The sequence below is a fragment of the Erinaceus europaeus genome, chromosome X (genome assembly GCF_950295315.1).
Source record: "Erinaceus europaeus chromosome X, mEriEur2.1, whole genome shotgun sequence".
NCBI classification, from domain to species: Eukaryota; Metazoa; Chordata; class Mammalia; order Eulipotyphla; family Erinaceidae; genus Erinaceus; species Erinaceus europaeus.
In genome coordinates, this window is record NC_080185.1 from 72,340,952 (window position 1) to 73,452,181 (window position 1,111,230).

Genomic DNA, 1,111,230 nt, shown 5'->3' on the forward strand with positions numbered 1-1,111,230 from the left:
TTATGATCTTCACTTGGTTTCTTCGCTATAAATATATCTATATCTATATCCACACACATATTTTATTTATTTTTGAGTTCTGTATCTGTTTTTAACTTTCCATACGCTTCTCGTGTTCAAACATGTTGGGTCTTCTTTCTTGAGCCTCTTTTTCTGAGCAGTGAAAATGTATCTTCATAGTCCATTTCTCTGTGCTGGTATTCACTTTTGGATCTTTGGTGCTATCACCAAGTAATTCTGAGGGTGTTTTTAGATCTCTCTACATATAGGGTTGTCAGAGATCACACTTCCAGTTTGGGCTCTACTGGATTCTTCTAAAATTCTTAGAATCCTATCCAACTGTTCTACCACGAACCTTGCATCTTCTCTAGTGAAACACAATGGTGGTTTGATTTGAAGCATATTCTGATGAGGTTCATCAACACTTAGCAGCACTCACTTTTTTTGTGTGTGTAAATGTGGTTTTTGAGCTTTGGTTGTAGCTGAGATCCTTTTCTCATGGCCCTTCACTAAGTCAGTTTTGATAAAATGGTCACAGGCGGGAGTCGGGCTGTAGCGCAGCGGGTTAAGCGCAGGTGGCGCAAAGCACAAGGACCCGCATAAGGATCCCGGTTCGAACCCCGGCTCCCCACCTGCAGGGGAGTCGCTTCACGAGCTGTGAAGCAGGTCTGCAGGTGTCTATCTTTCTCTCCTCCTCTCTGTCTTCCCCTCCTCTCTCCATTTCTCTCTGTCCTATCCAACAACGACAACAACAATAATAACTACAACAATAAAACAACAAAGGTAACAAAAGGGAATAAATAAAATAAATATTTAAAAAACAAAAAACAAACAAAAAAAAGGTCACAGCCTCTGATATCTCCTATCAAAGTGTGCTTAGCTTTCTGTTTATTTAGTAACTCAGTCATTCTCTACTCTTGTGTCATATCCTTAAAGGTCTTTATTTTCAGTTACTTCTATCACAGCCAGATAAATAACTAAAGACACTAGATTTTCTCCATACATATTGAACAGCCAGAGCTGTTGCAGGTGTCTGTGATTTCTTTGGTTGTCACTATGCCATTGAGTGGTCATCGCCCATTGGTTTTCCCATTGTGACAATGTTTGGAACAAAGTCTTAGTCATAGAGTTGGAAGCTACAGAAATGTTATCCAACTTGGTCAAAGCCCACCTGATCTTTTCTTAAGTATTAATTGGATGGATTATAATATTATTTATTATTTCTTAAATTTCTTTATTGGGCAATTAATGTTTTACATTAGACAATAAATACAATAGTTTGTACATGCACAACATTTCCCAGTGTTCCATATAACAATAGAACCCTCAGTAGGTCCTCTGTCATCCTTTTTGGACCTGTATTCTACCCCCCACCCCACCCCAGAGTCTTATACTTTCGTGCAATAGGCCAATTCCAGTTCAGGTTCTACTTGTGTTTTCTCTTCTGATCTTGTTTTTCAACTTCTGCCTGAGTATTATTATTTTTATTTTTACCAGAGCACTTATCAGCTCTGGTTTATGGTGGTGTGGGTGATTGAACCTGGGACTTCAGAGCCTCAGACATGAGAGTCTCTTTGCATAACCACTGTACTGTCTACCCCCACCCAATTTGATGGATTCTTTACCAGTGAATTAAAAGCCACTTGGCATGTACAATGTTAAAAATGTGTGTGTGTGTGTGTGTGTGTGTGTGTGTGTGTGTGTGTGTGTGTGTAGAGAGAGAGAGAGAGAGAGTCTAAGACTCCTAAAAGGTTTAGACCTTTTAAGTCATTCTGTTATTTCAGTCATATCAGCTCTTTAGAAAATGCATTTTATTTATATATTTTAAATTTTTAAAAATTATCTTTATTTATTTATTGGATAGAGACAGCCAGAAATCAAGAGGGAAGGGGTAATAGAAAGGCAGAGAGACAGAGAGACACATGCAGCACCGCTTCACCACTTGCAAAGCTTTCCCTCTGCAGGTGGGGACTGGGGGTTTGAACCCTGGTCCTTGCACACTGTAACATGTGCGCTTAACCAGGTGTGCCACCAGGTCCTATATATTTTTTTTCAGCAGAATACTTTTCAGTTCTTACTTATAGTGTTGTTTGAAATTGAAGCTGGGATATTTGGTGCCTCTACCATGAAAGGCTTTTTGCCTATTATGCTATCTCCCTAGCTCATATTTAATATTTTATAACTGAAGGCAGGTTAAAGAATCCCAATTATCACAGCATTTGACTATTGAACACATTATATTAGGATATATATATATATATATATATATATATATATATATATATGTATATGTATAACATTAAGAAGATTTGAAATGAAGAGATGGCCTGGGTAGTTTGCATGAATAGTTTGCTGAATAGTTTCTGCTCAAGAAGTCCTTACAGATCTTATTCATCTATTAAATCTTTTTATTTCTCTATTTGGATTAAGACAGAGAAATTGAGATGGAAGAGGGAGACAGAGAGGGAGAGAGGTGAGAGAGACACCTGCAGTACTGTTTCACCTCTTGGGAAGATTCCTTCTGTAGGTGAGGCCTGGGAGCTTGAACCTGGGTCCTTGGGCACTGTGTATGTGGGCTCAAGTAATTGTGCCACCACCTGGCTCCCAGATCCTTATGATCTTGAACAGAAAGGAAATTGTAGAGAACAGGAGGAGCTCCATCCAGGGAAAGGGATGAAAGGAAATCACGTAGGAAAATTGCAACATATGAAAACAGAAGAACAGCTAAGAAAACTGAGCAGGACAAAGGCAATCTATGAGGGGTTTTTTTTTGGCCTGAAGCCAGCAATTCAAGGAGGAAGAGGAAGTGCATGTTACTTTTATTGTTTACTTCATGTTTCTTTTTTTTTTTTCCAAAAGGCATTTAAAGATGAATTAACATGTATTACAAAGGGCAAGCATAAAATGATAGGGCAACTGATACTAGTCTCCTTGAACACATTTTGCATTACAATAATCTGCACATCTATGTTGGTTAAAAAGGCATATGTATATCTACCCGACACTGTAAACTGTATTTACTCTAAAAAAAAAAAAACAAAAACTTGGCATTTTGTGAAGTTGAATTTTTTTCTAGTAACATTACATATGCTTACATAGAACTAATCTTCGTAGTTAGTAATCAAATTCTTCAGATAGAAGAGTATGTCAAGGAAGGGTAATTCTAAATTTACTAACTCATTTTAAAATTCCTTTCCAACAATGTTGCCAGTTATCTAAACTTATAAAGTCACAGTGTTTTTATTGCAACCATTCAAACATATATGTATATGTGTGTGTGTGTGTGTGTGTGTGTGTGTGTGTGCGTATTTTTAAATGGGGAATTAGTGTTCTACAGTAAATACAGTTTTTGATACGTGTGTAAAATTTCTCAATTTTTCTGTAAGACACTGTCACCACTAGCCTAGCTCCTCCTTCACTATTGTGCTCCAGGACCTGAAAGCTCCCCCTCTTCCCAGAGTTCTTTATTTTGGTCCACTAACCACTATTTCATTTCATTATTTTTAATGTGTCTCTCCAGTTTCACTAGCACCATTTGTAGGAGATATTACCCTTTCTTTATTGTTGTTTTTGGCATCTTTGTGGACAACTAGTTGACTGTGTGTTAGGTGATGATATGTTTTTTCTGAACCTCCTATTTATTTCTATAAATTATATTATCTTCTAGTTTTATTGAAATATAATTGACATATATAGCTGTGTATTTTAAGTAGTAGAACAGTGTGTGTGTGTGTGTGTGTGTGTGTGTGTGTGTGTGTGTGTATCAAACACCACATGTAAGACAAAAGACTTTCGTAGTATCAGAACTGAAACGCCAGATTCCTGGGATCTCTGAATGGCAGACAGCAAACCAAAATCGCAGTGTGCTAGGCCATCATTTCCCAAGTATGAACTCATTACTTAACCTCCAGGCTATAGAACTCTCTCCATCTGGATTTTCAGACTCTGCAAAGCCTCTGACTTTCCACAGCTCTTGGCCACAGGGGAAGGACTGCTGCTTTGTCCAAGACCACACAATCCCAGTCCTGCAATCATACCACCATACTTAATGGTGTGCCTGCCTGTTTGACACTCTGAGAGCAATACTAAATGCCAGATTCCTAATGAACCAAAACCTTTCACCATCTCAGTGCATCCTTGCTTGCCAAATGAACTTCCAAGAGGCTGGCCCAGATGACATCTAAGGGTCTAAGGACCTTGCTCTTGAAGCAAATGGAAAAGGACCCTTTCTCCAATGCTTATTGCCTTAGGGGTCAGAAAGAATTTTTTTTTTTTTTCATACCTTCCTGAAGACTAGAGTCAGGAGACAACAGACCAACCTGAAGGAGTGGACTTCTTTTATGGACCTGCACACAGTGATGCAAGTCTCAGCTGAGGGCTGTAGGGAAAGCCAATACTTTCCCCCAGGCCCTACTGCATACACAAACTTTGGAGCCTGAAGGATAGGTGTAAACTGTCATGGACAACAGCAATCCTATGAAAGAGACCTTTGTGAGACATTTGTGTTAGAATTTTAAAGATCCATATCCTACAGGCAGATCCTCACTTGAACACATGTTGTTGAGAGGAAATGCGTTTACCCAGAGACTTTTCTCAGAGCTTTCATTTTAAAAGTTCGCCATTTTTAGAGTCAGGCCGCAGACAGAGGCCACCTGGCTCTTCAGATATTGAGAAACTCCCTCTGGCTGAACATCCAAGGCCAGGCCTTGGGATAACTCAGTCATGCTGGAGATTATAGACCAGGGGTGGATAGTTTGAAATAATTAACCCACTTTACTTTGGACGCCATAGATAGAGTTTAAAATGTAGAACTTAGATAAAGTGTAGAATAAACTCATGAAAATGCCCCTTTGCCCCTTTGCCCCTCTGCCCCTCAGGATAAGAGTGACCATCCTATCCTGTTCTTGACCATTATAAATAGACATGGGTTTGATAATTCTTTGTCTCTCTCTCCCAGGCAATGGGGCCACTTTTGGCACTCCGGCTTGGGGTGGGGTAGACCCCTCAGCTCTCCTGAGGTCCCTGTGTGTGTGTGTCAGTTCCTGTGTCTTTACATGTGTAAGTTGTTATAATGGTTATTCTATGTGCTTGAGTGAATAAATACTTCATCTTCCTCTATTTCCTGTGTCGGCCTCAGTTTGTCTCAGTTTTTAATAGGTACAGTCAGAAGCAAAACTTAACATTTTGCTGAGCCAGCCAGGAGAATGAAGCTTTCTGAACGTATCCATTGTAATGTGCTGACCATGTCCAACTCCTTCCTGCTAAGAAGAAAAAAGAGTATCTCCTGTCACCATGGTCAGGGTAACTTTTTTGGAAAATAGACTCTATTGGGTGATTTATCAACTGGTTGAGAAGACTGAGGCATTCACTGAGGGGGACAGGAGAGAAAGGGGGAAGTAGCAGTTCCTGTCAAAGGTCCAGTGAACATTCCCTGTGTCTACCTTGGATACCTGTTCCTTCCAGATCTATCTGATTCTGGTTTGCATAATGAATGGTTAAGTATCCTGAACTGTTTTTTTTTCTTTTCTTTTCTTCTCTTCTCTTCAATTTCAGTATTCTCTCTATCCTTTTTTATCTTTTAAATTTTATTTATTAGTGATTTAGTAGTTATCAACAAGATTGTGGGATAAGAGGGGTAAAAATTCCACACAATTTCTACCAATACAGTTTCACATCCCATCCCCTTCATTGGAAGCTTCCCTATTCTTTATCCCTCTGGGAGTATGGACCAAAAATGTTTTTTTTAAGGCTTTTAAAAATGTGTATTTATTTATTCCCTTTTGTTGCCTTTGTTGTTTTATTGTTGTAGTTATTATTGTTGTTGTTATTGATGTCACTGTTGTTGGATAAGACAGAGAGAAATGGAGAAAGGAGGGGAAGACAGAGAAGGGGAAAGAAAGATAGACATCTGCAGACATGCTTCAAGCTTGTGAAGTGACTCCCTTGTGGGTAGGGAGCTGGGGGCTTGAACCGGGATCTTTACTCCAGTCCTTGTGCTTTGCTACACCTGTGCTTAACCTGCTGTGCTACTGCCCAACTCCCTGACCAAAATTCTTTATGAGGCGTAGAAAGTGTGTAGTGTAGAGTGTGCCTCTGATCTGTGTTCCAATGGAACAAGGATGCCCACCAGGAGGAAGGGAGACCAGGAACCTTGAACACCTTGAACAACCTAAGAGGCTATACTTGTAGCAGAAGAGGGTCAAGGAGGGATGGAAGGGGACTTTGCTCAAAGACTGGAGTAACTGCCAGGAGAATACTTTTCTCTCAGTTCTTGTCTCTTGGAGGTGAACCAGCAATAAACAAAAGACTAGTAGACTAGAGATTGATAGCATAGTGGTTATGCCAAGAGACTCTCATGCCTCAGGCCATGAATTTCCAAATTCAACCCCCTTCCCCCCAACTACCACCATAAGCCAGAGCTGATCAGTGCTGTGGTAAAAAAGAAAAAAAAAAAGAAAGAAAAAGTAATAGTAGTAGCAGTAGTAGTAGGCAAGCTACTATTCTTCTTCCCCCCTTTCGCTCTCTGTTTCTATTCTGCGTCTTCTCTTCCTCATGCTCCTCCTTTTCTTCTTTCTCCTTCTACTCCTTCCCATCTTCCTTCTCTTTCTCTCTCAGTTTTTCTCCCCCTTTCTCTCCCTTCACTTCCTCCTTTGCTCCCTTATTGTTTCATAACACTATATAGCACTCTTCCATTTTATACTCTGAGGCCCTTATTTCACCCTCCATCTCACCTCCAGACACCCATATTCAGTGGATCTTGTGGAGTCACCTCCTGCCTCCTCTTTCGCATTGTCAACATTCCCTTTGTCAGTATTAAGTGTTTAAACTCTGAGTGCAGCTGGAAGTACTCCCTCAGCCTCAAATATTGCTGATATTGTCACCAAGATAAATACACCTTTCAGTCCTTTCCACATATCAGACGAGCTCATTACTGGTTCCCTCTAATTTACCATCACCTTTTGGCTTTCACGTCAACTTGGAACATTTCTAGAATGCTCTCTCCCACTTAATTGTCTTATATCATTAGAGCCAGATGAACCTTTACTCAGAGTCAGAGGGAGGCAGGGGCACAGGGTCCTTCAAGAAAGTTGCATTGGGCAGCAGGGGTTGAGGGGGAGGATAGCTCTTGCCCATCCTGTCCCCTGACTTCCAACTGTGAGCACTTGCTCCTCATTGTTTATGTCTACAGAAGTGCCAGCTATTAAGTCAATGCTTGTGGAACTGGGGGTTGGCTCACCTGGTTGAGTGCACATGTTACAGTGCACAAGGACCCAGGTTCAAGCCCCCAGTCCCCACCTGCAGGAGGAAAGATTCATGAATGTTGAAGCGGTGCTACAGGTGTCTCTCTGCCTCTTTCCCTCTCTATATTCCCCTTCCTCTCAATTTCTGCCTATCTGCCTATCTATATCAAATAAATAAAGATAACAAAAAAAAAAACACAACTAAGTCAGTGCTTGTATTGCAGCAAGAGCTCTGGATAGACAGGCCCTGGTCTGTTCTCTGGATCCACTCACAGCTTTCCCAGTAACCCAGCTTCTGACTCCAGGGCATGTCATTTCCTCACTTCTCCATCTCTGCAGTGAAGCCAATCTGTTAGATGCCTACAACTTAATATCACCATCCCTTAGATTATATCTACCTATCATTTCCAGCTATTATTCAAGGAATATGTTTCCGAATCAAAATCTCTTCAGTTGTTTGCCTTTCTCCTTTCTTCTTTTGTTCTTCCCTCCCCTTCCTCTTCCCCCAGTAATGGCTCTGATTCTTTCCTGTTATTTAAGTAAGAGACTAAACCATCCAGGCTCACAAATCTCGCAGAATATTCTGAAAAATGAAGTGATATCTTCCCTGCCCCCCCTGTTTCTGTTTTTTTTTTTTTTAAGGATTTTTTTAAAAAAATTTATCTTTATTTATTGGGTAGTAACAACTGGAAATTGAGAAGAATGGAGGAGATACAGAGGGAGAGAAAGACAGAGAAATATCCGCAGCACTGCTTTGCCATCTGTGCAACTTTCTCCCTGCAGGCTGAACCATATCCTTGCGCACTATACCTTATGCACTCAACCAGGTGCATCAACACCTGTCGCCCACCCCCTCCCCCTAGCTTCTGTCCTAATTCTTGACATACTCATTGTTTGCCTTGTCTACATTAAAAGAGCTGCCTTCTCATATCAAAAGCAACTGTCAGAGCTGGGAATATTGTTTAAGCTCTCTGGGTCTCATTTCTTTGTCTGTATAATGAGGGATTTGACTATCTTGTTGTCCAAGTGGAGATCAGTTAGGGTTCATGCATTCTCCAGCATGCTGTTATTGTTGTTATTATTATTCCAATTAAAATATTTACTCAGTTGTTTTTTTTTTTTTTTGCATAGAGGAATTGAGAGGGAACAGGGAACTAGAGGAGATTAGAGAAAGAAAGACACCTGCAGAACTGCTTCACAACCCATGAAGCTTCCCCCTGACTCCCTGCAGGTGGGGACCTGGGACATCAGCCCAGGTCCTTGCACACTGTAATGTGTGCATTCAAACAGGTGCTCCGCCACCTGGCTCCCTATGGCATGGTCTTGAGGATCCCTGAGCTCTAGCCACACCCCCACTTCTAACCTCACTGGTGATTAACTTCCAGTCCCTGAAGACTGTCATTACAAGCAATGTAGGCAGGCCTCAGGGGAAGGTTATTACCATGATCTTTGGCTTCTAGCCTCCAGAACTGTTAGAAATAAATGTCTCTTATCTAAATAAATAAATAATGTTCCTGTACTTTCCTGCTTCTGAGTCTCAGCTTCTCTGATGAACAGTTAAAGAGCCAGAGACTTTGGCACACAAGGACCATGGCTCCCTAACCTGCCCTTTTCTTTTCTGGCCCCATACCCAGAGACCTGAGCATGGGGAACATTCCCTTTCCAAGAACATTCTGCAGCTTGGGAAATTTCTCCAGTAAAGAAACTTTTCCTGCATTTTATGCTTTATGTTCCTAGAAGAGGCTTCAGCTCCCTCTGCCTTGGACCCCGTGGAGGGGGTGGAGGGTGGGATGGGTGGTGGTGGTGGTGGTGGTCTATATTTATGGGCTTAATGACAAAGGCTATCATATCAATTAGTGCAGTTAGAGTAGTCTCATTTTTAATCTTGACCATTTCTCCATGCTGCCTGCACCCACATCGTGTTGCCTTTTATTTTAACTCAGTGAGCAGAGCTCTGGGCTGCATCACCATAGCAACTAGAAGCTGGGGCCAAGTAAGCCAAGCTTGAGTCAACAGACAGCAAAGCTGATTATGGAGTCCATAATATTGGATGGAGGAGAGAGGCTGAAAGGAAGGGAAACAAGCAGGTCTAAGCAGGAGAGAACAGGGCATCTGAGTAGCCTAGGCCAGCAAACCACTCCCTACCTGGCTGGACTCCTGGGGGTGGGGTAGGGATGTCATAGACTCCGGTGTACACTACATGGCCCATGCCTGTGACCAGTAGGCCAGAGGGAGGGTCAGCCAGGACCCCAGCCTCATCAATAAAATGATTCTTCATATTTCTCTGCCAGCCTGACCCAAACACAGGAATCTGAGTCTGAATTTATAAGGAAAACACAGATTAACAGGCAGAGACAATTACTGAGTCCACCTTGAGTCCTAATCCATCATCATCATCATCATCATTATTCTCTGCCTCAGCTTATACAGTGTTCCCTTTCACTTCTCAGTATCCAACTTTTCCAGCACCCATCTCTCTTGCCCAGTCAAGATGGGCTTCTCTGCATGCATGTAGGGCAATGTATTATTAGTTTCCTTAAAATCTTGGAGGGTGATTTTGGTCATCTTTTCTTTTCTTTTTTTCTCATTTATTTTTCTGCTGTCAGGGCTTTGAAGGGACTTTGTGCTTGTACAATCCAACCACATCCAGTGGACTATAATTTTTTTTTTCTAGATAGAGGGCAAGAGGTAGAGAAACACTAAAACTCTGTTCCACAGTTCATAAAACTTTCACTTTGCATGATGTTGTGATGTGCTGGCTGGTGGCTCAAACCCAGGTCACAACACTTGTGAAGCATTTCTACAACACAGGGTAGTGTGAGTGCTCTTAGCCAGGTGAGCTATCTCCTGGCTCTCTCAGTACAACTCTTGTGGTACTTTCCATGTATTCCAGGTGCCCTGAGGAAGGTTCTCTAAGGGACAAAAATAAGCCTTTTCCACTTGTGACAACATGGATGAAACTCGAGGGGATTTTGCTAAGTGACATAAGTCAGAAGGTGGAATAAACAAATGCCAGATGATTTTCTCTCATATGCAGGATTTAAGAGACACGTCAAGCAGACAAAACTAAACCAAAAGCCAATCCTTGGAGTCTGAAATCAAACCCAAAGTTTTACCAGAGGAGAAGTGTGTAATGGTGAGAGTAGTGGGTGAAGTGTTGTAGGCCAAGTACTGTGGTAGTTAAGTCATTCTTACTTTGGTACTAATAGTGGGTGTGGTATAGTATCATACATTTGACGATGTGTAAACCTGTGCTTCTAAAGCATGTACTGTGTTGTCAACCAGTCTTACCTTAATTAAAGAAAAGAAGAGGTTAAACAAAAAAAGGGCCTATTCTTTTCGTTTGAGGCTTCCTTTTCCCCTCAAGGCCCCTCCTACTCTGGCCTCTGTTCACAGGTTTTTATTCAGAAATGGCTACTGATTCATGTATTTAGAATATCTAAAACATTAGTCTTCTCCCTTCTCCCATGAGACTGACCACCCACTTTTTAATTTTTCCCCCCTTTACTGGGGGATAAATGTTTTACATTTCACAGTGAATAGTTTGCACAACACTTCTCAGTTTTTCACGTAACAATACAACCCCCACTAGGTCCTTTGTCATCCTTTTCCAGGACCTGTACTTTCCCCCCTAACCACCCCAGAGTCTTTTACTTTGGTGCAATACACCAACTCCAGTCCAGGTTCTGCTTAATGTTTTCTCTTCTGATCTCGTTTTTTTCAGCTTCTGCCTGTGAGGACCACCCACCTTTTAAATTCCTCTTGTCTTTTGTTGTGTTCTAAAAGCACTCTAGTTCCCGATAGGGTTGCTCTAGCAACCAGGACATCAGACTGGTTAGACCATGGAGGATCTGGACACTTCTTCTTCTTCTAGCGTTTGCCCTTCTTCCGTAGCCAGTTAATGGCTTTGAAAGTGACTGGGATCCATGTGGATTCAGTCGGCTAGGAAGGATCTTCAGTTTCCCCAATGAATGGGTACTCACGGGATACACCACTAGAAGGTCGATCCAATGCACCCAGCTTCCTCTTTGGTGCACCTGACACTGAACAATTGATTATTGGTCTGCAAGGTTGGATGGCAGTGCAGGACTCTTGGTTGTGCAACAGAAGGGTTCTGAGTGGGAGGAAAGGGCAATTAAACTTCTGGGGACTTCAGCCAACCCTTGAACCTTAACTTCATCTCTACTCCTTCTATTTTTCAAGGAAGCACCAGAGAGGCTAAAGTGAGAGCAGACTAGCTTTATCAAGAGTGAAATTCTTGATCTGGATATAAAATTCGGATATTAGCCTTAGGCTAATCCTTGCAAGGTCCCCAAATTCACACCTGTAGCATGTATGCCCTCCCCAATGTGTATCTTTACTTCCTAATAAATTACCCGCGATGTGATAGGTTTCCTTTCTCTCTATCTCTCTCTTTCTCTTGTACATTCATTCATTCATTCTTTCTTTTCTTTTATTCCTTTTATTGCCACCAGGGTTTTTGCTGCTGCTCAGTGCTATGAATCTACCGCTCTATTTGCCATTTTTCCTTCCCCCTCCTTCCTTTTTTCCCCCTATTTTATTGAATAGGATAGATAGAAATTTAGAGAACAGAGGGAACCGATAAAGATAAACACCTGCAGACTGGCTTCACCACTTATAAAGCATACCCTCTGCTTGTGGGGACTATGGGCTTGAACCCAGGTATTTGAGCATGGCAGTATGTGCATTTACTTGGTCTGTCACCTCCCAGTCCTGAGATAGGTGCTCTTTTTAGGAACTGCCTAACAGTTTCATTAGAGAAATGTAATATGAAGCTCAGTGAGAACATAGCAATTTAAGGTTTTCTGGCTCAGTGGAATGTCCAGAGGGATGTGTCCAGTGAAAAATCTATTCTATCTGGCTTATTCTCTGACTTTGGGTGATGTTGACAGTGCAGTTTTATGGGGGTGAGTGAGGGTGACATTAGGCTTTTAATGGCTAAAAAACCTAAGAGTATTCGGTTATTTTCAACTGCAATATTTCCTCCCCCTTCTTTCTCAAAGAGCTCAGATTCACAGGCTCACAATGCTTTTCACCAAGGGAGCAGAGCTCCTGCCTGCATCACCATAGTAACCAGAAGCCAGCCAGAGTAGGAGGGAGGGTGAGGCAGTTATTTGACAGCAAATCTTAGCATAATATCTGTTGTAGAAGGATTGGCTTTGCAGAGGCAAATGCATTAATTCTCAATTGGAGAGAAGGAAGCCACTAAGCACCTCAACTTACCCCCCATTTCATCTTCCATACCTTATACCTCCATGTGGGGAGGGGGTGATGAGTGCTGTCTTTATTCCTATGGGGACCAATACTTGTGTTTGGACCAGAATATTTGTCCTTTTCCCTGAACCTTGGCAACAATATCAGGCACCATATACCCCATTATCCCACCTTGTTACCAAACAAAAACATCTGAATGAATATGTGTTCCATATGTGCACTCCTATGGTTACACCTACTGTGCCTAGTACTACAGTGTCAGAAGCGCTCTTTGACATATGCTTATATGCTTCTTCAGTTAATTCACTCCATCATAGTCACTGTCGGTCATGATATCTCTGGGTTGATGACACCGAGAATGTGGATTAAAAAAAAAAACAGCTTTAGGGATCGGCCTGGCCAGTAGCTCAGCAGGTTAAACTTACGTGGCACGAAGCACAAAGACTGCGTTAGGATACTGGTTCAAGCCCCTGGCTCCCCACCTGCAGGGGAGCCGCTTCACAGGCGGTGAAGCAGGTGTCTTTCTCTCCCCCTCTCTGTCTTCCCTTCCTCTTTCCATTTCTCTCTGTCTTATCCAACGACGACATCAGTAACAGCAACAATAGTAACTACAACAACAATAAAAGAAACAAGGGCAACAAAAGGGAAAATGAAAAAAAAAACTTTGCAAAATGTCCTACCTACCCTCACCAGAGACTAGAGACTGTCTTCTCTTTTGTCACTATAGATGAACTGTGCACACTGCAATGGAAACCCACTCCTACAATGGATGCTAAATTCCACCCTTTCTTCATGAATCAGTGCATCACCCCAGACATGGTTCTGGTGCTCTCTCCAACATCACCAAAGCACTCTTCTGTACTGGACTGGGAAGAACATTAGCACACAGCCTTTCAGTAAAGTTGCTATCTTAAAAAAAGCAGGAGGGAAATAAACAATAAAACCCTACTTTTAGGCACAATATCCTCCACCTATGGCATCATCATCATCTCTTCATTTGACTTATACAGGAAAGTTCTTCAAAAATCATTGTCGAAACACTAAGCAGAATTTGGACTGGAGTTGGTGTATTGCACCAAAGTAAAAGACTCTGGGGTAGGCGGGGGGGGGGGGGGGGGAGGGTTCAGGTCCTGGACCATGATGGCAGAGGACCTAGTGTGGGTTGTATTGTTATGTGGAAAACTGGGAAGTGTTATGCACCTACAAACTATTGTATTTACTGTTGACTGTACAACATTAATCCTCCAACAAAGAAATTAAAAAAGGAAAAAAAAAACATTGTTGATCTTTTTAGGCTTCCACTTCTTTAATTTCCATTTGACAATCAAGCTTTCATTTGCACCAGTAAGAGTGTAAAGGCTCTTCTGTAGGTCTCTAAAAACCTGTACATTGCTAGATCTAGGGTCATTTCTCAATGCTGGTTACTTTTACTCTCAATGTAGACTCTAAGTCCCCGAACTTCTCATCCTCCTCCACATGTACCATCCTGGTACAAGCCATCATCACTTCTTTTATGGCAATAACCTCCTCACTGGACCCCTGTCACAACATCGCCTCAGTTTTTGGTACCCCAGTAGGGACCTTTAGTTTGTGCAATCATGGATCTTCTCTGCTCATAACCTTCCAGTGGTTTGCAATCACACACATTCTGTGACAAACAAGCACTCTGACGAACCACACACTCTTTAACTTCAGCCCCTGTCCCAGTGGCCCTCCTACACAAGGTTCCAGACTAACTAGCATCCTTGCTCATCCTGGGACACCACAAAGAGAGAGGGAAACAAAAGGGTTTATCACAAGCCCAGTGCTCAAGGCTGTGCTTCCCTGCAAATAGAAAAGGACTTTTTGTATTCAGCATACCATCCAATAGGGTGGTATGATGATAAAGGAGCATAATGGTGTAGAAACCTCTGTTCAGGAGGTCTGACCTCCTGGGATAGCAAGTCTGAATATGTGAATGAGCAACTTTAGTAGATCAAGACCAACTGACTTTCAGCAATGAAGCCAGCAGATGAATGTGGAAGCAGACTGACTTTCCATTCATGTGCACACAGGTGAGTGCATGATTATACATGTGTATACATGCTTTCTCTCAAGACCTCATGCACGCTTGTGGGAGTCGATTTTTTTTTTTAATTTTTAAACATTTTATTTATTTATTTATTTATTTTCCCTTTCGTTGCCCTTGTTGTTTAACATTGTTGTGGTTATTGATATGGTTGTTGTTGCATAGGACAGAGAGAAGTGGAGAGAGGAGGGGAAGACAGAGGGGGAGAGAAAGACAGACATCTGCAGACCTGCTTCACCGCTTCTGAAGTGACTCCCCTGCAGGTGGGGAGCCGGGGGCTCCAACCGGGATCCTTAAGCCTCCACGTGCGCTTAACCCACTGCACCACCCCTGACTCCCAAGGGAGTTCATTTTTTAAAGCAACTATGTGTGTAATAGCCAGAGCCCATTGTAATATTATGTGGAAGTCTGTATGCCCACCCATAAGGGCATATATGCACAGATATGGAACTGGAAGCACACGCACAGTTGGCCCATGTCAACTCAACCCAGTCATCTGTATACACCGAGTTAGCCAGAAATGAGACATTGTTGAGTGGTGATGACTACGGTCAACTGTAAGAGCATCCAGGGTCAATTTTTAGTATTCTGGTGGGCACCAGGTATACTAAATGATGCTCAATGTCATCAATTATCTTTTGCTTTCCTTTTATTTTGATAAATAGAAATTAAGAGGAGAGGAGAAGATAGAGTGGAAGAGAGAAAGAGAGACCCCTACAGTGCTGCTTCACCACTTGTGAAGTTTACCCTCTGTAGGTGGGGGTTGGGGGTTTGAACCTGGGGCCTTTGTACATGGTAACATGTATGTTCCACTGGATGCTTCAATACCTACCCTATCTGTGCCATTGATTATCAAAAAATGCAAATTAAGACAACAATAAGATACTACCTTATACCCATGATAATGCCATATACTAACAAGGACAGAACGGACAAGTGCAGGTGGGAATGTAAATTGGTCTGGCTTCTATGGCAAACAGTCTGGAAGTGATTTAAAATATTAAAGAATTAACTGGCTATACATTATCAATTCCTTTCCCAGATATCTGTAAAAAGTAAACAAGCAAACACTTATCTGAAGAGATCTATGCACACTAATATTTATGACAGCACTATATTAGTAGCCAGCATTAGAAGCAACTCATACATCCAACGACAGGTGAATCGTTAAGCATACATGGTGCAAAGCACAAGGACCGGAGTAAGGATCCCGGTTTAAGCCCTCAGCTCCTCACCTGCAGGGGGGTCACTTCACAAACGGTGAAGCGGGTCTGCAGGTGTCTATCTTTCTCTCTCCCTCTCCGTCTTCCCTTCCTCTATTTCTCTCTGTCCTATTCACCAACAATGACAGCAACAACAACAACAACAATAATGACAACAGCAAGGATAAACAAAAAGGGCAACAAAGGGAAAAGAATAGTCTCCAGGAGCAGTGGATTCATAGTGCAGGCACTGAGCCCCAGCAAAAAAAATAAATAATAAATAATAATAAAGAAAAAGAAAAAGGATGAAATCTTCTCTTTTGTTGCAATATGAATAGAACTGGAAGGGATCATAAGTTAAATAAGCAAGGAAGAGAAAGCAGATACTGGATGATCTCACTCATACATAGCACTTAAGAAAAATAGTGTGAGACAGTCCTTTTCAGAAGACCCAAGGACTCAAAGGATGGGGGGAGATGAGAGGGTAGCAAAAGGGGTTTTTGAACCAATGGGCTATGGTGTAGGGAGATGAATGTTTGGTGGTGGGTAAGATGTGTTGACACCTATCTAGGGGGAATATGAAGCTCTACCTGATGGTAACAAGTGTAAATCAGCATTTTCTCAATAAAGTGATTACTCTTGGCAAGATACCTAAAGAGAAACTACCAGATGGTTTTCACTAATAAGTGGAAACTAGAGAACTGGAATACCTGATCTTGAAGAAAAAAAAAAAAAACAGTCAAAAATAAACAAAAACAGAAACAAGCAAACTGTCTCTAAGACTTTGTGAGAACTTTGGTGGTCACTACTGGGATGGTGGAAGCACAGAATTAATAAACATGCACAGGATACTAATTTAAAAGATAAAGTGATAAAATAAAGTCAACTTTGTTAAAATTATTCTGTAGAGCAAATATAACCTATCTTCAAGACAAGACAACTCATGAGGTTGTGAGTTTTCTATTCCTTATAAAAGTGAAGAAGTAGGCAGGGTGGCACACTCTATAGAGTGTACATTATTACTGCCATGGAATACAATTAAAAATTATCTGGTTGGGGGGGCAGATAATGTCGAACTCAGTTGAGTACACATATTTCTATGCAGAAAGGTCTGGTTCAAGTAAATAAACCACTAAACCACCAATGACATGGAAAAAAGAAACAACAGCAGCAGCAACAATAACTATTTTGAATTGCCTGGCTGATGACTTGGGCCCAAGAATTGCAATCTAAGAACTACATTTCCCAGAAACCTCTGTGTGGTTTATAAGCCTGTAATCACAAAGTGCCACAGACCTGTGAATTGGCCAATCACACAACTACCAAGGGTTTTAAGCTTAGTGTTTAGCCATGGTGTCTATCTGGCTGCATGATCTATGAACATGTCACAACAGGTATGGGGTGGGGGGGTGACTAGTGAGATGTTTTAGTTTCCATTTCTCTACAACTTTCTGTTTACTTTTGATGTCTATGCTTAAATAACCTCTAATTCCAACACCATGCTGATTGTTGGCACTCTCTCCCAGATCTGTCCATTGTAGGTATCCCTTGAAAATCTTAATAAATTTACTTCTCCTTTAATGTTCTGCTGACTTACTCTCATTGCTTAGTGACCTTGCAACTTCCACCACTGTTTATGGCCATAGGATTCCAGTTTCCATCTGTGAGAATTTGGGTTCAATTCCCCTGCCCCCCATTTGCAGGTGGGAGGAAGCTTTATGAATGGTAGGTACCTCTCTTTCTGTCTCCCCAACTCAATTTATATCTCTATAAAAGAAAGAGAGAAAGAGGAAGAGAGGAGAAAGAAAGAAAGGAAAGGAAAAGGATGGGGGTAGATAGCATAATGGTTATGCAAAAGACTCTCATGCCTGAGACTCTGGAATCCCAGGTTCAAATCTCTCTTCCACCATAACCCAAAGCTAAGCAGTATTCTGGTAAAAACAAAATGAACAACAAACAAAAAAAGAATGGAAGGGGTGGGGAGAAGAGAACAAGTGAGAAAGAAGAAGGGGGAATGGCCATCAGGAGCAGTGAATTAATTTTGTAGGCACCAAGTCCCAGTGATAAATAACCCTCATGGAAACAACAACAGCAGCAATAAATAAATAAAATAAATAGAAAATAAAAAAAGGAAATGGATCAGATTAGAGATGACAGACCAACATTATGTCTTGTCTTCCCAGGAGACAAATACTGTGTACTTCTGTCCCCTTTGCCCATTTCTCTTAGTTCTACTATAGTAGCTGCCAAAGAGTTGTATGGAAGGAGTGCTAGGTCTGGGAATCACAACGTTTGGTTAGAATCAGGTTTCAGGCTCAGGGAAAAAAACAAAACAAAACAACAACAGCAAAAACCTAGTATAGTCACAGGCCCTTTGGAATATAACTAAAATAGGCCTACTAGCTATCTGCAAAACAGAGACACCCCCCCCCCCAACTCTTCCTCTGCACTATTCCAGCCTTTGGTTCATGATTAGTCAACAATTTGTCTGGCTTTATATATTAACTCTCTTTTCAGCCATCAGGTTCCAGATGCTAGCATGATGCTAGCCAGACTTCCCTGGACAAATAATCCCACCAATGTGTCCTGGAGCCCCCAGCCCCCAGAGCTCCACCCCACTAAGGAAAGAGAGAGACAGGCTGGGGGTACGGATGGACCTGTTCAGCCGGGAAGCAATTACAGAAGCCAGACCTTCCACCTTCTGCACCCCATAATGATCTTGAGTCCATACTCCCAGAAGGATAAAGAATAGGAAAGCTATCAGGGGAGAGGATGGTAGTGGGAATTGTGTGGAGTTGTATCCCTCTTATCCTATGGTTTTGCCAGTGTTTCCTTTTTAAAAAAATTTTTTTTAATTTTAATTTTTATTTTTATTTCCTCCAGGGTTATTGCTGGGCTCGGTGCTTGCACCATGAATCCACTGCTCCTGGATGCCATTTTTTCCCCTTTTGTTGCCCTTGTTGTTGTACCTCATTGTGGTTATTATTATGACCATTGTTGATGTTGTTCGTTGTTGGATAGGACAGAGAGAAATGGAGAGAGGAGGGGAAGACAGAGAGGAGAAGAGAAAGATAGACACCTGCAGACCTGCTTCACTGCCTGTAAAGCGACTCCCCTGCAGGTGGGGAGCTGGGGCTCAAAACGGGACCCCCAGTGTTTCCTTTTTATAAATTAAAAAAAAAAAAAGAATCTTTAAAACTACCACTGCTATGGGCTCGGGAGATAATATAATGGTCATGCAAAAAGACCTTCATGCTTGGGGCTCTAAGGTACCATTTCCTTAGAAACAGAAGCTTGTGGGCGTCTGGAGGTAGCTGAGCGGCTTAAGTGCACATGGCACCAATGGCGCAAGGACCTGAGTAAGGATCCAGGTTCCAGCCCCGGCTCCCCATAGGCAGGGGAGTCGCTTCACAGGCAGTTAAGCAGGTCTCCAGGTGTCTTTCTCTCCCTATCTCTGTCTTCCCTTCCTCTCTTCATTTCTCTGTCCTATCCAACAACAACCACATCAATAACAACAGCAACAACAAAAATAAGGGCAACAAAAGGGAAAATAAATAAATATAATAAAAAAATTTAAAAAATGACTCAGTCTGGACTTTTCTCTGACAATTTCCTGATTATTACCTATCTTAAACTGAGTTAACTGAAAGTATATACTAAGATCAAATCTTAGATATGTCTGGATAGAACTCTTAAGACTCAGCTATTGAATGTGACAGAAAGGGATTATGAACAATGATTTATTGTGATTGAATCTCATCTAATTGGTGGGGATATTCATTATTTTCTAAAAACTGAAGCAAGGGGACTGGCTCTAAGAATCCTGATATATGGGAGTCAGGCTATAGCGCAGCAGGTTAAGCTTACATGGCGCAAAGCGCAAGGACCGGCTCAAGGATACGGGTTCAAGCTCCTGGCTCCCCACTTGAAGGGGAGTCGCTTCACAGGCGGTGAAGCAGGTCTGTAGGTGTCTGTCTTTCTCTCCCCCTCTCTGTCTTCCCCTCCTCTCTCCATTTCTCTGTCCTATTCAACAACGACGACATCAATAACAGCAACAATAATAACTACAACAATAAAACAAGGGAAACAAAAGGTAATAAATAAAGAAATATTAAAAAGGGGACAAAATTAATTATAAAAAGGAATCCTTATATATGGGAGCCTGGCGGTAGTGCAGCGGGTTAAGTGCACGTGGTGCAAAGCACAAGGACCCACTCAAGGTTCCCGGTTCGAGCCCCCGGCTCCCCATCTGTAGGGGAGTCGCTTCACAGGCGGTGAAGCAGGTCTGTAGGTGTCTGTCTTTCTCTCCCCCTCTCTGTCTTCTCCTCCTCTTTCCATTTCTCTCTGTCCTATCCAACAACGATGACATCAACAACAACAATAAAACAACAAGAGCAACAAAGGGGAAAATAAATAATTAATTAAAAAAAAGAATCCCGATATTTTGAACTTTGACTAACCCTGGAAAACTTATACCTGATGATGATCAATTGCCTTTGCTGTAGACATTTTATTTTAGAAAGCAACCATGAACTTTCAGCAACGGACCTTACTGTCAACATAGAGAAAAAGGAATTTCTCCTGATTAAGACTGTGGGTTGACCATTCAACTCTAAGTATAACCCCTTTATACTTATCTTTCTTTAAAAAAAAAATATTTATTTATTTATTCCCATCTGTTGCCGTTGTAGTTTTATTGTTGTAGTTATTATTGTTGTTGTTATTGATGTAGTAATTGTTGGATAGGAGAGAGAGAAATAGAGAGAGGAGGGGAAGACAGAGAGGGGAAGAGAAAGACAGACACCTGCAGACCTGCTTCACCACTTGTGAAGCAACTCCCCTGCAGGTGGGGAGCCGGGGGCTGGAACCCATATCCTTCGGTTGGTCCTTGTGCTTCGCGCCACGTGCGCTTAACCCGCTGTGCTACTGTTGTATGCTTTACATTGGGTAGTTCTTCCCCGCCAAGAGAATTGCATCAGTCCTGTTAATTTCGCGGGCCTGCTTGGCCCCGCCCCAAGGAACCCCGAGAGAGGGTTCCTGAGTCGGAGAGTTCCAGAGTTCCTGAGTTCGAGAGTAAGGGAGAGTTCCTGGGTTCCTGAGTACGAGAGTTCCAGAGTTCCAGAGTAAGAGAGTTCCTGAGTTCCAGAGTAAGGGAGAGAGTTCCTGAGTTCGAGAGTAAGGGAGAGTGTCGTATGCGTTACATTGGTTTGTTCTAGCCCTCCCCAAACCAAGAGAATTGGATCAGTCCAATTAATTTCGCGGGCCTGCTTGGCCCCGCCCCAAGGAACCCTGAGGGAGGGTTCCTAAGTTCATGAGTTGGAGAGTGTCTGAGTTCGAGAGTAAGGGAGAGGGTTCCTGAGTTCGAGAGTGCCAGAGTTAGCCAGAGTTCCTGAGTTCCTGAGTTAGACAGAGTTCCTGAGTTCCGGAGTTCGAGAGTGCGAGAGTTCGAGAGTTAGAGAGAGTGCTTGTGAGAGGGGTTCCTGAGTTGCAGAGTAAGAGAGAGTGCTTGCGCCGCCGCAAAGAGACAGCAGAGTTCTGTTTGGTGATTAGTTTGGTTTAGTTTATGAATCGTTGTTCCTGAATAAAGAAATACAGCTTCCCTGCCCAGCCGTGTGTCTGGTCGTCTCTGTTACCCGCCGTGAAGCAAGCCAGGCCAGCTAGATCCGGAAATTTTAACAACAAATGGCGCCCACGTGGACCTGACCTGCGCATCTCTCAGATAAGTAAAGACAATTTGGCTACCTATGCACGATGGCCTTCTCTTCTGCTTGTGAAGAGATCTCCAAAGGCCTCTGCTCTTTCTTCACGAGACTGTTTTGCTGTTTCTGGAACATTTATCTCTGGACCACTCTGTGGTTTCCACTCGCTCGGGCGAACTCAGAACAGCCAGCGGGAAGAGCCAGCGGGCGGGAGGCAAGGCGCGGAGCTGCTGTTTCCACCTGGTCAAACAGCCAGCCAGCCGGCTGCGCCCAGACAACCCCGCGCACCGCGCCAGCAACCCCGCAGCCCCGCAGCCCGCAGGAGGCCTATGCCACCATGCAAGAGCCCGATGCCAACATGCTGGAGCCCGATGCCAACATGCTGGAGCCTGAGGCCAACATGCTGGAGCCCGATGCCAACATGCTGGAGCCTGAGGCCAGCCCACAGGAGCCGGCTCTCCACCGCGTGGTGCAGGGCACTGGACGCTTGATCCCTCCACGCTGCTCGGCCACTGCGAACAGGGCAGCAGACATGGCAGGGCCATGGGGCAGGGCCGCAGCGTTCTATCATGGCCGCCACCCCTGGGCACCTAGGCCCACGCCTTCTACAAAGATGGCCTGCCTGCCCTCTTTCTATGAATTCTGGAACCATCCCAGGCCTCCCGGACCCCCGGGCTCCCTGCCGAAACTGGGCACACGAGATCTCCAGCCGCCGGTCCGGTCTGAAGGCAGACAAGCTGGAGTACGCAGAGATTTGTGCAGAGATCGCAACCTGCAATTCCTAGAAGTGGAGCTACACGGGAAGCCACCTCCGGATGGTGAACCCCCCCCCCCCAACAACTAAGACAGTACAGATTTAAATTCGTGTTTAAAATGACATGTCTTCGTAACAAAGGTTTCTCTCCTTGTGTATTAATGACCATGTTTATGTGTATGTTTAAAGTTTGATAAACAGTAGCTTTAAGGCTAAATTCTTACTAGTCAAAGTTAAATGAAAAAGGTTTTCAATATAATTCTCATAAAGATAAAATTAACTTACATTTAAAGTCTAAGGTAAAAATTAGTTAACAATCAATATATTTTAACTAAGTTGGTCTAAACAAAAGGTTAAATAGACTTGTTGATATGTAAAACACTACCTTCTCTATTAGAAATGGTAGATCGCACAATGGCTATGCTAATTATTCTCATGCCTGAGGTTTCCTCTCCGGCCCACACCTAGGGTGTGTCTCCATCTTGAATGGGTGTAACAAAAGGTTAAAAGACGTTGTTGATATGTAAAAGTCTCAAATTCCTTCTCTATTAGAAACGTTGGATCCTGCAGTAGATAAGCTAATAACAAGTTTTGTTTCATAGTAAGTAAGTTGCAGCCAGCTGCCTGTGGGACCCTAGGCCATTCCCCGCCCCCATGCAATTGCCCGGTCGAGGCAAGTAGCCCCCCAGAGGCAAGAAATGTTTTTTTTTTTCAGATATGGCCCCCTCAGGCCTTCCCTTGGCAACATGCTGGTTTTTGTTATATATGTTTCTGTTCACCCCACACCCTTGATACTATAGTCATTTAGTTAAAAAGAAAAGGGGGAATTGTCGTATGCGTTACATTGGTTTGTTCTAGCCCTCCCCAAACCAAGAGAATTGGATCAGTCCAATTAATTTCGCGGGCCTGCTTGGCCCCGCCCCAAGGAACCCTGAGGGAGGGTTCCTAAGTTCATGAGTTGGAGAGTGTCTGAGTTCGAGAGTAAGGGAGAGGGTTCCTGAGTTCGAGAGTGCCAGAGTTAGCCAGAGTTCCTGAGTTCCTGAGTTAGACAGAGTTCCTGAGTTCCGGAGTTCGAGAGTGCAAGAGTTCGAGAGTTAGAGAGAGTGCTTGTGAGAGGGGTTCCTGAGTTGCAGAGTAAGAGAGAGTGCTTGCGCCGCCGCAAAGAGACAGCAGAGTTCTGTTTGGTGATTAGTTTGGTTTAGTTTATGAATCGTTGTTCCTGAATAAAGAAATACAGCTTCCCTGCCCAGCCGTGTGTCTGGTCGTCTCTGTTACCCGCCGTGAAGCAAGCCAGGCCAGCTAGATCCGGAAATTTTAACAACAGGAGAGTTCCTGGGTTCCTGAGTACGAGAGTTCCAGAGTTCCAGAGTAAGAGAGTTCCTGAGTTCCAGAGTAAGGGAGAGGGTTCCTGAGTTCGAGAGTAAAAGAAAGAGTGCTTGCGCCACCGCAAAGAGACAGCGGAGTTCTGTTTGGTGATTAGTTTGTCTTACTTTATGAATCATTGTTCCTGAATAAAGAAATACAGCTTCCCTGCCCAGCCGTTGTCTCCGCATCTCTGAAACCCGCCCATGAAGCCAGCCCGGCCGGCAAGAGCCTTCCGAAAATTTTAACAACATGCTACTGCCCGACTCCCTATACTTACCTTTCTTATCAGTTAATATTATGGAGATATCATAGCGGTAGAGTAACAGAACTTACATCCCCAAAGTCCAGGGTTGACTGTCGATGCTAGAATTGAGCATTTGTTTCCTCTCCTATAAAAGTTAATAAATGGGAGTCGGGCTGTAGCGCAGCGGGTTAAGCACAGGTGGCGCAAAGCACAAGGACCGGCATAAGGATACCGGTTCGAGCCCCGGCTCCCCACCTGCAGGGGAGTCACTTCACAGGCGGTGAAGCAGGTCTGCAGGTGTCTATCTTTCTCTCCTCTTCTCTGTCTTCCCCTCCTCTATCCATTTCTCTCTGTCCTATCCAACAACGACAACAATAACAACTACAACAATAAAACAACAAGGGCAACAAAAGGGAATAAATAAATAAATAAATATAAAAAAAGTTAATAAATTCAGATTTCAGGCTCAGGCAAAAAAAAAAAAAAAAAAACCACTAGTATAGCTACAGGCCCTTTGAAATATAACTGTAATATGCCTACTAGCTATCTACAAAATGGAGGACCCCCCCAACGCTTCACCTGCACTATTCCAGCCTTTAGGTCCATAATTGTCCAACAGTTTGTTTGGCTTTGTATACTAACTCTCTTGTCAGGTTCCAGATGCTAACAGGATTCAACCAGACTTCTCTGGACAGACAACCCCACCAATGTGCCTTGGAGCTCCGCTTCCCCAGAGACCTTTCCCACTAGGGAAAGAGAGAGACAGGATGGGATTATGAATCGACCTGTCAACGCCCATATTCAGCGGGGAAGCAATTACAGAAGCCAGACCTTCAACCTTCTGCATCCCACAATGACCTTGGGTCCATACTTCCAGAGGGTTAAAGAGTAGGAAAGTTATCATGGGAGGGGTTGGTATAGGGAGGTCTGGTGGTGGGAATTGTGCGAAGCTGTATCCCTCTTATCCTATGGTTTTGTCAATGCTTCCTTTTTATAAATAAAAAATAAAAAATAAAGCAACCAATGTAAAAAAAAGTCAATAAATATGTGCACAGTGGATTTCTGCTCACCTTCACCTCATCTTGGATGGAAGTTGAAGGGATCATGTTAAATGAGCTAAGAAAAGGGAAGGATGTATACTGTATGATCTCACTCGTGGACAGAAGATGAGAAATAAGAACAAAAATTGGAAACACAAAGTAGAACTTGGATTGAGTTTGGTGTATTGCACCAAAATAAAGTACTCAGGGAAGATGGGACTTTCAGGTCCTGGTGCAAGATGATTGGCTCAAGGGGACCCTGGCTGAGGGTGAGAGCATTTTGCATAAAACTGAGAAATTTTATACATGTATCAACAACTACATTTACTGTAAACCATTAATCCCTCCAATAAAAATTAATAATAAAAGGAAGCTGTGATATATATGCACTATGGAATACTACTCAGCTATTAAGAATGAGAAATCATCTCCTTGCTTCATCTTAGAAGAAATTGATGGAATCCTGTTAAGCAAGAGAAACCAAATGAGATGGACAAACACTGAATAATCTCACTCATATGCAGAATTTAAGGAGCATGGTGGTGGAAAAGGATTTGAGTTTGGGGTGAGAATATTTTGCAAACACTTACCATGTAATGATGAGAAACTGTGTCAACGATTGTACTGTAAACCATTAACCTCCAATTAAAAATCTTGTTCTTCTTCCATTTTCTCTACTTGGGATTAGCTATCTCTTTTCCCAATAATCCTGGTAATTCTTTCCAATGGAAATGTAGGTATTCCAAAACTTGTGAGGGGTATGATGCCTTCTAAGCCAAGATATTTTTACAAACGGGCTCTGGTAACTGTGATAGTATCTTAAATTTTTTTCTAACTAGTGATTTAATAATGATCAACAAGAGTGTAGGACAAGAAGAGTACATTTCCACACAATTTTCACCACCAGAGTTCTGTACTGCTTTCCCTTCACTGGAAGCTTCCTTATTCTTTTTTTTTTAATTTTTTACTTTTCAAAAATTTATTATTATTGGATAGAGACAGAGAGAAATTGAGAGGGGAGTGGGTGATAGAGAGGGAAAGAGACAGAGAGACACCTGCAGCCCTGCTTCACCACTCATGAAGCTTTCCCCCTTCAGGTGGAGACCAGGGGCTTGAACCTGGATCCTTGCGTGCTGTAATGTGAGTGATTAACCAGGTGGGCCACCACCTGGCCCTAGCTTCCTTATTCTTTATCCCTCTGGGGCTATGGACCAAAATTCTTTTTTTTCTTTATTGGGGAGATTAATGGTATATAGTCAACAGTAAAATGCAGTAGTTTGTACATGTGTAACATCTCTCAGTTTTCCACATAACAGTTTAACCCCCTCTGTCTTTCTCTGCCATCATGTTCCAGGACCTAAACTCTCTCCCTGACCCCAGAGTCTTTTACTTAGGTGCAATACACCAAACCCAGTCCAAGTTCTGCTTTGTGTTTGCTTATTTTTCAACTATTATTATTATTATTATTATTATTATTGATTCAATAATGTCAACAAGATTGTGGGATAAGAGGGATACAATTCATACAGTTCCTATCACCATAGAGCCATATCCCATGCACTCCATTGGAAGCTTCTCCATTCTTTATTCCTCTGGGAGTATGGACCAAATATCTCTATGGGGTAAAAAAGGTGGAAGGTCTAGTTTCTGTTATTGCTTCTCTGCTGAACATGCACATTGGAAGGTCGATCCATACCTCCAGGATGTTTCTATCCTTCCCTAGTGGGATAAGGCTCTGGGGAGGTGAGTTTCCAGGAAACATTGGTAAGGTCATCTGCCCAGAGAAGTCAGGATGGTGTCATGATAGCGTCTGCAACTTGGGCTGAAAAGCAGTAAAATATAAAGCAAAACAAATTGTTTAATAATCACAACCTAAAGGTAAGAGCAGGGCAGATGGAACTAAGGGTCTTGGTGTGAGAAGAAGCTAGGAAGTCTATTTTAGTTATATTCTATGGGGTCCATGACTTTACTAATTTTTGCCTCAGCCCAATAACTAACATGCAGATGGGCTAAAAGTATTGTTTGATAAGATGGTGTGAGAGTTGAGAATAGGCCTAGAAAGCTGGACTAGGTCAGAAAGTAGCTCCCAAATATGAGGAAAGTTTATAAATACCATTAACTGTAAGCCCCACTGATCTGACCTAGGGTCTATATCTATTCATATTTAACACAGGAGCCTGTGTAACTTCTGCATCTCTGTCAGTCTGAGCTCACATTCCATGGTCACAGCTAGGAACATTTTGGGGTGCATTCATTTGAGGGCCAGTCTTCCTTGAGTGGCAGCGTAGGTTTTCCTAGCCATCCTTCTGAGAGTGAGACAGTCCCTACCATTGCTGCTCTACATTGAGGGCAATGTCCTGTAGAGCCCCACTGGAGGGCTTATGATGATATTCTTGGTGCAAGTGACTAGTGCTGATGAACAGAGGGAACCATCAGAGGTATAGATCCATCATATCTATGTGGGAATTCCAGGATTCCCTTATTAGAACCCCAGTTGATGGGTTGGCCTGATAATTGAGACAGTATCTTTAGCCAAAGGTATTTTCACTCCTTAATCTTTGTCAAGCAAAGTGCTTTGAGACCTAGTGACCCCAGTCACTAATCCTTATTGGGGCTTCTAAATACCTTTTTTTTGGCTTCTTTCTTTCCTTCTTTCTTTCCTTCTTTCTTTCCTTCCTTCTTTCTTTCTTTCTTTCTTTTTTATTTCTTTATTGGGGAATTAATGTTTTACATTAATAAGAATGCAGCGGACACCTGTTACACAGAACGGAAAATATTTACATGTGTAAATAGATGTACTATAATTCATTACCTCCCCTCCAGTAATTTGTTTAAATTTCTTTATTGGGGAATTAATGTTTTACATTCGACAGTAAATACAATAGTTTGTACATGCATAACATTTCCCAGTTTTCCATATAACAATCCCCACTAGGTTCTCTGTCATCCTTCTTGGATCTGCATTCTCCCCACCCACCCACCCCAGAGTCTTTTACTTTGGTGCAACATGCCAATTCCAGTTCAGGTTCTACTTGTGTTTTCTCTTCTGATCTTGTTTTTCACCTTCTGCCTTAGAGTGAGATCATCCCATATTCATCCTTCTGTTTCTGACTTATTTCACTTAACATGAATTTTTCAAGGTACATCCAAGATTGGCCAAAAACGGTGAAGTCACCATTTTTCTATAGCTGAGTAGTATTCCATTGTGTAGATATATCACAACATGCTCAGCCACTCATCTGTTGTTGGACACCTGGGTTGCTTCCAGGTTTTGGCTATTACAAATTGTGCTGCTAAGAATATAGATGCACACAGATCTTTTTGGATGGTTGTGTTGGGATCCCCTCAGAAGTGAGATCACTAGGTATTTGTCTTCTTTGTGTCTTATCTCTTGATGCCTTCAAGTTCCATTCAAATAGCGACAAAGGAGATGAGCTCACCAATTTTCACAGCTAGGTACTATTCCACTGTGGATATATAACACAATTTTTTTTTTAGCCACTCATTTGTCATTGGACATCTGAGTTGATTTCAAGTTTTGTTTAATATGAATTATGCTGCTAAGAACATAGGTGTACATAGATCTATTCTGGTAGTTGTTTTGTTTCCTTTGATTAAATCCCTAGAAATTGCTGGGTCATATAGTAGATCCATTTTTAGTGTTCTGAGATATCTCCAGACTGTTTTCCACAAAGGTTGGACAAATTTACATTCCCACCAGCAGTGCAGAAGTGTGGTCTCCCTACCCCATGCTACTTAGAATTTATTGTTACTGTTCATTCTAATTTATGACATTCTCACAGGTGTAAAATGGCATCTCATTATTCTCCTCATTTGCATTTCTCTGATGATCAGTGACTTTAAGCAGTTTCTCATTTGTCTATTGGCCCTCTGGATGTCTTCTCTGTCCTCGTTCTTGTTCTTGCCTCATATTCTAAGGGGCTTGTTTGTTTGCTGTTGTTAAGTTTACTGAGTTATTTCTGTATTTTGGTTACTAATCCTTTATCTGAAGTATGTCTTATAAAGATAAAGATAATCTCCCATTCTGTATGGTTGTTTTCTGTTTGGGTGTGCAGGACATTTTCAGTTTGATGTAGTCCCATGGTTTAGTTTTGGCTTTGTTTTCTTTGCAGTTGGACTTGAGACTTTTAAGACTTTGCCGAAGTTTAGATAGCTAATGTTCAGCTAATGTTTTCTTCTATGTGCTTGACAGCTTCTGATCTATTGTCCATGTCTTTGATCCACTTGGAATTAATTTTTGTGCATGGTGATGTGTGGTGGTCCAATTTTTTATTTGCATGTTTCAATACAATTTTCCTTATACCACTTGTTAAAGAGGCTCTCTCTTTTCTTCATTTAATGTCTTGGGTACCTTTACCAAAATGTAGTTGTCCACAGGTATGTGGGGCTTATTTCTGGGCTTTCAGTTCTATTCCATTGGTGTGTGTGTGTGTGTGTGTGTGTGTGTGTGTGTGTGTGTGTGTGTGTGTGTGTGTGTGTATCATTCCAGCACCAGGGGGGTTTGAGTACAGTAGCCCTGTAGTATGGTTTACCTCCCTCCTTTTTTCCCTTTTGTTTCCTTTTCTCTCTTCTTCTCCTTCTCCTTCTCCTTCTCCTTCTCCTTCTCCTTCTTCTTCTTCTTCTTCTTCTTCTTCTTCTTCTTCTTCTCCCTCTCTCTCTCCCCCTCCCCTCTCCCCCCTCCCCCTCCTCCTCCTCCTCCTCCTTCTTCTTCTTCTCTCTCTCTCCCTCTCTCTTTCTCCCCCCATTCTCTTCCACCAGGTCTATTGCTGTGGCTCAGAGTGGGCACTACAAATCCACCATTCCCATTAGTCATTGCCCCCTCTTTTTTCTTTTCTACTTCATTTGACAGGACAGAGAGAAATTGAGAAGGAAGGGGGAAACAGACAGGGAGAGAGAAAGATAGACACTTGCTTCATCACTCATGAAGCTGTACTGCTGCAGGTGAAGAGTGGGGGGCTCAAACCCAGGTCCTTGTGCATGGCAGTATGTGCACTAACTGGGAGCGCCACCACCAGGCCCATCCTCCTTATGTTTGTTCCTAGATAACTAATTTTTTTTGCTGATATTGTAATTAAGACTGATTAATGGGATCCTTTTTCCCCTGGGTTACTGTTTGTATAAAGGAATGTCACTGATTGTGTGCGTGTGTGCGTGTGTGTGTGTGTGTGTGTTAATTTAGTAGATTACCAACTGGTTATATTGCACAACAATTTCCGGGAGTTTCCTGCTGGCCTTTGGCTTTTCTGTGTGTACTTATCAGTCACAGCTTTACTCCTCCTCTTCATCTCCCTATTACATTATTCTTTTTGTTGCCTAATTGCTCTGGCTAGGACTGCAAGGATTATACTAAAAAGTAGCAGTTTTAGTGGAGAGCATTGTCTTGTACAATGTATATGATGAATGACTTTCTGTTTCTCACCATTGAGTGTGAGTTGATGTGGGTTTGATTTTTAAAGAATATTGTATGTTGCCAAAAGCTTTCTCTATAGTGCCAATAGAAACAATCATGTAGCTTTTGGTTTTCCTGTTGCTGATGTTGTAGATTTAATTTACTGACATATCTTGAACCATCCTTGCAACTCTAGGACAAATCTCCCTTGATCATGGTGTATTATCTGATTACTGTACTTGTCTACCCAGTTTGTTAAAATTTTGCTCAATACCATCTATCATCATATCATATATATTATCATGTATCATGTTACCATCATGGATACTAGTCTTTATTTTTCTTTCTTTCTTTCTTTCTTTCTTTTTTTTTTTTTTTACCAGAGCGCTGCTCAGCTCTGGCTTATGGTGGTGCAGGGGATTGAACCTGGGACTTTGGAGCCTCAAGCATGAGAGTCTGTTTGCATAACCATTATGCTATCTACCCTGCTTTTCTTGCTTTTTTGTTTCTCTCTGTTATCAGCATCAGAATGGTGTTGGTTTCATAGAACATGTTAGGAAGTATTTCCATGTCCTCAATTCTTTTTTTTTAAATTTCTTTATTGGAGAATTAATGTTTTACATTCGACAGGAAGTACAATAGTTTGTACATACGTAACATTTCCCAGTTTTCCATATAACAATACAACCTCCACTAGGTCCTCTGTCATCCTTTTTGTCCATGTCCTCAATTCTTTTGAAAACCTTGAAAAGTATAGATAGTGGCTCCTCCTAGAAGGTATTATGAAATGCATTAGTAAAGCCATCTGGTTTTAGGATTTGGTTACTGGGGAGACATTTCATTAGCATTTCATCTTTCATTTTGACTGTTGTGTTCATATTTTCTAGTTCCTCTTGATTCAGTCTTTGGAGTTTGTGTGCTTCTAAGAACTTACTCATCTCTTCTATAATTATCAGAGTTGGTGGCATATGATTGATCATATAGTCACATTTGATACTTTGGTTTTTTTGTGGAATTCCTTGTGATTTCACCCCTCTCATTGATAATTTATTATTATTATCATTAATGATATTATTAAGAGGTTAAGAGTTTACAGTATATTCTCTAATACATAGGTACAATGTCTGATACTCTGGTTTCTCTTCAGATCACATAAATCTTTTGCTTTTTACATAGGTACAATGTCTGGGAGACACTTGCTTTCCCAGCCTGGGCCCCCTCTCCTATCATGCACTAGGATCCCAATATCTCTTCACTTCATCCCTTCCCTTCCTTTCCCAGAGTCCTTTGCTTTGGTGCAGTACACCACACCCAGTCATAGTTTCACCTTATGTTTGTCTAACTGTCCTTTATTAAATTCCACCTATCAGTGAGATCATTTGGTAATGGTCTCTTTCCAATTTGTTTTACTCAACATGGTACCTTCAAATTCTTTTGTTTCCTTTCATTTTTCTATTTGATTGATAGGACACGGAGAAATTGAGAAGGGAAGGGGAGATATAGAAGCAGAGAGAAAGATAGACACTGCTCATGAAGTTATCCCCTTAGAGGTGAGTAATGGGGACTCAAACCCAAGACCATCCACATGGTAATGCGTGCACACAACCAGCTGCCCCCTCTCCCAACCTGGTTCCTAATTCCCTCAAGTTCTGACCAAGATTTGCAAAGGAAATTACCGCATCATTTTTAACAGTGGTATAGTAATTCCATTTTGTGTATATGTGCTTCCAAGTTTGGGCTATTACATACTGTGCTGATATAAACATAGGGGTGCACAGTATAATCCTTTTTATTTGAGTACTCTCCCTTTTTATTTGTGAATCAGGCTAACATTTTGTCCATTTTGTTTACCCCTTAGAAGAACCAACTCTCAGTTTTATTTATCTTCTGTACACCAGTTTTTTTGTTTGTTTGCGTCACTGAAATTTATTGTTGCTCTAATCTGTATTATGTCAGCTTTGATCATCATTTTTGTTCTCTTCCTGGTCCTTCAGTAGTGAGATCAGGTTGTGTATTTGAGGTTTTTCTTTGTTGTTGCTGTTTCCCGATGTGTGCTATATGAATATAAATTTCCCTCTTTGTACTACATTAGTTGTATCCTTTTGGCAGCACGTATCTTAATAATAATTAGTTTCCAGGTAATTTTCAACTTCCTCTTCAACTAAATAGTTCTTGAGAAGAATGTGGGAGTTTCTCCAGTTTCCTTATAGGGGCTAATAATTAACTGAATTCCATTACGGTCTGGCAAAAATACTTGAAATGATTTAAATGTTTCAGAATTTATTGATGTTGTCTTTGTGGTCTAGCATATAGTGTATCACTGAGAATGTTCCATGTGAAACATTCCAATTTCTTTCTTTTTTTAATTAATTTTTTAAAAATTATCTTTATTTGTTGGATAGAGACAGACAGAAATTGAGAAGGAAGGGGGTCATAGAGAAGGGAGAGAAACAGAGTGACACCTGCCACACTGCTTCACCACTCGCAAAGCTTTCCCCATGCAGGTGGGGACCAGAGGCTCAAACCCAGGTCCTTGTACATTGCAACATGTGCGCCCAACCAGGTGAGCTACCACCCGGCCCCATACTCCACTTTCTTGGGGGTGAAGAGCTTCGAAGACGTTGAGTAGGTCCAACCTATCTATTTCTTCATTTAAGACTCTCATTTCCTTAATAATTTTCTGTCTGGTTGATCTGTGTCCTATTTGGGAGAGTAGTTTGTGAAAGGGCCCTGCTGTTTTTGTGTTATCAGTGTATCACCTTAATTCCTTTAGTAGATGTTTTAGGTATTTTGGCACTTCTTTATTGTTGTATGCTTTACATTGGGTTCTAGTTCTCCCCGCCAAGAAAATTGGATCAGTCCAGTTGGTTTTGCGGGCCGCTTGGCCCCGCCCCTAGGAACCCCGCCAGAGTTCCAGAGTTCGGGAGTTGGAGAGTGGCAGAGTTGGAGAGAGAGAGTGCTTGCGCCGCCGCTGCGAGAAAGAGGCAGCAGAGTTCTGTTTGGTAATTAGTTTGTCTTAGTTTATGAATCCTTGTTCCTGAATAAAGAAGTACAGCTTCCCTGCCCAGCCGTCTGTCTCTGGTCGTCTCTGTTACCCGCCCGTGAAGCTAGCCCGGCCAGCAGGAGCCTCCGAAATTATAACAACACTTTATTTTGTTCATAGATGCTTATTATTGCTAGTTCCTCTTGGTTAACTATCGCCTGAGATAGTCTTAGGGGCTTTTCCCTGTAGGTGGCTTTATTTTTCTCTTGTTGCCTTCAAGTCCTTTTCTTTATCTTAGGTCTTTTTATCATTTTTTAAAAAAATTATCTTGGGGGTGGAAGTTAAAAGTTTATAATATAGTCTTTACTACATAGGCACAGCCTCTCATCTTTTCTTGATTGATGTCTAGGAGATACAACAGGATCCCAATGTCCCTTTGTCCAGTCCCTTTCCCTCCATCCACAGAGTCCTTTGTTTTGGTGCAATTCACCACACCCAGACCTTGTTTCACCTTACATTTTCCCTTACTGTTCTTTGTTCTTAATTTCCACCTGTAAGTGACACCATTTGGTATTGGTCTTTTTTTTTTATGGCTTCTCTCATGTTATGGCCATAGAGTTCTGACCATAATACTTCAAAGGGAATGACCTTATTATTTTAAACAGCTGCATAGTACACCATTGTGTATAAGTACTACAACTTTCTTAGCCACTCATCTGTCATTAGGCATCTGGGTTGCTTCCAAGTTTGGGCTATTACAAACTGTATGGCTATGAACATTGGTGTGCACAGGTCTTCTCAGAGAAGTGTTTTACATGGGTATAGTTTCCCCACCCACACACCACCAAAATTCTGTGTTCCCTCCATTACCTCTGTGTCCTTGATCTCTGATAAAGAATCTTTATATAGTAAAGGGGTTATATACCCAGTGAACTCCACTCAAAATGAATGATTCCTCAAGAGTTAAAAAAAACCCACTAATATTAAACAGTTTTGATGGAACATATTAAACAGATCATATACCCAATACTTAGGTCATGTGTCATTCAAGTTGATAACAACATGCCATTTTGTCTGTATCATTCTGTCAAAAATAATGTTTGTATATGACTCTTTTCCTTACCCATTTTGTTGAATTGACTGGTAGTTCTCATGGATTAGGGATCATAAGTGGTGCCTAAAATGTTTGAATAGAAAGAATTTCATCAATGCTTCTGATTGGAGGGAAGCAGAGGAGATACGTAAAGATAAAGGTAAATTAGGTAATTTTCCACTAATAGGTTACCAAAAGTGAAAGTGAGTTTCTTTTTTTTAATTAGTGATTTAATAATGATTGATAAGATTGTGGGATAAGAGGGGTACAATTACCACCACCAGGGTTCCATATCCCATCCCCTCCATTGGAAGTTTCCCTATTCTTTTTATTAGTGATTTAATAATGATCAGTAAGATTGTGGGATAAGAGGGGTACAATTCCACACATTGCCCACCACAGGTTTCACATCCCATCCCCTCCATTAGAAGGTTTCCTATTCTTTATCCTTCTGGGAGTATGGACCAAAGATCTTTACGGGGTGCAGAAAGTGGGACGTCTGCCTTTTGTAATTGCTTCTCTGTTGGACATGAGTATTGATAGGTCCATCCACATCACAGTCCATTTCTTTTTTTTTTTTTAATTTTTTTATTAGTGACTTAATAATGATTGTCAAGATTGTGGCATAAGAGGGGGTACAATCCCATATAATGCCCACCACCAGAGTTCCATATATCCTCCTCTCTACTGGATGTTTCCCTACTCTTTATCTCTCTGGGAGTATGGACCCAGGATCATTATGGGGTACAGAAGGTGGATGGTCTGGCTTCCATAATTGCTTCTCTGTAAGTTTGTCAGTTCTGCTTAGGCAGGAGTTGCCATTTCCAGGCTTCATTCAAATAAATTAGTCATTTGTAATTGATGATAAGAATAAAATATAGCATGTGTGTGATGACGCAGATGATGCAAAACCCCTTCAGCATAAAGTACAGAGTGTGGACTGTGTATAAAGTGCCTACTACGAACAGGATAGAGGAGGTCATGAAGATTAAAGCTGGGGCGAGGGTAGATAGCATAATAGTTATGCAAAGAGACTCCCATGCCTGAGGCTCCAAAGTCCCAGGTTCAGTCCCATGTACCACCATAAGCCGGAGCTGAACAGTGCTCTGGTTAAAAAAATAATAATTGATTAATTATTTAAATTTAAAAAATAAAATTAAAAAATTAAAGCTGCAACTGTACTTGTTTTCATGCCAAGTAGCAACTGTAGTTTATTAACTATAAGGCTAAAGACACTGTTTAGCTAGTTTAATACACCATGTTTTCAAAAAATGAAACCCAAAAGGTCAAATCCTCAACCTTATCTTCCATGGGAGATGGTGTTTTGCCAGATGGCTGCAACAAAAGCATCCAGCCCACAGGCTTTTTTCTGTGGTGTCTGGAGTTTGGGTCTATGTTCCTTCTCCTTGAATGCAAGAGGGCATGTGACTCTCCTGGAACTTCTTGCCTTCTCTGTTTTGGTCTTTTGGCAGTAGATGTAGCCTTGAATCTGTCAGTAATAACTTCTTGATAGGCAACTAATTAAAGTGGTCCATGAAGCAAGGGAGGGGCTCTGATCACTGGTCCCTATGATTCTCTGAGAGATATGACACTGAACTACACTTAAAAAATCAGATGGAGATCTCTTCCTTTTATAACTGTTTCCTACTGACAGGAGACATTGTTCTTCCTAGAATAGTAGAAATTTCTCTGTGCTTTCTCTAAATATTCCATTCCTGCAACCAGATCTCATCCTTGTAGTAACAGTAGCCTGTAGTAACTGGAACTGTTGCAACCTGTCAGAGATAATTCTGTCAGAAGCTGGGAAAGGCAAGGACCAAAATGGAGTCCCAGAAGGAGGCTTATTGATTGGTCCAGAAAGGGGAAGGGATGTCCAGGAGAGAAATAAAGGAAGACTCCATTTGTCCATTGTTCATTTAAAAAAAAATTGTGTAATTTTACTTTTTTATTATCTTTATTTATTTATTGTATAGAGCCAGCCAGAAATTAAGAGGGAATGGGGAGATAGAGAGGGAGAAAGAGAGACACCTGCAGCACTGCTTCACCACTTGCAAAGCTTTCTCCCAGTAGGTGGGGTTGGGGGTTTGAATCTGGGTCCTTGAACATTATAACATGTGTACCCAACCAGGTGTGCCACCACCCAACCCCCTTCTATTGTTCCTAACTCTCAAATTTGTACAGCTTGTTCTAACAGGTTGTTAAGTACTGGCTGGACAAGACACTTCAGATTGCCATGAAGGATTGCGACAAACAAAAGAAAAGAAATAACCAGAAGCCCGACTCAATAACCAAAATGCAGATAAGTGTGGGAGATGCTGACTCCAAGAAACGTGATGATATAGAACGCTGTGACTCAGAATAAACTGCAAATGATCAAAAAAGTTCGTTATGAAATGTTCCCCAGACTGTCATTGATCACATTAATGACTTAGTCTTTTTGTCCAATGAAGAGTTTTTCTTGAGAGTTCACTGCCACCAATCCGTTACGGGCCCATCTGTGTCTATGCATATATCTTTATCTTTTCTTCTGCTTCTCATTATTGAAAGCCTACATATGCTTATTCATATACTTTCCTTTGTTTCCCTACTTTTACAATAAACATTTGCATAGCATGAGCTTGACAGTGTCCAAGAGAATCTTCCTCCAACCTCCCATCAGGATTCAGGAATATACAAGAGCACCATCTATTACCAGTTACAAGGTCTGTTGTGACCTCTTGGATCTGTTCAGGTTGATTATAACACAGTTGTTCTTCCTTTAAATATAAACAAGCACTCCCTTGTTTTGCCATACTTTCTAGATGTGAGTTTGTTATCCTTCTCATGCTTAAGGAAGTTTCACTTGTAAAACTGTTGACATTTATAAACTGTTGACATTTGTAAAGGGAGGTGGTCCCTGCGGAACCCCCCACCCCCCCCGCCACACTAGCAGAGATTCTTAAGGTCATGAATTGTGGGACTATGTGAAAGCTTGGTAGAGCTTAGGGGAGCTCTCCCATCTTTGGATGGAGGTCTGGAAAGACACCCCACTTGTTAGCCTCTCTCCTTATAGAGATGAGCCAAGAGGAAAAGTCTCCCAGACTTAGTTTCTCCTTGTTAGTCTCTCAAGCTCACAGAATGCCTACTGCCTCTCATAATTAGTTCATTCTCTTGCTAGCAGACTACGTGGCTGCTTGCTTCAAAGTTCACTCAAAGTTCACACATTCACTATAACTTCACCTTCTGATAATATAGGAAAACACAGTCTATCATACAACCCTGCCAGTATCCGGCAGTGAGACCCCATATTCTATTTCCTTGTGCCCTTTGATATCTGTGATTTTCATCAAGATTTTTCTTCTTCTCTACCTCACATTACTGGTTTAACCCCTATGCTTTTCTCAAATACCTTTGGATAATTAACTTGCCTGCATCATGGAAACTAATTGTCTTGACCTTTATGTATCTCATCCATTCTTGTCATACCAACCCCCTACCATGGGGGCAAGCTGACCTTTAAGAAACCTGTAATTTCTGACATATATGGAAAATGTTCTTTGTTTAACTCAGTATAAAATCCTGTACCCATCTCCAAATAAACAGATGTCTGTACCAGAATATCTCCCAATGCCTCTTTCTAATTCATGCAGTCACTATAACTGGTAAGGGAGGGTCAGAGGCTTACCCCCTTCCCCCAGTTGGAGCCACTCCACGTGAGCACCGGCAATGAATAAGGGGTCCATCCCCACAGATCTGTTGGCGTATATACATGGGTAAATGTAGACATGCATTATTCCATGCCGTATCTACCTGAGGAGTAACATATTCCAGTGAATAAATTCCACGCCAATCAGGTAGTAATACTAGATAGGCTCTGTCACCACATAGGTCTCAACTGTCACTAATCTAATACTGAATGTGAACTAGGTACACAAAATGGGTATTAGGATCTCATGAGGCATCAGACTTTTTTTTTTTTTTTGCCTCTAGGGTTATTGCTGGGGCTCAGTGCCAGCACTACAAATCCACTGCTCCTGGAGGCCAGAGAATTGACAGAGGAGAGGGCAGGTGAGATGGAGAGAGAAAGACATACACCTGCAGACCTGCTTCACTGCATGTGTAACAATCCCCTTGCAGATGGGGAGCCAGGGTTCGAACCCGGATACTTGTGTGGGTACTTGCACTTTTTACTGTGTATTTTTAACCTGGTGTGCTACTGCCTGGCCCCCATTGACTTTTAATAATTGGGAAGATATTTTCCTCATCTTTATAAGTTGGAAACTCTCCTGCAGTGAGGGCATTTAGGAAACAGCTTGGGTGTTATGATTTTGATCTTCAGCAAAGTAGGTTAGATTATTGGGGGTAGATATCCAAGTGTGGGGATAACAGTAATCAGACACTCTAGGGTGCTTTATTTTCTGTACTGTAGAGAACAGGAACTTTTCAGACCAAATGATGATTGAAAAATAAATTCACACGGCTAAAGTAAAATAAAAGGTCTACAGGGTTAAGTGTCTACCTATACATTACTCCTGATTCCCAGTGGTTGGACAAGCTTATAATAACCCTAATGCTTTCCTTATTTATTTATTTATTTTTACTGAGGGATTAATGTTTTACAGTTGACAGTAAATACAATAGTTTGTACATGCATAACATTTTCCAGTTTTCCACATAACAATACAACCCCCTCTAGATCCTCTACTGTTACGTTCCAGGACCTGAACACAACAGCAATGGCGACAATAACAATAACAAGGGCAACAAAATGGGGAAAATGGCCACCAGGAGCAGTGGATTTGAAGTGCAGGCACTGAAGCCCCAGTGATAAACCTGGAGGTAAAGAAAGAGAGGAAGAAAGAAAGAAAAGAAAGGAAGGAAGAATGAAAGAAGATTCTAAGATAACAGGGGTATAATTCCATAGAGTTCCCACCAGCAGAGTTCTGTGTCTCATCCCCTCCACTGGAAACTTTGTGAGGGCCCAGGTGGTTGTGTACCTGGTTAAGTACACATTATAATGCACAAGGACCCAGGTTCAAGCCCCTGGTCCCCACCTACAGGGAGAAAGCTTCATGAGTGGTGAAACAGGGCTGTAGGTTTCTCTCTATCTCCCCCTTTCCTCTCAATTTCTCTTTGTTTCTATATAATAAATAAACAAAAATATTTCAAAAAGAGAGACTTTGTGTTTCCCATTTCTGTTCTTTTTTTCCCAACTTTTGTTCATGAGTGAAATCATCTTCATCTTTCTTTTTTTGGCTTATCTCACTTGACATTATTAGAAGATCTTTACCTCTCCTTCACTCTTGAAGGATGATTTGGCAGAGTAGAGTATGTATATGACTGGCAATTCTTTTTATTTATTTATTATTATTATTTAATTTTATTTATAAAAAGGAAACACTGACAAAACCATAGGATAAGAGTACAACACCACACAATTCCCACCACCAGAACTCCATATCCCATCCCCTCCCCTGATAGCTTTCCTATTCTTTAACCCTCTGGGACTATGGACCCAAGGTCACTGTGGGATGCAGACTTCTGTAATTGCTTCCCTGCTGAACATGGGTGTTGACAGGATGATCCACACTCCCAGCCTGCCTATCTCTTTCCTTAGTGGGGCAGAGCTCCAGGACACATTTTGGGGTTGTCTGTCCAGGGAAGTCTGGCTGGCATCATGGAACCTGGTGGCTGAAAAGAGAGTTAACATACGAAGCCAAACAAATTGTTGACCAATCATAAACCTAAAGGCTGGAATAGTGCAGAAAAAGAGTTGGGAGGGGTCTCCGTTTTTGTAGGCATGTTTTAGTTATATTCTAAAGGGCCTGTGGCTGTACTAGTTCTCCCCCCCAAGGCCTGAAATCTGATATGCAGGTGGATCCAAGTTATTGTCTGGGGAAATGATGTCATGACTGGAAAAAGGACCAGAAAGCTGGATCAGGGAAAAGAGTAGCTCCCTAATATGGGAAAGGGATATAAATATTTTTTATTGTAACCCCCAGTGATTTGATGTGAACTAGGGCCCATATTCAGCTTAGGAGCCTATGTGACCACTGTATCCCTGTAGATCTGAGCTCACATTTTGTAGTTATGAGTAGGAATATTCCAAGCTGTCCCAATATCAGTACCCATCTTCCTCAATGACTGGCAATTCTTATCTTTTAGTACTTTGATATGTCATTCCACTGTCTCTTTGTCTCTAGTGTTGGTGATGAGAAATCTGTTGGAATGCTGATAACCCTACATTTGTATGTTAGGTTCTTCTTTTCCCTAGTATCCTATAATACTTGCTCCTTGTCCTTCATTTTGAGTAATTTTAGTTTAATGTATCTTGATTTAGGCTGTTTTGGATTTAGGAAATTGGCTATTCAGTTAGGTTTCTGTATATCTACGATTTGAATGTTGCCCATTTTTTGTGGAAAAATTTCTGTTGTGATTTCTTTGAGTGTGATATCTGCTAAGCTAATTTCTTCCTCAAGAATTCCATTAAACTCACACATTCATCTTTCTGATGGAGACTGTTATTTCACAGAGAATTGCTTCATTTTTTCCTGAACCTTTCCTCACCAACATCTTTGAATTCACAGAATGTGTTTGTTATGTCCTCTAGTCCTGACATATGTCCTGTACATGATTTGGTCTGCTACCTAAAGCTGCTATTTGAGCCTGAACTACATTCAAAGTGCCCTTCATAACTTGTATCATTTTTTAAATTTTATTTTCTTTATTGGGGAATTAATGTTTTACATTTAACAGTAAATACAAAAGTTTGTACATGCCTAACATTTCTAAGTTTTCCATATAACAGTACAACCCCCACTAGGACCTCTGTCATCCTTCTTGGATCTGCATTCTCTCTCCCACCCACCCCAGAGTCTTTTACTTTGGTGCAATATGCCAATTCCAGTTCAGGTTCTACTTGTGTTTTCTCTTCTGATCTTGTTTTTCAACTTCTGCCTGAGAGTGAAATCATCCCATATTCATCCTTCTGTTTCTGACATTTCACTCAACAGGAAATTTTCAAGGTCCATCCAAGATTTTCCAAAAACGGTGAAGTCACCATTTTTAATAGCTGAATATCATAGCTTGTATCTTTATTTGAAGAGTTCACTTTGTATTTTGTAACTGTTTGGTGAAATTATCTCTGTAAATACTGAATTCATGTTTGTATGTGAAGTTTAGTTTCTTGAATTGCCTTTGTAATACATTTTCTAAATTCTGTCTCTGAAAACATTCTCTAGATCTGTGTATGTCTGATCTTCTGTAAGTTCTATGAAGGCTGTAGATTAGTTATGTCTCAACTTGTGTATTATTATGTTTTCTGTTATTGAACTAGCAGGTTGTGCTGTGGGGTTGGTTCTAGATTTCCCTGTTTAGTAACTATGGTGGAGAGTTGGATGGGAGATTCTAGTGCATATCACTGAGATGATTTAGTGCTTGTAATGATAATGTAGGGCCTCACAGTCTTTCAGCCTTTATCCAGGCCTCTGAGATGTGTCAATATGGGGAGGTCTTTTTTTTTTTTTTGTTCGGAGTGCTCAAAGAACAAGTAGCACTTACTTTCTTAGCCAGTTTCCAGGACCATTTGCTCTCTGAGCTCAGCGTATTGTTAAGAACAGACCTGTCAGGCTTTATTTCACAGCTGAGTTTTTCTCAGACACACTGGTGAGTGTGTCACAAGGGTGAGCAGTTCAATATCCTGACTTTCCTAAGGTCACAGGTTAAGTACCCCAAAATTCCCTGCTTTCCTGATGTCAGCAATTTTCTTTCCTGCATAGCTACCAAGATAGCACCATTTGTTGACAATAATGTCTTGACTCCTCCTGAACTATGAATTTCTACCTCTCCCCTTTCCTACTTACTGGCCTGTACCCATCTGTGACTAAGTGAACTTTTTCAGAAGTTCCCTTTGTGATCTGATAATTTTTCCGGTTACTTTTTTTGATGGCTTTTTCTATTTATTTGGAAGAAGCAACTGTGAGAGTGCTATTAGTCCATGGTCACACCTCTGTAAATTACCCACATGGCTTAAAACAAGTGGGGGAAAATGCATTTTTTTAAAAATACCCAAAGTGGCTCACTTACATAAGGTACTGATTTGCTATATACACAACCACATGGACAGGAGCTTCAATATTTTGTTTTTCTCTGTATGTCTCTCTCTGCTTTTCTGTGTCACTTTTTCTAAGCAAAACCACTGGCCTTGAATGATGAAGCCTCAAAGAAGACCAAAACTAGAGACTCCCAGAATAAAGATCTATATTATGTAGAGAAGTACAAATGCAAGTCTGGCAGTATATTTCTCATTGGAAACAATATAGATAATTAGTGCATCAACACAAATTTGAAGGAAAAAAAAAAAGCAAACTCCTCAGATATTATGAGAACTATAATGGCCATCTTTGGGAGGTGGATAAGAAGGAATTCTGTCAACAGCTTTCATATGTAAGTTGCAACATTGAACATGAAGGAAGACATAAGTCTTCCTTCAGTCTTCAACCAGCTGTATTACACAGTAGATTTTAGACGCAACAGTTATTATATAAGTGTATGATTATATTTGCCCCATTTTCACTTCCATAAAATCTTTCAGTATTTTATTTATTTATTTATTTTACTGGAGGATTAATGGTTTACAGTCGATAGTAAAACACAGCAGTTTGTACATATGTAACGTTTCTCAGTTTTCCACATAACAATTCAACCCCCACTAGGTCCTCTTCTGCCATCATGTTCTAGGACCTGAACCATTCCCCTCACCCCAGAGTCTTTTACTTTGGTGCAATACACCAACACTAGTCCAGGTTCTGCTATGTGTTTTCCTTCTGTTCTTATTTTTCAACTTCTATGAGTGAGATCATCCCATATTCATCTTTCTCTTTCTGACTTATCTCACTTAACATGATTCCTTCAAACTCCATCCAGGATCAGGTAAAGAAGGTTAATTCACATTGGGTGAAGCTTAGACTGGGTGGGTTGTATCGCATCAAAACAAAGAACTCTGGGTGGGTGGAGAAAAAGAAGGGCGTCAGGTATCCAGTGAATGATGGTGATGAAGAACTTGGATTGGTGGTAGGAGTGATATGAAGACACCTACCACAGGGAGGTAAGAGAATTTACCAATATGCCAAAGGCTGTATTGGAAGTGATATTTACCTGATAAAATGCTTTTTTAAAAAGAAAAAGTTTAACAAGATGAAAACTGACATCTTTTCTTAAACCTACTGGAGAAATGAAAGTCCCAAGGCAGGTGACTAATCTAAAATCTGGAACTGCCTGTAGAGTAAAAGAGAACCGCTATTATTGTCTACCCAGAATAGAAATCAGTGTCATGTAAATTGTAAGTAGATCAAAATAAAAATAATTGACCAAATGATAAATTATGAATTAGCATGATAGGATGGCCTTCAGGCAAAAGAAAGTTATCACTAATTTGCAGGCCTTTTTCTCCCAGACACTCTGGAAGTTCAACGAAATAGTGTCCTAAGAATACTCTCTACCCTCATGTTTCAAACTATAGAACAAAGGCTATATCCATTGCCAAAATAAACCTATACTCCTTATCTCTTTTCACATGACATAAAAATCATCTTCATTGTACTGTGCTAAGAACTACCATTACAATTGAATGAGAGTAATGAGATATTCTCTAAAGGTATACCCATAACTTTCTCCCTAGAGGCTTCTGTATTTGGAAAAGAGGTAGGAATACTTATAAAGGCCATGCTGCACAATCTATATTCAATATATTTGCCTAAAAATGGTTTAAAAACAACATAAGTAAATTTTTTTTTCACTCAACTGACCCCAAAACTAGATAACAAACCTGCAGTATATACTCTAATGCAATAAAGCCAGAGAAATGGCAAGAAACAAACTCTCTTTGGGTAGCAACCAAAAGGAAATATATAAAGCAAAGAGATGAGAAAAAACCAAGTTGTCACTAGAAGATTTGGAAATCTTTAGTGACCATAGCAACAGCAAAGCCCAACTCTTATAGTCATAGAAACAGATTCCAACTCTGGTGACCATAGCAACTAAGCAAATTTCAAACTCAGTTCAACTCTTTACTAAATCTGTTGGAGAGTGGGCCCACTGCCCAGGAAGTGCAGGCCACTGTTTCCATGAGTTCCCAGTGGGTCGACCCCAGGCTCTCCCCCCTCCAGGTCTAGGCAATGGCACTTCTCCTGACCTCATCAACTAATGACAGATGGCTTCTCCGTGTGGGGGCTACATTTCTGCACATGCCCCTCCACTCCCCTTAAAACAAAGGCCATGAATTACTGTATATTGTATCCGGCCAAATTTGAAAATCACTGCAAACATTCTGTTACTCAACAACCCCCCTCCTCCCCCTCCTTTGAAGTGCCTGTAATTTACCCCTGGGGAAAATTGCATTGTGAGCTTGTGATCAAACCATATATGGTAACTCTTCACTTGTGATCAAACAGTTTGTAGGTCAAAATGTGACTATGCATGTGTTGCTTTGTATTTGGGTTAATGATTACCTTAACCTGCTCCCTGTGCAATGGGTATATCTGCTTGCTTTCTCTCTCACTAAGTGAGTTTCCCCACTGAGGCTCCCCCAGAGTTGACTGCTTGTCTCTCTGAGCACTTGCCCACGCCACACAAAGCTACCCCAGGACTCCCAGAGTGCCACTCTGATCTTTGCCTCCAGTGGCCAGGGGGGTGGGGGACCCAGAGTGGCAGCCCACATAGATCAGCACAAACAACCCAACTAAATGTTAAGTAGGAAAAAAATACCAATCTAGAAGTATATAAAAATATCTGTTTCTCCAGTGGAGAAGCAATTGCAGAAACCAGAACTCCCACCTTCTGCACTCCCAAAAGCATTTTGGTCTTTACTCCCAGAGGGGACAAATGATAGGGGAAGATTGCCAGTAGATTCTGAACCCTAATTCCACTGGGGCCAGATAAATCTGTCACCAGGAATCTTTGTTTTAATACCATTACTGAAAGGGAAGTGAATCTGGGAACAGCAGAGAAAGTTAGGCACTGTTTTGCCTAACTGTTAAAGAAGAGGAAAAAGGAAAGACACTTGAAAATAGTTAATAGGTATAAGTGTGACTTAGAAAAGGAGTGAAGGTAGGGCCATAGAAATTAGTAAAAATGGGAGATAATAGATCTGTATATACCTATATCTATATCTATATATATAATTAACCCCTACCTGTGACCTGGGGAGAACTGTTGCAGTTTCTGCTAGAGGGCAGTGGAGACACAGAATTCTGGCGGTGGGAATGGTGTGGAATTACACCATTTTTATATTATAATTTTGTAAATCAATATTAAATCACTAATAAAAATTAAAATATATATCTGTTTGTACTATTATATACATCTTTTAACAACAAATATATGTGGAATAACAAAAACAGTAAAAAAAATTTTTTTTCAAAGACACCAGTACCATTCAAAGCATATTTGGATATAGTACACTCTTTGGAATTATCAGAAAGGGAATATAAAGCCAATAGGATAAACAAGCTTACGCACAGGTTATCAAAGGGGAGGTGTTTTTCACAGGGATCATTAAGTAATGTCTTCAGTTATTTATAATAATCTTAATATGTGTTACTGATCCCTGGTGGGTAAGGTGTAAGGATGTTATTAATTATCTTTCAATATATAGCACAACACCTTACAACAAGATAATATGACTGGGGCTGTGAAGATAGCATAATTATGCAAAAGACTTTCATGTGTGAGACTCTGATATCCTAGGTGCAATTTCTGACACCACCATAAACCAGAGCTGAGCAGTGCTCTTATATATCTCTCTGAATCTTTCTCTCTGTATCTCTCTCATTAATAATAAAAATAATAAATAAACATAAAATATTTAAGCAGAATTATCTCACTGAAAGTGCACATTATTCTGAGACCCAACCCCATGGGCAAAGGAAACTTAAAAAAAAAAGATTAAATAAGTGAAACTACATCAAGTTAAAAAGCTTCTACACATAATAAGGAACCTCCACAAGAATAAGAAGGCAACTCAGTAACTGGGGAAAGATATTTACACACCATAATCTGGTAAGAAGTTAATGTCAAACATCTATAAAGAACTCATACAGCACAAGAAAAAGAAAAAGAAGAACCCACTAAAAATGTGGGCAGAGGATATGAACAGTTTTCTAAAGAAACTAACATAGGTGGAAAGGGTCCACTTCCCTCATCCTTAGAGAAATGCACATTAATACCACATTGAGATTTCACCTCACACCTGTGAGAATGACCTTCATCAATGAAACAGGAGGCAATACGTGTTGTAAAGGATATGAGGAGAGATAGAGATAGATAGAGAGAGACAGAGAGAGAGAGATAGATACATAGAGAGAGAGAGAGAGAGAGAAGGGAATTCTTACACTGCTAGTGTGAACGCAAACCAGTGAAGTCATTATGGCAAAGAGTATGGAAAACCCTTAAACAAATATAAATGGAATCACCTTATGATTAAGCAATATCACACCCAGGCATTTATCCAAAAGACATGAAAATACTAATAGTTAAAAAATGGAAGCAACCTAAATGACCATTGACAGATGACTGAATAAAGAACTTACGGAAAATATGCTTAATGGAATACTACTCAGCAATTAAAAAAGATGATATTGTATCCTTTGGGACAAAATGGATGAAACTGGAGGTGATTAAGCTTAGTGAAGTAAGGGAGTGAAAGAAAACTATCAGATAATTTCACTCATATATGTAATATAGAGAATTGAAACACATGAATTTGAAAAAAAAAGTCAACCCATTCTAAGATATTGGGAGAAGTATGGTAGTTATCATTGGGTGAGGTGGGGGCATGGGACTTTTTGTGGTGGGATAGTTGTGGAAATATACCCCTAGTATCTTGCAAATCACTATTAAATAACTAATAAAAAGAAAATAAATAGAAGTTGAAAAGTTCTAATGTAAAGAGTCGAAAATATACAAGATTACAATACTTCTTGCAGAAAGAGAAAAAATAAGAATGAGTAAGGGGCCAGGTGGTGGTGCACCTGGTTGAGTGCATATTTTACAGTGAAAAAGGACCCAGGTTTGAGCCCCTGGTCTCCATCTGCAGGAGGAAAGCTTCACAAGTGGTGAAGCAGTGCTGCAGGTGTCTCTCTGTCTCTCTCCCTCTCCATTATTCCATTCTGTCTCAATTTCTAACTGTCTCTATCCAACAAAAAAAGATAAAAAATTATTATTTTTAATTTTTTATTTATAAAGAGGAAACATTGACTAAACCATAGGATAAGAGGGGTACCACACAATTTCCACCACCAGAACTCTGTATCCCATCCCATCACCTGATAGCTTTCCTATTCTTCCCAATGGACCCAAGGTCATTGTGGGATGAAGAAGGTGGAAGGTCTGGCTTCTGTAGTTGCTTCCCCACTGAACATGGGCTTTGGCAGGTTGATCCATACTCCCAGCCTGTCTCTCTCTTTCCCTAGTGGGGAAGGGCTCTGGGGAAATGGAGCTCCAGGACACATTGGTGGGATTGTTTGTCCAGGGAAGTCTGGTTGTCATCATGCTAGCATCTAGAACCTGGTGGTTGAAAAGACAGTTAACATACAAAGCCAAACAAATTGCTGACCAATTATGGACCTAAATGCTGGGAAATTATGCCGATGCAGTCACATCTGCCATGTTGTCTCCTCAGGCTACTGCTAGTTCCCGCGAGAGTTGGGACATTCTCGGAGTGCCTGTTCCGCCATGTTATGCCCTCAGGGCATTGTCTATATCCCCTCGATATCCGGAGTGCTTTGATTACTCCTCCCCCTTCCCATTCTCACGAAAGCTGCTCCTATAAAAACCTTTCTTCTTCCGCACCTCTCTCTCTTGCCAGTGCTTCACTCCGGTGTTCAGACGCAGGAAAGGTTACTGCGTGAGGCAGCCATTTTCGCTACCTCCACGTGGCCCAACCTGCCTCTCTAGCACCCAACTCTGAGGTGCCAGCGCAAATAAAGATTTGTGTTTCCTCTTCGCTCCAGACCCCCTCTCTCTTCTCCACGGCCCGCGCACAACAACATCTGGCTCAACAACACCTAAATGCTGGAATAGTGCAGATGAAGAGTTGGAGGGTCCTCCATTTTGAAGATAGCTAGTAGGCATATTTTAGTTATATTCCAAAGGGCCTGTGGCTATACTAGTTTTTTTTCTCCCCACCCCCCAGGCTGAAATTTGATATGCAGGTGGATCCAAGTTATAGTCTGGGGAGATGATGTCATGGCTGGAAAAAGGACCAGAAAGCTGGATCAGGGAAGACAGTAGCTCCCTAATATGGGAAAGGGATATAAATATTGTTGATTGTAAACCCCATCGATTTGTTGTGATCTGGGGCCCATATTCAGTTTAGGAGCCTATGTGACCACTGTATCCCTCTAGATCTGAGTTTACATTCTGTGGTCATTCTGTAGGAACATTCCAAGCTGCCCCAATATCAGGATCCATCTCCCTCAGCTGTAGCATAGAGTATGTTGTCTAGCCTCCCTTCAGAGGATGGAACATTCTCTACCATTGTTGATCCAACTTGAGGGCAAGGTCCTATGGGGGCCCACAAAGTGGTCTATTGTGTTGATCCTGATAGAAATGACAGGTAACAATGGAGAGAGGGATTTATTTGAGGTCTAGGCCCATCATGTCTATTTGGGAATCTCAGGACTCCCCGAATAGGGCCCCAGCTGATGGGGTGGCCTGATAGTGACTAAAGAGTCATCGTTAAAGTATGCCAGTTTCTTGCCCTTATTAATCTTTTGCAATCCTTGTTTTGATAAGGTTAGCTTGGGAGTGAGTGAGATAACTGTAATAGGAAGTAGGTGAGGAGGGTATCTGAGTCTAAGTAGACACTATTTCATTATGAACTTTATACTGACTCACTACAGACTATTGTGTATTTTTGCTTTCAGGTATATATTTTTCCCTAATTTATGGATACATGTGAAACTATGCTCTATTTTACAGGACCTGCTCTATATCTAGGTTTTGGAACTTTGTTATAAAGTGAGCCTCCTGGAGTGGAATTAAAGAATTCTATGAAAGGAAAGGTCTCACCTGAGTAATGAGGGTGAAGGGTTGACATTCCATGCCTGATGTCTCTGGTCACAGTCTGAAGTGAAGCATGATGAGGTGGTACTCCTTGCGTTGATTAGGTTGGGATCGGCGGATGGAATATCATTTGGTATGAATTGAGAGAAGCATGCAGGAAAGTGAGCCCCAGAGGTTCCAGGACTGGGGGAAATATAAGCTCTATAGAGGAAGTGGGAGGTTCCTGCTGTCTTAGGGGTTAAGAAGGCAATAGATAGTTATTGCTATAATCACAGTATTTGTCAATTGGGTTAACTTTGAAATATCCCTTTGTTAGGATTTGCCGTATCATACACATCACCATAATTTATATCCTTTGACATTATTTGCACATAGCTGTGCCACTGGTTGCTTCTTTTTTCTCTGGTCTAAGTTTTTTTTTTTTTTAAAGATTTTATTTATTAATGAGAAAGATAGGAGAAGAGAGAGAAAGAACCAGGCATCACTCTGGTATATGTGCTGCCGGAGATTGAACTCAGGACCTCATGCTTTAGAACCCAGTGCTTTATCCGCTGAGCCACCTCCCAGACCACTCTGGTCTAAACTTTTAAGAGCGTCAACATATCAATGACTCAGCCTATGTATTAAAAAGACTCAGTCTTTGCCTTAAAATGTTTGAGACATTCAATCAATTTCCCCTCTCATATTAATTAATAGTGATTTATATGACTACAAATTAATAGGAGTATAGATAAACACCATTTCCACCAACAAAAGACTGTCTCCCATCCCATTCTCCACCCCCCCCCCCCCCAGGCACCTTGAAGCCGAACATCCACCCTCACCCTCAACCCAGGGTTTTTACTTTGGTGCCCTACTCCAAATTTAGTCAAATCCTGCTTCTTAGTTTTCCTTTCTGTTATTCTTTCTCAACTTCTGTTTATGAGTGGGATCATCCCATACTATCTTTATCTTTCTGACTTAGCTCACTTAACATAATTCCTTATAGCTCCATCCAAGATGGGTCAGAGAATGTGGGTTCATTGTTCTTAATAGCTGTGTAGTATTCCATTGTGTATATATACCACAGCTTTCTCAGCCACTCATGTGTTGTTGGGAACCTGGGTTGCTTCCAAGTTTTAGCTACTGCGAATGGTGCTGCTACGAAAATAGGTATACACATTTCTTTTTGTTTGGGTGTTATAGAGTCCTTGGGGTATATCCCTAGGAGAGGAATTACTGGGTCATATGGAAGGTCCATCTCTAGCCTTGTGAGAGTTCTCTTGAGAGAGATCTGAGGGGGAATGCTTTCAGCTTCTGTCCATTGAGTATGATGTTGGCTGTACGTTTGCTATATATGGACTCCATTATCTTGAGGAATTTCCCATATTTCCCATTTTTTGTAGTGTTTTGAGCATGAATGGATATTGGATTTTGTCAAAGGCTTTTCTGCATCTATTGAGATAATCATGTGGTTTTTGGTTTTGTTTTTATTGATGTTTTGAATGACATTGATTGACTTACGTATGTTTAACCAGCCATGCATTCCTGGGATAAACCCCACTTGGTTGTGATGAACAATCTTTTTGATATATTGCTGTATCCGGTTCACCAGGATCTTGTTTAATATTTTGGCATCTATGTTCATCAGAGATATTGGTCTGTAGTTTTCCTGTTATGTTGTGTCCCTATCTGCTTTTGGTATCAGGGTGATGTTGGCTTCATAGAAGGTGGAAGGGAGTGTTCCTGTGTCTTTGATCTTGTGGAAAAGCTTTAGAAGTATAGATATTAACTGTTTCCTGAAGAATTACAAAAGACTTCCAAGTTTAGGATTAGTTACTTATCTAATATGTGACTGAAGAAAATCTAGGGGGCTGGGACTTCCAGGAGGTATGCCCATGGAATAACTGGGATTAAAGCACCTCTCCTCCCAAAACAGCAAATAGATACAACCAGAGACCCAACTGAAGTCATAATCTACAGCTGAATGTTCTGAATGAAGCCTCAGATGGGTCCTCATGTGTAGTTGGAGAGAAAAGGGGCATGGGCGCGGGTAGAACAACAGCAAAGTCAAATCAGAGCTCTGGGCAGTTGTGCGCTGAGCTGCACCATTTTGGAGCTTTCACTTTAAGCGCAGCAAGCAAGTAACATTGTTCCTAGTGTCGGAAGAAAAGAGACAGGGACTTAAACCTCTCAATCTTTGACTCATGGGGTTCTAGTCTTCTGAATTTAAGGCAAGGGCACAACATAAAACTGGGCCTTTATGACCATAAAACAGCCCAAAGCAACCCCCCCCCCCCACCCCATCCCACCAGCTGTAGATCAAACAAACAGGAGAAACCTAGATATTACAACACCACCACCTACTGGCCATCAATAACCAGCACAAAAAATGCACAAGCAGTGAAAGAGAACTAAATAGTCAATCATGTTGTATCACCCAGATAGAAATGAAACAGGAAATCCAAGGAATTACAGATTTAGAGAGACTCTCAGAGACAGACTATAGAAAGCTCATTATGAGGACTCATTATGAGGACTCTCTAAGAACTTAAGCAAGAACTGAAAGAACATTTTACTATGGAATTAAAACACACAAGAGAGGAACTTATAACAGAGTCCACTATCCACTAATAATCTTCAAATCTTGAAAGAAGAACTTCAGTCAGAATTCACTAAGCAATTAGGAAGCGTTAAAGAAAAATTTCAGACAGAATTCCAGGGAGTAAAAGACACTCTACCATGCCCAGGTAGAAGGCTTATGAAGTAGACTCACATATTCAGAAGAAATTATCTTCAATCTAGAAGATATGGCCAGCCCACTCTTTCAATTCATAGATGAGGGAGAGAAATGGTTCATAAATACTGAAGCAACTCTCTGTGAAATTGTAGACTCCATCAAAATATCCAATATAAGAGTGATAGGTATATCTGAGGAGGAGGACAAGGGCAAAGACCCAGAGTCCATTTTCAAAGCAATTTTACCTGAGAACTTCCCTCACTTAGGAAACCCTCAGAACATTCTCAGTGAAGAGGCAGTATGATCACCCAGATTTAGAAAAACAAAAAGACCAACGCCAAGGCACATTATTGTAAAACTATCAAAAGTCAATGACAAGGAAAAATGATATATTCAAAGTTCTAAAGGAGAGGGAATTCCAGCCTCAAATCTTGTATCCTGAAAACTTATCCTTCAAATATGAGGGAGAAATAAAGGTTTGCTCAAATATTCAATAACTAAAGGAATTTGCCACAATCAACACCAGCTGGGTGGTGGTGCATCTGGTTGAGCACATATGTTAGAATGCGCAAGGACCCAGTTCTCTGCCCTAGATGCAACCAGAAATGGGGATGCTTAGCAAGTTGTGAAGCAGGTCTGCAGGTGTTTATCTTTTTTTTGTTGTTGGTTTTATTTATATAAAAGAAACACTGACAAAGCCATAGTATAAGAGGGGTGTACAATTCCACACAATTCCAGTCAGCAGAACTCCACATCCCCTCTCCTCCCCTCCCCGATAGATTTCATATTATTTAACCCTCTGAGAGTATGGACCCAGGGACATTATGGGGTGCAGAAGGCAGAAGGTCTGGCTTCTGGAATTGCTTCCCTGCTGAACATGGGTGTTGGCAAGTCGATCCATACTCCCAGTCTGTCTTCTCTTTCCCTAGTGGGGCAAGGATCTGGGGAGGTGGGGCTCCAGTACACATTGGTGGGGTTGTCTGCCCAGGGATAACTGTTTGGCATCATGGTAGCATCTGGAATACGGCTCCTCATTTGTTTGCTCAGGATCTGGTATGTGTTTGTCCCCTCTGTAGCCAGCTCCAGTCTACATGTGATCTGCTGTTCTCCTCCTGACCCCTGCTGTATCCTCCAGGTGTTTTTCTTTATCGATTCCTTCTCCTCTCAATTTTTATCTATCCTATTCAATAAAATAGAAAAAAAAAAGGAGGGAGAAGAAAAGAAAAATGGCAACTAGAGCTGTAGATTCATAGTACTAGTACTGAGCTTAAGCAAAAACCCTGGTGGTATGAAAAAAAAAGGAAAGAAAAGGAAGGAAAGGGTATCATCATCTATCATGGTAGATAGCATAATGGTTATACAAACAGAGTCTCATGCCTGAGGCTCTGAAGTACCAGCTTCATTCCCTCATACCACCAAAAATCAGAGCTGAACAGTGCTTTGGTTAAAAAAAAAAGAAAAAAAGAAAAAGAAAGAAAGAAGAAAGTAAAAAAGAAAGAGGAAACCTGTCACACTGCTGGTAATATATTAGGAAGTAAGGATACACATTGGGAAGGCACACATGCTACAGGTGTGAATTTGAGGGTCTAGAAAGGATTAGCTTAAAGCTAATATCCAAATCTTATATCCAGATCAGGAATTTCACCCTTGATAAAGCTGGTCTGCTCTCACTTCAGCCTCTCTGTTCCTTCCTTGAAGAATACAAGGAGTAGAGATGAAGCTAAGGTTCGAGGGTTGGCTGAAAACCCCAGAAGTTCAGCTGCCCCCTTCCTCTCACTCAGAACCCCTCTGTTGCACAACCAAGAGTCCTGCACTGCCATCCAACCTTGCAGACCAATAATCAATTGTTCAGTGTCTGTGTCCGGATCCTCCATGATCTAACCAGTCTGATGTCCTGGTTGCTAAGGCAATCCTACCAGGAAGTGGAATGCTTTTAGAACACAACAAAAGACAAGAGGAATTTAAAAGGTGGGTGGTCCTCACAGGCAGAAGCTGAAAAACCAGGCCAGAAGAGAAAACACTAAGGAGAACCTGGACTGGAGTTGGTGTATTGCACCAAAGTAAAAGACTCTGGGGTGGTTAGGGGGGAAAGTACAGGTCCTGGAAAAGGATGACAAAGGACCTAGTGGGGGTTGTATTGTTACATGGAAAACTGAGAAGTGTTGTGCAAACTATTCACTGTGAAATGTAAAACATTTATCCCCCAGTAAAGGGGGGAAAAATTAAAAAGTGGGTGGTCAGTCTCATGGGAGAAGGGAGAAGACTAATGTTTTAGATATTCTAAATACATGAATCAGTAGCCATTTCTGAATAAAAACCTGTGAACAGAGGCCAGAGTAGGAGGGGCCTTGAGGGGAAAAGGAAGCCTCAAACGAAAAGAATAGGCCCTTTTTTTTTTTTTAACCTCTTCTTTTCTTTAATTAAGGTAAGACTGGTTGACAACACAGTACATGCTTTAGAAGCACAGGTTTACACATCGTCAAATGTATGATACTATACCACACCCACTATTAGTACCAAAGTAAGAATGACTTAACTACCACAGTACTTGGCCTACAACACTTCACCCACTACTCTCACCATTACACACTTCTCCTCTGGTAAAACTTTGGGTTTGATTTCAGACTCCAAGGATTGGCTTTTGGTTTAGTTTTGTCTGCTTGACGTGTCTCTTAAATCCTGCATATGAGAGAAAATCATCTGGCATTTGTTTATTCCACCTTCTGACTTATGTCACTTAGCAAAATCCCCTCGAGTTTCATCCATGTTGTCACAAGTGGAAAAGGCTTATTTTTGTCCCTTAGAGAACCTTCCTCAGGGCACCTGGAATACATGGAAAGTACCACAAGAGTTGTACTGAGAGAGCCAGGAGATAGCTCACCTGGCTAAGAGCACTCACACTACCCTGTGTTGTAGAAATGCTTCACAAGTGTTGTGACCTGGGTTTGAGCCACCAGCCAGCACATCACAACATCATGCAAAGTGAAAGTTTTATGAACTGTGGAACAGAGTTTTAGTGTTTCTCTACCTCTTGCCCTCTATCTAGAAAAAAAAAATTATAGTCCACTGGATGTGGTTGGATTGTACAAGCACAAAGTCCCTTCAAAGCCCTGACAGCAGAAAAATAAATGAGAAAAAAAGAAAAGAAAAGATGACCAAAATCACCCTCCAAGATTTTAAGGAAACTAATAATACATTGCCCTACATGCATGCAGAGAAGCCCATCTTGACTGGGCAAGAGAGATGGGTGCTGGAAAAGTTGGATACTGAGAAGTGAAAGGGAACACTGTATAAGCTGAGGCAGAGAATAATGATGATGATGATGATGATGGATTAGGACTCAAGGTGGACTCAGTAATTGTCTCTGCCTGTTAATCTGTGTTTTCCTTATAAATTCAGACTCAGATTCCTGTGTTTGGGTCAGGCTGGCAGAGAAATATGAAGAATCATTTTATTGATGAGGCTGGGGTCCTGGCTGACCCTCCCTCTGGCCTACTGGTCACAGGCATGGGCCATGTAGTGTACACCGGAGTCTATGACATCCCTACCCCACCCCCAGGAGTCCAGCCAGGTAGGGAGTGGTTTGCTGGCCTAGGCTACTCAGATGCCCTGTTCTCTCCTGCTTAGACCTGCTTGTTTCCCTTCCTTTCAGCCTCTCTCCTCCATCCAATATTATGGACTCCATAATCAGCTTTGCTGTCTGTTGACTCAAGCTTGGCTTACTTGGCCCCAGCTTCTAGTTGCTATGGTGATGCAGCCCAGAGCTCTGCTCACTGAGTTAAAATAAAAGGCAACACGATGTGGGTGCAGGCAGCATGGAGAAATGGTCAAGATTAAAAATGAGACTACTCTAACTGCACTAATTGATATGATAGCCTTTGTCATTAAGCCCATAAATATAGACCACCACCACCACCACCACCCATCCCACCCTCCACCCCCTCCACGGGGTCCAAGGCAGAGGGAGCTGAAGCCTCTTCTAGGAACATAAAGCATAAAATGCAGGAAAAGTTTCTTTACTGGAGAAATTTCCCAAGCTGCAGAATGTTCTTGGAAAGGGAATGTTCCCCATGCTCAGGTCTCTGGGTATGGGGCCAGAAAAGAAAAGGGCAGGTTAGGGAGCCATGGTCCTTGTGTGCCAAAGTCTCTGGCTCTTTAACTGTTCATCAGAGAAGCTGAGACTCAGAAGCAGGAAAGTACAGGAACATTATTTATTTATTTAGATAAGAGACATTTATTTCTAACAGTTCTGGAGGCTAGAAGCCAAAGATCATGGTAATAACCTTCCCCTGAGGCCTGCCTACATTGCTTGTAATGACAGTCTTCAGGGACTGGAAGTTAATCACCAGTGAGGTTAGAAGTGGGGGTGTGGCTAGAGCTCAGGGATCCTCAAGACCATGCCATAGGGAGCCAGGTGGCGGAGCACCTGTTTGAATGCACACATTACAGTGTGCAAGGACCTGGGCTGATGTCCCAGGTCCCCACCTGCAGGGAGTCAGGGGGAAGCTTCATGGGTTGTGAAGCAGTTCTGCAGGTGTCTTTCTTTCTCTAACCCCCTCTGGTTCCCTGTTCCCTCTCAATTCCTCTATGCAAAAAAAAAACTGAGTAAATATTTTAATTGGAATAATAATAACAACAATAACAGCATGCTGGAGAATGCATGGACCTGAACTGGCCTCCACTTGGACAACACGATGGTCAAATCCCTTATTATACAGACAAAGTAATGAGACCCAGAGAGCTTAAATAATATTCCCAGCTCTGACAGTCGCTTTTGATATGAGAAGGCAGCTCTTTTAATGTAGACAAGGCAAACAATGAGTATGTCAAGAATTAGGACAGTAGCTGTGGGGAATGTGGTGGGGAGGGGGCAACAGGTGTTGATGCACCTGGTTGAGTGCATAAGGTATTTTGCGCAAGGACCACGGCTCAACCTGCAGGGAGAAAGCTGCACAGGTGGTAAAGCAGTGCTGCAGATGTTTCTGTCTCTCTCTCCCTCTGTATCTCCTCCATTCTTCTCAATTTACAGCAGTCTCTACCCAATAAATAAATAAAGGCAAAAAAAATTTTCCTTAAAAAAAAAAAGCAACAACAGAAACAGAGAGGACAAGGAAGAGATCACTTTATTTTTCAGAAAATTCTGCGAGATTTGTGAGCCTGGATGGTTTAGTGTCTTACTTAAATGACAGGAAGGAATCAGACCCATTACCGAGGGAAGAGGAAGGGGAGGGAAGAAGAAAGGAGAAAGGCAAACAACTGAAGAGTCCTGAGATTTTGATTGGGAAACATTATATTACTTGAATAATAGCTGGAACTGATTGGAAGATATAATCTAAGGGATGGTGATATTCATTTGTAGGCATCTATCAGATTGGCTTCTGTTGGATAGTATGCCAGCTCCCCCTGGCTTCTGCTTAACCATATGCCTATATAGGGATAGATTTAATCCCATTCAAAGCTTTGGTCAATTTACATAAATCACTTTTACATTTACATAAAGCACTCCAGGGCATTGGTGGTTCAGTGATAGGATTCTCGCCTCTCTGCCACCTCCTTGTCACACTCTGATTTTCACCAGTCACTTTTCTCTCCACCCTCTCTATGTCACATCCTGTTTTCACCCTACTTGGAAAGTATATATAAAGACAGCATTGTGAGTTTTACGGTAACTTGAGTTTAGCTTAGCTCGTCTTAGATTGTGCTGCATCCTGCATGAATAAAGAGATACTGCCTACAGCTCAACCATGAGTCCCTGGTCGTCTGTTACCCGCCCGTGAAGCTAGCCCGGTGAAAACAACATAGCCGGCGAAAACAACATATGGCGCTCAACGTGGGGCTGGACTTGCGCAACTTCCAGATAAGTGAAGACTTTGCCTACCTATGCACTATGGTCTTCTCTTCTACTTATGAAGAGGTTTGCCAAAGCCTCTACTGTTTCATTATGAGACAGTTTCTCTGTCTCTGGAACATTTTACTCTGGGCCACACTTCGGTTCCCTGACCGGGAACTTTGGTTTCTTATGACCGGGATCATAGAGCTTGGGAGATGCACGGAGATTTCTCCTTGGACTTTCTGGATTCCCTCTCCCATGTTTCCTGAGGAAAAGGACTACATTTTGCTCCGGGCCACAGTTTGGTTCTTTATGACCATGATCGTAGACCTTGGGATATGCATGGGGATTTCCCCTGGGACTTTCTGGACTTCTTCTCGCATGTTTCCCATGGAGAAGGACTACTCTAATTTGAAGAACATTCTCGAGTACCCTGGCAGTTCCCAAGTATGGAGACACGTGGTTAGTTCTACTCTCCTGACTGGATTCTTTCTTCGATGGGAAGACACTTTTAAAAATGGGTGCCTGAAGCAATCCAGCAGGAACAGTCAGAAGCACCCTAAATGGAATTTCGTGGAGCTTTTTGGACTAGGACGCCCTCTGGGGACTCTTAATCCTACATGGTGAGATCTTGATAATCTGGTTCAAGTTGCGTTTCATAAGAGAATGATTTGAATGACTGAATTTTTGTTTGACATTGACTTAAAAAAATGCTGGACGCAGCCATGATTTCTAGAGACATGCAGAAACAATCCAAAAAATTGTTTTTTTCCTCCTTTGATTTCTCTTTTACGTTTTGACATGAATCTGAAACGTTTAATCCTGAAAACTGTATGAGTTATGGGTGGGGCAGATAGTACAATGATTATGTTAATTATTCTCATGCCTGAGGCTTTTAACCGTGGTTCTTCTGTTTACCTTTCCACATTATATTGAGTTTAGACTGTTTAAACAAACCTTAAAATCATACTAGAAAGGACTTCCAATTTTAATGGAGTTATCAATTATAGTAAACTTCTAATCTGCTACAAGTTTTGTTTGACAAGTAAGTGAATTTCAGCTGTCAAGTCTTCACATGAAAAAGCATCTACTTAAATGAAAATTTCTGGAAATCCATTTGGACCCCTGTTCTCTGACATCGCCCACAAGATGGAATGACTACAACACACCCCCGGATACCAATGATGAGACCTGGCACGACCTGAAGAAACAGATTCACAGACTCCAAAGATCACTCTCTACAGAAAAGCAGAATTCTGGTGGCCGACATTCCCCATCGAGACGTGCAGCATTTCGTCCTCTGGCATTTTCTTCTCTGGTCAGCTACTTTGGACTGACACCTCCATCGGACTTACTGATACACGCTGCTGTGTTTCTCAAAGACTAACTTCAGCCAATTGCCTTGAGACTTTATAGACCATGTCCCCTCGCCTGCAGGCTCTGCCCTAGAGACAGAAAACTCCCCCTCCTTATTAGGTTATGCCCCCAGAGGCATGAAGCACTCCCAGAGGCAAGAAATGCCCTTTCGCCTGCTAGGCCTTGCCCTTTGAGGCAAGAAACGTTCCCCTTGGCATCACACTGGTTATTGCTGCTCGCCTATTTTGTTTTCCATGTCTTATGCCAGTTCTTTTGAAAATGCCTGTACGATATAGGTTTCTGTTCACCCCACAATCCTGATACTATGGCAAATAGTTAAAAAGAAAGGGGGAGATGTTGGATAGTATGCCAGCTTCCCCTGGCTTCTGCTTAACCATATGCCTATATAGGGATAGATTTAATCCCATTCAAAGCTTTGGTCAATTTACATAAATCACTTTTACATTTACATAAAGCACTCCAGGGCATTGGTGGTTCAGTGATAGGATTCTCGCCTGCTCTGCCACCTCCTTGTCACACTCTGATTTTCACCAGTCACTTTTCTCTCTACCCTCTCTATGTCACATCCTGTTTCTACCCTACTTGGAAAGTATATATAAAGACAGCATTGTGAGTTTTACGGTAACTTGAGTTTAGCTTAGCTCGTCTTAGATTGTGCTGCGTCCTGCATGAATAAAGAGATACTGCCTACAGCTCAACCATGAGTCCCTGGTCATCTGTTACCCGCCCGTGAAGCTAGCCCGGTGAAAACAACATAGCCCAGCGAAAACAACAGGCTTCAATGTAGAAAGGGGAAAGTTGGCAAGGTAGAGTGAGGAAATGACATGCCCTGGAGTCAGAAGCTGGGTTACTGGGAAAGCTGTTTGTGGATCCAGGGAACAGGCCAGGGTCTGTCTATCAAGAGCTCTCACTGCAGTACAATCAGTGACTTAGTTGTGGTATTTTTTGTTATCTTTATTTATTTGATATAGATAGCCAGAAATTGAGAAGAAGAGGGATATAGAGGGAAAGAGGCAGAGAGACACCTGCAGCACCGCTTCAACATTCATGAATCTTTCTTCCTGCAGGTGGGGACTGGGGGCTTGAACCTGGGTCCTTGTGCACTGTAACATGTGCACTCAACCAGGTGAGCCAATATCCAGTCCTGCAAGCACTGACTTAATAGCTGGCACTTCTGTAGACATAAACAATGAGGAGCAAGTGCTCACAGTTGAAAGTCAGAAGACAAGATGGGCAAGAGCTATCCTCCTCCTGAACCCCTGCTGCCCAATGCAACTTTCTTGAAGGATCTTGTGCCCCTTCCTCCCTCTGACTCTGAGTAAAGGTTCATCTAGCTCTAATGTGTTGGTATGCTTCTGGATTCTGCTTGTGAAGCCTTCTGATTTTATCATCACATTGCGTTCGCTTGTGTTGCTTGCTATGTGTTCTGTTTGCACGTCCACTGTTGGCTGGGCACCCCCTGCTTCCGGGATATTGGTTTGGTTCCCCCCCCCCGCCTCTGGGACATTTGTTTAGTCATAGCTGGTTCACGCTTCTTCCTTCTCCCTGCCCCCTGTAGTACCTATCTTTCCTTTGTTCCTGACTCTCCCGCCGGAGGAGAGAGAAGGAGGACAAAATTGGGTTGTGATTACATTAGATTAGTTTGGTGGTAGGCGTATAGCATAATGGTTATGCACAGAAGAGTTTAGGTTGTTGGACTGCATCCCCGCTCGTGAATAAAGATTGAACTGCGTTCTCAGCTCAGCCATCAGTCTCTGGTCGTCTCTGTCCCCTGCCCGCGAAGCCAGACCGCGAAAACGACACTAATGAGATAAGACTATTAAGTGGGAAAGAGCATTCTAGAAATGTTCCAAATTGACGTGAAAGCCAAAAGGTAATGGTAAATTAGAGGAAACCAGTAATGAGCTTGTCTGATATGTGGAAAATACTGAAAGGTGTATTCACCTTGGTGATTCTATCTATCAGCAATGTATGAGAGTGAGGGAGTACTTCTGGCTGCACTCAGAGTTTAAACACTTAATTCTGACAAAGGGAATGGTGGCAACAGAAAAGAGGAGACAGGAGGGGGACTCCACAAGGTCTATTGAATGTTGGTGTCTGGAGGTGAAATGGAGGGTGAAATAAGGGCCTCAGAGTCTAAACTGGAAGAGTGCTACATTGAGTCATTATGGAAAAAAGGAGAAAATGAGCAAGTGTTGAGGGACAGGAGGTTCCTGGAGGATACTGCCCAGAAAATGGGAGTGGTGACAGGTGTGGCTTGGTTATATAAGTTATATAACTTATAGAAATGAATAAGGTGTTCAGAAAGACTCAGTTCTATATAGTCAACTAGTTGTCCCCAAAGGTGCCAAAATCATACAATAGTGAATGTGTAGTATATTCTACAAGTGATACTAGTGAAACTGGAGACTAATATTAAAAATAATGAAGGAGGGTGTGGTAGTGCAGCGAGTTAAACGCACTTGACACAAAGCACAAGCACCAGCCTAAGGATCCCAGTTCCAGCCCTCTGCTCCCCACCTGCACAGGGGTTGCTTCATAAGTGATGAGGCAGGTCTGTAGGAATCTGTCTCTCTCTCCTCCTCTGTGTCTCCCCTCCTCTCTCTATTTCTCTGTTATGCCCAATAATGACGACAGCAATAACAACAATAATAATAACAGCAACGATGAACAACAAGGGCAACAAAAGGGGAAGATAATGGCCCCCAGGAGCAGTGGATTTGTAATGCAGGCACCGAGCCCCAGCAATAATCCTGGAGACAAAAAAAATGAAGTAGGGGGCCAGACTGTAGCGTACCCTGTTAAGCGCACATAGTGCCAAGTGCAAGGACCAGTGCCAAGGATCCCAGTTTGAGCTCTTGGTTCTCAACCAAGGGTGGGTCACTTCGCAAGCAGTGAAGCAGGTCTGCAGGTGCCTATTTTTCTCTCCTCGCTGTATGTTTCCCTCCTCTCTCAATTTCTCTGCCATATCCAACAACAGTAACAGCAGCAGCAACAACAACAACAATGGAAAAAAGGTTGCTGCTCCATAGTGCAGGCACCGAGCCCCAGTGATAGCCCCAGAGGGGGGAAAAAAAAAGCAAGAAATTGAAATAGTGGTTATTGTACCAAAATAAATAATTCTGGGGGAGGGGACAGCTTTCAGGTCCCGGAGCATGATGGTGGAGGAGGAGCTAAGCTAGGGGTGAGAGTGTCTTGCATAAAATTGAGAAATTTTACATATGTATCAAAGTCAGTATTTATTGGCAACCATATCAGATGTCAGGCTCAGGCAAAAACTAGTCAAGTCATGGGCCCCTTGGAATATACCTAAAATAGACCTAGTAGCTATTTCCAAAATGGAGACCCCAAATCTTCATCTGCAATATTCTTGCCTTTAGGTTCATGGTTAGTCAACAATTTGTTTGGCTTTATATGTTAACTCTTTTTTCAGCCACCAGATTCCAGACGATAACATAATGCCAACCATACTTCCTTGGGCAGACGAATCCACCAATGTGTCCTGGAGCTCCACTTCCCCAGATTTCTGGCCCACTAGGGAAAGAGAAAGACAAGATGAGAGTATGGATCGACCTGTTAACCCCCATGTTCAGCGGGGAAGCAATTACAGAAGCCAGACCTTCCACCTTCTGCACCTCATAATGACCCTGGGTCCATAGGGTTAAAGAATAGGAAAGCTATCAGGGTAGGGGATTGGATACAGAGTTCTGGTGGTGGGAATTATACCCCTCTTATCCTACGGTCTTGTGTTTCCATTTTATAAATAAAAATTAAAAAAGAAATTTCCATCTATGCATCCAATGAGAAGCCATCTAAATATATCAAATATCTGCTGAAAAAGCTACAGCAATATATTAACAGCAACACAGTAATAGTAGGGTATTTCAACACCCCACTCTCAAGGTGACAGATCATCTAGACAGAAAATTAATAAATAAATGAAGGAATTAAATAAAGAGATAGATAATCTAAAACTACTGGACATTTTCAGAGTCATTCACCCAAAGAAACTGTACTACATATTCTATTCAAGTCCACATGGGTCATTCTCAAGGACAGACTATATGATAGGCTACAAAGACAGTGTCAATAAATTCAAGAGCACTGAACTCATCCCAAGCACCTTCTCATACTACAGTGGAATTAAATTAACACTCAACAATAAATAAAAAATTAGTAAAAGTCCCAAAGTAAGAAATTTCCATTAATTCCCATCTTCTTGTACTGTTTTGTTCATGAAGTGATGACAGAAGTCCAACTGCAAAGAAGACCAAAACAAAAAGAAACCAGTGGGACTACATCAAAGTGAAAAGTCCTTGCAAAGCAAAAGAAACCACCATCCAAAGAGACTCCTTACAGAGTGGGAGATCTTTTTCATGCCATATATCAGACAATAGGCTAATAACCAAAATTTATAAAGACCTCATAGGCTAATAACCAAAATTTATAAAGACCTCACTAACAAAAGAAGAAATAACTCATTCCAAAAGTGGGGAGGATATATGAACAGAATTTTCACCAAAGAACATATCCCAAAAACCAAGAGATATATTTGAAAATGCACCATCATTGATTGTCAGAAAAATGCAAATAACGACAATGAGATACCACTTCACTACTATGAGAATGTCATACACCAGAAAGGATAGTAACAACAAATGCTGAAGTGATTGTGGGGACAAAAGAACCCTTCTATACTGCTGGTGGGAATGTAAATTGGTCCAACCTTTCTGGAGAGTTGCCTAGAGAATCCTCAGAAGGCTAGAAATGGACCTACACTATGACCTGCTAATTCCTTTCCTGGGGTATATCATTTTAAAATATTTATTTATTCCCTTTTGTTGCCCTTGTTGTTTTATTGTTGTAGTTATTATTGTTGTTGTTATTGGTGTCGTCATTGTTGGATAGGACCTAGAGAAATGTAGAGAGGAGGTGAAGACAGTGAGAGGGAGAGAAAGAAAGACACCTGCAGACCTGCTTCACCGCCTGTGAGCCTGTGAAGTGACTCCCCTGCAGGTGGGGAGCCGGGGGCTCGAACCAGGATTCTTAGGCAGGGTCCTTGTGCTTTGTGCCACCTGTGCTTAACCCGCAGCGCTACTGCCCGACTCCCTCTTGGGGTATATCTTAAGGCACAAATACCGTCATCCAATACCTATTTCTGTAGTAGCACAATTTGTAATAGCCAAAACCTGGAAGCAACCTAGAGCTGAGTAAGTTGTGGTATATGTGCATAAAGGAATATTACTCAGGTATTAAGAATCATGAATTCTCCTTCTTCACCTCATCTTAGATGGAACTTGAAGGAGTCATGTTAAATGAGGCAAGCTAGAAATAGAAGGATGAATATGGGATGATCTCACTCAAAAATAGAAGTTGAGAATGAACAGAATGGGGAAATACAAAATAGAACTTGGGCTGGATTTGATGTTATGCACCAAAGTAATATACTCTGAGGTGGGTAGCAGGGTGGGGTGGAAATTCAGGTCCTGGTGCATGATGTTAGGCTGGGAGTGACAGTGTTTTGTAGAAAACTGAGACAGTTTACACATGTGTCAACACCTGTATCTGTTGTAAATAATTAATTCCCTAAAAAATGTCATGGGGGGAAGAGGGAGTAGCAGCAGTGGGTTAAGGATGCATGGCACTAAGAGCAAGGACCCACGTAAGGAATCCGGTTGGAGCCCCAGGCTCCCCACCTACAGGGGGCGTCGCTTCACAGGTGGTGAAGCAGGTCTGCAGGTGTCTGTCTTTCTCTTCCCCTCTCTGTCTTACCCTCCTCTATTGATTTTCTTTCTGACCTACCCAACAACAAGAACTGCAACAACAACAATAAACAACAAGGGCAACAAAAAGGGAAAACTAGCCTCCAGGAGCAGTGGATTCATAGTGCAGGCACTGAGCCCCAGTGATAACCCTGGGTAGGCAACCAAAAAAAAAAAAAAAAAAGAAGAAGAAAAAGAAGTCATGGGACCTATATTCAATGAAGTACTACTTGGCTATCAAAAAGGTGATACTATATTACTTTCAGAGGGGGAAAATGTTTAGAGAAGATGATTAAAGAGCTCTGGACCCCAGTTCCACCATGACCTGGAACATTTGTGACCAAAATATCTTTGTTTTTATTCCATCACTGAGAGGGAGGAGAATTTGGAAAATGACAAAGTCAGGTGTTATAAAAAAATGGAAACTCAAAGTAGAGATAGGTGTAGGTGAGACTTAGAAAGGAGGTAAGGATGGCCATAGATGTGAATAAAAATGGGCATATATTCGATCCATATCTATGACCTTGAAAGAACTATGGCAGTTTCCACTGGAATGGGTTGGGGGCACGGAACTCTGGGGATGACTATACGCTTAATATCTTATAATTATGTAAATCACTTTTAAATAACTAAGAAAATAAAGCAAATTAAAACAGAGGTATGGCCTGGGGGGGGAGGAAGCAGTTATGGGATATATATATTCAATGGAGTACCATTCAGCAATAAAACATATGATATCATGTCCTTTCAGGTAAAATGGATGGAACTGAAGGAGCTTAAGCTTAGTGAGGTGAGTAAAGAGGTGAAGGATAACTACTAGATTTATAGAACTAAAATTTATAGAAGAAAACATCAGTGAGTCATTGTAAGTTCTTTACATTGAAGATGTATTTGGAGACTCAACCTCATGGGTACGGGAATAAGTGGGGCTAGATCAAAGTAAAGAGCTTCTACACATCAAAAGCAAACTACACAAGGATAATCCAGCACTACAGCAAATGGAAGAAGATATTTGCTTATCAACACATTCGACAAGCAACTGATATAGCAAACACTAATGAAGAACTAGTACAGCCCAATTAAAGAAAAAAAAATTAACCTAATCAAAAAGTGGACCATGTTTTGTCCTGCTTTCCATCTTACTGCATTTGAGCCACCAAGTTGCAGATGCTACTATGACTCCATCCTGATTTCCCTGGGCAGACTACCTCACTAATGTGTCCCAGAAAATCACCTTTCCAGAGCCCTACCCCACTAGGCAACGATAGAAACAGACTGGGGGGTATGGATTGACCTACTAATGCCCATGTCCAGCAGAAAAGCAATTATAGAAGGCAAAACTCCCACCTTCTGCCTCCCCAAAAGAATTCTGAACCATACTCCCAGAGAAAAACAAATTAAGGGGAACATGACCAGAGACCTCTGAACTGCAATTCCATCAGGACTCAGAGAATGAAGAGGGGAAAGTGAAGGATATGTAGAAGCGGCAATAGGTATAGGTGTGTCTTAGAGATAAAAAGAAGGCAGGATCATAGAAAAAAATGGGCAGATACATATGAATATAGATAGTTATAGAAATAATAGTCAACTCATATCTGTGACCTTGGGAGAACTACCTGAGTTTCCAATGGAGGGAATGGAGATACAGAACTCTGATAGTGGGAACAGTGTAGAATTATATCCCTGTCAACTTATACTTTTGTCAATATTAATCACTAATTTTTAAAAAGTGGGCCAAAGAACTAAACATTTTTTTAAAACCTGGAAGCAACCCAGGTGCCCAACAACAGATGAGTGGCTGAGAAAGCTGTGGTATATATACACAATGGAAAACTACTAGAATGGTAGCCAGGCATTAGCGTACCTGGTTAAGTGCACATGTTACAAGGTACAAGGACCCAGTTTCGAGCCCCCCATCCCCACCTGCAGGGCAAGGTTTTGCAAGTGGTGAAGCAGTGCTGCATGTGTCTCTCTGTCTTTCTCCTTCTTATCTCCCCCTTCCCTTTCAATCTCTGGAAGTCTCTATCCAATAAGATAATAATTTTTTAATGTAGAATGTCAAAAAGTTAAAGGATGAAATTTATGTCAGAGAAGTGTCAGTATCTAGAGGTTACACAAAAGCCTTGATGAAAGGTTTGAAATCATCTGCATAAAAGACTGAGCTAGAGAAGAAAAGATTTCCAGCTGAGTCCTGGGCACTGAAACACTCCTAACTGAATAATGAAGGTGAAAGATTAGCAGTCTATACAAAGAGAAAACAAGAAAAGGACTATAACAGGACTGAGTAGTTCTGGTGGTGGTTTATCTTCGTCTGAAATTGGCATTTTAAGTAAAATCCTGAAAATCTTCATTTTACACATGAACAAAACAAAATGTCTCAGACAGATTAAGTTATGCAAATTCTCAGAGCTACAACTAAGTGGTATCAATGGAAGCACAATACATAAACATGAAAGGAACACAATATTTCTTTTTAAAGAATCAAATTATATTAAATAATAATAGGATACTGGTGATAAAAATATTAAAGGAGAAAGCTATATTTTCTTTTTTATTTTATTTTATTTTTATTTTTGGATAAAGGAGTGATATTGAGAGGGGAGGGAGAGAGACAGAGAGACACCTACAACTCTACTTCACCACTCATGAAGCTTTCCTTTTGCAGATGGGGACCAGGTACTTGAACCTGGGTCCTTGCACGACAGTGTGTGCGCTTAACCAGGTGTGCCACCGCCTGGCCCTGAGAGCTAGATTTTCAGAGCATAAATGTAGTAATTTAAAAGGAAGAGGGGTATATGATATTATTCCCAAACTCTTTCACCAGTAGGACAATCAGCAAATTACTTAACTGATTTGTCTAAATTTTATCTGTAAAAAAGACACAATACCTATCATCACACAGTGCTTAAACTGATTTGAACACTCAAATAAAACATTGGTTTCTTCATCTAGAATGTAATACTGTTCAGAAGGGCAAAGTCATCATTATGTTTTGTATATATTCATGTTAAACTTGTACCACTGTATCTATATAAAAGTACTACACCAAAGTAAAAGACTCTGGGGTGGGTGGGTGGGTGGGGAGAATACAGGTCCATGAAAAATGATGAATGAAATAGTGGGGGTTGTATTGCTAAATGGGAATCTGGGGAATATTATGCATGTAAAAAAAAAAAAAAAGTAGAAACGCAAAGCAGAAATTGACTGAGTTTGGAGTATGGCACCAAAGTAAGAAAGCAGAAGTATACTAGAGTTTGCAGTGAGTACCTCCCTAATACTTCCTCTCCACTTTTCCAAGCTTTGGGTCCATGATTGCTCAACAATTTGTTTGGCTTTGTATGTTAACTCTCTTTTCAGTCACCAGGTTCCAGGTGTCATCAGGATGCCGGCCAGACTTCCCTGGATTGAAGACACCACCAATGTGTCCTGGAGCTCAGCTTCCCCAGAGACCCATCCTACTAGGGAAAGAGAGAGGCAGACTGGGAGTATGGACCGACCAGTCAATGCCCATGTTCAGCGAGGAAGCAATTACAGAAGCCAGACCTTCTACCTTCTGCAACCCACAATGACCCTGGGTCCATGCTCCCAGAGGGATAGAGAATGGGAAAGCTATCGGGGGAGGGGGTGGGATATGGAGATTGGGAGGTGGGAATTGTGTGGAGTTGTACCCCTCCTACCCTATGGTTTTGTTAATTAATCCTTTCTTAAATAAAAAAAAAGTACTATAAACAAGATTAAAAAAAAGAAAAATATTACCTGGGGAGATGATGTCATGGCTGAGAAAAGGATCAGAAAGCTGAATCAGGGAAGAGAGCAGCTCCCTAATATGGGAAAGGGTATAAATATTACTGTAAACCCCATCGATTTGATGTGATCTGGGGCCCATAGTTAGTTTAGGAGCCTATGTGACCTCTGCATCCCTGTAGATCTGAGCTCACATTCTATGGTCATGACAGGCTGGGAGTATGAATCGACCTGTCAACCCCCATGTTTAGCGGGGAAGCAATTACAGAAGCCAGACCTTCCACCTTCTGCATCCCACAATGATCTCGGGTCCATACTCCCAGAGGGTTAAAGAATAGGAAAGCTATCAGGGGAAGGGATGGTATATCGAGGTTTGGTGGTGGGAACTGTGTGAAGCTATACCCCTCTTATCCTATGGTTTTGTCAATGTTTTGTTTTTATAAATAAAAAATTAAAAAAAAAGAAAAATAGAGGTATCATGCTCCTCAACTTCAGTTAATGCTACAAAGCAAGTATAATTAAAGGCAGCAGAATCGGGAGCTCAGAGATGTGCCCATACTTATACAGCCACCTAGTACATGAAAAAGGGGCCAACAACATGAATGCGGTGGAAAAGGTTTCTTCAACAGATGATGCTGGAAAAATTGGACAGCTACATGTAATGAAACCAAACCATCATGTAACACCATAGACCAAAATAAAATCAAAATGGATCAACAATCTGAATATTAGACCAGAAACTCTAAAATTTACAGAAGAAAACTTCAGTGAAACTTTGCAGGATCTTCACACCAAAGATATATTTGGAGTCTCAGCATTACATGCATGGGCAATGAAGACAAAGTAAAGAAATGGACTACATGAAACTCAAAAGCTTCTACTCATTGAATGCAAACTACACCAGAATAACCAAGCAACCCAATAAATGGGGAAAAATATTTGCACATCACAATTCAACAAGTGTCTCATATCAAATATCTATACAGCCTGGGAACAGATCTACAAAATAATAACAATAATTCAACAAAACTGTGGGCCAAAGAACTAGATACATAGAAATACACATGGCTCACATATATATGAAGAAATGCTCCATTTCAATTGTTTTTTCAAATCTCTTTTTAAATGTTATTAGTGAATTAATATTGATTTACATAATTATAAGATAACAGGGTACTACTTTGCACAGTTCCCACCTCCAGATACCTGAATCCCCATTCCCTCCATTGTAAGCTACAGCAGCTCTTAAGGTTGCAAATACAGCCTATCATTTCTATAGCTATCTGTCTAAATTTGCCCATTTTTTCCTGTGGTCCCATCTTCTCTTCCTTTCTCTTTGTTATTAGTGATTTAATATTGATTTACAACATGAGAAGATAAAAAGGGGTACAATTCCACACCATTCCCACCACCAGAGCTCTGAATCCCAAATCTCTCCATTTTAAGCGACAGCAGTTCTCCTAAGGTTGCAGGTATGGGAGACTAGTATTTTTACAACTATCTGTTTATATTGTATTCCTTTGACCATTTTTAAAAAGATTTTTAAAAAATATTTATTTATTCTTTTTTGTTGTCTTTGTTGTTTTATTGTTGTAGTTGTTATTGTTGCTGTTACTGATGTCATCGTTGTTACTGATGTCATCGTTACTGGATAGGACAGAGAAAATGGAAACAGGAGGGGAAGAGAAAGATAGACACCTGCAGAACTACTTCACCGCCTGTGAAGCAACTCCCCTGCAGGTGGGGAGCCAGGGGCTCATACTGGGATCCTTACCCTGGTCCTTGTGCTTTGCGCCACCTGTGCCTAACCTGCTGCACTACCACCTGACTCCCACCTCTGAGCATTTTTTTAAGGTCTCATCTTCTCTTCCTTTCCTAGTCACACATACACTTATTACTACATCTAAATGCCCCTCCCTTTTCCCTCTTCTCTCTCTATCTGGGTCCTGATGGAGTTGGAGTTCAGAGCCCTCTAGTCATATTCACCCTATAACTTCTCCCCCATTGGGAGTGTGGATCAAAAATTTTTGGGGGTGCAGAAGGTGGGAGTTCTGGCTTCTGTAATTGCTTCTTTGCTGAACATGGGCGTTGGCAGGTTGATCCATAACTCCCAGACTGTTTCTGTCTTTCCCTGCTGGGATAGGGCTCTGGAGAGGTGAGGTTCCAGGATACATTGGTGAGGTCATCTGCCCAGAGAAGACAAGATGGAATCATGAGAGCATCTGCAACTTGGTAGCTGAAAGGTGGCAAGACAGAAAGTGGAACAAAATGATTAATGAACAGTAACCGAAAAGTAGGAACAGAGAAGATGAGAATAGGAATCTTAGGGTGGAAGGAAGGCATGTTCCTAGGGGCCCACGACTATTGTAGTCTTTGCTTGAGTTTGATAGTTAACATGGTGTTGGATAAAAATATTGTCTGAGAAGATGGTGTCAGAGTAAATGGCTAGAAAGTTGGATTAGGGTAGAAAGGAGCTCCCATTGTTGAAAAAATCTCTATGAATAAAATTAACTATTTACCCCATTTACCTGATGTGGGGCATATATATTATTATATATATTAAATATGTTATTATACATTATATAACATATTTAATAATAACATATAATAATATGTTATATATATGTAGCATAGGAGCTTGTTTACCCTCTGAGTTCCTGTAGGTCTGAGCTTGCAGTTCATTGCTACAGCTGGGAACATTGCAGGCTGCATTCATTTCAGGAACAGTTTCCTTGAGCAGTAGGGCAGGATGGCCCAGCCACCCTTTGGAGAGTGGGGCAGTCCCTACCATTGCTACTTTATACTGAGGGCAAGGTCCTGGGCAAGCCTGAAAGAGAGCTAATACTTACAATACTGATGGAAGTGACCAATGATGATGGAGAGGGATCTGTTAGAGGTCTAGACCCATTATATTTGTGTGGGAATCCTAGGATTCCCTGACTAGGGCCCCAGATGATGGGGTGGTCTGGTATTGACCAAAAAGGTCATTATTATCCACTTCACTTATCATCAGAGGAATGCAAATTAAAACTACACTGAGATTCCAGTTTATACCTGAGAGAATGTCCTACAACAACAAAATGGGAAATGACATATATGGCAAGGTTGTGGAGAAAAAGGGACTCTTCTACCTTTCTGGTGGAAAAGCGAACTGTTGCAGCCTCTTTTGAGGACTGTATGTAGAGCCCTCAATTAAACAGAAATGGAATTACCTTATTATTCATCAATACCACTGTGGTCATTTATCCAAAAGACCCTTAATCACTGCTTTGAAAGGACATACACAGCCTGATGTTCATAGCTGTATTATTAACAATAACCAAATAATGGAGGCAGCCAAAATGGCCATTGGCAGATGACTGTCTAATGAGTTTGTGGGATATATACTCCATGGAATACTACTATTACAGTCATAAAGGACAATATTCTGTCCTTTGGGACAAAATGGATGGAATTGGAGGTGATTATGCTTATCAATATAATAAGAGATGAAAGATAGCTATCAGTTGATTTCTTTTATTAATATTTATTTATTTCCTTTTGTTGCCTTTATTGTTTTATTGTTGTAGTTCTTATTGTTGTTTATGTCGTTGTTGGATAAGACAGAGAGAAATGGAAAGAGGAGGGGAAGACAGAGAGGGGGAGAGAAAGACAAACACCTACAGACCAGCTTCACTGCCTGTGAAGCGACTCCCCTGCAGGTGGGGAGCTGGGGGCTCAAACTCGGATCCTTTGACATCCTTGTACTTTGCGCCACATGCGCTTATCCTGCTGTGTTACGGCCTGACTCCCTATCAGTTGATTTCATTCATATGTGGAATCTAGAGAACTGATGCATATAAACTTGCAAAAAAATTTTAAAAGTAGTTTTAAGGGTTGTGAGAACTATGGTGGTTATCTAATATCTTCAGGAGGTAGGAGGGAGGAGACACAGAACTTTGATGATGGGTGTGGTATGGAATTATAAATAGCAATTTTCCAATCTTGTAACTATTAATTATGAATTTAAAAATTAAATTATATAAAAACAAAGGAATAAGTGGTTCTGGCCAGAGCATAATAGCTGCTGAAAGATCATTCCTGCAATCAACTAGATAAGCAACTAAAAATCATTTGGAACCCTACCACATTACGACTAGAAATTCTGAAGAAACTCATTTTATAACATCTAGTTTACTTTGCATATTGGAGACTGTTGCTGTTTTTATCAAAATATATAGTATCTTGCCTGAGTGTTAAGCATTAAAATTTGTGTCATTTACATTTGTATAAGATGGTTTTTCTGGGACAAATTATTGTAATAATGGCTTGTGGTGGGGGAAACAGCTTACCCAATAAAGCATGTAAGAGAAAAATCAGTAAATACAGTTATTGGTACATGAGGAAATGTGGGACTATGTGAAAGCTTGGTAGAGCTTAGGGAAAACTCCCCCCATCCTTGGATGGAGGTCTGGAAAAGACACCCCCTTGTTAGCCTCTCTCATAGAGATGAGCAAAGGAGAAAAAGTCTCCCAGACTTAGTTTCCCCTTGTAAGACTCTCAAGCCCACAGAAATCTTACAGTTTCTCCATGCTAGCAGCAGGCCACATTGCTTCCTGCTTTAAGGTTCATTCAAAGTTCACATAGTCACCCAGAGTTCACACAATCACCTCACTTTTGATCACACTCCATCAAACACCTCCCTGACACCAGACAGTGAAGCCCCCAAATACTATTTCCTTATGTTCCTTGATATCTATGATTTACATCAAGCCTTGTTTATCTTCTCTCTATCTCACCCTACTGGTTTACCCCTATTCTTCTCTCAAATGCCTTTGGGTAATTAAATGCCTGCATCAGGAGACTAATTATATTGACCTTTATGCATCTGCATCAATTCTTGTCATACCAGCCCCCTACCATAAGGGCAAGCTGACCTTTAAGAAACCTGTAATTTCTGACGTATTTGAAAAATGTTCTTTGTTTAACTTTATATATACCCAAGCCCACCCCTGAATAAATTGAGAGTGTTCATACCAGAATCCTCCCCAAGTCTCTTTCTTTATCATGTAGTCTCTTGAGCTAGTGATGGAGTCTTGGTAAGCTTACCTTCCTGGCTGAGAGTCATCCCACGTGAGCCCCAGCAAGGAAAATTTCTCAGTTTTCTTTTTGCTTCAAGGGTTACCGTTGGGGCTCAGTGTCTGCACTACCTGTCCACTGCTCCTGGAGGCTCCTTCCACTTTGTTGTCCATGTTATTTTATTGTTGTTGTGGTTATTTTTATTGTTGTCATTGATGTCATTGTTGTTGAACAGGACAGAGAGAAATGGAGAGAGGAGGGGAAGACAGAAAGAAGGGTAGAAAGACACCTGTAGGCCTGCTTCACTGCCTGTGAAGTGAGCCCCCTACAGGTGGGGAGCCAGAGGCTGGAACTGGGATCTTTAAGTCAGTCCTTGCGCTTTGCGTGTGTGCGCTTAATCTGCTGGTTACTGCCTGACCCCCAATTTCTCAGTTTTCTATAAACACTCTCACCACCCTCCCCCATCCCTGCTAAATCCTCCTTTATCATCATATACCAAGACCTGAAAGCCCTTCTGTCCTTCCAACCCCCTTCCAGAGTCCTTTACTTTGGTACAATACACCAAACACAGTCCAAGTTCTGCTTTGTGTTTCCCCCTCTGCTCTTATTCCTCAATTTCTGTCTTTGAGTGAGATCATCCCATATTCATCCTTCTCTTTCTGGCTTAACTCACTTAGCATGTTTCATTCAAACTGTTATTAACATAGGTATACATGAATCTTTTTGGATGGGTGTGTTTGGTTCTTAAAATAAAAAAAAAGCTGAAAAATAAATTAATATAGATAGCTAGCAGATTATTAAAACAAAATGCAGTTATGTAAAAAAATGAATTAAAAGGAAAGGAAAATGAACACCTATCCTGTTCCAGTTCTTAAAAAAAAATGAAGGGAGGGTGGGGGAAATAGCATAATGCTTATGCAAAATGACTTTCATGCCTGAGATTCCAAAGTCCCAGGTTCAGTCCTTAGAACTGCTATAAAGAAGTGCTGAGTGTTGCTCTGGTGAAAAAAGTTAAATAGAAGGAGAAGAAAAAGAAAGAGAAGAAGAAGAAGATGAGGAGAAGGACGAGGAAGAAGAAGAAGGAGAAGGAGGAGGAGGAGGAAGAGGAGGAGGAGGAGGAGGAGGAGGAGAAGGAGAATAGGAAAGAAGTGGAGGAAGAGGGAGGGAACATTTGCAAAAACATTTTTATAAAACCAGTGTTCTCCAATTTCCAAAACAGAAAAGACAGAAGAAAAACAAAACAGGGAGTTGGGCGGTAGTGGAGCAGATTAAGCGCCTGTGGCACAAAGCGCAAGGACAGGCATAGGGATCCCTGTTTGAGCCTCAGGCTCCCCACCTGCAGGGGAGTCGCTTCACAGGCAATGAAGCAGGTCTGCAGGTGTTTGTCTTTCTCTCCCTCTCTCTGTCTTTCCCTCCTCTCTCCATTTCTTTCTGTCCTAACAACAACGACATCAAAACAACAACATTAACTACAATAATAAAAAACAACAAAAGCAACAAAAGGGAAAATAAATAAATAAATATTAAAAAGGAATAACAAAATAAAATAATTGCACGATATATCTGATCAACATTATGCAGAAGCCTTCAAAAAATAATAACAAATTGAACCCAGTAACACATTCAGAGAATATTTTGTGATAACCTAGTGGGATTAACCCAAAGATGTAGGTATGGTTCAATACAAACCAATTAGTATAATATGCTACATCAATAAAGTGAATGGTAAATACTACTTGATCATATTAATAGGCACTTAGAAGGAATTTGACAAAATTCAACATGCATTTATAATAAAACAGTAAATACTTTAGAAAACATACTGCAATATAATAAAGGTGATGTATGATTAACTCACACCTTGCATTATGCTCAATGGTGTAAAAATGAAAAAAAAATCTCCTAAGATCTGCAGTAAGACAAAGACATCCACGGTCATTAATGTTGCTAAACATACTCATTGAAGTCCTACAGAGAGTCATCAGGTAAGAAGGTAAAATGATAATAAAAAAGAATAAAATTGGGGAGAGTAGAAAACAAAATACTCTTATTGCAGGAGATATGCAATATACATAGGATACCCTGAAGACTCCACCAACCAACAAACAAACAAGCAAACAAAAAACTACTAGGCACAATAAATTAATAAAGCATTAGGATACAAAATACATGAACCTATTGCATTTCTTAAAAAGGGTAAAATAAAGGAAGCAATTCTACTTGAAAAGCTAAAATACCTTAGAGTAAACCCAATAAAAAGGAGAATAAAAAAATTTATAATGGAAAGTGTAAGAAGGCATGAGAGAAGTAAAATAAACAAAAAGATGTAAATATATTTTATGTTTATGGACTGGAAAAATAAATACTATGAAAATGGATATCTTACCTTAAAGGAAATTATAGATTCAATGCAATCAATCAATCCCTGCCAAAGTCCTAATGACATTCTTCAAGGAAACAAGAGTAATTGCAACATTTGTATGAAAACACAAGAAATAACAAATAGCAATTCCGAGGGGAGAGAATGAAAAGGAAAGCATTATACTCCCTTACTTTGAACCATACTACAAAGCAAAAGTAATTAATACAGTAGAGGATTGGGGCAAACATAGATACACATACCAATCGAACAGAGAAATAAGAAATGAGCCTACACATGTATGTACATCTAACCTATGAATCTGAAGATTAGTGATATCACTCAGCAGAAAAGACAATTAGTGGAATATATGATAGAATAGAAAAGAGAGATAATATCTAGGTATGAGAATGATAGTATCATGTGTTTGATCTCATTGCTGAGTACAAAAAGCCTAGAACAGTTTTGTCTTTTTTATTTTTATTAGTGATTTAAAAGTGATTAACAGTTTATCTCTATGATTGAGAAAAATAAGGTAACTATTAAATAAGCCAGTATTGCTTGTGGCATAAAAGTTGTGACTAAGTAAAGGTAACAAATAGTGAAAGAAATGGAAAAATTATTGCACGTTTGGATTAGTGACAAACACAGGTGATACTATTTCTGAGGCAATACTAATCTGTGAACAGAACAGCTGCATGCCTGTTAAAAGACAAGCCAGGGACAATTGAAGTGTTTAAAGCCAGTCTCATATGGTTTGATAAATTTAAATGGAGACCTGGCATGCTGAGACAATAAGGAGGCAGCCAGTGAAAACAAAGACGCTGCTGAAAAGCTTGTTCATGATTTTAGGAACTCCCTAAAGTCTGAGAGTTTTAGTCCCAATGAGACTTCAATTGTAATGAGACCGGTAAAAATTTTGGAAGGAAATGCCTAACAGAAACTACATCTCTCAAGAGGAGAAGGCATTGTTAGGATACAGGTTGATAGAGGCAGGCTAATTCTGTTTTTGTATGGGAATGTTATCCAGGACTTAATATTTAAACCTCTATTAGTCTACCCCAATGAAAATCCCTGAGTTTTCCAGAGAGAAAATATGATAAAAGCAAGTTAAGCGTAATGTTGAGGGCCAACAGCAAAGCCTGGGTAACCAGACAGTTGTTCATCAAATGGATGGACCAAATATTTGGCCTCAGTGCCAATTAACTAATTAACTAATTAATTAATTGAAAAGTATAAAGGAGAAATCAAAAACTTCCTAAACATAAAGTAACTGAAGGAATTCACCATCAACAATTCTGTTTTGCAAGAACCATTGAAGGGAGTACAAGACAAGAAGTAAAGGAATTTATAACTCCAAAGGAAGTAATCTCTGGTAGAATATAAATGGAAACTCAACCAAAGGAACAAAAGGACCAACCATATAGGAAAAGGGTGGGTAGAAAGGACAGTGTGATATGACCAATGTGAATAAACCAAGAACAACCATCAAAGGCCTAAACAGAAGAACAGAAAAGAAACTCTTAAATCTCAATCTGCCTCTCCTTTGCTGGAAACAGAAGAAAAATTGTTGGGTGGGATAGGTCAAGAAAGAAGGATGAATACGAGATAACTCTACATGTAAGTGGAACTTGGGAGACAGAGTTGGGAAGGGGGAAACACAGGATGACACTTGGACAGGGGATGGGTACTTCAACAAAGCAAGGGACTCTGGGGAGGGAAAGGAATAGGGCTTCTGAGGGAAGAGGGGGTTTGAGGCATCTGATGGGGGGGGATAAAAATATGCAGCAGACACCTGTTACACAGAACAGGGAAACCATTAACATGTGTAAACAGATGTACTATAATTCATTACCTCCCCTCCAATAATTTGTTTAAATTTCTTTATTGGGGAATAAATGTTTTATATTCGACAGTAAATACAATAGTTTGTACATGCATAACATTTCCCAGTTTTCCATATAACAATACAATCCCCACTAGGTCCTCTGTCATCCTTCTTGGATATGCATTCTCCCCATCCACTCATCCCAGAGTCTTTTACTTCGGTGCAATACTCCAATTCCAGTTCAGGTTCTACTTGTGTTTTCTCTTCTGATCTTGTTTTTTAACTTCTGCATGAGAGTGAAATCATACCATATTCATCCTTCCGTTTCTGACTTATTTCACTTAACATGAATTTTTCAAGGTCCATTCAAGATAGGCCAAAAACGGTGAAGTCACCTTTTTTATAGCTGAGTAGTATTCCATTGTGTAGATATACCAATGATATACCAAGTGGTATATCATTGTTGTCTTTATTTGCATTTCTCTGACAATCCAAGCCTTGGAGCATTTTTTATGTGTTTCATGGCCTTTTGGATCTCTTCTGTGGTGAATATTCTGTCCATGTCCTCCCCTCATTTTTGGATGGGGTTACTTGTTTTCCTGTTGTTGAGTTTGGCAAGTTCTTTATATATTCTGGTTATTAGCCTCTTGTCTGATGTATGGTATGTAAAGATCTTCTCCCATTCTGTGAGGGGTCTCTTAGTTTGGGTAGTGGTTTCTTTTACTGTGCAGAAGCTTTTTAATTTGATGTAGTTCCATAGTTTAAGCTTGCCTTAGTCATCTTTGTAATTGGATTCATTTCATTGAAGATGTCTTTAAAATTTATGCAGAAAAGAGTTCTGCCAATATTTTCCTCTAAGTACCTGATAGTTTCTGGTCTAACATCCAAGTCCTTGATCCAGTTGGAATTTACTTTTGCATTTGGTGAAATATAATGGTTCAGTTTCATTCTTCTGCAGGTTTCAACCCATTTTTTCCAACACCATTTGTTGAAGAGACTCCGTTTTCCCTATTTCATAGCCTGGGCACCTTTGTCAAAGATTAGATGTCCATAGGTGTGGGGGATTACTTCTGGGGTCTCAAATCTATTCCACTGGTCAGTGTGTCTATTCATGTTCCAGTACCAAGCAGTTTTGATGACAATGGCCCTATAATACAATTTGAGATCTGGGAGTGTGAAGCCTCCAGTTCTGTTCCTTCTTCTCAAGATTGTTTTGGCAACTCTAGGTCTTTTCTGGTTCCAGATAAACATTTGTAGCATTTGTTCTATTCTTCTAAAAATGTGGTTGGGATCTTGATGGGCATAGCATTAAATTTGTAGATGGCTCTGGGTAGTATATTCATTTTGATGATGTTAATTCTTCCAACCCATGAACATGGAATATCTTTTCACTTCTTTGTGTCTTTTTCTGTTTCCTTGAGTAGTGACTCATAATTTTCAGTATACAAGTCTTTCACTTCTTTGGTTAGGCTTATTCACAGATATTTTATTGTTTTTGTTGCTATAGTAAAAGGAATTGATTTCTGGATTTCAACTTCTTTTAACTTAGTGTTTGCATATGGGAATGCCACTGACTTTTGAATGTTAATTTTTTAGCCTGACACCTTACTGTATTGCCTGATGATTTCCAAAAGATAATTGCTGGATTCCTTACGTCTTTCTATGTATACTATCATGTCATCTGCAAATAGGGTGAGTTTGACTTCTTCTCTTACAATCTGTATTCCTTTAATTCCTTGCTCCTGCCTGATTGCTATGGCAAGAACTTCCAACACTATGTTGAATAGTAATGGTGATAGTGGGCAGCCCTGTCTAGTACCTGATCTGAGGGGAAACACTTCCAGTTTTTCATCATTGAATATGGTGTTGGCTGTGGGTTTACTATATATATATACTCCACTATCTTGAGGAATTTTCCATCTATTCCCATTTTTTGTAGTGTTTTGACCATAAAGGGATGTTGTATTTTGTCAAAGGCTTTCTCTGCATCTACTGATATGACCATGTGGTTTTTGGTCTTGCTTTTGTTGATGTGGTGGATCACGTTGATTGATTTACGTATATTAAACCAACCTTGCATGCCTGGGATAAACCCCACTTGGTCATGGTGAAGAATCTTTTTAATATATTGCTGTATCCAGTTGGCTAGAATTTTGTTCAATATTTTCGCATCTATGTTCATCAGAGATATTGGTCTGTAGTTTTCTTTTTTGGTTGTGTCCCTGTCTGCTTTTGGTATCAAAGTGATGTTGGCTTCATAGAAGCTGGAAGGGAGTATTCTAGTGTCTTCAATCTTCTGGAGGACTTTTAAAAGCAGAAGTATTAGTTCTTCTTGGAAGGTTTTGTAGAATTCATTTGTAAAACCATCTGGACCAGTACTTTTATTTTTGGGAAGGTTTTTGATAACTGTTTCAATTTCATTAGCTGTGATGGGCCTGTTCATGTTATCTAGTTCGTCTTTACTTGGTTTTGGAAGTTCATAGGTATCTAGGAAATCATCCATTTCTTCCAGGTTCTCTAGCTTGGTGGCATATAGTTGTTCATAGAAAATTTTTAATTAGTGAGTAGTGATCGACAAGATTGTGGAATAAGAAGGGTACAATTTCCACCACCAGAGTTACGTATCCCGTCTCCTCCACTGGAAGCTTCCCTATTTTTTTAAATAATTTTTATTTATAAAAAGCAAACACTGACAAAAACTATAGGATAAGAGGGGTACAACTCCCACCACCAGAACTCTGTATCCCCTCCCCTCCCCTGATAGCTTTCCTATTCTTTATCCTTCTGGGAGCATATTCTTTATTCCTCTGGGAGTATGGACCAAGGATCTTTATGGGGAACAGAAGGTGAGAGGTCTGGCTTCTTTAATTGCATCTCTGCTGGACATGGGTTGCACTCATTTCAGGACAAGTCTTCCTTGAAAGCTGGATATGGGCAAGAGACTGGCTCACTTTCATCATTGTCCTTTTGGTCACTACCAGGCCACCTCATCATTCGAAGTCCTAGTCAGGGCATCCTGGGAGTCTCACATAGATATGATGGGCCTAGACTCTAACAGATTCCTCTATCCACCATCACTATTCATCTCCATCAGGAACAACCTCATAAACCCTCTGTGTGCCTCTACAGACCTTGCCTTTAATGTAGAACAACAAATGGTAGGGACTGCCCCACTATCCAAAGGGAGACTGCCACTCAAGGAAGAAGACTTTTCCTGAAATGAGTGCAGTGTACAATGTTCTTAGCTATGACCATGGAATGTGAACTCAGACCTACAAGGATGTAGAGGTTACACAGGCTCTTGTGCTAAATATAAATAGACATGGGCCCAAATCAGATCGATGGGGTTTATAGTTAACAGCATTTATATACTTTCCCTATATTTGGGAGCTTCTCTCTGCCCTGATCCAGTTTTCTAGTCCTATCCTCAACTCTGACACCATTCCCCCAGACAATACCATTAGCACTCCTGCATGTTAGCTGTCAGGCTCAGACAAAAATTGGTAAAGTCATGAGCCACTTGGAATATACCTAAAACAGACTTCCTAGCTTCTTCCAACATGAAAACCCCCCAAATCTGATCTGCTGTACTCTTACCTTTAGGGTCCTGATTATTAAACCATGTGTTCTGCTTTGTATCTTAATGCTTTTCAGCCACCAAGTTGCAGATGCTATTATGATGCCAACTTGACTTTCCTGGGCAGACAACCTCTCCAATGTGTCCTGGAACCTCCCTAGAGCCCTACCCCACTAGGGAAAGATAGAAACAGGCTGTGGGAATGGATCAACCTATGAACACTCATGTCCAGCAGAGAAGCAATTACAGAAGCCAGCCTCCCACCTTCTGCTCCCCATAAAGATCTTTGGTCCATACTCCCAGAGGGGTAAAGAATAGGGAAGTTTCCAATGGAGGGGAAGAGATACAGAACTCTGGTGGTAGGAATTATATGGAATTGTAGCCCTCTTATACCACAATCTTGTCAATAATTATTAATTCACTAATAAAAATAATTTGAGGGAGTCGGGCTGTAGCACAGCGGGTTAAGTGCAGGTGGCGCAAAGCACAAGGACCAGCATAAGGAACCGGGTTCGAACCCGGCTCTCCACCTGCAGGGGAGTCGCTTCACAGGCGGTGAAGCAGGTCTGCAGGTAGGTCTGTCTTTCTCTCCTCCTCTCTGTCTTCCCCTCCTCTCTCCATTTCTCTCTGTCCTATCCAACAACAACAACAACAATAATAACTACAACAATAAAAACAACAAGGGCAACAAAAGGGAATAAATAAAATAAATATTTAAAAAAATTAAAAAAATAATTTGAAAGGATATATGTACCTCTATGCATAAAGCATATAGTTCTTGGCCACTGGAAAATATGACATCATCTCTTTCAAAAGAAAATGGATGGGGGGCTAGGAGGTAGCACCTATGGCTATGTGCACATAGTACTAAGCGCAAGGACCCAAGTTCAGGCCCCAGTTCTCCACCTGCAGGGGGGACACTTCACAAGTGGTGAAGCAGGGCTGCAAGTGTCTCTGTTTCTCTTTCCCTCTATATCTCTCCATCCCTCTTGATTTCTATCTCTATGCAATAAGTAAAATATTTTAAAAAAGAAAATGGATTGAATTTGATGTTTATGTTTGTGAAATTAGTAGGCTAGAGAAAGATAATTATTAGAATGTTTCACTCATGGAAAATATAGATAGCCAAAACAAGATAATTTCCAGAAATTATAATAACAAAGCCAACTCTATACTCTGTGAAGACTACAGTGGTTAGTGGAGAATAAGGGGGGGGTTGGTGGGATAGGTATGTGAGTTCAATGACACTGGAACTCACCTTAGTGATGAATGTGGTGAGTCATATAATGTAGGCAGGTCTAAAACTATACTCCTAAATTTTTACAATATTGTAGTACATATTAAATTAGTAAAAATTTAAATACTGAAGTCATAAATACAGAGAATAATGTGTTGATAGTAATGATCTTGAGTGGGTTATTAAGAGATATATTGATTAAGGGTATATATTTGCAACTGGTAGGTAAATAATTTTAGAACTCTAATATAGATTGCTGTGATTATAGATAGTGAAATTGTATTATAAACTGTAATATTTTTTCTTTACTTTATTTTTAAGATAAAGACAGAGAGATGAATGGGGAGAGAGAGGGAGAAAGGCAGAAACCTGCCAGCACTGCTCCAGTGCTCCTGAAGTCCCCCCCCAGCAGGTGAAGACTTAGGGTTTGAACTCAGATCCTCATACATTGTAATATATGTGCTTTACCAGTTGTGCCTCTGCCTGACACTGGATTTTAATCAAAGGGAGTAGATCTAACTGTTCCCAGTAGTAGCAGAAGAAATAATAATGGACTGATCTCAGCTCTTACTTTTCCTGGAACTTCAGTCACAGACCTTGAAGTGAGGAATTGACCTTTATAGCCACTATAGTTCCAAAGAAAACAATACATGACAGAGCTGCAACAACTCCCCAGCCCATTGCACAACCAGACCACCTATCCTTCCAGCTGCATCCCCTCCCCCTAAACAATTTCCCCTTCATTGAGTATAAAAACCTGTTGGTTTGTGGGATACAGTACCAGCCTGGACTCATGTCCATTGGTCCCTGTCTGACTACCTTGTCTGCTGGTCACTCTCAGCTTTCTTCCAATAAACCTGCCTTGGTTCTCAGAGACGCATGTCTTTTTATCTCTCTCTTCTTCTGCATCTCAACTCCCCAGCACTTTTTCTATCAATAACTATGTGGTCCAATAGTGTTAGCTAGCACTGCAATGTCAATCATAATGAAACCGATATAAATCTATTAAATCAATATGTTGCCCAACTTACACAAGAACTGTGAAATACTCATTGAGAAGTCAAAATGTCACTATATGAGGTGATGGATTTGTTAATTATAGGATTGTTGGAAAAGTCATAAACATTTTCATAGCATATCATAGAAAATACATCACGACTTTTCCAACAACCCAATTGATTGGTCATGGCAATCACTTTATAATGCATATAAAATCATCATGCTACACACTTTACACACATAGAATTCTGATTCATTTATTATCAATAAAACTAGTTAATAGGAACATTTAGTTACCTATGCTAGATGTTAAGATATATATATATGTATACATACATACACATATATATATTCAGACTATAAATGTAATGCTGTAACAGGAGTGAATCTTCACTTTTAACTTAATATTTGTTCCTACACTGATCACACAAAATGTTCAAAATCCCAAGTTTCTTCATGTCATAGACTTTTGTAAGTCATTAAATTAGTATCAAATTCATGAATTCCAAAAGTTGCTATATCTTATTCATTTTACTTGTGTCATCAAACATTTCCTTCTCTGATGAGAACGTAAGTCTCTTAGAGACAAGTCCCATTTTGACATTCTCTTTTTTTACCAGATTTCACCCCAAACAAAGCAATCACTTCAGAAACATGCTGAATTGAATGGTCTACTGATTGTTCCCTCTGTTTCTGGACTATCCTCCTCTCACATATCCTGACAACACTTTTTATAAAAATATCTCTGATAATGTTATTGCATTTCTCCTACCCTTCAAAAATATCAAACTGCTTTAGGGTATTATACTAACACATCCTGGCAGAGCATATAAACACTTTCATACAATTTTTCCTCAGTCTATCCTGCCAATTTCATCTCACTTCTAACCTCTCCTCTTCATACAACCTTTCCTCAAGCTATACTTGAACACTTGAATTTTCATTACTGTGTAACTTTGCAAAAGCTATTTCCCTAGGCGTTCCTTCCTGACATTCTTATCTATAGATGATTGAAGCTAAACTTAGAAATCACGGGAGTGGGCGGTAGCTCAGCGGGTTAAGAGCAAGATCCAGGTTGGAGGCCCTGGCTCCCCACCTGCAGGGAAGTCGCTTCACAAGCTGTGAAGCAGGTCTGTAGGTGTCTATCTTTCTCTTCCCCTCTCTGTCTTCCCTTCCTCTCTTCATCTATGTCCTATCCAACAATAACGACATCAATAATAACAACAATAATAACTACAATAATAAAACAACAAGGGTAACAAAAGGGAATAAATAAATATTAAAAAAATTAAAAAAGAAATCTCTACCTTTGTTTCCCCACATCTCTCACAGAATTAATATCGATACCAAGTACTAATATTAATACCAACATGTTTATTTATTTCAAAGATGTTGCAAAGCTAACTGGGGAAAAGGGAAGAAAGAGCCTTGTCAATAGACTTACCAAAGCAGTGATTGAGGCACTATGCTTTAAGGATATAGTTCAAGCAGTAGTAGGAAGATGGGGCTGGACGACCTTTATGTCAACATATGCCATGATCTGCATCTTTCACACTGCAGTTTGTGTATTCATAGAGGTTGTGGATGCGAGAGGCAAACAGAGGAAATGGAGGGGAGACGCAGTGCAGTAGGAGCAGATGGGCGGACCGAAATTTCATCTGCCTTCCTTCCACTTGTGTGTTGGTACAGCCCTACCTTTTGCTCCTTAGCTAAGGGGCGTGAGATGAGAAAAGGGGAGGGCCTGCACTCTCCCTGGGAGTGCCCAGTTTCGACTGTTTGATGGATCACTTTGCGCTGCTCCAACAGGGCCAGTTTATCCATACCATGACTCATGGCTATTGTGTCTGGCCTGGGCACTCAGCCCTGCAGCCCCACAGGTGGTGTCCGCCCTGCGAGAAGGTTCCCGCCAGGCTAGACAGTGGAGCGCCGCACAACCAGCCTTCCCGCCTCTCAGCTGCAGCCCCAGCCTTTCCGACCCAGCGCCAGCAGGCCTGCTAGGTCGATGTTCGAGTTGAAGATGCGGCGGGGCTGGAAGATGGCTCTGTCCGAGGGTCTGCGGTTCTGCCGCCGAATAGTTTCCTGGGTGCCAGTGCTCGTCATAGTCCTCGTTGTGCTCTGGTCCTACTATGCCTACGTCTTTGAACTCTGTTTGGGTAAGTAGACCTGGGCACCTGCAGTGGGGGAATTCCAGCATAATTATCTGCCCTGCTCCTCTGCGTTCCCAGCCTTCAAACTGCGGGTTTTCCTTCAGCTCCCTGCAGGGTACCCCTTCTCCAACCTCTGGCTTCCCACAATATTCCTTGGGCTTTTTTTTTTTTTTTTTTTTTTCCCCCCAGGAGGATTCCGTCATGGCCCTATCGGTTTCTACCTAGGTTTTCTTGCATTAGTTCCTGGTCTTAGACACAAAAATTTCCTCTCCCTAGAATTCTCATTTCTCTACAGGACAACCACGTGTGCCTTGTGTTATTCTTGAGCTACCCCCTACCAATAGAGAACATAACTTACTTTGTGTCCTCAAACCTCTAGAATAACACTAGGCACACGTGGTCGCCCTCACACAAGGAATCCCACCACCAGTGTATTGGTCTAGGAGCCCCACATTTCTTTACTAGTTTCCTTTCACTCAGTAGGAATCCCAAAATATTTCCTGTATTCTCTTAAAACCTCCCCCCCCTCTCTCACACACACACACACACACACACACACACACACACACACACACACACACACGCACACATATTAAGAGTTATCTGTTACCGTGTTCATCCTTACACACTGACTAACTAGACTGTTTCACATCATCTCCCATTTGGGGTACCACAGTACAAGTTTTATTCCTTCTCTCTTGTTCACGTAGTAAACCTTCCATTCTCTTTCTCTGCAAGCTTCACCATTTTCTTCAATAGAAGAAAGTCCCACAACGCATCAGAATAGAGCCTTTGATTTTGTCACTCTGTGGATCCCTTTGGTTTCCTGCCTTCTGGTTTTGAGAACCATCATTAACTCCTTCCCATTTTTTTTTTCTGACACCTATTCCGAATGACACTACTTTAAAAATTATTTTATTAGGGAAATTATGATTTACAAGACAGCTGTTGTCACATGGGTACAAATTTCTCATCTTTCTGTTCCCACCACCAGCCCACTGTAGATTGATAATAGTGTTATAAGTTCAGTAATGATAAGGACAGGGAGGTATGGGCAATGCAAGTACAGAAAATATAGGAAAGAGCCTAGGATTTTGTGTTAGGAATTATTGTGGAGTTCTAGGTCTCCTTATAGATAAGGAGTGGATGGAGTGTTTTTTTTAGTGTGTTAAAATAGGGTACAAAAGGAGATTCCTGATTTTTAAAAGGTGGTATTATGAGAGGGGGCAGTAAATGAGAAACTCATTGGAAGGGACAGGAAATGTTATAAATCTAAATGGAAAATGTTACTTATTTAATTTGAGAAGACAGGAGACAAGTGCAATTCTAGAGGAAAAGTGAGAATAAATAAAAACAATAAGAAACCCAAAGAGGAACGTCATAGCAAAGTTTGGGTTAATAGTGGAAAAGAACTGTAAGAGATGGAAGTCAGTTTCAGAAAAAGATATAAAAGGAATCATGATCAGAAAAATAATAGCACTTGAAATGGGAATAAGAGAGACCCTGGAAAATCTTGTGGGGAGGTAAGGAGGACATTGGTATGAGAAGGCAGTGGAAAAAGAAGAACCATAGTATGATAAAAGTAGTGTCGTTTCAGAAACAAGGAAAGAAGGACAAAACACCATTAAACTTAGACTAGGCATGGGTTGGGGGAGTGGAGGTTTAGGAGAGGGGACTGAGTGGCTGATTGACAGCCCTCTCCTACATTATTTGCACTAACCTGGAAGAGGACCTAGATTGGTGGTGGAAATGGTGTGCAGACATCTATTGTAGAAAGATGAGAAATTTTTCCCCTGTAACAACAGTTGTCTTGTAAATCATTATTTCACTAATAAAGCTAAAATTTACATAGAGTTTACTTGCAATAGAAATTTGATAACTTCACTTTTCTCTCAGGATCATTTTTTGGTTTATTTATGGTATTTTTCATTTTTATGTAAATTTTTAGAATTGCATATTCTATTTCCTTGCTATTGAGATTTTGATAAGGTCTACCTTGAATCTGTAAGCTGTTTGAAGTAATATGGACATTTTTACAGTTTTATCTCTTCTGACTCATGAACATGTGATATGCTTTTATTTCTTTTAACAATTAGACCGGCTTATAATCAGTACAAGTTATTAGCTTTCTACAAGCTCTTATTAAGTCATGTGATACTGAAAGATGAAATTCAGTGCATATTTATTTTATTAAATATATTTGCATACTTGTTATCTTGCCAGCATTGAAATGACCACATAGACAGACACACAGTCCTCACAATAACTTTATAAGGTATATGCTATCATTATGCCCATTTTAAAGAAAAGAAAACTGATGCACATTAAGAAGTTTACCTAAGAACACAGAACTCACATATGGCCAAGCTTACCCAGGTACTATGGATTCTCCACCCATACTTTAGCAACCACAGTATCTTAACTATCAACTAAGACAGAGGTCAAGATTTGTGATTCACAGACCAAAGGTAGTCTGAAGACATGTTTTATTTGGCCTGCACAGTGTTTTCCTAACATTTTGCATCAGCTATCATTCATTTAAAAACAGGGAGTAAGGTAGCCTTGACTTCCAGTTCTAGCTCTATCAGTCCCTCCTGTCATCTTCCTTTTGTAATCTTTTAACAAAGGAGTGATCATAGTTTCAGAAAGATTAAGATTTTCCTAAAATCTTATGTTCAGCATGAAAAGGAGAAGTAGGGGCCGGGTGGTGGCACACCTGGCTGAGTGCACTTAAAGACCCAGGTTTGAACCCCTGGTCCCTCCACCTTCAGGCCCAAAGCTTTGCGAGCAGTGAAGCAGTATTGCAAAAATCTCTCCCTGTCTCTCTCATTTTCTGTCACCCCCTTTCCTCTTGATGTCTGGCTGTCTCTATCCAATAAATAAAGATAGTTAATTTTTTTCTTAAAAATTAGAACCTATATTTGCCTCATATGAAAGACCATACCTTTTTCAAGTAGACTTGACTTTTAATATGACTCAGAAAATTGATACTAAGGACTTAACTTTATAGAATCTAAGCCTATTTCTCAATTCCTAATGTCAAGTTCAAGATGAAATCAAAAGTGGTACATTTGTTGTGATTACTAGAGCCCAAATTCTGTCATTAACCAACTGGGAAGCCTGGGACAAGTTACCTAATCGATTGCTCTTGATCTTTATTGCCCTGTGTACACCTTGTTTATGTGGTTGTTCATTCATATCACAAATGCTTGCTTAGATTCTGTGATATGCTAAGCATTCTTTTTTCAAGGTTTAATGCTGTATGAAAACATGGGATTATGCTTAGTTTAAAAAAGCTTAAATTTTTAGACAGGGAAGAAAGTGAGAGTAATGATTTCTGAGGTTAAAATCCAGATAATGTTTAATTGTGTTAAAATGTTGAATTCAGTGACCTTTAACATAATCCACAACATTGTATAGCCATCATTAATATATGATTCCAAAATCTTTCATAAAAAGGAAGCCGCAGAAATATTAAACTGTCACTCCCAATATCTTCTTCCTTTGGGCCTCTACCAACCACTAATTTGTGTATTTCTTCTATGAATTAATCCGTGATGGATGTTTCACCTAAATGGAAATATACAATATGTACCCTTTTATGCCTGGATTTTAAAAATTAGCATCATGCTTTTGAAATTCATCCACACTGAAGTAACACCATTTCATTTATTAAAAAAATGATGTATTTTATTTATTCCACGAGATAAAAGAGAACTAGAGCAGCACTTTGGAGTTTAAACCTCATGTTTGTTAGTTAAGAGCTCTACCACTGTGAAACCTCCTGGGCCACTACATTGTTTTTAAAAGATATCTTAGTAATATTTCATTGTACTTATATTGCATACTTTATCCATTGAACTATTGATGGACATTTGGGTTGTTTCCACCTTCTCTCTATTCTAAATATCACTACAGCAAACAGTTGTACACAATTATCTACTTGAATACTTGTTTTCAATTCTTTTTAAATTTTATTTTAGTTTATTTTACTTTTTGCCTCCAGGATTATTGCTGTAGCTCAGTATTGGCACTACAAATCCCCTGCTCCTCGGGGCCATTTTTTCCCCATTTTATTGGATAGGACAGAGAGAAATTGAGAGGAGAGGGGAAGAAAAAGATAGACACCTGTGGACCTGTTTCACCATTTGTGAAGCGACCACTCCCTGCAGGTGAAGAGTCAGGGGCTCCAATTGGGGGCTGGAACCAGGATCCTTGCAGGAGTCTTTGTGCATCGTACTGTGTACACTTGACACCCCCCCCCCCATGTGCCACTGCCCCGCCCTCCTTGTATTCAATTCTTTTGAGTAAATTCCTGGGAAAGGATTGGGGACTGCTGTATTGTATATTTACTATATGTTTCAGTTATTGGAGAAACACAGTGTCTGTACAATTTTCTATTCCTGTCAGTAGTGAAGAACTCCATTTTTTCTACATAAGCACCAATACTTGTTTTATGTTCCCTTTCATTATTAAACCCATCAGAATGAATGTGAAGTGCTATATTATTGTGATTTTGATACACATTTCACTAACGATTAGTGATGTTGAACATTTTCCACATTTGCTTGTTGGCTATTTGCATATCTTTTTAAGAAATACTTTATTTTGGATAGAGTCAGAGAAATTGAGAGGGAAGGGGAGCTAGAGAGGAGACACACACACACACACACACACACACACACACACACACCCCACCCCCATAGCACTATTTCACTACTGGTGAAGCTTCTCCCCTGCAGGTAGGATTCTGTGGCTTGAACCTGGGTCCTTGCTCATTGCAGTGTGGGTGCTCAGCCAAATGCACCATCACCCTGCCCCTTGTATATCTTCTTTAAAGGAATGTCTATTTACATTCTTTGCCTACTTTTACATTTAATTGTACTTTTGTTAATTATGTTCCAGATATTCAATTTTCATTAGACATAGGAAAACAAACCTTTTTTTTTTACATTATGTGAACCATTTTTGACTTACTAATGGTATTGTTTGCTCCACAACGTTTTTAATTTTGATAGCTTCAGTTTATTGACTTTGTTGATTGCTTTCTGAAAGATTTTAATTGGGAGTTTTTGTTTTATAAAACAGTTGTTTCATAGGCAAGGGAAATAGCATAATGGCAGTACCACATTTATTTATTTATTTTGAAATATTTATTTATCCCCTTTTGTTGTCCTTGTTGTTTTATTGTTGTTATTATTGTTGTTATTGATTTCGTCGATGTTGGATAGGACAGAGAGAAATTGAGAGACGAGGGGAAGACAGAGAGGGGTGAGAAAGACACCTGTAGACCTGCTTCACAGTTTGTGAAGCGACTCCCTTGCAGGTGGGGAGCCGGGGGGCTCCAACCAGGATCTTTATGGTGGTCCTTGCGCTTTGCGCCATGTGCGCTTAACCTGCTGCGTTACCGCCCCACTCCCTTCCATAATTATACAAGAGTATGTTTTTTTCCAGGACAGTTCATTCAGTCTCATTAATTCATTTCTTCTCCTACTAGTACCACACTGTATTTACTACTGTACCTTTGCAATAAATTTTAAAGTCAAGAAGTATGAGTCTTCTATGTTTTTTTTTTAAATTCCATTTTGTTGCCCCTTTGTATTGTTTTTAGTTATTGTTGTCGTCGTTGTTGGATAGGACAGAGAGAAATGGAGAGAGGAAGGGAAGACAGAGGGGGAGAGAAAGACAGACACCTGCAAACCTGCTTCACCGCTTGTGAAGCGACTCCCCTGCAGGTGGGGAGTTGGGGGCTTGAACCGGGATCGTTCTGCCGGTCCTTGTTCTTTGTGCCACCTGCGCTTAACCCGCTGCGGTACAGCCTGACTCCCTATGTTTTTCTTTTTAAAGACTGATTTTACTTATTTCATATCAGATAGATATTTTACATGAAAAATGTCAAGGGATTCCAGAGCACTGCTCCAGGATGTGGGGTACTAATGGTCAAACCCAAAGTCTCAGTCATTTTACTGTTTTTTTTTCCCCCAGCCACTGACTTCAATTTATTTAGCTACTCATTGATAAGATTTATTTGTTTACATTACAGATGAGAGAGACCATAGCACCACTCTGGCATATGTGATACTATAGACTGAACCAGGAAACACATACATTTAAGTCTTTCACATTACATGCTGAATCATCTCCCTAGCCATGTACATTTATTCAAGTTTATTTTGTAGACCAGCATTATGTTCTACATTTGCTAGTTGTTCCTTGTACATTTGAGAAGAGTATGTATGTTCTGTCATTGGCTTGAGCATTTTACGTATGATTAATAGGTGTAATTGGTTTCTAATTTTGCTAAAATCCTATATTTTCTTTTTATGATTCATCTATTAATGCTTTACAATAGTACAGAATTTCTGGAGTACAGCTTCACACTTCTGGATGTGTGTAATACTCACCACATCAAACTTCAAAGTTTTAGTGTGATTTCACTAGAAAAATAGCCTGTTTGCTCATTCTTCCTGTCTCTTCCCCTTGATCTCAGATAAGTACAACAATTTTTCATCTCTTAAAAATGTGTTACCACACTTCAACCCTTTCTCTAAGGAAAGCACCAATATTTTTCCATCAAAGTTAAAAAAATTCTGTTACATTGTTGGTGGGGCTGCAAACTGGCACAGTTCCTTTGGAAAACTGTATAGAGAGTTCTTTAATAAAAATGGAAATACCTGACTGCCCAGCAATATCCCACTGCGTACACTTATCCAAAGGTCATGAAAACAAATGTGAAGGGACATATGCACCCCCATATTCATAGCTGAATATTTCACAATAACCAAATGGCCTAGATGTCAATCAATAGATGACTGGCTAAAGAAGTTGTGGGAAAGAGCATGGTAGATAAATGGTTATACAAAAAGACTTTGATGCCTGAAGCTGCGAAGTTCCAGGTTCAATTCTCTATGCTACTATATACCAGAGTGAAGCAGCGTGCTGATAAGAAAAAAAGAAGTTATGGGATCTACACTCCATGGAATACTATTCTGCAGTCAAAAAGATGATGCTGTGTCCATTAGGATAAAGTAATTAGAAATGGAGGTGATTGTGCTTAGGAAAATAAGCAGAGAAGTAAAAGGCAACTACCAGATGGCTTTACTCATGTGGAATCTAAATAATTGTAACACATGAACTTGCAAAAAAAAAAAAAAACCAAGTAAACAAACTGTCTCAAAGATACTGTGATAACTATGGTGGTTATTGTTTGGCGGATGTGTGGGAGCATAGGATTTTGGTGGTGGGTGTGATGTGGAACTATACCCTATAGTTTTACAATCTTGTAAACAGCTGTTTATCATGAATTTGAACAATAAAAAAATTTATTTTTTTCCTTTTTTAAAAAAATTTTATTTATAAAAACGAAACACTGACAAAAACATAGGATAAGAGGAATACAACTGCACACAGTTCCCACCACAAAAACTCTGCAAAAAAAGAAACATTTATAAAAAGGAAACACTGCCAAAAACCATAGGATAAGAGGGGTACAATTCCACCCAATTCCCACCACCAGAACTCCGTATCCCATGCCCTCCCTAATAGCTTTCCTATTCTTTAACCCTCTGGGAGTATGGACCCAAGGTCATTATGGGGTGCAGAAGGTGGAAGGTCTGGCTTTTGTAATTGCTTCCCCGCTGAACATGGGCGTGGACAGGTCAATCCATACTCTCAGCCTGTCTCTGTCTCACTCTTTCCCTAGTGGGGCAGAACTCTGGGGAAGCTGGGTTCTAGGACACATTGGTGGGGTCATCTGCCCAGGGAAGTCCTGTTGACATCATGGTATTATCTGGAACCTGGTGGCTGAAAAAAACATATATATTTGCTCCCAGGGTTATTGCCTGGGCTCTGTGCCTGCACCACAAATCCACAGCTCCTGGAGGCCATTTTTTCCCTTTTGTTACCCTGGTCATTTTACCGTTGTAGTGTTTATTATTATCTTTATTATTGATGTTGTTGTTGGATAGGACAGAGAGAAATGGAGAGAGGAGGGGAAGACAGAGGGGGAGAGAAAGACAGACACCTACAGACCTGCTTCAGCACCTGTGAAGTGACTCCCCTGCAGGTGGGAAGCCGGGGGCTTGAGCTGGGATCCTTGTGCTTTTGTGCCACGTGCACTTAATCCACTGCACTACCGCCCGACCCCCCAAGATTTTTAAATATTTATTTATTTCCTTTTTGTTGCCCTTGTTTTTATTGTTGTAGTTACTGTTGTTGATGTCATCGTTGTTGGATAGGACAGAGAGAAATGGAAAGAGGAGGGGAAGACGGGGGGGGGTGGGGAGGTGGGGAAGATAGACAACTACAGACCTGCTTCACCGCCTGTGAAGCTACTCCCCTGCAGGTGGGGAGCCGGGGACTGGAACCGGGATCCTCAGGCGGCTCCTTGCGCTTTGCACCACGTGTGCTTAACCCTCTGTTCTACCTCCTGACTCCCCCAGAAAAGATTTAGGATATAAAGCAGATCAAATTGTTGACTAATCATGAACCTAAAGGATGGAATATTGCAGATGAAGATTTGGGGTGTCCATTTTGAAAAAAGCTAGTAGTCTATTTTATGGATATTCAAAGAGGCCATGACTGAGCCTGACATCTGATATGCAGGTGGACTCAGGTTATTGTCTGGGGAGATGTCATCATGGCTGGAAACAGGGCTAGAAAGCTGGATCAGGGAAGAGAGTAGCTTCCAAATATAGGAAAAGTGTATAAATATTTTTTACTGTAAACCCCATCAATTTGATCTGGCGCCCATATTCAGCATAGGAGCCTATGTAACCTCTGCATCCCTCTAGATCCAAGTCGGATTTTGTGGTCAGGAGTAAGAACATTTCAGGTTGCACAGATTTCAGGACCCATCTTCCTCAGGCGGTAGGCAGAGTGTGTTATCCAACCTCCTTTTGGAAGATGGAACAGTCTCTGCCATTGTTGATCCACATTGAGGGAAAGCTCCTATAGGGACCCACAAAAGAGTCCATTATGTTTTTCCTGATGGAGATGATCAGTGACTGTGGAGAGAGAGATCTGTTTGAGGTCTAGGCCCATCATATCTGTGTGGGAATCCCAGGACTCCCGGACTAGGGCCCCAGATAATGGGGTGGCCTGGTAGTGACTAAAGAGTCCACATTAAAGTATGCCAGTCTCTTACCCTTATTCAGCTTTTGTAGTCCTTACTTTGATAAGGTTGGCTTTGGAGTGACTGAGGGAAGTATAATAGGAAGTATATGAGAAGGTATCTAGGTCTAAGTCCGAACTATTTGATTAGGTACATTATGGTGTCTTTTTAGGTCTTTCTATTTGCTTGCTGCATTTATCAACTCACTGCAAACTATTGTACACTTTTGCTTATTGTATATATTTTGCCCTAATTTATGGATACATGTGTATATCTGCCCTATATCATGGGACCTGGTCTATATCTAGGTTTTGGGGCTTTGTTTAGGAAGTGAGCCACCAAGAATGGAATTAAGGAATCCTATGAGAAAGGAAAGGTCTTTCCAAGTATTGAGGCGGAAGGGTTGACATTCCATGCCTGATGTCTCTGGATACAGTCTGAGGAGAAGCACGCCCACCGAGGTGGTACTGTTGCATTGAATAGGTTGGGATCAGCAGATGCATTATCAGTTGGTTTGAACTGAGAGAAGCATGCAGGAAAGTGAGCCCCACCCTAGAGGTTCCAGGACTAGGAGATGTATGGGCTTTTTAGAGGAAGTGAGAGGTTCCTGCTATCTTAGGGTTTAAGAAGACAATGGATAGTTATTGCTATAATCAAATCATTTGACATTTGGGTTAACTTTGAAAATCTCATTGTTAGGATTTGCTGTATCATACACGACCTCAACTGTAATTTATGTCCTTTGACATTATTTATATATATAGCTGTATCTTATAAAGTAACGCCACTGGTTGATTCTGCTCTCCCTGGTCTAAGCTTTCAGGAAACTTAATATCTCAAAGAATAGGTCATTATTAGAAATATATTAACAATTTGAGTCCACTGTTGGAATTCAATCTGATTGAATTTTGAAGTCTTTGTGAAGTCTTAACTGCTTAGATCGAAGGAACATATACTCAGCCTATGCACCAAAAAATTTGAGATATTCAATCCATTTTTGCCCTCTCATATTAATTAAATAGTGATTGGATAGATGTTTTTGTTTTGTATGGATAGTTCCCTAGGGAAGAGTTTGATGGGTCTAGGATAGTCCCATATCTAGTCTTCTGAATTTCCTCCAGACTATCTTCCACAAGGATTGAACCAATTTAAATCCCTACCAGCAATGTAGAAGTGTTTCTTTTCCTCTACATCCTCACCAGGACTTGCTTCTGTCTTTTCTCATGTATGATATTCTCACAAGTGTGAAGTAGTATTTCTTTTATTTGCATAGCTCAGATAATTAGTGATTTTGAGTACTTTCTTTTTTAAAAAAGAAATGTATTTACTTGTTTATAACTAGAGGTACATAGGGATAGATAGATGATAGATAGATAGATAGATAGATAGATAGATAGATAGATAGATAGATAGGAGATAAAGACAGACAGACAAACACTGAGACCAGAGCACTGCTCAGCTTTGGCTTATGACATTCTGGGGATTGAACCTGAGACCTCAGAACCTCAGGCATGAGAATCTTTTACTTTTTTCTTTTTTAAAATTTCTTTATTGGGGGATTAATGGTTTACAGTTTGCCGGTCCCAGTTCGGGGCGCCAGTTGCAGGGCTAGCTTCGTGGGCGAGAGAGAGACGACCAGGGACTCATGGCTGAGCTGGAAACACAGTTCAATCTTTATTGATGAGTGGGGATGCAGTTCGATCTAGCTCTAATCACTATCCTGTCCTTATATATCTCCTGAGGTGGAAGTGTCAGTAAGAGGAAGTACCTAGGATGGGGATGGGGAGAAGGAAAAAGCGCGCGAACCAGTGGGGATTAAACCAATGCCAAGAAAACAATGATTATGTAAATAGACTACAGTGTAAGTAATACAAGCGAACCTAATGTGATGATCAAAACAGAAGGCCTTATAAGCAGAATTTATAAGCATACCAACAACAGTTGACAGTAAAATACAATAGCTTGTACGTGTATACATACATTTCCATGTAACAGTACAACTCCCACTAGGTCCTCCTCTGCCATCATGTTCCAGGACCTGAACTCTTCCCCTACCCCAGAGTCTTTTACTTTGGTGCAGTACACCCACTCCAGTTCACGTTCTGCTTAGTGTTTTCCCTTCTTGTTTTTCAACTTCTTTTTATGGGTGAGATCATCCCATATTCATCCTTTTGTTTCTGGCTTATCTCATTTAACATGATATCTTCAAGCTCCATCCAAGAGAAATCTTTTCCATAACCATTTATGATGTCTCCTCAACTGGACTTTGAGCATTTTCTCATGTATATTGGTCATACAGGGTTCTAGTGAGGTTTTTTTTTTCTTTTTAATTTTTGCCTCCAGAGTTATTGCTGGGACTCAGTGCCTGCACTACGAATCCATTGCTCCTGGAGGCTTTTTTAAAATTTTTTCCCTTTTGTTGCCTTGTTGTGTTATCGTTGTTGTGGTTATTATTATTGTTGTTGTTCTTTAAAATAATGTCATTATTGGATAAGACAGAAAAATGGAGAGAGGAGGGGAAGACAAAGAGGAGGAGAGAAAGGCACCTGCAGATTTGCTTCACCACTTGTGAAGCGACCCTCCTGCAAGTGGGGAGCCAGATGCTCGAACTGGGATTCTTGGGCCAGTCCTTGCACGTCGTGCCATGTGTGCTTAACCTGCTGCGCTACCGCCCCCAACTCTTTCTAGTGAGTTTTGATTGTTTGTTTTGTTGAAGTTTGTGAATTCTTTATATATTTTTTCTTATGAGCCATCTGTCTAATGTATGGCATCTAAAGATCTCCCATTCTGTAGGGTGTCATTCTGTCTTGACGATGATTCCCTTTGCTGTGGAAGCTTTTCAGTTTGATGTGGTTCTAATGGTTTACTTTAGTTTTTGTTCGGTTGCTGTTAGATTTTATTCTTCAGAGATCTTTCTGAAGAAAACCTAATGGAATTTTCTGGTATGTATTCGATGGTTTATGGTCTAATTAATGTTCAGGTCTTTGCTCCATGGAGTAGACTTTAATGCATGGTGATATGTGGTGGTCCTGTTTCATTTTGCCACATTTCAACCCATTCTTCCCAGCACTATTTGTTGAAAATAATCTCCTTTCTCCATTGAATGTTCTTGGACTCCTTGTCAAAACTTAATTGTACCCGTAGCTACTTTTTTTTCTGGACTGGGAATTCTATTCTACTCATTTTGCATCTAATTTTGTTCCAGTACTGGCAGTTTGGGTTATATTAGCCCTGTAGTATAATTTGAGGCTAGGACATGTGATGCCTTAACTTTTTTTTCTTCCAGGACTATTTTAGCATTTATGGGTGTTTTACAGTTCTCGATAAGCTCTTGCAGGTTTTGTTCTATTCCACTGATGAAATGTGTTGGAAGCTTCATAGCGACTGCATTAAGGTGGTATATAGCTCTGGGTAGGATGGCCATTTTAACAATCTTAATTCTTCCAATTCATGGGCACGAGATATCTTTCCACTTGCATCTTTTTCTTTTTCCTTTAATAGTAACTCACAACTGTCAGTGTATAAACCTTTCATCTCCTTAATTTATTCCTGGATACCTAATTGTCTTTGCTGCTACTGTAAAATGGGGTTTCTCCAAGTCCTTTGTCCTTTTATTTTCTGATCTTGTTGCTGAAGTTGAACCTATAAGTGAGATCTCTTTAGTATTTGTACTTCTCTTTCTGGACTGTGTCATTTAACATTATGCCTTCCAGTTCCATCCAAGATTGATTACTAGCAGGCAGGCACCAGGTTACTGTGTGTGGAGATCTGTGAGTGCTAGGACTAGGGCAGTGAGTCCCAGCATGTAGGAATGGCAACCCAGCCAACTCTGAGTGGGGGTGGGGCATGCTCGGATAGGCATGTGCCACGGTTAGGGCGACAGATTCCAGCAGGGAAGAGCAGCACTTAGTGGACTTTGGCTATTTGCATAGGCAGATGGTTGTCATGGTTAAGATGGCCTGTAGTAGCTGGCTTCCTGGAGTGTGTATGTTGCTACAGTGATTACTAGGTATTATTCACCAAGACACACTGGATTTGGAGTTAGCCTGGAAGATTGTAGTCTGGGAGGTGGCACAGTGATAAAGCTTTGGACTCTCAAGCATGAGGTCCTGTGTTCAATCCCCGGCAGCACATGTGCCAGAGTGATGTCTGGTTCCTTCTCTCTCCTATCTTTCTTATAAATAAATAAAATCCTTTAAAAAATGGAAAAATGGATACCAGGATAACCTTGGAGCCAAAAAGAATATATGTCTAAATTAATTATGGTCATTTCTCTTAATGCAATATTAGGAAAATAAATGTGATACTGTGTCTTAGGATAAAAGTTTCTTTTTCCTTAGAAGTACATAACTTCTTTTTTAAAAAAATATTTATAAAAAGGAAGCATTGACAAAACCACCACCAGATCTTCATATCCCATCCCCTCCCCTGATAACTTTCCTATTCTTTAATGCTCTGGGAGTATGGACCCAAGGTCATTGTGGGCTGAAGAAGGCTGAAGGTCTGGCTTCTGTAATTGCTTCCCCACTGAACATGGGCGTTGACAGGTCGATCCATACTCCCAGCCTGCCTCTTTCTTTCCCTAGTAGGGTGGGACTCTGAGGAAGGGGCGCTCGAGGACTCATTGGTGGGGTTGCCTGTCCAGCGAAGTCTGATCGGCATCATGCTAGCATCTGGAGCCTGGTGGCTGAAAAGAGAGTTAACATACAAAACCAAACAAATTGTTGAACAATCATGGACCTAAAGGCTGGAATAGTGCAGATGAAGAGTTGGGGGGCCCTCCATTTTGTAGATAGCTAGTAGGCATATTTTAGTTATATTCCAAAGGGCCTGTGGCTATACTAGTTTTTTTTTTTTTTTTGCCTGAGCCTGAAATCTGATATGCAGGTGAATCAAAGTTATTGTCTGGGCAGATGATATCATGGCTGTAAAAGGGACAGAAAGCTGAATCAGGGAAGAGAGTAGCTCCTTAATATGGGGAAGGGGGTATAAATATTGTTGATTGTAAACCCCGTTGATTTGATTTGGTCTGGGGCCCATATTCAGCTGAGGAGCCTATGTGACCTCTGCATCCCTGTAGATCTGAGCTCACATTCTGTGGTCATAAGTAGGAACATTCCAAGCTGCCCCAATATCAGGACCCATCTTCCTCATGTGTAGCGTAGAGTATGTTGTCTAACCTCCCTTCAGAGGATGGAACATTGTCTACCGTTGTTGATCCAACTTGAGGGCAAGGTCCTATGGGGGCCCACAAAGGGGTCTATTATGTTGTTCCTGATAGAGATGACTGGCAACAATGGAGAGAGGGATTTCTTTGAGGTCTAGGCCCATCATGTCTGTTTGGGAATCTCAGGACTCCCCAGATAGGGCCCCAGCTGATGGGGTGGTCTGATAGTGACTAAAGAGTCATCATTAAGTTATGCCAGTTTCTTGCCCTTATTCAGCTTTTGCAGTCCTTGCTTTGCTAAGGTTAGCTTTGGAGTGAGTGAAAGAACTGTAATAGGAGGTAGGTGAGGGGGTTATCTAAGTCTAATTAGATACTATTTATTTATTTATTTTTATTTAAGAAAGGAGACTTTAACAAAATCATAGGATGGGGGGTACAACTCCACACAATGCCCACCACCCAATCTCCATATCCCATCCCCTCCCCAATAGCTTTGCCGTTCTCTATCCCTCTGGGAGCATGGACCCAGGGTTGTTGTGGGTTGCAGAAGGTGGAAGGTCTGGCTTCTGTAATTGCTTCCCTGCTGAACATGGGCGTTGACTGGTCGATCCATACTCCCAGTCTGCCTCTCTCTTTCCCTAGTAGGGTGAGTCTCTGGGGAAGCGGAGCTCCAGGACGCATTGGTGGGGTCTTCAGTCCAGGGAAGCCGGGCCGGCATCCTGATGGCATCTGGAACCTGGTGGCTGAAAAGAGAGTTAACATACAAAGCCAAACAAATTGCTGAAGAATAGGTACTATTTCATTATGAACTTGATACTGACTCACTGCAGACTATTGTGTACTTTTGCTTTCAGGTATATATTTTGCCCTAATTTACGGATACATGTGGACATATGCTCTGTCTCACAGGACCTGGTCTATATCTAGGTTTTGGGTCTTTGTTAGGAAGTGAACCAACCACCTGGAATGGAATTAGAGAATCCTATGAAAGGAAATATCTTACCTGAGTAATGAGGCTGAAGGGTTGACATTCCATGCCTAATGTCTCTGGGCACAATCTGAAGTGAAACATGCTGAGGTGGTACTCCTTGCATTGATTATACTGAGATTGGCAGATGCAATATCATTTGGTATGAATTGAGAGAAGCATGCAGGAAAATGAGCCCCACTCAAGGGGTTCCAGAATTGGGGGAAATATAGGCTCTATAGAGGAAGTGGGATGTTCCTGCTGTCTTAGGGTTAAGAAGACAATAGATAGTTAATTGCTGTAATCACATTATTTGACAATTGGGTTAAATTTGAAAAAAATCCCTTTGTTAGGATTTGCTATATCATACACAACATCACCATAATTTATGTCCTTTGACATTATTTGTATTTATCTGTGCCTCTGGTTGCTTCTGTTCTGCCAGGTCTAGGCTTTTAAAAGAGTCAACATATCAAAGACTCAGCCTATGCATTAAAAAGACTGTGCTTTAAAAATTTGAGACATTCAATCAATTTTCCCCTCTCATATTAATTAAATAGTGATTTACATGACTACAAATTAATAGGAGTGTACATAAACACGGTTCCCACCACCAAAAGACTGTGTCCCATCTCCCCCCCCCCCACCGCCCCGGGAAGCTGAACATCCACCCTCACCCTCACCCTAGGGTTTTTACTTTGGTACCCCACTCCAGTTTTAGTGAAATACTGATTTTTTTCTTTTTTTTTTAATTGGGGAATTAATGTTTTACATTCAACACTTAAGTACAATAGTTTGTACATGCATAACATTCCCCAGTTTCCCATATAACAACACAACCCCCACTAGGTCCTCTGAATCCTTCCTGGACCTGTATTCTCCCACCCACCCACCCCAGAGTCTTTTACTTTGGTGCAATACGCCAATTCCATTTCATGTTCTACTTCTGTTTTCTTTTCTGATCTTTTTCAACTTCTGCCTGAGAGTGAGATCATCCCATATTCATGCTTCTGTTTCTGACTTATTTCACTCAGCATGATTTTTTCAAGGTCCATCCAAGATCGGCTGAAAATGGTGAAATCCTGCTTTTTCTTTCCCTTTCTAGAAGTACAGAACTTCTAAAGGAACTTTTACAAGAAAATTATTTTCTCTTGTTTATTGAAGTCTTAGAGACTTCAAGAATGAAAATATTTTACAAGTCCAATGCTTAACTGATGACTAAAATGTTCTTTATATTATTTCCAAGTGTTTGTCATGCACAACTCACTCCTTTTCAGTGCTGCTTTGTTGCTGTTGACATTGTCAGTCTCTTCACTGTCATTTCTTCTTGTACTGAACTAAAATATATCTACCTGAATCTTTTACCCACTGATTTTATTTCTGTCCTTCATTCTTGGATCATATAAACCAATCTGGTTTGCACATTACTTGAAGAGAGTTGCTACTTACCTGGAGATGTAACTGGTTCCCGTTAATCTTTTCCATATACAGACAACATTTGCAAAACACTGAGTAATCATTTTCCTTTACCTACAGTGCTATAGCAAGTGACCAAACAAATGGGAGTTAGGACCTTCACCTCTTGTTTAGCGGTGAGTGTTAAGCTACAGAGGTAGAAAGAGATCTATCAAACAGCAACTTGCTAGCTGCTCTTTATTGATCTCTGAACACCTCTTTACTTTGTCACTCCGTTTTAAAGAAATGTTTTTAACCAAATACAGGACCTAGTGGAACTGATTCCATCATGCAACATGCATGTGAAAAAAGATGAAGTCACAAAGTGCCTCATACATTCTCCTTGTTTCTGCTTCTATTTATATTGTCAAAGTAGAGTATATGCTTACTTCCAGCATTCTTAATCAGGATTCTTTAATTGTAAATTTAAGGAAGGAATCAGTATTGACCTGTAGGAAAGTATATTAGAAAAAATGAGAACATAACCAGTGTGTTATAAAGTGCAAAGAAAATGAAATATTTTAAAGATAATCCCTTCAAATTACTGTTAAAAGGAGATTTTGGGGGCCTGGCGGTGGTGCACCCAGTTAAGCACACATAATACTAAGAGCAGATTTTATGATTCACAAAAAGGAAGAGCATGAAATAATGATCAGTGAAATGCCTGAAATGATCAGTGACATATCCCCTAGAATATAGTCTTTTTCTCTTGATTATTGTTTCCCCATTTTTTTAGCCTTAACTATTTTTCATTTTATATGAAAATTATGTTATTTAATAGTTTTTCAAGACTAAGGACCATACTCTGTAATTTTCACTTTACCATGGGGAGTGAGTCAAGACAAATAAGCATCACATTGCACAAATGGCACTCTTTGCACAAATATCATAATATATAATAATATTATATATAATAAGCCAGCAAGGAATGATTGCAGAAATTAGATAGACATAGTATATGGAAAAATCATGGAGGCTTGAATTTAGTTCCAGCATTCATCTGCTTTATGACCTTGCTATTACTCCAGTTCACTTTCCCCTTCTATAAAATTAGGCAGATAAACTAGAGACTGTTAAGTTGTCTTCCTGTTCTGATATTTTATGAAATGCTAGTTCAAATATTATAATTAACATTCACTAAGAACTTGCCTTGAGCTATATGCTGAATAGCAGTTATATTCATTAAGTCAAGTAGTACTCAGGTATCCTTTGTGTAGTGACCATTGTTGGGTAAGTAAAAGAACATGACCAGGGTTATAAAGTAGAACTATTGGGCTTCTAATGATCACTACCAAATGGTCAGTCTGACTTTGGAGTTAGTATGCTGCTTCCAAATCACATTACCTCTCAGTATAAAAGAGAAACTCAGTTTTTAAAGCTGTTCTGTAATGACTACATTGGAAAACCGAATAATCATCTCCTTATTTATTAGTTTTTCAGTTATTAATACTATGTTTGAGTTATACTATTAGTTGGCTTTTTCAATATCAAGTACAGGCTATATTTGTACTTACTGAATGAGTAGAATTATTAAATACTCAGGTTTTATGATGAAGTAAAGTGAAAAATCCTTGCCTTTCCTCATCTTAGCTGGTGGTTTTTTTCCTAAAGTACTATTGAATAAATTGCTCAAAAGTTATATTAAGGAAAAATTGTTAGAAAAACAATGTCTTAAAATATCGCTGATTTTGGACTCTCTTTCTTTTTACAGTGACTATTTTGAGTCCAGCAGAAAAAGGTAAGATTGCATTAAAAATTATATTGATCAGGACAGTGCCCCTCTGTCAGTCTTAAAGTGAATTGTATAAAAGCATATTAAACTCAACAAGTACTATGATGGCACTTATCAGGAAGCTTGAATAGGGATATAGATGAAATTGCCTTCAGTTGTCCATTTGGTTATAGAACCAGAATTGGCAGGACATATGATAGAAATTACCAGTATTGCCAGGTTTTATAATGAAATAGAACGTGAGTATAATTCCTTTAATCATTATGACTACACTCTTTCAGTTCATCAATGTTTTTTTTTTTTATTGTTGCAAGGGTTATTGATGGGACTCGGTGCCTACATGATAAATCCACTGATCTTTGCGGTGATTTTTTCCCACTTCTTTTTCTCTAAGCATATATATGTATATATATATATATATATACATATATATATATACATATATATATATATATGTAATAGTGGTTTACAAGATTATAAGAATACAGGAAAAAAAAAAGAATACAGGGTGCAGTTCTAGACTACACCCTTGACCAAAGTTCACACCTTCCTAATGATAAAGACCATAGTTCTCAGAAAGTCTTAGAGACAATTTATTTGCTTTTAGGTTTTTTTTTTGCATTTTTTTTGTGTGTGAATCAGTTCCCAAAACTCCAAATACAAGTGAAACCATATCCTGTAGTTGTTTTCTTTATGTATATATATAATTTACTATTAATAGTATGTATATATTTATTATTTGATATTAATACTCTGTTACAAGATTGTAAGATTACAGTATATAGTTCCACACCACCAAAGTTTCTGCACCCTCCCACCTCCCAAAGATAGCTATCATAGTTCTTATAAATCTTAGTTTGTTTGCTTCTGTTCTGTTTGGATTTTTTTGGCAAGTTTATATAAATCAGATCTCTAGATTCCACATCTGAGTGAATCCATCTTTTACCTCTAAGCATAGTCACCTCCAGTTCCACCCATTTTGTCCCAGAGGACTCAATATTATCACTTCTGAGTGCAGAGTAGTATTCCATGGAAGTATATATCCCAAAACTGTTTTAGCTAATGGGCATTTAGGCTGCTTCTCATCTTTGGCTATTGTGAATAATACAGCTATGAACAGAAGGGTGCATGTGTCCCTTCCAATTAATGTTTCAGTGTCCATTGGATAAATGCCTAAGAGCGGTATTCCTGAATCATAAAGTAATTTCATTTTTTTAAGGACTCTCCATAGTCTTCCAAAGGGGATGCACCAGTTTGCATTTCCACCAGCAGTGTAGCAGAGTCCCTTTTTCTCCACAACCTCTGTAATACCTGCCATTTCCTCTTTTGTTGATAGACGCCATTCTCTCAGGAGTGAGAACAATACACCAAACCCAGTCCAAGTTCAACTTTGTGTTTCCCTTTCTTTTATTTCTCAACTTCTCTCCATGAGTGAGATCATCCCATACTCATTCTCTTCCTGCCTTATCTCATTTAACATGATTCCTTCAAATTCCGTCCAGGATGAGGTGAAGAAGGTGAATTCATGAATCTTAATAGTTAAGTAGTATTCCATTGTGTGTGTATATATATATATATATATATATACCACAATTTTCTCTGTTGTTGAACAGCTGGGTTGCTTCCAAGTTTTGGCTATTACAAATTGTCCTGTTACAAACATTTGAGTACACAGATCTTTTTGAATGTGTATGTTTGATTTCTTAGGATATGTCCCCAGGAGAGGAATTGCAGGGTGTAAGGAAAGGTACATTTCTAGCCTTCTTAGAGTTCTCCAGACTGCTCTCCACAGAGGCTGGACCAATTGACATTCCTACCAGCAATGCAGGAGGGGTCCTTTGTTCTGACAACTTCTCCAGCATTTGTTGTTACAGTCCTTTATGATGTATGGCATTCTCAAAGGAGTGAAATGCTATCTATTTATTGTCTTTATTTGCTTTCCTCTGACAACCAATGACTTGGGGCATTTTTTCTTTTTTTTTTAATAATATAATTTTATTGTGCTACTTTTTAAAAAAATTTTTTATTAAGAAAGGATTAATGAACAAAAACATAAGGTAGGAGGGGTACAACTCCACACAATTCCCACCACCCAGTCCCCATAACCCACTCCCTCCCATGATAGCTTTCCCATTCTCTAGCCCTCTGGGAGCATGGACCCAGGGTCATTGAGGGTTGCAGAAGGTAGAAGGTCTGACTTCTGTAATTGCTTCCCCGCTGAACATGGGCGTTGACTGGTCGGTCCATACTCCCAGTCTGCCTCTCTCTTTCCCTAGTAAGGTGTGCCTCTGGGGAAGCTGAGCTCCAGGACACATTGGTGGGGTCTTCAATCCAGGGAAGCCTGGCCAGCATCCTGTTGGCATCTGGAACCTGGTGATTGAAAAGAGAGTTAACATATGAAGCCAAACAATTTGTTGAGCAATCATGGATCCCAAGCTTGGAATAGTGGAGAGGAAGTGTTAGGGGGATACTCACTGCAAACTCTAGTGTACTTCTGCTTTCAGGTATATATTTTGCAGTATTTTATGGATACGTGTGCACATAAGCTCTCTCTCACAGAAACTGGTGTATATCTAGGTTATGGGACTTTGTTAGAAAGTGAACTACCTGAGATGAAATTAGAGTGTACTATAAAAGGAAAGGTCTCACCCGAGTAATGAAGCTGAAGGGTTGTCATTCCACACATGAAGTCTCTGGATATAGTCTGAGGTGAAGCATGTTGAGGTGGCAATTGTTGCGTTGGTTAGGTTGTGATCGGCAGATGCAATATTTGGTTTGGATTGGGAGATGCATACGGGAAAGTGGGCCCTATCCAAGGGTTCCAGGACTGGGGGAAGTAGGGGCTCTATAGTGGAGATGTGAGGTTCCTGCTGTCTTAGGGTTCAAAAAGACAATCGATAGTTAATGTTATCATCACATTATTTGTTAATTGGGTTAACTTTGAAAAGTCCCTTTGTTATGGTTTGCTGTACAGTATCCAGTATCTTGTATATAGCTGTGCTATTGGATGCTTCTAATCTACTTGGTCTAGGCTTTTGAGAGAGTCCGCATATCAAATACATAGCCTATATATTAAAAAGATTCAGTTTGTGTTTTGAAAAACTTTGAGACATACAATCGATTTTCCCCCTCTCATATTAATTAACTACTGATTTATATGTCTACATTTTGCTAGGAGTGTACATAAACACCATTCCCACCACCAAAGGACTGTGACCCATCCCTCCCACCCACTCCCACCCCCCACTGGCCCGGGAAGCTGCATGTCTACCCCTCACCACTGGGTTTTTACTTTGGTGCCCTATGGGGCATTTTTTCATATGTGTGTTTGCTTTTTGGATCTCCTTTTTGGTAAATAATCTGTTTATATCCTCTCCCCACTTTTGGATGGGGTCATTTGATTTTTTTTGTTTCAGAGTTTGGTAAGCTCTTTATATATTTTGATTACTAGTCTTTTGTCTGATGCATGACATGGAAGGACCTTTTAAATATTTTTTTAATCTTTAGTTATTGGATAGTGACAGCCAGGAATCCAGTGGAAAGGGATGATAGAGAGTGTGAAAGACAGAGATAGCAGAATCGCTGTTTCTGCCCTTTTTTCTACATTGTTGGCTTGGAACACCTTGTTGTTCTAGCTTTAAATATGCAGGGTAAAGGGGCCTGTCTGCTACTAGGATTATCTGCATCCCAGGGTGAAGCTGTGGTGGGCACCTAGAAAGGACTCATAGAGCACCACCAGCACCCCACTGCTACAGAGGTGAGTTTGACTGTGTAAAACTGCTGCAGAGGTACCTTCATCCGGCTGCATAGTCAGGGAGCCTGGATGAGACTGTAGTGGAGGCTGAAATAGGAGGCACAGATTCACCTTGCAGAGACAAGAAGTTGGTGGCTAGGGCCTGGGGAGTGGAGTTAGGTATGAGTCTGCAGTAGAGAACTGGGAAGAGCTCAGAAATCCCCCTCTGGAGAGACAGGCTTGAACCTGGACTATACAAATGATAAAGGTGGCATACTGTCTATTCAGGTGAGCTAGCTTGCAGCCTCCCATACAACTTTTTATTAAATTATTAATTTATTTGCTACCAGGGTTACTGTTGTGGCTCAGTGCCTATATGGCAAATGCATTGCTCCTGGAAGCCTTTTCTTTTTTTCATTTTCATTTCCTTTTTTTCATATAGAGACAGAAAGAAATTGAGATGGAAAAGTGAAGGGAAGGAGAGAGAGAGAGAGAGACCTACAGCACCTGTACCATCATGATGCATCTTCCAACCACCTCCCCCCCCCCCCCCCCGCAGCAGGTGGAATCTGAGTGCTTGAACCCAGGTCCTTGTGTATGGTGACATTTACGCCCTACCAGATGTGCCACTGTCCCTACCTCATATAACTTTTTAAGGAGAGTGAAGAAGGGGCCAGGTGGTGGCCCACCTGGTTGAGCGTATATGTTAAATGCACAAGGGCTCAGATTTGAGTCCCCAGCCCCCACCTGCAGGGGGGCAAATTTTGCGAGTGATTAAGCAGGGCTGCAGCTCTCTCTCTCTCTCTCTCTCTCTCTCTCTTTCTCTCTCTCTTTTTCCTCTCTATTCAATTCATTAGAGAGATGCAAATTAAAACCACATTGATATTATATTTCACACCTGTGAGAATGGGCTTCATCAACAAAAGAAGAGAGGGTTTGTCAGGAAACCTTCAACCCATTGAATGAATCCTTCTGGCCCATTTATCGTATATTAGGTGGTCGTATTTATGTGGGTTCATTTCTGGGCTCTTGATTCTGCTCCACTGATCCAAGTGTCCATTTCTATTCCACTACCATACTGTTTTCATTACTATTGCTTTGTAGTATAAACTGAAGTTGGGGAGTGTGATACTTCATACAGCAACTTTTAAAACATGCAACTTTCAGAAAGTCCTAGTACAGAATTTGGTATGACATATTTCTGTCACTGGATGGAAAAATTAAAAGTCTGAAGTTTTTATAGTAATACCCAAAGAATACTGCTAATTGTTAAATCAAACAGAAGGTTTTTGTTGAATTATCTTTCTAAATTTCTAGAATGAAAAAAATAATAAGCACTGACTTTTATTCTTACATTTCAGTTATCTACCTCATATTCTATCATGCCATCTTTGTGTTCTTTACTTGGACCTACTGGAAGTCTATTTTTACACTCCCACAGCAGCCAAACCAGAAGGTAAGAATTCCTTGTTGTTTCATAGAGCTTAAAACAGAGAAAAGTAGAATTCCCACGAGACATGAAGCAGGTAAAAAGAGGAACAAATATTCTTCCGTTACAAAAAAAGGAGATCAAAGTGAAAAAAATTCTTTTTAAAAAATATTTTATTTATTAATGAGAAAGATAGGAGGAGAGAGAGAAAGAACCAGATATCACTCTGGTACATGTGCTGTTGGGGATTGAACTCAGGACCTCATGCTTGAGAATCTAGTGCCTTAGCCACTGAGCCACCTCCCGGACCACGTGAAAAAAATTCTTAGTGATTAATTAAAAAAAAACTCACCAACTTTTATCAGAGAAAATGCAAATGAAGACAATATTGAGATACTACCGCATACCTGTGAGATGGCCTACCTTAAAAAGGCCAAAGCCTATGACCGTTGATGAAAATGTGGAGAAAAGAGGACATTTATACATTGCTGGTAGAAATGTAAACTGTTCCAGCCTCTATGGAAAACAGTGTAGATATTTCACAAATAACTAAAAATTCACCTACCGTATGATTCAGCAATACTTCTCCTAGGTATTTATCCAAAGAACATAAAATACTAATCATAAAAGATGCATACACACCTTGTTTATTGCAACACTATTCACAGTAGCTAAGATTTGAAACAGATAAATGAACAAGTACATCATGGCCTATGGAATACTTCTCAGCTTTAGTATCAAATCTTGTATCTTATTACAATATCGATGGAGCTAAAGGGGTCATGCTAAGTTAAATATTGCAGGAGAAAGGTAAATACCAGATAATGTCACTCATTTATGGGATTCAAGACATAAAACAAGGAAAATATAGAGTGAAATATAAGCAAACTCTATACCTAAGTCTTCATACTTGAGGCTTAGTAGCTGAAGGACATGGGGGGTTGGATCTTAAAAGTGACAGAAGATTCAGTGTCATGTAGTGTAGGGAGGTGGCACTTTGGTGATGGGTGAGGCTACCTAACTCATTTTAGAGTGATGTTATACTATGCCCCTTAATAATAATACAATTTGTAAAACATTTCCTCAATAAAAACATATTGGTGAAAGTATGCTAGTGATAAGTTAGTTTATTGAAGGAGTTTATTTATTGTCACTGGGACTTTTTATATTTGAAACATTGACTAGTATTATTTTAGTTGATTAGTGTTTTATGTTCTTTGGAAACACTCAGATAGAAAGATGGGTGTAGGGGTGGCACACCTGGTTAAGCACACATGTCACCATGTACAAGGACCTGGATTTGAGACCCCACGCCCCACTCTCAAGGGGGACACTTCATAAGAGGTGAAACAGGTCTGCTTCCCTTTCTATTTCCCTTCCCCTTTCAATTTCCCTATGTCCTGTCAAATAAAATAGAAAGCAGAGATAGAGAGACAGAAAGACACCTCAGCACTGAAGCTTCCTTCAGTGTGGACAGTATGGGGTAGGGGGTACAGGACTAGAACGTGGGTTGTACCCATGACAAAGTGCATTATCCAAGTAAGCTATCCAAAAAATTTTATGGGGTGCAGAAGTTGCGGAGTTCAGGCTTCTATAATTGCTTCTCTGGTGGACATGGGCATTGGCAGGTTGATTCCCTACTCCCAGCCTGTTTTTATCTTTTCCCTAGTGTGGTAAGGCTATAGAGAGTCTTCAGGACATATTAGTGAGGTCGTCTGCCCAGGAAAGTCAGGATGGAATCATAGTATCATCTGCAACTTGGTGGCTGAAAGGTAGTAAGATATAAAGCAGACAAAATGTTTGATAAACAGGAATCAAAAAGTAGGAATAGAGTAGATGAGAATAGGGATCTTAGGGTGGAAAGAAGCTAGGAAGTTTATTTTAGGCATGTTCCAAGGGGTTCATGGCTTTCGTAGTTTTTGCTTGAGTTTGATAGTTAACATGCAGGTAGACTAAAAATATTTTCTGGGAAGATTTAGTCAGAATTGAGAATAGGGCTATGTCGGATCTCTGGCGGGGTGATCTCCAGGGGAAAGGTATCGGACCAGTTTTTTCTAGAGTAACGACACCGGGGAGCCCTTCAGCGTGCTCAGAACTCGTTTATTAGCAAGGTGGACATGAGTTAAATAGAAAACCAAACAAAGGGAATTATTATTGAAATATGTCAGAAATTACAGGTTTCTTAAAGGTCAGCTTGCCCTTATGGTAGGGGGCTGGTATAACAGGAATTGATGAAATACAACACAGTTATTCTCCATGATGCAAGCAACTTAATTATCCAAAGGTATTTGAGAGAAGCATAGGGGTTAAACCAGTAGGGTGAGACAGAGAGAAGATGGATATCAAAAGGCCATATAGTTTGGAATTTCTCTTGTCTGGGGTCTGAGGTGTATGATGGAGTGTATGATAAGGTGTGTTCTTCTGTGATCGGAAGGTGACTTTGAATAAGTGAATCTGCGGCCATGTGGCCTGCAGTTAATGGAGAGAAGTATTGGGGTTTCTGTGGGCCTGAGAGTCAAGAAGGAAAGAACCAAGTCTGAGTTTCCCCCCTTTTGCTCACCTCGGTTGAGAGAGACTCACCAAGAGGTTATCTTCTCAGACCTCCATCCAAGGATGGGGGTAGTTCTCCCTAAGCTCTATCAGGCTTTTTTTTTTTTTTTCCTTCCTCCAGGGTTATTGCTGGGCTCGGTGCCTGCACCATGAATCCACCGCTCCTGGAGGCCATTTTTCCCCCCCTTTTGTTGCCCTTGTTGTAGCTTCGTTGTGGTTATTATTATTGCCCTTGTTGACGCAATTCGTTGTTGGATAGGACAGAGAGAAATGGAGAGAGGAGGGGAAGACAGAGAAGGGGAGAGAAAGATAGACACCTGCAGAACTGCTTCACCGCCTGTGAAGCGACTCCCCTGCAGGTGGGGAGCCGGGGGCTCGAACCGGGATCCTCAAGCCAGTCCCTGCGCTTTGCGCCACATGCGCTTAACCCACTGTGCCACCGCCTGACCCCCTCTATCAGGCTTTTAAAAAATTTTTTTATATATTTTTTAAAATATTTATTTTATTTATTTATTCCCTTTTGTTGCCCTTGTTGTTTTATTGTTGTAGTTATTATTGTTGTTGTCGTTGTTGGATAGGACAGAGAGAAATGGAGAGAGGAGGGGAGGACAGAGAGGAGGAGAGAAAGATAGACACCTGCAGACCTGCTTCACCGCCTGCGAAGCGACTCCCCTGCAGGTGGGGAGCCGGGGTTCGAACCAGGATCTTTATGCCGGTCCTTGTGCTTTGCGCCACCTGCGCTTAACCCGCTGCGCCACCGCCTGACCCCCTCTATCAGGCTTTTTAAAAAAAATTTTATATATATTTTTTAAATATTTATTTTATTTATTTATTCCCTTTTGTTGCCCTTGTTGTTTTATTGTTGTAGTTATTATTGTTGTCGTTGTTGGATAGGACAGAGAGAAATGGAGAGAGGAGGGGAGGACAGAGAGGAGGAGAGAAAGATAGACACCTGCAGACCTGCTTCACCGCCTGTGAAGCGACTCCCCTGCAGGTGGGGAGCCGGGGTTCGAACCGGGATCTTTATGCCGGTCCTTGTGCTTTGCACCACCTGCGCTTAACCCGCTGCGCCACCGCCTGACCCCCTCTATCAGGCTTTTAAAAAAAAATTTTATATATATTTTTTAAATATTTATTTTATTTATTTATTCCCTTTTGTTGCCCTTGTTGTTTTATTGTTGTAGTTATTATTGTTGTTGTCGTTGTTGGATAGGACAGAGAGAAATGGAGAGAGGAGGGGAGGACAGAGAGGAGGAGAGAAAGATAGACACCTGCAGACCTGCTTCCCCGCCTGTGAAGCGACTCCCCTGCAGGTGGGGAGCGGGGGTTCGAACCGGGATCTTTATGCCGGTCCTTGTGCTTTGCGCCACCTGCGCTTAACCCGCTGCGCTACAGCCCGACTCCCAGCTCTATCAGGCTTACACACACTCCCAACAGGGCTAGAAAGCTGGATTGGGTAGACAGTAGGCCCCAAACATGAGGAATGTTTACCCCATCGATCTGACCAAGGGCCCGCCCCTATATATTCAGATTTATTTAGCATAGGATCCTGTGTGACCTCTGAGTCCCTGTCAGTCTGACGTCAGTCTAGGCTGCACTCATTTCAGAACCAGTCTTCCTTCAGTGGTAGAGTGGGTTGACCAGCCTTCCTTCAAGAGTGGGGCAGTCCCTACCATTGTTACTTTATAGTGAGTTCAAGGTCTTGGAGAGGCCCTCCAAAGGGCTTATGCTGATGATGGAAGTGACCAATGACGGTGGTGACAGGGATATATTAAAGGTCTATGCCTGTATTATCTGTGGAGTAATTCTGGGTTTCCCTGATTAGGGCCCCAGCTGATGGCCATCTTACTGTATTTCTTAATAATTAACAGGACTTCTCTGTATTCAATAAAATTTTCTATGTATATTTTCTTATCATCTGCAAATAATGACAGTTTTACTTCTCTCCCAATTTGTATCCCATTCATTCCTTTTTACTGACTAACTGCTATAGTTAGGACTTCCAACACTTGTTAAGTAGTAATAGTGATTGAGGGAAATTGTCTTGCACCTCATCTAGGTAAGAAAACTTTCAGTTTCTCACCGCTGAGTATGATGTTTGCTGTAGGTTCTCTGAATATAGACTCAACAAGAGAATAACTTTCTTTCTATTTTTTTTTTTAATGTTTGATCCTGAAAAGATGTTGGATCTTGTCAAAGGCTTTCTCTGCATCTATTGAAATAATCTTGAGATTTTTGGTTTTCCTTTTGTTGATGTAGTGGACCACATTTATTGATTTGAGTGTATTGAATCAGCTTTGCAACCTGGGATAAATCCTACTTGGTCATGATAAATAGTATTCTTTTTTATTATTTATTTAATAATGATTGACAAGATCATAGGATAAGAGGGGTATGATTCCCACCACCAGAGTTCCATATCCCATCCCCTCCTTTGGAAGCTTTTCTATTCTTTATCCCTCTGGGAGCATGGACCCAGGATCATTATGGGGTGCAGAGGCTGAAAGGTCTGGCTTCTGTAATTTCTGGTAAATAATATCCTTAATGTGCTTCTGTATCTGATTGACTGGAATTATCTTAGCATCTATATTCATCAGGAATATTGGTCTGTGGTTTTATTTATTTTTCGTTTTCTTGAGTCTCTGCCTTCTTTTGATATCAGGGTGGTATTGGCTTCATAAATTGTGTTAGGGAGTGTTTCTATGACCTTGTTCCTTCTGCTTGCTCTGAGATTCCTCTGTTCTTTTTCTGATAAATTCCTTAGGTTGTTTGAGGACTTTTTGCATTCTGATGTGTAATTGGACAGTTATGATTTTTCTTATTGGTACCTTTTTTAGCCATGCCACAAATATTCTGATAACTTGTGTCTTCATTTTCATTTGTTTGCCAGAACATGCTAATTTCCTCTTTCACTGAATATTAAGTAATGTACCATTGAATTTCCATATTTTAGAATTTTCTCTATGTTGTTGAATGTTAGTTTAATTCTTTAGTTTTCTGAGAAGATGCTTGGAATGATTTTAATGCTCTTTAATTTATTGATCCTGTCTTTGTGAATTAGTATATGTCCTATCCGTGAGTATGGCCCATGCAGATTTGAGAAGAGTGTCTATTCTGCTTTCTTGAGGTGAAGTGCTCTAAAGATGTCTAGTAGATCTAACCTATCCATCTCTTTATAAGTTTTCTTCTTCTTTATTGATTTTCTATTTGTTTGATCTGGCTTTTTGAGGAAGTGGGGAGTTAAAACCCCTTACTATTATTGTATTGCTGTTGATGTGTATTCTCATATCTCTTAGTAACTGCTTTGCATATCTTTGTCTCCTCTGTGCCTGGATTTTTTGTATATATTCTTTGCAATGGTTACTTTTTTTTTTGAGCTTCAGAATTTTCTGTAGTTCAGTTCAGTTTTTGCTACAGACTTCTTGTGTTCTCTGTTCTCACTATTGACTCATATTTGTCCACCTTTTTGAGAGTATATGATTTTCCCAAGTGACTTTTAATTATTAATTGGCTTTGGGAGGTATAAACCCAGAAAATCATGCCAGAGATCATTTTAATTTTCACCTCTGCCTACCACTTGACACAAACAGAAGACTGTCCTTAAATCTGAATCACTGTAGAAAATCATCAGCATATCTTTTAAAGATGAGCAAAGTGTGGGACAAACATAACAACAAGCTCTATAACAAAGAAAAATTATCTGAAATAGTGACAATTCTCAAAATTCTACTCATTTGAAAGATCTGTATTTGCAAACACTGTTACAAGTGTTGTGATACACTGTTACAAGTGCTTCTTCGAGAGTGGCACTTAGAAAAATGGATATAACTTAGCAGCAAGCATACTTAATCATTATCAAGGTTCTGGCAATAAGGTATTGCACACATGTATGCAACATCATATTATGGTATTACTCGGTGGAAATGGAACAAATCTTTGGGTTGCATGAGTGAAATTTGGGGGATAGTTTGACTTCTTACTAGTTAAGTGAGTATAGTCATGCCAATTTATTTAACCTCTTTTTCTTTTCTTTATAAAACAATACCACCTATCATAAAGTTAAAGAGATTGACATAATAGCCAAATAACATTACTAAGATAATTATGGATATAAAACAAATTGGTATATGGGCTTCAAGGGTATGCAACAAATAATATCTTAGGAGTAATTATTGTTGTATTAATTGTTTTCTCTGATTCGTGGAAAATAAAGCCTTGCCTCTCACTTTTGCTTCTAGTTCCATTTGTCCTATACAGACAAGGAGCGCTATGAAAATGAAGAGAGACCTGAGATCCAGAAGCAGATGCTCATTGATATGGCCAAGAAATTGCCAGTTTACACAAGAACTGGGAGTGGAGGTCAGTCCATCTAAAGTGAGGTAGAGGCAGATAATTAGAGACTGAGTCCAACCTAGTCCCATTTTCTTCTCTCTTCTGAAAAACATTTATGAAATTTTTCTTAACTTCTTATTAAAAACAATTTTAATAAGAAGCATCTGTATACTTAACACTGGATTTTACCATTCATATTTTGTCCTATCCAGCATTCATCCAGCCATCTTATTTTGTTCTATACAGCATTCATTCATCCATCCATTATATGTAGATAGCAAAGTTCAGTACACATGCCCTTAAATGTTTTATTATTCTTTTATGGGTGACTTTTACATCTTAAAGCATGCATAAAATTATTTTTGATGTATGAAAAGACTTTACCTTATTTTTTTAAAATTATGAATGACAAGTCCGTTGGATAAGAGGGGTACAATTCCACACATTTCTCATCACCAGAGTTCTCTATCCCACCCCCTCCATTGGAAGCTTTCCTATTCTTTATCTTTCTGGGAGCATGGACCCAGGGTCATTAGGGGTTGCAGAAGGTGGAAGGTCTGCCTTTTGTTATTATTGCTTCTCTGCTGGACATGGCCATTGGCAGGTCGATCCATACACCCAGCCTGCTTCTCTCTCTCCCTAGTGGGGCAGGGCTCTGGAGAGATGGGGTTTCAGGACATATTGGTGAGGTCATTTGTCCAGTATGTCAGGTTGGTGTCATGGTAGCATCTGTAACTTGGTGCCTGAAAAAGCGTTAAGATTGGGAGTATGGACCGACTAGTCAATGCCCATGTTCAGCAGGGAAGCAATTACAGAAGCCAGACCTTCTACCTTCTGCAACCCACAATGACCCTGGGTCCATGCTCCCAGAGGGATAGAGAATGGGAAAGCTATCAGGGGAGGGGGTGGGAAATGGAGATTGGGTGGTAGGAATTGTGTGGAATTGTAACCCTCTTACCCTATGATTTTGTTAATTAATCCTTTCTTAAATAAAAAAAAAAAAGAAAAAGCGTTAAGATATAATACAGAACAAACTGTTTAATAATCAGGACTCTAAAGGCAAGAATATAGCAGATGAGATTTGGGTTCTCCATTTTGGTAAAATTTCAGAAGTCTATTTTAGGTATATTCCAAGGGACCCATGTCTTTATTAATTTTTTGCCTGAGCCTGATAGCTAACATGCAGGTAGGCTAAAAGTATTGCATGGGGAGATAGTGTCAGAGTTGGGAATGAGACTAGAAAACTGTATCAGGGAAGAGAGTAGCTTCCAAATATGAGAAAAGTATTTAAATACTGTTAACTGTAAATCCCATTGATCTGATTTGTCGCCCATATTCAGCATAAGAACCTGTGTAACCTCTCCATCCCTGTAGGTATGAGTTCACATTCCATGGTGGTAACTAGGAACATTCTAGGCTACGCTCATGATAGGATCAATCTTCCACGAGTGACAGAGTATATTGACCCAGTCTCCCTTCAGAGAGTGGGACAGTCCCTACCATTGTTGTTCTACACTGAGGGCAAGGTCCTGTAGAGGCCCACAAGAGGATCCACTATGTTGTTCCTGATGAAGATGGCCAGTGATGGTGGAGAGAAGGATCTGTTAGAGGTCTAGGCCTAACATGTCTATGTGGGAATTCCCTGAGTAGGGCTCTGGATGATGGGGTGACCTGGTAATGACCAAGAAAGCCATCATAAAATATGCTGATCTCTTGCCCTTATCTAGCTTTTATAGTCCTTACTTTACCTGACAAGGGTTAGTCTTAAAGTGATTGAGGGAAGTGAAATAGGAAGTAGATGAGGAGGGTATCTGAGTCTAAGCAGAAACTATTGGAGTACAGTGTCTTTTTTAGGTCTTTCTATTTGCTTGCTGCCCTTATTGAGTCACTGTAGACTACTGTGCACTTTTACGTTAAGATGTATATTTCCCCATAACTTATGGATACATGTGCGTATGTACCCTGTCTCATGGCCCTGGTCTATATCTAGGTCCTGTGGCTTTGTTAGGAATTGTGCCACCTGAAGTGGAGTTAATGAGTCCTATGAGCTAGAAAAGGTCTCATGCGCATAATGGAGCTGAAGGGCTGGCATTCCAGGATACTGTCTGAAGTCAAACAAGTTGAGGTGGTACTGGTTTCATTGACTTGGATGAGCTCAGCAGATGTAGTATCAAATGGTATGGATCTAGAGAAGTAGGAAGGAAAATGAGCCAATCCCCAGAGGTTCCAGGACTGGGAGAAATATGAGTTTTACAGAGAATGAGGGAAAATTCTTGCTGTCTTAGAGTTTAAGAAGGCGATAGATAGTTGTTATTACCAAGTTACTTGGAAGATTTGTTTACTTTGAAAATTCCCTGGTTAGGATTTACTGTACCATACAAGACCTTACCATGATTTATGTCATGTTATGCTATTTATAAGTAACTGTGTCTTATATACTGACAAGACCAGTTACTACTTCTCTCTCCCTGGTCAAGATTATAAGTGATTTAATATTTCAAAGAAAAAGTAATTATTAGAAATGAAATAACAATGTAAGTAAGCCCTCTGTTGAAATTCAGTCAGGTTACTAATTTGAAACCTTAAATGCTTAGATTGAAGAATATATACTCAAAGCTGGGGTCTATGCAGCAAAAAGTTTGAGACATTCAATCTAATTTCCTCCTCTTATATTGATTAGTGATTTATAAGACTATTAGTTAATAGCAGTGTATATTATAAATACCATTCCCACCATCAAAGTTCTGTATCCCTACCCCCACCCCCCCTACAGTGGAGCTGAAAATCTACCCTCATCCTCTCTCCAGAGGTTTTTCTTTCTTTTTTTTTTTTTTTTTTGCCTCCAGGGTTATCACTGGGGCTCAGTGCCTGCACTAAGAGTCCACTGCTCCTGGAGGCTATTTTCCCCCCTTTTGTTGCCCTTGTTGTTTATTGTTGTTATTATTATCATTGTTTTTGAATAGGACAGAGAGAAATGGAGAGAGGAGGGGAAGACAGAAATAGGGAGAGAAAGACAGACACCTGCAGACCTGCTTCACCACTTGTGAGGCAACTCTCCCTGTAGGTGGGGACTTGAACCTGGATCCTTGAGCTGGTCCTTGCACTTTGTACTGTGTGTGTTTAACCCGCTGCTGTATATATTGTGTGTCAAACCACATTTTATGGTAGACAATGCATATTAAATTAAGATATTGCTACAATCATAGATGTTTTTGATGATTTGTTTTGTTTCCTGAGATAGGTTTATATTACTGTAATCTTCCTTAGTTCTGCTAACTTAAGTGTTTTCATTTTTCTCTAGGATTTTTTTTAATTTCTCATTTTGCAGTAACATGTTGTTTAAAATATTGTCTCCTTTCTTATTTAAGCTCATTTTTAGTTTCATATAATTGTGATCAGAAAATGTATTTTATATATTAACTTGATAAATGTATTGAGACTCTGTGTGTGTGTGTGTGTGTGTGTGTGTGTGTTCCAACATATTTCACCATTGAGTGTGTTCCATATGCACTTGAAAAGATTCTGTTTTGCTGTTTGCTTTTGCATTCTGCTTTTGCTTATTTTTTGTGGAATGTAATATGTATATAGCACACAGATACCACACACACATACATAGACTATCTTATCTTGATTTTTTTAAGGCCATTGTTTCCTTATTTTGATTACTGGGGTGATATACCCACTGGTAAAAATTAAAGGTACTTCCTATTATTGTGTTCTTATTTATGTTTCCCTTTCAGTCTGTCAATCTTTGTTTCATGTATTTTGATATTTCAGTGATTTATAGTGTGTGTGTGTGTGTGTGTGTGTGTGTGTGTGTGTGTGTGTGTGTATGTGATATGGTGTTTCTGTTATATACTCTCCCCAATTTTGGATAGGGTCATTTCTTTTTTTTGTTTCTGAGTTTCGTGAACTTTTATATATTTTGATTATTAGCCTTTTATTTGATGTATGGCATGTACTCCCATTCTGTAAGGAGCCTCTTTGTTTGGGTGGTGGTTTCTTTTGCTGTGCAGAAAGAAGATTTTCAACTTGTTGTAGTCCCATTGGTTTTTCTTTTTCTCTTTCTTGCAGTTGGACTTGACCCACTGAGATAGCTATAAAACTTGGAAAAGAGTTCTGTCAATATTTTCATCTAACTATTCAAAGTTTCAGGCCTACCATCCAAGTCCTGATCCATGTGGAGTTTACTTTTATGTGTGGTGAAATGTAGTGGTTCAGTTTCATTGTTCTGCATGTTTCAACTCTATTTTCCCAACAAGATTTGTTGAAGAGACTCTCTCCACTTAATAATTTGGGCTGCCTTGTCAAAAATTAGATGTCTGTATTTTTAATTTTATGAATAAATTTAAAAAACTGAAAATAAAAATTACATGTCCGTAGGTGTGGGGGCTTATTTCTGGGCTCTCAGTTCTATTCAGCTGGTCAACATGTCTATTTTTGTTTCAGTACCTGGCAGTTTTTCATTACAATGGCCCTATAACATAGTTTGAGATCTGGGAACATGATGCCCTAGTCCTATTCTTTTTTCTCAAGATTGCTTTGGTGGTTCTAGGTATTTTCTGGTTCCAGATAATTTTTTGTAGCTTTTGTGCTATTCTCGTAAAATTTTGATGGGTCGGGAGTTGGGCTGTAGCGCAGCGGGTTAAGTGCACGTGGCAGAAAGCGCAAGGACCGGCTTAAAGATCCCGGTTGGAGCACCCTGCTCCCCACCTGCAGGGGAGTCGCTTCACTGGCGGTGAAGCAGGTCTGCAGGTGTCTGTCTTTCTCTCCCCATCTCTGTCTTCCCCTCCTATCTTGATTTCTCTTTGTCCTATCCAACAACAATGACATCAGTAACAACAACAATAAACAAGGGCAACAAAAGGGAATAAATAAATAAATATTTTTTAAAAAATTTGAAAAAAATTTTGATGGGTCCTGGATGGAGACTGTATTAAATTTGTATATAGTTGTGGGTAGAATATTGATTTTGATGATGTTAATTCTTTTTTAAATTTAATTTCTTATTTATAAAAAGGAAACATTGACTGAACTATAGGATAAGAGGGATACAACTTCACACAGTTCTCACCACCAGAACTCTGTATCCCATCCCCTCCCCTGATAGCTTTCCTATTCTTTAACCCTCTGGGAGTATGGACCCAAGGTCATTGTGGGATGCAGAAGGTGGATTAATGATGTTAATTCTTACAGTCCATGAACATGGAATATTTTTCTACTTCTTTGTATCTTTTTCTGTTTCCTTGGATAGTGACTCATAATTTTCAGTATATAAGTCTTTCATTGCTTTTGATAGATTTATTCGTAGATTTTTTTTTGCTGCTATAGTGAATGAGACTGACTTAGTGTTTGCATAAGCAATGCCACTGACATTTTAATATCAGTTTTATAGCCTGATACCTTACTGTATTGCTCGATAATTTCCAGGAGCTTCCTGCTGTTTAATAGTATACATAGACTTTGCTATGTATACTATTATAGCATTTGCAAATAGTGATAGTTTGACTTTTCCTCTTCCAATATTTATCCCTTTAATTTATTCCTCTTGCCTGATAACTATGGCAAGAATGTCTAACACTATGTTGAATAGTGACAGTGATAGTGGGCAGCCCTTCTTCTTCTAGCGTTTGCCCTTCTTCCGTAGCCAGTCAACAGCGTCAGGTTGAAAGCTGTCAGGAGCTGCTTGTTGCTGGCTTTGAAAGTGACTGGGATCCATGTGGATTCAGTCGGCTAGGAAGGATCGTCAGTTTCCCCAATGAATGGGTACTGACGGGATGCACCACGAAAAGGTCGATCCAATGCATCCCGTGGGCAGCCCTGTCTAGTACTGACTAAGTGGGAATGCTTTAGCTTCTCACCATTGGGTGTGATGTTGGCTGTAAGTTTGCTGTATCTGGACTCCACTAGATTAAGGAATGTTCCATCTGTTCCCATTTTCTGTAGTGTTTTGATCACGAGTGGATGTTGAATCTTGTTTTTAAGGGTGTCTCTGCGTCTATCGAGATAATTGTGGTTTTTGGTTTCTCTTTTATTGATATGGTGGATCACACTTACTGATTTACATGCACTGAACATTGCATCCCAGAGGTAAATTTCCCTCGGCTATGAAGTACCAGCTTTTTAATACACTGCTATGTTCAGTTGACTGGAATTTTGTTCAATATTTTAGCATCTATATTCATCATAGATATTGATAAGTAGTTTTCTTTTGTTGTTGTTGTATTTCTGTCTGTTTTATTATGAGGGTGATACTGGCTCCATAGAAGGTGGAAGGAAGTATTCCTGTGTCTTCAATATTTTGGAAGAGCTTAAAAAAGTATAGGTAGTAACTTTTCCTTGAAGGTTTCATAGAATTCATTTGTAAAACCAGCTGGACCTGGACTTTTATTTTTGGGAAGTTTCTTGATGACGATTTCTTTGGCTATTATTGGTATGTTCATGTTTTCTGGTTCCTCTAGGTTCATTTTTGGTAGGTTGTATGTTTCTAGAAACTTCTCCATTTCTTCCAGGTTCTCTGGCTTGGCAGCATATAGTTGTTCATAGAAGCCTTGTATAATACTTTGGATTTCTGTGGTGTCTGCCCTGGGAAGTCAGATTGGCCTCATGGTAGCACCTGCAACTTGGTGGCTGAAAAGATTTTGTTTGATTTTAGGTGTTAATTTAATTCCAGTGTGCTCTGAGAAGATATGTGGAATGATTTCAGTGCTCTTTAATTTGTTGACACTGTCTTTGTGACTTAGCATGTGCTTTATCCAGGAGAATTCCATGTGGATTCGAATAGAATGTGTCTTCCAATTTCTTAGGGTGAAGTTCTGAAAATGTCCAATAATTCTAGTCTGTTTCTTCATTTAATTTCTTTATTATTTCTTTTTCTAGATAATCTGTCAGTTTGAGAGAATGAGGTGTTGAAGTTTCCTACTATTACTGTGTTATTGATATATTTTTGTAGTTCATTTAGTAGATGTTTGACATGTAAAGATCTCACATTTTAATTAATTAATTTATTTTCCCTTTTGTTGTCTTCGTCCTTTTATTGTTGTAGTTATTATTGTTTTGTTATTGATGTCGGCATTGTTAGATAGGACAGAGAGAAATGGAAAGAGGAGGGGAAGACAGAGAGGGGAGAGAAAGATAGACACCTGCAGACCTGCTTCACCGCCTGTGAAGTGACTCTCCTGCAGGTGGGGAGCCGGGGGATCGAACCGGGATTCTTGAGCCGGTCCTTGGGTTTTGTGCCAGGTGCGCTTTAACCTGCTGCGCTACCACCCAACTCCCAAGATCTCCCATTCTTTAAGTGTTCCCTTTGCTTGTGAGGTGGATTCTTTTGCTGTACAGAAGCTTTTATTTATTTGTTTGTTTGGTTGGTTGGTTGGTTTTGCCTCCAGGGTTATTGCTTGGGCTCAGTGTCTGCACTACAAATCCACTGCTCCTGGAGGCTATTTTTTTCCCTTTTGTTGCCCTTGTTGTTTATCGTTGTTGTGGTTATTGTTGTTGTTGTTGGATAGGACAGAGAGAAATAGAGAGGAGGGGAAGACAGAGAAGGGGAGAGAAAGATAGACACATGCAGAGCTGCTTTACTGCTTGTGAAGCGACACCCCTGCAGGTGGGGAGCCGGGGGTTAGAACCGGGATCCTTACACCGTCCTTGGGCTTTGCGTCATGTGTGCTTAACCCACTGCGCTATCTCCTGACCCCTGTGCAGAAACTTTTTAATTTGATGTATTCCCATTGGTTTCTTTTTGTTTTAATCTTCTTTGTAATTGATTTCGTAACATTGAAGATGCCTATAAACTTTAGATAGAAAAGAGTTCTGCCAATGTTTTCCTCTAAGTATTTGATAGTTTCTGTTCTAACATCCAAGTCCTTGATCCATTTGGAATTTACTTTTGTGTATGGTGAAATGTAGTGGTTCAGTTTCATTCTTCTGCATGTTTCAGCCCAATTTTTCGACCATCAGTTGTTGAAGAGCCTCTCTTTTCCCCATTTAATAGTCTGGGCATCTTTGTCAAAGATTAGATGTCCCTAGGTGTAGGGGTCAAAAGGTGCTTTCAACATTGGTCCAATAGGAAAAAAAATACCACTTTCCTATTGCATAATATGCCTTTTGCTTATTAACTTGAAATGAAATGAGCTTTACTACCTATAATCCATCCATATCAGAAAGATCACTGGGTAGCACATTCTTCACATGCATGGCCCAGGTTTCAACCCTAGTACCACATGGAAGTTCTAGTGCTGTGGTGTCCTCCTAGTTCCATTTCTGTTTCTATCTATTTCCATTTTCACTTCTCTCTGCCTCTCTTGAAAATGTATGTCCAGGATCAGTGAAATGTCACATATATGAAGCCGCTGCTCTGCCAAAAGCAAAGCCATCCAGAGAATCTGATGTAATATATGGTGTCATATTAAGCACTAAATAACACCTTATTTTTCTTATAGCTGTACGATTTTGTGACCGTTGCCATTTGATCAAGCCAGATCGGTGCCACCACTGCTCTGTCTGTGCCATGTAAGTAAGAGCCATTTCTACAGGAATAAATTGAAGCACTGACGATTAAAAAAAAAATGACATGTAACTTTGTATACATTAGAGCATTTCTTTTGATCATAACAACCACATGCCAAACACCTTCACATAGATGATAATGATTAAGACTATCATGAAAATAAGGAAGATAAATAAAAAGCTATTTTAAAAATAGAAATTTTGGATCTGGGCAGTGGTGCACCTGATTAAGTGCCCATGTTACCAAGTGCAAAGACTCAGGTTCAAAATCCTGATCCTTAACCTGCAAAGGGAAAGTTTCATGAGTGGTGAAGCAGAGCTGCAGGTGTCTCCCTCCCACTCTTCGTTTCCTCTCAATTTCTCTCTGTCCAGGCAAATACAATAAATAGTTACCCCTCAAAAAAAAAAAAGGATTGCATTAAACTGAAAATGGAAAATGAAGTAAAGATAGAAATTTTATCTTAGAACTATAGGGTTTTAAAATACTATTATTTATTCCTGTTATTGATGTTTCTTAGATATCATGAGTGATAATGACAGTGAACTCACAGAAAGTACACAAAATATTTGCAAAGTCAATGCCATAAAACTATGTCAAGTAGTTAAAATTGGAGGAGCATCTTTTGATTATTTAATATTTAGTCAACTGTAGGTGTTGTTTGTGTAAAATATGAGTACCATATAGAAGTTGTTAATGTTGGATTCTCAGTACTGTTGTATATGAAATGAATTTTGAATTTTTTTTAAAGTTTACATGTTTTTACTGAGGTGATGTTGGCTTATAAAAGACTACAAATATTTAAGAAGTACAGTTGCACACCTCTTCAAAATGTGTCATCCCAGCTCCACCAAAACATAACCTGTACCTTGTCCTTGTCTACTTATTCCTTCCTCCCTCTGGTAACGACATCCTGTTACAGAATAAGTCCAAGGGCTTTTTAAAAAAATTTTATTAGTGATTTAATAATTATTGAGAAGATTGTAAGATTAGAGGGGAACAATTCTATACAGTTCCCACCACCAGAGTTCCATATCCTCTCCCCTCCATTGGAAGTTTCCCTATTCTATTTTTTAAAATTTATTTATAAAATGGAAATATGGACAAGACCATAGGATAAGAGGAGTACAGTTCCACACAGTTCCCACCACCAGAACTCCATATCCCATCCCATCCCTTGAAAACTTTCCTATTCTTTATCCCTCTGGGAGCAGGGACCCAGGATCATTATGGGATGCAGAAGGTGGAAGGTCTGGCTTCTGTAATTGCTTCTCTGCTGAACATGGGTGTTGGCAGGCCAATCCTTACTCCCAGCCTTTGTTTCTTTTTCCTTAGTGAGACAGGGCTCTGGAGAGCTTGGGTTTCAGGACACATTGGTGAGGTTGTCTGTCCAAGGAAGTCAGGTTGGCATCATGGTAGCATCTGCAACTTGGTGACTGAAAAAGCATTAAGTTGTAAAGCAGAACAAATTGTTAAATAGTCAAGAACCGAAAGGCAAGAATATAACAGATGAGATTTGGGGGTCTACATTTTGGAAAAAGCTAGTAGGTCTATTTTAGGTATATTCCAAGGGGCCCATGACTAGATTTTGCTTGAGCCTGACAGCTAACATGAAATACCCTCCTCACCAACTCTAACACCATCTCCCCAGACAAGGGCTTGTTTTTATTTGATTTTGTCCTTTCTTCCCCTTCCTTTCTTCCTTCCTTCCTTCCTTCCTTCCTTCCTTCCTTCCTTCCTTCCTTCCTTCCTTTCTCTCTCTCTCTCTCTTTCTTTTACTTTATTGGAGATAGATGGATGATTACAATATAGATGACATGAGTACAATTTCTCATCTCTCCATGATAGGTGTCTGCAAAAGTTTCTCATTCCTAATTTATGTCCTTTTCTGACCTAGGGCCCATATTTATTCATGTTTAGCACAGGAACCTGCATCCCTGTCAGTCTGATCTTGCATTCCATGTTCATGGCTAGGGACATTCTAGGCTGCCCTTATTTCAAGACCAGTCTTTCTCAAGTAGCAGAGTATGTTGGCCCAGCTTCCCTTCAGACAGTGGGGCCGTTTCTACCATTGCTGTTCTACATTGAGGGCAAGGTCCTGCAGAGAGGCCCACAAGAGGGTTTACAATGTTGTTCCTGATGGAAATGACCAATGCTGGTGGAGAGAGGGATCTGTTAGAGGTCAAGGTCCATCATATACCTGTATCCCATTCAAGGTACCACAGTATAGTTAGTTGTCATGTCACATTAGACTCCTTTTAACTTTGAGTTTCTCAGCCCATACTTGTTTCTTTATAACCTTAATAATGTTTACAACTAATGGTCAGGTGTATTTTAGTATATTCCTAGGTTGGGATTGGTTTGCTGTTTTCTCATTAGTTGACTTGTATAATGTTTTTTGTGAAACAACAACAACAACAACAACAAACTCTAAAGTTAAAAATGCCAATCTCAGGAGTCAGCAGTAGCGCAGCGGGTTAAGTGCACGTGGCGCAAAGAGCAAGGACCAGCATAAGGATCCTGGTTCAAGCCCTGGCTCCCCACCTGCAGGGGAGTCGTTTCACAAGCGATGAAGCAGGTCTGCAGGTGTCTATCTTTCTCTCCCCCTCTCTGTCTTCCCCTCTTCTCTCCATTTCTCTCTGTCCTGTCCAACAACGGCGACATCAATAACAACAACAGTAATAACTACAACAATGAAACAATAAGGGCAACAAAAGGGAATAAATAAATAAAATAAATAATTAAGAAATGCCAATCTCATTATATCACACCAATGGTACATACTATAAACATGACTTATCTCTGTAATGTTAATCTTTTTTTTTTAAATGCAGTCATTTGGATCTTTTTTTTTAATCTTTATTTATTTGTTAGAGACAGCCAGAAATTGAGAAGGAGACAGAGAGACACCTGCAGCACTGCTTTACCACTTGTGAAGCTTTCCCCCTGCAAGTGGGGACCAGGGGCTTGAACCTGGGTCCTTGCACACTGTAACATGTGCACTCAACCAGGTGCACCACCACCCGGCCCCTGTAATATTAATTTTTTATTTATTATTTTTTTTATTTAAGAAAGGATTAATTAACAAAACCATAGGGTAGGAGGGGTACATGTAATATTAATTTTAACCATCAGCTGAGGTAGAGTTTGTTAAATTTTTCCACTGTAAAGTTGCTCTCCCCCTGAATACTGTACTATTTGGAAATAAATTACTTTGTTCAACCCACATTAAAGGAATGATAAATTATGCTCCTTCTCCTTGAAAGCAGAATATTTAGAATTCTGCATGGGAGGTCTGTTTCTTCTTATTTGTTTATTTTGTCTTTAATTTATATCAAAATGGAGACATGGATATTCACTATTCACTTCTCACTGCCACTTAATTTTATTAATCTACTTCTTTTTAACAAATACAATTTTTCTGTCTTTCTTTTTGGGTGCTTATTTCACTTTATATTCAAACTCAGTGACTAGTACATGTTTTCTTCTATATTTATATTAAACTTAATATTCATCAAAATAGAGGACATATTTTGGAACTTTTCTCTCTATCAATAGCCTAGCATTCTCAATACATTTTGAGGGTTGGTCGTCCAGGAAGGTATTTTTATTTTTTAATTAATTATTTTATTTTTAAAATTAAGCAGAGCATCTGCTAATTTCTTTTTAAAAAATTTTATATTTATTTATTTTCCCTTTTGTTGCCCTTGTTGTTTAACATTGTTGTGGTTATTAATGTTGTTGTTGAATAGGACAGAGAGAAATAGAGGAGGGGAAGACAGAGAGGGGGAGAGAAAGACAGACACCTACAGACCTGCTTCACCGCTTGTGAAGCGACTCCCCTGCAGGTGGGGATCCAGGGGGCTGGAACTGGGATCCTTGTGCTTTGCATCACATGTGCTTAACCCACGGTGCCACCGTCTGACTCCCTTTTAAATTTATTTTTAATAAGAGAAGGAGAGGAAGAGGGACAGGGAGAGTGAGAAAGAGAGAGACCAGAGTACTGCTCAGCTCTAGCTTATGGTAAGCTGGGAGTTGAACCTAGAACCTTAGAGCCTCAGGCAGGAAAGTCTTTTTGTGTGACCATTATACTGTCTTCCCAGCCTTATGATCTAACACATCTTTCTCCCTCTTCTTTATAGTCAGTCAGTCAGGATTCATCATAGCACTTTGTTGTTGTTGTTGGGGGTGGCTGTTTACAGTAAATACAGGTGTCGATATATGGACAGAATGTCTCAATTTTCTGCAAAACACTCTCACCCATTCTAGATCCTCCTCCACCATCATGCAGCAGGATCTGAAAGCCTTCATCCCCACCAGAGTTCTTTACTTTGGTGCAATACACCAAACCCAGTCCTAGCTCTACTTTTTGTTTCCCACTTTTGATCTGATTTCTCACCTTCTGTCCATGAGTGAGATCATCCTTTATTTATCTAGGATGGTATCTTGCTGCTCTCAATCTCCTATAAAGTATATCTCTGTCTAGGAATGATTGAGAATACAATTATTTATGGAGTAGCTGCAGGAGAAACCTAAAGATGGATAATATGCCATTTGAAAATGCAGATGAGAACTTGAATTTGATAATAAGTTATTGCTCGGGGCTGGGTGGTGATGCACCTTGGTTGAATGCATGTGTTACAATGTGCAACAACCCGGATTTGAGCTCCCAGTCCCCACCTGCAGAGCGAAAGCTTTGCAAGTGGTGAAGCAGTGCTGCAGATGTCTCTCTGTTCTCCGCCTCTTTAACTCCTTCTTCCCTCTTGATTTCTGGCTGTCTCTATCCCATACATAAATAGATAATAAAAAATAAGTATGGTATTGCTCCATCTTTTTAACCTCGCTTACCACCTTGTATTTTGTTTCTTTTGTAGGTGTGTATTAAAAATGGACCATCACTGCCCTTGGTATGTTCCTTTCACTATTTCTCTCCTATAAATGGGTGATCTCAAGGGGGGGGCAGGGCACTAGGTTAAACGCACATAGTATGAAGTGCTCAAGAGTCTCTGCTCACGCCCCCAGCTCAACACCTGCAACAGCGGGGGGGGGGGGGGTGGTCACTTCACAAGCAGTAAAGCATGTCTGCAGTTGGCTCTCTGTCTCTCCCCTCCTATCTCCCATTTTCCTCTCAATTTCTCTGTCCTATCCAATAAAGAAATGAAAATGGCCTCCAGGAGCAGTGGGCTTATAGTGCCAGCAGCAAACCCCAACAATAACCTCGAAGGCAAACAAAAAAGGTGAATTTGTGGAGTTGGTGCTGTGGTGTACTTGCACGTGTTACAGTGTGCAAGTACCCAAGCTCAAGCCTACGGTCCCCACCTGTAGGAGGGAAGCTTAGCAAGCAATGGAGCAGTGCTGCAGGTGTCTCTCTTTCTCCCTCTCTAGCCATCCCATCCCTCTTGATTTCATTTTGTCTCTATTCAAGTAAATAAATAATTTTTAATAATTTTTATATTTATTTATTTATTCCCTTTTGTTGCCCTTGTTTTATTGTTATAGTTATTATTATTGTTTTCATCGTTGTTGGGTAGGACAGAGAGAAATGGAGAAAGGAGGGGAAGACAGAGAGGGGGAGCGAAAGATAGACACCTGCAGACCTGCTTCACTGCTTGTGAAGCGACTCCCCTGCAGGTGGGGAGCTGGGGGCTCAAACCGGGATCCTTACTCCAGTCCTTGCGCTTTGCACCACCTGCGCTTAACTCGCTACGCTAAAGCCTGACTCCCAATAATTTTTTTTTTTACCAGAGCACTGCTCAGTTCTGGCTTATGGTGGTGTGGGAGATTGAACCTGGAACTTTGGAGCCTCAGGCATGAGAGTCTCTTTGCATAACCATTATGCTATCTACCCTCCGCCCAAGTAAATAAATTTTTAAAAAGTGAACTTACTTAGTATTCCTGGTTTCATAGACATGGTTGTAAAATGTATGTTTCTGTTACTATAATCCACTGGTGGAGGACATCAATTTTTTCTTTTTAACCAGAGCACTGCTGGGGACTGAACCTGAGACTTTGTGTCATAAAATTTTTAAATAAAGAAAAATGTACTATTGAAATTATGTTTTTTAATTCCCAGAGTCATAAAGCTAATACTCTCTTGGCCATTAATTAGCATTAGTAATTGGGAATAATGAGACAAGATTGAGCACAGTTAGGGTGCTATGACGGAACACTGAGCATGGTAATAAAACAGAATGCAAATGATTATTCTCTTGGGCATTAAACATTTTAGTTCTGTTTGTATCTGTCTTGACATTTGAAAGACTATGTATTGCTAACTTCACCATTTCTCCATATTTTGTACATCTGACATAGAGAATCCATCTGAAGTGATCTAATTACAAAGGAATTGTTTAAGATTGCAATAGGTTCTCAGAATCTAATATTCAGATGTGTTTGGGTATATCAGGAACCAGTCTAGAATGATTAGGTAGACTATGTCTCTGTACCTGTAAAAGAGATAGGAGAGACAGGGAGACAGAGAGAGACAGACAGAGAGAGAGCAGAGAGAAGGAGAGGAATAAGTGAAAAGTGAACTTACTTTTCCTTTCTGTTTCTATTAGGGAGCTTTTCTATTGAATTTATACACAACACATGGTGAAGTGTGGGCTTTCAATCTTTATTTCAACTTCAAATTCATTTTTCTTTCTTTTTCTTTTTTTTAGGGTTAATAACTGCATTGGATTTTCCAACTACAAATTCTTCCTTCAGTTCTTAGCTTATTCTGTTCTTTACTGCCTATACATTGCTACAACCGTCTTCAGCTATTTCATCAAATACTGGAGAGTAAGTTGGAAGATACTGAAGGGTCGCCCCACCAAAACAGACACAGGCCTACTAAAAGCTATACTAATCTTTGCTATATCTTGGTTCAAGCTTTATTTTCTGAGTGAGAAGAACACACTAATTAGAGATAAACCAAAAAAAAAAAAAGCACGATGGAGCAGGGTAGGGGGGAGAGAAGAGACTACTCCTCTACTGTGGCCTGTACGTGCCAGGGATTGTATCCAGCAGCCTTGGTATACTACATTCTTCCCACTGAGTCATCTCCCCACCTGCCATCTCTTGGGTTTGTTTCATTATGTTATAGTTTAAGGAAATGTTTGACAAGGCTATGATTATCTCCGGATTATAATTTCACATCTCCCTAAAATGTATTTCATATCTTGCCTTCTTTTTTAAATGTTTTAAAAATAGCTATTAATGAAATTACCGGAAAGGAAAACACAGAAATCAAGTTTACCATGTGAATATTCTGATATTTGCTATTGTTTAAATATTCCATATAAACAAGTTTTGTCATATCCGGTAATTTTGTTAAGATGTTCAGGTATTTAACATTTTGACTCTTATTGCTTCTTCACAATGTAACTGTCTAATCAAGTTTTTTAAAGCTCTACTTTTTACCTATTACAGATTCTAAAAGTAGTGTAACTAGCTCTAAGCCCTATTTTCCTAGGAAATGTACTAAAAAGTACTCTCTGATGAGGCCAGGTAGTGGAGCATCCTGTTGATCAGACAGTACCATGCTCAAGGACCCAGGTTCAAGCCGCTGCTCCCCACCTGCAGAGTCAGGCAGTGAGACAGTGCTGTATGTTGTCTCCTTCTCTCTCTTTTTCACAGTCCTCTAATTATTTCCATGATGTTGCTTTATACTGTCATGGCTCAATCCCAGGCCACCATGGGCAAAGTAAATGCCCTATTGGCTAAGGTACTACCATCCACTAGATCATTATTACAATAGATTGTTCCAGAAAAACCATTGCATTCAAGTGTATATAATACAAAAATTAAATACATAACACTTAGGCAGAAGTTATGCATTCTTTTAAAAAGCAACAGTCTCCAATATGTGAAGAAAATAAGCTAGAAGAAGACATTGCAAAGTGGATGGAATATAATATACAATATTGCAATAGAAAATTTAAATCGTGTAATAAGAAAAATCATGGCAAATAAAAATGTTCTTGCTGAAAAAAAGATAGGTAGATATTTGGTGGTGGTTGTTAGTCAAAAGGAAGAGAGAATAAGGAGTAGCACTGATAAAACTCTGAAAAGCAATAAAAATATAGAATGATTTTAGAAACAAATAGCAAATTAAAGACACTGAAGTCGGGGGATGGGAAATAGTGCACCAGGGTGCACATGGCATGAAGCTCAAGTACCAGCGTAAGGATCCAGTTTCCAGCTCCTGGCTCCCTACCTGCAAGGGTGTGTATGTGTGTGTGTGTGGGGGGGGGGTCTTTTCACAAGTAGTGAATCAGGTCTGCAGGTGTCTATCTTTCTGCCTCTCTGTCTACTCCTCTTCTCTCAATTACTCTCTGTCCTATCCAACAACAAGAGCAGTAACAGCAATCACAATAACAACAAAAAATGGCCACCAGGAGCAATGGATTCGTAGTGCAGGCACCAAGATCCAGCAATAACCCTGTAGGCAATAAATATGTTGAATTCCTTATAAATAATAAGGGCAAGAAAGAGAAAAAAGATGTAGGAAAGATATGAAAGTACTAGAGAGAAAGTTATATCAATTAAAGTTATAGAGATATGTATGCAATCAAAATGTGTTATGTAAAAGTATTACATATGTATTTTACTTATAAATGTTATATGTAAATACATATAATAATCTTTTTATACTGTTCTTATTTAAGCATTCTTCACTTGAACAGCATATATTCATGTATCCCTCCCCTTTCATACTCTAAAGATGTTTCATCGGGAGTCGGGTGGTAGTGCGGTGGGTTAAGCGCACATGGCACTAAACGCAACGACCTGCGTAAGGATCCAGGTTCCAGCCCCCAGCTCCCCACCTGCAAGGGTGAAGCAGGTCTGTAGGTGTCTATCTTTCTCTCTCCCTCTCTGTCTTCCCCTCCTCTCCATTTCTCTCTGTCCTAACAATGATGACAGCAATCACAACAACAGCAATAACTACAACAATAAAACAAGGGCAGCAAAAAGGAATAAATAAATAAAAAGATGTTTCATATTTCTATGGCTTGTGTTTCTGAGACTGTTTTTACTGTGTATCAGCTTGTTGAGAGTTAAACCTTCCTTGTTTCTTTCTCTGTGGCACCCTTTTCATTAACTCTTGGAAGGCAGGTCTGGTCATAGCAAACTCCTTTACTTTTTTGTATATCTGGACTGTATTAATTGCTCCTTCACATTTGAATCATAGTCTTGCAGGGTAAAGTATGTATGGCTGGTAGTTGTTGCCTTTTAACTTTTAATATCATTCCACTCTCTCTTGACATTCTTGATTCCGATTGAAAAGCCTGATGTGTTCCCTTTGTAAGTCACTGTCTTCTTTGCCCTGGAAACTTGCAAAATGTTTTCTTTGTCCATGACTTTTGATATTTTCAAAATTTGTCTCAGTAGGCCTATTTGGGTTTAGGAATTTGGGAATTCTGTCTGCTTCCTAAATATTTACCTCCTGACCATATCCCAGATTTGGAAAATGTTCCACTGTTGTTTCTTTGAATATGGATTCTGGACTTTTCTTTTTTGCCTCTCCTTCTGAGACCCTTATAACTCTGATACTTGCTTTTCAAATGAAGTCTTCAATTTCTCAGAGTTGCCTTGTTTTTCCTAAATCTTTTTTCTCATTTACTTTGAACTCTAAGAGTGAGAGCACTTTAACTTCTATTCCAGATGTTCTCTCTTCTTATACATGGGTAAGCCTTGACTTACTATTTCAGAATGGAATGCAAACAAAGTGTCCTTCACACCCTGTAACTCTGCTTTCATGTTTCTCATTTTCCTATCAAGTGAATTTTTAAGTGCATGTATTTCTTCATTTATCCCTCCATATTAAATTGAGAGCTTTGTGTTTCTTCAGATTTCCTGGGATTTTATTCCCTACATTATTTCTCTGATAGCTCTTTTGGATCTGCATGATTAAGTATCTGGTTATCATGTAGATTTTTCACAACCCCTGCTTCCCTAGTTTTACTAATCCGTTTTGGTTTCTGTTCACCTTGTTCTCTTCCCAGACTGACTCCTGAAAGTGGGAATTCTGCTAAGAGGTCAAAATCACTTATCTTGCCTGCATGGCTGTCTGACCCCATTCACTAGTGTCTTTGTGGCAACTGTGACACCTTAGAGTTTGATTGTCTTTCCTGTTGCCGCAAGGGTACAGTGCTCAGTTCCCGAGTTCCTCTGTGACATCTAGACCTCTAAATAGCAGTTCTGAGCTCCTTTACTTATGCCATTGAGGCTATTGTAATAAATCACCTGGTGGCAATATAGTGTCATATTGCTGTTTTGGTTTTTTTCCTTCCCTTCTTATTCCTGCAGTATATGAACAAGCACCAGCCTTCAGATGGTCATGTTTTTTTCTTTAGCAGAAAGCCCAGCTGTGCTCTGATGAAGTTCATTGAAATATCTTGTTATAATACTTATTTTTTGGTGGGAGAACCAATTTCCTGAGACTAGGTCACTATAGCTCAACCCTGTGTCTCCTGTGGAATGAAGAATATAGAACACCATCAGACCATGCTTGCCTTCTCAATGTTAATTTAAAAAGTAACTATTTTGATTTAAAAATTGATCCTTGCCTTATGAAAGCGTAGTAATATATATCTCCCACACTGAATCTCAAATCTCCACATGGGGCTAATAAATTACTGTAGAATCAATATGATAGCACTAGTCTATCCTTATTCTTAAGTGTTTCTGGATAATGCTTTTAGTGTCTTAGTTTAGTTATCTTCTGAAGAGATAGTTTGGAACAAATGGCCATCATCCTCTTCCAACAACAACAAAAAATTAAAATGTTCAAGACTTTATCCAAAGACAGCCGAATAGATATGATTTGACAGGCTGAAGAGAATTCTGTAAAAGTAATTCTGCATATGGGAAAGACTTCCAGCTCAGCTACTCAGGGTGTCCACTGATTTTGTGAGTACTTAGTTTCTACCCATTTTCTATTACCCATTTAAACATGAAAGCAAATAAGTGAAATAAATATGAGACTGAAAGATGTTTTCAAACATAATAAAAAAGTAAAGGTTTCAATATTTCCATTTTATAAATAAAAATTTAAAAAGTAAATGTGACAGCTATCCATAATTTGTCAATAAGGTATGAGGGAGTAAAGGGGAACTTCTGAGACAACAGTTAAAAGGAATTCACTAACACTAACACAGCCCTTCAAGAAATACTAAACACACTTCAAAAATATGAAAATACTGAACTCTCATGTGCATTAAGCAAAGAAATAAAGCAAGGGAATGATCAAAGTCCGTTGAAAATAAGCATTTGGTCTTGCAATGCAGAAATGATATTATAAGAGCACATAGGTTGTAAGGGTGGAAGGCATCCAGTGACCTTGTGTAGAGGAATATTACTGCCTTAGTGGTAGTGAGGTATGGTAACACATTTTAAAGATGAGAAACTGTATTTCTAAAATATTTATAGTCTTATAATCCAAGGTTACCTAAAAACAAACATGCAATTATAAAACGAACAAACAAAACCAACATGTTACTTGTTACTTGCTTTACTCTTTACAATTAAGAGTTCATTTTAGATACTGCAGACTGAAAGCATACACATAATGAGGTAGGGACATAAACAGAAAGAACTCATTTGGTTCCAGAAGGTGGCTTATCAGTACATCACATACTTTGCCCTATGTTCAATCCTTAGAACCAAAATGAGACAGCAATGAAGAAAAAACAAGTGGAACTCCATAGAAAGTGGAACACTTTTTCTCCCTCTTTCAGAAGAAAGAAAACTGAAAAAAGTGTTTTATAAAAAGTATACGGAATGTTTCTAGTTGCAGCTAGACATAAGTGTACAAATGTGCTAACTATGTAAAGAAATTAGACAAGCCTTTCACTTTAATCTTTTGTTCCTATTTATTGTTTCTTTTCCAGGGAGAATTGCCCAGTGTTCGCTCTAAGTTCCATGTCCTTTTTCTCCTCTTTGTGGCCTGCATGTTTTTTGTCAGCCTTGTGATTCTCTTTGGTTACCATTGTTGGCTTGTCAGCAGAAACAAAACCACATTAGGTAAGACTCAATATTAAGACTAGGAAAAAAAACATATCAATGTGTATCACAGTGACATGTCGAGAGAGAGAGAGAGAGAGAGAGAGAGGAGAGAACTTTCAGTGAAGCTTCTTAACTACACTGATACAGTGACAGATACAAACATATTGTACCAAACTAAGAAATTATAGTGATTGATGGTTACAGATTATTCGTGAATAAAACTTCATACAGGAGAGCAGAGATAGCTCACCAGGTAGGATGTGCACTTTTCCATGTTTCATGGTACAGATTTGAGCCCTGGAATGACATGGGAGGTGCTATTAATAGAAAACTCCAGTGATATTATTTCTCACTCAGCCTGGGAAAAGTGAAACCACATATATGTGAAAACCTAGTTCTGTAAATATAAACAAACCTCATATAACCAAAGATAATTATTGCTCTTATTCATATTCCACCATAGTTTCTAGACTTATAAACTTTTCTGGAAGGTGTTCACATAAGTGTGTGAAAGATAAAGAATAGAGAAGGACATGCCAGAAGGAGATGATGATAAATAAAAAGATCTAATTTACTGAAAACACTCCAAAATGGATTTTTGAGAATGAATCCAAACCAGAAAATCATGAGCATCTACAATAATCAAGGAGCTATGTAGGTTCTGTGAGAATTTGATAAACATTGAACTAGTGTCTAGAAAATCGCTACAGAAAATTAATGTTGACACGTTGTTTGGAGATTTATGTTTCTGGCAGATAACAATCCAACAGTTTTTGTATGAAATAAATACTTATTTGAGGAGAATGCATGAGGAATAAAAATTAAGTGTCCAAATGTTTAATGATGATCTCAGATAGAGTCTAGTGCAGCTAAGTTTGGTCTAAAAGCCACTATAATTTGGGGAGTCATTTGCTATAATGTTAACTACTAAGAAAGTATTTGTACTCATTTTTCTAAGCCAAACGTATATGTAACGCTTGCTACTGTGGTTAATTACACATTTGCTTTAGAGGTCAGGTGCAAAGTAGAACAATACTTAAATCTTCATGTTAACAGTCTGAAAGCAAAGAACACATGAGAAATGATCAGATGAAGTCAGAATTTATCCCAATCGGATAAATGCGTGTTGAAATAATCACAGGCACTAAGATGGCACAATTCCTTACACATGGTCTTTGAGATGATCACATTTCACCCCTTCATGTTTTTTCTGGAGTTCAGCTCAGTTCCTTACATTAGAGGTTCCCGTGTAAACATCTTCATTTCTGGAATGTTTTAAAATCATATCTGTTATCGTCTCTTCTTCATGTCATTACCTTGGTTCTATCTCTCAAGGAGACCATTTGGCTGTTGTCGCCTCTTAGATTCAAATTAAGTATGTTAAATTTATTTCACTCCTTGCATCTATCAGTATAAAAATGCACATTACCCCACAACTGCATAATCATTCTCACTGTCCTGAGTTTTTTCCTGTTTAGAAAAGATACTATTAATTATTTGTATTTAAAGGCAAGTTTACTTTGTTGTTTTATTATCATTATTTTGTATGTATTTCATCAGCACCTCACACATGCTTGATTTTCTGACTCCTGGTTGACATTTTTCATTCAGATAGAGAAACAAAGAAGGAGAAACAACGAAGCACTGGAACTTCCTCCCAGTGCCACTGTAGACCTCACTATGCGGTGTCAAGGGGTTGAACCTAGGCTGTGTGTATGACCAGACAGGCATTATAACCAAATGAGCTATTTTTCAGCCCACTCTTAAGCTAATCATGCATAAAATGACTAACCTAGTTTTTACTAAAAATGAAGAACATAAATTATTACAGGAAATTTACATCCTAGAGCCACATTACATTCATGAAAAATGTAACATAATGATGTTCCTGAAAAAGATTTTCCTTATTGCTTTCCTTGTCTTTTCTTCAACTCTTCTTTCTTTCCCTAGAGGCCTTCTGTACTCCAGTGTTTACAAGTGGCCCAGAGAAAAATGGTTTCAATCTTGGTTTCATAAAAAATATCCAGCAGGTATTTGGAGATAACAAGAAGTTCTGGCTAATACCTATTGGCTCCAGGTAGGTACTTACTACTGCTGAAAAAAGCTGACTCTGTGCCATGCATTGAAGTATCAATTTTGAGTCTGTAGTATGCAGTACATGCTTCTAGGTTAATAAAGATAAATCAAGAGGAAAAGGTAAAGTAAATATTCTCATGTTTTGTGGCAGTCACTTTTATTTACTTGTGTAAACATCTAATTTTTTTTTCTGCCTCCAGGGTTATTGCCAGTCTTTTTTGATAGGATAGAAAGAAATTGAGAGGGATGGAGAGAGAGAGAGAGAGAGAGAGGGAGAGAAACAACTGTGGATCTACTTCACTACTTGTGTAGCTTCCCCTCTGCAGGTGTGGACCAGGGGCTTGAACCCAGGTCATTACATATGGTAATGTTTACATTCAACTGGGTGCATCATCATTCAGCCCCTATCTTTTGTAAGCTTTTAACACATTTTAAAATGATTTTAGTGTGCCAGAAAGTGGCAAACCCAGTTGATCACACATGTTACCATGTGCAAGGATGGGTTCAAGGCCCTGCTCCCCACCTGCCTTCTCTATCTTCCTTACCCTCTCAAGTTCTCTCACCAGATCAAATAAAAGAAAAGAAAAGAAGGGGATGTGTGACAAAATGACCACTTAGAAAAGTGGATTTGTCGTGAAGGCGCAAAGCTTCAGCAATTACCTTGTGGCAATAAAAAATGAATAAATTATTTAGAAACATTAAATAAATCAATTTGTAAAACACTAATTGATATGAAAGAAATCTAAGGATAATCAGTGAAGGGAAAGAGTAATTTTTCTCAATCACTACTCTATCCCAATGAAGTTTTCTCAGATAAATGAACATGGAGGGGAATGGGATATGGATCTCTGGTGGTGGCAACTGTGTGGAATTGTACTTCTCTTACCCATAGGTCTTGTCCATCATTATTGAATCAATAAAAAAAAAAATGAACAAACGCATGTACCTCTGTCTAAGCAAACATTCTAAAGGTCACTGAAACAAAGCTATAAACTGTTCTAGAGCTAGCTTTGTTGATGGTGATTCAGTATTGTTCACAAAGTCTCAGAAGTCACAAGCTTGTCTTTTCTCCACTTGTTCCCATTCCCGTTATAGTTCTAAGGATCATCTATAATTTCAAAAATCAAATTGTGTGGGTTTTTTTTTTTTTTGCATTCCTTGTCCTATTCGGTAGAGTAATATATACATTTTACTCCAAAAGTAAAAAATGGAGGCAGAAGACAATTTGTAAGATGATTGCTTTTTACTATTTGCAGCATGTTCTCACCTATTGCATTTCTTCTGTATTTGTATATATCTTTATCATAGCATAATACCATTTTGAATTCTGTATTTTTATTTACCATATAAGAATTTTCCCTCACTATAGCAGTCTTTGTAACCATTAATTTGGTTATATGATACTCCATCCAGTGTCTGTGCATGCATACATGTGCATTCTCAGATAGTAGATTGCTTAGTTTGTTTCTTAAACATTGGATGAAAAGGTACTTTGGTGAACAATTTTATACTTAGTTTGTATACACTTAGGCGTGTACATGTAAATTCTGAAAACTTCATTGGAATAGAGTAGAGACTGAGGAAAACTACTCCTTCCCTTCAATGATTATCCTTATATTTCTTTCATATCAATTGGTGTTTTACAGATTGATTAACATTGATTTAACATTGTGGTATATAAATCATGTGACAAAACTGTTGGTGGGTGATGTTGATTAATAGCTGTTACCATGAATTATCTGCATCCCACTTACACCTGTACATTGCCACAATATTAAAGATAGGTCTAAAGTGAGTCTTTTCTGGAACAAAGAACAAAAATAAAACTGTTTAATCTAATCTGTATACTTAACCTCATCTGTAGAGAACATCAGTAAAATCAGTCAAGTATCAATTATCAACAATCATAAATGGAAGAAAAGGCACAGAATAGTAAATGAATTGTTCAAAATTCACATAAATTCAGAATTAATTCAGATATATAAATGCAAATATTCAAATAATAACTCTAACTAGGACTAGTTCAATTCCTGCCAATGCATCCCATCTGTTAGAAACCTGCCTTTAACTACTGTTGCCCTGAATAACCACAAGTACCCACAAAGTTAATTCTGCATGTAAATAATTGCCCCAGAATCTGCTCTCTAGATATTCCTCAGTTTGGTTCTTTCTCAGATCAGCATTAAATAATATTTATGAACAAGCTGTACTTGCATTTTGCCATAGTGGGTATTGTAGGAAGCAAGTCAAAAGGTTGATGCAGAAAAACAAATAAGACGTATAAATAAAAAGCAATGTTGTCACTGTTGCTATTGTTAGTGCCTGTTTCACCATGGTTTTAGCCAGTAAACTAAGTAATTTGTCTTCTTAAGATTTTCCTTCCCATTTGCAGGGGAGGTGATTGCCTGCATATAAATTCTATGTCAACTGCACAGTCTCACTGCCTTACTTTCCTACTAGCCCTGGTGATGGACACTCCTTCCCTGTCAGGTCCATGAATGAGTCACAGAACCCACTACTAGCAAATGAAGAACCCTGGGAAGACAACGAAGATGACGACCAAGGTAAATAGGCTCAAATGTAGTATTTTCTCTATCTGGCAAACCAAGCGCTGATGAGACAATGTTAAGAGAAGCCATGCAGTGTAGTGAGAAAATAGGATACAGAAAGATTGTGTAAGCATGTCAAGTTCATAAATCCCCTTTAAATAGAGAAAAGCAAGTATGGTTAGACTTGTTAAAAAAGGGTTCCTTATGTAGAATTAGATGTCAAATTAGCAGGTTCCTCACTAGTTTTATGACACCATTATTTATAACCAGTCACATAAATCAGGAAACATGACAGTGTGCACGTTTGTAGACCTTCTGCCAGTTGGTTGCTTACTGTGCTTCTCTTGATTCATATCCCTTAATTCAGTCAGGAGGCAACAACTTGCCTTTCTCCATCCTCAATGATTATATTTTAAGAACTCATTTGAGAATGTTTTGAATATACATAAAGAGAGTACATTAGGTGAACTACATATGCATAAGGTGTACGGGTTTTTTTTGTATTGGATTTTTTAATTGATTTAATTGTGAACGACAAGTCCGTTGGACAATTCCTACCACCTGAGTTCTGCATCCCATCCCCTTCACTGGAAGCTTTCCTATTCTTTATCCCTCTGGAAGCATGGACCCAGGGTCATTATGGGGTGCAGAAGGTGGAAGATCTGGCTTCTGTAATTGCTTCTTCACTGGACGTGGATGCATCTATACTTCCAGCCTGTCTCTGCTTCCCCTAGAGGGACAGAGCTCTGGAGAGGTGGGGTTCCAGGATATATTGGTGAGGTCGTTAGTGTATTTTTTTAAAAGAGCAAAGGGGCAAAGGAAAAATTAGGAAATTTTATTTGCCTTTCCACCATTCTCCTGCTATATTATTGTGTCATGTTGAATTTTTTTTTCATTGGTGGGGCTGCTTTGCTCCAGAATGACTTTTATAGAAAGAGAGTAATAGAGGTAGAGAGGGACCGACACCATAGCATGGAAGTTTCCTCAAGTGCAGTGGTGGGTAGACTCTATCCCAGGTTACACACATGACAAAATAGGTGTTCTGTCCAGGTAAGCTATTCATTCAGCCCTTTTGAAACTTTTTTAGAAGAGCTGAAACTCTTCCTGTCGTGTACTCCCAGTGCCACCTATTCTTTGTCATAACGTGATACTTTGCCTATTACTCTGCCTCCAACACTGATGTTTCTGATTCCATTTACCAGATAGTAATTTTTAGTAGCTAGTTCCTATGCAATACCTGACAATAAAAGTTGAGTAGTAACTTAAAATAGTTATCACGAACTGTATCTGTTATCAATAAGGACTTAGAAAGGCATTGATGAGAGAAGTAGACATAGGAAATAAGCCTTTCTAAATGTTCACCCAGATTTTCTACCTGGAAGTCCAATTTTTAGAGTAAGAGATGTTGTTGTGACTGAATAAGATAAAAAAAACAGTCTAAAATAAGTTATCCAAGTACTTCGAGATCATGCCTAAGCCGGAGATCTTCTAATACAAGAAGTTTCCCAACCTGCTTTTTTTTTTTTTGGTGAAAAACTGATTATATTTTTAACTAGCACCCTTCAGCTACTAGTATTGCAGAGTCTTCTTTTTATTATTCTCGCAGTTGTAAACAAAACTGATACCACCTTTTTGTAGACTCATTGTGTATAGAAATGTGACATGGTTCTGTATATTGATTTTGTATCCTGCCATTTTACTGAATTTATTTTTTTCTATCAATAGTATCTGTTCAGTGGAGTCTAAGATTTTCTATCTATGTTATCATGTCATCTTCAAATATCAGTACTCTAAATTCTTCTTTTCCAATATGAATTTCTTTTATATTTTTTCTTGCCTGATTGCTCTGGCTAGGATTTCCAGGACTATGTTGAACAGTAGTGGTGAGTGAACATCATTTCCTTGTTTCATATCTTAGAGAACAAGCTTTTAGCTTTTAATTTTTGCATATGATGCTAGCTGTGTCTTTGTTATATATGAACTTTATTAGGTTAAAGTGTGTTCCCTCTATTCTCAATTTCTTTTTTAGTTAACACTTCCTTTTTAATTGTCTTATTTTTCATCACTTTATTGGGGGAAGTAATGGGTTACAAGATAGTTGTCACAAGTACAGTTTCTCATCTCCTCGTGATAGGTATCTGTGTACCATTCCTCAGTAGCTGAACTCTTCTTCCACCATTGTGCACTGGGTCAGCAGTGTCCTCCACCTCTTTCCTTTGGAGTCATTGGCATTGCTGCAATAGATCACGGTTAATCTAAGCTTCACCCTGTGATTTCTATTTCTTTGTCTCTTAAGTTCTATCTATAAGTGAGGACATCTGGTATTCATTCTTCTCCTAGTTTGCCTCACTTACTTCTTCAGATTCCATTCAGGAAGCATCAAAAGAGGATATGTCATCATTTCTTACAGCTGTATTTTATCACACACACATATTTATCAGTGTGTGTGTGAGAGAGAGAGAGACAGAGACAGAGACAGACAGAGAGAGACTGACTTTATTGGAGGGGGATAATTATGTACAGTATAGTTGTTGGCATTTGGGTACAATTTCGCATCTCCTTCTGATAGGTATTTGTGAAACACAGTCACCTCTACCTTGTGCCCTTTGCCTTGGTGCAATACACCAGATCTGGTCCAAGTTTTTTTAACTACTCATCTGTCACTGGATATTTAGATTGTTTCCAGAACTTGTCTATTACAAGTAGTGCTGATCTGAATGTAGTTTACACCAGTATCTTCATTTAGTTATTTTTATGATCTTTGGGCAGATCTCAAAGAGAGGAATTGCCAGATCATTAGAAGGTTTCTATCTAGTGCTCAGAATCTCCAGACTGGTTTCCATGGGGCTGAATGAAACAAGTTACATTCCCACCAACAGTATAGAAGGGTTCTTCTCCCCCAACATCCTCATCACCACTTATTGTTTATGCCCTTATTGTATTAATTTTTATTACATTCGGTAGAGGTTTACAATATTATAAATTGTAGGGATATAGTTTCTCTTGGCACCTACCATCAACGTTCCATACCTCTACCTTATAATGATAGCCACCACCATAGTTCTCACAAACTCTTACAGATTATTTGGCTCCTTTTTTTTTTCTATAAGCTCATGTGTTTTAATTCTCTGTTCCACATTTGAGTGAAACCATCAACTAGTTGTGTTTTTTACTTTCCTTACTTCACTAAGCATAGTAGGACATTCTCAGTGGTATCTCATGGTTGTCTTTATTTACAGTCTTCTGATTGTCAGTGACTTTATTTATTTTTTTTTAATTTTTTATTTAAGAAAGGATTAGTGAACAAAAGCATAAGGTAGGAGGGGTACAACTCCACACAATTCCCACCACCCAATCCCCATAACCCACCCCCTCCCATGATAGCCTTCCCATTCTCTAGCCCTCTGGGAGCATGGACCCAGGGTCATTGAGGGTTGCAGAAGGTAGAGGGTCTGGCTTCTGTAATTGCTTCCCCGCTGAACATGGGCGTTGACTGGTCGGTCCATACTCCCAGTCTGCCTCTCTCTTTCCCTAGTAAGGTGTGTCTCTGGGGAAGCTGAGCTCCAGGACACATTGGTGGGGTCTTCAATCCAGGGAAGCCTAGCCAGCATCCTGGTGGCATCTGGAACCTGGTGATTGAAAAGAGAGTTAACATACAAAGCCAAACAATTTGTTGAGCAATCATGGATCCCAAGCTTGGAATAGTGGAGAGGAAGTGTTAGGGAGGTACTCACTGCAAACTCTAGTGTAATCCTGCTTTCAGGTATATATTTTGCAGTAGTTTATGGATACGTGTGCACATACGCTCTCTCTCACAGAAACTGGTGTATGTCTAGGTTATGGGACTTTGTTAGAAAGTGAACTACCTGAGATGAAATTAGAGTGTACTATAAAAGGAAATTTTTTGGTATGTCTGTTGGTCATATGCACGTCTGCTTTGATGAAGATTCTACCTATGGTTATCTATAATTTTTCTCCATTTTTAAAATTTTTCTTATATTTTTATTTATTTATTCCCTTTTGTTGTCCTTGTTTTTTATTGTTGTTATTGATATCGTTGTTGTTGGATAGGAGAGAAATGTAGAGAGGAGGAGAAGACAGAGGGGGAGAGAAAGACACCTGCAGACCTGCTTCAGCGCTTGTGAAAAGACTCCCCTGCAGGTGGGGAGCCCGGGGCTCAAACCGAGTAAGCTGGTCCTTGTGCTTTCCGCCACATGTGCTTAACCCTCTGCGCTACCGCCGACTCCCTTAAAGTTGTTTTATATTTATATTTATTTATTTCCCCTTTTGTTGCTCTTGTTGGTTTTTTATTGTTGTAGTTATTATTGTTGTTGTTGTTATTGATGTCATTGTTCTTAGAAAGGACAGAGAGAAATGGAGAGAAGAGAGGGAGAGAAAGACAGACACCTGCAGACCTGCTTCACTGCCTGTGAAGCGACTTCCCTGCAGGTAGCCGGGGGCTCCAACCAGGACCCTTTCGCCTGGCCTTGTGCTTCGCGCCACCTGCACTGAACCCGCTGCGCTACTGCCTGACTCCCAAATTTCCCCCATTTTTTATTTGTGATTAAAAGTGAGTTATAGGGAGTCGGGCGGTAGCGCAGCGGGTTAAGCGCACGTGGTGCAAAGTTCAAGGACTGGCCTAAGAATCCCGGTTGGAGCCCCCAGTTCCCCACCTGCAGGGGAGTCGCTTCACAAGTGGTGAAGCAGGTCTGCAGGTGTCTTTCTCTCCCGCTCTCTGCTCCTCCTCTCTCCATTTCTCTCTGTCCTATCCAACAACAACAGTAATAATAACTACAGCAATAAAACAACAAGGGCAACAAAAGGGAATAAATAAATATTTTTTTAAAGTGAGTTACAAGATTATAAGATTTTAGGGTATAGTTCCACATCACATCCACCACCAAAGTTATCTGTCCCCACCCACTCAAGTCCCAGGGGTCATCTCCTTAGTTCTCACAAATACTTAGGAACAGTTTGTTTGCTTCATTGTTTTTTGGTTGTTTTTTTTTTGTTTGTTTGGGTTTTTTGGTTTTTTTTTTTGCAAATTAGTGTACTTCAGTTCTAGGTGCCACATATAAGTTAAGCCATCAGTAGCTAACTTTCATCTCTTTACCTATTTCACTAAGCATGATCACCTCCAGTTCCATCCAGTTTGGCCCAAAAGACCTAATATCATCTTTTTTTTTATTATTTCACAGTAGTATTTCATGGTGAATATATCCCAAAATTTCTGATTTATTGTTTCCTTGGGGAGCTAAATAGTTTATAGTATAGTCTTTAACAGATATGCTCGGTCCCTTCATCTCCTTTTGATTGGTGTCTGGGAGACACACCAGACCCCCCAATGCACTTCACCCCGCTTCCTCAGAGACCTAAGCTTTGGTGTGATATACCACAACCTTATGTTTTCATATACTGGAGGTGATATAAGATTGAATAATGATTTACAAAATTATAAGATTATATGGTTATAATTTCACACCATTCCCACCACCAGAGTTCTGTGCCCACATCCCATCCCAGTCCAGCAGAAACCTCAGTAGTCCTCCCAAGGTCATAGATATCAATTGAATCTATATTCCATTTTTATTCATTTCTACAGCTGCCTTCATTCCTTTCTTTTTTTTCTTTTCTTCTTTTATTTAAGAAAGGATTAATTAACAAAACCATAGGGTAGGAGGGGTACAATTCCACGCAATTCCCACCACCCAATCTCCATATCCCACCCCCTCCCCTGATAGCTTTCCCTTTCTCTATCCCTCTGGGAGCATGGACCCAGGGTCATTGTGGGTTGCAGAAGGTAGAAAGTCTGGCTTCTGTAATTGCTTCCCCGCTGAACATGGGCGTTGACTGGTCGGTCCATACTCCCAGTCTGCCTCTCTCTTTCCCTAGTAGGGTGGGTCTCTGGGGAAGCGGAGCTCCAGGACACATTGGTGGGGTCTTCAGTCTAGGGAAGCCTGGCCGGCATCCTGATGACATCTGGAACCTGGTGACTGAAAAGAGAGTTAACATACAAAGCCAAACAAATTGTTGAGCAAATTCATTTCCTTTCTAAGGCACACCTATACCTATTACTCCTTCCAAATGTCCTTCATTTTTCTTCCTCACTCTAAGATAAGAGAAACAGTGCCTTAGTTCATCTAGTGTTTTTCAGATTCTCCTCCACCTCAGTGATGACAAAAACAAAGATTCCTGAGAGTACAGGTCCTGGAAAAGGATGACAGAAGACATATTATTCTTGTATTGTTCTGTGGAAAACTAAGAAATGCTATTCATATAAAAACTATTGTATTCACTGTCGAATGTAAAACATTAATCCCCCAGTAAAGGGGAAAAAAAGATTCCTGATGAGAAACATGTCAGTTCCCATTGGGATTGGGGTTAAGAGCTCTCTGGTCATCTTCCTCTAACATTTCCACCCTCTGGGAGTATAGACCAAAATTCTTTTTGGGGTGCAGAATGGAGGAGTTCTGGGTTCTGTAATTACTTCTCTGCTGCATATGGATATTGACCAGTCAATCGATGGCCCCTGCTTGTTTCTGTCGTTCCCTAGTAGGTTAGAGCTCTGAAGAGGTGAGGTTCTGGGACATGCTAGCAAGGTCATCTGCCTAGGAAATCAGAGTGAAATCTTAGTAGCATCCAGAACTTGGTAGCTGAAAGGCAATAAGATATAAAGCAGGACAAATTTTAAAGTTGTTCCTTTTGATGTGGTACCACAACTAATATTGTCTTTATTAGTTTCAGTTTTTTTTTCTTGTTTGACATTTGTTCGTGTGTGCATCCTGACAGACAAACATGATTGAATTCCTTTACCTTGTCTACCAACTCACCACGTCACCCTTTGACTCCTGTTATTCTGTGGGTGTTTTCTCTGCTCTAATTTTTATCTCAGTAACAGCTTTTATTTCTCTCGTATGACTCCTTTTATACTTTTTCTCCCTAATAAATTCTCTGACTTCAAAGTTTTCTTACATTGAGCTTTATTTTCCAGTGAATATACTAAGGACCATAGCTATGAGGTATTATTTGAAAATTTTATATAGTTCTGTTGACACTAGAATTTTCTTCAAGCTCCTATTTTTTATTTTTACCAAAGCATTGCTCAGCTCTGGCTTATGGTGGTGCAGGGGATTGAACCTGAGACTTTGAAGCCTCAGGCACAAGAGTCTCTTTGCATACCATTATGCTGTCTACCCTCCACCCAAGCTCCTATTTCGATCCATCTTTATTGGTGATGTACATCTTCCCTTTGTATTTACTGCATTAAAAGGACCATACTCAGGATTTTCAGTGCGCCTTGGTAGTGACCAGCAATTTTCAATCACAAGTCTCTTGCTAAGACTATAGTGCCAAGGCTTTAAGAACCTGTAACCAGAAGTATAAGCTCATAAATGCACAGCAGGCAAACTGGGAAAAGATTCTGGTAGGGTCCACACCAAAGAGAACACTTCTCCATCATTCTAACCCTAAGGTCTATTACCGTGAAATTTGTATTACAGAGTGACTGTAGCAATCTGCTGTGGTTATGAGGAAGCTGAAGCTTTTATTTTACATGTCGATTATTGTAAAATTTGTAAATCCCTTTCTTATTTTAGCATTTAGTTTAACATTTTCCCTTCCAATTTGGATCTCTCTTAAGGTCTTTTCTTTATTTATTTCTCTAGCAAAATCTTCTAGGTCTGTGTTGAACAGTAGTGGTGAGAGAGTGAACAACATCCTGTCTAGTTTCAAAGTTTAGGAAAAAAATGTCCATTTTCACATTGAATATGATAGTAGTAATGGGCTTATCATATATAACCCTTATTACGTTCAGGTAAGTTCCTTCTTTTCTCAGCTTAGTACGTGTTTTATCATAAGTGGGTGGTGAATCCCATCAATTTTTTCTCACTCCTTTTGATAATATCGTGTATTTTTTTCTTCCTTTTTACTGGTGTTGTATACTAACTTACTGGATTTCTGTTGTGTATGGGATGTCTGGGATGAATCTGACTTTGTTGTGATGAATAATTTCCTTATTTCTTATGCAATTCACTTTGCCGAGGTTGTGTTCAGGATTTTATTTTTCAGTTTGTGTTTTCTTATTAAAATTTTTATTAGTGATTTACAGAATTATAAAATAATACAGGTGTAATTCCATACCATTCCCACCACTAGAGTTCTGTGTTCCCATCACTCTCCAGTAGAAACCTGTATACTTCTCCCAATGTCACAGATATAGGTTGACTATATATCTAAATCTATTTATCTATATAACTATCTATGTTTTTTGCCCATTTTATCCACTTCTACAGTCCTGCCTTCACTTCCTTTCTAAGTCACACAACTATTACTTCTTCCATGTGTCCTTCCTTTTTCCTCTTCCTTCTCAGATAAACAAAACAATGCCTGATCTCTGGATTTTTTTGGTTTCTTCTCTTTCAGTGATGGTATAAAAACAAATATTCCTAGTGACAAACTTACAAGGTCCCAATGGATACAACATCAATTTATGAAAATCTGTGGCATTGCTGTATACAAAGGAGAAGTCAGAGGAAAGGGCAATAAAGTATTCAATCTCAGTTACAATGGAACCCAATAAGATAAAAATATTTTGGGGGTAAATTTCACATAGGAGGTAGAGAACCTTTATAAGGAGAAATAAAGGACAATATTCAAAGAAATAAAGAAAGACACACATAAATGGAAGAACATTCCTTGTTACTGGATTAGAAAAATAAACATATATCCTATCCAATAAAACAGAAAAAATATATATAAAGGAAAAATGGTTTAGTGGATTTGTAATACAGGCACCAAGCCCCCCAGCAATAACCCTGGTGGCAAAAAAAAAAAAACATTCTCCCTCGCATCAGTAAGAATGGACTGCATCAATACAACAGTAATGACAAGTATTAGCAAGGAAGTAGAGAAAGAGGAACTCTATTATGCTGCTGGTGGGAATTCATACTGGTGCATCCATTGTGGAAAAAGCAATTCCACTCTTGGGCATTTATCCAGAATACATGAAAATAGTAATTTAAAGGGACACATGCACCCCCATCTTCATAGCTATGTTATTTGCCATAGCTTAAATATGGAAGCAACCTCAATTCCCATTGACAGATGACTAATTAAAAAAAAAACTTATGAGACATCTACTCACTGGAGTACTACTTGGCACTTATAAAAGATGATATTGTGTTCTTTAGTACAAAATGTATGGGACTTGAGGTGATTATGCTTAGTGAAGTAAGGAAGTGAATGATAACTACTTTATAGTTTCACTCATATATGGAATATAGAGAATTAAAACATGTGATCCTGCAAAAAATTCATCTCCAAGACTGTGGGAGAACTGTGATGATTATACTTGGAGGTTGGGGTGGCAACTCACAATTCAGATGGTGGGAGTGATGAGTAGTGTGAAACTATACCCCTAGTATAGTCTTGTAAATCTCTATGAAATCACTAACAAAAATAAAACAATAAAAATAACAGATATTAACATGCAGAACAGCATATGATTAAAAAACATTCTGCATAAATGATGTTTCTTGCTAATTACAAAACCTCTTATTTCTTAAGTACTTAGTTCCTTTGTAGAAAACCACCAACACTTCAGGTACAATATTAGCTATCTCAGTTAATTCCAATGAAATGACAGCAATACAGGGTAGTTTTGTTAAGTAGAAAGACCCAAAGTACTCCATTAAAACTTCATGATGGGAGTCAGGCTGTAGCGCAGCGGGTTAAGCGCAGGTGGCGCAAAGCACAAGGACCAGCATAAGGATCCCGGTTCGAACCCCGGCTCCCCACCTCCAGGGGAGTCGCTTCACAAGCGGTGAAGCAGGTCTGCAGGTGTCTATCTTTCTCTCCCCCTCTCCGTTTCTCTCTGTCCTATCCAACAACGACGACAACAATAATAATAACTACAACAATAAAACAACAAGGGCAACAAAAGGGAATAAAAAAAAAACTACATGATATTGGTAGTCTGGCGGTAGTGCAACGGGTTAAGCGCACGTGGCGGAAAGCGCAAGGACTGGCCTAAGAATCCCGGTTGGAGGCGGGCCCGGGCTCCCCACCTGCAGGGGAGTTGCTTCACAGGCGGTGAAGCAGGTCTGCAGGTGTCTATCTTTCTCTCCTCTGTCTTCCCCTCCTCTCTACATTTCTCTCTGCCTTATCCAACAACATCAGTAACAACAACAATAAAAAGAAAAAATAAGGGCAACAAAAGGGAAAGTAAATAAATATAAAAAAGTAAAAACCCTGGGGTAAGGGTGAGGGTGGATGTTTGGCTTCTCGGGGCAGCGGGGGAGGGGGGCAATGGATTAGATGACACACAGTCTTTTGGTGGTCGGAATGGTGTTTATGTACACTCCGCTTAATTTGTAGTCATAATAAAATAAATTAAAAATATAATAAAAACCCTAAATGATATTAAGCTATCATAACAGCTATTTAAGTAATGCACCAGGCAGTACTATACATCCTATAGTACTGATTTAAAGAAAATATTCTTGGTGTGGTGCAGGCGCTCCCGGTGTACGCACTTGGTAGCGGGGGAGGCGTGGAGCGCTGGGCAATGGCGGAAGGCGGGGAGAAAAAATTATCTTTTTTTTAAAGAATGGAGATTTTTTTCTAACTTTTTTTAAAATTCTTTTTTTAAACTTTATTTTTATTACTAGATAGAGACAGAGAGAAATTGAGGGGAAGGGAAGATAGAGATGGAGAGAGACAGAGAGACACCTGCAGCTCTGCTTCACTACTCGTGTAGCTTTCCCCCTGCAGGTGGGGACGAGGGGCTTGAACCCGGGTCCTTGTGCACTATAATGTGTGCGCTTAACTAGGTGCGCCACCGCCTGGCCCTGAGAAAAAATTCTTATTTCATAGTACAGCAGGCTGACTACTGTTTAGGTGTGACCGCTAGAACTGCTAGCAAATGTTTCAGTATCGTGTCCCAGTGTTTAAACATTCAGTGATGTGGACCATCTTTAGGTATTGAGCAAGAAAAAATAAATTAAAAAAAGAAAAATTAAATCACCTTCATTTTCATCATTACAGATTATCCAGCAGTTTCATCATCTCTTGCCATGGAAACAGAAACGTAGCAGGTTTTATGGTTCATCATCTGTCATACAGGTCAGTATTCTGAAGAAGATTCATAGAGTGCCAGGTGGACTGCTGAGAGGGAGTTTTGTGAACAACACTTAAAAAGTAGTACATTTTCACTCTGGTGAAAAAAAAGTAAATAAAATATTTAATTATTCACTCATATTATTTACACAGGTAAAAGTTTTATACATAACCTCCATGTGTAATGTACTGGAGAAGAATCCATTATACCTTGCAAAGTCACACTTCCTTCCCATTGAGGCAAATGCACCCTTGTGTACCCAGAGTTAGCCAGGATCTGGTGCTGGTTGTTTTTTATTATAAGTTATAATCCTTGACATAGTGCACTTCTGACTTCTCAAAATGCTGTACATTACAAATAGGGTTTTTCTTTCCAGCTCCATTAGTCTGTTAATAACCTACTCTTTACCCAGTCTCTGACAAAAAACACCATCTGTACACTCCAATTCTCCTAAAATTCTAATAATTTGCTTAACAGTAGTAAGGCATCCTTACTTGTGGGATTCAGTTGGCCTAGCAAAAAAACTAAACAGCCTTCTCCTTGCAGCATTCACAGGTAAATAATCCAGTGAAGTTCAGTATTAAATGATAATTATGGTAATAACATGGAACCTAGTAAGCATTCCAATAAAAAAAGATAGCTATTATTCAGAAGCCTAACAAATATGTGTGGGTTCTCAGTCCTTCACTTACTTGCCTTAGAAAACCCTGTTCTGCAGGCTGGGGGTATGCCAACCTGCCAACACCCATATCCAGTGGAGAAATAATTACAGAAGCCAGAACTCCCATCTTCTGCACTCCAAAAAGAATTTTGGTCCATACTTCCAGAGGGGGAGAAATGATAGGGGAAGATGAACAGAGGGCTCTGAACTCCTACTCCATCAGGACCTGGAAAGAGAAGAGGAGTAAAGGGAGGACATTTGGAAGTAACAGTAGGTGGAGATGTGACTTAAAAAGGAAGAGAAGGCAGGACCATAAGAACAAAAAAGGGCAAGTATATATAAATATAGACACATAGTTATAGAAATAATAGTCGGGGGTCGGGCGGTGGCGCAGTGGGTTAAGCTCATGTGGTGCAAAGCGCAGGGACCGGCGTAAGGATCCCGGTTCGAGCCCCCGGCTCCCCACCTGCAGGGGAGTCGCTTCACAGGCGGTGAAGCAGGTCTGCAGGTGTCTATCTTTCTCTCCCCTCTCTCTCTGTCTTCCCCTCCTCTCTCCATTTCTCTCTGTCCTATCCAACAACGAATTGCGTCAACAAGGGCAATAATAATAACCACAACGAAGCTACAACAAGGGCAACAAAAGGGGGAAAAAAATGGCCTCCAGGAGTGGTGGATTCATGGTGCAGGCACCGAGCCCAGCAATAACCCTGGAGGAGGAGAAAAGAAAAAAGAGAAAAAGAAAAAAAAAAAAAGAAATAATAGTCAACCCACATCTGTGACCTTGGGAGAACTACTGCAGCTTCCAATGGAGAGAATGGGGATACAGAACTCTGATAGTGGGAGTGGTGCAGAATTATACGCCTCTTATCTTATAATTTTATAAATCAACATTAAATCACTAATAAAATTTAAAAAAGAAAAACCCTATTCTGTAACAGTATAGATACTACATAAGATATTTAATGTGTCAGCCTCATTGGCTGTGCATCTGATACATATCATTTCATTTAATCTTGATTCTTATTACACATATTTCACTTATAATAAAATTGTTCCAGAGAAGGTAACCATATTTTCATTTAAAAATTTTATTGGAGGTGCGGTAATGGTTTACAGCCAACAGTAAATACCAAATGTTGTTGGTACATACATAGAATTTCTCGGGCGGTAGCGCAGTGTTTAAGCGCAGGTGGTGCAAAGCACAAGGACCGGTGCAAACATCCCGGTTCAAGCCCCCGGCTCCCCACTTACAGGGGAATCGCTTCACAAGCAGTGAAGCAGGTCTGCGGGTGTCTCTTTCTCTCCCACTCTCTGTCTCCCCCTCCTCTCTCCATTTCTTTCTGTCCTGTCCAACAACGAATAACAGCAATAATAATAACTACAACAATAAAACAACAAGGGCAAATGAATAAATAAATATTAAAAAATTAAAATAAAAGAATTTCTCAGTTGTCTGCAAAACACTGTTTTTTCTTCTGCCTCCAGGGTTATTGCTGAGGCTCAGTGCCTGCACCATAAGTCCACTGCTCCTGGAGGCCATTTTCCCCCCTTTTTGTTTCCCTTGTTGTTGTAGCCTTATTCTGGTTATTATTGTTGTTGATATCGCTCGTTGTTGGATAGGACAGAGAGAAATGGAGAGAGGAGGGGAAGACAGAGAGGGGGAGAGAAAGAAAGACACCTACAAACCTGCTTCACCGCCCGTGAAGCGACTCCCCTGCAGGTGGGGGGCCAGGGGCTTGAACCAGTATCCTTACGCCGGTCCTTGCTCTTTGCGCCACCTGCGCTTAACCCACTGTGTTACTGTCCGGCGCCCTGCACAACACTCTTACCCCCCACCTAGGTTCTCTTCCACCATCATACACCAGGACCTGATCCCCTCTACTTAACAGTGTCTTTTACTTTGGTGCAAAACACCAAACTCAGTGCAAGTTTTGCTTTGTGCTTCCCCTTCTGTGCTCATTTCTCAGCTTCTGTCTAGGAGTGGGATCATCCCATATTCATCCTTCCTTTTCTGCCTTATCTCCCTTAAGATGATTCCTTCATTCTCTATCCACACTTAGGTGATGAAGATGAATTCATCATTTTTCATAGAGTAGTATTCCAGAGTGTGTGTGTGTGTGTGTGTGTGTGTGTGTGTGTGTACCATAATTTTACTCAACCACTCACCTGTTGTTGGACATCTGGGTATTTTCAGGTTTTGGCTATTACAAATTGTACTTCTGTGAACATAGATAAACACAAATCTTTTTGGATGGGTGTGTTTGGCTTCTTAGGCTATATCCCCAGGAGTGGAATTTCAGAGTCACTGTAGTTCCATTTCTAGCCTTCTGAGAAATTCTACAGACTGCTCTCCACAGAGGCTGGACCAATTTATATTCACATCTGCAGTGCAAGAGGATTCTTTGCCCCCACAGTCCCTCTAACATTTGTTATTGCTATCTTTTCTGATGTATGACATTTTCACAGGAGTGAAGTAGTATTTCACGGGTGTCTTTATTTGCATTTATCTGACAATAATTTGGAGAGTTTTTTCATCTGTTAGTCCATTGGTTCTCTTCTTTGGTGAATAATATTCTGTTTATATCCTCTCCCCACTTTTGGATGGGGTCGTTTGATTTTTGTTTCTTAGTTTTATGAGCTCTTTATATATTTTGGTCTTAGCATTTTGTCTGATGTATGACATGTAAAGATCTCCCATTCTGGATGGTGGTTTCTTTTTCTTCTTCCCATTCTTCTTCTTCTTCTTCTTCTCCTCCTCCTCCTCCTCCTCCTCCTCCTCCTCCTCCTCCTCCTCCTCCCCCCCCCTCCTCCTTCTAATCTTTATTTATTGAATAGAGACAGGCCGAAGTCTAGAGGGACTGGGGAGGTAGAAGGGAAGATAGACAAAGAAACACCTGCAGCACTGCTTCACAACTTGTGATGCTTTCCCCATGGCAAGTAGGGTCCAGGGGCTAAAACCCTTGTTCTTGTGCATTGAAACATGTGCACTCAACCAAGCGCGCCACCACCAAGTCCTGGTGGTGGTTTCTTTTGCTGTGCAGAAGCTTTTTAATTTGATATAGTCCCATTGTTTTGTTTTGGTTTTTTGTTTGTTTGTTTTGCTTTGCTTTAGTCTTCCTTGCAACTGGATTTGTATCATTGAAGATGCCTATAAAATTTAGATGACAAAGAGTTCTGCAAATATTTTTTCTAAGTATTTGATAGTATTTGGTCTAACATCCAAATTCTTGATCCATTTGGAGTTTATTTTGTTTCTGGTGAAATGTAGTAGTTCAATTTCATTCTTCTGCAGTTTTCAATCCAATTTTCCCAACACCATTTGTTGAAGAGACTCTCCTTTTTCCATTTAATAGTTTGGGCCCCTTCATCAAAAATTAGATGTCCATATGTGTGGAGGCTTATTTCTGAGCTCTCAAATCTGTTCCACTGCTCAGGCTATTTTTGTTTCAGTACCAGGTAGTTTTGATTACAATGGCCATATAATATAGTTGAGATCTATGAGTGCCTCCAGTTCTGTTCTTTTTTTCTCAAGGTTGTTTTTGTCTATTGTAGCTATTTTCTGGTTCCAAATAAACTTATATAGGTTTTGTTATATTCTCTTTAAAAAAATTGGTCTTTGCCAATGTGTCCTGGAGCCCTGCTACCCCTAGGACCCCACCCCACTAGGGAAAGAGAGAGGCAGGCTGGGAGTATAGATCGACCCGCCAACGCCCATGTTCAGCAGGGAAGCAATTATAGAAGCCAGACCTTCCACCTTCTGTACCCCACAATGACCTTGGGTCCATACTCCCAGAGAGATAAAGAATAAGAAAGCTATCAGGGGAGGGGAGGGGATACGGAGTTCTGGTGGTGGGAATTTTGTGGAGTTGTGCCCCTCTTATCCTATAGTTTTTGTCAGTTTCCTTTTTATAAATAAAAATTTTTTAAAACTGGTGTTTGTTGTATTTAGATGGCCCCTCATTGGGTGCATAGATGTTAATGATTGTTAAGTCCTCTAGGTTGACTGACCCTCTGAACATAATGTAATGTCCATCCTTATCTTTTGTTACTTTATTCATTTTAAAGTCTGTTACATTAGATATAATAACTGTTCCTGCCTGTTTTTGTGGTCTGTTAGCTTGTATGATAGTTTTTCCATCCTTTCACTTTGAATCTGTGTCTTGTATGATAGTTTTTCCATCCTTTCACTTTGAATCTGTGTTTGTCCTGTTCATTTAAGTGTTATTCCTACAGACAACATATGATTCGGTTATGTTTTCTGATCCATTTTTAATGGGTGAATTCAGTGCATTTACATTTATTGATATTATGGATTTGTGATATTTCAATGCCATTATTCTAAACTTTTCTGAGTGTTCTGATGTATGGCCTGATTTTGGTGATGTTGTGTTATGACACTTTGTGGATTTTTGGATGTAATTAGTATATGGCTCCCAAATGTAATTAGCATATGGCTGATGGACTTAAGTAAACCAAATTATTTAACTGTGAGCTTGCCAGAAGTCAGTCTCTCCCTCTCCCCCCTCCCTCCCTCCCTCTTTCTCCTCTTTTCTGGCTCCTTTTCCTGTGCATGCTTGTGCCAGCTCCTCTCTCCAGGATCCTCCATGCTGCTTCTCACGGGAGAGACTGAACACGTGGAGCTGAACTATGGCAACTAACTTATGGACTCATGAGCCTGGCCTAGCCTTACCTCTGCTGATAATTGCCTGTATTGCTGTAACTAAAATATACCATTACATACTACTGTACAGCCATGTAATAAATCTTGATAGTCTTGAACACATGACAAGGCACCCCCTGAAGTCTTTTTTTTTTAATTACAATAATGTTGTTTTTGTTTATAGGAGACCTTTCAGAACTTCTTGCAGGGCAGATTTAGTGACAGTTGATTCCTTCAACTCTTGTCTGAAGAGGTTTTTAATCCCTCTATCTAGTCTGAGTGACAATCAAGCAGGATACAGCGTTCTTTGCTGGAAGCATTTCTCATACATTCGACATAGATTTTTGCCATTCCCTGATGGCTTTTAGAGTCTGAGTGGGGAAATATGCTGATAATCTTAGGGGTTTACTTCTGACTCTTTTGGGTTTTTTTTTTTTCCCCTTGCAGCCTTCAGAATCCTTTCTCAAGACTAGAGCTCCATAGTTCCACCCTGGAAACCCAACTTTTTAAAAAAAAAGTTTATATGTCTCAATTCTCTGTATTTGCCGTATGAGTGTAACCATCTGGTAGTTTTTTGTCACCCCATAACTTACTTTATTGAACATAACCACCTCAAGTTCCATTCATTTCTTTCCAAAGAATATTTTCTTTTAATTGTGGAGTAGTACTTTATTATGTATGTATCCCACACTTCTTTATCTAGTCATCTGTTGATGGGTTTTTAGTGAACCTTATATGTTTGATAATTATGTAAATAAGCGTATAGGCTAGTCTGTGTAGATTATTTCATCCATGGTACTTAGCGCTCTCTTCTGTTTTAATTTTCTCATAGTTACATTTGTTTTTGAAGTAACCTTAGTTAACAAGACAAAGGATGTTTTAGAAGTCAAATTTCTCACTTATTCATAATGTGCTTGTACTTATCTAACCCCCTACCAAAACACCAATGTCCTCCACCAAGGTCCATTGGACCCCCCCCCCCATCCTTGCAACCCACTCCACATGCCTCAGTCCCCTTTGATAACCTCAGATGCTATCAAAGTCCAGATGTTTGTATTCAGTTGACTTTGCTTTTACCCTGGCATTGTCCCTTTATTTGTCCTTTATACGATTGTACATTCAGTGGTTTCCTTTTATATATGTCCCTATAATATTTACTGTGGGGTTTGTTTAGTGTTAGTTATCAGTTCATTTAGCTGTTAAGTGTCTGAAAATAACTTCATAAATCCTCAAACCTTTCACTGTCCCCTTTTACTAACTCCCAGCCTTTAATTTCACTGAGTTTTTGTAAGCCTAGGCAGCAGTATGCTGAAGGCTGTGAGCCAGTTAGATAGTTTCTTAATATGAGAACTGGATTCCACTGTGGTTGTAAAGCCTCTGAGCTCTGGGCTGGGGACACAGCATAAAGGTTATGCAAAACAATTTTCATGCCTGAGGCTCTGAGGCCCCAGGTTCAATCCCTAGCCCTACCATAAGCCAGAGTTGAGCAGTGTTCTGGTGTCTGTATCTCTCTTTCTATTTCTCTCTCCCTAAAATAAAGATAAAATAAATAAAGCCTCTGAGCTCCCAGGTCTGGGAGTCTTCAGCATGTGCTTGAGAAGAACTGCAACTGAGGGTCACCCTCTCCTTCTTATAGTTGTTAAATTCTTTTTATTTTTAGTCGCTGTGGTTATTATTATTGTTGTTGTTGATGATGATACTGTTGTTGTTGGATAGGATGGAGAGAAATGGAGAGAGGACGGGAAGACAGGGAGGAGGAGAGAAAGACCTGCAGACCTGCTTCACCACTTGTGAAGCGACCCCCCTGCAGGTGGGGAGCCAGGTGCTCCAACTGGGATCCTTACGCTGGTCCTTGCGGTTCATACCATGTGCGCTGAACCCACTGCTCTACCGCCCGACACCCTAGTTGTTAAATTCTAATTAGAGTTGCTGAAGAGTTGTATGAATAGGATTAAGGTGCTGGGAGTTCTCACCGGAGCCCCGTGTCTTACAGATTTCTTCAACTTGTTATCAAATTTTGTGGTAGGATTTTTTTGTTTCCTTGTTTGTTTTTATTTTGCTACCAGGGTTATCATTGGGTCTTGATATGACTTCACTCCTAATGACCATTTTTGTCCTTTTCTTCTCTTTCTTATGATAGAGAAAAGAAACAAAAAGAAATAGGGAAAGGGGGAGAAAGAGACACCTGCATCGCTTCTCCACCACTCATAATGCTTCCTCCTTGCAGGTGGGGGCTGGAGGCTTGAATCTGTGTCCTAGTATAGGGTAGTGTGTGTGCTCTACCAAATGTGTCATCATCCAGCCCTGTTGGTGGTGCTTTTATCTTCTTGGGAGAGGGTCTTTTTCTGTGTTGGACTGCCTCAGTGCTTCTCTATGTGGAAAGTTACTTTTGTGGGTCATTTCTCATGTATTGCTTTGGTCTTCTTTGAAAGAGGAATACACAGACCCTTTGTTAGTCCAACATTTTGGCCTTGACCATTGTTATTATATTTTAACTACGATATGCCTTGGTGTGTGTCTGTTAGGATACACACACCATTGTTATTATATTTGAACTACAATATGCTTTGGTGTGTGTCTGTTTCTTATTATTTCTTTTGCTTTCCTCTAACTTATCCTCTTGCTCACTGATTTGATGTTAAGTTTCTTCCCTGTGCTGTCAAGACCCTCTGGTTATATTTTAGATCAGTCAGTGTGTTTCTCAGCTATCTGATTTTTTTATTTAAACATTATTCATATTTCTCCTGATCTTCTTGTGGTTCTCTTTCACGATCACCTCATTTCAGTTAACAATATTAGGGTTTTTTTTTAATTAATATCTTTTTAAAATTTTTATTATCTTTATTTATTGGATAGAGACAGCCAGAAATTGAGAGGGAGGGGGGATATAGAGAGACAGAGAGACACCTACAGCCCTTCTTCACAACTTGCAAAGCTTTCCCCCTGCAGGTGGGGACCAGAGGCTCAAACCCGGTCCTTGTGCACTGTAATGTGTGCGCTTAACCAGGTGCACCACTACCTGGCCCCGAGTTTTTCCTTAAGTTCTTCAGGAACCTCAGTATCTTTATTGTATATGATATTCCCCCCCCCGGGGGGGGAATATCTTCTGTCTTGATCTGTCAGCACCACTAAGTTTTTCCATTTCCTCATTGAATCTGACCTTCCTTGAGGGCCTGTACTAAGGATTCATGTTTGAGTACACCTGAGCGATCTTCCTGGCACTCAGACTACAGTTACTATCTTGCTTCAAAGCTGGTGCTGGGTTTGGAGAGTTGGAAATTTCCCATAAGTGCCAGGGAGGCAGGTTCTGATGCACCAGGAGAAGTCAGCTTAGTAAAGGCGCTCTTGATGGGCTATGATTCATGCCAGAAATCTACTGGTAGTGGAACATGCTAAGAAAAACACCTGAAGCAATCAGAGATTAATATCTTATTAGGTACACAGCTGGTGGACTAGCAATTGTCTCGAGGGACTGTTGTGATTATGCATCTGGTGCCTCCAAAGTGCAGTGAGTTAAACCTCTGCTAGGACACCTTCATGCTTAGGAGTCATTCTGGGCATGATGTTTGGGGTTCCAGAAACTCTTCTTCTTCTAGCGTTTGCCCTTCTTCCGTAGCCAGTCAACAGCGTCAGGTTGAGCCTGATGTAAAGTTTCGAGACCTCCTTTGAATCAGAAACTCTAGGCTTTGGCGTTTAGAGGTAAGTATCTTTAAGGGTTGTGCCGTCCTTTGAATTCTTGGGTTGGTGCCTCAACTATATGTGCAGTGCCAAGTCTTGGCAGAAAGAGTGGATCTCCTGAGACAGCTGCATAGTACTGTGGGGTCTCGGCAGGTACTGTGACTGAACAGCAATTTCTAGTCACAGTGAGTACTGTTGCCACTAAAGCCCCCACCCAGCCTAGCTGGTATGGTTGGTGGAGCTGCTGCAGTGCCTGTGCTTCTGAAACTTAGAGGACAGGTAACTGCTTGGCACAAGCTTCTGTGAGGTAGGAGGGGCAAGAGACAACTATGCCATTGCCCAGAGCTGGCAGGGAGGCATGTACTTCCCTGGAGATGCAGCCAAGGTGAGAGGTACACTTTGCAGCTCCTGCAGATTCATAGTCTGTTACTATGGAGATTGGATTCTGATATTTTTTCTGCTGTGCTTCTCAGAAAGATCTCTGGAAGTGACTAAAATGGTGCCTGTTGGTGATTTTTACACCCTTTAGTTTCTTAGTTACCATTGTAATGTTAATGATGTTATATTATAGAATTAGGATCCCAGAAGTTTGGCTCAGTTCCACACCTCACATTTCTCGGAGTGAATTTTTATACTGTAGAAGTCTTTTCCTGGGACAGGAAATAACTCACATGGTAGAACACAGCAAGTGGCAAAAACTCGTTACAGATAAGAGGATAGAGCAAAGTTCTCTAAGGAGAAAAAGCGCCATGTCACAGTGAAGCACAGTGAAGGGGGCAGGCAGTGGCACGCCTGGTTAAGCACACATATTATAGTGTGCAGGGACCTGGTTTCAAGCCCCCTTTTCACCTACAGGGGAAAAGCTTCACAGCAATAAAGCAGTGCTGTGAGTGTCTCTTTCTCCACCCCTCCCTACCCACCCCCACTTACTCATGAAAGATGTATTCAGAGAGTCAACTCCATGTCAGAGGAAACTAAAAGAAAGATTAACAACTCTCCAAACCCAGCACCAGCTTTGATCTTGTTTTTCAACTTCTGCCTGAGAGTGAGATCATCCTATATATTCATTCTTCTGTTTCTGACTTATTTCACTTCACATGAATTCTTCAAGGTCCATCCAAGATCGCCCAGCACCAGCTTTGAAGCAAGATAGTAACTGCAGTCTGAGTGCCAGGAAGATGGCTCAGGTGTACTCAAGCATGAATCCTTAGTACAGGCCCTCAAGGAAGGTCAGATTCAGTGAGGAAATGGAAAAACTTAGTGGTGCTGATAGATCAAGACAGAAGACATTCCCGGGAGTCAGGTGGTAGTGCAGTGGGTTAAGTGCATGTGGCGCAAAGTGCAAGGACCCGCAGAAGGATCCCGGTTCAAGCTTCCGGCTCCCCACGTGTGGGGAGTCACTTCACAAGCGGTGAAGCAGGTCTGCAAGTGTCTTTCTCTCCCCCTCTCTGTCTTCCCCTCCTCTCTCCATTTCTCTCTGTTCTATCCAACAACGACGACATCAATAATAACTACAACAAGAAAACAAGGGCAACAAAAGGAATAAATAAATAAATAAATAAATAAAAATATATATAAAAAAGAAGACATTCCCCCAGGGGAAAAAAACTAATATACAATAAAGATACTGAGGCTCCTGAAGAACTTGAAGCAAATCTTGGGGCCGGGTAGTGGCATACATGGTTAACTTGCACAAAGAGGGCCAATTGGTGGTGCACCTGGTTAAGTGCACACATTACAGTGCACAAGGACCCAGGGTCAAGCCCTTGCTCCCCCACCAACAAAGGGAAGTTTCACAAGTGGTGCAGGTGTGTCTCTGTCTCTTTCCCTCTCTATCTTCCCCCTGCCCTCTCAATTTCTATCTTTCTATCCAATAATAAAAAAATATTTTTTTAAAAAAAGAAACTTTCACAAAGATGAAAAAGACAACCTAGCAAATGGAATAAAACTTCCTGTCACATATCTGACAAGGAATCAAACATCAATAAAGAAATCATACAGCTTGGGGCGGTGGTGGCATACCTGGTGGAATGCATGTTAACAATGCACAGGTACCTGGGTTTGAGCCCCCACATCCCACCTGAAGGGGGAAAACTTTGTGAGTGGTGAAGTATGGCTGCCTGTGTCTCTCTGTCTCTTTCCCTCTCTACCATTGCCTTTTCTCTCAATTTCTGGCTGCCTCTATCCAGTAAATAAATATAATAAAAAATTTAAAAAATCATTCAGCTCTATAGCAAAAGTGCAAGCAACTTACTTATAAAGTGGGCAAAAGATCTGACTAAATGGAAGTCAGGCGGTAGCGCAGTAGGTTAAGCACATGTGGTACAAAGCGCAAGGACCTGCGTAAGGATCCTGGTTTGAGCCCCCGGCTCCCCAACTCTAGGGGAGTCCCTTCACAGGCAGTGAAGCAAGACTGCAGGTGTCTATCATTCTCTCCCCCTCTCTGTCTTCCCATCTTCTCTCCACTTCTCTCTGTCCTATCCTTGTTGGAAAATTGTGCAGATGTGGTCAAACATTGGCAGGGCCCACAAACCACTGTATTTCCATGCAAATATTATTTACAGAACTCCACCACGTTATCCCCTCAGGGTATTGCTAATTCAGTTAAAACCATTGCAACAGTTGCTAAGTATGCTTCCACCTTCCCAACATGCCTTTTGCCTCTCTCCACCCCCTTTCCTAGCCAGTCCTGTCCCTACTTGCCACTTCTGGAATTCTCCCATAATAGCTTCTCCTGTCCGACAATACCCTCATGATGGCACTGTTATCCCTGAAGAACAAGAAATACAAGAGGAATAGCCACAGGATACATCCCAGGATCCATAATATGACATGGCAGAACCTACAAAAGTTGGCTCACAAAAAGTAATAAACTTCTAAATGGCAGCCAGGTGGTACTATATCTAGTTGAGCACACACACTATCATGCTCAAAAACCAGGGTTCAAGACCCTGGTCCCCACATGCAAGGGGGAGCTTCAGGAGCAGTGAAGTAGTGCTGCAAATGTCTCTCTTCCTCTCTATCCCCATTTCCTTTCTCAATTTCTGTTCTATCAAAAGTTGGCTCACAGAGCCCTCTCTCCTACCCCTCCCATGAATGTCTTACGTTATGACTGGCCAGTTGTGTTTTGTGAGTGAGTGTGTTGAATGACCAAAAATTTTTGCATGACCCATCTGCACAGAGTACTCTATAAGGTAATTTTATATTTTATATAAAAATGCTGGATGCAGCCAAAATTTCTGGAGACATCCAGAAAAATTCCAAATTTTTTTTTCTCTTTTGATTTTATATATAAGTTTTGGTATATATGTAAGTGTTTAGTCTTAAAATGTGTGAGTAATGACAGATATACATTTTTTTTTTAATGATATGTTTTTATAACAAAAGTTTTTTTTTCCTCCTGTGTGTTATAACTAAATGTTTATATGTACGTTTCAAGTTTGGTATGTGGGTGACATCAATTTGCCAAATAGCATTAGCTTTTAAGCCTCGAGGGTTAACACCAAGAGTCTGAATAGCAGGTGTTTTTATGAGACTTGCACAGGAAGAGCATGTAGCTAGGATATGTTTTAACTATAGTAAAGGAACATCAGGAAATCGAGCTCGAAGGCATTTAAGATTAACATGGGTTAGAGAATGGAAATCAGCAGGATCAGAGACAGAGACTAGGAGAGCTCCTGTGGAGGCGGTCAGCTGCAGCATCCCCTTCGGACAGGGAACCAGGAAGAAGGCTGTGGGAACGAAGGTGCTGAATATATAGTGGTTGGGTTCGAGAAGAGAGCATAGAGGCGATTTGAATCAAGAGAGGGGAAAGTGGGTTGTCATCAATTTTCACATAGGAAAGAGCAAGCCATGGAAGTAAGTTAACAGTATACACACTGTCAGAAAAAAGGTTGAAGGATTCTGGTACAGCCTTTAATGAAAGGAAAACAGCATAAAGTTCTTTGTACTGAGTGGAATTCTCAGGAAGCTCAGTAAAGAGAGGTTTAGGGGGTTGTTTGAGTTCCAGATTCAAACGCTTCTGCTCCAAACAAAGCATCAAAATTCCACTCTACCTGTTTATTACTATTTTCCTGCGATTGTCTATAGCATTAATCACGGAAGCATGCCTTCCACTGTAGGTAAAGGGGGTCTGGGAGTGCAGCACAAGCCAGGTCTTTCCAGTCCTGGGGGGTGTTAAGGTGCTGGTAAAAACTCCTTAAAATGGACTTGATCCATGGAGCGTGAATTTCGTCCTCCTTCACGGCTTGTCTGAGCTCCCTGAGCTCTTTGGAGGAGTATGGGTGCCACACCTGAGGGTTTTGTCTATTGGGGGCCACATTTACTGGGAAGGTATGGACTTGGTCTGATGACGCAGGGGAAAGAGTTCAGAAGTAGAAGCTGCCGTAGTGGCCGCAGGGGAAACTGAGCACGTATCTACGGGGACAGAGCTCTTGGGGCGGACTGAAAAAGGTTTAAGGTCTCTAAACGCTGAAAACATATCCTTTAACTCCTGTATCTCAACCACAAGGTCTCTTAATGACGAGGTATCAGCAGGGGAAGGGGTTATGGAAGCCGCAGAAGGAACCGAACACGTGTCTGCAGAAGGAGCCGAACATGTGTCTGCAGGGACAGCGGGTGAAGGGGTCATGGAAGCCGCAGAAGGAACTGAACACGTGTCTGCAGAAGGAGCCGAACACGTGTCTGCAGGGAGAGCGGGTGAAGGGGTCATGGAAGCTGCAGAAGGAACTGAACACGTGTCTGCTGCAGAAGGAACCGAACACGTGTCTGCAGAAGGAGCCAAACACGTGTCTGCAGGGACAGCTGGTGAAGGGTCATGGAAGCCGCAGAAGGAACCGAACACGTGTCTGCAGGGACAGAAGTTTGGGTGCTGACTTCAAATCACTTAGGGCGTTTAAGTCGTAAGCACATATCTCGTCTCGGGTGCTGACTGCAAATTGCTTAGGGCGTTTAGGTCGTAAGCACATATCTCTCAACTCTTATATCTCAGCCTCAAGGTCACTTATCCTCATGGCAGACCACGTTGTACATATCGTGTAAGTGGCGATTATAGCTATGAGAACCCATGGTGTAGCGAAAATTAAAGTGTCTCTGAGAGCGAAAACCTGTCCCAGGAGAGGAGATAATGTCTGGGACACCTCCTCATAAAACGAAAAAAATCCCATGGTGAGGGGAAACGCAGGGCCACAGAGTCAGGCAGCTGCCACTTACCTGTGTCTGGGAGGCTTTTCTGGACCTCAGGATGGGCGTGAGTGCGGGACACGTCGGGCGCCAGATGTTATTTTGAGCCGCGGAGAAGAGAGAGAGGAGGTCCGGAGCGAAGAGGGAACACAAATCTTTATTTGCACTGGCACCTCAGAGTTGTGTGCTAGAGAAGCAGGTTGGGCCATGTGGAGGTAGTGAAAATGGCCGCCTCACGCAGTAACCTTTCCTGCGTCTGAACACCAAAGTGGAGCACTGGGAAGAGAGTGAGGTGCGGAAGAAGAAGGGCTTTTATAGGAGTAGCTTTCGCGAGAATGGGAATGGGGAGGAGTAACCATAGCACTCCAGGATAGGATAATAACTCGTGAGAATGGGAAGGGGGAGGAGTAACCAAAGCACTTCAACTATGGCGGGAAATAGACAATGCCCTGAGGGCACAACATGATGGAACAGGTGCTCCGAGAATGTCCCAAGTCTCGCGGGAACTAGCAATAGCCTGAGGGGACAACATGGCAGATGTGACTGCACAATTTCCCAGCATTAATGAATATGGCACTGATTTCAAAGTACAGTAAAGGGGAACATAAGCCATGTGTTGAAGTGGAGAGCTGGCGATTAAGGTCAAGTACACAGTAAAAAATAAGCAAAAATATAGTAATTTAAAAAATCAAAAGACTTTGGAGGCATGGCCAGGTACTGGTTTAAAACAAGATTTATTACATGGCAGTACAGCAGTACTGAACAGTGTATTTTAGGTACAGCAAGATAGACAATTATCAGCAGAGTTAAGACTAGTCTTGGCCGGTGAATTCATAATTTAATTACCAGATTTCAGCTACCCGTGTACAAGTTGTGGGAAGGAAAGAACGGGCCATTGTGGGCACCACAAGTGCACAGGAAAGCAAGGAGCCAGAAGATGGGAGCACAGGAACAGAGAACATGACATCCATCTGGCTGGCTGTCCTGAAGAGTAGTCTTGATATCAGCCTGATTTCAGCCATATGTGAATTACATTCTTCATGAGCTGGATGCTAGTTCTCAGGTTCAGCCTCAGTCATATGCTAATCAAGTTCCAGAGTCCTATTCACAAGCTGTGTTACAACACAAAAAGAAAAAAGAAAAGACTACCATAAATGAAGACAGAAGAGTTTTGCCCAGGAGGCTGGTACTGCCTCCCCCAGAATGGCCCCATCTGAGCCAGCTGCCCTTTGAAGTTAGTTCCCTGCTCAACCCCTGTTGGTAGGTATCCCATTTAGCAGATTATGCTGCAGATGTGTTATTTTATAGAATGCTTTTGGAAATTTCACAGAGTGGAGAAATTTGACTAAATGGGAAAAGATAAACAGTCCTTGTGATCCAGGAGGTGCTGCAGTGGGTGAGGCACTAAACTCTCAAGCATGAGGTCCTGAGTTCAATCCCTGGGAGCACATGTACCAGAATGATGTCTGGTTCTTTCTCTCTCTCCTAATTTCTCATTAATGAATAAAAAAAAATCTTAAAGAAAAAAGAAAGAAAGAAAACATTACTAGGGCTTAGGATTGAAGCCACTGCTCTTTATTTTTTTAATTATCTTTATTTATTTATTAGATAGACAGCCAGAAATCGAGAGGAAAGTGGGTGGAAAGCTTTCCCTCTGCAGGTGGAAACCAGGGACTCAAACTAACCACGTGTCTCCATTCTTGGGGACTGCCAGGGTACTGGAGAACACTCCTCAAATTAGAGTAGTCCTTCTCAGCGGGAAACATGTGCGAAGAAGTCCAGAAAGTCCCAGTGGAAATCTCCTTGCATATCCCAAGGTCTACGACGGTCATAAAGAACCAAATTGTGGCCTGGAGCAAAATGCAATCCTTTTCCTCGGGAAACATGAGAGAGGGAATCCAGAAAGTCCCAGTGGAAATCTCTGTGCATCTCCCAAGCTCTGTGATCCCGGTCTTAAGAAACCAAAGTTCCCGGTCAGGGAACCGAAATGTGGCCCAGAGTAAAATGTTCCAGAGACAGAGAAACTGTCTCATGATGAAACAGTAGAGACCTTGGCAAACCTCTTCATAAGTAGAAGAGAAGACCATAGTGCATAGGTAGGCAAAGTCTTCACTTATCTGGGAGTTGCACAGGTCCAGTCCCACGTTGTAGCGCAATATGTTGTTTTCGACGGGTTATGTTGTTTTCGCCGGGCTGGCTTCACAGGCGGGTAACAGACGACCAGGGACTCATGGTTGAGCTGTAGGCAGTATCTCTTTATTCATGCAGGATGCACCACCCTCCCTCCAGGGCATTGGTGGTTCAGTGATAGGATTCTCGCCTGCTCCGCCCCCTCCTTGTCACACTCTGATTTTCACCAGTCACTTTTCTTTCCAATCTCTCTATGTCACATCCTGTTTCCACCCTACTTGGCAAGTACATATAAAGACAGCATTGTGAGTTTTACGATACCTTGAGTTTAGCTTAGCTCGGTTTAGATTGTGCTGCATCCTGCTCTACTCTCCTAGGGAAAGAGAGAAACAGCCAGACTTTCCACTTTCTGCTGCCCATAAAGATCTTTGGTTCATACTCCTAGAAGGATAAAGAACAGAGAACCTTCCTGTGGAGGGGATGGGATATAGAACTCTGATGGTGGGAATTGTATGGAATTGTACCTCTCTTATCCCACAGTCTTGCTGATCATTATTAAGTCACTAATAAAACAAAACAATATGAAACTAAAAAAATAACAATAACAGAAAGTACAGTATAGGTCAATTTAGATAAAGTAAAGGTGTAGAGAATAATACCAAGGAGACAATGATGTTCAGTGCTGATGGGTGTATATCCTAATGTTATGCATTAAAAAACCACAAAGAATGTAAAAGGAAGTACAGAAAGGAATTAAAGGAAAAAAGAAGCATGCCTTATAAGGTAAACAGGTGCAAGATGAAAATGAGTAAAGCTAAAGTGGAAAGTATATTTAGATCTCAAAGAAGGTTAAGACTCACATTGATGTTAATTGTCTCAGCTCAATTTTAAAACACACGGAATTGTAAAAACCATTACAATAACTATCTAAAATAAGCATATCAATTACAAAAAAATGCACTTAATGTTTTACATAATGCAATGAAAGCAGATTTATATATTCATATGATTTAATTATTTTCAGTTTATAGATAAAATAGTCTATAATATATTAGTTGCCACAATTGTAGTTTCTTGTACACCCCTCACTGACTGCCCAACTAACAACTACATAACAACATACACCATAGTGCGCTGGTCTACAACTCCCTTTCAACTCCTTCCTTCTCCACCAAACAAACTGACAGGAAAAAAACTCTTTGGAGTCTTCAGATCTGCTGCATTAGACCACATCTTGTCTAAGTTTCAATATTTTCCCTTTATTTCTTTTAAAATATTTATTTATATATTTATTTTTAAGATTTTATTTATTTATGAGAAAGGAGGAGAGAGAGAGAACCAGACGTCAGTCTGGCGCATGTGCTGCCGAGGACCAAACTTTGGACCTCATGCTTGAGAGTTCAAAGCTTTATCACTGCACCACCTCCCGAACCACCCTTTCTTTATTTCTTAAGTCCTACATGTGAATGAGTTTATTTAGCATTCATATTTCTCCTGAGTTCTCACTTAACGTGACTCCTTTAAATTCAAGATGTATTAAAAGACAGGACTTCATCATTTCTTATAACTTAGCATCAAGATAGATAGATCACAACTTTTTTCATATGATTTTATTGGAGGAAATAATGTCTTACAAGACAGTTGTTGACACATGGGTACAACATCTAGTTTCTCTTTAGTAATGTCTGCACACCTCTCCCATCACCAGTCTAAATCTTTTTCTCTCATTGTGTACTGTTTTCTGATGCCTTCTCCTTTCCTACTCATGTTCTTCTACACCAGAGTCCTTACTCTTGCTGCCATACACCACATCTAGTCCAGTTTTTATCTTGTGTTTGCCTTTTTTTTTCTTGTCTCTTAATTTCCACCTGAGAGAGATTATCTGGTATTTGTCCTCTTTCTGGTTCATATAACTTATCATGTTCCTTCAAGCTCCACCCAAGATGAGGCAAAGGATATAACTTCTTTACATGTAATTGTTGCATAGTATTCCATTGTGTATGTATACCAAATATTTCATAATCATTCATGTAGTGTTGGACAACTTGCTTGTTTCCAGGTTTGACCTTTTACAAATTGTACTACTATGAATATAGATATACATGTTTCTATTTATGAGTGTTTATTTATTTTTAAGTGAACTTTTTTTATATTTATTTAATTTATTTATTCCCTTTTGTTGCCCTTGTTTTATTGTTGTAGTTATTATTGTTGTAGTTGGATAGGACAGAGAGAAATGGAGAGAGGAGGGGAAGACAGAGAGGAGGAGAGAAAGATAGACACCTGCAGACCTGCTTCACCGCCTGTGAAGCAACTCCCCTGCAGGTGGGGAGCCGGGGTTCGAACCGGGATCTTTATGCTGGTCCTTGTGCTTTGCGCCACCTGCGCTTAACCCACTGTGCTACAACCTTAAGTGAACTTTTTAAAAAATTTATTTTTATTGGGGGATTAAGGTTTTACAGTCAACAGTAAATACAATAGTTTGTACGTGCATAACATTTCCCAATTTTCCATATAACAATACACCGCCACTAGGTCCTCTGCCATCGTGTTCCAGGAACTGAACCCTCCACGTCATCCACCCCAGAGTCTTTTACTTTAGTGCAAGACAAACTCCATTCCAAGTTCTGCTTAGTGTTTTCTCTTCTGATCTTTTTTGTCAGCTTCTGCCTGTGAGTGAGATCCCATATTCATCCTTCTGTTTCTGACTTACTTCACTTAACATGATTTCTTCAAGCTTCATCCAAGATGGGCTGAAAATGGTGAAATCACCATTTTTAGTAGCTGAGTAGTATTCCATTGTGTGTATATACCACAACTTGCTCAGCCACTCATCTGTTGTTGGACACCCAGGTTGCTTCCAGGTTTTGGCTATTACAAATTGTGCTGCTATGAACATAGATATATACAAACCTTTTTGGATGGTTGTGTTTGGTTCCTTAGGATATATCACTAGGAGAGGAATTGCATGGTCATAGGGTAGGTCCATTTCTAGTCTTCTGAGAGTTCTCCAGACTGTTCTCTACAGGGGTTGAACTAATTTACATCCCCACCAGCAGTGCAGGAGGGTTCCTTTGTCCCCACAACCTCTCCAGCATTTGTTGCTGCTATCTTTTGTGATGCATGACATTCTCACAGGAGTGAAGTGGCATCTCATTGTTGTCTTTATTTACATTTCTCTGACAATCAATGACTTAGAGCATATTTTCATATGTTTCTCTGCCTTTCAGATCTCTTCTGTGGTGAATATTTGTCCATGTCCTCTTCCTATGTATAAGAAGCTTACAAAGCTCAACAACAACAATAGTTAAACAACAGTTTAACTCTATTAAAGTAGAGTGAGAACAAGGACAGAATCTTCACCAAATAAGAAATACAGGTAGAGATATTAAAAATACTCAAATTAGGGAGTTGGGCGGTTGCGCAGCGGGTTAAGCACACATGGTGCAAGCACAAGGACCAGCGTAAGGATCCCGGTTCGAGCCCCAGGGTCACCATCTGCAGGGGAGTTGCTTCACAGGCAGTGAAGCAGGTGTGCAGGAGTCTATCTTTTTTTTTTTTAATTTTTTTATATTTATTTTATTTATTTATTCCCTTTTGTTGCCCTTGTTGTTTTATTGTTGTAGTTATTATTGTTGTTGTCGTTGTTGGATAGGACAGAGAGAAATGGAGACAGGAGGGGAAGACAGAGAGGAGGAGAGAAAGACAGACACCTGCAGATCTGCTTCACCGCCTGTGAAGCGACTCCCCTGCAGGTGGGGAGCCGGGGTTCGGATCCTTATGGATCCTTATGCCGGTCCTTGTGCTTTGCGCCACCTGCGCTTAACCTGCTGCACTACAGCCCGACTCCCTGTAGGAGTCTATCTTTCTCTCCCCTCTCTGTCTTCCCCTCCTCTTTCCATTTCTCTCTATCCTAACAACGACAACATCAATAACAACAATAATAACTACAACAACTGTTGTATGCTTTACATTGGGTTCTAGTTCTCCCCCGCCAAGAGAATTGGATCAGTCCTGTTAATTTCGCGGGCCCGCTTGGCCCCGCCCCTAGAAAACCTGCCAGAGTTCCAGAGTGACAAGAGTTCAGAGGGTTCCTGAGTTCCAGAGAGAGAGTTAGAGAGTTCCACAGTTGGAGAGTTGAACAGTGTCTCTGTTACCCGCCCGTGAAGCTAGCCCCGCCAGCTGGAGCCTCCAAATTTTAACAACAAATGGCGCCCAACGTGGGGCTGACCTGTTCATCTCTCAGATAAGTAAAGACAATTTGGCTACCTATGCACTATGGCCTTCTCTTCTGCTTGTGAAGAGATCTCCAAAGGCCTCTGCTCTTTCTTCAAGAGACTGTTTTGCTGTTTCTGGAACATTTATCTCTGGACCACTCTGTGGTTTCCACTCGCTCGGGTGAACTCAGAACAGCCAGCGGGAATAGCCAGCGAGCAGGAGGTGAGGCGCGGAGCTGCCTTTTCCACCTGGCGGAACAGCCAGCCAGCAGGCTGCACCCAGACAACCCCGCGCACCGCGCCCGCAGCCCCGCAGCCCGCAGGAGGCTGACGCCAGCACACAAGAGCCCCAAGAGCCCAATGCCAGCACACTGGAGCCTGATGCCAGCACGCTGGAGCCTCATGCCAACACGCTGGAGCCCGATGCCAACATGCTAGAGCCCAATTCCACCACGTAAGAGCCCGATGCCAGCACGCAGGCCAGCCCACAGAAGCCGGCTCTCCACCGCGTGGCGCAGGGCACTGGACGCGTGATCCCTCCATGCTGCTCGGCCACTGCGAACAGGACAGCAGACATGTCAGGGCTATGGGGCAGGGCCGTGGCGGCCTATCATGGCCGCCACCCCTGGGCACCTAGGCCCACGCCTTCTACAAAACTGGCCTGCCTGCCCTCTTGCTATGAATTCTGGAACTATCCCAGACCCCCGGGCTCCCTGCTGAAACTGGGCACACGAGATCTCCAGCCGCCGGTCCGGTCTGAAGGCAGACAAGCTGGAGTACGCAGAGATTTGTGCAGAGATCGCAACCTGCAATTCCTAGAAATGAAGCTGCGCGGGAAGCCACCTCCAGATGGTGAACCCCCCCCCAACAACTAAGACAGTACAGATCTAAATTCATGTTTGAAATGACATGTCTTCGTAACAAAGGTTTCTCTCCTTGTGTATTAATGACCATGTTTATGTGTATGTTTAAAGTTTGGTAAACAGTAGCTTTAAGGCTAAATTCTTACTAGTCAAAGTTAAATGAAAAAGTATTTCAAGGTAATTCTTATAAAGATAAAATTAACTTACATTTAAAGTCTGAGATAAAAATTAGTTAACAAGCAATATATTTTAACTAAGTTGGTCTAAACAAAAGGTTAAATAGACTTGTTGCTATGTAAAACTCTCCATTACCTTCTCTATTAGAAATGGTAGATCCCACAATGGCTATGCTAATTATTCTCATGCCTGAGGTTTCCTTTCCTGACTCCATCTTGAATGGGTGTAACAAAAGGTTAAAAGACGTTGTTGCTATGTAAAAGTCTCAAATTCCTTCTCTATTAGAAATATGCTAATAACAAGTTTTGTTTCATAGTAAGTAAGTTGCAGCCAGCTGCCTTTGGGACTCTAGGCCGTTCCCCACCCCCATGCAAATGCCCATCAAGGCAAGTACGCCCCCCAGAAACAAGAAATGTTTTTTTTTAAGCTGATAAAGTTTAGCCCACAGAGGCAGATATGACCCCCTCAGGCCTTCCCTTAGCAGCACACTGGTTCTTGTTACTTGCTTGCATGTTTCTCCATGTTTGTGCCAGTTTCTTTTTATAAAAATGCCTGTACAATATAGGTTTCTGTTCACCCCACACCCTTGATACTGTAGCCATTTAGTTTAAAAAAAAGGGGGAATTGTTGTATGTTTTACATTGGGTTGTAGTTCTCCCCCGCCAAGAGAATTGGATCAGTCCTGTTAATTTCGCGGGCCCGCTTGGCCCCGCCCCTAGAAAACCCGCCAGAGTTCCAGAGTGACAAGAGTTCAGAGGGTTCCTGAGTTCTAGAGAGAGAGTTAGAAAGTTCCACAGTTGGAGAGTTGAAGAGTGTCTCTGTTACCCGCCCGTGAAGCTAGCCCCGCCAGCTGGAGCCTCCGAATTTTAACAACAAACAACAATAAAAAGGGCAACAAAAGGGAAAATAAATTAATTTAAAAATTAAAAAATGCTCAAAGTCATTGATTATTAGAGAAGTGCAAATAAAGACAAAAGGGAGGTACTACTTTACACCTGTGAGAATGTAATGCATTAAAAAGGACAGTTGTATCAAATATGTGTTGGTGAGAACATGGGGGGGGGGAGGAATCATCTGTACTAATGGTGGGTATGCAGACTGGCCTATCCCCTGTGGAAAATTAACACAACTTCTTCTCTTCCTATGATAGATGTCTGCACATCACTGCAAGTCTTCCTTCTGTGTCATGTTTTGGGTCTTCAGTTTCCTCTGATCCCTCTTTAGATTTCTCAACTTCTTTAACCGCTCATCTGTCCTTACACACTTGGGTTATTTTCATATTTGGGCTATTATGAATAGTGTTTCTATCAACATGCATATGTATTGATCTTTGGATATGTGATTTTGTGTTCATTGGGTAGATTTCTAGAAAATTAACTACTGGATAACATGATAGGTGTATTCTGAGGACATTGTTTTCCACAGATGATGGACTATTTTACATTTCCACCAGTAGTGTAGAGGTTTTTTTTTTCTCCACATTCTTGCCAGCATTTGTTTGTATCCTTTTTAATGCAGGGCATTTTATCATCTATAAATTAGTATCTCATATTTACAAGGATAGTCTTGTTTTTGAATTTTTCTCTTATTCATCGACTTTTGGAATGTGTTGCATATATCGGTTGGCCATCTGAATGACTTTCTTGGTAGAGTCTGTTAAAAATGTTGCTGGGCGGGAGTCGGGTGGTAACACAGCATGTTAATCGCAGGTGGCACAAAGCACAAGGAGTGGTGTAAGGATCCTGGTTCGAGCGCCGGCTCCCCACCTGCAGGGGAGTCGCTTCAAAGGCGGTGAAGCAGGTCTGCAGGTGTCTAGCTTTCTCTCTCCCTCTCTGTTTTCCCCTCCCCTCTCCATTTCTCTCTGTCCTATCCAACAACAATGACATGAATAACAACAATAATAATGACAACAATTAAACAGTAAGGACAACAAAAGGGAATAAATATTTTTATTTATTTATTTTTTATTTATTTATTTTTATTTTTATTTTTTATTTAAGAAAGGATTAACAAAACCATAGGGTAGGAGGGGTACAACTCCACACAATTCCCACCACCCAATCTCCATTTCCCACCCCTCCCCTGATAGCTTTCCCCTTCTCCATCCCTCTGGGAGCATGGACCCAGGGTCATTGTGGGTTGCAGAAGGTAGAAGGTCTGGCTTCTGTAATTGCTTCCCCGCTGAACATGGGCGTTGACTGGTCGGTCCATACTCCCAGTCTGCCTCTCTCTTTCCCTAGTAGGGTGTGTCTCTGGGGAAGCTGAGCTCCAGGACATATTGGTGGGGTCTTCAATCCAGGGAAGCCTGGCCAGCATCCTGATGGCATCTGGAACCTGGTGGCTGAAAAGAGAGTTAACATACGAAGCCAAACAAATTGTTGAGCAATCATGGACCCAAAGCTTGGAATAGTGGAGAGGAAGTGTTAGGGAGGTACTGACTGCAAACTCTAGTGTACTTCTGCTTTCAGGTATATATTTTGCAGTAGTTTATAGATGCGTGTGAAGATATGCTCTCTCTCTCACAGAAACTGGTGTATATCTAGGTATTGGGACTTTGTTAGAAATTGAAACACCTGAGATGAAATTAGAGTATACTATGAAAGGAAAGGTCTCACCCAAGTAATGAAGCTGAAGGGTTGTCATTCCACATGTGAAGTCTCTGGACACAGTCTGAAGTGAAGCATGTTGAGGTGGCAATCATTGCATTGGTTAGGTTGTGATCGGCAGATGCAATATTATTTGATATGGATTGGTAGAAGCATACGGGAAAGTGGGCCCTATCCAAGAGTTCCAGGACTGGTGGAAGTAGGGGCTCTATAGTGGAGATGTGAGGTTCCTGCTGTCTTAGGGTTCAAAAAGACAATCGATAATTAATGTTATCATCACATTATTTGGTAATTGGGTTAACTTTGAAAAGTCCTTTTGTTAGGATTTGCTGTACAGTACCCAGTATCTTGTATATAGCTGTGCTATTGGATGCTTCTGATCTACTTGGTCTAGGCTTTTGAGAGAGTCCATATATCAAATACACAGCCTATATATTAAAAAATTCAGTTTGTGTTTTGAAAAACTTTGAGACATACAATTGATTTTCCCCCTCTCAAATTAATTAACTAGTGATTTATATGTCTACATTTTGCTAGGAGTGTACATAAACACCATTCCCACCACCCAAAGACTGTGACCCATCCCTCCCACCCACTCACACCCCCCACTGGCCCAGGAAGCTGCATGTCTACCCCTCACCACAGGGTTTTTACTTTGGTGCCCTACTTACAATTTGGTGAGGTCCTGCTTTTAGTTTCCCTTTCAGATCTTCTTACTCAACTTCTGTTGATGAGTGGGATCATCCCATACTCATCTTTATCTTCCTGACTTAGCTCACTTAACATAATTCCTTCTAGCTCTGTCCAAGATGGGTCAGAGAAGATGGGTTCATTGTTCTTGATAGCTGCATAAATAAATATTTTTAAAAATTTTAAAAAGAGAACTATCTTTAAAAAAATGTTGCTGGGACAGCCATATGTACAAAAGTGAAACCAGACCACCACTAATTAACATACACCACAAAAATTAGATTGAAAATGGATCAAAGAGCTGATGTCAGAAACTCTAAAATATACAGAATAAAACACTCCCCATCATTCTTAACCTTGAATTGAGCTTGAAGGAATAGTGTTGGTTGGGCTGAGTGATAAAGAAAAGGATGACCTTACTCACAGGCAAGTGACTCATTCATGGGCAGAACTTGAGAGACAGGGACAACAGTTCAACACAAAGTAAAACTTGGGCTGGGCCTGGTGTACTGCACCAAAGCAAAGAGCTGTTGGGGAGAGAGTGGGAAAAGAAGGGCCTGGGGGGATTGTGGTTGTGGTTGTGGTCCTAAGTTGATGATGAGAATATTTTGCAAACATCTATCTCGGGAAATTGTATCCATGTATCAATGCATGTACAGTAAACCCCAATAAAATGAAAAAAAAAGTAAAAAAACAAACCAAAAAAAAGTCTGTTACTATCCTCTCCCCACTCTCCATAGTACTTTTGGATTTCTTTTTATTGTTCAGTGTTGAGACACAGACATAATTATCATATGGCTGACGTCAGGCTGACAGGCATACCGTTGACTTACACAAACCCAAAAGGGAATGTGAGTGTGAGTGTGTCGGGGTTTTTTAAACAGGTGGCTGTCAGAAATAGTTTTCTTTTCCTGCTCACTCTCGGTGCTTGCTCTCCTCCCCAGGTATCTGCCCTGCTGCTTCTCCTGGGACCTGTATACATGGAGCTGAGCTTTGATTACTAATTTAAGGACTCATGGGCCCCAGCCATAATGACTAGCCAATATTTGCCCCTTTGCCTATTTTGTTGTACCTAAGTAACTGTAATATAATAAAACTCCCCATTTGTTTAGACCCTGACTAAAGCTGTACCAAAGGTTTTATTTTTTAATTACAATATTTCAACATTTTATCAGTGACTTTTTAACATTGTCTTTACAAAATTTTCATCATATTTCAGGATCATTGGAACAAAAACAGACCATGGAACAGAATAGAAAAACGAAAAATAAACATATATTTGGAAATATAATATATCATAAAGGATCCAAAGTCATTCAATGGGGGAAAGAAGGCCTCTTTAATAAATGGTGTTGGGATAACTAGGTAGTCATAGGTAGAAGAATGAAACTAGACCATCAGTTCACACCATGAACCAACATAAATTCAAAATCCATTAAAGATGTTAGACCTGAAACTATAAAATAACTTAAAGGAGTGGTCAGGGAGGTGGCGCAGTGATAAAGCTTTGGACTTTCAAGCATGAGGTCCTGATTTCGATCCCTGGCAGCACATTTGCCAGAATGATGTCTGGTTCTTTCTCTCTCCTATCTTTCTCATTAATAAATAAATAAAATCTTTTTAAAAATAATATAAAGAAAAGCACAGGAGGAATATTCCAGGACCTTAAGATCAAAGTTGTATTTGGAGACTAAACCCCATGCACTTGGGGAAACTAAAGTAAACATAAGCAGGCAGGACTATGTCAGACTGAAAAGCTCCTATACATTGAAAGAAATTCCCCATCAAGCTGGGTGATGGCATACTTGGTTGAGTATACCGGTTACAGTGTGCCAGGTTCAAGCCCTTGTCCCTGCATGCAGATAGGAAGCTTTAGAAGTGGTGAAGCAGAGCTGCAAGTCTCTCTCTTCCAGTCTCTCTCTTTCTCTCTCTCTCTCTGTCTCTCTGTCTTCCTGTATATCACCCCTTCCCATCTCAATTTATCTCTGTCCTATAAAATAAAAATACACATAAAATATTAAAAATTAATTGCCCATCAAATAAAAAGGCAACCAAGTAACTTAATTTTCTTCTGAGCACTTTGTAAATTTTTGTTAAAGTCTTTTTTCTGATATAGGGCAGGTAAAGTGACTGTGTTTTTTATTATAGTTTCTTTTGATGTTGTTCTATTAGTTTATTTTTCCTTAATGCTGAATTCAAGTCTTAAGAAATATCCAGGGAGCCGTGCGGTAGTGCAGCGGGTTAAGCTCAGGTGGCGCTAAGCGCAAGGACCGGCATGAGGATCCCAGTTGGAGCCCCCGGGTCCCCACCTGCAGGGGAGTCGCCTCACAGGCAGTGAAGCAGATCTGCAGGTGTCTGTCTTTCTCTCCTCCTCTCTGTCTTCCCCTCCTCTCTCCATTTCTCTCTGTCCTATCCAGCAACGACAACATCAACTACAACAACAATAAAAAGACAACAAGGGCAACAAAAAGGAAGATAAATAAATAAAATTACAAAAAAAAAAAAAGAAATATCCAGGGGGTCGGGCGGTAGCGCAGTGGGTTAGGCGCATTTGGCGCAAAGTGCAAGGACCAGCGTAAGGATCCCGGTTTGAGCCCCCGGTTCCCCACCTGCAGGGGAGTCGCTTCACAGATGGTGAAGCAGGTCTGCAGGTGTCTGTCTTTCTCTCCCCCCTCTGTCTTCCCTTCCTCTCTCCATTTCTCTCTGTCCTATCCAACAACGAACAACATCAACAATGGCAATAATAATAACCACATTGAGGCTACAACAACAAGAGCAACAAAAGGGGGAAAAATGGCCTCCAGGAGCGGTGAATTCATGGTGAAGGCACCGAGCCCAGCAATAACCCTGGAGGAAAAAAATAAAAAGAAATATCCAAAGCAAACAAAGTTTTCTGTCAATTCTGATATATATATATATATATTTTTTTTTCCTCCAGGCTTATCTCTGGGACTCTGTGCCAGCACTATGAATCCACTGCTCCTGGAGGCTCTTTTTCCCATTTTTTGTTGCCCTTGTTGTGGTTGTTATTGTTGTTATACTGTTGTTGTTGTTGCATAGGACAGAGAGAAATTGAGAGAGGAGGGGAAAACAGTGAGGAGGAGAAAAAGACACCTGCAGACACCTGCAGGTGGGCAGCTGGGGGCTCAAACCAGTATCCTTAGGCTGGTCCTTATGCTTCGCATTGTGTGCACTTAACCCGCTCTGCTACCGCCCAACCCCCCTTTTCTATGTATTTTATGGTTCTGATCTAAGATCAGTCTTTTTAAAAAAATATTTATTTATTTATTATTGGATAGAGACAGAGAGGATTTGAGAGGGGAGAAGGAGATAGGGAGGGAGAAAGACAGACACCTGCAGCCCCGCTTCACCACTCATGAAGCTTTCCCCCTGCATGTGGGGACCAGGGGCTTAAACCTAGGTCCTTGCTCACTGTAATGTGAACGCTTAACCAGGTGCGCCACCTCCTGGCCCCAAGATCAGTCTTCGATCCACTTGGTGCAATGTGAAATGTGGTCTTGTCCAATTTCCCTAATATGCTTTATTGACAAGACTATCCTTTCTCAGCATAATGTTTGCATTCTCTTGTCATAAATTAACTGTCCATGTGTGTAAAGGATTATTTATGAATTTTCAAGCATATTCCAGATTAAAGTATATACAGTACCACATTATTTTGATTATAATATGCTAGTAACATAATTGAAAGTCAGGAAGCATGATGCCTCCATTCTTTTTTTTTTTAATTTTTTACTTGTGAATAATAGTAGGTTACCATATTGTCAGATTACAGTGTATAGTTGTACACCACCCTCACCACCAAAGTTCTGTATTCCCACCCTCCCACCTCCCAAAGATAAGCACCATAGTTATCACAAGTCTTATAAACAATTTACTTGCTTCTGATTTCTTTAAATAATTTGTATTAGTGATTTAATAATGATTAACAAGATTATAAGACAAGAGAGGTTCAATTCCACACAGTTCCCACTACCAGAAGTCTGCGTCCAATCCCCTCCATTGGAGGGTTCTCTCTCTGGAAGTATGGACCAAAATTCTCACATAACCATTATGCTATCTCCTCAGCAGACCAAAATTCTTTATGGGGTACAGAAGGTGGAAGGTGTGGCTTCTGTAATTGCTTCTCTGCTGGACTTGGATGTTGATAGGTCGATCCATACCCTCAGCCTGTTTCTATCTTTCCCTGATGGAATTAAGGTCTGGGGAGGTGAGGTTCCAGACACATTGGTGAAGTCATCTACCCAGAGAGGTCAGGATAGAGTCATGGTAGCATCTGCAACTTGGTGGCTGAAAGGTAGTAAGTTATAAAGGAAATTGTTCAATGAACAGGCATACAAAGGTAGGAAAAGGACAAATGAAACTAGAGGTCTTCATATGGGAAGAAGCTAAGAAGTCTATTTTAGCTATGTTCCATGTGGTCCATTTGCCTGGCCCTATAGCTAACATGTGGGTGGACTAAAATTATTGTCTGGGAAGATAGTGTCAGAGTTGAGAATTGAGTTAGAAAGATAGATTAGGGGGTCAGACGGTATCGCAGTGGGCTAAGTGCACGTGGAGCAAAGTGCAAGGACCGGGGTTCAATCCCCAGCTGCCCACCTGCAAGGGCGTCGTTTCACAAACTGTGAAGCAGGTCTGCAAGTATCTATCTTTCTCTCCCCCTCTCTCTCCTCCCTTCCACTCTTGATTTCTCTCTGTTCTATCCAACAACAACAGCAGCAATAACAACTATAATAAAAGCAACAACGACGATAAATAACAAGGGCAACAAAAGGGAAAAATGGCCTCAAGGAGCAGTGAATTAATACTGCAGACACGGAGCCTCAGCAATAACCCTGGAGGCAATAAATAAATAAATAAATAATACAAGCAAAGTCCCAGAGGTTCCAGGACTGGGAGAAATACGGATTTTAAAGAGAATGAAGAGAGTTCCTTGATGTCGTAGAGTTTAACAACAATAGATAATTATTATTATAGCCAAGTTATTTTGGAGCTTGGTTTACTTTAAAAATCCCAATGGTCAGGATTTATTGTACCATACTTGACCTCACCATATTTTGTGTCATTTACAAATAACTACACCTTAGATAGTGACAGGACTAATTTCTTCTGATCTACCTGGTCTAAGATTATAGGTGATTTAGTATTTTTTTTAAAAAGCTGTTATTGGAAATGTTTAAGGTTTCAAACTTGTAAATTGAATTCGGACATTGGGCTTAAATTGATAAAATATTTCTAATAACTTTTTTTGAAAGTTCATGTATATTCAATCTTTAGATTCCACATAAGAGTAAAACCACCTAGTAGAAGTATTTCTTTCTTCTTTCTTTCTTTCTTTCTTTCTTTCGTTTTTACATAAGTTACTAAGAATAATTACCTCTAGTTCCATCCATTTTATGTCACAGGACATAATATCATCCATTTTGATTGCAGAGTAGTATTACATGGAATATTTATCCCATAACTTTTTCAGATAGTCATCTATCTTTTGATGGGCATTATACTCTCTGGCTATTGTGAATATTGCAATTATGTAACAGAGATGCCTATGTCCTTTCAAATTGATGTTTAAGTGTTAGATGGTGGTCCAGTTTCAGTTTTCCACATGTGGCTGCTGAATTTTCCCAGAATCATTTGTTGAAGAGACCTTCTTTAACTTATTCAGTGGTTTTTGACCCTTTGTCATTGTATTAGATGGTTGTATATGTGTGAGCTCATTTCTGGGCTTTCCATCCTCCTCTATTGATTCAAATGTCCATTTTTATTCCAGTACCACCCTGTTTTCATTACTATTGCTTTGGAAAGTGTGATACCACTAAATTGTTCCTTTTTTTCTCAGAAGTATTTAACAATGCAGAAGGGATCAACCCTGTTCACCAAATAAGGATTAGCAGCATACTCCAGCTCTTCTGCAATGAAAATCACTGAACTATTGGGAATCTCAGACTGTGGCACTGGTTCTTGGGAGACAGCGTCTTGAGCTCTTCTGAAATTGAGATATGGAATCAGTATAGTTAGATTACAAGGACTTTTCTTATGACTGGGCTCTGGGATTTGATGGGAGGTCCCCTCTACTAGAGAGAGTTTCTTTCCCCCTCTTCAACATCCTATACTGAGAAATCACTTATGGAGGACTAAATTCCCCCCAACCCCCCTTTCCTTCTCTTCTGCCCAGTCTTTATAGCTCCATCTATGTAGATCCTCTTGTGCTGGATGTAAGCTGTTACCTGTTCAGACCTGTCTTAGACATGCTTTCTTTTATAATATAAGTGCTTGATGTAAATTTTTCTATAAATACTGATTTATCTGTGCCTCATAAATTTTGATGTTATATTTTCATCTTCATTTGGATTAAAAAAAAAAAAACTTGGGAGTCGGGCGGTAGCGCAGCAGGTTAAGTGCACATGGCGTGGTGCAAAGTGCAAGGACCAGAGTAAGAATCCTGGATCAAGCCCCCGGCTCCCTGCCTGCAGGGGAGTAGTTTCACAAGTGGTGGAGCAGGTCTGCAGGTGTCTGTCTTTCTCTCCCCTTCTCTGTCTTCCCCTCCTCTCTCCATTTCTCTCTGTCCTATCCAACAATGACGACATCAGTAACTACAACAATAAAACAACAAGGGCAACAAAAGGGAATAAATAAATAAATAAATATTTTTTTTAAAAAAAACCTTTCCCATTTCTATTACTCTTGCCTCTTTTTTCCTTGGGCTATTTAATTTTCAGATACAGTTTTTTTCTTATGCTTCCTTTTGACATTGATTGCATTTATCGCTCAGAGAATAGGCTTGATATGAGCTGAATATTTTTATATTTATTGATATTTTTACCACTTTATTGAGAAATATTGATTCATGGGGTTGCTATCATGAGGATACATTTTCACCTCTTCCCAAAATGTGTGTCAGCATGCCATCCTCTACAACAAACTTATCTTCCTCCTCTGAAGGGCACTGTATCCCCAGCCCCACTTAACTTCCCCTACCACCCTCCCATATGCTCTAGGAGACTACACAGCCTATTAATGTTTCCTTCTGCAATATTCCTTTGTTTCTTAGCACCCATGTATGTATGAGATCATCTGGAATTCATCTCCTGACTTTTCTTGCTTAACTTGATTCTCTCCTGTTCTATTTATACTGTGGCAAAAGAGAACATATCATTGTTCCTGTTGCTAAGTAGTATTGTATTGTGTCTACATGCCACAGTATCCTTAACTGTTCATTTGTCATTGGGCACTTGAGTTGTTTTCAATTTATGGCTACCATAAATAGTGCAATCATAAACAAGGCTGTATAGATCTCTCTGGGTGTTTTTGTGTTCTTTGGATAGCTACATAAAAGAGGAATTGCTGGATCATATAGAAGATTCATTTCTAATGTTTTTGAGGAATTTCAGACTATTTGCTACAGAAATTGTACCAATTTACATTCCCAACAAAATTGTAAAAGTGTTCCCGTTTCTCCACATCCTCACCATCAATTGTTGTTTCTGTCTTTTTTGATAAATACCTGGAATACAATTTCTCTTGATAAATCCTACACTATGGCTTTAAAAGTGTGCATATCCAAGTAGTAAGCTAGAAGAAATCAAGAAGGCATTCCAATTCACACTAGCATCAAAAGAAATAAAATATATATAATAAATTTAATAAAGAAGGTAAACAACAAAATGAAATTTAAAAAAATTCACAATATAATTAGAAGACATCCCATGTTCATGGATTGAAAGAATTAACATCATTAAAAATAACTATACTACCCAAAGCAATACACAGATTCAATGTGATAGCTGTGAAAGTTCCTATGAATATCATTAAATTTATTCAATAAGTGGTATAGAAGTTTATCTGGCACCACAAAACATTCAAGACTGCCAGAGAAATTCTGAGAAAAAGAAAGAACAAGATTGGAAGCATCACATTTCATGACTTACAATGATATTACAAGCTAAATAAATCACAGTTGTGTGGTACCAGGACACACACACACACACACACACACACAAAAGTCACTCCGATTGATGTAGTAGAATTGAGTCTAGAAATAAGCCTAAATGTGTGTGTGTGTGTGTGTGTGTGTGTGTGTGTGTGTATAGTTGTTTCATACAAAACCACTTGGTACTGGAACCAATATAGATACACAGACTAGTGGAATAGAACTGAGAGCTCATCTGTGGACAACTAGTTTTTGATAAGGAGGCCAAAAACATTAAATGGAGAAAAAAGAGTCTCTTCAACAAATGGTGTTGGGGAAAATTAGGTTGAAACATATTAAAAGATGAAATTAAATCACCACATATCACTGTATGTAAAAGTCAACTCCAAGTGGATCAAAGGCATGGGCATTATTAGATCAGAAACTGTCAGATACATAGAGGAAAATATTGGCAGAACACTTCATGATCTATACTTTGGAAATGTCAGTTTATTCAAAGAAGAAGTCCAGAAGCAAAGAAAACAAAAACCAATGGTACTACATCAAACTGAAACAAAAAAGCAAAAGCTTACATCACCCAAACAGAAAATCACCCTACAGAATGAAAGATCTTTATGCAACATACTTCAGATTAAGGACTAATAACGAAAATACACAAAGAGCTCAGTAAACTTAGCAAGAAAAAGAAAAAAAAAACAATAGAAAATAGGACATAGGGCTGGGTAGTGGTGCACCCTGTTGAGTGAAGTTCAAACCCCAGTTCCCACCTACAGGGGGAAAGTTTCTCAAGTGGTGAAGCATTACTGCAGGCATTTCTCTGTTTCTCCCTCTCTACCTTCCCCTCCCCTCTCAATTTCTTGCTGTCTCTATCCAATAAATAAAGATAATAAAAATAATTTAAGACAAAGACTATAGGATATGGACAGAAGCATCACCAAAGAAAAGATCCAGAGGGCCAACAGACACATGAGAAATTGCTCAAAGTCATTGATTATCAGAAAAATGCAAATAAAGAAAACAAAGAGATACCACTTTACATCTGTGAGAGAATCATCCACTAAGAAAAGACAGAAACAGCAAATGTTGGAGAGGATGTGTGTGTGTGTGTGTGTGTGTGGGTGGGTGGGGAGGCACACTTCTGCACTGCTGGTGGGAATGTAAATTGCCCCAACCCCTATGGAAATCAATCTGGAGATTTCTCAGAACAATAGAAATAGATCTACTCTATGACCCAGCAATTCTTTTCATAGGAGAGGATACAAAAACACCTATTAGAAGAGATCAATGCATGACTATGCTCACAGCAGCATAATTTATAATAGCCCAAATTTGGAAGCAACCCAGTTGTTTAACAACAGATGACTGGCCAAGAAAATAGTGGTATACTTGGCTAATTTACTTTCTACTATGTAATTGTACTAAGCGTCAGTAAAAAGAGCCCACAATTAGATCAGCACTGCATACTGGACTTCTTTGTCTGTGGGAAGCATTCCCAGATAAAATCACTTCAGGCAGAGTTACTCACTACATGATATATGAGTCTCTTCTTTTACTCCAGGTTGTTATTTGGGCCTGGAGTTGCATAGCAAGGTATATGAAAAAAGTCAAAATTATTATCAGAGAAACGTAAACCAAGAACAATGAACTAACACCTTACCCCTGTGACAATAATCTACAAGAAAATGGACAGAAAAAAATCACTAGTGAGGAATCCTTTTACAATTTCAGTGCCAATGTAAATTGGTCTGTCCCTTGTGGAAAATTGTCTGGATTGTCTTGAAAATATTAAAATATTAATATTAAAATGAACACACCATATAACCTGGCAAATTGTCTCCTAGATATATACTCAAAGAATATTAAATCACTTATCTGAAGAGATACATATGTATCTATATTCATGTCAGCACTATTTGCAACAACCAAAAACTGGAATAATTCAAATGTCCAAAAGCAGATGAATGATTAAAAAATGTATGGTATGTATATGTATATAATGGAGCACTGTACAACTATGAGAGATGATGGAATGTCTTTTGCTATAACATGGATGGAACCAGAGGGAATCATTTGAGCAAAAGTCAGAAAGGATGAATACCATTTGATTTCACTCATAGATAGATTCTAAGAAACAAAGCAAGGATCAATACAAGGTAACAACTCAAAAGATTGTGATTTATTGTAGCAGATCCTGGGACTCAGAGGGAGGGAGAAAGGGAGGAAAGGAAGGACACTAAGATGAAGTTGAGGATCTAAGGTCCTATAATGGACCAGGATGATGGTTTGGTGGAAGGGGGTATGCATTGATACCTATCTTTGGGAAATGTGAATTTAGTAAAAATCAGCATTTCTTCAATAAAATCATAATGAAATTGAAATAAGTATGCATACCACCCTGTAGTTCAGTGGTATGTTTTTTTTTTTTTATAAATGTCAATTACTTTAAGTTGATTGATAGCATTACTTTAGTCTTCTGTTCCTTAAAATAACATTTAAGGTGTGCATTCAGGTTGTTTACTTGAGTTTTTTGTTTGTTTGTTTCCTAATGTGTGCTTGTATGGCTTTGTTTTCCTCTAAGTACTGCTTTAGCTGTGTCCCAAATATTTGATAGCTCATTTTTTCATTTGCATTTGATTCTAGGAACATTTGAATATCTTCCTTGAGTTCCTCTTTGACCCAGTGGTTGTTAAGCAGTGTGTTGTTGAGTTTCCATATTTGGGACTTCATAAGTTTTCTGTTTGTTGTCAAGTGTTAGTTTAATTCCACTGTGGTCTGAGAAAATGCTTGGAATGATTTCAATGCTTTTGAATTTGTTGATACTATTTTTGTGGCCTAGCATATGATCTATCCTTGAATATACACCATGTAGACTCAAAAAGAATGTGTATTCCACTTTCTTGGGGTATAGAACTCTGAAAATGTCCATGAGATCTAGTCTATCTATCCCTTCAATTAATTCTCTTGTTTCTTTATTGATTCTCTGCCTAAATGATCTGTTCATATTTCTCCCAGTCCTGGAATATCTGGAGCTTTGCTTGTTTTTCTTCATGCTTCTCTTAATCCCTACCATTTGATACTGCATCTGCTGACCTCAATCAAATAAATGCATTCAATACCACCTCAGTATGTTCCACTTCAGACTGTGTCCACAGATGCCACACCTTGGACGTCAACCCTCTAGTTCCAATACTCTGGTGAGACCTTTCCTAGCTCATGGGACTCCCTAGTTCCATTTCAAATGGTACACTTCCTGTCAAAGTTTAAGAACCTAGATATAGACTGGGACCCATGAGATAGGGCACATGGGCACATGTATCCATAAGTTAAGGGAAAATAATATACCTTGAAGTAGAAGTATGCAATAGTCTGTAGTGAGTAGACTTAGATTCATTAAGAGCAGCAAGCAAGTAGAAAGACCTAAAAAAGACAGCAGAAAGTACTTAGTCAAATATTTTCTACCTAGGTCTAGGTACCCTCCTCACCTACTCCCATTCACTTCCCTCAATCAGTCTAAATCTAACCTTGTCGGATAAAGTAAGGACTACAAAATCTGGATAAGGGCAAGTGACTGGCATACTCTAATGATGGCCCTTTGGGTCACTACCAGGCCATCCTATCATCTGGGGCTATAGTCAGGGAATCATTCCCACATTGATATGATGGGCCTAGACCTCTAACAGATCCTTCTCTCCACTATCCCTGGTCTTCTCCATCAGGGACAATATCATAAGCTCTGTTGTGGGCCTATCCAGGATGTTGCCCTTAATGTAGAACAACAATGGTATGGACTGCTCCACTCTCCAAAGGGAGACTGAGTCAACATACTCTGCCACTCAAGGAAGATTGGTCCTGAAATGAACACAGCCTAGAATGTTACTAGTTGTGACCATCGACTGTAAACTAAGACTGACAGGGATGCAGAGGTTACACAGTCTCCTGTGGTATATATGAATAGATATGGTGTCTAGGTCAGATCAATGCAGTCAGCAGTTAACAGTATTAATATACTTTCTTCATTTTCATGAGATACTCACTGCCCTGATTCAGCTTTCTAGTTCTAGTCACAACTCTGACACCATCTTCCCAGTTAATACTTTTGGTCCAACTACATGTTAGCTATAGGGCTCAGGCAAAAATTACTAAAGTCATAGGCCCTTTGGAATATACCTAAAATAACTTCATAGCTTCCTCCCACATGAAAAGTCTTAGTTCCATCTGCTCTATTCTTTTTTATATATATTTACTTTATTTATTTATTCCCTTTTGTTGCCCTTGTTGTTTTATTGTTGTAGTTATTATTGTTGTTGTCGTTGTTGGATAGGACAGAGAGAAATGGAGAGAGGAGGGGAAGACAGAGAGGAGGAGAGAAAGACAGACACCTGCAGACCTGCTTCACCGCCTGTGAAGCGACTCCCCTGCAGGTGGGGAGTCAGGGTTCGAACCGGGATCCTTATGCCGGTCCTTGTGCTTTGCGCCACCTGCACTTAACCCGCTGCGCTACAGCCCAACTCCCCCATCTGCTCTATTCTTACCTTTAGGTTCCTGATTATTAATCAGTTTGTCTCAATTTATATCTTGCTGCTTTTCAGCCACCAAGTTGCAGATGCTACCATGATTCCATCCTGACTTCCCTGGGCAGATGACTTCACCAGTGTGTCCTGGAACCTCACCTCCCCAGAGCTCAATCCCATCAGGGCAAGACAGAAACAGGCTGGGGCTATGGATTGACCTGCCAACGTCCATGTCTAGTGGAGAAGCAATTACAGAAGCCAGACCTAATACGTTCTGCAGTCCATAAAATTTTGGTCCATACTCCCAGAGGGATAAAGAATATGGAGGGGATAGAGTATAGAACTCTGGTGGTGGGAATTGTACTCCTCTTATTCTACAATCTTGTCAATCATTAGTAAGTCACTAATAAAAAGAGAAAAACTTTTCCACCTAAAACATGTATCCATTTTCACCACTATGCACTAGGACCCCAAATCTTCCCCACTGCCTCTACTTATCCTTATTCCCCTAGAGTCCTTTGCTTTTCTGGAATACATCTAACCGAAATCTCTATTTTCTTACAAGTAAAGTAAAAAAATGATATGATCTTCTTGAATGGTATTTGCAAGGACTAAATGGAATTCCAGCACAGAAGTTGGATTGAGAATTGCCCTTTTTGATAGAGACAGAGAGAAATTGAGAAAGGAGAGGAGATAAAGGAGGAGAGAGTCAGAGAGATACCTGTAGCTCTGCTTCCCCCCACCCCCTGTAGGTGGGGACCTGAGGCTTGAATCTGGCTCTTTGGGCACTGTGATATGAGTGTTTAGCCAGGTTTGCCACCACGTGGCCCCAAGAGTTGCTGGGATGATCATAGACAGAAGTCAAAAAACAAAAACAAAAGGGAAAACACAAAGCAGAACTTGGACTGAACTTGGTATATTGCACCAATGTAAAGGACTCTGGGGGGTGAGGAGTGTTTGGCTCCTGGAAAATGATGGTGGAGGAGGACCTAAGTGGGGGGGGGGTTAGAGTGTTATGTGGAAAACTGAGACATGTTGCACATGTACCAACTACTGTATTTTACTGTTAACTGTAATCATTAATCCCCCAATAAAGGAAAAAATGACATTTAAAAATGTCTATTAGTGATGTAAGGATGTTTTATAAAATTAGAAAATTTCAGATGTATAAATTCATACCCACAGATGGTGAGTGATAAGCCACCACATCCTCCACCAAAGATTTGTGCTCCCCCCATAACCACCACAGAGTAGTTACCATTTTTTTGCAACTTAGTTTGCTTTAGTCACACATAATTAGCATGTGAATAAAACAATCTTGTACTTGTCCTTCACCTGTTAACTTATTTCATCTTGCATAATCACTTCTAGTTCCAGCCACATTGTTCCAAATAATGCAATGTCATCTTTCCTAATGGCAGCTTTCTGTTTCCATTGAGTACTTATCCAGTAGCTTCTTTTAAAAATATTTTTTCATTATCTATATTTATTCATTGGATAGAGACAGCCAGAAATTGAGAGAGAGGAAAATCATCTTTGCTTCACCACTTGCAAAGCCTTCCCCCTGCAAGTGCAGACCAGGGGCTTGAACTTGGGTCCTTGTGCAGGTGTGCTACCATCCAGCCCTTCCAATAGCTTCTTTATCAACTCATCTGTTCTTGGGCATTTAGATTGTTTCCATATTTTGCTAGTGTAAATGGTGCAACTATGAACACAGGGGTGCACATACATGTTTTAGTATAATTTCTTGCCCTTTAGACATATCCCTAGAGTATTTGTGTATCATATAAGGTTTTTCTTTTTTTTTTTTTTAAGGATTCTCCATACTATTTCCTTCCCCCTCTCTCTCTCTCTCTCTCTCTCTCTCCAAGGTTATTGCTGGGGCTCGGTGCCTGCACTATAAATCCACTGCTCCTGGAGGCTATTTTTGTTTATCGTTGTTGTTATTATTGTTGTTATAGCTGTTGTTGGATAGGACAGAGAGAAACGGAGAGAGGAGGGGGAGAGAAAGATAGATACCTGCAGACCTGCTTCACCGCCTGTGAAATGAACCCCCTGTAGGTGGGGAGCCAGAGGCTCAAACCAGGATCCATATGCCTGTCCTTGCGCTTTGCCAGGCCCCCTCCATACGATTTCCTATAGGGACTGCACCCAGTTTGCATTCCCACCAACAGTGCAACAAAGTTTTTTTTTCTTCACATTCTTACCAACACTTATTATTTCCTGTTTTGTTGGTGTAGGCCATTTTCATGACCTCAGGTGGCATTTCACTGTGGTTTAAATTTGTACTTCTTAAATGATAAGTAATTTTCATGTCTGTGGGCCATATGCTTATCATCTTTAGACAAAAATGTCTATTCAGAGCCCACTCTTTATTGGGTTAAAAGTTTTAGTTGTTGTTGAGCTGTATGATTTCTTTATAAATGTTTGATAGCAATCCCTTGTCGGATGTATGATGTGCAAATATCTTCTCCCATTTACTGTCTGCCTTTTTATCTTCAATTGTGTAAGACTCTTTTCAAACGTTTGCTTTGTTTTTTTATTTCTATTATTGATTTAATAGTGATTGACCTGTGTATAAGATAATAAAGGTATAGTTTCACACCACATCTACTATCAAAACTCTGTGCCTCCACTCCCATACCCCCAACTATAACCACCATAGTTCTCCCAAGGTTTTAGGGATGGGTTGACTGCTTTCCCACCACCATCCCCCAAATTTATGTGTTTCAGTTCTCTATATTCCACGTATGAGTGAAGTCATCTGGTAGTTGTTGTCACTTCCATAATTACTTCCATAATCAACTTCAGTTCCATCCATTTTATCTCCGAAGACACAATATCATCTTTTAAAAATTGTGTGGTAGTAATCTACAGAGATTATGTTCTATAACTTTTTTATACACCAAACTTTTGCTTTTTTTAATAAAAAATATTTATTTTTAAATATCCTATTTATTTATTAATGAGAAGGATAGGAGGAGAGAGAAAGAACCAGACATCACTCTGGTATATGTGCTGCCTGGGATTGAACTTGGGCCCTCATAGCTTGAGAGTTCAACACTCTATCCACAGCGCCACCTACTGGACCACTAAATTAATTAATTAATTTCCTTTTGTTGCCCTTGTTTTACTGATGTAGTTATTATTGTTGTCATCATTGTTGGATAGGACAGAGAGAAATGAAGAGAGGAAGGGAAGACAGAGAGGAGGAGAGAGAGAGAGACACCTGCAGGCCTGCTTCACAACTTGTGAAGCGACTCCCCTGCAGGTGGGGATTTGGGGGCTCAAACTGGAATCCTTAAACCGGTCCTTGTTTGCGCCACGTGCGCTTAACCCGCTGCGCTACCGCCCGACTCCCTAAAAATTTTTATTGTAAGTGATTTAACAGTGCTTTACAAAGTTACTAAGAAGTTAGTTATCTATATTCAACATGAAAGTGTAACCATCAAGTAGTTGTCTTTCACCTATTTACTTATTTCACTTTGCACAATTAGCTCAGGCTGCATTCATTTTGTCCAAAATAATACAATCTCATCTTTTAGGCTAGTAGTATTCTGTTGAATATATCTTCCATAACTCCTTTTCCAGTCATCTGTCAGTGGGACGTTATGTTGCTTCAATATCCAGGGCTATTATAAATCCTCAGATGATCCATGAGCCATCTCTTATAGGAAAAGACCAGGAAAATGGTTGTGATCCTGTGTACAACTAATGTCTTTTTTTACATTATATTAATTAATTAATTAATTTATTTATTTATTGTGCCTCCAGGGTTATTACTGGGGCTTGGTGCCGGCACCACGAAACCACTGCTCCTCAAGGCCATTTGCCCCCTTTTGTTGCCTTTGTTGTTTTATCTTTGTTGTGGTTATCATTGATGTCGATATTGTTGGATAAGACAGAGAGAAATGGAAAGAGGAGAGGAAAACAGAGGAGGAAAAACAGACACCTGCAGACCTGCTTCACTGCCTGTGAAGCGACCCCTTGCAAGTGGGGTCCCCCTGCAGGTGAGACCCCCTGCAGGTGGGGAGCCAGGGGCTCCAACTGGGATACTTAGGCCGGTTCTTGTGCCTCCTGCCATGTGCACTTAACCCGCTGCGCTACCACCCAACCCCCACAACCAATGTCTATAGGGGGAGGCATAAGAAACTGTCCACTGTATGGATCAACCTGTCAACGCCCATGTTCAGCCGGGAAGCAATTACAGAAGCCAGACCTCCCACCCTCTGCACCCAATAATGACCCTGGGTCCATACTCCCAGAGGGATAAAGAACAGGAAAGCTATCAGGGGAGGGGGTTGGATACGGAGTTCTGATGGTGGGAATTGTGTGGAGTTGTGCCCCTCTTATCCTATGGTTTTGTCAATGTTTCCTTTTTACAAATAAAAAGATTCTGTCCACTGTATATATGTAACAACTTGTCTTGGATATCATTGTTTTCTCCTATATATTTTAAAAACTGTTTTTAAATAGTCTGTTAATTTCATGTTGTTTAGAAAAAATGCCCAGGTCCAAAAAGTCTTATAAGTGAATAACCCTATAAATAACATCTCAATTTCTGAAAAGATAAAATTTCAGGGAGTTGGGCGCTAGCGCAGCGGGTTAAGCTCAGGTAGTGCAAAGCACAAGGACCAGCGTAAGGATCCTGGTTAGAGCCCCTGGCTCCCCATCTGCAGGGGAGTCGCTTCACAAATGGTGAAGCAGGTCTGAAGGTGTCTATCTTACTCTTCCCTTCTCTGTCTTCCCCTCTTCTCTCCATTTCTCTCTGTTCTCTCCAACAACGACGACAACAATAATAACTACAACAATAAAACAACAAGGGCAACAAAAGGGAATAAGTAAATATTTTTTAAAAGATCAAATTTCGGAAGATGTAAATACAATTTTTCTTAAACTATGTAGAGGGCTTAGAGGACAAACAATAGTGGAGAACATGACTTTTCTGAATAATTCTTTTTAAAAAATTTCTTTATTGGAGGATTAATGTTTTACAGGTGACAGCAAAACAAATAGTTTATACATGTATCACATTCCCCAGTTTTCCACATAACAATTCAACCCTCACTAGGTCCTCCTCTGCCATCATATTCCAGGACCTGAACACCGCCCCCACCCCGCCCCCACCGCTGCCCTAGAGTCTTTTCCTTTGGTGCAATATACCAAATTCCAGTCCAAGTTACTAAATAATTCTTAATTGTTCCCAGTACATTTAATCTAAATGACTAGTGATACAAAAGTAATCTGCTTGAAATCTGGTTTTGTTTCTTTGATAGGTAACTGCAGAACACTTTCATCCCCAACTCAGATCCTTTTCCACATCATACCCCAAGACTCAGATGCCCTTCCCACCTCCATCCCTTCTTCTTCCATCTCAGAATCTTTTGTTTGCTGCTACATAACAAATCCAGTCCAAGTTTTACTTTGTATTTTTCCTCTCTGTCACTATTCAAGTTCTGCCTATGAATGAGATCATCTGGTATTCATCCTTCTCATTTGGGCTTACCCCAGGTAACATGATTTCTTCAAGCTCCAGCTATGATGAGGCAAAGGAGATAATTTTACCATTTTAAACATCTGAGTAATATATATATATATTACAAAACTTTCTTAGCCACTCATCTCATTGGGCATCTAGATTGCTTCCAAGTTTGCACTATTACAAATTGTGTTGCTGTGAATCTAATCATATAAAGATATCTTTGGAGAGAAGTTTTTGCTTCCTTAGGGTAAATCCCCAGGAGAGAAACGGTTACATCATAGGGTATGCCCCAAAATGTTTATTTATTTTCTTTTTTCTCCCTTTTGTTGCCCTTGTTGTTGTTGTTGTTATTGCTGTCATTGTTGTTGGATAGGACAGAGAGAAATCAAGAGGGGAAGACAGAGAGGGGAGAGAAAGACACCTGCAGACCTGCTTCACTGCCTGTGAAGTGAACCCCCTATAGGTGGGGAGGTGGAGCTTGAACCGGAGCTTTGTGCCGTGTGTGCTTGACCCACTGCGCCACCGCCTGGCTTCCCCCCGCCCCCAAATGTTTTTGAAGACAAGAGTCCAACAGCAAGGAAAACAAAAAGGATAATAGAGCAACGGGACTAAATCAAACTAAAATGCTTCATCTTCAACGAAGAAGAGATCCAGAGAGCCAACAGACACATGGAAAAAATGCTCAAAGGCACTAATTATCAGAAAGAGGAAATAAAGACAGCAAGATACTACTTTACATCTGTGAGAATGCCATAAATTACAAAGGACAGAAATGACAAGTTTTGGAAAAGACATGGGGGAAAAGGTACCTTTCTACATCACTGGTGGGAATGTAAGTTGGTCTAACTTCTGTAAGAATGAGTCTGGAGGTTCCTTAATACTTGAAATGTGGTTTTATATCTACACGTGGATGTAAATTTGTCTTCTCTGTAAAATCACTTTAAACAAAGTATCCTAACATGTGATACCTATGTTAACTATAGTGAAAGCCATCACCTTTTCAAATGAATTCACTGCATCTAAAGTAAAACAAGTCTATATTTAAGTCTGCTGGCTCACATATTTCTTGGGACAAGGAAATAATATGGCTTAATGGGCTTTAGTTACATTTTCTGATAATCAGGAATAGACAGAATTATATTAACATAGTTAAATAGTAAATACATAAAATAGCTTCAGAACATGAAAGCAACACTTGTCATAAAAGAATTGTAATATGTATACTCTATCAATCAATCTCATTTTACTATTACTCTTCAGAGAAAAAAAGATGAGGCAACATAATAAAGTGTTTCTAGTATTCCTAGACTCAAAAGGGAATGTACAACTAATTCTATACTAGAACCCCCTTTTTAATTTTTTAATATTCCCTTTTTGTTGCCGTTGTTGTTTTATTGTTGTTATTAATGTTGTTGTTGGATAGGACAGAGAGAAATGGAGAGAGGAGGGGGGAGATAGAGAGGGGGAGAGAAAGACACCTGCAGACCTGCTTCACCGCTTATGAAGCGACTCCCCTGCAGGTGGGGAGCCAGGGGCTCGAATGAGGATCCTTACACTGGTCCTTGTGCTTTGTGCCACCTTTGCTTAACCCGCTGCACTACTGCAGGACTCTCAACTAGACACCCTTTCTATCCCCAGTCTTGACTAACTTCTATCAATTTTGGTCCTAAGGTACTGACTTCTGCTCTTTTTCTGTTCTTTTTTTCTTGAATATTGGCTCACAACATCTGTCTAGGGGGTTAGGGAGTATAATTAATCAAATATCACCAATCACTGTTAAAATGTTTTAATATCAATGTAAAATTACATCAGGATTTTAGAATTAAGTTATAGAATATAAATATTGATTGTTAAGACATTTCTCCTTTCAGAAGTTTATATATAAACACATAGATCCTAGGATTCTTTCTGTTTTAATGCATATATTATTGGCAAATATGAAAAAATAAATAATTTCCAAATTAAAGGCCTGAAGCAGAAACATACAAATTAAGAATGAAGCATTTGAATTTACCTATGCACCACAAAATCCAGCAAGTAACCATTCTTTGCTACATACCTAAAAAAAAATTCCATCATCTATTCCTTTCTAGCACACTGGTTACATCTGCAATATTTAGCCCCCCTTTGTCAGCATCCAGGCATCACAAGTTAAATTAATGTTAAGGTTTTTTTCTCTTTTTTAAGCCCCCCTTTTGTTGTCTTGTTGTAGTTATTATTGTTGTTATTGATGTCATCACTGTTAGATAGGATAGAGAGAAATGGAGAGAGGAGGGGAAGACAGAGAGGGGAAAAATAGATACCTGCAAACCTGCTTCACCGCCTGTTAAGCAACTCCCCTGCAGGTGAGGAGCCGGGGGCTAGAACTAGGTCCCTTATGCCGGTCCTCGTGCTTTGCGCCACTTGCACTTAACTGCTGTGCTACCGCCCAGCCACCATTAATGTTGCGTTTTGTTATAGTTTTAGTTGCTGGAAATGAACCGCCATTTCCTTCACTGCATTAATTACACTTGGCAACAATGCATACTGTGGGAAATGAATCAATGAAAACACAATAGATTAACTGAAGAGCTTACTGTATATCCTGCATCTGCCAACTGAGTGAGGATATGAATGCAAATATAAAGTTTCAGGAGATGTTCCTTTTTTTATTTTTATTTTTATTTTTCAATCCTATCCCAAGTGGTCATTTTGTAGTATAAAGAGCTTAAAAGTAAAAGTCAAATCTATGAAACCTCCCTAGAAATAAAAGCAAACTAGATAAAATATAGACTGTTATGGACCAAATAATCAACTCACAAATAATCAACTTGCATTTTGTGGATGAAAGTAAACTCCAAATTGAGAGGCTGATAAGGTAGAGAAACGTTTTAATGTACTACGGATTAGAACTTTATGAGCATACAGAAATCTTTTTTAAGAGTTGCATGCACACTTTTGCTGAACTTGGGGTCCACAGTCAAGAAATAACCAAGTAAAATAAATAAATCTCAGATATTTCCTTTTTTACTACAGCCAATTCCAAAACTTAAAGCCTTTGTTTAACACAATTTTCTCTGCCATTCCTCAAGGTACTTTGTAAAACAAGTAGAAACTCAAAATAAGACTAGTATCACACAAGATAATTTCCTTCAACAATTTAGTCTGTTCCAAAGTACTTCTGTCCAAAATGTGTAGGTGCCACAGGATGAACTTCAGTAGTTAAAATTGTGATCTCTGGAAACTCTTGAATAATTGACTTGGCCCCTACAAAGGAAAAAGAGAATTGTTATGGCAAGATAGTTTGCAATATTAGTTACAACTCAGTTATTAGGTGTAATGGAGAGTAGAAAACAATTACCTCAGGATGCCTAGTCAGACTTGATTAATTACTTTGTGTATATTAATGCATGATAGCTGAAAAGTTTTAATAATGTTTGACTAAAACATCACCCATTCACTAATAAATTCATTGATTCAAATTGTTTCATATCTAAGACTGGAAAATTATATTCAATTGTAACAACTATTCCCCCAAAGAATCTTTTGTTTTAATGGAGGCTAGACAAGAAAAGATACAGTTCTTTTTGGAAGAAATGCTTTCTCAACTGAAACACTGTAGTACAAAAACAGTGAAGAGGGACTTAATTTGGTTGTGGGAGTAGTGTGCAGACATTTATCACAGGAAGATAAGAAAGTGTATCCATGTATCAACAAATGTCCTGTAAACCATTATTACCCCAATAAAATCTAGGGAAAAAACAAAGTGCAAAGACCTTGTTATATGAGAGGAAGGTAGCTTTTCAGAAATACAACTGCAGATTTAGGAGGGAGACAGGAAAATCAACTTAAAAGCAATAGCAAGACTATAACAGAAGTTTTTAGCTATAATGTCAAAGAATGGTGAGCTACTGTAATGTATACTGCAACTAATAAGACTATTTTTCTTCCCCCAGAGGAAAACAATTCATTATTTGAGTATCTCTGTTATTATTATACATAAATAGATGAAGAAACAAATCATTCTTTGCCAACATCAACATTTGAACTATAAGTGACTTTTTTTTATTATTGAACACCAAAATAATCAAGGAGACCATAATTCCTATAAAATAGCCTACTGATTAATGATATACTTTCCTCATATTTGGGAGCTACTCTTGCCTAATCTAGTCTTCTAGGCCTATTCTCAACTCTGACACCATCTTCCCAGACAATACTTTCCGCCCACCTGCATGTTAACTATTAGATTCAGGTAAAAATTACTAAAGTCATAAACCCCTTGGAATATACCCTAGAGATAGACTTCCTAGCTTCTTCCCACATGAAGACCTCTAGTTTCATTCATCTGCTCTATTTTTAATTTTTTTATATTTATTTTCCCTTTTGTTGCTCATTTTTTATTGTTGTTGTAGTTATTATTGTTGTTACTGATGCCGTCGTTGTTGGCTAGGACAGAGAGAAATGGAGAGAGGAGGGGAAGACAGAGGGGGACAGAAAGATAGATACCTGCAGACCTGCCTGTGAAGTGACCCTCCCTGCAGGTAGGGAGCCATGGGCTCCAACCGGATCCTTCAGCTGGTCCTTGTGCTTCCCGCTGTGCTACCACCTGACTCCCCCATCCGCTCTATTCTTACCTTTGGGTTACTGTTTATTCAACAATCTGTCCTGCTTTATATCATTTATATCTTACAATCATTTAGCCACCAAGTTGCAGATGCTACCATGATGCCATTCTGACTTCCCTAGTCAGACAACCTCACCAATGTATCCCAGACCCTCACCTCTCCAGAGCCCTACCCCCACTAGGGACAGACAGAAACAGGCTGGAGGTATGGATTGACCTGCCAACTTCCATGTTCATCAGAGAAGCAAGTACAGAAACCAGACCTCCCACCTTTTGCACCCCATAAAGATTGTTGATCCATACTCCCAGAGGAATAAAGAATAGGGAAGTTTCTAATGGAGGGGATGGGACATGGAACTCTGGTGGTAGGAACTGTACTCTTGTTTTCTTACAGTCTTGTTAGTCATTAAATCACTAATAAAAATTTTTAAAAAGAAAGAAAAATACTGTATATCCTGTGATGTGACTCAAATCTACTTTCTGAACATCAGAAATATTTTTTAATTTTTATTTATAAAATGGAAATATTGACAATACTACAGGATAAGAGGAGTACAATTCCACAAAGTTCCCATCCCCAGAACTCCAAATCTAATCCCCTCCCTTGATAGCTTCCCTATTCTTTATCCCTCAGGGAGTATGGACCCATTTTCAAGGAAAATCATGGGAAAATATAGCCTACTTAATGTTATCCTTCTAACATGATGCTTTGCAGTTTCTTCAGGGCTAGTTGAATGAGACATGGAACTTCTTGGAAATATCCTAACTATAAATCACAAACTTCTTTTTAATTATTTATTTATTTATTTATTCCCTGTTGTTGCCCTTGTTGTTTTATTGTTGTAGTTATTATTGTTGTCATCGTTGTTGGATAGGACAGAGAGAAGTGGAGACAGGAAGGGAAGATAGAGAGGGGGAGAGAAAGATAAGACATCTGCAAAACTACTTCACTGCCTGTGAAACAACTCCCCTCCAGGTGGGGGGGGGCGGGGGTTCGAACCGGGGTCCTTACGCTGGTCCTTGTGCTTTGCACCACCTGCGCTTAACCCGCTGTATTACTGCCTGAGTCCCACACAGTTCTTTTAAATTTTCAGTTATAAGTATTCATTGCAGAATACTAGAAAATGTTTAAAAACCTGAAAATAAAAAGTCACTCAGAATCCCACCATCATAACCACTTTAGTAATATATTTTTTATTGGGAGATTTATTACGCTCCAGGTTAAAGTCAAGCCTGATATGGGTGGTTGTAATAGTCATAATTATTTTGGTCATCTTTAAAGTTAGTGATTGGCAACAACATTTCACAGTTCTTTTTTTTTTTTTTTTTTAAGATAGAGACACAGGGGCAGAGAAAGGAAGGGAGAGCAAATGAGACAACAGCACTGAAACTTTCTTTAATACAGTGGAGGCCAGGCATTAATGTGGGTCATATGCATGGCAAAGCAGCACACTAGCCAGGTAAGCTATACTACCAGCCCAATATTTTACACTTCTAATGTTGTTCTTTTTATTCTGTTCTTTTATAGTTACCACATCGATTTTCATGCCACTAAATGCTTTCCAAGAACATGATTTAATTGTTATATAATATTATACCCTTTAAAGTTAACGTTTTACTTCTAGTAATATATATGCTTTCATTTTCTTTTTCCACTAAATATAACTCTACAATGAATATCCTAAAACCAAAATATCCACATGCAGGTGTGATTATTTTCTTAGGATACTTGCATGGCAAACAAACAAACAAATAAAACTAGCATCTCAAATTAGGTATTTCCTTAGAAATTAGAGAATATACACTATACACTATAGCAGAAGTCAAACTTAAGAAACTTCTGTTCTTTGTTTCTTACCACATAGGTTACTGCAGTAATAGTATAAGACTAACAAGTGGGATCTTAACTTTCTTGTTAATCTGGAGAAGCTCTTGGGTTCAGATGCAGAACCTGAAGAAATGTTGTCTTTTCCTTCATATGTAGGCTCTACCCAAAGAGGTCGCCAGAAAAACAATTGTAAAATCATTTAATTGAATTTATATATTTCCACTTGAATCTGAATATAATAATAGTGGTATAAAATATTCACTAAACTTACAGATAACAAACACAACTTATAAAGTAGACAGATGTTTAGTAACCCACTCCATGACTATATGGAATCCCAGGTACTGCCTCATGCTGAACTCACCATGAGGAGTGGAAAACAAACTGAGTAGGATGATAACACTGGGTTGAACTCCATGTTCTATAAGAACCTTTACAGCTTCTATTACAGTATTTCCAGTGCCTGAAATCAAATGACAACAGAATGTGTTTCAACAATTATCTCAGAATGTTTCTGAAGTAAAGGCAGTTTGATAATCTAATACAAGACAACCCTAGGCAAAGCCTCATGAGTGAAATCTTTTTCAGTAATGAGCAAGATACATATACTTCTCAATTTTTAATGTACAACAATCCACACATTCATTCTGTATTTAAGATATCATATTTAATAATCACCCTCCACGCCAGCCTAGGATGCCATGCTATGTGTGACCTCAGTAAGCTTGGGAAACAGGAGAAAAACATTACCTCCTAAGAGGATAAATACTTGAGAAATTGTACTAGATTTTTGGGGCCTTGTTTTAAGATTTATTTCTGTGTTTATGTATTTAGCCTCACCACATCCTTTACTTCAATGTATAGATTTCACAATAGAAGCCCTTTGGAGTTAATAAAATTTGATTAATGTAAATTATTAAAAAAATATTTATTTATTTATTCCCTTTTGTTGCCCTTGTTTTATTGTTGTAGTTATTGTTGTTGTTATTGATGTCATCGTTGTTAGATAGGACAGAAAGAAATGGAGACAGGAGGGGAAGACAGAGGAGGAGAGAATGATAGACACCTGCAGACCTGCTTCACTGCTTGTGAAGTGACTCCCCTGCAGGTGGGGAGCTGGGGGCTTGAATCGGGATCCTTACTCCGGTAGGCGCTTCGCGCCATGTGCACTTGACTCACTGCACTACCGCCCAACTCCCAAGGTAAATTCTATTTATCATATCACAATAAAATATTCCCCAGTAAACTTGTTAGGGTAACTTCATCCCTAAGAAAAAAAAAACCACCACTTTTAGAAATGGTTTTTGCTCTGTAAGGATACCTAGAAGGCAAGCATTTAATTGAATTTGAACCTTAATCAGAGATTACACAACTCAAGTTACTTACTGAGAATTGGATACATCAGAAGGACTTTTCTCCTGTAAATGTCTGGGGGGAATTTGGCATAATATACTTTGGCTCTTTGTGTCTCCTCATCACTCTGAATCAGGATCTTTCCGATCCGTATAGATCGACAGCAGTCTCGTAAACCCTGTTCCATTGCCTCACCTTGAAGAAGAAAATTAAAAATACAAAATGGGTTACGGAGCAAAAGAAGCATGAAAGTCCAATAAAAGACAAAACAGGTGGCAAAATTTCACCTAAGACAGGTTAAAATTATTAAAGACCAGCCTGCCTATCATGGAAAACAATAATTATTTCTATGCATGCAAACAGACAAAAATCACACATGTGCAAACCTACCACTTCTCATTATGCTGACCCCACAGTTTCCCTTCTCAAATTTCACTCCTTCATATTTGTAACCTGTTTGGGGGATAAAACCAAAGACCTTATTATCTTTCATCAATGAATCAAACTACCTGTTTTATAAGGTGTTTATTATTTAAAGATGATGGTACAGGGCAACCTTTTTCAGAAACATTGTATAATCTTAGATTCCTTGTGAGAGCAATGAGAAGAGTCATAAATTTCCAGTTATTTCTTAGTGATTTAAAGATAACTTAGGGGACGTATGGAATAGGGGGAGTTCAAATGGAAATAAGACATGATAATATGATAGTCAAACATATAGTGTTCAAATTAAATTCATCAATATCACTATACTCCAAGAACATTATAAACCCCACCTATGAAATGGGTGTTCTCACTGTGAGTCACAATAGAGAGCCTCCTCATCTGGTCACATTTTATTTTATTTTATTTTATTTTATTTTATTTTATTTTATTTTATTTTATTTTATTTTATTTTATTACCGGAGCACTGCTCAGCTCTGTTTTATGGTGGTTCGGGGGATTGAACCTGTGACTTTGGAGCCTCAGGCATCTATCACATTTTATGAGTATCCATTCTGCATTCAAAAGCAGAAGAGAGGATAAAATTATTGGGAAATGTTGGGCTCATACTGACTTTGTGTTAATTACAATGCAGCAAACTCAGTCTCCAATTTTTATAGAGTCAAATATTGAATAAGCCAACTTCCATTATTACTAAAGAAGCAAGTGGGGGGGGTAGATAGTATCATGGTTATACAAAGAGACTCTCATGCCAGAGGCTCCAAAGTCCCAGGTTCAATCCCCTACACCACCATAAGCCAGAGCTGAGTAATGCTCTAGTAACAAAACAAAACAAACAAAAAGAAAGAAAAAGACATTTTAATCCCTGAAATTAGGAAATATTTTCTCTATTAGAGATCTGAACAAAATATCTTCCTCAATTCTCCATTTTCATTTCTTCTTTTTTACTTCTCATCCTTTCATCTGAAGATTTTTTAAAAAAAAATTTTATTAGTGATTTAATGATAATTGACAAGATTGTGGTATAAGAGGGGTACAATTCCATACAATTTCCCACCACCAGAGTTCCATATCCCAACCATTCCACTGGAAGCTTCCCTATTTTTTATCCCTCTGGGAGTATGAACCAATGATATTTATGAGGTACAGAAAGGTGGAAGGTTTGGCTTCTGTAATTACTTCTCTGCTGGACATGGGCATTGTCATCACCTGGAGTTTTATTCCCCCCTTTTGTTGCCCTTGTTGTTTATCTTTGTCATTGTTATTATTGTTGTTGGATAGGACAGAGAGAAATGGAGAGAGGAGGGGAAGACAGAGAGGGGAGAGAAAGACAGACACCTACAGATCTGCTTCACCACCTGTGAAGCGACCCCTCTGCAGGTGGGGAGCCGGGGGCTCGAACCGGGATCCTCAATGCCGGTCCTTGTGCTTGGCGCTATGTGTGCTTAACCTACTGTGCCACCACCTGGCTCCCCACCTGGAGTTTTAATGCCAAGTCAGTCACACCCTTTTGTTAACAACAGCAATTTCCCACACAGAATAAGCTATTAGCAATTCTTTTTTTTTTAAATTCACTTTACCGGGGGGGGGGGGGGAGGATGATTTACAAGACATTCACTGTTACATGTGTACAGTTTCTTATCTCCCCATGATAGGTGAGGTGTTTGCATACCACACCTACCACCCAACCAATAACTTCCTTGACCATAGTGCACTACATTCTAATGTACTTTCAAGCCGTTTCAACTTCGCTACTTTCGAGTCTTTAGATCTGCTGGGCAATTCTTAACTCTGGTTCCAAAGGTAACTCTTGCATGCTGAAGAATATTTATTAACATTTAATCTGAACTAACAAGTAAGTCATTAACCAAAACTCATCCATTTAAATCTAAAAAAGAATACATCTCTGAGTTTAAGTTGTTTGAAAGAACAATGCCATCTATACTCATTTTGCTTGCATATACACTTGTATTTTCTTTCCATTTCCCCCCAACTTAATCTCGGAATTTTTATGAAAATATGAGATCAACAGCCTTTGTTTACCTGTTGGAGTGGTCACTATGCATTCTTTATATGGCAGTTGATTCAATCCTTCTTCCACAACAAGCCTAATCTAAAGAGCCAAAAAGAAAAGCAAGTTGAGAACCTGCTAATAACCTGCTGTTACCTTAGCTTATGGAGCCAAATAGTAGATAAAAAGTCAATGATATGTTAGGCAAGATACAAGGTTTTGCAGACAAGAAGGGGGTGCTGGATAGACCCAAATGTCAGGCTGCTTGGTGTTAGGTATACAACTTGGCTAAGTATATGACTGCTACCAAAAGACTGATTCTCATCTACTAAGCCCAGGCTATGAAAGATACAAAACTGCATGAAGAACAACATCATGACAGGCATTTTTGGAAGTAGCATAGTTCTGATTACTCTGGAAATAGTGCCCACTGAAATTTTCCCTGTGCAGTTTTTCAGCTTAATGCAATCTCAGTAATTCATCTTTTTTTTTGTTTGTTTTTGTTTTCCTTGCTGAGCAGCTCACAACTCTAAACATATTTCCAAAACACATATTATCTACCAATGTTCTCTATTTTGCATTTATGGTTTCTGGACTAAGATATAAGTTTTTTTTTATCTATTTTGAGCTTACTCTGTGCATGGTGACCTGTGTTGGTCCTATTTCAATCTTATGCATGTGGCCACCCAGTTTTCCCAAAATTTCTTTTTTAGGGGACTAATTTTTTACAGTTGACAGTAAAATACAACAGTACAAAATACAATGCGTAACATTTCTCTGTTTTCCACATAACAATTCAACCCCCACTAGGTCCTCCTCTGCCATCATGTTCCAGGAAACATCCCCCTGCCCCCGTCTTTTATTTTGCTGCACTAAACCAACTCCAGGCAACACCATTTATTAAGGAGGCTTTCCTTTTTCCATTTAATGCTCTGGGCCCATTTATCATATATAAACTGTCCACAAATATGAAGACATTGGGATTCAGGTGGTAGCACAGTGGGTTAAGCAGACGTGGTGCGAAGAACAAGGATCCTCAGAAGGATCCCAGTTGGAGCCCCTGGCTCCCCACCTGCAGGGGAGTCGCTTCATAGGCGGTGAAGCAGGTCTGCAGGTGTCTGTCTTTCTCTCCCCCTCTCTGTCTTCCCCTCCTCTCTCCCTTTCTCTCTGTCCTATCTAACAAAGACGACATCAATAACAATAATAACTACAACAACAATAAAAAACAAGGGCAACAAAAGGGAAAATGAATAAATAAATTCTTAAAAATAAGTGTTTTAAAAAATATATGAAGACTTATTTCTAGGCTCTCAATTCTATTCCACTGATTGGAATGCCCATTTTTGTTCCAGTACCATACAATTTTTTTTGTTTTACTATAGCTCTGTAATATAGTTCTAAATCAGGGAATGTGATGTATCCATTATTGCTTTTTTTTTTTCCCTTCAGATTACTTGCCAGACAAAATGCTAAGAACCATGATATATAAAGGATTCACAAATCTTAGGCTGAGGCTCTGAGATTCCAGATTCAATCCTCAGCACCACTATAAACCAGAGATGAGCAGTGCTCTAGTCTTAATGTGTCTTTCTCTCTGTGTCTCTCTCATTCAAATAAAAGTAAATAAAATATATAAAAAAGGAAAAGTAGACAACTGTCAGCCATACATAATTTATTCTGTAAAACTATCATCCAAATATGAAGGAGCCATCAAAATAGTGCCAGACATATAAAGGAGTGGGTTCGTGAAATACCTCACTTGGATAAGCGTACTGCTTTACCACGTATGCCACCCAGGTTTAAGCCCAGCCCCCACTACATCTAAGGAGTCTCTCTCTCCCCTCCTCCCTCTCTCCTTGTCTCTGTCTCTATGTAACAGTTGAAAAAAATTCTCTTAGTCAACAATTTTCTCAGCTTTATATGTTAACTCTATTTCCAGCCACCAGGTTCCAGATGCTACCATGATGCCAACTGGATTTCCCTGGGCAGACAGCCCCATCAATGTGTCCTGGAGCCCCACTTCCCCAGAGGAGACAGGCTGGGAGTATGGATCGACCTGTCAAGGACTATGTTCAGCAGGGGAGCAATTACAGAAGCCAGACCTTCCACCTTCTGTACCCCATAATGACCCTGGGTCCATACTCCCACAGGGATAAAGAATAGGAAAGCTTCGTGGAGGGGATGGCGACATCCTAAATGCCCACTAACAGATGAATATATAAAGAAGTGATGAGATATACACTCAATAGAGTACTACTTTGCATTAGAAAACAATGATATTGTATCCTTCAGAACAAAGTAGGTAGAACTAGAGGTAATTGTGGCTAGGGAAATGTGGAATATACGTAACTATTATGTATATTAGCTGTATACATAACTACATGTGGAATATACATAACATATACATAATATACATGTGGAATATGCATAACTGAAACACATGAATGTGAAAATGGGAGAGAGAGAGAGGGAGAGAGAGAAAGGGGTTAAGTAGCCAAACTGTCTCCCAGACTTTGTAAGAATTAAAGTGCTTACTGGAAGAGGCTGAGAGCACAGAATGTTAGTGGTTTGTGTGGTGTGTAAATCTACCCCTGTGATTTTATAATCTCATAAGTCATTATAAAGACATTAATAAAAAATTGTTTAAGAAAGAAAATGGAAAGCCTGCACCTACCAAACGATCCGCAGAAAACATGAAGTCCCCTCTACTAGCTGACCTAAAAAATAAAAGTAGTACAAGTTTTAGTTTAGATTAGAGTTTTTAAATGTATTTTTAATACATTTAATAACAGTGACATTAAAAAGCTTAAATGTTTATATGCACCAATAACTGTTATCATTTTTTCATTAAGATAAAGTAGTATAAGTGAAATGACTTCATAAGTGTTATTTGATATAAATATCAGACAGGAATTGAAAAGATGAAAGAATCCCCCATTGTCCAAGTATATACTACAATTCTATTAATAATTTAAAATTTTTTCAATAAGAAAATTAGGTTGCTCCAACTTGGTTATAACAATAATTATCTATTACCATCTTAAACTCTAAGACAGCAAGGAACCTTCCTCATTCTCTGTAAAACCCTTATTTCTCTCAGTCTTGGAACCTCTGGAACATGGCTCATTTTCCTTTATGCTTCTCTTGATCCATACCATTTGATAATGCATCTGCTGATCTCAACCAAATCAATGCAACCAGTATCACCACGACATGTTTCACCACTTTCACTGGCCTGTGTCCAGAGATGTAAGGCCTGAGACGTCAACCCTCCAGCTCCAATACTCTGATGAGACTTTTCCTAGCTCATAGGATGCCTTAGTTCCATTTCAGGTGGTGCACTTCCTAACAAAACCACAGAACCTAGATATAGACCAGGGTCCATGAGATAGGGCACATGTGCTCATGTATCCATAGTTGGGGAAAAATATATACCTTAAAATAAAGGTGCATAGTAGTCTATAGTAAGTAACTCAGTAAGTGCAGCAAGCAAGTAGAAAAACCTAAAAGAGACACCATAAGGTACTTATTCAAACATTTTCTACTTAGAACTAGATACGTTCCTCAATTTTTCACTTACCTCAATCACTCTAAGGCTAACCTTGTCAGATAAAGTAAGGACTACAAAATGTGGGTAAGGACAAGAGACTGGCACATTTTAATGATGGCCCTTTTGGTCACTACCAGGCCATCCCATCATCCTGGGCCCTAGTCAGGGCATCCTAAGATTCCCACACAAATATGATGGGCCTAGACTTCTAATAGATCACTCTGTCCACCATCAGGAACAACGTCATAAACCCTACTGTGGGCCTCTACAAGACTTTGCCCTCAATGTAGAACAACAGTGGTAGAGACTTCCCCACTCTGAAGGGAGGAAGTATCAACATACTCTGCCACTCGAGGAAGACTGGTCTTGAAATGAGTGTAGCCTAGAATATTCCTAGCCATAAGCAAGGAATGTGATCTCAGACTGACAGGGATGTAGAGGTTACACAGGCTCCTGTGCTAAATATGAAGAGACTTGGGCCCAAATGAGATTGATAGGCTTTGCGGTTAACGGTATTTATATAGTTTTCCCATGTTTGGGAGCTTCTCTCTGCCCTTATCCAGTTTTCTAATCCTATACTCAACTTTGACACCATTTCCTAGACAATACTTTTCCTAGCCTGCCTACATGCTGGCTGTCAGTCTTAGGCAAAAATTACTGACTAGCTTCTTCCAAAATGAAGATGCCAAATCTTATCTGCTATACTCTTACCTCTAGGTTCCTGATTATTAAACAATTTGTACTGCTTTATATCTTAATGCTTTTCAGCCACCAAGTTGCTGAAGCTACCATGATGCTAACCTGACTTGCCTTGGCAGACAACCTCACCAATGTGTCCTGGTTTCCCACCTTCCTAGAACTACAGATTTACCTCAGTAGGGAAAGATAGAAACAGGCTGGGAGTATGGACTGACCTGTCAATGCCCATGTACAATGGAGGAACAACTACAGAAGTCAAACCTCCCACTATCTGCACCCCATAATGATCCTGGGTCCATACTCCCAGAGGGATAAAAAATAGGGAAACTTTCAATGGAGGGAATCAGTTATGGAACTCTGGTGGTGGGAACTGTGTGGAATACTACCACTCTTATGCCACGGTTTTGTCAATCATTATGTATGTTAGCTGTTAGACTCAGGCAAAAACTAGTAAAGTAAGAATTATCACACAAACAAGGAGACCCCCTCGCAGAATGGGGAAGAAATTCACATGCCATACATCAGACAAGAGACTAATCACCAAAATATACAAAAAGCAAAATTAACAACAAAAAAGCAAATGACCCCATCCAAAAATGGGCAGAGGATATGAACAGTCACTACAGAAGAGATCCAAAAGGCTAACAAACACATGAAAAATTCTCCAGGTTGCTGAAATGCAAAGAAATGCAAATAAAGACAACATTGAGATACCACCTTACCCCTGTGAGAATGGCATACATCAAAAAGGACAGCAGCAACAAATACTGGAGAGGCTATAAGGACAGAGGAACCCTTCTACCCTGATGGTGGGAATGTAAACTGGTCCAGCCTCTGTGGAGAGCACTCTGGAGAACTCTCACAAGGCTAGACATGGACCTTCCATATGACCCAGTAATTCTTCTCTTAGGAACATACCCCAAGGACTCCATAACACCCAACCAAAAATATATTTGTACACCTATGTTCATAGCAGCACAATTCATAATAGCTAAAACCTGGAAGCAACCCAGGTGCTCAACAACAGATGAGTGCCTGAGAAAGCTGTGGTATATTTACACAATGGGATACTATGCAGCTATTAAGAACAATGAACTCACCTTCTCTGACCCATCATGGACAGAGCTAGAAGGAATTATGTTAAGTGAGCTAAGTCAGAAAGATAAAGATAAGTATGGGATAATCCCACTCATCAACAGAAGCTGAGAAAGAAGAACAGAAAGGGAAACTAAAAGCAGGATTTGACTAAATCTGGAGTAGGGCACAAAAGTAAAAACCCTGGGGTGAGGGTGAGGGTGGATGTTCGGCTTCCCGGGGCGGTGGGGGGGGTGGTGGGAGGGTGGGATGTGACACAGTCTTTTGGTAGTGGGAATGGTGTTTATGTACATTCCTATTAATTTGTAGCCATATAAATCTCTATTTAATTCATATGAGAGGGGAAAAATTTATTGTATGTCTCAACTTTTTAAAGCACAGACTGAATCTTTTTAAAAAAAATTTATTATATTGTTGCCCTTGTTATTTTTATTGTTGCTATTGTTATTGATGTGGTCATTGTTGGATAGGACAGAGAGAAATGGAGAGAGGAGAAGACAGAGGGGGGAGTGAAAGATAGACACCTGCAGACCTGCTTCACCGTCTGTGAAGTGACTCCCCTGCAGGTAGGGAGCCGGGGGCTCGAACTGGGATCCTTATGCTGGTCTTTGTGCTTTGCACCAAGTGTGCTTAACCGCTGTGCGACCACCCGACTCCCAAGACTGAGTCTTTTTAATACATAGGCTGAGTCTTTGATATGTTGACTCTCTCAAAAGCCTAGACCAGGGAGAACAGAAGCAACCAGAGGCAGGCTGGGAGTATAGATCGAACTGTCAATGCCCATGTTCAGCGGGGAAGCAGTTACAGAAGCCAAACCTTCCACCTTCTGCATCCTACAATGACCCTGGGTCCATACTCCCAGAGGGATAAAGAATAGGAAAGCTATCAGGGGGAGGGGATGGGATACAGAGATCTGGTGGTGGGAACTATGTGTAGTTGTACCCATCTTGTCCTATGGTTTTGTTAATGTCTCCTTTTTTAAATAAATAAATAAGTGGTAAAGTCATGGACCCCTTGGAATATACCTATAATAGACCTAGTAGCTTTTTCCAAAATGGAGACCCCAAATCTTCATCTGCAATATTCTTGCCTTGAGGTTTATGATTAGTCAACAATTTGTTCTGCTTTATATCTTAACTCTTTTTCAGCCACCAGGTTCCAGATGATACCATTATGCCAACATGACTTCCCTGGGCATACAACCCCTGCAGGTGGGGAGTGGGGGGGGGCTAGAACCCAGATTTTTCAGCTAGTCCTTGAGCTTTGCCTCATGTGCATTTAACCTGATGCACTACTGTCCCACCTCCAAATACTTTTTTTAAAGTTTTTATTTATTTGTAAATAGAGACAGAGAGAAATTAAAGGAAAGGTAGAGAAGGAGACAGAGAGGCACCTGGAGCCCTTCTTCACCACTCATGAAGCTTTTCCTCCTGCCAGCGGGGACCAGAGGCTTAAACCCAGGTCCTGGTGCACTGTAATGTGTGCACTTAACTAGATGCACCACCACCTGCCCCACATCAGAATACTTTTATAATACTAAGTAATTAAGATTTCTAGTAGGGTTAAGGCAGTAGCACAGCGGGTTAAGCACACGTGGCACAAAGCACAACAACCAGCGTAAAGATCCCAGTTCAAGCCCCTGGCTCCCCACCTGCAGGGGAGTTGCTTCACAGGTGGTGAAGCAGTTCTGCAAGTGTCTTTCTCTCCCCCCTCTGTCTTCCCCTCCTCTTTCCATTTTTTCTCTGTCCTATCCAACAACAACATCATTAACAACAGTAATAACTACAATAATAAAACAACAAGGGCAACAAAAGGGAATAAATAAATATATAAAAAAAAGACTTCTAGTAGAGGTTGTCTCTTTTCTTCTTAGATTTCACTACTACTGCTACCATAACCACCACCACCACTATTATTACAACTAGGCAGATTTTCTAGGGTGATAGAATACATCCACCTTTAGGGACAATAACAACTTCCACTGCTACAGCAGAAATTGTCATTTGATCACCCTCTGTGAATTTTCCAAATATAACTTCCAGAGTTCTTTTATTTAGAATGCTGGGAGGGTCTAGATTTCAAAAGAGCATCTTCCTTTAACTGTTTCTGTCTATAAATTAAAACTGTGGATTCAATATGCAAAAGTTCTAAATTTTAAAAATCCAGGACCAGAGAGGTGGTTTAGGGAGCACAGTACATGTGTGAGGCACTGGGTTGGATTGAAAGCACTACATGATAGCAACAAGGAACACAGCAGGTAAGACTCTACAGAAAGTGATGTATATACTGCTTTCTGTCTGTCTGCCTGTCTACCTCTCTCTCCTAAAAACATAAAATTAAAAGTCAACAATGGAGGTGTTTTAGAAGTAGTGTGCATGCACAAGGTCCTAAGTTCTATGCCAGGTACCACATTAAGAAAATATCCTGGGGGGGGGGGGCGTCCAGCGGTAGCACCGTAGGTTAAGTGCACATGCGAAGCGCAAGGACTGGCATAAGGATCCCACTTTGAGCCCCTGGCTCCCCACTTGCAGGGGAGTCTCTTCACAGGTGGTGTAGCAAGTCTGTCTTCCCCCTCTATCTCCATTTCTCTCTGTCCTATCCAACAATGACGACATCAAGAACAATAATAACTACAACAATAAAACAAGGGCAACAAAAGGGAGAATAAATATTATTAGAAAATAAAAGAAAAATCCTAGCATTAGAGAATAAATTAGGTATCATTTCAACAATGAAGACTATACAAGGATTGTTTATGGCATATGGGGTTGAAGAGGAAGGTTGGGTGTAAAGTTGTCAAATGTAGCCCATAAAAATCCAGGATGCCGTGTTAACTACATATTCCAGAAGTATGCCTCACAAACTATTTAGGATATTCTTTTACAGAAAAGTATTCATTGTTAATTTATCTAAATTTAAATTTAACTGAATGCCCTTTTTTAGTTTGCCTTGTATCCAAAATTAAGCAGGAAGAACTAAATGCACAAGAAAGTTGATAGTACAGGATAGAGTCTGTTAAGATCACCTGTGCATATTCTGTCACAGGGAAGTGAGCCCCTCTCAAGGGAAAAAGCAAACAACAGTTATATCCAACAACTGGTTCAAAGCTACTCTATAACACACCAGCCTCAGCCCCACCCTACAGGCAGCAGACATGACAATATGCCAACCACCGCAGGATGTGCTGAGAGCAAGACCCAAGGCATTGTTCTCATTGCACAGACATCTACATTCACTGCCTGCCTCCCCCCCAAAAAAAAAACCCCACCTCAAATCCATTTACAAAAATCCAAAGTATCTTTACCTTGGGGTCAAGGACTTGTCTCTTGCCTCCTCTCTCTTCCTCTCTCTCTCTCTCTCTCTCTCTCATCTATCTACTACTAGCTTCCTCATCTATTTTACATCACCATATCTATTAATATCCTATCAATGGGTTCAAGTTTGTTCTTAATATGTTTTTGTTCATTTTAAAAAAGTGACTTATTAAAGGGAACACAAAAGCTTTGCTGACATGTTTAAACCAAAGAAATATTCCATTTAAAGTTAATGGCTAGTGAAATCTTGGAAAGAAACAAGATCTACTTTCATAGCTATCTTCTTTTTAAAAATACTGTGTTTTAATTTTATTGGATTGAGACAGAGAGAAATTGAGAGAGAAAGGGAAGACAGAGAGGGAATGAGAAAAAGAGAGAGAGAGAGACCTGCAGCATGACTTTACCACTTATGAAGCTTTCCCCTTGTAGGTGGAGACTGAGTTATTGAACCCAGGTCCTTGTGCATGGTAATGTGTACACACAACTGGGTGTGACTCTGCCCAAACCCCAGCTTTCTTTTCTTTTCTTCCTTTCTTTATTCTTTCTTTCTTTCTAATTTGGGAGATTAATGGTTTACAGTAAATACAGCTGTTGATACACGTATAAAATTTCTCAATTTTCTTCAAAAGTACTCATCCCAACAGAGATCCTCCTCCATCATCATACACTAGGACCTGAAAGCTGCCAATCCCACCCCACACACACACCCCAGTCCTTCACTTTGGTGCAATACACCAAGCCCAGTCAAAGTTCTGTTTTGTGTTTCCCCTTACTTTTTTATTTCTCAGTCTCTGTCTAAGAGTGAGATCACTCCATATTCATCCTTCTCTTCCAGCTTATCACACTTAATATGATTCTTTCAAGCTCCATCTAAGATGAAGTGAATATGAATTTATTATTCTTAACAGCCAAATAGTATTCATTGTGTATATATACCACAACTTTCTTAGTCTTTCATCTGTTGTTGGACACCTACACTGCTTCCAGGTTTTGGCTATTACAAACTGTGCTGCCATGAACATAAGTGTACATGGATTTCTTTGGATGAGTGTGTTTGATTCCTTAGGATATATCCCCAGGAGAATAACTGCAGGGTCATAAGAGTATGTCCATTTCTAGCCTTCTGAGAGTTCTCCAAATTGCTCTCCACATCCTTTCTGATGTATGACATTCTCACGGGAGTGAAGTGGTATCTCATTTTGGTCTTTATTCGCATTTATCTGACAATCAATGCCTTGAGCATTTTTTCAATATATCTGTTGGCCTTTTGGATCCATTCTTTGGTGAATATTACATTAATATCCTCTCCCCACTTTTGGATGAGGTCATTTTTGTTGTTGTTGTTGTTGTTAGAAGGAACACAAAAGCTTTCTCATTCAAATAGATACAAAGAAAGAGACAGAGAGGGAGAGAATACGATAGGACTGGATATTACCCTGGTGCTCTGGCACTCCCATGTGATACTGAAACTCAAACCTGGTTTATGCACATGGCAAGGTACATACTCAACCATATGCATGGTTTCTTCATACCTTCAGCATTCATTTTTAAAGTTTATAAGATAGCAGTGTCATTTTTTTTATCTTTATCTCACATTAGAGGTCAATGTAAACATTCAAACTGAGGTAAGAAAAAGAAGAGAAACTATCACTTTCCTTTAGAAGTCAGACCATAGTCATTCATAAATTTATTAATTTCGTTGTGATGTACAGAGCCAGGTTGGAACTTCTTTCTGTCTCTCTGGAGTTTAGGCTAGTTGACAGAGCATGACTAAGGTAAGCCCAATAAATATTATATTTACATATGATATATGTATGTTATATATAGCTTAAAGAGGTGCCTTGTTCCTCCCTGGTCTAAAGTGGGTTAGAAAATCTACTTTAGGGAGTCGGGCGGTAGCGCAGAGGGTTAAATGCAGGTGGCGCAAAGTGCAGGGATCAGCATAAGGATCCCGGTTTCAGCTCCCGGCTCCTCACTTGCAAGGGGGTCGCTTCACAAGCGGTGAAGCAGGTCTGCAGGTGTTTATCTTTCTCTCCCTCCTCTCTCCATTTCTCTCTGTTCCATCTAACAACAATGACATCAATAACTACAACAATAAAACAACAAGAGCAACAAAAGGGAATGAATAAATAAATAAATATTTTTTTAAATCTTAAAAAAAAATAGAAAACCAACTTTAGGGGGCCAGACTGTAGTGCAGCGGGTTAAGTGCACATGGCATGAAGCGCTAGGATTGGTGTAAGGATCCCAATTCGAGCCCCCAGCTCCCCACCTGCAGGGGGGGTCACTTCACAAGCAGGGAAGCAAGTCTGCAGGTTTCTATCTTTCTCCCCCCTTCTCTGTCTTCCCCTCCTTTCTCGATTTCTCTCTGTCCTACCAACAACAATGACAGCAATAACAACAATGATAAAAAAAACAACAACAAGGGTAACAAAAGGGAAAAAAAGAAAATCAACTTTAAAATGAAATTCACATGGAAAAGCAAAAGCATATCGATGCTTTAAGAAATTAATAGACCGGGGCAGCAGTAGCACAGCCGGTTAAGAACACGTGGCAAGGGCTGGCAGAAAGATTCCGGTTCTAGCCCCTAGCTCCTCACCTACAGGGGGGTTGCTTCACAAGCCGTGAAACAGGTTTGCAGGTGTCTGTCTTTCTCTCCCCCTCTGTCTTTCTCTCTGTCATATCCAAGAACAGCAGCAGCAATGGTAACAAATGGGAAAAATGGCCTCCAGGAGCAGTGGATTCATAGTGCAGGCACTGAGCCCCAGATATAACCCTGGAGGCAAAATAAATAGAAAAAAAAGAAAGACAACAGGTCAAGTTTCTCTCCTCTCTCTCTCTCTCTCTTCCTGTGAATGACATTTTTGTTTTATACAAGTTGAAGGGAAAAGTTATCTGATATTCCTCCAGTCTTGGGGTGATGCCAGGGTAGGCTCACTAAACTGGTTCTGCTAAGTGTATAGAATCACTGGCTTAGCCTTTACTCTATATTCTAAGTCTAGTAAATCACTATGCAAAGGAGAATATTCATTTTCCCTTTGTCAGTGGCCTGGCTTAAGCATAGTACATTCATATGTAGTGTTTATAAAGCTTCAGGTGCTCAAGTTCCACCCAAGACTATTCAAACAACCTTTAGTATGGATCTTGAAACTTCTATGAAAGCAAAATAAGGATTCTCTGAGCTATTAATTCAGTGTACTGCTTTGTTTAACAACAGTGTGTTACCTAGTCAGATTACTCAAATAACATTGTGTTACAATGACATTAACACAGAGTAGTCATCAATTTTAAGACAGTCTCCCCTCCAGGTAAAAAGTAGGTAGAAAGACTCAACAAACACTTGATAATTCTCATCATCACTTATTATTATTAAAATACAAATAGACAATGCTGAGATAACACCTCACGTCTATGAAAATGGTCTGCATTAAAATCATTAGAAAAGGGAGTCAGTCAGTAGCGCAGCAGGTTAAGCACAAGGACCAGCGGAAGGATCCCGGTTCAAGATCCCGGCTCCCCACCTGCAGGGAAGTCTCTTCACAGGTGGTGAAGCAGGTCTCCAGGTGTCTGTCTTTCTCTCCCCCTCTCTGTCTTCCCCTCCTCTCTCCATTTCTCTCTGTCCTATCCAACAACTACAACATCAATAATAACAACAATAATAACTAAAACAACAATAAAAAACAACAATGGCAACAAAAGGGAAAATAGAAAATCATTAGAGAAAGAAAAGTGCTGGTGAGGATGCGAAAAAATAAAAGCTTTAAATATTGTTAGTGGCCCAATCTCTATAGAAAACAGAATGGCTGTCTACTGCTAAACTACTGTGACCATAGTTGATCTTGTCTAATCTCAGAAGTTAAACAGAACCGGGCCTGATTAATACTTGGATGGGAGAAAACACCATGGAGATTTCTCTAAAATAATATACAATAATAATAATAATAATACATCTCCTATGATATAACAATGTCCTCCTAGGTATCTGTCCAAAGAACACAAAAGCACTTATCTGAATAGATACATGACAACTGTGTTACTATTAAGGAGTAACATTCAAACTTTGTTGCCATTTAAAAGGATCCAGACACCGACTGTGGGGGAAAAGACATGTTTTGAAACACAGTGACAGTTCAATCCCAGCACCAACATAAACCAGAGCTGAACAGTGCTAAGAAAGAAAGAGAGAAAGCAGTAGCAATTAATTTGAAGTGCAGACAATAAAGAAACCAGCTGTAATTCATCATGGTAGATAGTTCTCTTTATAACCACATCTACAACATGAGTCTGGGTATTTCGTCAATATAGCATATTAAGTGATGTTTTGGCTACACTGGTTTGTAGAATTAGGAAGGTCACCAAGGTCCACTCAGCCTCCTTTTGCTCCATTAATTACATTCAAACATTTGAAATTCTATGATTCCACAGTAAAGCAATCATTGTTCTAATTCTATATATGCACAGTGATTGGAGGTAAAGCATAACCTATGGTGCTCTTTCTAAGTCATAGATTTAATCCATGGGTAAGCACTGGACAGAAAGAGAACATAGGTATTTACCTGAGATTTGACAAGTCTCAGAAAAGTCAGAGACTATTTTAAAGGCGTCCTCCCTATACAAACCTATGTTAAGTCATGGTAGTTAGAGGGTTGAAGCCCCGGGTCATTTGACTCTCCTTTTGTATTAAGGAAAGAAAAAAAGGGAAAGAGGAGAAGAAAGGAAAGGAAGAGCCCTACCACATCGTTTTAAACAGACAAAGTCCAAATGCACTACCCTTTCCTTAGCCCTTTTACTTCCAATCCTGCCCACTCCCTAAGAGATCCTCCACCACCCCTCCACTTTCCCCTTCAACTTCAGGCTCACTTGTCCCGGATGATGGTCTGCAGCTCGCGGATCTGATCATTCATAGGCAGCAGTTTAAGCTGCCCCCCGATCTGCTGGCAGAGTTCACCATTCGCCAGTACTGAGTCGCTGGCTGGTGCGTCATAGCTGCCACTGCCACCCTTGCTTTCTGAATTGAAGTTGAGGCCTCCGCAGGCCTGAAGGTCCTGGTCGGCCTGTAAGCTAGAATGGGTGTGCCCGGTGAATAAAGTCAGCTTGGCAAATGAGGGGTCATTTCCCCCCGTAAGGTCCGTTGTCTGGTCGCCAGGATGCAGCAGCTCTGCGCTTGGGGTTGAAGTAGAGTTTACTTGCTGGTTGTGACAGGGCATGGAGTCAGAATACTGTAACTCCGTGGCCATACACTGGGCCCCGGGTAGTCCCCGCACAAAGAATTCCTGAGGATAAAAGCTGGGAGAAAAGACTGATGCTCACGTGCTCTCTTAGTCTACTCCTGCCTCCTCAAAGCCTCTAATTCTGCTGCCTTCTCACTCCTAGGCCGCCACAGGTTCCTGGTTGTAAGCTACGTCATAGCTCCACCCACACTAGTTTGACTGCTCCTAGATATTCTATTGGCTTCCTTCCCTACCACTCAACAATGCTTCGCTTGTTAACCCTTTGAGTGGGTTTCTGCTAACAGGACCTGATTAGGTGAGATTCCATGGAATTCTGCATACACAATGTTGGGTATTTGGTAGAGTCAGGGAAAACAGAGGTGGAGAATGATTAAATGATTACATGCACAAGGCTCATGTTTTCAGACTTTGTCTTGGCAGAGAGATTTAATTATATTTCATCAACATCTTCAGTGAAGTTATATAATCGAAAGAGGAAGTACAAAACACCTAGCAGGTTGCTGGAGAGCCTCCCTCCTACTAGTCTGTTCTACAAGTTTAAGTTTCCCAAGTGTGCTTAATCACTAGAGCTTTCCTTAAATTTATAGGTTGGACTCTGTGCTACACCATGAGGATTCTGATTACCTTCTGATGCTTTCTTTTCTTTTCCTTATTTGTTTTCTTATTAGTATACAGATCCAGTATAGAGGCTTAGGTAACAGTGTCTAGGGCAGCACTACTCAAAGCCAGACTGTATTGTGACAGTGGAGTTTGTTAAAATGTAGATTGTCGGGAGCCGGGTAGTGGTGCAGCTGGTTAAGCACACATGGTGAAGCACAAGGGCCAGCTTAAGGATCCCAGTTTGAGACCCCAGCTCCCCACCTACAGAGGAGTAGCTTCACAGGTGGTGAAGCAAGTCTACCGGTGTCTATCTTTCTCTCCCTCTCTGTCTTCCCCTCTTCTCTCGATTTCTCTCTGTCCTATCCAACAACTATGACAGCAATAACAATGACAATAATAATAATGACAACGATAAACAACAAGGGTAACAAAAGGGGAAAATTAAATTTAAAAATGTAGATTGTCTCAGGGGCTATCATTGATTCAGATTCTGATTCAGATTCAGTAGGGCTGAATTAGATCCAACCATTGCTTAGATCATAAACTGCTCAAAATATTATTATTTTGAGAAACAGTGACTTGGGCTGGTGAAATAGTTCTGCTTTGCCATATGTGCGACCTAGATTTTAGCCTGGTCCCCACTGCATCATGGGAAATTTTGGTGCTGTGGTCTCTTTCACTCCCTCTCTGTCTCTCCTGGAGAGAGAGAGAGAGAGAGAGAGAGAGATTGATTTACAGGCTCCCTTTATATGAAACAATCACCTGAAACTCAGAAACCTATTAATACTTCCAAAAATTATTTATCAATATTTGACAAGTAATTTCCCCTCTCTGGACTGACCCCCCTCTCCCATTTGTACATGAGATACATGAACTATTTGACCCTTAAGTGTTCTTCCAATTTTTGTTTTTTGTTATTTTTATTTTGCCTTCCTAAATGTCAATTCTTTTATTTTATTACATTCTTAAAGCCTGCTACAGGAGCAGTGAGCAGCCATCTTTTAATTTTTTTATTAATTTTTATTTTTTGCTTCCAGGGTTATTGCTGGGGCTTAGTGCATACACTATGGATCCACTGCTCCTGGAGGCTATTTTTTCCCTTTTGTTGCCCTTGTTGTTTATCATTGTTATTATTGTTGTTGTTGTTATTGCATCGTTGTTGTTGGACAGAGAGAAATTGAGAGAGGAAGGGAAGACAGAGGAGGAGAGAAAGATACCTGCAGACTTGCTTCACTGCTTTTGAAGCAACACCCCTACAGGTGGGGAGCCAGGGCCTTGAACCTGGATCTTTCCACCGGTCTTTGAGATTTGAGCCCCCAGCCCCCCCCCAAAGTCAATTCTTAAGGGTCTTTGCTCTTCAAGTGGTAATGTACTTGAGTAAGTGCAAACATTGCCATGGTCAAGGATCCAGGTTTGAGCCCTTGCTCCCCACCTGCAAGAGGGAAGCTTCAAGACTGACAGAGTAAGTACTTCAGGTCTCTCTCTCTCTCCCCCCTCCCTCTCCCCCCTCCCTCTCCCCCCTCTCCCTCTCCCTCTCTCTCCCTCTCTCAATTTCTCCCTGTCCTATCAAATAAAAGAAAGACAAAAAAGAAATGGCCACCAGGAGCGGTGGGTTTGTCTTACAGGCATTAAGCCCCAGTGACAACCCTAGTGGCAGTAAAATTTAAAAAAATTCTTTGCTCTACATAGTAAAAAATATGAACACATGCAGATACTGAGAAAAATATGAGTAAAACATAACAGGAATATATAGACCTTTAGTTGGATTTGGACTTTGATCTGGCACTCTGTTCCAACTTTTTAGTTTGATGTTGCTATAAATGATATTTTCTCTGCTTTAATCTTGAACCTCTAGTTCAATACACTATTAGATGTAATAATAATGTTTAAGTGAAACTGAATGATAAGAATTACAGTCTATAATTGTTTGCACCCCCTTTTTATTTCCTGGCAGCTACCAAAAGCTTTGTTTATATGGGATTTTACTGCTTCTGAGCTGTTTTTTCCCCTCATTATTTTTATTTTAGAGAGAAGGAGAAACAACAAAGCACCAGAACTACCCCCCAGTACTGCTGCACTTCCACGTGATGCCTGGCAGCTTGTATGGCAAGGCACACACCTTAATGGCTCCTACAATCACATTTTTTTTTTTTGCCTCCAAGGTTATTGCTGGGGCTTGGTCCCAGCACTATGAATTGGCCTGCACTACGAATCCACTGCTCCTGGAGGCTATTTTCTTTCCTTTTTGTTGCCCTGGTTGTTTTATCATTGTGTTATTTTTATTGTTGTTGTTGTTGATATCATTGTTGTTGGGTAGAACAGAGAGAAAGGGAGAGAGGAGGGGAAAACAGAGAGGGGGAAAGAAAGATAGACACCTGCAGACCTGCTTCACTACTTGTGAAGTGACTCCCCCTGCAGGTGGGGAGCAGGGGGGGGTTGGAACTGGAATCCTTATGCTGGTCCTTGTGCTTTACGCCATGTGCGCTTAACCTGCTACGCTGCTGCCCCACCCCTCACAGTCACATTTTAATACTAAATCATTTTAAAAAACACCCCACTTTGTTGGGGAGAAATAATGATTTACAAGCTAGTTGTTCACTTAGTTGAATATACACATTATCATGTGCAATGACCTGTATCCAAGTGCTCAGTCCCCATCTGTATTGGGAACACTTCATGAGTGATGAACCAGTGTTGCAGGTGTCTCTCCCTATCTTCCCCCATCCTTCCCAGTTTCTCTCTGTCCTATCAAATTAAAAGATTAAGAAATAATAGAATATAATATACAAGACAGTTGTCACATGTGTGTAGTTTCTTATCTCTCCACGAAAGGTGTCAGTACACCACACCGTGACCCAATTAACAACTTTTTCTACCATAATACACTGAACTCCAACTCCATTTAGTCCCATCTCACCTTCTCACATTATTTTTTTAGATTAAAAAAAATTATTTATTTATTTATTTATTTATTCCCTTTCATTGCCTTTGTTAAATTTCTTGTTGTAGTTATTATTGTTGTTGTTGATGATGTCATCATTGGTGGATAGGACAGAGAGAAATGGAGAGAGTAGGGGAAGACAGAGAGGGGGGAGAGAAAGATAGACACCTGCAGACCTGCTGCACCGCTTGTGAAGCAACTCCCCTGCAGATGGGGAGCTGGGGGCTTGAACCGGGATCCTTATGCCAGTCCTTGTGCTTTGCAGCCACCTGCACTTAATCTGCTGTGCTACTGCCCGACTCCCATTTTTTTCAGATTTTTATTAGTGACTCTGTCCATGTCCTCCCCATATTTTTAATGGGGTTATTTGTTTTGACATTAGAATTCTACATGCTGACTTTAAACTGATGAGAACTATCCCAAAGTGTTATATTGTAGAAAAACCACTATACAACAATACCAAATCTGGTTTGGAATTTGCATTTAAGAACAGGGGTTCCAGATGACCCAGGGGCATGATTGCATTGACAAATATTTACTGAATAGTTGTCATGGACTATTTATGTTGTGACACTACATTTTTCAATTTTTGAATCATAATCTGATTTTCAACACTTATGGGAATGACAAAAAATTATTTTCTCTATTTTTTTCTTCCATTTTATTAGTGAAATAATAGTTTTATACAGTATAATATTTCAGGGGTTGTGCAGTAGCACAGTAGGTTAAGCGCACATGGCACTAAGTGCAAGGACCTGCATAAGGATCTTGGTTCCACTCCCCCGGCTCCCTACCTGCTGGGAGCCAGCCCCTGTGAAAGTAATTAAAAGAGTCCCTGAAGGAAAGAGGAAGTCAGAGATGAAGAAAAAGTGAGAGACATGTCAGTTGCTTTAGGTGCAGGAGAGAGGTGTCTCTGCCCTCTGTTGGCAGAGGTTTATTATTTAAACACTTTTTGCCTGGATATAGTTGACATCATGTAAGATTATTTTCATTAACATCAAGGATACAGATGACATCATGTATAATTGCTTTCATTAACATCAGGAATAACCTTAAACAACATTATTATTATAGGTATGTATTATTTGAAATTTTCCATAGGTCTGGGGCATTCTGATCTCCCCTTGAAAGTTTCTTGGGTCTGGGGAAGTCTAAATCTACCCTTGAAACTTTCCTTGGTCTGGAGTAGTCTAAATTTTCCCTTGAAATGACCATCTGTGTTTTGACCATCTCCCTGTTCTGACCTTCCGTATGAATAAACATTTTTCCCTGGAGCTAAATCTAATAGCTTTACTTCTTGACCCATTCTTGGATGGGTCTAACAACATCATAAATAAAGTCTTTTGTAATATAGTAAGCTGTCCACCTAAAGAAATCTTCTGCTGTAAAGTAAGCACACATCATGGGGGCTCTCTTCTAATTAACCTTTGCATATATAAAAGTTCACTAACTTTTAGCTATATGAAAGTCTACTAACTTCTACCCATATATCCTAACATCAGCTATTTAATTACACATCCTCTATATTCATCATGGATGCCTGTAAGTGGAAGCAAGGAGTTTGTGGGTTAGGGTAATCAATAGGGCCTCTTTATATTTAGATGAAGACCACAATCTGTCACTCATACTATAAGCCACCCATAATTCTGGCCTCTGGTCTGAGTCCAGCTAATAGAGAAGCTATAGTGGTGATAAGTAGCTCTTTTTATGAAAGCCTCCCAATGGGTACAGCAGCTTCTGCTCCTAGGCCATTTTTAATCTTGTCACACTCACTGCCATAATTGTTGTCACAGTGTACTTCCCCCAAGGATCTCCTTTTATTGTCCCTAGGTATATTTGTGTATATCCAATATAGTCAATAGGTCTTTAAATTATCAGTGTAAGGAAAAATAGCTTCAGTTTAGTCTTAGGACTTCCCACTTTGCAGTTAGCCTTAGCCTGCTGGGGCTGTGCCATCCAGTATGCCTGACTTGCCTCCGTCATTATCCTCAGGTAGTATTTGTGTATTTTCAATAGCCAATAAATCTTTAAATTATCAATGTAAGGAAAAATAGCTTCGGTCTAGTCCAGGACTTTCCACTTTGCAGTTAGCCCTAGCCTTCTGGGGCTGTGCCATATAGCAGGCCTGACTTTGCTCCCACCACCCACCTTCAACGGGGTTGCTTCATAAGCAGTGAAGCAGTTCTGCAGGTGTCTTTCTCATCCCCTCTCTGTCTTCCCCTCCTCTCTTGATTTCTCTCTGTTCCATATAGCAAGGGCAAAAACAATGGGAAAAATGGCCTCCAAGAGGAGTGGATTCATAGTGCATGCACCAAGCCCCAGTGATAATCTTGGGGGCAAAACAAACAGCAATAATAATAATAACAAACAAGTATGGTATTTTAGGGATATAATTTCACACACATATATGACAAGTGTAAGTTGCCATACCCTATAGCAAAGTTTCTATCTTACCCACCAATAGCCACCACAGTTGAGTTTTCTCCTACTTGTGTCCCATGAGATATGCTTGATTCCTCCAGCATTATATTCTGCCAACATATATGAGACACCCACCATGGAAACTGGGAGCTCATTAAAGATTCAGTGGTAATTGTTCTTATTGGAATCTGATTATACAGGTATGTGAACTCTAACGTGTACTAAGATTGTAGGGGAAGCATCTCATTGTTTTTGCAGTTATCTTTATCATGTACGAAGTGATGAGTACCATTCCAAAATCCAAGTTACCAGACACAAGTCAAGGTTCAACCTCACAATTTGACTTTTTCTGTTTGCTTGACCAGAGCACTGCTCAGCTCTCACTTACTGTGGTAGAAGGACTGAACTTTTGCAACCATTTTAAACTACACAGCTCATTTGTCCCAGGGCATGTATGTATTATAGTGATAGATGCTAGTATCTGATAAGTGATACAAGTAGTCATCTATAATCGGTTTCTTTTTTAAATATTTTTTTATATTTATTTATTTTATATTTATTTATTTATTTTTCCTTTTGCTGCCCTTGTTTTTTTTTTTTGTTGTAGTTTTTACTGTTGTTATTGATGTCATTGTTGTTAGGACAGAGAGAAATGGAGAGAGGAGGCAAAGAGAGAGAGGGGGAGAGAAAGACAGACACCTGCAGACCTGCTTCACCACCTGTGAAGAGACTCCCCTGCAGGTGGGGATCCAGGGGCTCCAACCGGGATCCTTATGCCGATCCTTGTGCTTTGTACCACCTGCCCTTAACCTGCTGCGCTACCACCCAACTCCCTATAATCAGTTTCTTTATGCATAAGCCATTATATAAATTTTGAGAGACAACAGTACCTGTTATTGCTGAGTAAATTGAGACTAAATATACAATAATTCCAAATTATTCAAATCACCATTATAACTCATGTTATAGTATACCATCTGACAACATTCATTTAGTAGACCTTCACTCTATAGCACTGAAACTATTTTTGTCTGAGTTATCTGGGACATATCTCTATTCTTCTGGATCACTGATTTAAAAATACAAATAACAGAATTTTTTCCCTTTTTGTTGCCCTTGTTTTATTGTTGTTGTAGTTGTTACTGTTGTTGTTATTGATGTGGTCATTGTTGGATAGGACATAGAGAATTTGAGAGAGGAGGGGAAGACACCTGCAAACTTACTTCACCACATGTGAAGCAACTTCCCTGCAAGTGGGAAACCAGGGACTCCAACTGAGATCCTTATGCTGGTCCTTGCTCTTGGCACCATGTGTGGTTAATCCACTGTGCTACCGTCCAACACCCACAATATAGAATTTTTAAAAAAAATATTTATTTATTTATTCCCTTTTATTTCCCTTGTTTTGTTTATTTATTTATTTATTTTGTTACCGTGTTTATTTATTTATTTATTTATTTATAAAAAGGAAACACTGACAAATCCATAGGATAAGAGGGGTACAACTCCACACAAGAGCTCCATATCCCATCCCCTCCCTTGATAGCTTTCCTATTCTTTAACCCTCTGGGAGTATGGACACAAGGTCATTGTGGGATGCAGAAGGTGGAAGGTCTGGCTTCTGTAATTGCCTCCCTGCTTAATATAGGTGTTGGCAGGTCAATCCATACTCCCGTCCTCTCTCTCTCTTTCCCTAGTGGGGCGGGGTTCTGGGGAATCAGAGCTCCAGGACATATTGGTGGGGTTGTCTCTCCAGGGAATTTTGGTTGGCATCATGCTAGCATCTGGAACCTGGTGGCTGAAATAGAGTTAACATACAAAGCCAAACCAATTGTCAAACAGTCATGAACTTAGGCTGTAATAGTGCAGATGAAGAGTTGGGGGGGTCTCTGTTTTGTAGAGAGCTAGTAGGCATATTTTAGTTATATTCCAAAGGGCCTGTGGCTATACTAGTTTTTTTTTCCCCTGAGCCTGAAATCTGATATGCAGGTGGATCCAATTTATTGTCTGGGGGAGTTGATGTCATGGCTGAAAAAGGACCAGAAAGCTGGGTCAAGGAAGAGAGTAGCTCCCAAATATGGGAAAGGGATATAAATATTATTGACTGCAAACCCCATTGATTTGATGTGATCTGGGGCCCATATTCAACTTAGGAGCCTATGTGACCTCTGCATCCCTGTAGATCTGAGCTCACATTCTGTGGTCATGAGTAAGAACATTCCAAACTGCCCCAAAATCAGCCAATACTGCCCATCTTCCTCAGGTGTAGCATAGAGTATGTTGTCCATCCTCCCTTCGGAGGATGGAACATTCTCTACCATTGTTGATACACACTGAGGGCAAGGTCCTATGGGGACCCACAAAGGGGTCTATTGTCTTGTTCCTGATAGAGATGACCGGTAACAATGGAGAAAGGAAGTTATCTGAGGTCTAGGCCCATCATGTCTGTTTGGGAATCTCAGGACTCCCCAATTAGGGCCCCAGCTGATGGGGTGGCCTGATAGTGACTGAAGAGTCATCATTAAAGTATGCCAGTCTCTTGCCCTTATTCAGCTTTTGCAGTTCTTGCTTTGCTAAGGTTAGCTTTGGAGTGAGTGAGAGAACTCTAACAGGAAATAGGTGAGGAGGGTGTCTAGGTCTAATTAAACACTATTTCTTTAGTAACTTTATACTGACTCACTGCAGACTATTGTGTACTTTTGCTTTCAGGTATATATTTTGCCCTAATTTATGGATACACGTGAAACTATGCTCTATCTTACGGGACCTTGTCTATATCTAGGTTTTGGGACTTTGTTGGGAAGTGAACCTCCTGGAATGGAATTAGAGAATACTGTGAAAAGAAAGGTCTCACCCGAGTAATGAGGGTGAAAGGTTGACATTCCATGCCTGACGTCTCTGGACACAGTCTGAAATGAAGCATGCTGAGGTAGTACTCGTTGTGTTGATTAGGTTGGGATCGATGGATGCAATATCATTTGGTATGAATTGAGAGAAGCATGCAGGAAAGTGAGCCCCACCCTAGAGTTTCCAGTACTGGAGGAAATAAAGGCTCTATAGAGGAAATGTGAGGTTCCTGCTATCTTAGGTTTTAAGAAGGTAATAGATAGTTATTGCTATAATCACATTATTTGGCAATTGGGTTAACTTTAAAATATCCCTTTGTTAGGATTTGCTGTATCATACACAGCAGCACCATGATTTATGTCCTTTGACATTATTTGTATATAGCTGTACCACTGGTTGCTTCTGTTCTGCCTGGTCTAAGCTTTTAAGAGAGTCAGCCTATCAAAGTCAGCCTATCGTCTGTGCATTAAAAAGTTTGAGACATTCAATCAAAATTTCCCCTCTCATATTAATTAAATAGTGATTTATATGACTACAAATTAATAGGAGTTTACATAACAGCATTCCCACCAAAGGCTGTGTCACATCCCATCCTCCCCCTGCCCCGTGAAACAATCAAATACTTAGAGGAAAACATTGGTAAAACAGTTTCCCACCTACACCTCAAGGACATCTTTGATGAATGAAACCCAACTGCAAGGAAGACTAAAGCAGAAACAAACCAATGGGACTACATCAAATTGAAAAGCTTCTGCACATCCAAAGAAACTATTAAACAAACAAAGAGACCCCTCACAGAATGGGAGATCTTCACATGCCATACAGCAGACAAGAAACTAATCACCAAAATATATAAAGAGCTCAGCAAACTTAGCACCAAAAAAGCAAATGACCCCATCCAAAAATGGGCAGAGGATATGAACAAAACATTCACTACAGAGGAGATCCAAAAGGCTAACAAACATATGAAAAACTGCTCTAGGTCACTGATTGTCAGAGAAATGAAAATTAAAAAAACAATTTAAAAAATATTTATTCATCTATTTGAGAGATAGAGACAGAGAGACAGATAACAACATTGCATATCATGGTTGTAGGGATTTGGTCTGGAACCCTTGGAATCTCATCTGGTGCTCCACCACTTGACAACTTCCTTGGGCCCCAAAATAAACTTAGAGCATAAGCATAAAGCAATGTTATTTTCTCCTCAAGTTGGTATTTCAACTGAGCTTAAATTATGTTCACTTACTTTGATGACTGAAGCTACTTAGCTAAAATATTTTCAGTGAATTATCACTATTAGTTTATTTTTCTATTTTCCATTATATTGTTTTTCTTTAAAGTGCCAGGCTTTAACTTAGTTGGATTAGTCAGAGTGTCTAAGTAGGAAGAAATATCACTTAAAATTTTATAGAGTGAAGAAAAGATTCTGTGGGGTGGAAAAAACCACCCATGAAGTTTCCTTGCTATTATCATGGCACTTTATTTTTTAACGCTAAGCCTTTATTATTTATTTATTTTTTGCCTTCAGGGTTATTGCTGGGGCTCAGTGCCTGCATCATGAATCCACTGCTCCTGGAGGCCATCCCCCCCCCATTTTGTTGCCCTTGTTGTTGTAGCCTTGTTGTGGTTATTACTGTTATTGTTGATGTCGTTTGTTATTGGGTAGGACAGAGAGAAATGGAGAGAGGAGGGGAAGACAGAGAGGGGGAGAGAAAGACAGACACCTGCAGACCTGCTTCACCACCTGTGAAGCGACTTCCCTGTAGGTGGGGAGCCAGAGGCTCCAGCTGGAACCCTTATGCCAGTCCTTGTGCTTTGCGCAACGTGCACTTAACCTGCTGCTCTACCGCCCGACCCCCTTCATGGCACTTTTTGCAAGATTAAATTTAGTAGAAGAGAAGCCAAGATGTGGTGCAGTCTAGAACACTGGACTTAAAAGCATGATGTCCTCTAGCATCACATTGTCAAAGCGATGACCTGACTCCATTCCTCTCTTGTGTTAACAAATAAATATTTAAAAATAAATTTAATGGAAGCTTTTGTATAAGATGCAGGGTTGAGGCAAAGTTTTCAAGAAGATCTACTTTGTTGATTTTCTGATCTTAATCAATTTGCTGACAAAATTTTTTTATTTAAGAAATATTAATTAACAAAACCATAGGGTAGGAGGGGTACAACTCCACACAATTCCCACCACCCAATCTCCATATCCCACCCCCTCCCCTGATAGCTTTCCCATTCTCTATCCCTCTGGGAGCATGGACCCAGGGTCATTGTGGGTTGCAGAAGGTAGAAGGTCTGGCTTCTGTAATTGCTTCCCCGCTGAACATGGGCGTTGACTGGTCGGTCCATACTCCCAGTCTGCCTCTCTCTTTCCCTAGTAGGGTGTGTCTCTGGGGAAGCTGAGCTCCAGGACACATTGGTGGGGTCTTCAATCCAGGGAAGCCTGGCCAGCATCCTGATGGCATCTGGAACCTGGTGACTGAAAAGAGAGTTAACATACGAAGCCAAACAAATTGTTGAGCAATCATGGAACCAAAGCTTGGAATAGTGGAGAGGAAGTATTAGGGGGGTACTCACTGCAAACTCTAGTGTACTTCTGCTTTCAGGTGTATATTTTGCAGTAGTTTATGGATACGTGTGAAGATATGCTCTCTCTCTCACAGAAACTGGTGTATATCTAGGTATTGGGACTTTGTTAGAAAGTGAACTACCTGAGATGAAATTAGAGTATACTATGCAAGGAAAGGTTTGACCCAAGTAATGAAGCTGAAGGGTTGTCATTCCACACGTGAAGTCTCTGAAGTTAAGCATGTTGAGGTGGCAATCGTTGTGTTGGTTAGGTTGTGATCGGTGGATGCAATATTATTTGATATGGATTGGGAAAGGCATACGGGAAAGTGGGCCCTATCCAAGGGTTCCAGGACTGGGGGAAGTAGGGGCTCTACAGTGGAGATGTGAGGTTCCTGCTGTCTTAGGGTTCAAAAAGACAATTGATAGTTAATGTTATCATCACATTATTTGGTAATTGGGTTAACTTTGAAAAGTCCTTTTGTTAGGGTTTGCTGTACAGTACCCAGTATTTTGTATATAGCTGTGCTATAGGATGCTTCTGATCTACTTGGTCTAGGCTTTTGAGAGAGTCCGCATATCAAATACACAGCCTATATATTAAAAAGATTCAGTTTGTGTTTTGAAAAACTTTGAGACATACAATTGATTTTCCCCCTCTCAAATTAATTAACTAGTGATTTATATGTCTACATTTTGCTAGGAGTGTACATAAACACCATTCCCACCACCCAAAGACTGTGACCCATCCCTCCCACCCACTCCCACCCCCCACTGGCCCAGGAAGCTGCATGTCTACCCCTCACCACAGGGTTTTTACTTTGGTGCCCTACTTATAATTTGGTGAGGTCCTGCTTTTAGTTTCCCTTTCAGATCTTCTTACTCAACTTCTGTTGATGAGTGGGATCATCCCATACTCATCTTTATCTTTCTGACTTAGCTCACTTAACATAATTCCTTCTAGCTCTGTCCAAGATGGGTCAGAGAAGGTGGGTTCATTGTTCTTGATAGCTGCATAGTATTCCATTGTGTATATATACCACAGCTTTCTCAGCCACTCATCTGTTGTTGGGCACCTGGGTTGCTTCTAGGTTTTAGCTATTATGAATTGTGCTGCTATGAACATAGGAGTACACACCTCTTTTTGGTTGGGTGTTATGGAGTCCTTGGGGTATAACCCCAGGAGAGGAATTACTGGATCATATGGGAGGTCCATGTCTAACCTTCTGAGAGTTTTCCAGACTGCTCTCCACAGAGGCTGTACCAATTTACATTCCCACCAGCAATGTAAAAGGGTTCCTCTGTCCCCACATCCTCTCCAGCATTTGTTGCTGCTGTCCTTTTTGATGTATGCCATTCTTACAGGAGTGAGGTGGTATCTTAGTGTTGTCTTAATTTGCATTTCTCTGACAATCAGTGACCTAGAGCAGTTTTTCATATGTTTGTTAGCCTTTTGGATCTCCTCTGTAGTGAATGTTTTGTTCATATCCTCTGCCCATTTTTGGATGGGGTCATTTGCTTTTTTGGTGCTAAGTTTGCTGAGCTCTTTATATATTTTGGTGATTAGTTTCTTGTCTGCTGTATGGCATGTGAAGATCTTCTCCCATTCTGTGAGGGGTCTCTTTGTTTGTTTAATAGTTTCTTTGGATGTGCAGAAGCTTTTCAATTTGATGTAGTCCCATTGGTTTGTTTCTGCTTTAGTCTTCCTTGCAATTGGGTTTCATTCATCAAAGATGTCCTTGAGGTGTATGTGGGAAACTGTTTTACCAATGTTTTCCTCTAAGTATTTGATTGTTTCTGGTCTGACATCTAGGTCTTTGATCCATTTGGAGTTGATTTTTGTTTCTGGTGAGATAAAGTGGTTCTATTTCATTCTTCTGCATGTTACAACCCAGTTTTCCCAGCACCAATTATTGAAGAGAGCCTCCTTTTTCCATTTAATCCTTTGGGCCCCCTTATCAAAGATTAGATGACCATAGGTGTGGGGATTGCTGAGAAATTTTAGACAAGCACCAAACTTACAATATTGTTACTGATTCAATTGGGGTTTAATTCAGATCCCTAATGTTATTTCAGCTCTGGAAAAATATGAAACAAAACACCAAATATTGTTCCTTGCAGTTTTTCTCATTCCACTTTTTGATCTTGTTCTTATTTTTTTAAGTTTTAGAAATGATAAAAACAACTTTAGGTATGGATCAAGTGGGAAATCATGAATTCTTTGTAAGAGCTTTATCTGAGTTAAATAATAGATGACTAAGTAAAGAAGATACAGTTCACATTATTTTTAGAAATCATATTTATTTATTTACTTATTTATTGGATAGAGACAGCCAGAAATCAAGAGGGAAGGGCAAATAGGCAACAAGAGAGACAGAGAGACACCTGCAGCCCTACTTCATCACTTGTGAAGCTTTCTACCTATAAGTGGGGACAAGGAGCTTGAACCTGGGACCTTGTGCACTGTAATGTGTGCACTTTACCAATTGTGCCACCGCCTGGCTCCCACAGTCCACATTATTAAGTGAAGCTACAGATTCAGTCCTGGACTCTGGAAAACACATTAAACTGGATTGCAGTGCACAATTTGGATATTACTTATGTGTAGTAACCTGTAAGGTGGAAAAAGCCATTTGTAACAATAAAAACTTTAGTACAGTAGATATCCAAAAGAATGGCATTAAATCGACTAACAGTAACTTGTTATTTCTCAAGAAAAGTATGCCATAATTAAAACTGAGTATGCAGATGCTCAATATGTTGTCTGTGCAACTGTCAATATGTCTTCAGGCTATGTAGAACCAATGCAGACACTCAATCATGTGTTAACTCAGTTAGATACTGTTGTCAGTTTTGCTCATCTATCAAACGGAGTACCTGTTCCATATGTGTGGCCTATCACTTCCAAGAGGGAACTACATTAAAAGTATTCCTACCTTCTTCCAACATGAAGATCCCAAATCCTATCTGCTATATTCTTACCTTTAGGTTCCTGAGTATTAAAGAATTTATTCTGCTTTATATATTGATACTTTTCAGTCACCAAGTTGCTGATGCTTTCATGATTCCATCCTGACTTCCCTAGGCAGATGACCTCACCAATGTGTCCTGGAACCCCATCTCCCTAGAACCCTACCCCACTGAGGAAAGATAGAAACAGGCAGAAGGTATGAAATGACCTGTCAATGCCCCTGTCCAGCATAGAAGCAATTATAGAAGCCAGATCTCCCACCTTCACCCCATAAAGATCTTTGATCCATACTTTCAGAGGGATAAAGAATAGAGAAACTTCCTATAGAAGGCAGGAGAAAAGGAACTCTGCTGGATGGAATTGTACCTCTCTTATCCCACAATCTTGTCAATCATTTTTAAATCACAAAAAGTATCCAGATATGCTTTTGTTTAAGTTCAAAATTTATTTCTTAATGATGTTCACATAAAATAAAGATAAGGGGGCTGGGCAGTAGCTCAGTGGTTGAGGGCATATGGTGCAAAGCACAAAGACCTGAGGGAGGACCCTGGTTTGAGCCTCTGGCTCCCTTCCTACGGGGGGGGGGGGGGTCACTTAACAGGCAGTGAAGAAAGTCTGCAGATGTCTATTTTCTCCCTCTCTGTCTTCCCCTCCTCTCTCGATTTCTCTCTGTTCTGTTCAACACAACAGCAGCAATAACAACAATGACAATAACAACAACAAGGGCAACAAAATGGGAAAAATGGCCTCCAGGCGTAGTGGGTCATAGTGCAGGCACTGAGTCCCAGAGATAACGCTAGAGGCAAAAAAAAAAAAAAAAAAGAATAAACACAGTTCCATTGTATGTAGATCTCACAACTTCTTTATTTAGTCACCTAGCATTAAGCATTTACGTTTCTTTCATATTTTGGTTAATGTAAACAGTGTGTCTATGAACATAGGGGTACGTATAGTCTTTTGAATTAGCGATTTGCTGTCCTTTGGATGTAATTCTAGGAGTGGCATTGCTAGACCACTGGTATTTCTATTTTCATTTGTTTAAGGACTTTCCAAACTGTATTCCATAATAGCTGCACTAGATTGCATTCCTCTCAAGAAGACATTTAGATGGCTCACAGAGATATGGCTTGGTTCTGGTGACAGTCAATTGAAAGAGTGTCCACATTCATGACTGAAATATTAAAAACTGCTTCTATTCTCAGATTTGCAGACAAAGATTTCTTTTAGTGGTCATAAATGAACTGGGAAGAGAAACTTCTACCTGTAGTAGATTTGGATTAACATGTGCTGTATCAGAGTACACTGTAACAAAGATTAGGACTTTTTGTCATCTATTTTCATGAATTTACTACCCTGGCCAATGAGGTACCTGATAATACGTGTCTAGCACCAACTGCTGGAGAGACTTAAATCATGTTTTATCCAGGTAACAAAAAGTGATCAAATTTTTGGGATTCCCATTGTAGAGCTTGCCAATTTACCTAGGCATATGGTAGAGTATGCTAAGAAAGAAAAATCTCAGAGCTCTGAAGAATTTCAAAATATTAGGGAACAACAGCTATGCAATACTATCTGGAAAGAGGACAGTGTGAAAAAAAATTACTCAAGTGTTCCTATCCAAGGCAAAGTAGTTGCCCTTTACTGAAATGTTGGGAAAACATACCACAATTTAAAAAATTACTTGGGGTGAGGATTAATGTTTTACAGTATAGTCTTTTTAAAATTATTGTTGTAGTTATTATTGTTGTTGGACAGGACAGAGAGAAATGGAGAGAGGAGGGGAAGACAGAGAAGGGGAGAGAAAGACACCTGGAGACCTACTTCACCGCCTGTGAAGGGACCCACCCTGCAGGTGGGGAGCCGGGGGCTTGAGCTGGGACAGTATAGTCTTTAACACATGGGCATAACCTCTCATCTCCCCTTGATTGATGTCTAGGAGACATAACAGGATACCAATGTCTCTTCATCCTGTCCCTTTCCCTCCTTCCTCAGAATCCTTTTCATTGGTGCAATGTGCCACATCTAGTTCAAGTTTCAACTTATGTTTTTCCTTACTATGGTAGCAGACTCTGGTCAATTTCCAACTTTCCAAGATCTGCTTTCCACACTCAGAGAGTCTCTGCAGAGACGATGCAAACCTTATCCACCAACAAATTGTTACCTTCCTGTACCATAGGGTACTAGGCCCCCAACAACTCTTCAACCCCATCTCTCCTTCCCTTTTGACTTCTTAGACCTGTTGAAATCGAGTAGCTTATTAATGTTTCACCCTATATTTTCCTTGTTTTCTTTCTTATATAACACCTGAAAGTGAGATCATTCCACATGTGTCCTTCTCTTTCTGCCATATTTCACAGGAAAAAAAATGGATTCATAGGGTATAGATTCTTGGAAACCTGCTTTTTGGGGGAGATGGAGGTCAACATGATGTACCCAGTTTTCATTTGCATTGTTTTTTAAAAAGTATTTTCTTTATTTATTTTGAATAGAGACAGAGAAGTTGAAGGTGGAGGGTGAAATAGAGATGGGGGGGAGAGACACCTGCATCACTGCTTCATCACTTATGAAGCTTTTCCCCTGCAGGTGGGGACCAGGGACTTGAACCTGGATCTTTGTGCACTGTAATGTGTGCACTCAACCATGTGTGTCACACCTGGCCCCATTTACATTGTCTTATGTAGCTGTATTTCATTCATTTTTCACTTCTGAGAAATATTCTATTTTGTAAATAAAATAGTTCTATACTCTGTCCTTTAGGTACCACTTGACTTTTTTTTTTTTAATTTATCTAGTACAATACACTCCTTATGTTTTTGAAATGTATATACAAGTGTTTCTCTGGCTAAGTAGATTACGAACTTTGCTGACTGAGTGATATACAATCCTCATGATCATTCCCCATGGTTTTCTCCATGGTCTTTACCTCCTTATTTTCAGACTTTTTGTATATTCCCATGAATGGGACTTGTCAGGTGCTTTTTTTACTGAAAAATATGTATGTATGTAAAATTGTATCATATATATTGTCACTGTATATCCTTTACTTGATTTGAGGGAGTGGTGATATTGTTTAATTCCACACAGCTAAGAAGTGAGGACAGTTTCTAGGAGTGGATATAAGCATGACATATAGTATATAACCACTCTGGGTCACTTTTTCACTTAGAGAGGGATAGAAAATACACCTCCTATGTTGTGCAAGGACTTGAACCTGGACTGCATGCATGACATCCTTCATGGTGAGCTAGCCCTTTGGGCTTAGAGGTTATCAATTTATTCCTGGTTTTTGATTTAATTTAATTTTTTGGTTGGTAAACAAAATGTTTCTGATTTAGGGGCCAGGTGGTGGGACACATGTTTGTGCACTCACATCACAGTGTGCAAGGATCCTGGTTCAAGACCCTAGTCCCCACTTGCAGGGGGAAAGCTTTACGGGTGGTGAAGCAGGGCTTCAGGTGTCTCTTTCTGTCTCTTTCATGCTCTATCTCCCACTCCCCTCTCAATCTTTTTCTGTGTCTATCCAATAATGAATAAATAATAAAAAACAGAATGTTATTGATTTTATTGCATAATTGTCTTGTGTTTAGCAACATTCTGATATCATTTTTTTTCTGTAGATATTTTCAGATTTTCTTTGTATTTTGCCTCTAGGGTTATTGCTGGGGCTAAGTGCCTGTGCTACGAATCCACTGCTCCTGGTGGCCATTTTTTTCTGTTTTATTGGATAAGACAGAGAGAAATTCAGATGGGAAGGGAAGCTAGAGAGGGGGAGAGAAAGATAGACACCTGCAGACCTGCTTCGCCACTTGTGAAATGACCCACCTCCCCCGAGTGTGGGGAGCTGGGGGCTGGAACTGGAATCCTTGAGCTCATCCTTGTGCTTCCTACTCTGTGCGCTTAACCCGGTGTGCTACCACCCAACCCCCCATGAATTTTTATTTATTTATTTATTCATTTTCTCTTTTTCTTTTTTTTTTTATTGCCCTTGTTATTTTATTGTTGTTGTTATTGATGTCTTCGTTGTTGGATAGGACAGAGAGAAATGGAGAGAGGAGGGGGATACAGAGAATGGGAGAGAAAGATAGACACCTGCAAACCTGCTTCACCGCCTGTGAAGCAATTTCCCTGCAGGTGGGGAGCTGGGGGCTTGAACCGGGATCCTTATGACGGTCCTTGTGCTTAGCGCCACCTGCGTTTAACCACTGTGCTATCGCCCAACCCCCCACCCCCCATGAATTTTTCTATGTAGTCAATAGAATGGTTTGAAACCTGTGACAGTATTGATCCTTCTTTTCCAGTTCTTGTATTTCTTTTATTTTTTAAATGTATTTATTTTATTTAATATGACATAAGGAAATTTAGAGGGAAGGGGATAGAAAGGCAGAGAGGTGGAGAGATACCTGCAGTACTACTTTACCACTTGTGAAGCTTTCCCTCTGCAGTGGGACTTGAACCCAGGTTTTTGCACACTGTAAAGTGTGCACTTAACTAGGTGCACTACCACCTGAACACCTTGTATTTCTTTTTATTTTTCTTCCTTATTAGATCTTCTAGCTAGGTCTTCCAAAAAACTGTGTAATAGGAGAATGAACAATTTTATTTCCTCCTGTATTAAATGAGTTGTATTAAGTGATATGCCATTACACAGAGTGTCTACTTTGACCTTTTATTGGTAATGTAGCTTCTCTACTTTAATAAAAATTTTAATTATTATGAAGGTTGAATTTTATTAGACACTTTCCTGTATTCATTAAAGTGAAATTTTTCTTAATGTGTGCATGTAATGAAATGTGCTGATTGATTTTTATTATACTGCCATCCATGAGGTAAATATAACTTGGTCTTTTCATATATGAAAAGTATATTTTAAATTTCCACCAGGGTTATCATTGGGATTCAGTGCATGCACAATGAATCCACAGCTCCTGGAGGACACTTTTTCCTTTTCATTTTTTTAAAAAAAATTTGATAAATAGTGAGTTTGCAAGATTGCAAAAGTTAAGTCAAAAGTGTTGAAGGCCAAGAAAACAGTATTAAAAGGCACCTACTTGTCACAGAAAAAGAGATTGGTCCAAGACAGTATGGTTCTGAAGGCAATCCAATATCCTCAGCAAAACACCTGCATGAGAAACTATTGAATAGCTTGACCACTGTGTCATCATCTAGCTCACCAAGACCACTGAATCAGTCATGACAAAGATAGAAGACAACAGGTAACTTTACACCTGTGTTTACTGTGGATGTCAAGACCCACAGACATCAAGTAGAATAAGCAGTGAAGTTCTATGGCACTGATGTGCCTAGGTGAACACCTTGATCGGATATGATGAAGAGAAGAAAGTTTATGTTTAATTGGGTACTGAATATGATAACTTTTGTATGTTGCCAACAAAATTGGGTTCATTTAAACTGAGTCCACCTGACTAATTCTAATAGATCTTTCATTAAGAAAACAGAAAGGACATTACTGAGTAATGCTTTACCTAGGAAATAAAAATCAATGTCATTTAACTGTAATAAAAGTAAAGTGGCAATATCTAGGATTTCACTAGTATAGAGTGCTTCCACCGCAGAATAAATGTCAAGTACATATTTACTGATGATGGAATAGTCATTAATAAAAGAGACCATTACTGATTTAATGTCAACAGGACAATAATTAGCATCTAATTAGTTACCAAGTTCTATCAGTACTATTCCTTAATATCACTGGAAACTATGTCCTGCCAGGTTCAGGTCTCTATTTTATGACTGAATCATTGTGCTAATTTCATGACTCCAATATAAATTCTCTCCAATTTAAACTTTTTCCACTTAAGCCAGAGTAGTATAATAGACATATAATTCTTCTGTTAATCTTCCCGTGAAACCCTTTCATTGGCTACAGGATAAAGAAGTAACATTTAGGATAATGCTTTATCCCTTAGACTCATCTACTACTCAGCCAATACACCCCCTAATTACTAAAACTAAAAATGTATTGTTTTCCTTTTTTAAATATTTATTTATTTATTTTTGGATAGAGACAGAGAAAAACTGAGAGGGAAGGGGAGACACAGAGGGAGAGACACAGAGAGACACCTGCAGCCCTGCTTCACCACTTGTGAAGTTTTCCCCTTGCAGATGGGGACCAGGGACTTGAACCTGGGTCCTTGCTCACTGTGATGTGTGCACTTAACCAGGCACACCACTGCCTGGCCCCCTGTTTTCCTTTTTAATGAGAATGAGAATACTAAAACACTTTGCTTCTATTCATTTTTAAAAATATTTTATTAGTGATTTACAGAATTATAAGGTAATAAATGTATAACTCCATACTATTCCCACCACTAGAGTTTTGTGTCCTCATGCCTCTCCAGCAGAAACTGCAGTAGTTCTCCCAACATCAGATATGGATTAACAATATTCTATATCTATCTAGCTACCTATTTCTAATACTGTATTTGCTTTGTCTTTTTTAATTTTCCTGTGGTGCCCATGAACTCATGGTTATATTCTACTATTGTCCCTGGATATGTTTTCTTATGCCTTCTGGTTTGTAAATATGCTATTTTCCTTTACATGGACCCTTCTTCAACCCTTTACATCCAGAAATACATTATTCTTTAAATAATCCTTCATTATTATTATTATCATTATTATTTTATTGTTGTTGTAGTTATTATTGTTGTTGTTATTGATGTCGTTGTTGTTGGGTAAGACAGAGAAATGGAGAGAGGAGAGGAAGACAGAGAGGGGGAGAGAAAGATAGACACCTGCAGACCTGCTTCACCGCCTGTGAAGTGACTCCCCTGCAGGTGGGGAGCCGGGGGCTCGAACTGGGATTCTTATGCAGGGCCGGTCCTTGCACTTTGCACCACGTGCGCTTAGCCGCTGCGCTACTGCCCAACTCCCTAAATAATCCTTCTTAAGCACCTCCTTCCCTGACAAGCTAGTGTGTAAATATGAATTTTAGAACAAAGTTAACTGCATGTCCATTTATATCCTTTTCTTCATCAGACTAATCCTTACTTCACAGTGCTTCTGCTTAAGGGGTTCTTTATTTGCTGTGATGTGTAAAAGCTTTGAGAATGCAGCAATGCATATAATGTTGCAATTGCATTACTGTCTCCAAGGTGTCAGAGACAGTATATCTGAACATTGTTTTTCTGATGATGGTGGTGAGAAACAAATACAAACTTCTTTTTAAACATGGACTTCTGTACAAACTCATTTTATTATCCTTGGCCAATCAAGTTGCTGTGGAATAATTAGTTGCACTGCACAAAAACGAAGAGCTAGATAGGCAAATTTGCATGGTAAAGGTGTGTGTGTGTGTGTGTGTGTGTGTGTGTGTGTGTGTGTGTGTGTGTGTGTGAAAGAGAGAGGGAGAGAGACCGCCTCAAGAATAACCAATCAAAAGAAAATACCCTAAAGTTCATGAGAAAGAAAACTAATCAAGTAAAAGCACTGACAAGTGGAAAAGGCAGTATACTGAGGATTATGTGTCACTATTCAAGGAAATAGAAAAAAGACACAAAAAAGTGAAAGTAAATTACATATTCATGGATTGGAAGAATTTACATGATCAAAATGAATATTCTACCCAGAGCCGTACACAAATTTAATGCAGTCCCAATCAAGGTCCCACCATTTTTTTTAAGAGGATTAAATAAAAACTACAAATGTTCATCTGGAATCAGAAAATATTAAGGATTACCAAAGTGATCTTGAAAAAAAAAAAAAGAACAGAACTTGAGGCATTATGCTCCCAGATATCAAACTATATTGTAGGGCCATTGCAATGGGACTACATTAAATTGAAAAGCTGGGGGGGGGGGGGGGGAGTCAGGCGGTAACTTAGAGGGTTAAGTGCAAGTGATGCGAAGCACAAGGACAAGCATAAGGATCCCTCTTTGAGCCCAGGGCTCCCCACCTGCCGGGGAATCACTTCACAGGCAATGAAGTAGGTCTGCAGGTGTCTCTCTTTCTCTCCTCCTCTCTGTCTTCCCCTCCTCTCTCCATTTCTCTCTGTCCTATCCAACAACAATGACATCAATAACAACAATAATAACTACAACAACAATAAAAAACAACAAGGGCAACAAAAGGGAAAATAAATAAATATTAAAAAAATAAACATTAAAAAATTGAAAAGCTTCTGGATAGCAGAAGAAATCACCACCCCAAAAAAGAGACTCATTACAGAATGGGAGATCTTTACATGCCATACACCAGACAAAATGCTAATAATCAAAATATATAAAGAGCTCACCAAATTCAGCATCAAACAATCAAATAACCTCACTCAAAAATGGGAAGAGGATATGAGCAGAGTATCCACCAAAGAAGAGATCCAACAGACTTAAGAAAATTGCTCCAAGTCATTGATTGTCAGAGAAATGCAAATAAAGAGAATGAGATACCACTTAAGTCCTGTGAGAATGTCATATATGAAAAAACGATAGCAACTACCAATGCTGGAGAGGTTTTGGGGGGCAAAGGAACCCCCCCCTGCACTGCTGGTGGGAATTTAAATTGGTCCAACCCCTGTGGAGAGCAGTCTGGAGAATTCTCATAAGGCTAGAAATGGACCTATCCTATGACCCTGCAATTCTTCTCCTGGGGATATATCCTAAGGAATAAATCATACCCATTCAATATATCTATGTTCATAGCAGCACAATTTGTAATAGCTGAAACCTGGACGCAGCCCAGGTGTCCAACAAGAAATGTGTGGCTGAGAAAGTTGTAGTAAATATATACAATGAACTTCCACTCAGCTATTAATAATAATGAATTCACCTTCTTCACCTCATCTTGGATGGAACTTGAAGGAATAATGTTTGGTGAGATAAGGCAGAAAGAGAATAATAAACATGGGGTGATCTCACTCATGGACAGATTGAGAAATAAAAACAGAAAGTGAAAACATAATGCACAACTTGGACTGGGTTTATATTCCACCAAAGTAAAGGACTCTGAGGTGGGTGGGTGGGGGGGGCTTTTAAATCCTGGTATTTGATGGTGGAGGAGAAACTAGGGTGGGGGTAAGAATGTTTTGCAGAAAACTGAAAAAAATTTTCTTTATTATGGGGTTAATGTTTTACAATCGGCAGTAAAATACAATAGTCTGTACATGCATAAAAAACTGAGAAATTTTCCACATGTACCAACAACTGTATTTATTGTAAACCATTAATCCCCCAATAAACAATGAGAAAAAAAAGGGCAGTAAAGAATTTCATGGATGAAGCTTCCTTTCTGCTCAAATGTACATCTGTTGTTTAATCTACTTAAAACATAAGAGCACAGGAAGATAGAGATAAGAATATTTATATGGCTGGCGGCAAGGTGTTTCTTCTCTTGTATCACATATGCCTGAGTGATTCTCTGATTCTCTCTCCCTTTCTCATAACAAACGAACCAACAAAGTTTAACAAATATTTATAAGGAAAACAGAATGAAGGATGGCACTGAATGGGAGGGGTGACTTGAAAAAAAGCTTGATGACAGACGAGACGTGGCCGCCAATTTCAGCAGACTGAAACATATATTTTTTTTCTACGTCAAATTCAAATTTGACTGGTCATTGCGCACTTTATCTGATAATTCAAGGAAAAAAGGAGACAAAGTTACTCAGAGGTTCCCGGTAGCCGAAGAAAAATACTGAAAGACCCGCCCTGGAAGAAAAAGGGGCGTGGCAAAACGTTCAAATCCTCTGAGAAGCTATTTTCTGTCTGAGTTCTGAGGAAAACTCGAGGCGGGGAGCCGGGGTGGGGGGGTGGGGGGTGGGGGGTGGGGGGTGGGGGGTGGGGGGGGCGTTAGAGAGGCTTAAGGGAGCAGTTTGGTCCGCCGGTATCCCATAATCCTTTGCTCTGGGTTCCTCTTTCCTCGCTCAAGATGGCGCGGCTTGCAGTGTGTACCTGGCGGTGGGCTGCGGCGGCGGCTGCTTTCGAAAAACGCCAACATGCCGCGCTTGGGGTTCGGCCTCTAGTTTCTGTCTGTAGGTCACATCCGCAATGGACATCGCGTCTGTTCTGGGACTCGGGAACCGCTCGGAGATCCCAGGTGAGATGCTGTTCTTGTGGAAGTGGACTAGGAGACCTGTGCAGCTCAGGTTGCCCTTGTGACCTCGGGTCAGAGAGACACCAAGAAAAAAAAAAAAAAGGCTGTCAGAACTAACGCGGAACAACCAGCGAAGAAATTAGGATTAGTAAATTGAGGAAGGTTTGAAGAAAATTTGTGGAGCGCAGCAAAGGCGAATTGTACGGTTGGTACGGTGTAGAGGAGCAGTTGGAACGCTGGTGAATTAACAGCGTCTTCCCCCTCTTCCTCCCCGCCCTTCTGAATTAGGGTAGATACCAGCCCCAGAATTTACCTTCCTAAATACAAAGAACATCTGGATTAGTTTCCAGTGTTAGTGATGGAATTTGGGACCAACAAGTGATTCTGATTTAATTCAGTAGGAAAGAGCAATTTACAGGGCGCTGTGAAGTGACCGAAGAACAAGAGGCAAACTGATTATAGAAAGGGTTTCATACTACGGATAGAACGAAGAAGAACATTCTATGCAGGGAAAATAGTGACGCTAGGTATGTGAAATGCTGTAGGAATTAGAAACATCCATTATTTAATAATTATTACAATGATCAGAACACAGACTGCTTTAATAAATTTGTGGTCTAATAGGGGAAACAGGCAAATATATTCAATAAAAATAATTAGAACACAGGGTAGGCAATACTGTAGTGGTGCAATGATGGTGAAGGCACAAAATACTGTAGGAACATGCATGAGGGCCATCAAGTCTAACCTTGAGGTGAGGAAATTGGTTTAGTTGCTTTTAGTAACTTATCTAAAAGACCTGAAAGATTAGAGGTTACCTAGTTAAAGAGAGAATAGTATGGCTTACAGGTAAGAGAGTGTATGGATTTATTTATTTACCAGATAACTGCTCAACTCTGGCTTATGGTGTTCCAGAACCTGGGACCTAGGAGCCTCAAGCAGGAAAGTTTTCATAATCACTGTTACATCCCCATCCTTTTATTTTTAAATTCTTTTTTAATCTTGAAGGTACAACTCAGCTGTAACTTATAATGCCTCCGTGTCTCAGGCGTAATGAATAATCTGTCTCCTTAGCTCAAGAGTATGGACTTTTTGTAGAAATGCATATATTGGGGGCCAGGTGGTGGCACACCTGGCCAAGTGCACATGTTACCATGCACAAAGACCTAAGTTCTAATGTCCAGCCCCCACCTGTGGGGGAAAGCTTCATGAGCATTAAAGCAGGGCTGCAGGTGTTTCTCTGTCCCTATCTATCCCCCTTCCCTCTCAATTCCTCTCTGTCCTATCAATAAATAAATAAAATAAAAATGCATATATTGTAGAGTAGTGAGGCATTTAAGATAGGAAGTAGATTAGAGAAGCAAATGGAGTGGTTCAGGATGTGGTGCAGTAGATAAAGTGCTGGACTCTCAAGTATGAGGTCCTGAGTTCAATCCCTGGCAGCACATGTACCAGAGTGATATCTGGTTCTTTTTCTCTCCGGTTCCTCTCATTAATAAATAAATAAAAATATTAAAAATAGAAGCAAATGGAGATTACTAAGTTTTTTTCCTTTTTCTTTATTTGATAGGACTAGGATAAATTAAGAGGATAGGGAGAGTTAGAGAGGGAGAGAAACAGACACCTACAGTACTTGTTTCACTGCCAGTGAAACCACCCCCCTCAATTATTAAGGTTTAAAGAAACATTTCACAGTAGAAAGTTGTAACACATAATCTCTTTACAGCCAGTAATGCATTCTTCTTCTTCTTCTTCTTCTTCTTCTAGCATTTGCCCTTCTTCCGTAGCCAGTCAACAGCGTCAGGTTGAGCCTGATGTCAAGTTTCGAGACCTCCTTTGAATCTGGAGAGGTGGCAGTCGTTGACTATGTGGGTCATTGTCTGTAGCCGCAGGGGCAGTTCGGGTAGTCTCTGGCTCCCCAGCGATGGAACATAGCGGCGCACCGGCCATGGCCTGTTTGATAGCGATTGAGGAGGGCCCAATCATAACGTGCTAGGTCAAAGCCGGGTTGACGCTTGCAGGGGTCTGTGATGAGGTGTTTGTTCTTTACCTCAGCTGACTTGTTCTGTAATGCTCTAATAAGTCAGATGAAGTTCAGATAAAATTTATAGAGCTTTGTTAGATTGGCAGAATAAAGGGGTGGAGGGGGAAAAGTGGGAATTTTAGAGGAACTTATGATAATAAAGTCTTAGTTTTCTCTGTTTTCATGAACACTATCCCAACATATATACTTCATATGTTCCTCTTCCTCTACATTTTACCATTTCTTTTTTTTTTTTCTTCAGGTAAATGAAACTTATTGAAAACAAAACATGTTAGGAGGAGAGAGGAGAGAGGGAGAGGAAGGGAGGGAAAGAGGGAGAGAAAGAGGGAGGGGGAGAGGGGGGAGAGGGGGGGAGAGGGAGAGGGGGAGAGAGGGAGAGAGAGAGAGAGAGAGAGAGAGAGAGAAAGGGACTTTTTATCATTTCTTTTGATTTCTTTTGGTTGCCATTACCAAAGTGGGAAAACCAAGGACATGGCATTACCTTTGTTTTCTAGATGGATAAAGAATAGGAAAGTTTCCAATGGAGGGGATGGGATATGGAACTGTGGTGATGGGAATTGTATGGAATTGTACCCCTCTTATCCTGTGGTCTTGTTGATCATTTTTAAATCAATTAAAAAACAAATATCTTTTGCCATTCTTTTTAAAAAGAATATGATTTGACATAGAGATGCAAGAAAGAATATAAAAGTTTAAAAGTAGGTGATATAACTAAGTTGTTTTCATTAATTAGAGACTAGTAATAAAGATTACAAAATTAGTATTTAAATGTGTTTTTATTGTCACTGGGGTTTAGCCACTCTTCAGGCTGATTTCTCTCTCTTTCTTTCTTTCTTTCTTGTGATTTAATATTGATTTACAAAATTATAAGACCTCAGGGATATAATTCCACCGTCAGAGCTTTTCCTTCCATTGGAAACTGCAGTGGTTCTCCCAAGATCACAGATATGGCTTGACTATGGTCCTACCTTCTATTCCTTTCTTTTTTTTAAATCTTTTTATTTATTCCGTTTTGTTGCCCTTGTTGTTTTATTGTTATAGTTATTATTGTTGTTGTTGGATAGGACAGAGAGAAATGGAGAGAGGAGGGGAAGACAAAGAGAGGGAGAGAAAGACACCTGCAGAGCTGCTTCACTGCTTGTGAAGCGACTCCCCTGCGCATGGGGAACCGGGGGCTCAAACCAGGATACTTAAGCTGGTCCTCGAGCTTTGTGCCACCTGCGCTTAACCCGCTGTGCTACTGTCCGACTCCCCTTCTATTCCTTTCTAAGTCGTACCTTTCTAAGGTATAACTATTCCTTTCTAAGGTATGACTATTCCTTTCTAAGTCATGCTTCTGCTTGTCCTTCTTTTTTTCCTCTTCTCTCTCAGAGTCCTGATGGAATTGGTGTTCAGAACCCTCTGGTCATCTTCCCATAACATTTCTCCCTCTCTCGGAGTATGGACTGAAATTCTTTTTGGGGGTGCTGAAAGTGGGAGTTCTGGTTTCTGTAATTGCTTTGTTGGACATGAATGTTGGCAAGTTGATCCATACCCCCCCCCCCAGGGCTGACTTTCTTTTTTCCAAATACAGAGTTAGGATTAAAGAGACAGAAAGACACCACATCACTGAAACTTCCTTCAGTGTGGTGGGTGTCAGGGTCATGTACATGACAAAGCAAATGTATCATGCAAATAAGCTATGTTGGCATCTGTCCCTTGAATGTGTACTGAGTGTTATAGTTTAGAGCTGAAAGGAATTTTGGTGCAGTGTTAGGAAATGGTGACGGTGTGTGTTGGTTCAGCATTTATTTGAGATGAAATTCAGTAGAACAGAAGATATTAGTATTTTTAATTTTGGGAAATATTGTTTACTTTTGCTTTATTATATATACATCTATTATGCATGTACATATATTCCTCACATGTTTGTAATCACAAACATGGGGTTTCCTGTACAACGTGCTTTTTTATATAGCACTGTGTTTTAGAGCTACATGATTACATGTGGTAATCATGAGCTGTTGAAGTTTTTTCTTTTGCTTCCAGGGCATTGCTGGGACTTTGTGCCTGCATGATCTCACCATTGCTGGAGGATTCTTTTTTTTTGTTTCCAGAAAGAGAGAGTTGGGGGAGAGGTAGAGGACAGGTATTACAATACTGTTCTAACTGCTCGTGATGGTGCTACTCATGCATGGTGCTGCTGTGTGGTGACCAGGAACTCAAGCCTGGTTATTTCCATAAGGTAAATTGTGCACTTTGCCAGGCAAGCTATCTATCTCCTTTAAACTGTCATTCGGTTACCGCTCCCACATTAGCTAATATTCAGAGGACTTAGGAATTTGGAATGATAGAATTTTGAGTTTAACTAACATTTAAATAGTGGAAACTGAGGAATTTTATAGTTAACTCACTGTCTTTTTTCTAAGTTTAGAGTCCTTGCTATTGACACTCATCAAATACTTTATCTTTTTTAGATAGAGACAAAGTAGAAGCAAGAGAGATCATAGCACTGAAATTCCCTTCCCTACTTTCTTCTTCTTCTTTTTTTTTGGTTTTTTATATTATTTATTTTTTAAATTTTATTAAAAAATTATTTATAAAAAGGAAACACTGACAAAAACCATAGGGTAAGAGGGTTACAACTCCACACAATTCCCACCATCAGAACTCCGTATCCCATTCCTTCCCCTGATAGCTTTCCTGTTCTTTATCCCTCTGGGATTATGGACCCAGGGTCATTATGGGGTACAGAAGGTGGAAGGTCTGGCTTCTGTAATTGCTTCCCTGCTGAACATGGGAGTTGACAGGTCGATCCATGCTCCCAGCCTGTCTCTCTCTTTCCCTAGTAGGGTGGGGCTCTGGGGAAGCGGGGCTCCAGGACACTTTGGTGGGGTCGTCTGCCCAGGGAGGTTCCAGTTGGCATCATATTAGCATCTGGAACCTGGTGGCTGAAAAAAGAGTTAACGTATAAAGCAAATTGTTGACTAACCATGAATCTAAAGGCTGAAATAGTTCAGATGAATAGTTGGGGGGACTTTCTTCATTTTTTTTTCCCTCCATGGTTATTGCTGGGCTCAGTGCCTGCACCATGAATCCACCGCTCCTGGAGGCCATTTTTTCCCCCTTTTTGTTGCCCTAGTTGTTGCAGCCTCGTTGCGGTTATTATTGCCATTGTTGACGTTGCTTTGTTGTTGGATAGGATAGAGAGAAATGGGGAGAGGAGGGGAAGACAGAGAGAGAGGGGAGAGAAAGATAGACACCTGCAGACCTGCTTCACTGCCCGTGAAGCAACTCCCCTGCAGGTGGTGAGCCGGGGGATCAAACCGGGATCCTTACGCCGGTCCCTGCGCTTTGCGCCACTTGCGGACTTTCTTCATTTTTAAAAGCATCTTTGTTGAATTACAATTCACATCACACACAATACACTCACTTAAAATCTGCTGCTCACTGTTTTTTAATATAGTAAATGAAACATACCACTGTCACCATGGCCAGTTTACATGACATGTCAGAAAGATTCGTTTTACTTTCATTCCCCTACTCCTCTCCACTAGTTATCCCAAGAAGTTACTAATATATCTTCAGTATGTTATGGCTATTTAATATTAAGGGAGTCATATTGATATATATTTATTTTATTTTATTTATTTTATTTTTTTATTTCATATTGATATTTGAGGCTGGCTTTTTTCACTTACATTTTTAACGTTCATCCATGTAATGGTTTATATTAAGTACTTTATTCTTTTGTTTTTTCTGTTTATTTTATTATTTTTTATTTATTTTTATTGGATAGAGACAATCAGAAGTCAAGAGAGAAGGGGGAGATAGAGACGAAGAGAGGCAGAGAGACACTTCCAGTACTGCTTCACTACTTGGAAAGCTTTCCCCCTGCTGATGGGGACAAGGGGCTCAAATCCAGGTCTTTTATAATTGTAACATGTGTGCTTAACCAGGTGCACCACTACTTGGCCCCAGTATTTCATTCTCTATATGGCTCAATCTGTGATATGGATATACAAGATCTAGTCATTAATATTTAGTTTTAACTGATTATTTTATTGTAATATTTTATTTATGCATTTTGTGTATATTTTCTTTTTTTTAATTAGTGATTTAATAATAATCGACAGATTGTGGGGTAAGAGGGGTAAAATTCCACATAGTTTCCGCCATTAGAGTTCCATATCCCGAATCCCCTCTATTGAAAGTTTCCCTGTTCTTTATCCCTCTGGGATTATGGACCAAAGATCCCTATAGACTGCGAAGGTGGAAGGTCTGCCTTCTGTAATTGCTTCTATGCTGAACATAGGTGTTGGCAGGTCGATCCATATTCCCAGCCTGTTTCTTCTATCTTTCCCTATTTGGGTAGAGCTCTTGGAAGGTGGAGTTCCAGGACGCATTGGTGAGGTCATCCACCCAGGGAAGGCAGGTTGGTGTTATGATAGCTCCTGCAACTTGGTGGCTGAAAAGTATTAAGATGCAAAGCAGAACAAACTGTTTAATAATCAGGAACCCAAAGATAAGAATAGAGCAGATGAGATTTGGGGTCTTCATGTTGGAAGAAGCTAGGAAGTCTATTTTAAGTATATTCCAAGGGGCCCATGAGTTTACTGATTTTTGCCTGAACCTCACAGCTAACATGCAGGTGGGCTGAAAGTATTGTCTGGGAAAAATGGTGTCATTGTTGGGAATAGAATTAGAAAGCTAGATCAGGGAGCCGGGTGGTTGATTGCCCATGTTACACAGTGTAAGGACCCGAGTTCGAGCCCATGGCCTCCACCTGCAGGGGAAAGCTTTGTGCGTGGTGAAGCAGGGCTGCGATTGTCTCTCTCTCTCCCTCTTTGTCTCCCCCTTCCCTCTTGATTTCTGGCTGTCTCTATCCAATAAATAAAGATAATAACTGAAAAAAATAAAAAGCTGGATCAGGGCAGAGAGTAACTCCCAAATATGGGAAAAGTGTATAAATACCATTAACTACAAAATCCCATCCATCTGACGTAGGGCCCATGTCTATTCTTATTTAGCACAGGAACCTATGCAACCTCTGGATACCTATCGGTCTGAGCTTGCATTCCATGGTATAGCTAGGAACATTCTAGGCTGCACTCATTTCAGGACCAATCTTCTCAGGTGCCAGAGTATGGTGACCCAGCCTTCCTTTGGAGAGTGGGGCAATTTCTACCGTTGTTGTTCTACATTGAGGGCAAGATTCAGTAGAGGCCCACAAGAGGGTTTATGATGCTGTTCCTGATGGAAATGACCAGTGATGGTGGAGAGAGGGATCTGCTAGAGGTCTAGGCCCATCATATCTATGTGGGAATCCCAGGATTCCCTGACTAGGGCCCTGGATGATAGGGTGGCCTGGTAGTGACCAGAAGGACCATCATTAAAGTGTGCTGGTCTCTTGCCCTCATCCAGCTTCTCTAGTCCTTACTTTATCTGACAAGGTTAGCCGTAGAGTGATTGAAATAAGTGAAATAGGGAAGAGGTAATGGGGGTATCAAGGTCTAAGTAGAAAATATCTTATTAAGTACCATATGGTGTCTTTTTAGGTCTTTCTACTTACTTGCAGCACTTACTGAGTAACTGTAGACTATTGCTCACTTTTACTTTAAGATATATATTTTCCCCCACTTTTGGGTACATGTGCACATGTGCCCTATCTCATGGGCGCTGGTCTATATCTAGGTTCTGTGGCTTTGTTAGGAAGTGCACCACCTGAAATGGAACTAAGGAGTCTTATGAGCTAGGAGAGGTCTCATCAGTGTATTGGAGCTGGAGGGTTGACATTGCAGGCCTGGTGTGTTGGGACACAGCCCAAGGTTAAACATGTCGTGGTGGCCCTGGTTGCATTGATTTGGTTGAGATCAGCAGACGCAGTTTCAGTGATATGAATCAAGAGTAGCATGAAGGAGAACGAGCCATGCTCCAGAGGTTCCAGGACTGGGAGAAATAAGGGCTTTACAGAGAATGAGGAAGGTTCCTTGCTATCTTAGATTTTAAGAAGGCAACAGATAATTATTATTATAACCAACTTATTTGTGAACTTGGTTTACTTTGAAAATCCCATGGTTAGGACATAAGTCCTTACCATGATTTATGCCATTTAATGCTATTTACAAATAACTGCATCATATATAATGACAAGACCCGTTGCTTCTGGTCTTCCTAGTCTAAGATTATAGGTGATTTAATATTTCAAACAATATTTATTTGAAATACATTAGCAATTTAAGCCCAGTGTTAAAATTCAATCAGTTTCCTAATTTGAAACCTTAAGTGCTTAGATTAATGGGATATATACTCGGAACTGTAGTGTATGCATTACAAAGCTCGAGACATTCAGTCTATTTCTCCCCTCTCATATTGATTAAATAGTGATTTATAAGACTGTAAGTTAATAGGAGTGTATATTAACACCATTCCCACCACTCAAGGTTTGTGTCCCTACCCCCACACCCCTATAGTGGAGCTGAAAATCTACCTTCCCTCCACCTGAGTTTTTTTTTTTTAAGTTTTTAAAATTATCTTTATTTATTGGATAGAGATAGTCAGAAATCAAGAGGGTAGGGGAGATAGAGAGGGAGAGAGAAAGAGAGACACCTGCAGCCCTGCTTCACCACTTGCAAAGCTTTCTTCTGCAGGTGAGGACCCAGGGCTCAAACCTGGGTCCTTGTGCACTGTAACATGTGCGCACAGTCAGGTGCACCACCACCTGATACCCACCTGAGTTTTTGACTTTGGTGCAATACTCCAAACTCAGTCAAACTCTGCTTTGCATTTTTACATATTTTCTAATGAAATTAGTACTTACTATAGGGATTATAATTAATACCCTAGATTTATAACAATCTAGTTTGTGTTACTACCAGTTTGGTTTCAATTGCATACAAAAATACTGCTGTTATATGGCTCTATCCTCTTTACATTGTTGTCATATATTGCTGTAAATTTCATATATATATATATATATATATCTCACATTGTGTTACCGTTAATGTAGATTTATAGTATTTTTATACATTTGTCTTTTCAGTCATGTGGGAAATAAGATATGGAGTTTATAATTCAAAAACAGATAACACATATACATTTACTTATATCATTACATTGCCTCTACTAGAGTTTTTCTTTATTTTTCTCCTCTTTCTCTTCCTTTTGTTCTTTCTCTTCAGACTTTACTGTTTCCAGAATGATTTATTTTAGATAGAGTGAGACAGAGTTAAAGAAATCACATCACTGAAACATCTTTGGATGTGATGGGAGGGTGGACTTGAACCTGGGTCACTTACATGGCAAAGCAGTGCACTATTCAAGTGAGTTACTTCTTGGGCCCAGTCTCTATTGTGTTGTATGCTTTACATTGGGTTGTTCTAGTTCTCCCCCGCCAAGAGAATTGGATCAGTCCAGTTAGTTTCGCGGGCCCGCTTGGCCCCGCCCCTGGGAGCCCCGAGAGAGGGTTCCTGAGTTCAAGAGTAAGAGAGAGTGCTTGCGCCGCCGCAAAGAGACAGCAGAGTTCTGTTTGGTGATTAGTTTGGTTTAGTTTATGAATCGTTGTTCCTGAATAAAGAAATATAGCTTCCCTGCCCAGCCGTATGTCTCTGGTCGTCTCTGTTACCCGCCCGTGAAGCTAGCCCGGCCAGCTGGAGCCTCTGAATTTTAACAACAAATGGCGCCCAACGTGGGGCACGAACCCACGACCCTGAGATTAAGAGTCTCATGCTCTCCCGACTGAGCTAGCCGGGCGCCATTTGTTGTTAAAATTCGGCGGCTCTAGCTGGCCGGGCTAGCTTCATGGGCAGGTAACAGAGACGCCGAGACATACGGCTGGGCAGGGAAGCTGTATTTCTTTATTCAGGAACAACGATTTATAAACTAAACCAAACTAATCAACAAACAGAACTCTGCTGTCTCTTTGCGGCGGCGCAAGCAGATCTCTCTTACTCTGGAACTCAGGAACCCTCTCTCGGGGTTCCCAGGGGCGGGGCCAAGCGGGCCCACGAAACTAACTGGACTGATCCAATTCTCTTGGCGGGGGAGAACTAGAACAACCCAATGTAAAGCATACAACACTATTGCTTGTGAGTATTTGAGTTATTTTCTTCAGTTCTTTTACTTGAATTCCCTTTGGCAAGATAGGTCTGCAGCTACAAATTCACTCTGCTAAAGTTGGTTCTGACAGTTCAATATCTTTAGTCAATAGAGAAATACAAATCAAAATTATAGTGTGATACTATTCATACCCACTATATGGCTAAACTGAGATATTAAGGTAATAACTATTGACAAGGATGCAAAGCAAATGGAATTGTCACACACTTCTAATGGTAATATAAAAGGTATAGTCACTTGAAAACTATTTGACAGCTCCGTAAAGAAATAAACAGAGAAATCATGTCACCCAGTCATTGTACTCCTGGATTTATATCCAAGAGAAATGAAACCTTGCTTTCACTGAAGCCTTGTATATGAATGTTGATAGCTTAATTTTTCATAATAGCCAAAAGAGAGAAACAACACAATTTCTTTCCTTTATTTATTTTTTTACTTTTTTTTTTTTTGTGGGGAGAGGTGGCTGTTTTAAACTCTCTGTTCTGCTTTTCCATATTAGCCAACATTCTTTTTTAAGTGTGGGCCTTCTTTTTAAATATTTTATTTACTTATTTACTGGCTAAGGGCAGTCAAGAGGGGAGGTGTAGATAGAGAAGAAGAGAGAAAATAGATACCTGCAGACCTGCTTCACTGCTCATGGAGCCTCCCCCCTGCAAGTGAGGAGCAGAAGCTGGAATACTGATCCTGTGCATGGTAGCGGGTGGCAAATAATACATTTTTTAGAGCTTGCATGACTTAGAGCTAGTTATTCATGGGATACACTGTCTTGATATATCTAATTTGGTTTAATGGGTTGAAAGCATGTATAATTATGTAATCTAATTATTCCTTATTAGTCTCATTTTTGAATTTAATCTTTAAAGTTATGTTGGGAATGCATGCAAAATTCTTACTTAAAAATAAAATTTCAGTGAATAAAAGTCATTTCAGTAAATCAAAATAGACTGATTAGTATTTTACTCATGTTTTATTTAAGTAAGCTATCTGCTTTTGGATGACCTTTCAAATTGCTTGTTAGCTAATGTTTTAATTTCCAGTAAACTCAGTTGCTTTTGTATGTATGCAGACTGATTACACACGAGTCATAGATTTATCAGATGTTAGCATTTAAATGCACTTTAGGGGTCATTTACTCTATTTTGCTAATCTTAATGAGGAAATGAAGAATCACATAGCATAAAGAGATAACAAATGAATCAGAGTTAGAACAAGATCTCCAACTTGTTTATATTTTATTTTTTTAAATTAAAATTATCCTTTTTTGTTGCATAGAGATACCCAGAAATTGAGAGGAAAGGGGAGGATAGGGAGAGAGGCAGAGAGACACCTGCAGACCTGCTTCACCACCTGTGAAGCGACTCCCCTGCAGGTGGCAAACCGGGGGCTCCAACCGGGATCCTTAAGCCGGTCCTTGTGCTTCGCACCACGTGAGCTTATCCTGCTGAGCTACCGCCTGACCCCCTATTTTTTTCTTTATTAGGGAATTAATGTTTTACAGTTGACAGTAAATACAGTAGTTTGTACATGCATAACATTTGTCATTTTTCCACACAACAATACAACCCCCACTAGGTCCTTTGCCATCCTGTTCTAGGACCTGAACCTCACCCACTTTTACTTTGGTGCAGTACACCAACTCCAGTCCAAGTTCTGCTTAGTGTTTTCCCTTCTGATCTTGTTTTTCAACTTCTGCCTGTGAGTGAGATCATCCCATATTCATCCTTCTGCTTCTGAAATGTCAATCATCTTACTTATAGAAAGCCATTAGGTACTTCAGACGGAGGCCTAGTGTTTCAAGAAAGAATGCTGTAGCTGGGGAAGTAGTTCAGCCATTAGAGAACTATATGTGTATGTGTGGGTCCCTGGGTTTGATACCTGACACCATAGATAGTAGAGTGGATCTCTGTCTTCTCTGTCTCATAAAATAAGTAAGTAAAATATTGAGAAAAGAGGAGTATTGATGTATATTTTCTAAATATACATTTTATTTTATTCTTACTGGGGAAGGGATTAGTGGTTTTCAGTAGTCTTTTTTTTTTTAACCTCCAGGGCTATCGTTAGGGCTCAGTGCCTGCACTAGGAATCCACTGCTCCTGGAGGCTTTTTTTTTCCCATTTTTGTTGCCTTTGTTATTGTTATCATTGCTGTTGTTGTTGGATAGGACAGAGAGAAATGGAGAGAGGAGGGGAAGACAGACAGACACCTGCAGATCTGCTTCACCACCTGTGATGCAATCTCGCTGCAGGTGGGGAGCCGGGGGGCTCGAACCAGGATACTTATTCTGGTCTTTGTGCTTCGTGCCATGTGTGCTTAACTCGCTGCGCTACCGCCCAACTCCCAGAGAATGTGTTCTTTAAAACCAATGTGATTCTGATACATAATACCTGGGCAAATTCTACATATATGCCATATATATTCTTTATTAAAAATAATAAAGGTGAAATTTTGCCATCATGAGAGAAACAGGACAGAGGTCAGAACTGTGGCTTATATGCTTCTGGGGATTGAACCTGGGACCTCAGTCATACTAGTTTGACTTTCTAAATCACAGTCCTTTCCCCTACCATTTCCTGTACAGTTTTAACTTGTGTGTTATTTGTACAGACTAGTACAGTGCTTCTACATATTGTCATGCACGCGAAATGTATTTATATAACAGGGAAGGGAAAGTTTCACAGTATCAACAGTAAGCACACATAGTAGAAATACATTGACATCTCATGCGGTACTAGGACTTGAACCTGGGTTGTGTGCTTTGCAAAGCATGGGCCCTACTTGGTGAGCTATCTTTTCTACTGTTTTTCTTTTTCTAGTGGAGTCACAAGTTTTTCCATTGAATATTGTTATCTGCAAACACTAACAAATTGTCAAAAGATTTCATTTGTTTCACATGAGATAGAATGTTTCACTTACTAGAGATTGTACGAAAGAGAAGTCAGCTCCCACTCTGGTACATGTGGCATCAAGAATGGAATCTGGAGCTTCAGGCATTCAAGTCCTGTGCTTGAGCAATTGTACTATTTTCCTGGGTATGACAATTTTATGACGGTTTTATGACTTTTTTCTCATTTGATTTCCCATGTTTTTTTTTCTTGCTTGATTGCTTTTGATAGAATTTCCAATCTTCTTCTTCTAGCGTTTGCCCTTCTTCCATAGCCAGTCAACAGCGTCAGGTTGAGGCTGATGTAAAGTTTCGAGACCTCCTTTGAATCTGGAGAGGTGGCAGTCGTTGACTATGTGGGTCATAGTCTGTCTGTAGCCGCAGGGGCAGTTTGGGTCATCTCTGGCTCCCCAGCGATGGAACATAACGGCTCACCGGCCATGGCCTGTTCGATAGCGATTGAGGAGGGCCCAATCATAACGTGCTAGGTCAAAGCCGGGTTGATGCATGCAGGGGTCTGTAATGAGGTGTTTCCAATACTGTGTTGTTAAAATGATGGTAGTAGACAACCTTGTTTCATACCTCATCTTAGAGGAAAAGCTTTAAGTCTTATATCATGGTAGTTTTCTTTTTTAATTTAGGATTTGAATATACTATGCCATTCCATTCTGTCCTGTAGCGTTTCTAATGAGAAATTCATTGGCCCTCATAAGGGCATTAAGTTTTTGTGAATCTTTACTTTTGCCTTGCTTTTAGGATCCTTCCCCCCCCCCTTTATTTTATTTTATTTTATTTTATTTTATTTGCCATTTTAGTTATATTGTGTTTTTGGTCTTCATCTGTTTCAGTTTATTTTGTTTGGAACTCTTTAATGTTTTTTAACTTAATATGTTTTTTAGAATTTTTATTTACTTACTATTGAACGGATACAGAAATTGAGAAGGGAGGGGGAGGTAGAGAGGGAAAGAGACAAAGACACCTGCAGCCCTACTCAATCACTCATGAAACTTTCCCCCTGCAGGTGGGGAGTAGCAGTTTGAACCCAGATCAGTAGGAGTTTGAACCCAGATCCTTGAGCACTGTAACGTGTACATAACCAGGTGCACCACTTGCGCTGTCCCCTTGTTTGGAACTCTTTGTGCTGCTTAGATCTAGAGATTTGTTTGTCCCCTCAGTCTGGATAATTTCTCTATGATTTCTTCAGATATGATTTTCTCTTCCATTCTTTTTTGATAAATAAGGATCCTCTTGCTGTTCTCTTGTGTTGTATGTTAGCTTCATGTTTTTTTAAGATAGCTTTTTAAATGTATTTCACAGTTCTTTCAGTTCATTGACTTGATTTCAGCTTTAAGTATTCTGTTGAGCCTGACTTATATTTTAAAGTACAGCTAAAGTATTTTTTTTCAGCTTTTTTTTCTGGACTTTTACCATATCCTTGAAGTTTTCATTTTGTTAAAATTTTATTTATTTATTTATTTATTTATTATTGGATAGAGACAGAGAACTTTAGTGGGGATGAGGAGATAGAGGAGATAGAGGAGATAGAGGAGAGAGACACCACAGCCCTGCTTCCGCACTCATAAAGCTTCCCCCCTGCAAGTGGGGACCAGAGGCTTGAACTGGGGTCCTTGTGCACTGTAATGTGTGTGCTCAATCAGGTGTGTCACCACCTGGTCCCCCTTTTCCTAGATTTTATCTTGATTCATCAGTTGAGGTGAATTCTTCTCTCTCCACTTACTCTCTATGATTTTTTCCTTTCGAATAGACTAACTGGTTTTCTTTCCCAGTGTTGGTATGCCTTTAGTTAAAAATGCAGGTTTTCGAGATATTAGCTTAGTGTGTTAACTTTGAATTCTGGAGTCCTCATCATCGCACATGATGACTGCAGTCCAGGGCCAACATGGGCTGGTGAGTCAGCACATTGTATAGAGTGGTGGCCAAAATGATGAGACATACAAAGGTCACCATATTATTGTGTCAGTGGCACTTATCTTCCTGAATTTTGTAGTTGCTTGAGCTGAGGAAATGGGAGAAGATGTTTACATTGCCATCCATTAGGCAAAGTGGTAATAACCAAAATATATAGAGTTCACAAAACTCATCAACTTAAAACTATTTTGTTAAAAATGAGAAGATATCTGATCAGACTTTCAAAGGGGGTACTTAGATTTTTAACAGGCATATGATGCAATTCTCAAAAGTCACCGATTAGCAAAGAACTGAAAATTAAAATAGTGAAGTACTGTCATACTTGTGAGAATGTCTTGGATCAGCAAACAAAAGACAAGTGCTGGGGAAGCTGTAGTGAAAAGGAAACCCATTGGCACTGTTGGTAGGCATGTAAACCCATCCAATCCCTGTGGAAAATAGTCAGGATGTTCCTCAGAGTATTAAAAATAGATCTACCACATCATCCAGCAATTCCTCTTCTAAATATCTTTCCAGTGAACACCAGGTAACTTACCTGGGCACTTTGTAATAACCAAAATTTGTAAACATTGTAAGTGTTCAACTACAGATGGTTAAGGAAGCTGTGGACTTGATAAGTAGTGAAATACTACTCACCTGAAAGGAGAGATGAGATTTCTTTCTTCATGACATGAATGGAGCTGATAGGAATCATCCTAGTTGAAACAAGCCAGATATAGATGGACCAATAACCAGATAGTCTCACTCAGATTTGGGACCGATTTAAGAAGCAAAGCAAGAGAAAATATTAGTAGTAACATTAGTAAACAGAGGCTTAGTTCAGATGATCCAAGAAAGCAAGTGTCCAGAAGTGATGGGGTTTGAAAAGAGGTTTAGGACTCAGTGTTCTGTGGTGGAGGAAGAGGACAACTTGACGTAGCATGAGATATGCTGACATCTATCCTGGGGAGATGAGAAAACGTAACCTTGTGACAACAGTTTTGTCAATCAGCTTTTCCTTTACACTGTGATGGAAACATAAAACTATAAATTTTAGATATGAGGACATCTAGCTGCATAGCTGTGTTCCTTCCTTCCTTCCTCCCTTTCTTTCTCTAGAGCACTGCTCAACTCTGGCTTATGGTGGTGTGGGGGACTGAACCTTGGATTTTGGCATCTCAAGCATGTCAGTCTCTCTGTATAACCACTGTGCTACCTCTCTAACCCATTCTTGTGATTTTCAAATCAAGTTTCATAGAATTAATCTTCTTGTTTACCCTTGGTCTAACCTCCACTTTTTTTTACACATTGTATTTATTTTTTAGTTTTTATTAGTGATTTAATACTGATTTACAAAATTATAAGATAACTGGGGTATAATTCCACACTTGAGTTCTGTGCTCCCATTCTCTTCATTGGAAACTACATTAGTTTTCCCAAGATCACAGATATGGGTTGACTATTATTTCTGTAACCATCTATCTATATTTATATATATTTGCCCACTTTTCGCCCATTTGGTCCTTCCTCTCTTCCTTTCTAAGTCACACCTAACTACTTCTGAGTGTCCTTCCTTATTTTTTTTTTCCTCTTCTCTCTCTGGGTCCTCATGGAATTAGAGTTCAGAGCCCTTTGGTCATCTTCCCCTAACATTTACCCCTCTGGGAGTATGAACCAAAATTCATTATGGGGTGTAGAAGGTAGAAGGTCTGGCTTCTGTAGTTTCTATTTTTCTGGGCATGGGCATTAGCTGGCAGATCCATAGCCCCAGTATGTTTCTGTCTTTCCTTAGTGTAACCTCCACTTTTAAGTGAAAGTAGATTTTTTTTTTCTTTTTAAATCCCCAAGTCTTAGTCTTAAAAGTGTATTGCACAATTGTTTGTAAATCTATTGTTTGGAAGTATTAATGCTTTCCATAGAAACAGTACTTGAAGTAGTTGGGACTAGCCTTCAAAAGTAGTTAACCTTAATGTGATTTTTTTTTATTTGCAATGAAAGATTTATTTATCTATTTATTTTTGGTTGTTGTAGGGGCTTCATAGCTCCAAGCTGACTTTTTCAGATACAGAGGGGCAACGATGGTGCTAGGGGGTGCAGGCGGTGCTTCTTCCAATGCAGCACCATCTCACACCTAGGCAGCGTACATTTCAAAGTAGGCATACTATCTACGTGAGCTGTTTTGCTGACCTAGGGACCTTTTTAAAATAACTGTTATGGGAGTCAGGCAGTAACGCAGTGGGTTAAGCGCACGTGGTACAAATCACAAGGACTGGAGTAAGTATCCCGGTTCGAGCCCCCGGCTCTCTATCTGCAGGGTAGTCGCTTCACAGGCGGTGAAGCAGGTCTACAGGTGTCTGTGTTTCTCTCCCCCTCTGCCTTCCCCTCCTTTCTCCATTTCTCTCTGTCCTATCCAACAACAACGACAACAACAATAATAACTACAACAACAAGGGCAACAAAAGGGAATAAATAAATAATAAAAAAGATGTTAAAAGAGAAATGAAAAAATAACTTATTTCTCAGGCTGAATAATGAATACACATACACTTGCTATATTTTTTCAAAAGAAAGATCTTGTTAGATATTCTCATGCAAACTTGGGCAGTCTTGCTTCATGTGAATTACTTGATCTGTGTTTATTGAAAGCACAAACAACCAAGCAAACAAACAAAAAAGCTAATAAGAGGTTTGCATTCAGCAAAGGTAGTGAGAACAGTTGATTTAAACACCAGAAAAAGTTTTATTGACAAACGAATTAGAAGTTTGAAGGTACATGAAGTTGTGCAGGATCTTTGGTTCAACAAGACAAGGAAACACAATTTCATTTACTTATTTGGGTAGAGAAAGAGAGAAATTGAGAAGGAATCTGGAGGTAGAAATGTAGAGAGACACCTGTATCCCTGTTTTATCATTTGTTTAGCTTTTCCCCTGCAGATGGGGGTTAGGGGCTTGAATCCAGGTCCTTGTGGATCATAGCATGTGCACTCAAGCAGATATGCTACCACCTGGCCCCCAAAATACATTTATTTATTTATTTATTTATTTATTTATTTATTTATTTCCTTTTGTGGCCCTTGTTTTATTGTTGTAGTTATTATTGTTGTTGTTATTGAGGCCCTTGTTGTTGGATAGGACAGAGAGAAATGGAGAGAGGAGGGGAAGACGGGGGGAGAGAGAGACATCTGCAGACCAGCTTCACTGCCTGTGAAGTGACCCCTGCAGGTGGGTGGCCAGAGGCTCGAACCGGGATCCCTATGCCGGTCCTTGTGCTTCGCGCCACCTGTGCTTAACCTGCTGTGCTACCGCCCAACTCCCACAATTTTTTAAAAAGTAATGATTTAACATTGTTTTAGAGAATTTTCAGGTTTCAGGAGTGTTGTCAATACCCGTGCTTGATGCATGGAAGCTACTATGTCTGCCACCAAAGTTTTGTGTCCTTCTGAAGCAACCTCACCCGCCATAATTTTCTTAATTCTCGCATGTTATAGAAGACAGTTTGGTTTCTGTTGTCACCTGGGCTTCACTGCTCTGGGTAGACTTTCTCATATGTAAAGAGTAACAGAGACAGAGAAGGAAAGACCATACTGTTGTTGAGCGTGATGTTGTTGTCTGCGGGCCGTGGAGATGAGAGAGAGGAGGTCTGGAGCGAAGCGGGAACACAAATCTTTATTTGCGCTGGCACCTCAGAGTTGGGTGCTAGAGAAGCAGGTTGGGCCACGTGGAGGTAGCGAAAATGGCTGCCTCATGCAGTAACCTTTCCTGCGTCTGAACACCGGAGTGAAGCGCTGGCAAGAGAGCGAGGTGCGGAAAACGAAGGGTTTTTATAGGATTAGCTTTCACGAGAATGGGAAGGGGGAGGAGTAACCATAGCACTCCAGGATAGGATGATAACTCTCGTGAGAATGGGAGGGGGGAGGAGTAATCCAAAGCACTCCAGATATCGCGGGGATATAGACAATGTCCTGAGGGCATAACATGGCGGAACAGGCACTCCCAGAATGTCCCAACTCTCAAGGGAACTAGTAGCCTGAGGGGAAAACATGGCAGATGTGAATGCATCTGCACAATTTCCCAGCATCTCCCCCTTTCCTTTTATCTAATGCCCAGGGCAACAGTGTGTAAAGTCTGTGAACTACTCAGGCTCAGTCTATGAAAAACCAGCAACATGAAGGGAAGAAAGCTGCTGTAAAATTGTCTAAAGTGTCCAAAGGGTATACCAGCAAGTCCGATAAAAGTCTCAGTCCAAAGTAGGTGACTAGGGGGAGAAATGGCAGGGGATGAAATGCTGCATGAGGAAGGTCAGCCTCTGGAATTCTGCTTTTCTGTAGAGAGTGAGCTGGAACCGCCAAAACGTGACAGGTCAAAGCAGAAGCAGGAAAGGCAGACAAGCAGTAAAAAAGTTCTCTCCTTGGAGTCTGTGAATCAGGTTCTTCAGATCGCGTTAGGTGACATCTAGGGTTTGGGGGTGTGTGTGCCACTGTAGTCGTGCCATCTAGTGGGTGATGTCAGGGTGTGCAGGGGTCCAGATGTTTTCTTCTGGGATTCCTGTGGAAGAAACACAAACAATCTGCTTCTCGTGGTTAGCAGGGCATCTGATTTGAATGCTTTATAGAAAAAGAGGTTTGGTGCCTTCACCAACTGAGTATTGGGGGATGTATCTTTCCTATTCATTTATGATTATATTTTATAGTATTTGTCATGGTAGTCAGCCGTTATCTGGAAGGTCCTGGGTGATTCATGGGGAAAAAGAACTTATCTTTTAACAAAGACTCTAAGGTATAGGGAAGTGAGAGCTATCTTATCCATTTTTTTTTTGTATCTTGCCTTTTTTGCCCTAGTTGTTTTATTGTATGTAATTATATTGTTGTTATTACTGATATTGTGGTCGTTGGATAGAACAGAAAGAAATGGAGAGAGGAGGGGAAGACAGGGGGAGAGAAAGACACCTGTAGACCTGCTTCACCGCCCGTGAAGTGATTCCCCTGCAGGTGAGGAGCCGGGGACTCAAACTGGGATCCTTAAGCCAGTTCTTGCACTTAGCGCCACCTGCGCTAAACCTGCTGCGCCACCGCCCGATTCCCAGGAACTATCTTTTAACATAAACTCTATGGCCATGCCAATAGCAACCTTGAGGGCACATGTGGCTCCCCACACCATACTACTGTAGGCTTCCCTCACTCAGTGCAGCAAGGACTAGATTCAACCCTGGGTTGCTCACATAGCAAAACTGGTGTCCTACCATGGTAAGTTACCTTGCCAGCCCCAGTTTTCATTGTTTTAAAGTTTTATTTATAAAATGGAAATATTGCTAAGACCATAGGATAAGAGGAGTACAATTCCCACCACCAGAGCTCTGTATCCCCTCTCCTCCCCTGATAGCTTTCCTATTCTTGAACCCTCTCGGAGCATGGACCAAGGGCATTATGGGGTGCAGAAGGTGGAAGGTCTGGCTTCTGTAATTGCTTCCCCGCTGAATATGGGCAGTGACAGGTCGATCCATACTCCCAGCCTTTCTCTGTCTTTCCCTAGTGGGACAGGGCTCTGGGGAAGTAGTGCTCCAGGACACATTGGTGTGGTTGTCTGTCCAGGGAAGGCCGGTTGGCATCATGGTAGCATCTGGAACCTGGTGGTTGAAGAAGAGTTAAGGTATAAAGCCAAACAAATTGTTGACTAATCATGAACCTAAAGGGTGGAATATTGCAGATGAAGATTTGGGGGTCTCTATTTTGGAAAAAGCTAATAGGTCTATTTTAAGTATCTTCCAAGGGGCCCATGACTTTACTAGTTTTTGTCCGAGTCTGACAGCTAACATGCAGGTGGATCCAAGTTATTGTCTGGGGAGATGGTGTCACAGTTGGAAAAATAACTTGAAAGCTGAATGAGGGAAGAGAGTATCTCCCAAAGTAAGGGAAAAGTATTTAAATATTGTTTATTGTAAACCCCATCAATTTGATCTGGGGCCCATATTCATCACAGGAGCCTATGTAACTTCTGCATCTCTGTAGGTCTGAGCTCACATTCTGTGGTCACAGCTAGGAACATTCCAGGCTGCACTAATTTCAGGACCCATCTTCCTTGAGTGGCAGAATATGTTGTCCAGCCTCCCTTCTGAGAATGGAACAGTCTCTACCATTGTTGATCCACATTGAGGGCAAGGTCCTATAGGGGCCCACAAAGGGGTCCATTATGTTGTTCTTGATGGAGGTGACCAGTGGCAGTGGCGAGAGGGATCTGTGGAAGGCCTAGGCTCATCATGTCTGTGTGTGAATACCAGGACTCCCTGACTAGGGCCCCGGGTGATGGGGTGGTCTGGTAGTCACCATAGAGTCAGTCTCTTGCCCTTATCCAGCTTTTGTAGTCTTTATAGTGTCTGACAAGGTTAGCTTTGGAGTGATTGAGGGAAGTGAAATAGGAAGTAGTTGAGGAGGGTGTCTAGGTCTAAGTAGAAACTGTTTGATTAGGTACTTTATGGTGTCTTTTTTTTAAGTCTTCCTACTTACTTGCTGCATTTATTGACTCACTGCAGACTATTGTGTTTTATTGCTTTAATGTATATGTTTTCTCTTAACTTATGGATGCATGTTTACATAAGCCCTATCTCATAGGCCCTGATCTATATCTAGGTTTTGAGGCTTTTTTAGGAATTGCACCACCCAAAATGGAATTAAGGAGTCCTATGAGCTAGGAAAGAGTAATGAAGCTGGAGGGTTGACATTCCACGCCTGACATTTCTGGACACAATCTGAAGTGAAACATGCCGAGGTGGTACTGGTTGCATTGATTGGGTTGGGATGAGCAGATCAGATGCAGTATCAGTTGGGATGACTTGAGAGAAGCATGTAGAAAATTGAGCCCTACCCCAAAGGTTCCAGGACTGAGAGAAATATGAGTTTTGTAGAGAAAGGGGAAGGTTCTTGCTATTCTTGGGTTCAAGAAGTTAATAGATAGTTAATGCTATAACCAAATTATTTGTCATTTGGTTTAACTTGGAAAATCCCATTGTTAGGATTTGCTGTATCTCATAAGATTTCTTCATAATTTATGTCCTTTAATGCTATTTACATATGGCTATTTATTATCCCAGTTTTCATTTTTAAAACAGTTTACTTTTTACTTGGATTGCAGATTTTAAAAATATTTTCAGAAATACATCGAAAGCTTGACTAGCTTTTATTTTACATTTTAGTTTTATGTTTAAATATAATAAAAAGAAGTGTTTTCTCTAACATTTTTCCTCTTTTTCCTTTTTATCAGATCCCAGGGGCATTGCAACATACCACATGGCAGACACTAAGAAAAGACAATTCAAGACAGTTGTTAGATGTGGCAAGGGTAAGATTAAGTAGAGTTTTCTTCTGTATATTTGTTGGGGAGAATGTAGTTCCTTGGAGTGTTTTTTTGTTTATGTTATGTATTTTAAATTTCATTTTTTCATTTCCTCCCTGAATATTGACACTGAATATGAAGGTATGTTTCACTACAGAACACGGAAAAAGAAATCTTGATATTTTTCCACCCTTGAAAGTAATCTATTTGGGCTTCTTTAAGATCAGCGCCAACTAGAATACTATTTTCAAAATTTTTTTTTGTAAACATAGTGGCATTGTATAAACACTTTAATCTGTCCTGACAATTTGTATTTGTATATGGAATGCTGTAAACCTTTCAAGAGTGTAAAATTTCTTTATTTTAGAAAATGTTCGGATTGGAGCTCCAAGGTGAGTGATGTCGAAACAAGTTGATGGATATTATTTTTCATTGCTAATGTTAAGTGAAAGATATCTTCAGAGTCTCAGCCTGGGCAGGAGAGATGACATGATGGTTATGCAAAATGACTTTGATGACTGAGGCTACAAGGTCCCAGGTTCAGTTCCTCACACTACCATAAGACAGAGCTAGTTTAAAAAAAGAATATCATCAAGTTAAATATAAATCTCCAAAATAACAAAAAGACTATCAAGTTAGTAGATAGTCAAATCTTAGGAAAATCTCGTACTTTCTATTTCTGAATAGCAATTTTTTTGCCATTAAGTCACAGTACATTGTTTTAATTTATGTATATACTCTAGAAATGAATTTATTATTATTAAATTATTGTTGTAAATTACGGAAGAATCTTCTCATGGTTCATGATGCCACTAAATTTATGTAGACAATTAATTTTGTTGGTTACCTCATTAGCTAGCTTATATGTATTAGAATCCCTGATAAAACTTATTGCTCAGTCTTTTACCAGGAAAAATAGCAGAGAGATTGTCTTACTAAAAAGTACCTTAACAAATGGAATGGTCTTACTCATAGGTGGAACTTAAGAAACAGGAACAGAAAGGGGAAACAGAAAGTAGAACCCTGGACTGGGTTTAATGTATTACACCAAAGCAAAATACTTTGGGGAGGGAGGTCAGGAAGGGAGGGAGGTCAGAAAGGGAGGGTTGGTGGGTGCTTTGAGGTCCTGGTGCATGATGGTAGAAAAAGGATCTAAGGGAGTCGGGCTGTAGTACAGTGGGCTAAGCGCAGGTGGCGCAAAAGCACAAAGACCGGCATTAGGATCCTGGTTCGAACCCCGGCTCCCCACCTGCAGGGGAGTCGCTTCACAGGCGGTGAAGCAGGTCTGCAGGTGTCTATCTTTCTCTCCTCCTCTCTGTCTTCCCCTCCCTCTCTCCATTTCTCTCTGTCCTATGCAACAACAACAATAATAACTACAACAATAAAACAACAAGGGCAACAAAAGGGAAAAAAATAAATAAAATAAATATAAAAAAGTATTTAAAAAAAAAAAAAGGATCTAAGTTGAAGGTGAGAATATTTTGCAGACACTTATCATGGTGAGATGAGAAATTTTACCCATGTGTTAACAACTGTACTGAAAACCATTAACTCTCAATAAAATGGTAAAAATTTATTCTTAAATTTATTTTTGTCTAGTTCTTATTGACATCAGAGTTTCCACTGGTGTTTGTGTCTGCATGACAAAGCCACTACTCTTGGTAGCCATTTTTTTACCCCTGATTTTTTTTTGCATAAAGAGAACTTGAAAGGGAATAAGGAGATAGAAAAAGAAATACAATCTGGGAGTCAGGTGATAGTGCAGTGGGTTAAGCACAGGTGGCACAAAGCACAAGGACTGCCGTAAGGATCTTGGTTCGAGCCCCCAGCTCCCCACCTGAAGGGGAGTCGCTTTATAGGTGGTGAAGCAGGTCTGCAGGTATCTGTCTTTCTCTCCCCCTCTCTATCTTCCCCTCCTCTCTCCATTTCTTCCTGTCCTATCCAACAACAACAACATCAGTAACAACAACAGTAACTACAACGAGTGCAGCAAAAGGGAATAAATAAATATTAAAGAATAAAAAAAGAAATACAATTCTACCCTACTGCTTAAAAGGAGAGAGAGAGAGAGAGAGAGAGAGAGAGAGAGAGAGAGAGACCTGTACTATTGCTTCACTGTTAATGAAGCTTCCCCCCCGCAGGTGAGGACTAGGGTCTTGAACCCAGGTCCTTTCACATAAAAATGTGTGTGTTCTACCAGGTGTGTTACCACTCCATCCCCAAACATATGTTTTGATGTTTTTCCTATAAAAATGTTTCTCATATTATTGATCACCCAAATTAGTGAACAGATCAGTTAACTCATTTGTCTGAGAATAAGCAGGTACTTTTTTATAATTTCACTTTTGTAGTTTGGATCACTGCTGATAATGTTATAGTTCAGTAATGGTAGATATTTATTCGTACAAAGAACTATGACCTTGTTCATTAATTATTGATAATTAAGACTATGAAGAAGTACTGTTATATTCATGTTCTTCCTAAGTTTTATTAATTGAATTTACATTGGGTTAGAACATTATATAGTTTTCAGGTTTACAGCGTAAACCAGTGTGTATTTGCCACCAAAAGTCTGGTTTTCATTCTTCACCATTTGATTGACACTCTTTACTCAATTTGCCTATTCTCTTTTCTTCTAGTAACCAGTCTTTTGTTCTTATACTCTTGAGGATTTTTTTTCTTTTGTCAGCTACTCTTATATGTGTGATTTCACTGCTCCCAAGCTAATATAAATAGCGACACAGAGAGAGGGAGAAATGTTACAGTACTTAGGAGTATGCTTCCCTCCCTGGCATAGTATTCTCATAGGGTGCTAGGGCTCCAAGCTGGGCTGCACATAGGAGAAGGGATGTGTCACACTTAGTGAATTATCTCTTTAGCCCTGTCTTGTTTTCTTCTTTTGTTTCTTTTTAAAAGATATTTCTTATTAATATTTATTATTGGATAGAGACAGAAATGGAGAGAGAGATAGAAAGGGTGAGACAGAGAGACACCTGCAGCACTGCTTCGCCAGTCATGAAGCTTTGCCCCTGCAGGTGGGGACTCTGATGTGCACAAGGACACAGCTTAATCAGCTACACCACTTTCTAGCCCTTATTCTTTTGTTTCTTTATTTGATTTGTAGGAGTGAAATCATGTTTATCTTTTATCATTTGGGTTTTTTCACTTAGCATAATACTACATGAGTCTGTGTTGTGAATGACTGAATTTCATCTTCTTTATGTTTACTTATACATTATTTTTTCATAGTTTGGAGAGAAGTTGAGAGGGAAAGTTCCACAAATGATGAAGCAGTGCTGCAGGTGACTCTTTCTCCCTCTTTGCACTGCTTTACCATTTGTGGAATTTCCCCCAAAAGTTGTGACCCAAGGCTTGAACCGGGCCCTTTGTGCATGGTAATGTGTGAGCTCAACTGGGTGGCCACTGCTCAGGCCCTGAATTTCATTTTTTAATAGCTTAATAGAATTTCTTCTTGCATTCAGTCATGTGTCATTTAATGATGAAGTTAAATTTTTGAGAAATTCTTCACTAACAATTTTGTCATTGTGTGAGAGAAACACTAATTTGTTGATATATATAGATATTTTCCCACACACATTATTATGGAATCATTCATGATATCCAGGACTTAGAAACTATCAACAGATGACTGGATAGAGTTTATATACAGTTTGGGATCACTTATCAATGATGTACTGGTTACTAATGGACTGAATGGGTGACAGTGGTCCCTTAGATTATATCTTATGACTTAGCCTTATAGCTGACTACTATTTATGTTTATGTAATGATACTCTGGTGGTATTTTCTTGTGTGTATTTATGATTTTAGGTCTCCTATCCAAATCTGTAATCAGCTTTGGGATTATTTGTTGTTTGTCAGTCTGGTTTCATTCTTTTTTATTTTTAATTTTTTTTAGTTTATTATTTATAAAATGGAAACACTGACAAGACCATAGGATAAGAGGGGTACAATTCCTACCACCAGAGCTCTGTATCCCATCTCCTCCCCTGATAGCTTTCCTATTCTTTATCCTTCTGGGAGTATGGACCCAAGGTCATTGTGGGATGGAGAAGGTGGAAGGTCTGGCTTCTGTAATTGCTTCCCCACTGAACATGGGCATTAGCAGGTCAATACATACTCTCAGCCTGTCTCTCTCTTTCCCTAGTGGGGCAGGGCTCTGAGGAAGCAGAGCTCCAGGACACAGTGGTGGGGTCATCTGTCCAGGGAAGTCTAGTTGGTATCATGGTAGTACCATGATACCATGATGGTTTCATTCTTAAGCACATTGCTGTTCAGTTTTCCCAACATTATTTATTGAAGAGTCTCCTTACTACATTGTATTCTCTTGGGCTCTTTTAAAAATTTTTCTTTCTTCTTTTAATCTTTATTTATTTGTTGGATATATACAGCCAGAAATTTGGAGGGGAAAAGGGTGATAGAAAAGGAGAGGGATAGAGAGACACCTGCAGACCTCTTTAACCACTTGCAAAACTTTCCCCTTGCAGGTGGGTACCAGGGGCTCGAACCCGGATCCTTGTACATTGTAACATGTGTGCTCAACCAGGTGTAGTACCACCTAGCCCTTACTCTTAGGCACTTTCCTGTAAATTATATGTCCCTATATGTGTAGTTTTATTTCTGGGCTTTCAATTCTGTTCCTTTGAGGAGTTTTTTTTTAATCCAGTACCATACTGTTTTAATTAATATAACTTTGTAGTGTATTTTGAAACCAGCCAGTGCTGTATCCTAATTCTTGTTCTTTTTTCCTTAGGTTACTGTTAGGTATTTGAGTGTCCTTTATAGTTCCAAATGGATTTTTCGCTTTTTTGTTGTTGTTGTTGTTGTTTTATTTCTATTGGTAATTTAATAAGAATTGCTTTGAATTTGTATATTTCTTTCAATACGATAGTCATTTTAATGATGATATTTTTCCCAGTGCACAAGCATGGCTGATCTTTGCATTTCTTTGTGTTTTTATTTCCAGTTTCTTTCAAGATTATTTACCTGTTTTCACTGCATAGGTGTTGCACCTCCCTAGTTAAATTTTCTCCTAGGTATTTTGTTTCTTTGTGTATAATTGCAAATGGGATTGCTTTCCTTGTTTATTTTCTAATTTGTAAGTACTTATTTACTAATATGAAAGAGAAAGAGGTTGAAATAGATAGGGAATATATGAATCAGAGTATCACTCTGGCATAAGTGATACTGGGATCAAACTTAGGTCCTCATGCTCCCAAGGCCAGCATGTTAGACACTTTTCTAGCTCCTAGACCACTATTTTGTTATTTTTGTACAGAAACAACTGATATTTGTATATTGATTATGTAGCCTCCCAAGTTATTGTATTAATTTTAATATAGTCCTTGGGATTTTCTATTCTGAGATCTGCAAATACTGCTAATTTTACTTATTTAAATTTAGATAATTTTTGCTTACAATGGAGATAATGAAATACAGATCAAATGTACAGTAAGAAAGGTCAATGAAACTAAGAACAGGTTCATTAAAAAGACAAAAATAGAAAAATCTATATTTACAAAGAGAAAAAAATCAAGGAAATATAAAATCAGAAATGAAGTTTCAAAAATAGTAAGGTTATATAAAATATTATAAGGGAATATCAGAAATATCTATATGACAATAATCTGGACAATCTATAGAAACAGAGCATACTATTTAAGACGTACAATATTCCAAGATGAAGTCAGAAATCTGAGCATAAGCACAATTAGTAAAGGAAGTAGAGAAGTCATCAAAAGCCTCCCTAAAAACAAAAACTCAGCACCATACAGTTTCACTAATAAACTGTACCAAACTTCCATGAAGATTGAATTCCTATTCACAAACTTTTCCAACAGTTGTGAAAATTATAAAACAAAGCAGTGATATCACACAGAAGAGACAGTAAACCGATAGCTATAATGTAGATAAATAAATATATAATAAACACTACTAAAATAATAAATATAAGTATATAGCCATACACCATGATCAAGTGAGGTTTATCCTAGTGCAAGGATGATTGACTATACACTAATCAATTGGCATGACACATCACAGCAACTAAAGGAAAAGAATAATCTCAATAGATACAGAATAAACCATTTGATGAGATTTGATATCTATTTATGATAAAAATCACTAAAAAAACCAGTTATAATAGAAATGTACATAATGAAATACATTAGTGATAAAACCACTGCCGGTGTGACATACAGTGGTGAAAAACTGGAATCTCTTCTAAGATCAAGATCAAGAACAACACAGTAAAGTCAATCCTTGGGGCCAGTATGCTATGGTGAAGAAATTGGACAAGATGGTTAACCGGGATCCTTATGCTGTTCTTTGCGCTTTGCGCCACCTGTACTTAACCTGCTGCGTTACCGCCCAACTCCCTTTACTGTAATTTTTATAAGTGTCTTGTCCCTTTTCCTTCTTGAAAAAGATCCTTGCATTTTCTGATTTGATTAAATGAATCAGAGTTATTTATTTAGTCAATTTTATAACATTTTTATTTACCTAAAGACCAAATATGTTAAATCTGCTCTATATATTGTGTGTCAGTCTGCATGTTATGGTAGACAATGCATAGTAAATTATGAAATTGCTACAATGATAGATCTCTTTGTTGACTTTTTAAAATTTCCTGAGGTAGGTTTTTATTACTATAATCGTCTTTATTATCAGTTTTGCTGCTTCCAGTAGGTTCTGCTAACGTAGATGTTTTCATTTGTCTCTAGGATTTGTTTTTTGCTTTGTCTTTTATTTCTCATTTTACAGTAGTATGCTGTTAATAATATTTCTTGTTTCCTTTTTTATTTAAGCTGATCTTTAGTTTTATATAATTGTGATCAGAAAATATATTTTATATGATGTTAACTTGGTAAATGTATTGAGATTTTGTGTGTGTGTCCCAACATATTTCATTGTTAGGAGTGTTCCATGGGCACCTGACATTTTTCTATTTTGCTGTTTGCTTTTGCATTCTGCTTTTGTGTATTTCTTGTGGGATGTAATATGTATATAGCATATATATATATATATATATATGTATAAAATATGTAGTATTTCTGTTCATATCCTGTCCCCACTTCTGGATGGGGTCATTTCTTTTTTTTGTTGTTGTTGTTTCTGAGTTGTTGAACTTTTTATATATTTTGATTATTAGCCTTTTGTTTGATGTATATCTGTGCACACATATGTTCTTAGCAGCACAGTTTGTAATAGCCAAAACCTGGAAGCAACCCAGGTGTCCAACAACAGATGAGTGTCTGAGGAAGTTGTAGTATATATACATACACAATGGAATACTACTCAGCTATAAAAATACTGACTTCACCATTTTCAGCCAATCTTGGATGGAACTTGGAAAATTGCATTTCTTACTTTTCTTATATGTCTTTGAATTCCTTCATGATAACTGTTGTTCATTCTCTGCCAGCTTATACTTCTGTGTCTTTAATTTTGGTTTCTGAACAATTGCAGTCTCTTTTGGTGTTTTGGTATCTTGAAATTTCATATTGGTTGAGGTGTTTCTCTGCACATGTAGATTACCTAACATCCCCCCCCCCCCCAGCATTTACTTTTGTTTAGTAACTTAATTATTAAGATGGTTTTCCTCTAGTAGGAGTCACTATGTCTTTAGTTTTTCACTTCTGTTTGCCACTGATACTGTTCTATTACCTGGGACTCCAGGATGGTGAGCATGGGGACTGTATTCTTACTCTGTTGTTGAGTTGATGTGGGTTTACAGATTTATTTTCCCTCAGGAGTTGCAGGGTTGTAGGCAAGGGCATTGTCTTGCTTGTTTTGCTCCTCTTCTTTCTTGAGGTTCAAGTCTAGGTCTGTGTGGAAATCCCTGGGTTGTTGATGCCTGTCTGAGAAAGTGATTTATGTACTTATGTTCTTATGTTATACTTCTCACCAGGTTCCTGGCCCAGGTGCTATGCTTTTCCTCTGCCACCCTAGGATTAACATGATTTGAGAATATGGGCCTCTATGTTGTTTCTACCCTGCTCCTTACCTCCCCTTGGATCTAGTTGATAGCTTGGCCTTTCTGGTCCTCCATCTCTATAGTATGCCTCACCCCTGATTTACTTACCTTCTTCACACACATGTGAATGTCCCTAGCATTCTGGTGTGACAAACAGAAAAACCCTTGCTAATCTATATTTAGTCAATTAGTTGTAATTTTAAAGAAGAGAAATAATGAAGTCGTTTTTGTATGTATGTGGCTGATAACATTCATTCTTCGCAAGGCTGAATTTTAAAAGTAATTTTTGCTTTTATATTTTCTCAGGTGATTTAATTTTTATACTTACCTAACAGAAGCAATAATCTTAATATCCTTTTAGAAACATTATAATGGGCAGAGTATTTGTATACTTTCAAGGCTAGTTGGGAGATTTGAGGATAACCCTTTATTTTTAATATTTTATTTATTAGTGAGAGAGATAGGAGGAGAGAGACAAGTACCAGTGTGATGCTCTGGTTCTTTCTTTTATCTATCTATCTATCTATCTATCTATCTATCTATCTATCTATCTATCATCTATTTATACAAGGAAACAGTGACAAGACCATAGGATAAGAGGGGTACAATTCCCACCACCAGAGCTCTGTATCCCATCCCCTCCCCTAATAGCTTTCCTATTCTTTAACCCACGCTGGTTCTTTCTGTGCTGCCATGTATTGAACTCAAGACCTCATGCTTGAGAATACAATGCTTTATTCATTGTGCCACCTCCCAGACCACGAATATAACTTAAAAAAATTGTATTAGTTATTTACTAATGATTAACAAAGTTGTAAGATAACAGGTACAATTTAATACAGTTTCCATCACCAGGGTTCCATGTCCCATCCCCTCCATTGGAAGCTTCCCTATTCTTTATCTCTCTCTGGGAGTATGAACCAAAATTCCGTATGTGGTACAGAAGGTGGGAGGTCTGGCTTATTTAATTGCTTCTCCACTGGACATGTGCATTGGCAGGTTGATTGGTACCCCCAGCCTATTTGTACCTTTTCTTCGTGGGGTAGGGCTTTGGAGAGTGAGGGTCCAGGACATGTTGGTGAGGTTGTCTGCCTGGGAATAAGATAATTCTTTTTTTAAAATTGCTTTATTGGGGAATTACTGTTTGTACATGCATAACATTTCACAGTTTTCCATATAACAATACAACCCTAGGTCCTCTGTCATCCTTTTTGTACCTGTATTCTCCCCACCCACCGACCCCAGTCTTTTACTTTGGTGCTACATGCCAATTCCAGTTCAGGTTCTACTTGTGTTTTCTCTTCTGATCTTGTTTTTCAACTTCTGCCTGAGAGTGAGATCATCCCATATTCATCCTTCTGTTTCTGACTTATTTCACTTAACATGAATTTTTCAAGGTCCATCCAAGGTTGGCTGAAAATGGTGAAGTCACCATTTTTCATAGCTGAGTAGTATTCCACTGTGTAGATATACCACAACTTGATCGACTTGGAATTTACTTTTGTATTTGGTGAAATATAATGGCTCAGTTTCATTCTTCTGTATGTTTCAACCCATTTTTCCAACACCATTTGTTGAAGAGACTGCTTTCCCCATTTAATAGTCTGGGCATCTTTGTCAAAGATTAGATGTCCATAGGTGTGGAGGCTCACTTCTGGGCTCTCCATTCTATTCCACTGGTCAGTGTGTATTCATGTTCCGGTCCCAAGCAGTTTTGATGACAACGGTTCTATAGTAAAATTTGAGATCTGGGAGTGTGATGCCTCCAGTTCTTTCTTCTTAAGATTGTTTTTGCAATTCTAGGTCTTTTCTGGTTCCAGATTAACATTTGTAGCATTTGTTCTATTCTCCTAAAAAATATGGTTGGGATATTATTGGGGATAGCATTAAATTTGTAGATGGCTCTGGGTAGTATATTCATTTTGATGATGTTAATTCTTCCAAGCCATGAACATAGAATATCTTTCCACTTCTTTGTGACTTTTTCTATTTCCTTGAGTAATGACTCATAATTTTCAGCATACAGGTCTTTCACTTCTTTGGTTAGGTTTATTCCTAGATATTCTATTGTTTTTGATGCTGTAGTAAAAGGAATTGATATCTAGATTTCAACTTCTTCTAACTTAATGTTTGCATGGAGGAATGCCACTGACTTTTGAATGTTAATTTTGTAGCCTGACACCATACTGTATTGCCTGATGATTTCCAAAAGCTTCTTGCTGGATTACTTAGGTTTTTCTGTGTATACTATCATATCATCTGCATATAGGGGGAGTTTGACTTTTTCTTTTCCAATCTGTATGCCTTTAATTCCTTGCTCCTGCCTGATTGCTATGGCAAGAACTTCCAACACTGTGTTGAATAATAATGGTGATAGTGGGCAGCCCTATCTAGTACCTGATCTGAGGGGAAATGCTTCTAGTTTTTCATTATTGAATATAATGTTGGCTGTAGGTTTGCTATATATAGACTCCACTATCTTGAGGAATTTTTCATCTATTCCCATTTTTTGTAGTGTTTGGATCATAAAGGGATGTTGTATTTTGTCAAAGGCTTGCTCTGAATCTACTGATATGAACATGTGGTTTTTGGTCTTGCTTTTATTGATATGGTGGATCACATTGTTTGATTTACATATATTAAACCAACCCTGCATGCCTGGGATAAATCCCACATGGTCATGATGAACAATCTTTTAAATATACTGTTGTATCCTGTTGGCTAGAATTTTGTTCAGTATTTTAGCATCTATGTTCATTAGAGATATGTGCACTTAACACGCTGTGCTACCGCCCGACTCCCCTTCTGGAGGACTTTTAAAAGTAGAGATATTAGTTCTTCTTTGAAGGTTTTGTAGAATTCATTTGTAAAACCTTCTGGTCCAGTACTTTTATTTTTGGGAAGGTTTTTGATAACTGTTTCAATTTCTTTAGCTGTGATGGGCCTGTTCATGTTATCTCATTCCTTTTTACTTAATTTTGGAAGTTGGTAGTTATCTAGGGAATCGTCCATTTCTTCCAAGTTCTCTAGCTTGGTGGCATGTAGTTCATAGAAGTCTCACATGATATGCTGAGTTTCTGTGGTGTCTGTTGTGTTATCTCCCCTTTTATTTATGATCTGATTTATTTGGGTCTTTTTTTTTTTTGTGAGTCTTGCTAAAGTTTTGTTGATTTTGTTCACTTTTTCGAAGAAACAACATTTACTTTCATTGATCTTTTGTATGGTTTTCTTATTTTCAATGTTATTTATTTCTGCCCTAACTTTAGTTATTTCTGTCCTTCTGGTTGCTTTAGGGTTCCTTTGTTCTTTTTCTTCTAGGTCTTTAAGATGTGCAATCAGACTGTTTATTTTTGCTTTTTCTTGTTTCCTAATGTGTGTTTGTATGGCTATGAACTTCCCTCTTAGTACTGCTTTAGCTGTGTCCCAAATAATTTTGATTGCTGTGTCTTCATTTTCATTTAACTCTCAAAACATTTTGATTTCTTCCTTTATTTCCTCTTTGACCCAGTAGTTGTTAAGTAGTGCACTGTTTAGCTTCCACATTTTGGGATTATTACTAATCTTTTGTTGATTGTTTAGTGTTAGTTTAATTCCACCGTGGTCTGAGAAGATGCTTGGGATGATTTCAATGCTCTTGAATTTGCTGATGCTGTCTTTGTGGCCTAACATATGGTCTGTCCTTGAGAATGTCCTATGTGGACTTGAGTAAAATGTGTATTCTAGTTTCTTGGGATGAATGTCTGTGAAAATTTTATCTCCTCATTTTTTATTGATAAATATAACTTTTGAAATTCCAGTAATTGAGTATATATCATATTTATCTCTGTAGTAACCAATGAGAGTAAAGTTATGAAATAGAAAATTGTAATACAAAGTAATATTGTAAATGGTAATTAAAAAATTTATTGGGAGTAACTTTAAGTTAATACTTCTCATTTTAATATCCTTTGCTCAATTTTATGTGTAAAATTGATTTGTATAGATGTTTTGCTTTATTTCCTGTGCTAGGTTAAAGCTATAACTGTATTTATTTTGAAGACATTCATTTGAATAGTCTATGATTTGTAAATATCCAAAATTCATTAACAGCTAATTTACTGCTTGATGTCATGTACTAGGCTATCCAGGCATGGCCACTGATAGAAAAAAGGATGTGTTGGCATGGGCATGCAGGAGGAGGACTGCACACAGACCCGAAGGAAGGGGTAAGACAACTTGAAAACCTTGTACATATTTGTGCTTGAATAGAAATGTATATTGTCAAGGGGCCAGTGGTATTACTCGATTGAGTGCACATTACCATGTGCAAGGACCCAGGTTGAAGTCCCTTATTCCTACTTGCTGTGGGGAAGTTTTTTTTTAAATTTTTATTTATAAAAAGGAAACACTGACAAAAACCATAAAATAAGAGGGGTACAACTCCACACAATTCTCACCACAATAACTCCGTATCCCATCCTCCCCCCTGATAGCTTCCTTATTCTTTATCCCTCCGGGATTATGGATCCAGGGCCGTTATGGGGTGCAGAAGGTGGATGGTCTGGTTTCTGTAATTGCTTCCCTGCTGAACATGGTCGTTGGTAGATCGATCCATACTCCCAGCCTCTCTCTCTATCCCTTGGGGCAGGGCTCTGGGAAGTGTGGCTCCAGAACACATTGGTGGGGTTGTCTGCCCAGGGAAGTCCTTTTGGCATCATGCTAGCATCTGGAACCTGATGGCTGAGAAAAGAGTTAAGATATAAAGCCAAACAAATTGTTGACTAATCATGAATCTAAAGGCTTGAATATTGTAGATGAAGATTTGGGGTCTCTGTTTTGATAATAGCTAGTAGGTCTATTTTAGTTATATTTCAAAGGGCCCACGACTACACTAGTTTTCTTTTTTTTTCTTTATTTTTTATTTTTCTGAGCCTGACATCTGATATGCAGGTGGACCCACACTATTGTCTGGGGAGATGATGTCGTGGCTGGAAGATCAGGGAAGAGAGTAGCTCCCAAATATGGGAAAGATGTATAAATATTGTTGACTGTAAACCCCATCAATTTGATCTGATCTGGGGCCCATGTTCAGCTTACGAGCCTACGTAACTTCTGCATCCCTGTAGATCTGAGCTCGCTTTCTGTGGTCATGAGTTGGAACGTTCCAAGCTGCCCTAATTTCAGGAGCTGTGGAGAAGTTTTTTTTTAATTTTTAAAAAATATTTATTTATTTTCCTTTTTGCTGCCCTTGTTTATTTAAATTGTTGTTGTTATTATTGATGTTGTCATTATTGGATAGGACAGAGAGAAATAGAGAGAGGAGGGAAAGACAGAGGGGGAGAGAAAGAGAGAGAGACACCTGAAGACCTGCTTCACTGCCTGTGATTCCCCTGTAGGTAGGGAGCCGGAGGCTCAAACCGAGATCCTTGAGCCAGTCCTTGCACTTCGAGCCAGGTGCGCTTAATCCACTGCACTACCGCCCGACTTCCTGTGGGGAAGTTTTATGAGCACTGAAGCAGATCTCCAGGTGTCTCTCTTTCTCTACTCAATTCATCTCTGTCCTAGCAAATAAAAAAGAATGTAAAATAAAAGAAGGAAAAAGTGGCCACCAGAAGTGTTGGATTCATTATATAAGCACAGATCCTCAGCAATAACCATTATGCTAATACAGAAAAAAAAGATTATGTCTTACAGGTTTTGTAATGCAAAGCCATGTGAATTAACTGTAGCTGCGTAGATTTTTTCTCAAGCTTAAAACAAGAGACTGCATACTTTACAAAAGAAAAAACACATTATTGACCTAAGCATTTTAGTTGTTTATGTAATTCAGAATGCTTTGATTGATATTGTTTGTTATTTAATTTATTCTTACGAAGAAATCGGTAGATTAGGTTTACATAAGTAATTTGTTTTTTTTAAATCCATGCCATTCTTTTCTATCTTTTTTCCTTTCCTTAACTAAGTACACATTTTAGTGATTTAATAATTGTTTACAGTATCATAAATTACAGTGGTTTATTTCCATACTGCAGGAAGCACCACAGTTTTTTTTTGTCCCTCATGTATTTACTTTTAATCAGTATTACTGGTTTGTCATTGGTTTGCCATACTGTGATATTTGGGAGGGCAGGGTCACATCTGCATATGAAGTGTTACTGCAACCACTAGGAGTGTTCCGGTGCCATCACACTATTAAAATAACTACTCAGGAGTCGGGCGGTCGCGTAGCAGGTTAAGCGCATGTGGCACGAAGCGCAAAGACCAGTGTAAGGAGCTCATGACTCCCCACCTGCAGAGGGTTTGCTTCACAAGCGGTGAAGCAAGTCTGCAGGTGTCTTTCTCTCCCCTTCTCTCTGTCCTATCCAACAGCAACAATGATAATTACAACAAAAAACAACAAAGGCAACAAAATTGAATAAATAAGTAAATAAATATTATTAAAATAATTAAATAAAAAATAAATAAAATAATTACTCTACCTATGTGTCCCACCCCTTTCCTTTCCCTTCTGGGAGTCATCATCGTTTTTGGAGTCTGAGAGTTATTACATAGCCTTTCTTTGGTGTGTCAATGAATTTTATTTATTTATTTATTTATTTATTTATTTATTTATTTATTTATTTATTTATATTGAGGAGGTACAATTTTATTATCCATTAGGACGGAGGTACAATTTTATTATCCATTAGGACCCCAAAGTTCTCTTCCACTCCTCCCTTCCTCTCCTTCCATCAAGTACTTTGCTTTGATGCAGTACACCATGCCCTGTCTACCTTTCATTTTGTATTCTCCCTCCCTATCCTTATCTATCAAGTCCTGCTTTTAAGTGAGATCATTTGCTATTTGTCATTCTCTTTTTAGCTTATCTCACTTAACACGTTGTCTTCTAGGTCGATCCAAGACAACTCAAAGGTGACGACTTCATCTTTTTTAATAGCTGGGTAGTATTCCATAATGTATATATACTATGGGTCCCTCCCCCCTCCAGCACTGCTCAGCTCTGGTGGTGCAGGGGATTGAACTTGGCACCTTGGAATCTCAGACATGAGAATCTTTTTGCATAACCATTATGCTATCTACTCTCACCTTGTGCCACAGTTTTTTAAAACCCTTCATCTATTGTTGGATATCTGGTTTGCTTCCAGCTTTTGGCTATTATAAAATGAGCTGCTACGAACATAGGAATACATGAATTTCTTTTTTAGAGGTGCTTTTATTTCCTCTGGGAAAATCCCTAGGAGAGAAATTTCTGGATAATAGAGTAGGTTCCAGACTGTTTCCCACAAAGGTTGGATCAATATGCATACAGTCCCACCAGCAGTGCAGATGTGTCCCCTGTCCAACGTTTGTTATTGCTGTCTTTTCTAATGTATGATATTCTCACAGGTATAATGTCGTATCTCACGGTTGCCTTCATTTGTATTTCTCTGATGATCAATGACTTGACCACTTTTTCATGTGTTTCTTGGCCCTTGGGATCTTTCTCTTTAAAAATAAATCTTTTTTTGTAATCTTTATTTATTTATTGGAAAGAGACAACCAGAAATTGAGAGGAAGGGGATGATAGCGAGGGAGAGAATGACAGAGAGATACCTGCAGCCCTGCTTCACCACTCGTGAAGCTTTTCCCCTACAGGTGGGAACTGGGGGCTTGGATCCAGGTCCTTCTTTGCACATTGTAACATGTGCTCAACCAGGTGTGCTACTACCTGGTCCCCCTTGGGATCTCTTCTTCAGTGAATTTCCTATACATGTCCTCACCATACTTTCTAATAGGATTTTTCTTGTTGTTGTTTTTAGTGTTAGTTTTATTGAGTTACTTAGGTATTTTGTATTTTTGTCTTATCTCATGTGTGTTGTGTAAATATCTCCTCCACACTGTAGGGTATCTTTCTATTTAGTTGATGGTATCCTTTGCTATACAGAAGTATCGATGTAATCCCACTGATTTATTTTTGCTTTTGTTTTCTTTGCTGTTGGATTTGAACCTTTGAAGACTTTTTTGAAACATAGATCATGTTCTCTTCTATGTGTTTGATAGTTTTCTGGTCTAATGTCCATGCCTTTTATCCACTTGGAGTTGACTTTTGTGCAAAGTGATATGTGGTGGTCTAATTTATTTGTTTGCATATTTCAATCCAACTTTTCTAATACCACGTGTTGAAAAGACTCTCCTTCCTCCATTTATTGATTTGAGCCTCTTTTGCCAAAAATCAGTTCCAAGATGATACCACCACAGTTCTATGCACCCCCACCTCATCCCAAACTCTTCCCACTCCCTACCAAGATAACCATCATAGTTTTCACAGTGTTTTAGTGGCAGTTTGACTACTTCCTCTCTCACAAATTAAGGTGTTTCAGTTCTTTATATTACACATATGAGCACAGTCATTCTGTAACTATCTTCCAGAGAAATTACAGGTCATTTGGTAATAGATGTAAATTATAACACTCACAAAATAGTCTATATTAAAACAAAAATGGTGACAGTTTCCAACATGAGAAGAAAATAAACTAGAAAATAGTTGCTACAAAGTGGATGACACATAATAACCAATATTGTGGAATGGGTTGTTAACTCATGTAGGGAGAAATATGGCAAATAAAAATGTGCATGGTGGGGGGCATAATGGTTATGCAAAGAGATTCTCATACTCGAGGCTCCGAAGTCTCTGGTTCAATCCCCCTCATCTCCACAAGCCAGAGCTGAGCAGTGCTCTGGTGTTTCTCTCTGTCTTTCGCACCATCTCTCTCTCCCTCTCCCTCTCCCTCTCCCTCTCTCTCTCTCTCTCTCACTCTCTCTCTCTCTAACTCTCTCTCAAAAATGTGCATGGTAAAGGGAGAGATAGGTAAATATTTGGAAGTTGTTAGTCAAAAGGAGGGAGCAAATAAGAAGAAAATTTTAGGAGTAAACACCAAATTAAAGAATCTCAAGATATTATATATGATAATGATGAGAAAAGCAAAAAAAAAAAAAAAGAAGAAGAATGTAGTAAAGATGAAAAGGTAGTAGAGAGAAAAAGAGTATTCAGAATTATCTAGAGTATGGGGTGGGGGCAGGTGGTGGGTACACCTAGTTAAGCACTTATGTTACCATGTGCAAGGTCTCAGGTTCAGTCCCCCACTACCTACTTGCGTGTGTGTGGGGCTTAATGAATGGTGAAGCAGGTCCTCTCTGTCACTCCTTCCCCTCTCAATTTCTCTCTGTCCTATCTATAAAAAAAGAAAAAAATGATAAAATATTTAGAAAATGATATAGAGGACTATATGCCTGTAAACATGTTAAAATTATTTTAGAAAATGTGTTTTTTTTCAATTTTCATTTCTGTTTAATGGTTACAAGGTTGTAAGTTTACAGGGTATAGTTCTACACTGCACCCACCACCAAAATTCTGTGTCTCCATCCTCTCACCTCTCAAAGATAACCACTATAGTTATCACAAAGTCTTTGAAACAGCTTGTTTGTGTCTGCATTTTCTTGGAAGTTCACGTGCATCAGTTCTCTAGATTCAAAATGTTGTCCATCTCTTACCTCACTAAGCATAATCACCTCCAGTTCTGTCATTTTATCTCAAAGGGTACAATATCACCTTTTTTGATGCAGAAGTATTTCATGGAATATATATCCCCTAACTTTTTTATCCATTCATCTGTGGATGGGCATTTATGCCACTGCCATTGTTTGGCTATTGTGAAAAATGCAGGTATGTACATAGGGTGGGTGCATATGCCCCTTCAAATTTATGGTTTTTTTTTCCTCCAGGGTTATTGCTGGGGCTCAGTGCCTGTACCATAAATCCACTGCTCCTGGAGGCCATTTCCCCCCTTTTGTTGCTCTTGTTGTTATGGTTATTATTATTATTTTTGATTTCGTTTGTTGTTGTGTAGGACAGAGAGAAATGGAGAGAGGAGGGGAAGACAGAGATGGGGAGAGAAAGATAGACACCTGAAAACCTACTTCACCGCCTGTGAAGTGACTCCTCTGCAGGTGGGGAGCCGGGGCTCCAACCAGGATCCTACGATGGTCCCTGTGCTTTGCGCCATGTGCGCTTAACCTGCTGCGCTACCGCTCGACCCTCCAAATTCATGTTTTATGTCCTTTGTATACATGCCTAAGAGTGGTATTGTTAGACCATGAGCTAATTCCATTTTGACTGGTTTAACAACTCCTCATGGTCTTCCAAAGGGATTTTACCAGTTTGCATTCCTGCCAGCAGTATAAGAGAGTCCCTTTTTCTCCACAACCTCCGCCAACACCTGCCGTGTCCTGTTTTGTTGATGTAGGCAGTTCTGTTTTTGTGTTCCAATATATGGTCAAACCCTGAGAATATTTCATGAACATTTGAGAAGAATGTGTAGTCATATCTTTCAATATTTTTTCTTATTTTATATTTATTCCCTTTTTGTTGCCCTTGTTGTAGTTATTATTGTTGTCTGTCTTCATTGTTGGATAGGACAGAGAGAAATGGAGAGAGGAGGGGAAGACAGAGAGGGGGAGAGAAAGACACCTGTAGACCTGCTTCACTGCTTGTGAAGCGAGTCCCCTGCAGGTGGGGAGCCGAGGGCTCGAACCGGAATCCTTGAACCGGAATCCTTACACCGGTCCTTGTGCTTTGTGCCACGTGCTCTTAACCCGCTGCACTACCGCCCGACTCCCAAAACTTAATATTTTAAACATCAAGACATCTATGTAGAAATGTTATTACTATAGTGAATCGTAGATCTTATTATAAAACAAATTTTATACTTCCCTACTTTTTATACATTTCTAGTTTTAGGTTCTTGACACCTACTAATCAGAGTTAATAATACTGCTCAGAAGGTATTTAGATCACCTGTTTTTCTAGTGTTGCTGTAACAAGTTTGGAACAACAACAACAACAACAACAAAAAACCATGTCAGACAGCTTCAGTATTTGAAAGCTCCTGCTTTTAAAATAGACACTTCAAGGGAGTCAGATGGTAGTGCAGTGGGTTAAGCGCATGTGTCATGAAGCGCAAGGACTGGCATAAGAATCCCGGTTGGAGCCCCTGGCTCCCCACCTGCAGGGGAGTCGCTTTACAGGGGGTAAAGCAGATCTGCAGGTGTCTATCTTTCTCTCCCCTTCTTTTTTTTTTAATTTTATTTATTTTCCCTTTTGTTGCCCTTGTTGCTTTCTCTCCCCTTCTGTCTTCTCCTCTCTCCATTTCTCTCTGTCCTAACAACAATAACTACAACAACAATAAAATAAAACAAGTGCAACAAAAGGAAAAATAAATAAAATACAAAAAGGAATTCTAAAAAAATAAATAAAATAAAATAGGCCCTTCATAATAGAAGCCTCATTTTTTGTTTGTTTTTCTGAAGCCTGGGCCTTTGACTTCTAGTCACATTTTCGTTCAGACACACCGTGGAAGGGAGAAGAGAGAGATAGAAGAAGAGAGGGAGGAGGAAGATGGGGGGAAGAAATGGTAGGAGAGTGGAAGAGGTGCAAGAACACCTCCCCTGTTATGTCAGGGCTTAAACATGGGTCATACACATGACCAAGGCCTTGTCCCTACCCGGTGAACTATTGTTCAACCTCCTGAATCCTCAGATTTTTAAAAGGATTTTTGGAGCTTTTATCCTGTGTTTAAAATACTTCATTTGCTCTCTGAAGATGTTTCTGTCAGTAAGCTTAGTTAATCTTTTTGCTTGTAATAAGGACACACACAATGCAGACTTTAATACAAGGTGTACTTTCCAGATTTTGTTTGATCTCTATCTCTCATTGCCACTATGGTTATGACTTGTACTTGGTGCCTGCAGGATGAATCAACTACTCCCTATGACTTTTTTTTTTTGATAGGACAGAGAAATTAAGAGGAGTGGATGAAAGCAAGGGAGAAGGAGAGACACCTGCACCACTTGCTTTACTGCTTGTAAATATTCCCTGCTGCAGTGGGAGAAAGGGTTTGGGCCTGGCTTCTTGCACATCATTTCACATGTGCTCAGTCTGGTGAACCCACTCCACCCACCCCCTTTTAAAAAAAAATTAGATACTTATTCTTGGGCTCAGGAGACAGCTTATCTGGTAAAGTGGACACTTCAACATAAGCTTGCATTTGAGTTTAGCCTCCTAGCTATGGCATGGAAACATCATGCAAAGAGGATGCTTCATGAGTGTTGGAGAAGTGCTTTGGTGTCCCTCCTTGTCTCCCTCTCTCTCTTTCCCTCTCTGATTGTCACCTACTATCTTTACAAAAGGAAAAAGTCTGCTGGGCATGGTGGGCATGCATAACTATGAAGCCCAAATGCATGCATTACATACGAGTGTGTATATATGTGTATGTTTGTTTGGGGGGGGAGAAATCCTTATTGACTATATAATCATACATTATATTAGAATCTTTTAAAAAATATTTATTTATTCTCTTTTGTTGACCTTGTTGTTTTATTGTTGTAGTTATTGTTGTTATTGATGTCGTTGTTGTTGGATAGGACAGAGAGAAATGGAGAGAGGAGGGGAAGACAGAGAGGAGGAGAGAAAGATATACACCTACAGACCTGCTTCACTGCTTGTGAAGTGACTCCCCTGCAGGTGGGGAGCCAGGGGCTCGAACCGTGATCCTTACACTGGTCTTTGTGCTTTGTGCCACCTGCACTTAACCTGTTGCATTACAGCCCGACTCTCATATTAGAATCTTTTATTTTGTCATCTCTATGATTTCATGACTCTGGGCCAACTTTGAGATAGACAGAGACTGAGGAGAGGAACCATAGCACTGAAGCTTCCCTTAGTGTCGTAGTACTTCTGACTAGGGGCTTTTATCTTGGTCACTCTCATAGCATAGCACATGCTCTGCTAATTGAGCTATCTCATCTATCCCAGACATCAGTTATTTTCTGAATTCACTGTGGTTATTTGCCATGTCTTTGTTAATTCAGAATTCCTATTAGTTTGTGAACATAGGCAAAGCACTTTTTTTAAATAATATAATAGTGATGGGTGCTCCCAAGTGGCATTCTCTATTTCTATATAGCTCATTGGTTCCCTATGGGTAATATTTGTATGTGATCATGGACTTCTCCAATCACTGCAGTTGTGTGATGGGGAATATCAGATTTGGATGCAACTTAGGAACCATTTCTAGTGCAATGGTAATTACTACATTTTCTTTCTTTCTTTTTTTTTTTAAGCTTCCACTTTTTTAATATTTATTTTATTTATTTATTCCCTTTTGTTGCCCTTGTTTTATTGTTGTAGTCGTTGTTGGATAGGACAGAGAGAAATGGAGAGAGGAGGGGAAGACAGAGAGGAGGAGAGAAAGATAGACACCTGCAGACCTGCTTCACCACCTGTGAAGCGACTCCCCTGCAGGTGGGGAGCCGGGGTTCGAACCGGGATCCTTATGCTGGTCCTTGTGCTTTGTGCCACCTGTGCTTAACTCCCTTTTTTTTTTTTTAAAGAAGACATTCTTCTTTTTAAAATTTATTTTAATGAGAGAAATACAGAGAGAAAGACACAGTGACACACCACAGCACTGCTCAGCTGGGACTTCAGGGTCTCAGGCATGAAAGTCACTTTGCATATCCATTATGCTGCCTACCCCCCACCCCTTAGCCACTCAACTGATGTTGAACACCTGGGTTGCCTCCAGGTTTTGGTTATTCCAAATTGTGCTTCTGTGAACATAGGAATACACAGATCTCCTTGGGTGGGTTTATTTGGTTCTGTAGAATATATTCTCAGGAGAGGAATTGTAGGGTTATAGGGTAGGTCCATTTCTAGCCTTCTGGGAATTCTCCAGACTGCTCTCTACATGGGTTGGTTCCCACCAGCAGTCTAAGAGGGTTCCTTTACCCTCACAACCTGTCCTAACAGTATTGTTGCTGTCCTTTCTGATATATGACATTCTCAAAGTTAGACCATTCATTTTTTTTTTTTTTTTGCCTCCAAGGTTATCATTGGGGCTCAGTGCTGGCACTAGAAATCCACTGCTCCTGGAGGCCATTTTTTCCATTTTTCTTTATTGGGTAAGACAAAGAGACATGGCACAAAGTGCAAGGAGCCGAGTCCCCAGCTCCCCACCTGCAGGGGAGTCACTTCACAGGAGGTGAATGAAGCAGGTCTGCAGGTGTCTTTCTTTCTCTCTCCCTCTCTGTCTTTCCCTCCTCTCTCCATTTCTCTCTGTCCTTTCTAACAATAATGACATCAGTAAGAACAACAATAACAGCTGCAACAACAATAAAAAAACAAAGTCAACAAAAGGGAAAATAAATTAAAAAAAAACAGAGAAATTGAGAGAGGAGGAGGAGAGAAAGAGAGATATCTGCAGACCTGCTTCATTGCTTGTGAAGCGACCCCCCCCACCCCCGCAGGTTGGGATCTGGGGGCTCAAACCGGGATCCTTGTGCGCAGGGCCTGCCGCTTGACCTTTCCTTGTTATCAATGAATTTTTTTCTTGTCATAAAATACTTAGACCTGAACTTACATTAAATAGGTCTCCTGTCCTCTGAGACCAGGTTTATCCCTTGTCTACTCATCATTCATGATTTGCCACAGTACAATAGTAGACTTAATATTCAAAATATATAGTCTTTGCTAAAAAATGTTGGGTACTACAGGCCATACTATGATGGATAAATGATACTCCAAAATGTGCTATTACCAGAGTAGGCCATAATTCTGCCAATAACTTACATGACTTCATACCTCAGAAATAGATGGTAGCCAAGTGATTCTAACCTGAGTGTCTCGTTCAGTTTTTTTCAACCACAGACATAATGGTTATCATTGTGAGCTCCCAGGTGAACTACCTTTCCAGCCTTATAACCTGTATACTGATAGGTAAGCAGTAGTTAGGGGGAGAGCATTTGTGACTGACATTGTAGTTTTTTAAAAATTTTATTCCCTATTGTTGCCCTTGTTGTTTTTATTGTTGTAGTTATTGTTGTTGTTATTGATGTTGTTGTTGGACAGGACAGAGAGAAATGGAGAGAGGAGAGGAAGACAGAAAGGGGGAGAGAAAGAGAGACACCTGCAGACCTGCTTCACCGCTTATGAAGCGACTCCCCTGCAGGTGGGGAACGGGGGCCTCAAACCGGTATCCTTATGCTGGTCCTTGTGCTTAGCACCATGTACACTTAACCCACTGTGCTACCGCCCGACTCTCGACATCGTAGTTTTTAATTTGGCATTGTTTTTTTCCTGTGGTCATACAGAATCCATATGAAGTTAGAGACATTTGGGCTAGAGAGATCGCATAATAGTTTTGGGAAGTACTCTTATGCTTCTGAGGTCCCAGGTTCAGTCTCCAGTACCACCATAAGCCAGGGCTGAAGAGTGCTCTGGGTAAAGAAAAAAGAATGACTATTGATCATGTCGTCCTGCTTTTTAATATCTTATTACCTTTCAGCCACCAAGTTGCAGATGCTATCGTGATTCCATCCTGACTTCCCTGGGTAGATGACTTTGTCACTGTATCCCAAAACCTCACCTTCCCAGAGCCCTACCTCACTAGGGAAAGATAGAAACAGGCTGGGAGTATGGATCAGCCTGACACTGCCCATGTTTATTTGGAATTATTGAAAAGCAGTTACAAAAGACAGACCTTCCACCTTCTGCACCCCATAAAGAAGTTTGGTCCATATTTCCAAAGGAAGAGAAATGTTAGGGGAAGATGATCAGTTGGCTCTGAACTCCAATTCAGGCAGGACCCAGAGAGGGAAGATGAAAAAAGGAATGGCATTTGGAAGTAGCAATAGTTGGAGGTGTGACTTAGAAAGAAAGAGAAGGCAGGACCACAGGAAAAAATGGACAAATATTTATAAATATAGACAGTTATAGGAATAATAGTCAACACATAGCTGCAACCTTGGGAGATCTACTGTAATTTCCAGTGGAGGGAATAGGGATACAGGACAGTTCAGAATTATATACCTGTTATCTCATAATTTTGTACATCAGTATATTAAGTCACTAATAAAATTGAAAAAAAAAGATATTGGGGCAGGGGTAGATAGCATAATGGTTATGTAAAGAGACTCTCATGCCTGAGGATTCAAAGTCACAGGTTCAATCCACCATATCATCATAAGCCAGAATTGAGGAGCGCTTTGGTATAAAAAATAAAAATTAAAAAAAATAATTTTTTTAAAAAGATAATATTGTTTCCTTTGGGACACAGTGGATGGAACTTGAGGTGATTATGCTCAGCAAAGTAAGTAAAGAGGTGAAAGACAACCACCAGGTGGTCTCACTCATCTGTGCAGCCTAGAGATCTGATTCCCATGAACTTGCCAGATAAATAAACATATAAAATCAGAAGCAGAAAAAAAAAAAAAAAAAAGACTTCTCTTCCTGTGATAATGCAAGGGAGCACTTCATGAAAATTCTGTCCTAGGATAGGCTTCTTGTAATAAAGATAACAGTGAAAACCATATCAAAAAGAGGTGAAGTGTGTAGGTTGCCCTGAAATGGAGGTTGAGATAGCATATTAAAATTATTGTGAAGTAGAGGTTCTGTTCACCTCATGTGGATTTCCTAGGTACAGTTTACTTACAAGTTGCCAAATTCCAGTGTATAGTCGAGACCTTTCTAAAATATTTTATTCTTGGGCGGGGGTAGATAGCATAATGGTTATGCAAACAGACTCTCAAGTCTGAAGCTCCATCAAGCCCCAGGTTCAATTCCCCACACCACCATAAGCCAGAGCTGGTTAAAAAAATAATAAAATAAAATATTTTATTCTTTATCCTAGTGGAGTGCTAGTTTTACACTATAATGGACTTCAATGTCAGTTCTGGGCTGGGGAGATAAACAGCAGTAGTGAACCTAATTTTCATGCCTGAGGCCACAACAGTTACAGGTTCAACTCCTACTATAATTATGTCAGAGATGAGCAATATTGTGCTTCCTGTCATGAAAATAAATATTCTTAAAGTCTTTTTAAAATTTTTAAATGTATTTATAATGTATATTATTATTATTATTAGCTAATTAATTAATTTATTGGATAGAGACAGCCAGAAGTGGAGAGCGAAGGGGATTATAGAGAAGGAGAGAGACAGAGAGACTCCTGCAACACTGCTTTACCACTTACAAAGCTTTGCCCCTGCAAGTAGGGACTGTGGGCTCGAACCCTGGCCCTTATGCATTGCAACATGTGTGCTCAATCCAGTGCACCACCACCTGGCCCCTGATTTTATTTATAATGAGAAAGAAGGAGAAAAAGAACCATACATCACTCTGTTACATGTGCTGACAGGGATTGAACTCAGGACATCATGCTTGAGAATCTAATGTCCCACCCACTGTGCTACCTCTCAGATTATGGTGATTTAATTTTCTCTCTTTTTAACCAGAGCACTGCTTAGCTCTGACTTATGTTGGTGCAGAGGATTGAACCTGGGACCTTGGATCCTCAGGCATAGCAGTCTCTTAGGATAAGCATGCTATCCACCACTGCCTGATATTTAATCCATTCTCCCTTCTCCTCCTCCTCCTCCTCCTCCTCTTCCTCCTCCTCCTCCTTCTCCTCCTTCTCCTTCTTTCTCCTTCTCCCTCTCTTCTCCCTCTCCCCTCCCCCTCCCCTTCCCTTTTTAACTAGAGCACTACTCAGCTCTGGTTTATGGTGGTGCTGGGGGTTGAACTTGAGATTTTGCTTAGTACTATGTGCACTTAACCTGGTATGCCACTGCCCAGCCCAGAACCCAAGACTTCAGAGCCTCAGGCATGAGAGTTTCTTTGCATAACCATTATGTTAGCTATACCTGCCCCAAATATTTAATTCTGTATCATTGAATGTAGTTGTATTTGAAATACTGTATTGCTCACTACTTTTTTTTTTCTCTTTCAATAGTTAAAAGATGTTGATACTCGGAAAATCATAAAAGCAATGCTTTCTTATGTATGGCCCAAAGATAGGCCAGATCTGCGTGCAAGAGTTGCCATTTCCCTGGGATTTTTAGGTGGTGCAAAGGTAAGAAGTGAATTATATGTTATTTGTTGCTATAATTAAGAAATACTATGACTTTTAAGCCACTCAGTTATACAATTCTTTTTAGAAAAATTCTATTTATGCTAAATTGATTTATAGCCTATGGGTTTCAGACATACAGGCTTATTATTCAACATTGGTAAGCATTACAATATAACTCTTTTATGTATGTAGTCAGTAGAAATTATTTGATAGGTCTATGACTGAGAATTCTACTAGCCTCAATTTAATGGTATTTATTTCTGAAACTTAATGTAAGATATAGGATCATTGGTTATAACACAGCATAGGGAACGTTATTCATTTATTTAAAAAATATTTATATTTGTAATTAATAATTTGTTAAAGGACTATAAAGTTAGAATGTATAGTTCCACACCACACTCACCACCACAGTTCTGTATCCCCACCCTCCAGCCTCCCAAAGATAATTACCAAAGTTCTCACAAGTCTTATAGTTTGCCTGCTTTTGTTTTGTTTGGATTTTTAAAAATTTATTTATAAAATGGAAATATGGACAAGACCATAGGATAAGAGGGGTACAGTTCCACACAGTTCCCACCACCAGAACTCTGTATCCCATCCTCTCCCCTGATAGCTTACCTATTCTTTATCCCTCTGGGAGCATGGACCCAGGGTCATTGTGGAATGCAGAAGGTGGAAGGTCTGGCTTCTATAATTGCTTCCCCTATGAACATGGGTGTTGGTAGATTGCTTGTGTTATGTTTGGATTTTTTTTTCCAAGTTCATATGAATCAGATCTCTAGATTCTACATATGAGTGAAACCATCTGGTAGTTGTCTTATATCTATTTATTTCACTAAGCACAATCACCTCCAGTTCCATCTATTTTGTTTGGGAACTTTATGAAATAAGTTCTAATAAGCCTTATTGGCTTTTACTTAATTATATATTTCTAGTCTAGGTTCAATTCCAGTAAATTGATAGTAAATAGCAGTGTAATGTCAAGTGAAACAAAAATGGGAAGCAGAGTCCAAAGTGGCTTAATGAGTGTGACACTACCTTTGTTTCCACTGAAGTCTGAGACAGTCACAACATAAATTTGGAGGTGTCCACATGGAAAAAGACCTACGCCTTGATAAGAGCTGTGACAGTAATAGAGGAAATGAAGGCAGGTGGTGAGAAACAGAATAATACAATCCTGCAAGCACTGAGGCATCACTGAGTGGCAGCAGGTTGAGGACATCCAGAGGAGAAAGAAAGCTGTTGTCAAGCCCCAGCCTCCAAAGCCTTGCAACTTGCAAGAGTCAGGAGCAAGAGACAGGAATGTTTCCTCAGATATCACTTGGGACAGAAAACACCAGCAAACAATTACTAGCCACTGTGTTTGGAACTATATTGAAAGACAACACATAAATGTTTAATTGGGGTGATAGCTAGGGTATACCTAATTTTCCAGATGACTCAAGGAGGGAGTCATTACTGCTAAAAGCCGCAGTTTTGATAGTCCCCATTTAGACAAGCAAGGTTTTCCTGACTTTAGCCGCATTGTCGTAGTCTTGCTGACTGTGCCTCCTTAGCATTCCCACCCCCTCTGTCTTAGTGGATTTGAGCAGGAGCAGGTTCAGGAAAGGTGATACTGTCCATGCTGTCCACCTAGCCAGCATGCCTTCTGAAGAGGGGCTAGGCAAAGGAACCCCGATGCCTCCCCGAGCACTGACCTAGTCCACACCAGGTCAAAGAAGATGCTGGCATAGGGCCTTCTGTGTCAGTTGTCAGAGGTGACCGTGTCTCACCACTGTCAGGGAAATATATCTGATGCTCCTACTTACAGTATCTTCACATAAAATTAACAACTTCAACTCTTTGCCTATTGTTTTTGCCCATTAGCTGTGGGGATAGACTGGATACTCCTACACCCAGCTATCACAATGCCATTTATTTATTTATTTACATATTTATTTTTATATTAATAGTGATTTAATAATGATCAAGAAGATTTTGGGATAAGAGGGGTACAATTACTACCACCACCCCTTCCATTGGAAGGCTCCCTATTTTAAAAAAAATTTTTTTTTTACATTTCCCAAATTTTTGACTAGAGGCTCCCTATTCTTTATCCCTCTGGGAGTATGGACCAAAGCTATTTATGGGGAGCAGAAGTTGGGAGGTCTGGCTTTTGTAATTGCTTCTCGACTGGACATGGGCATTGACAGGTTGATCCATACCCCCAGCCTGTTTCTATCTTTCCATAGTGGGGCAGGGCTCTGGGGAGGTGGGGTTCTAGGACATATTGGTGAGGTTGTCTGCCCAGGTAAGTCTGATTGGCATCAAGGTAACATCTGCAACTTGGTAGCTGAAAAGCATTAAGATACAAAGCAGAACAAATTGTTTGATAAAGTTAAGTATATAGCAGATGAAATTTGGTGTATTCATGTTGGAAGAAGCTAAGAAGTCTATTTTAGATATATTCCAAGGGGCCTACGGCTCAGCTAATTTTTGCCTGAGCCTGACAGCTTCCACTTCTAATGCGAGTAAGTAAATCAGTTGCCACCCTGCCCTAGACCCAAGTAATAACATCTCCATCTCAGTAATATTAGGAGATATACGAATCCCACCCAGTTACCTCCAGAACAGATACACTGCTACTGACTCTTAAGTACTAGCTGCTGGAAATCTCCGTTTCTACCTAGAATTAACCCATCCTCCACATAGGGTGCCCCTGCCCAAACCCCAGCACATAAAGGATACGTAGTACAGGTGACCGAAGTGTACCAGTTTTCGTTGGGAGACAAAGGAAATCATCCTTACCAGTGAGTCAAGACAAAAGTACCCCCCCAAAAACAAACAAACAAACAAAAACCCCAAGAAACCAAATACATCAGGTATAACATAAGCTACTTGAAGTTGAATTCTTCAAATTCTTGATGTTCATAATGTTCACTGTAATGAGTAAATCAGTAGAAGAAAACATCAATAAAGATATAAACAAATGAAAGTAAGAGGCAAGTCCAAAAAATACTGAAGAGATATAGTAAGCAAGCTAAAGAGTAAGAATGATGGTACAAGAGCAGAATAATGAACACTTTTGAATTAGTGAACTAGAGGACAGTTGAAGTTGAAAGTAGGCTGGGTGATATTTGCACACCTGGTGGCTAAGTACACACATTATGGTGCAGACAGACCCAGGTTCAAGCCCCCTCGTCCCTACATGCAGGGGGGAAGCTTCTCAAATGCTGCAGTGCTACTGCAGATGTCTCTCTTTAACTCTCCCATGCCCCCTCAATTTCTTTCTCCACTGAAAATAAATAAATAAGTATATTTAAAAAGTTGAAAGGATCATAAAGAATTACCATGAGCAATTTTAAACCACTAAGCTAGAGAACCTATAAGAGATGAATAAATTCCTAGGCTTATACAACTTCCCATAGCTAAATCAGAAGGAATAGAAAGTGATGAAATTAATTGCAATCATGGATATTGAGGACTAGCAAGATAGTTCACTTCAGCGATTGCTTGCTTTATAATGCATGCGACCAAGGTTCAATCCTAGACCCCACCACACTGAGGGGAAGCTTTGGTGCTGTGGTGTCTTTTTTTCTCTCCCTTTGTTTCTGTGCTTCTCTGTCTCTCTGAGAAAGCTAATCCGGAGTCATGAGTCTTTGTTGAAGGTGGAGTGGATGGTGGGAGATGAGATTGAAACTGGTCAAAAAACTCCCCAAAACAACATTCTAGGACCAAATGGCTTTTGTTAAGCATACAGGAACTATTACCCAACATTTTCAGACTCTTAAAAAATTTTTAAAAATAAGGAAGTACTACTAATACTATCTGTGAAGTCAACATTATCCTAGTATGAAAACCTACACAGTGAATAAAGAATACAGGATGATATCTCTGATTTTCATAGATGCTAAAATCCTGAACAAAAGTTTTAGAAAGTCAGAAACAGCACTATACTAAAAGATTATACATGATGACCAGGTGGGATTTATCCTGGGAATGTGAGCAAGTTTCAACATATGTAAGTCAGTTGATGTAATCCACCATATCAACAACTGAAATGCAAAAATCACATGATAATCTCACTAAGTATAGAGAAAGCTTTCAACAAGTTTCAGCATTCTTTCATGAATCTAATAACAATACAGGCCCATATCTGGAACATGCTCCAATAATCAATCCAGCCTCACATTTGTATACTCTGTAAAAGAACATAGGAACAAAGGAAGCCTAAAGCTTATAAAAGAAGGACATAAAGAATTAGAAGAGAAATGACATTGAAATCATGATTAAACCTGTAAAAACTGGATACTAAGGGGATATTTTTCAACTAAAGAATAAATACAACAAATCCACAGCTAACATTATACATAATAATGAAAAACTGTCTATCTTCCCTCAGATCAGGAAAAAGATATGGTCATCTACTATTAACTTACTCTTAGCCATAGTCCTGAAAGTTCTAGCCATACAATCTCTCAGTAAGAAAAACGAGATTCAAATTGGGAGAGAAGAAATAATGCTATCACAGTTTTCAGGCAACATGATAGTATATGTAGAAAATCTAGAAGGATCCAGTAGGAATCTTGTGAATTAGGCAATAGATTAAGGATGTAGGCTATAAAATTAACCTACAGAAATTGGTAGAATTCTTCTATAGAATCTGGGACAAGAAGAAATCAGTAACATTTATGGTAGGATAAAAATTGGGTATCTAGGAATAAATTTAACAAAGGAGGTATAAGACTTGCACATTGAAAATATATGAGGGCTGGGGGAGGTAGTACAATAGTTATGCAAAAAGCCTTTGTGTATGAGGCACCAGCGGTCCCAGGTTCAATCTCCAGCACTACCTTAAGCTACAGCTGAATAGTGCTCTGGTAAAGAAAATAAATAAATATAAAAGGAGAAGTGATGGAGGGGGAAGGAGAATTAACATATTTAAAATGTTCCTACTCATGACCACAGAATGTGAGTTAAGATCTATAGGGATGCCAAGGTCACATAGGCTTCTAAGATGAATATGGGCCCCAGATCAGATCAAATCGATGGGGTTTATAGTCAACAATATTTATACACCATTCCCATATTTGCGAGCTACTCTCTTCCCTGATCTAGCTTTCTGGTCCTTTTCCCAGCCATGACATCTCCCCCAGACAATAACTTAGTTCCACCTGCATATCAGATGTTAGGCTCAGGAAAAAAAGGAAAAAAAAAATTAGTATAGTCATGGGCTCTTTGGAATTTAACTAAAATAGGACTACTATCTATCTACAAAGCGGAGACCCTCCCAACTCTTTCTATGCAATATTCCAGCCTTCATGATTAGTCAACATTTTTTTTGGCTCTATATGTTAACTCTTTTTTTAGCCACCAGGTTCCAGATGCTACCATGATGCCAACCTGACTTACCTGGGGAGATGACCCCACCAATGAGTCCTGGAGCCCTGCTTCCCCAGAGCCCCGCCCCACTAGGGACAGAGAGAGACAGGCTGGGAGTGTGGATCGACCTGCCAATGCCCATGTTCAGCGGGGAAGCAATGACAGAAGCCAGACCTTCCACCTTCTGCACCCCATAATCACCCTGCATCCATGCTCCAAGAGAGATAAAGAATAGGAAAGGTATCAGGGGAAGGGATGAGATACGGAGTTCTTGTGGTAGGAATTATTTGGTGTTGTACCTCTCTTATCCTATGGTTTTTGTCAGTGTTTCCTTTTTATAAATAAAAATTAAAAAAAAAGTTCCTCATACCTAAGGTAATATACAGATTCAGTGCAATCCATACTTTTTTTTAATTTATTCTCTTTTGTTGCCCTTGTTGTTTTATTGTTGTAGTTATTATTGTTGTTGTCGTCATTGTTGGATAGGACAGAGAGAAATGGAGAGAGGAGGGGAAGACAGAGAGGAGGAGAGAAAGATAGACACCTGCAGACCTGCTTCACCGCCTGTGAAGCGACTCCCCAGCAGGTGGGGAGCCGGGGTTCGAACCGGGATCCTTATGCCGGTCCTTGTGCTTTGCGCCACCTGCGCTTAACCCGCTGTGCTACAGCCCGACTCCCTACAATCCATACTTTTAAATAACATATTTAATTAATTTTTTAGAGACAGAACTTGAGAGGGAAGGGGAAGATAGATAGATAGATAGATGATAGATAGACCTGCAGCACTGCTTTACCGTTTGCAAAGTTTTCCCCCTGCAGGTGGAGACTGGGGGCTTGAACCCGGCTCCTTACTGTAACATGTACGGACAGCCGAATGCACCACCACCTGGCCCCACAATCCCTATTAAAATTCTAATTAATTTATTTAAAGGACTGAGTCAAATGCTATGGTAATTTCTATGGAAAGATGGAAACCTGAGAGTTGCGAGTGCATTCCTAGGAAAAAAAGGATAAACATGGAGGCATTGTACTTCCTGACTTCAAACTTTATTATAGGGCTCCAGGAAGCATAACTGAGAGGTACTAATCAGAAATGCATTCACAGATCAATAGGCTAGAATGAAGAGCTTACACATATGGACCGTAAATCGGTGGCAAAATGGCCCAGAGCATAAAATGGGCTTTTATTAACAAAATATTTTATTTGTTTGTTTTATTTATTGGCTAGAGATAGAAAAGGGAGATGGCAAGGAGAGACAGATATAGAGACACCACTTGTGAAACCCCCATCTTCCCCTGCAGGTGGGGACTGTGGGCTAGAGCCTGGGTCCTTGTGTCTAGTAATGTGCACTCAACCTAGTGCGTCACCATCCAGCTACTAAAATCAAGTCTTTTCAGTGAATGTTGCTGGGAAAACTGGGAGGTGACATACAAAACAAAATAGGGCCACCACATATCACTGAGCATAAAAACTAACTCAAAACAGATCAAAGACTTATATGCTAGAGCAGAAACTGTGGAAACTGTAAGTCCTCACTTGATCAGATTTGGTTCTTGTCTTGGTTGATAAAGAAATATGACAGTAAAGAACGAGCTTCCCTTTGCTGGTATTTCAGGCATAATGTACTGTATTTGTAGTGGCTTTGTCAGCCATCTGTAGATAGTTTGATTTCACCTTTGTATCATTCATAGCACCGCTCCACTGCTTGGGAAATTTCCCCTTTGCATGGTGCACCCAAGTAGTGACTAGGGGTTCATACCTAGGATATGTCCATGTGAGTATGTAGGCTCTACTGGTGAGTTACTCCCAGCCTTCCCAGTGTAGTACATTTGTTATAACTGGTTGATCAATCATAACAACTTCATTATACTTATTGACCAAGTTAAGAGTTTACATTAGAGTTTAGGCTCTGTGTTATACACAGGTTATGGGAAATACATAACATCATGAATCCAGTATTAAGACATACAGAATAGTGTCACTATCTGAAGAATTATGCATATCCCACCTGTTCATTCTTCCTTCCATCTTTTTCCAAATCCCTGACAACCACTGATCATTTTACTGTATGAGTTTCTCCTTTTTTAGAATGTCATATAGTTGAGATCAAATAGACTGTAGACATTTTAGACTGGCTTCTTAGTTAGCAAATACATTTCAGAGCTACTAATGTCTTTTTGTACCTTGATCGTTACTTTTTATTCCTGAAAAATATCCAGTTGTTGGATTTGCCATAGTATTTTATCCATGTATCTATTGTTTTCAGATTTCAACAGTTGGGAGCAAATCTATAAAAGTTTTTTTTTTGTGGATAGAACTTTTTTTTTTCATCTGGATAATTACCATGGAGTCTGAGTTCTAGATTATATGGTTTCGTACTTTATTTGCTTTTGTGAGAAACTGACAAACTCTTCCAAAGTAGCTTTTTCTGTTCTGTACTCACATCAGCCATGAATGAAATTTTCCACTGCTGCATATCCTTGTCACCAGTAAATACTGGTGTACTTGATCCGAATTTTAGTCATCATAATAGTCATTTATAATGGTTTCTCTTGATTCTAAATTAAAATATTGATCATTTATTTATTTATTTTTTAAATATTTATTCCCGTTTGTTGCCCTTGTTTTATTGTTGTAGTTATTATTGTTGTTATTGATGTCATTGTTGGATTGAACAGAGAGAAATGGAGAGAGATGGGGAAGACAAAGAAGGGGAGAGAAAGATAGACACTTGCAGACCTGCTTCACCGTTTGTGAAGCAACTCTCATGCAGGTGGGGAGCCAGGGAATTGCACCGGTTCTTGCACTTTGCGCCACCTGCTAAGTCACCGCTCGACTCCCTTGATCATTGTTTTATATGCTTATTTGCCATCTGTTTATCTTCATTGGTAAGATGCCTATCAGGTATTTTTGTCCAGTTTCTAATTTTATTGTTCATTTTTAGAAAGTATTTATATTGGGAAAGATTAATGGTTTATAGTAAATGCAGTTGTTGGTACATGTGCAAATTTTCTCACCACTCAGCCTAGGTACTTCATCATCATGCTCCAGGATCTGCAATCCTCCCCTCTCCCAGTCCTTTACTATGGCACAATATACCAAAACCCAGTCCAAGTTCTACTTTGTGTTTCCTTTTTTAAATTCTTCTTTTTCAACATCTGCCCATGAGTGAGATCATCCCATATTCCTCATCTTTCTGCCTTATCTTACTTAATGTGATTCCTTCAAGCTCTATCCAGGATGAGGTGAAGGTGAATTCATCATTCTTAATAGCTGGTTAGTATTCTATTTTGTGTGTGTGTGTGTGTGTGTGTGTGTGTGTGTTGTTAAAATTCGGAGGCTCCAGCTGGCTGGGCTAGCTTCACAGGCGGGTAACAGAGACGACCAGAGACATATGGCTGGGCAGGGAAGCTGTATTTCTTTATTCAGGAACAACGATTCATAAACTAACCCAAACTAATCACCAAGCAGAACTCTGCTGCCTCTTTGCCCCACGACGGTGCCAAGCACTCTCGAACTCTGGAACCCTCTCGGGGTTCCTTGGGGCGGGGCCAAGTGGACCCGCGAAACTAGCGGGACTGATCCAATTTTCTTGGCAGGGGGAGAGCTAGAACAATCCAATGTAAAGCATACAACAATTCCCCCTTTTCTTTTTAACTAAATGACTACAGTATCAAGGGTGTGGGGTGAACAGAAACCTATATCGTACAGGCATTTAAAAAAAAAAAGAAACTGGCACAAACATGGAGAAACATGTAAGCAAGTAACAAGAACCAGTGTGCTGCCAAGGGAAGGCCTGAGGGGGCCATATTTTGCCTCTGTGGTCAAAACTTTATCAGCTTAAAAAAACATTTTTTGCCTCTGGGGGGCGTACTTGCCTCGACAGGCATTTGCATGGGGGTGGGGAACGGCCTAGAGTCCCAAAGGCAGCTGGCTGCAATTTACTTACTATGAAATAAAACTTGTTATTAGCATAACCACAGCACAATCTATAATTTCTAATAGAGAAGGAATTTGAGACTTTTACATATCAACAACATCTTTTAACCTTTTGTTACACCCATTCAAGATGGAGACACACCCTAGGTGTGTGCAGGAAAGGAAACCTCAGGCATGAGAATAATTAGCATAGCCATTGTGCGATCTACCATTTCTAATAGAGAAGGTAATGGAGAGTTTTACATATCAACAAGTCTATTTAACCTTTTGTTATACCCATTCAAGATGGAGGCACACCCTAGGTGTGCATAGGTCTTTAGACCAACTTAGTTAAAATATATTGATTGTTAACTAATTTTTACCTCAGACTTTAAATGTAAGTTAATTTATGAGAATTACGTTGAAAACCTTTTACATTTAACTTTGACTAGTAAGAATTTAGCCTTAAAGTTACTGTTTACCAAACTTTAAACATACACATAAACATGGTCATTAATACACAAGGAGAGAAACCTTTGTTACGAAGACATGTCATTTCAAACACAAATTTAGATATGTACTGTCTTAGTTGTTGGGATGCATTGTCCAGTGGTGGTCTCTTGGGCAGCTTCACTTCTAGGAATTGCAGGTTGCGATCTCTGTACAAATCTCTGTGTACTCCAGCTTGTCTGCCTTCAGACCAGACCGGCAGCTGGAGATCTCGTGTGTCCAGTTTTGGCAGGAATCCCGGGGGTCCGGGAGGTCTGGGATCTTTCCAGAATTCATAGCACGAGGGCAGGTGGGCCAGCCTTGTAGAAGGCGTGGGCCTAGGTGCCCAGGGGTGGCGGCCATGATAGGCTGCCGCGGCCCTGCCCTGTTGGGCTCCATTTGTTGTTAAAATTCGGAGGCTCCAGCTGGCCGGGCTAGCTTCACGGGCGGGTAACAGAGACGACTAGAGACATATGGCTGAGCAGGGAAGCTGTATTTCTTTATTCAGGAACAACGATTCATAAACTAACCCAAACTAATCACCAAGCAGAACTCTGCTGCCTCTTTGCCCCGCGACGGTGCCAAGCACTCTCGAACTCTGGAACTCTGGAACCCTCTCATTGTTCCTTGGGGAGGGGCCAAGTGGGCCTGCGAAACTAGCAGGACTGATCCAATTTTCTTGGCAGGGGGAGAGCTAGAACAACCCAATGTAAAGCATACAATGTGTGTGTGTGTGTGTGTGTGTGTGTGTGTGTGTGTGTGTGTATCACAACTTTCTCAGCCACTCATCTGTTATTTGATAGCTAGATGGCTTCCATGTTTTGGCTATTACAAATTGTGCTGCTATAAATAAAAGCATACAGTTATCTTTTTGGATGTGTGTGTCTGAATTCTTAGGATCTATCCCCAGGAGGGGAATTGCAGGGTCATAAGGTAGGTCCATTTCTAGCCCTGTGAGGGTTTTCCAGACTGCTCTTTCTCCACAGGAGGTGGACCAATTTACATTCCCACTGGTGCCGTGTAAAAGAGTTCATCTGTGTCCGCAGCTTCTCTAGCGTTTGTTGTTATTTTCCTTTCTGATGTATGACATTCTCACAGGAGTGATATGGTTATCTCCTTGTTGTCTTCATTTGCATTTCTCTGACAATCAGTGACCTGGAGCATTTTTTCATGTTTGTTGACCTTTTGAATCTCTTCTTTGGTGAACATTCTGTTCATACCTTCTGCCCATTTTTGGATGAGGTCATTTGTTTTCTTGTTGTTGCTGAGTTTGGTGAGCTCTTTATATATTTTGGCTATTAATCTTTTGTCTGATGTATAGCATGTAAAGATCTTCTCCCACACTATAAGCAGTCTCTTTGGGTAGTGGTTTCTTATTCTGTGCAGAAATTTTTTAATTTAATCCCATTGGTTTATTTTTGGTTTCATTTTTCTTGAAATGGGATTTGAGTCATTATTGAAGATGCCTGTAAACTTTAGATGGAACAGAGTTCTGTCAATATTTTCCTCTAAGTATTGGGTAGTTTCTGGTCTAACATCCAAGCCCTTGATCCATTTGGAGTTTACTTTTGTGTGTGCTGAAATATAATGGTTCAGTTTCATTTTTTCTGAAAGTTTCTTTTTTAAAAAATATTTATTTATTTCCTTTTGTTGTCGTTGTTGTTTTATTGTTGAACTTATTATTGTTGTCATTGTTGTTGGATAAGAAAGAGATAAAAGGAGAGAGAAGGGAGAAGACCTAGAGGGGGACCTGCTTCACCGCTTGTGAAGTGACTCCCCTGCAGGTGGGGAACCAGGGCTCGAACCGGGATCCTTACTCCAGTCCTTGTGCTTTGCGCCACCTGCACTTAACCCACTGCACTACAGCCCGACTCCCTTTCTGAAAGTTTCAACCCAGTTTTCTAACACTCTTTGTTGAAGTAACTAACTCTCCTTTCTCTGCTCCCCCCTCTTTTTTACCTCAGGGGTTATTGCTGGGGATTGATGCTGGCACTGTGAATCTACTGCTTCTGGTGGCCATGTTTTCTATTTTTATTGGAGCAGACAGAGAGAAATTGAGAGAGGAGCAGGGGGTAGAGAGGGAGAAAGAAACATAGACATCTGCATCAACACTTGTGAAACATTACCCCTGTAGGTTAAGAGTGGTGGCTCTAACCCAGATCCTTGCATGGATCCTTGTGCTTAGTACTGTGTGCTTAACCAGATGTACCGCTGTCTTTCAGACTCTGCTTTCTCCATTTAATAGTTTGGGCCCTTTTTTCAAAAATTAGATGTTCATGTGTATGAGGGTGTTGTTCATTTTTTATTGCTGAATTTGAAGAGCTTTTTTTTTTTCAAAACGTTAGTTTATTAATTTGATAGGAGAGAGGGAATCTGAGAGGTGGAAGGAGATAGAAAGGGAGAGAGTCTTAGAGATACCTGCAGCAATGCTTCATTCCTTGTGAAGCTTCCTCTTTACATGTGTGACTTCAGGGGGTTGTTTGAACCCAGGTCCTTGTGTGCTCAACTGGGTGTGCCACTGCCCAGCCCCTGTTATTATTTCTTTTATCAGATAGATGTTTTGCAAATATTTCCTATTAATCTGTGCCTCTTATTTTGCTTTTCTTAATAGTATTTTTCATAAAAGTTTTAAATACTTGTGAAATTCAGTTTATCAGTGTTTTATAGATTATACCTATATATAATTTCTAAAAAAGGGCAAATGCCAAACCAAAACACCTAGATTTTCTTTCATCTCCCTTTATCTGTCTTCTGTAGTATTTTACATTTAGGTCTCCGATCTATTTGAAGTCGAATTTTTTTGAATGTTGTAAGGTCAGTGTCTTTACCCTTTTTCCCCCTCATTTATTGTTTCAAAGCCATTTTTTTTGGGCAAAGATTCTTCTTTCTCCAGTGGCTTGCCATTGACCGTGACTATTTTTATGTATGCCCCTCTGTTTCTGTATACCTTTTTCTTTTTGATAGATCTATTTGTCTATCCTCTTGCCAATTGGATACTATCTTGATCACTATAGTTTCATGATATGTTTTGAACTTAAGTAGTGTCGTCCTTCTTGGCTATTTTTTCTCTTAGTATTACACTGTATATTATAGGTCTTTTTTGCTTATCAGTATATATTTTGCAGTGAGTTCATATATATCAAATTACTTCCTACAGTATTTATTTGAATTATATTGAATCTATAGATTAAATTTGGGAAAAGCAGACATTGACACTCTTGAGTCATCCTATATGAGTTATCCTTTTATTTATTCAATTCTGTTTTGATTATTTTCATCAGAGCTTTGTAGTTTTCCTCATAGATCTAAAAATATGGTAGATTTATACCTACATTTAATTTATTTTGTGCTAATGTATAGGGTGTTACATTTAAAAAAAAGTTATAAAATAGAAACACTGACAAGACCATAGGATAAGAGGGGTACAATGCCACATAATTCCCACCCCTAGAACTCTGTATCCCCTCCCCTCTCTTGATAGCTTTTCTACTATCTATCCCTCTGGGAGTATGGACCCAGGGTCATTATGGGGTGCAAAAGGTAAAGGTCTGTAATTGCTTCCCTGCTGAACATAATTGTTGGCCCGTCAGTCCATACTCCCAGCTTGTCTCTCTCTCTCTATCCTTAGTGGGGCAGAGCTCTGAGGAAGCAGGACTCCAGGACAAACTGGTGAGGTGGTCTGCCCAGGGAAGTCCAGTTGGCATCATGGTAGCATCTATAACCTGGTGGCTGAGTAATGAGGCCAAAGGGTTGTCATTCCATGCCTGATGTCTCTGAACACAGTCTGAAGTGAAGCATGCCGAGGTGTTACTGGTTGCATTGATTAGGTTGGGATCAGCAGATGTAGTATCAGTTGGTATGAACTGAGAGAAGCATGAAGGAAAGTGAGCTCCCTCTAAAGGTTCCAGGACTAGGTGAAATATGGGCTTTATAGAGGAAGTGGGACATTTTTAATTTGAAAATGTGTGTTCATCAATATATAGGCAAGCAATTATTTTTTCCTTTTTCTTTTTTTTATTTATAAAAAGGAAACATTGACAAAACCATAGGATAAGAGGGGTACAACTCCATACAATCCCAACACCAGAACTCCGTATCCCCTCCCCTCCCCTGATAGCTTTCCTACTCTTTAACCCTCTGGGAGTATGGACCCAAGGTCATTGTGGGATGCAGAAGGTGGATGGTCTGGCTTCTGTAATTGCTTCCCCATTGAACATGGGCATTTACAGGTTGATCCATACTCCCAGCCTGCCTCTCTCTTTCCCTAGTGGAGTGGGGCTCTGGGGAAGCAGAGCTCCAGGACACATTAGTGGGGTTGTCTGTCCAGGGAAGTCTGGTCGGCATCATGTAAGCATCTGGAAGCTGGTGGCTGAAAAGAGAGTTAACATACAAAGCCAAACAAATTGTTGACCAATCATGGACCTAAAGGCTGGAGTAGTACAGATGAAGAGTTGGGAGATCCTCCATTTTGTAGATAGCTAGTAGGCATATTTTAATTATAGTCCAAAGGGCCTGTGGCTATACTATTTTTCCCCCCTGAGCCTCAAATATGATATGCAGGTGGATCCAAGTCATTGTCTAGGGGAGATGATGTAATGGCTTGAAAAGCACCAGAAAGCTGGGTCAGAGAAGAGAGTAGCTCCCAAATACGGGAAAGGGGTATAAATATTGTTCACTGTAAACCCCATTGATTTGATGTGATCTGGGGCCCATATTCAGCTAAGGAGCCTGTGTGACCTGCATCCCTATAGATCTGAATTCACATTCTATGGTTATGAGTAGGAACATTCCAAGCTGCCCCAATATCAGGACCCATCTTCCTCAGGTGTATCATAGAGTTTGTTGTCCATCCTCCCTTTGGAGGATGGAACATTCTCTAATGTTGTTGATCCAAGTTGAGGGCATGGTCTTAAAGGGGTCTATTGTGTTGTTCCTGCTATAGATGACTGGTAACAATGGAGAGAGGGATTTATTTGAGGTCTAGGCCCATCATGTCTGTTTGGGAATCTCAGGACTCCCTGACTAGGGCCTCAGCTAATGAGGTGGCCTGATAGTGACTAAAGAGTCATTGTTAAAGTATGCCAGTCTCTTGCCCTTATTCAGCTTTTGCAGTCCTTGCTTTGCTAAGGTTAGCTTGGGAGTGAGTGAGAGAACAGCAGGAACAACAATAATAATAATAACTACAACAATGATAAAACAACAAGGGCAACAAAAGGGTAAAAAATGGTCTCCAGGAGCAGTGGATTCGTGGTGTAGGCACCGAGCCCCGGCAATAACCCTGGAGGCCAAAAAAAAAAAAAACTATACCCAAGATCTTATAATTTTATAAACACACACACACACACACACACACACACACACACGGCAAAAAAAAAAAAAAAAAAACACCTGCAGTTTCTTAAAATGTCCAGTGTGGACTTACCATAAGAATTATAGTATTACAATTACACATTTACCCTAGAAAATGATAATATTTTTGTAATTGTCAAAACTGGAAACAACCAAAATGTCCTTTGAGGTGAATAGCTGAATAAATTGTAGAACATTTATAGACTAGTACTTAGCAACAAAAGGAGATGAACTATTAATATGGACATCATCTTACTGAATCTCAAGGGCATTATGCTGATTTAAAAAAAAACAATTCCTAAAACTTATACACCTTATGGTTCCATATGTATAATGGTCTTAAAATAACTGTTAGATTAAAAATACAATAGATTGCGAGGGGGTGGGAATGTAGCAGATCTCAACATAGGAAGATGTTGCATAGAGCCATATAGAAAACTGATAGAAACTACATATACACATGAATACATATATTTTTAAATTATTTATTCTCTTTTGTGCCACATGTGTTTAACCTGCTGTGCCACCACCCAGCTCCCTATTTATTCTTTTTTATTGCCCTTGTTTTATTGTTCTAGTTATTATTGTTGTCGTTGTTGTTGGATAGGACAGAGAGAAATGGAGAGAGGAGGGGAAGACAGGGAGAGAGAAAGATAGACACCTGCAGACCTGCTTCACTGCCTGTGAAGTGACTCTCCTGCAGGTGGGGACCCGGGGGCTCCTTGTGCCTGTCCTTGCATTTTGTGCCCCCTGTGCTTAACCCACTGCATTACTGCCCGACTCCTGAATACATGTTTTTATGTGATGAAAGCTGACGGAATTCTTTAGGTGGTAGTAATGTGTTAGTGTACATTTTGTTTTTAATATTGAACTCCATCTGTATAAGATAATCACAATTATGAGACTTCAGATGAAGGATTTTGTATGTCTTTATACATTTCCAGCTTCAAAACAAAAAGTTGGAGGCTGGGAGGTAGCTCACTGGGTTAAATGCACATAGTGCAGAGGGCATGGACGGGCACAAGGATCCCGGTTCAAGCTCGCGTCCCTACCTGTGTTGGAGGGGGTCCCTTCACAAACAGTGAAGAAGGTCTGCAGGTCTTTATTTTTCTCTCCCCCTTTCTGTCTTTCCCTCCTCTCTCAGTTTCTCTCTGTCCTGTCCTACAACAATAGAAAAAAGATGGCCACCAGGAGCAGTGGATTTGTAGTGCAGGCACTAAGCTTCAGCTATAACCTTGGTGGCAAAAAAAAAAAGTTTAATTCACATTTATCTTCAGTGGTTAATATCTAGTTCTGTTGAAAACAGAGTATTTAGGAAATCCACTTTGTTGCATCTCCCCTTGTCAAATTGCTTCCAGGCCATGGGATCCTTACGAATATACTATTAATAATTAAAATCTTGGGGTCTGGGTGGTGGCACACCTGGTTAAGTGCACATATTAATGTGCGAATGGACCTGGGTTCGAGCCCCCATTCCCCACCTACATGGGAGTCATTTCACAAGTGGTGAAGCAGGTCTGTAGGTGTCTCTCTTTCTCTCCCTGCTCTCTGTTTCCCCTTCCCCATCTCAGTTTCTCTCAGTCCTATCTCATAAAAAGAGGAAAAAATGGCCGCTGAGCCCCAGCAACAACCCTGATGGCAATACAAAAAAACTAAAATCTCTTTTCCTTAGAGATCTGAAAGAATACTTTTCTCATCAATACTATGCAATATTGCTCTGGAAGTCCTAGCCTGAACAATCAGGCAAGAAATAGATGTAAAAACAATGCAGATCTTTAGAGAAGAAACTATAGTATCACTATTCACATAGGAAGTGTTATTATTACACACAGTAAACCATAAAAACTCTACATAAAAAACTCAAAAAGTCAATAGTACATTTAGTAAAGTGATGTGGTACAAAAATCTATACACAATTTTTATTGCTTTCTTCAGACAACTAGTAAGAGGATAGGATAAAATAAATAGTCCTATTAATACACACACATACCACACCACACCTCGCCACACCAAGCCATACCACACCACACCACAACACATACCACAAAATACCTTGGGATAAACCTAACAGAACATGTAAAGCCTTTATAACAAAAACTGTAAAACACTGTTAAGTGAAATGTAAGATTTAAAGAAATGAAACGATATCCCAGGTTGATGTATTGGAAGAATAAACATTATTAAAATGGCCATTTGACATATAGCAATGTATAGAAACACAACAGTTATGGGGAAGTGGTGGGAAGAAACACAACAATTCTATCTGTTGTATGCTTTACATTGGGCTGTTCTAGTTCTCCCCCGCCAAGAGAATTGGCTCAGTCCAGTTAGTTTCGTAGGCCCACTTGGCCCTGCTCCTGGGAACCCCGAGAGAGGGTTCCCGAGTTCCAGAGTTCGAGAGTAAGAGAGAGTGCTTGCGCCGCCGCAAAGAGACAGCAGAGTTCTGTTTGGTGATTAGTTTGGTTTAGTTTATGAATCGTTGTTCCTGAATAAAGAAATACAGCTTCCCTGCCCAGCCGTATGTCTCTGGTCGTCTCTGTTACCCGCCTGTGAAGCTAGCCTGGCCAGCTAGAGCCCTCCGAATTTTAACAACAAATGACGCCCAACGTGGGGCTGACCTGCGCATCTCTCAGATAAGTAAAGACAATTTGGCTACCTATGTACTATGGCCTTCTCTTCTGCTTGTGAAGAGATCTCCAAAGGCCTCTGCTCTTTCTTCACGAGACTGTTTTGCTGTTTCTGGAACATTTATCTCTGGACCACTCTGTGGCTTCCACTCACTCAGGCGAACTCAGAACAGCTAGTGGGAATAGCCAGCGGGCGGGAGGCGAGGCACGGAGCTGCTGTTTCCACCTGGTTAAACAGCCAGCCAGCCGGCTACGCCCAGACAACCCCGCGCACCGCGCCCGCAGCCCCGCAGCCCGCAGGAGGCTGACGCCAGCACGCAGGAGCCCAATGCCACCATGCAGGAGCCCGATGCCACCATACAGGAGCCCGATGCCAGCATGTAGGAGCCCGATGCCACCACACAGGAGCCCGATGCCAACACGCTGGAGCCCGATGCCACCACACAGGAGCCCAATGCCAGCACGCAGGCCAGCCCACAGGAGCCGGCTCTCCACCGTGTGGCGCAGGGCACTGAAAGCGTGATCCCTCCACGCTGCTCAGCCACTTCGAGCAGGGCAGCAGACATGGCAGGGCCATGGGGCAGGGATGCGGCGGCCTATCATGGCCGCCACCCCTGGGCATCTAGGCCCACACCTTCTACAAGTCTGGCCCGCCCACCCTCTTGCTATGAATTCTGGAATGATCCCGGACCTCCCTGACCCCCAGGATCCCTGCCGAAACTGGGCACACGAGATCTCCAGCTGCCGGTCTGGTCTGAAGGCAGACAAGCTGGAGTACACAGAGATTTGTACAGAGATTGCAACCTGCAATTCCTAGAAGTGAAGCTGCCCAAGAGACCACTACTGGACAACGCACTCCCCCCCCCAACAACTAAGACAGTACAGATTTAAATTCGTGTTTAAAATGACATGTCTTCGTAACAAAGGTTTCTCTCCTTGTGTATTAATGACCATGTTTATGTGTATGTTTAAAGTTTGGTAAACAGTAACTTTAAGGCTAAATTCTTACTAGTCAAAGTTAAATGAAAAAGGTTTTCAACTTAATTCTCATAAAGATAAAATTAACTTACATTTAAAGTCTGAGGTAAAAATTAGTTAACAATATATTTCAACTAAGTTGGTCTAAACAAAAGGTTAAATAGACTTGTTGATATGTAAAACTCTCCATTACCTTCTCTATTAGAAATGGTAGATCGCACGATGGCTATGCTAATTATTCTCAAGCCTGAGGTTTCCTTTCCTACACACAACTAGGGTGTGACTCCATCTTGAATGGGTGTAACAAAAGGTTAAAAGACATTGTTGATATGTAAAAGTCTCAAATTCCTTCTCTATTAGAAATATGCTAATAACAAGTTTTGTTTCATAGTAAGTAAATTGCAGCCAGTTGCCTTTGGGACTCTAGGCCGTTCCCCGCCCCCATGCAAATGCCCGTTGAGTCAGGTACGCCCCCCAGAGGCAAAAAATGTTTTTTTTTAAGCTGATAAAGTTTTGACCACAGAGGCAAAAAAGGCCCCCTCAGGCCTTCCCTTGACAGCACACTGGTTCTTGTTACTTGCTTGCATGTTTCTCCATGTTTGTGCCAGTTTCTTTTTTAAAAAATGCCTGTACGATATAGGTTTCTGTTCACCCCACACCCTTGATACTGTAGTCATTTAGTTAAAAAGAAAAGGGGGAATTGTTGTATGCTTTACATTGGGTTGTTCTAGTTCTCCCCCGCCAAGAGAATTGGATCAGTCCAGTTAGTTTCTCGGGCCCGCTTGGCCCCGCCCCTGGGAATCCCGAGAGAGGGTTCCCGAGTTCCAGAGTTCGAGAGTAAGAGAGAGTGCTTGCACCGCTGCAAAGAGACAACAGAGTTCTATTTGGTGATTAGTTTGGTTTAGTTTATGAATCGCTGTTCCTGAATAAAGAAATACAGCTTCCCTGCCCAGCCATATGTCTCTGGTCGTCTCTGTTACCTGCCTGTGAAGCTAGCCCGGCCAGCTAGAGCCCTCCGAATTTTAACAACATCTATCAAACCTTACTGATGGCTTTCTTCAAGAAGATAGAATAAGCAATTTTTAAAATTTGTATGATTCAGAACCCATAACTAGCCTATATAATTTGCAGAGAGGAAAAAAATGTGGCAATAAGTCTTCCTGACTTCAAACTACTATAAAATAGTAGTAATAATTATACTGTGGTATTGAAACAAAAACATGTACTCAGCCAAATGGAACAGAATAGAGAGGTCAGAAGTGAAAAATCTAATGTGTGACAAAGGAGTCAAAACCATATAATGGGGAAAAGAAACATTCTGCAGCAATCGGTGCTGTGAAAGTAATAGTCACATGTAAAAGGTGAAAATCCACCATCTCTAATATCACACACCAAAATTAAAAATAGATTAATCTCAAGTATTATGCCATAAACCACAAAATGCATAAATGAAAACGTAGTTGATATACCCAGGGCCTTATATCAGCTTTATTTTTACTTTATAAGATTACGTTTATTTAATGAGAAAGACAGAGAGAGAGAACCAGACTATCACTCTGGCTCATGTGGTGCAAGGGAATGAACTCAGGACCTTATAGCTGAAGTCCAACACTTTATCCATTGTATCATCTCCACGGATGCATCATCAGCTTTATTTAGAGATGCAACCTTATTGACAATGGAAAGGAAATCAAGCTTAAACAAATGAGACTACACCAAGTTAAAATGCTTTCACATATCAGAAGGAAATACCACAAAATGAAAAGGCAACCTAACAACATATTCAAAGTCCTAAAACACAACCGATATTGAACATTTTTTCGTGTGTGTGTGTTTGCCATCTTTGGAGAAGGGTCTATTCAGATCTACTTTTGTTTTGCTTGGCTTTTTTAAACATTTTTAAAAAATATTTATTTTATTTATTTATTCCCTTTTGTTGCCCTTGTTGTTTTATTGTTGTAGTTATTATTGTTGTTGTCATTGTTGGATAGGACAGAGAGAAATGGAGAGAGGAGGGCAAGACAGAGAGGAGGAGAGAAAGATAGACACCTGCAGACCTGCTTCACCGCCTGTGAAGCGACTCTCCTGCAGGTTGGGAGCCGGGGTTCGAACCGGGATCATTATGCCGGTCCTTGTGCTTTGCACCACCTGCGCTTAACCCGCTGCGCTATAGCCCGACTCCCTTTGCTTGGCTTTTTTAAAAAATTATTTTTAAAAGAATTTATTCATGAGGAAGAAAGAAGAGAGAGAAAAAGTGGGCAAATAAATATATATAGACAAATAGTTATAGAAATAATAACCCATATCTGCAACCTTGGGAGAACTACTGTAGCTTCCAGTGGAGGGAATCGGGACACAAAACCCTGGTGTTGGGAATGGTGCAGAATTATGCCCCTGTTAGCATATAGTTTTGTAGATCACTAATAAAATTAAAAGAATAAAAAAGAAGAGAAAAGAACCAGACATCGCTCTGGTACATGTGTTGCCAGGGATTGAACTCGAGACCTCATGGTTGGGAATCCAATGCTATAGCCACTGTGCCACTTCCTGGACCACTTGCTTGACTTTTGATTTGCGTGATTCATTTATATATATTGATATCACTTCACACTGGTGAGAATGTCTTACTTGTAACAATAAATGCTGGCAAGAATGTAGAGAAAAATGGAGCTTTGGCACTGTTGGCGGGAATACATACTGGTGCAGCTTGTATGGTAAATAGTAGTGAGAGTTGTTAGAAGATAAAAGTGAACATAACTTGTAATCCTATAACAACGTCCCTTGGCATTTATCCAAAGGGCATGTGAACACTAATTCATACCCTATTTCGTACCATCGCTATTCATAATAGTCCAAAGATGGTATCAGTTTAAATGCTCACTGATAGGTGATTGAATAAAGAAGTTGTGGATTATATAGTCAGTGGAATACTACTCACCTGTTAAAAAGATTATATTGGGAACAGAGTATATCTAACTTGAGGTTATGCTATGTGAAATATGTAAAGATGTTAAGCAAAAGTACTAGATGGTTTTACTGATGTGCTGAATGTAAGTGATGAATGAATTCACAAGTCAGATAATTCAATTTTAATTGTAAAAAGTATGGTGGTTATTAGAGAAATGATGCATGATTGATATGTACATATGTATAGGCCTGGAAACTAAACCTATAAAATCTTATGTTGTAAACTGTTATTTCATCAATAGAAAAGGAAAGATTATCTGTACATAGACATAATCCTTTTCATTTTTTCATTTTTATTTTTTATAAGGCTCAAAGGTTTATTTCTCTGTTTCTTTGAATGTTGTTTTTTAAATTTTTTATTTATAAAAAGGAAACATTGACAAAACCATAGGATAAGAGGGGTACAGCTTCGCACAATTCCCACCACCAGACCTCCGTATACCACCCCCTCCCCTGATAGCTTCCCTACTCTTTAACTTTCTCTGGGAGTATGGACCCAAGATCATTGTGGGATGCAGAAGGTAGAAGGCCTGGCTTCTGTAATTGCTTCTCCGCTGAACATGGGCGTTGACAGGTTGATCCATACTCCCGTCCTCTCTCTCTTTCCCTAGTGGGGAAGGGCTCTGGGGAAGCGGAGCTCCAAGGCACATAGGTAGGGTTGTCTGTCCAGGGAAGTCTGGTCACATCCTGCTAGCATCTGGAACCTGGTGGCTGAAAAGAGAGTTAATATACAAAGCCAAACAAACTGTTGTACAATTATGGACCTAAAGGCTGGAATAGTGCAGGTGAAGCGTTGGGGGGACCTCCATTTTGTAGATAGCTAGTAGGCATATTTTAGTTATATTCCAAAGGGCCTGTAGCTGTACTAGTGGTTTGTTTTTTTTTTTCCTGAGCCTGAAATCTGATATGCAGGTGAATCCTAATTATTGTTTGGGGAGATGATGTCATGGCTGGGAAAAGGACCAGAAAGCTGGATCAGTGAAGAGAGTAGCTCCCTAATATAGGAAAGAGGTGTAAATATTACTGTAAACCCCATCAATTTGATGTGATCTGGGGCCCATAATTAGCTTAGGAGCCTGTGTGACCTCTACATCCCTAACATTCTGTGGTCATGAGTAGGAACATTCCATGATGGCCCAGTATCGACCCATCTTCTTCAGGTGTATCATAGAGTATGTTGTCCATCCTCCCTTAGGAGGATGGAACATTCTCTACCATTGTTGATCCAGGTTGAGGGCAAGGTCCTATGGGGACCCACGAAGGGGTCAATTTTGTTCTTCCTGATAGAAATGACAGGAAACAATGGAGAGAGGGATTTATTTAAGGTCTAGGCCTATCAAGTCTGGGAGACTCAGGACTCCCCGATTAGGGCCTCAGCTGGTGGAATGGCTGATAGTGACGAAAGAGTCATCGTTAAAGTATTGCAGTCTCTTGCCCTTAATCCTTTTCATTTTTGAGTTTTTTTTAAATTCTGATTGTTTTTTAGGGGAAAGCTACAGTTATTTTCAGAGGTAGATCTAGTTTCTTAGTACTGTGCTAACTGCCCTTTTTCTGCCTGGGAAAGCACTGGGAAGCTAACATTTCTATCATTTGCATACTTGTAAGGATGGTTCTCTAATTTACTAAGCCCAGGCACTTTTTCTAAGAAAGCAAATTTGTACAATATTCTTGGTGGTACACAATTTCAGTCACCATTCACTCTAGCTGTAGTGTAGACATCACAGATTATTAGGAATTAAGATTGTATACTGTCAGTATTTGTAACTGTCACTTTTCCTCTAGCTCAACAGTGTTTATTGAATTACAGGTGAGAAGGGGTGGCTTTCTATGGAAAACATATGATGTGCTTACATTTATTTAAATTTTACATGGCATTTTATAACTATAATTAGCTTAAACCGGCGGTGGTGCACCTAGTTAAGCACACACGTGACAGTGCGCAAGGATCTAGGTTCATGCTCCCTGGTCCCCACCTGCAGGGGGTAAGCTTTATGAGTGGTGAAGCAGGGATGCAGGTGTCTCTCTGTCTCTTTCCCTCTCTCTCTCCCTCCCTTCTCAATTTCTCTCTGTCTCTATCCAATAATAAATTAAATTAAAAAGACAAAGTCCAGGAGATAGTGTGGTTACCTTTTAAGTTCATTACATTTTTAAAATTTTCATTTATTTAATTATTTGATAGGACAGAGATAGAAGGAGAGGGATGGAAGAGAGAGAGAGAGAGGTAGAGAGTGAAAGAAATCATAAAAATTTATATACCCAACAGGGTGCACACAAAAACAAATACTAACCTCAAGGAATACACTAACAGCAGCACAATAATTGTATGTGATCTTAATGTACACTTAGAACAAGAGACTGTTCAACTGAGCAAACACCCAGAAAGAAATCATGACCTTAAGTGGAGCAATAAATATGGGCCAGGAGGTAGCACAGTGGATAAAGTGTTGGATCCTCAAGCACAAGGTTCTGAGTTCACTCCCCAGCAGCATGGGTGCCAGCATGATGTTCTGGTTCATTTATATTCATTCTCTCCCCCTCCCCCTGGCCTCCCCCTCATTAGTAAAGTAATAAATCAGTAAAAGTTGAAGCAATAGATGAGATAAACATAGCAGATATACAACTATCTATCCTAAATATAGAAATACATATTGAGAGGCTGGTCAGTGATACATCGGTTGAGCACATATGTTATGATGCACTAAGTTGAAGCCCCCAGTCCTTGCCTGCGGGGGTGGGGTGTGTGTGTGAATGAGCAGTGAAACAGTGCTATAGTCTCCAAAGTAAATTAAAAAAATAGAAATAAGTATAAAAGGTAATAAATCTATAGTAAAAAGAATATATATATACTCAAGTGCACATGGAATATTTTCAAGGATAGACCACACGTTGAGAAAAAAACAATAGGGGCCAGACAGTGGCACACTTGGTTAAGCACACATAGTATGAAACACAAGGACTGGCGCAAGGATCCCTGTTTAAGCCCCTGGCTTCACACCTGCAGGGGGGCAGTCAAGCAGTGAAGCAGGTCTGCAGGTGTCTTTCTCTTCCTCTCTGTCTTCCCCTTCTCTCTCAATTTCTCTCTGTCCTATCCAATAAAAAAAAAAGGAAAAAATGGTCACAGGAGCAGTGGATTCTTGAGCCCCAGCAATAACCGTGGAGAGAGGGAGAGGGAGAGAGAATACTAATACTAATAAATATGTCAAGATTGAAGTCATAAAGACAGCATTTTCAGATTACAGTGGCATGAGGCTAGAAACCAACTACAAAAAGAAAGCAGAGGAAATCTGAAACATGGAGACTTAAACTAAACAGTTTGCTTCTAATTAACATTTGAGTCATCAAATAAGTCAAGAGAGAAATGAAAACTATCTGGGAAACAAAGAAAATGACAAAACAAGTTACCAGATTCTATGGGATATGGAAATGTGATTTTAAGAGTAATTTTCATAGTAATATAGGCCCACATAACCAAAGAAGAAAGATATTTTTTAGACGAGAGATCTTTAATAAACAATTTATGATAATATTTGAAGGACTGAAAATAGACAAACAGATTCAAATGTTAGAATGATTGAAATAATAAGTATCAGAGCGGAAGTAAATGAAATTGAAACCAAAAAGATGATGCACAGGAGCAATGAAACCAAGAGCTGGCTATTTGAAAGGTTAAATAAAATAGATAGCATCTTTACTTGACTTGCTAAGAAAAAAAAGAGTCCTTAATCACACAATATAAAAAAGATAGAAAGCCATGATGAAAAGAATTAGAAATGAAAAAGGTAATATAACAGCGGGTGTTGCAGAAATTCAAAGGATCAAATTAGATAGTGTGGGCACCTATATTCAAATAAGCTGGAAAGCCTACAATAAATGGACACATACCTAGACTCATACAACCTCATACACTTAAACCAGGAGCACATAGATAGCCTGAGTAGGCCAGCCAATAAAAAAAAGTGTCCCCAAAAGCAAAATTCCCCAATCCAGATGGCTTCACCAATGATCTTCACTATAGTATATTCATGAATTAATACCTATTCTGCTCAAAATCTTCTTAAGCTTTAAAAGGGGAGGAACAATCCCAAGGACGTGTCTTTTCTTTTAAAACTTTTTTATTGTGGGATTAATGGTTTGCAGTCAACAGTAAAAGACAGTAGTTTTTACTTGTGTAACATTTCTTGGTTTTCTGCATAACAGTTCAGCCCCCACTAGGTCCTCCTCTTCCATCATGTTCCAGGACCAGAAGCCTCCTTCCCTCCAACCCCAGTACATTTTTTTAATCACTAATCCTTCATGCAGAGAAAAACAGCACAACATAAAACTAAACCAGTATTCCTGATGAAAAGTCATGCAAAAATCTTCAACACTTTTGCAAATGAAATCTAACAGATTAAAAAAAAACTTCTCTGGACCAAGTAGAATCAATACTTCCTGGGGAAGAGGTATAGTTCAAAATAAATCAGTTAATGTAATACATTACATAAACAAAAAGAAAATCAAAAGCCACATGATTATATCCAAAAATATGAAAAAAAAATCATTCAACAAGTATTAACACATACTTGTGATTAACAGTAAAGAAATTGGGAATAGAAGGAAAACTCCTCAGCCTAATAATGACTGCCCATGACAAACCCACAGCAAGCATCATATTTAATTGGGAAAAAGAAACTGAAAACTTTTCCCTCTAAATCTGGATCTAGACAGCATTGTCCACTATCATCACAACTATTCAACATAGCCCTGGAAGTCCTAGCCCATGTAGTCAGACAAGAAGGAGATATTCAAGGAAGCTCAATTGAAAATGAAGAGGTGAAGTTGTCCCTATTTGCAGATGACATAACAGTATATCCAGAAAACCCCAAAGACACCATCAAAACACTACTAGCATCCATCAAGTAATTCAGTAAATTGTCAGGATACAAAAACAATATATATAATTCTGTAGCATTTCTAATTCACAGAAAATTGAAGGGAGCAATCTCATTCACAGTTAAATCAGAATGATACAATATTTGGGAGTAAATCTAACCATGGAAGTAAAAGATCTTTACTATGAAATGTATAGGCAATTACTAAAGGAAATAAAGAGAGTCACAGAAAAATGAAAGCGTGCCCTATGGTCATGAATTGGAAGAATAAATACTGTGAAAATGGCCATACTAAGTCACTGTATTTATTCATTGCAATCACTATCAAACTCCTAATGGAATTCTTGAAGGAATTTGAAGGAACAATTCTAAATTTTTTTGGAGCCACAAATGACCATGAAAAACCAAAGCAGTTCTGGAAAATGGTGGGGGAAATGGTGGTATTACACTACCTGACTTAAAAGTATATAATGCAATAGTAACCAAAAGCATTGTGGTGCATGAGCAAGAACAGGTGCTCAGACCAAGGGAACAAAAATAGAGAGTCCAGAAACAAACACACACATATGGTCATCTAATGTATGACAGAGGAGCCAAAAACCATTCCACGGGGAAAGGAAGTCTCTTGAACAACTGGTTTTGGGAAAACGGGACAACCACATGTAGAAAAATGAGACTAGAGGGAAGTCTGGAAGAAGTCACAGCAGGCAGGAGCTTGCACAGTGCAGCCAGCTGGGGGAGAGAGAAAAGAAAAAAAGAAAAGAAAAGAAAAGAAAAGAAAAGAAAAGAAAAGAAAAGAAAAGAAAAGAAAAGAAAAGAAAAATGAGACCAGAGCATCAACTAACTCCAGTAACCAAAAATAACTCAAAGTGTATTAAAGACTTGGATACTGGACCTGAAACTAATAAAGTACATTGAAAAAATAGATGAAAGCCTTTGGGTCCTTAACATCAAAGACACATTTGGAAACTCAACCCCATTGACAATGGATACTAAAGCAGGCCTAAACAGATTAAACTACATCAGATTAAAAACACTACATTCTCATGTATTGGAAGAATTAATATAATTAAAATGATGGTTCTAACCAGAGTACCTGAAACTGGAAAATACCCAGAATTGCCAGAGCAATTCTGAGAAGAACAAGAATGGAGGTATCACACTCCATGACCTCAAATTATCATACAGGGCTGTTACAATCAAAATTGCCTGATACCGGAACAAAAATAGACACAAACAAGTAGAATAATATTGGGAAATTATGAGGATGTAGTTGAGCTTGGCAGGGCTTGAATTGAGAAGTTTGTCTCTCCTGTCAGTTTCTCTCTCTGCCGAGAGGTTGAGCAAGGAGGGACAGGAGTAACCCCAAAGGTTTGCCCCATCTTATCAGACTCCCTGCCTCACAAAGCACCCTGCATTCCTGATACTATGCCCATTAGATAAAAAGAAAGGGGAAGATATCGGGAAATTATGAGGATGTGGTTGCGTTCAGCAGGGCTCATAAAGCACCCTGCATTCCTGATACTATGGCCTATCTACATAATCATTGTTTTGCCTGAAAGATCATCCCCACCCATTCCATTCCTTTGATCTATCTTCTTTCTACCCTCAAGACCCTCCCTGCCTGCAGGGTAGTATTAATCCTACCAGTTAAAATCCTCACAACAGTTGCTAAGGAAGTTCCTACCTTGCCAGTCACTTTTGCCTTTTCCGCCCCTTTCCTAGCCATTTCCCATTTCCGACTTGCCACTTCCGGGTCTGCCCTTTAAAAGCCTTGGCTTTCTGATCAATAAAAAATTACATTGCCTCACCGCTGCCACGAAGTCTGTTCCTGAGTCATCTCCCTCGCGATCCTGAGTAGCAGCCCAGGCTGGCTCCAGTCGAGTTCTCTCTCTCTTTTTTTTAAATTTTTTATTTAAGAAAGGATTAATGAACAAAAACATAAGGTAGGAGGGGTACAACTCCACACAATTCCACCACCCAATCCCCATAACCCTCCCCCTCCCATGATAGCTTTCCCATTCTCTAGCCCTCTGGGAGCATGGACCCAGGGTCGTTGAGGGTTGCAGAAGGTAGAAGGTCTGGCTTCTGTAATTGCTTCCCCGCTGAACATGGGCGTTGACTGGTCGGTCCATACTCCCAGTCTGCCTCTCTCTTTCCCTAGTAAGGTGTGTCTCTGGGGAAGCTGAGCTCCAGGACACATTGGTGGGGTCTTCAATCCAGGGAAGCCTAGCCAGCATCCTGGTGGCATCTGGAACCTGGTGATTGACAAGAGAGTTAACATATGAAGCCAAACAATTTGTTGAGCAATCATGGACCCAAAGCTTGGAATAGTGGAGAGGAAGTGTTAGGGAGGTACTCACTGCAAACTCTAGTGTACTTCTGCTTTCAGGTATATATTTTGCAGTAGTTTATGGATACGTGTGCACATAAGCTCTCTCTCACAGAAACTGGTGTATATCTAGGTTATGGGACTTTGTTAGAAAGTGAACTACCTGAGATGAAATTAGAGTGTACTATAAAAGGAAAGGTCTCACCCGAGTAATGAAGCTGAAGGGTTGTCCTTCCACACGTGAAGTCTCTGGATACAGCCTGAGGTGAAGCATGTTGAGGTGGCAATCGTTGCTTTGGTTAGGTTGTTATCGGCAGATGCAATATTATTTGGTTTGGATTGGGAGATGCATACGGGAAAGTGGGCCCTATCCAAGGGTTCCAGGACTGGGGGAAGTAGGGGCTCTATAGTGAAGAAGTGAGGTTCCTGCTGTCTAGGGTTCAAAAAGACAATCGATAGTTAATATTGTCATCACATTATTTGTTAATTGGGTTAACTTTGAAAAGTCCCTTTGTTATGGTTTGCTGTACAGTATCCAGTATCTTGTATATAGCTGTGCTATTGGAAGCTTCTGATCTACTTGGTCTAGGCTTTTGAGAGAGTCCGCATATCAAATACATAGCCTATATATTTAAAAGATTCAGTTTGTCTTTTGAGAAACTTTGAGACATACAATTGATTTTCCCCTCTCATATTAATTAACTACTGATTTATATGTCTACATTTTGCTAGGAGTGTACATAAACACCATTCCCACCACCAAAAGACTGTGACCCATCCCTCCCACCACTCCCACCCCCCACTGACCCAGGAAGCTACATGTCTACCCCTCACCACTGGGTTTTTACTTTGGTGCCCTACTTACAATTTGATCAGGTCCTGCTTTTAGTTTCCCTTTCAGATCTTCTTAGTCAGCTTCTGTTGATGAGTGGGATCATCCCATACTCATCTTTATCTTTCTGACTTAGCTCACTTAACATAATTCCTTCTAGCTCTGTCCAAGATGGGTCAGAGAAGGTGGGTTCATTGTTTTTGATAGCTGCGTAGTTCCAGTCGAGTTCTCTCCAACCCAGGAGTACACACCTGGGAAGAGGCACCCCCACACTAGCCCAGCTGAATAAAATTCAGAGCCCAAAAATAAGCCCCCACACCTACAGACAATTAATTTTTGACAGAGGGGGCCCAACACATTCATTGAGTGGAGAAAAGAGTCTCTTTAATAAATGGTACAGGAGAAATTGAGGTGAAATGTGCAGCTCAATGAAACAAGACCACCACATATCAACAAGTACAGAATTACATTCTAGACGGATGGAAGACTTGGACATTAGACCAGATGCCGTCAAATCTATAGAAGTAAACATTAGTAGGACACTGAGATGTTTGCTTCAGAAACATCTTTGAAGAATCAGGCTCATGAAGAAAGTGGGCAGAGATAGACAGATGTGGAAATATTAGTCAACTCATATCTGCAACCTTAGGAGAACTGTTGTAGCTTACAGTGGAGGGACTGGTGATACAGAACTTTGGTGGTGGAAACAGTACAGAGTTGTACCCCTGTTATCTTGTAATTTTGTAAATTAGTACTTAGTCATTAATAAAACTTCAAAAAAAAGAATCACGTTCAACAGGTTGGGGAAAAAAGAAATAATGGGATTGTGTCAAACGAAGAGCTGTGTAGCAAGAGGAACCATCACCAAAATTGAAGAACATGGTACAGAATGTGAGCTCTTTACATGCTATAATCAGACAAAGAGCTAATAATAAAAATATATAAAGAGCTCACAAAACAACAAAAACAGCAACCCAAACAACTCTATTAAAGGTAAGGAGAACACCTGGACAGAATCTTCACCAAAGGGGATATATCCAAATGGCTGACAGATGAAGAAATGCTCAAAGTCACTAATTATCAGAGAAATGCAAGTAAAGATGAGATACCACCTTATGCCTGTGAGAATGTTGTACATTAGAAAGAACAGAAATAACAAGAGTTGGTTGAGGTGTGGGGAAGTTCTACAGATGATCCACAGACCTTGAAAAATGGTCCACATTACTGTCACTAGAGAAATGCAAATTAAAATCACAGCGCAATGTCGCTGTACATCTGTGAGAATGGCCTACGTCAACAAAACTGGGAAAGACATGTTGGTGAGGATGTGGGAACAAAGGAATCCTGGTCTGCTGTTGTGGGACTCTAAACTGGTGTAGCCCCTTTGGAAAATGGTTTGGATAATCATTCAGCAAATAATAATGGAAATATCTTATGGTTCATCAATGCCACTCCTAGGTATATATACAAAGGGATGTAAAAACTAATTCAAAAGGATAGATATACCTCTGTGTTCATAACTGCACAGTGTTCACTAGCCAAAATATGAAAGCAACCTAAATACCCAGCAGTCACTTACTAGAGGAAGAAATTATGGCTTATATAATCTATGGAATACTGCTATGCAGTTTAAAAAGGTGATACTGTATTGTTCAGAACAAAATAGGTAGAACTGGAGGTGAATATGGTAAATGAAATATTTGAAGAGATGAAAGAGACTTACTGGATGCTTTCACTTTTATGTGGACTGTAGGCATCTGAAGCAAATGTACTTGCAAAAAAAAAATAGTGACCAGATTTTCTTTGAGACGTGAGAACTATGATGATGTTGAGGGAGGGTGTCAAAGGTCTTTGGTGATGGATAGAGTAAGCTGCACATACCTATGTATGGCTGTGAAAATATACTAAATTATGCTAAATTATATAATGTAATAAAGTTAATAAATCTCAATATACACTATATAAATATATGATAACACAATGCAATTTATTTTAAATCACTAATAATATAAAATCACTAATATATTTTAAAAAGTAAAGTACATGCACACATAACTAATATTTGGCAATTGGTTGAAAATTCCACGAGCTGTGTATTATTTCACATAATGGAGAGTCTATTTGAGTGGATAATCATGCTTCATTTTGTGGAGGCAAAAGCATTTGACTAATGCCCACGGATGGTAAATGAATACTAATTTGGCAGTCTGTGTGAGGTATGAATCCTGAAACAGTATCTCCCAATGCTAAAGGTTTTATTGTTAAAAGCTAGGAAAAAAACTCATCTAGTACTAGTAAATATTTGAAGTCTAAACATTCCCTGAAATAGCAATTTAAGGTGAAATGTTTGTACTTTTTAGAAGACTTATTTTGCATGTAATCTATAAATTTATTTATTTATTTGTCTTTAGGCTTTGAATATTGTGGTTCCCTTCATGTTTAAATATGCTGTCGACAGTCTCAACCAGATGTCAGAAAACATGCTGAACCTGAGTGATGCACCAAATACAGTTGCAACCATGGCAACAGCAGTTCTTATTGGCTGTATGTATCAGTTATTAATCAGTCTACAGGTGTTGTCTTTCTCCAAGAGAGTTGCATCCTATTTGAGCAGATGACCTTTTCACTAAAACCACAATATAGCATGTTTAATTATAATTTTATGTGAGTTTTTTAAATATCTTATATCAAAAATTGTTTGACATACGTTCCAATTATTCCGAAGCAGTCATTTTCTATGTTCTATTAAGTAACATGAAATAGACAATTCTTAATAACTCTTAAAAACAGCTTCTAATAAACTCTGTTTTTTAAATTTTTTTTATGATTTATTGTCCCTTTGTTGCGCTTGGTGTTTTATTGTTGTTGTAGTTGATCTCATCATTGTTGGATAGGACAGAGAGAAATGGAGAGAAGAGGGGAAGACAGAGGGGGGAGAGAAAGAGACACCTGCTTCACCACCTGTGGAAGGACTCTCCTGCAGGTGGGGAAGCGGGGGCTTGAACCTGGATTCTCAAGTTGGTCCTTGCGTTTCGCGCCACATGCACGCAACCTGCTGCCCTACCACCCGACCCCAATAAAATCTGTTTTATCTTTACAAGATACCACTTTTCTTGCTTTTTTTATTTACTAGTTGGTAAAGGAGCCTAACACAATAAAAATATGTGTGCATCAGTGTTTTATTCAATTATATTTGATAGGCATGACACAGATCTAGAATTTGTAGAAGAGAATATGATGCATTCATTTTTTAATTTTCAAAGATATTTATTTTATTGAGAGAGATCAGAAAGAAAGATGGAGAGAGGAAAGGAAGAAGGGAAGAAGGGAGAGAGAATGAGTGAAAGAGTGAGAGAAACTTACAGTCTTAATGAAACTCTTTTGAATAACTATTATGCTATCTCAGCCCTGAATTCATTTTTTTTAAAAAATTATTCTTTGGGGTTCGGGCGGTGGCGCAGTGGGTTAAGCGCTTGTGGCGTAAAGCGCAGGGACCGGCCTAAGGATCCCGGTTCGAGCTCCCAGCTCCCCACCTGCAGGGTGAAGCAGGTCTGCAGGTGTCTATCTTTCTTTCCCCCTCTCTGTCTTCCCCTCCTCTCTCCATTTCTCTCTGTCCTATCCAACAACGAACAACATCAACAATGGCAATAATAATGACCACAACGAGGCTACAACAACAAGGGCAACAAAAAGGGGGGAAAAATGGCCTCCAGGAGCGGTGGATTCATGGTGCAGGCACTGAGCCCAGCAATAACCCTGGAGGGAAAAAAAATTATTCTTTTCAGTTTTAATAAATTCCAAAAGAGGTGAATATTTATGCATTGTAATAAAGATCATCATATTTCAGCAGACAGTAGACTATCCACTAGCTTTGGAAAGGCTTGTTCTCATAAAATTAAATAAAAAAAGAATAAATGAAACATAACCTTTTAAATTTGCTGATATGTTGACTTGGCTTAGAAAACAAAACAAAAATTTGATTTTTATTAAAAGTTTCTGAGAATTTTTTTGTTTAATCAGTAGTAACTGAAGCTGTCAGATTCTTATGGTTAATGACAAAAATTTCTCATTTTTTTCCAAAGCATTCAAATAGACTCTTGCTACATAAATTTTCTGTCATATCTAATTTTGTTTTCAATTCCCATCAAAGAAAATATTATCTTGTTGAAAGACAGATTCTTAAGAATATAAATTATCATTCATACAAAAAAATTTAACAAATACTATAATTTAATTATTGCTGATTTTTATAGAACAGCTATGGTTAGATAAAAAATGTCAACAACATTAACAGAAATTCAATTTAAATAAGGTAGGGATAAATGGCCAGGTAAATGGCATCTTCATATTTTTTGTCACTGGTTTTGATCTTTTAATCCTCCAAATGAGATAAAGTACTTTGAAAGAGATTCTTTGTAGTGTTAACTATTCAAATCTTATTAGAATATCAGTAAACAGTACAAAGTTAAAAAGAAAACATTGTAAAATGAAGGAGTCACTCAGGAATTATCTTTCTTCCTTGTTTAATTATAGAATATTGCACCTTATTAATAGCACAAAATAATGTTGCCAACAGTAGCATATAGGTTCACAATTTAACAGTTATTATGAATTTTATTTACAGTACTTTTCAATTGTACATTTGTTAAGTGGTACAGACTTAAAAATTAGCTGATTCATAGTTTTAAAATCAAAAGCCTTCCCAAACTTTTGAAAACTCACAAACTGATCAGAAAAGCTCCTTGGAAGACTATAATTATACTTTATTGTCTCATTCGTGTTAGATAAGTAAATCTTTAGTAATATCATGAAATTAAGCATATCTGAAAAATAAAGAGGGAATTACTATTCCAGACACAGCAGATTTCTATATCCTGTTTCTTCTATTTTGTATCTTATTTGTAATACAAATAAAATTTTATACCAAATATTTTTAAATTTTACGTATTTATTTAGATACATAGGACAGAGGGATATGGAGAAGGGGAGTGAAATAGGTAAAGAGGAAGAGAAACACTTGTAGCATTGATTCTTTTAAAAATTTTTTATCTTTATTTATTTATTGGATAGAGACATCCAGAAATCGATAGGAAAGGGGGTGACAGAGATGGGAGAATGACAGAAAGACACCTGCAACACTGCTTCACCACTCTCAAAGCTTTCCCCTTGCAGTTGAAAACCGGGAGCTAAACCCAGGTCCTTGTGCTTTGCAACATGTATGCCCAACCAGGTGCGCCACCTCCCGGGCCCTGCTTTTTTGAAGCTTCTCCCGGAAGGTGGTGACCAGGGTCTTAAACCTGGATTCTGATACATCGTAGCAAGTGCACCGAAGTGGTTGCTCCACTGCCCTGCCCCTATGTCAAAAATTTTTAAACAAGATAATTTTGTTTGGAATCACGGTAAACCTAAATATGTATCTGGGAGGAATTTCCTTGGTTTGTTAAGTTTAAGGCCCTCTATTTTTAGTCTATTTTAGATTAAACAAATAATTCCAAAATATATATCCAGATCCCTTTAGCAATCTAATAAGAGGATATAACCAACAGAAATGAAATACATAATAGGCTATTAGATGAATAATCCTTGACAAATTTGCAAATATAGTGAGATACACAAAGATCACATAGTGATAGGATGCCGAGATTAGTTTTATTTTTTAGAGTTGATTTGGAATACTAAGCCCAAATCACTTTAGTGTGCTTGACAGTCCTTTGTTTATGAAAACAAGTATATGATGATGATGAAGGATTACTGTGTGAGATTCAGGAGTGTTGAAAGGGGGCATGCTTTGTGAAGACATTTGATTTTTCAGAATCTCAGTTTTGCTGTTATTTGGGTAAATTGAATTAGATTTATAAAACCTGAGGAGATATTGACATTTACTCACAGTATGGGTTCCTGTTTACTTATGAAATGTCAGGAATTGAATCCAGGGCTTGACACATGTACTGTACTGCTAAGCAACCTCCCCGACTCACTTTTTAAATGGGAGGGAGGGAAATATAGTCTTCAAAATGCTACACCACCATTCAGGGAGTTTCACTCATTTTTGTCTTTGTTCTCATTTGTTGACAAGGATTGAACCCAGGACCCCACACATGGAAAAATATATGCTGCACTAACTGAATTGCCTTTATATCCCTTGGGCTGTTATATGTTTACAATGTTTAGTTGGAAAAAAACATCAGTATCTGGATCCTCTTGGGGAAAATGACACTGAAAAGGATCTGTATAGTGGAGAGATTGGTACTCATTAAGCTAGATGCTTTGTAACAGTTTAGTGTGAGTAATTTATTAATTATATCTGTAACTGTAATGAACTCGTTAATTTAAGCCATTTAGTCTGATTTATTCATTGTACAAACATTTTCTGAGCCATTACCATTTTATGCCATCATAATGTTCTACCTCATTTTTTTCTTTCGGTAGATGGTGTATCAAGAGCAGGAGCTGCCTTTTTTAATGAAGTTCGAAATGCGGTATTTGGAAAGGTAGCCCAAAATTCAATTCGAAGAATAGCCAAAAATGTCTTTCTCCATCTTCACAATCTGGATCTGGCTTTTCACCTGAGCAGGCAAACAGGAGCTTTATCGAAGGCTATTGACAGAGGGACAAGGGGTATTAGTTTTGTCCTGAGTGCTTTGGTGTTTAATCTTCTTCCCATCATGTTTGAAGTGGCTCTTGTCAGTGGTGTTTTGGTAAGTAAGATATTTATCTTATCAAGCTTTTTATCTTTCCTTCTCATTAGTAGCTATTTAAAACTTGAAACTGTGCACTTTTAAAATAGCTCATGCTACGTGAACAACCCAGGTTTGAGCCCCGCCCCACTGTGTTGAAGCAGGCTTTGGTGCTATGGTCTCTTTCTCTCTCTTCCTCTTTGCCTCTGTTTCTATCTGAAAAAGTCGTCTAGGATTGGTCTGCCTTAGTGATGACAAAAAGTAAAGTAAAATAAAAAGCTAACACTGTTGTGCGTGTCCATCTATGGTTTGAAAGCAAAACCCCACGTTGCCAGGACTGTGCAGTTTAATCATTTTGTTGTAAGCTTTAAGGAACTGTCCAAAGTGTTTATCATGTTGCTAATATAGTTGTCCAAGCTGTTCTGTTGTAAATATGACTATTCGTCTAACTAGTGCATACAGTTTTGTTAGCATAGATTTCTTTGTATGATGTAGGACTGTTTTGCTTAGATTATCTAAATTGTTATTTACCATTCTTCATAACATTTTTAGGAAATTTCATGTTTACTAGTACAAATATATCTGTCTATCTGTATATTTTACATATGTAATATATAATGATGTATTCCTCTAAAAGCATATTATACTGTTTTATTATCAGTATTTGACAGTAATATCAATATAGTAAATGAAATTTCTCTTGTTACTTAGATTTCTTTTTAAAGTTTTTAAAAATACTTATTCCTTTTTGTTGCCCTTGTTGTTTTATTGTTGTAGTTATTATTGTTGTTATTGATGTTGTTGTTGTTGGGTAGGACAGAGAGAAATGGAGAGAGGAGGGGAAGACGGGGAGAGAACGATAGACATCTGCAGACCTGCTTCACCTCCTGTGAAGCGACTCCCTTGCAGGTGGGGAGCCGGTGGCTCGAACCGAGACCCTTCTGCAGGTCCTTGTGCTTTGCACCACGTGCGCTTAACTGGCTAAGCTACCGCCGACTCCTGTTACTTAGATTTCTTAAGGTATTTACTCTTTTTTTTTTTTTTTAGATTTACTTATTTATGAGAGAGAAGGGGTAGAGGGAAACCAGAACAGTGCTTAACTCTAGCATGAGGTGGTGCTGGGAATTGAAGCTGTGACCTCTGAGACCTTAAACATGCAATTTCTGTGCACTAGTTGACTGAGCTATCTTCCCATCCCTAGGATCTTTTAAATTTTTTACTCCATTATACAGTTGTCTACCAACATGTTTTTATTAACATATTATTTACTTATTTATTCATCTATCAGACAAAGACTGGAGCACTGCTTTATAATATGCAGTGCTGAGGATTGAACTTGACCTCAGGCATGCAAAGAATTTCTTTTACCCTCTGAGCCATCTCCCAGCCACATACTATAGTTATTTAACTTTGATTCCTTTTTGGATAGTATGAAAACTATTTGGCATTAACAATGAATATTTCCTATTTCTTCATTTTGCCTTGTCTAGTATTACAAATGTGGCGCCCAATTTGCAGTGGTGACCCTTGGAACACTTGGTGCGTACACAGCATTCACTGTTGCCATCACACGGTGGAGGTAAGGTATTTCCAGAAGCTAGTCAAAGTTCAAAAACTAATTACAGTTCTCCAGCATACATTTCATGCCTGTGCAAATCTTTGTCTTACAGAACTAGATTTAGAATAGAAATGAACAGAGCAGATAATGATGCAGGTAATGCTGCCATAGACTCGCTGCTAAATTATGAAACTGTGAAGGTAATCTGTTTAATTTTACTTTTATCTGTCTTCCATACTGCACTAAGATTTGTTCTGTCATTTAATAGAAGTTGGAGCTTTGGGTTTGTATATGTTCCCTAGGTGTGGTGAAATATTATTATTTTATCGTTTTTCTTTTATTTAGAAATTGCCAGGTCGGGAGGTGGCACACCTGGTTAGTGCACCTGTTACTGTGCATAAGGACCCTGCTCCGCACCTGCAGGGGGAATGCTTCACAAGTGGTGAAGCAGGTCTTCAGGTGTCTCTCCCCCTCTCTTCTCAATTTCTCTTTGTCCTATCTAATAAAATAGAAGAAAAATAAAGAAGAAGAAGAAGAAAGGAAGTGTCCTCTTTGCTTCTGTTTTTTGGGTGACACCATCATAATTTTACTTTCTGCATTAATTTGTAATTGAAAAGCATTGTGATTAGCAACTGGATTTAAAAGAGACTCTTAGCAAATCAAAATGGCATGTAAATTCTTGATTCTGCCCCTCACAGTGACTGGTGTAGTGTTTTCCTTTATTTTTTCATTTTTTAATCTTAAATACAGTCAAATTTCTCTTTTATACAAAGCACGATAAGTAAATGTGATATGAAGGGTGGTGAAAAATAGATTACTATTTAATTCTTGCTCCTCCAGAATTTGCTAATCTCTGGGAGAGTTAAAGGTGGTGTAATGCAGTGAAGACAATGAGAGCTGTCAGTTCAAAAGTCAAATGCAACTTATCTACCTTTAAATTAACTAGGCGTTCAATAAGTATTTGTAGAGTAAATTTTGTAGAAATTACAAATATAGTTTATTGTAAAAAGCTACAGGAGCACTATAGTTCAATGTATTAAAAGTCAGTTTTTAAAATGGTATATGCAGTACAAATTGTGTATATGCATGGAATCTGTAGAAAGGGATACCACAATAATTTATTCAAATAAATTCCAATTATACTTGAATGAATTCAATATTTTAATATTTTTTTCAGTATTTTAATAATGAAAACTATGAAGCAGAAAGGTATGATGGATTTTTGAAGACATATGAGAATGCTTCATTGAAAAGTACCTCAACTCTGGCTATGCTGAACTTTGGTCAAAGTGCTATTTTCAGTGTTGGTTTAACGGCTATAATGGTGCTTGCCAGTCAGGGAATTGTGGCAGGTAATGGATCTGTGCATTTTGAGATTTATAGATGTTTTACTTAAATTTTAAAAATTAATGAAATGAATCTGTATCTTAATTATAAAATACATGCAATCAGGTGCTTTGACATCCTTTGGATACTTGCCTTTAGTATCATAATGTACTTTCTTGATTATATGATAGTATCTTTTTTTTTAACTTCCTTTAGTTTACTCCTGCAAGTTTAGTGCTGATTTTTTTTCCATTGAGATATACATTTATTTCCATTGAGATAACTGTTTATACATTTTGTAAAACTATAATCTGGCTCTTTCAGGAGTACTTTGATGTCTAATATTTCTTATTACTCTTACAGTAATACAAAGCAATATAAAATTTACTGTGTGGTCCAAAGGACTAAAATAAAAGAAACTGGGTTTTAGAATCACTAACAATTTTTAAATCTTTCTGTTAGTTTTCAATTTTCTAAACATTTCAAAAGTAAATGATATCTGTCCTTTTATATAGCCTGTTCAATCAGGTCTTTTTAGGTCATTAAGTCCATTCATTCACTGATAAATCATTTGTCCAGTTGCTCTGAATTTTTAAAATGCAGCAGTGGGAAATGAACCTGGGCCTCCTACATGCAAGAAAATTCTGGGTGGCCTCCTTGACCCTTTTTTTTTTTTTTTTTTTTACCAGAGCACTGCTCAGCTTATGGTGGTATGGGGAATTGAATCTGGGACTTTGGAACCTTGAGCATGAGAGCCTCTTTGCATAACCATTATGCTATCTACTCCCACCCCATGATCCAACTTTTCATTCTTACTTATTTTTGGAAGAAAGAAATAAATGGGAAAGATAGAGGAGAGACATCACAAACCACTATTCATGGAGCTCCCTTGGTGCTGCCATGATGGTACCGGGATTTAATCCAGGGACCTCATGTACAGAAAGCTATGCACTCTGCCAGGTGAGCTATTTATGTGCCCCATACTCTACTTTTAAATATATAAACTCTTTTTGGAGCCAGAAGATAATTTACCTGGTTGAGTATATATTTTGCCATGCATGAGACCCCGAGTTCAAGCTCACAGCACCTAGGAAGGTATGCTGGACCAATACTGTGGTCTTTCATCCCTCTCTCTCCCTCTCAAATAAATAAATAAAATATAATAATAATAAGTAATCTGGGAGATGATGCAGTAGATAAAGCATTGAACTCTCAAGGAGGTCCCAAGTTTAATCCCCAGCAGCATATGTACCAGAGTGGTATCTGATTCTTTCTCTCTCCTGCTCCTCTCATTAACAAATAAATAAATAAAATCTTTAAAATTATAATAATAGTAATAATGATAGTAAAGTTAGCCTGCAAGTGGTTCGTACATGTGTGCTACCTTGGTGCCACAGACTATGTATGTGTACTTATTGTAAATTTCTAGTTTGTATTACAAGGGAATTTTTCCTAATGTCGTAGCAAAAAAGGATAAACTTTTACAGTTCCTTTCATTTCCTAATTTATACTACACACACACTTAAACTGTGCATGTATGTACAGTGTATTGTGTAATGGTGTGCTTTTTTATTCTACTTAGCATATTATCAAGTTGCTTATATTCTTATACTATATATACTCTAGACTAAATGCTTTGAAATTTGAATAGACCTAAGAGTTGTTGATTATGTACAGTTTATTCTGTGTTCTAGTATAATCTTATTTAAATTTTGCTATTTTTAAACTGGAAATTTATGTAATTTCTAAAATATTCTTTTTTTTTCCTTCTACCAAATTTTATATTAAGGTACCCTTACTGTTGGAGATCTAGTAATGGTGAATGGACTGCTGTTTCAGCTGTCATTACCTCTTAATTTTCTTGGAACTGTATATAGAGAAACTAGACAAGCACTCATAGACATGAATACCTTGTTTACCCTACTTAAGGTAGACACCAGAATTAAAGTAAGTAATCTGTTTGGTGCCTTATCAGAAGCATTTGGGCATCTCCTATTAATTGGATTGTTTTTTACATCAGCTGTTAGGAAACTAATTTCTTTTTTCAGCCATTAGAACTGTCATGTGTATTGAGGTTGTTACAGCTTCTGCTTCTGTGTTTACAAGCCATACAATGTTAGCAAAAACTACTCAGAAGCTGCATTTTGTTTAACATAAACTGTCTGTACTTGTGCTGAATTTACTAATAATGATTAAAAATATATGTCTGTTAGTCTCCTTATTTGCACGTTCCTTCCTGCCTACCCACTTTCTCTCTACATACTCCCCTCAGTTGCTCAGAAATCAAAGCATTAGAATTTTTACCTTATTGGTGAGTTGTGAAAAAAAATTTTTTAACGTCACTCTTAGAAGGATTTTAACTCCTTATAAACACCCCCCTTGTTATTTTCGTTTTATTCTCTATGAGAAAAATTGTATGCATAGCTTTACTCTAGATGGTATATCAAATGGTCTTTTATTTTTCTCTTACATACTAGGACAGAGTGATGGCATCTCCCCTTCAGATCACACCACAGACAGCCACGGTAGCCTTTGATAATGTGTATTTTGGATATGTTGAAGGGCAGAAAGTTCTTAATGGAATATCTTTTGAAGTCCCTGCAGGAAAAAAAGTGGCCATTGTAGGAGGTAGTGGATCAGGGTGGGTAATTATTACTAATATTCTTCTCTGTTGGTGCTGAGAAATTGTTCACATGGCAAAGCACATACCTTGTAGTGCATGAGACCCTGTGGATCAAACCCTGGTTAACACATGGGAACATCATGGATGGCTCCAAAGGAGTTCCATGACTGTGGAACGCTATGATGTCTTCCTTTCTCCTTTTTTCTTCTTCCTCCCCCTCCCCCCCCCCCCGCTCCCTCCTTTTCTTCCTTCTTCTTTTTTTTTAGTGGACTTGTTTATTCTAGAGATTCATTCATTCAGTATAAGGTTGAAGAATCATTTTATTTTTACATTTTTCTTTTCTTTTTTTAATTAGTGTTTTAAGATTGTTTTTACAGAATTATTAGGTTTCAGGAGTATCTTCATACCCACACTTAGGGGGCTACATAACTTTTCTCCCCTCTTTCTGCCTCTACCTATTTTTACCTTCTTATTCCCTTTTCTTTTCTATAATTATGAATATTAATTCAGAAATAAAATTCATCATTGATTGATGATTCTCAATACAGTGTTGTTGTTGTTTTTTTCCCCTTTTGGCAATTGTGGTTTAAAACACAGTTCTCTATTGCCTAATAGAAGCTAAATAATCTTTCCTTGTCTTCAATTTCAGGAAAAGCACAATAGTAAGACTGTTGTTTCGCTTCTATGAACCTCAGAAGGGTAACATTTACCTTGCTGGTAAAAATATACAAGACGTGAGCCTGGAAAGCCTTAGAAGAGCAGTGGGAGTGGTGCCTCAGGTATTTAAAAAAATAAAGATCTGTTTAAGTGGAAGATTTATTGGGTCGATGGATCATTTGATAGAATAATTTGAATCTAAGCAAAATAACTCACTTGGATAGTGGACTGCTTTGCCATCATACATGCAACCCAGGTTTGAACCTGGCCCCCAGTGCCCTGGAGGAAGTTTCCATCCTGTGATTTCTTTTCCTTTCTCTCTGCCTCTCTGTCTGTCTACCAGGATGGGGGTAGGGGAAAGCCTGGAATTGTGAAACCCTGGTGAGGACAAAAGAATAGAATCATCATTATGGATTACAGAGAATATGTATAAAGCAAGCACTGTGTATAGTGTCTATCACATAATTACATAACTCTTCACAAAAATAAAACCATCTAATTTTGAACAGTTTGACATAGTAAATTTATAAAAATTGTAAGATTTATGTGCCTGGGAATTGGGTGGTAGTGCAGTGGATTAAGTGCACCTGGCTGCAAAGCGCAAGGACTGGCGTAAGGATCCCTGTTAGAGCCCCCGGCTCCCCACCTGCAGGGGAGTCGCTTCACGGGTGGTGAAGCAGGTCTGCAGGTGTCTTTCTCTCCCCCTCTCTATCTTCTCTATCTCTCTCCATTTCTCTCTGTCCTATCAAACAACAACGATGGCATCGGTAACAACAATAATAACTACAACAACAATAAAAAAGGGCAACAAAAGGGAAAATAAATAAATAAATATAATTTTTTTAAAAAAAGATTTATGTGCACAAAATGTGTATGCCTATTCATCACTGTCCCCTAATAACAAGCACAGTGTTTGACCTATACTGAGTATTTCACAAATATTTCATGAATGGATTTGGAGGCAGGGAATACATTCACAGTAAAATTTGAGAAGTTAAGATGATAACCTTGTTAGACGGTTTTTCTAATGCTGAAACAATTGGTTACAGCTAGTCCTTTTTATAAAGCTTATTACTAGAACCATAATCAAAGCCCTTGGTGGGAAAGTTTATAAAAATAAATAAATAAAAAGTTTCTCCAGCGATCTGATGCCTGGCACGCTGCCCTTTTCCACTTTTATCATCACTGTAGTGATGTAATTAAACTATCAATTAATTGAATATCCTAGTTAATGTGAACTAATGGGGTTACTTTATTTCATCTTATTATTGTCTTCAAAACCACTTTAAGACTGAAAGAAAAGAAGAAATTGAAGTAGATTATTTTTTAATGCACCATGTCAGAATAAACTGAATAATGAATACTTGTAGTGAATTCTCTCCCCCCCAAATAGCTCTAGTGTAAAAGTTCTTTTCCTGTATTTTGTGCACAATTTAAAGGCTTCTTAAAACATATGAACACAAGTTTAAAACATATGAAAACAAATTCAGTCTCATTGGTAGTTAGGTAAACAACATGGTTAACTCATCAATGACTAAAAATACTAATATGCAAGCTTGCTTTCTTATGATATCCTTTTATCTTCATATACTGTTGTCTAGAGTATATACTGTTAGAGCATTTTTGGAAGACAGCAGGACAATACTATTAAAGTATAAAAGTGCACTTAGCTTTTACTATCAGTGTACTTCTTAATCCTTTGTACACAAGTAAACAGGATATATATTTTTTATTCCTACATATTTATAGTAGCAAAAACTTATGAATCCCATTAATGTCCCTCAATGGAGTACTGAATAAATAAATTAATGACATGTCTTTAATATATAACTGTTAACCACAGTGAGACAGTTTTTGATTTGAATAGAACAATCCCCAGGGTATGTTAAATTAAAAAAAAATTTGTACAATAATATGTACTGGATGGACCCGCTTGTGTTGGGGGGGGAGCAGTAGCATGTTTAGCCATATAAATGCCTCCAAAAATGTCCCTCATGCTCCAGTAAACATGACTCATGGATGATTATCTCTGGGCATGAAAGTGGGATTATAAGGATATCTTTATGTCTCTAGTGTTGCTTTTTTTTTTTCATAGTGGCTATATGATATAGATATATACATATACACATATATACCTCCTCCAGGATGCTGTCCTCTTCCATAATACCATTTACTACAATCTGTTATATGGAAATATCAAGGCTTCACCTGAGGAAGTGTATACAGTGGCAAGATTAGCTGGACTCCATGATGCAATTCTTCGAATGCCTTATGGATATGACACTCAAGTAGGGGAACGAGGACTCAAGCTTTCAGGTAATCCAAAAGTTTTAAGACATTCATATGAGAAAGGGAGGGAAGGGAGAGGAGAGTGGCAGGGAGGGGGCTGGGAACCAGAGCATTATTCTGATATTTTTTCTTCTAGGTGTTAAACTCAGGACCCTACACTTGTAAGTCTAGTGCTCTGACTCAAAGCCACCTTCCATGTGACTGTATACTTTGTTTTAAATCACTTTGCTGAAGAAATGATTATTTACAACTATTGTCATATAGAGTATTTTTACATCTCTTCCCCCACCATCAATTGTTATTTCCTTCCACCATAATGCAGAGTCCCCAGCCCCTTTTTAACCCTTTTTGCTACTCTGTATTTTGAGTCCTTTGATCTGATGAAATAGACCAAAGTTTATTAGTGATTCCTCCTGTATTTTTCCTTGCTTTGTTTCTTAACCCACCCTTTTGCCCAGTGATTAAGATCATCTAGCATATGTCCTTACTCTTTTGACTTCTTTCACTTAACATGATTCATTCCAGCTTCATAGATGTTGTAGCAAAAAATAAAACATTTCTTACAGCTGTGTAGTACCCCATTTTATTATATATATATATATATATTACAACTTCATTATCTACTCATTTATTATTGGACATTTGGGTTGTTTCCAAAGTTTGGCTATTATAAATGTTTTGTAATGAACATGGACATGAATCTTCAGATAAGTAATGTTTTTTTTTTGTGTGTGTGTGTGTGTGTGTGTGTGTTCTTTAATACCTAGTAGAGAAACTGCCAGATGGTATGACAGGTCAATATTTAATTAGGTAACTGTAGATTTTAGACTTGCCCTCTCCAACTTGAAAATGCCATTCAGCCCTTTCTTAGAGGCATTTTACTTGAAAATGTAATGGCTAAGTAAAACCTAGATCTCATCCAGTCACCTTAGAAGAGGTCTGTAGTCTCCTATTCCTGACTATAAACAATCGAGCATAATAGAATTATGTTTTCATATAATAAAGGCTTTCTAATTGTAGCTGTAAATGATGAATAGTAAGATATAATAAGTACTGTAAGTACATCCTCAGAACAGTATTAACATGTTTTTCATACTAAAAGTTAACCAGTATTATTTATGTAGGAAGGATAGAGAGCAGTGTGTCAGGGTGTCCTTAATACTTCAGACCTCCTTATACTTGACTTATTTACTAATTGTTCCATATAGCTAAATTTCATTTCCATGCCCTTGTAGACAATTAGATTTATGGACTTGTACATTTCCTCAGAAGTAAAATGCTGCAAATATGTCTTTATCTTTTTTATTCTTTTTCTTTTTTTTTTATTTAAGAAAGGATTAATTAACAAAACCATAGGGTAGGAGGGGTACAATTCCACACAATTCCCACCACCCAATCTCCATATCCCACCCCCTCCCCTGATAGCTTTCCCATTCTCTATCCGTCTGGGAGCATGGACCCAGGGTCATTGTGGGTTGCAGAAGGTAGAAGGTCTGGCTTCTGTAATTGCTTCCCCACTGAACATGGGCGTTGACTGGTCGGTCCATACTCCCAGTCTGCCTCTCTCTTTCCCTAGTAGGATGGGTCTCTGGGGAAGCTGAGCTCCGGGACACATTGGTGGGGTCTTCAATCCAGAGAAGCCTGGCCGGCATCCTGATGACATCTGGAACCTGGTGACTGAAAAGAGAGTTAACATACGAAGCCAAACAAATTGTTGAGCAATCATGGACCCAAAGCTTGGAATAGTGGAGAGGAAGTGTTAGGGGGGTACTCACTGCAAACTCTAGTGTACTGCTTTCAGGTATATATTTTGCAGTAGTTTATGGATACGTGTGAACATATGCTCTCTCTCACAGAAACTGGTGTATATCTAGGTTTTGGGACTTTGTTAGAAAGTGAACCACCTGAGATGGAATTAGAGTATACTATGAAAGGAAAGGTCTCACCCGAGTAATGAAGTTGAAGGGCTGTCATTCCACAAGTGAAGTCTCTGGACACAGTCTGAAGTGAAGCATGTTGAGGTGGCAATCATTGTGTTGCTTAGGTTGTGATCGGCAGATGCAATATTATTTGGTATGGATTGGGAGAGGCATACGGGAAAGTGGGCCCTATCCAAGGGTTCCAGGACTGGGGGAAGTAGAGGCTCTATAGTGGAGATGTGAGGTTCCTGCTATCTTAGGGTTCAAAAAGACAATTGATAGTTAATGTTATCATCACATTATTTGGTAATTGGGTTAACTTTGAAAAGTCCTTTTGTTATGGTTTGCTGTACAGTACCCAGTATCTTGTATATAGCTGTGCTATTGGATGCTTCTGATCTACTTGGTCTAGGCTTTTGAGAGAGTCCGCATATCAAATACACAGCCTATATATTAAAAAGATTCAGTTTGTGTTTTGAAAAACTTTGAGACATACAATTGATTTTCCCCCTCTCAATTAACTAGTGATTTATATGTCTACATTTTGCTAGGAGTGTACATAAACACCATTCCCACCACCCAAAGACTGTGAACCATCCCTCCCACCACTCCCACCCCCCACTGGCCCAGGAAGCTGCATGTCTACCCCTCACCACAAGGTTTTTACTTTGGTGCCCTACTTACAATTTGGTGAGGTCCTTCTTTTAGTTTCCCTTTCAGATCTTCTTAGTCAACTTCTGTTGATGAGTGGGATCATCCCATACTCATCTTTATCTTTCTGACTTAGCTCACTTAACATAATTCCTTCTAGCTCTGTCCAAGATGGGTCAGAGAAGGTGGGTTCATTGTTCTTGATAGCTGCATAGTATTCCATTGTGTATATATACCACAGCTTTCTCAGCCACTCATCTGTTGTTGGGCACCTGGGTTGCTTCCAGGTTTTAGCTATTATGAATTGTGCTGCTATGAACATAGGAGTACACACCTCTTTTTGATTGGGTGTTATGGAGTCCTTGGGGTATAAACCCAGGAGAGGAATTACTGGATCATATGGAAGGTCCATGTCTAGCTTTGTGAGAGTTTTCCAGACTGCTCTCCACAGAGGCTGTACCAATTTACATTTCCACCAGCAATGTAAAAGTGTTCCTCTGTCCCCAAAACCTCTCCAGCCTTTGTTGCTGCTGTCCTTTTTAATGTATGCCATTCTTACAGGAGTGAGGTGGTATCTTAGTGTTGTCTTAATTTTCATTTCTCTGACAATCAGTGACCTAGAGCAGTTTTTCATGTTTGTTAGCCTTTTGGATCTCCTCTGTAGTGAATGTTTTGTTCATATCCTCTGCCTATTTTTGGATGGGGTCATTTGCTTTTTTGGTGCTAAGTTTGCTGAGCTCTTTATATATTTTGGTGATTAGTTTCTTGTCTGCTGTATGGCATGTGAAGATCTTCTCCCATTCTGTGAGGGGTCTCTCTATTTAATAGTTTCTTTGGATGTGCAGAAGCTTTTCAATTTGATGTAGTCCCATTGGTTTGTTTCTGCTTTAGTCTTCCTTGCAATTGGGTTTGATTCATCAGAGATGTCCTTGAGGTGTAGGTGGGAAAGTGTTTTACCAATGTTTTCCTCTAAGTATTTGATTGTTTCTGGTCTGACATCTAGGTCTTTGATCCATTTGGAGTTGATTTTTGTTTCTGGTGAGATAAAGTGGTTCTATTTCATTCTTCTGCATGTTACAACCCAGTTTTCCCAGCACCGTTTATTGAAGAGCCTACTTCTTCCATTTAATCCTTTGGGCCCCCTTATCAAAGATTAGATGTCCATAGGTGTGGGGATTTATTTCTGGGCTTTCAATTCTGTTCCACTGGTATGTGGGCCTATTTTTGTTCTAGTACCAGGATGTGTTGATGATGATGGCTTTCTAATATAGTTTAACATCTGGGAGTCTGATGCCTCCATTTCTGTTTCTTTTCCTCAAGATGGTTTGGCAAATCTAGGTGTTTTCAGGTTCTAGATAAATGATTGTAGTGTTTGTTCTATTCTCTTAAAGAAGCTTGGTGGAACTTTGATGGGTATTGCATTAAATTTGTATATGGGTCTGGGGAGAATATTCATTTTGATGATATTTATTCTTCCAATCCATGAGCATGGGATATCTTTCCATTTCTTGGTATCAGTTTCTATTTCCTTGAGTAGCGACTCATAGTTTTCAGCATACAAGTCTTTCACTTCTTTGGTCACCTTTATTCCTAGGTATTTGATTGATTTTGCTGAAACAGTACGTGGGAGTGATTTCTGGATGTCTTCTTCTTCAGATTTAGTGTTTGCATAAAGAAATGCCACTGATTTTTGTACATTTGATTTTGTAGCCTGATACCTTGCTATATTGCCTAATAACTTCCAGTAATTTTCTGCCTGATTCTTTAGGTTTTTCTATGTATACTATCATATCATCTGCAGATAGTGAGAGCTTGACTTCTTCCCTTCCAATCTGTATTCCTTTGATTTCTTTCTCTTGCCTGATTGCTATGGCAAGAACTTCCAATACTATGTTGAAGAGTAACGGTGACAGTGGACAGCCAAGTCTAGTCCCCGATCTGAGGGGGAATGCTTTCAGCTTTTGTCCATTGAGTATGATGTTGGCTGTAGGTTTGCTATATATAGACTCCACTATCTTGAGGAATTTCCCATCTATTCCCATTTTTTGTAGAGTTTTGAGTATGAATGGGTGTTGGATTTTGTCAAAGGCTTTCTCTGCATCTATTGAGATAATCATGTGGTTTTTGGCTTTGCTTTTATTAATATGGTGAATGACATTGATTGACTTACAGATGTTGAACCAGCCTGGCCTTTCTGGGATGAATCCCACTTGGTCATGATGAACAATCTTTTTGATATGTTGCTGTATCCGGTTGGCCAAGATCTTGTTTAATATTTTGGCATCTATGTTCATCAGCGATATTGGTCTGTAGTTTTCCTTTGTTCTTGCCCTATCAGCTTTTGGTATCGGAGTGATGTTGGCTTCATAGAAGGTGGAAGGGAGTATTCCTGTTTCTTAAACCTTATGGAAAAGCTAAAGAAGTATGGGTACTAACTGTTTCCTGAAAGTTTTGTAGAATTCATTTGTGAAGCCATCTGGTCCAGGATTTTGTTGTTGGGGAGATTCTTTTTTTTTAAATTAAAAAAAATTTTTTTTAATTTAAGAAATATTAATTAACAAAACCATAGGGTAGGAGGGGTACAATTCCACACAATTCCCACCACCCAATCTCCATATCCCACCCCCTCCCCCAATAGCTTTCCCATTCTCTATCCCTTTGGGAGCATGGACCCAGGGTCATTGAGGGTTACAGAAGGTAGAAGGTTTGGCTTCTGTAATTGCTTCCCTGCTGAACATGGGCATTGACTGGTCGGTCCATACTCCCAGTCTGCCTCTCTCTTTCCCTAGTAGGGTGTGTCTCTGGGGAAGCTGAGCTCCAGGACACATTGGTGGGGTCTTAAATCCAGGGAAGCCTAGCCAGCATCCTGATGGCATCTAGAACCTGGTGATTGAAAAGAGAGTTAACATACAAAGCCAAAAAAATTGTTGAGCAATCATGGACCCAAAGCTTGGAATAGTGGAGAGGAAGTGTTGGGATGGTACTCACTTCAAACTCTAGTGTACTTCTGCTTTCAGGTATATATTTTGCAGTAGTTTATGGATACGTGTGAACATAATCTCTCTCTCACAGAAACTGGTGTATATCTAGGTTTTGGGACTTTGTTAGAAAGTGAACCACCTGAGATGAAACTAGAGTGTACTATAAAAGAATAGGTCTCACCCGAGTAATGAAGCTGAAGGGTTGTCATTCCACACGTGAAGTCTCTGGACAGAGTCTGAGGTGAAGCATATTGAGGTGGCAATCGTTGCGTTAGGGAGATTCTTAATAACGGTTTCAATTTCTTTGTCTGTGATTGGTGCATTTAGATTTTGTAGTTCTTCTTGGTTCAGTTTTGGAAGGGCATATGCTTCTAGGAATTGGTCCATTTCTTCCAGATTCTCTAGCTTGGTGGCATATAGTTCTTTATAGAAGTTTTGCAAGATTCTCTGGATTTCTGTGGTGTCAGTTGTGATATCTCCTCCATCGTTTACAATTCTATTAATTGGAGTCTTCTCTCTTTTTTGTTTGGTGAGTCTGGCTAGGGGGTTGTTAATTTTGTTGAATCTTTCAAAGAACCAACATTTGGCTTCATTGATCTTTTGTATGGTTCTTTTATTTTTGATGTTGCTTATTTCTGCTCTAGCTTTAGTGATTTCTGTCCTTCTGGTTGCTTTAGGGTTCCTTTGTTCCTCTTCCTCTAAGTCCTTGAGGTGTGCAGTAAGGTCGTTCATTTGAGCTTTTTCTTGGTGTTTAATATGTGATTGTATGGCTATAAGTTTCCCTCTCAGTACTGCTTAAGCTGTGTCCCAAATATTTTGAAAGATTGTGTCTTCATTTGTTTCCAGGAACATTTGAATTTCCTGCTTGAGTGAGTCTCCGACCCAGTGGTTCTTAAGGAGTATGTTGTTTAGTTTCCAAATTCTGTGACTTTTAATAATTTGTTGTTAAATGTTGGTTTTACTCCACTGTGGTCTGAGAAGATACTGGGGATGATTTCAATGCTCTTGAATTTATTGATGCTGTCCTTGTGGCCTAACATGTGGTCTATCCTTGAGTATGTGTTATGTGGATTTGAAAAGAAGGTATATTCCAGTTTTTTGGGGTGAAGGAGTCTGAAAATGTCCAAGAGGTCTAGTCTGTCAATCTCTTCATTCAGTTCTCTTGTATCTTTATTGGTTCTCTGCTTTGTTGATCTGTCTAAATGTGAGAGTGGGGTATTGAAGTCTCCCACTATTATTGTATTACTATTGATGTATTTTTGAAATTCTTTGAGTAGGTGCTTGATGTATTTAGATGGTCCCTCATTGGGTGCATAGATGTTAATAATTGTGATGTCTTCTTGGCTGATTGATCCTCTAATCATATGTAATGTCCTTGCCTATCTTTTATTACTTTATTTAATTTAAAATCTATCGTGTCTGAGATGAGAATGGCTGTTCCTGCCCTTTTTTGTGGTCTGTTAGCCTGTATGATAGTTTTCCATCCTTTCACTTTAAGTCTGTGTTTATCTTGTTGTGATAGATGGGATTCTTGCAAGCAGCATATGGTTGGGTTATGTTTTCTGATCCATCCCCCCACCCTGTGCCTTTTGATGGGTGTGTTTAAGCCATTGATGTTTATTGATATTATGGATTTAATGTATTTTAGTGCCATTGTTAAAAAATTTTTTTTTGTTTGCTCTGATATATTGCAAGTATTATAGTGATGTTCTTGTTTATAAGAGGTCTTTTAGAACCTCTTTCAGGGCCGGCTTGGTGATGGTTGCCTCCTTTAACTGTTGTTTGTCTAAGAAGGTTTTGATCCCTCCATCTAGTTTGAATGAAAGTCTAACAGGATATATTATACTTGGTGGAAACCCTTTTTCATTCAGGGCTCGATAGATATCTTGCCATTCTCTTATGGCTTTTAGAGTTTGAGTCGAGAAGTCTGCAGATAATCTTATGGGTTTTCCCTTGTATGTGACTTTTTGTTTCTCTCTTGCAGCCTTTAGGGTCCTTTCTTTATCCTTACTTCTTCTCCTTGTGACTATGATGTGTCTTGGCGTCTTCAGGTCTGGGTTGATTCTGTTTGGTACTCTCTGGGCCTCTTGAATCTTGATTTCCTTTCTGTTATTCAGGTCTGGGAAGTTTTCTTCTATTATTTCCTCTAGAATGTTTGCTTCCCCTTCCTCTCTTTCTTCCTCTGGTAGGCCAATTATACGAATGTTACTTCTTTTGAGATCATCCCATATGTCTCTGTTGTTGTTTTCAGTGTCTCTCAATCTCTTTTTAAGCTCTTTCACCTGTTTCTTCATTTTCTCTAACTCATCCTCTGTCTGACTAATTCTGTTTTCTGCTTCTGTCAGTCTGCTTTCCCTTGCCTCAGCTTCTTTCTTCATTACAGCTATTTCAGCTTTCAGTTCTCTAACTGCCTCAAGATAATCAGTATTTTCCCTGGGGGTCTCAACTGTTGTTTCCCTAATACTGCCATTCCTTTCCTCCAATGTTGTTTTCATTTCTGTGATTAATAAGTTAATTATTGCTTGCATACTTTTCTTATCTATGGTTACTTCTGGCTGATTTGTAGTTTCTTCTGGGCTCTTGTCTTCATTCATTGTAGTAGCAGTTTTATTTGTTTTTGATCTACCCATTTTTTTGATTTATGTGTTTCTTTTTTTTATATGCTCTGTTTTTCCTCATTTGTTTTGTCTTGAGTACAAGCTACACTGTACTAAATACCTTTATGACAATTGCACTCACCAACCTCAGGAATTACAGTAGCAACTGAAGCAAGTATTGAAGCAGTTTAATCATTACCAATTAGCCAAACAGTTTCTCCAGTCTGTGAACAAATAGTAACCAAATCCCAGTGAAGAAGAAAGAGAAAAGAAAGAACGGATAGCAAGAATAGACAGTTATGCAAATCTACTATCCACTGTATATTCTAGGGGTAACAAGAGGGGAAAGGGAACTAGAGCAGAGATACACACATAGAGAGTCCACTCTGAGTCAGATTTCTTCCCCAAAATAATTCACAAATTCAGAAAGGCAAAGAAGAAGGAAGGAAGAAGTGTATGACAAGATAAAAAAAAAGAAAAAGATAGAAGGGATAAGAGAGAGAAAAGGGAAAAGATAAGAAAAAGAGCTGTAATTAAAGAGCAGTAAAAGGAAAGGTTTTTTTATTACTTTATTTTTAATTTAATTTAATTTTTTTGATTAGCTAGGAGGGGGAGGGATGGGAGAGTCTTTAGAGGAGGTAGGATTAAGGAGACAAGTTCCTCCCACAATAGATAAGATGCCCACTACCCTAGCACTGAAATATATGCTAAGAGTTAATTCTGATCAACCTAAAGTGGGGGAAGATATATTATGCCTTTATATCGTATTAATAGTAAAATAGATCAGGGTAGAAAAAAAATAAAATAAAAACCCTGTCCCTGATTACCTCAAACCTTGTGATCAGAGGCAGCTGATTGTTAAGAATGAGAAAAATAAAAACACCTCAGGACTAGACAAGGATAGCTGAAATAGACAGTTATCCAAATCTACTATCCACTGTATATTCTAGGGGTGGCTAAAGGAGGAAGGGAAGTTGAGCAGAGGCACTCGCAGTGAGAGTCCACACTGAGTCAGAATTCTTCCCCAAAATAATTCCCAAATGTGTATCAGTGAATTCAATAAAGCACACTGTTTGGTGGTGTGGGTGCTGGGGGCTGTAGGTTTGGAAGCTGTAGGATTAAGGAAGAAAGGATGACAAAAATGAGAAAAAGAAAAAAAAAGAGAGAAAAGAAAAAGATAAGAAAAAGAACAGTGAAAGGAAAGGGTTTTTTAAAATTTATTTATTTTTAATTATTTAATTAGCTATGTGGGGTGAGGTGGGGGAGTTGGCTACTTAGAAAGAAAAAAATCCAGAGGTTTCAGAAGGGTATAGACTTAGAATGAATGATACTCCCTGGTGGGACAGGAATTTGGTAAAGAAAGAAGCTCCTAGCAGGGGAGCCTGCTAGGAGCTGGTCCCCAGGGACTGGTTATGGGGGGGGGGAAGGGGGAGGAGGTATGTTTAAAAATTAAAAGGAAAAAAATTTTTCCCCTTTTTTCCTACTCTAATTCTTAACCCAAATTAAGTTATAGTCACCTCCTGGTGTCACTGCTAGGACCCCTTATTGACTGGCCTACTAAAGGCAGAAAATCCTACCGTTTCCAGGAGATGTGGTCAGAGCTCAGGCCACTAGCAGCTTCTCAGTCCGCCATCTTCCGGGAACCCCCATCTTTTTTTTTTAACCACCCTCTACCCTCTTCTGGTAAACTTGGTTCTATTGCCAGTATCTACTGATTTAATTTTTTATTTTACTTTATCAATTCTGTCTTTATGTTGCACACTAGGGTAAAAATCACCCAGTATTTATCTTTACCTTTCCAATTTAATCTCACTTCACATAAACCCCTCCAGCTCCTTCCATCTTGTTGTAAATGGCAGGATTTTTTAAATAATGAGAGAGAGAGGGAGCCAGGTGGTAGCACAATGAGTTAAGTGCACCATGTCGCAAAGTGCAAGGACTGGTGTAAGGATCCTGGCTTGAGCCTCCCACTCCCCACCTGCAGGGGAGTCGCTTCACATGTGGTAAAGCAGGTCTGCAGGTGTCTGTCTCTCCCCCTCTCTATCTTCCCCTTCTCTCTCCATTTCTCTCTGTCCTATCTAACAATGACAACAATAATAACTACAACAATAAAACAAGGGCAACAAAAGGGAATAAATAAATAAATATATATTTTTTAAAAGGATTTTATTTAAAAAAGAGAGAGATCAGAGTACTGCTTAGTGCTAGCATGTGAAAGTGGCTGGGACTGAACCTATAGCTCTGGGGCCTCAGTAATGTTTATATATCCTGTGCTCTGATGCTGAGTTATCTCTATAGCCCAGAGTTCCATCTTTTTATAGCTGTATGGTATTCTATTATATAAATATACCATGTCTTCTATATACTGTTAATGTGCAATTAAGTTGTTTCTGGACTTTAGTTATTGTAAATGATGCTACAATAAACATTATGAGTAGTTATAACTTTTCTGGTTAATATTTTTTCTATCTTCAGTTGGTAGAAATGGATTGCTAGATCATAGGATACTTCTGTTTTTAGCTTCTTGAGGCAGATGCATAGATTTTTATCAGGGTTATAAATTGGTAAATTTACATTCGTACCAAGAGTGCAGGAGACTTGATGTCTGTCGCTTTCTCTCCCTCCCTCCATCCCTTCCTCATTCTTGTCGTTTTTCCTCCTCTTCCTCCTCCTCCTTTTCTTTTTTGCTTCTTTCTTGCCTCCCATGTGCAATTTCAGAGCTGTTTTTTCATCCAGATTGTGGCTATAAAATATGAGAGAGAGAGAGAGAGAGAGAGCGACCAACCTGAGTTTCCCCTGCTGCCACAGTACCTCTCATTTGGTGCCAGGGCTTGAATCTAGGTTGTACTCATGAGAAGCTACACACCCTATTCAGTGAACTGTAACTTTGGCCCCTGAGGTTTGTGTTTTTCTCCGCAAACACGCCAATACTTGGTGTTCTTCTTGCTGAAAGCCATTCTCACAGGTGTGTTGTAGTTTTGATTTGCATTCTCTGACAACTAATGATAATGAACATCATTTAGTATGCCTGTTGACTATCTATGTGTTCTCCTAGGAGAAATGTCCTTTATGGTCTGATGCATTTTTTATTTAGTTGTTCTATATTTTTTTCTTGTTGTATGAGTTGTTTATATACCCTAGGTAATAACCCTTTTTTGATTGTTCAGAACCTCTTATTCGGTGTGCATGTATTTTTCCCATTATGTCTTTTCAGTCTTTTTTTATTTTCTCTTGCAGTATAAATAGTTTTCAGTTTAAATGTATGTCCTATTGTTATTCATTGCTTTCCTTTCCCTTGCCACTGATGTAATTTCCCCAAAGACATCACTGACACTGATGTTGTAGAACATTTCACCTCTTATTTTTTGTATTCTTTATGGTTTGGGGTCTTATATCCAGAATGTTAATCCATTTTTGTATATGGGATTAGAGAGTAGTTTTTTTGCATTTTCTCAGTGAAGCTGTCCAGTTTTCCCATTACAATTTGTTGAAAAGACTTCCCTTTCTCCATTTATGATAATCTTGGCTCCTTTGTTATAGACTAAATATTGATAATTGTGTGATTTTATTTCTGGAGTTTCAATTCTATTTCATTGACCTGTGTGTCTGGCTTTATGCCAGTGCCGTACAAATAGGATCATTTTCTAGTACAGTCTAGAGTTAGATAACATAGTGCCTCGATTTTTATTTCCCCTTTTCAGAATAGATTTGGTTATTTAAGGTCTTTTATGTGATATTTCATAAAATCTTTGACATCTCCCCACAAACTATTTTCTTCACTATTCATTGTATTTTGCCCTGTTTCATTTATATTCTGTTTTTAAATTTTTTCTTTTATTTCTTTAATAAACCAAGCTAAAGGTTCAGTGATATTATTTGTATTTGCCACGAATATCTTCATTTCATTGATATTTTGTGAGCGATTTTGCTTCTATTTCATTTTTTTTCTGTTCTGATTTTAAATTATTCCTCCTATTCTTTCCAATTGATTTAAGTGTAAGGTTAAATTGTTTAACTTATTTTCTGGTGGCTGTATGAATGCCTGTATCACTGCTAATTTTCTTCTTAGATTTAACTTTTGTTGCATCCCATAGGTCCTGAAAATTTGAGTTTTCATTTTCATTTGTCTCCAGCTATTTTTATTTTTTATTTTTACTTTTGTTTACCAGTGGTTGCTGAGAAGGGATAATATCAGTTTTAAGTCTCCATTTGTTTAATGTCTTTCCAGTATTTTTTTATTGTGAGGATTAATGGTTTGCAGTAAATACAGTTGTTCACACATGAGTAAAAATTCTCAATTTTCTGCAGAACACTCTCACTCCTGGCTTAGATCTTCCTTCCCCATCATGCACCTGGATCTGAAAGTCCTCTGCCCTCACCCTGTTCCTGAGTCCTTTACATTGGTGCAATATCCCAAACTCAGTCCAAGTTCTACTTTATGTTTATGTTATTGCTGGGGCTTGATGCTGGCACTACAGATCCACCAGTTCTGGTGGCCATTTTTCTTCTTCTTTTGTCTTATTCCATAGGACAGAGAAAATGAGAGGGTGGGGGAGGGAGGGAGAAAGATCTCTGCAGACCTGCTTCACTGCTTGTGAAGTGTCCCCACAGCAGCAGGTGAGGAGCAAGAGTGTGCACCCGGGTCCTTGTGTGTTGTTGTGGTGGTCTGGTGTCAGGCTGCACCGCGGAGAAGAGAGTGGACGTCCAGAGCAAAGGGGTACACAAATCTTTATTATAGGATGGGGGGGGTTGGTTCAGACCACGTGGAGCCAGCCGGCAATGGCCGTCCCCACTACCTGACCACGGGGGGAGAGCAGGGAGCGAGATCTCAGAGAGGGAGAACTGAGAGCCCAGAGGGGGGGTGAGGGGGCTTTTTATTGGGCGACAACCAGGGGTGACGTGTAGGGCCAGAATTGGTTGAAGGGGGCACTGCTTGGATTTCGCGGGGCGTAGTAAAACCTGGGGGCGGAGACTGCATCAGAATAACTCCTCAGCAACATCTCCTCCTATCCCTTTATATCTAAATGGACACAGTAAAGAAAAATGGAATGGAGCAGGCTTAAATGTTTTAGAGGAATGCTGTGCTCAGGTGGGAAGATGTAGGACTTTCTGTGGAGGAGGGAAGGCTTAAATGGCTGCGAACCTTGTGAGATTTATGTGTCCTCCTGTGCTCAACCCCTCTTTAGAGAGAGACACTTACCTGGAGAGACAAAGGTTAAATAGACTTGTTGATATGTAAAACTCTCCATTACCTTCTATATTAGAAATGGTAGATCGCACAACAGCTATGCTAATTATTCTCATGCCTGAGGTTTCCTTTCCTGCACACACCTAGGGTGTGTCTCCATCTTGAATGGGTGTAACAAAAGGTTAAAAAGACGTTGTTGATATATTAAAGTCTCAAATTCCTTCTCTATTAGAAACATTAGATTGCGCTATGGTTATGCTAACAAGTTTTGTTTCATAATAAGTAAATTGCAGCCAGCTGCCTTTGAGACTCTAGGCCGTTCCCCACCCCCATGCAAATGCCTGTCGAGACAAATACGCCCCCCAGAGGCAAGAAATGTTTTTTTAAGCTGATAAAGTTTTGCCCACAGAGACAAAACATGGCCCCCTCAGGCCTTCCCTTGGCAGCACACTGGTTCTTGTTACTTGCTTACATGTTTCTCCATGTTTGTGCCAGTTTCTTTTTTTAAAAAAATGCCTGTACGATATAGGTTTCTGTTCACCCCACACCCTTGATACTGTAGTCATTTAGTTAAAAAGAAAAGGGGGAATTGTTGTATGCTTTACATTGGGTTGTTCTAGCTCTGCCCCGCCAAGAAAATTGGATCAGTTCTGCTAATTTCGCGGGCCCGCTTGGCCCCGCTCCAAAAGAACCCTGGGAGAGTTCCAGAGTTCCAGAGTTCGAGAGTAAGAGAGTGCTTGGTGTCGCCGCGGGGGAAAGAGGCAGCAGAGTTTTGTTTGGTGATTAGTTTGTCTTAGTTTATAAATCGTTGTTCCTGAATAAAGAAATACAGCTTCTCTGCCCAGCTGTACGTCTCTGGTTGTCTCTGTTACCCGCCCGTGAAGCTAGACCAGCCAGCTAGAACCCCCCGAATTTTAACAACACTTGTGCATGATAATATTTGTGCTTAACCAGGTGCGCCACTGCCCAGCCTCCAATAATGTTTTCTTTGCCCCAATCCAGGAACAAGAAATGTTCTTCCATGTCTGTGTGTCCTTCTCTACTTCTTTTACCAACGTCCTATAGGTCTCCTTGTGCTCTGGTGAAACCTCAGACGTGATAAGGCACACGCTTTACCCAGTTTACTATCTGCAGGCTCCACCTTCTGTCTTTTTATTGATGGATTCAGACCATTATGTAATTATTGAAATGTAGGGGTTTATTGCCTATTATCAGTTGGAAGATTTTGTTTTTAGTTTGCCTTTTTAAAAAGATTTATTTATTAGCATGAGAAAGAGAAGTAGAAAGAACTAGAATGTCACTCTGACCCATTTGATGCTGGGGATCAAACCCAGGATCTCATGCTTTTTTTTTTAAGTATATCTTTATGATGGGTTAATGGTTTAGTAAATGCAGTTATTGATACATGTGTAAAATTTCTCAATTTTCTGCAGATGTTTTGAAGTCCAGTGCTCTGTACTGCCTCCTGCAGCACATTGGTCTTTGCTTTTATTTATTTATTATTTCATCTTCGTATTTTTCATTGTGTTCCAACCTCTTTTTTTTGTGGTTTTAATTCTTTCTCAGATTTCTTGCATTTCTCTTTTGGTTTAAGGTTATATGAACCATTTTTTGATTTTTTAAATGTCCCTTAAATACAATGCCTATTTCATGGTGATCATTTATTTTGATTTTTGTTTTTCTGTAAAGCTTTTTACTCTAAATGATAATGTGGGACCGGTAAAAGTGTGCTGCTTTGCCATGTGTGTGACTCAGATTCAAGCTCAATCCCCACTTGCACTGAATGAAGCCTTGGCACTCTGATCTCTTTTACTCTCTCTGCCTCTCACTCTATCTAAAACCAAACCAAACCTAAATGATAATATGGAGGGTGAAGGATTCTTGTTTTACATAAGTGAAATATTTTTTTTCTTTTCAGCACTTTAAACATAATATTGTTCCATTTCCTTATGTTCTGCAGGGTTTCCACTGAAAAGCCTGTAGATATTCCTCAAGTGATTCCCTTATATGTGGTTCATTATTCCCTAGTATTCTGCTCTTCCTTTAGTTTTAATCTTGTTCATTATCATATGACCTGTGATGTGTTTACTTGGGACTCTTTGAGTCTCTTATATTTTGGATATTTAGTTTCTCCCCCCAGATTAGGGAAGGTCTCAATTGTAATCTGTTGAAATAAGATTTCTATCTTTTTCTTCTTTGGTTCCTATAATGCAGATGCTCTTCCTTTTGATGTAGCTTCCTAGCACTCTTACACTGTTTTCACATTTTCTATTTACTGTTCAGTTTATGTATTCCACTGCTATCTCCTCAACTCTGTCAGCTTTTTATTAGTTATGAGTCTACCTATTTTATTCTTTTTATTTTTAAAAAATTTTATTTGATAAGACAGAGAAATTGAGAAGGAGGGGGATATGGAGATAGTGAGACACCTGCAGCACTGCTTCACCATTCATGAAGCTCCCCCCCTGCAGGGAGGGTCTGGGAGCCTGAACTCAGGTCATTGCACATTGCAATGTTTTCCCTTAACAGGGTGCCCCATTGCCCGGCCCCCTGCCTATTTTCTTTAAAAAATTTTTTTTTTACTATCTCTATTTATTGGATAGAGACAGCCAGAAATTGAGAGGGAAGGGGTTGCTAGAGAGGAAGAGAGACAGAGACAGAGATGCCTACAACACTACTTCACTACTCACAGTTTCCCCCTGCAGGTGGGGACTAAGGGCTCAAATCCAGGTCCACGCGCATTGTAACCTCAGTGTGCTCAGTCAGGTACGCCACCATCTGGTCCCAGTTTTATTCTTTAAGGTAGCTATATTTTAAGTCTATTATTTTTGTTTAAACTATTTTCTAACTTACTGAAAGTCTCCTTTTGTTTTTCGATTGTTTTTCTTGTTCATTTAATGTCGTTAAACCTATTACCTTAAACTTTTTCAAAACAAGTTGCCCACTTTCACTCTATTTTAACTTTTCCCTTGTGTTTTTATTTATTTTTGAGGGGGTTAATGCAGCCATTGATATATGAGTATAATTTCAGTATTCACCAGGACCCCAAAGTTCTCTTCCACCTTTGCTGCCCACAGCATCACCCAAGTCCTTTGCTTTGATGAAATACACCACACATGTGTTTCCATGTGTCACTTCATATTCTCCCTTCTTTTTTTGACTTATATCACTTAATATGTCTTCCAGTTTTATTCACGATGACTCAAAGGCCATGACCATATCATTTTTAACAGCTGAATAATATTCCATTGTGTATATATACACCATGTTTTTGTTTGTTTGTTTGTTTGTTTTTTTACCAGAGCACTGCTCAGCTCTGGCATATGGTGGTGCAGGGTATTGACCCTGGGACTTTGGAGCCTCAGGCATGAGACTCTCTTTGCATAACCATTATGCTATCTATCCCAGTCCTATACCATAGTTTTTTTAGCCACTCATTTGTCATTGGACATTTGCTTTTATCTATTATAATTTGTGCTGGTATGAACATAGATACAGAGATATCTTTTGATAGGTGCTTTTCTTTCCTTTGGGTAAATCCCCAGGACAGGAATTACTGATAGGATAGGTCTATTTCACTGAAGAAGAGATCTAGAGTGTCAACAAGCACATGGAAAGATGTTGAAAGTCACTGGTCATCAGAGAAATGAAAATATAAAGATATCAGTGCAACACCACTTTACACCTGTGAGAATGCCATTACATTAGAAAGGACAGAAATGACAAGTAAATAGAAGAAATTTCCTAAGATAAATATAGTCCAGTGGTGGTAGGTGGCTCACCCAGTAGAGTCACACTTCATCATGTACGCTGATCGGGGTTTGAGCCCCTGGCCACCACATGGCAACACTTGCATGGGGAGAAGTTTTGTAAACAGTGCTGCAGTGTCTCTCCTTTCTTTCTCTCTCTCCTGCAGCTCTCACTCTATACTTAAAAAAAGAAAGAAAAAGACAGAAAAAGGAAAAGAACCATGCAGGCACTGAGCCCTAGTGGTAGTCTGATAGAAAAACAAAAAACAAAACAAACAAAAAAAAAAACAAAGAGAGAATGAATACTAGATTTGATTTGGCCCTTAATTTTCAATGGATAAAAACAAACCCAGATTTAATTCTATTCAGCAGAATTTTGGAAACGAGACCAGCAGATGCAGTATCAATTGGTATAAATTGAGAAGCATGCAGGAAATGAGCCCCACTCCAGAGGTTCCAGGACTGGGAAAAATATGGGTTTTGTAGAGAAAGGGGAAGGTTCCTGCTGTCTTAGGGTTTAGGAAAGCAATGGATAGTTATTGCTATAACCAAATTATTTGGCAAGTGGGATAACTTTGAAAATCCCATTGTTAGGATTTGCTGTATCATACAAGACCTCACCATAATTTATGTCCTTTAATGCTATTTACATATAGCTGTATCTTAAGAAATGATGCCACCAGGTGTTTCTGTTCTCCCTGGAGTATATAGTCAGAGTTATGGTCTGTGCATCAAAAAGTTTGAGATATTCAATCCATTTTTCCCCTCATATTAATTAAATAGTGGTTTGTGAGACTATGAGTTAAGTGGGAGTGTATATTAACACCATTCCCACCACCAAAGGTCTGTGTCCCTCGCCCCCCCCCAACACAGTGAAGGTGAACATCTACTCTCCTCCCAGAGATTTTTGCTTTGCTGCCCTACTCCAAACTCAGTCAGATCCTGCTTTGAGTTTCCCTTTCTGTTCTTCCTCAACTTCTATTTATGAGTGGGATCATCCCATACTCATCTTTGTCTTTCTGACTTATCTCACTCAACATAATCCCTTCTAGCTCCATCCAAGATGGGTCAGAGAGGGGGGTTCATTATTATTAATAGCTACGTAGTAGTCCATGGTGTAAATATACCACAGCTTTCTCAGCCATTTGTCTATTGTTGGGCAACTGGGTTGCTTCCAGGTTTGAGCTATTATGAATTGTGCTGCTATGAACATAGGTATACACATATCTTTTTGGTTGGGTGTTTTTCTTTAATACTTTATTTATTTTATTTTTTAGAGAGATGCAGAGAGAGAGAGAGAGAGACACAGAAGGAAACACCAGAGCACTGCTCAGCTCTGGCTTATGGTGGTGTGGGGGATGGAAGCTGGAACTTTGGAGCCTCAGGCAAGAGAGTCTGTTTGCATAACCACTATGCTATCTCCCCCCGCCCAAAAACTTACTTGGGTGTTAATGGAGTTTTTTAAGTCATATTTTAAAGTTTTTTAAACTTTGATAAATTAATGTTTTGATAAATTAATGGATAATAGGTAAGAAAATAATCCATAAGGGGCATTCAGTAATGTATACATCATCTCTTGTACTTCCTTCCATAGTCCTATATAAAATTGATAACCTTAGACTTACTAGAGTTCCAGTGAAGAAAGATCCCCCCCCCCCCACACACACACACTGGAATATATTTAGGAATAAATAATGGGCTTACACAGTTCAATAAGAGTAGTGCACTGGGAATGAGTCAGGTTTTATTTCAGATACAGTTGGGTTTTGCCCTGCAACCTATAGTAAACCAGTTACCCTTTCTGGACCCCTTTTTTCTTTGTGGTTTAAAATTCTGCTGTATTGGGGATACATTGCAAAGAACTAAGGTGAACTAATACTACCTATTAATAATATATACCTTCCACTTTGAAGAATCTGTGAAGATATTATTAGTTTACTATAAAAACAAACAAAAATAAATCCTTAAGAATACTGACTGATTGCTGTTTTTATGTAGAGAGAAATTGGTATGCACAGTGTCATGCCTCCAAGTTTTCAGGATTCAGATATTAACACTTCAGAGACTTTTTACATTTGTACCAGAATTTTTTCTGAGATTTTTTCAGAAATGTTATGTTCACATTTCTGATGAGAAGAATTACCCCCATCCCCGCCATACCCTTTGTCCTTTTTCCCTTTCACAAAGTCAAAATCCTGAATTATATTCATGTCCTAGGGAATAGAGTTCGACAAATGATATCTGTCATTGAATGTGAACCTCGACCCTTGCAATGTAATAAAACAGAGTAGAGGTGGGTGTCAGTGGCATGACTTGGTGGTTATAATCAATGGAAATAGAAACATCAAACATCTGTATGCTATATTTCCTTAAGCACTTTTTTTTTTCTTTACTAGGAGGAGAAAAACAAAGAATAGCAATCGCAAGAGCCATTTTAAAGGATCCCCCAGTCATCCTGTATGATGAAGCCACTTCATCATTAGATTCGATTACTGAAGAGGTAAATGGTGATGAAAGTACAAAATTCTTCAATTCTCAGTGCTTAACATAGCTCCTTGGAATTTTCTGTAAAATGGCTACACCCAGTTTTGTTTTGAATGAACTTGAGTAGGTACTATCCCCCTACCTCACCATGCAACAATTCATTGTAGTAAGAATACCAGCTTGTATTGAACTAGCTATCTATCACATAAAGTTCATTTGCCAATGTGTCTCCTTTGGGAATTGTGTAACACCTTATACTCTTGATATTTTACCCTTGCATCTTGCGGTGCTGTGGGAATTGCCCAGTCTGCTTTAGATTTTCTCCTATTGCCACTTAGCATTCACTAAGACAGGTTCTATACAGGATTGTGACACAGCACATACCTGAAAGCCTTTCATTTGCCATAAAGCAACTCACCAAGCTGCAAGTTAGGCACATACAGCCTGCTTAGTTGTTGTCAACAAGTAGTCATTTCACAGTAAACAACTGTGAAGCACCAAAATGTTGTGACACTGGTTTCATGACACTGTTCAGTAATTATATTGATTTCAGAACAGTATCTTTGCGTTAAACACAAGTCTCAATGGCAGGGAAAATTTCATGAATTCAACCCACTGAAGGACTGGAAATAGATGTTACTCAGCAGTTTCCTTTATTCACCTGTTTTACTTGAATGTGAGGTAAATACTTACTGTTGACAAGTAGGCTTACCAGCAACAAAAGTCCTGGACCAGATGGCTTCACAAATTCTACAAAACCTTCAGGACACAGTTAATACCTATACTTCTAAAGCTTTTCCACAAGATCAAAGAAACAGGAACACTCCCTTCCACCTTCTATGAAGCCAACATCACCCTGTTACCAAAAGCAGATAGGGACACAACAAAAAAGGGAAAACTGCAAACCAGTATCTCTGATGAACATAGATGCCAAAATATTAAAAAAGATCCTGGCCAACCGGATACAGCAGTATATGAAAACACCTAGAATTGCCAAAACCATCTTAAGGAAAAGAAACGGATACAGCAGTATATCAAAAAGATTATTCATTCACGACAAGTGGGCTTAATCTCAGCTTTAGAGTATGTGTGACACTTGATGTGGAGTTGAGTGTCAGGGTCTATTATTTGATTTGCCTGTGTCTGAGACAGTTGAGTTTCTAAGTGAATTACTTAGCATTAGAAATCATCATATTGGAGCTCCAGTGGCGCAATCGGTTAGTGCACGGTACTTATACAAGAAATCATCATATTTACTTAGTTTTACTTTACTTTTTTATTGTCACCAGTATTATTGCCAGGGTTTGGTGAGTGCTCAGTGAATCCAAGCAGCCATTCTCATTCTCTCTCTTTCTTTCTCTCTGACTGAATAAAAATTGGAGGGGGCAGATAGAGAGGGAGAGAGATGAGGAGAGACACCTACAGCACTGCTCTATCACTTATGAAGCTTCCCACCCCCAGGTCTGTCCTTGCACATGGTAGTGTGTCTGTGTTTGTGTGTTTCTATTGGGTATGCTACCATGCTAATGGTCTGAGATTGTTAGGTATAAAGTGAACCTTATGTAACCAGAGTAGTTAACTTGCTCTTATAAGAATTTTCTGCATAAAGTTGTATCACCCACCTATACCACAAATTAAAAGTTCCACTAGTACTCATTATGTAGTCACATTTTTTTCATAGAGCATAAGTCGTTAAGATCTAAGAGAGAACCTCTCCCCCCAAGATTTGTAAATTTTAATGAGCCTTCTGAAAAGGTACAGATGTAATTAATAGAGTCTCAGAATTTATGTTCTTTTTAGTAAGAAAGAAAAATATCCAGAAACAATACTGATTTGCTTAGAATTGGTTCTGCATTTGATTTTTGGTCTACTCTAGTAAAATATAAGGGGATAGATAGATAGATAGATAGATAGATAGATAGATAGATAGATAAAGAGAATTCTCTTAAACATTACAGGCACTAAAATGAAATTTTCAGAACACTTTTATAAAGTTTCCTCAAGGTTAAACATAGAATATTCTTTCTGCCAGCCCTCTGTTGTTCTAGAATTTGAAATAAGGAAAGTAAAATGCTCCTGTATCCTTTAAGTATCCTATTTTTCTTTTGCATTTCTAAATTTTTCTCTACATGCTACCATTTGATTCCCACATTTAATTTTCAGCTCTTATTTATTAGGTAAGAATCATATCCAATTCTCACAGACTTTAATTTAAAGACATAGCCTACCTGAAAGATGATGTCTTCCCATGATTATATAGTCATATATACCTTCACTTTTTGTTAGATTTTTCTCCTTTTTAGTAATTAAAAAAAAATTATTGGGGGATTAATGGTTTACAGTCAGCAGTAAAATACAATAGTTTGTACATGTGTAACATTTCTCAGTTTTCTACATAACAAATCAATCCCCACTAGGTCCTCCCCTGCCATCATATTCCAGGGCCTGAGTCCCTCCCCCACCCCCACCACATACACACACACCCCGAGTCTTTTACTTTGGTGTAGTACACCAACTCCAGTCCAAGTTCTGCTTTGTGTTTTCCCTTCTGTTCTTGTTTTTCAGAATCTATCTAAGAGTGAGATCATCCTATTTAGTAATTTCTTGGACTAGGTCAAATACTTGGTACTGGTATTGATTTAATATAATAAAAATTAATTGCAATTCATATAGTCATTTTGAAAATGTATGATTATTTCCATTTACTAATGATTGCATCTTTTTCCCCTTTTTACTCTAATTGTTGTCAAACCTGCAGACTATTCTTAGTGCCATGAGAAATGCAGTCAAACACAGAACATCTATTTTCATTGCTCACAGATTATCAACAGTGGTTGATGCAGATGAAATCATTGTCTTGAATCAGGTGAGATTTTTAACTTTAAAATTTAGTATTTATAGACCATTGATAATTATTATAAATAAAAGCAAATACAAGGAGGGTGCAGGGGAAAAAAAGAGGAGACCATTATCACTATGGCACATGGAATTCCAGTATCGAATTTACTGCCTAATGATTGAGATTTCAGTGGTTTAATCAACTATACCACTTCATGAGTCTTAGGTATTATTTCAATAATAATAATAATAATAAACTTGTGTTCTTGGAATGAGACTGAATTCCTTATGTCACTTCCAAGTTTTTTATTAAATCACTAGAAATGATGTTAGTCAGAAAACCTTATCTGTGTTTTCACTTTTGCTCTATAAGAATCTTTGCTCAGGGCTGGGGAAAATAACATAATGGTTATACAAAGACTTTCATGCCTGAGGCTGCACAGTCCCAGGTTCAGTCCCCTTCACCACCACAATCCATAGATGAGCAGTGCTCTGACCTGTTTCTCCCTCTTGCTCTCTCCATTTCTCTCTCTTGTTCTCATTAAAATAAATAAATAAATTTTTTAAAAAGTCTTTGCTTACTGTATGTTATATTTTCATTAGTCATTTAATAGTATTTTACAAAATCTTAAAGATTTCAGAGTATAACTTCAAACCCACTAGTGGTATGTGTTAAGTCACCAAACCTTCCACAGTTCTGTGCTCTCTCCCTCACCTCTTTAAAAGATGAAATTTCTACCTTTTTTTTTTTTTTTTAAACTAGAGCACTACTCTGATTTATGGTGGTGCCAGAGATTGAATCTGGGACTTTGGAGGCATGCAAGTCTTTTTGACTAACAATTATACTATCTCCTGGCCCTAGTCCTTGTGCATTTCCTTAATGTTTAAAAGAAAATCACCGTGAAGTTGTCATTTGTTTTTCATTATGGTGATAAATAAAAAAAGACAACCTGCTTTATCTCCTTTGTGAGAATTTATACTGTTTAAATGTTCTAATCTTATCAGAGTACCACAACTGTGATTAGTAGATTTGAAAATTGAAATATTTTCCCTTTCTCATCTCTGTGAGATCATGTTTTCTCCCACATACTTCGTGCTTGATTATTGCCAACATTGTTCAGTTTTAACTTCTCTTTTTTAGCCTTCCTGTAATTATTCTCACTTTTAATAAATTGTCTTTCAATTCTTTATTATTTTGGAAGCCTGAGTTCTAGTAGTTAAGAAAGATAAAGCATTCCCATGTACTTTGTTTATGCTGAGAGGGAATTTTATGTCACTAAAGTTACTTATGGCATGTTCAATTCTGTTTTGTATGTACTATGTCCTTTATAAGTTACATCTGTACTTGAGACTCTAAGGTAATTTTATTGGTTTGTTCATAAATGCTTGCATTCATTAGAAAGTAAATGGTTTTTCAATTTTTCCAGAGTGTCTTAATGGGAAATTTTATAAATATACCTTATTATCTCATTAGTGTTCAGGAATCTGAAATAAACTCTGTTATTTGGTAACTTTGTAATAACATTCCTAATTGGTCATAGCCTAAATAGCTCAGTTGGGAGAGCATTAGACTGAAGATCTATAAAATCCCCAATTGCATACAGTCATCCAGATAGAATCCATTCTTTTGTGTGTATGTGTGTATTTATTTATTCCCTTTTGTTGCCCTTATTGTTTTATTGTTGTGGTTATTATTGTTGTTGTTGGATAGGACAGAGAGAAATGGAGAGAGGAGGGGAAGACAGAGGGGGGAGAGACAGATAGACACCTGCAGACCTAATGAAACTAATGTGACTTTATGTATTCATCTAATGAAACTAATGCGACTTTATGTATTCTGTCATTAGTCTCTTTTAGTATTGATATTATGTTTATGTAGATAATGGAATTTTCAATGTTCTTCCTAATCCCTCGGTAACCAAATGTTTGATCATTGCTTCCCAGTTTTGTCATAAGAATAAACGTTTGAAAATTGATAAATCAATTCATTGAGTAAGAGAATCTGAGGGTACAAGTAAGCTATTTAAACATTAACATAAGGCAAAGGGCAGTGAGATTAATTGGACACCATAAAACGTTGAAGGACAAGACCAAAGATCTTGCGTCCCTCACCTCCAACAATCTTGTGGTTTCTATCACCACTCCTTTTCACATAGGGATTGGATTGGAGGGTTATTCTTTTTTATCATTTTAATTTTATTTTCCATTTTATTGTGTTACTTGCATGGATATGGCAATGCAGGCACCCTAGCCAATGGGCTAGCTCTCCATATAATTTTTTAATGTGTTTTAATTTTAAGTGTGTTTAAAGACTCATTTTCATATAATTCAAATACTTTAGTGGTGGAGGGCAGACAATGAAACTACGTTGTCCTGTTTTTCTTGAGTTAAATCTCATACAGGAGGTGAAAGACCTTCACAGGGAAAAGTATGGGGCATTGTTAAAAGAAATAGAGAACAACACACAGAAATGGAAGGACATTCTTTGCTCCTGGATTAGAAGAATAAACATTATTAAAATGACCATTCTATCAAAGGCAATCTATAATTTTAATGCAATCCCTATCAAGATCCCAATGGCATTTTTCTCTTCCAAGAAAATTGAACTTCTCAAAAAAATTATGTGGAGAAAGAGAAGCAAGCAAGGAAGGAAGGAGGGATGGAAGGATGGATGGGTGGAAGAAAGGAAGGAAGGAAGGAAAGAAGGAAGGAAGGAAGGACCGAATAGCCATACCCCAAAACTTGGATGGTACTCAGTTGTCCAATGAGAGATGAATAGTTAAGCGGTTGTGTTAAATACGATGAAGTTATCTCCTTTTCCTCATCTTGGATGGACCTTGAAGGAGTTAATATTAAATGAGATAAACCAAAATAAGAAGCCTCAATACTTGATCTCATAGGCAGAACTAAAGAAACAAGAACAGAAAGGGAAAACACAAAGTACAACTTGGCCTGAGTTTGGCATATTGCACAAAAGCAAAAACATTCTGGGGGTAATGATTTAGAGTAGACTTGTTGACACATGGCTACAGTTTCTCATCTTCCCATGACAGATGTCTATAAAACACTCTTACCCCCATTTCTTTTTTTTCTCTTTTCTTTAAGAAAGGATCAATTAACAAAACCATAGGGTAGGAGGGGTACAATTCCACACAATTCCCACCACCCAATCTCCATATCCCATCCCCTCCCCCGATAGCTTTCTCACTCTCTATCCCTCTGGGAGCATGGACCCAGGGTCATTGTGGGTTGCAGAAGGTAGAAGGTCTGGCTTCTGTAATTGCTTCCCCGCTGAACATGGGCATTGACTGGTCGATCCATACTCCCAGTCTGCCTCTCTCTTTCCCTAGTAGGGTGTGTCTCTGGGGAAGCGGAGCTCCAGGACACATTGGTGGGGTCTTCAGTCTAGTGAAGCCTGGCCGGCATCCTGATGACATCTGGAACCTGGTGACTGAAAAGAGAGTTAACATACGAAGCCAAACAAGTTGTTGAGCAATTATGGACCCAAAGCTTGGAATAGTGGAGAGGAAGTGTTAGGGGGGTACTCACTGCAAACTCTAGTGTACTTCTGCTTTCAGGTATATATTTTGCAGTAGTTTATGGATACGTGTGAACATATGCTCTCTCTCACAGAAACTGGTGTATATCTAGGTTTGGGGACTTTGTTAGAAAGTGAACCACCTGAGATGGAATTAGAGTATACTATGAAAGGAAAGACCGAGTAATGAAGCTGAAGGGCTGTCATTCCACACGTGAAGTCTCTGGACACAGTCTGAAGTGAAGCATGTTAAGGTGGCAGTCGTTGTGTTGCTTAGGTTGTGATCGGCAGATGCAATATTATTTGATATGGATTGGGAGAGGCATATGGGAAAGTGGGCCCTATCCAATGGTTCCAGGACTGTGGGAAGTAGAGGCTCTATAGTGGAGATGTGAGGTTCCTGCTGTCTTAGGGTTCAAAAAGACAATCGATAGTTAATGTTATCATCACATTAATTGGTAATTGGGTTAACTTTGAAAAGTCCTTTTGTTAGGAAAACTCCCATTTCTATCTCCCTCCTGCTATCCTTCCCCAGAATCCCAGTTTCTCTTACACTGTCGATAATAAATTGGAAGATGTGTTTTAATGAGTTGAAATTCTTCAGAATCCTTAGTTAGAAAGTATTACACACACACACACACACACACACACACACACACACACACACACACACATGTATATATATATTCATTTATTACATTAGTTGTAGTAACATCTCTGTTTATCTTGTGCTTGCTTTTTAGGGTAAAATAGCTGAACGTGGTACCCACCATAGTTTGCTTGCTAATTCAGGCAGTTTCTATTCAGAAATGTGGCATACACAGAGCAGCCGTGTGCAGAACCATAACTCCAATTGGGATGCAGAGAAAGAAAATATGTCTAAGGAGGAAGAAAGGAAGAAGCTCCAAGAAGAAATAATCAATGGTGTAAAAGGCTGTGGAAACTGTTCCTGCTAAGTCATATGAGACATTTAGGTTTTTTTAAATATACATTTGCACTGAAACAGAATTATATTATTAAAAAATCATATATTCTCATTTTCTAGAATTCTTCTTTTGAGTAAGATTTCTGTGAGGACATAGCTCTGTGTTAGATACATGGTTCACATACTTGACTTCCACCACCACAAAAAAAAATAGGAACAGAAACAAGAAGAGACAAAAAAGTTTTTTTTATATAGGAATTTGACATTGTTCACAATTTAATATATTTATACTCCAGTTATTTTCCTGTTAATACTTTAGTTGTTCTCAAAGCATAGGTTTTGTTACTGTCATTGTTTACTAGACACCATTTCCATATTTGAGGCGTAATAGCAATTTTATATCTATAATCAGAGGGATCAAATTGGCTTCTAAATTTTTATAGTCTTTGGGGCCAGGTGGCGGTACACCTGGGAAGTGCATGTCACAGTGTGCAAGGACCCAGGTTCAATCCCATAGTCCCCACCTGCAGGAGGAAGCTTCACAAATGGTGAAGTAGTGCTGCAGGTGCCTTTCCTTCCTTCCCCCCTTTCTCTCCTTCCCTCTCAACTTCTCTTTATTTCTGTCCAGTGAATAATAGATAAAATATTTTATAAAGATTGAGTATTATCAAACTTAATAACTTTTTTGTAGTTTCTCTAACTTTAATAGTGATGATTTAGTTGAGAAGTATGTTTTCCTTTTTTATTCCAAGAAAAAAAAAAAGACACTATAGGTTCACTGTCTTCCCTCCACCACTAAAGTATTTGAATGATATGAAAATGAATTTATAAACACACTTAAAATTAAAACACATTTAAAATTGTGCTGGCTGTGAAAAGAATAAAGAAACAAAATGTGTCATAAAAAAATAAAAATTATGCCGGAGAGATAGCCCATCGGCTAAGGTGCCTGCATTTTCACAAAAATAACCCAAGTAAAACCCAGCACCACATGGGAGGTGATGTGTCAGCAAAATAAACTTGGGTGCTGTATCTCCCCCTCTTCCTATCTCTATCCTAAAGAAAAATGTGGCCCTGAGTCATGAAATCAAACATACACAAAGCCTCAGTTTCAAACACACACAAAAATTAGAACTTGCTAGAAATAGACATGTATGTATAATTCAATTGCTATAGTTGATAGACAGCTATACTTAGGCTTAGGTATAGTATGCTTTTAAGATCTTATATTTGTTCTTGTCCCGACAGAGATGCTATTAATAAGATGATAATAAGAAAAACCAACATTTAGTGACCAGGAAAAATTTTAGGTTTTGTTTTTTACCTACCGAGTTTGCTGGAGCTTGGTGCTTCACCACTCCAGTGACCTTTTTATATTTATATTTTAATTTTTTTATATATGACGAGAAAAAAGAGAGAAAGGAGGAAGAGAGAAACAAACACCTGCAGCGCTACTATACTCATCATGAAGCCTCACTTGCAGGTGGTTTTGGGGGCTTTGAACTCAGGTCCTGGGTGCTCCACCACCCAACCCCCAGTCATGGTCTTAAGCGGATATCAATTGTGATCCTTAATTTTCACAATGACATCATGAAATTGGTATTATCATCTTCATTTTCTTTTAATTAGAGCGCTGCTCAGCCCTGGCTTATGGTGGTGCAAGGGCACGAATTTGGGACTTCTGGGCCCAGATATGAATGAATATCTTTTGCCTAATCATTATGCTATCTCTATACCCCCTCCTGTAGTTAAGTTTTTAAAATCATTTGCTTCTGTATAATTTTTGGAAGAAAAAAACGTTAATTTTCATGTTAGTATTGAGAATATTTTATCATCATTCTAGTGCTGGGAATTTCATTTTTTTCTATCAAAATGAGATGTTGATTTTTGTTTTGGACCAAAATTTAAACATTTTTTTAAGGACAGACAAACCCTATGATGATCTGAGTGTGATCTAAAACTTAGGAACTTAATGTCTTTTTTGTTTCTGCTTTTAATTTGCCATTTTAACTATATTTGAAGGTTTACAAAGAAACAACTAAATTGGTTGTCTATGCAACAATATGTGTGTGTACACATTCATACATGGATGCAGATTCTCCTAAATTTAAGGTACCTTTTAGTAAATAAGCAAATATGTCTTACTCTTCAGATAATCAAGGGTCTAATCTGTCAACATTGCAAAATACACTATTGCACTATTTTTTTTACACTATTTTTTTTCCTGGAAAGCTTTACTGAATGAAGATCCCATAAGATATAATCTAGTTTTACCAGTGTGAAATAACAGCATGTTGATATCTTATTCATTTAGAAAGCTCTTCTCTTTTCCAATTTGAAATCATTTTAATTTTGTAGTAATTTAGTTTGAGAGAATTCCTCTATGTCACAAATGCCTGCATGTGAAATTTTATATTTCAAATAATATTAGTCATGCTCAGGTTGGTATGGCCTTTAGATAATATATCTCAGAAAAGGTCAAAGCGTATTATTTTATTGGTTTCTGGCTTAAGGTGATAGTTTGGCCTGGGTGAGACTAATGCTTCTGTTTTGTTTTATATTACTGTCATATGTCATATGTATATCTGAATCTACCAATCTCAGGTTTATAATTTTGTTATAGAAAAGCTATTTTATAAGTAGCTTGAAGCCAGTATTTCATAGTTTTTGACATAAAAATAGGTGATATAAGATTGTGATTTTGAAATTGGTGTTAACCCTGAGATGTATAATCAATTGCAAATTGGGGTTTTGGGCATTACTTACTCTGAAGTCATAGATGTTACTGATTTTTCCAAGAGAAAGTAAAGGATTTTCCTTTGAATAAAGGAGTTCTAGTATAGAAATGTGGTCCATCTAGATTGCCATTTTTTCCCTGTTAATTCCTTTATATATCCAGTGATAACCCTGTATTCTGGAGAAAGAGGAAAATTTGGTGAAGGGTGTGGGGTGTTGACACCTATAGTAGGGAAATGTGAAAGTTGTATTTGTGAAAGCAACAGTCTTGTAAATCAATATTTCCCCAATAAAGTGGTCTATTAAGGAAAAAAATTACTTGTATGATCAAATAGGAAATATTGAAGCAACCATTATTAATATTCATCTTGAATGTAAATAATGGTATTTAAAGTAAGTGATTTTATAATACGGGGTATTTAGATAAAGAAAGATAGGTATGTTTCAGGGTGGGAATACTTTCCCCATTAAGATGATTTGATTATTATTTTCTTTTTTTTTCATTGCCGGCACTTCACCTCTCCATGCAGAATTTTTCAGATAAAAGAGAAGTAGACATCAAAGCACCAAGGCTTCCTCATTTGCCATAGAACTTCCCATGTGATTTACCAGGGGTTGTGTGCATGGCAAGCAGTTGCCCTTCTAGGTGAACTAGCGCTCCAGCTTCTGAAGTAATCCTCCCTCCCTCCTTCCTTCCTTCCTCCCTCCCTCCCTCCCTCCCTTCCTCCCTCTCTTCTTCTTTCCTTCCTTTCGTTTTTCCCTTCCTTTCCCATTTTTAATATAAAAAGCAGAGACAGGTGGCCAGGAGGTGGCATACCTGGTTACGCACACACATTACAGTGCACAGAGATACAGGTTCAAGCCCCTGGTCCCCACCTGCAGGGAGAAAGCTTCACAAGTGGTGAAGCAAGGCTGCAGGTGTCTCTCCCCCTCTCCTCTCAATGTCTTTCTGCCTCTATCCAGTAATAAATAATAAAAAATATTTTATAAAATAAATTTTTTAAGGGAGTCGGGCTGTAGCGCAGCGGGTTAAGCGCAGGTGGCGCAAGCACAAGGACCGGCATAAGGATCCCGGTTGGAACCCGGCTCCCCACCTGCAGGGGAGTCGCTTCACAGGCGGTGAAGCAGGTCTGCAGGTGTCTATCTTTCTCTCCTCCTCTCTGTCTTCCCCTCCTCTCTCCATTTCTCTCTGTCCTATCCAACAACGACAACAACAATAATAACTACAACAATAAAACAACAAGGGCAACAAAAGGGAATAAATAAATAAATATTTTTTAAAAAATTAAAAAAATAATAATAATTTTTTAAAAAAACAGAGACAGAGAGAAAGAGATCATGACACTGAAACTTTCTTCAGCTTGTTGAGTTCCAGACTGGACCTGGGTCACACACATGACAAAACAGACCACTGTCCAAGTAAGCTGTTTCACTGGCCTGAAATTATCTTCTTTCTATAGATTAGAAGTGATCTCTAGACCACTGGGCCATTAACCAGTATTTTTATTTACTAAAAACTTAGCTCACTGAGAAACATACCTTAAGGCCCATTAGCAAGCCTTAGTTTTTTTTTTCTCTTTAATCTGTCATTTTATGATGATTCTATACTATGAAACATTAGACAAAAGAGAAAACTTCCTAGTGTCATTTATTCAGGAAAATGCCAATAGCTTTTGTTACGTTGTATTGATCCTACATTACATTATGGTATATCCACACAAAAGGATAGTCTATAAATTTGTCAGGATTGCAGCATACTTTATATAATTATATATAAAGTATTGCAGCATACTGTGTATATATTGAGGTGGGTAAGCTACAGTTTTAGTATATGGACCCTTAAGTGGATCAAAATGATTGCTTTATTAACATCCCTTTATTTAAGGGAAAAATATTTTAAAAAGCAGCTATAGAACAAGGGGATAGCTTAGCCTGTTCAGCACTCATTTACATTCCTAATGCACAGAGGTCACAGGTTCAGTCCCTGTTATACCAGAACTGAGCATTACTCTGGTCACATAATTAATTACTCTCCTTCACATAATTAATAGACAAATGAATCTTTGAAAAAATTGAAATTTTTCCTTTCATCCTAAGGGAATCCTGATTTATAACATAATTCAAGTTTTTATAAACTGGACCAGATGGCTTCCTACTGTTTTTTAACATAGAAATGTCTTGGTGGACAGATGGATTCACTTGGAAATTTTGAATAGCTCTAGTCTGAGGGTCACTAGTGAGAATCAGAAAGTGGCCTTAGCATTTGGACAAATTCAAAATATGTATTTACTTTTCCTCAGCAGTGATTCACACTTTTAAATACCTCAAAGTAATTTCCCCCTTTCCTGTAGATATTGACAAAGCTTGTTTTGTAAAGATGGCTAGTTTAAAAACATGTTGTCCTTTAAAATCAGTATCATGAAAAATTGTGTCTTTGTTTCTGGATCATTTTGCCCACACTGTCAGCTTAATCCCATCTTTTCTAAATGTTAAATGTGTCCGAGAGTGCCAACCTTTGTTTATTGTTATTTATTGATTTAACATTGTTTTATTATAAAACTTGAGAGATATAGCTTTATACTTCTCTATATGTTTGTTTCACCACAACAACCATCAGATTCCTGGTGTCTTCTCTAACAAAAATATCTTCTACACATTGACTACAACCACCCTTCCCCTTTCACTGGAAGTGTCAGTATTATTTTTTACCAGTTTGCTCTAGTTATTTATATTCCATATGACAGTGCATAAAGCATGTAATAACTGTCATTTACTTTCTTCTTTTGCTTAGTATAATCACTTCAACTTCCATCCACTTTATCCCAAAAAACAGTATTTCATCTTTTTAATAGCAGAACAGTATTCCTTTGGATGTATACTCACAATTCTTTTAAACTGGAAGCTTTATTATAGGATGTTCTGTTGTGGACTGATGATTGAATATAGTTAAATGTGTTTGAAATGACTGCATTTTCATACAACAGAAAGGTCTCTTCTTTCCCTTCTTTAAGTATATAAAATTTGAATGTAAACTATATAGTAATGACATCACTAAGTTGAATAAGGTGGTTTAAACTAATATAAAATTGAAGAAATTAGTAAAGCCCTTTATCAGTTTTATTGTTACAATAATCTGTACAAATCATCAGTTCTAAATAAACAGTATATCTCTGTGACGTCAAGTGTGTCCCAATGAAGTAGATCTTTGCTGCAATGAATAAGAAAAGGTGGTATTCTGTCACCTTATCACTTTATGCATTCAGAATTAAGATAATTGAGATGTACTCTTTTAGCCTTACAAAGCTATGTAGAAAGTGAAAACTAGAGAGAATATAGTTCTTTGCCACGTTCATAATATGGAGAAAATGGAACCTTAGGCTGTCACTGTTTTTGATGACCAATCAGAAAAATATGAACTTTGAGTTCATGATGATTAGGAAATAGACTTTTGCATTGAAGCAAAATTTGATTACAGTGTGTTAAGCTAGTACTCTGATTAGCGAAGTAGAATTGGAAAAGTAGTGCATGTTATAATTCAGAAGAGGTTGAGTCATTTTTCATTAACAAAAAAGCAGTATATTATCTTCACGTTTCCTTATTCTCACATACTTTCAGGGTGGATGAGCTGGATTTTTTTCCCCACCACAACTTACTCAAATGTGGTGATTTCACTTAAGGAAAGTCGAAATGAGAGAAACCACAAGTCCCAGGTACTCACCCATAGAGTAGCAGTTTCATTCTGGGCCCCCAGCCCCAATTTCCATCTCCAAAGGTTCTTGTTGAGGTGAAAGGAATGCAGTGAAGATAAAGAATTCTGTAACTAGCATCCACCTGCATATCAGATTTAAGGCTCAGGGGGAAAAAAAAACTAGTATAGTCATAGGCCCTTTGGAATATAACTAAAATATACCTACTAGCTATCTACAGAACGGAGACCCCCGCCCCAACTCTTCATCTGCACTACTCCAGCCTTTAGGTTCATGATTAGTCAACAACTTGTTTGGCTTTATATGTTGACTCTCTTTTCAGCCACCAGGTTCCAGATGGTAGCATGATGCCAACCAGACTTCCCTGGACAGACAACTCCACCAATGTGTCCTGGAGCTCCGATTCTCTAGAACCCGCCCCACTAGGGAAAGAGAGAGACAGGCTGGGAGTATGGATCAAATTGTCAATGCCCATGTTCAGCGGGGAAGCAATTACAGAAACCAGACCTTCCACCTTCTGCATCTCACAATGACCTTGGGTCCATACAGAGTTCTGGTGGTGGGAATTGTGTGGAGTTGCACCACTCTTATCCTATGGTTTTGTCAGTGTTTCTTTTTTATAAAAAAAAAAAAAAAGAATTCTGTAAGTCTATCTAAGAAGACAGACTTCATCTGAAGTATTCCATTTTTATGGATATTAGCCATCTTGGCAGAGAACAATTGAGAGCTGTCACAAGCAAAACAGAGCTGCCAGAAATATAATAGAGGGAAGCCTCTACAAAAACATCAATAGGACACAGTAACAGTGGGAGACATTAACACCCCACTCTCTCAAACTGACAAATCATCTAGGCAGAGAGTTAATAAAGAAACAAGAAAATTAAATGAAGAGATAGCTAGACTAGACTATTAGAAATTTTCAGAGTCCTTTACTCCAAGAAATGAATGCACATCCTTTTAGAGTCCACGTGGTCAAAAAGATTGTGTCAGCAAGTTCAAGAGCACTAAAATTATCCCAAGCACCTTCTCAGACCACAGTGGAATTAAATTAACATTCCACAAGAGGAAATTAGTAAAAGTTCCAAAATATGGAAACAACTAATATGTCAGAGGAAATTAAGGAAGAAATCAAAATGTTCCTAGAATTCATGAAAATGAAAACAAGAGCTATCAAAATATTAGGAACATGGCTTGGCAGTACTAGGAAGGAAATTCACAGCCATATAAGCACACATTAGATAACAAGAAAAACATAGGGAACCTGATTTACTCACCTATAGGAAAAAGTAATTATACTAGCCAATGGAATAGAACTAAGGGCCTAGAAATAACCCCCTACAACTATGCGCATTTCATTTTTGACAACTATTAAATGGAGAAAGGAGCATTTCTTCAACAAATGGTGTTGGGAAAATTGGGTTGAAACGTTCAGAAGAATGAAACTGAACCACCACATTTCACCAGAAATAGTAAAGTTATGGGCCCCATAGGCTATACCTAAAATTGGCTTCCTAGATTCTTTCGACATGAAGATCCCAAATCTGCTATATCCTTACCTTTAGATTCCTGATTATTAATTTGTTCTGCTTTATATCTTAATGCTTTTCAGCCACCAAGTTGCAGATGCTATCATGATGGCAACCTGACTTCCCTGAGCAGATGACTTCACTGATGTCTGGAACCTTACTTCCCCTGAGCACTACCTGACTAGGGAAAGATAGAAACAGGCTGGGGGTATGGATTGAGCTGTCAATGCCCATGTCCAGCAGAGAAGCATTTACAGAAGCCATATTTTCCACCTTTAAAAAAAATTTATTTATAGAATAGAAATATTGACAAAGCCATAGGATAAGAGGGGCATAACTCCTCACAATTCCCACCACCAGAACTCCATATCCAACCCTTTCCCTTGATAGCTTCCTAGTCTTTGTTCTCCCCCGCCCCAGGGTTATTGTTGGGGCTCGGTGCCTGCACTACGAATCCACTGCTCCTGGAGTCTATTTTTCCCCCTTTTGTTGCCCTTTTTGTTTATCGATGTTATTATTATTGTTGTCATTGTTTGGATAGGACAGAGAGAAATCGAGAGAGGAGGGGAAGACAGAAAGGAGAGAAAGATAAGACACCTGCAGACCTGCTTCGCTGCTTGTGAAGCAACCCACCTGCACGTGAGGAGCCAGGGGCTGGAACCGGGATCCTTACAGAGGTCAATGCGCTTTAAGCCATGTGCGCTTAACCTGCTGCACTGCCTGGCCCCTGCTTTCCTATTCTTTATCCCTCAGGGAGTATGGACCCAGGATCATTATGAAGTGCAGAAGGTGGGAGGTCTGGCTTCTGTTATTGCTTCCCCAATGAGCATGGGCTTTGACAGTTCGATCCATACTTCCAGCCTGTGTGTCTCTTTTCCTAGTGGGACAGGGGTTTGGGGAGGTGGAGCTCCAGGACACATTGGTGAGGTCGTCTGCCCAGGGAAGTCCAGTTGACATCATAGTAGCATCTGAAACCTAGTAGCTAAAAAAAAAAGTTAAGAAAGCAGATAAAACTGTTGACTAATCATGAACCTAAAGACAAGAAAGAATATTTCGGATGAAGAGTTGGGGTTTCTGTTTTGGAAAAAGCTAGTAGGTCTATTTTAGGTATATTCCAAGGGGCCGATGACCCTACTAGTTTTTGCCTGTGCCTGACATCTGATATGCAAATGACCTGTTGTTTTCTCCGGGCTATGTTGTTTTCGCAGGGTTATGTTGTTTTCGCCGGGCTGGCTTTACGGGCGGGTAACAGACGACCAGGGACTCATGGTTGAGCTGTAGGCAGTATCTCTTTATTCATGCAGGACGCAGCACAATCTAAGATGAGCCAAGTTAAACTGTCTTTATATATACTTGCGAAGTAGGGTGGAAACAGGATGTGACATAGAGAGGGTGGAGAGAAAAGTGACTGGTGAAAATCAGAGTGTGACAAAGAGGGGGCAGATTAGGTGAGAATCCTATCACTGAACCACAAATGCCCTGGAGGGAGGGTGGAACTTGTTAACAGTGGTTATGTAAATAGAATGAAGTGGTTATGTAAATAGAATAGTGTTAAGCAGGGGGGATTTAAACCAAATGAAACAGAAGGGGTCTCATGCATACCAACAATGACCTAAGTTTATTGTCTGGGGGGATGGAGTCATAATTGGAAAAAGGACCAGAAAGCTGGATCAGGGAAGAGAGTAGCTGCCCAAAAGGGGAAAGTATTTAAATATTGTTAACTATAAACTCCATCAATCTGATGTGGGGACCATTGTCAGCACAGGAGCCTATGTAACCTCTGCATCCCTGTAGGTCTGAGCTCACATTCTATGGTCACGGCTAGGAACATTCCAGGCTGCACCAATTTCAGACCCATCATCATCGGGTGATAGGCAAGGTATGTTATCCAACCTCCCTTCGGAGAATGGAACACTCCCCACCCTTGTTGATCCACATTGAGGGCCAGATCTGATAGTGGCCCACAGAGAAGTCCATTCTGTTGTTCCTGATGGAGATGACCAGTGACAGTGGTGAGAGGGATCTGTTAGATGTCTAGGCCCATCATGTCTGTGTGGGAATCCCAGGACTTCCGTACTGGGGCTCCAGGTGATGGGGTGGCCTGGTTGTGACTAAAGAGTCTTCAGTAAAATATGCCAGTCTGTTGTATGCTTTACATTGGGTTGTTCTAGTTCTCCCCTGCCAAGAGAATTGGATCAGTCCTGTTAGTTTCGCAGGCCTGCTTGGCCCCGCCCCTAGGAACCCCGACAGAGTTCCAGAGTAGCAGAGTAAGAGAGAGTGCTTGCGCCGCCGCAAAGAGACAGCAGAGTTCTGTTTGGTGATTAGTTTGTCTTAGTTTATGAATCATTGTTCCTGAATAAAGAAATACAGCTTCCCTGCCCAGCCGTTGTCTCTGTGTCTCTGTTACCCGCCTGTGAAGCTAGCCCGGCCAGCTAGAGCCTCCGAATTTTTAACAACACCAGTCTCTTGCTCTTATTCAGCTTTTGTAGTCCTCACTTTGTCTGACAAGGTTAGTTTTGGAGTGATTGAGGAAAGTGCAATAGGAGGTAGCTCAAGAAGGTATCTAGGTCTAAGTAGAAACTATCTGATTAGGTACTTTATAGTGTCTTTTCCTTTCTCTGTAAAGTCCATATTTCTCCCAGTCCTGAAACCTATAGGGTGGGTCTTACTTTCCTGCATGCTTCTCCCAATTCATACCAACTGATACTACATCTGCTCATCCCAACTCAATCAATGCAACCAGTACCACCTTGGCATTTTTCACTTCGGACTTCTTCCAGAGATATCAGGCATGGAATGTCAATCCTTCAGCTTCATTAGTCTGGTGAGACCTTTCCTAGTTCAGAGGACTCCTTAATTCCATTCAGGTGGTACACCTCTTAACAAACCTCAAAACATAGACATAGACCAGAGTACATGAGATAGGGCATATGTACATGTATCCAGAAGTTGGGGAAAAACATATACCTTAAAGCAAAAGTGCACAGTAGTTTGCAGTGAGTCAAACAGCAAGCAAGCAGGAAGACTTAAAAAAACAAACATAAAGTGACTTTCCACCTTCTGCTTTCCATCAAGATCTTTGGTCCATACTCCCAGAGGGATCAAAATAGGGGAACTTACGGTGGTGGGGATGTGACACAGAACTCTGGTGGTGGGAATTGTACCCCCTTATGCCACAATTTTGTTGATCATTATTAAATCACTAATAAAAAGTAAACTTGGGCGGTAGATAGCCTAATGGTTATGCAAAGAGACTCTCATATCTGAGACTCCAAAGTCCCAGGTTCAATCCCCTGCTTTAGCATAAGCCAGAGTTGAGCAGTGCTTTGGTAAAAAAAAATAAAAAATAAAAAAAGTAAACTCCAAATGGATCAAGGACCTGGATGTTAGACCAGAAACTATCAAATGCATAGAGGAAAATATTGCCATCTTTGTCATCTAAAGTTTATAGGCATCTTCAATGATATAAATCCAATTGCAAGGAAGACTAACAACAAAAATAAACCAATGATGTTACATCAAATTGAAAAGCTTCTGCACAGCAGGTTAGTGGGGCTGCATGCATTTAACAAAAGTCTCCAAAATTGCAAATATTTTTATGAAAATCACCAGTAATAAAACAGTGAAGACTCAGGAGACCAAGCAGTAGCGCAGCTGGTTAAGTGCATATGGCGCAAAGCACAAGGACCAGCAGAAGCATCCCCAGCTCCCCACCTGCAGGGGGGTTGCTTCACAAGCGGTGAAGAAGGTCTGCAGGTATCTTTCTCTCCCCCTCTGTTTTCCCTTCCTCTCTCGATTTCTGTCTGTCCTATCCAACAGCAATAACAATAATAACAACAAGGACAACAAAGATGGGAAAAAATGGCCTCCAGGATCAATGGGTTCATAGTACATTCACTGAGCCCCAGCAATAACCCTGGAGGCAAAAAATAAACAAACTGAAAAACCAGTCACTGCCAACCTTTAAAAGGAGGAATGGGTAAAGGAATACTATAAATAACTATAATAACAAATTGGATCACTTAGACGAAATACATTCTTAGGTATAACTGAAACCAACTTAAAACCAGTTGAGCCAAACTAGAAGATAGCTGACCTGGGAATGTACCTGTTTTTTCATGTGCTCAACCCAGGCTGAAGCTTGGCCCCACCACACTAGAGGAAGCTTTGTTATTGTGTTATATTTCCCTCTTTCCCTATGTCTCTGTTTCTGTATCTTTTTAATTCGCATTTTGTTATGTATCTGTCAGGTACACATTGTTTTACGTTGCAAATACAAGTGTTTAGTGCCAGAGACAAAAATTATTTCGTTTCAACTTGAGTCCGCACCATGGACCTCTTGGAAATGTATATATAAAAAGATGGTTATATAAAATATGATCAAAAGTGCATCTTTTCTAATCATTCTGGGAAACTATTACAATTTTTTGCCCTTCTGAATTTTGTAATGACAGTGGGGGAAAGAAATACTAAATGATACTAGGCTTGACTGAATATTTTAATTCTTTGGTAAAGTTTCCACAAAAACTTTTTTTTTTCAAAACATGTCTAATCACAGCTTTAATGGAAGCATTAGCTAAAGATCTGCTATCTGATGTGAAACTGCTATTTTCACAAAACATTTCTCTCTGTGATTAAAATTTATAATTATCTTGTTCTAATTTAGTTGTATTGCCTACTATCTACAAAATATATTAAAGCTAATTTGAATTTCTTTCTTCTTCACATTTCCCTATGAAGATCTTTAATTGCTCTGAATTACTGAAACAAGTTTGAAAGACAAATAGGAGGTAAACATTAAGGAAATACAGTAAGTCATCATCAAATCATAAACACTCATTATTCAATACTTACTAAGAGCCAAACATTGTGCTAAGTACTTTACTCTCTTCTTTCATTTCCTTCTTATAACATTCTATGAAACAGGAACTATGAGCTGTTTATCTTGCTGAGAAGGAAATGGACCTAAATATCACTGACTTGCAAATGGCATATCTTCCATTATAATTTAGCTCTATCTGATTTTATGTCGTAATACCTTATTCCTTACCCTTTATTGCCATGTGTCATGTATAAACAAGAAAGACAATGCAATTGGAGTCTCTAATTTATTCTCTATTTATTTTACTATGGTTTTATTAATGATTTAATAATTAACAAAATTGTAGGATAATTGGTACAATTCCACACAGTTCCCACCACCAGAGTTCCGTGTCCCATCCCCTCCATTCAAAGTTTCCCTATTTTTTAATTTAATATTTATTTATTTATTCATTCCCTTTTGTTGCCCTTCTTGTTTTATTGTTGTAGTTATTATTATTGTTGTTGTTGGAGAGGACAGAGAGAAATAGAGAGAGGAGGGGAAGACAGAGAGGGGGAGAAAAAGACAGACACCTGCAGACCTGCTTCACCGCCTGGCCTGTGAAGCGACTCCCCTGCAGGTGGGGAGCCGGGGGCTCGAACTGGGATCCTTACTCTGGTCCTTGCGCTTTGTGCCACCTGCGCTTAACCCACTGCGCTACGGCCCGACTCCCAGCTTCCCTATTCTTTATCCCTCTCTGAGAGTGTGGAATAAAATTCCCCATGGGATGTAGAAGGTGGAAAATCTGGCTTCTGTGATCGCTTCTCTGCTGGACATGGATGTTGGCAGGTTGATTCATACTCCCAGCCTGTTTCGATCTTTCCCTTGTGGGGCAGGGCTCTGGGGAGGTGAGGTTCCAGGGTACATTGATGAAGTTATCTGCTCAGGAAGGTAAGTATGGCATCATGGTAGCATCTGCAGCTTGGTGGCTGAAAAGATATAAAGAAGAATGAACTGTTTAATAGTCAGGAACCTAAAGGTAAGAACATAGCAGATTTGGGGTCTTCATGCTGGAAGAAGCTAAGAAGTCTACTTTTTTTTTCCACCAGAGTTCCGTGTCTCCATCCCCTCCAATGAAAACTGCAGTGATTCTGCCATGGTCACAGATATTTGCTGAATATATATATATATATATATATATATATATATATATATATATAATATCCAATTATTCTATGGTCCTGCTTTCTCTTTCTGAGTCACACCTACACTTATTGCTACTCTAAATGTCAGTCCTTTCTTCCTCTTCTCTCCCTAGGTCTTAATGGAACTGTAGCTCAGATTCCTCTGTTCATCTTCCTCTAACATTTCTCCCCCTCTAGAGGTATGGATTAAAATTCCCATGGGGTGCAGAAGGTAGGAGTTCTGTAAGTGTTTCTCTGACAGACATGGGCATTGGTAGGTCAATCCATACCTCCAGCCTGTTTCTGTCTTTCTCTAGTTGGGTAAGGCTCTGGAGAGATGAGGTTCCGGGCCACATTGGTCAGGTTGTCTATCCAGGGAAGTCAAGATGGAATCATAGTAGCATCTTCAAATTTATACTACAACTTTCTTAACCACTCATCTGTTGTTGGACACCTAGGTTGCTTCCAAGTTTGGGCTATTACAAATTGTGCAGCTATGAACATAGGTATACACAGATCTCTTTGGATAAGTGTGTTTAATTCTTCAGGCTATAACCTTAGGAGAGGAATCATCAGGTGATAAGGTAGGTCTGCTTCCAGCCTTCTCATTTCTCCAGACTGCTCTACACAAGGGTTGGACCAATCTACACTCCCACCAGCAGTATAGTAGGGTTCCTTTACTTGCTACCCCCCCCCCACCTCTCCTACATTTGTTGTTACTCTCCTTTCTGATGTATGACATTCTCACAGGAATAAAGTGGTATATTGCATTTCTCTGACAATCAATGACTTGGAGCATTTTTTTCACATGTCTATTGGCCGTTTGGATCTCCTTTTAAAATTTATTTGCTGGAAGCTATTGAGGGGATTAATGGTTTACAGTTAACTGTAAATACTGTTGTTGGTACATGTGTAAAATTTCTGGGACTGGGGAAGGGGTGGGAAAAAATTTCTGGTACCAGATGGTGGTGCACCCAGTTAAGCACATACAGTGTGCAAGGACCAGGGTTCAAGCTCCCAGTCCCCACCTCCAGCAAGGGAGAAGCTTTATGAGTAGTGAATCAGGGCTGTAGGTGTCTCTCTGTCTCTCTATCTCCCCTTTCCCTTTCAATTTTTCTATCTCTGTCATATATTTATATGTATTTTAAATTTCTCAGTTTTCTGCATAGTACTCTAACCCCCAACTAGGTCCTCCTACACCATCATGCATCAGGACCTGACCCTCTCCTCCTTCACAAAGCTCTTTACTCTGGTGTGATACACCAAACCCAGTTCAAGTTCTGTTTTATTTCCCCTTCTGTTCTTATTTCTTTTTGTTGTTGTTTGTTTGTTTTTTTAATTTTATTATCTTTATTCATTTATTTATTGGATAGAAACAGCCAGAAATTGAGAGGAGGGGTAGATAGAGAGGGAGAGAGACAGAGAGACACCTGCAGCCCTGCTTCACCACTCGCAAAGCTTTCCCCCTGCAGGTAGGCACTGGGGGCTCGAACTTGGGTCCTTGTGCATTGTAACACTGAGCATTCAACCAGGTGTGCCACCACCCAGCCCCTCTGTTCTTATTTCTTAACTTCTGTCTTTGAGTGAGATCGTCCCATATTCATCCTTCTCTTTTTGCCCTATCTCACTTAACATATTTCCTTCAAGTTCCATCCAAGATAAGGGGAAGAAAGTGAATTCATCTTTTTAAAAAATATTTATTAATTCCTTTTTGTTGCCCTTGTTGTTTTATTGTTGTAGTTGTTATGGTTGTTATTATTGCTGTCGCTCTTGGATAAGACAGAGAGAAATGGAAAGAGGAGGGGAAGACAGACAGGAGAAGAGAAAGACCTGCTTCACAGCTTGTGAAGCGACTCCCCTGCAGGTGGGGAGCCGGGGACTCGAACCGGCATTCTTACGCTTTATGCCACCTGCACTTAATCCGCTGCGCTACCGCCCGACTCTTTGAATTCATCGTTTTTAATAGCTCATTAGTCATGTCCAGATGAGAAGCAATTACAGAAGCCAGAATTCCCACCTTTTGTACCCCATAAAATTTTTTTATTCATATTCCCAGAGGTGAAGAAACATTAAGGGGAGATGACCAGAGGACTCTGAATTCCAATTCCATCACTACCCAGAGAGAGAAGAGGAAAAATGGACATGTGTAAGTGGTGGTGGGTGTAGGTTTGATTTGGAGGGGAGGAGAGAATAAGGAAGAAATGGGCACATAGATATATAGTTATAGAAGTAGTAGTAGGTGACCTTGGGAGGGCTACTGCATTTTCCAGTGGAGGGAAAGGGGACTTAGAACTCTGGTGGTGAGAACAGTGTGGAATTATACCCAGGTTGTCTCATAATTTTGTAAATCAATATTAAATCACTAATAAAAATAATGCTGAGTAGTATTCCATTGTGTATGTATACCACAAATTTCTCAGCCACTCATTTGTTGTTGGGCACCTATGTTGCTTCAACACTTAAGCTATTACAAATTGTGCTACTGTGAACACAAATCTTTCTGGATGTGTGTGTTTGGTTCCTTAGGATTTATCCCCAGGAGAGGAATTACAGGATAGGTCCATTTCTAGCTTTCTGAGAGTTTCAAGACTGCTCTCTATAGGAGTTGGAACAATTTACATTCCCACCAGCAGTACAAGAAGGTTTCTTTATTTTCTTTTCTTTTTTAATTATCTTTATTTATTGGATAGAAACAGTCAGAAATTGAGAGGGTGGGGGAGACAGAGAGGGAGAGAGAAAGAGAGACACCTGTAGCCCTGATGTACCACTTGCAAAGTTTCCCCCTGCAAGTGGGGACCAGGGGCTCGAACCTGGGTCCTTGCTTATTGTAACATGTGTGCTCAACCAGGTGTGCCACCACCTGGCCCCTACAGAAAGGTTTCTATGCCCCCACAACTTCTCTAGCACTTGTATTTTTTTTAATTTATTGATTCATGAGAAATGATAGGAGAGAGAGAAAGAACCAGACATCACTCTGGTACATGTGCTGCCGGGGATTGAACTCAGGACTTCATGCTTTAGAGTCCAGTGCCTTATCCACTGTGCCACCTCCTGGACCACTCTAGCGTTTGTATTTCTACCCTTTCTGATGTATGACATTCTCACAGGGATGAAGTGGTACCTCATTTTTGTCTTCATTTGCATTTCTCTGACAATTAATGACTTGGAGCACTTTTTTCATATGACTGTTGGCCTTCTTTAGTGAATATTCTGTTCATACCCTCTCCCCATTTTTGCATGGGGTCATTTGTTTTTGTTGCTGAATTTGGTGATCTCTTTATATATTATTAGACTTTTGTCTTATATATGGCACATAAAGATCTTCCATTATGTAAGGAACTCTTTGGGTGGTGGTTTCTTTTGCTGTACAGGAGCTTTTCAATTTGATTTAGTGCCTTGAGTTTGTTTTTGTTCTCCTTGCAACTGGATTTATATCATTGAAGATGCCTATAAAATTTAGGTGGAAAAGAGTGCTGTAGATATTTTCCTCTAAGTATTTGGTAACTTCTGTCTAACATCCAAGTCCCTGATCCATTTGAAGTTTTGTTTCTGGTGAAATATAGTGGTTCAATTTCATTCTTCTAAAACTTTCAATCCAATATTATCAACACCATTTGTTGAGGAGGCTCTCCTTTCTCCGTTTAATAGGTTGGTCCCCTTTCTCAAAAATTAGATATACATAGTTGTGTGGTCTTATTTCTGGGCATTAAATTCTTTTCCACTGGCTAGTGTGTTTATTTTTGTTCCAGTACCAGGAAGTTTTTTTTTTTATTTATTTTTATTTTATTTTATTTTATTTAAGAAAGGATTAATTAACAAAACCATAGGGTAGGAGGGGTACAACTCCACACAATTCCCACCGCCCAATCTCCATATCCCACCCCCTCCCCCGATAGCTTTCCCATTCTCTATCCCTCTGGGAGCATGGACCCAGGGTCATTGAGGGTTGCAGAAGGTAGAAGGTCTGGCTTCTGTAATTGCTTCCCCGCTGAACATGGGCATTGACTGGTTGACCCATACTCCCAGCCTGCCTCTCTCTTTCCCTAGTAGTGTGGGGCTCTGGGGAAGTGGAGCTCCAGGACACATTGGTGGGGTTGTCTGTCCAGGGAAGTTTGGTCGGCATCCTGCTGGCATCTGGAACCTGGTGGCTGAAAAGAGAGTTAACATACAAAGCCAAACAAATTGTTGAACAATCATGGACCTAAAGGCTGGAATAGTGTAGATGAAGTGTTGGGGGATACTCACTGCAGACTATTGTGTACTTTTGCTTCCAGGCATATATTTTGCCCTAGTTTATGGATACATGCGAACATATGCTCTATCTTGTCGTATGCTTTACATTGGTTTGTTCTAGCCCTCCCCCGCCAAGAGAATTGGATCAGTCCTGTTAATTTCGCAGGCCTGCTTGGCCCCGCCCCAAGGAACCCCGGGGGAGGGTTCCTGAGTTCGAGAGTGCGAGAGTTGGAGGGTTCCAGAGTTCCTGAGTTCGAGAGTTTCAGAGTTACAGAGTAAGAGAGAGTTCCACAGTGGAAGAGTTTCAGAGGGTTCCCCAGTACAAGAGTTCCAGAGTTCCAGAGTTGGAGAGTTCCCGAGTTACAGAGTAAGAGAGAGTGTTTGTGCCGCCGCAAAGAGACAGCAGAGTTCTGTTTGGTGATTAGTTTGTCTTAGTTTATGAATCGTTGTTCCTGAATAAAGAAATACAGCTTCCCTGCCCAGCCGTTGTCTCCGCGTCTCTGTTCACCACCGTGAAGCAAGCCAGCCCGGCAAGAGCCTCCGAATTTTAACAATACTATCTCACGGGACTGGTCTATACTTTATTATACAATATGTTGATATTAAGGTGTCAGGCTACAAAATTATGTAGATTTAGGAATTTTCTATCTATTCCCATTTCTTAAGCATTTTGATCCTACCATTCATTTGCTGACTTTTATCAAATGTTTTCTTTGTCTCTACTGGAATGATCATGTGGTGTTTTTAGTTTTCCTTCTGTTTTGGTGGTGGATCACTTTTATTCATTTACATACATTGAACCAACCTTGCATCCCTTGGATAAATTCTACTTGGTTATGATGTATATTTTTTCTAATGTGTAACTGCATTTAGTTTGTTAGAATTGTGTTCAATATCTTAGCATATATGTTTATTGGGGATATTGTCGAGTCTGTCTACTTGGGTATTAGGGTGATGTTGGCTTCATAGAAGAGGAAGGGAGTTTTTCTGTATCCTCTATATTTTGGAAGAGGAAAGCATATGCATAGATTCTCCCTTAAAGGTTGTTTTAGAATTTATATGCAAAACTACCTGGGCCTAGAATTTTTTTGGTTGGGAAGGCTCTTGATGACTGCTTCAATTTCTTAGGTTGCAGTTGGTCTATTTGTGTTTTCTAGTTCCTCCTGCTTCAGTCTTAGGAGGTTGTACACATCTAAATATTTACCCATCTCTTCTAGTTTCTCTAGTTTGATGCCATATAGTTGTTCATAGATGTCTCAAATAATCCTTTGAATTTCTATGGTATTTATTATGATTTTGCCCCTTTCATTTACAATATGAGTTACTAGATTCTCCTCCTTTTTTGTGAGTCTAGGGTTTGTCAATTTTGTTTAACCTTTCAAAGAAATAGTTCTTAACATAGTTGGTCTCTTGTATCTTTTGCTTGTTTTTGATGTCATTTATTTCTGCTCTTATTATTATTATATCAATACTTCTGCTTGCTTTGAGTTTTCTTTGTTACTCTTTTGTCTAACTCCTGAGGTTTTAGTGACTTTTGTTTGATTTTTTTTCTTTTTTTCCTGATGTGTGCCTATATGGCTATGACTTTCCCTTTTATTACTGCTTTAGCTGTGTCCCAAATATTCTGATAATGTGTATCTTCATTTGGCTTTAAGAATATTTTGATTTACTCTTTAATTTATTCTTTGATCTAGTGTTGTTACATAGTCAATTTTCCACATTGGGACTTTCTCTAATTTTCTGTTTGTTATTGAATGTTAGTTTAATTCTTCTGTAGTGTTAGAGGATGCTTCAAGTGTGATGTTTTTGAATTTATTAATGCTGTCTTCATAGCATAACATGTAGTCAGAATAGCCCATGTAGACTTGAGAAGAATTTTTACTCTGCTTTCTTGTGAAAAGCTCTAAAGATATCCAGAAGGTATAACTTAGACAATCTTTTTATATATATTTTTTATTTATAAAAAGGAAACATTGACAAAACCATAGGATAAGAGGGGTACAACTTTGCACAATTCCCACCACCAGATCTCCGTATACCATCCCCTCCCCTGATAGCTTTCCTATTCTTTAATCTTCTGGGAGTATGGACACAAGGTCATTGTGGGATGCAGAAGGTGGAAGGTCTGGCTTCTGTAATTGCTTCCTCACTGAATATGGGCATTGACAGGTTGATCCATACTCCCAGCCTGTCTTTCTCTTTCCCTAGTAGGGCAGGGTTGTGGGGAATCAGAGCTCCAGGACACATTGGTGGGGTTGTCTGTCCAGGGAAGTCTGGTCGGTATCATGCTAGCATCTGGAACCTGGTGGTTGACAAAAGAGTTAACATACAAAGCCAAACAAGTTGTTGACCAATCATGGACGTAAGGGCTGGGAATAGCACAGATAAAGAGTTGGGGGGGTCCTCCATTTTGTAGATAGTAGGCATATTTTAGTTAAATTCCAAAGTGCCTGTGGCTATACTAGGTTTTTTTTTTTCCTTTTTATTTTTGCCCCTGAGCCTGAAATCTAATATGCTGGTGGATCCAAGTTATTGTCTGGGGAGATGATGTCATGACTGGAAAAAGGCCCAGAAAGCTGGGAAGAGAGTAGCTCCCAAATATGGGAAAGGGGTATAAATATTGTTGACTGTAAACCCCATTGATTTGATCTGATCTGGGGCCCATATTCAGCTTAGGAGCCCACGTGACCTCTGCATCCCTCTAGATATGAGTTTACAATCTGTGGTCATGAGTAGGAGCATTCAAAGCTGCCCCAGTATCAACCCATCTTCCTCAGGTGTAGCATAGAGTATGTTGTTCAGCCTCCCTTCGGAGAATGGAACATTCTCTACTGTTGTTGATGCAAGTTGAAGGCAAAGTCCTATGGGATCTATTGTGTTGTTCCTGATAGAAATGACTGATAACAATGGAGAGAGGTATTTAGAGGTCTAGGCCCATCAAGTCTGTTTGGGAATCTTAGGACTCCCCGATTAGGGCCCCAGCTGATGGAATGGCCTGATTCTGACTAAAGAGTCATCGTTAAAGTATGCTAGTCTCTTTTCCTTATTCAGCTTTTGCTGTCCTTGCTTTGCTAAGGTTAGCTTTGGAGTGAGTGAGAGAACTGTAATAGGAAGTAGGTGAGGAGAGTATCTAAGTCTAAGTAGACACTATTTCATTATGAATGTGATACTGACTCATTACAGACTACTAGACACAATCTTTATTGAATCTTTCATACCTTATTTCTTTTTTTTTCCTTTACAAGTTTTTTATCTTTATTTACTTATGGGATAGAGGCAGTCAGAAATCTAGAGGGAAGGGAGTGATAGGGAGAGAGATAGAGAGACAGCAGCAGCACTGCTTCACCACTCATGAAGCTTTCCCCCTGCAGGTGGGGACTGGGGGCTCAAACCCGGGTCTTTGCATACTGTAACATGTGCACTCAACCAGGTGTGACACCACTTGGCCCCTCATACCTTATTTTTTATCATATATTGTGTGTCGTGTCTTATTCTAGACAATGGAGATATAAAGGTGAGCAGCACAATTCCTGATCACATGGGACATCTGACTTGAGGAGAACAGACAAGAAATAAGATGTTGGGAGTCAGGCTGTAGTGCAGCAGATTAAGCACAAGTGGTGCAATGCGCAAGGACTGGCGTAAGGATCCGGGTTCAATCTCCTGACTCCCACCTGCAGGGGAGTCGATTCACAAGCTGTGAAGCAGGTCTGCAGGTGTCTGTCTTTCTCTCCCCCAGTCTGTTTTCCTCTCCTCTCTCCATTTCTCTTTGCCCTATCCAACAACGATGACAATAATAACAAACAAATTAAACAAAAAGAAATAAGATGTTCTGTCACTTGTTGCTAAATTGCAACTTTATAGGAAAAATACAGGCTGCTGTGATAAGATGTAGCAGAATTCATCTAACACTAAGGCAATAGGAAAACTTCCTTGAGAAAGTGATATTTCTCTTGCAGTCTAGAGATTATGGGGGAGTTAACCAAGTACAGGAAGTTGAAACAGGGAAATGAATTTCTCAGACACAGAGAGCCACATGCATTAATTATGCATCCATTAATAAAATATTTTGGACACCTACCACTTATTAGACGTTTTACAGGCGCTGAGGATATATTAGCGGGAAAAAAAATCCTTGTTCTTAAGTTGTTGCATTCTGCTAATGAAAAAAGGTTGTGGAGGACTACTGTATAGTTTGCAAAGATCTAAGGTAGAAAGGTTCATGCTACTTTCCAGGAGTTGAAAATAGACAAACATGACTTTGGCACCACAGTGGAAGGAAGTTTGTACTCATGCTATTACTAGTATAGTCTTCTATTTATATAACACTTTCTTTTCAAGTACATAATTTCACATGCTGCCCAGTTATTGCCAGTATAGCACAGCTGACCATTATCCACCAAAAGCTTTTGATTCAGCATGTTAAGAAACAGTTTCCGTGGAAACATACTTTCAACTTCATGATGGAAGTCAATACGGAATTAGAGAATTAGGATTCTCTGTACAGAAATGTGGTATTTTATCCAACTTTGTGTGCTGCAAATGGGTTTGTAAAAAAATTAATATCATAGAGCTCTCAATTCTAGTTGACAAGGTCAGAAAAAGTTGAAATAATGTTGGAGGTAGAACCAAATGCTCAAAGGAAGATAATTCAGATTTCTGGAGAGGGTAATGCTCAATGACTTCTGCAATGCAGAGAAACAGGTGATCTGACTTTTATAGGAGGGGATAATCAGTGTTAATCCACATCTCCTCTAACAAATAGGCAAGCAGAGGCCATCTGAATGTTTGTAGAGAACGAGTCTATATTGTATTTGCAGAATTTATTCAGGACATATCACATAGAATTCAATAGAAAATATTGAGAAAAAGTGTAGGCATTGGCTTTTTTTTCACTTTACCGGGGGGTTAATGGTTTACAGAACTGTTGCTGACACATAGTAGGTATTAACTTTTGAAGTATCAAGGGATGAGGGGCATCACAGCTACCAAGCAAGGGTCTTTTATCATAGTTACTACCTATATGAGCTCAGTGAAGTTGGAGACTCAGGACCATATCTGAAAATAAGAATGAGAATATGCCTTTCATAGAAAAATGGTAAATAATAAATGAGATGCTGAAATGAAAAGGATTTTAGGACAACTGTAGTTGATTTTATTTTCTTTTATCAAAGCACTGCTCAGCTCTGGGATATAGTGATACTAGTGTTTGAGCTGAGGAGCACAGAGTGTCAGGCAGGAGAGTTATTTGCATGACTACTGTGCAGTTATTCCAGTCCAACAATAGCTCATTTTGATTAAGATTTTACTATCTTGAATTTGGAGTCCTGCACTGAAGTAAAAAGACTATGGAGGGGAGAAGCTCCACTATAGGGGCGTGGGGTAGGGACACTGACCTTGGGTGGCAGGAATGGTGTTAATACACACTCCTATTAACTTATAGTCTTATAAATAACTATTTAATCAATATGAGAGGGGGAAAATTATTTAATGTCTTGAAATTTTTAATACAGATATTTCAGTTCTGAGTATATATTCCTTCACTCTAAGCAATTAAGGGTTCAAATTAGTAAACTGATTGAATTTTAACAGTAGGCTTAAATTGTTAATACATTTCTAATAATACCTTTTTTGAAATGTTAAATCACCTATAATTTTAGACCAAGGGTACCAGAAGCAACCTGTCTTGTCAACATATAAGATATAGTTATTTGTAAATAGCATAAATGACGTAAATCATGGTAAGATTTTGTATGACACAGCAAATCCTAGCCATGAAATTTTCAAAGTAAACCAAATTCCCAAATAACTTCGTTATAATAATAATTACCTATTGCCTTCTTAAGTCTAAGACAACAGGAACCTTCCTCATTCTCTATAAAACCCATATTTCTCCCAGTCCTATAACCTCTGGGGTATGGCTCATTTTCCTTCATGCTTCTCTTGATCTATACCATTTGATACTGCATCTGCTGATCTCAACCAAATCAAGGCAACCAGTACCACCTTGACATGTTTCACTTTGGACGGTGTCCAGAGATGCCAGACCTGGATGTTAATCCTTCAGCTCCATTACTCTGGTGAGAACTTTCTTAGCTCATAGGACTCCTTAGTTCCATTTTGGGTGGCACACTTCTAACAAAGTTGCAGAACCTAGATATAAACAAAGACACGGGCTAGGGCACATGTCCACTTGTAACCATAAGTTGGGGGGGAAATATGTACCTTAAAGTAAAAGTGCACAATAGTTTGCAGTGACTCAATAAGTGCAGCAAGCAAGTAGAAAGACATAAAAAAGACACGATAAAGTACTTAATCAAATATTTTCTACATAGACCTTGATATCCTTCTCACCTACTTCCTATTTCACTTCCCTCAATCACTCTAAGACTCAACTTGTCAGATAAAGTGAGGACTATAAAACCTGGACAGGGCAAGAAGCTAGCACACTTAAATGATGGCCCTTCTGGTCACTACCAGGTCACCCCATCATCTGGGACCCTGGTTAGGGTATCCTGGTATTCCCACATTCATATGATGGGCCTAGACCTCTAGCAGATCCCTCTCTCCACCATCACTGGTCATCTCCATCAGGAACAGCATCATAAACCCTCTTGTGGGCCTCTACAGGACATTGTCCTCATTGTAGAACAGCATTGGTAGAAACTGCCCCACTCTCCGAAGGGAGACTGGGTCAACATACTCTGGCACTCATGGAAGATTGGTTCTGAAATGAGTGCAGTCTAGAATGTTCCTAGCCATGGTCATGTAATACAAGCTCAGACTGACAGGGATGCAGAGGTTACACAGGCTCTTGTGTTAAATATGAATAGACATGGGTCCTAGGTCAGATCAATGAGGTTTACAGTTCACGGTATTTATATAATTTTCCCATACTTGGGAGCTACTCTCTGCCCTGATCCAGCTTTCTAGTCCTATTTCCAGCTCTGATACCATCTTCCAGACAATACTTTTAGCCCACTTGCATGTTAGCTTTGGGGCTCAGGCAAAAATTGGTAAAGTCATGAGCCCTTTGGAGTTATGCCTAAAATAGACCTACTAGTTTCTTCCAACTTGAAGATCCCAAATTTCATCTGCTATACTCTTACATTTTGGTTCTTGATTATTAAACAATTTGTTCTGCTTTATATCTGAATGCTTTTCAGCCACCAAGTTGCAGATGCTATCATGATGACAACCTGACTTCCCTGGGCAGACGACCTCACTAATGTGTCCTGGAACCATACCTCCCCAGAGCCCTACCCCGCTAGGGAAAGATAGAAACAGGCTGGGGGATATGAATTGACCTGTCAACACCCATATTCAGTGTAAAAGCAATTACAGAAGCCAGACCTTCTGCTTCCCATAAAGATCTTTGGTGCATAGTCCCAGAGGGATAAAGAATAGGTAAACTTCCAATGGAGGGGATATGGAACTCTAGTGGTGGCAATTGCATGGAATTGTACCCCTCTTATCCCACAATCTTGTCGGTCATTATTAAATGACTATTAAAAAAACTTAATATTTACCAGATATTGATTTATGCACTTGGGGTAAACTAATTTATCTTCACAACCCTTCCTACTGCTTCATAAATGCGGGTTAAGTGCACATGGCGCTAAGCCCAAGGCCCGCGTAGGGATCCCGGTTCAAGCCCCTCGCTCCCCACCTGCAGGGGGCGTTGCTTCACAAGCATTGAAACAGGCCTAAAGGCGTCTATCATTCTCTCTCCCTCTCTGTCTCCCCCCTCCATTTCTCTCTGTCCTTTCCAACAACGACAGCAATAACAACAATAATAACAATAACAATGATAAACAACAAGGGCAACAAAAGGGGAAAAATGTCCTCCAGGAGCAGTGGATTCGTAGTGCAGGCACCAAACCCCAGCAATAACCCTGGGGGCAAAAAAGAAAAAAAAATAATTATTTGATGGGGAGAAGACAGAAAGAGTTACAGAGGGCTTCAATTTGGTGGTGGCATTTAAGCAAGGCATTGACAGACATGCTAGGATATCACCAGACAAAGAGGGAAGGACATTCCAAGTAGAATAAAGAATTTGTACAAAGGTGCAGAAGCATGAAGAACAAGCAAGTAGTTCAGTAATTGTGGTAAGATTCAGTTGCAGCACTTTCTAAGCTATAATACAGGGGCAGATCACTTCTTATTTTTGACTTGATCTTCTGTTAAATGTTAAAGAAAATGTTGATTATTTGATGTACAGTATGTATCTCACTAAGCTTTTACAAGAAGTAAATGAAATGATTAACATAAAATTTTGGCATCGTCAGTATCATTTGATATGAATTGAGAGAAGCATGCAGGAAAGTGAGCCCCACCCTAGAGGTACCAGGACTGGGGGAAATATAGGCTCTGTTGAGGTAGTGGGAGGTTCCTACTGTCTTAGGGTTAAGAAGACAATAGATAGTTATTGCTATAATCACATTATTTGGCAATTGGGTTAACTTTGAAAAATCCCTTTGTTAGGATTTGCTGTATCACACACAACATCACCATAATTTATGTCCTTGGACATTATTTGTATATAGCTGTGCCACCGGTTGCTTCTGTTCTCCCTGGTCTAGGCTTTTGAGTCAACATATCAAAGACTCAGCCTATGTATTAAAAGAAAGAGGTGAAAGAGCTTAAAAAGTGATTGAGAGACACTGAAAACAACAACAGAGACATATGGGATGATCTCAAAAGAAGTAACATTCGTATAATTGGCCTGCCAGAGGAAGAAAGAGAGGAAGGGGAAGCAAACATTCTAGAGGAAATAATACAAGAAAAATTCCCAGACCTGAATAACAGAAAGGATATCAAGGTTCAAGAGGCCCAGAGAGTACCAAACAGAATCAACCCAGACCTGAAAACACCAAGACACATCATAGTCACAATGAGAAGAAGTAAGGATAAAGAAAGGATCCTAAAGGCTGCAAGAGAGAAACAAAAAGTCACATACAGGGGAAAACCCATAAGACTTTGTGCAGATTTCTCAACTCAAACTCTAAAAGCCAGAAGGGAGTGGCAAGATATCTATCGAGCCCTGAATGAAAAAGGGTTTCAACCAAGGATAATATATCCTGCTAGACTTTCATTCAAGCTAGATGGAGGGATCAAAACCTTCTTAGACAAACAACAGTTAAAGGAGGCAACTATCACCAAGCCGGCCCTGAAAGAGGTACTAAAAGACCTCTTATAAACAAGAACATCACTATAATACTTGTAATATATCAGAGTAAACAAATCGTTTTTTAGAACAATGGCACTACAATACATTAAATCCATAATATCAATAAATGTCAATGGCTTAAACTCACCCATCAAAAGGCACAGGGTGGGAGGATGGATCAGAAAACATAATCCAACCATATGCTGCTTGCAAGAATCCCATCTGTCACAACAAGATAAACACAGACTTAAAGTGAAAGGATGGAAAACTATCATACAGGCTAACGGTCCACAAAAAAGGGCAGGAACAGCCATTCTCATCTCAGACATGATAGATTTTAAATTAAATCAAGTAATAAAAGATAGGCAAGGACATTACATAATGATTAGAGGATCAATCAGCCAAGAAGACTTAACAATTATTAACATCTATGCACCCAACGAGGGACCATCTAAATACATTAAACACCTATTGAAAGAATTTCAAAAATACATCAATAGTAATACAATAATAGTGGGAGACTTCAATACCCCACTCTCACACTTAGACAGATCAACAAAGCAGAGAACCAATAAAGATACAAGAGAATTGAATGAAGAGATTGACAGACTAGACCTCTTGGACATTTTCAGACTCCTCCACCCCAAAAAACTGGAATACACCTTCTTTTCAAATCCACACAACACATACTCAAGGATAGACCACATGTTAGGCCACAAAGACAGCATCAATAAATTCAAGAGCATTGAAATCATCCCAAGTATCTTCTCAGACCACAGTGGAGTAAAACTAACTTTTAACAACAAACGGAAAATTATTAAAAGACATAGAATTTGGAAACTAAACAACATGCTCCTTAAGAACCACTGGGTCAGAGACTCACTCAAACAGGAAATTCAAATGTTCCTGGAAACTAATGAAAATGAAGACACAACCTATCAAAATATTTGGGACACAGCGAAAGCAGTACTGAGAGGGAAACTTATAGCTATACAATCACATATTAAACACCAAGAAGAAGCCCAAATGAACGACCTTACTACACACTTCAAGGACTTAGAGGAAGAGGAACAAAGGAACCCTAAAGCAACCAGAAGGACAGAAATCACTAAAGTTAGAGCAGAAATAAACAACATCGAAAATAAAAGAACCATACAAAAGATCAATGAAGCCAAATGTTGGTTCTTTGAAAGATTAAACAAAATTGACAAACCCCTAGCCAGACTCACCAAACAAAAAAGAGAGAAGACTCAAATTAATAGAATTGTAAACGATGCAGGAGATATCACAACTGACACCACAGAAATCCAGAGAATTCTGCGAAACTTCTATAAAGAACTATATGCCACCAAGCTAGAGAATCTGGAAGAAATGGAACAATTCCTAGAAACCTATGCACTTCCAAAACTGAACCAAGAAGAACTACAAAATCTAAATGCACCAATGACAGACAAAGAAATTGAAACCATTATTAAGAATCTCCCCAACAACAAAAATCCTGGACCAGATGGCTTCACAAATGAATTCTACAAAACTTTCAGGAAACAGTTAATACCCATACTTCTTAAGCTATTCCATAAGATTGAAGAAACAGGAATACTCCCTTCCACCTTTTATGAAGCCAACATCACCCTGATACCAAAAGCTGATAGGGACAGAACAAAAAAGGAAAACTACAGACCAATATCTCTGATGAACATAGATGCCAAAATATTAAACAAGATCTTGGCCAACCGGATACAGCAACACATCAAAAAGATTGTTCATCATGACCAAGTGGGATTCATCCCAGGAATGCAAGGCTGGTTCAACATCCGTAAATCAATCAATGTCATTCATCACATCAATAAAAGCAAAGCCAAAAACCACATGATTATCTCAATAGATGCAGAGAAAGCCTTTGACAAAATCCAACACCCATTCATGCTCAAAACTCTACAGAAAATGGGAATAGATGGGAAATTCCTCAAGATAGTGGAGTCTATATATAGCAAACCTACAGCCAACATCATACTCAATGGAGAGAAGCTGAAAGCATTCCCCCTCAGATCGGGGACTAGACAGGGCTGTCCACTGTCACCATTACTCTTCAACATAGTATTGGAAGTTCTTGCCATAGCAATCAGGCAAGAGAAAGAAATCAAAGGGATACAGATTGGAAGGGAAGAAGTCAAGCTCTCACTATTTGCAGATGATATGATAGTATACATAGAAAGACCTAAAGAATCCAGTAGAAAATTACTGGAAGTTGTTAGGCAATATAGCAAGGTATCAGGCTACAAAATCAATGTACAAAAATCAGTGGCATTTCTTTATGCAAACACTAAATCTGAAGAAGAAGACATCCAGAAATCACTCCCATTTACTGTTTCAGCAAAATCAATCAAATACCTAGGAATAAAGTTGACCAAAGAAGTGAAAGACTTGTATACTGAAAACTATGAGTCGCTACTCAAGGAGATAGAAACTGATACCAAGAAATGGAAAGATATCCCATGCTCATGGATTGGAAGAATAAATATCATCAAAATGAATATTCTCCCCAGAGCCATATACAAATTTTATGCAATACCCATCAAAGTTCCACCAGGCTTCTTTAAGAGAATAGAACAAACACTACAATCATTTATCTGGAACCTGAAAACACCTAGAATTGCCAAAACCATCTTAAGGAAAAGAAACAGAAATGGAGGAATCACACTCCCAGACCTTAAACTATATTATAAAGCCATCATCATCAAAATAGCATGATACTGGAACAAAAATAGGCATACAGACCAGTGGAACAGAATTGAAAGCCCAGAAGTAAATCCCAACACCTATGGGCATCTAATCTTTGATAAGGGGGCCCAAAGGATTAAATGGAAAAAGGAGGCTCTCTTTAATAAATGGTGCTGGGAAAACTGGGTTGAAACATGCAGAAGAATGAAATTGAACCACTTTATCTCACCAGAAACAAAAATCAACTCCAAATGGATCAAAGACCTAGATGTCAGACCAGAAACAATCAAATACTTAGAGGAAAACATTGGTAAAACACTTTCCCACATACACCTCAAGGACATCTTTGATGAATCAAACCCAATTGCAAGGAAGACCAAAGCAGAAACAAACCAATGGGACTACATCAAATTGAAAAGCTTCTGCACATCCAAAGAAACTATTAAACAAACAGAGAGACCCCTCACAGAATGGGAGAAGATCTTCACATGCCAGACATCAGACAAGAAACTCATCACCAAAATATATAAAGAGCTCAGCAAACTTAGCCGCAAAAAAGCAAATGACCTCATCCAAAAATGGGCAGAGGAAATGAACAAAACATTCACCACAGAGGAGATCCAAAAGGCTAACTAACATATGAAAAACTGCTCTAGGTCACTGATTATCAGAGAAATGCAAATCAAGACAACACTAAGATACCACCTCACTCCTGTAAGAATGGCATACATCAAAAAGGACAGTAGCAACAAATGCTGGAGAGGATGTGGGGACAGAGGAACCCTTTTACATTGCTGGTGGGAATGTAAATTGGTACAGCCTCTGTGGAGAGCAGTCTGGAAAACTCTCAGAAGGCTAGACATGGACCTTCCATATGACCCAATAATTCCTCTCCTGGGGTTATACCCCAAGGACTCCATAACACACAACCAAAAAGAGGTGTGTACTCCTATGTTCATAGCAGCACAATTCATAATAGCTAAAACCTGGAAGCAACCCAGGTGCCCAACACCAGATGAGTGGCTGAGAAAGCTGTGGTATATATACACAATGGAATACTATGCAGCTATCAAGAACAATGAACCCACCTTCTCTGACCCATCTTGGACAGAGCTAGAAGGAATTATGTTAAGTGAACTAAGTCAGAAAGATAAAGATGAGTATGGGATGATCCCACTCATCAACAGAAGCTGACTAAGAAGATCTGAAAGGGAAACTAAAAGCAGGACCTGATCAAATTGTAAGTAGGGCACCAAAGTAAAAACCCAGTGGTGAGGGGTAGGCATGTAGCTTCCTGGGCCAGTGGAGGGTGGGAGTGGGTGGGAGGGATGGGTCACAGTCCTTTGGTGGTGGGAATGGTGTTTATGTACACTCCTAGCAAAATGTAGACATATAAATCAGGAGCTAATTAATATGAGGGGGAAATCAATTGTATGTCTCAAAGTTTCTCAAAAGACAAACTGAATCTTTTTAATATATAGGCTATGTATTTGATATGTGGACTCTCTCAAAAGCCTAGACCAAGTAGATTAGAAGCTTCCAATAGCACAGCTATATACAAGATACTGGGTACTGTCCAGCAAACCATAACAAAGGGACTTTTCAAAGTTAACCCAATTAACAAATAATGTGATGATAATATTAACTATTGATTGTCTTTTTGAACCCTAAGACAGCAGGAACCTCACATCTTCACTATAGAGCCCCTACTTCCCCCAGTCCTGGAACCCTTGGATAGGGCCCACTTTCCCGTATGCATCTCCCAATCCAAACCAAATAACATTGCATCTGCCGATCACAACCTAACCAAAGCAACGATTGCTACCTCAACATGCTTCACCTCAGAATGTATCCAGAGACTTCACGTGTGGAATGATAACCCTTCAGCTTCATTACTCGGGTGAGACCTTTCCTTTAATAGTACACTCTAATTTCATCTCAGGTAGTTCACTTTCCAACAAAGTCCCATAACCTAGATATACACCAGTTTCTGTGAGAGAGAGCTTATGTGCACACGTATCCATAAACTACTGCAAAATATATACCTGAAAGCAGGACTACACTAGAGTTTGCAGTGAGTACCTCCCTAACACTTCCTCTCCACTATTCCAAGCTTGGGATCCATGATTGCTCAACAAATTGTTTGGCTTCAGATGTTAACTCTCTTTTCAATCACCAGGTTCCAGATGCCACCAGGATGCTGGCTAGGCTTACCTGGATTGAAGACCCCACCAATGTGTCCTGGAGCTCAGCTTCCCCAGAGTCACACCCTACTAGGGAAAGAGAGAGGCAGACTGGGGGTATGGACCAACCTGTCAACACCCATGTTCAGCGGGGAAGCAATTACAGAAGCCAGACCTTCTACCTTCTGCAACCCTCAACGACCCTGGGTCCATGCTCCTAGAGGGATAGAGAATGGGAAAGCTACCATGGGAGGGGGTGGGTTATGGGGATTGGGTGTTGGGAATTGTGTGGAGTTGTACCCCTCCTACCTTATGCTTTTGTTCACTAATCCTTTCTTAAATAAAAAATTTAAAAAAAAAGAAAAAATAGTAACCAACTCCCAGTGAAGAAAGAGAAAAGAAAGAAAGGATAGCAAGAATAGACAGTTATGCAAATCTACTATCCACTGTATATTCTCGGGGTAACAAGAGGGGAAAGGGAACTAGCGCAGAGATACACACATAGAGAGTCCACTCTGAGTCAGATTTCTTCCCCAAAATAACTCACAAATTCAGAAAGGCTTAGGAGAAGGAAGAAGTGTATGAAAAGATTTAAAAAAAGAGAGAGAGAGAGACGAGAGAGAGAAAAGGGAAAAGATAAGAAAAAGAGCTGTAATTAATGAGCAATGAAAGGAAATTCCCTAATGTGTATCATTGAATTCAAAAAAGCACACTGTGGTGTGGGGGCTGGGGGCTGTGACTTTGGAAGCTGTAGGATTAAGGAAGAAGTGATGACAAGAATGAGAAAAGGAAAAAAAAGAGAGAGAAAAAAAAGAAAAAGATAAGAAAAAGAACAGTCATAAAAGGGCAGTGAAAGGAAAGGGTTTTTTTGGTTTTGTATTTATTTTTAATTATTTAATTAGATATGCAGGGTGAGATGGGGGGGGTTGGCTACTTAGAAAGAAAAAAGGCCAGAGGTTTCAGAAGGGTATAGACTTAGAATTAATGATACTCCCTGGTGGGACAGGAATTTGGTAAAGAAAAGGAGCTCCCCTCCCCTGCTAGGAGCTGGTTCCCAGGGTCTGGTTATGGGGGGGGGGGGGAAGGAGGTATACTTGAAAATTAAAAGGAAGAAAAAAATTTTTTTCCCCTTTTTTCCCTACTCTAATTCTTAACCCAAATTAAGTTATAGTCACCTCCTTGGTGTTTCCGCTAGGACCCCTTATTGGCTGGCCTGCTAAAGGCAGAAAATCCTACCGTTTCCAGGAGATGTGGTCAGAGCTCAGCCTCTAGCAGCTTCTCAGTCCGCCATCTTCCGGGAAACCCCATTCTGTCTGTTTTGTCTCCTGTACCAGGCCATTTTTATTACAGTAGCTCTGTAGTATAGCTTGAGGTCAGGCAGTGTAATGGATCCGGTCTTGTTCTTTTTTCTTAAGACTGCTTTTGCAATCCTGGGGATTTTTTGGTTCCAAATAAACTTTTATTCTATTCCTTTAAAGAAGTTCATTGGTACCTTGATGGTGATGGCATTAAATCTGTATATGGCTCTGGGCATGATGGTCATTTTGACGATGTTAATCCTTCTGATCCTTGAGCATGAGATGTCTTTCCATTTCTTTGTGTCTCTATTTCTTGAGGAATGTTTTATAGTTTTCTACATATAATTCCTTCACTTTCTTTGTTAACTTTATTCCAAAATATTTTACTGTTTTTGCTGCTATGGTGAAGGAGATTGATTTATGTATCTTCTTCTGATTTGGTGTTTGCATAGAGGAATGCTATTAATTTTTGTATATTGATTTTATAAAATGCCACTTTACTATATTGTTCAATGATAGCTAGGAGTTTACTACTGGACTCCTTAGGGTTTTGTATATATGCAATCATGTCATCTTCAAATAGGGACAGTTTGACTTCTTCTCTTCCAATCTGTATCCCTTTGATTCCTTTCTCTTGCCTATTTGCTATGGCTAGGAATTCCAAGGCATGTTGGATAGTAATGTCAGTAATGGACAGCCTTACTTTGTACCTGACTAGAGAGGAAATGCTTTCAATCTTTCACCAATGAGTATACTGTTGGGTGTTGGTTTACTGTTTATAGACTAAAAAGTAATTTAAGTTATTTCCCATCTATACCCATTTTCAAGTACTTTAATCATGAAAGGATGTTGGACTTAGTCAAAGGCTTTCTTTTTTTTAATTTTTTTATTTTTTCTTCTTTTTTAAAAATATTTTGTTGTTAAAAATTTGTAGGCTCTAGCTGGGCGGGTCTAGCTTCACGGGCGGGTAACAGAGACGCGGAGACAACGGCTGGGCAGGGAAGCTGTATTTCTTTATTCAGGAACAACGATTCATAAACTAAGACAAACTAATCACCAAACTGAACTCTGCTGTCTCTTTGTGGCGGCACAAGCACTCTCTCTTACTCTGTAACTCAGGAACCCTCTCTTACTCTGGAACTCAGGAACTCTTCAACTCTGGAACTCTTCCACTGTGAAACTCTCTCTTACTCTGTAACTCAGGTACTCTCTCCTACTCTCGAACTCTTGGAACTCAGGAACTCTGTCCCTCTGGAACTCTGGTACTCCGGAACTCTGGCGGGTTTCCTAGGGGCGGGGCCAAGCGGGCCCGCGAAATTAACTGGACTGATCTAATTCTCTTGGTGGGGGAGGGCTAGAACAAACCAATGTAAAGCATACAACAATATTTATTTTATTTATTTATTCCCTTTTGTTGCCCTTGTTGTTTTATTGTTGTAGTTATTATTGTTGTTGTCGTTGTTGTATAGGACAGAGAGAAATGGAGAGAGGAGGGGAAGACAGAGAGGAGGAGAGAAAGACAGACACCTGCAGACCTGCTTCACCGCCTGTGAAGCAACTCCCCTGCAGGTGGGGTTCGAACTGGGATACTTATGCCGGTCCTTGGGCTTTGCGCCACCTGCGCTTAACCCGCTGAGCTACAGCCTGACTCCCCGTCAAAGGCTTTCTTTGCATTTATTGAGATGATCATGTTTTTTTTTTTTGAGTTTACATTTGTTGATGTGGTGTATCACATCTATTGATTTATGAACAGCCTTGCATTCCTGAGATGAAATTTACTTGATCGTGGTGCATGGTCTTGATGTATTGCTGTATGCAGTTGGCTAGAATTTTGTTGAATATCTTAGCATCTTTGTTTCCTCTTTCTTTTTTTGTTGGCTCTCTGTTTTAGGTGTGATGTTAGCCTCATAAAATGTGTGGGGGAGAATCCTTGTGTCTTCAATAGTTTGGAAGAGCTTGAGGAGTATTGGTTGTAGTTCTTTAAAGGTTTTGTAGAATTCATTTGTAAAGCCATATGGACCTGGACTCTTATTGTTGGGGAGGTTCTTGATGACTGTTTCAATTTCTTTGGCTGTAATTGGTCTATTTATGTTCAGCATTTCCTTTTGGTTTAATCTGGGGAGGGTGATTGTTTATAAAAATGTGTCCATTTCCTCCAGATTTTCTAGTGTTCTGGCATAGAAGCTTTGTATGATGCTTTGGATTTCTGGGGTGTCTGTTGTCCATTTTAACCACCAAGGACTTCAATATGGAATAAGATCTGGGCTACTTTTATGTTCAAAGGTATAGTGTCTAGATAGAATTAGACTCAGGAATTTGTTAGATGGTTAAATAGTCAGAGTTCCCCTTCCTTCCTATGATCATAATAGTGCTTACAAATTCTTAGAGTTTGTTTACTTCTGGGGTTTTTCTCTCTCCCTCTCTCTTTCTCTCTCTCTCTTTCTTTTTTCCTATTTTTCTTTTTTTTTTGAAATTTCAGATTTTTCAGTTTTCTAGATTTCACATGTGAATTAAACCTTTTGGTAGTTGTTTTTCATCTCTTATTTTGCTAAGCATAATCACCTCTAGTTAGATCCATTTTATCCTAAGGGAAATTATATCATGTTTTTCAGTGCAAATAATATTCTATGAAATATATATCCCATAACTTCTTTAACAATCCATCTGTAGATGGGCACTTAGGCTGCATACAATATTTGGCTATTGAGAATCATGCAGCTATGAACATAGGGGTGCATATATTCCTTTGAATTAGTGTTTGAATGTCTTTTTGAATAAATGCTTAAGAGTGGTATTGCTGAATCATAAGGCAATTCCATTTTTATTTATTTAAGGACTCTCCATACAGTCTTTCACAGGGACTGTCCCAGTTTGCATTCCTACCAGCAGTGTAGCAGAGTCTCCCTTTTTCTCTACAAGCTCTCCAACACCTGTCACTTCCTGTTTTGTTCACGTAAGCCATTGTCTCAGATGCAAGGTGGAAATCACAGTGTATTTTTTATTTGCCTTTCTCTAATGGTAAGTGGAGCATTTCTTCATATGTCTGTGGGTAACATGTATCTCTTCTTTAGAAAACTATTTAGTTCTTTGTTTGTTTTTTCAAAGATTTTATTTATTTATTAATGAGGAAGATAGGAGGAGAAAGAAAGAACCAGACATCACTCTGGCACATGTGCTGCCGCGGATCGAACTCAGGACCTCATGCTTGAGAGTCCAAAGCTTTGTCACTATGCCACCTCCCAGACCACAGTTCTTTGTTTCTAAAACTGTGTCCATTTTTTATTGAGTTATTTTTCTTTTGTTGAGCGTTACCAGTTTTTTATGTTTGATATGTTTTTTATATGTTTGATGTGTTTTTTATATGTTTGATATCAGTCATTTGTCTGATGTATGATGTGCAAATATCTTCTCCCATTTATAGGGTTGCTTGGTTACCCTTAAGTAGTTTGCTTTCAATGTTAGAAGCTTTTTTAGTTTGATTTAGTCTCATTTATTTAATCTTGTTTTTTTTAAGTTTTAATGAGTATTTAATTTTTATTTGAGTCTCCATTCTATTTGATGTCTGGAAGATACTAGAGAGAACTCAGAATCCCTGCCTACATTTCTCCAGGGATGTGTGTACTTAGGGGGGCCTCTAGAAATTTGTCAGCTGTGGGTTCTGCAGGTGTGTGTGTGTGTGTGTGTGTGTGTGTGTGTGTGTGTGTGTGTATGTGTGTGTGTTGATCACTGTAATCATTTACTCAGCTTGCTGCAGCTCCCTTCCTGCCTTACGTCACTGGGTGTCTTAGGTGTCCACATGACACCTGCAGAGTCACTGGTCCAGTATGATATTCCTTTGCTATTCTTGGACTAAGGAGCCCTTCTTCCTGTCCACACACCATGAGGTGTGAAGTTCAGAGCAATAAGTACTGGGGGGACCAGGGTAGGTGCTTGTATTGGGACTTAAATTTATGGCTACTGGACACATACTCCAGGGGATTCGTTTCAGCAGTCACATTCTATCATTGCCATGCTATAACTCTGGTAGTGGGAATTGTACCCCTCTTATCCTATGGTCTTGTCGATATTTTTTATTTTCTGAATAAATTTAAAAATTAAGTAAAATAATTTGTCCCTCTTGAGAGCTGAAACCAAGGTGATTTCATGATGTATGTCAAACAATACTAAATCTGGCACCTTTTCTCAGGTGTCTTTGTTAATTCAGAGGGAGGGACCAGACGAAACCCTGGGAGTTTTCTGTTCCTGGAAAAGAAGAACCTTAATCAACAAAACAATTTACTCGTTATGACTATCACTTGCTCAACAAGACTCACTTAAAGGCCTTCCCCTTAATGCTTATGCACCAATTTGAGGCCATGGAGCCATAATCTAACAGGCTTTAAAAACCTAGAGAGACCTTCCTAGGGCTTCCGCATTGTGAAACATTGCCATGATCACATTGGGCTCATCCCTTTGTTGCCACAACCTAACACTGGGCTTAGGTCTTCGCTGTTTAGGTTTGGTGGGTCACAGGAGTTTCAGATATTCTCATCTCTCTGACCTGACATCAGTTCATGGCTCTTCCCATATGGCGCTAAGTCCTGCCCTACTCATTGTAAGTAACTGCCTCACTACAGATAGCAGTACTTAATGAGAGAGAAAAATAGAGAATGAAAAAGGAAAAAGACAGAGGTGGGGGAAATCACACTTTGTGGGACCAAAAGTTACTAGAAAGAGCACCTCAAGTAACCCTAATTTCAGATCCCCAGAGTCTCTTTCCATTTCCAACTTTATAACACAGACATTAAAGTGGTTAAAGGAGCAGCTGAAGGTGGGGGTACATAGCATGATGATTATGCAGAGAGACTTTCATGCCTGAGGCTTCGAAGTCCCAGGTTCAATCCTGTGCACCACCGTAAACCAGAGCTGATCAGTGCTCTGGTTAAAAAAAATAAAAAGGCACAGTGGATGAGCAGATGATGAAGATGTCTTTGGATGTGTCTAGGACGACAGTAAACCAGTCAAATCAAAGCATCAGCACATTTATTTATTTATTTATTTATTTATTTATTTATTTTTGGAAGAATATTTTATCATCTTTATTTATTTTTTTACTTTTAATTTTTTTATTTATAAACAGGAAACATTGACTAAACCATAGGATAAGAGGGGTAGAACTCCACACAGTTCCCACCACCAGAACTCTGTATCCTATCCCCTCCCCTGATAGCTTTCTTATTCTTTAACTCTCTGGGAGTATGGACCCAAGGTCATTGTGGGATGCAGAAGGTGGAAGGTCTGGCTTCTGCAATTGCCTCCATGCTGAACATGGGCATTGACAGTTCGATCCATACTCCCAGCCTGTCTCTCTCTTTCTCTAGTGGGGAAGGACTCTGGGGAAGTGGAGCTCCAGGACACATTGGTGACGTTGTCTGTTCAGGGGAGTCTGATTGGCATCATGCTAGCATCTAGAACCTGGTGGTTGAAAAGAGAGTTAACATACAAAGCCAAACAAATTGTTGAACAATCATGGACCAAAATGCTGGAATAGTGCAGATGAAGATTTGGGGGGTACTCCATTTTGTAGAGAGCTATTAGGCATATTTTAGTTATATTCCAAAGGGCCTGTGGCAGTACTAATTTTCTTTTTTACCCTGAAATCTGATATGCAGGTGGATCCTAGTTATTGTCTGGGGAGATGATGTCACAGCTGGAAAAAGGACCAGAAAGCTGGATCAGGGAAGAAAGTAGCTCCCTAATATGAGAAAGGTGTATAAATATTGTTGACTGTAAACCCCATCAATTTGATCTGATCTGGGGTCCATATTCAGCTTAGGAGCCTATGTGACCTCTGCATCCCTGTAGATCTGAGCTCACATTATGTGGTCAGGAGTAGGAACATTCCATGCTGCCCCAATATCAACTCATTTTCCTCAGGTGTAGCATAAAGCATGTTGCCCAGACTCCCTTCAGAGGACTGAACATTCTCTACCGTTGTTGATCCAAGTTGAGGGCAAGGTCCTATGGGGCCCACAAAGGGGTCTATTGTGTTGTTCCTGCTGTAGATGACCGGTAACAATGGAGAGAAGGATTTATTTGAGGTCTAGGCCCATCATGTCTGTTTGGGAATCTCAGGACTCCCCGAATAGGGCCCCAGCTGATGAAATGGCCTGATAGTGGCTAAGAGTCATCATTAAAGTATGCCAGCCTCTTGCCCTTATTCAGCTTTTGCAGTCCTTGCTTTGATAAGGTTAGCTTTGGAGTGAGTGAGAGAACTGTAATAGGAAGTAGGTGAGGAGGGTATCTAAGTAGACACTATTTCATTATGAACTTCATACTTACTCACTACAGACTATTGTATAATTTTTCTTTCAGGTATATATTTTGCACTAATTTATGGATACATGGGAACATATGCTCTATCTCACAGGACCTGGTCTATATCTAGGTTTTGGGACTTTTTTGGGAAGTGAATCTCCTGGAATGGAATTAGAGAACACTGTGAAAGGAAAGGTTTCAACTGAGTAATGAGGGTGAAGAGTTGACATTCCATGCTTGATGTCTCTGGACACAGTCTGAAGTGAAGCATGCTGAGGTGGTACTCGTTGCGTTGATTAGGTTGGGATAGGTGGGTGCAATATCATTTGGTATGAATTGAGAGAAGCATGTAGGAAAGTGAGCCCCACCCTAGAGGTACCAGGACTGGAGGAAATATAGGCTCTATAGAGGGAGTGGGAGGTTCCTGCTGTCTTAGGGTTTAAGAAGACAATAGATATTTATTGCTATAATCACATTATTTGGCAACTGGGTTAATTTTGAAAAATCCCTTTGTTAGGATTTGCTGTATCATATACAACATCACCATAATTTATGTCCTTGGACATTATTTGTATATAGCTGTGCCACCGGTTGCTTCTGTTCTCCCTGGGCTAAGCTTTTAAGACAGTCAGCAAATCAAAGACTTATCCTATGCATTAAAAAGGCTCAGTCTGCACTTTAAGAATTTGAGGCATTCAATCAATTTTCTCCTCTCCTATTAAATAGTGATTTCTATGACTAAAAATTAATAGGCTTGTACATAAATACCATGCCCACCACCAAAAGACTATGTCCTATCTCACTCCCCCTCCCCCTCCCACCCTGTGAAGCTGAACATCCACCCACACCCTCAACCCAGGGTTTTTAGTTTGTTGCCCTACTCCAAATTTAGTCAAATTCTGCTTTTAGTTTCCCTTTCTGTTCTTCTTTCTCAACTTCTGTTGATGAGTGAGATCATCACATACTAGTCTTTCTCTTTCTGACTTAGCTCACTTAACATAATTCCTTCTAGCTCCATGCAAGATGAGTCAGAGAAGGTGGGTTTATTGTTCTTAATAGCTGTATAGTATTCCATTGTGTATATATACCACAACTTTCTCAGCCATTCATCTGTTGTTGGCCATCTGGGTTGCTTCCAGATTTTAGCTATTACGAATTGTGCTTCTAGGAACATAGGTGTACATATTTCTTTTTGGTTGGGTGTTATGGAGTCCTTGGGGTATATCCCTAGGAGAGGAATATGAAAGGGTCATATGGAAGGTTCATGTCTAGCCTTGTGAGAGTTCTCTAGACTGCTCTCCACAGAAGCTGGACCAATTTATATTCCCACCAGCACTGCAGAAGGGTTCCTCTGTCCCCACAGCCTCTCCAGCATTTGTTGCTGCTGTCCTTTTTGATGTATGCCGTCCTCAAAGGGGTGAGCTGGTATCTCAATGTTGTCTTTATTTGCATTTCTCTGACAATCAGCGACCTGGAGCAATTTTTCATGTTTGTTAGCATTTTGGATCTCCTCTGTAGATAATGTTCTGTTGTTATCCTCTGCCCATTTTTGGATGGGGTCATTTGCTTTTTTGTTGCTAAGTTTGCTGAGCTCTTTGTATATTTTGGTTATTATTCTCTTGTCTGATGGATGGGATGTGAAGATCTTCTCCCATTCTGTGAGGGGTCTCTTTGTTTGTGTAATAGTTTCTTTGGCTATGCAGAAGCTTTTCAATTTGATGTAGTCCCATTGTTTTTGTTCTGTTTTAGTCTTCCTTGCAATTGGGTTTGTATCATCAAAGATGTCCTTGAGGTTTAGTTGGGAAAGTGTTCCACCAATGTTTTCCTCTAAGTACTTGTTAGTTTCTGGTCTAACATCTGTTGATTCGCGCAGCAGTAGGGTGCGATGGAGAGAGAATCCAAGTGCAGAGAGAACACAAATCTTTATTGTTGGGTCAGACGGGTGGTTCAGGCCACGTGGAGCCAGCCAAAAAAATGGCTGCTTCCTGCTACCTCCCCACTGGGCAAGAGAGCGTGCACGGGGAGGGAGGGAGTGTAGGCGGACTTTTTTGGTCAACACCCCAGAGTGATGTGTCCGGACATTATTGGTTGGGGAAAGCCTTGAAAATACCATATTTCTCTGTGTACGGTGGCAGGGCCTTGGGGAGACATCTGCACGGCAAACATCCATGTTCTTGATCCATTTGGAGTTGATTTTTGTTTCCGGTGATATAAAGTGGTTCAGTTTCATTTTTCTGCGTGTTTCAACCCAATTTTCCCAGCATTATTTATTGAAGAGAGCTTCCTTCCTCCATTTAATACTTTGGGCTCCCTTATCAAAGATTAGATGTCCATAGATGTGGGGTTTAGTTCTGGGCTTTCAATTCCGTTCCACTGGTCTATGTACCTATTTTTGTTCCAGTACCAGGCTGTTTTGATGACGATGGCCTTATAATAAAGTTTGAGATCTGGGAGTGTGATGCCTCCATTTCTGTTTATTTTCCTCAAGATTGTTTTGGCATTTCTAGGTGTTTTCTGGTTCCATATAAATAATTGTAGTTTTTGTTCTATTCTCTTAAATAAGCTTGGTGGAACTTTGATAGGTATTGCGTTAAATTTGTATATGGCTTGGGAGAATATTCATTTTGTTGATATTTATTCTTCCAATCCATGATCATGCGATGTCTTTCCATTTCTTGGTATCATTTTCTATTTCCTTGAATAGTGACTCATAGTTTTCAGTATACAAGTCTTTCAATTCTTTGGTTTTATTCATTTATTTTTAACCAGAGCACTGCTCAGCGCAGACTTGTGATTCAGAGGACTGAACTTGGGAGGTCTGGCTTCTGTAATTGCTTCTCAGCTGGACGTGACTATTGATGGTATGATCCATACCCCCACCCTGTTTCTTTCTTTCTCTAGTCGGGCAGGGGTCTGGTGCGGTGGGGTTCCAGAACACATTGGTGAGATTGTCTGCCCAGGGAAGTCAGGTTGGCGCCACTGTAGTTTCTGCAACTTAATGGCTGGAAAGCATTAAGATATAAGGCAGAACAAATTGTTTAATAATCAGAAACCTAAATGTAATAGTATAGCAGATGGGATTTGAGGTCTTCAAGTTGGAAGAAGCTAGGAAGTCTATTTTAAGTATATTCCAATGGGCTCAGGACTTTACTAATTTTTTACCTAAGTCTTATAGCTAACGTGTAGGTGGGCTAAAAGCATTGTCTAGAAGATGATTTCAGAGTTGGGAACAGTACTAGAAAGCTGGATCAGGGCAGAGAGTAGTTTCCAAATCTTTCTCTCCCTTTCCCTCTCCTTCTACCTCTCCCTCTAGACCCTCTCCCTCCCCTGCCTCTCTCTCTGCCTCTGGGGTTACCACTGGGCCTTGAAGCCTGCACTACTAATTCACTGCTCTTGGAGGCCATCTTTTCCCATAGTTGCTGCTATTGTTATTGTTAAATAGGACAGAGAGAAATTGAGAGAGAAGGGGAAGACAGTGAGGGAGAGAGAAAGATGGACACCTACAGACCTGCTTCACTGCTTGCAAAGTGATCCCACTGCAGGTGGGGAAACACTGGCTCGAACTGGGGTCCTTGCACCAGTCCTTGAGCTTCGTACTATGTGCCCTTAACCCAGGGTATTACCTCCTGCCCCGCTCCCCAAATCTCCTTCTATTTCCTTGAAGATTGATTTTCACTGTATAAGTCCTTCACTTCTTTTATTAACTTTATTCCCAAATTGATTGATTTTGCTGCTATAGTGAAAGGGATTGATTTCTGGATATTTTCTTCTAATCTAGTGTTTGCATAGAGGAATGCCATTGATTTTTGTATGTTGACTTGTGTAGACTGACACTTTATTATATTGCTCAATAATATCCAGGATTTTTCTTCTGGACTCTTTAGGGTTTTGTATATATACAGTCATATCATCTGCAAATAAGAATAGTTTAACTTCTGCCCTTCCAGTCTGTATCCCTTTGAGTGCTCTCTCTTGTCTGATTGCTATGCCTAGGACTACCAAGGCAGTGTTGAATCCTAGTGGTGATATTGGGTAGTCCTGCCTTGTACTTGACTGAAGCAGGAAGTTTTTCAATTTCTCACCATTGAGTATGATATTGGCTGTATGTTTGCTGTATGTTGATTTAACTAGTTTGAGGAATTTCACATATATCTCCATTTTAAAAATGTTTTGATCATGAAAGAATGTTGAAATTTGTCAAAGGCTTTCTCTGCATTTATTAAAATAATCATTTGATTTTGGTTTAATATTTATTGATGTGGTGTATACATTTACTGATTTATGTAACATATGCACTCAAGCAAGTATGCCACTGCCCAGCCCTTATTGATTTATGTGTATTGAACCAGCCTTGTATCCTTGGGATAAAACCTACTTGATGAGGGTGCACAATCTTCTCAATGTTGTTGTATTTTGCTGAATATCTTAGAATTTATGTTCCTCAAGGATATTGGCTTGAAGTCTTCTTTGTTGTTGTTATGTCTCTGCTTTCGGTATTAGTGTGATATTGGCTCCATAAATGGTGTTAGGGAGAGTTCCCATGTCTTCAATATTTTGGAAGAGCTTCAGGAGTATTGGTAGGAGTTTTTCTTGAAAGGCTATGTAGAACTCACTTGTATTCACAGGTTTTTATATTGTTTTATGTTTATTTGTAAATGGGACTGAGTCCTTCAGTTCCCTTTCCTCAGACTGATCTTTTTTTCCCCCTTTTTTCTTTTTTTTCTTTTCTTTTTGTCTCCATGGTTATTGTTAGGGCTTAGTGCCTGCACCACGAATCCACCGCTCCTGGAGGCCATTCCCCCCCCTTTTGTTGTTATTGTTGTTGTTTTATAGGACAGAGAAAACTCGAGAAAGGAGGGGAAGACAGAGAGGGGGAGAAAAAGATACCTGCAGACCTGCTTCACAGCTTGTGAATTTACCCCCCTGCAGGTGAGGAGCTGGGGGCTCGAAATAAGATCTTTATGCTGGTCCTTGGCTTCACGCCATGTTCGCTTAGCTCACTGCGCTACCACTTGGCTCTCTGTCAAATGCTTTTTTAACATCAGTTGATATGACTATCTGATTTTTTAAATCTTTGTTTTTGTTGATACACTAGGTTACATTGAGATTACATTGGTTTTTCGGTGAATGTTGAACCATTCCTGTTTCCCAGGGAAGAATTCCACTTAGTCTTGTTTGATGATTGTCTTCATACATTCTTGAATTTGATTAGCCAAAATTTTCTTGAAGGTCTCTGCATCAATGTTCATCCGGGATATACATTTATAATTTTCTTTTTTGGTAAAGTCTTTTTCTACCAGGGGATCAGAGTGATGTCAGTATCATAGAATGTGTTTAGAAATGATTGTTTTCTTTTTTCAGTTTTCTGGAATTGGTGTTAGTTCTTTGAAAGTGTTACAGAATTTGTAACACAGTTGTTTGGACCTGTGCTTTTAGTCTTCGGGAGATTGCTGTTTGAATTTCTGCACTAATGACTGGTCTGTTCAAGTTATACTTCTTGGGTCAAGGTACAAAGGTGGTATGATTTTTTTTTCTGATTCTGAGAATGCATCTATTTCATCTAGGTTGTCCAATTTATTTACATGTAATATTCTTGTATCATCCTTGTATCTCACCATTGGTGGTTGTAATTTCACCTATCTTATTTGTGATTGTTATTCTCCTAGCTGTCTCTGTTTTCTTGGTGAATCTACCCATTCATTTATCTACTTTACTTGTCCCATTATGAACCAACTCTTTGTTTCATTAACCTTTGATTCATCTTTCTGTTTCCATTTTATTCATTTCTGCCCTCATTTTTAACAATTTCCTTCCTCCTGATGTCTTTTGGCTCTCTTTGTTGCTCCCATTCTAGTTTGCTCAGTTGTTATATTAGATAGCTTACTTGAGATCTTCTCTCTTTGTTGATGTGGGCCTGTATTTACTATAACATTCCGTCTTAGGGCAGCTTTTGCTGCATCCTAAAAAGGTCTGGTAGATGGTCTATTTTCATTGTTTTCCAAGTAATATTTTCTAAGTAATTTTTAAATCCTCTTTTGATTATTTGCTTATTTATGAGAAACACGAGAGAGAGAGAGAGAGAGAGAGAGAGAGAGAACCAGATATCACTGTGGTACATGTGCTGCTGGGGTTTGAACTTGATACCTCATGTTTGAGAGTGCAGTGCTTTATCCACTGTACCACATCTTATTGCATGTCCTTCAATCACTCCAAAGCTAACCTTGTCAGACAAAGTAAGGACTACAAAAGCTGAATAAGAGCAAGAGACTGGCATACTTTAATGAGGAGTCTTTAGTCACTACCAGGCCACTCCAAACACGATGGGGTTTACAGTTAATGATATTTATATACTTTTCTTATATTTGGAAGCTACTCTCTTCCCTGATCCAGCTTTCAGGTCCTTTTTCCAACTATGACACCATCCCCCCCAGACAATGGCTTAGGTCACCTAAACATTAGATGTCAGGTACAGGAAAAAACTAGTTGGGTCATGGGCCCTCTGGAATATAACTAAATATAACTAAAATAGACCTACTAGCTTTTTCCAAATCTCCATCCGCAATATTTTTGCCTTTAGGTTCATGCTTAGTCAACAGTTTTCTCTGCTTTCTATTTTAACTCTTTTTCAGCCACTAGGTTCCAGATGCTACCATGATGCCAACTGGACTTCCCTGGGAAGACGATCCCACCAATGTGTCCTGGAGCCCCGCCTCCCCAAACCCCTGCACCACTAGGAAAAGAGAGATACAGTCTGGGAGTATGGATCAACCTGTCAATGCCCATGTTCATTGGGGAAGCAATTACAGAAGCCAGACCTCCCACCTTCTGTACTCCGTAATGATCCTGGGTCCATGCTCCCAGAGGGTTAAAGAATAGGAAAGCTATCAGGGGAGGGAATGGAATATGGAGTTCTGGTGGCAGGAATTCTGTGGAATTGTACCCCTCTTATCCTATGGTCTTGTTAGTGTTTCTATTTTAAAACATTTTAAAAATATTTATTTATTATCTTCTCTTTTGTTGCCCTTGTTTTTATTGTTATTGTTGTTGTTATTGATGTTGTCGTTGTTAGATAAGATGGAGAGAGGAGGGGAAGATGGGAGGGGGAAGAGACACAGACCTGCTTCACCATCTGTGAAGTGACTCCTCTGCATGTGGGGGAGCAGGGGGCTCGAACCGAAATCCTTAAGCAGGTCCTTGTGCTTTGCGCCATGTGTGTTTAGCCCGCTGTGCTACCACCCGACTCCTCAGTGTTTCCATTTTATAAATAAAAACTTAAAAAAATAATATATATCCTCAAAAAAAAGTTGAAATACAGCTCTTAGGCACTTACCCAAAGGACATGCAAACATGAATTTGAAGGGACTTAAATACTCAGATTCTCATAGCTGTATTATTCACAATAGCCAAAGAGTGGATGCAGCCCAAGTGCTCATGGACAGATGACTGGCTAAAGAAGGGATATATATATGGAATAGTACTCTGCAATAAAAAAGACAGTGTTGTACCCTTTGGGAAAAATGGATAGAACTGGAAATGATTATTCTTTGCAAATTAAGTAAAGCAATGAAGGAAAAAGACCAGGTCATTTCATTGATGTGTGAAATCTAGAGAACTGATACACATAAAAAAAGGGGAGTTTGGCGGTAGTGCAGAGGCTTAAGCGCATGAGGCGCAAAGCACAAGGACTGGCGGAAGGATCCCGGTTTAAGCCCCCAGCTCCACACCTGCAGGGGAGTCGCTACACAAGCGGTGAAGTAGGTCTGCAGGTGTCTATCTTTCTCTCCTCCTCTCTGTCTTCCCCTCCTCTCTTCATTTCTCTCTATCCTATCCAACAACGATGACAACAATAATAATTACAACAGTAAAGCAACAAGGGCAACAAATGGGAATAAATAAATAAATAAAGGACGGTGGCAGGAAGAGCCCCCTGGCTCCCCACCTCCAGGGGAGTCGCTTCACAGGCTGTAAAGAAGTTCTACAGGTGTCTCTCTTTCCCTCTCCTCTCTCCATTTCCCTCTGTCCTATCTAACAATGATGACATCAGTAACAACAACTATAATAACTAAAACAACAATAATAAACAAGGTGCTTGAAAGGGAAACTAAATAAATATTTTTAAAAGGATGGATGGAAGGAAGGAAGAAAGGAAGGGATAAAGGAAGGGTGTTAGGGTAGAAGCAATCAAACTGTTTCTATGACTTTGTGGGAACTATGGTGGTTATCTTTGGGAGGTAGAAGGGTGGGGACACAGAATTTTGGTTGTGGGTGTGGTGTGGAACTATATACTATAATTTTACAATCTTGCAACACACTATTAATCACAAATAAAAGTGAAAAAAAAACCCAGATCATTCTTTGGAACTCACCACAAAGAAAGTGTCAACCAGAGTTCATATTATGATTGTTATACACTGTCTGAGCACAATAGTACTATATTATGTGAAAAATAATTCATTACTCTCCTCCCTTGTACATTATAGTGAAATGTTATTATGAAACTCACTTTATTTTTATCTCTCTGAGATAAAATAAAATTTGAGTTTAAAAACATCTTATGTGTATCCTCAGTATAATGAAAAGAAATATTTTGGTCCAGTTCCAGGATGACAGTAGCTCTATGTTCCTCAGATCTCCAGGCACTGTAACTTTCTTCATTTGAGGCAGGCTTAGTGCTGGAACTGTTAAGTGGTATGGTAGGATAAAAACCAGAGCACCATTTACACTTAGTTGAGATGTGAAAGGCTTTGGTCATTTTGGAAACAAAGAAATATATATATATATATATAATGTAAAATTAATAGAGGAGTTAAATGTTTTACCCAAAGAAAAATGCCAGTAAGCTCTCTTTAGTCTTTGTTATCAAGCTTAACAAAACCAGTAAATAAAGATATTATGCTCTTCATTCTCCCACAGAGAAGATGAGGGTAAAGAGTTTCAGTGATCTTCTGCTGTTTTGTCAGTTGCAAAATTAATATTAAAATACTTTTTCACTATCTAACTGTTATCCAGTTGACATGCTATAACTAACTTTTTAAATGAGTGAGACAGGGACCAAGTAGTAGCTCATTCATTTGAGTATATACATTACAGTGCTCAAGAGCTTAGGTTTAAGCCCCTACTCTACCCCCTGCAGAGAGGAACTTTCTTTCTTTCTTTTTTTTTTTGTACATAAACACCATTCCCACCACCAAAAGACTGTGTCCCCTCCCCCCCTCCCCCCAGAGAGGAACTTTCATCGGTGGTGAAACAGTGCTGCAGATATCTCTCTTTCTATCTCTCTACGTCCTGCTTCCCTCTTGACTTATTTTTGTCTTACTCTGATGAATAAATAAGTTGTACAGGTTGCTTCTTTAAAAAAAAACAAATGATGGGGTCTACAGTCAACAATATTTGTACCCCTTTCCCATATTAGGGAACTATGCTCTTCCTTAATCCAGCTTTCTGTTCCTTTTCTAGCCATGACATCATCTCCCCAGACAATAACTTGGATCCACCTGTATGTCAGATTTCAGGCTCAGGGGAAAAAAAAATCTAGTATAGCCACAGGCCCTTTGGAATCTAACTAAAATATGCCTACTAGCTATCTAAAAAATGGAGTACCCCCCAACTCTTCATCTACACTATTCCAGCCTTTAAGTTTATGATTGATCAACAATTTGTTTGGCCTTGTATGTTAACTCTCTTTTCAACCACCAGGCTCCAGATGCTAGCATGATGCCAATCAGATTTCCCTGGACAGACAACTTCATCAATGTGTCCTGGAGCTCTGCTTCCCCAGAGCCCCACCCTACTAAGGAAAGAGAGAGAAAGGCTGGGAATATGGATCAATCTGTCAATGCCCATGTTCGGTGGGGAAGCAACTACAGAAGCCAGACCTTCCACCTTCTGCATCCCACAATGACCTTGGGTCCATACTCCCAGAGGGTTAAAGAATAAGAAAGCTATCAGGGGAGGGGATGGGATACGGAGTTCTGGTGGTGGAAATTGCATGGAGTTGTACCTCTCTTATCCTATGGTTTAGTCAATGTTTCCTTTTTATAAGTAAATAAATAAATAGGAAAAAATGAGAGAAACAGAGAGAGAGAAACCAGAGTCCCACTCTGCTGTATTCAGTTCAACCTAGGATCTTGCACTGTGCTGTATACATTGAACTGCCTCCCCAGATACCACTTGATTTTCTAATAGCAGAGACCAATCATTCCTAAATAGTATCCCCTACGTTAAAGCCTAACAATGATTCTCTCCATATATATATATATATATATATATATATATATATATATATATATATATATATATATCTCAAAGGAGAACAACTATATGATATCCTTTGCTAATTTTTTTGGTCAATAATTTTTGACAAGGTAGCCCAAATGATTAAATGGAGAAATGAGAACCTTTTCAACAAATGGTATTGGGAAAAATTGGATTGAAATGTACATAAGAATGAAACTGAACCACTGCATTTCTCCACACACAAAAGTAAACTCCAAATGGATCAAGGACTTGGATGTTACACCAGAAACTATCAAATACTTAGAGAAAGATATTGGCAGAACTCTTTTCAATCTAAATTTTATAGGCATCTTCAATTATATAAATCCAATTTCAAGGAAGAAAAAAAAATAAACCGAGAGTATTACATCAAATTGAAAAGCTTCTGGTCAGCAAAAGAAACCACCACCAAAACAAAGAGAGCCTTTACAGAATGGGAGAAGATTTTTATATGCCACACATCAGACAAGAGGCTAATAACCAAAATATATAAAGAGCTCACCAAACTCAGCAACAAGAAAACAAATTACCCCACCCCAAAATGTGGAGAGGTTATGAACAGAATATTTACCAAAGAAGAGATCCAAAAAACTAATAAACATATTAAAAAATGCTTGAAGTCATTGATAGAGAAACAAAGATGATAATGAAATACCACTTCCCTCCTGTGAGAATGCCATACATCAGAAAGGATAGCAACAACAAATGCTGGAGATATTGTGGAGGCATAACAACCCTCCTGTACTGCTGGTGGGAATGTAAATTGGTCCAACCCCTGTAGAGAGCAGTCCTGGAACTCTCAGAAGGCTAGAAATGGACTTCTCCTGGGGATATATAGTAAGGAACCAAACACAACCATCCAAAAAGATCTGTATATACCCACACTCATAGTAAGATGATTTGTAATAGCCAAAACCTGAAAGCAATCCAGGTGTCTAACAAGAGACAAGTGGCTTAGAAAGTTGTGGTATATATGCACAACAGAATACCACTCAGTTATTAAAATTGATGAATTAATGCTGTTTACCTCAGCTTGGATAGAGCTTGAAGAAATCATGTTAAGTGAGATAATTCAGAAAGAGAAGTATGAATATGAGATGTTCTCACTCATAGACAGAAATTGAGAAATAAGAATTAAAGGGAAATACAAAGCAGGGAGCATCCAGGAGGAGGTGCCATGGATAAAGGGCCAGACTCTCAGGTGTGAGGAAATACAAAATAGAACTTGGGCCTAGGTTTTGTGTATTACACCAAAGTAAAGAACTCTGGATTGGGGCTTCATGTCCTGGAGCATTATGATGGAGAAGAGACTAGGTGGGGGGTTAGAGTGTTATGCAGAAAACTTTTTTCTCTTCTTTTTTCTTTTTCTTCCTCCTCTGGTTTAATGTATTGTACAGAGAAATCTGCCTCTCTTGATTTTAGTTGAGAAGCTCTTTTCTGCTTGTTTTCATATTTTCTTTTTTTTAAAAAGAATTTCCAGCTGCTTCTGTGCACCTGATCCAGTTGACATTTTTTCCTCCTTTATGAGGGGACTAATGTTTTACAGTAGGCAGTAAATACAATAGTTTGTACATGCATGACATTCCTCAATTTTCCACATAACAATACAACCCCCGCTAGGTCCTCTGCCATTCTTTTCCTGGACCTGTACTCTCTCCCCCACCCACCACAGAATCTTTTACTTTTACAGAAAACTAAGAAATTTTATACATATACCAACTATTGTATTTACTACTGACTGCAAATTTTAGTGCTCTCCACCCCCATTAAAAAAAAAAAAAACTTGGGATAAAGATGATGTACACTAAGGGAGATTCCTGTGCCTGAGTTTTACATAAACTAAGCAAAAACATTTGCTAGTGAAAATCAGAGTGTCTTTATACTGAACATCTCTTTAGTATTTTGCACTGTGCTCATTCACTGGCATCAAAGTTGAAAGCACCTGCTCTCACATGAAACCATTATCTTGAAAAGATAATTGCATCCCCATATTAATTTCAGTATTATTTAAAGTAACCAAACCATGGAAACAACTTAAGTTTCTGTCACTGAATGAATGAATAAGGGAAATAAAACATACTTACCTGGCAGGGGAGGTATCATGATCACAAACGTGGTTTTCCTTGGGCAAGGCTTATCCGTTGCACTCCAGATGTGCTGACCCCAAATATGAGAAAACTGCATAATTTGTGACAGTAGGGGACTGTGTTCACATTCTCCCCTGAAAATAAAAAAAATAGAGGGAGTTGGGTGGTAGTGCAGTGGGTTAAGCGCATGTGGCGCGAAGCACAAGGACCGGCATAAGGATCCTGGTTTGAGACCCCCGGCTCCCCACCTTCAGGGGAGTCACTTCACAGGCTGTGAAGCAGGTCTGTAGGTGTCTATCTTTCTCTCCCCCCTTTCTGTCTTCCCCTCCTCTCTCCATTTCTTTCTGTCCTATCCAGTGACGGCATCAGCAACAACAACAATAACTACAACAACAGTAATAACTACAACAATAATAATAGCTACAACAACAATAAAAAACAAGGGCAACAAAATGGAAAATAAATAAATAAATGTAAATAAATAAATAAATAAATAGAAAAAACTTGACGTGTGTTCTCAATGAAATATTGCTCAGCCATAAAAAAGGAAATCCTCCCATTTGCAATAAAATGGATGGAATTGGAAGACACCAAATGTCAATGGACTGAATTAACTCATCAAAGTAACAAGAGTGGAAAATTGGAATAGGAAATGGAACCTCACCATATACTATTTACAGAAGTCCCATCTAATTCTGTATGACTAACACAGGCTCAAAGTGAAAAGTTGGAAAATGATAATACAAGTTAATGGACAGAAAAAGAAGAAGGAGGAGGAGGAGAAGTAGGAGGAGAAGGAGAAGAAAAAGGAGGAGGAGGAGGAACAGTTATGCTCATACATGACACAATATATAATAGGCAACATAATACAAGGTAGGGACAGACATTTTATACTGCATTGGGTATCAAAAAAGGACTATTGTAAAATAGTCAATATCTCTGCATCAAAATATGTAAAACAACTATTATTAGAACTGATGAGATATATCAGTAACAACCTAATAACAGCAGAGGACTTTACTATCTACTATCCCAAATCAATAAATCAACCAGACAGAAAAGAAGGAAACAGGAAACTTAAATGAAGTGATAGATAGTTTGGGCCTAGTAGACATCTTCAGAACTCTTCACCTTAAAAAAGCAAAGTACATATTTTTCTCAATCCCACATGGAATATTTTCAAGGATAGATCATATACTAGACCATAAAGATAGCATCAATTAAATCAGAATCACTGAAGTCATTCCAAATGTATTTTTATAGCAGAGTGGAATTAAACTAATCAACCACCAAAAGAAAGACCAAGAAAATCCATAAATATAGACTCAATGATGTCTTCCTTAAGAACTACTGGGCCATGCCAATGCCCATGTCCAACAGAGAAGCAACAACAGAAGCCAGAACTCCCAGCTACTACACCCCACCAAGATTTTTAGTCCTTACCTCCAGAGGGGGGAGAAATATTAGGGGGGAATTACCCAGTTTTGAGCCCCAGCTCTATGAGTGGTGAATCAAGTACTATAGGTGTCTCTCTGTCTATCTCCTTCTCAATTTACCTCTTCCCCTCTCAAATTCTTTCTATCCTCTCAAATTAAAAAAAATCCCCACTTAGTGGGGGGAATTTCACAAGTGGTGGAAAGTGTTGCAGGTTCCTCTCTCTCAATCTCCCATCTCTTACCTCTCAATTTCTCTTTGTATTTATCATAAATAAATAAGGAAATTAATAAAATATTTTTAAATGACTAAAGCTGAAATAACTGTCATGGAAAACAAAACAAAAGCAATATACAAGAGAGCTGGTTCTTTGAAAAGGTAAACAAAAGTTTAAAATCTCTTAGAGTTTAGAAGAGGGCTAGAAAGTTGGATTAAGGTAGTAAGCAACTCCCAACTATGAGGAAAGTATATGTAAGTACCATTAACTGAACATTGATCTGACACCATCTTCTTACACAATATTTTTAGTCCATCTGCAGTTATTTTTCAGGCTTAGGCAAAAATTACTAAAATCATGGGCCACATAGAACATACCTAAAATTGACTTCCTAACTTCTCACATTAAAATCCCTAGTTTCATTTGCCTTATTCCTACCATTGAGTTCCTGTTTATTAAACAATTTGTCCTACTTTATATCTTATTGCCTTTCAGCCACCAAGTTGCAGATGTTGCTATGATACCATCCTGACTTCCCATGGCAGACAACATCAACCACTATGTCCTGGAACATCACCTCTCCAGAGCCCTACCCCACTAGGGAAAATAGTAATAGAATGGGGCTATGGTTCGATATGCCAATGTCCATGTCCAGTGGAGAAGCAATTATAGAAGTCAGACCTTTCACCTTCTGCACCCCATCAAGAATTTTGGTCTATACTCCCAGAAGGATAAAGTATAGGGAAGCTTCCAATGGAGAGGATGGGATAAGGAACTCTGGTGACGGGAAGTCTGTGGAACTTTACTCTTATTATCATATAATCTTGTTAATCATGATTAAATCACTTAATAAAAAAAGCAAAAAACAAAAACCTGTTGGCCAGACTCACTAAAAAAAGGGAGGGGTGTTCAACATACAAATAAATTAAATGTGTTGTGTTATAAATGAAAGGGGAAATTTATTCAAATGAAGCAAAGAAGTCAAGCTATCACTATTTACAGATGAGATAATGATGTCAATAACAACAAAAAAATCCCTAAGAACTCCAAACACAAACTACTAGAAACTATCAATAAATTTAGTAGTGTCAAGATACAAAACCAGCAAATATGACTATGTCACTTCCATACACAGTGAGTCAGAGAGAAGGAAAATGAAGGAAGAAATCTCACTTATAATAGAAAAATAATAGACTTGGAATAGACTTAATGAAGGTGAAAACCCTTTACAAATAAAACTAAAGGATTTAAAGAGAGAGTAAGAGAGACAAAAGGAAATAGAAGCATATCCCATGTTCATGGACTGGGCAAAAAAGTAATTTACAGAGTTAATGCAATTCACACCTATAATATTCTTTGAGGAAATTAAATAGACAATAAAAAAATTGTGCAGAATTACAAAAGTCCATTAGAAGTCAAATTAAATCCGAGAGAAAAAAATGCAGGTATTGTGCTCTTGGCTTCTAAGGATACTACAAAGCAACTGTAATTACAATAGTGTGCTATTGAAACAAAAATAGACACTTAAACCAATGAAACAGAATAAAGAGTTAAGGTAACCAGAGAGATAAAAGCTGAAATAGCTGAGTTAAGAGCCCAGGAAGATGAACAAGCTAGTAAAGTAACTGAACATGGTAACAAAATAGTTGATTTAAGGAAAACAACTAGGGGAAGTGAGAGCAGAATAACTGAGGCAGAAAACAGAATTATCAAGATGGAGGATGAATTAGAGAAAACTAAGAAAGAAGTAAAAGAACTAAAAAAAACAGAGATTTAAAGACACTGAGAACTACAACAGAGGAATAAATGATGACCTCAGAAAAAGTAATATGCATTATTGGTTTGCCAAATAAGGAAGAAAGAGAGGATAGGTGAGGAAGTATACAAGAAACTTTTCCCCACTCTAATAACAGAAAAGACATACAGATTTGAGAAGCCCAGAGAGACTCAAACAGAATTGACCTAAAGACACCAAGACAAATCTTAGTTAGAATGGAAAGGTAAAGAGGATATAAAGTATTCTAAAGGCTGCAAAAAAAAAAAAAAGCCACACACAGGGAAAACCCATAAGATTATCAGCAGATTAAGATGGAACTTTCAGAAAGCAAACTGGCGTCTGTTCAGTGATCTTACCAACAAACCTATTCCTGCAATTCCAATTAACTCTATCCCCTCTGAAGATTCCTACAGGTGCTTCCGCCAAGCCATCTTCAAAGCAGCTTCCCAAGCTATTCCTCGTGGGACACGTGCTAACTATACGCCTTGTCTTGATGCTGAATGCGAGCAACTACTAAAGCAGTATGATGAGTCGGGCGACCCAGATGTGGCCGACCATCTCATTGCCGCCCTGGATGCAGCACGCCAAGCCCGCTGGCAACAACTCACGGAAAGTCTGAACTTCACCCACTCAAGTAGGAAGACCTGGAAGCTTCTTCATAGTCTGGGTGCCGTTAGCCAACCCTCTCCCATCTCCCATCCTCCGGTATCTCCAAACTCAGTGGCCAGTCACCTAACTCAAGTTGGACATGCTAAAATCGACCCAGTCTGGAAAAGAGAAATTTCCCATGAGTGGTCATCCCACTTCCGTTTATCTTGTCCATCTCCAAAACTCTCTCCCTTTACACTGTCTGAACTGGAAGATGCTTTGAAGAGGGTTAAACTGGGAACGGCTGCTGGCTATGATAACATCACCCCAGAACTCATTCTTAACTTGGGCCCCATGGCAAAGAAGTGGCTCACTACATTCCTGTCCCACATCTTGGAATCCGAATCTATGCCCAAAATATGGCGTCGTGCGAAGATAATAGTAGTTTTGAAACCAAAGAAAGACCCAACACTGGCCGCCAGCTATAGACCAATTTCTCTCCTCTCCGTGTGTTACAAACTCCTTGAGAGGCTGCTTCCATCACAAATTTCTCCTCTTACAGAGAAATTCCTATCACCCGCCCAAGCTGGTTTCCACCCAGGAAGATCTACCTGCGAACAAGCCCTGGCCCTCCCAACTTACATTGAAAATGGATTCCAGAAGAATTTAAAGACGGGTGCTGTCTTTGTTGATCTCACAGCAGCCTATGACATGGTCTGGCACGGTGGTCTCCTGGTCAAGATCTCAAGATGCCTGCCTCCATGGGTGGCCAACACTATATCGTTTCTTCTCCAAAACAGAAGATTCCGGGTGCATCTGGGTGACAAGTCTAGCAGATGGAGAATTGTCTCAAGTGGCCTCCCCCAGGGCTCTGTTCTGGCTCCTACGCTATTTAATATTTATATCAATGACCTCCCAGAAACTTCTTCAAGGAAGTTCATCTACGCCGATGACATTTGCTGTGCAACTCAGGCATCCAAGTTCGACATCCTCGAGGAAACACTCATGAAAGACATGTCTCTGATATCTGATTACTGTAAAAAATGGCAACTAATTCCTAGCACTGCAAAAACGGTATCATCTGTTTTCCATCTACACCATGCCTCGGCCTCGCGTGAGCTTAATGTGCAGCTTGGCGATACGAGAATCCGGCATGAAGCCCAGCCAATCTATCTTGGCGTTACTCTCGATTGCACTCTGTCATTTCACAAACATCTCATAAAAACTGCAGCAAAGGTGGGCGCGAGGAATAACATCATTGCAAGACTGGCCAGCTCCTCATGGGGCGCGAGCGCTTCCACACTACGATCATCATCTCTGGCATTATGCTATTCCACTGCAGAATACTGTGCCCCAGTATGATTCCGTAGCCCCCATGTCCACTTGGTCGATTCCAAATTATATTCCTCCATGAGGATAATTTCTGGAACCATCCATTCCACCCCGGTTCCATGACTGCCAGTTCTTAGCAACATCGCCCCGCCAGATATTCGTCAGGATGCGGCATCATCTAAGTTCATTTCCCACGTCTACGCTCAACCGGACCTGCCACTATACACGGATATCTTCGCCCACCCTGTTCAACGCTTGACATCTCGTCATCCAATCTGGTCTCCTACGCCTACACTGAACTTCTCTGTTCCAGACTCTTGGAAACAGAGTTGGCAGTCAGCTGAGGTAAAGAACAAACACCTCATCACAGACCCCTGCAAGCGTCAACCCAGCTTTGACCTAGCACGTTATGATTGGGCCCTCCTCAATCGCTATCGAACAGGCCATGGCCGGTGCACTGCTATGTTCCATCGCTGGGGAGCCAGAGACGACCCGAATTGCCCCTGCGGCTACAGACAGACTATGACCCACATAGTCAATGACTGCCACCTCTCCAGATTCAAAGGAGGTCTCGAAACTTTACATCAGGCTCAACCTGACGCTGTTGACTGGCTACGGAAGAAGGGCAAATGCTAGAAGAAGATCAGCAGATTTCTCCATGTAAACTATAAAAGCCAGAAGAGAATGGGAAGATATGTAACAAGGACTCAGTGAGAAATGCTTTCACCCAAGAATACTGTATCCTGCTAGGTACTCTTTCAGACTAGGTAGAGGGACAAAACAAACAAACAAAAACAAAACAAAAAACCTTCTAAGACAAGTAACTGTTGAAGGAATCACCTATTACCAAATATGCTCTGCAAGAAGTTCTAAAAAAGCTTCTATAAACAATAACGACATCACCAAAACATGCCATATATCAGAACACTCATAAAAATTTATAATAATGATATTAAAATATCTTAAATCCATAACATCAATAAATGTCAGTGGTCTAAATTAGCACACTAAAAGGCACAGAATAGGAAGATAAATCAGGAAACACAACACAAGCATATGTTGTCTGCAGGAATACAACTTAACTCAATAGGACAAACACAGACTCAAAGTGAAAGGATGGAAAACTATCATACAAGCTTATGGAACACACACACACAGAGTCAGTCTGGAAAAGTTATTCTTATATCTGATATAATGGACTTAGTACTTAGAAGAAGCAGAAAAATGAAGGAACCATAAAGCAACCAAGAGGACTGAAACAACTAGAACAGGGGGGAAAATAAATAATATCAATAAATGTCAATGGCCAAAATTCACCTATTAAATGGCCTAAATTCACACCTTCACAGAGTAGGAAAATGGATTAGAAAACACAACCCAACCATATGATATCTGCAGGAATCCCACCTAATTCAACAAGACAAACACAGACTCAAATTGAAAGGATGGAAAACTATCATATAAGCCAATGGACCACAAAAAATGGTAGGAACAGCTATTCTCAGTCTGACATAATATACCTTAAAATGAATAAAATTTAGAAAGATAGGGATGGACATTACTTAATGTTCAGAGGATCAGTCAGTCAAGAGGACTTAACGATTATTAACCCAGGGAGAGGCGATCTCAATGCATCAAACATCCACTGAAAGAGCTACAGCAATATATTAACAGCAACACAGTAATAGTAGGGGATTTTAACATCCCTTAAATGTTAGACCAGAAACTACCAAATACTTAGTGTAAAATATTGACAGATCTCTTTTCCACCTAAATTTTAATCTCTTTTCCACCTAAATTTTAAAGGCATCTTCAACGAAACAAACCCAATTAAAAAAAAGTCTAACAGTAAACACAAAGCAGAACTTGGATTGGGTCTGGTGTATTGCATCAAAATAAAGGATTCTGGGGTAGAGAGGGAGGGTTAATGTCCTGGAACATGATGGCAGAGGAGGACCTAGAGGGTCATTGAACTGTTAAGTGGAAAAATGAGAAATGTGAACAGGGGTAGATGGCATAATGGTTATGCAAAGAGACTCATTCTTAAGGCTCCACAGTCTCAGGTTCATGGTGAATTCATCTTCTTTACCCCATCTTGGATGGAACTTGAAGATATCATGTTAAGTGAGATAAGTCAGAAACAAAAAGATGAATATGGGATAGTCTCACTCCTAGAAGTTGAAAAACAAGATCAAAAGGGAAAACTCTAAATAGAACTTGGACTGGAGTTGGTGTATTGCACCAAAGTAAAAGACTCTGGGGTAGGGTATGGGGAGGTTCAGGTCCTGAAACACGATGGTAGAGAAGGACCTAGTGAGGACTGTATTGTTGTGTGGAAATGTTATGCATGTACAAACTATTGTATTTTACTGTTGGCAGTAAACCATTAATTCCCCCAATAAAGAAATGAAAAAATATCAAAATAAAATCATACAAAAAAATCAAAGAAGATAAATACTGGTTCTTAGAAAAGTAAAAAAAAATTGACTAACTCTTGCACAGACTCACTAAAAAAAAATCAGGGAGAAGACTCAAATAGGATTGTAAATGAAAGAGGAGATATTACAACAGACCACACTGAAATCCAAAGTATCATGTGATGTTTCTAAGGATGCCTATATGCTACCAAGCTATAGAACTTGGTGTTGGCCTAGCTTCGCCAGAAAGAGAGACAAGGAACTTGTGATGGTGTGGTAATACAATTCTTTATTGATGTGGACGCACCAGAGTCGGATGTGATTACAGCGGGTTTAGGCCACATGAAGCTAGCAAAATGGCCGCCTCCCACTATGCACGCCAGCCCTTCTCCAGGTTGGGACGTGGAAGAGAAAGAGAGTGAAACTGGAACAGCAGCAGGCTTTATAAGGTAAAAACCGGAAGTGGCAAGTCGGAAACGGAAATGGCTAGGAAAGGGGGTGGAGAAAGGCAAAAGTCATTCTGGGAAGGTGGAAGCATCCTTAGCAACTGTTGCGATGGTTTTAACTGAATTAGCAATGTCCTGAGGGTATAATGTGGTGGGGATCTTTCAGGCAAAACAATGATTATATAAATAGACCATAGTGTCAGCAATGGAGCATGGAACAGAGCAGGGGGAGCTGGCTTTAAGGCCCAAGAACTTGGAAGAAATGGGAAAGTTCCTAAAAACACGAAATATTCCAAAACTCATCCAAAGGGGAGTAGAAAGCATGAACAGGCTAATCACAGATGAAGATATTGAAACAGTTATCAAGAAACTTCCCAACAATAAAAGTGTAGGACCAAAAGGTTTTTATAAGTATCTATCTATATTTATATATACTTGCACATTTTTCATGGTCCCATCTTCTCTTTCTACTTATGTCACACCTACATTTATTACTACTTCCGAATGTCCTTCTAATTTCCCTCTTACGCTGATATTTTGTTCCTGATGGAAATGACCAGTGATGGTGGAGAGAGGGATCTATTAGAGGTACAGGGCATCATATCTTTGTAGGAATTCAAGGATTCCCTAACTAGGGCTCCATATGATGAGATGGACCAGATGGTTTTACAAACGAATTCTACAAAACCTTCAAGAAGGAGTTAATATTTATACTCTTTAGTTCTTCCAAAATATTGAAGACACAGGAATCTTCCATTCCATCTACTATGAAGCCAATATCACCCTGATAATAAAAGCAGAGAGGGATATATATCAAAAAAAGAAAACTACAAACAAAAGCTCTAATAAACAAAGATGCTAAAATATTGAACAAAATTCTAGCCAACCTGATACAACTTTATATTAAAAAATTATACATTATGACCAAGTAGGATTTACCCTAGAGAATGTAAAGCTATTTCAATATATTTAAATCATGAGGGCTGAATTATTATGTGGAAAACTGAGAAATCTTGCACATGTATAAACTACTGTATTTTACTGTTGACTGTAAACCATTAATCCTTCAATAAAGAAATTAAAAATATGGGCGGGGGTAGATAGCATAATGGTTATGCAAAGAGATTCTCATGCCTGAGGCTCCAAAATCCAGGTTTAATCCCCTGCACTGCACTGCCATAAGCCACAGCTGAGCAGTGCTCTGGTTAATATATATATGTGTGTGTCTGTGTGTCTGTGTGTCTGTGTGTGTAAATCAGTCAATGTGATTCACCACATCAATGAAAGAAAAACGAACAAAAATCCCACTACATATTATCTCTAAAGATGCAGAAAAAGCTTTTCACAAAATCCAAAATCCCTTCATGATCAAAACACTACAAAGATGGGAAAAGATGGAAAATTCCTTAAGATATGGAGTCCATATACAACAAACCTACAGCAACATAATACTTTATGGTGAGAAACTTGAAGCATTTCTACTTAGATCAGGGCTGCCCATTATCACCATTACTATTCAACATAGTGTTGGAAGTTCTGACATAGCAATCAGGCAAGAGAAAGGAATCATAGTGATAAAGACTGGAAAAGAAGAAGTCATCCTGCCACTATTTATAGATGAAATGATTGTATACATAGAAAAACCTAAAGAATCCATCAAGAAGCTCCTGAAAATTATCAGGAAATATAGTAAGGTATCAGACTACAAAATTAACATATAAAAGTCGGTGGCATTCATTTATGTAAACACTAAATCAGAAGAAGAAATCCGTCCTATTCACTACAGCATTAAAAACAAAAAATATCTAGAAATAAAAGTAACAAAAGAAGTGAAAAACTTGTATACTGAAAATTAGGAGTCACTAATCAAGGAAATAGAAAAAAAATGTAAAATGTGGAAAAACATTCCATGTTCATGGATTATAAGAATTAACATCGTCAAAATTAATATTCTTTTATTTTTTTGCCTCCAGGGTTAGCTGGGTTTTGTTCCTTCAGTGTGAATCCACTTCTCCTGGCAGTCATTCTTTTCTTTTCTTCCATTTTTATTTGACAGAACAGAGAGAAACTGAGAGGGGAGGAGGAGAAAGAGAGGGAGAGAAACAGACATCTGTAGACCTGCTTCACTGCTTGTGAAGCACCCACCCCTTGCAGGTGGGGAGCAGGAATTTGAACCCGGATCATTTCACTGGTCCTTGCACATGGTACTACATGTGATTAATCAGGTGCGCCACCACCCATCCCCCTCAAAATGATATTCTACTCAAAGTCATACACAATTTAATGCCATCCCCATTGATTCCACCAATTTTTTAAAAAGAGAATAGAACAAAAGCCACAAAAGTTTATCTTGAACCAGAAAAAAGCCAGAATTACCAAAACAGTCTTCAAAGAAAAAGGAGAGAACTGGAGGCATCACACAGCCAGATCTCAACCTATATTATAAGACCACTGTAATTAAAACTGCCTGATACTGGAACAAAAATAGACACACTGGCCAGTGGAATAGAATTGAGAGTCCAGAAATAAACCCCACACCTATGTACACACAGCTAATTTTTGACAAGGGGGCCCAAACAACTGAATGGAGAAAGGAGAGTCTTTTCAACAAATGGTGTTGGGAAAATTGGGTTGAGACTTGCAGTAGAATGAAACTGAACCAGTCCTTTCACCACACATAAAAGTAAAATCCAAGTGGATCCTGGGCCTGGATGTTAGATCAGAAGCTATCAAACAATTAGAGAAATATATCATCAATACTCTTTTCCATCTATATTATAGACATCTTCAATGATATAAATCCAATTGCAAGGAAAATAAAAATAAAAATATACCAATGGGACTACATCAAATTAAAAAGCTTCTGCTCAGCAAAAGAAACCACCACCCAAACAGACGTCTCACAGAATGGGAGAAAATCTTTATATGTCAAACATTAGATAAAAGGCTAATAACCAAAATATATAAAGAGCTCACCAAACTCAGCAGCAGCAGCAGCAGCAACAACAACAAAATGACCCCATCCAAAAATGTAGAGAGGATCTGAACAGAATATTCACCAAAGAAGACATCCAGAAAGCCAAGAAACATGAAAAAAAAAAAATGCTCCAAGTCATCAATTCTCAGAGAAATGCAAATAAAGACAACAGTAAGATATCACTTAATTCCTGTGAGAATGGCATACATCAGAAAGGATAGCTATACAAATGCTCATAGGAACCCCCCTGCATTGCCGTTGGTAATATAAATTGGTCCAACCCCTGTGGAGAACTCTCAGAAGGCTAGAAGTGGACTTAGCCTATGATCCTGGGATATATCCCAAAGAAGCAAGCATGCCCATCCCAAATGATCTGGAAATCGACCTACCTTATGGCCCTGCAATTCTTCTCCTAGGGATATAGCCTAAGGAATCAAACATACACATTTTAAAAGATCTGTGTATACCTATGTTCATAGCAGCACAATTTGTAACAGCCAAAACCTGGAAGCAACTTAGGTGTCCAACAATAGATGAGTGGCTGATATATATATATCTCAGATATTAAGAATTCAACATTTTCACCCCATCTTGGATGGAACTTGAAGAAATAATGTTAAGTGAGATAATGCAGAAAGATAAGGATGAATATAGGATAATCTCACTGGTAGACAGAAGTTGAGAAATAAGAACAGAAGGGGAAACACAAAGCTGAACCTGGACTGTATTGCACTAAAGTAAAAGATTCTGGGAGGGGTAGGTTTCTGGTCCACCACAGTGAGTGTGGGTAGGGACATAGATAATTGGTGGTGGGGACAGTGTAAAACTATACTCCCATTAACTTATGATCTTATAAATTAGAATTAATACAATATGTCAGGGCAAAATATACTATTTCAAGTTCTTTAATTCCCTAGATTTTAGTACTGAGTATATATTAATTTAATCTAAGGATTTAGTATTTCAAGTTTGTAAACTGATTATATTCTGACATTGGGCTTAAAATATTTCTAAAAATAATTAAAAAATACCTTAGTCCAGCTATATCATAATCACTTGGTTCAGTCAGTATCTAAGATATTGAAATTAATAGATAATAAATGACATAAAGCATGGTGAGGTCAAGTACAGCATGGTAAACCCTAACAATGGGATTTTCAAAGAAAAACAAGCTCCCAACTAACTTGCTTAAAATAATAATTATGGGGAGTCGGGCGATAGCGCAGCAGGTTAAGTGCATGTGGTGCAAAGCACAAGGACAGGCAGAAGGATCCTGGTTCAAGCCTCTGACTCCCCAACTGTAGGGGAGTCACTTCACAAGCGGTGAAGCAGGTCTGCAAGTGTCTATCTTTCTCTCCCTCTCTCTGCCTTCCCACCTCTCTCCATTTCTCTCTGTCCTATCGAAAAACAACAACAATAATAACTACAACAATAAAAAAATTAAGGGCAACAAAAGTGAATAAATAAATAAAATAAATAATAATTATGTAGTGCCTTTTTTTAAGCAGGAGAGAGTGTGAACGCAGTCCCCCACTACCACAAATTATGCAATCGAGTTTCCCACATTAGAGGAAATCTCAAAAATTGCAGGGGTCAGCACATCCAGAGTGCAATGGATAGCCTCGCCCTGGGAAAACCACCTTCATGATCATACCTCCCCTGCCAGGTAAGTATTATTATGTATTGCCTTTTTAAATTTTACAACAAAGAACTTTCCCCATTCTCTTTAAAAATCTGTATTTCTCCCAATCCTGGAACCTCTGTGACTTTTGCATATATATTTAAAATTTTTATTTTAATTTTCCTCCAGGGTTATTGCTGGGGCTCAGTGCTTACACTATGAATTCAATGCTCCTGGCAGCCACTTTTTCCCATTTTATTGAACAAGACAGAGAAATATTGAGAGGAGAAGGGAAGATAGAGAGGGAGAGAGAAAGACACCTGCAGACCTATTTTGCTGGTTGTGAAGCATCTCTCTTGTGGTTAGGGAAAAAGGGCTCAAACCTATATCCTTGCCCAGGTCCTTGCGCTTCGTACTATGTATGCTTAACCAGGTATACCACTCCCGCACCCCTCACCTGTATTTCTTTATGCCTTTCCTCTGGTTTCCATACCCTGCTATATTGCTTCTGCTGACTTCAACAAAATCAATACAACCAGTGCCACCATGCTACATTATGCTAGTTCTGCGTTTTTTTTCTTCAGATTATACCCAGAGACTCCAAGTTTGAGAAGGAAATCTTCCAAGTCCCATAATCTGGTGACACCTTTCCTAACACATAGAGCTACCTAGTTCAATTTCAGAAGGTGCATTCTCTAATAAAGTTACTGATCTTCGATACAGGCTAGCTCTTAGGGTACTGGGTATGTGTATACACATATCCATAAATTAGGGGCAACTATATACTTCAAATTAAAAGTGCTTAATATTCCTCTGTGATTAGACTTAGACCTAATAAGCTCGGCAATCTAGTTGAGTAGCCTAAAGAAGACACCATAGATTTACTAAGATATTCATTACTTAGACCTAGACCCTCCTCTTCTAACCCCTACTTTACTTACCTTAATTACTCTATCTACTCAGTGACACAAAAGAAAGTAAGCTATATCTCTTAATCTCTTTTGACAGCATCAACATTACTGTCACCCCTTCATAATCTTTACAAGAAACATTATATACAATTGAATAAGAAACAAACTGGCAAAAAGCATAGATCAACTAAAGGGCAACTACTGCCCTATGACAGCCTTTATTTCAATTACCAAACATGGAAATGTAGTAAAACTTAAGGTTAACTTAGATCCCACTAAAATCCTAGGCATATTTCCTCCCTAACTTGAGGCCAGACCCCATAAACCCAGTACTGTTTTGAATACAACCAATGACACTCAACATGTTAACAACTGGGAGAAAGCCCAAGATTGTCAGGCAAAGAAGTGACTACAAAAGCTGGAAAAGGGCAAAAGATGGGCTCACTTAATGATGGCCTTCTTGGTCTATCCTATCACTTAGGGCCAGGCTATCCTATCACTTAGGGCCCTTGCAAGGGAGGCCTAAGTTTTGCCCATAGCTATGATGGGCCAGGACCTCTAATAGAACCCTCTTTTCACCGTCACTGGACACTTCCATCAGGAACGTCATCATAAGCCCTTTCTTTCTATTTTTTTATTAGTGAGTTAATAATGATTGACAAGGTTGTAGGATAAGAGGGGTACAATTCCATACAATTCCCACTCACCCCCCATTGGAAGCTTCCCTATTCTTTATCCCTCTAGGAGTATAGACCAAAGATCTTTATGGGGTACAGAAGGTGGAAGGTCTGGCTTCTGTAATTGCTTCTCTGTTGGACATGGGCATTGACAGGCTGATCCATACCTCTAGCTTGTTTCTATATAAGCCTTTTCAAGTGCCTCTCTAGAACCTTGATCTCTCTATGAAGTAGCACCAGTAGGGACTACCACACTTTCTGAAGGGATCCTGGGTCAACATACTCTGTCACTCAAAGAAGATGAGTAATGAAATGAGTCCAGTCTAGAATATTCCCAGCTGTGACCATGGACTGCAAGCACAGATTGACAGGGACTGTGAGCCCAGCCTATACAGGCTCCTGTGCTAAATATGAATATACATGGGTCCTGGGTCAGATAGATGTGGTAAATAGTTAATTGTATTTCTATATTTTCTTCAAGTTTGGGAGATACTTTCTGCCTTAATACAGCTTTCTAGCCCTACTCTCAATTCTGACATCATCTTCCTAAGCAATAGTTTTAATCCACCTCCATGTTAGCTATCAAGCTCAAGAAAATTAATATCATGCGCCTCTAGAAACATACCTTCCCAGCTTCTTTTGGCCATTAAATCCTTATTCTCACATGCTCTATTCCTAGTTTTTGGTTTCTATTTGTTAAACATTTTCCCCTGCTTTATATCTTACTGCCTTTCAGCCACCAAGTTGCAGATGCTAGTATGACTGCATCCTGAACTCCCTAAGCAGACAACTCCACTAATGTGTCCCAGAACCTCACCTCTCCAGAGCCCTACCCCATTAGAGAAGGATACAAACAGTCAGGGGGTGTAGTTCAACCTGCCAATGTCCTTGTTTAGCAGAGAAGCAACTGCAGAAGCTAGAACTCCCACCTTCTGCACCCCAAAAAGAATTTTGGTCCATACTCCAAGAGGGGGAGAAATGTTAGGGGAAAGTAACCTGAAGGTTCTGAACTCCAATTCCATCAGGACCATGAGAGAGAAGAGGAAAAAAGGAAGGACACTTGGAAGCAGTAATAGGTGTAGGTGTGACTTAGAAAGGAGGAGAAAGCAAGGCTAGAGAAAAAAAATATTAAATATGTCAATCCATATCTGTAACCTTGGGAAAACTATTGCAGTTTCCAGTGGAGGGAATGGGGACACAGATTTCTGTGGTGGAAACTGTGGAATTATACCCCTGTTATCTTATGATTTTGTTTATCAATATTAGAATCCATCCTTGAACTTGATAGGCAGAGGGACATCTGGAATATTTGCTTCTTGCATTTTGCCTAGTTAAATGAAATAGCTTCCCCTATCCTGTACTATTTCTGGATTGGGGTTGTTTGGTAGTCTACAGAGTGTCTTTTGGGGATGATATTGGGAAGTTTCCCAAATCAGTTATCAGAGTTTGAACCTTGACTAGAATGAAGCTGCAGTGGTGGCAGCCCAGAACCCTGAAATCAGGCCCTGACTGACTGAAGAAGCTGTACTTTGACAGCGGCTTGCTGGAGCAAGTACACACAAGTAGCTTGATCCTACCCTTTGTGTTCTAGCAATCTTTTCGTCTCTTGTCTTGGCTCTTGCTGGTGAGGTCTCAGAACCCAACCATACACCCAGGTTTCCATGGGTGCTGAATGACCACTCCTATGTTGCTTTCCAACCCTTCACTGTTTCCTGTTGTGTTTCCAGGAAGTCAAAAGGAAAATAACAACCCAATGGATTTTACAGTTTCACCAGTCAGGTAGATCGCATTACATTCCAGGCCATATTCAGATCCCCCTGTTTTCCTCTTTTATTCTATGTAACACCCACCTCCAGTTCTCTGAGGAATGGCCATTCAGTTTCTCCAGGAGACCCACTCTCATTACAATCAGAAGTTGAGGATAGGTAGAAGAAACCATCAAAATTTTCTTTCCCAAACTTCAGGGCTCCCTTCTTTGTACACACCGTTCCCTCAAAAGAAGGTGTAGTAGAGTGTGGTCTAGCCATATGTCTGCCTAGGGAAGAAGAACTCAGCGGCTTGGTGGGCTGCAATAATAGGAGTGCGAGCGATGGGGAAGAAGGGAGTGCGCGCCCTTTATGACAGGTGACCGGGGAGTGCGCGCTCCCGGGCACCTGGAGGGAGGGAGGGACAGACGGACCAAAAAGGAGGGGACCAGTCGGGAAGGGACAGTAGAAAGGGTTAGGAGAGAGCGAGAGGGAAAAGGGAGGATTGTGCTGGGGGAGGGGGGAGTTGAATGCCTCCAGTAAGAACAGCCCTGTTGGAGGAAACAATGGCAGGAGCAATAGCTATGGAAGCAAGCGAAGCTGTCTGAGTCTGGGCGCTTTTCTGAATGAGCAGAGGCAGCTTGGGGAGCAGAAACCAGGCAGCGCCTGCCGCATCTCTGAGGAAGGCAGTGGAAGGGGGGTAAGAACGGGGAGGTGGAGGAGGAAGAGAGGGAGGAGGAGGAGAAAGGGGGAGGAGAGGGAAGAGCAGGAGGGGGAGGAAAGGGAGGAGGGGGAGGAGGAGGAAGAGGAGGAGAAGAAAAATGGGGAGGAGGACAGATGAAGCAGGGGGAGAACCCGGGGAGGAAAACCAGTAGCATCAGTAGCATTATCAGTAGCAACAGCAGCAGCAGCAGCAGCCGCAGCAGCCGCAGCAGCAGCCACAGCAGCCGCAGCAGCAGCCGCCACCGCCGCCGCCGCAGCAGCAGCAACACTGGCAGTAGCGAGCGACAGTCGCAGATTTTAGCAATAGCTGTAACAGATAGCAACAGTAGCAGCCGCCCTCCCCTCCTCTATCCCTCGCGTGAACCTGGATAGCCGCCTCTCTCGCTCAGCCTCTCCAGGAGCCGCGCGCAGCCCGCTGGTGCGGTGGCCCCAGTCGGAGTGAATGGTGGTGCACACAAGCCACGGACCCTAGGAGCAGCAGGTAGCCGCTGAGGTGCTGAGTTACAGGGCCAGAGTGTGTCAGCTCTACTCCATCTCGAACCCGAGGCTTTGGTGGCGGCGCCTCGAGGACCGAGCCAAGGATAGAGGCACGTCCATCGTGGAGAGCTGAAGCAGAGGCGGCGGCAGCAGCGGCAGCTAGAACAGCTTAGGTAACAGGAGGGCGGGCGGCTTCAAAGCGTTGACTGCGGCCCTGCTGCCTCCAGAGCCCATTGCCCCAGCCTGACAACGATGTGCCAGGAGTTGACTTGTTAGGTGAGTAAGAGCGCTGCTATCCAGCTTCCTGGCCTTTCCAGCTTCCCAGCTAACTAGGGGTAGCGACAGTAGGGGATGGAATGCATTGAGGGAAGCAGAACGAGAAGAGGGGGAAGGGAGGATGGCCGTGTAAGATGGTGCGTGTGTGTGTGTGTGTGTGTGTGTGTGTGTGTATGTTATGAGGCAGCGAGGCCTCGAGGGCGAGAGATTCTGGCTATGTTAGACTTGCGCTGCAATCTAGGAAAGGCCTCTGTGCTAGCGCGGAAGGTTGGGGGTGGGGAGGGGAAGCGAATGGGCCAGAGCCGCAAGGCTTACACGCACGCAGCCAGACAGCAGGGACAGGCAGAGTGCTTCCTCTTTTCTGGTTAGAGCATGGGAGCTTCTGCCTAGTGAGTTCCGCACAGACACCTCATGCTTTAAGCAGAGAACTGGAAAACACGTTGTTGAGGTGGCCAGGTGAGGGATGAGGGATGCTGGGTGGGTAGGGGTGGGGTTGGGAGGAAGAGGCATAGGTGCGAAGCTCGGTGGTCCGCAACTCGGGCGCGCACAGGGCTTCCCTGGCGACCATTGAGCATAACCGAGCACGCGCCACCCCTACAGTGCGGCTTGAAGGTATTACATGGGGTGGGGTGGTAGTGTGAGAACCCAACAGAACCTCTCCAGCTTTTCACCCTTGCAGAAACTGATGCGCTAACCCTTCCCATTTTCTCTGGTAGTAAAACCAGACTCTTGCGTGATTCTTGGCTCTTTTATCTGCCTCGCCAGGCAGCACACGTCTGCGCCCATCTCACTCAGTGGGGCGGAGAGGCCTCAGACCGGTGCAGGGAATATTCTGTAGCTCCAGAAAGTGTGGAAACCTGCCTCTAGAGTTGGTGCGGTTTTGCTAAGGAATTTAGTGGTTTCAGCATGAATGCTTCTGTCTGTCTGATTCAAGAGGAACCAGATCACCCGCGCACGCTTATCTGTCTTTTTGAAGTTAAAAATATGGCATTTCCATTTGACACTAAATTTTTGTCGCACTCCTGGTTGCATTTTTGAGTAAGTGGGTTTCATATTTTGCTTCTGGGCTTTGACTCCTAGCATATTGATGAATTAATGAATTCTGTTCATTAAGTATACTTTGCTATGTGGCTTTTTTCCCTTTTCTCTTTCTTTCCTTCTTTCTTTCTTTCTTTCTTTCTTTCTTTCTTTCTTTCTTCTTCTTCTTCTTCTTCTTCTTCTTCTTCTTCTTCTTCTTCTTCTTCTTCTTCTTCTTCTTCTTCTTCTTCTTCTTCTACTACTTCTTCTACTCCTCCTCCTCCTCCTCCTCCTCCTTCTTCTACTACTTCTTCTACTCCTTCTCCTCCTCCTCCTCCTTCTTCTTCTCCTTCTTCTGCTTCTACTTCTGCTTCTTCTTGTTAATGTTCCATTTTCTAGATGCTCTCTGAAGATACACGACTTGTGTATAGGACTGCCAGACTTTTTTTTCCCCCATCTAGTCCATTTTAATGGGAAATTTTGATACCCCCTCAGTTGTTTTAGGTGCAAGAGTCTAGCTTGCTGATAGTTCCTGCCATAGTCTGTTTATTCAGAAAATGTCTCTCAGTGGTCTTCTCTAATGGATGGAGAACATTAGGGTTTCAAAGGAAGTGAATCTTTCTTATATCTTTTACACATAGACTGATTATATGACCAAAGGTTTTATTTAAAGCACACATACTCCATGCAATGTCATGGATGTAGAGAATTTTCACGCAATTCAAAATATATTTGTAGAAGGAAACAAAACGCTTTAGCTGTCATTTTACATATTAGCTGAGAATCAGTTAATAAAATAAAACTGGCTGGGTGTCTGAAAGTATATATCCATGAAATATGTTGCTGTGAATATAATTAACCATCTGTCTAGTGAGCGATTTAAATTTGGGCTAGTAAATTCTTATCACAATGTCTGGTTTCTACAATATTTCTTGTGCATTTTACCAAGCAACAACAACAGAAATGCATCTGCTTACTAGGTCAAAGATTTACTTGTATGGAGGTGGGATTTCCCTGTCTGTCACTCTCTACCCCCAGTCCTCTTTCCTAGTTCTCACACTTCTTCACCTAAGAGGTCAAAATGAGCCTTTTACTTTTGCAGGCATCATTATATATAATACTGGAACTCAAACTGGTCATGACAGCTAATGATTATATTATTTTATTTCTTGGGATAACCTCCCTATCTACTACCTCCCACAGGATTGCATCCAATTGCATTGAGAAAGATACAATTCATCTATATATGTGTTAGGATGGAGTAGGGAGATTTGATGGCTTTCCCAGATAGAAAGAAGCAAGAAAAAGAAGCAGAGGACTCTGGGAAGGGAGGTGAAGGAGGGGCTTGGGTGTTTTGGGATCCTGTTGCATGATGGTGAAAAATGACATAGGCTGGGGATGAGAGTGTTTTGCAGACATCTATCATGGTAAAATGAGAAAATTTGTCCTCAACAATCTTAATTGCTCCCACACACCCTATGGACATATTCATACACACAAAAAACCATGCCCTTTTGTCATTTCAGCCAGATTCTTAAGATTGACAGTATTCATGGGAGTCAGTCAAGTAGCTCAACCAGTTAAGCGCAAGCACAAAGACCAGCATAAGGATCCCGGTTCGAGCCCCCAGATCCCCACCTGCAGGGGAGTCACTTCACAAGCGGCGAAGTAGGTCTACAGGTGTCTTTCTCTCCTCCTTTCTCCATTTCTCTCTATCCTATCCAAGAACAACGGCATCAATAACAACAACAATAGTAACTACAACAACAATAAAAAACAAGGACAACAAAACAGTAAATAAATAAATAAATATAAAAAATTAAAAAAAAAGATTGACAGTATTCATACTTGTGGTTTTAGCAATTAGTTGGGAAATTTTGGTTTTTAAAAGAAACCAGAGCGTAAAATACCATAAGAGGAAAGGACAGGGAGTTGGGTGGTAGTGCAGCAGGTTAAGCGGACATGTTGCAAAGCGCAAGGACCCACGGAGGGATCCCAGTTCGAGCTCCCAGCTCCCCACCTGTGGGGAAGTCACTTCACAAGTGGTGAAGCAGGTCTGCAGGTGTTTATCTTCCTCCCCCTCTCTGTCTTCCCCTCCTCTCCATTTCTTTCTGTCTTATACAACAACGATGACATCAATAATAACTACAACAATAAAACAACAAGGGCAACAAAAGGAATAAATAAAATATTTTTTTAAAAAAAGGAAAGGACATTGAGTGCATTTTAAATGTTTACCTTTGATATTACTTAACTGGTAATTTGTCACTAGGAATGTAAGAATAAAATTTTGGTGGAGTTGAAATGACACTGGGAATATTCTCAGAGAACTACATCAAATAGTTGTTAACATACATAACATAACATGTTATGACATGATTAAAATTAACCACGAGTTGATTGTAGAGTGGACTACACAAAGTCATTTAAAGGAAATTACATTGAAAACAAATATTTAGTCAAATAACTGCTTTGATAGATGGTAATAATTATTTGAGTACATTGCAGTATTTGGTGTACCGAGTCTATTAAATAAATCAGCCTATTCATTGAATAGATCTTCAATGATCAAAAAAAAAACTCCAACACATACCTATTAGAAAAGTTAAACAACTTCAGAACATTGCCATTTTCTGTTTTACCCAGTTTCTCCCCCCCCCCCCGAATTTTTCTGATTGCCTATAAATTACCCAGTGAGCAAAGAAAATAAGATGTGTTGCCTATGTTTAGGAGGAGGAGAAGAGAAATTAGAAAAGTGAGAAGTGTTAGTTTTTAGATGCTTAAAGATGTGGTCGTGGAATTTTAACATGATCATTGTCAAAGTTTCAGCATTTACTTAAGAACAAGACTAATCAAATTGACAATGTATTTATTATAGTGTAAGTCCCCCTTTCCTAACTCCAGTTCAAGTGAATATTTTTCCCCATCTAAGCCCCTTATTAAGGGGGGGGAAGGAGAATGTAGCTAGTTTTTTTCTCTGTTGCATTATCTTTATTCCTATTTATCTGATGGTACATGCATGGTTTAGGTGTTCCTGCCTGCAGTAAGCAAAAGGATTGAAGGATGGAAATGTTTGATAGAGAAAGGAGAGGTTATATTAAGGGGTTGGTCATCTGATTTCCCTGCTTTTCTAATACTAGAGATTTCAGGTTTGAACATTTTAATTTTTGTGTGTATTTATTTACTTATTACATTCATTTTTATATTTTATTTATTATTAATAGTTTGCTAAAAGATTGTAAGATTACAATTTGTAGTTCCACACCACACCCACCACTAAATTTCTGTATCCACACCTTCCTACTTCCCAGAACATTTTAATTTTTAAAAAATATCTTTGTGGGGGTTATTGGTTTACAGTAAATAAAGCTGTTGGTACCTATGTAGAATTCCTCACTTTTCTGCAAAACACTCTCACCCCTAGCCTAGGTCCTCATGCACCAGGAGCTGCAAGCTCCTTTCCCCACAGAGTCCTTTATTTTGGTGCAATACACAGAACCCAGTTCAAATTCTACTTCGTTTTCCCCTTTTCTGTTCTTATTTCTCAACTTCTGTCCACGAATGAGATAACCCCATATTCATCCTTCTTTTTCTAGCTTATCTCATTTAACAGAATTCCTTCAAGCTCTATTTTCTCCCTTTCATCACCTCTAAAGATTAGCTCTCTCCTTGAGTTTCTTCATCAGAAAATACTTTCTCAAACTCAAGTTTCTGTAGAACTAGAAAAAGCTGTGTCTGGCTCTTCATTACGTATTTCCAGGTCTGCAAAGAAACAAAATAAAGGGCACTGGATAAGACTGCAACATTCTTATGATTAGTAAACTTCATTTCAGGGAACGGTGAATATTCCTATATTTTCAGACATTATTAGTGCTGTACAATGATAGAAACTATATAAAAACTTTAGGAAAATTTGGTGTGGGGTGGGAGAGTAGAGAGTCGGGGTGGGGGAGCTGCATTTTAGTAAAAATAAGCTTTTCTCTGAGACAGCAATAGGTAAAGGCAAGACACTTCTTTTTTTTTCTCAAGTCCCTCACTGCTCACCATGATTTGTAGGTTAATGTTAGGGAATATGCTTTTTTTGTTTTTTCCCCTGTGGATGAGCACTACGATCTAATATTTTCCTCTCCATTCTTCTCTGGTGGTAAAAGGACTGGAGTCTTCGGGACAAAGCTTCATGCACCTAATATTTATTTTTCCAAAAGACACTCCAGTAAGATAATTTTTATCTATGCCTCGTAAAGTGGGTTTTTTTGTATTTTTATTACTGATTTAATAGTTACTCACTAAATTATAAGGATATAATTCCATACTTCTCTCACCACCAAATTTCTGTGCCAACCCAGGACAATAACTGTCATGGTTCTCCTAAGGTCTTAGGGAGTTTGGCTTTTTTTTTTTTTTCAAGTTCATGTGGTTCAATTCACTATACTACTCATATAAGTACTTCTTGGTTAGATAAGTGTAGAGATAGCACTCTTTCTCCACAATAGTGATCATGTGATACTGCCATAAATATTAATTGTTAATTATACATAAGTTCTCATTACTCTTTTATCTAACGGACAAGATGGCCTTTTATTTATTTTCCCACATTTTACCAGTGATTTAATAATGATACACAAGATTGTAAGATGACAGGGGTGTAGTTTTACTCTGTACCCACCACCAAAATTCTTTTCCCACCCCCCCATAACGTTCATACTTCTCAAAAACATCTTAGAGACAGTTTGGTTATATTCATATACTCTCTCTCTCTCTCTCTGCAAGTTCATGGGTTTCTATTCTCTATATTCCACAAATGAACAACACTTGTAGTACTTGTTTCTTACCTCCTTACTTCGCTATGTATTATACATTTTGCCCTGAAGGACACAGTGTCATCTTTAACATCTTTTAAAATTGCAGAGTAGTAGTATTTCATGCAGTCTATATCCCATTACATTAAAAAAAAAATTACTAGTGTCATGGGTCTGGCACAGCGGGTTAAGCGCAGGTGGCGCAAAGCACAAGGACCGGTGTAAGGATCCCGGTTCGAGCCCTCGGCTCCCCACCTGCAGGGGAGTCGCTTCACAGGCAGTGAAGCAGGTCTGCAGGTGTGTCTGTCTTTCCCTCCCCCTCTCTGTCTTTCCCCTCCTCTCTCCATTTCTCTCTGTCCTATCCAACAACGACGACATCAATAACAACAATAAAACAAAGGCAACAAAAGGGATTAAATAAATAAATAAATAAATATTAAAAATTATTAGTGTCGGGGGTCGGGCGGTAGCGCAATGGGTTAAGCGCACTTGGCGCAAAGCGCAAAGACCCGCTTAAGGATCCCGGTTCTAGCCCCCGGCTCCCCACCTGCAGGGGAGTCACTTCACAAGCGGTGAAGCAGGTCTGCAAGTGTCTTATCTTCTCTCCCCTTCGTTGTTTTCCCCTCCTTTCTCCATTTCTCTCTGTCCTATCCAACAACTGTGGCATCAATAACAACAACAATAATAACTACAACAACAATAAAAACAACAAGGGCAAAAAAAGGAAAAATAAACAAATAAATAAAATTTAAAAAATTATTAGTGTCTTAATAGTGGTTTGTTAGTTTATAGGGGTAAGGTTCTGCAAGGCACCCACCACCAAAGTTCCGTGCAGTCCCTCCTCCCCCAGATAATTACTACAGTCTTAGACTTTTATTTTTAATTTCTATTATCTTTATTTATTTATTGCATAGAGACAGCCAGATTGAGAGGAGGGAGGGAGATAGGGAGAGAGACACCTGCAAACCTGCTTTGCCACTCACAAAGCTTTCCCCCTGCAGGTGTGGGCAAAGTCTTAGATTTTTTACTGTTGTTGCTTCTCTTTATTTTATTTTTCCTTCTCCTTTTCCTTTTCCTCTTTCCTCCCTCCTCCTTTTTCTTGTAGTCCTTCTCCTCCATGTCATGTGTTTCAATTCTCCACATTCCAAAAATGAGCAAAGTCATCTGGTAGTTGACTTTCACCTCATTAAGGCTAATCACCAAAGTACATTCACTTTGTCCTGAAGAACACAGTATCATTTCTTAAATTACAGAGTAGTATCCCAGTGAGTATATTTTCCACTACATTTCTTTTGTATTTATGCTTTCTTGCTTTATCATGGTAGATTACTCTTGCCATGTTCCTACCAGTTCCTAGCCAGAATGCTCTGAGAAAGAAATAAATCCCAGTCCGCTTTGTCCGTACATCACCAAACTTTGGTATTTACATGTTAAACGTAGCTACTAATTCCTTTTTTATGATTTAGCATCAGCTTACAGTAGAACTATGAATTTTTGGTAGCTTAGCAAAACCTAACAAGGTAGGAATGGAGAGACATTACTTAATGTAATACTTAAATTCTCTCCAGAAATTTCTCTTACAGCATCTTTCCTATGACATTTGGTAAAGAAATGGGGAAATGTGGGGGGAAAGTGGGGGGCTCAGGCGGTAGCACAACAGGTTAAGTACACATGGCGCTAAGCACAAGGACTGGTGCAAGGATCCCAGTTCGAGCTCCCGGCTCCTCACCTGCAGGGAGGTCACTTCACAAGCGGTGAAGCAGGTCTGCAGGTGTCTGTCTTTCTCTTCCCCTTCCTCTCTCGATTTCTTTCTGTCCTATCCAGCAACAACGACATCAATAATGACAGTAATAATAACCACAACGATAAAACAACCAGGGCAACAAAAAGGAAAAAAAAAAAGAAAAAAATGTGGTAAAGGTGGAAGTAATGGATCCACATGCTACTAATGGATCCTACACTAAGGAAATTTCAATTTTATTATAATTTAATTATTTATTATTATTATTTTTCAATGGAGCACTGCTCGCTCTGACTTTGGTGGTATAGGGGATTGAACCTGGGACTGTAGAGCTTTGGGCATGAAACTCTTTTGTATAACCACTGTGCTATCTCTCTTGCCTCTCAATGTTTTTTTAAACATATTTATTTATTTATTTATACAGCAGAAATATTGATAAGACCATAAGATAAGAGGGATACAATTCCACACAGTTCCTACGACCAGTATTCCATATCCTATCCCCTCCCTTGAAAGCTTTCCTATTCTTTATCTCTCTGGCAGTATGGACCCAAGGTCATTGTGGGATGCAGAAGGTGGAAGATCTGGCTTCTGTAATTGCTTCCCTGCTGGACATGGGTTATTGGCAGGTTGATACATATGCCCAGCCTTTCTTTCTCTTGCACTAGTGGGGCAGGGCTCTGGGGAGACCGGGTTCCAGGACATATTGGTGGGGTCGTCTGCCCAAGGAAGTCAGGCTGGCATCATGGTAGCATCTGGAATCTGGTGGCTGAAAAAGAGTTAAAGTATAAAGCAGAACAAGTTTTTGATTAATTATGGACCTAAAGACAAGAATATTGCAGATGAATATTTGGGGGTCTCCATTTTGGAAAAAGCTAGTAGGTCTATTTTAGGTATATTTCAAGGGGCCCATAGCTTTATTAGGTTTTGCCTGAGTCTGACAGGTAACATGCAAGTGGATGCTAGGTATTATCTGGGGAGATGGTGTCATAGTTGGAAAAAGGACCAGAAAGCTAGATCACGGAAGAAAGTAGCTCCCAAATATGGGAAAAGTATTTAAATATTGTTAACTGTAAACCTCATAGATTTTATCTGGGGCCCATATTCAGCACAGGAGCCTATGTAACTTCTGCATCCCTATAGGTCTGAGCTCACATTCTGTGATCATGGCTAGGAACATTTCAGGCTGCACTAATTTCAGGACCCATCTTCCTCAAGTGGTAGATTATGATGCCCACCTTCCTTTTGGAGAATGGAACATTCCCTACCATTGTTGATCCACATTGACCTTTCAATGCTTTTGATGAAGCTTATTTATTTATTTAGAGATCAGAGAGATCCAGATCTGGCATGTATGTTATCAGCGATCAAATTCATGTTTGAAAGTTCTGAGTTCTCACTTCAGATTTCCTCAGTCTCACTTTAAAGAATATACTCATCTTTTTTTTTAAACCTGGAGATGGATAGTAGAGTTAAATTTAGGTAGCTTGTTTAGATGCACTTAGTAAAAATCAATTTGATCTTTTTAAATTGAGGAAATTTAATTCTATTCTATCTGTAAATCTGTTTGCTGTTGTCACATGGGTTTCATATTTCCCTTAAATTGGTATGTGCACACTCTACCAGTCACCAGATTTCTCCACTAGAGGACACTGGACCCCCAAACCTTTTCAGCTCTTTGGCTGCTGCCCCCTTTCTCCCATTACTTTTTTATCCAGTTGTCTGCCAGTAGACCTTTAGGTTCCTTCCGTTTATTGATTATTGTAAATAATTTAGCGCTGAAAATAGGGGTGCATATGTTTCACTGAATAAGGTACATACCTTTTGGGTATATACCTAAGACTGATGTTGCTGGATCACAAAGTATTTCCATTTATTCATTTAAGGACTCTCCATACTGTTCCACATAGAGGCTGAACCAGTTTGCATTCCTTCCAACAGTGTAACAGAGTTCCTTTTTTCCCACAGCCTCAACAATTGTCATCTGTTTCCATGATGTAGGACATTCTCACAGGTGTAAGGTGGAACCTTAGTTTTAATTTGCATTTCTCTAATGACAAGTGAGGTGGAGCATTTCCTCATATGTCTATTGGCCATATGTATACCTTCTCAGAAACTATTAGTTTTGGTTTTTTTTTTTTTTACTTTTCTATTGGGTTATTAGGTTTTTTATTCTTGAGGTGTATGATTTCTATATTTTAATTATGCTTTATGAGGGAAATAATGATTTACTAGACAGTCATTGTCACATGAGTACTCTCTTGTCTTTCTGTAATAGGAATCAGCACACTACCAATTTATGTTCTCCTCTGCCATTGTATCTTGGGTCCCTAATGCCACACTAACCGCTTTCCCACTGTCCCTGTCACTTCCTTGACCTTGCTGCAACAGACCATATCTATTTCAAGTTTTATCTTGTATTTTGCCTTCTTTCTTGAGTTCCACCTATGATTGAGCTAATTTGGTATTTGTCCTTCTCTTTTTGGCTTATCTTACTTAACATGAAGCCTTCAAGCTCTGTCCATGATAAGGCAAAGGAGGTGATTTCATCATTTTTAATAGCTGAATATTATTCCATATAGACTACAATCTTCTTAAGCACTCATCTGTCAGTTGGTATCTGGCCTACATCCATGTTTGGGATATTACATACAGTGCTGCTATAAACATAGCTATACATAGATTCCTTTGGATAGGGTTTCTGTCTTCTTTGCATAGATCCCTAGGAAATGAGTTATCTGGTCATATGGTAGGTTCACTTCCAGAGCTCTGAGAAATCTCCAGACTGTTTTCCACAAGGTTGGACCAATTTGCATTACCACCAGCAATGTAGAAGGTGGTTACTTTCCTCCTTCATCCTAGTGAACACTTTTTGTTTCTGTCTTGATTTGTAACATTCTCACAACTATGAATTGATATTTCATTGTTGTTTTTATTTGCATTTCCTTTGACATGCATTAGGTGTCCATATGTATGCAGATTTGTTTCTGGGCTCTCTATTCTGTTCTGTTGGTCTGAATTCCTGTTTTAATTATAATATAATACTGTTTTAATTACTATTGCTGCACTACATGTACAGACTGAAGCCAGGAAGTGTGATGACTTCATTTTTCCTTTTTTCTTAGGTGTGCTTTGATTATTCCAAGATTTTTTTTCTGATTCCACATGAATTCTGGATAATTTGTTGTATTTCCTTGAAAAATGATATCGACTCAATTCCTGGGGGCCTATGGTTGACACCCCAAAACTGCTTACAAGATTGTGTGGGTTATAAGATACCCAAAGGTCAAAAGAATTCAACAAGGAGTTGGATGAGCTGATATGAGAGCCTGTAATCCCATTAAATGTCATTGTGACTCTGGGCAGGTGAGTGGAGAGCCTGGCTCCACTTAAGACCCTGCTACTACCTCCCTTCCCTTTTTTCATTGGTCTCACTCTTCTTCCATAAGATCTACTCCAGGCCTGGCCTGGGACTTCCAGAGAGAACAGAGCTTTGAAAGCAAGGTCCCAGGACTCATCATCACTGAAAAAGGAAGGGCCTAGTTTATTTATGTTTCAGCTGTTTGATATTTGATTCTGTTTATTTGAAAAATACTATTAGAGATTGATGAGAGACAGAGACAGAGACAGGGAGAGAGAGAAAGAAAGAGAGAGAGAAAGAGAAAGAGAGAAAGAAAGGAAGAAACACTGGCATATGTGATACTATTAATTAAACTCAGGACATCATGTATGAGGGTCCAGTGCCTTCAACCACTGCACTACCTCTGGGGCTACAGCAAAACACTATCTTAAAAGGTAAAATTCTATGGTTCTGGGGGCTGGGTGGTGGTGCACCTGGTTAAACGTACATATTACCAAGCACAAGGACCTGGATTTGAGCCCCTGCTTCTCACCTGCAGGAGAAAGCTTCATATGTGATAAAGCACATCTTCAGGTGTCTTTCTCTCCTCCTTTCTATCTCTCCCTTGACTAAGATTATCCCATATTCATCTTCTTTTTCTTGTTTATCTCACTTAACATGATTCCTTCAAGCTCCATTCAAAGTGAGGTGAAGATGGTGAATTCACATATACCACAACATTCTCAGCCTCTCATCTGGTGTTGGACATCTAGATTCCTTCCAGGTTTTGGCTAATACAAATTCTGCTGTTTATGAACATAGATATACACAGATCTTTTTGGATGGGTGTGGCTGGTTACTTAAGATATATCCCCAGGAGAGGGATTGTGGGGTTATAGGGCAGGTCAATTTCTAGCTTTGTGAGTTCACAAGATTTCTTTTCACAGTGGACAAATTTACATTTCTACCACTAGTATAGGAGTGTTCTCTTAACCCAGGAACATCTCCAGCTTTTGTTAATATCCTTTCTGATGTATGACATTCTGACAGGAGTGAAGTGATGTCTATTTGTTGTCTTAATTTACATTTCTTTGACAATCAATGATTTGAAGCATTTTTTTTCATATGCCTGTTGACCTTTTAGATCTTTTCTTTGGTGAATATTCATCCAAAAGTGGGGAGAAAACACACACACACACACACACACACACACACACACACACACACACACACACACACACACACAATCCCCAAATAAACAAAAAACACATTCTATGGTTCTGGAGGTTGCTAGTGGTAAAGCACAGGACTTACATGCCTTCAGTTCCAAGTATCATATATGCCAGAATGATGCTCTGATTCTTTCTCTCAATCTGTATCATTAAATATATAAGTAAATATATATTTATATAAAGAAATATTTGTACATAAATATAAAAATCAAGAAATTATGTTTAAAAGAATTAAATTGCTACAAAATTAGAAAGAAAAATGTCCTTAACATTTTGATAGGGACTGCAATGGATCTGTAGATTACTTTAGGTAGGATGAACATTTTAATAAAATATTTCTGATACATGAACAGGGAACAAACATTGTTCCATATTTTTTGTCAATTTTTATATTTAAAAAAATGTTTTGTACATTTAACTGCAGAAGTCTTTCACCTCCTTTGTTAGATTCACTCTAAGAAATTTTATCTTTTTATCATCTCAATTGTAAATGAGATTACTTCCTTTATTACCTTTACCTCTGACTGATCAATTCGTGTATGTAAATACTACAGATTTATGTATATACATTTTGTGTCCTGCTACTTTTCTGGATTTATTGATGGTTTGTAGTAGGTTTTTGTTTGTTTATTTTTAGTTTTTACTGGGGAGTTAATGGTTTACAATATAGTCTTCAACACATAGATACAGTAGCTCATCTTTCCTTGATTGGTGTCTAGAAGACACACCAGGATTCCAATGTTCCTTCGTCCTGTCCCTTGCCTTCCTTCCACAGAGTCCATTACATTAGTGTAATATGCCATATCTAGTCCAAGTTTCACTTTATGTCCTCCTTGGCAGAGTCTTTAGTTCTATTATCATGTCATCTGCAAACAGTGACAGACTCTTTTTCAGTTTGGATTTTTTCCTTTTCCTTTCCCTTCTCCTACTCCTTCTCTTTCTTGCTGTTGTGGGAGTTAATGCTTTACAGTGGAATCACTGACATATTCATACAATTCCATTATGTACCAGCCCCCCAAAGTTTTATTCCTTTCCTCTCCCCCCTCCCTCCCCAGAGACCTTTGTTTTGGTGCAATACATCATGTCTAGTTCATGGCTCACTTTGTTCTTTCCCTCCCTGTCCCTTTGTTATTAAGTCCCACCAATAAGTGAGATAATTTGATATTCATATGTCTCTTTTTGGCTTATCTCAGCCAACATGATGTCCTCAAATTTCACCCAAGAGGTTGCAAAAGAAACAGCTTTATTATTTTCAACAGCTGAGTAGTATTCCAGCGTGTATATATACCACAGTTTAAAAAAAATTCTTTTTTTTTTCAGAGATAGAATTTTAATAAGATTGACAAACTAGTTAGCATGCATTGCCTACTCAGTGAGTACATGAAATATTAAGATATTGACCATAAAATAGATTTACAAGGAGTTTGTAGAACCCAGAATATGAGCAACCTAGGGATGGATCAGTATGGACCAAAAGGATGGCCCTGCCTTGGAGAATACTTATTCCTTTTTTTTTTCAATGCTAAATCATCTTTTATTGAAACATTTTATTTTTTGTGGTTTTGGAATTTTTATTATTTATTTATATATTTTATTTTATTTTTTATTAATAAAAAGGAAACATTGACTAAACCATAGGATAAGAGGGGTACAACTCCACACAATTCCCACCACCAGATCTCCATATCCCATCACCTCCCCTGATAGATTTCCTATTCTTTTTTTTTTTTTTTTTTTAATATTTATTTTATTTATTTATTCCCTTTTGTTGCCCTTGTTGTTTTATTGTTGTAGTTATTATTGTTGTTGTCGTTGTTGGATAGGACAGAGAGAAATGGAGAGAGGAGGGGAAGACAGAGAGGAGGAGAGAAAGATAGACACCTGCAGACCTGCTTCACCGCCTGTGAAGCGACTCCCCTGCAGGTGGGGAGCCGGGGTTCGAACCGGGATCCTTATGCCGGTCCTTGTGCTTTGCGCCACCTGCGCTTAACCCGCTGCGCTACAGCCCGACTCCCGATTTCCTATTCTTTATAACCCTCTGGGAATATGGACCCAAGGTCATTGTGGAAGGTCTGGCCACTACAAACTGTGCAGTTATGAACACAAATATACAAAAATCTCTTCTGATGGGTGTTTGTTTCCTTTGGGTAAATCCTGAGGAGAGGAATTGCTGGGTCATGGGGTAGTTCCATTCCTAGTGTCCCAACTGGTCTCCATTTGCTCTCCCACCAACAGAGCAGAAGTGTCCCTTTTTCTCCACATCCTCTCCAACATTTGTCCTTTCTGTCCTTCCTAATGAATGATATTCTCATAGGTGTAAGGTGGTATCTCATTGTTGCCTTTATTTGCATTTCTCCTATGATCAGTGACTTTGAGCACCTTCTCATATATTGTTTGCCCTCTGGATCTCTTCGTCAGTGAAATCTCTGTCCATGTCCTGGCCCCATTTTATTATGGGGTTGCTTGTTTTTTTTGGTGCTTAGTTTATGGAGCTTTTTATGTGTTTTGGTTATTAGTTCTTTGTCTGGTGTGTGTTGTGCAAAGATCTTCTCCTGTGTGTTGTGCAAAGATCTTCTCCCATGTCATAGGGTATCTTTCTGTTTGAGTGTTGCTACCCTTTGTTGTGCAGAGGCTTTTCATTTTGATGTAGTTCCATTGGTTTATTTTTACTTTTGTTTTTCTTGATGTTAGATTTGAATCCTTGAAGCCTTTTTTTTAAGCACAGGCTATGAAGTGTCCTGCCAATGTTTTCTTCTATGTATTTGATAGTCTCTGACTTAGTATCCATGTCCTTAATCATCTTGGAGTTGACTTTTGTCCATGATGTTAAGTGATGATTCAATTTTATCTGCTTGAATGTTTCAATCCAATTTCCCCAGCACCATTTGCTTTAGTGGTTTGGGTCCCCTTGTCAAAAATTAGCTGGCCATAGATGTGGGGACTTATTTCTAGTTCTTCAATTTTATTCCACTGGTCTGTGTGTCTACTTGATTCTGGTACCAGGCAGTTTTGTTTACATTAACTCTATAATATAGCTTAAGGTCAGGTACCGTAATGCCTCTAGTTCCTTTCCCTTTCCTCCCTTCCTTCCTTCCTTCCTCCCTTCCTTCCTTCCTTCCTTCCTTTCTTCCTTCCTTCATTCCTTCTCTCTCTCTCCTTCTTCCCCCCCAGAGCATTGCTTAATTCTGGCTTATGGTGGTGTAGGGGATTGAACCTGAGACCTGGGAACATCAGGCATGAGAGTCTGTTTGCATAACCATTACATTATCTCCCTGGTCCTTGTTCCTTTTTATTGAGACTGGTTTGGCAATCCTGGGGATGTTTTGGTTCCAGAAAAAATTTTTAAGTTTTTATTCTATTCCTTTAAAAAGTTTTATTGGTACTTTGGTGGGGGATGACATTAAATCTGTATATGGCTCTGGGCAGGATGGTAATTTTTATAATGTTAATCTTTCCAAGAGCATGGGATACCTTTCCACTTCTTTTTTGTTTGTTTATTTTTGATGGTCTGTTTTATTTATTTTTTAATATTTTTATGTTACAAAATTACATGTCGACAGAGGTTTAAACCTACACCATTCCCACCACCAAAGTTGTGAATCTTCACTCTCTCCACTGCAATCCACAACAGTTCCCCTAAAGTTTTAGACATAGGCCAACCATCTTCTCTACAACTATCTGTCTACAATTGTGCATAGTTTCCCTTTCTTTTTCTAATTCAATCCTCTTTCCCTCTAATCCATTCATGACATTGTCACTACCTCCATACGTCTCTCTCCTTTTTCTTCTCCCTCTCTTGGTGCTGATGGAGCTGGAGTGAAGAGTTCCCTTATCTTCATCCTATCATTTCTCCCCTGCTGGGAGTATGGATCAAGGTTGTTTATGGGGAGCAGAAGGTAGTAGTTCTGGCTTCTGTAGCTACTTCTCTGCTGAGCATGGGTGTTGACAGGTCGATCCATACCCCCAGCCTGTTTCTATCTTTCCCTAGTGGGCCAGAGCTCTGGAGATGCGAGGGTCCAGGACATATTGGTGAGGTCGTCTGCCCAGAGAAGTCGGGGTGGAGTCGTGGTGGCATCTGCAGCCTAGTGTCTGGAAGGTGGCATGATATGAGGCTATGGATTTTTTTCAGCTGTAGATTATGAGTTCAATTTGATCTCCTACTGTGTATACTAGCTGTATCGGGGAGAGCAAAGGTCTGATTGCAGCTACTCCATAAGCCATGTCTCCTTGAAGTCATCTTTCCACTTCTTTGTATCTCTTTCTGTTTCCTTGAAGAGTGATGCATTGTTTTCAGTGTATAAGTCCTTTATTTTCTTTGTTATCTTTATTACCAAAAATTTTATTATTTTTGCTGCTATGGTGAAGGGGATTGATTTCTGTATCTTTTCTTCTGATTTGGTGTTTGCATAGGGGAATGTCATTGATTTCTGTATATTGATTTTGTAGCCTGGCACTTTAATATATTGTTCAATGTTATTCAGCAGTTTTCTACTGGATTCTTCTGGGTTTTGTATATACACAATCATGTCATCTGAAAATAGGAATAGTGTGACTTCTTCTCTTCCAATCTGTATCTATTTAATTCTTTTTTCTTGCACAGTTGCTATGGCTAAGAATTCCAAAGAAATGTTAAATAGTAGTGGTGATAATTGGCAATCCTGCCTTCTAACTGACTGGAGAGAAAATCTTTTCAATTTTTCACCATTGGGTATAATACTGGCTGTTGGTTTACTGTATATAGATTCAAGTAGTTTAAGGAATTCCCCATCTGTCCCCATCTTTAAAAAAATATTTTGATGAGAACAGAAGCAACCGGTGGCGTTACTCTATAAGACACAGCTATATACAAACAATGTCAAAGGACATAAATTATGGTGATGTTTTGTATGATACAGCAAATCCTAACAATGGGATTTTCAAGGTTAACCCAATTGCCAAATAATCTGATTATATCAGTAACTATCTACTGTCTTCTTAAACCCTAAGACAGCAGGAACTTCCCGCTTCCTCTATAGAGCCTATATTTCCCCCAGTCCTGAAATCCTTAGGATGAGGCTTACTTTCCTGCATGTTTCTCTCCATTCATACCAAATGATATTGCATCTCCTGATCCCAACCTAATCAACGCAATGAGTACCACCTCGGTATACCTCATTTCAGACTGTGTCCAGAGAGGTCAGGCATAGAATGTCAACCCTTCAGCCTCATTACTCGGGTGAGACCTTTCCTTTCATAGGATTCTCTAATACCATTTCGAGTGGTTCACTTCCCAACAAAGTCCCAAAACCTAGATATAGACCAGGTCTCATGAGATAGGGACCTATCTCACATGTATCACAAATCAGGGCAAAATATATACCTGAAAGCAAAAGTGCACAATAGTGTAATAATAAATGCAGAAATCAAATAGAAAAACCTAAAAAGACACCATAAAGTTCCTAATGAAATAGTATTTACTTAGACTTAGATACCTTCCTCAACTACTTCCTGTTACACTTCCCTCAGTCATACTAAAGCTAACCTTATCAAAGTAAGGACTGCAAAAGCTGAATAAGGGCAAGAGAATGGCATACTTTAATGATGACTCTTTAGTCACTATCAGGCCACCCCATCATCTGGGGCCCTAGTCACGGAGTCCTGAGATTCCCAAACAGGCATGATGGGCCTAGACCTCAAATAGATCCCTCTCTCCATTGTTACTGGTAATCTCTATCAAAAACAACACAATAGACCCCTTTGTGGGCCCCTATGGGACCTTGCCCTTAACGTGGATCAACAACAGCTGGAAGACATACTCTATGTTCCACCTGAGGAAGATGGGTTCTGAAATTGGGACAACTTGGAACATTCCTACACATGGCCGCAGAATGTGAGCTCAGATCTATAGGGATGCAGATGTCACATAGGCTCCTAAGCTGAATATGTACCCCAGATCATGTCTAATCGATGGGGTTTATAGTCAACAACATTTATATACCTTTCCCATATTTGGAAGCTACTTTCTTCCCTCATCCAGCTTTCTGGTCCTTTGTCCAGCTATGACATCATCTCCCCAGACAATAACTTAGATCCACCTGCATATCAGATGTCAAGCTCAGGAAAAAAAAAAAAAACTAGTATAGTCATCGGCTCTTTGCAATATAACTAAACTAGGTCTATTAACTATCTACAAAACAAAGACCCCCAAATCTTCATCTGCAAAATTCCAGCCTTTAGGTTCATGATTAGTCAACAATTTGTTTGGCTTTATATGTTAACTCATTTTTCAGCCACCAAGTTCCAGATGATACCATGATACCAACTAGACTTCTCTGGACAGACAACCTCACCAATGTTTCTGTTTCTGCAGAGTCCTGCCCCGCTAGGGAAAGAGAGAGACAGGCTGAGACTATGGATTGACCTGCTAAGACACATGTCCAGCAGAGAAGCAATTACAGAAGCCAGACCATCCACCTTCTGCACCCCATAATGACCCTGGGTCCATACTCCCAGAGGGATAAAGAATAAGAAAGCTATCGGGAGAGGGGATGGGATATGGAGTTCTGGAAATGGGAATTGTGTGGAGTTGTAACCCTCTTATCCTATGGTTTTTGTCAGTGTTTCCTTTTTTTTTTTTTTTTTGCCTCCAGGGTTATTGCTAGGGCTCGATGCTTGCACCTTGAATCCACTGCTCCTGGAGGCTATTTTTCCCCCCTTTTGTTGCCCTGGTTGTTTTATTGTTGTTGTAGTTATTATTATTGTTTTTATTCCTGTCATTGTTGTTTTATAGGACAGAGAGAAATGGAGAGAGGAGGGAAAGACAGAGAAGGGGAGAGAAAGATAGATACCTGCAGACCTGCTTTACCCCCTGTGAAGTGACTCCCCTGCAAGTGGGGAGCCGGGGGGCTCGAACCGAGATCCTTATGCCTGTGCTTTGCACCTTGTGCGCTTATCCTGCTGCGCTATCGCCTGCTCCCTTTTTTTTTTTTACATGCATAACATTTCTCAGTTTTCCACATAACAATACAACCCCCACTAGATCCTCTGTCATCCTTTTTCAAGACTTATACTCTCTCCCCTACCCACCACAGAGTCTTTTACTTTGGTGCAGTACACCAACTCCAGTTCAGGTTCTACTTGTGTTTTCTCTTCTGGTTTTGTTTTTCAACTTCTGCCTGAGAGTGAGATCATCTCATATTCATCCTTCTGTTTCTGACTTAAGTGTTTCTTTTTTATAAATAAAAATTAAAAAATTGATTATGAAAAGATGTTGGACCCTGCGTCTTTCTCTGTATCTATAGAGATGATCATGTGATTTTTGGTTTTACATTTGTTTATGTGGTAGAGCACATTTATTGATTTAAGTTTATGGAACCAGCCTTGCATCTCTGGGATAAAACCTACTTGGTCATGGTGCATGATCTTATTGATGTATTGCTGTATGCGGTTGGCTAGAATTTTGTTATATATCTTAACATCTATGTTCATCAGGGATATTGGCCTGTAGTTTCATTTTTTGGTTGCATATTTGCATATCTGTGTGCTCTAGGTATTAATGTGATGTTAACTTCATAAAAGGTGTTAGGGAGAATCCCTTTATTTTTAATAATTTGGAAAAGCTTGAAGAGTATTGGCAGAAGTTCTTTAAAGGTTATGTAGAATTCATCTGTAAACCCATCTGGGACTGGATTCCTTTTTTTTTAGGAGGTTTTTGATTTTTTGATTACTGTGTCAATTTCTTTGGCTGTAATTGGTCTATCCATGTTTTACATTTTCTCGTGATTTAATATGAGGAGGGTGTATGTCTCTAAAAATATATCCATCTTCTCCAGATTTTCTAGTTTGGGGGCATATAGTTGTTCATAGAACCTTTGTATGATGCTTTGCATTTCTGTCTGCTGTGATCTCTCCCCTTTCATTCATGATATGATTTATTTGGATCTTCTCCCTCTGTTTTTTAGTGAGTCTGGCCAAGGGTTTGTCAATAGTCTTTACCTTTTCTTTTCTTTTTTTATTTTTAATTTTTTTATTTATAAAAAGGAAACACAAAAAAAAGCATAGGATAAGAGGGGTACAACTCCACACAATTCCACTACTTTTGTTTACCTTTTCAAAGAACCAGCTCTTGTTTGTTTATATTTTATATGGTTCTTTTGCTTTCAATGTTAATTTCTGCTCTAATTTTTGTTATTTCACTCCACCTTATTTTGGGCTTCTTCAGTTCTTCTTTTTCTAATTTTTCCACGTGGAAAGTCAGTGTGTGTGTATGTGTGTGTGTACGCGTGTGTGTGTGTGTTTCATGATGCATGTGTGTGTTTCCTGATGTGTGTCTGTATAGCTATGAATTTCCCTCTTTGTTCTGCTTTAGCTGTGTCCCAAATATTCTGATAGCCTTTGTCTTTATTTTCATTTGTTTCCAGGAACATTTAAATTTTCTCTTTCACCCAATAATTACTGAGTAGTGTACTGTTGAGTTTCTATATTTTGGGTTTCTCTCCAGAATTCTGTTTGTTGCTTACTGTTAGTTCTACTCCACTGTGGTCTGAAAGTTTCATGGGATGAGTTTCATGGTTTTGAATTCATTAATACTATTCTTGTGGTCTTGCGTACAGTGTATTCATATCCCATGTGGGTTTGAGAAAAATGTATATTTCATTCTTTTGGGATGAGACCTTGGTAGATCTAACTTATCCATCTCATTATTTAATCTCATTTCTTGTTTCCTTATTGATTTTATGCCTGGTTGATGCTATGGACTGAACATGGTTTATTGCACCAAATCAAAGGACTCTGGGGTGAGAGGGGTATAGTATTTAGAAAATAAAAAGAAACTTTAAGCAGCTTTGTCTGTGGTTAAAAACAAGTGGGATGTTCATTACATTGCAGGTTATTTAGGTACAACAAAATAGGAAAGGGGGCAAAAATCATTTAGTCATGATGGTGGGAACCGTAAACCTAAGATAGTTACCCAAGCTCAGCTACATGAGTTTGGGTCTTGCAGGGAGTGGCATGGTGGTCTCAGGAAAAGGAAAGCATTCAGGAACCGGTAGTAGGAACTGCAGGAAGCAGAACAGAGAGGTGTTTCTGGCAGACATTTGCTTAAATCAATTCCTATCAACCAATAATCCTTTGTGAGTTTACATTAGTTGGTAGTATGCTGATGTCAGCAATATGCAAATTATGTTCCTGTCCCAACAGAGGGAGAAAAGGAAGAAAATGTTGGGGCTTGGTACATAATGAAGTTGTATGCACGTGTTAATGACTCCACTGTAAATCATTAACTCCCCACACACAAAAAGATTATAGGGGTATAGTTCCAATCCATACTCACCACCAGAATTCTATGCCCCACCTAGGCTCTTCCCTCCCTCCCAGGCTTAGCCACCATACTTTTAACAAAGTTTTAGCGAAAGGTTGACACTTCTTAAAGTGAGTTCATGTATTTCAGTCTTTTATATTGCACATATTAGGTAAACTATACAGTAGTTGTCTATCAGAAAAATGTAGGTTATTTAGTAACAGTGATTGCAGCAGAGTACTTGATCACAAACAGCAAATTAAAGAACCTTGAGATACATACAAGAAGGGTAAGAAAAATGAAACAGTTATAAGAAATGTTAAAAAGTATTTGAGAGGGAGCCGGGCGGTAGCGCAGCAGGTTAAGCGCAGGTGGCGCTAAGCACAAGGACCAGCGGAAGGATCCCGGTTCAAGCCCCCGGCTCCCCACCTGCAGGGGAGTCACTTCACAGGTGGTGAAGCAGGTCTGCAGGTGTCTGTCTTTCTCTCCTCCTCTCTGTCTTCCCCTCCTCTCTCCATTTCTCTCTGTCCTATCCAACAACAATGACATCAATAATAACTACAACAATAAAAAAACAACAAGGGCAACAAAAAGAATAAAGAAAGAAAGAAAGAATTAAAAAAAAGTATTTGAGAGAAAATGGCATCACTTAACAAGACATAGATGACAATATGCATATAAAATTTTATGTGCTACATATAAAAGTATTATACATAACATTTATATATACATAAGTTATGTATAAACACATCTAAGAGAGTCTTTTTTAAACTGTTCTTCTCTTATCACCCTTTCTATGAACATCTTCTATCCAGTTCTACCTCCACTTTCATACTTTAAAGTTGTCTCATATTTCCATGCCTTGTAGTTTTATATGTGTTTTACTGAATATCACCTTTTTGAGAGTTTGATGTTCCTTGTTCCTTTCTCTGTGGCTCTGCTTTGGTAACTCTTGTAAACCACATCTGGTCATGGAAAACTCCTTTCATAGTGGTCTATATCAATAAAAGAAATTATGACCATTAGTCCACATCTAAGCTTTGGTAGGCCAATTATGCGAATGCTACTTCTTTTGAAATCATCCCATTATGTCTCCGTCATTGCTTTCAGTCTCTCTCAATCTCTCTCTCTCTGTGTCTCTCTTTTAACTCTTTTACCTCCTTCTTGGTTTTCTCTAGCTCATCCTTTGTCTGGCTAATTATGTGTTTTGCTTCTGTTAATCTGCTTTCCCTTCTCTTAGCTTCCTTCTTCAGTTCAGCTTTTTTTTTTTTACCTTGCTCAGTTACAGTATTAGCTTGTTCTACTAGCTGTCCTCTTAGCTCAGCTTTTCAGCTAATTACTTTGAGGTAGCTACTATTTTATTTGGGCGGGTCTCATCTGTTATTTCCCTATTTCTGATACCCTTTTCCTCAAGAGCTTTACTCATTCCTGTGATTAACATAACAATTAATGTTTGAATATTTTCCTCATTTTTAGTTGTTTCTGGCTTATTTGGAGTTTCTTCTGGGCTTCTATTCCAATTCATTGTGGTAGCTGTATTAATTGCTTTCAATTTAACTAATTTTTTATTGGTGTGGTTTGTATTTTTCTATCCTGTTGTCCTTCAGTTGTTGTGTTGTGTGAGGACAAGCCACACTAAACTAGTCTTTTCACAAATGAAGTCACAAAATTCAGAAAGTTCAACAATAACAACCAATGCAAAGAATAATGCAGTTCAACCAAAACTGGTTAGCCAAGCAACACCTCCACTTAAAAAATAAAAACAAACAAACAAAACAAAAAGAAAAATGACAAAGCAAGAATAGACAATTACTAAATAAATTATCAACTATAAATTCTAGAGATAATGGGAAGAGAAAGGAAAGGAGAGAGAGAGAATGTCTACTCCGTGTCAGACTTCTTCCACAAGATAATTCACAAATGAGTGCCAGTAAATACAGAAAGAAAAAAAAAGCATTAAAAGGAAAGATATTTTCATATCAGCTAGGAGGAAAGAAAAAGAAAAGTGGAGAAAAGAGAGAAAAGCAAGTTCCTCCCACAGTGGATAGCACACCCAATAACCTATAATGGAAAAACAACAACAGATAATTTTGGTCTATCTGGAGAGAAGGGAAAAACAAGCGCAAATAAAAATAAAATAAAATAAAAACTCTAGCAGTCAGTCTGCAGATTAAACCACTCCAGGTTGGCTGCACACCACCTCACCCGCTTCTTAAACAAAGCAAAACCAAACAATTACAAGAATCAACTACTAAACAAACTCAAGAAGTAAAGAGAAGACAGGTAATCTAACCCAGGCCATACTGAGGACCTGATTGGTCAGCTATTCTGTCACTCCGATAGAGCTCCTGCCCCCTTCAAAAAGAAAAAAAAGTCTTTGCTTGGGGAAATATCCCCCCCCCTCCTTTGGATGACACCCCTGCTGAGCCTGGAATCTTGAGAAAGAGATAGCTCCACAGGATGCCTACCAAGAACAGCTAGCTCCCTCACCCCTTTGCTATGGGGCTTGATGGGTGGGGAGGGGGAGGAATGTAGATTAAAATAGCAAAACCCGAGAGCCCCCCCCCCCCCCCCCCCCCCGCACCCCGTGAATCCATGTTTTCTTTGCCAGCCTAAGGGTGGGTTATAGGGCTCTTCCTTGGCTCTCCCCTGGATCACTCCCCTGTACTCCTCCACCACTGTCCCAGAAATCCTACCCTACCCTCACACAAATATCCCAGGTTTAAAGCAGTCGCCTTGAAGAGCTCAAGCCAGGTGTTGTCTCCAAGCCTTCATCTTAGCTCTGCACCTCCTAGTCCACATCTAATTTTCTATGGAAACGGAACAAATGCAGAGAGTAAGAAAGCATGGAAGCTCCCTCCATCCTTTCTTTCTTTCTTTCTTTCTTTCTTTCTTTCTTTCTTTCTTTCTTTCTTTCTTTCTTTCTCTTTTTCTCTTTTGCCTCTAAGGTTATCATTGGCGCTCGGTGTCTGCATTGCAAATCCAGTGCTCTTGGAGGCCATTTTCCCCATTTTGTTGCCCTTGTTGTTGTTATTGCTGCAGTTGTTGGATAGGACAGAGAGAAATGGAGAGAGGAGGGGAAGACAGAGAGGGGGAAAGAAAGATAGACACCTGCAGATCTGCTTCACTGTCCATGAAGCGATCCCCCTGCAGGTGGGGAGCTGGGAGTTCAAATTGGGATCCTTTTGAGGTCCTTGCGGTTCACACCATGTGTAGTTAACCTGCTGTGCTACCGCTGGGCCCACATCTCTTACTTTCTTTTGTGTAGTTAATTGAGTAAATAAAATTATTGAAGGAAGTGAAGAAGGGGGTGGTAGGAGAGGAGGGTGTATAGGCCTAAGTTGTAAATATTTGATTAGACACATTATGGTATCTTCTTTAGGTCTTTCTACTTGCTTGCTTAACAGAACATATGTATGCTCACAATTAGGGAGGGTGTTGGTCAGATAAAGTTATCCCTGATTGTTTCAGGGGGCAGACCTATCAGCCTGTCAGCTTACTTGTGACTCTGTACCTCAGATCCAGTCAGGCAAGGTCACGTGGTTCTCCTCTGCATTCTGACAAAAGGTTCAGCCTTGGAATCCTATTGATGAGTTTGACTCCATGGGGTGGGATGGGGCTCTTTTTCTCTGGCTGCTTCTATTTCCCAAATAAACCACCTCTGACTTTGGGGATGGGTTTGGGGGCTGCAATGGGAGACTCACCATTCCGCTCTCCTTTATGCTTTTCAGCACGATTTTTTATTATTTAATTTCTTTATTGGGAGATTAATGTTTTACATTTGACAATAAATACAATAGTTTGTACATGCATAAAATATCTCAGTTTTCCACATAACAGTACAACCCTACTAGGTCCTCTGTCATCCTTTATGGACCTGTACTCCTCCACCCCACCCACCCCAAAGTCTTTTACTTTGGTGCTATACACCAACTCTAGTTCAGGTTCTACTTGTGTTTTCGATTCTGATCTTGTTTTTCAACTTCTTCCTGAGAGTGATATCATCCCATATTTATCCTTCTGTTTCTGACTTATTTCACTTAACATGATTTCTTCAAGCTCCATCCAAGATGGGCTGAAAATGGTGAAGTCACTGTTTTTAATAGCTGAGTAGTATTCCATTGTGTATATATACCACAACTTTCCAGCACACTTTTGTCAGTTCATAAATGGGATATAATTTTCCAGCGTGGCTTCTCTTTGTCCCATCCTCTGTAGTTTCTCCTACTGTCCTGGAAATCTTGTTTTCATTTAGAAATGCCAAGATCTGAAGATATTTTTTTGAGGAGAGTCAATCTAGGTGCTATCTTGATGCAGCCATCTTGACTCTGCCCGAACTGTTTAATGTAGAAAAAATTTTTTAAGAGGTGTTCTTCACTGAGGACGAGAGTATAAAACTGGGCCATTATCATCTAAACTGTTGGTTCCTAAGATCAACCATGCACTGTCACTTAAAGACATCTTTATTAGTCTTAACTTAGTAGTAATGTTTGCCTACACCATCTCACTGTCAACTTTCTTTTTAATATCTTATTTATTTACTAGCTAGAGACAGAGAGAAGTTGAGAGGCGGGGGAGATAGAGAGGGAGGGAGGGGGGAGAGAGACAGAGGGACACCTGTCGCCTTGCTTCACCACTCGTGAAGCTTTCCCCCTACAGGTGGGGACCAGGGGCTTGAACCTGCGTCCTTGTGCACTGTAACATGAGCACTTAACCAGGTGCTCCACCCCCTGGCTCCACTATCAACTTTCTATTTCTGTAAATTTTTCTTAACCCATGACCTTGATAAAATAGTGAACTCTTCTTAGAACTGATTGTTAAGTATAACGATGGAGTTAGAGAAAGAGACATGGTGTTCATATATCAGATATGGTGTCCATGTATCTTCTTGAGGACCCTTGAACCTTTTGGAGTATTAGCCATTCTGGAATTTTAACATCTTATATTGAAGAGCTCCATTATCTCTGAAACACAAATATATGCTCTATTCATGCTTTGTAATTGGGAGTGTCAAGAATAGATGATTTTCTTATCTCTGAGTCAAGAAATATTTGTTGCCTCTTTTCCTAGCAGTTTGGAGAATGGGAGAATGTGAGACCATAGAATCTTAAGTCTGGAAATTTTGACAAATAATTGTTTTTAATTCAATTCACCAACCATTTTGAGCATCTTCTAAGTACCAAGAAGTGGAAAACAGGGTCTAGAGAAAAGAATGAAAGATATTTCTGTTCTGATATTTCTCTGCATTGCTAAGATAATATGTCTATCATTGCTATCACTGGGTTTGTTCAACTGCCAATATTATTATCCATTAAATATTAATTGGTGGCTTAATGCAGATATATTGGCTTCTGAATAATGGATTGAATGTACTCTTCAAAAAGCAAGTTGTCATTTTTTGAATGGGTTAGTTTTGTTACTTAGTTGGCAGTTTTATTAAGTATCTATGGACGCTGCAACAATTTACCAAACACTTAATACTTAAATCAGCATAAATTTGTCAGTATACAGTTTTAGAGGTTAGTGGTCTGATGTAGGTTTCACTGGGCAAAAGTAAGTCTTATGGGCAAGACTGCGTTCCCTTCAGGAAACTCATTTCCTTGGCCTTTTCTCAGCTTGTTAAATCTGCTCACAGTTCTTGGTTTTCAGCCCCTTTCTACCCTCATAATAAGCAACAATGAGTTGATTTCTTAAATTGTATCACATCAGTTTTGCTTCTGTCATCACATTCCCTTCTCTGACTTTTAGCATTCACAGGTTTTGGGAGCAGGAAATGGATATCTTTTCAGAGCCACTACTTGGACTATCAAAGTGATGATATATAATCTTCCAGGGTTGTCTCTGGGAATTGGTTCCTGTACTATGAATCCACCGCTCCCAGTGGCCATTTTGTCCTTTTTTTTTTTTAATTTTCTATTTTTTTAACAGGACAAAGAGAAATTGAGAGAGGAGGGGGAGGTAAAGAGAGGGAAGAGATACAGACACCTACAGATCTGCTTCATCACTCATGAAGTGTTTCCCCTGCGGTGGGGAGTGGAGGCTCAAACCCAGGTACTTGCTCATGACCATACGTGCATTTAAGCGGATTCGCTACTGCCTGGATCCATCCATGATGGTACACTTTTGATGGTTAATTTTTAAAATTTTATTTTTTATTGCTTGCAGGATTATTGCTGGGGTTCAGTGCCTATAGGATGAATTTATTGCTCTTAGTGGCAACTTTTCTTTCTTTCTTTCTTTCTTTTATTTATTTTTGTTTCTTTCTCTGTTTGATAGGACAGAGAGAAATTGAGAAGGGAAGAGGTGATAGAAAGGGAGAGAGACAGAGATACGCCTGCAGTACTTGCTTCATCACTCATGAAGCTTCTCCCCTATAGGTGGGGAGTGGGGGCTCCAGTCGAGGCCATTGCACATGATAATGTGTGCTTACACCAGTGTGCCACCGCCTGCCTGCCTTGATGCTTTATTTTTAAACAGTTTTAGATTCATTGAAACTTACAAGTATAGAGAGCTCCCATGCACTTCATGTGCCATTTCCCCAATGGTTACATGTTACATAAGTATAGTACAAGATTAAAACCATAAACTTGACATGGGAACAATAGGTATATATACAGTTTCATATTATTTGATAGGACACATATGTGTGCAGTCACTACCATGTTTAAGGTAAAGTACTCTTTTCAACATAGGAGATCATTCTTGTACTATGCTTTTATTGTCTTTATAGTTACACCACTCCCAACTACCTAATTTATGATATTTTACTATATAGTTTGACCATTACAAGAATATTATATAACTGAAGTCCCTGAAAATGTAATCTTCTCAGATTGGGTTTCTGTACTCTACATTAATGTTCTTAAGATTCATTCAAGTTGTTTCTATATAATCAGTATATTCCTTTTTTACTGTTGAATAGTTTTTGTGTCACTTTGGTGGTACATGTGGTGTGACAACTTATTTTGAAGAAGTGTGCAAGATGTTACTGAGACATATATAATAATCAGTGTTACACTTTCAAACTTAAAATATATCTGAGAAGTTTATCCAGCCTTTAAAAATCAGATCAGAGATTAACTTAACTCTGTAAAGGATAATGTAAACTTTTGAGCTGCTAGCAAAACTGTGATCATAAAATTCAAGGTGCTATGTTACTTGCTTAAGAATCTTTAAATATTCATGAGCTATCATGACTATCTCTATTCAACAAAAATGTTCACATCTGAAAAAAAGAAGTTCAGCCATGAAAAAATTTAAAATTTTTATCACTAGTGATCTAACATTCATTTACAGAATTGTAAGACCTCAGGGTATTACTATACATGAATATGAACATGTGTCTCTGAATCCACCACTGAAGTTTCTTTTTTTTAAATTTTTTATTTATTAAAAAAGGAGACAGTAACAAAACCGTGGGATAAGAGGGGCAACTCCACACAATTCCCACCACTAGATCTCCATATCCCATCCCCTCCCCTGATAGCTTTCCTATTCTTTAACCCTCTGGGAATATGGACCCAAAATCATTGTGGGATGCAGAAGGTGGAAGGTCTGGCTTCTGTAACTGTTTCCCCGCTGAACATGGGCGTTCACTTGTCTATCCATACTCCCAGCCTGCCTCTCTCTTTCCCTAGTAGGGTGGGGCTCTGGGGAAGCAGAGTCCAAATACATTGGTGGGGTCGTCTGTCCAGGGAAGTCTGGTCGGCATCATGCTGGCATCTGGAACCTGGTGGCTGAAAAGAGAGTTAATATACAAAGCCAAACAAATTGTTGAACAATCATGAACCTAAAGGCTGGAATAGTGCAGATGAAGTGTTGGGGTTCCTCCATTTTGTATATAGCTAGTAGGCACATTTTAGCTATATTTCAAAGGGCCTGTAGCAATACTGGTTTTTTTTTTCTCTCTCTCAACATGAAATCTGATATGCAAGTGGATCTAAGTTATTGTCTGGGAAAGTAAAATCATGGCTCAAAAAGGGACAGAAAGCTGGATAATGGAAGAGAGTAGCTCCCTAATATGGGGAAGGGGTATAAATATTGTTGACTGTAAATCCCATTGATTTGATTTGGTCTGGGGCCCATATTCAGTTTAGGAGCCTATGTAACCTCTGCATCCCTGTAGATCTGAGCTCACATTCTGTGGTCATGAATAAGAACATTTCAAGCTGCCCCAATATCGACCCATCTTCCTCAGGTGTAGCATAGAGTATATTCTCCATCCTCCCCTCAGAAGATGGAGCATTCTCTACCAGTGTTGATCCAAGTTGAGGGTAAGGTCCTATGGGGGACCCACAAAGGGGTCTTTTTTTGTTGTTCCTGATAGAGATGACCTGTAAATATGGAGAGAGGGATTTATTTGAGGTCTAGGCCCATCGTGTCTGTTTGGGAATCTCAGGACTCCCCGAATAGGGCCCCAGCTTATGGGGTGGCCTGATACTGACTAAAGAGTCATCATTAAAGTATGCCAGTGTCTTGCCCTTATTCAGCTTTTGCAGTCCTTTCTTTGCTAAGGTTATCTTTGGAGTGAGTGAGAGAACTGTAATAGGAAGTAGGTGAGGAGGATATCTAAGTCTAAGTAGATATTATTTCATTAGGAAGTTTATACTGACTCACTGTAGACTATTGTATATTTTTGCTTTCAGGTATATATTTTGCCCTAGTTTATGGATATGTGTGAACATATGCTCTAGCTCACGGGGCCTGGTTTATATCTAGGTTTTGGGACTTTGTTAGGAAGTGAACCACCAGGAATGGAATTAGAGAATACTATGAAAGGGAAGGTCTCACCTGTATAATGAGGCTGAAGGGTTGTCATTCCACACCTGAATTCTCTGGACACAGTTTGAATTGAAAAATGCTGAGGTGGTACTCGTTGCATTGATTAGGTTGGGATTGGTGGATGCAATATTATTTGGTATAAATTGAGAGAAGCATGCAGCAAAGTGTGCCCCACCCTAAGCTCCAGGACTGGGAGAAATATAGGCTCTATAGTGGAAATGTGAGGTTCTTACTGTCTTAGGGTTCAAGAAGACAATGGATAGTTATTGTTATAATCACATTATTTGGTAATTGGGTTACCTTTGTAAAATCCCGTTGTTAGCATTTGCTATATACCCAACATCACCATAATTTATGTCCTTTGACATTATTTGTATATAGCTGTGCCACTGGTCACTTCTGTTCTCCCTGGTCTAGGCTTTTGATAGAGTCAAAATATCAAAGACTCAGCCTATGTATTAAAAAGACTCAGTCTGTGCTTTAAAAAGTTTGAGACAATCAAGTTTTCCCCTTTCATATTACTTAGTGATTTATATGACTACAAATTAATAGGAGTTTACATAAACACCATTCCCACCACCAAAAGACTGTGTCCCATCCTACCACCCCCTGACCCCTGCCACCCTGGTAAACTGAATATCCACCCTCACCCCAGGGTTTTTACGTTGGTGTGCTACTACAGATGTAGTCAAATTCTGCTTTCAGTTTCCCTTTCTGTTAGTCTTTCTCAACTTTTGTTCATGAGTAAGATCATCCCATACTCGTCTTTATCTTTCTGACTTAGCTCTCTTAACATAATTCATTCTAGCTCCATCCAAGATGGGTCAGAGAAGGTGGGATCATTGTTCTTAATTGCTGCATAGCATTCCATTTTGTACATATACACCACAGCTTTATCAGCCACTCATCTGCTGTTTGGGATGTGGGTTGTTTCCAGTTTTTAGCTATTATGAATTCTGCTACTATGAACATAGGTGTACAAATATCTTTTTGGTCTGGTGTTATGGAGTCCTTGGGGTATATTCCTAAGAGAGGAATTACTGGGTCATAAGGAAGTTCCATGTCTAGCCTTGTGAGAGTTCCCTAGACTGCTCTCCACCGAGATTGGACCAATTTACATTCCCACCAGCAGTGCAGAAGGGTTCCTCTGTCCCCACAGTCTCTCCACCATTTGTTGCTGCTGTTCTTTTTGATGTATGCCATTCTCACAGGGGTGAGGTGGTATCTCAATGTTGTCTTTATTTGCATTTCTCTGACAATCAGTGACCTGGAGCAATTTTTCATGTGTTTGTTAACCTTTTGGATCTCTTCTGTAGTGAATATTCTGTTCATATCCTCTGTCCATTTTTGGATGGAGTTATTTGCTTTTTTGTTGCTAAGTTTGCTGAGCTCTTTGTATATTTTTATGATTAGTGTCTTGTCTAATGTATGGCATGTGAAGATCTTCTCCCATTCTGTGAGGGGTCTTCTTGTTTGTGTGATAGTTTCTTTAGCTGTGCAGAAGCTTTTCAATTTGATGTAGTCCCATTGATTTGTTTCTGCTTTAGTCTTCCTTGCAACTGGGTTTGTATAATCAAAGATGTCCTTGAGGTTTAGGTGGGAAAGTGTTCCTCAGTTTCATTCTTCTGTATTTTTCGACCCAGTTTTTCCAGCACCATTTACTGAAGAGAGCTTCCTTCCTCCATTTAATACTTTGGGCCCCTTTATCAAAGATTAGATGTCCATAGGTGTGGGGACCACTGAAGTTTCTGTGCTACTCTTCCCATCTTATAAGCACCATAGTTTTTTTTCTTAATTTTTATTTATAAAAAGAAAACACTGACAAAACCATAGGATAAGAGGGGTACAACTCCACACAGTTCCCACCACCAGATCTCCGTATCCCATCCCTTCCCTTTATAGCTTTCCTATTCTTTATACCTCTGGGAGTATGGACCCAGGGGCATTGTGGGATGCAGAAGGTGGAAGGTCTGGCTTCTGTAATTGCTTCCCCACTGAACATGGGTGTTGAAAGGTCGATCCATACTCCGAGCCTGTCTCGCTCTTTCTCTAGTGGGGCAGGGCTCTGTGGAAGCAGGGCTCTAGGACACATTGGTGGGGCTGTCTGCCCAGGGATGTCCAGCTGGCATCATGCTAGCATCTGGAACCTGGTGGCTGAAAAGAGAGTTAATATATAAAGCCAAATAAATTGTTAACTAATCATGAATCTAAAGGCTGGAATATTGCAGATGAAGATTTGGGGTCTCTGTTTTGGGAAAAGATAGTAGGTCTATTTTAGTTTTATTCCAAAAGGCATATTAGTATACTAGTTGTTTCATGAGCCTGACCTCTGATATGCAGGTGTATCTTAGTTATTATTTGGGGTGTGATGGCTGGAAAATAAGCTAGAAAACTGGATCAGGGAAGAGAGTAGCTCCCAAATATGGGAAACGTGTATAAATATTGTTGACTATAAACCCCACTGATTTGATCTGGGGCTGATATTCATCATAGGGACCTATGTAACCTCTGCATCCCTGTAGGTTTGAACTCACATTCTGAGGTCATGAGTAGGAACATTTCAAGCTGCACCAATTTCAGGACCCATCTTCCTCAGGTGGAAATAGAGCATGTTATCCAACCTCCCTTCGGAGGATGGAACATTCTCTACCATTTCTGATCCACCTTGAGGGCAAGGCCTATGGGGGCCTCCAAAAGGGTCCATTATGTTGTTCCTGATGGAGATGACCAGAAGCACCATAGTTTTAAAAAAAGTCCTAGTATTATGAACAGTATATTTAGCCCATCCACATTTATAGTGATTATTGACATATGTGATTTATTTAATGCCATTCTATTTTTGTTTTCTTACTGATTTTATATCTTTCCATTTTCTCCATTTGTTCCTATCCCCTATTAAATGTGGGTTTTTTCATAGTGATTTTCCATATTTTCTTCATTTATATCTCTTATGAATCTCTGCTGTGATTTAGTTTTGTGATGATCATGAATGCTGTATCCTACTCACTCTGCTTAACAGCATTTTTCTGAGCTTTAAAATCTTTAATGGATTCCATTTATTTTTCAAAGATTTACTTATTAATTTTGTAAGTTTTTACTTTATTGGGGGGTTAGTGGTTTACAGTATGGTCTTTAACACATAGGCACAGGCCTTCATCTCTGGGAGAAACACCAGGACCCCACTATCCCTTCATTCTGCCTTTTCCCCTCCTTTCCCAATGCCTTTTGCTTTTGGTACATCACTCAATACTCAGTACAAGCCTCACTGTATGTTCTCCTTTACTGCCCATTTTTTTTAAAGTTCCACATATAACAGATTGTCTGGTACTGGGTTTCCTCTTTCTGGCTTGTCCATTCAACATGATCCCTTCACATTCTAACCACACTATTGCAAAGGAGATGACCTCATCATTTTAATAGCTGTATAGTACTCCATTGTGTATATGACCACAACTTTCATTAGCAGTTCATCTATTATTAAGCATCTGAGTTGCTCACAAATTTGGGCTATTACAAACGGTACTGCTATGAACATCATTATGTGTGGGTCTTTCTGGATAGGTGTTTTTGTTTTCACAAAAGCCCTAGTAGAGGGATTGCTGGGGCATAAAGTAGGCCCATTTCTGGAGTTCTAATGAATTTCCAGACTACTTTCCATAAGGGCTGGAATAACTTACATTTCCACCAACAGTGGAGGACAGTCCCTTTACCTCTACATCCTCTCCAACAGTTGGAATTTTATCTTTTCTAATGTGTGACATTCTCACAGATGCAAAGTGGTACGTCACTGTCACTTCTTTTTGCATTTCCCTGATCACCAGTGACTTTGAGCATATTTTCATATGTCTGTTGGCCCTTTGAATCTCTTCTTTGAAGAACATTCTGCTCATATCATCCCCTCCCCATTTTTCAGTGAGTTTGTTTGTCTTTTAATTATTGAGTTTGGTGAGTTCTTTGTGTATTTTAGTTATCAGTCCTTTACCATATATATGAAAAATTAAATTTTTCTTTCACTCTGTGAGGGTCTCTTTGTTACGGTGGTGATTTACTTTGCTGTGCAGGAGTTTTTCAATTTGACATAGTCCCACTGTTCTGTTTTTGCTTTTGGTTTTCTTGCATTTCGATTTGAATTAGTGAAGATGTTGTAAAACTGTTCATGAAAGAGTGTTCTGGCTATGTTTTCCTCTAAGTATTTGATGGTTTCTAGTCTAACGTCTAAATCTTTGATCCATGTGGAGTTAACTTTTATATATGATAAAATATGGTGTTCCATTTTCATTCTTCTGCATGTTTCAACCTAATTTTCCCAACACCATTTATTGAATAGACTCTCCATTTTCCATGTGATATTTTGGGTTCCCTTGTCAAAAATTAGTTGACCATAGGTCTGAGTGACAATTTTTAGAACAGTATTTTTAAAGATATTATCAGTGTTTACTTATTTGATTACCACACATTTCCTTCTTCCTTTATTTGTGACTTAATAATGATTGACAAGATTGTGGGATAAGAGGAGTACAATTCCATACAGTTCCCACCACCAAAATTCTATATCCTATCCCCTCCATTGGAAGGTTTCCTGTTCTTTATCCCTCTGGGAGTATGGAACAAAGATATTTATAAGATGCAGAAGGAGGGAGGTCTAGCTTCTGTAATTGCTTCTCCATTGGATGTGGGCACTGACAGATCAATATATACCCCTAGCCTGTGTCTGTCTTTTCCTATTTGGGTAGGGCTCTGGGGAGGTGGGGTTCCAGGACACATTGCTGAGATCATCTGCTCAGGGAAGTCAGATTTGAGCCATGGCAGCATCTGCAACTTAATGACTGATAAGCATTAAGATATAAAGCAAATTATTTAATGATAAGTAACCTAAAGGCAAGAATATAGCAGATGAGATTTGGGGTCTCCATTTTGGAAAGAGCTACTAGGTCTATATTAGGTATATTCCAAGGATCCTGTGACTTTACTAATTTTTGCCTGAGCCTGACAGCTAACATGCAGGTGGACTAGGAATATTGTTTGGGAAGATGGTGTCAGAGTTGAGGATAGGAATAGAAAGCTGGATCAGGGCAGACAGTAGCTTCCTGATATAGAAATATATACAAATACCATTAACTGTAAACCCCATCAGTCGGACCTCAGGCTATATCTATTCATATTTAGCACAGGAGCCTGTGTAACTTCTGCATCTCTGTCAGTCTGAGCTTGCATTCCTTGGTCATAGTTAGGAACATTCTAGGCTGCACTCATTTCAGGACCAGTCCTCTTTGAGTGGCAGAGTGTGTTGACCCAGTCTCCCTCCAGAGAGTGGGACAATTTCTACTATTATTGTTCTACATTGAGGGCAATGTCCTATAGAAGCCCACAAGAGTGTTTCTGATGTTGTTCCTGATGTAGATGACCAATGATGGTGGAGAGAGGGATCTGTTAGAGGTCTAGGCCCATCATATCTATCTGGGAATCCCAGGATGCCCTGAATAGTGCTCAGGATGATGCCTGGTGACCAGAAGGGCCATTCTTTAAATTTTTTTTATTTTTTATTTATAAAAAGGAAACACTGAGAAAACCATAGGATAAGAGGGGTGCAACTCCATCCAATTCCCACCACCAGAACTCCATATCCCATCCCCTCCCTGGATAGCTTTCCTGTTCTTTAACCCTCTGGGAGTATAGACCCAAGGTCATTGTGGGGTGCAGAAGGTGGAAGGTCTGGCTTCTGTAATTACTTCCCCACTGAACATGGGCATTGACAAGTTGATCCATACTTCCAGCCTGTCTCTCTCTTTCCCTAGTGGGGCAGGGCTCTGGGAAAGCATGTCTGTCCAGGGAAATCTGGTTGGCATCATGGTAGCATCTGGAACCTGGTGGCTGAAAACAGAGTTAACATATAAAGCCAAACAAGTTGTTGACTAATCATGAACCTAAAGGCTGGAATAGTGCAGATGAAGAATTGGGGCATCTCCATTTTGTAAATAGCTAGTAGGCCTATTTTACTATTTTAGTTATATTGCAAAGGGCCCATGACTATACTAGTTTTTTTTTTGCACCAAAGTAAAAATCTCTGGGTTGAGGGTGAAAGCGGAAGTTAGGCTTCACTGCGGTTGGGGGGTTGGGGGAGGATGGGATGGGACAAAAGGGTCATTCTTAAAGTGTGCTGGTCTCTTGCCCTTATCTAGCTTTTGTAGTCCTTACTTTATCTGACAAGGTCAGACTTAAAGTGATTGGGGGAAGTGAAATAGGAAGTAGGTGAGGGGGTCATCTAGGTCTAAGTAGAAAGTATTTGATTAAGTACTTTATAGTATCTTTATTAAAAAGTCTTTCTGCTTGCTTGCTGCACTTATTGAGTCACTGCAAACTATTGTGCACTTTTACTTTTTTTAAAAAAATATTTATTTTATTTATTTATTCCCTTTTGTTGCCCTTGTTGTTTTATTGTTATAGTTATTATTGTTGTTGTCGTTGTTGGATAGGACAGAGAGAAATGGAGAGAGGAGGGGAAGACAGAGAGGAGGAGAGAAAGATAGACACCTGCAGACCTGCTTCACTGCTTGTGAAGCGACTCCCCTGCAGGTGGGGAGCCGGGATTCGAACCGGGATCCTTATGCCGGTCCTTGTGCTTTGCGCCACCTGCGCTTAACCCGCTGCGCTACAGCCAGACTCTCGCACTTTTACTTTAAGGTATATATTTTCCCCTAATTTATGGATACATGTGCACATGTGCCTTATCCCATGGGCCCTGGTCTATATCTAGGTTCTGTAACTTTGTTAGGAAGTGTGCCTTCTGAGAGTTCTCCAAACTGCTCTCCGCAGGGGTTGGACCAATTTACATTCTCACCAGCCTTACACAATCTCTCCAGCATTTGTTGTTGCTATAGTTTCTAATGTATGATATTCTCACAGGGGTGAGGTGGTATCACATTGTTATCTTTGTTTGCATTTCTCTGACCATCAGTGACTTGGAGTGATTTTTCATATGTCTGTTGGCCTTTTGTGTCTTTTCTGTAGTGAATATTATTTTCATATCCTCTCCGCATTTTTGAATTGTTTTCTTGTTGCTTAGTTTGGTGAGCTCTTTAGTTTATCTATTTAGGTTGGCAGTTGGTATGACACTAAGAATGTGTCCATTTCTTCTAGGTTGTCAATTTTATTTCCATATAGATATTCATAATAGTATTGCATGATCCTTTGTATTGCTGTCTTGCCTGTCACAATATCTCCTCTATCATTTCTGAGTGATTTTACCATAGCTTTCTCTCTTTTTCTCTTAATGTGTGTAGCTAGTGGTTTACCTATTTTATTTATCCTTTCAAAGAACCTGCTCTTGGTTTCATTAATCTTCCTAATAGTCTTTTGGTTTTCTATTTCATTGATTTTTGTTCTAATTTTAACTATTTCCTGTCTCCTGCTCACTGTTGGATCTCTGTTGCTCCACTTCTAGTTGGTTCAATTGGGTTATTAGATGTTTTACTAGTGATTTCTTTATTAATGTGGGATTGCATTGCTATGAACTTTCCTCTCAGGACTGCTTTTGTTCCATCCCATAAGGTCTGATAGTTGGTTTCTTCATTTTCATTGGTATAAAAGTAATTCTTAATGTCTTTTTTTGATTTCTTTAATGACCCATGTATTGTTCAGAAGCATGTTGTTTAGTCTCCAGACTTTGGGGGAGTTTCTTTTCTTTTTGTGGTTGATTTCTAGTTTCATCCCATCATGGTCTGAGAAGACACATTTTATTATTTTAATATTGACATATTTGTATAGGCTGTCTTTGTGCCCCAGTATATAGTTAATCCTTGTGAATGTTCCATGTGTACTTGAGAAGACTGTATATTCATTTTTCTGGGATAGAAAGTTCTGTATGTATCTGTTAGGTTCATTTCATTTATTATTTCATTTTAAGACTGTTATTTTCCTATTGATTAAAATTTTTTTAAAAAATTATTTTCCCTTTTGTTGCCCTTCTTGTTTTTCATTGTTGTAGTTATTATTATTGTTGCTATTGATGTTGTCATTGTTAGATAGGACAGAGAGAAATGGAGAGAGGAAGGGAAGACATAAGGGGGAGAGAAAGACAGACACCTGCAAACTTGCTTCACCGCTTGTGAAGCGACTCCCCTGCATGTGGGGAGCCGGGGGCTCCAAACCAGATCCTTTCGATGGTCCTTGCCCTTCGCGCCACGTGCGCTTAACCCACTGTGCTAAGGCCCGACTCTCTCCTATTGATTTTTTTATCCAGATGGTCTGACTGTTGTTGTGAATGGTGTGCTAAGATATCTGACTATTATTGTGTTACTGTTGATGTCTTCAAAAGTTCAATGAATATTTGTTTTATATATTTGGGTGCACCTAAGTTTGCACCTAAGGCTTGTCATTCCACACTTGAAGTCTTTGGACACAGTCTGAAGTGAAGCATGCTGGGGTGGCACTCATTGCTTTGATTAGGTTGCGATCAGCGATCAGTGCAATATTTTTTGATATGCATTGAGAGAAGCATGCAGGAAAGTGGGCCCCACCCTAAGGTTCTAGGACTGGGGAAAATATAGGCTCAACAGTGGAAATGTGGGGTTCCTGCCGTCTTAGGGTTCAAGAAGACAATGGATAGCTATTGTTATCATCACATTATTTGGTAATTGGGTTAACTTTGAAAAGTCCCTTTGTTAGGGTTTGCTGTATAATACCCAGCTGTGCCACCGGTTGCTTCTGTTCTACCTGGTCTAGGCTTTTGAGAGAGTCCACATATCAAAGACTCAGCCTATCAACAGAAGTTGAGAAAGAAGAACAGAAAGGGAAACTAAAAGCAGGATCTGACTAAATCGAGAGTAGGGCATCAAAGTAAAAACTCTGTGATGAGGGGAAGGGTGGACATTTGGCTTCCCGGGGCAGCAGGGGGCGGGGTGGATTGGTGGAATGGGACATAGTCTTTTGGTGGTGGGAATGGTGTTTATGTACACTCCTATTAAAGTGTAGTCATATAAATCACTATTTAATTAATATGAGAGGCAAAAATTGATTGTGTATCTCGAACTTTTTAAAACACAGACTGAAAGTCTATTTTATCTGAAAACAGAATTGCTGTCCCTTTTTTCTTCTTTCTAAATTATTAGCTTTGAACATACTGCTCCAGCTTCTTACATTAAACTTCTGTTTGTCTTTTCTTTGGATGTATTTCATGAAGACATATAATGGATGGATCCTATTCTTTTTTTTTTTTTTTTTTTTGCCTCCATGGTTATTGCTGGGGCTTGGTGCCTGCACTATGAATTCACTGCTCCTGGAAGCCATTTTTCCTCTTTTGTTGCCCTTGTTGTTTATCGTTGTTGTTGTCATTATTATTGTCGCTGTCATTGTTGTTGGATAGGACAGAGAGAAATCGAGACAGGTTGGGAAGACAGAGAGGGAGAGAGAAAGATAGACAACTGCAGACCTGCTTCACCACTTGTCAAGTGACCCTTGCAGGCAAGGAGCCAGGGGCTCAAATCGGCATCTTTATGCTGGTCCTTGAGCTTTGCTGCATGTGCTCTTAACCTGCTGTGCTACAGCCCAGCCCGCTGGATGGATCCTATTTTTTAATCTGTTTCACTGCTCTGAGTCTTTTGACAGATTTAGTTTTGTGTATGTGGGCACCGAATACTTTTTAAATTTTATTTATAAAATGGAAATATTGACAAGACCATAAGATAAAAGGGGTACAATTCTACATAATTCCCACCAACCAGAACTCCATATCCCATCCCCTCCCTTGAAAGCTTCCCTATTCTTTATCCCTCTGGGAGTATGGACCCAGGATCATTATGGGTTGCAGAAGGTGGAAGGTCTGGCTTATGTAATTGCTTCCCCTCTGAACATGGGCATTGATCCATACTCCCAGCCTGTCTCTCTCTTGCCCTACTTGGGCAGGGCTCTGAGGAGGTGAGGTTCAAGGACACATTGGTGGGGTCGTCTGCCCAGGGAAGTCAGGTTGGCATCATGGTAGCATCTGGAACCCGGTGGCTGAAAAAGAGTTAAGATATAAAGCAGAACAAATTGTTGACTAATAATGAACCTAAAAGTTGGAATATTTCAGATGAAGATTTAGGGTCTCCGTTTTGGAAAAAGCTATTAGGTCTATTTCAGGTATATTCCAAGGAGCCCATGACTTTACCAGTTTTTGCCTGAGTCTGACATCTAATATGCAGGTGGACTCAAGTTATTGTCTGGGGAGATGGTGTCATAGTTGGATATTTTAAATATTTTCCGACTCATTGGAACCTGGTTTTTATAGTTCCATATTGGGTGCCACATCTTTTCATTCTCAAATATTTCCTTTCTCTCTTTCTTATGCTTATTGAATATATAAGTTTAAGTGTAATAATGCTGCATACAAAATGCAATGTAGTTTCACTGTGATTTTAATATATAAGTTTAAGTGTAATATATAAGTTGAATATATAAGTTTAAGTGTATATAAGTTTTATTGAATATATAAGTTTAAGTGTAATAATGCTGCAAACAAAATGCAATGTAGTTTCACTGTGATTTTAAGTTCAGGCATGAGGTAGTCTATATAGAACGTAATGACTTTGTAAAATGGACTTTTGAAGTCTTTTGAAATGTGTGAGAGAGAAAAAAATGTGAGGATGAGGAACAAGAAAATTTTAAAATTGTTTAATCTTCCATTTTCTTTGTAGACTGAAAACTAGGAACAAGGTGGCAAAGATAGATATATTAAACTTTGAAAAGGTCAAGGTCCATATCTCACTTAACATATGTTTTCAAGTTCCATCCAAGATAAGGTGAATAAGGTGAATTTATCATTCATCATTGTTAATAACTGAGTAGTATGCCATTGTGTATGAAGGGGAAACACAAAGCAGAATGTGGAATAGGTTTGGTGTATTGCACCAACGTAAAGGGCTCTGAGGGGAGAGGGGGCTTTCAGGTCTTGGTACACGATGATGGAGGAGGACCTGGGTGGAGGGGTTAAAGTGTTTTGCAGGAAACTGAAAAATTTTACACATGTATCAAATGTGTATTTACTGTTTACTGTAAACCATTGATCCACCCAATAAAAAAAAAACATTGAAATGAAAAAAGGCCAAGATACAATTCACATTTTATCATGACTTTCTCAATGACAAAATAAGACATTTATTATCTATTATCTGATGTAATTTGTCTTATGGGTTAGTCAGACTCCTTTTTCTTCATATTTCAGCTATATAGTGTAACTTCTACCAAAATTCACGTTTTCCCCTGATTTTAATAAAAGAGAAGTTATAAGATTTGAGTACAGTGGGGGAAACATAAACATGTGAAAGCAGGAGCTAGGTTGTGGTTCACTTGTTTAAGCACACACATTATCATGGATTCAGGTTCAAACCATCTAGTTCCCACCTGCAGGGGGAGAAGCTTCATAAGTGCTGAAACAGGGCTGCAGGTGTTTCTCTTTCTTTCTTTCTTTCTTTCTCTTCCTCTCTCTCTCTCTTCCTCTCTCTGTCTCTCTCTCTGTCTCTCTCTCTCTCTCTTTCTTTCTTTCTTTCTTTCTTTCTTCCTTTCTTCTTTTATTTATAAAAAGGAAACATTGACAAAACCATATGATAAAAGGGGTACAACTCCACGTAATTCCCACCACCAGAACTCTGTATCCCATCCCTCCTTCAATAGATTTCCTATTCTTTAACCCTCTAGGAGTATGGACCCAAGGTCATTGTGGGATGCAGAAAGTGGAAGGTCTAGCTTCTGTAAAGGTGTTTCTCTTTCTCCTCAATTTACCTCTCCCATCTCAACTACTCCCTATCCTATCAAAATAAATAATGAAAAATAAATAAGTAATTTTAAAAGTTGGAGCCAAAAAAAAAAGTCTGTCCTCTTGCATGTTAGTGTGTAAATTAGCATTTTAGTGGGAGTCTGGCTGTAGCACAGCGGGTTAAGCGCAGGTGGCGCAAAGCACAAGGACCGGCATAAGGATCCCGGTTCGAACCCCGGCTCCCCACCTGCAGGGGAGTGAAGCAGGTCTGCAGGTGTCTATCTTTCTCTCCTCCTCTCTGTCTTCCCCTCCTCTCTCTATTTCTCTCTGTCCTATCCAACAACGGCAACAACAGTAATAACTACAACAATAAAACAACAAGGGCAACAAAGGGAATAAATAAATAAAATAAATATAAAAAAATTTTAAAAATGTTAAAAAAATTAGCATTTTAGTTTTAGGAATAACTGTTTAGCTTCTCCTTTTGCCCATACCCATGCCCATGTGTATGAAGTACATAATACATAGGTATTCTTTCCCTCTCTCAATTCCACTCTCCTCCTCAAGTTTGGTAGATAGACTAGTCTGATGCTTCAGAAACACTAGTGTCAAGACAGGAACCAAATTCTGCTTCTGACATTCCATTAATTAGGTTTAAATTCTCCTAAGCTTGCTTTTAAAAACTGTATCAGGATTTTAGGGAGAAGGCAGGCAGATGAGGCACTAATACAAGGTGATTTTTATCCCTTTACTGTGCCATGCAATATTTATTGTCATTCAAATGGTGTCATTCAAATGAGGTGTTGGATATTGGAAAATGAATGCAAAGTTGATCATTGTTCTGTGAATTTCAGTTTTGATGATGAAACTAAAATAGAGGCAGCACTTCAGCTTTGGTTATGCAACATGTAGAGTCATTTAATCATAAAACCCTGGTGACTTTGACAGAAGGACAAAGCCTTTAAGGCTGTATTAGGGTTGTGGGGAAAATATATTTCTGTCCAACTTCACTAGGCTATGGAGTAACTAAGGCATATATTATTTGTCTAATTGCTTGTCTTTATAGAAGGAAAAATGTAGATGTTTTAAATATTTAAACATTGTGTCTGATTTTTTTAGTTTATGTCCCAGAGTCCTATGAAGAATCCTGGAGTTCCTGTAACTAATTTCTCTTTTACTTTTTTAAAATTTTACTCCCAATACCCAGGTTAAAGAAAACTAAATTATTTTCTATATTGTGTTTCAATTTAATTTCTCTGCAATGAAGCTTTACATTTCAAGAAATTTCTTTGTTTCTGTAGAATTGTTCACTGATGGTTAGGCTTAAACATTAAACAACTTTAGACTGGTGTAAGAATCCTGGTTCAAGTCTCCGGCTCCCCACCTGCAGGGGAGTCGCTTCACAGGCGGTGAAGCAGGTCTGCAGGTGTCTGTTTTTCTCTCCCCACCTCTGTCTTCCCCTCCTTTCTCCATTTCTCTCTGTCCTATCCAACAACGACCACATAAATAACAACAACAATAATAACTACAACAATAAAAACAACAAGGGCAACAAAAGGGAATAAATTTTAAAAAATTTAAAAAAACATCAAACAACTTTACACAATTAATTAGGTTTTATGACCTGTGGCCACGTCACCTAATTTGTTTTGTGGACTTTCTGAGGCAGAAAATTAGATATTTAATATTTAGTACTAGTTCCCTTAAAATATCTCTCTGTGGAGACAGGCTGGGAGTCTGGATCGACCTGTCAACACCCATGTTCAGCAGGGAAGCAACTACAGAAGCCAGACCTTCCACCTTCTGCACCCCATAATGTCCCTGGATCCATACTTCCAGAGAGATAAAGAATAGGAAAGCTATCAGGGGAGGGGATGGGATACAGAGTTCTGGTGGTGGGAATTCTGCAGAGTTGTACCCCTCTTATCCTATGGTTTTGTTAACGTCTCTGTAAATAAATAAATAAATAAATAAATAAATAAATAAATAAATAAATATCTGTGTTTGCAAATGTTGTTGTTCCTGGAGAAAAATTTTGTACTAACCCGGATTCAGAACTTCCAGTTTTGTACTATGTTCTTTATGTCCACACTCCAGGATGAACCGTTAAAAGATGAGATGGACATAGAATAGAATTGAATAAAATCAAACAAAACTCTGGAGAGTATTGCTTAGTTAATTCAAAACAGAAGCCTTGGCTTTCCCACTCTCATATTCCACAGTAATACTTTCTTCTTGGTCAAAGGCATACCTATATCCAAATCTCACACTATTTCCTGAATAGATCTATCAAGTAAAACATCCAGCTGCTTGGCATTTCCCCCCCTCCATCACCCCCTAACTTAACATTAAAAAGAAGAGTCTTTTGATAATAAAACAAACAAATGTGCTACAATAACAGAACACCATGTCTTGTCCTTCAGAGGTTCGTTTAATGTGATCAGCAACATAAAACCTCACAAAAGCTTTTGCTGGAGGGTTACCAGAAGCTGCATCATTCAATATATTGTTACATACTGCAATTCTTTCACTTTGGCATTATATATTGATTGTAACAGAAGCATGACGTTTGTACCTTTTAGTTCCTTTTTGCAATAGACGGTTTCTTTTTAACTTTTCCTTAGAAAAAAATAGAGCTGTACCATATTTGATAAGTAGTTATCAAGGTAAAGCAAAACAAAACAAACAAAAACCCCTGTGTTCATATCCTTGGTTACAAAGACTGGCACTAAGATAGGGTTGTTCTGCCTGTTATGACACATATCAAGATAACAGTTATATACATATGTGTTCATGAAGAATCGGTATGGAGTAGAGCAACAATTTAAACGAAAGAAGGGGCTGAATGGAAAAAAGATAAATGAATACAAACTGCATAGAGAAAAATTCTGAAATGTAATTACAAAAATGACTGTTTTTCCTCTTCTTTTCCCACACCCCACACAAAGCACTGAATGAAAATGAGACTGTCAGAAAGCACTATGACTCCTTTTTGAGAAATGAGTCTTTTCTTTTCTTTTCTTTTCTTTTCTTTTCTTTTCTTTTCTTTTCTTTTCTTTTCTTTTCTTTCTTTCTTCCTTTCATTCATTCATTCTTTCTTCCTCTCTTTCTTTTGTTCTTTCTTTCCTTCTATTTATTTATTTATTTTTCCATCAGGGTTATCACTGGGTCTCAATGTCACGCATACACACACACACACACATACACACACACACACACACACACACACACACTGCAGGTGGGGAGTAGGGGCTCAAATTTGGGTCTATATACATGATAACATGCATGCTCAACCAGGTATACTACTACCTGGCCCCCAAGAAGTGGATATCCTACTCCCCCCAATTTATTTTGTAGTGCTGCAAAATTGGTACAATGAGGTGCAGGTACTGTTTAAGATTTGCTATAGTTTATTTTGTCCCCATTCCCTGTCCTGCTTTCTGACCTGGGGAGCAAGGTGAACACTGTAAAGGTTTGCTTGGGCCATATTTTTCATTATTTATTATGGCTCCATAATTGGCTATTTATTTATTTATTTGTATTTTTTGGTTGCTTATGCTTTTTTATTTATAAAAAGGAAACACTGACGAAACCATAGGATAAGAGGAGTACAACTCCACAAAATTCCCACCACCAAAACTCTGTATCCCATCCCCTCTTTTGATAACTTTCCCATTCTTTAATCCTCTAGGAGTATGGACCCAAGGTCATTGTGGGATGCAGAAGGTGGAAGGTCTGGCTTCTATAATTGCTTCCCCGCTGAACATGGGCATTGACAGGTCAACCCATACTCCTAGTAATTGGCTGTTTATAATTGAACCACTTTTTTTTTTTTTTTTTTAACGTATGACCTGAAAAACTTGTAGAACTAGTTTTTGAGTTTGCAGATACTCTAGTGTTGCTACAGAGAGTGGTCTTTTCTTTGTGGGTGCAGGTTTTGAGGATATTTTGCCAAATTTTTAGAAATTTTTACAACATAGCAATGTAGAAATTTTTACAACATAGCAATGGACATGCACAAATACATTTGGGGACATAATTAAATTATTAGTTTTGGTATTTTCATTAAAAAACTTTTAGACGTCTAAGATTTTTTTAGAGTGCCTTTAACTGGAGGCCTTATTTTTTCTCAAGCAAGTTGTTAGTTTCCAACTGCTCTATAATGAAATTGGTTTCTTCTAGCTTCTGTTTGTCTTTGCTTGTGTTTTCTCTTCAAAATAAAATTAGAACTAATTTATTAAGAGTAGATGGATATTCAGCTTTATTACTCTCCACAAAAACTCATCTCCTGCATCTTCTTTGTTAGAAATACCTTCGTGGAGCCCTTGGAATATACCCAAAATAGATTCCTAGCTTCTTCCAATACTAAGACCCCAAATTTCATCTGCTATATTCTTGCCCTTAGGATCCTGCTTACTAAACAATTTGTTCTGCTTTATATTTTAATGCTTTCCAGCCACCAAGTTGCAGATGCTACCATGATGCCAACCTGACATCCCTGGGCAGATGACCTCACCAATGTGTCCTGGAATCCCCTCTCCAGAGCCCTACCCTACTAGGGAAAGACAGAAACATGCTGTGAGTGTGGATCGACCTGTCAGTGCCCATGTCCAGTGGAGAAGCAATTGCAGAAGCCAGACCTTCCACCTTCTGCACCTCATAATGATCCTGCGTCCATACTCCCAGAGGGATAAAGAATAGGAAAGCGTCCAATGGACATAAGGGGATGTGGAACCCTGGTGGTGGGAATTGTACCCCTCTTTTCCCACAGTCTTGTTGGTCATTACTAAATCACTAATTAAAAAAGAAAAGAAAAAATTCCTCTGTGCAACAGAAATTGCACCTGAATTTGGCTGAAAGTATAGTTTAAGTCTAAGATCAAAGAACTAGGCTAAGAATAGGATTATTGGCCATACAAACAGAATGAGAACAGAGGCCTGTGGGACAAGAACCAAAATGTGTAGTGTAGTGAGCTGTGGATAAGAGGAAGAAACTGCATTTTGGTGGAAAGATGAAGAATCAGGGATATGTGAAACAGGCAGGCAGAGGGAAGGAAAGTAAAGACTGAGGGGCAGTATGTCTTTGGTTATGACTATTTGTTGAACTCCACTTGTTTGTCTTCTCTTTTTTATTGATGATTTAATGATGATTAACAAGATTGTAAGGTAAGAGGGTTATAATTCCACACAGTTCCCACCACCAGGGTTTCATGTTTCATCTCCTCCATTCTTTATCTCTCTTTGGGAAAATTCCCCATGGAGTGCAAAAGGTGGAAGTTTTGGCTTCTGTAGTTGCTTCTCCACTGGACATGGACATGGACATTGACAGGTTGATCCATAACCCCAGCCTGTTTCTATCTTTTCCTAGTGGATCAGGGCTCTGGAGAGGTGAGGTTCCAGGATATATTGATGAGGTTGTCTGCCCGGGGAATTCAGGTTGGCATCATGGTAGCATCTGAAACTTGGTAGTTGAAAGACACTAAGGTATAAAGCAATTTGTTCAATATACAGAAACCCAAAGGTAAGAATAGAACAAATAAAACTAGGGGTCTTCATGTGCGAAGAATTTAGGAAGTCTATTTTTGGTATGTTCCGTGTTAGTAATTTTTGCCTTAGTCTGATAGCTAACATTCAGGTGGACTGTCTGGGAAGGTGGTGTAAGAGTTGAGAATAGGACTAGAAAGCTGAATTAGGGTACAGAGCAGTTCCTAAATATGAGGAAAGTATATACATGCTATTAATTGTTAAGCCCATCAATCTGACCTAGGGCCCATGTCTATTCATATTAAGCACAGGAGCCTGTGTAACTTCTGAATCCCTGTAAGTCTAAGCTCACAGTCCCTGGTCACAGGTAGGAACATTCTAGGCTGCACTCATTTCAGGGCCTTTCTTCCTTGTGTGGCAGAGTAGGTTGGCTCAGCCTCACTTTGGAGAGTGGGGAAGTCCCTTTCATTACTGCTCTACAGTGAGGGTATGGTCCTGGATAGACCCACAAAAGGGCTTATGATGATGTTCCTGATGGTAGTGGCCAGTGATTTTGGAGAAAGGAATCTCTTAGAGGCCTAGGCCCATCATATTTTTGTGGGAATCCAAGGATTCCTTGACTATGGCCAAAGATGATTGGTTGGCCTGGTATTGACCAAAAAGGTCATCACCAAAGTGTGCCAGCCTTTTGCCCTTATTCAGCTTTTGTACTCTTTACTTTGTTTGATGAGGTAGGCTTAAAGTGATTGAGAGAAGTGAATCAAGGGTTAGGAGAAGAGGGTGTCCAGGCTTAAGTAGTAAATATTTGATTAAGTGCTTTATGGTGTCATCTTTAGGTCTTTCTGCTTCCTTGCTGAGCTTACAGAGTCTAAGTCTACTCACAGCAGACTACTGAGCACTTTTACTTTGTATCTACTTTCCCCCAAGTTATGGATACACTTGCAGATGTACTCTGTCCCTTGGGCCCTGGTCTATATCTAGATTCTAGGGTCTGTAACTTTGTTAGGGAATGTGCCATTTGAAATGGTCCCATGTGTTAGGAAAGGCCTCACCAGATTATTGAAGTTGGAGTGCTGACATTTCAGTCTTGGAGTCTCTGGATACAGTCCAAAGTAAAATGTGGCATAGAGGCACTGCTTGCATTGATTTAGTTGAGGTCAGCAGAGGCAATATCACAAGAATATTTTGATCATGGAAGGATGTTGGACCTTGTCAAAGGCTTTCTCTGAATCTATTGAGATGATCATGGGATTTTTGGTTTTAAATTTGTTGCTTTGTTGTTGATTGATTTGTGGATCACATTTATTGATATAAGTTTACTGAACCAGCCTTGCATCCCTGGGATAAAACCTACTTGGTCTTGATGCATGATCTTCTTGATGTATTGCTGTATGCAGTTGGCTAGAATTTTGTTGAATATCTTAGCATCTATGTTCATTGGGGATATTGACATGTAGTTTTGTTGTTGCTGTTGTTGCATATTTGCATATCTGTCTGTTTTAGGTATTAGTGCGATATTGACTTCATAAAAGGTGTTAGGGATAATCCCTGTGTTTCAGTAATTTGGAAGAGCTTGAGGAGTATTGGTAGAAGTTCTTCTTTAAAAGTTTATGCATCCCCCAGCCTGTTTCTATCTTTCCCTAGTAAGGTAGAGGTTTGGAAAGGTAGAAGTTCTAGGACACATTGGTGAGGTGGTCTGCCCAGGGAAGTCAGGATGCAATCATAGTAGCATCTACAATTTGGTGTTGAAAGGCAGTAAGATATAAATCAGACAAAATATTTAATAAATGTTAACCAATGAGTAGGAGAAGTTAAAATGAAATGTCTATTTTAGTTATCTTCCTAGAGGACCATGATTTTAGTAATCTTTGCTTGAGCTTGAAGATAGAGGTGGACTAGAAATATTTTCTGGGTGGATGGTGTCATAGTATAGAATAGAAACTGAAAGCCAGATTAAGGCAGAGAGTGGCTCCCAAACTTGAAAAAAAAATACAATGAACTGTTCCCCACAACGATCTGACCTGGAGCCCATGTATATTCTTATTTAGCATAGGAATCCATATAACCTCAGAGTCCTAGTCAGTCTGAGCTCATAGTCCATGGTCACAGCTGGGAATCTTCTAGGCTGTACTCATCACAGGACCAGTCTTCCTTGAGTAGCAAAGTAGGATAACAGCGTCTTAGACACCCAGCCTCCCTTTGTAGAGTTGGACAGTCCTTATCATTGCTAGTTTATAGTGAGGGTAAGGTCCTAGAGAGCCCCCCCCCCCCGCAAAAGGGGCTTATAATGATATTGCTTTCTTTTTAAAATTTTTCTTAATCTTTATCTATTTATTGGATGGAGACAGTCAGAAATAGAGAGGGAAAGGGGCAATAGAGAAGGCGAGAGACAGAGAGACACCTGCAGCCCTGCTTCACTGCTTACAAAGCTTTCCCCATGCAGGTGGGCCCACGACCAGGGGTTTGAACACGAGTCCTTGCACATTGTAACATGTGCGCTCAATCAGATGCACCACCGCCAGGCTCCTATAATGATATTCCTAATGGAAGTGACCAATGATGGTAAAGAGAGGGATCTCTTAAAGGTCTAGGCCCATAGTATCTATGGGGAAATCCAATAATTTCCTAAATAGGACACCAGGTAATGAGGTTGCATGGTACTGACCCAAAAGGGCATCACTAAGGGAGCCAGTGTCTTGTCCTTTTCCAGTTTTTGTAATCCCTTCTTGGTTTGACAAGCTTAGACTTTCCCCCAGTTGTTAAGGCCTTGAGTGTCATTTTCTGTATCCAAGTCGGTATTAGGTTTATGGAAACTGGACTTGAGCTAGGGAGGAAATAGACCTAGGTTTTTAGTGGGATCTAAGTTAATCTTGATTTTTTACATTAATTTTGTTGATAATTATAATAAATGTAATCATAGGGACAAAATTGTATTTTATTTGACACACACACACACACATATATATATTCCTTTGCTAGTATATTTCTTGGCTAATTGTATACAGTGTTTATAGCTCATGGTCACAAATGGGAACATTGCAGTCTGCACTTATTTCACAACCAGTCTTTTTCAAGTGGCAGGGCAGGATACCCCCATCTTCCCTTTGAAGACTGGGGCTATCCTTACCGTCATTGCTTTATGGTGAGGACAAGGTCCTGGGAGGGCCCACAAGGTGGGGTAGCGCAGTGGGTTAAGCGCACATGGCATGAAGTGCAAGGATCAGGGTGAGGATCCCAGTTCCAGCCCCTGGCTCCCACCTGCAGGGGAGTCCCTTCACAGGTGGTGAAGCAGGTCTGCAAGTGTCTATCTTTCTCTCCCCCTTCTGCCTTCCCCTCCTCTTTCCATTTCTCTCTGTCCTATCTAACAACGACGACATTAGTAACAACAACAATAATAACTACAAGGGCAACAAAAGGGAAAATAAATAAATAAATAAATAGATATTTTTTTAAAAAAAAGTTTTGGAGACAAACACCCCTTCTGCAAACCTGGAGGTCACCTTTACTGTAACCCTTCCTATCACTGGGAAATGATCAACTGCAACTCTGTCCAGCTTTCAAGCTAGGACAATGTAAGAAAAGCAGGAGGTAGGAGTGAAGAGGTGTTTGATTTGAAAGCCAAATCCTCCATCCTCTGTATTGTACAATGTTTTATCTTAATAAGAGATTTTTACTTAGTATAAGAATGAGGGGTAGATAGCATAATGGTTATGCAAAGTGACTCTCATGCCTGATGCACCAAAGGTCCCTGGTTCAATCCCTAGCACCACCATAAACCAGAGCTGAACAGTATTAAGGGAAAAATAATAAAAAAGATAATAAATAAATAAAATTATTTTTTTAAAAAAAAGAATCTGAGCTGATAGCTATATAATTACTGTCTCTTTGGATGCCTACTTTCTTATAATCTTACCCATTCATTTCCCGGTCTAATCTTGTTCTGCTTTCTTTCCTCATAGTAGTCTACTTCAGCTTTTCTCTTCATTTTGCACTTATGCCTTTGTAGATGAAAAAGTACATGAAAGTAGAAAGACCAATACCGAATGATCTAACTTATAGATGGAACGTAAGAACAAAGGACAGTAATGGAATACATAAGGTAAAACTTGGACTGGGTATAGCACATTGCACCAAAGCACAGGACTCTGGGGAAAAGAAGGAAAGGGACAGGATGAAAGGACATTGGGATCCAGTCATGTCTCCTAGGCATCAATCAAGGGGAGATAGATTGTGCCTATGTGTTAAGGACTATACTGTAAACCATTAATCTCCCAATAAAAATGGATTAGGAAAAAAATGAATTAGTGGCTGGGTGATAGTGCACCTGGTTGAGTGCACATTCTGTTATGTACAAGGACATAAGTTCAAACCACTGGTCCCCACCTGCATTTCACAAGTTGTGAAGTAGTGCTGCAGGTATGTCTCTCTCTCTCTCTCTTCCTATCTCTCTTTTCCCTCTAAATTTCTCTCTGCTCCATAAACAACCTTTATCCATACTCCCAGCGGGGGAGAAGTGATAGGATGAAGATAAGAGGTCTCTTCACTCCAGCTCCAATAGAACCCAGGGAGAGAGAAGGAAAAAGAGAGGGACATATGGAGGTAGCTATGATGTCATGAGTGGCTTAGAGGGAAAGAGAGGATTGAATCAGAAATAGAAGGGGAAACTATGTATAAACATGGACAGATAGTTGTAGAGAAGATGGTTGGCCCACGTCTACAACTTTAGGGGAACTGTGGTGGATTGCAGTGGGAAGAGTGAAGATTCGGAACTCTGGTGGTGGGAATAGTGTGAATTCAAACCCCTGTTGACATGTAATTAAAAAATTTCTGTCATATCAAGTAAATAAATAAATATTTTAAAAAGTGGGATATTGGGATTTGGATGGTAGCACAGCGGTTAAGCACATGAGGTGCGAAGTGCAAGGACTGGCAGAAGGATCCCAGTTTAAGCCCTGGCTCCCCACCTGCAGGGGAGTTGCTTCACAGGCGGTGAAGCAGGTCTGCAGGTGTCTTTCTCTCTCTGTCTTCCCTTCCTCTCTCCATTTCTTTCTGTCCTATCCAACAACGACGACATCAGTAACAACAACAACAATAACTACAACAATAAAACAAGAGCAACAAAAGGGAAAACAAACAAACAAACAAATAAATAAAGTGGAATATTTATCCAAAGGTCTAAAGTATCATATAATTTCTGACAATAATATGTCTTGAGAATTAACTTGTAAAAAAAGGCGATATAAAAACTGCAAGAAAGAAAGAACTAGAGCAAGAAAGGAAGAGAGTGAGAGAGAGAGAGGAAGAAAGAAAGAAAGAAAGAAAGAAAGAAAGAAAGAAAGAAAGAAAGAAAGAAAGAAAGAAAGAAACTAAGAAAGAGAGTTCCTGGAAAATAAAGAAATGGTAAAAAAAAAAAAAAAAAAAAAAGGGCAGGTAAAGACAGTGAAGAAATTCTTCTTCCATCTATTGCCCTTCTGTTAATTTGGTTGAACTATACAATGAAACAAAAACAGGAAACAGAACAATTAGTCTATTTCATAGTCTGGGAGAGAATTAATAGATGCCTCCTTCTTAGGTATGCAAAATGTGAATTAGATAGCATAATGAAGATGGGAAAAACAGCAGTTATTTTGTTTGACCGTATATAAAATTATTGGATTGTATAGAGGATTGGGAGAAAATTATGTCCTTTCCAGACCTACTATGTATTTCCTTTCCTTGATAATTTTACAAGACAAATTATCAATATACACAGGAGTTATAAATCATGAGCTATTGTAGTTGTACATAAGTGGGAGAAAATACGCCCTCTGGTGCTGACACTGTAATTCAGATAAATAAAGCAGTTTAAGTGGGAGAATATTTCAGGGACCATAGTAAAGATGAGACAGTCTATGTCTTTTTAATGTAAGATGACAATAACCTCAAAGCAATAGTGATTTCATATAGTGGTTTGTTGCTCTGAGCAACATCAGCCTAATTCGTTTATTCACATTTGCTTGGTAGGCAGTAGAACCACAGAAATCAGGAGCAGAGAAGGTATTGATTGATGTTGGCACATGATATTTGGGGGTTCAGATACTAAGAAGTAAGAAATTTATCTGAAATACCATAGAAAAGTGAGGACATTAATTTTTATGACAGTATCATCTAGATTTCTTCCTTTGTCACATTTTAAATCCTAGATGAGTCAACCAATTATTTGGTGAATTATATTGTAGTCAACATAAATTTTTAAATTTCTGCTAGTACCTGTAGCAAAGCAACAGAATGGAAGTCTTCAAAATGAGTTAGTTCTTAGAACAGTGTACAGTATATTTCAACATCCACTTTGTCATCTATGCCGACATAGAACCTCAATATTCTTCACTACATTTAAGCCCCAAGTCATGTTTCTCTGTTGACTAGAAATTTTTAGCTACTTACAGTTATCCATTCTACATTCATCTTGTCTGAAACATAAAAAATATTGATATTAAAATGATTTTTTCCACCAAAATCCACTTATTTTTCTTTTATTTTCAATATTTTTATTGGTGGGGAATTAATTGTTTACAGTAAGTTGAGTTGATGGTACATGTATAAAATTTCTCAGTCTTCTGAAAAACACTCTTACCACCAGACTAGGTCTTCCTCCATTGTCCTCCATCAGTACTAAAAGCTCTGACTCCCTCAACCCCAGAGTCCTCTTTTTCACCTTTATTATTATTATTTTCTTTATTGGGTGATTAATATTTTACAGTCTACAGTAAATACAATAATTTGTACATACATAACATTTCTCAGGTTTCCACACAACAATACAACCCCCACTAGGTCTTCTGCCATCATGTTCCAGGACCTGAACTCCCCCCCAACCCATAATCTTTTACTTTGGTGCAATACATCAACTCCAGTCCAGTTCTGCGTAGTGTTTTCTCTTCTGATCTTGTTTTTCAACTTCTGCCAGTGAGTGAGATCATCCCATATTCATTCTTCTGCTTCTGACTTATTTCACTTAACATGATTTCTTCAAGCTCCATCCAAGATTTCACCATTTTTACTCTGAAAATGTCCAATAGTTGTAGTTTATCTATCTCTTCATTTAGCTCCCTCGTTTCTTTCTTGATTTTCTACCTGGATGTTCCGTCAAGTTGAGAGAGTGGGGTATTGAAGTCCTCTACTATGACTGTGTTGCGGTTAATATATTGCTGTAGCTCTTTCAGTAGATGTTTGATGTATTTAGATGACCTCTCAGTGGGTGCAGAGATGTTAATAATCATTAAGTTCTCTTGACTGACTGATTCTCTGAGCATTAAGTAATGTCCATTCATATCTTTTTAAATTTTATTTATTTTAAGGTCTATCATATCAGATTGAGAATAGATGTTCCTGCCCTTTTTCTTTTTTTCTTTTTTTCTTTTTTTAAATTTTTTATTTAAGAAAGGATTAATGAACAAAAAAACATAAGGTAGGAGGGGTACAACTCCACACAATTCCCACCACCCAATCTCCATGACCCACCCCCTCCCATGATAGCTTTCCCATTCTCTAGCCCTCTGGGAGCATGGACCCAGGGTCATTGAGGGTTGCAGAAGGTAGAAGGTCTGGCTTCTGTAATTGCTTCCCTGCTGAACATGGGCATTGACTGGTCGGTCCATACTCCCAGTCTGCCTCTCTCTTTCCCTAGTAAGGTGTGTCTCTGGAGAAGCTGAGCTCCAGGACACATTGGTGGGGTCTTCAATCCAAGGAAGCCTGGCCAGCATCCTGATGGCATCTGGAACCTGGTGATTGAAAAGAGAGTTAACATACGAGGCCAAACAAATTGTTGAGCAATCATGGGCCCAAAGCTTGGAATAGTGGAGAGGAAGTGTTAGGGAGGTACTCACTGCAAACTCTAGTGTACTTCTGCTTTCAGGTATATATTTTGTTCCTGCCCTTTTTCATGGTCTATTGGTTTGTATGGTATTTTTCCATTCTTTCACTTTGAGACTGTTTGTCTTGTTGAGTTAGGTGGGATTCCTGCAGAAAGAGTATGGCTGAGTTGTGTTTCCTGGTCCATTTTCCTACTCTGTGCCTTTTAATAGGTGAATTCAGGCCACTGACATTTACTGATATTAGAGAATGAAGATATTTTAATGCCATTATTCTAGATTTTTAGAGTGTTCTCATATATGACATGCTATTGATGTTGTGATTATTTATAAGAGATCTTTCAGAACTTCTTTAAGGGCAGTCTTGGTGATAGTTGATTCTTTCAGCTGTTGCTTGTCTGAGAAGGTTTTGATGCCTCCATCTAGTCTGAATGACAGTCTAACAGGATACAGTAGTCTTGATTGAAAGCCTTTCTCATTGAGCACTCAATAGATATCTTCCCATTCTCTTTGGGACTGTAGTGTTTGTGTGGAGAAGTCTGCTGCTAACCTTATGGGTTTTCCTCTGTAGGTGACTCTTTGTTTTTCTCTTGCCGCCTTCAGCATCCTTTCTTTATCCTTATACCTTTCCATTCTAAATATGATGTGTCTTGGTGTCTTTGAGTCTGGGTTAATTCTGTTTGGGACCCTCTGGGCTTCTTGAACCTTTATGTCTTTTATTTGTCTAGACTAGGGAAGTTCTCATCCATTATATCCTATAGAATGCTTTCTTCCTTTCCCTCTCTTTCTTCCTCTGGTAGGCCTATAATGTGTATATTACTTCTTTTGAAGTCATCCCATAGATATCTGTTGTTGTTTTCAGTATCTCTTAACTTCTTTTTGAAATCTCTTACTTCTTTCTTAGTTCTCTCTAATTCATCCACAATCCTGCTAATTCTGTTTTCTGCCTCATTTGTTCTATTCTCTCTTCCTTCCATTGTTTTCTTTAGCTCAGCTATTTTGTTACCCTGTTCTGATACTGTATTAGCTTGTTCAGCTAGCTGTGCTCTTAGCTCAGCTATTTCAGCTTTCAGCTCTCAAATTACCTCAATATAGTTAGTGCTTTCTTACCTTTCTTACAGAGTCCCATTAATTGTTTCCACATTTCTGATGACAATTCTTTCAAACTCTGTCCTCATTCCTGTGACGAATTCCTCAACTAGTATTTGGATGTTGACCTCATTCTATGTGTTTTTACCTTTAGGTGGCTTTATCTGAGATTTTTTTCCTAGTTCATTTATCCAATGTTTCTTCTTGATTTAACCATTGTATATAGTGTGTTATGAGGTACCTCTGTCTGTACTTTTCAATCCACTTATCACTCTTGCCTGGATTGACTTATGTTTAGGTAAGGTACTTAAAGAGTTCACAGTAGTGGAAATTAATAGTTGTTTCAATGTTATCTCAATCCCTGAGATAATCCCAGAGTCCTTTACTTTGATGTATATACCAAACCCAGTACAAGTTCTACTATATGTTTTCCCTTTTTGTTCCCCTTTCTGGGAGAAATATGGGTTTATAGAGAATGAAGATGGTTCCTTGTCATCTTCAGTTTAAGAAGGCAATAGATAATTACTATTATAACCACTTATTTGGGAACTTGATTTACTTTAAAAATCCCATGGTTAAGACTTGCTGTACTATACAAGACCTTACCATGATTTGTGTCATTTACTGCTAGTTATAAATAACTATATCTTATATACAGGCAACACCATTTACTTCTGGTCTCCTGGGTCTAAGATTATAAAAAATTAATGATAAACAAAAATTATTATTAGAAATGCATTAACAATTTAAGCCCAATGTAAAAATTCAATCAGTTTAGGTGGGAAAGTGTTCCACCAATGCTTCCCTCTAAGTATTTGATAGTTTCTGGCTTAACATCCATGTCCTTGATTCATTTAGAGTTTACTTTTGCTTCTGGTGAGATAGTGATACAGTTTCATTCTTCTGCACATTTCAACCCAGTTTTCCCAGTTTGTTGAAGAGACCCTAATCCTTTCATTTATTAGTTTGGGGACCCCCTTATCAAAATTTAGATGAGCTTAGGTGTGGAGGTTTATTTCTGAGCTTCCAATTCTGTTCCACTGATCTGTATATTTGGCTTTGTTCCAGTACCAGGCAGTTTTGATTATGGTGACTTTATACTATAGTTTGAGATCTGGGAGTGTGATGCCTCCATTTCTGTTTCTTTTTCTCAAGATTGTTTTGGCAATTCTTGGTGTTTTCTGGTTCCAGATAAATTATTATAATTTTTGTCTTATTCTCTCATAGAAAATTGGTGGGACTTTTGACGGCCATCATTTTAAAGTTTTATATAGCTCTGGGTAGAATATTCATTTTGATGATTTCAATTCTTCCTATCCACGATAATGTGATAACTTTCCACTTCTGTGTATAATTTTATATTTCATGGAATAGATACTCATAGTTTTCTGTCAAGGCTTTCACATCTTTGATTAGGTTTATTCCTAAATAATTTATTGACTTTATTGTGATAGTGAATGGGGGTGATTTCTAAATATTTTCTTCTTCTAACTTAGTGTTTGTGTAAAGGAATGCCACTGATTTTTGTATGCTAATTTTGTAGCAGACACCTTGCTATATTGCCTGATAATTTCCAGAAACTTTCTGCCGGATTCTTTAGGTTGCTCTATGTATGCTATCATTTCATCTGTAAATAGTGAGAGCTTGACTCCTTCCTTTCCAAGCTGTATCCCGTTAATTCCTTGCTCCAACCTGATTGCTATGGCAAGAACATGCAACACTATGTTGAATAGTAATGATGATAATGGGCAGCCCTGTTTAGTACCCAATGTGAGGGGTAATGCTTTCAGTTTTTCACTATTGAATATGATGTTGGCAGTTGGTTTGCTGTATATGGACTTCACAATCTTGAATTTTCTTTTTTTAAAATTTTTTATTTATAAAAAGGAAACATTGACAAAACCATAGGATAAGAGGGGTACTGTTTCACACAATTCCTACCACCAGGCCTCCGTATACCATCCCCTCCACTGATAGTTTTCCTATTCTTGTTTTTTTATATATTTATTTTATTTATTTATTCCCTTTTGTTGCCCTTGTTGTTTTATTGTTGTAGTTGTTGTTGGATAGGACAGAGAGAAATGGAGAGAGGAGGGGAAGACAGAGAGGAGGAGAGAAAGATAGACCTGCTTCACTACCTGTGAAGCGACTCCCCTGTAGGTGGGGAGCCGGGGATGGAATCGGGATCCTTATGCCGGTCCTTGTGCTTTGCGCCACCTGCGCTTAACCCACTGCGCTACAGCCCAACTCCCAGCTTTCCTATTCTTTAACACTCTGGGAGTATGGACCCAAGATCATTGTGGGATGCGGAAGGTTGAAGGTCTCGCTTCTGTAATTGCTTCCCCACTGAACATGGGCATTGACAGGTCAATCCATACTCCCAGCCTGTCTCTCTCTCTCCCTAGTGGGGAAGGGCTCTGGGGAAGTGGAGTTCCAAGTCATATTGGTGGGGTTGTCTGTCCAGGGAAGTCTGGTCGCATCCTGCTAGCATCTGGAACCTAGTGGCTGAAAAGAGAGTTAATATACAAAGCCAAACAAATTGTTGACCAATCATGGACCTAAAGGCTGTAATAGTGCAGAAGAAATGTTGGGGGGGGGGTACTCATTTTGTAGATAGCTAGTAGGCATATTTTATTTATATTTCAAAGGGCCAGTAGCTATACTAGTGGTTTTTTTATTTCTTTTGCCTGAGCCTGAAATCTGATATGCAGGTGGATCCTAATTATTGTCTGGGGAGATGATGTCATGGCTGGGAAAAGGATCAGAAAGCTCCATCAGGGAAGAGAGTAGCTCCCTAATATGGGAAAGGGGTATAAATATTACTGTAAACCCTATTGACTTGATGTGATCTGGGGCCCATAATTAGATTAGGAGCCTATGTGACCTCTACATCCCTCTAGATCTGAGCTCACATTCTGTGGTCATGAGTAGGAACATTCCATTCTGCCCCAGTATCAACCCATCTTCCTCAGGTGTAGCATAGAGTATGTTGTCCATCGTCCCTTCAGAGGATGGAACATTCTCTACCATTGTTGATCCAGATTGAGGTCAAGTTCCTATGGGGGCCCACAAAGGGGTCTATTGTGTTGTTCCTGATAGAAATGACCAGTAACAATAGAGAGAGGGATTTATTTGAGTTCTAGGCCCATCAAGTCTGTTTGGGAATCTCAGGACTCCCCGACTAGGGCCCCAGCTGGTGGAATGGCCTGATAGTGACTAAAGAGTCATCATTAAAGTATGCCAGTCTCTTGCCCTTATTCATCTTTTGCAGTCCTTGCTTTGAAAAGGTTAGCTTTGGAGTGAGAGAACTGTAATAGGAAGTAGGTGAAGAGGGTATCTAAGTCTAAGTAGACACTATTTCATTATGAAGTTGATACTGACTCACTACAGACTATTGTGTACTTTTGATTTCAGGTATATATTTTGCCCTAATTTATGGATACATGGGAACATATGCTCTATCTCATAGAACCTGGTCTATATCTAGGTTTTGGGACTTTTTTGGGAAGTGAACCTCCTGGAATGGAATTAGAGAATACTGTGAAAGGAAAGGTCTCACCTGAATGATGAGGGTGAAGGATTGGCAATCCATGCTTGACATCTCAGTACACAGTCTGAGGTGAAGCATGCTGAGATGGTACTCCTTGCATTGATTAGGTTGGAATCTGCGAATGCAATATCATTTGGCCTGACTTCAGAGAAGCATGTAGGGAAGTGAACCCCACCCCAGAGCTTCCAGGTCTTGGGGAAATACAGGCTCTATAGAGGAAGTGGGAGATTCCTGTTTTCTTAGGGTTTAAGAAGAAAATACATAGTTATTGCAATAATCACATTGTTTGACAATTGGGTTAACTTTGAAAAGTCTCTTTGTTAGGATTTGCTGTATCATACACACCCTCACCATATTTTATGTCCTTTGACATTGTTTGCATATAACTATGCCACCAGTTGCTTTTGTTTTCCCTGGGCTAAGCTTTTAAGACAGTCAGCAAATCAAAGACCTAGCCTATGTATTAAAAAGACAGTCTGTGCTTTAAAAATGTGAGGCAATCAATTTTCCACTCTCATATTAATTAAATAGTGATGTATATGACTACAAATTAATAGGAGTGTACATAAACACCATTCCCACCACCAAAAGACTGTGTGCCCCCCCCACCCCATGAAGCTGAGCATCCACCGTCACTCTCCACCCAGGGTTCTTACTTTGGTGCCCTACTACAAATTTAGTCAGATTCTGCTTTGAGTTTCCCTTTCTGTTATTCTTTCTCAACTTCTGTTTATATGAGTGGGATCACCCCACATTCATCTTTATCTTTCTGACTTAGCTCACTTAACATAATTTCTTCTAGCTCCAACCAAGATGGGTCAGAGAAGGTGGGTTCGTTGTTCTTAATAACTGCATAGTATTCCATTGTGTATATATACACCACAGCTTTCTCAGCCACTCATCTGTTGTTGGGCACCTGGGTTGCTTCCAGGTTTTAGCTATTATAAATTTTGCTGCTATGAACATAGTGCAAATATCTTTTTGGTTGGGTGTTATGGAGTACTTGGGGTATATCCTTAGGAGAGGAATTACTGAGTCATATGGAAGGTCGATATCTAGCCTTGTGAGAGTTCTCCAGACTGCTCTCCACTGAGACTGGACCAATTCACATTCCCACCAGCAGTGCAGAAGGGTTCCTCTGTCCCCACAGCCTCTCCACCATTTGTTGCTGCTGTCCTTTTTGATGTATGCCATTCTCAGAGGGGTGAGATGGTACCTCAATGCTGTCCTCATTTGCACTTCTCTGACAATCAGGGACCTTGAGCAATGTTTCATGTTTGTTAGCCTTTCGGATCTCCTCTGTAGTGAATGTTTTGTTCATATCCACTGCCCATTTTTGGATGGGGTCATTTGCTTTTTTGTTGCTATGTTTGCTGAGCTCTTTGTAAATTTTGGTTATGAGTCTCTTGTCTGACGTATGGCGTGTGAAGATATTCTCCCATTCTGTGAGGGGTCTCTTTGTTTGTGTGATAGTTTCTTTGGCTGTGCAGAAGCTTTTCAATTTGATGTAGTCCCATTGGTTTGTTTCTGCTTTAGTCTTCCTTGCAATTGCGTTTGTTTCATCAAAGATGTCTGCATTTTTCGACCCAGTTTTCCCAGCCCCATTTATTGAAGAAAGCCTCCTTCCTCCATTTAATACTTTAGGACCCCTTAACAAAGATTAGATGTCCATATTTGTGGGGGGTTATTTCTGGACTTTCTATACTGTTCCACTGGTCTGTGTGCCCATTTTTGTTCCAGTACCAGGCTGTTTTGATGATGATGACCTTATAATATAGTTTGAGATCTGGGAGTGTGATGCCTCCATTTCTGTCTTTTTTTCCTCAGGACACAATCTTGAATTTTCTATCTATTACCATTTTTTTTGCAGTTTTTTTTTGCAGTGTTTTGATTGTGAAGAGATATTGGATTTTTTCAAAGGCTTTCTCTGCATCTTTTGAGATAATCCTGTAGTTTTTGGCTTTGTTTTTATTGATGTGGTGAATTACATTGATTGATTTACATATATTGAACCAGCTTTGTATTCCTGGATAAACCTCACTTGGTCATGATGAACAATCTTTTGAATATACTGCTTTACCTGGTTGGATAGGTTTTTGTTCAGTATTTTAGCATCTATGTTCATCAGAGATAATTGTTTGTAGTTTTCTTTTATTTATTTTTTTGTTGTTGTGTCCGTATCTGCTTTTGGTATCAGAGTGATGTTGGCTTCACAGAAGCTGCAACGAAGCATTCCTGTGTCTTTGATCTTTTGGAATATCTTTAGAAGTAGAGGTATTTACTGTTTTCTGAAGGTTTTGTAGAAATCATTTGTAAAGCCACTTGGTCCTAGACTTCTGTTGTTGGGAAGGTTCTTAACTGTTTCGATTTCTTTGTCTGTTTATGGTTTTGTACTGTTGGGCCTTAAGCCAGCCCCCCCCCCCCCCGCTCCATCCTTCATTGATGACACTATGGGCTATTTACATAATCATTGTTTTGCCTAATATATCTTCTTTCTAGCCGGAGACCCTCCCTGCCTTCAGGGTATTAATTAATCCCACCGGTTAAAACCTTCACAACAGTTGCTAAGGGAGTTTCTACCATTAGTCCACTCTTTCTCCACCCCCTTTTCTAGCCATTTCCTTTTATGACTTCCCACTTCTGGTTTCTAAGATATAAAAGCATTGTCACTGACCAATAAAGATGCATTGCTTTCCCGCTCCGCCACAAGTTCCTGGTCTCTCTCCCATATTGCTGAGTAAGCAGCAGCCCAGGTTGGCTCCTGTCGAGTTCTCTCCAACCCAGAGAGCATGTACCTGGGAAGAAACACCCTCACGCTAGCCCGGCATTGTACTTCTTGATTCAGTTTTGGAAGGGTATATGTTTCTTAGGAATTTCTCCACTTCTTCCAGTTTCCTGTTTCTCTAGCTTGGTGGCATATAGCAGTTCATAGAAGCTTTGCTTGATATTTTTGATTTATGTGGTGTCTTTAGTGATATCTCCCCTATCATTTACATTCCTATTTATTTGAGTTTTCTCCCACATCCCTTTCCCTATCAATTCTTTAGTTAGTTATATTCCTAGATGTTTTATTACTTTTTCTGCTATAGTGAATGAGGTTGAGTTGTGGATTTCTTCTTATGAGTTGGTGTTTGCATAAAGGAAGGGGATGGGATACAGAACTCTGGTGGTAGGAATTGTATGGAAATTTTGTGGCCTGCTACATTACTATATTGCTTAATAATTTCTAGGAGTTTCCTGCTGGATTCTTTTGGACTTTCTTTTGTCTTTCTTCTCTCTCTCTCTCTCTCTCTCTCTCTCTCTCTCTCTCTTCATTTTCTTTCTTAGAAAAAACAGAAAAAGTTTTTATTTCCAAAAAGTTTTAGGAAAATCTCAGAATTCATGTCATGCTTTGGGTCACATGTTTACCTCTAAATGAATCACACTAAAGAAGAAATGAAACATTCTATTTCATTGAATTTGGACAGTGTTCACATTCCTAGTTCTGGAATACTGATCTGCTCCACAGATCACTATAGGTGGGGACTGGGGGCTCAAACTCGGGTAATTGTACAAGGTGTGTCACAACAGCCCCTTGAAAAGGGCTTTTTCCTCATCTATTGAAATAATCATGATGTTTTAAGTTTTTCTTTTGTTGATGTGGTGGATCACATGATCAGAGAAGCAGTGCTGTAGGTTTTCCTCTTTCTCTCCCTTCCTATCTCTCTGTTATCTCTCAATTTCATTTTGTCCTATCAATAAAATTAAATATCTTTTTAAATGGCCACTAGAAGTGGTGGATTTTTTATGCAAGCACCAAACCCTAGAGACAATTTTCTGGTGACAAAAGATGAATCAGAAAAAAACATTTTAGTAGCTCATGTTTTCATTTTCTCTAGGAACATCCTTTTTTACTATTAGTGATTTAATAATGAATGATAAGATGTGGTATAAGATAGATATCATATCCACAGGGATGCAGTGGTCAGATAGGCTCCCAAGCTGAATATGGGCCTCAGATCAGATCAAATCGATGGGGTTTACAGTCAACAATATTTATACACCTTTCTCATATTTTGGAGCTACTCTCTTCCCTTATTCAGCTTTCTGGTCCTTTTTCTAGCCATGACATCGTCTCTCAGACAATAACTTGGGTCTACCTGCATATCAGACGCCAAGCTCAAAAAAAAAAAAAAAAAAAAACCACTAGTATAGTCATGGGCCCTTTGGAATATACCTCAAATAGGCCTACTAGCTATCTACAAAACGGAGACCTCAAATCTTCATCTGCACTAATCCAGACTTTCGGTTCATGATTAGTCAACAATTTGTTTGGCTTTATATATTAACTCTTCTCTCAGCAACCAGGTTCCAGATGCTACCGTGATGCCAGCTGGACTTTCCTGGGTAGATGACTCCACCAATGTGTCCTGGAGCCCTGCTTCCCCAGAGCCCTGCACCACTAGGGAAAGAGAGAGATAGTCTGGTAGTATGGATCGACCTGTCAATGCCCATGTTCAGAGGTAGAATCCAGACCTTCTACCTTTTGCATCCCACAATGATCTTGGGTCCATACTCCCAGAGGGATAAAGAATAGGAAAGTTATCAGGGGAGGGAATGGGATACGAATTCTTGGTGGTTGGAATTGTGCGGAGTTGTACCCCTCTTATCCCATGATTTTGTCAGTGTTTACTTTTTATAAATAAAAATTATTAAAAAAGATAAAATTTAAAATAAGGATATCAGAAAACACAACCAACCATGTAGTCTCTAAAGGAATTGTGCTTAACTCAATAGGACAAACACAGACTCAGAGGGAAAGGATGGAAAACTATCATACAAACCAATAGACCACAAAAAGGGCCAGGACAGCTATTTTCAGATCTGACACAATAGAATTTAAAACAAGTCAAGTAATAAAATATAAGAATGGCTCAGAGGATCTGTCAGCCAAGAGGACTTAACATTAATGCACCCAACTGAGTGAACATTTAAATATGTCAAATACCTACTGAAAGAGATATGGATATGCATCAATAGCAATAAAGTAATAATAGAAGACTTCAACACCCTACTCTATCAGATTGACAGATTATCTACCCAGAGAATTAACACAGAAACAAGAAAATTAAATGAAGATCTAGACAGACTAGAGTCCCTGCAAGGATCTCTCAGGAGGGGACTGGGTTTTGAACCAGAACCTTGAGTATGATGTATGCATTCAACACCACTGTCTGACCCTGCAAAAATAGGATTAATTCCAGGGAGATGGTTCAATATATGTAGATCAATAAATGTGATCCACCACATCAACAAAAGAAAAACCAAAAACTCCATGATTGTTTTAATAGATGAATAAGCCTTTTTCAAGTGGCCGGTTGTGGCACACCTCTTGCAAGGACCCGAATCTGAGCCCTCGGTCCACACCTGCAGGGGGAAAGCTTCAAGAGTGGTGCAGCAGGGCTGCAGGTGTCTCTCTGTCTCTCTCTCTATCATCCCTTTCCCTCTCGATTTCTGGCTGTATTTATCCAATAATAAATAAAGATAATTTAAAAATTGCCCCCCAAAAAGAAAAGAAAAAGTCTTTGTCAAGATTCAATATCTTTTCATGATAAAAGGACTAAAAAATGGGTGTACAAGGAAAATTCCTCAAACTGGTAAAGTGTATATACAAGAAACTTACAGCCACAAAATACTTATTAATGAGAAACTGGCAGTTTTTCTTCTTACATCAGGTAAAAGGCAGAGCTTCCCACTATCACTATTATATTTAACATGGGCTTGTAAGTCTTTGTCATAGAAATTAGGAAATAAAAAGGAATTAAAAGGATACAGATTGGAAGAGAAGAGGTAACACCGCCACTATTTGGAGATGATATTATAGTATGCGTAAAAAAAATCAAGTCACCAGTCAGCTATAGTGATATGTGGAGCTGATCAGTATCCCATAACTAGGAATGGGAACACTGTCCAGATTCAATGAAATAGATTGTTCCATTTCTTGTTTAGAGTGATTCATTCAGAGGTAAACATGTGACCCAAAGCATGACATGAATTCTGAGATTTTCCTTAAAACTTTCTGGAAATAAAAACTTTTTCTGTTGTTTCTAAGGAATAAAGGAAGGGAATGGATTGAGAGTGGGAGAGAAAGAGAGAGAGAGAGAGAGAGAGAGAGAGAGAGAGAGAGAGAAAAGATAAAAAGAAAGTCCAAAAGAATCCAGCAGGAAACTCCTAGAAATTGTTAAGCAATATAGTAATGTGGCAGGGTACAAAATTAATGTAAAGAAAGTAAGTAGTATTCCTCTATGCAAATCTTAACTTAGGAAAGATCTAGAAGCAAAAACAATGAAGTATCTAGGAATGAACTTAATATAGGAGGTGAAAGACTTATATGTTGAACATTATCTTACTCTTTAAGGAACTAGAGATACTAAATAAAATAAAATAAAAATGAATAAATAAAATAAAGCTAAATGAATGAAAGGAAATATATCCCATACCTAAGGAATTGGAATAATTAACATTTTCAAAACACCATCCTATTCAGAGCTTGTACAGATTTAATGGCATCCCTATAAAAGTACCATCAACTTTATTTAAGGGCATAGAACAAAAACTACAGTAGTTTGTCTGGAACCTTTAGAAAAAATGAGAAGACTGGAGGCATCACATTTCCTGACGTCAAATTATACTACAGAATTGCTGTAACCAAATTTTGAAGAATCAAATTAAACAACAAGGAAACTAAAAGGGAAAGTAAACTGATGAGATTATATCAAGCTGAAAAGCTTCTGCATAGAAAAAGAAACCATCACAAACCTAGAGACTCCTGATCGAGTGGGAGAAGATTTTCACATGCTATACATCAGCTAAAGGACTAATAATATATATATATATATATATTAAAAAATTGCTAAGCTGGGAGTCGGGCGGTAGCGCAGTGGGTTAAGCGCAGGTGGCGCAAAGCGCAAGGACCGGCGTAAGGATCCGGGTTCCAGCCCCCGGCTCCCCACCTGCAGGGGAGTCGCTTCACAGGCGGTGAAGCAGGTCTGCAGGTGTCTTTCTCTCCCCCTCTCTGTCTTCCCCTCCTCTTTCCATTTCTCTCTGTCCTATCCAATAACAACCACATCAATAACAACAACAATAATAACTACAACAACAATAAAAAAAAAAATTGCTAAGCTTAACAATAAAAAAACAACTCCATTTAAAAATGGAGAGGAAACATGGACAGAATATTTACCAAAGAATAGATGTAGCTGATCAAAAGACATGTAAAAAAAAAAACTGCTCAAAATCACTGAGTATCAGAGAAATGCAAGTAAAGACAACAAATGCCACTTCACACCTATGAGGATGTCTTACATTAGAAAAGACAGAGGGGCTTGTGGTGATGCACCTGGGAAAGCACACATATTATCATGTGCAAGGATCTAAGTTCAAGGTCCTAATTTACACCTGCATAGGGGAAGCTTCACAAGTGGTGGAGTAGTGCTGCAGATGATTCTTTCTTTCAACCCTTCTATCTCTCCATTCTCTCTCAATTTTTCTACGTCCCTATCAAATAAAGAAGGGAAAAATGGTTATTGAGAGAGATGGATTCATCATGAAGACAATGAACCCTCATAGTAATGCTGGTGGCAATTATAAATAAATAAAGAATATAGAAACAACAAATGCTAGGGAGAGTGTGGGAGGAGAAGAACCCTTCTGTACTGGTGAGAATGTAAGTTGGTGTAACTCCTCTGTATAATAGTCTAGTGATTTTTCAGGACACTAGAAATGGACCTACCCAGTGACCCAACAGTTTCTCTCCTGGTTATTTAAAGAAACAAACAAAAAAAATCCTGTCTAAAGAGATCTGTGTACACCTACTTCCATGGCAATAAAATCTGTAATAGTTCAAACTTGGGAACATCCCAGATTCTAAACAACATGAAAGGCTATGAAATCTGTAGTATATAAATGCAATGGAAGAATATCCAATTATTAAAAATGATGAAATAATTTCCTTTTCCTCATCTTGGATGGAGCTTAAAAATCTATTGTTAAGTGAGATAAGCCAGAAGGAGAAAGATAAATATTGGAGGATCTCACTTACTTGTGGAACTTAAGAAACAAGGAAAAATTTTGGCTATGAAAACTTGGAAGCAACATAAGTATCCAACAACAGATGAGTGACTGAGAAAGTTGTAATATATATATATATATATATATATATATATATATATATAGAGAGAGAGAGAGAGAGAGAGACTGTAGAATACTACTCAGCTACTAAGGATTATGAATTAATCATGTTAAGTGAGATAAGCCAGAAAGAGGAGAATGAATATAGGATGACCCCACTCAAAGGCATAAGTTGAGAAATAAGAACAGAAAGGGAAACACAAAGCACAACTTGGACTGGGTTTGATTTATTGCATGAAAGTAAAAGACTTTGGGGGTAGGGGGAATTTCCATGAGTTGGGGTGGGGACACAGACATTTAGTGGTGAGTGTGGTGTAAAACTATATTCTTATTAACTCATAATCTTATAAATCACAATTAATTTAATATGCCAAGGGGAAAATAGACTGAATATTCCTTTAACTGCCTAGATTTTAGTTCTGAGTATATATTCCTTTAGTCCAAGCATTTAATATTTCAAATTTGTAAACTGATTGAATTCTGATGCTGGGATTAAATAGTTAAAACTTTTCTAAAAATAACTTTTTAAAATATCAAGTAACCTACAACCTTAGGCCAGATAGATTAGAATCATTTGCTCTTGACAATATCTAAGGTATTGTTATTAGTAGTCATCATTAAATGACATAAAGCATGGTGAGGACAACTATAGGACAATAAATCCTAACCATGAGTTTTCCAAAGAAAAGCAAGTTTGCAACTAACTTAGTTATAGCAATAATAATTATCTATTGCCTTTAAAAACTATAAGACCTCAAGGAACCTTCCTTATTTTATTTAAAATCCCTATTTCTTCCAGTCCTGGGACCTCTAAGACTTTGCTTATATTTCTTAGTTCACTGCTTTTGACCCCTCCCCCGTTATACTACCTCTGCTGACCTCAACTAAATCAACGCAACCAGTGTCAGCATGCCACATTATGTTGCTGCTGTCTTTTTGCTTCAGGTTGTATCCAGAGATACCAAGCCAAACTGTCCACCTTCCAACTCATATAACCTAGTGAGACCTTTCCTAACACATGGGACTACCCAATTCCATTTCAGATGGCACACTCTAAGAGATCCTGGATGTAGACTAGAGCTTAGGGGACAGGGTACATGTATACGTGCATCCATAAGTTAGGGACAACTATATACCTATAAGTAAAAGTGCTTTATAGCCTATTGTGATTAGACTTATACCTAATAAGCTTGGCAATCTCATAGAAGATCCTAAAGAAGGCACCATACATTTTCCAATAAAATATTTGTTACATAGGCCTAGACACTCTCCTCTCCTATCCCATACTTTACTTCCCTCAAACACTCTATCTACTCAACTAACTACACAAAAGAAAATAAGATATATCCCCTAATTGCTTCTGACAGCATTAGTATTATTGCCACTCCTTGAAAATCTTTAGAAGAAACACTATAAACATTTGGCCAAGAGGTATACTGGTGAAAAATATATATCAACTAAAGGACAATTATTGTCCCTAGGACAACCTTTATTAAATCATCAAACAAATAAATGCAATAAAACTTCAGGTTACTAAAACTCCACTAAAATCCTAGATGTATTTCCTTTTCAACTTGAGGCCAGAACCCATAGAACTAATACAAATGACACTTAACTCAACAAATGACACTTAACTCTTGAACAGCTGGAAGGAAGTCCTGGCTTGTCAGAAAGAAAGGACTACAAAAGCTGGAAAAGGGCAAGAGTCTGGCTCACTTAATGATGGCCTTTTTGGTCACTTCTAGGCAACCCCATCACCTGGGGCCCTAATCAGAAAATCCTCAGATTCCCCCATAAAGACCATGGACCTATACCTTTAATAGACCCCTCTCTCCACCATCACTGGTCACTTCCATTATGAACATCAGCATAAGGCCTCTTGTGGGCCTCTCCAGGACCTTGCCCAAACTATTAAATAGCAATGGTATGGATTTCCCCACTCTCCAAAGGGATATTGGGTCAACCTACTCTGCCACTAGAGGAAAACTGGTCCTTAAATGAGTGCAGCCTAGAATGTTCCCAGCTTTGACCACAGACTGTGAGTTCAGACTGACAGGGACTCAGAGGTTATACAGGCTCTGATACTAAATATATATAGGCACTGGAGCAGATTGTTGTGGTAAACAGTTAATTGTATTTATGTATTTTCTTCAAGTTTGTGAGCTACTCTCTGCCCTAATACAGATTTTTTAGTTCCATCCTCAACTCTGAATACATGTTCCTAGACAATATTCTTAGTCCACTTCAATGTTAACTATAAAGTTTATGCAAAAATTACCAAAGCTTAGGAACTTACCTAAAATAAATTTCCTAGCTTCTTACCACCCTAAAATCCTTATTCTTACCTTTCTATTCCTACTTTCTTGTTTCTGTTTATTAATTTGTTTTTACTGCTACATATCTTAACTGCATTCAGACACCAAGTTGCAGATGCTACCATCACAAACTCCCCGAGCCAATGTGTCCCTCACTAATGTGTCCCAGAACTTCACCTCACCAGAGCCTTACCCCACTAGGGAGAGATAGAAACAGGCTGGTGATATGTATGTCTCAACCTACCAATGTCTATGTCTAGCAGAGAAGCAATTACAGAAGCCAGAACTTTCACCTTCTGCACCCAAAAATAATTTTGATCTATATTCCCAGAGGGGGAGAAATTTTAGGGGAAGATGACTAGAGGGCTCTGAAACCCAATTCCATCAGGACCCAGAAAGAGAAGAGGAAAAAAGTAAAAACATTTGAAAGTAGTAATGGGTGTAGGTGTGACTTAGAAAGGAAGAGAAGGGGAGTCCCACAGTAGTGCAGCGGGTTAAGCACATATGGCTCGAAGCGCAAGGATTGGCATAACAATCCCAGTTTGAGCCTCCGGCTCCCCACCTGCATGGGGGGTCACTTCACAGGTGGTGAAGCAGGTCTTCAGGTGTCTCTCTCTCTCTCCCCCTCTGCCTCCCCTCCTCTCTCCATTTTCTCTGTCCTATCTAACAACGACGACATCAATAACAATAATAATAACTACAACAACAATAAAAAAACAAGGGCAACAAAAGGGAAAGTAAATAAATATTAAAAAATTTTTAAAAAGAAAGGAAGAGAAAGAAGAACAATAGAAAAAAATGGGAAAATATAGGTAGGTGATAGATAAATGATAGATAGATAGATAGATAGATAGATGATAGAGTGACAGATTGTTATAGAAATAACAGTGAACCCTTATCTATGACTTGGGGAGAGCTACTGTAATTTCCCATGGAGGGAATGGGTACACAGAACTTCGGTGGTGGGAACTGTGTAATTGTTATCTTTTTTTTATATTACCTTTATTTATTTGATAGAGATAGCCAGAAATTGAGAGAGAAGGAGAGCTAGGGAGGGAGAGAGACAGAGACAACTGAAGGCTTGCTTCATCACTTGCAAAGCTTTCTCCCTATAGGTGGGGACCTGGGGCTCAAACTCAGGTCCTTATATATTGTAATATGTGCACTCAACCAGATGCGCCACCACCCAGCCCCTAATTTTGTAAACCAATAATAAATCACTAATAAAAAAGAAGTGGTAAAAATGGCACTGGAAAAGTATTTGAGCATTATCAATGTTTTCTATATTATATTGCTTTTCAATTTTAATTCTATTTCAATTATTTTATTTCCCTACTTCAGAAAACTTATGTTTTGTCTAATAAACAGGAAAGAAATAGTGGGCGGCTGACAAAATAGCTCATTTTGATATTGTTCTGCTTTGTCAGGTGCATAACCCAGTTTGAGACCAAAATTCACCACACCATGCAAGCCTTGGTGCTGTGGTTTCTTTCTCCCTCCCATCCCCTTTCCTTCTGTCTCTATTTGGAAAGGTCAGCCTGGAGAAATGATGCCAAAGAGTTGGGGGAAAAAGTACTGGGAAACTAACACACACAAAATTAAGAAGATTCAGAAACAGGGCCTCTCAGTTCCCCAAAACACTGGTAAAACAGTACCTTAATAATGGGGAGGAAAGGAGTATTGGGCAGAGATTTAGTCACTGTGTTTGAACATACTAACAACCTTGGGCTACAGCTCACTAGGCAAGAACCTAGTTACCAGAACTAGGGCATGATGACAAAGAACAGTACTGCTATTTTGAGTTTGTTCTTCTTAAGAGTGGATGCAGGGCTTCTTACCTACTACCCAGTGAATGAACTGATTCAACATCTAGAATGGAAGTTGTGCATTGGTTTTAGCTCTAGAAACTAAAGAGTAGGGGCAAAGCAAAAAAAAAAAAAAAAAAAAAAAGTATTGAACCTACCAGAATCTCTTGTTGACCGGAGGCTCAAACCTGGGTCGTTGTGCATTGCAATATGTGCGCTCAACCAGGTGTACCACCACCTAGCCTCCTTCTTGAACATTTTGAGGACAGTATCATGCACAATATTCCTTCATGCCTTTAAATGCCACAGGGTATATTTCCTAGGGTTGAAAAAGCAGCTTACAAGCAGCTTGAAAAAGCAGCATTGCCCTTGCAATGTATACAATCTAAATTCAAGCCCAACCCACACCATATTGAAAGAAGCTCCAGTGCTGTGCTTTCTCTCTGCCTTACTGTCTCTATCTAACAAGCAAATAAAACCATATTCAATGGCAATTTGTGTGGAACTACAAAAAAAGTAGCTAAAGTATTTCCGGGAAAAAGAAAAATGGAGGCATCACACCCCCCAACTTCATTTTATAATACAAAGTAATAGTAATTAAAATAGCATGGTACTTCCCAGCAAGAACTATGGCAACCTAGTTACAGAAAGTTGGCTCTCCTGTAGAAAACAAATTTTAAAACAAAATAACTCAACAAATGTCATGGGAGAAAAGCTGGGATTTTTGATAAAGAAAGGAATATCACTGTCTGACGGTTTGTGATTTCATGTGAACAGTGGAAGCAGGAGGAGAGGAAGAGGAGTACTCAAGCAGTAGTGCAGCACCACTTTGCCAGTGGGCATCATCTTTGCAATTGCTTCAAATTCTTGTGTCAGATTTAAAGGGCCCCTGTGGCTTAAAAGGAGCTATGGACTGCCCTTTAAAGCTGTAGAAGCCACAGGCCCCAAGCAAACTCTAAGGAATCATTCAGAGGAACCAGGAAATGGAACACAGTAACCAACAGGCATCAAGGAAGCCTATCAAATGCTAAGGTGCCCCAGTTGCCATAGAAACCCTGGTGACTGGGGTCAGACTGCCCTGCAGCAAGAAAAGAGACTTTGACCTTACAACAAAGTTTCTACTTTCAGGAGACAGTCTTGGATGAGAAGGAGGTTTGGGTATTCCCCTCTCCACCAAGAGTAAGTCTCTGTTTAAGGGATGCCAAAGCCATAATACTATGTCCCTTCAAAGCCCCACCCTTTGCTTTGCAATTCACATACAAAGCAGAACCCAGCACCACCTATGACTAACAATAGAAACCAAAACAGATGGGTAAAACTAGGAAAACACTGGTTCTACAAAACCAAGAAGAAGCATAGAAACTGATATAAATCCAAGAGAGCTATATCAAAGAAAGAGTTTAAGTAATACACTGTAAGGAAATTTGAAGAAATACACAGCTCTCAAAGTAACATGGAGAAATACATAAGAAAGAAATCCATTACTTTAAAGATTCACCTCAGAGGAAAATTGAAAACTTATTGAAAATAGAGTTACAGGGTATGAACAGCACTTTGAATGTGTTCTAGTCTTAAATAGCAAGTCAAGGTAGCATACTTACCTATGTAGAGGAGTGAACATCTGGAATAAAAGCCAAACAGACCAGAGTCTTTGACTTCAAATTAGAAGGAGAAAAAAAAGATTTAGGAAAATTGAAGCAACTTTTTAAAATTTTATTTATTTATTTTTAACTTTATTCATATATAAAATGGAAACACTGACAAAACCATAGGATAACAGGTGTACAATTCCCACCAGCAGAGCTCCATATCCCATTCCCATCCCTGGACCCAGGGTTATTATGGGGTGCAGAAGGTGGAAGGTCTGGCTTCTGTAATTGCTTTTCCACTGAACGTGGGCATTGACAGGTCAATCCATACTCCCAGCCTCTCTTTCTCTCTCTTTCCATAGTGGGGCAGGACTCTCAGGAAGCAGAGATACAGGACACACTGGTGGGGTCATCTTTTCAGGGAAGTCTGAAAAAGCATCTGGAACCTGGTAACTGAAAAAAGAGTTAACATATAAAGCCAAACAAATTGTTGATTAATCATGAACCAAAAGGCTGGAATATTGCAGATAAAGATTTGGGGTCTCTGTTTTAGTAATAGCTAGTAGGCCTATTTTAAGTATATTCCAAAGGGCCCATGATTTTATTAGTTTTTGCCTGAGCCTGACCTCTGATATGCAGGAGGACCCAGGTTATTGTCTGGGGAGATGATGTCATAGCTGGAAAAAGGGCTACAAAGATGGATTAGGGAAGACAGTAGCTCCCAAATATGGGGAAAGTGTATAAATACTGATGACTGTAAAACCCACTGATATGATCTGGGGCATATTCAGCATAGGAGCCTATGTAACCTCTACATCCCTGTAGGTCCAAACTTATCTTCTGTGGTCATCAGTAGGAACATTTTGAGTTATACCACATTCAGGACCCATTGTCTTAAGGTGGTAGATAGAGTATGTTATCCAACTCCCCTTCGGAGGATGGAGCATTCTCTACCATTGTTGACCCACATTTAGAGCAAGGTCTATGTGGACCCCCAAAGGTGTCCATTATGGTGTTCCTGATGGAAATGACCAATGATAGTGGGGAGAGGGATCTATTCGAGGTCTAGGCTCATTGTGTTTGTGTGGGAATCTCAGACCTCCCTAGCTAGGGCCCCAACTGATGGGGTGGCCTGATAGTGACTAAAGAGTCATTATTAAAGTATGGCAGTCCTTTGCCCTTATTCAGATTTTGTAGTCCTTACTTTGATAAGGTTAGCTTTGGAGTGACTGAGGGAAGTGTAATAGGAAGTAGGTGAGAATGGTATCTAGGTCTAAGTAGACACTGTTTCATTAGGTACTTTAAGGTGTCTTTTTTAGGTCTTTCTACTTGCTTGCTTCATTTTTTGACTCACTGGAAACTATTGTGCACTTTCCCTTTAATGTATATATTTTGCCCTAATTTATGGATACATGTGTACGTCTGCCCTATCTCATGGGACCTGATCTATATCTAGGTTTTAAGGCTTTGCTAGGAAGTGGACCACCCCAAATGGAATTAAGGAGTCCTATGAGAAGGGAAAGGTCTCACCCGAGTAATGAGGCTGAAGAGTTAACATTCCACGACTGACATCTCTGGACACAGTACGAATGAAGCATGCCGAGGTGGTACTCATTGCATTGAATAGGTTGGGATGAGCAGATGCAGTGTCAGTTGGTATGAATTGAGAGAAGCATTCAGGAAAGTGAGCCCCACCCTAGATTTTCCAGGACTGGGGGAAATTTGGACTTTATAAAGGAAGCAGGAGGTTCCTGCTGTCTTAGGGTTTAAGAAGGAATAGATAGTTATTGCTATAGTCAAATTATTTGGCATTTGGATTGACATTGAAAATCCCATTGTTAAGATTTGCTGTATCATACACAAATTGTAATTTGTACTTTGATGTTATTTACGTATATCTGTATTTTATAAAGTAATGCTACTGGTTGCTTCTGCTCTTCTGGGCTAAGCTTTTAGGAGAGTCAGCATTTCAAAAAATCGGCTTATAGTCTGTGTATTAAGAATTTTGAGACATTAGCTCAATTTTCTCCCTCTCATATTAATTAAATAGTGATTTATATGACTACAAGTAAATAGGAGTGTACATAAACACCATTCCCAATACCAAAAGGCTGTGTCCCATCCCTCCCCCCTCTTCCCCCCACTTCCCCCTTCTTCTCCCCACTTCCCCCCACCAAACTACCCCTACCTACCCCACTTTTTCATCTTTTTCAACTTTAGATCTTGCCTAGGTGTTAGAAAGAAAGCACTCTTGACCACTATAACTTCAGTCAATCACTAATCCTTTACTCTCTTCAAATTGTATTTTCAGAAAAGCACTACTAGGTCATTTTAATGAACTGTTAAGAGAGATTCAAAACCAAATCTTTAATGTTAATCAGACTAAAAAGTAGTTAAAAGAGAGGCAGTACCATTCCATTTTCCCCCTCTTGTGATGTCTATCCACTTTTACCTCGAGAGATAAGATGTCTCAGACTGAGACTTTTGGGGTCAACTCTTCTAAGTCTTCATTCTCTGTGGATAAAGAGATATGGAAATACCCTAAAATTGTGCTGAATTTTTCAAGAGAGAAAGCCTTTAGTTTTTACCAGCTCCTAAAAGTAATCTCATGATCCAGACTGGTTAAGAATCTAGAATATATGTTGTATCTGATTTGTATCTTCTTGCCTGCCTGTAGCTGTGAGTCCTTAGACACATTAAGCACTCAGAGTTCCAATTGAATTTATTATAGGTCACAGCCTATTCTTAGTGGTTGAAAGAAAGGGGAAGGCAAACAGGCTTTGACTAATACTGGTCATTTTCTCTGTAGGTATATTTTTCTCCCCAGAGCCCTGCTCAGCTTTGGCATGTGGTAGTGCTGGAGAGTGAACCTGGGACCTTTAGTTCTTCAAGCATAAGAGGCTTTTGTCATTCCAAAAGGATTTTTAAACATAATTTTAACTCATAAAAGTAAGTCTCCCCAAAGACAAATTAGAAACTAGTGGAAAATGTAAATAGCAGAAGACCACTCATGTTCTAAATATTCATACACTCCTGTTAGTTTTGTTGTTCACTTTTTAATAATGTCTGTTTTTTTATTGATAGTACAGAGAGGAATTGAGAGAGAAGTTGGAGATAGAAAGGCAGAGAGATACCTGCAGCTCCGCCTCACCGTTTATGAAGCTTCCCCTCTGATGGTGGAAACTGGGGGCTCAAGCCTAGGCCCTTGAGCATGAGAATGTCAGTGCCCAGCTGGGTGCACCGCCACCCAGCCCCTTCTTCACTTTTTGAATATTTTTAAAATTAAAATCTTATTTTTTCAGAATTCAAAATGAATTTGTTCATTAAATTCTGAAAAGCAACACAATAGAAAATGAAGTGGTAGATATATCACATGCTAATCAGAATTAAATTTTTATCAGCTTTACTGAAAATTCACAGGTAAATTGCATATATTTAAGGTGCACATAATATGCATATTTGATATGCATATTACTTTTGGTCGAGATACGGTGTGGAAAGGGAAGAAAGAGGGCAAGAGTGAGCTGGAGAAAGGAAAACATCTGAAAGGTGTGATTGAAGCAGGAAGTGAGTCCTTGCAGGTTTTCTTGATTATGGAAAGAAGGAAGCTAAAGTTACTAGAAACCTTCACCTAGCATGGCTGACAGCAGTGGTTAAGTGGTTAAATCACCGGATGTGAAGCTAGAGACATGTGATCAAGTCCCTTGAGTCAGATGTCTCTACTCAAACTCTTTCATCTTTTTCAATTTTAGATCTTGCCTAGGTGTTAGAAAGAAAGCACTCTTGACCACTAAAATGTCAGTCAATCACCAATCCTTTAAATTAAAGTTTTTATCAGCTTTACTGATAATTCACAGGTAAGTTGCATATATTTATGGTGCACATAATATGCGTATTTGATATGCATATTATCATTATGAAATGATTGCAGCAATTCATCTCACTCAACAACTTGCATATTATCTACATGAAATGGTTGTTGTTTCTGGATTAAATATATTTTCTTTTTTTTAAGATTTATTTTTAAATATTTATTTATTCTCTTTTGCTGCCCTTGTTTTATTGTTGTAGTTATTATTGATGTTGCTGTTATTGGATAGGACAGAGAGAAATCGAGAGAGGAGGGGAAGACAGAGGGGGAGAGAAGGATAGACACCTGCAGACCCACTTCCACCACCTGTGAAGTGACTCCCCTGCAGGTGGGGAACCAGGGCTAGATCTGGGATCCTTATGCGGGTCCTTGCGCTTGGCACCACGTGCACTTAACCCGCTGCACTACCACCCAACCCCCTAAATATATTTTCTAACATACAGTACACACTAAGATAATATTACTAATTGGATCACACTTTATTTTTGTTGTTCTACTTGACTCTGCTTCAGCCATTTGGAATTCTTTCAGTTGATGTTTTGCTTTATTGACAGAACTTCACTGATACAGATTTTTCTGTTTGATTTTGATAATTTTACTTGCTTTCCGGCATTTGAAGATAGTCCAATTTCATCTTACATAGTTCCTGATCTACTCCTAAAATCACTTATTTTTTCAAGAATACCTGCTCCTTGTACTGGGAAATGGTATTGGGACATCAAATTAAAAAGCTTCCCCTTTTAATATTTTGGGCCCCTTTATCAAAAATTAGATGTCCATAGGTGTGAGGGTTTTGTTCTGGGCTTTCCATTCTGTTCCACTGGTCTGTGTACCTATTTTTATTCCAGTACCAGGCTATTTTCATGATGATGGCCTTATATAGTTTGAGATCTGGGAGTGCGATGCCTCCATTTCTGTTTCTTTTCCTCAAAATTCTTTTGGCAATTCTAGGTGTTTTCTGCTTCCAGATAAATGATTGCAGTTTATGTTCTATTCTCTGAAAGAAGCTTGGTGGAACTTTGATGGGTATCACATTAAATTCGTATATAGCTCTGAGGAGAATGTTCATTTTGATATTTATTCTTCCAATCCATGTGCATGGGATGTCTTTTCACTTGGTATCATTTTCTGTTTCTTTGAATAGTGACTCATAGTTTTCAGTATACAAGTCTTTCACTTCTTTGGTCAACTTTATTCTTAGATATTTTATTCATTTCATTGTGAATGTGAATGGGAATGATTTCTGGATGTCTTCTTCTTCGGACTTAGTGTTTTCATAAAGAAATACCACTGATATGGGGGGTCGGGCGGTAGTACAGCAGGTTAAGCACACATAGTGCAAAGTGCAAGGGCCAGAGCAAGGATTCTGGTTGGAACCCCCTGGTCCCCACCTTCGGGGGGGGGGTCACTTCACAAGCGGTGAAGCAGGTCTGCAGGTGTCTATCTTTCTCTCCCCCTCTCTGTCTTCTCCTCCTATTTCCATTTCTCTCTGTCCTATCCAACAACAATGACAGCAAAAGGAACAATAATAATAACCACAACAATGATAAAACAAAAAGGGCAACAAAAGGGAAAAAATGGCCTCCAGGAGCAGTGGATTCATGGTGCAGGCACTGAGCCCCAGCAATAAACCTGGAGGCAAAAACAAAAAAAGAAAAAAGAAATGCCACTGATTTTTGTAGCCTGATACCTTGCTGTATTGCCTAATAATTTACAGTAGCTTTTTGCTGGATTCTTTAGGTCTTTCTATGTATACTATCATACCATCTGGAAAGAGTGAGAGTTTGACTTCTTCCTTTCCAATCTGTATTCTTTTGATTTCTTTCTCTTGTCTGATTGTTATGGCAAGAACTTCCAATACTGTGTTGAAAAGTAATGGTGATAATGGACAGCCCTGTCTAGTCCCCGATCTGAGGGGGAATACTTTCAGCTTCTGTCCGTTGAGTATGATGTTGGCTGTAGCTTTGCTGTATATGTATTCCACTATCTTGAGGTATTTTCCATCTATTCCCATTTTTTGTAGTGTTTTGAGCATGAATGTGTGTTGGATTTTGTCAAAGGCTCTCTGAGTCATCATCTTAACTCTGACACCTCCTTCTGGTAGTCTTATTATTTGAATGTCATTCCTTCTGATATCATACCAGGTGTCTCTGTTGATTTCATTATTCTTTGAAGTCTTTTCTAGATCACTTACTATTTTATTTGTGTTTCCTGCTTCATCTTCTGTTTTTATGATTCTGTTTTCCACCTTCATAGTTCTGCTTTCTAGTCTCTCCAGTCTGTTAACTCAGCAATTGTGTTTCTGTTCTCAACATCTTTGGCTTTCAATTCAGATATTTGTTGTTTTTTTGTAACTCCATTATCATGCTCTGATACTCAGTTACTCTGGAAGATAATTTGGCTAAAGCAGTTGATAGCTTTATTTTTGTCTCTTTACTTTCATCCTGGTTTAACTTTCTGCTCACTTGAGGGTTACACTCTGTTCTATATCCTTTGAGTATTTTTTCTGTTGCTTTCTTCAGTTCCAAGGAAATCTCTTGGAACACTATGAGGATACATTCAGGAATTTTACCTTCCTCTGATTTACTTAAACTTTTTCCAGGGCTTCTGTCCTGCTTAGCTGGTAAGAAGGGAGTGGTAGAGAGGACTTCTTTCTGTCTGTCCATTCTGATTAGAGCAGATAAGACAGTCTTCAATAGTTACTGGGCTTCCACTGCAAATGTATACCATGTTAGGTTATAGGTGCTGGCTGTGGCTAAAATGTCTGACAATAGGTCCTTGTGGACTGGGGATTGCTGCTTGAAATGTCCAGAAAAAGTCAGGAAAGAGAAGTTGTAGTTCCCTGTAGGGGCAATATTCTTCACTGAATGATGTTGCTATTTAGGCATGGAGAAAGATGACTTCTGGGCTATTGGTTTCATGACCCATGAAGCCAGGCACCTTGTGATATGTTTCAGAAGTGAGTGGTGCTTTTGTTCTGAGGGTGGCACCGTTGCCTCTGGTAGCTGAATGGTAATGTGGGAGTAGCTGCTACAGAGACTGGTAGGTATCCTGTGTTCAAATTGTAGAGAGAAACAAACACATTGCTCAAGTCAAAAATACACTTATGCCATGTATACACTAAAAAGAAAAGAAAAGATAAAACATAACTACTACAGTAAAAGGAGCACACACAGAAAAGGAATTAACAGACTAACAAAAGAGTACACACTTTCAATAGGAGACAAAGAGATAAACAGGAAACACACAAAGAAATAAGGTCAAAAATACAAATATGAGTTTACGCACATGCATACACTCAATGATGGTAGTGGTGTTAGGCCTTGTAAGAGGCAAGCAAGAGACTAGTTTTTTTTAGAGACTAGTTTTTTTTTTTTTTTTATCAGCTGAGTACATGGTTGGTTAGCAGAACTTTCTCCAAGTTCCAAAGTAACTTTATTTTTTAATTTTTTATTTATTAAATGGAAAAATTGACAAGACTATAGGATAAGAGGGGTATATTTCCACATAATGCTTATCCCCAGAGCTCCACATCTAATCCCCTCTCTTGATAGCTTCCCTATTCTTTATCTCTCTGGGAATATGGACCCAGGATCACTGTGGGGTGCAGAAGGTGGAAGGTCTGGCTTCTGTAATTGTTTCTCTGCTGAACATGAGCATTGGCACATTGATCCATACTCCAAAATTGTCTCTTTCTCTAGTGGGGCAGGGATCTGGGAAGGCAGAGCTCCAGGACATATGGTGGGGTCCTCTGCCCAAGGAAGATGGGTTGATATCATGGTATCATCAGGAACCTGGTGGCTGAAAGAGTTAAGATATAAACAAGAATATAATTGACTAACCATGAACCTAAAGGAAAGAATATTGCAGATGAAGATTTGAGTTTCCCTTTAGGAAAAAGTTAGTAGGCCTATTTTAGGTATATTCCATAGGGCCCATGACTTTACTAGTTATTGCTTTTGCCTGATATCCAATACACAGGTGTACCAGGTTATTGTCTGGGGAGATGATGTCATGGCTGGAAAAAGGACTAGAAAGCTGTATTAGGGAAGAGAGTAGCTCCCAAATATGGGGAAAGGATATAAATATTGTTAACTGTAAAGCCCACTGCTTTTTTCTGGGGCCCATATTCAGCACAGAAGCCTATCTTACCTCTGCATCCCTGTAGGTCTGAGCTTACATTCTATGGTCATGGCTAGGAACATCCCAGGCTGCAATAATTTCAGGACACATCTTCCTCAGGTGTTAGGTAGAGTGTGTTGTCCAAACTCCCTTTGGAGAATGGAACATTCCCTACCATTATTGATCCACATTGAGAGCAAGGTCCTATAGGGGCCCACAAAGGGGTCCATTATGTTGTTCCTTATGGAGATGACCAGTGATAGTGACAAGGGGGATCTTCTATAGGTCTAGGCCCATCATGTCTGTGTAGGAACCCCAGGATTCCCTGAGTAGGGCCCCAAGTGATGGAGTGGCCTGGTAGTAACCAAGGAGTTGTCATTAAAGTATGCCAGTCTTTTGCCCTTATCCAGCTTTTGTATCCCTTACTTTGTCTGATAAGGTTAGCTCTGGAGTCATTGGGGGACATGTAATAAGAGGTAGGTGAGGAGGGTATCTAGGTCTAAGTAGAAACTGTTTCATTAGGTACTTTTTTAAAAGATATTTTTTCTTCTCTTCCTGGCTCTTTTTAAAAATTATTTATAAAAAGGAAACACTGACAAAACCATAGGATAAGAGAGGTACAACTTCACACAATTCCCACCACCAGAACACCATATCCCATCCTCTCCCTTGATAGCTTTCCTACTCTTTAACCCTCTGGGAGTATGGACCCAAGGTCATTGTGAGATGCAGAAGGTGGAAGGTCTGGCTTCTGTAATTGCTTCCCCACTGAATACGGGCATTCACAGGTCAATCCATACTCCCAGCCTGCATCTCTCTTTCCCTAGTGGGGAGGGGTTCTGGGGAATCAGAGCTCTAGTACACATTAGTGGGGTTGTCTGTCCAGGGAAGTCTGCTTGGCATCATGCTAGCATCTTGAATCTGGTGGCTGAAAAAAGAGTTAACATATAAAGCCAAATAAGTTGTTGACTAATTATGGACCTAAAAGCTGGAATAATGCAGATAAAGAGTTGGGGAGGTCTCCATTTTGTAGATAGCTACTAGGCATATTTTAATTATTCCAAAGGGCCTGTAACTATACTAGTTATTTTTTCCCCCTGAGCCTGAAATCTGATATGCTGGTGGATCCAAGTTATTGCCTGGGGAGATGATGTCATGGTTGGAAAAAGGACCAGAAAGCTGGATCAGGGAAGAGAGTAGCTCCCAAATATGGGAAAGGTGTATAAATGTTGTTGACTGTAAACCCTGTCGATTTGATGTCATCTGGGGGCCATATTCAGTTTAGGAACCTATGTGACCTCTGCATCCCTGTAGATCTGAGCTCACATTCTGTGGTCAGGAGTAGCAATGTTCATGTTCCATGCTGCCCCAGTCTCAGGACCCATCTTCCTCAGGTGTAGCATAGAGTATGTTGTCCAGCCTCCCTTCAGAAGATGAAACATTCTCTACCATTGTTGATCCAAGTTGAGGGCAAGGTCCTATGGGGGCCTACAAAGGGGTCTTTTTTGTTGTTGCTGATATAGATGACCGGTAACAATGGAGAGAGGGATTTATTTGAGGTCTAGACCCATCATGTCTGTTTGTGAATCTCAGGACTCCTTAGCTAGGGCCCCTGATGATGGGGTGGCCTGATAGTGACTAAAGAGTCATCTTTAAAGTATACCAATCTCTTGCCCTTATTCAGCTTTTGCAGTCCTTGCTTTGATAAGGATAGCTTGGGAGTAAGTGAGGGAAGTGCAATAAAGTAGGTGAGGAGGTTAAGTCTAAGTAGACACTATTTCATTATCAACTTTATACTGATTCACTGAAGACTATTGTGTACTTTTGCTTTTAGGTATATATTTTGTCCTAATTTATGGATACATGTGAACATATGCCCTATCTCATGAGACTGGGTCTATATCTAGGTTTTGGGACTTTGTTAGGAAGTGAACCCCGAACCCCCTGGGATGGAATTAGAGAATCCTATGAAAGGAAAGATCTCACCCAAGTAATGAGAACAGCAGAATATATTTTATTAGAATTTACCAAAAGATGATGTCAGGTGGTGGTACACCTGGTTGAGTGCACATGTTAAGATATGCAAGGACCCAAGTTCAAGCCTCCAGCTCCACCTGCAGGGGGAAAGCTTTTGCAAGTGGTGAAGCAGGGCTGCAGGTGTCTCTTTGTCTCTCTATCTCCCCCTACTTTCAATTTCTGGCTGTCTCTATCCAATAAAGAAAGTTAATAAATAAATTTAAAAAAATAACTTACCAAAAGATCTTGGTCAATTCCTATGGAATATGTTAGTAATTTTTTTTCATTTGTTTTCAATCTGAAGTAACTGTTATGTCTAGATTTGTTCCATTTATATTGTGACTTCATTATTCTATTTTCTTAAAGTGTACAGGTACATAATTTTTACAGATGATGACAAAGAAATATCATTTGAAGGTTCACTTCATGTAAAGATCTACCTACTAATATTTTCATGATAACATGAAAATTTTCACTGTGACTTATCAAATAAACTTGAGCTACTTGAAATAAACAGAAGATCTGGGCAAACATTTTTCCCAAGAAGTTATAAAATGGCAAACAAGTACATAAAAAATATTCAGTACCACTAATTCTTAGGATAATGCAAATAAAGACCATAATAAAATGACACCTCATACCTTTAATATTGGTACCATCAATAATACAAGAGAGATAAAAAATATTGGCCAGGTTGTGGAAAATGTAGCATCCCTGTACACTGATATTGATTTGATCACTGTGAAAAGAGAATGGGGTTTGGGTGGTGGCACATCTGGTTGAGCACACATGTTACAAAGTGCAAAAACCGGGCTTCAAGTCCCTGATGCCCACCTGCAGGGGGAAATATTCACAAATGGTAAAGCAGGGCTGCACAGGTCTCTCTGTCTCTGTCCCTCTCTGTCTCACCCTCCCTTCTCAATTTCTGATTGTCTCTATCCATTAAATAAAAGATAATGAATTAAAAATTAAAAAAAAGAGTATGGAGATTCATCAAAAAATGAAAACAGAAAACAGTATGGAGGTTTCCGGGGGTGGGGGGGGAACTGGTATTATACTATGATCTAGCAATTCCATTTTTGGGTATTTATCTGAAAAATTAACTCAAATTCTTAAAAGATGTAAACATGCATTGCCATGCTCATTCTAGTGTTATTCTCAATAGCCAAGATATGGAAACAACTTAGATGTCAGGGGAGGAGGCTAAGTTAAACTAGTGACATAAAGGCAAACAATGTACGAAATCAATTTTTTCCCTACTTTATTGGAAGCTATTGGATTCCAGTATAGTTGTTGATAAAACCTTTTATCTCCCCTTGATAGGTGTCTACAAGACACTCTCTCCCACAACCTAGGTCTTTTTTCAATCATCATGTCTCGGGATTGCAACACCCATACCTTTTACTCTTTCCTCAGAGTGCTTTGTTTTCACGCAGCACATCAAAATTGGACAGTTTCACCTTGTTTTCCTTTACTGTCTTTGCTTCTTAATTTCTGTCTATGAATGAGATCATCCAGTAATTATCCTTCTATTTCTGTTTTATCTCACTCAATGTTATACTTTTGAAATCTGTCGAAGATGTGACAAATGAAATGCCTATTGGGGGAAGAGGACCTCTCTTTCATTGCTTATAGAAATGTAAATTGGTCTGTCTTCTGTGGAAAAATTGTTCTATCCTCTGAAGGTTCATTAGGACACTAGAAATGGATCTACCATATGACTCAGCAATTCTCCTTGGGATATATACAAAGGAAACAAAGATAAGTCATATGCACACCTATGTTCATAGCAGTCAGCCCAAACTTGAAAACAACCCATATGCCCAACAACATATGTGTCACCAGGAAAGCTATGGTATATATATAGTCTATATGTGTATTTATATGTATACTATGCTGAATAGTTTTCCACAGATAGGCCAATTTACATTTCTGTCAGTGATGTAGGAGAGTTCCTTTCTGTCAATAGCCTTTTTAAAAAAAAACAGAATACGGCTCAGCTCAGCTTACAGTGGAGAAGGAGACTGGACCTGAGACCCTGGGCATGAGTGTCTTTTGCATAAATATTATCCCTGCTCCACTGTCCCCATAGCCACTTGAACACTGGTGAGTCTGCCTGTTCTGATATATGACATTTTCACTGGTATAAAGTGGTATCTCACTGTTATTTTTATTCCCCTGATCAACAGTGACTTTGGAAGTTTTTATATTTATTTATTTATATATTGCCTCCAGGGTTACCACTGGTGCTAGGTGGAGCACTATGAATCTACTGCTCCTGGTGGTCATTTTTCCCATTTTATTGGATAAGACAGAAAAAAAAATGAGAGAGGAGGGGGAGATAGAGAAGGAGAGAGAAAGATAGACACCTGCAGACCTGCTCCACCACTTGTGAAGCATCTTCCTTGTAGATGGGGAACTGGGGACTTGAACCCAGATCCTTGTGCAGGTCCTTGCACTCAGTACTATTTGTGCTTAACTTGGTGTACCACTGCCTGGCCCCAAGAATTTATTTTTTATTTATAAAAAGGAAACACTGCCTAAACCATAGGATAAGAGAGGTACAACTCCACACAGTTCCCACCACCAGAATTCTGTATCCCCTCCCCTCCCCTGATAGCTTTGTTATTTTTTAACCCTCTGGGAGTATGGACCCAAGGTCATTGTGGGATGCAAAAGGTGGAAGGTCTGGCTTCTGTAGTTCCTTCCCCGCTGAACATGGGCGTTGACTGGTCAATCCATACTCCCAGCCTGTAGGGAAAGACTCTGGGGAAGTGGAGCTCCAGAACACACTGGCCTTTCTCTTTCTGGTGTGTCTTACCCAACACAATATCTTCACGTTCTGACCACAATATTGCAAAAGTAATAACATAATCACTTTTAACAGCTGCAATATATATCACCACTTTCTTAGCCATTCATCTGTGGTTGGGTATCTGGGCTGCTTCCAAGTCTGAGCTATTTACAGACCAGGCTGGTATGAACATAGGTGTGCATATGTCTTATCAGACAGGTGTTTTTATTTTTCCTAGGTATATCCCCAGGAGAGGGGTTTCTGGGTCATAAGATAGGTCCATTTCTAGTATTCATGTTTTAATTGGGGATGATTAGTGGTTTACAGTAAATATTGTTGTTGGTACATATGTGAAGTTTCTTAATTTAATCCAAAACACTCTCACCTGCAGCCTAGGTACTCTTTCACCATCGTGCACCAAAAGCTGAAAGCCTGCCCCCACCCCCAACACCCAGATTCTTTTTCTTTGGTGCAATACACCAAACCCAGACCAAGTTCTACTTTGTGTTTCCCCTTTCTGTCCTTATTTTTCAGCTTCTGTCCATGAGCGAGCTCATCTAGTTTTCATCCTCTTTCTGCCTTATCTCACTTAACATGATTTCTTAAAATTCCCCATATATGATGAGGTAAAGAAGATGAATGCATCATTCTTAATAGCTGAGTATGATCCATTGTGTGTATATACCACAACTTTCTCAGCCTCTCATCTGTTGTTGGACCCCTAGGTTTTTTTCCAGGTTTAGGCTATTACAAATTGTGCTGCTATGAACATAAGCATACACAAATTGTTTTGGATGGGTGTGTTTGGTTCCTTTGGATATATGCCCAGGAGAGGAAGTGCAGGGTCATAGGGTAAATCCATTTCTAGCCTTCTGAGAATTCTCCAGACTGCTCTCCACAGGAGCTGGACCAATTGACATTCCCACCAGTAGTGCAGGATGGTTCCCTTACCCCCACAGCCTCTCCAGAATTTATTGATATCCTTTCTGATGTATGATGTTCTCACAGGAGTGAAATGGTATCTCACTGTTGTTTTTATTTGCATTTCTCTGACAGTCACTGACTTGAAACATTTCTTTATATGTCTGTTGGTCTCTTAGGCCTCTTTGGTAAATATGCTGCTTATATCCTCTTTGTAGTTTTGGATGAGATCTTTTTGTTGCTGTTGTTGTTCAGTTTGGTGAACTCTATATATTTTGGTTATTAACATTTTGTCTGATGTAAAGACATCAGAAATGCATGTAAAGATCTTCTCCTACTATGTAAGGAGTCTTTTTGTTTGGGTAGTGGTTTCTTTTGCTGTACAAAAGCTTTTTGACTTGATGTAGTCCCATTTATTCATTTTTATTTTTGTCTGTCTTGAAATTGGACTTTTGTTATTGAAGATGCCTACAAAACTTAGATGAATAACTTGGGTCCACCTGCATATCAGAGGTCATGCTCAGGAAAAAAACTAGTATAGTCATGAGCCCTTTGGAATATAACTAAAATAGGCCTACTAGCTATCTTCAAAACGAAGACCCCAAATTTTCATCTGCAATATTCCAGCCTTTAGGTTCATGATTAGTCAACTATTTGTTTGGCTTTATATGTTAACTTTTTTTTTTCAGACACCAGGTTCAAGATGCTACCATGATGCCAACTAGACTTCCCTGGGCAGACAACCCTGCCAACGTGTCCTGGAACCCTGCTTCCCCAGAGCCCTGCCCCACTATGGAAAGAGAGAAACAGGCTGGGAGCATGGATTAACCTGCCAAGATCCATGTTGAGAGGGGAAGCAATTACAGAAGCCAGACCTTCCACCTTCTGCACCCCATAATGACCCTGGGTCCATACTCCCAGAGGGGTAAAGAATAGGGAAGCTATCAGGGGAGAGGATGGGATACGGAGTTCTGGTGGTGAGAACTATGTGGAGTTGAATCCCTCTTATCCTGTGGTTTTGTTAGTGTTTTCTTTTTATAAATAAAAATGAAAAATGTACATGAGTATATAGTAAAATATATTTCATTTCCCAGAATAAAATAATTTATTTTAAAAAACTTAGATGAAAAGGGTTCTGCCAATATTTTATTCCATGCCTTCAATAGTTTCTGGTCTAACATCTAATTCTTTGATCCACTTGGAGTTTAGCTTTGTGTGTGGTGAAATGTAATGGTTCAGTTTCATTCTGTCTGATATATGGCATGTAAAGATCTTCTCTCAGTCTATAAGGGTCTCTTTGTTTGGGTGGTGGTTTCTTTTGCTGTGCAGAAGCTTTTGAATTAGATGTAGTCCCACTGGCTTATTTTTGTTTTAGTCTTTCTTGGCATTGGATTTGTATCACTGAAGATGCATATCAAATTTAGATTGAAAAGAGCTATTCCAATATTTTTCATGTAAATATTTGATAGTTTCTGGTCTAACACCCAAGTCCTTGATACATTTGGAGTTTACTTTTGTGTGTGGTGAAATGTGATGGTGCCGTTTCATTCTTCTGCATGTTTCAACCCAATTCTCCCAGCACCATTTGTTGAAAAGATTTTCCTTTCCCCATCTAATATTTTGGACCCTCTTATAAAAATTAGATGTTCATAGGTATGGGAGCATTTCTAATGCTCTGTCAAATCTTCAGACTGTTTTCCATTGGGATGGGACCAACTTATATTCCCAACAGAAATGTACAAGATTCTCTTTCTTCTCTCAGCCTCTCCAATGTTTAGTGTTTCTGTCTTTTCTAACGTATAGCATTCTCTTACTGTTGCTTTTATTTGCATTTTTTCTGATCATCAGTCACTCAGCATTTTTTCATATGCCTTTTTCATTGACCCTTTGCATTTCTACTTTGGAGAAGATTCTGCCCATGTTTCCCCCCCCACATATTTTCCAAGGAGTTGTTTGTCCTTTTTGTTGTTGTTGTTGAGTTTGATAAGTTCTTTGTATATGTTGGTTATCAATCCGCTGTCATATGTATGACATATAAAGATTTTCTCCCACTCTATGTGGGGGTCTCTTTGTTATGATGATGATTCCTTTTGCCTTGCAGAAGCTTCTCAGTTTGATGTAATCCCATTGGTTTATTTTTGCTTTTGCTTTTCTTGTAACTGAGTTTGAATAGGTAAAGGTGTTTCTAAAACTTATATGGAAGAGAGTTCTACCTATGTTTTCCTCAAAGCATCTGATAGTTTCTGGCTTGATAGCTAAATCTTTGATCCGTTTGGAGTTTACTTTTGTATATGTTGAGATTTGGTGGTCCAATTTAATTCTTCTATATGTTTCAATCCAATGTTCCCATTTGTTGAATAAACTTTTTTTATCATTTTATGTTTTGGGCTCCTTTATAAAAAATTAGGTGTCCATAGATGTGAGAGTCAATTTCTGGGCTCTAAATTCTATTCCACTAGTCTCTGTGTCTGTTCTGGTTCCAGTGCCAGGCCATTTTGATTATAGTGGCTCTGTGGTGTGTTTTGAGATCAGAAAGCATGATGCCTCCATTCTTGTTCACTTCTCTCAGGATTGGTTTGGTTATATCATGATTATTTTCTGTCTCCAGATAAATTTTTATATCATTTGTTCTATTCTCTGGGGGGGGAAATGGTGGGATTGCATTACATCTGTGTATGACTCTGGGTAGAGTAGCCGTTTCATGATGTTAATTCTTCTTATCCACGAGCATGGGATGCCTTTCCATTTCTTTATAGCTTTTTCTATTTCCTTGAGAAGTGTATCATAGTTTTTAGTATAGAGAGCTTTCATTAATCTTGTTAGGTATTATCTCTAGGTATTTATTTCTGTTGTTATTGTGAATGGAATTAATTTCTTTATTTCTCTTTCCCCTTCTTCCTCCTTCTCTTCTTGTTCTTCTCTTCTCTTTCTCCTTCTCCATCACTGGCTCCTCCTCTTCCTCCTTCTCCTCTTCCTCCTCCTTCTTCTCTTCATTTTCTTCTATTTTGGTGTTTGTATAGAGGAATGTCACTGATTTTTGTATGTTGATTTTGTAGCTTTCCATCTTACTGTATTGCCTAATAATTTCTAGGAATTTCATACTGGATTATTTTGAATTTTCTATAATACAGTATATTTAAATATAGTCACCAGAGCCGCAGAACTTATTCACCTTTTAAATGCAAATTTATCATCTTTTGACTAACACCTTCCAGTATTCCCAGCCATCCACGCTCTGGAAACCACCATTGTAGTTTGTTTCTATGGATTCACTGTTTTCCTTATCACATATAAGGGACAGAAAACCTTTGAATGTCATACATTAGACTAAGGACAAATAACCAAAATACATGAAGAAATCATTAACCTCAACAATAAAAAACAAACAATTCCATTGAAAAATAGGGGAAGAATATAGGTAAAATATTCTCCAAAGAAGAGATTCAAAGGACCAACAAGCATATGAAAAAATTCTTGGGGCCTGTCAGTGGCACACCAAGTTAAGCGCAAATCGTACTGAATGCAAGGACCTGCACAAGGATCTGGGTTCAAGCCCCCAGCTCCCCATCTACAGGGAAGATGCTTCACAAGTGGTGAAGCAGGTCTGCAGGTGTCTATCTTTCTCTCTCCTCTATCTCCCCCTCCTCTCTCATTTTTTTTTCTGTCTTATCCAATAAAATGGGAAAAATGGCCACCAGGAGCAGTGGATTCATAGTGCTCCACCTAGCACCAGTGGTAATCCTGGAGACAATATATAAATAATATAAAAACTTCCCAAAGTCACTGTTGATCAGGGGAATAAAAATAACAGTGAGATATCACTTTATACCAATGAAAATGTCATATATCAGAACAGGTAGACTCACCAATGTTCAAGTGGCTAAAACTAGTGTTTTAAAGGTGTGTCCATTCTTTCAAAAATATTTATTGTTTTTTCGCTGCACCACTCTGTTCAATACCAAAATGTTATTTTTCAATGGGAGAGGAGGATCAAAATTGGGGGTGAGAGTGTTCTGCCAACACTTGTCATGGGAAAATTAGAAATTGTACACGTGTCAACAACTGTACAGCAAACCACTAAACCCTCTCCCAATAAAATGATAAAGAAAATGAAGTAGTGAACCACTGCAGCTTTTTTATTAGGGAGATTAGGACTATGCAAAGAGAAATTTTGAAGAAAGTGCTTTTCTAACAGTATAGAAAATGTTTTGAAGGGAGAGAGAGAGAGAGAGAGAGAGAGAGAGAGAGAGAGAGGGAAAGCCCTTGCCTTAACTCAGTTGTGAGACCTTCCATAAGGTCCTGTTAGCATTGAATGAAAACATAAAAGAGACTGGGGAGATAGCACAATGGTTATGTAAATGAGCAGTTCTCTGGTCTTTCTGTATCTGTCTCTCTTTCTAAATAAAATAAGATAAAATAAAATATATTTTAAAAAGATATAAGAAATTAAATGTGGGAGTCGGGCTGTAGCGCAGCGGGTTAAGCGTAGGTGGCGCAAAGCACAAGGACTGGCATAAGGATCCCGGTTCGAACCCCAGCTCCCCACCTGCAGGGGAGTTGCTTCACAGGCGGTGAAGCAGGTCTGCAGGTGTCTATCTTTCTCTCCTCCTCTCTGTCTTCCCCTCCTCTCTCCATTTCTCTCTGTCCTATCCAACAACAACAACAATAAAACAACAAAGGCAACAAAAGGGAATAAATAAATAAAATAAATATTAAAAAAAAGAAAAAAAAAGAAATTAAATGTGAGGACTCCAACAGGTTTAACACACACTATGACTCTCCATTTACTCAGATTTAAGACCCAGAAATGATTGTGCTTTTGACAAAAATATGGCAGTATCCTTAACTCTTAGACATTTCCCAGTGATCCCAGAAGACTTTATTGCAGTTAATTTTGACAGATAAAAAACTTATCATTCATTTTCATGATGAAGCTGAAAAGTAATATGAAATGAGAAATCTAAGTCATCACTTTAATTATATAACTACCTAAGATCTAAAAATAAATCCTACATCTGTCTGATTTGTGAAAAGTATGTGGTAAGGTTAAATCAAACAAGTATGCATTCTTTGTAGAAACACTGATTAAATTGAGTCTTCCTGATTAACGATTTAAATTGGCATGATTCATTCCATTAATGTGAATATTCTGTGCCTTCTGGTGGTCTCTCTGGAAGGGCAAAGCAGCTCACTGACAGCACAGACTAGAATATTGTCAGATGAGCCCCAGAGCTCACTCTACTTTGTTTAGAATTTAAAACTAGTAGAAAATTCCCTGAGGCACTATGACAACACAGGAAGGTATGAAATTTCACTTATGAAGTAACATGTAGTTTTTTTTTATTTGATAGGACAGAGAAATTGAAAGGGGAGTAACATAGAGTTTAAAAATAGGAAGCCAGTTAAACATTCAAACTCAGATGGCTCTATAATTATTTCATGAAAAGTATGTATTCAGTCATATATTGTTGGTTAATTGGTTTATGTCAATTATGCAGTCTTTCTTATGTTGTTGTTAGATTTGTTTCACATACATTAGACACAACATAAATAGATAAACTAGATAAAGGAATAGAGACTATGTATTTCCTTTATTCCTTCAGGTTAATCCTGGCATATGACTAAATATTTAAAGATAATACAGTATTTGAGAGTATTAAAATCTTTTTTATTTTTAAAATATTTATTTATTCCCTTTTGTTTCCCTTGTTGTTTTTTATTGTTGTAGTTATTATTGTTGTTGTTATTGATGTCATCATTTTTGCATAGGACAGAGAGAAATGGAGAGAGGAAGGGAAGACAGAGAGAGGGAGAGAAAGATAGACACCTGAAGACCTGCTTCACCGCTTGTGAAGCGACTCTGCTGCAGGTGGGGATCCAGGGGCTCGAACCAGGGAAGTATTAAAATCTTGATCCATAGCACTACTCTAAATCTTTACACAATTTTGGATTTCACAACTGAGTGTAAATGTTGACTTACACCAGCAAAAGGACATTATATTCACATTACGTTGTTCCCAGAGATACTATCTATATAAATCACACATGGTGCAAACTCTTTTTTTTTTTTTTTTTTTGCCATTTTTTTCGATTTTATTGGCTAGGACAGAGAGAAATGGAGAGAGGAGGGGAAGACAGAGGGGGGAGAGAAAGATAGACAACTGCAGACCTGCCTCACCACCTGTGAAGCGACCCCCGTGCAGGTGGGCAAATATATACTTATCAAGTGAAAAACTGCCTGGCTTTCTTGGGTTTTCCACTCAGACTTTCCAGTTAAACTTACTGAGCTTTGAATGTTTCTACATACATAGAACAATAATTCCTCCTTTGACAATTGTGTGTCATGACTAAATACAATAGCATGTCAATATTCCAACAGTTTATTGGATGGGTAACAGCCCATTGTCCATTTTATTAGGATAATGAATCTCCCTTTCTGACTAATGGACTCAGAAACTCTGGTTTTGAGTAGCAGTATCCATGACCAATACTGAGATAATATTAAATTTGAAAATGCTGTGATTATAATTTGCATGATGCCTTTACATATGCATTGCCATTTACAGGTAAAAAAACGTGTCACATTTGATTTATCTACTAACTTATCATGTTATCTCATTTGAGTCTCACAGTTTATTTAAACGCTGGAGCTCACACCTGGACTGTGCGCATGGTAAAGCACACACCCAAACTGGTGATCTATCTTATCTCTCTGATCCTGGGGACAATATTTTCCAATGTTTTTTTTCCTTCTGCATATTATTTTATACATCTTCCTTTTCTTTGTTTGTTAGTTTGCTTTGTTTAAAATCAAAATAAACTCAGGGAAATCTGGAGGTTCTGAATTGTTTACTTTCTTTTTGCTTAATTATGACTGTACTTAAAGAATCTCAACTGAATGATGTAATTCTTTGCTAATTGTATTCTCTCTCATTTAATCTCATATTTTCACTAGAAATTTTCATCCTGTTATATTGTTTGACAATAGGTGAAGTTGATAGACCAATATTACCAGTAGTTAAAAATCAAGGATTACACTTAGATTTGTATTTTATTCATAACCACAAGCTTTCCTAACTCAACCACCCACTCACTGATTCTTCTTCTTCTCCTCCTCCTCCTCCTTCTCCTCCTCCTCCTCCTCCTCCTCCTCCTTCTATTTTTTTCTTATTATCTTCATTTATTGGAAAGAACAGCCAGAAATCAAGAGGGGAAGGGAAAATAGATGGGGAGAGAGACAGAGGGACACCTGAAGCCCTGCTTCACTGCTTGCAAAGCTTTCCAGGTGGGGACTGGGGGGCTCAAACCAGAGTCCTTGCACATTGTAACATGTGCACCCAACCAGGTGCACCACCACACGGCCCCTACACTGATTCTTCACATTGGGACTTAGGGCTGCTATTCTGAACTTGAAGTTGAAATATTTTGCTTCTGCTCCTAGTTCTTCTATGGCATAGAGCAAGCAATTAAAGTCTCTGGGTTTCTGTAAAATTGGATAAAGTATAAAGTTTCTATGAAAACAATCACCTTATATCTTCATAATTTTTTCTTTTATACTAAGTTTTTCTTTCTCCTTTTTCTTCTTCGTAAAACTTGATCTACCTCTGTAGCTGAAACCTTTCCTCTCAAACCTTTCCCTACCGTTCCATTGTTGTATTGTACTATGTAATATTTAACTACTACTGTAAAGTACATTTAAATGTTATATCAACCAGGAAACAAAACCAATGGAGGTAAGATATGGTTATGGAAAAGAAAATCTCCCTGAATAAAGTAAGAATACAGTACTTGACATCATCATAATTAACTGATCCATTTTTATATCGTCTTTGAATGAAGATAAATATTATTTTTACATTTTTACCAAGGACATAACAATATAATCCATTATCTTCAAAGTAGTATGAAACAATCAGAATCCAGATTAAAATTTTTAAATAATTTGATAAAAATGTATTTCCTGAGTGGTAGAGTAGAATGCCCCAACATCCCTTCTGAGAGTGGGACAGTCCCTACCATTACTATTGTTTATGGTGAGAGGCTGAAAAGCCCACAAGAGGGCTTATAATGACATTTCTTTTTTTTATTTTTTATTAGTCGTTTAATAATGATTAACAAGATTATAAGATACCAACGGTATAATTCCATACAGGTTCCATCACCAGAGTTCCATGTTCCATGCCCCCCAGTGGAAATTCCCCTATTATTTATTCCTCTGGGAGTTGAACCAAAATTCTTGTTGGGATGCAGAAGGTGGAAAGTCTGATTTCTTTAGTTGCTTCTACACTGGATATGGATGTTGTCCTCTGGAGAGATGAGACTTCAGGACATACTGCTTAGGTCATCTGCCCAGAAAAATCAGGATAGCATCATGGTAGCATCTACAGTTTAGTGGCTAAAAGGAAGTAATATATAAATCAGTACAACTTGTTTCATAAACAGGAACCCAAAGGTAGGAGAAGAGCAGATGTGACTACGGGTCTTCATGTGGGAAGAAGCTAGGAAGTCTATTTTAGGTATGTTTAAAGGGGTCCATGGCATTCATAATTTTGCCTGAGCCTGATAGCTAATATGCAGGTGGACTAAAAATATTGTCTGGGAAGATGGTGTCAGAGTTGAGAATTGGGCTAGAAAGTTGGGTTAGGGCAGAGAGTAGCTTCCAAACATGAATAAAATCTATGAATAAAATTAACTGTTTACGTGGTCCAGGAGGTGGCGCGGTGGATAAAGCACTGGATTCTCAACCATGAGGTCCCAAATTCAATCCCCAGCAGCACATGTACCAGAGTGATGTCTGGCTCTTTCTCTCTCTCTCTCCTCTTGTCATTCTAATGAATAAATAAATAAACTCTTTTAAAAAATAAAAATAAAAAAAAAAAATTAACTGTTTATCCCATCAATCAGACCCAGGGTCCATATATATTCATATTATCACAGGATCCTGTATAGTCTCTGAGTAGTTGTCAGTCTGAGCTCACAGGCCCTGGTCACGGATAGGAACATTCTAGGCTGCACTCATTTCAGGACCAGTCTTCCTTCAATGGTAGAGTAGTCTGACCCAGCCTCCCTTTGGACAGTGGGACAGCCCCTACCATTGCAGATTTACAGTGAAGGTAGGGTCCTAGAGAAGTCCACAAGAGGGCTTATGATAACATTTCTGATTGAAGTGACCAGTGATGGTGAAGATAGGGATCTAAGAGAGGTCCAGACCCATCATATCTATGGGGGAATCCAAAGATTCCCTGACTAGGGTCCCAAGTGATGGAGTGGCCTGGCAGTGACCAAAAAGGCCACCATTATGTGCATTCTTCCAGCTTTTTCCCCTACTTTACCTGATAGGCTTAGACTATCTTCCAGTTGTTAAGTGTTGAATGTTATTTGTTACATCCAAACTGATACTAGATCCTGAAAGGAGTGAAGCCTAGAATGTTTCGGCTGTGATCATGGACTACAAGCTCAGACTGACAGGAACCTAGATCCCTGTGTGGGTCCTTGCATTTAGTCCTTGCACTTAATAGGGTGAGCCACTGCCTAGCCTCAAGACTCACCTACTCTATGTCTCCATGAAACACATATCCAAAGGAAAGATAAAGAGAAGCTACAAGGAAGAGGTTGGAACAAGATGTTCCAAACCAATAATATGGAATAAAAGGTGTAGGTAGATAGCATAATGATTATGCAAAGAGAATCTCATGCCTGAGGCTCCAAAGTCCTAGGTTCAATGCCCCATACCACCATAAGTCAGAGCTGATCAGTGCTCTGCTAATAGTAAGTAAATAAATAAATACAGGAGTCTGGTGGTAGCACAGAGGGTTAAGCAGATGTGGTGCAAAGCGCAAGGACCAGAGTAAGGATCCTGGTTCGAGCCCCCGGCTCTCCAACTGCAAGGCAGTCTCTTCACAAACAGTAAAGCAGGTCTGCAGGTGTGTGTCTTCCTCTCCCCTTCTCTGTCTTCCCCATCTCTCTCAATTCCTCTCTGTCCTGCTCAACAACAGTAACAGCAGCAACAACAACAATGGGGAAAAATGGCCACAGGGGCAGTGAATTCATAGTGCAGGCATCAAGCCCCAGAGATAACCCTGAGGCAAACAAACAAACAAATAAATAAAATGGAATAAAAAGCCAAACAGCAAACTATTCTGTAATCACATAAAATAGACATTTATTCAACAAGAAAACATAGCCAACATCAAGTTGTATACTCCCAATATGGATGCACCAAAATATATAAAACAAGTAATAAATGATCAGAAGGAGGCACTGACAGCAACACAATAATAGTAAAAGATTTAATACATCACTCAGAGCAAGAGATATATTCTCAAGACACAAAATATACAAGAAAATTGAGGCTTTAAATAAAATTATAGCTGAGAAAAGCTTAACTGATAAATTTAGATCCTTCTATCCCACAAGAAATGAATACACATTCTTCTCAAGTACACATAGAACATTCTCAAGAATTGACCATATGTTGGGACACAAACACAACAACAACACACACACACACACACACACACACACACACACATATATATGAATATTGCAATCATAAAAGGTATATTTTATGACTGTGAGGGTGAGGTTAGAAATCAATTGCAAACACACACACAAAACCAACACACACACATACACAGGAAATCAATCACAAAAAGAAAGAAGAAGAAAAGGAAGAAATAAATATATCCAAAATAAGGATGCTGAATCACTTGCTTCCTAATAATATCAGAGGCACTGAGTAAATCAAAAGGGAACTCAAAAATCACTTTGAGAATAACAAAAATGAAGAGATCAGTTATCAAGTTATCAGACCCTATGGAATCAGGAGAAAGAAGTTCTAGGAGGGAAACTTATAGTAATATATATCCATATTAAGAAAGAGGAAATATCTCAAGTGAAGTATCTGATATCAAAATTGCACTAACTAGTAAACAATATTTATACCCCTTTTCCATATTAGGGAGCTACTCTCTTCCCTGATCCAGCTTTCTGGTCCTTTTTCCAACCATGACATCATCTCCCCAGACAATAATTTGGACTCACCTGCATATCAAATTTCAGGCTCAGGGGAAAAAAGAAAAAGAAGAAAACAGTATAGCCACAGGACCTTTGGAATATAACTAAAATATGCCTACTAGCTATCTACAAAATAGACGACCCCCCCCAACTCTTCATCTGAACTATTCCAGCCTTTAGGTCCATGATTGATCAACAATTTGTTTGGATTTGTATGTTAACTCTCTTTTCAACCACTAGGTTCCAGATGCTAGCATGATGCCAACTAGACTTTCCTGGACAGACAACCCCACCAATGTGTCCTGGAGCCCCGCTTCCCCAGAGCCCCACACCACTAGGGAAAGAGAGAGACAGGTTGGGAATATGAATCGACTGTCAATGCCCATGTTCAGCAGGGAAGCAATTACAGGAGCCAGACCTTCCACCTTCTGCATCCACAATGACCTTGGGTCCATACTCCCAGAAGGTTGAAGAATGGGAAAGCTATCTGGGGAGGGAATGGGATACAGAGTTCTGGTGGTGGGAATTGTGTGAAATTGTACCCCCGTTATCCTATGGTTTAGTCTATGTTTCCCTTTTATAAATAAAAAATTTAAAATCCCCCCCAAAAAAACCTAAACTGCACTAACTATAAAAGGGAAAACAAAGAGTTCTTAATGTTAACAGGAGGAGGAAAAAAACCAAAATTAGAGAATAAATTAATGAAATAAAAATCAAGAGAGAATTCAAAAGATTAATGAAACCAAGAGAGTATTTCTTGAAAGGATAAATGAAAAAGATCAACCTAAACCCACCAAATAAGAGCCAAGGCTATGATAAAAACAATCAAGAATTCAGGATAAACAAGAAAACCCTCCTCACCTACTTCCTATGTCACTTCCTTCAATCACTCTAAGTGCCACCTTGTCGCATAAGGTGAGGACTACAAAAGCTGGATAAGGGCAAGAGACTTGGCCACTTTAATGATGGTCCTTTTGGTCACTACCTGGTCATCCCATCATCCAGGGCCCTAGTCATGGAATCCTAGGATTACCACACAGATATGATGGGCCAAGACATCTAAGAGATCCATCTCTCCACCATCACTGCTTATCTCCATCAGGAACAATATCATAAGCCCTCTTGTGGACCTCTATAGGGCCTTGCCCTCAATGTGAAACAGTAATGGTAGGGACTGGCCCACTATCCTAAGGGAGGCTGGGTCAATATATTCTGCTACTTAGGAAGACTGTTCCTAAAAGGAATGCAGCTGTTGCCCTTTCAGAAGATGTTTGATGTATTTAGATGGCCTCACATTAAAACCTCTGATTGACTGATCCTCTGAACAAGATAGAGGATGAATTAAAGAAAAATAATAAAAAGGTAAGAGATCTCAAAAAGAGATTCAGAGATACTGAAAACAACAGCAAAGACATATGGGAAGACTTCAAAAGAAGTAATATATGCATTATTTGTTTGCCAGAGGAATAAAGCATTGTATAGGACATAGGAGCTGACAACTTCCCTACACTAGACAAGATAAAAGAAACAAAGGTTCAAGAAGCTCAGAGGGTCCCAAACAGAATTAACCCAGACTCAAAGACACCAAGACACATCATATTTAGAATGGAAAGGAATAAGGATAAAGAAAAGATTCTGAAGGCTGCAAGAGAAAAACAAAGAGTCACCTACAGAAGAAAACCCATAAGGTTAGCAGCAGATTTCTCCACACAAACACTAAAGGCCATAAGAGAATAGCAAGATATCTATTGAGTGCTCAATGAGAAAGGCTTTCATCCAAGAGTACTGTATCCTGCTAGACTGTCATTCAGACTAGATGGAGGCATAAAAACCTTCTCAGACAAGTAACAATTGAAATAATCAACTATCACCAAGCCTGCCCTGCAAGAAGTTCTGAAAGATCTCTTATAAATAAGCACATCATCAATAACATGCCATATATCAGAACACTCTAAAAATCTAGAATCATGGCATTAAAATATCTTCATTCTCTAATATCAGTAAATGTCAGTGGCCTGAATTCACCTATTAAAAGGCACAGAATAGGAATATAGATCAGAAAACACAACACAACCATATGTTGTCTGCAGGAATCCTACCTAACTCAACAAGACAGACACAGACTCAAAGTAAAGGCTGGAAAACTACCATACAAGCCAATGGACCACAAAAAGGGCAGGAACATCTATTCTCAATCTGACATGATAGACCTTAAAATAAATAAAAATTTAAAAGTTAGGGATGGACATTACTTAATGCTCAGAGGATCAGTCAATTAAGAAGTCTTAATGATTATTATTAGCACGTCTGCACTCAATGAGAGGCCATATAAATATCTACTTAAAGGGGTACAGTAATATATTAACATCAAGACAGTAGTAGTAGGGGATTACAGCACCCCTTGGATGTTAGACCAGAAACTATCAAATACATAGAGGAAAATATTAGCAGAACTCATTTCCATCTAAATTTTAAAGGCATCTGCAATGAAATGAATCCATTTACAAAAGGAAGAAGAAGAGAAAGAGGAGGAGGAGGAAGAGAAGGAGGAGGAGGAGTAGGAGGAGGAGGAGGAGAAGAAGAAGAGGAGGAGGAGGAAGAAGGAGGAGGAGGAGGAGGAGGAGGAGGAGGAGGAGAAGAAGAAGAAGAAGAAGAAGAAGAAGAAGAAGAAGAAGAAGAAGAAGAAGAAGAAGAAGAAGAAGAAGAAGAAGAAGAAGAAATTGATAGAATCACCCAGGAAAACCAGCCCCACAAAATGGCAGATGGAAGCAACCAAAGAAACAACAAATAAATTAACAAGAAAATAACTATGTGTCTCCATTGCTATTGCCCTCAGAATCTGGACCAGTGGCAGGGAAGCCCTGTGCTGACACCAGGGGACAGAGAGCTAACAAGGAAACTCAGGAGAAGATCTATACCTTGGTGGCCTAGCCGTGGGGCTGTGAAAATCTCATTGCATAGCCACTGGATTATCTCTGCCCCACCCTGATTTATCTCTTGGTCAGGAGTCAGTGATTAAGCTAAGAAGCCTACTTATAGTTTAAAAGCCCTCATGCTCCCATAGCCTACAGGGAAGAAAAGGAACAAAAGAGGCTGTTAAGCCACTGTGTTCCAACTCAGGGATTAAAATATTATCGAAACAACTGTCAATTCCCACAACTGTAAATGCTTTGATTACCTTACTTAGACACAAGTCAATCCAGGTAAGAGTGATCAGTAATTTGGAAAGTACTGAGAGAGGGACCTCATAACATACTACAAAATGGTTAAACCAACAAGAAGAAATATTGAAAAAATGAACCAGGACAAGAGTCCAGCTAAAAGCCCCCAAAGGTTGAAGCACAAAATAATGAGGTCGGGGCTGGGTGGTAGCACACCTGGTTGAGTGCACATGTTACAATGCACAAGGACCTGGGCTTGAGCCCCCAGTCCCCACCTGCAGAGGGAAAGCTTTGTGAGTGGTGAAGCAGTGCTGCAGGTGTCTCTCTCTCCTCTATCATCCCTTTCTCTCTCAATTTCTGTATCTCTATTCAATAAATAAAGATTTTAAAACAAAAAAAATAATAATGAGGTCAACATTCAAACACTAATCAAGGAAATAATCACAGTAGTGAGTAAAGAGTTTGAAATAATTTGTCATCAAAAATGCAGAAAAAAAAACAATGAGACTCTGGAAGAAAACACTAATTATCTCAAGGTTATTAGTGAGCTGAAAGCTAAAATAGCTGAGCTAAGGACACAACTGGCTGAACACGCTAAAACAGTATCAGAACAAGGTAAAAAAAATAGATGAACTCCAGAAAACAGTAGAGGGGAGAGAGAATAGAGTCAATGAGGCTGAAGACAGAATTAGCAAGATCGAGGACGAATTAAAGACAACTAAAAAAGAAGTAAGGGATCTCAAAAAGAGATTAAGAGATACTGAAAACAACAACAGAGACCTATGGGATGACTTCAAGAGAAATAGTATATGCATTATTGGCTTACCAGAGGAAGAAAGAGAGGGAGGGGAAGAAAGCATTCTTCAGAACTTAATAGCTGAGAACTTCTCTAGTCTAGAGAACATCAAAGACATGAAGGTTCAAGAAGCCCAGAAGGCCCCAAACAGAATTAGCCCAGACTTAAAAACATCAAGACACATCATATTTTGAATGTAAAGGAACAAGGATAAAGAAAGGATCCTGAAGGCTGCAAGAGAAAAACAAAGAGTCACTTACAGAAGAAAACCCATAAGATTAGCAGCAGACTTCTCCACACAAACACTACAGGCCTGAAGATAATGGCAAGATATCTATTGAGTGCTCAATGAGAAAGGCTTTCAATCAGGACTACTGTATATTGCTATACTGTCATTTAGACTGGACAGAAGCATAAAAACCTTCTCAGACAAGCAACAGTTGAAAGAATCAACTATTGCCAAGCCTGCCCTAAAAGAAGTTCTGAATGGTCTCCTATGAACAGTCAGACCACTGTATTTAGGCCATATATCAGAACACTCTAAAACCCTACAAGAATGGCAACTATCATCAGGCCTACCCTGAAAGAAGTTCTGAAATGTCTCCTATAAAGAGTCAGACCACCATAAATATATCATAACACTCTGAAAATTTTCAGTATACAAGTCTTTCACTTTGGTTAGGTTTATTCCTAGATATTTTATTGTTTTTGTTGCTATAGTAAAAGGAATTGATTTCTGGATTTCAACTTGATGTTAAAATATCTTCAATCTTTGATATCAATAATATTTTTTTAAGATTTCAGTTTTCTACTGGGGAAAGTTAGGTACAGGTCTGTGGGTATAGATCAACCAGGCAATGCATCCAAGTCAGCTGGAAGAAATTACAGAAGCAAGAGCAACTTCTTTCATCACTGCTGAAAGAAATTTGCTAGAGGCAGAAATGTTAGGGACGACACAGGGACAAGAGACCTGGAACTCCAAATAGCCGGGACATGGTAACTTTGTTTTTATGTTATGTTTTTTAAATATTTATTTATTTTACCTTTCATTGACCTTGTTTTTCATTGTTGTTGTAGTTATTATGGTTGTTATTGATGTCGGCATCATTAGATAGGACAGAGAGAAATGGAGAGAGGAGGGGGAAACAGAGAGGGGGAGAGAATGATAGACACCTGCAGACCTGCTTCACCACTTGTGAAGTTACCACCCAGCCCCCTTGCTTGTGCATTTGAGGAAAACTTGTGTATCTGTTTTTTGGAGACACACATTTTGTTAGTCATCCCTCCCACTTTATTGGGGGATTATTGCTTTACAGTATAGGTGTTGACACATAAGTACAACCTCTCATCTCCCCCAAATAGATGTCCATAAGACAATCTTTCTAATAAACTGTGTCCTTTTCCACCATCATACACCAGGACTCCAGATCCTCTCTGTTTCATCCATTTCTCTCCATACCAAGGGTCCTTTGGTTTGGTGCAATATACCACACTCAATCCAAGTTTAACTTTATGTTTTCCCTTCCTGACAATGCTTCTTAAGTTCTACCTATGAGTGAGATCTTACAGCATTCATTCTTCTATTTATGTCTTATCTCACTCAAAAGGATACCTTCGAAGTCCATCTAAGATATGGAGGTGATCTCATTATCCCACCATTTTAACAAGCATATACATACATGTAATTTTTTAAACATTAATCTGTCATTGAGCATCTATCTGGGTTGCTTTTAAGTTTGGACTACTACACATTACGCTTCTAGGAAGATAGGTGTGCATATATCTCTCCAGATAGTTATATGTTTCCTTTGGCGATGTGGAGAGAAATTGCCATAAGGTAGGTCCGTATTTAGCATTCTGATGAGTCTCCAGACTGTTTTCCACATGGATTGGACCAATCTGCATTCCCACCAGCAATGTAGGAAAGTTCCTATCCCCCCACAGGCCCTCCAACAGTTGGTGATTCTGTATTTTTTTAATGTATGACATTCTCACAAATGTAATGTAGTATCTGCTGGTTTTTATTTGCATTTCCCTGATCATCTGTGACATTGAGCATTTTTTCATGTCTGTTGGCTCTTTGAATCTATTCTTTGGAGAAGATTTTGACCATGTTCTCTCATTTTTCAGTCTTTTTTACTTGTTTATTGCTGAGTTTGGTAATCTCTTTATGTATTTTGTTATCAGACCTTTGTCTCATATATTTTCTCTCTCTTGGCATTATTACCCTTTGTTATACAGAAGCATTTTCAGTTTGCTATAATATCTTTGCTTTATTTTTATTTTTGTTTTCTTTCTAGTTCTACCTGAGGCACCAAATTTTTTTTAAATTTATTTAAGAAAGGATTAATTAACAAAACCATAGGGTAGGAGGGGTACAATTCCACACAATTCCCACCACCCAATCTCCATATCCCACCCCCACCCCCTGATAGCTTTCTCATTCTCTATCCCTCTGGGAGCATGGACCCAGGGTCATTGTGGGTTGCAGAAGGTAGAAGGTCTGGCTTCTGTAATTGCTTCCCCGCTGAACATGGGCGTTGATTGGTCGGTCCATACTCCCAGTCTGCCTCTCTCTTTCCCTAGTAAGGTGTGTCTCTGGGGAAGCTGAGCTCCAGGACACATTGGTGGGGTCTTCAATCCAGGGAAGCCTGGCCAGCATCCTGATGGCATCTGGAACCTGGTGACTGAAAAGAGAGTTAACATACGAAGCCAAACAAATTGTTGAGCAATCATGGACCCAAAGCTTGGGATAGTGGAGAGGAAGTGTTAGGGAGGTACTCACTGCAAGCTCTAGTGTACTTCTGCTTTCAGGTATATATTTTGCAGTAGTTTATGGATACGTGTGCACATATGCTCTCTCTCACAGAAACTGGTGTATATCTAGGTTTTGGGACTTTGTTAGAAAGTGAACCATCTGAGATGAAATTAGAGTATACTATGAAAGGAAAGGTCTCACACGAGTAATGAAGCTGAAGGGTTGTCATTCCACACGTGAAGTCTCTGGACACAGTCTGAAGTGAAACATGTTGAGGTGGCAATAGTTGCGTTGGTTAGGTTGTGATAGGCGGATGCAATATTATTTGATATGGATTGGGAGAGGCATACGGGAAAGTGGGCCCTATCCAAGGGTTCAGTTTGATGTAATATCTTTGGTTTATTTTTATTTTTGTTTTCTTTCTAGTTGGACTTGAGCCACCAAAAATGTTTTTAAAGCTTACATTGAAAGAGTTCTGCCAATATTTCCCTCTAACTATATGATAGTTTCTGGCCTAATATCCAAATCTTTGATTAATTTAGGCTTTACTTTTGTACAAGGTGCTATGTGTTGTTCAAACATTTCAACCCCAATTTTTCCAGTAACATTTGTTGAATAGACTCCTTTCTGCATTTAATGTTTTGGGCCCCTTGTCAAAAATTAGGTGTCCATAAGCATGGGAGGCCTTTATTTATCCATTTCATCAACTGTTTTGTTCAATGTCAATATGTCTTTGTTGATTTTTTTTGTCTAAGTGATTTTTTTCTTTTTTTTTTATTTAAGATGTAAGTGGTTGTTGATATCCTCTACTAATATTGTATTGTTGTCAGTGCATCCCTTAAAGTTTGTTAGCAAGCCTTTTTTGAAAAAAATCTTTATTGGGGGATTAATGGTTTACAGCCAACAATAAAATACAATAGTGTGTATATGTGTAACATTTCCCAGTTTTACACATAGCAATTCCATCCCCACTGGGTCCTCCTCTGCCATCAAGTTCCAGCACCTGAACCACCACCACCATGCCAGAGGCTTTTACTTTGGTGCAATACACCAACTCTAGTCCAAGTTCATTAGAAAGTCTTTTATATAATTTGGTGCACCACGCTGTGTATATATGTATTGATGACGGGTATATCTTCTCCTTGTTCTGAACCTTTGATATATTTTATCTGTCTCTAGTCATTATTACTTTTTAAAACATTTTATTTATAAAAATGAATCATTGACTAAACCATAAGATAAATGGGGTACAACTTCACACAGTTCCCACCACCAGATCTCTATATCCCATCCCATCCCCTGATAGCTTTCCTATTCTTTAATCCTCTGGGAGTATGGACCCAAGGTCATTGTGGGATGCAGAAGGTTGAAGGTCTGGTTTCTGTAATTGCTTCCCTGCTGAACATGGGCATTGACAGGTCGATCCATACTCCCAGCCTGTCTCTCTCTTTCCCTAGTGAGGAAGGGTTCTGGGGAAGCTTTTTTGATTGAAAATCTATCTTATCTGATTTGAGGATATTAGTTCCTGACCCCTTTTTGTGTTATTGACTTGGACACCTTGTTCTAGACTTTCACTCTGAGTTTATGTTTGTCTTTATATTGGATGTGAAATTCTTGTGTGTAGTCTATATAAGCGGTTTTTTTTTTTTTTCATTTATCCATGGAGCCAACTCTAAGCCTTTTGATTGGTGAGTTAAGACCATGCTTGTTTAGTATTTATAGATTTATGTTATTTACTTGTTGTCATTTCTTTGCATTCGAGAAATTCTGTATGTTATTGTTTTTATTTGCCTTTTTTCATTTATAATCCTGCTTTCTCTCCATGCATGATCAATTTTACTTCTTAAGGGTCCTAAGCTAGCAATAATTTCATTCCATGTACTCTACATACCCACTGTTTCCTTTTGTATTTATGGGAAAATGCTCCTCTGGCACTTGAGACTCAAATCTTTACCTACTAAAAATAGGTAACCGCCATAGTTCTCACAAAGTCATAGAAACAATTTGGTCTCTTCCTTCTCCTCCTCATCCTCCTCATCTTCATCCTCTTCATCCTCCTACTTCTTGCAAGTTCCTGCATTTCAGTTCTCCAGATGCCAAATATGAGTGAAGCCATCTGGTAGTTGTCTTTTTAAATTATTTATTTATTATTTTATAGAAACAGAGAGAATATGAGAGGGGAGGGGGAGATAGAGGGAGAGAGAGAGAGTTTTTCCCCTTCAGGTGGGAACCAGGCATGAACCTGCTCTGGTAGTTATCTTTCATCTCTTTATTTATTTTGCTAAGCAAAATACCCTTCAGTTCCATCCATTTTGTCCCAAGTAAAGTAGCGTTCCATAGAGTATATATCCCATATTTTTTAAATTCATGTATCCGTCAGTGGGTATTACAGCTGCTTCCACTCTTTGGCTATTGTGAATAATGCAGCTTTGAACATAGGAGTGCAAATTTCCCTTTGAATTAGTGTTTTCATGTTCTTTGGATGATTGTCTAAGAGTGGTATTGCTGGATCATTTGTTTAAGGATTCTTCATATAGGTTTTCAAAGGAGCTTGCACCAGTTTGCATTCCCACCGGTATTGTAGTAGAGTTCCTTTCCCCTCACAACCTCTCCAAGACTTGTCATTTCCTATTTTGTTAATGTAGGGCATATTCAAAGATGTTATATGGAATGTAAGTGTAGTTTAATTTTCATTTCTCTAATCATAAGTTAAATGGAGCATTTCTTTTTTATTTTTATTTCCTAAAAGGGAACACTGACAAAAACCATAGGATAAGAGGGATACAACTCCACACAACTCCCACAACCAGAACTCTATATCCCCTCCCCTCCCCTGATAGCTTCCCTATTCTTTATCCCTCTGGGAGTATGGACCAGGGACGTTATGGGATACAGAAGGTGGAAGATCTGGCTTCTGTAATTGCTTCCCTCTGAACATGGGCTTTGGAAGGTTGAGCCATACTCCCAGTCTGTCTCTCTCGTTGGGGCGGGGTTCCAGCGAGGCTCCAGGACATATTAGTGGGGTTGTCTGCCCAGGGAAGTTCAAGAGAAGGTGAACACAGGAGAGAGAAAGATAGATATGTACAGACCTGCTCCACCACTTGTGAAGTGACCCCCGAGGTGGGAGCCGGAGGCTAGAACCGGGATCCTTACAAGGGTCCTTGTGTTTTGCACCATGTGCACTTAACCTGCTGCACTACTGCCTGGACCTGTGACTGAAGTTTCTAACAAGAGGCCCCTTTAGCCATCATGGTGGTTGCCTGAAACCCCAGGAAAACCAAGAGAGGGACACTGTAGCTTTCTGTAGAAGCAGTAGCCCTTTAAAAATTATTTTGCTGTTCAATTGTGGAGGAAGTGACTCTGGGCTGTTGGTTTCAGGACCTGTGAAGCAAGGTACCTTGTGGTATGTCTCTACAGTGAGTGATATTGTTGCTCTGGAGGATGGCACCACTGCCTTTGGCATATGAGAGGTAGGATAGAGGTAACTGCTACAAAGGCAGGTACATCCATCTTTTTATTTAACTTGATCTTGATTAACCAACATTTGATTGTATCATTCTGTCCATTTTGTACTCCGTTTTCCTATCACATTGTTCTTTCCTGTGACTCTTGTGTTACTGGTTCTATTCTACCTTGCTTAGAGTTTAAATTCCTTTGCTACTTCTTTTCTTATGAGATTTTTTTGAAGAATGATGATTGCAAATTGGTTTAGTTCCTTTATGTTTGAGAAGACTTTTATTTCCCCCTCAAACCTGAAGTATAATTTGGCAGATAGTTTATGGTTGGCAATTTTTATCTTTTAATAATTTGATTGTCTTTTCACCCCTTCCTTGTTTCTACGGTTTGTGATGGGAAATCTGATAAAATCCTAATAGCCTTACCTTTGTATCTCATTTTTTTCATTTCCTTAGAAGTCTGCAATGTTTAAATTTTTTTTATTTAGTTAATCATTTATTGCACTGTGACAAAGGGAAATGGAGATGGAAGGGGAGATAGAGAGAAAGAAGGGGGAAGGAAGTATTCCTGAGTATTCAGTCTTTTGGAACGTCTTAAAAAGTATAGGTATTAACTCTTTCATGAAGTTTATATATGTAAGTATATATATATTTCATTTATAAAACCGTCTTTTCATGAACTTATATTGTTGATATAAGTTCTTCATAACTTTCAGTTTGAGGGCTGTAATTGACTTGTTCATATTTTCTAGTTCCTTTTGGTTCAATTTTGGAAGGTTATATGTTTCTGGAAACCTTTCAGTTTCTTCCAGGTTTTCTAACTTGATATCATACTGGGTCTCTGTATTTTCTCTTGTGATATCACATCTTTCATTTATAATCCCATTTAGAATTTTCCTTTTTTTTTTAGTTAGTCTTGCCGAGGGTTTGTCAGTTTTGTTTATTCTTTTAAAGATTCAACTTTTAGTTTCATTGATCTTTTGTATGGTTCTCCTTTTTTCGATATTATTTCCTCCTTAATTTTATTTATTTCAGTCCTTCGGATTGCTTTATGGTTTCTTGATTCTTCTTCTTCCAGTCCATAAGGTGTGTAGTCAGGTTGTTTATCTGAGACTTTTTTTGTTTCCTAATGTGTACACGTATGGCTGTGAATTTCTTTCTTAGTATTGCTTTTGCTGTGTCCTGAATATTTTGATAGCACATGTCTCCATTTTCAACTGATTCTCAGAACATTTTAATTCCTTCCTTAATTTACTTTTTGACCCTTTAGTCCTTAAGCATTGTATGCTGAAATTTTATATTTTGGGACATTTACTAATTTTCTGGGGTTTTTTGTTTAGTTTAATTCCACATGATCTGAGAAGATACATGGGATGATTTCAATGCTCTTGAATTTGCTGACACTGTCTTTGTGACCTAACATATGGTCTGTCCTTGAGAATGCCCCATGTGGACTCAAAAAGAATTTGTATTCCAGTTTCTGAGGATGAGATACTCTGAAAATTTCTAATAGGTCTAGTCTATCTATTTATTGAATTCTCTTTTTTCCTTATTAATGCTCTGCCTAGTTGATCTGTCAGTTTGAAAGTGTGGTGTTCATATCTCCTACTATTGTGTTGCTATTGGTGTATTTTCATAGCTCTTTTACTAGATGTGTGATGCTTTTAGCTGGCCCCTTAGTGGGTGCACAAATGTTAATAATTGTTAAGTCCTCTTAGTAGACTGATACTCTACTATGTATATTATGTAATGCCCATCCCTATTTTTTTCTACTTACTTATTTTAAAGTCTATTGTGTCAGATACGAAAATAGTTCCTTCTCTTTTTTGTGGTCTATTAGCTTGAACAATAGCTTTCCATCCTTTCACTTTGAGTCTGTGTTTGTTGTATTGAGTTAGGTGGGATTCCTGCAGACAATATATAGTTGAGTTGTGTTTTCTGATCCATCTTCCTACTCTGTGCCTTCCAGTGGGAAAATCCAGGCTGTTGAAATTTATTGATATGGATTTCAGATATTTAAATGTCATTATTCTAAACTTTTCTGAATGTTCTAATATATGACATGTTTTCAGTGGTTTCATTTTATAGGATGCCTTTTAGAACTTCTTGCAAAGCAGGTTTGGTGATAGTTGAGTCCTTCAAATGTGGCCTTCTAGGAAAGCTTTTATTCCTCCATGTTGTCTGAATGATAGTCTAGCAGGTTATACTGGTGTTGGCTGGAAGTCTTTCTCATTGAGTGCTCAATATTTATTGTGTTATTCTTTTCTGGCTTTTAGAATTTGTGTGGAGAAATCTGCTGATAATCTTGTGGGTTTTTCTCTGTATGTGATTGTTTTTTTCTTGCACACTCCAGAACTCTCTTTATCCTTACTCCTTTACATTTTAACTATGATGTTTCTTGGTGTATATAGGTTTGAGTTGGTTCTGTTTGGGACCCTCAAATTTTTATGTCCTTTCTGTTGTTTAGAGTGAGAAGTTTTCTTCTATCATCTCCTCTATTGTGATTTCTTCCCCCTCCTCCCTTTTTTCCTCTGGCAAACCAGTAACACATATATTACTTCTTTTGAGGTAATCCCTTATGTCTCCTTTGTTGTTTTCAGTGTCTTTTAATCTCTATCTCTCTCTCTCTCTCTCTCTCTCTCTCTCTCTCTGCTCTTATTTCTTTCCTAGTTATCTGTAATTCATCCTCAGTCTTGCTAATTCTGTTTTTTGTCTCAGTTGTTCTGTTCTCACTTCCTTTATTCAGCTTTTTTGTTACCATGTTCAGTTACTGTATTAGCTTGTTCAGCTAGTTGGGCTCTTAACTCAGGTATTTCAGATTTTTATCTCTCTAATTATCTCAAAATAATTTGTGATTTCTTTCAGAGCCTCATTTGTTGTTTCCCCAATTCTGATAATATATCTCTCAAAAGTTTTCCTCACTTCTGTGAGTAATGCTTTAATTCATTTTAGATATTTGGCTCATTCTTATTTGCTTCTCGCTTGTTGTGTTTTTTTTTTTCCTGGGCATCTGTCCTGTTTCATTGATGCAGTGGTTGTTTTTGGCTTGGCCATTCTATTTTGTTTCTTTTGAAGTTTATGTCCCGGGTGTTGTTCAGGTATGGTGTGGGATGACCTCTGGTCTATTGGTTTCCAGACTCCTGATGCCAGTAACCTTGTAGTATATCTTAGGAGTTGCAGGAGCTGTTGTGCTAATGTTACTCCACTGCCACTACACTGTAAAATGAGAGAAAAGGTCTTTTGTGTTCAAAGTGGAGTGCGAGACAGATGACTAAAACAGTTATCAAACAAACAAAAAGCATAAAGACAAAACCAAGCTAAATTACTCTCAAAACAAAACAGAACAGAAACAACAAAAGCAGAAAAAAGGCAATCAACTGCAGCCAAAAGAAGGCCTATATACTGAGAACCATGGAAGGAATTAACAGAAAATATATATATACACTCTTGGATAAATTATCTTTCTAGGTTTTTTGTTTGTTTTTTGTTTTTTGTCTTTAGTTCTTAAGTATGTTTCTGCATATTAAGTTTAGATTCAACAGTTGCCTTCATAATAGTATATTGCATTAAAGCAAAAGACTCTGGGGTGGGGAGGATGGTTCAGGTCCTGGAACATGATGACGGAGGAGGAGCTAGTGGGGTTGAATTGTTATGGGAGACCTGGGAAATGTTACTCATATACAAACTACTGTATTTTGCTATTGGCTATAAACCATTAATCCCCCAATGAAGACATTAAAATAAAATTTCCCTCATAATGTGTCTTCAGAATTTCTTTTTTGATATGTCTTACACATTTTGCATGGCTTCTGTTGTTGTGCTAGAAAGTGGTGATGTGGTTACAGTGCTGCATTTCCTTGTATATATACTGATGGTGTTTTGTGAAGTTTTTGGTGGTATTTTGCTGTTTCATGTGTTTGTGCTCAATAGTATGGTTTGCTGGAGACTACTACACCATAATTCCACCCTTTGAAAACACTTCATGATCTATCCTTGAGAAAATTACAAGACAACATAAAAATAATATATCCTGACCATTTAGGCAGAAGGTTTTGTAGCTATTTATTAAATCCATTACTCCTAATTTTTTATTTAATGCCTTTGTTTTCTTAATGATTTTATGTTTAGGTAATTTGCTTATTGCTGTAATTGGGGTATTAAAGTCCTTTATTATGATTCTGTCAATGTATCACTTCAGATCCATTTGTTTTTATATATGTAAATATATAAATTACACTTATTATAAAAAAACAATTAATATAATATGTCAATTATATTAATTGTTTGTAGTATATAATTAATTTATATTATATATAAAACAAATAAATTTTACCATATATGTAAATCTATATTTCTTTTACATATTTTGGTATTGCTATATTGGATATAGTGAGAATTATTTTTCCTGTTATATCTATCCCTTTTTATTGACACTTGGATCTTGCCATGCATGATTCCATCTCTCTCAAGCCAACTTCTGTATTCTTTCCATTTCAGATAGAGAGAGGGAAGGAAGATTCACTACAACACTGCTCCACCATTTGTGAAGCTTCCCCTCACCTCATGTATGGTGCTTCCATGAGGTGCTGGGATTTGAACCCAGGGCCTCACACATGGAAAGGTGTGTGATCTATTGTGTGAGCTATCTCCCAGCCTTGTATTCACCAACAGTAAGATTATATACATTATATGATGTGAAATACTGAAATCACAAAAATATCCTTATTAAAGCAACTTTTATTTCTTTTGGCTTTATACTTGTACTGCTACTGTTGGACAGCTCCCCTGCTCTCCTCCATTGCTGATTCTGTGGCCTATTTACATAATCATTGTTTTGCCTGAGACCCACCCTGCCTGCAGGGTATTGGTTAATCCCACTGGTTAGTACCTTCTAAACAGCAGCTATGGAAGCTTTCTATCTTCTCTCTCTTTTTGCTACCCCCTCTCCTAGCCATTTCATTTTCCCACTTGCCACTTCTGGTTAAAGATACATATAAAGGAGTTGTCTCTGATCAATAAAGGCATTGCATTGTGTTCCTGCTCCGCCACGAGTTCCTGGTCTCTCTCCTGCATCGCTGAGTAAGCAGCAGCCCAGGTTGGCTCTGGTCGAGTTCTCGCCAACCCAGAGAGCATGTGCCCGGGAAGAAACACCCATGAAGCTAGCCTGGCATTCTGGTGCCTGAACAAGGACCTACCCCCCGGCTTCACACTTAAGCGGCAGACGTACGAAGGTGCCCCAGATAAGTATACAGTCTTGGCTCTCTGCAGCCTCGTGTTTTACGAAAGCACTGTGTTTCCTTTTCTCCCTCTTATTATTTTTCTGAGACCCCTCCTCCATGGGCGACCTTCCTCCTTATGAAGAGTTTTCCCAAACTCTCTACTCTTTTTTCATGAGACAGGTTTTTTATCTCTGGGTCATTTTGCTCTGGGCCACACCTTGGTTCTTTTTGACCATGATCATAGCACTTGAGAGATGCTTGGGGCTCCCTCCCATATCTCCCACAGAGAAGGGTGACTAACTTGCAGAGCCTTCTCCAGAACCTTGGCAGTCCCCAAGAATGGAGACACGTGGTTAGTTCTACCCTCCTGCCTCTATTCTTTCTTCTATGGGAAGACATTTTTGGGAATGGGTGCCTGCAGAAATCCCGTAGGAACAGTCAGAACCAGCCTAACAGGGACTTTGAGGCCCTTTTTGGAGTAGGACGTCCTCTGGGACTCATAATGCGACATAGGGGGATCTGAAAAATGTGGTTCAAAGAGCCTAAAAAAACAAAACCTCCCTACTTCTTCTGTCTCCCCACCCCTCTTTCTCTCTGAATATCTTAAGTTTTCTGTCTACCTCCTCTGCTTTCAGTTGTGTTTTGTAAGAGAGTGACTTGAATGACTGAATTTTTATATGACCCATTTTGCTCTGAGTACTCTGAAATTTAATTGGCTTTATAAAAAATGCTGGATGCAGCCATGATTTCTGAAGATTTCCAGAAACAATCCAAAAAAAAATTGTCACTAATGTGTGTTAACTCTCTAAGTAACCTGAGTTTGTTTAAAGTCTAAGGTAAAAATTAGTTAAAAATCAATGTATTTCAACTAAATCTGGTCTGAAGATCCTGTGCACACCTAGGGTGTGTCTCCATTTTAAATGGGTATAACAAAAGAAAAGATGCTATTGATATGTAAATCTCTCATATACCTTCTCAATTAAAGAGGTAGAACCAGCCCTGGTGAGTGATAGATCACACAATGGTTATGCTAATGATTCTCATGCTTGAGGCTTCTAGCAATGGTTTTTTTCTCTTTAACTGACCATATTTTATTGCACTTAAATTGTTTAAACAGCCTTAAAATCATACTACAAAGGCCTTCCAAATTTATAAAGGTACTTAAACCAATTATAGTCATCGAGTTATCAATTATAGTAAACTTCTAATTTGTTACAAGTTTTTTCTTCACCAGTAAGTGATTACAACTATGTCAAGCCTTCACACGAAGAAGCCTCTGCTCATACGAAATCCCCAGGAATCCATTTGGACCCCTGTCCTCTGACATCGCCCACAACTACAGCCCCCCCACCATGAAACCAATGATATGAACTGACATGATCTAAAGAACCTGATTCACAGACTCCAAGGACAGAACTTTCTTACTGCCTTTCTCTTGCCCATCGCTGTCTGCCTTTCTTGCTTCTGCTTCACCTGTTATGTTTTGGTGGTTCCAGCTCACTCTCTACTAAAAGCGGAATTCCAGTGGCTGTCCTTCCCCATCGAGATAGACATGTAGTGTTTCATCCCCTGGCATTTCTTCCCCTGGCCATCAGCATTGGACTGAGACTTGTATCAGACTTGCTGGTACACCTCTTGGACACTTTACACAACTTTACAGCAGCTTCCCTTTACACTGCTGGGTTTCCCAAAGACTGACCCACAGTAGTCCATGGACTTTGCGTCCAATTGTCTTGGGACTATACAACACTGAATAGCCCCTTCTCACTTGGCAGTCCACGCCCCCAGCCTGCAGGCCCTGCTCCCAGAGGCAGGAAATGCCCTTTGAGGCAAGAAATGCTCTTTGAGGTAGGAAATGCCCTTTGAGGCAGGAAATGACCCCAGAGGCAGGAAACGCCCTTTGAGGCAAGAAATGCCCCTTTTGCCCACCAGGCCTCCCCTTGACATCACACTTGCTCTTGCTGCACTCCTACTTGTCCCTCCATGTCTTATTCTAGTTCTTTGAAAAACGCCTGCAAGATAAAGGTTTCTGTTCACCCCTACACTGTTATTCCCTTGACAGAAATGGAGTCTTTTACAGACATTCTCTCATTTATATATGGCCGTTAAGAAAGAGGGAGATGTCAGGTAATTGTGAGGATGTGGTTGAGCTTGGCAGGGCTTGAACCTGAGGGGTGCGTCTAATCCTGTTAGTCTATCTTTCTACCAAGAGGTTGAGCAAGGAGGGACAGTAGTAACCCCAAAGGTGTGCCTTGTCCTATCAGATTCCCTGCCTCACAAAGCACCCCACATTCCTGATTCTATGGCCATTAGATAAAAAGAAAGGGGGAGATGTAGGACTGCCACTCTGCTCCATCACTGATTCTGTGGTCTATTTACATAATCATTGTTTTTCCTGAGACCTGCCCTGCCTGCAGGGTATTGGTTAATCACACTGGTTAGAACCTTCACAACAGCTGGTATGGAAGCTTTCTGCCTTCACACTCTTTTCTCCACCCCCTCTCCTAGCCATTTCCTTTCCCCACTTGCCACTTCCGGTTAAAGATATATATATAAAGGCATTGTCTCTGATCAATAAAGGCATTGCATTGTGTTCCCACTCATCTAGGAGTTCCTCATCTCTCTCCTGTGAACTTAACCTGGCATCCCACAATGCAAATTAAAGAGTTTTTAAAAATCTTCAAATGTGGAAGTTATTCTGTTTGTAAAATATTTTATATTTCCCAATAGGGCTTTGTGTATAATACTGATATATTTTAAAATTCTGTACAATAATAACTACAACAATAAAACAACAAGGGCAACAAAAGGGAAAATAAATATTTAAAAAAATTAAAAATAAATCTTAAAAAAAAGAAACCTATCAAAAGAAACTTGTTTCTGCCAATGTCTCTGAGGTGACCTGCTATATCTTTGTCAAACTGATAACTTTTTAACAAAATTTTGTGAATAAATCCACTTAGAACACATTTCTTTTGAGGGCCAGGAAGGACACACTTAGTATGCACAAGGACCTGAGTTGTGACCCCAGTCCCCATCTACAGGAGGGAATTTTGTGAGTAATGAAGCAACTGCAAATGTTTCTCAGTCACTTTTCATCTATGTATCTCCCCCAGTAATATCTCTCTATATTATTGTTGTTAATGACATCCAATTAAAATTACTTGTCAAGAAAAATATAAGGAGTTGAAGCAAGACATTAATTCTTTTGCAAAAGGGTGTGCCTCCAACAGCACTATCAGGCAGCAGTGCACCCCCCTCAGCTTTCATATATATATATCGCTGACAAGACCATAGGATAAGAGGGATACAATTTCCACCACCAGAGCTCCATATCACATCCCCTCCCCTGATATCTTTCCTATTCTTTAACACCATGGGAGTATGGACCCAGGGTCAGTATGGAGTACAGAAGATGCAAGATCTGGTTTCTGTAATTGCTTCCCTGCTAAACATAGGTGTTGGCAGGTTGATCCATACTCCCAGCCTGTCTCTCTCTTGCCCTAGTGTGGCAGGGCTCTGAGGAAGAAGAACTCCAGGACACATTGGTGAGGTCATATGTCCAGGAAAGTCCGGTTGGCATCATGGTAGCATCTGGAACATGGTGGCTGAAAAAGAGTTAACATATAAAGCCATACAAATTGTTGATTAATCATGAACCTAAAGGCTGGAATACTGCAGATAAAAATTTGGGGTCTATGTTTTGGAACTAGCTAGTAGGTCTATTTTAGGTATATTCCAAAATGCCCAAGACTTTATTAGTTTTTGCCTGTCCTGACCTCTGATATGCAGGTAGACCCAAGTTATTGTCTGGGGAGATGATGTCGTGACTGGAAAAAGGGCTAGAGAGTTGGATCAGGGAAGAAAGTAGCTCCCAAATATGGGAAAAGTGTATAAATACCATTGACTGTAAACCCCATCAATTTGATCTGGGGCCCACATGTAACCTCTACATCTCTGTAGGTCCGAACTTGCAATCTGTGGTTATCAGTAGGCACATTCTGAGTTGCACCAATTTCAGGACCCATCTTCTTCAGGTGGTAGATAGAGTATGTTACCCAACACCCCTCCAGAGGATCTTCTTCCATCTTTTATAACTGATGCAGAACTGTCTCCTCCACCCTTAAGCTGGGCTTCAGAGTTCACAATATCCCCATTGCCTAAAAAGGGAAAGGAGAAAAAGAGTCTGAGGGTCTTTGCTGCAAGGAGCTGACCTAAAGAATACAAAAATACTGGCCATAGGTGGTCATAGATAACAATTTATAAAAAGAATTTTTGTACTAAGCAGTTATTCTATTCATGTTCTTTTGAAGAGAAGACCTAACCATCACTTACACTATCAAATAAAGGGAAAAAATGACTCCCAGGAATAGCGGGTTTATTATGCAGAGATTGAGCCCCAGTGATAACCCTGGTTGCAATAAAAAAATTAAAAGAGCACAATTCTTTAATATATGTAGTAAGAATTTCTTCCCTTCCCATTCATCACTGTGTGCTGTTGCTCCCTTTTAAGTTCATTCTGTTTTTTTGGTGAACTCTTCTCTGTGCTCCTCCACCAACTCTTTAATGCCTTCATCACTGACCTCCAGGCTCATGATCTTGAACAATTACACAACACCCTCCATTACTGGGTCAGGTTCATTCTTAAAGCCTTCAAAGTGTCTTGGAGTTACAACTTCTGAATGTTTGAAAACATCTTTACTTCTCCCCCACAGTTGAAAGATAATTTATCAGGATGCAGTACTTGTGACTGGAAATTCTTATATTTTAATATTTTTAATATGTCATTACATTTCCTCCTTGTCTCTAAAGCTTGTGATGAGAAATATGATGAAATCCTGATGTCTCTGCCTCTAAAATACAACTGGGATTTTTTTTCAAAATCTTACTAAGCTATAGTTGGGTGCAGACATGTATGGATGGAAAAGATGGATTAGGGAAAGATTCTCAGGCTTTAAGAAACCATACTCAGTGAGGGCTTGTGCCAACTTGGAATTATACTGCAAAGCACATTGCTGGTGGCAGGAAAGTGGGTATGGGTACTTAACCTGTGAATTCAGGGTCAACAGGATATTGAACTGCCCACAAAGATTCATTAATGTTTAAGAGGGAAAATCTGACTGAGAAAGCCCTGTGATTGGTTCAGTCTAGAAAAATAAAACCTGGCCAACTTTCAGAGGCACAAAAGGGATTATCAGTTGTTATTTCATTCTCCCAGACCAACGAATTAAAGGAACAACAACTGTAATACACTTTCACCTATAAGAATAAGGAAGCTATCAGGGGAGGAGATGGGATATGGAGTTCTGGTGGTGGGAATTGTGTGGAGTTGTACCCCTCTTATCCTATGGTTTTTTAAGTGTTTCTTTTTTATAAATTAAAATTTTAAATAAAGCAAGATTGCTACTTAGCAAAGGTTCTGAAAAAAATTCACCAATTTACAACTATGACTTCTTAAGTAACTCACTTAGCCACAAGTGTATGCAAGCAAACATGGTCATTGAATAGCAAAGGAGTGAGGAAGTGTGACTTAAGAAGCTATGCATAGTGGCAGCTGCTACCATTTTGGTATTTACAAAGCAGAGCACATGCTAGCAAAAGGAAGGAGGGGATTTTCTGGGACCTTAACCTGTTAACTTGGGGGACATTAAGATATTGAACTATGCACAAAGATAATCAGGATTTAGGAGAAAAACTTGACTGAGATCTAGATCTGTATGTAATACTCAGGATTTGGCACCTGACTAGAGAGATAAATCTTGCTTATACTTTGAATATTCAAGAGAAAGCAATTCTCCCATGCTTTACACCTGCTCTACCACCCCCAAAGGCTGGAAATACAGATGGGAGATCCTATATTGACAACACAGACACTAAAGTGACCTGCCATACATGGTAGAATCTCCCCCCAACCACCACAACAAATAAACAAAGAAATCTAACGTAGATATAATGCCACCTGCTTGCATAACAACAAAACCAAGTTTAATGAGAAATACGCAGAAAGCAATGCAAGAAAATATAAATTACCAGTCAGACATAGATATGGAAAAATTACAGTGTTATACTTTAGAAAACTCATTATTAAATAAATTCAAAAAGCTGAACTAAATTACAAATACAGACACAATTTCAGGAACTCAGAGATCATTTTATCACAGAAGTATGAACCACGAAAGAAGATAAAAACTTCAAACAGATCTGCAGAGTGTGATAAACACTTTGAATACAGTTCAGGCTTAGGTAGTAGGCCTAGGAAGTAGACTAAATCAGGTGGGGGAGAGAATATCAATACTAGAAGATACAAACTTACACTCTTTAAAATTAAAGCTTTTGGAGAGGAAATGTTTAGGGAAAATGTAGCACTTATCCTTGAAGTAGCATATTACACCAGAAAGATAAATGTGAGGGTTATTAGTATCACAGAGGAAAAAGAGATGGAGCAGACAATATATTCAGAGAAATCATGGCAAGAAAATTTCCACACCTGGGCAATATTCAAAACATAGACATTCAGGAAGCTGAATTAACACATAAATTCCCAAATCCAAAAGATCACATGCCAAAACACATCACCATAGCAAAACTATCCAAAAGCAAGGATAAGGAAACATATTGCAGGCTGCTAAGAAAAGAAGAAACTCACATATTTTAAAAATAAAATCCATATTTTACAACTAGAAAAACTTGAGGTACAAACAAAATAGCTCTGATTTTCTGATTTAACTAATTTTCTAATTTTTCATGATGACATTGAAAGAATCTTAATATGGGTCATATAACATGTTGGATAGGTAGAGAAAGTACTCTAATAGATTACTATAGCCCAACATTTATTTTCTTTAAAGTAAAGGACCATATAGGGTGTGTGTGTGTGTGTGTGTGTGTGTGTGTGTGTGTGTGTGTGTGTGTGTGTGATTTTTTGTGAAAAAAAGTGCTCCCTACTTAGAACCACAATTTTAACATTAAATGGTTAAAGTACAGACTTAAAATGTAGTGAGTTCTCCAAGTTGAATTAGTAGATGGCTTCTCCATATGATTTCTGTTGCATAGCAAGTGTGTGCAAAAATCTTTACTTTCCAGACTTTCACAGAACTGAAGACTGCAGCATTTATGTTAGTGTAACTTGGCTGGAAAAATACATTTCTACTGTTTCTGAGGAGTTAGGTAAAGTGCCAAAGGGAAAAAATACACTAGCATAGAAAACTGTGAATAAATGAGAAGTGATGTGAGTAGAAAAATTATGACCAACAGATTGTTCCAGATTGTTCTTAGGCTCAAGAAAGTACTGTTCACTTTTGTGCACACACACCTCCCCTCTATTAAAATTTCTGTATGTGATCTAAATGTATAGCCTGAAATCATGGTAATAAGTCTGCATGACCTGGAAAATTGTTTGAATTCTCTGAGAAACTTTAGTATGGTGCTCTCATTCATAAAATATGCAAATTCTTCCCTACTTCGCAGGGCCTTTACTATTTAATGAGAGAGAGAGAGAGAGAAAGAGAGAGATTGAGAGAGAAACACAAATGCACTTCTCAACCATCCATGTAGTTCCAGTAATTATTTCTTCGCTCCTTTCTTCTGTGGTGTCAAAAATCAAATCCACAGTCCCAAGCATATAAGGCACATGATCTACCACTGAGCAACCTTCTTTATACTTCACAGGACTGTTTAAGGGACAAATGAAAATCAATAGAAATATTCTACTACACACTATGTATTGCATAAATGTTAATACCTTTTTCATTAGATATCATGAGTTGATAGGTCAGCTGAGTTTGTGATTTATACCTAAATGCAGTAAAATATTTTCCCAGATTATTGCTTAAGTAGTTGCTACTGTGTAGAATCTAACCCAGTTGCAATAGCTACTGCTTAAATAGCATCTTAGGTTTCTATCCACATAAGTGCCTACAACTGGGTTGCCATTATATTTTTAGTGTGGTTAGCAACCAATAAATTCCATGTATGATTAGTCCTGGGAAAATACTACATTTAACCTTGATTTTTAGCTTAGGTATTCATTATAATACAAATTAATCCTTCTCCTTAGAAGAAAGTAAAACCTCTTCTTTCAAAAATCATTTTATTGAGGGGATTAATGCTCACAGTACAGTTGTTGACACATGGATAAAATTTCTCATCTCACTATGATAAGTGTCTGCAAAACACTCTTTCTGGTCCTTTTCCACCATCATACATGAGGATGCTTATGCCCTCTCCACACCCTGCCTTCCCTTCATCCAAAGAGTTCTTTACTTGGCTACAATATACCATACCCCATATTAGCTTCACTTTGTTTTACCCTTCTGTCCTGGTTTCTGGAGTTACACCTTCTCTTCTTAAGTTTTGTCCTTCTCTCTTTGGCTTATCTCAACATGATTCCTTCAAAATTCCATCCAAGATGAGGCAAAATAGATTATTTAATCATTTTAACAATTTCATAGTAGTCCATTTTATATGTACACCACAACTTCATAGTATTCTATTGTATATATACACCACAAGTTTCTTAGCTACTTATATGTCATTGAGTAAGCTCACTTTTAAGTGTAATGTCACACCAGATTAAGTTATTCAAAACCTACATCCCCATATGGCCCCACAAATCATGAGTATGATGTAATTTCACTTGGTATATCTCAAATAAGAAGGAATATTGATAGTAAGAGGTAGTTACTGCTATTCACCTACAAGAGCTGTTGGTGCCACCAGTTCATGTATAACAGGCACACAGACACACTCCATTTATCTGCAGTAGTGGGAGGAATGACAACCCGTTCATATTTTTGGAGCTAACCCATATATACCTGAATAGATGACCTTTTCTGTTTAACAGAACTAGAACTTTATCTAAACAGATATAGGTATCATAATAATTTTTCTGTTGTGGTTCATACCACAGTTGTTGAGACATGGGTACAATTTCACATCTTCACATGATCTCACTATATATATATGAAACAATGACAAAACTATAGGATAAGAAGGGTACAACTCCACACAATTCCCACCACCAGAACTCAGTATCCCATCCTCTCCCTTGATGGCTTTCCTATTCTTTAACCCTCTGGGAGTATGGACCCAAGGTCATTGTGGGATGCAAAAGGTAGAATGGCTGCCTTCTGTAATTGCTTCCCCACTGAACATGGGCTTTGACAGGTCGAGCCATACTCCTAGCCTGCCTCTCTCTTTCCCTAGTGGGGCGGGGTTCTGGTGAATCAGAGCTCCAAGACACATTGTCTGTCCAGGGAAGTCTGGTTGACATCATGTTAGCATCTGGAACCTGGTGGCTAAAAAGAGAGTTAACATACAAAGCCAAACAAATTGTTGATTAATCTTGAACCTAAAGGCTGGAATAGTGCAGATAAAGAGTTGGGAGGGGTGTCTCCATTTTGTAGATAGCTAGTAGGCCTATTTTAGTTATATTCCAAAGGGTCCATGACTATACTAGTTTTTTTTTCCTGAGCCTGAAATCTGATATGCAGGTGGATCCAAGTTATTGTCTGAGGAGATGGTATCATGGCTGGAAAAAGGACCAGAAAGCTGGATCAGGGAATAGAGTTGTTCCCAAACATGAGAAAGGTGTATAAATATTGTTGTCTGTAAACCCCATCGATTTGATCTGATCTGGGGCCCATACTCAGCTTAGGAGCCTATGTGACCTCTGCATCTCTGTAGATCTGAGCTCACATTCTGTGGACATGAGTAGGAATGTTCCAACTTGCCCCAATTTCAGGACCTGTTTTTCTCAGGTGGAAGATAAAGTATGTTGTCCAGCCTCCCTTTGGGGGATGGGATATTCTCTACTGTTGTTGATCCAAGTTGAAGGCAAGGTCCTATGGGGGCCCACAAAGGGGTCTATTTCCTAATGAAAATGACTGGTAACAATGGATAGAGGGATCTATTCAAGGTCTAGGCCCATCATTTCTGTTTGGGAATCTCAGGACTAAGTGGAGCATTTCTTCATGTGTCTTTGGGCCATGTGTACCTCTTCCTTAGAAAAGTGTCTATGGTGGTCTGGGAGGTGGCACAGTGGATAAAACATTGGACTCTGAAGCATTATGTCCTGAGTTCAATCCCCATCAGCACATGTACCAGAGTGATGTCTGGTTATTTCTCTCCTATCTTTCTCATAAGTAAATTAAAAAAAAATTTTAAAGACTTATAAGACTACAAAAATACTTTGCATGCATACTGAGTACAAAAATACTTTAAAAGAAAAAAAAGAAAACTGTCTATGTGGTTCTTTGGCCCACCTTTTTTTGGCTTTTAAAAAACTTTTAATTTTTTTAACTTTTTTCATTAGTAATTTGATTTTGATTAACAAAATTTTCAGATAAAAGGGGTATAATTTCACATTGTTCCGGCCACCAGAATTCTGTGTCCCCATTCTCTCCAACAAAATTACAGTAGTTCTCCCAAGATCAAAGATATCGATTGACTATTATTTCTTTTTTTTTTAAATTTTTTATTTAAGAAAGGATTAATGAACAAAAACATAAGGTAGGAGGGGTACAACTCCACACAATTCCCACCACCCAATCCCCATAATCCACCCCCTCCCATGATAGCTTTCCCACTCTCTAGCCCTCTGGGAGCATGGACCCAGGGTCTTTGAGGGTTGCAGAAGGTAGAAGGTCTGGCTTCTGTAATTGCTTCCCCGCTGAACATGGGCGTTGATTGGTCGGTCCATACTCCCAGTCTGCCTCTCTCTTTCCCTAGTAAGGTGTGTCTCTGGGGAAGCTGAGCTCCAGGACACATTGGTGGGGTCTTCAATCCAGGGAAGCCTGGCCAGCATCCTGGTGGCATCTGGAACCTGGTGATTGAAAAGAGAGTTAACATATGAAGCCAAACAATTTGTTGAGCAATCATGGATCCTAAGCTTGGAATAGTGGAGAGGAAGTGTTAGGGAGGTACTCACTGCAAACTCTAGTGTACTTCTGCTTTCAGGTATATATTTTGCAGTAGTTTATGGATACGTGTGCACATAAGCTCTCTCTCACAGAAACTGGTGTATATCTAGGTTATGGGACTTTGTTAGAAAGTGAACTACCTGAGATGAAATTAGAGTGTACTATAAAAGGAAAGGTCTCACCCGAGTAATGAAGCTGAAGTGTTGTCATTCCACACGTGAAGTCTCTGGATACAGTCTGAGGTGAAGCATGTTGAGGTGGCTATTATTTCTCTTTTATTTTATTTTATTATTTATAAAAAGGAAACACTGAAAAAAAAACATAGGATAAGAGGGGTACATCTCCACACGATTCCCCTATTATTTCAATAATTAAGTCACACCTACACCTATCACTACTTCTTAATGTCTTTCCTTTTTTCCTCTGCTCTCACAGGGTCCTGATGCAATTGGAGTTCAGAGCCTTTTTGTCATCTTCCCCTAACATTTCTCCTCTTCTGTGATTATAGACCAAAATTCTTTTTTGAGGTACAGAAGGTAGGAGTCCTGTCTTGTGTAGTTGCTTTTCCACTGGACATGGGCTTTGGCATGTTGATCCATATCCCCATCCTGTTTCTATCTTTTACTGGTGTGGTATGGCTCTGAAGAGGTGAAATTCTGGGACACAATGATGAGGTTGACTCTCCAGGGAAGTCAGGATGGAATCATAGTATTATCTGCAACTTACTGGCCGAAAGGAGGTAAGATATAAAGCTGGACAAAATGTTTAATAAACAGGAACCAAGAAAGAAGGAATAAAGTAGATGGAATTAGGAAGTGAGGATAGAAAGAAGCTAAGAAGTCTATTTCAAGTTTGTTCCAAGGTGGCACACTTTTTTTTGTTGTGTTATATTTTTTCTTTTGTTGAGTTGTACCATTTCTTTATATATGTTTATTATAAATCGCTTGTCAAATGTGTGATGTACAAATCTCTTCTCTAATTTACTTGATTGCCTGGTTACTCTTGTGTAGTTTTATTTCAATGTGTAGAAACTTTTTAGTTTAATACAGTCCCATTTACTTATTTCTGTTTTCATTTCACATGCCGTATCTTTGGTGTGAAGATCCTGAAATGTTTCAATGATATTTGTTTTCTTCTATATATTTTAGATTTTCTGGCCTGATATCCAGGTCTTTAATCCATTTTTTTAGATTTTGTTTATTTACTAATTAAAAAGACAGGAGGGGAGGAAAACAGATCACTCTGGCACATAATGTTAAGTAGTGGTCTTGTTCCACTTTTCAGCACGTGACTGTCCAATTTTCCCAACACCATTTCTTGAAAAGATCATTACCCCCGCTGAATCATTTGTGCCCTTTTGTCATAAATTAGGTGTCTGCATATGTGTTGGCTAATTTCTGGTGTATCTATTCTATTTCATTGTGTCCATTTTTATTCTTGTACCACACTTTTTAAATTATTATTGCTTTGTAGTATAAACTGAAGTTGGGTATCATGACACCTCTATTTTTTTCCTCAAGTGTGTTTTGGCTTTCCTCAAGTGTGTTTTGGCTATTTGTGGCTTTTTGTCATTCCAGACAATTTTTTAAAATATATTTATTTATTTTCCCTTTTGTTGCCCTTGTTTTTCACTGTTGTTATAGATATTATTGTTATTGATGTCATCATTGTTAGATAGGACAGAGAGAAATGGAGAGAGATGGGGAAGACAGAGGTGAAGAGAAAGATAGACACCTGCAGACCTGCTTCACTGCTTGTGAGCCACACCCCTGCAGGTGGGATCCTTATGCCACTTCTTACGCTTTGTGCCACATGCACTTAACCCGCTGCACTACCGCCGACTCCCACCAGACAATTTTTTTAAACAAGTTCTTCAATTTCCTTGAAAAATGTCATTGGGATCCCAGTAGGGAATTCATTGAAACTGTAGGTTGCTTTTGGGTGAGGGAGATAGCATAATGGTTATGCAAAAAGACTTTTATGCCTTTGGTTCCAAAGCCCCAAATTCAGTGTCTTGCATCACCTTAAGCCAGAGCTAACAAGTGCTCTGGTTATATATAGTAGGCCCTATCAAAAGTGATTTTAGAGCCTCAAACATGAGAGGCTTTAACCATTTAATCATTATGCTATCTCCTCTGACATCGGGGTATATTTCCTGATCCACCGTTTTATTCTGTATGTTAATAAGTAAATGCAGACCATTGAATCTGGAACCTTTGGTGCCACAGGTGTCAAAGTGCTTTTTCATAACCATTATGCCATCTACCCAGCCCCTAACATAACAACTTAGCTCAATATCTTTAGATGAATATTTAGGTAGATTCCATATTTATTTATTTACTTAAAAAAGGAGACATTAACAACACCGTAGGATAGGAGGGGCACAACTCCACACAATTCCCACCACCCTGTCTCCATATCCCATCCCCTCCCCAATAGCTTTCCCATTCTCTATTCCTCTGGGAGTATGGACCCAAAATGGTTGTGAGTTGCAGAAAGTGGAAGGTCTGGCTCCTGTAATTGCTTCCCAGCTGAACATGGGCGTTGACTGGTCGATCCATACTCCCAGTCTGCCTCTCTCTTTCCCTACTAGTGTTGGGCTCTGGGGAAGCGGATGTCCAGGACATATTGGTGGGGTCGTCAGTCCAGGGAAGTCTGGTCGGCATCATGCTGGCATCCAGAACTTGGTGGCTGAAAAGAGAGTTAACATACAAAGCCAAACAAATTGTTGAACACTCATGGACCTAAAGGCTGGAATAGTGCAAATGAAGTGTTGAGGGTGTACTCTCTGCAGACTTTTGTGTACTTCTGCTTTCAGGTGAATATTTTTCCTTGGTTTATGGACATGTGTGAACATATGCTCTATCTCAGGGGACCTGGTCTATATCTAGGTTTGGGGTCTTCATTGGGAAGTGGACCACCTGGAATGGAATTAGAGAATACTATGAAAGGAAAGGTCTCACCTGAGTGATGAAGCTGAAGGATTGTCATTCCACAGCTGAAGTCTCTGGTCACAGTCTGAAGTGAAGCATGCTGGGGTGGCACTCATTGCATTGATTAGGTTGGGATCCGCAGATGCAATATTATTTGGTATTAATTGAGAGAAGCATGCAGGAAAGTGGGCCCCACCCTAAGGTTCCAGGACTGGGGGAAATATAGGCTCTATAGTGGAAATGTGAGGTTCCTGCTGTCTTAGGATTCAAGAAGACAATGGATAGTTATTCTTATCATCACATTATTTGGTAATTGGGTTAACTTTGAAAGGTCCCTTTGTTAGGGTTTGCTGTATAATACCCAGCATCTTGTATATAGTGGTGTCACCAGTTGCTTCTGTTCTCCCTGGTCTAGGCTTTTGAGAGAGTCAACATATCAAAGACTCAGCCTCTGTATTAAAAAGACTCAGTCTGTGTTTTAAAAAGTTCTAGATGTGATAAATTTTTCTCCACTCATATTAATTGAATAGTGATTTATATGACTACACTTTAATAGGAGTGTACATAAACACCATTCCCACCACCAAAAGACTGTGTCCCATCCCACCCCCCCATCCCCACCCACACCACCCAACCCCCACCCCCCCACCACCCGGGAAGCTGAATATCCACCCTCCCCCTCACCACAGGGTTTTTACTTTGTTGCCCTACTCTCAATTTAATCAGATCCTGTTGGATAGTATGCCAGCTCCCCCTGGCTTCTGCTTAACCATATGCCTATATAGGGATAGATTTAATCTCATTCAAAGCTTTGGTCTATTTACATAAATCACTTTTACATTTACATAAAGCACTCCAGGGCATTGGTGGTTCAGTGATAGGATTCTTGCCTGCTCTGCCCCCTCCTTGTCACACTCTGATTTTCACCAGTCACTTTTCTCTCCATCCTCTCTATGTCACATCCTGTTTCCACCCTACTTGGCAAGTATATATAAAGACAGCATTGTGAGTTTTAGGGTACTTGAGTTTAGCGTAGCTCGTCTTAGATTGTGCTGCGTCCTGCATGAATAAAGAGATACTGCCTACAGCTCAACCATGAGTCCCTGGTCGTCTGTTACCCACCCGTGAAGCCAGCCCGGCGAAAACAACCTAACCCATCGAAAACAACAAGATCCTGTTTTAGTTTCCCTTTCTGTTCTTCTTTCTCAACTTCTGTTGATGAGTGGGATCATCCCATACTCATCTTTGTCTTTCTGACTTAGCTCACTTAACATAATTCCTTTTAGCTCCGTCCAAGATGGGTCAGATAAGGTGGGCTCATTGTTCTTAATGTCTGCATAGTATTCCATTGTGTATATATACCACAGCTTTCTCAGCCACTCATCTGCCATTGGGCACCTGGGTTCCTTCCAGGTTTTAGCTATTGTGCTGCTATACACATATCTTTTTGATTGGGCATTATGGAATCCTTGGGGTATATCCCCAGGAGAGGAATTACTGGGTCATATGGAAGGTCCATGTCTAGCCTTGTGAGAGTACTCCAGACTGCTCTCCACAGAGATTGGACAAATTTGCATTCCCACCAGCAGTGCAGAAGGGTTCCTTGGTGGGGTCTTCAGTCCAGGGAAGCCTAGCCAGCATCCTGATGGCATCTGGAACCTGGTGGCTGAAAAGAGAGTTAACATACAAAGCCATACAAATTGTCGAAGAATCATGGACCCAAAGGTTGGAATAGTGGAGATGAAGTGTTGGGGGGTGCTCACTGCAAACTCTAGTGTACTACTGCTTTCAGGTATATATTTGCCCTAGTTTATGAATACACGTGAACATATGGTCTGTCTCCTGGAACCTGGTCTATATCTAGGTTTTGGGACTTTGTTAGGAAGTGAACCACCTGGGATGGAATTAAAGAATACTATGAAAGGAAAGGTCTCACCTGAGTGATGAAGCTGAAGGGTTGTCATTCCACACCTGAAGTCTCTGGACACAGTCTCAAGTGAAGCATGCTGGGGTGGCACTCGTTGCATTGATTAGGTTGCGATCAACGGATGCAATATGATTTGATAAGAATTGGGAGAAGCATATGGGAAAATGGGCCCTACCCTAGGGTCCCAGGACTGGGGGAAGTTTAGGCTCTATAGTGGAAATGTGAGGTTCCTGCTGTCTTAGGGTTCAAGAAGACAATGGATAGTTAATGTTGTCATCACATTATTTGGTAATTGGGCTAACTCTGAAAAGTCCTTTTGTTAGGGTTTGCTGTATAGTACCCAGTATCTTGTATGTAGCTGTGCCATTGGTTGCTTCTGATCTACTTGGTCTAGGCTTTTGAGAGAGTCCGCATATCAAATACACAGCCTATATATTAGAAAGACTCAATCTGTGTTTTAAAAACTTCGAGACATACAATTAATTTTCCCCCTCTCATATTAATTAAGTAGTGATTTATATGACTACACTTTACTAGGAGTGTACATAAACACCATTCCCACCACCAAAAGACTGTGTCCCATCCCACCCACCCACCCCCACCCTGCACCGGCCCAGGAAGCTGCATGTCTACCCCTCACCACAGGGTTTTTACTTTGGTGCCCTACTTTCAATTTAGTCAGATCCTGCTTTTAGTTTCCCTTTCAGATCTCCTTTCTAAACTTCTGTTGATGAGTGGGATCATCCCACACTCATCTTTATCTTTCTGACTTAGCTCACTTAACATAATTCCTTCTAGCTCTGTCCAAGATGGGTCAGAGAAGGTGGGTTCATTGTTGTTACTGGATCATATGGAAGGTCCATGTCTAGCCTTGTGAGAGTTCTCCAGACTGCTCTCCACAGAGGCTGGACCAATTTACATTCCCACCAGTAATGCAAAAGGGTTCCTCTGTCTCCACAGCCTCTCCACCATTTGTTACTGCTATCCTTTTTGATGTATGTCATTCTTACAGGAGTGAGGTTGTATCTCTATGTTGTCTGAATTTGCATCTCTCTGACAATCAGCAATCTAGAGCAGAATTTCATGTTTGTTAGCCTTTTGGATCTCCTCTGAAGTGAATGTCTTGTTCATATCCTCTGCCCAGTTTTGGATAGGGTTATTTGCTTTTCTGTTGCTCAGTTTGCTGAGCTCTTTATATATTTTGGTGATTAGTCTCTTGTCTGGTGTATGACATGTGAAGATCTCTCATTCTGTGAGGGGTTTCTTTGTTTGTGTGATAGTTTCTTTGGCTGTGCAGAAGCTTTTCAATTTGATGTAGTCCCATTGGTTTGTTTCTGCTTTAGTCTTCCTTGCAATTGGGTTTGTTTCATCAAAGATGCCCTTGAGGTTTAGATGGAAAAGTGTTCCACCAATGTTTTCCTCTAGGTATTTGATAGTTTCCGAGACTCCATATTTTAGCTACTGTAATTTTCAATATAATGGCACATATGTTCCTTTGAATTAGTGCTTTTGTGTTAGCTGGAGATATTCCTAGAAGTGGAGTTGCTGAAATAAGATATTTCAACTATTTTAAAGGACTCTCCATACTGGTTTCTACAGTGGTTACACCAGTTTGGCTTCCCATCAGCAGTGTACTGGAGTACCTTCTCCTCTACATCCTTATTAATGCTTGTTCTTTCCAGTCCTTTTGATAAAAATTGTTTTCACAGTATGATGTGATACCCCAGTTGAGTTTGAATTTGCATTTCCCAGAAGTAAGTCATGTGGGTCATTTAAAAAAATATATTTATGGGACTTTTTGTCATTTTACTGGGGGGTGGTTAATAGCTTATAGTACAGTTGTTAGCACATGGGTACAATTTCTTAATTCCTTATGATATGTTTCTGAAAAATCCTCTCATCTTCAACTTAGTTCCTTTTCTACTATTATATACTAGGACTCCAATTCTCCCTTCACTCCCACCCTTCCCCTCCTCCTGCAAAGTCCTTTTGTTTGGTGCAATACACCCTAGTCAGGCCAATTTTTACCTTGTGTTTTCCTTTTCTGTTCTTGTTTCTAATTTTGCATATCTCACTTAACACTATTCCTTCAATTTTTATCTAAGATAAGACAAAGGATATGTGTCTATCATTTTAAATAGCTGAATATATATATATATATATATATATATATATATATATATATATATATGATACAACTTGTGTTATCTGTCATTGAGCATCTGGGTTGCTTAAATATTTGGTCTATTACAAATCATGCTGTTAGGAACACAAGTGTACACAGATCTCTTTGAATAGGTGGTCATGTTATGTGGGACTTTTTTGAATATTTAAAAATTTATTTATAAAAAGGAAACATTGACAAAATCATACAACAAGAGAGGAACAACTCTACACAGTTCCCACCACCAAAACTCTGTATCCCATCCCATCCCCTGATTGCTTTCTTATTCTTTTACCCTCTGGGAGTATGGAGTGGGATGCAGAAGGTGGGAGGTCTGGCTTCTGTTAATTGCTTCCCTGCTGAACATGGGCGTTGACAGGTTGAGCCATACTCCCAACCTGTCTCTCTTTTTCCATAGTAGGGTGGGGCTCTGGGGAATTGGAGATCCAGGACACATTGGTGGGGTTGTCTGTCCAGGGAAGTCTGGTTAGCATCCTGCTAGTATCTGGAACCTGGTGGCTGAAAAAAGAGTTAACATACAAGGACAAACAAATTGAGAAAAGTTTAAGTACTAGTAGAGGCAACAGAGGTAAAGAAGCTATCAAATTATTAGAAGGACAATGATTGTCTAATTGTCCTGAAAACCCATTAAACTTATGGCAAAACGAGAATGGTGGCATATGAGCCACTCTGTATCTGTGAGAGAAAAGGGAAGAATAATTGAATCCAGTTCCCTTCCTAAGACCTGAACCGATCTGTTTCTTCCTTGGCGAACCATAAATGCTAAGGCATCAGTCTCAGTAAGGAGTCTTGGAGCTCTGCCTACTGGTGTATGAAGCCATTCGAGAATGCCATGCTTCTGCCACAGTGCCCCCACTACTGTGGGGGTGGAGTTAAAGATTAGAAGATTTACCAGAGAGAAGGGGAGAACCAAACGTGGTGCATGTCCTGGAAAGCCTGGTTAACTCTTTCCAGTGCCAAGGAGGCTTCGGGGTTAACATGCTCTTTGAGGAGGGCTGTTTGTTTCCTTTTAACAGATCGAACAGTGGTTGCAGGCAGCTAGTAGGCAGATAAAGATACTGCTTAAGCCAATTCAAATTTCCAAGAAAACTTTGTAAAAAAGAAAGAGTGAGATTAGAAGGAAAAGTAAGGTTTTAAACACAGATTCATCCTTTAAAAACAAGGATGAATCTGTGTTAGGGAAATCTCTGAGCCTAAGAAAGATATTGGAGGAATTAGCTGTATCTTCTCAGGAGCTACATTAAGTCCACTTCTCTTTAAGGCAGGGATTTGAAAATCACGTAGGGCGGAGAGATCTGTATCTAATTCTTCCCATATTAACACATCATCCATATAATGAAAAACGTTAAGGCCCTTATGAATATATGGAAAAAGGGCAGATTTAACAGCCTGTTGACAAATAGTAGGACTATTGGCCATATCCTGGGACAGTACCATCCATTCATATCTGTCAGCAGGGCTGGCGTTATTAATAGAAGGAACAGAGGAAGTTGCTGTAAACACTTGTCATGAAAAAAATGCCTTCCATTGCAGGAAGAGGGGGCCTGGGAGTGTAGCACAAGTTACATCCCTCCAGTCTTGGGGGGTATTAAGGTTCTGAAGCAGGCCTTGTAAAATGGACCTGGTCCATGGAGCATGAACTCCATCATCCTTAATAGCCTGACGTAGGTCTTCAAGGTCTGTGGCAGAATACAGATACCAGGCCTGACCGGGAATGTGTGGACTTGCTCTGATGACTGTGCAGCAGCAGGGGGAGGAATCACAGAAGTGGAAGCTGCTGGATAAGCGGCGGCCAAAGAAGTGGTTTTGGAGGCTACAGGAGAATCCGGACACATGTCTGCCAAAACGGGGGTGGCCAAAGAAGCGTCTGTGGAGACCACAGGAGGTTCCAGACACATGTCTGCCAAAACGGGGGTGGCCGAAGAAGCGGCTGTGGAGACCGCAGGAGAATTCAGACACGTGTCTGCCAAAATGGTGGCCTCAGGGTAAGATGCAAAGGCCTTATGGTTGGTCAGGATCAGTACATGCCTTTGCTTCTTGTTTTTAAGGTGCTGGTTAAGTTTTATGATCACTTCCTTTATCTCTTGGACCCCAGCCTCTAGGTCTCTTAGCCTTTTGGGAGCTGCGACGATGATCAACGGGATATAAGGTGCAGCCCCAAGAAAAATGTCCCAGAGATATAAAAATCGTATATAGAAAAAGGAGTACAGGATTTGGAAAACATCATCCATGGTGGAGAGATCTCAGGAAAATAATAAAAAAGAAAAAAAAAAGAAGAAGAAAGAATCACAGTGTCTTAACACGAGGTTTCAGATACTCAAATGGAGTATATTTATTTGGGACGTCTTCTTGTAAGTCTGTGGCTGATGTGTCCCTGTTTGGGCGCCAAATACTGGGAGAGCCTGAGGGTGCTTCTTCCTGAGCAAGCACTCTCTGGGTTGGAGAGAACTCAACTGGAGCCAACCTACGCTGCTGTGTGGGAGAGGGATCAGGAACTTGTGCCAAGCTAGCATCACAGGAGATAGACTCTGGAACTCTTGGAGCCGGAAGGCAATCCCAAGTGTGTTAAAACAGAAGAGCAGCTGTATATATACTTGCCAAGTAGGGTGGAAACAGTAGATAGGGTGGAGTGAAAAGAGACTGGTGGAAATCAGGGTGACTACAAGAGGGGGTGAAGCAAAAAGACATCGTGAACCAGTGGGGATTAAACCAATGCCCTGCAGGCAGGGTGGTTCCTAGGTATGGTTATGTAAATAGACTGCAGGGATAAGCAGGGGGAAGCTGGTGTACTGCCCAACAGTGCTGCTATAAGCATAGGTGTACACATGTCTTTTTGATTGGGTGTTATGGAGTCCTTGGAGTATATCCTTAGGAGAGAAATTACTGGGTCATATGGAAGATCCATGTCTATCCTTGTGAAAGTTCTCCAGACTGCTGTCCACAGAGGCTGGACCAATTTACATTCCCACCAGCAGTGCAGAAGGGTTCCTCTGTCCCCACAGCTTCTCCAGTATTTGTTTCTGCTGTCCTTTTTGATGTATGCTAGTCTGAAAGAGGTGAAGTGGTATCTCAATGTTGACTTTATTTGCATTTTTCTGCCAATCAGTGACCTGGAGCAATTTTTCTTCTGTAGTGAATGTTCTGTTCATACCCTCTGCCCATTTTTGCATGGGGTCATTTGCTTTTTTGTTGTTAAGCTTGCTGAACTTTTTGTATATTTTGGTGCTTAGTCTCTTGTCTAATGTATGGCATGTGAATATCTTCTCCCATTCTGTGAGGGGTCTCCTTGTTTGTGTGATAGTTTCTTTGGCTGTGCAGAAGCTTTTCAATGTAGTTCCATTGATTTGTTTCTGCTTTAGTCTTCCTTGAAGTTGGCTTTATATCATCAAAAATGTCCTTGAGGTTTAGGTGGGAAAGTGTTCCATCAATGTTTTCCTCTAAGTGTTTGATAGTTTCTGGTCTAACATCCATGTTCTTGATCCATTTGGAGTTGACTTTTGTTTCTTGTGGGATAAAATGGTTCAGTTTCATTCGTCTGCATGTTTTAGCCCAGTTTCCCCAGCACCATTTATCCAAGACAGCCTCTTTCCTCCATTTAATATTTGGGCCCCCTTATCAAAGATTAGATGTCCATAGGTGTGGGGTTTAGTTCTGGGCTTTCAATTCTGTTCCACTGGTTTGTGTGCCTATTTTGTTCTAGTACCAGGGTATTTTGATGATGATGGATTTATAATATAGTTTGAGATCTGGAAGTGTGATGCCTCCATTTCTGTTTCTTTTCCTCAAGATGGTTTTGGCAATTCTAGGTGTTTTCTGCTTCCAGATAAATGATTGCAGTTTATGTTCTATTCTTCTAAAGAAGCTTGGTGGAACTCTGATGGGTATCACATTAAATTTGTATATGGCCCTGGGGAGAATATTCATTTTGATGATATTTATTCTTCCAATCCATGAGCATAGAGTATCTTTCCATTTCTTCATATTATTTTCTATTTCCTTGAATAGTGACTCATAGTTTTCAGTATACAAGTCTTTCACTTCTTTGGTCAGCTTTATTCCTAGGTATTTTATTGATTTTGCTGCAGCAGTGAATGAGAGAGATTTCTGGATGTATTCTTTGGATTTAGAAGGAAATGCCACTGATTTTTGTACATTGGTTTTGTAGCTTGACACCTTGCTATATTGCCTAATAAGTTCCAGTTGTTTTCTGCTGAGTTCTTTAGTTTTTTCTATGTATACTGTCATATCATCTACAAATAGTGAGAGCTTGACTTCTTCTGTTCCAAACTGTATTCCTTTGATTTCTTTCTCTTTGCTGATTGCTTTGGTAAGAACTTCCAAGGAACATAAATTACACATTTCTCTTTGAATAGGTGTTTATGTTATATGGGACATTTTTTTAAAGTCATCTTTATATCCTCTTTGAAGAAGTGTCTATTTGAGTTGCTTCTTTTTATCTTTGTTAAATTGCATTTCATCATAAATTTTCTTTTTTAATTTTATCAGGGATTTAATATTGATTTACAAAATTACATGTCAAAAGGGATATAATTCCACACCGTTTCTACCACCAGAGTTCTGAATCCCTACATTACAAGCCACAGCAGTTCTCCTAAGGTTGCAGACATGGGTTAACTGTCATCTCTACAACTATCTGTTTACATTTCTACATAATTGACCCTTTTTCTTCCAGGTCCAATCCTCTCTTCCCCTCCAAGCCACACATAACCCTATTACTACATCAAAATGCCCCTACCTTTTTCCTCCTATTTCTCCATGTCCTGATTGAGCTGGAGTTCAGAGCCCTCTTATTGTCTTCCTCCTATCACTTCTCCCCCTCTGGAAGTATGGATAAAAATAGTTTTGGGCATGCAGAAGGTAGTTCTGGCTTTTGTAACTGCTTCTTCACTGACAAGGTTGTTGGCAGGTCTATCCATACCCCAACCTGTTTATATACTTCCCTAGTGTGGTAGAGCCCTGGAGAGGTGAGGCTCAAGGACACATTGGTGAGATAATCTGTCCATGGAAGTCAGGATGGAATCATGATAGCACCTGCAACTTGGTGGCAGCGTATAAATTGAGACAAAATGGTTAATGAATAGCAACCAAAAAGTAGGAACAGAGCAGATGAGATTAGGGGTCTTAGGGTGGGAGGAAGCTAGGAATTCCATTTTAGGCATGTTTCTAGGGCCCCAATACTATGGTTGTTTTTGCTTGAGTTTGATAGTTAACATAATATGGGATAAAGATATTGTCTGAGAAAATGGTGTCAGATTGGAGAAATGGGCTAGAAAGTTGGATTAGGGCAAAGAGTAGCTCCCATTCTTGAAAAAATTCTATGAATAAAATTAACTATTTACTTCCATTCGACCAACCCAGGGCAGGCTGCACTCATTTCAGGACCAGTCTTCCTCACCTTGCAGGAATGTCTTCCCTTTGGAGACCTTGCAGTCTCCCGTTTGGAGACTGGGAGGTCTGTATCATTGCTGCTTTACCGTAAGGGCAAGGTCCCTGGGAAGGCCCACAAGAGGGCTTATGATGACATTCTTGATGCCAGTGACTAGTGTTGGTGGAGAGAGGGATTCATCAGACTCTGGACCTATCATATTTGTGCAGGAATCCAAGGATTCCCTGACTAGGGCTCAAGATGGTGAGGTGGTGTGATATTGATCAAAAGGGTCATTGAGTGAGCCAGTCTCTTGCCCTTATCCAACATTTGTAGTCCTCTTTTTATCTGATGATCTTAGACTTTCTGCCAGTTGTTTAAGCATTTAGTGTCATTTGTTGAACCCAACCAGAATTAGATTTTTGGGGTCTGTCTTCTACAGGCCTTTCTGCTAGATTGCCAAGCTAATTTGGTTTAAGTAATTGATTTGAGAATTTATGATGCCTTCTTTAGGCACTTCAGGTTCACTTTAGGATTCCAGGTTTATTAGGTCTAAGTCTAATCACCAAGGACTATTAAGCACTTTAACTTTGAGTTATATAATTGCTTCTTGCTTATGGATACGTATACACTTGTACCTAGTACCCTAAGCCCTAGCCTTTTTCAATATCTGTAACTTTGTTAGTTGATGTTCCATCTAATGTGAAACTAGATAGTCCCATGTGTTAGGAAAGAGCTCACCAGGTTAGAGGAGTTGTGAGGTTGTCACCTCAGGCTCAGCACCTCTGGCAACAGTCCACGGTAAGAATTCAGTAGCAGCATAATGTGGGATGCATTGCTAGTAGCAATTTGGTTGAGGTCAGTAGAGATGGTATGGCAGTAAGGAATCAGAGAGAAGAAATATCAAGAAGTATGGGCATATTCCTGGATGTTCTAGGACTAGGAGAAATGAGAATCTTAAAGAGAATGCAAATGGTTTCTCGTAGTGTTAGGAAAAGTTTAAAGTAGAGGCCGTTTGGTGGCACACCTGGTTGAGCGTACATGTTATGGTGCCCAAGGACCTGGGTTCAAGCCACTTGTCCCCACTTGAAAGGAGAAAGCTTTGTGAGTGGTGAAGCAGTGCTGCAGATGTCTTTCTATCTTTCTCCCTCTCTATCACCCCCTTTCCTCTCGACTTCTGGCTGTCTCTATCCAATAAATAAAGATAACAAAAACAAATTTAAAGAGTTTAAAATAGCAATAATTAATAATTATTATAACCAGGTGAGTTGGAGAGTTATTTTCTATGCTATTTCAAAGGTTAGAATCCACAGTAATATATTTGACCTCACTGTGCTTTGTGCCCTTTATTGGTATCTGTAAATCTCCATATTTTAGATAATAACAGAGCCAAATAGTTTTGATCTATCTGGCCTAAAGTTGTAGTTGACTTAGATGTTTAGAAAGCTATATATGCAGATATATTTTTAGAGCACATTGAACAATTTAAACCCAGTGTCAGAGTTTGGTCATCTTTCAAATCTGAAGCATTAAATACTTAGGATAAAGCAAATATTTATACTAAGAGCTATGGTCTAGGCATTTAGAGAACTTGAAGTATTAAATCTACTCTTCCCTATTATATTACATTAACAGTGATAAATGAGAATATATATTGTTGTAGCCATACCACCTTGAACACAACTGATCTTGTCTGATCTCAGAAGCTAAGCAGGGTTGGCTCTGGTTAGTACTTAGATAGGAGAATATAAATCAATAGGTTTATAATTTCACACCTTTCCCACCATCAAAGGTCTATACCCACACTCCCATTCCCCCTCTCACCCTTCAAGATAACCACTATAGTTTTCCACAATCTATGGGTTGGCTTTTTGTTTGTTTGTTTGATTGTTTCAAGTACATGTGTTCAGTTCTCTAAATTCCCCATATGAGTGACACCATCCTGTAGTTGTCCTTTACCTCCTTGCTTACTTATTAGGCATAACATTCTCAAGTTTCATCCTTTTTATCCCAAAGTCTTTTTATTGCTGAGTAGTCCTCCAATGAGTATATGTCCCATAATTTTTTTATTTATTTAAGAAAAGAGACATTAACAAAATCATAGGATGGGGGGGTACAACTACACACAATTCTCATCACCCAATCTCCATATCCCATCCCCTCCCCAATAGCTTTCCCATTCTCTATCCCTCTGGGAGCATGGGCCCAGGATCGTTGTGGGTTGCAGAAGGTGGAAGGTCTGGCTTCTGTAATTGCTTCCCCCGCTGAACATGAGCGTTCACTGGTCGACCCATACTCCCAGTCTGCCTCTCTCTTTCCCTAGTAGGGTGGGTCTCTGGAGAAGCAGAGCTCCAGGACACATTGGTGGGGTCTTCAGTCCAGGGAAGCCTAGCCAGCATCCTGATGGCATCTGGAACCTGGTGGCTGAAAAGAGAGTTAACATACAAAGCCATACAAATTGTCGAAGAATCATGGACCCAAAGGTTGGAATAGTGGAGATGAAGTGTTGGGGGGTGCTCACTGCAAACTCTAGTGTACTACTGCTTTCAGGTATATATTTGCCCTAGTTTATGAATACGCGTGAACATATGGTCTGTCTCCTGGAACCTGGTCTATATCTAGGTTTTGGGACTTTGTTAGGAAGTGAACCACCTGGGATGGAATTAAAGAATACTATGAAAGGAAAGGTCTCACCTGAGTGATGAAGCTGAAGGGTTGTCATTCCACACCTGAAGTCTCTGGACACAGTCTCAAGTGAAGCATGCTGGGGTGGCACTCGTTGCATTGATTAGGTTGCGATCAACGGATGCAATATGATTTGATAAGAATTGGGAGAAGCATATGGGAAAATGGGCCCTACCCTAGGGTCCCAGGACTGGGGGAAGTTTAGGCTCTATAGTGGAAATGTGAGGTTCCTGCTGTCTTAGGGTTCAAGAAGACAATGGATAGTTAATGTTGTCATCACATTATTTGGTAATTGGGCTAACTCTGAAAAGTCCTTTTGTTAGGGTTTGCTGTATAGTACCCAGTATCTTGTATGTAGCTGTGCCATTGGTTGCTTCTGATCTACTTGGTCTAGGCTTTTGAGAGAGTCCGCATATCAAATACACAGCCTATATATTAGAAAGACTCAATCTGTGTTTTAAAAACTTCGAGACATACAATTAATTTTCCCCCTCTCATATTAATTAAGTAGTGATTTATATGACTACACTTTACTAGGAGTGTACATAAACACCATTCCCACCACCAAAAGACTGTGTCCCATCCCACCCACCCACCCCCACCCTGCACCGGCCCAGGAAGCTGCATGTCTACCCCTCACCACAGGGTTTTTACTTTGGTGCCCTACTTTCAATTTAGTCAGATCCTGCTTTTAGTTTCCCTTTCAGATCTCCTTTCTAAACTTCTGTTGATGAGTGGGATCATCCCACACTCATCTTTATCTTTCTGACTTAGCTCACTTAACATAATTCCTTCTAGCTCTGTCCAAGATGGGTCAGAGAAGGTGGGTTCATTGTTGTTACTGGATCATATGGAAGGTCCATGTCTAGCCTTGTGAGAGTTTTCCAGACTGCTATCCACAGAGGCTGGACCAATTTACATTCCCACCAGTAATGCAAAAGGGTTCCTCTGTCCCCACAGCCTCTGCAGCATTTGTTGCTGCTGTCCTTTTTGATGTATGCCATTCTTACAGGAGTAAGGTGGTCTCTCAATGTTGTCTTAATTTGCATTTCTCTGACAGTGACCTAGAGCAGTTTTTCATATGTTTGTTAGCCTTTTGGATCTCCTCTGAGGTGAATGTTTTGTTCATATCCTCTGCCCATTTTTGGATGGGATCATTTGCTTTTTTTGGTGCTAAGTTTGCTGAGCTCTTTATATATTTTGGTGATTAGTTTCTTGTCTGATGTATGGCATGTAAAGATCTTCTCCCACTCTGTGAGGGGTCTCTTTGTTTATTGTTTCTTTGGATGTGCAGAAGCTTTTCAATTTGATGTAGTCCCATTGGTTTGTTTCTGCTTTAGTCTTTCTTGCAATTGGGTTTATTTCATCAAAGATGTTCTTGAGGTGTAGGTGGGAAAGTGTTTTACCATTGTTTTCCTCTAAGTATTTGATTGTTTCTGGTCTAACATCCAGGTCTTTGATCCATTTGGAGTTGATTTTTGTTTCTGGTGAGATACAGTAGTTCAATTTCATTCTTCTGCATGCTACAACCCAGTTTTCCCAGCACCATTTATTGAAGAGAGCCTCCTTTTTCCATTTAATCCTTTGGGCCCCCTTATCAAAGATTAGATGTCCATAGGTGTGGGGATTTATTTCTGGGCTTTAAATTCTGTTCCACTGGTCTGTGTGCCTATTTTTGTTCCAGTACCATGCTGTTTTGATGATGATGGCTTTATAATATAGTTTGACATCTGGGAGTGTGATGCCTCCATTTCTGTTTCTTTTCCTCAAGATGGTTTTGGCAATTCTGGGTGTTTTCTGCTTCCAGATAAATGATTGCAGTTTGTGTTCTATTCTTTTAAAGAATCTTGGTGGAACTTTGATGGGTATTGCAATAAATTTCTATATGGCTCTGGGGAGAATATTCATTTTGATGATATTTATTCTTCCAATCAATGAGCACGGGATATCTTTCCATTTCTTGGTATCAGTTTCTATTTCCTTGGGTAGCGACTCATAGTTTTCAGTATACAGGTCTTTCACTTCTTTGGTCAACTTTATTTCTAGGTATTTGATTGATTTTGCTGAAACAGTAAATGGGAGTGATTTCTGGATGTCTTCTTCTTCAGATTTAGTGTTTGCATAAAGAAATGCCACTGATTTTTGTGCGTTGATTTTGTAGCCTGACACCTTGCTATATTGCCTAATAACTTCCAGTAGTTTTCTGCTGGATTCTTTAGGTTTTTCTTTTTTTTAATATTTATTTTATTTATTCCCTTTTGTTGCCCTTGTTGTTTTATTGTTGTAGTTATTATTGTTGTTGTTGTTGAATAGGACAGAGAGAAATGGAGAGAGGAGGGGAAGACAGAGAGGAGGAGAGAAAGATAGACACCTGCAGACCTGCTTCACCGCCTGTGAAGCGACTCCCCTGCAGGTGGAGAGCCGGGGTTCGAACCAGGATCCTTATGCCGGTCCTTGTGCTTTGCGCCACCTGCGCTTAACCCGCTGTGCTACAGCCCGACTCTCTTTAGGTTTTTCTATGTATACTATCATATCATCTGCAAATAGTGAGAGCTTGACTTCTTCCCTTCCAATCTGTATTCCTTTGATTTCTTTCTCTTGCCTGATTGCTATGGCAAGAACTTCCAATACTATGTTGAAGAGTAATGGTGACAGTGGACAGTCCTGTGTAGTCCCCGATCTGAGGGGGAATGCTTTCAGCTTCTCTCCATTGAGTATGATGTTGGCTGTAGGTTTGCTATATATAGACTCCACTATCTTGAGGAATTTCCCATCTATTCCCATTTTTTATAGAGTTTTGAGCATGAATGGGTGTTGGATTTTGTCAAACGCTTTCTCTGCATCTATTGAGATAATCATGTGGTTTTTGGCTTTGCTTTTATTGATGTGGTGAATGACACTGATTGACTTACAGATGTTGAACCAGCCTTGCATTCCTGGGATGAATCCCACTTGGTCGTGATGAACAATCTTTTTGATGTGCTGTTGTACCCTGTTGGCCAAGATCTTGTTTAATATTTTGGCATCTATGTTCATCAGAGATATTGGTCTGTAGTTTTTCTTTTTTGTTGTGTCCCTATCAGCTTTTGGTATCAGGGTGATGTTGGCTTCATAGAAGGTGGAAGGGAGTATTCCTGTTTCTTCAATCTTATGGAAAAGCTTAAGAAGTATGGGTACTAACTGTTTCCTGAAAGTTTTGTAGAATTCATTTGTGAAGCCATCTGGTCCAGGACTTTTGTTGTTAGGGAGATTCTTAATAGTGGCTTCAATTTCTTTGTCTGTGATTGGTGCATTTAGGTTTTGTAGTTCTTCTTGGTTCAGTTTTGGAAGAGCATATGTTTCTAGGAATTGTTCCATTTCTTCCAGATTCTCTAGCTTGGTAGCTTATAGTTCTTCATAAAAGTTTCGCATGATTCTCTGGATTTCTGTGGTGTCAGTTGTGATATCTCCTCCATAGTTTACAATTCTACTAATTTGAGTCTTCTCTCTTTTTTGTTTGGTGAGTCTGGCTAGGGGGTTGTCAATTTTGTTTAATCTTTCAAAGAACCAACATTTGGCTTCATTGATCTTTTGTATAGTTCTTTTATTTTTGATGTTGTTTATTTCTGCTCTAGTTTTAGTGATTTCTGTCCTTCTGGTTGCTTTAGGGTTGGATGTGTATTTTTCAAGACTTATAATGGATGGATCCTGTTATTTAGTCTATTTAATAACTCTGAGTTTTTTGACAAGTGAATTTAGGTCATTCACATTTCACAATGGGGTGATTATTGATATATGTGGTTTACTTACATCCATTCTGATTTTTGTTTTGATTTTGTTTAGTTGTTGATTTTTTTTGACCATTTATTTCTATCTGTCCTTTTGTGTGGATGAGTTTCTGTGGTGTATTCCTTACTAATTTTTCTTCTAGTTTATGTAAACCTCTGTTCCTTGCTTTGTTTTATGGTTAGCATTAGTGTAATAACTAAGACTGTGTATATAGTAAAGTCTTTTTTAAGTTGATCTTGATTAACAAACATCTAATAGAACTGCTTTACCTTTAATTCCTTCCCCTTTTCTGCTTTATTGCTCTTTTTATTTTTTCTCTGATAGACATTTTATGAATCTATAATTTCTTGAGATCCTCCTGTTTCGTTTCTTTTTTTAAAATTTTTTATTTAAGAAAGGATTAATGAACAAAAACATAAGGTAGGAGGGGTACAACTCCACACAATTCCCACCACCCAATCCCCATAATCCACCCCCTCCCATGATAGCTTTCCCATTCTCTAGCCCTCTGGGAGCATGGACCCAGGGTCGTTGAGGGTTGCAGAAGGTAGAAGGTCTGGCTTCTGTAATTGCTTCCCCGCTGAACATGGGCATTGACTGGTCGGTCCATACTCCCAGTCTGCCTCTCTCTTTCCCTAGTAAGGTGTGTCTCTGGGGAAGCTGAGCTCCAGGACACATTGGTGGGGTCTTCAATCCAGGGAAGCCTGGCTAGCATCCTGGTGGCATCTGGAACCTGGTGATTGAAAAGAGAGTCAACATATGAAGCCAAACAATTTGTTGAGCAATCATGGATCCCAAGCTTGGAATAGTGGAGAGGAAGTGTTAGGGAGGTACTCACTGCAAACTCTAGTGTACTTCTGCCTTCAGGTATATATTTTGCAGTAGTTTATGGATACGTGTGCACATAAGCTCTCTCTCACAGAAACTGGTGTATATCTAGGTTATGGGACTTTGTTAGAAAGTGAACTACCTGAGATGAAATTAGAGTGTACTATAAAAGGAAAGGTCTCACCCGAGTAATGAAGCTGAAGGGTTGTCATTCCACACGTGAAGTCTCTGGATACAGTCTGAGGTGAAGCATGTTGAGGTGGCACTCCTGTTTCATTTCTATCTGACTGGTATGGCATAATTAGTTGCTCGTTCTTGCTATTTCTCTGCTTACACATTTATTGTGCTGGTTATTGCTGGCCAGCAGGTGGTACTATTGTTCTATCTTTAGCCTTCTCTTTGATTATATGTTAAGTGTGGTAGTGGCTGAAGGCTAGGCTTGAAGGCTTTTTATTTTTTATTTATAAAAATGAAACATTGACTAAATCATAGCATAAGAGGGGTACAACTCCACACAATTCCCACCACCAGAACTCCATATCACATCCCCTCCCTTGATAGCTTTCTTATTCTTTAACCCTCTGAGAGTATGGACCCAAGATCATTGTAGGATGGAGAACGTGGAAGGTCTGGCTTCTGTAATTGTTTCCCCGCTGAACATGGGCGTTGACTGGTCGATCCATACTCCCAGTCTGCCTCTCTCTTTCCTTAGTAGGGTGGGTCTCTGGGGAAGCAGAGCTCCAGGACACATTCGTGGGGTCGTCAGTCCAGGGAAGTCTGGTCGGCATCATGCTAGCATCTGGAACCTAGTGGCTGAAAAAGAGAGTTACATATAAAGCCAAATAAGTTGTTGACTAATCATGAACCTAAAGGCTGGAGTAGTGCAGATGAAGAGTTGTGGGGGGGGGGCGTTCTCCATTCTGTAGATAGCTAGTAGGCATATTTTAGTCATATTCCAAAGGACCTGTGGCTATACTATTTTTTTTTCCCTGAGCCTGAAATCTGATATGCAGGTGGATCCTAGTTATTGTCTGGGGAGATGATGTCATGGCTGGAAAAAAGACCAGAAAGCTGGGTCAAGGAAGAGAGTAGCTCCCAAACATGGGAAAGGGGTATAAATATTGTTGGCTGTAAATCCCATTGATTTGATGTGATCTGGGGCCCATATTCAGCTTAGAAGCCTATGTGACCTCTGCATCTCTATAGATCTGACCTCATATTCTGTGGTCATCAGTAGGAACGTTCCAAGCTGCCCGAATTTCAGAACCCATCTTCCTCAGGTGGAACATAAAGTATGTTATTCAGCCTCCCTTCAGAGGATGGAAATTCTCTACCATTGTTGATCTAAGTTGAGATCAAGGTCCTATGGGGCCCACAAAAGGGTCTGTTTTGTTGTTCCTGATATAGATAACCTGTAACAATGGAGAGAGTGATTTATTCGAGGTCTGGGCCCATCATGTTTATTTGGGAATCTCAGGAATCCTAGACTATGGCCCCCGCTGATAGGGTGGCCTGATGGTGACTAAAGAGTCATCATTAAAGTATGCCAGTCTCTTGCCCTTATTCAGCTTTTGCAGTCCTTGCTTTGATAAGGATAGCTTGGGAGTAGTGAGGGAAGTATAACAGGAAATAGATGAGGAGGGTATCTAAGTCTAAGTAGATACTATTTCATTATGAACTTCATATTGGCTCACTGTAAACTATTGTGTATTTTTGCTTTCAGGTATATATTTTGCCCTAATTTATGGATACATGTGAATATATGCTCTATCTCATGGGACCTGGTCTATATCTAGGTTTTGGGACTTTGTTAGTAGGTGAACCACGTGGAATGTAATTAAAGAATCCTATGAAAGGGAAGATTTCATCGGAATAATGAGTCTGAAGGGTTGATATTCCATGATTGACATCTCTGGACACAGTCTGAAGTGAAGCATGGCAAGGTGGTACTCTCTGTGTTGATTAGGTTGGGATAGGTGGATGCAATATCATTTGGTATGAATCGAGAGAAGCATGCAGAAAATCACTAGGCTCTCTCTTTCCCTAGTATGGTGGGGCTCAGGACACATTGGTGGAGTCATCAGTCCAGGGAAGTCTGGTCGGCATCATGCTGGCATCTGGAACCTGGTAGCTGAAAAGAGAGTTAACATACAAAGCCAAACAAATTGTTGAACAGTCATGGACCTAAATGCTGGAATAGTGCAGATGAAGTGTTGGGGGAGTACTCTCTGCAGACTTTTGTGTACTTCTGCTTTCAGGTATATATTTTTCCCTGGTTTATGGACACATGTGAACATATGCTCTAGAGGGAAGCTATCAGGGGAGGGGATGGGATATGGAGACTGGGTGGTGGGAATTGTGTGGAGTTGTACCCCTCCTATCCTATGGTTTTGTTAATGTCTCTTTTCTTAAATAAAAAAAAAAACTCACTAGGCTTTTTTTTTTAAGGTAAATTATTCTGTACATCTTATCCTTTGTATTGGCTAATCTGTGGCAAAATAAAATGTGTTTTTCAGTACAAATAAATAATATAGACACTAAAAAATATTTGGCTGTTATTAAGTGTTTGGCTATCATTGTTCATGTAATTCTGTAAGGTAATTTATCAAGTAATATAATACTGAGTCTAGTTATACCAAGTTTTTTAATTAAATCAAATTACAATATTGATTTATCATTCTAGCACTTCATAGTATTACTTGTTTGGGTGACAATAGAGATTTTTAGATAGTGCCAATAGCTACAGCTGCTACTTTGAGTGGATAATATTGGACTATAGTATATTCTAGCTGGGAACAGTAGTAAGTAATGGTAATAAACCTGGTCATATTACTGCACCTGAAATTTTTTCAACTCTTCATACCCACTCAGTATAAAATTCCAGCTCCTTAATCTCAGTTCCTTATATTCCAAGATATAAGATTGCGTTTTTGGTACATAGATATCAGTAATTAGCAAACCATTAGCAAAATAACAGATCTTAAGCTTATTCAGTGGTGTTCTTGCAAATGACAAGGCACTTTTCATTGAATGTTTTTTTAAATAGTTATTTCTTTTTAAATTTTTAAAAATATTTATTTATTTTCCCTTTTGCTGCCCTTGTTGTTTATTGTTGTTGTTGTTGTTATTGCTGTCACTGTTGTTGGATAGTACAGAAAGATACGGAGAGAGGAGGGGGAGACAGAGAGGGGAAGAGAAAGACAGACACCTGCAGACCTGCTTTGCCTGTGAAGCGACTCCCCTGCAGGTGGGGATCCAGGGGCTCAAACCTGGATCCTTAAGCCTATCCTTGCACTTTGCGCCACCTGCGCTTAACCCGCTGCACTATACCCGACTCCCTTAAATAGTTATTTCTTTTTTATTTATTTATTTCCTTTTGTTGCCTTTGATGTTTTATTGTTGTAGTTATTGTTATTGTCATTGTCATTGTTGGATAGGTCAGAGAGAAATGGAGAGAGGAAGAAATGGAGAGAGGGGGAGAGATAGACACCTGCAGACGTGCTCCACTGCCTGTGAAGCAACTCCCCTGCAGGTGGGGAGCCGGGATCCTTATGTTAGTCCTTTTGCTTTGTGCCACATGCACTTAACCCACTGCATTACTGCCTGACTCCCTCATTGAATGGTTTTAATTGAAGTGCTTATCTATTAATAACTTGATCATATTCTACACATTGTCTTTATAATACTGGTTCTCATATTTTCAATCATAGTATCCTGGCAAAAATCACCATTTTAGACACATTGTAGAGTAGGATAAGAATGGGAAAGTCCTATATAAATAGGATACAAAAACAAGAAGATAAAAAACAATGTAGATAATATCAGAGATTTATAAGACAACATTAAAAGGACCAGCATTTACATGACAGGTGTCCCAGAAGAACATATATGGGATAAGATAATAGCAAGTAACTACCACAAACTGAACAAAGAGAAAGATAAACAGATTCAGCAAACTCGTATTGTGTCATCTGTTGAGGGGAAACCCATATAATTGTCATACTTCTCAATAGAAACTGTGAAGTTCAAATAGAACAGAAGAATGTTCAGTTCTTGTTTTTCTATAAAGATGGTGCTGAAAGCAAAGGAGGGAGCCCCTGCCCCTCCCAAACCCAAAGCTAAAGCCAAAGACTTGAAGGCGAAGAAAGCAGTGCTAAAAGGCAAACTCAGTCACAAGAAAAAGAGAATTTGCATGTCACCTACCTTCCATTGGCCCAAGGCACTACAGCTCTGAAGATAGCCCAAGTATCAAGAAGAACGCCCCAAGGAGAAACAAGCTTGACCACTATGTCATCATCAAGTTCCCCCGACCACAGAATCAGCCATGAAGAAGATAGAAGACAATAACACATTGATTTTAATTATAGATGTCAAGGCCAATAAACACCAGAAAAAACAGACTATGAAAAAAGCTCTACTCTATGAGATTGATGATGTAGCCAAGGTTAACACCCTGATCAGATCTGGTGGAGAGAAAAAGGCATATGTTCAATTGGCTACTGACAATGATGCCTTGTATGTTTTCAACAAATTAGGATCATCTAAACTTAGTCTAGCTGCCTAATTCTAAATGTAACTTTTCACTATAAGAAAAGAATATTCAGAGTTCTTGATGGGAAAGTTTTACAACCAAGATTATTATTATTATTATTATTATTATATTTTTATTAGTGATTTACAAAATAACAGGAGTACTATTCCACACCATTCCCACCACCAGAGTTCTGTGTCCCATTCCTTTCATTGGAAACTGCAGTGATTCTCCCAAGGTCACAGATATAGGTTGACTATTATCTCTATAGCTACCTGTCTATCTATAAATGTTTTCACCCATATTTTCTATTGTCCTACAGATAAATATCTCTGATGAACATAGATGCTAAAATATTAAACAAAATTCTAGCCAACAGGATATAGCAGTATATTAAAAAGATTGTTCATCATGACCAAGTGGGGTTTATCCCAGGAATGCAAGATTTGCAGAGTATTCGTAACTCAATCAATGTGATCCAACATATCAATAAAAGCAAGACCAAAAACCACATGGCCATATCAATAGATTCAGAGAAAGCCTTTGATAAAGTCCAACACCCCTTTATGATCAGAACACTACAAAAATAAGAATAGATGACAGTGGAGTCCATATATAGCAAACCTACAGCCAACTTCATATTCAGTGGTGAAAAACTGGAAGTATTTCCCATCATATCAGGAACTAGATAGGGCTGCTCACTATCACCATTACTATTCAACATAGTATTAGAAGTTCTTGCCATAGCAATAAGGCAGAAACAAGGAATTAAAGGGATACAGATAGGAAAGGAAGAAGTCAAATTCTCACTATTTGCAGATAATATGATAATATACACAGAAAAACCTGAACAATCCAGAAGGAAGCTTGTGGAAATTATCAGGCAATATAATAAGTTGTCAGGCTACAAAATTAACATACAAAAGTCAGTGGCATTCTTCTGTGCAAACACTAAGGTAGCAGAAAAAGAAATCCAGAAATCAATTCCTTTTAGAATGGCAACAAAAACAACAATCAATATAGATCCACATCAAGAAACAGGAAATGAATATGACTTTAGAACTGTTTCTAAAATTTAAAAGGAAGGTCAGGAACTTTGTGGTAAGTATGGCTAGGTAACACATATCTTTTTAAAGCTGAGAAATTATACCCCTAAAACACACAGAAGCATAAGTCCATATTATTCTCAATGAAAGAAATAAAAGGCAAGTCCTGAGCGTATGACTGATGAAACTGAAACTCTTAGCAAGGTACCACTGCTAGTTCAGCACTCTGTGAGAAGACTATAATGGAATGAAACTGGAAGAGGGGCACACCTGGTTGAACACACGTTACTGTTGCATGGACCAAGATTCAAGGCCCCAGTCCCCACCTCCAAGGAGAAACTTTACAAGAAGAGCAGTGGTACAATTGTTTCTCTTTCTTCTCTATCTCCCCCCTCCCTCTCGATTTCTGTTCCTACCCAATATATAGATAAGTTAATTAATTAATTGTTTTTAAAATAATTAAAATGTGAGTTCAAATTGCTTGACATACTACTAGTAACAATTGCTTGTGAGATATTCTGTATTTGGTTATGTTGACTTTGATGAACTTGGAAATTATTGGGCGGAGGCGGACAGTGGCGCCATTTTTTCAAGTTTTTGATAGGACAGAGAAATTGAGAAGGGAGGGGAAGATAAGAGAGGGAGAGAGAAAGACACCTGCAGACCTACTTCACCGCTTGTGAAGCGACCCCCATCCTGCAGGTGGGGAGCCGGGGGTTCAAACTGGGATCCCTACACGGATCCTTATGCTTCGTACTATGTGCACTTAACCCAGTGCAGCCACCGTCCAACCGTAGCTGGGGAAACGGTGATACTCAGAATGATAATCGTCTATGACCACAGAGCGTTCTAGAATCCAGAGTCTTGTAAAGTACTGCCTCCGGACCGGATGAGATTGGGGTTTGGCTTTTCCCCTTTCCACTTTGCCTCTTGGATAAACAAGGACTGATACATTATTTATGACATTTCCTTCAATGAAGGTAAACAATAAGTAGACCACTGGTTATTAATTTTTATTTATAGTATAAATCCCACCTAATATGCGACTTGATGTCACAAGGGTATGTACGAGGTATGCTATGGTATGTTCCCAACTACTGTGTATTTGAAGAGTAGCTTCCCTTTACCTGGACATGGATACTCCACTTGTAAAAGACGGAGATTAAGGTTAAACTATCTTACAAATTCCTTAGCGTCCCTTAGTAGAATATATGTATTGTCTCCACGGTTATCGAGTTATCGCTGAGACTTGCTGCCTGCACTACAAATCCAGTGCTCCTGGAGGCCATTTTTTTCTTATTTTGTTCCCATTGTTATTATTGTTGTTGTTATTTCTGCTGTTGTTGCCGAATAGGACAGAGAGAAACAGAAAGAGAAAGGGAAGACAGAGAGGGGGAGAGAAAGATACCTGCAGACCTGCTTCACCACTTGTGAAGCGACCTCCCCTAAAGGTGAGGAGCTAGTCTCTCCAACCGGGATCCTTACGCCGGTTCTTGTACTTTGCGCCATGTGCACTTAACCCGTTGCTACCACCCAGCCCCCAAATAATTATATTTCTTCGAAGAACTTAATAACATTTTAAAATATAATTACACAAAGTGAAATTTGGATTGAGTGTGGCAGACTGTACGAAAGCTAAGAACTCTGGGGAAGGAGGGAACGGAAGAAAGTGGAAAAAGCATTGAGGTCCTGGTGCATAGTATTGAATAAAAGACCAAGAGTGGGAGAGGGAGTATTTTGCAGATACCTACCATGGGAAGATGAGAAATTGCACCCATGTGCCAACAAATGCATTGTAAGTGAATAAACCCCCATATAAGGATAAAAAGGAAAAATGTGTTTACAAGGGGAGAATAATAGTAAGAAATAATCAGCCATTATGTAGAATTGTACCCTTCTTATCCTATGGTCTTGTATATATTTTATCCTATAAATAAACTAAAATAAATAAGTTAAACAAACAAAAAAAAAGACAAAGAAATCAGCAGCTACATGGAGAAAGTCAAAAGAAAATTCTTCCTAGAGCTATTTCACTCAAGCCTTAAATGTAATCATGTTGCCTGGAAATGGAGATGCTCTGTCATTAAGACACAACCCTTGTATTAACCCATCCTTGTAAAGATTACAACGACATGGTCTTCCCAAGGGCTTTCCATCTTGCATACAACAATGGGAATTCCAGTTTGACCTCCTTGTGCCTAATGTGCCATTACACTGCCGTGTGGGTCTGGTAACTAGAAGAAAACTACCTGATAAATAGTGATTGAACTTCTCTACCATTTGTTCTTTGAGTATGAGAGATAATGAAGATGTTAGAAACCTTGAACCTTGAACTATTGAAAAGTCAAAAGAATTATTTTTAAGTTAATTAATTTATGTATTTAGGGAGAAATTAAGAGGGAAGAGGAGATAGAAAGTGAGAAAGAGAGTCATCTGCCCCATGGCTTCACTTCGGTGCAGTCAAAAGAATTCTTAAGATGCACCAGTAAAGTTATCTAAAAGTTTAGCAAAGTAAAGCTTCAAGGTAGACTGATTACTCATGATCTGAATTCATTTGTTCCTCTCCTTATTTCTTTCTGCCCCTATTTCAGGTATTATTAAGTTTTCTTGGACTTTTATAGTGCTTTACATAGTGCATTTCACATAGTTTCTCATTAATTTATGGTCATATGCACTTGCTCTTCTGGTAAACTTCTTTAGGATGATGTCACAAAGTTTAGTACAAATAAAATAGTTCAGGAAAAGATAAAAAAGGAAGGCTATCCAAATGTTGAGCCACTGAGCTATGACATAAACACAGTCACTATAACTGCCACTCAGGAGCCTGACAACAAAGAGACTCCCTCCTCCCAACTTACTGGGCTGGCTACCAAAAATAAAGGTATGGAACAAAATTATGTTACCAACAGCATCACCATTATTGCTGCCTCTGACCATTTGTGTATAGAAATTTAGAAAACCCAGAATAATACAGGAAGGGATACAAGATGGGAGGGTGTAAACAATTTAAAGATTTTATCAGTTGTAATATTTTTGGTAACCTTGGTTTATAAGACTATAAACATTTTAGAATATTGATACAATTCTGTGTGGTATAGTATGTTCCATGTGGACTTGAGAAGTATGTGTATTCCAATTTCTTATGATGAAGACATTTGAAGATGTCCTGTAGATCTGTTCACCTCTTGATTTGATTCTTTTGCTTCTTTTTTATTCTTTTTTATTGGTGGGTAGAAATTATATTTTTACTGGAGTGATTAATGGTTTACAGTAAATACAGTTGTTGATACATGTGTAAAATTTCTCAGTTTTCTGCAAAGCACTCTCACCCTCAGCCTAGGTCCTCCTCCGCCATCATGCACCAGTACCTGGAAGCCCTAGCCCCTCCCCAGAGTCCTTTATTTTGGTGCAATACACCAGACCCAGTCCAAGTTCTACTTTGTGCTTCCATTTTCTGTTCTTGTTTCTTAACTTCTGTCCATGAGTGAGACCACTTCTGCTTCTTTATTAATTTTCTGTGTGGCTGATCTATTTGGGAAAGTTGAGTGTTCAAGTCTCCCAGTATTATTGTATTGCTATAGATATATTTTCTCAAATATATTACTATCTTACATATTTCCCTGCCCCACATTTGGTACATAGATACTGATTATTGTTAGCTCCTCTTGGCTGATTGGTCCCCTAAGCAACTATTACTATCTTCTATTAACTTGATTATTTTAAAGTCTCATATCAAATATGAGTTTGTCTGTTTCTCTTCTCATCCTGGCATGCTTATAATGCAAATAATGTTGTCCCATAACTCTCTCATATTATTGTCACATGTTTTAGTTCTTTTAAATTTTGCTGGTTGTTTTGATGACATCTTCTTTACTATCCTCCAACTTACCACTTACTCTTTGTCTTCTGTCTTTCTACCAGTGCAGAGGTATATGTTTGAGTAGGCCTGTATAGGAACCCTGCATTCACAAGTGCCTGTCTGAGACTATATGACTGAGGTTGCATTACCTGAACAATAACTATAAGTTCTACTACAGGCTGGTAGGAAAACAAATTCTAGCAGACTGCTTACAATAAATAGGGTGTATCTTCTTGGATTAGTCTTCGGGGTCTGTTACTATGGAAACTGAATTCCAGTGTGACTACCTTTGTGTTGCCATGATTGTCAAGAAGGCTGCCACTATAATTTATATGTGGTTCATAGCTTTTATTCTTTTTGTGTTATTATAAAGCTTCTCTTCTACAGTTGATGCCTTTTTTCTTTATAGCAAGCTGTGTTTTATTTATAATGAAACAACTCAGATATACATGACTTGTTCTGCTTGTGACACAGTTACCATTGACCCTCACTTATATTCATGTTGATAATTACATTAAACTGTAATAAGTATCTCCATATTCATTGTGTAAAAGTCAATCTTCACAATAGTTAACATCTACTGACATATACACAATTTGTTTTTTTGCATACCTACACCTGACTCTGTTGACCATAATTAATCATTCTCTGCTTTTTATTTAAGTAATCTAATTGCCTTTCTAATTTTGCTTTTCAAATTTTTATTTGCAGTGTTTTTAAAAGTATAGGATTTCAGTGGTATTTTCATACTCACACATGGTGAAGGTCAGTTACCATATCCCTCACCAAGTTCTGTGCCCCGTCAGCCCCCCACATCCAACCACCTTAGTTCTAACAAAATCAAAGATACAGTCTGGCTGCCAGTTTTTGTCAGTTCGTCTACTTTAGTCATCTATCTTTCACATACGAGAAAAATCATCTGGTAATTATCATTTACTTCCTATTTGATTCAGTATAATCACCTTCAGTTCTACCTATTTTGTTCTAAATGATACAATCTCATCATTTTGGTAGCAGAGTATCTGCAATCTAGTCATCTGTCATTGATCATTTAGATTGTTTCCATAATTTGAAAATTGTAAAATAGTGCAGCTATGAACATAGGGGTGCATACATCCTTTCAAATTAGTGCTCCTTGTCTTTTGGATATATATCCAGGAGTGATATTGCTTGGCCATGGAGTATTTCCATGTTTTTTTAAGTATTCTCCAAATTGTATTCCATAGGGGCTGTACCAGTTTGCATTCCTACCAACAGTATACTAGAGTTCTTTTTTTTTTTTTTAAATATTATCTTTATTTATTTATTGGATGGAGACAGCCAGAAATTGAGAGGAGAAGGGGAGATAGACAAGAAGTGAGAGAGACACCTGCAGCACCGCTTCCCCACTCACAAAGCTTTCCCCCTGCAGAGGGACACCGGGGGCTAGAAACCGGGTCCTTGTGCACTATAATATGTGCGCTCAACCAGGTGCACCACCACCCAGCCCTTAGAGTTCTTTTTTCTCCACAGTCTCACCAACATCTGTCCTTTTCCTTTTTTATGTAGACCATTTTCAAAGATATAAGGTGGAATTTCATTGTGGTCTTAATAATTTGCTTTTCTCTAGTGATACATAATGTGGAACATATATTCATAGGCTTATGGGCCATCTAGATGCCTTCTTTCTTTAAAAATATTCCTTAAATATTTCTTTTATTTACTTCACAACAAAGATAAAGCCAGAGCATCTTCTGACACAGAGGATTGTCTGCTCAGATATTTTGCTTATTTTATAATTGCTATTAGTTGTTTTGTTGAAAATTAGTAAATAAAACATCTAATCCATTCAAAACTTTGAATATCTTTTAGTCTTTTCTAGCCTTTAGAGATTCTATTGAGAAATATTTTTCCATATAAATTTTCAATATTCTTGTCATATGTATGATGTGAAAATATCTTCTCTTAGTTGCTTGGTTGTGTTGGTCTTGTGCTGTTCCACACAAATTTTAGGATTACTTTTTCTATTTCTTTGCATATATATTTTATTGGGGTGACTAATGGTTTATAGAAAATACAATTTTTGGCACATGTGCAAAATTTCTCATTTTTCTGCAAAACATTCTCACCCCTAGCCTAGGTCCTTCTCCAGCATCTTCTACCGGATCTGAAGAACCCCTTCATTGAACAATATTGTTGAGATTTTTTTAAATATAGAGATTTCATTAAATCTGTAAATTGCTATACTAACCATTCTTATTATTCCAACCAAGAACAAGATATATCCTTCCATTTATTTATATGTATCTGTCTTTCTATATCTTTTAAGAGTATCTTATAGTTTTCTTTGTAATAGTATTTTATATCTTTTGATAGATTTGCTCTAAGCTATATTATCTGTTGTTTAGTTCAGTTATGAAAAGGATTGCTTCTTTTATTTTACTTACTCCCAACTCATCATTTGTGTACAGGAATACTACATATTTATGTATATTGACTTTGTATCCTGCTACTCTGTTGAATTTACTGATGATTTCTATTAATTTTTGGAGAAGCATTTAGGGCTTTCCATATATGGTATGTCATCTGCAAATAGTGATAGTTTAACTTCCTCCTTTCCAATCTATGGTCATATATATCATTTTATTATCTGAATACTTTATAATGATAATTGAGGGCTATGTTGAATAGCATTGATGAGAATGGATGTCTTTACCTAGTCTCAGATTTTTTTTTGATGTACATATGGACTTTTATTGGAGAAGCTTGACTATGTTTTCTTTTTTTTTTAATTGGGGAATTAATGTTTTACATTCAACAGTAAGTACAATAGTTTGTACATGCATAACATCCAGTTTCCCATATAACAATACAACCCCCACTAGGTCCTCTGAATCCTTCTTGGACCTGTATTCTCCCCACCCACCCACCCACCCCAGAGTCTTTTACTATGGTGGAGTAAGCCAATTCCATTTCAGGTTCTACTTGTGTTTTCTTCTGACACTTTCTTTATTTTATTTTATTTTATTTTTTTAAATATTTATTTATTCCCTTTTTGTTGTCCTTGTTGTTTTATTGTTGTAGTTATTATTGTTATCATCGTTGTTGGATAGGACAGAGAGAAATGGAGAGAGGAGGGGAAGACAGAGAGGGGGAGAGAAAGACACCTGCAGACCTGCTTCACTGCTTGTGAAACGACTCTCCTGCAGGTGGGGAGCCAGGGCTAGAACCAGGATCCTTATGCCGGTCCTTGTGCTTTGCGCCACCTGCGCTTAACCCATTGCACTACAGCCTGACTCCCCTCTACTTGTGTTTTCTTTTCTGATCTTGTTTTTCAATTTCTGCCTGAGAGTGAGATCATCCCATTTTTATCCTTCTGTTTCTGACTTATTTCACTTAACATGAATTTTTCAAGATCCATCCAAGATCGGCTGAAAATGGTGAAGTCACCATTTTTTACAGCTGAGAAGTATTCAATTGTGTATAAATAGCACAACTTTCTCAGCCACTCATCTGCTGTTGGACACCTGGATTGCTTCCAGGTTTTGGCTATTACAAATTGTGCTGCCAAGAACATATGTGTACACAGATCTTTTTGGATGGGTGTGTTGGGTTCCTTAGGATATATCTCCAGGAGAGGAATTGCAGGGTCGTAGGGTAGGTCCATTTCTAGCCTTCTGAGAGTTCTCCAGACTGTTCTCCACAGAGGTTGGACCAATTGACATTCCCACCAGCAGTGAAGGAAGGTTCCTTTGACCCCAGACCCTCTCCAGCATTTGCTGCTGTTACCTTTTCTGATGTATGACATTCTCACAGGAGTGAAGTGTTATCTCATTGTTGTCTTTATTTGCATTGCTCTGACAAGCAGAGACTTGGAGCATTTTTTTCATGTGTTTCTCATCCTTTTGGATCTCTTCTGTGGTGAATATTCTGTCCATGTCCTCCCCCCATTTTTGGATGGGGTTATTTGTTGTCTTGTTGTTGAGTTTGGAAAGCTCTTTATATATGTTGGTTATTAAACTCTTGTCTGATGTATGGCATGTAAAGATCTTCTCCCATTCTGTGAGGGGTCTCTTGATTTGGGTAGTGGTTTCTTTTGCTGTGAAGAAGCTTTTTAATTTGATGTAATCCCATAGGTTTATGCTTGCCTTAGTCTTCTTTTTTTTTTTTTTTTTAAAAAAAAACACTTTATTTATTTATGAGAAAGATAGGAGGAGAGAGAAAGAACCAGACATCACTCTGGTTACATGTGCTGCTGGGGATCGAACTCAGGACCTCATGCTTGGGAGTCCAAAGCTTTATCACTGTGCCACCTCCCAGACCACGTTGCCTTAGTCTTCTTTGTAATTTGATTCATTACAATGAAGATGTCTTTGAAATTTATGAGGAAAAGAGTTCTGCCAATATTTTCTTCTAAGTATCTGATGGTTTGTGGTCTAACATCCAAGTCCTTGATCCACTAGTAATTTACTTTTGTGTTTGGTGAAATACAGTGATTCAGTTTCATTCTTCTGCATGTTTCAATCCATTCTTTCCAACACCATTTGTTGAAGAGACTCTGCTTTCCCCATTTGATAGTCTGGGCCCCTTTGTCAAAGATTAGATGTCCATAGGTGTAGGGGCTCACTTCTGGGCTCTCAATTCTATTCCATTGGTCAGTGTGTCTATTCATGTTCCAGTACCAAGCAGTTTTGATGACAATGGCCATATAATACAATTTGAGATTTGGGAGTGTTCTGTTCTTTTTTCTCAAGATTGTTTTGGCAATTCTAGGTCTTTTCTGGTTCCAGATAAACATTTGTAACATTTGTTCTATTCTCCTAAAAATGTGCTTGGGATATTGATGGGGATAGCATTAAATTTGTATATGGCTCTGGGTAGTATATTTATTTTGATGATGTTAATTCTACCGACACATGAACATAGAATATCTTTCCACTTCTTTGTGTCTTTTTCAATTTCCTTGAGTAGTGACTCATAATTTTCAGTATACAAGTCTTTCACTTCTTTGGTTAGGTTTACTCCTAGGTATTTTATTGTTTTAGTTGCTATAGTAAAATGAATTTTACTGGATTAATGATTTCTGGATTTCAATTTCTTCTAGCTTAGTGTTTGCATGGAGAAATGCCACTTACTTTTGAATGTTAATTTTATAGCCTGACACCTTACTGTATTGCCTGATGATTTCCAAAAGCTTCTTGCTGCATTTGTTATATTTTTCTGTGTATACTACCATGTCATCTGCAAATAGGGATAGTTTGACTTCTTCTCTTCCAATCTGTATGCCTATAATTCCTTGCTCCTGCCTGATTGCTATGGCAAGAACTTCCAACACTGTGTTGAATAGTAATGGTGATAGTGGGCAGCCCTGTCTAGTACCTGATCTGAGTGGAAATGCTTCCAGTTTTTCAACATCGAGTATGATGTTGGCTGTAGGTTTGCTATATATAGACTCCACTATCTTCAGGAATTTTCTATCTATTCCCATTTTTGTAGTGTTTGATCATAAAGGGATGTTGTATTTTGTCAAAGGCTTTCTCTGCATCTATTGATACGACCATGTGGTTTTTCGTCTTGCTTTTGTTGATGCGGTGGATCACATTGACTGATTTACATATATTTAACCAACATTGCATGCCTGGGATAAACCCCACTTGGTCATAATGAACAATCTTTTTAATATACTGCTGTATCCGGTTGGCTAGAATTTTGTTCAGTGTTTTAACATCTATGTTCATCAGAGATATCGGTCTGTAGTTTTCTTTTTTGGTTGTGTCCGTCTGCTTTTGGTATCAAAGTGATGTTGGCTTCATAGAAGCTGCAAGGGAGTATTCCAGTGTCTTCAATCTTCTGGAAGACTTTTAAAAGTAGAGTTATTTATTCTTCTTTGAAGCTTTTGTAGAATTCATTTGTAAAACCATCTGGTCCAGGACTTTTATTTTGGGGGAGATTTTTGATACCTATTTCAATTTCATTAGCTGTGATGGACCTGCTCATGTTATTTTGTTCTTCTTTACTTAGTTTTGGGAGTTGGTAGGTATCTAGAAAATCGTCCATTTCTTCCAGGTTCTCTAGCTTGGTGGCATATAGTTGTTCATAGAAGCCTCGCATGATATGTTGAATTTCTGCAGTGTCTTTGTGATATCTCCTCTTTCATTTAGTATCCGATTTATTTGGGTCTTCTCCCTTTTTTGTTTTGTTAGTCTGGCTAAAGGTTTGTCGATTTTGTTCACTCTTTCAAAAAACCAACATTTACTTTTGTTGATCTTTTGTATGGTTTTCTTATTCTCAATGTTATTTATTTCTGCCCTAACTTTAGTGATTTCTGACCTTCTCGTTGTTTTAGGGTTCCTTTGTTCTTCTTTTTCTAGGTCTTTAAGATGTGCGATCAGGCTGTTTATTTGTGCTTTTTCTTTTTTCCTAATGTGTGCTTGTATAGCTATGAACTTCCCTCTCAGTACTGCCTTAGCTGTGTCCCAAATATTTTGATAACTTGAGTCTTCATTTTCATTGAACTCTCGAAACATTTTGATTTCTTCCTTTTTTCCTCTTTGACCCAGAGGTTATTAAGAAGTGTACTGTTGAGCTTCCACATTTTGGGGCTATTACTCATCTTTTGTTGATTGTTAAGTGTTAGTTTAATTCCACTGTGGTCTGAGAAGATGCTTGGGATGATTTCAATGCTCTTGAATTTGCTGATGCTGTCTTTGTGGCCTTACATATGATCTGTTGTTAAAATTCGTAGGCTCTACCGACTGAGCTAGCCGGGCTAGCTTCACGGGCGGGTAACAGAGAAGACCAGAGACATACGGTTGGGCAGAGAAGCTGTATTTCTTTATTCAAGAACAACAATTCATAAACTAAGACAAACTAATCACCAAACAGAACTCTGCTGTCTCTTTGGGGTGGCGCAAGCACTCTCTAACTGTGCAACTCTCCAACTCTGTAACTCTGGACTCTGTCGGGGTTCCTAGGGGCGGGGCCAAGCAGGCCCGTGAAACTAACAGGACTGATCCAGTTCTCTTGGCAGGGGAGAGCTAGAACAAACCAATGTAAAGCATACAACACTTTTGTTGATTGTTAAGTATTAGTTTAATTCCACTGTGGTCTGAGAAGATGCTTGGGATGATTTCAATGCTCTTGAATTTGCTGATGCTGTCTTTGTGGCCTAACATATGATCTATCCTTGAGAATGACCCATGTGTATTTGAGTAAAATGTGTATTCCAGTTTCTTGGGATGAATGACTCTGAAAATGTCCAATAGTTCTAGTTTACCTATCTCTTCCTTTAGCTCCCTATGTCTTTATTGATTTTCTGCCTGGATGATCTGTCAAGTTGAGAGAGTGGGGTGTTGAAGTCCCCTACTATGACTGTGTTGCTGTTAATATATATTGCTGTAGCTCTTTCAGTAGACGTTTGATGTATTGAGATGGCTTCTCATTGGGTGCATAGATGTTAATGATTGTTACGTCCTCTTGATTGACTGATCCTCTGAGTATTAAGTAGTGTCCATCCTATTTTTTTTAATCTTATATATTTTAAAGTCTATCATATCAGATAGGAAAATAGCTGTTCCTGCCCTTTTTTGTGGGCCATTGGCTTGTATGATAGTTTTCCATCCTTTCACTTTAAGTCTGTGTTTGTCTTGTTAAGTTAGGTGGGTTTCCTGTAGACAGCATATTTTTTGGGTTGTATTTTCTGATCCATCTTCCTACTCTGTGTCTTTTAATGGTTGAATTCAGGCCATTGACATTTATTGATATCAAAGAGTGATGATATTTAAATGCCATTCTTGTAGAGTTTTAGAATGTTCTGATATATGTCCTATTTATGATGGTCTGACTGCTTATAGAAGACCTTTCAGAACTTCTTTCAGGACAGGATTGGTGATAGTTGATTCCTTCAACTGTTGCTTGTCTGAGAAGGTTTTGATGCCTCCATCTAGTCTGAATGACAGTCCAGCAGAATACAGTAGTCTTAGTTGAAAGCCTTTCTCATTGATCACTCAATAGATATCTTGTCATTCTCTTCTGGCCTGTAGTGTTTGTGTGGAGAAGTCTGCAGCTAATCTTATGGATTTTCCTCTGTGGGTGACTCTTTGTTTTTCTCTTGCAGCCTTCAGAATCCTTTCTTTATCCTTACTCCTTTCCATTCTAAATATGATGTGTCTTGGTGTCTTTGAGTCTGGGTTAATTCTGTTTGGGACCCTCTGGGCTTCTTGAATCTTTAAGTCTTTTATGTTGTCTAGACTAGAGAAGTTTTCAGCTATTATGTCCTGAAGAATGCTTTCTTCCTCTCCCTCTCTTTCTTCCTCTGGTAAGCCAATAATGCGTACATTGTTTCTTTTGAAGTCATCCCATAAGTCTCTGTTGTTTTTTTCAGCATCTCTTAATCTCTTTTTGTTGTCTCTTACTTCTTTTTTAGTTGTCTCTAATTCGTCCTTGATGTTGCTAATTCTGTCTTCAGCCTCATTGATTCTATTCTCCCTGCCCTCTACTGTTTTCTGGAGTTCATCTATTTTGTTACTCTGTTCTGATACTGTTTTAGCTTGTTCAGCTTGTTGTGTTCTTAGCTCAGCTTTCAGCTCTCTAATAACCTTGAGATAGTTAGTGTTTTCTTCCAGAGTCTCATTTGTTGTTCCTGTATTTCTGATTACAATTCTTTCAAACTCTTTACTCACTCCTGTGATTATTTCCTCAGCTAATGTTTGGATGTTGAACTCATTATTTTGTGCTTCACCTTTTGGGGGGCTTTTAGATGGACTGTTGTCCTGGTTCGTTTCTCCAATATTCCTTCTTGTTGGTTTACCCATTTTATATATTATGTTGTGAGTTCCTTCTCTTAGTACTTTTCAAATTACTGATCACTATTTCCTGGATTGACTTGTGTCTAAGTAAGGTAATTAAAGGGTTCACAGCTGTGGAAACTGACAGTTGTTTCAATAGTATTTTTATCCCTGAGTTGGAGCACAGTGATTTAAAAGCCTTTTTTTCCCTTCTCTGTAGGCTATGGGAGCCTGAGGGCTTCTAAACTATAAGTAGGCTTCTTAGCTTAATCACTGACTCCTGACCAAGAGATAAGGCAGGGTGTGGCAGAGATAGTCCAGTGGTTATGCAAAGAGACTTTCACAGCCCCACAGCTATGCCACCAAGGTATAGGTCTTCTCCTGAGTTTCCTGGTTAGATCTCTGTCCCCCGGTGTCCCTCCCTGCCACTGCTCCAGATTCTGAGGGGAAGTAGCAATGGAGACTCATAGGTGCATTTGGTGTGTCTCAGAGAAGTCCTCTCTTCCCTTAAGCTGTCCCCTTGTTGGTGGAACAGAGTGGAGGTGGTGTCTCAACTGATAAACTGCCGGACTGTTACCAGCCACTTAGTCTCTCCCTAGACTCCTTTCTGTCACTAGCCACACGTGCTTTCACTCACTAGTGATTTGGTGGGTTCCTGTAGTTATTCTAGTCCTGTCTTGTTTCAGTCCCAGGTGGTCTCCTTTGGTATTCCTAGTTGATCTGGGAGAGGAGAGGAGAGGAAAGAAACAGATCTGCTGCTGCTTGTAGCCCTGCCTCCAGAAGTCACCCCCCTAGTCTCAGATTTTATAAGTCTTACTGAATGTGATTTTGGTCATGGGTTTATCATATTATTATATTGGATAATTCCTCCTACTGTGATATTTGAATAAATTTGGGTAAGATTGGCATTAATACTTCACTGAAAGTCTTATAGAATCCATTAGTAAAAGTCATCTGGGCCTGGACTTTTGTTCTTAGGAAGACTTTTGATTACAGCTTCAATTTCTGGACAAGTTAGTGATCTGATAAGGTTGTCTTCTTCCTCTTGTTCAGTCTTGGGGGTTTGCACGACTCTAATAATGTGTCCATTTTACCTAGAGTGTCCAATTTGTTTGCATATAGGTGTTAATAATACCCTTTTATGATCTTTTGTATTTCTGTCTCATTAGTTGCAATTTTGTCTCTCTCATTTCTGACTTTTTATCACAGATTTCTCTTTTTTGTCTTGGCAAACCTGGTCAATGATTTATAAATTGTTTTTATCCTCTCAAAGAACCAGCTCTTAGTTTCATTGATTTTAAGAGATTTTTTAAATGATTTTATTTATTTTTATTATTGTATAGTGACAGAGAGAAATTGATAAAGGAGGAGGAGATAGGGAGAGAGACAGAGAAACATCTGCAGCTCTGCTTCACTGCTCATGAAGATTTCCCCCTGCAAGTGGGGTCCAGGTGCTTGAGCCTGGGGTCCTTGCACATTGTAATGTGAGCACTTAACCAGGTACACTACTGCCTGGCCCCTCATTGCTTTTTTTTAATCACCTTTTTTTGTGATGTGCAAAAATTTCCCATTTGTGTACAGGCTTCTGTGCCAAATATACATATATACATATATACATAATATATATATATATATATATATATATATATATATATATATAGGCTCTAGGTCAGATAGATGTGGTAAATAGTTAATTGTATTTATATATTTTCTTCAAGTTTGGGACCCAAGTTTCTAGTCCAATTCTCAACTTTGACACTATCTTCCCAGACACTAGTTTTAGTTCTCCTCCATGTTAGCTATCAAGCTCCAACAAAAATTACTAAAGTCATGGACCCCTAGGAACATACCTAAAATAGACTTCCTAGCTCCTTTTCATCCTAAAATCCCTAGTCCCATATGCCCTATTCCTACTTTTTTGGTTCCTATTTATTAAACATTCTGGCCTGCTTTATATCTTCTGCTTTGCAGACACCAAATTGCAGATGCTACTATAATTCCATCCTGAACGTCCTGAGAAGATGGCCTCAGCAGCATGTCCCCAGAACTTCCCAGAGCCCTACCATACTAGGGAAAGATAGAAACAGGCTGGGAGTATGGATCAAACTGCCAACGCCCATATCCATCAGAGAATTACAAAAGTCAGACCTCCCACCTTCTGCACTCCCATAAAGAATCTGATCCATAAACCCAGAGGGAAAGAAATGATAGGGACAGATGATCAGAGCTCTCTGAACTTCAATTCCATCAGGACTCAGAGAAGGTGAAAAAAGGACATTCAGAAGTAGTAATGGGTGTAGCTGTGACTTAGAAAGGAAGATAAAGAAGACCTTGGGGGGGGAAGAAGGTCAAATATATATTAATATAGATACATGATTATAGAAATAATAATCAACTTATATCTGTGACCTTGGGAGAGCTACTACAGTTGCCAGTGGAGGGAATGGGGACACAGAAGTCTGGTGGTGGGAAAGACGTGGAATTAGACCCCTGCTATTTTATAATCTTATAAATCAATATTAAATCACTAATAAAAAAAGAAAAAAGTGTCTCATTTGTTTTATTTCCTTCTTACTTTTGTTTCTTTTGATGTATGGAAGCTTTTTCTTTTGGTCCTAGAGGTAGTGCACTGGATAAAGTCTTGGACTCTCAAGCATTATGTCCTGAGTTCAAATCTCTGGAAGCACCTGTACTAAAGTAATGCCTGGCTCTCTTCCTCTCTCTCCTTCTATCTCGTTCATAAATAAATAGTTGCATAAACGCATTAACTCTTTTTTAAGTTTTTTCTTCTTTTTGCTATCATTGGGAATTGACTGATTCAGTCTGACTTTTTCAGAGAAAAAGGCAGAGACAGAGATAGCCATAAAGACACCATCCTCCTCTCATCCATTTCGCTCGGTTGTTGAATAGAAATGCTCATAAGATTATGTTAGATGCCTTGTGCTTCTGCAAAATCAGCTGTAACAAAGCTTCTGCTGCTAACTCATTTTCCATAGTATTCTCAATTACTGACCCCAATGAGGGGGTTATGCATTTTATTTATTCTTTTATAGGCACAGCTCTTGGTTTTGTTGATCAATGTTGAGGCTTTACTGATTCTCTTTCACATACTTCTGCTCTGAGATGTTGTTTTAAGCCAGAGCACTGCTCATCTCTGGCTTATGGTAGATCTGGGGATTGAACCTGAGACTTTTGGTGCCTTAGACATAATAGTATTTTGGATAACCATTAAGATATCTCCCCGAGCCCTCTGCTCTAATTATTATTTCACTCCTTCTGATGACATTTGAGTCTATTGTTCTTTTTCTAATGTAATGCAAGTTTCTCTAGTTGAGTTCATTCTTATTTGCTAATGTGGGCCTATATTGGTATGTACTTCTCTCATTACTGTTTTTCAGTATTCCATAGACTCTAATTATTTGCCTTATCATTTTCATTATCATATTTCAATTTTTTCTTTGACCCAGTTGTTATTCAGGGTCATATTGTTTAGTTTCCACATGTTTTGAGATTTTTCTCCATTTTCTTTTTTATTACTTTTTTTATTTCTAAAATGGAAGCACTGACAAAACCATAAGATGAGAGGGGTACAACTCCACACATATTCCACCACCAGATCTCCATATCCCATCCCCTCCCCTGATAGCTTTCCTATTCTTTATCCCTATGGGAGTATGGACCTAAGGTCATTGTGGGATGCAGAAGGTGGAAGGTCTGGCTTCTGTAATTGCTTCCCCACTGAACATGGGCATTGACAGGTTGATCCATACTCCCAGCCTGCCTCTCTCTTTCCCTAGTAGGGTGGGGCTCTGGGGACACATTGGTGCCAACCAGACTTCCCTGGACAGACAACCCCACCATTTTCTTTTTTGTGATTGATTTCTAGTCACATGTCATTATGATCAGAAAAGATACTTTTTGCTACTTCAGGTTTTGCATAATTTATTAATTTTTGTTTTTCTAGATATGGTCAGTCCTTGAGAATATTGTATATACAAGTGAGAATGTGTATTCACCTTTGATGAAAGTGTCTACACATATCAGCTTTGTCAGTCTCATCTAGTGCTTAATTAAGACCACATTTTTGTTATTATGTTTATTTATTTTAACTTTTTATTGACATCAGAATTATTTCTGGGGCTCAGAGCCTACACAACAAATCCACTTTTCCCAGCATCATTTTTGTTTTCATTTTTTGTTATGATAGAGATACTTGATTAAGTACATATGTACCCATGTACAAGGACCCGGGTTCAAGCCCCCAGTCCCAACTACTGGGGAAGCAGTGCTACAAGTGTCTTTATTTCACTTTCTCTTTTTAATTTTTTAATTGATTTAATTACGATCAACAAGTCCGTTGGATAAGAGGGTTACAATTCCACAAAATTTCCACCATCAGAATTCCACACCCCATCTCCTTCATTGGAAGCTTTCCTATTCTTTATCTCTCTAAGAGTATGAACCCAGGATCACTATGGGGTGCAGAAGGTAGAAGGTCTGGCTTCTGTAAATGCTTCTCTACTGGACTTGGGCATTGGGAGGTTAATCCATACTCTCAGCCTGTCTCTCTCTTCCCCTTATGGGTCAGGACTCTGGAAAGGTGAGGTTCCAGGACACATTGGTGAGGTTGTCTGCCCAAGAAAGTCAGATTGGTGTCATGGTAGCATCTGCAACTTGGTGACTGAAAAGCATTAAGATAGAAAGCAGAACAAATTGTTTAATAATCAGTAACCTAAAGATAAGCATATAGCAGATGAGATTTGGGGTCTCCATTTTGGGAAAAGCCAATAGCTCTATTTTAAGTATATTCCAAGGGGCCCATAACTTTACTAATTTTTGCCCGAGTCCGACAGCTAACATGCAGGTGGGCTAATGGTATTCTCTGGGAAGATGGTGTCAGAGTTGGAAAAAGGACTACAAAGCTGGATCAGGGAAGAAAGTAGCTCCCAAATATGGGATCGTATACAAATACTGTTAAACATAAACCTCACAGATTTGATCTGAGGCCCATATTCAGCACAGGAGCCTGTGTAACCTCTGCATCTCTGTCAGTCTGAGCTCACATTCTATGTCATAGCTAAGAACATTCTAGGCTGCACTTTTTTCAGGACCAGTCTTCCTCAAGTGGCAAAGTATGTTGACCCAGTCTCACTTCAGAAAGTGGGGCAGTCCCTACCACTGTTGTTCCACATTGAGGGAAAGGTCCTGTAGAGTTACAAGTGGGTCCACTATGCTATTCCTGATGGAGAAGAGCAGCTACCGTGGAGAGAGGGATCTGTTAGAGGTCTAGGTCCTTCATATCTATGTGGGGATTTTCAAGAATTTCCTGACTAGAGCTTTGGATGATGAGGGGCCTGGTAGTGATCAAAAGGGCCATCATTAAAGTATGCTGGTATCTTGCTCTTATCCAGCTTTTGTAGTCATTACTTTATCTGACAAGGGTGATAGAGGGAAGTGAGATAGGAAGTAGGTGAGAACAGTATCTAGGTCTAAGTAGAAACTATTTGATTAAATATTTTATGTTGTCTTTTGTAGGTCTTTCTACTTGCTTGCTGCACTGATTGAATCACTGCAAACTATTTGCACTTTTACTTTAAAGTATACATATTTCCCCTAACTTTTGAATACATGTGCACATGTGCCCTATCTCATGGCCCTGGTCTATATCTAGCTTTGTTAGGAAGTGTGCCACTTAAAATGGAATTAAGGAGTCCTATGAGCTAGGAAAGTTCTCACCAGAGTAATGGAGCAGAAGGGTTTATACTCCAGGCCTGGTGTCTTTGGACACTGTGCAAAGTGAAATATGTCGAGATGGTACTGGTTGCATTCATTTGGATGAGACAGATCAGCAGATGCAGTATCAAATGGTATGGGTTGAGAGCAGCATGAAGGAAAATTAACCGTGCCCCAGCGGTTCCAGCACTGGGAGAAATACAGGTTTTATAGAGAACCACTTGGTTCCTGCTGTCTTAGAATTTAAGAAGACAATAGAAAGTTATTGTTATAACCAACTTATCTGGAAATTTGGTTTACTTGGAAAATCTCAGGGATCAAGGTGGTGGCTAATCTGGTTGAGCACACCTGTTATAATGCACAAGGACCTAGTTTCGAGTCCTCAGTCCCCACCTGCAGGGGTAAGCTTTGCAAGTAGTGAAGCAAGAATACAGGTGTCTCTCTGTCTGTCTTACTTTCTATCTCCCCTTTCTTTCTTGATTTCTGTCTCTGTAAAATAAAGATAATAAAAAGATTTTAGAAAAAGAACAAAAATCCCATGGTTAGGATTTGCTGTATTATACAAGAGCTTGCAATGATTTATATCATTTAAGCTATTTACAATTAATTGTGTCTTATATACTGGCAAGAACAGTTGGCCTAGGGTTATAGGTGATTTAATATTTTAAAGGAATGCCATTTTAGAAGTGTATTAACAATTTAAGCCCATTATTAAAATTCAGTCAGGTTACCTATTTGAAACCTTAAGTGCTCAGACTGAAAAACTTAAGAACTAGGATCTATGCATCAAAAAGTTCAATACATTCAATCTATTTTTCTCCCTCTCATATTTATTAGTGATTTATAAGTCTATAAGTTAATAAGAGTGTATATTAACAACATTCCCACAACCAAAGGTCTGTGTCCCTACTCCTCAACCCCCCCTACAGTGGAATTGAAAGTCTACCCTCACCCTCCACCCAGAGTTTTTTACTTTGGTGCAATACTCCAAACTCAGTCAATTCCTGCTTTGCATTTCCTTTTCTTTTCTACTTACTCAACTTCTCTTTATGAGTGGGATCATCCCATACTTGTCTTTCTCTTTCTGACTTATCTTACTTAACATAATTCCTTCTAGCTCCACCCAGGATGAGTTATAGAAGGTGAGTTCATTATTCTTTCTTTTTTTTTTTCAAATTCTGTATTTATTTTTTTATATTTTTATTTATAAAAAGGAAACATTGACTAAACCATAGGATAAGAGGGGTACAACTCCACACAATTCCCACCACCAGAACTCCGTATCCCATCTGCTCCCCTGATAACTTTTCTATTCTTTAACCCTCTGGTAGTATGGACCCAAGGTCATTGTGGGATGCAGAAGGTTGAAGGTCTGGCTTCTGTAATTGCTTCCCCACAGAACATGGGTGTTGACAGGTTGATCCATACTCACAGCCTACCTCTCTCTGAGTTCTTTATTCTTAATAGCTGAGTAGTATTCCATTGTGTGTCTATACCACAACTTTTTTAGCCTCTCATCTGTTGTTGGAACCTGGGTTGTTTCAAGGTTTTGGCTACTAAATATTGTACTGCTATGAATATAGGTGTATGAAAAATTTTTGGATTGATGTGCTTGACTCCTTAGGAATATAGGTCATAAGGAAGGTCTATTTCTAGCCTTGTGAGGGTTATCCAGACTGCTCTCCACAGGGACTGCACCAGTTTACATTCCCAAAAGCAGTGCAGGAGGGATTATTTGCCCCCACACCCTCCACAGCATTTGTTGTTGCTGTCTTTTATGATGTATGACATTATCACAGGGATGAAGTGGTATAGCATTGTTGTCTTTATTTGCATTTCTCTGACAATCAGTTACTTGGGGAACTTTTCATTATGTCTTTTGGCCTTCTGTATCTCTTCTGTAGTGAATAATCAGTTCATATGCTCTCTCCACTTTTGAATAGGGTCATTTTTTCTGTTTCTAAGTTTGGTGAGTTCTTTATATATTTTGGTTATTAGCCTCTTGTCTGATGTAAAGATCTTCTCGCATTCTGTGAGGAGTCTCTTTATTTGGGTTATGGCTTCTTTCGCCGTGCAGAAGTTTTTCAACTTGATGTAGTCTCACTGTTTTATTTTTGTTTGCAAGATTGAGGATGAATTAGAGACAACTAAAAAAGAAGTAAGAGATCTCAAAAAGAGATTAATAGATACTGAAAGCAACAACAGAGACCTATGGAATGACTTCAAAAGAAATAATATACACATTATTGGCTTACCAGAGGAAGAAAGAGAGGGAAAGGAAGACAGCATACCTCTGGACATAATAGCTGAGAACTTCTCTAGTCTAGACAGCATAAAAGACATAAATGTTCAGAAGCCCAGAGGGTCCCAAACAGAATTAACCCAGACTCAAAGACACCAAGACACATCATATTTAGAATGGAAAAGAATAAGGATAAAGAAAGGATTCTGAATGCTGCAAGAGAAAAACAAAGAGTCACCGACAGAGGAAAACCCATAAGATTAGCAGCAGACTTCTCCACACAAACACTACAGGCCAAAAGAGAATGGCAAGATATCTATCACGTACTCAATGAGAAAGGCTTTCAACCAAGACTACTGTATTCTGCTAGACTGTAATTCAGATGAGATGGAGGCATACAAACTTCAGACAAGCAACAGTTGAAAGAATCAACTGTCGCTAAGCCTGCCCTAAAAGGAGTTCTGAAAGGTCTCCTATAAAGAGTCAGACTACCATAAATAGGCCATATATCAGAGCACAGTAAGGTGTCAGGCTACAAAATTAACATTCAAGAGTAAGCGGCATTCCTCTATGCAAACACTAAGCTAGAAGAAATTGAAATCCAGAAATCAATTTCTTTTACTATAGCAACTAAAACAATAAAATATCTAGGAATAAACCTAACCAAAGAAGTGAAAGTGGCATTCCTCTATGCAAACACTAAGTTATAAGAAGTTGAAATCCAGAAACCAGTTCCTTTTACTATAGCAACAAAACCAATAAAATATCTAGGAATAAACCTAACCAAAGAAGTGAAAGACTTGTATACTGAAAATTACGAGTCACTACTTAAGGAAATAGAAAAAGACACAAAGAAGTGGAAAGATATTCCATGTTCATGGCTTGGAAGAATTAACATCATCCAAATAAATATACTACCCAGAGCCATATACAAGTTTAATGCTATCCTCATCAAGATCCCAACCACATTTTTAGGAGAACAAATGCTACAAATGTTTATCTGGAACCAGAAAAGACCTATAATTGCCAAAACAATCTTGAGAAAAAAGAACAGAACTGGAGGCATCATATTCCCAGATCTCAAATTGTGTTATAGGGCCTTTTTCATCAAAACTGCTTGGTACTGGAACATGAAAAGACACAATGAATAGTGGAATAGAATTTAGAGCCCAGAAGTAAGCCCCTACACCTATGGACATCTAATCTTTGACAAAGGTGCCCAGACTATTAAATGGGAAGAGCAGAGTCTCTTCAACAAATGGTGTTGGAAAAAATGGGTTCAAACAAATAAAACTGAACCACTATATTTCACCAAACACAAAAATAAATTCGAAGTGGATCAAGTGCTCGGATGTTAGACCAGAAACTATCAGATACTTAGAGGAAAATATTGGCAGAACTCTTTTCCGCATGAATTTTACAGACATCTTCAGTGAAACAAATCCAGTTACAAAGAAGACTAAGGCAAGCATAAACCTATGGGACTACATCAAATTAAAAAGCTTCTGCACAACAAAATAAACCACTATCCAAATCAAGAGACTTCTCACAGAATGGGAGATCTTTAAATGCCATACATCAGACAAGATGCTAGTAACAAGAATATATAAAGAGCTTGCCAAACTCAACAACAAGAAAACAAATAACCCCATCCAAAAATATAGAGAGGTCATGGGTAGAATATTCACTGCAGAAAAGATCCAAAAGGCAGAGAAACACATTAAAAAATGCTCCAAGTCGGGAGTCGGGCTGTAGCGCAGCGGGTTAAGCACAGGTGGCACAAAGCACAAGGACCGGCATAAGGATCCCGGTTCGAACCCCAGCTCCCCACCTGCAGGGGAGTCACTTCACAGGTGGTGAAGCAGGTCTGCAGGTGTCTATCTTTCTCTCCTCCTCTCTGTCTTCCCCTCCTCTCTCCATTTCTCTCTGTCCTATCCAACAACGACAACAACAATAATAACTACAACAATAAAACAACAAGGGCAACAAAAGGGAATAAATAAATAAATAAAAATGCTCCAAGTCTTTGATTGTCAAAGAAATGCAAATAAAGACAACGATGAGATGCCACTTCACTCTTGTGAGAATGGCATACAGCAGAAAAGGTAACAGCAGCAAATGTTGGAGAGGGTCTGGGGTCAAAGGAACCCTCCTACACTGCTGGTGGGAATGTCAATTGGTCCAACCTCTGTGGAGAACAGTCTGGCAAACTTTCAAAAGGCTAGTAATGGACCTACCCTATGATCCTGCAATTCCTTTCCTGGGGACATATCCTAAGGAACCCAACACACCCATCCAAAAAGATCTGTGTACACATAAGTTCTTAGCAGCACAATTTGTCATAGCCAAAACCTGGAAGCAACCTAGATGTCCAACAACAGAGGAATGGCTGAGCAAGTTGTGGTATATATATATACTACTCAGCTATACAAAATGGTGGCTTCGCCGTTTTCAGCCAATTGGATGGACCTTAAAAAATTCATGTTACTGGTGAAAGGATCCTAGTTCGAACCCCCAGCTCCCCACCTGCAGGGGTGTCGCTTCACAGGCGGTGAAGCAGGTCTGCAGGTGTCTATCTTTCTCTCCCCCTCCTCTCTTGATTTCTTTCTGTCCTATCCAACAATGACGACATCAATAACTACAACAATAAAACAAGGGCAACATAAGGGAATAAATAAATATTGTTAAATTTTTTTTTAAATCATGTTAAGTGAAATAAGTGAATATGGGATGATCTCATTTTCAGGCAGAATTTGAAAAACAAGATCAGAAGAGAAAACACAAGTAGAACCTGAAGTGGAATTGGCGTATTTCACCAAAGTAAAAGACTCTGGGGAGGAGGGGGAGAATACAGGTCCAAGAAGGATGACAGAGGACCTAGTGGGGGTTGCATTGTTATATGGAAAACTGAGAAATGTTATGCGCATACAAACTATTGTATTTACTGTTGAATGTAAAACATTAATCCCCAATAAAGAAATAAAAAAATGTCCTTGATATTTAGATGGGAAAGTGTTTTGTCAATATATTTGTATTTTATAAAGTAATGCCACCGGTTGCTTCTGCTCTAAGCTTTTAAGAGAGTCAACATTTCAAAGACTCAGCCTATGATCTGTGCATTATGAAACATTCAATCAATTTTCCCCCTCTCGTATTAATTAGTGATTTATATGACTACAAGTTAATAGGAGTGTACATAAACACTATTCCCGATCCCAAAAGACTGTGTCCCATCCCACTCCTCACCCCACCCCCTACCCCCAGTGAAGCTGAACATTCACCCTCACCCTCTACCCAGAGATGTTTACTTTGGTGCTCTAGTCCAAACTCAGTCATATCCTGCTTTGAGTTTCCCTTTCTGTTCTTCTTTCTCAACTTCTGATGATGAGTGGGATCATCCCATACTCATCTTTATCTTTCTCACTAATCTCACTTAATATAACTCCTTCTAGCTCCATCCAAGTTGGGTCAGAGAAGGTGGGTTCATTGTTCTTAATAGCTGCATAGTATTCCATTGTGTATATACACCACAGCTTTCTCAGCCACTCATCTGTTGTTGGGCACCTCGGTTGCTTCCTGGTTTTAGCTATTATGAATTGTGTTGCTATGAATATAGGAGTACACACATCTTTTTGGTTGGGTGTTATGGAGGTCCTTGGGGTAGATCCCAAGGAGAGGAATTACTGGGTCATATGGAAGGTTCATGTCTAGCCTTGTGAGAGTTCTCCAGACTGCTCTCCACAGAGATTGGACCAATTTACATTCCCACCAATTTACATTTCCCACCAGCAGTGCAAAAGGTTTCCTCTGTCCCCACAGCCTCTCCACCACTTGTTGCTGCTGTCCTTTTTGATGTATGCCATTCTCACAGGAGTGAGGTGGTATCTTAATGTTGTCTTTATTTGCATTTCTCTGACAATCAGTGACCTAGAGCAATTTTTCTTGTGTTTGCTAGCCTTTTGGATCTCTTCCGTAGTGAATGTTATGTTCATATCCTCTGCCCATTTTTGGACGGGGTAATTTGCTTTTTTTTTTTTTTTACTAAGTTTGCTGAGCTCTTTGTATATTTTGGTTATTAGTCTCTTGTCTGGTGTATGGCATGTGAAGGTCTTCTCTCATTCTGTGAGGGGTCTCTTTGTGGGATAGTTTCTTTGGCTGTGCAGAAGCTTTTCAATTTGATGTAGTCCCATTGGTTTGTTTTTGTTTTAGTCTTCCTTGCAATTGGATTTGTTTCATCAAAGATGTCCTTGAGGTTTGGGTGGGAAAGTTTTCCATCAATGCTTTACTCTAAGTATTTGATAGTTTCTGGTCTGACATCCAGGTCCTTGATCCATTTGGAGTTGGCGTTAGTTTCTGGTGAGATAAAGTGGTTCAGTTTCATTCTTCTGCATGTTTCAAACCAGTTTTCCCAGCACCATTTATGGAACAGAGCCTCCTTCCTCCATTTAATAATTTGAGTCCCTTTATCAAAGATTAGACGTCCATAGGTGTGGAGGTTTAGTTCTGGGCTTTCAGTTCTGTTCCACTGGTCTGTGTGCCTATTTTGTTACAGTACCAGTTAGTTTTGATATTGATGGTCTTACAATATAGCTTGAGATATGGGAGTGTGATGCTTCCATTTCTGTTTCTTTTTCTAAAAATTATTTTGATGATTCTAGGTGTTTTCTGGCTCCAGATAAATGACTCCAATTTTTGTTCTATTATTCTCTTATAGAAAATTGGTGGGACCTTGATGGGTACATGGCTTTGGGTAGAACGTTCATTTTAGTGATTTTAATCCTTCCAACCAATGAGCATAGAGCATCTTTCCATTTTTTGGTATCATTTTCTATTTCCTTGAATAGTGCCTACTCATGGTTTTCTATATACAAGTGTTTCACATCTTTTGTTAGGTTTATTTCTAGGTATTTTATTTATTTTGTTGCGATAATGAATAGGTATTATTTCTCCATATTCTCTTTTTCAGATTTAATGTTTGCATAAAGAAATGCCACTGATTTTTGTATGTTAAATTTGTAGCCTGGCACTTTGCTATATTGCCTAGTGATTTCCAGTAGCTTTTTGCTGGATTCTTTATGTTTGTCTATGTATAGTATCATATCTTCAAATTGTGAGAGTTTGACTTCTTCCCTTCTGATATGCATTCTTTTGATTCCTTTCTTTTGCCTGACTGCTGTGGTGAGAACTTCCAATACTATATTGAATTGTAATTGTGATAGTGGGCAGCCCTACATAGTACCTGATCTGAGGGGGTATGCTTCCAGTTTTTCACCATTGAATATGATGTTGGTTTACTATACATGGACTCTTCTCTTGAGGAATTTTCCATCTATTCCCATTTTTTGTAGTGTTTTGATCATGATGTTGGATTTTACCAAATGCTTTCTCTGCATCTATTGAGATAATTGTGGTTTTTAGTCTTGCTTTTATTGATGTGGTGAATCACATTGATTAATTTCTGTCTATTGAACCAGCCTTGAATTCCTGGGATAAACCCCACTTGGTCATGATGAACAATCTTTTTAATTTACTGATGTATCTGGTTGGCTAGGATCTTGTTCAATATTTTAATATCTATGTTCAACAGAGATACTAGTCTGTAGTTTTCCTTTTTTTGTTGTGTCCCTATCTGCTTTTGGTATCAGGGTGATGTTGGCTTCATAAAAGGTGGCTTCAATCTTTTGGAAGAGCTTTAAAAGTAGAGGTATTAACTTTCCTTAAGGTTTTGTAGAATTCATTTGTAAAACCTTCTCGTCCTGGACTTTTATTGTTGGGAAGGTTCTTAATAACTGTTTTGATTTCTTTTTCTGGGATCGGTCCATTTAGGTTTTGTAGTTCTTCTTGGTTCAGTTTTGGAAGGGTATATGTTTCTAAGAATTTTTTCATTTTTTTTCCAGGTTCTCTAGCTTGATAGCATATAGTTGTCTCTTTCTTTTCATTTCTTCCACTCTGTCTCCACTTTTCCTCTCAATTTATATGTCTCTATTCAAAATAAGTAAATAAATAAATTTTTAAAAAGGAAAAGTTTTGAGAGGCTGCATGGTGGTGCACCTGGTTGAGCACACATATTACAATGTACATGGACCCGGGTTCAAGCCCCTGGTTCCCACCTGAAGGTGGGGCTTTGTAAGTGTAAAACAGTGCTATTGTTGTTTTTCTGTCTCTCTCTCCTTCTATCTCCCCCTTCCTTCTCTATTTTTGGCTATCTCTATCCAATAAATAAATAGATAGTTTTTAAAAAAGTGACACCCAGTCCAAGTTCTGCTTTGTGTTTATTGTTCAGCTTTTTAAAACATTTTTATTTACTTACTTATTTATTTATTTTTGGTAATTGGCTTTGTTTCACTGAAGATGCCTTTAAAATTTAGATGGAAAATAATGGTTAGACTCTTATTCCTGACACTCCAAAGTCTCAGGTTCATGATGAATTCATCTTCTTTACCCCATCTTGAGTGAAGTTCGAAGATACCACGTTAAGTGAGAGAAGTCAGAAACAAAAGGATGAATATGGAATGATCTCACTTATAGACCGAAGTTGAAAAACAAGATCAGAAGGGAAAAATCTAAGCAGAACTTGAACTGGAGTTGGTGTATTGTAAAAGACTGGGGTGGGAGAGAGGGTCCAGGTCCTGAAACATGATGGCAGAGGAGGACCTAATGGGGGTTGTATTGTTATGTGGAAATATTATGCATGTACAAACTATTGTATTTCACTGTCGACTGTAAACCATTAATCCCTTAATAAAGAATTTTTTTTAAAGAGAGAGAGAAATAAAAGTTTAGTAATTTTGTTTCCCTCAGGAAGTTCCCTGAGACCAAGGCTTAAAAGTACACAGTATTATCTGTATCAGTTTCACCACACTGTTCCAAACCTTTAACGAAAATGGTGACTGGCGAGAACCCTACCAATAATACTTTATGTCTGGTATGTCTTGTCACTCTCCCATCCACTGACCACTATCCATACATTCACCCGTCTTCAGAGGATGATCTTCCAGGTTAATCTGACTGTTCTGGTGCAGTTTTTCTGTGGCTTGAATTTTTATATAATTGTTTCAGGGGAGCACTGTTTGCCAGTAACAAGTTACTAGAATTTATATTGTTCTTGTTTTCATCCCAGTAGATTCCAAGCATCTTGAGAACAAGGATCTAATTTTATTCATCTTTTTTCCCCCTGCTACAGTGTCTGGTACAGTACCATGATGTCAGGTGATATGTAGTCAGTACTTTGAAGTTTGTTTGAACTAGTATCCTACAGATTAGTACTTCTCAAATATGCTAAAATATATGTTGTCTATAGACCCATAGACAGAAACATGATTTCCTTTCTTATCTTATTTTTTTTCTAGCTGGAAAAGACCAAGGAAATCCTCCAGTACACATACTGTTATGGGTCCTCTAGACTCTGAGACCTGAGAATTAAAGCCCTTTGGGGGAAGAACATAACTGCCTGCTGGACAGGATCTACAAGCCCTCCTCAGTTCTAACTGAGGGGGACCAGCAGGTAGGAGGGATGATTTTCCAGTTTAGTTAAGCATTTCCTTGCTTAAAAACATTCTGTATTTCTGTATTAATGTTATTTCAGTGCCATTAACCCATATAATTTACTATGATCAGCAAAGAAATTCAATGAGCATCATTCCTTGGTCTGGGAGGTGGTGCAGTGGATAAAGCACTGGACCCTCAAGCATGAAGTCCTGAATCCAATCCCCGGCAGAATATTTACCAGAGTGATGTCTAGTTCTTTCTCTTTCCTCTCCTATCTTTCTCATGAATAAATAAATAAAATATTTTTAAAAAAGAAAAATCAATGAGCATCATTCCAAAAGTGTTCATCAGTTTTAGGTCACAAGAGACTCTACAAAAATAGATATTTATTATGGGATAGAGACAGAGAGAAATTGAGAGAGGAGGGGAAGATAGAGAGGGATAGAGAGGGAGACACTTGCAGCTCTACTTCACCACTCATGAAGGTTTCCCCCTGCAGTGGGGACCAAGGACTTAAATCCGGGTCCTTGTACATGTAATGTATGCCGTCAACCAGGTGCACCATTGCCTGGTCCCCACAATAGACTTTTAAGTCCACATAAATCTTTGTCCTTAAATATTGATCAGCAGAGAATAGCTAAAAGAAGCCCAAAACTTCTCATATTGTAGCTATACAAAACATAATGCAGGAAACTATACCATTAGTTTGTCCTATCTAGAGCTGAAACTTGAAAATTCATATGAAAATACTAAAAGCTTGATCTTTTTTTGTTATTTTTTATTTATTACTATTTTTTAAAATTTTTATTAAAAAAGGAGACACTAACAAAACCATAGGATAAGAGGGGTACAACTCCACACAATTCCCACCACCAGATCTCAGACCTTCCACCTTCTAAATCCCACAATGACCTTGGGTCTATACTCCCAGAGGGATAAAGAATGGGAAAGCTATCAGGGGAGGGGATGGGATACTAAAAGATTAATCTATCCTGGGTTTAGCCTTTTAATTCCATTGCATTAATACTCAAATTATTGACAATTGTTAAAGTATTACCGATGATATTCAATATCATCTTTTGAAAATAAATGGTAGTCTAGGAGATCCAATCTAGTAAGTCAATTCTTAATACAAAATGAGATGACAACTGTAACTATATCTAGCCTAACATCAAGTGGATATTCATAAATTCTTTTCCCTTTTCCAAATCATGAAGTTCTCATACCTTTCTCTCCTTTTTTATTTCTTGCCAATGTATATTTCCCTGCATTCTCAATCCTGAAATTTCCCTTCAGATCAGAGTCATAAATCCACGATACTTGGTCATATTTTTTCTCTGGGATTGTGGATAAAGTGTGGTTTTACTAAACTAACTTATGTTGTAGGCATAAACTATGAAACAAACACAACAGAAATAATGGAAACAATCTGGAAGTGAGTAAATTCCAGTGAGGTCTTACTTGCTGAAATAACCTTAAAATAGAGGAAAACATAAATTTAATGACTAATTATATATATATATATATATATATTTGAAATATGCAGGTTGGAGAACATTTAGACTTGGAATGAAACTGTAAGAGCTTACATTCATGGATAATCAACAGGATAAAGCTGTTGTTGCATCAACCAATGGAGAAAACACTCTGATTAATGGAGTCGAAGAAACTGGTAAGGGAATTTAATTACAGTACATAGTATCTCTCTCTATTATTATATTATTACTATGAAATTTCAGTATCAAAGGTGGAGCAGGTTGAGTCTAAAATGCCTCCAAGATTGATGTTAATATTGAATATAGTCCCACCAAGTCTCTAACCAGGCTAGAAAGATATCTAAGAAGTAATGTACTCCAAGCTATTTGCTTGCTCCCAGATCAGCTCTGACAGCTTCCTTCCTTCTTTCCTTCCTTCCTTCCTTTCTTTCATTTTTGTAGCGTTTATTTCTTTTATTGTAGCGTTTATTTCTAAAGCTAGAAAATATGATAAATATCTTGTAGGTTATCAAGTGCCAAAAATCTGATCAAGGGAAAGAGAGTCAATGAGTCTGGTTTGAGACCTTTAATTTCTCTATCATTTCTTTCCCTTTTCTCTAGATTCAGAGGACCAGGATGTATCACTAAAATCATTTGCAGCTCTGGAAGCCGCTGCACCCATGCAGCCTATATCGGTACTACAGAAAGAGACCCTGATGTATCCCATGGATCTCCTACCTCTGCCATCTAAGAAGCCCTGTATTCAGAGCCCTCCTTCTCCATTGGGACTGATTGAATCACCTGAGCATGCTGCTAATAGTGCTTCTGTGAATGCCATCTCCCTCACATCTGGCGTGGCAAAAGGTCTAAACACCTGGTCACTGCCCAATGAGTGTGAGAAAGCTCCATTCAACATAATGGAGCCTGCAAGCATCTCGACTCTAAATGGGGACTGCCTCATGCAGCCAAGCCGAACTTGTTTAGGGTGTTTCATGGAATCCAAGGATACAGTAGATCCTGAGCCAGAGATCAGTCTGAAAGTTAATGATTTCAGTAGAGATTATGAAACCTGTGCAGTCTCTGAAATAGGGATTCAGTGTATTAATACTGGAGAAAACATGAAATATGGAGAGCAGCTGCTCTCAGACCAGCTTCTAGGGTTCCCTTTGCACAAATCTAGGGTAGGAGAGAGACGAGAAGCTGAAAAATCTGACATTGACTTGGAGGATCAAGCACAGAAAAATTATTATGAGACATTACTATTAGATAAGTGCAATACGGAAGAGGCTTTACTGGCAAATTCCAGTCAGGATTGGGGTTACTTTGAGACTTTCATTAGTGAGAGTAAGATTGAATTGCTCGATCTCTGCTCCAAGAATGAACTATCAGTCAACCTATTTTCTGAAGAGGATGTAGATAACTACATGTTCGATGATGATGAGTCAACACTGGGCAGTGATGTCTGCTCCCTGAAAATCCGTTATGAATCTTTCCAGGACAATGTTCGAGACAAGACTACCCTTCTGATGCAGGAGGATGCCCAATTCAATTTCTTTCCCAGTGTCTTCACTACCTGCCCCAAGCGGGAGTCTAAGAGTGGGGCCCTGAAGCAGAACAGTGACCTTTCCCAGTTCAAGGTCCCTGACATGAGTATCATCTGGGGGGAGGAAGACAAAAACACAGATAAGAAGAAAGGAAAAGAGGAAGGACAAGAGGACAAGGGTGTGGAGAAAAAAGGTGAGAAGAATAGTGGAGAAAAACCTGCCTTAAATAAACCGTGCAGTGGGACTGAGATGGAGCAATTTAAAAATCCAAAACAAGGCCACCCTGCCAATTCCTTGGAGGTATCAGGGAATTTCAATAATGACAATTCTTTTATTGAGGTTGCTTATGATACTATGGGAGATATCAAGGACTGTAGCCACTATATGGCTCGGAGCACTAATTCTAGCAGCTCGTCATCCCAGCAGAACTATGGCCTTCGAGCCAAGAGAAAAGTAAGGTACAGTGAAGATTATCTATATGATGTTGACTCATTAGAAAATGAGAAAGTAAGCGAGAGGAAAGAATGGCTGCCAGGCAGTTCCAAAGAAGAAGATGACGATGAATGGTGTCCTAAAAAAAGAAGAAAAGTAACTCGCAAGGAACCCCCAATTATTATCAAATATATCATCATCAATCGCTTTAAAGGGGAGAAGAACATGTTGGTGAAGTTGAGTAAGGTGGATGCCTTTGAGACAACAGTGAATTTGAGTGAGAATCAGCTCAACAAATATGCTAAGCTAGCTCCTTTGAAAGGCTTCTGGCAGAAAAAGAAACAGAGAAACAGCAACACAGATTCCAACAAGTTATCCTTATGCCAAAAGCATAGCTTTGAACCAGGTAACTTTGATGCTTCATTCCTACCTCCTACTCGAAAACGAAAATCTAAACTTGGCAGCAGGCACAGGATTCAAAGAATTCCATCTACAGATGCTTCAGCAAGTACTAAGCAAATTTCATTCTGCAATGATCAGAAACAAACTAATAGTCGTAAACAAGAGGGAGGCCTGAAAGGTACACTGAAGGCAACACCTGTGACTGCCACTGGCAGTGCAGATGGATTGCATATAAATGACATCACAAGTCTTAACTCTGTGAAAGTCAAAGTCCAAGATACAGAATTTAAGGGAACAGAGAGGAAAGTTCTCAATAAAATCAAATTTAAAAGTGAAGCTCGGTTAAAATCTAGGAAAATCAAAGCTGGGCAAGAAAGCAAGCCAGCCACTCAAATGAGCCCTCTCTTGGAAGATCAATCTACCAAGGGTACCTTAAAGAATGAAGCTATTTCTGGGACCTCAATCACTTCCCATCGATCTGAATTTCATGAGGCAAAGATTGCTAAGAATTCAACTTTCGTACCAGTCACCTGCTCTTCTGAAATGCCACTAACATCTTCTAATGTCACCACCAATATACCTGTTATACCCGGAGGATATCTGCAAACACTGTTAGATGCTTCTGATTTGTCAAATAATACGAGCATCTCATATTTCACTCACCATTCTTCAGAGCAAAATGAAGGCAGCCTCACTCAAACAGAAAAATCATTCATACCTCTCCAGCATACCCAGGATTGTGAGCATTTCTCAGCCTCTGAGACAGAACAGCAGCAGTCATCCCAAAACTTCAAAATGGAGTCAACCAACTATGGAAATTCGTGGTCCAACAAATCTGCTTCTGGACCCTGTGAATTTGTGGTTGAAGTTTCAAGAGAGACAGCTCCAAGCCAATCTAGTGAATTAGAAATCTCCCAAGTAGCCTCCACAGGAAATAACCTCATCTCAACAATACACAATCCAGTCTGTCCCAATAGTGGTGACAGTAGTTGCAACAAGGTTCTATATGCCTGTGTGCAAGATACCCAGCTCTCGTCTGATGAGTCTTATCAATTCTATCACTTTAGTAATGGTGAGGTCTGCTCTCCCTTCCAGCAGGGCCCAGTCAATATCAGTGATGGTCAGCTCTTCAACTTTGACTCAATGTCCTCACTCCCAGGCAACTCAAACAATTATTGCTCCTATAATGTGAAATCCTGTGAAAAAGATAGTGATGTTGATATCACTGATGATTTTCTGGCCCACTGCAGCCCTAAACTAGTAATCCAGCAGAGCATTGATGAGATAACACCACTGAAAGAGTCTACTGACCTCCTGGATATCTCCAACTTCACTCCTGACAAATTCCGCCACTCTTCTCTCTCAGAAGTGTCCCCACCTGACACTCCTAGTCTTTCTCCTCAAATTTCCATGTGTGAGAGTACCAAGTCACTAAGAACAGTAAAGGGGTTCCAGGAAAGTTCCCCAGGAACACTGAACAGTGTTGAGAAAGTCAAGTGGCATTGTAATACCCTCCCACAACAGATCCAAGTGGATGATGGGTTTACTTTAGATAACCATCAGTTTCAGTTCCATATGTTTAATGACGAAGATTCTATCAGCCTACTCCAAAAAAACCCTTGCCTATCAACATTTAATGATCCATCTGGTCAAATGAATACCAACAACAAAGTATCAAAGTCAAGAAAGAAAAATTCACCCAGCAAGAGTGGGGCTGTGAATCAAAGCTCTTCTCAGAAAAACACTAGGAAAAAATCCTCCAAAGCTAACAACAAAGGGATTGAAAAGCCATCTGGAAAAACCTCTCGCCAGGTCCCTAAGTCAACAAAGAAAGGAAAATGTATGTCTGCAATCAATGGAGAGAAAATGCAAATTGACATTAGTCGTATTGGAGGCCAACTCAATAACAGTACCACTGGGAAGACATTGACAGAATATATCCAACACAGTGGTCCTGTGTCCTCTATGAAAATGCCAAGTCAGAAGATTTTTTCTGGAGACTGGGCTTCCAGAAAGGAAAGCAATCTGGACTGGAACAAAATGAACATTGATACCAACACCAACAATCTGCTAGATGATGACCAACGAGAATTTCAGGAGCCTTCCTATATCTTGTCCAACATCGCCTCTGGAATGGCAGATGTGCAGAGATTCATGATGGCCTCCATAGAGCCCCTTTGGGAGCCCGTGGAGCACCATGGGGACCCCAACACATTGTACTCCTCTGAGTCCAATAGTCTAAAATTAAAAACCCTCAAAATATTGGCTGGGACACCACAAGAGTCTAAGAAAAAGGTCAACAGTGGGTCCACAGGAGCCACTAAGAATCACAGGTCCACCAAAGGTATGAATAAATGCAATGGGAAAGCAGCAAGTGATCCCAGCCCTGCAAGCATGCCTACTTATAGTGAAGATTCTCACTCTACCTTTTTTGGTAAAAAGTATAGTAATCCAAGCATTTTGGGTAATAATGGACCGACACACAAAAAATTATATCGTCACAAATCCAGCCCCAAGGCTCTGAGAGATGAGAAATGTAAAGGAAAGCGCATGGAACGAGAACAGGTCCACAAGGATGAAGCTGGGACAACTTCTTTTGAAAAACTGAGGTAATACTGTACCAAAATGACCAGTATGACACACCTTTATCTTTCCTACTGACTGCTAAGCCCCAAGTCGATCATTTTTCCCTTCTTGAAAGCAAAAACAGTGCATGAAACTGTCCCACTCCCTTCTTTTTCAAATTAAAAAATAAGAAAAGACAAGAATAAGAAGAAAAAGAAGTGCACCAAAATCCCTATGCCTTTAAGCCACCCAAAAGAAGCTTGGGCGATTTTGTTGTAGCTTGGTTAGGGACAAACTCTAATAAAGCTACTCTTTTCTGCTATTCAGCATGGAGTTTTATCTGTCAAGGAAACAGAACTAAAATATGCTCTTGAATGATTTTGGGAAGGTAAGGGCTTCACAATAAGAAAAAGTTTTGAATGGCACAATTAAAAAAGTTAAGTAGACAAAAAGCCAAGATCATTTAGACAAAAGAGCATAGCATAATTTGGAGAACAAAAATCTCATCTTATGGTAATTAGGAGTGCTTTCTGGTGCCCCCCTGCTATATGTATCTTGTTCTGCATCATACAACATCCAGTATGATGTAAACGTAGTTTAGGCTGTGTGATCCCCTTGTGGGACATACACTAAAACTAAGGTGGTATAAATAATTTAGTTTTTCTGCAGGATTCTGACTACAATCTCCTAAACGCAGAAACAGCATTTTGAGTTTTACCTGTGAAGAAGTGACTCAGATTTTCCAGAAAGACATTTGAAGTTTGTGTTTTATTTCTTTCAAAATATGGCTTGTGGTATGTATGTGACATGTAAGTGCTCAAAGAAAAGAATTTTAAAGTGTGGGAATAAGACTTTGGAAGTCAACCTTAATCTGATATTCTATGTGAAAGACTTAAGAAGTCATACAGTTGCACAAGTAGTTCATGCACTATTTACCCACAAAGGGGAGGAAGGAAAAGATTGTGCCAAACTACAAACAAGTGACTGTATTGTATATATTTTTACTTCTATATCAACTTTTGGTTGTGAGTACGTGGGGAGTGTGTCCCTATTGATTTACTAGAAACATTCCAGTGATTTTGCTATTAACCACTCCCACTTATGTGGATAGCACCTTTAGATCACAGTGGAAAAATATGTTGTTTTACACAGTTTACCAAAACTTAAAGGGTACTGCTTGAAATGTGCCAAATTCCCTTGCCTCATCTCAGATTCACCCCACAGTTTAAAGCTTATTAATGAATTTTTAATATATTTATGAATACATACATTATTTAAAATTTTTACACTACTGTCTTATGTGAAAACATGAACAATTATAAAGGGCACAATAAAGGTTTATTTGTCCCATTGCCTAAGGGTTGAAATGTTAGAAAAGTATGGAAATCATAAAACCTAAGTCCATCAGGGACCCAAGTATATGCATTTACAGAAACTTTTACAAGGAAACAACTGCTTTAAAGTATGTTTTTAAAAAAGCAAAATCTGTAGCTGAAATTATTTAAAGTACAAAGTTATATTGCTGATACTTTATATCTCAGTTTTATATATTTTATAATAGCCTGGGATAAATTATAAAATAACTGTAAAAGCAACACTAAAGATAAATGAAGTACATAGATTGCTTTTATTTAAGTAGCCTCCTAAGTGTTTTATTATTCCAGTTTTGTCAAAAGTGCATTCATATCATGGCTTTATTGTTCTTTAAGTGTTAACCTTGCAATGCCAATGTCATTAAAGAAAATGCTAAGGCTTCTCAGTTTGACTCCTCTGGGTTATGTACATATATCAGACTAATTGAATAATTTGTGACAACAACTAATGAGAGTCATATACACTTAATCTGAGAATGACTAGTATTTGATGCCACATACTAAACATAAATCTTAATTTTATATGAACTTTTGAATTTGCATTTTTTTATCCAGCCCTCTCCCTTTTAAAAAATGTTTCCACAGCTTCAACATCCCTCACTACTAGCTTTTTCTTCCCTCTTTTTTACCGCTTGACTTCTAACATGTGATCTATTTTCCTTGCACAGTTGAAGGCCTATGTGCCTAATGACTGATGCATTATGGCACAGATGAGATAATGAATGTGAAGGCGCTTTGTAGATCGTAAAGTGCTATACAGATATAGGGGATTAATATTATTAATGTTGTTGGTTGTTGTTGTTGTTACTCTTACTATTCTTACTAATATTGTTACTAACCTATTGACTTGTGAATATATAGACTGTGGGTGGGAGGGTGGAGAATAAGTGGGTGGGGAAAGGGGAATTTTTAAAAAGGGAAGATGTTTCAAAAGGAAAAACTTAAGCAAAATATGAATCTACCTAGTCATTGCCACCTAATGATATTCACAGAGATGCAACATTTAAAAGTAGAGAGAAGTGGAAGGAAGCCTGTGACATATTAAAGTATACATACTTCCCAGTCCATGATTCTTTTCACCAGCCTGCTCTACTACTTACAACTAGGTAGTAAAATAAGCCCGTGTTCTTGATCTTGACTGTGTGTGTCTCTGGGGAAAAGTGGGTGAGAAGTATTTTTTTAAACTACTTCAGGCCCATTCCCAGGCTTTGGTGCTCTGTGTGCTGAGAGTCCTAGAAAAATTACTTAGTGGAAAGACACCAGATGAAACTTATCTCCTGCTCTACAGCAGTCATCCGAAAGAGAAAACAATCAAACTGGAACACTTTCTTCTATTTCTCCACTTTGATAGCTCAGTGTTTGTACTAAAGGATATGACTAGTTCCTAGAAATGGTCTTTGTTTTGTCTTCGCTTTTTCTGTTTTGAAACTGAATTTTGACTTGGAATCACCAACTCTGCCTGTATTGTGATTCCCAAGACTCCAGATCTCAAAGCAACTTGCTGCCTTAGGGAATGGAGTGCTTTCTATGTAATCAAAAGGTGGAAATTAAAGAAGAAATGAAGAAAGTGTTCCATGGGTACATTGTGTTTTATAAAAATAAATAAGGAGCACTTGACCCAGTTTCCTTCAGTATTAGTTCAGTTTTGGATAATGTGGTGGATGTGAGGTAAGAGGAGAGCCCAAAACTGTTAAAAATAAATTTCTTAATCAGAATTTACTATCATAAGTCCTTTGGAATGGATACTCTTTCATTTGCTCCTATGGAGCCCAATAAGGGCCAATTCTAGGGCATACATAATTCACCCCTTCTTCTGAAGAAAATTGCCATTTTAAAATCTGTTTTCAATTGATCTACAATGTATTATGTTTTTAATATATAGACTAGTGACTCTTAACCAGTCGTTTTGTAGTGAAACATAAGAAGAAACTGAGTTTCAGAAATGGACAATAAGACAAAGCATGTGTTCATTCTCTTAAGTGCAGTTATATTCCTCTCAGTACATTATGATCTGAGTATCTTCAGTTTTTAGAGCTTCATTGATCCTGTCTCTGCTCTCACAATTCTTTTTTTTTCCCTGTCACAGCACAGTAGGCCCAATTTTTGGAGATCCTTTATTCAACTAGCTGCCTTAGTGGAGTGCGGACCAAGGATATAAAAATAGTGTTTTGCTCTGTTACTGATAGTTTGAGTCAAACGTGGAATTTAGTCATAAATTCTTGACTGTTGCTCCTTTCTGATCTCTATTCTTGAGAAGCTGTTTCCTAGTAACAGAGTCTCATTTAATGAGATTTGGAAATGGTATCCTCCTTTAACCATCTAATTTAATCCCAATCCTTAGTTTTAGAAAATTTCTTCTTTTATAGTCTTATATTTCATTTTCCCAAGTTGTCAGGAAATAAGAACCTTAGCTAAATAAACTACTTTCTTCCAGAAGATCATAGGAGAAAATTTCCACTCTTATATTTAACTGCCTTGGTCATTTGCAAATCTAATTTAAAGTACACATCCCAAAACACATGTGGAATTATATTACATGACTGAGGAAATTTAGAAATTCCTTTTCTTTGACAATTATTTGATAATCCCATTACTGATCTGGTTGGTCACTGGACTGTGTAGAGCAGGGTGCTGTAACAGTGGCCTTGACCATGATTCCTTGAGACTTTGGGGGTTACATTTGGACTGTAATAACTAATGTGAACCAGTGGCCTCTTCAGTGTCTCATTTGACAGCTTCCTCACATATGCTGCTGCTTCCTTCTTGATTTCTCCTCTGATTCCTTGTTACTCTCTGCAAATATATGTTAAGGCCTTAGCTTTTCCTAAATGTTTTCAAACCTCCTGCACTACTTTGTCTACTTGTCTATAACTTCTTTACCATCTCTCTAAAGTCCTTGGTGCTAGATGAGCTTTTGTGATTGATGGCTTTCCCCATCACGGATCTTTTTCCTTGCATCTGTATGTTGGGGGTGGGGTGGGATGGGGAGATATGTGATTAAGGGAAAGAAGCATAAAGGATACTTCACAGGTTATGAATAACTCTGGCTAGCATTGTATTGATATATCCTGTTGTGTGAGGTTCTGCAGTTGTAGTGAATTTCCATTTTAGTAATTCTGATCAGTGTTTCATGCCTAAAACAGGAAAATCATATCCAAGGACATTTTTAACAAGCTTGCTTTTATCAGACCTAGCCAATCTAGTGCAGATCTGCTGCATCTTCAATTTAGGAATGCCCTCAGAGCAGCTTCAAGAATTAAATTCAGAGAGCTAAGCATCTGCAGTGAAGAGAATGGGACACTACCTAATTCTAACTAGTTGGTAGAACTGTTTGTTTTCTCCTGTACAGTTGAGAAATCATCTGATTTAGAGAGTGTTCAGGGTGGGAGAGAGAGCATAATGGTTACGCAAAGAGACTGTCATGCCTGAGGCTCCAAAGGCCCAGGTTCAATCCCCTGTACCACCATAAACCAGTGAGCAGTTCTCAAGAAAGAAGGTTCATCAACTATTTAAATATGGTCCATCACTACAGGATTCTTTTCCTGAAATAAAGTTATATGAAATGTATTTGTTTTCTAATCACAAAATTCACTAAGCTCATCATTATGTTTAGAAGGTTTAGTACCAAAACATTTTAGTAATAGAGATCTTGTCAGCACAGTGTAGTCCAGAGATTTTGTAAAGGTTTCTCAAGGACCCAAATGAGGAAGAAAATATTTAGCTGGGCTGTTTAATTTGGGAAGCACTGTCATTAATTAGCTTGAGGGTCCTCAGCCAACATGAGATTATTTTGATGGCGGTACTCAGGCTATCCTTTCCTGCATGTCTATTTTACTCAGAGCATTTAACAGCTACAATCATGATGCACAGCTCCCACGGCAGCTACATGATACTTGAAATAACTCTTGGCTTCAGATTCATAGTTAAGAGATAAGTGTTAAAAGGGAGAGACTTACTACAAAAATAAGGGTACAAATGAGGCTTTTAAAATTAATATCTGGGTAAATAAATATTAAAAGTACTGAAGAAATACATCAATTTGAGATGGAAAGGCTGTCTATCTATCAGACGCTGGTTCCTGGGTCTTAGAATGGCACTCCCTTCAAAAATAAGAAAGGAGAATTTAAATCATTCTGCCTCTTTGAGAGATGCTTGATTTTACAGCACAAAAAGAAAAGGCATAAAATGAAAACTAGAAGAGGCCTTGTGGTTTTGACTCCCAGTGAGCTGGGTAAAAAGCTTAAGAAGCTTTACTGGGAAACCTGTAGCACTGGCTAGAATTTGCTGCCTACAGAGATTTGAATGTATTAGTCCTTATTTTAATCTCTATAAAACTGAATGCACCTCTTTAGTAAATTACTGATTTATGGTGCTAAAGAAAAATGATTATCCCCTATTTTCTCCTCTTTCAAGCCCCTAAACATTTAAGAAAATAAAAACATTAGAGACCCTCTTTATGAATGTAACCTAAGTTTCTGTTTGACATATGACACTGCAACTTTAAAATATTAGGAAATAATTTGCCTTTTTTAGAGTTAAGCTTTATAAATAATCTGTAGAGCCAATTGAAGTAAAAAAAAAAAAAAAAAGAAGAAGAAAACCTTAAGGATCACCCTTAAGATGCCTACAAAATCTTGTATATTTTTAAGTGTGCCAATTTGTAACATATTTTGTAAGTGTATATTTTTCTTAGAAAAGTGCTGTGAAGTGTCTGTATGTAAGAGTTTTCCTTTTTCTGCACCACCAGGTGCTAATAAAAGGATGTTTATTTCAAAGTTTCTGGTTTTAGAAACCACAATACAAAGAAAAATACACTTTTGTTGGAAATTTTGTAACACAAAACATGTTGTGAAAGAGTGTAGTAATCTTGTGCAAAAGAAAATGGACATTTGTGAGCTTCTTGCTGTTTTATAGATTTTCTTGTAAATTATTCTTGTAATACCTCTGGTTTTGTTGTTCTTGTTGCAAAAGTTTTAAATATTTGTGACTGAGTGTGTGGTGAATTTGTCATAATGTTACTTAGCTGAGTTTTGTTATTGTTTATGAAATAAATAAAAAGATAAGTTTAAAGTACTGCTTTAGAATCATATGTAACAGAAATGAAACTATTTCTAATTAAGTTCTATGTCCCAAATATAAGATTCTTCATTGTGTAGGACAGTGTTTCTGAAACAAAGATGCAGAGAGGGACCATTCTCCCCCTTACTTCTTCACAAACTGATATTACTATAGCACACTAAGGCTGAACTTGTTAAACATTAAATACAAAATGATAAACACAATAGAAAATTCAAGTTTGTTCAGTTCAACATGTAAAATTACATTTCGTAATCACAATACAGGAAAAAGGAAAAGAACTACCAAAAAAAAAATACTTGTACCCACCTTCTCTGACCCATCTTGGATGGAGCTAGAAGGAATTATGTTAATAAGGATAAGTCAGAAAGAGAAAAACTAGTATGAGATGGTCCTACTCATAAACAGAAGTTAAACAAGCAAACAAACAATAAAAAAAAATGGGACCAGGCAGTGGCGCATCTGGTTAAGCACACACACTACAATGCTCAAGGACCCAGGTTCAAGCTCCTGGTCCCCATCTACTCACAAGCAGTAGAGCATGCTACAGGTGTCTCTCTGTCTCCTTCTCTATCTCTCTTCTTAATTTCTCTTTGTCTCTATTCAATAATAAATAAATACATAAATGACAGAAAGGTAAATGCAAAACTGAATTTGAATGAATTTGGAGTATTTCACCAAAGTAAAAAAACTGGGGTCAGGATGAGGGTAGATTCTCAGTTCCACTATAGGGGTTTGGGGTAAGGACACAAACCTTTGGTGGCAGAATGATGTTAATATACACTATTAACTTAAATTTTAAAAGACTAAGAAAAAAAAACTTGTGCCCTACTTGAACAAGTCTACTTATAAATATCAAGTTGTTGCAGGTTATAATAAGGCTTTGAATGACACTCTGAGTTGAACCAAGAATACTATGTTTAATTTAACCAGGCCTATTTACTGAATGAGAATCTGAATTTTGACAAGCTTACTAGGTGATTTGTATGCATGTTAAAATTTGAGAAATGCTGGGTTGGAGTTTTATGCAGGGGATTCTTTTGTCCTTCAATTTGAAGAATATTTTCTAATGTGTTCTATGTCCAAAGACCTTAGAACAAATACTTTCTTGTTTTGTGGTCTTGATAGATTCTTCAGAGGTGCCGTCCACCCCCACCCCCAGAAGTATCAAAATTGTTTTTTACAAATAATAAATGTTAATTTGCTTGATACCCAAAGAGGCCACATTTTCCTTAATTCCGTATCATTCCAACATTATTTTATGTACAACTAATGGTGGATCCTGTTTATTTAATCACTTCTATCTCCATTGTGCTTTGTATTTTACTCTGTTACATCTAGAAAAGTTGCATTTTTCTCCCAAGTACTCAGATACTCATCAAATGATTGTGAAACATATAAGCTATCAGACACTACTTTGGTTTTAAATGTCATTATTCAACGATATTGAAGAGCGTCTGTCTATGAGAGATTGACCATGTATTCTCACTGCGTGGTCTCTTTCACATCCACCATCTTGACTAACACCTAGATTACCTAAAGAATCTTCTGTGTTCTTGATCTACATTTCTAGTTATCAGCTATCTCCACTTAGACATTCTACAAGTTCCTCAGACTTATTTATTCAAGATTGTGTCATAATCATTTTACCCTCTAAGTATTCTCTAAATCACCTCCTGGTGCTACCATTCATCTGACTGATTCAAGCCAGAGAGTAGATTTTGCTAACAAATTCTATCACACACAATTGGGAACACTCAATTCTGCCTATCTTTTTATTGTTTATTTATTGATTGAATTAATAATGATCAACAAGACCGTAGTTATCCTACGGTGCAATTCCACAGAGTTCCCACCACCAGAGTTCTGTATCCCATGCACTCCATTGGAAGATTTCCTATTTTTTACCCCTCTGGGAGTATGAACCCAGGATCATTATGGGGTACAGAAAGTGGGAGGTCTGGCTTCTGTTATTGCTTCTTCACTGGACATGGACATTGGCAAGTAGGTCTATACCCCAAGTTTGTTTCTGTTTCTTCCTTGTGGGGCAGGGATCTGGAAAGGTGGGGTTCCAGGACACAATGATGAGGTCATCTGCCAGGGAAGTCAGGATGGTATCATAGTAGAATCAGCAACTAAGTGGCTAAAAAGCCTTATGATATAAAGCAAAAAAAAAAAAAAAAAAAGATATCAAGCAGAACCGATTGTTTAATAATCAGAAACTTAAAGGTAATAATATAGCAAGTGAGATTTGGGGGTTCTCCATTTTGGAAAAAGGTAAGTCTATTTTAGGTATATTCCAAGGCACCCATGACTTTATCCTAACCATGGGATTTTCAAAGTAAACCAAAATTCCAAATAACTTGGTTATAACAATAACTATCTTTTGCCTTCTTAAATTCTAAAATAGTAAGAGCCTTCCCCATTCTCTATAAAACCCATATTTCTCCCAGTCCTGAAACCTCTGGGGCATGGCTCATTTTCCTTCATGCTTCTCTCAATCCATACCATTTGATACTGCATCTGCTGATCTCAACTAAATCAATGCAACCAGTACCACCTTGACATGTTTCACTTTGGACAGTGTCCAGAGACAACAGGCTTGGAATAGAAACCCTTTAGCTCCATTACTCTGGTGAAAACTTTCCTAGCTCAGAGGACTCCTTAATTCCATTTTGGGTGGCGCACTTCCTAACAAAGCTACAGAACCTAGATATAGACCAGGGCCCATGAGGTAGGGCACATGTGCACATGTATCCATGTTAGGAGAAAATATACACCTTAAAGTAAAAGTGCAAATAGTTTGCAATGATTCAATAAGTGCAGCAAGCAGGTAGAAAGATCTAAAAAAAGACACCATATGTTACTTAATCAAATAGTTTCTACTTTGACCTAGATACCCTCCTCACCTACTTCCTATTTCTCTTCCCTCAATTACTCTAAGGCTAACTTTGTCAGATAAAGTAACGACTACAAAAGCTGGATAAGAGCAATAAACCAGCATACTTTAATGATGGCCCTCTTGGTCACTATCAGGCCACCCCATCATCTGGGGCCCTAGTCAGGAATCCAGGAATAACCACATAGATATGATGGGCCTAGACCTCTAACAGATCCCTCTCTTCACCATCACTGGTTATTTCTATCATGGGCCTCTCTTGTGGGCCTCTCCAGGACCTTTCCCTGAATGGGAAATAACGATGGGGACTGCCCCACTCTCTGAAGGAAGACAGTCAACATACTCTGCCACTTGAGGAAGACTGGTCCTGAAATGAGTGTAGCCTAGAATGTTCCTAGCTATGACCACAGAATGTGAGCTCAGACCTACAGGGATGCAGAGGTTACACAGGCTCCTGTGCTGAATATGGGCCCCAGATCAGATTGATGGAGTTTACAGTTAATGGTATTTATATACTTTTCCCATATTTGGGAGCTACACTCTTCCCTGATTCAACTTTATAGTCCTTTTCCCAACTCTGACACTATCTTCCCAGACAATACCAGTAGCCCACCTGCGTGTTAGCTACCAGGCTGAGGTAAAAATTCTATCTTTCTATCTCCAATGGCACTGCCTTAACTCAATCTTTCATGGTATTTAACCTGGACTACTGCAACATTGTCTTAACTCATTTATTTTCAGATTTTTGTTTCAAGTCTGAAAATTTTAAAATAAGGGAAAGGAAGGGGAGTCTCTAAAATAGACAAATTCCTTTTTATTTATTTATTAGATAAAGACAGAGAAATTGAAAAGGGAGGGGAGATAGAGAGGGAAAGAGACACCTGCAGCCCTGCTTCACCACTTGTGAAGCTTTCCCCCTGCAGGTGGGTATCGGGGGCTAGAACCCAGGTCCTTGCACACTGAGCATTCAAATTATTTTTTAATTATTATCATTTATTAAATATTTTTATTTTATTTATAAGAAAGATAGGAGGAGAGAGAAAGAACCAGACATAACTCTGGCACATGTGTCACCAGGAATCAAACTCGGGACCTCATGCTTGAGAGTCCAGAGCTTTATCACTGTGCCACCTCCTGGACTACTTAATTATTATCATTTTTTATTTTATTTTTTACTTCTTTATTGGGGTATTAATGGTTTACAGTTGACAGTAAAATAGAATAGTTTGTACATGTATAACATTTCCACATAACTATACACCCCCCACTAGGTCCTCCTCTGCCATCATGTTTCCACCTCAGAGTCTTTTACTTTGGTGCAATACACCAACTCCAGTCCACATTCTGCTTAGTGTTTTCCCTTCCGATCTTGTTTTTCAACTTCTATGAGTGAGATGATCCCATAGTCATCCTTTTGTCTCTGAATTATCTCACTTAATATGATTTCTTCAAGCTCCATCCAAGATGGGGTAAAGAAAGTGAATTCACCATTTTAATAGCTGAGAAATATTCCATTGTGTATATAGACCACAACTTACTTAGCCACTCATCTGTTGTTGGACACCTGGGTTGCTTCTAGATTTTGACTATTACAAATTGTGCTACTATGAACATAGGTATACACAAATTTTTTGTATGTGTATGTTTGGTTCCTTAGGATATATCCCTAGGAGAAGAATTGCAGGGTCATAGGATAGGTCCATTTCTAGCCTTCTGAGGGTTCTCCAGACTGAGAAGTCAACTTCTTATTTTGATATTTAGAGACAATTAAAAATAAAACAGTTTGGGGGGGTGGGCAATAGGGCACCAGGGTAAACGTACAGGGGTTAAGCACACATAATGCAAAGCGCAAGGACCAGAGTAAGGATCCTGGTTAGATCCCCTGGATCCCCACCTGCAAGGGGGTTGCTTCATGAAGCGACTACAGGTGTTATGAAGTTATGAAGCAGGCCTACAGGTGTCTATCTTTTTCTGCCCCCCATCTTCCTCTCCCATCTCAATTTCTCTGTGTCCTATCCAATAACAACAATGGAACAAGATGACAGCCAGGAGCAGTGGATTCGTAGTGCAAGCACAGAGCCCCAATGATAACCCTGGAGGTAAAAAATTATAATAATAAAATAAGTGTCCAGGTGGTGGCACACCAGGTTAAGCACTCACATTACAGTGTGCAAAGACCTGGGTTCAATCCCCTGGTCCCCACCTGCAGGGGGAAAGCTTTGCAAGTGGTGAAGCATAGCTGCAGGTGTCTCTGTCTCTCTCCCTCTCTATATCCCCCTCCTCTCTCAAGTTCTAAGTGTCTTTAAACAATAACATATATATTTTAAAAATACAGTGATATTTATTATTAAAAATAAATTGAATAATTCATTGTCAATATTGAAAAGATCATTTTAAAACCAAAATATAACCACAGTCCTTCTTATACATCCACTACATTGTTCTTTGCTCTTCTCCAGAGGCCAAAAATGAATGAAATAACTCGTCACTTTAAAATGTAAAAAAGATCTTTGAATTTCATAACTCAAGAATTAGAGGAGAACAGAGAATGAGGGACAAGGAACTTATATTCCTCAAAATTGGGTCCCTCTGATGTTCTGAGGCTTTGTTTCTGCCAACTCCTTAGTTTCTCAATTGATTGGGATTACAAAATGCATATTCTTGACTTTCCGTTTAATTCAGAGTTGTTTTCTGATATCTAGAGAATTTTCTTAAACTCAAATAATGGGCAGGGAAGGGAGAGTGAAATGAATGAATCATCCTAGTCTTTTCCTTGTGGTTTCACATTCTTCTTTTTTTTGCCCCCATGACCCAAGTTGACATAGCACCAAAGCTAAGTAATAGCTTGCAGTCTGTTTAATTATACTCATTCTAGTAGTTGTAAAGTGGCATCTTATAATGATATGGAGTGCATATTTCTCAAATGCATTTCCTACAGTTAGATGATTTTGTGGGTTTTTTATTCTATTAATATGGCATAGATGATTTGTGGGTTTTTTATTCTGTTAATATGGCATATTGCATTAATTGATATTCAGATATTAAACCAACATCTTGAAATAAAACCAATTTATTTTTTGATATTTATTTTTTTATTTTCCCTTTTGTTGCCCTTGTTTTTTATGGTTGTTCTAGTTATTGTTGTTGTTGTTATTGATGTCATCATCATTGTTAGGACAGAGAGAAATGGAGAGAGGAGGGGAAGACAGAGAGGGGGAGAGAAAGACCTGATTCACTGCCTGTGAAGCAACTCCCCTGCAGTTGGGGAGCCTGGGGCTGGAACCGGGATCCTTATGCCACGTGCGCTTAATCCGCTGCGCTACCGCCCTACTCCCATAAAACCAATGCATTTATGCTATTTAATTCTTTTTATATAATGTTGCATTGAGCTTTCTAACATTTGTTAAGTATGTCTGCATTTATATTCATGAGGTTTGTTGGTTAGAATTTTTATGTATTATCTCTTTAAATGAATGCCTTTTTTGCTTGTTTCTTTTTGAGTCTATCTTATTTTTTGCATTTTGCCAGGGATTTTTCCATTTCACCTAAGTTTTCCAATTTGTTGAAAAACATTCATTATAATGTTCCCTTATAGAACAGAAACTAATCCAGGTAGCAAATCTATAGAATACACTTTCTGGGGAACAGGTGTTTCCTGGAGCTAAGAAGCTGAACAGAAATGTTTTTTTCTTTGCTTTTTTTTTTCTTTCCTTTTTTTTTAAGGAATAATGCCCAAAGAGGTAAAATAAGAGTATTTTTTGGGATGGATTTAAGCTAAGGGAAGAGGAATTGGCAAGGCTGATAAATGTCACTCACTTCCTATAGTCAAATTGCTAAATCTTTGAGTTATAGTCAACTATAGAAGGCTCTCCAAGGGGAAAAAAAAAACACATAACATTGTACAACATTTGAGGGTGAAAATGTTGTAACCCAGCAGTTTGTATAATAGATTTTCATGTCTAAGGCACTGAAAATCCCAGGTTCAATCCCCAGCACTACTTTAAATCAGTGCCAAGCCATGCTTTGGGGAAATAAATGACCTGAACAGGTAAAAAATGTCATCTAGCTGCTTGGTAATTTCTTAAGTTCTTTGTATATATTACTTAGTTATTCATAATATTTATAAATTCTGTGCTGCTATTAAGCCCTCCCCCATTTTACATATGTTGAAATGGAGACATAGAGAATTTGAGTTATTTGATAGTGCCAGAATTTGAACCAAAATTTCTTCTTTTTCCAACCATAGCAGTGATCATCTATGACTTGTGGTGCTGGGGATTGAAGCCAGCACCTGGGAGCCTCAGGTATGAGAGTCATTTTTCTTTCTTTTTTTTTTTTTTTTTCCTTACTAGGGAAAGATAGAGGCAGACTGGCAGTATGGACCGACCAGTCAACGCCCATGTTCAGCGGGGAAGCAATTACAGAAGCCAGACCTTCTACCTTCTGCAACCCTCAAAGACCCTGGGTCCATGCTCCCAGAGGGCTAGAGAATGGGAAAGCTATCATGGGAGGGGGTGGGTTATGGAGATTGGGTGGTGGGAATTGTGTGGAGTTGTACCCCTCCTACCTTATGGTTTTGTTCATTAATCCTTTCTTAAATAAAATTTTTTTAAAAAAAGAATCATTTTTCTAACCAGGTGCTATCTTCCCAGCCTTATTCAATTTTTTTGTCTTCAGGCTTATTGCGAGGCTCAGTGCCTGCACTATGGCACTATGAATCCACTGCTCCTGGAGGCCATTTCCCCCCTTTTGTTGCACTTGTTCTATCGTTATGGGTATTATAATTGCTGTTATTGATGTCGTTGTTGGATAGGACAGAGAGAAATCGAGAAAGGAGGGGAAGACAGAGAGGGGGAGAGAAAGACACCTGCAGACCTGCTTCACCGCTTGTGAAGCGACCCGGCTACAGTGGGGAGCCAGGAGCTCGAACCAAGATCTTTGTGCTGGTCTTTGCACATCGCACCATCTGCGCTTAGTCCGCTGTGCTACCGCCGGACCCATATATAAGAAAAAAGAAAGAAAATGGCCACAGAAACTCAGTGCCTACACTATGAATCCACAGTTTCTGTGGCCATTTTCTTTCTTTTTTCTTTTTTTTTTTCTTGGTTAGAATAGAGAAAGAAAGGACAGACACCTGCAGACCAGCTTCACTGCTTGTGAAGCAACGTCCATGCAGATGGGGAGCTGGGGGCTTGAACTCGTATCCATGCATGGGTCCTTGCGCTTCTTACTATGGGCCCTTAGCCTGGTGCGCCACCACCCGGCTCCTTTCCCTATTCAGTATTATAGCACCTATCTCTTTCTTTCTTGCCTACCTTCTATGATGATTGTCTATATATCTCTTCAGTAGGAAATTAAGAACTTTACACAGATTCATTTTTACCAGGTGACCTGGTTTAAAAAGAAATGACTTATGAGGTAAAATCAAAAGTTGAGACTTGACAATCAGGAAATAGACATTTTAAGGATCCGCTGGTGCCTTTTTATATTGTGATGTTGAAAACTACTTTCTTACTATCTTTCTTAGAAAGAAAATAAAATAAAACAGCTCTATCCAAAGTAAAACAAACCTTAATAAATTAAGATTGACTTAAATGAAGTGGAGACTAATATAGATTGAGTTCTAATGTATTTAAGTCTACAGGAGCCTGAATAGTTAATACCAGCAGCTAAGTAGTGGTGCAACTGGTAAAGTGCACAAATTACCATGTGCAAGGGACCTAGGTTCAAGTTCCCAGTTCTCACCTGCAGGTGAGAGATTTCACAAGCAGTGGGCAGGCTGCAGGTGTTTTTCTTTCTCTCTCCTCTTTCTTCCCAACTCTTTCTCTGTTTCCACCAGTCCCTATCATAATTTAAAAATAAAAACATAACCAAAATGTTGAAAAAATTAATACACGCTGTTTATTCATCTTATTCATCTAACAGTTTATATAATTCTACAAAATAATTATTTCACCCAGTCATATTTTTTCAAACATTTATTTCCCTTCCATTTATCACTCTAATATTATGAAGAAAATTTCAGAAACCTGTAGGACAATAATAAAATATACAAACCTCATACTATCAGAATTCAAGAAAAAAGACTGGAACTGAGAACGTATTTAAGTAAATAGTGGCTTTAAAAGTCCCCAAATTGGGAGCCAGGTGGTAGCACAGCAGGCTAAGCACACACGGCTCAAGGATTGGCGCAAGATTCCCGGTTCGAGCCCCCGGCTCCCCACCTGGAGGGGGTGAAGGAGGTTTGTAGGTGTCTTTCTCTCCCCCTCTCTGTCTTCCCCTCCTCTCTTGATTTCGTTCTGTCCTATCTAACAACAATGACAGCAATAACAACAACAATGATAAACAAGGGCAACTAAAGGGAAAAAATCCCCAAATTGGGAGGAAACTGGATAGCCACACATGAAAGAGTAAGAAAACTACGTCATTACCACAAGTTGCCTGCTCCTGCTACGCACACACAGACACACACACAGACACACACACAGACACACACACACACACATACACACCTCAAAATGTACTAAAGACTTGGATGTTAGACTCAAAATCATGAAACACATAAAATAAAACATAGATGTCAGGCTCAGAAAAAAAAAAAACTAGTACAGTCATAGGCCCTTTGGAATAGAACTAAAATAGGCCTACTAACTATCTACAAAAGGGAGATCCCCCAACTCATCATCTGAACTATTCCAGCCTTTAGGTTCATGATTAGTCAACAATTTGTTTAGCTTTATACATTAACTTTTTTTTCAGCCACCAGGTTCCAGATACTAAGATGATGCCAACTGGACTTCCCTGAGCAGATGACCCCACCAATGTGTCCTGGGAGCCCCACTTCCCTAGACCCCTGCCTCACTAGGGAAAGAGAGAGAGAGACAGTCTGGGAGTATGGATCAACCTGCCAACACTTGTGTTCAGCGGGGAAGCAATTACAGAAGCCAGATCTTCTACCTTTTGCACCCCATAATGGCCCTAGGTCGATACTCCCAGAGGGATAAAGAATAGGAAAGCTATCAGAAGAGGGGAATGGGATACAGAGTTCTGGTGGTGGGAATTGTGTGGAGTTGTACCCCTCTTATCCTGTGTTTCTTGTCAGTGTTTCCTTTTTATAAATAAAAATTTTAAAAATAAATAAAACATAGAATACTTGGTGATATTAGCTTTGGTGATACTTTTAATAACTGGACTCCAAAAAAAACAAGGAAAATAAAAGCAAAAACAAATGAGAATACATCAAACTAAAAAGCTTCTGCAACTTTGGCAGTGGGTGTAGTATGGAACAATATCCTGCAATCTTACAATCATGCAAACCACTATTAATCACAAATAAACATGACTTGATTAAGAAATCAAATAAATCTAAAAATAAAAAGCTACCACCTGGGAGGAAGAGATAACATAGTGCTTATGCAAAAGGTGTTTGTTCCTGATACACCAGAGGTCCCAGGTTAAATCCCCTGCATCACTAGAGCTGACCAGTTCTCTGAGGTAAAAAAAAGAAAGAAAAGAAAAGCTACACTGCACAGTGAGACAAACTATTAGTAAAGCTGAAAGACATTCTACTGTAAAGCAAAAACTATACACATGGCAAGCCTGACAAGGGGGTAAGAGCCAAAAAAAACCACAATGAGCTCACCAACAACATACAATCTCACCAAAGTGTGGAGAGAAAAGCTGCAAAAACATTTCACCAAAGAAGCCATACAAATGGTCATCAGGCACATAACAAATGTGACACATCACTTACAGGGAAATGTAAATCAAAATGACAGCAAAATATTATCTCACCTCTGTAAGAATGGTCTATATGAAAAGAGGGCCAGGAACAACAAATGCTGTCAAGATTATAAATTGGTTCAACTCCTGTTGGATACAGTATAGTGTTATCTCAAAATATTAAAAATAGAACAGCCATAAAATCCAGCAGTCCTACTCCTAGGTATTTATTCAAAGATCGCAAAAGTGCTTTTCTGAAAAGATACATACACACATTTTTTCTTTTTAAAATTTTATTAGTGATTTATTGATTATTGGCAAGACTGTGGGACAACAGGGGTATAATTCCATACTATTCCCACCACCAGAGTTCTATATGCCCTCTTCTCCATTGGAAGTTTCCCTATTAGATATTCCTCTAGGAGTATGGACCAAAGATTTTTTTTACTTATTTTTTATTGATTTAATAATGATCAACAAGACCATACAATAAAAGGGTACAATTTCCACCACCAATATTCTATATCCCTTCCCCTCCATTGGAACCTTTCCTATTCTTTATTCCTTTAGAAGCATGGACCCAGGATCATTATGGCGTGCAGAAGGTGAAAGGTCTGGCTTCTGTAATTGCTTCTCTGCTGGACTTGGGCATTGGCAGGTCCATCCATATCCCCCAGCATGTTTCTATCTTTCCCTAGCGGGGGTAGGGCTCTGGAGAGGTGAGGTTCCAGGACATGCTGGTGAGGTCATCTACCTAGGGAAGTCAGGTTGGCGTCATAGAAGCATCTGCAACTTGGTGGCTGAAAAGCATTAAGATAGAAAGCAGAACAAATTGTTTAATAATCAGGAACCTAAAGGTAAGACTACGGGAGATAAGAATTGGGGTCATCATGTTGGAAAAAGCTAGGAAATATATTTTTGGTATATTCCAAGGGGTCCATGACTTTACTAAATTTTGCCTGAGCCCTACAGCCAACATGGACATGGGCTAAAGGTATAGTCTGGGTAGATGGTGTCAGAGTTGGAAATAGGTGAATATATTCAATGTAGTACTACTCAGGAATAAAAAGAGGATTTGTATCCTTTGGAGTAAAATGGGTGTAACTCAAGAAGATTATGTTTAGTCAAATAAGCAAGGAAGTAAAGGACAACTACAGGATGGTTTCTCTCATATGTGGAATTTATGGAACTGAATACTTGCTTTAGTATAAGTATTTAATGTTTCATATTTAGATTGTGAAAAACTATGGTGGTTATCTAGGGGGTGGGAGTATGGACACAGACCTTCAGTGGTGAGAAAGGTGTGAAATTATAATCCTATTAATTTATAAACTCATAAATCACTATTAATGTAGTATGTCAAGGGGAAAATAGATTTAGTACTTCAAGTTCTCTAAACTAGACTATAGCTCGAAGTATAAATACTTGCTTTAGTATAAGTATTTAATGTTTCATATTTATAAGATAACCAAATTCTGACACTGGGCTTAAATTGTTCAAAGAGCTCTAAAAATATACCTGCTTATATATCTTTTTAAACATTTAAGTTAACCACAACTTTAGGCCAGATAGATCAAAACCATCTGGCCCTGTCATTATCTAAAACATGGAGATTTTCAGGTACCACTAAAAGCACAAAGCACAGTGAGTTCAAGTAGACGCTAACCATTTAATTTTCATAAAAAGAAAAAAAGCAAACCCCCGGAGTGGGAGCCAAGATGGCAACTTGGAAACAACACCTGGTGTGAGCTCCAAAAAAAAAAGCAGCTTACAACCTGGGATTCTCTGGAGAGGGTAGGATAACTGGCACGTCCGTAAAGGGTAACTAGGGGGTGGTCAGGTTGACAATGAAAAAGAGTCCTATAACCCACTCTTGGGCTGGCAAACAGAAGCCAAATGGAGAAAGGAAAATCTTTGGCTTCACTATTTCTGAACTCACCATCCCCCCTCCCCCACCCATCCCCACCCCTCAAGGGCTGGCAAGCTGCTCTTAGCAGACTTCCTGTGGAAGTATTTTCTTTACCAAGATTCCTGGCACAGAGGGGTGTCATTCCTACCCTTTTCTTTTTTTTTTTTTCTTCTCTATTTTTTTTAGGTGGCTGGAGCACTATTTGAATGACAAAATACCTGATCAATCAGAGCCTCAACCCTGCCTGGGAAAGACTACCTGCTGGTGTTTTGTTTTGTTTTGTTTTGTTACTTCTTATAACTGGTTGTCAACTCAGGCTGTGTGCAGCCAATCTGGAATGGTCCAAGATGCAGAATGACTGTTAGGGTTTTTTACTCTATCTTATTTTATTACTATTATTATTATATACACGTGTCCCTTTTCCCTCCTCTTCAAGTTGAACAAATTAACTGCTGTTGCCTTTTACATTGATAGGTAACTGGGTGTCCTATCCATTGTGAGAGCAACTTGTTTCTCTCTCCCACTTCCCTGCACCCTCCTTTTCCTCTCCTTCTGCCTAATTCAAAACAGAAAACCTTTTCTTTTTTTAATATTTATTTTATTTATTTATTCCCTTTTGTTGCCCTTGTTGTTTTATTGTTGTAGTTATTATTGTTGTTGTCATTGTTGGATAGGGCAGAGAGAAATGGAGAGAGGAGGGGAAGACAGAGAGGAGGAGAGAAAGATAGACACCTGCAGATCTGCTTCACCGCCTGTGAAGCGACTCCCCTGCAGGTGGGGAGCCGGGGTTCGAACCGGGATCTTTATGCTAGTCCTTGTGCTTTGCACCACCTGCGCTTAACCCGCTGTGCTACAGCCCGACTCCCACAGAAAACCTTTTCTTTCACTGCTCTTTTTTTTCCCTCTTTCTTCTTCTTATCTTCCTTCTTTTGCTTTCTGAATTAACTGACATTTGTTTGTGAATTATTTTGTGAAATAAATCTGACTCTGTTGTATGCTTTACATTGGGTAGTTCTCCCCCGCCAAGAGAATTGGATCAGTCCAGTTAGCTTAGCGGGCCGCTTGGCCCAGCCCCAAGGAACCCCACAAGAGTTCTAGAGTTCAGAGGGTTCCTGAGTTGGAGAGTTCCTCTCTCCTGTCTGTCACCAGCCACATGTGTTTGTACTCACCGGTGATTTACTGGGTTCCTGTGGTCATTCTAGTCCTGTCTTGTTTTGGTCCCGGATGGTCTCCTTTGGTATTCCGGTGATTTATGTGGTGCATCCCATGAGTACCCATTCATTGGAGAAACTGAAGATCCTTCCTAGCCAACTGAATCCACATGGATCCCAGTCACTTTCAAAGCCAGCAACAAGCAGCTCCTGACAGCTTTCAACCTGACCTGTTGACTGGCTACGGAAGAAGGGCAAACGCTAGAAGAAGAAGAAGAAGAAGAATTGGGTTCCTGTGGTCATTCTAGTCCTGTCTTGTTTCGGTCCTGGGTGGTTTCCTTTGGTATTCCTAGTTGATCCGGGAGAGGAGAGGAGAGGAGAGGAGAGGAGAGGAGAGGAGAGGAGAGGAGAGGAGAGGAGAGGAGAGGAGAGGAGAGGAGAGGAGAGGAGAGGAGAGGAGAGGAGAGGAGAGGAGAGGAGAGGAGAGGAGAGGAGAGGAGAGGAGAGGAGAGGAGAGGAGAGGAGAGGAGAGGAGAGGAGAGAAAGCAATCTGCTGCTTGTAGCTCCACCTCCGGAAGTCGAATGCCGGCATAGGGAGTTCTAGTGGTGGGAACTGTGTGGAACTGTACCCCTCTTATCCTATTGTCTTGTTAGTGTTTCCATTTTTTTTTCCTCCAGGGTTATTGCTGGGCTCTGTGCCTGCACCATGAATCCACCGCTCCTGGAGGCCATTTTTCCCCCTTTTTGTTGCCCTAGTTGTTGGAGCCTCGTTGCGGTTATTATTGCCATTGTTGACGTTGCTTTGTTGTTGGATAGGACAGAGAGAAATGGAGAGAGGAGGGGAAGACAGAGAGAGAGGGGAGAGAAAGATAGACACCTGCAGACCTGCTTCACCGCCCGTGAAGCGACTCCCCTGCAGGTGGGGAGCCGGGGGCTCTAACTGGGATCCTTACGCCGGTCCCTGCGCTTTGCGCCACGTCGCTTAACCCACTGCGCCACCGCCCGACTCCCTAGTGTTTCCATTTTGTAAATAAAAATTATATTTTAAAAAAAAGTAGAGTGAACATGATGCAATATTCATTGACCAGGGTTCAAGACCCCAGTTCTCATGTGCCAAGGGAAAGCTTCATAAGCGGTGGGGCGGTGCTACAGGTGTTTCTTTCTCCCTTTTTGTCCCCCATTTCCTGATTGATTTATCTGTCTCTATCCAAATAAATAAATGAATAAATAAAATATTTTCCAAAAAACTAGGATAATGGATTTGGGAGTAGTGCAGAGGGTTACGCGCACATGGCACAAAGCACAAGGACCTGCGTAAGGATCCTGGTTCGAGTCCCTGGCTCCCCAACTGCAGGGTGGTTGCATCACAAGCGGTGAAGTAGGTCTGCAAGTGTCTATCTCTCTCTCCCCCCTCTGTCTTCCCCTTCTCCCTCCATTTCTCTCTGTCTTATCTAACAACAAGGACATCAATAACAACAATAATAACTAGAGCAACAATAAAAAACAAGGGCAACAAAAGGGAAAATAAATAAATAAATAAGTAAACAAATAAAAAGAACTAAGGAGGCCTACAGTTCATAAAAGAAAAAAAAACTAGGATAAGATTCTATATATTCTTCCCCAAATAAAATATTCAAATGGTCAATAGTCTCAGGCAAAATGCTTTAAGACACTAATTATCAGAGAAATGCAAATCTAGACAACAGTAAAATGCCACCTCACATCTGTGAGGATGTCATACATCAAAAAGTACTGAGGGAGCTGGGCCATGATGCACCTGATTAAGTGCATGCTACTCTGCACAAGAACCTGGTTCAAGCCCCTGCTTTCCACCTGCAGGGGAGAATATCATGGGCACTGAATGTGTCTCTCTGTCTCTCCCTCTTTATCTGCCTCTCCTTCTCAATTTCTCTCTGTCCTATCAAATAAGCCCCTTCCCCACCTGCAGGAGGTAAGTTTCACTAGTGGTGAAGCAGAGATGCAGGTCTCTTTCTCTCTCCTTCACTATTACTCCTTCCCCTTCTCAATTTCTCTCTGTCTCTATCCAAAATAATAACAATAATAAACCAAACACCCATATAACTGCCATCCCAATTATAATAAACCTTGCTTTCTTTCTGGGGGAGTTCATTGTTTATAGGACAGTTCTTGACATTTTGGTAAAATTTCTCATCTCAGATAGGCTGGGAGTATGGATCGACCTGTCAACACCCATGTTCAGTGGGGAAGAAATTACAGAAGCTAGACCTTCCATCTTCTGCACCCCATAATGACCCTGGGTCCATACTTCCAGAGGGATAAAGAACAGGGAAGCTATCAGGGGAAGGGATGGGATAGGAAGTTCTGGTGGTGGGAATTGTGTGGAGTTGTACCCTTCTTACCCTATGGTTTTGTCAATGTTTCCTTTTTATACGTAAAAAATTTTTAAAATCCTCATCTCCTTGTGATAAGTGTCTACAAACACTCTCAACCCCAGCTTAAGTCCTTTTCCATTTCCACCATCATTCATCAGGACCCCAAAGTCCACACTCCCTCCCTCCTTCTCCATAGTCCTTTCCTCAGATGCAATACACCAAACCCAGCTCAAGCTTCACTTTGTATTTTCTCTTTGTATTTATTTCTTAAGTTATACCTATGGGTAAAATTACTCAGTATTTCTCATTCTCTTTTTGGTTTATCTCATATAGCATTATTCCTTCCAGCTTTATCCAAGATGAAACAAAAGAAATGACTAGATCATTTTTAACAGCTGGGATATATATGTGCTATAAATAGATGATTATAGATAGATATTTAAATAGATGTTAGACTGGTAGATCAACACATTCTGGGTTGCTTCCAAGTTTGGGTTATTACAAATTTTGCTGTTATGAACATAAGTATACATATATCTCCCCAGATGGATGTATTTGATTTCTTTAGATATATTTCCAGGAGAGGAATTACTGAGTCATAGGGTAGGTCCATTCCTAATGTTCTATGAAATATCCAGTCTGTTTTGCACAAGAGTTGGAACAATTTGTATTCCCACCAGCAGTACAGAAGCATTGCTTCCCCACCCCTCCGCCCATTCAACTCTTTTTTTGTCCTTTCAAATCTGTGACATTCTCACCAGCATAAAGTGGTATCTCATTGCTGTTTACTTTTAGTATTTTTTCATATGTCTGTTGACCCCTAGGATCTTTTCTTTGTTAGAAACTCTGTCCACATTCTCTCTCCCATTCTTAGTGTCGTCACTGGCTTTTTGTTGTTGTTGTTGCTGCTGAGCTTGGTGAGTTCTGTATATATTTTGATTTTTAGCCCATTGTCTGATGTATGCCATATAAAGATTTTCTCCCATTCCATACAAAGTCTGTCTGTTTTGGTGGTGGTCCCTTTTTCTGTGCAGAAGTTTAAAAATATTTAGAAAGATAGATACTAGAAAACAAAACTACAAAGGTTTATGTGGGATAAGAATAGGACCGCTAAAGAAATTTTGAGAAAAAAAAGGAAAAGAAAGGAGTCATCTCTTTTTCAGACCTCAAACTAGATTATAGGGCAATTAAATAAAAAACTTCCTGATACTAAGACAAAAATAGACACACAGAATATTGTAATAGGATCCGGAGATAAGTCCCCACACTTGTGACATATAATTTTTGTCAAGGGGTGGGTAAATAAAACATTAAAAGGAGAAAGTCTCTTCAAATGGTATTTTGAAAATAGAATTGAAACATGCAAAAGAATGAAAAGTAACCACCACATTTCACCATCCACAAAAGTAAACTCCAGATGGATCAAAGATTTGGAAGCATGACAGAAAATTATCCAATATTTAGAGGAAAACTTTAACGCAACTCTTCTATCTGACCTCTTAAACTATCTCTGACAACTCAAGTCCAACTGCAGAGAAAGCAAAAACAAAAATAAACCAGTGAGACTTTATTTTGACCCTTGACCACATCACTGCTCATCTCTGGCTTATGATGGTATCAGAGATTACAAGCCTCCGGCATGAAAACCTACTGAGTAAATAGTTGTGCTATTTTCTCAGCTTATAGAAGATTTCTGGTATATATATTTCTACTTTCCTAACACCCAGCCCATAAACCTACTGATCTGTTTTCTATCACTATTGACTAGTCCAATCCTTCCTATAATTTTAGTAATTAGGATTATACAGTATAAAATCTTATGTCTGCCTTGTTCATACAGGTTTTGCATGAAGTAGTACCCATGCCTTTAAAAAAAAATAAGGGCCAGGGAGACAGCTCAGCATGCTAGAACTCATGACTTGCATGCCTGAGGGCCCAGGTTTCATTTCTTGCCAGAGATAAGCAGTGCTCAGGTCTTCTTTTCTCTTTTATAAAAAAACAACTAAATGTGCGGGCGGTAGCACAGTGGCTTAAGTGCACATGATGCTAAGCACAAGGACCTGAGCAAGGATTCCAGTTTGCGCCCGGTCTCCCCACTGGCAGGGGGGTCGCTTCATGAGCAGTGAAGCAAGTCTGCAGGTATCTATCTTTCTCTTCCCCTCTCTGTCTTCTCCTCTTCTCTCGATGTCTCTCTGTCCTATCCAACAACAACAGCAACAATAACAACAACAACAAAGGCAACAAAATGGGGAAAAACAGCCTCTAGGAGCAGTGGGTTTGTATTTTAAATCATGTAGGAAGAAACATGGCAAATAAAAGTGTGAATGCTAAAGGAAGAGATAGGCAGGTATCTGGAGGTGGGAGTTAGTCAAAATAAAGAAATTAATAAGAACTAGTACTGGTAGAACCCTTTAATAAATAAACATCAAATTAAAGAAACTCAATGTATTACATACAGCTTACAAGGAGAAAAGCAAAGAGAAAGATGTACCAAAGATTTAAAAGTATTAGAGAATTACATCTTTTTTTTTTTTTTTTTTTTTTGGTCTCCAGGGTTATCGCTGGGACTCAGTGCCTGCATTATGAATCCACTGCTCCTGGAGGCAATTTTTCATTTTTTTATTCAATAGGACAGAGAGAAATTGAGAGGGGAGAGGAAGAAAGAAAGAAAGACGTAAAGATGGGAGCCGGGAAGTAGCTCAGTGGATTAAGCGCAGGTGGTGCAACGACCTGCGTAAGGATCCCAGTTCCAGCCCCTGGCAGGGGAGTTGCTTCACAGCGGTGAAGCAAGTCTGCAGGTGTCTCTCTTTCTCTCCCCCTCTCTGTCTTCCCCTCCTCTCTCCATTTCTCTCTGTCCTATCTAACAACGACATCAATAACAACTACAATAATAACTACTACAGTAAAAAAAAAAAAGACAGAGAGAGAAAGAAAGAAAGAAAGACATAAAGACACCTGTAGACCTGCTTCCCCTCTTGTGAAGCAAATCCTCTGCAGGTAGGGAGCCGGGATCTTTGCACTATGTACTATGTGCACTTATCCCAGTGCAAGCCGGGATCTTTGCACTTTGTACTATATGCATTTATCCCGGTGCACCGCCGCCCAGGCCCCTGAGAATTACATCTTTTAAAAAGACACAAAGGATTATATGCAAGTAAATGGGCTATATACAGAATTATCAAATATATATTCTATGTAAGTGTATTGTATATAAATGCATCTAAGAGAATCTTTAAAAAATGTTCTTGTCTCACCATTCTTTGCTAGAACAGCATCTATTTATTTCTTCCTCCCATTTCATACTTTAATGTCAGTTGTTCCATATTTCTGTGACTTGTGTTTCTGGGTCTGTTATTTATTTATTTTTTTATTATCTTTATTGGATAGAGACAGGCAGAAATCAAGAGACTAGGGGAGATAGAGGGGGAGAGAGACAGAGAGACACCTACAGCACACATTCACCACTTGCAAAGCTTTCCCTCTGCAGGTGGGGACCAGGGGCTTGAATCCGGGCCCTTGAGCACTGTAACATGTGTGCTCAACCAAGTATGCCACCACCAGGTCCCTTCTGGGTCTGTTTTAATGTGTATCACCTTGTTGGGAGTTAAAAGTTGCTTGATTCTTTCCCTGTGGAGCTCCTTTCAGTAACTCTTGTAAGGCAGGTTTGGTCAAGGCAAACTCCTTCAGTTTTTGTATGTCTGGTATTGTTTTGACTGCAGCTTCATTTTTTTTTATTTAAGAAAGGATTAATTAACAAAACCATAGGGTAGGAGGGGTACAACTCCACACAATTCCCACCACCCAATCTCCATTTCCCACCCCCTCCCCTGATAGCTTTCCCATTCTCTATCCCTCTGGGAGCATGGACCCAGGGTCATTGTGGGTTGCAGAAGGTAGAAGGTCTGGTTTCTGTAATTGCTTCCCCGCTGAACATGAGCGTTGACTGGTCGGTCCATACTCCCAGTCTGCCTCTCTCTTTCCCTAGTAGGGTGGGTTTCTGGGGAAGCGGAGCTCCAGGGCACATTGGTGGGGTCTTCAGTCTTGCAGAGAAAGGTATACACAGCTAGCAGTTGTTGTCCTTTTTTGTGTGTGTGTGTATTTTATTTGACAGGATAAAGAAATTGAGAGGGGGAGGAGAGATAGAAAGGGGAAAAGACCCCATCAGACCTGTTTCACTGCTAGTGAAGTGCCCCCTGTAGGTGGGGAGCAGGAGCTTATACTTGGGTCCTTGAGCATGGTGATATATATACTTAACCAGACGCACCACTGTCCACACCCCACAACCGTTGTCTTTTAACACCTCGAGGATATCATCCCACTCTCTCCTAGCCTCCATGGTTCCTGCTGAAAAATATGATGCAAATCTCACTATGCTGCTTTTATACATCACTTTCTTGGGGCTAGTGGTGGTGCACCAATTATGGACAAATGCTACAAAGCACAAGGAACTGAGTTCAAGCTCCAGTCCCCTACCTGCATGGGGAAAGCTTCACAAGTGGTATGTGTGGCAGGTGTGTCTCCATCTATCCATCTCTCTTTCATCCTTTACTCTCAATATTTCTCCAACTCTATCCAATAATTGAATAAACAAATAAATTATTATAAGTCACTCTCCTCTTTTCTCTGGAAGCTTGCAATTTTTTTCTGTGTCTTGATTTTTGATAATGTTACAGAGATGTGTCTTGGTATAGGCCTATTTGTGTTCAGGAATTTGGTAATTCTATCTGCTTCCTGAACATTTACATCCTGACCATATGCCAGATTTGGAAATTTTTCCACTATTATTTCTTTTATTATAATTCCTGCTCTGTTCTTTCTCTTTTCTCTTTCAGAAATCCCTATAATTATGATATTTGCTTTCCTAATGGAGTTTTCAGTCTCTCAAAGAGTTCTTTCATTTTTCCTAAACTTTGTATCTCCTTCAACTTTGAAGTCAGAGTATGGTCATTTGTGTCCTATTCCTGATGTTCTTTCTTCTACATGGGTAAACTAATTTCCTTGACTTATTCTATTTCCTATCAAGTAAATCTTTGAAGATACATATTTTTTCTTAATCCATTTATCCATATTAGATTGAGAGCTCTGTATTTCTTCTAAATTCCTGACAATGTGTTTTCTAAATTCTTCCTCTGATAGCTCCTCTGAATATGGATCACTTAATGCCTGGTTGTCATCTGACTGTTTTCCCAGTACTGGATAAACATATCCAGGAACTTGAACCTGGGCCCTTGCACATTGTAAATAAGTGAGTCAACATCTGACCCCAAAGAAGATATTTAGATGACCATCAGGAACAACATCATAAACTCTCTTGTGGGCCTCTATAGGACCTTCCCCTCAATGTAGAATAGTAGTGGTGGAAATTGTCCCACTCTCTAAAGGGAGGCTGGGTCAACACACTCTGCTACTTGAGGAAGACTGATCCTGGAATGAGTGCGGCCTAGAATGTTCCTAGCTATGACCATGGAATTTGAGTTCATACTGACAGGGATGCAGAAGTTATACAGGCTCCTGTGCTAAATATGAACAGACATGGGCCCTAGGTCAGATTGATGGGGTTTATAGTTAATGGTATTTATGTACTTTTCACATGTTTAGGAGTTACTCTCTGCCCTGATCCAGATTTATAGTCCTACTCCTAACTCTGATACCATCTTCCCTGACAATACTTTTAGCCCACCTGCAAGTTAGCTGTTGTGCCCAAGCAAAAATGTCGCAGGCCCTTTGGACTATACTTAAAATAGACTTTGTAGCCTCTTACAATATGAAGACCCCAAATCTCATCTGATATATTCTTACTTTTATATTCCTGATTATTAAACAAATAATTCTGTTTCATTTCCTTTTTAAAAAATATTTTATTATATTTATTTATTTTCCCTTTTGTTGCCCTTGTTTTTTATTGTTGTTGTAGTTATTATTGATGTCGTCATTGTTAGATAGGATAGAGAGAAATAGAGAGGAGGGGAAGACAGAGAGGGGGAGAGAAAGATAGAAACCTGCAGGCCTGCTTCACTGCCTGTGAAGCGACTGCCCTGCAGGTAGGGAGCCAGGGGCTCGACCGGGATCCTTACGCTGGTCCTTGCACTTCGTGCACCTGCCCGACTCCCTCTGTTTTATTTCTTAATGCTTTTCAGTCACCAAGTTGTAGATGCTACCATGATGCCAACCTGGCTTCCCTGGGCAATGTGTCCTGGAACACCACCTCCCCAGAGCCTTACCCCACTAGGGAAAGATAGAAATGGGTTAGGGGTATGGATAAACCCACCAATGCCCATGTCTAGCACAGAAGCAATTACAGAAGCCAGACCTCTCACCCGTACCCCCTAAAGATCTTTGATCCATATTCACACAAGTATAAAGAGTAGGGAACCTTACAATGGAAGGGATGGGATACGGAAGGAAACCTGTGGTGGGAATCGTATAAAATTGTACCACTTTTATCCCACAGTCTTGTCAGTCATTACTAAATTACTAATAAAAATAAATTTAAAAAAGATATTTAGGTGAAAAAAAACATATGAAATAATGCTCAAAGTCACTGACTATCGTGAAAATGCAAATTACAGTAACAATGAGCTACCACCTCACACTTGTGAAAATGTCATACATTAATATGAACAGAAACAACAAATGCTGGTGAAGTTATGAGGAGAAAATAATCTTTCTAGAGCATAGGTAGATAGTGGTTATGCAAAGAGACTCTTATACCTAAATATCTAAAGTCCCAAATTCAATTCTGCATAAACCAGAGCTGAACAATGCTATGATTTAAAAAAAGAAAAAAAAGAATCACAAAAAAAATTATACACTGTTGATTGGAATGTACATTGTTTCTGTACCTGTGGAAAACAGTCTGGAGAGTCCTCAGAACACAAGAAATGAACAAACTATATAATTTAGCAACTCCTCTCCTAGGGGTTTCCAAAACACACAGGTATACACCTACCCAAATAAATATATCTATGTACACCTGTATTCATAACATCATTGTTAATACTACCTAATTTTGGAAACGACCCAAATGTCCAACAGATAAGTGGTTAAGAAATTTGAAGGAGTGGTCCAGGAGGTGGTGCAGAGGATAAAGCAATGGACTCTCAAGCATGAGGTGCTGAGTTCAATCCCTGGCAACACATGTACCAGAGTGATATCTGGTTCTTTCTCTCTCCTCCTATCTTTCTCATGAATAAATAAATAAAATACTTTAAAAAAAAAGAAATTTGAAGGAGTAGAGCACCAAAGTAAAATCTCTGGGTGGAGGGTGAGGGTGTATGTTGGGCTTCACTGGGAGGAGGGGGGGAAGGATGCGATGAGAAACAGTCTTTTGGTGGTGAGAATAGTGTTTATGTACGCTCCTATTAACCTGTAGTCATATAAATCACTATTTAATTACTATGAAAGTGGAAAAATTGATTGAATGTCTCAAACTTTTTAATGCACAGACCATAGGCTGAGTCTTTGAAATGTTCACTCTCCTAAAAGCTTAGACCAGGGACACAAAAGCAACCGGTGGTGTTACTCTATTAGACACAGCTATATACAAATAATGTCAAAGGGCACAAATTATAGTGATGTTGTGTATGATACAGCAAATCCTAACAATGGGATTTTCAAAGTTAATCCAGTTGCCAAATAATTTGATTACAGCAATAACTATCTATTGCTTTCTTAAATCCTAAGACAGCAGGAATCTCCCAATTCCTCTATAGAGCCTATATTTCCCCCAGTCCTGCAACCTCTAGGGTGGGGCTCACTTTCCTGCATGCTTCTCTCAGTTCATATCAAATGATATAGCATCTGCTTATCCCAACTTAATCAATGCAATGAGTACCACCTAGAGCATGCTTCACTTCAGACTGTGTCCAGAGATGTGAGGCATAGAATGTCACCCTTCAGCCTCATTACTCAGGTGAGACCTTTCCTTTCATAGGATTCTCTAATTACATTCCAGGTGGTTCACTTCCTAACAAAGTCTCAAAACCTAGATATAGACCCGGTCCCATGAGATAGAGTATATGTTCACATGTATCCATAAATTAGGGCAAAATATATACCTGAAAGCAAAAGTGCAAAATATTCTGCAATGAGTCAGTATATGCAGCAAGAATGTAGAAAGACCTAAAAAGACACCATAAAGTACCTAATGAAATAGTGTCTACTTAGATACCCGCCACACCTACTTCCTATTACACTTCCCTCAGTCACTCCAAACCTAACTTTATCAAAGTAAGGGCTGCAAAAGCTGAATAAGGGCAAGAGACTGGCATACTTTAATGATGACTCTTTAGTCATTATCAGGCCACCCCATCAGCTGGAGCCCTATTTGGGGAGTCCTGAGATCCCCAAACAGGCCTAGACCTTGAATAAATCCCACTCTCCATTGTTACCAGTCATCCCCATCAGGAACAACACAATAAACCCTTTTGTGGACCCCCATAGGACCTTGCCCTCAACATGGATCAACTATGGTAGAGAATATTCCATCCTCCAAAGGGAGGCTGAACAACATACTCTATGTTCCTTCCACCTGAGGAAGATGGGTCCTGAAATTGAGGCAGCTTAAAATGTTCCTACTAATGACCTCAGAATGTGAGCTCAGTTCTACAGGGATGCAGAAGTCACATAGGCTCCTAAGCTGAATATGGGCCCCAGATCATATCAAATCGATGGGGTTTATGATCAACAGTATTTATATACCTTTCCCATATTTGGGAGCTACACTCTTCCCTAATCCAGCTTTCTCGTCCTTTTTCCAGCCAAGACATCATCTCCCTAGATAATAACTTGGCTCTACCTGCATATCAGATTTCAGGCTCAGGAAAACAAACTAGTATAGTCATGGGCCCTTTGAATATAACTAAAAGAGGCCTACTATCTATAAAATGGAGACCCCCAAATCTTCATGTACAATATTCCAGCCTCTAGGTTCATGATTAGTCAACAACTTGTTTGGCTTTATATGTTAACTCTTTTTTCAGCCACCAGGTTCCAGATGCTAACTGTACTTCCCTGGGCAGGCAACCCCAACAGTGTGTCCTGGAGCCCTGCTTCCCAGAGCCCCGCCTCATTAGGGAAAAAGAGAGACAGGCTAGGAGTATGGATCCACCTGTCAATACCCATGTTCAGTGGGGAAGCAATTAAAGAAGTCAGACCTTTGATGGGGAGAATACAGGTCCATGAAGGATGATAAATGACATAGTAGGGGTTGTATTGTTAAATGGGAAACTGGGGAATGTTATGCATGTACAAACTATTGTATTTACTGTTGAATGTAAAACATTAATTCCCCAATAAAGAAATTAAAAAAGGGCAAAAAAAAAAAAAAAAGAAAAAGAAGTCAGACCTTCTACCGTCTGCACCCTATAATGACCCTGGATCCATAGTTCCAGAGAGATAAAGAATAGGAAAGCTATCAGGGGAGGGATGGGATATGGAGTTCTGGTGGTGGGAAGTGTGTGGAATTGTACTCCTCTTATCCTATGGTTTTTGTCGGTATTTCCTTTTTATAAGTAAAAATTGGAAAAAAAAAAAAAAAAGAAATTTGAAGTGGAGTCAGAATGTGGCACACTCAGTAGAGCACAAATGTTACCATACATCACCATAAGTTAGATATGAACAGTGCTCTGGTAAAAAAATAATAATTAAGTTGTTATTAATACATATATTTATAATTAGTTATATATATTACTCAGCTGTTAAAAATGTAAAATTATCTCGTTTGTCTCATCTTGGATAGGACTTGAAAGAATCATGCTAAGTGAGATAAACCAAAAGAAGAAGGATAAATACTGGATGAGCTCACCCACAGGTGGAACTTAAGAAACAAGGACATAAAGGGAAAACACAAATTGAAACTTGAAGTGTATTGCACCAAAGTAAAAGACTCTGGGGTGAGTGGGTGGGTGGGGAGAATACAGGTCCATGAAAAATGATGAATGAAATAGTGGGGGTTGTATTGTTAAATGGGAATCTGGGGAATGTTATGCATGTAAAAAAAAAAAAAAAAAAGGAAGAAGAAGTAGAAACGCAAAGCAGAAATTGACTGAGTTTGGAGTATGGCACCAAAGTAAGAAAGCAGAAGTATACTAGAGTTTGCAGTGAGTACCTCCCTAATACTTCCTCTCCACTTTTCCAAGCTTTGGGTCCATGATTGCTCAACAATTTGTTTGGCTTTGTATGTTAACTCTCTTTTCAGTCACCAGGTTCCAGGTGTCATCAGGATGCCGGCCAGACTTCCCTGGATTGAAGACCCCATCAATATGTCCTGGAGCTCAGCTTCCCCAGAGACCCACCCTACTAGGGAAAGAGAGAGTGGGCAGGGGTAGACAGCATAATGGTTATGCAAAGAGATTCTCGTGCCTGAGGCTCCAAAGTCCCAGGTTCAATCCCCTGCACCAGCATAAACCAGAGCTGAGCAGTGCTCTGGTAAAAAAAAAAAAAAAAAAAAAAAACTAGGGAAAGAGAGAGGCAGACTGGGAGTATGGACCGACCAGTCAACGCCCATGTTCAGCGGGGAAGCAATTACAGAAGCCAGACCTTCTACCTTCTGCAACCCACAATGACCCTGGGTCCATGCTCCCAGAGGGATAGAGAATGGGAAAGCTATCAGGGGAGGGGGTGGGATATGGAGATTGGGTGGTGGGAATTGTGTGGAGTTGTACCCCTCCTACCCTATGGTTTTGTTAATTAATCCTTTCTTAAATAAAAAAATAAATAATTAAAAAATAATAATAATAACTACAACAATAGAAAACATCAAGGGCAACAAAAGGGAAAAATAGAAAAAAAAGAAAATAAAAAAAAAAAAGAAAAAGAGTCTGGGAAAGGAGAGGGAGAAAGGGGATGGAGAGGACATTGTTGTCCTGGGGCATAATGTTGAATATAGACCTAAGTTGAGGATAAAAGCATTTGTAGACACCAATCACAAGGGGATAAGAAATTCTACCCTTGGTCAACAACTGTACTGTAAACCATTAAGCACTCAATAAAATGATATAAATAAGTAATAAATTAATAAATAAAATAAAATAGAATCTTAATCACAAAAATAGAAAGAAAATGAATGTGTGTTATATGTAATGGAGTACTAGTCAGCTGTAAGAAATGACAAAAAATCTCTTTTGCCACATCTTGGAAGGAACTTGAAAGAAGTATGTTAAATTACATAAACCAGAAGGACCAGAAGTGTTGGCTACCACCATTAATAGGTGGAACTGTGTTGGGACACAAATGTAATTATCACAGCTGACGAATATAATTATCACACAGCTAATGCAAACTCACAAGGAATTGTGGGTATGTTGGAAGTTATTTAAGCACGTATCTGCTTGAAATGCCCTTTCTGTTCATGCAAACTCAGCTGCAGTTCACTGTTCCTGCGTGTTCTCCTCCTAGAAAATCATGCCACTTTCCCCCTGGGACCTGAACACGTGTAGCCAAACTCTGGTAAGTTTAGCTTAAAAGACTCCTGGCTCTCTGGCCATCATGACTAACCTATCTCTGTTCCATTGCCTATTTTGCTGTATCTAAATAACTGCAGTGTAATAAACTCATTTGTTTAATCTCCAACCAAAATCACATGAGAATTTTTTTTATTTTAAAATTACTATGGAGCTTAAGAAATAAAGGGTCTGGGTGGTAGCATACCCAGATGAGTGCACATGTTACAATGTACAAAGACTAGGGTTCAAGTCCCCAATCTTCACCTGCAGGGAGGAAGCTTCACAAGGGTGAAGCAGTGCTGCTGCAGGTGTCTCTTTTTCTCTCTCCCTCTCTATCCCCCCTTCCCTCTTAATTTTTCTTCATCTCTATTCAATAAACAGATTATTTTTAACGACGAGAAAACACAGGATGAAATTTATACTGGCTGTATTCTATTGTAACAGAACAAAGGGCATTACAGTGAGGAGTACAGAGGGGGTTAAGAAGACATGATGGTGGAGGAAAGCTTCGTTTGGTGGTGAGAATGGTGTGCAGACACCTATCATGAGGAGATAAGAAGCTGTGCTTATGGGTCAAGCAGTGGTGCACCTAGCTGAGAAAATGTTATCATGTACAGGGACCCCAGCTCAAATCCCTGGTGCCCATCTTCAGGAGGAAAGGCTTCATGAGAGGTAAAATAGTGCTCTCTCCTGCTGTCCGTCTCTCTTTCCTCTCAATTCCTCTCTGTCCTGTCAAAAATGGAATTGTACTCATGTTACAAGAGCTATCTTGCAAATTATTATTTCCAGTAAAGAGATAAAAAGAAAATGAATTAAAGGGCCGGGTGGTTGCACACCTAGTTGAGCACACACATAAAAGTGCACAAGAACCCAGGTTCAAGCCAATGGTCTCAACCAACAGGAGGATACTTCACAAGCAGTAAAACAGTGATGCAGGTCTCTCTCTCTCTCTTTCTCTCTCTCTCTCTCTCTATCTCCTGTTCTCTGTCTCCTCCTTCCCTCTCATTTTCTCTCTCTCTATCCAAAATTAATTTAAAAATTCCTTGATGTGTGTGTAATATTGATATATATTTTTATTTTTTATGTGCACTTAACCCAGTGTGCTACTACCCGGCCCCCTCTACTCTGTTTTTCTTGATATGTTTCTTTGATCTGTTTTTCTTTCTTTATGTGCATATCATGCTATGCTACCGTAGCCTTATAGCAAACTTTGAAATTGGGATGGCACCTCCAACTTTTTTGGTCTTTCTCAACTCTGTCTTTGCTAATTCAGATCCTTTGCATTTTTTAAATTTCTTTATTGAGGAATTAATGTTTTACATTCTACAGTAAATACAGTAGTCTGTACATGCATAACATCTCCCAGTTTTCCATATAACAATACAACCCACACTAGGTCCCACAATATTGATATATTTTTTAAAAAGATAAATCACTTCCATTTCCATCCATTTTGTCCTAAAGGGCACAATATTATTTTTTTATCTGATGTCCATTTTTATCCATTTCCAAGGCCCCTTCTTCACTTCCTTTTTACATGTAAACATGCGTGCGTGCGCACACACACACATACACACTTATTACAAATTTTTTTTTTAAAAAAAGGGTAAAGTTCTACACTGATCCCTCCACCAGAGGGATCTTCATTCACTCCACTGGAAACTGCAGTGATTCTCCCAAGATCACATATATGGGTTGACTATTATTTCTATAACAATCTATCTACATGTTTTCCTTTTTTGTTCTGTATGCATTCTCTCCTTTTTTAAGGCATACCTACACCATTACTACTTCTGAATGACTTTCCTTTTTTTTTTTTTCCCTCTTCTCTGTCTAGGTCCTAATGAAATTGTGTTTCAGAGCCCTCTTGTCATCTTCTCCTAACATTTCTCTCCCTCTGGGAGTATGTAATTGCTTCTCTGCTGGACATGGGCATTGGCAGGTTGATCCATACTCCCAGTCTGTTTCTATCTTTCCCTAGTGGGATAGCACTCTGGAGAGATGAGGTTCCAGGACACACTGGTGGGGTAATCTGCCATGGAGTTCAGGATAGAATCATAGTAGCACCTGCAACTTGGTGTCTGAAAAGCAGTAAGTTATGAGATAGGACAAAATGTTTAATAAGTAGGAACCAAAAAGCGTGAATAGAGCAGGTGAAAATAGGAACAAGAGGGTGGTAAGAAGCTAAGAAGTCTATTTTAGGTATGTTTCTAGGGGCCTATGAAATTAGTGATTTTTGCCTGAGTTTGATAGTTAACATGGAGGTGGACTAAAAATAAAAATATTGTCTGGAAAGATGTCAGAGTTAAGAACAGAACTAGAAAGCTGGATTAGGACAGAGAGTAGCTCCCAAACTTGAAGAAAATATACAAATACAATTAACTGTTTACCACATCAGTCTGACTCATGCCATTCATATGCATATTTAGCACAGTAATATATATAACTTCTGAGTCCATGTCAGTCTGAGTTTGTAGTATATGGCTACATCTGGGAACACTGTAGGCTGCACTCATTTCTGGACTAGTCTTCCTTGAGTCTGCCTTCACTTCCTGTCTAAGTCACACCTACACCTATTTACCACTTCCAAGTATCCTTTTCTCCTCCTCCCTCTCAAATAACAGAAATAGTGCCTGAGTTCCTCAGATGCTCTCCAGATTCTCTTCCCTCTCAGTGATAAAAAAAGATTTCTGGTCACAAAAGTTCTAGGTCCTGGTGATGGTGCAAAAACAAAAGTTTTTTTGTCACAAAGATCCAGGTCCCAGTGGAACTGGAGTTCAGAGCCCTCTGGTCATCTTCCCCCTACCATTTCCATCTTCTGGGAGTATAGAACAAAATTATTTTAGGTATGCAGAAGGAAGAAGTTCTGACTTCCATAATTGCTTCTCCACCGGATATGGACATTGGTGGGTTGATCCATACCCCCAGTCTGTCTGTATCTTTCCCTAGTGGTGAGGTCCTGGGACACATTGGTGAAATCATCTTTCCAAGGATTTCCACATGGAATCACAGTAGCACCTACAACTTTGTGGCTAAAAATCAGTAATATATAAATCATGACAAAATTTTTACTAAACAGGAATTAAAAAGTAGAGATAGTGTAGATGAAAATCGGGATCCTTTGGTGGAAAGAAGCTAGGAAGTCTATTTTGGGTATGTTCCTAGGATCCCAGGATTTACTAATTGTTGTATACAATCTTGTCAAACATTATCAAATAACTAATAAAAATGTTGATTGTTATTAAGAAGTATAAAATTTATCAACTTAACCATTTTTTAAGTGCAGAGTTCAGTATATTAAGTACACTTACACTGTAAGCCCAGGAGGTGGTGCAAGTGGATAAGGTGTTGGACTTATCATGAGGTCCTAGGCTTATTTCCTGTCACCACATGTGGAAGAATGATGTTCTGACTCTCTCTTTTTCTCTCATTAATTGACAAAGAAGTAAATATTTAAATAAAAAAGATGTATTCAGTTGTTTATTTATCAATGATAGCAAGAACCAGAGCATCACTGTGATGTATGTGATACCAGGAATCAAACTCAGGACCTCGTGATTATAAGTCAGGCACTTGGCTTACTGTACCACATCCTGAGCAGTAAATAATTTTTTTAAGTACATGTATGAGGATGGGGCTGCGGCTGGGGCTGTGTGGTGGCAAACCCAGTTAAATGCACATTACAATGTGCAGGTTTAAGTCCTTGGTACTCACCTGCAAGGGGAAAGCTTCATGAGCAGTGAAGCAGTATTTCGGGTCTCTTTTTCTCCCTCTCCATCTCTGTTTGCCCTTTCAATTTCTCCCTGCCTCTATTCAAAATTAACTAATTTTTAATCCCCCAGTAAAAATAAAATAAAAATTCATGCATAATCCCCCAATAAAAAATAAAATAAAAATTCATGTTGTGTCATAGTCACCACCATCCTTCTCTAGAACGTTTCATTTTGCATCATTGAAACTCTGTATCCACTGAAAACCCATCTCATTTCCTGGAACAAGAAATCTACTTCTGCCTTCTATGTGTTTGATTATCTTATATAAGTAGAATCATACTGTATTTGTCTTTCTGTGATTGACCTATTTTATTGAACATTATATTCTTAAAGCTTATACACATGGTGTGAGAATTTCCTTCCTTTTTAAGGTTGAATAAAATAACAGTGTGTGTGTGTGTGTGTGTGTGTGTGTGTGTGTGTGTGTGTGTGTACACACCATATTTTATGATGATGTTTAATCATTGCAAGTTGTGGTACTATGGAACTTCAATATGTCAAAGTTGAAATACGTTGACCCTGGAACTCAAAATAATGGTAAAAAGTAGAGCAACAAATGGGGAAAATAGCATAATTGTCATGCAGAAAGACTTTCATGCTTGAGGCTCCAAAAGACTCAGGTTCAGTCCCCTGCATGATCATATGCAAGAACTAAACAATGATCTGGTTTAAAAAAATAATAATATTATGGGAGTCGGGTGCTAGTGCAACGTGTTAAGCACACATGGCTCAAAGCGCAAGGACGGGTATAAGGATCCCGGTTAAAGCCCCCAGCTCCCCACCTGCAGGAGGGTCGCTTCACAAGTGGTGAAGCAGGACTGCAGGTGTCTATCTTTCTCTCCCCCTCTCTGTCTTCCCTTCCTCTCTCCATTTCTCTCTCTCCTATCAATATGACATCAATAACAACAACAATAACTACAACAATAAAACAACAAGGGCAACAAAAAAGAATAAATAATATTTTTTTAATTTTTAAATAATAATATTATTAATGCAGTTCTTGGGCTTATGAGATAACTCACCTGGGAAGGTACCCAGTTTTCAGGCTCTGGTATACCACATGAGAGTTCTTCAACACCAGAAGAAGTTCAGTGCTGTTTCTCTCTATATCTATCTATCTATCTATCTATCTATCTATCTATCTATCTATCTATCTATCTCCTACTTCATTTTTTTTACCAGAGCACTAATCAGCCCTGGTGCAGGGGACTGAACCACGTCTTGGAGCCTCAAGCATGAAAGTCTTTCTGCATAACAATTATGCTATCTCCCCCAATCATTATGCCTCCGGCATGAGTCTGTTTGCATAACAACTATGTTATCTACCCATAGCCTCTCTCTCCTACTTCATATGAAATGTGATATGTATCTGGGGCATCATGCTTGCTTTCATAATTCCACTGCTTACTATAGACTTGTTTTCTCATTTTCAGTTAGAAAGAAACAGAGAGGGAGAGAGAGGAAAAAAAGAGAGACATCACAGAACAACTCTGCTCCATCATTCATGGAGCTTATCCCTTGGTGCCATGCAAGGTTTTGGAGGTTTGAACCCAGGCCCTTATTCATGACAAAGTATGTGCTCTACTGGCTGAGATGTCTCCTGACACTAATATTTTTTAACTATTGTATTTATTTATTTATTTTCCTTTCTGTTGCCCTTTTTGTTTTATTGTTGTAGTTATTATTGTTGTTGTTATTGATGTCATTATTGTTGGGTAGGAGAGAGAGAAATGGAGAGAGGAGGGGAAAACAGAGAGGGGGAGAGAAAGAAACCTGCAGTTCTGCTTCATCGCTTGTGAAGCAAGCCCCCTGCATGTGGGGAGCCGGGGGGGCTTGAAACGGGATCCTTGCGCTTTGAGCCATATGCACTTAACCTGCTGCACTAACGCCTGACTCCCGACACTAATATTTTTTAAAAGATGTAATATTTGGGGGTGAGGGAGATAGTGTAATAGTTATGCAAACAGACTCTCATGCCCAAAACTCTGAGGTCCCAAGTTCAACTCCCCATATCACCATAAGCCTGAGCTGAACAGTGCTTTGATAAATAAATAAATAAATAAATAAATAAATATAAGAAAATAAGATTAAGGATCTCTATTCCACATAACACAACTATGAATAAAATTAATATAAATGTAGTAAAATTGGAAATATATGCTTTCAATGTCAGAAAGCAACAAAGAATTAACATATAAGATACAGGGCAGTAGAATAACCAGTTGAGTGCATACATTACAGTAAGCAAGGACCTAGGTTCAAGTCTCCAGTCCCCTTGTGCAGGAGGGAAGCTTTACAAGCAGTGGAAAAGTTTCACAAGCAGTGGAGCAGTGCTGCAGGTATCTCTATTTCTCTTCCACTCTCCATCTTCCCTTTCCTTCTCAATTTCTCTTTCTCTATCCAATAAAGTAAAAAGAAGTAAAAATATTTTTTAAAAAACACTGTCTTTAAAAATATTCCCTATTTTTGGTCTTTCTCAATATTAAAATAAGAACTTTGTCTAGTGCCTTGGATTTCATTTATTATTTTTTACTATTTATTTATTTTTTTGATAGAGGCAGAGAAATTGAAAGGGATGGAAGAGACAGAGGGAAATAGAAAATTTTAGCTCTGCTTCACCACTTGTGAAACTTCCTCCTTGTATGTGGGGACTAGGAGCTGGAACCCAGGTCCTTATGCACTGTAATGTGTGCACTCAACCAAGTGCTCAGCCACTTGGCTCCTAGATTTTTTTTTTATTTGACATTTGGTTTAAATGTTTTTAAAAAATAGGAATATAGTTTCGTACCACCAAAGTTCCAATGCCATTATACACAGAAGAGATGCCTCTTCTTGTCCCCTTCCTGTCCCATTTCTACTCATATTTTAATCACCATATTTTTCAGAATCTGAAAGTCAATTTGGTTATCATTTTCGCACGTTTGCTCTAGTTATGTTTTAATTTTTTTGGGGTGGTGCCCCAGGAAGTAGTTCAGACATGAGAATCTGAGTTTGATCGCTGACATTGCATGTGCCAGAGTGATGTTCTGATTGTCTCTCACTTCTCAACTATCTCTCTCTCATTAATTAATAAAAAAATATTTTTATGAAAAATCTGAGGTAACATTAACATACAAGGCACTGTGTTTAGGGATATAGTATCATACTTCTTCCTTATGTGTGTTTCCATATCATACCTAGGACCACAGTATCAATACTAATAACCCTCCATCAAAGCCTACTAAACCACCATTACAAACCCCTCTACATTCCTCCTTCTGTGACATCAGTTCTGCAGTCAGAATCTAAAGACCTAATTTCCTCTGACTTCTCTATTTCTTTACTTTGTTTCTTTATAGCTCACCCATAAAAGAGATAAAGTGATATTTGGCCTCCTTTGAAGCTATTTTAATTAACATGACCCCCACCACTTCCATCCATGCTGTAACAAAGGGAAAGATTTCATATTTTCTCATAGAAGAATCATATTCCATCATGTACATATACCACAACTTCTTTTCTTTTAATTTTTATTTATAAAATGGAAATAATGACAAGACTATGAGAGCAGTACATTTCCACACAATTCCCACCCCCCAGAGCTCCATATCCAATCCCCTCCCTTAATAGCTTCCTTATTCTTTATCCCTCTGAGAGTATGGACCCAGGATCATTACAGGGTGCAGAAGATGGAAGGTCTGGCATCTGTAATTGCTCCCCCGCTGACCATGGGCATTGGCAGTTCTATTCATACTCCCAGCCTTTCTCTCTCCTTCCCTAGTGGGCCAGGGATCTGGAGATGGGCTCCAAGACACATTGGTGAGGTCATCTGCCCAGGGAAATTAGGTTGGCTTCATGGTGTCATCTGGAAGCTGGTGGCTGAAAAATAGATAAGATATATAGCAGAACAATAAAATATCTAGGAATAAACCTATCCATAGAAGGGAAAGACTTGTATACTGAAAATTATGAGTCACTACTCAAGGAAATGGAAAAAGACACAATGAAATGGAAAGATATTCCATGTTCATGGGTTAGAAGAATTGACATCATTAAAATGAATATACTACGTAGAGCCATACACAAATTTAATGCTACCCCCATCAAGATCCCAACCAAATTTTTAGGGGAATAGAACAAATGCTACAAATGTTAATCTGGAACCAGAAAATACCTAGAATTGCCAAAACAATCTTGAGAAGAAAGAACAGAACTGGAGGCATCACACTCCCAGATTTCAAATTCTACTATAGGGCCATTGTTATCAAAACTGCTTGGGACTGGAACATGAATAGACACATTGACCAGTGGAATAGAATTGAGAGCCAGAAGTAAGCCCCCACACCTATGGACAAAGGTGCCCAGGCTATTAAATGAGGAATGCAGAGTCTCTTCAACAAATGGTGTTGGAAAAAATAGGTTGAAACATGCAGAAGAATGAAACTGAACCACTACATTTCACCAAACACAAAAGTAAATTCCAAGTGGATCAAGGACTTGGATGTTAGACCAGAAACTATCAGACAGTTAGAGGAAAATATGGCAGAACTCTTTTCAGCATAAATTTGTTTCATTTTCAGTGAAACAAATCCAATTACAAATAAGACTAAGTTAATATAAACTTATGGGACTTCATCAAATTGAAAAGCTTCTGCACAGCAAAAGATACCAATACCCAAACAAAGTGACCCCTCACAGTGTGGGAGATCTTTACATGCCATACTTCCGACAAGAGTTCAATAACCAAAATATATAAAGAGCTTGCCAAACTCAAGAACAAAAAAACAAATGACCCCATCAAAAATGGGGAGAGAACATGGACAGAATATTCACCACAGAAGAGACCTAAAAGGTGGAGAAGCACAAGAAAAAATGCTCCAAGTCTTTGATTGTCAGAGAAATGCAAATAAAGACAACAATGAGATACCGCTTCACTCCTGTGAGAATGTCATACATCAGAAAAGGTTAGCATCAACAAATCCTGGAGAAGTTGTGGGGTCAAAGGAACCCTCCTTCACAGCTGGTGGGAATGTAAATTAGCCTGTGGAGAGCAGTCTGGAGAAATATCAGAAGGCTAGAAATAGACCTGCCCTATGATCCTGCAATTACTCTCCTGGGCATATATCCTAATGAACTCAATACAACCATCCAAAAAGATTTGTGTATACCTATGTTCACAGCAGCACAATTTGTAATAGCCAAAACCTGAAAGCAACCCAGGTGTCCAACAACAGATGAGTGGCTGAGCAAGTTGTGCTATATATACACAATGGAATACTACTCAGCTATTAAAAATGGTGACTTCACTGTTTTCAGCCCATCTTGGATGGAGATTGAAGAAATCATGTTAAGTGAAATAAGTCAGAAACAGAATGATGAATATGGGATGATCACACTCTCAGACAGAAGTTGAAAAACAAGATCAGAAGAGAAAACACAAGTAGAATCGAGACTGGAGTCGGTGTATTGCACCAAAGTTAAAGTCTCTGGTTGGGTGGGGCAGAGAGTACACGTCCTGGAAAAGGATGACAGAGAACCTAGTCGTGGTTGTATTGTTATGTGGAAAACTGAGAAATGTTATGCATGTACAAACTATTGTATTTACTGTCAAATGCAAAACATTAATCCCCCAATAAAGAAACTTAAATATATATATTTTATATATAGCAGAAAACACACACACACATATATACATATATATATATGTATGAATCAGAACAAGTTGTTGACTAATCATGAACCTAAAGGTTGGAATATTGAAAGTGAAGATTGGGGTCTCTGTTTTGGAAAAAGCTAGTAGGTCTGCTTTAGGTATATTCCAGAGGGCCCATAAGTTTACTAGTTTTTGCCTGAGCCTGACATCTAATATGCAGGTGGACCCAGGTTATTATCTGGGAGATGTCATAGTTGCAAAAATGACTAGAAAGCTGGATCAGGGATGACAGTATCTCCCAAATATAAACTATATAAATATTGTTAACTGTAAACCCCACCAATTTGATCTGGGGCCTATAGTCAACACAGGAGCCTATGTAACCTCTGCATCCCTGTAGGTCTGGGCTCATATTCTGTGGTCATGGTTAGGAACATTCCAGGCTGCACTAATTTCAGGACCCATCCTTGGATAGTAGTAGAGTATGTTGTCCAACCTCCATTCAGAGAATGGACCATTCCTTACCATTGTTGATCCACACTGAGGACTGTGTCCTTTAGGGACCCACAAATGGGTCCAATATGCACAACTTCTTTTTTTCTTAAGTCGGTGACTTATCATTTTCATGATCCATGCTCCCAGAGGGATAGAGAAGTTGTGGGATCAAAGGAACCTTCCTTCACTGCTGGTGGGAATGTAAATTTGTTTGTCTGTGGAGAACAGTCTGGCGAACTCTCAGAAGACTAGTAATGGACCTACCCTGTGATCTTGCAATTCCTCTCTTGCGGATATATCCTAAGGAACCCAACACACCCATCCAAAAAGATTTGTGTACACATATGTTCTTGGCAGCACAATTTGTAATAGCCAAAACCTGGAAGCAACCCAGGTGTCCAACAACAGATGAGTGGCTGAGCAAGTTGTGGTATGTATATATTACTCAGCTATAAAAAATGGTGACTTCACCGTTTTCAGCTGATCTTGGATGAACCTTGAAAAAATCATGTTGAGTGAAATAAGTCAGAAACAGAAGGATGAATATGGGATGATCTCACTCTCAGGCAGAAGTTGAAAAACAAGATCAGAAAAGAAAACAGAAGTAGAACCTGAAATGGAATTGGCTTACTCCACCATAGTAAAAGACTCTGGGGTGGGTGTATATGGAGAGTACAGATCCATGAAGGATGACAGAGGACCTAGTGGGGGTTGTATTGTTATATGGAAAACTGGGAATTGTTATGCATGTACAAATTATTGTATTTACTGTCGAATGTAAGACATTATTTCCCCAATAAAGAAATTTTAAAAAATCATACTTTGTGATTAAAATCTGAAATATTTTCCCCTAAGAGCTGGAATATTAAGGATATCTATTCTTACCATGATGGTTCAACAATATCCTGATCAAATTGTAAGTAGGGCACCAAAGTAAAAACCCAGTGGTGAGGGGTAGACATGTAGCTTCCTGGGCCAGTGGGGGGTGGGAGTGGGCGGGAGGGATGGGTCACAGTCCTTTGGTGGTGGGAATGGTGTTTATGTACACTCCTAGCAAAATGTAGACATATAAATCAGTAGTTAATTAATATGAGAGGGGGAAATCAATTGTATGTCTCAAAGTTTCTCAAAAGACAAACTGAATCTTTTTAATATATAGGCTATGTATTTGATATGCGGACTCTCTCAAAAGCCTAGACCAAGTAGATTAGAAGCTTCCAATAGCACAGCTATATACAAGATACTGGGTACTGTCCAGCAAACCATAACAAAGGGACTTTTCAAAGTTAACCCAATTAACAAATAATGTGATGATAATATTAACTATTGATTGTCTTTTTGAACCCTAAGACAGCAGGAACCTCACATCTTCACTATAGAGCAGAAGCTTTTTAATTTGATGTAGTCCCATAGGTTTATGCTTGCCTTAGTCTTCTTTGTCATTGGGTCTGTCTCATGAATATGTCTTTAAAATTTATGTGGAAAAGAGTTCTGCCAATATTTTCCTCTAAGGAACTGATGGTTTCTGGTCTAACATCCAAGTCCTTGATCCACTTGGAATTTACTTTTGTATTTGGGTATATATAGTGGTTCAGTTTCATTCTTCTGCATGTTTTCCAACACCATTTGTTGAAGAGACTCTGCTTTCCCCATTTAATAGTCTGGGCATCTTTGTCAAAGATTAGATGTCCATAGGCGTGGGGGCTTACTTCTGGGCTCTCAATTCTATTCCACTGGTCAGTGTATCTATTCATGTTCCAGTACCAAGTAGTTTTGATGACAATTTGAGATCTGGGAATGTGATGCCTCCATTTCTGTTCTTTCTTCTCAAGACTGTTTTGGCAATTCTAGGTCTTTCCTGGTTCCAGATAAACATTTGTAGCATTTGTTCTATTCTCCAAAAAATGTGTTTGGGATACTGATAGGGATAACATTAGATTTGTATATGCCTCTGGGTAGTATATTCATTTTGATTATGTAAATTCTTCCTACCTATGAACATGGAATATCTTTCCACTTCTTTGTGTCTTTTTCAGTTTCCTTCAGTAGTGACTCATAATTTTCAGTATACAAGTCTTTCACTTCTTTGGTTAGGTTTATTCCTAAATATTTTATTGGGTTTTTTTTGCTATAATAAAAGGAATTGATTTCTGGATTTCAACTTCTTCTAACTTAGTGTTTGTATAGAGAAATGCCACTGATTTTTGAATGTTAATTTTGTAGCCTGGCACCTTACTGTATTGCCTCATGATTTCCAAAACTTCTAGCTGGATTCTTTTGTTTTTTCTATGAATACTATCTTGCCATCTGCAGGTAGAGAGAGTTTGACTTCTTCTCTTCCTATCTATATCCCTTAAATTCCTTGCTCCTGCCTGATTGCTATGGCAAAAACTTCCAACACTATGTTGAATAGATTAATGGTTATAGTGGGCAGCCCTGTCTAGTACCTGATCTGAGGGGAAATGCTTCCAGTTTTTCACCACTGAGTATGATATTGGCTGCAGGTTTGCTATATATAGACTCCACTATCTTCAGGAATTTTCCATCTATTCCCATTTTTTGTAGTGTTTTGATCATAAGGGGATGTTGTATTTTGTCAAAGGCTTTCTCTGCATCTACTGATAAGACCATGTGTTTATTGGTATTGCTTTTGTTGATGTGGTGGCTCACGCTGATTGATTTACATATATTCATCCAACCTTGCATGCCTGGGATAAACCCCACTTGGTCATGATGAACAGTCTTTTTAATATACTGCTGTATCCGGTTGGCTAGAATTTTGTTCAATATTTTAGCATCTATGTTCATCAGAGATATTTGTCTGTAGTTTTCTTTTTTGGTTGTGTCCCTGTCTGCTTTTGGTATCACAGTGATGTTGGCTTCATAGAAGCTGGCAGGGAGTATTCCAGTGTCTTTAATCTTCTGAAAGACTTTTAAAATAGAGATATTAGTTCTTCTTTGAAGGTTTTGTAGAATTCATTTATAAAACCATCTGGTCCAGGACATTTATTTTTGGGGAGATTTTTGATAACTGTTTCAATTTCATTAGCTGTGATGGGCCTGTTCATATTATCTAGTTCTTCTTTATTTAATTTTGGAAGTACTCACCAGTATTTTGGTGGGTTCCTGAAGTTCTCCTTGTCCTGCCTTGTTGCAGTCCCTGGTAACCTTTTGTATTCCTAGCTGACCTGGGAGAGGAGAGGAGAGAAACACAGCTGCTGCTGTTCAATAGCCCCGCCTCCCTCATTGTTGTTTTTATTTGCATTTCTTTGACCATCAATGATGGAGCATTTTTTCATGTTTGTTGGATTTCTTATTTTGTGAATATTCTGTCCCTATCCTCTCCTAACTTTTGGATGGGGTACTTACTTTTTTTTCTATTATTGTTACTAAGTTTGATGAGCGCTTTACATATTTTGTTAATTAGCCTTTTGCCTGATGTATGGTATGTAAATATCTTCCATTCCATAAGGTGTCTTTGCTTTAGTGGTGGTTCCTTTGATGTGCAGAAAATTTTTAATTTGCTATAATCCTATGGTATTTTTTATTTTGTCTTTGTTGCAATTGGATTTGTATCACTGAAGATGCCTATAAAATTTAGATGGAGCCTTTGTGATTTCCGCATCCCTGTAGAACTGAGCTTACTTCACCGCCTATGAAGAGACTCCCCTGCAAGTGGGAAGCCAGGGGCTCGAACCAGGATCCTTATGCCAGTCCTTGTGCTTTGCACCATGTGCACTTAATCCACTATGCTACCACCTGACTCCCTATTTATTAGTAGTTTTAAATTATATTTTAAATTTTATTTATTTATTTATTTAATTTTTGAGAGAGATGCAGAGACACACACACACACACACACACACACACAAAGAGAAACACCAGAGCACTGCTCAGCTCTGGCTCATGGTGGCGCAGGGGATTGAACCTGGGGCTTAGGAGCCTCAGCCATGAGAGTCTGTTTGCATAGCCATTATGCTATCTCCCTCACCATTATTAGTATTTTTTAAAGCAACTTTATTTATTTATTTTATTTTCTACTTCTTTATCCTTTTTCTTTCTTAAAATAATATTTATTTATTTATTTATATTTCTCCAGGGTTATCACTGGGATTCTGTGCCTACACAAGGGATCCATTGCTCCAAGTGGCTGTTTCCCCCCCCCCAAAAAAAAAAAAAAGAACTGAGCTTACATTCTGTGGTCATAAGTAGGTACGTTTCAAGCTGCCCCAATTTGAGGACCCATATTCCTCTCATGGAAGATAGAGTATGTTGTCCAGCCTCCCTTCGGAGGATGGAACATTCTCTGCCATTGTTGATCCACGTTGAGGGCAAGGTCCTATGGGAGCTCACAAAGGGATCTATTGTGTTGTTCCTGATGGAGATGACTGGTAACAATGGAGAGAGAGATTTATTCAAGGTCTAGGCCCATCATGCCTGTTTGGAAATCTCAGGACTCCCTGACTAAGGCCCCAGCTGATGGGGTTGCCTGATAGTGTCTAAAGAGTCATCATTAAAATATGCCAGTCTCTTGCCCTTATTCAGCTATTGTAGTCCTTAATTTGTTAAGGTTAGCTTTGGAGTGACTGAGGAAAGTATAATAAGAATTAGGTGATGAGGGTATCTAAATTTAAGTAGACACTATTTCATTATGAACTTTATGATGCCTTTTTAGATCTTTCTACTTGTCTACTGCATATATTGATTCACTGAAGACTATTGTGCATTTTTGCTTTCAGGTATATATTTTGCCCTAATTGATGGATACATGTGCACATAATGCCCTATATCATGGGACCTGATCTATATCTAGGTTTTGGGACTTTGTTAGGAAGTGGACCACCTGAAGTGGAATTAGAGAAACCAATGAAAGGAAGGGTCTCACCTGAGTAATGAGGCTGAAGGGTTGACATTCTATGCCCAACATCTCTGGACACGGTCTGAAGTGAAGCATACTGGTACTAGTTGTGTTGATTAGGTTGGGATCAGCAGATGCAATATCATTTGGTATGAATTGAGAGAAGCATGCAGGAAAGTGAGCCCCACCCCCAAAGTTTCCAGGTTTGGGGAAAACATAGGCTTTATAGAGGAAATGGGAGATTCCTGCTGTCTTAGGGTTAAGAAGGCAATAGATAGTTATTACTGTAATAAAATTATTTGGCTATTGGTTAACTTTGAAAATCCCTTTGTTAGGATTTTCTGTGTCATACACAACATCACCATAATTTACATCCTTTGACATTATTTGTATATAGCTGCATAAGTTACATTGGCTCCTAAGCTGAATATGGGCCCCAGATCAGATCAAATCATTGGGGTTTACAGTCAACAAAATTTACACACCTCCCATATTTGGAAACTACTCTCTTCCCTGATCCAGTTTTCTGGCTCTTTTTTCCAGCCATGACATCATCTTCCCAGACAATACCTTGGATCCATGTGCTCAGGAAAAAAAAAACAAAAACACTAGTATAGTCATGGGCTCTTTGGAATATAAACTAACTATCTACAAAACAGAGACCAAGTCTTCATCTGCAATATTTCAGCCTCTAGGTTCATGATTAGTCAACAACTTGTTTGGCTTTATATGTTAACTCTCTTTTCAGCCACCAGGTTCCAGATGCTAACATGATGCCAACCGGACTTCCCTGGGCAGAGGACCCCAACAATTTGTCCTGGAGCCTCATTTCCCCAGAGCCCCGCCTCACTAGGGAAAGAGAGACACGGGCTGGGAGTATGGATCGACCTGTCAACACCTGTGTTCAGTGGGGAAGCAATTATAGAAGCCAGACCTTCACCTTCTGCACCCCGTAATGACCCTGAGTCCATACTCCCAGAGGGAGTAAGCCAGACCTTCTACCTTCTGCACCCATAATGACCCATAATGACCCTGGGTCCATACTCGCAGAGAATAAAACATAGGAAAGCTGAATTTCCGGTGTTTTGCAGAGGTTCTTGGCTGGGAGCTGCCACTATGAAGGTTTCCTTGGGCTTACTGTCACCTTTCTTCCTGTGCATGGTCTTGACTTTTTCAATGAGCAACAGCCAGTGTCAGTAGGATGTACTTCTTCAATGCTCTGGGTTGAGCTTGAACTGACTCTTAATCCGTATTACCCTTTGAATCCTGAGGAAGTGTCTCTGGGAAGTGGCTGTCCTGTAACCCAAGTAACTTTGATGAGATAGTTTTAATATCCTGTCACCGAATGTGGGACTGAGATAGAGGTTTTCTCCTCTGGAGTGATTTTTTGTTCAATGCTCAACTACAACATAATGACCCAAGGAATCACTGTTAGGCTGCCCATAGAGTGTTACTTACCCAGCTCATCATCTCTGAGCACCACTCCTAATGCTACCAACAATTGTTCAGTGGACCAAAATGACTTATATTCTCTCAGTTCTTACTCTTTCTGGACCTTAACAGGACTCTTTGGATTGCCTTAGACTTTGGACTTTCATGATTCCTTGGAAAAGCCATCCCATCAGCCACTGCTACTTCCAATGCCTCCCTCATCCTTTACTTTATAAGAACACAAAGATGATCACATCCTATGCTATTTTGTAATGATCTCTTAATTATCTTTAAGAAGTTACTACATTTTTTACCTGATCTCTTCTCAGATCTGACTGCTGCTGGTGCCAGGAGGTGGAACCTGTGACTCCTCATTTCTGTGATTGATCTTAATAACCCAGTTGCTTACAGAATCCTTAAGTTTCATATTTAAATAAGATGCTGTAACCTGAATTTTCCCATGTCAACTTCTGAGAAGTCATGCAGAAGTTATGTTGGAGACTTAGTGTTCAATGCCTATGTTTTTCAAGTGTTCCTTTTAAACAACATGACAATGGAAACCTTCTTATTCTTTTATGCCAAGATACTATTTAAATATAAATTTTATGTGGGTGATTTTATAAATAAAATGTGTTGTATCTTTGTGAAAAAAATAGGAAAGCTATCAGGAGAAGTGATGGGATACAGAGTTCTGGTGGTGGGAATTGTGTGGAATTGTACCCCTCTTATCCTATGGTTTTTGTCAGTGTTTCCTTTTTACAAATAAAAAAATTAGAAATAAATAAATAAAAAGAAAAAACATCCTACAGACATTTCAAAATCAACTGTTCTCAGGCTGAGAGATATGATGATGGTTAATACAATAAGACTTTCATGCTTGAGGCTTGAAACGGCCCAATTTCAATGCCCAGCACCACCATAAACCAGAGCTGAGTAATGCTCTGGTAAAAAATAAAATAAAAATTAGTAGGGGTTGTATTGTTATATGGAAAACTGAGAAATGTTATGCATGTACAAACTATTGTATTTACTGTAGAATGCAAAACATTAATTCCCCAATAAAGAAATTAAAAATAAAATAAAATAAAAATACATCTTTACAGCCAGGAGATGCCACACCTGGATGAGTGTACAGACTACCATGCACATGAACCAAGGCCCAAGTCTCCTGTCCCCACTTGTAGGGAGAAAGCTTCATTAATGATGAAGCAGTGCTGCAGGTGTCTCTCTGTAACTCTCTCTCCCTATCTTCCCTTCTCCCTCTCATTTTCTCTCTCTCTATCCAATAAAATAAAAATAAATAAGACATTAAAAAGAGAAAACAATCTCTATTAAAGGCTTTTAATAATCAAAAATATGCCTTCAGTCAATTTTATAAACTACTGTTAATCACAAGTTAAAAAAAAATAGCTTGGAAAAAAATACCCCTATTGAGTCAACTGCAGTATCTTTGGGGGAAGGCCAAGTCATAATTAGACCCCAATCCATGTCCTCTATTCAGCTTCAGCTATAAGTATATGTCTTAGAAATATCCTCTTCCTATGCATTCCTTGTGTATTCTTAACTATTCAGGGGCCTGATACTGGTGCATCTTGATTGAGTATATATATTACCATGTGCAAGGACCCAGTTCCCACCTGTGGTAAGTAGGTGGGCAAAGCTTCACAAGTAGTGAAGCAATCTTACAGATTGCTTTCTCTCTCCCTCCCTTACTATGCCCCTCCCCTCTCATTTTCTCTCTGTCCTATCAAATAAAAGAAAAGGAAAAACATTAAAACCATCAAGGACTAAAATTGGTATGTTATCCTGTCCTCCTGGTTCTGATAATCAAATGTGTAAATCCTTGACTTCTGCTGTTTGATCCAGAATAGTTTATTAAAGTGTTTTTTAAATTTTTTAAACTTAAATTTTAATTGATTTATAAAATGGAAATATTGACAAGACCATAGGATAAGAGGGGTACTATTCCACACAGTTCCCACCACCAGAGCTCTGTATTTTATCCCCTCCCTTGAAAGCTTTCCTATTATTTATCCCTCTGGGAGTATGGACCCAGGATCTTTATGGGGTGCACTCTAAGGTCTAGACTATAATTGTTTCTCCACTGAACATGGTTGTTGGCAGGTCGATCCATACTCCCAGTCTGTCTCTATCTTTCCCTAGTGGGGCAGGACTCTGAAGAGGAGTTGTTCAGGGAAGTCAGGTTAGCGACATGGTAGCATCTGCAACTTGGTGGCTGAAAAAGCATTAAGATATAAAACAGAACAAATTGTTAAATAATCAGGAACCTGAAGGCAAGAATATAGCAGATGAGATTTGGGGGTCTCCATTTTGTAAAAAGCTAGTAGATCTATTTTAGCTATACTCCAAGGGGCTCATGACTTTATTAATTTTTTGCCTGAGCCCAACAGCTAACATGCAGGTAGTCTGGGGAGATGATGTCAGAGTTGGAAAAAGGACTAGAAAGCTGGATCAGGGAAGAGAGTAGCTCCCAAATATGGGAAACACATATAAATACCATTAACTGTAAACCCCACTGATTTGATCTGGGGCCCATATTCATCGCAGGTATCTGTGTAGCCTCTGCATCCCTGTATGTCTGAGCTCACGTTCGGTGGTCACGGTTAGGAACATTTCAGGCTGCACTCATTTCAGGACCCATCTTCCTCGAGTGGTAGAGTATTTTGGCCCAACCTTCCTTTGGAGAATGGGGCTGTCCCTACCATTGTTGATCCTTATAGGAGGCAAGGTCCTAGAGGGGCCCACAAATGGTATACTATGTTGTTCCTGCTGGAGATGACCAGTGGCAATGGAGAGAGGGTCTGTTAGAGGTCTAGGCCCATCATGTCTGTGTGGGAATCCCAGGATTCCCTGGCTAGGGCCCCAGGTGATGGCATGGTAGTAACCAAAAGAACCATCATTGAAGTATGCCAGTCTCTTCCCCTTATCCAGCTTTTGTAGTCCTTACTTATCTGACAAGATTAGCCTTGGAGTGACTGAGGGAAGTGAAATAGCAAGTAGGTGAGGAGGGTATCTAGGTCTAAGTAGAAACTATTTGATTAGATACTTTATAGTGTCTTTTTAGGTCTTTCTACTTGCTTGCTGCACTTATTGAGTCACTGCAAACTACTGTGTACTTTTGCTTTTAGGCATATATTTTCCCCTAATTTATGGATACATGTACACATGTGCCCTATCTCGTGGGCCCTGGTCTATATCTAGGTTCAGAGGCTTTATTAGGAAGTGCACCACCTGAAATGGAATTAAGGAGTCTTATGAGCTAGGAAAGGTATCACCAGAGCATTGAAGCTAGAGGGTTGATATTCCACTCCTGGTGTCTCTGGACACAATCCGAAGTGAAACGTGTTGAGGTGGTACTGCATTGATTAGACTGAGGTCCACAGATGCAGTATCAATTGGTATGAATTGAGAGAAGCATACAGGAAATCTAGCCCCACCCCCAGGGGTTCAAAGACTGGGAGAAATATGGGTTTTATACAGAATGGGGAAAGTTCCTATCAAGTGTTTTGTTTGTTTGGTTGGTTGGTTTTTAATAATAATTTAATGGTTTAAGGGTTTTCAACACTCACTCCTTCTTGGACATTGCTGACATCCTAAAATGCAAACTTTGTACTCTTATCTGAGTTTTAATATGCAATGTGGCGTTCTAGAAAGGAATGTAAATAAAAATCTATAAGCTTGTACTGCTTCTGAAACTCCCCAAAAGTTAAGACCTTGACACACTGATTTTTCCCTAATTTCCAACAAGTATTCCAGGGTTGGTACAAAATGTTGTAGGTTTATATGGCATTTTATTGAAATATTCTCAATAAAATTCCAGACAGGATAATTAGTGGAACCATAGACTATTTGTGCTAGATCCAATTTCACCGAAACTAAGATAGTACAAGAAAATAATTGCTTAGGAAGAATTTGACAAACTTGACTAGTGTGAACTCCATATCCTTCATGGTCACTCTATCTCTACCTTTCTGCCTTCTCTGGCACCATTCCACTATGCATGGGGTTTCTTAGTGATGTTTCACTGTGTTCCCAAGTAGTACAAGATAAAAATCCAGGTTTTCATGCATGGGAAGGCATGCACCTACCCATTAAGTCATCTCACAGCCTTGAGATCTGTGTAGTTTGTCATAATTAAAACTCAAAACAACATGGATCAACAATGGTAGAGAATGTTCCATCCTCCAAAGGGAGGATGGACAACATACTCTATGATACTCCTGAGGAAGATGGGTCAATAGTGGGGAAGCATGGAAGGTTCCTACTCATGACCACAGCATGTGAGCTCAGATCTAGAGGGATGTAGAGGTCACACAGGCTCCTAAGCTAATTATGGGCCCTAGAGCACATCAAATAGATGGACTTTACAGTAATATTTATACCCTTTCCCATATTAGGGAGCTACTCTCTTCCCTGATCCAGCTTTCTGGTCCTTTTCCCAGCCATGACATCATCTCCCCAGACAATAATTAGGATTCACCTGCATATCAGATTTCAGGCTCAGGCTAAAAAATAAATAAATAAATAAAACACTAGTATAGCTTCAGGCCCTTTGAAATATAACTAAAATATGCCTACTAGCTGTCTACAAAATGGAGACTCCCCAACACCTCACCTGCACTATTCCAGCCTTTAGGTCCATAATTGTCCAACAGTTTGTTTGGCTTTGTATATTAACTCTCTTTATAACCACCAGGTTCCAGATGCTAGCATGATGCCGACTAGACTTCCTTGTACAGACAACCCCACCAATGTGCCTTGGAGCTCTGCTTCCCCAGAGCCCTTCCCCACTAGGGAAAGAGAGAGGCAGGCTGGGAGTATGGATCGACCTGTCAACGCCCATGTTAAGCGGGGAAGCAGTTACAGAAGCCAGACCTTCAACCTTCTGCATCCCACAGAGGAGTATGTATCAGGGGAGGAGTTGGTATACGGAGGTCTGGTGGTGGAAACAGTGTGAAGCTGTACCCCCTCTTATCCTATGGTTTTGTCATAGTTTCCTTTTTATAAATAAAAACTTTAAGAAAAAAGAAAAAAAAACCTCAAAACATTCAAAGACTGCACAGGGCACGAGTTGCAATTCCTGTTTTATTTTTCAGTTTTCTTCCTGCTTTTTTTCCAACAGACTATCATTTATCATTTCAAGCATAAATTTATACTTATAATTCAAGTTAGCTTTGAGGGTTTCTTATTTGATGTTTCTTTTCCCTCTCTTTGCTTTTCTGTATCAGTCCTCACACTCTTCATCAACTTTATATATTTAGAGTCCTTGTGGGTTTCTGCATCATTATGCACAGTCTCTACTGTTACTCTAATATTAGGAATATATTGTTGGTAAAGTTATTTTGTCTGGCTATTTCATTTTATATCTTTGACCTAAATCAGGAGAAGCCTTGCTTAAAAAAAAAAACAAAAACTACTGTGGGAGTTGGGCAGTAGTGTAGCAGGTTAAGCGCATGTGGTGCAAAGCACAAGGACTGGAGTAAGAATCCCAGTTCGAGCTCCCAACCTGCAGGGGTATCACTTCACAGGTGGTGAAGCAGGTCTGCAGGTGTCTATCTTTCTCTCCCCTTCTCTATCTTCCCCTCGTCTCTCCATTTCTCTCTGTCCTATCCAACAACAATGACATCAATAACAACAACAATAAAAACAACAAGGGCAACAAAAGGGAAAAATAAATAAATAAATAAATATTTTAACAACAACAAAAAAACTATTGTGCCAGTAGATACTTCCACAGTGTTGATCTACATGGCTTTTCTGTGACTGCCCAGGGAAATTAGTGGTAATGTTATATAGGTTTACTGTATCTTATTAGTAGCCATATTAGGCATATCCTATAAGCACAGATGATTGGTAAACCTATATAACTAGGGGGGTTTAATTTTTTAATAAGGTATTCATGGGGAATATATGCATTTCTCCTTTCTATTTGCTTATAATAGCATGGGAAAAATATTTTCTTGGTGAACCTCCCAGATAAGTGATTTGGTGAAAGCTTATGTACTTTGTAAAATAAAACTTATGTTTTCTTCAAAGGAAAAAAAAGACTCTCATGCCTGAGGCTCTGAAGTCCCAGGTTCAGTTCTCTGCACCACCATAAGCTGGAACTGAGTAGTGCTATGGCAAAATAATTATAAAAATAAAATAAAATTACAGTTGTGGGGTCTGGGAGGTAGCACAGTGGGTAAGGCATTTTACTCTCAAGAATGAGGTTCTGAGTTCAATCCTGGCATCATGTGTTCCAGAGAGAATCTCTGGGTCTCCCCATGTAAAATTATGTTGTATAAAGTAAATAACTGGTTTTTAAAAATTAGAATTGTACTATGTGTATCATATTTTAAGCTGATTTTTCTCACTTGATAATGCGTCACAGGAGTTTTCTGTGTCACTAAACTAAAGAAGTCATTTAATGATGCTACAATAGTCTCATAAATTGTCACAATTTTTAAAAGATTTCTTTATTTAGTTGGATAGATACAGGGAAACTGAGAAGGGTGGAGTAGATAAAGAAAGAGAAAGACAGAGAGGCATCTGCAACACAAATTGTGAAGCTTTCTTCTGGAAGGTGGGCACCAGGGGCTTGATCCAGGATCCTTGAGCACTGTAACTACACAAAGTGTGCTGCCACCACAACCCAAAGACTAGTGTGGGTTTTTGTTGTTGTTGTTTTGGCACCAGGGTTATCTCTGGGGCTTGTTGCCTGCATGACAAAGACATGGCCATTTTTTACCATTTTTTCTATTTATTTATTTATTATTTGACAGGACAGGGAGAAATTGAGAGGGATGGGGGAGATATAGGGGAAAGAGAAAGATAGCTACCTGCAGACCTGCTTCTCCACTCATGAAGTATGTATGTGTGTATGTATTATCATCTTTGGGTTTTTACCAGTCTGAGCCTATTTTTTCTTCAGATACCTACAGAGACAAAGAGAGAGAGATGCCGCAGCACAGGGGAAGTTTCACAAACAATAGAGTAGTGGTTTGGTGCCTTTCGTTCTTAGTCTCTCATCCTCTATCTAAGTAAAAAAAAAAAAGGCAATGTGTCAGAAGTGGCAAAATCACACAAGTGCAAAAAAAAAAGTCTCAGCAGAAAAAAACAATATATTTGCACCCCCTATGCTTATTGTAACATTCTTCACAATAACAAAGATATGGAAAAAGCCTAAGTGTCCAACAATGGATGAATAGAAAGATATGTATGGTGTAAACAGACACACACACACACATGCACACACACACACACACACACACACAATTTAGCTATACAAAAAATGAAGACTTTTTTGCCATTGAGGTGGTTCAGTCACATAGAAAGCATGCTTTTTGCACAAGACCTCAGGTTCACTCCCTGGTACTACAAATGACCAGTAAGCTGATCTTTTTATTTCTCACAAAACAACAAAATCTTTCCCAGACAATAACTTGGATCTACCTGCATATCAAAAACAAACAAACAAACTAGTATAGTTATGGGCCCTTTAGAATATAACCAAATTAGGCCTACTACCTATCTACAAAATAGAGACCCCCCCCAAATCTTCATCTGCAATATTCCAGCCTTTAGTTTCATGATTTGTCAACAACTTGTTTGGCTTTATATGTTAACTCTTTTTTCAGCCACCAGGTTCCAGATGCTACCATGATGCCAAACAGACTTCCCTGGGCAGACGACCCCACCAATATGTCCTGGAGCTCCGCTTCCCCAGAGCCCTACCCCACTAGGGAAAGAGAGAGGCAGGCTGGGAGTATGGATCGAACTGCCAACGCCTATGTTCAGTGGGGAAGCAGTTACAGAAGCCAGACCTTCCACCTTCTGCACCCCATAATGACCCTGGGTCCATATTTCCAGAGGGATAAAGAATAGTAAAGCTATCAGGGGAGAGGATGGGATATGGGAACTGTGTGGAGTTGTACCCCTCTTATCCTATGGTTTTTGTCAGTGTTTCCTTTTTATAAATAAAAATTTAAAAACAAAAATCTTTTTTAAAAGAATGAAACTGCAGGCCCATACAAGTGGCACACCTGGTAGAGAGCACATATTACAATGCTCAATGACCCAGGTTGAAGCCCCTGACCCCAACCTGGAGGGGTAATGCTTTACAAGCAGTGAGGCAGTGCTGCAGGTATCTCTTTCTCTTTCTCTTTCCATAACTCCCCTCCCCCACTGTCTCTATCCAATAAACAAATAAAATGTAAAAATTAAAAATTAAATCTAGGGCCAGTGAAATAGCTCATTTGGTTGGTTATCTGCTTTTCTTTTCTTCTCTTTCTCTCTCTCTCTCTCTCTCTCTCTCTCTCTCTCTCTTTCTGCCTCCAGCGTTATCACTGGGGCTTGGTGCCTGCACTGCTACTGGAGGCCATTTTTTCCCTTTTGTTGCCCTTGTTGTTTATCATTGTTGTTGTTATTATTATTTTCATTGCTGTCATTGTTGTTGGATAGGACAGAGAAATTGAGAGGACAGGAAAACAGAGAGGTGGAGAGAAAGATAGACACCTGCAGACCTGCTTCACCGCTTGTGAAACAACCCCCTGAAGGTGGGCAGCTGGCGGCTCGAATCAGGATCCTTATGCCGGTCCTTGCAGCTTTGCGCCATATGTGCTTAACCCTCTGCCCTACCGCCCACCCCCCTAGTTTGCTGCTTTTCCATGTGTGCGATCCAGGTCTAGACTAGGTCCCCATTGCATTGAAGGAAATTTTGGTGCTGTGATCTCTTTCACTCTCTATGTAAAAAATTAAGTTAACTTACAAATAAAATCTTACAACCCAGGAGGTGATACAGTGACTACAGCAGGGGTGTATAAGATTTTTTCTTACAAGAGCCATATGGATATTTATAATATCATTTACAGGTCAGTCAAAATCATCAACTTAAAAATTAGCATTTATCTTTGCCACGAAAAAAACTCCTAGATTTATTGAATTTCTGGTCGCCCTTCACACACATAGTTGCCTTAGCAAAGTCAGACAAAGAGGACCTTGAATTGTGGGGGTTGAATTGTTATGTGGGAATCTGGGAAATGTTACACATGTTCAAACTTTTGTATTTTACTGTCAACTGTAAGCCATTATTCCTCCAATAAAGAAATTTAAAAAATATATTTCACAGGTCATATTCAGATGTTCCCCATTCCTGCACAAAAACATTAGTTTTGAAACACAAGATGTACCTAGTACGATCTCTAGCATTGTGTGTGCTATTGTAATTCTCTTTCTCCAACTGATGAGTAAATAAACCTTTTAAAAATATTTTAGTATTTTATTTATTTATTGGATAGAGACAGAGAGAAATTAAGAAGGGGGAGCTAGAGATGGAGAGAAAAAGAGAAACAACTTTATCAATGCTTTAACTCTCATGAAGCTTCCCTCAGGCAGGTAAGGACTGGGGGCTTGAACCTGGGTCCTTTCACATGGTACCATGCCTGCTCTACTAGAGCCAGGTAGTGGTGAATGTTGTTGGGTGCACACACTACAGTACACAAGGACCCAAGGTACAATCCTCAGGTCTCTACCTGCAGGGGGAAGTTTCACAAGCAATGAAATGGTGCTGCAGATGTCTCTCTTTTATTTTATTTATTTCATTTTATTTTATTTATCTCTCTTTTTATTTTATTTTTAATGTTTTCTTCTCCCCTCTGCTTTATTGGCTAAGACAAACCGAAATTGAGAGGGGAGGGGCAATAGAGAGATTGAGAGAGAGAGATTTTGCAGTACTTGCTTCACCCTTGTGAAGCATCCTCTCCCCACCCCCCAGGGTGGAGCAGGGACTTGAACTCGCATTTAACCAGGTGCACCACCACCCAGCCCCCCATCTCTCTCTCTCTCTCTCTTGTTCCCCCTTCCCTCTCAATTTCTGTCAAAAATAAATAAATAAAAATATTAAAATGTAAATAAAATAGAACTTTCATTCAAAATAAGGTCTGCTCTACCAACTAAATCTTTTTTAAAGAGAAGAATGATTCAAATGATTCAAACCTCTTATGTGTTCAAACCTGCAAGAGAAAAGCTTCATGAGTGGTGAAGCATTGCTGCAGGTTTCTCTCTCTCTCTGTCTCTCTCCCACTCTCACTTCCTTATAGATTTCTCTGTTTCTATCCAACCGATCAATCAATAAAATTTAAAAAGGAGGGTAGTAATGTGGATGGAACTTGAAGGAATAATGCCAAGTAATGTATATCAGATAGAAAAAAAAGACAAACACTGTACAGTCTCATATATGTGGAAGCTGGAAAAATGATCTAAGAAAAAACTAGTAGATATAAATAACAGACAGGTGTTTGTGTTGCTGAGGGTCTCTCCAGTATACAGTCATTCTTATGTTTCCACAGGAAAGAATTCCTGCAGAACGCAGTGCCAGTGATTAAGATTCACAAGTGATCAGTTAAACAGCTGGGGAAATGATCCCAATTTCCTTTAGTCTGTCAGACACTTTGGAGAAATTTAGAAAAACTTACAAGGAGAAACAGAAAGAGCTCTGACAAAGAAGAGTTTATTTAGGAGGTCTGGAAGGCGAACAGCTGAGGGTGAGAGATCAGGGGAAATAAAGAGAGCCTTTGAACACAGAGAAAGCCAGAATAAATCAGGAGACAAACTTGGAGTTTGGAGAGGACAGAAAATAGTACCAGTCTTAACCCTGAGAAGATGAGAAGGAGGGGAGTGTCTCTGTCTACAGGAATCCTATAAACAAGGGAAAAAAGGTTTTAGGTTACAAACGCAATAATTATCGTGGATATTTCAGAGCTACGGAAGCAGCCAAAGTAAAAGTTTAGGAAGCTTCGCATGCCTTCAGATGTGTACTTGACGCCCCCAACAAAAGACAACCGAGCTTGAAGCAAACAGACCCAGACAGGTCCTGTTCACCCAATACCTGGGTTCTCAGATCCAGCGTGACTGTTTCCCAGGAAAAACAGGGCGGGGCGGGGTAGGGGTGGGGAAGGGAGATGGGGGAGGGACCTGCAGGAGGAAAGATGGCCCTTCCACCAGGAAAGCCGTTAGCCCTCCGGTCGAGTTCCAGGCCCAGGGCAACAACCTAGTGAGACAGAACTCAGTCACAATCCTCAAGAAAGGATGGGAACCCAGAGACCCCCACCTTCAACCCCACTACCAACACAGCACAATTCCACAGACAACGGTAATTGGTTTTCCTCTTCTTAGTCCCTCCCTTCCTCTTGATTATGAGTGGTCAATTCAAATATGTGAAAGGTTATTTGTGATTCCTTGATTTGCTTGTGATAGGCCACTGTCTCTCAGGTGACTCTTACATCATCTGGGTACTCTGCGTTTTGGTCTCCCATTTCATGCTGCCACATGATCCCTTTCCATCTTGGTGGTGTTACCATAGGCTTTACTACATCAGTACATATTTTCTCTCTACTATGTTTAAGTGTTAGCAACAGTACATCCAATTCTAGAGCAAGTTTCATTGTAGGAAAGCAATCCCAATTAAATTACCTGGAGGGGACCGAGAGGGGAGACAGAATAATGGTTGTGCAATAAAGACTTTCATGCCTGAGGCTTCAAGGTCCCAAGCTTAATCTAGTGCCCTGGCCTCAGTCTCTCTTTCTCTTCCATGAAATAAATAAAAAATATTTAAAAAAAGAAAACAAGACTCTAATGCCTGAGGTCTTGAGATCCCAGGTTAAATCCGCCACACCACCATAAGCCAGAGCTGAGTATTGCTCTGGAAAGTAAATAAATGTTTAAAAAAGACAAACAATGGTGTAATGCACCAAAGTAAAGGACTCTGGAATTGGAGGGGTGTGTTCAAGTCCTGGAACATGATAGCAGAGGAGAACCTAGGGGAATTAGATTGTTATGTGAAAAACTGAGAAATGTTACACATGTACAAACTACTGTATTTTACTGTCGACTGTAAACCATTAAGCCTCCCCCCCCCATAAAGAAAAAAGAAAACTAAGACATGCTGTGTCAGTGAAATAGTTCACCTGGATCCTGTCTGTGCCTGGCTTGCTAAGTGTGCAACTCATGTTCAAGCTCAGCATCCACTGCATTGGAAGAAACTTGAGAGTGCTTTGGTGTCTTTCCCTCTGTTTCTTTTCTTTTCTTTTCTTTTTTTTTTTACATTCCTTAGGCATTAGAGTCAACATAGAAATATAAGGGATTTTACAAATTGATAAACACATATAAAACAAGCTATAGTCATTCCAATGTGTAGGGTTTCAGCCAGGAGGTTGGGGTCAAAATTGAGGATATGGGACTGGGAGATAGCGTAATGGTTATGCAAAAAGACTGCCATGCTTAAGGGACGATAAGTTATAGGTTCACTCCACAGGGCCACCATAATATGTCAGGGCTGAACAGCTCTTTGGTAAAAAAAAAAAAAAAATTCGTAATAGACTTGGATGATAAGAGGAAAGGCATGAAGGGAAATATTCTACTCTATGCAAAGCTGTAGAGATGGGAACAAACTTGGTTTCTTGGACTTAAAAAAATAACGTGCAAAGGAGTGTTAAGCTGGAAAAAAAGAAAAACGATGGAAAAAAGTATGGAATCCCCCTCCTCGGTAAAATTATTTTTAACTATAAAAATGGGAGTTGGAAGTTGTGTGGCTCGTTCCCTGCTTTCTTTCTGGCATTACTATCCATAAAGGCCCTCCTTAACTAACCTTTTACACATTCCAAAGTTATCAGATTTCCCCACCCTTTTACTATCGCTATCTGCTTTTCTCATATTTCACATCAGAGAAAGCAAGTCTGGCTGCTCTTAAAATTGCAATTCCATTTGCCTCTACCATAACTTTTCAATTCCTCCCCATGCTGCCCATTTTCTCGCCTTAAAATCTATCTTAAATTAACTACTGTATAACTACAACTAGATCCACCCAGAAGACTAATTTTTAAAGCCAATGAGAACTGCTGTTTTTTGGTCCTAACATTCCCAACATCTACAATAGCGCCTGACAGAACAGTTGGCACTCAATAAATTAATATGTTGAATAAAAGGTATGGCGCCGTGCGATTGTGTGAATCCATGTCAAGTTCAAGTGAGATCGCGGTGCCCGCCCTCTGGGGAAAAAAAAATCAGGCAGTCATATCGTGACGTCCTTTGGTTTTCAAAATGGGAAAGCGACAGTTCCCACAATTCTCAGAATGTGAATTTCTCGCCACAATTCAAAATGGTGGAGGAGGGTGGGGCCTATCACATGGTGGGCGTAACTGCTGCTTTCCTTTTTCTGACCGCAGTCCGCCTTGCCGTGTCATCGGCCGCCCCCCGCCCTTCCCGCCGAACCTTTCCCAGGAGTAGCCTGGGATTGGCTACTAAGCTGGGAGTGAAGCTGCGGGGTCAGAACGCCTCGACGTCACTTCCTGTTGTGGGCAGTGGTTTCCTGTCGCTGCTTGGTAACAATGGGGAAGATAATGGCTGCCTGAGCAACGTCTCCGAGCAGGCGCTGGGCTAGAGGCGGGTTCTCCATTAGCGACTCATTGGAGGCGGGTTTGAGAGCGACGACAGGGGAGGCTAGCAGGAGCCTCCGCTGCGGCGGCCGAACCAACCGAGTCGGCTCCTCACACTAAAATCAAGTAAGTGAAGTCTGTGGAAGCCTCAGAAATCGATGGAGGGTGAGGAGACTGCGGAATCGCGACTGCCGCGTTCTCTCAAAATGGCCTGTGTGGCGCGTCCTGGCGGAGGCTCAAGACCGCCTCCGGACCCCAGGCCTCTGGTTGCTGCGGCGACTGTGGCGTAGTAGCCGCTGCCATTTTAGTTGGGTGGCAGACTCTTCGAAGAAGGGGCATAGTACTTCCTCCCCTCGACAGCGCGAGCCGTCGCCGGGGGCCTCCGGAGGACTTCAGAGTTTGGGGGAAGCGATTAAGAGTTGGCTTCAGCCGTGAGAACCTTTGATAATCCCAGGTGTTTGTCTCCTCCGTTCTTAGAAGGCAGCTTTCGTCTTTCCTCCCCCCCATCTTTTTATTTATTATTTTTATTATTTTTATTTTTATATAGCGGACTTGGGCTTGGGAAAGCGGGGTGAGGGGAATGGGAGGGCGGTCAGGCTGCTCTCAGTCAGATACTGGAAACTCTTGGGCGTCTTAAATCCTCAAATATCCCAGGGTCTGCGAAAACCCCATTTTGAGTCCTTGAGAGCACTATCAGTTAGGCGCCCCCTGGGGCCACGATGACATCTTCCTGGTCCATCTGAAGCCGAAGTGGTTTACTCCCTTGCTTGACTAACCCTGCCAAACGCCAAGATTTCACACACACACACACACACACACACACACACCCGCTCCAAAGAAAGAAAGAAAAAGTGGGGAGAGACCGTTACGTGTTCACTCCCCCCCTTCAGGGAAAGGGGCGAATTGGATGAAATGATTTCCAAGTTGATTTTTCTTGTAATCCGCCTACAACCCAACCCCTCCCCCCCTAAAAAAAAAAAGCCTTAGGGTCTCGGCTCCTACGGGCGGGCGGTACCTGCCACGTACGCAGAGCTTTAGTAACTAGTATTAACCGGTTGGGCTTCTGCTTCCTGAATACTCAGTCCCTTTTCCCCTTATGCTGATTAATTTCAAGATGGAGGAGATAGCCACGTTCCTTCACCATACTTATGCTACAGGTTAGTCTGGGAATCTTGAGGTTTGTTATTTAGGTCATTCTTTCATTTAAGGGGGTAACTGGAAGCATTTCTATTAGGCTGTCATCCACCCTTAACAGAGCCCCACGGTATTTTAGTGGGAATAAGGAATCTGCATATACAGAATCTCTTGAACTGTGGTGACTTTTGATTGAAGGAATAATAAGTGTACTATTAACTAGTTATTTTTTCGACTTGAAGTGAGTAAAGAAAAAACAGCTACTCATGTACATTTATACGTCCTGGTTAACAGGCAAGTAGTTTATAGCCACTTGCCTAAATAAGCCCTTTTTTCTGAGTTGTAAAATTAAGTACCAAGGCAGACCAATCTAGATAGCTTTTTAAACTATTAGGACGCACAGGGAAATGTGTCAAACATCCTTCAGTCTGTGATGTCCTGATGATCTTTGGTACTTTAGTTTCTGCCTTAGGGTATGTAATGTGCCCAAGAAATCCTAGCAAGTAACTGCCAGAATCTGGAAGTAGTTGCTGGACTGACAAGGAAAGACCTATTTAAAAAAAAAAAAAATAAATAATGTAGATTGGCTCACCTCTTAAAAGTAGATCTACTTAATATAAGATTCTTGCTTCCCTCTGGGCTTTTCAGTCTCTTCAAATAATACAATGCTAACTGAAATAGATCAGGTTGTGGGGAGGGAGAGATAGAAAGTAAGATACATAAAAATGTACATAGGGTGTACATTTTTAGGATGTCTGTATTTCAAATAAAATTTCTATCATAAAAGAGGAGGAATAATGGACTCTCTTTTCTTTCTAGAGCAGAGTGAAGAAAACTAAAGTCCAGTTTATTCTATTACAGTACTATGTCATAACAGTCAGGTAATTTATTTTTTGTTGTGCCTCCTGATGACTTGAGTGTAGAATGCATGCTTTAAAATATTTTGTTTTTGCAGGCCCGCTAATAGGATGGACTTATTTGGTATATAAGTTGGTGCTGGTTATTATCCATGGTAAGAAAGATATTTACCACTGGGAATTCAAAGTATAATGCTTCAGAATAATTGGAACTCACTAGTGCCTTATCTGTGAATATTTCTTTTAAAATGAAGTCCAAGATTTACCAGTACCTGTATAGAACACAAAAGACAAGACAGGGTAGTACCTTAAATCAGTGTTATCTGATGGGTATAAATAAACATTTAAATGTTCATTTGAGTAGCAAAATGAAAGAATCAGTAACATACTTTATAGGAATATAGCCTTACTTCATTTAGTGTGGTTTCTTTTCTACAAGATTCCAAAATTCCTTATTGATACATGATCTGGAACTGGTATTAACTCCAATCACCATAAACATTACTAAGGTAACCATGCATTTTTTTACCCTACCCAGGATGCTTTTGAGAGCAAAGGGGGAAATTGTTATTTTTGCAGGAGAGGCACTGCAGCACTACTCCATCTTTGGTGAAGCTTTCCCCTCCCATATGGTGGCTGGGAACTTAAACTTGGGTCCTTGTGGGGTCCTCGTGCATGGTAGTGTATGCAGTCCACCAGGAAGCCACTTTTGGTCCCCCACAAAATGGACATTATTATGTCTGCAGGACAGGAAGTACAGACTTGCATTTCCACCAAGTGAACAGGGACGAGTAGTTAGCATAAATTCAGAACCGTTTTTTGTTTGTTTTTATGTTTAATTTTTATTTAATTTAATGAGATACATCAGAGCACTGCTCATGTCTACCTTATGGTGGTGCTGGGGATTGAACCTGGGACCGCTGTACCTCAGGCAGGAGAGTCATTTACATAACCATTATGCTGTCTCCTCAACCCATATTTATTTTGCACAGAGGCTTACACAGCCTGATTTCACTGTTTCTGCCATATTTTTTATTAGAGACACTATAACAGTCCAGCACTATAACACCTCCCTTGTAGTGTCAGGATTTAAGCATGGGCTACACACAGGGACAAGGCCTATATCTAGAAATGCTACACTAATTGGATATATTCTTCACATCAAACAGAAGTCAAATGGAAACATCTGCATTTACGGTATTGCATTATGTCTATTACTTTACCATGGCCCTGTTGAGAAATAGCAGATCACTCATCAGCCTATTTCTTTGATTTGCCGTAAATTGGACAACAACTTAGAAAGTGAACGATCTTCTGTCAAAAACCCAAACTGATGAGATGCTAGAACTTTAGGACATTTACGATGAGGAGGTATTTTTTTATAGGTTTATCATTCTCATGAGGATTTGTTGAGAATTACAGCACCATTCATCCTGTTGGGCTGTAGATCCACAGCTACTTTATATTGAAAACTTAGGTGTTTGACCCTGTTAGTTAGGATGAATGGTGCTGTAATTCTCAACAAATCCTCATGAGAATGATAATTGGTAGAGGTAACTGAAATTCAAGAGAAATTTGTCCTTAGATAATAAGTTGTGGAGTGTCTGTCTGTCTGTCTGTCTTTCTTTCTTTCTTTGTGTGTATGTAAGTGTCCCTGGGGCTATAAGAAAGACACCACAGCACTGAAGCTTCTTCCCACACTACTGTGGGGAATGTACTTGAACCTGGACAGTGTACATGGCAGTGTACACACCTTCCTGAGTGAACTGGCTTGGCAACTCTGGAGTCTCCTGTTTTTGTTTTCTGGTTGTTTGTTTTACCAGAGCACTGCACAGCTCTGTCTCATAGTGGTACCAGGGGATTGAACCAGGGACTTCAGAGCCTTGATCACGAAAGTCTGTTGCATAACCATTCTTCTATCTCCTCCTCCCCTTCCTTAGTCTCTATTTTAAAGCAAGTTCTCTGTTGTTAAAGTCACTAAATGTTAATGCATCCAGTTTTACTTGAAAATGCAAAGGTCAGAACGAGAAGTTGAAATTAATGCGTAATGTATTAAAAAAAAACTAGGCAGTAGATGACATATTTAGCAGTTACCACCCCTCCCCTCTTTTGTGCATTACTGTTCTTATTCAGCTCATATTAACTTAGATTGGACAAACTTAACTTTAAAACCAGCATTGTTAAGAAGTAGTTTACCCAGAGACCCACCCTACTAGGGAAAGAGAGAGGCAGACTGGGAGTATGGATCGACCAGTCAATGCCCATGTTCAGCGGGGAAGCAATTACAGAAGCTAGACCTTCTACCTTCTGCAACCCACAAGGACTCTGGGTCCATACTCTCAGAGAGATAGAGAATGGGAAAGTTATCAGGAGGGGAGGGGATATGGAGATCGGGTGGTGGGAATTGTGTGGAGCTGTACCCCTCTTATCCTACGGTTTTGTTAATGTCTCCTTTCTTAAAATAAAAATAAAAAAAGTAGTTTAATAATGAAATATCTAGAAATGCTACACTAATTGGATATATTCTTCACATCAAACAGAAGTCAAATGGGAACGTCTGCATTTACGGTATTGCATTATGTCTATTACTTTTCCAAGGCCCTGTTGAGAAATAGCAGATCTCTCATCAGCCTATTTCTTTGATTTGTCGTAAATTGGACAACAACTTAGAAAGTGAACGATCTTCTGTCAAAAACCCAAACTGATGAGATGCTAGAACTTTAGGACATTTATGATGAGGAGGTATTTTTTTATAGGTTTATCCCTAACACTTCTCCCTCCCCCTGTTTATTTGATTTCATATAAGGGAGAGAGAGAGAGCAAGAAACCAAAGAACCATTGATACATACTGCACTGGGTTGGTAGGTTAAAATGGGAGTCTCCAGGAGTCAGGCGGTGGTGCAGCGGGTTAAGTGCACATGGCACAAAGCGCAAGGACCAGTGGAAGGATCCCGGTTCAGGCCCCCGGCTCCCCACCTGTAGGAGAATCGCTTCACAGGCGGTGAAGCAGGTCTGCAGGTGTCTTTCTCTCCCCCTCTCTGTCTTCCCTTCCTCTCTATTTCTCTCTGTCCTATCCAACGATGACATCAGTAACAACAATAAGAACTACAACAATAAAATTACAAGGGCAACACAAGGGAATAAATAAATAAAAGGGAGTCTCCAAACATGCAAGTACTGCCCTCTGCCAGTTGAACTATTCTTCTCTGCCCTAACATTTCTGTACAAGGCAAGGATTTCGAAAACCTTAGGATCCACTGAGTTAGAAAAGTATCCAGTCTACATGATCCCATTTTTCTGTCATTTTCAAGTGGTAAAGAATAGCTGGGGAGGTAGTTCAGTACATAGAGTGCATGGGATCTAGGTCTCATCTTCAGTATGCTTTTTTGTTGCTAGTTTCCTTTTTTTCAAAAAAAAAAAAAATTTATTTTCCCTTTTGTTGTCCTTGTTTTTTATTATTGTTGTAGTTATGATGTCATCATTGTTAGATAGGACAGAGAGAAATGGAGAGAGATGGGGAAGACGGGGGGAGGGGGAGAGACACCTGCAGACCTGCTTCACCGCTTGTGAAGCGACTCCCATGCAGGTGGGGAGCCAGGGACTCAAACCTGGATCCAGGTTTCGTGCCACGTGTGCTTACCCCCCACTGTGTTACTGCTCGACTCCCTTCTTTTTTTTTTTTTTTTTTAAACACTTGTTTTGCCTGGGTTTAACAGCTCCTAGGGGTGTTTTGTTTGTTGATAGACAGCTATAGTACTGAAGCTTTGTTTAGTGTAGGGGGCCAAGCTCAAACCCAGATTGCATACATGGCAAAGCAAACACACTCTTCAGGTGAGCTGTTTAGCTAAGCCAAACATTATTAGCTTTTTATCTGTTTACTGGGGGAAGTATTTGCTTTGCTAGGACAGGGAGAAATTGAGAAAGGAGGGGGGAAATAGAGGGGGCAGGACTTGGACTTGAACCTAGGTCCTTGCACATGGTAATATTGTGCCCTCAGCCCCAGGAAATGATACTTGACAGTGTCTTACCTCCTGGTGATAGATTTTTTTGTCAGCCTTGAACATGGTGGTTTCCCATGTAATCAAACATAAGTTGAGATATTTTCTGTGGAAAACTAGTGTCCTTAAAAATAGTATTTTGGTCTGGGACGGTAACACAGCTGTAGCATATAGGACGTCCATTGAAAGAGGATCTTGGTTTAATTCTCAAGACTACCAGATGCCCGAGCCAAGGGGTAAGTCTGATAATGAACAGTATTTTAGTTACTGATGAACCCCAAATTGTCAGCAATAGTAGCTTTTTTGAAAATATAAATACATGGACTTTGGGGTTTTGAAACTTTTTATTTACTGGGAATATTAAGAAGCATGACATAATTGAGTCCTTGTGGATAACAAAATTATTTTTCAAAAAAGATTAATGGGTGGGGGTGCAGCAGGAGAGAACCAGAGCATCACTCTGGCACATGCAGTGCTGAGGATCATGCTTGTTTGGACCTCATGCTTGAGTCCTTTATTTACTTCACTACTTTGCCAGCTGCAAGACCAAATTCTAACTTAGTGGCACAGCTCAATAATAAATGAATATAAATTGGGTAATCAAAGATTAAATTAACTGTCTGAACTACTTGAATTGTGATGTTGTAATTTCTAACTAATTTGATCCTGGGAATTGTCAGTGTTTGTCACTATCTCCATCCTTTGGCTTATTGATGTTCTTTCACTTGACCTGCTTTATCCAGTTGTGCTTAGAATTGTTTGTGAGGGCTGTGAGGAGGCAACATAAGAGTTAGGCAAAATGACTTTCATGCTTGAGACTCTGAGCTCCCAAATTCAATCCCTGCCTAGCACCACCATATATCAGAGCTGATCAGTGCTCATTTTTGACTTCCAAGAGGCCAGCCACGAGGGACGTTTTCAATCTTTTTAATATTTCTGTTATTATCTTTCTAATATTTATTATTGCATAGATAAAGGGAGAAATTGAGAGGGGAGGAGGAGAGAAAGACATATAGCCACCTGAAGTCCTGCTTCACCACTTGTGAAGCTTTCCCCCTGCAAATGGGGACTCGGAACTTGAACCTGGGTCCTTGGTGCACTGTAATGTGTGCACTTAACCATGTGCTCTATCACCTGGCCCCTCTGCTATCATTTTCTAGTAGTAAAGAAAGAATAGCTGGGGAGGTAGTTTAGTAGGCAGAGTGCATGAGATCTAGGTTTGATCTTTGGCATGTTGTTGTTGTTGTTAGCCTGCCTGCCTGCCTGCCTTCTTTCCTTCCATCCTTCCTTCCTTGAGCATGTGTGATTTCACAGCTCCTGGATGGCCTTTTTCAGGTAAGGACAGACCAAACAATTACACAACACCAAAGTTTCCTTGGTGCCTAGTATTCCTATGTGGTGTGCTGGGGTGGGACACGTGCTTGGTACAAATCAGGTAAGCTATCTCACTGGTGCCTTTGCCCCCCATTCCACCTTTGTGCACATTCTCTCAATAGATCTTTTTTTAAGATAGAGGAATAAGAAATATCAGCTTTCTCTGGTTTTAAAAGGCTTTAAATTCCTTTCATAAGGGAGGGGTGGCACATGGTGGTGCAACTGGTTAAGCACACATAATACTATGTGCAAGGACCTGGGTTCAAGCCCCCACTCCCTGCGGTAGGGATGCTTCACAAGTGAAGCAGGTCTGCCGCTATCTGTCTTTCTTCCCCTCCCCTTTCAATTTCTATCAAATAAAATGGAAGAAAAAAGGTGGCCACCAGTGGATTTGTAGTGCCAGCACCTATCCCCAGCAAAAACCCTGAAGGCAAAAATAAATGAACTAAATAATTTTGTATTAAGAGTAGTCACATAAAGGGATAGGGCTTAGAAAGGGAGGGGGGAGAGGACAGGGGAACATACCATGGCAGTGACTGCAGTAGACTCTTATGCCCAAGGCTTGGGTTTATTCCCAACACCACCATAGACCAAAGTTTAGCAGTGCTTTGGTTAAAAAAAAAAAAAAAATGGGTGTGTAGGGTGGGGTTGAGTGAAGTGAAGCACATGTGTGAGATGGCAGTGAGAAAGGCACAACTTTTAAACCTGCATCCTGGTTATTCATTTTTATTTTCAAAAGGTTCTTTTTTTTTGTCCAGATTAAGAGATGTGACTGTGGCCTGGGAGGTAGCATTGGACTCAGAAAAAAAGAATAAATGTGACTTGTTTCTAAATTGATAGTCACACAAGCATTTGCATTTTATTATTCGTTTCGTTAAAGTGTCTGTTCACTCTATATTTTGATGCCATAAGTCTCCTTAATTGAATAATAGGAGGCAACATGTCTTAAATATGTGTGCATTTACTGAGCACTAGGTCTCTGAACCATTAGTATTGATCTCTGTCTTTTAAGTATCTTGCTCTAATGTTATAAAAAGTTAGTTTTTTTTAAAAAAATGGTTTATGGAAGTCGGGCGGTAGCGCTAGTACCTGCATAGGGATCCTGGTTCAAGCACCTGGCTCCCCACCTGCAGGGGAGTCGCTTCACAGGTGGTGAAGCAGGTCTACAGGTGTCTCTCTTTCTCTCCCCTTACTCTCCATTTCTCTCTGTCCTATCCAACAATGACATCAATAATAACAACAATAATAACTACAATAAAACAAAAGCAACAAAAGGGAATAAAATGTTTAAAAAATTGGTTTACATGAATTAGGAAAATTAAGTGAACTACTTAGCAGTGATCTTAAACAGTAATGTGCATAATATGTGCTAATATATTATAGTGACTATAAGAACTAGACATCACTAACAGTGTTTTGAAATCTGAAAGGTGATTAAAATCTGTTTAAACTTCCCTTATTTACTAGTTACATCTCAGGTTTAGGTGGTGGTGGTGGTGGTTTGCTGATTTTCCTTCTGGGACTAAATTGACCAGATACAGTTGTTTGTTAACCAAGCACATAGTTACAGTTGTTTGTTAACCAAGATACAGTTTGTTAACCAGATAGAGTTGTTTGTTAACCAAGCACATAGTTTTTTGAGACAGCTGGGAAAATTTTATTTGACTGGAATTGGTTTAAGCATATTGGTACACAGTATTCTTAAAGAATTAGTCCTGCTCAGTTTCTGATGCTCATCAAAGTGTTTTTTCAAAACTTGAAAGTTTTTATGCAAGAGACAGCATGGTAAGGAAGTTGAATACTACTTGAGATGTGTCTGCTGGGGTTGAAGGAGTGTATTTTAAAGTGTATAATCTTGGGCTTATGTTCAGTTACCCATTCAGTGAAAAGTTAACTGGTTTTGTAGTCAGGAAACCTGGATTTAATCACTACCACTGGATAGTAATTAAATCCACGTGGCCTTTGTTAAATCACTTCCTTCCTTGCTGCTTTTGTTTCTTTATCTGTGGAGATTGTGATTCCTACTTTATGGGCATATCATGAAGATTAATTGAATTATATATAGGTGAAAAGGGTGTGGAAGTAGAGGCTACTTAGAACTAGGTAGAGACATAAGTGATTTAAGAACAATATATATGTTCTTTTAAAAATAATAAAAGATTTATTCATAAATGAAAGAACCAGCCCATCACTATGACACAGTGATGTGGGCCTGTCACTCAGGACTTCATACTTGTGAGTCCAGTGCCCCATTTACTGTGCTACCTCCTGAGCTTCGGTTTGTGTGTGTGTCTCTGTCTCTCTGTCTCTCGATGTGTTCTTACTCATTTCATATGAGATAGGGAGAGAGGGAGGGAGCAACACTTGAGAGTACCAGGGATGGAATCAGGAGCCTAGGGTATGCAGATCCTGTGCTCTACCTGTTGAGCTACTTGCCAGGCCTATACAAGTTCATGTGGGCAGAGGGCGATATCAGCATCAGCACACTGAACTTGTATGCCCAAGGTCCCAGAAGTCCCAGGCTTGACCCTCAACATTGCCATATGCCAGAGGTGAATAATGCTATAGTTTCTCAGCCTCTCCTGCCATAAAAATAAATGTTTCAGAAGAATTTTTTACATATTACCAGGAGTCCTGTATGTGATCTGACAGTCCAGATAATGAGCATGGGGGCTGGAGAGAGAAACAAGAATTCTGATCTTGGAGAACTTGTAGTCCAATATGGGTATTTATAGATGAGTTTGATACATGCCTTCATTAAAACTAGAAATAGTCTCTATAGGACTATCACACATGAAATTCTGATGTAAGCATCCTGACTGCAGTTGGAAGACAAAAATGGTGGGGTGGGGTGGACACTGAATGTTCTAGTATCTTTACACAGCTTTCATATGTGATGTTACACCTCAAGGAAAAGGCATACGTTACTATTGACCAATATGTAGCCTGAATCTAGGACTTACACAAAGGTGGCCTATATGAGAGTAGGGGTGAGAGAATAGTTATAGCAAGAAGGGATGATAAACAGGGAGAAAGAAGAAGTAGGTAGAGGACAGTGGAGATGATGGGCTCAGTTATAGACCATATTAAAATTAAGGTTGCTGTGAAGTCAGGATCAGAATGAGGAGCCCCATGAGAATAGTCCAGTAGCAATCACTTCACCGAGCACCCACATGCAGTGTGCACTGCTCCTTAAATCATAGCATCATTCTGATTTACCAGAGCACTGCTCAGCTCTGGCTTCTGGTGGGACAGAGGATTGAATCTGGCACTTCTAAGCCTCAGGCATGAGAGTCTTTACATAACCATTGTGCTATCTCCCCTGCCCAAATCAGCATTCTTTTTTTTTTTTTTTTTAATTTTTTATTTAAGAAAGGATTAGTGAACAAAAGCATAAGGTAGGAGGGGTACAACTCCACACAATTCCCAACACCCAGTTCTCCTTTGGAATGTATGACTAGACAAAAGCTGTTTTTCTATAGTTTTAAGTTATATGTGGTTAAAACAGACGTATCTTTAAATAGTCTTTCTGGGAAAATGGAAGTTTCCTTTTATATTGTGTTGACACCAAGGTTATTTATTGTTGGATTTGGTGCCTGCATGATAAATCCACTGTTCATGGTAGCCATTTTTTTCCCCATAGGACAGAGACATTTCAAAGGTAGAAACCACAAGGGAGAAAGACACCTGCAACACTGCTTCACCGCTTGTGAAGCTTCCATCCTGCAGGTGGAGAACAGGGTTTGAACACGAGTCCTAGCACACTGTGAACTCTATTGGGTACATCACCTCCCAGCTGCCGCCCCCCCCCCCATCCAGGCATATACCACAGTACCAAAGCTTTTAGTTTTTTCTTCAGGCTAGCTATAGCCAGATAATTAATCCATTTTATGATGTGCTGGACTTCTCTACATTTTGAACACTATAGATACTTTATGCGGTTGTGTGTGTGTGTGTGCTTTTTTAAATATTTATTTATTTTTACCAGAGCACTGCTCAGCTGTGGGATTGAACCTATAGCCTCAGAGTCTCAAGCATGAGAGTCTTTTGTATGCTGTCTCCTCCTAACCATCAGTGTTGTTTCCATGGTATTTAGAATGTTGCAAATACTTCACATATAGTATGAACAGCAGGATGCATTAGAACTCACTTTTTTTTCAAACCATGTTTTATTTGTGATTCATAGTGGTTCACAGGTTTGTAAAATTAAAGGAAGTAGTTCTACACAGCACACGCCACTTGAGTTCTATTCCCCTCCCAACAATAACCATCATGGTTCTCCAAGTCTTAGACACAGTTTGTTTGCAAGTTCATGTATCTCAGCTCTGTTCAAAGTATCTATATATGAGTGAAACCATCCAGTAGTTGTCTTTTATCTCATTTCACTACACATTATCACCTTCAGTTCTAATCATTTGAACACTTGTGTGTGATTCTGTTAGGTTTCTTTAGTAGCCAGGTCAACAAGCTTATTTAAGTCAGAACTTTAGGTCTTTATATGCATTGCCAAGATAGATATCTTTACCCTATTCTGTGCTCTTACTATGTGTTACTCTAAAATGTTATGGGTAGCACATTATCATTTCATTTATTTTGAATCTCAAGTGTATTGTTTACATCTTTACCACTAACTCCAAACTTTGAGTTGTTTATAGAGTTAGCTTGCCTTTAACAGATTCATCCATGTGATTCCTTTTAAAAGTCCACAATAGTGGCAATCCTTATTGGTAATACAAATATTTTCCACAGACTACCTGCCAATGAATAATACTTTGAATAACTATAGACTTTACATTATCACAAATATTGCACATTTTTCCAACTAGCTTTTTCTCTTCTTTCCATTTCTCTCTGCCCTAACAACGACGACATCAATAACAACAACAACAATAAAATAACAAGGGCAACAAAAGGGAAAATATATATTAAAAAAAGAAAATCCCCTAAACTGCTTGTAGTTAACACTACTCCTTGAATAAACAACCAAATAGTATGAGTTATGCTTGTGAACTCAGTAGCCAGGGTAAAAAAGCACTCAGTCATTTGCTGCCTTTGTTTTCTAGTTGAGTATTGACATATCCCAGTGTTCGCAACTTTTGAGCAACTGTATTCACCAAAAAGCTAATAATCTTAAACAAGTTTGTTTTCTTTGGTCACTTTCACTTTCTGCAGTCAAACACAGTTTAACTCACTGTTGACAAATGGCTTTCCTTACTTAATCAACAAATAAGCCACTTGGAAATTAACTTTGAGGGCAAGGCAGTGATATACCCATTAGAGCGAACTTGTTAACAGTATTCAAGTATCTGGGTTCAACCCCCCCATCCTTAGATGTAGGGGGAAAGCTTTGTGAGCAGTGAAGCAGTGCCTCTCTTTCTGTCTCCCCCTTCCTTCTTAATTTCCTCTCTGTATCCAATAAGAAAAGCATTTAAAAGTTTACTTTGGTTGAAATCTCATTTTAAAGAGGTGTGCTGTGATCAGATTTTATTTTTAAATTTCAGACCTTATTTTCCCTATTGATTAGTAATACTATGATGAGTGCTTAGTCTGTGCATGTTTTATTGAGTATAGTTACAATGCCATTGTTTACTAAATGCAGTCTTTGTCATCTTTTTGAAGAGCAAAATAGCCCACCCTATACCTTTAAAATCAGCATGCGAGTCTGCTTCCCTTCTCCCACCCCCCACCCCCCGCCCCCCCAGAACTGCTCAGCTCTGGCTTATGGTGCCAAGGATTGAACCTGGACTTCCGGAGGCTCGGGTGTGAGAGTCTCTTTGCATAGCCATTATGCTATCTGTCTATGCCTTTTCTTTGCCTTTCCCTTCATTTGACATGAGTATGCACATGAATTTGGTCATATTCATGGTGTTTGAAATGCTTTCCAAGTGTAATTGCATCACTACAGCTTAGTGCACAGAGTACAAGTGCAAAGTTGTGACAATGCCACATGAGGCCTGTCGAAATTACTCAATCCTGCTATTTATAGTATGAAAGCAGCCACAGAATATATGTGTGTATGAGCATGTGTGTGTCCCAGTATTACTTGATGAATTGTAATTTTTCAGTTTCCACGTATCACAAAATAATACTTTAAAAAGTATTTTGAAACAAAACTATTCTTGGGTCATGAGGAAGAGAAATAAATAACAGGGTGGAGGTTGGTCTATAGTTTGCTGACTTTAGTCTTTTCCTAGCATACCATTGCTTAGGAGTGTTGCTGTTATGAAATATCATTAATTTGAGGTCTTAAAGCTCACATCTTGACCTATTTACTTAGCTAACACTTGCATATAATAACTGTATTCAAAACTGATCTGTTTTTCTTTCAGATCTTTTCACTTGCTTATCAAGATGGAAGGCTCAGATTCTAGTGATAAAGGAAGTAGTGGTGATCAGTCTGCAGCACAACGCAGAAGTCAGATGGACCGATTAGACCGAGAAGAAGCTTTCTATCAATTTGTAAATAACCTGAGTGAAGAAGATTATAGGCTTATGAGAGATAACAATTTGCTAGGCACTCCAGGTATGCAATGTGTAGTTTTTAGGAATTTTATGTGTAAATTGCTTGTCTTCAAAAGATACTTGAAGATACATTAAGAAGTCTGGTTGAAATATAAGAGATAAAGAGTAACATGTACTGTTTATTACCTGATTCTGTTTATTCATTTAGAGTTAATCCTATAGCAAATTAGTAAATTGTGAATTATATTAATGGATTTTTAATAAGCTGAACTAAAAGGAACAACACAGTATTTTTATTGTTGGTTAAAGCTTTTAGTTAATTAACTAGGCATGAGTCTTAAGTAAAATTGTCTGTGGCTACCTTAGTACCTTGGGCAGGCTTTTATTTATTTATTTATTGTCAAGTAATTACGCCTATCATAATCCTTCAAAGCTGGCTTTTGCATTCAGAGCTTTGTATTTGGCTATTTTCTTTTGTCCAGTTAGGTCCCATTTGGCTCTGATTAAAATTCATTATCTCTTACTTGTTTCTATTTAGTTCTACTAACCTTTGGGAATTTTTAATTGCTTAAAAGGTAAGGTTTTAGCATGACTTTTATGAGAGGGAGGGCAGTTTGAGCCAGACTTGAGTCAGAATAACTTGGCTTATTGGCTTGACTGTTTATTACCTGTGGCACATGAACTTCTCACTTACTCTGAGGGTTTTTGTTTCAAAATGCAGGTGGTAATACCTATCTCTCAGAGTTAATGATTTTAAAAATGTGACATTATATGCAAAAAAACAGTTACTAAACTGGAAATTAACTTGTATAAATATTAATTGTATGTTCCCAATGAAGTAAAATTTTACCCATGTTTCTACTCTTTGGTCTTTCATCTCGAATGGTTAAGAGTCATTGGTTTAAATTGTCATTTGGCAAACAATTTTAAACTATTTTCAGGTGAAAGTACTGAGGAAGAGTTGCTGAGAAGACTACAACAAATAAAAGAGGGTCCTCCACCACAAAACTCAGATGAGAATAGAGGTATAGTTTACTTTGGTGGTGGGGGGTGGTGAATAGAGGATGGAATGGATAAAGAACTTTATTATGTCAGCCAACATTTACCCACTATTGGTACAAATTAATTTGGAGCTTAATACTCGCTTGATGTTTGATGAGAATGTCAACATTTTTTTCCTTTTGTACTTGAGTTGTTTGTGTGAATTGGGATGCTGTTAGAAATGATCTGTTTAAAATGTGATTGTTTTTCCTTTATTTTCCACCTCCGTTAAAAGTTTTCTCCTTACCCACTAAATTATTCCTTCTTATACACATGGGATGGCCTCACCAGCAAAAAGAAATGCTATATTGTTTTAACTTAGTGGTTCTCAGTGGAGTATAACTTTGACCCTTAAGGGACACTGGCAGTGTCTGGTGACATTTTTATTGTCATGAAAAGGGACTTGCTACTGGAATCTAATAGAAGTCAGGGATACATTAAAACATCCCAATGTCTCACAATGCACACTGCAGCCTCACAACAAAGAATTATCTGATTCAAAATGTTAGCAGTGCCACAAATCCTACCCTAACCTCAGATCTAGAGGTCCTGCTTAATGTGAAGATACGGAACTGACTTAAGAGTCTGTGGTCACGAGTTCTTGAATGTACTGTGCTAATTCAAATTATATAGTTGCCCTAATCTCTTGATTTCTTGTCAACACTGTTCACTTGTGGCTTATGGTGGTTTCAGGGATTAAACCTTGGAGCCTTAGGCATGGAAGTCTTTTGTAATAGTTAGGTGATCTCCCTGGCCTTATAAATACATCTAAACCTAATAACTTTGTTTATGTTTTCGCAGTGGTTATAGCAATCAAATGTTTTTAAATGCCCTATATTATCAAAGATACTTAGATTACAAATTTGTAAATGTGAAATCTGTTAATCTTTTAGGATTTTTTTTTCCCCAGAGAACTATTACATGATTGTCCAATTTTGGTAGTTTCTTTTTACTTTTTTAATATTTATTCCCTTTTGTTGCCCTTATTTTTGTTGATGTTATTGATGTTGTCGTTGGATAGGACAGAGAAATGGAGAGACGAGGAGGAGAGAAAGATAGATACCTACAGACCTGCTTCACCGCTTATGAAGCGACTCCCCTGCAGGTGGGGAACAAGGTGCTCGAACCGGGATCCTTAACACCGGTCCTTGCACTTTGCGCCGCGTGCGCTTAACCCGCTGAGCTACCGCCCAATTCCCTTTACTTTTTTTTTCACTAGTTATTTATTACTGATTTGCAAAATCATAAGGTAATGGGGATATAACTCCATAACATGCCCACAGTTCTATGTCCTCATCCCCTTCGTCACCCTTTCTTTAAACAGGTGGAGACTCTTCAGATGATGTGTCTAATGGTGACTCTATAATAGACTGGCTTAATTCTGTCAGACAGACTGGAAATACGACAAGAAGTGGACAAAGAGGAAACCAGTCTTGGAGAGCAGTGAGTCGGACTAATCCAAACAGTGGAGATTTCAGATTCAGTTTAGAGATAAATGTCAATCGTAATAATGGGAGCCAGAATCCAGAGAATGATAATGAGCCATCAGTGAGACGTGCTAGTGGAGAAAATATGGACAACAGCCAAAGGCAAGTAGAAAATCCACAGTCTGACTGGACATCTGCAAGGTTATCTAGATCAGAACGAAATTCAGCTGAAGCAGTGACAGAAGTACCGTCTACCAGAGGTCAGAGAAGGGCAAGAAGCAGGAGCCCTGATCATCGGAGAACTAGAGCAAGAGCTGAAAGAAGTAGGTCACCTTTGCATCCAATGAGTGAAATTCCACGACGATCTCATCATAATATCTCATCTCAGACTTTTGAGCATCCTTTGGTAAATGAGACTGAGGGAAGTTCTAGAACCCGACATCATGTAACACTGAGACAGCAAATAAGTGGACCTGACTTGCTAAGTAGAGGTATTTTTGCAGCTTCTGGAACAAGAAGTACCTCTCAAGGTGCAGGCTCTTCAGATACAACTAGCAGTGGTGAATCTACAGGATCTGGACAGAGACCTCCAACCATAGTCCTTGATCTTCAAGTAAGAAGAGTTCGTCCTGGAGAATATAGACAGAGAGATAGCATAGCTAGCCGAACTCGGTCAAGGTCTCAAACTCCTAACAACACTGTCACTTACGAAAGTGAACGAGGAGGTTTTAGACGTACATTTTCACGTTCAGAGCGGGCAGGTGTGAGAACCTATGTCAGTACCATCAGAATACCTATTCGTAGAATCTTAAATACTGGTTTAAGCGAGACTACATCTGTTGCAATTCAAACTATGTTAAGACAAATAATGACAGGTTTTGGTGAGTTAAGCTACTTTATGTACAGTGATAGTGATTCAGAACCTAGTGGCTCAGTCTCCAGTCGAAATATGGAAAGAGTAGAGTCACGAAGTGGAAGAGGGAGTACTGGTGGTAGTAGCAGTTCTGGTTCCAGTTCGAGTTCCAGTCCTAGTTCCAGTTCCAGTGGAGAAAGTTCAGAGACTAGTTCAGAGGTATTTGATGGCAGTAATGAAGGAAACTCACCAGGCTCATCAGGTGCCAGGCGAGAGGGTCGACACAGAGCCCCAGTAACATTTGATGAAAGTGGCTCTTTGCCTTTCCTTAGTCTGGCTCAGTTTTTCCTCTTAAATGAGGATGATGATGACCAACCTAGAGGACTCACCAAAGAACAGATTGACAACTTGGCAATGAGAAGTTTTGGTGAAAACGATGCATTAAAAACATGTAGTGTTTGCATTACAGAATACACAGAAGGCAACAAACTTCGTAAACTACCTTGCTCCCATGAGTACCATGTTCACTGCATCGATCGCTGGTTATCTGAGAATTCTACATGTCCTATTTGCCGCAGAGCAGTCTTAGCTTCTGGTAACAGAGAAAGCATTGTGTAATCAAGGTGTGAACTCTCAGCTGTGTAGCTGGTACAGTGATGGGCAAACAGGAATCACTTGCTTTATGTCCACTTTTTGAGTGGTGCTTAAATGTAAAGTAGCAACCTGAATTGAGTCATTGCTTTCTGAATGAATCATTGTCCTTTCTTTAATTTCTGTTCCAGAATAAAAGGAAATATTTTGTCAAATGTTCTAGGGCACAAAAAAGTTGATTTCACTACCAGTCATTGCTACTACTGCTGATTTACCACATTTGCTTGTCAGTTTATGCTTTATTTTAAAAGATCTGCCTTAGCAATGACTCCTATCTGTTTCATGTTAATCTTTAAAGTTTCCCATGCCATAGGAGAACAGGGGTGAAGGAAATTTACAGTTTAGATTGACAGTACATATTTCATAAGTGATTGCTTAAATCTGTACCGTTCCCATTAGTTGGCAGAAAATCAGCTACACTCTGAATATCATTTCACCTTGCAGACGAGGTGACTTAAGACATATCGGTGTAAATAACACTAAAGTTAGGATCCTCTTAAGTGTATACTGTCTCCTAAGCCCATCACTGTGGCACACTGTAGAGTGAGCTTATAGTTTGAGATATTTATCTTGTGGGGATATTAAAAAAAAAAAGCCTATGCTTGTGTAAGTGAAAAAATCACATTCATTTGTTTAAAAATGTAAAGCTATTTTGTAGAGGCTCAGTACTTTTCCAATGCACCGTTATATTAATGCATTAAAAAATTATAAACTACCATGCTTAGAAATGAGAAAACTGCTTTTTGTGAGCCAGCATAGCAAAGTACCAAACGAAGTACAGCAGAAATCTGTTCAAGAGCAGAACATATCTATGATATACAATGTATGTGAACAGCTACTATAACATGCAAAGAAAAGGACAGTGCAGAATTGAAATGCATTGTGTTTTGACTTGAATTTAGGCAGGAAATGAAAGATAGAAGGAATAAGAAAAGAAAAGCTATAGAACTTCACATTTTCATGAGGTTCATTACTCAATCATACAGGTGAAATTATTTCATTCAGTAAGATCTTTGATAATGTATTTTACTTGAGCAGATGAAATTGATCAGTTAATGTTAGCAGAGCTTTGGTTTAACTACCACCAGGCACAAGTTGAAGTTTCTTTTTTTTTAATAAGTCTGTTACTTAAAAAAAAAAAAGATGGAAGAGACTATAAACCATTTTTAGCATAAGAACTGAAGTTGGTACAGATGTGTATGTATATCAATAGGAAAATCTCGAATTTATACATTGTTTTCGAGATTTTAAGGTACCAGTGCACTTTTTGCTATTTTATTACTCTCTCTGACACAGATCTGCCATCTCACAATTAAAGATCAATTGAAGAATTTAGGAATTTTTATACCTTTGAAAAGTGAGTTGTCTTGAGTTACTTGAAATTTCAATTTTCATTGTGCATCCCATATTAAATATGAGATTACTTGCTCCTGGTTTACGGGACATGCACTTACGTTGTCTCCTTAGTAATAAGAATAGATTTGTGAAGAACCCCATACTGTTGTCAAACTTCTTTCTTGGTTGGGGTTATGATTTGTCTAACTGAGGACTCGGGATTTTTTTTTTCCATTGTTGGGATGGTTAATGGACTCAGAAATGAACATATCTTTGGCCTTTAACAAAGCAAGCTAACTATCTGGATATAGTCAGATGCTCTGCAAAATGGGCAGGTTTACTTTAGGAATCTGGCTGCCTTTGGCTGTTACCAACTTTTAACAGTAAGGATTTTTTTCAAAGCTCATTCTTTCATGTTTTCCCCTGACTTTTCAGTCCTACCTGTCAAGGAAATTAATTTGTATATATGGTAGTTTTTTTATCAAGGATATGCACTGCTCTTGCAAGGAAATAATATCCAAACAAAGCTTCACTTATTTTTTTTAATATAAGCAGATTTCACTGTTTATGGCGCTTAAATAATACATTTTATCTTTTTAAAAATTGTCCATGTAAAGGTCAAGAATACATTATATGTGTGGGCCTCCTTTTCTCTTTCCCTAAAGGGTGTAATCTATAGTTTCAGATCTGCAGGTTATTCCTGATTGGCTAAAAACAAATCCACATTTCTCCTGGCATAAAATATTCTATTATAGGGGTGTTCATTTAAAATAGTTTAGTAACAACTGTAGTACATTCTAAGTATAACAGAAAATTGTTGACCACAGATACCTCCCTAACCTCCCGAGATGTATTATTCATTTGTGAAGTATTAATGTAACAGGTAACTCAAACAGCAAAATGCTGGTTATGAATGTAGATACTGAAGCTCTTCATGAACACTGGAAATTAAAAAAAAAAAAAGTTTTTAGCCTTCAGTAGAATGCACCTATTGAACATGTGCATGTGGACACCTTTTTCAGTAGCACTCACTGATTTCCATTGGATTGTGTAGGATGGATATAAATAGGAATTTGGTACTTTTTATTTTACAAGGTTCGTGATTAATATATACTTATTATGAACATTGGAGACAAGGTCATGTGTAAGATGTACAAGGGAGAACAAAAACCTTTTTTTTTTTTTCCCATCACTATTCAAACACATTGTTCTGAGGGAGCATTTTCTTGCAGAAAGACTTCACATTTCATTTTGTACCTTTGCACTTTTTCTTTATTATAGAAAAGTTCTGTCTTGAAGAACTAGTTTGAACTTTATTGAACTTCATGTAGACATAGGAACAAGAAGGAACAGTGTTGGGAGATTCCATTATTCATGGCATAGGTGAAAATACTAAGAACCTGATTTCCTTGAATATTTCAGATATTGTTAAAAATTCACTTGGCTAATCTGAAATATTGAAGGTGTTTTGTTACTTAACTTCAGTGCTGACAAGTTTGACATTTGTTAATACTAAAACCAAAATTGAGCAAGTTAGGTTTAAAGTTGGTGGATTTTATCTGTAGCAACACTAGAAAATGAGCTGTGTTAATTTTTTTTAAGCATATTAGTTATACCTCAGTGGTGTTAATGCAGGTGGGACTTGAGAAGCCTTCACATTAATTTTTTGAGTGTAGGTAATAATTGTACGGTTAACAAGAAATGTTTAGCACCAGTTGTGTGTGTGTATCTACATAAACACACACATATAAATACATCTCTAAAAACATGATTGTTGGGATTCATCCAGAATTTAAGATTAGGAATCTGGTTAGCAATGAGTGTTACCTCTAGTAATTTTTCCCTCTGGGAAAACGTCCTTTCTGTGCCAAGCGTTCACTCCTGGTGTCATTGTTTTAAAATTTTTGTTTAAGAACAGTCATTAATTTAATAAGCTTTTTGTTTAATCACCTGCTTCCCAAATGCCTACAACATGAAACTAATAGGTCAAGCATCAGCCATGTGATAAGGAGATAAATGTTCCCTGAATATCCATGTGATAAAGGAGATAAATGTTTCAAGATGCCTCTTAAAGGATCATTTTTACAAAGATGGAGAATATTTTCACATACACCCTCCTTTGTTCTAAAGTGAATATTTGTAACCTGCCTTTTTGATCTTTTAAAAGATTTACCTTACTGGCTTGACAAGTGTTACTAAGATTATGTAGATAGAAGCCACATTTCCAGGGCACTTTTATTCTTATAAAACTATACTGATACTGACTGCTACTTTTAAAATATTCTTACTGTAGTAGTGCGAGAGGTTGATAAGGCACATGTTAAAGTGTCAGACATTTTTTTTCCTTTAGTATAATCTTCAGTATGTTTAATGCTCAACAACAGTGTTGTAATTCACTGAGTTTACTAGTATTTTATGCGCATTTGAAAACCCTTGGAAAACAAATTGACATGACATGGTTTTATTTGGAAGACTGAAGTACAAAACCTGAGGAACTAGTATTTTACTTTAAAAATTCATAAATATAGCTGCGAGGTAATTACCTGCCTTAAAATATAATTCTAAAGTTGAGTTCTTAACTGGAATGCTTCTAAAATATTTGTTATCCCAAGAAGAGAACAGTCTTGATTTAGGTGATTCTGTTTTATATTGAAAATACAACATATCAATAGAGTTGTCACTTGAGGTGTTGGGACACCTAAGGGGTAATGGTCTTTGCTTCATGAATATTTTCATAACTAGATATGTGTGTTAATTACAGATTTGAAAGGAGTAGACACCCTCCAATCTTAATTACAATTTTTTTAGTTGAACTAAAGACCCACAAGGTACTTTCTGAATCACTTATATTGGAAAGTATCTTAACACATGAATCCCCACCATACCACTGTGCCTACTTATAAGTCTCTATCGGTTCCTCATCTTGCAAATTGTGCCATGACCAATGTGTGGTTGAACTAGCACCCAACCTTAACTCTGTTCAGTGCCCCTTGCTAACATTATTTTAATTGATTGTACATGTTTTAACTGTCCAGTGTTTGGTTTTTACCTTTTGATAGCTCCATTTGTCCCTGGTGCTGCTTTTAAAAGATGTATGGCCATGTGATCAGGTATCAAGTTGAATAGGTACGCAATTGGCCTGCTTATATATTTGTGCCTGTTTATCTTCTCCCACGAAAAGCTGCTTTGGTATATAAAGAACTGGGTGGCAATCTTGTGAAGTTGTCCAGAACCTGAAAGGTTTTGTAGGGGGAATAATAAAGGCTGTCTTTATGTTTTCGAACATGAAGCACATAAATGTGTGTTCTGTAAAGACTAAAGTGATTGTTACACCAGGGCTTCCTGACCTCTGGGAGAGACTTTGGTAATTAGCAGAAAGGAGCACAAAGTGAAGTGAATTTGGTTGGCTTCTCGTTTTCTTTGAATTTAAACTGAATATAACACCCTTCTCTAATCCAGCAGACTCGTCGTGGTTGGGAAGCCCTGTATTTGAGAATGTACCCAGGTTGTTTTTTGTTTTGTTTGTTTTTTGTTTTGTTTTCCTTTTGTTCAGTGCTTTACACCTGCTAAAAATTAACTTGTTTAACGCAAAACAGTACCTTAAGAGGTCAATCATATTAAAGCTGATTTGATTAATAGTTATCTTTTAGAAAGAAGCTTTTTCCCCCTATGTAAAATGTCATACTGCAGATTTAAAATACAGACTCAATAAAATGCATGAAGTGATCACTTGTGCTTGATCATCTCAGTTTTTTCTTTGAAAGGGAAACCTGATAAAGGTTCTGTTGCATCAAACATGTCAAAGAGATGAGTTTTAGAAATAAATTGGGATTATAGTGCAACCTTGATTTTTATTTACCTCACTACTATAACATGGGCATGTACACATTATGGGCTGAATTTCTGTGTTGTGTAGTTTAAGGGATTAATCGTTGGTTAAAAGGTTAAAGTATATTCCAATACAAGAATCCTGGAAAAATTACGTAAAATGACATTGAAGTAGGCACATCTTTATTGTTGTAGTACCAGTGTCTTCACTGCTCTCTTGATGGGTCGCTGTTAATAGGAAAACTTGCCTAAGTGTGCTCATCCCTACCGCCACCCTTTTACACATACCACCTAAGCCACTAGTTGTTTTAAAATACTTTTAATTTATTTGTAGTGATTTAGTGTTGACTTACCAAGTTATAAGATAATAAAGGTATAATTCCATACCATCCCCACCACCAGAGTTCTGTGTCCCTACCCCCTCCATTGGAAATAGCAGTAGTTCTCCCAAGGTCTCAGATATGGGAGGAGAGAGTGTGTGTGTGTGTGTGTGTGTAGAGAGATCTTTCTTTTTTGCCCATTTTAAATACTTATTAGAAAGATAGGAGAGAAAGAACCAGACATCACTCTGGTACATGTGCTGCCAGGAATTGACCTCATGATTGAAGAGTCCAATGCTTTATTCATTGCGCCACCTCCCAGGTCACATTTGCCAATTTTACCTTTTTTTTAAAATACATTTTTAGTGGTTTTTTTATTGGATAGATAGACATTGAGGCGAGGGGAGGTAGGGAAAAAGGAGATGGAGACATCTGCAGCCCTACTTTACCACTTGTGAAGCTTTCCCCCTGCAGGAGCTTGAACCTGGGTCCTTGCACACTGTAATGTGTGCACTTAATCAGGTACACTACCACCTGGGCCCATCCGGTTTTTTTCTATGGTCCTGTCTTCACTTCCATTCTAGGTCACACCTACACCTATTACTACTTAGTGCTCCCCCCCCTTTTTTAAAGAAACTGCCAGGCTTCCTCTTCCTGGTGTTTTCCAGGTTCAACCTCCCTTTCAGTGATGGTATAAAAACAAGGTTTTGTGTGACAAATGACTAAGTAAATCATCAGATTTTGATACCTGGATGAGCTTTCCCTTTAGGTATTGGTATTTAACCAATGGTGAAGTTTATTATAGCTTCATTTCCTGTGTTACCTTTGGAGACCTATTACATCGGAATAGTTCATAATACTTATGGTATGGTAAACTCTTCGTGGTCTTTATTTTCACTGTCACTGAGTGATTCTATTTGAACCAGAACAGCACTGTAAAGTTGACATTCATGACAACAGTATGAGCACCTGTTGAGTCAGTGAGAAAGACTTCAAAACAATATAGGAAAAAAAAACCCCAGCAAATTATAAACTCTGCATTTAGTGGCCATTTAATAAAAATGGGAACTGAAAGAGGCAAGATAAAGTGCTTCCTTTACCATGCCAAGGTCCTAGGTTTAATCTCAAACATAACATGGTAACATTGTGGACAATGTAGTTATGCTGTGTTGTCTACCTGAAATATAAATGAAAATGGTTCATTAATAATGGTTTATTAAAAAAAAAGTTGACCAACTCTTTGAGGTCATTGAAATCAGACAAGATACAAAGTTGTGAAGACCTTGATAGCACAGTGCTAATACAAAAAGATTTTCATACCTAAAGGCACAAAAAGTTCTAGGTTCAGTCCCCAGCACCACCATAAACGAGCTTGGCAGAGTTCTGGTAAATGCGTGCACACACACCTTAAATGGATTTTTAAAAACCAGTCAGTTTATGGTGGTGCAGAGGATTGACTCTGCAACTTCAGAGCCTCAGCCATGGGAGTCTTGCATAACCATTATGCTATCTCACTAAAAAAAATGGATTATTAATAGCTACATTGAATTATTAATGGATTATTAATACTATTATTAATACTATTAATTACTAATGGATTATTAGTAGCTACCTTTTTTCTCATATCAGCTGTATTAAGCAATACATTTAATTTACTTAATTTTATCATGCAAAGTGCCTAAGGTGTTAAGTATTACTACTACTTGTCATATAGATGATGAAGCTGGGATACAAGTGACTGGTAATTGACCCAAGGTCAAATAGTGGCAGTATTTCCTGTCAGATCTGAGTCCATGTTTCTTTTTTATTATTATTGTGCTCTTAATCCTGTTATATAGCCCTTAATTTGTCTCGAGCCCTAGATTAGATTATGAGGTTTACTTTTTGTTTTAAACAAGAGCACTACTAAACTCTGGCTTCTGGTGGTACTGGGTTTGAACCTAGAACCTTTGTGACCTCTAGCATGAAAGTCTTTCTGCATAACCACTATGCTATGTAACCAAGAGGTATGACTTCTTAGAATAAACATCAGTTTCAGTTGACAAAGGGAAACCTCAGATGCAAGATTTGAAAAAAATTACAGATAGTTAACTGTAAATTCATACTCTAGCATTGTCAAATATACCTTAGTGCTGTGTGTATCAAGGTGCTTCTCAAAGTTTGGACCTAGACTGGGATACACTTAGGACATCTGTAGCATTAATGGTCATCTCAGGCTTGTAGTACATGTTTTTTGGCCCTAATTATGACTTGATATGAAGTATTAAAGGAAGAATTGCAGCTTTATTCTGTCTTGGTATGCCACTCAGTTTATTGGTATCCAAGTGAATGCCATTTGAAGTTGCCTTGAACAGCAACAGACATTTCAAGAATGTTGCTCTTAAGATATTTAAGATTTTAAATTGCTTTCAGAAACAATTTTGTGAGCCACTGAGATAAGTACCTTTATTTGATTTGTTCACGTTATTTGCCACCCTTGACATGAATTGATTTTTCAAGAATTGCCTTTTTTCAATGGATGGAGATTTGCCACTGGAGCATGTTCCAAAGAATATACTATATACTATATATGGATCAGCAAAATAGCTCACTCTGATACTGCATTGCCTTGTCGGGTGTGTGACCCAGGTTCAAACTTGGCCCCCCAGTGCCTTGAATAAAGAAGCTTTGATGCTCTTTGACTTTCTGTCTCTATACAAGTATTTGGAATAAATATATATTTAGAATATGTAGACTGTATACATATGTATATATTAAAGCCAATCACAAAGTATTTCAAGTAGTCATGCAATAGTATTTAAGTGAATGTTGAGACAAATATGTTGAAAAAATCATTAAAAATTAATTTCATGTCCAGGGATGTGGTGAAGTGGATAAAGTATTGGATTCCTTAGCCAGAGGTCCTGAGTTTGATTTCTAACAATGCCAGAATGATACTCTGGTTTCTCTCGCAAATAAATCTTTTTTTAAATTTCACCTCTATCTTTTCACATTTTGTAATATGGCTGTAGGAAAGTTTTTATAAATTCTGCGATTTCCATTATATTCCTACAGACTAGTGATGCTGTATAACATTTAGTACATAGGCATCGTTGTTGATTTAATGTAAGTACATCAGTCACCAGCATTGTTCTCTGAGAAAGCCAATAATATTTCAAGAGGCCTAAAGATCCTGCCCAAAACAGAAAACTTGGACCAGTAAGATGCCTAGCCTGTACTAAGAGCACAATAAGCCTTTCTGCTATTACCTGATGAAACAAACTCTAAAAACATTCATTCATTCTGGATTGAGAGGAAAGGAGTAGATAAGGAGAGAGAAAGAGACAGCACTGCTTCGCTCGTGAAGCTTCCCCCTTGCGCATGAGGACCAGGTACTTGAACCCAGATCCTTGTACCACCATCTAGCACCCCCCAGTAGGTTCTTGCTTAATGTAATCAATGTTTAAAATTACTGATACTTAGCATCAGTTCTTTTTTATTTATTCCCTTTTGTTGCCCTTGTTTTATTGTAGTTGTTATTGATGTCATTGTTGGATAGGACAGAGAAATAGAGGAGGGGAAGACAGAGGGGAAGAGAAAGATATACACCTGCAGACCTGCTTCACCACCTGTGAAGCGACTCCCCTGCAGGTGAGGAGCCGGGGGCTCGAACCGGGATCCTTACACCGGTCCTTGCGCCACCTGCGCTTAGCCCACTGTGCTGCCGCCTGACTCCCACATCAGTTCTTTTTATTGAATCTTCAAAGTCTGGTGTACCATCTTATTTTGTAGACAAGGGACATTAGAAATGTTCAATAGCAAGAGAAGAGAATAAAATGGGTAGGATGCACATAGCAATGTGTTTCCTTTATTGAAGGATCAATGAATTACAGCAGGTTGTGGAAACATGGGTACACAAATTCTCATTTCCCTGCGATAGGTGTCTGCAAAGCACAATGTGTTTTTAAAGTTGTTCTTAAAACACCTTATCTGCTCACCTATGCTATCTGAGAATTACTCATTCTTGCTGTGTTTCAAAGCTGTGGTTCTGAGTATTCAAGTGTATGAAACTGTCTTTCTGCTTCACTTTTTTTTTTTTTTTGCTAGAGCACTGCTCAGCTTATGGTAGTAATGGGGCTTGAACCTGGGACCTTTCATGCATCAGTCATGAAAGTTATTTTAATAATCACTAGGCTAGGGAGATATCACAATGATTATGCAACAGACTCTTAGTGTTGATGATCTCTCACTAGAATAAAATAAAACATTAAAAAATAAAACACTATGGTATCTCCCCAGCCTCTGCTCCACAACTGCGGTTAAAAGTATACTTAGAGGATCAGGTGATGGTGCACCTGGGTAAGCACACACATTACAGTGCACAAGGATATGGGTTCAAGCCCCTGGTCCCCACCTGCAGGGGGAAAGCTTCACAAGTAGTGAAACAGGGCTGCAGATGTGTGTCTGTCTCTTTCCCGCTCTATCCCCCCCTCAATTTCTCTATCCAATAAAAATTAAGAAAGATCTAAAAAAATAAAAATAAAATCTTTATTAAGAAATACATACTTCGTGAAGCGCAAGGACCAGAGTAAGGATCCTGGTTCGAGCCTCCGGCTCCCCACCTGCAGGGGAGTCACTTCACAAGCAGTGAAGCAGGTCTGCGGGTGTCTATGTTTCTTTCCCCCTCTGTCTTCCCCTCCTCTCTCCATTTCTCTCTGTCCTATCCAACAACAATGACATCAATAACAATAATAACTATAACAATAAAAAACAAGGGCAACAAAAGGGAAAATAAATAAATATAAAAAATATATACTTATGGTGCAAGAACCTGAAATGTTACCTGGATTCTCTTAGAATTCCATTATGTTCAAAGAGTGCAGATAGAGAGTCAGGTGATAGAGCAGCGGGTTAAGCACACACGAAAAGTGCAAGGACCAGCATGAGGATCTTGGTTCAAGCCCCCAGCTCCCCACCTGCAGGGGCATCACTTCACAGACTGTGAAGCAGGTCTGCATGTTTCTATCTTTCTCTCCCCTCTCTGTCTTCCCCTCCTCTCTCCATTTCTCTGTCCTATCCAGCAACGACGACATCAACAACAATAATAACTACAGAAATAGTAAAACAACAAGGGTGAGGATCGGTCAGTAGAGCAGCGGGTTAGAGCCCCGTGGCTCCCCACCTGCAGGGGAGTCACTTCACAGGCGGTGGAGCAGGTCTGCAGGTATCTCTCTTTCTCTCCCCCTCTGTCTTCCCCTCCTCTCTCCATTTCTCTCTGTCCTATCCAACAACGAACGACATCAACAACAACAATAATAACCACAAGGCTGCAACAAGGGCAACAAAAAGGGAAAGAAAAAAAAACGCCTCCAGGAGCAGTGGATTCATGGTGCAGGCACCGAGCCCCAGCGATAACCCTGGAGGCAAACAAACAAAAAAAAAAGGCAACAAAAAGGAATAAATAAATATTTAATAAATAAATAAAGACTGCAGATAATTTCCGGGTAATTAAAGCTAATGCTTGATCACTGAAATTGTCACATTAGGTTATTTGTGGCATTTTTTAGAAACAGTTAACCTGAATTTTCAACCTTTTTTTCTCTTTGTAATTAGATAGTTACTGGTCTGTAATATGTGGACATAAGTTTCTTATGGTGGAAAGGGAGAGTTTACATGAGAATAGACACCACCAAACCAAACTGAAGCCCCAGGGAAAGCAGGTATTTCTTGACACCAAGTTTCTGATGTCATTGCTGAAAGTTTTATTTTCTTTGGCAACAGGAATGAAATAATAGCTCCTGTGAATGAGATTTTGGAAGAAACCTGATTCATTCGGGTTGACTTGTGTTTTCTGTTTGAACGAAACACATTAACCTTTTTATTTAAGAATCTGAAAAAAATAGTAGAAGGTGGGTGTCGGCTTCTAGTGTTATATCTCCTGCAGGTGAATCTAAACTGCTTGCTTGGAAGAAGCGAGAGGAACACATCACCCAACTTTTTTTTTTCCCTTCAAAATCTTGGCTGTAGCCTCTCTAAATTAAAGGGGAAAATTCCATTCTCTCTCTCCGCCCCCTTTCTGCCACCAAGGTTTTCCCTTTAGCTTATACTATTGATGCCTTTGATTCTGAAAACCTCATACGTTAGTTCCAGCCTGTATTAATTAGACCTCACTTAGGCCTTCTTTCCCTTTTATAGATGTCAATTTGTAAATCTGAGCCTAGAAACTCAAGTGGACTCAAAAGAAAAGTGATTTACAACACCCAAATTCTAGTCATCCCTATAGTATACACACAGTAATGCTACAGAAAAGTTCACATGAACTGCCAGCATGAGTGAAAGGGTAGTAAATTGAAGAAATGGTTATGGGTAGATGTATTGGTCTGGGAAAATAGCATTGTTAAGCAAAGATAAAACCTTTCATGCCTGAGGCATCAGAAGTCCTAGGTTCAGTCCCCAGCACCACCACGAGCCAGAACTGAGCAGTGCTCTGGTTAAACAAAGAAGGAAAAATAAAATCTAAACAATTACCTGTTTGTTACCAGGTTAGACCTTTTTGGTTTTCCTTTTTTTTTTTTTACTTAATAAGTAAAAGAGAAGGGGGGGTATTGTAGATTTGCATTCTATAGCAAACAGGACTTAAGTTACATCGTCCAGTTTGTACTGTTTATTGATTTAAAAAATTCTGTTAGACACTACATCCCAATTGCCATGCAGATGCTGGGGATGCTGTGGTGAGCAAAAAGTCCCTTATCGCTTGTATTCTCTAGGTACAGACAACTGCTAGAAAGAAAAAAGAAATTAAAATGGAGTGGCATGATTGTGACTGAAATGTTGGCTAAGGTGTCTGAAGAAAGCCTTTTTGATCAAGAAGTGACACAAACTCTCAGTGTCCAAGAAAATGAACTTGACTAGTTTGGAGGGAGGAAAGAAGTACCATTAAAGGGGAAAAAAATGAAAATGAGTTGGGCTAGTTCACGAAGGTTCTATAAAGCTTAGAAAAGGAAGATAGGATTTTATTCTGAGGTGAGAAACTTGTATTGTCTTGCTCATGGGTGTGACGTGCTCTAACTTAAATTACTGTGAAGTTGCTGTAGAAGGGATAGATTACATCTGATTCTGGATCAGCTGCCAGTCCCATAGTCTCACTGCCCTTCCCCTTCCTTCCCTTATTCAAAGATTCATAATACCCTGGTAATGGCTCTGCAGTCCTCTTAACTTTAACTTCTGTTTCTAGATTTCCTAAGAAACAGACTTGGCTTGTAAAATTTCTTTTAAACAGCAATGTGGCCATTTGTGCCATTTTACTGGGATCGAAACGAGCCTTTTCTGTTACCACTAAGAACATTTGTCATATTTAATGGAATCCTTTGTCCCAGTTGGGACAATTTTCTGATAGCCTGGCCAGAAGCTTGCTCTGTTCTTCTTTGCTACTACCTGTAGAGGGCAGGGCTGTCTATATAATCAAATAGATAACGGAGTTGTTTGGGTATTTATTTTAAGAAAGAATGGTAGTACAGAGGGAGAGAAATACACCTACAGTATTACTTCATTGCTCCTCAAACATCCCCCTGAAGGTGGGGGCTGTGGACTAGGACCTGGTTCTTAACACATGGTAGTAATGTGCGTTCTACCGGATGTGTCCCTGCATGGTCCTTCAGTTATTTGGTTTATAAATTAATGAGACAAGAGCACTACTCAGCTCTGGGTTATGGTAGTGCAGGGGATTAAACCTGGGACTTTAGAGCCTCAGGAATGACAGTCTTTTTTTGCATAACAATTATGCTACCCCCTTGTTTTTAATTAATATACATTTATTTTCCCTTTTGTTGTCTTTGTTGTTATTGTTGTAGTTATTATTGTTGTTGTTATTGATACCATCCTTGCTGGATAGGAAAGAGAGAAATGGAGAGAGGAGGGGAAGACAGAGGGGGAGAGAAAGACACCTGCAGGCCTGCTTCACCGCTTTTGAAGCGACTCCCTTACAGGTGAGGAGCTGGGGGCTCGAACCAGGTTCTTTACGCCCGTCCTTGTGCTACACGCCACTTGCGCTTAACCTGCTATGCTACCTCCCGACCCGCTGCTTTTAATTTTTTAAGCAGCTGATGAATCCTTTTCTTTGGATGTCTCTTGATGATGTCAGTGACCTTATTGATCGGGAATTTAAAAGAATCTAGTAACTTTTAACATTTATGAATTTACTAATGTGCTCTGCCATTTTCCAATATACATTCATCTGCTTGCAGCCAGGAAGGTCTACACTCAGACCGTCTTGGGAAAGAATGGATAGCCAAAAAGAGACTCTGAACTGAATGTTTCCACTTGTTGAAGGGATACAGGGCCTTAATCTAACCAGGGAAGAGAGAACCACAACTGTGTTTGTCTTTACATCATCTTCTAAGATTCAGATATTGGAATAAAAGTCTTTAAAAGATAGGGTCAAAGGGAAGGTTACAGTCTAGGGGTCTGTACAAGACACATAGAAATTAATTCCTGAGGGATTCAACTTCTGGAGGCAGAGCTACGAGCAGCAGATTGCTTTCTCTCCTCTCCTCTCCTCTCCTCTCCCGGATCAACTAGGAATACCAAAGGAGACCACCCGGGACCGAAACAAGACAGGAGTAGAATGACCACAGGAACCCAGTAAATCACCGGTGAGTACAAACATGTGTGGCTGGTGACAGAGAAGAGAGAGGAGCCTAAGGAGAGATTAAGTGACTCCTAACAGTTCAGCAGTTTATCAGTTGAGACACCACCTCCAGTATGCTCCACCAACAAAGGGACAGCTTAAGGGAGGAGAGGACTCCCCAGAGACTCACCAAGTGCAACTCTGAGTCTCCATTGCTACTACCCTCAGAATCTGGAGCAGCGACAGGAAGGAATACCAGGGGACAGAAATCTAACCGGGAAACTCAGAAGACCTATACCTTGGTGGCATAGCTGAGGGGCTGTGAAAGTCTCTTTGCATAACCACTGGATTATCTCTGCGACACCTTGCTTTATCTCTTGGACAGGAATCAGTGACTAAACTGAAGCCTATTGATAGTTTAAAAGCCCTCAGGCTCCCATAGCCTACAGGGAAGAAAAAAAAAGAGACTTTTAAACCACTGAGTTCCAACTCAGAGGTTTAAATACTATTGAAACAACTGTTAACTTCCGCCACTGTGAATCCTTTAATGAACTTACTTAGACACAAGTCCTCCAGAGGGTGAAGCACAAAATAACGAGTTCAACATCCAAACATTAGCTAAGGAAATAATAACAGGAGTGAGTAAAGAATTTGAAGATTGAGGATGAATTAGAGACAACTAAAAAAGAAGTAAGAGATCTCAAAAAGAGATTAATAGATGCTGAAAACAACAACAGAGTCCTATGGGATGACTTCAAAAGAAACAATATACGCATTATTGGCATACCAGAGGAAGAAAGAGAAGGAGAGGAAGAAAGCATTTTCCAGGCCATAATAGCTGAAAATTTCTCTAGTCTAGACAACATCAAAGACATAAAGATTCAAGAAGCCCAGAGGGTCCCAAACAGAATTAACCCAGACCTAAAGACACCAAGCCATATCATATTTAGAATGGAAAGGAATAAGGATAAAGAAAGGATCCTGAAGGCTGCAAGAGAAAAACAAAGAGTCACCTACAAAGGAAAACCCATAAGATTAGCAGCAGACTTCTCCATACAAACACTACAGGCCAGAAGAGAATGGCAAGATATCTCAATGAGAAAGGCTTTCAGCCAAGAATACTATATCCTGCTAGACTGTCATTCAGATTAGATGGAGGCATCAAAACCTTCTCAGACAAGCAACAGTTGAAGGAATCAACTATCACCAATCCTGCCCTGAAAGAAGTTCTGAAAGGTCTCCTATAAACAATCAGACCACCACAAATAGGACATATATGAAAACACTCTAAAACTCTACAAGAATGGCGTTAAAATATCTTCGATCTTTGATATCAATAAATGTCAATGGCCTGAATTCAACTATTAAAAGACACAGAGTAGGAAGATGGATCAGAAAACACAACCCAACAATATGCTGTGTACAGGAAATTCACCTAACTCAACAATACAAATACAGACTTAAAGTGAAAGGATGGAAAACTATAATACAAGCCAATGGCCCACAAAAAAGGGCAGGAACAGCTATTCTCATATCTGACATGACAGACTTTAAAATAGATAAGATTTAAAAAGATAGGAATGGACACTACTTAATGCTCAGAGGATCAGTCAATCAAGAGGACTTAACAATTATTAACATCTATGCACCCAATGAGAAGCCATCTAAATACATCAAACTTCTACTGAAAGAGCTACAGCAATATATTAACAGTAACACAATCATAGTAGGGGACTTCAACATCCAACTCTCTCACCTTGACAGATCATCCAGGCAGAAAATCAATAAAGACATAAGGGAGCTAAAGGAAGAGATACATAAACTAGAACGATTGGACATTTTCAGAGTCATTCATCCCAAGAAACTGGAATACACATTTTACTCAAATCCCCATGGGTCATTCTCAAGGATAGACCATATGTTAGGCCACAAAGACAGCATCAGCCAATTCAAGAGCATTGAAATCATCCCAAGCATCTTCTCAGACCACAGTGGAATTAAACAGTGGAATTAAACACTTAACAATCAACAAAATATTAATAACAGTCCCAAAATGTGGAAGCTCAACAGTATACTTCTTAACAACTTCTGGGTCAAAGAGGAAATCAAGGAAGACATCAAAATGTTTCGAGAGTTCAATGAAAATGAAGACACAAGCTATCAAAATATTTGGGACAGCTAAAGCAGTCCTAAGAGGGAAGTTCATAGCTATACAAGCACACATTAGGAAACAAGAAAAAGCACAAATAAACAGCCTGATTGCATATATTAAAGACCTAGAAGAAGAACAACAAAGGAATCCTAAAGCAACGAGAAGGTCAGAAATCACTAAAGTTAGGGCAGAAATAAATAACATTGAGAATAGGAAAACCATACAAAAGATCAACAAAAGTAAATGTTGGTTCTTCGAAAGAGTAAACAAAATCGACAAACCTTTAGCCAGACTCACAAAACAAAAAAGGGAGAAGACCCAAATAAATTGGATACTAAATGAAAGAGGAGATATCACAAAGACACTGCAGAAATTCAACATATCATGCGAGGCTTCTATGAACAACTATATGCCACCAAGCTAGAGAAACTGGAAGAAATGGACGATTTCCTAGATACCTACCAACTTCCAAAACTAAGTAAAGAGGAAGTGGATAGCATGAACAGGCCCATCACAGCTAAGGAAATTGAAACAGCTATCAAAAATCTCCCCAAAAATAAAAGTCCTGGACCAGATGGTTTTACAAATGAATTCTACAAAACTTTCAAAGAAGAACTAATACCTCTACTTTTAAAAATCTTCCAGAAGATTGAAGACACTGGAATACTCCCTTCCAGATTCTATGAAGCCAACATCACCCTGATACCAAAAGCAGACAGGGACACAACCAAAAAAGAAAACTACAGACCATATCTCTGATGAACATAGATGTGAAAATATTGAACAGAATTCTAGCCAACCGGATACAGCAGTATATCAAAAAGATTGTTCATCATGACCAAGTGGGGTTTATCCCAGGCATGCAAGGTTGGTTTAATATACGTAAATCAATCTATGTGATCCACCACATCAACAAAAGCAAGACCAAAAACCACATGGTCATATCAATAGATGCAGAGAAAGCCTTTGACAAAATACAACATCCCCTTATGATCAAAACACTACAAAAAATGGGAATAGATGGAAAATTCCTCAAGATAGTGGAGTCTATATATAGCAAACCTACAGCCTACATCATACTCAATGGTGAAAAACTGGAAGCATTTCCACTCAGATCAGGTACTAGACAGGGATGCCCACTATCATCATTACTATTCAACATAGTGTTGGAAGTTCTTGCCATAGCAATCAGGCAGGAGCAAGGAATTAAAGGGATACAGATTGGAAGAGAAGAAGTCAAACTCTCCTTAATTGCAGATGACATGATAGTATATATAGAAAAACCGAAAAATCCAGCAAGAAGCTTTTGGAAATCATCAGGCAATACAGTAAGGTGTCAGGCTATAAAATTAACATTCAAAAGTCAGTGGCATTTCTCTATGCAAACACTAAGTTAGAAGAAATTGAAATCCAGAAATCAATTCCTTTTACTATAGCAACAAAAACAATAAAATATCTAGGAGTAAATCTAACCAAGGAAATGAAAGACTTGTATACTGAAAATTATGAGTCACTACTCAAAGAAATTGAAAAAGACACAAAGAAGTGGAAAGATATTCCATGTTCATGGGTTGGAAGAATTAACATCATCAGAATGAATATATTACCCAAAGCCATCTACAAATTTAATGCTATCCCCATCAAGATCCCAAGCACATTTTTTAGGAGAATAGAACAAATGCTACAAATGTTTATCTGGAACCAGAAAAGACCTAGAATTGCCAAAACAATCTTGAGAAAAAAGAACAGAACCGGAGGCATCACACTCGCAGGTCTCAAACTATATTATAGGGCCGCTGTCATCAAAACTGCTTGGTACTGGAACATGAATAGACACACTGACCCGTGGAATAGAATTGAGAGCCCAGAAATGAGGCCCCATACCTATGGACATCTAATCTTTGACAAAGGTGCCCAGACTATTAAATGGGGAAAGCAGAGTCTCTTCAAAAAATGGTGTTGGAAACAATGGGTTGAAACATGCAGAAGAATGAAACTGAATCACTGTATTTCACCAAATACAAAAGTAAATTCCAAGTTGATCAAGGACTTGGATGTTAGACTACAAACTATCAAATACTTAGAGGAAAATATTGGCAGAACTCTTTTCCACATAAATTTTAAAGACATTTTCAATGAAACGAATCCAATTACAAAGAAGACTAAGGCAAGTATAAACCTATGGGACTACATCAAATTAAAAATCTTCTTCACAGCAAAAGAAACCACTACCCAAACCAAGAGACCCCTCACAGAATGGGAGAAGATCTTTACATGCCATACATCAGATAAGAGTTTAATAACCAACATATATAAAGAGCTTGCCAGACTCAACAACAAGACAACAAATAACCCCATCCAAAAATGGGGGGAGGACTTGGACAGAATATTCACCACAGAAGAGATCCAAAGGGGGACTGCAGGAAGATGGCGGACTGAGAAGCCGCTAGCGGCTGAGCTCCGACCACATCTCCTGGAAAAGAAATGAAAACAACATTGGAGGAAAGGAATGGCAGTATTAGGGAAACAACAGTTGAGACCCCCAAGGAAAATACTGATTATCTTGAGGCTATTAGAGAACTGAAAGCTGAAATAGCTGTAATGAAGAAAGAAGCTGAGGCAAGGGAAAGCAGACTAACAGAAGCAGAAAACAGAAATAGTCAGACAGAGGATGAGTTAGAGAAAATGAAAGAGGTGAAAGAGCTTAAAAAGAGATTGAGAGACACTGAAAACAACAACAGAGACATATGGGATTATCTCAAAAGAAGTAACATTCGTATAATTGGCCTGCCAGAGGAAGAAAAAGAGGGAGGAGAAGCAAACATTATAGAGGAAATAATAGAAGAAAACTTCTCAGACCTGAATAACAGAAAGGATATCAAGATTCAAGAGGCCCAGAGAGTACCAAACAGAATCAACCCAGACCTGAAAACACCAAGACACATCATAGTCACAATGAGAAGAAGTAAGGATAAAGAAAGGATCCTAAAGGCTGCAAGAGAGAAACAAAAAGTCACATACAAGGGAAAACCCATAAGATTATCTGCAGACTTCTCCACTCAAACTCTAAAAGCCAGAAGGGAGTTGCAGGATATCTATCGAGCCTTGAATGAAAAAGGGTTTCAACCAACGATAATATATCCTGCTAGACTTTCATTCAAACTAGATGGAGGGATCAAAACCTTCTTAGACAAACAACAGTTAAAGGAGACAACCATCACAAGCTGGCCCTGAAAGAGGTTCTAAAAGACCTCTTATAAACAAGAACATCACTATAATACTTGCAATATATCAGAGCAAACAAAAAAAAATTTTTTTGAACAATGGCACTACAATTCATTAAATCCATAATATCAATAAACGTCAAAATGAATATTCTCCCCAGAGCCATATACAAATTTAATGCAATACCCATCAAAGTTCCACCAAGCTTCTTTAAGAGAATAGAACAAACACTACAATCATTTATCTGGAACCTGAAAACACCTAGAATTGCCAAAACCATCTTAAGGAAAAGAAACAGAAATGGAGGCATCACACTCCCAGACCTTAAACTATATTAGAAAGCCATCATCATCAAAACAGCATGGTACTGGAACAAAAATAGGCATACAGACCAGTGGAACAGAATTGAAAGCCCAGAAATAAATCCCAACACCTGTGTGCATCTAATCTTTGATAAGGCAGCCCAAAGGATTAAATGGAAAAAGGAGGCTCTCTTCAATAAATGGTGCTGGGGAAACTGGGTAGAAACATGCAGAAGAATGAAATTGAACCACTTTATCTCACCAGAAACAAAAATCAACTCCAAATGGATCAAAGACCTGGATGTTAGACCAGAAACAATCAAATACTTAGAGGAAAACATTGGTAAAACACTTTCCCACCTACACTTCAAGGACATCTTTGATGAATCAAACCCAATTGCAAGGAAGACTAAAGCAGAAACAAACCAATGGGACTACATCAAATTGAAAAGCTTCTGTACATCCAAAGAAACTATTAAACAGAGAGACCCCTTACAGAATGGGTGAAGATCTTCACATGCCAGACATCAGACAAGAAACTTATCACCAAAATATATAAAGAGCTCAGCAAACTTAGCACCAAAAAAAGCAAATGACCCCATCCAAAAATGGGCAGAGGAAATGAACAAAACATTCACCTCAGAGGAGATCCAAAAGACTAACAAACATATGAAAAACTGCTCTAGGTCACTGATTGTCAGAGAAATGAAAATTAAGACAACACTAAGATACCACATCACTCCTGTAAGAATGGCATACATCAAAAAGGACAGCAGCAACAAATGCTGGAGAGGATGTGGGGACAGAGGAACCCTTTTACATTCCTGGTGGGAATGTAAATTGGTACAGCCTCTGTGGAGAGCAGTCTGGAAAATTCTCAGAAGGCTAGACATGGACCTTCCATATGATCCAGTAATTCCTCTCCTGGGGTTATACCCCAAGGACTCCATAACACCCAACCAAAAAGAGGTGTGTACTCCTATGTTCATAGCAGCATAATTCATAATAGCTAAAACCTGGAAGCAACCCAGGTGCCCAACAACAGATGAGTGGCTGAGAAAGCTGTGGTATATATACACAATGGAATACTATGCAGCTATCAAGAACAATGAAGCCACCTTCTCTGACCCATCTTGGACAGAGCTAGAAGGAATTATGTTAAGTGAGCTAAGTCAGAAAGATAAAGATGAGTATGGGATGATCCCACTCATCAACAGAAGTTTAGTAAGAAGATCTGAAAGGGAAACTAAAAGCAGGACCTGATCAAATTTGGTAGGGCACCAAAGTAAAAACCCTGTGGTGAGGGGTAGACATGCAGCTTCCTGGGCCAGTGAGGGGTGGGAGTGGGTAGGAGGGATGGGTCACAGTCTTTTGGTGGTGAGAATGGTGTTTACGTACACTCCTAGCAAAATGTAGACATATAAATCACTAGTTAATTAATATGAGAGGGGGAAAATCAGTTGTATGTCTCAAAGTTTCTCAAACCACAAACTGAATCTTTTTAATATATAGGCTGTGTATTTGATATGCGGACTCTCTCAAAAGCCTAGACCAAGTAGATTAGAAGCATCCAATAGCACAGCTATATACAAGATACTGGATACTGTACAGGAAACCATAACAAAAGGACTTTTCAAAGTTAACCCAATTACCAAATAATGTGATGATGATATTAACTATCCATTGTCTTTTTGAACCCTAAGACAGCAGGAACCTCACATCTCCACTATAGAGCCCCTACTTCCCCCAGTCCTGGAACCCTTGGATAGGGCCCACTTTCCCGTATGCGTCTCCCAATCCATACCAAATAATATTGCATCCACAGATCACAACCTAACCAACGCAATGATTGCCACCTCAACATGCTTCACCTCAGACTGTGTCCAGAGTCTTCACGTGTAGAATGACAACGCTTCAGCTTCATTACTCGGGTGAGGCCTTTCCTTTTTGTAGTACACTCTAATTTCTTTTTTTTCATATTTTATTTTATTTATTTATTCCCTTTTGTTGCCCTTGTTGTTTTATTGTTGTAGTTATTATTGTTGTTGTCGTTGTTGGATAGGACAGAGAGAAATGGAGAGAGGAGGGGAAGACAGAGAGGAGGAGAGAAAGATAGACACCTGCAGACCTGCTTCACTGCCTGTGAAGCGACTCCCCTGCAGGTGGGGAGCCGGGGTTCGAACCGGGATCCTTATGCTGGTCCTTGTGCTTTGCGCCACCTGCGCTTAACCTACTGTGCTACTGCCCGACTCCCCAGTACACTCTAATTTCATCTCAGGTGGTTCACCTTCTAACAAAGTCCCATAGCCTAGATATACACCAGTTTCTGTGAGAGAGCTTATGTTCAAACATATCCATAAACTACTGCAAAATATATACCTGAAAGCAGAAGTACACTAGAGTTTGCAGTGAGTACATCCCTAACACTTCCTCTCCACTATTCCAAGCTTGGGATCCATGATTGCTCAACAATTTGTTTGGCTTCATATGTTAACTCTCTTTTCAATCACCAGGTTCCAGATGCCACCAGGATGCTGGCCAGGCTTCCCTGGATTGAAGACCTCACCAGTATGTCCTGGAGCTCAGCTTCCCCAGAGACACACCTTACTAGGGAAAGAGAGAGGCAGACTGGGAGTATGGACCGACCAGTCAACGCCCATGTTCAACAGGGAAGCAGTTATAGAAGCCAGACCTTCTACCTTCTGCAACCCTCAATGCCCCTGGGTCCATGTTCCCAGAGGGCTAGAGAATGGGAAAGCTATCATGGGAGGGGGTGGGTTAAGGAGATTGGGTGGTGGGAATTGTGTGGAGTTGTACCCCTCCTACCTTATGGTTTGGTTCGTTAATCCTTTCTTAAATAAAAAAATTAAAAATAAATAAATAAATTTTAAAAATAGTAAAAAAAAAATTTAAAAAATAAAATAAACACACTGCTTAAAATTCACCTATTAAAATTATCAATTTATACTTGAAAAAAATTTTATAATCAAAAAAAAAAAGAAGAGATCCAAAAGGCCGAGAAACACATGAAAAAATGCTCCAAGTCTCTGATTGTCAGAGAAATGCAAATAAAGACAACAATGAGATGCCACTTCACTCCTGTGAGAATGTCATACATCAGAAAAGGTAACAGCAACAAATGCTGGAGAGGGTGTGGGGTCAAAGGAACCCTCCTACACTGCTGGTGGGAATGCAAATTGGTCCAACCTCTGTGGAGAACAGTCTGGAGAACTCTCAGAAGGCTAGTAATGGATCTACCTTATGATCCTGCAATTCCTCTCCTGGGGATATATCCTAAGGAACCCAACACATCCATCCAAAAAGATCTGTGTACACATATGTTTTTGGCAGCACAATTTGTAATAGCCAAAACCTGGAAGCAACCCAGGTGTCCAACAACAGATGAGTGGCTGAGCAAGTTGTGGTATATATACACAATGGAATACTACTCAGCTGTAAAAAATGGTGACTTCCCTGTTTTCAGCCGATCTTGGATGGACCTTGAAAAAATCATGTTGAGTGAAATAAGTCAGAAACAGAAGGATGAATATGGGATGATCTCACTCTCAGGCAGAAGTTGAAAAACAAGATCAGAAAAGAAAACACAAGTCGAACCTGAAATGGAATTGGCATATTGCACCAAAGTAAAAGACTCTGGGGTGGGTGGCTGGGGAGAACACAGGTCCATGGAGGATGATAAATGACATAGTGGGGGTTGTATTGTTAAATGGGAAACTGGGGAATATTATGCATTTACAAACTATTGTATTTACTGTTGGTTGTAAAACATTAATTCCCCAATAAAGAAATAAATTTTAAAAATAAAAATAAATAAAAAAAAGAAATTAATTCCTGGGGGTCGGGCGGTGGCGCAGTGGTTTATGTGCATGTGGCACAAAGCACAGGGACCGGCATAAGGATCCCGGTTCGAGCCCCCGGTTCCCCACCTGCAAGGGAGTCGCTTCACAGGTGGTCAAGCAGGTCTGCAGGTGTCTGTCTTTCTCTGCCCCTCTCTGTCTTCCCCTCCTCTCTCCATTTCTCTCTATCCTATCCAACAATGAACTACATAAACAATGGCAATAATAGTAACAACAACAAGGCTACAACAACAAGGGCAACAAAAGGGGGGGGGATGGCCTCCAGGAGCGGTGGATTCATGGTGCAGGCACCGAGCCCAGCAATAACCCTGGAGGAAAAAAAAGGAATTAATTCCTTTTCTGTTTGTTATTATTAAATGTATTGTTTTTTTAAAAAATATGTTACTGTTTTTCTTTTCCTTTTCCAGAGCACTGCTCAACTCTGACTGATGGTAGTACAGGGTATTGAACCTGGAAGCTTGGAGCCTCAGACATGAAAGTCTGTTTGCATAACCATCATGCTGTCTCCTCTTCCCTACTTATTATTTTTTAAATGAAAGAGAAACAAGGAGAAAGAAAGTGGGAGAGACCCCAAAGAACTGTTCAGTTCTGATTTATGGTAGTGCTGGAGACTGAACCTGGGACCTTGGAGCCTCAGGCATGAAAGTATTTTGCAGAACTATTATGCTTTCTCCATATATATATATTTCTCATCTCTGGCTTGCAGTAATGCCTAGGATTGAACCTGCGACTTTGGAATCTCAGACATGAAAGTCTTTTGCCTCACTGTTAGGCTATCTCTTCATAAAATTTAGTCTACTAAATTTCCTTCATCTACTAGGTAGGTCCATGTTGGAGATCTACTTCATCTCTCTTACATACATCCACTATGTTTGGAATGGGTTTGATGGTAACCTCATAGCCATGGACCCCAGCAAAATCCAAGGATCTTTAGAACTGCAGTTGAGTGTATATGTAGAGTGACTCGTGTACAGAAGTGTCTTCTCAGGCTAGAACAACCAGTTTGGGGAGGAAATCCAAGCTCAGTGAATATGGAAAGCACCACTAGCTCTAACCTTACCATAACTTGCTGTGACAAAAGGTTTGTGTTGTTGTTGTGGCAAGGTGTCAGGCTGCACCGCGGAGAAGAGAGAGAGAGGAGGTCTGGAACAAGTGGGGTACACAAATCTTTATTATAGGATGGGGGGTGGCTCAGGCCACGTGGAGTCAGCTGACAATGGCCGTCCCCACTACCTCACCACGCAGAGAGAGAGAGAGCACAACCCGAAGGAGCCCAGCGAGAGAACGAGGGGGGGGAAGTGAGGGGGCTTTTATTGGGCAATAACCAGGGGTGACGTGTGGGGGCAGGATTGGTTGAAGGGGGCACTGCCTGCCGTGGTAAAACCTGGGGGCGGAGACTGCATCAGAATAATTCCTCAGCATCAGGTTTGCATGTAGCATATATTTTCTGGACCCAGGTCCTAAGTATGCCACTTACCTAAGAAGAATTCATTCCCAATAAGTCTCTATACCCCCACTTCATTTCCCTCTGTGTTGGCTTTTTCTGTTTTTTAAATTTTATTTGTTTATTTTAATGAAACAGATTCTTCTTCTAGAGTTTGCCCTTCTTCCGTAGCCAGTCAACAGCATCAGGTTGAGCCTGATGTAAAGTTTCGAGACCTCCTTTGAATCTGGAGAGGTGGCAGTCATTGACTATGTGGGTCATAGTCTGTCTGAAGCCGCAGGGGCAATTCGGGTCGTCTCTGGCTCCCCAGCGATGGAACATAGCGGCGCACCGGCCATGGCCTGTTCGATAGCGATTGAGGAGGGCCCAATCATAGCGTGCTAGGTCAAAGCCGGGTTGACGCTTGCAGGGGTCTGTGATGAGGTGTTTGTTCTTTACCTCAGCTGACTGCCAACTCTGTTTCCAAGAGACTGGAACAGAGAAGTTCAGTGTAGGCGTAGGGGACCAGATTGAATGAAACAGATAAGAGACCAGAGCACTGATAGTTCTGGCTTATGGTGATGCTAGGGGTTGAATCTGGGACCTTCAAACCTAGGCTTGAAAGTCTTTTGCATAATCATTATGCTATCTCCCCAGCCTCTTGGCTCTTTCTAAAGAATCTATTCTAGGGGCCCAGTGGTGGCGCACCTGGTTGAGCACACATGTAACAATGTGCAAGGACCTGGGTGTCTCTCTCCCTCTTTGTCACCCTCTTGATTTCTGGCTGTCTATGCAATAAATAAAGATAATAATAAAAAAAAGAGTCACCTAGAAATCCAAAAGAATTTTTAGCATTGTATATGAATGAAAACATGACTGTGGAGACTAAAAGTAATGAGTAAATGTCTCAAAGTAAGATCGGATTTACAAGTGCAGTGAAAAGTACACAGGTTTAAGAGTCAGTAAGACTCCTTATTCCTTATTCAAGATACATGGTTTTAGATAAAACATCGCTCAGTCTCAATTTTCCTTTCTGCAAAATGGGGCTAGTCTTAGTTTGTTGGGAAGTTTAGAAATCATATAAACGAAGTCCCCAGCAATCCAGTAGTAGAGACATTGTATTGAGATATTACTAAAATTACATTATTAACCAGTGTGGGAGACGTGACTGAGCAGTCTTCAATGACTATGGAGTCTATAAATTCTGATTTCGGAACATTTAGGAAAGACAAGGTGTGTATATGTGGTACCAAGGTTAAGAAACATAAGTATGGGGCCAGACAGTGGCACACCCAGTAAGCTCACATGTTACCATGTGCAAGGATGCAGGTTCCAGTTTCCAGTCCCACCTACAGAGGGGAAAGCTTCACCAGTGTTGAATCAGTTTTGCAGGTGTCCTTCGTTCTCCCTCTATATTGCCTCCTCCCCTCTCAATTTTTTTAATTGGGGAGATGGATGGTTTATAGTAAATACAGTTATTGGTAGGTACATGTGTAAAATTTCTCCGTTTTCTGCAAAATACTCTCACCCCCCAGCCTAAGTTCTCCTCCACCATCCTGCACTAGGACCTGAAAGCTGACACACAGCCCCAGAGTCCTTTACTTTGGTCTAATAAACCAAATCCAGTCCACGTTTTATAATCTGTTTCCCCTTTCTGTTCTTATTTCTCAAATCCTGTCTATGAGTGACCCCCTCAATTTATATCTTGTCAAATAAGAGAAAGGGAGAAAAGATGGCTGCCAGAAGTGGATTCATTATGCAGACAGAACCCCAGTGATAACCCTGGTGGCAAAGAAAATGAAAAAGGAGAAGAGGGGAGGGGAGGGAAGGAGCAGAAAGGGAAAGAAAAGGAGAAGAGAAAGATGAACATATCTGGTTAATATTAATACTTCGGATACCCAAAGAAACCTTATCTGCCCTAGAATAACATGAGGACTTGTCCATTGTAAGACCATCCCCCCAAAAAAAAGAAGATAACAAAAAGTCCATATGTCAAGCCCCTGCTTTACTGGTAAAATAGGATTACACTTAATTACCTATGAAGCAATAAAACATTAACTAAAGATTTGCTGCCATGCCAACCTTTTTTGTTGTTGTTTTTTGCAATATCTACCCACCATTTATAGGCTACAACTGAAGCTGAACAGGAATATATTTAGATATACTAGGTGCGGGAGGCGGGCGGTAGCGCAACAGGTTAAGCGCACGTGCTGCAAAGCGCAAGGACCGGTATAAGGATCCCGGTTCCAGTCCCCGGCTCCCCACCTGCTTCACAGGCGGTGAAGCAGGTCTGCAGGTGTCTGTCTTTCTCTCCCCCTCTCTGTCTTCCCCTCTTCTCTCCATTTCTCTCTGTCCTAACAAGGATGACATTAATAACAACAACAATAATAACTACAACAGCAATTAAAAAAGACAAGGGCAACAAAAGGGAAACTAATAAATTTTAAAAGAAGATATACTCGGTGCAAAAAAGGAAAAACTAATAACCTTAATGAGGGCCCAGGAAGTGGTACACCCAATAGAGTGTACATGGTATAATGCAGAAGGCCTTTGGTTTAAGCCCCCAGTTCCCTCCAGGGGGGAAGCTTCACAAGTGGTGAAGCAGTGCTATAGGTCTGTCGCCCTGTCTCTTTCTCTCCCTATCTCCCCCTTTCCTCTCGATTTCTTTCTGTCTCTATATAATAAATAAATAAGATATAGAAACCAGCAACTTTTTAAAAAAAATAAACCCCAAAGAATCTGCTGGTGAAATGAAATAACTGGCAAAAGGAACATATTACCATAATTCCTGGAAAATTTGCTTGTGGCTCAACAATGATTCCATATATGTTGAGCGATGCTAAAAAAATTATAGTATTAGATACAGTTAGAAAATAATGATAAAGAAAAGAAATTCAGGTCCAGGGAAAGATCTTGTCAAAAGGCTACAACTTTTAGAAACTTATTTCTGTTTCCCCTTCTCCAGTAATTCGGGAATCTTCTTTGATAGGGATAGTATCCCTCAGTTATCATTTAACAACTTTTTAGAAAATATCTAGAAGCTGTCTGTCCTCTCAGCACCCTTAGGTCTGAGTTGAATTAAGGTATTCCTTTTTTTTTTTTCTAAAAGATTTAATCTATTCTTAGATTAGAGATAGCCTGCAAAAACAGGCAAACAAACATCCTGAGTTGATTCTTCTAGACATCTTGCTAATTCTCTTAACATGTTTGGGATGATTCAAGGACATTGGCTATCAAAAAATCATCATTTTGACAGAAAAATTATTACACTTTCTGTTTTTCACTAGTTAACACTGCTGAATTTTACCCATGCCTATATTGTTATTCCATTATGTAAGAATTGTTTGTTACAGAAGAAAATTTTTTATGACTTTCACTATTCTCTGTATCCTGGTTCCTGATGGTTCATAAATCTACATCTCTAGGCCTTACCTGTCTGTAGAGTTTCAGAAATTAAAAAAAAAATTATTTATTAATGGGAGAGAGACCTAGAGCACCACTCTGACACATGTGATGCAAGAGTTCGAACTCGGGACCTTATGCTTGAGAGCCCAATGCTTTATACTGTGTACCCTGGGCCACAAATATCTTCTCTTTACTGTTAGTTTGCTTTTGTTTTATATTTGTCTGAACTCTGTCCATCTTTGGTTCAGTTCTTCCAGGGAATGGGTTTTGCATAGCCATTGTGCTATCTCCCCATTCTTTAGGTATTTTTAATATAGTTGTTTGCTGGATACCTCAGTTTGAATATTTTACAGATATTTTGGACTGATGGAATGTACTCTGTAGTGATTGGACATGGACTTGACGTTCTAGGTCTAATGATTGGAACATATTTCAACAGAGGAGATCCTGATATTTTTTAAAATTTCTTTATTGGGTAATTAATGTTTTACATTCAAAAGTAAATACAATAGTTTGTACATGCATAAAATTTCTCAGTTTTCCATATAACAATACAGCCCCCAATAGGTCCTCTGTCATCCTTCTTGGACTTGTATTCTCCCTTCCCCCGCCCCAGAGTCTTTTACTTTGGTGCAGTACAACAATTCCAGTTCAGGTTCTACTTGTGTTTTCTCTTCTGATCTTGTTTTTCAACTTCTGCCTGAGAGTGAGATCATCCCAAATTATCCTTCTGTTTCTGACTTATTTCACTTAACATGAATTTTTCAATGTCTATCCAAGATCAGCTGAAACCGGCGAAGTCACCATTTCTAATAGCTGAGTAGTATTCCATTGTGTAGATATATACCACGACTTGCTCAGCCACTCATCTGTTGTTGGACATCTGTTGTTGCTTCCAGGTTTTGGCTATTACAAACTGTGCTGCTAAGAACATAGGTGTACACAGGTCTTTTTGGATGGGTGTATTGGATTCCTTAGGATATATCCCCAGGAGAGGAATTGCAGGATCATAGGGTAGGTCCATTACTAGTCTTCTGAGAGTTCGCCAGACTGTTCTTCACAGATGTTGGGCCAATTGACATTCCCACCAGTAGTGTAGGAGGGTTCCTTTTACCCCCACAACCTCTCCAGCATTTGCTACTGTTACCTTTTCTGATGTATGACATTCTCACAGGAGTGAAGTGGCATCTCATTGTTGTCTTTATTTGCATTTCTCTGACAATCAAAGACTTGGAGCATTTTTTCATATGTTTCTCAGCTTTTTGGATATCTTCTATGGTGAATAGTCTCTCAAAGTCCTCTTCCCCATTTTTGGATGGGGTTATTTGTTTTCTTGTTGTTGAGATGTGCAAGTTCTTTATATGTTCTGGTGATTAGCATCTTGTCTGATGTATGACATGTAAAGATCTTCTCCCATTCTGTGAGGGGTCTCTTGGTTTGGGTGATAGTTTCTTTTGCTGTGCAGAAGCTTTTTAATTTGATGTAGTCCTATAGGTTTATGCTTGCCTTAGTCTTCTTTTTTTTTTTTTTTTGTATTGCAGGATGATTTTATTGAATTAACCTAAAAGATGCATTGTCACAGAAAGCTAACAACACATAATATTAAGAAATAAGAGAGATAAAACTATGAATTTCTGAAAAATGACTTGGTTACAGTGTTGAAAAAAAACAAAGGTTTTCACCAGTTTTGAAGATGTCATAGGAAATTAAGTAAAATAAGTTGTAGGAGTCACATAAATATATCACCGAGGAAAATTGCAACTAGGAACAGAAACTCAAGCATCCATAGTGGTAATGGAAAACAAATGGTCAAATTCAAAATATATTTGGACATTAGATATAGTAGATGTGGTGACAGAATATAAAGAGAATAAAATGAGAGATGCATTAATGAGATTCCTAGGTTTCTGTCTGGCTTAAATAAATGTGCTTGGTAAAATAGAGACTATTAAAGAGAGAATATAATCCCTAAGACTCTGACAGGTAATTAGCTATATTTTATATAAGTTGAATTTGAGATACATGGCCACAATTCAAGTCTAGGTTTACATAGACTACTGTCCACAAATTGTAGCTCAAGATAGAGGTGTCATTCAGAGGCATAGATCTGTGAAACATTAGCAAATAGATATAGAGTATAGATGGACATTTAAGTCATAGTTGTCAATGAGAAAACTCTGTCACTGTGCATTTTGGGACAAAATGCAACCAAACATATCACAGAATGATATTATTGAATTAGCCTAATAGGTGCAGTATGACAGGCAACTGTAACACCATATGCTAATAAATAAGAGATATAATAATAATAATGATGATGATGATGATGACGACAACAACAACAACAACAATAATCCAAAGCAGTTTTGACACTAAATTGGCAATTATAAATCGGGCAATCAAGAATATACCTGAGAGTCGGGTGGTAGCTCAGTGGGTCAAGCACATGTGGCACAAAGCGCAAGGACCAGCATAAGAGTGCCGGTTAATGGATAATTATCATAATGCACAATTTATGTGTATTATGGAATACAAAAACTTATATTCCTAAAAGAGGATTTTTCTCAAGGCAAAGTTCCTTGTGTTACTTGTTATATTTATCCCTCTTCAAACAGATATAGAAAAGTCCTCTTTATTTTAATTTTTGTTTATTTAAGAAAGGATAAATTAACAAAACCATAGGGTAGGATGGGTACAACTCCACACAATTCCCAACACCCAATCTCCATATCCCACCCCCTCCCCTGATAGCTTTCCCATTCTCTATCCCTCTGGGAGCATGGACCCAGGGTCATTGTGGGTTGCCGAAGGTGGAAGGTCTGGCTTCTGTAATTTCTTCCCCGCTGAACATGGACGTTGACTAGTTGGTCCATACTCCCAGTCTGCCTCTCTCTTTCCCTATTAGGGTGGGTCTCTGGGGAAGCTGAGCTCCAGGACACATTGGTGGGGTCTTCAGTCCAGGGAAGCCTGGCTGGCATCCTGATGGCATCTGGCACCTGGTGGCTGAAAAGAGAGTTAACATACAAAGCCAAACAAATTGTTGAGCAATCATGGATCCACAGGTTGGAATAGTGGAGGGGAAGTGTTAGGGGGGTACTCACTGCAAACTCTAGTGTACTTCTGCTTTCAGGTATGTATTTTGCACTAGTTTGTGGATACGTGTGAACATATGCTCTCTCTCACAGAACCTGGTCTGTATCTAGGTTTTGGGACTTTGTTAGAAAGTGAACCACCTGGGATGGAATTAGAGAATACTATGAAAGGAAAGGTCTCACCCGAGTAATGAAGCTGAAGGGTTGTCATTCCACACGTGAAGTCTTTGTACACAGTCTGAACTGAAGCATGTTGAGGTGGCAATTGTTGTGTTGATTAGGTTGCGATCGGCTGATGCAATATTATTTGATATGGATTGGGAGAGGCATACGGGAAAGTGGGCCCTATCCTAAGGTTCCAGGACTGGGAGAAATATAGGCTCTATAGTGGAGATGTGAGGTTCCTGCTGTCTTAGGGTTCAAAAAGACAATGGACAGTTAATGTTATCATCACATTATTTGGTAATTGGGTTAACTTTGAAAAGTCCTTTTGTTAGGGTTTGCTGTATAGAACCCAGCATCTTGTATGTAGCTGTGCCATTGGTTGCTTCTGATCTACTTGGTCTAGGCTTTTGAGAGAGTCCGCATATCAAATACACAGCCTATATATTAAAAAGACTCAGTCTGTGCTTTAGAAACTTCGAGACATACAATTAATTTTCCCCCTCTCATATTAATTAACTAGTGATTTATATGACTACATTTTACTAGGAGTGTACATAAACACCATTCCCACCACCAAAAGACTGTGACCCATCCCTTCCACCCACTCCTACCCCCCACCAGCCCAGGAAGCTGCATGTCTACCCCTCACCACAGGGTTTTTACTTTGGTGCCCTACTTTCAATTTAGTCAGATCCTGCTTTTAGTTTCCCTTTCAGATCTTCTTAGTCAACTTCTGTTGATGAGTGGGATCATCCCATACTCATATTTATCTTTCTGACTTAGCTCACTTAACATAATTCCTTCTAGCTCTGTCCAAGATGGGTCAGAGAAGGTGGCTTCATTGTTCTTGATAGCTGCATAGTATTCCATTGTGTATATATACCACAGCTTTCTCAGCCACTCATCTGTTGTTGGGCACCTGGGTTGCTTCCAGGTTTTAGCTATTATGAATTGTGCTGCTATGAACATAGGAGTACACACCTCTTTTTGGTTGGGTGTTATGGAGTCCTTGGGGTATAACCCCAGGAGAGGAATTACTGGATCATATGGAAGGTCCATGTCTAGCCTTCTGAGAATTTTCCAGACTGCTCTCCACAGAGGCTGTACCAATTTACATTCCCACCAGCAATGCAAAAGGGTTCCTCTATCCCCACAGCCTCTGCAGCATTTATTGCTGCTATCCTTTTTGATGTATGCCATTCTTACAGGAGTGAGGTGGTCTCTCAGTGTTGTCTTAATTTGCATTTCTCTGACAATCAGTGACCTAGAGCAGTTTTTCATATGTTTGTTAGCCTTTTGGATCTCCTCTGAGGTGAATGTTTTGTTCATAACCTCTGCCCATTTTTGGATGGGGTCATTTGCTTTTTTTGTGCTAAGTTTGCTGAGCTCTTTATATATTTTGGTGATTAGTTTCTTGTCTGATGTATGGCATGTGAAGGTCTTCTCCCATTCTGTGAGGGGTCTCTTTGTTTAATAGTTTCTTTGAATGTGCAGAAGCTTTTCAATTTGATGTAGTCCCACTGGTTTGTTTCTGCTTTAGTCTTTCTTGCAATTGGGTTTGCTTCATCAAAGATGTCCTTGAAGTGTAGGTGGGAAAGTGTTTTACCAATGTTTTCCTCTAAGTATTTGATTGTTTCTGGTCTAACATCCAGGTCTTTGATCCATTTGGAGTTGATTTTTGTTTCTGGTGAGATAAAGTGGTTCAATTTCATTCTTCTGCATGTTAAAACCCAGTTTTCCCAGCACCATTTATTGAAGAGAGCCTCCTTCTTCCATTTAATGCTTTGGGCCCCCTTATCAAAGATTAGATGTCCATAGGTGTGTTGCCTTAGTCTTCTTTGTAATTGGATTCGTTTCATTGAAGATGTCTTTAAAAATGTATGCGGAAAAGAGTTCTGCCAATATTTCCCTCTAAGTATCTCATAGGTTCTGACCTAACATCCAAGTCCTTGATCCACTTTGAATTTACTTTTGTATTTGGTGAAATACAATGATTCAGTTTTATTCTTCTGCATGTTTCAGCCCATTTTTTCCAACACCATTTATTGAAGAGACTTTGCTTTCCCCATTTAATAGTCTGGGCGCCTTTGTCAAAGATTAGATTTCCATAGGTGTGTGGATTACTTCTGGGCTCTCAGTTCTATTCCACTGAGCAGTGTGTCTATTCATGTTCTAGTACCAAGCAGTTTTGATGATAATGGCCCTATAATACAACTTGAGATCTGGGAGTGTGATGCCTCCAGTTCTGTTCCTTCTTTTCAAGATTGTTTTGGTTAATTATAGATCTTTTCTGGTTCTAGATAAGCATTTGTAGCATTTTTTTCTATTCTCCTAAAAATGTGGTTGGTATCTTGATGGGCATAGCATTAAATTTGCATATGGCTAAGGGAGTAGCGCAGCGGGTTAAATGCGCACGTTGCAAGGACCGGCATAAGAATCCCAGTTCGAGCCCCTGGGTGCCCACTTGCAGGGGAGTTGCTTCACAAGCGGTTAAGCAGGTCTGCAGGTGTCTATCTTTCTCTCCCCCTCTATCGTCCCCTCCTCTCTCCATTTCTCTCTGTCTTATCCAAAACAACAGCATCAGTAACTACACCAATAAAACAATAAGGGCAACAAAAGGAAATAAATAAGTAAATAAATAAATGTTTTAAAAATTCTGTATGGCTCTGGGTAGTATATTCATTTTGATGATGTTAATTCTTCCAACCCATGAACATGGAATATTTTTCCACTTCTTTGTGTCTTTTTCAATTTCCTTGAGTAGTGATTCATAATTTTCAGTATACAAGTTTTTCACTTCTTTGGTTAGGTTTATTCCTAAATATTTTATTGTTTTGTTGCTATAGTAAAAGGAATTGATTTTTGGATTTCAACTTCTTCTAACTCAGTGTTTGTAGTATAAACTGAAATTGGGAAGTGTGATATCCCCATATTTTCCCCTTTTTCTCAGAAGTACTTTGTGTGTGTGTGTGTACACTTCCACACAATTTTTTAAACAAGTTGTTTGGTTTTCTTGAAAAATGGAATTTTAATCTTGATAGGGATTGCATTGAAATTGTAGATTGCTTTTGGTAGAATGGCCATTTTAATAATGTTTAGTTTTCCAACCCAGGAACAAGGGATGTTCTTCCATTTATGAGTGTCAGTCTCTGTTTCTTCTAGTAATGTCTTATAGTTTTCCCTGTAAAGTTCCTTCACCTTTGTGAGATTCACCCTAAGATATTTTACCTTCTTGGGTTTGCTTATAAATGGGATTGAGTATTTTACTTCTCTTCCCTCTGATTCCTCATTTGTATACAGAAATGCCATGTATATATGTGTACTGATTTCATATCCTGATACTATTTCCTTTCTCTTGCTAACTTTTGAGTCTCTTTGTTGCTCCTTTTCTAGTTGACTCAGTTGTGATGTTAGGTAGTTTACTTGAGATCTTCACTGTTTGTTAAAGTGGTACTACATTTCTATAAATTTACCTTTTGGGACAGCTTTTGCTACATGCCATAAGGTCTGATAGTCTCTTCATTTTTATTGTTCTTTAAGTAATTATTAAGTTCTCTTTTGATTTCTTCAATGACTTTAGTGTTATTCAGAAGTGCATTGTTCATCCTTCATAGTTTAGGTATATTTCTTTCTTTCTTTGTGGTTTTATGTCTAACCTCATGCCTCATGGTAAGAAAATATATTCTTTTGTGATTTAAATATTCACATTAAAGCTGTCTCTGACTCAACACATGGTCAATCCTTGAGAATGGTCTATATGCACTTGAAAAGAATGTAAATTCTTTTAGGATGAAAGTTTCTGAATATATATAACCAGAGTACTGCTCAGCTCTGGCTTATGGTGATGTGGGTGACTGAAACTGGGACTTTGGAACCTCAAGCATGAGAGTCATAATCATTATGCTATCTACCCTTGTCCCTGAATATATCTGTTAAATACATCTCATCTATGACTAGGTCTCTGTTTTCTGACTGAGTTTTTGGCCCAGTGATCTGTCTCTTACTTCGAGTGGTATGTTAAGGTCTCCTACTATAATTGTGTTGCTGAGGATGTCTCCCTTGAGGTCAGTAAGCTCTTGTTTTATATATTTGGGAGCACTCATATTGGGAGCATATATATTGATGATGGTTATGTTTTCCTGTTAGATTGATTGACCAATATGTAGTGTCCATCTCTGTCTCTCATCACCTTCTTTTTTTTTTTTTATAGCAGGTTAGCTGCTTCTTCCCTTTTTCTGCATTAGTGGCTTGGAATACTTTGTTCCATGTTGTCATCCAGAGCTTTTGTTTGTCTTTCTTTTGAATTTGTGTTTCCTGGAGACATAATACATGGATCTTGCCTTTTAATCCATTCAGTCACTCTGACTCTTTTAGTTGGTGTATTTAAGCAATTCACATTCAGGATTGATAAATGTGGTTTGCCTATAGCCATTCTGGTTTTTATTTTGAGCTTGTTTATGTCCTTGTTGACTCCATTTTTATGTCTGCTTATTATTTTATGTGGATGGTTTACTATGATGGTCTTGCTTACTGTATATGTTTCTGATTAGTCTCTGTGCTACATTTTGTTTTGTGGTTATCATGAGTGTTGTGTCTAACTTACAATATTTATAACAGTCTTTTCTCAGTTGGCCTTTGTTTACCATAATTTGTTTTGCTCTGTTCATTTTACCCACCTGTTTCCTGTGCCTATGTTTTCCCCTGTTGTTGTGTTCCTGATTCTATTCTACTATTATCACCTCATTAATAGTTGGTATTCCTATTCTTTATCCTTGCACACTATAGCATATGAACTCAACCAGGTGTGCCACTACTCAGCTCCTGTTTCTTAATTATTTTTTTACAACATAGATTAATCATGGCCAAATTTATTCCGGTAAGTTGACTGCCAAATGTTGTTCTTCATTCCTTGTTTTAATCATCAATTTATCCTGGGAGTAACATCAGGGTGGGCAGGGGATGCCTTTAGTTTCTGCAAGCATGAAGCCTCATTCACCTTCTCTGAGTGCTTGCCATGACAGGTCAGTTAGTTAACAAGTGACTCTAAGAATTCCAAATTCACAAGTGTTCTGGGCATGAGAGGAGCTAAAGTCACTGTCGACAGCCGACAGTGAGACAGTATAGCTTTTGTCTCATTCAAAATGCCACTACTCTTTGTGAGAACTCACAACAAACTAAGTGGGATTTCATGTACTAAAAAAAAAAAAGTCAATCAGAAAGAAGGCATTTCTATGAATTTTCAAAATATTGAAAACCATATTAGCCCAAGTCTCTGGAAGAATTTTCTCAGCCTACAGGAATAAATGTCAATTCCCACTCATATTGAGCACATTCAAGGCAAACTTTTTGGAATAGACACGCTATAAAAATTTCCCAATGCCTAATTATTTCAAGATACTTTATTTTTAAAACAAGTCACAGCACTAAGCTTTTGTCCCAATCTTCCAATGCACTAGCTACAAATGCTTGCTTGGCAGCTGAGGGACATGCTGTAGTAGCATGTTTGAAAAGTGAATAAAAATCCATATAAAACAAATATTCAAATAGTTTCCACAGGAACACAATTAGGTGTGACCCCTCTTCTGGTCTTTCATACTGTTACATGTGTACCAACCCTACTTACTAAGATTTTTTTTCACCACTAGCAGTAATTAAGTTAAATTGTCCCCCCCCCCCCACAAAATCCCTTAATTCAAGCTAAACTCACAGTTAGCAGCTACAAGAATGGTCTCCACATGTTAATACTAGCAGAAGCACAGAATGCTGGGTGTCACTTGTTGGTCCCCATACACTGGATGTTGTTGTTGGTCCCCATACACTGGATGAATGAATAATACTTCTCATCTGGTTTGGGTCTCTTTTGCAGAAGAGGCTTCAAGTGTGTATGATTGTAAAGGATGCAATTACATGATCCATACACTCCATCATTCATGTAATACATAAAGGTCTGCTTATTGGACTAATCTTCATCATCAGAGCCTGACTGTTCCTTTAATATAAGTTTTTTGGCAATAATGTTAACTGCAAGTGTGAATGTTGGTGTAATGTAATATCTGCCTGGCTCAGCTATGATTCTCACTCCCAAATCTGACAGAAAATACTTGCCCAATGCTGGGCTAATGACACTGGTGATCTCTTCAGATTTAAGCTTTATATCCTCAGATCTAGGAAAGCCACCACCAATATCAAGCAGATACATGTTGAAGCCAACCTGAAGCCCCACATCAAAGACATAGCAGGCATCAGAGATGGCCTGCATAAAGGTATCAGGATCAGTATAGCCACTTCCCATGTGGAAGCTGACACCAATGTCACCAATATTTAGTTCTTTCACTTGTTCCAAAAGCAACCTGCTGGTTTTGAGTGTGGCGCCAAACTTAACACTAAGGTCACAGACTGCTTTGGAATCATCTGTGGCAATCCTCAAAAACAACTTTGCCTTTGGATGTGCCCTGGCAACTTTCATCAGTTTGACTTCACTATCAAGAGTCATCATCTGAAAACTCCAGTTTTGGCAGCATACTTAATCTGAGACACTTGTTTATAAGAATTTGCATAGATAATTCTCTCAAGAGGAACCCCAAGACTCTGCACCATTTTTATTTCAGTCTTGCTACCATAGTCAAATCCTGCCCCTACGCCAGCAAGGATCTTCACTATGGTTCTGCTATTGCTGCATTTGACAGTATAAAAGGGGATGACCCGAGGAAGAGCCTTTTTTTTTCTAAATATATTTTTATTTATTATTGGACAGAGACAGAAAGAAATTGAGAGGGGAGGGGAGACAGAAAGGGGACATGACAGACACTTTCAGACCTGCTTCACCACTCGTGAAGCTTTCTCCCTGCAGGTGGCATGAGAAAGAGTTTTTAACCACCTCAGATGTTTCTTTAGGATGTCTCTCAGGTCCGCAACATCCATATCACCAGGAGAGACTTCATTAATCTTTTGGTCCAGAATATCCTTGGCAGTAAAACCTTCATCACAGAAATGACAATCAAACTCATCATTACTAAAGCTGTTCGTGGTTATTTGATGTTCCTCTGAAATGCAACAAAGGAAAAACTCAGAGATGGAATAGCAATTTCTCCAGGAATTTCAAGTTCTGCTGGAAATTTGTATGCCTTCAGTGCAGTCCTGGAAATGTTCTTAGCCCACTCAGCCACCACTGGCCGGCCCCATGGAGATGACACCACTGACTGGCTCTCTCTCACAGGACCTCTGGCCACCCCCGTCAGCCACCCACCTGTCTATCGGCTGCCTTGCTCCCTCCTGCAGAGGACCATGGGCCAGAGATGGCGCCAGAGCTCAGGCTAAGGGGTGGCAGCGGCAGAGACTAATAGCAAATGACCTGTGTTTCTTAATTCTTTAGTGAAAAATTTCTTCAACTCTTGAGTATGTTTCATATTATGTTTAGATTCTTTGAAAATCTTCATAATGAGCTTTGTGTAGTCTTTCTCTGACAGTCTCTCTACATTTATAATTCCTTGGGTGTCCCTCAGTTTCATTTCCATCTGACTGATGTGACATGGTTTGCCGTTTAGTTCTATTTTTCTGCTTGAGCATTTATTGTGATGGCTTTTGATGGCCAGTAGATGGTGCTATTGTTCTAATCTCTAGACTTCTCTTTTCATTCATTTCACAGTGGAGGAGTGGGGGTGGGGGTTGGAATTGGACTTTCTCCCATTCGATACTAACCAAGCCCAATCCTGCTAGGCTTCCAAGATCAGAGGATATTGGGCATATACAGGGTGGTATGGCCATAGACAGGGTTGGGCTTTCTTATAGTCTCAAATGCTCCCTGTTTTTTGGTGTGTCCTTGTCTGAAATTCAGAAGGCTAAAACCCCTGAGTCAAAGACTGAAAGGTTGTGAACTCCCTTCTCTTTCCTTCAGCACTATAAGTTGCCTTCTCTACTTGCTGCATGTAGAGACAAAATGGCAATGTGCTGTGTACTAAATTTCCTTGTTTGGCTTCAAACACATGCCCCTTCTTGCCCCAACTACACGTACAAGCACTCACCTGAGGCTGCAGATGTTTCAGCTGTAGTTGGTGGATTCTGTTTAGGTTTATAGTTGTAGTTACTTGTTGTTTGGGGGGAGATCTGATATGATCATGTTACTCCATGGTTATGCTTCCTGGAAAAAAAAAATATATATATATATATTTAGTGCTCACTTTGTCAGCACATACTAAAATTGTAATGATACAGAGAATATTAGCATAGCCCCAGCATAAGGATGACATGCAAATTTGTGAAGCATTCCAAAATTATATATATTCTTTTTTGTTTTAACCAGAGCCCAGCTCTGGCTTATGGTATTGTGGAGAATAGAGCCTGGAACTTTGGGACCTCTGACATGAGAATCCCTTTGCATTTCCATTAAGCTATCTTCTCCACCCATTAATACATATATTTTTTTCTTTATTCCCAATATCCCAAGATTCCCTCTTTTGCCTCTTGTTTGGAGAATAGCCTTTACACACTCTCTTAGGGAAAGGCTGTTTGCAAAATACTTTCTTTTTGAAGATTTATATATTAATGAGAGAGAGGACACAGAGCATCACCGCAGCATATGCAGTGCTGGGATCAAACTTGGGACTTCTTGTACATGAGTCCACTGCTGTACATGCTGTAGCACCTCCCAGACTATAAACTAGTTTTCTTCTCTTAAATTTTTTATTATCTTTATTTATTGGATAGAGACAGTCACAAACTGAGAGGGAAGGGAGGAGATAGAAAGGAAGAGGGACAGAGAGACACCTGCTACACTGCTTCATCACTTGCAAAGCATTCTCCCTGCAGGTGGGGACTGGGGGCTCAAACCTGGGTCCTTGTGCATTATAACATGTGCACTCAACCAGAATTGCCACCACTCAGCCTCCTAAACATTTTTCCATAATCTGAGAATGTCCTGATTTCCTCTTCATTTCTCAGGAATATTTTTACTGGATGTAGAGTTCTCTGGTGACTATTTTCTGTTATCAATTGAAAATTTTAGTTTTTCTTTACCCCTCCATGACTTTTTTTAACAGTTCAACTCTTTTTTTAAAATAATTTATTTATTTATTTATTCATGAGAAAGATAGGAGGAGAGAAAGAGCCAGCCATCACTCTGGTACATGTGCTGCCAGGGATTGAACTCAGGACCTCATGCTTGAGAACCCAATGCTTTATCCACTGCGCCACCTCCCGGACCACTTTAAAAAAATCTTTTTTTTTCCTTTCCTTCATTTATTGCATAGAGACAGGCAGAGATTGAGAGGAAAAGGGGAGACGGAAGGGAGAGAGAGAGAGACCGACAGCTCTACTTCACCACTCGCAAAGCTTTCCCACTGCAGGTGGGGGCCAGGGACTTGAACCAGGGTCCTTGTGCACTGTAACACATGTGCTCAGCTGGGAGCGCCACCACCCAGCCCCCCTCCATGACTTTTGATGAGATATCTACTCTCATTCTAATCCCCTACCCCAATAATCAAAGTGTTTTCTATCTATCAACACTAACTAGCTCTCGCTTTTGGTGGTGCTAGGGATTGAACCTGGGACCTCAGAGCCTCAGGTGTGGAAGTCTTTTCCAGTAACTACTGTGCTATACCCCCAGTCTCAAGGCATCTTTTCGTGTGTGTGTGTGTGTGTGTGTGTGTGTCTGTAAAATAAACAATGATTCTTCAATAGTTGATTCTCAGAAAATTGAACCTTGCAAATACATCTTTGTAATAGAGACAGAAGCAGAGAGGGAGGGGAGGGAGGAGGGAGAGAAAGAGACAGAGATCACAGCACCGTAACACCCTTAAGTATAATGGGGACTGAGCTCGAACCTAGGTCACACACATAGCAAAGTAGTGCAATATCCAAGTGAGATAGTTTTCTAGCCCACTCATTGCATTAATTAAAATTTTAATTAGGTCTTCCTTTATATCTTCTATTTACTTCATAAAATTTCCAAATTATTTAAAAGGATGTCAGAAATATTTATTAAATTACTTGTATGATGAGTACTTAAAACTCCTTGTCAGGTAAGTCTTGTTATTGTGCATCTGCGCGTCTTATTATTGACATTGTTCTCCTATCCAAGTTGACATTTTCCTGTTTATGGTATAATTCCCTCACGTAACAAAAGATTTTTTTATTTAAACTTGAAGATGTTCAATAGCTCATAATGGAATTGTTGGTTTTATTTAAATCTTCTGTTTCAGGGGCTGGGTGGTGGCATACCTGGTTAAATGCAGTGTTACCATGCACAAAGAACTGGGTTCAAGCCCCCAGTCCCCACCTGCAGGGAGAAAAGCTTCATGAGCGTTGAAGCAGTGCTACAGGTGCCTCTCTGTCTCTGTCTCTCTCCCTTTTTATCATCTTTCCCTCTCAATTTCTCTCTGTACTATCGAGTAAAATAAATAAAGTTCAATTTTTTTTAATTTTTGTTTTTTTCCAGAGCACTGCTCATTTATGGTTTATGGTAGTGTGGGTGATTGTACCTGGGATCTTAGAGCCTCAGGCTTGAGAGTCTGTTTGCATGACCACTGTGCTATATACCCTCACCTAGTTTTTTTTTTTCTTAAGATTTTCTTTATTTATTAGAAAGATAGGAAGAGAGAGAAAGAACTGGACACTACTCTGGCACATGTACTGATGGGGATTGAACTTGAGACTTTACACTTGAGAGTCCAAGGCTTTATCACTGGGCCACCTCCCGGACCACAACATATATATATTTGAGATGACGGCTTTCCTTTCATGACACTGCATTCTTCTTTAAAAAAATTATTTATTTATTCCCTTTTGTTGCCCTTGTTGTTTTATTGTTGTAGTTATTATTATTGTTGTTATTGATGTCATTGTTGCTGGATAGGACAGAGAGAAATGGAGAGAGGAGGGGAAGACAGAGAGTGGGAGAGAAAGAGAGACACCTGCAGACCTGCTTCACCGCTTGTGAAGTGACCTCCCTTCAGGTGGGGAGCCAGGGGCTCGAACTGGGGTCCTTGCGCTTGGTGCCACCTGCACTTAACCCACTATGCTACCTCCAGACTACCCAATTCTAATATATTTTTCTTTTTTTAAATTTATTTATTGGGGAATTAATGTTTTACATTCAACAGTAAATACAATAGTTTGTACATGCATAATATTTCCCAGTTTTCCACATAACAATACAATCCCCGCTAGGTCCTCTGTCATCCTTCTTGGATCTGTATTCTCCCCACTCACCCACCCACTCCAGAGTGTTTTACTTTGGTGCAATATGCCAATTCCAGTTCAGATTTTACTTGTGTTTTCTTTTCTGATCTTATTTTTCAGCTTCTGTCTGAGAGTGAGATCATCCCATATTCATCCTTCTGTTTCTGACTTATTTTACTTCACATGAATTTTTCAAGGTCCATCCAAGATCGGCTGAAAACAGTGAAGTCACTATTTTTTATAGCTGAGTAGTATTCCATTGTATATATATATATCACAACTTGCTCAGCCACTCATCTGTTGTTGGACACCTCGGTTGCTTCCAGGTTTTGGCTATTACAAATTGTGCTGCCAAGAACATATGTGTACACAGGTCTTTTTGGATGGGTGTGTTGGGTTCCTTAGGATATATCCCCAGGAGAGGAATTGCAGGATCATAGGGTAGGTCCATTTCTAGCCTTCTGAGAGTTCTCCAGACTGTTCTCCACAGAGGTTGGGCTAATTGACATTCCCACTGGCAGTGTAGGAGGGTTCCTTTGACCCAACACCCTCTCCAGCATTTGTTGCTGTTACCTTTTCTGCTGTATGACATTCACACAGGAGTGAGGTAGTATCTCACTGTTGTCTTTATTTGCATTTCTTTGACAATCAGAGACTTAGAGCATTTTTTTCATGTGTTTCTTGGCCTTTTGGACCTTTTCTGTGGTGAATATTCTGTTCATGTCCTCCCCCCATTTTTGGATGGGGTTATTTGTTGTTTTGTTGAGATTTTCAAGTTCTTTATATATTCTGGTTAGCTTCGTGTCTGATGTATAGCATGTAAAGATCTCTCATTCTGTGAGGGGTCTTTTGGTTTGGGTAGTAGTTTCTTTATCTGTGCAGAAGCTTTTTAATTTTATGTAGTCTCATAGGTTTATGCTTGTCTTAGTCTTCTTTGTAATTGGATTTGTTTCATTGAAGATGTCTTTAAAATTTATGTGGAAAAGAGCTTTGCCAACATTTTTCTCTAAGTATCTGATAGTTTCTGACCTAACATCCAAGTCCTTGATCCGCTTGGAATTTACTTTTGTATTTGGTGAAATATAGTGGTTCAGTTTTATTCTTCTGCATGTTTCAGTCCATTTTTTCCAACACCATTTATTGAAGAGACTTTGCTTTCCCCATTTAATAGTCTGGGCACCTTTGTCAAAGGTTAGATTTCCATAGGTGTGAGGGATTACTTCTGGCCTCTCAATTTTATTCCACTGGTCAGCATGTCTATTCATGTTCCAGTCCCAAGCAGTTTTGATGACAATGGCCCTATAATACAATTTGAGATCTGGGAGTGTGATGCCTCCAGTTCTGTTCTTTCTTCTCAAGATTGTTTTGGCAAATCTAGGTCTTTTTTGTCAATTCTATGTCTATTAATGTTCCAGTGCCAAGCAGTTTTGATGATACCCCACCTAGTTTTTAAATACAAAAAAAGTAATAAAATATTTTTTTAAAGAAAAACCTTCTGTTTCAGCAGGTGTCCTTTGAAAGCATGCCTTTGAGAGAAAGGGTGCATCATTTCATTATTATCAAGTGAAGAGACAAATCCAGATTCTCTACTGGGCCTCTGTTGACACCCAGATGGTAAGGGGATCATTATTACTGCTTGGTAGGGATGGTAGTTCAGTAGTTACCTCACTAGGATTCTTCTGATACTACAAGAGCTGCAAAGAACAGGGATATTTCATTACTTTATTACAGGGATGCATTCCCCACATGTTTCTACCTGGCTGGGATGAAGATCTGGAATCCATACTTAACCTCCTATGACACTGCCATGGTTATGGAAGGAGTGGTGTACTTTGTTATAGTATGACAGAGGTGGAAATTTAATATATATATCAGGTCACTGTGTAAATGTTTTCTTTCTAGATTTCCCTGTTTATGATGCCTTGACTAGTATGAGACAATTTTTCTTGGGCTATTTTTATTTTATCACAGCACTGCCCTCCTCTGACTTATAGTGGTATAGGGGACTGAACATGAAACTTGGGAGCCCCAGGCATGAGAGTCTCTTGCATAACCTTTTTACTATTTCTCCTTTCTTGGGATTTTTCTGCGTTTCTGGCTTTCCTAGCACCAGCTGTGGGGTATAAACAGCAAAAAGAAAACCTAGAGTACTCATCTCAGATGAGTCACCCATTAGGTTCTCAGGTTCCTTCGTTAATCTGCCTTCTTTCCACTTTTTGGAGTGGACCTTTGATTTCCTTCTAAGGGTAGAATATCCTTTAACTATTCTGATTAAGGTTAGTTTGTCTGTATCCTTTGAGAGCTTGTTTGGAGGTTCTAGCAGGGGAGCGCAGCTACTCGTATACACTTGACCGAAGACCAGTTCTTCTCTTCTCGGGGAAGGCCATCTTCTGGAGGGATGCACATGGGCACATGGAGCGGTGAGGGAGGAAGGGGACATCCATCTAGCCAGTCAGATCAGCCGAATCAGCCCTGATGATCAATGGGGTGACAGATGTCGCAATCAGGTCACCCTCACATATTTTTTGTATCCTTTGTGTTCTGTGAATACACTGTTAAACGTGCTTCTAGAATTCCCTAGTTCCACCTATCTACACAGTTTAAGGTAGCTGAAACTGCCTTTGCCTAGAATTTTGCTTTCTTTGAAACCTGGCTCTCCATAATAACAGTCTCCATAAAAACAGTCTCTCCTATGGTTAACAGGTGAATCCTAACTTTGAGGGAACCAGTTTGGATGCTTGAAGCTATTTATCCCTAAGGAAAGGCTCAGGCTGGTATGATTTTGCATTTTAGAGCACATCAAACAATGTGATACTGAGAAATAGAGGCTACTAAAGGTGGAGGCAGAAGACTTGCAATTGATAAGACATATATACAGGACTCCTACACTTCACTGACATGTGTAGGCAGGGATTGATGACTGTTCTTCACATTTTTTTATCAGCTTTTTCCTTTCAAGTTCCCTTACCCATAACTGCATACTTGCTACTTTTCCTTATCTTGTCTCCATAGGTTGGCAGCATGTCACGAGTCCAGAAATGAGGGAATCCCTGACACAGCAGGTTTGACCACTAAGCCAGAGAAACCTTTTCCTTTGAAAACAAGGTCTCCCAGCAACTTCTTCATCTTTCCCCAATCAGAATGCATAAAGGGCCTTTTACAGACCTGGGATGGGGAAGGGGGGGAGGATCAAGTAAGGCTCTTGAAATGAGCCCTTAGTGATGACTATTGTATTGAATAATAAGAAAAAGACTTCCTCAACAAGACACTGGAGGGCTCACTTTGGAATCTTACCTACATTTTGAGGTAGCGTAGTACTCGATGAAAATGGTGTTTCTATCCAGGGAAAGGCAGTTCAGAGACTCTAACTTTCTCTCATACACTCTCATCATTTCCTTTCTCCACAGAAGAATGTGGAGTGTGTGTGTGTGTGGGGGGGGGAGCAGAAAGAAGGCTTCTTTCCTGAGAAGTTGGGGAAAATGAAAGATGAACTTACTTCTCTACTTTCTGTAAGATAAGGTGGAGTAAGCCTAGGTGATCATGTTTGAAGCCTAGCACCAGTTTCTTTCTAGGCCTCACTTTCCTCCCCTGTAAAAGGCATACAAGAATTTATCTGCCTCCCAGGCTTGGGTGGAGACAAGTGTGATGTGATACAGGGAAGTATCTGTGAATGGTGAATAGCCCAACCCCAGGTGAGAGCCCCTTGTTACCACTGGAAGAGAACTCCGCATCTAGATGGGTAGGAAGGAAGGCCCTTGTGTTCTGAAGGACAAAGGAAGTGAGTCTGTTTACATATGAGATGAATGAATGAGGAGGCAGATATCTGGAAAACTTCAGACCAACAACATGAAAATCTGACTTTTGCAATTTTTTTGAGGCATGACTGGGTCCTGCCTCCAGATAACCTTGGAAGTGAGAGAAAGGGAGAGAGAGAGAGAGACAGAAAGAGAGAGAGAGAGGGAGAATGAGAAAGACACACACACATACAGATGGGGGAGGGGAAGTGGGGAGTTGTAATTTGACCTCATATGACATCCCCATACTTGGGGCAAGTGATTGAAGGAAGCAGGTTTGTGGAGACAGAAAAGATGGATGTAGGATGGTGAGCAAGTTGAGGAGGGTAGTCAGTTATTGTTGGGCCTTAAGCCAGCCCCCCCCCACACTCTGATCCATTCTCCTTTGCTGATACTATGGTCAATTTACATAATCATTGTTTTGCCTGAGACCCGCCCTGCCTGCAGGGTATTAATTAATTCCACCGGTTAAAACCTTTGCAACAGTTGCTAAGGGAGTTTCTACCTAGCCTGCTCTTTTCTCCACCCCCTTTCCTAGCCATTTTCTTTTCTGACTTGCCACTTCCCGTGCTAATAGATAAAAGTGTTGTCTCTGATCAATAAAGACACATTGCATTCCTGCTCTGCCATGAGTTCCTGGTCTCTCTCCTGCATCGCTGAGTCTCTCCAACTGGTTGAGTTCTTTCCAACCCAGAGAGCACGTACCCAGGAAGAAACACTCTCACGCTAGCCTGGCAAGTTATTTTTCCTACCATCCCTGGGGGGGCTTCTATCTAGGCTTGGGAGGGGTTATAAAGTCTAGGAAATTCTATTTGTGGGAGCTGACATCCCTGGTTGGGTACTGGGAGACCGTGTGGCAGGGATGAATGAATGACGAAGAGAGTGTGTGTGTGTGTGTGTGTGTGTGTGTGTGTGTGTGTGTGTGTGTGTGTGTGTGTGTGTGTGTGGCTGAGTTTGGAGCTCCCACTGGGTGTGGTTGCCCCTTGAAAGTTCTGGGAAGATTTTATGAGAATTCCTCTGGTAGACATGGGCTATTTCTTCACAGAGGCAACCCCATTGTTCTGACCTGCATGGGAAATGTGACCTGAGCCCAGGCTTGTTGAAGGGAGGATGAAGAGCATAGTGCTCTTAATGGACTTGGTGGTTTCCTGAAGGCTATTCTGCATGCCAGTGCCCACATCCCTCCAAGATCTCCTGACTAGAGTCACTTGTTTTCTTCCCTAGTTGTGGACTGATTCTGCCCTTGGAGGTCTCGAGGATTCATCTGGTATAGGAGAAAGAGGAATGTTGTAAGGTTGGAGGCAGTTGTCAGCCAACCCAGTCTGGCTTACCTCAAGGGCTCACTTTGTGGATCAGACACCCAGCTGGAACAGTGATACGGCAGCTGTCTAAATGACAGTGATGTGGGCAGGGCAGTGGGGTGTGAAGATGGAACAGAAGCTAAGCTCAAGACACATGGCAGCTGCTATTTCCCCATCTGACTCCCTGAACAGTTGATTGAGTGTGGAGTTGGACCTTCCCACCTTTCTCCTCACTTCCCAGAGCAGAAAGGATAGTTACCTTTGGCAAATGTCTGTGTGGATAGCAGAGATACATGTATCCCTGTGTTTCTAGTGGTTTTGTTTGTTTTTCACAGAGCACTGCTCAGTTCTGGCTTATGGTGGTGCAGGTGATTCAACCTAGGGCTTTGGAGTCTTAGGAATGAGTGTCTTTGCATAACCATTATGCTATCTCCTCCATTCTTCTTATGGATTCTTAGCCCAACCAGACTGCAAAGTGAGTGGAGGGCCAAAGAGGGGTAGAAATGATCCCCATCAGTACCCAAGATGACTTGAAAGTCAATGTCAGGACCAAGAGTTTGGGTTCAGCAGCCAGGACCCAGTTGTCATCCTCCTCCACCCCCTTATAAACATATTTATTTATTTATTCATTCATTTATTTATTTTAATAAGAGAGAGATCCGAGCACTAATCAGCTCTGACTTATGGTGGTGCTGGTGACTGAACCTAGGACCTCAGAGTTTCCGGCATGAAAGTCTTTTACATAATTGTTATGCTGTCTCCCAGCTCATCACCCTCCCTTTCAGTCCCATTTCATTTCCATGAATTCACTCTAGTATGATGAGTGTTAGTTACTTTCCTGGTGGAAAAAGGCTGACATACACACACACACACACACACACACACACACACACACACACACACACCATCCCTGTCAAACTTTTCGGGGCACAGTTGTTCATGGATGTTTCAGGGTGGATGTGGGATGAAAGAGAAATGATGCTTCACCTGTCCAGTCTCTAGTCTCATCTGTAGTTGATAGCTGGGGGAGTGAGGAGGTCTGGGTTAGTGGTGGAGTCAGTCCAAACCTGGCAAGGAAAGGCCATGCTTAGTATTGCTATCCCCCCAGTTGGAATCTGGCTCTGACATTTGTTAGATGTGAGCAATGAGCTAATTTTATCTGGCTCAATTCAGACTCAGCAGGAAACCAAAGCTTAGGAGAGTAGACATCTTAAGGGGGCAGGGAGAGGGGCCCCACATAGTCCTAGGGCTGTGGTGGGTAAAAATGCCTGCCCTCCATCTAGGAGGGGACTCCGGGCCCCAAGGGCTCTGCAGTATGCAGTGGACTGCTGAGAAAATAAAAAAAGTATCTTGGAAAGAAAGTAGAAGAAATTCATTTTTGTTTCTTCTTTTGTTTTTTTCCACCTCGGTTCCCTTCATTACCTTCATTACTCAAATCCTTGAGTTTCCAGCAACGTGATGGACACATAGAAGGTATGACCATTAGGAGAACTGAAAGGTAAGAATCAAAGGGTTTTCTAAAACAAAGTGTTGTCAAACCCTTCGGGAGTGTGGTGTTTTATCCCTTTTCTTATGCCTCCAGTGTCTCTACTCTTCAGCTTTACTCACCTCACTACTGGATGTGTTCTAATACTCTTTTGAATTTCATAACTTGCTTCAAGAGCTCTCATTATAACATGCACCCACCCCATCTGTCACCAGCTGTCAGATGCAGCGGCTTGCTGGGGGGGGGGGGTGCTTATAATCCCTGTCAGCTGGTCTGTTGTGTATTGTGAAGAAGTCAGAGGCAGCTACTGGCAACCTCTTCAGAATGAGGCCCAGGAGGATTCCATGGCTTTGAAACCTGATGATCATAAGTGATCAAACATAGAGCAGGCCTGGGGCTTTGGGGGGAGGGGCTGAGGGGAAAGCAGATCTTGGATAGGAGAGCCTTGGGTCAGGCAGCAGGATAGGGTAATTAGTCTCAGTGGGAGATGAGGAGGCTGGCAACCTGAGGGTGTCTGTATTGAGTCAGGGGAGAAACCACAATAGCCATGAGATGGGGGGTAAACCACTACTTCCCAAAGTAAACCAGTACCACCTCTCTTCTCTCCCGTGTACGTGTATGACCATAGGATGATGGCCTTTATTTGTAGTTTTTGGGTTGGAGGAGCAATAGGTGGGACTAGTTCTCCAAAATCAATGCTGTACCACGGACTGGAATGTCTGGGAAAGGAATGCCATATGGGTTGGGAGTGGGGGGAATGGTGAAGTCTGAACATAAACTTTTCTCACATTTTATTTTTGCTTAGAGATTCTGCAAATGATAGCCTTTTAGAATTTTACAACATAGTTATTGAATGAAGTGGGCAAGTCATTTTTCACTTTATGGGCTGGTTTCCTCATATGTGAAATAAGGGGAGACTCTAAGGTTGCACTCTGCTTGGTCATTAGTGTAGGTCTCTTTTCTGTATTACTATCAAATTCCAGGTTTTGTCACTTACTGGCTATCTGACATAGCCAAACCAATTCCTTAGAGTTTTTCCCAAAGAAACAAGGGAGTGGACAGGGAGCGTTGAATTAGATTATCATTAAGGTCTTTGCCAATTTTCAGCAAGATATGTTTATAGCAAGGTGGTAGCCTTGGAGAGGCCTCCACTCTGACTTAGCTACTCATCGTGTTCTTATTTGAGAAGTAACCACTGTTCAATTCAGAGGTCTCTAAAAAGTTCAATCCTGAATAACACACCCAACTTGTACCTTCCCTCCATATATGTCAAGTTTTGTTCTCACGGAGTATGGACCCTGGCGGAAAAAAAATTAATGAGATTTCAGTTGTAGAACCAAACTTCTTGCTGTTAACCAGATTATGACTATTTCACCATTGTTAGGAAACATAAATACCACAGCAATATTTTTAAATCTGTTTATTTTGTTCCAAACATTTTGAGAATTTAAATGCCCCAGGTCTCAAACTCCCAATTTTTGTTCATTCTCCTAGATTTAACTGGTACATAAGAGGCTGCATCTTACCCTAAATATTAATACTGTGTTGCTTTCTCTCCAGTGAACAGTTTTCTCCAGAAGTACACAAGCCAACACATGCACATACACACATGTAGAAGAAATAAATTGACACCCCCATCCTGTCAGGTAACACCTAATAGAGCAAATTCAAGATCTGTGAATGTCTTTTCTTCATTTGGAGAGAAGTGGGTGGTCGTCTGATTCTTAAGAGCTATCTGCAAGGTGAACAACAAAGGAGGCCATGTAAAATGGCCTATTTGTGAGTTGGTATGGGTGGGGTAGAGAGAAATGGAAATAAGGCCTTGTTGCTTCAACATTTTCAATGATCTCTCTTGGGACAAGACACCTTGGGGCATGCTTTTCCTGCTCTTCTATTACTTCAGCTGACATAATAATAATGTCCCTTCCTACCCAACAGGGCCTAAAACCAGTTATTTTTTCCTCTCTGGAATTGACAGGAGGAAAAAAACCTTCACTGGAACCAGTAGAAGAGCTCAGTACTTTGGCCTTGAATGAAACCTTCAGTGGTGAACTATACCCCCACCTGTTTGTTTGCAATAAAAAAACTTATGGGGGGGTGGACCAATGTCTTCTTTGCGGTCCCTCAAAGGATAACCTCATCCTTCTAAGCTCAGGGTAATCCTGGCAAGTCACTCTCAACTCCAAGTGATAGCCAAGGATGCCTGGAAAGAAGATGATGAAAGGTCAGTATGAGAGTTGGAACTCAATAGACAGAGGCTCAGAGAAGGAAGAAAGAGACACAAAGAGGTCAAGAGAAGTCAAGTTCCTATTGAGGTTAATTGTGCTAGCTGCATAAAGCTTGATTGGGAATGTTCTTCAGCAAAAATGTTGATCAGAGATTGGGGATAGGGAATCACCTGGCACCTATTTCAAAGAGGTGAAGATGGTCTAGCATCTTTTAATGCCCGCTAAGCAGAGTGGCGAAAGATGCCTGGCATGGGACAACACATATGTGGTAAAGACTAGATGGTATCCCTTTGCAAAAGAAGTTGTTCAGCTCTATGCACAGTTGCTGCCTAAACCTTTTTTGGAGGCAGGTTGGAAACAGTATTTGCAATCCCTCCAAAAAAAAAAAAAACCCAGTCTATTTCTTCATTTGGCCCACATGAAAAATGTTGACATTTCATGAATGTTGAGAGATAGAAGACTTAAGTCTTTTGCCAGGTAAATAAATATTGCCCCATCTCCCAGTGTACCAGACCCTATCATCAATCCTTCTCTGCCTTCTGAGATGAAAGGAAATTCTTCACATTTTGACAGGTGGACACCAGGATGGGGAGCTGAGACGGCCTTCAGATTAAAGCACTGACCTGAAAAATCTGTAAAAATCAGCAAGTAGAACTTTAAAAATTAGTGAGGGTGCTTAAGGTCCCTTCTTAATGTGATCATCTACTCTTCCAGTTGGTGATTATAGTAGCTTGAGCCAAAAAAAGATGTGGCTCAGCCTGAGATGAACGAGTTTGATGCTAGTGTCATGGGTGGGTTGGACTAAGGTGAGGCTACTTGGTCCAAGCTCTGGGTGCCTCCTTCCTTCAACCAACCACATGTCTATGGTAGTCATAAAAAGAAGTCAAGAGAAGATAAGAGATGGGGAGACTGTCTGGACACTTGTAAATTGATGGTATCCAGGACTCTTTGGGAAACAATAGTCCTCAAAGACTTTGAGGCTAGACAAGGCTCCTTGTCTAATTTTGCTTCTCTTACCTCTCTCCTGCTACCATCAGAAGTTCCCCCAGAACAGATGGCAAGGAACTTAGCACACAGAGGCTTGATCTCCTCACCTGGATTCTGAGGACACTGTAACACCTTTGGTAGTTGCTTTTAGTGGATGACCAACAACCTGGGACCAGGAGGTTCTATTCTCCTCCTCCACCCCAGGGGTTATAAGGAATATGGAGAAGTTCCAAACGCCAGGGGGGTGATTCCAAGCTTTCCTAGATCCTAAAAGGAGAATGGGCCTGGCAAGTTTAAAGGCATTCATGGGAAATTTTGGTTAATGAGTTTGGAACACTTGGAGAGTTTTGGCTCCAAGGAGATGGTCAGGTGGGTGAAATGTTTTGTGTACAGGTTTGGGAACAAGTGTGCTGGTGACAAAAATGCAACTGTTGAGCAGGGCAGGGTAAAGGATAAAGGTCAGGGAAGAGCACACAATGGCAAGAAAGAGGCATTAGATTGGTTCTTCAGGGGTGGGGGAGCCTGGGAGAAGCTCCCCATTTGGGTCTGGGTCAGGGGCCAACATCTTATCCTTGCTGGAATCCCTTTGATCTTTCTTGAACATGCTTTGATGCATCAGTGGTACAAAAAAGAGGATGACAGCCCCAATAATGGGAGGCACACCAGCAAAGTAGAAAGCCACATGGTAATCACCAAAACAGTTGCGGAGGAGGCCTGAAACAGTGAAGAGACAAGTTAAGCTCAGTTTTGCCCTACTACCCAAAGATACTGTCTGCCAGTTCTAACAACCATACCATTACCATGCTTCTCCAGAAATTCTTAAGCTATACTCTCTTGACTCAGGAGCCTTCCCCTCCAACCTAAACACTCCTAAATGGAAGAAATAAAATATTGTATTACAGAGACAAGTAGCTCCTTCCTAAGGTACTAAACTGTAGGCAATTGAGAGTAATGCTCATTATGAAAGAAGTTGATGTTCTCTGAAAGCTCTCCATTTATAATTTTCGTGAATCTACAGCTAAGTGCCAGTCACACATAGGTATGGGGAGAGGCATGAAGCTAGTTTAAAAAAACTCCACAGAAGATGGCCAAACCTAGTCTTGGTTCACATGGGCCTTGGGCTGGAGCGTTTTTGTGGAAAAAGTAGAGCTTCTATTTTTCCTTTCTCTGCAGTTTCTATTTACCATAAAAGAAGTCATATATATCCTTCCTTCAATTTAAAGGTCAGCTGATCTCTCAGGGTTCCTTTAAGCTAACAATGTCCTAAGTATGACTGACATGTGTCAAGCCCTCCTCTGCTTCATATATAAAAACTAATGTGAGGTACCTCATAAGAAGGCGGGCCTTAGAACCACCACCCAGAAAAGGCAAGTAGGATCTTGGGCTACTTAAGAGGCAGGCAAAACAGAAAAAGATATGGACTTTAGCATCTATCAGTCTATTTGGACAGTGTGACTGTCGCACAGGATCCTAGCTTTTGCTACTGTCACAGTGTGACTAGTGTCCTAACAACATCTTGCACGGAACTGATGTCCAAATAATAATTTTCTAATTTAACTCAATTGATCAGCCTTGAAAAGATCAGCCTGCTTCCTGCTGGAAGTGAGTCTTACTGGACCATCCTGGGATATGACCTTGATGGAAAATCTTCTACAGGCTTACTTTAAAAGGCAGCGGAAGGGATGGCCAGGCGGTAGCGCAGTAGGTTAAGCACACATGGCACTAAGCACAAGGACCAGTGTAAGGGTCCTGGCTCCCCACTTGCAGGGGGTTCACTTCACGGGCAGTGAAGCAGGTCTGCAGGTGTCTATCCTTCACTACCCCTCTGTCTTCCCCTCCTCTCTCGATTTCTCTCTGTCCTGTCCACCAATAGCAATGGCAAAATGGGGGGAAAAATGGCCTCCAGGTGCAGTGGATTTGTAGTGCAGGCACCAAGCCCCAGTGATAATCCTGGAGGCAAAAAAAAAAAAAAAAAAAAAGCAGTGGAGGGTGATCCAGGTGCTTCTAAGTTTTAACAAATAATGACTCACTTTTCCTTCTCTTGATGCCCAACTACTTGGTAAATAACTTGTCTATGAAGATAGTACGAGGGTGGATCAATGTGATTAATATAATGATCATGAAATACAAACCCACTTCAATGAGCCCTTCACCCTTCAAGAATAAGCAAGCTATCTTCAGTAAAATTCCCACTGAAACAGATGGGCAGCTACAAAAGAAACTTATCCTCCCAAACAAATGGCTTTTCACACACATGCTTAGTGTCTTCCACTTGTAATGGTATATATAAGGTTTCATGCACTGACAGGGTAAAAGGAAAGAGAGACTTGAAGTAGTACTACTTTCAAGGGCAGACACCATACTTCATTCATGCCATCTCTGGAATATCATCCTTACCTGCAATGGGGGGCCCAGCAATCATCGGCAAGGCCATCATTCCCAGAAGGTAACCAATAGCCTGTGATGCCTGCATTGGGCCCACCAGCTCAAATGCAATGGGCGCCATGATGGTGATAAAGAAGCCATCGCACAAGCCCAGGAAGAGACAGACAACGATGAGGCCTCCGAAGCCCTGGCACAAGGGTATCATCATGCACATCAGACCCAGGAGTAAAAAGGAGATGACCTAGAGAAGCAAGGGCCTGAGGTCATGTTATGCTGACCAGCCAAGATAATAGCAAATCACAGTTCCTTTCTCAGGGTCTCATTTCTGCCATGTATAAAATGGGACAGAAGGCTGTCCACAGATAGTAAATTAACCAAACAGTTACTAAGGCCCCCTTTCTAAGTCCTGTGTTGAAGAGATAAAAGATTTTTATAAGAGCCCCAACTTAACTATCATTTCGTCAAGAAAATAAAAAGTTTTGCCATAGCTTTACTGCTTTAGGCTGACCTTTTCAAATAGAAAGAGGGAGACACACTGCAGCACTGAAACTTTCCCAATGCAGCTGAGACTGGAGTTGAACCTAGGCTGCAAACATGACAAAAACTGATACCCTCTCAGGTGAGTCATCTTGATGACCTCAAAAAAATTCAAAGGGGATTAAGTACATAGTCCCTGTCCTCAAAAATCTGTCCTTGTGCTGGATTCTGAAATAGAGAAAATTGCTAGTTCTGGTTTTAAGTGATTTTTTAAAATTTTAATTATCTTTATTTATTTGATAGAAAGTCAGAAATTGAGAGGGAAGGGGGAGACAGAGGGAGAGAGAGAGAGAGACACCTTAAGCACTGCTTCACCACTTGTGAAGCTTTCCCTCTGCAGGTGGGGACCGGGGGCTTGAACCTGGGCCCTTGTACATTGTAACAGGTGCGCTTAATCAGGTGTGCCACCACCTGGCCCCTAGTTCTGGTTTTAGATCCTAAATTTTGCCATCCCAGGCATCGTGGTGTGGGATAAAGTCATGTTGTATTTCCAGATCCAAGTAAGGTATGAAAGGGGGGGGGGGCAGGTGATGGTGCACCTGGTTATGCACACATCTTACAGTGTACAAAGACCAGGGTCCAAGCCCCTGGTTCTCACCTGCAGGGGAAATCTTCACCTGTGGTGAAGTAGGGCTACAGGTATCTCTCTGTTTCTCTCCCTCTCTTTCTCCCCATCTCCTTTCAATTTTTCTCTGTCTTTATCCAATAACAAATAATTTAAAAATATTTTTAAAAACAGAAAGGAGGAAGTGAGAATGGCTTATATGATGTTTTATGCAGGGGGCACGAATTGAAAGCACAGCTTCTTGAAATGAGGAAGGAACTAGTATCCATATCTGTGGGGTACTTATTTTAGTAAACATGTTGAGTTGAAGGGAACTTTGAGTTTCACCCAAGTACCTTATACTTTAGGACAGGGGTGGGGAGATTTCATGTCAAAGGCCAGCTAGTAGTAAGTAACTACTTACAACACCATTCACTGGTCATATTCAATTATCCACTTAAAAAATAGCTCTTAATGTTGCTATGAAACAATGAGTACTGCCTAAAGCTGCCATGGCAGGAACAGACCAAACGATATATGGCTCACGGATCAAGCATTCCCCACCCTTATGTTAGGACATGAATACACCACCCTTCTCAGGTATCTGAGACATCATGGCTCTGAAGGTGTTGCTTGTATTCTGCAAAGAAAACAAAGTAATTCACATAGGCAGGTTGACTTTTTTTTTTTTTTTAACATATGGAAGGAGTAGAGAGGTTTTAATACCCCAAAGGTGTTCTGTATTGCTGCCAGTAGTTTGTTAGTTTGATTAGTTTGGGGAAAGGATAAGAAATAGCTTGACCATGTCATTTGAGGAAATTTGTTTGGGAGCTTTGCCCAGGCTGTTTTGGGAAAGCTCAACAAAATCTAAAAACCCCAAATCCACCACCTCCCACCCGCCACTTAGGAGACAAACACACCTGTAAGGTAAAACAAGATCCACCCATCAACGAAGACACAATGGTATGGTAAATAGAATTTATATATAGTAGTAAAATGCTAAGTACCTCATTAACTGATTTTAATCAACTCTTAAATTACTACCCATTGGATCTAGTAGCTTCTTAACATCCTCTGGAAGACCTTGCCAAGGTTCATAAATTTAAAACCCCTCTTGGAACTGAGAGTTGAACCTCAAGAACTGGCCCAAAGTGTACACGTTGTTCCCATTTCCTCCCCAACAGACAATCCAAGGGTTTGATGCCAACCACATAAGTCTGTCATTGCCAATAGTAGGAACCACAGGGTATAGTGGATGGCTCTCAAGAGCCTGAAGCTGTATGTATTCTGATCCTATCCCAGTCTTTTATTTGATCCTAGGCAAAAGGGAGACATTCTTCTGAAAGAATATCTTTTTTTCCCCCTTTTGTTCCTCTTGTTGTTGTAGCCTTGTTGTGGTTATTATTGCTGTTGATGTTGATGTCGTTTGTTGTTGGATAGGACAGAGAGAAATGGAGAGAGGAGGGGAAGACAGAGAAGGGGAGAGAAAGATAGACATCTGCAGACCTGCTTCACCGCTTGTGAAGCGACTGCCCTGCAGGTGGGTAGCTGGGGGCTTGAACCGAGATCCTCATGCCGGTCTTTGCGCTTTGCGACACGTGCGCCCAACCCGCTGTGCTACCGCCGGACCCCCAAGGATATCTTTTTTAAATATTTGTTTATTTATTCCCTTTTGTTGACCTTGGTTTTTTTAAATTGTTGTAATTATCGTTGTTGGATAGGACAAGAGAAATGGAGAGAGGAGGAGAGACAGAGGGGGGAGAGAAAGACAGACACCTGCAGACCTGCTTCACCACCTGTGAAGCAACTTCTCTGCAGGTGGGGAGCCGGGGGCTCGAACCCGGATCCTCACAACGGTCTTTGCGTTTCGCGCCATGTGCGCTTAACCCGCTGTGCTACCGCTACTGCCCTACTCCCTAAAAGGATAAAGAAAGTTCCTTCACTGTCTTTAGCAGAATAAGTTTTGGACAAGTCACAAGTCACTTTCCCTCTCTCAGTCTCATTTCCTCAATGTGTAAAGTAAGAGAATCAAAGTGCAAGATGTTGAAAATACGTTTAAACCACAATATTGTAAGATTGCTTTATATTATTCTAAGTGGTAAAACTGGGTCAAATAAAAGGAAAAAAGGATAGTGGTGGGTGGGTAGGGAAGGAGAATAGTTAATAGAAATAGGAAGCATAAAGACCCATTCTTTTTTTTTCTTTTTACAAAAACCAATTATTTTTCCAACTATCAGATGATTCCTTCGCAACTCCATCTGTAATAAAAGAAAAAAAGAACTGCTTCAGCTCTGCCTATTCCTAGGAACTTTGGTGAGAAATAAAGTAAATGACTAGTTAGGGGCTGCAGCAGTCTTTCCAAAGGGGGACAAAAAGCCTGTTTTAATGTTAGCATAGCATAATTCCAGAACTCTTTAACAGCTTGGAGCTACTGATACTGACTCGGATGATTCACCAAGGCGGCATGTGGAAGAGGCTAAGAAAGGCACACATATTTCTATGCAAAAATAAATAAATAAATAAAAATTCAGGCAAGCCAATTGCTGATATTTTCACAAGAATTCAAAATTGCATAGCTGTAGACATTTGATTTGACTTTGTCTACCTGACTTCAAGGGGCTGACCCTGCTTCTAATCACTTAGGGTAAAACAGAATATGAAAAGAGTGCTTCATAATAGTCGGTATCTGCTGGGAGTCGGGTGACAGCACAGTGGGTTAAGCGCACGTGGTGCGAAGTGCAAGGACCAGCATAAGGATCCCTGCTGGAGCCCCCGGCTCCCCACTTGCAGGGGAGTCGCTTCACAGGCGGTGAAGTAGGTCTGCAGGTGTCTATCTTTCTCTCCCCCTCTCTGTCTTCCCCTCCTCTCTCTATTTCTCTGTCCTATCTAACAACAACATCAATAACAACAATAATAACTACAACAACAATAGAAAAGAACAAGGGCAACAAAAGGGAAATAAATATAATTTTTTTAAGTTTGCATCTGCTATTATCTAAGTGTTTCCCTGTTTTTCCATATTTATAAATGAGAGATTGGACTGGCAGGTCCATAAAATCCCCCTAGCTCTGATAAATCAGATTTACCAACTCTTTAAAATCTAACAGAGTCAAACGTAATAATAAATCATGATTATATCCTTGACCAAAACGTATGAAGGACTTTTGGAAAAGCCTTCAAATTTAGGACTCAGAAGCAAGAGTAGTCCCTCCTCAGTTTAGTCAGGATCCCTTAAAAGCTTTTAGGAGGGAGTCGGGTTAAGTGCAAGGACCAGCGTAAGGACCCCGGTTAGAGCCCTGGCTCCTCACCTGCAGGGGAGTCGCTTCACAGGTGGTGAAGCAGGTCTGCAGGTGTCTTTCTCTCCCCCTCTCTGTCTTCCCCTCCTCTCTCCATTTCTCTCTGTCCTATCTAACAACGACATCAATAACAACAATAATAATTACAACAACAATGAAAAACAGCAAGGGCAGCAAAAGGGAAAATAAATAAATATAAAAAATAATTTTTTTTAAAAAAAAAGCTTTTAGGAAAATTCATAAGAGCCAGAATTCATTCATTTTTCTGTTGGATTATTTGCGACCATGTGGTCTTTCTTTTTTTGGGGGGGTGGGTGGTTTACTAATTCCCCCTAAACAAGGTTCCACACTTAAGCACCATCTGGGAAACCTAATTGCAAGAGTAAAAATCATAAATGACATACAGTTTCTAAGTAGACAAAGATAGTCAATTTGAGCAGCGGTCTATAGCCAAGGCAGACACATGCCCAGTTCACACATAGTGTGGTCTCTTGAGCATCCACATGACCACTGCTTACATTATGAGGCAGTACCCATGGCACGATCAGAATAAGACACTTCATGGCTATATGTATTTTAGGGATTAATTTACTTATTAAGGAGAGAGTGAGCCAGAGCATCACTCCGTCATATGTGATGCTGGGGATTGAACTTGGGACCTTATGCATGCAAGTTCTGCAATACCTCCCAGGTCATAGCTATATATATATATTTTTTTACTTCTCAAAAACTGGTCATATCTACACTTCCTATGAGGTGATATAGGAAAGGCAAGACATTTTATCATTGCATAGATGAAGAAAATGTGCCATAGAGAGAGGAATTGAGGTCTGGTCTTTTCTGGAATTTTTCAAATGTGTCCATATGAGTATTTGAGAGCCAGTTCCTGCATCTATATATAAAAGATTATGAACCTAAGCCTAAGCCTCAAAGAGAGAAAAACTGGCACACTGATTTCTGTAGAGATACCCCAAACTCTGAGAGTGCCATGAAGTTAGTCTTTACTGGGAAACAATGTCTGTTCCTAGTGTCAGTTTCCCTATTTCAGATAGGAAAATTGTTATTAATTTTTAAAAATACTTTGAAAGTGTTCTGGGGGCGGTGGTGGCACACCTGGTTGAGCGTACATGTTACAATGGCAAGGACCCAGGTTCAAGTCCCCAGTCCCCACCTGCAGTGGGAAATCTTCACAAGTAGTGAAGCAGTGCTCTAGGTGTCTCTCTGTCTCTCTATCCCACCCTTCCCTCTAGATTTATGGCTGTCTCTATCCAATAAATAAATAAAGATAATAAAAAATTTAAAAAGAAGAAAGTGTTCTTAATAGGTTCATTCACGATGTTCTTACTGGATTCCTACTCCATCCTAGTGGAGTTAGAACACATATGATTGTCTTCATTAGAAAGCAAAAAAAAAACAAAGACAAAAAATTGAAGCTCAGCGAATTTAATTGATTTCACATGTCATACAATCAGGTATCACTAGGTTTCAGGGCACAGCAGAAGTACTCCTAACAATTCTGTCCCAAAGGGATAATGGGCATCTGTGTCTGGCTCTACTTCCCCACAATGCAAAGGATGGTCACACTTACCTGCAAGTAGATCTTTTTAAGTCCAGGAATGGAGTCACTGACACGGCCTGAAACAAGGCGTCCAAGTCCTGAAGTGGCCCCAATACACACCAAAAGCACCCAGGTCTGCTTGATTTCCAAAAATTCCTCTTCCACATACTTAATCTGAAAACAAACAAACAAACATAGAACCAGGACCCCAAGAAAAGAGGAAGAAGAGGTTAGGTATTACTAAACACACAGTTTTCTACTCCTTGCTTCCCCAGACCATGGCAAGAGTGCCCTTTTCTTTAGCTTCTTCCCTATAGCCCTAGCTCTGGGACAAGTTCTCTGGTTGTTTCTGAAAGGTTAAAAGGCTTAATATCCCTTGAGTCTCTCTATTCTTGGCTTCTATTCAGAGCAGCAGCTGAAGAGGTAGGTGTCTTTAATTCCTGCCAGGATAAAGCAGAGCCTTAACAACTGAGGAAATCCAAGGCCCCCAACAATTTCCTTATTTCCTGACCAAGAACTGATCACCTGAAGCAGTAGCAGGTTGCTAGGCAAGAATAACCCACTGACTTCCAGGCAAGACATCCCAAAGTGTGTTTTAAGAAACACAAGTTCTGTGGAAGATAAAGCTGGACTATAGTTGACAGTTGTGGGCCATATTGATTTTATTGATACTGGATAAACAAAGCTGAACATGTTTCTTCACTGTAAGACTCTTTTGTTTTTGTTTTAGCATTTTAAAAAGATTGCTATGCATTCTGAAGCTAGAGGATCTAGCATATGTTAAATCAAAAATAAAATTATTGGATCACAAAGACCAACATTCCACAGAAAACTATCTTTGGGGCCTCTAGACCAACATCCTGCATATATCCTCCTAAAATTTTATCTATATTCATCATAAAAGAAAAATGCAGAAAAAAAAGAAAGAAAAATGTGGGCTTGGGCCCTCCCTAAGAAGTTTCCCTTTTCTAGTGAGATCTTTTCTTATTCTGTGCTTTTTCCAATCTATGACTCTCTTCAAACACTGACTTTTTCAGAAGGTCCCAGTTCTGTCCTTTCAATGTCCTCTACTCCTATCCTCTGGACATCAGACAGCTTCTTAGGGTCAGGAAGGGTGGTGCTCCACCCTGGTATTCCTCACCAGGTGTACATAGGGAACGAAGTAACCAAGGGCAGCAGCAGCAATACCGAAGGCCCAGATGCGGTAAGTACGTTGGCGAAACACTCGCATGTTGAAGTACTTCCTGAGGTGAGCCAGAAAACGTTGGCATAAGGTGTATACACCTCTTTTGCTTGGGGTGTCCTGGGAACTTGGCAGGAGGGGCCGGTAGGTGAGTGAAAGCAGCATAAGAACAAACATGAAGGTACTCAGCACTTGGAAGGTTTGGGCAAGCTTGATCTTAGCCCCCAGTGTTTTGATGAAGATGGGGAAGGATATGGAGAAGATGCTGCTCCCAGCAGACACCACACCATTGGCCAGACCCAGGCGGCGTTGGAAGTAGTGACCCAGGATGACGAGAGATGGCTGAAAGGCGAAGGAACAGCCACAACCAAAGAGAATCCCATAAGTGAAGTAACGCAGGTTTAGCGAGCTGTGGGAGAGACAGCAACAGCTATCTTCAGTAGCCAACCAACAATCCACCATTCAAGCTCTTGAGACTTGAATCTCCCACCCTTAACCCATAACCCCACTTAGCACCAATCCTTTCAGAACAGAAAAGGAGCAAGATTTGTGATTTTCATTTTACAGATGAAGAATCAGAAGCTCAGAGAAAGTAATGTACCCAAGGTAGTGTGGCTGAGGGTCAGAAAATCCTAAACTTGACTCTAGATCAGTGTGACTCTAGTTTGAATAGTAGCACTTCATCAGGGACAGTTCAAAACAAAGCCAGAATTAAACTATACAAAGACTGGATGAGGGGCTATAGGGATTAAGTCAGTAATTTGGAACAGTTTCACCTTATTGCCCAGTTGGATACCATGGGTATGTTGGCAGTCAAAACTTTTTTCTTAATATTTAATTATTCATTTTCACTTTTTGTTGCCCTTGTTGTTTTTGTTGTTGTAGTTATTGATGCCGTCGTTGCTGGATAGAACAGAGAGAAATGGAGAGAGGAAGGGAAGACAGAGAGGGGGAGAGAAAGATAGACACCTGCAGACTTGCTTCACTGCTTATGAAGTGACCACCCCTGCAGGGGGAGCCGGGGGCTTGAGCTGGGATCCTTGTGCTGGCCCTTGTTCTTTGCGCCACGTGCGTTTAACCCGCTGGGCTACCGCCCGACTCCCAGCAGACAAAACTTTATCCCAAATAATGAAAGTCTGTGATAAGATCCTCAAAGATTACGTCTCTTTGTAAGATTCCTCAATGTCTTTCTCCATGCTCAGAGCACTTAACACTTCCAAGTGGCTGGTGGTCTCCCGAGAAACAGTAATTCCCCAATTCTGCCCAAGGTCTTGGTATACAAGGTTTTTTACTCCAGGTGCTAAATGATATCTATGGGGACCCTGAGGTAAGCAGTTCCATTAACTTCCAGAGTTCATCTCCTGCGGCTAGACATAGTATGGATTTGTTCCATAGTGTAGTCTGACTACTTTGTGGAAACTAAAGTCTTAAAGAAATGGGGTTTAAAAGAAGATGTGGGACTTGTAAAACACAACAGATTTTGACTTAAAACTAGTGGGCTTTACTGTAACTTTCTCTGTAACAGAAGGTAAAGTGTCAGAAGGAAAAAAACATGGGAACGTCATCTTAACACGTCATCAGTAAAAACTAGAGAAGACTTTTTTTTTAAAGCATAACATATTTTACATTATCTGACCACTGAATTATCTAATGTTTCCATGGTCAAGTAGTTCTCTGTAATAGAAAATCTCTGTCCTGGGGGCTGGGTGGTAGTGCAGCGGTTTAAGTGCACATGGCGCAAAGTGCAAGGACCAACACAAAGATGCCTGTTTGAGCTCCCGGCTCCCCACCAGCAGGGGGGTTGCTTCAGAGGTAGTGAAGTAGGTCTGCAGGTGTCTGTCTTTCTTCTCTCCCCGTCTCTCTTCCCCTTCTCTCTCGATTTCTCTCTGTCCTGTCCAACAACAGTAACAACCACAACAAGGGCAACAAAATGGGAAAAATAGCCTCCAGCAGCAGTGGGTTTGTAGTACTGGTACTGAGCCCCAGCAATAACCCTGGAGGCAAAAAAGAAAATAAAAAGAAAGAAAGAAAAGAAAATCTCAGTCCTTCTGGGTTTGGTATGTTGCACCAAAGTGAAGGACTCCAGAGGGATGGGGGTAGAGGGGGTGGGGGGTGTCAGGTCCTGAAATATAATGGTGGAGGAAGACCTAGGTGGGAGGTTAGAATATTATACAGAAAACTGAGAAATGTGAGTGGTTTAGAGGGAAAGAGAGGATTGAATTAGGAAAAGAAGGGGTAACTTTGTATAAATGTGGACAGATAGTTGTAGAGAAGATGGTTGGCCCATGTCTAAACCTTTAGGGGAACTGTGGTGGATTTCAGTGGGGAGAGTGAAGATTCAGAACTCTGGTGGTGGGAATGGTGTGGATTCAAAGCCCTGCCGGCATGTAGTTCTGTAATTTAAAAATATAAAAAAAAAAGAAAAAAGAAAACCGAGAAATGTTACACATGTGCCAACTATTATATTTTATTGTCAATCACTGTAAATCATTAATTATCCCCAATATAAAATTTAAAAAGAAAAGAAAAACTCCGTCTAAATACTAAAGAATTAGGCTTATACTGAAGAGATGACATAGTACTAGTACTCAGGATTTCAAGATAGCATTCATCATCATTGATTTATTGCTTCCTATCTGCTTGCATTGGTTAAATATGAGTAAGCATGTAGTTTCAAAAGAATTATTTCCCAGTATGGACAGTTTTCAAAGTATTCAGATAAATCTACCATATGTTATGGTTATCTATCCAAAGGACACAAAAACACTAATCTGAAGACATATATGTGTGCCTATGTTTTCCTTTTATTTTTACAAGAACATAGCTTAGTTTTGGCTTACGGTGGTGTGGGGGATTGAATCTGGAACTTCAGAGCCTGAGACATGAAAGTCTTTTACATAACCATTATGCTGCCTCATTCATTCCATATCTATGTTCTTTGCAGTGCTATTTATAAGAACCAAGGTATGGACAAATTTAAGTGTCTAGTGACAGGTGAGTGGGTAAAGCAACTTTGGTGTGTGTGTATACACAACAAAATACTACTCAGCTATAAGAAAATATAACCTATTGTCTTTTGCTACAACATGGGTGGAACTGGAGAGGCATGCTAAGCAAAATACGTTAGAAGGAGCGAGATGGGGGGTCGGCAGTAGTAAGCGCAGGTGGCGCAAAGCACAAGGACCGGCTTAAGGATCCCGGTTTGAGCCCTGGCTCCCCACCTGCAGGGGAGTTGCTTCACAGGCGGTGAAGCAGGTCTGCAGATGTTTCTCTTTCTCTCCCTCTCTCTGTCTTCCCTTCTTCTCTCCATTTCTCGCTGTTCTATCCAACAACGATATCAACAATAATTACAACAATAATTAAAAAAAACAAGGGGGCAACAAAAGGGAAAATAAATAAATAAATAGAAGGAGGGAAACAGGGACCAATTGGTGGTGCACCCCACTGAACATACACTTACTTGCATAAGGACCAGGATTCAAGCCCTGATCTCCAGTTGTAAGGGGGAAAACTTCATGAGTGGTAAAGCAAGTTTTCAGGTGTCTATCTTTCTCTCTCCCTCACTATATCCCCCTCTCCTAATTCTGTCTGTCCTATCCAATAAAAACAGAAGGAAAGAAAAAATGAGACAATGAGATACCACTGCGCTCCTGTGAGAATGTCATGCATGAGAAAAAGGTAGCAGTAACAAATGCTGGACAGGTTGTGGGGACAAAGGAACCCTCCTGCACTGCTGGTGGGAGTGTCAATTACTCCAACCCCCTGTGGAGAGCAATCTGGAGAACTCTCAGAAGGCTAGGAGTGGACCTACCCTATGATCCTGCAATTCCTCTCCTAGGGATATATCCTAAGGTATCCAACATACCCATCCCAAAAGATTTGTGTATGCCTGTGTTCATAGCAGCACAATTTGTAATAGCCAAAACCTGAAAGCAACCCAGGTGTCCAACAACAGGTGAGTGGCTGAGCAAGTTGTGGTCTATATACATAATGGAATACTACTCAGCTATTATAAGTGATGATTTCACCTTTTTTTTTTTTTTGTCTCATCTTGGATAGAGCTTGAAGAAATCATGTTAAGGGAGATAAGTCAGAAAGAAGGATGAATATGGGATGATCTCGCTCATAGACAGAAGTTGAAAAACAAGATCAGAAGGGTAAACACTAAGCAGAACTTGGATTGGAGTTGGTGTATTGCACCAAAGTAAAAGTCTCTGGGGGAGAGGGAGAATGTTCAGGTCCTGGAACATGATGGAAGAGGAGGACCTAGTAAGGGTTGTATTGTTATGTGGAAAACTGGGAAATGTCACACATGTACAAACTATTGTATTTTGCTTTCGAATATAAACAATTAATCCCCCAATAAAGAAATTTTAAAAAAGAAAGAAAGAGAGAAAAAGTGGCCACTGGGAGTGGTGGACCAAGCCCCAGTAATAACACTGGTGGCAGTAAAAAAATAAGACAGGAAGAAAAAAAGAAAGTGAGAGAGAGAGAGAGAGAGAAGAGAAGAGAAGAGAAGAGAAGAGAGAGAAGGAAGAAAGATGTGGTATGCTCTTATTCATATATAGCATATAATCAAATAAAATCAAACAAAAACAAACCCCTAGATTCTAACTACAAAACAGGTTTTCAAAGGGACAGAGGGGAGAGAGTAGAAAGGGTGAAGAGGATCCAAAGGTTATAGTGAAGAGATATGGGCATTTTGGTGGTGGGTGTGGTATAATAACATATTTTGAAGCAATGTGAAACTGTACCTCTTAAATGTGTACAATCTTATAAACAAATGTTATCTCAATGTAAAAGAGTGGTGTCTTACAATATTTATTGTTCCCATTTTTATTTGTGATTAATAGTGGTTTATAATATATTTTAATTATATTTTTATTTATTATTGGATAGAGTGAAAAATTGAGAGGGGAGAAGGAGGTAGAAAAAGAAAGCGACAGAGACACCTGCAGCCCTACTTTATCACTTGTGAATTTCTTCCCCTGCCAGTGTGGGTGTGGGTTATAATATATTAAGATTACAATGTAGGGGCTGGGTGGTAGCTAACCTGCTTGAGCACACATGTTAAAATATGCAAAGTCCAAAGTTGAGCCCCTGGTTCCCACCTGCAGGGGGAAAGCTTTGGAAGTGGTGAAGCAACGTTTCAGGTCTCTCTCTCTATCTCTCTCTCCCTCTTTATCACCCCCTTCCCTCTCGATTTCTGGCTGTCTCTATCCAATAAGCAAGTAAAGGAAATTTTTTAAAAGTATTACAATGTGTAATTCTACACCACACCCCCCACTAAAGTTCTGTGTCCCCCAGCCTCCCATCGCCCAGAGATAACCACCATAGTTCTTACAAGACTTGGAAACAGTTTTCTTGCTCTCTCTCTCTCTCTCTCTCTCTCTCTCTCTCTGTGTGTGTGTGTGTGTATTTTACAAGTTTATTTGTATTGGTTCTATAGATTCCACATAATATGAGTGAAACCATCCTGTAGTTGGCTTTCATCTCTTTACTGAATTCACTAAACATAATCACCCCTAGTTCCATCCATTTTGTCACAAAAGACACAATATCAACTTTTTGATTGCAGAGTAGTTATTCCTTGGAATTTATCTCTCAGATCTTCTTTAGCTAGTCATCTAGTTTTCTTTAATTTCTTACTTGTTTTAATTTAATAAATAAAGCACTGCTCAACTCTGGCTTAATGTGGTTTGAAAGCCAGTCATCTGGTGATGGACATTTAGGCTACTTCTAATCTTTGGCCATTGTCAGTAATGCAGCTATGAATATAGGGGTGCTTATGTCCCTTTACATTATTTGTTTGAGTGTCTTTTTGACCAATGCCTAAGAGTGGTATTGCTGGATCATAAGGTAATTCTATTTTTATTTGTCTAAGGATTCTTCATAGTCTTCCAAAGGGGCTGCACCTATTTGCATTCCCACCAGCAGTGTAGCAGGGATCCTTTTTCTTTTTTTTTTTTAATATTATTTTATTTTATTTATTTATTCCCTTTTGTTGCCCTTGTTGTTTTATTGTTGTAGTTATTATTGTTGTTGTCGTTGTTGTTGGATAGGACAGAGAGAAATGGAGAGAGGAGGGGAAGACAGAGAGGAGGAGAGAAAGATAGACACCTGCAGACCTGCTTCACCGCCTGTGAAGCAACTCCCCTGCAGGTGGGGAGCTGGGGGCTCGAACCGGGATCCTTATGCCGGTCCTTGTGCTTTGCGCCACCTGCACTTAACCCGCTGCGCTACAGCCCGACTCCCAGGGATCCTTTTTCTTCACAACCTCACCAATGTCTGTCACTTCCTATTTTGTTGATGTAGGTCATTCCCATAGGTGTGAGATATTATCTCAGTGTAGTTTTTTTTTTTTAAGAAATAGTTGGGTTTTTTTTTTTTAGATTTTTATTTTATTTTATTTATTTATGAGAAAGGTAGGAGGAGAGAGAAAGAACCAGACATCACTCTGGCACATGTGCTGCTGGGGGATCGAACTCGGGACCTCATGCTTGAGAGTCCAAAGCTTTACCACTGCGCCACCTCCCGGACCACTCTCAGTGTAGTTTTAATTTTTATTTGAAGTGGAACATTTCTTCATACATTTGCGGGCCTTGTGTAGCGTTTCTTTACAAAACTGTTTAGTTCTTTGGCCCACTTTACAAAAAAAAAATCATTAAAAAGTGGTGAAAATTGTTACTACTTAGAACACAGAATTAGGTTTAATGCTTGTCTCCTGTTAGACTCTTTGAGGATAATACCACTAGATTCTAGGAATCATTTAGTATTAGTCTGGGCTGGTGTCCTTGTTTAAAGCAGAGAAATTAATGCCTTTATGAAGGAAGCCAGTAAGGGCAAAGCAAGGGATTCAGTTAAAGAGACTAGAAGGTGGATCTATTTCTAGATGGGCTCTGGGACAGATGACTACTGAGTAAGCTTAGCTATGGGCTCCTAGCCCTATCCACATTCTGCACAGCCTCATGATGCCCAAAGGAGCTCATGCCTGTGATTCAAACAACAGAAAGGATGACTTGCAACTCTAGTCATAGCAGAACCATTTTCACACTGAAAATAAAGTCTCCCAGAAATTTCTTGGCTCTAAAGATGTTTTACAAAGGGTAAAAGGAACAGGGGAGGGCTGGGGGGGGGGGAGGCTACAAAGCAGAATGCTTACTCCAGTGTGCCTAACAAAATGTGCCGGAAGAAAATATGTTGAACTCTTTCATCTACTGTTACTGAATTCATGTGAATTTAAAAGAAATGGAATCCATATGTTGCTGAATTGTTTACACTTTGATTTACTTGGCTTCAAAACTTTTTTTTTTTATGTGTAGTGCTTTGTAGTATCGGGGCAACATCAGGGGCCTCTCTAGGCACCACCTTGCTAAAGGCAAATGAAACTGGCCACCAGAGGGGTCCTGAAAAGGTTTGGAGTTGCTATCTGGGAGGGTTAACTGTGTTACAAAAAGGACGTAGTTTTTTCCTCCCTTTATCCAACTGATGGGGCTGAGCCAACAAACCACTGCAGGCTAACTCTAAGCTCTGCTGGAAGATAGGATAGGCAGCTGCAAATGCTCATGTCACAAAGATAGTTGGATCAATCTCACAAGGTTCAGTTGTGGCAAAATTATCACTCCCCACTATGAGAGGAACCTCAGACCTAGAGTGTGTTCATAGATCTTCTCCAAGAAGCCAAGCTCAGATAATATATCTGACACTAATGTGCTTCATTATCATTCCAGAGACGTCAGTGTGACCAATTCCATGACTCTGGGTTGCCATTTTCCTATATCAACCCAGGTAGCATGAAAGTAAAAGGAACAATAACTTCTAAAGTACTGCTGGTAGAAAGTCAATATAGTTGTTTAGTACTTCCATATTCCTCAGACTGGGGTTAAATTTTACCTTTCTTTTCCCCACATACATATTCCTGCAAGTCTGACAGAAAAAGAGCAGAAATGAACATGTAGGTTGCTTCTTGTCTGACATTATGAGTTTTGTCAATGGGACCAATATGCTAAGAGTTTGAATTTAACCTAGACCTAGCTGGGTAGTTGGGTTCTGCAACTGTACCTTAGTGAGGGAAGGGTTGCCCCCAAACATCCCTTGTCGTGTCTGAGACATGAATTATCTACTCCAAATCAAATATTCAACTCATATATGCCAGACATGCCTGAAAAGGAACTAGAAAGGCTAAACAACTTTGGACTCAGCTAACTTAAAAAATTCTATAATGGTCTTATTTACTGGTGAGGTCTTATTTGCTGGTGAGACCATGAGACGTGTAACACATTAAAAGGAAACAGAATGGCAGAATTGGAAGACAACTGAAAAGACCATAGTAGCAGTTGTTAGAACTCAGTTGTTCTACAACCATTCAGTGGTGAATGTTGAAATTGAGCTCAGCCTTATGAACTCCTAAGATTAGATCTCTCCTACTAGTTTGGGATTCCTAGTTCCTCTTTGGTATTCTTTACCAGTGTATCCTGGGAGTCCTACCTTGACGAGTACCATTGAACAGTGATTCCTGGGTGCAGTGTTTTCCCATAGATCCTACAGTTTTTTTAAACCATTAAATCAATAAAAATAAAATAAAATAAAATAGGAGGTCGTGTGGTAGCGCAATGGGTTAAGCACAAAGACTGGTGCAAGGATCCCAGTTCAAGCCCCCGGCTCCCCACCTGCAGGGGGTTGCTTCACAAGCGGTGAAGCAGATCTGCAGGTGTCTATCTTTCTCTCCCCTTCTCTGTCTCCCCCTCTTCTCTCCATTTCTCTGTCTTATCCAACAACAATGACATCAATAACAACGATAATAATAACCACAACAATGATAAAACAACAAGGATAACAAAAGGGAAAAAATAGCCTCCAGGAGCAGTGGATTTGTGGTGCAGTCACTGAGCCCCAGCAATAATGCTGGAGGCAAAAAATAAAAAATTAAAATAAATAAATAAATAAAATAATTTAAAAAGAAAAGAAAGAGCCACAGGGGTTTCTCCAATGAATAAGAGTCCCCCTAATTGAAACTCAGAAAGAAACCTTGGAGAAGTGACCAGAAAATCTTAGCCTTACCTGGTGAAGGAGCTGGTATGGAGGCCAATGAATGCAATGGCTGCTCCTGCAGTTGCTGTAATTCGGCAGCCCAAACGATCAGTGAATATACTCACAATAGGAGAACAGAAGAAGATCATGCCCATGGAGAGGGCTCCTACCCAAGCTGCAGAGAAAAGAAACACAGATACCTTAGCTTAATATGGTGTAAAGCAGTGCATCCAGTATCTTAGTTCTTTTCCTCTGACCTTTTGTGGGGCATGATACATTAACCTACACTTCTAACTTGATTGTTCCTAATGATCAGAGAGAAGACTCTCTTCTCTCTCTCTCTCTCTCTCTTCCCTTTCTTCTTTTCCTTCTCTTTCATTCCCTTTCTTTCCTTTTTTTAAATGTTTTTTTTAATGTGATGCCAGGGAATGAATTTCGGACCTTGCACACACAACAACACTGATGAGAGGCCCTCTGGTACAATTTTCTTTTTCTTTTTTATTTGAGACAGAAAGAGGAGAGAGGGAGAGGGATATAAAGACAGCAAAGCACCACTCTACTATCTATGAAGCATCCCTGGTGCTATCGGTGGTCTTCCCCTGTAGACAGCTTGAGTGCAGGATCCCTTACAAAGTAGGACATGAACTCAACTGGGTGAGTTAGTTCCTAGCTCCTGGAGACATATATGTTTTTTACTTGCCACCAGGACACCTGCTGGGACTTGGTGCTTGTACGATAAATCTACTGCTCCTGCTGGCAATTTTTTCTTTTTTTTTCTTAAATATTTATTTATTCCCTTTTATTGCCCTTGTTGTTTTATTGTTGTAGTTACTATTGTTGTTATTGATGTCATTGTTGTTGGATAGGACAGAGAGAAATGGAGAGAAGAGGGGAAGACAGAGAGGAGGAGAGAAAGAGAGACACCTGCAGACCTGCTTCACTGCCTGTGAAGTGATGCCCCTGCAGATAGGGGGCAGTGGGCTCGAACCGGGATCCTTACACTGGTCCTTGAGCTTTACTTCATGTGAGCTGAACCCGCTGTGCTACCGCCTGACTCTCTCTTTTTCCTTTTCTTTTTATTTGATAGGACAGACAGAAATTAAGAGGGGAGGGAAAGATAGAGAGGGAAAGACTTCTGCAGTACCTGCTTCACATTTCATGAAGCTCCACACCCCCGCAGGTGGAGAGTGGGGTCTGCGAGCTTGGTAATGTGTGAGCTTAATCAGGTGCACCACCATCCAGCCCCTCAGAAAGTTTTTTCTACTGCCTGCAGCATGGCAATGTGAGAACCAGGAGTCAAGTTCATAAGCATACACAGAACTTAAGAATTGAAGCAAGAGATCTTCAGAAATCATGAAATCTATCATAGAGCTGGCCTACATTTTTCAATCTCTTTGGTAAGACCATGCAAATGTATTCTATTCGACAGAATGTGAGTAGCAGCAATATACGTCACTTCCAAGCCTGGACCACTGATAGATTCCTATGGAATTTCTGCTTTCCTGTAGGATACAAGCATAGAGTAATCTTGAAAGCAATGTATGAAGATTGGCAGAAACTCCAGCAGTTCTATTTGGGTTCCTAAATGACTAGATGGAGTGAAGATCCCTCTCCATTCCCCTATCAGGAACCCCTACCTCAAATGGAATGCAATAAATTTCTTGTTCTTTAAACAAAAAAATTTTAAAACATTCATTTATTATCTTCATTTATTGGATTGAGACAGTCAGAAATCGAGAAGGGAGGAAGAGATAGGGAGGGAGACACCTGCAGCACTGCTTTACCACTTGTAAAGTTCTCCCCCTGCAGGTGGGGACCAGAGGCTTGAGCTTGGGTCTTTACACTTGTAACATGTGTGCTCAACAAGGTGCCCCACCACCTGGCCCCTTAGCAACTGATTTTGTAAAAGAATTTATTTATTTATTCATGAGAATAATAGGAGGAAAGAACCAGACATCACTCTGGTACATGTGCTGTCGGGGATCAAACTCAGGACCTCATGGTTGAGAATCCAATGCTTTATCCACTGCGCCACCTCCCAGACCACTTAATAACTGATTTTTGAAGACCATTTGTTACAGCAGTTAAAATACATATTGAGAAAACACAACCCAACAATATGCTGTCTACAGGAAACCCGCCTGACTCAACAAGACAAACACAGACTTAAAGTGAAAGGATGGAAAACTATCATACAAGCCAATGGCCCACAAAAAAGGGCAGGAGCAGCTATTCTCATATCTGACATAATAGACTTTAAAATAGATAAGATTAAAAAAGATGGGAATGGACACTACTTAATGCTCAGAGGATCAGTCAATCAAGAGGACTTAACAATTATTAATATCTATGCACCCAATGAGAAGTCATCTAAATACATCAAACTTCTACTGAAAGAGCTACAGCAATATATTAACAGTAACACAATCACAGTAGGGGACTTCAACACTCCACTATCTCAACTTGACAGATCATCCAGGAAGAAAATCAGTAAAGACATAAGGGAGCTAAATGAAGAGATAGATAAACTAGAACTATTGGACATTTTCAGAGTCATTCATCCCAAGAAACTGGAATACACATTTTACTCAAATCCACATGGATCATTCTCAAGGATAGACCATATGTTAGGCCACAAAGACAGCATCAGCCAATTCAAGAGCACTGAAATCATCCCAAGCATCTTCTCAGACCACAGTGGAATTAAACTAACACTTAACAATCAACAAAAGATTAGTAACAGTCCCAAAATGTGGAAGCTCAACAGTACACTTCTTAACAACTTCTGGGTCAAAGAGGAAATCAAGGAAGAAATCAAAATGTTTTGAGAGTTCAATGAAAATGAAGACACAAGCTATCAAAATATTTGGGACACAGCTAAAGCAGTCCTAAGAGGGAAGTTCATAGCCATACAAGCACACAATAGGAAACAAGAAAAAGCACAAATAAACAGCCTGATTGCACATCTTAAAGACCTAGAAGAAGAACAACAAAGGAACCCTAAAGCAACCAGAAGGTCAGAAATCACTAAAGTTAGGGCAGAAATAAATAACATTGAGAATAGGAAAACCATACAAAAGACCAATGAAAGTAAATGTTGGTTCTTCGAAAGAGTAAACAAAATCGACAAACCTTTAGCCAGACTCACAAAACAAAAAAGGGAGAAGACCCAAATAAATCGGATAGTAAATGAAAGAGGAGAAATCACAACAGACACTGCAGAAATTCAACATATCATGTGAGGCTTCTATGAACAACTATATGCCACCAAGCTAGAGAACCTGGAAGAAATGGACGATTTGCTAGATACCTACCAACTTCCAAAACTAAGTAAAGAGGAAGTGGATAACATGAACAGGCCCATCACAGCTAATGAAATTGAAACAGTTATCAAAAATCTCCCCCAAAATAAAAGTCCTGGACCAGATGGTTTTACAAATGAATTCTACAAAACCTTCAAAGAAGAATTAATACCTCTACTTTTAAAAGTCTTCCAGAAGATTGAAGACACTGGAATACTCCCTGCCAGCTTCTATGAAGCCAACATCACCCTGATACCAAAAGCAGACAGGGACACAACCAAAAAAGAAAACTACAGGCCAATATCTCTGATGAACATAGATGCGAAAATATTGAACAAAATTCTAGCCAACCGGATACAGCAGTATATCAAAAAGATTGTTCATCATGACCAAGTGGGGTTTATCCCAGGCATGCAAGTTTGGTTTAATATACATAAATCAATCAATGTGATCTACCACATCAACAAAAGCAAGACCAAAAACCACATGGTCATATCAATAGATGCAGAGAAGCCTTTGACAAAATACAACATCCCTTTATGATCAAAACACTACAAAAAATGGGAATAGATGGAAAATTCCTGAAGATAGTGGAGTCTATATATAGCAAACCTATAGCCAACATCATACTCAACGGTGAAAAACTGGAAGCATTTCCACTCAGATCAGGTACTAGACAGGGATGCCCACTACCACCAATACTATTCAACATAGTGTTGGAAGTTCTTGCCATAGCAATCAGGCAGGAGCAAGGAATTAAAGGCATACAGATTGGAAGAGAAGAAGTCAAACTCTCCTTATTTGCAGATGATATGATAGTATACATGGAAAAACCTAAGGAATCCAGCAAGAAGCTTTTGGAAATCATTAGACAATATAGTAAGGTGTCAGGCTATAAAATTAACATTCAAAAGTCAGTGGCATTCCTCTATGCAAATACTAAGTTAGAAGAAATTGAAATCCAGAAATCAATTCCTTTTACTATAGCAACAAAACAATAAAATATCTAGGAGTAAACCTAACCAAAGAAGTGAAAGACTTGTATACTGAAAATTATGAGTCACTACTCAAAGAAATTGAAAAAGACACAAAGAAGTTGAAAGATATTCCATGTTCATGGGTTGGAAGAATTAACATCATCAGAATGAATATATTACCCAGAGCCATCTACAAATTTAATGCTATTCCCATCAAGATCCCAACCACATTTTTTTAGGAGAATAGAAAAAACGCTACAAATGAACTCTCAAGCATAAGGCCCCCAAATTTTAAAAAATATTTATATTTATTTATTACTGGATAGTGACAGAGACAAACTGAGAGGGGAGGGGAGACGGAGAGGGAAAGAGACAGAGTGACACCTGCAGCCCTGCTTCACCACTCGTGAAGGTTTCCCCCTGCAGGTGGGGACAGGGGGCTTGAATCTGCATCCTTATGCACTGTAATCTAAGTGCTTAACTAGGTGTGTCACTGCCTGGCCCCCCAATGCCCCAAATTTAATCTCTGGTATTGCTTATGCCAGAGTGATGCTCTAGTTCTCTCTCTTTCCTTCACTTCATCTCTCTCTCATAAATAAATAAATAAATCTTTAGAAATATTTGGGGGGGCCGGGTGGTGGTGCACCTGGTTGAGGACATATTACAGTGCTCAAGGACCCAGGTTTGATCCCCCGGCCTCCACCTGCAGAGAGAAACCTTTACAAGTGATAAAGCAGGTGTCTCTCAGTCTCTCTCCCTTTCTGTCATCCCCTTCCCTGTCAATTTCTGACTGTCTCTATCCAATAAATAAATAAAGATAATTTAAAAAATAAAAAAAATACATATTGAAGCATTGTGGTTATGCAAAAGACTTTCATGCCTGCGACTCAGGTTTAATCCCTGGCACCATCATAATCCAGAACTAAGCAGTGCTCTGGTAAAACAAACAAACAAAGCAAGCAAGCAAGCAAACAAACAAAAAACAAAATCTGAAACAAAGAGATTCTTCACTACCATTTTACTGATGAACAGATCCAGAAATGTGATGGGATTTGTAAAGGATCAGAAATCAGTTTACTGGCAGAGCTGAGGTACAAACCAATTATTGATTTTGAGTCCAAAGTTCATTGTATTGTATCCTCTAATGGTATGAATGAAGTTTATCATCATTGTATGTGTGTAAACAAACGCTAGATGTGAAACATGGGGTTTAATAATTGGGGTCATTTCCCTGTGCAGACGACCTCACCAATGTACCCTGGAGCCCCGCTTCCTCTGAACCCCTCCCCACTAGGGAAAGAAAGAGAGAGACAGGCTGGGAGTATGGATGGACCTGTCAATGCCCATGTTCAGCGGGGAAACAATTACAGAAGCCAGACCTTCCACCTTCTGCATCCCACAACGACCCTGGGTCCATACTCCCAGAGGGATAAAGAACAGGAAAGCTATCAGGGGAGGGGAGGGGATATGGAGTTCTGGTGGTGGGAATTGTGTGGAGTTGTACCCCTCTTATCCTATGATTTTTGTCAGTGTTTCCTTTTTAATTTGTTTTAAATATTTATTTATTTATTCCCTTTTGTTGCCTTTGTGGTTTTATTGTTGTTGTAGTTATTGTTGTGGTTGTTGAAGTCGTTATTGTTGGGTAGGACAGAGAGAAATGGAGAGAGGAGGGGAAGACAGAGAGGGGGAGAGAAAGATAGACACCTGCAGACCTGCTTCACAGCCTGTGAAGCGACACCCCTGCAAGTGGGGAGCCGGGGCCTCGAACCGGGATCTTTCTGCCAGTCCTTGCACTTTGCATCACCTGCGCTTAACCCGCTGCTCTACCACCTGACTCCCATAAATAAAAATTTTTTTAAATAAAAAAATAATTGGGGTCAAATTTGGACGAGCCATCATTTCAGGTCATTCCTCAGACTCTTAAATCAGAACTATATCTTTGAACATGATATTGCTTGACTTTAGGGCTGAGATATATGGGAGTTAAATCTTTAGATGTGAAGGTAAGGTTAATCATGGTCATTGAAATAGTGCTGTGAAGACTAAAACCAAGGAGCAGTAAAGACCACAGACAAAGGTGTCTTGGAATTGTAAGAGGACACAGACCAGATTTAGGCGTCACTCAAAGATTCCTAAGGACACTGTGTAAGGGGGGTCATGTGACTTTCATGTTGAAATCTTTTTAAAAATATATTTATTTATTTATTAAATATTTATTTCATTTTGTTGCCCTTGTTGTCTTATTGTTGTAGTTATTATTAGTCTTCTTGTTGTTGGATAAGTCAGAGAGAAATGGAAAGAGGAGGGAAAGACAGAGGGGGGAGAGAAAGATAGGCATCTGCAGACCTGCTTCACTGCTTGTGAAGCGACTCCCCTGTAGGTGGGGAGCCAGGGGCTCGAATTGGGACCCCTGCAGGTGGGGAGTCAGGGGCTCAAACTGGGATCCTTATGCCAGTCCTTGCGTTTCTCTCCACGTGCGTTTAACCCACTGAGCTACCGCCAAGCTCCCTGTGAGGTTAAGACTCCTATCCCAATTGGGAATATTTGCTTCTTAGAGAATCTTTCAAAGCCATAGGTTACTGCTCCAAAAATGCTGGTCTGAGACAATGGGAAAGCTGAATTCTCATCAAAATGTTAATTCTTACCGGGGGTCGGGCGGTGGTGCAGCGGGTTAAGCGCAGGTGGCGCAAAGCACAAGGACCGGCATAAGGATCCCGGTTCGAGCCCCCGGCTCCCCACCTGCAGGGGAGTCCCTTCACAGGCGGTGAAGCAGGTCTTGCAGGTGTCTATCTTTCTCTCCCCTTCTCTGTCTTCCCCTCCTCTCTCCATTTCTCTCTGTCCTATCCAACAACGAATTGTGTCAACAAGGGCAATAATAATAACCACAACGAAGCTACAACAAGGGCAACAAAAGGGGGGGGGGACGGGCCTCCAGGAGCAGTGGATTCATGGTGCAGGCACCGAGCCCAGCAATAACCCTGGAGGAGGAAAAAAATTTTTTTTAATTCTTACCTTGCACTTTCAGCTCTAATCAGCTGTAGGACTTTGAGCAAGTCACATAACATTTCTATAATCTTCAGTCTTCTAATCAAGTTCCTGATGTACCTTCCTCAAAATATTTTAATGATGATCAGCATCAATTACAGAAGCCAGACCTTCCACCTTCTGTATCCCATAAAGATTTTTGTTCCATACTCCCAGAGGGATAAAGACTAGGACAGCTTCCAATGGTGTATGGAACTCTGGTGGTGGGAATTGTATAGAATTGTACCCTTCTTTTTATCACAATCTTATTAAACATTACTAAATCACTAATAAAAAAGGATGCCACCCCATATCCCATCTCTCCAAATGATACAAAGAATGAGGCATTAGTTTCACAATAGCTTGATCCTGTAGAAACCCACATATTTTGCCATGTACTTTCTCGTCTTCCTTTCTTTTTTTTCTTTTTTTCTTTTTTTTTTTTTTTGCCTCCAGGGTTATCGCTGGGGCTAGGTGCCTGCACTACAAATCCACTGCTCATGGAGGTTATTTTTTCCCTTTTGTTGCCCTTGTTGTTTATCACTGTTGTTGCTATTATTATCATTGCTATTATTGCTGTCGTTGTTGGATAGGACAGAGATAAATTGAGAGGAGGAGAGACAGAGAGGGGGAGAGAAAGATAGACACTTTCAGACCTGCTTCACTGCTTGTGAAGCGATCCACCCTGCAGGTGGGGAGCTGGGGTCTTGAACCGGGATCCTTACGCTGGTCTTTGCTCTTTGAGCCATGTGTGCATAAACCGCTGCGATATTGCCCAGATCCCGGATCCCTCTTTCTTTTCTTTCCTTTCTTTTTAAATTTGTTTGTTGGGTATAGACAGAGAGAAATCAAGAGGAAAGCGGGAGACAGTGGGGGAGTGAGAAAGAAAAATACCAGCAGTACTGTTTTACCAACTGTGAAGCTCCCCCCACCCCCCCAAGGTGAGGTCCTGGTGCTTGAACCCGAGTCTTTGTGCATTGTAGTGGGTGCACTCAAACAGTTGTGCCACCACCCAGTTTGTTCTTCTGTTTTTTCATTTCAGGCTTTTTGTTGTTCTTATAAGTCATTATGAGTTCATAGGAAGTGAGTGATACAGTTAGAAGAAAGTTAATGGGAACATAATAGAACAGAAATAGAAGAGAATGTTTGATCTTGCTGTCAAGCACAAAATACCTAGAACAATAATATCTAAAATAATGAAAAATAAGTAACCTACTAATGGAGCAGAGTTTACAGAGGGAGTAAAGACTATGGCTAAGAAAAGGTTATAGACAAGGGAAGAAGTGGAAAAATTGTACATTTGAATTAATGAAAAATAGTAGATGACAGTATTTCTGAGGTATAATAATCTGTGAGAAAACAGAATACTTGCATGTTAATTGTTAAAAGACAAGCCTAGAAAAAGTAGTGAAAGCTATGAAATGCTTAAAACCATTCATGGGCAGTTTGATAAATCTAAAAGGAGACCTGGTATTCATTCATAGAGTGTTGTGAGACAACAGCGAGGAAGCCAGTGCTAAAAAGAAGCTGCTGAAATGTTGCTGGTGAATCGAGGGACTCTGTAGGGACTGGGCTTTTATCCCCAGAAAGTGTCCAAGTTTAATAAAACTGTTTTTTTTTTAATTTTTTAAACTTTCTTTATTGGGGAATTAATGGTTCACAGTTGACAGTGAAATACATTAGTTTGTGCATGTATAGCATTTCCACATAACAATACAACACCACTAGGTCCTCCTCTGCCATCATGTTGCCGGATTTGAACCACCACCCCCAGAGTCTTTTACTTTGGTGCAATACACAAACAGTTTTTTTTTTTTTTTACCAGAGTTTACTAATCAGCTCTAGCTATGGTGGTGATGGGAATTGAACCTGAGACTTAGAAGCCTCAGGCATGAGAGTCTCTTTGCATAACCACTGTGTTATTTATCCTCACTTGAAACTAGTTTATTTTGAAAGAGAATGTCTAACAGTACCTATATCCCTCAAGAGGATAAGGCATTGCCAGGGCACAAGTCAGTGAAGGACAGGATGACTGTTGTGTAGTGATGCTATGGGGATTTAAACCTTAAGCCTCTACTAGTCTATCAGTGTGAAAACACCTGAATTATCAAGATAGAAAATGTAATAAAAATCAAGTTAAATGTAATATGGAGGCTCAACAGCAATGTCTAGGTAGCCAGGCAGTTCTTTGAATACATGAACAAAATGTGTGAAATTATACTTTGCAGGCTCAAGCAATGGTACACCAGTTGAGTGCATGTGTTATAATGTGCAAGGACCTAGGTTCAATCCCCAGGTCCCCACCTGTAGGAAAGAAGCTTTACAAGAGATGAAGCAATGTTTCTAGTCTCTCTCTCTCTCTCCTCCTCTCATTTTCTCTTTGTCTCTATCAAATAAATAAAATGCTTTTTAAAATTACACTTACAGGAAAAAAGAACTGCATTAGGGCTCTGTTAATAAAGGCCAAGGCTTCCTTGCTCACCCTTCAAAATTGAGGACATTGTGTCTGGGCAGTTCTTCAGGCCTGAGAGTTAGCGATGAAGACATTGAAGAGTTAGAGAAGGGGTATAGAGAACTCAGAACTGAATGGCCACAAAAACTTCAAAGGGAGTAGCAATAGATAGTGACTAAAGATCTTTTTTGGGTCAGGAGAAGTAAAGAGAGGAAACTTCTTAACTGCTAAAGTAAATGTGTTTTAAATGGGTTGAATTACAAAATGTTGTTGAAAAGTATCACCTTGACTAAACTCTTAGCTAGCCATAATGTGGACTTGTTTAGTGATCAATGTCTGACTTCAGAAACACTTTGAAACACAGGCTGAAGCAAGTTTCTCTTGATAGTCTCTAGTGAAATCTGAATGTCCAACACAGTTCAGTGGTATTAAAAGACAGGAAAGAGAAAGTGCCTGATGTTTTATTGGAAAGAGACTTTTTTTTTTGTCTCTATGGTTATTGCTGGGGCTTGGTCCGGGCATACTTAATCCACTGCTCCTGGTGGACATTTTTACATTTTACTGGATAGGACAAAGAGTGACTGAGAGGGAAGGGGGAGATAGGGTCAGAAAAAGACAGAAACCTGCAGATCCCCTTCACTGCTTGTGAAGGGGCTCCTTGCAGGTGGGGAGTAGGAGGTGGAACCCAGATCCTGGCGCAGGTCCTTGTGCTTCATACTATGTCAGTTTAACTGGGTGTGCCAGTGCTCAACCCCCAGCACTCCCCATGCAAGCAGTAATCTTGCCCCTCTTCCTCTACCTCACCATTATTTCATTAGGCCATAAACTGCCCTCAGTACAGATAAATTAAAGCTAAGTTTTATTTTATCTAGTCAATATTTTTTATTTATCTGTTTAGTTTAATAAGATTTTGTGGGAGTCGGGCTGTAGCGCAGCGGGTTAAGCGCAGGTGGCGCAAAGCACAAGGACCAGCATAAGGATCCCGGTTCAAACCCCGGCTCCCCACCTGCAGGGGAGTCGCTTCACAGGCGGTGAAGCAGGTCTGCAGGTGTCTATCTTTCTCTCCTCCTCTCTGTCGTCCCCTCCTCTCTCCATTTCTCTCTGTCCTATCCAACAACGACAACAACAATAATAACTACAACAATAAAACAACAAGGGCAACAAAAAGGAATAAATAAATAAAATAAATATTTTTAAAAAAATAAAAATTAAAAAATAAGCTTTTGTATAAAAAAACTCACCAATTTATAAGTTGCTGATAATGTGAAATTTCTGGAGCTCAGAAACAAATTATTTAAATTTTCATTACTCTTTATGGGAAAAATTCATTTGGTACTCATTGTTTTTTACCACTTATTGTGCTTTCTGGAACCAACTAAAGATGAGTACCATACTGAGATACCACCATATTTATTTATTTATGAAGTAAAAATGGCAGGTTTGTGTTTTATTCACTTTTTTTTTGGTGTCACATTAGTATAAGATACTGAATTCCCCTACCCCAACTTAGTTTACAATGGAGAGCTCATGCCACCCCCACCTTCCCCAGAGTCTTTTGCTTTGATAGGATCTCAGAGTTGTGGGCATGAGAGTATTTTGCATAACCATTATACTATTTCCTCAGCAAATAGAGAGACTCCTTACAGATTGGGAGAAGATCTTTACATAGCATACATCAGACAAAAGTTTAATAACCAAAATACATAAAGAGCTCACCAAACTCAGCAACAAAACAAACAAACAATTACCAGATCCAAAAATGGGGAGAGGATATCAACAGAATATTCACAACAGAAGAGATCCAAAAGGCCAACAAACATGAAAAAGTGCTTCAAGTCATTGACAGTTAGAGAAATGCAAATAAAGACAACATTGAGATACCACTTCACTCCTGTGAGAATGTCATACATCACAAAAGGTAGCAGTAACAAATGCTGGAGAGGTTTTGGGGACAAAGGAACCCTCCTGCACTGCTGGTGGAAATGTAAATTACTCCAATTCCTGTGGAGAGCAGTCTGGAGAGCTCTCACAAGGCTAAAGTGGACCTACCCTATGACCCTGCAATTCCTCTCCTGGGGATATATCCTAAGGAACCAAACACACCCATTTAAAAGATTTGTATATACCTATGTCCACAACAACACAACTTGTAATAGCCAAAACCTGAAAGCAACCCAGGTGTCCAACAACAGATGAGTGGCTGAACAAGTTGTGGTCTATATACACAATGGAATACCATTCAGCTATTAAAAATGGTGATTTCATTTTCTTCACCACATCTTGGATGGAGCTTGAAGGAATCATGTTATATGAGATAAGTCAGAAAGAGAAGGATTAACATGGGATGATCTCACTCATATACAGAATTTGAAAAACAAGATCATAAGGAGAAACACAAAGCAGAATTGAACTGGGTTTGATGTGTTTCACTGAAATAAAGGAATTTGGGGGTGGAGGATTCAGGTCCTGGACCATGATGATGGAGGAGGACATAGGCAGGGAGTGAGAGTATTATGCAGAAAATGAGAAATTTTACACATGTACCAACAACTGTTTTTATTGTTGACTGTAAATCATTAATCTACTAACAAATAAATTTTTGAAAATTTTTTTACTAGAAAAACCTTCACTCAGAGAATAGTCTCAAACAGATACAGGAAGTTGAATACAACCTTCATGGTAACCACAAAACAAAACAAAATGTAGAGCAGAGACACAGGAAAAAATGAATAGAGACAATGGCTGTGGAAAATAATTCACATCAAAGACAGGCAAAGTACATGAGAAAAGAAACAACAAAAATATAGAACATCCAGAAAACAAAAAATATTATGACAATAAGTTCCATATGCCAGTAATCATCCTGTGAACTGACTGAATGCACCAGTCAAAAGAAAATAACTAAATGGATAAATCCCACCTACATTTTGCATACCAGAAACTCATATCAAGTACAAAGACAAGCATAGGCTCAAAGTAAAATGCTACAAAAAGTGTTCCCACCCCTTAATAAAGTAGGGATGGGGAGGGAGCGCACAAAGTGAAACATGGACTGAACATGGTGCATTGCATCAAAGCAAAGGACTCTGGAGAGGGTTAAGGAGGGAGAACAGGAAGAACATGCTGGGGAGTCTATTATATAATGGAATTTATGTATATGTCAATGACTGCACTGTAAAGCATTAACTCTATTAATAAAAAATATTCTCACCCAATAATATAGAGGAAAGGGTAGGACTGATATTCTCAAATCAAATAAATTAGGCTTTCTTTTCTTTCTATTTTTTTTTTAACCAGACCACTGCTCAGCACTGGCTTTTGGTAGTGTAGGGGAGTTGAATCTGGAACTTTAGAGCCTCAGGCAAGCATGAGAGTTTCTTTGCATAGATATTATGTTGTGTCTCCTGTCCAAAACACACTCAGTCAAAAAAAAAAAAAAAGAGGCAAAAATGTATCACTACTAGTGATCAAAGGATCAATCTAATAAGAAGGCATAGATATAACTATCACCAATATATATGTACCCAACACAGGTGCAAACAATATAAAAGAACTACTAACTCATCTCAAGAGGTATATTGACGATAGCATAACAGTGTGGGATGTTCATACATCAATAAGGCAAGAAACAGATCATTGAGAAAAGAAATCAACAGAAAAATATCGATTGATATAGTCCAAGAGATGGTGCAGGAGCTAGAGTTTTGTACTTTGAAATATGAGGCCCTGAATTTGATCTCCAGCATCACGTGTGCTAAATTCATGCTCTGATTGCTTCTCTCTCTTTCTAATGCCTTCTCTCACACACATATTAATACATATTTTATTAAAAATGAGAAATATCAATTTATGAAATAATAGATGAGATAGACTTAAGATATACAACGATATTAGGATATATACTATATATTATATCATATTATATATATTAGGATATATATTTCCATGTCAAAATAAATAAGTACACATTTATTGTCAAGTGAATATGCAATAGGCCAAATGTATGAATATAAAAATAGTCTTTATAAATACATTGATATATAAATCATAAAAAGTGTCATTTCTAGAAAGCTATGGGATGGCTTTACCCATAAGTGCAATATAAAGACTTGAATCTAGAGAGAAAGAGGGAGAGAGAGAGAGACAGAGAGAGAGAGAGAGAGAGAGAGAGAGAGAGAGAAAGACAGAGACCAAACTATTGCTAAGTCTTTGTGAAAACTGTGGTGGTTATCCTGAGGGGTGTGAGGGGGGTGGCTACAGAACTGCAGTGAGGGTTTGGTGGTAACTACCCCTGTGATCTGATAGACCATTATTAAATTACTAATACAAATACATTTTTTAAAAGTGTCTTCTCTGATAACAATGGTAGAAGGTTGGAAATCAACTATGAAAGGATATGGGGAACTTTTCAAATATGTGGATATTAACATACTTCTGAATAGTACTAAGGTCAATGATGACATTAAAAGACAAATAAAAACTTACCTGGAGAACAAGCATGAAGAGTCCAGATATTAGATACAATGGAGTGCGTAAAAGTGGTATTAAAGTGAATTTCAGGGCTGGGGAGATAGTATAATGGTTATGTAAAAAGTCTTTCATGTCTGAAGTACCACCATAAGCCATAGCTGAACAGTACTCTAGTTAAGGGGGGAAAAAGTGAAGTTTGTTGCAAATAAAACAACAACTAACACTAAGCAGAACTTGGACTGGAGTTGGTGTATTGCACCAAAGTAAAATACTCTGGGGTGAGTGGTGGGGGGAGGCTACAGGTCCTGAAACATGATGGCAAAGGACCTCATGGGGGTTGTATTGTTATGTGGGAAACTGGGAAATGTTTTATGTGTACAAACTATTGTATTAACTGTTGACTGTAAAACATTAATCCCGGGAGTCAGGCGGTAGCTCAGAGGGTTAAGTGCACGTGGCGCCAAATGCAAGGACTGGCTTAAGGATTCCGGTTCAAGCCCCTGTCTCCCCACCTGCAGGGGAGTCGCTTCACAGGTGGTGAAGCAGGATTGCAGGTGTCTATCTTTCTCTCCCCCTCTCTGTCTTCCCCTCCCCTCTCCATTTCTCTCTGTCCTATCCAACAACGACTACAACAATAAAACAACAAGGGCAACAAAAGGGAATAAATACATAAATAAATAAATATTAAAAAAACATTAATCCCCAAATAAATAAATAAAACTGAAGCAAATGAACTTTCTCTAAGACTTTGTGAGAACTATTAGTCACAAATTTAAAAATGGCTTTTTTTTAAAAATGAAAATTATAGCAATATAGGTCTAATTTATGGAGAAGAAAGATGTCAAAGACAAAATCTAAAATTATATCTGCAGGAATTTTGGAAAGGAACAACAAAAAGAGACAAAATTTAAACAAGCAAAATAATAAGAATCCAAGTATGGATAAATGAAATAGAAACCAAAAAAAGAAAAATGAAGCTAAGTGCTGGTTTCCTGAATGAATAAATACATTAAGTGATCCCCTTGTTCTCACCAAGAAAAAAGAGAAAGTTGTGATAAAATTAAGAAGTGCAAGATGCAGCACTGCATCTGACATTGTAGAAATACAATGGATCATAAGAGAACATCATTGGGAGAGTTACCTATTCAGCACAGAGTCAGTCTGATAGAATATCATGGGCAACTACATCCAAAACAAATTAGACTGCCTGGAAGAAATAGATACATTCTTGGAATTATACAACTTCACAAGACTAAACCAGGAGGGAATGAATAGCTTGAACAGGTCAATCACAAGAGCATAAATTGAATCAGTAGTCAAAAGTCTCCCAGAGAACTAACTTAGGTCCAGATAGCTTCAGAAATGAGTTCTGCAAGACTTTCAATGGAAAAATAACACCATTGTCAAACTCTTCTCCAAAATCAAAGGGTAGGATAATATTCTATGAGGCCAATACCACTCTGATCCACAAAGTTAGAAAAGACAGTACTAAAAAAGAAAACTGTAGACCTGTATCTTTGATGAACATGTTGCAAAAACTCTCAACAGTCTTGGCAAATTGAATCTAACAATACATCCAAAGAACAATCTACCAAGATCAAGTGAAATTCATCCCAGAGGTGCTGGGATATTTCCACATATACACAAATCAGTACACTACATCAACAAAAAGAAAGTTTTTTAAAAAAACATAATACCATATCAAAAGCATTAGACAAGATTCAATTCCCATTTATGATTTAAAAAAAAAACCTTAATAAAATACCTCAGCATAATAGAGGCCATATGTGTGAAACACAATTATACTTCATACTCAATAGTGTAAAACTGAAAGTTTTTCCCTTAAGATATAGAGCAGAGAGGACCTAGGCTGGGGGAGAGAATGTTTTGCAGAACACTGAGAAATTTTATACATGTGCCAACAACTGTATCTACTGTAAACCACTAATCCTCACAATAAAAAAATTGTAGAAAAATAAAATATCTGGAGCAGAATAATTATGTTCATTCCTACTATCCCTGTTCAATTTAATCCTAAAAGTCCCAGAATAATTAGACAAGAAAAAGATACAAAAAGAACCCAAATTAGAATAGAGGAAGTTAATCTATTGCTATTTAAAGATGACAAGATAATGCACATAAAACTCCTAAAAGCTCCAGCAAAGAACTAGTAGAAGCAATCAATAAATTCAGTATAATGGTGAGATACAAAATGAATGTGCATAAATCTGTTTTATTTCTAATATGTAACTAATGAGCCAGAGGAAAGGGAAATTAAGGGAGCAATCCCATTAGCAATTACACACACACAAAAATGTCTTCATGTTCATCCAATAAAAACCTCGACAGTGAAAACAACAACAGCAACAACAACAACACACACACACACACACACACACACACACATGGCACAGGAGGAGGAGGAAAATGCAGTGATAAAAAGAAAGAAAGAAAGAAAGAAAGAAAGAAAGAAAGAAAGAAAGAAAGAAAGAAAAGAAAGAAATAAAGTAGAGGGTCAACTAAATCACCACAACCAGTGCCACCATGCCACATTACTCTGCCACTGCCTTTTGCTTTGGATTGCATCCAGAGACACCAACCTGAGATGTCAAACTTCCAACTTCAGTTATCTGGTGAGACCTTTCCTAACACATGGGACTACTTATTTCCATTTCAGATGGTGTGCTCTCTAACAAAGCTACAGATCCTAGATATAGCCTACGGCTTAAGGGACTGGGTAGATGTATATACATATCCATAAGATAGGGGCAACCATATACCTTAAAGTCAAAGTGCTTAATAGTCCCCCTGTGATTAGACTTAGACCTAATAAAGTAGGCAAGCAAGTAAAATGGCCTAAAAAAGGCATCATAAATTTTCTAATCAAGGGTTTATTATTTAGCCCTAGACATTCTCCTATCCTACCCCTTACTTCACTTCCATCAATCACTCTTATTTACTCAGCTAAATACACAAAAGGAAGTAGGATATATCACTTAATCTTTTCTGACAGAATAGGCATTACAGGCACTCCCTGATAATTTTTAGAAGAAACATTGTATTCAGTTGGCCAAGAGATATAATGGTAAATATATATAACAACTAAAGGACAATTTTCAGTTTTATGACAACCTTTATTAGAATCAACAAACAAGTAAATGCAGGAAAATTTAAGGTTAACTTAAACCCCACTAAAATCCCAAGTCTATTTCCTCCTCAGTTTGAGGCTAGACCTCATGAACCTAATACCAGTTTGGATACAACAAACGACACTTAACACTTCAATGGCTAGAAGAAAATCTAAACTCATCAAATAAAGAAGGGACTACAAAACCTGGATTAGGCCAAGAGACTGGTTCACTTAATGATGACTTCTTTGGTCACTACCAGGCCACCTCATCACCTGGGGCTCTAGTCAGAAAATCTTTGGATTCTCACATAGATATGATGGGCCTAGACCTCTAATAGACTCCTCTCTCCACCATCACTAGTCACTTCCATCAGGAATGAATCCTAATCCCTTTTGAGGGACTTTCTAGAGCCTTGCCTTCGCTGTAAAGTGGGTCATCCTACTCTGCCACTCAAAGAAGACTGATTCTGAAATGAGTGCAGCTTAGAATGTTCCCAGCTGTAACTGTGGGCTGCAAGTTCCGACTGACAGAGATTGGAGATTATACAGGATCCTGTGATAAATATGAATATACATGGGTCGTGGGTCAGATTGATGTTATAAATAGTTGTGCTGTAATTAGCACATAGCTGACCAATGGACACAATTTACATACAGAAGGGCTGATGTCAGGCTGAAGTTAGTACCGAACTTAAGTGTGTGCTAGGCAGAAGAGGCTCTCTCTGTTGCAGCATACTGCCTGTTCTCGGTTCCAGACTGCTAGCTTCCTGCTCCCAGCTTTCCTGCGTACTTGAAGTGCTCGCTATGGCTGCCTTTCCTGGGAACTGAACACGTGTAACTCAGCTAGCCAGTAAACTCTTAAGACTCTATAATAACAACCATAATAAACCTATACCCCTGCCCATAATTGCTTATCTCGTGGGGCTGAACTTTTGCTAACTAAGTCATGGACTTATAGGCCTAGCTTATTCTTACCCCAGCCAATAATTGCTTATCTTGCTGCCTTAAGAAACTGTTGATTGGGGGAGTCCAGCGGTAGCAGAGTGGGTTAAGCGCAAGTGGCGCAAAGAGCAAGGACCAGCATAAGGATCCCATTTGAGCCCCCAGCTCCCCACCTGCAGAGGAGTCCTTCCCAAACAGTGAAGCAGGTCTGCATCTGTCTCTCCCCCTCTCTGTCTTCCCCTCGTCTCTCCATTTCTTTCTGTCCTATCCAACAACGACAACATCAACAACAATAATAACTACAACAACAATAGAAACAAGGGCAACAAAAAGGAAATAAAGAAAAAAAAGAAACTGTTGATTGTTTAAACCCACGCAGCAGCTGAGTCCCTTATTTATAATTACAACAAATAGTTAATAGTATTTAGATATTTTCTACAAGTCTGGGAACTACTCTCTGCCCTAATCTATCTAGCTTTCTAGCTCTATTCTCAACGCTGGCATCATCTTCCCAGACTACTTTTAGTCCACTTCCATGTTAGCTATCAAGCTCCAGTAAAACTTAACTAAAGTCATAGGCCCCTAGGAAGATACCAAAAACAGGCTTCCTAGCTTCTTTCTACCCTAAAATCCTTGTTCTCATCTGTTCTAGCCCTACCTTTTGTTTCCTGTTTATTAAACAGTTTGTCCTGCTCTGTATCTTACTGCCTTTCAGCCACCAAGTGGAAGATGCTACTATGACCCCATCCTGACCTCCCTGGGCAGATGAGTTCACCAATGTGTCCCAAAGTCTTACTTCCCCAGAGTCCTACCCCACTAGGGAAAGATAGAAACAGGCTGGGGTATGGATCGACTTGCCAATGTCTACATCCAGAGGAGAAGCAATTACAGAAGCCAGACCTCCCACCTTTTGCACCTTGTAAAGAATTTTGGTCCACGACTCTGGGTGCACTCTGGTGCACCTGTTTGAGTGCACATGTTATAGTGTGAAAAACCAGGGTTCAAGCCACTGGCCTCTACCGGCAGGGAGAAAGCTTAACAGGTGTTGAAGCAGTGTTGTAGGTATCTCTCTGTCTCTCTCCCTCTCTACCACCCCCTTCCTCTCAATTTCTATTCGAGGAAGGCCGTCCTCTTCAACTGAGTGCACAGCTTCGGGAGGGACGCACATGGAGAGGTGCGGAAGGAGACACCCGCCTGCCTAGTCAGCCAGATCAGCCGAATCAACCCTGGCGATCAATGGGGTGACAGATGTTGCAGCCAAATTGCCCTCACATCCAACTTCCTCTTGATTTCTGTCTCTATCCAATAAATAAATAAAGTAATAAAATTTAACTTTTTAAATTTTTGTTTTATTTATTTATTTATTGAATAAAGACAAAAAGGAATAAAGAGGAGGGAGAAACACCTTCAGCCATGCTCGTAAAGCTTCCCCCTTATAAGTGGAGACCAGGGGCTTGAACCTGGGTCCTTATGTTCTATAATGTGAGCACTTAACCAGGTGTGCCACCGCCTGGCCCCAAAAACATTTTAAAGGAGAATTTTGGTCCATACTCCCAGAGTGGGAGAAATGATAGAGGAAGATGACTAGAGGGCTCTGAACCCTAATTTCATCAGGACCCTGAGAGAGAAGATGGAAAAAAGGAAGGAAGAGAAGGCAGGACCATAGGAAAAATGGGGAGTGTATATATATGTTTGTATTTAGTCAGCCCATATCTGTGATCTTGGGAGAACTACTGCAGTTTCCAATGGAAGGAATGGAGACATAGAACTCTGGTGGTGGGCCGGTTCCCGGAAGATGGTGGACTGAGAAGCTGCTAGTGGCTTGAGCTCTGACCACATCTCCTGGAAACGGTAGGATTTTCTGCCTTTAGTAGGCCAGTCAATAAGGGGTCCTAGCGGTGACACCAAGGAGGTGACTATAACTCAATTTGGGTTAAGAATTAAAGTAGGAAAAAAGGGGAAATTTTTTTTTCCTTTTAATTTTTAAGCATACCTCCTCCCCTTTGACCCCCCATAACCAGTCCCTGAGGACCAGCTCCTAGCAGGCTCCCCTGCTAGGAGCCTCTTTCTTTACCAAATTCCTGTCCCACCAGGGAGTATCATTCATTCCAAGTCTATACCCTTCTGAAACCTCTGGCCTTTTTTCTTTCTAAGTAGCCAACCCCCCCACCTCACCCCACATAGCTAATTAAATAATTAAAAATAAATAAATTTAAAAAAAACCTTTCACAGCTCTTTTATGGCTGTTCTTTTTCTTATCTTTTTCTTTTTTCTCTCTCTCTTTTTTTTCTTTTTCTCATTCTTCTCATCCTTTCTTCCATAATCCTACAGCTTCCAAAGCCACAGCCCCCACACCACCAAACAGTGTGTTTCTTTGAATTCACTGATACACATTTGGGAATTATTTTGGGGAAGAATTCTGACTCAGTGTGGACTCTCACTGCGAGTGTCTCTGCTCAACTTCCCTTCCTCCTTTAGCCACCCCTAGAATATACAGTGGATAGTAGATTTGCATAACTGTCTATTTCAGCTATCCTTGTCTAGTCCTGAGGTTTTTTTTTTTTTGTTTTCTCATTCTTAACAATCAGCTGCCTCTGATCACAAGGTTTGAGGTAATCTGGGACAGGGTTTTTATTTTATCATTATTTTTTTTACCCTGCTGTATTATACTGTTAATATTATATAAAGGCATATATCTTCCCCCCCTTTAGGTGGTTCAGAATTAACTCTTAGCATATATTTCAGTGCTAGGGTAGTGGGCATCTTATCTATTGTGGGAGGAACTTGTCTCCTTAATCCTATCTCCTCTACAGACTCTCCCCTCCCTCCCCCTCCTGGCTAATCAAAAAATTAAATTAAATTAAAAATAAAGTAATAAAAAACCCTTTCTTTTCACTGCTCTTTAATTACAGCTCTTTTTCTTATCTTTTCCCTTTTCTCTCTCTTGTTCCTTCTTTCTTTTTCTTTTTTTTTATCTTGTCATACACTTCTTCCTTCGTTCCTCTTTGCCTTTCTGAATTTGTGAATTATTTTGGGGGAGAAATCTGACTCAGAGTGGACTCTCTATGTGTGTATCTCTGCTCTAGTTCCCTTTCCCCTCTTGTTACCCCTAGAATATACAGTGGATAGTAGATTTGCATAACTGTCTATTCTTGCTATCCCTTCTTTCTTTTCTCTTTCTTATTCACTGGGATTTGGTTACTATTTTTTCACGGACTGGAGAAATTTTTTGGCTAACTGTTAATGATTAAACTGCTTCAATACTTGCTTCAGTTGCTACTGTAACTCCTGAGGTTGGTGAGTGCAATTGTCATAAAGGTATTTAGTACAGTGTTGCTTGTACTCAAGACACAACAACTGAGGAACAACAGAGCATAAAAAAAAGAAACACATACATCAAAAAATGGGTAGATCAAAAACAAATAAAACTGCTACTCCAATGAATGAAGACAAGAGCCCAGAAGAAACTACAAATCAGCCAGAAGTAACCATAGATAAGAAAAGTATGCAAGCAATAATAAACTTATTAATCACAGAAAAGAAAACAACATTGGAGGAAAGGAATGGCAGTATTAGGGAAACAACAGTTGAGACCACCAAGGAAAATACTGATTATCTTGAGGCAATAAGAGAACTGAAAGCTGAAATAGATGTAATGAAGAAAGAAGCTGAGGCAAGGGAAAGCAGACTAACAAAAGCTGAAAACAGAATTAGTCAGACAGAGGATGAGTTAGAGAAAATGAAGAAAGAGGTGAAAGAGCTTAAAAAGAGATTGAGAGACACTGAAAACAACAACAGAGACATATGGGATGATCTCAAAAGAAGTAACATTCGTATAATTGGCCTGCCAGAGGAAGAAAGAAGGAAGGGGAAGCAAACATTCTAGAGGAAATAATAGGAGAAAACTTCTCAGACCTGAATAACAGAAAGGACATCAAGATTCAAGAGGCCCAGAGAGTACCAAACAGAATCAACCCAGACCTGAAGACACCAAGACATATCATAGTCACAATGAGAAGAAGTAAGGATAAAGAAAGGATCCTAAAGGCTGCAAGAGAGAAACAAAAAGTCACATACAAGGGAAAACCCATAAGATTATCTGCAGACTTCTCCACTCAAACTCTAAAAGCCAGAAGGGAATGGCAAGATATCTATCGAGCCCTGAATGAAAAAGGGTTTCAACCAAGGATAAAATATCCTGCTAGACTTTCATTTAAACTAGATGGAGGGATCAAAACCTTCTTAGACAAACAACAGTTAAAGGAGGCAACCATCGCCAAGCCGGCCCTGAAAGAGGTTCTAAAAGACCTCTTATAAACAAGAACATCACTTTTCTTCTTCTAGCATTTGCCCTTCTTCCGTAGCCAGTCAACAGCATCAGGTTGAGCCTGATGTAGTTTCAAGACCTCCTTTGAATCTGGAGAGGTGGCAGTCGTTGACTATGTGGGTCATAGTCTGTCTGGAGCCGCAGGGGCAGTTCGGGTCGTCTCTGGCTCCCCAGCGATGGAACATAGTGGCGCACCGGCCATGGCCTGTTCGATAGCGATTGAGGAGGGCCCAATCATAACGTGCTAGGTCAAAGCCGGGTTGACGCTTGCAGGGGTCTGTGATGAGGTGTTTGTTCTTTACCTCAGCTGACTGCCAGCTCTGTTTCCAAGAGACTGGAACAGAGAAGTTCAGTGTAGGCGTAGGGGACCAGATTGGGTGACGAGACGTCAAGCGTTGAACAGGGTGGGCGAAGATATCCTCGTGTATTGGCAGGTCCGGTCGAGCGTAGACGTGGGAAATGAACTTAGATGATGCCGCATCCCGACGAATATCTGGCAGGGCGATGTTGCTAAGAACTGGCAGCCATGGAACCGGGGTGGAACGGATGGTTCCAGAAATTATCCTCATGGAGGAATATAATTTGGAATTGACCAAGTGGACATGGGGGCTACGGAACCATACTGGGGCACAGTATTCTGCAGTGGAATAGCATAATGCCAGAGATGATGATCGTAGTGTGGAAGCGCTCGCGCCCCATGAGGAGCTGGCCAGTCTTGCAATGATGTTATTCCTCGCACCCAACTTTGCTGCAGTTTTTATGAGATGTTTGTGAAATGCCAGAGTGCGATCGAGAGTAACTCTAAGATAGACTGGCTGGGCTTCATGCCGGATTTTCGTATCACCAACCTGCACATTAAGCTCACGTGAGGCCGAGGCATGGTGTAGATGGAAAACAGATGATACCGTTTTTGCAGTGCTAGGGATTAGTTGCCATTTTTTACAGTAATCAGATATCAGAGACATGTCTTTCATGAGTGTTTCCTCGAGGATGTCGAACTTTGATGCCTGAGTTGCACAGCAGATGTCATCGGCGTAGATGAACTTCCTTGAAGAAGTTTCACTATAACATCACTATAATACTTGCAATATATCAGAGCAAACAAAAAAAATTTTTTTTGAACAATGGCACTACAATACATCAAATCCATAATATCAATAAACGTCAATGGCTTAAACACACCCATCAAAAGGCACAGGGTGGGGGGGATGGATCAGAAAACATAACCCAACCATATGCTGCTTGCAAGAATCCCATCTGTCACAACAAGATAAACACAGAGTTAAAGTGAAAGGATGGAAAGCTATCATACAGGCTAACGGACCACAAAAAAGGGAAGGAACAGCCATTCTCATCGCAGACACAATAGATTTTAAATTAAATAAACTAATAAAAGATAGGCAAGGACATTACATAATGATTAGAGGATCAATCAGCCAAGAAGACTTAACAATTATTAACATCTATGCACCCAATGAGGGACCATATAAATACATTAAGCACCTACTGAAAGAATTTAAAAAATACATCAATAGTAATACAATAATAGTGGGAGACTTCAATACCCCACTCTCACACTTAGACAGATCAACAAAGTAGAGAACCAGTAAAGATACGAGAGAATTGAATGAAGAGATTGACAGACTAGACCTCTTGGACATTTTCAGAGTCCTTCACCACAAAAAACCAGAATATACCTTCTTTTCAAATCCACATAACACATACTCAAGGATAGACCACATGTTAGGCCACAAAGACAGCATCAATAAATTCAAGAGCATTGAAATCATCCCAAGTATCTTCTCAGACCACAGTAGAGTAAAACTAACATTTAACAACAAACAGAAAATTATTAAAAGTCACAGAATTTGGAAACTAAACAACATACTCCTTAAGAACCACTGGGTCAGAGACTCACTCAAGCAGGAAATTCAAATGTTCCTGTAAACTAATGAAAATGAAGACACAACCTATCAAAATATTTGGGACACAGCTAAAGCAGTACTGAGAGGGAAACTTATAGCCATACAATCACATATTAAACACCAAGAAGAAGCTTAAATGAACGACCTTACTGCACACCTCAAGGACTTAGAGGAAGAGAAACAAAAGAACCCTAAAGCAACCAGAAGGACAGAAATCACTAAAGTTAGAGCAGAAATAAACAACATCGAAAATAAAAGAACCATACGAAAGATCAATGAAGCCAAATGTTGGTTTTTTGAAAGATTAAACAAAATTGACAAACCCCTAGCCAGACTCACTAAACAAAAAATAGAGAAGACTCAAACTAATAGAATTGTAAACGATGGAAGAGAAATCACAACTGACACCACAGAAATCCAGAGAATCCTGCGAAACTTCTATGAAGAACTATACGCCACCAAGCTAGAGAATCTGGAAGAAATGGAACAATTCCTAGAAGCATATGCCCCTCCAAACTGAACCAAGAAGAACTACAAAATCTAAATGCACCAATCACAAAGAAATTGAAACCGTTATTAAGAATCTCCCCAACAACAAAAGTCCTGGACCAGATGGCTTCACAAACGAATTCTACAAAACTTTCAGGAAACAGTTAGTACCCATACTTCTTAAGCTTTTCCATAAGATTGAAGAAACAGGAATACTCCCTTCCACCTTCTATGAAGCCAACATCACCCTGATACCAAAAGCTGATAGGGACAGAACAAAAAAGGAAAACTACAGACCAATATGTCTGATAAACATAGATGCCAAAATATTAAACAAGATCTTGGCCAACCGGATACAGCAACATATCGAAAAGATTGTTCATCATGACCAAGTGGGATTCTTCCCAGGAATGTAAGGTTGGTTCAACATCTGTAAGTCAATCTATGTCATTAACCACATCAGTAAAAGCAAAGCCAAAAACCACATGATTATCGATAGATGCAGAGAAAGCCTTTGACAAAATCAAACACCCATTCATGCTCAAATTGAAAAGGTTCTGCACATCCAAAGAAACAAAGAGACTCCACACAGAATGGGAGAAGATCTTCACATGCCATACATCAGACAAGAAACTAATCACCAAAATATATAAAGAGCTCAGCAAACTTAGCACCAAAAAAGCAAATGACACCATCCAAAAATGGGCAGAAGATATGAACAAAACATTCACCTCATAGGAGATCCAAAAGGCTAACAAACACATGAAAAACTGCTCCAGGTCGCTGATTGTCAGAGAAATGCAAATTAAGACAACACTAAGATACCACCTCACTGCTGTAAGAATGGCATACATCAAAAAGGACAGCAGCAATAAATGCTGCATAGGCTGTGGGGACAGAGGAACCCTTTTGCATTGCTGATGTGAATGTAAATTGGTACAGCCTCTGTGGAGAGCAGTCTGGAAAACTCTCACAAGGCTAGACATGGACCTTCCATATGATCCAGTAATTTCTCTCCTGGGGTTATACCCCAAGGACTCCATAACACCCAACCGAAAAGAGGTGTGTACTCCTATGTTCATAGCAGCAAAATTCATAATAGCTAAAACCTGGAAGCAACCCAGATGCCCAACAACAGATGAGTGGCTGAGAAAGCTGTGGTATATATATATACAATGGAATATTATGCAGCTATCAAGAACAATGAACCCACCTTCTCTGACCCATCTTGGACAGAGCTAGAAGGAATTATGTTAAGTGAGCTAAGTCAGAAAGATAAAGATGAGTATGGGATGATCCCACTCATCAACAGAAGTTGACTAAGGAGATCTGAAAGGGAAACTAAAAGCAGGACCTGACCAAATTGTAAGTAGGGCACCAAAGTAAAAACCCTGTGGTGAGGGGTAGACATGCAGCTTCCTGGGCCAGTGGGGGGTGGGATTGGGTGGGAGGGATGGGTCACAGTCTTTTGGTGGTGGGAATGGTGTTTATGTACACTCCTAGCAAAATGTAGACACATAAATCACTAGTTAATTAATTTGAGAGGGGGAAAATCAATTGTATGTCTCAAAGTTTTTCAAAACACAAACTGAATCTTTTAAATATATAGGCTGTGTATTTGATATGCGGACTCTCTCAAAAGCCTAGACCAAGTAGATCAGAAGCATCCAATAGCACAGCTATATACAAGATACTGGGTACTGTACAGCAAACCCTAACAAAAGGACTTTTCAAAGTTAACCCAATTACCAAATAATGTGATGATAACATTAACTATCCATTGTCTTTTTGAACCCTAAGACAGCAGGAACCTCACATCTCCACTATAAAGCCTATATTTCTCCCAGTCCTGGAACTCTTGGATAGGGCCCACTTTCCCGTATGCCTCTCCCAATCCATATCAAATAATATTGCATTCGCCGATCACAACCTAACTAATGCAACGATTGCCACCTCAACATGTTTCACTTCAGACTGTGTCCAGAGACTTCACATGTGGAATGAAAACCCTTCAGCTTCATTACTCGGGTGAGACCTTTCCTTTCATAGTATACTCTAATTTCATCTCAGGTGGCTCACTTTCTAACAAAGTCCCCAAACCTAGATATACTCCAGTTTCTGTGAGAGAGAGCATATCTTCACACGTATCTATAAACTACTGCAAAATATATACCTGAAAGCAGAAGTACACTAGAGCTTGCAGTGAGTACCTCCCTAACACTTCCTCTCCTCTCTTCCAAGCTTTGGGTCCATGATTGCTCAACAATTTGTTTGGCTTCGAATGTTAACTCTCTTTTCAGTCACCAGGTTCCAGATGCCATCAGGATGCTGGCCAGGCTTCCCTGGATTGAAGACCCCACCAATGTGTCCTGGAGCTCAGCTTCCCCAGAGACCCACCCTACTAGGGAAAGAGAGAGGCAGACTGGGAGTATGGACCGACCAGTCAACGCCCATGTTCAGCGGGGAAGCAATTTCAGAAGCCAGACCTTTTACCTTCTGCAACCCACAATGACCCTGGGTCCATGCTCCCATAGCGATGGAGAATGGGAAAGCTATCAGGGGAGGGAGTGGGATATGGGATTGGGTGGTGGGAATTGTGTGGAGTTGTACCCCTCCTACCCTATGGTTTTGTTAATTAATCCTTTCTTAAATAAAAAAAAAAAGAACTCTGGTGGTGGCATCCATGTGGAATTACACCCCTATCATCTTATAATTTTGTAAATCCATTTTAAATTACTAATAAAAATTAAAAAATAAAATAAAGGGAGGGAAAAAGAGGAATGAAGACAATTAAATGAAAACAAAACTGTAAGACACTGTAAGAAAAAAAACTGTAAGAAATAGAAGAAAGAAAAAGAAAGGAAGGGTATGTTTTTTTCATAGATTGGAAAAATAAATACCATTAAAAAATCCACTTTACTTAGTAATTTATAGATTCAGTGTAATCTCTATCAAACTCTCAATTGTGTTCTTCAAAAAAGCAAAATATGATTAGTCAACAACTTGTTTGGCTTTATATGTTAATTCTCTTTTCAGCTACCTGGTTCCAGGTGCTACCATGAGGCCAACCAGACTTCCCTGGACAGACAAACCCACCAATGTGTCCTGGAGCTCTTATTCCACTAAGGAAAGAGAGAGGCAGACTGGGAGTATGGATTGACCTGTCAATGCCCATGTTTAGTGGGAAAGCAATTACTTAAGACAGACCTTCCACCTTCTGCATCCCACAATGACCTTGGGTCCATACTCCCAGAGGGTTAAAGAATAGGAAAACTATCAAGGGAAGGGATGGAATATGGAGTTCTGGTGGTGGAAATTGTGCGGAGTTGTACCCCTCTTATCCTATGGTTTTGTCAGTGTTTCCTTTTTATAAATAAAAAAGTAAAATAAACAAATCTAAAATGTGTGTGAAAGCACAAAAAATACAAATAGAAACTCAGTAAAACCAAAAACACCAAAAAACACCTCATTGAAATGGGGAAAAGATCTGAACAGACTATCAAATGAGATAGTCAGATGGTCAACAGATATGGGAACAAAAATGCTCAATATCACTGATTATCAGAGAAATGCAAACCAGGATGACAGTGATCATCAGCTCACATCTGTGAGAATGTCATATATCAAAAATGAAAGAAATAAGTGTTGGGTAGGTTGTGGTTAAAGGGGGGGGGGCTTCAACACTGTTGGTATAAATTCAAGCTGATCCAATTTTTGTGGAAAATAGAATGAGAATTCCTCAAGATATCAAAAATAGACCCACCATACTCATCAATTCCCTCCCTAGGAATCTATCTAAAAAACACAAAAGCACTAGCCTGGAGAGATTGACACATACCTATATTCAACACAGCAACAATCAAGATTTGGAAACAACCCAGAAGCCCATTGACAGATTAGTGGATAAGGAAGTTGTGGTATATATACACAATGGGATACTATTCAGTTGTTAAGAAAAAAAAAAAAAGATGAGATCTCTTGCTACAAACAGAAATGGAAAGAAATCACATTGAGTAAAGTCAAGAGAAATACAAATACTAGATGATTTCACTCATCGGTGAGAGTTAAGATACAAAGGAAAAAATACAGGGTGAAACATTAATACACTGTGGTTTATTCCAGAAGATCCAAATACTCAGGAGGAGGAAAGTCAGGGGTGAAGGTGAGTTGAAGACAGAGTGTGCTATGTTGGAGGGAAATATCAATGTGGTGGTAGTTAGAAGAATGATGGCATTTATTCTGGGGAGATAGGAGATTATACCCTGTAATAATAGTCTTGTAAAACCTTTCCTCAGTATCAATGACTAGATATGCTATATAACTCTATGTTTCTTAAAGTAGACAAACATGTTTAAGAAATGTCTTCTTGACTAAGGTAAGCATAAACCTGTGGGACTACATCAAATTAAAATGCTTCTGTACAGCAAAAGAAACCACTACCCAAACCAAGAGACCCTCACAGAATGAAAGAAGATCTTTACATGCCATACAGCAGACAAGAGGCTAACAACGAAAATATATAAAGAGTTTGCCAAACTCAACAACAAGACAACAAATAACCCCATCCAAAAATGGGGGGAGGACATGGACAAAATATTCACCACAGAAGAGATCCAAAAGTCCAAGAAACACATGAAAAAATGCTCCAAGTCTTTCATTGTCAGAGAAATGCAAATAAAGACAACAATGAGATACCACTTCACTCCTGTAGAATGCCATACATCAGGTAATAGCAGCAAATGCTGGAGAGGTTGTGGGGTCAAAGGAATCCTCCTGCACTGCTAGTGGTAATGTCAATTGAGACCAATTGACATTGTTTTTCATCTTCTGCCTGAGAGTGAGATCAGAAGGCTAGAAATGGACCTACCCTATGATCCTGCAATTCCTCTCCTGGGGATATATCCTAAGGAACCCAACACACCCATCCAAAAAGATCTGTGTACACCTGTGTTCTTAGCAGCACAATTTGTAATAGCCAAAACCTGGAAGCAACCCAGATGTCCAACAACAGATGAGTGGCTGAGCAAGTTGTGATATATACAATGGAATACTACTCAGCTATTAAAAATGGTGACTTGACCATTTTCAGCCGATCTTGGATGGACCTTGAAAAATTCATGTTAAGTGAAATAAGTTGGAAACAGAAGAATGAATATGGGATGATCTCACTCTCAGGCAGAAGTTGAAAAACAAGATCAGAAGAGAAAACACAAGTAGAACCTGAAGTGGAATTGGCGTACTGCACCAAAGTAAAAGACTCTGGGGTGGAGTGGGGGGAGAATATAGGTCCAAGAAGGATGACAGAGGACCTAGTGGGGGTTGTATAGTTATATGGGAAACTGGGAAATGTTATGTACGTACAAACTATTGTATTTATTGTTGAATGTAAAACATTAATTCCCCAATAAAGAAATTAAAAAAAAGAAATGTCTTTTTAACAATTATGAAGACTCTTTGCCACATACCCATTAATAAATAGTCTTTTTATAAATAGACCTGAAAGAGATATTTATATAGTGGTATTAAAGGACCTTAACAGATTAGTTTCAGCAGTCAACTAGGCAGAAAATTAACAAGAAAACAACAGCTTAACAATAGGAGGGGAAAATATTATAATGGTTACGCACAAAGGGGATGCAAAAATGGTTACAGTAGGGGGGGGACTGGGTGGTGGTGCACCTGGCTGAGTGCACATGTTAGTATGCGCAAGGATGAGAGTTCAAACCCTTGGTCCCCACCTGCACGGGGAAAGTTTCACAAGTGGTGAAACAGTGCTGTAGCTGTCTCTCTGTCTCTCTGCCTTTCTCCCTCTTTATCAGCCCCTTCCCTCTCAATTTCTGGCTGTCAGGATCCAATAAATAATGATTTTAAAGAAGTGGCTCGCTTCATTCCTGTCCCACATCTTGGAATCTGAGTCTATGCCCAAAGTTTGGCGTCGTGCGAAGATTATAGCGGTTTTGAAACCAAAGAAAGACCCAACACTGGCCGCCAGCTATAGACCAATTTCTCTCCTCTCCGTGTGTTACAAACTCCTTGAGAGGCTGCTTCTGTCACATATTTCTCATCTTACAGAGAAATTCCTATCACCCGCCCAGGCTGGTTTCCGCCCAGGAAGATCTACCTGCGAACAAGCCCTGGCCCTCTCAACTTACATTGAAAATGGATTCCAGAAGAATTTAAAGACGGGTGCTGTCTTTGTTGATCTCACAGCAGCCTATGACACGGTCTGGCACCGTGGTCTCCTGGTCAAGATCTCAAGATGCCTGCCTCCATGGGTGGCCAACACTATATCGTTTCTTCTCCAAAACAGAAGATTCCGGGTGCATCTGGGTGACAAGTCTAGCAGATGGAGACTTGTCTCAAGTGGCCTCCCCCAGGGCTCTGTTCTGGCTCCTATGCTATTTAATATTTACATCAATGACCTCCCAGAAACTTCTTCAAGGGAGTTCATCTATGCCGATGACATGTGCTGTGCAACTCAGGCATCCAAGTTCGACATCCTCGAGGAAACACTCACGAAAGACATGTCTCTGATATCTGATTACTGTAAAAAATGGCGACTAATCCCTAGCACTGCAAAAACGGTATCATCTGTTTTCCATCTACACCATGCCTCGGCCTCGCGTGAGCTTAATGTGCAGCTTGGCGATACGAGAATCCGGCATGAAGCCCAGCCAGTCTATCTTGGCGTTACTCTTGATCGCACTCTGTCATTTCACAAACATCTCATAAAAACTGCAGCAAAGGTGGGCGCGAGGAATAACATCATTGCAAGACTGGCCAGCTCCTCATGGGGCGCGAGCGCTTCCACACTACGATCATCATCTCTGGCATTATGCTATTCCACTGCAGAATACTGTGCCCCAGTATGGTTCCGTAGCCCCCATGTCCACTTGGTCAATTCCAAATTATATTCCTCCATGAGGATAATTTCTGGAACCATCCGTTCCACCCCGGTTCCATGGCTGCCAGTTCTTAGCAACATCGCCCTGCCAGATATTTGTTGGGATGCGGCATCATCTAAGTTCATTTCCCACGTCTACGCTCGACCGGACCTGCCAATATACGCGGATATCTTCGCCCACCCTGTTCAACACTTGACGTCTCGTCACCCAATCTGGTCCCCTACGCCTACACTGAACTTCTCTGTTCCAGACTCTTGGAAACAGAGTTGGCAGTCAGCTGAGGTAAAGAACAAACACCTCATCACAGACCCCTGCAAGCGTCAACCCGGCTTTGACCTAGCACGTTATGATTGGGCCCTCCTCAATCGCTATCGAACAGGCCATGGCCGGTGCGCCGCTATGTTCCATCGCTGGGGAGCCAGAGACGACCCGAACTGCCCCTGCGGCTCCAGACAGACTATGACCCACATAGTCAACGACTGCCACCTCTCCAGATTCAAAGGAGGTCTCGAAACTTTACATCAGGCTCAACCTGATGCTGTTGACTGGCTACGGAAGAAGGGCAAACGCTAGAAGAAGAAGAATGATTTTAAAAAATGGTTACGCCCCACAGCGACCCTGGATCCATACTCCCAGAGAGATAGAGAATGGGAAGGCTATCAGGGGATGATATGGAGGGGATGGGATATGGAGATCGGGTTATGGGAATTGTGTGGAATTGTACCCCTCTTATTCTATGGTTTTGTTAATGTCTCCTTTCTTAAATAAAAAAAAAAGGTTACTCAAAACAATTTTCATGTCTGAGACTCCAAAGTCCCAGGTTCATTCTCCCACACCACCATAAGCCAGAGAAGTCCAAAAAAAGGAGGGTGGGTGGGTGTAGATCTGGGAGGGCCAGCAAAAAAGGACACTTGGAGAGGGGGCTGTTTTGCCATGTTCTAGTCTTGTCCCCACTGCATTGAAGGGAATTTTGGTTCTGTGGTCTCTTTCACTCTCTCTCTCTCTGTGTCTCTCTCCCTCTCCTTCTCTCTCTCTCTCTCTCTCCCTCTCCTTCTCTCTCTCTCTCTCTCTATATATATATATATATATTAATAGATAAATAGAGTTGCACAAGACATATTTAATAGACATTTATAGGGCTCTCCACGACAGAAAAATTAAAATATACATTTTTCATTTGTATACATATATTTTTTAAATCACGTTGGGAGAAAACTAGAAATGGGCCACAACAAGAAAGCTAGATATGAAGCTTATTCTCAAATATACAGGGAATAAACAACATATTGTTGAATAACTGCTGGGTCAGGGAGCACCAAAGAGAAATCTTAAAATTCCCTGAAATAAACAAAGATTATTTCAAGATTAACACAAGTTGTGAGAACACCTGTGACACAGCAAAAGCAGTACTAACGCAGAAGTTCATAGAAACATGGGTTTATATCAGGAAGCAAGAGCATATTAAATAAACAACCCAACATCAGACCTAGGAAAATAAAAAAAGAGAGAGAGAGAGAGAGCAAATTAAACCTAGCCTGGAAGAAAAATATAATAATTAGTGAAACAAATAAATTTTTAAAAGGCAATATAAAATATCAATGAAACCAACAGCTGGTACTTCAAAAGGATAAACAAAATTAACAAACCCTTCTCAGTATGAAGAAAGAGAAAATTTAATAAGTTGCATCAGAAATGAAAGGGCAGAAGTTGCAACACAAACCACAGAAATACAAATAATAACAAAAGATTCCTATGAACTAGTTTACATTACTAAGTTGGAGAACATGGTGGGGCAGGCTGACAAATTCATAGATTTGCACAACCTACCAAGACTGACTTAGAAAGAAATAAAAGGTGTAAGTAGACCAGTTGCAAACAACAGTAATTACAACAATAATCAAGTCTCCCTCAAAACAAAAGCCCCAAACCAGACGGTTTCACTAGAGAATTCTACAAAAAGTTGAAAGATGGCTTAATTTTTTTCTTTAACCAGAGCACTGGTTAGCTCTGGCTTATGGTGGTTTGGGGGACTGAATCTGGGACTTTGGAGCCTCAGGCACGACAGTTTGTTTGCATAACCATTATGCTATCTACCCCCACCCAAAAGATGGCTTAATAACTATCTTTCTCAGGCACTTTCAAATAATTGGGGGAAAATGGTTTCAAGCACATTTTATGAACCCAACATAACACTGATACCAAAATTAGACCAGACATTAAAAAGAAAAGAAGAAAATTATAGAACAATCTCCCTGATGAACATTGATATAAATTTCTTCAACAAAATCATAGTGAAACAAATCCAACAATGTATTGAAAGGATCATATATGATGACCAGTGGATTTATTCCAGGAATCAAAGGATGATTCAGCATATTCAAATCAATTAATATACCATGTCAACAAAGGAAATATAAAATCATACAATTATATCAATGATGCAGCAGAAGTAGATGGCAAGATTCTGCATCTTATGATAAAAACTCTCGAAAAAGAAATGGGGGCAGGAGGAACAGACATCAATATAGCAAAGAATATATACAACAAATGTACCTGCCTCTGGGGTGTTCTCCAGGACTCAATTGGACAAACACTATGTTGATTTAGCAGTCCTGAACTGAGCAGTACTCCTGAGTACGTCTTCATTTTTAAGTCTTCGATCTACCTTCACACTCAGTTCCCTATATCAGGTTGTTAAGCACTTAGAGACAATAAGCAAAGGCTGATCAATGACCTTTCTACTATTTACGATGGAGTCACTAAGACCTTAGTGACCCACAGCACTGTTTCACTGCGCTTAAACCTTGCTCCCTGCAGATGGGGACTGGAGGGTTGAACCTGGGTCCTTGCACATGATAATGTGTGTGCTCAACCAGATGTGTCACCACCTGACACCCCCCCCGCTGCCCCCCCCCCCCCCCCCCGCGCTTCAAGTGTTTTCTTAGAGAGAAAGGGGAAGTAAGGGAAAGAGCAGGGGGAAGAAATAAAATAAAGTTCCTGCAGGCCAGTGGTTGGTAACTTGTTTTTCAGCTGTCAAAATTTCCTTTTAAGTTTTAGCTTGCCCATTCTGGAACCAAACTGGAAACTGTAACATTACAAGAAGGTTCTGGGGTTGATTAGTCTTTTTATTTTACTTTATTTATTTATAAAAAATGGAAGTTTTGACAAGACCATAGGATAAGAGAGGTACAATTCCATCTAATTCCCACTACCAGAACTCTGTATCCAATCCCCTCCCTTGAAAGCTTTCCTATTCTTTGTCCCTCTGGGAGGATGGACCCAGGTTCATTATGGGGTGCAGGAGGTGGAAAAGGTCTGGCTCTTGTAATTTCTTCACCGCTGAACATGGGTGTTGACAGGTCGATCCATAGTCCCAGCCTGCCTCTCTTTTTATTATGTACAGGTTAAGAGCACAGGCCCCTGTGGGGTTGATAGTACAATGGTTGGGATGCATTGGATCGACCTTCTCGTGGTGCATCCCGTGAGTACCCATTCATTGGGGAAACTGACGATCCTTCCTAGCCAACTGAATCCACATGGATCCCAGTCACTTTCAAAGCCAGCAACAAGCAGCTCCTGACAGCTTTCAACCTGACCTGTTGACTGGCTACGGAAGAAGGGCAAACGCTAGAAGAAGTACAATGGTTATGCAAAATGGCTTTTATCCTGGAGGCTCCAAAGTCCCATATTCAATCCCCGACACCGTCACAAACCAGAGTTTATTGTTTGGTGTTTTGGAAATAAAAAGAAGAAAAAAAAAAAGAAAGAAAACAAACACAGGCTCCAAAGTCAGATGTGATGCACAAGGTTTTAAGAACAGTATCTTCTACTTATTTGATATTTGACCTTGAACTACTTACTCTGCAACTCTAAACCTCAGCTTCCTATATTGGATAATGAATATTATAAAACTACCAACTACATATTTAGGGGCCGGGTGGTGGTGCGCCTGGTTGAGCACACATGTTACAGTTTGCAAGGACCCTGGTTCGAACCCTTGGTCCCCACCTGCAGGGGGAAAGCTTTGTGAGTGGTGAAGCAGGGCCGCAGGTGCCTCTCTGTCTCTCTCCCTCTCTGTCGCACCCTTCCTTCTCGATTTCTGATGGTCTCTATCAAATAAATAAATAAATAAATTTAAAAAGCATAAACCCCAGCTACATATTTGTTTTGTGAATATTAAGTGTAGTAATTAAGAGATCTGTCATGTAGAAACTAGACACCTGGGGAGAGCATATGCAGATACTCAATCTCTCAAGCTGCTACTAAAGGGAACTATACACCCACTCACACATATCCTTTCTCTATCTAGCTCAGGTCTATTAAATGGGCTCTCTTCAATAGGAAAGTAACAGAGTGCCTGTACGTACTTAAGTTGTAGAGTACTCAGAGCAGTGGACCGTCGTGGCACTTCATGGATTCCAGCACACTTCAGACTCTGTCAGTTGTTTGTTTTTTTGCCACCAGGGTTATTATTGGTCTTGGTGCTTTCAGGAAATGGGCTCTCTTCAATAGGAAAGTAACAGAGTGCCTGTACGTACTTAAGTTGTAGAGTACTCAGAGCAGTGGACCGTCATGGCACTTCATGGATTCCAGCACACTTCAGACTCTGTCAGTTGTTTGTTTTTTTGCCACCAGGGTTATTATTGGTCTTGGTGCTTTCAGGAAATCTCTACTTTTCCCTGTGGTCACTTGTTCTTCATTTTTGAAAGAGAGTGAAACAAAGAGAGACAGAGGGACAGATACCTGTAGCACTAGTCTACCACTCATGAAGCTTCCCCCTGAAGGTGGTGACTGGGGGCTGGAAACTTGGTTCTTATGCATGGCAATGTTTCTGTTCTACAGGTTGCCCCTCCAAGTGGCTTCACTCCTCAAAATCTGAAATGTAGCATCAGGAAGCCTAACCACTAATAGGGCAAACAAAAAGTGTAGTCTGGGCCTGCACACAGGTTACTTATCTAAAAGGTTTCTATTCAGTCGGGGTGGGAGTGGTAGAAATTGGAGAGGGACTAAAGTTGAGATTCGCTTCCTTCTTTGAATTCAATCTACCAAGATTTGAAATTCATCATAATGGCAAGTATGGATGGGTGGAAGTAGTTACTCTGACAATGAACAAATCAGAGTCCATGCACTCAAACTTATTGGTGTCTTTTGTTTTGTTTTGTCATCGCCAGGGCATCTGAGTTCTGGCCTGACTTTTTTTCAGATAGAAATAGAAACAGAAACAAAAACATAGATACACAATGAGAGAGGAAAAGACACCACAGCACCAAGCTTCCCCTTGGGATGCAAGCTAGGCTCTAATCTAGGTTGTTTTCTTGGCAAAGCAGGCACCTTTCTGGGTGAGCTATCTTGCTGGTTCCCAGATAAATTTATATGCAGTTAAGAAGGTCCCTGACACTCCTTTCTCCCTCTCTCTCTCTTTCTTTCTTTCTTTCTTTCTTTCTTTCTTTCTTTCTTTCTTTCTTTCTTTCTCTCTCTCTCCCTCTCTCTCTCTCTCCCTTTCTTTCTTTCTTTCTTTCTTTCTTTCTTTCTTTCTTTCTTTCTTTCTTTCTTTCCCAGAGCACTGCTTAGCTGTGGTTTATGGTGGTGCTGGGGATTAGACCTGGGACCCTTGGTACTTTAAGCATGAAAGACTTTTGTATAACCATTATGCTAACTTCTTAGCCTATATTTTCTTTCCTTTTTTTCTTCTGCTGCACTTGATCTTAGCCAAAAGACCAAGAAGCAATTTTTTTTTTCACCAGAGCACTGCTCAGCTCTCTTTTATGGTGGTGCTGGGAACTGAACCTGGAACTTTGGAGCCTCAGGCATGAGAGACTCTTTGCATAACCATTATACTATCTACCCCTGCCCCCCTTTTTTCCTGCTGGTTCAAAAACATGTATTCTTTATTATGATTTTGAAAATTACAAAATAACAGGGGTACAATTCCACACTGTTTCCAACACCAGAGTTCTATGTTCCCAGTCCCTCCATTAGAAACTGCAGTGGTTCTCTCAAGGTCACAGATATGTGTTAACTATTACTTCTATAACTGTCTGTCTGTCCGTCTATCTATCTATATTTTTGCTCATTTTTTCTATGGTCCTGTCTTCCTCTCTAAGTCATACCTACACCTATTACTACTTTTGAGTGTCCTTCCTTTTTTTCTCTTTTTTCTCAGGACCCTGATGTAATTGGAGTTCAGAGCCCACTAGTCACTTTCCCCTAACATTTCTCCCCCACTGGGAGTATGGACCAAAATTGTTTTTTCAGCTATAGAAGTGGGAGTTCTAGCTTTTGTAATTGCCCCTCCTCCAAACACGGACGTTGGCAGGTTGATCCATATCCCCAGCCTGCTTCTATCTTTCCCTACAAGGGTAGGGCTTTGGAGAGACGAGGTTTCAGGACACTTTGGTGAGTTTGTTTGCCCATAGTGTTAAGGATGGAATCATAGTAGCATCTGCAACTTGGTGGTTGAAAGCCAGTAAGATACGAGGCAGGACAAAATGTTTAATAAATAGGAATCAGGAAGTAGGAATAGAGCAGGTGACAATAGGGATTATTAGTGTAGTAAGAGTAGGATGACCCAGCCTCCCTCTGGAGAGTGGCTCAGTTCCTACTATTGCTACTTTATAGTGAGGACAAGGTCCTGGAGAGGCCCACAAGAGGGCTTATGATGATGTTCCAGATGGGTGTACCCAGTGATGATGGAAAGAGGGGTCTGTTAGAGGTCTAGGCCCATGGTATCTATGGGGTCGGCCTAAAATTCCCTGACTTGGGGCCCTATTGATGGGGTGGTCTGAGAGTGATAAAGAGACCACCATTAAGTGAGCCAGTTTCTTGCCCTTTTCCAGATTTTGTTGTCCCTTCTTTATCTGGTGAGTTTGGGTTTTCTCCCAGCTATTTAAGTGTTGAGTGCCATTTGTTGTATCCAAATCAGTCTATAGTGTCTGGCCTCAAGTTGGGGAGGAAATACCCTTAGGATTTTAGTGGGGTCTAAGTTAGCCTCGAGTTTTATTGCATTTACTTGTTTGATGACTCTAATAATGTTTGTCATAGGGACAATAGTTGTCCTTTAGTTGATATGTGTGCCAGTATATCTATTGGCCAACTGAATACCTTCTTCTAAAGATTATCAAGGGGTAACAACAGTGCTGATGCTGTCAGAAGAGGTTAAGAGATATATCTTACTTTATTTGTGCACTTAATTGAGTAGATAGAGTGACTGAGTGATATATGGTAGAGGATGGGAGAGTAGGGTGTGTAGGCCTAGGTAATAAATATTTTATTAGAAAATTTATTATGCCTTCTTTAGGACTTTCTACTAGATTGCCAACCTTATTAGGTCTAAGTCTAATCATGAAGGACTATTAAACACTTTTATTTACCCCTATACATGCACCCAGTGCCCCCTAGGCCCTAGCCTATATTTATGATCTGCAACTTTGTTGAAGAGTGCGCCATCTGAAATGCAATTGGATAGTCCCATGTGTTTGAAAACATAGCCAACACTTTCATATTCAACTTCAATCTTGTTTCACCTTTGGAGTACATTGTTATCTTCCAAAATCCTTTCTGTCAACTATCGTATTAGATCCTCAGAGCAACCATGTTAAATAAGCCAGCAAATGTCCTCTCCCACAGCTTTAGTGTCTTCATAGTACTAGTAATAACGATAGCTGAAACTTGTATAGCACTATGTGGCACTCTGTTAGGTTCCTCTTGTTTATTAGCATGTTATCTCACTTTTTTTTTTATTATGTGTGTGTGTAGCTAGAGCCTCATGCATAGTGATTTCTCTGCTACTGGGATGACCTTTTAGAAACATCTATATTCCACAGCACTGGAACTTCCCCAGTGTCATGCCACTCCCATGCATATGTCCTACCAGGTGAGCTATCTTCTCGATCCTGTTTGTTCATTTAATCTTCATAATGGAAATTCTGTCAGTATCTCTACTTATTTTGCTTAAGAAAGTAAACAGACAAAGAAGGATTTGGTACCCAAATTAGATAGTACAGACCATTGTTGCTTGTTTGGATTCCAATCCAGGACTCTCTGACTTTAGAACCCTTGGTCTTAGCTATTATGTTACATATGCCTTGTTTTACAAAGTAAGAAATGGGACCCAGAGAACATGAGTGACCTATGCAAGGATACAAATAAGCTGGTACCAGAAGGAGGCATAACTTTGAGCCTTGTGGTCCTCAATCTGGTATTTTTCCCTTATTCACAACTGCATTTTCCATCATCAATGATACAACTTCACCCATTAGTAGGATGCCAGGAATTAGGCAAATGTCCTTTTCCATCAAGGTCAGAGTTAAATCTTTCATAAAAATGTCTTCTCTGTAGATAAGGTAACTAATGTGCAGTGAAAGTAAATATCTTACCCTGGTTTCTCTGTTGTACCAGGAGCAGTGAAATTCCTCGAAAAATCTTAATTCTTAAGTCTGGACTTGTTTCATTTGAATACTTATGCATGTGCCCACAGGGCAGCAAAGAAAGCATTGTGGGTCAAAAGAAAATGGACAAAAGAAACAGAGTATACTTCCAGTCTCCTTTTAATTGGGTCTGTGGAGCAGGGACAAAGAGAGCTGACACACAGTGAAACGACTGAACAGGTCAGGGACGTTGCAGGGGTTGGACAAGAAAATTTTGGGAAAAAAAAAAACCAAAACATACAATTTGAGTAGCAATAGAGGGAAGGTAATGTAGGGTGTTAAAGGCTTAGAATGTATTTTTGTAGTGTCTCTGTGTTATCCCCGAAGAGGGTGGGGAGGGGGCAAGAACACAGGCAGAGTTGTAGACACATTGCTACCCTGGTCCTCAGCCATGAGACCAACACTGACTGTCAGAATTTTGGCCTGGCACCAGAGACTGAAGTGGCTCTGGAGAAATGCAATCCAAAAGTCTGGCCAGTCCAAGCAAGAGACTAACACACAGGCAAAGGGAGTTTTTCAAGTGATCCTAGATGCTATCCCAGGAAGCATGCTTGATTGATTGCATCTGTACCATCTAGGTAATTTAAGGGCATTTCCCAAGTTTGGGAAGCACTGAATTGATCAAGGTCCACTTCTGGAAGCCAGGAAACTAGGAAGAGGCAGAGACTGAAGCTCTCATTCAGAATAGGTCTCCAATATAAACCTTATTAACTTGATGGTTATCTTGTGAATGGCACATACTGTGTTGTATTTGCATATGTGTATAGTAAAATAATAAAAAAATTTTTGCAAATTTCAGCTCCTTCTTTTTGCCAATTAAATTGGAATAGGCTTAGGAAAAAGCAAAAGCAAACAAACCTGATGCTTGAGGTTTGGAAGGTTTCCCTCCATGGGAGGAGCCAAACACTTAACAATCTTTTGGCTTCCATTGGACCAAGACAGAACCTTGTTTATAAGGACTCCAGATTCTGAGTCAGGCAAGGTTTCAGGGTGGGTGACCTATGGTTTAAGACACAATGATGCCCTTTTCATTAGCAATTTGACAGTGTTGTACAAAGCTGTAAGCATTCTGAGGTATAATTTCACACTCATATGTGGTGTGTGTAAGTCACCACACCCTCTACCAATGTCATGTACTCCAATCCCTAATAACCACCTTACCTCTCTTCCAGAATCTGAGAGACTATGTAGTCACCATTTTTTTGTTTACAACTTCATTTGGTTTAAATGTTACATATATTCCAAATATGAATAAAACTCCCAAGGATGTTTTTTCATTTTCTGTTGCATGCACTATATGGTCATCGTGTGTTCCTTAACTGAGCATGCTTGTCCCTTTTTTATTTTCATAAATATGCAAGATTTTTATGGAAACCTCCCAAAATATAGACTATTATGCTATCCTAGTTGCACTCTCTATAAAACTGGACCCCTACTTTCTCTTCTTTGAAGCCAATCTTCCCAGCTTAAGTTGTTTTTTCTTTCTTTTCTTTTTTTCCCCCACTTCAGCTTAGATAGTGGAAGAGACTATTTATATCCATCCACAACTGAGAACAAAACTAGTCCAGAATGTCAAGTCCAGAGAAAGAAGCAAAAAGGGACTGTGTTTTTGGTATGAATAAGAGTATGGAGGTAGTCGGGTGGTAGCACAGCGTGTTAAGCGCACGTGGCACAAAGCACAAAGCCCCCGGCTCCCCACCTGTAAGGGGTCACTTCACAAGCGGTGAAGCAGGCCTGCAGGTGTCTATCTTTCTCTCCCCCTCTCTGTCTTCCCCTTCTCTCTCCATTTCTCTTTATCCTATCCAACAACAACGACAGCAATAACAATGACAATAAACAAGGGCAACAAAAGAGGGAAAATAAAAAATAAAATAAATATATAAAAACTTTAAAAAGAAGAAAAAATAAATAAAAATAATAATAAGAGTATGGATCGGCTTGTTCAGTAGGGAAGCAATTAAAAAAGCAAGACCTTCCACCTTCTGCACCCCATAATGACCCTGGGTCCATACTCCCAGAGAGATAAAGAATAGGAAAGCTATCAGGGGAGGGGAGGGGATACGGAGTTCTGGTGGTGGGAATTGTGTGAAGTTGTACCCCTCTTATCCTGTGGTCTTGTCAGTATTTCCATTTTATAAATAAAACTTTAAAAAGAAAGGTCTCTTAAAGATGGTCATGCTGATTAGTTGGCAGTGGGGCTTCTAGTACAACAAGTCCCAGTAAGTATCACTGAAATTCAATTTATACCAGTGCCTCTAGCCTCCAACATTCCTTATTTCTGCTCCTGTTGCTCCCATGGTGCACAAGACTGTTTGGACCTTTGCATCATCTTCCTTTCGTGCATCAACCTGCACGTGCCTATTTACTTCCTCCTCCACTTGACTCTCATGACACAGAGGCTTTCAGGAAGATGGTGCTAAGACCATGAACTCAAGTTGTTTTTCAAGCCCATAAATTCCTTTTTTTTTTTACTATAGTTTCTTTGAACACATATGTTAAAATATTTAGATGCTAAAGGTAACTAATCTAAAAGCATCACAACTTTAGATACCATCTTTTTACATTTCTTCATTCTAAAACACACAGAGTGCTTCACAAAGTTTATATGTCCTGACTTTCTGTACTTTGAAGTGTGAAAAGCTTTGAATGGCACCATTCAGAAAATGTCCTGGATCTCTAGAAACTGGAGAGCACGCACATGATTCAAGTGGATTTCTTCACCCCAAATCACTAATTTATTGATGCCCAAAACCTAGGTAATATTTCTCCTACCACATCAAGACCTCAGATATTGAAAACAGACAGGAATTCATTCTGGATGGGGGGAGGAGTGAGGATCCTAAGGTTTCAAGAAAGTACATGTATTGAGTTGTCAGAAAAGTCATAGCACATTTTTTGCATAGAAATACATTTAAGGAGGGCCAGGCACTGGTGCACCTGGTTAAACACACACATTTCAGTACACAAGGTCTCGGGTTCAAGCCCTTGGTCCCCACTTGCAGGGGAGGAAGCTTCACAAGTGGTGAAGCAGGGATGCAGGTGTTTCTCTGTCTCTCTCCCTTTCTATTTCCCTCTACCCTCTTAATTTCTGACTATCTCTATCCAATAAATAAACATAATTTACAAAAATTTTAAAAATTAGTCTTAAAAAAGAGAAAGAAAGTGGGGGGTGGGCTGTAGTGCTGTGGGTTAAGCGCACATGGCGCAAAGCGCAAGGACGGGCTCAGAGATCCCTCTTCAAGCCCCTGGCTCCCCACCTGTAGGGGGGTCGCTTCACAGGCAGTGAAGCAGGTCTCCAAGTGTCTGTCTTTCTCTCCCCCTCTCTGTCTTCCCCTACTCTCTCCATTTCTCTCTGTCCTATCCAACAACAATTTCAGCAACAACAACTACAACAATAACAAAAACAACGACAATGATAAACAGCAAGGATAACAAAGGGAAAAAAAAAAAAGCTTTCAAGAGCAGTGGATTAGTAGTGCAGGCACCGAGCCCCAGCAATCACCCTGGAGGCAAAAAGAGAGAGAGAGAGAGAGAGAGAGAGAGAGAGAGAGAGGAAGAAATATATATATATATTTTTTAAATTCAGGACTTTTCCAACAACCTAATACTTAGACACAGGGTCCCAGTAATATTCACGGAATCCTCACACCTTGTGTAGTGTGATGTGATTTCTTTCTTTCTTTCTTTCTTTCTTTCTTTCTTTCTTTCTTTCTTTCTTTCTTTCTTTCTTTTGTCTCCAGGGTTATTTCTGGGGCTCTTTGCCTGCACTAGGAAGCCACTGCTCCTGGAGGTCATTTTTTTTTACCTTTTGTTGCCCTTGTTTATTGGTGTTGTTACTATTATTGTTGTCGTTGTTGGATAGGACAGAGAGAAATAGAGAGAGAAGAGGAAGACAGAGAGGGGGAGAGAAAAATAGACACCTGCAGACCTGCTTCACCACCTGTGAAGCGACTCCCCTGTAGGTGGGGAGCCGGGGGCTTGAATGGGGATCTTTACACCAGTCCTTGTGCTTTGCACCAGGTGCGCTTAACCTGCTGAGCTACCGCCCGGCCCAGTGTGATGTGATTTCAGGCAACAGTTCAAAGAGAATGTACTCTCTTCAGGTCCTAGGTTCGAGCACTAGAATAGGATGCTTTTTAAGAATGCAGCAAATCTTTCCACACAGTGGGTCAGCAACTGGTTTGGGCTCTAATGATCCCTACCTGGTGTGTTTTGATGGAGCAGCAGGTATCTGCAACAGCCAGGTTGCCCAGTTCCCGTTGTAGCCTGTTCTATTCTTCTATGTGGGTGGCATTCCCCACAGGGTAGGGTGAACAAATTAGCAAACACCAAGGGAAAGAGGAGCAGCAGCTATTTGTTGAGGCATGTGCTCGTTGGAAGGGTAGCCTCCATGATGAGACAATCTCCTTCAGAAATAAAAAATTGTACAGAAAAGACTAATTACGGGTTTGGGGTTTAGGGTTTAGTTAGAAAAAAATGGTTCTCTTCACGATGAACTTTCACAATATGAAATGTCAGAGAATGTGGCAGAATGGAATTCAGGGTGCCACAGTATTCAGTGCCAATGTGCAGAGCAGGGGAACATGAATGGACAGGATAGGAAATGGTATGTCTAGTATTCCTCAACAGTCTTCTGGCTGGGACATGATGTTTATTCAAGGGAAGACAGTTTAGCATAGTTGGTTTTCTTTTACTTCTTTTCTTAAAAAAATATTTATTTATTTGGATAAAGACTGAAAAATTGAGAGGAAAGTGGAAAATACAGAGGAAAGGAGAGTCATACCTGCAGCACAGCTTCACTGCTCCAATAGTGGTGACTGGAGGTTTGAACCCAGGTCCTTGTACGCTATAATGTGTGGCTCACCCACATGCATCACTACCCAGAACCAAGTTGGTTCTCTTGGGAACGGAAGCCAAAGGGTATCAGTAGAAATGGGGCCTACTAGAAATAGCAGCAGTATTTAATCCTTGCCTCTTAACCTACTTGCTCAGAGGGTAACAACTGCACCTGCTCCAACCCCTCTACTCAGTCGGCTTGTGGTATTGTCAACTATATCTGAAAAGGCACTACAGAACTATACTTATATACTTACCCTTTGTCTCCCCCCTTTTTTTTTTGGTTCTCTGTGTTGTCCAATACAGGTAAATACCCTTTCAAACAGGACATAAGTGGACATGAAGCCTAAGCTTTCTGGTGAGAATTTGGATTAAAGACATTGAAAAATAGTCTGACAAATTAGCACTTAACTCTAACTTTGTTATTTATTTGTTATACACTTTCAGGCAACTAATTTTATTCTTTCAAACTTATCTCCCTCCTCTGTAAAGTGGAGCTATAATAGTTATACTGAAAGGTTCCTGTGGAGTCACAGTGATGCTCACCAGGTAGGAAGCATGCTTTGTCACTTTGTAACTCTGGTACTGAAAAGAAGGTGCCCTAGCACCGGATGCTGTGGTGTCTCTACTTCTCTCTCTCTCTCTTTTAAAATATTTACTTATTTATTCCCTTTTGTTGCTCTTGTTTTTTTATTGTTGTAGTTATTATTGTTGTTAATATTGATGTCATCATTGTTGGATAGGACAGAGAGAAAGGGAGAGAGGAGGGGAAGAGAGAAAGATGGACACCTGCAGACCTGCTTCATCGCCTGTGAAGTGACTCCCCTGAAGGTGGGGAGCCAGAGACTAGAACCGGGATCCTTATGCTGGTCCTTGCGCTTCGCGCTGCATGTGCTTACTCCACTGCCCTACAGCCCAACTCCCTCTACTTCTCTTTTTGTTTCTCTTCCTTTTTATGTCTGAATGAAGAAATGGTCTAAGGTTGGTAGAATTGCACAAATGTGAGGTCACGGAGCACACACACAGTTATTAAATCTAATCTAACACACTCCCCACCCTTTCCTTTGATAGGGATAGAGAAATTGAGAGGGAAAGGGGATGAAAAGGGAGAGAAAAAGAGAAACACCTGCAGTACTATACTGCTTGTGGAGTTTCCCCCACTGCAGATGGGGCCCAAAGCCTTGAACTCAGGTCCTTGCATGTGCTCTCAAGGAGTGTGCCAACTCCCAGCACATATATAATGTTGCAAGTGAACAAAAAAGAATGGCAAGTAAGTAGGGAGAAAACATAGTCACCATTCAACCATGTAAGTTTTGAGGCTCAATTTTCATTGTAATAATTACGCTACGAAGCATAAACTGGTATAGTCAGTTCACTTATAAAGGCTATTATTTTAAGAAACCTGAGCTTTTTTCTGTTTGTTTTTAAAAGAAATTTTATTTTTTATTTTCCCCCTTTTGTTGCCCTTGTTGTTTACTGTCATTGTTGTTGTCTTTATTATTGTTGCTGTCATTGTTGTTGGATAGGAGAGAAATGGAGAGAGGAGGGGAAGACAGAGGGGGAGAGAAAGATAGACACCTGCAGACCTGCTTCACTGCCTGTGAAGCAAACCTCTCAAGGTGGGGAGCGGGGGGCTCGAACCAGGATCCTTACACCAGTCCTTGCACTTCATGCCATGTGCGCTTAACCTGTTGTATCACTGCCTGGTTCCCAAATCCTGAGCTTTTAAGTTCTGCAACTAATTTTCCTGGAACTCTGTGAAGATTTTTTTTTTTCTCAGGAATTATTTATCTGTGAAGAGAGTAAAAAGTATAAAATGTAAATTCAAAATTACATTGAGATTGATGATGGAAGTATAGCTCTGAAGGACAGAGCTGTGTGTCATGATCCTGGGGGACAAAAGATGATTTAAAATTGATATAATGAGTTTATTTTGACTGTCAGAGGTCATCCAGTAAGTAGTTAGCATGCAAAAATCGAATTTGAACAATAAAAGGATACCATCCAAGACTCACATTCTTATCCCTTTCACCTTTTATCTTGCAAATTCAAAGTGTTAAGGAATAGTTAAGACTGGAGGCAGGCCATATTGGAAGAAAACTCACAGAAGTCCCATAGTAATTTAGGAAACTATAATCCAGAAAGCATTAATAAATAATGGTCTTGAACCTCTCTCTGGTTGCCTATAAATCCAGTTCCTGTTTTCTATCCCACACCATGATTTTACTAGTATAAGTGAGCTCTCTCTTTGAAGGGAGAGGGTTGATCTTAGTAATAACCCTTGCTTCCACTGTTGGTTTGAATGGCAGTTAATAGGCATACTTTCAGTTACACAAAAGTCAATATAACAATGTCTGCTTTTCTGAGGCACCTAGCAGCAGGTCTTATTTCAGTTTCTTTTTTCTGTTCTTAAAATTTCAATACTTTAATCACTGTGCCACCTCCAGGATGACAGCCTTATTTCAGTTTCAATACTTGGTTTTTTTTTTTTTATCAAGTCAAAGGGATTTTGTATTCTATTCCAGAGTATAGCCTTGAAAAAATACAGATTTAAACTACTCATAATTAATTAGAATGAAAGCATCCAGCTTTCTACATCCTGTAACAAATACATTGTGTTATTTGAGCCTCAGTTACTAGTTATGAGAAAGATCTACATGCACTGCACATGTTCATACCCCCTCATTGGAGTTAGGGATTAGCACTGGAGAAAGAAGGTAGATAGAAGTTGTACTCCAAAGGACAGCAGATCCACTAGAATCACTTTCTCTGAGTATAGGTCATCAGGGATAGTTGCAATGACTTTCTACCCTCATGAGAATGAAGAAACTTGGGGATGAGGCCACAAGATACCAAAAGCTCCTTCCCTTTCTATTATAAGAAACCATACAGCTCTAGCTGAATAGAAAAGATAATGATTATGAAGAAGACTTTCATGCCTGAGGCTCTAGAGTTCCAGGTTAGAAGCCCAGCTCGAACAGAAGCCAGAGCTGAACAGTGATTTAGTCTTTCTTTCCTTCCTTCCTTTCCTCCTTTTCTTTTAAATTTCTCTCTGTGTAGCTCTCATTAAAATAAAGATATTTTGTAAAATATTTTATTTTTAAAATTTATTATTTTTATTTCATTTATTTATTTTGTTTACCAGAGCACTGCTCAACTCTGGCTTGTGATGGTGCAAGGGACTGAACCTGGGAATTTGGTATCTTTGCATAACAATTACGCTGCCTATCCCCACAAATAAAAATATTTTAAAATAAATAATTGATTGTATGTCTAACAAAGGGACTTTTCAAAGTTAACCCAATTACCAAATAATGTGATGTTAACAGTAACTATCCATTGTCTTCTTGAACCCTAAGACAGCAGGAACCTCACATATCCACTATAGAGCCTAAACTTCCCCCAGTCCTGGGACCCTAGGGTAAGGCCCATTTTCCTATATGCTTCTCCCAATTCTTATCAAATAATATTGCATCTGCTGATCGCAACCTAATCAACACAACGAGTGCCACCCCAGCATGCTTCACTTCAGACTGTGTCCAGAGTCTTCAGGTGTGGAATGACAACCCTTCAGCTTCATCACTTGGGTGAGACCTTTCCTTTTATAGCATTCTCTAACTCCATCCCAGGTGGTTCACTTCCTAACAAAGTCCCAAAACCTAGATACAGACCAGGTTCCAGGAGATAGAGCATAAGTCCACACATATCCATAAACCAGGGCAAATATATACCTGAAAGCAGTAGTACACCAGAGTTTGCAGTGAGTACCCCCAACACTTTATCTCCACTATTCCATCCTTTGGGTCCATGATTCTCCAACAATTTGTTTGGCTTTGTATGTTAACTCTCTTTTTAGCCCCCAGGTTCCAGATGCCATCAGGATGCCAGCCAGGCTTTCCTGGCTGAGTCCTGGAGTTCCGCTTCCCCAGAAACCCACCCTACTAGGGAAAGAGAGAGGCAGACTGGGAGTATGGACCGACCAGTCAACGCCCATGTTTAGTGGGGAAGCAATTACAGAAGCCAGACCTTCCACCTTCTGTAACCCACAATGACCCTGGGTCCATGCTCCCAGAGGGATAGAGAATGGGAAAGCTATTGGGGAGGGGATGGGATATGGAGATTGGGTGGTGGGAATTGTGTGGAGTTGTACACCCCCATCCTATGATTTTGTTAATGTCTCCTTTCTTAAATAAAAAAATCTATTGATTAAAAAATAATAATAATTTAAAAAACTTTTTTTAAAAAGAAAGAAAGCACACAGCTCTGGGCCTGGAAGCCAGCGTAAGATTTATGCAAAAGAAAGTTCATTACTAAAACTCTGCAGTCTCAGGTTCAATCCCCAGTACCACATGTTACACTGTGCAAGGACCTGGGTTCTAGTCCCCAGTCCCCACCTGCAGGGGCAAAGCTTCACAAGTGGTGAAGCAGTGTTGCAGCTGTCCCTCTGTCTCTGTATTTTCCCATTCCCTTGATTTCTGGCTGTCTCTATCAAATAGATAAAGATAATTAAAATTTTTTAAAAAGAAAAAGAAAAATCACGTAAGCCACAGGTGAGTACAGAAGTGTGGCTTGTGGATTGAAAAGGAGTGAAAAAGCCATTCCTAGGACTAAAAAGTGGTGAATGACAGTTGAGGCACACCACTTCCAGGTCCGAGTTGAAGCAACAAAGAAACTGATAAAAAGAAAACTCACCCCAAAACTCACCAATTTACAACTGTGACTTCTTGAGTTTCCAATACTGTTTGCCCCGCAGAAGCTAGAACAGCAGCAAGGAGACCCTAGATTGATATCAAGCTCATTGACCTGGCCTGGTGGCTCAAAATAAAATCTCTCCTCCCTGACCAAGATATATAAACAGGGAAATCTAACACTTTAGTTTAGACAAAGCACCTCCTGCAGGCACAACAATAAAAGCCACACTAAATGAAGAAATTGAGAAATACATAAACAGCAATGGCAGAAACTCCAACTGACCAGATAAGCACAGATCTAGAAAAAAAATGACAGAGGTAGAGTTCAGAAAACTCATTATGAAATCAATTCAAGTAACTAAAGTCAAGATTCAAGAATTCAGTGATAAGTTTACCAAAGAATTACAAAGTACAGGGAAAAAAAAATCCGAACAGGACTGCAGGGTCTAAAGAACACTTAGCATGAAGTTCAGGCTGAGGTAAGAGGCCTTGGAAATAGACTTTGTCAGGTGGAAAAGAGAATATGAACCAACACACTCTTTGAATTTAAAACCCTTGCAGAGAAAAGGTTTAGGAAAAATAACAGACTCTATCAGAAAGATGAACATCAGAGTTATTGGGATCCTTGAGGAAGAAGAGAGCCAGAGAATAGAGAACATATTCAAAGAAATTTTAGCAGAAAATTTTCCATACTTTAGCAATGTTCAAAATATAGAAAACTAAGAAGGTGGACACACCTAAATTTTTGAATCCAAAACAACATATACCAAGACCATCACTGTAAAACTATCAAAAAACAGGGTCAAGGAAAAAATATTGCAGCCTGCCAAGGAAAGGAAGAAAGTCACATACAAAGGTAGAACCACCAGGCTTTCATCAGACTTCTCATCACAAACCTTAACAGACAAGGAGGGAGTGCAATGACGTATTAAAAGTGTTAAAAAATAAGAACTGTCAGCCACGAATTCTGCCATCTTGCTAAATCATCCTTCAAATATAAGGGATAAAGAAATATCTTTTCAAACATCCAGAAACTGAAGGAAATTGCTTCTATCAAACCTGCCTTGTAATAATTACTGAGAGGAGTCTCACATAAAAAGAAGAAGCAGGGGGTCAGGCGGTAGGGCAGCAGGTTAAGTGCACTTGGCAGCAGCAGGACTGGCATAAGGATCTCAGTTTGAGCCCCCAGGTCCCCATCTACAGGGAAGTCGCTTCACAGGCAGTGAAGCAGGTCTGCAGGTATCTTTCTCTCCCCCTCTGTCTTCCCCTCCTCTCTTGATTTCTCTCTGTCTTATCCTGTTGGTATGCTTCTAAAAAACCCCTTCTGTTTCATTAGTTTAATCCCCCCTGCTTAACACTATTCTATTTACATAACCACTTCATTCTTTTTTTTTTTATTATTTAACAATACAACCCCCACTATGTCATTCATCATCTTTCATGGACCTGTATTCTCCCTACCCAGCCACCCACCCCAGAGTCTTTTACTTTGGTGTAATACTCCAATTTCATTTCAGGTTCGACTTGTGTTTTCTTTTCTAATCTTGTTTTTTAACTTCGGGCTGAGAGTGAGATCATCCCATATTCATTCTTCTGTTTCTGACTTATTTCACTCAACATGATTTTTTCAAGGTCCATCCAAGATCGGCTGAAAATGGTGAAGTCACCATTTTTTACAGCTGAGTAGTATTCCATTGTGTATATATACCACAACTTGCTCACGCACTCAACTGTTGTTGGACACCTGGGTTGCTTCCAGGTTTTGGCTAATACAAATTGTGCTGCTAAGAACATATGTGTACACAGATATTTTTGGATGGATGTGTTGGGTTCCTTAGGATATATCCCCAGGAGAGGAATTGCAGGGTCATAGGGTAGGTCCATTTCTAGCCTTCTGAGAGTTCTCCAGACTGTTCTCCACAGAGGTTGGACCAATTGACATTCCCACCAGCAGTGTAGGAGGGTTCCTTTGACCCCACACCCTCTCCTGCATTTGCTGCTGTTACCTTTTCTGATGTATGACATTCTCACAGGAGTGAAGTGATATCTCATTGTTGTCTTGATTTGCATTTCTCTGACAATCAGAGACTTGGAGCATTTTTTCATGTGTTTCTCGGCCTTTTGGATCTCTTCTGTGGTGAATATTCTGTCCAAGTCCTCCCCCCATTTTTGGATGGGGTTATTTGTTGTCTTGTTGTTGAGTCTGGCAAGCTCTTTATATATATTGGTTATTAAACTCTTATCTGATGTATGGCATGTAAAGATCTTCTCCCATTCTGTGAGGGGTCTTTTGGTTTGGGTAGTGGTTTCTTTTGCTGTGAAGAAGATTTTTAATTTGATGTAGTCCCATAGGTTTATACTTGCCTTAGTCTTCCTTGTAATTGGATTCGTTTCATTGAAAATGTCTTTAAAATTTATGCGGAAAAAAGTTCTGCCAATATTTTCCTCTAAGTATCTGATAGTTTCTGGTCTAACATCCAAGTCCTTGATCCACTTGGAATTTACTTTTGTATTTGGTGAAATACAGTGATTCAGTTTCATTCTTCTGCATGTTTCAACCCATTGTTTCCAACACCATTTGTTGAAGAGACTCTGCTTTCCCCATGTAATACTCTGGGCCCCTTTGTCAAAGATTAGATGTCCATACGTGTGGGGCCTCATTTCTGGGCTCTCAATTCTATTCCACTGGTCAATGTGTCTGTTCATGTTCCAGTACCAGTTTTGATGACAATGGCCCTATAATACAGTTTGAAATCTGGGAGTGTGATGCCTCCGGTTCTGTTCTTTTTTCTCAAGATTGTTTTGGCAATTCTAGGTCTTTTCTGGTTCCAGATAAACATTTGTAGCATTTTTTCTATTCTCCTAAAAAATGTGCTTGGGATCTTGATGGGGATAGCATTAAATTTGTAGATGGCTCTGGGTAATATATTCATTCTGATGATGTTAATTCTTCCAACCCATGAACATGGAATATCTTTCAACTTCTTTGTGTCTTTTTCAATTTCTTTGAGTAGTGACTCATAATTTTCAGTATACAAGTCTTTCACTTCTTTGGTTAGGTTTACTCCTAGATAATTTATTGTTTTTGTTGCTATAGAAAAAAGGAACTGATTTCTGGATTTCAATTTCTTCTAACTTAGTGTTTGCATAGAGGAAAGCCACTGACTTTTGAATGTTAATTTTATAGCCTGACACCTTACTGTATTGCCTGATGATTTCCAAAAGCTTCTTGCTGGATTCCTTAGGTTTTTCCATGTATACTATCATGTCATCTGCAAATAAGGAGAGTTTGACTTCTTCTCTTCCAATCTGTATGCCTTTAATTCCTTGCTCCTGCCTGATTGCTATGGCAAGAACTTCCAACACTATGTTGAATAGTAATGGTGATAGTGGGCAGCCCTGTCTAGTACCTGATCTGAGTGGAAATGCTTCCAGTTTTTCACCATTGAGTATGATGTTGGCTGTAGGTTTGCTATATATAGACTCCACTATCTTCAGGAATTTTCCATCTATTCCCATTTTTTGTAGTGTTTTGATCATAAAGGGATGTTGTATTTTGTCAAAGGCTTTCTCTGCATCTATTGATATGACCATGTGGTTTTTGGTCTTGCTTTTGTTGATGTGGTGGATCACATTGATTGACTTACGTATATTAAACCAAACTTGCATGCCTGGGATAAACCCCACTTGGTCATGATGAACAATCTTTTTGATATACTGCTGTATCCTGTTGGCTAGAATTTTGTTCAATATTTTCGCATCTATGTTCATCAGAGATATTGGCCTGTAGTTTTCTTTTTTGGTTGTGTCCCTGTCTGCTTTTGGTATCAGGGTGATGTTGGCTTCATAGAAGCTGGCAGGGAGTATTCCAGTGTCTTCAATCTTCTGGAAGACTTTTAAAAGTAGAGGTATTAGTTCTTCTTTGAAAGTTTTTTAGAATTCATTTGTAAAACCATCTGGTCCAGGACTTTTATTTTTGGGAAGATTTTTGATAACTGTTTCAATTTCCTTAGCTGTGATGGGCCTGTTCATGTTATCCACTTCCTCTTTACTTAGTTTTGGAAGTTGGTAGGTATCTAGCAAATCGTCCATTTCTTCCAGGTTCTCTAGCTTGGTGGCATATAGTTGTTCATAGAAGCCTCGCATGATAGGTTGAATTTCTGCAATGTCTGTTGTGATCTCTCCTCTTTCATTTACTATCCGATTTATTTGGGTCTTCTCCCTTTTTTGTTTTGTGAGTCTGGCTAAAGGTTTGTCGATTTTGTTCACTCTTTCGAAGAACCAACATTTACTTTCATTGATCTTTTGTATGGTTTTCCTATTCTCAATGTTATCTATTTCTGCCCTAACTTTAGTGATTTCTGACCTTCTGGTTGCTTTAGGGTTCCTTTGTTGTTCTTCTTCTAGGTCTTTAAGATGTGCAATCAGGCTGTTTATTTGTGCCTTTTCTTGTTTCCTAATGTGTGCTTGTATAGCTATGAACTTCCCTCTTAGGACTGCTTTAGCTGTGTCCCAAATATTTTGATAGCTTGTGTCTTCATTTTCATTGAACTCTCAAAACATTTTGATTTCTTCCTTGATTTCCTCTTTGACCCAGAAGTTGTTAAGAAGTGTACTGAGCTTCCACATTTTGGGACTGTTACTAATCTTTTGTTGATTGTTAAGTGTTAGTTTAATTCCACTGTGGTCTGAGAAGATGCTTGGGATGATTTCAGTGCTCTTGAATTGGCTGATGCTGTCTTTGTGGCCTAACATATGGTCTATCCTTGAGAATGATCCATGTGGATTTGAGTAAAATGTGTATTCCAGTTTCTTGGGATGAATGACTCTGAAAATGTCCAATAGTTCTAGTTTATCTATCTCTTCATTTAGCTCCCTTATGTCTTTACTGATTTTCTGCCTGGATGATCTGTCAAGTTGAGATAGTGGGGTGTTGAAGTCCCCTACTATGATTGTGTTACTGTTAATATATTGCTGTAGCTCTTTCAGTAGAAGTTTTATGTATTTAGATGGCTTCTCATTGGGTGCATAGATATTAATAACTGTTAAGTCCTCTTGATTGACTGATCCTCTGAGCATTAAGTAGTGTCCTATCTTTTTTAATCTTATCTATTTTAAAGTCTATCATGTCAGATATGAGAATAGCTCTTCCTGCCCTTTTTTGTGGGCCATTGGCTTGTATGATAGTTTTCCATCCTTTCACTTTAAGTCTGTGTTTTTCTTGTTGAGTTAGGTGGGTTTCCTGTACACAGCATATTGTTGGGTTGTGTTTTCTGATCCATCTTCCTACTCTGTGTCTTTTAATAGGTGAATTCAGGCCATTGACATTTATTAATATCAAAGATTGAAGATATTTTAACGCCATTCTTGAAGAGTTTTAGAGTGTTTTGATATATGTCCTATTTGTGGTGGTCTGGTTGTTTATAGGAGACCTTTCAGAACTTCTTTCAGGGCAGGCTTGGTGATGGTTACTTCCTTCAACTGTTGCTTGTCTGAGAAGGTTTTGATGCTTCCATCTAGTCTGAATGACAGTCTAGAAGGATATAGTATTCTTGGCTGAAAGCCTTTTTCATTGAGCACTCGATAGATATCTTGCCATTCTCTTCTGGCCTGTAGTGTTTGTATGGAGAAGTCTGCTGCTAATCTTATGGGTTTTCCTTTGTAGGTGACTCTTTGTTTTCCTCTTGCAGCCTTGAGGATCCTTTCGTTATCCCTATTCCTTTCCAATCTAAGTATGACATGTCTTGGTGTCTTTAGGTCTGGGTTTATTCTGTTTGGGACCCTCTGGGCTTCTTGAATCTTTATGTCTTTGGTGTTGTCTATACTAGAGAAATTTTCAGCTATTATGGCCTGGAGAATGCTTTCTTCCTCCCCTTCTCTTTCTTCCTCTGGTAAGCCACTAATGCGTATATTGTTTCTTTTGAAGTCATCCCATAGGACTCTGTTGTTGTTTTCAGCATCTCTTAATCTCTTTTTGAGATCTCTTACTTCTTTTTTAGTTGTCTCTAATTCATCCTCAATCTTGCTAATTCTGTTTTCAGCTTCATAGATTCTATTCTCTCTGCCCTCTACTGCTTTCTGGAGTTCATCTATTTTGTTGCCCTGCTCTGATACTGTTTTAGCTTGTTCAGCTAGTTGCCTTCTTAGCTCAGCGATTTCAGCTTTCAGCTCTCTAATAACCATGAGATAATTAGAATTTTCTTCCATTTTCTTATTTGTTGTTCCTGCATTTCTGATTACAATTTTTTCAAATTCTTTACTCACTCCTGTTATTATTTCCTTAGCTAATGTTTGGATGTTGAACTCGTTGTTTTGTGCTTCACCCTCTGGAGGACTTTTAGCTGGACTCTTGTCCTGGTTCGAGTCTCCAATATTTTTTCTTGTTGTTTTAACCATTTTATATATGTTAACAGTTTTTTTCAATCCCTGAGTTGGAGCTCAGTGGTGTAAAAGCCTCTTTTTTTTCTTCCCTGTAGGCTATGGGAGCCTGAGGGCTTTTAAACTATCAATAGGCTTCTTAGCTTAATTACTGACTCCTGACCAAGAGATAAAGCAGGGTGTGGCAGAGATAATCCAGTGGTTATGCAAAGAGACTTTCACAGCCCCTCAGCTATGCCACCGAGGTATAGGTCTTCTCCTGAGTTTCCTAGTTAGATCTCTGTCCCCTGGTGTCCCTCCCTCTTGCTGCTCCAGATTCTGAGTGTAGTAGCAATGGAGACTCAGAGTTGCACTTAGTGAGTCTCTGGGGAGTCCTTTCCTCCCTTCAGCTGTCCCCTTGTTGTGGAGCAGACTGGAGGTGGTGTCTCCACTGATAAACTGTTGAACTGTTAGCAGCCACTTAATCTCTCCTTAGGCACCTCTCTCCTCTCTGTCACCAGCCCCGCGTGTTTGTACTCACAGGTGATTTACTAGGTTCCTGTGGTCATTCTAGTCCTGTCTTGTTTCGGTCTGGGTGGTCTCCTTTGGTATATCCACTTTATTCTATTTACATAACCGCTGTTAACAAGCACCACCCTCCCTCCAGGGCATTGGTGGTTTAGTGGTAGAATTCTTGCCTGCTCTGCCCCCTCTCCTTGTCATACCCTGATTTTCACCAGTAACTTTTCTCTCCACCCTCTCTGCGTCGCATCCTGTTCCCACCCTACTGGGCTAGTATATTTATAAGGACAAGATTGTTTGTAGTTTTTAGTTTAGTTTAGCTTGGTATAGATTGTGCTGCGTCCTGTATGAATAAAGAGATACTGCGTACAGCTCAACCATGAGTCCCTGGTTGTCTGTTACCTGCCCGTGAAGCCAACCTGGCGAAAACAACATTATCCAACAAAGACGACACCAATAACTATAGCAACAATAAAAAACAAGGGCAACAAAAGGGAAAATAAATAAATATTAAAAAAGAAGAAGTTATGGGGATGGGAGAGGGCTGGGTGGTGGTGCACCTGGTTAAGTGCACATGTTACAAAGTGCAAAGACAGGAGTCGGGTGGTAGTGCAGCGGGTTAAGCACACGTGGTGTTAAGCACAAGGACCAGCTTAAGGATCCCTGTTTGAGCCCCAGGCACCCCACCTGCATGGGAGTTGCTTCACAAGTGGTGAAGCAGGTCTGCAGGTGTCTTTCTCTCCTCCTCTTTGTCTTCCCCTCCTCTCTCCATTTCTCTCTGTCCTATCCAACAATGATGACATCAATAACACCAATAACTATAACAATAAAACAACAAGATCAACAAAAGAGGGTAAATAAATAAATAAAAGGTATAATAAAAAAATTAAAAAATAAAGTGCAAAGACCAGGGTTCAAGCCCCTGGTCCCCAACTGCAGGGGAAAAGCTTTGTGAGTGGCAAACAGGGTATCTGTCTATCTCCCTCTCTATCACCCCTTTCATCTCAATTTCTGTCTCTATCCAATAAATAAATAAAGATAAAAAATTTAAAAAAATAAAAGAAGTTATGGGATATATATATATATATAATATATATATATATAATCAAAAAGATGATATTGTATCCTTTGGGATAAAATGGATGGAACTGGAAGTGATTATACTTAGTGAAATGAGTAAAGAAATGAAAGACAACTATCAGATGGTTTCACTCATACGTGGAATCTAGACATCCGATTTACATAAACTTGAAAAAATTGAAATATAACAGAAGCTAGAAAACTGCTTATAAGACTTATGAGAACTCTGGTGGTTATCTTCAGGAGGTGGGATCATTCTACAGTTTCAATGCAATCCCTATCAAGACACCAATGGCATTTTTTAAAGGAAAGTGGACGACTTGTTCAAAAATTTGTGTGGAATCACAAAAAACTGTAGCTTTTCTGAGAGAAAGGGAAAATATGGAGTTATTACACTCCCCAACTTCATTTTATGCTACAAAGCAACGGTAATTAAAACAGTGTTTGCACTGGAGTAGGGCACCAAAGTAAAAACCCTGGGGTGAGGGTGAGGGTGGATATTCGGTTTCCCAGGATAGCAGGAGTGGGTGGGTGGGATGGGACACAGTCTTTTGGTGGTGGGAATGGTGTTTATGTACACTCCTATTAATTTGTAGTCATATAAATCACTATTTAATTAATATGGGAGGGGAAAATTGATTGTATGTCCCAAACTTTTAAAGTGCAAATGAGACTTTTTAATACATAGGCTGAATCTTTGATATGTTGACTCTCTCAAAAGCCTAGTCCAGGGAGAACAGAAGCAACCGGTGGCACAACTATAAACAAATAATGTCAACGGACATAAATTATAGTGATGTTGGGTATTATATAGGAAATCCTAACAAAGGGATTTTTCAAAGTTAACCCAATTACCAAATAATGTGATTATGACAATAACTATCTATTGTCTTCTTGAACCCTAAGGCAGCAGGAAACTCACATTTCCATTATACCTATTTTCCTTTTTTGTTGCCCTTGTTGTTTTAATCATTGTTGTGGTTATTATTATTGTTGTTATTGATGTTATTGTTGCCAATAGGACAGAGAGAAATGGAGAAAGAAGGAAAGACAGAGAGGGGGAGAGACAGACACCTGCAGACCAGCTTCACTGCTTGTGAAGTGACGCCTTCTGCAGGTGGGGAGCCGGGGGCTCGAACTGGGATCCTTACACTGGTCCTTGCGCTTTGCGCCACATGTGCTTAACCTGCTGCGCTACCACCTGACTCTCACATTTCACTATAGAGCCTATATTTCCCCCAGTCCTGAACCATATATCCCAGTCCTGGAACCTTAGGGTGGGGCCCACTTTCCTGCATGTTTCTCTCAATTCATACCAAATAATTGCATCCGCCAATCCCAGCCTAATCAACGCAACAAGTACCACCTCAGCATGCTTCACTTCAGACTATGTCCAGAGACTTCAGGTATGGAATGACAACCATTCAGCTTCATTACTCTGGTGAGACCTTTCCATTCATAGTATTCTCTAATTCCATTCCAGGTGGTTCACTTCTTTTTTTTTAATATTTTATTTATTTTATTTTTGAGAGAAATGCAGAGAGAGAGGGAGAGAGACACAGAAACACAAGAGCACTGCTCAGCTCTGGCTTATGGTGGTGCAGGGGATTGAACCTGGGACTTAGGAGCCTCAGGCAGGAGAGTCTGTTTGCATAACCATCATGCTGTCTCCCCCACCCTTGTGGTTCACTTCCTAACAAAATCCCAATCCCTAGATATAGACCAGTTCCCCTGAGATAGAGCATATGTTCACACGTATCCATAAACTAGGGCAAAATATATACCTGAAAGCAAAAGTTCACAATAGTCTGCAGTGAGTACCCCCCAACACTTCATCTGCACTATTCCAGCCTTTAGGTCCATAACTGTTCAACAGTTTGTTTGGCTTTGTATGTTAACTCTTTTCAGCCAAGAGGTTCCAGATGCCAGCATGATGCCAACCAAACTTCCCTGGACAGACAACCCCACCAATGTCTCCTGGAGCTCTGCTTCCCCAGAAACTGACCCTACTAGGGAAAGAGAAAGGCAGACTGGGAGTATGGATCGACCAGTCAATGCCTATGTTCAGCAGGGAAGCAATTACAGAAGCCAGACCTTCAATCTTCTGCATCCCACAAAGACCTTGGGTCCATACTCCCAGAGGGATAAAGAATTGTAAAGCTATCTAGGGAGGGGATGGGATACAGAGATCTGGTGGTGGGAACTGTGTGTAGTTGTACCCCTCTTATCCTATGGTTTGGTCAATGTCTCCTTTTTAAATAAATAAAAAAAAACAGTGTTTGCTGGAACAAAAATCTTTTAGCGTTTGCCCTTCTTCCGTAGCCAGTCAACAGCATCAGGTTGAGCCTGATGTAAAGTTTCGAGACCTCCTTTGAATCTGGAGAGGTGGCAGTCGTTGACTATGTGGGTCATAGTCTGTCTGGAGCCGCAGGGGCAGTTCGGGTCATCTCTGGCTCCCCAGCGATGGAACATAGCGGCGCACCGGCCATGGCCTGTTCGATAGCGATTGAGGAGGGCCCAATCATAACGTGCTAGGTCAAAGCCGGGTTGACGCTTGCAGGGGTCTGTGATGAGGTGTTTGTTCTTTACCTCAGCTGACTGCCAGCTCTGTTTCCAAGAGACTGGAACAGAGAAGTTCAGTGTAGGCGTAGGGGACCAGATTGGGTGATGAGATGTCAAGCGTTGAACAGGGTGGGCGAAGATATCCGCGTATATTGGCAGGTCCGGTCGAGCGTAGACGTGGGAAATGAACTTAGATGATGCCGCATCCCAACAAATATCTGGCGGGGCGATGTTGCTAAGAACTGGCAGCCATGGAACCGGGGTGGAACGGATGGTTCCAGAAATTATCCTCATGGAGGAATATAATTTGGAATTGACCAAGTGGACATGGGGGCTACGGAACCATACTGGGGCACAGTATTCTGCAGTGGAATAGCATAATGCCAGAGATGATGATCGTAGTGTGGAAGCGCTCGCGCCCCATGAGGAGCTGGCCAGTCTTGCAATGATGTTATTCCTCGCGCCCACCTTTGCTGCAGTTTTTATGAGATGTTTGTGAAATGACAGAGTGCGATCAAGAGTAACGCCAAGATAGACTGGCTGGGCTTCATGCCAGTTTCTCGTATCGCCAAGCTGCACATTAAGCTCACGCAAGGCCGAGGCATGGTGTAGATGGAAAACAGATGATACCGTTTTTGCAGTGCTAGGGATTAGTCGCCATTTTTTACAGTAATCAGATATCAGAGACATGTCTTTCGTGAGTGTTTCCTCGAGGATGTCGAACTTGGATGCCTGAGTTGCACAGCACATGTCATTGGCGTAGATGAACTCCCTTGAAGAAGTTTCTGGGAGGTCATTGATGTAAATATTAAATAGCATAGGAGCCAGAACAGAGCCCTGGGGGAGGCCACTTGAGACAAGTCTCCATCTGCTAGACTTGTCACCCAGATGCACCCGGAATCTTCTGTTTTGGAGAAGAAACGATATAGTGTTGGCCACCCATGGAGGCAGGCATCTTGAGATCTTGACCAGGAGACCACGGTGCCAGACCGTGTCATAGGCTGCTGTGAGATCAACAAAGACAGCACCCATCTTTAAATTCTTCTGGAATCCATTTTCAATGTAAGTTGAGAGGGCCAGGGCTTGTTCGCAGGTAGATCTTCCTGGGCGGAAACCAGCCTGGGCGGGTGATAGGAATTTCTCTGTAAGATGAGAAATATGTGACAGAAGCAGCCTCTCAAGGAGTTTGTAACACATGGAGAGGAGAGAAATTGGTCTATAGCTGGCGGCCAGTGTTGGGTCTTTCTTTGGTTTCAAAACCGCTATAATCTTCGCATGACGCCAAACTTTGGGCATAGACTCAGATTCCAACAATGAACATTTATTCCAAAAATGAACATTTATATCAATGGAGCAGAACAGAGCTCAGAAATGATCCTACACATATTCAGCCACCTAATATATAATATAATAAAAGGGCCTAAAGTATTCAATGGAATAAAGAAGGTCTCTTCAAAAATCGGTACTGAGAACATTGGATAGCCATATGTAGTAAAGTGAAACTAGACTACCACCTAAGACCATAAATCAAAGTCAAATCAAAATGGATCAAAGACCTGGATATAGACCAGAAATTCTGAAATTTATAGAAGAAAACATCAGCGAAACATTGCAGGATCTTCATGTCAGAGATATATTTGGAGAAACAACCCCATGGGCATGGGAAATGAGAACAAGAGCAAATAAATGAGACTATATGAAACTAAGAAGCTTCTACATATTAAAAGGAAACTATACAAGGATAACCAGGGAACCCAGGAAATAGGAGAATATATTTGCATATCACACACCCGACAAACAACAGCTATTAAACACGTAAGAATTGGTACAAATCTATGAAAAAATAATAACCTAATAAAAAGTAGGGCAAAGAACATAATAATTTTCTAAAGAAGAGATACACATGGCCCACAGACATATGAAAAAATGCTATGCTTCACTTATCATTAGCAAATTACACTACACCTCACATCTGTTAGAATGACCTACATTAACAGGATAGGAAATGACAGGAGTTGGAGATGTTGTGAAGGAAAAGGGACTCTGCTATTGGTGGGAATCTACAAGCCATTTGGAAGACTGTATGGGGAGACCTCAAACAAATAAAAATGCAATTAATTACCTTATGATCCAGCAACACCGCCATTAGGCATTTATCCAAAGGACACTCAAACATTAATCTGAAGGGACATAAGCACCCTTAAGTTCACAGCTGTATTAATCACATAGCCAAAGTGTGGAAGCATTCTAAATGCCCACTGACAGATGGCTGGCTAAAGAAATTATGGGATATTTATGAAGTGGAAGACTACTCTGCTATCTAAAAAGAGAGAGAACTGCCAGATGGCTTCACTCATATGTGGAATCTAGAGATCTGATTTACATGAACTTGCCAAAGAAATTTTAAAAACCCAAACAAAAGAGAAGCAAGGAAACTACAAGACTTATGAGAACTATGGGAGTTATCACTGGGAGGTGGGAGGGTGGGGACACTGAACTTTGGTGATGGGTATAGTACGGAACTATGCCCTGTAATCTTACAATCCTGTAATCCACTATTAATAAAAAATAAAAAAATAAAAATTTAAATAAAATAAAAATTTTTAATAATTATTAAGAAAGGAAGGAAGGAAGGAAGGAAGGAAGGAAGGAAGGAAGGAAGGAAGGAAGGGAGGGAGGAAAGAAGGAAGGAGTTCCTACTAGCACAGCATTTACGAAACAGTTGGGAAACCAGAAGACTCAGAGACCATACAATGGGAATGATCGGGCAGCTCAAAGCATTTTCTTATCTTTTCCAAAGAAAGTTTCACTTAAGCATATCCCCATGTCACTGAACATACAGAATTCACAGTGAACATACAGAATTCACAGGACATTCTTGTCATGCTTTACCCTCTTCCTTCTTCTGAGGAAATCTACCCTTCCGTTCAGAGGGGGCAGACTTTCACAGTGCCCTTCCTCAGAGCCCTTTATATTAATTGTCAAGGTCCATGAAGGTAATATAAATACAAATTTGAAGAAGGAAACATCTTGACCCTCTTGTGTGACTGAGTTGGAGACAGAAAACTCTTCTTCAGGTCAGGGAGATAGTACAGAAGTTCGCACAGCAGATTTTTAAGCTCGAGGATCAGAGGACTCAGGTTCAATTTCATGCACCACTATAAGGCAGAGCTTGCAGTGTCCTGGAAAGGGAAGAGAATGGAAGGGGTAAGGAAGGAAGGGGAAGAGGGAAGGGAGAAAGGGAAAAGAAGGAAAGGAAGGAAAAAAGAAAGGAAGAAAAGAAAAAAGGAAGGAAGGTAGGAAGGAAGGAAGAGAGAGATAAGTGTTGGGGGACGTAAAGGCTAGGCCGTGACTCAGTTAGCCAGGACTACAAGGCTATGGCTGTTTTAGTGTTTGTTTTGCCACCTGTTTCCCATATAAGGCGGGTTTAACAGAGTACTAGGGAGTAGTGGGAAAAGTTCAACAGAGCACTAGGAAGTAGCAGTCACTATGGGAGGGGCTTTATAGAAGTAACCAAACCTGGAAAAGAGAAGTCCAATAGAAAAGGCAGATAATCTCAACAAACTAATAAAAGATTGGCTCCAGGTGGGACTAAGGCTTGGAATAAAATAAAGAGAGCTCAAGCAGAGGCTGTGGCATTACAGTGACTATGAGTGAGGTGGTTTTTTGTTTGTTTTGTTTTTCACTTTAAAATCTGTTCCTACACACTATCTACTTCACTTCTTTGAAATAAACTTTGCATATCTGATCCATGAGCTGGATCTTTCATGATTCTTTAGAAGAAATATCTTCAAACAGACCCACAATCCCCAGGGAACTAGCCCTAAGGCCCCTCCTCGGGCAGTCCTCCCACAACAGAAGGGAAGAAAGAAAGTAAAGAAATAGGGAAGAGGAGGAAGAGGAGGAAGAGGAGGAGGAGAAGGAGGAGGAGGAGGAGGAGGAGGAATGGAAGACAGTTATATAGAAAGGAAGAAGGAGGGAAAACAAAAATCCAGATTTCATAAGCATAGCTGTCACTAACCAGCTTTAAGTTCCTGTCAAAACTCTGCTCCTTATGTGGCAAACTGTTGTTTAAGCCAGGTTGCCTATCCCCAAGCCAGAGATCACTCCTAAGGAAATCCCCACCTCTTTCCTGCCCCAAGATCTTCCCTGTCCCAGTTTTTTGTGATCTTGATAAAGTTAATTTATTTGTCTGGAAAGTAGGGAGAAGGACTACAAGGAGGGCAAGGAGACTGATTTCCCAGTGACCTTCCATGGAGCTACAGCCGTGGCTCTAGAGTGAGTGATTTCCACAACTGATCATCTCCTGCTGCCTCCTGAAAACCTTTGAAAGGAACTTGAGGACTCTAGACCCCAGTCTCCGTCCTCGTGATTTAGGCTGAAGGATGAAAATACCTGTCACCCTCCCATATACATCCAGGACAATCAACATGTTTACCCATATCTGGGTATCTGTCAGGGGAAATTATATCATTGACAATAGGAAACTGTCAGGAGACCTTCCTGACTATAAAGATAATCAAGACCATGAACTGTTTATCAAAGAATGTCGTGGTGCTCTTTCCTGGAGATTTTTAGAAACATCGATGGCAACAGTTTGCTAGAGAACTCTGATTGGGTATGTGATGATATTACAGAATTACTGCTAATTACCTTACGTGTTAGAACAACATAGTACTGATCTAAAACGTGAATTCTCATGTGGTTTCAGAGCTACCTATTGAAACATAGACACCATGATGTGATAACTGGCTAGGAACTGATCCTTGTTGATGCAGGGTGATGTGCATAGGAAGGTTCTACTTTGTATAGTTTGATGGTTTCCATAGCAAAAAGTTGAAGAGGGTGGGTCAAGGAGGTGTTTAAACAAATGTAGTATATGCGTCTGTTTTTAAAAGACTTTTAATGGGGTAGATAACATAATGGTTATACAAACAAACTCTCCTGCCTGAGGTTCTGAGGTCCTAGGTTCAATCCTCTGCACCACCATAAACCAGAGCTGAGCAATGCTCTGGAGAAAGAAAAGAAAAAAAAATAAGAAAAGACAAGAAAGAAAGGAAGGAAGAAAAGATTTCTCTTAAAGGACTTTTGGTGGGTCTTGGTGGTGGTGCATTCAGTTGGGTGTACATGTTACCATGTGCAAAGACCCAGGTTCAAGTCCCTCATCCACATCTAAAGGAGTGAGCTTCGTAAGCAGTAAAGCAGGGACACAAATATCTCTTCTCTTCTCTTCTCTCCCTCTCTCTCTCTCTCTGCCCCATTCTCTTTTGATTTATCTCTGTCATTATCCAATCAATCAATAAAAAGTAAATAAGTAAAGACTGTTACTGCAATGGATAAGACACTGGATTATCAATAATGAGGTCCTCATTTCAATCCTCTGTATCACATACACCATAAACCAGAATGATGTTCTAGTTCTGTTTCTCTATCCTCTTCTCTCATAAATAAATAATAAATAAATAGCTGGAAGGTAGCACACCCAGGTGAGCACATGCATTACCATGCATAAGGACATGGGTTTCAGGCCCCCCACACATCCCAGGATGCTTCAAAGGCAGTGAAGCAGGTCTGCAGATATCTATGGTTCTCTCTCCCTCTTTATCTGCCCCATCTCCTTTTAATTTTTCTCTGTCTTATCAAATAAAAATAGAAAGAAGAGAAAAAGAACAATGGTTACCAAAAGAGGTAGATTCATAGTGAGGGCACAGACCTCCAGCGATAACCTTGGTGGTAAGAATAGGTAGGTGGGTAGGTAGGTAGACAGAAAGACAGACAGACAGGAAAGCATGATGAAATAACTCATTTGGATAGTGTGCTGCTTTGTTATTTGTGTCACCTAGATTTGGTCTCAGCCCCTGCTGCATTGAAAGAAGTTTTGGTGCTGTGGTGTCCTTTGCTGTCTCACTTTTTCCTTACCTCTAACAAAAATTAACTAAAAATAAATTGAAAGACTTTTATTGGAAAGAGACAGAAATTGAGAAGGGAAAGGGAGATAGAGAGGGAGAGAACCAGAAACTGCTGCAACCCTGTCTCACCACTCATGAAGCTCTACCCCTGCAGGTGAGGACCAAGGGCTTGAACCTGGGTCCTTGCTCACTGTAATGTGAGCACTTAACCAGGTGTGCCACTGCCTGGCCCTAATTTTTTTGTTGTTGTTATTTTATCAGAGAACTTCTCAGTTATGCCTTATAGCGGTACTGGAGACTGAAGCTGGGACTTTGGAGTCTCAAGCATGAAAGACTTTTTAAATACCATTGTGCTATCTCCCCAACCCTGCAAGGCTTTTGATTGTAGAGGAGAGCAATCCAAAATTCAAGAAAAGCCGAATTCCAATTTGTGAGCAACAACAGCTTTGCTGGCAGTATCATATGACTGAAGACAGGGACTTCACCCCCTCATTTCAGCCTGCTCATTAGGCAGCATCTGTGCTGTGCCTCTCAGCCTGTGGCAGCCCATTTGGTTGCCAGGCAATGGAAGCTAGAAGCCAAAAGCATTTTTCTTGGAAGCAAGAAAGGGAGGAATATAGTGAGAATGTGTAGAGGGAGGAGGAGAAAAAGAGCAGAAAATCCAAGGGGGAGGTTGAGTAGAAAGAAGTTGCCCATTGGTGGGGTTGTCTGTCCAAGGAAGTCTGGTTGGCATCATGTTACCTTGGGTCCATACTCCCAGAGGGTTAAAGAATAAGAAAGTTGTCAGAGGATGGGATGGGATATGGAGATCTGGTGGTGGGATATGTGTGGAGTTGTATCCCTCTTGTCCTATGGTTTTGTCAGTGTTTCCTTTTTATAAATAAAAAATAAAAATAAAAAAAATAAAAAATAAAGAAGTTACCCAGGGCAAGGCTTGGTTCTGACTTGCAGTCTAATCTATTGGGGGTGGGGGGGATGATGAGGAAGGAGTCTCTTGCTGCATGCCCATTTCTCACAGCCCCACATTCTACGTTTTACTCCTGGGGTGCAGTCCCATAGTCAGAACTTGAGGCCCCATAGAAGGTATGACAGAAAGTACCGTGTGCATGTGCACCTCCTGTGAAAAGCAGTGAGATCTAGGGTAAGGAAGTACCAAGTAGTACCCAGAGTCAGAATTGAGACAGTCCTCTTCTGGAGACAACTTCTTCTTCCTCCTCCTCCTCCTCTTCTTCCTCTCCCTCTCCCCTTCCCCCTCCTCCTCCTCCTCCTTCTTCTTCTTCTTCCACCTCCTCCTCCTCTTCCTCTTCCCCCTCCTCCTCCACTTTCCAGAGCACTGCTCAGTACTGGCTTATGGTGGTGAGATATATTGAACCTAAACTTTGGAGCCTCAGACAGGAAAGTCTTTTTGCATAATCACTATGCTATCTCCCTTGCCCTCTCCTCGAGACTCTTAATAATTCTTAAGTTAAATAGCTTTAGGAGGGTTCATGGATATAGCTCACAGGTAATGCATATAACACTGTGCACAAGACTCTGTGGCTTTTATTCCCAGCACCAGAAATATAAATGAAGAGATCAACATGGGAAAACAGCTCATCAAATAGAAACACTGAACTGGTGATCACCCAGAGCTGGGGCCACCTCAGAAATAATGGAGCAGGAGATTCCGTTGGCATGGAGAGACCTGTCCTCGATGGCCTTAGGGCTGGGGAAACAGAAAATGCTGGGTGCTACACAGTGGTCCGGTGGTCTCATGGAAGCTGGCTGTCCTGGGGATGCCTGTATTCTGGATCCACCTGCCACTGAAATGTTACATGAGGCTGAGCCATCTCTGACTCAAAATCCTCATCTCTAGAACCATGAGTTCTTTGTATGGTCCCAAACCTCCCTTCAGGCTCAGATGAACTGGAATTTGCTCTCACCCAGGGTGAAAAGAGGCTGGCTTAACCCACTCTCACCTATCAGGCCAGCCTGGAGGAACCATAGCAGTGACATGTTCTGTTTACTGAGGCTCTTCCCAGAGTCACACTGCTGTGCTGACAAGCTGTCTCCTGGTAGCCAAAGGGCTTCCAGACAGGTAGAATATGAGGTGAGACCAGGAAGTTGACCCAAAGACCAGTCTTTCAAGATCCAGTCTCTGGGGAAGGGAAGAAAGGAGAAATAAAACAGGGTCCAAGTGCCAGTTCACTGGGTAGGGGGTGTGCCTTGGCCATACACATACATGTTCCAAGCCCTGGAACCCCCTAGGAGTGTCGTGGCACCAAAGAAAGCTTTGGCACTATAGTGCCTCTCCCTCCCTCTCTGTCCTGCTCTTTAAATGCAAAAATAGAGTGGCCTGGGAGCAGTGAAATCACAAACAAAAACATCAGGGAGGTCAGCAGGCAGGAGCTGATCAAGAGCAGGGCCCAAACAGCCCCCACTTTCTGAGGCATCTTTGTGGTTCTGGTTGCTAGGAGCATGAGTTTCTGTTGCTAAGCAACGGGAGCCTAGTGGATTAAAACCAATTTCCTGAGCTCAGTAGAAAGGGGGAGGGAAGAGAAGGTCCAGTGCCCATATCCTGGGGAAGTTTATCTCTATCTCCAAACTCTTCTGGGGGATAGGTTGGATGGTGAAGAGAAGATAAAGCCCAGGTGGTTGCTGAAGCCAAGGGAGAGGGGGGAGGGAGAAATGGGAGGAGGATTATGCACTAGGAATTCATTATTAAAGTGCCTAGATTAAGACAAAGCATGATGAGTATGTAAAAAAAGAAGGGTTTTTTGTGTGTTTTTCTTGTTTTGTTTTGCCTGAGGCTGTGAGGTCCTAGGATTGATCATAGATAAAACCATAAATCAGAATTGGGCAATTCTCTGATAAAAATTAATGAAGAAAAAAACAAGGGGAAAAAGGGAAAAAAAAAACCAAGGAAACTAAATATTAGCAAAATCTTACTGTGTGAAGCTCTGGGGACACCATGGGTGATACTATTGAGGGAGAAGGTACTACCCTGAAAATAGGAGTGGTTACAGGTGTGATTTAGAAGCTGTAGGCAGGGATTGGGTTTTTCTTTTCTTTTTTTAAATATTTATTTATTTATTTTCCCTTTTGTTGCCCTTGTTGTTTAACATTGTTGTAGTTATTATTGTTGTTGTTATTAACGTCATCATTGTTGGATAGGACAGAGAGAAATGGAGAGAGGAGGGGAAGACAGAGAGGGGGAGAGAAAGACAGACACCTGCAGACCTGCTTCACAGCCTGTGAAGCGACTCCCCTGCAGGTGGGGAGGGATTGGGTTTTAAAAGGATGAAGCTTTCCTTCTCTAGCTCTCTTTTGTGGATTACCTTGTGAGGACAATGCTGTAAGTCTCTCTCTCTATTTTTCTCTCTCTTCCTCCCTTTCTCTCTCCTTCCCTCCCTCTCTCCCTCTCATGCCCTAACATGTGTATGTTGTCTAATAAAAAGTTTAAAGTACCTGAAAATCATGCTCTCTCCTCATTTCTTTGTTGAGATAGTACGTGATGAACCTCTAGAATAGGGGATAAATGCTGACCCCCTTTCCCCATAACAAGACCAGGGAAGTTCTATGGATGGTTGGAGCTTATGGTGGTGCTGTGGTCTCTCTCTCTCTCTCTCTCTCTCTCTCTCTCACACACACACACACACACACACACACACACACACACACACACACACACACACACACACACACACGAAAATTGGGTGGGAGAAGTTTCTCAGAGGTATCGAGCATGTGTGTGGTCCAGGGTTCATTCCCAAGACTACAGGAAAAAAAAAAAAGACCCAAGAGTGAGACAAGCAATTAAGATGCTAATTAGAGCACTAATGAATGTTTAATGCTGCTCCTTTTTTGAAATCCCAGGTAAGGCTTGCTGTCTCAGTGCAGGGTTCCCAAGGCACCTGACTCCTGAGGTCCAAGCTCTTGCTGAACTACAGAGCTCTCTCTATATTGAGGACCTCTGTTATCTGCTTAAATAATAAACCCGGGATGACAAACAGTTCACTGCCTTTTGTGATTGCCTTTTTTGCACCTTACCTTCAGAATGTACTTTGCTCCTTGTAGTGCATGTCATTCCAATCTGCCTTGTTATTGAGACCAGCACCATCCACCTTTTATTTTTATTTTTATTTTTTGCCTCTAGGGTTATTGCTGGGGCTCAGTGCCTGCACCAGAAAGCCACTGCTTCTGGTAGCTATTTTTCCCCCTTTTGTTACCCTTGTTGTTTTCATCACTGTTGTGGTTATTGTTGTTATTGATGTCGCTGTTGTTGGATAGGGCAGAGAAAAATTGAGAGAGGAGGAAGACAGAGAGGGGGAGAGAAAGATAGACACCTGCAGACCTGCTTCACCACCTGTGAAGTGACCCCCCCCCCCCGCAGGTGGGGGAGCCAGAGGCTCGAACTGGGATCCTTACGCCAGTCTTTGGGCTTCGTGCCATGTATGTTTAACCTGCTTCGCTACTGCCCGGCCCCCTGTCCACCTCTTTTAAAACCTTTCTTTTTTATTATCTTTATTTATTGGATAGAAACAGCCAGAAATTGAAAGGGAAGGGGAGAGTGGGAGATAAGGAAAGAGGGAGAGGGAGGGAAGGGCGAGAGAGAGAGAGAGAGAGAGAGTGAGAGAGAACACGAACTTTTAACATTGCTTCATGACTCCAAAGCTTTCCCCCTGCAGGTGGGGACTGGAGCCTTGAACCCAGGTCCTTGAGCATTGTAATATATGTGCTCAACCAGGTGTGCCACTACCCAGTCCCTACCTCTTCCTACTTCTGAAGTGACAGGCTGGGTGGGGGCCTCAACATGGCTTGGTACCCCACCTCTAGCCTGGTCTTCAATCTCCTTAATGAGCGAACACTGGGATGGACAAATGTACAGAGGATCCTGGGCCCAATTCTTGCCTTACAACCCAGACTTCTCTGTTTGCCCTGCTTAGGTGGGAACCTCCTGCCCTAAGTCCAGGTATGTAGATCAGAAAGAAATAAGTCTATGTGGGAGGGATATAAAAGTTTAACAGTGAGGGTTTCAGTTCTGGAATAGGGATGCATTCTCTAGTGAGACAATAATTGGTTAGTTTTATTTAAACAGTGCTGGCAAGACAGCTCACTTGGGAAATTGCCCAGTCTGCCATGGGCATCAACCAAGCTCAGCTTGGCCCCCAGTGCACTAAGGGGAATTTTCCATGCTGTAGTCTGCCTCTCCCCCACCTTTCTGTGGGGGGTGCAAGTGTGTGCATCTCCATATGAAAAAAAAAAATCAACCTAGAGTGATGATGCAACTAACTGAGCATGGGGAGAGGAAAACTAGTTACCATCCATATTGTTAAGATAAAAACCTTGGTCTGAAGAAAGAGATTTTAATTCATACTTGTTAACATTAGTGGAAGGAAATAATTCCAGTCTGAGTGTCTATTGATGTTTACTGTAATTTGATTGTCTATGGATATTTACTGTGATGTAAATATCCATTGGTGTTTACTGTAGTTTGAGTATCTGTTGGAAGAAAATGCCTGTCTTCACTTTTTTACATGTGAAAATCTTAAGTCATATATTTAGATAAAAGGAGAAAAGCTATATAATTGAGAAAGAAAAGGAAGGAGGAAAGATTTGAGAATTATATCTCCTTCCTTTCCCCCATCATTAGTCAATAGATTTTTTTCTTTTTAATTAAGTTTTACTTTTGTTTTCTTTACCAATGATTTTTTGTTATTATTTATTTTGAGAATCTATCATTTGTGAACTCTATTTCAGTGATTTCCAGGAGAAAGTCAACATTAATTAACTAGTTAGTTAATTAAAATAAAAACCAGTCTACGAAAAATTTATGAAAAAAGTCTATGAAAAATATAAACCAATCCATGAAAAAGTATATGAAAATTGTCCTAAAGTTATACAAGAAATGGAACAAAATTTATTCAAGAAATTAACAAACTCTTAGTGAGAACAGCAAGAATCTATGGCACTTCACCCATGACCTATTACCATCCCTGTCCCTCCAGCTCAGTGTCAAGAAATGTCTGTTCTGAGTTTTGCCAACAACAGGAGGCTATGCATTCCCCTAGCTCCCAGAACTGAGCTACAGTTTGATCCCTGAGGGGTCAGGTGCTGGAATATCTCATTTCTCCCTAACAGCTGTGCAGCAAATGTTTTAATCCAAATAGACAGGACCAAGAATACTGAGAAGCCTTTTTACCACCCTGTTCCTACTGCTGTGGTATAATCTCTTTTCTTAGTCACAACAAGTCAAAACGTTCTTTGATAACCTCTATTAAATCTTGATGATGTGGTGAGGCTTCCATACTAGGAAAGACTAGTTAAGAAATACAGTAGGTATCATTGGAAGAAAAAGGCTGTTTTGTATACCTCCAACTTCTGGCAGTGAAACAAATTCTGACCAAAGGAACAAAAATTATTTTTAAAGATATATTTATCCCTAACCCACCTTTCTAATTCTACTCTGAACTCTGACATCATCTTCCCAGAAGATATTTTTAGTCCACCTGCATGTTAGCTATCAAGCTTAGGCAAAAAACACTAAAGTCATGGGCCCCTTGCAACATACTTAAAATAGATTTCCTAGCTTCTTTCCACCCCAAGATCCATATTCCCATCTACTATATTCCAACTTTTTGGTTCCTGTTTATTAAACACTTTGTCCTGCTTTATATCTTACTGCCTTTTAGCCAGCAAGTTGCAAATGGTACTATGATTCCATCCTGACTTCCCTGGGAAGATGACCTCACCAATGTGCCCTGGAACCTCACTTCTCCAGGCCCCTACCTCAGTATAGCAAGATAGAAACAGGCTGGGGTTATGGATCCACCTGCCAATGCCCATGTCCAGTGGAGAAGCAATTACAGAAGTCAGAACTCCCACCTTCTGCACCCCATAAAGAAATTTGGTCCATACTCCCAGAGGGGAAGAAATATTAATGGGAAATGACTAAGACAGTTTTGAACTCCGACTCCATCAGGACCCAGAGAGAGAAGAGAAAAAAAGAAAGTCATTCAGAAGTGACAGTTGGTATAGGTATGACTGGGAATGGAGGTTGGGGCAGGGCTGTGGAAGAACTGGAGGAGATATATATATTAGCTAACCCATGTCTAACTATTGGGAGAAATACTACAGTTTCCAATGAAGGGAATGGAGGCTTAGAACTCTGATGGGAATGGTATGGAATTATTGCCCCCCTATTATCCCATAATTTTGTAAATTAATATTAAATCACTAATATATATTTTTTATTTATTTTCATTTTAGTGAGAGGGAGTTAACAAAGAAAAAGACAGAGAAAGACTGGAGCAATTCTCAGCTCTGGTTTATGATGGTGCTGGGAACTGAACCTGGGACCTCAGAGTCTGTGACATGAAAATTCTTTTTACATAGCTATTATGCTATTTCTCCAGCCTTAGAATACAGGTTTATTTAATACATTTATTTAGAAATGAGAGTGAGGAGAAAGGGAGAGAGTGTAATGATTATGCAAAAGACTTTCATGCCTGAGACTCTGAAATTAAATCCCCTGCAACACCATAAACTAAAGCCGAGCAGTGCTCTGGCCAAATAATAATAATAATAAAATAAAATGAGGATGTTTTTGCCTGAGGGTATTAACAATTAACTTCTTGGTGCTGAGCAGTTAAGAGGAGACTGGGAGCTCCAAGATTCTACAAACAAATGTAGACCAGCTAGAAGTTAAATAGAAAAACAGAAAAACAACTAAGAAATAATATAGGGTCTGAGCAGAACATAAACACTGCAAACAGTTTGCATCTATGTAACTTTGTGTCACCTTGTGGAAAGTTGTGCTCCCACACACAAACATCATTTTAAAAAAACATAGTTGCATTAAGAAGCAATTAGTGTGGTGTATTGCACCAAAGTAAAAGACTTGGTTGGGGGAAGGATTCAGGTCCTGGAACATGATGGCAGAGGAGGACCTAGTGGGAGTTGAATTATTATGAGGAAAACTGGGAAACCTTACACATGTACAAACTAATGTATTTTACTGTTGACTGTAAACCATTAATTCCTCAAATAAAGAAATTTAAAAAAAAAAGAAGCAATTAGTGGAGGGCTGAAAAGATAAATCACTTGGATATTTTTGTGTTTTGCTTTGTCATGCGCACAACCCAGCTTCCAAAGTCTGCCCTCCACTACAATGAAGGAAGTTTTAGTGCTACTGTGTGGTGTCTTTGTCTCTGCCTTCCTATCTGAAAGTCAGTCTGGAGCAGTGAAACTCTAGTAGCAACAACAAAAGAAGGAGGAGAGGGAGATGGAGCTGGAGGAGGAGGGAAGGACGAAGAGGAAAAGTAAGAGGAGGAGGAGGGGGAGATGAAGATAGAGGAGGAAGAAGAGGAAGGAGAGGAGCAAGAGAAAGAGGAGGAATTAGCTGGGTGTGATACTACTAGATATAAATTTAGCCAGAAGAGGAGGAGCAAGAGGAAGAGGAGGAAGAATTAGCTGTGTGTGATACCACTAGCTATAAAGTTAGCCAGGAGTTAAATAGAGCTCTCAGTGAAAGAAATATAGCTCAGGAACTCTACACTACAACTGGTGCTGCACAAAGAGTCAAAGCTGTGACTTCTGAGGAACAACATAGAGGCAGTGAACTGCAGCCAAACTAGTCCAGAAAAACCAGCTACAGTAGGAACCAGAGTTCCTACAGTGTGTATATATATTGAAATGTCCTGTTTTGTTTTATTTATAATTTATTTTATTAACTTGGTTTAGAAAACACATTTGGGGAGAAGAACTTCATACTTCTCTATATGTAAGCCTCACTGCAACCACCAAGGAAGTTCAAGTGCTGTCTGTATCAGATTGAACTCTTCTGTCCTTTCTTCCCATCCCCCTTATTCTTCCCCTCTGGTAACCATCATATTTTCTCTAGGAGTTTAAGAGCTATTTTTGTTATGATTTGTTAATTTGTCTGTACATATTATTTACATTACACATATAAAAGAAAAAAAATCTAGTAATTGCCTTTCACTTTATGACTTAGTTTGTTCAGCAAAATCACCTCAAGTTCCTTTCATGTTGTGAAAGACAAGATTTCACCTTTTTATTCAATTTTTTAAAAGATTTTATTTATTTACTAATGAGAAAGATAGTAGAGAGAGAAAGAAACAGACATCACTCTGGCACATGTGCTGGTGGGATTGAACTCAGGACCTCATGCTCGAGAGTCCAATGCTTTATCCACTGTTCTGTCTCCCAGACCGTTCTTTTTATTCTTTTTAAAAATATATAGTTTTTAATTGCTTTTGAGGTGACCTTGATTTGTAAGTCTATATAAGTGTTTCAAAAGTGCAAGTTTCTTTTCATTATTATTATTATTACTAGTTTAAGTAGAGACATGGAGGCAAAAACAGAGAGAATGAAAGAGACCGCAATACCAAAGCTTCTTTCAGTGCAGTAAGGACCAGGCTTGTACTCGGATTGCACAAATGGCAAAGCACACTATCCAAGTGAGTTACTTTGCCAGCCCACAGAAGTAAAATTTTCAATTCCTCAAAATGTGTTACCCTAACACCACTCCCATCAAGTTATCAATATCCCTCCATAAAAGTCTATTGGGGGAAAAAAAAAAGTCTATTGGTCTACTTCGCCCTACAGACAATCCCTATAACACTTTGTTAATCTCAGTTATTATGTCCACGTCCATAGCCTTGGCTGAACTTTGCTTATTTCCCTAGCTTTATATATTTTCTCCCATGGGTGAGGTCATTCTGTAGTTTCATTTCATGAGAGTCCCTTTAGTATCTCTTCTAAGTCTGGTTTAATGGTGATGCAGTTCTTCAGTTGTTGCTTGTAGGAAAAACTATCTACCTCCTTCAAACTTGATGCACAGCCTAGCAGAATAACATATTTTTAGAAAATTTTAACACATCCTGTAAATTCTTTCTACCCTTGAGAGTTTCAGTTCAGAAGTCAGCTGTTAGTCTTACTAGATTTCCTTTATAGATAATGTTACTTTACTTGTAGCTACCTTCAGAATTATCTTTGTCTTTGATCTTTGCCACTCTATTAGGTGCCTTGGTGAGCTTAGGATTGAACTAATATTTCTTGGAGCTCATCAAGCCTCCTGGATCTGGAAGTCTATTCCCTTCTTTAATTTCAGAAAAAAATTTAATGCAGTCTTTAAAAAACAACTTTAGGTGGGGAGTAAATAGCATAATGGTTATGTAAAGAGACTATCATGCCTGAGGCTCCAAAGTTCCAGGTTCATTCCCCCACACCACCATAAAACCAGAATGAGCAGTGTTCCGGTTTTAAAATAAACACTTTACTTAGGATAGACAGAAATTCAGAGGGAAAGGGAAGATAAAGAGGGAGAGAGACAGAGGGATACCTGCAGCACTGCTTCACCATTCATGAATATTTCCCCCTGGAGATTGGGACAAGGAGTTTGAATCTTGGTCTTTATACATAGTAAAATGTGGACTTAATCAGGTGTATCTCGCCTTGCTCTCAGTTTGGGGAAACTCTTTATTAAATTTTCTTTGAATTGCTGGGCTAGCGTGGGGGTGCCTCGTCTGGGGTGCGTACTCTCTGGGTTGGAGAGAACGCGACCAGAGCCAGCCTGGTCTGCTACTCACTCAGCGACACGAGGGAGATAACTCATGAACAGAGCTCATGGCAGCAAGGCAGTTGGATTCTTTATTGATCAGGAAGCCCAGGCTTTTAAAGGGTGGACCCGGAAGTGGCAAGTTGGAAGCGGAAATGGCTTGACATGGTTTGGAAAGGGGCAGAGAAAGGCAAAAGGGGGCTGGGAAAGGTAACTTCCTTAGCAATTGTTGCAAGGGTTTTAACTGGTAGGATAAGTAATAATACCCTGCAGGCAGGGAGGGTCTTGAGGGTAGAAAGAAGATAGATCAAAGGAATGGAATGGGTGAGGATCTTTCAGGCAAAACAACGATTATGTGGATAATAAGGGAGCAGGCCATAGTATCAGGAATTCAGGGTGCTTTGTGAGACAGCGAGTCTGATAAGACAGGGCAAACCTTTGGGGTTACTCCTGTCCCTCCTTGCTCAACCTCTCAGTAGAGAGAGAGGCTGACAGGATAGACACACTCCTCAGGTCAAACCCTGCCAGGCTCTACCACATCCTCACGATTTCCCGATATTGAATATGAGGTATGACCCTTTCTCTTTCCTTCTTTTGTGCCCCTATGACAAAAAGGTTGTTCCTCTTGATGCTGTCCCGTAACTCTCTAATGTCATGTTCATGAATTTTAGTGCTTTTTCTCCCGTGTGTGTGTGTGGGGGGGTGATTGGGATGACTTCTTTTGCCTTGTCTTCTCTGCTCTCCACTTTGATCTTTGGTGTTTGTCTTCTTGCATGTGTTCTCTGCTCTTCTGCTTTTTTTTTTATTTCATTGTACTTTTTATTCCTTTGATCATTATTATGAAATTATCTTTAAATTTCCTCATTATTTTCTGAAGTTGTTATAGTCCTCCACGATGATTCTTAATACAATGATCATCTCTATGATCAACCATAGCTTTGAGGTCTTCATTTAGAGGTTTATATAGAACTACTGAGTGTGGATTTTTCCTTAAGAAACTGTTTTGGTATAGTAATGCAGGTGAATAACATTGTCTTCCCATTACGTAATTCCTTGATAAAGCACTTAGGCAGTGGATGGCAGGACCCTAACCAGAAGTTAATGATGGTTATAGTGGCAGGGGCCTACCTGGGACCAGCAAAATGTACCCAGCTTGGTCTGAACCATATTTGGGTTCAGATAGAACCCAGTAGCAGGGAACCTAGCTAGAAGCAGTGAAAGTGAATCATGGTGTGCTGAAGTGGCATGGGTTGAGCTAGGAATGAATTGAATTCATAAACAAACACAGATGAAGCCAACCCACAGAGATAGTGTTTATGTAGGCAGCAGCAGAAACAGCTGGAGCCAGCAGTGATGAGAACGCAGTAAGGCCAATGGCTGAAGCAGAGAGATTTCTGAACCAGTGGCATGGAACCAAGCAACAAATACATTTTACCTTGATTGCAAGTTACTCTGTCTTTATCGTCTGGATTCTGTACTTTTGTTGTTGTTAGTTTGTCCAAGCTCTAAACTCATTTCTATACTGGTTTTTCCATGTATGTTACATAGCTTTTGTCACAAGTAAAATCAGAAGCTATTAGTCTTTTTTTTTTTGCCAGAAGTTGTCGTTTTTGTCATTTGTTAGTTTTTTCCATGCCTTGACTGTTGTGAATTCTACTACTATGAGCATAAGAGTTCATATATCTTTTTGAATTTATATTTTCACATATTTTTTAGATAAACAGTAGAAGTAGTATATGGGTCATAGTTCTAGATACAGTCATTTAAGAAGCATCCATACTATTACCAAAGAGGCTGCACCAATTTACAGTCTCAATCACAGTTTACAAGTGCTCCATTTTCAAACCAAAAACCCATATTTGAAGAGATCTATGCACAGCTATGCTTATGGAAATGTTGTGTTATATATACACACAATGGAATACTACTCAGCACTAAGAAATGATTAAACAAGGGGCCTGGTGGTGATGCAACTGGTTGAGTGCACATGTTACAGTGTATAAGAGGCAGGTTCAAGTCCCTTAGTCTGCGTCTGTCCTGAACCCCCTATCTTTCCCTTCCCTCTCAATTTTTCTCTGTCTCTATCAAATAAATAAATTTCCTAATTTAATTAAATTGAAAAGAAAAAGGGAAAGATTAAACCTTTTCTTTTGCTACATTGATGAAACTGGAAGGAATCGTGTTTAGTGGAATAACCAGAAAGAGAAGGATAAATACTAAATAACCTGACTTATAGATGAGACAAATTCCTGCCTTGACCCATGTTGCATCTATTGCTACTTTCCCAACAGAGCCAACTGCTTTTGTGACTACTGTTTGCCTTGGACCATAGCTGTACATGCTACTGTCCACCCAGCATGGCAGCAGAAAGGAAACAAAAGTTACAAATTACGTGACAGTTGCATTTAGATGAAAAAAGTCATTGTGGAACTCATAAGTACACAAAATGCTGGAGTTCTCCCACCAGTCTGTAATACACCTGCAAACCTCAAATTTCTGATTTGGCAGAACATTGGCAAAATAACCTTAGTGAGAGACATGTGATGATGACTCTTTGGTCACTGGTCAAATCTGCTCAAACTGTTACTGACTCTGGTTTTTACAAGGAATCACACATAAAGGAAAGACACTAGAAAGCACCTGTGATGGACCAAAACAGCAAGTTGAAGAAAAACTTCAACAATACTATATAGACCTCTTGAAGAAAAATTCAAAGTTATGGCCCTAAAGATGATCACCAGATTACAAAGCATTATGGAGGAAGATTGCAACAAATTTAGGTAAATGATAAAGGAAATTATAGAAAAACTCATTACAGTATTCAGGGAAATGAAGAGTGCAGCGGCTGCTGTAAGAAACACAGCAGGGAGAAACAGATTTCAAAGACAGAAGTAGAGACTAGGAAGATAAGGTAGACAAAACCACGTGGCGCAAAGCACAAGGAACGACCTAAGGATGCCGGTCCAGGCTCCCCACCTGCAGGGGAATTGCTACACAGGTGGTGAAGCAGGTCTGCAGGTGTCTATCTTTCTCTCCCCCTTTCTGTCTTCCCCTCCTCTCTCCATTTCTCTCTGTCCTATCTAACAATGATGACAGAAATAACAACAACAATAATAATAACCACAACAACAATAAAAAACAACTAAGGGCAACAAAAAAGAAAACAAATAAATAAATAAATTTAAAAATAAATAAATAAAGGTAGACAAAACCATACAAGGGGGGGACAGCAAAAAATAGAGACAATGTAAATAGAAAACAACACAACACAGGAGTTGTGGACAACATAGGAGTTTCATAGGGGGTATAGTAATGAAAAAAGAAAGGGACAGACCTCATATTTTATATGTAGGTCCACAAGTAATGAGGTTTTTCAAAAAATTTTATTACCTTAATTTTTGTATTGGATAGAGACAGCCATAAATTGAGAGGCATAGGAGATTCACCACTTGCAAAGCTTTCCCCCCTGCAGTAGGGGACTGGGAGCTTGAACCCCGGTCCCTGTACATTGTAATATGTGCACTCAACTCAGCCCCAGGACAGACCTCATGTTTGAAGAAATTTTAGTTGAGAATCTCATCAAACTAAAGAAAAAGATAGAATCTCCAGATTGTCCCAAACTCTCTTACATTGTTTTCAGTTTACATTGTCTCTATTTTTTTTGAGGTTTCCCCCCCTTGTGTGGTCTATTTTAACACTTGCATTGTTTCTTCCAGTAGGAGGTGCTATGGTTCTAGTTTTGGAGTTTCTTTCTCTCTTCCTGAACCTCAGGTGTGTAGGGAAAGAGGAAATCAATGTGTCAGGGGTTTCTATCACCATCTTGTGGTACAGACTAAGTATAAAAATACCTCAGTGTTCCCTCTTTTCTAGCTTGTAGCTTGAACATAAAATCTACTAGCCTGATAAAATCACTGTGATTCAGTCTGATTTCATCAACCAGTCTCGGTAGATAGTTGAACTTTCTCCTCTGTGGAGCAACTCACTATAGTCTTACAGTCTTAGGTATCCTCAAAGTCCTGTATCCCATTTGGTTTACAAGCTATGCATATATGCTTTTCTCCAGGGACCAAACATCTCTGTAATCAGTTTAGTTCTGAAAGTTAACATATTTGGATCCCTAAGAGATGTCAGGGATAGGTGGGAAGATTGAACTTGCCATATTAGACCTTCTGAAATCACTGGGATGATCACAGTTTGGATCACAGCCTTCAGTTTTGGGAAGCAAGGTAGATATATCTTTCCTCCTGTTGTAAAGGAGTTCACAGGAGTCCTAGAGATGTGTGTGCCCCCAAAGTCCTGCCTTTTCCCCTATTTGGTTCACTGTTTGTGCTGTTGTGGCTTTCCACTCTCTCACAGTTGTGACTGTAGCTCTGATACCTCTGTCCCAATTCTGCCAACACAATTGGTATTTAGCCACTAACTTTCAAAAATAGAGGTGCATGGATTAATCAAATGTCCTCCAGTGATAAGCCAATTTGAGTTGCATGAGATACTTAGTTGGTTACTGGTTGTACTTTAAGGGTATTTTCCCTGACTTGGTTTATTCCACAATGTTTTCTCAGATAAAATGTCCAGTTTTAAACAACAATAAAAACTGAAATACACACAAACATAAAATATGATCCATAAACTGGGGAAAAGCAGAGAGCATAAGCTGTCTGGAGGGGGCCAGATGTAGAACTTGGAAGACTAAGCTTTTAGAAATATGTCCAAAGAGCTAAAAGAAATCAAGCTTATTTTAATAATGCATAATTGTACCCCTCTTATCCTAAATAATAGTAATAATAATAATGCATGATAACAATGTTTCATCATAATGAGACTACAAGCAGAGATAGAATTTTTTATTTATATTATTTGAGGTTTTTTATTTTTATAATTTTTATTTGTAAAATGGAAACACCACAAAAACCATAGGATAAGAGGGGTACAACGCCACACAATTCCCACCACTAGAACTCCGTATCCTAGTCTTCATTCTTCTGGGAGTATGGACCCAGGATCATTATGTGGTGCAGAAGGTGGAAGGTCTAGCTTCTGTAATTGCTTCCCCGCTGAACATGGGCATTGACAGGTTGATCTGTACTCCCAGCCTTTCTCTCTTTCCCTAGTGGGGTGGGGCTCTGGGGAAGTGGGGCTTCAGGACACATTGGTGGGGTCATCTGCCCTGGGTATTTGTTTCGCTTTAATGAGAGTGATTCTGAGAGAGACTGAGACAGAGACAAAGCCTAGAACAATCTCAGCTCTGTCTTATAATAGTGTAGAGGACTGAACCTGGACCTTCTTAAAATTTTTTATTTATTTATTTTAAATTTTTTCTCCATTATTGGGGGATTAATGGTTTACAGTCTACAGTAAATACAGTAGTTTGTACATGCATAACATTTCTCAGTTTTCCACATAACAATACAACCCCCACTAGGTCCTCTGTCATCTGTCATCCTTTTCCAGGACCTGTACTCTACTCCCCCCCCAACCCCAGAGCCGTTTACTTTGGTGCAATACACCAACTCTAGTTCAGAGGACCTGGGACTTTTGATCCTCAGTCATGAAGGGCTTTTTGTATAGCCATTATGTTATCTCTCCCCTAAAAATTATTTTAAATAATAATTTAGGAGAATCAAATAGAAAGTCATACTAAATATTGAAAAATATTGTAAATGAGAAGAAAAAAAATCCATAGAGGAGGTCAACTGGATTTCTGGTGCCAAAAGGAAAAAAAAAATATATATATATATATATATTTGAGAGTCTAGAAAAACATATATATTTGTTGTAAATTGACTACTGGCAAGGGTACCATAATATTCACTTTGTGAAAAGTAGCCATTTTAAAAAACGATGATGGTTCAATTAGATAAAGACATGCAAGGACAGCGACACAGCTCACTTTGATAATGTGCTACTCTTCCATGTGAGCCAGCCAACTTCAAACCTGGTCCCCATCACACTGAAGGAAGCTTTGGTGCTATGGTCTTTTTCATATTCTCTCTCTCTCTCCTTGTCTCTCTCTGTTTTTTTTTTTTTTTTTGCCTCCAGGGTTATTTGCTGGGGCTTGGTGCCTGCACTACGAATCCACTGCTACTGGAGGCCATTTTTCCACCCTATTTTGTCCTTCTTGTTGTCGTTATTGTTATTGTTGCCACTGATGTTGTTGGATAGGACAGAGAGAAATCGAGAGAAGAGTGGATACAGTCACTTCACAAGTGGTGAAGCAGGTCTGCAGATGTCTATTTTTCCCCATCTCTGTCTTCCCCTCCTCTCTCCATTTCTTTCTGTCCTATCTAACAACAACGGCATCAATGACAACAATAACTATAACAACAATAAAAAAACAAGGGCAACAAAAGGGAAAATAAATAAATATATTTTTAAAAACTTTAAAAAAAATGTCACACTCATCAGTAATCACCCCAAATGTGAATGTTCTGAACTCACCAACTGAAAGACATAGAGTGGCTGAATGAATTAAAAAAACAATAGTAATAACAGGCTCCACCTATCCTATGTATACAAATATCCCACATCACATCTGTTATAAAGATAAATGTAGATTCAGAGTGAAAAACTGGAGCAAGATGTTCCAAGCTTACAATGTAGACAAAAGGGCAATGAACAGATGTTCTCATATCAGATTAAATAAATTTTTAGCCAGAAAGGATAATATGGAACAAAGGTGACATTGTATAATGACCAAAGTACCAATCCAACAAGATTTAATTATAATCAGTATATGTGCACCCAACATTAGTTCACCCAAATACACAAAACAATTACTAACTGACCTCAAGGGGTACATTGACAGCAAAACAAAAACAGCAGATGAGCTTAATATATCATTAACAGCACAAAACAGATCATCTGGGCAAAATATTAACAAAGAAGTCATGGCCTTTAATGGGCAACAGAAGAGATGAACTTAACAGATATACACAGAATTTTCACCCTCCCACAAAATAATACAATCTTTTTTTAAAAAGTATTTTATTTTATTTATTTATTCCCTTTTGTTGCCCTTGTTGTTTTATTGTTGTAGTTATTATTGTTGTTGTCGTTGTTGGATAGGACAGAGAGAAATGGAGAGAGGAGGGGAAGACAGAGAGGAGGAGAGAAAGACACCTGCAGACCTGCTTCACCGCCTGTGAAGCGACTCCCCTACAGGTGGGGAACCGGGGTTCGAACCGGGATCCTTATGCCGGTCCTTGTGCTTTGCGCCACCTGCGCTTAACCCGCTGCGCTACAGCCCGACTCCCAAAATAATATAATCTTATCAAGTTCAAATGTAATGCTCTCAAGAATTAACTACACGTTATGATACAAAACTAAGCATAAGATTCTGTGTTCCATCCCTGTTATCACATATGCTAGAGTTATAATCTAGTTCTCTCCTCCTCCTCTTCTTCATCATTAATAAATAGATCATTTTAAAATCATAATCGCAGATCATAATCCTATGAGACTAGAAATCAACAACAAAATGAGTGAGGAAACCCTCAAATATGCTTCTGATAACACTTGGGTCACTGAGAACATAAAGAGAGAAATAATAAGCTACATGGAAAACAATGAAAATGATGAGAGGATCTATCAGATACTTTGGAATGCAGTAAAAGTAATATTTACAGAGAAGTTTATAGAAATACACACCCATACTAAAAATGAAGAATGATCTCAAATAAACAATCTAACATCACAGCTGAAGAAATTAGAAAAAGGGTGACAAACAGACTCCAAATTCAGTAGAAGTGAAATAATAATTTAAAAAAGGGTAGCAATCTATTATTAAATAGGGAGTTGGGCGGTAGTGCAGCAGGTTAAGTGCAGGTGCCACAAAGCAAGGACCAGTGTAAGGATCCCTGTTTGAGCCCCTGGCTCCCCACCTGCAGGGAAGTCGCTTCACAAGCGGTGAAGCAGGTCCGCAGGTGGCTATCTTTTTCTCCCCCTCTCTTGTCTTCCCCTCCTCTCTCCATTTCTCTCTGTCCTATCCAACAACAAAGACATCAATAACAACAACAATAATAACTGCAACAATAAAACAACAAGGGCAACAAAAGGGAATAAATAAACAAATTTTAAAAATTTAAGAAATCAATTGAATAGAAACCAAAGAAATGATGCAGAAGTTCAATAAAAACAAAAGTTAGGAACATTCCAAGCTGCCCCAATATGGGCCCATCTTCCTTAGGTGTAGTGTAGAGTATGTTGTCCATCCTCCCTTCAGAGGACAGAACGTTCTCTACCGTAGTTGATCCAAGCTGAGGGCAAGGTCCTATGGGGGACCACAAAGGGGTATATTTTGTTGTTCCTGATAGAGATGACCAGTAACAATGGAGAGAGGGATTTATTTGAGGTCTAGGCCCATCATGTCTGTTTGGGAATCTCAGGACTTCCAGAATAGGGCCCCAGTTGATAGGGTGGCCTGATAGTGAGTAAAGAGTCATCGTTAAAGTATGCCAGTCTCTTGCCCTTATTCAGCTTCTGCGGTCCTTGCTTTGCTAAGGTTACTGTGAAGTGAGTGAGAACTGTAATAGGAAGTAGGTCAGGAGCTAAGTAGACACTATTTCTAAGTAGACACTATTTCATTAGGAACTTTATACTGACTCACTGCACACAATTGTGTACTTTTGCTTCCTACTCATGACCACAGAATGTGAGCTCAGATCTACAGGGATGCAGAGGTCACATAGGCTCCTAAGCTGAATATGGTCCCCAGACCACATCAAATTGATGGGGTTTACAGTCAACAATATTTATATACATTTCCCATATTTGGGAGCTACTCTCTTCCCTGATCCAGCTTTCTGTTCCTTTTCCAGCCATGATATCACCTCCCCAGACAATAACTTGGATCCACCTGCATATCAGATTTCAGGCTCAGGGGGAAAAAATAACTAGTATAGTTACAGGCCCTTTGGAATATAACTAAAATATGCCTATTAGCTATCTACAAAATGGAGTACCCTGTCACTAACATGTGTTAACTCTCTAAGTAACCTGAGTTTGTTTAAAGTTCAAAGTAAAAAATAGTTAAAAATCAATATATATTTTAACTAAATTTGGTCTGAATATCCTGCTGTACAGAGACTGCTATTTGAGGTCACATAAGATGACCTTTTAACAAAATTATAAAGATACTTAAACCAATTATAATCGAGTTATCAATTATAGTAAACTTCTAACTTGTTGCAAGTTTTATTTTTTTTTCACAAGTAAGTGATTACAGCTGTCAAGCCTTCACATGAAAGCGAATCTGCTCATATTGTAAGGTATTAAACTATAAGTTCTTCCATATACAATTTATGTAAATTAACAACATTCACATATTTTTCTACACTTAACTGGTGTATCTCGTTTTGCCACTATAGGCCTGCCTTTGTCAGCCAACCATTTAAAGACTTTTTCCCTTTATAATATCACATATGCCACAGATATCCCTTACAACCCCTAAAGACAAACGGTTGTTGAGAAGGCCCACCAAACACCTAGGCCCAATTAAGTAAAGAAAAAAGGGAGATACATCCCCCCAATATTCAGTTGGCTAAGGCACCAACTACATTAAACCTCTTAATATCTATTAAAATTTGAACCAGATGCCCTGCTAACCGCGGGAAGCAGATTTATTTGTGTTTCTTTCACAGGAATCCCCCGAAATCCATTTGGACCCCCTGTCCTCTGACATTGCCCACAAGATGATACGACTACAGCGCACCCCCTGAAACCCATGATGTGACCTGACATGATCTGAAGAACCTGATTCACAGACTCCAAGGGCAGAACTTTCTTACTGCCTTTCTCTCGCCCATCGCTGTTGGCCCTTCCTGCTTCTCTCCACCCCCCTTTCCTAGCCAATCCCGTCCCGACTTGCCCCTTCCGGAATTCTCCCATAAAAGCCTCTCCTATTTCCACTTTCACCCTCTTTGCTCTTTTCTCTTCCGAGACCTGACCAGGAGAAGGGCTGTTGGGCATAGTGGGAGGTGGTCATTTCGCTAGCTCCACTTGGCCTGAACCTCTGTGCTCACACCCAATTCTGGAGCATCCGTGTGAATAAAGATTTGCATCCCGCTCCTCCATGAGTTCCTGGTCTCTTCTCTCTCCCAGTGACACAACCCAACAGTACCCCCCCCCCAACTTTTCATCTACACTACTCCAGCCATTAGGTTCGTGATTGGTCAACAATTTGTTTGTCTTTGTATGGTAACTCTCTTTTCAGCCACCAGGTTCTAGATGCTACCATGATGCCAAACAGACTTACCTGGACAGACAACCCCACCAATTTGTCCTGGAGCTCCACTTCCCCAGAGCCCTACCCCACTAGGGAAAGAGAGAGGTAGGCTGGGAGTATGGATCAACCTGTCAATACCCATTTTCAGTGGGGAAGCAATTACAGAAGCCAGACCTTCCACCTTCCACACAATGACCTTGGGAAAATAGGAAAGCTATCAGGGAGGGGGATTGGATATAGAGTTCTGGTGGTGGAATTGTGTGGAGTTGTACCCCTATTATCCTATGGTTTTGTCAATGTTTCTTTAAGAAAGAAAGAAAGAAAGAAAGAAAGAAAGAAAGAAAGAAAGAAAGAAAGAAAGAAAGAAAAAGAAAGAGAAGAAGAGGAAACACAAAGTAAAACTTGGGCTGGTGTGTATTGCACCAAATCAAAGAACTCTGGGGAAGGAGGCAGAGAGTGTGGGGGGGGGGGAGGAAGAAACGCTTTCAAGTGCTGGTACATGATAATGTGCCTAATTTGGGAGTGAGAGTATTTTGGAAACACCTATTTTGGTAAAATGAGAAAATGTATCCATATGCCAACAACTGTACTGTAAACTGTAAACTATTAACCTCCCAATAAAAAATAAAGAAAAAAATGTTAGTTCTCTGAAAATTAGTAAAATACATCAACCTCTCATTCAAAAAATAAAAAATACTCAGAAATGAGACTAGGGAGATGGCACAATGTTTATTTAAAACATTTGTTAGAATACCTTAAACCTATTTCTGACAGAGAACCATCTGGGTATGTGGTACCCTAGTGTTGGGGGGGGGCACACGTGGTCACACATAGTATACAGCGGAGTCCCCTCTGGTTCTTTGCTGCTCTGATGAAAAGAATTTCAATGGACACACATTCAGGTGTATGATTTCTAAATTCTTTATTAGATGTGCAAAGTAGAGTTAAGAGGAAAGTTTGGGGGATGGATTTCCCTAGGATATTTGGGCCCAAAAACCCAAGCTAAAAAAAATCCAAGGTCAGTGACCAAGGCCCAAGACCCTTCCTTGTTCAAAATCTGCTCTATTATAGCATCCCTTACATCTTAAAGGGCCCACTTTTCATTGGTCCAATGGAGTAAACTCCTCCGCCTTCATATAGTGCAAAAGGATAAAGGGGAACCCTTCACCAGGTGAATCTCCGCTCTACATGTGCAAACTCAGTTAGAACTATACTAGAAATATGCTTGTGAGCATCTTCCATAAGTTGTACATATGGAAACCCAGAGAAAACAAATTGTACTCTCCAGGACCCCCTGTGTCCTGAAGTTTCCCTCAACACTAGTATACCCTGAAAAAGTGAGGGCTGTTCCCAGGTCAAATATATACCCTCAACTTGACATTTGTTGCTGCTGAAAAGTAGTCTACTTTCTAATTAAATCTATGCCTATTCTCAATTCTGACACCATCTTCCCAGACAGTACTTTTAGTCCACCTACATAATAGCTTTTAGGCTCAGGCAAAAATTACTGAAGTCATGGGCCCTTTAGAACATACCTAAAATAGACTTCCTAGCTTCTTCCCACAGAAAGGTCCGTAGTTCATCTGCTCTATTCTTACCTTTAGGTTCTTATTTATTAAACAATTTTCCCTTCTTTATATTTGCCCTTCTTCCCACCTTTCAGCCACCAAGTTGTGGATGCTACCATGATACCAACCTGACTTTCCTGGGCAGACAACCTCACCAATGTGTCCTAGAACCTCCTCTCTCCAGAGTCCAACCCCAGGAGAAATATAGAAAGAGGCTGGAGGTGTGGATTGACCTGCCAATGCCCATGTCCACGAGAGAAGTAACTATAGAAGCCAGACCTTCCACTTTTTGCACCCCATAAATATCTTTGTTCCATACTTCCAGAGGGATAAAGAATAAGGAACCTTCCAATGAAAAGATGGGATATGGAACTCTGGTTGTGAGAATTGAATAGAATTGTACCCCTGTTATTTTACTGTCTCGTTAAGCATTATTAAAGCACTAATAAAAAAAGTAACAGAAAGAAAAAAATAAAAACAAAAAAATTTACTTCCTGTTCTTCAATGTTCTATGTGTCTCCAAATCTGAAGAGAGTATATCTTTTTGACTTAGATAGCAAGAAAATGAAAAGCATGACCTTCATTAACAACCTGAATAGTCCACTAAATATTCAGGCAACGAGATAGATCAAAAGGGCTTTAGAGTTTAGGTTTGCCTAAAATGTAGCTATATCTTGTACTGATGCCTCCTGTCTATCTTTAAGGTGTTTTTGGAGTTCCTTCCCATTATTCATAGTGGTCCTACAACCAGGGAAAAATTCAGAGAACACTTACCACTCCACAATGGAGTCATGACTTGAAATGTTAATCTAGTAGTGTCATAAAAACTGAAGAGCAAAGTTTGGAAGAAACAGGTATGGATGGAGTAGGCAGAGGACACAGGCTCCTCTTGGGCATCCATAGGGCAATTAGGAGATTTGTGACCAAATTATTCCAGCAGCTTTTCAGAATGGAAGATGGTAGTAAATGGAAAATGAAGGAAGGAGAAAAGTTTTGAACAAACCTAAAACCTTCAAAGAAATCCTAGGTTGACTGAGAATAAGGTGGCATGCAACATGTGCTCAGTAAATTGCTATAGAAGTCATTATCCTTATTGATCAGAAGGTCTGGTTAGCAGTTGTGATATCCTAGTAAGATAAGGAGTTGAATGATCCTGTAATCAATATATTTCTTGGTAAACAAGATCTTGCAAAATCCCCAGGGAAAGGTGAGTACTTTAAAGATCTTCTGGTTGAATACAAATATCTATCTTTACTCATGAGGAAACTGATTCCCAAGGAGAAGTAACTTGTTTGAAGTAGCAGTGAGTGGTCCTCTCAGGTCTGGATCTCTTAACCACAAGAAAGAATTCTGCTTCCTCTAGTCCATTTCATTCCAGGAATGCCTGTTTCTCCACAATAAAGCAGATGTTCAAGAACTCTAGCAGAGTTCAGCACAGTATCACAGTCTCAACCCAAACCACAGGTTCTAGAATTCCTATACCCTTACTAGGTAAGTGTTTTAATGTGTCACTAATGTCACTGAACTGGTGCTCAGGGTGATTATGGCTGGTGTGGAGTTTGGTAAAGTAACTGAGGGAAAGATCACTTTGTTTTTACCAGGTAAAATAATCAATCAATTGCTCTGTGTTGAGAAGAGAACCCTAGAAGAAGCATGGGTTTGCAACAGACCCCAAATAACTCACACAGTTAAGAGGAATGGTAAGAGCACCACGAAAGGAGGTAGAGAATGTTGCTGCCTAATCAACTTTCAAAGTTTTTTAGGAATCAGATCTAGAAAAATATACTACAAAAACAGTGGAAGTAAAAGAGATATACGGCGCCAGGCAGTGGCACATTTGGTCAAACACACACATAACAGTGTGCATGGGCTCAAGTCCAAGCCCCTAGTCCCCACCTGCAGAAGAGCTGCAGGTGTCTTTCTTTCTCCATCTCTATCTCCCTCTCCCCCTCTCAATTTCTCTCTGTCTCTAATAATAAATAAATAAATAAAATTTAAAAATAAAATAAAAGAGGTATACCAGCCTCAAGCACCAGGATTTTGAAATCTTTATGTGAGAATATGGAGTCTATAGCCATAGTCCACTGGGACTACTGAAACTATGTGGCATTAGATGGAGTTTGCACCTTTCTTAGGCTTCTCCTAAAGCAAAGTTTGTGGATCACCAGGTTCCCTCCCAGTCTTTCCTTGAAAGTGGTATTGATCAACCCCCTCCCACCAGATAAAGACTCTATGTTCTTCCGGATCTAGAAAAGCAACACAGTTTGCATTCCCTGGGGTTTGGGAGGGCCAGACAGGAGAAGTGCTAATGTTTGTAAGCACATCAGTCTCCTGGGCAGTTCCAGGAGCTCTTGGTACAAATAACCTCTATGGCTTCCACTCTGTCATCTCATCTGTATTCTGGATCCCAACTCTCTATTGTTTTATTCATTGCCCAGAAAGTCACAGCAAACTCTGAACAGCACCTCACAGAACTGCCACCCCAATATAGGGGGTTGACTGAAGAAGAAAATTGCTGGTGCTCCTCACTGAGCTTCAATTTCCAGCCTTTTCTTTGCTGTCAATGAGATCTGCTCCATTTCACAGTGCTTACTGTCTCCAACCTACAGAATGAGCTTAGCACCACCTCCAGAGTTCCTTGAAGTCCTGCAGAGTAAACTAGTATACAAGTTATAGCTGAATGGCCCTGAGGTCCAGTGTTGTTTTCGCCGGGCTGGCTTCCCGTGAAGCCAGCCCGGCGAAAACAACAGTCCAGGAGGAAGACAAACAAGGGTCCTCTGCCCAGTACCTCCCCCCACACACATACACACACTTACATCACATCCATATTTTGCATGAAGGGAAATTTGCTTTAATGCCTTAAGCTAGCAATCAGAAACTGGAGTCTATTAAGTTAAGGATTTCAGCCATTTATACAGGTGGAAGTGAGGGCAAGAGACAAAATCAGGGTCTATACTGAGCAACAGTCAGGGTAGAGTGGTTCTTCCCACAACACTTTCCACTTATAGGACCATAGCCCCCCAAAACAAAGTTTAATGGGTCTTGGTTATTTTTTTTCTTCCAGTGTTATTGCTGCAGCTCTGTGCTGGCACTACGAATTAATTCACTGCTGCTGGAGGCCATTTTTTTCTCCTTTTTATTGGATAGGACAGAGAGAAATTGAGAGGGGAGGGAGAGATAGACATCAGAGAGTTGCATCATGACTTGTGAAGCGTCCCCCTTACAGGTGGGGCCTCGAACCTAGGTCCTTGCAAGTGTTCCTGCACTTAATGCTATGTGTGCTTAACCGGGTGCACCACCGTCAGGCCCTGGTCCTGGTTAATCTCTATTGTAACAGAAGCATAAGGTCATCAGGAAAAGATTGGAGATTTGAGTCCCTGAGTTTGTGCTTCTGTTTCCAGAGTTAGTTTTTACATATTAATAACTGGGATTATGTTCAGTCTAATTTATCAGTCTCCCCCCTCTTTCATCCAGGGTTATCGCTGGGGCTCAGTGCCTGCACTATGAATCCACTGCTCCTGGAGGCTCTTTTTTCCCTTTTGTTGCTCGAATGTTGTTGTTATTGCTGTTGTTGTTGTTGGATAGGATAGAGAGAAATTTAGAGGAGGGGAAGACAGAGAAGTTAACGATAGACACCTGCAGACCTGCTTCACCGCTTGTGAAGTGACCCCTCTGCAGGTGGGGAGCAGGGGCTCGAACCGGTATCCTTAGTCCAGTCTGGTCTGTGGGCTTCCCACCAGGTGCACTTAACCTGCTGTGCTACCGCCTGGCCCCCAATTTATCAGTCTCTTGACACCTCCTGCTCCTCTGGTCATATTAGATAAACCAAGTCCTGTACATTTCAAGGAAAGAGTGAAAGGTATGCAAGAACCTGTAGGATCGCAGCAGTTGGTAAACTAGTGTTTTCTTAAGCACTCTGCTCTTTCTCTTCCATCTCAAGGACACATGCAGGGATTCTAGCATCTAAGGAAATGTTTCTGTGTTTGGGATCCTTGTTCCAGATGACCGTTTCTCTCATTGGGAAAATCTTAAGCTGTACTTGCTCCTGGCCTGAGAGTCACCCTTTGTTAAAAAGGAAAAAAAAAAAAAAGCAAAACAATACAAAATAGGGAACCATTCTAAATTTTATTTAGGAAGTGTAAAGTGAAATAAAATAAGAACGTACTTTTTTTTTAATGACTATTTCCTTGGAAATGCCTAGAAGAAAAAAAATCAGATGGAGCTTATAGCGCATTCTATTAATAGTTCTATTAGCAGATGCATACCATGCAATCTGACTTGGACCCCTTTCCTAAAATAATAGTTGCTTACTAGCAATGGGTCAACTTAGGGTTAGAGGCCAGACTCCTCAGTATAGCTATATTCCCTGGTTCAGAAGTGGAATAATGGGTCTAAAATTTAGTGTCTTAAGGATAGTGTTCCTGTCTCACTCATGGACTTCTAGTCCCTCTTAGTTATGTAAACGCCTCGATTTGTATAGATTTGTGGCTTGAAAAAGAAATTTATAGTCTTATCCTTTCTCTCATTTTATTTTTGTATTTTATCTGTTGGTTTGTTCAAGAAAATATAAAATACTTACAAGGGTTTTATACCTCATTTCCCTACCAAGACAGCTTTTTTTTCAACTTCAGTATCACTTTATTGAAGAAATTTTGATTTACAGGATTGTTGTTGCCATGTGGGTATATTTCCACATTTCTGCAAAATAGGTACTAGTTTCACCTTCCACCAAACTGTCATCTTAAGCTTTTAAGTTCAAGTTCTTCTGACATGAATTTTCAGAAATCCATTTGCCATTCTTGGGAAGTGCTTCTGTAGGATGAACATTGTATAAAACATCAAAAGAATGTAAAATATCAACAACAAAAATTGCCAAAAATAGCACTGAGTACAAAAAGAACAAATACAAATTCAACATTTGCTAAGTCAGTTTGTTAAAAAACATTTTAAAAATGGAAGTCATCAGGTGGATACAACTATAAACAAGCTGTACATAGCTAATCACAATAGTTGTAACTATAATACCAACAAAGTAGAAACCCCCCAAAATATTCATTAAGAAGTAAGTGAATAAACCAAATTATGTGATAGCCACACAATATATTACCTAGCAGTAAAAACACATAAAATTTTGATACACACATTGTTTTAAATCTCAAATATTCCAAGTGAGAGAGTCTCTAGAGAAAAAGGAGTGTGTATGCATAATTCCATTTATGTAAAAAAAAAACCAAATAATCTATAATGACAAAAAGCAAATAAGTGGTTACCTGCTGGAGATAGTGATAAAGGGAGAAATGGATGTACTGCAAAATGATATAAATAAGCTGTTAGGAGTGGTGGATATGTTCTTCATCTACACTATAGCATAGATTATATGGGCATGTACATTGATAAAATTTACCAAATTATACACACTTAAGTATGTACTATGAAAGAAAAACCAGTAACTACAGGCTGGCAAAATAGCCCCCATAGTGTACTTCTTTGCCATCTATGTAACCCAGGTTAAAACCCAGTCCCCATTACACTGGAGGAAGATTTAGGACTGTGGTTCTATCTATCTATCTATCTATCTATCTATCTATCTATCTATCTATTTATCTTTATGTGGGAAAAAAGGCAGCCCAGAGCAATGACAGCCCAGTAATGACAAAATTATTATTATTATTATCACTACTATTATTATCATCATAGTAGACTTAGAGCAACAAAAATTGTATCACGTACTGTTAAGCTAAATCAACATCCATTTCAAATCTCTTACTTTTTTTCAAAAAAGGCTTACTTATTTATTCATGGAGAGAGGAGAGAGAGAAAGACAGATATATATAGAGAAGACCCAGACATCACTCCTAATACTAGCAGTACCAGGGATTGAACTTGGGATTTTATGCTTGAGAGTCCAACACTTCATCCACTGTGCTATGCTACCTTCCAGGCTGCTTCTTTACTATTTGTCACCATTACAGAAATTTCAAAAGCCAAAATGCTTACTTATCCTGACTCACAGATGCAGAAAGTTTTATTTAACTAAATGCTTGAAAGTTTTGTTAGATGTTGTCACATTAGAGCCAGGTGGTGGTGCACCTGGTTGAACACACAGTATGCACATGGAAGCCTGGTTCAAGCCTCACCTCCAGGGACAATATTCTCCCAGCTGCCCCCCCCCCCATCCAATTTCTCTCTGTCATATCTAGTAAAAGAAAAAAAAATGGCCATCAAGAGTAGTGAATTTGTTGTGCAGGCACCAAACCCCAAGAATAACCATGGTGGCAAATATATAGTAGCTATTAGAACAATATATAAATGACATAAAAGCAGGGTTGCACTGGTACAATGTGTGTGCTTATCAGTTTACTGGAAACTCCACTGATTTTTTTTCTTTCCTATTTTCTTTCTTCTCATCCATTCGCTTCCTCTGCAGTAGTCTCATGGGGAGTCCTGAATAAACTTTGGAGTTGTTTAGATCTCCTTCCCCAATCTAACATCTATCTTACTGTTGGTCCTAGAAAATAACAAGAATACAGTCTTGTCCTGGGAGAAATTAAGTCACCAAGAGGTTAAGGTTAATGATCTCACAAGACAGAAGCAAAAGTTGGTGACCAAAGTGTTTTGGGAGTCCCAGGCCAGATTCCCTTGTATCTGCAGATGATGTTGTTGAAGAAGTTCTATTCTGACAATTTTTATTTCAGTTTCCTCACAAGTGTCTTAAATCTCCATTACACTAGTCTTAAGCACAACTATTTTTGCTCCCTGCCCCACTCAGTCCTGTTACTGTTTGTCAAGTTCTTTCAAGTCTGGAACTTTTTCCCCTCCCTTCTAGAGAAGTACATTATCCAAAGAGCTTCAGTTCTGTAGAGAAGCAATCTCATGATAGAACAAGAACACCAAATAGGAAACAAAAGCTCTGGGTTAAATATGAGTAGTCAGAAGAACACCCTGGGAACAAATACTTTAGTACAAATGTCACCTCAATCTAAGAAAACTCAAGTCCCCAAAGGATCGTGGGAATCAGGAATGCACAAACAACCTGGATTACCAATCTTCCTTTAGTTGCCTGCAAGTGACTCCACCCACACTCAGAGGGGCAGCTCCTGACCCTCTTCAAAGATATTGGGTCAACAGAGGTGGGGTTTCCGCCACCAGAGAGAGAGGAGACAGGAAGACGGAGTTGGGGTGGGGGCACTCTATGAAAGGAGCTGATCTGATCTGGGCTGAAGAGCTCAGGAAGATATGCTCCACTGAGTCTAAGGAAGATCACCGCAAGGGACAGGGTTAGATTGAGATAAATCAGGGGCATGAATAAAACAACCTGATCTATCCCTATGAAGCTGGAGATGGGATTATGACTAAATCTCTTCTAGAAGGACTTGAAAATGATTAAATTATATCCACAGTGGTTTCTGGCAACATAAAGCTAAGAGCTAAAACATCTTTCAGGCAATAATTTCTTTAATTTGGTAACAGTATCAAAGCTTCACATCCCTCTCTGGTCATGCATCTGTATCTACCATTTGGGGACAAACATAACTCCTGTCAAGGAACAAGACAAGAAACAAAACAAAACAAAACAAAAACTGTTGTTCCCATAAAAGCCTTCTTGCAAAAATAGGTCATCGTGTGTGTTGCCTAGCACTGCATGTGAGGGAACAGCCAATCAATACTGGAAACAAGCTGCAGAGAAGATGTCTTACTTGTTCACTCTCAAATTCACTATCTCTTTATTCCTATCTACACTGCTAACACATACTCTTTTCCCAGTACATTTCTGTCCTTTAGTAGTACTTCACCACCACAGTGTGTGTACAACTGAAGAAGTAGAAAAAGTGGTAGTTACAAAATATAAGAGCTGAGGTCCAGAAAGGGAGGATCAGAAATAGCATAAAGACACATCCAGGGTGACATCATTTATCTGTGTCCATCCTGGAGTTTGATTTCCTATCTCAAATATAGAATAAGATGAGATAGGGGTGTGGCCTAGGAGGTGGCACAGTGAATAGAGAAAGCACCAGATGTTCAAGCCTGAGACCCTAAGTCTGGTCCCCAACATTACTTAGAGCCATAGTAATATTCACTCTGGTTCCCTCTCTTCAAATTAATAAATTAATATTTTATTTAAAAATAAGATGAAATGACTGCTTCTTACATAATACAATAATTAGACAATAGAAAGAGCTGCTTCCACAAGAAAGCATATAACACATTGTGTTAGAGCACATTTGGGGGAAAAGTAAATTATTGACCTGAGATTTTGATTTGAAATAAATCAGGATGACCAAATTGGGTAACTAACAAAGTTTCTTCAAACCTTATGGATCATTCTATTGTGTTCAGAAACCTGATGTTTTCTAGAGGTGGCCTATGACTTCTCATTATACAGAATCCTAGGACCAGAATCCAATCATTTGGAGTTTCACATTTGACTTTATTTTGTTCTGAAGTGTGTTAGTCTGGGCTTCCAAAAATCAGGAAGAAATGAGATTAAATATTCAGGGTGGAGCTATGACAACCTAGTCACAGAAAGTCAGCTATCCCCCAGAAAACAAATATAACAAAGTAACTCAACAAATTTCACCAGTAAACATCTAGAATGTTTGGTAAAGAAAGGGGTATCAGGAATATTGGTGATTGCATGTAGACAATAGGAACAAGAAAGAAGGGAGAGAAGGACTCAACTAGATTGTCAGCAGATACCAATTTGAAATTGCTTCAAATCATGCAGATTTAAAGAGCCCTTGTGGCTTTAAAAAATTACCTTTGGAGCACAGGAGATAGCATAATGGTCATGCAAATGGACTCCCATGCCTGAGGCTCCGGAGTTTTAGATTTAATCCCTCATACAGTGCTCTGGTAAAAATAAATAAAATCAAATAAATGGCCACTGGACTGCTACATAGAGCTGTAGAAGCCACGGGCTCTAAGCTGTGGAATCATACAGAGAAACTGGGAATGGGACACAGAACCGTATGGCATCAGGGAACCTATCAAACTCTAAGGTATTCTAGTTGTCATAGAGACCCTGGTGGTCAGAGGTCAGACTGCTCTGAAGGGAAGAAATGTGACCTTTTATCTCACAGCTGAGTTTCTTCTTTCAGCAATCAGTCTTGTAAGGAAATTAAGGATCTTCTCCCCTCCATCCCCTCCACTAGACTAGGTCTCTATTTAAGGGGCATTGGGCACCATACATTGTATCAAAGTTCTTCCTTTCCATCTACAATTCACATACAAAACATATGAGTAAAACTAGGAAAACACTGGTTCTACAAAACCAGGAGGAAAACCAAAAACTTGATGTAAATCCAAAAGAGCTATCGAGAAAAAGTTTTGAGAATGTATTGTCAAGAAATTTGAAGAACTATGAACCTCTCCTTTTAATATGGAAAAATATATTAAGAAATCAATGACTTCAAAGAGTCACTAGATAGGAAAGTGGAAAACTTAAAAACAGAGTTACAGGGTATGAAGGACTCTCAAATAGCAAGTTAAGGAAGTAGACTTACCCACGTAGAAGAGAGAATATCAGAAAGAGATGAAAAACTGGACATAGTCTTTGATTTCAAATAGAAAGAGAAAAATTACTTAGGGAAAATGAAGCAACTCTTTGAGAGACTGAAGAATCCATCAGAAAAACAAATATCAGGATTATAGGAATCTCAGAGAGGAAAGAAAGAATGGAACAGAAACCATATTCAAAGAAATAATAGCAGAAAATTATTTAAGTCTGGGATGTGGACAGATGTTCAGGCAGCAGAGAGAACTTTCAAATTCCTAAACTCAAATAGACCGACACCAAGGTACATCACTGTAAGACTGTCAAAAAGTCAAGGACAGTGGAGCCAAGTGGTAGCACACCTGTTAGAGCAAACATATTATAATTCTGAAGCGCCTAGTTCATATCCCTACTTGCAAGGAAGAAGCTTCATGAGTGTTGAAGAAGTGTTGCAAGTGGGCTCTTTCTCTTTCCCTGTCTTCTCCTTCCCACTTGATTTCTCTCTGTCTCTAAAGAAAAAAAAAAAAAAAAAGTCAGGTTCAAAAGTCAAGGACAAAGAAAGCATTTTACAAGCTGCCAGGAAAAGAAGAAAGTGACATAAACGCAGCGTAGTCAGACCTGCACCAGGTTTTTCTGCTGGAATCATGATGAGAATGGAGTGGCCATTCAATGGAGTGGTATATTCAAGGTTTTAAAGGGCAATAACTACTCGCCACACATAAAAACAGTATGGGAAATACACACACACACACACACACACACACACACACACACACAAGGAGTTTTCCATTACCAAACTTGCCTTGCAAGAGTTACTGAAAGGAGTGGCACAGAGAATGAAACAAGGAACATGCAACTCTCAACAGATGATACACAGTAAAACAAATCCAGAAATGAAAACCATAGAAATATGAGACAAGTTTAAAGTATAAAAGAGGAGGAAGAAATGGATAGATATTAAAGCAAAGAATGGTGAGACAAAAACAATTTAAGAAAGACTCTCGGGTTCGGCGGTAGTGCAACTGGTTAAGCGCACACATTACAGTGCACAAGGACCTGGGTTCAAGCCCCAGCCCCCACCTGCAGGGGAATAGCTTCATGAGTGGTGAAGCAGGGCTGCAGGTGTCTCTCTGTCTATCTCCCCCTCCCCCTTCAATTTCTGGCTGTCTCTGTCCAATAAATAAAGAAAAAAGACTCTCTTAGATGTGCATATATAACTATTTATATGTAAATTATACACTTAATAGGTTTATGTATAACACATGCATAGGACTACCTCTATGTCTTGTTAAATGTTAAATCTCCCTAGTACTTTTTCATCTTTCTCTTTTTAAAATTTCTTTATTGGGGGATTAATGGTTTACAGTTGACAGTAAATACAATAGTTTGTATATGCATAACATTTCCCAGTTTTCCACATAAAAATACAACCCCCACTAGGTCCTCTGCCATTATGTACCAGTACCTGAACCCTGAATTTTTAATCTTCTTATATATAATATCTTGAGGTCTTTAATTTGGTGTTTGTGTCCAGTATTCTTGTTGCTATATCTGTTACTAAATGATTTACATTTCTCTGAAAGACAACTACTGTATATTTTCATGCATATTTGTAAAATAAAGAGCTGAAACACCTCAATTCATTTTTTAAGAAATGTCAGTGTCACTAAGACTTTGTGAAAACTATCATGGTTATACTCAGGAGGAAGGGGGGTGGGGGAGAAGGACAGAACTGTGGTGGTGGATGAGATGTAAATTACAATCTTGCAAACCATTATCAAATTACTAATAAAATAAAGAAAAACATACAAATAAATATAAAAGGAAATGAATACACATGGATGGAACCTAAGAAGGTTAGGAGCCCTGTGAGGCTATGATAAAAGTTTTATTTTGAATAAAGTAGGGAAAGAATGTTAGACAGAAAAGTTTTAGTCTACTCTACACTCTAGGATGATGTAGGAAGCCCACCAAGGATTTATGAAACCAAGGCCAGTTGGCAGTTAGGAGACTTCTGAGTGTCCCAGGTACAAGCTCTCCTTGGAATCTCTTTCATGTAACAGATGTCTAAGAGTAAATGCTGGGGAGGATTCCAGATGATATTAGCCAATTCCACTTGCAATCATGCCACTTGTAGTTGGAGATCTACATGGCATATTCTTTTGTGTGCCATAGAAATATGTTCTACTGTACTGCATCTTTGTCTAGCTGTAGTTTTTTTTTTCTATGCCTACAAGTCTAGTTGGAACTATGAGTCTCTAGAGAAAGATCAGAATTACACAGGGACCAAAAAGACTCTGCCTTTTGTAGCAAGGTCAGAGTCACATCGGGTCTTGCTTCTTCTATGGTCCTGCCTTCTGTCGTGGGCTAAAATGCTCAAAATTCATACTACCCATACATTGTAAACAAAAACTGTTCAATTCCAGCAACCTTTCCAAATACTGAGTATCCAAATCCTCTTTTATTGAGAGAGACATAGCATTACCACTTTGCTTATTTATAATGGTTTCTTTGTTACTGTATTTATTTTTTTAATTATTGTTTTATGTTTTTTTAGTGAACAATAAAATATGCATGTTATTTATTTATTTATTTTTCTTTATTGGGGAATTACTGTAACAGTAAATACAATAGTTTGTCCATGCATAACATTCCTTTTGTTTAATAATATTGTTTTCCATATAACAATGCAACCCCCACTAGATGCTCTGTCATCCTTCTTGGACCTGTATTCCTCCCCCCCTTGTTTTATGTTTTTATTTATTTTATTTGTTTGATAGAGACAGAGAAATTCAGAGGGAAGAGGGTAAGAGGGTAATACAAAGGGAGAGAAACAGACGCCAAACTTTACTACAGACAGAAAGACGCACTGCTTTACTACTCATGAATCTTCCCCTCAGCACCATTACCCCCCCCCACACACACACACACAGGTAGGGACCAGGGACTTGAACTGGGGTCCTTGCATACCGCACTGTACCAAATGCACCACCACCTAATCCATTATCTGATCTCTTGTTTTTATGTAATGCTACAGATCTAACTCAGGACCTGATGCATGTGCTCTCTCACTATGCTATTTCCTGGATTTCCAAATTATACCTTGTTCAGAATACCATTTATCTTCCCTTTCTCTTAGCCTCTTCATCACCTAAGTATGGAAAACACAGAGCAAAACTGAGACTGGTCAAAACTGAGACTGGCCAAAGAAGTACAGTCCTGTAACTAACTTGAGGGGATCCCAATAAGCAAGATCATCGTGTACAAACTATTGTATTTACTGTCAAATGTAAAACATTAATCCCCCAATAAAGAAATTAAAAAAAAATATCGAGATCTTCCAGATCCTGCTCTGGTGAGGCAGGGAAGCCTATCTGAGGTTTCTGAAATAGTCTTCCTGCCACCCACTACAGTGAACAAATAAGCTATTCTCCCACAACATTGGCTCAAAGGGGCTTCTTTATTGTTCTAGATTTGATTATTATATTTAAAAAATCCCACAGATTAACAAGCACATTCCTAGGAGCTGAGTCATAGGTAGAAGGAGAAAGAAGAGAGAACAGAAATCTAACCAGTGGCGACATATAAAGACCACATTAAAGAGTAAAGTACCTATGTTGCCAAGCTATTATTACTAATCCCTCACAGGCTTCAATTATTTGAAGATAGATGTATGTAGTATATTGAAGATTCTGTTTTATTTAGCATTAATAATTAGTTTTACTTATATAATATTTCAACAAATCTTACTTTGCTGAGAAAAGTCATTTAATGGTGTGTAAAAAGAGAAAGTATGGGGGGGGGCTGGGAACATAATGGCCATCCAAAAGACTTTCACGCCTGAGACTCAAAAGTCCCAGGTGCATCATCATAAATCAGAGCTGAGCACTTCTAATAAAAACAGTTACATAGGCCTCGTGAAATAGTTTACTAAGACAGTGTGCTGCTTTGCCATGTGCACAACCTAAGTTTGAGACTAGCCCCCTCTGCATTGAAGGAAGCTTTGATGCTGTTCTTTCTTGTTCTCTCTCTCTCAATTAATTAATGAATTAATTAAAATATAAGTTGTGCTGCTATGAACATAGTTGTACATAGATCACTTTGGATAAGTGTCTTTGTACAAGACTTTTCTCCTCAAGGTTTGTTGGGACATGAACGTAATATAGACTTAGGTAAATATGAGTTTATAGGAAGTGATTTAAGTGAGTATCTACCGGAAATAGCTCTCTGCTCCTGCTTGGTTCTTATGTTGTTTCTGCGCTCTCTGTTCCTGTTGCCCTTGAATGCTTGCCTTCTCCCAGGGACCCGTCATGCTGCATACCTTGGGACCTGAGCACATGTAGCCAAGGGCTGGTAACTAGTTTCTGTCCCTGTGCCCTCTCGGTCCCTGCTGTCCTTTCCTGCTCTCCTTCTCCCCAGGGACCTGGAACACTGTGTCTGGCATTAAGCCAACCCCCACGCTGCATTGCTGATACTATGGCCTATTTACATAATCATTGTTTTGCCTGATCTATCTTATTTCTACCTCGAGACCTGCCCTGCCTGCAGGGTAACATTAATCCCACTAGTTAAAACCATCGCAACACTTGCTAAGGAACTTCCCAGCATGCCTTTTCCCTTTCTCCAGCCCCTTTTCTAGCCATTTCTGTTTCCAAATTGCCACTTCTGGTTTTATCCTATAAAGCCACTTCTGTTTCTGGTTTCTCTCTCTTCTTCCTCTTCCGCATCTCCACCTAGAGGAGGGCAGGCGTGTGGGGGAGGTGGATGCAGGCCATTGCAGTTTTTGGCTCCACTGGCCTAACCCACTGCACTCACTTCTGACTCTGGGGATCCTGTATGAATAAAGATTTGTATTGCTACTGCCATGATCTTGGTTCCTGGATCATTCTTTCTTCCATCCGTGATGATAGCCCGGCATTTTGGTGCACCAACGTGGGACCTACACCGCCCCCCCCTTCAGGAATACGTATGAAGGTGCCCCAGCCCCCAGATAAATGTGCAGCCACTTGGCTCTCTATAGCCTTGTGTTTTATGAAGGCACTGTGGCACTTTTTTCCCCTCTTCTTATTTTTCTGAGACCCCTCTGTCATGGGCAACCTTCCTCTTTATCAAGAGGATTCCCAAACCCTCTACTCCTTTTTCTCTAGACAGTTTCTCTGTCTCTGGGACATTTTGCTCTGGGCCACACCTTGGTTCCTCTTGACCATGATCGTAGTGCTTGGGAGATGCACGGGGCCCTCTCAAGTATCTCCCATAGAGAAGGGCGACTCTAACTTGCAGAGCCTTCTCCAGAACCTTGGCACTCCCCGAAACTGGAGACATGTGATTCGTTCCACCCTCCCGAGTCCATTCTTTCTTCAATGGGAAGACATTTTTGGGAATGGGTGCCTACAGAAATCCCACAGGAACAATCAGAACCAGCCTAACCGGGAATTTTAGGCCCTTTTTGGAGTAGGACGCCCTCCAGGACTCATAATGCGACATAGCAGGATCTGAAAAATCTGGTTCACAGAGCCCAAAAAACAAAACCTGCCTACCACTTCTCTTTCTTCGTTCTCTCTGAATATCTTAAGCTTGTTGTCTAACCCCTCTGCTTTCAGTTGTGTTTTGTAAGAGAGTGATTTGAATGACTGAATTTTTTGTCATACCCATTTTTCTCAGAGTACTCTGAAACTTAATTGACTGGAAATGTCCAGAAACAATCCTAATTTTTTTTCATTTGATTTTTTTAAAGTCTTGGTATAAATGTGGAATGTTTAGTTTTAAACTGTGTGAGTAAAAATGGTTCAACTAAGACAGTACAGATCTAAATTGGTGTTTGAAATGATATGTCTTCATAACAAAAGTTTTTCTTCTCTTGTGTGTTAAAGACTACATGTTTATGTGTGTGTTTGAAGTTTGGTAAACATTAACTTTAAGGTTAAAAGTGTAACTTTAAAGATACATTCTTACAAATGAAGGAGTTTTCAACATGATTCTCATAAAGGTAAAATTAATTTGCTAAAGTAACTGAGTATTTAAGGTAAAAGTCTAAATATTTAATGTGACAATTCATCATCTCCAAAATTAAAATACATATTCTTTATACAGGACACTTTTGGAGGGCCCCCAAAAGTGCCTTGTGGACTAATCTTGTGGAAGTTGATCCACAACAAATCTGGCATCAATCTGGCATCGTGAATCTTCTGAGAAACATTGTCATTAATGTGTGTTAACTCCCTAAGTAACTGGAGTTAGTTTAGAGTTTAAAGTAAGATTTAGTTAAGCTAAATTTGGTTTGAAAATCCTGACTTACAGAGATTGATACACAAAGTTAAACAAGATAACCTTTAAATTTATGTTCTTTAAAAATTCAAAACAAAGCCTCTTAAAAATATCTTAAGGCTTTGCTCTTATTTTCCTCTTTATAATTTTCTACATTAAAATTTTTTCTGGTTTGTTTTAAGACACTGTCTGAGATTTATTCTTGATAAATCAAGTTAGTACATGGTGTTTCTGGCATGATAAAAAATTTAATGTTTGGCAAATCTTGATTTAACAAAAGTATTCAGTCTAATATTACTATTTTTAAGGTGATGTAAAAGTAAAAGTTTATTTTAAACATTTAAGCTATGAGGTTCATCTTAGCCTTTTAAGGTGCGGCCTCAAAGTTTTAAGGAATAAAATCTATTAGTAAAGTTTTATACCCACCCTTGCTCGTAGCCACTCCAAGGGTGTGATAGCTTTGTGAGTAAAGATCCTAGCAACAAAGTTTTGATATTTTACTTAAATTGTTTAAGCGATTTTAGAATCATACTAAAGAAATAGTAATCATTTTATCATGTCAACATATTAGATATTGACTTTCTAAAATATACCTGTTATTAAAAAGGCCTCCTAAAATCATATAAAAATACTTAAACCAATTCTAATCATCGAGTTACCAATTATAGTAAACTTCTAACTTGTTACAAGTTTTTTCTTCACAAGTAAATGATTACAGCTATGTCAAAGCCTTCACATGAAGAAGCATCTGCTCAGATGGTAAGATATTAAACTATATAGAAGTTCTGCCATATACAACTTATGTAAATTAACAACAACATTCACATATTTTTCTACACTTAACTGGTGTATCCCGCTTTGCCACTATAGGCCTGCTTCTGTCAGCCAACAATTTAAAGACTTTTTTCCTTTGTAGCATCACCCATACTACAGACATCTTTTACAACCCCCAAAGACAAACTGTTGTTGAGAAGGCCCACCAAACACCTAGGCCCAATTAAGTAAAGAAAAAAGGGAGGATACACCCCCAATATTCAGTTGGCTAAGGCACTAACTACATTAAATCTCTTTTAATATTTATAAAAATTTGAACCAGACACCCTGCTAACCATGGGAAGCAGATTTGTATGGGTTTCATTCACAGGAATCCCCAGAAATCCATTTGGACCCCTGTCCTCTGACATCGTCCACAAGATGGCACAACTACAGCACCCCCCTAAAACCCATGATATGACCTAACACGATCTGGAGAACCTAATTCGCAGACTCCAAGGACAGAACATTTTTACTGCCTTTCTCTTGCCCATCACTGTCTGCCCTTCCAGCTTCTGCTTCACATGTCACCTTTTGGCGGTTTTAGCTCACTCTCTACAGAAAAGCAAAATTCTGGTGGCTGTCTTCCCCCATCAAGATAAGATGTATGGTGTTTCTTCCCCTGGTCGTTGGCATTGGACTGACACTTCTATTATCGAACTTGCTGGTGGAGGTCTTGAACACTCCCTTTACACTGCTGGAATTCTCGAGGACTGACTGTAGCAGTCCATGGACTTTGCAGCCAGCTGTCTCGGGACTCTCCAATGCTAGATCACCCCTCTCACCCCTCGGCCTATCAGGTCCGCAGTCTTTCACCAGGCAGGCAGCAAGCCCCTTCACCTGGCAGGCCAATCACCCCCTTGCTGCCAGGCCCTGCCCCTCATAGGCAGCAAATGCCCCTTCGCCACCAGGCCCTGCCCCTCAGAGGCAGGAAACGCCCCTTTGCCATTAGGCCCCACCCTCTCTGCTGATCAGGCAGCCCCTCTCTGCCTACCAGGCCTCTCTTCAGTCTCACGCTGTCCCTTGCTACTCTTACTTATCGCTCCTGTCTTATTCCAGCTCTTTTAAAATGCCTGCACAATATCATTCAGGTTTCTGCCCAAAAAGTTTCTGTTCACCCCTACACTGCTATTCCCCTGACAGAAATGTAGTCTTTTACAGACATTCACCCATTTAACTATGGCCATTAAGAAAGAGGGAGATGTCGGGAAACTGTGAGGATGTGGTTGAGTTTGGCAGGGATTGAACCTGAGGGGTGCGTCTATCCTATTAGTCTCTCTCTCTACTGAGAGGTTGAGCAAGAAAGGACAGTAGTAACCCCAAAGGTGTGCCTCGTCCTATCAGACTCCCTGCTTCACAAATCACCCCGCATTCCTGATACTATGGTCATTAGATAAAAAGAAAGGGGGAGATGTCGGGCATTAAGCCAGCCCCCCCCTGCTGCATTGCTGATACAATGGCCTATTTACATAATCATTGTTTTGCCTGATCTATCTTCTTTCTACCTCGAGACTCGCCCTGCCTGCAGGGTAACATTAATCCCACCAGTTAGAACCATTGCAACAGTTGCTAAGGAACTTCCCAGTGTACCTTTTTCCTTTCTCCACCCCTTCTTAGCCATTTCCGTTTCCAACTTGCCACTTCTGGTTTTATCCTATAAAGGCCACTTCTGTTTCTGGTTTCTCTCTCTTCTTCTTCTTCCACATCCCGACCTAGAGGCGGGCAGGTGTGCAGGGGGAGGTGGACGCCGACCATTGCAGTTTTTGGCTCCAGGAGGCCTAACCCACTGCACTCACGCCCAACTCTGTGGCTCCCACATGAATAAAGACTTGTATTGCTACTGCTACAAGCTTGGTTTCTGGATCATCCTCTCTCCTGCCTGAGACACTAGCCCAGCAATGCCACTTCTCCTGGGACCTGAACATGTGTAGCCGAGCGTTGGTAACTCATCTTAAAGATTCCTGTTTCCTGCTGTCATTTTTGATGTATGACATTCTCACAGGGGTGAGGTGGCATCTCAATGTTGTCTTTATTTGCATTTTTGTGACAATCTGTGACCTGGAGCAATTTTTCTTATGATTTTTAGCCTTTTGGATTTCTTCTGTACTGAATATTCTGTTTATATCCTCTGCCCACTTATGGATGATATCATTTGCTTTTTTGTTGCTAAGTTTGGTGAGCTCTTTATATATTTTGGTTATTAGTATCCTGTCTGATGTATGGCATAGGAAGCTCCCCAGAGCCCTGTCCCACTAGGGAAAGAGTGAGACAGGCTGGGAGTATGGATTGACTCACCAACACCCATGTTCAGCAGAGAAGCAATTACAGAAGCCAGACCTTCCACCTTCTGCACCCCATAATAATCCTGGGTTCATACTCCCAAAAGGATAGAGAATAGGAAAGCTATCCAGGGAGGGGGTGGGATAGGGAATTTTGGTGGTGGAAACTGTGGAATTGTACCCCTCTTATCTTATGGTTTTGTCAGTATTTCCATTTCATAAATAAAAATTATAAAAATTAAAAGGATTCATGGTTCTTATCATCATGACTAGCCAATCTTTGCTCCTTTGCCTATTTTACTGTACCTAAATATCCATGATGTAATGCACCTCACATTTGCTAAACCCTAGACAAAGTTACATGAAGTTTTTATTTTTTAATTACAGTAAAGTGTTGGGCCAATGTACATTTCCACCAGTAATACAGAATTATTCTTTTCCCTCTACCTCCTCTCCAACACTTGTTGTTCTGGTCCTTTCTATTGTATGACATTATGACAGGTGTAAAGGAGCATTTGACTATTGTATTTATCTTCTTATTTCTGACAGTGACTTTGAGCATTTTTTTCTGTCTGTTGACGATTTGAATCTCTTCTTTAGTGAAGATTATATCCATGTACTCTCTCCATTGTGTGTGTGTGCGTGTGCGTGTGCGTGTGTGTGTTTGTTTGTTTGCTGGGTTTCGTGAGGTCTTTGTATATTTTGGTTATTAGCCCTTTGTCTGATGGATGGCATTGTAGATATCCAATGACAGATGAATGGCTAAGAAAGTTGTGATATATCACATCAAATAAAGGGCTAATCACCCTAATCTATAAAGAACTCAACAACAAAAACACAAACAACCACATACAAAAATGGGGGGGATAGGGACAGAATCTTCATTAAAGAAGAGATCTAAAAGGCCAACAGATGTATGAAAAAATGCTTCAAGTCACTGATTGTCAGAGAAATACAAATAAATACAATAGTGAGATACCACTTTACCCCTGTGAGAATATCATATGTCCGAAAAGATAGTAACAACAAATGTTGGTGAGGATATGGAGAAAAAGAACCCTTCAACACTGCTGGTGGGAATGAAATTTGGTCCAACCCCTGTGGAAACAGTCTGGAAACTTCTTAGAACACTAGAAATTGACCTACCCTATGACCCAGCAATTCCTTTCCTGGGGCTATATCCGAAGAAAGCAAACACACTCATCCAAAGTGATTTATGAGCTGGAAGTTCAAACCCAGATCCTTACATGGGTCCTTGCACATTGTACTATGTGTGCTTAACCGGGTGAGTCATCACCTAGCCCTCACAGCACAATTTATAATAGCCCAATATTGGGGAACAAAAAAAACAACAGATGTCCAATAACAGATGAATGGCTAAGAAATTGTGGTACAAATATTTCCTTTATAATCCTTTCTTGAACTATGAAACCTTGAGAATCCAAACAGTTTCTCCCTGATTAATATCTCACTTTCCATGACTAGCCACTCCCAAACTTCTATTTCACTTTACAGTCAAACCTATCATGGTCTGGTCATGTGGCATGTTCATTTGTTCCTTGCCTGGAATAAAACCCAGATGTCCAACAACAGATGAATGGCTAAGAAACTGTGGGACATATACATAATGGAACACTACTCAGCTGTTAAAAATTATGAAATCATCTCCTTTGTTTCAATATGAATGGAACTTGAAGGCATTATGTTAAGTGAGATATAGGTGGAACTTAAGAAACAAATGAGAAAAAGATAACACAAAGTGAACCAGTAACTTTGTTGCCCTTGCATGAGTGAGGCTTTGTCTGTCATGGGTGCAAAAAAAAAGCAATGCTAAACTAATCTACTGGAAAATGACTGTGCCAGGAAAGTACATATCTTGAGTCCAAACTGGAAGCTTTGGATACTATCCTTAGTTCCTCCTCATCGTGTATGCAGTAGGCAGGGGACAGTGCCCAAGTATAGTTTTTTTAGCATGATAATGTTGTTGGTGATTTTATATATATATATATATATATATATATATATATATATATATATAGTCATTGTAATAGTGACAATAGTAGTATTATGATATAATTTTAATTTCACATCTAGTGACAAGGGTAGATAGCATAATGGTTACGATTGTCATTCCTGAGGCTCCAAAGTCCCAGGTTCAATCCCCTTGCACCTCTATAAGCCAGAGATGAGCAGTGCTCTGGCTAAAAAAAAAAATGACATCTAGTTTTTCTATTCCATTATAATGGAAGCTCAAATGTGTCTGCAGAAGTGACCTAAGAGTCTGAAAGAACTTCAGCAACATTCTATTTTTCCTTCCTATTATCTCCCTACTGGAGAAACAAAGGCCCAGAAGCCAAGGTAGAATCTACACCAAAACTCACATTTCAAGTCACTGTTTTCCAAGCTTGAACCTGACCAAGATTTTCAGCCCACACAATGAACTCTAAAGATGGCTTGCTGCCCACTTGGGAAAGGAGCAAAATGTCCTCTGATCTTCAGGTCAACTCTTGATTTTCCTTCTCTGTACCTATTTCCCCAGTCAATGTTCTAATCCCTCCTGGCACTGTCTTCATCCATTTCTTTCCTCTCCCCCAGTTCTTTTCATGATTTACAGAACATAGCCTATTACATAACAACTTCATCATGCACCAATCACAGCTCAAATATTACTTAGAATGAAAGCTCCTTGGAAAAGAGACCTTGCTTCCTCTTTCCCTTCAGCCCCACCCTTACTGCTTAACACAGAACTGAGAACAGTTTATGCCTTTCAGAAGAGGCCGTCTGACCCAGCTAAAGAAGATGCTAAGATTAATCAATAATAAATTGTTAAGAGCCAATGGATTCATGTATTGAGTGAAATACCTTTGGATTATGTGAGTAGATGTTTTGGAAGACAGGTCTGAAGACTTGACCTCCCTCTCCCTCCTCCTCCCAATCTCACACAGTACACTTCTCTTGAAGCCTCAGAACCATTCCTGCCTGCTCCTTACATGGCTGCCATACTCTGCTGTCTCTTTTTCAGGTTTGCTCTTCAGATGATTGGCCCAGGTCCTCTATACCAGAAATAAAATATAGATGACGTCACAACTCAGTTCTTTCACCATCTCTCAACCCACTTGAGCTTTCACAGTCCAGACTGGCCCAACAAACACTTATCAAGGCCAGCCCTATCTCACCCTTTCCTCATTGCTTCCTTAGCACCAACAGCAAGTCTTCACTACTCCCCTAGTCAGAATAGCTTTAAAATTCTCAGGAGTCTTATATTCCCCTTTTCTACTGTGATTTCTACTTCATCATCCAATAGTCCTAAATTCACTTGCTGTATATCCTTCTACAAGGCAATTAACTTCTCAACTTTCAGTTATTCATCAATAAAATAGGATGATAATTTGTTGCTTAAGTGTTTTATATATATATATATATCAATTGACTTAAGATATCAAGCAACCCTATACAATATATGCAATTATTATTGTGATTTTGAGAAAATTGGAACACACAGAAATACTAATTTGTACAAAATAATGGAACTAGAAAAACTGAACTTGATTCCAGCAGCAGTCTAACTGTGGAGTGCCCACATGTGTTTGTGTGTGTATCTTAACATTTAGAAATAACATATAAACATGAATATGTAATACTATAATACTAAGTATAAAGCAATACAAATAAAATAGAAATTCAGAGTAACTATTGATTTTTATTAGAGCTATTGAATACAGAATTATGGAAGATACAGTGATTAATGTTGAACCATGAAAGAACAAGGAAGGTATTATAAGATGAAGGTTTATTTAGTCAAAGTTCCCTTTTTATAAATAAAAAATTAAAAAAAAAGATGAAGGTTTAACACACTCAAAAACCCAGAGGAAAAAGATGTCTGATGTTGTATGCTTTACATTGGGTTGTTCTAGTTCTCTCCGCCAAGAGAATTGGATCAGTCTTGTTAGTTTCGCGGGCCCGCTTGGCCCCGTCCCTAGGGACCCTGCCAGAGTTCCAGAGTTGGTGAGTTACAGAGTTAGAGAGAGTGCTTGCACCGCTGCTTCTTCTTCTAGCATTTGCCCTTCTTCCGTAGCCAGTCAACAGCATCAGGTTGAGCCTGATGTAAAGTTTCGAGACCTCCTTTGAATCTGGAGAGGTGGCAGTCATTGACTATATGGGTCATAGTCTGTCTGTAGCCGCAGGGGCAATTCGGGTCATCTCTGGCTCCCCAGCGATGGAACATAGCAGCGCACTGGCCATGGCCTGTTCGATAGCGATTGAGGAGGGCCCAATCATAACGTGCTAGGTCAAAGCCGGGTTGACGCTTGCAGGGGTCTGTGATGAGGTGTTTGTTCTTTACCTCAGCTGACTGCCAACTCTGTTTCCAAGAGACTGGAACAGAGAAGTTCAGTGTAGGCATAGGGGACCAGATTGGGTGACGAGACGTCAAGCATTGGACAGGGTGGGCGAAGATATCCACGTATATTGGCAGGTCCGGTCGAGCGTAGACGTGGGAAATGAACTTAGATGATGCCGCATCCCGACGAATATCTGGCGGGGCGATGTTGCTAAGAACTGGCAGCCATGGAACTGGGGTGGAATGGATGGTTCCAGAAATTATCCTCATGGAAGAATATAATTTGGGATCGACCAAGTGGACATGGGGGCTACGGAACCATACTGGGGCACAGTATTCTGCAGTGGAATAGCATAATGCCAGAGATGATGATCGTAGTGTGGAAGCGCTCGCGCCCCATGAGGAGCTGGCCAGTCTTGCAATGATGTTATTCCTCGCTCCCAACTTTGCTGCAGTTTTTATGAGATGTTTGTGAAATGACAGAGTGCAATCGAGAGTAACGCCAAGATAGATTGGCTGGGCTTCATGCTGGATTCTCGTATCGCCAAGCTGCACATTAAGCTCACACGAGGCCGAGGCATGGTGTAGATGGAAAACAGATGATACTGTTTTTGCAGTGCTAGGAATTAGTTGCCATTTTTTACAGTAATCAGATATCAGAGACATGTCTTTCGTGAGTGTTTCCTCGAGGATGTCGAACTTGGATGCCTGAGTTGCACAGCACATGTCATTGGCGTAGATGAACTTCCTTGAAGAAGTTTCTGGGAGGTGATTGATGTAAATATTAAATAGTGTAGGAGCCAGAACAGAGCCCTGGGGGAGGCCACTTGAGACAGGTCTCCATCTGCTAGACTTGTCACCCAGATGCACCCGGAATCTTCTGTTTTGGAGAAGAAACGATATAGTGTTGGCCACCCATGGAGGCAGGCATCTTGCGCCGCTGCAAAGAGGCAGCAGAGTTCTGTTTGGTGATTAGTTTGGTTTAGTTTATGAATCGTTGTTCCTGAATAAAGAAATACAGCTTCCCTGCCCAGCCGTTGTCTCCACGTCTCTGTTACCCGCCCGTGAAGCTAGCCCGGCCAGCTGGAGCGTCCGAATTTTTAACAACAAATGGCGCCCAATGTGGGGCTGACCTGCGCATCTCTTAGATAAGTAAAGACAATTTAGCTACCTATGCACTATGGCCTTCTCTTCTGCTTGTGAAGAGATCTCAAAGGCCTCTGCTCTTTCTTCACAAGACTGTTTTGCTGTTTCTGGAATATTTATCTCTGGACCACTCTGTGGTTTCCACTCGCTCGGGCGAACTCAGAACAGCCAGCGGGCGGGAGGTGAGGCGCGGAGCTGCTGTTTCCACCTGGTTAAACAGCCAGCCAGCCGGCTGCGCCCAGATAACCCCGCGCACCGCGCCCGCAGCCCTGCAGCCCACAGGAGGCAGACGCCAGCACGCAGGAGCCCGATGCCACCACACAGGAGGCCGATGCCAACACACAAGAGGCCGATGCCAGCATGCAGGAGCCCGATGCCACCACGCAGGAGCCCAATGCCACCAAACAGGAGCCTGATGCCACCACGCAGGAGCCCGATGCCAACACGCTAGAGCCCGATGCCACCACGCAGGAGCCCAATGCCAGCACGAAGGCCAGCCCACAGGAGCCGGCTCTCCACCGCGTGGTGCAGGGCACTGGATGCGTGATCCCTCCACGCTGCTCGGCCACTGCGAACAGGGCAGCAGACATGGCAGGGCCATGGGGCAGGGCCGTGGCAGCCTATCATGGCTGCCACCCCTGGGCACCTTGGCCCATACCTTCTACAAAGATGGCCCACCCGCCCTCGTGCTATGAATTCTGGAACGATCCTGGACCTCCCGGACCCCCTGGCTCCCTGCCAAAACTGGGCACACGAGATCTCCAGCTGCCGGTCCGGTCTGAAGGCAGACAAGCTAGAGTACACAGAGATTTGTACAGAGATCACAACCTGCAATTCCTAGAAGTGGAGCTGCACAGGAAGCCACCTCCGGATGGTGAACCCCCCCCCCCAACAACTAAGACAGTACATATCTAAATTCGTGTTTGAAATGACATGTCTTCATAACAAAGGTTTCTCTCCTTGTGTATTAATGACCATGTTTATGTTTATGTTTAAAGTTTGGTAAACAGTAACTTTAAGGCTAAATTCTTACTAGTCAAAGTTAAATGAAAAAGGTTTTCAATGTAATTCTCATAAAGATAAAATTAACTTACATTTAAAGTCTGAGGTAAAAATTAGTTAACAATCAATGTATTTTAACTAAGTTGGTCTAAACAAAAGGTTAAATAGACTTGTTGATATGTAAAACTCTCCATTACCTTCTCTATTAGAAATGGTAGAGAGGAGGGGAAGACAGAGAGGAGGAGAGAAAGATGGCCACCTGCAGACCTGCTTCACCGATTGTGAAGCGACTCCCTTGCAGGTGAAGAGTGGGGGCTTGCACCAGGATCCTTACCTGGTCCTTGCGCTTTGCGCCACATGCACTTAATGTGCTGCACTACCGCCAGACTTCCTCCTCCTTCCTCTTCCTCTTCCTCTTCCTCTTCCTCTTCTTCTTCTTCTTCTTCTTCTTCTTCTTCTTCTTCTTCTTCTTCTTCTTCTTCTTTTTTCCCCTCCAAGGTTATTGCTGGCATTCTGTGCCTGCAGTATGAATCCACTGCTCCTGGAGGCCATTTCCGCCCTTTTGTTGTCCTTGTCGTTTTATCGTCATTGTGGTTATTATTACTGTTGTTATTGATGCTGTTGTTGCTGGATAAGATAGAAATCAAGAGAGGAGGGGAAGACAGAGAGGGAGAGAGAAAGATAGACACCTGCAGACCTGCTTCACCGCTTGTGAAGCGACCCTCCCGCAGGTGGGAAGCTGGGGGCTCAAACTGGGATCCTTACTTGTCCTTCCACTTAACTTCTGCGCTACCACCTGATCCCCTTGACATTTTCTATTTCATTGGGATTTTTTTTTCAGTCATTAGATTGATTTGGTTTGTTTTATTTTGGTACTGAAGATCAAAACCAGGGTTTCACTGATGCAAAGTGTGTTCTCTACCACTGAACTATGTTCTCTGGTTCATTGTGTTTATTTAAATGAAGAGTATGACCTTCTGTATTAATGTTCCGAACCATTAATGTGTTGTAATCTACATTTTAAATAAGAGTTTTGTGACTAGGGAGGTCAGAGGATATGGTGCATATGTGAGGCCCCAGTTTCAATTCCTAACATGATATGCCGACATCTCTTTCTCTCTCTCTCATTTCTCACTCATCCCCCTCATAATTAAACAAATAAATATTTAATAATAAGTAATACCTTATTAAATAACTTTTAAGGTTCCCATATGCTAGAGGCTTCTACCTTCTGCATTGCCTATAGCTGTTTCCTAATTCAAAATGGTACCCAAGTTATGACATACCCCTACTCTTCTCTAGAATAGAAGCTGATAAGACTGTCTCCAGTAGGACAAAAGGAAAAGTCACTTCCCAAATCCACCTATCTGAGAGAAATGGTGGTAGAGCTTCAGGGAGAAGTGGAGACTGGCAGCTGAAAGGGTGAAGGAAACTGGCTAACCTGACCTCAATGCATGTCTGGTCTGCAGGGCACCGAGAGGATTTGCCAATTCTATTCTAGTCAAGAAGCAATTTGTATTTATTTCCATTTAGTTCAAAGTGTCCTCTGATGATGAACGAAGACACTGACCTCTTCTCTCTTTGCAGTGGCCTTTTCCCCAACTATGTCATCCCTTTAGCCTATTACATATTCCTACTCTTTCTGACAGAACGTGGCATATTTGAATCCAGACTCATTCCCTCCTATTTATAATACCAGAGATGCTCAAGTACACCAATGGTATTTTATAAGTGTGGTACTTTAATGACCATATTCTCCTCTGTGAAGTTTTCCCATTGCAGGTGAGGTACCCTTATGGGGTGACATTTCAATATGAATAAGAAATGTACTCGCATATGCATTCATCTATTTCCTTTATAATCCTTTCTTGAACTATGAAACCTTGAGAATCCAAACAGTTTCTCCCTGCCTAATAGTTCACTTTCCATGACTAGCCATTCCCAAACTTCTATTTCACTTTACAGTCAAACCTACCACGGTCTGGTCATGTGGCATATTCATTTGTTCCTTGCCTGGAATAAAACGTAAATAACAGGGGATCCTTTGCAAAAGTGCACTGCAAAAAGTGTGTCATTATCTGAACAATCTCATAGAGACAGAGAATGAACTGGAACGTACTTCAGAGGTTATCTATCCTAAATACGATATCTGATCATGTAGCTTCACTGTATGTATAAAGGAGGGTGAAAAAGAAAGGGTAGTAGATTCTTGAATTAGGATCACATTTTTAGGCTGTATATAGTCTTCATTTGATAGGACGGTCTAACCTTTCCTCAAACAGCAGCCTCTACCTCCCTGTTGAAACTCACCAGATACTCACATACTCACTGCCCAGCCCCAACACCAGTTGACTAACCACACTCAGACAGTACACACACAGTATAATACAATACACACAAGTGTACAGTACAGTAGACACACACACAATACACCAGTACAATAACCACTTGTATGGTTATCTATATTTTTTCTTATTTTCTTATTTTTTATTTTTACCAGGGTTATTGCTGGGGCTCAGTGGCTGCATGATAAATCCATTGCCTCCAGGGGCTACCTCCTTATTTATTTATTTATTTATTAATATTAATAAGGTCAGAGAGAAATTGAGAGGGGAGGGGGAGATATAGAGGGAGACAGAGAGACATCTACAGCATTTGCTTCACCACATGTGAAGCTTTCCCCACGCAGGTGGGGGCTTGAATCTGGGTCCTAGAGTACTCTAATGTGTGCACTCAACCTGGTGCACCACTGCTTGAGCCTTGGTTATATCAGAGAACTGTAGGCTTACAGTATTGGGGAATTTCTTAAAAGTTACTTTAAATTTAAAAACAAAGTCTTTAAGCTTCATGCAATTCACTTATAAGGGCCAATGGAAACCTAATACAGAGGGATAAAAACGGAAAGATCAACTGTGACTAACTTGTCTGACTTTCTTTCATCTCACAAGCTACAGGTAAGGTTTATGTATTCCTTTTCCTCCAGGGTTATCACTGGGGCTTGGGGTGTACACTGTGAATCCACCACTTCTGACAGCTTTTTTTTCCCTTTTCCTCTATTTTTGTTCATTAGGACAGAGAGAAATGGTCAGGGAATGGGGAGATAAAAAGAAGAGATAGAGAGAGACCTGTGGACCTGCTTCACTGATTGTGAAGCATCCCTGCTGCAGGTATGGAGCAGAGGCTCACACCTGTGTCCTTGTGCAGGTCTTTTTGCATAGTACAATGTGCGCTTAACACATTGTACCACTGCCCAGCCTTTGGGTTTTTGAATTTTTATGACAACATGAGACTTTATATAGTATCTATTATGTACCACCCAAGGTTTGTGCTAGGCTGCAGAGCATACATGAGCAATTTCTCAATAGGACAAGCATAAACTAAAAAGCTATTTAGTTAGAAAAATATGACTAGAGAATTTGTCTTTAATTTTTTTCACTGGCTTACAAGATTTTGCTTTAGGTGAACCATTTTCCCTCTCTTCAAATGGTGTGTTGCCACACTATGCCTACCACCAAGATCCCAATATCCCTACCTTATAGTTCCTTAAAGAGGAGTTGTCTTAATGCTTTCTTTCAGAATAAGTGCATGAGTTTTGTTTCAATTATTGGTTTCTTAATTGTGCGTGTGGGCGGAGGGGCAGAATGTTAAAATTCTCCAAGCTAAAGACTATACTTTCAAGGATCATTTCTATAGTTCATTACACAAAATTCTCTTAGCTAGCCCTTGTTGCTGTCACGAGTGGTAGAGGAAGGGTGGACCTTCCTGATTGTCCATAGTGTTCTATTCCAAGACAAAGACCATCTTATTATTCCTAGGGAACTTAGGAGAGCAGCAGAGGAGGGAGGAAAGGTTGCTGAGAAGAGAAGGTCTAAGGCAGAGGCAAAATACCCAAAGCAAAACTGCTAAATGGAAGAGTTCCCCCCAAACAGGATGAATCAAGACCAGTGTTGGGGAAACCACATGCTGATAGCAGGTGACCTAGTTAAAGGAGGTGTGGTTAAAGGAGTCAATATTCAAAAAATTCCCAGAAAATAGTTATCAACTGCTAGGTGCTCCCTTCCTGACCCTACAACTTGGCTTTTGAATGAGAACCATTCAGTCAGAACTGAAAGGCACTGAGTCTAATATCCTCATTATGTGGGTGGAGAAACTGAGACATAGAGAGGTAAGCACAAATCTACAGTCTATAGCATGTGAATATAGACGTGGTAAGGCTACCGCCCCCTAGGGAAAGACAGAGACAGGCTGGGAGCATGGATCGACTTTTCAACGCCCATGTTCAGCAGGGAAGCAATTACAGAAGCCAGACCTTCCACCTTCTGCACCCCATAATGACCCTGGATCCATATCCCCAGAGCGATAAAGAGTAGGAAAGCTATCAGGGGAGGGGATGGGATACGGAGTTCTGGTGGTGGGAACTGTGTGGAGTTGTACCCTTCTTATCCTGTGTTTTTTGTTGGTATTTCCTTTTTATTAATAAAAAATTAAAAGGGGGACCAGGCTGTAGCGCAGTGGGTTGAGCGCATGTGGCACGAAGCACAAGGACTGGCATAAGGATCCTGGCTCGAACCCCTGGCTTTCCACCTGCAGGCAGGGTCACTTCACAGGCGTGAAGCAGGTCTGCAGGTATCTGTCTTCTTCTCCCCTTCTCTGTTTTCCCCTCCTCCTCTCCATTTCTCTTTGTCCTATCCAATAACGATGACAACAGTAATAACTACAACAATAAAAAAGGCAATAAAAGGGAATAAATAAATATTAAAAATAAATAAATAAAATTTTAAAAAAGAAGTGGTGAGGCTAGAACCCATGTGTGACAATAGTCAGCACTCTTTCCACCATACTTCCCTACATAGTATGCCATTGAGTTCATGTTAGAAAAAAAAATACAAGCTATTAGTCAGCACTCACTTGCCTCCTACCAACTATCTTTCTATTCAACTTCCTACCCTGGCCTGCAAAAATAGCAGACTGAAGCTATGGGCAGCACTACATACTTAGGCAGGGCAAAACAATGATGTGACGGTGACAAGAACAACGAGCAATGTGAACAAGAAGAAACAACTCCCAGGGGTTGTCTAAAAGCTGGGTAATTGACATTCGAGGCATTTTTCAAAGTATGTAATTAGCCTTGCACTTAAAGCTGCCACTGGCGATAATGTGATGGGAATTTGGCCAAAATTCCCCCAGATAAACAAACATTCAGTCGTAGCCCAAGCTTAAGGTAACTAGACATTCTTGCTTCCTCTGCACAAGAACTGTGTTCCTAGCTCCCACACAGTTTTTAACACATCTTAAGCAGTACACACACTTTATATTTTGAAGCCCACCTTGCTGTGAATGAAAATAAAAAGCTAGTGAGTTTCTGCCCCTATCTTTTTTCCATGAAAAAAAGAAGTAAAGGAAGGAAGGAAGGAAGGAAGGAAGGAAGGAAGGAAGAGAGAGAGAGAGAGAGAGAGAGAGAGAGAGAGAGAGAGAGAGAGGGAAAGAGAGAGAGTGAAAGGAAGAAAGAGGGAAAGAAAGAAAGAAAGAAAGAAAGAAAGAAAGAAAGAAAGAAAGAAAGAAAGAAAGAAAAGAGGTAGAGAGAGTAAAAGTGTTTAACCTGCACAACAAGTTCTGAGCCTGGCTTCAAGTACTTAAGAGACCTCAGAGGTTAATTTGACATAGTCCAGCCATCAAACTGCTCACAGTTCTGGAGACATAGAAAGATAAATAGCAGTGGGATGAGGGAAGGAGATGTAGGCATTTTAAAGGAAAAGATAAGAGTCATATCAGAATGACTTTGCCCTATTCCCTTGTATGCCCCTTTGCTATGAGACGCTACCTCAGTTTCTACATGGGGTGGGGGTGGGGATTCAACCAATCAATTTTCAAACACAGTTTATTATCATAATTATCGGGTAGGATTATTTAAAATACAGACACTGGAATCTTAGCTTAGAAATTCTGATACAGTAAGTTAGCTCCCAAAAGCTGTTTGTTTTTGATTTACGAACTCAGCTCTGGGTGGGGGTGGGGGTGGGGAGGTGGGTGTTAAACCTGGGACCTGGGAGCCTCAGGCATGAAAGTCTGCTTGCATAACTATTATGCTATCTTCCCTGCCCCCAAAAGCTTTTTAATGTTTTAATAATTTATATTGTTATTGATTTAACATTGGTTTACAGAATTAAACGATTTTAGGTATTTAGTTTCATACCCATATGTGTGTATGTTTAGAACTTACTGTACTCACCACTAAACCTTCTGTATTCCCCTTCCCACTGATAAGCACCACGGTTTTCACAAAATCTTAGAGGAAGTTTGGTTATTTATTTTTTTTACAAGTTCATTTGCAGAAAAGATGTACTTTTTTATTTAATAATTATCAACAAGATGTCAGGATAAGAGGGGTACAATTCCACACAATTCCTACCACCATAGTTCCGTACCCCATCCCTTCATTGGAAGCTTTCATATTCTTTATCCCTCTGGGATATGGACCCAGGATCATTGTAGGGTGCAGAAGGTGGAAGGTCTGGCTTCTATAATCACTACTCTGCTTCTATCTTAAAGCTGTATTTTTTAAACAAAATATCCAGATAATTTTGATAGTCAGCCAATGTTTGGAATTGATTGGACTGCATTACTATTGAAGGATGTCTAGCCTTGACCTTCAGTGAATCCTAGGCAAGTTTGGACCAAGTACTTTATCAAGATTATGACTGACACCATCAAAAATCTTTAAATGACTCAGATCTGAGCCTTTCATACAGAAGAGGCATGGGACACCTTGGAACCTCACAAAGATTAAAAATGTCTATGTTGTTGGATCCAAAGGACATACCTATGGTCTCTTAAACTGTGGAATTTTTATTTGAATAAATAAGTCAATAACTTAGTCACTTCATTTAGGAAGAAGGGCAAAAGCCTACTGGGGGTGGTAAAAGGAGAGGTATTTAATTGCATGTTGGAGCAGGACCAGGTGGAGAGGAACACATTTTCTGTTACAAAATAGGTAACTCTGTCATTCTATCATCCTCATCTTCACATGGGCCCTGGGCCAAAATATGACTTCTTCCTTCTGACAATAAGAAAATAAAGGAAGACCTTCATCTTTTTGGCATGACCAGAAATCAGAAGTTCAGAAATTGATCCAGCCTAATAGCTCACTTAAATAGTGTGCTGCTCTGCCATGTGTGTCACTTGCTGCGGTGACAGAACGCAGAAAAAGGAAGTTTGGAGCAGCAAGGTAAGCGAGTAACATGTAAGCGAGTAACAAGAACCAGTGTGCTGCCAAGGGAAGGCCTGAGGGGGCCATTTTTTGCCTCTGTGGGCAAAACTTTATCAGCTTAAAAAAACATTTCCTGCCTCTGGGGGGCGTACTTGCCTCGACAGGCATTTTTTAGCATGGGGGAGGGGAATGGTCTAGAGTCCCAAAGGCAGCTGGCTGCAGTCAGTGTTTGTTGATTTGATGGAGGATGTCAGCCATCGGAATTCTGCTTTTTTGTAGAGAACTTGACAGCTGCAATTTACTTACTATGAAACAAAACTTGTCATTAGCATAACCATAGCACAATCTAACATTTCTAATTGAGAAGGAATTTGAGAGTTTTACATATCAACAACGTCTATTTAACCTTTTATTACACCCATTTAAGATGGAGACACACCCTAGGTGTGCGCAGGTTTTGTTTAGACCAACTTAGTTAAAATATATTGATTGTTAACTAATTTTTACCTCAGACTTTAAATGTAAGTTAATTTTATCTTTATGAGAATTACGTTGAAAACCTTTTTCATTTAACTTTGTCTGGTAAGAATTTAGCCTTTATATTTTTAACCTTAAAGTTAATGTTACCAAACTTTAAACACACACATACTCATGGTCTTCAATACACAAGGAGAGAAACTTTTGTTACAAAGACATGTCATTTTAAACACAAATTTAGATCTATACTGTCTTAGCCGTTCTGGGAGTGCATTGTCCAGCGGTGGCCTCTTGGGCAGCTCCACTTCTAGGAATTGTAGGTTGCGATCTCTGCATGAATCTCTGCATATTCTAGCTCGTCTGCCTTCAGACCCAAGCTGGAGATCTCGGCCAGGGGGCCCAGTTTTGGCAGGGAGCCCAAGGTCTCCGGGGGGTCCAGGATCTGTCCAGACTTTATAGCATGAGGGCGGGCAGGCCAACCGTGCAGAAGGCGCGGGCCGAGGTGCCCCAGGGTGGTGGCCATGATAGGCTGCCGTGGACCTGCCCCATGACCCTGCCATGTCTGCTGCCCTGTCTCCAGCGGCCGAGCAGCGTGGAAGGAGCTGGCGCCCAATGCCCCACGCCACGCGGTGGAAAGCCGGCTCCTGTGGGCTGGCGTTGGGCTTCTGCAGTCTGGCATTGGGTGGAAACCACAGAGTGGTCCAGAGATAAATGTTCCAGAAACAGCAAAACAGTCTCGTGAAGAAAGGGCAGACGCCTTTGGAGATCTCTTCACAAGCAGAAGAGAAGGCCATAGTGCATAGGTAGCCAAATTGTCTTCACTTATCTGAGAGATGCGCAGGTCCGGCCCCACGTTGTAGGCGCCATATGTTGTTTTATCTGGGCTGGCTTCACGTGCGGGTAACAGAGACGACCAGAAACACACGGCTGGGCCAGGAAGCTCTATTTCTTTATTCACGAACAACGATTCATAAATTAACCCAAACTAATCACCAAACAGAACTAACTCTCCTGCATCCTTCTCACATGGCGGTGCCAAGAAATCTCGAACTCTGTCCCGGTTCTTTGGGGTGGGGACAAGCAGGCCTAGGAAACTAGCAGGACTAAACCAATTTTCCTGGCAGGGGGAGAGCTAGACCAAACCAATGTAAAGCATACAACAGCAAGGGAACACAATCTTTTATTAGCACAGGGACCTCAGGGTTGGGGTGGGAATGCAGCAGCTCCAGCCACGTGGAGCCAGCCAAAAAATGGCCGTCCCGCTACCGCACCACTGGGCAAGAGAGTGAAAGAGAGGGGAGAGAGTAGGAGGGCTTTTTTAGGTCAACACCCAGGAGTGACGTGTTGGGACAGGATTGGTTGGGGAAAGCACCTGAAAGTACCGTATATCTCTGTGGGAAGTGGCAGAGCCTTGGGGAGAGCACTTAAGGGTACTGTAACTCTCTGTGTAGAGTGGCAGAGCCTTGGGGGACAGCACTTAAGGGTACCATAACTCTCTGTGTAGAGTGGCAGAGCCTTGGGAGACATCTGCACAGCACATATATGTCAGGTTCAAGCCTGACCTTCACTACAATGAAAGACACTTCAGTGTTATATGTTCCTCTTCTCTTCTCTTCTCTTTCTCGGACTCATTCCTTCTGTGTTTCTATCTAAAAAATGTCAGGTCCTTGCAGGGCAGATGACCTGCCAATGCTTCCTGGAACCTCACTTTTCCAGAGCCCTACCCCACCAGGGAAAAATAAAAACAGTCTGGGGGTATGGATTAACCTTCCAATGTCCATGTCCAGAAGAGAAGCAATGACAGAAGACAGAGCTCCCACTTACTGTACCTGCAAAAGAATTTTGGCTTATATTCCCAGAGGAATAAACAATAGTGGAAGCAAACCAAAGGGCTCGGTACCCCCATTTCACCAGGATCCAAAGCTTTTGTCACCAGGAAACTTTGTTTTAATAGTATCTATTTATTATTAAAATTATGTTCCAAGATTGTAAGATTACACACCACACCCTCCGCCAAAGTTCTGGATCCCCACCCTCCTAAAGATAACCACCATAGTTCTCACAAGTCTTACAGTTTGCTTCTGTTTTGTTAGATTTTTTTTTACAAGTTCATATAAATCAGAACTCTAGAAGGAATACCATCAATGAAAGGCAACTGAATCTGGAAACAACAGAGGAAGCCAGGGATGGTTTCGCTTATCTAAGAGGGAAGATAAAAATAAGAAAGACACTTGGTAGTAGTAATAGGTATAGGGGGACCTAGAAAAGAAGTGAAGGCAGGACCATTGAAAAAATGGGGAAATATATATATATATATATATATATATATATATATATATATATATATATGTAGATTATATAATCAGCCCAAATCAATGATCATGGGAGAACTAATTCAGTTTCCAGTGGAGGGGATGGGACACATAACTCTGGTGGTAGGAACTGTATGGAATTATATACCTATTATCTTACAGTTTTGTAAATGAATATTAAATCACTAAAATAAAAAAATAGGGCCCAGGTGGTGGAGTACTTGGTTAAGTGCACATATTACAGTGCATAAAGACCCAGGTGAAAACCTCTGGTCCCCACCTATGGAGGGAAAGCTTCACAAGTGGTGAAGCAGGGTTGTAGGTATCTCTCTGTCTCTCTCTGTCTCTATCTCCCACTCCCCTCTCAATTTCTGTCTTTATCAAATAATCAATCAATCAGGTCATTCCAGAATAGAGAAACACTAGAGATAACCAATTTGAAAAGTTTAATATCAGTGCTGTGTGTTACTGCACCCAGTTGAACATATAAGGAACCTGGTTCAAGCACCCAGTGCCTACCTGCAATGCAGACACCTCAAGAGCAGTAAAGTAGTACTGCAAGTCTCTCCATCTCCCTCTCCCTTTCACTCTCCCTCTCACTCTCTCACAATTTCTCTCTGCCTTACCAAATAAGATAAGCAAAAACATTAAAAAGACAAATGTTTTACTTAAAAAGTTTATTATCTGTCATAACATCTTAGAATTCTCAAAACTGAGAAATTCTTTCTTGAGAGTTTATTTGGAGGTTCCAGCAGGGGAGTGCAGCTACTCATATACCCTCGACCAAAGACCGATCTGTCTCTATTCGAGGAAGGCAGTCCTCTTCTACCGAGTGCCAGCTTCAGGAGGGACACACATGGAACAGTGAGGGAGAAAGCAGACATCTGCCTAACCAGCCAGATCTGCCAAATCAACCCTAGTGATCAATGCAGTGACAGATGTCACAGCCAAATCGCCCTCACATCCAAGAAATTCTTCTAGACTGTCTTCTGCTACAAGTTTACCTCACCAGTAGTCGTCTCTTTGTATAAGAGATAGACAAATAGAACTCGCACCTTCTGCACCCCATAAAGAATTTTGATGCCTACACCCAAATGGGAAGAAGTGTTAGGGGAAGATGACCACCCACCCAAAATTGGGAAATATATATAAGATAGATATCTATAGAAATGATAGTTGACCCATATCTGTGACTTTGAGAGGGCTACTGCAGTTTCCTATGAAGGGAATAAGGGTTCAAACTCTGGTTGTAGGAACAGTGTGTAATTATAAACCTGTTGTCCCATAATTTTGAGAATCAATATTAAATCACTAATAAAATAAAGAAATAATTTTCAAAAAAAGAGATAGGTAAGTTTCCCTAAATAAATAAAAATGAAATTATTTTATGATCCAGCAATACCACTTTTAGGCATTTATCCAAAGGATACTCAAACAATAATTTGAAGGGACATATGTATCCCTATGTTTATAGCTGCATTATTCACAATAGTTAAAGAGTGAAAGCAACCTAAATGTCCCTCAACAAATGACTGGCTGAAGAAGGTATCTATTCCATGTAATACTCCTCTTCAATGAATATATTGTCCTTTAGGACAAAATGAATGGAGCTGGAGGTGATTATGCTTAGCTAAGTAAGTAAAAAGATGAAAGAGATTCACTTCTGGAGGTGGGGCTACAGAGCAGCAGCAGCTGTGTATCTCTCTTCCGGGTCAACTGGGAATACCAAAGGAGACCAACTGGGACTGCAACAGGAAGTGACTGGAATGACTTCAGGAACCACCAAATCACCAGTGAGTGCAAACGTGTGGCTCACAGACAGAGAGGAGCCCAGTGAGAGATTAAGTGGCTGGTAACATTCTGGCAGTTTACAAGATGAGACACCAACTCCAGTCTGTTTCACCAACAAGGGACAGCTGAAGGGAGGAGAGGACTTATCTGAGACACACCAAATGCACCTGTGAGTATCCATTGCTACGTCCCCTCAGAATCTGGAGCAGTGGCAGGGAAGCCCTGTGCTGACACAAGGGGACAGAGAACTAGCGAGGAAACTGAGAAGATGTATACCTCATGGTGGGGCTGTGAGAGTTTCTTTGCATAACCACTGGATTATCTCTGACACACCATGATTTATCTCTTGGCCAGGAGTCAGTGGTTAAGGTAAGAAGCCCACTTACAGTTTACAGCCCTCCCAAAAACTTAAGGGACCTTGAGGCTGAGATACAAGAGTTAAGGGATATTGTCTTGGCGCTTACCCATCCTAAGCCCTCTGAATTTTGCCCCAAGAATTCCGTTTTGGCAGACACGCATTCAGCTTCTCAGCTTCAGCTGCTGCTGCCGCTTCTCAGGCAGCTTCCACTTCTGTGACTCCTCCCCCTGCTGCTACCCTGCTATCAAAGCAAGTCCACACCTTCCTGGTAAATATGGTCCCCAATAGACAAAACCCTCAGGCATGGCATCCATACTCCTCCAAAGAACTGAATTCAATTATTCTTCCCTTTTCTCTCAAAGATACAGAGTGACTCATATGCCACCATTCTCATTTTGCCATAAGTTTAGTGGGGTTTCCAGGACAAATAGATAACCATTTTCCTTCTAATAAATTGATAGCTTCTTTACCTCTTTTGCCTCTACGAGTACCTAAACTTTTCTCTCGAGATCCCATCCCCTCTGCTCCTAGAGTCGTCACTGATGGTGGAAAAAAGGGAGCTGCTGTGTTGTATGCTTTACATTGGTTTGGTCTAGCTCTCCCCCTGCCAGGAAAATTGGTTTAGTCCTGCTAGTTTCGCGGGCCCACTTGTCCCCACCCCAAAGAACCCTGACAGAGTTCGAGACTTCTTGGCGCTGCCATGTGAGAAGGATGCAGGAGAGTTAGTTCTGTTTGGTGATTAGTTTGGGTTAGTTTATGAATCGTTGTTCGTGAATAAAGAAATACAGCTTCCCAGCCCAGCTGCGTGTCTCTGATAGTCTCTGTTACCCACCCGTGAAGCCAGCCCGGTTAAAACAACATATGGCGCCTACAACGTGGGGCCGGACCTGCGCATCTCTCAGATAAGTGAAGACAATTTGGCTACCTATGCACTATGGCCTTCTCTTCTGCTTGTGAAGAGATCTCCAAAGGCGTCTGCCCTTTCTTCACGAGACTGTTTTGCTGTTTCTGGAACATTTATCTCTGGACCACTCTGTGGTTTCTGCCCAACGCCAGCCCACATGAGCCGGCTTTCCGCCATGTGGCGTGGGGCACTGGGCACCAGCTCCCTCCACGCAGCTTGGCCGCTGGAAACAGGGCAGCAGACATGGCAGGGCCATGGGGCGGGGCCGCGGCAGCCTATCATGGCCGCCACCCTGGGGCACCTCGGCCCGCGCCTTCTGCACGGCTGGCCCGCCCGCCCTCGTGCTATGAAGTCTGGACAGATCCCGGGCCACCCGGAGACCTCGGGCTCCCTGCCAAAACTGGGCCCCTTGGCCGAGATCTCCAGCTTGGGTCTGAAGTCAGACGAGCTAGAATATGCAGAGATTCATGCAGAAATCGCAACCTACAATTCCTAGAAGTGGAGCTGCCCAAGAGGCCACCGCTGGACAACGCACTCCCAGAACGGCTAAGACAGTATAGATCTAAATTCGTGTTTAAAATGACATGACTTTGTAACAAAAGTTTCTCTCCTTGTGTATTGAAGACCATGAGTATGTGTGTGTTTAAAGTTTGGTAACATTAACTTTAAGGTTAAAAATATAACTTTAAGGCTAAATTCTTACCAGACAAAGTTAAATGAAAAAGGTTTTCAACGTAATTCTCATAAAGATAAAATTAACTTACATTTAAAGTCTGAGGTAAAAATTAGTTAACAATCAATATATTTTAACTAAGTTGGTCTAAACAAAACCTGCGCACACCTAGGGTGTGTCTCCATCTTAAATGGGTGTAACAAAAGGTTAAATAGACGTTGTTGATATGTAAAACTCTCGATTACCTTCCCTATTAGAAATGGTAGATTACACAATGGCTATGCTAATGATACTCATGCCTGAGGTTTTCTTTCCTTGATTTTCATGTTTACCTTTTCACATTCTATTGTTTAAACTTTAACCAACCTTAAAATCATTCTAAAAAAGACTTCTAATTGAAATAGTTATCAATTGTGATAAACTTCTAACCTGCTACAAGTTTGTTAAATAGTAAGTAAATTGCAGCTGTCAAGTTCTCTACAGAAAAGCAGAATTCCGACAGCACACCTTCCTCATACAATGCTCCACCCCCTGACATTGTTCCGTGGACATCTGCTTTCGACTGGCACTCCTATTGGACTCACGGGTACACCCTTATACACTTTGCACAAAAGTGCAGAAGTGCTGCTATATTTCTCAAACACTGACTGCAGCCAGCTGTCTTTGGGACTCTAGGCCCTTCCCCGCCCCCATGCTAAAAAATTCCTGTCGAGGCAAGTACACCCCCCAGAGGCAGGAAATTTTTTTAAGCTGATAAAGTTTTGCCCAGAGGCAAAAAATGGCCCCCTCAAGCCTTCCCTTGGCAGCACACTGGTTCTTGTTACTCGCTTACATGTTTCTCCATGTTTGTGCCAGTTTCTTTTTTGAAAATGCCTGTATGATATAGGTTTCTGTTCACCCCACACCCCTGATACTGTAGTCATTTAATTAAAAGAAAAGGGGGGATTGTTGTATGCTTTTACATTGGTTTGGTCTAGCTGTCCCCCTGCCAGGAAAATTGGTTTAGTCCTGCTAGTTTTGCAGGCCCACTTGTCCCCGCCCCAAAGAACCCCAACAGAGTTCGAGACTTCTTGGCGCTGCCATGTGAGAAGGATGCAGGAGAGTTAGTTCTGTTTGGTGATTAGTTTGGGTTAGTTTATGAATCGTTGTTCGTGAATAAAGAAATACAGCTTCCCGGCCCAGCCGCATGTCTCTGGTCGTCTCTGTTACCCGCCCGTGAAGCCAGCCCGGTTAAAACGACACTGCTGCCCTTATATATTATCCAGACAAGCAATACTATAAACCTCTCTTTACTGAGCTTCCTGATAATATCCCTCAGTACAAAGAACTTTATGGTGTTTTCCTTGCATTAAAAACCATTCCAGAATCCTTCAACTTTTTTTCTGACAGTGTGTATACTGTTAACTTACTTCCATGGCTTGCTCATTCTTATGTGAGAATTGATGACTACCCACTTTCCCCTCTCTTAATTCAAATTGCCTCTATGCTCTGTTCTCGTACCCAACCACTGTACATTCAACACCTTTGTTACCATAGCCCTCTTCCTGGTCCCCTATCCGAAGGAAATGCTGCAGCTGACCGCCTCGCCTCCACAGGAATTCTCCTAGCCTCTGTCTCTAATCCTGCTGACTTTCATTCCCTAACCCATATTAATCTTAAAGACCTTCAAGCTCGATTTCCTGATGTTCCTTTGGCATAGTTGAAATGCATTCTTGCTACATGTTCTTCCTATGCAGGTCAAATAAAAACATATGCTATGCAAACTCTTGAGGTTAACCCCCAAGGCTTAAAAGCCAATGCTCCTTGGCAAATCGATGTCACTGACATACCCAACTTTGGCAAATAAAAAGATTTGTTTGTCTCAATTGATACCTTTTCTAAATTTATGTGGGCGACAGCTCAGATAGGAGAAAGCTCAAAAAAGCTTATAAGCCATATGCTCTTGTGTTTTGTTGTAATGGGCTTAACTCTTAAACTGAAAACTGACAATGGTATACATTTACCAGCAAACAATTTAAAGATTTTTGTTCCCTCTAGAACATTACTCATACCACAGGCATTCCCGATAATCAACAGGGACAAGGCATTGTCGAGAGGGCCCATCAAACCCTTAAGGCTCAATTAAATAAAGACAAAGGAGGAATGTACCCCCCAATATCCAGCTAGCAAAAGCCTTAACTACATTAAATCTCTTTAATGTTTACAATGGGATGCATTGGATTGACCTCGTGGTGCATCCTGTGCAAACCCATTTATTGGGGAAACTGACGATCCTTCCTAGCCAACTGAATCCACATGGATCCCAGTCACTTTCAAAGCCAGCAACAAGCAGACATCAGGCTCAACCTGATGCTGTTGACTGGCTACGGAACAAGGGCAAACGCTAGAAGAAGAAGAATGTTTACAATAACTCGGACCTACCTCCTATTATTCTTCATTGGCAAACACCATCCACCCTCCCAGCTATTAAGGTCAAATGGAAAGTCCCACTCGATAAAATTTGGAAAGGACCTGACCCCCTATTGACAGTGGGGAGGGGTTTCACATGTGTTTTTCCACAGAATTACTCCAAACCTGTCTGGGTTCCTGCCCACCATGTCTGGAAATACCTGCATGATGGAGCTGCTATCCCTGAGGAACAAGAAATACTGCAAGAGGACTAGATGCAGGACACACTCCAGGACCCATAATACGACATGGCAGAATCTGAAAAATCTGTTTCACAGAGACCTCTCTCCTACCCCTTCTCTTAATATCTTATGCTATGACTGGCCAGTTGTGTTCTATGAGTGAGTGAGTTGAAAAAAAATTTTAAGTCAGTTGAGTGACCAAAATTTTTTGTATGACCCATTTTGCTCAGAGTACTCTGAAACTTAATTGACTTTATATAAAAATGTTGCATGCAGCCAAGGTTTCTGGAGACATCCAGAAACAGTCCAAAAATTTGTTTTTTACTCTTTTATATATATATATATATATATATAAGTCTTGGTAGCCAGAGACGACCCGAACTGCCCCTGCGGCTACAGACAGACTATGACCCACATAGTCAATGACTGCCTCCTCTCCAGATTCAAAGGAGGTCTCGAAACTTTACATCAGGCTCAACCTGATGCTGTTGACTGGCTACAGAAGAAGGGCAAACGCTAGAAGAAGAAGAAGTCTTGGTATAAATGTAAAGTGCTTAGTCTTAAACTATGTGAGTAAAGACAGATGTAAATTCATTTTTAAAATGATATGTTTTCGTAACAAACCTTTTCTCCTCCTGTGTGTGATAACTAAATGTTTATGGGTATGTTTTAAGTTTGGTAAATATTAACTTAACGTTAAAATTTTAACATTGAAGCTACATTATTACCAGGCAAGGTAAAATTAATTTGCTAAAAGTAACTATTTAAGGTAAAAAGTCTAAATATTTAATGTGACAATACATCCCCAAAACTAAAATATGAATTCTCTATACAGAACATTTTTGGAGGGCTCCCAAGAGTGCCCTGTAAGCTAATCTTGTGGAGATTAATCCACAACAGATCTGGCATCAATCTGACACTGTAAATGTTAAAATCACTGTCACTAACATGTGTCTCTAACCTGAGTCTGTTTATAATCCAAAGTAAAAATAGTTTTAAAAATCAATATATATTTTAACTAAAATTGGTCTGAAGATCCTGCTGTAGGGACTGCTACAGGAGGTCACATTAGATGACCTTGAAACAAAATTATAAACATATTTAAACCAATTATAATCATTGAATTATCAATTATAGTAAACTTCTAACTTGTCAAAAGTTTTTTTTCATAAGTAATTGACTACAACTATGTCAAAGCCTTCACATGAAGAAGCATCTGCTCATATGGTAAGGAATTAAACTATAAGAAGTTCCTCCATGTACAACTTACGTAAATTAACAACATTCACATATTTTTCTACACTTAACTGGTGTATCTTGTCTTGCCACTATAGGCCTGCCTTTGTCAGCTAACAATTTAAGGATGTTTTCCTTTATAACATCACCCATGCCACAGACATCCCTTACTACCCACAAAGTCAAATGGTTGTTGAGAAGGCCCACCAAATACCTAGGCTCAATTAAGTAAAGAAAGAAATAAGTGGAGATACATCCCCCCAATATTCAGTTGGCTAAGACACCAAACCTCTATTTCTATAAAAAATTCGAATCAGATGCCCTGCTAACCATGAGAAGCAGATTGTTTATGTTTCTTTCACATGAATCCCGGGAAAAACCATCTGGACCCCTGCACACTCTAACATCGCCCACTAGACGGCATGACTACAGTGGTACACGCCCTGAAACCCATGATATGACCTGACACAATGTGAAGAACCTGATTCACAGACTCTAAGGACAGAACTTTCTTACTGCCTGTCTTCCCTTCCTGCTTCTGCTTTGCCTGTCATGTTTTTGTGGTTCCAGCTCACTCTCTAAAGAAAAGCAAAATTCCAGTGGCTGACCTTCCCCATGGAGATAGACGTGCAGCATTTCATCCCCTGACATCTCTTCCACTAGTCACCTACTTTGGACTGAGACTTCTATCGGACTTGCTGGTACACCCTTTGGACAATTTACACAATTTTACATTAGCTCTTTCCCCTCACGCCATTGGTTTTTCAAAGACTGACCCGCAGTAGTTCATGGACTTTGCAGCCTGTTGCCTTGAGGACTATATAAGGCCAAATAGCCCCTCCGCTTGGCAGGCCGTGCCCTCCTTCCTGCAGGTCCTGTCCTTTGAGGCATGAAATGCCCCCCCATTACTAGGCCCTGCACCCAGAGGAAGGAGATGCTCCAAGAGACAAGAAACGCCCCCTTACCAAACACCCTTCCCTTGGCATCACACTGGCTCTTACTGCTCCCCTACTTGTCCCTTCCTGTTTTGTTATAGCATTCAGGTTTATGCCCAAACGGTTTCTGCTCACCCCTACACTACTATTCCTCTGTCACAGATGGAGTCTTTTACAGACATTGACCCATCTTAATACGATGACTAGATAAAAAGGTAGAGAAAGAGGTAAAAAAAAATTGTGAGGAGATGGTGTAGGGTTTACCCTAGGCATGTAAGGTTGGTTTAATATACGTAAATCAATCAGCTTGATCCACCACATCAATAAAAGCAAGACAAAAAACCAGAAGGTCATATCAATAGATACAGAGAAAGCATTTGAAAAAATCCAACATCACTTTATGATCAAAACACTACAAAAAATGAGAATAGGTGAAATTTCCTCAAGATAGTGGAGTCTATATATAGCAAACCTACAGCCAACATCATACTCAGTGGTGAAAAACTGGAAGCATTTCCCCTCAGATCAGGTACTAGACAGGGCTGCCTACTATCACCATTATTATTCAACATAGTGTTAGAAGTTCTTGCCATAGCAGTTAGGCAGTAACAAGGAATTAAAGTGATATAGAGTGGAAGAGAAGAAGTCAAACTCTTCCTATTTGCAGATGACATGATAGTATACATAGAAAAACCAAAGGAATCCGGCAAGAAGCTTTTGGAAATGATCAGGCAATACAGTAAGGTGTCAGGCTACAAAATTAACATTAAAAAGTCAGTGGCATTCCTCTATGCAAACACTAAGTTAGAAAAAGCTCAAATCCAGAAATTAATTCCTTTTACTATAGCAACAAAACAATAAAATATCTAGGAATTAACTTAACCAAAGAAGTGAAAGGCTTGTATATTGAAAATTATGAGTCGTTACTGAAGGAAATTGAAAAGGACACAAAGAAGTGGAAAGATATTCCATGTTCATGGTTTGGAAGAATTAACATCATCAGAATGAATATACTAGCCAGAGCCATATACAAATTTAATGCTATCCCCATCAAGATCCCAACCACATTTTTAGGAGGATAGAACAAATGCTACACATGTTAATCCGGAACTAGAAAAGACCTAGAATTGACAAAACAGTCTTGAGAAGAAAGAACAGAACTGGAGGCATCACACTCCCAGATCTCAAATTGTATTATAGGGCCATTGTCATCAAAACTGCTTGGGACTGGAACATGAATAGACACACTGACCAGTGGAATACAATTGAGATCCCAGAAGTAAGCCCCCACACCTATGCACATCTAATCTTTGACAAAGATGCCCAGACTATTAAATGGGGAGAGCAGAGTCTCTTCAACAAATGGTGTTGGAAAAAATGGGTCCAAATACGCAGAAGAATGAAACTGAACCACTATAGTTCACCAAATACAAAAGTAAATTCCAAGTGGATCAAGGACTTGGATGTTAGACCAGAAACTATCAGATACTTAGAGGAAAATATTGGCAGAACTCTTTTCTGCATAAATTTTAAAGACATCTTCAATGAAACGAATACAATTACAAAGAAGACTAAGGCAAGCATAAACCTATGGGACTACATCAAATTAAAAAGCTTCTTCACAGCAAAAGAAACCACTACCCAAACCAGGAGACCCCCTCACAGAATGGGAGATCTTTACATGCCATACATCAGACAAGAGGCTAATAACCAGAATAAATAAAGAGCTTGCCAAACTCAACAACAAGAAAACAAATAACCCCTTCCAAAAATGGGGGGGGAGGACATGGACAGAATACTCACCACAGAAGAGATCCAAAAGGCCAAGAAACACATGAAAAAATGCTCCAAGTCTTTGGTTGTCAGAGAAATGCAAATAAAGACAATAACAATGCAATACCACTTCACTCCTGTGAGAATGTCATACATCAGAAAAGGTAACAGCAGCAAATGCTGGAGAGGTTGTGGGGTCAAAGGGACCCTCCTGCACTACTGGTGGGAATGTAAATTGATCCAGCCTCTGTGTAGAGCAGTCTGGAGAACTCTCAGAGGGCTAGTGGGCCCAGCCTGTGATCCTGAAATTCCTCTCCTGGGGATATATCCTAAGAAACCCAACACACCCATCCAAAAAGAACTGTGTACATATATGTTCTTAGCAGCACAATTTGTAATAGCCAAAACCTGGAAGCAACACAGGTGTCCAACAACAGAAGAGTGGCTGAGCAAGTTGTAGCCTATATACACAATGGAATACTACTCAGCTATAAAAAATAGTGACTTCACCATTTTCAGCTGATCTTGGATGGACCTTGAAAATTTCATGTGAAGTGAAATAAGTCAGAAACGAAAGGATGAATATGGGATGATCTCACTCTCAGGCAGAAGTTGAAAAACAAGATCAGAAGAGAAAACACAAGTAGAATCTGAACTGGCATTGGCGTATTGCACCAAAGTAAAAAACTCTGGGTTGGGGGAGGGAATGCAGGTCCAAGAAGGATGACAGAGGACCTAATGGGGGTTGCTATATGGAAAACTGAGAAATGTTATGCATGTACAAACTATTGTATTTACTGTTGAATGTAAAACATTAATTCCCCAGTAGAAAATGAAAAAAAAAAAAGAATCATGGTGGTTTTCTTTTAGAGGTGTGAGGGTGGGGATACAGAACTTTGGTGGTGGGTATAGTGCAGAACTATACATTGAATTATTACAATCTTGTAACATACTATTAACAACAAAATGAAATTAAAAATAGAAACTTCTACCAAAAGAATGTTAGAGAGGCAAGTTTAAATTACCGATTCCTACATAAATATGTGTCAGAATTCATCTGAACCTGGGATATTTCCTATTTGCTCAATCAGAAAGTATTACTGAAGTAGCAAAAAAGCATGTCTTCTCTGTTAGCTTTATTCACAAAAGGGTGGAAAGGACAAATTACTGAAGAATCAGTAAATTAAGGATGGAGAGGCCAGGCTACTCAAGGAAGGACATGGAAGATGTCTTGTAAATTTATACTGTCTAGATGCCCCTGAATTGTAGATTAGACAGACTCTTATTTTAGTTATTATAGATTCGGCCAGGATTGGTGAGAATGTGGCTCTACTCTGGAATTTTATTTTATTTTATTTATTTATTTTTTAATATTTGTTTATTCCCTTTTTGTTGCCCTTGTTGTAGTCATTATTGTTGTCATTGTTGGATAGGATGGAGAGAGGAGAGGAAGACAGGAGAAGAGAGACACCTGCAGACCTGCTTCACTGCCTGTGAAGCGACTCCCCTGCAGGTGGGGAGTTGGGGGCTTGAACCAGGGTCCTTCCACTGGTCCCTGCACTTTGTGCCACATGCGCTTAACCCTCTGTGCTACAGCCCAATGCCCACTCTGGAATTTTAAAACCTGATTATTCTCAGGGAAAGGAGGGACAGAGTTGAGGCCGGTAAAACTTGGCCCCCACAAACAAAATCAGAATCCAGACAAGGCAAATGGTTTGCACTGACCTGAGATGGCCATTGCTTCTGTGAATAAGAGGAGATGACCAAGTCTTTCTGTGCAGAAACCCCCAGCTATGTTTGCCCTTTAAAGAAGAAATAGAATCCTGTGGGAGCCTTGTAACAGTCTACATTTGACATAGAGATGCCAGTAACAGATGACCATCTAGTCTTCAGAGAAAACACAGGAAGGGGACAGGACATTAGCCAGATAGGTTAAACGTGAATTAGTGTGTGTGGGAGGGCAGTCAAGAAAAAAAAATATTAACAATAGCAATTCCTCCTGAATTAACTGCACTTTAGAGCTTGCTAAGTATTCCCAGTCCATCCCATTATTTGATCCTGAAAATAACAGAAATGTACTAGATACTTTGCATACAATTTTTCATTTAAATTCAGAGTTAAACATTTTTTAGTCTACTTTTTGCTTGTTTTAAAAATGAGGTCGGGGGGAGGAGTCCGGCGGTAGTGCAGTGGGTTAAGCACGGGTGGTGCAAAGTGCAAATAAAAAAAAAAGGATCCCGGTTCAAGCCCCCGGCTCCTCACCTGCAGGGGAGTCACTTCACAGGCTGTGAAACAGGTCTGCAGATGTCTTATCTTTCTCTTCCTCCTCCTCTCTCCATTTCTCTCTGTTCTATCCAACAACAACTGCATCAATAACTACAACAATAAAAACAATAAGGGCAACAAAAAGGGAATAAATAAATATTTTCTTAAAATGAGTTCATGGTAGTACAGTAGTTTGTCCAGTGTCAAAGGAGAGAGTAGTGAAATTTACCGACTTGACAGAATCCACGTTTTCTGATTCCTTATGTGGTGTTGTAGACAAAAACAAATGAAGGGAAGTTGGGAGTATGTTATGTTGCCAAAACAGCAAAGTTTGAAGAGGAAAACAGTCTAGAGAAATATCAAGATGAGGGATTCAGGTGGTAACACAGTGGGTTAAGAGCACGTGGCGCAAAGCACAAGGACCATTGTAAGGATCCTGGTTCCAGCCCCCAGCACCCTACCTGCAGGGGAGTTGCTTCACAGGTGGTGAAACAGGTCTGCAGGTGTCTCTCTTTCTCTCACCCTCTTTGTCTTTCCCTCCTCGCTCCATTTCTCTGGGTCCTATACAACAATAACTGCATCAATAACTACAACAATAAAAAAACAAGGACAACAAAAGGGAATAAATAAATAAATATTAAAAGAAATATCAAGATGAGGAAAGGTGAAGGCTAATAAGGAGGTATCTGAACCACAGGCCCTTCCTCCATAGTAATTTTCCAAGTGCTCCTCAGAGCCCTCCTAAGGATGTTGCTTCCACAAACAATTTCATGCATCCCAGATCCTGGCCGTAGACATATCTGGATTGCTCTCTGATGGGACTGGATCTATACTCCCACTCCACCAGGTATAATATGAGTTAAACTGTATTTTTTCTGCTACTTGGGGCTCAGAAAAGGATGGAAAATCAATTAGCAACTTCCAAGAGAAAAATGTCTAATGGAGTAGAAAGGGAAGGAAATACTCATCTAGTCCTACCAAGAGGGTGTGTGGACAAAGGAGATGCAAGTTTAACCCCTATAACTCCTTGTTGTACCGTTCAACCAAAGAAGTACACAAGACAGACACAGTCTCCTAAGGCATGGTGGCAGTTTCCCTGGGCCTCTTTTGCAGAATTTTTTCATTTGCCAATTTAAGATCTTTCCTAGACTAAAGAGATAGCATAATGATTATGCAGAAAGGCTTTATACTTGAGGCACCAAAGGTTGTAGGTTAAATCCCTAGCACCACCATATACCAGAGCTAGGTAGAACTCTGGTGAAAATAAATAAATAAATGCTGAGCTTTTCTTTTTTCTGTATTTTATTTTATTTTTATTGGGGAATAGATGGTTTACAGTATATGTATATATATATATACATATATATATATATGTTGGTATATGTGTAAAATTTTTTCAGTTTTCAAAAAAAAAGGTTTTTTTTTTTCAGTTTTCTACAAAACATAGATCCTCATCCACCATCATGCACCAGGACCTAAGAGCCTCCAGCCCTCGCTACCACCAGCTCCCTTTATCTTGATGTAATACACCAAAGCCAGTCTAAGTTCTGCTTTATGTTTCTCCTTTCTGTTATTTCTTGATTTCTATCTATGAATGAGATCATCCCTTATTCATCATTCTCTTTCTGGATTATCTCACTTAACATGGTTCCTTCAAGCTCCATTCAAGATGAACTGAAGAAGGTGAATCGATCATTCTAATATTGTGTATATATACCACAACTTTTTTTCTATCCTCATTTCTTTATTTATTGGGAATTAATGGTTTATAGTCAACAGTAAAATAAAATACAATAGTTTGTACATGTGTAACATTTCTCAGTTTTCCACATAACAATTCAAACCCCACTAGGTCTCCTTTGTTTTCCAGGACCTAAACACTCCCCTCCACCCGAGTGTTTTACTTTGATGCAATATACCAATTCCAGCCCAAGTTCTGCTTTCTGTTTTCCCTTCTGTTATTATTTTTCAACTTCTGTCTATGAGTGAGAGCATTCCATATTCTTTCTTTATCCTCATTTTTATTAGTGACTTAATTTTGATTTACAAAGTTATAATATGACAAGGATATAATTCCACACCATGCCTACCACCAGAGTTCCGTGCTCCCATTCCTTCCACTGGAAACTACATTAGTCCTCCCAAAAATCATAGGTGTGCGTTAACTATTATATATATATATATTTGCCCAATTTTTCTATAGTCCTGCCTTCTCTTCCTTTCTAAGGCACACCTACTAGTTCCAAGTGTCCATCTTTTTTCCCCCTCTCTTTTCTCTTTGAGTTCTGATGAAATTGGAATTTATAGTCCTCTGATCATCGATCATCTTCCCTTAGCATTTCTCCTCCTCTGGGAATATAGACAAAAAATATTTATTAGGTGCAGAAGGTGGAAGGTCTGGCTTATGTAACTGCTTCTCTGCTGGGAACTTTCCTAGCCACTTGTCTGTTGTTGCGTATACCTAGGTTTCTTCCAGGTTTTGTCTATTACAAATTGTGCTACTATGAACATATGTATACACAGATCTTTTTGGATGGGTGTGTTTGGTTCCTTAGAATATTTACCCAGGAGAAGAATTGCTGGGTTACAAAGGAGGTCCATTTCTAGCCTTCTGAGAGTTCTCTAGACTGCTCTCCACAGGAGTTGAACCAATTTGCATTCCCACCAGCAGTACAGTAGGGTTCCTTTGCAACAACATCTCCCACATCTGTTGTTGTTATCATTTCTGTTGTAAGAAATTCTCACAGAAGTAAAGTAATATCTCATTGTTGTCTCTATTTGCACTTCTCTGACAATCAATGACTTGGAGCATTTTTCATGTCTGTTGGCCTTTTGGATCTCTTCTTTAGTGAAGATTCTGTCCCTATTCTCTCCCCTGTTTTGGATGGGTTTGTTTGTTTTTCTGTTGCTGTATTTCTCAATACTTTTATCTATTTAATGTGGCGCACCTGATTGAACATACATGCTACAATGCACAAGGAACTGGGTTCAAGCACCTGGTCCCTACTTGCAGGGGGAAAGCTTTGCAAATGGTGAAGCAGTGTTACAGGTGTTTCTGTCTCTCTCCTTCTCTATCATCTCCCCCCCTCAATTTCTGGTTGTCTATCCAATAAATAAACAAAAAGAAAAAACATAAGTATTCCCTGTAAAACTAATTTGAGGTTTAAGTATATAGCCCACAGGAAAAGCTTTAACATGGTGCCTAGCATTCAATGGGCTCTTAGTAATTTATTTTAAATGTGGACAACTTTAGTCAGTGATAAAGCTCACCTGGCAAGCTGTCTGCTTTGCCATGAGTGCCCCTAGTCATAGTGGAGCTCTGAGTGGTGTGGTGTCTCCCCTTCCTCTCATCTCTCCCTTACTATCTGAAAAATCCAACTCACAGCAGTGAGATGACTGAATGAATAACTGGTAATGAATTCATCATCACTAATCAAGCAGAGCTGTGATAGGATTCTATTCAACTATTTTTGCAAAGCCATTTATTTTATCTCTTAAGGTGGTTTGATGAGAATAATCCTACTTCAGAGGGCTGTTAAGGTCTGCAGGTGTCTATCTTTCTCTCCCCCTCTCTGTCTTCCCCATCTCTCTCCATTTCTCTTTGTCCTATCTAACAATGACAATGTCAATAACAACAACAATAATAACTACAACAACAATAAAAAGACAATAAGGGCAACAAAAGGGAAAATAAATTTTAAAAGGAAGGTTCAATGAGATAATAAATTCATGTACAAATCTAGCATGGCAAATATTCAATCAATATTAACTGAACCTGAATTGGTGTATCACCAGTGTATAAGATCAAGGTTATTTTCTCAGTTTTGAGCTGCAATATTCCACTTTCTTTTGCTTCTTCCTTTATGTGACTGGTCATGCAAATAGATACAGCCTAAATAGAGGCTAATGCATGACTTGCAGCTATTAACTGACTCCTAAGTTACAGATAGACCAGGCCAAAACTCATGAGATAGTTAACCATCATGCTCCTGGGAGTACACACTCCCTTTACAATCGCCAACCCTAACACTGCTGGGGCTTCTCTACTCAACCTCCTTTGTCCTGTGGTCCAAAATTATTAAAACAGAAGAACAATAAGGAACTTAAGGGAGAAGCTTTTCTGTCTCCCATTGCTTTCAGTTTATGTCTGGCCTATGTCTTATAAAAATCTCTAGTGAAACTTTGCTACATATATTTGTCTCCAAGGCAAATCTCTTCTATAGACTGTGTATGCATTATGTGTTGGTGGGGGGTGGGGAGAGTGTCAGAGCTTAACAGCTTTTGAAGCTTCTACATGAGAGTGTTCTGCAGGGAGGTAGGTCTAGATAGACTGATCATCTGTTAGATCTTCCCCAGACTCAAATCTGGGTCTCAAGTTCACTCTCAAGTATCTTCTTCCCAAACTACCAAGCACCCTTCATTTTCAGAAACCTTAAAGGAATAAATAGTTGGGCTTGAACATGAATTACAGTTGACTTCAATCAGGGTTAGTATGACTGTAGCTAGTCTACCCTCATCCACTGCCCAACAAATAGTAGAAGTTTATAGATTTCTTTTATTAATATAGTTTAATTTTTTATTTTAATGAGAGACAGAGAAAGAGAGATATTGAGAAAGGCAGAGAAGGGAAAGCCCAGAGCACTGCTCAGCTCTGGTTTATAGTGGTACTAGATTGAACCTGGGATTTTGGGGCTTTGAGCATGAGTCCTTTTGCGTAATCATTATGGTATCTCCCCTGCCCAAATTTATGTTTGATTACACATACCTAAATTTCCCTCACTGTAAAATGAGTAGCTTAAGTAAGTTAAAGAGTCCGTAACTCAATGAATCAGGTGTTAGGCCTGGAATTGCCCTATACTCAATCATGTGCACATACACACATGGAACCTTATATCCCCACTACTGCAATATTCACACAAGTACAGATACATATTCCCACATTTACACAGTTGTATATGCTCATATTCCTACTAATACATATTTTCAAAACTTTTACACACATAAATATGACGTACAACCTTAGGCCAGATAGATCAAAACCATTTGGCCCTGTCAGTATCTAAGATACTTTGATTAATAAATATCCTTAACAGGCACAAAGCATAGTGAGGTCAAGTATATTACAGTAAATCCTACCATTTTATTTTCAAAGAAAAACAAGCCACCAACTAACTTGGTTATAATTATAATAAGCTATTTTATTTTATTTTAGACTTTTTCGAAGAATACAAGGAACCCTCCCCCATCTCTTTAAGATTCTTATTTCTTCTCGTCCTGGAACCTCTAAGATTTTACATGTATTTCTTGATTTTTCTTCTCTCTGATCCCTTACTGCCTCTGTTGACCTCAACTACATCAATGCTACCAGTGCTGCCAAGCCACGTTATGCGATACTGACTTGTTATTGACTTGTTATTGCAGATTGTAACCAGAGACACCAAGCCTGAGATGTCAACCTCCCAACTCCTCCAATGTGCTGAGATCTTTCTTAACGCAATCATGTACTTCAAAGTAAAAGTGCTTAATAGCACTCTGTGATCAGATGTATACCTCATAAGCCTAAGATTCTAGTAGAATGCCCTAAAGAAAGCATCATAAAATCTCTATTCGATTAGACTTAAACCTAATAAGACTGACAAGTTAACAGAAAGGCCCAAAGAAGGTAGATCCCATAAACCTAGTACTAATTTGAATACCATAAATGACACTCAATGTTTTAACTAGGAGAAAGTCTAAGCTCATCAGATAAAGGGCAGGCTTCAAAATCTGGATAAGGATCTCCAGAGCTCTACCCAATTAGGGAAAAACAGAAACAAACATGGAAGTATGCCCTTGTCCAGCAAAGAAGAAATTACAGAAACCAAAACACCTACCATTTGCACCTCAAAGACAATTTTGATCAGGAGTCTGGTGGTAGTGCAGCGGGTTAAGGGCACGTGTTACAAAGTGCAAGGACCTTCCTAAGAATCCCCGTTTGAGCCCCGGCTCCCTACCAGCAGGGGAGTCGCTTCACAAGAGGTGAAGCAGATCTGCAGGTGTCTTTATCTCCCCCTCTCTGTCTTCCCCTCCTCTCTCCATTTCTCTCTATCCTATCCAACCACGACGACAATAAGAATAACTATAACAATAAAACAACAAGGGCACTGAAAGGGAATAAAAAAAGAAACAAGTTTGATCTATACTCCCAGTAGGGGAGAAGTGATAGGAGGAAGAGGATAAAAGGGTTCTGAACTGCAGCACCATCAGCTCCCACAGAGGATGAAAAGGTTAGAGATATTTGGATGTAGTAATAGGGTTATGTGTGACTTGGGAGTGGGGAAGAGAGGACTGGACCTGGAAGAAAAAAGGGGCTATTATGTACAAATGTAGACAGATAGTTGTAGAGATGACAGTTAACTGATGTCTGCAATATTGGGAGAACTGAGGTGGTTTGCAATGGAGGGACTTAGGATATAGAACTCTGGTGGTAGGAACAGTGTGGAATTAAATCCCTGTTGACATATAATTTTGTAAATCAATGTTGAATCGCTAGTAAAAATAAATTTAAAATAATTTAATTAATAAAACTCCTTCAAAACACTAATGAAAAGCCAACCAATCAAAGCTGGAAAGTGGCAAAAGACTTTAAGTCATATCTGCAAAGTGCATTTGTAAGTGGTCACTAACCATGAAGAAGCAGGCTGTAGAGACAGCATAATAATAGTTTTGCAAAAGACTTCAGTGCCTGAGCCTCTGAGGTTCCAGGTTCAGTCCCTAGCACCACTATGAACCAGAATTGAACAGTGTTTTGGCCTCTCTCTCTCTCTCTCTCTCATTAAAATAAAATATTTAATTTTAAAAAATATGGATAAGGACAAGAGGTTGGCTCACCTAATCATGGCCTCTTTAAAGAAGAAAATCATCATTATTATTTTAATTTTTATTTGATTAATTTTAGTTTTTATTGATTTAATTTTTCTTCTAGCGTTTCATTGATTTAATAATGATTGACAAGACCATAGAATAAGAGGAGTACTATTCCACACAATTCCTACCACCAGAGTTCCATATCCCATCCCCTCTATTGGAAGCTTTCCTATTCTTTATCCCTCTGGGAGTATGGATCATTATGGGGTGCAGAAGGTGGATGGTCTGGTTTCTGTAATTGCTTCTCTGCTGTTCATGAGTGTTGACAGGTTGATCCATACCCACAGCCCAGGACACATTGGTGAGGTCGTCTGCCCAGGGAAGTCAGGTTGGCTTCATGGTAGCATCTGCAACTTGGTGGCTGAAAAGCATTAAGATATAAAGCAGGGGAGTCGGGCAGTAGTGCAGTGGGTTAAGCACACGTGGCAGGAAGCACAAGAACCAGCGTAAGGATCCCGGTTCAAGCCCCGGCTCCCCACATCTAGGTCTTTAAGATGTGCAATCAGACTGTTTATTTGTGCTTTTTCTTGTTTCCTAATCTGTGCTTGTATGGCTATGAAATTCCCTCTCAGTACTGCCTTAGCTGTGTCCCAAATATTCTGAAGCTTGTGTCTTCATTTTCATTGAACTCTCAAAACATTTTGATTTCTTCCTTTATTTCCTCTTTGACCCAGTAGTTGTTAAGTAGTGTACTGTTAAGCTTCCACATTTTGGGACTCTTACTAATCTTTTGTTAATTGTTAATTGTTAGTTTCATTCCACTGTGGTCTGAGAAGATGCTTGGGATGATTTCGATGTTCTTGAATTTGCTGATGCTGTTTTTGTGGCCTAACAAATGGTCTGTCCTTGAGAATAAGCCATGTGGACTTGAGTAGAATGTTATTCCAGTTTCTTGTGATGAATGACTCGGAAATTGTTCAATAGTTCTAGTTTATCTATCTCCTCATTTAGCTCCCTCATGTCTTTATTGATTTTCAGCCTGAATGATCTGTCAAGTTGAGAGAGTAGGGTGTTGAAGTCCCCTACTATGACTGTGTTGCTGTTAACATACTGCTGTATCTTTCAGTAGATGTTTGATGTATTTAGATGGCTTCTCATTGGGTGCATAGATGTTAATAATTGTTACATCCTCTTGATTGATTGATCCATTGAGCATTAAGTAGTGTCCATCCCTATCTTTTTAAATTTTATTTATATTAAAGTGTATCATGTCAGATATGAGAATAGCTGCTCCTGCCCTTTTTTGTGGTCCATTGGCTTTTATGATAGTTTTCTATCCTTTCACTTTGAGTCTGTGTTTGTCTTGTTGAGTTAGGTGGGTTTCCTGTAGACAGCATGTTCTTGGGTTGTGTTTTCTGAATGATCTTTCTACTCTGTGCCTTTTAATAGATGAATCCAGGACATTGACATTTATTGATATCAAAGATTGAAGATATTTTAACACCATTCCTTTACATTTTTAGAGTGTTCTGATATATGGACTATTTATGGTGATCTGACTGCTTTTAGGAGACCATTCAGAACTTCTTTCAGGGCAGACTTGGTGATAGTTGACTCTTTCAACTGTTGCTTGTCTGATAAGGTTTTTATGCCTCCGTCTAGTCTGAATGACAGCCTAGCAGGATACAATAGTCTTGGTTGAAAGCCTTTCATATTTAGCACTTGATTGATATCTTGCCATTCTCTTCTGACCTGTAGTGTTTGTATGTAGAAGTCTGCTGCTAATCTTATGGGTTTTCTTCTGTAGGTGACTCTTTGTTTTTCTCTTGCAGCCTTCAGGATCCTTTCTTTAACCTTATTCCTTTCCATTCTAAATATGATGTGTCTTGGTGTCTTTGAATCTGGGTTAATTCTGTTTGGGACCCTATAGGCTTTTTTTTATGTCTTTTATCTTATCTAGACTAGAGAAGTTCTCAGCTATTGTGTCCTGAAGAATGCTTTCTTCCTCTGATAAGCTAATAATGCCTATATTATTTCTTTTGAATTCATCCCATAGGTCTCTGTTTTTTTTTTTAGTATCTTTTAATCTCTTTTTGAGATCTCTTCTTTTTTAGGTGTCTCTAATTCATCCTCGATCTTGCTAATTCTGTCTTCAGCCTCATTTATTCTATTCTCTCTCCCCTCTACTGTTTTCTGGAGTTCACCTATTTTGTTACCCTGTTCTGATATTGTTTTAGCTTGTTGAGCTAGTTGTGTTCTTAGCTCAACTATTTCAGTTTTCATCTCTCTAATAACCTTGAGAGAATTAGTGTTTTCTTCTGGAGCCTCATATGTTGTTTTTGCATTTCTGATTACATTTCTTTCAAACTCTTTACTCACTCATGTGATTATTTCCTTAACTAGTGTTTGGATGATGACTTCATTATTTTTGGCTTCAACCTTTGGGGGCTTTTAGCTGGACTCTTGTCCTGTTTCATTTTTCCAATACTTCTTATTGGTTTAAACATTTTATATAGTATGTTATGAGGTCCCTCTCTCAGTACTTTTCAAATTACTGATCACTCTTGCCTTAGATAGTCTTGGGTCTATCTAAGGTTTCACAGTGGTGGAAATTGACAGTTGTTTCAATATTATTTTAATCCCTGAGTTGGAGTAAAGTACCTTTTAAAGTCTCTTTTGTTAAATTGTCTTTTATTCTTTTTCTTCCCTGTAAACTATGGGAGCCTGAGGGCTTTTAAACTATAATTAGGCTTCTTAGCTTAATCTCTCATTCCAATGATATTGTGGGTTCCTGAAGTCATTATAGTCCCACCTTGTTGCAGTCCCAGATAATCTTCCTTGGTCTGTACCCCTCTTTTTTATTTAATTTTTTATTTATAAAAAGGAAACATTGACTATACCATAGGATAAGATGGGTACAACTTCACACAATTCCCACCATCAGAACTCTGTATCCCATCCCTTACCCTGATAGCTTTCTTATTCTTTAACCTTCTGGGAGTATGGACTCAAGGTCATTGTGGGATGCAGAAGGTGGAATGTCTGGCTTCTGTAATTGCTTCCCAGCTGAACATGGGCATTGACAGGCCAATCCATACTCCCAGTCTGTCTCTCTCTTTCCCTAGTCGGGAGGGGCTCTGGGGAAGCGGAGCTCCAGGACATATTGGTGGGGTTGTCTATCCAGGGAAGTCTGATTGGCATCATGCTAGCATCTTGAACCTGTTGATTGAAAATAGAGTTAACATACAAAGCCAAACAAATTGTTGACCAGTCATGAACCTAAAGGCTGGAATAGTACAGATGAAGAGTTTGGAGGCCCTCCATTTTTTAGATAGCTAGTAGGTATATTTTAAAGGCCTGTGGCTAAAATAGTGGTTTTGTTTGTTTTGTTTTGTTTTGTTTTTGTATGATATGCAGGTGGATCCTAATTATTGTCTAGGGAGGTGATGTCATGCATGGAAGAAAGATCAGAAAGCTGGATCAGGGAAGAGAGTAGCTCCCAAATATGGGAAAAGTGTATAAACACTGTTGACTGTAAATCCCATCAATTTGATGTGACCTGGTGCCCATATTCAGCTTAGGAATCTTTGTGACCTCTGCTTCTCTGTAGATCTGAGCTCACTTTCTGTGGTTATAAGTAGGAACATTCCAAGCTGTCCCAATATCAGGACCCATCTTCCTCAGGTGTAGCATAGAGTATATTGTCCAGCCTTCCTTCAGAGGATGGAACATTCTCTACCATTGTTGATCCAAGTAGAGGGCAAGGTCCTATGGGGGCCCACAAAGGGGTCTATTGTGTTTTTCATGATAGGAATGACCGATAACAATGTAGAGAGAGATTTATTTGAGGTCTAGACCCACCATGTCTGTTTGGGAATCTCAGGACTCCCCAAATAAGGCCCCAGCTTATGGGTCTGTACCCCTCTTATCCTATGTTTTTGTCAGTGTTACTTTTTTATAATAAAAAGTAAAAAAACAAAACAAAACTCTCACATCCATCCTCTTTTGAACCCAATCACAAAACTGCATGTGAGAGTCTATTCCTCTCTCTTACTATTTTATTATTTTAAAATAATTTTTATTCATTATTAATAGTTTGTTACAAGATTATGAGATTACAATGTATAGTTCCATATCCAACCTCCCAAATTTAACCACTGTAGTTCTCACAAAACAATTTGCTTGCTTCTGTTTTATTTAGACTTTTTTTTTTTTGGCAAGGTCATGTAAATGAAATCTCTAGATTCCACATATGAGTGAAACCATCTGGTAGTTGTCTTTCATCTCTTTAGTTATTTTGCTAAGCATAATCACCTCCAGTTCCATCCATTTTGTCCTAAAGGACACAGTATCTTTTTGGATCACAGACTAGATTTCCATGGTATATATATCCTCCCCCCCCTTTTTTTTTTAACCAGAGCACTGCTTGTCTCTGGCTTATGGTGGTGCAGGGAGATTGAACCTGGGACTTTGGAGCCTCAGGCATGTGAGTCTCTTTGTATAACCATTATGTTATCTAACCCTGCCCTTGCATAACTTCTTTAGCCATTCATCTGTTGATGGGCATTTAGACTGCTTCTACTCCGACTACTGTGAATAATGCAGCTATGAACGTAGGAGTGCTTATGTCTCTTCTAATTAGTGTTTGAATGTCTACTGGATAAATGCCTAAGAATGGTATTGCTGTATCATAAGGTACTTCCATTTTTATTTGCTTAAGGACTTTCCATATAGTCTTCTAAAGGGGCTGTACCAGTTTACATTTCCACCAGCAGCGTAGCTGAGTTTCTCTTTCTCCACAATCTCGCCAACACCTGTCAATTCTTGGTTTGTTGGTGTAAGCAAATCTCTCAGGTATGAAATGGTATCTCAGTGTAGTTTTAATTTGCATTTCTTTTCTTAATTTTTTAATTTTTATTTATAAAATGGAAACACTGACAAGACCATAGGATAAAAGGGGTACAATTCCACACAATGCCCATCACCAGAATTCTGTATCCCATCTCCTCCCCTAATAAGTTTCCTATTCTTTAGCCCTCTGGGAATAATTTTCATTTCTATAATGATAAGTGAAATGGAAAATTTCTTCATGTGTCTGTGGGCCATGACTCTCTCTTCTTTAGAAAAACTGTTTATTTTTTTGATCCACATTTTATTGGACCAGAAAATATTATGTTTTTCTTTATTTGTGTACATATTAATAGATGATGAGGAGAGAGATGGCCAAGGCACTTCTCAGTACCAGCTTAAGATGTTGGAGGGAATTTAACCTAGGGCTTCTGTGGATTCAGGCAGGCAAATCTTGTAGTCTAATACCTTTGAGTGTCTTCTTGGGTTCCTCTTCCATTGTACAGTCAGAAAAAGTAAGGTTCAAAGAACTCAAGTAATATAACAAAAGTGAAAGATTAGATAATGGCAAAATTAAGACTCTAACCCTGTTCTGATATCAGAGCTTGTGTCTTACTCTATGCCACACAGCACAGAGAGAAGTGATGTAAGGGGAACTGGACCTCTGGGACCTTCTTTATGACCTTCTATCCAAAGGCCATCTTTTCTGTCAGTGCAAGAAAAAAATTCCATGTAAAAGAAAAAGGCCCCATAGCCAGTATTATTTACTGTTGAGTCATTACCTCAAGTGTAGTTCCACCTTCATTATATACCCCAAAGTGACCCTGGGTCCATACTTCCAGAGGGTTAAAGAATAGAAAAGCTATCAGGGGAGGGGATGGGATACAGAGTTCTGGTGGTAGGAACTGTAAGGAGTTGTACCCCTCATCCTATGGTTTTTGTCAGTGTTTCATTTTTATAAATAAAAATTTAAAAAAAAAGAGCATCCTGTAAGTAGTTCTATCTGGAGACATCAACAAAGTCCACTCCTGGAGCACAGGTGAGTCACGGCCTTCTCAAGCAGGGTGATTCCTACAGTTAAAAAGCAGGGCAAGGACCAGAAAATATTTGACAGCGTGCTGCTTTGCTATGTGTGGAACCCAGGAATGAAATCAGCCTTCACAACATTGAAGGAAGCTTCAGTGGTGTGATCTTTTTTACTCTCTCTTTCTGTCAGCCTCTTTTTCTCTGTCTCTATCTGAAAAAGTCATCAGAGAGTATTAAAGGTCTGTGATAACAGAAATAAAATGAATTTTTAAAAATAGATAAAATAGTAAGTGGGATAGTAGACTTCTACGGCTATCTTTTTTTTTAATAGACTCAGGCTACCAACATCTTGTCAGACTGGTTCCATCTGAGACTTCCATAGTTGAGACATTCTGTGAAGAGTGCAGGTAACACTAGGCCTGAATGTGAGTGGTATTATATCAAAGCAAGAAAAGAAATCAATGTATGTGGGGTTCTGCTACCCTCATTTTCACTCTGGTCACCAGGTTCTTCCTGCTGGTTAGCCAATAGATCTAAAGAAGACTTGTTTTTGAATAATCTTTCCATAAACAAAACCGAGTTCAAGGCCAAAATCAAGTTCCAAAACGTGGGTCTTGGAACACACAACTGTTTTATTGTTTACCATTAGGATGGTTAGAACCTGGTCAAGAGAAAAAAAGATATAATGACAGTTATATCATGGTTTCTAAGATCACTAATTTGACATTCTTGGAGGAATCACGGTTAAGGAATTGAAGGATAATGGTTTTCTAGTAATCTGGAAACAGAAAATCCTCACCATTCCCCTTCTCTGCAGTGAGTATTCTTGGTCATCCCAACTTATCACCAGAATTTTACTGGTGCATATGTATAGCTTCCCACAGCAAATTCCTATTGGCACTTGCAGGTATTTCTCCTTCTCTCCCTTTGGCTCCAGAAGGTAAACTCTCCTTCCAAGTAAGAGGATGTGTGGTACCAACAAGCAAGGAGGTCATGGCCATTAACAAGATAAACTCATAGGAGATAAGATGCAAAGCCCCCTTTTGTGGAAGGAGCTCCTCGGGTTCAAAACTGTGGATATGCAGACCACACCCAGGATTTAGGGAGGAGATTATAGGATTATGGAACGAGTATAGCATTACATAACAGGTAGACAAAAGAAGAGTTCAGGGTTGAGCTGGTAAATAGCTCATTTGCATAGTGTTTTGTTTTACCATGTACTCGACCTAGGTTCAAGTCAGGCCCCCACTGCATTGCAGGGAATTTTGGTGCTGTGGTCTCTCATTTTCTCTCTGCCTGTCTCTATCAAAAAAGAAGGAGGAGGAGGAGGAGAAGGAAAAGGAGAAGAAGAAGAAGAGGAGGAGGAGGAAAGATGAAGAGGAGGAAGAAGAAAAGAAGAGGAGGACAAGAAGGAGGAGTTCAAGACAACAGAGAAGCAATGAACAAAGAATAGGTTTAATGAATTGCTTCATAATTTAGCAGCTAGTGCTTAGGGCCCCAAAGCTTTTAATGTGGTCCTGGTCGTAACCAACATCAGAGAAATCCAGACAGTATCTTCTCTGGATAGAATTAGTCTTTAAGCACACAAGAGCCTGCAGGGAATACCCCCCAACACTTCATCCACACTATTCCTGTCTTTAGGTCCATGGTTGTTCAACAATGTGTTTGGCTTTGTATGTTAACTCTTTTCAGCCACCAGGTTCCAGATGCCAGCATAATGCCGACCAGACTTCCCTGGACAGGCTACCCCACCAATGTGTCCTGGAGCTCCACTTCCCAGAGACCCACCCTACTAGGGAAAGAGAGAGGCAGACTGGGAGTATGGGTCAATCAGTCAACACCCATGTTCAGCGGGGAAGCAATTACAGAATCCAGACCTTCTACCTTCTGCAACCCACAATGACCCTGAGTCCATACTCCCAGAGAGATAGAGAATGGGAAAGCTATCAGGAGAGGGGATGGGAGACGGAGATCAGGTGTTGGGAATTGTGTGGAACTGTACCCCTCTTATCCTATGGTTTTGTTAATGTCTCCTTTATTAAATAAAAGAAAATTAGTCTTTACCCATTTCCATCCCAGGGTTCCTGACTGAGTAATGCTAAATTCCATTGCACTCATTTGGCATTCTACTCAATTACTAGGGGAGATAATAACAACAGTAAATGCTTACACAGCACTTAGGTGCCAGATGCTGTTTCCAGGAGATATATAATTTAACATAATCCTATGTTGTAAGTAGTCTTATTATTCTCCCCTATTAGAGAGGATTCCCATTGCCCAAGTGAAGAAATTCAGGAGCAGAAAGGGAAAGGATTGTAAAAGATAATAGCAGAGTCAGAAGCAGAACCCAAGTTTCCTGACTTCTAACCCAATGCTTTTTTTCCCCTAGTATGATCCATTTCCATTTCTCCAGTTTTAACTCGTGGTAGTTTTTTTTTTTTTTTTTTTTTTTTTTGCATCATAGCATGCTGCTTCTTATACATAAATTTAAACTTCAGGCTACTGCAAAGCTTGGCAAAAACTACTGCAGTTTTCAGAGTCCTCTACATCCCTGGAACATGGAACTGAGAGACCTAGATATAATCTCTGCTCTGCTAAATATTAAGTACATGACCTTCAGCCTCTCAGCTGCAAGCAATTTATTCTCTATTTTCTTCAGCTATAAAACTGGAATATGAATCTTTATGGAGTCTTTACTCAGTATGAACTATTCTGTAATTATCACAAACTATGCTGACTTTCCGTTTTCCAGAAGTCCTCAACATAGCACTTGTTATCAAAAGTAATAAGCTTCAACTGGATATTATATTTCATAACTGCCTTTGTTGCAGTGATAAACATCAACTAAGATGTAAATAGGCTATATTATATCACACACAGAGATTATCCTTATTCGATATTCTCCCCTTCTTTGGGGGGCTCACAATATCTGGGGCCCTGGCTGGAAGTCAGGGTGAAAGACTGAGAGCTGCTTTCAAGCACTTATGCTTTCAAGTACTTTATTCTTCCCCCACAGACCTCTTAAAAAAAAAGTCTGAGGGTGGGGGTATAGCATAATGGTTATGCAAAGAGACTTTCATGCTGGAGGCTCTCAAGTCCCAGGTTCAATCCCCCACACCACCATAAGCCAGAGCTGAGCAGTGCTTTGGTTTAAAAAAAAAAAAAAGTCTGGCCTAGTGACATGGAAAAGCAGGTGGTGTACAATAGACAAGCTATGTCACAGACCATTTGTAGGCAGATTACTCTGTGGCCCAATGCCCAGATAACCCCCCATCCCATGCTGTTTTCTCTAAATGTCTTCAAAATTTCCTCTCCTCCTGCTCCTCCACTCATCTCCACCTGCTTGGTAAAAGTCTAATGGGAAACAATGACTCACAGAGCTCCCACAGGGCAAACACTCAGGCTCTGAGCAACAACCGAGCTGTCCAATTCTCAATTCTCACCCCAGCACTGCCCAATTAATAGACTCCTCTCTATTTAGCTAAATCCCATTTCAAGTTCCAACTCTCTTTGTTTTTTTCTCCTTTAAAGTTATTTTATTGTTTAAATTTTTTAATTTAATTTTTTATTTATAAAAAGGAAACATTGACTAAACCATAGGATAACAGGCATACAACTTCACACAATTCCCACCACCAGATCTCTGTATCCCATTCCCTCCCCTGATAGCTTTCCTATTCTTTAACCCTCTGGGAGTATGGACCCAAGGTCATTGAGGGATGCAGGAGGTGGAAGGTCTGGCTTCTGTAATTGTTTCCCTGCTGAACATGGGTGTTGACGGGTTGATCCATACTCCCAGCCTGTCTTTCTCTATTTCTAGTGGGGAAGGGCTCTGGGGAAGTGGAGCTCCAGGAAACACTGGAGGGGTTGTTTGTCCAGGGAAGCCTGGTTGGCATCATGCTAGCATCTGGTACCTGGTGGTTGAAAATAGAATCCAACTCTCTTTGAAAACAAACCTTGATGCTCTGACACTTACATTCAACTCTTCTCTTCCATATAACCACACAAAAAAATCATTTAATTGTACATATGCACATATATTTATTACTTAGCAGTGCTTTGAAGTTGTTTGGCTTGCTGCATTTTTGAGTAATTATAGACATCTTAAAGGACACTTTTCCTTTTCTAGAACACCCAACATCTAGCCTAACACATAACAAACACCTACTGACTTGAATTGAGCACACAGTTATTTCATTGCAGGTGCAGGATATGAAGTGGGTTTGTAAGCAGAGAACTAACATTTTTAGTATTTAGTATGTGCCAAGTTATGTGCTAAGTGTTTACTGCCTCATCTCATTTCATATTCTCACTAGTAATGACAAGTGCTATTTTCTTTATTTTACATATAAGAAAACTCAAAGAGTTAAGAACTTTGTCAAAGATAGTCATGTAGCAAAGAACTGAATCAAGTATCTTTGACTCTAAAGTCCGTTAACCATCAAGGTATTGATTAAATAAATTATATATTCATTTAACATAATATCATGTACTTGTTAGAAATGTGTAATGTCTAAAATGGACTTAATGTGTAATAATATCTATAATAGCTAAGGTATACTTTTAAGTATAAAAGGTGTGATGGAGAATAGTATGTACTATAGGCTATGATTACTGGAGTTTTTGTTGTTTCTAAAGATTCAGTCATTTCTGAGAGAGATAAAAAGAGAGAGAGAGAGGAGGGAGAGAGGGACAAGAGCACAGTCCAGTCCTAGTGGTGTAAGGAATTGAATATTAAATCTGGAACTTGTGGAGTGGCAAGCATGAAAATCCTGTTATATAACACGTTTAGTTATTTCCTAGGCCCTCATATCATTTATGTTCTTAAAGTAGGGTACAGGCTGAAGAGCCAGCATAGTGGTTATAAAAAGGAAAGAAAGGGAAAAAAAAGTGCATGCCTAAGGTACCAAAGGTTCCAGGCCCAATCACCAGCACTACCATAAGCCAGAGTTGAGTAACGTTTTAGTGAAAATAAATAAATAAATAAAGTCGGGTATATATAATTCTCTCTCTTCCTCTCTCTCTCACACACATACACATACAAACACACACACCTGCTTTTACATAGAGATTATGCCAGGAAGAACACAAGAACACAGTAAATAACAAAGGTACATTAAATGGGGAGCAACAGGGTAACAGGGAGGTAAGGATGAAAGAGAAACATTTCTCTGTTGTGTATCTTAAACTCTGTCTCATAGCAAATAAATTACATTTAGAAAACACATTATGACCGCTTTCTGTAAAGTAATAACTGAATATTGACTTTGGAAACGTTCAGAGAGAAAAAAAAATAATGAAAGTTTAGGGAGAGATAAAAGGTGTGGTATGTCAGTGATTGAATGGAAAAACTACCAGGATTCCAGAAGTTCCAGACCTTGTATTCATTCCCCAACTTTCGAACTCTTCTTACAAGCATTCTTCCACTACTATCAACTATCTATAGTGATGATTAAAGCCAAATTTTCCATATGGGAACCATATGACACAGGATTAGGTAATATCTAAAGTATCTTCCAATTTGAACATTTATTTATTTTTCTATTATATGTATTTATTTATTTATTGCATAGAGAAAGCTATAAATGGAGAGGGAAGGGGAAGTATAGAAGAAGAGAAACAGAGAAATACCTACAGCACTGCTTAACCACTCCCAAAGCTTTCCTCCTGCAGGTGGGGACCGAGGTCTTGAGCAGGGAGTCCTTGTGCATTGTAACATGTGCACTAAACCAGGTGTACCATCACCTGGACCCTGAACACTTAGATAATTTAAAATCAAGGTAGCAAGTCCCAGGGGTTTTAGAATGGTTCAATATATGCAAATAAATTAGAACATCAGCAAAGGAAGATAAAAAAGACCAACAGATGCTCAAAAACTTCTTGACAAAATTTGACACATACTATGATTTTAAATGTCTCAATACATTGGAATAAAAGGGACATACCCCAACATAAAAACATACCATATTAGTAAAACCTACAGATTCCACTCAACGGTGAAAACCAAAATCATTTTTTTCAAAAATTAGGAGTAAGATAAGATATGTTTAATCTCATCACTATTACTGAACACAGTATTAGAGTTCCTAGTCAGAGCAGTCAGAGAAGAAAAATTCAAGCATAAGAGATTACATATCAGTAGTACACCAGAAGTACCTGATTCAACCACCTTATTCCAGATCTGAGCCACGCTCTTGCCTTCCTCTATCTCAAGCATGAAGTCTCGAGTTTGATCCTTAACGTTGCATGTTCCAGAGTAATGTTCAAGTGGCCTTTCTCTAGGGTGGGGGTAGACCGCATGATGGTTATGCAAAAAGACTCTGTGCCTGAGATTCCAAGTCCTAGGTTCAATCTCCCGTACCACCATAAACCAGACTGATCAGTGCACTGGCAAAAAATAAAATAAAATAATGTCCCCCCAACTCTTCATCTGCACAATTCCAGCCTTTAGGTTCACAATTAGTCAACAACTTGTTTGGCTTTATACGTTATATGTTAACCCTCTTTTCAGCCACCAGGTTCCAGATGCTACCATGATGCCAACCAGACTTCCCTGGACAGACAACCCCACCATTGTGTCCTGGAGCCCCGCTTACCCAGAGCCCCGCCCCACTAGAGAAAGACATGCTGGGAGTATGGCCAATCTGCCAATGCCCATCTTTAGCGGGGCAGCAATTACTGAAGCCAGACTTTCCACGTTCTGCACCCCATAATGACCCTGGGTCCATACTCCCAGAGGGATAAAGAATAGGAAAGCTATCAGGGGATGGGATGGAAGAAGGAGTTCTGATGGTGGGAATTGTGTGGAGTTGTACCCCTCTTATCCTATGGTTTTGTCAATGTTTCCTTTTTATAAATAATAATAATAACCACAAAAACAATAAAAATAAAGGTTGTACCTACAAAATATATATATTTATTTATATATTATTTTATATATTTATAAATATATATTTATAAATATATACATTTATATATTTCCCTTTCTCCTTCTCTCACTTCCACTAATAAAAAGATCACACCTTTAAAATGGACTCTTGAGGGAGGGTAAGGGTTCAGATACTGGTGCATGATGGCGGAGAAGAACCTAGGCTGGTAGTGAGATGTTACTGTAAACCATTAATCTCCCCCCAAAAAATATATAAAGTATTTCCAAATTGAAACAAAATAAAGTCATGATTATTTAATGATGACATGATTATAGACTTTAAAAAGTCTTAATGACATCAAAAATAACTAGAAAAAATATTGTGAAGTAGCAGGATATCAAATCAATATTTTTTTCATTCTCATATGCAAACTGTGAATTTTATGAAAAAGAAATCAAGAATATAAGCCCATTTACAACTACATGAAAAAGAAATTTAAAAAAGAACCTAGGAGTACATTTAACAAAATAAGTGAAAAACCTAAATACTGAAAATTATAAAACACTGCTAAAAGAGATATAAGGAGACATAAAGAAATAGAATGATACCCTATGCTTATGAATTGGAAGAATTAATATTGTGAATATGCCCATATTTCCTAGAGAAATTTACAGATTCAAATGTAATTCCTATCAATTCCTAAATACATTCTTCAAGGAAATAGTACAACCAGCCTAAAATTTGTGTGGAATAAAAAATATCATGAATAACCAAAAGAATTCTGAAAGGATTAAAAAAAAAACAACAGTTGAAAGCATCATGCTCCCTGACTCCCAGGTATGTATGTCCAAAACAAAAGTAATTTAAACAATGTAGTATTGGAACAAAAGCAGGCACTCAATCTATTGGAACTGAATAAAAGCCACAACATACAAACATATACATATGGAAATCTAACATATGACAAAGGATTCAAAACCATTCTAATAAGTAAAAAGAAAATCTCTTCAACAAATAGTACAGGAAAGACTGGATAACTATATGTACTAGTAATATCAATTAACACCATATACAAGGGGTTGGGTGGTGGTACACCTGGTAGAGAGTACACATTACCATGCATAAAGACCTGAGTGAAAGCCACAGGTCCCCATCTGTGGATAGGGTGGAAGATTCACAAATGGTGGAGCAGTTTTACAGGTCTCTCCACCACTCCCCCAATTTTTCTGTTTCTCCCATATAAATAGGAAAGGAAACAAAATGGCCAACAGCAGTGATAGATTTATCATGTAGGTGCTGTGTCCCAGCAATAACTCTGGTTAGAAAAGAAAAATAAAAGGAGAAGAGAGGGAGAGGGAGGAGAGGAAAGAAGAGAAAAGAAAAGATCATGCACCAAAATTAGCTTAAAGTGGATTAAAGACTTAGATGTTAGATCTGCAACTAAAATACAAAGAAGAGAATGTAGGTCAAACACTTCAGGATCTTAACATCAAAGAAGTGTTTGGAGACTTAACTCCAAGGCCTGAGAAACTAAAAAAAGAATAAGCAAATGGGACTACACTGGATTTAAAAGCTTTTACATATCTAAAGGAACTTCCCAAAAATCAAAAAAGCAACCAACCAGTATAAAAACAAAAGGAAAATACAGCATTATAGCAATAGTGCCACATGCTGGCTCAACAATGGAGGCCATGCTAAATAAACAAACACAGATGAAATATTGTCACCACATCTAAAATCATGTAGAGCCTACAGAAAGAAAGTCCATAGAAAATTTCCAGATATACATAGAACTGGAGGGCTTACTAGAGAAAAAAATTAATTATGGGAGCAATAAAAGAAATTAAAACTCTCACCTTAAGACATAGAAACAGAATCAAAAAGATATTCAGGACCTTAAAGAATTATGTGGTATGGTTCGTGAGGTGGCACAGTGGAAAGTATTGGACTCTCAAACGTAAGGTCCCAAATTCAATCCCCCTCGGCACATGTACCAGAATGATGTCTGGTTCTTTCTCTCTCTGTCTCTGTCTCTCTCTCTTTCTCCTATCTTTCTCATTGATAAATAAATAAAGGATTTTCTTTAAAAATGGGTGGTAAAGAGATGTAAAGCATGAAGAAAACAAAAATCCAAAGAGTTACAGAATGTGAGCAGGTTCAAATAATAAGTATAAGAAGTTGACTCTATCATGCACAGGAGAAAATAGCAGGACTAGAGGATAAAATGAACAAACCTGGGAGTCGGGCAGTAGCGTAGTGGGTTAAGTGTAGGTGGCGCAAAGCGCAAGGACTGGCATAAAGAACCCAGTTCAAGCCCCCGGCTCCCCACCTGCAGAGGAATCGCTTCACAGGCGGTGAAGCAGATCTGCAGGTGTCTATCTTTCTCTCTCCCTCTCTGTCTTCCCCTCCCCTCTCCATTTCTCTGTCCTATCCAACAATGACGACATCAATTACAACAACAATGAAAAAACAAAGGCAGCAAAAGGGAAAATAAATAAATATATTTTAAAATAATAATAATAAATAAATAAAACGAACAAACTCCATGAATTCAAAGAAGACAGAGAAAAATGAATTAGCAAAAATGAAACAAATCTAAAGTGGTAAATGTAAGGGTAATTGGGATTCCAGAAAGAGAAAGGCAGGGGGAGTAGAGACTATATCCAAGGAATTCATAGTAGAAAGTATTATTTTACTTTTTTATTATTTATTCCCTTTTGTTGCTCTTTTTTTTAATTGTTGTAGTTATTGACGCTGTCATTGTTGGATAGGACAGAGAGAAATGGAGAGAGGAGGGGAAGACAGAGAGGGGGAGAGAATGATAGACACCTGCAGACCTGCTTCACCACTTGTGAAGGAACTCTCCTGCAGGTGGGTAGCTGGGGGTTTGAACCGGGATCCTTACACTGGTCCTTGTGCTTTACGCCACCTGCACTTAACCCACTGCTCTACCTTCCGATGCCCAAAGTAGGAGATATTCTAAACCTGGGGAACATCCAGAAGATATACTTACAGGAAGCTGAGAGAATTCCCAAACTTCAAAATGACCTATATCAAGACACATCATTATAAGACTAACAAAAATCAAAGACAAAGAAAAACATTCTCTAGAAGGCTGCCAGAGAAAGGGAAAATGTAGCAAAAGAAAAAAAAAAAAAGGAGAGTTATCAAGCTCTTATCAAAAACTCTAGAGGCAAAGAGAGGCTATAATGACATATTTAAAACACAGAAAGGTAATAATTACCAGCCATTAATATTCTACCTTACAAAATTATCTTTCAAATATGAGGAAGAAATAAAAGCCTCAAACACACAAAACAAACAGAGTTTGCAACTACCACTCTTGCTTTACAAGAATTACTGAAAAGAGTCCCACAAGAAAAGAAGGAAAAAAGGGACATAATATCTGAGCAAGTTAACTAGCACCAAGAACATGAACAATAACAACAGCAGAGAATAATGAAATAGGAAAGGAGAAGAAATGGGTAGAGCAGTATAAGCAAATGATGATGAGACAAGAGCAACTCTAAAAACACTGCTTTAGATATACTAAGTTAGACCCAACATTCATTATTATATGTTGAGTTAGACTCAATATATAATAATATAATATAATATATAATAATATATAATATATATAATATACAATATTGTATAATATATATAATATACAATAATATATAATATATATTATTATATGTTGAGTTAGACTCAACATTCATTTTGTAACCACAAAACAAAATGTGCAGCAGAAATACATGAAAGGTACAGATGAAATCAGTGAGAAAATCTAGTCATATAAATCACTATTTAATATGAGAGGGGAAAATTGATTGAATGTCTCAAACTTTTTAAATAACAGACTGAGTCTTTTAAATACATAGGCTGAGTCTTTGATATGTTGACTCTCTTAAAAGCTTAGACCAGGGAGAACAGAAGCAACTGGTGGCACAGGTATATACAAATAATGTCAAAGGGCATAAATTATGGTGATGTTGTGTATGATACAGCAAATCCTAACAAAGGAATATTTAAAGTTAACCCAATTTCCAAATAATATGATGATAGCAATAACTATCTATTGTCTTCATAAACCCTAAGGCAGCAAGAACCTCCCGCTTCCTCTCTAGAGCCTATATTTACTCCAGTCCTGGAACCTCTAGGGTGGGCCTCACTTTCCTGCATACTTCTTTCAATTCATACTAAATGATATTGCATCCGCCCATCCCAACATAATCAACGCAAGGAGTACCACCTCAGCATGCTTCACTTCAGATTGTGTCCAGAGACGCCAGGCATGGAATGTCAACCCTTCACCCTCATTACTCGGATGAGACCTTTCCTTTCATAGTATTCTCTAATTCCATTCCAGGAGGTTCACTTCCTAACAAAGCCCCAAAACCTAGACATAGACCAGGTCCTGTAAGAGAGAGCATATGTTCACAAGTATCCATAAATTAGGGCAAAAAATATACGTGAAAGCAAAAATACACAATAATCTGTAGTGAGTCAGTATAAAGTTCTTAATGAAATAGTGTCTACTTAAGACTTAGATACCCTCCTGACCTACTTCCTATTACAGTTCTCTTACTCACTCCAAAGCTAACCTCATCAAAGCAAGGACTGCAAAAGCTGAATAAGGGCAAAAAACTGGCAGACTTTACCAATGACTGCTTAGTCACTATCAGGCCACCCCATCAGATGAGGCCCTATTCGGGGAGTCCTGAGATTCCCAAACAGAAATGGTGGGTCTAGACCTCAAATAAATCCCTCTCTACATTGTTACTGGTCATCTCTATCAGGAACAACACAATAGACCCCCTCTGTGGGCCCCCATAGGACCTTGCCCTCAACTTGGATCAACAATAGTAGAGAATGTTCTGTCCTCTGAAGGGAGGCTGGACAATATACCCTATGATACACCTGAGGAAGATGGGTCCTGATATTGGGACAGCTTGGAATATTCCTACTTATGACCACAGAATATGAGCTCAGATCTACAAGGATGCAGAGGTTACATGGGCTCCTAAGCTGAATATGGGCCCCAGATCACATCAAACTGATGGAGTTTATAGTCAACAGTGTTTATATACCTTTCCCATATTTGGGAGCTACTCTCTTCCCTGATCCAGCTTTCTGGTCCTTCTTCCATCCATGACATCACCTCCCCAGACAATAACTAAGATCCACCTGCATATCAGATTTCAGGATCAAGAAAAAAAAAAACTAGTATAGTTACAGGCCCTTTGGAATATAACTAAAATATGCCTACTAGCTATCTACAAAATGGAGGGCCCCTAACTCTTCATTTTCATTATTCCAGCCTTTAGGTTCATGATTGGTCAACAATTTATTTGGTTTTGTATGTTAACTCTCTTTTCAACAACCAGGTTCCAGATGCTACCATGATGCCGACCAGACTTCCCTGGACAGACAACCCCACCAATGTGTCCTGGAGCTCCACTTCCCCAGAGCCCTTCCCTACTAGGGAAAGAGAGAGATAGGCTGGGAGTATGGATCGGCCTGTCAATGCCCATGTTCAAGGGGGAAGCAATTACAGAAGCCAGACCTTCAACCTTCTTCTTCCCACAATGACCTTGGATCCATACTCCCAGAGCATTAAAGAATAGGAAAGCTATCAGGGAAGGGAATGGGATGTGGAGTTCTGGTGGTGAGAATTGTGTGATGTTTTAGCCTTCTTATCCTATGGTTTAGCCAATTTTTCCTTTTTATAAATAAAAAATAAATTTAAAAAATGAAATCAGTGAGAAAATCACAGAAAACAATCCACAGTGTCTCAGTAGGTGGTACAATGCCTAGAGTGCTAGACTTACAGACATTGGGTTCCAAGCTTGATCACTGCATAATATGTGCCAGAGTGATGTTCTGGTTCCTTCTCTTCCTTTCTCTCTATCATTAATAAATTAACATATCTTAAAAAAACAAAGACATAGACATAAAATGTCAGATAAAAACAAATGAAAAAAGAAAACTTTTGTTTTAGAATAGAATGGTTGTGGAGTTGGGCGGTAGTGCAGCTGGTTAAGCGCAGGTGGCGCAAAGTGCTAGGACTGGCGTAAGGATCCTGGTTCAGACCTCCAGCTCCCCACCTGCAGGGAAGTCGCTTCACAAGTGGTAAAGCAGGTCTGCAGGTGTCTATCTTTCTCTCCCTCTCTCTGTCTTCCCCTCCTCTCTCCATTTCTCTCTGTCCTTTCCAATAACATCAGTAACAATAATAACTACAATAATAAAACAACAAAAGGGAATAAATGAATAAATTTTTTAAAAGGAATAGAATGGTTGTATGTAAACTGCATGTATCAATAACCACCATAAATGTGAATGGCCTTAACTCACCAATCAAAAGTCAGAGTAACTGGGTAGGGAAAAAAAATCTTATATCTGTAGGAAATGTATATCCGAAGGAAAACTAAGACTCAAAGTAAAAGACTGAAGCAAGGTTTTCCAAACCAGTAACACAGAAATAAAGGGTAGGGGGAGTTGGTCAGTAGCACAGAAGGTTAAGCGCACTTGACACAAAGTGCAAGGACCAATGTAAGGAAGGATCCTGGTTCGAGACCCCAGCTCCCCTCCTGCAGAGGAGTCGCTTCACAAGTGGTGAAGCAGGTCTGCCGGTGTCCATCTTTCTCTTCTCCTCTCTGTCTTCCCCTCCTATTTCCATTTCTCTCTGTCCTATCCAACAACGATGACATCAATAACAACAACAATAATGACTACAACAATAAAACAAGGGCAACAAAAGGGAAAATAAATAAATAAACATTTTTTTAAAAATAAAGGGTAGGAAAAACAATTCTGTTATCAAACAAAATAAACTTTCAGGTGAAGAAGACGAACACTGCATAATGGTTAAAGGAGAAATATGTATTATTAGTGACTTAATAGTGATTCACAAAATTATAAGATTATAGGGGTAAAATTCCACAACATCCCCACCACTAGAGATCTTTGTCCTCATCCCTCTTATCAAAAAATGTGGTAGTTCTCCCAAGGTAACATGAGATGACTATATATCTCTATCTATCTACCATATACATACGTATTTTTCCCACTTTTATTCACCTCTATGGCCCTGCCTTCTCTTCCTTTCTAAGTAACACAAACACCTATTAGTACTTCCCAGCACCCTTCATTTTTCCATAAGACTACTTTCTTCTATATGGTTGACTAAGCAATGCATTCTAATGATACAAAAGTCCAGAATGCAAAGTCAGTCTCCCACACATGTACTCCACTAATAACCTTCCTCAGAAGCAACACAGGAAGTCAGTTCCTGCCATTGCCCTGTGAAATAGTATTCACAAATGCAACAACTTGTGAGCTCATACTCATGTTGCAAACTAAAACCAATTGGGCAGTTATCAGACAAACCTTTTTGCAATCTGATCTTTTCACTTAAAAAACTTCTAGTCCTTTCTCCAACTATGACACCATCTCCCCAGACAATAACCTAGGTCCACCTGCATATTAGGTGTCAGGCTCAGGCAAAAACTACTAAAGTCATGGGCCCCCTGGAATATACCTAAAACAGACCTACTAGCTTTATCCAAAACAGAGACCCCAAATCTTCATCTGCAATATTCTTGCCTTTAGGTTCATGATTAGTCAACAATTTCTTCTGCATTATATCTTAACTCTTTTTCAGTCACCAGGTTCCAGATGCTATCATGATGCCCACTGGACTTCCCTGGGCAGACGACCCCACCATGTGTCTTGAAACCCTATCTCCCCAGATCCCTGTCCCACTAGGGAAAGACAAAGACAGGCTGGGAGTATGGATTGACCTGTCAAAGCCCATGTTCAGCAGGGAACCAATTACAGAAACCAGACCTTCTACCTTCTGCACCCCATAATGATCCTGGGTCCATACTCCCAGAGGGGTAAAGAATAGGAAGATATCAAGAGACGGGATTGGATATGGAGTTCTGGTGGTGGGCACTGTGTGGAAATGTATTCCTCTTATCCTGTAGTTTTGTCAATATTTCCATTTTATAAATAAAATTTAAAAATAAACTACTTACAACCTGTCAAGTCAGCAGGTAAAAATTTTCCATTTTTTGCCTACCAATTTGTCCACTATAGACATACACTATGACTTATTTAAAGTCCCCTTCCACCACCACCCCATCTCTCTCTCTCTGGGTCCATGGAATTGGAGTTCAGATCCCACTGGTCCCAACAAGATATAAATAACCAGTACATAACACAGATGTGCCAAGATATGTAAAACATCTATTAACTGACCTCACATGAGACAATGACAGCAACACAAAAAATAATAGATATTAACACACTGTTCACATCAAGAAAGAGATCATCAGAGCAAAAAAAAAAAATCAATGAAGAAATAAGGTCCTTAGATAAGGTCATAGATGAGAGAGACTTACCACATTCTTTTGAGATTTATTTACTTATGAGAAAGAAGAGGTGGGAATGGAACACCACAGCACTCTGGTACATATGATGCCAAGGACCAAACTTGGGACTTCATGTTTGAGAGTCCAGCACTGAATTCACTGTGCCACATCTTGGGTCATGAACTTAACAGATTTAAGCAGAACATTACATTCCAAAATGAATTAAAGCACATTATACTCAAGGGCACATGGAGCATATCAAGTGTTAACCATATTGGGACACAAGGGCTGCTTTGATAAATATGTGAAGACTGAAATTACAAAAAGCATATTTTCAGACTCTAATGGTATTAAGGAAGAAGCCAAACACAAAGAGAAAATACCCCCAAGAATGTGGAGACTATGCAACATGCTTCTGAATTATCAAAAAAAAAATCAAATATACACCAGTTTCTGTGAGAGAGAGCATATCTTCACACATATCTATAAACTACTGCAAAATATATACCTGAAAGCAGAAGTACACTAGAGCTTGCAGTGAGTACCTCCCTAACACTTTCTCTCCACTATTCCAAGCTTTGGGTCCATGATTGCTCAACAATTTGTTTGGCTTTGTATATTAACTCTCTTTTCAGTCACCAGGTTCCAGATGCCATCAGGATGCTGGCCAGGCTTCCCTGGATTGAAGACCCCACCAATGTGTCCTGGAGCTCAGCTTCCCCAGAGACACACCCTACTAGGGAAAGAGAGAGGCAGACTGGGAGTATGGACCGAACAGTCAACGCCCATGTTCAGCGGGGAAGCAATTACAGAAGCCAGACCTTCTACCTTCTGCAACCCACAATGACCCTGGGTCCATGCTCCCATAGGGATGGAGAATGGGAAAGCTATCAGGGGAGGGGATGGGATATGGGATTGGGTGGTGGGAATTGTGTGGAGTTGTACCCCTCCTACCCTATGGTTTTGTTAATTAATCCTTTCTTAAATAAAAAAAAGAAATTTAAAAAATCAAAAGAGAAAGTAACATTACCTGAAGAAGAGGAAACAAATTACCAGATCCTATGGGATGCAGAGAAAGCAGTACTAAGAGGGAAGTTCACAGCAACACAGGGTACATTAACAAAGGAGGGAGATCTCAAATAAACTAACATCACAACAGAAGCAGCTAGAAAAAATAGCAACAAAGATATTCAAAAGTCAGCAGAAGGGAAATAATAAAAGTCAGAACAGAAATCAGTGAAATAACCAAAAAGACAGCTCAAAGGGTTAATGAAGGTGGATGAGTGGTGGCACACCTGGCCAAGTGCACATGTTATGGTGCACAAGAATTTGAGTTCAAATCCCTGGTCCCAATTTGCCGAAGGAAAGCTAAAGTAGAGCTACAGCTGTCTCTCTCTCTCCCTATCTATCTATCTATCTATCTATCTCTCTGTCTCCCTCCCTCCCTCCCTCTCCCTGCCTGCCTCTTCCATCTCAGTTTCTGTTTCTATCCAATAAATACATAAAATATCTTTTCTAAAGGTGCGTGAAACCAAGGACTGATTTTTTGAAAGTATAAATAAAATAGATAAACCCCTTAATAGACTCACCAAGAAAAAGACAGAGAAAGCTATGTTCTCTGGGGATAACTTGTTTAGAACACAAGGAAACTGGTTCATTCCAAAACTAAATACAAAGAATAAGCTTCTTTTTTTTTTCTTTTTTATGAATAAGAAGGAAAGAGGAGAGAGAGTCCAGAGAACTGCTCAGCTCTGATTTATGGTGGTACAGGGGATTGACCCTGGGACTTTGGAGCCTCAGGTGTGAAAGTCTTTTTGCATAACCATTATACTATCTTCCTCACATGGAAGTCCCTTTTTTTGCTTAACACCCCAGGGCTCAAACATCTGACACTAACTATCCCTTTCCCTCTACCTCACTACCTGTAGAGGATAGAAGTGCTGTGAGAGATCATTGGAAAGAAGTAACATGGGCAACTCCACCCACCATCTTCTCCCCACTCCTAGTAATTCTTACTTTAAAAACTCAGTTCTTGACTCTTAAGAGAGGTTTGTGAGAGCCTGCCAAGAGCTGTAAATATTTCAACATGCTTTATTTCCTTGAATATATATGATCTGAGATTTAGCCCCACCTCTCCCTGGCCTCTCAAAGAACTGAGGAACAAAGAAAACACAGCCAGTCCTTAGCTACAGGATATGGGGTCAAATTGCAAAAGAATACAGAGGGGAGACAAGGGAAAGTATGACTGGAAAGGTGGGGGGAAGGGTTGATTTATTTTCCAGAAACATTTAGGAAAAGATGTAGTAACATCATTTCTTTCTTTTCCCTCCTCTCTCTCTCTCTCTTTTCTTTTCTTTTCTTTTCTTTTCTTTTCTTTTCTTTTCTTTTTTAGACAGAGAGAGGCAAAGAGTGTGAAAGTGACCACAGAATCAAAACTTCCCTCAATGTGGCAGGGGTCTGGGTCATACACATGCAGCACACTAACAAGACTGTGAATTTTACTGGTCCAGCAACTCAAATTCTAAGGGCTGGAAAAAGTTACTGGATAATAATAATAACATCAGGGGCTGGGTAGATACAGGACTTACAAGCATAAGAGACAGCTCAGGTTCAATCCTTGCATCATATATGCCAAAGTTGATCTGTGCTCTAATCTCACCCATAAAAATAAAAACCTTTCAAAAACAAATATTGTTGTTAAAATTCGGAGGCTCCAGCTGGCCGGACTAGCATTGTGGCGGTAGACAGGGAAGCTTTATTTCTTTATTAGCTGTATTTCTTTATTCAGGAACAACGATTCATAAACTAACCCAAACTAATCACCAAACAGAACTCTGTTGCCTCTTTCCCCCCGCGGCGGCGCCAACAACTCTCCAACTCTGGAACTCTAGAACTCTCTCGGGGTTCCTTGGGGCGGGGACAAGCGGGCCCGCCAAACTAGCAGGACTAACCCACAATCAACTAGAGATGGGGGGGAAGGGGACCAAGCCACTATGAAGAATACCAACAAAATATTAAAAATCAAATAAAAAATTATAGCACTTATCCCTCCAAAACCTACAAAAATATTTCACATATATGATATCACTTGACTTTCATAGTCCTGTACATAAAAATACGGTTAGTACCACTGTGCAGATAAAAACACTGAAGCCCCAGGAGTCAGGCTGTAGCACAGCAGATTAAGTGCACATGGCACAAGCACAAGGAGCGGTGTAAGGATTGCAGTTCGAGCCTCTGGCTCCCCAACTGCAGGGAGGTCACTTCACAGGCGGTGAAGCAGGTCTGCAGGTGTCTTTCTCTCCCCTTCTCTGTCTTCCCTTCCTCTCTCCATTTCTCTCTGTCCTACCTAGCAACAATGACATCAATAACAATAATAACTGCAACAACAATAAAAAGGGCAACAAAAGGGAAAATAAATTAAAAATTTAAAAAAAAACGACCACTGAAGCCCCATATAATGTTATGTGATTTGTTCCAGGCTAAACATCTAAGAAGAAATAACTTCTCTCTCTGGTCTTTTTTTTTTTTTTTTTTTTTGCTGCAAATATAAGTCTAGGTAGAGTAAGATAGGGGAGGAATCTTTGTATCTCACTGAGACGTTTACTTGATCCATCTTTTTTTTTTTATAATCCCTTAGTCATAAAGATGCTTTGAGGGAGCCGGGTGGTGGCACATTGGTTAAGTGCACATGGCGCAAAGTGCAGGGATCTGCATAAGGAACCCAGTTTGAGCCCCCCCCCAGCTCCCCATCTGCAGGGGAGTCGCTTCACAGGTGGTGAAGCAAGTCTACAGGTGTCTATATTTCTCTCCCCCTCTGTCTTCCCCTCCTCTCTCAATTTCTCTCTGCCCTATCCAACAACAACAGCAATAACAACAATAAGAAGAACGACAAGGGCACTGAAAGGAAAAAAAAATTGCTTTGAGATGAGAGGAATAAAAACTCTGTGGCATTTCCTCACATACCTGCCATCTTTATTTTGCATTTAGTGATAGGTAAAAGCAGGAGATCCAGATTCAGACTTCCTGGTTTCAAATCCTAATTTTGACACTATTTCAAATTAAGTTTGAATAAGTGGGCCAAAGGATAATTCATGGATGGTGTGTGTGCCTTGCCATAGATGCAGCTCATGTTCAACCACATAGAGGGGCCAAGACACTGGGGGAAAATTCCAGAGCTGTGGTGTCTCCCTCTCCTTGTCTTTCTATCTGAAATAAAAAGAATAAAAATGGGGACCGAGGAGTGGTGAAATTGTGCATGTGGGAAGCCATAGTGGCACAAAACAAAGGTTTGGTCAAGTTACTTAACTTCTGTGACTCTGTCTCTATATTTGTGAAATGAAGAAAACCAGACACAGAGTTGTTGAAAATTAATATGAGCTGATAATGCAAAATGTTTATTATAATGCCTGGCTCAAAGCTGATTGTTAAATGCTAAACAAATGTTGGAGACTATTATGATAATGATGATAGTTATGTTGTGCTTAACAGAAGGAGCTAAATATCAAATAAATCATACTGTGGAGTACAACAGAGCAGCTGTCACTAGTCTTTGTGCATGGTATCTTCTCATTAGCAGGTAGAGCTTATAAAAACCCTCAGAGTCAGGTAGTGGTACACTCAGTAGAGTGCACACATTACCATGTGCAAGGACCTAGGCTGAACCCCCAACCCGTCCCCATATGCAGGGATGTTGTATGCTTTACATTGGGTAGTTCTCTCCCACCGAGAAAATTAGATCAGTCCAGTTAGTTTCACGGGCCTGCTTGGCCCCGCCCCAAAGGAACCCCACCAGAGTTTCAGAGTTCGAGAGAAAAAAAGTGAGAGAGTGTCAGAGTTCCAGAGTTGAAGAGTTGCAGAGTTCGAGGGTTCCTGAGTGCAGAGTAAGAGAGAGTGCTTGCACCGCTGCAAAGAGACAGCAGAGTTCTGTTTGGTGATTAGTTTGTCTTAGTTTATGAATCGTTGTTCCTGAATAAAGAAATATAGCTTCCCTGCCCAGCCGTTGTCTCCGCGTCTCTGTTACCCGCCCGTGAAGCTAGCCCGGCCAGCTGGAGCCTAAGAATTTTAACAACAAATGGCGCCCACGTGGACCTGACCTGCGCATCTCTCAGATAAGTAAAGACAATTTGGCTACCTATGTACTATGGCCTTCTCTTCTGCTTGTGAAGAGATCTCCAAAGGCCTCTGCTCTTTCTTCACGAGACTGTTTTGCTGTTTCTGGAACATTTATCTCTGGACCACTCTGTGGTTTCCACTCGCTCGGGCGAACTCAGAACAGCCAGCGGGAAGAGCCAGCGGGAGGGAGGCGAGGCGCGGAGCTGCCGTTTCCACCCGGTTAAACAGCCAGCCAGCCGGCTGCGCCCAGACAACCCCGCGCACCGTGCCCGCAGCCCCGCAGCCCCGCAGCCTGCAGGAGGCCGACGCCAGCACACAAGAGCCCCAAGAGCCCAATGCCAGCACGCTGGAGCCCGATGCCAGCACGCTGGAGCCCGATGCCAACACGCTGGAGCCTGATGCCAACACGCAAGAGCCTGAAGCCAGCCCACAGGAGCCGGCTCTCCACCACGTGGTGCAGGGCACTGGACGCATGATCCCTCCACACTGCTCGGCCACAGCGAGCAGGGCAGCAGACATGGCAGGGCCATGGGGCAGGGCTGCGGCGGCCTATCATGGCTGCCACCCCTGGGCACCTAGGCCCGTGCCTTCTACAAAACTGGCCTGCCTGCCCTCTTGCTATGAATTCTGGAACGATCCTGGACCTCCCGGACCCCCAGGCTCCCTGCCAAAACTGGGCACACGAGATCTCCAGCTGCCGGTCCGGTCTGAAGGCAGACAAGCTGGAGTACGCAGAGATTTGTGCAGAGATTGCAACCTGCAATTCCTAGAAGTGAAGCTGTGTGGGAAGCCACCTCCAGATGGTGAACCCCCCCCCCAACAACTAAGACAGTACAGATTTAAATTCGTGTTTAAAATGACATGTCTTTGTAACAAAGGTTTCTCTCCTTGTGTATTAATGACCATGTTTATGTGTATGCTTAAAGTTTGGTAAACAGTAACTTTAAGGCTAAATTCTTACTAGACAAAGTTAAATGAAAAAGTTTTCAACGTAATTCTCATAAAGATAAAATTAACTTACATTTAAAGTCTGAGGTAAAAATTAGTTAACAATCAATATATATTAACTAAGTTGGTCTAAACAAAAGGTTAAATAGACTTGTTGATATGTAAAACTCTCCATTACCTTCTCTATTAGAAATGGTAGATCCCACAATGGCTATGCTAATTATTCTCATGCCTGAGGTTTCCTTTCCTGACTCCATCTTGAATGGGTGTAACAAAAGGTTAAAAGACGTTGTTGCTATGTAAAAGTCTCAAATTCCTTCTCTATTAGAAATATGCTAATAACAAGTTTTGTTTCATTGTAAGTAAATTGCAGCCAGCTGCCTTTGGGACTCTAGGCCATTCCCCGCCCCCATGCAAATGCCCATCGAGGCAAGTAGCCCCCCAGAGACAAGAAATGTTTTTTTTTAAGCTGATAAAGGTTAGCCCACAGAGGCAGATATGGCCCCCTCAGGCCTTCCCTTAGCAGCACACTGGTTCTTGTTACTTGCTTGCATGTTTCTCCATGTTTGTGCCAGTTTCTTTTTATAAAAATGCCTGTACGATATAGGTTTCTGTTCACCCCACACCCTTGATACTGTAGTCATTTAGTTAAAAAGAAAAGGGGGAATTGTTGTATGCTTTACATTGGGTAGTTCTCCCCCGCCGAGAAAATTAGATCAGTCCAGTTAGTTTCACGGGCCTGCTTGGCCCCGCCCCGAAGGAACCCCGCCAGAGTTTCAGAGTTCAAGAGAAAAAAAGTGAGAGAGTGTCAGAGTCCCAGAGTTGAAGAGTTGCAGAGTTCGAGGGTTCCTGAGTGCAGAGTAAGAGAGAGTGCTTGCGCCGCTGCAAAGAGACAGCAGAGTTCTGTTTGGTGATTAGTTTGTCTTAGTTTATGAATCGTTGTTCCTGAATAAAGAAATACAGCTTCCCTGCCCAGCCGTTTGTCTCCGCGTCTCTGTTACCTGCCCGTGAAGCTAGCCCGGTCAGCTGGAGCCTAAGAATTTTAACAACACAGGAAGAACAGGGAAAAGCTTCAGAAGCAGTGAGACAGTGCTACAGATCTCTCTCTCTCTCTCTCTCTTCTCTCTCTCTCTCTCTCTCTCTCACACACACAGGTCTGAAAACAGATGCATGCATACATCCGTTCAGCCTGTGATCAGGAAGAGCTTCAGGATAAGTTGGAAGAGGCTGTGTTGGGAATGCATGTTCAGCAAGATTTTCCTTCCCCTGCATAAATCAGGGAAGCAAACACGATAGTGTCATTCACTTGTCCCACTCTCCACCCTCACTGAAAGTTTCTTTTACGCTAGTTAGTATTGGGGTTCTGTCTCCTCCTCTATCTGACTCATCTACATTAAATCCTGCAGTATTTCTGGAAAGAGGCGTTCAAAATAGAATTAAAACTTTGTTCTATCCAGAACTCCTGAAGTTACTAACTGTGAAGTAATCCAATATCTCTGGTAGTTCCCTTGTTCCAGGAAGTGGAAGATTAACGATAGTGAGGATCTGAAGAGCAAGGAGTACAACTGATCAGGACAATTGTAGAATAATAATGAGAAAGATCTGTCACATACTACCTATGCTAGATCCATGGGCTTTGTAAAGAGGGCATATGTAAATAACAAAAACACTTTAGTAGAAGTTATTTTACTATATGAATCCAGAGACTGCCACATTCCTGAGTGATCCAGAGATAGTCACCCTTCACTTAGAATGTGAATAGTAAGAGAGGCAAGAAAGAGGGGAAAGGAAGGAATGTCTCTGCAGAATTGTGGAATAGGCTGAGATATGGGTGAGAGTTGGGCCACGGGTGGCACTTAAACCTGGGCCAGGTCGTGGTGCACCTGGTTGAGTGCACATGTTACAATGCACAAGGACCTGGGTTCAAGACCCCAGTCCCCACCTGCAAGGGCAAAGCTTTGCAAGTAGTGAAGTAATGTTGCAGGTGTCTCTCTGTCTCTCTCCCTCCCTATCACCCCCTTCTCTCTCAATTTCTGGCTGTCTATATCCAATAAACAAATTAATATAATACAAAAAATATTTTAAAAAGCATTTAAACCTCAATTGTTCCCATAATTAATCAATGGGAAAAAAAGAGAAGAGAGAACAATACTGGGGTAAAAGGCTCATATATGTAGTAAAAGTGACATACAAATGCACCTTAATAGGATGAGCTAGAGCCAGGGAAACAGAGCATCTGTAGTGCTCCATATTTTTGTACCCAAGATTCAAGAGGTTGCAGGGCTCCCAGCACTACTATAATGCAAGAGCTGATCAATAGCCTGGTCTGTCTCTCTCTCTCTCTCTCTCTCTCTCTCTCTCTCAAACAAAAAAAAGGACCCAACCTGCTGGGGGGGGGGTTTGCTTTATTAACAGTGAAGCAAGTCTGAGGTATTTATCTTTCTCTCTTTCTTTTTTTTAAATTATTATTTATTATTGGAGAGAGACAGAGAGAAATTGAGAGGGGAGGGGGAGATAGAGAAGGAGAGAGACAGATAGACACCTGCCACCCTGCTTCACCACTCTTGAAGCCTCCCCCTCCACAGATGGGGACCAGAGGCCTGAACCTGGGTCTTTGTGGACTGTAAAGTGAGTGCTTAACCAGATGCGCCACTGGCTGGCCCCTCTTTCTCTTTCTCACTCTCTCTCTCTATCTCTATCTTTCTATCTCTCCTCCTCTTTCAATTCCTCTCTGTCCTATCAAGTATAATAGAATGAAAATTTTAAAAAGAGGGGAAAAATGCCTCCAAGAGCATTGGACACAGAGCCCCAGCAATATCCCTGGAGGCAAACAAACAAAAAAAAAAGAGGAAGAATGGAAGAGAGGGAGAGACTGAGAGGGAGGAACAGCTAAGAAAATATTCTACTAAAGGGTTGAAATTGACTGCTCTAGGCACTGTCCTAGGCTAAAGTGAAGGACAGAGGAAGATGAGACTACCAAGGTGAAGAGACATATCCTTTTCCAAGTTTCCAAGGCAGGTCATATTCTCCACGCACAAATCAGTGCCAAGTGATTTCACATAGTGCCAGTAAGACCTATCTTCAAGAGAAGTGACCGTATGTCCCTTGGTTTACTACTCTTATCCCTTTGAAAATTAGGGATGATGAAATAACTTAAACCCTTTTTCCTAATGACTTTTGAATACTAAGAAGAATGAAGGGAAAGATATAAGCATGAAGAAACTTTTCCAAGTCCCACTGATAGGGAGTTACAAAGAGACCAATAGCTACACTCCAGACAGACCATAGTCTCTCCATAACTTTCATCTAGCAAGTTTCCCACTCTATATCCTTTGTAATACTCTGCAACAACCACAACAGAAGTCTCTGTCACTCTAAATGGATTCCGCAGACAAATAGAAAACGGCTTCTTTCAGATGAAATGGCTTGGAGTATATAGTTTGTATGCCTGTTTTAAAAACAACCTTTTCCGTAACAGCAACAAATGTTGGAGAGGTTGTGGGGTCAAAGAAATCCTTCTGCACTGCTGGTAGGAATGTAAAATGGTCCAACCTCTGTGGAGAAGAGCCTGGAGAACTCTCAAAAGGCTAGAAATGGACCTACCCTATGATCCTGCAATTCCTCTCCTGGGGATATATCCTAAGGAACCCAACACACCCAACCAAAAAGATCTGTGTACGCATATACTCTTAGCAGCACAATTTGTAATAGCCAAAACCTGGAAGCAACCCAGATGTCCAACAACAGATGAGTGGCTGAGCAAGTTGTGGTATATATACACAATGGAATACTACTCAGCTGTTAAAAATGGTGACTTCACCATTTTCCACTGATCTTGGATGGACCTTGAAAAATCCATGTTAAGTGAAAGAAGTCAGAAACAGAAGGATGAATATGGGATGATCTCACTCTCAGGCAGAAGTTGAAAAATAAGATCAGAAGAGAAAACACAAGTAGAACCTGAACTGGATTGGCATATTACACCAAAGTAAAAGACTCTGGGGTGGATGGGGGGAGAATACAGGTCCAAGAAGGATGACAGAGGACCTAGTGGGGGTTGTATTGTTATGTGGAAAACTGGAAAATGTTATGCATGTACAAACTATTGTATTTTCTATCGAATGTAAAACATTAATTCCCCAATAAAGAAATTCAAAAAAAGAAAGTTGTTGAAATTATATAAAATGTGAGAAATGGATAAAACAAAATAAAATAAAAAATTTAAAAAACCAACCTTTTCTCTAAGGCTTACTCATTTAATTCCAAATGAGAAGATAATCTTTAAGACAGGAAATGAAGTATGGGGGGTGAAAAATAACAACATAGTAGTATAAAAAAAGACTCTCAAACCTTGGGCTCCAAGGTCCCAGGTTTGATTCTCCACACTATCATAAAACAGTGCAGAGCAGTGCTATGGAAGAAAAAAAGGGGGGGAGGTGGAAGAGGAGGAGAAGGAGGAGGAGGAGGAGAAGAAGAAGAAGAGGAAGAAGAAGGAGGAGGAAGAGGAGGAGAAGGAGGAGGAGTAGAAGAAGAGGAAGAAGGAGAAGAGGAGGAGGAGAAGAGGAGGAGGAGGAGGAGGAAGAAGAAGAAGAAGAAGAAGAAGAAGAAGAAGAAGAAGGAGAAGAAGGAGAAGAAGGAGAAGAAGGAGAAGGAGAAGAAGGAGAAGAAGGAGAAGAAGAAGAAGAAGAAGAAGAAGAAGAAGGAAAGAGAAAGAAAAGAGAAAGGAAAGATAAAGGTAGGGAAAGAAAAATTGTACTTCACCTGCAAAGAATATTGTTTTCAAAATGTAGCTAAGCAAACAGGTAGTGCTGGGAGTGGCGTGGAACTATACCCCTATTATTTTACACTCTTGTAAATCACACTAAGCCACTAAATTAAAAATAATAAATAAATAAATAATCAAGGAGGCAAGGAAGTTGCAGTGGATAGAATGCAGGATTTGCATATAAGAGGCTCCATGTTTGAGCTCCAGAACAACATAAACCAGAGTGATGCCCTGGTATCAGTTTTCTCTCTCTCTCTCTCTCTGTCTCTCCTCTCGAAAAATAAGTAAATCTGTAGGGCACCAAAGTAAAAACCCTGTGGTGAGGGTGAGGGTGGACATTCGGCTTTCCGGGGCGCTGGGTGGGGGGTGGGTGGGATGTGACACAGTCTTTTGGTGGTGGGAATGGTGTTTATGTACACTCCTATTAATTTGTAGTCATATAAATTACTATTTAATTAATATGAGAGGGGAAAATTGATTGTATGTCTCGAACTTTTAAAAGCACAGACTGAGTCTTTTTAATACATAGGCTGAGTCTTTGATATGCTGACTTTGATATGATAGGGAGAACAGAAGCAACTGGTGGTACAGCTATATACAAGATGTTGGATATTATACAGCAAATCCTAACAAAGGGATTTTTCAAAGTTAACCCAGTTGCCAAATAATGTGATTATAGTAATAACTATCTATTGTCTTCTTGAACCCTAAGACAGTAGGAACCTCACATTTCCACTATAGAGCCCATATTTCCCCCAGTCCTGGAACCTTAGGGTAGGGCACACTTTCCTGCATCCTTCTCTCAATTCATACCAAATAATTTGCATCCGCCGATCGCAACCTAATCAACCCAATGAGTACCACCTCAGCATGTTTTACTTCAGACTGTATCCAGAGACTTCGGGTGTGGAATGACAACCCTTCAGCTTCATTACTCAGGTGAGATCTTTCCTTTCATAGTATTCTCTAATTCCATTCCAGGTGGTTCACTTCCTAACAAAGTCCCAAAACCTAGATATAGACCAGGTCCCCTGAGATAGAGCATATGTTCACACGTATCCATAAACTAGGGCAAAATATATTCCTAAAAGCAAAAGTACACAATAGTCTGCAGTGAGTACCCCCCAACACTTCATCTGCACTATTCCAACCTTTAGGTCCATAATTGTTCAACAACTTGTTTGGCTTTGTATGTTAACTCTCTTTTTAGCCACCAGGTTCTAGATGCCAGCATGATGCCAACCAGACTTCCCTGGACTTCCCTGGACCAATTGTCCTGGAGCTCTGCTTCCCCAGAGACCCACCCTATTAAGGAAAGAGAGAGGCAGACTGGGCCTATAGATCGATCAGTCAACGCCCATATTCAGCGGGGAAGCAATTACAGAAGCCAGACCTTCCACCTTCTGCAACCTACAATGACCTTGGGTCCATATTCCCAAAGAGATAAAGAATGGGAAAGGTATCAGGGGAGGGGATGGGATACAGAAATCTGGTGGTGAGAATTGTGTGTTGTACCCCTCCTATCCTATGTTTTTTTTAATGTCTCCTTTTTTAAATAAATAAAAAAATAAAATAAAATAAATAAGTAAATCTTCAAAATAAACAAAACAATAAGATGTTAATGGGGAAAACAATGTACCCTTCCAACAAATATGGCCTTCTCTAAAGCTGAAGATGATTTCCTTTCCATATTTTCATAAATGCTGGCAGTCCAGTTGCTTGTTTATTCTTCATGACACTAAAAAATGTATTTCCAATTACAAACAAGTGTAAATACAGGGGGAAAGAGAGAAATCCAGGGGGAAACAGAGTTGGCTCTGTGCTTACTAGTTGAGTAGCCACATCCTCAGCTAAACCCTGAGTGAAACTGAAGTTAAACAGGTATCATGCATACTTAATAGGGTCACTTGCAAGATCATAAGAAGTAGTCCTTTCATCTCCTAATGGCATGAAGGAGCATCCCTGAATCAGTTATAAAGATGAATTGTCTGGAATTCCCTGAAGGAAACCACCACATCACGTTTGGGAATCCTAGCTTACTCTTCTATCCTAACTTAATAACAAACCATAGTCACGCAAGCCATGCACTTCTGAGAAATGAGAGTGAACTGTGGGAAATCAAGTTTCAGAAGAGAATTCCAAACTCAGGATTAAGAGAATGCTTGCAGCTTAATGCTTTTTAGGAACAGACTCAGATTCTGGGAACAACAGCATGTAGACACATTCTGCTAGCCTGTAGCAGGCCTAAAATCAAAAGAATTTTCTTAGAGGCTTAGTTATATGCTGAGCAGGGCATTCTGGGGCAAGTGGTTTTACATCCAGAGGTTCCTTAGATATTGAGTAAACTGTAGTGGGTATTCTCAACCTCATTGCACACATGGACAGCCTCATAGTTTTAAACAGAATGGGAAAATGGTATCTATATGACTTTTACTTGCTTTCCCAGTTTTTTTTTTTTTTTTTTTTACCCAACTTGTCTTTGCTCTCATTCAGAGAGAGTAACAAACTTGCATCTGTATACCTGAATTTGACATTATACCAGGGGTCTGGGCCAGTTCACAAGGATGGCTGCTTTGCTGTGTATGACCTAGGCTTGAGTCCAGGCCCACTCAGAGCCCCCACAATGAAGGAACCTTCAGTGCTGTAGACCGCTCACCCACCCCCGCTTTCTCTGTCTCATTCCAAAACATATAAATAAATAAATGTTCTGCCAGGTTAATAGTAAAGAAAAAAAATTAATTCTAGAAAGACAGGATAGCAGAGCTAGTGAACTAATATATTAAACCATCTTGTTCATAAATATATAAGCTTAGGTGCAGAGAAGTGAAGTACCTGCTCAAAATCAAAGAGGAAGGATACAAATTATTTAACAACTAGTCACTGATAATTTGGTATTACTACCCTTTATTCTTATTATTTTATTGCCACTGGGGCACAGCACACACATTATGCAACTACCACTCCGTGTAGTCATTTTTACCTCTTTTTTTCTATTTTTATTTTATTTTTATTTTTGTATTTAATTAATTAATTTTTTAAATTACAAAACTACATATTGACAGGGGTTTGAATCCACATCATTCCCACCACTAGAGTTATGAATCTTCACTCTCTGCACTGCAGTCCACCACAATTCCCCTAAAGTTGTAGACATGGGCCGACCATCTTCTCTACAACTATCTGTCCACATTTATACAAAGTTATTCCTTCTTTTCTTGATTCAATCCTATCTTCCCCTCTAAGCCACTCATGACACCAAAGCTACCTCCATATGTCCCTCTCCTTTTCCTTCTCTCTCTGGGTACTGATAGAGCTGGAGTGCAGAGTCCCCTTATCTTCATCCTATCACTTCTCCCCCGCTGGGAGTATGGGTCAAGGTTGTTTATGGGAAGCAGAAGGTAGGAGTTCTGGCTTCTGTAGCTGCTTCTCCACTGAGCATGGGTGTTGACAGGTCAATCCATACCCCCAGCCTGTTTCTATCTTTCCCTAGTGGACCAGAGCACTGGAAATGTGAGGGTCCAGGACACATTGGTGAAGTCATCTGCCCAGAGAAGTTGGGGTGGAGTCAAGGTAGCATCTGCAACCTGGTTTCTAGAAGGTGATATGACCTATGTTGAGACAAGATGGTTAATGAAGAGGAACCAGAAAGTAGGATCAGAGCAGATGAACTTAGGGATTTTAGGGTAGAAAAAAGCTAAGGAAACCATTTTAGGCATGTTCCTGGGGGCATACAACTCTAATAGTTTTGCTTGAGTTTGGTAACTAACCTGAGGTTGGGTGAGAATGTTGTCTGAGAGAATGGTGTCAGAGTGGAGCACCAAATTGAAGAGTTGGCGAGGTTGACTTCTCAGGCTGGTAGCTCAGGTTACAATCCACAGTAGGATTTCAATAGCAGCATAAATCGGGGTGGCAGCACCAGTAGAGACTTGGTTAAAGTAAACAGAGTTGGTATGGTGGTAAGGAATTTTAGAGAAGGAATTTCAAGAAGTATGAGCATATCCTAGAGGTACCAAGACTAGGAGAAATGCATGTCTTAAAGAGGATGCAAGCGGTTTCTTATAGTCTTAGAGAAAGTTGAAATATTGGTTAGAGACTTCCGGAGGCAGGACTACGGAGCAGCAGCAGCTGTGTTTCTCTCCTCTCCTCTCCCAGATCAACTAGGAATACCAAAGGAGACCACCTGGGACCGAAACAAGACAGGACTAGAACAACTTCAGGAACCCACCAAATCACCAGTGAGTGCAAACACGTGTGGCTCCTGGACAAAGAGGAGCCTAGGGAGAGATTAAGTGGCTGGTAACAGTCTGGCAGTTTACCAGCTGAGACACCACCTCCAGTCTGTTTCACCAACAAGGGGACAGCTGAAGGGAGGAGAGGACTACCCTGAGACTCACCAAGTGCAACTGTGTCTCTCCATTGCTACTACCCTCAAAAGAAAGAGAGGAAGGGGAAGAAAGCATTCTTCTGACCATAATAGCTGAGAACTTCTCTAGTCTAGATAACATAAAAGACATAAAGGTTCAAGAAGCCCATAGGGTCCCAAACAGAATTAACAAAGACTTAAAAACACCAAGACAAATCATATTTAGAATGGAAAGGAATAAGGATAAAGAAAGGATGCTGAAGGCTGCAAGAGAAAAACAAAGAGTTACCTACAGAGGAAAACCCCTGCTCAGACAAGCAACAGCTGAAATATCACCAACTATCACCAAGCCTGCACTTAAAGAAGTTCTGAAAGTTCTCCTATAGTCAGACCACCATAAATAGGCCATATATCAGAACACTGTAAAACTCTACAAGAATGGCATTAAAATATCTTCAATCTTTGATATCAATAACTGTCAATGGCCTGAATTCACCTATTAAACGACACAGAGTAGGAAGATGGATCATGGATATATATACAATGGAATACTACTCAGCTATAAAAAATTGTGACTTCACCATTTACAGCTGATCTTGGATGGACCTTGAAAAATTCATGTTAAGTGAAATAAGTCAGAAACAGAAGGATGAATAGGGATGATCTCACTCTCAGGCAGAAGTTTAAAAACAAGATCAGAAGAGAAAGCACAAGTAGAACCTGAACTGCAATTGGGGTATTACATCAAAGTAAAAGACTCCGGGGTGGATGAGTGGGGAGAATACAGATCCAAGAAGGATGACAGAGTACCTAGTGGGGGTTTTATGGAAAACTGGGAAATGTTATGCATGTACAAACTATTGTATTTACTGTCAAATGTAAAACGTTAATTCCCCAATAAAGAAATAAAAATGATAAAATGCTCTTTTAATATCAGATCAAAATGGTTGATAGTATTGTCCAAGTCATCTAAATCCTTGCTGGTTTTCTTTCCACTTGTTTTTGTTTGTTTTGTTTGCATATATATATATATATATATATATATATAGAGAGAGAGAGAGAGAGAGAGAGAGAGAGAGGAGAGAGAGAGAACAAATGCATTACTTTGGCACATGCAATCATGCAATGCTAGGAACTGAACTCAGGACTTCATGCTTGAGGGTCCAACACTTTATCCACTGTACTACCTCCTAGGCTACTCTTCTACTTATTCCATTAGTTCCTCTGAGAATATCTAACCAATCGACATGTTTTGATGTTCTATTGTCAGTTTTGTAAGCATTCAGAATTGTTAAGTCTCCTCACTGAATTGACTTTTAAAAAATCATTATTAAATATCCTCTTCTTACCACTGGGAATATTTCTTGTCCTGAAGTCCATTAAAAAAATAAAGTTATATCAATAATTAATTATTACAGCCAGGTTAGCTGAGGGGCTAAGTATCTGTGTTATTATACTTAACTTCACTATGATCTGAAAACTTAAAAAAAAAACTTTTTAAAATTCTTATTTATTTATTTATTCCCTTTTGTTGCCCATGTTGTTTTTTTATTGTTGTAGTTATCGCTGTTGGATAGGACAGAGAAATGGAGAGAGGAGGGGGAAAACAGAGAGGGGGAGAGAAAGATAGACACCTGCAGACCTGCTTCACCAACTGTGAAGAGACTCCGCTGCAGGTGGGGAGCTGGGGGCTCGAAGCGGGATCCTTATGCTGGTCCTTGTGCTTTGTGCCACGTGAGCTTAACCCACTGCGCTACTGCCTGACTCCCCGATCTGAACACTTCTAGTGGTATCTGAACCTCCTTGTATTTTAAATACTTACAAGGTCAAAAGGTCTTGACCTATATGGCCTAAAGCTGTAATTGATTTAGATGTTTGTAGAGCTTTATTTTCTGATACATTTTTAGAGATCCATAAACAATTATTCCCCCTATCAGAATTTGATCATTTTGTAAATCTAAGATAAATATTAACAAGAGCTAGTACTTGTGCTTAGGGCATTTGTGTCTAGGCATTTGGGGAACTTGAGATATTAAATCTATCCTCCCCTCCCACGTGTCGTATTGCTATTGATAGGACTAAATAGTGATAAGACTAGAGTTTCATATCTTCCCCACCACTGAAAGTCTGTGTCCTCCCCCCTCCCCCTAGGTAACCACAATAGTTTTCCCATTTTAAATATGGGTTGTGTTGTGTCTGGTTGTTTATTTTGTGTATGTGTGTTCAGTTCTCTAAATTCCACATATGAGTGAGACCATTCTATAGTTTTCCTTTACCTCCTTGTTTATTTCACTAAGCATAATGGTCTCAAGTTTCATCCATTTTATACCAAAAGATGTAAAATCATATTTTTATTGCTGAGTTATATTCCATTGAGTATATGTCCCATAACTTTTTTAACCAGTCATCTGTGGAGAGACATTTTGGTTGCTTCCAAATTTTTGCTATTGTAGATAATGAGTTTATGAACATAGGGGTGCATATATTCCTTAGGAATTAGTGATATTATCTCTTTTGGATAAATGCCTAGGAGTGGGATTGCTGGGTGATAAGGTATTTCCATCTGTGTTTGCTTAAGGATTCTCCATACTGTTCTCCATAATAGTTGCTTTCCCACCAGCAGAGTTCCTTTTTCTCCACATCCTTTCCAACTTTTATCTTCTCCTGTTTTGCTGGTGAAGGCCACTCTTACAGGTGTGAGGTGGTATCTCAGTGTGGTTTTATATTTCTCTGGTGATGAGTGAATTAGAGCATTTCTGCATATGTCTGTGGGCAATGCATATTTCTTCATTGGAGAACTGTCTATGCATGTCCTCTGCCCACTTTTTTTATTGGGTTGTTCTTTTTCTTTTTGTTCAGCCAAATGAGTTCTATATAGATGTTTGATATCAAGTGTCTGTCTGAAGTATGATGTGCGAATCTGTTCTCCCATTTGCTGGGTTCCCTGTTTGTCTTTATGGAGTTTTCTTTTGATGTATGGAAGCTTTTAAATTTGATATAGTCCCACTTGTTCAATCTTGCTTTTGTTTCCTTTGCCCATGGGGTGAAGTCTCCAAATATGTCTTTAGTGTTAATATCATGAAATGTTTCACGGATACATTCTTCTGTGTATTTTATACTTTCAAGTCTGATATACAGATCTTTGATCCATTTTGAGTTAATTTTGGCTTATGGTGTTAATTGGTAGTTTTATTTTTCTAAATGTGGCTGTCCAATTCTGCCAACACCATTTGTTAAAGAGACTTTCTTTTCCCCAATGGGCAGATTTGGCCTCTTGTCATATATAAAGCATCTGTATATGTATGGATTGAGTTCTGGGCTCTCTATCCTATTCCATTGGTCCATATTACCATTTGTTCTAGTACCACACTGTTTTGATTATTACTGCTTTGTAGTAAAACCTAAAGTTGGGTATTGTGATGCTTCCATTTTTCTTCTTTTTCCTTAGGAGTGTTTTTGCCATTCATTATTTTTTAGATTTCCACACAAATTTTTGAATAATCTGTTCAATTTCCTTGAAATATATCATTGGAATTTTGATAGAGATTGCATTGAATCTACAGATTGCTTTTGGCAAAATTGCCATTTTAATGATATTTATTCTCCCAATTCATGAACAGGAGGTGTTCTTCCATTTCTTTGTGTCATCCTCTATTTCTTTTAAGTGTCTTATAGTTTTCCTTAAAAAGATCCTTTACATCCTTTGTTAAGATTTATTTCTATATATTTGATCTTCTTGGGTTCAATTGTGAATGGTATTGCTTCCTTCAGTTTCATTTCTTCTGACCTGTCTTTTGCATAAATAAATACCACGGATTTATGGGTATTGATTTTGTAGCCTGCTACTTTACTGAATTTCTTGATAATTTCCAGTAGTTTCTTTGGCAGAGTTTCTGGGGTCTTCTAGGTATATCAACATATCATCTGCGAATAATGAGAGTTTAACTTCATCCTTTCAAAATTGCATTCCTTTGATATCTCTTTCTTGTCTGATTGCTATGGCAAGGATTTCTAGGACTATGCTGAATAAAAATGGTGAGAGTGGGCACCCTTGTCTTGTTCCTGATTTTAGGGGAAAAGCTTTCAATTTTTCCCCATTGACTATGACGTTACCTATGGGTTTATCATATATAGCCTGCCCTTATTATGTTAAGGAATTTTCCTTCCACTTCCAGTTTCTCCAGGGCCTTTATCATAAATGAGTGTTGTACCTTGTTGAATGCTTTTTCTAAATCGATTGATAGAATCATGTTATATTTATCTTTCCTTTTGTTGATATAGTGGATTATGTTTACTGACTTATGGATATTAAACCATCCCTGTTTCCTAGGGATGAATCCCACTTGATCTTAGTGGATTATTCTCTTAATATATTGTTGTATTCGATTAGCCAATATTTTGTTGAGGGTCTCTGCATCGATATTCATCAGGGATATAGGTCTATAGTTTTCTTTTTTGGTGGGGTCTTTTCCTGCTTTGGGGACCAGGGTGATGTTAGCCTCATAGAATGCATTTGGGAGTGTTCCCTCTTCTATTTTCTGGAAAAGTTAGAGGAGGATGGGTGTTAATTCTTCTTTGAATATTTTGTAAAATTCATTAGTATAGCCATCAGGACATGGACTTTTGTTCTTGGGTAGGCTTTTAATTACTGTTTCAATTTCTTTAATAGTGACTGGCCTATTAAGTTTATCTACTTCCTCTTGTGTGAAGGCTGGTAGTGGGTATGACTCTAGGAATAAGTCCACTTCTTCTAAGTTGTAAAATTTGGTTCCATACAGGTGTCCATAATATTCTTGTATAATCTTTTGAATTTCTATCTCATCTGTTGTAATATCTCCTCTTTCATTTTTGAGTGATTTTAACATAGCATTCTCTCTTTTTCTCTTGGTGAGTGTAGCTAGTGGCTTATCTATTTTATTTATCCTTTCAAAGAACCAACTCTTGGTTTCATTAATCTTCCTAATGGTCTTTTTGTTTTCTATTTTGTTGATTTCTGCTCTGATTTTTACTATTTCCTGTCTCCTTGTGACTGTTGGTTCTTTTTGTTGCTCCACTACTAGTTGATTGAAGTGGGTTGTTAGATGGTTTACTAGTGATTTCTCCTGTTTATTCATGTGGGCCTGTATTGCTATGAACTTCCCTCTCAGAGCTGCTTTTGCTGCATCCCATAGGGTCTGGTAACTTGTTTCTTCATTTACATTGGTATCAAGATAATTCTTAACTTCTTTTTTGATCTCTTCAATGACCCATTTATTGCTTAGTCTCCTGGCTTTGGGGAAATTTCTTTGCCTTTTTTGGTTGATTTCTAGTTTCATGCCTTCATAGTCTGAGAGGATGAATTTTATAATTTTAATATTTACATATGTGTTTAGACTGTCTTTGTGGCCCAGCATAAGTTCAATCCTTGTAAATGTTCCATGTGTACTTGAGAAGAATATGTATTCATTACTTTTGGGATGGAAAGTTCTGTATATATCTATTAGGTCCATTTCATTTATAATTTCATTTAAGTTCACTACTTCTCTATTGATTTTTGGACCAGATGTTCTGTCTCTTGCCGTAAGTGGTGTGTTGAAATCTCCTCCTATTATTGTGTTGCTATCAGTGTCTCCCTTGAATTTAGTAAGTGTTTGTTTTATATATTTGGGTGCTCCTAAATTGGGGCCATATATATTAATGATGGTTATATCTTCTTGTTGGATTGAACCTTCAACCATTATGTGCTGTCCTTCTCTTCTCTATCTTTGATTACTTTCTTTGCCTGAAAGTCTACTTTATCAGAGAATAGGATAGCTGTCCCTGCCCTTTTTTTTTTTTTTTTTTTTTTTTTTTTGTGCGTTATTAGCTTGGAACATCTTGCTACAACCGCTTATATGCAGTTTCCATTTGTCTTTTCTTTGGATGTGTGTTTCCTGAAGACATATAATGGATGGATCCTATTCTTTAATCCATTTAGCTACTCTGAGTCTTTTGACAGGTGAATTTAAGCGATTCACATTTAAGGTGATTATTGATATCTGTGGTTTACTTATGTCCATTCTACTTTTTGTTTTAAGTTTATTTTTAATTGTTGGGTTTTTGCCCATTTGTTTCTATCTAACCTATTGTGTGGATAAGTTTCTGTAGTCAATTCCTCACTAATTTTTCTTGTGTTCTCTGAAAATCTCTGTTCTCTGTTTTGTTTTGTAGTTACCCTGTGTGTAATAACTAGCATCGTGTATCTAGAAAAGTCTTTTTTAAGTTGATCTTGATCAACAAATATTTGATAAGGCTTGTCTTTTAATTCCCTCCCCTATTTGCGTGTTGTTATTTCCTATTTTATTGTGTTTTTGTTTCTAACTTACTGCTGTTCACCTCGCTGAGAACATGTGTTCCTTTGTTTCCTCCTTTCCTGTAAGAGTCCATTCAGTATTTCTTGTAATGTGGGGTTGATTGTGGCAAACTCCTTTAGTTTTTGAGTATTTGGGAATACCTTTATTTTCCCCTCACACGTGAAGGATAATTTTGCGGGATACAAAATTCATGGCTGAAGTTCCCTCTCCTCTAGTGACTTGAATAAGTCATTCCACTCTCTCCTTGCCTCTTGGGTTAGTAAAGAAAAGTCTGATGAAAGTCTGATATTTCTCCTTTTATATGTAACTCGTATATTCTTTTCTTTTCCTAGCATCCTGTAAAATTTTCTCCTTGTCGTTGAGTTTTAATAATTTTACAATAATGTGTCTTGGTGTTGGTCATTTTGGATTTGTGAACCTGGGTGATCAATCTGCCTCCAAAATAGTTATATTCTGAGGACTGCCTATGTGAGAGAAATTTCCATCTAAAGTTTCTCTGAAAATCACCTCTGGACCTTTGACCCAGTCTACTTTCTCTGGTATCCCTATAATTCATATATTCGACATTTTTATGGAGTCTGCAATTTGATAAAGAGTAGCTTCATTCTTTCTAAGCCTTTCCTCTCCCTCATCTTTGAATTGAAAGAGTGGGATAATTGTGTCTTCTAGATTGGAAATTCTTCCTTCTGCATGTGTGAGTCTATTACCTAAGCTTTCTACCTGAGATTGAACTGCACTAAAGATGTTTTTCAGTCCTTGCAGTTCTATTTGAAATTTTTCCTCCATGCTGTTTAACTGCTTAGTGAACTCTGCTTTGAGTTCTTCTTTCACACTTTGTAGCTTCCTATCAAATTCCAAAGAAAAATGCTTTTTCAACTCTTGCTTATATTCTTGTAAAGTCCTCATAAGATTTCTATAATCTAAAAAAAAAAAAAAAAAGATTTCTATAGTCTGTCTCTGATAGACTCTCTGTATCTGGAATTTCTTGGATTTCATCTGATATACTTTTCTGTTTGATGTGACATGCTATTTAACTTTCTGCCTCTTTGCTTTCACATGTGTGGTGTTGGTTATGTTGGCTATCAGGTGGTGCTGTTGTGGTCTTTGCTTTCCACTTATTTGAATCTGAGGTGGTGGTGGGGGAGGGTGTTTTGGGCTATCTTGTGGGCTGAGTTTTGTCTTTCTCTTAAACTCAGACTGAGAAAAAAAAAAAAACAAAAGCAAACAGAACCCCGAGTCAAAGACTGAGAGGTTTTCTTTTCTTCAGGGGAATCTGCTGTGTTACTGTCCAAGATGGTGCTGGTCATTGCTGAGCACCATCAGTCCAGAGCTCTTGTTTCGACGGACCTTGTGTTCCAAACCACTCCCGTTTCCTCCACCGCGAGCACCAGCACCCACCTGAAGCTGTGGATTTTTTTTCAGCTGTAGATTATGTGTACAATTCAGTCTCTTGTTGTGTTTAATAGTTGTACTGGGTAGAGCGAAGGTCTGACAGCAGCTATTCCATAAACCACGCCTCCCGGAAGTCCTCCCCCTTTTTTCTATTTTGATTTGATAATACAGACAGAATGTGAGAAGGGAGGGGAAGATAAAGGGAAAGAGAAAGATAGACATCTGCAGACCTGCTTCACCACTCTTGAAACTTCCTGCCTTGCACTTGGTAATATCACTGCCCTTTGTACACTTTAGATTGCAGACTGAGACTTAACACGACCGTTTGAGGTCACTGATAGTGAGTCAAGGGTCTGACATCAACCAGTTACAGCAGCTCAGAAAGACATCCCTGGGATGGTTTCCAATGCCCCAGCTTCTGTTCATCCCTCCTTCCTGTACGAGTAAAGTTCCAGTTTGGGCTCTGTTTAACTGTACAAGAAGCAACAGAATGACTTGGAAGATACCTGGATGACACTAAGTCTCCAACACAGAAACAACTGATGACTTAAAGAATAAATCTAAGTCTATGAGAAGCTTGCAGGGGCATGCACTGACGTACATTCCTTAATGAGAGAATGGAGGTGGTGAAGTCCTGATCACTGGGTTTCTTGTCTTTTATTTGCTAGTTTCAAGGTATAACAAAGGAATTCCAAAACAACTTATTCAAGCAAAAAGTAGGACAGATCATTGAGGGGAACAGAAACAGAGCAAGGATAATTCCATCCAGTCTACACTACTGATAAAGGAAAGTAAGCTTCAAGGTTTCTTCTAATTTATATTCCTGCATAGTCTCAACAGATTTATAGCTGTAATGGTCAGTAAGTTGCATACTATTTCAATCATATCAGACATCAATTGGCTTTGGCCTGAAGCTTTGGCTTCCAGGGCTTTGGCCTCTTGACACCCTTCAAAGTTTGAGGAGTTACAGATCCCTGCTGACCATAAAGAGTAATGAGGTTATAGGTTATAAGCTCAAACCTGGTGTGATGAGATGTTTTGCCTAGATGTTTTTCCAAACCTGGCCAATAGACCTGTGGCCTGAAGTCCTCTAAGAGGTTCTGAGTCAATTCCATCTATTGATAGCTTCTCTAGATAATACATAAAAGTTTTGAGCCAGAGGCAAGGTGTTGGCAGATTTTCTCAAAAGATAGTTAGCTCTCCAAATCAGCAATTGGGTGATCAATCCATGTACCACTGAACCAAACAATGAAAATCCCTAAGATGGGAAGAGAAAGACAGCCTAATCTGTTTCTAACCCTTGGGACTCTTCATTTGCTCAAAGTCTTAGTATACCATTTTCCTTGACCTAGAGAATCTGGTCTCCATCAGAATGGTGCATAGTCTTTTAGTCATATTGTTTCCGGTAATAGACATTACCAAGCTGTGTCCCTTTCCCTGGATGATGAGAACCCTAACCACAGTTCCTCCTCCTAAGGCCCTAAAAGGAGCATGCTTATAAACTACCCCTTCACCCCAAAATAGATGCTTCCCATCATATTTTATGCTCAGTATTAGATTTGCAGCCATGATGGAAAGTGCAGGATCATCGGCTTACCCTGAAACAAGTTCAAAAAAGCCTAAGCTTAGAGTTAATGTTAACAACTCGAGCTTTTACTTCCTTGTCTTCTAGAGCCCCAAAGTTAGTCATCCTGACTTAGAGTTTCAAAAGTGACCTGAGGCCTGCAACCAATATCACCTTGTTCCTCTTTTCCGTCTTTCCTGCAAAAGGCTTTAATATTCTATAATTTCTCTTGTTCATGCTATAATTTTCATCAGATTGCATGGTTGCCTCCTGTCCTGTCTGCTGTTTAGCATGCTTTGGAAGGACTCCCAACTACCCTACAAGTTCTTCAAAAATAAGTGGTTTATTTATCTACCAGTCTTTTTCATTTTTCCCCCTAAATTGGATTTTGGTCACTTACCTCTATTCAGGAAGCTCTTTTCTACCAATCTTCCTAGGCCTGATACCCAGGGAATGTTTTTTTCCCTCTTAAGAAAAAGAAAGGGGTGGTGGAAGGGAGGTAGTATATACTATCAGTACAGGGCCAGGCAGTGGCACACCCAGTTAAGCGCACACATTACCAAGCTCAAGGACCCAGATTCTAGCCCCCACTCCCCACCTGCAGAAGCTCCACTTCACAAGTGGTGAATCAGGGCTGCAGGTGTCTCTCTGTCTCTTTCCCTCTCTATCGTCACATCCTCTCTGTCCTTAGGACTGGGTGGTGGTACACCTGGTTGAGCACACATGGTGCCACGTGCAAGGACCTGGGTTTGAGCCCCCATCCCCCACCTGCAGGGGGAAAGCTTTGCAAGTGTAAAGCAGTGCTGCAGTTGTCTCTCTGTCTCTCTGTCTCTCTCCCTCTCTGTTACCCCCTTCCTTCTAGATTTCTGGCTGTCTCTATACAATAAGTAAATAAATAAGATAATATATATTATTTGTACTGCCACAAAGCTTAAGGATCACAGAGTCCACAGAGACTGTACATTACTTTTTATATAATGATCTGGATTATACTTTCCTTCTATTGCCACTGTCTTTATCTTATTCCCATAGATGCCACTGGTGAGAAGTTAGCTCCAAACACCAAAAACTACATCTCTCTGGGGCTCCCTAACAACAGTTCCAATTACCTACAGAACCTTAGATCCATTATGACAATAAGCACAGCTTTAGATATGTGAAACTAATAGGACTAATGGAAGAAAAACTGGGTTGTAGGATGTCCATCTTAAGAAAATGAAGAAGAAAAAGGGGGAGATGGAGACAAAGATATAGATGGAAACTGAGACAATGACCACAATGTCCAAACTTGCCTCACTATATTTATGTGAATGTATGTGGATGGGGAGAAGGGATAGCTATAGTATGTGCTTCCCAGAATGACTATCAAGGAACTAGTGACTGATAAAAATTTTAACAACTTTGTACTGCATTCTTCTAAACCTTCGAGGTGCCAATGGATGTTGTGGCACAGGTAACTGGGATTTTTTGTTGTTGTTGTTCAACTGCAGATTTTGTGTAGGAAGAAACACATTTGGAATCTTGGGATCTGCCTAGTTGGATAGAAAAGCTGAAAGGTGGGGCCAGGCGGTGTCACACCTGGTTAAGCACACACATTACAGTGCACAAGGTCCCAGGTTCAAGCCCCTGGTCCCTGCCTGTAGAAGGAAAGCTTCACAAGTGGTAAAGTAGGGCTGCAGGTGTCTCTCTGTCTTCCTCTCCCTCTCTATTTCCCCCACTCCTCTCAATTTCTCTCTATCTAATAATAAATAAAAATTTTAAAAAAACAACCTAACAGAAATCATTAAAAAAAAAAAAAGAAAGAAAAGCTGAAACACAAGTGTGGGGCGGTAGCACAGTGGATTAAGCGCATGTGATGCAAAGCACAAGGACCAGCATAAGGATCCTGGTTCGAGCCTCCAGTTCCAACAACTGCAGGGAGGTCGATTCACAGGCGGTAAAGCAGGTCTGCAGGTGTCTATCTTTCTCTTCCCCTTTCTGTCATTCCCTCGTCTCTCCATTTCTCTCTGTCCTATTTAATAATGACAACAATAATAACTACAACAACAATAAAAAACAAGGGCAACAAAAGGGAAAATAAATTTAAAGAAGAAAGTGTGATTAAAAAAAAGAAAAGCTGAAAGGCTTAAAGAACACAATGCCAAAAATGAGATTTTCTAGGTGCACAAGAATGTACTGGGGTGTATCTGACACTCTGATACTGAGGTGTTTGTTACTAAGACACTCTTCTATCAAAAATAACTTTCAACATCAGAGAACTCACACAGGAGAGAAACCCTGGGAATGTAAAGAAAGTAAGAAAACTTTTTCTTTCATCAGTTGCCTCATCAGACACCAGAGGACCCACACAAAAAAGAAACCCTTTGAATGTAATGAATGTAGAAAATCTTCCTCAGAGCACAGACATCTGAAAGTTCCCCAGAGAATCCACAAGGAGAGAAACCCTATGAATGTAAAGAATGTAGGAAAACATTTTACCTTCCTGGAACTCTGAAAGTACATCAGAGAACCCACACAGGAGAAAAACCCTATGAATGTAGTGAATGCAGGAAAACTTTCTCATGCCATGGAGGTCTGAAACAGCATAAAAAAAACTCACACAGGAGAGAAATCTTATGAATATTAAAAGTGTAAGAAGGGGGCTGGGAGGTATTGCAGTACGTTAAGCACACATGGCGTGAAACGCAAGGACAGGCATAAGGATTCTAGTTCGAGACCCCAGCTCTCCACCTGCAGGAGGGGTCGCTTCATGGGCTGTGAAGCAGGTCTGCAGGTGTCTATCTTTCTCTCTCCCTCTCTGTATTCTTCTCTCTTAAGTTCTCTCTGTCCTATCCAACAACAACGGCAGCAACAACAACAACAATAATAACAATAGCAATGATAAACAACAAGGGCAACAAAAAGGAAAAAATTAAAAACAAATAAAAGAGTCTAAGAAAACTTTTCCCACCATGGAAATCTTTTTTTTTTTAATATTTATTTAATTTATTTATTCCCTTTTGTTGCCCTTGTTGTTTTATTGTTGTAGTTATTATTGATGTCGTTGTTGGATAGGACAGAGAGAAATGGAGAGAGGAGGGGAAGACAGAGAGGAGGAGAGAAAGATAGACACCTGCAGACCTGCTTCACCACCTGTGAAGCGACTCCCCTGCAGGTGGGGAGCCGGGGTTCGAACCGGGATCCTTATGCCGGTCCTTGTGCTTTGCGCCACCTGCGCTTAACCCGCTGCGCTACAGCCCGACTCCCCCCACCATGGAAATCTTAAAAGACATCAGAAAATATACACAAAACAGAAACCCTATAAATGTAAAGATGTAGAAAAACTTTCCCCCATCAGGGATATCTGAAAGAGATCAGAGAATGCATACACAGAGAAACCCTATGAATGTAGTGAATGCAGGAAAACTTTCTCATGGTATGGAGGTCTGAGACAGCATCAGAGAACCCACACAGGAGGGAAATCCTATGTGCATAAAAAATGTAAGAAGAGTTAGAGGGTCTCCATCTGGGCAGATGACCCCACCAATGTGTCCTGGAACCCTGCTTCCTCAGAACCCCGCCCCACTAGGAAGAGAGAGAGGCTGGGAGTATGTATCGACCTGCCAATGCCCATGTTCAGCAGGGAAGCAATTACAGAAACCAGACCTTCCATCTTCTGCACCTCATAATGACCCTAGGTCCATACTCCCAAAGGGGTAAAGAATAGGAAAGCTATCAGGGGAGGAGATGGGATACGGAACTCTAGTGGTGGGAACTGTGTGGAGTTGTACCCCTCTTATCCTATGGGTTTTTTCAGTGTTTCCTTTTTATAAATAAAAATTTTTTAAAAAAAAAGAACGTAAGAAAATTTTCTACTGGCTTGGAAGTCTGAAACGACATCAGAAAAACCACATGGGAGAGAAACCCTATAAATGTTAATACAGAAAATGCTTTTCTTACAATCAAAACCTCCTCAGACACCAGAGAATGCACACAGGAGAAAAACCCTATGATTGTAAAGAATGTAGGATAATTTCCTGGCAGGCAAATATCAAATAGCATTAGAAAACTCACTGTGGGCTAGGAGACAACATGATGATATGCAAAAGACTCGCATGCCTGAATTTCTGAGGATCCAGGTCAATCCCTAACACCACCATAAACTTTTGCTAAACAGTACTCTGGTCTTACCATGTCTTTCTGTATCTCCCTCACTCTTACTAAATTTAAATAAATAAGATGTTTAAAAAATATTCACAAAGTCCTTTTGACTGGAGCAGTCATCTTCCAGTAAACTGTAAAATGACTAACACAAAGGGGAAAAGGAGAGGGTTCGAACCCACTCTATGTTCTCTAGGCCTTTTAGAAAACAGAGTTGTTCCTTTGGGCAGATATATGCGGATGTATGAGAAAGGTGGTATTGTAGATATAAAGGGAATAGGCACTGTTCAAATAGGAATGCCCCACAAATGTTATCACGGCAAACCTGAAAGAGTGTATAAACCTACCCAGCATGCTGTTGATGTTGTCATAAACAAACAAGTAAAAGGCAAGATTCTTGCCAAGAGAATTAATGTTCACAATGAGCATATTAAGCACTCTGAGAGCAGAGACAGCTTCTTGTAACGTGTGAAGGAAAAAGATCAGGAAAAAAAAAAAAAGGACGCCAAAAAGAAGGGGAACTGGGTTCAACTGAAGCACCAGTTTGTTCCACCCAGAGAAGCAGACTTTGTGAGAACCCATGGAAAGGAACCGGAGCTACTGGAACTCATTTCTTATGAATTCATGGCACGATAAAAATAAAAACTTAATAAAATATCTGAACTATTAAAAAAAATTCACAAAAAAACAATTCTCATGAGTTCAAGAGACATCAAGGTATGCTGGGACACTAAGAACATACTAAATTATTTTCCTTCTCTTCCTGACCTTTACATCCCTTAACTTAAACGAGTAATCCAAGATTCTCTATGTGTCTAGTCTATCTTGGAGTACACATCAACCACACCTCTACATTCCCTGGGGGCAGCCCCCTCCCCACTGCAATGAGAGGTCTTGAGCGGAAAGTCCCAGCCAGCCCTCCCCCTGAGTCCCCTGTGATCACCTACTTTGAAGTTTGTTCCCCAGCAGTGAACCTCTTCCTGGTACAGATTTTTCCAAGTTTTACTACACACTCCTAAGGCCCCAGCAACAGGCCTGTTCACACTACATGAATGCCAGAGACCTCATTTTTCCCCATGAAGTTTCACCTGGACTTTGCCACTGACTTTGAAGGTCAACAGCCTGTCTTCAAGCACAGGGAAATAAATACTTAGCACATGCCTTCTAAGGTAACCTAGGAAACAGGAGCGAGGTCTTACCCTAGCTGTCTTTACAAGGGCCCCTGTCTACATCAAAACAAGAAAAATTAATCCCAAATGTGGTTGTGACAACGATCTTCTCCCCAAAAGTTCTTTCACACAGTACAGGAGTCCCCTCCAGTGCAACCTTGCCCATCACACTATGAGGTCAATAGGACACAGAACAGGAAGAAGAAAAAAAAAAAACCTCCAACTACAATCTCCTTTTTTCTAGAGCTTCCCAACAAAACTTGGAATGAATCCTTGGTTGAAACAAGTAGGGGAGGCTCTTCAAGGACCTAAATGTACAGACAGGTGGGCACTCCAGAATTCAAACCTTCTACATTCACTAAATAATTTTCAGGTCTGGTCAGCGAACAATGGAAGTGTATGCTAAGGTTGGAGAGAAGGTACCCCTTTCAGCCCTTGGGGAACATTACTTAAAACCAAGTGTTCTAGTGTTTTTTTGTTTGTTTGTTTTTTTGCCTCTAGGGTTATTGCTGGGGCTCGGTGGCTGCACTATGAATCCACTGTTCCTGGAGGCCATTTTTTCCAATTTTGTTGCCCTTATTGTTGTCGTTATCGTTATTGTTGCCATTGATGTTGTTATTGTTGGATAGGACAGAGAGAAACGGAGGAAGGGAAGACAGAGAGGGGGCAGAGAAAGACAGACACCTGCAGACCTGCTTCACCTGTGAAGCAACCCCCCTGCAGGTGGGGTGCTGGGGCCTTGAACCGTGATCCTTACACTGGTCCTTGTGCTTTGTGCCATGTGCGCTTAACCCACTGAGCCCGACCCCCATAGGCTGCACACTTGTAGTGGGTCAGTGGAGCTGTACTGAGGAATCTGAAAGAAGAAGGTATCCTCAGAAGTCACTCAGTCCTGAGACTCATCAGAATTGTTTGGAAGTTTTGTTTTTTTTTTTGCCAGAGCACTGATCAGCTCTAGCTTATGGTGTAGGGGATTGAATTTGGGACTTTGGAACTTTAGGCGGGAGTCTTTTTGCATAACCATTATGCTATCTCATCGGAATTATTGAGGACCTTCACAGGTAACTTACTTCCCTAGAAAGCCAGATAGTTTCTGCAGTTTTTCTCAGCCTACAGGCAGGCTAAATGAGAGGAGACTGTGCCTCTATCACAAGGGGGACAAGGGAGACAAGGGCCTGGGTATCAAGAGCCAGATCTGATGGCATTAAGGAGGAAGACCAAGTAAGCTGCAAGGGGGAAATCAAAGGAGTGAGGGCCTCCATTGTTGTTTAAGACCCCAAGAAGGTAGCCAGCAGAGAGCAGAATAGCAGATAAAGGCGCCTAGAGAGAACTCAGAAGAGGCTGAAGTCGCCCAGGAGTGAGCCACAGGGGCCAGTATTTCTGCATCCTCACTTCTCTCCAGCCAGACCCCATGCAGACCTACTCCTTGCCTGCTTTGGGGTTCAGTTCAGAGGGCATGGAGATCTGCTCTCTTTGGCAGGGTGGCAGAGATCTGCTGGGGCCCGGCTGGGTGTAACCAGGGCTGGCAGAGAAGCATGCACACCTAAACCCACATTCCCTCCCCCTCTCTCTCTCTCTCTCTCTCTCTCTCACACACACACACACACACACACACAGTATCCTGCCATGTGCTTGACTTTTTCCTCAGTCACCAAGGTTTCTCAAATATTTTTTGACAGAAAGCTCCTCAACTCACCACACAATAACAGCAGCTCCTGCAAAGAGATTCACAGTACTGTTTCTTTCAAAGCCTGTCCAACCTCCCAACTCTCCTTTCTCAACGACTTCCCCCCACACATACACATCTGAAATACCCACCCAGCCACCCCACCACCTACACATGATCCAAGTACTTTAAACAGACTCCAAAGATGTCTCTGAATTTGTCCCGGGGGGGAAATGCTCATTGCATGTCATGATCAGTGAATGCCCCAGGTTCCACTCCTGGGTCATCTTGCTCCCACTCTGCACACCAAGACTGACTGCCCAGAGTCCCACCACTAGCACCTTAGCAGCAAAGGGTTGTGGGGAAGAATGGGAGCACCACGTTAGAAGGGGACTTAGGACCAGAAGGTGGAGGTTAGTGGCAGTGGGAACAGATACCGGCTACTATAATGCCAGGTGGGGCACTCACCAGCCTGGAACTCCACTTGGCGATTTTTCTCTTTTTCTTCCTGCAGCAGCATGGAGAAGAGGATCCCGAAGGAGTTCTGGATGCCGAAGATGGAACCGTTGCACCAGGTAGCAGCAAAAACTACCATCCAGCCAAAGCCACCTTCTGGGGGTTGGAAGCCTCGCGCTGTGCCACGGGTCTCGACAGTGGGCGTAGGCTCAGGTTCGTGCACCGGTTCCGACTCAACCTCAAGCTGCAGCAGGGGTGCAGGGTCCAGTAGGGGTTGGGGCTCTGACTGGGGCTCTAACTGAAGAGCAGGCTGGGGCTCTGGCTGGGACACTAGCACCGGTTCAGAGGCGGTCTCAGGCTCGGGGGTACCCACCGGCTCCTGCTGCTCCTGATCTGTCTCCTGCCAGGGTCCCTTGCCTTCCCCGCTTGTGGGGCTTGGCAGCGCCATCTCGGCCAGAGTATTGTGACTGCTCGGCCCGAAACGCCTATTTAGCTGGTACTTGTTTCTACTGCCGCCTCCGCCGCCACTACTGCCGCTGCCTCCTCCTCCTCCCAGCTCCGCGCCGCAGCTGGCCAGCCTGTCCCGCGACAGACGGTCCCTCGAGTCCTCTCCTCCTCCGCCCCCCCCCCCGGCTAGCCCCCCTCCTTCTCACTCCATGTCATCTCTCTCCTCCCCCTTCTTCTCCTCCTCTCCCCCCACCTCTTCCTCCCTCAACAGGCAGCCGCTACAGCCTCGCTTTTCTATCCAACCCTCCCTCTTACTCGCCTACTCTAGTCGCTGCTGTCTGCCTTTACTCCTATTCCAAACTACTCGATCCTGCTCTCTTAATCCAGATGCCCAGTAGAGGGCCAGTTAAAACGACAAAAAAGAGCATGCAAACTGTCCTGCACCCTCCCCTCTCCTCGCAGGCTCTACAATAGCTACTGATCAAGCCAGAATCCCCAAGAAAGACCCCCCTCTTCTCCCTTGCTACCCATTCAGTCCTTTCATGCAATCAGCCTGAAACCTGGGGGACCCTGGGGACCCCGTACAAGAGCCAGCCCGTGAGAGACCCCACCCTATCCTCGGGAGACTATGTATTCCCTCCTTGGGCTTGACGGGGCTGACCCGGAGAGGACAGTCCAGGCTTTGGACAAACTTCTGGTGTGTGTGTGGGGGGGGGGCATTCAACGCCCTTACAGTCCAGCACGCCCCGGTTGGTCTCCCCTCACGCCCCAGTCCTTCCCTGCATATCCCTAGCGGGGCGGGGAGGGGAGGAGGAAGCATAGCGAGGCCCACCCCTCTGGGCAGTCAATCAGGGCTTTGTTTGCGCCAACCTGGAACCCAAGGAGCTGCAGAGGGCCGGGTCTGGGCCGGGGGCCGGGCCAGGAAAGGAGGGCGATGCAATTGTACCGGAGGCAGCTGGGCCGGGGCGGGGGCAAGAGCCCGAGCTGAGCTCAAGCTCCTCCCGACTCTCTGTCCCGCATCGAAGAACAAGAATTCCAGGCCAGGTTCTGCCGCCAATTTGGGCGAGGGCCGCCAGGCCCCTGACATCCTGGCTGAGCTCGTGCTCAGCCCTGAGTTCCAGCTTTTCGGGCACTATGGATTCAGCTCAGCCTAGGGGAAGGAGGGCTGTGTTTCTCAGCTACCCCCGCCCTCCTTCCGTCCCCTTCGGGCACATAGACAAGAAAATCTAACTGAGTGTCCCAGACTTAAGGCCCCAACCCCGCGAGCGAAAGGCAGAACTTGCTCCATGCAGAGCTCATGGGTCCCCGGAGGGGGAGGGGTGATCTGCCCTGCGGGCCGCTGGAGTACAATGTAGTGCTCTGCCGCTACCCTCCGGGCGGGACTAATGATTCCAGGAATCTCTGCTTCCATTAATGTCCTAAGCCTAATGCACTAATCTTGAGGTAGCGGTGTGGTTACCAAGCTGCTTGGCTACCCTCGAGCGGCTGGAGAGCGCCAAGCTCTTTCTGCCCAGCATCTCATTAACCCTCTTGCTGGGTGAAAAAAGTGCACAGCTGGCAGAAGTGCAGCCCCAAACTGACCTAGATGCCCCACAAACAATCATTTAGCTGAGAGGAAAGACAGAGGTGTCCCTAAGAATTCTGTGGTGCTGTGAGAGCTGTCAGTCAAATTCATAATTCCCTGGGACTAAAGTAGCCAGCCAAGAGGGCATTGTTCAAGAAATCAGAGGTTTTGTTTGCTTGCCTTGCCAATTTTTGTAAGTTATAACCTTGAAGTATCATTATCATGTGCTTTCTGCAAGCATGAAATCTAAGGTTCAGGGCGACCAAGGCATTTCTTAGCCTAAATTCATGAGGCAAGTAATGCACAAGCTGGAATTGAAGGTAGGTCTCCCTCCATACAGTAGAGCCCCCAGCCCCTTGTGGAGTCCACTGGAGTCTGAGGCTTGGTGTTACTTAGGAGAGGGACAGAGTAGGGAAAACAGATCTGACTGAGCTATCATAGCAGGATTCTAAAAGAGATGGGAACCTAATGAATGGCCCTTGAATACTGAGAAGGTTTTAGCAGACTAGAGATGGAAATAGTGTCCTTGACTAAAATCATACTCTGATCTTAAAGCACAGAGACATGGAAGGGCTCTACTCATAAAAAGAAGGAAGTAAAAGCTAATCGGGCCAAAAAGTTAATATGCGTTCTGCCTCTCCCAGGAAACGTCTACATTTTAATAAAACCCACGCTACTTAAGCCAAGAGGGCTAACCATAGGCATTATGGGAACTGGGATTTAGGATTTGTTTTTTCAAGTATCTTACTGTACACACAATCAATCATCACCTCAGGAGAGCACTAATCCTAGTTTCTTAGTTCCTATTTGCAGGCAACTGGATTAATACTTTGAAAAGAATTGTTTCCATTCTCATATCTATGAATATATTTTATAATCTTGTTCTCTTATTTAGATTTTATTTATTTATTCATGAAGAATATAGGAAAGAGAAAGAACTGTGGTCCAGGAGGTGGTGCAGTGGATGGAGCATTGGACTCTCAAGCCTGAGGTCCTTAATTTAATTCCTGGCAGCACATGTACCAAAGTGATGTCTGGTTCTTTCTCTCTCTCTCTCCCTCTCTCGCCTCCTATTTTTCTCATTAATAAATAAATAAAATATTTAAAAAAAAAAGAAAGAGGGAGCTGAGCGGCAGCACAGAGGGTTAAACACATATGGTGCAAAACTCAAGGACTGACATAAGGATCACAGATCCAGCCCCCAGCTCCCCACCTGCAGGGGATTGCTTCACAAGCAGTGAAGAAGGTCTTCAGGTGTCAGTCTTTCTCTCCTCCTCTCTGTCTTCCTCGCCTCTCTTGATTTCTCTCTGTCCTATCCAACAACAACAGCTGCTATGACAATAGCAGTAACAACTACAACAAGCGCAACAACAAGGGCAACAAGATGGGAAAATTGGCCTCCAGGAGCAGTGGATTCCTAGTGCAGGCACCAAGCCCCAGTGATAAACCTGGAGGCAAAAAAAAGAAAGGAAAAAAAAAAGAGAGAGAAAAAACAGTCATCATTCTGGTACATATGCTGCATGGGATTGAACTCAGGATCTCATGCTTGAGAGTCCAATGCTTTATCTACTGTGCCATCTCCCAGACCACTATTGTGTAATCTTGTATTCAATCTCAGACACTTACTGCCTAAATTCAATTTTCCTCCTTAATTACATGAGTTATTAGATCAGTCAGTGCTGATGAGTGTAGATGGTGACTCCTCGAGAATCTCTTGTGAACTCACCACTATACTTATTTACATACATAATCTAACAAAATCTTCGTGACAACTCAAGAAGGCTGGAGTAGTTTGTCTCTGTTTTATAAATGAAGAAACGGAGGTTCAAGAGATTAAGTCAGTCAAGTCTCATTTGTGTGAACTTCAAAGTGTGTGCTCCCAACCCATTAGACAGAATTGTGTGAATATCACCCCACCATCCAGGATTTCAAGGCAGGTAGGTGATTAGGTAGCCTCATAAAGACCCTTACTTCCCTGGAATGCTTGGGGCGATGGCTGAGAATACTTTGGGAATGCCAAGTTTCCTTTAGTTGAGCACTGAAATAGGAGTAGCATCTATAGCAGCTGTGGAAACCCACACAGCAGATTTCTGGTGGGGCCAGAAAGTCTACACACCTCTCATGCTGGTCTACATCTAGGACTCCCTGAGGAGCCCATCCTTCCTTGCTGGAGCCATTTGCCTGTCCCAGAGCTGGGTTTGGTGTATGTTGCTAAAGTGTGTGTATTTCCCAGGTGTCCTAAGCCTACTTAGAATTTTGCCCCGGTGAAGTCCCCCATGCTGAAAGTGTGGGATTGCAGGATAAAGGGGGAGACAATGCCCCCCTCCTCCTCAGGACAGACTCTGCACCTTAGAAGTTTCCTTTGGTTTGCATCTTGTTACTCCAAGTTGGGGGTTTCCTATCCAGTAGGGCCATCTCTCTGTCTTCTCTTTGCCTAGCTAGATTCCTTGTTTATATTATTTGCCAAGGACACTTTTTTATTTTTTAATGGACGTCAGGATGATTTCCATGTAGCTCAATTCCCTGTGCTCTCTATAGATGCCACGCACCAGCTCTCTCTTTTCGGATATCTTTGATTACTATTTTTCTCAGGATAACAATTTTAATGTTGTCATATGAAAACATGTGTTGTCACTATCATATAAGTATTAAATGATATATTTTTTAAATTTTTTATTTAAGAAAGGATTAGTGAACAAAAGCATAAGGTAGGAGGGGTACAACTCCACACAATTCCCACCACCCAATCCCCATAACCCACCCCCTCCCATGGTAGCTTTCCCAGAGGGGGAAATCAATTGTATGTCTCAAAGTTTCTCAAAAGACAAACTGAATCTTTTTAATATATAGGCTACGTATTTGATATGCGGACTCTCTCAAAAGCCTAGACCAAGTAGAATAAATGATATTTTAACAATGAAGTATAGAATAGAATGAATATAGATTTTAAAAACTGAGGAAATTCTCATAAGAGGTTAGTTAGCAACAATTTTTCTTATATTTCAGCAGAATGACAAAAATGTCACATACTGTCATAGTCTGTGGCCGGGGCAGTGGCACAGTAGATAAAGTGGTGGACTGTTAAGTATGAGATCCTAAATTCAATCCCCAGCATTTTATATGCCAGAATGATGTTCTGTTTCTCTTTTTCTCTTCCCTCCCCCCCAACTTTAGTAATAAATAAGTAAATAACTCTTTTAAAATGTTGTCATGGTCTGCAGATTAATACTTTGGATCCACTAAGTCAGATCACCTATGTAAAGGTTTTGTATACCCAGAACTTACAAAATAACTCACTTGGGGAAGTCAGGCTGTAGCGCAACGGATTAAGCGCAGGTGGCACAAAGCGCCAGGACCAGCGTAAGGATCCTGGTTTGAGCCCTGGCTCCCCACCTTCCCCACTGCCTATGAAGTGAAGTGAAGGGAAGGTCTGCAGGTGTCTATCTTTCTCTCCCCCTCTCTGTCTTTCCCTCCTCTCTCCATTTCTCTCTGTCCTATCCAACAATGATGACAACAATAATAACTACAACAATAAAACAACAAGGGCAACAAAAGGGAATAAATAAATAAAATAAATATTTTTTAAAAATAACTCACTTGGATAACATGCTGCTTTGCATATGCAAAACCCAGGTATTGACCCAGCCCCTGCAAGATTGAAAGAAGCTTTGGTGCTGTGGTCTCTTTCACTTCCTCTGCCTCTACAAGTAAAATAATAAAAAATAGTGGGATAAATAGCATAATGGTTATGCAAAGAGACTTTCATACTTGAGGATCCCAAAGCCCACACTAAACCCTCCACACCACCATACACCAGAGCTGAACAGTGCTCTATTAGAAAACAAAATAATAAAAACAATACAAATCTAATATCTCTCATTTTCTCAATTTTATATCTACAGTACTCACTGGATTGAAAACTTTCCTATTCACCATTAGAATTTTCTGACTAGACACATAAGATAGTTCAATAATATGGTGCAGATGAAAACTAGACTTTTTGTGATCACCATGCCAAATTATAATGCTGGACTATTGAAACATTGTAAAATAATTATGATCAACAAAAATGAACAAATCTCTTAAAATTTCTGACTAGAGTGGAATTTAGTAAGTCATTTGCCATGCCCCCCTGCTCTGTGACTGTATTATCCTAACTACTTACTTGAGAATGAATGGTATATTGAAAACTTTCTCAAGACAGTGAGTACAAAAAATTTCACTTTTTCACTCAATTGTCTTTATTCTATGAGAGTAAGAGTACCGAGGACTCAGCAACACATTGGATTCAAGAGCTAAGTGGGCTCTTTGTGAAAAGGAACCTCAGTACTTCAGTAGTGACAAAAGAAGCTCAAAGGAAGAGAGATACCTTCTGGTAGTCAAAGTGGAGACATAGAAGAGAAAAAATATATATTGGATGTAGCTTGATCTCAGCTTAAGCCAGCAGGCTATTCATAATAATAGGTGCATTATAAACAAATCAATTAGCCATATACATAGAGCCTACTTCCTGAAAGCCAAAGAAGCAATTTTGTTCAAAAGTTTGTCTATTATTAGAGTAGGCAAAAGGAAGAGAGAAGCAGAAGAAACATTATAGTAAAGAAGAAAAAGCATGAAAGGAAGAAAAGGAAGGAAAGAAGGAAGGAAGGAAAGAAGGAAGGAAGGAAGGAAGGAAGGAAGGAAGGAAGGAAGGAAGGAAGGAAGGGGAGGAAAAGAATATAACCTTTTGAGGACTCCTACAGAAAAAAAATTCAAGGTAAGAGTGAGGGTGAAATGTATTGGTTTCTTGATCACATGTGAAAAAATAGAGCGAGGTTTTAAAACTTTTTATTAATTTATTTTTTTCCATCTCAGCCTCACACATTATTTTCCTACTCCCTGGCTGTTCAGAGAGAGAGGGAAGGACATCACAGTGCCAAATCTTTCCTCAGTGCTGTAGCACTCTCATGTGATACCAGGGCTTAAACCTGGCTCACACTCAAGGCAAAAGATGTGCCCTATCTTATGAGCTATCTCTTCAGTTGCTTCTAATTCAATTTTTCTTTTCTTTTTTTTTTTAATAATTTTTTTAAATTTATTTATTCCCCTTTGTTGCCCTTGTTGTAATTATTGATGTCATCATTGTTGGATAGGACAGAGAGAAATGGAGAGAGGAGGGGAAGACAGAGAAGAGAAGAGAGAGATAGACACCTGCAGACCTGCTTCACCACCTGTGAAGCGACTCCCCTGTAGGTGGGGAGCCAGGGGCTTGAACCAGGATCCTTATGCTGGTCCTTGGGCTTTGTGCCACCTGCGCTTGACCTGCTGCACTACCGCCTGACTCCCCTAATTGAATTTGTCATTTGATCAGATATATATATGGAGAGAGCGGGGAGATAGCAAAATGGTTATGCAGAAACACACCTGCTTGAGACTTCAAGATCCCAGTCAGTTTCAGTTCCCACACTACAATAAGCCAGAGCAGTGCTTTGGTAAAAAAAAAAAAAAAAAAGCAAAAAAGGGGGCCGGGTGGTGGTACACTGGGTTAAGTGCACATACTAAAAACAAAACAAGCAAACAAAAACAGAGATATTTATTGAGAAGCTACTGTGTACTAAAAATTATAGTTAATGGGGGGTCAAAAAATTTCCCACTTTAAGAAGTGGATTCCCTAGGGTCCAGGCAGTGGCATACCTGTTTAGAGGCACACATGAGAGTGCGAAAGGACCCAAGTTCAAGCCTCTAGTCCCCACAAGCAGAGAGGAAACCTTCACAAGTGGTGAAACAGAGCTGCAGGTATCTCTCTATTGCCCTTTCAATTTCTTTCTATCTCTATACAATAATCAATAAATAAAAATATTAAAAATAAAGAAGTGGACTTTCTCTATAGCAAGAACAGAGGTGTTTCAAAAGTACAGTTACAATGCAATATAAAGGTGGGTCTCATCCTAAAGACAGTAAATTCATTTTTTATCGTTGTAGTTATTATTATTGTTGTTATTGATGTTGTTGTGTCAGATAGGACAGAGAGAGATGGAGAGAGGAGGAGAAGACAGAGGGGGAGAGAAAGATAGTCACCTGCAGACCTGCTTTACCACCTGTGAAGCGACTTCCCTGCAGGTGGAGAGCCCAGACCTGGAACCAGGATCCTTATGCCTTTCCTTGCGCTTTGCACCACATGCGCTTAACCCGCTGTGCTATGCCAGACTCCCCGCTGTAAATTCGTTTTTAAAAATGTTTCGTTGAGTAATGGTAGGTAGAATATTGGTTATGCAAAGACTCATGTCTGAGGCTCAAAATCCCAGGTTCAATCCCCTGCACCACCATAAGCCAGAGCTGAGCAGTGCTCTGGTAAAATTAAATATATATTATTTAATATATATTTATATATATTATTCAGGAAATGGCACACCTGAATAAGAGCACATAGTATAAAACTCAAGGACCCACCAGGTGTTTGAGCCCCAGCACCCCACCTGCAGGGAATGGCACTTCACAAGCAAAGAAGCAGGTCTTCAGGTGTCTACCTTTCTCTCTCCCGGTTTCTATTACCCCTCCCCCATCAATTTCTCTTTATCCTGTCCAATAAAATGGAAAAAAAATGGCCACCAGGAGCAGTGGATTCTTAGTTCTGGCACCGAGCCCCAGAGATAACTCTGGAGGCACATATATTATTGACTAGAGACAGAGAGAATTGAGAGGAAGGAGAGAGGCAAAAAGAGACAGAGAGACATCCACAGCACTGATTCACTACTTGTGAAGTTTTCCCCCTGTAGGTGAGGACCAAGGGCCTAATCCTGGATACATGTGCATCGTGATGTGTGTGCTCAACTGCATATACCATCACTTGGTCCTTGAATTCCTAGAGTCTTGCTTTAGTCTTATTTATTTTTGTGTCAGCATTTAATACAATGCCTGATGAAAAGGTGTGATAGATGATTTAACAACTTAATGTAACAAGAATGATCTAGCTTCTTCATAAACATTAGAGTCTGTAATTTTAACCACTACACTTCTCTATCATAGAATTTATAAAAATTATGTTTTAAATTACTTAGTTAACATGTTTCCTCACTACAGCCTAACTTATTTGAGGGCAGGAAAAAGTGTCTGGTTTACAATGTGAGTGGATATTCATTCACTTAGCAAATATTCGTTGAGAAACTGTTACACACCAGAAATTGTCCTGAGATGCAGTCACAGATTGGAAGCCAAATTATTTAGCCCTGTGGTGCTGTTGTAGTGTACTTTCCTTTTGTCATCACCTACCCTTTACTAGTGTCTTACCAAAAGTTTCAATTTACTGTGATCTGTTCTGTGGGGCATAATGTTCTGTGCTGATGATTGTGTCCGGCTTTTAAAGGAAAACACTCTGTGAGAAACTTCAGAAAGTAAGTGAAGAGTCAAAGACATGATGACATCTAGGAATTCCTTACTACATAGAGCAGCTTCTTTCAGTATAGGGTTTGGGGTTTTACATTTGGTTAGGTTTGGTTTGGTTTGGTTTGGGTCAATTTAAGAACTGCTCTGGCCTCCTGTAGAAAAGTGAAAACAGACCTAAGTCAAGGTCAGGTCAAGTTGGATTAATGATCTAGATATCAAACCAGAAACTCAAAAGTTTATAGGAAAAAAAATGTGTGTGAAACTATGCAGGACCTTCACATCAAAGAGGTACTTGGAGACTCTACACCCTGAGCATGGGAAATGAAAACAAGAGTAAATAAATGGGATTCCATGAGACTAAAAAGCTTTTACACATTAAATTCAAGCTACACAAGGACAGCCAGGCAACCAAATAAATGGGAGAAAATATTGCCATCACACCTCAGGCAAGAACTGATATCAAACATCTAAACAGAATTGGGACAGATCTACAAAAGAAGCACAAGTAATCCAACAAAAAAGTGGGCCCAAGAAGTAAACAAGCATTTTTCTAAAGAAGAGATACACATGGCCCATAGACAAACGAAGAAATGATTCACTTCACTCATCGTTGGAGAAATGCAAATTAAACCTACACTGAAATACCATCTCACAAATGAGAGAATAGTTTAAATTAAGATACCAGGAAATAATGAGTGTTGGAGAGGTTGTGGAGAAAAAGGAACTCTGCTACACTACTGGTGGGAATGCAGACTGGTGCAGCCCCTTTTGAAGAATATATGGAGAGTTCTTAAGCAAAAACAGAATTACCTTATGATTCAACTGTACTACTCTTAAGCATTTATCCAAATGACACTGAAACACTAATATGAAGGGACGTATGCACCCCCATGTTCATAACTGGGTTGTTCTCAATAGTCAAAAAGTGGAAGCAGCCTAAATGCCCATTAACAGATGACTGACTACGATACATATATATATCATTATATATATATATATATATATATATATATATATATATATATTCCATGGAATACTACTTTGCAATAAAAAAGATGATATTGTGGGGAGCTGGGCAGTAGCGCAGTGGGTTAAGCACACATGGTGCAAAGCACAAAGACCGGTATAAGGATCCTGGTTCGAGCCCCTGGCACCCCACCTGCCGGGGAGTCGCATCACAAGCTGTGAAGCATGTCTGCAGGTGTCTATCTTTCTCTCCTCTTCTCTGTCTTCCCCTCTTCTCTCGATTCCTCTCTGCCCTATCCAACAACAACAGCAATAACAACAACAATAATAGTAGCACAACAATGGACAACTAGGGCAACAAAAGGGAAAAAATAACCTCCAAGAGCAGTGGATTCATGGTGCAGGCGCGTAGCTACCCCAGCGACAACCATGGAGGCAAATATATATATATGATATTGTGTCCTTTGGGACAAAATTGATTGAACTGGAGGTGATTACGCTTAACTACCAGATGGTTTCACTTATATGTGGCATCTAGGAACTTGAAGAGAAAAAAAAACAGAAACAAGAAAACTGGTTCTAAGACTTGTGATAACTATAGTGTTTATCTTTGTTAGGTGGGAGGATGGGGGTATAGAACTTTGGTGGTGAGTGTGGGGTGGAAATGTACACTATAATCTTACAGATTTGTAACCTACTATTAATCACACAAAAAAATTAAAGAATTGCTTTGGCCTAACAATGACCTTTTGAATACTCCCTCCAATCTGGTCCTTTAAGAATTCACAATTTAACTAAAGATGTAGGTAATGTACATGTAGAAAGGCTGACACCTTTAGTACTAAGTCAATGGTAAAGATATGAACTACAGGGCCGGGTGGTGGAGCACCGGGTTGAGTGCACATGTGATAATTCTCAAGGACCCAGATTCTAGTCCCCCAGTCCCTACCTGCAGGGGGAAAGCTTTGCGAGTGGTGAAGCAGAGCTGCAGGTGTCTCTCTATCTCTCCCTCTCTATCACCCCTTTCCCTTTAAATTTCCGGCTGTCTTTATCCAATAAATAAAATAAAGATAATAAAGAATTTAAAAAAATAAAGATGGGAGTCAGCGGTAGCGCTGCGGGTTAAGTGCAGGTGGTGCAAAGCGCAAGGACTGGTACAAGGATCCCAGTTGGAGCCCCCAGCTCCCCACCTGCAGGGGAGTCACTTCATAAGTGGTGAAGCAGGTCTGCAGGTGTCTATCTCCCCCTCTCTGTCTTCCCCTCCTCTCTCGATTTCTCTCTGTCCTTCCCAACAACGATGACAATAACAATAATAACTATAACAAAAACAAAGGGCAACAAAAGGGAATACATAAATAAATATTTAAAAAATAAATAAAGATATGAACTGCTGGACAGATGATAGAGAAAGAAGGTGAGGTAGATCTGAAAGTGGGACTGTATGGGATTCAGTGCAACAGAGAGAAATGACTAAAAACAGATACCTTGTGCTTGCATTTTTTTTTCTCAAGCCATTTTCTTTTTAGTTGTGACTGATGGTAGTTTACAGGATTGTAGATTACAGAGTATGGTTCCATACAGCATCTACCTCCAAAGTTTTATGCCCCCACCCTCCACCAATAGCCACCATAATATTCTCACAAAGTCTTAGAGACAGTTTGTTTACTCCTGGGTTTTTGGTTGGATTGTTTTTGTTTTAAAATATGTAATTTGTTTTAATAGTATTTTTATTTTTTAATATTTTTATTTATTTATTATTGGATAGAGACAGAGACAAATTGAGAGGGGAAAGGGATATAGAGAGGGAGAGAGAACAGAGAGAGATACCTGCAGCACTGCTTCACCACTTGCAAAGCTTTCACTATGTAGGCAGAGACCAAGGGCTTGAACCTGCATCCTTGTGCACTGTGATGTGTGCTCTTAACTAGGTGCACCACTGCCTGACCCTTAAAATATTTATTTGTTATTATTTATTTGATAGGACAGAAAAAATTGGGAGAGAAGGGGAAATAGAGAGGGAAAGAAGAAGAGAGACACCTGCAACACTGTTTCACGGCTCATGAAGATTTCCCCCTGCAGATGGGGAGCAGGGCCTTGAACCAGGGTCCTCGTACATTTCAACTAGTGCACTCAACTTGGTGCACCATCACCACCCACCCACACCTTACTTACTTACTTACTTTATTTATTCATTTATTTATTTATGCTTCCATTCCTAAATGTTGCTTGGTCCACATTATGGGGATGACTTCAGCAGACCTTGACAGCTATAGACTTATGATCTTCAGGAATTGCAAAGAAGGTTTCTTTTTTAAAAAAAAAAATGTACTTATTATTAACAAGAAAGAGACAGAGACATCATATTCTGCAGTTCAAAGTTCTAGCCACTGTACCACATCTTTGGTCACTCAAGGAATTTGCTAGAGAGTAAAAGACATAAAGATGTAATGATGGTAAACTTTAGGGTCAAAATTAGTAGCAGTTGAATTAAAGGAAACTCACTGGCCTGGGAAGTGGCATAGTGCACAGCAGGAATTTGAGCTGTGAGATCTGGTGTTTGATCCCCTGCAATGAGTGAGAGTCATGTCCTGGTTCTTTTTCTGTCTTTCTTTCACTCATAAATAAATAAGAGGGGGGAGGGAGAGGGGGAAGGGAAGGGGAGGGGTGGGGGAGGGAGAGAGAGAGAGAGACTAGTATGCTCTGCCCCAGGGACAAATTTCAAGTTCAACTTTCTGACTCTGAAAATAAAGAAAACTAGTTAAAAGCATCTGTAGTATATAGAGGACAATCAAACAAATTTTCTAAATTAAAAAGGTAAGTTTTGGGAGCTAGGTTGTGGCACACCTAGTTGAGCACACATGTAATAATGTGCAAGGACCTGGGTTAGCGTCCCTGGGCCCCCCACCTACAGGGGGGAAAGCTTTGCAAGTGCTGAAGCAGTGCTGTAGGTGTCTCTTTGTCTCTCTATCTACCTATCTATCTCCCCCTTCCTCTCAATTTCTGGCTGTGTCTATCCAATAGATAATTAAGGGGGCTGGGTGGTAGCTCAGCAAGTTAAGAGCACATGGCACAAAGTGAAAGGACCAGGTTAGGATCCTGGTTCGAGCCCCCAGCTCCCCACCTGCAGGGAGGTCGCTTAGCAAGTAGCAAAGCAGGTCTGCAGGTGTCTTTCTCTCTTCCTCTCTGTCTTCCCCTCCTCTTTTGATTTCTCTCTGTCCCATCCAACAACAACAACATCTATAACAACAATAACAACCACAACAAGGGCAACAAAATGGAAAAAAATAGGGGAACCAGGCAGTGGCACAGTGGGTTAAGCGCAATAACAACAATGACGACAAACAAAGGCAACAAAAGGGAAATAAAGTTTCTTTTTAAAAAAAGGGAAAAATAGCCTCAATAGTCTCCAGGAGCAATCGTAGTGCTGGCACTGAGCCAAAAAAAGATTATTAAAAACAATTTTTCTAAAAAGTAAGTTTTGTGGTCAGACAGTGGTGCACCCAGTTGAGAGCTAGGACCTCAGTTCAAATCTCCAGGAGGAAAACTTCATGAGTGGAAGAACAGTGTTGCAGGTGTCCTCTTTCTCTCCCTCTTTGTATCCCCTCTCCCTTCTCAATTTCTCTCTGTCCTGTCTAATAAAAAAGAAAAAGGGAGCTGAGTGGTTGAGCACACATGTTACAGAGCACAAGGACCCAGGATCGAGCTCCTTTTCTCCACCTACAGGGGAGAAGCTTTGTGAGTGATGAAGCAGTATTGCGGATGTTTCTCTGTCTCTCCCTTTCTATTGTTCCATTCCCTCTTGATTTCTTCTTCTTTTTTAAATTTATTTATAAAATAAAAATATTGACAAGTCCATAGGTTAAGAGGCATACAATTGCACACAATTCCCACCACCAAAACTCCGTAGCCCATCCCCTCCCTTGAAAGCTTTCCTATTCTTCATCTCTCTGGGTGCATAGACCCAGGATCATTATGAGGTGTAGAAGGTGGGAGGTCTGGCTTCTTTAATTGCTTCTGCACTGAACATGGGTGTTGGCAGGTCAGTCCATACTCCCAGACCATCTCTCTCTTTCCCTAGTGGGCCAGGGATCTGGGAAGGAGGAGCTCTGGGATACATGGTGAAGTCCTCTGCCCAGGGAGGTCAGGTTGGTATCATGGTGACATCTGGAACCTGTTGGCTGAAAAAGAGTTAAGATATAAAGCAGAAAAAAATTGTTGCTTAATTATGAACCTAAAGGCAAGAACATTGCAGATGAAGATTTGGGGTCTCCACTTTAGAAAAATCTAGTAGGGCTATTTTAGGTATATTCCAAGGGACCCATAACTTTACTAATTTTTACCTGCTCCCAACAGCTAACATGCAGGTGGACCAAAGGTATTGTCTGGGGAGATTGTCTGGGGAGACAGTATCAGAGTTGGAAATAGGACTAGAAAGCTGGATCAGGGAAGATAGTAGCTCCTAAATGTGGGAAAAGCATATAAATAGTGTTAACTGTAAACCCCATCAGTTTTGATCTGGGATATATATTCAATGCAGGAGCCTATGAAACCTCTGCATCCCTGTAGGTCTGAGCTCATATTCTGTGGTCCCGGCTAGGAACATTCTAGGCTGCACCCATTGCCAGATCCATCTTCCTTGAGTAGTAGAGTATTTTGGTCCAACCTCCCTTCAGAGAATAGGGTAGTACCTACCACTGTTGATCCACACTGAGGGCAAGGTTCTGTAGGGACCCACAAAGGGGTCCATTATGTTGTTCCTGATGGAGATGACCAGTGACAGTGGTGAGAGGGATCTGTCCAGCCCCATCATGTCTGTGCGGGAATCCCATGATTCCCTGACTAGGGTCCCAGGAGATGAGGTGGCCTGGTAATAATCAAAAGAGCCATCATTAAAGTATGCTGGTCTCTTGCCCTCATCCAGCTTTTGTAGTACTTACTTTGTCTGACAAGGTTAGCCCTGGAGTGACTGAAGGAAGTGAAACAGGAAGTAGGTGAGGAGAGTATCTAGGTCTAATTAAAACTCTTTGATTAAGTACTTTATGTTGTCTTTTTTTATGTCTTTATACTTGCTTGTGTTACTTATTGGATCACCACAAACTAGTGTGTACTTTTGTTTTAAGGTATATATTTTCCCCTAAGTTATACATGCACACATGTGCTCTGTCCCGTGGGCCCTGGTCCATATCTAGATGTTGTGGCTTTGTTAGGATGTACACCACCCAAAATGGAGTTAAGGAGCCCTATGAGCTAGGAACGATCTCATCAGAGTACTGGAGCTGAAGGGTTGACATTGCAGGCTTGTTGGTGGTGGACACAGTCCAAAGTGAAACATGTTGAATTGGTACTGATTGCATTGATGCCCTTCAAGTTCTGGATGTCCTATCAAAAAAATAAATAAAGATAAATTTTAAAGTTTTTAAAAAGGAAAGTAAAAAATGGCCACCAGAAGCAATAGATTTCTTAAACCCGAGCAATAACCTTAGAGGAGAAATTAATTAATTGATTACTTTTAGACTATAAGGTAAAATTAGTGGTTACCAGAATGGAAGAAGGAAGGAGTTGGGTAAATAAAAGGGATAATTGTAAGATAAATAAAGTTGGAGGGAACTGGGTGGTGATGCCCCAGCTTAAGCGCACACCGTAAGAAGTGCAAAGACGCTTCACAAGCAGCAAAGCAGGTCTGCAGGTGTCTTTCTCTCTCCTTCTCTGTCTCCCCTTCCCTCTCAGTTTCTCTCTGTCCTGTCAAGTAATAATTTAAAAAATAGTAAGGAAAAAATGGGAAAATGGCTGATGGGAGCAGTGGATTCATGTGCTGGCACCAAACCAAACAGAGATAACCAGAGGCAAAATAAATAAAATTGAACTTTCAGTTGTGAAAATTCAGATGTTCCAGTTGGGCTTTTTTTTTTTAAGATAGAAGGTAACAACATACGCACCCCTATGTTCATAGCTACCTTATTCACAATAGTCAAAAAGTGGAAACACCCTAAGTGCTCATCGACAGATGACTAGCTAAAGAAGTTATGGCATATATATTCCATGGAATATTACTCTGTAAACAAAAAAAGATAATATGTCCTTTGGGACAAAATGGATAGAACTGGTGATGATTATGCTTAGTAAAATAAGTGTAAGTAGAGATGAAAGACAACCTTCAGATGGTTTCACTTGCAGGTGGAATCTAGAGATCTGATACACAAGAACTTGGAAAAAAAATACAGAAGCAAGCGAACTGTTTCTAAGACTTGCAAGAACTATGGTGGTTATCTTTGGGAGGTGAGAGATTGGGATACAGAACATTGGTGGTAGGTGTGGTGTGGAACTGTAATCTTAGTCTTCTGACCTAATATTAATCGCAAATAAAATAATTTTTTTAAAAAAAGGAGGGAGTCGAGTGGTAGCGCAGCAGGTTAAGCTCACATGGCACAAAGTGCAAGGACCAACATAAGGAACTGGGTTCCAGCCCCCAGCTCCCCACCTGCAGAGGAGTCGCTTCCCAAATGGTGAAGCAGATCTGCAGGTGTCTTTCTCTCCCCCTCTTTGTCTTCCCCTCCTCTCTTTATTTCTCTCTGTCCTATCCAACAACATCAATAACAACAACAATAATAACTACAATAAAACAAGTTTAACAAAAAGGGAATAAACAAATATTTAAAGAGATAAAAGGTGACAGAGTTAGAGAGAGAGAGAGACAGAGAGAATAGATAACGTAGCACCACTTCACCACTCATGAATCTTCTCCCATGCAGGTGCTTCCTGAGTCCTCAAGGATAATAAAGTATATGTTCTACTGGATGAGTCATCTCCAGGTCCTTGAAATTAATGTGCATAACTATGTATGTACTTTTTTAAACAGGCCACTGCTCATCTCTGACTTATAGTGGTACTTGGGACTTGATCTGAGACCTTGGAGTCTTAGGCATAAAAGTCTTTTTGCATTATATTATTACCTGGACCCGAAATAGAATAACACAAGAAAGAAGGAAATAACTAGTATTGTTCCAATGTATTAGCATTCAAAAATCTAACAAAGGGGGGAAAAAAGAAAGTTGTAAAAAGGGAACGAAAAGACATTCAGATAGAGCAGAGACAAAGGTGCAGTGAGCAGAAGAAAATGAGTTGGGAGGATGAGAAACAACAAAGAGTAGGGAAGTATATTTTTCTTCTTCTGTGCATATTTACAGAGTTCCTTCTGTGCTTAGTAAACTCAGTTCTCCCAAGGCCTCTTTTTAGATGAAGAAGGAAATGGGGGAGGAGCACAATTTGTACACTTCTGATATCTGGAGATGTCTATCTACTTGCCCAAGGTCATGTTGCAATTGTGACCTTATCTGTCTATGAGCTCTCAATATCAGGACATTGCTCTATGTCACATTACTTCCTATTATGTAATTAAATTTCTTAAAAACCTGAGTTGATTCCTCAACACCAAAAGGGTAAAATCCAAACTCCTGAGCTTCCATATAGGGTTTCTCATTATTCATACCCTGCTCAACTGCTTGATTGTTTTTGTTTTTTGGGTTTTTTTTTTTTTTGCCACTTCCCACAATAATTTAAGTCTAAGAAACATATTAACTATTTCCTTTCACCAAATGTTCCTGTCTCCTTTTTCCTAACTTCACCCCTTAAAAATATATTAAAAGAGGGAGTCGGGCAGTAGCGCAGTGGGTTAAGTGCACATGCCGCAAAGCACAAGGACATGCACTGGCATAAGGATCCTGGTTTCAGCCCTGGCTCCCCACTTGTAGGGGAGTCACTTTACAGGCAGTGCAGCAGGTCTGCAGGTGTCTATCTTTCTCTCTCCCTCTGTCTTTCCCTCCTCTTTCCATTTCTTTCTGTCCTATCCAACAATGACAATAATAACCACAACAATGATAAAATAAATAAAATATTTTTTAAAAAACGAAGACAGAAAATACAAAGTGAAACTTGGTTTCATTCTTTTGCATGTTTCAACCCATTGTTTCCAACACCATTTGTTGAAGAGACTCTGCTTTCCCCATGTAATAGTCTGGGCCCCTTTGTCAAAGATTAGATGTCCATAGGTATGGAGCCTCATTTCTGGGCTCTCAATTCTATTCCACTGGTCAGTGTGTCTGTTCATGTTCCAGTACCAAGCAGTTTTGATGACAATGGCCCTATAATACAGTTTGAAATCTGGGAGTGTGATGCCTCCGGTTCTGTTCTTTTTTCTCAAGATTGTTTTGGCAATCCTAGGTCTTTTCTGGTTCCAGATAAACATTTGTAGCATTTGTTCTATTCTCCTAAAAAATGTGCTTGGGATCTTGATGGGGATAGCATTAAATTTGTAGATGGCTCTGGGTATTAAATTTGTAGATGGCTCTTGGCAGCACAATTTGTAATAGCCAAAACCTGGAAGCAACCCAGGTGTCCAACAACAGATGAGTGGCTGAGCAAGTTGTGGTATATATACACAATGGAATACTACTCAGCTGTAAAAAATGGTTACTTCACCGTTTTCAGCCGATCTCGGATGGACCTTGAAAAAAATCATGTTGAGTGAAATAAGTCAGAAACAGAAGGATGAATATGGGATGATCTCACTCTCAGCCCGAAGTTGAAAAACAAGATTAGAAAAGAAAACACAAGTCGAACCTGAAATGAAATTGGAGTATTACACTAAAGTAAAAGACTCGGGGGTGGGTGGGGAGAATACAGGTCCATGAAAGATGATGAATGACATAGTGGGGGTTGTATTGTTAAATGGGAATCTGGGGAATGTTATGCATGTACAAACTATTGTATTTACTGTTGAATGTAAAACATTAATTCCCCAATAAAGAAATAAATTATTTTAAAAAAAGAAAAAATAAATAAATAAAACAAAAAAATTAAAAAATTAAAAAAATATATTCTGTATTGGGGAGATAGCATAATGATTATGCAAAAAGTCTTTCATAACTTAAGCTGGAAAGCTCCAGGCAGGCTTCCTTCATTCCTTTTTCTTTCTTCCTTATCACTATTATTTTAATTTTGATCTTTATTTATTATTGGATACAGACAGAAATTGAGAGGGGAGTGGGAAATAGGGAAAGAGTTAGAGAAGCAACTGCAGCCCTACTTCAACACTCATGAAGATTCCTCCCTGTAGGTGGGGAGCAGGGGCTCAAACCCAGGTCCTTGCACACTGTAATGCGTGCTTATCCAGGTGTACCACTGCCTGGCCCCTCTTCCTTATTAGTTTTAAAATAGAGACAGGGAGAGAAAGTGAAAGAAACTATAGTACTTTAGAATACTGGTTGTGACACACAGAGTGGGTGAGAACAGGTAATAATCTGGTAGAAACCAGGTGGAAACCACGTAGACATTGTTGGACCCCCCCCCAAAAAAATATATATATATAAAAAAAAAGAAACTTGGACTGGGTGTGGTGTATTGCACCAAACTATGGGGCTCTAGGGAAGCAGAGGAAAAGAAAGTATGGAGAGAACATTGTTGTCCTAGCACATGATGAAAAAGGTGGGTGACAGTGTTTTGCAGACACCTATCACTGGGAGATGAGAAGTTGTACCCACATGTTAATAAGTGTACTGTAATCTACTAACCACTTCCCTCTAGACTATTGGAGAGTCCTTTCAATAGATAGCAAGAACACAAAGCAGGGAGCTCATTCACCATGAGGCAGGTCTCTAGGATGTCAGACCCCTCAACTTCCAGCTCTCCCTGATACTTGCCTAGTCCAACTTCAGATTTTATTAATTCTTGAATGTCAATAGCCACAACGTAGAAAAATAACACAAGGAATTTGTGGGGAAAAAAATCATTCGTTCTGATCTCAGCAAAGCTACTAATTGGAAGAGATTAACTGAGTAATTCCAAAATGAGTCACTTCCAAGTTAAAAAACAACAACAACAACAACAACAACAACAAACAGATGCACATTATTCCATACTGTCGTTTCTTCTATGTCTGATTTTCCTAGAAACAATTATGTGGAAACACCAAAAGATAAAGAAGGGGTAGGAAAATATTGTTTTAATTAGGGGAAATATTTGACAAAAGGTGAAAAAATTGATGTTGATCCAAACATAGACACATTAAACTGATATGAAGAGAATGAAAATGAAGATAATCAACAACCAGGCCGGGGTAGATAGCACCATGGTTATGTAAAGGGACTCTCATGCCTATGGCTCCAAAGTCCCAGGTTCAATCCCCTAACCACCAGCCAGAACTGAGCAGTGATCTGCTTAAAAAAAAAAAAAAAGGAAAAAAGAAATAAGAGGTATGAAATTGTGCTCAAATAATTAAGGGGAGAAAAAAGGATAGTCAACAGCCTTTAAGCTGACAGGGCTCTGGAATTCAGGTGGACTAAAGAACATTATCAAAACAGAAATTTGAGGCCTTGTGTCAGTTGAAAAGGATGACTACTAAATGAGCTGACCACATTCATCTGCACTTAGAGGAATGATAACCTTATGAAACAGCAGAGGAAAGTTACTGAAGCATTTTCTGGAGTTTGGCTGCACCTGGTCACAGTAAAGGTCTTCACTGTTTTCAGAAGTAACAGACAGGAGCATTCTTAGGACATCTTCAAAGTGCTACCAACACTGAGGAGCCAGGGCCAACAGTAAGCTGGGCTCCCGACCCACACCTTGCTCACATAGCCCAACTTCCCACACCAGTAGGTCCACTTGGACTCCATGCCAGGGCCTCTCCACAGCCAAAGATTCCATCTTTCCTGCCAGCATCCTAGTTGCTTAGCAACCCAGAGGCTGCTATTACTCCTGTCAATGCATTATGGCATGCATGTATTCACAGAAGTACCTCTCAGGCAGCTAGCTGCAGAAGGGTGTTTGGCAGTGATTGGACACAGTGAAGAGGGTCTTGGCTAAAGTGTACAGTCAGGCGTGGGACGAACGTTGGCAGACTTGGGGGAAGGAGAGGGTTGAGGTCTGGAAGCTGTGTAGACTTTATCTTTATTCAGTGTTTTTCCTCTTTTAAGAAATGGAGGTGTTCAGGCAGTGGTGCATCTGGTTAAGCATACACATTACAGTGCACAAGGACCTGGGTTCAAGCCCCTGCTCCCCACCTGCAGGGGGGGGAAGCTTCAAGGGCAACAATAGGGAACAAATAAATAAATAAATTTAAAAATAAAAAAGAAAGTAAAAGGAGAGAAAGAAAAGTAAAGAGTCACTGTAATGTGTTAAGCTGGGGAGGAAAATCGAGACCTCATGATTAAAAAATCTAAGGCTTTAGTTCCTGGACACATTCTGGTAGTTTGTCTCAATCCACAAGGCCTTCCTTCCCCATACTCTTGGCTGTGGTACCAAATGGCCCACAAGAATGCCTTTATTCATTTGGAAAATCAACCCTCTGGGGCCAGAGTAATAGCACAGCAATTATTTCCAAAGACTGAGGCATAAGACTCTGAGGTCACAGGTTCAATCTCTGATACCACCACAAGCCAGAGTTTAGTAGAGCTCTGGACAAAATCAATCAATCAATTATCACTAAACATTTGATGAGAAACACCATAGATTAGTTTTATATTTTCAAGTGCATTGTATAAATAGAATAATCTAGCATGTAGTCATTTGAGTCTGGTATTTTTTCACAGTACAATGTTTTTTTAGTAAATATTATTTTAAGATTTCATTTATTTCATTTTGATGAAAGAGATACAGAAAAGACACCAGGGCACTGCTCAGCTCTAGTTTATAGTTGTGCTGGGGATTGAACCTGGGACCTCAGAGCCTCAGGCATGAAAGTCTTTCTGTATAACAATCATGCTGTCTCCCCAGTCCAGCATATGTTTTTTTTAATTTATTTATTTATTTAAGAAAGGAGACATTAACAAAACCATAGGATAGGAGGGGTACAACTCCACACAATTCCCACCACCCGGTCTCCATAACCCATCCCCTCCCCTGATAGCTTTCCCATTCTCTATCCCTCTGGGAGTATGGACCCAGGGTCATTGTGGGTTGCAGAAAGTGGAAGGTCTGGCCTCTGTAATTGCTTCCCTGCTGAACATGGGCATTAACTGGTCGATCCATACTCCCAGTCTGCCTCTCTCTTTCACTAGTAGGGTGGGGCTCTGGGGTAGCAGAGCTCCAGGACATATTGGTGGGGTCGTCAGTCCAGGGAAGTCTGGTCGGCATCCTGCTGGCCTCTGGAACCTGGTGGCTGAAAAGAGAGTTAACATACAAAGCCAAACAAATTGTTCAGCAATCATGGACCTAAAGACTGGAATAGTGCAGATGAAGTGTTGGGGGGTACTCTCTGCAGACTTTTGTGTACTTCTACTTTCAGGTATATATTTTTCACTGCTTTATGGACATGTGTGAACATATGCTCTGTCTCATGGGACCTGGTCTATATCTAGGTTTGGGGACTTTATTGGGGAGTGGAACACCTGGAATGGAATTAGAGAATACTATGAAAGGGAAGGTCTCACCCAAGTGATGAAGCTGAAGAGTTGTCATTCCACACCTGAAGTCTCTGGACACAGTCTGAAGTGAACATGCTGGGGTGGCACTCATTGCGTTGATTAGTTTGCGATCCGCGGATGCAATATTATTTGGTAGGAATTAAGAGAAGCATGCAAGAAAGTCAGTCCAGCATAATACTTTGGAGATTATGCCATAATGTGCTTTGTATTTGTATATGTACTTGCATTACCAGTTAATGCACAACTGGGATATTTGTACTTTGGAAACATTATGAATAAAACTCCTATGAATATTTGTATAAAGTCTCTTTGTGTACATTTTTATTTGCCTATTTTATTTGGGTAGATACACGCAGGTTGAACTGTCAGGTTAAAGTGTAACGTGCATGTTTAGCTGTATGACACTGACAGAGCTATGTCATCAAAAGCCCTTTTCTATTTATTTATTTTATTTTTTAATATTTTTATATTACAGAATTACATGTCAACAGGGGTTTGAATCCATACCATTCCCACCACCAGAGTTCTGAATCTTCACTCTCCCCACTGAAATCCACCACAGTTGCCCTAAAGTTTTAGACATGGGCCAACCATCTTCTCTACAACTATCTGTCCACATTTATACATAGTTTCCCCTTCTTTTCCTGATTCAATCCTCTCTTCCCCTCTAAGCCACTCATGACATCATAACACCCTCCATATGTCCCTCTCCTTTTCCTTCTCTCTCTCTCTCTCTCTCTCTCTCTCTCTCTCTCTCTCTCTTTCTCTCGGCGCTGATGGAGCTGCAGCGCAGAGCCCTCTTATCTTCAACCTATCACTTCTCCCCCATTGGGAATATGGATCAAGGTTGCTTTAGGGGAGCAGAAGGTAGAAGTTCTGGCTTCTGTAACTGCTTCTCCTCTGAGCATGGGTGTTGACAGGTTGATTTATACCCCCAGCCTGTTTCTATCTTTCCCTAGTGGACCAGAGCTCTGGAGGTGTGAGGATCCAGGACACATTGGTGAAGTCATCTACCCAGAGAAGTTGTGGTGGAGACATGGTAGCATCTGCAGCCTGGTGTCTGGAAGGTGTCATGACCTAAGTTGAGACAAGATGATTAATGAACAGGAACCAGAAAGGAGGGTCAAAGCAAATGAATTTAGGGATTTTAGGGTAGAAGAAAGCTAGGAGAACCATTTTAGGCATGTTCCTGGGGGCATACAACCATAATAGTTTTGCTTGAGTTTGGTAGCTAGCATGAGGTTGGATGAGAATATTGTCAGAATGGTGTCAGAGTGGAGAAAGGGGCTAGAAAGTTGGATTAGGGAAGGAAGTAGCTCCCATTCTTATGAAAAAGAATTTTGTGGCTAACATTAACTATTTACTTCCATCTACCTGCTCCAGGACCCAAATATAAATGCATATTTATATTTAGTGCCAGAGCCTGTGTAACCTCTAAGTCCCTATTGGTCTGAGCTTATGGTCACATCTGAGGAACATTGCAGGCTGCACTCATTTCGGGACCAGTTTTTTTCGAGTGGCAGGATACGATACCCCCAGCCTCCCTTCAGAGACTGGGGTTATCCCTACAGTCATTGCTTTATGGCAGAGCCAAGGTCCTGAGAGGGCCCAAAAGACGCTGTTCCTTATGGAAGCGACCAGTGGTAGTGGAGAGAAGGACCCTTTAGAGGCCAAGGCCCATCATATGTGTATGGGAATCCAAGGATTCCCTAACTAGGGCCCCAGATGATCAGATGGTGTGATATTGACCAAACAGGCCATTATTAAGTGGGCCAGTGTCTTGCCCTTATCCAACGTTTGTAGTTCTTTCTTCAAAAGCCCTTTTGTAGGCTTCTTCGAGACCTCATTGCAAACTAGCAATGATAGAGATTGGCCCACTCTCAGAAGGGAGGCGGGTCACCCCACTCTGTCACTCAAGGAAGACTGGTTCTAAAGTGAGAGCCATGTAGATTGTTCCCAGGTGTGACTATGACTGTGAGCTCAGTCTGACAGGGACTCAGAGGTTGTAGAGGCTCCAGTGCAAAATCAAATAGATATGGACCCTGCCTTAGATTACCTGGTAAACAGTTAATTGCATTTATATATTTTCTTCAAGTTTGCAAGCAATTTTCTGCCCTAATCCTGCTTTCTAGTTCTACTCGCAGTTCTGAAAACATCTTTTCCAGACAATATTTCTAGTCTACCCCCATGTTAGCTATCAAGCTCAAGCAAAGATTACTAAAACATAGGCTCCTAGGGCTCTGCTTCCCCAGAGCCCTTCCCCGTTAGGAAAAGAGACAGGCAGGGAGTATGGATTGACCTGTCAACACCCATGTTCAGTGAGGAAGCAATTACAGAAGCCAGACCTTCAACCTTTTGCATCCCACAATGATCTTGGGTCCATACTCCCAGAGGGTTAAAGAATAGGAAAGCTATCAGGGAAGGGGAGGGGATACGGAGGTCTGGTGGTAGGAATTGTGAGAAGTTGTACCCCTCTTATCCTACGGTTTTGTCAATGTTTCCTTTTTATAAATAAAAAAATTTTTAAAAGAGAATACAAATTAAAATAACAAAAATAGTGTGTTCCTTTTTAAAGAAACAAATTATTTCCTAAATTTCACTGTCATTCTTGAAGGAAATAAACACTTTTTTCATAAAAAAAAATTTAAAAAAAACATAGGCTCCTAGGAACATTTCTAAAATAGACATCCGAGCCTCCTTCCACCCTAAGGTCCTTACTTTCATCTGCTCTATTCCTACTTAATGGTTCCTGTTTACTAAGCATATTGTCCTGTTTTCCATCTTACTGCCTTTCAGCCACCAAAGACTAGTGATTATGATTCCATCTTGACATCCCCGGGCAGATGACTTCACCAATGCTTCCTGAAACCTCACCTCTCCAGAGCCCTACCCCACTAGGGAAAGATAGAAAGAGGCTGGGGGTATGGATCGACCGGCCAACACCCATGTCCAGTAGAGAAGTAATTGTAGAAGTCAGAACTCCCACCTTTGGCACTCCAAAAAGAATTTTGGTCCACATTCCAAGAGTTTTAAACAATAAGGAAGTTTCCAGTGGAGGGGATGGTACACAGAACTCTGGTGGTGGTGGGAACTATGTCGAATTATACCCCCATTATCTTACAATCTTATAAATCAATATTAAATCACTAATAAAAAATAAATTGCCTGTATAGACCCCCTGGTATGTACCTAAAATAGACTTCCTAGCTTTTTTCAGAATGGAGACCCCAAATCTCACCTGCTATATTCTTAACTTTAGGTTCCTGATAATTAAACAATTTGTTCTGCTTTATATCTTAATGCTTTTCAGTCACCAAGTTGCAGATGCTACTATGATGCCAACCTGACATCCCTGGGCAGACTACCCCACCAGTGTGTCCTGGAACCCCCTTCTCCAGAGCCCTGAACCACTAGGGAAAGATAGAGACAGGCTGGGAATACGAACAACCTGCCAATGTCCATGTCCAACGGAGAAGCAATTACAGAAGCCAGACCTTCCACCTTCTGCATCCCATGATGATCCTGGAACTATACTCCCAGAGGGATAAAGAATAGGCAAGTTTACAGTGGGGGGAATAGGACACAGAACTCTGGTGGTGGGAATTGTGTGAAATTATACCCCTTTTATACTGCGGTCTTGTTGATTATTATTTAATCGATGAAAATAAATAAATTGCTTAATTTTACTCTATATCCTCACCCTCACCAATAATTAGTATTTTTGTCAAAACTTTTCTCTTAGTAATTCTAATGGATGTATAGTGGTTTTGAGTTCCTTAATGACAAATGTAGAATAATTTTTTCATGTCTGTATCATTTATCTATATGTTTCTTTTGTAAAGTCTGTTCAGATATTTAATGCATTTTTAATTGGATTTTTATTCTTTTTCTTCACCAGAACACTGCAGCTCTGGTTTATAGTACTGCTAGGAACAGAATCTGTGATCTCAGGATCTCAGGTATGAAAGTCTTTTTACATAATTGTCATGCTACTTCACAGTTCATTTCATCTTCATTTTTAATGTGTATGTTTTATTTTTAAATGTTTTATTTATTTATTTATTTCAAATCAGCTCTTCAGAATAATACTTATTCTGATAAAGACAGAAGGAAATTAAGAGGTAAGTGGGAGAGAAAGAGACCTGCAGCAATGCTTCACTAATCATGAAGTTTCTTTCCCCCTGCAGGTAGGAACTGGGGGCTTGAATGCATAGTTACACACTGTAATGTGTGAACTCAACCAGATCTACCACCACCTGGACACTTATTTTAATACAGAGAGAGAGAAAGTGAGAGAGAGATAGAGAGAGAGAGAGAGAAAAGTACTGCTTAGCTCTAGCTTATAGTGGTTTTGGGGATTGAATCTGGGACTTTGGAACCTCAGAGATTAAAGTGTTTTATATTACCATTTTGCTGTCTCCTAGTCCACACTCTTAAAAAAAAAAGGGGGGGTAGGGCAGTAGCTCAGTGGGTTAAGTGCATGTGGCGCAAAGTGCAAGAACCAGCTTAAGGATCTCGGTTCAAGCCCCCGGCTCCCCACCTGCAGGGGAGTTGCTTAACAGGTGGTGAAGCAGGTTTGCAGGTGTCTATCTTTCTCTCCCCCTCTCTGTCTTCCCCTCCTCTCTCCATTTCTCTCTGTCCTATCCAACAACTAATGACATCAACAATAACAATAATAACCACAACAAGGCTACAACAACAAGGGCAACAAAGGGGGGAAGTGGCCTCCAGGAGCAATGGATTCATGGTGCAGGCACTGAGCCCCAGCAATAACCCTGGAGGAAAAAAAAAAAAAAGACTGGTTTTATTTATTACATTAAATAAAGCTTCATATGAGATATTGTGAGAGAATGGAGAGACCAATGCATCATTCAGGTACATGTGTTAGGGATCAAACCAGGAACCTCAGGCAAATAAGTTCAATGCTCTACCCCCTGAGCCATATCCCCAGTCACTCTCATTATTTTTTATATTTTGTTTGGTGGGAATGAGAGACCCAGAGCATTGCTCTTATATTACAATTTGCTTGTTTACCCACTATGGATGAGGTGATTCTATGTTTTCATGTTGTTTTATTTTATTTCTTTTATTTTGTTTTCAGGGTATTGCTGGAGCTTGGTGTCTGCCTGATCACTCTCACCTCTTCTGGCAGTCATTTCTCTCTCTCTCTCTCTCTCTCTCTCTCTCGCTTTTTTCTTTTTTTGCAGTAGAGAAGGAGACAGAGAAAGAGAAAGAGGGACGGGAGGGGGGAGGGAAGGAGAGAGAGAGGTAGGCAAGACTGCTTTACTGATCATGAAAAGCCACCCCCCCCCATAGGTAAGGGCTAGACCTTGAATCCAGATCCTCACAAATGGTAAAATGCAAACTCTACTAGGTGCACCACCACCTGGCTCCTATTTTCATTTTGTTTAAGTCCCTTTGTTGCTTCTTGTATGTCTGACTTAGTGGCAATGTTTTTGTTGTTGTTGTTGTTGTTTATTTGTTTTTCACTTTTACTAGTCTAACAAGCTCTTCATCTCTCCTTCAGACCTAATTGATAACCTATCAGGTTAAATTACTAGATGTAAGTTTTTTTTCCATTAAGAGCTTTAAATATATCTTGCCAGCCCTTTCTGGTTTTTAGAGTTTCTATTGAGAAATCAGCTAATAGTCTTACTGTTTTTCCCTTTTATGGGTTTATGCTTTTCTCTAGCAACCTTCAGAATTATCTCTTTGTTCCTGATCCTTTGCATTTTAACTACTATGTGCCTTGATGAACTTTGCTTTGGAATCGTTTTTTCTTCTGTGGGTGGGTAGGGTAGGGTATCTATCTATCTCCTTTACTTCCTAATATCTCTTCTAATATAAATCCTGTTTCTTTTCTTGTACCCCTACATTATGAATATCATTTCATTTGATGCTGTCCCATAAATCTCTAATATTATCCTCATTTATTTTAGCATTCTTCTTCTTCATTATTTTACTTGGACTTTTTTTAAACTCAGTCATTACACTCTTTGTTCCTGCCATCACTGTTATAAATTTTTTAGTAAGTCCTTTCATCTGGGGGCTGCGTAATGGTGCACCCAGTAAAGAACACAGGTTGCCATGTATAAGAATCTGAGTTCAGGGAGTAGGGCAGTGGGTTAAGTGCACGTGGTACAAAGCGCAAAGACTGGCATAAGGGTCCCAGTTTGAGCCCCTGGCTAACCACCTGCAAGGAGAGTCGCTTCAGCTGTGAAGCAGGTCTGTAGGTGTCTATTTTTCTTTTCCCTTCTCTGTCTTCCCCTTCTCTCTACATTTCTCTCTGTCCTAACAATGATGACATCAATAACAACAACAGTAATAACTACAACAACAATAAAAAAAATCAAGGGCAACAAAAGGGAAAATAAATAAATAAATAAATAAATATTTAAAACATTAAAAAAAAAGAATCTGAGTTCAAGCTCCCAATTACCATCTACAGGGAGGAAGCTTAGGAGTGATGAATCAGTGCTACAGGTATCTCTCTTTCCATCTTTCCTCTCCAGCTCTCCCTTCCCTCTCTATTTCTCTGTCTCTATCTAATAAATAATAAAGTGGTCCAGGAGGTGGCACAATGATAAAGCACTGGACTCTCAAGCATTAGGTCTTACCATGAGTTCAATCCCTAGCAGCACATGTACCAGAGTAGTATCTGGTTCTCCCCCTCCCTCTCTCTCTCCTTTTCTCTCTCTCTCTCTCTTTTTCTCTCTCTCTCTCCTCTTACCTCTCTCTCCTCTTACCCTTCTCATTAATAAATTAATAAAATATTGAAAATATAATAACAAATAAGTAATTTCTTTAAAAAAAGAAAAGCACCTTTAAGAAAAAAATTTTTTCTTCATTTCTGTGAATGTAGTGTAGTGCTCCTCCATAAGCTTTCTCTTTTCTGTGATCAGGTTTTGGACTACTGTTTTGAAATCTTCTGCAGTTTATATAGCTCCACTGAACTTCAATTTTCTTTAAGGTGCTGTCTTTGTACACCTTTGCAGTTGATTTTCCCTGACTGTTTTCAATTGCTTGCATTTGTCATATGGCTAATAGATTTAGATTCCCTTTCCTTGTTTTCCCAAGGTAGTAATAGAGGGTGAAGCCTGTTTGGATGGCAGTGCCTTTGTTCACAGCAACATTGGACCACAGGCTGAGCATATTGTGGTTACTGTGGACTGTAAGCCATTATACCTTTGGCTGGGCTGGGGCACCTTTTTTATACTATCTCCCCAGAGCACCTGTGACTTATTAGAAATCCTTATTTACTTCCAAGTCTGCTTTAACTTCCTCTAAAAGTTTCATTATTCTAGATTTTTTTATTTCTACTACCTCAAATTAGTTTTCTGTGTATATAGAGTATGGGTTGAGAAAATATATACATACATATAGATATGGAGAAAGAGGGAGAGAGAGTGAGAGAGAAAGAAGTGCTCCTCTGGTCTATGGCTATGTCAGGGATTAGACCTAAGGCCTAAGAACCTAAAGCATGACAATTTTTTGCACAATCATTGTTATCTCCCTGGTACAAGGTATATGTTTTTTTCATACAGATACATAATTATTCCAGTAATATTTATTAGGGGGAAATTCCTTGTATTTACCTCACTGGATGTGTTTTATGGTTAACCCTTTAATTTAGAAAAAATGGGTGTATGTAACCCTAGGAGGCAGTTTAGCTGGCACAGCAACAGGACATAGCACTTTTTCAAATAATTGCTTCACATTTTTGACAACCATGTTATTATTTATCTTTCTTTCCCATTTTATTTATTCTGATTATAAATAACATGTGAGTGGTCCGGGATGTGGAGCAGTGGTAAAGCTTTGGACGCTCAAGTATGAGGTTGCGAGTTCGATCCCTGGCAACACATGTGCCAGAGTGATGTCTGGTTCTTTCTCTTTCCTCCTATCTTTCTCATAAACAAATAAAAAAATTAAATAAATCAAAAAGATTTATAAATAACATGTGGTTTTAATTTTATTTCCCTCATCAAAGGTCAAGTACCTTTTCACGTGTTTACTAAACATGTGGGATTGTCATTTTATTTGTGACCATTCTAATGGGTGATTTATCTCCATTTTCACTTTCCAAAAAATCTATTCTACCTTTAAGATCCAGTCTAAATATCTCTTCTTTGATAGAGTTGTCTATATATCCTAGCATATAAATTCCCTAGAATTCTCATAGCCTTATGCATCTAATTATAATCTCCTACTTTTATTAAAGATCTATTTTCACCCATTTCTGAGTTAGAGTATTTATTAGAAAAATTCCATCTTTTTGTTATGTTTCTGTAATCATCTTCTTACTAGATTGGGACTCTTTAAGGACAGGAACTCCACTTTGTTTAATTCTGTACACCCTCCACACTTAACAGAGTGGTAAGCACATAGCACGCATTCAATAAACATTTGTTGAATGAAATGCTTGTTGTTGCCAGGGATTGAACTTGGAACCTCAGAGCTTCAGGCATGAAAGTTGTTTTTCATAACTGTTATGTGATTTCCTTCGCCCACTACTATAGAATTATCAGCCCAGAGTTGAAACCTGGGTCTCCCAATGCCAACAATCACCATACCCTTTAACCTAAAGAAGGGAAAAAGTAAAAGAAAACACAAAACCTCCAAACCCTGAAAAGCTATCTCCAAGTGGCTCACAATTCTGACATTCTAAGATTCTACTGATAAATGATAACAGCTGGACAGGGTTTTCTCTTGGTCCAGTGAGTAACTTGATAATTGTGTCTAAGTCAGGTGTTCTGAAAAATTGCCCACATTCCTGTAGTGTACTTCAGGCTCCAGGGCAAAGTTAACAGGCAGAAATTTGGAAATGGCCAAAGTTAGTCTTAGTCATTCAAAGTCCAGCTGCCCCCTGGTGGCCATAAAGATCAATGTGTATTTAGAGAGAGCTCCTTTTGGCCTGGAATGGCATCAATTCAGAGAAGGCAATTTCAGAAAGCTACTACTTCTCATAGAGTCTCAGAGACTGAATTTTTTTTTTTAATTTTATATATAAAAAGGAAACATTGACTAAACCATAGGATAAGAGGGCTGCAACTCCACACAATTCCCAACTCCAGAACTCCGTATCCCATCCCCTACCCCAATAGCTTTCCTATTCTTTAACTTTCTGGGAGTATGGTCAGAGACTGAATTTGGGATGGAGGTTACAGGTGTAGGGTAACAAGAGACCATGAACCTAAAAACATTTGATAGCTTCTTACCTTTACATTTAATCAGGCTATATACAGCAGACTGTAACCAAACATGGGGAAAGGAAAACTAGTTGACATTCATATTGTTAAGATAAAAACCTCAGTCTTAGGAAAGAGGTTTTGATCTGCACCTGTTAATGTCAGTGGAGGGAAAGAATTCTAGTCTGAATATCAATAGGTGTTTACTGCAGTATGGATGTCTATGAGTATTTGCTGTTGTTTGAATATCTATAGGTGTTTACCCAAGGCTGAATACCTATGGGCATTACTAAAATTTGAATATCTATAGGTGTTTACTGCAGTTTGAATATCTGTTAGAAGAGAACACCTGGCTTCACTTTTTTACATGTCAAAACCTGAAGTCATATACTTAGTCAAAATGGGAAAACTATGTCATTAAGAAAGACAAGGAGGAAAGGGGGAATAGCTGAGGATCATGTCTTCTTTTATCCCGTTGGCCAACGGTTTTCTCTTTTTCTTTTAATAAAGTTTGTTTTGGTTTTTCGTTACCAAAAGTTATATGTTATTTATTTAAAGAATATGTCATTTTTTAGACTTCCTAGCTTCTTACCACCCTAAAATCCCTATTCTTTTTTTTTATTTCTTTATTGGGGGATTAGTGTTTTACAGCCCACAGTAAATACAATAGTTTGTACATGCATAACATTTCTCAGTTTTCCAAACAACAGTACTAGGTCCTTTGCCATCCAGTTCCAGGATCTGAACCTCCTCCCCACCCACCCACCCCAGAGTCTCTTACTTTGGTGCAGTATACCAACTCCAGTCGAAGTTCTGTTTAGTGTTTTCTCTTCTGATCTTGTTTTTCAACTTCTGCCTGTAAATGAGATCATCCCATATTCATCCTTATGTTTCTGACTTATTTCACTTAACATAATTTCTTCAAACTCCATCCAAAAATTGCTGAAAATGGTGAAATCACCATTTTTACTCTGAAAATGTCCAATAGTTCTAGTTTATCTATCTCCTCATTTAGCTCCCTCATGTCTTTATTGATTTTCTGCCTGGATGATCTGTCAAGTTGAGAGAGTGGGGTCCCTTACTATTACTGTGTTGCTGTTAAGATATTGCTGTAGCTCTTTCAGTAGATATTTGATGTATTTAGATGGCTTCTTCTTGAGTGCATAGATGTTGATAATCATTAAGTCCTCTTGATTGATTGATCCTTTGAGCACTAAGTAATGTCTATACCTAGCTTTTAAAATTTTATTTATTTTAAGGTTTATCATGTAAGATATGAGCACAGCTGTTCCTGCCTTTTTTATTTTGTAGTCCATTGGCTTGTATGGTAGTTTTCTATCCATTAACTTTGAGTCTGTGTTTCTCTTGTTGAGTTAGTTGGGATTCCTGCATCTTCTAACTCTGTGCCTTTTAAGGTGAATTCAGCCACGGACATTTATTGATATTATAGATTGAAGATATTTTAATCCAATTACTGTAGATTTTAAGAGTGTTCTGACATAAGGCATATTTACCATTGTCTGACTGTTTATAGGAGACTTTTCAGAACTCCTTTCATGGCAGGCTTGGTGATAGTTGATTCCTTCAACTATAACTTGTCAGAGAAGGTTTTTATGCCACAACTAGTCTGAATGACAGTTTAGCAGGATACAGTAGTCTTGGTTGAAAGCCTTTCTCATTAAGTACTCCATAGATATCTTGCCATTCTCTACTGGCCTTTAGTGTTTGTGTGGAGAAGTCTGCTGCTAATCTTAGGGGTTTTCCCCTGTAAGTGACACTTTGTTTTTCTCTTGAAGCCTTCAGGATCCTTTCTTTATCCTTATTCCTTCTCATTATAGATATGATGTGCCTCGGTTTCTTTAAGTCTGGGTTAATTCTGTTTGGGACCCTCTGGGCTTCTTGAACCTTTATGTCTTTTATGTTGTCTAGACTAAGGAAGTTCTCAGCTACTATGTCCTGAAGAATGCTTTCTTTCACTCCCTCTCTTTCTTCTGCTGGTAGGCCTATAATGCATATATTATTTCTGAAGTCATCCCATATGTCTTTGTTGTTGTTTCAGTATATCTTAATCTCTTTTTGAGATCTCTTCCTTCTTTCTTCATTTTCTCTAATTCATCCTCAATCTTGCTAATTCTGTTTTCTGCCTCACTTATTCTATTGTCTCTATCCCCTCTACTGTTTTCTGTAGTTCATCTATTTTGTTACCCTGTTCTGGTACTGTATTAGCTTATTCAGCTGGTTGTGCTCTAATCTAAGCTATTTCAGCTTTTAGCTCTTTAATTACCTCAATATAGTTAGTGCTTTCTTTCACAGACTCATTTGCTGTTACTGCATTTCTCTGATAATTCTTTCAAACTCTTTTTTAAAAAACATTTCCCAGTTTTCCATATAACAGTACAACCCCCCACTAGGTCCTCTGTCATCCTTCTTGGATCATATTCTCCCCATCCACCCACCCCAGAGTCTTTTACTTTGGTGCAATATGCCAATTCCAGTTCAGGTTCCACTTGTGTATTCTCCTCTGATCTTGTTTTTCAACTTCTGCGAGTGAGATCATCCCATATTCATACTTCTGTTTCTGACTTATTTCACTTAACATGAATTTTTCAAGGTCCATGCAAGATCTGCTGAAAACGGTGTAGTCACCATTTTTTATAGCTGAGTAGTATTCCACTGTGTATATAGACCACAACTTGCTCAGCCACTCATCTGTTGTTGGACACCTGGGATGCTTGCAGGCTTTGGCTATTACAAATTGTGCTGCTAAGAACATATGTGTACACAGATATTTTTGGATGGCTGTGTTGGGTTCTGTAGGATATATCCCCAGGAGAGGAATTGCAGGGTCATAGGGTAGGTCCATTTCTAGCCTTCTGTGAGTTCTCCAGACTGTTCTTCACAGGAGTTGGACCAATTGACATTCCCAAAAGCAGTGCAGGAAGATTTCTTTGACCCCACAACCTCTCTGGCATTTACTGCCGTTAACCTTTTCTGATGTATGACATTCTCACAGGAGTGAAGTGGTATCTCATTGTTGTCTTTATTTGCATTTCTCTCACAATAAGAGACTTGGAGTATTTTTTCATATATTTATCTGCCTTTTGTATCTCTTTTGTGGTGAATATTCTGTCCATGTACTTCCCCCATTTTTGGATGGGGTTATTTGTTTTCTTGTTGATGAGTTTGGCAAGCTCTTTACTTATTCTAGTTATTAGCGTCTTTTCTGAAGTATGGCATGTAAAGATCTTCTCCCATTCTGTGAGGGGTCTCTTGGTTTGGGTATTGGTTTCTTTTGCTGTGCAGAAGCTTTTTAATTTGATGTAGTCCCATAGGTTTATGCTTGCCTTAGTTTTCTTTGTAATTAGATTCATTTCATTGAAGATGTCTTTAAAATTTATGCGGAAAAGAGTTCTGCCAATATTTTCCTCTGAGTATCTGATAGGTTCTGGTCTAACATCCTGGAACCTGGTGGCTGAAAAGAGAGTTAACATAGAAAGCCAAACAATTTGTTTAACAATCATGGACCTAAAGGCTGGAGTTCTGTTCTTTCTTCTCAAGACTATTTTGGCAATTCTAGGTCTTTTCTGGTTCCAGATTAACATTTGTAGCATTTGTTCTATTTTCCTAAAAAAAAATGTGGTTGGGATCTTGATGGGGATAGCATTAAATTTGTAGATGGCTCTGGGTAGTATATTCATTTTGATGATGTTAATTCTTCCAACCCATAAACAATGGAATATCTTTCCACTTCTCTGTGTCTTTTTCTATTTCCTTGAGTAATGACTCATAATTTTCAGTATACAAGTCTTTCACTTCTTTGGTTAGGTTTATTCTTAGATATTTCATTGTTTTGTTACTGTAGTAAAAGGAATTGATTTCTGGATCTGAGCTTCTTCTAACTTAGTGTTTGCATAGAGTAATGCCACTGACTTTTGTATGTTAATTTTGTAGCCTGGGCTAGCGTGCGGGTGCCTCTTCCTAGGTGCTTACTCTTGGGTTGGAGAAAACGAGACCAGAGCCAGCCTGGGCTGCTACTCACTCAGCGGTGTGAGGGAGATGACTCAGGAGCCAAACACGTGGCGCGAGGCAATGCAATGTATTTATTGATCAGAGAGCCCAGGCTTTTTAAAGGGCAGACCTGGAAATGGCAAGTTGGAAACAGAAATTGCTGGGAAAGAGGCAGAGAAAGGCAAAAGGGGCTGGGAAGGTAGAAACTTCCTTAGCAACTTTTGCAAGAGTTTTAACGGGTAGGATTAATATTAGCCTGCAGCCAGGGAGGGTCTCGAGGGTAGAAAGAAGATAGTTCAAAGGAATGGAATGGGTGGGGATCTTTCAGGCAAAACAATGATTATCTAGATAGACCATAGTATCAGGAATGCGGGGTGCTTTGTGAGGCTCCTCACAATTTCCTGACACCTCACATGATATGTTGAATTTCTGCAGTGTCTGTTGTGATATCTCCTCTTTCATTTATGATCCAATTTATTTGGGTCTTCTCCATTTTTTGTTTTGTGAGCCTGGGTAAAGGTTTGTCGATTTTGTTCACTCTTTCGAAGAACCAACAGTTACTTTAGTTGATCTTTTGTATGGTTTTCCTATTCTCAATGTTATTTATTTCTGCCCTAACTTTAGTAATTTCTGTCCTTCTGCTTGCTTTAGGGTTCCTTTGTTCTTCTTCTTCTAGGTCTTTAAGATGTGTAATCAGGCTGTTTATTTGTGCTTTTTCTTGTTTCCCAATATGTGCTTGTATGGCTATGAACTTCCCTCTCAGTACTGCCTTAGCTGTGTCCCAAGTATTTTGATAGCTTGTGTCTTCATTTTCACTGAACTCTCAAAACATTTTGATTTCTTCCTTTATTTCCTCTTTGACCCAGTAGTTGTTAAGTAGTGTACTGTTGAGATTCCACATTTTGGGACTATTACTAATCTTTTGTTGATTGTTAAGTGTTAGTTTAATTCCACTGTGGTCTGAGAAGATGCTTGGTATGGTTTCAATGCTCTTGAATTTGCAGATGCTGTCTTTATGGCCTAACATATGATCTATCCTTGAGAATGACCCGTGTGGACTTGAGTAGAATGTTATTCCAGTTTCTTGAGATGAATGACTCTAAAATTGTCCAGTAGTTCTAGTTTATCTATCTTCTCATTTAGCTCCCTCATATCTTTATTGATTTTCTGCCTGGATGATCTGTCAAGTTGAGAGAGTAGGGTGTTGATGTCCCCTACTATTACTGTGTTGCTGTTAATATATTGCTGTAGCTCTTTCAATAGATGTTTCTTTAAAACTCTTTACTCATCCTATGACTAATTCCTTAGCTAGGGTTTGGATGTTGATCTCATTTTCCTGTGTTTCTACCTTTGGGGGGCTTTTATCTGGACTCTTTTTCCTGTTTCATTTCTCCAATGTTTCTCCTTGGTTTAACCATTATTACAGTTTATTATGAGGTCCTTCTCTCAGTACTTTCTAGTCCACTGATCACTCTTGCCTGGACTGACTTGTGTCTAAGTAAGGCACTTAATTTTCACAGCTGTGTAAATTAACAGTTCTTTCAATGTTATCTCAATTCCTGAGTTGAAGGACAGTGGCTATTCAAGCCTCTTTTGTTGTTTTTCTACCCTGTAGGCTATGGGAGCCTGAGGGTTTTTTACCTATGAGTAGGGCTTTTTTTTTTTTTTTTTTTTTTTTTACCTTAATCAGTCACTCCTGACCAGGAGATAAAGCAGGGTGGGGGAGAGGTAGCACAGTGGTTGTGCAAAGAGACTCCCACACCCCAAGGATTGAGCTCAGGGCTTAATTTTGCTTCTCTGCCAAGCTGGGCAGCACTGCTGAGCCCTGTGAGTTTCTAAACAAGTCCTGTTTATAGTCTGTAGGTCCTGAGGCAATTATTCACTGTATTCTCCTCTGGAAAACAATGTGGAAATGTTCCCACTATACAGCCCCACCACTAGACCACTGGGGTGTAGATCTTCTCCTGAGTTTCCTGGTGAGTTCTCTGTCCCCCAATGTCAGCACAGGGCCTCCACCCCTGCTGCTCTAGCTTCTGAGAGCAGTAGCAATGGAGACTCACAGTTGTATTTGGTGAGTCTTAGGGGGGGTCCTCTCCTCTCTTCAGCAATCTTTTTGTTGGTAAAACGGACTGGAGGTGGCTTCTCAGTTAGCATATTGCCAGACTGTTACCAGCTGATTTGGAGTAGATATTGGCTTTAGCTCCAGGAATTTCTCCTTAGCCTCCTCCCTGTCCATGAAACACACATGTTTTCACTCACCGGTGACTTGGTGGGTTCCCAAAATAGTCCCAGTCTCATCTTTTTGTAGTCTCAGGTGATCTTTGATAATCCTTGTTCTTAAAAGAAGTTTCTCAACTTGGTAGAGCTGGAGGTCTGGGGAGAGGTGTGGTCTCTGGATGCTCTGGTGATTTGGTGGGTTCCCAAAGTAATTCTAATCCTGCCTTCCTAAAATCCCTATTCTCACTTTTTCTATTCCTACTTTCTCTTTCCTATTTATTAAACATTTTGTCCTGTTTCATAACGTACTGCATTTGAGAAACCAAGTTGCAGATGCTACTATGATTCCATCCTAAACTTCATGGAAAGATTATACGGAGAAGAGGGTGCAAGTAAATGAGACCATTTCCTTGTTCCCTTCCATAGGGTTCTAGACTGACTTCTACATGGAAAAATCACAAGAGAACCAGTCAGGATTCAGGGAGATGAGCATTGTTTGGAAGAAAGCAAGGACAGAAAAAGAGAAAAATGTAAAAGCCATACAGGCATGCAGACCTCAGAGAAAGAGAGATGAAGGCCCTGGATGTCCTGGTCTTCCAAGCTTTATAGTCCCTTCAGAGGAAGGGTGTGGCCCTCAGGGATGTGTTTCAGCCTTTCTCTGTCTGCATTTTATGGAGTTTGTAGTCAGATAGGGAGAGAGTACTGGCCCTGGTGTTCTTCTGGCCTCAGTCTCTGGTCCCATCTTTTGGCTTCCTGCAGGGTACAAGGAGAAGGGTTCTGCTTTCCCTAAGCTGCCCTCCAACATTTCCTCCTCTATGAGTGTAAACCAAAATTCTTTTTGAGGAATAAAAGGAAATATGACTGCTATAATTACTTCCTGCTAAAAAGGGCAGTCACCTGGTCCATCCACACTCACAGCTGTCTATCCCTAATCTTTCCCTAGCTGGGTAGAACTCTGGAGAGATGAAGTTTCTGAACACTTTGCTATGTGGTCATCTGCCTAGGGAGCCCAAGAGGGAGTTGTAGGATCTGGCTGAAAGATGGTAATGTATACAAATAGTTAATAATCCGAGGGCCAAAGAATAGAGTTAAAGACAAGAAAAATAAGAAACCCAGGATAAGAATATAGGGTGCCTATTTAGGTATACATGTTCCTAGGAGACTAGGACTCTAACAATCTTTGAATGAGCTATTACCATAAAGGCAGACTTGAGAAATATCCAGGAAGGTGGCATTAGAGTAGAGTGTGGGACTTGAGAATAAATTTAGGCAGTGAGAGTGGCTCCCATACTGAAGAAAAAATATATATAAACTGTGGGGGGGCAGGTAGTAACACACGTGGTTGAGCACACATGTTACAATGTACAAGAATCCAGGTTTAAGCCTGTGTTCTCCATCTGCAAAGGGAAAGCTTTGCAAATGGTGAAGTAGTGCTACAGGTGTCTCTCTGTCTCTCTATCAGCCCTTTTCCTCTCAATTTCTGGCTGTCTTTACCCAGTAAACAAATAAGGATAATAAAAAATATAATAAAATTAGATTAAATTAACTGTGCACCATATCAATCTATCCTGGAGCCTATGACTATTAATATTTAACAAGGAGTCTATATGACCTCTGGTTCCCTATCAGTTTAAGCTCCCACTCTGTGGTCATAGATGGGGCCATTTCCACCTGTTGCAGGACTAGCCTTCTTCAAGTGGCAGAGTAGAGTGGCCCAGTCTCCTTTGGGAAAGTGGGACAGTATTTACCAGTGTTATTTTTCAGTGAGGACAAGGTTCTGAAAGGCCCACAATAGGACAAATCAAGACATCCCTGATGGAAGTGACCAGTGATGGCAGACAAAGGGATCTCTTCCAGGTCTGGGTCCATTGTATATATGGGGGAATTTTAAAATTCTGTGACTAGGACTCCAGGTGATGAGGTGGCCTGGCATTAGCCAAAATAGCCACCACTAGGTAAGTCTATCTCCTGTCACCATCCACTCTCTGTAGTCTATCCTCTCTCTCATTAACTTAAATTTCCTCCCAGTTGCTAAGGCCTTGAAAGCCATTTGTTACACAATAACCAAATCACCATTACATATTCTGCTGAATTTAAGTCTAAGCTGGTGGATTGATGGAGTCCAGCCTTAAGTTAAGAAAGAAACATACCTAAGTTTTAAGAGGAGTCCATATTAACATCAAGGTTTTAAGTATTAGCTTGTTTGATAGTTACAATAAAGGGTATTTTAGGGACAACAATTGTCCTTTGCTTGGTGTTCATTTGTCAGAATATTTTTAACCAATTGTCAAGGTATATACTTGATAATTGCTAAATAAAGGTTAGCAGGTGGTGACCATGTTAAGATCTTGCCAGAGATTAAAATTGAAAAGGTAAACTTTATTTGCAACTTGGTATATAGCTAGTTTAATAACTAGAGAGTAGAATGAAAGAAGTAAGGGTAGAATAGAAGTCTAAGTCTAAGTAATAAAATCTTAGGTGTATAAATTTATGGTGCCATCATTAGGGCTGCAAAGCTTGTAGTCTGAATCTAATTATTAGGTTTGTGCAGCAGAAAAGTGTTAGAGTCACAAGGCTTAAAATAAGTCAACTGGAGTTGGGAGAACAGATGAAGGGAAACACTGACAAAACCATAGGATAAGAGGGGTACAACTCCACACAATTCCCATCACCAGAACTCCCTATCTCACCCCTTCCCCTGATAGCTTTCCCATTCTTTAACCCTCTGGAAGTGTGGACCCAGGATCACTATGGGGTGTAGAAGATGGAAGGTCTGACTTCTATAATTGCTTCCCCGCTGAACATGGGCGCTGACAGGACGATCCATACTCCCAGCCTGTCTCTCTCTTTCCCTAGTGGAGCAGGGCTCTGGGGAAGTGGGGCTCCAGGACACATTGGTGGGGTCATCTGCCCAGGGAAGTCAGGTTGGCATGACGTTAGCGTCTGGAACCTGGTGGCTGAAAGAAGAGTTAACATATAAAGCCAAACAAAATGTTAACGCATCATGAAACTAATAGCTGGAATAGTGCAGATGAAGATCTCCGTTTTGAAGATAGCTAGTAGGCTTAATTTAGTTATATTTCAAAGGGCCTATGACTACATTAGTTTTTTCCTGAGCTTGACATCTGATATGCAGGTGGATGCAAATTGCTGTCTGGGGAGATGATGTCAAGGCTGGAAAAAGGGATAGAAAGTTGGATCAAGGAAGAGAGTAGCTCCCAAATGTGGGGAAAGTATATAAATATTGTTGACTATAAATGCCATCGATTTGATCTGAGGTCCATATTCAGCTTAGGAGCTTATGTAACCACTGCATCCCTGTAGATCTGAGCTCACATTCTGTGGTCATGAATAGGAACATTCCAAGCTGCCCCAATTTTAGGACTCATCTTTCTCAGGTAGTAGGTAGAGTATGTTATCCAGCCTCTCTTTGGAGGATGGAACATTCTTTACCATTGTTGATTCACATTGAGGGCAAGGTCCTATGGGGCCCCCAAAGGGGTGCATTGTATTGTTCCCGGTGGAGATAAGGAAAGCTTCTAATCAGGCAAGAAGAGTTAAGAATAGTGTACTCTCCATGGCTGGTTAGGGGTCTTAGAGTGGCTGGAAAGCTACACCCCAGGGTAGTCTGGGGGCATTTTATATGTTCAGAACTTGTTTATTTTCAGCTTGGAGGTTCCTAGAAGTCAGTATTGTCCCAAGTTTTATAACCCAAATTCTGGTTGAGAATATCTGGTGTAATCTTTTTGGCCTGGGCATCAGTATTTTTCCAATTCTGGTTGAAGATGTTAGATGTAGGAGGTGGTAAATTTCCTGTATTGGTGGGAGTCTGGTGGTAGCGCAGCAGGTTAAGCACAGGTGGCACAAAGCACAAGGACCAGCATAAGGATCATGGTTAGAGCCCCCGGCTTCCCACCTGCAGGGGGGTCTTTTCACAGGAGGTGCAGCAGGTCTGCAGGTCTTTCTCTCCTCCTCTCTATCATTCCCTCCTCTCTCTATTTCTCTCTGTCCTATCCAACAATGATGACATCAACAACCATAACTACAACAATAAAACAACAAGGGCAACAAAAGAGAATATATAAATAAATATTTTAAAATATTTCATGTATTGGTGAGGGTTTTTTCCTTTTTCTGTTTCAGCAAGATAATCTCTTCCCATGTGATTAGGGTGTCAGGTTTCAGCATATTTCTGTCGCTAAGTATAGAAGTCTACTAAGCACTCTCCTAAAAAAACAACATAAAGTACCTAATCAAATAGTTTCTACTTAGACCTAGACTTAGACCTCCTCACTTACCTTCTGTTACAAGTCCCTCAGTCACTCCAAAGCTAACCTTGTCAGACAAAGTAAAGACTACAAAAGCTGGATAAGGGCAAGAGTCACGACCAGGCCACTCCATCACCCGGGGCCTTAGTCAGGGAATCCTGGGATTCCCACATAGACATGATGGGCTTTGACCTCTAACAGACCCCTATCTCCACTGTCACTGGTCATCTTCATCAGGAACAACATAATGAACCCCTCTAGGGATCCTTACAGGACCTTGCCCTCAATGTGGATTAGCAATGGCCGAGACTGCTCCATTCTCCGAAGGGAAGTTGGGCAACATATTCTACCTACTACCCAAGGAAGATGGGTTCTGAAGGTAATGAATTCTGGAATGTTGCTAGCCATGATCACAGAATGCCAGCTCAGACCTACAGGGATGCAGAGGTTACACAGGCTCCTGTGCTGAATATGGGCCCCAGATAAAATCAGTGGGGTTTAGGGTTAACAACATTTATATACTTTTCTCATATTTGGGAGTTACTCAGCTTTCTAGTCCTTTTTCCAACTATGACACCATCTCCCCGGATAATAACTTATGTTAGCTATATATTAGATGTCAAGCTCAGGCAAAAACTATTAGGGCCATGGGCCCCTTGGAATATACCTAAAATATACCTACTAGCTTTTCCCAAAGCAGAGACCTCAAATCTTCATCTGTAACATTCTTGCTTTTAGGTTCACGATTAGTCAACAATTTTTTCTGCATTATATCTTAACTCTTTTTCAGCCACCAGGTTCCAGGTGTTATGATGACAACCTGACTTCCCTGGGCAGATGATCCCACCAATGTGTCCTGGAGCTCCTCCTCCCCAGATCCCTACCCTACTAGGGAAAGAGAGAGACAGGCTGGGAGTATGGATCAACCTACCAACGTCCATGTACAGCAGAAAAGCAATTACAGGAGCCAGACCTTCCATCTTCTGCACCCCATAATGACCCTGGGTCCATGCTCCCAGAGGGATAAAGAATAGGAAAGCCTTCAAGGGAGGGGATTGGATAGAGTTCTAGTGGTAGGAATTGTGTGGAATTGTACCCCTCTTATCCTATTGTCAATAGTTCCACTTTATAAAAAAAAGAAAAAAAGAAAAAAAAAGAAGTAGAAAATGGTGCAGCTGGCTGATGGGTTAAAAAATGTACTGAATCAAGGGCGCAGGTGGATTGGCTATAATCAGAGTACTCCGGGGTGTTGTATATTCAAAAGTGCACAGGTACAAAATGGAAAGACTCAAACAAATTGGCCACATTCAGTGTCTGCCAGAAGTGTACAGATTCCGTGAAGTATACAGGATTGCTCATTTCAATGCTCTCTTCCCAGCACTATTATAATTAAATGACAACCTCAACTTTGGTCTACTTACTGTCCCCAGCTCTACAATTTAAAAGTATTTAAAAAACTTTGCACATCAATCATATTCTTTCTACCTTTAATCTCACTCATATTTTTAGTTTAGTAAGATTAAGACATACCCTAAGTGGGGGGGCTCCTAGTTTCTCTAGTGAAAAAAAAATTAATTTAAAAAAGGGAGAATAAGCCAAATTTTAAAACATTTTACTTAGTATTGTATAGTTGGACCATACACAAATTTCTTTATGGAAACCCAAATCTAGGTTGGGAAGTTACCACATTGGTTAAGGAACACTGATTTAACAATCTAATACTTTTTGAGAGATTATGTTGACATTTAACTTAGCTTTTAACTTAAGGTTGGAGTTGGACCTTACAGAATTGATTAACCACACAGGATTATTTATTAAACTTATGGTAGAAATCATGTCAGGCTTTAAAACTTTCAATAAACTCAAGTTACACTCAGAGAATTAAGACATGTTTTGTGACAATGCTTCTCAGTAATTTTCCAGTGCCAAACAAAGGCCAATTTTGTTGTGAGTTATTTTTCCACAAAGAGTTCCAAAATTATCTGGGGCCCTCAGATCACCCTGTAATCTCTTACCTAATTAGATATATGCACATATATAATTTTGATTTCAGAGTTTCGAGGATGAAGAATTGTCACATGTTAACAGCTTCAGAGAATTTGACATCCATTTCAAACACAGTTCTTTTTTCAAACATTTATTTATTTACTTATTATTGGCTAAAGACAGAAATTGGGAGGGGAGTGGGAGATAGAGAGAGGCAGAGACTAAAACTCCTAAATCTAAAAGTGAAGCCTAGTTGTATTTATGTGTAGTGTCAACCACCATTTTAGACCTTCCCTTTCTCTCTGGCCAAGTAAGTCTAATTGAAGAATTACATTATAATCTTAACAATTACAGACTGTGTTAGATCTTTAGCTAGCCACTATTCAGATCAAACTTATTTCCCAGGCGAGCCCCTAGGATGGTCCCCAGTGGTGACTGAGGAAGGAAGGATTCTTGGAGGCAATGAGGCACAACTACCCACCTGTGAGAGAAAGAAAAAAATCCTTTCTGTCAGTAAATTATTTAGCACTGGGCCTTCACCCACATCCTCTTGTACAGTCTCTGGAGTGTCCCACCAGTGACATGTATAGGAGTTGAAGCCATGGAGGATGTCCCCTTAGGCTTCTGGAAGCTTGCAGACTGTAAAAGGCAGTAGCCTTGAAATTTCCTTTTTATGCAGTTGTTTGTTAAGTGCTTTTAGTATGAGTTGCTTGTAGTATGAGGTGGAAAATTCCTTGCCCCTTCCCCCTTGAATAAACAGGACCTAATCAGTGAAGGCCACCCATTGTTCGAAGGACCCTGCCTGGGGAGAAGCCTTACAGGACCTTTGCACAGACTTTGTGGTGTGCTGTCTACCGGATGGGTGGTCATAGCCAATGGCAGGAGGATGTGGCGACCCTGCCTGGTTGAATTCTATTGGTTGTGTGATCTTACTATATTTGAAACTAGCCAGCGCTTTGCTTTGAATGGATCATGCTTTTGCTAAGTTTGAAATGATTGGATTTTGTGTTTGCTATAGCCTGTTATTGGATATAGGTTGATAAGGTGATGTGTTCCCCCTCCCTGAGTGTAGTCTGAATTCCTATAAATTGTGTGGTTTGAGCCTTGTTCAGGGTCGAGCTTGATAGACTGCGGCCAGTCTCCATCTCGGCCCAGATTGCAATTCGTCAATAAACATCTTTGCTTCCTTGCAGTGGATGGTGGTTTGATTTATGCTCGCTAACACAGACCAGCCAATCTCTTTCTACTTATTAGTCTCTCACTACCAGTAAAATTGGGCAACCTCAAATTACTTGACAAAAAAAAAAAAAAAAAGGAAGAAAAGAAAAGAAAAGAAATTGGAAAAGGAACAAACAAAAAGAAAAAAAAAGTAGAAATAAATCATAGTGGAGTTATTTTAGTACAAAGACCATGATCCCAAAGGTCTAGAAGGTCCAGACCATAGGAGGGAAATGTAATCTCCAAGAAACATTCCTAATATCACAGTTGCAGGAATGAATAAAGGCCATGATCTCACGTGAAGAGATTTAGGAGACCTATCAAAGGAGCTTGTTCAAGGAATGTTTTCGAGTCCCAAGCAGAAAGAAAAGAACAAAACCATAAACTGGGAGCAGGGGTTGTGAGTGCTCAAAAATAAAAGGGAGAGGAAGCACTCCAGGGAAAAGCCACATACATGGGACCATGTCTCAGTCCTGTAGGGGAAAAAAAAAGTTTTAAAAGTGCCCCATGCTGTCCCCTCCCCAGTCAAAGGATGTTGTGGTCAGCTGCAGTCATGCTGTAGAAAGAGCATGTTCTAATCCCAGCTAAAAGAAAAGGGGAAAAACGGGGGAGGAAAGAAAGGTAAGATTTCTCGTTTTTACTGTTGTTGTGTTGGGGCTATGGGACCGGGCTCCTTAAGCAAGTTTTATTGGTCTACTATCACAGACTCTAGGCCTGCAATGAGAACCCTGAGCAAGTGTATCTCAAAAAACCTCATGGCTAGGGCCTGGGGCATGGACAGAGAGCTGAGGGTCGGGTGCTGAAGCGGCCACGTGGGCCTGAGCTCAGAAGGCCTTCCCCAGCCACGACCAGCAGCAGCCAAAAGCATGACTGGCAGGTCTTCGCTGTTGGAGGGACAAGGGAAGCTGCAAGGGCTAAAGAATCAGCAAACTTCCTGCCTAACAGCGGGGGGCGGGGGGGGGGGGAGCCTTGTCCTGCAAGTTTGCCTGGAAGCAGCGGGTAGTGCAAACAAAGCAGCTGGGCTGGTTTTAACTTGCTACCTGCTCTAGGAAGTGAGCAAAGGACCATGCAATTTGTAAGTGGTCTGGCAGAGCTTGCTAAGGCAGGAGAAGCTTGCCTAAATCATGGGGCCAAAAGCTTGGCCTGTCCCACCCCACACGCAGTGGCAGAGGGCAAGGGTCACGTGGGCTGAGCTCTGGGTGCTGGTCCCAAGCAGCTTGGCTGGGCTGTGCCAAACACATGGCCCAGCAGGGCCGACCCACCTAGTCTTAGCAAGCTCTAGAGAGACACAAAGAAACAGCCAGGAGATCTGGCTGCTCTGCCCATTGTGAGAAGGGGAGAGAAAGGGTGCCTAGTGAGAAAAGCATTCCCTAGGGATATTCTGAAACCATGAGTGATGGCCTAAGAGAGACACTATGTGTGCATCAGGACCAAGGCATACGCAAACTCCCTCGCTCCTACAAAGTCCTGCACTACACTAAGACAGGGAAGCAGAGTTAGACCATCTTGTTGGGTGTCAAGTTCCCCCTGCCCTCTCTAAGAGGGGGAGAAAGAGGAAAAGAGAAAAAGCACATACTACTTACACAGGGAGAAGAGATTTGAAATTACATTCTCAATCTGTCCCACCAGTGACAGGCAGCTGGAGCCTCCTGGAGTAACATTCTCCTGGGGGGGAGTGCTGCAAAGTGAGAAGGCAGCCAAAGACAAAGCAGAACGACAGAAAGAGATAGCTCACCTGAAACTAATTTACTACTTCATAGGTGGCCAAAAAACGTAGGAAGTGGGATGGGTAGTGGTGCACTTGGTTGAGCGCACATGTTACAGTGCACAAGGACCCAAGTTCTACAGTGGAAAGCTTTGAAAGTTGTGAAGCAGCTATCTATCTATCTATCTATCTATCTACCTATCTATCTCCCACTTCCTCTCAATCTCTGGCTGTCTCTATCCAATAAATAAATATAGATAATAAAAAATATATAGGGGAAAGAGGATACAACTAGTGGGGCCATTTCCAAGATCCCTTCCATGGGGTTCTAGACTAACTTCTACATGGAAAAATCACAAGAGAACCAGTCAGGATTCAGGGAGATGAGCATTGTTTGGAAGAAAACAAAGACAGTAAAGGAGAAAAATGTAAAAGCCATACAGGCATGCAGACCTCAGAGAAAGAGAGATGAAGGCCCTGGGTGTCTTGGTTTTCCAAGCTTTATAGTCCCTTCAGAGGAAGGGTGTGGCCCTCAGGGATGTGTTTCAGCCTTTGTCTTCAGGTTCTCTGTGTGCATTTTATGGAATTTGTAGTCAGATAGGGAGAGAGTACTGGCCCTGGTGTTCTTCTGGCCTCAGTCTCTGGTCCCATCTTCTGGCTTCCTGCAGGGTACAAGGAGAAGGGTTCTGCTTTCCCTAAGCTTCCCTTCAACAAGACGACTATGTCCAGACCCTTATTTCTCCAGAGGCCTAGCCCCCTAGGGAAAGATAGAAATGGACTGGGGGTATGGATCCCATGTCCATCAGAGAAGCCATTACAAAACCCAGAACTCCTACCTTCTGTGCCCCAAAAAGAATTTTGGTCTACTCCCAGAGGGATAAATGATAGGCAAAGTAAATCAGATTGCTCTGTACCCCAATTCCACCTGGATCTGAAGAAGAGTTGGTCACCAGGAATCTTGCTTTTATACCATCAATGAAAAGGAAACAAATCCGGTAAACATCAGGAAGCAGAGGATAGGGCAGTAGTACATCAGGTTAAGTGCATATGGCCCAAAGTGCAAGGACCAGCATAATGAGCCCCCAGCTCCGCACCTGCAGGCGGGTCACTTCACAAGCAGTGAAGCAGGTCTGCAGGTCTTTCTCTCCCCATCTCTGTCTTCCCCTCCTCTGTCCATTTCTCTCTGTCCTATTCAACAATGACAACAACAAGGGCAACAAATGGGGAAAAAAATGGCCTCCAGGAGCAGTGGATTCATGGTGCAGGCCCCACAGATAACCCTGGAGGCAAAAAAAAAAAAAAAAGTATCAGAGAAAGCCAAGCATGGTTTCACTTATCTGAGAGACAAGAGACTAAAAGGAAAAAAGCTGGTAATTAGTAATAGGTATAAGGTTGAACTACAAAGGAAGTAAAGGCAGGATTATTAGAAAAAATGGGGGGATATATATGCATTGATATAGAGAAATAGTTTTAGAATCAGCCTGTATTTAGTGACCTTCGGAGGACTACTACAGTTTCCAATGGAGTGGATAGGACACATAACTCTGGTGGTGGGAACTATATGGGATTATACTCCTATTGAATCACAATTTTAATCAATCATAAATCACTAATTAAAAAGAACATATCATTTTCAGACTCTGTTACAAGACAAAGAGCAGAAAGACAGAAAGTTGCTCAATATGTCTCTGGCCTGATTCAGAGTTTAGACCAATTTATTTCACTTTCAAATCAAGAAGAAAATACTACATTTCAGTTCAATATGACTGAGGAGTAGCAGTTGCTATTTACTTCCACAGTTAGCGATGCAACAGAAACTAAAACACACCTGAATAAAAGAACATAGAAATGACTTCAGAGCCCAAATGAACTATTAATACCGCAGAACCCAGGTGGCAAAGGCTAGAGAACACTCCATCTTCTAACTTGTCAAGAGTTTTTTTTTTCTCACAAGTAATTGACTACAACTAAGTCAAAGCCTTCACATGAAGAATCATCTGCTCATATGGTAAGGCATTAAACTATAAGAAGTTCCTCCATGTAGAACTTATGTAAATTAACAACATTCACATATTTTTCTACACTTAATTGGTGTATCTCATTTTGCCACTATAGGCCTGCCTTTGTCAGCCAACAATTTAAAGATGTTTCCCTTTATAACATCACCCATGCCACAGACATCCCTTACTACCCACAAAGTCAAATGGTTGTTGAGAAGGCTGCCAAACACCTAGGCTCAATTAAGTAAAGAAAGAAATAAGGGGAGATACATCCCCCCAATATTCAGTTGGCTAAGGCACCAAACATCCTTTTCTATAAAAAAATTGAATCAGATGCCCTGCTAACCACGGGAAGCAGATTTTTTGTGTTTCTTTCACAGGAATCCCGGGAAAAACCATCTGGACCCCTGCACACTCTGATATCACCCACTAGACGGCACGACTACAGTGGCACACCCCCCGAAACCCATGATATGACCTGACACGATATGAAGAACCTGATTCACAGACTCCAAGGACAGAACTTTCTTACTGCCTGTCTGCCCATCCTGCTTCTGCTTAGCCTGTCATGTTTTGGCAGTTCCAGCTCACTTTCTACAGAAAAGCAGAATTCCAGTGGCTGACCTTCCCCATGGAGATAGACATGCAGTGTTTCATCCCCTGACATCTCTTCCCCTAGTTGCCTACTTTAGACTGAGACTTCTATCAGACTTGCTGGTATACCCTTTGGACACTTTACACAATTTTACAGCAGCTTCCTTCCCTTCACACTGCTGGTTTTTCAAAGACTGACCTGGAGTAGTTCATGGACTTTGCAGACTGTTGCCTTGAGGACTATACAATGCCAAATAGCCCCTCTGCTTGTCAGGCCACACCCTCCCGCCTGAAGGTCCTGCCTTTTGAGGCAAGAAACGCCCTTCCCTCATTACTAGGTCCTTCCCCCAGAGGCAGGAGATGTCCCCAGAGGCAGGAGATGCCCCCAGAGGCAGAACCCACACCCCTCATTACTAGGCCTTTCCCCCAGAGGCAAGAGACGTCCCCAGAAACAGTAGACACCCCCAGAGACAGGAAACGCCTCCTTACCCCACTGGCTATTACTGCTCCCCAACTTGTCCCTTCCTGTTTTGTTATATCATTTAGGCTTATGCCCAAAAGGTTTCTTCTCACACCTACACTACTATTCCTCTGTCACAGATGGAGTCTTTTACAGACATTGACCAATCTTAATGTGATGACTAGATAGAAAGATAGGGAAAGATATAGAAATATTGTGAGGAGATGGTGGAGCCTGGCAGAGCTTCACCTATGAGATGAGTCCCTCCAGGTAAGTCTCTCTCTCTACAGAGGGGTTGAGCACAGGGGAGATACATAAATCTCACAAGGTTGGCAGCCATGTAAGTCTTCCCTCCCCCACAAAAACATCCTACATCTTCCTACCTGAACATGGCATTCCTTAAAAACATTTAAGCCTACTCCACTCTAAATTCCCTATACTGTGGACATTAGATATAAGGAAAGGGGGAGATGCTGGGAAATTGTGCAGATGAAGTCACATCTGCCATATTGTCCCCTCAGGCTAGTTCCCACGAGAGTTGGGACATTCTCAGAGTGCCTTTCCCAACCAATCCTGTCCTGGCTTGTCACTCCTGGTTTTTGCCCTATAAATCCCTTCTTGTTACGCCCCTCTCTCTCTTGCCCGATTTTTACTTCAGTGATTAGATGCAGGGAAGGTTGCTGCATGAGGCGGCCATTTTGGCTAGCTCCACATGGCCCGACACACTGCACTCTCACCAAACTCTGAGGTGCCAGCGCAAATAAAGAATTGTGTTCCTTCTCCACTCCAGATTTCCTCTCTCGCTCTCTCCTCCGTGTCACAGCACGACAAAGTACAAACTTTTAAAATTATTTATTTATATATTTACTGGATAGAGACATAGAAATATCAAGAGGGAAGGGGTAGATAGAAAGGAGGAGAGACAGAGTAGACCTGCAGCACTGCTTCACCACTCATGAAACTTCTTCCTGCAGGACAGGACTGGGGGCTTGAACCCAGATGCTTGAGCTTTGTATTCAGTAATTTTTGTACTCAACAAGGTACACGAACACCCAGCCCCTCAAAGTAAAGATTTGCTGACTTTCTGGTCTCCTACCAAAAAATCTTGAGGCAGCACAATCAGCGCTAGACTTTTAATACTGCAGCATATATTGCTACTGCCAGAAAGACAGAATCAGGTACCACCAGCAGCTTCAGGCTCCACACCGCAGCCCTCACCCTTCCAATCTGCTGCAGTGACTACTGTGTCTAACACATTCTACTTGCATCCAGCTCAGACATCTGCTGCAGGAATTCAAAACACTGAGATTCATCTCACTTACCCCTTTTGTGCACAGAACTCCTGCCTACCCTCCAGCTAAGCACCCAGCTAGAGATTCAACCCAGCACTGGTTCAGTTCACATGCCCTGCTCAGCGTGCACCTTTGTATACTCACGAGGTTCCCGCTCGAACCCTGCTGCTAAGGGTAGCCTTGTCTGGTTCAGTGCACTTTGGGTACCTCTTGCCTGGTTCTAACCAGGGCCTCAGACTTTGTAGCTGTAATCAGATTCAAGTTAATACCTTATCACCCACTGCCTCAGTCACCTTTGCAGAGAAGCAAATTATTTTTAATTTTTTTTAATTTCTTTATTGGGGAATTAATATTTTACAGTGACAGTAAATACAACAGTTTATACATGCAAAACATTTCCCAGTTTTACATATAACAATACAACCCCCACTAGGTCCTCTGTCACCCTTCTTGGACCTGTATATACACCAATTCCAGTTCAGGTTCTCCTTGTGTTTTCTCTTCTGATCTTGTTTTTCAACTTCTGCCTGAGAGTGAGATCATCCCATATTCATCCTTCTGTTTCTGACTTATTTCACTTCACATGAATTTTTCAAGGTCTGTTGAAAATGGTGAAGTCACCATTTTAAATAGCTGAGTAGTATTCCATTTTGTATACAACCACAACTTTCTCAGCAACTCATCTGTTGTTGGACATCTGGGTTGCTTCCAGGTTTTGGCTATTACAAATTGTGCTGCTAAGAACATATGTGTACACAGATCTTTTTGGTTGAGTGTGTTGGGTTCCTTAGGCTATAACTACAAGAGAGGAATTGCAGGATCATAGGGTAGGTCCATTTATAGCCTTCGGAGAGTTCTCCAGACTGTTCTCCACAGGAGTTGGACCAATTGACATTCCCACCAGCAGTGCAGGAGGATTCCTTTGACCCCAAACCTCTCCAGGATTTGCTGCTGTCACCTTTTCTGATGTATGACATTCTCACAGGAGTGAAGTGGTATCTCATTGTTGTCTTTATTTGCAATTCTCTGACAATCAAAGAGTTGGAGTATTTTTTCATGTGTGTCAAGGCCTTGTGGATCTCTTCTCTGGTGAATATTCTGTCCATGTCTCCTCCCCATTTTTGGGTGGGGTTATTTGTTTTCTTGTTGTTGTATTTGGCAAACTCTTTATATATTTTGGTAATTAGCCTCTTGTCTGATGAATGTCATGTAAAGATCTTCTCCCATTCTGTGAAGGGTCTCTTGGTTTGGGTATTGGTTTCTTTTGCTGTGCAGAAGCTTTTTAATTTGATGTAGTCCCATAGGTATATGCTTGCCTTAGTCTTCTTTGTAATTGGATTCATTTCATTGAAGATGTCATTAAAATTTACGCAGAAAACAGTTCTGCCAATATTTTCCTCTAAGTATCTTATAGTTTCTGACCTAACATCTAAGTCCTTGATCCACTTGGAATTTACCTTTGTATTTGGTGAAATATAGTGGTTTAGTTTCATTCTTCTGCATGTTTCAACCCATTTTTTCCAACACCATTTGTTGAAGAGACTCTGTTTTCCCCATTTAATAGTCTGGGCACCTTTGTCAAAGATTGGATGTCCATAGGTGTGGGGGCTTACTTCTGGGCTCTCAATTCTATTCCACTGCTCAGTGTGTCTATTCATGTTCCAGTACCAAACAGTTTTGATGACAATGGCCCTACAATACAATTTGAGATCTGGGAGTGTGATGCCTCCAGTTCTGTTCTTTCTTCTCAAGATTGTTTTGGCAATTCTAGGTCTTTTCTGGTTCCAGATTAACATTTGAAGCATTCTATTCTCCTAAAAAATGTAGCTGGGATCTTGATGGGGATAGCATTAAATTTGTAGATGGCTCTGGGTAGTATATTCATTTTGATGATGTTAATTCTTCCAACCCATGAACATGGAATTTCTTTCCACTTATTTGTGCCTTTTTCTATTTTCTTGAGTAGTAACTCATAATTTTCAGTATACAAGTCTTTCATTTTGTTGGTCAGGTTTATTTCTAGATATTTTATTGTTTTGTTGCTGTAGTAAAAGGAGTTGATTTCTGGATTTCAACTTCTTCTAAGTCACTGTTTGCATAGAGGAATGCCACTGACTTTTGAATTTTAGTTTTGTAGCCTGACACATTACTATACTGCCTGATCATTTCCAAAAGCTTCTTGCTGGATTCCTTAGATTTTTCTATGTATACTATCATGTCATCTGTAAATAGGGAGAGTTTGACTTCTTCTCTTCCAATTAATTACTTGCTCCTGATTGCTATGGGAAGAAGTTCCAACACTATCTTGAATAGTAATGGTGATAGTGGGCAGCCCTGTCTAGTACCTGATCTGAGGGGAAATGCTTCCAGTTTTTCAACATTGAGTATGACGTTGGCTGTAGGTTTGCTATATATAGACAACATTATTTTGAGGAATTTTCCATCTTTTCCCATTTTTTGTAGTGTTTTGATCATAAAGGGATGTTGTATTTTGTCAAAGGCTTTCTCTGCATCTATTGATAGGACCATGTGGGTTTTGGTCTTGTGTTTGTTGATGTGGGGGATCAGGTTGATTGATTTATGTATATTAAACCAACTTTGCATGCCTGGGATAAACACCACTTGGTCATGATGAACAATCTATTTATTATAATGCTGTATCCAGTAGTCTAGAATTTTTTTCAATATTTTAGCATCTATGTTCATCAGAGATATTGGTCTGTAGTTTTCTTTTTTGGTTGTGTCCCTCTCTGCTTTTGGTATCAAAGTGATGTTGGTTTCCTAGAAGCTGGGAGGTAGTATTCCACTGCCTTTAGTCTTCTGGAAGACTTTTAAAAGTAGAGGTATTAGTTGTTCTTTGAAGGTTTTGCAGGATTCATTTGCAAAATCATCTGGTCTAGGATTTCTATTTTTGAGAAGGTTTTCAATAACTGTTTCAATTTCATTAGCTGTGATGGGCCTGTTCATGTTATCTAGTTCCTATTTACTTAGTTTTGGAAATTCGCAGATATCTAAGAAATCGTCCCTTTCTTCCAGGTTCTTCTATGCTTGGTGGCATAGAAGTCTCACATGATATGTTGAATTTCTGCAGTGTCTGTTGTGGTATCTCCTCTTTCATTTACAATTCGATATATTTGGGTCTTCTCCCTTTTTTGTTTTGTGAGTCTGGCTAAAGGTTTGTCAATTTTGTTCACTTTTTCAAAGAATCAACATTTACTTTCGTTGATCTTTCGTATGTTATTCTTATTTTCAATGTTATGGATTTATGCCCTAACTTTAGTGATTTCTGTCCTTCTGCTTGCTTTACGGTTCCTTTGTACTTCTTCTTCTTCTAGGTCTTTAAGATGTGCAATTAGGCTGTTTATTTGAGCTTTTTCTTGTTTCCTAATCTGTGCTTGTATGGCTATGAACTTCACTCTCAGTACTGCCTTAACTGTGTCCCTAATGTTTTGATAGCTTGTGTCTTCATTTTCCTTGAACTCTCAAGACATTTTGATTTCTTCCTTTATTTCCTCTTTGACCCAGTAGTTGTTAAGTAGTGTACTATTGATCTTCCACATTTTGGAAGTATTACTAATCTTTTATTGATTGCTAAGTGTTAGTTTCATTCCACTGTGGTCTGATAAGATGCCTGGGATGATTTCCATGCTGTTGAATTTGCTGATAGTGTCTTTGTGGCCTAACATATGCTCTATCCTTGAGAATGACCCATGTGGATTTGAGTAAAATGTGTATTCCAGTTTCTTGGGATGAATGACTCTGAAAATGTGCAATAATTATAGTTCATCTATCTCCTCATTTAGCTCCCTCATGTCTTTATTGATTTTCTGCCTGGATGATCTGTCAACTTGAGAGAGTGGGGTGTTGAAGTCCCCTACTATGAATATGTTACTGTTAATATATTGCTGTAGCTCTTTTAGTAGATGTTTGATGTACTTAGATGGCTTCTCATTGGGTGCAAAGATGTTGATAATTGTTAAGTCCACTTGACTGACTGATCCTCTGAGCATTAAGTAGTGTCCATCCCTACCTTTTTTAATTTTATTCATTTTAATGGCTATCATATCAGATATGAGAATAGCTGTTTCTGCCCTTTTTTGTGGTCCATTGGCTTGTATGATAGTTTTCCATCCCTTTTCTTTGAGTCTGTGTTTGTTTTGTTGAGTTAAGTGGGTTTCCTGTCGACAGCCTATTGTTGGGCTGTGTTTTTCTGATTCATCTTCCTACTCTGTACCTTTTAATAGGTGGATTCAGGCCATTGATAGTTATTGATATCAAAGACTGAAGATATTTTAACTCCATTCTTGTAGAGTTTTAGTGTGTTCTGATATACAGCCTATTTATGAATGTCTGTTTATAGAAGAACTTTCATAACTTCTTTCAGGGCAGGCTTGCTGATAGTGGATTCTTTCAACTGTTGCTTGTCTCAGAAGGTTTTTATGCCTCCATCTAGTCTGAATGACAGTCTAGCAGGATACAGTAGTCTTGGTAGAAAGCCTTTCTCATTGAGTACTCAATAGATATCTTGCCATTCTCTTCTGGCCTGTAGTGTTTGTTTGGAGAAGTCTGCTGTTGAACTTATGGATTTTCCTCTGTAGGTCACTTTGTTTTTCTCTTGCAGCCTTCAGGATCCTTTCTTTAAACTTATTCCTTTCCATTCTAAATATGATGTGTCTTGGTGTCTTTAAGTCTGGGTTAATTCTGTTTGGGACCCTCTGGCCTTCTGGAACTTGTATGTCTTTTATGTTGTCTAGATTAGAGAAGTTCTCAGCTATTATGTCCTGAAGAAAGCTTTCTTCCCCTCCCTCTCTTTCTTCCTCTGGTAAGCCAATAATGGGTATATTATTTCTTTTGAACTCATCCCATAGGTCTCTCTTGTTGTTTTCTGTATCTTTTAACCTCCTTTTGAGATTTCTTCATTTTTAGTTGTCTGTAATTCATCCTCAATCTTGCTAATTCTGTCTTCAGCCTCATTGATTCTATTCTCTCTCCCCTCTAATGTTTTCTGGAGTTCATCTGTTTTTGTCACCCTGTTCTGATACTGTTTTAGCTTGTTGAGCTAGTTGTGTTCTTAGCTCTGCTATTTCAGTTTTCAGCTCTCTAATAACATTGAGATAATTATTGTTTTCTTCTGGAGCCTCATATATTGTTTCTGCATTTCTGATGACAATTCTTTCAAACTCTTTACTCACTCCTGTGATTATTTCCTTAACTAGTGTTTGGATGTTGATCTCATCATTTTTTGCTTCAACCTTTGGGGGGATTTTAGCTGGACTCTTGTCCTGGCTTGTTTCTCCAGTATTTTTTTCTTATTGGTTTAAGCATTTTATGTAGTATGTTATGAGGTCCCTCTCTTAATACTTTCCAAATTTGATCACTCTTTCCTGTTTTGACTTGTGTCTAAGTAAGGTAATTAAAGCGTTCACCATTGTGGAAATGTCTCATTGTTTCAATATTATTTTAATCCCTGAGTTGGAGCTTAAAAGGCTTAAGAGTCTTAAAAGCCTATTTTGTTCTTTTTCTTCCCTGTAGGCTATGAGAACCTGATGGCTTTTAAACTATAAGTGGGCTTCTTAGCTTAATCACTGATTCCTGACCAAGAGATAAAGCAAGGTGGGGCAGAGATATTCCCATGGTTATGCAAAGAGACTCTCACAGCCCAACCTCTAGGCCACTGAGGTATAAATATTCTCCTGAGTTTCCTTATTAGTTCTCTTTCCACTAGTGTTAGCACAGGACCTCCCTGCCCCTTTTCTAGATTCTGAGGGCAGTAGCAATGGAGACTCACAATTGCATTTGGTGAGTCTCAGGGGAGTCCTGTCCTCCCTTCAGTCGTTCCCTTGTTGGAGAAAAAGAATGAAGGTGATGTCTCAACTGGTAAACTGCCAGACTGTTACCAGCCACTTAATCTCTCCCTAGGCTGCTCTCTGTCCATGAGCAACAAGTGTTTGCACTCACTGGTGATTTGGTGGGCTCCTGAAGTCATTCTATTCCTGTCTTGTTGGGGTCCCAGGTGGTCTCCTTTGGTATTCCTAGTTGACCCGGGAGAGGAGAGGAGAGAAACACAGCTGCTGCTACTCCGTAGCCCCACCTCTGGAAGTCTATTTTTAATTATTTATTTATTGAAAAGAGTCAGAGGGCATGGTCCTAAAGGGGTCTGTTTTGTTGTTCCTGATATAGATAACCAGTAACAATGGAGAGAGGGGTTTGCCCTCTAAACCAGACCTACAAAGGATAATAAAAGGACTCACATGAAATGAAATACAAAATAACCTCATCCATAGGAGGAAAATAAAAACCCAGATAAGATCATTCACTGACTTAACAATGTTAACTCAGGTCAACAAAGGGATAGGAGATGAGGGATAAGGGATGTAGTGGGAGGAGGTAATCCAGTGTACATGGATGAAGGAATCTTGAGGCTTCTGTTAGAGAAGTGAAGAGGTAATGATTTTTGAAGAGGTGAAAATTGTACTTCAAAACACGTATTTGTAAACTAAGTTTACCCAAAGAACAAACAAAAACTGTATTTAAAAAGAAGAAAATATTGGTAGTTAACCACATTTATCTCCGTATTCTAACATGTACTTTCTTTTCCTTCCTTCCTTCCTTCCTTCCTTCCTTCCTTCCTTCCTGCCTTCCTTCCTTCTTTTCTTTCTCTTTTCCCTACTGCCACCAGACTCATCACTGGGACTTGTTGCCCACACGATAATAAGCCCACCACTCCAAGCAGCCACATTTTCCTTTTTTTTTTTTCCTTGATAGGACAGAGAGAAATTGATAAGGGATGAGGGATAGAGAGGGAAGAAGGAGGAGGAGGAGAGACAGAGAGAAGAGGAGGGGAGGGAAGGGGAGGGGAGAGGAGAGGAGAGGAGAGGAGAGGAGAGGAGAGGAGAGGAGAGGAGAGACTTACAGCCCTGCTTCAACATTTGTGAAGTTTCCCTCATACAGGTGGGGGCTGGGGGCTTTAACCTGGGTCCTTGTGTGTGGTAATTTAAGTGGTGAAACTGACCCTTCATTTCTTTTTTCTTCTTAAAATTCATATGTTTCTTAATGATGTGAGAGAGAAAGAAAGAGAGGAGGGGGGAGGAAGGGAGGAAGCAAGGGAAGGAGGGAGGGAATTACTCTGGCACATGTGATTCCAGAGATTGGACAGGGAACCTCATGTTTGCAAATCCAATGTTCTAGACATTGAGTCACCTTCCAAGCCACTTCACATATAGTTTCTGAAGCATGTTCCCAATCCAAGAACTACATGCGACTTTAGCAACAAAACACCAAAAGGGATCCAGGTAAGATATAACATCTCCCTTAATTACCATCACATATATCCATAACATTGAAAACATATTTCCTCAAATTTATGCAATATGCTTATGAAACAAAGCTTGAAGTTTCCTCATCTCTTTTATCCCAACCAATCCCAAAAGTTCCCAAATAACCCCATCTGTTTTATATTTAAGCCTTAAAAACTGCCTATTTGGAAATTCAGGAGCCACTTCATTCCTTGGGCATAACATGACACTCATAACTATTTTGATGAACATAATGTTTTAAAAATTAGAAAATATTTGCTGATAAAAATGATGGACTGGAAGTTGGGCAGTAGAGCTGTGGGTTAAGGGCACGTGGCGCAAAGCACAAGGGCCGGCATAAAGATCCCGGTTCAGCCCCCAGCTCCCCACCTGCAGGGGAGTCGCTTCACAAGCGGTAAAACAGGTCTGCAGGTGTCTTTCTCTCCCCCTCTCTGTCTTCCCCTCCTCTCTCAATTTCTCTCTGCCCTATCCAACAATGACATCAATAACTACAACAGTAAAAAAACAATAAGGGCAACAAAAAAAGGGAATAAATAAATAAATATTTACCAAAAATGAAGGAATAAAGAGACTCCAGGTGTATATTCATCTGGAAAGATAACTATAAGAAAAATAGTCATACTCAGTTTTGGAATAATACTGGAATTTAGTTTAAAAAAAAAAACTTTAAAGTATGCCAGTCTCTTGCCCTTAGTCAGTTTTTGCAGTCCTTGCTTTGATAAGGATAGATTGAGAGTGAGTAAGGGAAGTATAATAGGAAATAGTTGAGGAGGGTATCTAAGTCTAAGTAGACACTATTTCATTATGAACTTCATACTGACTCACTGCAGACTATTGTGTACTTTTGCTTTCAGGTATATATTTTGCTCTAATTTACGGATACATGTGAACATATGCCCTATCTCATGGGACCTGATCTATATCTAGGTTTTGAGACTTTGTTGGGAAGTGAACCACCTGGAATGGGATTAGATAATCTTGTGAAAGGAAAGGTCTCACTCAAGTAATGAGACTGAAGGGTTGACATTCCATGCCTGACAGCTCTGGACACAGTCTGAAGTGAAGCATAACGAGATGATACTCGTTGCATTGATTAGGTTGGGATCAGCAGATATCATTTGGTATGAATTGAGAGAAGTATGCAGGAAAGTGAGCCCCACTGTAGAGGTTCCAGGACTGGGGAAATATAGACTCTATAGAGGAAGCAGGAGGTTACTGCTGTCTTAGGGTTTAAGAAGGCAATAGATAGTTATTGCTATAATCACATTGTTTGGCAATTGGGTTAACTTTGAAAAATCCCTTTGTTAGGATTTGCTGTATCATACACAACATCACCATAATTTGTGTCCTTTGATATTATTTGTATATAGTTGTGCCACTGGTTGTTTCTGTTCTCCCTGGTCTAAGCTTTTAAGAGAATCAACATATCAAAGACTCGGCCTATGGACCAGAAAGCTGGATCTGGGAAGAGAATAGCTCCCAAATATGGGAAAGGTGTATAAATATTGTTGACTGTAAACCACATCTATTTGATCTGATCTGTGGCCCATATTCAATTTAGTAGCCTATGTGACCTCTGCATCCCTGTAGGTCCGACCTCACATTCTGTGGACACTAGTAGGAACATTCCAAGCTGCCCCAATATCAGGACCCATCTTCCTCAGGTGTAGCATAGAGTATGTGGTCCAATCTCCCTTCAGAGGATAAAACATTCTCTACTGTTGTTGATCCAAGTTGAGGGCAAGGTCCTATGGAGGTCCACAAAGGGGTCTGTTTTGTTGTTCCTGATATAGATGACCAGTAACAATGGAGAGAGGGGTTTATTCGAGGTCTAGGCCCATCATGTTTGTTTGGGAATCTCAGGACTCCCCAGCTAGGGCCCCAGCTGATGGGGTGGCCTGATAGTGACTAAAGAGTCATCGTTTTTTCCAGCCATGACATCATCTCCCCCAGACAATAACTAGGATCTACCTGCATATCAGATTTCAGGTTCAGGGGAAGAAAAAAAAAAACTAGTATAGCCACAGGCCCTTTGGAATAGAACTAAAATATGCCTACTAGCTATCTACAGAACGGAGACCCCCCCCCCAACTCTTCATCTACATTACTCCAGCCTTGAGGTTCATGATTAGTCAACAACTTCTTTGGCTTTATATGTTGACTCTCTTTTCAGCCACCAGGTTCCAGATGCTAGCATGATGCCAACCAGACTTCTCTGGACAGACGACCCCACCAATGTGTCCTAAAGCTCTGATTCCCCAGAGCCCCGCCCCACTAGGGAAAGAGAGAGGCAGGCTGGGAGTATGGATTGACATGCCAACACCCATGTTCATCAGGGAAGCAATTACAGAAGCTGGACCTTCCACCTTCTGCATCCCACAATGACCTTGGGTCCGTACTCCCAGATGGTTAAAGAATAGGAAATCTATCAAGGTAAGGGATGGGATACGGAATTCTGGTGGTGAGAATTGTGTGGAGTTGTACCCCTCTTATCCTATGGTTTTGTCAGTGTTTCCTTTTTATAAATAAATAATAAAAAAAACTTACTATAGCAAAGAGACAACACCAAGATTTGATGAATAAAAATATTACTTTGCGGTAAGAGAGTAAAATGCTATGTTCTTTGTTTTTAAATTTATTTATTTATTTGGTAGAGACAGAGAAAGAAAGTTAGAAAGAAGGAGATAGAGAGGGAGAGAAATACCTGCATCAGTACTTCATCACTCATGAAGTTTCCACCCTGCAAATGAGTATTGGAGGCTTGAACCCAGGTCCTAACACACTGTTACATGTGCTCTACCAGATGTGCTACCACTCAGTCCCTGAGATGGTATTTTCCATCATTTGTTTACCATCTGCTACACTGTAGATGAGCGGTTGCTATGGGGAAATTAGCTGGCATAAGTGGAGCTAGTTGCTGGTGGTTCAGTAATCTAGAACTTGCTCTTAAGGTCTTCTGAATGAATTGTGTAATGGACTCAACTTGCCTGGAGGCTCACTCAAAATATTGGCAAAAAGGTTTCTCTTTGTTTTGCCTGCCAGAGTGAGTATTCACAGGGTTCTTGTGGCTTCCTGGAAGGCAACTGCCAGAAAGTACTTAAAGACACAGGTATTGGTCACAGCAACCAGAATCAATGAGTAGCACTAAAGATAAGCAATAGATAGTTTGGAAAAGAAGAGGCTGGGTGGTAAATACATGGAAGAACAAGGTCATTTATTTATTATTTGGAATAAGAACATTCAAAAGCTTCTGTGCAGTGTAGTGGCCCAGGAGTGAGGACAATGGCTATGACATTGGATCTAAGAACATAGGATAATGAGTTTGATCCCTGTCAATGTATGTGCCAGAGTGGTGCTTTGGAGTCCCCTTTCTTTCTTTCTTCCTTCCTTTCTTTCTTTCTTGGATAGAGACAGAGAGAAATTGAGAGGAGACGGAGAGAGATAGAGAGACACCTGCACCCCCGCATCACCACTTGTGAAGCTTTCCCCCTGCAGGTGGCGGTCAGGGGCTTGAACTTGGGTCCTTGTGCACTGTAATGCGTCTACTTAACCAGGTGCACCACCACCTGGCCCTGGTTCCCCACCCCCCCTTCTCATTAAATAAATTAATCATTAAAAATACTTCTGTTTATGCAGAGAAATCAAGAAATCCGTGTGCATAGCTAAGGCAGGACACAAAAATGACTGACTGAGAAAACACTAAGTTCTACCTCTAGTTTTTAAGTCTTGCCATATGTAGGAAGCAAAATTAAGGCACAGAGTTGTAAGCAATATAACTAAACATTAAATGACTACTTCTACACAGAGCCAGCAGAAGTAGGAAAAATTTTTTTTTTTAATATTTATTTCCTTGTGTTGCCCTGGTTGTTTTATTGTTGTAGTTATTATTACTGTTGTTATTGTTGTTATTGGATAGGACGGAGAGAAACAGAGAGGAGGGGAAGTCAGAGAGGGGGGAGAGAAAGACATCTGCAGATCTGCTTCAAGGCCTGTGAAGAGACTTCCCTGCAGGTGGGGAGCTGGGGATTCAAGCCGGGATCCTTATGGCCGGTCCTTGGGCTTTGCCGCTGTGCTACCGCCCAATTCCCGGAAGAATATTTTTTTCTTTTTTGTTTTTCTTCTTAGCTCCTGGGGTTAAAACAGTTAAAAAATATCCACTAATCATTAAACTAACAAAACCCAGACTTCAGCAAGCACATAATAAAGGAAACAGGTTCAATCTCCAGCACCACCATAAACCAAAACCAAAGTTGAGTAATGTTCTGGAGTCTCTCTCTCTCTTTTTTATTAAAATTAATTAATTAATTTTAAATAAGCTCACAGGTATGTGTGTTATCTTGCACAAGTAATCAAAGCCAAAAACACTGCCTTTAAAGCTTTTGATTCTGCTAGACATTAGACATATTAACACAACATGGGAATACTCTGGCTTAACTAACCTCCATGAGTCAACTTGGGGCTTTTAGAATGTGCTGATCTGTTTGCCTGTAAGACTTTTTACCAGATTTGTTTTCTGTTCCATAAACTTGTCCTACATTCTGCCCTACTTCTTCCCTAGCCTGGATTGCATATCTTGTCTGAGAGCTTACACATTAGCACTTGATTGCATTTCTGTCTGCTCTTTCTTAGAAACAGAATGGGGGAGAGGGGGAGTCGGGCAGTAGCGCAGCGGGTTAAGCGCACGTGGCGCAAAGTGCAGGGACCAGCGTAAGGATCCCTGTTCGAGCCCCGGCTCCCCACCTGCAGGGGAGTTGCTTCACAGGCGGTGAAGCAGGTCTGCAGGTGTCTGTCTTTCTCTCCCCCTCTCTGTCTTCCCCTCCACTCTCCATTTCTCTCTGTCCTATTCAACAACAATGACATCAATAACAATAATAACTACAACAATAAAAAACTAAGGCGGCAAAAAGGAATAAATAAGTATTTAAAAAAACAAAGAAACAGAATAGGGGGTCGGGTGGTAGCGCAGCGGGATAAGTGCACATGGCACAAAGTGCGGGTTAAGTGGACATGGCACAAAGTGCAAGGAGCAGCTTAATGATCCCGGTTGGAGGCCCGGGTTCCCCACCTGCAGGGGGGTTGCTTCCCAAGCGGTGAAGCATGTTGTTAAAATTCGGTGGCTCCAGCCGGGCGGGCTAGCTTCACAGGTGGGTAACAGAGATGCGGAGACAAGGGCTGGGCAGGGAAGCTATATTTCTTTATTCAGGAACAACGATTCATAAACTAAGACAAACTAATCACCAAACAGAACTCTGCTGTGTCTTTGCTGCGGAGCAAGCACTCTCTCCTACTCTCCAACTCAGGAACCCTCTCGGGGTTCCTTGGGGCGGGGCCAAGCACCCGTAAAATTAGCAGGACTGATCCAATTCTCTTGGGGGGGGAGAACTAGAACAACCCAATGTAAAGCATACAACAGAAGCAGGTTTGCAGATGTCTGTCTTTCGCTCCTCCTCTCTGTCTTCTTTCCTCGCTCCATTTCTCTCTGTCCTTTCTAACAACGATGACATCAATAACAACAATAATAATAATGAGAACAACAAGGGCAACAAAATGGGAAAAATGGCCTCCAGGAGCAGTGGATTCCTAGTGCAGGCACCGAGCCCCAACAATAACCCTGGAGGCAAAAAAAAAAAAAGTTGAGAAACAGAACTACACAACATAAAACAGTTTGCCCATCATGACTTGATTATTGGAGAATTTCTTTAAAGTTCACTGTTAAATCCTCTTGGAGATGCCTTGCTGATCTCCTATAAATTGCCTAGTTAATGTGTTTCAATTCTCTACGATTTGCTCTGCATATTCACTCTGGAAAGCTCCATCTTTTCACTGTCTGCTCAGCAACTTCTCAACTCATCCCAATTGCATATGTAAATACTCAGTGCTACAGGTGGGAGATAAATGCAACTACTCTGTTGGCACTTATCTGTTGACCTGAGCCTAGCTCATTTCCTTGGATATTAATAAAAGTAACTAATCAGGGAGTCGGGCGGTGGCGCAGCTGGTTAAGTGCATGTGGCGCAAAGCACAGGGACCCGGGCTTCCCACCTGCAGGGGAGTTGCTTCACAGGTGGTGAAGCAGTTCTGCAGGTGTCTGTCTTTCTCTCCCCCTCTCTGTCTTCCCCTACTCTCTCCATTTCTCTCTATCCTATCCAATAACAACAACATAAATAACCACAACAATGTTAAACAACAAGGGCAAAAAAGGGAAAATAAATTTAAAAAATTTAAAAATAAAAAGAGTAACTAATCAAACTGTAGCATGCAGCAAGTCTAAGGGAGAGAAGGAAGAGGATCTGAAAGTGGAATGAATCAAGGAGGTAGAGGGCATTTTTAAACAGTGTTCTGCACATGGTGCTATGATTTTGCTAAATTTCTTATCTTGAGGAGGAGGTAGATAGCATAATAATTATGCAACCAGACTCCCAAAGTCCAAAGTCCCAGGTTCAATCCCCTGTACCACCACAAACCAGAGCTGAGCAGTGCTCTGATAAAAAAAAATTAAATAATGAAATAAATAGAAATTAAAAGGCTATCCTACTAAAGAAAACAGTCAACTTCTTGTGATGGTTTTGGAGAAATTATCTTGGGTATTCAATAGCATCCCTGGTTATAATACTGACTCCATGGCTTCTGACCCCAAAATTGATCCTGATGCCACTGACTGTAACCCCGGATTGATTTTTGTAGCCACAATTATTTCCTCATCCTCTGAAATTCTGCTTATAGTTTCCTCTTTTGGGCATTCCACCTCTGTTATAATTTCCTCTGTTTGAAAACCACCTCAAGTGAGGAAAGCAGGGCCACAAGGATATGTATGGATAACCAACTCTACCACTTCCACCACTGTTGTATGCTTTACATTGGTTTGTTCTAGCCCTCCCCCGCCAAGAGAATTGGATCAGTCCAGTTAATTTTGCGGCCTGCTTGGCCCTGCCCCAAGGGACCCCGGGAGAGGGTTCCTGAGTTTGAGAGTGACAGAGTTTTCAGAGGGTTCCCCAGTAGGAGTTTTCCAGAGTTCGAGAGTAAGAGAGTGTTCCTGAGTTCCAGAGTTGCAGAGAGAGAGTGCTTGCGCCACTGCAAAGAGACAGCAGAGTTCTGTTTGGTGATTAGTTTGGTTTAGTCGTTGTTCCTGAATAAAAAAATACAGCTTCCCTGCCCAGCTGTTGTCTCCGCGTCTCTGTTACCCACCCGTGAAGCTAGCCCGGCCAGCTGGAGCCATCCGGAATTTTAACAACAAATGGCGCCCACGTGGACCTGACCTGCGCATCTCTCAGATAAGTAAAGACAATTTGGCTACCTATGCACGATGGCCTTCTCTTCTGCTTGTGAAGAGATCTCCAAAGGCCTCTGCTCTTTCTTCACGAGACTGTTTTGCTGTTTCTGGAACATTTATCTCTGGACCACTCTGTAGTTTCCACTCGCTCAGGCGAACTCAGAACAGCCAGTGGGAAGAGCCAGCGGGCGGGAGGTGAGGCGCGCAGCTGCTGTTTCCACCTGGTTAAACAGCCAGCCAGCCGGCTGCACCCAGACAACCCTGCGCACCTTGCCCGCAGCCCCGCAGCCCCGCAGCCCACAGGAGGCCGATGCCAGCACACAAGAGCCCCAAGAGCCCGAGGCCAACACGCAAGAGCCCGAGGCCAGCCCACAGGAGCCGCCTCTCCACCGCGTGGCGCAGGGCACTGGACGCGTGATCCCTCCATGCTGCTCGGCCACTGCGAACAGGGCAGCAGACATGGTAGGGCCATGGGGCAGGGCCGCGGCGGCCTATCATGGCCGCCACCCCTAGGCACCTAGGCTCACGCCTTCTACAAAACTGGCCTGCCTGCCCTCTTTCTATGAATTCTGGAATGATCCCAGACCCCCGGGCTCCCTGCCAAAACTGGGCACACGAGATCGCCAGCCACCAGTCCGGTCTGAAGGCAGACAAGCTGGAGTACGCAGAGATTTGTGCAGAGATCGCAACCTGCAATTCCTAGAAGTGGAGCTGCGCGGGAAGCCACCTCTGGATGGTGAACCCCCCCCCCCAACAACTAAGACAGTACAGATTTAAATTCGTGTTTAAAATGACATGTCTTCGTAACAAAGGTTTCTCTCCTTGTGTATTAATGACCATGTTTATGTGTATGTTTAAAGTTTGGTAAACAGTAACTTTAAGGCTAAATTCTTACTAGACAAAGTTAAATGAAAAAGGTTTTCAACGTAATTCTCATAAAGATAAAATTAACTTACATTTAAAGTCTGAGGTAAAAATTAGTTAACAATCAATATATTTTAACTAAGTTGGTCTAAACAAATGTTAAATAGACTTGTTGATATGTAAAACTCTCCACTACCTTCTCTATTAGAAATGGTAGATCCCACAATGGCTATGCTAATTATTCTCATGCCTGAGGTTTCCTCTCCGGCCCACACCTAGGGTGTGTCTCCATCTTGAATGGGTGTAACAAAAGGTTAAAAGACGTTGTTGATATGTAAAAGTCTCAAATTCCTTCTCTATTAGAAACGTTGGATCATGCAGTAGATATGCTAATAACAAGTTTTGTTTCATAGTAAGTAAATTGCAGCCAGCTGCCTTTGGGACTCTAGGCCATTCCCCGCCCCCATGCAAATGCCCGTCGAGGCAAGTAGCCCCCCAGAGGCAAAAAATGTTTTTTTTTAAGCTGATAAAGTTTAGCCCACAGAGGCAGATATGGCCCCCTCATGCCTTCCCTTGGCAACATGCTGGTTTTTGTTATATATGTTTCTGTTCACCCCACACCCTTGATACTATAGTCATTTAGTTAAAAAGAAAAGGGGGAATTGTCGTATGCTTTACATTGGTTTGTTCTAGCCCTCCCCCGCCAAGAGAATTGGATCAGTCCAGTTAATTTTGCGGCCTGCTTGGCCCTGCCCCAAGGGACCCCGGGAGAGGGTTCCTGAGTTCGAGAGTGACAGAGTTTTCAGAGGGTTCCCCAGTAGGAGTTTTCCAGAGTTCGAGAGTAAGAGAGTGTTCCTGAGTTCCAGAGTTGCAGAGAGAGAGTGCTTGCGCCACTGCAAAGAGACAGCAGAGTTCTGTTTGGTGATTAGTTTGGTTTAGTCGTTGTTCCTGAATAAAGAAATACAGCTTCCCTGCCCAGCTGTTGTCTCCGCGTCTCTGTTACCCACCCGTGAAGCTAGCCAGGCCAGCAAGAGCCGCCGAATTTTAACAACACACCACCATGGTGGTTAAGTACTGTAATTTTTCTATTTGTTCTACATTTTGATTCTGAAAAGAAAGATGACTTTACCCACTCATTATTAAATAAATTTTGTGTGTAAAAAAAAAACTATCTGGGCAATGGCACACTCAGCTGAGGAGAGAGAGGAGAATAGAAGAAGAGAGGAGAGGAGAAAAGAGGAGAGGAGAGGAGAGGAGAGGAGAGGAGAGGAGAGGAGAGGAGAGGAGAGGAGAGGGGAGGGGAGGGGAGGGGAGGGGAGGAGAGGAAACTTGAACCCAGATCCCCACACATGGAAGATATATGACTTATAAGATGAACTGTCTTCTGATGCCCAAAACTTTAAAATATAATCCTGACCTTAAGGCCTGGTAAAATGGCCTTCTTTATTTTGTTTAGTGTTTATTATTATTCAGGCCTCCACTGATCAAAGAAAAATGTGGATTTCTCGATTAAAAAAAAAGGTGGAGTTGAGAAAAGTTTGAACACAAAAATCCTCATATTCCTACTAAATCTTGGGCGTCTTTACCAATAAAGGAGGTTGTGCATTATGTTTCTCTGTTTGGTTTGATTTAGAATAAGGTTTTTTTTGTTTGTTTGTTCTAGAACACTGCTCAGCGGTGGGTTACCATGGTGCTGGGTATAAAAACTGAGACCTTTAGTGCCTCAGGCATGAAAAGCTTTTTGCATAACCATTATGCTACCTCCCCAGCCCAGTTTCTTCATAATTTCAAATATAGTACAAAAATGTGACAGGTATAGAGCAATCTTGTATGTACAAATGCTCATTCCCTCTAAATTAACTATTTGTTCATGGTTACAATGACCTTTGAAACATAGTCTTGGTCAAATCTAATGAGATGAATGTGAATAATGCTTACAGTGAGTGTCATATGTGAGTGCAGGTCAAAACTCTAGGTCATGCAAAGATGGTACCCAATTACAAGAATATTTAAATAGATATAGCCCCAGTGAGGTAATGCCTTGTGTAGATGCGGGGGTGGGGGGATGGAGAGACCAGGTGGTGGTGCACCTGGTTGAGTGCACATGTTATAATGCACAAGGGCCCAAGTCCAAGGCCCTGGTCCCCACCTGCAGGGGGAAAGTTTCACAAGTGGTGAAGCAGGACTACAGGTATCTCTCTGTTTCTCTCAATTTCTGGATGTCTCTACCCAATAAATAAAGAAAAAAAGTTAAAGAAAGAGAGATGGAAAGACTGAAGCTCCCTTCAATGTGATGGAGACCAGGCTCGAACCTGGCTTGTGCATACTAACCAAGTGAGTTATTTTGCTGGCCCTGGGGTACTGTTTATAGAATTAGCACTCAGGTTGTCTTCATAAATTTCTGTTAAATCCATGGCATCTGTATCCCCTTTAATGTTTTAGTATTACTCATCACTACCAGAAAGAAAAAAAAAGTGTCAACAGCCCTCTTGAGAAATAACTGGGTAGGTTCAGAATTCAATTCAACCTACTCTGCACTTGCCAAATGCCACATACTCTGTATTGCTTGACAAGTCCACTCCAACATTCCCAACTGGTAGAAGAAATAGTTGACCTTGGCTAACATTTTCCATTGATAATTGACCCAGGAAATTACATTTTAAATTATAAGACCTAATATATACTGGAAAGATTTCCAAGACAAAAAATCACCACATCAAGAAGGTCTGAACTTGTACAGAGGGCTGAAGTCCCTTTTGTGGTTCATCAAAACTGCCCACACAAATTGTGAAGAAACCTCTAGTAGGAATACCTTTTTTCATCTCATATTATAGCAGCTAGCGTCATTCATTAGGAGATACTTGTTCCATACCAGGTAATACCCAGTCAACCTTTCTTTTCTTTTTTTCTTTTTATTATTTTTTATTATCTTTCTTTCTTTATTGGATAGAGACAGCCAGAAATCGAGAAGGAAGGGGGAGATAAGGAGAGAGACAGAGAGACACCTATAGCCCTGCTTTACCACTAGTGAAGCTTTCTCCCTAGAGGTGGGGACCAGGGGTTTGAACCCTGGTCCTTTCATGTTGTAACATGTGCGCTCAAGCAGGTGTGTCACCACCTGGCCCCAGGATTGACAAGGGCATAAGGGCTGCTCCTACCCACACCCAAGGCTATCCCATCCCTAAGACACTGGCTCAAATGTCCACCAGGCCTGAACAGCTACAGGACTGGGTCTCTGACTTTCTCAGATCTGCTGCCCTTGTCAGAGCTGCTGGGCTACAGATATGCACTAGGGCGTGAGCCCATGTTACCTCTCAGTTCCTGGGCAGGAACACTTTTCCCTTACTACTTCATGCTTAACTCTGGCCAAGTCTCTCCCTACCCCCTCCTGCTCTGGTTGCCTGCAGCTTGGATGATTTTTTTTTTTTTTTTTGCCTCCAGGGTTAGGCTCTATGAATCTGCTGTTCCTGGAGGCCATTTTTCCCATTTTGTTGCTCTTGTTGTTGCCCTTGCTATTGTTGCCATTGCTGTTGTTGTTGGATAGGACATAGAGAAACTGAGAGTGTGGAAGAGTGAAATACTGTTTCTTTTAGAGGTTCCCATTTCTTTAGAGCCTGGTAGCCACAAGAAAAACAGACCGTTGAACACTCAGCCCCTCTGAGCAGTTTAGATAACCTAGCCAAGCTTGCAAGGATGATGCTGCAAAATGTATGGTCATGTTTAAGTTTGAAAATTTGAAATTAACCCTCTCTATTTGCTTCTGCAATACCTGCTTTGCTTAGAGACAGATTGGAGCCATAAGATAGAGTTTAAAATGTATACCTTAGATAAGAGTATGGAAAGTACCCTCTGCTTGCATAACACCCCTCTGCCTCCTTATATAAGAGTGACTACTCCCATCTCGGAGTGCTATAAAAATCCTTAGGTTAAAGAGCTCGGGGTCTCATAAGCTGCAGGGCCACCTTGGTGTTCTGGCTTATGGACCTCTCAGCTGAGACCTTTTTGTGTTTACCTGTGTGAGTCTGTGTTCTTTACTGTTTTGTGTGTTTTGGTGTGAATAAATACTTCTACTTTGCCAGAGTTCCTGTGTCAGCCTCAGTCTATGACAGGGCTTGGTCAGTAGCAACTTAACAAGAGGAGGGGAAGACAGAGAGGGGGAGAGACAGACACCTACAGACCTGCTTCACCGTTTGTGAAATGACCCCTTGCAGGTGGGGGCCAGGGGCTTGAACCAGGATCCTTGGCAAGTCCTTATGCTTCTCACCATGTGCGTTTAACCTGCTGTGCTACTGCTCAGCCCCTGCAGCTTGGCCTTTTTATAATTGTCATATGTTTTACTCCTGGGAACTCTGGCTGTGTCTGTCATTTGGGCAGGGGGACGTGTGTGTGTGTGTGTGTGTGTGTGTGTGTGTGTGTGTGTACATGGGGGGAGTGTGAGCCAGCCAGGCACCGGGTCCATGGAGACTCATGAAAGCAAACTCTAAGCGAATGCCTACACTGGGTGGATGGAGGACTTACTGCCCTTGCTTCTGCACTCTGATATGCTCCCAACTTGGACTCCTGCCTCTGTTATCTTTTGGCAAGTTTTTTGCTTCTGTCCGTCTTGGTCTTTGGCTGTTTCAGGCCTACGGTTCTCCTCTTCACTGTTACCATGTGGGAGCATCCATCCCAGCATCATCATCATCTGTGGAACTGCAGCTCTGGCCACAGTAAGTCTCCTTGCTCTGTCCTCCTTTTATGTGAAGAAGATTCAGTCTGTTGGGCTGGTGAAATAGCTCCCTGGAGAGACAGCATAGTGGTTCTGTAAACAAACTGCTCCCACTCTTTCTCTTGTAATTTCTAGGAGCTTATTGCATTGCAGGTGGGCACTGCAGTAGCACTTTAGCAAATTCACTTCTCTAATTTTTTTGCTTTTTCTTCCTTACTCCTCCCCCTCCTCCTCTCCCTCTTCCCCTTCTGCCCCCTCCTCCTCCCCTCCTCCTTTTCTTTTCCTCTGTTTATCCTTTTCTTTCCTTTTTAGAGACAGAGAAAGGTAGAGAGTGAAAGAGATCACAGCACCAAATATATATATATATATATCTATCTTTTTTTGGTTTATATATATATATATATATATATATATATATATATATATATATATATATAACCAAAGCTAAGCACTGCTCTGATATATAGACAGATAGATAGACAGATAGATAGATAGATAGATAGATAGATAGATAGATAGATAGATAGATCAGAGCAGTGCTTAGCTTTGGTTTGTGGTAGTATAGGAGACTGAACCTGGAACTTCAGAGCCTTAGGTATGAAAGTCTCTTTGCATAACTGCTGTGACCCCAACAGGAATTTGGGACAATTAGCATATGAATGACAGACTGGCAAGGGGATGTATTTAAGGACTGACTTGAAGCAATTCACTGTTTTGATTAGGTTACCTTCTCCATGGACCCTCCATTTGCAGCGGCTCTGGATTGATCCAGGTCTTTTCACGTGGTGATCTTGGGTAACTTAGTTTGTGGACTTTGGAGTTTTGCCTATTTTCCTAGCTAGACTTCTCCCCTCAGATTCTCAGTGATTTTAGTGAATAAACCTCTCTTTTCCTTAACCTTAAATGGAGCCGATTATTTTGCAGCCTAAAGCCCCTTTTAAGTTTCAAGTTACAACACATAACCATTAAGCTATCTACATCCACCCACAAAGGTTTCTTCAGTGTTGTAGAGACTGGGCTCAAACCTGGGTCACACACATGGAAAAACAACACACTGTCTAACAGCACACTTAACTTGCACAGCAGCCCCTTTCTCACATGGTTCTGAAAAGAAAAATTTATAGGCTCTTGGTGGATGCCCACTTCTACATTCCAGCATCCCAGTGGCAGGTTCAGAGTAGCAGACTCTCACTTTATTCACATGTATATATATATATATATATTCTCTTTTGTTGCCCTTGTTTTATTGTTGTAGTTATTATTGTTGTTTTTCTTGATGTTGTTGTTGTTGGACAGGACAGAGAGAAATGGAGGGGGGAGACGGAGAGGAGGAGAGAAAGATAGACACCTGCAGACCTGCTTCACCATTTGTGAAGCGACTCCCCGGCAGGTGGGGAACTGGGGGCTCAAACCAGAATCCTTATGGGGGTCCTTGTGCTTTGCATCACCTGCGTGTAATCCGCTGCCCTACTGCCCGATTCCCTCACTTTTATTCTTAGCACCTTGATGGACTTTGTTTTTAACCAATCAGCTTATGTCGTGCCTAGTTTGAAACTGATAAAAGCTGGGTGCTGTGGTACAAGCATGTGCAGGTCTGGTAGGAATCAGCCTGCAACCTGTTAACATAAAATAAATGTAACTCCCTGTCCTCCATGTGGCCTCAGGTCTTGTTCTTTGGTTACTTTTAAGCTATATTACAGATTTTTTAATTACAGTTCCTGGGCTTGGTCATGAAGGAGAGATTGGACCTCATGGTGAGATAAAGAATGCTTCATACCCGTGAAGTAAACCGAGCCCCTCTTTTATTTACTTTTTTTTTTCCTACTAGAACACTGCTCAGTTCTGGGTTACGGTGGTGTGGGGGATTGAACCTGGGACTTAGAGTCCTCAGGCATGATTTTTTTTTTTTTGCATCACCACTCCCTCTCCCTTTTTGTCTTTTTTGTCATTATTACCTTTTAAGTGGTCATTAGTAAAGCATAGGGCAACTTATCCCAGTCACTCTGCCTTTTTTTGTAGAGGTACCTCCTCCTCCCCTTGATCATCCTCTCCTGTCTTATCTTCCCAGAAAATATGGTCCCTACCCCTTTTCTAGTGGCTTGCTGGTGAGAAGATGCCCAGAGAAAAGTCTACTATGACTCTTGTTGTTCTGAGCACCCCTTCAGCAGAAAAATTACCTCCTTCAGAATCTTTGAAATTGAAAGAAGTCTAAGTCTCACTGCCCTTAGTAAGGAATACTTGCATCAACTCAGACCAAGAGTTGAGGTCCCTATATTCTTCCAGAGAATGAGTAGGAAACCATCTATAACAGCATAATTGAGTTATATAATGGGCATGCTAGCTGCTTACAAAAACACTCCTTTAGGGGCTCAGTGGTGGTATGCCTGGTTAAGCACAAACATTACAGTGTGTTAAGCAGGTTCAAGCCCCACTTACATGGGGAAAGCTTCACAAGTGGTGAAGCAGAGCTGCAGGTGTCTCTCTGTTTCTTTCCCCCTCTGCCTCTTCCTCCCTTCTCAATTATTCTCTGTCTCTATTCAATAATAACTAAATAAGAACATAATCAAACCCACTTCTCTTAGGAAACAAGCCTCACCTAATATCTCCACTTTGTAGACTCCTTTCTCTGCCATAGCAGCTACTATGATGAGGATATCTCTCATCTCAAAGTATCTGAAATTACCAGTCTAGCCAAAAGAAAGCCCCTCCTATTACATACACTCCACTGTAGAGGCAGGGACATCCTACCCTTAGAAGAAAAGTATGCACTCTAATTCTTTTTATTTAAATCTATTGATCTAAGTGAGAAAATGCAGTCCCCTCTGGGTTCCCCGCCCCCCTGGCCACAAGGGACAAGGATCAGAGTGGCTCTCCAGGGAGTCCTGGGGTAACTCTGCGTGCCAGGGGCGACATGCACAGAGAGAATCTTGGACTCATTCAACTCCGGGGGCGGCCTCAGAAAGATGGACAACCCGTTTATTGAAGAGAAAGGCGGGCAGATATACTCCTAACTCAGGGGGATGGTTGAGGTAACCATTAACCCAAACACAGAGCAATACAATGCATAGTCACATTTTCACCAACAGACTGTTTGATCATAATTAAAAGGTTACCATATAAGGTTTGGTCACAAGCTTTACAATGTACATTTTTCCAGAGGTAAATTACAAGCACTTTAGGGCAGCAGGAGAGAGGAAAAAGGAGACAGCTTGAGCAATCAAGATGTTTGCTGGCGGTTTTAAAGTTAACACAGTAATCCATGGCTTTTAATTAAAGAAGGAAAGGGGGAGGGAGGCGGCATGTGTAGAAAGGCACCCATATCCGGGGATTCAGCCATCATAGATTCCAAAGACCGGAGGAACCAGCCCTTGTCTCGACCTGAAGGGAGAGTTGGGGGTCAACCCACTCGGATCTCATAGAAACAATGGCCTAGACTTTCCGGTACAGTGGGCCCATTCTCCAATAAGAAAATTTCCAGCATATACTTAATGATGGACCCAGTGTGACAGAGTCCCCACTTCCTTAGCATAACTGACTCCATCTTGACCTGAACCTGAACTTGTACAACTTCTTTACTTGCCAACAAGAAATAGATCTTAGTGTTCTGAAATTATTGATTAATAGTTGATTGTTTTCATAACAGGTCTTCCTGACCACAGTAACAGATCGCCCTAACCACCGCATGTTTGACTTCTATACCTAGCTTGCTTCCTACACTTACCCCTATAAATGACTGTGCTACACTGAATGCAGACCTGCACTCTGAGCAGTGCTTTAGCTGTGAGTGTACTCACTGGCTGGCTGAGTGAACTCCAAAATTTGGTCTTATTTGGTGATCTCTGACGCATACTTCACAACATCAGGTGGGTGGCCTGATTTTCCTCTGTCAGCTCAGCATTTATGACCACAAGGCCAGGCATAAATATTGTGGGTTTACTTAAATATTGAACCTACACTTAACCAGAGTAATGAAGCACAGAGGAGACAACAAAAGATTTAGTGTGATGAAAAATGTAACAATGCCACATCAAATTCATTCAGAAGTATTGCAAATTTTGAGTCCAAATCAATAAAGGTCTTCCATGATCAATTTCCTAATCAATTCTCCTATTGATGGAGGATACCTATGACAGTTCCTTAACTGACATAGAAATCTTGTCGTCATCACCACTTGTAGTGAGTTCAAAGGTTTTGAAACAGCCAAGATGGAGGCTTGGAGACAATGCCTGGTGTGAGCTCTGCAATCACCAGATTCCAGATGCCACCATGATGCCAACCTGACTTCCCTGGGCAGATGAGCCCACCATTTGTCCTGAAGCCCAACCTCCCCATATCCCCGCCCCACGAGGGGAAGAGAGAGACAGGCTGGGAGTATGGATCGACCTGTCAATGCCCATGTTCAAGAGAAGCAATTACAGAAGCCAGACCTTCAACCTTCTACACCCCATAATGATCCTGGGTCCATACTCCCAGAGGGTTAAAGAATAGGAAAGCTACCAGGGGAGGGGATTGTATGCTTTGGGGGTGGGCAATGTGTAGAAATGTACCCCTCTTATCCTATGGTCTTGTCAATATTTCCATTTTATAAATAAAAAAAAAGGTTTTGAAACATGACTGTAAGGTGGTAGTAGTATGTGATGAGATTAATTTTGGGGCCATTTGGGCAAATCACCTGAGAGTAGAAATCCCTTAGAACAGGAACTTCTACTTCCAGAGAAACCTACACTAGGCAACCACCCAGAGAAAGAAGAAGGTCAGGAAATGCCCAGAAGAGTATAGAGTAGAAAGGAAGTTTGTGTCTAGGCTGTGTCACTCAGAAACAAGTTGTGGAGCCTCTGGGCTAGAGAATTTTAATGTCTAAGATCAGCTTGGATTATTTCATTATAATTATGGAGCTTGATTATGCCTAGCAGGTGTTACGTTCAGTTTCACGAAGCAAACTCTAAAGGGCTAAAAATATCCTTAGTTTCTCTATCATTAAAAAAAAAGGGTTTTTTTTTTTGATGTGTAACAATTTAAGTTTAGAATCCACAGGCATTTAGCTAGTGTTTCAAGATTGCTGTTAAGAATGAAATATAGAACAGAAGTAGATAGCATAATGGTTATGCAAAGAGACTCTTAGGCCTGAGGCTCCAAAGTTCCAGGTTCAATTCCCAGCACCACCATAAGCCAGAGCTGGGCAGTGCCCTGGTAAAAAAAAAAAAAAAAAAAAAAGAAAGAAAAGAAAAGTAACATAGAGGCCATCTATATGTTTTCTTTTTAAACAGTGTTGACAATCCAGCTTGTAGTTGGAAATTTTTTTAATGTTTTATTTTGCTTTAATGAAGACAAATACAGAAAGTTAAAACCAGAGCACTGCTCAGCTCTGGTTTATGGTGGTGCTGGGGGATTAAACCTTCCACCTTTGGTGTCTCGGGCATAAAATATTTTTTGCATAACCACTATTCTATCTCCCAAGCCCTGTGGTTGTAAAATTTTTTATATGGGCTTGTTTTCTGATTAATATCAGCAACAGAAAATGTGCAATAAGGGTAAACAAGGAAGAAACAGCAAAGAAAATGTAAAAAAAAAAAAAAAAAAAGAAAGAAAGAAAGAAAGAAAAGAAAAGAGCAAAACTTTTAAGTACTGAATAGTATTTTTGGTTTGTTTGTTTTGATTTGATTTGATTTGCCTTGGTTTGCCTTGCTTTACTTTAACCAGAGTGCTGCTCAACCCTGATTTATAGTGGTGTTGGAGATTGAACCTAGGACCTTGGTGCCTTAGGCATGAAAGTCTTTTGCATAGCCACTGTGCTATCTCCCTCAGTCTTAGTTGATTTTGTTTTGTTTTTCAGTTTATTGATCCAATATTGGTTCAAAGATTATAAGATTTCAGGAGTATGAATTCATAACTGGGAGACTTCTGGAGGCCTAACTACAAAGTAGCAGCAGCCGCATTCTTACTCTCACCAATCAGCTAAGGAAAGCAATGAAAATCACCTGGAAACACAACAAAATACAACCAGGGTCCCTTCAAAATCTCACCAAGCCACAGGTGGCTAAAGAGATTCTTGGGGATTCGGGCTGTAGCACAGCGGGTTAAGCACAGGTGGCGCAAAGCACAAGGACCGGCATAAGGATCCCGGTTCGAACCCCGGCTCCCCACCTGCAGGGGAGTCGCTTCACAGGCGGTGAAGTAGGTCTGCAGGTGTCTATCTTTCTCTCCTCCTCTCTGTCTTCCCCTCCTCTCTCCATTTCTCTCTGTCCTATCCAACAACGACAACAACAATAATAACTACAACAATAAAACAACAAGGGCAACAAAAGGGAATAAATAAATAAATAAAATAAATATTTAAAAAAAAAAAGAGATTCTTGGAATTCAGGAAGTCATGCTTGGTGAGGGCTGTATCCAAACTGAAAGTGAAACAGTCAAATACTTTACCAGGGTTGTGAGAAGAGCAAGGACATCATTCCAGTTCCTTACTGGAGCTTGTCTCTCCCACACCAGTGTCTATCAGTTAGATGCACTGCAGAATCTAGATATGGTGACTTTATAATAGGGGCGAGCTTTGGGGTCCAACCCAAATTTGTGTAACTGAAATATTTCCCTTCCTGAGTCTCTGTTTTCTTTTCTTATCTCTGCTATCTCTCTTACTTTATCATCCTTATCTTCTCTTCCTTCCCTTATTTATGTTATTTTTTTTCCTTGTTCATATTTGTGTCTATTATGAGTAATTAAAAATAAAAGACTTTGGGGACATGGGTTGGCATAGGTATAAGCAATTCAGAGGCTTATTACATGGCAATACAGTCCCTTGCTACTTGTTGCTTCAACTTTTATGGCTTCACTCTATCACATTTTCTTCAAATATATTCATTAAAAAGTTGATCGAGACAGTGAAAATGATACAGCGTGAGCTCAGTTATCTGAATCAATTATACACCCCTGTATTATAATTAAAATTACTGTACATATGGTCTATAGCCCTATGCATTTGAACACACCTGCAAATCCTTCTGTGCCAGGTGCAGCCACTCAACCACTCCTTGTGTGTGTTTGAAATTGGTGTGGTGAAACTGAGCCAACCAGAGCGTGTTTCTCTCATATGCACTTCTACATCACTATGTATCAGAAACATCTTTGCTTTTTTAAGTGTTTGCGATTTCTGTGAGCCTTTAAGCCCCCCAATGACTCCTAAGCATGCTGCTTCTTCTAAGTCTTCTGACGATGAAACTAAGCACCGGGAGAAGATGCTTACCATCCAGGAGAAGGTGAAACACTTGGATATGATCAAAGATGGCAAGAAAATCATGGAGGTTTGCCGGCCATTACTACTTGAATGAGGTTACTGTTTACTCTATCCATGTAAAGATGAGAACATCTGTGCAATGGCTACTGTGTTTTCAAGAAGGAAGCAAAGCTAAAGGGGTGTTATTTCATGTCTAGAGGGATACTTAGCTATTAAAAATGGTGATTTCACCTTTCTTCATCTTGGATGGAGCTTGAAGGAATCATGTAAAGTGAGATAAGCCAGAAAGAAAAGGATTAATATGGGATAGTCTCAGTCATAGACAGAAGTTGAAAAATGCTACCATGACACCAACCTGACTTCCCTGGGCAGATGAACCATAGCCCTACCCCACTAGGGAAAGGTAGAGACAGGCTTTGGGTATGGAGTGATCTGTTAATGCCCATGTCCAGTGGAGAAGCAATTACTGAAGTCAGACCTCTCACCTCCTGTATCCCATAGAGATCTTTGGTCTATATTCCCAGAGGGATAAAGAATAGGGAACTTTCCAATGGAGGGGATGGGATATAGCATTCTGGTAGTGGGAACTGTATGAACTGTGCACCCCTCTAATCCCACAGTCTTGTCTACCATTATTAAATAAATAAATAAATAAATAATAAAGATTAACTTGAAAAATAAGAAAACACAAGCCAGAACTTGGACTGGATTTGGTGTATTGCACCAAAGTAAAAGATTCTGGGATGGATGGGAGGGTTCAGGTCCTGGAATATGATGGCAAAGGAGAATATAGAGGGTGTTGAAATATTATGTGGAAAACTGAAAAATGTCACACATGTACAAACTACCGTATTTTTACTGTTGACTGTAAACTATTAATTACCCCCCAAAAAAAAGTACAGTTCTCTTCTTATTGGAGAAATAAGCCATGATGTATGTAAATATTCTTAAAAATAGTTCAATTACAGAAGCCAGACCTTCTACCTTCTGCAACCCTCAACGACCCTGGGTCCATGCTCCCAGAGGGCTAGAGAATGGGAAAGCTATCATGGGAGGGGGTGGGTTATGGAGATTGGGTGGTGGGAATTGTGTGGAGTTGTACCCCTCCTACCTTATGTTTTTGTTCATTAATCCTTTCTTAAATAAAAACTTAAAAAAAAATAGTTCTCAAAGGTTTAGTCCCATAAGATAAACAAGTACTAGATCTGGTAAAGGTTGCTCATGGCTGTAGAGTGGTCTAAAAGTTTACCAGCTAGCAGAGTCACATGTATTCAGTTCCCAGGGAAAGTAGACATGGCGGATGGATGCCTGGAGCACCTCCGCTGAGGTGCTTCTGACCAGGAGAAGCCACAGCCAGAGAGAGTCACGTGCTCAAAGTCCCGTGTTTTTATACAGTCTCTTCTCTGAAGCACCTCCCCAGGGTGAGGTCATTTGTACGCTAATAGTACCAAATTCCTTCTGGGGTCACCACAATGTATGTAAGTGTTCTTAAAATTATATTGTTAACAGTTTACTTAGTCCTATGTAGAAATTCCAATTTCTTGTCAGTAGTTTAAAAAGTTTAGTTATAAAATAATTTGATATGTACTCCAAAATATGTTTATAATGAAGCTGAAGTCAAATTCCCTTCTAGTCAATTCCTCTGAACATAGAGTATTAAAGTAGTTGTTTATCTGGGATGGAGGGTATGGTACAGGTCCTGGAACATGATGGCAGAGGATGACCTAGAGGGGGTTGAACTGTTATCTGGAAAACTAAGAAATATTACACATGTACAAACTACTGTATCTTACTATTGACTGTAAACAATCCCCCCAATAAAGAAAAATAAATGAATAGATGTCTAGTGTAATAGTAAAACTTAAAGTAACCAAAGTGAAAATTTCTTATTATTATATGATTAATCAGATGTTTGCCTGGCCATTTATTATACAATATCTAAAGTCAGCCACTGAAATGGACAAGGTTATATCAGCATCCCAAAAGATTTTACATTATTTTTTTTCTTTTTTCCTCTCCCCCCTCCCATTATTTTGTCTTAATATTTATGTGTTTATTTATTTGCTAAAGACAGAGAGAAATTGAAAGAGAATGTGGGGAGAGAGAGGGAGAGAGGTACTTGCAGCACTGCTTTACCTCTCAGAAAGCTCCCCTCTCCCCCACTGGTGGGTACTAGGGGTTTGAAACCAGGTCATTGTTCATATGGACTCAGCCAGGTACACCACTGCCCAGCCCCAAGAGTTTACATTATTAACACCCATATATGAAGCATACATATTTTTCCTATGTGACAATGCCTTTCATTGAAGTATGACTGTACCAGAAGAGCTGACTTTATGTGAATGTCTCCAAAGGGCAAAATTATTGAGATGTCTTAAGAAATCTTCTAAGATCTTCTAATAAATAGGCCTCATTTTTTTATTACAAAAAATAGTCTCTCATTCGAATGGGGGAGTTATGACTGGCCTACCTCTGAACTGATGCTTTACCGTCAGCCTGGCTAAAGCCTCAGAATTTTTTTGCCACAGCATTGGCCATGAGTTGCTTTGTCTCTGGAGAAGATAAATGACCTGCAGCCGGTGTTCTGTCCTTGGGAATTTCTCTACTTCCACATTCCACATTCCAGTCCTATTTACAGACACATCTACAAGATCAACCTCAGGAAAGATGAAAGCATCTATTTTTCTCTGAACCTGTCTCTTAATCTGTCCCCTACATTTCCCTGTCTGGTAATGGAAACCCAGATTCTTTTGGGGTGCTGAAGGAGAAATTTATACATTCTGTAACTACTTCCCATTGGCATCAGGGAAATGATATTGGAAGTATCCACTCCCAGCTCTCTATCCCTAGATCTGTCCTTCAGGATAGTAAAGACTTGTGCATGGGATCTGGCCTGGGTTGGTTGGCAGAGGCTGATCATCTGAAACTTGATGGTTATAAGATGGGCGGAGATAAAACAAGTCAATGTGTTAAGTATGCATGGGCCAAAATACAGAATAATGACTACTTATTTATGAGAAAGAGAGAATCAAAGGATTGCTCTGATATGTGCAATGGAGGGGGTCAAACTTGAAACTTCATGTTTGAGAATGCAATGCTTTATTCATTGTACCACTTTTTTGTTTGCTAGTGCACATTTCTTTCTTCCTCTCTTTCTTTCTTCCTCTCTTTCTTTCTTTCTTTCTTTTAGAGGTAAAGAAAGAAACCCTTGGTCATGAACATCTACAGCTATGGCTTATTATTTGACACCAGAGTTATCACTGGAATTTGGTGCCTGCATTATGAATCTACTCATCCTAACAACCTTTTTTCTTTCTTTATTTCTTTTCTTGTTGTTGTTTTTCTTTTTTTGATTTGATTTCTATTTTTATTAGATAGAAGAAGAGTCCTATCCCACCAGGGAAACATAGGAACAGGCTGGAGTTATAGATTGACCTGTCAACACCCATGTCCAATGGAGAAGCAATTGCAGAAGCCAGACCTCCCACCTTCTGTACCCCATAAATATTTTTGGTCCATAACCCCAGAGGCATAAAGAATACTGGGAACCTTCCAATGAAGGGGAAAGGATATGGAACTCTGGTGATGGGAACTGTATGGAACTGTACCCCTCTTATCCTAAAATCTTGTCAATCACTAATAAAAATAAATAACTAGAAAGAAATTGAGAGGGGAAGTTCCAGATGCTACCGTGACACCATCCTGACCTCCCCAGGCAGATGACCTCACCAATGTGTCCTGGGACCTCACCTCTCCAGATTCCAAGCCTGATAAGGAAAGACAGAAACAGACTGGAGGTATGGATCAACCTGACAATGTCCATGTCCAGCGGTGAAGCAACTACAGAAGCCAAACCTTCCACCTTCTGCACATCATAAAGAACATTGGCCCATACTCCCATAGGGATGAAGAATAAGGAAACTTCCGATGGAAGAGATGGGACACAGAACTCTGGTGGTAACTACTGTATAGATTTGTACCTCTGTTATCATACAACAGTGTTAATTATTATTAAATCACTAATAAAAATTTTAAAAGAAATAAAACAGGTAAATAAATTCTTTAAAAAATTGAGACAGGAGGGGCAATAGGGTGAGAGAAAGAGAGACATGGGTGGGGTTGATAGCATAATGGTCACACAAAGAGACTCTCATGAATGAGGCTCTGAAGTCCCAGGTTCAATCCCCAGCACCACCATAAACCAGAACTAAACAGTATTCTGGTAAAGGAAGGAAGGAAGGAAGGAAGGAAGGAAGGAAGGAAGGAAGGAAGGAAGGAAGGAAGGGAGGGAGGGAGGGAGGGAGGGAGAGAGGTAAGGAAGAAAGAAGGAAGAAAGGAAGGAAGGAAGGATGGAAAGAGAGACACCTGCAGATCAGCTTCACTGCTTTTGGAAGACAACTATGCTCACTACTATACCATCAACGCTACAACTGCTTTTGAAGCATTTGAAGTGAGGGCTCAAATCCTGGTCCATACACATGGAAATGTATGTACATAACCCGATGCGCCAAAGCTGGCTCCAGAAAGTTGAAACTCTTAATACTTCTTAGGAAATTAAGATCATTTTAAGGATTTGAAAGACTTAACTTGTTTAGAACTTAGTATGTGCATTATTTGATGTCTTAATGAAGTGGTTAGTCTTTTTAAAAAATAGAAGTGAGGAGACTTCTGGAGGTGGGGCTACAGAGCAGCATCAGCTGTGATTCTTTACTCTCCTCTCCCGGGTCAACTAGGAATACCAAAGGAGACCACCTGAGATCACAACAAGACAGGACTAGAATGACTTCAGGAGCCCACCAAATCACCAGTGAGTGCAAACACGTGTTGCTCATGGACAGAGAGCAGCCTAGGGAGAGATTAAGTAGCTGGTAACAGTCCGGCAGTTTACCAGTTGAGACACCACATCCAGTTTGTTTCTCCAAAAAGGGGATGACTGAAGGGAGGACAGGACTCCCCTGAGACTCACCAAATGCAACTGTGAGTCTCCATTGCTACTGCCCTCAGAATCTGGAGTAGGGGCAGGGAGGCCCTGTGCTGACACCAGGGGACAGAGAACTAACAAGGAAACTCAGGAGAAGATCTATACCTCGGTATCCTAGTGGTGGGGCTGTGAGAGTCTCTTTGCATAACCACAGGAATATCTCTGCCCCACCCTGCTTTATCTCTTGGTCAGGAATCAGTGATTAAGCTAAGAAGCCCACTTAGGGTTTAAAAGCCCTCAGGCTCTCATAGCCTACAGTAAAGAAAAAGAACAAAAGAGTCATTTATGCTTCTTAAGCCTTTTAAGCTCCAACTCAGGGATTAAAATAATATTGAAACAACTGTCAATTTCCACAACTGTGAACTCTTTAATTACTTTACTTACACAAGTCAATCCAGGCAAGAGCTATCAGTAATTTGAAAAGTACTGAGAGAGGGACCTCATAACATACTATATAAAATGGTTAAACCAACAAGAAAAAATATTGGAGAAATGAACCAGGACAAGAGCCCAGCTAAAAGCCTCCTAAACATTGAAGTACAAAATACTGAGGTCAACATCCAAACACTAGTTAAGGAAATAATCACACGAGTGAGTAAAGAGTTTGAAAGAATTGTCATCAGAAATGCAGAAACAACAAATGAGACTCTGGAAGAAAATACTAGTTATCTCAAGGTTATTAAAGACCTGAAATGTGAAATAGCTGAGCTAAGAGCAAAAGTAGCTGAACAAGCTAAAACAGTATCAGAGCAGACTAACAAAATAGCTGAACACTGGAAAACAGTAGAGGAGAGAGAATACAATAAATGAGGCTGAAGACAGAGTGAGCAAGTTCAAAGATGAATTAGAGACAACTGAAAAAGAAGTAAGATATCTCAAAAAGAGATTAAGGTATACTGAAAACAACAACAGAGACCTATGGGTTAACTTCAAAATAAATAATATAAGCATTATTCTTTTATCAGAGAAAGAAAGAGAGGGGAAGAAAGCTTTTTTCGGGACATAATAGCTGAGGACTTCTCTAATCTAGACAACATAAAAGACATACAAGTTCAAGAAGGCCAGAGGGTCCCAAGCAGAATTAACCCAGACTTAAAGACACCAAGACACATCATATTTAGAATGGAAAGGAATAGGGAGTCGGGCTGTAGTGCAGTGGGCTAAGCGCAGGTGGCGCAAAGCACAAGGACCGGCATAAGGATCCCGGTTCGAACCCCGGCTCCCCACCTGCAGGGGAGTCTCTTCACAGGCGGTGAAGCAGGTCTGCAGGTGTGTATCTTTCTCTCCTCCTCTCTGTCTTCCCCTCCCTCTCTCCATTTCTCTCTGTCCTATCCAACAATGACAACAACAATAATAACTACAACAATAAAATAACAAGGGCAACAAAAGGGAATAAATAAATAAAATAAATATAAAAAAATTAAAAAAAAGAATGGAAAGGAATAAGGATAAAGAAAGGATCCTGAAGGCTGTAAGAGAAAAACAAAGAGTCACCTACAGAGGAAAATCTATAAGATTAGCAGCAGGCTTCTCCACACAAACTACAGGCCAGAAGAGAATGGCAAGATATCTACTGAGTGATCAATGATAAAGGCATTCAACCAAGACTACTGTACCCTGCTAGACTGTCATTCAGACTAGATGGAGGCATAAAAACCTTCTGAGACAAGCAAAAGTTGAAAGAATCAACTACCACAAAGCCTTCCTGGAAAGAAGTTCTGAAAGGTCTCCTATAAACAGTCAAACCACCATAAATAGGCCATATATCAGAACACTCTAAAAATTAACAATAATGTGTTAAAATATCTTCAATCTTTGATATCAGTAAATGTCAACGGCATGAACTCACCTATTAAAAGGCACAGAGTAGGAAGATGTAACAGAAAACACAGCCCAATAATATGCTATCTACAGGAAACCCACCTAACTCAACAAGACAAACACAGACTCAAAGTGAAAGGACAGAAAACTGTCATACAAGCCCGTGGCCCACAAGAAAGGTAGGAACAGCTGTTCTCATATCTGACACAATAGACTTTAAAATAAATAAAATTTAAAAAGGTACGGTTGGACACTACTTAATACTCAGAGGATCACTTAATCAAGAAGACTTAACAAATATTAACATCTATGCATCCAATGAGAAGCCATCTAAATACATCAAACTTCTACTGAAAGAGCTACAGCAATATATTAATAGCAACACATTTATAGTAGGGGACTTCGACAACCCAGTTTCTCAACTTGACAGATCATCCAGGCAGAAAATCAATAAAGACATGAGGGAGCTAAATGAGCAGATAGATAAACTAGAACTATTGGACAGTTTCAGAGTCACTTATCCCACAAAATTAGAATACACATTTTACTCAAGTCCACATGGGTCATTCTCAAGGATAGACCACATGTTAGGCCATGAAGACAGCATCTGCAAATTCAAGAGCATTGAAATCATCCCAAGCATCTTCTCAGACCACAGTGGAATGAAACTAACACTTAACCATCAACAAAAGATTAGTAATAGTCCCAAAATGTGGAAGCTTAACAGTACACTACTTAACAACTACTGGGTCAAAAAGGAAATAGAGGAAGAAATCAAAATGTTTTGAGAGTTCAGTGAAAATGAAGACACAAGCTATCAAAATATTTGGGACACAGCTAAGGCAGTACTTGAGAGGGAAGTTCATAGCCATACAAGAGCAGATTAGGAAACAAGAAAAAGCACAAATAAATAGCCTGATTGCACATCTTAAAGACCTAGAGGCAGAAGAACAAAGGAACCCTAAAGCAACCAGAAGGACAGAAATCACTAAAGTTAGGGCAAAAATCGATAACATTGAAGATAAGAAAACCATACAAAAGATCAACAACAGTAAATGTTGGTTCTTAGAAAGAGTGAACAAAATCGAAAGACCTTTAGCCAGACTCACAAAACAAATAAGAGAGAAGACCCAAATAAATTAGATCGTAATTGAAAGAGAAGATATTACAACAGAGAACACAGAAATTCAACATATCATGTGAGATTTCTATAAACATCTATACGCCACCAAGCTAGAGAACGTGGAAGAAATGGACAATTTCCTAGATACCTAAGAACTTCCAAAATTAAGTAAAGAGGAACTAGATAACATGAACAGGCCCATCATAGCTAATGGAATTGAAACAATTATCAAAAACCTTCCCAAAAATAAAAGTCCTGGACCAGATGGTTTTACAAATGAATTCTACAATACCTTCAAAGAAGGACTAATACCTGTAATTTTTAAAAGTCTTCCAGAAGATTGAAGACACAGGAATACTACCTTATAGCTTCCATTAAGCCAACATCACTTTGACACCAAAAGCAGACAGGGACACAACCAAAAAAGAAAACTACATACCAATTTCTCTGTAGATGCTAAAATATTGGACAAAATTCTAGCCAACAGGATACAGCAATATATTAAAAAGATGTTCCATCATGACCAAGTAGGGTTTATCCCAGGCATGCAAGGTTGGATTAATATGTGTAAATCAGTCAACATGATCCACCACATCAATAAAAGCAAGACCAAAAACCACATGGACCTATCAATAGATGCAGAGAAAGCCTTTGACAAAATACAACATCCCTTTATGATCAAAACACTACAAAAGTGGGAATAGATGAAAAATTCCTCAAGATAATGTCATCTATATATAGCAAACCTACAGCCAACATCATACTCAGTGTTGAAAAACTGGAAGCATTTCCCCTCAGATCAGGTACTAGACAGGGATGCCTTCTATCACCATTACTATTCAACATAGTGTTGGAAGTTCTTGCTTTAAAAATCAGAGAGGAGCAAGGAATTAAAAAGATACAGAGTGGAAGAGAAGTCAAACTCTCCCTATTTACAGATGACATATTAGTATACATAGAAAAACCTAAGGAATCCAGCAAGAAGCTTTGGGAAATGATCAGGCAATACAGTAAGGTGTCAGGCTGCAAAATTAACATTCAAAAGTCAGTGGCATTCCTCTATGCAAACACCAACTTAGAAGAAGTTGAAATCCAGAAATCAACTCCTTTTACTATAGCAACAAAAGAATAAAATATCTAGGAATAAACCTAACCAAAGAAGTGAAAGACTTGCATACTGAAAATTATGAGTCACTACTCAAGGAAATAGAAAAATACATAAAGGAATGGAAAGATACTCCATGTTCATGGGTTAGAAGAATTAGTATCATCAAAATGAATATACTACCAGGAGCCATCTACAAATTTAATGCTATCCCCATCAAGATCCCAACCACATTTTTTAGGGGAATAGAACAAATGCTACAAATGTTAACCTGGAACCAGAAAAGACCTAGAATTGCCAAAACAATCTTGAGAAGAAAGAACAGAACTGGAGGCATCACACTCACAGATCTCAAATTGTATTATAGGGCCATTGTCATCAAAATTGTTTGGTACTGGAACATGAATAGACACACTGACCAGTGGAATAGAATTGAGAGCCCAGAAGTAACCTCCCATACCTATGGACATCTAATGTTTGACAAAGGTGCCCAAACTATTAAATGGAGAAAGCAGAGTCTCTTCAACAAATGATGTTGTAAAAAATGGGTTGAAACATGCAGAAGAATGAAACTGAACCACTATATTTCACCAAACACAAAAGTAAATTCCAAGTGGATCCAGGACTTGGATGTTAGGTCAGAACCTATCAGATACTTAGAGGAAAATATTGGCAGAACTGTTTTCCGCATAAATTTTGAAGACATTTTCAATGAAACGAATCCAATTACAAAGAAGACTAAGGCAAACATAAACCTATGGGACTACATCAAATTAAAAAGCTTCTGCACAGCAAAAGAAACCAATACCCAAACCAAGAGACCCTTCACAGAATGGGAGAAGATCTTTACATGCCATACATCAGACAAGACGCTAATAACCAAAATATGTAAAGTGCTTGCCAAACTCAACAACAAGAATACAAATAACCGCATCCAAAAATGGAGGGAGGATATGGACAGAATATTCACCAGAGAAGAGATCCACAAGGCCTTGACACACATGAAAAAATGCTCCAACTCTTTGATTGTCAGACAATTGCAAATAAAGACAACAACGAGATGTCTTTATTTGCAATGAGATACCACTTCACTCCTGTGAGAATGTCATACATCAGAAAAGGTAACAGTAACAAATGCTGGAGAGGTTGTGGGGTAAAAGGAACCCTCCTGCACTGCTGGTGGGAATGTCAATTGGTTGAACCCCTGTTTAGAATAGTCTAGAGAACTCTCAGAAGACTAGAAATGGACCTAGCCTATGATCCTGCAATTCCTCTCCTGGGGACATAGCCTAAGGAACCCAACACACTCAGCCAAAAAGATCTGTGTACACATATGTTCTTAGCAGCACAATTTGTAATAGTCAAAACCTGGAAGCAATATAGGTGTCCAACAACAGATGAGTAGCTGAGCAAGTTGTGGTCTATATACACAATGGAATACTACTCAGCTATAAAAAATGGTGACTTCACTGTTTTCAGCAGACCTTGCATGGACCTTGAAAAATTCATGTGAAGTGAAATAAGTCAGGAACAGAAGGATGAATATGGGATGATCTCACTCTCAGGCAGAAGTTGAAAAACAATATCAGAAGAGAAAACACAAGTAGATCCTGAACTGGAATTGGCATACTGCACCAAAGTAAAAGACTCCGTGGTGGGTGGTGTGGGGTAGAATACAGGTCCAAGAAGGATGACAGAGGACCTAGTGGGGGTTGTCTTGTTATATGAAAAACTGAGAAATGTTACACATGTACAAACTATTGTATTTACTGTCGAATGTAAAACATTAATTCCCCAATAAAGAAATTTTAAAAAGAAAAAGTAAAAGTAGAAGTGAATTGCCTGTCCTCCCCAACACAGAATCAAATCTGGTTGTTAGTTAATAAGGTGAATGCCTGGAGTATGGCACCAAAGTAAAAATCTCTGGGTGGAGGGTGAGTGTAGATGTTCAGCTTCACTGGGGTAGGGGTGTGGGGGGAATCGCACAGATTTTGGTGGTGGGAATGGTGTTGATGTTTACTCCTATTAACTTGTAGCCTCATAAATCACTATTTAATTAAAATGAGAGAGGAAAATTAATTGAATGTCTCAAACATCTTGATGCATAGACCATAGCTCTGAGTATATGTTCCTTCAATCTAAGTATGTAAGACCTCTAATTGGCAATCAGATTGAATGTTAACAGTAAACTCAAATTGTTAATACATTTCTTATAATGGCTTGTTCTTTGAAATATTGACTCTCCTAAAAGCTTAGATCAGGGATAACAGAAGCAACCAGTGGTATTACTTTATAAGACACATTTATATAAAATAGTGTCAAAGGACATAAATTATGGTGAGGTCTATATTATAAAGCCATCATCATCAAAACGGCATGGTACTGGAACAAAAATAGGCACACAGACCAGTGGAACAGAATTGAAAGCCCAAAAATAAATCCCCACACGTATGGACATCTAATCTTTGATAAGGGGGCCCAAAGGATTAAATGGAAAAAGGAGGCTCTCTTCAATAAACGGTGCTGGGAAAACTGGGTTGTAACATGCAGAAGAATGAAATTGAACCACTTTATCTCACCAGAAACAAAAATCAACTCCAAATGGATCAAAGACCTAGATGTCAGACCAGAAACAATCAAATACTTAGAGGAAAACATTGGTAAAACACTTTCCCACCTACACCTCAAGGACATCTTTGATGAATCAAACCCAATTGCAAGGAAGACTAAAGCAGAAACAAACCAATGGGACTACATCAAATTGAAAAGCTTCTGCACATCCAAAGAAACTATTAAACAAACAGAGAGACCCCTCACAGAATGGGAGAAGATCTTCACATGCCATACATCAGACAAGAAACTAATCACCAAAATATATAAAGAGCTCAGCAAACTTAGCACCAAAAAAGCAAATGACCCCATCCAAAAATGGGCAGAGGATATGAACAAAACATTCACTACAGAGAAGATCTGTTGATGAGTGGGATCATCCCATACTCATCTTTATCTTTCTGACTTAGCTCACTTAACATAATTCCTTCTAGCTCTGTCCAAGATGGGTCAGAGAAGGTGGGTTCATTGTTCTTGATAGCTGCATAGTATTCCATTGTGTATATATACCACAGCTTTCTCAGCCACTCATCTGTTGTTGGGCACCTGGGTTGCTTCCAGGTTTTAGCTATTATGAATTGTGCTGCTATGAACATAGGAGTACACACCTCTTTTTGGTTGGGTGTTATGGAGTCCTTGGGGTATAACCCCAGGAGAGGAATTACTGGATCATATGGAAGGTCCATGTCTAGCCTTCTGAGAGTTTTCCAGACTGCTCTCCACAGAGGCTGTACCAATTTACATTCCCACCAGCAATGTAAAAGGGTTCCTCTGTCCCCACATCCTCTCCAGCATTTGTTGCTGCTGTCCTTTTTGATGTATGCCATTCTTACAGGAGTGAGGTGGTATCTTAGTGTTGTCTTAATTTGCATTTCTCTGACAATCAGAGAAAATCTAGAAAAACCTAGAGCAGTTTTTCATATGTTTGTTAGCCTTTTGGATCTCTTCTGTAGTGAATGTTTTGTTAATATCCTCTGCCACCCCATCAGCTGGGGTACTAGTCGGGGAGTCCTAGGATTCCCACACAGATATGATGGGTATAGACCTCGAATAAATCCCTCACTCCATTATCACTAGTTATCTCCATCAGGAACAACATAGTGGACCCCATTGAGAGCCCCCATAAGACCGTACCCTCAACGTGGATCAACAAAGGTAGAGAATGTTCCATCCTCCAAAGGGAGGCTGATAACATACTCTAGCTACCACCTGAGGAAGATAGGTCCTGAAAGTGGTGCAACCTGGAATATTCATGCCCACAGAATGCAAGCTCGGACCTGCAAGGATACAGAGGTAACATAGGCTTTTGTGCTGAATATAGGCCCCAGATCAAAATCAATGGAATTTACAGTTAACAATATTTATATACTCTTCCCATATTTGGCAGCCACTCTCTTCCCTGTTCCACCTTTCTAGCCCTTATTCCATCCATGACATCATCTCCCTGGACAATAACTTGGGTCGACCTGCATATAGATGTCAGGCTCAGGAAAAAACTTATAAAGCCATGGGCTCCTAAAATAGACCTACTAGCTTTTTCCAAAACAGAAATTCCAAATCTTCATCTTCATTTCAGCTTTTAGGTTCACAATTAGTCAACAATTTCTTCTGCTTTATATCTTAACTCCTTTTCAGTCACTAGGTTCCAAATGCTAACATGATGCCAACTGGACTTCCCCGGGGCAGATGACCCCACCAAATGTGTCCTGGAGCCCCGCTTCCTCAGAGCCCTCCCCCACTAGGGAAAGAGAGAGGCAGGCTGGGAGTATGGTTCAACCTGTCAGCACCCATGTTTAACAGGGAAGCAATTACAGAAGTCAAACCTTCCACCTTCTGCACCCCATGATCCTGGGTCCATACTCCTAGAGGGATAAAGAATAGGAAAGCTATCAAGGGAGGGGATGGGATACTGGTGGTGGGAATTGTGTGGAACTGTACCCCTCTATCCTATGGTATTGTCAGTGTTTCCATTTTATAAATGAATCACTTTTTTTAAAAAAAAAAAAAAAGGTGAAAGTCCTCGCTTTCCTGAAGATGGCGCAATGGATAAAGCATTGGACTCTCAAACATGAGGTCCTGGATTTGATTCCTGTGTTAGATAGATGCTCTGTTTTTCCCCTCCTCTCCTCTCTCATAAGTAAAAATTTAAAATGTATTTTATTTATTTAGAATAAAGACAGAGAGAAATCAAGAGGGTAGAGAGAGAGAGTAGTCCAGGAGATAGTGCAGTAGGTAAAGCACTGGACTCTCAAACATGAGGTCCTGAGTCCAGTCCCCAGCATCTAAAGAAGAGAGACAAAAAAAGAAAGGAGAGACAGAGACACAGAGAGAGAGACCTACAGCACTACTTCATCACTTGTGACACTTCTCGCTGCAGGTGGGAGGGCGGGGGGGGGGGGTGTTGAGCTAAGGTTCTTGCACATTGTAACCTGTAGGTCACTTGGTGTTCCACCACCTGGCTTTCTTTAAATAAATCTTTAAGACAAAAGAGAAAGAAACATCTCAGGAGCCCAGGAGATGGCTCAATAAAAAAGTATTTTCCTCTCAGGCATGAGGTCCTGAGTTTCATGCCCAGCATCCCATGTGCCAAAAGGATGTTCTGGTTCTCACTGTCTCTCACTAGTAATACATAAATACATAAATACATACATACATACATACATACATACATAAATAAATAAATAAATAAATAAATAAATAAATCTTTTAAAAAGAGAGACTTTGGGGACTGGGTAGTGGTGCACCAGGTTAAGCGCAAATATCATCAAGCTCAAGGACCAGGTTTAAGCCCCTATACCCCACCGGCAGGGGGGGATGTTTCACAAGCAATGAAGCAAGTCTGCACATGTCTATCTTCCTCTCCCTCTATCTCCCTGTCCTCTCTCAATTTCTTTCTGTCCTATCTAATAATAATAAAAAAAAAATCAGGGGGGTCGGGCGGTAGTGCAGCGGGTTAAGCACATAGGGCGCAGAGCCCAAAGACCCGCGGTAAGGATCGCAGTTCAAGCCCCCAGCTCTCTACCTGCCAGGGGGTGGGGGGTGTCACTTCACAAGCGGCGAAGTAGGTGTCTTTCTCTCCCTCTCTCTGTCTTCCCCTCCTCTCTCCATCTCTCTCTGTCTTATCCAACAACAGTGACATCAATGACAAGAATAATAATAACCACAACAACAATAAAACAATAAGGGCAACAAAAAAAGGGGGGGGATGGCCTCCAGGAGCAGTGGATTCGTGGTGCAGGCACCGAGCCCCAGCAATAACCCGTAGGCAAAAAAAGGGGGGGGGGGAAGTACTAGGTGGTGGTGTACTTGGTTGAGCACACATGTTACAGTGCACAAAGACCCGGGTTCCAGCCCCTGGTCCCCATCTGCAAGGGGAAAGCTTTGCGAGTGGTGAAGCTGGGGTGCAGGTGGCTCTGTCTTTCTCCCTTCATATCAACCCCCTCTTCTCTCTCAATTTCCTGCTGTCTCTATCCAATAAATAAAGACTAAAAAAAAAAAAGTAAAAAAAAAAAAAAAAAAGAAGGGAGGATGGCCTCCAGGAGCAGTGGATTAATAGTGTTGGCACCGAGCCCCAGTAATAACCCTGGAGGATAAAATTATAAAATATAAAATATAAAATAAATCTTCAGTCCTAACAAACAGAGGCCTGACCTTGATACATAAGGCCAGATAACTTGATCCTTGTTCCTGTTTGCCTTTTGCTTGGTTTTTTCTTTCTTTTTTTTTTTTTTTTAACTTCAATAGCACTTTATTGGGGAAATGTAGATTTACAGTATTATTGTTGTCAGAAGGATACATTTCCCCAAGATTGGTATCCATACATTTCATGCTCCACCAAGCCATCATCCTGTTCCACCATAGGTGTTGAGTGAGGAGCTGATTGGAACTGTGGAAATTCCAGGACCACCAGTTCACTCCCTTGAGGGTTTAGTCATGGAACTCCTTGAAGGAATTACAAGACATATTAGACTATAGGGCATTGTGGATTCACCCTGTAATGTTCTTTGCTTTGTTTCATAGATCCTGTTTATGAATGAGATCATCCATGTTCATCCTTCTCCTTCTGACTTATCTTGCTCTTTAAGATTCTTTGAGTTCCATCCATATCATAACACTAAAACAAATAATAAGTTAAAAACTACTCAAGGCCCAACCCTGCTTATCCTAAAATCTATCTCTCCAGCCCCTCCTCTTACCCTTGTAAATATCCTCTATAACAAAGAAAGGAGGTTTATTTGAGCAATGCAAACTCCTCCCACCCACCCATTGCATCTTTGAAGGGCAATAAAATAGACATTCCTTCATGAAAAAGCTGTTGTGACAGTTTGGTTTTCTGTAACACAGGGCATCGGTCCTCTTGTTTGGTTTCAGCATTATTCTTATTACACCCAGAGCCAGTCCTTCAATGTTTCTTAGTCCCATCATTCCTTCTTTATTGATCATGACAATAAAAAATTAAACAAGGCAACATAAAGAAAACAGGATTTGAACTCTAATACAAGTTCTAGTACTGATATAGATATAGAGGAGCAAAAGTCTATCAGCCCAAAGTTTGTCTTTGGCAAAACTTTAATTTCATGAGAGGGAGACCCTGACAGCTGGATGGAGGTTATCTTTGAGAAAGATATTTGTGAGGCCAGGCAGTGGCACACTTGGTTAAGCACTCACACTATAGTGTGTAAGGACTTAGGTTCAAGCCCCTGGTCCTCACCTGCAGGGGGAAAGCTACACAAACAGAGAAGCAGGGCTGCAAGTGCCTCTCATCCTCTCTATCTCCTCCTTCCCATTCGATTTATCTGTCTTTATCCAATAATAATTTTTTTTAATTAAAGGTATTTGTTTGTAAACTTCTCTCTGTACGAACATCTTTATTTCAACAAGGAAGAGAGAGACTAGAGCACCATTCGGTAACATAAACAGCCAGGTCTCAAGTCTAAACCTGGGGTTTCACACATGCTCCACCCACTCAGACATAGCCCAGGTAAACTGAGCTTAGACTCATGGTTCTCCGGCCATCATGACTAGCTGATCTTTGCTGCATTGCCTATTTTGCTGTAATAAACCTCTCCTTTGTTTTAAACCACAATCAAAGCCACATAAAGTTTTAAATTTTTTAATTACTGTAGCGCACCAGAACCCAATTCCACTGGGTGAAGAGTTTTAAGGATTTTTCCAAAGTTTTTTTTTCCACTGCTCACCTCTCCTCTCAGCTCACAGATACAGCTATTTGGTAATTTTTTATTTTAATTTTTTTTTTTTTAACAGAGCACTGCACACCTCTGTGTTATGGTGGTAAGGGGGGTTGAAACTGGGACTTTAGAATTTCAAGCATGAAAATGTTTTTGCTTAATCTTTACACTGTTTCCTTCATCTGATACTCATTTTAACTCTTGCATTCAACTATATCACCTACACTCTAATCTATGTATGTCCAGTAATTGGGAAAGTCTTTTTTATCTTTCTTATTTATCAGGGAAGTTCTTAGCCTCAAGGTCCCTGTTTGATCTAGTTACTCATTGTACATTGCATTCTTTGGAGAGCCCCAGAGATGGATTGCAACTGATTATAGCAACCATAGATGTCTCCATGCATGCCTCCTCCTCATTCTTGTCTGGTTGACTGCCTACATTATAACCAACCCCGTCAGCTTCCTCATTCCTCTGCAGGTACTGATAAACCTAGCCTTATCGGGACAAAAACAGATAATAGCAAGTCAAGAAGACCTACTTCACCACCAGAACTAGAGCTGGAACTAGAATACTATAAAACCCAATTCAAGGCTACCAACTTTGGCATCTATAGCTGATGCACCAGCAAATCAGATTCCCCCTACCAGAATATTTTCACTCTTGACTTGGAGAAATAAACCCGTTTTCATGTGTTTCAGCCCTGTCTTGTAATTCATTTCATATAATCCACTTACCTTTAGTCACCAGGAGTCCCACTGAAAATAGTTACCAAAAGATTTTTATTGATTATACAAATATACAGGAAGTATGTGTGTTATTGATAAGATCTTTTTACTTTTATTTATTATTAATTTTTTAATCAGAGCAGTGCTCAGGTATGAAAATCTTGAAGTCTTTTGTATAGCTTATGCTATCTCCCTGGGGCAATAAACTCCTTTTTCAATTTAATTTTTAGTAAGATTTATGCTATTCTCATATTATATATGAGAATGTTTCACAAAAGTTCCGTGCTCTGCCAGTTGGGGGGGAGTAAAAAAAAAAAAAGAAGATGGCTGAGCAAGTTGTGGTCTATATACACAATGGAATACTACTCAGCTATAAAAAATAGTGACTTCATCGTTTTCAGCCGATATTGGATGGACCTTGAAAAATTCATGTGAAGTGAAATAAGTCAAAAACAGAAGGATGAATATGGGATGATCTCTCTCTCAGGCAGAAGTTGAAAAAACAATATCAGAAGAGAAAACACAAGTAGAACCTGAACTGGAATTGGCATATTGCACCAAAGTAAGACTCTGTGGTGGATGGGGGTGGGAGGAGAATACAGGTCCAAGAAGGATGACAGAGGACCTAGTGGGGGTTGTATTGTTATATGGGAAACTGAGAAATGTTATGCATGTACAAACTATTGTATTTACTGTCTAATGTAAAACATTAATTCCCCAATAAAGAATTTTTTTTAAAAAAAGAAGAAAAAGTATATATACAACATATGAGATGGTTGGTGGACTAGCTCAGTTGAATAGTACACTGCTTTGTCATGTGCACAACCCAAGTTTCAGGCTAGCCCACACACACTGAAGAAAAAGAAAGAGAAAGAAAGCTTCAGTGTTATTGTTTCTTACACACACATAGTCCCTCTCTCTCTTGATTGGCCTCTGTTTCTAGCTAGGAAAAATAAATAACTAAAAAAAAGAGCTTCAAATGAGTCAAAAAGGAAATTAAATCTCATTTCTTTCATGTACCCCCATGTGTTATATGAATGGAAGGGATAGGACATGAGGAGGCCAGCTGCAGTTTATTCACTACAGTGAACTTAATTTTGTGGCACTAGAGCATTCTTTTAAAAAAAATATTATGTATTTATGTTTTTATAGGATAGAGACATAGAGAAATTGAGAGGGGTGGAGAATGAGAGAGGGAGAGAAACAGAGAGACACAACTGCAAAGCTTTGCCCCTGCGGGTGGGGACCAGGGGCTTGAACCTGCATCCTTGCACAGTATAATATGTACACTTAACCAGGCGCACCACTGCCAGGCCTCAGCTCCAGAGCATTCTTTACCTATCTCTACAAAGTGTCTAGTAGATGTCACTTAATGTGAAACAGATGTCACTATTTTATCTTGTAGATTATAAGAATGTGTGTGTGTGTGTGTGTGTGTGTGTGTGTGTGTGTGTGTGTGTGTGTGTAAATGTAATAACTGTTTCAGCAGCAGGGGCCTTTCCCATTTCTCCTAATATGTTACATTACAAAGAAAAGATAGCTTATTTTCTTTTTAAAAATATTTTATTTATTTTATTGAGAAATAAGAAAGATACAGAAAGACCAGAGCACTGCTCAGCTCAGACTTTTGGTGCTGGGGACTGAAACTCTGAACTCAGAGCCACAGGAATAAATTTTTTTTGTTTTGTTTTGTTTTGTTTCACATAACTGTTATGCTGTTTCCCCAACCCAAAGGAAAGACCTTTTTCAGATGGGTATTATTTAAAAAGCAAACAAACAAACAGGGCGGGGAGGGGCAGGAAAGCTGCCTGCTACTCACTACCCACTACCCGCTGCCTGCATTGTGCGATAGCCAGTCCAAATGTCTGAGCCAACATGTCAGAGAAGGCGGCCTAAGGAAGTATTCAGCATGATGGACAAAGTCCTCCTCTCCTTCCTCATTGTCGGCCTCCTAACAACTGGTTCCTCTTCGGAAAGAAAAAGGATGAGGTCCTCAAGTTCACCAAAATCCAGCCAACGGCCCAATCGTTAAAGACAGCAACTTCATGGGAAAGATGAAGACAGGCCGGAACATTACCGTGTCCAATAGCTCCCAGATTGGCACTACCAAGGAGTTCAGCAACACCCTGTGGAAGAACACCCACCGCTACCGCATGTGGGGCATGGCCGCTGATTCCAAGGGTTATGACCTGGCTGGCTTGAGCAGCCTACCTACATTGAAAACTAACTGGCCTTGTTCTACTTGTCCACCTAAGGTGAGGGGGACCCCCCCACTGACAGTGCCCACAACTTCTCTGACTGGCTGCAGAAGGCAGAAGGCAGAAAGCAGACGGCAGCCTATCCGAGATCAAGTTTGCAGTGTTTGGACTAGAGAAGACGACCTCTGAGGACTTCAGTGCCTTGGACAAGTAAACATCTCTGGGCAACGAGGACAACGACCTGGAGGAGGATTTTTTTTTTTCCCCTCCAGGGTTATTGCTGGGCTCGGTGCCTGCACCATGAATCCACCGCTCCTGGAGGCCATTTTTCCCCCTTTTTGTTGCCCTAGTTGTTGCAGCCTCGTCGCGGTTATTATTGCCATTGTTGACGTTGCTTTGTTGTTGGATAGGACAGAGAGAAATGGAGAGAGGAGGGGAAGACAGAGAGAGAGGGGAGAGAAAGATAGACACCTGCAGACCTGCTTCACTGCCCGTGAAGCGACTCCCCTGCAGGTGGGGAGCCGGGGGCTCGAACCGGGTTCCTTACGCCGGTCCCTGCGCTTTGCACCACGTGCGCTTAACCCACTGCGCCACCGCCCGACTCCCTGGAGGAGGATTTTATCACTTGGCCAGAGCAGTTCTGGCAGGATTTATGTGCACGCACTTTGGGGTGAAAACCACAGGGAAGGAGTCCAGCATCCATCCGTACAATCTAGTGGTGCACGCAGATATACACGTGGTCAAGGACAAGTGAGATGGGCCAGCTGAAGAGCTGAGAGAACCAGAGCCAGAACCCCAGCCCCAGCCCCAGGCCCCACTCGAAGCCAAGAACCTCTTCCTGGCTGTAGTCACCACCATCTGGAGCTGAGTCAGGGCACCAAGCACCTGAACATCTTCAATTGCAAGATCACGTGCGAATCTGGGGACCATGTTGCTACGTAGCCTGCCAGTGACTCAGCATGGGCAACCAGATCTGAGAGGTCCTGGGGGGCCAGCCTGGACGTGGTCATGGCCCGCCACAACCTCGAAGAGGATTGCAACAGGAAGTACCCATCCCCTCCCCCACCTCCTATCTCCTGGTGCTCACCTACTACCTAAACATCACCAACTCGCCATGCACCCACGTGAGGTCAGTTTACAACCCAACCCGCCCAGGAAGAGCGGTTGCGCAGGATAGACTCCACCTCTGACTACCGCAAGGAGCTGTACCTGAGCTGGCTGCCAGAGGCTCGTCGGCACATCCATCGATCACCTCGGCGAGCTGCTGCCCCACCTGCCGGTCCACTACTACTCCATCGCCTCGTGCCCCAAGGTGCACCCTAACTCTGTGCTTATCTGCCACTTCAACAAGGGCATGACTACCAGCTGGCTGCAGGCCACGGAGCCAGCAGGGCAGAACGGGATTTGGTGCCTGCCTATCTATATTCGTGTGCAAGTCCCAGTTCTTCGAGGCCACCACGCCAGTCATCGTGATTGGCCCCAGAACCGGCACAAGGGTGGCCCCTGTCATCCAGGAGCAGGCCTGGCTGCAGCAGTGGAACAACCAGGTGGGCAAGACGCTATTGTAATTTGGACAAGGACTGTCTGAACCGTGAGGAGCTGGCACAGTTCCACAAACATCACACCCTCACCCGGCTAACGTGGATTTCTCCCGGGAGCAGGCCCAGAAGGTTTATATCCAGTGCTTGCTGAAGAGGGACAAAGAACACCTGTGGAAACTGATCTACTATCACCATACCCACATTTACGTCTGCGACGACACTTGCAACATGAAACGTGATCTTCAGAAACCCTTTTTTTTTTTTAATTTCTCTATTGGGGGATTAATGTTTTTACAGTCAACAGTAAATACAATAGTTTGTACATGTATAATATTTTCCAGTTTTCCACATAACAATACAACTCCCACTAGGTCCTCTGCCATCATGTTTCATGACCTGAAACTTCCCACCCACCCCGACCCCAGAGTCTTTTATTTTGGTGAAATACACCAACTCCAGTCCAAGTTCTGCTTTGTGGTACAGAAACTCTTCTAACAACATCGTAGTGGAGCCGGTTGCCAGGGAGCTCTCCCAGGCCGTGGACTTCGCCAAGAAACTGATGGCTGCTACTCCTTGCACATGTGGATCTATGCCGCCCCTGTCCTCCACAGACCTGCCTGCCTACCCTTGTACTCACCCCTCTCACTCCCTCCCTCCAGCCACCAAGGTGGTGTCCACTGGATCTGGCACGTGGGAGCCGGCCCAGTGACAAGGACTGCTTCAGGCCACAGAGGTACCCTCTAGAATCCTGTCCCAGGGAGGGGTACTCAGGACTCATAGTCATACCACAAGGGCTCTCCTCTTCACAAGGCTTCACATGATTTTCAATGAGTGTAAATAATTTTAAATAATCCCTAGCCCTTAGAAAAGGTGTGTTTTCTGAAAAAATAAATAAGTTAATAAAAAAAGCATCTGACTGATAATTTATTGTTTGTTTAGCCTCAGGTATATGGGATTATCTCCTCTGCTTGTGCTCTAACAAAAGTCAATATTGATAAAGAGGTCTACATTATTCAGAAATGACAGATGCTAACAATCCAGTAAAAAAAAAAAAAAAAAAAGACGGGTCCGGGAGGTGGAGCAGTGGATAAAACCTTGGTCTCTCGGGAAGTGCCCAGTTCAATCCCTGGCAGTACATGTACCAGAATGATTTCTGATTCTTTCTTTATCTCCTCCTATCTTTTTCATTAGTGAATAAACAAAATCTTTTTTTTTTGAAAAAAGTGGAAAGATATGCCAATATTAATGTAAAAGGACTTTCATAACTGAGACACCAGAGATCCCTGACTCAGTCTCCAACACAACAAACTCAACTACTCCCCCCTCCGCCCTTGTGTGTGTGTGTGTGTGTGTGTGTGTGTGTGTGTGTGTGTGAAAGTGAAGGCATGAGCTCTGAAGGCAGGGTATCCCAGCCTGAATACAGGCCCTTAACATTTACTAGTGGCGAGACCAGATAGTCTTTCACCCTCTCAAGTTTAGGCTTCTGTTCCTGCTACTGTAAATCTTACCATCTACTTCTTGGGGCTGTTATGAAATTGTGATTGATTAGTCTGATATGCTTAGCACTAGGCCTAACACATAGTAGGTGCTTACTCTCTCTGGTAAATATATAGCTTATTCTTCCTTTTTTATTAGATAGGACATGGAGAAATTGAGAGGGGAGGGGGAAGTGGAGAGGGAGAGAAAAAGACAGACATGTGCAGACCTGCTTCACTGCTTGTGAACCCTGGTTTACTTTTTTTTTCAAAGCATTTGCTTTAATTATTATTTTTATATTATTATTATTATTATTACCTATGGAACATGAAGTGCTTGTGGCATTAAAGTTATCTCCTTCCCTTTTATTTATTTATTTTTTAACCCTGAAGCCTCCAGCTGGAGAACTTTTTGCATAACCATAGGTCTCCCCCTTCCTCATCATTTCAAACTGAAAGCAGGACTCAGTGGGGGAGATAGCATGATTATGCAAAAAAAAGAAAATCACCCATGTCTGAGGCACCAAAAATTTCCTATTCAATCCCTAGAACTACCATAAACCAGAGTTGAGCAGTGCTCTGGCAAATAAATAAATAATCTAAACAGACAGTTCAATAAACAAGATATCAAGATATTCAGATGGCCCACAGAATTATGAAAAATGTTTCCTATCACTTACCACTAGGGAAATGTGAAGTAAGACCATACTTCTGACAATGATACATATCAACAAAACAAGAGATGACAAGTATCCCTGAGGTTGTGGAGAAAAAAGAACTCTGATACACTGTTGGGAGGAATGCAAACAGGTGAGGCCCTACTGAAAACAGTATGAAGAGTTTTTTGTTTCTTTGTCTTTGCTTTTGCTTTTGCTAGAGAGAGAGAGTAAAAGGGAACACACCACCAAAGAAAGCTTCTTCCAACTCAGTGGGCTATGCTTAAACCAGGTACACACACATTGCAAAGCAGCACACTATCCAAGTGAGTTGTTTTACTAGACCTAGAATTCTTTCTTTTCTGACCTTTCCTTTCTTTTCTCCCTCTCTCTCTCTCTCTCTCATAGAACAGAAAGAAGATGGGGGGGGTATGCAGAGGGAGAGAAAGAGACACCTGTAACACTGCTTCACCACTCCTAAAGCTTCCCCTCAGCAGGAGGTGATCTGGGGCTTGAACCCAGGTCCTAGTGCACAATAATGTGTGCTCTCTAATGGGTGTGCCCCCCAACAAACACATACACATAGAGGTCTTAAAAACGGAGTTGGGGTGGTGGTGGAAGAGATAGCATAATTAGATCAACAACGGTTAAGAATGCTCCATCCTCCAAAGGAAGGATGGACAACATACTCTATGCTACACCTGAGGAAGATGGGTCTTGATATTGGGGCAGCTTGGAATGTTCCTACTCATGACCACAGAATGTGAGTTCAAATCTACAGGGATGCAGAGGTCACATAGGCTCCTAAGCTGAATATGGGCCCCAGACCAAATCAAATTGATGGGGTTTACAGTCGACAACATTTATACCCCTTCTCCATATTAGAGAGCTACTCTCTTCCCTGATCCAGCCTTCTGTCCCTTTTCCAGCCATGACATCACCTCCCCAGACAATAACTTGGATCCACCTGCATATCAGATTTCAGGCTCAGAGGAAAAAAAAAACTAGTATAGCTACAGGCCTTTTGAAACATAACTAAAATATGCCTACTAGCTATCTACAAAATGGAGGACCCCTCAACACTTCATCTGCACTATTCTAGCCTTTAGGTCCCTGCTTGTTCAACAGTGTGTGTGGCTTTGTATGTTAACTCTCTTTTCAGCCACCAGGTTCCAGATGCTAGCTAGCATGATGCCGACCAGACTTCCCTGGACAGACAACCCCAACAGTGTGTCCTGGAGCTAGGCTTCCCCAGAGCCCCACCCTACTAGGGAAAGAGAGAGGCAGGCTGGATTATGGATCTACCAGTCAACACCCATGTTCAGTGGGGAATCAATTACAGAAGCCAGACCTTCCACCTTCTGCATCCCACAATGACCTTGGGTCCATACTCCTAGAGGGATAAAGAATAGAAAACCTATCAGGGGAGGGGATGGGATACGGAGATCTGGTGGTGGGAATTGTGTGGACTTGTACCGCTCTTATCCTATGATTTTATTAATGTCTCCTTTTTTAAATAATTTTTTTAAAAAGGGCGTAATTAATATGTGATAAGGTTTTCATTCCTGCAGTCCTAAAGTGTCAGATTTCAACCTGCTGAACCAAAGATGAGCAGTGAGTACTTCAGTAAAATTAATTAAAATCTAAAATACTTTAAGGTCCAACAACAGGACTCCTAGACATATATCCAAATGATATGGGGGCTAGGGAGGCAGCATAAGAGTTATGCAAAAGATTTTCATGCCTGAGGCTGCAAGGTCTCAGGTTCATTCCCTGCCACTACCATAAGCCATAGCTGAGGCAGTGCTCTTGTCACTCACCTGTCTCTGTCTCTCTCTCTGTCTGTCTCTCTCTCTCTCTCACTCACTCATGTTTTTCTCTCTGTATCTTTCATTTAAAATACACAAGTAAATATACAGAATATTTTTCCAGGAGTACATGAGAACACCAATTCAGCCAAATACATGCAACCCTATATTCAAAGCTGCACTATTTAAAATAGCCAAAATATGGAAGCAACCTAAATACCCAATGACAGAGGTGAGTGAAGGGAGGAAAGAGCTTTATTATGCACAGGCCAAGAGTTTAAATCTTTCTGAGAACTCCAGCCCCGAACAAAAGAACATTATAAGCTTATTATATAGGAGGTGCAGGCTTGAGAGCAAAGAGCGTCCTTACAGAAGCAGAGGCTGCAAGGTTAAGTAGCTGGACTTGTACGCATTGCCCAGGGTCTGGTTGCCTTAGTTGCTGTTATGGTTACTTGTTACTTTTCCTGCATACCTGTGTCTGGGGAAGTTTAGCCTCAGCATAAGAGGGGGAGGGTACCTTTTAAGAGGGCAGGAACTAGTCAGGGTTACAGAAGCTGATGTAACAAGCAATTAAAGACAAAATATGGCAATAATCTTGGTTACCATAGATACAGATTAGCACATTTGCTTTTTCTATATCAAACATCTTACTTTCTTGGCTCTCTACTTAAAAAGTTCAGCCTGACTTTCTCTGTCTCAATTTTTGTTTTCACTTACTTCAGCCTTCTACTTTTACACAACTACCTGCTCTGTCTCAGTTTCTGCACAGTACTCAGTCTTTCTACATAGTCTTAACTTTTTAAATAATATTTATTTATTCCCTTTTGTTGCCCTTGTTGTTTTATTGTTGTAGTTACTATTGTTGTTGCTATTAATGTTGTTGTTGTTAGATAAGACAGAGAGAAATGAAGAGAGGAGGGGAAGACAGAGAGGGGAAGAGAAAGACACCTGCAGACCTGCTTCACCACTTGTGAAGTGACTCCCCTGCAGGTGGGGCACAGTCTTAACTCTTTTATGACCAGTTATTCTTCTGTTCTGTGTTGAGGCTTTCTTTTTTTTTTAAATTTTTTATTTAAGAAAGGATTAATGAACAAAAACATAAGGTAGGAGGGGTACAACTCCACACAATTCCCACCACCCAATCCCCATAACCCACCCCCTCCCATGATAGCTTTCCCATTCTCTAGCCCTCTGGGAGCATGGACCCAGGGTCGTTGAGGGTTGCAGAAGGTAGAAGGTCTGGCTTCTGTAATTGCTTCCCCGATGAACATGGGCGTTGACTGGTCGGTCCATACTCCCAGTCTGCCTCTCTCTTTCCCTAGTAAGGTGTGTCTCTGGGGAAGCTGAGCTCCAGGACACATTGGTGGGGTCTTCAATCCAAGGAAGCCTAGCCAGCATCCTGGTGGCATCTGGAACCTGGTGATTGAAAAGAGAGTTAACATATGAAGTCAAACAATTTGTTGAGCAATCATGGATCCCAAGCTTGTAATAGTGGAGAGGAAGTGTTAGGGAGGTACTCACTGCAAACTCTAGTGTACTTCTGCTTTCAGGTATATATTTTGCAGTAGTTTATGGATACGTGTGCACATAAGCTCTCTCTCACAGAAACTGGTGTATATCTAGGTTATGGGACTTTGTTAGAAAGTGAACTACCTGAGATGAAATTAGAGTGTACTATAAAAGGAAAGGTCTCACCTGAGTAATGAAGCTGAAGGTTTGTCATTTCACACGTGAAGTCTCTGCATACAGTCTGAGGTGAAGCATGTTGAGGTGGCAATCGTTGCTTTGGTTAGGTTCTGATCGGCGGATGCAATATTATTTGGTTTGGATTGGGAGATGCATATGGGAAAGTGAGCCCTATCCAAGGGTTCCAGGACTGGGGGAAGTAGGGGCTCTATAGTGAAGATGTGAGGTTCCTGCTGTCTTAGGGTTCAAAAAGACAATCGATAGTTAATATTATCATCACATTATTTGTTATTTGGGTTAACTTTGAAAAGTCCCTTTGTTATGGTTTGCTGTACAGTATCCAGTATCTTGTATATAGCTGTGCTATTGGATGCTTCTAATCTACTTGGTCTAGGCTTTTGAGAGAGTCCGCATATCAACTACATAGCCTATATATTAAAAAGATTCAATTTGTCTTTTGAGAAACTTTGAGACATACAATTGATTTCCCCCTCTCATATTAATTAAATACTGATTTATATGTCTACATTTTGCTAGGAGTGTACATAAACACCATTCCCACCACCAAAGGACTGTGACCCATCCCTCCCGCCCACTCCCACCCCCCACTGGCCCAAGAAGCTACATGTCTACCCCTCACCACTGGGTTTTTACTTTGGTGCCCTACTTACAATTTGATCAGTTACTGCTTTTAGTTTCCCTTTCAGATCTTCTTAGTCAGCTTCTGTTGATGAGTGGGATCATCCCATACTCATCTTTATCTTTCTGACTTAGTTCACTTAACATAATTCCTTCTAGCTCTGTCCAAGATGGGTCAGAGAAGGTGGGTTCATTGTTTTTGATAGCTGCATAGTATTCCATTGTGTATATATACCACAGCTTTCTCAGCCACTCATCTGTTGTTGGGCACCTGGGTTGCTTCCAGGTTTTAGCTATTATGAATTGTGCTGCTATGAACATAGGAGTACACACCTCTTTTTGGTTGGGTGTTATGGAGTCCTTGGGGTATAACCCCAGGAGAGGAATTACTGGATCATATGGAAGGTCCATGTCTAGCCTTCTGAGAGTTTTCCAGACTGCTCTCCACAGAGGCTGTACCAATTTACATTCCCACCAGCAATGTAAAAGGGTTCCTCTGTCCCCACATCCTCTCCAGCATTTGTTGCTGCTGTCCTTTTTGATGTATGCCATTCTTACAGGAGTGAGGTGGTATCTTAGTGTTGTCTTAATTTGCATTTCTCTGACAATCAGTGACCTAGAGCAGTTTTTCATATGTTTGTTAGCCTTTTGGATCTCCTCTGTGGTGAATGTTTTGTTCATTTCCTCTGCTCATTTTTGGATGGGGTCATTTGCTTTTTTGGTGCTAAGTTTGCTGAGCTCTTTATATATTTTGGTGATTAGTTTCTTGTCTGATGTATGGCATGTGAAGATCTTCTCCCATTCTGTGAGGGGTCTCTCTGTTTGTTTAATAGTTTCTTTGGATGTGCAGAAGCTTTTCAATTTGATGTAGTCCCATTGGTTTGTTTCTGCTTTAGTCTTCCTTGCAATTGGGTTTGATTCATCAAAGATGTCCTTGAGGTGTATGTGGGAAAGTGTTTTACCAATGTTTTCCTCTAAGTATTTGATTGTTTCTGGTCTGACATCTAGGTCTTTGATCCATTTGGAGTTGATTTTTGTTTCTGGTGAGATAAAGTGGTTCAATTTCATTCTTCTGCATGTTTCAACCCAGTTTTCCCAGCACCATTTATTGAAGAGAGCCTCCTTTTTCCATTTAATACTTTGGGCCCCCTTATCAAAGATTAGATGCCCATAGGTGTTGGGATTTACTTCTGGGCTTTCAATTCTGTTCCACTGGTCTGTGTGCCTATTTTTCTTCCAATACCATGCTGTTTTGATGATGATGGCTTTATAATATTGTTTAAGGTCTGGGAGTGTGATGCCTCCATTTCTGTTTCTTTTCCTTAAGATGGTTTTGGCAAATCTAGGTGTTTTCAGGTTCCAGATAAATGATTGTAGTGTTTGTTCTATTCTCTTAAAGAAGCTTGGTGGAACTTTGATGGGTATTGCATTAAATTTGTATATGGCTCTGGGGAGAATATTCATTTTTAAGATATTTATTCTTCCAATCCATGAGCATGGGATATCTTTCCATTTCTTGGTATCAGTTTCTATCTCCTTGAGTAGCGACTCATAGTTTTCAGTATACAAGTCTTTCACTTCTTTGGTCAACTTTATTCCTAGGTATTTGATTGATTTTGCTGAAACAGTGAATGGGAGTGATTTCTGGATGTCTTCTTCTTCAGATTTAGTGTTTGCATAAAGAAATGCCACTGATTTTTGTACATTGATTTTGTAGCCTGATACCTTGCTATATTGCCTAATAACTTCCAGTAATTTTCTACTGGATTCTTTAGGTCTTTCTATGTATACTATCATATCATCTGCAAATAGTGAGAGCTTGACTTCTTCCCTTCCAATCTGTATCCCTTTGATTTCTTTCTCTTGCCTGATTGCTATGGCAAGAACTTCCAATACTATGTTGAAGAGTAACGGTGACAGTGGACAGCCCTGTCTAGTCCCCGATCTGAGGGGGAATGCTTTCAGCTTCTGTCCATTGAGTATGATGTTGGCTGTAGGTTTGCTATATATAGACTCCACTATCTTGAGGAATTTCCCATCTATTCCCATTTTTTGTAGAGTTTTGAGCATGAATGGGTGTTGGATTTTGTCAAAGGCGTTCTATGCATCTATTGAGATAATCATGTGGTTTTTGGCTTTGCTTTTATTGATGTGGTGAATGACATTGATTGACTTACGGATGTTGAACCAGCCTTGCATTCCTGGGATGAATCCCACTTGGTCGTGATGAACAATCTTTTTGATGTGTTGCTGTATCCGGTTGGCCAAGATCTTGTTTAGTATTTTGGCATCTATGTTCATCAGAGATATTGGTCTGTAGTTTTCCTTTTTTGTTCTGTCCCTATCAGCTTTTGGTATCAGGGTGATGTTGGCTTCATAAAAGGTGGAAGGGAGTATTCCTGTTTCTTCAATCTTATGGAACAGCTTAAGAAGTATGGGTATTAACTGTTTCCTGAAAGTTTTGTAGAATTCATTTGTGAAGCCATCTGGTCCAAGACTTTTGTTGTTGGGGAGATTCTTAATAACGGTTTCAATTTCTTTGTCTGTGACTGGTGCATTTAGATTTTGTAGTTCTTCTTGGTTCAGTTTTGGAAATGCATAGGTTTCTAGGAATTGTTCCATTTCTTCCAGATTCTCTAGCTTGGTGGCATATAGTTCTTTATAGAAGTTTCGCAGGATTCTCTGGATTTCTGTGGTGTCAGTTGTGATATCTCCTGCATCGTTTACAATTCTATTAATTTGAGTCTTCTCTCTTTTTTGTTTGGTGAGTCTGGCTAGGGGTTTGTCAATTTTGTTTAATCTTTCAAAGAACCAACATTTGGCTTCATTGAGCTTTTGTATGGTTCTTTTATTTTCAATGTTCTTTATTTCTGCTCTAACTTTAGTGATTTCTGTCCTTCTGGTTGCTTTAGGGTTCCTTTGTTCCTCTTCCTCTAAGTCCTTGAGTTGTGCAGTAAGGTCGTTCATTTGGGCTTCTTCTTGGTGTTTAATATGTGATTGTATGGCTATAAGTTTCCCTCTCAGTACTGCTTTAGCTGTGTCCCAAATATTTTGATAGGTTGTGTCTTCATTTTCATTAGTTTCCAGGAACATTTGAATTTCCTGTTTGAGTGAGTCTCTGACCCAGTGGTTCTTAAGGAGCATGTTGTTTAGTTTCCAAATTCTATGTCTTTTAATAATTTTCCATTTGTTGTTAAATGTTAGTTTTACTCCACTGTCGTCTGAGAAGATACTTGGGATGATTTCAATGCTCTTGAATTTATTGATGCTGTCTTTGTGGCCTAACATGTGGTCTATCCTTGAGTATGTGTTATGTGGATTTGAAAAGAAGGTGTATTCCAGTTTTTTGAGGTGGAGGAGTCTGAAAATGTCCAAGAGGTCTAGTCTGTCAATCTCTTCATTCAATTCTCTTGTATCTTTATTGGTTCTCTGCTTTATTGATCTGTCTAAGTGTGAGAGTGGGGTATTGAAGTCTCCCACTATTATTGTATTACTATTGATGTATTTTTGAAATTCTTTCAGTAGATGCTTATGTATTTATATGGTCCCTCGTTGGGTGCATAGATGTTAATAATTGTTAAGTCTTCTTGGCTGATCGATCCTCTAATTATTTTGTAATGTCCTTGCCTATCTTTTATTACTTTATTTAATTTAAAATCTATCGTGTCTGAGATGAGAATCATTGTTCCTGCCCTTTTTTGTGAACCGTTAGCCTGTATGATAGTTTTCCATCCTTTCACTTTAAGTCTGTGTTTATCTTGTTGTGACAGATGGGATTCTTGCAAGCAGCATATGGTTGGGTTACGTTTTCTGATCCATCCCCCCACCCTGTGCCTTTTGATGGGTGAGTTTAAGCCACTGACATTTATTGATATTATGGATTTAATGTATTGTAGTGCCATTGTTCTAAAAAACAATTTGTTTACTCTGATATATTGCAAGTATTATAGTGATGTTCTTGTTTATAAGAGGTCTTTTAGTACCTCTTTCAGGGCCGGCTTGGTGATGGTTGCCTCCTTTAACTGTTGTTTGTCTAAGAAGGTTTTGATCCCTCCATCTAGCTTGAATGAAAGTCTAACAGGATATATTATCCTTGGTTGAAACCCTTTTTCATTCAGGGCTCGATAGATATCTTGCCACTCCCATCTGGCTTTTAGAGTTTGAGTGGAGAAATCTGCAGATAATCTTATGGGTTTTCCCTTGTATGTGACTTTTTGTTTCTCTCTTGCAGCCTTTAGGATCCTTTCTTTATCCTTACTTCTTCTCATTGTGACTATGATGTGTCTAAGTGTCTTCAGGTCTGGGTTGATTCTGTTTGGTACTCTCTGGGCCTCTGGTATCTTGATATCCTTTCTGTTATTCAGGTCTGGGAAGTTTTCTTGTATTATTTCCTCTAGAATGTTTGCTTCCCCTTCCTCTCTTTCTTCCTCTGGCAGGCCAATTATACGAATGTTACTTCTTTTGGTATCATCCCATATGTCTCTGTTGTTGTTTTCAGTGTCTCTCAATCTCTTTTTAAGCTCTTTCACCTCTTTCTTCATTTTCTCTAACTCATTCTCTGTCTGACTAATTCTGTTTTCTGCTTCTGTTAGTCTGATTTCCCTTGCCTCAGCTTCTTTCTTCATTACAGCTATTTCAGCTTTCAGTTCTCTAATTGCCTCAAGATAATCAGTATTTTCCTTGGGGGTCTCAACTGTTGTTTCCCTAATACTGCTATTCCTTTCCTCCAATGTTGTTTTCATTTCTGTGATTAATAAGTTTATTATTGCTTGCATACTTTTCTTATCTATGGTTACTTCTGACTGATTTGTAGTTTCTTCTGGGCTCTTGTCTTCATTCATTGGGGTAGCAGTTTTATTTGTTTTTAATCTACCCATTTTTTTTATTTATGTGTTTCTCTCTTTTTTTTATGCTCTGTTGTTCCTCAGTTGTTGTGTCTTGAGTACAAGTAACAATGTACTAAATACCTTTATGACAATTGCACTCACCAACCTCCGGAATTACAGTAGCAACTGAAGTAAGTATTGAAGTAGTTTAATTGTTACTAGTTAGCCAAATAATTTCTCCAGTCCGTGAAAAAATAGTAACCAAATCCCAGTGAAGAAAGAGAAAAGAAAGAGAGGATAGCAAGAATAGACAGTTATGCAAATCTACTCTCCACTGTATATTCTAGGGGTAACAAGAGGGGAAAGGGAACTAGAGCAGAGATACACACCTAGAGAGTTCACTCTGAGTCAGATTTCTTCCCCAAAGTAATTCACAAATTCAGAAAGGCAAAGAAGAAAGAAGAAGTGTATGACAAGATTAAAAAAAGAGAGAGAGAGAGATAAGAGAGAGAAAAGGGAGAAGATAAGAAGAAGAGTCGTAATTAAAGAGCAGTGCAAGGAACTTCCCAAATGTGTATCAGTGAATTAAAAAAAAAACAAACCCTGTTTGGTGGTATGGGGTATCCTGCTAGGAGCTGGTCACAGGGATTGCTTATGGCGGGGGGGCGGGGGGGGGGGGTGGCGGGAAGGATGTATGCTTGAAAATTAAAAGGAAGAAAAAAGAATTTTTTTCCCTACTCTGATTCTTAACCCAAATTAAGTTATAGTCACCTCCTTGGTGTCTAAGGACACCTTATTGGCTGGCCTGCTAAAGGCAGAAAATCCTATTGTCTCCAGGGGAGTGCGTTCGGAGCTCAGAGGCTAGAAGCTTCTCCGTCCGCCATCTTCCAGGAAACCCCCCCCCCAGACTTTTTTAAAGGATTTCTTGAAAATGAAAACTAGCTCCAAGTCCTTTGATCCAATGAGAGCTATACTCAAGAAGTCTTTGGATCCGCCCTCAGGGTCGCAGTGGACCCTGGAGACTCCCAAGAGAAAGCCCCCGAGCTAAAGTGCTTTCTCCAGGTCCTCTGCCCCCGCGCTCTACAACCGGCGGAGGAGCCGCCTTCCCGGGTGGAGGACAATGCCCGGCGCACTCGCCTTGCCCGGCGCCGCCTGGGAAGTCTGGAGCCCTGCTAGTCCGTGTCACCTTTACTCTAATTCTTAACCCAAATTAAATTATAATCACCTCTTTGGTGTCACCCCTTATTGACAGGCCTGCTAAAGGCAGAAAATCCTACCGTTTCTCGAAGATGTGATTAGAGAACACGCTGTTAGCAGTTTCTCAGTCCGCCATCTTCCCGTTTCCCTGTGTTGAGGCTTTCTATAAGCACACCATAATCATATTGTAAACATATATTCTGAGACTAAAATTTTTGGAAATTAGGGAGTCGGGCAGTAGCGCAGTGGGTTAAGCACAGGTGGCGCAAAGTGCAAGGACCAGTGTAAGGGTCCCAATTCGAGCCCCGGCTCCCCATCTGCAGGCGGTTCACTTCACAAGCATTGAAGCAGGTCTGCAGGTGTCTATCTTTCTCTCCCTCTCTCTGTCTTCCCCTCCTCTCTCCATTTATCTCTGTCCTATCCAACAACGATGACATCAATAACAACAATGATAACTACAACAATAAAAAACCAAGGGCAACAAAAGGGAATAAATAAATAAATAAATATTTTTTTAAACATTTTGGAAATTCTCTATCAGGGCCATGTGGTGGTGCACCTGGTTGAACACATACATTTCAGTGTCCAAGGAGACAGATGCACACCTATGGTCTTCACCTGCAGTGGGGAAGCTTCACATGGGGTTAAGCAGTGCTGCAGGTGTCTCTTACTCTATCTTCCCTTCTCCTCTTAATTACTGTTTGTCTTATCTGAAATAAGTAAATAGGGAGGGGAGTAGATTGCACAATGGTTATGCAAAGAGACTCTTGTTCCTGAGGGTCCAAAGTCTCAGGTTCAATCCCCCCACCACCATAAGCTAGAGCTGAGCAGAGCTCTGGTAAAAAAAAAAATCGAAAATAAGCAAATAAATAGTTTTGAAGAATCAACCCCAAACAATAATGTACCAGAGATGGAAGGAAAGAAGGAAGGAAGGAAGGGAGAAGGGAGGAAAAGAAGAAAATGAAGGGGTTGTCAGGCGGTAGCGCAGCGGGTTAAGCACACATGGCACGAAGCACAAGGACAGGCTTAAGGATCCCGATTTGAGCCCCTGACTCCCCACCTGCAGGGAGGTTGCTTCACAGGCAGTGAAGTAGGTCTGCAGGTGTCTGTCTTTCTCTCCCCTTCTCTGTCTTAGCCTCCTCTCTCTATTTCTCTCTGTCCTATTCAACATCAGTGGCAATGATAACAATAATGACAACAGGGGCAACAAAATGGGGAAAATGGCCTCTAGGAGCATTGGATTCGTGGTGTAAGCACCGAGCCCCAGCAATAACTCTGGAGGAAAAAAAAAAAAAGAAGGAAATGAAGGATGATGGGGCCAGGTTGTGGTGCACCTAATTGAGTTCACATCACCATGAGCAAGAACAAATGTTCAACCCCTCAAGCCCTACCTGCAGGGGAGAACTTTTGAAAATAGTAGATCAGGTGTCCAGGTCTCTCTCACTCTCACTCTCTCACTCTTACCTCTCAATGTCTCTCTCTATTTATTTCCAATAAATAAAAATAAAATAGGTTAAAAAAAAAGAAGATAAATGGAGTTCACTAATGAAGCTCTGGTTAGCATATTCAGAGCAAAAAAAGAGCACTGCTCAACTCTTATTTTTTATTTATTCATTAATGAGAAAGATAGGAGAAGAGAGAGAAAGAACCATACATCATTCTAGTATATATGCTGCTTGGGATCAAACCCAGGACCACCTACTTGAGAATCTAATGTTTTATACATTGTACCACTTCCCAGACCACTCAATTCTTCCTTATAATGGTGCTGAGGATTGAAATTGACAATGTTAGTGCCTTAGGCATGAAAGCCTTTGTGCATAACCATTATGCTACCTCCCTATCCTATTTGTTTAATGCTATAATAATAAATCTTCTTTATTTGTCACTAGGGTTATCACTGGAACTCAGTGCCTATACAATCAGTCTATTGCTTCCATCAGTTAGCCCCATGCCATTTTCTTTGATAGAGGATGAGACAGAGAGGGGGAGAAATAGAAGATACAACTGCAGCACTTCTCCATCACTCATGAGGCTTTCTCCCTAAAGCTGGAGTCCAAGGTCTTGAACCCTGGTCTTCACACATGGTCATATGTGCACTCTACCCAGTGCAACACCTCTGGACCCTTCCCCAATCCATTCTATTCTTGAATTTAAGAGTAAATTAAAGAAGAGTAAGAGAGATAGTACAATGGTTATACCTTAGGCTTTGAGGTCCCAAGTTCAATCCCCCACACCTCTATAAAAGGGATGATTCATTATGACTAAGCAGGGTTTTTCACAGGAATATCAGGATGTTTTACTATTGATTAAGTTATTAAGATATTAGTTGGGGGGCAGGTGGTAGCACACTGGGTTAAGCACACATAGTGTAAAATGCAAGCACCTGGCAAAAGGATCCCAGTTCAAGCCCCCAGCTCCCCACTGCAGGGAGGTCGCTTCATAGGTGGTAAAGCAGGTCTGCAGGTGTCTGTTTTTCTCCCCCCCTCTCTGCCTTCCCCCCAGTTTCTTTCTGTCCTATTCAACAACAACAACAGCAGCAACAACAACAATAAGAGAAAAAACAACAACAATGGAAAAAAGATGGACACCAGGAGGAATGCAAGCAATGAGACCCAGCGATAAGCCTTGAGGCAAAAACAAACAAAAATAGATATTAGTTAATAATAAGAATTAAGTAATAAGTAATTATAATAATAAGTATTGAATAATAAGTAATTAAATATTAAATCCCATCAATAAATCTGTGGGGTTAATTGTGAAAGCATGGTAAAAGCATTGGGGAACTCCCATCATAAAGATGGAGGTCTGAAAAGATACCCCACCTGTCAGCCTCTCCCTTCCAGGGATTGAGCATGGAGGGAAAAGCTTTCCTGACTCAGTTTCCCCTTGTCAGTCTCCCAAGCATCACAGGAACCTATACCCCCTAATACTTAACTCATTTCCTTGTTATAAACCAAATAATTTGCCTTCTTAAAGTTCAGTATAGTTCACCTGCTATGATCACACATACTCCACATATCACCATTCTGCCTTGACCAAAAGGCTCTTCCTTCCTATTTCCTTAAACCCCTCCTCCACTTTGATCTAACTCCTCTATCTTTGTTCAAGGCTCTTCTCTGTCTACTTCTCCCTTGTTGAGATAATTAACATGTCCTTCTAAACACCTTCACCTAATTGACTCTCTTACCCAATTTCCACTAATCACTCCAGAAATCTCCCCTCTACCACTATCAATTCTTAGAGCCTTCACCATGGGGGTCTGACCTTCCAAAGCCCACCCTTACCACCACATGTGAAAAATGTTCTTTGTTCCCTTCTGCTGTTTAAACCCTGCCTTCTGTACAATAGATAGATCATTTGTGATTAAAATAGTCTCCTGGCCTTTTCCTGTTGTTAGCCACTAGAGTTAACACAGGAGGCCAGTAATATGGCTTACTTCTGCCCCCCATGTGAGTGCCAGCATCAATCAAATAAGATTTGATTGATGAGGCCCCCCATGTGAGTGCCAGCATCAATCAAATAAGAAAAAGTGAGTGGATATTGAAAAGACAATTAATAGTAGCAGCCCAGGAGATGGCATAATGCCTAGAGTTTTAGGCTAACATGCATGAAACCTCAAATTCAGTCCCCAGCATTGCATGTAACAGAAAGATTCTGGTTTTTTCCTATCTTTTATGGTGTAATGTAACAAGAGATTAAAAAATTATGTTAAGAAATTTTAGTTACATCTATGATTGTTAGGAAATCTAGTTGTCATCTATTATAATCTATTGTTAAGAAAGAAACTTTACTTTCTATTAGTGTTAAGAATGGAAGTAAAGGTAACCACATAAAAATGTAAGAGATATCCCCTAATCTCTCTTCACAACAATAGCATTAATGTCACCCCCTTGATAATCTTTAGAAGAAATATGGTATGCAATTGGCCAAGAAATACACTGGCAAAAGTACATATATAACCTAAAGGACAATTGTTATTTTCTTATGACAACTTCTACTATAATCATCAAACAAGTAAAACTTAAGGTTAACTTAGATCCCACTTTAACCCTAGGTCTATTCCCTCCTCAACTTGAGGCCAGATCCCATAAACCCAGTACTGGTTTAGATACAAATGACACTCAGTGATGTAACAACTGGGAGAAAGTCTAACCTCATCAGGTAAAGAAAGGACTACAGGGGATAGGAAGTGGTGAACCTGGTTGAGCACACAAGCCCCATGTCCACACCTGCAAGCTTTGTAAGTGGTAAACCATTGCTGCAGGTCTTGGTCTTTCTCTCTCTCGCTCTCCCACCCCCTCTTTCCCTCTTGATTTCTGGCTGTCTCTACCCAATAAATAAATAAATATAATTAAAATTAATTAAAAATTAATAAATAAAGAAAGGACTATTGTCAGGTTGCATCACGGGGGAGAGAGAAGAGACCAGGAACTTGTGGCAGAGTGGGAATGCAAATCTTTATTCAAGTGGATGCCCCAGAGTTGGGTGTGAGCACAGTGGTTCAGGCCACATGGAGCTAGTAAAATGGCAGCCTCCCACTATGCCCACCAGCCCTTCTCTGGGTTAGGTCATGGAAGATAAAAAGAGCAAAAAAACCGAAAGCAGAAATAGGAGCAGCTTTTATGGGAGAATTCCGGAAGTGGCAAGTCTGGACGGGATTGGCTAGGAAAGGGGGTGGAGAGAGGCAAAAGGCATGTTGGGAAGGTGGAAGCATCCTTAGCAACTGTTGCAGTGGTTTTAACTGAATTAGCAATACCCTGAGGGGATAATATGGTGGGTTTCTGTAAATAATACTTGCATGGAAATATAGTGGTTTGTGGGCCCTGCCAATGTTCGACCACATCTGCACAATTCCCCAACACCTCCCCCTTTCCTTTAATCAAATGGCCATAGTATAGAGTGGAGCAGGCTTAATGTTTTTTAAGGAATGCGAGGCTTTGGTGGGAAGATGTAGGATGTTTTTGTTGGGCAGGGAAGACTTACATAGCAGCCAACCTTGTGAGATTTGTGTCTCCCCTTTTGCTCAACCCCTCTGTAGAGAGAGAGAGACTTACCTGGAGGGACTCATCTCATAGGTTAAGCTCTGTCGGGCTCCACCATCTCCTCACAATTTTTCTATATCTTTCCCTTATCTTTCTATCTAATCATCACATTTAAGTGAGTCAATGTCTATAAAAGACTCCATCTCTGACAGAGGAATAGTAGTGTATGGGTGAACAGAAACCTTTTGGGCATAAACCTTAATGATATTGTGCAGGCATTTTCAAAAGAACTGGAACAAGACAGGAAGGGACAAGTAGGAGAGCAGCAAGAGCCAGTGTGATGCCAAGGGGAGGCCTGGTGGGAAAAGGGGCATTTCCTACTTCTGGGGGAGTCTCCTGCCTCTGGGGGCAGGGCCTAGTAATGAGGGGGGTTTCCTGCCTCTGGGGACAGGGCCTGCAGGCAGGGGACATTGCCTATAGAGTCCCAAGACAACAACCTATAATGTCCATGGACTGCTGCAGCCAGTCTTTGAGAAATGCAGCAGCGTGAAGGGAAGCTGTTGTAAAGTGGTGTAAAGTGTCCAAGAGGTGTACCAGCAAGTCTGATAGAAGCGTCAGTCCAATGCCGATGACCAGGGGAAGAAATGACAGGGGATGAAACGCTGCACATCTATCTCTATGGGAAAAGACAGCCACTGGAATTCTGCTTTTCTGTAGAGAGAGAGCTGGAACCGCCAAAACGTGACAGGTAAAGCAGAAGCAGGAAGGGCAGACAGTGATGGGTGAGAGAAAAGTAGTAAGAAAGTTCTGTCCTTGGAGTCTGTGAATCAGGTTCTTCAGATGGTGTCAGGTCACATCATGGGTTTCAGGGGGTGCGTTGTAGTCATGTCATCTTGTGGGCAATGTCAGAGGACAGGGGATTCCTGTCAAAGAAACAAAAACAATCTGCTTCCCGTGGTTAGCAGGGCTTCTAGTTTGAATTTTTTTCTAATATTTATTTTATTTATTCCCTTTTGTTGCCCTTGCTGTTTTTGTTGTTGTTGTTGTTATTGTTGTTGCCGTTGTTGGATAGCACAGAGAGAAATGGAGAGAGGAGGGGAAGACATAGAGGAGGAGAGAAAGATAGACACCTGCAGACCTGCTTCACCGCCTGTTAAGCGACTCCCCTGCAGGTGGGGAGCCGGGGCTCGAACCGGGATCCTTATGCCGGTCCTTGTGCTTTGCGCCACCTGCGCTTAACCCGCTGCGCTACAGCCCGACTCCCTAGTTTGAATTTTTATAGATATTAAGAGAGGTTTAATGTAGTTGGTGCCTTAGCCAACTGAATATTGGGGGGATGTATCCCCGTTTTTTCTTTACTTAATTGGGCGTAGGTGTTTGGTGGGCATTTTCAACAACCATTTGTCTTTCGAGTTTGTAAGGGATCTCTGTGGTATGGGTAATATCATAAAGGGAAAGAGTATTTAAATTGTTTACAATCTTGTGGGTGCAGGGGAATAGAGAAAAAACAATCCTGTATAATAATAGCTATGATTGGAATTCCCATGGGAATTTTAGAAGCAAGAGGCAAACCCCTTTGGGGGATCCCCAAACCTGCATAGTTTTATTAACTGAAAGGATCTTGGAGGAGGCACCATTTTCCCAAGTGCTTTTTAATCACAAAGACAGGTGTATTCCATGGGCTCCGGGAATGGCAAATAGTCCCAAGGACAATTGCTCTTGGATGAGCTCTTTTAAGATTTCTAGCTTCTCCCTAGGCAAAGGTCACTGCTCCACCCAGAGAGGCTCTTTAAAAAGCCAATCTAAGTGGGGAGTCCTGTTACAAACAGTGGCAGTTAGTATTGGGGGTGCTAGTCGGAGCTAGAAGTCTCACAGGAGTGGGCATGGCACCCTGCAGAGGAGTCTGAGGATTTTACCACATCAAGGGATTTCAGCAAGTCTCTGCCCAATAAATTGGTGCTAATATCAGCTATCAAAGGAAAAAAGCATCCACTAGTCCCTTCCGGGTCTTCCCACACAAGCAAATCTCCTGTGAGGAAATCATGTGTCAACCCTCCAACACCATGTGAACATGGTCCTGGAAAGAGTTCCTAATTCTGGGAAAACTCTGCTTCCCTTAAAATTGTCTTGTCTGCCCCTGTATCAATCAAACACTTAAAAGGAATACTACCAATCTTTATTGTCATAGTAGGGTGACCCCGTTCTAAAACAGGGGTGGTCCACAACATCTCGGGCTCTGAATCCATGCTGTTCACTTGCTCCAGCCTGCTATTTTTACTCCGGGAGTTCCCACACTCCTCGCACTCTTTCTTCCACTCACCCTCTGCTATTGTTACATGTTGTGGTGGGTGGAGCAACAGGCTGCGTCCTTGGCTGGGCTTTTGTTTATGGAAGAAAGGAGCAGCACCGAGCAGGCAACCCAACTGACTCTCTCTTGAAGGCAGGACTGAGAGATGTCCCACGCCTAGTTTAAATCTACATTCGATAGGGGCGTGCTATTTCTATGAAACTTGGACCAACAATCTCTCCTCCAATGAAAACCTTTCTGGCATCTAAGACAAGGTATTCAGGGCCTCTGGCGCCCTGACTGGAAGTGGCGGGGTCGAGGTTTATTTTCTGGACATTGGTTATGCCAATGCCCTTAGCAACCACACTGAAAGCAAAGCTCCTTTTGCTTATCTATGGCAGCTGCATAGGCCTGTGTCATAATGGGTGCCTGATAAGAACTTGATCTGAGTTCCTGCATCGCTAAAATCCAGGTGTCTGTGTGTTCATTTTCAAGACTAAGGCATGCCTGACAGAAGTCCGGAAGTATGCAATCCCAGACAATAGAACACAGGAGGAGAAAACGGCCTCAGGATTATAAATCTTTCTCTACAAACTTGATTGGACCCTGGTAATTAATTTAGCTATGGATTCATCAGGTTCTTGGCAAAGGGAGAGAATGGGGGCTGAGGCTGCTCCTGTGGCTGGTGTTAGCCTTTCCCATGCTTGTAATGCACAGAGGCATACTTGATCAAAATAACTGGGTGGAAACTTGGCCTCTTCCTGTTGAACTCCAGTTTCCAACTGACCCATTCCAAACAGAGCCTCAAAATCCCACTCAGGTTGATTCTGGCTATTTCTCCAGAATTACTGTAAACATTCATCCCTAAAAAATGCCTCTCATTGAAGGAAGAGGGGGCCTGGGAGCATAGCGTGAGCTATGTCCCTCCAGTCTTGAGGCATATTAAGGTTCTGGAGAAGGCCTACTAAAATGGACCTGGTCCATGGAGCATGAACTTCATCCTGCTTAATTGCCTGGCGAAGTTTTTAAGATCTGTGGAGGAATATGGGTACCACACCTGAGGTCTCTGTCTATTGGGGGTAACGTTTACTGGCAATGTGTGGACTTGCTCCGGAGGAAAAGCTCCATCGCAAAGCCAGTAACGGTATTCATTGTCCGATAGTGGCATCGCATCTGGGGAAGGAGTCGTGGAAATGGAAGCCACAGGAGAAGCGGCAGCGGTAGCTTCTGTGGCAGCCACCAGAAAAGCCAGACACGTGTTTGCCAAAATGGGAGCCTCAGGGCAAAATGCATAGTGCATAGGGTGGGTCAGGGTCCGGACAGGCTTTGCTTTCTCTAGAAAGCATGTATGGTGCTGGATAAGCACAATGACCATCTCCCTTAACTCTTGGATCTCAGCCTCAAGGTCCCTTAGCCTTTAGGGAGGGTGCTCTACATATCCCCTGAAAGCTGTGACCATGGTCAAGAGGATCCAAGGTGTGGCCCCGAGAAAAATGCCCCAGAAATAGAAAACCTGTCTCATGAAAAAAGAGTAGAGGGCTTGGGAAACTTCTTCATGAGAAGGAAGGTCGCCCATGGCGGAAGGGTCTCAGAGAAATAAGAAGAGGGAGAAAACAAACTGCAGTGCCTTCGTTAAACATGAGGCTGCAGAGAGCCAAGCGGCTATATACTTACCTGGGTCTGGGCGGGTTGGGTTCCTGTTCAGGCACCAGATGTAGGGTTGCGTCGAGGAGGAGAGAGAAGAGACCACGAACTTGTGGCTGAGCGGGAACGCAAATCTTTATTCAGGCAGACTGCCCTGAATTGGGTGTGAGCATAGCAGTTTAGGCTACATGGAGCTAGCAAAATGGCTGCTTCCCACTATGCCCACCAGCCCTTCTCTGGATCAGGTCGTGGAAGAGAAAAGAGCAAAAAAAGTGAAAGTGGAAATAGGAGCGGCTTTTATGGAAGAAATCTGGAAGTGACAAGTCGGTATGGGATTGGCTAGGAAAGGGGGTGGAGAGAGGCAAAAGGCATGTTGGGAAGGTGGAAGCATCTTTAGCAACTGTTGCAATGGTTTTTAACTGAATTAGCAATACCCCAAGGGGATAACATGGTGGATATCTGTAAATAATACTTGCATGGAAATATAGTGGTTTGTGGGTCCTGCCAATGTTCGACCACATCTGCACAATACCCCAACAGACTATAAAAGCTGGATAAAAGCAAGAGACTGACTCACTTTAATGATGGCCTTTTTAGGGTAAGATTAGATAGCATAATGGTTAGGCAGAGATTCTCTTGCCTGAGGCTCTGAAGTCCCAGGTTCAGTTCTCTACATCACCATAAACCAGAGCTGATCAGTGCTCTGGTAAAAAAAGAATATATATATATATATATATATATGATGGTCTTTTTGGTCAATACCAGGCCACCCTATCATCTAGTAAGGGAAACATTGGATTGCTGCATGTATATGATGGGCCTAGTCCACTAAATGATCCTTCTGGCTCTTTCCTTTCAGCAGTGGACATGCTATCAAGACTCAGGAAAACCTGGAAACTTTGGGGCCACGTAAACTATGGCCATGACCACATCAGCAAGCACCAGAAGCACCAGAGGCCATGGTAATGCTGGTGGCATGCATCACCACCGGATCAACTTCAACAACTATTACCCAGGTAACTTTGGGAAAGTTGGTATGTGGCATTACTGTTGGTATGCTTCTGGATTCTGCTTCTGAGATCTTCTGTTTTTATCATCACATTGGGTTCACTTGTGTTGCTTGTGGTGTGTTCTGTTTGCATGTGCACTGTTGGCTGGGCGAGCCCCTGCCTCCAGGATATTGGTTTAGTCTCCCCCTACCCCCCGCCTCCGGGACATTTGGTTTTGTCCTCGCTGGTTCATGCTTTTTCCTTCTCCCCGCCCCCTATGGTATGTATTTCCTTTCTTCCTGACTTTTCTGCCAGAGGAGAGGGATGCAGGACAGAAGTGTGTTGTGATTAGTTTGTTGGACTGCATCTCCGTTCGTGAATAAAGATTGAACTGCGTTCTCAGCTCAGCCATGAGTCTCTGGACGTCTCTGTCTCCCTCCCGTGAAGCTAGCATGGCAAAATGGCGCCTGAACAGAGACTAACACCAACATGGGACCTAACCCGCCCATCCACCAGATAAGTAAAGCCGTTTGGCTACAGTTGGTGAGGTGGGTGAGGAGGGTGCGGCACATGGTCGTGCCACTCTCTCGCTCTCAGCGTCTTTTGGCGTTGCTGCTGGAGCTGCCGCCTGACCCGCGGGCCACCACTGGCCGCAGAGTCCATGAGAACGCAGGTCCCACCGCCGCGGAGTCACTCTGGGCCACACTTTGGTTCCCTGACTGGGAAACTTTGGTTCCTTGTGGCCGTGATCATGGAGCTTGGGGGATGTGCAGAGATTTTCCCTAGCACTTTCTGGACTACCTCTCTCATGTTTCCCCCAAAGAGAGACTACTCTGACTTGGGGAGCGTTCTCCATTACCCTGGTGGTCCCCAAAAGTGGAGACACATGGTTGGTTCAGGCCCTCCTGATTCGGTTCTTTCTTCTATGGGAAGACGTTTTTAAAAATAGGTGCCTGCAGCAATCCAGCAAGAACCGCCAGAAGCACCCTAAATAGAATTTCAAAGATCTTTTTGGACTAGGACGCCCTCCGGGGATTCATGATGCTACATGGTAAGATCTCGATAATCCGGTTCAAGAAATCCATTTGGACCCCTGTTCTCTGACATTGCCCACAAGATGGCATGACTACAACGCATCCCCGGAAACCAATGATGTGACCTGGCACAACCTAAAGAAACAGATTCACAGACTCCAAAGCTCACTCTCTACAGAAAAGCAGAATTCCGGTGGCTGATCTTCCCCATAGAGGCAGACGTGCATCATTTCACTCCCTGGCATTTCTTCCATGGTCATCTACTTTGGACTGGCACTTCTATCGGACTTACTGGTACACCTCTTGGACACTTTGCACAACTCTACAGCAGCTTCCCTTTATGCTGCTGGGTTTCTCAAAAACTGACTGCAGCCAACTGCCTTGGGACTCTATAGGACACACACACCCCTTGCTAGGTAATGCCCACAGAGGCAGGAAACATCTGTTGAGGCATGAAACGCCCCCAGAGGCAAGAGATGCCCACAGAGGCAGGAAATGTCCTTTAGCCTGATAGGCTTTGCCCACAGAGGCAAGAAACGCCCCCCTCAGGCCTTCCCTTGGCATCACACTGGTTCTTGCTACTCTCTTACTTGTTCCTCCATGTCTTACGCCAGTTTTTTTGAAAATGCCTGTATAGGTTTCTGTTCACCCCACACTCCTGATACTCTGGCCATTGGTTAAAAATAAAGGGGGAATTGTTGGTATGCTTCTGGATTCTGCTTCTGAGATCTTCTGTTTTTATCATCAAATTAGGTTCACTTGTGTTGCTTGCAATATGTTCTGTTTGCATGTCCACTGTTGGCTGGGTGAGCCCCTGCCTCCGGGATATTGGTTTGGTCTTCCACCACCCACCTCCGGGATATTTGGTTTAGTCCTCGCTGGTTCACCCTTTTTCCTTCTCCCCGCCCCCTATGGTATGTATTTCCTTTGTTCCTGACCCTTCTGCCAGAGGAGAGGGATGCAGGACAGAACTGTGTTGTGATTAGTTTGTTGGACTGCATCTCTGTTCTTGAATAAAGATTGGACTGCGTTCTCAGCTCAGCCATGAGTCTCTGGACGTCTCTGTCTCCCACCCGTGAAGCTAGCATGGCACATTACCACTTAAAAAGGAATCAGAGGAGGCCAGGCAGTCTCACACCTGGTTAAGCACCAACACTACAGTGCACAAGGACCCAGGTTCCAGTCCCTGATCCACACCTGCAGGGGGAAAGCTTCACAAGTGGTGAAGCAGGGCTGCAGGTGTCTCTATCTCTTTATCTCTCCTTATCTATCTCCTCCACCCCTCTTAAATTCTGTCTCTATACAATAATAAACAAATAAATAAAAATATTTTTTGGGCCAGGCAGTAGTGTACCATATCAAGTGCACAAAGACCAGCACAAGGATCCTGGTTCAAGCCCCAGCTCCCCACCTGCAGGAGGTTTGCTTTGCAAGTGGTGAAACAGGTCTACAGGTGTCTATCTTTCTCTTCCCCTACATGTCTTACCTTCCTCTCTCAATTTCTCTCTTTACTATCCAACAAAAGCAGCATCAGCAATGACAACAACAACAATAACAACAGCAACAACAAAGGAAAAAATAGCCACCAGAAGCAGTGAATTCGTGGTACAGGCACAGAGCCCAAGCATTAACCCTGGAGGCAAATATATATAGTAGTGTACCATATCAAGTGCACAAAGACCAGCACAAGGATCCCAGTTCGAGAACCGGGCTCCCCACCTGCAAGGAGATCACTCCACAGGCGGTGAAGCAGGTCTGCAAGTGTCTGTCTTTCTCTCCTCCTCTCTATCTTCCCCTCCCCTCTCAACTTTTCTCTGTCCTATCCAAAATAATAAATAAATAAACAGATAAATAAATAAATAAATAAGAGATCTATCTCTCTACCATTAGTGGCTGCTTCCATCAGGAACATCGTCATAAGCCCTCTTGTGTGCCTCTCCAGAACACTGCCCTCACTGTAGAGCTTGAAAGGTAGGGACTGCCCCACTCTCTGGAAGGAATCTGGGTCATCCTACTCTGCCACTCAAGGAAGAATGGTCTTAAAATGAGTGCAGTCTAGAATGATCCTAATGTGACCATAAACTCTGAGATCAGACTGAAAGCTATTCAGAAGTTATTTAGACTCCTCTGATGAATAGGAATATATATAGGCCCTAAGTCAGATTGATGGGGGTTACAGTTCATGGTATTTATGTACTTTCCATATATTTTGGAGCTACTCTCTCCCTAATCCAACTCTCTAGCTCTATTTTCAACTCTGACACCATCTCCCCCAGACAATACTTTTAAGCAAGCTGAATGTTGGTTATGAGGCTCGGGCAAAAATTACTAAAGTCATGGGCCACTTGGAACATACCTAATATAGATTTCCTAGCTTCTTTCCACATGAAGATCCCTGGTTTCATCTGCTGTATTTTTACCTTTGGGTTCCTGTTTATTAAACTATTTTTTCTGCTTTATATCTTACTACCTTTCAGCTACCAAGTTGCAGGCACTACTATGATGCCATCCTGACTTCCCTGGGCAGACCCCTTCTCCAGTGTGTCCCGGGATTTCACCTCTCCAGAAATCTACCCCTCTAGGGAAAGATACAAACAGGCTGAGGGTATGAATCAACCTACCAATGCCCATGTCCAGAGAAAAGCAAGTATAGAAGCCAAACTTTCCACCTTCTGCACCCCATATAGAATTTTGGTCCATACCTCCACAGGGATAAAGAATAAGGAAGCTTCTAATGGAGCGGATGGAACACGGAATGCTGGTGGTGGGAACTGTATGGAATTATACCCCTGTTATCTTACAATCTTATTAATCATTGTTAAATCACTAATAAAAAATAAAAATAGTGTCTGTTTCTATATAATAACCAAAAACTCCTTGTAGTAAAACAGTAATTTTCTCTTTTTTTTAAAATATTTTTTTTATTTATTTATTCCCATTTGTTGCTCTTGTTGTTTTATTGTTGTAGTTATTATTGTTGTTGTCGTTGTTGGATAGGACAGAGAGAAACGGAGAGAGGAGGGGAAGACAGAGAGGGGGAGAGAAAGACAGACACCTGCAGACCTGCTTCACCGCCTGTGAAGCGACTCCCCCGCAGGTGGGGAGCTGAGGTTCGAACCGGGATCCTTATGCCGGTCCTTGTGCTTTGCGCCACCTGGTAAAACAGTAATTTTTATGAACATTGAAAATATTCTCTTTTTTAAAATTTATTTATTTATTTAAAAAAGGAGACATTAACAAAACCATAGGATAGGATGGGTACAACTCCACACAATTCCCACCACCAGATCTCCATATCCCATCCCCTCCCCAGATAGCTTTCCCATTTATCCCTCTGGGAGTATGGACCCAAGGTCATTATGGGTTGCAGAAGGTGGAAGGTCTGGCTTCTGTAATTGCTTCCCTGCTGAACATGGGCGTTGACTGGTCAGTCCATGCTCCCAGTCTGCCTCTCTCTTTCCTTAATAAGGTGGGTCTCTGGGGAAGCAGAGCTACAGGACAACCAGTCCAGGGAAGTCCAGGGAAGTCTGGTTGGCATCATGCTGGCATCTAGAACCTGGTGGCTGAAAAGAGAGTTAACATACAAAGCCAAACAAATTGTTGAACAATTATGGACCTAAAGGCTAGAATAGTGCAGATGAAGTGTTGGGGGGTACTCACTGTAGATTATTGTGTACTTTTGCTTTCAGGTATATATTTTACCCTAGTTTATAGATACGTGTGAACATATGCTCTATCTCAGGGGACCTGGTCTATATCTAGGTTTTGGGACTTTGTTAGGAAGTGAACCACCTGGAGTGGAATTAGAGTATACTATGGAAGAAAAGGCCTCACCCAAGTAATGAAGCTGAAGGGTTGTCATTCCACACCTGAAGTCTCTGGACACAGTCTGAAGTGAAGCATGCTGAGGTGGCACTCGTTGCGTTGTTTAGGTTGGGATTGGCAGATGCAATATTATTTGGTATGAATTGAGAGAAGCATGCAGGAAAGTGTGCCCCACCCTAAGGTTCCAGGACTGGGGGAAATATAGGCTCTATAGTGGAAATGTGAGGTTCCTGCTGTCTTAGGGTTCAAGAAGACAATAGATAGTTATTGTTATCATCACATTATTTAGTAATTGGGTTAACTTTGAAAAGTCCCTTGATTAGGATTTGCTGTATAACACCCAACATCTTGTATATAGCTGTGCTACCGGTTGCTTCTGTTCTCCCTGGCCTAGCCTTTTGAATGAGTCAACATACTAAAGACTCAGCCTACGTATTAAAAAGATTCAGTCTGTGCTTTAAAAAGTTTGAGACATACAATCAATTTTCCTCTCTCATATTAATTAGTGATTTATATGACTGTACTTTAATAAGAGTGTACACAAACACCATTCCCACCAACAAAAGACTGTATCCCTTCCCAGCCCCCCACCCCCACCACCACCGCTCTGGGAAGCCGAATGTCCACCCTTAGCCTCACCCCAGCGTTCTGACTTTGGTGCCCTACTCCTATTCTCTCTTTTAAAAATATATTGTTTATTTCATTTTAATGAGAGTAATACAGAGACACTCTGGTCTATGGTAATGTAGTGGATTGAATTTGAGACCTCAGTGCCTCAGGCTTGAAAGTCGTTTATACAACTATCATCCTGTCTCCCGACCCTCAAAATATTCTGTCTGTAGATTAGTTGATAAATAATGAACATGAAGGAGCTGGGTTGTGGCACACTTGGTTGATCACATATCTTACAATGCAGAAGGACCTAGGTTCGAGCCCCTGGATCCCACCTGCTGGGGGGAAAGCTCTGTGAGTAGTGAACCAAAGTTGCTGGTGTCTCTCTGTCTCCCTCTCTAGCACCCCCTTCCTTCTCAATTTCTTGCTATCTCTATCCAATAAATATAATAAAAAATTAAATGAACGTGAAACCTTACATAAAACATCAACTGTACTTTAAAAACTAGTGTTTAAAGTTTTCTTTTTTTAATTATTACCTTTTATTTATTTATTCCCTTTTATTGCCCTTGTTGTTTTATTGTTGTAGTTATTGATGTCGTCATTGTTGGATAGAACAGAGAGAAATGGAGAAGAGGGGAAGACAGAGAGGGGGAGAGAAAGATAGACACCTGCAGACCTGCTTCACCGCCTGTGAAGCGACTCCCCTGCAGGTGGGGAGCTGGGGGCTCAAACTGGGATCCTTACTGAGGGTCCTTGTGCTTTGCACCATGTGAGCTTAACCGCTTAACCCACTGTGCTACTGCCCAACTCCTTTAAAGTTTTTCTTTTGGATGAGGGAGATAGTTATAATGGTTATGCATATAGACCCTCATGTCTGAGGCGACCGTATCCCAGGTTCAATCCCCCATACCACCATAAGCCAGAACTGAGCAGTGTTCTGGTAAATAAATAAATAAAAGATTGTTTTAAAAGTATATCCTAAAAACTTGGTTAGGCAATCAGGTGGTTTGCATATCTTTAAGACTAAGGATAAAACAAAGGACCTAGTGTGGGTTGTATTGTTATATGGAAAACTGGGAAATGTTATCCATGTACAAACTATTGTATTTACCATTGAATGTAAAACATTAATTCCCCAATAAAAATTTTTTTTAAAAGAATAAGGATAAAAATAAGAGGGGGGTCAGGCGGTATGCAGCAGGTTAAGTGCACATGGCATGAAGCGCAAGGACCAACGTGAAGCCAAGGACCAGCTTAAGGATCAGGGTTAGAACCCCTGGCTCCTCACCTGCAGGGGTGGGGGGTTGCCTCACAAGCAGTGAAGCAGGTCTTCAGGTGTCTTTCCTCCTCTCTGTCTCGCCTCCTCTCTCCATTTCTCTCTGTCCTACCCATCAACAATGACATCATTAACAGCAATAATTATAACCACAACAGTGATAAAACAACAAGGGCAACAAAAGGGGAAAAAGCCTCCAGGAGCAGTGGATTCGTGGTGCAGGCATTGAGCCCCAGCAATAAACCTGGAGGTAATAATAATAATAATAAATAAGAGAGGTGGAGATTGTAACAGAAAAAGAAAAGATTAAAAATTGTTGTTAGGAAATTCTATTTACATCTACTATTGTTATAAGAAAGGAACTCCAGTTTGTATCTATTGTCTATTAAGGAGCTTTAGTTAACACCCATTAGTGTTAAGAAAGGAGCTAGAGGGTCAGGCAATAGCACAGAGGGCTTAGCGTACATGGTGCAAGGTGCAAGGATCCCGGTTCAAGCCCCCAGCTCCCAACCTGCAGGGGTGTCTCTTCACAAGAGATGAGGCAGGTGTGCAGGTGTCTATCTTTCTCTCCCCCTCTCTGTCTTCTCTTCCTCTCCTCTCTGGATTTCTCTCTGTCCTATCCAACAACAATGATAGCAAATAACAATAAGAATAACAACAAAAAAGATAAACAACAAGGGTAACAAAAGGGAAAAAATAGCCTCCAGGAGCAGTGGATTTATAGTGCAGGCACCAAGCCCTAGAACCCCAGAGGCAAAAAGAAAAAAAGAAAGAAAGAAAAAGAAAGGCACTAATGGAACTCAGGTTTACATTTCCCCTTCACATACCAATACGACCTGCAAATAACAATAATATTGACCAGCAGACATGCCTAGGCAAGAGAAAATTAGATAGCCCAGGCACCCAATCTGCATATCATTTCTATATTTTTCTGTATAATCTGTGCTTAAAAGAAAGACCCGTGTTCCAGGAGGTGGCGCAGCGGATAGGGCTTCGGATTCTCAAGCATGAGGTCCCGAGTTCAATTCCCGGCAATACATGAACCAGAGCAATGTCTGGTTCTTTCTCCCTCTCTCTCTCTCTCTCTCTCTCTCTCTCTCTCTCTCTCCTATCATTCCTCATAAATAAATAAAATCTTTAAAAAAAAGAAAGAAAGAAAGAAAAACCCAAACACCCAGTTTGGCTGGTGAAATAGTTCATTTGGATAATATGCTGCTTTGCCATGTTTACAACCTAGGTTCCAGGACAGCCCAACCGCACTGAAAGCTTCAGGAGCAGTAAACCCGTGCTCTCTTCTTAGGTGCCTGTTCCTCTCTCTCTCTCTCTCTCTCTCTGTCTCTCTCTCTCTCTCCCCTTTTCCCCCCTTGATGTCTCTCTGTCTCTATTCAATAAATAAACAAAATAAAATAAAAATTAAGAAGAAAAGGACAATAATGGTAGGATTATTTGAAATTTTCACTTCTTTTACCCCAGAGGCAATAATGTTTAAGATTTTGTTTATCTTACAAGTAGCATGTGGTATTGACTGGGGTGGGGGGGTGGGAAGAAACCTTTTACACAGTTTTTCAGTGTTAATAAATTAAATAAACTTTAAAAGAAAGGGAATTTGATAAAAGCCAGTATTTGTTGAGTTCAAAAATGGTTTCAGTGACCAGGGTTAGATGACTCAGCTGATAGAGCACATAACTTACATACTTGAAGCCTCGAGTTATATTTCATAGTCTTGCCAGACAGGTTTTCAGTTGCATTGTTATAGAAAATAATAGAAAATGGGGTCCAGAGAGGTGAGAGGAAGTGCACCTCAAGCCCAGGTGTAAATTCTTGTCAGAATCCAGAAAGAATTCAGAAACAAAACACCAGTAAGTAACATCAGATTTAAGGGGGCTGGGGGTGTGGGATGGGGAGAATAAAGGTTAAAAACACACTTTCAGAGGTATAGAAGACAGAGTTGGAGGTAGATTGCACTGGTCAGATGTGTTGAAGAAAGGTTGTTGGCAAGAGGTTAGGGTTAGGATTAGGGTTAGGGTCAGGGTTAGGGGCTGGGGTGGCACAGCTGGTTGAGCACATATGTAACAATACTCAAGGATCCTGGTTCAAATTTCTACCTTTTTGGTGAAAACTCTGCAAGTGGTGAAGTAGTTCTACAGTTATCTCTTTGTCCCTCTCTCTCTATCATCCCTTTCACTCTTGTTCTGTCTCTATCTTATAATTTAATAAAGATTATAAAATATTTTTTTCTCTCTCTTTTTTTTTTGCCTCCACCGTGAATCCACTTCGCTTGTTGCCATTTTCCCCCACTGTTGCCGTTGTTGTTGTATAGGACACAGTGAGAGGATATTCATACACAGAGGGGGAGACAATGCTAAACACCTGCAGACCGACTGCAGGTGGGATCCGGGGTTTGAACCGGGATTCTTGCACCATTCCTGTGTTTTGCGCTATGTGCGCCCAACCCAGTGCACTACTGCCCTGCCCCCTACAAAAGTATTTTAAAAAATACTTTCTCACTCTGAGAAAATATGGATGGATTCTAGAGTGAATTTTACTTTGCCCATGATTTTGGGTGGGGGTGATATGCTGGAAAGGCAGGTCATTAATTAATCATTAGGGAGGCTGGAGTAGGTTGGATTTTCTTGAAATATTGGAGTTATCCGGGAATTGGGAACCGTCTCCTGATTATGTCAGTTCCTTTTGGAACTGCCATGGCCTCAAGAGCATGATGGGATCTTTCCCAACTGGTAACTAGTCTAGAGATTTTATTACAAGGATAGCATAAAGAGGCTCAGGGTCAAGTAAGGGATATGGACCCCTGTTGAATCCAAATGGTTTCATCCAGTTCTTGGTCCTTAGGGGAGTGATTTTATTTTATTTATTTGTTTACTTGTTTGTTTGCCAAGGCATTGCTTAGCTCTAGTTTTGCTGAAATTGAATCTAGGACCTCTGATATTGTGCTAGTTTCCCATTACACAAATTCCAGTTTTGCACTGATATGATAGTAGAGATGGTTGCTCTCTCCTGTCTAATCTAGTTTGTCTTACTAGTTGGCACTCCATATGCTGGAGCACTGCCCTGGTTTACTTTATTTCTCTGAAAACAAAATTCAAAAATCTGATAAGGCCGTAGTGCAAGGAAAGGGGTGACTTGAGAAGCTTTTAGGAACTGTGCTGAGAAGATAGTATAATGGGATAGCAAAAGTCTTTCATGCCTGCAGCTCTGAGGTCCCAGCTTCAATCCCTAGAACCACCTTAAACTTTAAAAACTGTTTAAAGGGAGCACAGCCGGTTAAGCCCAAGTGGCAAAAAGCTCATGGACAGGCGGTTCCAGCACCCCCACCCCCGTTCCCCACCTGCAGGGGTGTCCCTTCACAGGCAGTGAAGCAGGTCTGCAGGTGTCTATCTTTCTCACTTCCTCTCTGTCTTCCCCTCCTCTCTCCATTTCTCTCTGACCTATCTAACAATGACGACATCAATAAAAACAACAGTAATAATAATTACTATAACAATGAAAACGGCAAGGGCAAGAGAAGGGAAAATAAATAAATAAATTTTAAAAATTAAAAAAGAACTATTTTAAAAGCAATTTGAATTTCTGTGACGCCTGAGAATGAAACAAGATAGGAGGACAGAGGAGAAGGTTCACATTATTATTAACATATTACCAGAAAAGGGAGTTGGGCGGTAGTGCAGCTGGTTAAGCACACATGGCTCCAAGGCAGGAACCCGCATAAGGATCCCAGTTGGAGCCCCCGGCTCCCCACCTGCAGGGGAGTTGCTTCACAGGCGGTGAAACAGGTCTGCAGGTGTCTATCTTTCTCTCCCCCTCTCTGTCTTCCCCTCCTCTCTCCATTTCTCTCTGTCCTATCTAACAATGATGACAACAATAATAACTACAACAACAATAAAAACAACAAGGGCAATAAAAGGGAAAATAAATAAAAGAAAAATTCTTTAAAATTTTAAAAATATATATGTTACCAGAAAGGAATAAGGGACAAGGTGACCTTCATGAGGGTCCTTTACAAATTTATTTTCCTTTTTTTAAATTTATGTATTAGAGAAAGAGAGGGAGGGAGGGGGAACGAGAGAGAGAGAGAGAGAGAGAGAGAGAGAGAGAGAGTATGTGTGTGTGTGAAAGCATCAATCTAATACTTAAGAAGCTTAGGGATCAAACACTGGACCTCATGTACACAAAAGTGCAGCACTCTACCAATTGCAATACCTCCTAGACCTCCAAAGCAGGTTTTCAAGTAACTATATTTAGGCATTGTTAAATTCAAAATGCTTAAAATGCATTGCTCTGGGACATACAGAAAAAGATTACTTACTTCCTCAATGGCTTTAAAAACTGCAAACAAGCAAGTAATTACCTCTGTTCTCCTTCCCCAGATCCACTTATGCCCACAGATACAAATCTTGATCCTTTTTAGCTTGTTTATTTCATAACACCCCAAAATGTGGTGCCCTTGAACCATGAGTCAGCATATAAGAGACAGGATAGCCAACTTAACACAATCTATTCATGAAATACAACCAGACTCAATGCTACCATCACAGCTTGTGAAAATTACAAGGGTTTAATCACCCAAAATATAAGTTGATCAGTAAAGGAAAAGGGGAGGGTGGGATAAACATTTGGTTTATATTCCCCCCAACCAAGGAATTTTTTCATTGGGATTTTCTGAAAAGCTCTGAATGCTTTGACCTACTCTAATTCTCTACCAGTATCTCCTTGTGGGATTATGTGAAAACATGGTAGAGCATAGGGGAACTCCCCCATCCTTGAGATGGAGGTATGAAAAGACACCTCACCTGTCAGTCTCTCCCTTTCAAGGATACAACTTAGAGGGAAATGCTTTTCCAGACTCAGTTTCCAATTGTCAGACTCCCAGGCTTCACAGAGACCTACAACCTCTCACACTTAACTCATTCCTCTGCTGCAGACCAAATGGCTGCCAGCTTGAAAGTTCACTTAAAGTTCACTATGTTCACTGTAAGTTCACCATCTTTTGATCACATAAAAGTATACACTTCATCACACTGCCTTGCCAGTAACTTAGCAGTGAGACCCCCACACCTAACTTCCCGGATTCTTTGATCACCATGATTTACATCAAACTCTGCCCTTCTCTGCTTTATCTAACTCCACTGGTTTAGCCACCATGTTTTTCTTAATACCTTTAGATAAAAACTCTTGCTTCATGGAAACTAACTGCCTTGACCTTTTGGTATATTATCAATTCCTATCATTCCTAGCCCTCCCCACCATAGCAGTACTGACCTTCTGAAAACCTATGATTACTGACATATGTGAAAAATGTTCTTTGTTTCACTTGCTATATAAGCTTGTCCTTCTCAGAATAAAACTGGAAGTTCATATCTGAATTTCTCCTGGCATTTCTTTCTGCATCACGCAATCACTAGAGTCGGTGACATGGGAAAGCCAGTGGCTTACCTCTATTGTGAGGCCACCCACATGAACACCAGCATCTCTTAACCTTTTTTTTTTTTTTTCTACACATCGTTCAGCTCTGGTTTACAATGGTGTTAGAGATTGATCTGGGATCTCTGAACCTCAGGCATGAGTCTTTTTTCATAACCATTATCCTATCTCTCCAACCTTTTAGTTCCATTTTTTTTAAAACACTAATAGATGCAAACTAAAATTCTTTTCTTAAAAGACCTTGCTGCTACTGTGCCTCAGAGATTTACACTTGTTCTTCCTCCTAGCTGAACATTTCCCCTGTTCAAATATAATCACCTGCTTTGTTCTTTAACTTTCTGTTAAGATTTTTTTTGGGAGAAATAAGGTGGGCCTAAGGAGATGGTTATGAAAAAAAACTTTCAAATCTGTGATACAAAAGGTCCCAAATTCAATCCCCTAATATTACCATGAACCAGGTCTTAGCAGTGTTCTGGTTAAATAAAATTAGACTTATTTATGAGAAAAAGAGGAACAGTGTGGTGGCACACTCAGCTGAGTGCACATGTTGCAATGTGCAAGGGCCCAGGCTTAAACCCCTGGTCCCCACTATACATTACTATGGCATATATAATGCTAGAGGTTGAAAGTAGGACCCCATGCTTACTGGTCCAACATTTTATCCATTGTGCTTCACTTTGGACCATGTTCTCTCACTTTCTTAAAGTTCCCTCTCATTGTGGGATCCAAGGAACCCTCTTCCACTGCTGGTGGGAATGTAAATTGGTCCAACTTCTGTGGAGAACAGTCTGGAGAACTCTCAGAAGGCTAGAAATGGACCTACCCTATGATCCTGCAATTCCTCTCCTGGGGATATATCCTAAGAAACCCAACATACCAAAAAGATCTGTGTACACATATGTTCTTAGCAGCACAATTTGTAATAGCCAAAACCTGGAAGCAGCCCACGTGTCTAACAACAGATGAGTGGCTGAGCAAGTTGTAGTGTATATACACAATGGAATACTGCTCAGCTTTAAAAAATGGTGACTTCACCATTTTCAGCCGATCTTGGATGGACCTTGAAAAATTCATGTTAAGTGAAATAAATAAGTCAGAAATAGAAGGATGAATATGGGATGATCTCACTCTCAGGCAGAAGTTGAAAAACATGATCAGAAGAGAAAACACAAGTAGAGCTTGAACTGGAATTGGTATATTGTACCAAAGTAAAAGACTCTGGGGTGGGTAGGAGGGGGAGAATACAGGTCCTTCAGAGGACCTAGTGGGGGCTGTATTGTTATATGGAAAACTGAGAAATGCTATGCATGTACAAACTATTGTATTTACTGTTGAATGTAAAACATTAATTCCCCAATAAAGATTTTTTTTAAAGTTCCCTCTCAAAGGTCACCTTCTGAAGGAGGTCTTCCTTTACAATTTCAAATATTTTTAAATGCCCCCACTTCTTATCCTGAAACATGCAATATATTCCTATTGATTAATGGCAGAAGTGGTTTTGTTGTTTTGGAGGTTTTGCTTTGTTTTGTTTTGTTTTGTACCAGAGCACTGCACAGCTCTGGCTTATATTGATGCTGAGGTTTGAATCTGGAACTTCAGAGCTTTGGGCATGAAAGCCTTCTGCAGAACCATCATGCTAACAACTCCCTCCCCAGCCACCCCCCAACCCCCACTCCCATCTTAATAGAAATATACTAAGTGAGAGACTGGAATAGAGGATTAACATGACATTGTCTCCTAACCAATATTCAAACTTAGCTTTAAAATTCATTAGGTTTTGCTTTGTATTCCCTAGAATAAGGGCAAGTAATCTGTGTTCTCTGAGCCTCAGTTATTAGTTCTGATATGACATCTGACAAAGATGATTCTGGATGCACCACACTTGTGCATATTCAAGGTTCCACAAGAGTAGAGCTTGGCAATGGGAAGAAAGGGTAGATAGAACTTTTGACTCCATAGGACAAGAGACCCACATTAATCACTATATCTGTGAGTACTGGGGTGGCAGCATAATGCCTATACAAAAAAGACTTTCATACTTGAGTATCTGATGTCCTAGATTCATTCCCTGGCACCACCATAAGTAATAACTGAGCAGTGCTCTGGTCTAGGGTGTCTTTCTCTCTCTTTCTGTAACTGTATCTCTCATTAAAATAAAATAAGTGGATTGGGTAGATGGTATAATGGCTATGAAAAAAGACTTTCATGCTCAAGGCACCAAAGTTCTCAGGTTCAGTTCCAAGCAACACTATAAGATAGAGCTGAGTGGTGCTTTGGTAATTAATTAATTAAAATTAAAGAACTCTAAAAAAAAAAAAAAGAAAGTACAGAAAACAATAGAGGTCCCCAATAGTTCAGTATTTATGTAATAGTTGGAAAGCCAGAGGACTCAGAGACCAAAAATGAGAATGACCAGGGAGCTAAATCAAAACATTTCCTTATTCTTTTCCCCAGAAAGTTTCACTTACACATTCCCCCAAGTCAGTGAACAGGTAGAATTCATAGGACATACTTTTCACACTTTCCCCCTCTTCTTCCTGTGTTATTCCCCTCCTTGCTCTACAGAGAAGGGTAACCTTGCTCAGTGCCCTTGCTCAGAACCTTTATTGTTAATTGTCAAGGTCCATGGAAGCCAACATAAACAGATTTGAAGAAGGAAACATCTTGACCATTTTGTATGAATGGAAGAGAAACAGAAAACCCTTCCTTAGGTCTGGAAGATAGTACGGCAGTTTATAAAACATATTTTTATGCCTGAGGCTCAGAAGACTTAAGTTCATGTACCACCATAAGGCAGAGTTGGCAGTGTTCTGGCAAAAAGATAGATGATAGATAGATAGATAGATAGACAGACAGACAGACAGACAGAAAGATGGATGATAGGTAGATGATAGGAAAGAAAAAAAAAGAAGTGTTGGGGGAGCTGAATGCTTGGGGGCTATCTGAGACTATCTCTTTAGGGATTTTGTTTGCTTGTTTGTTTTGTTTTGTTTAACACATGTTTGCAAGGTAAGAGGGGAAGAGTTTAACAGAGCACCAGGAAGCATCATTCATTATTGGAAAAGGCTTTAGAGAGGTAACCACACCTGGAAAACAAAAGTCCAGTAGAAAAGGCAGATAATACATGGAGCCTGTCATAATTCTTCTGAAGGAATATCTGTGAAGACACCCACAACTCCCAGGGAACTAGCCATAAGGTCCTTCCTGAGACGCAAGTCCAGTCCTCCCACAACAAAAGGCAGGAAGAAAAGAAGGAGAAGAAAGCAAGAGAGGCAAACAGGAATGAAGGAGAAAGGGGGTGTATGTCTAGATTTCATAAGCATAGCTGTCACTAATTGGCTTTAAGTTCCTGCCAAAACTCTGCTCTTTAACAAGTTCTCCTTTATACCAGGTCACCTGTCCACAAGCCAAAGATGACTCATAAGGAAACCACTACCTCTTTCCTGCCCAAATCTCCTCCCTGTCCCAGTTCTGTATAACCCTAACAAAGCCGATTTCTTTGTCTGGAAAGTTGGGAGAAGGGCTACAGGGAGGGGAAGGAGACTGATTTCCCAGTGACTTCCCATAGAAGTGAGCCCTGGCTCTAGAGCAAGTGATTTCCACAATTGCTCATCTCCTGCTGCCTCCTGAAAGCCCCAAGATTTAAAAGGGATTTGAGGACTATAGAACCCAGTCTCTGTCCTCATGATTTCAGTTGTAAGGATATCCATGTACTTCTAGGACAATCAACATGTTTACCCATATCCTGGTCTTTGCCAGAGGAAATTATGTCACTGACAATAGGAAACTGGCAGGAAGACCCTCCTGACTATAAAGATAATCAAGACAAGAAACCATCAAAGAACTTTGTGGTGCTCTCATTCCTGGAGATTTTGAAACATGGATGCTAACATGTGTCCTGGAACCTCACCTCTCCAGAGCCCCACCCCACTAAGGAAAGATAAAAATTAGGCTGGGGGTATGGATAAACCTTCCAATACCCATGTCCAGCAGAGAAACAGTTATAAAAGCCTGACCTTCCACTTTCTGCACCCCATAAAGAATTTTGGTCTATACTCCCAGAAGGGGAGAAATGATAGGATGACCAGAGGGCTCTGAAACCCAATATCATCAGGACCCAGAGAGAGAGGAGGAAAAACAGGACATTCTGAAGTAGTAGTAGGTGTGACTTAGAAAGAAAGAAGAGGCAGGGCCATAGGGAAAAAATGGGGCAAATATTAATAATATAGATAGATACATAAATAATAGTCAACCCAAATTTGTGACTTTGGAAGAACCACTGCAGTTTCCAATGGAGACACAGAACTCTGGTGGTGGAATGGTGCAGAATTATACCACTATTATGTTATAATTTGTAAATCAATATTAAGTCATAAATAAAAAATGATAAAAAGGGGGATGGGGAAGATAGCATAATGGTTATGCAAAGAGACTTTCATACCTGAGGCTCCAAGGTCCCAGGTTCAATTCCCCACACCACCATAAGCCAGAACTGAGAAATGGTCTGGTAAAAATAAAATGAAAATTAAAAAAAGAAGACTCATTTGGATAGTGTGCTGCTTTGCCATTTATGTCACACAGTACTGAAGGAAGTTTTAGTGCTGTGGTCTCCTTTACTCTCTTACTCTGCCTACATCTATCAAAAATTAGTTAATAAAAAGTAAAATGAAAGACTTTTTCTTCTTTTACCAGAGAACTCAGTTATGCTTTATGGCAGTGCTGGGACTTTGAACCTGACTGAACCTGGGACTTTGGAGTCTCAGACATGAAAGTCTTTTTGCATACCATTGTGCTATCTCCTCAACCCTGCAAGATTGATTGTAGAGGACAGCAATCCAAAATTTGAGAAAAGCATGGTTCCAGCTTGTGAGCAACAACAGCTTTGCTGGCAGTATCATATGACTGAAGACAGGGATTTCACCCCCTCATTTCAGCCTGCTCATTAGGCAGCATCTGTGCTGTGCCTCTCAGTCTGTGGCAGCCCATTTGGTTGCCAGGCAATGGAAGCTAGAAGCCAAAAACATTTTTCTTGGAAGCAAGAAAGGGAGGAATATAGTGAGAATGTGTGTGGGGAGGAGGAGAAAGAGAGCAGAAAAACCAAGGGGGAGGTTGAGTAGAAAGAAGTTGCCCAGGGCAAGGTTTGGTTCTGACTTGCAATCTAATCTGTTCCAGGGGGAATAAGGAAGGAGTTTCTTGCTGCATGCCTGTTTCTCACAGCCCCCACATTCTATGTTTTATTCCTGGGGTGCAGTCCCACAGTAAGAACTTGAGACCCCATAGAAGTTATGAGAGAGTTGAGTCGGGCAGTAGTGCAGCAGGTTAAGTGCAGGTGGCACAAAGTGCAAGGACTGGAGTAAGGATCCCAGTTCAAGCCCCCGGCTCCCCACCTGCAGGGGAGTTATTTCACAAGCAGTGAAGCAGGTCTGCAGGTGTCTTTCTCTCCCTTTGTCTATATTCCCCTCCTTTCTCCATTTCTCTCTGTCCTATCCAACAATGACAACAATAAAAAACAAGGGTAACAAAAAGGAATAAATAAGTAAACAACAACAAAAAAAGAGAAGGTATGAGAGAAAGCACCATGTGCATGTGCACCTCCTGTGAAGAGCTGTTAGATATAGGGCAAGGAAGTACCAAGTAGCACCCAGGCTCAGAATTGCACAGTCCTCTCCTGGAGACAACTACTTCTTCTCCTTCTCCTTCTCCTTCTCCTTCTCCTTCTCCTTCTCCTTCTCCTTCTCCTTCTCCTTCTCCTTCTCCTCCTTCTCCTACTTCTTCTTCTTCTCCCTCCTCTTCTCCTTTTCTTCTTCTTCTTCTTCTTTTTCCTCCTCCTCCTCCTATTACTCTTCTTCCTCTTCCACAGCACTGCTCAGTTCCATGGATGTAGCTCACAAGTAATGCATGTAACACTGTGTGCATGAGGCCCTGGTTTTGATTCCCAGCACCAGAAATATAAATGAAGGGACCATCATGGGAAAGCAGCTCATCACATGGAAACACTGAACTGGTAATTACCCAGAGCTGGGGCCACCCCAGAAACAGGAGAAGAGGAGATTCCTTTGGCATGGAGAGACCTGTCCTCGATGGCCTTAGGGCTGGGGAAACAGAAAATGCTGGGTGCTACACAGTGAAAGTGGTGAAAGTGGTCTCATGGAAGCTGGCTGTCCTGGAGAGGCCTGTATTCTGGCATAGGTCTAGATCCACCTGCCACTGAAATGTTACATGAGGCTGAGCCATCTCTGACTCAAAATCCTCATCTCTAGAACCATGAGTTCATTTTATGGTCCCAAACCTCCCTTCAGGCTCAGATGAACTGGAATTTGCTCTCACCCAGGGTGAAAGGAGGTTGGCTTACCCCACTCTCACCTATCAGACCAGCCTGGAGGAACCAGCATAGCAATGACATGTTCTCTTCCCAGAGTCACACTGCTGTGCTGACAAGCTGCCTCATGGTAGCCAAAGGGCTTCCAGACAGGTAGAATATGAGGTGAGACCAGGAAGTTGACCCAGTAACCAGTCTTTCAGGATCCAGTCTCTGAGGAAGGGGAGAAAGGAGGAATAAAACGGGGTCCAAGTGCCAGTTCACTGGGTAGGGGGTGTGCCTTGGCCATACACATACATGTTCCAAGCCCTGGAACCCCCTAGGTGTGCCCTGGCACCAAAGAAAGCTCTGGCACTATAGTGCCTCTCCTTCCCTCTCTGTCCTGCTCTTTAAATGCAAAAATAGAGTGGCCTGGGAGCAGTGAAATCGCAAACAAAAACATCAGGGAGGTCAGCAGGCAGGAGCTGATCAAGAGCAGGGCCCAGACAGCTCCCACTTTGTGAGGCATCTTTGTGGTTCCTGGTTGCTAGGAGCATGAGTTTCTGTTGCTAAGCAACGGGAGCCTACTGGATTTAAACCAATTTCCTGAGCTCAGTAGAAGAGGGGAGGGAAGAGAAGGTCCAGTGCCCATACCCTGGGGAAGTTTATCTCTATCTCCAAACTCGTCTGGGGGATGAGTTGGATGGTGAAAGGAAGAAAAAGCACAGTTGGTTGCTGAAAGGAGAGGGGGAGGGGGAATTTATGGGGAGGATTATGCTCCAGGTATTCATTTAGAAATTGTTTTTTTTCTTTTTAAGATTTAGCCACCAGTGAGATTGGTAATTAAGATGCTAATTCGGGCACTTATGCATGTTAATGCTGCTCCTTTTGAAATAGAAGGCAATGTTTAGGGCTGGGGAAATAGTATAATGGTTATGTAAAAAGATTTTCACATGTGAGGTACCAAAGATCCTAGGTTCGGTCCCCAGGACCACTTTAAATCTGAGCTATGTAGTGCTGTCAAAAAAAAAAAAGAGCTTAGGGTTTTTTCTAATACACCTGAGTGAGCCAGACAGGAGTAAGCAGCATTTATCCTCCAAGTATGGGAAGATACAAGCCTTCAAAGACTTGGGACTCTTTTCTTAAGCTTGCTTTTATTTATTTATTTATTTATTTACTTACTTACTTATTTACACATTCTACAAAGTCAGAGGGAGGAGACCAAAGAATCACTCTAGCATATAGGATTTGAGCACTGAATTTGGGACTTCATTCTTGAGAGTCCAAGGCTTTATCCACTGTGCCACCTCCCAGGCCCATAACCATAGTTTCAATATTTTAATGAAGAGATAAATAAATTGCATGAAAAAAATTTGTAAAAGTAGTAGTTATTTTATTGTGCTTTGCAAACAGATATTTTATTTGCCAATCCAGTGACTGCTTCTGGAGACCTACTACAGATATGCATCATCACTAAAAAATGTTAAGAATGCATCTTTATGGGTTTGGAAGTTCAAAGTATTCTCTGGCATGACATTTCTTGTATTTTAAGTTAGAACTGAGGACAGTCATGAGCAAAAGTTATAAACAGGTATTGAGCTAATATTTGCCATTGGTGTATAGTTTTAAAAAAGAAAACAGATTTTCTAAAATGTGATAAAGCATTTCTCCCTAGCCAAACTTCAGTCATGTTCCTCTGAGTCATTTCCCCCTTCCCCTCTCCCTCCCAGAGAGGCAGGGCTAAGGAGACAGCATAAGGGTTATAGAAAAAGATTTTAATGCCTGAGACTCTGAGGTCACAGGTCCAGTACCAGCACTGTCATAAGCCAAAACTGAAGAGCTTTCTGATCATCCTCTTTGTGATTTGATATAATAAATATCCTTATGTGAATAAATAAAGGAAGGAAGGAAAGGAGAGAGAGAGGGAGAGGGAGAGGGAGAACAGCATCAAAGCCTTTTTCAGTGAAATAGGGGTTGGGCTGGGTCCTGGGCTGTGTACATGGAAAAGCAGTGCACCATACAAGTGGGCTATCATGCCAGCGCCGAGGCTTCTTTTCCACTAGGCCTCAACATCTGGATTTCTGTGTCCAATTTTGCATTACCTAATTTTAGTAAAAATCCTATTAATTCTGCACCCCATGAAGAATTTTGGTCCATACTCTCAGATGGATAAATGTTACAGGAAGATGACCAGAAGGCTCTGAATTCCAATTCCATCAAGGCCCAGAGACAGAAGAAGGACACTAAACCAGGTGTGCCTCCACCTGGCCCCATCCTAAAAAATTTGTTTACATTTTATAACTAAGTCTGTGGTTAATATTGTTATTTTACTTATTTATTTTTACCAGAGCACTGTTAAACTTTGGATTATGGTGGTGACAGGGATTGAACAGTGAGGGTTAAAAATGGATGCAGATGGGAGTCCAGTGGTAGCACAGCAGGTGGTACAAAGCACAAGGATTGGTGTAAGGATCCCAGTTGGAGCCCTCAGCTCCCCACCTGCAGGAGAGTTGCTTCATGGGTGGTGAAGCAGGTCTGCAGGTATCTATCTTTCTCTCCTCCTCTCTGTTTTCCCCTCCTCTCTCCATTTCTCTCTGTCCTATCCAACAACAACGACATCAAATATAATAATGACTACAACAATTAAACAAGGGCAACAAAAGGGAATAAATAAATAAATATTTTTTAAATGCATACAGGTATAATCAAGGGAAAAATGGGTACAAGTATAATCAAGAAATT

At 40.0% G+C, this 1,111,230-nt stretch overlaps 6 protein-coding genes, 1 long non-coding RNA gene, 2 other non-coding genes and 5 pseudogenes across 17 annotated transcripts; 9 read left to right on the forward strand and 5 right to left on the reverse strand.

Annotated features, from left to right (window-relative positions):
- Nucleotides 1-62,659: 62,659 nt before the first annotated feature.
- Nucleotides 62,660-85,749, reverse strand: LOC132535818 (uncharacterized). The gene is made up of 3 exons (XR_009547549.1): nt 85,311-85,749; nt 68,821-68,885; nt 62,660-62,836 (listed from the first exon to the last, which is right to left on the reverse strand). It is a non-coding gene; the product is annotated as an uncharacterized LOC132535818 (long non-coding RNA).
- Nucleotides 85,750-85,752: 3 nt separating this feature from the next.
- Nucleotides 85,753-480,193, forward strand: ZDHHC15 (zinc finger DHHC-type palmitoyltransferase 15). 6 transcript variants are annotated; one of them, XM_060183155.1, is made up of 12 exons: nt 85,753-86,019; nt 104,426-104,452; nt 109,541-109,635; nt 116,397-116,517; nt 124,932-125,001; nt 129,871-129,903; nt 131,659-131,779; nt 136,873-137,005; nt 138,938-139,064; nt 141,524-141,627; nt 152,656-152,733; nt 480,172-480,193. In XM_060183155.1, exons 1-11 carry the CDS (start codon nt 85,869-85,871, stop codon nt 152,700-152,702), a joined length of 1,029 nt encoding a protein of 342 aa, XP_060039138.1. In that variant the 5' UTR covers nt 85,753-85,868; the 3' UTR covers nt 152,703-152,733; nt 480,172-480,193. The 6 variants fall into 6 exon arrangements, with proteins under 6 accessions (XP_060039138.1, XP_060039137.1, XP_060039140.1 ...); XM_060183154.1 differs by lacking the exon at nt 480,172-480,193 and adding an exon at nt 207,714-208,416; XM_060183157.1 differs by lacking the exons at nt 152,656-152,733; nt 480,172-480,193 and adding exons at nt 143,467-143,495; nt 190,129-192,627.
- Nucleotides 197,303-219,815, reverse strand: UPRT (uracil phosphoribosyltransferase homolog). Of its 2 annotated transcripts, XM_007526073.3 has the most exons (7): nt 219,293-219,815; nt 208,449-208,491; nt 205,807-205,876; nt 203,710-203,772; nt 203,353-203,514; nt 202,331-202,429; nt 197,303-198,778 (listed from the first exon to the last, which is right to left on the reverse strand). In XM_007526073.3, exons 1-7 carry the CDS (start codon nt 219,667-219,669, stop codon nt 198,672-198,674), a joined length of 921 nt encoding a protein of 306 aa, XP_007526135.1. In that variant the 5' UTR covers nt 219,670-219,815; the 3' UTR covers nt 197,303-198,671. The 2 variants fall into 2 exon arrangements, with proteins under 2 accessions (XP_007526135.1, XP_060039141.1); XM_060183158.1 differs by lacking the exon at nt 202,331-202,429.
- LOC132535749 (DNA mismatch repair protein Msh2-like) lies at nt 233,827-235,690 on the forward strand (annotated as a pseudogene).
- On the forward strand, nt 243,866-367,699 carry ABCB7 (ATP binding cassette subfamily B member 7). 2 transcript variants are annotated; one of them, XM_007526070.2, is made up of 16 exons: nt 243,866-244,067; nt 266,249-266,326; nt 278,435-278,521; nt 292,118-292,237; nt 324,377-324,509; nt 328,395-328,663; nt 330,133-330,221; nt 330,313-330,400; nt 331,378-331,552; nt 333,316-333,473; nt 334,004-334,167; nt 334,799-334,928; nt 336,951-337,122; nt 356,577-356,680; nt 359,423-359,530; nt 363,784-367,699. In XM_007526070.2, the coding sequence occupies exons 1-16, from the start codon at nt 243,900-243,902 to the stop codon at nt 363,994-363,996; spliced, it is 2,256 nt and encodes a 751-aa protein (XP_007526132.1). In that variant the 5' UTR covers nt 243,866-243,899; the 3' UTR covers nt 363,997-367,699. The 2 variants fall into 2 exon arrangements, with proteins under 2 accessions (XP_007526132.1, XP_007526133.1); XM_007526071.3 differs by lacking the exon at nt 266,249-266,326.
- Nucleotides 416,172-416,319, forward strand: LOC132536099 (U1 spliceosomal RNA; annotated as a pseudogene).
- LOC132536098 (U1 spliceosomal RNA) lies at nt 428,876-429,044 on the reverse strand. Its single transcript, XR_009547777.1, has one exon. It is a non-coding gene; the product is annotated as a U1 spliceosomal RNA (small nuclear RNA).
- On the forward strand, nt 433,232-624,853 carry NEXMIF (neurite extension and migration factor). Its single transcript, XM_016189560.2, has 4 exons — nt 433,232-433,800; nt 611,851-612,005; nt 613,536-613,661; nt 614,086-624,853. The coding sequence occupies exons 3-4, from the start codon at nt 613,583-613,585 to the stop codon at nt 618,453-618,455; spliced, it is 4,449 nt and encodes a 1,482-aa protein (XP_016045046.1). The 5' UTR covers nt 433,232-433,800; nt 611,851-612,005; nt 613,536-613,582; the 3' UTR covers nt 618,456-624,853.
- Nucleotides 582,395-582,889, forward strand: LOC103116219 (large ribosomal subunit protein uL23-like; annotated as a pseudogene).
- Nucleotides 624,854-681,879: 57,026 nt separating the features above from the next.
- RLIM (ring finger protein, LIM domain interacting) lies at nt 681,880-704,818 on the forward strand. 2 transcript variants are annotated; one of them, XM_060183690.1, is made up of 5 exons: nt 681,880-682,083; nt 683,911-683,972; nt 695,650-695,843; nt 696,724-696,807; nt 698,148-704,818. In XM_060183690.1, the coding sequence occupies exons 3-5, from the start codon at nt 695,672-695,674 to the stop codon at nt 699,719-699,721; spliced, it is 1,830 nt and encodes a 609-aa protein (XP_060039673.1). In that variant the 5' UTR covers nt 681,880-682,083; nt 683,911-683,972; nt 695,650-695,671; the 3' UTR covers nt 699,722-704,818. The 2 variants fall into 2 exon arrangements, with proteins under 2 accessions (XP_060039673.1, XP_007526130.1); XM_007526068.3 differs by lacking the exon at nt 683,911-683,972 and having other exon boundaries at nt 681,881-682,083.
- Nucleotides 704,819-737,254: 32,436 nt separating this feature from the next.
- Nucleotides 737,255-745,682, reverse strand: LOC103116218 (ornithine decarboxylase-like; annotated as a pseudogene).
- Nucleotides 739,656-739,758, forward strand: LOC132536008 (U6 spliceosomal RNA). The gene has a single exon (XR_009547709.1). It is a non-coding gene; the product is annotated as a U6 spliceosomal RNA (small nuclear RNA).
- A 4,964-nt stretch (nt 745,683-750,646) lies between the features above and the next one.
- On the reverse strand, nt 750,647-968,095 carry SLC16A2 (solute carrier family 16 member 2). Its single transcript, XM_007526067.3, has 6 exons — nt 967,449-968,095; nt 771,019-771,163; nt 761,917-762,367; nt 760,806-760,949; nt 754,853-755,081; nt 750,647-753,169 (listed from the first exon to the last, which is right to left on the reverse strand). The coding sequence occupies exons 1-6, from the start codon at nt 967,882-967,884 to the stop codon at nt 752,949-752,951; spliced, it is 1,626 nt and encodes a 541-aa protein (XP_007526129.2). The 5' UTR covers nt 967,885-968,095; the 3' UTR covers nt 750,647-752,948.
- Nucleotides 968,096-1,065,931: 97,836 nt separating this feature from the next.
- LOC103116217 (NADPH--cytochrome P450 reductase-like) lies at nt 1,065,932-1,068,518 on the forward strand (annotated as a pseudogene).
- Nucleotides 1,068,519-1,111,230: the final 42,712 nt, after the last annotated feature.

What these genes read in the sequence shown, in the direction of transcription:
- ZDHHC15 (XM_060183155.1), top strand. Translation starts at nt 85,869, where the DNA reads ATGTTCGAGTTGAAGATGCGGCGGGGCTGGAAGATGGCTCTGTCCGAG. An exon ending in ATTTCATCAAATACTGGAGA is followed by an intron (nt 131,780 to 136,872) that starts GTAAGTTGGAAG and finishes TTTCTTTTCCAG; the next exon opens with GGAGAATTGCCCAGTGTTCG. An exon ending in CTAATACCTATTGGCTCCAG is followed by an intron (nt 139,065 to 141,523) that starts GTAGGTACTTAC and finishes CTTTCCTACTAG; the next exon opens with CCCTGGTGATGGACACTCCT.
- UPRT (XM_007526073.3), bottom strand. Translation starts at nt 219,669, where the DNA reads ATGGCCACGGAGTTACAGTATTCTGACTCCATGCCCTGTCACAACCAG. An exon ending in CAGACCATCATCCGGGACAA is followed by an intron (nt 208,492 to 219,292) that starts GTGAGCCTGAAG and finishes TTTATTTTTTAG; the next exon opens with GTCAGCTAGTAGAGGGGACT. An exon ending in TGTTTTCTGCGGATCGTTTG is followed by an intron (nt 205,877 to 208,448) that starts GTAGGTGCAGGC and finishes TTGGCTCTTTAG; the next exon opens with ATTAGGCTTGTTGTGGAAGA.
- ABCB7 (XM_007526070.2), top strand. Translation starts at nt 243,900, where the DNA reads ATGGCGCGGCTTGCAGTGTGTACCTGGCGGTGGGCTGCGGCGGCGGCT. An exon ending in CTCTTGTCAGTGGTGTTTTG is followed by an intron (nt 328,664 to 330,132) that starts GTAAGTAAGATA and finishes TGCCTTGTCTAG; the next exon opens with TATTACAAATGTGGCGCCCA. An exon ending in GTAGGAGGTAGTGGATCAGG is followed by an intron (nt 334,168 to 334,798) that starts GTGGGTAATTAT and finishes CTTCAATTTCAG; the next exon opens with GAAAAGCACAATAGTAAGAC.
- NEXMIF (XM_016189560.2), top strand. Translation starts at nt 613,583, where the DNA reads ATGGATAATCAACAGGATAAAGCTGTTGTTGCATCAACCAATGGAGAA. An exon ending in TAATGGAGTCGAAGAAACTG is followed by an intron (nt 613,662 to 614,085) that starts GTAAGGGAATTT and finishes CCTTTTCTCTAG; the next exon opens with ATTCAGAGGACCAGGATGTA.
- RLIM (XM_060183690.1), top strand. Translation starts at nt 695,672, where the DNA reads ATGGAAGGCTCAGATTCTAGTGATAAAGGAAGTAGTGGTGATCAGTCT. An exon ending in CAATTTGCTAGGCACTCCAG is followed by an intron (nt 695,844 to 696,723) that starts GTATGCAATGTG and finishes AACTATTTTCAG; the next exon opens with GTGAAAGTACTGAGGAAGAG. An exon ending in AAACTCAGATGAGAATAGAG is followed by an intron (nt 696,808 to 698,147) that starts GTATAGTTTACT and finishes TTCTTTAAACAG; the next exon opens with GTGGAGACTCTTCAGATGAT.
- SLC16A2 (XM_007526067.3), bottom strand. Translation starts at nt 967,884, where the DNA reads ATGGCGCTGCCAAGCCCCACAAGCGGGGAAGGCAAGGGACCCTGGCAG. An exon ending in CATACCAGCTCCTTCACCAG is followed by an intron (nt 762,368 to 771,018) that starts GTAAGGCTAAGA and finishes TCTCTCCCACAG; the next exon opens with CTCGCTAAACCTGCGTTACT. An exon ending in TTAAAAAGATCTACTTGCAG is followed by an intron (nt 755,082 to 760,805) that starts GTAAGTGTGACC and finishes TTGCTTCTCTAG; the next exon opens with GTCATCTCCTTTTTACTCCT.